The sequence below is a fragment of the Rattus norvegicus genome, chromosome 2 (assembly GCF_021556685.1).
Source record: "Rattus norvegicus strain SHRSP/BbbUtx chromosome 2, alternate assembly SHRSP_T2T, whole genome shotgun sequence".
NCBI lineage: Eukaryota > Metazoa > Chordata > Mammalia > Rodentia > Muridae > Rattus > Rattus norvegicus.
Window position 1 is genome coordinate 104,767,501 of NC_141535.1, and position 1,040,000 is coordinate 105,807,500.

Consider the following 1,040,000-nt stretch of genomic DNA (forward strand, 5'->3'; position numbering starts at 1 on the left):
GAACTCAGGTTCTTACACTTGCGACACAAGTAATTGACCCAAGTAGCCATCTTTCCAGCTATATTTTCATTCTCTGGCTATATATTAGTCACAATTTATCGAACACTTACAACCACTCAGCATTGTATAACTATACAGTGTTTCCATTTTGTTGGCTCTTATGACATTCACAGGTCATGAATATTATTTCCAATATTATCCATGGATAGAGTGGCCTGCTGGTGGTTTAAAAGCCTTGTTTCCCTAAAGAGATATTGTAAGTTGAAGCGCTGGACGCTGAGAGTAAATTCAAATTCAAACGTTGCATCTATAAACCCTATGACCAAAGCCATAACTTTCTTCCTTTCTGTCACAACTCTTCAGTAGCACGATCAGTGCAGTTCCCTGCATTTATACAAATAGACAGAAATGAAGCAAATAGGATAAAGTGATCGCACTCATGAAGGACAAATGGGTTGTTATGGAAACAGATAAAGAGGTCAGAATGTTAAAAGAAGTAATTTTTTCACTTTGTGAAAACATAGGTAGCATGCAGACTTCTTTATTTTTACAGTTATGGACGTATTGAATCAAGTATGATAAGTATGTTGGGAGTGTTTATATTCATAGTGGAAACAGTAGAGGATAGCAGTCAGAAAGATCTGGTTTTAAATACCAGATTGATTCTTTGAACAGCAAACATAGTTTCTGAGCCTGCTTGAACTCCAGCCTCCCAACCCACCAAGGAGGTGTTCTGGTTTGAACACAATCAAATTTTTTGTCCAGAAGTTAAGAGCATGGCCTTATGGAGAAGTGGGATCTTTGCACATGTAAGTGGGTGACTGTAAGCTTGTACTAGACTGAAACTTCCACTCAACTACTAAGGGTTGACTTTGTTTTGTTTTTGTCTTTGTTTTGTTTTGTTTGTAAGAAGAGAGAAATGTGGACATAGACACAAGGTAAAATGTAACATCATTACGGGCACAGAGATCACACTGGTCATCCACAAGCCAAGGTATACCAGGAATTAAAGAAGTGTTATTCTCTAATACTGTGGAAGGGACACTATCTGCACCTTGATTTTAGATGTTCAGCATCTAGAATTAGGAAAGAATGACTATCTGTGTTTCAAGATACTTGCTGCATCTCAGTATGCTACAGCAGCCTTAGAGATCCTATAGAAGACGTTAAGAGCAGTGCTATCTTCATGCTGCTCTGGATGTGGCCTGGGTCTTGGTGTACTGTTCTGGAAAGTCGCATTCAGGAGGTCCGTCTGAGGTATCATACATCACCTCTGTCTGCCTTGGTTACCAGTTGCTACTCTTACTTCCAATTTTCATCTACCAACTTTCAGTCACCACTGAGTTCAGTATCTCCTGACCCATAATTAACTTTTGGACTTAGTATTGAGGTTAGGGTTTTTTGTGCTGTGATAAAATATAATAATCAGAAATAACTCATAGGAAAAAGGGTTTATTTTGCTTACAGTTTCACATTACAGTTAATCATACAGAGCAGTGAGGGTTGCCTAGGTGTCATACCACTCACAATGGGCTGGTCTCTTCCTCATCAATTACTAAGAAAAGTTCCTACCAGATTCTCTACAGTCCAATCAATTTCTTCACTGAGACTCCCTGCTCTCAGAAAGCATTAGCTTCTGTCAAGTTTGCATCGAAGTAGCCAGAACATTTAGAAAAACCTAGCATAAAAAACATGACTCGTGTGTTAAGTGGTCCTGCAAGTTACTGCTTTCTTCTTACTGCTTTGTTCTAGTTTGGATGGATAGAGTGGAAGGATAATGAAACCAAAAGATGGAAACTCCTTGACTATTATAAACCTGTAACCCTGGTCAGCCATTTGGATAAAATTGTTGCTTATATACAAAACAGAAAATAAAAAGGCTATTGTTATCTTTATTTCACTTAGAATGCATCATGACAAATGTGATGGTTTTAAATCACAATCCCCAAATTTATTGACAATTCTGTTCTCCAGTCATGTTACTTATTGTTCACTTGTCCTTGTGGTTTTGGTTCGCCTTCTATTCTTAAATCTGGACTCCATTACCTCAGTATAATAATGTTGTGTAATAGTTTTCTGGGAAACAAAGCAGTGCTTTTATTAACACCAGAGAGTGAACTAATGTCAGATTCACAAGGTGATTGCTTTCAAGTTCACCTAGTGAAACAACAAGTTTTAGTAAGATTACTTTAGGATCATGGGTAACTTAAAAATTGCTATACTAGTGAAGAAAATGTCTTTTCTCCCCATCAACTGCTAATAGCTTAAATATCCTCGAGGTGGTGTGGAGGCCTCTGAGCCCCTTCATATAACAACTATTATCTATAAAGGACTGAAGAAAAGCAGAACATCTGAATTATGCCCTTTCCCCATCACAGTTGCTAAGAGTTCAAGAGGACAATGGCCACAATTTGTTCCACCACATTCAAGTTCTGTTTATACCACTTATTAGGGCAAGGCTACAGAAATTAGCAACTTTCACTTCTTTTCTCCTGGAAACCTGACTCTTGTTTTCCAGCTATTATCATCAAGAACACTGAACTGCACCATGGAAAGTCATATGTAGGTATTCAAGCCAGAGAGATTAAATAACAGATAGCACTACCATGTACTAGTGTTCCAGCTACATGACTCTATCACCTGCCATCACTTCACCTCCAATCACTGAGTCACCTTGGCAGTTAAGCTGTCCCCACCAATAACTGCACAAATGGGATAGTTGTGAAAAATCTCAGCAATGCTTGTTTCATACCACTAATTTTAGGGTACTCTGTTCCAGAACAACACGGAGTGACAGTTGTTTCTTTGGACTTCAGTTTCCTCCTCCTTAAAGTGAAAAGAGGAACCATGATCTCATGACGGCTTGAAAATGAAAATAGTCAAAGTACAGAAGACTTAGTATCTGTCAGACTGAGTTGCTATAAGCCACTGTTGTTATCACTGAATATTTTCATCATGTTTTACTAATACATTAGTCCCATCTCACTACAGTGAAATAATTAAACTCACAAATTCTAAGAGAAACAGGTTTGTATCTCACATTTTCAGAGATACAAAGGCACAGTGTCTGCATTTCCTCAGCTATGGTGACGCAATAGATGTTGGCACCAGGGCAAGAACATGAGTGATAGCAATCTTCTCACCTGGAACAGTGGAAAAAAGAATGTGTAGAGTTCCACTGTCTCTTTTGAGAGTACACCCTACCCAATGACATAGCAGCCTACTGCTTGACCTCATCTATAGTTAAGTCATTCATACCATCTCCTAGTACCTCCATCCTGGTGCCTAAACCTTTCTTTGCATATGGACCTTTCAGGGATCCTGTCCTTATCTAAACCAATGGCAGTTGATATGGTAAATTCCGAAAGCATTGTTATTGTTTGTGAGTGAGTAGTCCCAGCATATTGTGTGATGACAGCAAACAGAGGAAAACCAGTGGTATCTTAGACACTCATTCTATTTTTCACTCTATACTGTGTAATCCGAAAAGGCACCAAATCCTCCAGCACCCACAGACATGAATTTCCCTGATTATTTACTAGTCCCAATGGTATCCGAATGTGTATGAGCCTAGATAAAAGGGAACCAGGAGTGAGTCTGGGAGCTTATAGCGCTAGCTTATTGGCCTTTGTTATAGGGTCACATTTCCTAATATAGTAGCAGTTCCCAACCTGTGGGTACTTCTTGTTGGGTGGAATGACCCTTTCATATAGGTCACCTAATGCCATCAGAAAGCATAGATATTTATATTACAAATTATAACAGTAGTAACACTACAGTTATGAAGTAGCAAACAAAGTAGTTTTATGGTTGGGGTTCACCACAACATGAAGGGTGAAATTAAAGAGTTACAATGTTAGGAACATTGAGAACCATTGTGATATTGCGTTTTCTTAAAAATCTGACTTTGTTTCCTGAGACAAACAGCTCTGATATTGACATAAATATATGCACAATAAACTAGTGTGCTCAGTCTGGCTCCAAAAGAACGTGCTCAACCAGCAAATTAGAGGTGTGGCCTTCAATTTTATCTTAAGAATTGTTTCATTTCCTACATGTTTAAAGAAAACATTTTCCATTTTGGAAATACAATAGCAAACTGCAGAGGTGGTAATTTTAACATCTCAGGAATGGGGTTGGACAGCAAGCAGCACTGCCATGCAGTAGATAACTCATTATCTCTAGCCAAGGGAGTCCTGGACAGTTGTTTCTATAAGCCCCAGTCACAGGTGAGCCAAGGGAAACTCCATGTCAGAAAGGAATCCTTAGACCGTAGAGTAGGACCTATTAGTATGATGGTGGTAATCAATTTGAACTTGTCATTGCCTCCATTTTGAACTTCCTATTTTACCATAGGAAAACCCTTTACCAAAAGGCAGAGAGTGAGAAAGATACTCTGGAGGGTAAAATTGCCCTGGCCAGTTTCATATAATAACTGTAAAGAAATTGCCAAACTAGAGTATCACACTATTTTCTCCCACGAAATAGATCTGCCTCTAAAGCAGCACCTCTTTCCACATTTAAGGAGTGCCAGGATAGTTCACCATGCAATATTACTACTACATAGATGACAGCATTTGTTGGTGTCATAGAAATAAAGAAACTGAGTGTAAAAAAACTGACTGTTGCACGGAGAAGCTTCCTGTATTTGGGGTCATTAAATTAAATCCTATTCTGAATAATACATAAGAATGGCTTGTGATTTTCTTTTCCCTTTTGGGTGACTAATTTTGCTTGAACTCCAAAATAATTCCTCAGAAATGGAAAGAGGTGATTTAAAAGTGAGCTGTAGGTTTGTCATTTTCAAAACAACTTTTCAACCTAAGAAGGTCTTCGCCTTCTCTGCCTGCATAGAGTGACGAAGGTGAGAAAATCCTAAACTCAGTTTTCCAAGGGGTCACTCTCAACTAGGAGGATTATGGAGCATTAAATAGCCCTATACAAAGCAATTGGAAGGAAGTGGAGAAATGGAAATAAAATTTTAATTTGATCATGAAAAATTATATCATTTCTTACATTAAACAAAAATCTCAACAGTCCCTCTCTTTTACAGCCCACCTAAGAAATTCTGCAACAAAATGGATACTTTTACTAAAGAAGAACAATTCAGTGATGCTCTCCTCACTGTCTCATTTGTGGTGAGGATAATAATATTTTTATTAGATTTTAAGGTCTGTGAGATATTTTAAACAAGATTAGAATGCTAAGGATTAGAACTGAAATTATCCAGTGCATTTTCATTAAATCTATTTTTTCTTCCAAAATATTACTTCAAAATATAGGCCAAGCTGCACCTAGGACAACTGGGCAGGGCTTCAGCTTCTAGGTTTTACTGTGGGATTCCTATAGTAATCTTTTTCTTGCTACTGTCCATCTCCCTGCCAAACACCCTCACTGCAGTTTTTCACAGACTCTTGGAAGTATTTGCTTAGGAAATGATTCCATACAGCCTTTCTGCATTGTATCCGATCTATGTTGAAATAGAAATATCCATCCAGAGGAATGCAGAGGAAGGAGGGAAGTGTGTGGTCACTCGCCATCTTCTTTAAAGAACATCACTAAGATCATGGGAGAAGCTTGGTGGCACAAGCTAAATTCTAGAGATGTGGAGATGTGTGGACTGTCTACAGAAATCAAAGAAAAATTGACTCAAGCTCTTCTCCCCTAACATTGTGGAAAAATCACAGGATGAGGGCATTGATTGTTTTCTAGTTGCCTGCAACTTCAAGCGCCTCTGTTTTTCAAATCTGTCCTGTTCACGGTTTGCCTCATCCTCACTTAGGTGCTGTTCATAATCTGTGAAACTTGTGTGTGTCCCCTTTCCTTATTTTCCACATAAAAAATGACCTTGATTGCTGGTTTCATAACACAAGGATATGAGCAGCTTAAAAATATTAGGCAGTTCAGTTTGAACAATCTATCTGTTATTTGTACCAACTTGGAAGCTGGCTTTCCTTCAACCCCGTTTCTCACCTCCCCAAGGTCTCCTTTATTCCAGGACCTCATCAATTTGAAGGACAGTTTTACTGAGTCTGCTTCCTCCTGTTTCAGTTTTTTTTAATCCTGTTTTTGCTTTTCTTTTCCTCAAACAGAAAAACAAAATTATTCTTTTCTCAGAACCATGGTGCCAATTTTTAAAATGATATCTCTACTTAAAATTTCATTTCTGTGTCTGCATAAGTGAAATATGAGAGAACAGTTTTAAACTGAAGATAGGAAGGAGACAAAAGTTATTAGAACAGGTACACAGGAGGAACTCAAGATAGCATAGTGACTCTAGACCCTGGTATGCCACAAGGCAAAGCTCAGCTATGATTTGTCCCAGGAACATAGACCCTCTCTATTTTCTGTGTCCACTAACGTTGATTCTTGATATAAAGCCTTCTGGAAAACAGACAATAGTATCATTTCAGGTTTTATTTTGTGAGTGTCTCCTGATTTCCAAATGTCCCCTTTCAGAATAGCTTCGATCACCCCTTTCTACAAGTTAATAATATTTTCTTTGCACAGGCTCTTGCATGAATGACTTGGGATCATAAACTCGCCCTAATTATGTATTATTAAATCTCTTCTCTAGCAACTGGGATTAGAATAAGGAGAAGTTAATAAGCTTCAGAGAGACACAAAATGAGTCATTAAGATCGGGGACATATTTCAGGCACTGGACCCAAAAGTTCTGCTTCTTGATAGATCAACCTGTCTGCTGTGAATTAATTTAGCAGCCAGCAATAAAAAGCTGAATCATGCTTTGCTCTCTGTATTCTGCTCAGGCAGACTTGAGGCAATGCTTCTTTGTAGTGCTGTCTTCCTGTGGTTATATAATTACCTAAACCTATGAATTAAGGGAGCTTTATACACAATTCTAGAACCTTGTTTTTCACACGAAGATTGAATGTGAATCTTCTTGATGAGGGTTAATAGGTCCCCAATCCTAAAGAAGAGAGTAGTGCTGTACTCTGCCGGCTTCTCAATTTTTCCTTTAGTGTGAACTCACTGTGGGGTGCTTTTTATCTCGGATTCTTTGAGGTAAAGAGCCTTCTTTTATAAGAAAAATTAGAAAAAAATTCCCTTTGCAACCTCAATTAAATGATGGCTAGAAAAGAATTATAAACACTTTGGAGCACATAGTGGTGTTCCTCGAGAAAGTTAACTCTTACCTGTGTGGTGGTGAAGGGGTCTTGTAAGTTAGAGAAACATCTTACTTACTAGGTGAGATCACTAGACAAATTGAGCAATGTGTTTAGTATAACATGCTCTAAACTATTCATTCCTTACTTGAAATTGAAGTATAAACAGATAGTCTATATTTCATTTTCTAAGTCTGATTGCTTACCACTGAGGAAAATATATGTGGGTTGAGAGTTTACAGTCAACATTGACGATCAAAACACTTCATGTTAGCACAGATAGCTGCCCACATCTGTAGCACTTTGTCACCAATGGCAGGATGTCTGTACATTTCTGCCTGAAGGCACCTAAAGGTACCTCAGCACTGGTACCTCTTGACCAACATAGTCTTCTGTCCTATTTGCCTGCTAAGCCAAGGAAGTGTCAGCTTCATTGTCTGGGATAAGCATTGCCAATATTTATTTCTTTTCTTTTTTCTTTTTCTGTTTTTTATTTTTTCCAATATTTATTTATGTCCTCACTTTTTTTGTCAATGTTCGAGGATGACTGACTAATCCACTTATCCACTCTTTTTTTTTTTCTGATGTATTTGTTTTTTAATTGGATATTTTTTATTTGCATTTCAAATGTTATTCCCTTTCCAGGTTTCCCAGACATAAATTCCCTATCAAATACCCTCTCCAGTTTCTTCTATGAGGATTTTCCTCTTAACCAACCAGCCACCCTTTCCTGCTTCCCTGTCCTGACATTCCCCTACCCTAGGGGATTCAGTCTTGGCAGAACCAAGGGCTTCTCCTCCCATTGATGCCTAACAAGGCCATCCTCTGCTACATGTGCAGCTGGAGCCATGGGTCTGTCAATTTGTACTCTTTGGGTGATGGTTTAGTCCCTGGGATCTCTGGTTGGTTGGTATTATTGTTCTTATGGTATTGCAAGCCGCTTCATCTCCTTCAATCCTTTCTCTAACTCCTCCAATGTGGACCCCATTTCGGTTCAATGTTTTGCTGCTAGCATTTACCTCTATATTTGGCATGCTCTGGCAGACCTATTCTTGATTGATATAGTTTAGATTTAAAATTACCACTGAATTAAATACAACCCATTCTTGGTCAAATTACAACTTTGCTGTTACATGTGATTAATCCTAAACAGCTATCATAATGTTTCATCCTAGTCATAAGTTTAGTTTTTCACATGACTCTTACCTTGGTTTGTTTAACCTTCATGGCGTCAGTCTTCCCATGGTCTGTGTACTGGAAACTGATGACATTCATAAAAAGGTCTACTCAGACAGAAAGAAACCTTTATTCTGAAAGATCCAAAGAAAATATAACAAAAGATAAAATAGGATGTTTTGGAAAATATAAGATTTATTTTTTCTGGCTGGCTAACTTCAGGAAGCCTGGGAAGATAACCTTTAAACAGATTGACCGCTCCAGAAAAATAAGGGCCAAATTTCTACCACTTTAACAGACAATCAGCATTAGAGCCACTGTGACCCCAGTTTCAATCTAAGGAAACAAGTAAAGTCATGAATTCTTCAGAAGCTTTGCCAAGAGAAAATACTGCGGGCAAAGTGATATTAGTCGCAGCATCCTGAACCACAGTCTTCAAAGAGAGGAGGAACTGTGGCATTATTGGATGAGCCTCTGTGGGAGAGGTCTTTGTTTTCCTGTACACCTCTGAAATGCAATTGCACTTAATGGGCAGATTCAGACAACAGGCAAAAATCCCTCCTTTGACAACTCTGAGGGTGCCTCAGGTCTTCATTCAGCCTCTCACCCATCTCCCTCATGAGGATTAGACTTTCAAAATGGACGATTTTTAATCAAAGCAAGCTCTTTACTACTGGATGCCCTTGTATAATGATTTGGAATCCTTGCGAAAAGTATAATAGACAAAACAAGAATGTTCTGCTGTACTGATGGATGACTGGTTTGCTATTTTTCCTGTTTTTATGTAGTCTCTATTTATTATTTAGCATGAAATGTTTCTAAGTAATTATTTGGTGATAGTACAGATTCACAAAATATATCTGAAAAAATGAGAAATAAGAAATACTTAGAAAAGACTAATTCACAGGAAGTAATGGTTCTAAGAAAATTAACTTTAATTGCATATATTCTTAAGGTGACCTTAAGGTGACTGCTATATATAAGTCACAGTCACTCTTCAATGCATGCTGTTATATATAAGTCACAGGCACTCTTCAAGGCTGAGGCAGCCAGAGTTCTCATAAGAAACCTTTCTCAACATTGTTAATATATAATTTCCTAAAGCAAAAATCAGGCTATCCACTTTTTAAAGACTCTAAATTTTAAAGACACAATAGGAACTGTCCTTCCTTAAAAGTATAAATAGTACATCTATTGATTCTAATACTAAAGGCATGAAGGGATTCTTCATGTATTCTAAAACCCTTTATATTTTTATCTTGCAATGCAGTCGTCAGCTCAGTTGGTACTGACTCATGTGTTGTATGAATTAGACATTCACAGTGATTATTGAATATTCAATTTCCATTGTTTTATTTTTCAGGGTGGACGTAGACATGAGTCTGCAAGTACAAGGCTTCAATCCCCAGCACTAAAGAAAAAAAAGTCAAGTGAGTGTTTAATCATGGTTGCAGTGGACACACCCATAAAGTTATGTAGAATTTATGTACTTGTTCAAACCTTCCCATCCATGAAATGGGACACATTTCACTATTTTATCTGGATCTTAAATTATCTTAAAAAATGAGATTTATAGTTCTCTTTACACTGGCCTTGAGTTTCTTGGATTAAGTGTTTTTCAAATGCATGTCACTTAAGGAAGGTTATTCCATCAGAGACTTTTCTGTTTGAGTTCTCATTTTCTGAAATTTGTACTGTAGAAAGAACAATTTGTTTTTACATACCGTTCATAAATGCAGAAACTTTGTTTCTTTCTGATTCTATCTACCTACCCACTCACTTCTTCAACCTGTGTCTACAAATGGATATCTGGAAGCCAGTATACAGAAACCAGGATGAGAAGTTGTTTGCGTGTTCATGGCAGAATCAGTCTATGATGATTAGATAAATACAAATAATTTGGGTGCAGAAGCAGCAAGCAGAAGTTCTGGAAGTCTGAGTGACACTATCACGTAATACCTTGGTCAGGCTGAGTAGTACAGACTGCACTCACAATAGACAATCAAATAAAATTCTTCCCAGGAGACCTAGGAAACAGCTTGATACATGGACAAGAATTCCACAGTTCTGGGTCTGGGAATAGCCTGGGTTATTTTTTTTAAACAAATAAGAAGGTTTATTTGTTTATTTATTTTACAAGCCGTGGAGCCAGTTACTGATTACTAAGTCCCAAGTGGGCGTAGTGTGTTCGATGGGAGGCTGGGCTATGTGACATCCCAGGCTTTCCCCTTCATTCTGGCTCCAAGACTCCAGCCCAGCGATGTGTCCTGGCCTCTGGGGGACATGCTTCTGGTTGTGGGGATCACTTTTATGGCTCATGGGGACTACTGAAAACAGGGTGTGCTAATTTCCTAGCATTTCGGCTCTCACAAGTGCAGAAAAAGGCTCCTAAAAGAATCCCAAGCAGAAGTATTATCTTGGCCACAATGGGAGTGAATTCCTTACCTAGGGAGCATAAGAGTCCAGGAGAAACTGGCTGCTGAGGGCACGCTATTCTCTAAACCCCAGAAGACTTAACTCACAGTGATTAATTCCACAGTTTTGGCTAAAATTTCCAAAAACCTCACCAGGTCTAGAATTTCCTTTGTGAATTCTTTTGTGATTATAACATTGCATACGATTATTTTTCCCTTAAACTGTTTACTACATTATATTTTCCATTTTGTGTAAGTTTGGGGCATTGATTTACTATCAGTATGCTTTTATATTTAGCATGTATAAAAACAACAATATTGTTTATTTGCCTGATACTGATTACTTGAGGCTTACTTTTTTTGTGTTGAGCTGTTTTAGATTGTCTTATGATGCACAGTAAATAGCTGTTCTTCAAGGAGCTGGCATTTAGTCTTCTTGATTTTCTGGCGTATGCTCCTTTCCTGTCATTAATGCCCCTTTTATTATTCCTATCCTCTATCTTCTGCATTCATCTAAGCATTCTAGCCTTTATAGATATATGTTATCAACTTTAGCCTTTGTTCTTTTGTTCTTTGTTCATATATATATACATATATGTGTGTGTGTGTAAAATCACTAGTGCATATTTTCTATTAAATAATGTTTCTGTTTTGCAGTCCATATTTTGATGTATTTTTTGTCATTCAGTTTAAAATATAGTCTAATGTATATTTTATATTTCTCAAAAATCAAGTGTTAAATATGGATTTCTTGATTTCCAACAGTAGCAATTTTCTCAGAAGGCTTTCGATTACTGGATTAAGAGTTACTTGGATCACAGAGAAATTTATAGTTGCATATGATCTGTGTGCCAGTTAGAACTAGTTTTGCTTCCTTTTAAATGCCTCTTTGAGGCAGGGTCTCCTTATATCATACATGGAGCATCCGTGTCTGTGCTAAGTTTTGTGCTCCTGTTTACGGAAGTCAGAAGACAGCGTTTAGGAATCAGCTTTGTGCCTCCATCACGTGGGCCTAGACACTAAAGTTATGTCGTCAACAAGGGTCTTTACCAACGGGGTAACCTTATCACCTCCCTGCTTATGTACTGCTTGGAGCCTAGGTTGGCTTTGAGCTCAGGCACATCCAACTTATGACCACTGAGGGCTAAGACTCAGACTTGCCACCAACCAGGAATTGATTTTTTTTTTGCTTTTGTTGTTCATTGTGAAGTTCCACCAGCAGGGACTGTATAGACTATGGGGCAAAGGGTTCAGTTTCCAGAAGTGATGTCAGCAGTCTTACTCATACTCTACTTTCTATTCTTTTCATGTTCCCTCAGCTCCCACCACTCACTTGACCAGAAGTAAATAGTCCTGGTCCTGTGTGACTTTCTGACCGCCAGAATTGTGAAAACAAAACAGTAACAATGCACCTTGCAAATTAAGCTTTCTCTTTGCTGTTAAAACAGTTAAGAGTAAGTTTCTCTTTGTCCTGTGCAGGTCAAAGTTTGTGTTTGTTGTTAAAGAATAAGGTTCTGTTTGTTCTGTGCTGTCCTTATAAGGTTGTTTCTATTAGTAATGAAGAATAAGTTCTTGTTATCTGATGTAAACTGCAAAACACGTTTTTCAACCTACAATAAACTTGTGAGTCCCTTCACATGATGTGAGTCCTTACCTGTGTTCCTTCCCTTTCATTGTACTTTTTAAGACATAGAACAGCTAGCTCTCTCTCTCCCCTGTGAACAGTGTGTCTCCCTGGAAAAGAGACTTTAAGAGGCCAGTAGGGATTGACCTCTCAAATTCCAGTTTAGGATGAGACAGCCTGTTGGCCAGTCCCAAGTTCACGGTCAAATATATCTTGCTCTAACTGGACAATCATGGGCTTTGTCTCTTCTTGAAATTCTCAGGTTTAACGGGATCTGTCTGATCATTGTCTCACCAGTGAGGCAGCACTTACTGGTGTGGGATCTGAGTACGAACTCAAGTTTCCTGTTTTCCAGCCTTCAGTAGTAGCTGTTTCCTGCAGTTATCATTTGAAGATATTTCATCTTCTTCTTTCCTTCCTTCCTTCCTTCCTTCCCTTTCCTTTCCCTCCCTCCCTCCGTCCCTCGCTCCCTCCCTCCCTCCCTTCTTTCTTTCTTTCTTTCCTTCTTTTTCTTTTTTTTTTTTATTAACTTGAGTATTTCTTATATACATTTCGAGTGTTATTCCCTTTCCCGGTTTCCGGGCAAACATCCCCCTCCCCCCTCCCCTTCCTTATGGGTGTTCCCCTCCCAACCCTCCCCCCATTGCTGCCCTCCCCCCATAGACTAGTTCACTGTGGGTTCAGTCTTAGCAGGACCCAGGGCTTCCCCTTCCACTGGTGCTCTTACTAGGATATTCATTGCTACCTATGGGGTCAGAGTCCAGGGTCAGTCCATGTATAGTCTTTAGGTAGTGGCTTAGTCCCTGGAAGCTCTGGTTGCTTGGCATTGTTGTACTTTTGGGGTCTCGAGCCCCTTCAAGCTCTTCCAGTTCTTTCTCTGATTCCTTCAATAGGGGACCTATTCTCAGTTCAGTGGTTTGCTGCTGGCATTCGCCTCTATATTTGCTGTATTCTGGCTGTGTCTCTCAGGAGCGATCTACATCCGGCTCCTGTCGGTCTGCACTTCTTTGCTTCATCCATCTTGTCTAATTGGGTGGCTGTATATGTATGGGCCACATGTGGGGCAGGCTCTGAATGGGTGTTCGTTCAGTCTCTGTTTTAATCTTTGCCTCTCCCTTCCCTGCCAAGGGTATTCTTTTTCCTCATTTAAAGAAGGAGTGAAGCATTCACATTTTGATCATCCGTCTTGAGTTTCGTTTGTTCTAGGGATCTAGGGTAATTCAAGCATTTGGGCTAATAGCCACTTATCAATGAGTGCATACCATGTATGTCTTTCTGTGATTGGGTTAGCTCACTCAGGATGATATTTTCCAGTTCCAACCATTTGCCTACGAATTTCATAAACTCGTTGTTTTTGATAGCTGAGTAATATTCCATTGTGTAGATGTACCACATTTTCTGTATCCATTCCTCTGTTGAAGGGCATCTGGGTTCTTTCCAGCTTCTGGCTATTATAAATAAGGCTGCGATGAACATAGTGGAGCACGTGTCTCTTTTATATGTTGAGGCATCTTTTGGGTATATGCCCAAGAGAGGTATAGCTGGATCCTCAGGCAGTTCAATGTCCAATTTTCTGAGGAACCTCCAGACTGATTTCCAGAATGGTTTTACCAGTCTGCAATCCCACCAACAATGGAGGAGTGTTCCTCTTTCTCCACATCCTCGCCAGCATCTGCTGTCACCTGAGTTTTTGATCTTAGCCAATCGCACTGGTGTGAGGTGAAATCTCAGGGTTGTTTTGATTTGCATTTCCCTTATGACTAAAGATGTTGAACATTTCTTTAGGTGTTTCTCAGCCATTCGGCATTCCTCAGCTGTGAATTCTTTGTTTAGCTCTGAACCCCATTTTTTAATAGGGTTATTTGTTTCCCTGCGGTCTAACTTCTTGAGTTCTTTGTATATTTTGGAAATAAGGCCTCTATCTGTTGTAGGATTGGTAAAGATCTTTTCCCAATCTGTTGGTTGCCGTTTTGTCCTAACCACAGTGTCCTTTGCCTTACAGAAGCTTTGCAGTTTTATGAGATCCCATTTGTCGATTCTTGATCTTAGAGCATAAGCCATTGGTGTTTTGTCCAGGAAATTTTTTCCAGTGCCCATGTGTTCCAGATGCTTCCCTAGTTTTTCTTCTATTAGTTTGAGTGTGTCTGGTTTGATGTGGAGGTCCTTGATCCACTTGGACTTAAGCTTTGTACAGGGTGATAAGGATGGATCGATCTGCATTCTTCTACATGTTGCCCTCCAGTTGAACCAGCACCATTTGCTGAAAATACTATCTTTTTTCCATTGGATGGTTTTGGCTCCTTTGTCAAAAATCAAGTGACCATAGGTGTGTGGGTTCATTTCTGGGTCTTCAATTCTATTCCATTGGTCTATCTGTCTGTCTCTGTACCAATACCATGCAGTTTTTATCACTATTGCTCTGTAATACTGCTTGAGTTCAGGGATAGTGATTCCCCCTGAAGTCCTTTTATTGTTGAGGATAGCTTTAGCTATCCTGGGTTTTTTGTTATTCCAGATGAATTTGCAAATTGTTCTGTCTAACTCTTTGAAGAATTGGATTGGTATTTTGATGGGGAATGCATTGAATCTGTAGATTGCTTTTGGTAAAATGGCCATTTTTACCATATTAATCCTGCCAATCCATGAGCATGGGAGATCTTTCCATCTTCTGAGGTCTTCTTCAATTTCTTTCCTCAGTGTCTTGAAGTTCTTATTGTACAGATCTTTTACTTGCTTGGTTAAAGTCACACCGAGGTACTTTATATTATTTGGGTCTATTATGAAGGGTGTCGTTTCCCTAATTTCTTTCTCGGCTTGTTTCTCTTTTGTATAGAGGAAGGCAACTGATTTATTTGAGTTAATTTTATACCCAGCCACTTTGCTGAAGTTGTTTATCAGCTTTAGTAGTTCTCTGGTGGAACTTTTGGGATCACTTAAATATACTATCATGTCATCTGCAAATAGTGATATTTTGACCTCTTCTTTTCCGATCTGTATCCCTTTGATCTCCTTTTGTTGTCTGATTGCTCTGGCTAGAACTTCAAGAACTATATTGAATAAGTAGGGAGAGAGTGGGCAGCCTTGTCTAGTCCCTGATTTTAGTGGGATTGCTTCAAGTTTCTCTCCATTTAGTTTAATGTTAGCAACTGGTTTGCTGTATATGGCTTTTACTATGTTTAGGTATGGGCCTTGAATTCCTATTCTTTCCAGGACTTTTATCATGAAGGGGTGTTGAATTTTGTCAAATGCTTTCTCAGCATCTAATGAAATGATCATGTGGTTCTGTTCTTTCAGTTTGTTTATATAATGGATCACGTTGATGGTTTTCCGTATATTAAACCATCCCTGCATGCCTGGGATGAAGCCTACTTGATCATGGTGGATGATTGTTTTGATGTGCTCTTGAATTCGGTTTGCCAGAATTTTATTGAGTATTTTTGGGTCGATATTCATAAGGGAAATTGGTCTGAAGTTCTCTTTCTTTGTTGTGTCTTTGTGTGGTTTAGGTATAAGAGTAATTGTGGCTTCATAGAAGGAATTCGGTAGGGCTCCATCTGTTTCAATTTTGTGGAATAGTTTGGATAATATTGGTATGAGGTCTTCTATGAAGGTTTGATAGAATTCTGCACTAAACCCGTCTGGACCTGGGCTCTTTTTGGCTGGAAGACCTTTAATGACTGCTTCTATTTCCTTAGGAGTTATGGGCTTGTTTAACTGGTTTATCTGTTCCTGATTTAACTTCGATACCTGGTATCTGTCTAGGAAATTGTCCATTTCCTGAAGATTTTCAAATTTTGTTGAATATAGGTTTTTATAGTAAGATCTGATGATTTTTTGAATTTCCTCCGAATCTGTAGTTATGTCTCCCTTTTCATTTCTGATTTTGTTAATTTGGACACACTCTCTGTGTCCTCTCGTTAGTCTGGCTAAGGGTTTATCTATCTTGTTGATTTTCTCAAAGAACCAACTTTTGGTTCTGTTGATTCTTTCTATGGTCCTTTTTGTTTCTACTTGGTTGATTTCAGCTCTGAGTTTGATTATTTCCTGCCTTCTACTCCTCCTGGGTGTATTTGCTTCTTTTTGTTCTAGAGCTTTTAGGTGTGCTGTCAAGCTGCTGACATATGCTCTTTCCTGTTTCTTTCTGCAGGCACTCAACGCTATGAGTTTTCCTCTTAGCACAGCTTTCATTGTGTCCCATAAGTTTGAGTATGTTGTATCTTCATTTTCATTAAATTCTAAAAAGTTTTTAATTTCTTTCTTTATTTCTTCCTTGACCAGGTTATCATTGAGTAGAGCATTGTTCAATTTCCACGTATATGTGGGCATTCTTCCCTTATTGTTATTGAAGACCAGTTTTAGGCCGTGGTGGTCCGATAGCACGCATGGGATTATTTCTATCTTTCTGTACCTGTTGAGGCCCGTTTTTTGACCAATTATATGGTCAATTTTGGAGAAAGTACCATGAGGAGCTGAGAAGAAGGTATATCCTTTTGCTTTAGGATAGAATGTTCTATAAATATCCGTTAAGTCCATTTGGCTCATGACTTCTCTTAGTCTGTCTACATCACTGTTTAATTTCTGTTTCCATGATCTGTCCATTGATGAGAGTGGGGTGTTGAAATCTCCCACTATTATTGTGTGAGGTGCAATGTGTGTTTTGAGCTTTAGTAAGGTTTCTTTTACATATGTAGGTGCCCTTGTATTTGGGGCATAGATATTTAGGATTGAGAGTTCATCTTGGTTGATTTTTCCTTTGATGAATATGAAGTGTCCTTCCTTATCTTTTTTGATGACTTTTAGTTGGAAATTGATTTTATTTGATATTAGAATGGCTACTCCAGCTTGCTTCTTCTGACCATTTGCTTGGAAAGTTGTTTTCCAGCCTTTCACTCTGAGGTAGTGTCTGTCTTTGTCTCTGAGGTGTGTTTCCTGTAGGCAGCAGAATGCAGGGTCCTCGTTGCGTATCCAGTTTGTTAATCTATGTCTTTTTATTGGGGAGTTGAGGCCATTGATATTGAGAGATATTAAGGAATAGTGATTATTGCTTCCCGTTATATTCATATTTGATGTGAGGTTATGTTTGTGTGCTTTCATTCTTTTTGTTTTGTTGCCAAGACGATTAGTTTCTTGCTTCTTCTAGGGTATAGCTTGCCTCCTTATGTTGGGCTTTACCATTTATTATCCTTTGTAGTGCTGGATTTGTAGAAAGATATTGTGTAAATTTGGTTTTGTCATGGAATATCTTGGTTTCTCCATCAATGTTAATTGAGAGTTTTGCTGGATACAGTAATCTGGGCTGGCATTTGTGTTCTCTTAGGGTCTGTATAACATCAGTCCAGGATCTTCTGGCCTTCATAGTTTCTGGCGAGAAGTCTGGTGTGATTCTGATAGGTCTCCCTTTATATGTTACTTGACCTTTTTCCCTTACTGCTTTTAATATTCTTTCTTTATTTTGTGCGTTTGGTGTTTTGACAATTATGTGACGGGAGGTGTTTCTTTTCTGGTCCAATCTATTTGGAGTTCTGTAGGCTTCCTGTATGTCTATGGGTATCTCTTTTTTTAGGTTAGGGAAGTTTTCTTCTATGATTTTGTTGAAAATATTTACTGGTCCTTTGAGCTGGGAGTCTTCACTCTCTTCTATACCTATTATCCTTAGGTTTGATCTTCTCATTGAGTCCTGGATTTCCTGTATGTTTTGGACCAGTAGCTTTTTCCGCTTTACATTATCTTTGACAGTTGAGTCAATGATTTCTATGGAATCTTCTGCTCCTGAGATTCTCTCTTCCATCTCTTGTATTCTGTTGGTGAAGCTTGTATCTACAGCTCCTTGTCTCTTCTTTTGGTTTTTCTATATCCAGGGTTGTTTCCATGTGTTCTTTCTTGATTGCTTCTATTTCCATTTTTAATTCCTTCAACTGTTTGATTGTGTTTTCCTGGAATTCTTTCAGGGATTTTTGCGATTCCTCTCTGTAGGCTTTTACTTGTTTATTAATGTTTTCCTGTGCTTCCCTAAGTGTGTTCAGGTCTTTCCTGAAGTCCTCCAGCATCATGATCAAATATGATTTTGAAACTAGATCTTGCTTTTCTGGTGTGTTTGGATATTCCATGTTTGTTTTGGTGGGAGAATTGGGCTCCGATGATGGCATGTAGTCTTGGTTTCTGTTGCTTGGGTTCCTGCGCTTGCCTCTCGCCATCAGATTATCTCTAGTGTTACTTTGTTCTGCTATTTCTGACAGTGGCTAGACTGTCCTATAAGCCTGTGTGTCAGGAGTGCTGTAGACCTGTTTTCCTCTCTTTCAGTCAGTTATGGGGACAGAGTGTTCTGCTTTCGGGCGTGTAGTTTTTCCTCTCTACAGGTCTTCAGCTGTTCCTGTGGGCCTGTGTCTTGAGTTCACCAGGCAGCTTTCTTGCAGCAGAAAATTTGGTCTTACCTGTGGTCCCGAGGCTCAGGTTTGCTCGTGGGGTGCTGTCCAGGGGCTCTCTGCAGCGGCAGCAACCAGGAAGACCTGTGCCGCCCCTTCCGGGAGCTTCAGTGCACCAGGGTTCCAGATGGTCTTTGGCTTTTTCCTCTGGCGTCCGAGATGTGTGTGCAGGGAGCAGTCTCTTCTGGTTTCCCAGGCCTGTCTGCCTCTCTGAAGGTTTAGCTCTCCCTCCCACGGGATTTGGGTGCAGAGAACTGTTTATCCGGTCTGTTTCCTTCAGGTTCCGGCAGTGTCTCAGACAGGGGTCCTGCCGCTCCTGGGCCCTCCCCCACGGGAGCCCAGAGGCCTTATACAGTTGCCTCTTGGGCCAGGGATGTGGGCAGGGGTGAGCAGTGTTGGTGGTCTCTTCCGCTCTGCAGCCTCAGGAGTGCTCACCTGACCAGGCGGTTGGGTCTCTCTCTCACAGGGTCTGGGAGCAGAGAGCTGCTGCGGGCCGGGATCCGCGGGTGTGGGACTTCCGGTAAACACAGAACGTGCCCGGTTCTAGAGAAATTCTGCTTCCGTGTGTCCCAAGCTCACCAGGCAGCTTTCTTGCAGCAGAAAATTTGGTCTTACCTGTGGTCCCGAGGCTCAAGTTCGCTCGTGGGGTGCTGCCCAGGGGCTCTCTGCAGCGGCAGCAACCAGGAAGACTCCTTCTTTTTCCATACCTGACTCCTGCTCCCCCCCCCCCCCCCACACACACACTTAGTAATTCTTTTACCATTTTCTGTGATTTCCTTTTGGTGTTACCTCTTGATTGCCAGACTCTATGTTCTATAAGTTCTTTGAAATTCATCAAGAAAAGCTTTGTAGTCCATATGCAAGTTCATTTTTTTTATAAAATCATACTGGGTTCTTGAATTCTGTCTGATAAGCATTGTTACTCATATTGGTAATATTTTTCTGCCCTTACTAACATTTGGTTCTTGGTCCTACCAATTATAGAGAGCTTCTTGGTTATTTTGTCTGGGTTTATCTATGAGTTATTTAACCAAGGCCTTGTTATTAGGCATGATTTAGAGACATCCCCCAGTAAGCTGTGAGATCTAAAGCATTCCTTCCTAGATCTAACTGGTCTCAACCACTAGGGCAGATGCAGTGGCTCCATGGAGAAAGCAATAACAAATAACATGTTCTACTTTTTAGAGGTGAGGGCACCCTGCTTCTGGGAGGTTTGAAGAGTAAATATACCTTAGAACAGTAACTGTCAAATCTTTACACCATGCCTTTTAGGACCACAGGCATACTGTTCACCTTCATTTGACTTCAGTGAAGGTGTCTGCTCTCTAGCCCTGAGTTATCATGTGTCTTCCTTGTTTCTCCTAGCCAGACTACATGCCCTTGCTTCCCAGACCTCACAGAGCACCAGAGCTTTCAGTTCTTAATTTCCTTATTTATTTATTTATTTATTTATTTATTTATTTATTTATTTATTTTTGCTCCACCAAACCTTATCCCAGAGACACCCTCACCATTTTCTTTTTCTGTATTCACTCTTAGACTTTTAGAACTGTTATAAAATTTAAAATACACTCTCATGATTGTTAGCAAATATTTACATACTTCTCTGCAGCTCTAAAACTTTGTTCTGAAATTTTGATTTGGATCCTCCACCACTAACAAATGGGGGAGCATCTCTTTTGTTAATATCCATAGCACCATATGATCTCTCTGATTTTGCTATTTGGCCATGGGTTATTAGTGGCCTCACTATTTGACCAAATTATAAATCCCTGCATATCAATATCTCGTTTTGGTGTTCTATATTTCATATAATGGTATCTCCCCAAAATTTGAGTTTTGGTTTTGGCACAAAAGTTCAGCCCCTCAACTATAGGCAGTTTGTTGACTCCAGTAATGAGAACAACTGACAACAATTTAATGACACATTGGACTGACATGGAGCAAACTCTCACATAATAATTCAGCTTTGGTTTTCCATATTTTATAAGCCCTGTATACCCAAGTTAATAGAAATACATGTTACTTGGCACCACCCTCTTCCTTTTAGTTCTTACCCTAATCACATCCAGGGGTAAGAGTCTATACAATAAAATTGAACTTCGCTAAAATTCTACAGAAGCTCACAGATATATATACTTTTTTTTTTCGGAGCTGGGGACCGAACCCAGGGCCTTGCGCTTGCTAGGCAAGCGCTCTACCACTGAGCTAAATCCCCAACCCCACAGATATATATTCTTATAAAACACAAATTGCTAAATTTAATTTCCTTTGGTTTGTTAGGAAACCGCATTAAGGGATATATGAGATGATATATCACCTTCTACTAGGAAACTCTGATCGAGATGATTGAAATGTATACAGGAAAGGAGAGAAAAATCTACTAAGAAAACCTTCTATTTAAATGAAGAAATGAATGTAACTGAAACTAGAAAATAATTGTGAATCAAATAAGTGTGCACTACGAGTTATTTCTTATCCTTCACCATTTATAAACACGCAGTTCTATAATGAGCTTTCGAGTCATTTCCTCACAGATAGCTAGCATAGCATTTGACAGTGCCTGTGCTGCTTGCTCCTCCAGCATTCTTGCACCTGTAGCTTGGGGTAAAATGAATTCAGCAATTTCTGATTGCTAATTTTGCCTCAGCTCCTTGTTTTTTGTTTGTGGACTGTATTGTGCCTTTGTACAACTTGAAAAAGTCACAAAAGAAGGTAATTTCTAATTATTCTTCTCTCTATATATAAAAGTATTTTTCAAAAACATAGAACACTTCAAATTTTTCTTTTATTATGCAAATAACTACTTGTTTTAAATAGGGATCATATAGATGCAAGATTGTATACTTGTAAGAACATGTACTTCTGAGGCTTGGATGAGAGTGTCAAAGAAATTACAAACTGCCTCACACCCTTCCTAAAGATTTACTTCCTTCTCACTACAACCTTAGACAAATTGGAATCAACAAGATGACCTGTAGCTACTTTTCACTGAGCTACTTACTCTAGGTTGTTAAATTTGAATGATGGAGGCACTAAGGGGTTCATGTTGTCAAGGAAAATGATTACACTTCCAATGAAGGAGCTGCACTCAAGGCACATGAGCTTTGTTTCTAAGTTTATAAAGTACAATCCTAAGTGAGAGTCTACTTTTACTAGCATCTTATGGACAGTAGAAGAATTGTATGTTGTTCTTCTATTAAGAAACTTTGCTAAACATGGTACTTAACCAATTTGGTCTGAAAAAAAGAGGTTTATTATCAAATATGAAATTAAAATGAGATGCCATAAAATGTTTTCATGAGAAACTCATTAGCAATCTCATTTCAGTTGCAACATTTAATTTTCATACAAGACTGGACTTTGTATCTTCCAATTTCTGCTATCTTTATTTCTTATTCAAAATTAATTTAAAATTATCTGTTCTTATTGTACATTGAAGGATAAATCAAATTATTCCTGACCTATCTAAAATTTGACTATTCTATCAATCTCCGAGGAAGCAAACACAATATTTCCAGAGGATCAAGAGAAAACATGGAAACTATAAAACCATCGACGACCCATAGTCTTTGATTATGCTAAGCTAGACTTCCACCCAAGAGGAAAATTTAAGCAATTCTGGGAGAAATCAGAATGGATCCTCTTGGGAAGGGTCCAAGATATATACCCTTGCCTATGCCCCAGTGTTTCACAACAGCACAGAACTTGGGTCAGAGGAAAAAAAAATAAAGGGCAAACATGGGTCGTCGGGGAAACAAATAGGTGTCAGCATAGAGAGCTTATTTCAGATGTGACTTGGGAAGGAGATGGCAATATTGACTTTTAGTCTCATTGAACTCACAAAAATTTGTCATGTTAGCAGTGCCATAATTGATAGAATAGTAAATAAAAACACTGCATTTTCTAAGGTGGATACTGTAGTCAGTAAGGAAGTGTATGTGAAAGCACAGTTTTGAAGTGAGAGGACATAAGTTCAATTTACATAAGGAGCTTTGTGATGTTTGACTTGTTCTGGTTTTAGCTGCCAAACTCCTGCATGTTTTCCTTTGTGGGGAAGGAAATGACAATAACAGGAGCACAGTGTTGCTGCATATTATGGTGTATATTATGATGTGCTTCATATGTTTAATGTTTCATACGTATCACTAAGAATAAGTCTAAAAATTACAAAATTACACAATATCATAGTAAGACCGAGGAGACGGTAGTGGGAAGTCTCTAGCACATCAATTATGAAGGAGGATAGGTGTCTATCTCTACCTGGTTCACTGCATCTTCTCTGATTTCTTATCATGCGTTATTTAATGAAAATTGGTAAAGTATAAAATCTGTGGATACAAATTGAGATACATTTACTAATCACTAGCGACCAGTTGTCCTGTTCTAGGAACCAACATACCTCTGTTTAAATTTTTTCAGTCATGGTCAGCTGTGAAAGAGGGCATGGCAGAAAATGGAATCAAAAAGCATGTGAAAATCACTTGATGAGGGAGAGGGGGTCAGGGGGAAGGTGAACATATCAGCTGAATTTTAGGAAGCATGATGGAGTCCACCTCATGAAAGAGGGACCTCAGAGACAGCATCAAGGGGAAGATGAACACTTCAGCAGATTGTTACAAAGGAAAAAGGCTTTTACTCACCAGGAAGGCTGGGCAAGATGCTACAGATGGACTTGATCTATTCTCAGTGATTAGAGTAAGACTATGTCTGAGAGTGTAGGAGGCAGTAAGTCAAGGGAAAGGAACTAAGGTAGAACAGTAACAAGGAAGAATATGCTGCTGATACTGAACCAGCACTGTCACAAGTTGCACAAGAAACAGACAGTGCAATTGGTGTTCTTGCCATGTTCTTAACAGTTTTCCTGTTCCAATTAGCTCTGTAACACTAGGAAATGTTTAATCTCTGTAAACCTCTGCTTTTCTACATTATGAAATTGACCTAATATCCCTATCCCCACAGGGCGACTGTGACAATTAATTAGATACTATGTGTAAAGGACTTAGAAAAAATAAATGACTTCAGATACGGCACTGTAGGAGGAATAACAGCTTGTTACTCAAATGACTAGAGGCAAGAAGGCAGGAGAGATTCTGGAATGTCAGGAGCAGAAAAGATCTGAGGCTCAGAGAGAAGAGGCATGGAGAAGAGTGTACAGAACTAAGCCCTCCTTGTTAAAGGAGGTTGGCAGCTTCATTTGCAAGGTTCAGTGAAAAATGAAAATGTAAGTCCCTTTTCAAAATGCAGGGGGAAAATGCTCCTTAAAGATGCTGAAATAGAATGCTTTATTTTTAGAAGTGTTTTCTGCTTATGTAATAGAACAGCATGACAACACAATAAACAAATAATATTTTGGTTTCATAGTTGTATATAATGTTAATACTGAATTTTAAAATATAATATCTCCATCTATTATAAAATGTTCATCTTGCTTCCCTGCAAACGCTTTTGATATGGCAACAAATAATTACAAATGAAATATTTGTAATTTTATTTTTCAAATGATGTACTCACATAGTGTTTAGTACTGTAACTAAATGCAAGATTGTGAATAATTTTGGATAATTTTAAATTTCTAAAAATTCTGTTCTGTTGATACAACCACTGCTTAAGATCTGCTTAAAGTACTGTGTGGATTATAACTCTGGGATAGAAGCAGTCAAGTATTTTTTTTTCATCTTTATTAACTTGAGTGTTTCTTATTTACATTTCTATTGTTATTCCCCTTCCCAGTTTCCGGGCCAACATGCCCCTAACACCTCCCCCTCCCATTCTCTATAGGTGTTCCCCTCTCCACCCTCCCCCCATTACTGCCCTCAACAGTTCAACTGGGGGTTCAGTCCTGGCAGGACCAAGGGCTTCCCCTTCCACTGGTGCTCTTACTAGGCTATTCATTGCTACATATGAGGTTGGAGCCCAGGGTCAGTCCATGTATAGTGTTTGGTAGTGGCTTAGTCCCTGGAAGCTCTGGTTGGTTGGAATTGTTGTTCATATGGTATCTCAAGCCCCTTGAAGCTCTTTCAGTCTGTTATAAGATTCCTTCAAAGGGGATCCCGTTCTCAGTTCAGTGGTTTAATGATGGCATTTGCCTATGTATTTGCTGTATTCTGGCTGTGTCTCTCAGGAGAGATCTAAAACATTAATTCTAGTATGTATAGGTGTTCTGTTTTGAGAGGTTGGCTGATTTTTTTCAAATTAATGTGTACTAATTCATAAAAATCACTTTTGTGTAAATTGGAATTTTGTTTTCTAACACAATTTTTATTGATTCTTTGTAAATTTCACATCATACACCCCAATCTCATTCATTTTCCTGTCTTCCATACTGCCCTCAAGCCCTGTAAACCCCTAACAAGAGAAAATAAAAAATTAAAATTAAAAGTTAAAAAGAAGAAAATACATTGCCATGGAAGATGCAGTGTGTCACAATGTATCCTACAGTATACCCTTTTACTCAAACCGCTTTATTTGTAAATCTTCATTGCAAGGAGTCATTGATTTGTTTGGAGAACCCTGGCCTGCTGTTGCTCTAAGTCAAGGTAATCCTGAAGCATCGGTTCTGCAGTTCCTGACCCTTATACTCTAGCAGCTTATGAGGGGTAAAGGTTGGGGTGGATCAACTCAAAGCCTGGGATCTGGGTCTGGATGGTAGCTGACTTGGTCTGCTTGCCAGTTCTCCTGAATACATATGACCAGGGCCAACTCTCCTTCACCCATACCACCGGGGCCAGATCTCCAGTTCTTTTGAGTATGTGGCAGACAGAAGGGGTAGGGTCAGCTCACTCATGCCCATATCATCTCTCAAGACACTGAACAGTAGCAACTAAGAGCTGGGGGCCAGCTCAGCCCAGCCTAGGCTTCAGACATCAATATGTTTTCAGGTGAGAGACCAGATCACTGACCGAGGAAACCCCAGACTGATTTTCACAGTGGTTGTAACAGCTTGCAATCCACCTACAATGGAGAAGTGTTCCTCATTCTCCACATCCTCAGCAGAATCTGCTGTCACCTGAGCTTTTGATCTTAGCCATTCAGAGGTGGAATCTCAGTGTTGTTTTGATTTGCATTTCCCTGATGACTAAGGATGTTAAACGATACTTCCCAGACATTGGATATCCCGAAGTTGAGAATTCTTTGTTTTGTTTTGTAGGGTTATTTGGGTCTCTAGAGTCTAACTTCTTGAATTCTTTTTATATATTAGATATAAACCGTCTATCAGAATTAGGATTGGAAACGAGCTTTTGGTTGCTATTCTGTTGGTTGCCATTTTGTCCTATTGACAGTGTCCTTTGCTTTACAGAAGCTTTGCAACTTTATGAGGTCCCATTTGTCAATTCTTGATCTCAGAGGATAAGACATTGGTGTTCTCTTCAGGAAATTTTTCCCTGTCCATATGTGTTTGGGATTCTTCCCCACTTTCTCTTCTATTAGTTTCAGTGTATCTGGTTTTATGGAGAGGTCTTTGATCCACTTGAACTTGAGCTTTGTATAAGAAGATAATAATGGGTCAGTTTACATTCTTATACATGGTGACCTCCAGTTTAACCTGTACCATTTGTTGAACATGCTGTCATCTTTCCGTTGGATGATTTTAGCTCCTTTGTCAAAGATCAAGTGACCATAGGTGTGTGGTTTATTTCTGGATATTCAATTCTATTCCATTGATCTGCCTGCCTTTCTCTGTATCAATATCATAAAATATTTATCATATTGCTCTGTAATTTGCAGAGGTCAGGGATAGTGATTCCCACACAAGTTCTTTTATTGTTTAGATATGGGCCTTGAATTCCTAATCTTTCCAAGACTTTTAACATAAAGGGGTGTTGAATTTTGTCAAATGCTTTCTCAGCATCTAATGAGATGAACATGTTTTTTTTCTTTGAGTTTGTTTATATAGTGGATTACATTGATTGCTTTCCATATATTGAAGATCCCTGCATTCCTGGGTTGAAGCCTACTTGATCATGCTGAGTGATGTATTCTTAGATTAGGTTTGTGAGAGTTTTATTGAGTGTTTTCATGAGGAAAATTGGTCTGAAATTCTCTTTCTTTGTTGGGTCTTTGTGTGGTTTAGGTATAAGTGTAATTGTGGCTTCAAAGAACAAATTTGGTAGTGTTCCTTCTTTTTCTATTTTATGGTAAGTTTGAAGAGTATCAGGATTAGGTCTTCTTTGATAGAATTCTATCAGAATTCTGCACGAAACCCATCTGTTACTGGGCTGTATTTGGTTGGGAGACTTTTAATGACTGCTTCTATTTCTTTAGGGGTTCAGAGACTATTTAGGCCATTTATCTGATCCTGATTTTAAACTTCCATTTCCTCCAAATATTCCAGTTATTTTGAGTGTATGCTTTTATAGTAAAATCTGAATTATTTAAATTTCCTTTTTTGTTATGTCTCCCTCTTCATTTCTGATTTTGTTAATTTGGATATTCTCTCTGTGCCCTCTGATTAATTTGGCTAACAGTTTATCTATCTTGTTGATTTTCTCAATAAACTGGCTCTAGGTTTTGTTGATTCTTTGTATAATTCTATCTTTTTCTACTTGGTTGATTTCAGACCTGAGTTTGATTATTTCCTGCCATCTACTTCTCTTGGGTGTATTTGCTTCTTTTTGTTCTAGAGCTCTTAGATGTGCTGTAAACCTGCTAGCTTATCTTTTCTCCACTTTCTTATGGAGGTACTCAGAACTATGAGTTTGTCTTTTAGCACTGCTTTCATTGTGTTCCATAAGTTTGGATAAGTTGTGCCTTCGTTTTCATTAAATTCTAAAAAATTTCTTTAATTTCTTTATTTCTTTCTTGACCAAGTTATCATTGAGTAGAGCATTGTTCAGTTTCCATGTGGATGTGGACTTTCTGTTGTTTTTGTTGTCATTGAAAACCAGCCTTAGTCCGAGGTGATCAGATTGGAAGCATGGGATTATTTTAATCTTCTTGTATTTGTTGAGGCCTGTTTTGTGACTGATTATATGATCAGTTTTGGAGAAGATGTGATGAGGTTATTAGAAGAAGTTATATAATTTTGTTTTAGGATGAAATATTTTATAGATATCTGTTAAATACATTTGGTTCATAACTTCTGTTAGTTTCTCTGTGTCTCTGTTTAGTTTCTGTTTCTATGATCTGTCCATTGATGAGAGTGAGGTGTTAAAATCTCTTACTATTATTGTGTGAGGTTCAATGTTTGCTTTGTGCTCAGTAAGGTTTTTTTGTTTTATTTTGGTTTCTTTTGTTTTGTTTTTTGTTTTGTTTTGTTTTTTAATGAATGTCGGTGTCCTTGCATTTGGAGCATAGATATTCAGGATTGAGAGCTTATCTTGGTGGATTTTTTTCCTTTGGTGAATAAGATGTCCTTCTTTATCTTTTTTGGTATCTTTTGGTTGAAAGTCAATTTCATTCAATATTAGAATGGCTACACCAGCTTGTTTCTTGGGACCATTTGCTTGGAAATTTTTTCCAACCTTTTACTCTGAGGTAGTGTTTGTTACTGAGGTGCATTTCCTGTATGCAACAAAATGTTGGGTCCTCTTTATATATCAAGTCTGTGAGTCAATGTCTTTTTATTGGGAAATTTAGTCGATTGTTGTTAAGAGTGATTGTTGGTTCCAGTTATTTTCATTGTTAGAGGTGGAATTATGTTTGTGAGGCTAACTTCTTTTGGGTTTGTTGAAGGAAGATTAATTTCTTGCATTTTCTAGGGTTTAGTTTCCCTCCTTGTATTAGAGTTTTCCATCTATTATCCTTTGTCGGGCTGGATTTATGGAAAGATCTTGTGTAAATTTGGTTTTGTCATGGAATATCTTGGTTTCTCCATCTATGTTAATTAAGAATTTTGTTGGATATAGTAGCCTGGGCTGGCATTTGTGTTCTCTTAATGTCTGTATGACACCTGTCTGGGATCTTCTGGCTTTCATAGTCTCTGGTGAGAAGTCTGGTAAAATTCTGATAGGTCTACCTTCATATATTACTTGACCTAGTAGCCTGGGCTGGCATTTGTGTTCTCTTAGTGTCTGTATGACATCTGTCTAGGATCTTCTGGCTTTCATAGTCTCTGGTGAGAAGTCTGGTATAATTCTGATAGGTCTACCTTTATATATTACTTGACCTTTTTCCCTTACTGCTTTTAATATTTTTTCTTTGTTTTGTGCTTTTGGTGTTTTGACTATTCTGTTTTGGTAAGACTTTCTTTACTGGACTAATCTGTTTAGAGTTCTGTAGGCTTCATGTATGTTTATAGGAATCTCTTTATGTTAGAGACATTTTCTTGTATAATTTTGTTGAATGTATTTACTGGCCCTTTAAGTTGGAAATCTTCACTGTCTTCTATAACTATTATTAGGTGTGGTCTTCGCATTGTGTGATATATTTCCTGGATACTTTGAGTTGGGACCTTTTTGCGTTTTGCATTTTCTTTCACTACTATGTCAATGTTTTCTGTTGGTAATCTGCCCCTGAGATTCTTGAATCTCTTGTATTCTGTTGGTGATGCTTGCATCTATACCTCCTGATCTCTTTCCTAGGTTTTCTATCTTCAGTGTTGTCTATCTTTGTGATTTCTTTATTGTTTCTATTTTTATTTTTAGATCCTGGAAAGATTTGTTCAATTACTTTACCTGTTTATTTGTGTTTTCCTGTAACTCTTCAAGGGATTTTTGTGTTTCCTCTTTAAGGGCTTCTACTTGTTTGCCAGTTTTCTCATGTCTTTCTTTAAGGGAGTTATCTATCTTTGATCATGCACATGAGATATGATTTCAAATCTAAATCTTGCTTTTCTTGTGTGTTGAGGAATCCAGAACATGTTGTGGTAGGAGAACAGGATACTGATGATGCCAAGTGGTCTTGGTTGCTGTTGCTTACGTCCTTGCTCTTGCCTCTGGCCATCTGGTTATCTCTAATGTTAGTTGGTCTTGCTGTCTTTGACTGGAGCTTGTCCCTCCTGTGGGCCTGGGAACCTGTGATATTAGGTGAGTCAGTACTCCTTGGAGACCAGCTATCTCTTGGCAGGCTTTGGGTCTGCAGGACTGTGGGACAGTGTTAGCTCTGGGTGCAGATGGAGACTGGAAGGATCCTGTCCCAGACAGATGCTCCACAGTTTCTGTATGCTGTGTGCCTTTGGTTGATCCCTCTTTGGACTCTTGGTGGAGGCAAAGTGGAGTCTCACCTGTGAGCTTAGGAATAAGAGCACTCCTGGGAGACCAGATCTGAGTACAGAAGGACACTGGAAAGCCAGAATACTATTCTTAAGTTCCATTAATTTTTCTGTAAATTTTATGATGTATGTGTTTTAATAGCTGAATAGTATTCCACTGTATATATGAATTACATTTTCTTTATTCATTCTTCACTATCAGACATCTAGATTGTTTCCAGTCTCTGGTTATTATGATTAAAGCTGCTATAAACACAATTGAGCAAGTGTCCCTATGATATGGGGTGAGGGCATGTTGGGGTATATTCCCTGGAGTAGTATAACTGGCTTTTGAGGTAGAACTATTCCCTGTTTTTTGAGACACAGTGAAGGAGTGTTCTCCTTACTCCACATCCTCACCAGCTTTTGCTGTCAGTTCAGTTTTTGATCTTAGCCATTTTGACTCCTGTAAAATGGAACTGAGTCATTTTAATTTGTATTTCCCTGATGACGTTTAACGTTGAACATTCTTTAAATGCTTCTGGGCCATTTGAGATTCCTGTGCTAGAATTCTCTGTTTAGGTTTGTATCCCATTTTTCAATTGTGTTACTTGGTTTGTGGATGTCTAATTTCTTGAGTTCTTTACATATTTTGCATATTATTCCTCTGTTTGATGAAGGGTTATTGAAGATTTTTCACCATACTGTCCTATTGACAATTTCCTTAGCCTTGCAAAACCATTTTAGTTTTATAACATCCCATTTTTAATTGTAGATTTTAGTACCTGAATTTTTGATATTCTGTTCAAGAATTGGTCTCCTGTACCAATGTGGTCAAGGTAGTTCCCAACTTCCTTCTAGTAGAAGTCTATTATACTTAATATGTCGGGTTTTATGTTGAGGTCTTTGATGTGATTAGACTTGAGTTTAGTGTGGATGATAGGTATGAATCTATTTGCATTCTTCTATATGCAGACATACAATTAAACCAGCACCATTTGTTGAAAATAATTTCTTTTTAGACTAAACATTAAAAGAAATCAAGGTGTTTGAAGGAAGGTAAACATTCACAATGTAAGATTCTTAAGGAAGACGTAATCAAAGATTTTATAGTCCAAATTATATCTGTCTCTTACTTTGTATCAATAAAGGTTCTTCAAGGATCAAGATCACCATCTATCAGAATGATTTACTAGCAATTCAAAAATTACTGTGCCTACAACAAAAACAATTAATATTTTATTTCAAAAAATATTTGGAAAAATTGGGAAATAGACCTTTGCAGGACAGAAATATTTTCTTAGCATTGTACTGAGAGAATTATTTGGTTTCATGAATCTCCTTGGTTCCTTTCCCCCTTTACAGAACTCAAGATTTATTAATATTTATTCAATCATATTTAGAAATCTTTAAGATTTTAAATAGGGTCCCTAATGTATTACACATATGTAATTTTCATACAATGGTGATCCTAGCTTATTTCCCCAAAGCACACAAAACACAATTACTTTTCCTTAGGTTACTAAGTAAAACCATTTCACTGAAGTGGAAAAAATTTTAATATCCCCTTGAATTATTGACTGTTTTACGAAGTCGGCAAATTTTTATGAAAATATATAACTTCAAAAGCCCTTACATATATTGAACTCAAACTTTAACATTTAAGATTGCAATTTCTGATAGGTTGGGGAAAACATGGTTCAAAGGGAACTATGCAGTAATCTCACTACTATTTATGTAAATGATCCATGAGTGTTTACTCAGAAAAAAAATGTTCCCCTTGAAATGTCACAAGCAGAAGGAACCAGTGTAATGCTATCATTGGCATTTAAAATATGCCATTCTCCAAAATATCTCATCAGAAAAAAAGATCTGAGTCAGGTTTTCTGAGAACATTGACTCATATCACTCCATAAACAAACTTCTCTTTGAACCTAATAAAAAAGTCATTTGCACTCTGGTGTTAATTATTGAGGTGCTGTCAGCAATTTCTACTGGCTGGAAGATAGGAAGAGCATGAAAACAATGTGTAATTCGTACACATTCATTCACTTGTTCTTCCTCATCTAAGGAGCCTCAATGTCACTCTAATGCACCAGAACCAGCAAACATTTCCCACTGCACTCTAGATGGAAATGGCTATGAGACATTGATGAGGACAGAGATGGGGATTAGGTACTGATTGTGAAATTCTGGGAAAATATGAGCTCTTCTCTATAAATTGAAGTTCTCAGAAAAAGAGCCACATTTATGTTAAATATTCAAAAAGTCTGGATGGTCTGTTAAAATTCTATGATTGTGGAGAGCAGGGATGTTGCAACACAGAAACAAAGTTTCATAGCTGTCCTGAGCCCACTTAACAGCCATTCATTGTCTACTTCTGTTTTTGACTATAGAGAAGGTAAAGCTTTTTACAAGATATTAATTTAGCAGACTTCTAACTTCCATCAACTCAAGACATAATGATGTCATCACATACCTACAATCCACCTGTTTTCCTGGATTTGCCCTAACCAGTCTACCAGATGTTTCTACCAATGTATCTAGAAAATGCCTTCATTTTCTTCCTTTCCTCTGTTGTATAAGATGAATTTCAAGTAACCATTTTCACAATAAATCATGTCATTGAAGACAACCTGAAATTGCATTTTTGAACCATAGTCACTTAAAATTAGTTGATAAAGGTTTACTCTATAAAAAAACTACAAATATGTAGAAATACATTTTTTCAGTTCAATGATCTATCAAGGTGTATATTTTCACATTGGTAATAAATTTAAATCCAAAATTTTAAATGAACATGAGTAGTCTACCTACTATAATACACATGGAAGCATTAACCAAATAAGTACAAAGTTGGATTTTTATCCTTAAAACAACCTTGATTTTACAGAGGGTGTACTGATCCATTAAAAATGCTTCCATTGTAAATGGTCTCATGTTCCATATGTAAGTAAACAAAAATGCTTGAATCAGCATTAACGTGTTGGTTGGTGAAATGAAGATATTTACTAATGCATCTATTTAAAGAAATGTTTTCATTAAATGAGGTGTGGGCTTTCTGCTCTTCCTGTTGTTATTGAAGACCAGCCTTAGACTATGATGATCTGATAGAATACATGGGATTATTTCAATGTTCTTGCATCTCTGTTGAGGCCTGTTTTGTGTCTGATTATTTTGAAGAAGGTACCATGAGGTGCCGAGAAGAAGGTATATTCTATTGCTTTGGAATGAAATGTTCTATAAATATCTATTAAATCCATTGGTTTTATAATTTCTGTTAGTTTCTCTGTGTCTCTGTTTAGTTATTGTTTCCATGATCTGTCCATTGATGAGAGTGGTGTTGAAGTCTTCTGCTATTATAGTGTGAGGTTCAAAGTGTGCTTTGAGATTTTGAAAGGATTATTTTATAAATATTAGTTCCCTTGCATTTGGAGCATAGATTTTCAAAATTGAGAGTTCATCTTGGTGGATTTTTTTCTTTGATGAATATGAAGGGTCCGTCTGTATCTTTTTTGATAACTTTTGGTTCAATGTAGATTTTTGTGGTTCAATATAGATTTTTGTTCAACAAAATTGTTTTCCAGCCATTTACTCTGAGGTAGTGTCTGTTTTTGTCTCTGAGGTGTGTTTCCTGTATGCAGCAAAATTCTGGGTTCTTTACATACCCGGTCTGTTAAACGATGTCTTTTTATTGAGGAATTGAGTTCATTGATGTTAAGAAATATTAAGGAATAGGGATTGTTTGTCCATGCTATTTTTGTTGTTAGAGGTGTAATTATGTTTGTGGGGCTTTCTTCTTTTGGGTTTGCTGCAAGATTACTTTCTTGCTTTTTCTAGGGTGTAATTTCCCTCCTCGTGGTGGAATTTTTCATCTATTATCCTTTGCAGGTCTGGACTTGTGGAAAGATATTGTGTAAATTTGGTTTTGTCACAGAATATCTTGGTTTCTTCATCTATATTAATTGAGAGTTTGGCTGGATATAGTAGCCTGGGCTGGCATTTATGTTCTCTTAGTGTCTGTATGATATTTGCCCAAGATCTTCTGTCTTTCATAGTCTCTTTAAGAAGTCTGGTGCAATTCTGATAGGCCTGCCTTTATATATTTCTTAACATTTTCCCCCTTACTGATTTTAATATTCTTTCTTTGTTTTGCGCATTTTGTGTTTTGACTATTATGTGATGGGAGGAATTTCTTTTCTGGTCCAATCTATTTGGTGTTCTGTAAGCCTCTTGTAGGTTTATGGGCATCTCTTTCCTTAGGTTAGGAAAGTTTTCTTCTATAATTTTGTTGAAGATAGTTATTGTCCCTTTAAGTTGGGAATCTTCATTTTCCTCTATACCTATTATCCTTAGGTTTGACTTCTCATTGGGTTCTTGATTTCCTGGATGTTTTTGGCTAGCAGCTTTTTGCATTTTGCATTTTCTTTGACTATTGTGTCAATATTTTCTATGGTATCTTCTGCCCCTGATACTCTCTTTTTATCTCTTGTATTATGTTGGTAATGCTTCTATGTATGACTCCTGATTTCTTTCCTAAGTTTTCTGTCTCTAGGGTTGTCTCCCTTTGTGGTTTCTTTATTGTTTCTATTTTCATTTTTAGATCCTGGATGATTTTGTTCAATTTCTTCACCTGTTTGGTTGATTTTTGTGTTTCCTCTTTAAGGGATCCTACCTGTTTATCTATGTTGTCTTGTATTTCTTTAAGTGAACTACTTACATCATTCTTATAGTCCTCTAACGTCATCATGAGTTGTGATTTTAAATCAAAATCTTGCTTTACCGACGTGTTGGGTTTTCCAGGGCTTGCTGTGTTGGGGGAATTTTGTTCTCATGATGCCAAGTGGCTTTGTTTCTGTTGCTTAGGTTCTTTCCTTTGTCTCTCACCATCTGCTTATCTCTGGTGTTAGTTGGTCTTGCTATCTCTGACTGTGGTTTGACCCTCTTCTAAGCATGTAGTCAACTCTACTGAGAATCCAGCTCTTTCTCCTCAGGATCTGGGTACAGAGAGCTGTGGCACAGGGCCAGGTCAGGGCACAGACAGAAGCCAAGAGGATCCTATCCTGGATTGTTCTTAAATTCCTGTGTCCTGAGTACTATGGTCATGTCCCTCGCTATGATCATGTCCCTCAGAGCAGAAGTCTTACCTGTGCTCTCAGGTTTGTCATCACTCCTGGGAGGCCAGCTTTCTCCCGGCAGGATCTGGGTCCAGAGAGCTGTGCCACAGGGACAGCTCAGGGCACAGGCAGAAACAGGAAAGACCCTGTTCCAGACTGCTCTTTGGTTCCTTTGTCCAGAGGGTTTCATGAGGGTTCATTTTGGACCAGGAATGTGAGTAGATACGGTGGTCTCACCTATGCTCTTGGGTGTGTCAGTGCATCTGGGAGATCAGCTCTCTTCCTGTGGGATCTGGGTTTCTATCTCTTAATAACAATGTAACAATGTGGTTGATAAACACAAGTAATCTCACTTGTTTAGGGTGATGCTATACTGTTAATATAAAGTATAGTATGTACTATGACATGCAGTAGATAACACTTAGTAATGATAAGTGATTATCAATAGTTTATTTATCTATTCCACTTTTCTTTTTTTCTTTTATTGGATTATTTAAATTTACATTTCAAATGTTATTCCTTTTTCCAGACATGAGCCCCCATCCTATCCCCTTTCCCTTCTTCTCTAAGGGTGTTCCCCTCCCCATCCACCCTCTTCCCACCCCCTGACATTCCCCTACATTGGAGTTCCAACCTTGGCAGAATGAAGAGCTTCTCCTTCCATTGTTACCCAGCAAGGCCATCCTCTGCTACATATGCAGCTGGAGCCATGGATCAGTCCATGTATAAGTCTTTGGGTAGTGATTTAGTCCCTGGGAACTCTGGTTGGTTGGCATTGTTGCTCTTATATGATTGCAAGCCCCGTCAGCTCTTTCAATCCTTTCTCTAATTCCTCCAATAGGGGATCATCCTCTTTTCAGTTCAATGGTTTGCTGCTAGCCTTCGCCTCTGTACTCGAGATGCTCTGGCTGTGTCTCTCAGCAGACATCTATATCCAGTTCCTGTCAGCATGCACTTCTTAGCTTCATCAATCTTAGCTAGTTTTGGGGGGTATTACAGTTTTCTACTATTTTAGAGTATATCCTTTCATGATCATGAAAATATAACTTAATTGAAAAATTATGTTATATTGGCTGTATCTTCTTATATTTCTTTCCTGTTATTGTTCCACTGATTAGAGAAACCCCCTCAAGTGATTGTCACATACTATTTAAGTTGTGTAGCTACATCATTTGATGATTACACACTGATAAAATTCCTTGTATGACACATTTCTCAAAGAATAGTTGCTGCAGTAAGTAGAACATGACTCTATTATTTATTATATGTGAGTTGTACTGTGCGTCCACCATGTAAATTATCACTGAATGTGCTCAGTAAAAATGTAAACAACTTCATTGGTATTGTTGGCAGAGCTGTAAATTTTTTAAATTTTTAAATTATATTAGCAACTTATAATAACTTCTATTATTTCTATATCCTTGAGGTTTCTTGAGGGATAATTCTTTTCCATACCAGCATTTGTGCTCTGAAATGAGTGATTTTTCTTACTGTGTGGTTTTGAAGAAATATAATGTTTTAACAATCAGAGTGCTACATATGTTAGACACCATTTCTATTACTGGACTACCCTCCCAACTCCTGAAATTAATTTATTAACTTTCATTTTATTCTACAGTATGGATTTCTTTGTTTTAATTTTCATTTCAATTATTACATACTTATTTTGATACGTTATTAACTACACATAAATTATACATTTTGATTTCATACTCAAGGGCATTCTAAAGTTGTGTGTGTTCAACATCTCTAGAAATATCTTATTTAAGGGGTGCAATCTCTCTTTTGCTGAGTTCTGGCTAGTATTTTTCTTTACCATTAATTTCTAACTTTCTACATTCTTGTATTTATTTTCTTTAGGTAGAACTTAAGATTAGAGAAGTCTGTCTCACAACTGGTATAATTGAAATAATTAAATGATATTTAGGTATCCATAGTTGTGTATGTTATTCTTCTAATTACAAATAAATTTGGAGTTGACAGGGTAATAATTAGCTTCAAGTGGATATAGAAAACACTTCTCAGTGATGGAGACATAGTGGGATAACCTTAATGTTGAACAATCAAGAATTGCTTAGTACAGATGAATTGAGTCTGCCTGGCATTGTGAATAAAGCTTGCTCCTTAATTCAGACTTAGTTGAAAATTTGCCTCCGCTAATTCCTAGTCTTTTAACATTTGGAAGTTATACTACTTGTCTTTTTGTCTTCAACTTCCTCATCCATTAAATGGAGAAAATCAATACTAGCTAAGACACAAGAATGATGTGAGAATTAGGCATAGTTTATGGAAAGCAACAATCACAAGTTCTCCCAAACATCAGAGGTTAACAGCAACAGTGTTTAGAATTAAGGGTGAGCTATTTACATGGTCATCCTAACAGTTTGATGAACTTGACAAGGTAGAGTATTTCATTATTTTAGAGAAGAAATATTGGCCTAGAATCATTGTAGAATGAAGTTTAGCTCCTGCAATCATGATTATTATATAATGCTGTGAAATTGGTGTCCTTTGTAGAGATGGAGGCTGCGCAGGAGAAAAGACCCAGTGGTTACCCCCTGTCCTGCTCTTGCAGAGGAACTTACAAGTTCAGTTCCCAGCACGCACATTAAGTAACGCACAACTACCTGTAATTATAGTCCCAAGGAATCTGACACTGCTGGCCTCCCTGGGCACCTGTATTTTATTATGTATACTCTCACACAGTCATATTTCATGTGCACAATTATAAATTGAAGTAAATACATTTAAAAAAGAAGCTAATCAGATCACGTGGTCTCTTTGGCATTATAGCATTGCTGAGCAAGTTGCCTAACATAGAGTTTATTTTCCTTATGTCCCTTTCATAGATCCAGATACCTATGAATTTTTTCTCACTACTTACTATGATGTAAGAGATGAATAAATTAACCTGTCTCCAGTTTAAATTTAATTCTGTCATAAACCCTGAGCCAAAGTGATGACTCAACAGGTAAAACTGCTTGTTGCCAAGCCCCAGGACCAGAGTTCATCCTGCAGAAACCAGAGAGCAAAAAATGCCAACTTGCACGAGCTGTCCTTTGTCTCCCACACACATACTGTTTTAAGTGCACCTCACACAAATTAGGAAATACACATAATAAGAAAAATTAAAAGTCAATCACACTCAACTTCTTTGCATACAATTTTACACTCAGCCATGGAAAAAGAGAAAGAACTTAAATGTCTTATTGAAAATCTGTTTAGAATCAAAAACCCATGGTTATGTAGACACAAACCTCAAATGCTACCCATGGATTTACAGCTGGGGTCTGTCCTGAATTCCTTTTGGATGATTTTAGTTTTCTTGCAAGGTTATTCATATCCAGCATGATAAGGACAACCTACTTTGAGAACTTAGGAAATAATTCTTGGAATTACTGCAGAGTTTTTTTCTGCTTGACAGACTTTTTTTCAAGAATGTGCAATAAATATTGATATATCTTACAGTACACCAATGTTTTTGAAATCCTGATGCTAATTTCTATTTCAAAGTGGAAACAATAGGATGAACTCTTGGAATTTCTTCTAAAGTTTTATGGCTTGCTTAGAACTCTTCATTCCACTTTCAGAGAAAATTCAGAATATAAAAATTCACCTAAAGTGATCCCCTGTAAGGCTTTCCACTCAACTCAATGATGCTTAATAGTATCATGTATAAGGATAAACTTTGGCAAGATGTTTGTATTGCCCAACTTTGGAATATAAAATGTAGTAAAAGTAAGAGAATGAAGGAGAGGCAGACTGCCTGGTAATTCCACAGTATAGAGTACAAGGATGACAATGAAAAAAATCACTAGGTAGTAATAAGCATATGTGAAAACAGGATAGAAATAGTTATATATTTTTACTTGTTTCTATGGCAATCAGCAAAAACTGGTCTATGGTAAAGATGTTCTGAATATTGATGTATACCTGGTAGTTCTAGTTTAATTTTCTAAGTTTTGAGAATTTACACTTGGTAATATATTCACAATATTTTCAGACCTCTGTCTTTTCCCTCCCAGTTCTCCCATGTTCCCTCCCACTTATCTAATATATCTATACCTATCTAGACATAGATACAGACGTAGTCACAGAGAGATAGAGGTAGAAGTAGGTCGCTTCTTGGCCTTTTGGCTAAGATCAAGTGTAGAGGTAGAGTTAGAGATAGATATCTTGATTTTTCAAAAACCTACTTTAATAAGGGTTTTTTTTTAAATGTTTCAACATTCCTTCTAGCCCACCTACCAAAGTTAAAGGAAAAGAAAGGTTAATATGAAACAGGAATGTGTACTTGTTTAGGAGTTCTTTGGAGTGATTCCAATCTTCACCGTTAGAATATCAGCAGTCCAGTCCAAAACACCAAACACCAATAAGTAGCAGTGACTTGATCTAGAAGAAAGTGTTAGGCTCTGCTGAATAGGCATAAGTTTCTAGAAGCAGCAGCAGCACTCGGAATACCATGAGAAGGTCTCTGGAGTATTTCTTTCTACAAAGTCACCTCAAGCAAAGATCAGTGAAGTCCATCAAAGTATTGCACATTGTTCTGAGTGCACCAAGCATCATGAGTAAAAACCAGCAAAGCATGACAAGATAAACCAAGGCATGAGCATCCAATCAACATCTATCAGATTATATATTACTATAATAATATGTATTATATTCTTTCTATTTAAAAGTTGTCCTTTACATGCTCCACTATGTTCATCGCAGCCTTATTTATAATAGCCGGAAGCTGGAAAGAACCCAGATGCCCTTCAACAGAGGAATGGATACAGAAAATGTGATACATCTACACAATGGAATATTACTCAGCTATCAAAAACAACGAGTTTATGAAATTCGTAGGCAAATGGTTGGAACTGGAAAATATCATCCTGAGTGAGCTAACCCAATCACAGAAAGACATACATGGTATGCACTCATTGATAAGTGGCTATTAGCCCAAATGCTTGAATTACCCTAGATGCTTAGAACAAATGAAACTCAAGATGGATGATCAAAATGTGAATGTTTCACGCCTTCTTTAAAAGGGGAACAAGAATACCCTTGGCAGGGAATAGAGAGGCAAAGATTAAAACAGAGACTGAAGGAACACCCATTCAGAGCCTGCCCCACATGTGGCCCATACAAATACAGCCACCCAATTAGACAAGATTGATGAAGCAAAGAAGTGCAGACCGACAGGAGCCGGATGTAGATCGCTCCTGAGAGACACAGCCAGAATACAGCAAATACAGAGGCGAATGCCAGCAGCAAACCACTGAACTGAGAATAGGACCTCCGTTGAAGGAATCAGAGAAAGAACTGGAAGAGCTTGAAGGGGCTCGAGACCCCATATGTACAACAATGCCAAGCAACCAGAGCTTCCAGGGACTAAGCCACTACCTAAAGACTATACATGGACTGACCGTGGACTCTGACCTCATAGGTAGCAATGAATATCCTAGTAAGAGCACCAGTGGAAGGGGAAGCCCTGGGTCCTGCTAAGACTGAACCCCCAGTGAACTAGACTGTTGGGGGGAGGGCGGCAATGGGGGGAGGGTTGGGAGGGGAACACCCATAAGGAAGGGGAGGGGGGAGGGGGATGTTTGCTCGGAAACCGGGAAAGGGAATAACACTCGAAATGTATATAAGAAATACTCAAGTTAATAAAAAAAATAAATAAAAGTTGTCCTTTACTCTATCATTAAACATCTACACTAAATATACATAGTTATAAGAATCATAAAAATAAAACTTCACTTCACATTTTAAATAAATGGCTTATACTTTCAGTTTCCTCTGACTGCACCCTGAGCAGACCCAGTCCACTGTATGCTGATCCTATGGGGGAGAGAGCTGGACTCTCAGAAGTGCGGATAATCCTGAGAACTCAGAAAAGACCACCACTTCTGTTCACAATCCTGGCTCAAGAGGAACCTTCCTAGAGCCCATTGGACACAGGAAACTAGGAGTAGTCAAGGACAGGATCTTTCTGGTCTCTGCCTGTGCCCAGAGTTAAAAAACAATCTCAAGGAACTATGGCACGCCTGAGAGCAGAGGTCAGACCACCACTTCTGCTCTGAGGGACCCAATGGTTCCCTTAGAACACAAGAAACCAGGAGCAGTCTTAGACAGATTCCTTCCAGTCTCTGCCTTTGCCTAGAGGTGGCCTGGTCCACTTCTCTGTAACCATATCCTGTGGGTGAGAGATCTAGACACTCAGAAGTGCAGACAAACCTGAGAGCACATGGGAGACCACAACTTCTGGTCACATTCCTGGCCCAAGAGGAATCCCCCCTCCTGGAGCCCTCTGGACATAGGAACCAAGGATCAGTCTGGGACAAAATCCTTCCAGTTTCTGCCTGTGCTCAAAGCAGACCCTATGATACAGCTTTCTGTAACCAGATCCCATTGGGGAAAGTTGGTCTCCAGGAATGCTGACATACAGGATTATGGGAGGTCAAGTCAATGTCAGAGACAGCAAGACCAGCTAACACCAGAGATAACCTGATGGCAAGAGGAAAACACAGGAACCTAAGCAACAGAAACCAAGACTACTTGGCATCATCAGAGCCCAGTTCTCCCATCAAAGAAAATACTGGATATCACAACACACTGGAAAAGCAAAATTTAAGTTTGAAATCACATATCATGATGATGATAGAGGACTTTAAGAAGGACATAAATAAATCACTTAAAGAAGTGCAGGATGACACAGGTAAACAAGTAGAAGCCCTTAGAGGAAACACAAAAATCCCTTAAAGAGTTACAGGCCAACACAACTAAACAGGCAAAGGAATTGAACAAAACCATCCAGGATCTAAAAATGGAAATAGAAACAATAAAGCAATGACAAAGGGAGATAAACCTGGAGATAGGAAATCTAGGAAAGAGACCAGGAGTCATAGACACAAGCATCACCAATTAAAGAGATAAAAGAGAGAATATCAGGGGCAGAAGATACCATAAAAACATTGACACAAGCATCAAAGAAAATGTAAAACACAAAAAGCTTCTAACATTAAACATCCAGGAAATTCAGGACACAATGAGAAGATCAAACCTAACACTAATAGATGTAGAAGAAAGCTAAGATTCCCAACTTAAAGGGCCAGTAAATATCTTCAACAAAATTATAGGAGAAAACTTCTCTAACCGAAAGAAAGAAATGCCCATAAACAAGAATAAGAAGCCTACAGAATACCAAATAGATTGGACCAGAAAAGAAATTTCTCTCAGGTGTGTCAGTGCTCTTGGTGACTGGCTTTCAGCTCTGGGTGGAGGCAGAAATTGGAAGGGTCCTGTCCCTGACTGCTCCTAGGTTCCTGTATCCAGAGGGCACAGGGGTCACTAGTCTGATTCCTCTTGGGCCAGGAATGTGAGCAGAAGTAGTTGTCTCCCCTGAGCTCTCAGGTTTGTCTACACTTCTGAGAGTCCAGGTCTCAACCCCAAAGGATTTGGGTACAGAGAGTTGTGGGACCAGTTCAGTTCCCTAGAAGATACTTTTTAAATGTATAATTTTATTTTTTCAGGTTTACGTATTAACTGAAAAAATAATATAATACAATATATACTATTTCACCTCATCACCAGTGAAGATTCTAAAACAAATTTGTAATAAAAAGATTTTAAGAATTTGTGTCAAAACAGGAATTGATGGTAGGATATATTGACAACAAAGAGCTTATCAAATGTTTACTCTGAACACAATATATGTGTTACTTTAGACTAATAAAGAGATGACTCAGTCACTTAAAAGTGGATACTTGTTCTTGTAAAGTACATGAATTTGGTTCCTAGTGACTACTTTAGGGGAACTCACACCTATTTTCAGTTCTAGGGGAATCATTGTGCTCTTCTGACCACCAGAGGCACCTGTACGTACATGCCACACACACACACACACACACACACACACACACACACACACACACACACACACTAAAATAAATAATTAATAACTTTAAGGAAAAGCCAACTAAGTTCTTGCTGTTTTGGTTTGTAGTGTTAGAAAGCAGGAAACTGCCATTTTGTAGATAAATTTAATTTTTAAGAAAAGTAAAATACAAACAAAAAATACCCCACAACCTCTAAAGGTCTATTCTGAACCATTTATCATCTAAAATTATATTCAGGGATCATGTGATTTATTTCAAAGTAGTAAATAATTTTACATGGCAACTTAGTCTGCATGGGAAGAGTGGACCCTGTGTTTGTTTGGATCAGGTCCACTAAGAATATAGGACTAATGCATTCTTGGATGAATTTCAAACGGGATACTTAATTCTCTAGAGTTAGATTAGAAGAGATTTTCAAATTTTGTTTCATGGCTGATGAAGATATTCTAGGACCTTCCAAATTCTCAATTGTCTGTTTCAATTTCTTGGTTGTAATCTAAAAATGTATTTTTTTTTGTGATTTAAGTTATAATGTATAAGTTATAACATATTATAACTTATGCATATTAAGAACCACCTATTTTTGTTATTATCCATTGCCAATCCAATAACTGTTAACAACAAGTTAGATGTCCTTTAATTTAGTTGAAGCTAGATTGTGTACCACATCGAATTACTGAATATACCTAGAATAACTGTCCATAAGTGAATGTTTATGACAGGCTTATAACACTTTAACCATAAAAATTGAGACATAGATGGTTGAGAAAATTTACCCCACTTACTGTCAACATGTAATTGAACATGTAATTTGAGAGATTTGGTCATGATTTAAGATAATTTTTAAGACCATTTTTTGTTATTTACTTTAGTGACAAAGTTGAAACAAGTGTTTTCATATGCTTCTAAGATATTTGTCTATGAATTTATTTTAAAGCTATAAGAAATGTTTCAAATTAGCCTCTTTCATATATAATAAGTTATTCTCATTATATTTGTACTTTAGCTCAGTAGAAGAATGTGTTTATATTCCATAAACGTAGCATGTTTAATCAAAATTCTACTTATGTAACACTGTTTTAATAGTAAATATTATATGAGTCCATCCACAGTGAACATTATATTTCATTTTTCACCAGGCTAATTTTAAAATTTGTTTTGGGCCAAATTGAAACCTTAATTTACATGGGATTTCTGAAACAATTCTCTCCATTTCTAAAATGTCTCTATTCATTTTAATACACCATATCTATCAAAACATAAAAATATAGTAAAGAAAAGTTTTATGAATTGTCCCCATGATGAAGCAACACACCCTCATTTTTTCATATGGCCATCTTACCTTAGTTGTTATATGAGTTACAGTTGGTGAACCAACCTTGGCACATGATTGCAAATTAAATTCCTGTTTTATATTTAGAATCATGCTTTTTGATTTGAAGAATTTTGGATTTTGTTAATCTACAGTCTGTTTTACCTGTCACTTTCAGTGCTATCCAGATCAGTTTTATCAACCTCAAAAGTCACCTGTGCTTTCACCCTCATTTCTCCCTATTTCACACATCGCTCTCTGGACTCCTAGTCATCACTGATGTCTTTATTGTCTCTATAGTTTCTAACAGGCCATTGTGATTGTTAACCTTCCTGTCAACTAGATTGAGGTTAGTTTAGAATCATTCTAACTCTTAGTGTGTCCAAATAGATGTTTCTTACAAAGCATTAACTGAGGAGGAAACTTCTCTAATCATGGGAAGTACCATTCAGTGATCTGGAACCTACACTGATTAAGAAGGAGAAAATTAGCTGAGCACCAGCATTCACTTGTCTTTTTGTTTCTTGGGTTATTTTTGTTTGTTTGTATTTATTTTTCCTTTTATTGAAAATAGATATTTTTCTCACATGATATATAATGATTACTACTTCTCTTATGTCTTATGTCTGTTCCTCCCCACCTCCTCTTCCATCCAATCGACTCCTTTTCTCTCTCACATTAGAAAACAGACTTCTAAGGGATATTAATAAAACAAAGCAAAATAAAGCATAACAAGAATCACAAAACTATTTCATCAAAATTGGACAAAACAAACAAACAAAAACAAAATGAACAAACAGAAGAAGGAGAAGGAGAAGAAGGAGGAGGAGGAGGAGATCACCAAAGGAAGCACAAGAAACAAAGACCCAACTTGTTTGCACAGCCAAGAATCCAATAAAAACACTAACCTTAAGCCATAATATATATGCAAAGGACCTGGAGCAGACTTACAAAGGCTCTGGGCATGCTGCCTCAGCCTCTGTGAGTTCATATGTATATCCATAATGTTGATAGGGAGGACTTTGTTCTCTGGTGACTTCAGTATCTCTGTCTCTTACACTTTCTGCTTCTTCTTCCACAAGGTTCTGTAAGGGAAACATATTCTTTATGACTGAGTATTCCAAAATCTCTCACTCTCTGCCTAATGTCTGATTGGTGTCCCTTTTTTTGTTCCCATCTGCTGCAAAAGGAAGCTTTTCTGATGGTGGTTCAACAAGACACTGATTTATAAGTACAACAGAATGTCCTTGTGAGTCATTTTATTGCTGAAAAATTTACTTTTGACTGTAGATGCAATATGATGCATTGTCTCACATTCCTGCTCCCATGCATTCACCATGATAGTAGTTTCTAAAGTTATGTAGTTTGTGTCATAAAATAAGGTATTTTCATTGACTTCTTTCTGCTAGCAGTGTAATTCAAATGTGCAAGTCTTTTTGCAGCTTTATGGCTTATAATATTTATTGTCCATTGTAGGATGATGTCATTATGCAGGTGAAGGCAGGTAGAGGATAGAACAAGGCCTGTCATTGGACAAAAAGGAAGGATGGGAAGGAAAAATGTTTTACAGGGAGATGAGACTGGAGGAGAGGCAGCTGAAAGGCAACATGGCAGGGGATGTTAAGATTTCTCTCTGCATATCTACAGGTTTGTATGACTATTCTTAAGGGCTGGATGTGTACAGGGCTGGATGTGTGTTTTATATGTCTAGATAAGCAAACTATATCTTATTTAGCTGGGCAATTATATCTTATCAATTGGATCAGAGGTTATTGTGTTGTGTGTTCTTTCATGTGGCAATTCAATTGAGTCCAAGAGAGTGCGTGGTAGCAGGACACTAGGCCTGCCACAGACTTGGGATGTGTATGTCTGGCATGGAAACAACCTGCCTTGGGAATTAGACGGGTAGAGAGATTGTTGCTGCGCTCAGAGAATAGCCATTAGCGGTGTGATATGGGATGGACCCTAATGGGTGAGACGCTTTGTTGACTGAGATGAAAGTATCCCACAGATGCCATGTGGCCCTATGGTGCTGGCACTAGTGGGATAAAAGAAAGCTTTTTCAAATTTTATTACAACAGTCCATTATAAGATGTACCACACTTCCTGATGAAGTCATCCAACAATGGCTATCTTCACTGCTTCTAACTTTTGAAGTAATGGGTATTATACTATAAACATTAGTAGGGAAGTTAAGAGTTATTTACAGTTTGTCACCGTCCTTGAATAGCTACCAAGTACAATATTTCTATCATATCAAGTCTTTATTTTTTTCTGTAAAAACAATGAAATTGTCTTCCAAAGTAGTTGCACCATTTTGAATTCTTCAGAGCAATAAATGAAACTAGACAAGCCTGTACATGTTCATAATTTGGCATGGTCAATGATGGGGTCTTATCATTTTGGCATGTGGAAAGTGAACATTAACGTTTCACTCTTGCAACTTTTCATTTCCCCATGGCAATTTGAGGGGGAGGATCATTTTATGTACTGCCAGCTGCATATCATTTAGATGAGATGGTTATTCAGACACGAGGCTCCTTTTATCTCTTGTACATTTTCTTTCTGTTCAACTTCAAGAAATTTTTTCCCAGCTTCTAGATACAGCCCTTTATCAGACATAGTCTAAAAGCAATGTTCTCCATCTGCAGCTTATATTTTCACTGTCATAATAGTGTTGTTCAGAGAGATTTTGTTTTTAAGAAGTCCAGATTATTAAAAGTCCTCTCAAGTATCATATCTTTGTTTAATTATTTAACAACTCCTCGGTGAATTCTAGAACTTATAATTACTCTTCTGCTACTATTCAGAAGGCCTCAAGGTTTACACTTTACACTTTGTTTGAGATATCATTATTTTCTATGGTAAGTAGGATCTTTGAGGAGATTTTTTTTTCTAACACATAAATGTCCAGTTGATCTAGCACTTTTTAAAATTAAATTCAGCATTTCTTCACTAAGTTGTTTTATCTACCCAAGATCACCAACCTGTTTTATGACTGAGTTATGTATTCTGTTAAATTAATCTATTTGACTATTATTTTATTAGTATCATACCTGATGACTGTAACATGGCTGACAACGGTACTTCTAATTTGTTATTCATAGCATGTGGTAAATATCAGATATTTTTGTTATTTGTTTGCATAGTGTTTGAATAGTATTATCATGTCAGATTTTGACTGACATTTTATTTAGTCTATGGCTGAAGTTTGGAAAATTTGACATATTAAAAATATGCCAAGTGCACAAAGAAGAGGATTTATATTTAATCTGTCAACATACAATATAAAAACATACAGTTATATAGAATATGATCATTTATGTAGATATTTTATCTCTTTCATCAGGGTTTTAAATTTTCTCATTTCAATTTTATAATATATGTATATGTGTATATAATATATGTGATATATATGATATATATGGTGTATATGTATATGATGTATTGTACATGTACATGTATATGTATATTCTGTGGGATAGAAGGATAGCTATGTGATTAAAGCTCAGACTACTCTTGGAGAGTACCCAGGTTTAATTTTCAGCACCCATATCTGGAGGACCACAGCCATTCATAATATTATCTCTAGGGAACCAAGCAACATCTTCTGGCTTCTCAAGGTAACTATATTCATATATTGATACTTATTCACAAATAATATAGGCACTAAATAAAAATAAATTCAAATTTATACAAGTTTTATGAAAATTACATCCAGGTATAACAGTTTTGGCTAAGCATTGCAGTAGCATTGTTTTCAAGTTTTTAATTATTAGCTACTAATATCAAAATAATTGGCTTTTGAATATTACTGTTTTGCAAAAAATATTTTTGGGTCATTTGCTTGTAAGACATTTTATTGTAAGTTTTTTGTCAATTATACAGTTCTGATACCTGTACAGACAGTTCATACCTTCTTTCCCAAACTCTGAACTGTTTTATTTTCTTTTTTTTTTTTTTTTTTTATTTTCTTATCACAGCAACTGGGCCTATCATTACAGTGGTGGATACAATTAGTGAAAGAAAAAGAGTCCTCGTTTGGTTTTCAATCACGGGGAGGAAAACCTCAAGTTTTCTCATTAAAACTGTAACTGTATTATTTTTGTTTTCAAAGATGATGCACCTGTGGTACTTTTATTCAAAAAGAGGAAGTTCTCCTCTATTATTAGCTTGATAAGAAAATTTTAAAATCATTCATAGCTGTTTGTGCTTTCCAAAATGTTTCTGAATCCACTATTTTTTTTATCATACTGGTAAAACTTCAAAGGAAACTTACTTCTCCCCGGAGCCCTGGACAGGGAACAACATTGTTAGGGACTATGGAATATTGCTAAACACAATGATAGTAGGAAGAGTAGGCCTATTACAGAGATACCACTGAATATTTACCTTTCCTCTAAAAGAGGCAAAAAAGATATTAGGACCTGTGCTGCTCCTAGTTTAACAGAGTCACTGTGGTCTATGCTTCCTTGAGGAGAGACTGACTCCAGCAAGTGGCTGTACTCTGTTATTCCTACTCTGACTGTTCCAGAGATGCTCTAGAAATGACTATAAACACAGCAGGTGCTGCCTCTCTACCTCTACTTCAGCAGGAAAATCCTCCTTATGACTCTTTTATACAACTAATGTTGGATGTTCTTCTTCGAACCATGTGTCTGATTGAATGGTAGATAACCCTGTAACAAGAGGGCACCTCACCTGTCCACCCAAGTAAAGCACCTGTGATTGCTATAATAGAGTTTTTTGTTTCATTGGTTTTTTTTTACTACTGTTGTTTTTGTTTTTGTTTTGTTTTTGGCCTGAATGTATGCTATAAATAGGCACACACCTTTGCAGTACTCTACGTGAGCAGGTAGTTCAGCTTATTCTTCAAAACACCTTCTGGTTCTGTCCCATAGTGCTGTAATATTTACAAAAGAGAAGGTTTCTCTTGAGTGGTGTTTTCTTTTATTATCTTTAGCAATAATAAAGTGGGCAGTGATGGTTTCACAAAGAGAGGAAGGCAGTAGTGGCTCAGATTGGTGACAGTGGTGTCAGCCAAAATGACAGCAGATGTGATAGTCATTAGTCTGTGGCAGTGAACAATAACAGGGAAGCTTCAGGATTCCAGAAAGCAGAAAAAAGCAATAGGGAAATAAAAGGCAGAGGAAAGAAGAAGAAAGTAGAGACTTGAAACTGAAGAAAGAAAAAGTAAAATTTAATAAATAATCCATGAAAACTCAGAGACAAAATCCATGCCAAACTAAACCAAAGCAAAACAGAACAAACCAATCTGTCCAGCTTACTGCAAGAGTTCCAGGGTTTTGCCAAGCTTTAAGGTCCAACCAAAGGTGTCAGACACCTATCCAAGAACTGCAAGTATTAAAAAGTTATTGCAAAATATAACAAGGACTCGTGCTCCACTATGTTCACAGCACCCTTATTTATAATAGCCAGAAGCTGAGAAGAACCCACATGTACTTTGATGGAGAAATGGATACGAAAAATGTGGTACATCTACACAATGGAATATTACTCAGCTCTCGAAAACAATGACTTCATGAAATTCATAGGCAAACAGATGGAACTTGAAAATACCATCCTGTGTTAGATAGCCCAATCACAGAAAACCACACATGCTATGCACTCACTGATAACTGGATATTATCCCGAAAGCTCTACTTACCCAAGATACAATTCATGGACCACATGAAGGTCAAGAAGAAGGACCACCAAAGTGTGTTTGCTTTAGTCCTTCTTAGAAGTGGGGACAAAAATATTCATAGGAGGAAATATGGAGACAAATTTTGAAGCAGAGACTAAAGGAAAGGACATCCAGAGACTGCCCCATGTCTAGATCCAGACCATATACATACAGCCATGAAACCCAGACAATATTCCTGATGCTAAGAAGTACAAGCTAATAGGACCCTGATATAGCTGTCTCCTGAGAGGCTCAGCCAGGGCATCACAACTGAGAATGGGGTCCTCGTTGGAGGAGTTAGAGAAAGAATTGAAGGAGCTGAAGGGACTTGCAACCCCATAAGAACAACAACACCAACCAACCAGACCTCCCAGGGACTAAACCACCACCTAAAGACTATACATGGTCTGACCCATGTCTCCAGCTGCATATGTAGCAGAGGATGGCCTTGTTGGGCACCAATGAAAGGAGAAGCCCTTGTTCCTGCCAAGGTTCAATCCCCAGTGTAGGGGAATGTCAGGACAGGGAGATGGGAAGAATTGGGTGGTTGGGTGGGGGAAAGGTGATAACATTTGAAGTGTAAATTAAGATATATCTAATTAAAAAAAGAAAAAAAAGTTGTTTTAGGGTGGAAATTCCCAGTACATAAGGCCTATTCATGAACTGGAATATAAGCAGGGCTCCTTGCTACTTCCCTTCATTGTTGCTAAGAACTGAAAATTACGAAAGCTACCGTAGTTACTAAAAACCAGGTCTATCTCCACCAATGGACTATTAGAGCAATGAGCTCATTTCCTTTAAAACTGGAGCTGTAGGTCACTCAATGTGAGGTTGAAGTTGGAAACTTCTGGGTCATTCATTCAGATTTTGGGGTGTATGCATGGTAGAGAAAGGACTGCAAACACCACACACTCTTCTTACCTATTATAATTTTTACCAAGATAAAAAAGCTGACTGGTAGTGGTTTATTATTTTTACCTATGCCTCAGTGTAGGAATTTTGCTGTTGACTTTTATTGATGTTCGCTGAGCTTCTTTGATCTGCATATTGGGATCTGACATAAATTTTGGAAGATTTTGGATACTATATAATCAAATATTTTCCCTCTTCCTCTTCGCTTTTTATACCCACTGTTCCTGTTTTGCTTACCTCAAAGTTTTTATAATTGTCCACCAATCTCAGCTATTCTTATCTTTTCTCCACCATTTCTTTTCTTGAAGTTTCATTTAATATGTTGTGATGACTGACATACCTCCTAACTCTGCTTCCTCTCTTAGCTACATTTAGACAGCTGAGGAACACATTGTTTGATAGTCTTAATTTTATTTGTAGCATTCTCTTTAGATCTTAGACCTACCTATCACCACATGATATCTGATTTTATAGTAGGTTTTCTATTTTAGAAAAAAATTTAAGCCCTGCTTAATGCTGCCTTTGAGTGTTATTCTGTTATATTTTCTGCCACCCCAGACTATTTTATTTCTTCCTCTTTGTATTGAATTTCAATATACTGAAAAAGTGAACATGATCTATTTGGAGGAGGGATGAGGTGATTAAGGAAATTGTGTTGGATATGCTACTTTTGCTGTGTGTTTATAATACATTGTAGCTGTAGGCACTATACACTTAGTTCTTTTTTCCCCTTTTATATTTTGGTTCTCCTAAGACCTCCTCTTGAAGCTGTTTATGCTCGCAGTTATCTCCATTGTAACATGCTGCTATTACATCAATGTCCAATTAATGTATTATTTATTTTTGTTCAGTAAAGTATGTTTTTATTGGATATTTTTATTTACATTTCAAATTTTATCCCATTTTCCTGGTTTCCCATTTATAAACACCCTATCCCATCCCCCACCCCTTCTTCTATGAGGGTGTTCCCCCTCCCCAACCACCCACCCATTCCCACCTCCCTGCCCTAGCATTGCCGTACACTGGAGATCCAGCCTTGGCAGAACCAAAGGTTTCTCCTCCCATTGGTGCCCAACAAAGCCATCCTCTGCTTACATATGCTGCTGGAGCCATGGTCTGTCCATGTGTATTCTTTGGGTATTAGTTTAGTCCCCGGGAGCTCTGGTTGGTTAATATTGTTGTTCTTAGGGGGTTGCAAGCCCCTTCAGCTCCTTCAATCCTTTCTCTAACTCCTCCAATGGGGACCCCATTCTCAGTTCAATAGTTGGCTGCTAGCATTCACCTCTGTATTTGTTATGCTCTGGCAGAGCCTTTCAGGAGACAGTTATATCAGGCTCCTGTCAGCATGCACATGTATTCTTAAGATGTTATAAAAGAAAAGAATTAAAACTTATATAGTTAAATTTTCCAAAGTCATGAATCACTGAGCTTTGAAGAAATAATATTTTTCAGGTTTTACTCTTCTTTATGTGGGATAGGAAGTCTCTTAAAGGCAAGAGTTGACTAAATGCCCTTTCTCCAGGACAGATAAGGTTCTTAAAATATCCATTGCAGAGTTATTTTTGTTACAGAAGAACTCAAAAGTCATATTTCAAGTTGTTGTTTTTTTCCTTACCCTCCACCAAAGGAAAAAAATTCTAAGAGGTCATTTAAAAATTTTAAAATGGTTTATTTACGTGTATGTGTATATGTAGGTGGGTATGGGTATGTATATGTGAGTATGGGTATGCGCACTTTAGTGGAGTTGCTTCTGTCCTGAAGAAAGCATTGGATCCCTGAAGATGGTCTTATAGATGGTTATGAACAGCCCTACATAAGTGTTGGGAACTGAACCTGACTGAGTCCTCTGCAAGAATAGCAAACATTCTTAACTACTGAACCATTTCTCCACCCCTCAAAAGAGGACTTGAATTTCAATATTATGTTTTCCTGATCCGCTTAAAAAGAATCTAAATTTATTCTGATATGTCATCATCCTCATTGTGTTTGATTTTGATTAGAATATTTTCTAATCGGATATATATATATATATATATATATATATATATATATATATATATATATTAAAGATACATGGCTTAATATCCAAGTTTGCGGTTTTAACTGTTAATTCCATTCAGCTAAGGGTCAACAGATATCAGATATAAGTAGCTTTCTGGCTGAACAAGTTGAGTTTATTATTAACTGTGGGAAAGGGAGATGTCACCTACACAGGGACCACTAGGACATTGCCATAAGAAGGCATTAGAAAGGAGCAATTACACAATTTCATTTGGGTAAGTTTAGAAATGGGTAAAGAAAATAGGGTTTTATCCTAGCTGAGGTGTTATCACAAAGTATGGCAACTTTATAATTATTTAACTTACTTAATTTCATCTGTAGACAGGTCAAACAGGGAAATCTTCCAGCCTTAGCAGCCAGCAGCTAGCAGAGATATGTTTTGTTTTTTATTTTTCATTTATTCATTAATTTATTCACTTTACATCTCAATCACAGCCCACCTCCTCCCTCCCCCCACCTCACACAATCCATCGCTCCATCCCCTATCCTATTCTTCTCTGAGAAGGAGCATCTCCCTCTCCCTGCTTTCACCCTACCCTGGTACATAAAGTCCTGCAGGACTAGGTGTATCCTTTCCCACTGAGGCCTAACAAAGCAGCCCACTTAGGGGAATGGGATCCACAGGCAGGCAAGAGATTCAAGTACAGCCCATATTCACTCCATTTGTTTGGGGATCCACATGAAAACCAAGCTATATATCTACTACATGTGTGTAAATGGATTTAGGTCCAGCCCACTATGCTCTTTGGTTGGTGGTTCAGTCTCTGAGAGACCCCAAAGGTCCAGGTAATTGACTATGGTTGTCATCATGTGGAGTTCCTATCCACTCCAGATCCCTCAATCTTTCCCCCAACTCTTCCATAAGACTCCCTAAGCTCAAACCAATGGTTCATTGTTTGGCTCTGGGTTTCTACATCTGTTTCAGTCATTTGCACGGTAGAAACTTTCAGAGGACAGTTATGCTAGGCTCCTGTCTGCAAGCATAATATCATTAAAGTTCAGGGATTGATGCTTACCCATGGAATGGGTCTCTAGTTGTGTGATGTTGTTATTATTTGTGTTTAAACAAAATAATGATGTTAAAATAAGTAGGTTAGCTTTGACTGGTGGCCATGTTCTCAGAAAGATGTTTTCGAATTTTGTTCTATAAAATTGCTTATGCACAGCCAGAGTAATACTCTGCTGAAATACTTAGCTGAAAGGGTTAGGCCAGTTAACAGTGGCAAGGGCAGGGTGACTCTTTCCCTTTATTCATTGCTAATTTCCAATTTGGTTTTACTGAAGCTCAGTAACACACTTTGTGATCTCAGCATTTCCTAGTTGTAACCCTTACTTTATAGTATAGCATATGCTCTAATTTTGTTAAGACTTCATTTATGCCCGAATAGATTGTTATTGGATACTTGTTTATCTGCAGTCATCAGTATTTAAAGTGAGTCTGCTAATGCTCTGTTTATTCTGTATTTTTCTAATCAGGTTTATTTGTTTTTTCAGGTACTTACATAGTGAGTGAGCCACTACCCAAAGACTATACATGGACTGACCCTGAACTCCAACTGCATAGGTAGCAATGAATAGCCTAATAAGAGCACCAGTGGAAGGGGAAGCCCTGGGTCCTGCCAAGACTGAACCCCCCCAGTGAATGTGATTCTTGGCGAGAGGGCAGTAATAGGGGAGGATGGGGAGAGAAACACCCACATAGAAGGGGAGGGGAAGGGGTTAGGGGGATGTTGGCCAGGAAACCAGGAAGGGGAATAACAATCGAAATGTAAATAAGAAATACTCAAGTTAATAAAGATGAAAAAAAAAGAAGATAGTGAGTGAAAATTTCCCAATATGTGAAAATGTGTATCTCCCTTCTTGTACCATCCACTACCATAATATAATACAAAATATAATATAATAATATAATATAAAAAAGAATTTTGCCCAGTTATATTGGGCATCTATTATAGTTACTATGGCAGTATATTTTCACCTCTAATACCATTTCTCTTCCAAATGTCTGTGGCAGACATTAATATAGAAATATAATAAACTTTTTGGTTAGGTACTTGCAAAAATTATTTTCATCTAAATATATATTATTTGCCTTTTGTGTTTTGTTTGCTTGTTTAATGCTTTGCTGCTGTTGTTTTGTGTGTGTGTGTGTGTGTGTGTGTGTTGTATTTCAACATCTATGTCGTTATTTCAAATGTTTCATTATGAAAGCTCATATTTATACTTTATTTATTATTGACAGTATTTGTGCCTTAGTTCAAATTTTATTCCATCATCCTATTATTGACTATCACGCTCATCTTCAAGCATATTATACTCTGGGGTGTTTTTCTATTGTTTTCCATTTTTCTAGTGTCTTCTTTGCTTGGTTCTGTTTTGTCCAGGCACTGATTCATAAATAATACAAGAGCTTGGGAAAAATCAGCTATACACCTCACACCTTTCAAATTATTATTTTATCTAGTTTACATAGTTTTAAATCAATTGCATTTTCTAATTGTTTTCAAATATCTATGTCTTAGTTACTGTTCTTTTGCTATAAAATAAAAACATGATGACCACGCAACTTTAATAAATGAAAGCATTTAATGGAGCTTGCTTACAATTCAGAAAATTAGTTCATTATCAGTGTGGTGGGGAATGTGGTGGGAGCCAGGTTGGCATTGTCCAGGAGAAGTAGTTGAGAACTACATTCTACTCTGCAGGCAGCTAGAAAAAGAACACTGAGCCTGACATAGACTTTTGAAACCTAAAAGCCCACTCTTAGAAAACATACTTCTTCCAAAAAGGCCAGGTCTTTTCATACAGAAGACAATTCTTTTGAAATTCAGGATAATTGCCATTGCCTCATGTATGATAGGTGGATGATGTAGTACTAAGCTACAACCTTCCCCTTGAATTCATTTAGAAATATTTGTAGTTTTTAATACAGTCATTCTGTACATTTCCAAGCATCTATAGAGAAACTATCCCTCCACATCCTGACAATTGAATAAAAGTTAGAAATAAATTTAGATTATAAGGATGGTTGGAGTTTATTGAGCTGACCCCTCCAGGAGGGTTTTAGGGGGCCATGCTGACAAAGTCTTTGGAAAACTGAATTTTATAGCTTCACATAATAAATATTAACGGCGCCCCCCCCCCTCTCTCTCTCTGTGTGTGTGTGTGTGTGTGTGTGTGTGTGTAAAGGGAGCATGTGTAACACATTATATGTGAGGAGAACAGAGGACAACTTACAGAAGTCAGTTTTTTCATTCTATAATGCAGATAAACAGAACAGAACTTAGGTCATTGTGCTTGATGATACGATATTTCCTCTCTGAGCCATCTAAGTGGCCCCAAAACCTATCATTGTGTGAGATTTGGGTTCTAGACTATAGTCTTTAAGAAAAAGTAGTTTTAATTTTTCTATTCATATGTATCTATGTATGTATGTTAGTATACACCATGTGAGTAGAGTGTTTCTAAAGTTCAAAAGAAAGTGATGGACCCTCTGGAAGTCATCAATTCAACCCCAGTTGAGAGAAAAAATCTGGACAGTAAACTAGATAATATAAATTATGACCTGACATTCTCTCCTTGCCAGAGTACTATTCATAAACTAACAGAGAAAGAATTTTATGTGTTCTAGAAATGCTAAGAAAAATTACAGTTTGGGGAAGATATAGATTGCTTCCCAAAAGAGATCTTTGATGACGAAGCTATTTGGACATATATTGGTCACTATTACCATCTCTTGCAATAATCATATTTTATACATAATCATTGGTTTTGGAGTATGCATGTTATTACAATAAATGACATTGCATGTTTTCATGATTTTATAGTCACATATAATATTTAATGAGGCAGTTAATGAACATTGTTTATGAAAAATAGCATTTATTGAGTGCCTATATATTTGTAATGATATCACTCAATATGGCATCACTAGGCCAGGAATAATTAAGCTTATCCTCTTAGGACATGACTTGTTTTTCCTTTTTATCTAAAGAATCAATATTTCTTCTCTTTTAAAAGCCATATTTCTTCTTGCAAGTTTGTCAGTGATGAAGTGATTTCCAGTTTGAAAGAACACTAGAAAGAAAAAATATGTGCATGTATATATTAAGTCCTTATGTATCTTTGGTTATTTAATAGTTTTAGACAGAGGCTTATACTTAAGGTTTTTGTTATCCTTTTTAATTGTCAGAATATGAATGTGTTCCTTAACAACCTCTTGAGAGCCATATTGGTTGTTATTAAGGAGTATATAGGGGTTAGGAAGGTGACTCAGCAGGTTAAATGCTCACTGTGGAAGCTAGAAGACCTGAGGTCGATGCCAGATCTCATGCAAGGAAGATGGATGTGATGGTTAATGTTTATGATTGTTGCCATGAGAGGCAGAGACAGGCAGAATCCTAGGGCTCAGTAGCTGACCAACCTCACCTCTTTGTCAAGTTTCAGGCCAGTGAGAGCCTATCTCAAGAAATAAAAGTGGACCATGCTTGAGGCACAATAGCTGAACTTATTCTCTGATTCCTATACATGCATGCACCTACCATGTATAAACATGCATTTGTGTTCTCTCTCTCCCCTTGGTCCCCCCTCACACACACACACACACACACACACACACACACACACACACACATACACACACACACACACACACACACACAGAGAGAGAGAGAGAGAGAGAGAGAGAGAGAGAGAGAGAGAGGGAGAACACAGTAATTATGTATAACTGTTCAAACATAATCAGTTGAAGCAACCAGGAAAGGGATTTTTAAATTGTTTTACATCATTTGATTTAAAATTTTATATTATTTTAAAGTCAATCTTAAAAATGAAACTATTCCTTTACAGTTACATACCTACAAATCTCTGTAGGCTCCTGAACAGGATGTGGTCAGGGCAAAGCTATCCATTCTTCTTTCAATGTCCTCCAGGTTTCCTGATGGAAAAGAATTCGTACCTAATTTGTGGTATAATTAGCGTTTGACATACACCTGTGAATGTCTTCCTGTTGGACACAATTCTGATCATAAGCATGGTAGTGACTTAATATCACACCACATGTGAGAGCTTTGTTCCTGAATGGGGTATTAAACTCTCATCTCACTTGATGTTCACTTTAGAAGTGAAAAAAAAATGTTATCCAGTGAGGTTTCTAATTCATCCATGACTGGAGGGAGATAAAACCTTTCTGTGGTAGTTTGCATGCTGTTTTATATTTTTATTTTTCTGTTTAAAAACAAGAGTCATTGTTGTCCTTGTAAACATAACTGGAGGAGACCTGGGAAGTGACTATTTGTCAGACATGCCTGTCACTGCATCTCTAACTGCCACTGTCACTGCCACTGACAGCAGTCAGCTGTGTACATTCAGTGGAGAATCACTTCTGCAGACTTAAAAAAAAGAATTCTGTGGGAGTTTTGACTCTTAGACTATCTAACTTTTTCTCTCTTGTGGAAATGACTTCTGTTCGTTTCTGACATTTTAGTGATCAGAAGGCAGCTGGTCTCATCTAAAAACAACAATGAAATGCAAGTGACTGGAAGATGGGGAAATGCTAGGCTATGTTTGAGAGAGCTGTAAATTGCCATGATGTTTAAAAAGCTTGCAAAAGCTAAAATAATGTGTTTCAGTGATGGAGATGATGGGGTGGGGCAGGGTTTTCTATCAAAAGATGGTGCTGTGCGTGTTTTGATAGGACTACTACTGAACTCAAAGGGTTGCTTTGGAAGAAAAATGAAATTCTGACATTTTTAGATAAGCTGAAAATATTTCTCTAATCCTCTTCTTATAATAAAACCCACCAGTGTTGAAAAATAGAAATAATCAATGCACACATTCAAAATTTAGTCTCACACATTTAGGAAAGATTCTCCTGCATTTCTATGGCAACTGCCTGGCAGATTCTGAGAAATAAGTAGGGAGTAAGAAATATTACCTAGATTTAGTAAAGAGAATGTTTCAGCAAAAACAGCTTACCATGACAGGGGGGAGGAAACAGACTGAAGAAAAACATTTTGGGTAGTCAAAATATCTGAATGAATATCAGGTTCTTGTTACTTGTAAGACAGAACACTTTCATTTTTTTTCCTGCTTTGCCCTTTTGGTGTTTGACATTTCTCTGGTTCATTGAAGAACAACTAAAGTTGATCTATAAATTAAGAGCTATTCTTACAGACTGTTCTGCCATTGTTATTGTTCCCCTGCTGTTTTGCACTTCCCAGTTTTCTCATTTTCTATGCATCAGATCTAGACTTTTATAAACTCGGCAAAACACTCAAGTAGATCTGAGTTTCTTGCATTTGTAAGGAAATATTTCAGACACTAGAAATTGCCATGATTTAAGGCCTACAGATTCTTTTTGCTGTGGATTAAACAATACATTTTTTAAAAAAAAACATTCTTTATCAATAGTAGAATAATTTTCTATAGTAGCAAGGATTATATAAAACGAAGTTGGTTGGTCTGACACTAACAGGCAAGAGGAGGAACATTTTAGCATACATCTTTTTCTCTTTCTTTTTCTCTTTGTTCTTTACATTTTTACTAAGCATCTGATATTTCAACTTACACAAAAAGTTAGTCAGTGGAAGACCAAGAACTAATCCTTGGAGAAAGGAGTCCCTTCAAGGCTTCAAGGCAGGAGACAACATGACAAACCTGAGGCACCGAAAGAATGTGGAGGTCACATCAGGCACAAGTGTAGAGAGTAGATAAATAATAAGCTAGAAAAAGAAGCAGGAATTAAACCTTTCAGGTCTTCCTAGACTTTAGTGTAGGGGTTGCCTTTGTACTAAAACTGTTTAGAGACTTTAGACAGTAGCTACCACCCATACCAACCCTGAAATGAATTGGAAATGTGGTATTGGGACAACGGTGTATTCCTGATGCGTTTAGGATGCTGTCTTCCAGGCAATAGGTGTACAGCATGACCACAGAAATATTGTACTCTAGAGCACTGGAGAGACTTGTGTTATAGTTTTGAAATGTACCACAGGAATTGCTGGTAGATGAAATGGTGAAGCGTGCTGGAAAAGCCAATGCCTTGTTGAGGTAAAAACAGGGTGAAATAGGCTGGTTTAGAGTATCCTCATCTACATTAAAATCCATAACCAATGTTTTTTTGGTGGTTTGCCATCATGTTCACATATTGCTCTCTGAAATGTTTTCCCCATGAACCACCCAGTAGCACATCCTATACTGCCTACACAAATGTTTGCTTAGAAGGTCAATGAGACTTAATGAGCACCACACTGCTTTGATGCCAATTAAGATGCCATTGTGGTAACTTCCATGGAAATTTCCAGCTTAGGAAGAATGTCCAAAATATTATTCTCTGTACTATCCTGGAAGTGAAGAGTCAGTAAGCATCACAGCACTAAAGATGTACACTAATGTCAGGGACTGGTCAACAAAGTTGTGAAAGAAACCAGAAACAGGGACTAGGCGTGTAGACAGAGGTCCATTTGACTGTTGATGCTGTCAATACATTTCTGTCAGTTCCTAAATAAAATACAATTTTATCCAGCAGAAATATGTCTAACATTACAGCCTATCTTAGTTAATTTTCAGGTTGGTGTCATTAAGTACCCTGAACTCCCCCAAATAAACAAAACTAAGCAACAAAAATCTTGGGAGGAATGCTTTATTTGGCTTACAATTCCAGGTTATATTCCATTTCCTGGGAAAGCTAGGTGTCAGATACTGAAGCAGTGAACTACATTATGTCCACAGTCAAGAACATGCTTGATACTCAGATTCATCTCTACAATTGCACATTCCTGGAGCAGTGTAGGGAACACTGTTGTCCACAGTGGACTGACATCTCCATGTAAACTAATGTAGTCAGAAAAAAAAACCCTCATAGACATCTGCAGAAGTCTTTCTCCTAAGTGAGTCTTACAAAATTACAACTAACTGCTCCAAATCCCACACAGTTCTAAATGTCCTATATGTTTGCTTTTTTATTTCTGGACAGAAACAAAGTACAGGTTCTCTTTGTTTTTAAGGCCCAAGTCTTTGTATTCCACAGAGGATTTACCTGTGTGTGAAGCTAAGTGTTTTATGCACAGCAATTGTCCTCAGTAAAACTGGAATTTGATCAACAGTGTCAGAGAAATGGTTCAGTTCATTTTATATTTTCTCCATAAAAATTACAAGATTATTGTTCTATAAACATCCAATGGCAGATGCACATCCTGAAATGCAAAGGGCTGATAGAGGTACAGGGACATAAAAATACATTGTTGGGAATAAAGAGGTGTTTTTATCTTTTCAAAGTTTTAACTACTACAAATTATTTCAATCTCTAAACAGACATTTTGAATGTAATTTGATTTACAACTGAACAAAATGTTTTTTAAAAATAATCCCTCTCTTTCAAATTATTAATCTTTAAATTTTTTAACACCTGAATTCACTTGAGGGCAGAAAGTAGTGATTAAACCCGAGGTCATTATCTTTATGGAGAAGGCCAAGTAATTCCATATACGAAACACAGGTCATATGCTGTGCAAAGCCAATCATCAGCAGACAGAAAGACATTGTTCCTTTTTGTATCTTTTTTTCCTCATGGAATTATGTATACACTCTCTCGACAGCCTGATTCTTATGACTGACAGAATTCCCCCTTCCACAGCTCTTCATGATGCTTACCTGTGCATTTTCATCAACATGGCTGTGACTCAGAAATTACTTCAGGCATATTATAGTATCTCAATATTTTGTACAGCTTAGAGTAATATGTATTTAACATTTGAACATGGGTTTATTATATTTTTGGAAAGAATATTTAGTTGCAATCGTGATTTTCAGTCAAAGCTGACTTAAGTGAACAATCTTTAATTTCTTTTCTTAAAGATAAAAAAGTAAATGGTTGTAAGATAAAGCATTCTTCCTCTAATAAAATTTTAAAATATAAAATCCTTGCACCCATATCCCGTGGGGAAGAGAGCTGAACACCCAGAAGTGCAGACAATCTGAAACCGCAGGAGAGACTGCCACTTCTGCACACCTGTGCTCACATCCTCCATCCAAGGGGAAACTGCGGACTGCCTCTGGACACAAGAATATAGGAAAAGTCAGCCGCGGGAACCCATGGTTCTGGTCTATGGCCAGGACCGAATTGAACTGGCCAAACAGCTCCCTGCACCCAAATCCCATGGTGGGGAGAGCTGGACTCTCAGAAGTGTTAACACACCTAAGAAGTCAGAGAAAGCTACCCTCTGCCCACAATCCAGACCCAAGAGACAATAGCCTAGTGCTAACTGTGCCCCCTGGGTGCAAGGGCCTAGGAGCAATCAGGGGCAGGACACTTTGATTCCTGCCTGCTCCTAGAGCTGGAAGAGAGTCTCCAGGAGTGCCAACACACCTGAGAGCAGAGGTAAGACCCACTTTTCTGCTACCAAGTGACCTACCTTGTGGATTCAGGACACACAGAGGCAGAAGTCCTCTGGGTCAGGGCACTTCCTGTTTCTGGCTCTGCCTAGAAGTGAACTGATACCATCCCACAGTTCCCTGCACCCAAATCCCATGGGGAAGAGAGCTGAATACCCAGGAATGCAGGCATCCTGAGACTGCAGGACAAACTGCCGCTTCTGCATACCTCTGCCCACATCCCCCCAGTCCAAGGGGAAACTACACAGAGCCTCTTGACACAGGAATATAGGAAGAGATAGCCACCAGTACCTGCAGCTCTGGTTTGTGTCCAGGATGGAACTGAACCAGCCAAACAGTTCCCTGAACCCAAATCCCATGGGAGGAGAGAGCTGGACCCTCAGAAATGTGGACTCCCCTGAGAAGTCAGAGGAGGCTACCCTCTGCCCACAGTCCAGAACCAAGAATTGCCTGTTGCCAACTGTGCCCCCTGGGTATTAAGAACCTAGGAGCAATCAGGGGTGGGACCCTTTGATTCCTGCCCATGCCTAGAATTCAAAGACAGTCTCCAGGAGCACCAACACACCTGAAATCAAAGCACCTGTTCTCAGGAAAGGCTGAAAGAAAACAGGAAAAAGTTCTACAGGAGTGCTGACACAGAGGCTTGACACAGGGTCAAGTCACTCTCAGAAACAGCAAGATAAGCAAACACCAGAGACAACCCAATGGCTAGAGGCAAGCACAGGAAACTAATCAACAGAAACCAAGACTACTTGGCATCATCAGAGCCGAGATCTCCCACCAAATAAAATACTGGATCGCCAAACACACTGGAAAAGCAAGATTTAGATTTAAAAGCACATTTTTTAATAATGATGGATGACTTTAAAAAAGACATAAAGAATCTCCATTAAAGAAATGAAGGAAAACACAAGTAAACAAGTAGAAGCCCTCAGAGAGGAAACACAAAATTCCCTGGAAGAATTATAGGAAAACACAACCAAACAGGTGAAAAAATTGAAAATGGACATAAAAACAATAAAGAAAGCACAAAGGGAGACAACCCTGGATATAGAACAACTAAGGAAGAGAAAAGAAGCCATAGATAAAAGCATCACAAACAGAATACAAGAGATAGAAAAGAGAATCTCAGGGGCAGAAGATATCATAGAAAACATTGACACGACTATCAAACAAAATGGAAAAGTCAAAAAGCTCCTAGCCCAAAACATGCAGGAAATCCAGGACACAGGAAGAATACCTAAGAATAATAGGTATAAAAGAGAGTGAAGACTCCCAACTTAAAGGGTCAGTAAATATATTTTAAAAAAAAACCATAGAAGAAAACTTCCCTAAAGAAAGAGAAGCCCATAAACATACAAGAAGCCTACAGAACTCCAAATAGTTTGGATCAGAAAAGAAATTCTTCCCAGCACATAATAGTCCAAACACCAAATGCACAAAACAAAGAAAGAATGTTAAAAAGCCATAAGTGAAAATGGTCAAGTGACATATAAAGGGAGACCTATAAGAATTACACCAGACTTCTCACCAGAGACAATGAAAGCCAGACAGATGCCATACAGACCCTAAGAGAACACAAATGCCAGCCCAAGTTACTGTATTTAATAAAACTCTCAATTAACATAGATGGAGAAACCAAGATATTCCAGGACAAAACCAAATTTACACAATATCTTTCTACAAATCAAGTCCTACAAAGGATAATAGATGGAAAACTCCAACACAAGGAGAGAAACTGCACTGTTCAGAAAGCAAGAATATAATTTCCTTGCAATGGAATCAAAAGAGAGACACACAAACATAATTCCACCTGTAACAATGAAAATAACAGGAAATGATAATCACTATTCCTTAATATCTCTCAACATCAATGGACTCAATTCCCCAATAAAAAGACATAGACTAACAGACAGGATATGTAAAGAGGACCCAGCATTTTGATGCATGCAGGAAACATACCTCAGAGACAAGAACAGAAAGAACCTCAGTGTAAATGGCTGCAAAACAAATTTCCAAGCAAATGGCCTGAAGAAACAAGCTGGAGTTGCCATTCTAATACCAAATAAAATTGACTTTCAACCAAAAGTCATTAAAAAAGATAAGGAAGGACACTTCATATTCATCAAAGGAAAAATCCACCAAGATGAACCCTCAATGCTAAATATCTATGCTCCAAATGCAAGGGCACCTACACTCATAAAAGAAACCTTACTAAAGCTCAAGGCACACATTGAACCTCACAGGATAGCAGTAGGAGATCTCAAAACCCCACTCTCATCAATGGATAGATCATGGAAACAAAAATTTAACAGAGACATAGAGACACTAACAGATGTTATGAAACAATGGATTTAACAGATATTTATAGAATATCCATCCTAAAACAAAAGGGTATACCTTCTTCTCAGCACCTCATGGTACCTTTTCCAAAACTGACCATATAATTGGTCAGAAATCAGGTCTCAAGAAATACAGGAAGATAGAAATATTCCCATAAATCCCATCAGATCACCATGGACTAAGACTGGTCTTCAATAAGAGCAATAATAACAGAAAGCCCACATATACATGGAAGTAGAACAATGCTCTAGTCAATGAAACATGGTCAAAGAAGAAATAAAGAAATTAAAGACTTCTTAGAATTAAATGAAAATGAAGATACAACATTCCCAAACATAATGGACACAATGAAAGTTGTGCTAAGAGGTAAACTCATAGCTCTGAGTCCCTGCAAAAAGAAACAGGAGAGAGCATATATTATCAGCTTGACAGCACACCTAAAAGCTCTAGAACAAAAAGAAATGAAGAAATCCAAGAGGAGTAGAAGGCAGGAAATAATCAATCTCAGGGATGAGATCAACCAAGTAGAAATGCATAGGGGTATACAAAGAATCAACAAAACAAGGAGCTGGTTCTTTGAGAAAATCAACAAGATAGATAAACCCTTAGCCAGACTAAACAGAGGTCACAGACAGTGTATCCAATTAAGAAAATTGGAAATGAAAAGGGAGACATAACACCAGAATCTGAAGAAATTAAAAAATCATCAGAGCCTAATACAACAAAACTGGAAAATATGGCAGAAATGGACAATTTTCTAGACAGATACCAAAGTTAAACCAGGAACAAAAAAACCATCTAAACAACCCCATAACTCCTAAAGAAATAGAAGTAGGTGTTAAAAGTCTCCCAACCAAAAAGAGCCCAGGACCAGATGGGTTTAGTGCACAATTCTATCAGACCTTCATTGATGACCTTATACCAATACTGTCCAAACTATTCCACAAAATAGAAACAGACAGAGCACTACCAAATTCCTTGTATGAAGCCACAATTACTCTTATACCTAAACCACACAAAGACCCAACAAAGAAAGAGAAGTCCAGACCAATTTACCTTATGATTATTGACACAAAATTAGTCGATAAAATTTTGGCAATCCAAATCCAAGAACACATCGAAATGCCCATCCTTCACGATCAAGTAGGCTTCATCCCAGGGATGCAGGGATGGTTTAATATATGGAAATCCTTCAATGTAATCCACTATATAAACAAACTCAAAGATAAGGACCATGTGATTGTTTCATTAGGTCCTGAGAAAACATTTAACAAAATTCAACACCCTTCCATGATTAAAGTCCTGGAAAGATCAGGAATTCAAAGTCCATATCTAAACATAGTACAAGCAATATACAGCAAACCAGTAGCTAACATCAAATGAAATGGAGAGAAAATTGAAGCAATCTCACTGAAATCAGGGACTAGACAAGGCTGCCCACTCTCTTCCTACTTATTCAACATAGTACTTAAAGTCCTAGCCATAGCAATCAGAAAATAAGAGCAGGTCAAAGGGATATAAATTGGAAGGGAAGAAATCAAAATATCATTATTTGCAGATGATATGATAGTGTACTTACATGACCCCAAAACTTCTACTAGAGAACTACTTATCCTGATAAACAACTTCAGCAAAGTGTTGGGGTCTAAGATTAACTCAAACAAGTCAGCAGCCTTCCTCTACTGACAGGATAAAAAGACTGAGAAAGAAATTAGGGAAATGACACCCTTCACAATAGTCCCAAATAATATAAAATATTGCGGTTTGACTTTAACCAAGCAAGTGAAAGATCTGTATGACAAGAACTTAACATCTCTGAAGAAAGAAATTGAGAATGATCTCAGAAGATGGAAAGATCTCACATGCTCATGGCTTAGCAGCATTAATATAGGAAAGATGTGCATTTTTCCAAAAGCAATCTACAGATTGAATGCAAAATTCAAAAGTCCTACTCATTTCTTTATAGAGATAGAAAGAGCAATCTGCAAATTCATTTGGAATCACACACACACACACACACACACACACACAAACAGGATAGCAAAAACTATCCTCAACAATAAAAGAATTTCTGGGGGTATCACCATCTCTGACTTTAAGCAGTATTACAGACAAATAGTCATAAAAAACTGTATGGTATTGGTGCAGAGACAGGCAGATAGGTCAGTGAAACAGAATTGAAGACCCAGAAATGAACCCACATACCTATAATCACTTGATATTTGACAAGGGAGCTAAAACCATCCAATGGAAGAAAGATAGCATTTCCAACAAATGGTGCTGGTTCAACTGGAGGTCAGCATGTACAAGAATGCAAATTGATCCATTCTTATCACCCTGTACAAAGCTTAAGTTCAAGTGGATCAAGGACTTCCACATGAAAGCAGATACTCAAACTAATAGAAGAAAAAGTGGGGAATAGTCTTGAACACATTGGCACTGGGGGAAATTTCCTGAACAAAACACCAATAGCTTATGCTCTAAGATCAAGAATCGACAAATGGCACCTCATAAAACTGCAAAGCTTCTGTAAGGCAAAAGACACTGTCATTAGGATAAAACAGCAACCAACAGATTGGGAAAAGATCTTTACCAATCCTACATTGGATAGAGGGCTAATATCACAAAATATAGAATGAACTCAAGAAGTTATACTCCAGAGAGCCAAATAACCCTATTATAAAATGGCATACAGAGGTAAACAAAACATTCACAGCCTAGGATTATTGAATGGTAAAAAAGCACCTAAAGAAATGTTCAACATCCTTAGTCATCAGGGAAATGCAAATCAAAATGACTCTGAGCTTCCACCACACACCGGTCAGAATGGCTAAGATAAAAATCTCATGTGACAGCAGATGCTGGCAAGGATTTCAGGAAAGAGGAACACTCCTCCATTGTTGGTGTGATTGCAAACTGGTACAACCACTCTGGAAATCAGTCTGGAGGTTCTTCAGAAAATTGGACATTCTACCACCTGAGGACCCAGTTATACCTCTCTTGGGCATATACCCAAAAGATGCTCCAACATACAGCAAATGCACATGTTCCATTATGTTCATAGCAGTCTTATTTATAATAGCCAGAAGCTGGAAAGAACCCAAATGCCCTTCAGCAGATGAATGGACTCAAAAAAATGTGTTACATCTACACAATGGAGCAGTACTCAGCTATCAAAAACAATGACTTCATGATATTCATAGGCAAATGGAATGAACTAGAAAATATCATCTTGAGTAAGGTAACCCAATCATAGAAAAACTCACTTGGTATGCACTCATGCATTAGTGGATATTAGCCCAAAAGCTCGAATTACCCAAAATGCAATACACAGACCACAGGAAGTTCAAGAAGAATGATAACCAAAATGTGGATGCTCACATTCCCTCTTATAAGGGGGAACAAATATTCATTGGAGGGGATATGGAAGCAAAGTTTAGAGCAGCAACTGAAGGAATGGCCATTCAGAGCGTGCCCCACATGTGGTCCATATATATATATATATATATATATATATATATATATATATATATATATATATATATACATATCCACCAAAACTAGACAAGATTGATGAAGCTAAAAAAATGCATGCTGAAAGGGACTGGATATAGATCTCTCCTGAGAGACACATCCAGAGTATGTCCAATACAGAGGTCAAGGCTGGCAGCAAATCACTGAACTGAGAACAGGATCCCCTTGTGGGGAAATGGAGGAAGGATTGATAGAGTTGAAGGAGCTTGCAACCCCATAAGAACAACAATGCCAACCAACCAGAGCTTCCAGGGACTAAACCACTACCAAAAGACTATGCATGGACTGACCCTGGGCTCCTACTGCATAGGTAGCAGAGAATAGCCTTGTTGGCCACAAGTGGAAGGGGAAGCCCTGGGTCCTGCCATGATTGGACCTCCAGTGCAGGCGAAAATGGGGGGTCCGTATGGGAGATGGATGGTGGGAATACCTGTATGGCAATGGGGAGGGGATGTGAGCTTATGGACAGGAATCCAGGAAACAGAACAACATTTGTAATGTAAGTAAATTATTATATCTAATAAAAAATATAAACACATCATAAAAAGTTATTAAAGTCAATTTTGACGTGGAAAAAAGAAACTATATGTTTTTATACCTATTCCATCATGTAAATTGACAAAAATATTTCTCAAGTCCTTGTTATAGCAAGTGCTAAGAAAATAATTCAAATTTCATATCCATTGATACAGCTCATGAAATATCTTATAAATGTGAGTGAAGTCACACCCAGAGAGTATAATCACAAAATACCTGCAGAATAACTCCTTTGCTAAGTTCCACTAGGCATTTAATAATTTTTTTTCAAATTCTTTATCCTGGCATTACAATACTATAGTAGAGGAGGGAGACAGTGTGAGAGAGAGACAGAGAGGGAGAGAGAGAGTGGGAGAGAACCCAATAATAACTAATTATGAATTAATAACACTGAATATTTCAGTTGCGTACTGAATATTGAAGAAACGAAAGTGTCTTAAAAACATTTTTTGTTTTGTTTTGTTTTGTTTTGCTTGTTTAACACTTTATAATAAGGTATCGTCCACCTGGTCTGAACATTTACCTGCAGTCCAGGACCAGTGAACTGCTCACCCCACAATTCAGCCTGCCTCCCAGGAGGTCTGCTTTAACCTGAGGCACATAGGTGTGACATACTCTCTGCCCCAATCCCTCCTCCCACCTCACTCCACTTCTGGAACTTTAGCACACCCAGCAGTCATGGGTTTTGCCTTGCCCTGTTTGCTGTCCATCTTACATCTGGTCCATACCTACACCTGCTTTTGCAGATGGTACAGTGACTTCAGACAACAGCTGAGGACGAGACTGTCACCTTAAACCCCATCTCACGAAGATGATAGAGGCCTTTAAAGAAGATTAAAATAATCCCCTTAAGGAAATAAAGGAAACAGGATCAAACAGGTAGAAGTCCTTTAAAAAGGAAACAAATATATCCCTTAAAGAAATAGAGGTGAAGGAAGTGAATAAAATGGCCCAAGACCTAAAAATAGAAATAGATACAATAAGGCAATTACAAATGAAGAAATGAAGACATTCTTGGAGATGGAAAACCAAGGAAAGAGACAAGGAAATAAAGACACAAGCATCTCCAACAGAATACAAGGAATTCAAGAAAGAATCTCAGGCATAGAAGATACAATAGAAAAAAAGATACTTTGTTCAAAGGAAATGCCATATGTAAAAAGTTTCTAACTCAAAACACCCAGGAAATTTGGGACACTATGAAAAGACAAAACATAAGAATAATAAAAATAGAAGAGAGTGAAGATTCCCAGTTCAAAGGGCAAGGAAATATCTTCAACAAAATCATAAAATTAAGTTTTCCTAATCTAAAGAAAGAGATGGGTATAAATGTACAAGAAGTTTACAAAACACCAAATAGATTGGACTGGAAAAGAAGATCTTCTCATCACATGATAATCAAAACATTAAATTGACAGAGCAAAGAAAAAATATTAAACCGTGCAGGGGAAAAAGACCAAGTAACATAAAAAGGCAGACCTATCAGAATGGTCTACCATACCACAAGGACACAGGTTCTATGTTCACAGTAGCTTTATTTGTAATAACCAGAATCTGGAAACAACACAAGTGTCCCTCAACCAAAGAATGGATACAGAAATGTGGTTCATTTATACAATGGAATACTATTCAGCTATTAAAAGCAATGATACTATGAATTGTGTAGGCAAATGGGTGGACTAGAAAATATCGTCTGGAGTGAGGTAACCCAGACCCCAAAAACATACAGGGTATGTACTAACTAACTGATAAATAGATTTTAGCCATAAGGCATAGAATACCATGATACATCCCATAGACTCAGGACCAAGTGAGGATGCTTGTATCACACTTAGAAAGGGCAACAAAATAGCCATAGGAGGCAGAAGGATGGAAGGAAGTGTATGGGAGAGACCACGTGGGGAAGAATTGGGGGGGGGGCATGATCAGGTGGGAAGAGACTATTAAATAAAGACCCAGAGGGCCAGGATAATGAATCTGCAGCTGCCAGGGTGCGGGGTGAAGGGGTTGGGGGAATCATTAGGAAGTCCAAACGACATGAGAAGGACCTGCTCCAAGGAATCAATGTGGGAGACTTTAGCCAAAATGCCTAATAGTGGAAACACTGAATCTGAAGAGAACACCTCTTGTAGCCAGTGGAGAGATAAGGACAAAAACCCACCCACAACCCTTAGCCCAAAATTTGTCCTGTCTAAAAGAAATGAAGGGACAAAGATCGAGCAGAGATTGAAGGAATGGTCAACCAATAACTAATAACTGGCCCAACTTGAAACCCATCCATCCCATGGGCAAACGCCAGTCCCTGATAGTATTACTTATACTCTGTTATGCTTACAGACAGGAGCTTAGCACAACTGTCCTCTGAGAGGCTCTACCCATGTATATACCCAGAGCGAAACATTAGGCAGAAGTTGGGAACTTCAATGGAAGAGTTGAGGGAAGTATTGAAGGACCTGAAGGGGATAGGAACCGCACAGGAGAACCAACAGTCAACTAACCTAGACCTCAGGGAGCTCTCCGAGACTGAGCCACCAATTAAAGAATATACATGGCGTGGAACGAGGTTTCAGATACATAGGTATCAGAAGTGCAGCTCAGTCTGTATATGAGCCCCCTAAACAACAGGAGTGGATGCTCTCCCTAAAGCTATAGCCTGACTATGTTATCTTTTCCCCAACAGGGCTGCCTTGTATGGCCTCAGTGGGTGAGGATGATTGTACTCTGGCAGAGACTTGATTTGACAGGGTCGAGAGGGTGGGATACGGGGTTGGGGGGAGGGCACCGTCTCAGAGAAGAGGAGGGGATGGGGGAGAGTTTCTGAGAAGGAAGACCTGGAGGGGAGCAGCATTGGGGATGAAAATAAATAATTAAACATAATGAAAACATGATGCAAAAGTGTTTTTACATGAGTTATTACAACTTATAAAATATCATGATCTTTTCCATTTCTTTTTTTTTTTTTTTTGTCTTTTTGAGACATGGTTTATCTCTGTAGCCCTGTTTTTCCTGGAACTTGCTATATAAACCAGGCTAGTCTCAAATTCAGAGATTTACCTGTCTTTGCCTCCTGAGTGCTGGGATTAAAGTCAAGAGCTGGCAGTACCAGGCCTTTGTGATCTGAAAACTGTTGAATTTGCCACCTGGGACAAGAAGTATAAAATGGAACTGCTCATATCAATATGAGCTCACATGTCCTTCTCACAGTTTAATTCAAAATTTTATATATCTTTGAGGATGAACTGCTCAATCTTCTGCAATAATCATGCTGGAGAAGTGTCTTGTTTAGGGTTTCCATTGGTGTGAAGAGACACCATAACCTAAAATTCTTATAAATGACATTTAATTGAGGCTGGCTTACAGTTTCAGAGGTTCAGTCCATTATCACCAAGTTCATTATCACGACAGCATCCAGGCAGTCACGGTACTGAATAAGCTGAGAGTTCTACATCATCACTCAAAGGAATCTAGGAGCAGACTGTTTTTAGTTAGCTAAAAGGAGGGTCTCCAAGCCCACCCCAACAATGACACACATCTTCCCATAAGGCCTCACTTCATAACAATACCACTCCCTATGTGCCAAGTATATTCAAATCACCACAAGGACCAAGCTAGGATTTGAGTTGTGGATCAATTCCCTTGGCATGAATGCAACTGCCCAATGACCTTGGTGTTATCTATCAGTTGATGCAGCATGGAGAGAAATGCATAGCTACACCGTATTGGATAGATTTGCAACAAAGCAACAACATGGGAGGGACGTGTGCAGTTATATGTAATTGGACATAGAATCTACAATGTAACATGGCAGAAAAATATACAATTGCACAATTAATAAGAATTTCCACCACTTAAAAAGTACACATACATAACTTTAAGAGTGAGGTAAAACATTTCAAAATTAGGACATGGTGAGCATGATATTCTTTCTCCCATATGTTTTCATATTATAATATTGGCTATGTGATTTAATTGCAGTCATAACTGTCTTCAACAATCAGCTCACCCAACTTACCATTTGCCTTCTGTAGGCTGCTGAGAGCCAGTTCCCCACAACATTGCTACAGAAGACATAGCAGATCAAGCTTTTATCAAAAGGACTGGAATGCCATTGGGAAGCTTAAGGACAAGAGCAGCTGTGGCCTAGTTTCATTTTTCTTAAACTGACTAGTGTGTTCAATTGCATGGAGATTGGGTTGAACAGGGATGAGAAAAACATATGGACCATATTAGTTTACTGGGTCTGCTTTCTAAGGACACTCTGATTTCATGTAATAGGCCTCAAAGGACAGAAAAGCATTTGCCATTTACTTCAATGAAAGCACACAGGTATCAATAGAAAAACCTCAAGAAAAATACTAAACAGGGAAGGAATATGAAAAGGACACGGGAATTACTTGAGCCTCTAGAGCACACCTCTGCTTCCAATCTAAACAGCCATAGGCCAACTCTGTCAGATTCATATCCAAAAAAACACAGGCCTAATCCCCTTTAAATTTTTAAATTTTTCGTCATTTTGTTCACCTAGTGTGTGTATTTTTGCTTGGGGAAACATTCCCCTAAAGTAACATTTTTTCCATTGAACATGTGCAATACTACGTGGTCTCACACACAGACAAGCCATTTCTGTGGTTTTTCTTTGCTAAGACCCTGTCTTCCTTAACATGGCCTTTTGCCTTTGCGCATTTGTTTAAGATAAAGAAGTTAATGTTTTCATCCATGGGGTTGGATTTCTAATATTCATGGGAATTTCAAAGTTTAGAATCCCCTAAAGTATAGTATTTGAGCTAGAAAATTCCCAGTAATATTCTTTTCCCTGTAAAAGGAATCTTTAATAATAGATCTTACCATTAATATGTAACTTACACTGCAATCCTTCAGGCTGAAATTTATGAGAATTTCCGAAGAGAATACTTGCATAATAGTTTTTGAAAAAGTACCTAGACTCTAAACTTACACATAAAATGTGCCCTAAAGTTAATTTATCTGCAATTAATTTCCCAAACAGATCTTCCAACTTCTTTTCTCTTGATTATTGCTTTTCCATTGTATAAAAGAAATGCATGGCTTTCACTTACTGATAACATTATCAAAGCATGTAAACCTGGAGTTGAAATCTTTCTCAGTGTCTAAAAGTATGGCCTTTGGAAGAATGCCATGGGAATGTGTACCTGTGTTTGCAGTAGCAAGCACCTTTGTGTGCATGCAGAAACCAAAGAAAACAGTTGAATGGGGTTTCCCATCATTTTCGTCCATATTCCTTTAAGCCATGGTCACTCTCTGAACTCTGTAAAATATTTCATATTTTTGTTTGTCTGAATCAAAAGCACAGAAGACTAAATGATCCTTCTAACTCCTCTCATCCACATGTTGGTGTTATAAACACATACAAGACCATATCCAGATTGTTATATAGGTATTGGTAATTTAATTCTGATCCTTACAGTTGCACAGAAGATAAACTTAATTAATAAGCCAAGTCTCAATCTTACAAGTCCCTTATTTGAAGAGAGTTGAAGGACATTCTAATGAAGTTGTTGGTTCATATATCATTAAAATAAGTTTTATGTGATAAATAATTTCTGAACAGGGTGATATAAATATGAATCTATTTACATTCAACATGCAGACATTCAGTTAGACCAGCACCATTTGCTGAAGATGCTTTCTTTTCTTTCAATTTATTTCTTCATTTTTTAGTTTAGATTATTTGTTTGCTTTTATTAAAAATCGGGTGTCCATATGTGTTTGGATTTATATATGTATCTTTTAGTCATTTCTATTGACCAGTGTCTGTTTCTATGTCAATAACATGCAGTATTTATTTCCTATTATTTCATAATAGAGCTTGAAATCAAGGATGATGATATCTCTAGATCTTTTATTGTTCAGGATTGTTTTGGCTATCCTAGGTTATTTGGTTTTTTTTTTCCATATGAAGTTTAGCATTGTCCTTTAAAGGTCTATGAAGAATTGTGTTTGAATTTTGAGGGGAATCATGTTGAATCTCTAGATTGCTTTTTGTAAGATGGCCTTCTTTACTATGTAAATCATACTGATCGATGAGCATGGGAGATCTATAGACCTTCTAATATCTTTATTCCCTTTCTTTCTTCAAAGATGTGAAGTTTTTGTCATGCGAGCTATTCATTTGCTTGGTTAGTGGTACATCGACATATTTTATAGTAGTTGAGGTTATTGTGAACAGTGTTGTTTACTGATTTCTTTCTTAGCCCATTTATCATTTGTATATAGAGGGGCTACTGATTTTGTTGTTGTTGTTGTTGTTTTCGATAATTTTGTGTCAGGCCACTTTACTGAAAGTATTTTTTCAGCTGAAGAAGTTTCCTAGTAGAATCTTTACAGTCATTTATGTGTGCTATCATATAATCGATGAATAGCTATACTTTGACTTCTTTCTTTCCAATTTTTATCACCTTGATCTCTTTTTGTTCTCTTATTCATTTAACCAGAACTGCAATTACTATGTTGAATAGATACTGAGAGAGTGGACAGCCTTGTCTTGTTCCCTATTTTAGTGGTGGAATTACTTTGAGTTTCTCTATGTTTAATTATTTTTTTTATTAACTTGAGTATTTCTTATATACATTTCGAGTGTTATTCCCTTTCCCGGTTTCCGGGCAAACATCCCCCTCCCCCCTCCCCTTCCTTATGGGTGTTCCCCTCCCAACCCTCCCCCCATTGCCGCCCTCCCCCCATAGACTAGTTCACTGGGGGTTCAGTCTTAGCAGGACCCAGGGCTTCCCCTTCCACTGGTGCTCTTACTAGGATATTCATTGCTACCTATGGGGTCAGAGTCCAGGGTCAGTCCATGTATAGTCTTTAGGTAGTGGCTTAGTCCCTGGAAGCTCTGGTTGCTTGGCATTGTTGTACTTTTGGGGTCTCGAGTCCCTTCAAGCTCTTCCAGTTCTTTCTCTGATTCCTTCAATAGGGGACCTATTCTCAGTTCAGTGGTTTGCTGCTGGCATTCGCCTCTATATTTGCTGTATTCTGGCTGTGTCTCTCAGGAGCGATCTACATCCGGCTCCTGTCGGTCTGCACTTCTTTGCTTCATCCATCTTGTCTAATTGGGTGGCTGTATATGTATGGGCCACATGTGGGGCAGGCTCTGAATGGGTGTTCCTTCAGTCTCTGTTTTAATCTTTGCCTCTCCCTTCCCTGCCAAGGGTATTCTTTTTCCTCATTTAAAGAAGGAGTGAAGCATTCACATTTTGATCATCCGTCTTGAGTTTCGTTTGTTCTAGGGATCTAGGGTAATTCAAGCATTTGGGCTAATAGCCACTTATCAATGAGTGCATACCATGTATGTCTTTCTGTGATTGGGTTAGCTCACTCAGGATGATATTTTCCAGTTCCAACCATTTGCCTACAAATTTCATAAACTCGTTGTTTTTGATAGCTGAGTAATATTCCATTGTGTAGATGTACCACATTTTCTGTATCCATTCCTCTGTTGAAGGGCATCTGGGTTCTTTCCATTTTCTGGCTATTATAAATAAGGCTGCGATGAACATAGTGGAGCACGTGTCTCTTTTATATGTTGAGGCATCTTTTGGGTATATGCCCAAGAGAGGTATAGCTGGATCCTCAGGCAGTTCAATGTCCAATTTTCTGAGGAACCTCCAGACTGATTTCCAGAATGGTTTTACCAGTCTGCAATCCCACCAACAATGGAGGAGTGTTCCTCTTTCTCCACATATTCGCCAGCATCTGCTGTCACCTGAGTTTTTGATCTTAGCCAATCGCACTGGTGTGAGGTGAAATCTCAGGGTTGTTTTGATTTGCATTTCCCTTATGACTAAAGATGTTGAACATTTCTTTAGGTGTTTCTCAGCCATTCGGCATTCCTCAGCTGTGAATTCTTTGTTTAGCTCTGAACCCCATTTTTTAATAGGGTTATTTGTTTCCCTGCGGTCTAACTTCTTGAGTTCTTTGTATATTTTGGATATAAGGCCTCTATCTGTTGTAGGATTGGTAAAGATCTTTTCCCAATCTGTTGGTTGCCGTTTTGTCCTAACCACAGTGTCCTTTGCCTTACAGAAGCTTTGCAGTTTTATGAGATCCCATTTGTCGATTCTTGATCTTAGAGCATAAGCCATTGGTGTTTTGTTCAGGAAATTTTTTCCAGTGCCCATGTGTTCCAGATGCTTCCCTAGTTTTTCTTCTATTAGTTTGAGTGTGTCTGGTTTGATGTGGAGGTCCTTGATCCACTTGGACTTAAGCTTTGTACAGGGTGATAAGCATGGATCGATCTGCATTCTTCTACATGTTGCCCTCCAGTTGAACCAGCACCATTTGCTGAAAATGCTATCTTTTTTCCATTTGATGGTTTTGGCTCCTTTGTCAAAAATCAAGTGACCATAGGTGTGTGGGTTCATTTCTGGGTCTTCAATTCTATTCCATTGGTCTATCTGTCTGTCTCTGTACCAATACCATGCAGTTTTTATCACTATTGCTCTGTAATACTGCATGAGTTCAGGGATAGTGATTCCCCCTGAAGTCCTTTTATTGTTGAGGATAGCTTTAGCTATCCTGGGTTTTTTGTTATTCCAGATGAATTTGCAAATTGTTCTGTCTAACTCTTTGAAGAATTGGATTGGTATTTTGATGGGGATTGCATTGAATCTGTAGATTGCTTTTGGTAAAATGGCCATTTTTACTATATTAATCCTGCCAATCCATGAGCATGGGAGATCTTTCCATCTTCTGAGGTCTTCTTCAATTTCTTTCCTCAGTGTCTTGAAGTTCTTATTGTACAGATCTTTTACTTGCTTGGTTAAAGTCACACCGAGGTACTTTATATTATTTGGGTCTATTATGAAGGGTGTCGTTTCCCTAATTTCTTTCTCGGCTTGTTTCTCTTTTGTATAGAGGAAGGCAACTGATTTATTTGAGTTAATTTTATACCCAGCCACTTTGCTGAAGTTGTTTATCAGCTTTAGTAGTTCTCTGGTGGAACTTTTGGGATCACTTAAATATACTATCATGTCATCTGCAAATAGTGATATTTTGACCTCTTCTTTTCCGATCTGTATCCCTTTGATCTCCTTTTGTTGTCTGATTGCTCTGGCTAGAACTTCAAGAACTATATTGAATAAGTAGGGAGAGAGTGGGCAGCCTTGTCTAGTCCCTGATTTTAGTGGGATTGCTTCAAGTTTCTCTCCATTTAGTTTAATGTTAGCAACTGGTTTGCTGTATATGGCTTTTACTATGTTTAGGTATGGGCCTTGAATTCCTATTCTTTCCAGGACTTTTATCATGAAGGGGTGTTGAATTTTGTCAAATGCTTTCTCAGCATCTAATGAAGTGATCATGTGGTTCTGTTCTTTCAGTTTGTTTATATAATGGATCACGTTGATGGTTTTCCGTATATTAAACCATCCCTGCATGCCTGGGATGAAGCCTACTTGATCATGATGGATGATTGTTTTGATGTGCTCTTGAATTCGGTTTGCCAGAATTTTATTGAGTATTTTTGCGTCGATATTCATAAGGGAAATTGGTCTGAAGTTCTCTTTCTTTGTTGTGTCTTTGTGTGGTTTAGGTATAAGAGTAATTGTGGCTTCGTAGAAGGAATTCGGTAGGGCTCCATCTGTTTCAATTTTGTGGAATAGTTTGGATAATATTGGTATGAGGTCTTCTATGAAGGTTTGATAGAATTCTGCACTAAACCCGTCTGGACCTGGGCTCTTTTTGGTTGGGAGACCTTTAATGACTGCTTCTATTTCCTTAGGAGTTATGGGGTTGTTTAACTGGTTTATCTGTTCCTGATTTAACTTCGATACCTGGTATCTGTCTAGGAAATTGTCCATTTCCTGAAGATTTTCAAATTTTGTTGAATATAGGTTTTTATAGTAAGATCTGATGATTTTTTGAATTTCCTCTGAATCTGTAGTTATGTCTCCCTTTTCATTTCTGATTTTGTTAATTTGGACACACTCTCTGTGTCCTCTCGTTAGTCTGGCTAAGGGTTTATCTATCTTATTGATTTTCTCAAAGAACCAACTTTTGGTTCTGTTGATTCTTTCTATGGTCCTTTTTGTTTCTACTTGGTTGATTTCAGCTCTGAGTTTGATTATTTCCTGCCTTCTACTCCTCCTGGGTGTATTTGCTTCTTTTTGTTCTAGAGCTTTTAGGTGTGCTGTCAAGCTGCTGACATATGCTCTTTCCTGTTTCTTTCTGCAGGCACTCAGCGCTATGAGTTTTCCTCTTAGCACAGCTTTCATTGTGTCCCATAAGTTTGAGTATGTTGTATCTTCATTTTCATTAAATTCTAAAAAGTTTTTAATTTCTTTCTTTATTTCTTCCTTGACCAGGTTATCATTATGTAGAGCATTGTTCAATTTCCACGTATATGTGGGCATTCTTCCCTTATTGTTATTGAAGACCAGTTTTAGGCCGTGGTGGTCCGATAGCACGCATGGGATTATTTCTATCTTTCTGTACCTGTTGAGGCCCGTTTTTTGACCAATTATATGGTCAATTTTGGAGAAAGTACCATGAGGAGCTGAGAAGAAGGTATATCCTTTTGCTTTAGGATAGAATGTTCTATAAATATCCGTTAAGTCCATTTGGCTCATGACTTCTCTTAGTCTGTCTACATCACTGTTTAATTTCTGTTTCCATGATCTGTCCATTGATGAGAGTGGGGTGTTGAAATCTCCCACTATTATTGTGTGAGGTGCAATGTGTGTTTTGAGCTTTAGTAAGGTTTCTTTTACGTATGTAGGTGCCCTTGTATTTGGGGCATAGATATTTAGGATTGAGAGTTCATCTTGGTTGATTTTTCCTTTGATGAATATGAAGTGTCCTTCCTTATCTTTTTTGATGACTTTTAGTTGGAAATTGATTTTATTTGATATTAGAATGGCTACTCCAGCTTGCTTCTTCTGACCATTTGCTTGGAAAGTTGTTTTCCAGCCTTTCACTCTGAGGTAGTGTCTGTCTTTGTCTCTGAGGTGTGTTTCCTGTAGGCAGCAGAATGCAGGGTCCTCGTTGTGTATCCAGTTTGTTAATCTATGTCTTTTTATTGGGGAGTTGAGGCCATTGATATTGAGAGATATTAAGGAATAGTGATTATTGCTTCCCGTTATATTCATATTTGGATGTGAGGTTATGTTTTTGTGCTTTCATTCTCTTTGTTTTGTTGCCAAGACGATTAGTTTCTTGCTTCTTCTAGGGTATAGCTTGCCTCCTTATGTTGGGCTTTACCGTTTATTATCCTTTGTAGTGCTGGATTTGTAGAAAGATATTGTGTAAATTTGGTTTTGTCATGGAATATCTTGGTTTCTCCATCAATGTTAATTGAGAGTTTTGCTGGATACAGTAACCTGGGCTGGCATTTGTGTTCTCTTAGTGTCTGTATGACATCAGTCCAGGATCTTCTGGCCTTCATAGTTTCTGGCGAGAAGTCTGGTGTGATTCTGATAGGTCTCCCTTTATATGTTACTTGACCTTTTTCCCTTACTGCTTTTAATATTCTTTCTTTATTTTGTGCGTTTGGTGTTTTGACAATTATGTGACGGGAGGTGTTTCTTTTCTGGTCCAATCTATTTGGAGTTCTGTAGGCTTCTTGTATGTCTATGGGTATCTCTTTTTTTAGGTTAGGGAAGTTTTCTTCTATGATTTTGTTGAAGATATTTACTGGTCCTTTGAGCTGGGAGTCTTCACTCTCTTCTATACCTATTATCCTTAGGTTTGATCTTCTCATTGAGTCCTGGATTTCCTGTATGTTTTGGACCAGTAGCTTTTTCCGCTTTACATTATCTTTGACAGTTGAGTCAATGATTTCTATGGAATCTTCTGCTCCTGAGATTCTCTCTTCCATCTCTTGTATTCTGTTGGTGAAGCTTGTATCTACAGCTCCTTGTCTCTTCTTTTGGTTTTCTATATCCAGGGTTGTTTCCATGTGTTCTTTCTTGATTGCTTCTATTTCCATTTTTAATTCCTTCAACTGTTTGATTGTGTTTTCCTGGAATTCTTTCAGGGATTTTTGCGATTCCTCTCTGTAGGCTTTTACTTGTTTATTAATGTTTTCCTGTGCTTCCCTAAGTGTGCTCATGTCTTTCTTGAAGTCCTCCAGCATCATGATCAAATATGATTTTGAAACTAGATCTTGCTTTTCTGGTGTGTTTGGATATTCCATGTTTGTTTTGGTGGGAGAATTGGGCTCCGATGATGGCATGTAGTCTTGGTTTCTGTTGCTTGGGTTCCTGCGCTTGCCTCTCGCCATCAGATTATCTCTAGTGTTACTTTGTTCTGCTGTTTCTGACAGTGGCTAGACTGTCCTATAAGCCTGTGTGTCAGGAGTGCTGTAGACCTGTTTTCCTCTCTTTCAGTCAGTTATGGGGACAGAGTGTTCTGCTTTCGGGCGTGTGGTTTTTCCTTTGTACAGGTCTTCAGCTGTTCCTGTGGGCCTGTGTCTTGAGTTCACCAGGCAGCTTTCTTGCAGCAGAAAAGTTGGTCTTACCTGTGGTCCCGAGGCTCAAGTTCGCTCGTGGGGTGCTGCCCACGGGCTCTCTGCAGCGGCAGCAACCAGGAAGACCTGTGCCGCCCCTTCCGGGAGCTTCAGTGCACCAGGGTTCCAGATGGTCTTTGGCTTTTTCCTCTGGCGTCCGAGATGTGTGTGCAGGGAGCAGTCTCTTCTGGTTTCCCAGGCTTGTCCGCCTCTCTGAAGGTTTAGCTCTCCCTCCCACGGGATTTGGGTGCAGAGAACTGTTTATCCGGTCTGTTTCCTTCAGGGTCCGTTTCCTTCAGGGTCCGGTGGGGTCCTGCTGCTCCTGGGCCCTCCCCCACGGGAGCCCAGAGGCCTTATACAGTTTCCTCTTGGGCCAGGGATGTGGGCAGGGGTGAGCAGTGTTGGTGGTCTCTTCCGCTCTGCAGCCTCAGGAGTGCCCACCTGACCCCTGACCAGGCGGTTGGGTTTCTCTCTCACCGGGTCTGGGAGCAGAGAGCTGCTGCGGGCCGGGATCCGCGGGTGGGGGACTTCCCTGTGCAATATACTCTTAAGGAATCAGTCTATGTTTAATTTAATGTTGGTTAAAAGCTTGCTGTAAGTTGCCTTTATTATGTCCCTTGTAATCCTGATCTCTCCAGGATGTTTATCATAAAGGGGTACTGAACTTTGTCAAAGGCTTTTCTGCATCCAATGAGATCGATGATCTGTTATTTTTCTTTCAGTTTGTTTATTGTGTATTGTTGATTGTGTATTACATTGAAAGAGGTTTTTTTTTTTTTTTTGGTTCCTTTTTTTCGGAGCTGGGGACCGAACCCAGGGCCTTGCGCTTCCTAGGCAAGCGCTCCACCACTGAGCTAAATCCCCAACCCCACATTGAAAGAGTTTTAAATGTTGATCCATCTCTGCATCTCTAGGATGAAACCTACTTTATCATGGTGATCTTTTTGATGTGTTCTTTGGTTCAGTTTGGAAGTATTTTGCTTTTGTGTTCATTAGGGCAATCAGTCTGTAGTTGCATTTGGGAGATAGATGTTCAGAAATAAGATGTCCTCTTGGTGGATATTCATTTGATGAGAAAGATGTGTTCTTCCCTGAGTCTTTAATGTACTTTCAATTGGAAATTTATTTTATTAGATAATAGAATACTTCAGCTTGTTTCTTTGTCTATTTTCTTGGAAAACCTTTTTTTCAGCCATTTATATTGAGATAGTGACTTTCTTGGTTGCTGGAATGTGTTTCTTGTCTGCAGTGGAATGATGGATTCTGTTTATGCCCGTGTCTTTACTGAGGAATTGAGTCCATTGATGTTGATAGATATTAATAACCAATATTTGTTATCTCCTGTTATTTTCATGTTTGTGGTGGTTGACTGTGTGTGTTTCTCTTCTATTGGTTTTAATGCTGTGAAATTATTTATTTCTTGGGTTTTCTTGAGCATAGTTAGCCTCACTGGGTTGGCGTTTTCCTTATAGTATCCTCTGTAGGGCTGGGTTAGTGAAAATTGTTTGAATTTGATTTTGTCATGGAATATTTATGGTGATTGAACATTTTGCTGGGTGTAGTCTGGGCTGATATCTATGGTCTCTTAAGGTCTTCTAATTTTAAGAGTCTAAGGTAAGAAATTGGATATAAATATGATAGATCTGCCTTTATATATGAGTTGGTCCTTTCTTCTTGCTGCTTGTAAAATTCATTATTTCTTTCTTGTTTATATTTAGTGTTTTGACTCTTATGTGACTGGAAGATTTTCTTTTCTGGTCCAATCTGGTGTTCTGTAAGCTTCTGGTACCTTTGTAGTCACCTTTTTCTTTTGATTGAGGAAATTCTCTTCTATGATTTTGTTGAAGATGTTTTCTGGGCCTTTGAACTGGGAATCTTCCCCTTCTATTCCTATTATTTTTAGGTTTGGGCTTTTCATAGTGTCCCAAATTTCCTGGACGTTTTATATCATGAACATTTTAGATTTCACATTTTCCTTAACTAAGAAATTGATTTATTCTATCATATCTTCTACATCTGAGGTTCTCTTTTCAATCTCCTGTATTTTGTTGGGGATGCTTCTATAGCTCCTGTTCTCTTTCTTAGATTTTTTTCCATACCAGGATAGCCTCAGTTTGTGTTTTCTTTATTGAACTTATTTCCATTTCAGGTCTTGGGGAGTTTTATTCATGTCCTTTACCTGTTTGATTGTATTTTTCTGTATTACTTTACAGAAAAGAAATTTATTTGCTCCTCTTTTTAATGCCTCTGCCTGCTTCAATATATTTTCATGTATTTTCTTAAGGGATTTATTCATGTCCTCTATAAATGCTTCTATTATCTTTATAAGATTGGATTAAGACCCTCCTCTTGTGCTTCAGTTTCATTAAAATATCCAGGGTTTGTTGTAGCAGGATAGCTGGACTCTGGTGGTGCCGTATTACCCTAAATCATGTTGATTATGTTCTTATGCTGTCATTTAAGCATCTGTTTTTCACTGGTGTTGGCTTTATGATCGCGATGGCAGCAGTACTTCTGGGAAAAGTGGGGGAGTGGGGTGAGCTGTAGAGCTGACAGTGGAGGTCAGAGTACCAGACTCTGCTGGCTATGCCTCAGGCTCTGTAGAGGATGGACCCTATCTTTCAGGGTGTGTTCTTCAGTCAGACACAACTGGAATGGCAAGTAGAACCAATGGTTGGGCAAGGTTCTAAGCTGGTTAGTTTTGGGGCCCCCAAAGGTTTCCACGGGGAGGTAAGACACTCTTGGGGAGCCACACAATAGGGGTCAAGAGATGGTACCACTCACCTCTGCAGACTGTGTTAAGTGGACTCACTGAGGTGGTGGGCACATCTGACTAGGATAGACAATCAGTCATTGTTCAAAACTGGGCAGTTTTGGGGCCTAGAAGGTTTCCATGAAAAGGCAGGTTTCTTCCAGACCGAAGAGAAAGCCGAGACCCAGACAATGTATTTTGTTGTTTGTTTGTTTGAAGTAAGCATTTAGTACCATGAACTTGCTTCTTAGAACAGGCTCTGTTGTGTTCTACAAGTTTGGCTATGTGTGTATACATTTTCATTGTATTCTAGAAAGTCCTTACATTCTTTCTCTATGTCTATCTTGTCCCAGTTTTCATTCAGTACAGAACTGTTCTCATAAGTTTGTAGGCTTTCTGTTATTTCTGTTTTAAAATCCAGCTTTAAGCCATTGAGCTATGACAAGGTACAGGGGATTATTTCAGTGGGCAATGTTGGAAGAATTTTTGTAAAGTGTGTTTATTCTCTTGAATTTAGGTGAAATTCTCTGTTGATATCTGTTAGGTCCATTTGGTTTATATCATTTGTTAGCTCTAGTATGTCTGTTTAGGTTTTGTCAGAATATCCTGTATGTTTGTAAGAGTAAGGTACTGAAGTGTCCCACTATCAATGTGTGAGGGTTATTGTGTGGTTTAACCTTTAATAGTGATGATTGCTTGTTTGTCTGTCTGTTTGTTCTTTCACTTTTTTGTTTTTATTAATGTGGGTGCCCTTGGGTTTGAGGCATAGATGTTAAGAATTGAAAATTGTCTTCGTGTATCTTTCCTTTGATGAGTATAAAGTATCATTCCCTGTCTCTTTTGAAGACATTTAGTTTGAAGTCGATTTTGTTAGATATTAGAAAGGCTATACCAGATTATTTCTTAGATATACTTGCTTGGAAAATCTTTTTCCAACACTTGACACCAAGGTAATGCCTCTCTTTGATGTTGAGGTATGTTTCTTGAATATAGCTGAAGAACAGATCTTATTTTTACATCTATTCTATTAGTCTGTGTCTTTTCATTGGGAAACTGAGTCCATTAATACTGAGAGACATCAATGACCAATGATGCCAATTCTTGTTTTGTTGCCGTTGTTTTGGTTTGTTGCTTAGTTGTTTCTTTATTTGTTTTTTGGTGGTGGTGGTGGTGGTTCTCTTTCTCCCCCCATACCCCTCGTGTTGGTGGAGGTGTTTTGTGTGTGTGTGTGTGTGTGTGTGTGTGTGTGTGTGTGTTTTATTTTTTAGTTTTACTGGTGTAAAATTATTTATTTCCTATGTTTTCGTGGGAAAATTTAACCTCCTTAGCTTTCCTTCTAGCACCTTCAGTATGTCTGGATTTGTGGATAGATACTGGTTAAATTTGACATTTTAATGGGCTATTTTTCCACCTAAATTGATTGAAAAATATTTCTGAGCTCAGGTAATCTATGCTGGCATCTTTGGTCTTTTAGAGTTTGCAGCCTATCTATCCAGGCACTTTTAGAGTCCCCACTGAGAATTCAGGTATAATTCTTTTTTTTTCTTTTTTTTCTTTTTTCTTTTTTTTTGGAGCTGGGGACCAAACCCAGGGCCTTGCGCTTCCTAGGTAAGCGCTCTGCCACTGAGCTAAATCCCCAGCCCTGAGAATTCAGGTATAATTCTAGTAAGTCTGCCTTTATATGCACTTTTTTCCTTGAAGTTCTTATTATTGTTTTTTGTTCTGTATGTTTAGTGTTTTGATTACTAAGTGTCAAGTGGACTTCCTTTTCTGTTCCAATCCATTCGGTGTCACCTTTTGCTGACCTATCTAGCTCTATTTCTTCTCTGGACCTAAAGAAATGGGCAGACTGTAATCTAATACTGTGGACCACTTTGTTTCCCCTTCTGTGTACATTTACACACAAATGAAAAAGAAAGCAGTGATCCAAGGACACTTGCTTTAATTCATAAAATCATAATCAGAAATGCATGTAAATAAACGTAAGTAAGCACAAACTAAATGTTATTAACAGAGCAGTCTTTTTCTAGAACTTTCTCAAAACACAATTGCCTGAAACATACTATAAATTATATCTGCAAAAGCATGATAGCAAATTAGAAGGCAATATCCAGATTCAAGGTACACGCAGTATAGTATTTAACATACCTCTTTGCCAAATAGGGTTCTATAAACTATGTTCTAACACCCAACAAGAATAAACATATTTTATGAATTGAATGTTTGTCACAGGAGACATGAAATCATGTCTGAGAAACCATCCAAGGAATAATGTACACCTGAGATAAAATGCCTTTTTCCTTCGTATTTGAGCCTTTCTCACCACTGCCCAGGGCATTCACCATGCTTCATTCTTTTGACCACATTCCAACATTTTGTATGCATCTTATACCTTATCTCCTCCATTAGATAATGAAAAATTTCTTCTATGATTTTTTATTGAAAATATTTTTGGGTACTTTGGTCTGGGATTCTTCTCATTCCTCTATTCTTATTATTCTTAGGTTAAGTCTGTGCATAGTGTCCCATATTTCCTTGATCTTCTGTGATAGGAGTTTTATAGATTTAACATTTTCTTTGAGTGATGTATTAGACATATCTTCCGTGCCTCAGATTCTTTCTTCTATCTCTTGTATTCTGTTAATGAAACTTGACTCTATAGTTTCTGGAAATTTTTCTATTTCTTTTCACTCCCAAATTTCCCTCATTTTATGTTTTATTTATTTTATTTTTTATATCCATTTTCAAATCTTAAACAGTTTTACTCATTTTCTGAAACTCTGTCTCTGGGTTTTTTTTGGGGGGGGGGTTGTTTGCATGTTTGTTTGTTTGTTTTTCCTTAGCTCTATTGGGGGAATTTATTCATTTCTTTATATTGTTTGTGTTTCCCTGAATTTCTTTAATGGATTTATTTATTTCATTTTTAAGAACTTTTATCATTTTTATAAAGTTGATTTAAAGGCTTTTCTTTATTTTTTGTATTTTGCTGTTTTGGAATTTCAAGGACTGCTATCACAGTAGAGCTGGGCTCTGCTGGGGGCATATAGCTTTAGTTCTTATAGACTGTGTTCTTATGCTGGCATCTAGAATTCTGAGTTTTGGGTGATTATAGGTCTAGATGCCAATTTTTGAATTTTTCCCTGTTGGATTGGTACATTTTTCTTTGGTTTCTATTTTTTCTTTGGTCTTTGGGCCCTTATGGCCTGTGGCCAAGACTCTTAAGCAACTTTAGTTAGAATCAAGTGTTAATCTATCATTTCTACTTATAATGAGTTTGCTCTGGTCTCTTATTTTATCCCATTGCACTGGTTGTGAAATGTTATGTGAAAGGATCCCCCCTCATGGCATGGAAAGGGAATGTTTATGAAGTGATATTTATTGGTCAGTGAGATTTATTCATTGTGAGATTATTATTTACCGAAAAATCTTCTATTTAGAGCATTACTGTTCTAGCACTCTATATTAATCATTTTCTTAATTATACACATATTAATTAATTCCCCATTGATATTACAAAATACTTGGGGCTGAGAATTCTATGTAAATAGAACTTTCTTTAGCTTACATTTCAGGAGATTGATATATTTATAAGTTTATAAGTGCAGCTCTGTTCTGCATCCAGCAAAGGACTTCTTAGTAAATCATACCAGAAGGACTATGCACAAGGATGATGGACTTTTGTAGCAAAGCCAGTTCTGTCAGTTATCCATTCACCAGGACTTCTTTCAACATCTCCCTTCTCTAGTTAGTCTTGCTGCTTTTTCTCTAACACATGGGCTTCTTATAGGCATATTAATACAAGAATTATGTCAACGATTTTTCTTTCTGAATTCCTTTTATCAGAGTCTCTCTCTCTACCTGGATTTCTTCCACCATGTATTCAACCCTATGAAAATTCCAACAGACCTGAAAACAAATGAGTATTGAGTACAGTAGTGAATCTCTTATATCCATTCTAGATGTACTGAAGCTTGAAAGAGCTGTTTTTAGAATGCTGCTTAGTGACTCACAACATGATTCCTTAAGGCAGGAAACTCAGTATATCCCACCTTAAGATCAATGTTTTCTGAAGGATTAAAATGTTACAGTTTTATTTCATCAATGTTATTAAGTAAACATTTACAGAATATTGCTCTTTCTCTCTTCCCTCTGTTTTTAATTAGCCAATGGTTAGTAAAATTCTTAGCAAAGACATTTCTGTTTGGGTATTCAGATTAAATGTTTGGCGTACAGCACAGCTGTCTGTGGTCTCACTACATCACAACTCAGGTATCTGACTCAATGCATTTTTATAGAAGTCACGTTATATTAAAATGTTTTTCAGTGTAGAGTTTCTTCCTAAAAGGTCTTGAAATTTTGGCTTCTCTGTTTCTGGCAAGGTCTCTCTCCAACATGATTGACAATGGATTTGGCCTTAAAATCTCAGGTCTTGAACATAAATAACTTTAAGTCAACTGTGTCCAAATAATTTTGGTTCTAGTAAGACATGACCTATATGCTTTTTGTAAGAAGGCAGCATTTCTTCATAATATTACCCCTTGCATCAGGATTCATCTTTTCTAAGAATTTAATATTCAACAAAGCAGTATGTCATTTAGATTGAGTTTCTTTCCCCTTTTGGCTAAGACATATTAACAGGCAGCCTTTTCCTGGAGTGAGATGAAAAAAATTAGTATTCAGGAAAGACAATTACCCATGGTGCTCACTGTGTCACCAGAATCTGCCTCAGTAACTGACAGTTCCACCTGTGACCTTTTCAGAAACACCTATTCAAGATATTTACAGCTCAGATATGCAACTTGGTTCTGGCATTATATGCTCTCTATAGTCTTTCCAATCTTTTTTTGCTCCTGTGTGAAAGTGTAAAAATAGATTTTTATTGAGGTTTCAGGGAATCTTCGATGCCAGAAGAGCCTTTTATTTTTTAAAATAAAATTGTAAATGTCTTCAGATTGTCATGGCCAGGAGATTGAGCTTTTATGCTATTTAAAATTTTTATGTGATCATAAATCCATCTCATAGTGGCGTTATAGTTTTATAATACACTGTAACTTTTACCTTTCTTACTTCTTCTCTTCCTCCAAGGGGGTATATGCACATGGATAGCCTTCACTTTGCTTGGAAAAACTATTTTATTGTTAATTTTGTAAAACACTGATACTCTTTTCATTCACCAGTCACATGCATGTGAGTTTTTTTAAAAAATGGCAATTTCATTATAGTCAGAATTTAAACTAGAGTTCAAGATCCCAGTTAATGATTGCTTGTAACAATTAGGGCTAGTAGAGAGTTCCATCTGCTGAGGGACTACCACTCACAGATTATCTTCTCATGAATAGGTGAGGCTCATGGCAAATCTGTGCCCATTTCTCAAGGGTTAGCCTTAATGGACATTGACTGCCTTTCTGTTTACTTATTTATTGTGACTCTGTGTATATGTCAAATTTTCTATGTCTGTAGGTGCATATTTATGTATGGAAGCCAGGGGCCAAAATCAGGAGTCATCTACCTTGTATTTTTGGATAGGATCTCTCAGAGGCCTAGAAATCCCAAGGAAATTAGGCTGCTTTGACAGTGAGAACAGTGATAGGTGTGGCTCCGCCCTCCCAGAATGGGGTTTACAAATGGACACCACTACTGCCGACTTTCTTTTATGTGTGCTTGAAATCAATCTCTCATTCTCATGTTTGTGCTCTTTCCACAGCTCCTACCTTTAGCTCAGTATAAAGATTCTCATATGTTTTCAAGTATCTAAAGTTTGCCATGTCCTTTTTTACTCTACTTTTTAAATTTTTTGATAGAAACACATTTTACGTTGAGAACACTGAAGCAATTGTAAGATGGCATCTCTGTTTCTTTCCAATCTTTTTGCCTCATGTAAAAATCTAAAAATAGAGTTTTATTGAGGTTTCAGGGCCTCTTGGTGCCACAGTTGCTCAAAAGTGTCCTTTATTATGCCACGTTTGCCTAAGAATGGTTTTTTTTCCTCAGTATTTTTGGCTTCTTTAAGTCACTATTGCCATAGATTCATTAAGACTCTCTGGAAGACGTAACCATCCACAAAGTGCCTGCTTTCTAACAGAGAATGCACACATATAGAAGGGATCATTTTCTCAAAGCACCAATGATTTATCTTAAAAGCATATATACACAGATGAGTCTGTGCTGGGATGTGGGGCTTATTATGTCTCTCGAATGTGAAGTTCCAGTCTTTTACTACAAAGAAGGTTTAAGCCTGAATATAAATGTACTAATTGGTCCATTCCGTATATCTGTCTTCCAAAAGTAAATTGGATTCTAAAGATCAGTTTTATAATTCTAATTGTAACACCATTAGAGAAGAATTATGTCTTTGTTTGTTTGCTTCTATGGATTTGGATGCTAGACCATGAATGAAGGACAGTCACACCAAGAGATCCGGACAGCCGGTACCCTAACTTCAAGGAGTGTTCTATAGATTCACAGGAATCCAGAGATTGCCCTTAGTTATGGTAGAAGGTAAAGACCAGAAATTAATTCTATGATGATGGAGTCATGGTACATCTTAGCCAGCACCTGAGTTCAAGTAGTAGTTGGGTTCTAAATTCAGTTGCCTAGAATAGTTCTCAGTTAATCCCTGAGGCTAGTGGCTAGTTTTCATTTTTCCCAAATGTCTTTGTCATTTCAACTCATTTATGTGACAATTACATTAGCATTAGCTTCCATTACTTAAAATTCAGAATTTACTCTGGACCATGTAACAAAACAACAGGAACAACAGGCCTTAGACACATTTTGCTCTCTTTAGGAATTCACTGAAAGGGTTTTCAAAACTGTTTAAAGCATTCTAGAAGGGAAATGAATTGCAATTTAATTCTAAGTCAACATACATAACAGTGAGGATATTAAAAAGAAAAAGCTGAAGGCAAACCTAATTACAAAAGTCATATTTGAACAATGTGATAGGAAACCTTAGCTCAAAGCCAAGGAATCTTCCAATGACACTTACTTGGCTTGGTAACACTGAGGGAAGAATTTAATAATGGTATCTTTATCTTTATAAGGTTGACAACACCAGCTGTAAAGACAATTTCACATGGCTGTCAGAAGGGATAGAATCACACATAACACAAGCAAATGAAAGTATGATTAAAAGGGCCTTATTGTTGTTGATACATTTATATTGTATAAAAAGTAGTAGGAAGGTACTGATCTATTTCCAAATATATGATTTTGACAGTCAATCACAATAATCCTATTCTTTTAATATAGGTGTGGGCCTAGCATGGTGAGACAGGTCTGCCTTGCTTTCAGATGGCCCAGCATTTTAAGCTTGTTTGGTATAAGTAAATCAAGCATTCTGAACATAAACATTCCACAAAAATAGAGCAGTGTAAAATATAAATGGTACATTGATTTCAGTACAAAAGTAACAGTAGGTCATTTGCCTATGTATATTTAAATTACTATAAATCACTCAACATGTGTAGGCTTCATGCATAATTTGTTGGCTATGTCCCACAGGTAAGTTTATATACCTCTCTTAATTCAGTTTTCTCATATGTAAAATGGGATTCATATATGACACTATCTCCGTTCTTAAAGAATTAAGTGGCTAAACATAGGCTGCTGCCTGAACCTCAGAAAGTTATCAGTAACTATCATTTATAATATCTGTATTTGTATTAGACTGAGCTGAGTATTCATACTAAAGCTAAATTATGACAAGCTGATTATATGTACTTGGACTATATATATATATATATATATATATATATATATATATATATATATATATATACATGTGTGTGTGTGTGTGTGTGTGTGTGTGTGTGTAGGGTGCATGTATAATTAAATTATGCAGGCTTTCATTTATAAGAATCTGATACCTAAACTTAATTTAATGTAGGCAGAAAAATATAGCAGAAACAAAACAAACAGAAAGAAGTGAATAGTGAATTGCTTACTCATTATCCATGTCCACTTGAATGTGTTTAACCTTTTAATAATTAAGTATCTCTCCCAGTATTGTCTGTAGAACTGGCTTAATGACTATATATTCCTTATATATTCCTTTAAATATGTTTTTATTACAGAAAGTTTTTTCTACCTTCTTCAATTACAACATAGTTTTGCTAGGTATAGTAGTCCAGGTTTGTATCTGCAGTCTTTCATAACTTGTAGAACATTGGTACTAGGCCTTCTGACTTCCAAATTCTCCACTGAATAACCAAATGTCATGGGTTCTGCCTTTATAAGTGACTTGTCCTTTTTCTCTTGAAATTCTCAAATTCTTTTATTTGTACTGTATATTTAGAGCATTATGATTACATTGTGTGGGAAGTTTCTTTTCTGTCTCGTTGGTTCCCGGAATGTCTTTTGTACATTGACAAGCATCTATTTCCTTAGGTTATAACATTTTTCTTCAATGATTTTCTTGAAAATATTTTCTGTACCTTTAATATGTGTATCTTCTCCTTGTTCTACATCTATGGTTTGCATGTTTGGTTCCTGAGTTCCTGAATAAAACATTGTTTATCCTATTTTAATTTTTTCACATGTAACATTTTCTTTTACCCTAACCAACTTCTCTAACTTGTCCTCCAGTATGGATAGTTGATGATCTCTTTTGCATTTGATACTAACTATTGGTGATATAAAACTATTCTGAAGAAGACCTTTTGTTTGACTTACTGAATTTTTTCAGTTTGAGTTTTATTTTAGCTTGTTTTTCTTCAGAGATTTAAATATAAACAAATACAAATATGCATATTTGAGTTCAAATGCCCCAAGTATAAAGTTGGACACTACTATGTACTTCTGTAACTTCAACGAACACCCCCGTAGGGAGAGGGGAAATAATAGTATCTCTTGAAAGATCATGAGCCAGCTACTTTGGCTAATATGGCACTGAACCATATCTTGCATTAAATACGATGTCAAGTAGCCCTTAATCTCTGAAACAAGTCTGTCCTCTACTTCTATATGCATGAACTGGTGGTACACACATGAATACATATACTTACAAGGTTTAAAATGATGAGGAGGAATATGAGGAGGAGGAAGATAGTATTAATACTAAATATTATTTACAAATTTACCTGATTGATGTTTTGGTCATCCTGGATCTCTGCTGCTCAGGAATGCTGAAGTTGAGTGTGAGTGACAGGGAGGACAGAATACCCTGCTTTAGTGATGGAACTAAAGTGTATCCAGTTTCTGGACAGGGTTTCTCCTCAGAAATCAAAAATGAGAACTGGAGACTATAATAAAATTTGTTCATTGTAGATCTGAGGAACATTCTTACAGAGGAAAATGAATGTATTCTCCCATCATTGAAAACTTGGATGAAAGCACACTGTAAAGCAGCAAGAGAAACAGAGGCAAAATTCCACTAGGAGACAGAGAGACAAAATTCCTCTAGGACACAGAGGCAAAATTCCTCTAGGACTGGGCACTTCCGGTTTCTAGCAGGAGTCCCAAACCCGCGGATCCCTGCCCTCAGCAGCTCCCTGCTCCCAAATCCTGTGGGAGAGAGAGCTCACCTCCCAGACAGGTGGGAACTCCTGAGACTGCAGAGCAGAAGAGACCACCAACACTGCCCACACCTGCCCACATCCCTGGCCCAAGAGGAAACTGTATACGGCCTCTGGGTTCCCTTGGGTAAGGGCACAGGAGAAGGAAATCCGCTGCGTCCAAGACACCTCCAGAACCTGAACGGACCGACCTGATAAACAGATCTCTGCACCCAATTCCCGAGGGAGGGAGAGCTAAACCTCAGAGAGGCAGACACACCTGGGAAACCAGAAGAGTCTACACTCGGCCCACATCTCTGACTCCAGAGAAAAACACCAAACACCATCTGGAACCCTGGTGCATGGAAGCTCCTGGAAAGGATGGTGAAAATCTTCCTGGTTGCTGCCGCCACGGAAAGCTCATAAGCAACACCCCACGAACAATCTTGAGCCTCGGGACCACAGGTAAGACAAACATTCCAGCTCCAAGCGATCTGCCTGGTGAACTCAAGACACAGGCCCACAGGAACAGCTGAAGAACTGTAGATAGGAAAAACTACAGTCCCGAAAGCTGAACTCTCTGTCCCAATAACTGGCTGAAAGAACACAGGATAACAGGTCTACAGCACTCCTGACACACAGGCTTATAGGACAGTCTAGCCACTGTCAGAAATAGCAGAACAAAGTAACACTAGAGATAATCTGATGGCGAGAGGCAAGTGCAGGAACCCAAGCAAAATAAACCAAGACTACATGGCATCATCGGAGCCCAATTCTCCCACCAAAGCAAACACAGAATATCCAAACACACCAGAAAAGCAAGATCTAGTTTTAAAATCATATTTGATCATGATGCTGGAGGACGTCAAAAAAGACGTGAAGAACTCCCTTAGACAAACACAGGAAAACATTAATAAACAAGTAGAAGCCTACAGAGAGGAATCACAAAAATGCCTGAAAGAATTCCAGGAAAACATAAATAAACAAGTAGAAGCCCATAGAGAAGAGTCACAAAAATCCCTGAAAGAATTCCAGGAAAACACAATCAAACAGTGGAAGGAATTAAAAATGGAAATAGAAGCAATCAGGAAAGAACACATGGAAAAAATCCTGGATATAGAAAACCAAAAGAAGAGACAAGGAGGCATAGATATAAGCATCAACAACAGAATACAAGAGATAGAAGAGAGAATCTCAGGAGCAGAAGATTCCATAGAAATCATCGACTCAACATTCAAAGATAAGGTAAAGCAGAAAAAGCTACTGGTTCAAAACATACAGGAAATCCAGGACTCAATGAGAAGATCAAACCTAAGGATAATAGGTATAGAAGAGAGTGAAGACTCCCAGCTCACAGGACCAGTAAATATCTTCAACAAAATCATAGTAGAAAACTTCCCTAACCTAAAAAAAGAGATATCCATAGGCATACAAGAAGCCTACAGAACTCCAAATAGATTGGACCAGAAAAGAAACACCTCCCGACACATAATAGTCAAAACACCAAATGCACAAAATAAAGAAAAAATATTAAAAGCAGTAAGGGAAAAAGGTCAAGTAACATATAAAGGCAGACTTATCAGAATCACACCAGACTTTTCGCCAAAGACTATGAAAGACAGAAGATCCTGGACAGATGTCAAACAGACCCTAAGAGAACACAAATGCCAGCCCAGGTTACTGTATCCTGCAAAACTCTCAATTAACATAGATGGAGAAACAGAGATATTCCATGACAAAACCAAATTTACACAATATGTTTCTACACATCCAGCACTACAAAGGATAATAAATGGTAAAGCCCAACATAAGGAGGCAAGCTACAACCTAGAAAAAGCAAGAAACTAATCATCTTGGCAACAAAACAAAGAGAAGAAAAGCACACAAACATAACCTCATATCCAAATATGAATATAACAGGAAGCAATAATCACTACTCCTTAATATCTCTCAACATCAATGGCCTCAACTCCCCAATAAAAAGACATAGATTAACAAACTGGATACGAAATGAGGACCCTGCATTCTGCTGCCTACAGGAAACACACCTCAGAGACAAAGACAGACACTACCTCAGAGTGAAAGGCTGGAAAAAAACTTTCCAAGCAAATGGTCAGAAGAAGCAAGCTGGAGTAGACATTCTAATATCAAATAAAATAAATTTACAACTAAAAGTCATCAAAAAAGATAAGGAAGGACACTTCATATTCATCAAAGGAAAAATCCACCAAGATGAACTCTCAATCCTAAATATCTATGCCCCAAATACAAGCACATCTACATACGTAAAAGAAACCTTACTAAAGCTCAAAACACACATTGCACGTCACACAATAATAGTGGGAGATTTCAACACCCCACTCTCATCAATGGACAGATCATGGAAACAGAAATTAAACAGAGACGTAGACAAACTAAGAGAAGTCATGAGCCAAATGGACTTAACAGATATTTATAGAACATTCTATCCTAAAGCAAAAGGATATACCTTCTTCTCAGCTCCTCATGGTACTTTCTCCAAAATTGACCATATAATAGGTCAAAAAACAGGCCTCAACAGGTACAGAAAGATAGAAATAATCCCACATATGTCCTATCAGACCACCACGGCCTAAAACTGGTCTTCAATAACAATAAGGGAAGAATGCCCACATATACGTGGAAATTGAACAATGCTCTACATAATGATAACCTGGTCAAGGAAGAAATAAAGAAAGAAATTAAAAACTTTTTATAATTTAATGAAAATGAAGGTAAAACATACCCAAACTTATGGGACACAATGAAAGCTGTGCTAAGAGGAAAACTCATAGCGCTGAGTGCCTGCAGAAAGAAACAGGAAAGAGCATATGTCAGCAGCTTGACAGCACACCTAAAAGCTCTAGAAGAAAAAGAAGCAAATACACCCAGGAGGAGTAGAAGGCAGGAAATAATCAAACTCAGAGCTGAAATCAACCAAGTAGAAACAAAAAGGACCATAGAAAGAATCAACAGAACCAAAAGTTGGTTCTTTGAGAAAATCAACAAGACAGATAAACCCTTAGCCAGACTAAAGAGAGGACACAGAGAGTGTGTCCAAATTAACAAAATCAGAAATGAAAAGGGAGACATAACTACAGATTCAGAGGAAATTCAAAAAATCATCAGATCTTACTATAAAAACCTATATTCAACAAAACTTGAAAATCTTCAGGAAATGGACAATTTCCTAGACAGATACCAGGTATCGAAGTTAAATCAGGAACAGATAAACCAGTTAAACAACCCCATAACTCCTAAGGAAATAGAAGCAGTCATTAAAGGTCTCCCAACCTAAAGGGCCCAGGTCCAGACGGGTTTAGTGCAGAATTCTACCAAACCTTCATAGAAGACCTCATACCAATATTATCCAAACTATTCCACAAAATTGAAACAGATGGAGCCCTACCGAATTCCTTCTATGAAGCCACAATTACTCTTATACCTAAACCACACAAAGACCCAACAAAGAAAGAGAACTTCAGACCAATTTCCCTTATGATTATCGACGCAAAAATGCTCAATAAAATTCTAGCAAACCGAATCCAAGAGCACATCAAAACAATCATCCACCATGATCAAGTAGGCTTAATCCCAGGCATGCAGGGATGGTTTAAGATACGGAAAACCATCAACGTGATCCATTACATAAACAAACTGAGAGAACAAAAACACATGATCATTTCGTTAGATGCTGAGAAAGCATTTGATAAAATTCAACACCCCTTCATGATAAAAGTCCTGGAAAGAATAAGAATTCAAGGCCCATACCTAAACATAGTAAAAGCCATATACAGCAAACCAGTTGCTAACATTAAACTAAATGGAGAGAAACTTGAAGCAATCCCACTAAAATTAGGGACTAGACAAGGCTGCCCACTCTCTCCCTACGTATTCAATATAATTCTTGAAGTTCTAGCCAAAGCAATCAGACAACAAAAGGAGGTCAAGGGGATACAGATCGGAAAAGAAGTCAAAATATCACTATTTGCAAATGATATGGTAGTTTATTTAAGTGATCCCAAAAGTTCCACCAGAGAACTACTAAAGCTGATAAACAACTTCAGCAAAGTGGCTGGGTATAAAATTAATTCAAATAAATCAGTAGCCGTCCTCTACACAAAAGAGAAACAAGCCGAAAAAGAAATTAGGGAAACGACACCCTCCATAATAGACCCAAATAATATAAAGTACCTCGGTGTGACTTTAACCAAGCAAGTAAAAGATCTGTACAATAAGAACTTCAAGACTCTGAAGAAAGAAATTGAAGAAGACCTCAGAAGATGGAAAGACCTCCCATGCTCATGGATTGGCCGGATTAATATATAAAAATGGCCATTTTACCAAAAGCAATCTACAGATTCAATGCAATCCCCATCAAAGTACCAATCCAATCCTTCAAAGAGTTAGACAGAACAATTTGCAAATTCATCTGGAATAACAAAAAACCCAGGATACCTAAAACTATCCTCAACAATAAAAGGACTTCAGGGGGAATCACTATCCCTGAACTCAAGCAGTATTACAGAGCAATAGTGATAAAAACTGCATGGTATTGGTACAGAGGCAGACAGATAGACCAATGGAATAGAATTGAAGACCCAGAAATGAACCCACACACCTATGGTCACTTGATTTTTGACAAAGGAGCCAAAACCATCCAATGGAAAAAAGATAGCATTTTCAGCAAATGGTGCTGGTTCAACTGGAGGTCAACATGTAGAAGAATGCAGATCGATCCATGCTTATCACCCTGTACAAACCTTAAGTCCAAGTGGATCAAGGACCTCCACATCAAAGCAGACACACTCAAACTAATAGAAGAAAAACTAGGGAAGCATCTGGAACACATTGGCACTGGAAAAATTTTCCTGAACAAAACACCAATGGCTTATGCTCTAAGATCAAGAATCGACAAATGCGATCTCATAAAACTGCAAAGCTTTTGTAAGGCAAAGGACACTGTGGTTAGGACAAAACGGCAATGAACAGATTGGGAAAAGATCTTTACCAATCCTACAACAGATAGAGGCCTTATATCGAAAATATACAAAGAACTCATGAAGTTAGACCGCAGGGAGACAAATAACCCTATTAAAAATGGGGTTCAGAGCTAAACAAACAATTCACAGCTGAGGAATGCCGAATGGCTGAGAAACACCTAAAGAAATGTTCAACATCTTTAGTCATAAGGGAAATGCAAATCAAAACAACCCTGAGATTTCACCTCACACCAGTGAGAATGGCTAAGATCAAAAACTCAGGTGACAGCAGATGCTGGCGAGGATGCGGAGAAAGAGGAACACTCCTCCATTGTTGGTAGGATTGCAGACTGGTAAAACCATTCTGGAAATCAGTCTGGAGGTTCCTCAGAAAATTGGACATTGAAATGCCTGAGGATCCAGCTATACCTCTCTTGGGCATATACCCAAAATATGCCCCAACATATAAAAAAGACACGTGCTCCACTATGTTCATCGCAGCCTTATTTATAATAGCCAGAAGCTGGAAAGAACCCAAATGCCCTTCAACAGAGGAATGGATACAGAAAATATGGTACATCTACACAATGGAATATTACTCAGCTATCAAAAACCACGACTTTATGAAATTCGTAGGCAAATGGTTGGAACTGGAAAATATCATCCTGAGTGAGCTAACCCAATCACAGAAAGACATACATGGTATGCACTCATTGATAAGTGGCTATTAGCCCAAATGCTTGAATTACCCTAGATGCCTAGAACAAATGAAACTCAAGACGGATGATCAAAATGTGAATGCTTCACTCCTTCTTTAAAAGGGGAACAAGAATACCCTTGGCAGGGAAGAGAGAGGCGAAGATTAAAACAGAGACTGAAGGAACACCCATTCAGAGCCTGCCCCACATGTGGCCCATACATATACAGCCACCCAATTAGACAAGATGGATGAATCAAAGAAGTGCAGACCGACAGTAGTCGGATGTAGATCGCTCCTGAGAGACACCGCCAGAATACAGCAAATAGAGGGGCGAATGCCAGCAGCAAACCACTGAACTGAGAATAGGACCCCCACTGTAGGAATCAGAGAAAAACTGGAAGAGCTTGAAGAGGCTCAATACCCCATATGTACAACAATGCCAAGCAACCGGAGCTTCCAGGGACTAAGCCAATACCTAAAGACTATACATGGACTGACCCTGGACTCTGACCTTATAGATAGCAATTAATATCCTAGTAAGAGCACCAGTGAAAGGGGAAGCCCTGGGTCCTGCTAAGACTGAACCCCCAGTCAACTAGACTGTTGGGGGCAGGGCGGCAATGGGGGGAGGGTTGAGAGGGGAACACCCATAAGGAAGGGGAGGGTGGAGGGGAATTTTTGCCTGGAAACCGGGAAAGGGAATAACACTCGAAATGTATATAAGAAATACTCAAGTTAATAAAAAAAAAAGAAAACTAAAACTTAAAAAAAAAGATAAGGAAGGACACTTCATATCCATCAAAGGAAAATCCACCAAGATGAACTCTCAATCCTAAATATCTATGCCCCAAATACAAGGGCACCTGCATAAGTAAAAGAAACCTTACTAAAGCTCAAAGCACACATTGCACCTCACACAATAATAGTAGGAGATTTCAACACCCCACTCTTATCAATGGACAGATCATGGAAACAGAAATTAAACAGAGATGTAGACAGACTAAGAAGTCATGAACCAAATGGACTTAACAGATATTTATAGAGCATTCTATCCTAAAGCAAAAGGATATACCTTCTTCTCAGCTCCTCATGGTACTTTCTCCAAAATTCACCATTTAATTGGTCAAAAAATGGGCCTCAACAGGTACAGAAAGATAATCCCATGCGTGCTATCAGACCACCACGGCCTAAAGCTGGTCTTCAATAACAATAAGGGAAGAATGCCCACATATACGTGGAAATTGAACAATGCTCTACTCAATGATAACCTGGTCAAGGAAGAAATAAAGAAAGAAAATAAAGACTTCTTAGAATTTAATGACAATGAAGGTAAAACATACCCAAACTTATGGGACACAATGAAAGCTGTGCTAAGAGGAAAACTCATAGCTCTGAGTGCCTGCAGAAAGAAACAGGAGAGAGCATATGTCAGCAGCTTGACACCACACCTAAAAGCTCTAGAACAAAAAGAAGCAAATACACCCAGGAGGAGTAGAAGGCAGGAAATAATCAAACTCAGAGCAGAAATCAGCCAAGGAGAAACAAAAAGGACCATAGAAAGAATCAACAGAACCAAAAGTTGGTTCTTTGAAAAAATCAACAAGATAGATAAACCCTTAGCCAGACTAACGAGAGGACACAGAGAGTGTTTCCAAATTAACAAAATCAGAAATGAAAATGGAGACATAACTACAGATTCAGAGGAAATTCAAAAAATCATCAGATCTTACTATAAAAGCATATATTCAAAAAACGTGAAAATCTGCAGGAAATGGACAATTTCCTAGACAGATACCAGGTACCGAAGTTAAATCAGGAACAGATAAACCAGTTAAACAACCCCATAACTCCTAAGGAAATAGAAGCAGTCATTAAAGGTCTCCCAACCAAAAAGAGCCCAGGTTCAGACGGGTCTAGTGCAGAATTCTATCAGACCTTCATAGAAGACCTCATACCAATATTATCCAAACTATTCCACAAAATTGAAACAGATGGAGCCCTACCGAACCCCTTCTATGAAGCCACAATTACTCTTACACCTAAACCACACAAAGAACCAACAAAGAAAAAGAACTTCAGACCAATTTCCCTTGTATATATTGACGCAAAAATACTCAATAAAATTCTAGCAAACCCAACCAAGAGCACATCAAAACAATCATCCACCATGATCAAGTAGGCTTCATCCCAGGCATGCAGGGATGGTTTAATATACGGAAAACCATCAACGTGATCCATTATATAAACAAACTGAAAGAACAAAACCACATGATCATTTCATTAGATGCTGAGAAAGCATTTGACAAAATTCAACACCCCTACATGATAAAAATCCTGGAAAGAATAGGAATTCAATGCCCATACCTAAACATATGAAAAGCCATATACAGCAAACCAGTTGCTAACATTAAACTAAATGGAGAGAAACTTGAAGCAATCCCACTAAAATCAGGGACTAAACAAGGCTGCACACTCTCTCCCTACTTATTCAATATAGTTGTTGAAGTTCTAGCCAGAGCAATCAGACAACCAAATGAAATCAAGTGGATACAGATTGGTAAAGAAGAAGTCAAAATATCACTATTTGCAGATGATATGATAGTATATTCAAGTGATCCCAAAAGTTCCAAGAGAACTATTAAAGCTGATAAACAACTTCAGCAAAGTGGCTGGGTATAAAATTAACTCAAATAAATCAGTAGCCTTCCTCTACACAAAAGAGAAACAAGCGAAGAAAGAAATTATGGAAATGACACCCTTCATAATAGACCCAAGCAATATAAAGTACCTCGGTGTGACTTTAACCAAGCAAGTAAGAGATCTGTACAATAAGAACTTTAAGACTCTGAAGAAAGAAATTGTAGACGACCTCAGAAGATCTCCCATGCTTATGGATTGGCAGGATTAACATAGTAAAAATGGCCATTTTATCAAAAGCGATCTACAGATTCAGTGCAATCCCCATCAAAATACCAATCCATTTCTTCAAAGAGTTAGAGAGAACAATTTGCAAATTCATCTGGAATAACAAAAAACCGAGGATAGCTAAAGCTATCCTCAACAATAAAAGGACTTCAGAGGGAATCACTATCCCTGAACTCAAGCAATATTACAGAGCAATAGTGATAAAAACTGCATGGTATTGGTACAGAGACAGACAGATAGACCAATGGAACAGAATCAAAGACCCAGAAATTAACCCACACACCTGTGGGCACCTGATTTTTGACAAAGGAGCCAAAACCGTCCAATGGAAAAAAGATAGCATTTTCAGCAAATAGTGCTGGTTCAACTGGAGGTCAACATGTAGAAGAATGCAAATCGATCCATGCTTATCACCCTGTACAAAGCTTCAGTCCAAGTGGATCAAGGACCTCCACATCAAACCAGATACACTCAAACTAATAGAATAAATACTAAAGTAGCATCTCGAACACATAGGCACTGGAAAAAATTTCCTGAACAAAACACCAATGGCTTATGCTCTAAGATCAAGAATCGACAAATGGGATCTCATAAAACTACAAAGCTTCTGTAAGGCAAAGGACACTGTGGTTAGGACAAAACGGCAACCAACAGATTGGGAAAAGATCTTCACCCATCCTACAACAGATAGAAGCCTTATATCGAAAATATACAAAGAACTCAAGAAGTTAGACCGCAAGGAGACAAATAACCCTATTAAAAAATGGGGTTCAGAGCTAAACAAACAATTCACAGCTGAGGAATGCCAAATGGCTGAGAAAAACCTAAAGAAATGTTCAACATCTTTAGTCATAAGGGAAATGCAAATCAAACAACCCTGAGATTTCACCTCACACCAGTGAGAATGGCTAAGATCTAAAACTCAGGTGACAACAAATGCTGTCGAGGATGTGGAGAAAGAGGAACACTCCTCCATTGTTGGTGGGATTGCAGACTGGTAAAACCATTCTGGAAATCAGTCTGGAGGTTCCTCAGAAAATTGGGTATTAAACTGCCTGAGGATCCAGCTATACCTCTCTTGGGCATATACCCAAAAGATGCCCCAACACATAAAAAAGACACGTGCTCCACTATGTTCATAGCATCCTTATTTATAATAGCCAGAAGCTGGAAAGAACCCAGATGCCCTTCAACAGAGGAATGGGTACAGAAAATGTGGTACATCTACACAATGGAATATTACTCAGCTATTAAAAACAATGCCTTTATGAAATTCATTGGCAAATGGTTGGAACTGGAAAATATCATCCTGAGTGAGCTAACCCAATCACAGAAAAACACACATGGTATGCACTCACTGATAAGTGGCTATTAGCCCAAATGTTTGAATTACCCTAGATGCATAGAACACATGAAAATCAAAACGGATGATCAAAATGTGAATGCTTCACTCCTTCTTTAAAAGGGGAAACAAGAATTCCCTTGGCAGGGAATAGAGAAGCAAAGATTAAAACAGAGACAGAAGGAACACCCATTCATAGCCTGCCCCACATTTGGTCCATAAATATACAGCCACCCAATTAGACAAGATGGATGAAGCAAAGAAGTGCAGGCTGACAGGAGCCGGATGTAGATCTCTCCTGAGAGACACAGCCAGAATACAGCAAATAGAGAGGCGAATGCCAGCAGCAAACCACTGAACTGAGAATAGGAGCCCCGTTGAACGAATCAGAGAAAGAACTGGAAGAGCTTGAAGGGGCTCGAGACCCCTTATGAACAACAATGCCAAGCAACCAGAGCTTCCAGGGACTAAGCCACTACCTAAAGACTATACATGGACTGACCCTGGACTCTTACCTCATAGGTAGCAGTGAATATCCTAGTAAGATCACCAGTGTAAGTTAAAGCCCTTGGTCCTGCTAAGACTGAACCCCCAGTGAAAGTGATTGTTGGGGGGAGGGCAGAAATGGGGGGAGGGTGGGGAGGGGAACACCCATATAGAAGGGGAGGGGGAGGGATTAGGAGGATGTTTGCCTGGAAACCGAGAAAGGGAATAACATTTGAAATGTAAATAAGAAATACTCAAGTTAATAAAAAAAGAAAAAAAAGAAAGAAAAAAAAACAAGGTTTCTTCATGGAAGATATAGAAGCTGACGTAGAAATATACTTCATTATATTTTTCTTTTGTGTTCAATTTTCTATTCATTCATTCATTTGGTTTTTTTTTTCAAGACAGAGTTTGTCTTTGCAGTCTTGGTGTCTAAGTACTCACTCTGAAGACCAAGCTGGCCTCATAACTCAGAGGCAAAGATCAGAACTTAGAGATTTGACCTCCTCTGCTTCCTGATAACTGGGATTAAAGGCATGCAACACCACTGCCTAACTTGCAGTTTTTAAAAACACTCAATCACCGATATTTCTTGCCTTCATTTTATATTGCTTGTTTAGATATTAAGATTTTTCTCTCTATTTCTATACCGATTGTATTCCATTCTGTCCACTATTTTTCTTACCTACAAAATTGATTTCTACCTCACTTTGTCTGTCCCATGTCCATTCTTTCTTGTAGCTACTTCCTACCTATATTTCCTATGGCATAAATGATCAACTTCTCTTCAAAATTCATCTATCTTTACAGATCTATAGAAAAGAGATTCTATGCCTTAGATGTTCAGGCCTAAGATGTGACAAGAGGAAAAAGAGACTTAAGCTGGTTCTCACTGTTTATCTAAAAGCCTTGAGACCTCTTCACTGTTGGACTATTCAACCACATGGCGGCATAATGTCTTCCTTCTAGACTTTGACAGTATAAACAAAAATTCCCAGAAACAAAATGCACCTTAAATTAAACCTTCTTCATGATGATCAACTATTAGAAACTTAATAAATATGGAGTTTGAAATGTTATAGATCCAGTCTAATTACAATTTATCTTAGCTATTTTTAAAGCTCATAGTAGCCAGTCTTTGCCCAATTCTGTATCTGTGACTGTTAGGTGAACCTCTTTGAAATGTTCTAACTTCACAAATCACTAGTTTCCACCAAGAGTCTAAAAATATGTTCAAAATCTAAAAAATATGTTCAAAGGATCTTTACAGTCTATAACATATATTTCCTCATTTTACTGTAATCCAACTCCCTGGTGTTTCTGCCCATGAATTTAAAATGTGTCTTATTTTATATTTGTTGTAATTGTGTTAACAATAAATTCATAAAACTATTATTATATGGAATTTGAAGTAAATTGAATCTGGAAAAAAAAAGCAGCAAGAGCTAGGCTATAGCAGATCAGTGACTGGACACCATTTGTAAATCATAAAAAATGCCAGTCCTCTAACTATGTAACTAACTGCTACAGGCAAGTAGTGCCACAGGCACAATAGGGGGAAACAAAACCACGCAGGCATCAATACACAAAAGCCTTGGGCAGAAAAGACGAACTGTTGACTTAGATTTTTCAAAAACTTACTTTAATAAAGGTTTTTATACACTTTAGCCTCCCTTCTAACCCACCATCCACCAGACATAGTTGAAATGAAAGGTTATTGGGGAAAAGCATGAATTAGATCTGTTTAGAAATAGTTCTTTGGAGTGATTAGAAAGTTCAGTTTTAGGATAAGAGCATTTCCATTCATATGAATCAGCAGCAGTAGCTATCCATTTGCAAACACCATGAATTCATGAATCCATGAATGGCAGTTTGACCCAGAAGAACCCCTGAGACTCTGCCCATCAGTGTGAGTTCATGAAAGCATCAAGAATCTAACAGAAAAACATCAGAAGTTTTTTGGTGTGTTTCTCTCTACAAAGTCATGACAAACAATTATCGGTGAAGAAGGCAAAGCAAACCAATGCCACACAGCATCATCCAATGTCTGTTGGGTTATATTTATAAACTTTCCAAACATCAAGGGTTCTCATAAGTGTCTGCTCTTGCAAAATATCCAATGCTCTCTTTCCAGACAGCTTCCAGAGAAACATCATGTATCTGTTCTCGACAAAATATCTTCCAATGTTTCTGCTTCAGCAAAAACATCATTTCATAATACAGTTGCCAGCAAAACATCACATGACACATCTGAATCCCCAAAAAACCCAGAAATTTCCCCTTACAAGATTGCAAATACTTGCATAAAAGTTGATACAACAGTGACTCCTTAAAACAAACTTTAGGAGACCCGGTGAGAGAGAGACCCAACCGCCTGGTCAGGTGGGCACTCCTGAGGCTGCAGAGCGGAAGAGGCCACCAACACTGCTCACCCCTGCCCACATCCATGGCCCAAGAGGAAACTGTATAAGGCCTCTGGGCTCCCTTGGGGGAGGGCCCAGGAGCGGCAGGACCCCTGCCAGAGACACCGCCGGACCCTGAAGGAAACAGACCGGATAAACAGTTCTCTGCACCCAAATCCCGTGGGAGGGAGAGCTAAACCTTCAGAGAGGCAGACAAGCATGGGAAACCAGAAGAGACTGCTCCCTGCACACACATCTCGGACGCCAGAGGAAAAAGCCAAAGACCATCTGGAACCCTGGTGCACTGAAGCTCCCGGAAGGGGCGGCACCGGTCTTCCTGGTTGCTGCCGCTGCAGAGAGCCCCTGGGCAGCACCCCACGAGCGAACCTGAGCCTCGGGACCACAGGTAAGACCAAATTTTCTGCTGCAAGAAAGCTGCCTGGTGAGCTTGGGACACACGGAAGCAGAATTTCTCTAGGACCGGGCACGTTCTGTGTTTACCGGAAGTCCCACACCCGCGGATCCCGGCCCACAACAGCTCTCTGCTCCCAGACCCGGTGAGAGAGAGACCCAACCGCCTGGTCAGGTGGGCACTCCTGAGGCTGCAGAGCGGAAGAGACCACCAACACTGCTCACCCCTGCCCACATCCCTGGCCCAAGAGGAAACTGTATAAGGCCTCTGGGCTCCCGTGGGGGAGGGCCCAGGAGCGGCAGGACCCCTGCCAGAGACACCACCGGACCCTGAAGGAAACAGACCGGATAAACAGTTCTCTGCCCCCAAATCCCGTGGGGGGGAGAGCTAAACCCTCAGAGAGGCAGACACGCCTGGGAAACCAGAAGAGACTGCACTCTGCATACACATCTCGGACGCCAGAGGAAAACACCAAAGGCCATCTGGAACCCTGGTGCACTGAAGCTCCCGGAAGGGGCGGCACAGGTCTTCCTGGTTGCTGCCGCTGCAGAGAGCCCCTGGGCAGCACCCCACGAGCGAACCTGAGCCTCGGGACCACAGGTAAGACCAAATTTTCTGCTGCAAGAAAGCTGCCTGGTGAGCTTGGGACACATGGAAGCAGAATTTCTCTAGGACCGGGCACGTTCTGTGTTTACCGGAAGTCCCACACCCGCGGATCCCGGCCCGCAGCACCTCTCTGCTCCCAGACCCGGTGAGAGAGAGACCCAACCACCTGGTCAGGTGGGCACTCCTGAGGCTGCAGAGCAGAAGAGACCACCAACACTGCTCACCCCTGCCCACATCCCTGGCCCAAGAGGAAACTGTATAAGGCCTCTGGGCTCCCGTGGGGGAGGGCCCAGGAGCGGCAGGACCCCTGCCAGAGACACCGCCGGACCCTGAAGGAAACAGACCGGATAAACAGTTCTCTGCACCCAAATCCCGTGGGAGGGAGAGCTCAACCTTCAGAGAGGCAGACAAGCCTGGGAAACCAGAAGAGACTGCTCCCTGCACACACATCTCGGGCGCCAGAGGAAAAAGCCAAAGACCATCTGGAACCCTGGTGCACTGAAGCTCCCGGAAGGGGCGGCACAGGTCTTCCTGGTTGCTGCCGCTGCAGAGAGCCCCTGGGCAGCACCCCATGACCGAACCTGAGCCTCGGGACCACAGGTAAGACCAAATTTTCTGCTGCAAGAAAGCTGCCTGGTGAACTCAAGACACAGGCCTACAGGAACAGCTGAAGACCTGTAGAGAGGAAAAACTACACGCCCGAAAGCAGAACACTCTGTCCCCATAACTGACTGAAAGAGAGGAAAACAGGTCTACAGCACTCCTGACACACAGGCTTATAGGACAGTCTAGCCACTGTCAGAAATAGCAGAACAAAGTAAAACTAGAGATAATCTGATGGCGAGAGGCAAGCGCAGGAACTCAAACAAGAGAAACCAAGACTACATGCCATCATCGGAGCCCCATTCTCCCACCAAAAGAAACATGGAGTATCCAAACACACCAGAAAAGCAAGATCTAGTTTCAAAATCATATTTGATCATGATGCTGGAGGACTTCAAGAAAGACATGAACACACTTAGGGAAGCACAGGAAAACATTAATAAACAAGTAAAAGCCTACAGAGAGGAATCGCAAAAATCCCTGAAAGAATTCCAGGAAAACACAATCAAACAGTTGAAGGAATTAAAAATGGAAATAGAAGCAATCAAGAAAGAACACATGGAAACAACCCTGGATATAGAAAACCAAAAGAAGAGACAAGGAGCTGTAGATACAAACTTCACCAACAGAATACAAGAGATGGAAGAGAGAATCTCAGGAGCAGAAGATTCCATAGAAATCATTGACTCAACTGTCAAAGATAATGTAAAGCGGAAAAAGCTACTGGTCCAAAACATACAGGAAATCCAGGACTCAATGAGAAGATCAAACCTAAGGATAATAGGTATAGAAGAGAGTGAAGACTCCCAGCTCAAAGGACCAGTAAATATCTTCAACAAAATCATAGAAGAAAACTGCCCTAACCTAAAAAAAGAGATACCCATAGACATACAAGAAGCCTACAGAACTCCAAATAGATTGGACCAGAAAAGAAACACCTCCCGTCACATAATTGTCAAAACACCAAACGCACAAAATAAAGAAAAAATGTTAAAAGCAGTAAGGGAAAAAGGTCAAGTAACATATAAAGGGAGACCTATCAGAATCACACCAGACTTCTCGCCAGAAACTATGAAGGCCAGAAGATCCTGGACTGATGTTATACAGACCCTAAGAGAACACAAATGCCAGCCCAGGTTACTGTATCCAGCAAAACTCTCAATTAACATTGATGGAGAAACCAAGATATTCCATGACAAAACCAAATTTACACAATATCTTTCTACAAATCCAGCACTACAAAGGATAATAAATGGTAAAGCCCAACATAAGGAGGCAAGCTATACCCTAGAAGAAGCAAGAAACTAATCGTCTTGGCAACAAAACAAAGAGAATGAAAGCACACAAACATAACCTCACATCCAAATATGAATATAACAGGAAGCAATAATCACTATTCCTTAATATCTCTCAATATCAATGGCCTCAACTCCCCAATAAAAAGGCATAGATTAACAAACTGGATACACAACGAGGACCCTGCATTCTGCTGCCTACAGGAAACACACCTCAGAGACAAAGACAAACACTACCTCAGAGTGAAAGGCTGGAAAACAACTTTCCAAGCAAATGGTCAGAAGAAGCAAGCTGGAGTAGCCATTCTAATATCAAATAAAATCAATTTCCAACTAAAAGTCATCAAAAAAGATAAGGAAGGACACTTCATATTCATCAAAGGAAAAATCAACCAAGATGAACTCTCAATCCTAAATATCTATGCCCCAAATACAAGGGCACCTACATACGTAAAAGAAACCTTACTAAAGCTCAAAACACACATGGCACCTCACACAATAATAGTGGGAGATTTCAACACCCCACTCTCATCAATGGACAGATCATGGAAACAGAAATTAAAGAGTGATGTCGACAGACTAAGAGAAGTCATGAGCCAAATGGACTTAACAGATATTTATAGAACATTCTATCCTAAAGCAAAAGGATATACCTTCTTCTCAGCTCCTCATGGTACTTTCTCCAAAATTGACCATATAATTGGTCAAAAAACGGGCCTCAACAGGTACAGAAAGATAGCAATAATCCCATGCGTGCTATCGGACCACCACGGCCTAAAACTGGTCTTCAATAACAATAAGGGAAGAATGCCCACATATACGTGGAAATGGAACAATGCTCTACTCAATGATAACCTGGTCAAGGAAGAAATAAAGAAAGAAATTAAAAACTTTTTAGAATTTAATGAAAATGAAGATACAACATACTCAAACTTATGGGATACAATGAAAGCTGTGCTAAGAGGAAAACTCATAGCGCTGAGTGCCTGCAGAAAGAAAAAGGAATGAGTATATGTCAGCAGCTTGACAGCACACCTAAAAGCTCTAGAACAAAAAGAAGCAAATACACCCAGGAGGAGTAGAAGGCAGGAAATTATCAAACTCAGAGCTGAAATCAACCAGGTAGAAAGAAAAAGGACCATAGAAAGAATCAACAGAACCAAAAGTTGGTTCTTTGAGAAAATCAACAAGATAGATAAACCCTTAGCCAGACTAACGAGAGGACACAGAGAGTGTGTTCAAATTAACAAAATCAGAAATGAAAAGGGAGACATAACTACAGATTCGGAGGAAATTCAAAAAATCATCAGATCTTACTATAAAAACCTATATTCAACAAAATTTGAAAATCTTCAGGAAATGGACAATTTCCTAGACAGATACCAGGTATCGAAGTTAAATCAGGAACAGATAAACCAGTTAAACAACCCCATAACTCCTAAGGAAATAGAAGCAGTCATTAAAGGTCTCCCAACCAAAAAGAGCCCAGGTCCAGACGGGTTTAGTGCAGAATTCTATCAAACCTTCATAGAAGACCTCATACCAATATTATCCAAACTATTCCACAAAATTGAAACAGATGGAGCCCTACCGAATTCCTTCTACGAAGCCACAATTACTCTTATACCTAAACCACACAAAGACACAACAAAAAAAGAGAACTTCAGACCAATTTTCCTTATGAATATCGACGCAAAAATACTCAATAAAATTCTGGCAAACCGAATTCAAGAGCACATCAAAACAATCATCCACCATGATCAAGTAGGCTTCATCCCAGGCATGCAGGGATGGTTTAATATACGGAAAACCATCAACGTGATCCATTATATAAACAAACTGAAAGAACAGAACCACATGATCATTTCATTAGATGCTGAGAAAGCATTTGACAAAATTAAACACTCCTTCGTGATAAAAGTCCTGGAAAGAATAGGAATTCAAGGCCCATACCTAAACATAGTAAAAGCCATATACAGCAAACCAGTTGCTAACATTAAACTAAATGGAGAGAAACTTGAAGCAATCCCACTAAAATCAGGGACTAGACAAGGCTGCCCACTCTCTCCCTACTTATTCAATATAGTTCTTGAAGTTCTAGCCAGAGCAATCAGACAACAAAAAAAGATCAAAGGGATACAGATCGGAAAAGAAGAGGTCAAAATATCACTATTTGCAGATGACATGATAGTATACTTAAGTGATCCCAAAAGTTCCACCAGAGAACTACTAAAGCTGATAAACAACTTCAGCAAAGTGGCTGGGTATAAAATTAACTCAAATAAATCAGTTGCCTTCCTCTATACAAAAGAGAAACAAGCCGAGAAAGAAATTAGGGAAACGACACCCTTCATAATAGACCCAAATAATATAAAGTACCTCGGTGTGACTTTAACAAAGCAAGTAAAAGATCTGTACAATAAGAACTTCAAGACACTGAGGAAAGAAATTGAAGAAGACCTCAGAAGATGGAAAGATCTCCCATGCTCATGGATTGGCAGGATTAATATAGTAAAAATGGCCCTTTTACCAAAAGCAATCTACAGATTCAATGCAATCCCCATCAAAATACCAATCCAATTCTTCAAAGAGTTAGACAGAACAATTTGCAAATTCATCTGGAATAACAAAAAACCCAGGATAGCTAAAGCTATCCTCAACAACAAAAGGACTTCAGGGGGAATCACTATCCCTGAACTCAAGCATTATTACAGAGCAATAGTGATAAAAACTGCATGGTATTGGTACAGAGACAGACAGATAGACCAATGGAATAGAATTGAAGACCCAGAAATGAACCCACACACCTATGGTCACTTGATTTTTGACAAAGGAGCCAAAACCATCAAATGGAAAAAAGATAGCATTTTCAGCAAACGGTGCTGGTTCAACTGGAGGGCAACATGTAGAAGAATGCAGATCGATCCATGCTTATCACCCTGTACAAAGCTTAAGTCCAAGTGGATCAAGGACCTCCACATCAAACCAGACACACTCAAACTGATAGAAGAAAAACTAGGGAAGCATCTGGAACACATGGGCACTGGAAAAAATTTCCTGAACAAAACACCAATGGCTTATGCTCTAAGATCAAGAATCGACAAATGGGATCTCATAAAACTGCAAAGCTTCTGTAAGGCAAAGGACACTGTGGTTAGGACAAAATGGCAACTAACAGATTGGGAAAAGATCTTTACCAATCCTACAACAGATAGAGGCCTTATATCCAAAATATACAAAGAACTCAAGAAGTTAGACCGCAGGGAAACAAATAACCCTATTAAAAAATGGGGTTCAGAGCTAAACAAAGAATTCACAGCTGAGGAATGCCGAATGGCTGAGAAACACCTAAAGAAATGTTCAACATCTTTAGTCATAAGGGAAATGCATATCAAAACAACACTGAGATTTCACCTCACACCAGTGCGATTGGCTAAGATTAAAAACTCAGGTGACAGCAGATGCTGGCGAGGATGTGGAGAAAGAGGAACACTCCTCCATTGTTGGTGGGATTGCAGACTGGTAAAACCATTCTGGAAATCAGTCTGGAGGTTCCTCAGAAAATTGGACATTGAACTGCCTGAGGATCCAGCTATACCTCTCTTGGGCATATACCCAAAATATGCCTCAACATATAAAAGAGACACATGCTCCACTATGTTCATCGCAGCCTTATTTATAATAGCCAGAAAATGGAAAGAACCCAGATGCCCTTCAACAGAGGAATGGATACAGAAAATGTGGTACATCTACACAATGGAATATTACTCAGCTATCAAAAACAACGAGTTTATGAAATTCGTAGGCAAATGGTTGGAACTGGAAAATATCATCCTGAGTGAGCTAACCCAATCACAGAAAGACATACATGGTATGCACTCATTGATAAGTGGCTATTAGCCCAAATGCTTGAATTACCCTAGATCCCTAGAACAAAGGAAACTCAAGACGGATGATCAAAATGTGAATGCTTCACTCCTTCTTTAAATGAGGAAAAAGAATACCCTTGGCAGGGAAGGGTGAGGCAAAGATTAAAACAGAGACTGAAGGAACACCCATTCAGAGCCTGCCCCACATGTTGCCCATACATATACAGCCACCCAATTAGACAAGATGGATGAAGCAAAGAAGTACAGACCGACAGGAGCCGGATGTAGATCGCTCCTGAGAGACACAGCCAGAATACAGCAAATATAGAGGCGAATGCCAGCAGCAAACCACTGAACTGAGAATAGGTCCCCTATTGAAGGAATCAGAGAAAGAACTGGAAGAGCTTGAAGGGGCTCGAGACCCCAAAAGTACAACAATGCCAAGCAACCAGAGCTTCCAGGGACTAAGCCACTACCTAAAGACTATACATGGACTGACCCTGGACTCTGACCCCATAGGTAGCAATGAATATCCTAGTAAGAGCACCAGTGGAAGGGGAAGCCCTGGGTCCTGCTAAGACTGAACCCCCAGTGAACTAGTCTATGGGGGGAGGGCGGCAATTGGGGGAGGGTTGGGAGGGGAACACCCATAAGGAAGGGGAGGGGGGAGGGGGATGTTTGCCCGGAAACCGGGAAAGGGAATAACACTCGAAATGTATATAAGAAATACTCAAGTTAATAAAAAAAATTAACAAAAAAAAAAAGAAAAAAAAAAACAAACTTTAGGGATCTTTGGTGGAGTGACTGGAAGTCGAAGCTTAGAAAAGAAATCAATTTTCTAAATAAATCACATTACTAATGATTCCAGACTAGTTTGATGTTACTTTAAGACCATGCTTTTCAATCCTTATGGCCCATGACCGAAAACCAAGCTAGTAAAACACTGAGGTCCCTCTAATCATAGCACATAGGAGGCAGGGAAGTATCCTCAGGGAAAATACCCTCTTTACAGTGTTAACAGATCCACTGCAATTACATCATACTTCCAAATGAGCCCTATAAAAAGCATTCTGGCACCAGGTAACTCAGCTGAATATTTTGAATAATGATGATGATAATGGTGAACATTACAACTTAGGATACAATTAAACTCAATGCATCTTCTACTTAGTGTGTTTTATTCTTGGTAGGTTTCCTGGGAATATTTTCGAAGAGTAAAAAATTTCATTCAGCTTTTCTTATGTAGTATGATTGTGGACCCAACATCCATTCACACTATGCTGAGACTGCATTTGTGATGCGCGTGTGTGCGCGCGCACACACACACACACACACACACACACACACACACCAAAAATAAATAAATGTCCAGGCACTAGTCACACATGCCTTTAATCCCAGCATGTGAATGTAGAAGCAGTCAGATATCTCTGAATCCATGGCCAGCATGGTCTACAGAGTGAATTTTACTAAATTTCATTTAATTCTTTGTTTTTGCCTTAAACCTGTAGCCATTCATCAATGAGTTGTTCAGTTTCCAAGAGTTTATAAGCCTTCTGTAGATTTTGTTGTGTTGAAATCCAACCATTTATTTATTTACTTACTTATTTCTTTATTATTTTTACACTCCAGATTTTGTTCCCCTCCCGGTTCACCCCATGAGAGTTCCATATCCCATACTTCCAACACACGCCCCCCCTGCACTCCACCCGACAAGGATGTCCCCACCCCACCCACCCCACCAGACCTCTAAACTACTTGGGGCCTCCAGTCTCCTGATGGTTAGGTGCATCTTCTCTGACTGAACCCAGACCCGGAGTCCTCTGCCGTATATGTGTTGGAGGCCTCATCTCAGCTGGTGTATGCTGCCCGGTTGGTGATCCAGTGTCTAGTAGATCTCAGGGGTTCACTTTAATTGAGACTGCTGGCCCTCCTATAGGGTTACCCTCCTTCCTAGCTTCCTCCTGCATTTCCCTAATTCAACCAAAGGGGTCAGCAGCTTCTGCTCATTGGTTGGGTGCTCATATCTGTACCTGACTCTTTTAGTGGCTTGTTGGGTCTTTTGGAGAGCAGTCATGGTAGGTCCTTTTGTGAATGACCCATATCTTCAGTAATGGTGTCAGATCTTGGGGCCTCCTCTTGAGCTGGATTCCATTTTGGGCCTGTTGCTGTACCTTCTTTTCCTCAGGCTCTTCTCCATTTCCATCCCTGTATTTCTTTCAGACAGGAAGAATTACGGATCAGAGCTTTGGCTGTGGGATAGCAACCCCATCCCTTACTTGATGCCCTGTCTTTCTGCTGGAGGTGGATTCAATAAGTTTCCTTTCCCACTGTGGGGCCTTTCTTCAAGGTTCCCCCACTTTGAGTCCTGAGAGTCTCTTACTTCCCTTGTTGCTGATACATTCTAGAGGGTCTTCCCAACCTCCTTCCTACCAAAGTTGTCTGTTTCCATTCTATCTACTGGCCCTCAGTGTTTCAGTTCTTTCCCCCACCCAATACCATATCATATTCCCCTCTCCCCCAATCCTCATTACTTTTCCCTCCCCTGTCCCTCCCTCTCTCCCCCTTTGTGGTTGCTTTCTTCACCCTTCCTAGTGGAACTGAGCATCTTCACTTGAACAATGTAAATAGGGTTGTCTCTGAGTCTTTCACTTGGTTTTGGAACCCTTTTCCCTTGACTGGGTTTCCTTGTCCAGCCTTGATGTGAGAGTATGTGGCTGGTCTTATTGTAGCCTTTTATGTGGTATTTGGTTGATGTCTCTGAAAGACCTGCTCTTTTCTGAAGGGAGGTGATATGGGGGTAGGTATGGTGAAAGAGGAAGTGAGAACTGATTGTGGGAGAATGGAAACTAAAATCAAGATGTAATGAGTGAGAGAAAAATAAATATTTTTAAAACATGACACCAAACTCTGCAGAATGCAATCACATAAGAGAAAATGGTTTTGCTGCAACATCAGTTCTGTGAAGTAAGGAGAGTATAGTACCTGTACTGAAATAGGAAATGTGAATATTGTGTATGGAAAAAATATTTGCAAAAAGTTGAAAAATGTAAATACTGCAATCTTAAGATCTGAAAGAAGTTTGAATCTCACAAACTCCACTTGCTATGTACTGTTATTCAATCAGCAAATCTGTCTGAAAATTCAACTCCTTTTCAGATCAGCTGTGTTATATGTATAGTAAAGTATGAAATGAGTAAAACTGCCTTGATTTCATTTTTGTTCTTTTCAGACAGGATCTCATGAGGTCCACACTGGCCTCAATCTTCTTATATGAATCACCATCCTTCCAATTCCCTTCCTTCCAATTCCCTTCCTTCCTTCCTTCCTTCCTTCCTTCCTTCCTTCCTTCCTTCCTTCCTTCCTTCCTTTCTTCTTCCCTTCCTTCCTTCCTTCCTCCCTTCCTCTTTTAAAAAAGAATTGTGGACAAGTGTCACTATGTATCCCTGATTGGTCTACACTTTTTCATTGCTTCCTTGTTTCTGACTCTGGAACACACAAAATAATGAGTTTCAATACGAAATTTTCATGATGGTTTATTATGACTCAGCATTGTTAACTGATATGAATGACTATCAGGAGGTTAAAATAATACAATAATCATTCCAGATAAATTTATGGTATGTATTACTTGAGGCCTATCACAAAAAGACAGGACAAACAGGGGGCATTTATTACATTCATGCCCAAATTTCCCCTTTTCCTGTTTTGTTTTACCTTTAGATTATGCTATCTCCCAACCGTTCCCCACACCTCTTAGGCACCAGCAGGCCACACACAGAAACTTTTGTGCTGACTCTTGCAGAAGACATGGAAAAATCCTGACTGTATGAACTGAAGAAGTAGCCAATTACAGAATCGTGGTTGTGCTACAGACTACTGCTCACTTGGTTCTCAACTAATATGTTTGCTAATTTCTTCATTACCTTAACTCCCATGCTTCAAGATTACTCAATTTTCTACACTGTATCTCTGCTGTCCTAACTTGATAAAATACTACGCAACAGCAACTTGTAAATTGTGTGGCTTGTTTAGTCCATCACCAAGGGAAGATGGAGCATGAGCTCAAGTCAGGGACCTGGAGACTGGAACTGAAATAAGACCATAGAGAAGCAAGGTTACTCACTTGCTCCCTTTCTCCCACTTTACTTATTTTCCTGCATAGGCCAGGCCCTCCCATCTGTGAGTGGCTTTGGGATAAAATTTCTTAATCAATTAACAATCAAGAAAATGCTCCAGAAACATTCTTACCTGGTAATATAATGGAGGCAATTTCTCAGCTGAAGTTCCCTTTCCCTAGATGACTCTAGTTTCTGTCAAGTGGGCAATTGAAGCTAATAAGTATGACATCTACATAGGTTCCAGTCTTCACATTATTCTACTAAGACAAACCCTACTTCTGAGTTCCCTCTGAATGAACCACCAGTTCCTTATTACCTGCCATTTTCTCATCAGGTTAGAAGCACCTGCCCTCTTTAGACATGAAGATCCTCTGATTTCATCTCCTTTCTTGACCTTTTCACTAGAGAAGTATATTTGTTTAGATTTGAGAGTTTTCTTTGGGGTAGAGTGTAAAGGGCAGAGGATAGATACGAAGGGATTGGGAGATGAGTGGGATTGAGGTACATGATGCAGAACTTACAGACAATAATTAAAAAAGTGTTTAAAATGTACAGATCGACATTGCTGCCAACGCAGGTGATACTTATGGGTAAACCAATCTGCTTAGATCACATTGATTCATTTTCCTTTCCTCCATCCATGCAAACCTGTGTTGGTTCTCTTGGTCATGTGGAGCTAAGTAAGTGTTTCCTCATACTTCCTGAATGATTCTGCCTTCAGTTTTACAAAAAGAGCTATTTCAGAAGCTGATTCAAAGACAAAAATGATCTTTTGATGTCAACATGTAGCAGTTTATAGGAATCAGACTTATCATAGCTCATCAAAAGCTGTGAGTCTGGCTCAAACCCTTTCATATTCATAGCTCCAATGATTGCAGTATCTGGAGCAAAACTCAACCACAGATCCAACATCTGTGGAAACTCTAAGGATAGCAGCTTGTCAATTTTGTCACCTGCTCACTAATTCAACATCTAGCCACTGATAAGGGTACCTTCTGTGTGAGTGGACAGTCACCCATTTTCTGATGGTGCAACTGCTCAGCAGGAAGCCACAGTATATACTATGTGCCTGCAGGCTCTGCAGAAGATTAGTTTTAGCTAATTTGGCTTTAGCTTGCTAATATACTATAAACTTTCAATCAATGGTAACAAGGATAGTCAAGTCATCAAACTCAGCCACATTAGAAGCCCTTCCCTGAAAATTTGCATTATAAATTAAATTCTATTCACAAGCTAGATAGTCATTCTGAAAGTCTAAAATACCAAAGGAATTTTAGTTAACCTTAGGTGAGTAGCATGGTAATTGAGATAAGTGGGGGAAGAGAGGGAGAGAGGAGGAGGAGGAGGAAGAAGAGGAGGAGGAGGAGGGGGGAGAGAGAGAGAGAGAGAGAGAGAGAGAGAGAGAGAGAGAGAGAGAGAGAGAGAGGCACAGGAGATGACAGGGCGAGAAAAGAGAGAAGGAAGATGGTAGAAAAGGAAAAGAAGGAAGAAGACTTGGTGGTAGCGAGAAGGAAGAGAGGAAAGAAGAGGAGAGGAGAGAAGAGGAGAGGAGAGGAAGGGAGAGGAGAGGAGAGGAGAGGAGAGGAGAGGAGAGGAGAGGAGAGGAAGATATCAACAGGAGTATCAAACATAAATAGATGCACATAGAATTGAATCACCATGAATTGGAAAATTTTTTTTCAGTTTCCCAAAATGTAATGGACTATGGTCATACTAAGCCTTGCTAATAATTCACTTATTGTCTTGAATTCCCCTCATAGCTCCACAATACATTCACTTTTGTCAAATTTAGATCATTTGGGTTTCTTCTTTAAGAAAAGCAAAAGTTTGATTTCTGAAGCAAATAGTCTTTCAGGAAACTTCATGAAAATAACTTTTTTAAGATTACCAATTTATTATTATTATTATTATTAGTAGTAGTAGTAGTAGTAGTAGTAGTATATTCTCTTCATCATTATCATTATATAGTTGAAAATAGATCTTATCACTCAATATATTCTGATTACAGCTCCCCTCTCCATATTCCTCCCAGATCTTCCCCATTTACCCTTCCGTCTGGATCCATCCCCTTTCTGTCTCTCATTAGAATATAAAAAGCATTTACTGGATAATCAAAGAAAATAGAATGAATTGAAAAAATGGAATATGACAAAACCAAACAAGAAAAAGAAGCAAGGAAAAATCACAAGAAACACATATAGATGTAGATACATGCATATATGCACACTCAATATTCTCACAAAACCACAAAAACTAGAAACCATAGTATGTACACCATGGACCTATAAGGTAAAAACAAAACAAAAGCAATAATGAAAGTACTCTGACTTATCAGTGTGAGACAAAGAATCTCCAAAGATACCACTGGGTTTGTTTTCTGTTGCTCATCTACTGAGCATGGGATCTGAGGAATTTATTTCTTCAGTGAAGACTTTCTCAGATAAAATTAATTTGTCATTAGCAGTGGCTTTCAATTGCAGGTAGCTTTGTAGTTAGGGATAGTGGCATATATCCACTTCTCCTTTTAGGTCAAGAACCATGGGTTTTGTACCAGCATATCTTGCAGGCAGGTCAGTCTTGTAGATTGACGGTTTTGTGCCTGCATTGTGTTTACCTTTCTCTTTAGTAGCATGCAGAGCACCTTCCAATACCATGAATACTAGTCTATAAGGGTGTAAGCTCTAGGTACAGACCAGTTTGACTCCTCCATGTTCAATGAGTTCCTCTGTAACAATAGGGCCTTAGCTTCAATATGTGGAGAACCACTACTAGTGTCAGCAATAGCCTAGATTGTTTGGGCATTCTCCTGGAATCTCTGTGACCAACAACTCAATATGTAATTCATTTCTGGTAGTGGAATCTCATTTGAAGACAAGAGATGTCCAGTTGGGACTGGATCTCACCCTTTATTTGGGAATTTATATTGGTTTCATATATGTATATATTATAGAAAGCTACTACTGTATTAGGTTTGCTTTTGATCCCCCAAGTGACACTTAGTTTTAGTTGTCCCTCCTAGTATTCCCTCCATGTCCCTTCCTCTCTCCCTGCATATTTGATCCCTCCATTCCAGTCTCCCCATCTCAGACAGCCTTAACTATTATTTCATTTTCTGAAATTGGATAGTTTATGTATTTACATTTTAAATGTAATATCCTTTCCCAGTTTCCCCATCTCCCATTACCTCCCTCTCCTGCTTCTGTGAGGATGCTGATGCTGCCACCCACGTACTCTCACCTCAACATGCTGGAATTCCCCTACACTGGTGAAACAAGCCTTCAGGACAAAGAGCTTCTCTTCTTATTGATAGCAAGCAATGCCATCCTTTGATACATATGTGGCTGCAGCGATGAGTCCCCCAATGTGAACTCTTTGGTTGGTAGTTTAGTCCCTGGGAGCTCTGGGGGGTCTGGTTATTTGATGTTGCAGTTCTTCCTAGGGGGGCGCAAACCCATTTAGCTTCTTCAGTTCTTTCTTTCTCTATGTCCTCCATTGGGGTCACCATGCTCAGTCTGATGGTTAGCTGCAAGCGTCTTAATCTGTATCAGTAAGGCTCTGGAAGAGTCTCAGAGACATCCATATCAGGGTGCTGTCAGCAAGCACTTCTTGGCATCAGCAATAGTGAATGGGTTTAGTGGTTGCATATGGAATGGATCCCCAGGTGGGGCAGTCTCTGGATAGCCTTTCCTTCAGGCTCTGCTCCACTCATTGTCTCTGTATCCCACCCCATCCCCCAGGAATATTTTGTTCCCCTTTCTAAGAAGGACTGATGCGTCTACATTTTGGTCTTCTTTATTTTTGAGCTTCATATGTTCTATGAATGGTATCTTGGGCATCCCAAGCTTTGGGGCTAATATCCACTTATCCGTGAGTGCATACCATGTGTATTCGTTTGTGACTTGGTTACCTCACTCAGGATTATATTTTCTAGTTCCATCACTTTGCCTAAGAATTTCATGAAGTCATTGCTTTTTATACTTGTGTATGATTCCATTGTGTAAATGTATGACAATTACTGTATTCATTCTTCTGTTGAAGGATATCTGGATTCTTTCTAGCTTCTGGCTATTATAAACAAAGCTGCTAGGAATGTAGTGGAGCATGTGTACTTGTTATATGTTGGAGCAGCTTTTGGGTATAAACCCAGACGAGGTATTGCTGGGTCCTCAGGTAGCACTATGTCCAATTTTCTGAGTAACCGCCAGAATGATTTTCACAGTGGTTGTACCAGTTTGCAATCCTACCTACAATGGAGAAGTGTTTCTATTTCTCCACATCCTCACCAGCACTTACTGTCAGCTGAATTTTGATCTTAGCCATTTTGACTGATGTTAAGTGGAATCTCAGAGTTGTTTTGATGTGCATTTCCCTGATGAATAAGGATGATAGTTGGACATTATATTAGGTGCTTGTTGATCATTCAAAATTCTTCATTTGAGAATACTTTGTTTAGCTCTCTATCCTTTTTTCAATAGAACTATTTGGTTCTCTGGAGTCTTACTTCTTGAGTTCTATGTATATATTAGATATTAGCCCTCTATCAGATATAGGATTGGTAAAGATCTTTTCCCCATTGTATTGCTTGCTATTTTGTCTTACTGAGAGTGTCCTTTGTTTTACAGAAGCTTTATAATCTCATTAGGTCACAATTGTCGATTCTTGATCTTATAGCATAAGCCATGGTTGTCCTGTTCAGGAAATTTTCCCCTGTGACTACATGTCTGTGGCTCTTCCCCACTTTCTCTTCTATTACTTTCAGTGTATCTGGTTTTATGTGGAGGTCTTTGATCAACTTGGACTTGAGTTTTGTACAAGGAGATAATGATAAGTCAATTTGCAAGAAAAGTTATTAACCAAATGAATTTAACAGATATCTACTGAACATTTTATCCTAAAACCAAAGAATATACCTTTCTCTCAGCACCTCAATGTACCTTCTCCAAAATTGATCATAAAATCAGTCACAAAACAGGCATCAACAGGTACAAGAAGATTGAAATAATCCCTTGCATCCTATTAGATCACCATGGACTAAGATTGGTCTTCAATAACAGCAAAAAAAAAAAAACAAACAAACAAAAAAAAACAGAAAGTCCACATACACATGTAACCTGAACAACACTCAACTCAATGACAACTTGGTCAAAGAAGGAATAAAGAAAGAAATTAAAGACATTTTAGAATTTAATGAAAATGAAGGTACAACATACCCAAAATTATGGAACACAATGAAAGCAGTACTAAGAGGAAAACTCATAACTCTTGGTGCCTCCAAAAAGAAACTAGAGAGAACATATACTACTAGTTTGATAGCACACCCAAAAGTTCTAGAACAGAGTGAAGCAAATACAGCCAATAGGAGTAGGCAGCAGAAAAAAATCAAACTCACAGTTGAAATCAACCAATTAGAAACAAAGAGAGCTACACAAAGATCAACAAAACCAGGAGCTTGTTCTTTGAGAAAATCAACAAGATAGATAACTCCTTAGCCAGACTAACCAGAGGGCACAGATCAACAAGATAGATAACTCCTTAGCCAGACTAACCAGAGGGCACGGAGACAGTATCCAATTTAACAAAATCAAAAAATGAATAGGGAGTCCTGTAATGGACTCTACTCTACTCACATTCCCAGCAATCCAGTTAAGTCATGACTAAACAAACTGGAACCCAACAACCAGATTTCTATGTTAAATGCTCAAAGTATAGTACATCCACACAATTAACTTACAATGAATTGATAAGGTTATAAACCACTCACCTAGAGAAGATATATTTTCTTCATTAGACATACAAAGTCCTGTACACATCCATCCCTTAAGAATAGTCATAACAACCTGTAAATGTGCAGTGAGAAATCTTAACATCTGCTGCCATGTTTTCTCTGCTGCTCCCCTCCTATTGCTCTGGACTCCTCCTCTCTAAAATTATTCTCCCATCCTTCCTTTTTATTCAATGATAGGCCTCGTTCTATCCTATACTTTCCTTCACCTGCATAATGACATCAACCTACACTTCACCCGTCTGTCTATTTAAAAAAACTTTTCTCTCAATTATAAACTGAGCACAACTATTATCACTTTCTAATTTAAAAGCATACCTAACACCTAGTCCAACATTTTCTCAGTTAAACAGAACATTTGGCTATCCATTCCAGCTTAAGAAATGCTTAAAATCTTTTATATCCTGACTAGCTTTTATACTATCTAATAACTATCTAATTAAATATGTATTTTCAAAGTTAAACAGCCTGAGTAGTCTATGAGAGTATAAGTCTTCAGCCTCATCAGAAATCTGAGAATGACTAAATATCTATAAACATAGGAAGCCTAACATGTCTTCCAGAACTGAGGCATAGAGAAAAATCACCACTAGCACAATCCTCTGTTAGCAACATGTGAGCACAAGTCTTCAGCCATCTGTCCCAGGATAAAGTGACAGACCCTAGAAATAAAGAAATCTTGAAAGGCTGATAATTCTGGCTTGGCAAAGATTAGTCTATAGGTGAAACGGGCAGTTTCTGCCCAATGGCAGCCTAGCCAAAAGGTATTACCTCACCTGGAGGGAAAGATGCTCAATTTCTTCATTAAACCCACCAAAGGGGAACTTTTTAGAGCAGATTTGTCTCAACAAAAGATAAACAACTTTAAGAGTCATATTTTGTGCATTTCAAAGGTTTTTTGAAAAACATCTATCTATATAAGAAAATCTGGACTGTTGTCTGTTAACTATTCTCAGTTATTTCTGTTTTTTTTTTTTCAGAGCTGGGGACTGTACCCAGGGCCTTGCACTTGCTAGGCAAGTGCTCTACCACTGAGCCAAATCCCCAACCCCTCTCAGTTATTTCTGATGAGAATATTTTAAAAACACTCTAGTGGTGAATGAGAAGCCAAGAATTTGTTATTTGGCCACTAATTCCTATGTTTAACCAACTCAGAAGTTTGTAATGACAAAAATAGAAGAACTGGGTCCAAAACTTTTACTTTTAAAATTGTGTAACAAATAAGTTCTATACCAAAGTAAGGTATGATTTTAACTTAGTTACCAAATGAGATTATGGCTGTACAAATCAATCCAGCTAATTCCTCCCTGTTAAATTATAACCATTTCTAAATTCCTCATAAAAACAAGCTTAGAATAACCACCTTCAGCCCCCCCACACCCCAGAAAGTCCAGGGAATCAGGGCGATGTCTCTTCAATAACTTCTTCAAACTGTATGTGGGTATTGAGATATCCTTGGGAGGGGGAGCTGAATTTAGTTCTTCAGGTGGTCTCTCTTTATCAAATCTAATCAGTATAACTCTGGAAAGTGTCCAGAGCCTAATCACCCTTTTTAAAAACACAAAGACAAAACCTTTCTCCCAAAATACCATGTTTCTTAGTCTGTTACCTGAAAAGCTTATATATTGTACTCTCTCCCGGAGGAATAATATAACCATAAGACTCAAAGTATGTGGTACATCTACACAATGGAATATTACTCAGCTATCAAAAACAACGGCTTTATGAAATTCGTAGGCAAATGGTTGGAACTGGAAAACATCATCCTGAGTGAGCTAACCCAATCACAGAAAGACATACATGGTATGCACTCATTGATAAGTGGCTATTAGCCCAAATGCTTGAATTACCCTAGATCCCTAGAGCAAATGAAACTCAAGACGGATGATCAAAATGTGAATGCTTCACTCCTTCTTTAAAAGGGGAACAAGAATACCCTTGGCAGGGAAGAGAGAGGCAAAGATTAAAACAGAGACTGAAGGAACACCCATTCAGAGTCTGCCCCACATGTGGCCCATACATATATAGCCACCCAATTAGACAAGATGGATGAAGCAAAGAAGTGCAGACCGACAGGAGCCGGATGTAGATCGCTCCTAAGAGACACAGCCAGAATACAGCAAATACAGAGGCAAATGCCAGCAGCAAACCACTGAACTGAGAATAGGACCCCCGTTGAAGGAATCAGAGAAAGAACTGGAAGAGCTTGAAGGGGCTCGAGACTCCATATGTACAACAATGCCAAGCAACCAGAGCTTCCAGGGACTAAGCCCCTACCCAAAGACTACACATGGACTGACCCTGGACTCTGACCTCATAGGTAGCAATGCATATCCTAGTAAGAGCACCAGTGGAAGGGGAAGCCCTGGGTCCTGCTAAGACTGAACCCCCAGTGAACTAGACTGGTGGGGGAGGGCGGCAATGGGGGGAGGGTTGGGAGGGGAACACCCATAAGGAAGGGGAGGGGGGAGGGAGATGTTTGCCCGGATACCGGGAAAGGGAATAACACTTGAAATGTATATAAGAAATACTCAAGTTAATAAAAAAAATATAGAAATAAACAAACAAACAAAAAAAAGACTCAAAGTCACACCCATTATGAAAACTAAACCATTAAAAAGAAAAAAATAATTAAACTAAACAATAGTTTATGAGTCTGTTTAGGCTTTTGTACTCTGTCATAACAGGAAATTAACCCAAAATTCCCGTGGAGCCTACGTTAGAAAGAATATGAGTACTCTGTAAGACTTAGTAGAGAATTATATCTTTATATCATTTATCTGTTAAGCTCTCTACCTGGAGCATCAGACTTTTATTTATTAATGATTCCATACTATATCTCTGTATTCACTCTGCCTGGTGTACAGACTTCTATTTTTAATAACCTTAATAACTTGTAAATATCACAACTCTCTAACTGGGGTCAGTGATTAATTTTTTCTATCTAAGTTCCGGATCCTGGGTGAAGAATCCCAGTGTGATTCGGGTAAATTCTGTACTCTCTTCTCCTAAAAACAAACTTAATTACCTTCCAATAATACCTGTCATTAAGAAGTAGGTAGCTTGTCTAACTAGGATTTTAACTCAAAATTCCTGTGGAGCCAATGTCAGAAAGAATATGAAAACCCATAAAACTTAATAGAGCATTAATTTTTTCTACTATCTTTAAGTAATTAAAACAAACCTAAATTAAATTCTTTTTCAAACAACTTTTGTTAAATAAGCAAGCAGCTTCTAATCTCTCATTCTCTGAGCTGCCAGTCTTATCACAGCCGGGCACCTACAGCCTCTAAGCCTGCTTGTAAGGTTCCAGTGCTTACGATAATCATGTGACTAAATATGGTGCTGGCCCCCTCATACTTAGAAAATAAAACTTTCTCTCTAACTCTTAGGCTGATAATATTAATTTACTAGTGGCTTCTTGTCCAGCACAATTAACTTACAACCAATTGATAAGGATATAAACCACTCTCCTAGATAAGATATATTTTCTTCATCTAGACATACAAATTCCTGTATACATCCATCCCTTAAGGATAGTCATAACAACTTGTAAAAGTGCAGAGAGAAATCTTAACATCCGCTGCCATATTCTCTCTGCTGTTCCCTTTCCTCTTGCTCTGGTCTCCTCTCTCCAACTTTTCTCCTACCGCACATCCTTCCTTCTCACTCAATGACAGGCCTCGTTCTATCCTGTACCTGCCTTCACATGCATAATGATATTAACCTACAGTACCACATTTTCTTTATCAGTTTATTTATAGAGATATCTTGGTTGGTTTCATTTTCTGGCTATTATAAGTAGAACAACAATAAACATGGTTGAGAAAGCATCTCAGTAGTATTAGAATGAAGCATCTTTGGGGTATATGCCCAAGAATGGTATATCTGGATTTTAAGGCAGAATTCACATCTCTCTGCAAAACCATTACACTTATTTTCATCATGACTGTGCATGTTTGCACTCTTATAAGCAATGGAGGAGTGTTCAGTTCATTTAACTACACATCGTAATCAGGTTGTCTCTGATGTTAGCTTGTCTTGAAGTCTCTGACAGTGGCTTGACCCTCCTGTAAGACTGTGTGTCACTACTCCTGTAGACCTATTTTCTTTCAGCCTGATCTGGGAACAGAGAGCTGCTCCTGGGTTTGTGTGTCCTGAAGCTCCCAGGCAGGTTGTTTGGAGCAAAAGAGCTGGCAACTGGCTTTCAGCTCTGAACTCAGGCAGAAACTGGAAGGGTCCTTCCCCTAACTGCTCCTAAGTTCTTGTGCCCAGAAGGCACGGAGGGCACTAGGCAGGTTCCTCTGGGTTCAGGAATGTGGGCAGAAGTAGGTGTCTCTTCTGAACTCTCAAGATTGTCCACACTTCTGCAATACCAGCTCCCTCCCCCACAGGATTTGGGTACAGAGAGCTGTGGAACCAGTTTAGTTCTGGAAGCAGGCAAAAGCCAGAAGGTTCCCGCTGCTGACTACTCCTACCTTCCTGTATCCAGAGGGCACTATGGAGGTTCCTCTTGGGACAGGAATATCAGGAGAAGTGGTGGTATCCCCTGAGCTCTCAGGATTGTCCGCACTTCTGAGAGTCCAGCTCTCTCCCCACGGGAGTTGGGTACAGAATTCTGTGGAAGCGGTTCAGCTCCAGGCATGGCCCAGGTTAACACACTTTTAAGACCAGTCCAGATAGTGCAGACTTTATGCTGTTAGCCATAAGAAATAAGTAATGATCTTTTAGCCAGGGAGCACTTTATTAGGAGTGAATCAGCAGTACTGGAGTACAATGTTGGAGTGTATGAAATAAAGAAAACAGTCAGAAACTACTTCAGTGGCTCACTGATAGCAACAGAACTGCAAATAAGCAGGATTTGCCACAGAAACACTTTGATATTTTCAGTGTCATTAAGGAAGAGCCAAGTTTATTCAATGTGAAATAGCCAAGGTCTTTCAGACAAGGTTTAAGGAAGGCTGGATAGTTGTTCCTCAGAGATAGAACGCAGGAAACCCACTGCAGTGGAGCTGGGAGATGGTATCAAAGCAGAGCCAAAAGAGATTGGACAGAGTATTAATAACACTACAGGGGAGCATGGGAGAAAACAGATTTTTTTCCTCTTGTACATGAGATAGAAAGGTACATGAAAGAGTTCAGGAAACAGAGATTATTATTAGCCTAAAGTCACATGATAACCCCCCTGTTATTAACATTGCTGACCTACGGGGTTCCATGAATATTTGTACCTGAAATCATATTTGAACACTCACTCTACAGTTATATATCAATAGAAGTTGAAAACATTCTGAAGAGACCTGGTCGATCTTGTCTCCACTTTTCTGGTACTTCGATTATTTTTAAAAATTAGTTTCACCATTTTATTGCCTTTAATTCTATTTGCCAGAGATAAAGAAATCCAAACAGCATCAGAGTGTTTTAATAGGGAGTGGTGATTTCACTGAATACTATTCCCCCTTTTCAAGCACTAAGACAGATTAAAATCATTTCTAGTTGGACCAGTGACAGCTACTAAATAATTCATTCCACAAAATTACTAGACGCCAGAGATAAGAAATTATATATTTTGATATTGTAACAAAAATCAATAAAATGAAACTACTTGAATCCGGCCTCGGGTTCTATAGCTTTTTAATATATGATTATTTGTTTGTGCATCTATGTCTGGAGTGTAAGAGAAAAAAGCTAGTGACCATTTATTCATGTTGTATAATTTCCATATTCTAGAATTATATGACATCCACATAATTATGAAACAAATTTATTGAAACTCGTGTAATTAATTATTCTGAAAAAGAAATAAATTCACAACAGCCAATTTGTAAATAAAGCAAAACATGCATTTGTTTTCTCTTAGAATCAATCTCATACTCACTCTAATATAAGTTATGTTTCTGTTAATATGTACTATGCCTCAGAAATAAGGGTGGACATGAATCATTCTTTATGAGAACTATTGAACATTTAATATGCTAAGAGTATCACAAGTACCAATTAATATTTGTGTGTGAGGTATTTTTACTTGTGCTGGCATACACACATACATGTGTGTGCTCATCTCTTCGTGTGTATATCTGTGTATGCCTCTGTGTGTGTGTGTGTGTGTGTGTGTACATATATCCATGTACATATGTGCATGTGGAGGCTAGATTTGATTTCAAGTATTCCCTTTGAACAGTTATTATTTCTTCAGACATGCTGTTATAAAGAGTACTCATCTGGTCATTGAGTTCTAGAGATTTTCTTGTTGATAGGGTTATAGACAAACACTGTTATGCCTGGGGACCATGGAACCTGATCTTAGACCTCCATACTGATAGAGCAGGTACTTAATTGACTGCACCGTATCTCTAGCCCTAATTTTATTTTTGGTGTTGTTAAAATAACTCCATAAGTTTCAAGTCTGAAGAGTGCATTAAAGAAAAGAAACATACATGCCTTAATCTATTAAAATTAAAAAAGAGGGGACATATATGGGCAAAGACCAAAGGACAGATCACAGATTACAGAAAGCTGGATGCAGAGAAGTGCCAGGAAGCTTGGGTCAATCATTTCATTATGTCAGTGAAACAGGGAAAGTGTAGGGGTGCTAGAAAATCTGTGAAGACAGAGAATACCAGTGCCAAGGACATGCATAACTCCCGACTTTACCCCTTGTTACTTTTGTCCCATCTTACCTTCTGAAGGATCATTTTTCCATCATCTTAAATCGCTTGTTATTGCAATAGCCAGGGGAAAGATATTTTTTCCTGTCGTTTTTTAAATAGAAGAGAAGCAGTTCCATTAACTGGAACAAAATAATATTTACCAGAAACTTTCTGTTTCTCAACTATGCCATCACAAATCAGCATTCTCTATGAAAGCCTAGAGTCATATCAGTGATTTTAAAGTGACTTGAATTTATATTGAAATGAATTTTCCTAACCATTATTCATTTTTACAACATAAAAAGAAATAATTACAAATTTTTATTCCAAGTTTAGAAATTAAAACACTTATTTTTCTATTCAGATACATCTCATTCTAATGTTTAGGATTTAACAAGTTCAAAGAAGAGCACACCCAGGTGAAAAATAGAGTGTTCCGATGTGCCTCCAAATCTTGGCACTGACTTCTCTGAAAGGAGTCACAGAATTTTTGTCAGCATCTTGACATGCTTCTCAGTCTTTATAGCTGACTAATAGTAGCTTAGGTAGATTTGAAATTTGAGCCTCATTTTGATAGATTGCAAATATTTTCTGTCAGCTTGTACTTGTTTTCTAAGCTAACAAATTTTTGAATGATATTTAAATTTTTAGTTATTATTGTTTGTATGATAAGTAGGATAATTTTAACTGTCAGCTTAATACAACATGGAATCACAAGAGAAGAGAGTCTTAATGAGAAAGTATCTTCATTGGCCTCTTAGTTAGGGTTTTACAGTTGTGAACAGACACCATGACCAAGGCAAGTCTTATAAAAAAAAAAAAAAGTTTAATCGGTGCTGGTGTACAGGTTCAGAGGTTTAGTCCATTATCATCAAGACAGGAAATTGGCAACATCCAGGCAGAAAAATGTCAACACCAGGCAGGCATGGCACAGAAGAGCTCAGAGTTGTACAACTTCATCTGAAGGCTGCTAGCTAGCTTCGTCTGAAGGCTGCTCACAGGCAGCTAGGCTAAGGGTATTAAAGCTCACAGCCATGAGGTCACATCTACTCCAACAAGGCCATTACCTGCCAACAGTGCCACTCTCTGGGTCAAGCATATACAATCTATCACAATTGGGTTGGCCTGCGGATTTGTCGGTGTGGGTTGTCCTGATTGTTAATTGATATAGGAAGCCCGTGCTCATTGTTGTTAGCACTACACTCTACATAGAGTCTCTGAAAAGGCTAAAAGAAAAGAAAGCTAGGTGAGAGCAAATAAGCATGTGGGTTTTGCTTGTTTGTTTTGTTTTTCTATTTTTGCTCTTAACTGTGGAAATGATATGATTAAGTGTTTGATTTCCTGCCTGACATTTCCATGATGGACTGTAATTTAGAATTGAAATCCAAATTCTTTCTTCACCCAAGTTACTTTTAGTCGGGGAATTTACTCAGTAAAAGGAAAGGGCATGTCCTAAAAATATTTATGTATCTTGATGTTGGAGGTCATATATATTATTTTCTTTTGGAAGCATTGCACTTTTTGACCTTCTGGTTCTGAGATACATCTCAAGTTAAATTTATCTATTATGTAAGATGTGAGGTATGATTATTCTTTGCTATTACACTCTGGCCAGTCATCTCAGAATTGTTGATTGAAAATATTTTTCTTTTTCCAATTGGATGGACTTTTAGTCTTAATGAAAACTAGTTTTATGCTGAGGATGCAATTATATTTCTGCACTGTATTGTACTTGATTGTCCTCTTTGTCTAACTTTAGGACAAATTATGAATGTAGTAGATACTGGATATCATCCATTTCCTTTCTAGTTTAAACCCCATTAGATTTTTCTCTTTTGCCATGGATAAATGAAAAAATAGTGATAATGAAAATATACATCCCTAATGAAAATGCATGGCTTCAGAATGGCCACTCTAACCATGCAGAAGGTCACTGAGATATATAGATGTTGATACAGGCATGTATCTGAGTGACTTCCTGAAACAAATTATGTGATATTCTTATTTGTAAGTTAATTATATTGAAGTGACTGAATTAAAAGAAAATTTAAAAAAAAAGTAAAATAATGGTGTTGCCTCTGCTCTTGGTTGATTTTTTAAGAATGAAAAATGTAAGTCTTTGCACTCGCTGATAAATTAGAATAAACTTACTGATGTCCATGTTTATAAATAGGTAGGACTTGATTCGGATTACATCTAACCTGAGGTTCAATTTTGGGAGCATAAATTATTTTTGCAATTATGAACTTTCTAAACATATACTTTTTATATGTTCATGGTTTCTCTCAGCAACATTTTGTACATTCACCACAAACGTCATGCTTATTTTAATGTTAGATTTATCGATAAGTATTTCAAAATTGGAAGGTCAATAGTGTATATTACCAAATTTTTACTTCCAATATTTTCTATAATTTCTATTCTACAATTTGGTTAAATTTGATAATTAATTCCTGTAGCTTTTTCATAAGTCTTTAAAGATTCCCTCCATCTTTTGTCAAATTGTTTGCATATAAAGAACGTTACACCATTTTCCCCAATCTTTGAGGTTTTCATTTATTTTTCTTGTCTTTAAAAAACATTTTTTTTGCTTTTTTCAAGACAGGGTCTTACTATGTACCTGAGTCTCTCATAGAACACACAAAATAAATTAGGCTGACCTCAAATTCACAAAGATCTGATGGCTTCCACCTCCAGAGCACAGGGATTAAAACCATGCACCACAACAACTGGCTGTGATTTTTCTACTCTTATTTTTCTGACTTTAACTTAAAAGTACAGAGTAGAATAGAAATCATATTCAGACTAGTAAACTATGTCTCATTGAGAGAGAGAGAGAGAGAGAGAGAGAGAGAGAGAGAGAGAGAACCTCTGTCTGTGATTTGCCCCTATCAGATTGGCCTGTGGGAATGGCTTTGGGACTTTTTTTATTAATAATTATGTATCAGGATTCAACCCACTTTAGGCATTAACACCCCTAGGCAAGTTGTCCTTGGTTGTATAGAAAATGCAAGCTAAGGATCTGTGTGCTCTCCCTGACCAAAGCTCAATTATCTGGCCAACAGAATTTCCATTTTCACCAGGCCTTCTACAGCAGAAAAATCCAGGTTAGATCCTGCTACCTGTCCCAAATGCTATGCCTTCCAAGTCTACTGGGGCACACCCAGCTTCTCTGAGATTATACTTCCCTATAAGTTACATGTTCCAGCCCAAGGCTGCCCACCAAAGGCTTGCTGTACCAGGAACATCAAATTTAGACTCACTTCACCAACTCATGCTATATCAGGAAACACAGAGACAATCAGATGGCTACAGGCCAGCATAAGAACAGAAGCAACAAAATACATGGTATTATGGCACCTTCAGTGGACAGCTATCCTACTATAGCAAATCCTGGATATTATAACACAAAAAAAGCACAATAAAATAAATGACTTTACATCCAATCTTACAAATACAATAGAAGTCTTTAAAAAGGAAATGAATAAATCCATCAAAGAAATAGAGGGAAAAAACAATAAAACAAGGAAAGGTTTTTAAAGAGGAAATGATAAAAAGTAAAGAAATATAGAAAAATACAATCAAGCAATTTGGGCTGGTTTGAATATGTTTGGCCCAGGTGCTATTAGCAAGCATGACCTTGTAGAAAATATGTCGCTGTGAGGCTGTGCTTTAAGACCTTCCTACTAGTTGCCTGTAAGATAGGCATCTCCTCTTTGCCTTCAGAACTATCAGCTCCTTCTCTAGAACCATGTCTGCCTGGATGCTGTTATGCTTCTTGCCATCATGATTATGGACCAAACCTCTGAAATTTTAAGCCAGCCCCAATTAAATGTTGTCCTTCATAAGAGTTGCCTTGCTCATGTTATCTCTTTAAAACAATGGAAACCCTAACTAAGACACAGGTGAAGGAAGTGAATTAAGCTCTTCAAGACCTGAAAATAAAATATAATCAATAAAGAAAATACAAACTGGGGGAATCTGAGAGATGCATGTATCACAAACAGAATAAAAGAGAAAGAAGAAGACACAATCTCAGTAATAGAAGATTCAATATAAGAAATTGGTATATCACTCTAAAAATGTTAAATATAAAATGTTCTTGACACAAAACATCCATAAAATCTGGGATTCTATGAAAATACCTAACATGAGAAAAATAAGAATGGAAGGTGAAGAATTTCAGTTCCAAGGCCCAGAACATATTTTCAACAAAATCATAGAAGAAAATTTGACTTACCAAAAGAAAAGTTGCCTATAAACATACAAGAAGCTTATAGACTACCAACTAGATTGGATCAGGAAAAATACCCACCCATCACATAGTAATCAAAACATTAAATCTATAGAACAAAGAAAGAATATTAAAAATGAAAGAGAAAACTGGCTAAGTATCATACAGGGGCAGAGCTATCAGAATTACACCTGACTTCTCAACAGAGACTCTAAAAGCTAGAAGGGCCTACATAGATGTCTTGCAACCTTCGTGAAACCATAGATGCTAATCTAGACTATCCAGCAAAAGTCTCAAATCACAGTAAATGGAGAAGACAAGATATTCCAAGACAAAAACAAATTTAAACCATATCTATCCACAAATCTAGCTCTATATAAAATATCAGAAGTAAACCCAAGGACTTTAACTACATCAAAGAAAACACAGGAAATAGTTTCATACCAGCAAAAACAAAATAAGGAATGCGCGCAGACAGACAGACTGACAGATGGACAGATAGATGGACAGATGGATGGATGGGGACACAAACACACACACACACACACACACACACACTCATACACACACTCATACACACACGCACACACCATTAATATCAAATAACAGAAATTCATATCACTCATTAAATCTCTATACATCAGTACACTCAATTCATTCATAAAAAGACACAGGCTAGCAGAATGGATGTGAAGACAAAATTCATTATTCTGTTGCATATATGAAACACACTTCATCAACAATGATAGACATTACCTCAGAGTAAAAGGCTAGCAAAAAGTTTTCTGGGCAAGCAGAAGAAACAAGCAATCTGTAGTAGCCATTCTAAATATCTAATAAAATAGTCTTTCAAAAAAATTAATCAAAAGAGATGGGGAGGACACTTTATGGTCATCAAAGAAAAAACCCACCAAGATGAAATTTCAAGTCTGAACATCTATGTTCTAAATGCCAGGGCACCTATATTCATAAAAGAAACATTATTAATGATTAATTTGCACAAATTCATAGAGGGACACTTTAGCACCCTACTCTCAACAATGGACAGCTAATTGAGATAGACCTTAAACAAAGAAATAAAGAAAATAACTGAGGTTAATGGTGCAAAGGGGCCTAACACATAGCTACAGAACCTTTTATCCAAACACAAAAGAATATACCTTTTTCTCAGCATCTCACCGAACCTTCTCCAAAACTGACCATACAATTTAACAAAAGCAACCTCAACAGATACAAGAAAATTGAAATTAACCCGTGTAGTTTATCAGATCACTGTAGATTGAAACTTGACGTTAACAACAATAGAAAAGTTACATCTTCATGAAAACTGAACAGTTTTATACAGAATGAGGAATCAGGGAAGAAATAAAGAGAAAAATTAAAAATTTTCTAGAAGTAAATGAAAATGAATGCGTAACATACCCAAACTTATGGAATACAAAGCAAGCAATGGTAAGAGGAAAATTCATAGCACTAAATGCCTTCATAAAAAATGGACAGTTCTCATACTAGCAATTTAAAAGTATGACTGAGAGTTCTAGAAAAAGATAAAGAAGAGAAGGAGGAGGAGAAAGGAAGAAAAGAAAGAAGAGGGGAAGGAAAAGGAGAAGGAACAAGCAGAAGCAGAAGGAGAAGAAGAGAAGAAGAACAAGATGAAGAAGGAGGAGGAGGAAGAGGAAGAGGAAGCAACCACATCCAAGAGTAGATGGCAGGAAATAATTAAAGTCAGGAATAAAATAAATGAATTAGAAACAAGGAAAACAATACAAAGAATAAACAAAAACAAGAGCTATTTCTATGAGGAGAAAAAAGATAGACAAATTATTAGCCAAACTACCTAAAAGGCAGAGAGGTAATATCCAAATTAACACAATCAGAAATAAAAAGGGAGACATGAAAACAGACACTGAGCAAATTCAATAAATCATTAAGTCTTTTTTTAAAAGCCTGTATTTCACAAACTTGGATAATCTAAATGAAATGGGTGAATTTATAGATATATAGCACTTAGCAAAGTTAAATTAAAATAAACTATTTAAGTAGTCCTATAACACCCAAGAAAACAAAAGAAGTCACTAAAAGCCTCCCCCAGTCCCCAGAAATCCAAGAACACATGGTTTTATCACAGAATTCTATCAGACTTTCTAAAAAATAAAAGTTAATACCAAACCTCCTCGAATCTTCTACAAACTAGAAACAGAAGGAACATTGACAAACTCATTCTGTTTGGCCATAGTTATCTTGATATCTAAACCACACAATGACTGATCAAAGAAAAGTAATTTCAAATCAATTTCTTTTGTGAACATTTGCACAAAAAATACTCAACAAAATGCTTTTAAATGGAATCTAAGAATACATCAAAAACATTATCCACTTCCATCAAATGGGCTTCATCCCAGGGATGCAATGATGGTTTGATATATAAAAGTTCGTCAATGTAATCAACTAAATAATCAAACAGTAAACAAATATTATATAATCATCTAAATAGAAACTGAAAAGCCTTTGGCAAAATCCCAAAACCCACCATGTTAAAAGTTTTGAAGAGATCAGAAATACAAGGTACACAACTAAATACAGTAAAGGCAATATACAGCAAGCCAATAGCCAGCACCAAATGGAGTGAAACATCTAGTAATTCTACTAAAATCAGTGACAAAGTCAATGCTTTCCACTCTTTCCCTTTCTCTTCAATATAGTACTTGAAGTTCTAGCTAGAGCAATTAGACAACTAAAGGAGATCAAGGGGACACAATTTGGAAAGGAAGAAATTAGAGTATTGCTACTAACAGATAATATGGTAGTATGCATAAGTGACCCAAAAATTCTGCTAGAGAAATCCTACAGCTGATAAAAATACTGCAGCAAAGTGGCCGGATTCAAAATTAATGCAAAGAAATCAGTAGCCCTCCTTTATATATACAATAATGGGCAGATAAATAAATTTGAGAAATAATACCCTGGACAATAGCCAAAAATAATATAAACTATCTTGGTGCACCACTAACCAAGCAATTGAAAGATCTGAATGAGAAGAACTTCAAGTCAATAAAGGAAGAAACTAAGGAAAATATTAGGAGATGGAAGGGTCTCCCATATACATGGACTGGTAGGATTAACTTATTGAAAATGGTCATCTTACTAAAGGCAATCTACATATTCAATGCAAATCCCATCAAAATTCCTACACAATCCCTTATAGGTCTTAAAAGAGCAATTCTCAACTTCATATGGAAAAACCAAAAAAAAAAAAAATGCAGGATAGCTAAAACTATTCTGTACAATAAAAGACCTTCTGGAGGTATCACCCTCCCTGATTAGATGCTTCCCTACAGAGTAATAATGAAAAGAACTTCATGGCATTGGGATAAAATAAGATAGATTGAGCAGTGGGATAGAATCAAAGATCCGGGAATACACACACACACACACACACACACACACACACACACACACACACCTATGGATGCTTTCTATTTGATAAATAAGTCAAAGCCACACAACGGGAAAAGGAAAGCATTTTCAACAAATGATGTGGTTTGTTTGTCTGCATGTAGAAGAAAACAAAAAGACCCATATCTAATGCCCTGCACAAAACTCTATTCCAAGTGTATCAGCATCCTCAAGATAAAACCAGACACTAAATCAAACAGAAGAGAAAGTGGGGAAAGGCCTTGCACATATTAGCATAGAAGACAAATTGCTGGGTCCCATCAATAGAACAGAATGGCAGCCTACAGAATAGAACAATGTCTTCTCCCACCCTACATCCTACAAAAGACTAATATCCAAATATACAGAGAACTCAAGAAATTAGACAGCAACAAACCAAATAACATAATTAAAACATGGGGTACAAAACTGAACAGAAAATTTCAGCATAGGAACCTCAAATGGCTGAGCAGTACTTAAAGGAATGTTCAACAATCTTAATCAACAGGGAAATGCAAGTAAAACTACTCTGAGATTTCATCTTCTATCCGTCAGAATGGCTGAGATCAAAGAACGCATGTTATAGCACATGCTGGCAAGAATGGGGACAAGGAGAACACTCCTCCATGCTGATCAGAGTGAAAACTTGTTCAACTACTTTCTAAATCAATTTGGCAGTTTCTCAAAAAATTTCAGAATAGTTCTACCCAGGACCCAGCTCTACCACTCCCAGGCGTATCCCTAGGAAATATTCACTATACCACAGGGAATTTTGGTCAACTATGTTTATAGTAGCCTAGTTTGTAACAGTCAGAAACTGGAAACAACTTAGATTTCTCTTCACAGGTGAATGGATAAGGAAAATGTAATGCATCTTCACAATGAAATGCTATTCTTCTATTAAAAAAATGTACAGGCAAGTATATAGAACTAGAGAAGACTACCATCCTGAGTGATGTAACCCAGACCCAGAAAGACATGTAAAGACTTATAAGTGTATGCTAGCCATAAAGTGTGGGGTAACCATTCTAAAATCTGCAGATCCAAAGAAAGTGGGTAATAAAGAAGGTTCAAGTGAGGATGCATGAATATCACTCAAAAGGGAAACAAAATAGTTATTAGAAGTGGATGAGGAGAAGCATCTTGGTGATAAAGTGGGTGAGAAGGGGAACAGCGATGGAGATTAGATGTGTGCATTTCAGGAGATGGTTGGGAGTGAGAACAGAAATCAACTATGTGCATTTCAGACTATCTAGAGACCTGGGAAAAAGGAAGCTCCTGGAGTCTATGAGCAATAAACCTAGCTGAGATTTATATTAGAAGGGGATACAGAGACTGAAGTGGCCACCTCCCATAGTCATTGAGGACATGACTTCTAGTGGAGAGAGCATGACATCAACCCATCCACAAAACCTTCAACCCAAAATATATTTTGTCTACACAAAGTGAAGTGATAAGGATGAGCAGAGACTGAGAAAATGGACAATCATTGACTTTCCCAAATTGGGATCCGTCCCGTGTGAGAGAGACAACCCCATATACTATATGATTCATTGCTTTTCTTGCAGACAAGAACTTAGCATTCCTGTTTCTTAAGAAGCTTCATCCAGCAGTTGCTAGAAACAGAAGCAGAGATCCAAAGCCAAATTCAGGATGTCTTGTGGAAGAGTGAGAGTAGCAAGTGAGGGAGGTGTAGGGGTCAATGATACCACAAGACCTATAGAGTCAACTAAATGGGCCGATGGAGGCTCAAAGAGACTGAACCACCAACATAAAAACATGCAGGGACTAGACATAGACCACCTACACATTGGTAGCAGACATGCAACTTGGTCTTCGTGTGAGTCCCCTAAAAATTGAAGCAGGGCTGTCTCTGACTCTGCTGCCTGTGATTGGACCCCCTCCCCTAACTGGTCTGCCTGGTATAGTCTCAGTGGGAGGGAATGAGCTTAGTCCTGCTGGGACTAGATGTCCTAGAATGGCTTGATACCCAGTAAGGATCTTCCCTTTTCTGAGGATACAAAGAAAGGGTAATGGGGAAAGGGATTTGTAAGGGTGGGACTGTGAAGAGAGGAGAGAGGGGGTATATTGGGGATGGAAAGCACATTATTGAGAAAAAAACCAGCAAGTTAAACAAACTATGGTGAGAAAATCAGTGTGTTCTCCTATGATTTTTGTTTCAGATTTTGCCTCGAAATTCATGCCTGAGTTCCTTCCCTGAGTTCTTGCTTTGGATCCCCTCAGTGATTTAACTACAACAAGTAAGCAAAGTAAAATGTTGTCTCCCTCAAGCTAGTTTTTGTCTATGTTTTATTCCAGCAACAGAGAAGTTAACTAGAGCAGATAATGAAAATAGACGAACTGACATTCTTCTCTGGGTTGGAAGGTTAGTGTCAGTCATTCTCCATTAAGAGACCCTAGGTTCTCAGTGTTACCTTTTTCTCTCTTTTTGACAGGGTCTCTAATATGTTTTCTCTATGGAGCCAAAGCTGGCCTCCAACTCCAGATACCTCAACTTGCTGGTATAAGACCTGTCCCTTTTTCATTTTCCAGCTTTTGTAAAACTTTTAAATTGATATGATAAAGTATTCAGATATTTTTGACATTGTTGTGAATTAATTTTTAAGTTGTGAATTACATTAACCTTTGAATAATGAATCATATGAATAGTATAAACTCACTGGTGAGCCTGTATGTGTTGTGATTACTACTAATTTTTGCTTAGGAGAAAATTCAGTCTGTAGGTTTATTTTTTCTATAATGTCTTTATCTGTGTCAGATATCAGGGTTGTAATTTACAAAAATGAGTTAAGTTCTTAGTGTTCTTTCCTATTTTCTGAGAGAATTTATATAGGCTAATATATTTAGTTTCATGCTTTTCTATGAAAAAATCTAATATATGAGGAAACATTGATTTAATTAAATTCACTACATATTTTTCAGCTATGTTGAGTTTGGGAAATATAAAAACATCAAGGAACCCACATTTCTTAAGAATTTCACATTTGAGTGTAAAGGGGGGGGGAGCATGTGGTCAGAGTAAACAGCATACTTGAAATATTTTGTTGTACGTAACTCAACACTTTGTACAATGAACACTGATAAGAAGGAATTCTCCAGTGTAATGAAGAGGAGATACTGATAGATAGTATAATTATTGAGACAAACTAAGTACATGGCAATCAGTATGGAAACCGAGAGGATTATCTTAATACATGGAGATCTAATTTTCTCAGGAGAGGAAAATGAGCAGAGTTCACAGACCATCAATAAGGGTTCACCAGAACCAGCTACACATCCAGGATAAGAGTAAAGGCAAAGTGAGGTGATAACATGCACAAATGCATCAACAGTCTTTCATATTCATAGATCCTGGGTGCGCTTGAATGGTACGTGCCATTTGGCACAGACACTAGGCTTTCAGTACCTGTGCTGTGGCATACACTGCAGAGAATGAGAAATGAGACAGGTATTATATTGCAATCTTTTCACTAAAGGATGTATATGTCAGTAGTCTCTAAAGTAATAAGTAAAAGATGTGAGCATATGATTAAAAATTTTAAGAACTTTTAGCACAGTATGTATATTTTAGCAATCTGTAGACAGGCAAAATTTATAGAAAGAAAGAGAGTGAGAGAGAATTTTGTGGAAGTTTACAATGTTGTAGGATGGCCAAGCCTGAATATTTCAAGGCTAGAGATTCTGGACAAGTTGATATCATAGTTCATGTCCAAGGACAGTCTGCTAAAAAAAACAGACTATTTTTTGGTCTCCTGAAGTGTGTGTGTGGGGGAGGCATGGGGGGATAGGGAGATGACATTCTTCTTCAGGACTTCATCATGAAGCTTATCCATATTATTAATGACAATTAGGTTTATCACAATCTGATCTGAATATTGATTTCATCTAAGAAATAACTTCGTAGAATACTCAGATCAACAGTCCAAATAAGAGTACTATAGTCCAGTCAAACTAGTCTGTTTCATTGATCAGTACACATGCATATTATTTTATTTTGCTTTTTGCTTTCATGTGCATATATACACTCAACTGTATGTGCATGTGTGTGTTCATGTATATGGAGGTATTGACATTTTCCTTGATTGCTCTCCACTGTAGTTTTTGGTACAGAGTCTGTCAGTAAACTCACAGTCCATCAATTTGACTAGCTTGATGAGCAAACTCCAAGAATCCTACTGCCTCACTCTTCCTAGGGCTGGAATTAGAAATGAAACCATGCTTTGATTTAATTATGGGTCCTAGAGATAGAACTGAGGCTTTCATATTTGTTTACCAAGCACTTCACTGTTTGAGGTATCTTCTCAATCTCAATTTTATTTTATTCTGGTGTACAAGATGTATTATAATCATACAGAAGCAAAATCATACATAAAGCAAAAGGACATTTCAAGTATTTTCTTCTTGACTCCCAATAAACTTTGTGCATTCTATGAAATATATGTTTTAAGAAATGCTGCAAACTAAGATGGAGGGCCATTATAATAAATGGAAACAGAATGAATAAGTATAATTATTCTCTTTCAAGGCAAAGAAGGAAAAGGAGAGGAGTGACTGCAGCAGCAGTTATCAGAGAACTAGAAGTGTAGATCTGGAATCAGACCATGGTACTGGGGACAAGGGAGCACTAGGGAAGTGGATGAACAGTGTGACAGCTGTAGAGGATCTTAAAAATGACTGTCCAGACTTGGGATCTTGGACAGATCTAAGATGATTGTTCACTGTGCCCATTCTGGACATGGCAGATGTATATGCTTCTGTTAACCATGTGGTCATTATACTATTGGCCTCAAGAACTCACCTTGAAAACAGCTGTGAGCTACAAACTAAAGAAGGGGTTTGCAGTCAGCACTGTACTTTAAAAATAAAGAGTGCTACTGTAGTCAGAAGGCATATCTACATTAAAAATATCATATTAATGAAATTGGCTACCATGTAGCCAGGGCTTGTTTTATTGAAGGCATTCTGGTAAATGTTTTGCCTGCAATATCTACACCTGGCACTTAAACAGTCAATGAGATAAGAATTGACATTTCCATGTTTATAGATGAAGAAAGAGATGCTTAGAAAAGTGTAGGGAGCCATTCTGAGCTATAGAGTCAAAAAGGATGTGGGGAGCGGGTGTGGCAGCAGTCCCAAGATGGCGCCCGGGACTGCAGCTAAGTCTCATGACTAGCACCTGACTTCCTCACACAACTGAAACTAGCCACGTCCATTGTGAGAGCTGCGCAGGCGCACCATGACGCAAGATCAGGCCATGTGACGTGGACCTATGAACTGAGACTACGCAATCTGGACTGAGGAGGTGGAGTTGAGGGAGGATATAAGGAAGTGTGCTCAGGGGCTGCGGGGAGAGAGGGAAGAAAAGAGAGATTCCTGTTTGCATGTTGTAAGGTTCCTAAATTAACTGCTTTGAGAAGAACGTCGTGGAGTCACTCCTTTCCTGCTGGTCGGGGTTGGTCACGACAGAAAAGTTAAGTATCTTCTTGATCAGGACTAGAAAGAACTGAAATAGAAACAAAGTGTTAGCACAGCTCTAAGCATCGAGTGTGATTGTGCCACCTATTTAAGACGAGAACTAGCAAAGAAGGATGTTGTACTCGGGTGCAGAGAGAATGGATGATGTGGAAGAGTGGACTCAGTTTCATCATTTGCAAGCATAATTTTGTTACAAATCTCCATGGAGAGATTGTGCAAAACATCTGGCTTTACGGTCAGGCAGACTTCAAGAACCTTTCTTTCCAGTGCAACTCCTGACCTGTGAAACTGGGATTCGGGGCAACATCATTTCTTGTTATTAGAAGTAAGTGATTTATCGACAGTACAAGTCTTGTATTTTCCCATTGTGAATAAGAAAATCCTCCAACATATTGCAGAGCCTTATAAAAGGATGGAGATACTTCTCTCCCTCATGATAAAAAGGAGTCATAGTTACACACTAAAAAAAAAAAACAAGAAGTAAAAACAAAAACCATGTCTTCAGATAATACATGCATTGTCAGAAAATAGCTAAATAGTTTCTTTAAAGCTGCAAACTACATAAACCTGATATTTTTTTCACTTTCCAAAGTAATTGAAAACAAAACAAAACAAAACAAAACAAAAAAAACAGAAAACAGGCAAAACAAAAATGGAAAAGAAATTCTCAAATGCAAGGAAATGGAGCTGAAGGGTCTATAACTTTTTAAGTAAGCTCTCGAGACCTCTGAGCAATATTAAAACATGTTCTCTGAAGAAATAAGCCAAATATGATCACTTGAGATCAGTGAGCATGTAAATGTTGAATCCATTTCAAAGCACTGGAGAGAGGATACACTCTTTTGTAGCTAAGTCTGCTGCCCCTGTCCCTGGAATTGCCCGGCTGTAGGATGAATTTTCATGTTAAATGCCTAGATAGGGCAACTAGATAATGTGATTATGTCTGTGAATCAAAAAAAAAAAAGCCTCTCCAACTTGCTCTTACTTCATTGACTGTCTAACACAAAGGTCCAAGGGACCTCAAAGCCCAGTATACCTATGCAGAGGATTATTTGGTACAATGATAAATTATTTAACCAAGCTAAATAAAAAGATATTTAATGTATAAACAGATGAAAAACTGCATCCAAATAATGATAACTGTGATGAAATCTCACCCAGTGCAGTACAAGTTTACAGAATAAATTTCCTTTTAAGTTAATTAACTAAGTACACTTTTTAAAAATTTGATATTATTCCAGTGTAAAATTTTCCATTAAAACTAATTGTTTTTTCTTAATTACTATGAACTTAATGTCCTTTTGTTTGTTTTATTTTGTTTTATTTAAAGAAAATGAAACAGTGTAGACAGATACTACAAGGTTTCAATAATTGAATGCAAATAAAAAAGAAAGGCTCCCAAAAAATGTGACTTAAAATTCCTCAATGTTGTGTTTATAATCCTAACAAGTTCAGGCAAAGGAAGCTAATAAATGAAAAGGACCTTCAGAAGTTTTCATGGCGAACATTTGCAGATTTAGGGATATTCCATTCTTTGAATGTTTCCCTTTGCAATAATTAGTGGAAATAGAAAACAACCCCTTTTCAACAAAGTAGTGTCTAGGTGATGTTTTAGAAACAGCAATAATATGCAATATTAGAGGAAACAAATAAAGGAAAATACCACTAAAGTATTTTCTTCCTTACATTTAATTCCTAGTAGAACAACTGTTAAGTATAGGACATAGTGTATGTGAACTATTACCAGAGTATGTCACTATCCTCTGGGAAAATGCTTCCATGCAATTCATTACTCAGACAAATCTTCCTATGAAATTGAAGATATTCCCAAGCTAGTATTTCTCAGCAGCAATTATACCTACTTCCTACTCCCTATTCCCTGCTGCCTATCCCCTACTCTCTACACCCTACCCCTACCCTCAACCTCCTACCTCCTACCCCATACCCTTTACCCCCTACCCCCTACCCTCTAACCCCTTAGCCCCTACTCCCTACTCCCTACCCCCAGACAAACAAGCAACAACAAAACACCATTCTGCTGTTCTCCTTTGCAGTTTGGCTTTCCCCACTTCTTGTCATTATTTCTGAGATAAAGCTTTTAAGACAAAGCCTGCCTAGAATTTTGTATTGTTCTTTGCTAGGCTTCTTTATGGTCCTTGGAAATCACAACATAATCTTTTTATCATTTACTATTATTAATGTAATAATTTATGGTATTTTCTTCAGATTGTTTATTGATAGATTTCTCAAGCCTGAAAATATTTTCACTTTCTTCGCTTCCCTTGCTCTCAATATGTGTTTCTTTCCCTGAAGATTGGTACTCCATAGCAAGATTACTGACGTTAAATGATGTGTCAAGGATTGAGCTTTTGGAGAGAGTTTTATTCAAACCCAAAGTCAAAGCAGTCTTCAAATTAGACATGATTAATGTTCCCCCACTGCTCTAAAAATGGATTTGAAAATTTAGCACCATAATTATCCTTATTCACTTAACATATTTTCAAAAATCTAATGACCATTTAATAGTTCAAATATTTTTATTCTTAGGGTAAAAATCAAAGTAAGGAATAACCACAAAAACAAACAAACAAGCAAACAGCAATAACAAAACCAAAAAAAAAAATAAACAACAGCAACAACAACAAAAATCAGAAACGAAAAGAAATTTTTGGTCCACTGTGAAGTGAATTCACTTCAGTTAATTACTTCTATCATCTGAAAATATGACAGTCATTTTACCTCTTCAGAGCATCTAACTTGTGATCAAAGGCATGGGAATTTCCACTGTCTGGGTTTTGTTTAAGGATGTGCTGCCTAAAGAAGGAAAAGCCAATAAAACAACAAATAGGCCTTCTTGGTTTAAATTCCCCCACTGAGTAAATGCCACCACATGATCAGCTCTGAATAATTAACTTTCTTTTACTGTTCCAACAGTGTTCTGCATCTGAATTGCATCTTTTCAAAAAATACTCCTAGAGAAATTACCATGGACTCATGACAGATGTCATTCTTCTAAACTTTTACTTACTCAAATCATTTTCTGAAAGCTATCATTAGAATCGAATTAAAATAAAGCTGAGGTTTTATAAATAAAACTGTCAGAGAAGATAAAAGTTTTTACATTTGACAGTAAAGCAAATGATTTTTCTACTCTGTTGGGGTTGTGTAATAGGCGGTCTGTCTGAATGAGTTATGGTCCATTAATGACACATTAATAAGGGGGAGACAGGCTGGGGGAGAACATTCCAAGAGGAGTTTTCAAATGAATGATATCTTAGACCCAGAGGCACTGGGGGAAGCTGAGTATCCTAACTGAAGGAAGTGTAAGGGAGGAACATTTGTAAGATCAGATGCTCATAATTCTTTAAGATCAGAGAACATGGCAGAGAATCTGGACTGAATTTTCTGCATCTACAGGAGGTACCTGACTGTAGCAGGTTCTTCCCTAATGATTATCCAAAGAGTATGAACAAAAAATAAATATTAAAACAGCAAGAACAAAACAGCAGCAACAAAAACAATAACAACAACAACAAAACACCAGAAAGACTCACTACTAGAAGCAGTATTGGGGGAATTAGAGGAAGGATTGAAAGAGTTGAAGGAGGTTGTAACCCCATAAGAACTACAATGCCAACCAACCAGAGCTTCCAGGGACTAAACCACTACTGAAAGACTCTACATGGACTAACCCAGGGCTCCAACTACATATGTAGCAGAGAATAACCTTGTTGGGGCACCAGTGGAAGGGGAAGCCCTTGGTCCTGCCAAGGTTGGACCCCCAATGTAGGGGACTGTCGAGGAGGTAGAGGGGGGTGGAGGGGGGAACACCGTTATGGGGGAGAGGGACGGGATGGGGGCTTATTGACAGGAAACCGGGAAAGGGAATAACATTTGAAATGTTTCAAAACAGTTTCTTCTCTAACAAATCAATCAAATACAGTAAACTAGGGAAGCTGAATATGCTCATGGAGGACAGACAGTCACAAATCTATGGCTGCGCACATCTGACCATGCTCAGTTGAGGATCATTATACATCCAGAAAGAAGATGGTCGTAAATGCTTCAGGGCTTAAACTTTACTGTTATAAAATGCAGAGCTACTCTAGATCCCTTGAAAGAATGAGTCTGAGTGACTCTGTGATCCTGGCTGGTTCTTTTTTTTTTTTTATACTTTTTTTTTATTAACTTGAGTATTTCTTATATACATTTCGAGTGTTATTCCCTTTCCCGGTATCCCGGCAAACATCCCCCTCCCCCCTCCCCTTCCTTATGGGTGTTCCCCTCCCAACCCTCCCCCCATTGCCGCCCTCCCCCCACCAGTCTAGTTCACTGGGGGTTCAGTCTTAGCAGGACCCAGGGCTTCTCCTTCCACTGGTGCTCTTACTAGGATATTCATTGCTACCTATGAGGTCAGAGTCCAGGGTCAGTCCATGTATAGTCTTTAGGTAGTGGCTTAGTCCCTGGAAGCTCTGGTTGCTTAGCATTGTTGTACATATGGGGTCTCGAGCCCCTTCAATCTCTTCCAGTTCTTTCTCTGATTCCTTCAACGGGGGTCCTATTCTCAGTTCAGTGGTTTGCTGCTGGCATTCGCCTCTGTATTTGCTGTATTCTGGCTGTGTCTCTCAGGAGCGATCTACATCCGGCTCCTGTCGGTCTGCACTTCTTTGCTTCATCCATCTTGTCTAATTGGGTGGCTGTATATGTATGGGCCACATGTGGGGCAGGCTCTGAATGGGTGTTCCTTCATTCTCTGTTTTAATCTTTGCCTCTCTCTTCCCTGCCAAGGGTATTCTTGTTCCCCTTTTAAAGAAGGAGTGAAGCTGGCTGGTTCTTTTAAACAGTCTTAAGTAAAATAAATTCCTCAGCAGTTAAGGGCAACTGTTGCTCTAGCAGAACATCCGGGTTTGATTACCAGCATGCATAAGATGGGTAATTCCAGTTTCAGGGGATCAAATGCCAGAAGACACCCTTGGGCACCAGGCTTACTATAGAGTACATGTTTGCATGCAGCCAAAATACTTATATAAAATGAAACAAATGAACTTTTAAAGAAAAAGAAGCTCAATTAACCATTCTTGAAAGCAGAGGCTTTCCCACCCTAATTGTACTCTAAAGTGCCTGCCTACAAGTATCAATAGTAAATACTACATTCTTGAAGATACCCACAGGAGACAGAAAACCATTAAAGTATATATGTGTAGAATGCCTAAAAGAATCAGCCTTGTGTCCCAGAATTCAATGAAAGATTTCACATACATGACCTTGTTCACCAATATCCTTTTGATACAACTAACAAAATATTTTGTGTATAAAGTTGATTTGTCTAAAAAAAATACTATCCTGTATATCATGGTAATGGGTGATGGGGTGTGTGTGTGTGTGTGTGTGTGTGTGTGTGTGTGTGTGTGTGTGTAAGACTTACAAGCTTGAATCTTAAACTTAGTATGCTTGAGAATGTACACCTAAAGCTGAGTATTTTTCTGCTCTGTGTGCACTTTTCTGTATAAGAAGGTACAGCTGTGTAGGTTTTCAATAAATTTCCTTTCCTTGCTTATTTGAGAAGTCTAGTGCTTAAAAAATATAAGCAATGCTCGTCTTGCTCCTTTGAAGTAATATGTTCTCTCTCTCTCTCTCTCTCTCTCTCTGTCTCTCTCTCTCTCTCTTTCCCTCCCCCACTCAGTGTGTGTGTGTGTGTGTGTGTGTGTGTGTGTGTGTGTGTGTGTAGATATAGTTAGTTGGTAGTGTCCTTGGGCAATATACAGTGCCTAGATCTCATTCCCATAACATAAGCATGCACAATGATATGAAATACATTATTCTTTTTATTTTTTATTAAGGAAGCAGTTCGTGCTTTTCAAGGAAAATAAATTAAGAAGAATTTTTTTTTAAACTTCACATTTTTGTTTTGTTTTTGTAATCTAAAGACCATAAAATGTTTGCTTTCATCTGGCTTCTCATACCTTTGCAACCCCCAAGGCGTATCGACCTAAAAGTCTTTGGACACTGGTAAAACGTAGTCTCACTAACAAGTAAAAAATGAGGTCATCCTATAGTGAAAAGAGATCATAGATTGTACTAATTTTCATGATTTAACAGCAAAAGTATTGCAAAATGATTAAATTCTTCATATAAATTAGTTTTACCAGTGATTAATTCATAATAAAATCTAATAAATTCATTTTTGTCTGATTTGGAATGTATCATGATAGTGCTGGCAAACTAATGCTCCTGTAGAGAAGGATTGGGAATGATTTGTGTGAGTTCTGAGCTTCCTGCTGTAGATTAAGCATGAATCCTTAGGCAGCATAAAAGCTGTGTGAAATAAAAAAATAAAGTTTCTATAACATAATGATACCTATCTTATGAAAGTCCATTTTATATACCAACTTAAACTGTTATTATAGTTATTATTAACATATATTATGACCATAATCTGTAATTCTATAACCCTGACAAACAACCTGTTGTTTCAGGTGGTTTTGCTTTTTACTTTTTTGCCAACAAAGTCATATCTTGAAATGTGATATTAAATATTAAAATAGATTAAAACACAAATTTATGCATGTTGACTTTCAGTGGAAATAAATTTATAGATTGCAGCTTTTTTTACCTTTATATTCATATATAAATATATGTAAATATATACATATTTTGTCTAATTTATAAAATATGTGTAAATGTAAAATTATACACATTTTATCTCATTTTTACCTAATGTGTGAAATAATAATTTTATTGGCTGCATTATTCTATTAGTTTCCTTTCAGTTTCTGTAATAAAATCAGATGGCCAGGAGCAACTTCAGGAAGGAAGGGCTTATTTGACTTTCGTTTCCAGAGGAAGACTTCATATTGATAGAAAATCACAGGTGAATGGCAGGAGAAGGGAGAGGTAGGGGGTGTGGTGGGGGGGGAGAGAAATGAAAATGAAAGTGGAGTGAGGGTATAAACTTTCAAAACCCACCCTACTGATGCTATACTCGCTCTGGGAAGTTCTTAACCTCCTAAAAGTCCCATAACTTACCTAAACCCCTACTAACTGCAGACAAACTGTTGAAATGCATGAGACTATTGGGGACATTTTTCATTTAAACCACCACAATTCCCTTACCTGAAGCAGCATCATAATATATTTATTCTGTTTTTATCTCCTTAAGTTGCTGCCAATGTTGAGATTTATGTTTTCTCTGTGAACATTTACCCAGTATCAGCTTTATAACATTTTTTCATTGGATCATTAAGGCCTGACTGTAGCTAGCTATATCATTAGATTTTATGTTTAATCTTTTCCCTTTTTTAATGTGAATTTTTTCCACTTGAAATCTTGGGGTGTGCATGTATCTGAAAAGTATATGTTGATTATACTTTTGCAGTGGTTAAGTTTATGTGCCAACTTGACTGGGATGTGAGATGCAAAAGACCTAGATAGTAATTATTTCTGGATGCATCTGTGAGAGTGATTGCAGAAGTTGGTACTTGAATTCTTAAACTCCATAAAGAGATGGTCCTCCTCCATGTAGCTGAGTATTATCTCATCTACTGAGGTAGAAGGACAACCAAAAAGGTGAGGAAGGTTGAACTGTATCCTTGACTGACTGCTTGAACTGATGTATTGGTGCTGCTGCCGATGAGTCCAGGGCCTGGGGCATATTCCTTTAGCAACGAGCTCTACTAGGCTCCAGACTGTAATTTATATCGGCAACTTGCTTGGGTCTGCATAGTATAGAAAATTGAAATCATCAGCCCCTGTAATTATGTGAAACAATTACAATAAATTTATTCTAAATATAAAGAGATATACATTCAAAATATATGAAATATAATATATATATAAATACAATGCTACAGTTTTCTTAAAGAACCTCAACTAATAAAATCAGTTATTATTAGTAGTTTATATTTGTTTTTCTCATTATCAGCAACTATTATCTATTTATAAATCACACTTCCTTCTCCCATTTTCCAGATTGGTTCCCTGATATTGTACTTTAATATATTCTATTCTCTTTTCTGAGTTATTTTCTATCCTATTTCTAGTAATTGCTTGGATTTAGTGATAGTTCCAATTGTTCAGCTGCTAATTTTGCTATTGTTTGATATGGATGGATGATTATTAGTTAGAATAAATGAATCTTTCCACATAAAACAAACACTAAACTATTAGTTGCTTAAATCACAAGTTCGTGAGGACTCATGGCATATTTCAGTTAGTAGAATGCTTTGCCTAACACTAAATACGCTGGATTCTGTCCCCAGTGTCTACCCATTATTTATTTCTTCTTCACTTAAATGAACAAAGTTGGCTTGACAGTGGAGCCCTTGCATTGTTTCTATACACTTAAAAGGGTGCAAATGCTTGCTGAAAACATTGTCAGTCCTGTGATAAGATATAATGAGCCAACTAGTAAGATAGTTCAGAAGTTAAGAGCGCTTGTCACCAAGTATGATCATCTAACTGTATTCCATTGAAGCCACAGGATAAAATGGTAAAAATGGTCATCAACCAAAAGCAATCTAGAGAATCAAAATTCCAACACAACTCTTTACAAATCTTGACAATTCTCAACTTCTTATAGAAAAAAAAAGGGTAGGTAAAATAATTCTACACACACAAAAAACAAAACAAACAAACAAAAATGTTGGAGGTATCGACATCCCTGATTTTAAGATCTACTATTGAGCTATCCTAGGAAGAACTACATGGTGTTGACATAAAAATAAATACATTGATCAATGAGATTACATGAAACCAGATAAAGAATAGCTTTTAAGACAAAAAAAAAAAAAAAAAGACATTGGTATAAGAGACAACTTTCTGAACGGAACATTGATACCACAGTCACTAAGATAAAAAATGAATAAATGGGATCTCATGAAGCTGAAAATCTATTGGAAGGTGAAGGACACCATCAAAAGGACAAAACCCAACAGAATGGAAAATATTTCACCAATGCTACATCTGATATACGCCTAATATTCAAAGTATATAAAGAACTCAATAAACTAGATATCAAAAACAAATTATTATGCAGATTGAAACAGATAATTCTCAAAGAGGCTAGAAAACATTTAGCTGTCATGGAAATAAAAACGAGAACTATTCTGAGATTCCAAATTATAACCATCAGAATAGCAAAGTTCAAGAATACATGACAGCTCATGCTCACAAGGATGTGGAGAAAAGGTAACATTCCTCCATTGCTGGTGTGAATATAAACTTTTGTAGCCACTATGAATATCAACATGGTGGTTCCTCAGAAAATTAGGAATCCATCTACCTCAAGATTCAACCCAAGCAACCAGTCTTTGGGCTATACACAAAGAACACTCCATCTTATCATGGGGCACTTGCTCTACTTTAGTTGTTATGGATTTATTCCTGGTTTTTAATTTCCAGAAACTAGAAAAAACACCATAGATGTCCCTCAAAAGTAGAATGTACAAAAGAAAGTAGTATATTTCCACAATAGAGAATTACTCAGCTATTAAAAAATAACATTATGAAATTTGCAGGTGAGTGCATCAATCTAGAAAAAAACATCCTGAGTGAGGTAACAGAGATTCAGAAAGAATAATATGGTATGTTTTCACTTCTAAGCAATAATCTGCAGATTCACAGAAGTTAGATAAATAACAGAGCTCTAGAAGGGACACATGGATCTCCCTAGAATGGGGAAGTAGAATATATTTCTGGTCTGGGTAGGAACAGGAATGGGAGGGATCAGGCATATGAGAAGATAGGATAAAGGATAAAGGGAGAGATTTCCTGAAGAGATCAGGCTGAGCCTACTACAAAGACAGATTGTTGCTCTCTGCAAATGGACACCAGGGCCTCAGTGCTGAGGAAAGCATACACAATTCATTGAACATTGAGAGGATGAGCCTGTGCCTACATGGAGCCTTCCCCTCTACATTTTAGTATCTTTGATACAGGCAGTTACTCTGTGGGTTCCTGAAATAGAAACCTTGAAACATACACAATAACAAAACCTTTGACCTACAATTTATCTTGCCCACAAGGTGTGCTAGGGCAATGGTGAAACAGAACTTGTGTGGATGGACAACCAATATCGGATTTGACTAAAAGCCCACTTCTAGATGGGACATCCAAACCCCACATTGCTTAGATGGCCAGTAATGGGAAGCTGCATAGTCCAGAGTTCTAAGGTACAATCAAACATGACAGGTCTTTTAAAAAAGTCATCTATGAAATGATTCCTAATGATAGTCTGCTAGACTTTTAGATGTGTGCCTTTTCCAGTCATCATCAGGAGGCTGCCTTGGGCAGCAAATGGAAGTGGATGAAGAGACTCACAGCCAGACATGTATGCAAGCAAGAAGAGTCTACAGTGGAAGTCTCCATGGGGTCCTTCCCCTTGGAGCTCAGAGAATACTGAGAAAGATGGGGCTTAAACATTGTACAAGTCATCTTCCTGGTTGCTGCTGCCACGGAGAGCTCGTAGGCAGCACCCCACGAGCAAACTTGAGCCTCGGGACCACAGGTAAGATCAACTTTTCTGCTGCAAGCGACCTACCTGGTGAACTCAGGACAAACAGAGACAAAATTCTTCTAGGACTGGGCACTTCTGGTATTTAGCTGGGGGTGGGGGGTCCCAAACCGGCAGATCCCTGCCAGCAGCAGCTCTCTGCTCCCAAACCCCGTGGGAGAGAGACCTCACCAACTGGTCAGGTGGGCACTCCTGAGGCTGCAGAACGGAAGAGACCTACAACACTGCCCACCCATGCTCACATCCCTGGCCCAAGAGGAAACTGTATACGGCCTCCGGGTCCCTGTAGAGGAGGGCCCAGGAGCAGCAGATCCACTGCGTCTGAGACACCACCAGAACGTGAAGGGACCTACCAGATAAACAGTTCTCTGCACCCAAAACCCGTGGGAGGGAGAGCTAAACCTTCAGAGAGGCAGACACTCTTGGGAAACCAGAAGAGACTGCACTCTGCACACATCTCTGACTCCAGAGGAAAACACAAAGTGCCATCTGGAACCCTGGTGCATGGAAGCTCCCGGAAAGGGCAGCACAGATGTTCCTGGTTGCTGCTGCAATGGAGAGCTCATAAGCAACATCCCACGAGCAAACTTGAGCCTCGGGACCACAGGTAAGAACAACTTTTCTGCTGCAAGTGACCTGCCTGGTGAACTCAAGACACAGGGCCACAGGAAGAGCTGAAGACCTGTAGATAGGAAAAACTACACGCCCGAAAGCAGAACACTCTGTCCCCATAACTGGCTGAAAGAAAACAGGAAAACAGGACTACAGCACTCCTGACACAGGCTTATAGGTCAGTCTAGCCACTGTCAGAAATAGCAGAACAAAGTAACACTAGAGATAATCTGATGGCGAGAGGCAAGCACAGGAACCCAAGCAACAGAAACCAAGACTACATGGAATCATCGGAGCCCAATTCTCCCACCAAAGCAAACACGCAATGTCCAAACACACCAGAAAAGCAAGATCTAGTTTTAAAATCATATTTCATCATGATGCTGGAGGACTTCAAGAAAGACGTGAAGAACTCCCTTAGAGAACAAGTAGAAGCCTACAGAAAGGAATCGCAAAAATCCCTGAAAGAATTCCAGGAAAACATAAATAAACAAGTAGAAGCCCATAGAGAGGAGTCACAAAAATCCCTGAAAGAATTCCAGGAAAACACAATCAAACAGATGAAGGAATTAAAAATGGAAATAGAAGCAATCAAGAAAGAACACATGGAAACAACCCTGGATATAGAAAACGAAAAGAAGAGACAAGGAGCTGTAGATATGAGCTTCACCAACAGCATACAAGAGATGGAAGAGAGAATCTCAGGAGCAGAAGATTCCATAGAAATCATTGACTCAGCTGTCGAAGATAATGTAAAGCAGAAAAAGCTACTGGTCCAAAACATAAAGGAAATCTAGGATTCAGTGAGAAGATCAAACCTAAGGATAATAAGTATAGAAGATAGTGAAGACTCCCAGCTCAAAGGACCAGTAAATATCTTCAATAAAATCATAGAAGAAAACTTCTCTTACCTAAAAAAAGAGATAACCATAGGCATACAAGAAGCCTACAAGACTCCAAATAGATTGGACCAGAAAAGAAACACCTCCCGTCACATAATAGTCAAAACACCAAACGCACAAAATAAAGAAAGAATATTAAAAGCAGTAAGGGAAAAAGGTCAAGTAACATATAAAGGCAGACCTATGAGAATCACACCAGACTTTTCGCCAGAAACTATGAAAGCCAGAAGATACTGGACAGATGTCATACAGACCCTAAGAAAACAGAAATGCCAGCCCAGGTTACTGTATCCTGCAAAACTCTCAATTAACATAGATGGGGAAACCAAGATATTCCATGACAAAACCAAATTTACACAATATGTTTCTACAAATCCAGCACTACAAAGGATAATAAATGGTAAGGCCCATCAAAAGGAGGCAAGCTATACCCTAGAAGAAGCAAGAAACTAATCATCTTGGGAACAAAATAAAGAGAAGAAAAGCACACAAACATAACCTCATATCCAAATATGAATACAACAGGAAGCAATAATCACTATTCATTAATATCTCTCAACATCAATCCTCAAATCCCCAATAAAAAGACATAGATTAACAAACTGGATGCGCAACAAGGACCCTGCCTTCTGCGGCCTACAGGAAACACACCTCAGAGACAAAGACAGACACTACCTCAGAGTGAAAGACTGGAAAACAACTTTCCAAGGAAACGGTTGGAAGAAACAAGCTGGAGAAGCCATTCTAATATCAAATAAAATCAATTTTCAACTAAAAGTCATCAAAAAAGATAAGAAAGGACACTTCATATTCATCAAAAGAAAAATCCAACAAGATGAGCTCTCAATCCTAAATATCTATGCCCCAAATACAAGGGCACCTACATACGTAAAAGAAACCTTACTAAAGCTCAAAGCACACTTTGCACCTCACACAATAATAGTAGGAGATTTCAACACCCCACTCTCATCAATGGACACATCATGGAAACAGAAATTAAACAAAGACCTAGACAGACTAAGAGAAGTCATGAGCCAAATGGACTTAACAGATATTTATAGAACATTCTATCCTAAAGCAAAAGGATATACCTGCTTCTCAACTCCTAATGGTACTTTCTCCAAAACAGACCATATAATTGGTCAAAAAACGGGCCTCAACAGGTACAGAAAGATAGAAATAATCCCATGCCTGCTATCAGACCACCACGGCCTAAAACTGGTCTTCAATAATAGTAAGGGAAGAATGCCCACTAATACGTGGAAATTGAACAATGCTCTACTCAATGATAACCTGGTCAAGGAAGAAATAAAGAAAGAAATTAAAAACTTTTTAGAATTTAATTAAAATGAAGGTACAACATACCCAAACTTATGGGACACAATGAAAGCTGTGCTAAGAGGAAATCACATAGCGCTGAGTGCCTGCAGAAAGAAACAGGAAAGAGCATATATATCAGCAGCTTGACAGCACACCTAAAAACTCTAGAACAAAAAGAAGCAAGTACACCCAGGAGGAGTAGAAGGCAGGAAATAATCAAACTCAGAGCTGAAATCAACCAAGTAGAAACAAAAAGGACCATAGAAAGAATCAACAGAACCAAAAGTTGGTTCTTTGAGAAAATCAACAAGATAGATAAACCCTTAGCCAGACTAACGAGAGGACATAGAGAGTGTGTCCAAATTAATAAAATCAGAAATGAAAAGGGAGACATAACTACAGATTCAGAGGAAATTCAAAAAATCATCAGATCTTACTATAAAAGCCTATATTCAACAAAACTTGAAAATCTGCAGGGAATGGTCAATTTCCTAGACAGATACCAGGTATCGAAGTTAAATCAGGAACAGATAAACCAGTGAAACAACCCCATAACTCCTAAGGAAATAGAAGCAGTCATTAAAGGTCTCCCAACCAAAAGGAGCCCAGGTCCAGACGGGTTTAGTGCAGAATTCTATCAGACCTTCATAGAAGACCTCATATCAATATTATCCAAACTATTCCACAAAATTGAAACAGATGGATCACTACCGAATTCCTTCTATGAAGCCACAATTACTCTTATACCTAAACCATACAAAGACCCAACAAAGAAAGTGAACTTCAGACCAATTTCCCTTATGAATATCGACGGAAAAATACTCAATAAAATTCTGGCAAACCGAATCCAAGAGCACATCAAAACAATCATCCACCATGATCAAGTAGGCTTCATTCCAGGCGTACAGGGATGGTTTAATATACAGAAAACCATCAATGTGATCCATTATATAAACAAACTGAAAGAACAAAACCACATGATCATTTCATTAGATGCTGAGAAAGCATTTGACAAAATTCAACACCCCTTCATGATAAAAGTCCTGGAAAGAATAGGAATTCAAGGCCTATATCTAAACATAGTAAAAGCCATATACATCAAAACAGTTGGTTACATTAAACTAAATGGAGAGAACCTTGAAGCAATCCCACTAAAATCAGGGACTAGACAAGGCTGCCCACTCTCTCCCTACTTATTCAATATAGTTCTTGAACTTCTAGACAGAGCAATCAGACAACCAAATGAAATCAAGGGGATACAGATTGGTAATGAAGAAGTCAAAATATCACTATTTGCAGGTGATATGAAAGTATATTTAAGTGATCCCAAAAGTTCCACCAGAGCACTACTAAAGCTGATAAACAACTTCAGCAAAGTGGCTGGGTATAAAATTAACTCAAATAAATCAGTTGCCTTCCTCTACGCCAAAGAGAAACAAGCCGAGAAAGAAATTAGGGAAACGACATGCTTCATAATAGACCCAAATAATATAAAGTACCTCTGTGTGACTTTAACCAAGAAGTAAAAGATCTGTACAATAAGAACTTCAAGACTCTGAAGAAAGAAATTGAAGAAGACCTCAGAAGATGGAAAGATCTCCCATGCTCATGGATTGGCAGGATTAATATAGTAAAAATGGCCATTTTACTAAAAGCGATCTACAGATTCAATGCAATCCCCATCAAAGTACCAATCCAATTCTTCAAAGAGTTAGATAGAACAATTTGCAAATTCATCTGGAATAACAAAAAACCCAGGATAGCTAAAACTATCCTCAACAATAAAAGGACTTCAGGGGGAATACTATCCCTGAACTCAAGCAGTATTACAGAGCAATATTAATAAAAATTGCATGGTATTGGTACAGAGACAGACAGATAGACCAATGGAACAGAATTGAAGACCCAGAAATGAACCCACACACCTATGGGCACTTGATTTTTGACAAAGGAGCCAAAACCATCAAATGGAAAAAAGATAGCATTTTCAGCAAATGGTGCTGGTTCAACTGGAGGTCAACATGTAGAAGAATGCAGATCGATCCATGCTTATCACCCTGTACAAAGCTTAAGTCCAAGTGGATCAAGGACCTCCACATCAAACCAGATACACTCAAACTAATAGAAGAAAAACTAGGGAAGCATCTGGAACACATGGGCACTGGAAAAAATTTCCTGAACAAAACACCAATGGCTTATGCTCTAAGATCAAGAATCGACCAATGGGATCTCATAAAACTGCAAAGCTTCTGTAAGGCAAAGGACACTGTGGTTAGGATAAATCGGCAACCAACAGATTGGGAAAATATCTTTACCAATCCTACAGCTGATAGAGGCCTTATATCCAAAATATACAAAAAACTCAAGAAGTTAGACCGCAGGGAGACAAATAACCCTATTAAAAAATGGGGTTCAGAGCTAAGCAAAGAATTCACAGCTGAGGAATCCCGAATGGCTGAGGAACACCTAAAGAAATGTTCAACATCCTTAGTCATAAGGGAAATGCAAATCAAAACAACCCTGAGATTTCACCTCACACCAGTGAGAATGGCTAAGATCAAAAACTCAGGTGACAGCAAATGTTGGCGAGGATGCGGAGAAAGAGGAACACTCCTCCATTATTGGTGGGATTGCAGACTGGTACAACCATTCTGGAAATCAGTCTGGAGGTTCCTCAGAAAATTGGACATTGAACTGCCTGAGGATCCAGCTATACCTCTCTTGGGCATATACCCAAAAGATGCCCCAACATATAAAAAAGACACGCGCTCCGATATGTTCATCGCAGCCTTATTTATAATAGCCAGAATCTGGAAAGAACCCAGATGCCCTTCAACAGAGGAATGGATACAGAAAATGTGGTACATCTACACAATGGAATATTACTCAGCTATCAAAAACAATGGCTTTATGAAATTCGTAGGCAAATGGTTGGAACTGGAAAATATCATCCTGAGTGAGGTAACCCAAACACAGAAAAACACACATGGTATGATTCATTGATAAGTGGCTATTAGCCCAAATGCTTGAATTACCCTAGATGCCTAGAACAAATGAAACTCAAGACAGATGATCAAAATGTGAATACTTCACTCCTTCTTTAAAAGGGGAACAAGAATACCCTTGACAGGGAATAGAGAGGCAAAGATTAAAACAGACACAGAAGGAACACCCATTCAGAGCCTGCCCCACATGTGGCCCATACATATACAGCCACCCAATTAGACAAGATGGATGAAGCAAAGAAGTGCAGGCCGACAGGAGCCGGATGTAGATCGCTCCTGAGAGACACAGCCAGAATACAGCAAATACAGAGGCGAATGCCAGCAGCAAACCACTGAACTGAGAATAGGACCCCCGTTGAAGGAATCAGAGAAAGAACTGGAAGAGCTTGAAGGGGCTCGCGATCCCATATGTACAACAATGCCAAGGAACCAGTGCTTCCAGGGACTAAGCCACTACCTAAAGACTATACATGGACTGACCCTGGACTCTGACCTCATAGGTAGCAATGAATATCCCAGTAAGAGCACCAGTGGAAGGGGAAGCCCTTGGTCTTGCTAAGACTGAACCCCCAGTGAACTAGATTGTTGGGCGGAGGGTGGCAATGGGGGAGGATGGGGAGGGGAACACCCATAAAGAAGGGGAGGGGGAGGGATTAGGGTGATGTTTGCCTGGAAACTAGGAAAGGGAATAACACTCGAAATGTATATAAGAAATACTCAAGTTAATAAAAAAAATATTGTAGAAGTCATAGAGTATACCATGATCGCTTCTCGGCCTTTTGGCTAAGATCAAGTGTGGAGTATACCATGATAGTATGACCTACTGAATCAACTATAGAGAATCCTATGCTTGTCAATTCATTTTTGTGAAGGCAAGCATGGGGCATACATGGTCTACATACCCTCTTTTTTATGTTATGGGTATTAACTTGGTGTTTTTAGAAGTCCTAACTTAGGATATTATTTCTGTGATTTTTTGCCAACTCTTGGGACTCTTCTTTTCCTGTTAGATTGGTTGGTTTTTCTGTCATTCACATGAGGGCTTTGCCCTTGTGTTATTGTATTTTACCTTGTTGTGTTTGGTTATTGTTTCTTGCATGCATGATCTTTTCTGAAGGTAAATGAAGTGGGAGTGTATGTGGGAGAGGGGAATTGGTTGGGGGACCAAGGAGGAGTGGAGGGAGGGGATGCTGAAGTCAGGATGCATAGTTTGAGAGAAGAATATATTTTCAATTTAAAAATGAAGACACTCTTCCTGTTTCATGTTAAGTAAAACTTCGTCACAAGTGTGTCTTTGATTTTAAGGTTTTAGTTAATTCCAAATGTAGTCAAATAGACAATGGCCTACCACAATGTCCTAGCTCCCAGATAATGCCAGTGAGTCCTAAACAGAATGCATTGATCTACTCCAAATACATATTTACCCAACTGCACAAGGCTTGGACACAGTTCCTATAGTATGCACAGCATGGGACAACGGAAAGTATTCAGCCAGCAGCATCAGATCAGTCCATTTTTTAATTTTTCTATAACACAATCACACACACCATATACATACATATATATATATATATATGTATATATATATATATATATATATATATATATATATATGTAGAAACGTACCCAAAGCTCTATTTATTAGTCTTTGGCTTAGCGTACAAGGTGATACTCTTATGTACTCTTCTTTATAATCCTATCTATTCACACTTGCCTGTGATTAATTTGTGAATAATTTAAAAGTAGAGCAGATGGAAAGCTACATTAATCTAAAGCATTGTCCTAATGGGTAATTTTTTTACAATGTTTCTTTCCAAATTTTGAGGCAATTTTATTCTACAGCCTAATAATTTACTTAATAATTCAGTGTCAATGTTGGCTTAGAAAAAGAGTTCAGGTATAGATTTTCCATTTCTAACACCTCACTTCATATATAGTCTTATGTTCTTTTTTGTAGTATGGCTGAGAAACTAGCCAGAGAGAGCGCTTATTGCTCTCATAACGAAAGTGTGGGTCAAGGTATTGGAGAAATGCTCACTCGGGATAGATTTTTCTTAATTAAAAAATTATTTATTATTAATGTGGATGTTGGGGCTTATAGATATGTTACGTTCCACCAATGAAAGTCAGAGAACTCTTTATCGTTAGTTCTCCTTTTCTACCTTGTGGCTTCTGGAGATCACATATGATGAGGCTTAGCACATTTTCACTGCTAAGTCATCCTGCCAGTTCTATTTCAGTCAGAACCAAGTGAAGTCCATGATATTGCCACACAGAAGCCTCAGGAGTGCACAGCAAGCAGTTAACTGCTGAGCCATGTCCCCTGCTCCTCCATGGGATGTCTTGATACAAATTCTTTTAAATGAAATTTAGAAAGTACAAGAAGTTTCCTCTATTTCAAACATGTATTCTAAATTGTATCTCATTTTAAATGGCTTAATGTCAGCTACACTTCTGCATAAAAAAGGTGGTTCCCAAGCCTTCCCTCCTCTCCTATTTTTTGGACTGTAAGATATAGCTGATAATTAGGGCTAATTCAGAGAATTATCTGGATATTAAATTAAGACACCTTGGGAAATAGGCCAATTTTTAGCTCAGAAAAGGGAGACAGACATGAACAAACAAGAAAATGAAAAATCACAGCATGGAATTTATACTGATTGACACTTAAGACTATTAGAATAGAGTAACTTCAACAGTTGAACAACCTTGAACTACTACTCAAGGATGCCAAACCAAAATGACAAGGGAAGTCAAAAGCTAAGCCATGTCTACTTGTACATAATGGGTAGGTTATCTGTCTAGAGAAAACTGTGCATGGCTTCTTAATTCTACAATACAATGACCGTGAATAATATTCTATTTAGAAATCACAACAAACTTGGATATTCTGTTACATTAATCCAATAGTAAGAAGGATTCCAAGGAAGTTCAGCATTACAAATCCCCAGTTTGACCTCTTTCCTTGCAAACAGGGCATTTCCACCATCTGCTTCTGTTGATTTTAAAAACTTAAAGAGAATTCTCAAGAAGTTCAAGCATTTTTTTTCCTTGTATTACTTTCTTCTGAGCCACAGGGTAACTTTTTCAGGAGACTGGTCCCACCCACTCAATTGGTACACATAAAACTGCCTCTCAGTCAAAAGTTATTTTGCATGATCTTTCTCCCTTAATGCCAAGGTCATCTCCACAGGAGAATGAAGTGAGAGGCCAAAAGGAGGAAGAAGGATGGAAGTGCCCATGGAGATTTTGGAATCTGCCTCAGGAAAGCATCCTAGGCTATCAAATGTCTGTTTGACTTCTGTTATCACTTTTTCCATCTGCTGCCCTATTGCACTCCAGCCCTCTCAGGAGAAAATATCTTTTATGTTGTGCTTGTCCTGGGTGGTACCCAAGATATTCAGAGAGCCATGAAAAAAAGGCTTTGCAAATATTCCGTACGAACACACACACACACACACACACACACACACACACACACACACACACACACACACACACAGCAGTTAATTTTAAATGTCTTGGCTATCTCAAACCCTGGGCAGTTCTAGTCCTTCCTGCTGTTAGCAAACACTCCCCTCTGGTACTTCTAAGGTAACATCTTTTAAAATCTATATTTCTCCTCTGCTAACCCAAACACAATTGGGGAAGTGGCCTGTGTGGCCACTTTTTCCTCACAATTCAGTGGGCCTTTAGGTCTGGTCTTTCTTCTTCCCCGTCATGGTCATCTCTTTTCCCTCTCTTTCCTGGTACCTAGCACAAATCTCCAGGTCCTACATCAGTCTACCTGCCCAGCCATTGGCTGTATGGCAATTCTTTATTGCCAAACAAATCCAGCTGGGAGCAGAGACCCTCAGTGTCTGGGAACTAAATTTAGCCTTTGGGAGCTAAACTGAATTGAGACAGCATTAAAATCAATCTCTAACACAACTATATCTTCATGCCTTCCTTTAGTCTTCTTTCCTGTTCTCTCATTTCTGTTTTCTTATTTAAGTGGAGAGTTGCAAAGAAGGAGAGAAGCTTATGCCAGATAATCAAGGATTCCAATAAAAAGGAATTTCATTGATGCACAAAGTATAGCCTAGGTTAAATTATCTGTCCTCTTTCTGGAATGATGACAATTTATTACAGTTTGAAAATGTGCCAGGTACTTTGCATACATAATGTTTAATCCTTGTGAAAACATTGCAAGATACCTATTTTTATCTTTGTCCTTTAGCTGAGAAAGCATTGGTGAGGAAGTTAATTAACTTATTCAAAGATACAGAGCTGTTATTTGTAGGGTCAAGACAAATCCCAATGCTGTCTAACTCTGTACCTCATGTTCTTCACCTCGCCTTTATTTGTTCATTTCTTCTTCTTCAAAAGTTACTTTAAATGGCAAATTATATTGCTTGCACATACTTTTATTGCATTCTTTTATTGATATATATGGATGTATGCTCATGTGAGTACATGTGCACGCATGCAGATGTGTATCAAATGTACAAATCACTTATAAAAACTTCCAACAACCCAATATCTGATTCTAATACGTTCCATGGTAGTGGTAATTTTCTATAAAATTTTCAATGTCTTTTCAAATAAATATAAACTTGTATATTTTTAATCCACATCTGCCCATGCACTGTTCTGGAAGTTGTCGTTTTACTGTAGTAATATTTTTATACATGTTCATGTGTGTGTGTAGATATGTGCATGGCTGCACTTGTCCACCTATATGTGGAAGACGTTGGTTGTCAACATAGAATGTTCTGCACTCCAGCTTATATTTTGAGATAGGGTCTTTCATTGCTTTGATTAGATGCATTGGCCAGTGAGTCCCAGGGATCATCCTGTTTCTGGGCCCCCAGGGCTGAGACTAGAAATTCATGCTACCAGTTCTATTTACATGGTAGCAAGAGATTGAATTCTGGCCTTCCAGTCATACAGCAAGCATTTTAGTAGATGAGCCATCTCTCTAGTAACTGCTGTAATCATAAATTTTAGGAGCCGTCTTTCAACCTAAGTCAGATATACTCTTGTCATGAATTGTGTCATATTTAATTTTGTTAATTTACTACCATCTTGTTCTGTATTTTCCTTTTGTACACAGCTTCCTGCCATGTAGTTTTCTGAATCTATTACTAGTATAAGGAAACATAGGCAAAATAGAATATTTCTAGGATGACATTTCTCTGTGAGACACTCTTTCTTCACAGGTAATTCTTACCAAATAAGCAAATATCAGAATATGTCAACCCCTTCCCCATTTTTCTACTTACTTCAATTATTGGGTATCAACATCAATTTAATACTATAGTACTTTACTTTTCATGGAGTGGATTTTCCTCAAATTCCTGTCTTTCTTGGTTGACCCTAGTCAGAGAGAAAAATGACAGCCAAGGGCACTGAGCTTCTTAAGTGTTGAAACTAGTAATAGATCCTATCTGTCTTCTGACTCCTGATGAGGTGCTTCCTTTCCACCACAAGGTGTTATTAATGGGAAGTCTTTCGGCAAGGGGCAGGCTTATTGGTGAATCTATGTCATTTTCCGCTTCTACTTCATGTCCTATTTCTAGTCATACTTGTTTAACTAGGAGAGCTTGACAATCTCATGCATCCTTGGCATGAACAATACCACTCAGTCACTTGTGTTTTATTTCACATAGCTTCAGAGGAAATCTAGAACATGGCCATGCCCAACAAATAAAAAGTTCGAGCATTATTGATTAGTATAAAAATACAGAATCTAGCTTCCAAATTAACTTAACAATGAGAGGGTGGTTACTCAGCATTTACATCACTGAGTTTCCTCACTACTATGACAAATACCTGAGTGAAGCTGTGTAGGGAAGGAGGGGACTCATCTTGGTCATGGTTGATGGCACAGTTCATCATGTTGGCCCAATAACAGGAGTAGAAAAGCAGATTCCCCCAGTGCATAAATAGTTATGAAACAGAGAATAATACTAGTGTTCAGATTGCTTTCTGCTTTCATTTTAATACAGAATTCCAGTCCTATGGGTAGTATCGCTTCATTTAGGATAGGTCTTACCTCAATTGACATAATCTAGAAACTCCCTCAAAAAGATGCCCAATAGTTTTTCTCCTATGTGATTTTAGATCCTGCCAGATTGATAATATTCATCATCACAGCACTTATAAATAAATGGTCATAAATGCCAAAGTATTTTTTGTGTAGTACCTGGAGAAATAAAGCTAAGACACTCAGCTGAAAGATTTCCTGAACTTTCTTGAGAGCAAGGTCAGACTATATCTCCTCATTCCAAGTGTAGAGCTAAACATTTAACTGGATTTCTCAGGTGCTTGTTTATATACCTAATAAAAATGTAAGATGATCTACCCAACTTGTGCTAAACTGTATTCCTTCTCTTTCTGTATTATTTATATTTTTAAAAGCACACATGATTCTCATAAAATGTATAATGCATTAAACCTTTGAATCCTGGAGGCTTACTTAGTTTTTCTTTAATTTTGCATTTTAAATAACAGGTTTTGAGGCCCTAAACTCTCTCAGTAACTCTGATTAATTTCTTGTCAACAACAATAATGCTTCAGTTTATAGTATGTGTCCATGGCATTACCTGTTTTTCAGACCAGTAAATCACATTGTCAACACTGTGTGAGGATACCTATCACATCTTGCTAAATGCACTCTTTCTCCTCATAATCCTGTGTAGACAGATTATACATATGGATGATGCTGTTTGAGATGTTATTGCTTGGAGTTATATAGAGAGAACATGTTTAAGTTCATTATCAGACACCCTGATGGGACGACATAGTGTCGTTTGCTGTCATTCTTCTAGAAAGAATAGGTAAAGTGACCAAAAGAAAAAGGTACTAGATTTCTCCTGTACATGTTAGAGGTACACTAATATAGACCTCTTATGGGGTGTTTTAAAATGTAGCTAAAATTTATATTTACTATCTTAGCATCTGGAAAGAATTCAGTAAAGTTACTAACCAGTTCGCACATGATTACCTCTTTCTTGCCCTGCTTTGAAAATAATAACTGACTTAGACAGAAGAGCAGCAATGGATAGCTCCATGTCTTTTTTCTATCAGGTTTACAGTTTCTAGATCTGGCAGATCAGATTCCTCCCTAAATCTTTCTAAGTGACATTGAAACTGCTTTGTGAATTAATGTAGATTCTCTGAACGTGTCCTGCTTATATATTTTTGGAAACAGAAAACGAAGTATTTGAGAATAAAAGGCTGACAGGAAGCACTGCTTTTCCAGTATTGCAATGTGAATAATTTAAGGAGGCTTTTAAAAACATGCTTTACTTTAATTGGTTTTGATATCCATTCTTCTTCAGATGCTACATCTGTCTTCCTCACCTACCGCAGCTGTGTGTGGGTTTCATGGAGGATATCTGTTATTCTTAAGAAAGGGACAGGATGGGAATTAACTGGCTTCTGACCAGATCCATTTATCCACTTGGCGATCACCACTGCAAACTTTAACAAAAATGCACGAGTTTTGAAAAATGGCAATGCTCCCAGGATAGAAACGGAATGGATTCTAGCACAGGCATCTCTTTTATTTTATTTTGTTTTTTTCTGTCACTACACCTTCCTTGGCAGCTGGGACTGGATTTTATTTTATTTTTCCAACGGAAGATGCAGATTATATTTTTCTTTATCTGCCTTGAAAATTATGTTTGGCTTCTGTATGAGATAGGTTTGGATCAAAAGTATTTTCTTATTTGTACTGCAAATAAAAAACACAACCCCCATCATAAATTGCTTTAACACCTTTTCAACATCATGGCATTTTGAGGAAGGCTGTGCCAGGTTTTATTTGTATGGTAGAAGTGCTCCCCACAGGTGTGTTTGGAAGGAGGATATATCCTAGACGCTGCCATCAGTCTCAGGAAGATGAAACCTGCCAAGTCTGTTTCAACTGAATTAAGCAGACAAATATAAGTCAGCCTTAGTTTTCACTAGACTAGAATCTTTGTCTTAGTGATAGATGACTTTTGCTGTCCCCTTGTGCCACTTCCTTCATGGTCTTCCATAATGTTTTTTTCTCACTGTGTAGAAAAAATACACTAAATGAAGATATTTCTTGCACAAGTGGCTTGCCCAATCTCCACAGAGACAAGTCCCAATCCTGTGGTGACATACAATACTCAGAACCTTCATGGATGCTTCAAGATAGAGAAATGTGTAAATGTGATGTATTAACGTTTTACAGTCAGCACTATCATAAAATGTCCTCATACAATTGAGCATCCTCTCCTATACCAGCCAAAGGAGATTACAGTAAGAAGATCACATGTCAGTGGTTAGCGTAGAGATACTGGGGTCTCAATGAGACTTGGAATAAGCTACCATCATTGAATAACTCATTCATAACTTTGGTAAAATAAAAGTGAAATTCGAAAAGATAAATACACACAGTCCAAACACAGAATCCCTGCAGGCTTTGCTAAAAATTTCCATTGTGGCACAATAATGAAACACACTCGAGGGTATTTTTTGCCTTATTTTGTATTAAAAGCACACTTTTACATGAAAAGGGAATAGTGTGATATTTCCTCTCCATTTTCCAGGGAAGCACTGTGGAGACTGCAGTTAACTGGGGTGGTCAAGCAGACAGGGAGCCTCACTGATTAGTCCCCCCTGATGTGTGAGAGTGATAAAACCACAATGACAGTACAGTACATTGCAGGGAGCCTGAGTGTCCCAACTCCAACTGTGCCTCCTAGAGAGTTCAAGTGTCTGTAAATATTTTTGCAGATCCTTAGAGAAATGTGTTAGCCTCTGGAGAAACAAAAGAGAGAGACTGCCCTTGCCCTAGTTTCTGTGACCAAATGAGGCTTGTTTCTTACATCATTCAGGCACATGTATTTGATTAATCCCTGTCTGTACCCATTCTTCATGATGTTTGTACATGTGTGTGCGTGTGTGTGTATGTGTGTGTGTGTGTGTGTGTGTGTGTATGTATGTGTATTTGTCTTCATGAGTCTGTGCACTTGTGTGGAGGTAAGAGATCAACCTGAGATATGTGCCTGAGTTGTTAGTTCTCCACATTGTTCACATTGGATTTTTGAAGGAGGGTCTCTTGGGACTTCCCAATTCAACTAGGCACCTAACCAGTAAGCCTCAATAATCCACTTCTGTGTCTTTTATTAGTTTGAGGTTTATAAGCAGCAGCATCACACTCAGCTCTTTTTTAAGTGGGCCCTAGGAATTGAACTCAGGCCCTCATAATTTTGTGAACTTTATAGACTAATCCATATGTTAACACCAGGTTTCTTCTTATATTTTCTGTGGTTTGTACAAAAGAAAGCCATTCTTTGGATACTTATTCTTCCTCCCAGGATGTTCAAAAAAATCACAAATTGTCCTTGATTGGGTCCTCTATGAGCTCAGTTTGAATTTTGAATCCAGGCCACCATCCAGGAGAACCAACTCTGAAGGGGCTGAGGCAGCAGTGCCATCTGCAAGGCCTTACTGCTCCAGAACTGGCCCTCCAATTCTACCTTGACTCCCATTTCTACAATGAAATGGAAATATAGGAATTACTAAACAAAGTTGTTTTTTATGATCATCTTGCCACTTAGCAAGTTTTGCCCTATGTTTCTCATCCAGATAATGGGTTTGCAACTTTGGAGAAGAGTAACTAGAAACCTCAGAGCCTGAGAATACGCATCTATACACAAAGATCGCTGTAAATGCACTGTTTGTTTTTGTATAAGTCTTCTGTTCTTGTTTTATTTGATTAACAAGAATAATCATACATCTAAATAAAAATCATTGTATGTTACCACTGGATAGTGTCCAATTTAATCCTAGACAGCTTGGGAGGCTGGCAAAAGGCAAGATACACTGGTCTGGGGGCTATCCAGGCAGGCACAAAGGGACACGTGAGCCATCTATGCCAGTCCCTTCTGCTAGGATGCCAGTTCAACAATTTTAATGTCATTAGAGCAAGATTCTTTTCAGGCTGAGATGAGGTGTGGAAAAGATTTAACAGTGGCTCCTAATTTTGAATGCTAAAGAAAAATCTGAGTGAGAAGGCTGCCTTCTGGAATCACCTTGAATGACTTGCCCAAGGAGCCTCCTCCTGATTCTCTATATTACAAAAGGGCCATGTGGGTCTACTTCTCTGTGCTTTCCTCCTCCGTGCTTGACAGCTGGGAGGTGCAGAACCTTTTCAATTGCACCTTGGCTGTTTCCCAGGTCCAGTGCTGGAAGGTCTGGGAGTTTTATGTGCTAATCATTGCTGCTTTGGAGCAAAGCCAGCTCAGGGAAAATGTATGCTCTTTTAGAAGTATATAGCTACATTTACCAAAAACCAAAGTTTGAGAGAAGTAAAAGCTTTCTGCAACCTCCCCTTCACAAAATAAGAATCATCACTGACACCTCATCTAAGGATAACATCCCACTGTTTCTGCTCCATTTCTATTTCCTGGTGAAGCTTCAGTTTGTTGGCTTATTATGTGCTGGGAACATGAAAGCTGACAAGGAGATGGAATTCTAGATCAGCAGTTTCCTGAGCCCAGCCCCCAATACAGAAAGTCCTGAGCCCCTCCTCCTCCTGGCATCCCTCTTCTTTTCTTCTTCCAGCCCTCCCGCCTCCTGCTGCAGCTCTCTTTCTGCTGCCTGGCAACCGCACTACAGGGGATGTCACACAGGATTGCTTATTGCAGCTTCAGAGAAATAAACAGGAGGGGGAACATTCCGGGTGATACATTAGAACTGCTGTGTACAAGGGCACATAAGCCAGGTAATTCCAGGAGTGATACTTAAGTAGAATTTTACACCATAGTGCCTAAGTCCCTCCCATGGGCAGAAGAAAGTGGTAGCAGAAAAAAGATAAAGGGGCCATAGATAGCATATAATTGACCATGTATTAATTATAACCATTATGTTGGCTTAGACCTTAAGCATAATTATGTCTGAGCTTTAAGGACTTTAGTGAAAAATGTTACAGTCATCTTTTGAAAAAGACAATGAGCCTGTGCAAAACCTGGCTCTGCAGGGCCCATGCTAATCTCCACTCTTAGGACTGTTGTGTGCCTAGCTTTAGCAGGACCAAAGAGAGCCCCATCTAAAGTCTGGAAGGGGGCCAGGACACACAAATTCTACAGGACCACTCATCAGCAAATAACGAGGGTCTTTTGTTCATCAAACATTCACCAAGTTATATTCCTTATATCCTCGACACTGACTGAAAACGTTCTTTTTGTCACTTACTAGCTATAGCAACTATTTGACAATTAAATCACTAAAACTCCAGTAAAGAACACAGTAGTAAAGTTTGCATTCCACTCTGGGTTGCCTGCCTCTCTGCATCAGGAATGCTTTTTGTCAGTGTTCCTTTTGGGTCAGGTCACGTCTATTTAACTGAACAAGGGAAGGAAGGAAGCAGGCTTCCTCCTTGATCAGCTTCCTGCATTTTAAGCACAGGCAACACAAACATGGAAATGAAGTGTGAGTCTTCAAAACTGTGTTCTCACCTTTAATCCAATTGTAAAGTCCTTCCGTGTTCCAGGTCCCTATGCATTGTGTTTCGATAATTGCCAAGAGGAGAGTTTATTTACAAGGTTAAGTTGGCTGTAAATTTTAATGAAGACCCACTTTCTGATATACCCTTCCCCTCACATGCTCTTGAAGACATGTTGCCTCTGTGTGAATGGCAATATTTGAGAAACTGTGGCTAGGTATAATGAGATGACTTAATATTCTAATCTAGAGAGACAGAGTGCTAGTATGGCTTTGAAAAGGGGGCAGTTAGAAAATGGTGTCTGAGGTGAATTTGGTATGAGATTAGAATCAATGTCTCTCAACAAAGAAAATTAGTATTAAGCAGTAGAGACTAGTGTTTGAAAATGAACTTGAGGCCCTGTGCCTGGTGTTCTGAAATGTTTTATATGTTCAAACTGCAAATAGGAAAGAAATGTAAGAATCAACTGTCAAGGAAAACAGACTGGCCTAGAAGACATGGGCAACATGATAGGTCTCAGCCTTCTCTGTATGCTTCACCAAGCAAACTGGAAATTCACCTTCATTATGAACTAATGCATTTTATGAGTGTGTGGACCCTTCTCTGCCCTGTTTGACAGGTATGTGGTTACTGGATGGGGAGAACTTCTGAAGGGCAAGTTTTCCTACTTTCAGCTAAGGTAACAAATAAATAAGGCAAACGGTAGGAAAACTTCATTTCCATGTTTGTGTTGCCTGTGCTTCCAATGCAGGAAGCTGATCAAGGAGGAAGCCTGCTTCCTTCCTTCCCTTGTTCATGGCAGACACCTAGAGCTGATCAGTACCATTGTAGGAATGTTCTAGTGTCTAACTGGGAAAATCAAGTTTTTGGGACCTGCTTTCTTGCATTTATTAGTTCTCAACAAATGTCATGAATAACTTTTGTTTATACTGCAAAGGGATAAGGACAGACATCTTTTGCTATCATATGAAAACACAATATGAGGCAAGTAAGTGACTTCACCTGAATTTATAATTTTGAAAAATAAGTAACCTTAATAATGATATCATCTCATTTCCTCAGGAATTAGAACTATAAAGCATATAGCAAACTATCCCGTCTCTTTTGTCTCTTCTAGCGTCCCTTCAGCTCTCAGTTTCCTAACCTTTCTACAGAACCATCACCTAAAGCAGACATCTACCTTATGTTCAAACTAAAACTGTTGAAATCTCATCTTGAGTATCCTGGAGAGTGAATAGTTTAAATGCTGCTGACCTGAAGAGGTCTCTACACAACCTATGAGTAAGAACACAGCATAGGTAGTATGTGGGTAGAGGGAGCAGAGGTTGACATTGGGTTTTTGTGGGTCTTTTTTGTTTGATTGGTTGCTTTTGTTTGATTTGGTTTGGTTTGGTGTTTACCTCCTGAGACAGGATCTTTCCCTGAATTCATAGCTTGCATAGCAACTACTTTATCCATTGAGACACCTCTCAGCTCCCTACTGAAATGAGGCTGAACAAGATGGATTCTGAAGAATATTTTTTCTATTTGTAAATGACTCTGTCTCCCATCTTGAGCTTTTCTTTACCCCTCATATTCTTTGTGAGCTGCTAAACTATTTAGTCCTGTCTTTGCCTACTTTGTCTGTGTTTTCTATCTGGTCTTGCAGTGTTATAAAACAGGGTTTCGCTTCCAATTTAAATCAATCACCTGCCTTCTCTGTACCTGACAAGCATCTGTCTTAATGAGCTACATCTTTAGAACTCAGAATCAGGCACAAAATGACAGAATCTATTCTCTCTTCGAGAATCATACAAGAGTGTGCCTATTTTTCTCCAAGTTCTGAAAGGAATTTTGAAAATCTCAACCCAGTATATCTCAGGGTAGTTCAAGAAGGAGGTGGATAGAGAATGCCTGAGGGCTACTTAACAAAATAGACTTTAAAAGTAAACTCTCTACTCATCAGCAAGGCTCCCTACATAATTTTTACCAGCATTGAAGTTTGAGAATTGATGCCATGGGTTCACTTCACCCCTCCCCCACTCCACCCACAGGCAAGGAGAACTTGATCCCTGAGCAGTTCTGACATAGCCAGGCTCACAGATCAGGTTCTCCAGACCCCCTCCCATACCCATAGACAGCATGACACAGGAGGTCCTACTTAACCAGGCACAAGGAGGAACAGGCTCCAGTCACAGTCAGCAAGGTCAGTTAACAAAAGAAATAAACAGATGGTAAGAGGCAAGGGCAAGAATATAAGCAACTGAAGTCAATGTCACTTCATCACTCATAAAGATGATAGAGGACTTGAAGGGAGACATGAATAACTCCCTTAAAGAAATACAGGAGAACACAGGTAAATAGGAAGAAGGCCTTAAAGAGAAAATACATAAATCCCTTAAAGAAATACATGAAAACACAAACAGGTGAAGGAATGGAACAAAACCATCCAGGATCTAAAAATGAATATAGAATCAATGAAGAAATCATAAAGTGAGACAATCCTGGAAATGGAAAACCTAGAAAAGAGATGAGGAGAAATAGATGCAAGCATCACCAACAGAATATAAGAAATAGAAGAGAGAATCTTGGGGTAGAAGATACCATAGATAACATTAAAACTACAGTCAAAGAAAATGCAAAATGCACAAAGCTCCTAACCTAAAACATCCAGGAAATCTAGGGTATTTCCAAAAGACCAAACCTAAAAATTCTAGGTGTAGAAGACAGCAAAGATTCATGACTTAAAGGGCCAGTAACATCTTCAACAAAATTATAGAAGAAAACTTTCCTAACTATAACAAAGAGATGGCCATAAATGTACAAGAAACCCACAGCACTGAAAGGTAGAAATTTTAAGGTTGCCTCCCCCCTAGACAAAGTTTAGAGCAGAAGAAACAGGTTAGGCCCGAGAATTGTATGTTCCAGGAAGTCTCTCCTAGGGTGATATAATAGGTAATTACATCGGCCAGTTCAACAGCTTTCTCCCAGGAACTAGCTGACCATGAAGTTAGATTAGAATCTTAGAGAACAATCTTGAGAAGCAGGAAGCTTCTCCCAGGAACTAGCAGACCATAAAGTTAAACAATCTTGAGAAACAGGAAGCTCCTGTTGTGATTTTTCACTGGTATTCTCCACATTTTCCTCCCTACCCCCTTGTGTTGTGGTTTCTTCCTTTAAATTCCCCTTCTCTTAGCTACTGGAGGTAGAACCCTATTGCCCCTGTATGGGATATGAATCTTGACCCCAGTGCACTGGTTCCTATCAATAAACCTCTTGTAAATTACAGCAAGGATGGTCTTACATGAGTTCTTGGGGGGCCGTGTCATCCCGAGACTTGAGTGAGGGTCTCCCCGCTATGGGGGTCTTTCAGCACACCAAATAGATTAGACCACAAAAGAAATTCATCCCATCACATAATAATCAAAAGAACAAATGCATGAAACAAAAAAAGAATATTAAAAGCAGTAATTGGAAAAGGTCAAGTAGCATATTAATATAGACCTATCAGAATTACACCAGACTTCTCAGCAGAAACTCTAAAAGTCAAAAGATCTTGGGCAGATGTCATACAGACCCAAAGAGAACAAAACTGTCAGCACAGGCTACTGTACCTAGCAAAAACTCTCAATTGCCATAGATGGAGAAACCAAGATATTCCATAACAAAATCAAATTTAAACAATATCTTTCCATTAATATACCCCTATAAAGATAATAGAAGAAAAACTCCAATATAAGGTGGAAAAAGCAAGAAAAAACAAGAAATTAATGGTCTCAGGATAAACCCAAAGGAAGAGAACCACACAAACATAATTTCACCTCTAATAACAAAAGTAACAGGAAGCAACAATTATTGGTCCTTAATATCTCAGAAATTAATGGTGTAATTAATTCTCCAATAAAAAGGCATAGGCTAACAGACTAGATATGTGAACAGGACCCAGCATTTTGCTGCATACAAGAAACACAGCTCCATGACAAAGACAGATAATACCTGAGATGAAAAGGATGGAAAATAATTCCCAAGCAAGTGATCTCAAAAAACAAGCTGGAGTAGCTATTCTATTACCCAATAAAATAGATTTTCAACCAAAAGTTATAAAAAAAGATGGGGAAGGACACTTCTTATTCATCAAAGGAAAAATCAGTCAAAATGAACTTTCAATTCTGAACATCTATGCCTCATATGCAAGGGCATTCAGATTTATAAAAGAAATGTTATTAAACCTCAAAGCACACATTGATCTTCACATAATAATAGTGGGAGATTTCAACACCGGACTCTCACTAATGGACAGATTACAGAAACAGAAACTAAACAAAGACACAGTGAAACAAAGAGAAGTTATGAACCAAATGGATTTAATAGATATGTACAGAACATTTCACCCTGAAATGAAATAATATAACTTCTCACTACCTCCTAGTTCCTTCTCCAAAACTAGCCATATAATCAGAAACAAAACAGGCCTCAACAGATACAAGAAAATTCAATTAATTCCATGCATTCTATTAGTCCACCATAGACTAAAGCTGACATTCAATAACAACAAAAATAAAAGAAAGCCCACATACTCATGGAAGCTGAACAACTTTCTATTTAATGAAAACTTGGTCACAGAAGAAATAAAGTCAGAAATTAGAGTTTTAGGGATTTAACAAAAATGAAGGTACAGGGTACCAAAACTTAAGGGACACAAAGAAAACAGTGCTATGGTAGAAACTCAAAACTCTGAGTACCTTCATAAAAAAATTAGAGCCATCACACAGCTTAAAAAGACATCTGAAAGCACTGGAACAACCACAACAGAAAGCAAATACATCCGCAAGGAGTAGATGGCAGGAAATAATCAAGCTCAGGGCTGAAATCAACCAAGTAGAAACAAAGAGAACTATAAAAAGAATCAACAAAACCAGAAATGGTTTTTTAAGAAAGTCAATAAGATAGTTAAACCCTTAGTCAATCTAACTAGGGAGTAGAAAGACAGTATACAATTTAACAAAATTAAAGATGAAATGGGAGACATAACAACAGAATCTGGGGAAACTAAAAAAAATCATCAGGTCTTACTACAAAAGCCTAAAAAATCTGGAAAATCTAGATGAAATGGATGATTTTATAGACAGATACCAGTGAACAAAGTTAATTCGGATCAGACAAACAATCTAAACAGACCCATAACCCCTAGGTCCAGAGCCAGATGATTTTAGTAAAGAATTCTATCAGACTTTCAAAGAAGACCTAATACCAATTCTTCTCAATCTTTCCACCAAATTGAAACAGAAGGAACACTACCTAATTTGTTCTATCAAGCCACAGCTATGCTGATATCTAAACAGCAGAAAGACACAACAAAGAAAGCGAACTTTAGGTCAATTTCTCTTAAGAATATCGATGCAAAAATACTCAATAAAATTCTAGCAAACAGAGTCCAAATCAATCTTTCACTAGGACCAAGTAGAGTTCATTCCAGGGATACAGAAATGGTTCAATATATGGAAATCAATAAATATATTCCACCATATAAAATATAAACAAACTCTGAGAAAAAAGCCACATTATCATCTCATTAAATGATCAAAATGCTGTTGACAAAATATAACACTCCTTCATGTCAAATGTTTGGAGAGACCAGGAATTCAAGGCACATAACTAAACATAGTAAAAACAATATACAGCAAACCAGTAGCCAAGATAAAAATAAGTAGAGAGAAACTTGAAGAAATCCACTAAAATCAGGGACTAGACAAGGCTGCCCACTCTCTCCCTACTTAGTCAATATAGTAGATGGAGATCTAGCCACAGCGATTAGACAACAAAAGGAGATCAAAGTGATACACATTGGAAAGGAAGAAGTCAAAATATCACTATTTGCATATGATATGATAGTACATCTAAATGATCCCCAAAATTCCACCAGTGAGCTCCTACAACTGACAACTTCAGCAAAGTGGCTGGATATAAAATTAACTCAAATAAAGGATACATGGGTCGAGAAAGAAATTAGGGAAACAACACCTTTTAAAATAGTCACAAGTAATATAGAATATCATGGTACAACTCCCATTTGAAGCTTAACAAGACGGAAGACCAAAGTGGGAATGTTTCTATCCTATTTAGAAGGGGGAACCAAATACTCATGGGATGTTGAGTGAGGGACCTGGGAGGACATGAGAATGGGGAGAAGAAAAGCAGGGGTGGGCTGGATCAGGTATGGGAAGAAACAAGAGAGAAGTACAGAGGGTCAGGTGAATGAATATAAACAGGGAGAAGTGTGGAGGTGGGGAACTGAGGGCAGCTACTAGAAAGTCCCAGACACCAGTGAAGGTAGAGGTTCCCAAGACACAACTGGGATGATATTAGCCAAAATACCCAACAAATGGAAGATAGAACTGTAGAGACCACCTCCAGTAGATAATTACAGCCTCCAGTTGAGGGATGGGGCCACCCACCCATTCAAAATTTTCAACCCAGAGTTGTTTCTGCCTAAAGGAAAGGCAGGGAAAAAAAAAAGCAGAGAGTGAAGGAAAGGAAGGGCTATCCAGAGCCTGTTCTACATAGGGATCCATCCAATCTGCACAGAACAAAATCTGACACTAATACTGATGCCAAGAAGCACTTGCTGACAGGTTGACTAGTATAGCTGTCTTCTGACAAGCTCTGTCAGCACTTGACTAATACAAATGCAGATACTTACAGCCAACCATAGAACTGAGCCCAGGGAAACCAATGCAAGTGTTAGGTGAAGGAATGAAGGAGCTGAAGGATATAGCAACCCCATAAGAAGAACAACAATATCAACTAACTGGACTAACCAAAGCTCCCAGGGACTTAACGACGAATGAAAGAATACACATGGAGGGATCCATGTACCTACATACATATATAGCAAAGGATTGCCTTGTCTGGTATCAATGCCAGAAGAGGTCCTTTGTCCTGTGAAGACTTGATACGACAGTGTAGAGGGATGCTAGAACAGTGAGGAAGGAGTGGGTATGTGGGTGGGTAGAGGTGCACCCTCATAGAGGCAAAGGGGATGGGGCATGTGATATGGGGTTGTGGACAGGAGACTGGGATGGAGGAGAACATTAGAAATGTAAATAAATAAAATAACCAATTAAAAAAACCTACCATGACCTAGGCAATTTATAGAAAAAAAAACTTGTTGCATAATCTCTTTATTATTATTACTATTGTGGTGTGATGATGATTCTCTCCTTTATATATCCCAACTGCACTTCTTCTCCCTTGCCTGTCTCAAGTCTTTCTTCACCTACATCCCTTCTCCCCAAAGGCTTGCCTCCTTTATGTATCCCCTCAGAAAAGAATGGTTCTCCCTGGGACATCAACCAAACACTGCATAACAGGTTGCAAAGAGACAAGGCATTTACCATCAAATCAGTGTTGGACTAGGAAACCAAGTAAGAGGAAAATGATCGGTGGGTGGGGGGGAGTCCCAAACCGGTGCATCCCTGCCCTCAGCAGCTCTCTGCTCCCAAACCCTGTGGGAAAAAGACCTCACTGCCTGGTCAGGTGGGCACTCCTGAGGCTACAGAGCAGAAGAGAATACCAACACTGCCCACCCCTGCTCACATCCCTGGCCCAAGAGGAAACTGTATACGGCCTCTGGGTTCCCGTAGAGAAGGGCCCAGGAGCAGCAGGTCCACTGCATCTGAGACACCACCAAAACCTGAAGGGACCGACCGGATAAACAGTTCTCTGCACCCAAATCCTGTGGGAGGGTGAGCTAAACCTTCAGAGAGGCAGACACGCCTGGGAAACCAGAAGAGACTGCACTCTGCACACATCTCTGATGCCAGAGGAAACAACAAATGCCATCTGGAACCCTGGTGCACGGAAGCTTCCGGAAAGGGCTGCATAGATCTTCCTGGTTGCTGCCGCCGCGGAGAACTCATAAGCAACACCCCACGAGCAAACTTGAGCCTCGGTACCACAGGTAAGACCCACTTTTCTGCTGCAAGTGACCTGCCTGGTGAACTCAAGACACAGGGCCACAGGAACAGCTGAAGACCTGTAGATAGGAAAAACTACACGCCCGAAAGCAGAACACTCTGTCCCCATAACTGGATGAAAGAAAACAGGAAAACAGGTCTACAGCACTCCTGACACACAGGCTTATAGGACAGTCTAGCCACTGTCAGAAATAGCAAAACAAAGTAACACTAGAGATAATCTGATGGCGAGAGGCAAGCGCAGGAACCCAAGCAACAGAAACCAAGACTACATGGCATCATCGGAGCCCAATTTTCCCACGAAAGCAAACACGGAATATCCAAACACAGCAGAAAAGCAAGATCTAGTTTCAAAATCATATTTGATCATGATGCTGAAGGACTTCAAGAAAGACGTGAAGAACTCCCTTAGAGAAACACAGGAAAACATTAATAAACAAGTAGAAGCCTACAGAGAGGAATCGCAAAAATCCCTGAAGGAATTCCAGGAAAACATAAATAAAGAAGTAGAAGCCCATAGAGAGGAGTCACAAAAATCCCCAAAAGAATTCCAGGAAAACACAATCAAACAGATGAAGGAATTAAAAATGGAAATAGAAGCAATCAAGAAAGAACACATGGAAACAACCCTGGATATAGAAACCCAAAAGAAGAGACAAGGAGCTGTAGATATAAGCTTCAACAACAGAATACAAGAGATGGAAGAGAGAATCTCAGGAGCAGAAGATTCCATAGAAATCATTGACTCAACTGTCAAAGATAATGTAAAGCAGAAAAAGCTACTGGTCCAAAACATACAGGAAATCCAGGACTCAATGAGAAGATCAAACCTAAGGATAATACGTATAGAAGAGAGTGAAGACTCCCAGCTCAAAGGACCAGTAAATATCTTCAACAAAATCATAGTAGAAAACTTCCCTAACCTAAAAAAAGAGATACCAGTAGGCATACAAGAAGCCTACAGAACTCCAAATAGATTGGACCAGAAAAGAAACACCTCCTGTCACATAATATTCAAAACACCAAACGCACAAAATAAAGAAAGAATATTAAAAGCAGTAAGGGAAAAAGGTCAAGTAACATATAAAGGCAGACCTAACAGAATCACACCAGACTTTTCGCCAGAAACTGTGAAACCCAGAAGATCCTGGACAGATGTCATACAGACCCTAAGAGAACACAAATGCCAGCCCAGGTTACTGTATCCTGCAAAACTCTCAATTAACATAGATGGGGAAACCAAGATATTCCATGACAAAACCAAATTTACACAATATCTTTCTACAAATCCAGTACTACAAAGGATTATAAATGGTAAAGCCCAACATAAGAAGGCAAGCTATACCCTAGAAGAAGCAAGAAACTAATCGTCTTGGCAACAAAACAAAGAGAAGAAAAGCACACAAACATAACCTCACATCCAAATATGAATATAAGAGGAAGCAATAATCACTATTCCTTAATATCTCTGAACATCAATGGCCTTAACTCCCCAATAAAAAGACATAGATTAACAAACTGGATGCGCAACGAGAACCCTGCATTCTGCTGCCTACAGGAAACACACCTCAGAGAAAAAGACAGACACTACCTCAGAGTAAAAGGCTTGAAAACAATTTTCCATGCAAATGGTCAGAAGAAGCAAGCTAGAGTAGCCATTCTAATATCAAATAAAATCAATTTTCAACTAAAAGTCATCAAAAAAGATAAGGAAGAACACTTCATATTCATCAAAGGAAAAATGCACCAAGATGAACTCTCAATCCTAAATATCTATGCCCCAAATACAAGGGCACCTACATACGTAAAAGAAACCTTACTAAAGCTCAAAACACACATTGCACCTCACACAATAATAGTAGAAGATTTCAACACCCCACTCTCATCAATGAACAGATCATGGAAACAGAAATTAAACAGAGACGTAGACAGATTAAGAGAAGTCATGAGCCAAATGGACTTAACAGATATTTATAGAACATTATATCCTAAAGCAAAAGGATATACCTTCTTCTCAGCTCCTCATGGTACTTTCTCCGAAATTGACCATATAATTGGTCAAAAAATGGACCACAACAGGTACAGAAAGACAGAAATAATCCCATGCATGCTATCAGACCACCACGGCCTAAAACTGGTCTTCAATAACAATAAGGGAAGAATGCCCACATATACGTGGAAATTGAGCAATGCTCTACTCAATGATAACCTGGTCAAGGAAGAAATAAAGAAAGAAATTAAAGACTTTTTAGAATTTAATGAAAATGAAGGTACAACATACGCAAACTTAGGGGACACAATGGAAGCTTTGCTAAGAGGAAAACTCATAGCACTGACTGCCTGCAGAAAGAAACTGGAAAGAGCATATGTCAGCAGCTTGACAGCACACCTAAAAGCTCTAGAACAAAAAGAAGCAAGTACACCCAGGAGGAGTAGAAGGCAGGAAATAATCAAACTCAGAGCTGAAATCAACCAAGTAGAAACAAAAAGGACCATAGAAAGAATCAACAGAACCAAAAGTTGGTTCTTTGAGAAAATGAAGAAGATAGATAAACCCTTAGCCAGACTAATGAGAGGACACAGAGAGTGTGTCCAAATTAACAAAATCAGAAATGAAAAGGGAGACATAACTACAGATTCAGAGGAAATTCAAAAAATCATCAGATCTTACTATAAAAGCCTATATTCAACAAAACTTGAAAATCTTCAGGAAATGGACAATTTCCTAGACAGATACCAGGTACCGAAGTTAAATCAGGAACAGATAAACCAGTTAAACAAACCCACAACTCCTAAGGAAATAGAAGCAGTCATTAAAGATCTCCCAACCAAAAAGAGCCCAGGTCCAGACAGGTTTAGTGCAGAATTCTATCAGACCTTCATAGAAGACCACATACCAATACTATACAAAATATTCCACAAAATTGAAACAGATGGAGCCCTACCGAATTCCTTCTATGAAGCCACAATTACTCTTATACCTAAACCACACAAAGACCCAACAAAGAAAGAGAACTTCAGACCAATTTCCCTTATGAATATCGACGCACAAATACTCAATAAAATTCTGGCAAACCGAATCCAAGAGCACATCAAAACAATCATCCACCATGATCAAGTAGGCTTCATCCCAGGCATGCAGGGATGGTTTAATATACGGAAAACCATCAATGTGATCCATTATATAAACAAACTGAAAGAACAAAACCACATGATCATTTCATTAGATGCTGAGAAAGCATTTGACAAAATTCAACACCCCTTCATGATAAAAGTCCTGGAAAGAACAGGAATTCAAGGCCCATACCTAGACATAGTAAAAGCCATGTACAGCAAACCAGTTGCTAACATTAAACTAAATGGAGAGAAACTTGAAGCAATCCCACTAAAGTCAGGGATTAGACAAGGCTGCCCACTCTCTCCCTACTTATTCAATATAGTTCTTGAAGTTCTAGCCAGAGCAATCAGACAACAAAAGGAGGTCAATGGGATACAGATCGGAAAAGAAGAAGTCAAAATATCACTATTTGCAGTTGATATGATAGTATATTTAAGTGATCTCAAAAGTTCCACCAGAGAACTACTAAAGCTGATAAACAACTTCAGCAAAGTGGCTGGGTATAAAATTAACTCAAATGATCCATAGCCTTCCTCTACACAAAAGAGAAACAAGCCGAGAAAGAAATTAGGGAAACGACACCCTTCATAATAGACCCAAATAATATAAAGTACCTCGGTGTGACTTTAACCAAGCAAGTAAAAGATCTGTACAATAAGGACTTCAAGACTCTGAAGAAGGAAATTGAAGAAGACATCAGAAGATGGAAAGATCTCCCATGCTCATGGATTGGCAGGATTAATATAGTAAAAATGGCCATTTTACCAAAAGCGATCTACAGATTCAATGCAATCCCCATCAAAGTACCAATCCAATTCTTCAAAGAGTTAGACAGAACAATTTGCAAATTCATCTGGAAAAACAAAAAACCCAAGATAGCTAAAACTATCCTCAACATTTAAAGGACTTCAGGGGGAATCACTATTCCTGAACTCAAGCAGTATTACAGAGCAATAGTGATAAAAACTGCATGGTATTGGTACAGAGACAGACAGATAGACCAATGGAATAGAATTGAAGACCCAGAAATGAACCCACACATCTATGGGCACTTGATTTTTGACAAAGGAGCCAAAACCATCCAATGGAAAAAAGATAGCATTTTCAGCAAATGGTGCTGGTTCAACTGGAGGTCAACATGTAGAAGAATGCAGATCGATCCATGCTTATCACCCTGTACAAACCTTAAGTCCAAGTGGATCAAGGACTTCCACATCAAACCAGATGCACTCAAACTAATAGAAAAAAAAACTAGGGAAGCATCTGGAACACATGGGCACTGGAAAAAATTTCCTGAACAAAACACCAATGGCTTATGGTCTAAGATCAAGAATCAACAAATGGGATCTCAAAAAACTGCAATGCTTCTGTAAGGCAAAGGACTCTGTGGTTAGGACAAAACGGCAACCAAGAGATTGGGAAAAGATCTTTACCAATCCTACAACTGATAGAGGCCTTATATCCAAAATATACAAAGAACTCAAGAAGTTAGACCGCAGGGAGACAAATAACCCTATTAAAAATGGGGTTCAGAGCTAAACAAAGAATTCACAGCTGAGGATTGCCGAATGGCTGAGAAACACCTAAAGAAATGTTCAACATCTTTAGTCATAAGGGAAATGCAAATCAAAACAACCCTGAGATTTCACCTCACACCAGTGAGAATCGCTAAGCTCAAAAATTCAGGTGACAGCAGATGCTGGCGAGGATGTGGAGAAAGAGGAACCCTCTTCCATTGTTGGTGGGATTGCAGACTTGTACAACCATTCTGGAAATCAGTCTGGAGGTTCCTCAGAAAATTGGACATTGAACTGCCTGAGGATCCAGCTATACCTCTCTTGGGCATATACCCAAAAGATGCCTCAACATATAAAAGAGACACGTGCTCCACTATGTTCATCGCAGCCTTATTTATAATAGCCAGAAGCTGGAAAGAACCCAGATGCCCTTCAACAGAGCAATGGATACAGAAAATGTGGTACATCTACACAATGGAATATTACTCAGCTATCAAAAACAATGACTTTATAAAATTCGTAGTCAAATGGTTGGAACTGGAAAATATCATCCTGAGTGAGGTAACCCAATCACAGAAAAACACACATGGTATGCACTCATTGATAAGTGGCTATGAGCCCAAATGCTTGAATTACCCTAGATGCCTAGAACAAATGAAACTCAAGATGGATGATCAAAATGTGAATGCTTCAGTCCTTCTATAAAAGGGGAACAAGAATACCCTTGGCAGGGAATAGAGAGGCAAAGATTAAAACAGACACAGAAGGAACACCCATTCAGAGCCTGCCCCACATGTGGCCCATACATATACAGCCATCCAATTAGACAAGATGGATGAAGCAAAGAAGTGCAGGCCGACAGGAGCCGGATGTAGATCTCTCCTGAGAGACACAGCCAGAATACAGCCAATACAGAGGCGAATGTCAGCAGCAAACCACTGAGCTGAGAATAGGACCCTCATTGAAGGAATCAGAGAAAGAACTGGAAGAGCTTGAAGGGGCTGGAGACCCCATATGTACCACAATGCCAAGCAACCAGAGCTTCCAGGGACTAAGCCACTACCTAAAGACTATACATGGATTGACCCTGGACTCTGACCTCATAGGTAGCAATGAATATCCTAGTAAGAGCACCAGTGGAAGGGGAAGCCCTGCGTCCTGCTAAGACTGGACCCCCAGTGAACTAGATTGTTGGGGGGAGGGCGGCAATAGGGGGAGGATGGGGAGGGGAACACCCTTAAAGAAGGGGAGGTATTAGGGGGATATTTGCCCGGAAACTGGGAAAGGGAATAACACTCTTATATAAGAAATACTCAAGGTATAATAAAAAAATGAAAAAAAAAACTCAGTGAAGACACTCTCACTGTTAGAAAGACCACAAGAACACCAGGCTATTCATGCACAACATATATGCAAAGGACCTAATTCATACCAATGTAGGATCCATGATCAATTGACTCTGTGAGTCATGTTCTTGTAGTGTTCCTGGTTCCTCTTTCAATTCTTTCTCCTTACCTCCTCCTCAGTATTTTCCAAGCCCCACTTAATGTTTGTCTGTGGGACTCTGCACCTACTCCTATTAGTTTCTGGATGGAGTCTCTCTGATTACAATTGTGCTAGACTCCTGTCCCAGAACATAGCCAGGATAACCTGTGGCATGGCTGTGTTGGTGTCCCGATCTCCCCACTTTAGGACTTTCTGGTAACAGAAGATGGAAGGTTCAGGTTCTATGTCTCCTATTGCTAGGTATACTCTCATAAATTTTATGGCACTAGGTTTCTACCCTGCTCCAGAAATGTCCCCAATCCCAATAGTTCCTTTTAGTATTTTCTTTCTTCCTTCTCATCTCATCCTTCCTTTTCCAAACCTACCTGCCAATAGTCCACTTTTGGTATCTATTGTAACCCACCCCCCCAGTCACGGTTTGAATATGCTTGGCCCAGGGAGTGGCACTATGTGGATCTGTGGCCTTGTTGGAAGAGGTTTGTCACTTTGGGTATGGGTTTTAAGACTCTCACCGTAGATGCCCGGAAATCAGTCTTCCACTAGAAACCTTCAGATGAAGATACAGAACTCTCAGCTACTCCTGCACCTTCCTGGATACTGCTATGTTCCTGTCTTGATGATAATGGACTGAAACTTTGAATCTACAAGCCAGCCCCAATTAAATATTGTCTTTTATAAGACTTGCCTTGGTCATGGTGTCTGTTAACAGCAGTAAAACCCTAAATAAGATACCCACTGAGAGGGAGATCCTTTTATTCTCCCTTTAAGCCCTCCTTGTTACTTAGCCTCCCTGGATTTATGGATTGTAGCATGACTATCTTTTACTTCACAGCCTATATCCACTTATAAGTGAGTATGTACAATTTTTATATTTCTGGTTCTGGGTTACCTCATTCAGGATGATTTTCTTTTCTAGTTTTAGCCATCTGCCTTCAAATTTCATGATGTTATTGTTTTTAACAGTTGACCAATTTCTCTCATGAATATAGACATAAAATTACTGAACAAAGTACTTGCAAACCAAATCCAGAAACACATTAAAAAGATCATCCAGCATGATCAGGGAGGCTTCATTCAAGAGATGCAAGGATGGATCAATGTAGGAAAATCTAGCAATGCAATCCACCATATGAACAAAAAGAGAGGGAGAGATAACACCACACACACACACACACACACACACACACACACACACACACACACACAAACACACACAGATGTATGCATACTCACAATCATTTTCATTACATGCTGAAAAGCCCTTGACAAAATCCAACATGCCTTCAGAATAAAAGTCTTGAAGAGATCAGGATATAGGTGTATACCTTAACATAATAAAGGTAGTTTATAGCAAGCCTACAGTCAATATCAAATTCAGAGAAACTCAAAGAAATTCCACTAAAATCAGGGACAAGACAAGGCTGTTCACTCTTTCCCTATCTATTCAATATAGTACTTAAAGTTCTAACTAGAGCAATAAAAGAACTGAAGAAGACCAAGGGAATAAAAATGAGAAAGGACGAAGTCAAAGTAATACTATTTACAGACAGTATGATAGTCTAAATAAGTGACACCAAAGATTCTAGTAGGGAATTCCTACAGCTGGCAAACACCTTCAGGAAAGTATATAGATACAAGATTAAATGAAAAAAATAATCAGTATCACTCCTTTATACAAATAATAAACAGGCTGAGAAAGAAAACAGGAAAACAGCATCCTTAAAAATATCGCAAAACAATGTAAAAATATATTGAGGTAACTCTAAGCAAGCAAGTGAAATTTCTGTATCATAAAAACTTAAAGTCTTTTTATTCCATGTATGTGAGTACACCATCACTGTCTTTGGACAGACCAGAAAGAGGGCATCAGATCCCATTACAGATGGTTGTGGGCAACCATGTGGTTGCTGGGAATTGAACTCAGGTCCTTTGGAAGAGCAGTCAGTGCTCTTAAACACCGAGTCATCTCTCCAGCCCCCTTAAAGTCTTTTTAAAAGGAAATTAAAGGAGATATTAAAAATGGAAAGATCTCCCATGCTCATGGATCAATACTATTAACAGAGGAAAATGTCCATCATACAAGATTCAATGCAATCCCCATCAAAATCCCAAAACAATTCTTTACAGGACTTAAAAGAACATTAATCAACTTCATGTGGAAAAGCGAAAAATCATGATTACTAAAATAATACTGTACAATGAATGAACGTTTGAAGATATCACCATTCTTGATTTCAAGCTGAACTTTAGAGTTATGGTAATTAAACTTGCATGGTATTGGCATAAAAATGGGCATAAAAATTGATCAAGTAAATTGAGTTAAATACATAGGCATAAATCCACACATTTATAAATACCTGATTTTTTTAAAAAAGAGGCCAGAAATACATACTGAAAAAAAGGAAAGCATCTTCAAAAAATGGTGCTGGTCTCACTGGATGTTGGTTTGCAGAAGACTGTAATAGATCCATATCTATCAACCTGCAATGCACTCCTATCAAAGATACAGACTAAAATGAAAAAGAGATTCTTTTCCTATAAATAAGTGAGAGTACAAGCTCAAGTTTAAATGTTAAAAACAAATCAGTCTACTCAGACTTTTAGGAAGAGTTCCTTTTGAAGCAGCATAGATCTATCTGTTTATTTTTCTTTCATCAACTTTTTCATTTATATTTTAGATCTATATTTTTAAAGTTAGCTGAGCTAAGGGATAAAAATAAGTGATTGACAGACTAGTTTGCATGATGTAAATCATCATCTTTACCTGGAATTGCATAATTTAGACTATTTCCCCAGTGTAGAAGATCTGGACCTTCGTCCAGATAACACAAAGTTGTTTGTTTCAAATGAGTTTCCTTTCTCATCTAGGAGGTAGGCATGCAGAAGTATAATAATATATATTCCTGGGTAGTAACAAATGCCATGAAAAAAATCCTAGAGAGTTTGAGACCACCTGAGGAAGAGAGAAGAAGACTTTGTGAAAATAAGGGCAAAGGAAAAAAGGGAGAGATTACTGTATAGTAAAGGCTAGAAGGGTGTGAAGGATGTTGGACTATGTGGTTATAAGAGAACTCTGGGAGGAGAGGTAGTAAAGTAGTGATGGACATCAAATATCCAAATTTGTAGGTCAAGGTAAGTATAGCAGAGTAAGCAGTTGAACAAGCAGGGTCTTACTGGGGCATAATAAGGATTCTTGTTTTACATGACTTATAATGGAAGTAGTTCTAAGTTGTAAGAGCAATGCAGAATCAACTCATACAGTTTTTGTTGATTTAGTTATTCTGATTTTCAAAGACAAGACTGAAATAAAAACAACCTTAGACACTATTGCAGCATTTTATAAGCAGAGAGGATGTGACTTATAAGTCTTATCAAGAGTCTGGTGTCAGAACATATTTTAGGGAAAGCTGAAATTCATTATAATGTGCATGAGGAAAAGTGGAAGATATGGAAAAATCAAGGGTACTCAATGTGATCTTGGACTGACCAGGTGTCTGCACATTTTGCTGACATGTAAAATGCAGAGAAAATACTGAGTCTTCAAGTCATGAGATGTTTGTAAACTCTGTATATGAGTTGAGATTTCAGTGTTGAACTGGTATAAAAATCAAAGATGCCAACTGTATCTTGGAACTCATTGGAGTTTCAATATTAACTGCCACAGAAATGATATCAATTATTCAGACAGTAGGCATTTATAGAGGGAGAAAAGGGAGAAAAACAGGGTACAGAGATATGCTTAACCAAAAGTCAATGATGTGGACAGAAGAAGGTCAGTCCTTTCCAGAATCCAGGAAAGGTAAACAATGTTTAGGGCACAGTACTTATCATTCAGAGGGTGGTTCAGTAACACAGAGGAGTAGAAGTAGTAAGTATTTGGATGTTAATAGTTCCCATTTATTTTTGTGATTTTCTACATAAAAGACGTATGAATTTGTATAAGCGAACTCTTCCAAAGGACTTCTGAAAAGAGACCACAACTACAGAAACTAGATAAGCAGGGAAACAAAGTTTCATTTCTCCAAAGAGAAAAAGGAAAAAAGTATGTAGGATCTTTCTTAAACTACCTTTTGTATTAAATCAACAACATCCAACAGCTTAATGAAAAAAATAAAATATGGTGATCAGACTTGCTGCAACCCCATGGCATTTGAGAGAGGATAGGCCTGATTATAAGTGAGGAGTAAACAGTGACATGCTGTGGTCTCCAGTGGTTTATAAAACAGTTTGGGCACAGGAAAAGAGATGAAGTCACATTTTCACTCCTGGTTGGTTTTGAATATGCTCACTTGTCCAAAAAAATCTGCAGAAATAATGACTCTCTTAGTAGAGAGGAAATGGAACTGCTACTCTGTTCACGACTTTTTAAAATTTGTTTATTTTGTATGTATGGACATTTAACCTGCATACATGTCTATGAATCAATTGTGTGCTTGGTACCTGGAGTAGGAGGTAGAAGAAAGAAGAAAGCATTGCATTCCCAGAAACTGAGTTAGAGACAGTTTTAGTAGCTGTGTGGGTATTAGAAATAGGACTCAGATCCTTTGGAAGAACAACCAGTGGTTTTATCCACCAAACCATCACTCTGGCCCTCCAGTTTAGTACTCATAGAACTACTTGGGCCACTAGGTGGTGATTAATGAGTCAGGGAAATGACAAGTCCCATTACTGTGTGGTCAAACCTCTGGTTTCTTCTCCAGCATAGTCCTCACCAGGCATCTCAAGACCAGATGGTCCCTATATTATGAGATTTTTAAGGACAAATCTTTTTCACTTGGGCAGCAGTGATCTCATTTGACTTTGATTGAAATTCGATTTAGTTTAATCCTGGCAGGGAGAAAATGAACCTAGTTCATTCAAAGTTGAAAATGAACTCACACCTGAGGTTTTTTGTTTGTTTGTTTGTTTGTTTGTTTGTTTGTTTTTGTTTTCGGTTTTTGGTTTTTTGTTTGTTTGTTTGTTTGTTTGTTTTTGTTTTTTTGCCATTCTTACTGGTGTGAGCTGAAATCTCAGGGTTGTTTTGATTTGCATTTCCCTGATGACTAAGGATGTGGAATATTTCTTTTGTTGCTTCTCAGCCATTTGATATTCCTCATTTGAGAATTCTTTGTTTAGTTCTGTACCCCATTTTTAATAGGGTTATTTGGCTCTCTGGGGTTGCAGTTCTTTGTATATATTGGATATTAGCCCTCTATCAGATATAGGACTGGTAAAGATCTTTTCCCAATCTGTTGGTTGCTGTTTTGTCCTATGGCAGTAGATACTGGCAAGGATGTGGCAAAAGAGGAACACTCCTCCATTGTTGGTGTGATTGCAAGCTGGTACAACCATTCTGGAAATCAGTCTGGAGGTTCCTCAGAAAATACTACCTGAGAAGTATATAATACTACCTGGAATAATACTACCTGAGAAGCCAGTTATACCACTCCTGGGCATATACCCAAAATATGCTCCAACATGTAATAAGGGCACATACATGTTCCACTATGTTCATAGTAGCCATGTTTATAATAGCCAGAAGCTGGAAAGAACCCAGATGCCCTTCAACAGGGGAATGGATACAGAAAATGTGGTACATCTACACAATGTAGTACTACTCAACTATTAAAAAATGACTCCATGAAATTTGCAGACAGAGGGATGGATCTAAAAAATATCATACTGAGTGAAGTAACTCAGTCACAAAAGAACACATAAGAGGAAGGAAGACCAAAGGGTGGATGTTTCAGACCTTCTTAGAAGGAGGAACAAAATATTCACAGGAGGAAGTATGGAGACAAAGCATGGAACAGAGACTGAAGGAAAGGCCATGCAGAGGCTGCCCCATCTGGTGATCCATCTCATTTACAGTCACCAAATCTACACACTATTATGGATGCCAAAAGTGCATGGGGACAGGAGCCTGATATAGCTGTCTCCTGAGAGACTCTTCCAGAGCCTGACAAATACAGATGTGGATGCTCACACCCAACCATTGGACTGAGACTTGGTCCCCAATGGAGGAATTAGAGAAAGGAGTGAAGGAGTTGAAGGGTTTTGCAATCTCATATGTAGAACAGCAATATCAATCAACCAGACCACCCAGAGTGGTGAGGGACTAAATCACCAACAAAAGAGTACACTTGGAGCAACCATATGTAGCAGAGGATGCCCTTGAAGGGAATCAATGGTAGAAGAGGCTGTTGGTCCTATGAAAGCTTGATACCCCATTGTAGGGAAAATTATGTCAGGTCAGGGAGGTGGGAGGGATCTGGTGGGTAGGTGGGTGGTTGAGCACCCTCACAAAAGCAGGGGGAGGGGCAATGGTTACAGGGGATTTCTGAGGGGATAACATTTGAAATTCAAATAAAGAAAATACCCTATAAAAGAAAAGAAAAAAAAGACAAGAAAATGAACTCCCACACAAGATCAATTTTTGGACACATGTTATTTTGTTTTGTTTGGGAGAGGATTCTTTTAAAATAGATTTCTACAGATTTACAAGTATGCTGGTTGCTAAGAAATCACTGACTTGCAGAATTGGTGATAACACATAATCTTGATCAGAAATGAATGGTATCACAAAATAAAGAGAATCTATGAGATATTGAAAGAACAGACCCAACTAATCCCTCAGTTGTACTTGGATCAAATGTTCACTAAAGTAGATCCCTGTCTTTTCTTGACTTTCCCTTTGTATAATTTAAGATACATTATGCCCCTGGATTAATCTATATTCCACGAAGTTATATGAAATGTGTGATTCTCTTCTCTAACAGAAAGAGACAGAAGTATATGCTATCCAGCCTCCAATAGCGGGCACTCCCTGAAGCATTTCTGATTGACTTTGGAATGTGTTTTATACCTAAACTTATGATGGGTGTGCCTCATTTTCTGGGAAGTCACTTCAAAGAGAATAATTCAGCACACAGTGAAAATCTGGTTCCCTTTGAGCTGGGAAACACTCCAGCTTTTCTGTGCTCATCCTGTCTACTCAGGAAAGAGCCTGGACCTTGCCCAGCATGCTGGTAATGTTTGTTTAGATTTCAGAAAGCATTCTCATAGGGACTTCAGTTCCCTTAAACCAGGCTGAGTGTTAAAAAATGCTGCATCTGGGAAGACTAGAGGACAAATACGAGCATCACGACTAGGGGTGAGAAATGTCATTGAAATCTCCTGCATTCAGCACTGGCTTCTCAACCATTTGACTCTGTGGTCCTGGAGCTCAAGTATATCTGTGGATTTTTTTCTTAATAAGTCTGAAATCATTCACAAAATACTTATTTTTTCCAGTCTTGTAGTCTATAAAATTGTGCCCTGTGGGCTTGCAGTGAAGATTTAATATACGAATACTCAGTCCATAGATCCATACAAATTTCTCAATAAATGACCAAAAATCACACTAGCTATTATTGCTAAAACTAAAAACCACCTATATTGCAGTCTATAGTAGAAATTAAAAACAACCTCACATAGAAAGAAAGATTTTAAAAAAATCCAGTTATAACTTTGATTATAACTTCAAAACATCACTATGTTTATAAATTCAGCAATAAAAAATTAAACTTTTCATATTTTTGGTATTATTGGTCATGTATTCCTTCTTTGATTATCTCCTCAATCAGGTCATCCTAAATAAACACCTACCATAATAAGACAGCTTGTGTGTGATCAATAATAATACAGGTTACCTTGAAAAACAACTGCATTAGATAGAAAACTGTGATCAGGTCCTATGAGTGCATGAGGCAATAGGAAGCTATAAAAGTCATGCAGAAGACAAATGAGGGCATCCAAACACATGTGGACTAGATCAGAATGCCGTTCAATCATTTTCCTTATTTTTAAAAGTTGGAATGAGAGGATCATCCCTATGGCAGAATATCCTTGTCTTTCATACCATTCATGGTTAAATGTTTCCACAGGACTGTCAGGTTGTCTGCAAATTCCAAGTATTTCATGAAAACTCTTGTTTAGAAAAGGAAATTTCTGCAAGTTTTGAATGTAGCTGAGATATATGAAACTGGTCATTTTACTGTTTTTTTTTTAGACATTTAAAAATATATTTAATCTAAATGTGACAGTGCTTGCCTTTGTTCCAATACTTAGAAGGCTGAGCTAAGAGGATTCTGAATTCAAGATATATAGTATAGAAGCAAAGCCGCATTTCTCAAAAGCAAATATAATTAAAGTGAAATAAAGTTTGTCGGCTTGGTTTGGTTCGGTTTTTGGGGATAGGGTCTCAGATGGCCTAGGCTGTTCTCAAACTCCCTAAGTGGTTAAGAGTGACCTTGAAATACCTTGTGATCCTCTTGTTTTCATCTTTTGTTACAAAGTTATTTGTGTCACCACACCCATTCAGAAGAGAAGAGGGTAGGTTACATAAATACAAAGGACAATTTGTTCTAAATAACTTGCCTAAAAGGAGAAAATTGAGTTATGATAATTAGCTGTCTAAATAACCAAATTTCTAGATATCCCTGCAGCAAAGGATACTTTTCATCAAAGAACACTCAGTTTTCACCTATTTAAGCTGCTCCTTGATACTGACCAATAATTTCAAAATTGCCTCAAGGGAGGCAAAGGAGTCTGGGAGAAAATCAACATGAGTGCATCCACACAGGCAGAGGGAGAAGCTAGTATGGTTGTGATGAGAAGTCAATAGCATTTTCTTCTCCTGGGTCCTTCACCATGCACAGACTGAGTAAGAAAACAGAAGAAACTTCAGGGAGAGTACCTTTGAAATATGGTAACATTGTTAAATGACTGCAATAACGGAATGTATCAGTGCTCTGCTCAGGCAGGAAATATCTAAACTGAGTTATAAAAAGAAGCAAAGAAGTATTGTGCAGTTGAAGTCCAAATGGCTATTTTTGTTACAGTTGAGATTATTTTCCTACAATGTGTTCAAATTAGCTGTCTACAGTTCAGTGAGAAAGGACAGTTTACAACATTGGGATGTCTATTCTTTAGGATCAAATGCTGTGAAGATTCCATTTAACTAAAGACCTGGTATATACATTTTAAGACTAGGAATATTACATATAAATATACATACAGGTATATATTTATGTGCATGTGTTGAGACCAAATAGCTAACAAGAAACAATATAAGGAGAGAGATATTTATTTTGGTTTACAGTCAAACTGCATTGTTACATCATCAAGGCAAAGAAGACATGGTGATGGTAGGGTCATGTTCATGTCCTTTTAGGTTTGTTTGTTTTTTACTGAAAATTTTATGTATTTACATTTCAAATGTTCTCCAATTCCTCCTCTCCCTCCCCTTACTTCTATGAAGATGTCCCCACTCCCACCATAGTCCCACCCAACCACTCATATTTAAGTACCCTAGCATTTGCCTACAATAGGGAATTTAGCTTTAATGGGACCAAGGGCTTCTCCTCCTATTGATGCCAGACAATGCCATCTTCTGCTGTATATGCTGTTGGAGCCATGGGTCCCTCCATGTGTATATATTCTTTGGTTGGTGGTTTAGTCACTGGGAGCTCTGGGGAGTCTGGTTAGTTGGTATTGTTCTTCCTATGGGATTGCAAACACCTTCAGCTCATTCAGTTCTTTCTCTAACTTCTCCATTGGGTTCCCTGTGCTTTAACAAGTGTTGTTACAGTTTTTCTTTTTCTCTAGATCCCATAAAATCAAGACAGCACTATTATATTTCTTTATCAAGCTATAAGACACAACAACTGGGTAATATCACTCTATTTTAATACTCTACACTAATCTGACTATCTCCCAGCCAAAATCCCTGAGACACTTATGTTTTAATCCTGCTCTGGCACTCTCTGCTCCAGGTGTTTTCTCATCTTCTTCTACCCTTGGCTTATCTTCACTTCCTCTCCCGACTGCCCCTCCCCTCACTGGGAGGAAGTCCTGCCCTATTTTCTCCCCCACCCCTTCAATGACTGATCAGCTTTTACTGACAAATCAGTGAATACATGGAGAGTAAAGCTTGCACAATGTTGAAGTAGAAAATACTTAATAAAAATTGTAACCAGATATGGAGCCAGAAATTAGCATTTGAATTACCCAAGGCACAATAACATTATGCCTACAATGCCAGGATAAGGAAAAGCAGACAAGGAAAGAAATAACTTTAGACAGTGCAGGCTCTTTTTGCTATGTGGAGGAATCTGTAGAGACTGTCTTTTCAAGAATCAGAGCCCACCATCCACTTACCATCCAGGATAGGATAGAAGGATAAAGGGTTCATTTTTGTCAGAAGTTGGCCACTACTAGTGGTAATCAAGTGAAATGAGTTAATTTACTTCTAGAAACCAAATTTCTATAGTTACTATAATGGTCACATTTAAACCAAAGTGGAAGAGATGTTCAAAACTACAGGATCCTGGCTAGCAAGCAATAGGCAGGAAAAACATGGCAATCTGAGTAAAAATCAAGCTGGTCACACTGCATCTGCCCTCAGGAACCAGAGTGAACAGGAAGTGGGCTAGGCTAGAGATCCCACAGGCTTCACCCCTAGTGTTGACTCTCTTCCTCTAGCGAGGCAGCACCCTGAAGGTTTCACAACTTTCCCAAAACAGCATTACCAGTGGGGACCAAGTGCTCAAACACCTGAAACTGTTTTGGATAGTCACATTAAATGTATATATACATTCAGCTCTTTGAATTCACAATTGATTTGGAAATCACTTTCCCTCATGGTGCTGAGCATACACAATACAAAATAAATGTTCTTCAGGTCATTATCCCTACAGCATACAATATAACAGTATTTACACAGCATTTTCATTGCAATAGGTATCATATGCAATCTAGAAATGATTTAAAGCATGCAGAAGAATATGTATAGGTTGGAGATAAATAGCATCACATTCTATATAAAAGACTCTGACATCAGCAGATGTTGGTATTATCAGGGGGTCAGAGAATCAAGGCCCAACTGACAATGAAAAATAACTATAAACATATTTTTACATTTTCAGAATTTCAAATTGCACATACATTTGCCTCTGTATGGCAAGGAGAAATAAATGTCCTCCTTGTTTTCTGTAGGAAATGGTGTCTACCTAGGCTCTCTCACAGTACTCATGCAAATGACTCCAAGTAGTAAACCCCTCCCTGCTGTGCTGTGCTGTGTTGAATAGGAATGTGCTTTAAAGTAATCACAAATCCAGACTTGCTTATTTCATTAATCTTGCCTTACAGAAAAAATATAACATGCTTTTTTTGATCCATTCTTTCTTGATTAATCCATAGTATGTTTATGAGATAGATACCGCACACACATACCCACCCACCCTAGAGGATTTTAATTTCATCTGAAGCAAATTTACATCCCTGACCTTTGAGACAAATATGCGAGCACTTTCTCATTTTTGTGTCAGATTTTCTATTTTCTCTATATTTTTCACTAAAGAAATAATAAGCAGGCATTCAAACATGAGTCTTAAAACGTGTGCCTATAGAATGATATCATGAAAACTAGATCTACCATGGTCCATTTCCCTTCTTTTCTGAACAAAACAAGAAAGGCTTTCATTTTTATCACCCTCTATAGAATGTCTGTTAGACAAAAATGCAATGTGGGGGCAGTGTGTACCTCTCGCCATGAGCTCTGCACTGAACACAGGAATCTTGGCTAACAGTGCTAGGACACAGCATACAGCAATTCACCATGTGTCAGGAGTGCACAGCAGTACTTTTTTCTGCCGTGCCCTTACCCACTGTTACTTCGGACAATAAGAATTTGATACAAGCTAAAGTCAATGGATGCTAAGTGCACTAGTGAGTGTGTTCCAAGTAAGAAAAACCAGAACATCAACATAGTTCACGCCTGTTGAAATTATTTTAGGGTATTTAAATACATCTCCCATCATGTCATGCACGGGTTGCTGGATGGGAACTCTGGAAATCTGACCTAGGAAATGAAGTGTTTCTATTCTATAAAATATATTATTTATTCTCCTGAATTGCTGGAAAAATCTGTCTGGAACTACTTGATAAAGTCTTATACCCCTCCCCCACTTCAGACTCCTCCCTTAAAAATGGTAAGGGAATGGGAATACAGAGAACACGTGTAGGATTCCAAATTACTGTGTAAATGAGCATTTCTGTTTGCATTTGAAATTGTGAGTTTAGGATAGAAAAATGGCTCATCTTTTCCTGGAAAAACAGCTTTATTTTTATAGACCTCTGTTCTTTTTGGCACTTGGTTCCAAAGATACGATCTGTCTCTTGCAGTCACAGTCATGTAGTTGATGGACTTGGCACAGCACTCCTGTACATGATTCCATAATGTCAAATGTGTGACATTTCCTGTAATTGTCTCTCAAAAGCAAACTTCTCTACTCAGAATTCTCAGCACCTGTCTTTCACACAAACCCTCCCTATAGAATTTCTTTTGCAGCTTTTGGAGCTGTGGCCTATGTGAAAACTTGACTATGGAAAAAGTAGTTTGCATTTTAATCAACTTGATACAAAATTTGTTTGTGGTTATGATAATAAATCATAAGCTTACCATAAGCCAGAAAAGTACTGTATGTACTGAATCAGACTCCGACCTCTAATAGTTCTTATTAGTTTTAAATTTTATTCTTGGATTTTTTGCTGGCTTTAGATTTTTATGTATAGTGGAATTATGTCACTCTTTTTTCTCTCTATGCCCTTCTTTCAATGATCCCCACTGGCAAATGGGTAGGCTTATTTTTATTTCTTTGATTGTTGCTCTCTCTCTCTCTCTCTCTCTCTCGCTCTCGCTCTCGCTCTCGCTCTTCGCTCTCGCTCTCTCACTCTCCATGTGTGTGTGTGTGTGTGTGTGTGTATGTGTGTGTGTGTATGTGTGTGTACTTATACAAATACATAAAGACAACATACTAAGTTCATTTTTGTTATTTGCATGTATATGGTTTGAAGCTTGACAACATTTTTTGAAAAAACTCTAAGGAGGCTCATCTCCAGGAAAGGCTAATTCAACTTTTCCCAGAAGTCATTAGTTGTCTGTAGTTCTTGATTTATGAGTAAGGTCCCATGAAAGTTTTCCCTTTCATGTTAGCCTGTCTATTGATAATTGCCATTAATTCATTCTTGTTTATTCCATTCCTAGAAAGTCTGCTTGGCTGCACACATTCTGATATCCTGGATCTTACACCCTCACTCCTCTCCCTCCCTCCATATTTACATAGCCAGAGCCATAGAGGAACTGTGATGTGTGTGTGTGTGTATGTATGTATGTATGAATATACACATATATATGTATATTAATTAGGGGTGGACTACCCATTATCTGCGTATCTTTGAATTGTGTCTATGTGGTTTTCTGTGATGGTCTCCACGTGCTAGAAAGAGAAGCCTTTTTTGGTCAGGATGAGTTGGTAACTACACTTATCTGGGATTTAGAATAAAGATAAGAATTATGCTGGTCCACCAAAGTAGCACTTGTAGATTCTTTTCTAGGACCATGATATCACTAGCCCTAGGAAATTGGCTAAATTTCTAATGCCACACATGATTTCTCTCTTGTTAAGTAGGTCATAAATGTAACCATTGGTTATACCAAAATGTAAGGACTTTTTATTGCATTAGTATGCCTATCATTTTATGCTGGTTATTGTTGTGGTTCATACATATTACAGCTGGATAAGACTATCAATTTCTTTCCTCTATTGCTGCATGCATCATATTTTATCTAATCATGGAAGCTAGACCACAGGAGCCTACTGGCTTTCAGGTTAGACTTAGACTGTCTCATCATCTGAGAGTACTGTATCCTGAGCATGCAGAACTTTCACCAAAAAGCTAAACTACAATATCTGAGAGGCAAACACAGCTTCTGTACAGGTATGAAACAATAAGTCAAGTGAAAAAAGAAACTTCCAAAATGGCAAACAAAAAATTATTTGCCAACTATACATCTGGCAGAAGATTATTATCCAGAATATAAAACAAACTAATAAACAGAGTCAAGAAAACCCAATTTTAGAAATGGGCTAGAGACCTAAACAAAGTGTTTTCAACATAAAAACTGGAAAGAGCTAAGAAATACTTTTAAAAGGATTTTCTTTCATAACAATTAGGAAAATGTATATTAAGACAATTTTGAGATTTTATCTTACTCTAGTCAAAATGGCTAAGATCAACAAACAGCTGATAATAGGGGCTGGTGAGGTTGTAGAGTAAGAGGAACCCTTACTGACTGTTGGAAGGAATGTGGAAGTCAGTATAGAAAAGACTAAATGTCTTAGTTAGGGTTTCCACTGCTGAGGAGAGACAAGGTGGCCAAGGCAACTCTTAAAATTTAGTTGAGGCCGACTTACAGGTTCAGAGGTTCAGTCCATTATCATAATGGGCAGGAATCATGGCAATGTCCAGGGAGACATGGTGCTGGAAAAGGAGCTGAACTTCTACATCTTGTTCCAAAGGCAAACAGGAGAAGACTACCTTCTAGGTAGTTATGAGGAGGGTCTTAAAGCCCAGCCCCACATGACATATTTCCTACAATAAGGCCACACATATTCCAAAAAAGGACATACCTCTTAGTAGTGTCACTCCCTGGGTTAAGCATATTGAAAATATCATAGTAAACAAACAAAAAAGCAAACAAAACTAAAAATACAAGCAGAAGAAAGACTAAAAATAAATCTTTGATGTAACCAGGATGTACATCATACTCCCCAGATTCATGTTCCGCCATATCCATTGCCATGCTATTGGTGATACCAAGAAAATGGAAGCAATCTAAATGTCCGTAATCAGATGAATGATTAAAAAAATGTGGTCCATACACACAGTGAAAGAAAAAAAATGAAACTATGAAATTTATAAGCAGATAGACTTAGAAAAGTTTATATTGAATGAGGTGACCCAGACCTAGAAATATAAACACCATGTGTTTTCTTTCATCTGTGGTTCCTAGCTTCAAATATTCAGATGTGAGTATGTAACATGGAGTAACCACAGAAACCAGAAATATATAAAGGAACCCTAGAAGTGTGGGGACATGAGAGAAGAGCAGGATGTAGGTGATAGGAAGTGGGAAATGTAAAAGTGGGCAGAGCCTTTACCTGGGGAGGAAGGTCAAAACAGAAAGAGAAGGAGGAATGAGGTTGTTTGTTAAGTCTCAAAGAATCACATTATTTTTTATTTACCTATAATTTTATACATATATATGTATATATATACACACACATATATATGCATGTGTGTGTCTATACACATAAACAAGATATAACACATATACACATATTTATGTGCATACATATATACATACACATATAACCTATGACTAACTTTCATAAACACACACATATACACATATACACACATGTATATGAAAGCTAAGTCTTTGGGCTGACAATGAATCCCACAGGATCCATAGATGAACAAAATCCCCAGTAGCCCTATGAGAAACCTCCTTTCCTTTCCAATTACCTTCCAAAGTCAAGGTAATCCAAGTGATTCTCAAAACAATATAGACTACTGATGTAGAATTAGCTCTTAGTCCTTATTCTATAAATATTATGGATTAATCACAAACACTAAGGAACTAAAATTGTATGCAGTTTTTCTTAACCAAGACGCTGAAATATTGTATCTGTCAGTAATTTGCCCTTTCATATACTCTTGCAGAACCATGTTAGAGAGTACTATTCCCCTTAAAGATGTCCTGATCTATAAAAGGTGGAAGAGAATTCCTTTAAACTCTTCTCAGTTACAAGGGATAACCTTATAAGCATGTGAGTCACATTTGGAACTGACTCTCTGACAGGACACAGTCTGTAACCCAGACACAATACTGACTTTCGTCAGCTGTTGTATGTTGAATATCAGTTCCTAGACTCTAGAATATTTAAATAAAAAAGATCTTAAAGTTTCTTTTTCAATAATAAAAATACAATATAGTTTCCTTCATCAATTTATTAACTACCTAGGTAGGGAATAAAGCTATGAAGATTTTTAACAGAAGTATTAATAACAGTGATCATAATGACCTGCTTCAAGAATGACTAATTAGGACTCCAAGAGGTAACTTGAGTGTGGATATTAACCTGACAAACAGATCAATATGTGATGAATGTATTTTCATTTGCCAGTACAAAATAAATTTATGCAGATGATAATTCCCAAGTTTGTTGAATGCATTGATCTGAAGAGATAGATTATAATTAAATTACTACTGGATGTTCAATTTGTCAGTTTTGTGATTTATAAGAAAAAGTTTTGTTTCATACAAAGAAAGTTAGAAGTTCTACTAATTCTGTGCTTCAAGCTTTAAATATGTTGCAGTTTGAATTCCACAATAACTTGATTCCCAAAGGTTCACTCTTAGAAAATTTGTAAAAATACGAGTGCTGATTTCGCATCTTGAAGGATAAGAAAGAAGCTAAGGATTTGGGATTCTGTAAAAGAAGAAGAGAAGAAACCTGTCAGTGGAGACTTTCACAGGAAGAGTGTGAGAGGGAATGTTGCAGTTAAGTGGACAAGGGCAGAAATGGAATGAAGTTGAAACACCAGTAGAGGGGAATAGACACTCTTTGAAATAACTTACTTGCTCTATTAGTTGGCCAAAAGTTGTTCGGATTTGGATTTTGTGCTCATATCTATAGTTCCTTTCATCTATCCAAACTATATGGTTCATCAAATTTAGTGAACTAAATATAAGCAAGTGTCATTCTATGGCCATTTTTTGCTGGTTTTGTTGAAAGGGAGATTACAAGTAGCAGAAATGTTCTTATGTACCAAATTTAAATGGTATCGGGTAAAGTATTCATAGTATTCTTTCCCTGTTCAAATTCCTGCTGGCTTTGCCTAACACAAAGATCGTCCTTTTTTAACCACACAGAAGCCAAAGGGGAGGTAGGAGTGCAGACTGCACACTATCTGAACTGTTACTCCTGTTGGAAATTTGAGAGACATGGCATGACTCAAAAAATGTCTACCACAATACTGTTGGTTTTGCCTAGCTGCTATAAATGGGAATAGGGGCCCTTTTTTATTCTTATCTGAGCTCTCTTGCCAAGTGTTAGGTCTAACATCTGTATAAGATAACCTATAAATTATAATAGAATTCATTGGGGACTTAAGGGCCCAGAGATGAGGATAATTTTATAGACTCAGTTTCCCATCATACATGGGAAACTTATTCATCTGATATACTGATGAGATCAAATAAATATGAGTGAATACTTGCCAATTGCTGAAGCAATTTATCTCTCAAAATATATTCAAAATGTTAATTCTATCAGAGAGCAAGCTGCTAAAATGCAGAGAGTAGATCATTAAATTTCAATAGGGAATAGACTTCATATTTAACATAAACAGTCAAGTCATTTTGGCTGCCTGCATCCGGCACCACATTTAGAAAGCCTTCTGTGTAACCATGGGAACAGTTTTGCTTAAGTCCTGTTGCCTGTGTATATCCAATTCATTCTGAATTAGCAGAGAAGTGGGTGGGGAGGACTGTGTGATTTATCTCTGTCCATTGCTTTCCAAGTTGCTTCTTAAAAATGTGAAGAGAAGTTAAAAATGGTTCTCTGTCTTTTTTTTTCTATTCTTTTTTCCCCCGAAGCATGGATAAGATTAGGAAGCAGAATCCTCTTCTAATGGCAGCAGCACCATGGTGAATAAAAAAATAAAAAGGAACTGAAATTTTGTAGCTCAAAAATATCTCCTATGCTTGTCATTTTCTTTGCTTTCAGTAATAATAAGCTTACTTAGTAAGTGTGGTTGAAAAATATTCTCTGCCTGTATGTACTTTTACAGGACATAAAATTCCAATAACATTTACTCCTGTCATTATGCTCTCCTTTTTTGTATTGGGGCATTTTATGAGCTATGAGCTGGACATGTAACAAGAGTTAGGCTCACTTCCCCAAAGCAGCTAGTAGGTAGGCAACTGAGAAAACAAGGTAGTTTTCTCCATAGAGCGTTGAAGAAGAGGTGTAGGTTCAGGTACATGGACAGTGACCAGGGAAAGAGGAGGCGGGGAGAGAGAGAGAGAGAGAGAGAGAGAGAGAGAGAGAGAGAGAGAGAGAGAGAGAGAGAGACTGTTATGCTTGAGAATAGTGAGCTCCATTCTATGTGTCTCTTTTTGGAAACATCTTCCAGGTATTATTAACCCATTATTATTTTGCTCATCTTTAAGGATTAGGGAAGATTTCATTAGGTTCATAGTACATTTGCTAGTTTCTACCCACTCCAACAATAATTCTTAATTTTCATTTCTATAGGGTATTTGTAATGTAAGTACACATGTTCATACAACTGTTCTTGTGTGTGGGCATATGCATGAATTAAGAATTCAATCTTGGGTGTCCTTTAGGCACTGAGCAGGCTATTTTAACATCAACTTGACACAAGTTAGACTCATTTCGCAAACAAAAAACTCAACTGAGGAAAGGTTTCCTCCAGATTGGCTGGTAGAAAATCAGTTTTCTCGACTGATGATTGATGTCTGAGGGCCCATTCAGCAATGATCCTGGGTATGTTACAAGAAAACAAGTTGAGCAAGCGATGAGGAGCAAGCAGGAGATAACACCCTTTCACGGTATCAGTTTCTACCTCCAGTTTCCTATATTGAGTTCTTACTCTGACTTCTCTGCATGTTGGACTACAATCTGTAAGATAATATATATCCTATTGCCCTCAAGTTGATTTTTGATCACAGTGTTTTATCGCAGCAATAGAAAACTTTTATAAAACAGGCATATTTCATGGTGTTTGTTTGTTTGTTTGTTTGTTTGTTTTTGTGATCGGCCTAGAGTTTACCAAGTAGATCAATTTCTCCATTGGAATCCATCTATCTCTACACCCTCAGTGTTGGTATGACAAGCATTCGTGGCATATGACAAGCAAACACTGTGGTTCTTGTTTGTTTGTTTGTTTGTTTTCTCTTGTGTGGACTCTGTAATCACACATTGGTCTTCATGTTTACAAGACTAGCTTTCTGCCAACTGATTCATTTCTTCAGCACCAATAATTAATGATTTTTTTGTTAACTAACTACTCATTAACCATTTGTATATATATGCCAAACATTCTTCTTTGCAAATGATTGTTTAGTTGGCCATCTCTATCACAAGACAGAAAGATATAGGAACAGAATTTACTGTCCTTTCTTAGATTCCTAGAGTCTATGAGGCTGTTTCTCAGAAGACATAAATAGACATTTTGACCAGAAAATAGACATAGAAAGTGCAAAGGTAGCATATACATGCTGAGAGCAGGCATACTGTGCTGACAGCTACAAACTATATTAGGGGTAAAGGCCTTGCTAGGAGGTAGGCTATAGGTTTGAGAAAAGGAAGAAAAAAAGATAAAGAAAAAATAAAGCTATTAAGGTTTGAATCTTTAAAGGACATAGGCTGTAGACTGAAAAATGATCATCCAAACAAATATATACTCTAATTCCAGGAAACTATAAATGTTGTCTTATCTGAAAAGCCTTGTCTGTAAATTTGGCTAAGTTATGATTCTTGAAATAATGAAATAATTCTGGATTATCTGAATGCCATTCTGTTTTTCTTTTCATAAAAAGCGCTTAATTGTCCTTGTCAGAGTGAGTTTGCATACAAAAGTGAGAGGCAAAGTACAGAAGGATACAGACCTTAGTATGATGTGATCATAATTTCAGCAGTCACAGACTGGGAGATTTGAGAGATGTTTTTATACCACAGTCTCTGAGGGCATTTGGTCTTGCAGACAGCACTCAGGCTTTACTCAGAGTTGCTAATTAAAGATTTCTGGTCTCTGAGAATATATGAGATGAAATCTCTTCTATGAAAGGAAAAATGAGATATTCAGTGTTAGGTTTTAGAAAATACCAAAGAAAAAACTAAAGTGCATGGAAGTGCTTAGGTCGCAAGCACTATGGATCATGACTCAGGAATGCATATGTGTGAGTGAGAGATGAATGTACAGAGACAGGGGAGAACGAGCCATGTGTATATCTTGGGACTGAGAATAGTCCAAGTAGACAGGTCAGATAATATAAAAATGTTGAAAAGGGCAGGAGATGAGGCCAGAGGTAAAATTAGAGTACTAGGATGTAGAAGGTGTAGGAAGGCCAATGGCAGGACTTATTTTTCTGTAAGTGATGTGGAAAGCCTGAGGTAAGTACACATGAAATACTGTTTGCATTCCCAAGGATCATTCAAGGAATATTGCAAAGAACCATCTGAACCAACAGAAACATAACAGGCTAACTGCTATGTGCAGAAGGTCATGATTGCATGTGGCTTCAGTGGAGGGGAATCCACCTTACATTCTCTTTATTTAAGCAGTCGCATCACAGTCTGAGACACTTTATTCCATGAGCTATATTCTACTTTACTTTTGTCTGCTTTAATTTTGATAATGAATCTTCAAATGACCTACAATTAAATTTCTTGCTATAATTGTGCCTATTTCTATTTGAAAAGAACAAAACAGAAAACTTTTTTTGAAAGCTAGCTTCTTTTTTCATGTCCCTAAATTCACCTTAGCTAATCAAGAAGAAACTTTTGATTATGCTTCCTTCAGTATTCAAAGAGGCTTTAAAATGTTTATTAAATATAGTTTTTACTTCACCTTTGTGAGACAACCAAACTAGATTTACCAAATGACTTAGAATTTTCCATACATAAATACATAGATAAATCCATCTAACACAACATAAGTATTGTTGAAAGTCCCACATACAAAACTGTGTAGAGATGTTATTTAGCATACAAGCATGCCCTTATATATTTCAAATCATTTCTATATTATTTTTGAGATGGTTTGTTTTAATTGTCAACTTAAGATAGCCTAAATCATAAATAATCTTATTTAGGAACGATCTAAATCAGATAGGTTCTTCTAGGTGGATTGTCTTGGTTGCATTAATTGATGTGGGAAGACCCAAATCTTGTAGGTGGCACCATTCTCTAGGCTAGGGATCCTGGACTCCACTTTAGAGAAATGCTAAGCATCTAGCATGCATTTATTTTATCTCCGGCGACTATAGATGTGATATTGACTAGATGTTTGAAGGTTCCTGCCTTGACTTCCTTGAAAAGATGGAAGGAAACCTAAAATTATGAGCTGAAATAATTTTCTCCCATACACTGCTCTTTGTTAGTATATATTGTCACAGCAATAAGAAACTAAAATTGTTACAATACCCAATATTATTTGAATCTTACATTGATGCCATGTTGTATGACAAATGATTAGGATGAAATCTGAATTTATACAACACAAATGAATTAAAATATTTTCTGTTCATGGTTCATTGAATGTGCAGAGGATTGACAATCACTAAGATACCTATGTTCTGTCCTTGATATCATTTATCCATACTTTGGTGAAGCCTGACTGGGTGTTTAGTCTTCTACAATCTCCACCATCTGTGTTCATCACTGCTGCTCCAGTTATAGAGTCCTTTATTTCAGCAGTTTCTAGCCAACGCCTTGTATATACATTTATCCATCATATATAACAGATCTATCACAGAGCATGAAGACATAATTTAGAGGTATATTTGAAAACCAGAAAGACACTCTCAGAATACCTTGGGAGCTTTACGGCCAAGCCAACTAGTTTTCATGCTAGGACATTAAAACTTCTCAAGTAGATTTGATCCTAGACTCTTATTCTCAAAAGAGGCACAATGACCCAAGAATCACTCATAAGAATGGACCCGATGGGAGATTTCCCGGTGAGCAAAATAAGGAGAAAAATTTTCAACTCTGTTAAACAACTCTCCTCTAACTCAAGTCACTCCTAGCTCACTATTGAGACAGAACTTTTGCCTCTTTGGATCTCATCTGTATCATATTTAGTAACTTCAGAAATGCATTTGTAAATAATGATTCCAAAATATCCTTGCCAAAAAAAAAAAAAAAAAAACCCAAGTTGGTGCTTTTACTTCTTCTTTTTTTAACTGATTGTAGACCTTTTTGAAATTGATCACTGTTTACAAGATTGAATCTGTTTTCTTTCTCGCAAAGGAAACAAAATGTTTACTATCTGCACTGATTTTTTTTTCTGTGCCAGCATTGCTAGTACAGCATCTCTCCATATAGCCTTCATTTCCATAATTACGTACTGTACTGTGGTTTTTCTAGGGAGACAAGAATCCAATTTGGCAGGATAAATGTTTAAAAAGAAAAGGAGTTTATTTTGGAAAAGGGTCATAAGATCAGCCATCAGCACTGTGATTTCTAGGTGGGATTATGCAACTTTTCAGACTCTCAGAAAAGGAGCTGGTTTGTAATAATTGACACAGAGATAATTATAAATTTCTGTGCAAATCCGAACTTCAGCTTAAATCTTATATGAGAGGTAGATTATTAAGTTCAAAAGAGTTATAGACACAGAGATGTAATACTAAATTTTAAAAATTCTAGAAAAAAAAGAGAGAAAAATTTCAGACTTTTAAAAGACTAGATTAAGTGGTCACAGGCTTGAAATCCGAAGAACATTTTATAATTTAAATCTGAAGAAAATTTAAAATCTTTTAAACTATAAAGTCTCATGCTGCAAGGATTAAAGGCAGTACACAATGGTGTCCCAAACTATCTCCCACCTAAGTGTTGGGGCTAGTGCATGGGGTCACACCTAGGTCTTTAGGTGGGACCCAAGCTCTGATCCTCATGCTGGCATAGAATGGACTCTTACGCATCTTCTCACTAACTTGTACCACTTGCTTGAAAAAAGTTCAAGCATTCTCATTCTAGGGAAAGAAAAATACCACTGTGTGTTATTTCATACAGCTGCGTGTACTTTCTTTTATCTCATAACAAAAAAAATATATTTTTAAAGTTATAAGAATCAGAGAACTGGCCAAGGCTGACAAACCAAATTTGAGCCCTGTAATCGACAAGGTAGAAAGAGATATTTGAATCTTACAAGTTGTCCTCTGGCCTACACACATACATACATACACGCGCATGCGCATGCACATGCACACATACATGGGTGCGCGTGCACACACACACACACTGGATAAATGGATAAAAGAGTATAAGACAATTTTTGAAAGAGTTGTGGGTTAAATAATTCTGAGAAGCACGTTTTAACTCCACATGTTCAGAACCACAGCCACCGTGCCAGCAGAAAAATGTAACCAATTTGTTAAGCCCTAACAAGAATATTTTCCCAATCCTCAGGCATTTTCTTTAGAAAAGTCTTCCCAAAACTCATGTAGATTTCTGTGTTCTACTACTTCATCTGAATGTAATGGGAGAGAAAAAAATTCTATCTTCAAAAGATCATTCTTTATAAAGGAAATGGTGTTTGAAGATAGAAATCTTTGAATGTTAGTCTTAATGGACAATTCCTGGACTAACCATCTGCTTAACTAATGGCATTTCATTCCCTTGATTTCCTTGAAAAACAATCGAAAGCTGCTGTGCGTGTGTGCGTGCGTGTGGTGTGTGTGTGTGTGTGTGTGTGTGTGTGTGTGTGAGAGAGAGAGAGAGAGAGAGGGGGGGGGGTGGGGAGAGAGAGAGAGAGAGAGAGAGAGAGAGAGAGCGCAGAGATTTGCTGAGCCATTTCCATTATTTTCCACCTTATTCTTTGAGATACTGTACTGATGAGGCTAATGTGGCTAGTGAATTCTGTCTCTGTTTCATGGGTGCTAAATTTCAGGATGATACAGAAAGGCTGTCATAAACATTTGGCATTGAATGGGCATTCAATATGTGATTCAGAATCTCAGGCTTGCAAAACAAATGTGTTGAACACTTCTAGAGTTCTCTCTCCAACCTTCATTGTCAATATATCTACATTGTCTTTTTCTTGTGTGTGTATATGTATTATGTGCATTGTGCAAACAAGTATTTAAAAACATATTTTTATTGAAATAGAATTGCATCAGTTTCCTCTCTTCTTTACCACCATTATGCATTCCCCCCTCAAGTTGATAACCTTTTTTCTTTGATTAGTATTGCTTTACATACACACCCACTCACCCCCCCCAACACACAGAGGGAAGGTTGGAGGAGAGAGATGCATGCACACACACACACACACACACACACACACACACACACACCATGCATATTCCATTCTTGGTAATGTCTGTGTGTGGCTTCAAGACTGTATACTCTGCTACTCTACACTGGACAACCATTTAGTAGACCCATCCCAGGAAGAAATTAATTCCCCTCCAAGAAGCCATTAGTAATTGTAGTTCATTGTCTATGAGTGGAACCCCAGGAAATGTGGATAGTTAGGAAATTCTTCATGCTGGTTTTGGGGAAAACATCCATTATTCAGCCACTATCCCTTGATCATGAACTTTTCTTTCAAAATTCTCGAACCCACTTACCCCCTATACCCAAGTCTTGGTGAGTCACTTTTCATTTCAAAAGCAGAGTGACAGGATCTATAAATATGTGACTGCACTATTATGGTCTGGAATACAGTTAGAGTAGCAGTTGTTACTAGGGTACATGAAGCTCAAGTCATACTATATCAGCCTTTCTTATCAGAGTAGGTCTTCCATAATTATTTTCAAACAGCCAACATCCTTCTGACACCCATTCTTCACAGCCATCATGAAATTCATTTACCTGATGATTGAAGCCATGTCCACAGCATCAGGTACAATCACTACTGTACATCAGAGGAAAGCATATCTAGATGATCTCTGGTAGAAAACAATGTGTGCAGACATGCCATTCATTTATATGCAAAGGCTTTTTTCCTGCTTGTCAGTTATGTTCCTTCCATATTCTTAAACTAATAAATGCCATAAGAGTCCCCTGCCCTGTTTTCTTGACTTTTTTGATGACATAAGAGAACAAGGATGGCCTGAGGTGCAACATCCAAATAGGGAAACAGACTCACAGATACAAGCTATAATCTAGCATGAAGTAGTTGATGTGGCTTCAAGTTTAGGGGTATTGTGGGGGTTGGGGTGGGGGGTAGGAGATAGTTTATTTTTCCTCTCAGGCTAAGAGCTAAAACTGTAATGTGAGGACTGACTTTTATCAATATGGAATGTTTGCCTAAGAAATGTGTCTTCCAGTGTCTCTAGCTAGAAAAAAAAGAAGTGTTTTCTCTATAACATCAGCATGACCTGAATTAACATGACCTTCCATTGCTTGCCTCTCTAATTCTCAAAAGCAGATGCAGGAAATAACAAAGTCTGGCGTTCTCCATCAGTATGATGTTGGCTAGGGACCTATTGTGAAAGCAAAATGAAGCTTTGTATACTTTAATGTTCATTACATGAACATTGCTTTTGCGGTATGTCAAACTGAAATGCTAAATATGGGGTAGCAGTGAAGATCTGAATGTCTTCTGTACTAGGAAAAGAATCCTATGGAAACTAAGACTGTTCTGTTCCCCTTTGTAATTTCCCTCACCTGAAAACGGCCCAAATTTTTTAATCCCTACTGAACTTAGAAGTGTTCACTATACAATTGCAGCTCATTGGATAATTACATAATTCAATCTGGCCTATAAAAGGGGTGAAGAATTGAGTCACCTCTACTGCACCAGCACAATGAGTGCTGTGTATGTTGGTTTCATCCTTCTATGATAGATCTACCCAGAATACAGTAGTGATCTCACATGAAACATGCAACAAACTAACTCCCTTACACAGACCCTGCCTGGTACTCAAGCTCTGGTCCACTAATTGATCCTTAGACCTGGCCGCTGCTCTTCCCTCATCTTTCATAGGTACTTTAGCAAAGAAAACCACTTAAGCACATGCCACAGAAGCAGCCTGTTTTGGGTAAGATTAGCTTCAATTCCACCGTCTTCAGTCTGTCTCTGTGCTTTGATGATAAAGCTGCAAATAAGATGTGCACATGGTCCACTGAAAACTCTGCAGAGAATTGAAGAGGGAAGAAGGAAATAACAAATGTGGAGCATGGCAGTAACATCATGGGCAGAGTGCTTAAGTCTGACTCTGATGGGAGCTCAGGTCTGGAAAAGTTTATTTAGGACTGTAGCATTTGGCTTGCTCTGAGAAACTAGGTCAGATGGTAAGAGACAGAGGGGGTATTTACTTGTGAAGAATATTCATCCCTTTAATCTCTTCCCTCTCATGTGGGACCAGAAGGGATTTTACAGGATGAACGATAGCTTCCCTGCATTCTAAAGGAGGCTTATTATATTAGTGTGAGGCCTGGAGGAATTACCCACACTGACCCTATACATGAACTTGGACTCACTCTCACTCCCTTGCTTTTGGAAAGCAAGCAAGTAGACTTTGATCTAAAACACAAGATCTGAGTATTAGGCACAATCTGATTACAAGTCTCAGCTCTGCAAATTACTTAACCTTTATAAACCTAGTTTTCTTCTTGTCATGTGTGTGAATGGTATGTTTTAAGTCATTACGATTTTGTGAGGATATAATGCCAAAATGAGGGAAAGAGGCCGAACCTAACTTCTTGCTCTTAACTTTTCACTCTCAGGCAGCCCTAGACAACTATGAAAAATGTTCCTTTAGAGAACTTTACCTTGTATTGTTACACTTACCTCCCACTCATCATCTATATGGCAAAAAAATACAAGTATATACTCTAAAGTGAATACATAATTTAAAAACATGGATTTGGAAAAAGTTGGTGGGTTAAAAAAAAACAAGAAAACACAGATTTAGCTTTAACAATTTAATAGTAGCAAAAGTCACTGAAATATACAATACTCCTCTCCTAGGTACAGCTCTGGAAGATAAAGTGTATCTGCAGTGCTGTGCTCCCTTTCAGTCACTGTCACAGCAGAAACCAGTGTAGAATTTCTTTATTGCTCCATGGCAGCTCCTATGTAGCCAATGCTGCTTCAGGGGGCAGCTAAGCATGGCATTAGCCACCAGGGATTTTTAGATAAGGTATCATATTGAAGAGATCCACTGTTTTAACTTGAGTAATCTGTGTTATCTTGGATATCTTAGCCAGAGATATGGCTTATATGCTGATGAACTAGTCAGTATCAACTTTCATTTTAGAAGATAAAATGTCAGTTGCAATGACTCATTAGAGGATGATGTTTACTTCCCAGCCTGAGAACCTGAAATTGATCCCTGGGATCCACAGTGTAAAAAAGAATTGATATATAATAGCTGTCCTCTGACCTCCAAACGTACTGTAGAATATGCGTACTCTCCCTTACACACACACCCCCCCACACAAAATAAACATAGTTAAAAATGTAAACAAATTCTGCATTCCTGGTTGTTCCAATGATGTAGTTATAATGCACTACATATTGATATGGCCTACAAAACATACAAGAGGGGTGGATGGTCACTCTGACTTCTGCATACAAGGAATTCTTCCTGCCAAATTGTTTATCAAACTGTTTCCCATCCAGAAACGCAAGCTAAGCTTTCTCTGTTCTCCCTCCCGCTCCATCTACCCCTTCCCCTCCTCCTCCTTCCTCCTCCTCCTCCTCCTCTTCTTCTACTTTCCTTTCTGTGCATTTTTGTTCCCATTCTGGATATGCTTTGGAGTTATCAAAAAAAAGTATAGGGAGAAAAATACTCTTTGAAACAAGTTATGCTATGGTTCCAGTTTAGTGCCAATCTGAAATTATAATACTGATTTCACTTTAGGACACACATATGTTTAGCTCATGTTAACAAAGAAGAGACAAAAACAAGTCATGTGCTGCATATTGCCCTGAGTACCCAGGAATAATGTGTGATGTAAATGTGTGACAAGCTAGCTTCAGTTGTTCCCTGATGAAGCCCAGCTTCCTAACTTCACTGGGAACTTGTGTGTTTTGGGATTGGCTGAGTAAATGTCAAATTACACTATCACATTTCTAAAGTCAACCTATATAGGAGTTGGGGAATGGGGTGGGCAGGGGATGGTACTCTTAATGTCTCCAGTTGAAAGGAAGATGCTTTTCTCCATGGCCAGGGCTTGAGAAACAGCATGACTGTGAATAAATCCAACTCTTTACTTTCTATTTTACCCAAGACAATCAGCAATCAAATGGGATGAATCAGACCAGATTTGAATTAAGGTACTTGGGAGTTCCACATTGCTTTGAATTCTATGAATTTAGTAGCATTTCCATACTCTGAGGAGTCCTGCAGCACAACTTACACTGTCATAGTTCCTCCTTCCCTCCATCCTTCCCTCTGTCCCTTCCTTCCATTTTTCCTTCTTTCTTTTCTCTTGTTTCCTCTTCCCTCTTCCTTTACTTTTGTTTCGTTCCCAGTCTTGAGAACTGAAGCTGGGGCCCAATGCATGCGAGGGAAGCATTCTGACCAAAGTTTTTCTGCCTGCTTCAATTCCTGTAGCAGCCATTGGACTCTTCTCTTGTGTTTCATTATATACATTGCTTTTAAAAGAAATATATACATTGAAAATGTCGTACAATATAGTTTGGTCAAATGCTTTCCCTCTTCTACTTCTCTCAGGTTCACCACCCCATCATCTCCTTATCCACTCAACTTTATATTTTCTTTCTCATTAAAAAAAAACCAAAATAACATAAAACAGAAAGCAACAACCAAAAACACACACCAAATGCCACACCATCACACACACACACACACACACACACACACACACACACACACACACAGTGGCCTGGGCTCTTATTTATGTAGGCCAGGTTCTCTTGAACATGAAGCCTGCCCTGGACTATGGTTGACAGACCCAGTGACATTCCACTGGAGAAAATTGATTTTCCTTCTCACAGCAAATAGATTCTTGGCTAAGGGTGGGGCTTCGTGCCCACTGACCATTTTGTGTGCTGGGATTTGTATAGTTTGAATTTCTGCAGCTCTTGTACATGCTATCACACACTGTAAGTTTGTATGTATATCAGTCCTGTTGTATCTGGTGGGAAAAAGTGCTATTTCCTTGCTATCCACAACCTCCCATTTTGAATTCTCCATGTAACCTGGAGGTAGATGTACATTGAGGCTCTTTCTGAATTTTCTCTGATTTTCTCTGATATGTTCTTCTCTGGAAAACAGAAATGTGACTGGGGACTGGAGAGAGGTCTCAGCAGCTAAGAGTGCTGGCTGCTTTTCTTAAGGACCTAGATTCAATTCTCATCACCTACAGGGCAACACATAACTGTCTGTAATTCCTGTTCCAGGGGATCTGACACCCCCACACAGACGTACATGCAGGCAAAACACCAGTGGAGATTAAAATAAAAATATGTTAACTATTTTTAAAATGGGAGACTGTTTAATAGGGTGATATAGCACCATTTTCTATTAATTATGGGACATAAATAATCATATTTTAAAAATAAAAACAAAACCTAATAACCTTACATGATGATAAAAAAATTCAAATTCAATATCTGGTATCTCTGTGTGGTCTCCTAGTATCTGCATTATAGCAAGGAATAAATATAACAGAGTTTGCTATGCATCTGGTCAGTGTATTTGCTGAAGAAGGCTGGACTTAACATTTATTTGACAGTGTCAATACATACCATTAGGTAATGCCAACATTTTCAAGTAGTGCTAATCTAATTCTGGGTTATTGAAAGAAGACTGAATGCAATAAGAAGAAAAATCATTGTTCAAATCATTTTTACAATGCACAGATCAACAAAGGCTCTTGTTCAAATGAAGATCTCAATTTAGTAGTTCTTGAGTGTGACTTAAGAGTCTGTGCTTCTTTCTTTATCTTTCTCAAGTTTAGAAATTCTTTTGATTTACATAGAATACTTGTAATATGCATGAGGGTATGATATGTTAACATAATGTGCATTTAATTCATTTGTTAATGATCAACTCTAGATACTTTGCATATCCATCATTTTAAACATTTAACATTTCCTTAAGAGGAACAACATCCAAATTCTCTTCTAACTATCTTGAGATATATAATGTAATATTCCTAATTTTATCTACACTGAGCCTTGAAGTACCAGAACTTAATAGGCCTATCGTTCAACTACATGATATCTTTTACTTAATTTATCTTCCTTTCTTACGTTTCATTTACCTCAGTCTCTGGCAACAACATATTGATCTCAACTTCTGTGAACTCAACTTTCTAAGGCTTCATGTGGTCCTTATCCTTTGGAACAGGTTCCATCCGTGTTGACACAAATGACAATTATGCTTCTTATAGCTAAAGAGTAGTCCAAGGTGTAGATTAATCTTTTTATCTAGTACTAGTCTTTATCCACTTGTCTGTTGATGTGCACATGAGTGGATTCCACATTTCTTTATGAGTGCCACAATAAACATGTGAGTGCTGGTGTGTTTTCACTGTGTCAAGTTCATTTGTCTTGTACATATATACCTAGCAGATGAAATGCTCAATCATATAATAGTAGTGTTTTTAAGTTGCATTTTTTAAATAAGAAGGCTTTACTATTCTTCAATTATTGCTGTATTAATGATATTCTGTATTTGTAAAATGTTGCAACAGGACATTGGAGTCTGGCCTATAAATACATCTAAGTTTGAGTTGCAAGGTTTAAGAAGTTGGAACGCAATACTCCTAAGATGCTTTAGTAAAGATATACTTCAAACTAGTGTCTCCTATGAAAGGTGGCTAACCCTCAGTGAATGATCACTGTCACGTGTTTTCTTATCTAGGAAAAAAAATGGGCAGCAAATAGGCAAATGTCTGCGTGCTAAAGAGATGGCTCACCCTTTAAGGGCACTTACTGTTCTCATCAAGAATTAGATTCAGTTCCCAACATACAATGTAGCTTACAACCATTCATAATTCAAGATCCAGGGAATCTGATCCTCTCTTCTCAAACTATTGTCCCACACATGATACAGAGATATCCCAGCAGGCAAAACACTCATATACATCAAATAAATACTTCTTATAAATATCAGTATTGTCACAATTTGGGAATGAAAATTTGAGACAGTTCGTGAAATAATTCAAGATTAACACAATTTTAAGAAGACAAAGAGTCACTGACATCATGAGATTGATAATTGATAGAATGGCCTTTACCAAGAAAATAAGTAATACCAAACAGTGAAGCAAATGTGGAGAAAGTGAATATTGCTCTCTGCCAGAGGAATTATCTATTGTACAGCTTCTATAAAAAATCACTACAAGGTTTTTCAAAAGCCTAAAAATAAAAGTACCATATGACCCAGTTTTATGCTTCTGGGCATGTTAGCTAGGGACTCTAAGTTCACACAAAACGGAGACATATGCTCACCCATGTTTACTGCTGTACTATTCACAGTAGCTCAGAAATGGAGCCAGTTGGGAAATTTATCAATAGAGGAAAGGATAATGAAAACCTAGAAATATATTCAATGGAATTTTCTTCAACCCTGAAAAAATGACAAAATCATAACCTTAGCAGGAATGTAGATGGAACATTGTGCTGAACTTGTATGTGCATATACATAAATATGTGTATTTATCTATTTGTGTAATGAAACTAAAAAGGGAAACATGATCAAAACGGAAGAGAAATGTAGAATAAGGTAAAGAGGTAATAGAATGCATGTGCTGTGAGAATAGAGGTGGGGACTATCTGGCAGAAGAAAGAGCCTTAATCAAAAGATAGTTGATATAGAGGAGGGTGGAGATAGAAACGAATGAGGAAAAAAAACCATATATATATATATATGATTAATGAAACCCATCACTCTGTGTATTTACTTAAAATTTTAATGAGGAAATAAAATTCCTCAATAAAAGAAACTTGAGCCAAGGATTTTATATTTGGTACCTAATCCAGTAATGACTTCATGCCCTCTCTTTTATTTATTTAGGTATTCTGTGAAAATTTTCAAATATGCCAATGGCTTTTCTGTTTGTTTTAAAGAAAAAATATTCTAATAGAGTTTATACAAGCAAGCACATTTCTAGAAAAATAAAAATTCTTATGAGGGTCATGGTAGTACATGCCTTTAATCCTATTTCCTGGCAAGGGAAAGCAAGAAAATTTTGAGCTCTAAACCAGATATGACTGCATAGCGAATTCAATAACAAAATGTATATATCAAAACCTTGTCTAAGAAGTATACACAATAAATCAATATAAAAATAAATAATATACATGGGTGACTTAATGTAACCTAAGATAATTGGTGGGACTCAATTTACATGTAAGCCACTGTGTTAAGGGTTTTGCATGGCATTAATAGTTAAAATAGTTGAAATAGTCATCCCCAAACATCCTTCTGATGAACTTAAGCTTTCTTCCATTTCTCACTCATGAAGTCTCAGAAATGTCCCTCCAGAAGCACACCACAGGTCCTGGCAAACTAGGATTCAAATATATTTGACTCCTGTTTCTCTTATCTTTCCATGATTGCATCCTTTGAAAAAAGAGAAAGAAAATAGAACAAAGATTTATTTGTATTAGGCAAACACTCCCCATAGGTATGGGCAACTGCCTCCAAAGGTATAAATTAGCTTCCCAGAGGAGGAGGGCCATGAAACATTCTTACTGAATACAATATTCAATGGAGTATGGTGAAGAAATGAATCTGTGCTGGTATGTGTTATTAAAATTTCACAGAAAAAGAGGGAAATGATTAAAAGCAAATACTTAGTTCTCTGGAGGAACGATTAGACTGAAAGCAGAGCCAATAATGAAGATGAGACTGCATCTCAACAGAAATGCTGACAACTTTCAACATTCTTCAGATGATGGTGGTCTGCAGTCCTAGGATATGGGAATAACTCACCACCAATGGGGGATACTTGCTTGTGATAGACAGCTTCATATAAAGGCAACTCTGTTTACAATTCATACAGTGCAGAACGACCATGTGGGATTTTTGTCATCTCTGACAAACTACCTATTAAGAGAAGAAGAAAAAAAAAGACGCAAGGAAAAGAGGGAGAAAGGGAGCAGGGATGGGGAAAAGGCCAACAACATCAATGCGTTTAGATAATTTTCCCAATATAAACAGAATATTTCCTAAAATTCTCATGGTCCATCTGAACCAAGTATCTATTCAAAACAATGCCACAAATTTCCATTTGACTTGTCTGTACAAGAAAACAAGGGACCTGAACTAATTGGCAGCAAAGGATCCCACTTAACAGAATGAAAGTTCTGCTTAGCTTTGTATGGTTAGGAATCAAATGCAAATGGACCACTTTCAAGACCAAGTTCTTTTGTGTTATTTTTTTCTTCTTTTTTATTTGCAAATCAATTTTAGTTTAGTTCTTGTTTTTTTCATCTTTATTAAATTAGGTATTTCTTATTTACATTTCAAATGTTATTCCCTTTCCCGGTTTCCAGGAAAACATCCCCCTAACCCCTCCCCACTTCTATATTGGTATTCCCCTTCCCATCCTCCCCCATTATCCGCCTCCCCCAAAATATCCTGTTCACTGGGGGTTCAGTCTTGGCAGGACCAAGGGCTTCCCCTTCCACTGATGCCCTTACTAGTCTATTCATTCCTACCTATGAGGTTGGAGCCCAGGATCAGTCCATGTATAGTCTTTGGGTAGTGGCTTAGTCCCTGGAAGCTCTGGTTGGTTGGCATTGTTGTTCATATGGGGTCTCAACACCCTTCAAGCTCATTCAGTCCTTTCTCTGATTCCTTCAACGGGGGTCCCGTTCTCAGTTCAGTGGTTTGCTGCTGGAATTCGCCTATGTATTTGCTGTATTCTGGCTGTGTCTCTCAGGAGAGATCTACATCCAGTTCCTATCAGCTGCACTTCTTTGCTTCACCCATCTTATCTAGTTTGGTGGCTGTATATATATGGGCCACATGTGGGGCAGGCTCTGAATGGGCATTTCTTCAGTCTCTATTCTAAACATTGCCTCCTTATCCACTACAAAGAGTATTGTTGTTCCCCTTTTAAAGAAGGAGTGAAGCATCCACATTTTGGTCATCCTTCTTGAGTTTCATGTGTTGTGTGCATCTATGGTAATTCGAGCATTTGGGCTAATATCCAATTATCAATGAGTGCATACCATGTGTGTTTTTCTGTGATTGGGTAACCTCACTCAGGATGATATTTTCCAGTTCCACCCATTTGCCTATGAATTTCATAAAGTCATTGTTTTTGATAGCTGAGTAATATTCCATTGTGTAGATGTACCACATTTTCTGTATCCATTCCTCTGTTGAAGGGCATCTGGAACCTTTCCAGCTTCTAGCTATTATAAATAAGGCTTCTATTAAAAGAATGGACCATGTGTCTTTGTTGTATGTTGGAGTATCTTTTGGGTATATGCCCAAGAGAGGTATAGCTTGGTCCTCAGGTAGTGCAATATCCAATTTTCTGAGGAATCTCCAGACTGATTTCCAGAATGGTTGTACCAGTCTACAATACCAAAAATGGAGGAGTGTTCCTCTTTCTCCACATCCTGGCCAGCATCTGTTGTCACCTGAGTTTTTGATCTTAGCCATTCTGACTTGTGTGAGGTGGGATCTAAGGGTTGTTTTGATTTGCATTTCCCTTATGACTAAAGATGTTGAACATTTCTTTAGATGCTTCTCAGCCATTCGGCATTCCCCAACTGTGAATTCTTTGTCTAGATCTGAACCTCATTTTTTCAGACTTTTTTCTTCTTCTTTTTCTTTATTGACTTGAGTATTTCTTATTTACATTTCGATTGTTATTCCCTTTCCCAGTTTCCAGACCAACATCTCCCTAACTCCTCCCCCTCCCCTGCTATATGAGTGTTCCCCTCCCCATCCTCACCCCCTTACTGCCCTCCCCACAACAATCACGTTCACTGGGGGTTCAGTCTTAGCAGGACCAAAGGCTTCCCCTTCCACTGGTGCTCTTACTAGACTATTCATTGCTACCTATAAGGTTGGAGCCCAGGGTCAGTCCATGTATAGTCTTTGGGTAGTGGCTTAGTCCCTGGAAGCTCTGGTTGGTTGTCATTGATAGAACCCCATTTTTAATAAGGTTATTTGTCTCCCTGCAGTCTAACTTCTTGAGTTCTTTGTATATTTTGGATATAAGCCCTCTATCTGTTGTAGGATTGGTAAAGATCTTTTCCCAATCTGTTGTTTGCCGTTTTGGCCTAACAACAGTGTCCTTTGCCTTATAGAAGCTTGGCAGTTTTATGAGATTCCCATTTGTTGATTCTTGAACTGAGAGCATAAGCTATTGGTGTTTTGTTCAGGAAATTTTCTCCAGTGCACATGTGTTCGAGATCCTTCCCCACATTTTCTTCTATTAGTTTGAGTGTATCTGCTTTGATATGGAGGTCCTTGATCCACTTGGACTTATGCTTTGTAGAGAGTGATAAGCATAGATCGATCTGCATTCTTCTACATGCTGACCTTCAGTTGAATCAGCACCATTTGCTGAAAATGCTATCTTTCGTTCATTGGATGGTTTTGGCTCCTTTGTAAAAATCAAGTGACCATAGGTGTGTGAGTTCATTTCTAGGTCTCCAGTTCTATTCCACTGGTCTATCTACCTGTTTCTGTACCAACGCCATACGATTTTTATCACTATTGCTCTACAATACTGCTTGAGTTCAGGGATTTTGATTCATCTGGTAGTCCTTTTATTGTTGAGGATAATTTTAGCTATCCTGGGTTTTTTCTTATTCCAGATGAATTTGCAAATTGTTCTGTCTAACTCTCTGAAGAATTAGATTGGAATTTTGATGGCGATTGCATTAAATCTTTACATCGCTTTTAGTAAAATGACCATTTTTACTATATTAATCCTGCCAAACCATGAGCATGGGAGATCTCTCCATTTTCTTAGATCTTCTTCAATTTCTTTCTTCAGAGTCTTGAAGTTCTTATCATACAATTCTTTCACTTGCTTGGTTAAAGTAAGACCAAGATATTTTATATTATTTGGGACTATTATGAAGGGTGTCATTTCCCTAATTTCTTTCTCAGCCTGTTTCTCTTTTGTGTAGAGAAAGGCTACTGATTTCTTTGAGTTAATTTATACCCAGCCACTTTGCTGAAGGTGTTTATCAGATGTAGTAGTTCTCTGGTGGAACTTGGGATCACTTGAATATACTATCATATATCATCTACAAATAGTGATATTTTGACTTCTTCCTTTCCAATCTGTATCCCTTTGATTTCATTTCACTTTCTGATTGCTCTGGCTGGGCTTTGAGAACTATATTGAATAAGTAGGGAGACAGTGGGCAGCCTTGTCTAGTCCCTGATTTTAGTGGGATTGCTTCAAGTTTCTCTCCATTTAGTTTAATGTTAGCAACTGGTTTGCTGTATATGGCTTTTACTATGTTTAGGTATGGGCCTTGAATTCCTGTTCTTTCCAGGACTTTTATCATGAAGGGGTGTTGAATTTTGTCAAATGCTTTCTCAGCATCTAATAAAATGATCTTGTGGTTTTTATCTTTCAGTTTGTTTATATAGTGGATTATGTTGATGGTTTTCTGTATATTAAACCATCCATGCATCCCTGGAATGAAGCCTACTTGATCATGATGGATGATTGTTTTGATGTGTTCTTGGATTCGGTTTGCAAGAATTTTATTGACTCTCTTTGCATTGATATTTGTAAGGGAAATTGGTTTGAAGTTCTCGTTCTTTGTTGGGTCTTTGTGTGGTTTAGGCATAAGAGTAATTGTGGCTTCATGGAAAGTGTGGTAGCACTCCATCTGTTTCAGTTTTGTGGAATAATTTGAAAAGTATTGGTATGAGGTCTTCTAAGAAGGTCTGATAGAATTCTGCACTGAACCCATCTGGACCTGGGATCTTTTTGGTTGCAAGACTTCTAATGACTGCTACTATTTCTTTAGAAATTGTTTAAATGGTTTATCTGTCCTGATTTAACTTCAGTAACTGGTATCTCTCTAGGAAATTGTCCATTTCCTCCAGATTTTCAAGTTTTGTTGAATATAGTTTTTTGTAGTAGGATCTGATGATTTTTTGAATTATCTCTGTTTCTGTTGTTATGTCTCCCTTTTTATTCCTGAATTTGGTAATTTTGACACACTCTTTGTGACCTCTGGTTATTCTTGCTAAGAGTTTATCTATCTTCTTGATTTTCTCAAAGAACCAGCTTTTGGTTCTGTTAATTCTATGTATAGTCCGTTTTGTTTCTACTTTGTTGATTTCATCCATGAGTTTAATTATTTCCTGCCCTCTACTCCTATTGTGTGTGTTTGCTTCTTTTGTTCTAGAGCTTTTATGTTTGCTGTCAAGTGCTGATAGATGCTCTCTCCTGTTTTTTCTTTCTGCAGGCACTCAGAGCTATGAGGTTTCCTCTTATCACACCTTCATTGTGTCCCATAAGTTTGGGTATGTTGTGCCTTCATTTTCCTTAAATTCTAAGAAGTCTTTAATTTCTTTATTTATTTCTTCCTTGACCAGGTTATCATTGAGTAGAGTATTGTTCAACATCCATATATATGTGGGAATTCTTTCCTTATTGTTATTACTACCAGCTTTAGCCCGTGATGGTCTGATACGACACATGGGATTGTTTCTATCTTTCTGTATCTTTTGAGGCTTGTTTTATGACCAATCAAATTGTAAGTTTTGGAGAAAGTACCATGAGGTGGTGAGAAGAAGGTATATCCTTTTGTTTTTGGATAGAATGCTCTATAAACATCTGTTAAATCCATTTGGTTCATGATGTCTCTTAGTCTGTCTATGTCTCTGTTTAATTTCTGTTTCCATGACCTGTCCATTGATGAGAGTGCAGTGTTGAATCTCCTACTATTATTGTGTGAGGTGCAATGTGTGCTTTGAGCTTTAGTAAGGTTTCTTTTATGTATGTAGTTACCCTTGTATTTGGAGCATAGATATTTAGGATTGAGAGTTCATCTTGGTGGATTTTTCCTTTGATGAATACGAAGTGTCCTTCCTTATCTTTTTTGATGACTTTTGGTTGATAATCGCTTTTATTCGATATTTGAATGGCTACTCCATCTTGCTTTTTCAGACCATTTGCTTGGAAAGTTGTTTTCCAGCCTTTTACTCTGAGGTAGTGTCTGTCTTTTTCTCTGAGGTGTGTTTCCTGTAGGCAGCAAAATGTTGGGTCCTCATTGTGTATCCAGTTTGCTAATCTGTGTCTTTTTATTGGGGAATTGAATCCATTGATGTTGAGAGATATTAAGGAATAATGATTGTTGCTACCTGTTATCTTCACATTTGGAGGAGAGATTATGTTTGTGTGCTTTTCTTCTTTTTGTTTTGTTGCAAACGATTAGTTTCTTGCTTTTTCTAGTGTGTAGCTTGCCTCCTTGTGTTGGACTTTACCATGTATTTTGCTTTATTGGGCTGGATTTGTAGAAAGATATTGTGTAAATTTGGTTTTGTCATGGAATATCTTGGCTTCTCCATCTATGTTAATTGAGAGTTTTGCTGGGTACAATAACCTGGGCTGGCATTTGTGTTCTCTTAGAGTCTGTATAACATCTGTCCAGGTTCTTCTGGCTTTCATAGTCTCTGGTGAGAAGTCTGGTGTAATTCTGATAGGTCTGCCTTTACATGTTACTTGAACTTTTTCCCTTACTGCTTTTAATTTTCTTTCTTTGTTTTGTGCATTTGGTGTTTTGACTATTATGTGACGGGAGGAGTTTCTTTTCGGTTCTTCTTTTTTTTTTTTTTTTTTCGGAGCTGGGGACTGAACCCAGGGCCTTGCGCTTCCTAGGCAAGCGCTCTACCACTGAGCTAAATCCCCAACCCCGAGGAGTTTCTTTTCTGGTCCAATCTATTTGTAATTCTGTAGGCTTCTCGTATGTTTATTGGCATCTCCTTCTTTAGTTTAGGGAAGTTTTCTTCTATGATTTTGCTGAACATATTTACTGGTCCTTTGAGTTGGGAGTCTTCACTCTCTTCTATACCTATTATTGTCAGGTTTGATCTTCTCATTGTGTTCCGGATTTCATGTGTGTTTTCGGCTAGTAGCTTTTTCTGTTTTACATTAGCGTTGAGAGTTGTGTTGATGATTTCTATGGGATCTTCTGCTCCTGAAATTCTCTCTTCTCTTTTATCCTGTTGGTGATGCTTGTATCTATGGCTCTTTGTCTTTTCCTTTTGTTTTCTATAGCCAGGGTTGTCTCCCTTTGTGCTTTCTTTATTGTTTCTATTTCCCTTTTCACTTCGTTCATCTGTTTGATAGTGTTTTCGTGTAATTCTTTCAGGGACTTTTGTGTTTCCTCTCTAAGGGCTTCTACTTGTTTACTTTCTGCATTTCTCTAAAAGATTTCTTTATGTCTTTCTTAAAGTCCTCCATCATTATGATCAAATGTGAGTTTAAGTCTAGGTCTTGCATTTCTGGTGTGTTTGAATATCCAGAGTTTGCTTTGGTGGCGGAGTTGGGCTCTGATGATGCCATGTAATCTTGGTTTCTGTTGCTTGGGTTCCTGTGCTTACCTCTCACCATCAGGTTGTCTCTGGTGTTACCTTGTTTTGTTATTTCTCACAGTGGCTTGACTGTTCTATTGGCCTCTGTGTTAGGAGTACTGTAGACCTGTTTTCCTGTTTTCTTTCAGCCAGTAATGGGAACAGAGTGTTCTGCTTTCAGCATGTAGTCTTTCCTGTCTACTGGCTTTCAGCTGTACCTATGGGCAGCATCCAGAAGGGCCTGCCCCTACTTTTCCTGGGTCCATGTGTGCAGGTGGCCCAGACTCTTTTCCTGTAGAGTCAGAAATGTGGGCAGAGAGTAGTCTTCTCTGGTTTCCCAGGTCTGTCTGCCCCTCTGAAGGTCTAGCTCTCCCTCCCATAGGATTTGTGTGCAGGGAGCCATTTGACCGGGTCTCTTCAGATCTGGACACAGTCTGGACTGCAGGACTCCTGCTGCTTGACTGCCCCTATCTTCCTTTTCCCAGAGGCCCTATACAGTTTCCTCTTGGACCAGGGATGTGGGAAAGGGGCGGGGGGCAGAAGTTCCTGCCCTGTAGTCTCAGGATTGCCCATAGGTCTGGGCGATCAGCTCTCTCTCCCATGGGGTTTGGGAGCAGGGAGCTGTGGGCCAGGATCAGTGCAGTTTGGGCATCAGCCCTGAATGTGTCTATGGGAGGTATTTCCAGAAAGGATTAACTGAGGGGGATGACTCTTCCAATAGACCATACCTCCCAGTAGCAGACTGCTATAGCTTCTCTCCCTCTCTTTCCTCTCCTGTCTCTTCCTCCTAGGACCAAGTTCTTAAAGAGAAATACTAAAGATTGATGTTATTTGTCACTAATCTTGTTTACTTCATAAATGCCCTTTAAAAGTGGTAACAAACTACACATCTAAGTAAAAGTTTCTTAGCTATGTAGGAAGATTGATAAGTCACACTGAAAAGTTTTTTCTTTAAAACATGGAGAGCCAAGGTTGCTGAAACTAGCACTCAGTCTGAGACAGAGGGATTGTTGTGGTTTTGATATAGTTAGGCTTTTATAGCAAATTCTGTATCAAAACACAGACACACAGACACTGACACAGACACAGACACACACACACAGACACGCACACACAGAGAGAGAGAGAGAGAGAGAGAGAGAGAGAGAGAGAAATGGGTGAGATGAGAGAGAAGGAAGAGGGATAGAACGGGCTGGCATGGTACAGGGAAGCACCATTTTAAGACCTTCTAGTTTGAGTAGAGCAGTGCATCAGGAAATATGGGCCAGTTTCATCACTTAAGAAGAACTGACACAGGGCACACAGCAGTATATTTCTGGCATCCTCAAAGCTTCATAGTACTTGTCCAGTGTTCTTGGCAACTGCAGTAGAGAATGTTATGAGCCATGATGGCATGTAGCAGCCAGAAGCCTGTGGTTGGAATCAGAGTAACTGAAAAGCAGAACTATATGTTTAAAACTGGGACAACAGAAGAGAGGATTAAGTGATGCACTGAGCTGTGAATTTAAAAAAAAGAGACAATATTTGGGTTTTCTGCAAGTCAACAGGGGAGACTCAGGAGTACTTGGAGCTGCTATGTGTACTCCCTTTATTCCTACTCTGTCACTATAACAAGTACAGTTTTCATCACTAGGACCAATATGTGAGGGAAGTAACTTAGGGGGATAAGAGTTATTTGTACTCATTATTTGACAGGTTCTAGTTCTGTTGTAATGGCCCCAAACTCAAAAAATATAAAGTATTTTATTGTGCTGAAGTCTAGCTAGCATGTTGGGGTCTCCCATTACCAAAAAAGAAATACACCCAAGTGAGATTGAAGGCCTGATTTAAAGCACATTAGGGAATTCCAGAGTAGGTGACCTTTATGTCAATCTGTTGGATCCATCTTTACAGACATTCCATTACTGGCATGTGAGGACTGGAAATTTGCTGGGGAGGTCTAGGAACTGGTGCTGACCCATTGTGGCCAGGTAGTTGGGTAATTTCTGAGTCCTGGACTTGCCTGGAATTGCCCAGTTCTTGGAAACAGAGATTTAGAACTACTTTCCTGAACTGTCAATTTGAAGCCTGCTATGGAATCAGTCTAGCTTCTTCACACTCTGTGTTTCTCTGACCCTGTTAAGACTGGCGAGGGAGAGAAAAAGGGAAAAAGAGAAGGAGAGAGAACTTCCTGCCCTCCTTCATTTAACCAACATCTGGTACAGCAGCAGCAGCAGCAGCAGCAGCAGCAGCTGACAATATAAGCTTCTGCATCTTGATCCTGGCATGGTAGTTCATATTCAAACTACAACACTTGCTATTTTATTTGCTGCATAGGCTAGCTTTCTCTTGCCATTGAATTCACCAAGAAAACATGACAAATTCAGGTAGAATCAAAGGAAAATGTCCTATTCCTCTAGGAATTGAGGGTCAGGAGCTAGAGGAAGCATATCCTTTTTTCTCTATCATGGAGGTTTAGTTCCTCTTCTCTAGTAACAGTACTAGTTCTTAAAAGGACTTGTGATATCTCATAGATGAGAGATCAAAGAACTTACCAGAAAAGGCTCATGCTGTCCTGCCAAGCAAGACAGTTCTTCCACCATTGCAGAAGTAATGTATCTTATATCCCTTTCTGGTTTTGTCAGGGTTTAATTTTTCTCTACTTAGTGCAATCAGGGAACAGAAAAAAAGCAACCCAGGATGAACAAATCAATCCACTTTTTCTATGAACAGATTAGGGAGAATGAGGAAAGAAAGAGAGATTTCAAGACCAAGAAAGATAACCAGAAACAATCTGCTGTTAGGAGCTGATCTTTAGACACCAAGTTCTTGCAACAGAAACTGGAGGAGGTCTTCCAGTGTGGAATGAAATATTCTCTGTTCCTGTGTTTTCTGAAAGCTTACTTTGTTCCTCTGATACTTTGGGGGCGTATTTTGGTTTCCTTGGTATTCATCACTGTGCTCAGTTTATTTTCAAGGAATTTTTTTCCAATAATGGAGACAAAAATGATGAACAAAGCATTCGTGTCTCAGCTCTCCTGTAATTTGCATTTAAGATGAGAATGGTAGCACATAAGTAAAAATACATAAGCCAACAATAATATACAGCTCTGACATCAAAACAGACTTCAACATCACGAAACAGAACACAATGTCTGCAAATAGAGCTGGAGGCAGAGTAGGATGAAGTTTGCCAAAGGTGCCAATGAACTCAAGGTGAAAAAAAGAAAAGAAAAAAAAATTCTTTCAGAAATAATACCGTTGTGTGGACAGAACAGGGACTTTAGGAAGACTAGTGTGATGGAAATGTCCTACTTTTTAACTGAAAGGGTAACCATTAGAGTGCATGTATTTGTCCAATCTGGAGCCCCAATAGTCCTGTCTGTCTCACCAATGCAGGGATAAAGGCAGGTGTCACTGCGCTCTGCTTTTTACACAGATGTAAGGATCTGAACTTAAGCCATCCTAATTGAGTGGTAAGCATGTTATCTACTGAGCCATCTTCCCAAACCCATGTGAGAAAGTTTTTATAAAGCTACACAGATGTTAGGAACTGAACAGAGAAATAAATCACTAATATTATGGAGGGCATGGAGTAAGCACAATGTTTGTGGTGAGTTAAATGTGTGAGCTTATGTGCCAAAGGATATGATCGATAATCTTGGTTGTCAACTTGACACACTTGGGGAGAGAACTTCCTTTGCAGAGTTGTTTCCATCAGAGTGACCTATGGACATGCCTCTGTGGTTTGTTCTTGGTTGATAATGGATGGAGGAGAGGCCAGCCAACAGTGAACAGTACAACAAAAGGGCAGTGGACCACAGCTTTTAAAGAAATGTAGCTTAGCAAGCCAGTAATCAGTCTTCTTTCACGGTTACTGCCTCAAGCTCCAGCCTTGAGTACCTTTATTCACTTCCCTGGAGAAAAGACTATAATCTGTATGTGAAGTAAATTCTTCCTACCTCCAAATGCTGTTTTATCATATTAACAGAAAATGGAGTTGGGGGCTTCAACCATAGAATAACATAAAATAACAGAATCTGACATGATCATCTCACTGAACACTTATCAGCTGGGGGTGCAGTGTTAACAATTTTGAGTAATATTAGGGAAGGAAGTTTGAGGAGAAGGTGAAGGAAGAAGACATTTGACATATGAATTGATATCTCAAAGAAGACAGGGCTGTGTATGTGAAATGTGTCTGTCATAGTCACACAGATGGCATTTAAAATAAAGAGGATCAAGAAATCCCTTGAACACAAAGAAAAGAGTACTAATGTTGTTAGCAGGGTGATGGGTCCCTCAGATCTCCATGGCCAGATCCAAAGATTATAGGCTGTGAAGTTCTGATAGCACTGAGTATGAGGATAGAGTGTTTTTCTTAATTATCCAGGTGGGTCATTGTGGACACATCGCCGCTCATGTTGGAAAATCTTTCTGGACTTTTGTCTGCAGTGCATGACTGAGGCAAGAGCTGGAGAGTGCAACTGAACAAATTTGGTTCAGATGACCACGAGTGAGAAAATTGAGCCAAGGAGGGCAGATGCTCCAGCTACAGGAGAATTTAAGAGAAGCTTTCCCTCTAGCATTGTAGAAATGAGCCTGATCTCATGATACCTTATTTTCCAGGAAAATCAATTTTTCTGAACTTCTATAAAAGTGTGCCTTCTAACAAGGAGAGAATTCACAAAGGAACTTTTCTGGGTGATGCTACAGTATGACAGTAGCACCCCAGCCAATTCATTAAGTACCACCATCAGGACAGTGGTCAAGGAAAGTGAGCACCCAAGGTGGTCCTGTATTAGGAAGAAAACAAAAGCCTAATAAGGGAAATGTAATTCATCGTGGAGGATCACAGAAGAGGAATGAAAGTGAGCTAAGCAATAAAGACAGGATGTACATGGCAGTCAGAGAGATTTGTCGCTCTGATGGCTGACTTAAAGTCTGTGTTGACATGGTTGATTTATATCCATAGCAAATAGTGTGATTGATGAGCATGTGACATTTGATAATGATAAATCTAGTTTCCAATTATGTGATCCCAGAGAAAGAAGTAGAATGTTTACTACATGTATATGCACTATGCTGATTTTAAAAATCCCCACATGTCTCACCACAAAGAGGACAAAAGATCATTTATATTCTGGTGCTATCAGTGGCTATGTCCCAGGAACACATAGTTAGATTATTCAAATTCTGTGTCCCAATGAGGTATTTTGTGACGTTTCACATAGAAGTAAAACAAAGAAGGCCACAAATCAAGGCAGTTTTAAAATACATTGGTAGATTCATTAGGCGGGTAGATTATAATCAATTGGGGAAACCTCTGTTACGCTTCATGCTGTCTGGTGATGCTGTAAACTTCAGTGTGGTAGAAACCAGTGACCTGCTAAATTAGTACACATCAAACGGCTGTATTAGATCAGACTCCGATGAGGGTAAAGAATAGTCAACAAGGGGCTAAAGATAAACTAGGATACATTTTAATTAGACTCGATATAAAATATTCTTACCTGCTACAATATTTGCATTCTTTATTTGTAAATTATATCTGTATGGGTGTTTTCCATGCATGTATGATTATGCAGCTTGTGTGCTCAATAAGGCCAAAAGAAGGTGATGGATCTCCAGGCACTGGGTTTACATATGGTACTGAGATGCCACATCTGAGTTCAAACCTGAGATTTTTAGAAGTACATCTTAAATACTGTGCCATTTCTCTAGTTCCCTATGAAGGAATTTTTAATAGGTTAATCAGACAGTCTTGTAGAAGCTTTACTAGGAGGTGCAACTTCTTCCCAGGACCTTTCATTCATAGATGCACACACACACACACACACACACACACATATGTCCATTTTATATCCATAGTGTGTATATGTATGTATGTATGTATTGTGCATGTGTATGTTTGTTTGGCTTCACAAAGACACATAACCACAAAAATGCACAGTATATGAATGTTTCATATGGACTGAGGATAACAAGATCCTGGAGGACTTAGAAATATTGAAAGGGTGTGTGTGTGTGTGTGTGTGTGTGTGTGTGTGTGTGTGTGTGTGTGTATGTGTGTATTTGTGTGTGTGTATGTGTGTGTGTGTGTGTGTGTGTGCGTGAGTGTGTAGTTCAGAGGACAAACATGAGTATTTGTCTTTGTCTTCTACCTTATTTGATCCACGGTTGCCTTATTGTTCATAGCTGTATATACCAGGCTTGATGACCCACAAGCTTCCTATTTCTACCTTCCATATATGAGCTAGGATTTCCAAGGACTGTCACTGTGCCCAGCTTTGCCTGAATTCCTGGGATTTAGACTCATCACCTCATACTTGAATAGAAAGTGAGTTACACACTGAGCCTTATTTTAAGCCCTAGAAGGTGTTCTTTAAAGAGGTTGAAGTTTAAATTTCAATATTCAGAGAGAATAAATTGGGAAAAAACAATATCTTTGTACATGTGCATGTTTGTTTGGCTTCACAAAGACATGTAACCACAAAACAAAGGCATAAAACAAAGAGTAAAACATGGAGTTGTCAGACTTAATTCTACATGATAAAGTTCATTCTTTGTTACTTATACAGATAGTTGAACTAAATAAAAATTTAGTAGCTAGTTACATTAAAATTATGAGGTGGCCTTTCTCTTCCTCCTTTGATCCTCACTCTACCAGCCTCCCTCCTCTTCTCTCTACTTCTATTCCTTTCTTCCTTCCTCCACCAACTTTAACATACATGTGGTGGGGGGTGTGGGGTGATTGTGCACGTGTGTGTACTCTCTTGTGTTTTGGTACTTTCCTGTAAAATGGATAATTTCCTCACAATAGGTTGTCAGTCTTGTGATTCTTAACACTGGTCTGAGAACTCCAGCTGGTCACCTTTTTCAGGTTGTCCATAGAGGGTTTTAATACATTCAACCATGGCCAATCACCAGAGTTTAGAAAAGGAACAGAGTAAAAACAGTTGTCAAAAAAGGCAAAAAGAACACAGCACGTGGGAGCAATGCCCTGCATGCTTGTCTCAAAGGTTCAATGATGGTCCATGGACAGGTCTAGATAAAAGAGTCATGGATACAGAAACAAAACCCATGGGACTTGGATAGACTACATAAATGGACATTTAAGGGAAGAATAAAAAACAAAATTCTAACATTTAAATAAGAAGACCCATTTAGATGTTTCAAGAAAAGAGCAAAAATTTGTGAGGTGTTTTTTTATCTGGTCATAACATAATGCCATCTTAAATTTGGAGCAATGGTCATGGCAAGTAAAAAGAACAATGAGAGGCAGGCACATCTATGGCAATGATCATGCAGCTATTGGATCTTACTATGGAGGGCCACCCATCAATCTACCTCCCAGCTTCAAATGACCCTGAGAGGCTAAAACATTTAAGAAAGGAAAGGTGGGGAAAAGCAGACTCCATGCTGAGGCTTCCATTATGTCTCCATGCAAGATGGCATGGGACTTTGCTGAAGTGCCACTGTTTAAGCCTCACTTATAGCTCTGTAACCCCTCACATATGCTCTGTAACAAGCTCAGTGAAATCATTGGACTCAATAGTTTGGAGTTTGGTAAAATGGCACTTTGGTCTGTTCTGAGTTCCCATCTGGGATGATTATATATTCATTTGTGTCTGTATTAAGAAAGTTGGCCCACAAATATTAAGACCTGAGTTCTTTCTGAAGATAAAATGCTGGGATATTTGTTTATTTGATTGGTTGGTTAGATTGAAAGACAAGAGGTAAAGAAAGAATGTGGCTAGAAAAAGATAGACAAGCTAAGAGATGAAGAAAAATGAACAAGACCAATCAGCTGCCATTGAGTGCACCTGTCTTCCTCAAGTAAGACAATGATTTCCAAAGTGGCAGAAAGAGATCAACATAGTTACAAGAAAATTGAAAACCCAGACTAGTGAAGGGACAGTGGGAAAACATAAAGCCCTTCAAATCTAAACATTAGATTATAAAACCACCATAGTCTTTGGAGGTAAAGGGTACAAGAAATGTGATGCACAAGAATGGACTCTTTTCTAGGGGATGAAAATTATTTGAAAAATAGTTGCTCTCAACCATGTTAAGGGTTTAACATAAACAAACACTGAAATGAATTTTCACTTTGTTGAGACAATTTCTCAAGTACTCTAGATCTCAAACATAAAAATTAAGAAATATAAACATTTAATAAAATATAAAAGCTTGTCTTTTAAGTTTTTTTTCTCTTTATTAACTTGAGTATTTCTTATTTACATTTCAATTGTTATTCCCTTTCCGGGTTTCCAGGCCAACATCACCCTAACCCCTCCTCTCCTCTTCTATATGGGTGTTCCCTCCCCATCCTCCCCCCATTACTGCCCTCCCCCAACAATCACCTTCACTGGGGGTTCAGTCTTAGCAGGACCAAGGGCTTCCCCTTCCACTGGTGCTCTTACTAGGCTGTTTTGCTACCTATGAGGTTGGAGTCCATGTATAGTATTTGGGTAGTGGCTTAGTCCCTGGAAGCTCTGGTTGCTTGGTATTGTTGTACATATGGGGTCTCGAGCCCCTTCAAGCTCTTCCAGTCCTTTCTCTGATTCCTTCAATGGGGGTCCCGTTCTCAGTTCAGTGGTTTGCTGCTGGCATTCGCCTATGTATTTGCTGTATTCTGGCTGTGTCTCTCAGGAGAGATCTACATCCGGTTCCTATCAGCCTGCACTTCTTTGCTTTATCCATCTTGTCTAATTGGGTGGCTGTATATGTATGGGCCACATGTGGGGCAGGCTCTGAATGGGTGTTCCTTCTGTGTCTGTTTTAATCTTTGCCTCCCTATTCCCTGCCAAGAGTATTCTTGTTCCCCTTTTAAAGAAGGAGTGAAGCATTTGCATTTTGATCATCCGTCTTGAGTTTCATGTGTACTGTGCATCTAGGGTAATTCAAGCATTTGGGCTAATACCCACTTATCAATGAGTGCATACCATGTGTGATTTTCTGTGATTGGGTTACCTCACTCAGGTAGTTCAATGTCCAATTTTCTGAGGAACCTCCAGACTGATTTCCAGAATGGTTGTACCACTCTGCAATCCCACCAACAATGGAGGAGTGTTCCTCTTTCTCCACATCCTCGCCAGCATTTGCTGTCACCTGAGTTTTTGATCTTAGCCATTCTCACTGGTATGAGTTTTGAAGTACAGAAGATGGCACATTGCTCATTAGGGGTGTGTACTATTTTGTATTTTCTTCCCAGACTTCTGACAAGCAAGTGCTACATTCAAAGCACACAAATTATTTTTAAATATTAACATTTTAAAGCTGAGTAACTGAACAATCAACTTTCTTTACATCTTTGTGATTCTAAACCATTGATGACTAGGGGAAGAATTTAAGTGTATTTTAAGAATCCATTATTTACTTTTTGATTTATGAAAATCTGAATTAGATATAATCTTTAGTTCAGAATTATCCTTAAAAAAGTTATACAACTTAGAAATTTATAGAAGTCACATGTACTTAGAACCCTGAGAGTCAACAGTGATCATTTCTTTGGCATATATTTTCCAGAACTTACACATATTTTTTAGTATTGTAATATCTAGACTACCAAATTAACTACCAATTCCTACTGATTTATCTTAATCAGAATTTTTAGTGGAATGATGTGGTCTTAAAATGAACCTTAATGAATCTATGGCCTTGCATTCCATAATATGTAAATTTTCAACATTATTTTCTTTAGTAATACTTGTCCTTAGTTTACATTGTGACAAAAGTTGAAAAACATCATTGCAAATAAAACTGTGTTACATTATATAATTTGCTGTTGGCTTTTATTTCTCCAGAATAATTTGTGGGACAGTGGCTCTGCACATCTTATTTAATACTTCTTGAAGTATGTGAGATTTCTTCTGATAAAACCCTTAGATATTCAGACCTTATTCATCCTACAGCCAAATGTGTGGCCCTTTAATAAACAGGGCCCCTTCAATCCCAAAGCCCAGCAGCCGCCATGGTCCTCTCTGTTTCTATGACATTGGGAATTTTAGGCTCACATGTGAAATCATTCAGGGTTCGGTCCATGCTGACATATCTGGCTTAATGTAATGTTTCTGCATTCATCCATTCATCCATGTTGCTCTGCATGGCTAGAAAGATCTTCTTTTGGCTACATGATATTCCATCATATCTGTACATCAAGTGCTTTTGTCCATTTGAGAGGCATCTAATTTGTTTCCATATTTTAGGCTATTGGCTTGTTATGAAGCATAGAACTCAGTGGGATAGATATCTCCTTGCAATGCTGATGTACTTCTTAAGTGTGATACCAGATTTACACTGTGATTCTATATTTATTCCTTTTGGGCTTTTCTACAATTCTTCTCATAATCACTGTTTAAATTTGCATTCCTACCCATATCACATAAGAAATCTGCATTTTCCATATCCTCAATAATACTTATTTTCTCTTGACTTTTGATTGCAGTATCCAAGCATGTGTGAGGGAAAATGCTTTAGAATTTGATTGGTACTTTTCTGAGATTAGAGACTTCCTTTTGTATCCCTGCTGACCATATGCCTGTCTCTTTTAGGAGAATGTCAGCTCAGACCTCTGTGTAGTTGTTGTTGTTGTTGTTGTTGATGATGATGATGATGTTATTGTTGTTGATGATGATGATGTTGTTGTTATTGTAGTTATTGAATATTTTCTTTCATTTCATAGATTATTTGCCAATTCTGGTTGATTGCTTTTTCTATATGATGTTTTAGGGTTTATATAGTTTTATTGTTTAGATTTACTTTTGATGCCTGTGTATGTGTTGTCATATTGGAAAAACTGGAAAAGACCCACTGCCAAGAAAAAATTGAGGAAAAACTCTCACATATTTAGTCAAACTCACATCCAGTGTTTTTGCTTACTTTAGTCTTTGTTCTCCGTTTGTCTTTTTTTCTTACTCTTTTAAAAACACTATCTTATTTTTCTGTAAAATGCAAGAACTTAGGAGTTTTAATTTTTTTTCCTTATTCATTTTTCTTGTTTCAATATTTTGTCTGCATGTACATCTATTTGACATGTGTGTTTCTGTTCCCTGTGGAAGTCAGAAGACAGCATGAGATCCTCTGGAACAGGAATTACAGGTAGTTCTGAGCAATTGACTGGGTGCTAGAAACTGAGCTATGGCCCTCAAGCTTTGAGCAACCTCTCCAGCCCCACAGGAACTTTTTAAATTTAATGAAGTCAATTCAATGTTCTCAAATTTATTACTACTTTTAATTATTTTCATTGAAGATTCTTTTCCCTTTTAGTGTGTTCTCTTCTGTATTCTTGTCTAATCAATTTTCTCATTTTCTTATGGCCATGTAGTAGTTGCCATGATATTTACAAAAAATATGTCTATGTTGTTCATAGTTGTTTTATTTGCCATTTTAATAATTATATAGAGAAAATTCCAGTAATCAAATGAAAAAGGGGGTGCAATTGGGAAATTCTGCACAATGCATTACTCTCCAGGGGGGAAGCTCAGAAATCATCTCTTTTCAAAGTGTTTCCATTCATATGTAAGGGCACAGTGGATGCATCTTCTCCAGTATTCTTGAAATCATGAGGTAAGTCAGTCTAAAAACAAAGAAAAAACACACATAAACAATTTTAAATAACACAAGTATCACTGATGACAATTTGATCTTTATAGGGAGTCTGCACAAGAATCCCTTCTGCTTCTATCTTTCTGCTTATAACAAAAATGTAATTGTTTGAGCAAACACACATCAGAACTATTTCCTGCAACAAGACTTGGAAATCAAGATTGATCCCTGTTTCATTTTTCACACTGGGCATGTCATTACATATTTTTTTGAAAATCAAAGCACTTATTTTTCAATAATTTTAATATTTTTCCCATAAAAAGTTGTTTCATAAGGATTAGAAATCTAATTCTGGCCCCTTAATGTTGTTTTCTTCCTGTGTGTTGAGTGATTTTTCAACAGCCCTGTGTCAGGCTGCCAAGAAATACCTGCACTTCTCATGCCCTACACCAATGACCAATTTTACAAGATGCAGAATACTTGCTTGACATTCATCCAGGTATGGAGCCTTGTATGCACTGATGAATTATTGCTTTTTGTATGTAAACTAGCCTGAAGGAACAGACTCAGTATGTACTAAAGTATTCAGCCTACTACAGAGATAGACAGATAGGTATGAAAGATAGATGATAACTATATATGATATAGTATTTTAAGTCTATGGCATACATAGCAAATAGGTACAGGTGGTATGTGTGAGAGTGGTAGAGAAATTATCATCCAGCAACATGGCTGCTCTTGCAAGGGATCACAGCAACAGATATGACCCAATGAGAATATTACAGATAGACCTGCCATTAATTATAGTATGGTCTGGTTGGTATATACTTATGCCTTTACTACACATATTAATCCCTAATAATGAAGGTAATATTAGTTTGTAGAATGGAGTACCCATGTTTGAAAGTGAAATAAAATTTAGAGGCAGACAAAGTGATGAATCAGAGAAAGATTTGGCCAAATGGATAGGATATGCCCAACTCACATGAGAGCCGCACATGGAAAAAAGACTAATTAAGAGCAGCAATAAAAAGAAAAGATATGTGGTGTAGTGTATGATGGATGGCAGGTGTGTATAAAAGTTTTACAAGGACATTTTTCCAGAGACAGGTTACAAAGTTAGCAAGCCAGACATAGGTGAAGACAGAGCAAGCCAATGAATGAGAAGAAATCAGAAGATTACAACATATTGCCAAAGTTAATGTGCAGCCAGGCAGAGAAATTGAGTAAGCTGAGGGAAGGCAGATTGAGTCAGTCCACTTGGAACATTAGTTTATTCATAGTCTAGAAGCTTCCAGATCTCAGTCTAGGGATAGTTAGAACAGAGTAGGAAAAACTCTGGGATCCATCCAAGCTATATATTTGCACAGCTTGGGTGCTGCTGTTATGTGTTCACTTCATTTAAGAAAATAAAAGTGACATTTACATGTGTGTGTGTATGTGTGTGTGTGTTTCTGTGTATGTGTGTCTGTGTGTGTAAGAAAGATGATAGCTAACAGATACTTACGATATAGAAGATAGAAACATAGATAGATAGATAGATAGATAGATAGATAGATAGTTAGATAGATAGATAATCAGGTACTATTTTCAGCCCAAGCTACAGGTATCATCATGTGTGTGTGTGTGTGTGTGTGCATGTGTGTGTGTGTGCATGTGTGTGTGTGCATGCATGTGTGTGTGTGCATGTGTGTGTGTGCATGCATGTGTGTGTGTGTTTGTGTGTGAGAGAGAGAGAGAGAGAGAGATTGATTTACCTTTAGTAGTTATATTTTCTGTAATTAGATTATTTAACTATTATAAGGAACCAGTTAGACTGAACTATCATTCTTCCCATGCAAGGGAGATAACATAAAATACTATTTCTTTCAGTGTATACAGTTTCAGTGGGTCCACTTTCAACTTTTCTCAATCCAGCAGGTAAGATTTTTCTTGAGGAATACAGGGTGTGAAGAGAAGCATTATCTTTGTCTTTTATTTATTTATTTATTTTTTACAAATTTAGAGCTATAACTTTGAAAAAATTGCAAGAGAATTGCTAGGAATGTGGTGACAGGTACCTCTTATTCTCACAGCAATGGAAAGCTAGCTCTTGCTTTATTCAAACTTACCTTATTTTCAGTTTTAAGTTAAGACCAAAGGAATCAAGTAATGAAAAATAGTTTTAGTATATAAACATAGAAAGTAGGTCTAAAATTTGGTCAGGAATAGTTAAAATTTAAAGTAAAGCATTTATTAAAACTTGCTCAATAGGAAGCAAGCTTGTGTAGATTCTAATATCTAAGAAAATAGACTTCAAACAGAAAGTAATCAAAAGACACAGGGAAGGATACTTCATACTCATCAATCAAAAATTCACCAAGAAAAAATTTCAATTAATAATGTATATGATTAGAACATAATGTTATCCATATTTGTAAAAGAAACATTACTATAGTTTAAATTACACATTGACACACACATATTAGTAGGAGACTTTGATATGTATACTTTTAAAATATCATGCTTCTGCCTTCCTGGGATCTCTCCCTGTGCTCCCAGCTAGGCTCCAAGATCAGCTGCTGCAGGTCTCACTCTGCTCCACCAATGGCCAACTGCCACCTCCACCCCCAAACCCCCACCCCAACCACTGAGAGCTGAAATTTCTCTCCCAGGCCTCCCAGATAACCTCACCAAGCTGCCATTCACCTTGGCTGTCCTCTTTCTTCCCCTGCTCTTCTTAGCACTATGGATAGAAAACCTTAGACAGTTTTATTATTTTAAATTTAGCCAGATAGCTCTAAGGCTGGGCAAAGAATTTCTTGTACTGATCCTGTCATCCAACTCCCTCTAACCTCCTTGGACTCCTGCTCATGGTGGAGACTACAAAGTCTAGGTGCTCCAAGAACTACATGACTGTGCCTGGTCCAAATTCTCTTCTCTCCCTACAGCACTACATTTTCTCTTGGGACAAGGAAGTCGCACCTTCTTCCTTTTTCCTCCAGAAATTGACTTCCACCTTCTTTATTGACACAATCAAGAACCAATTAGGGAAGCAACACCTCTCTCTACATCTCACTGGTTCTGTCAGGGGCAGGAGGGTGGGGGGAACCTCTTGACTATATTTCTTTAAAACTGCCCCCTAGAGCTGACGCTGTGACACAGCTATCTGTGCCCCAATCCTGTTCAAAGAGAGCTTGTCTCCCATGAGTGCTGACACACCTAAGAGCACAGATGAGATGACCACTACTGCCCCAATACCTGGCCCAAGTGGGACCCTCTCGGAACCCACAGGAACCAAAAATTACAGAGAAGCCAGGGAAATGATCCTTCCTGTTTCCATCTGAGCTCCTGTTTTCATTTGCACTCTGGAGTCAACTCTGTGCAACAGCTGTACACACCCCAATAGCAGTGGCAGAGAGCTTCTCTCCAAGGAGTGCTTACACACCTAAGATCACAGGTGAGACCACCAGTATTGTCCCAATACCTGGCCCAAGAAGACCTGCCCAGAACCAATAGGAACCAGGAACCACAGAGCATCGTGGAACATGCAAACACGGCCATGATACTTCCAAATTCCATCTGCCCACCAGAGCTGACCCTTTGCCACAGATATCTATAACCCAATGTGTCCAGAGAGATTTTATCTCCCAGGAGTACTGATACACTAGCAGCTTAACATCACATCTGAAATCTCTAGAACAAAAAGAATCATATACATCCAAAAGGAGTAGATGGAAGGAAATAATCAAACTCAGAGCTGAAATCAACGAAGGAGAAACAAAAAGAACTATACAAAGAATCAACAAAACCAAGCTCCATGCTCCCACATCCCTTGGGAGAGAGAACAGAACACCCAGAAGTGCGGGCAATCCTGAGACTGTAGGGCAGGACTGACTGCCACTTCTGTCCACCTTTGACCACATCCCTGGCCCAAAAGGAAACTGCATAGTGCCTCTGGACACAGGAATATAGGAGCAGTCACCTGTGAGAGCTCCAAGGTCCAGATATGGTCCCAGATCAGAATTGAACCAGTCAAATAGCTCCCTGTACCCAAATCGTGTGAGAGGAGGAGGAAAGAGTGGTAGACTCTCAGAAGTGCAGACACTTCTGTGAAACAAGAGCAGACTACTCTTTGCCCACATTCTTGACTCAAGAGGAAAATACGTAGTTCCATCTGTGCCCCTGCACAGAGGGACCTAGGAGCAGTAGGAGCAGGAAAATTCTGGTTGCTGCTCCCACAGAAAGCTGAAAGCCAGCTGCCAGGAGCAACTACATGGCTGAGAACAGAACACTCTGTTCCCCTAACTGGCTGAAAGAAAACAGGAAAACAGGTCAACAGGAGTGCTGACAGACAGGCTCAGAGGAGGGTCAAGTCACCATCAGAAGGAGCAAGACAAGCTAACACCAGAGACACCCTGATGGCAAGAGGCAAGCACAGGAACCCAAGGTACAGAAACCGAGACTACTGAGCATCATCAGAGCCCAGTTGTCCCACCAAAGCAAACACTGGATAAGCAAACACATGAGAAAAGCAAGATTTAGATTAAAAATCACATCTTTTTCATGGTGATGGACTACTTTAAGAAGGTCATAAATAACTCCCTTAAGGAAATATAGGACAACACAAATAAACAAATAGAAGCCCTTAAAGAGGAAACCCAAAAATCCCTTAAAGAACGACAGGAAAACACAACCAACAGGAGAAGGAAATGAGCAAAGCCATCCAGGAGTTAAAAATGGAAATAGAAACAGTAAAGCACAAAGGGAGACAACCCTGGAGATAGAAAACCTAGGGAAGAGATCAGGAGTTATAGATGTGAGCATCACCAAGAGAATACAAGAGATAGAAGAGAGGATCTCAGGAGAATAAAATATCATAGAAAACATTGACACAATTGTCAAAGGTAATGGAAAATGGAAAAAACTCCTAGTCCAAAATATACAGGAAATTCAGGACACAATGAGAAGATCAAATCTAAGGATAATAGGTACTGAAGAGAATAAAGACTCCCAAATTAAAGGGCCAGTAAATATCTTCAACAAAATTATAGAAGAAAACTTCCCTAACCTAAAGAAAGAGATGCCAATAAACACACAAGAAGCCTACAGAAATCCAAATAGATTGGACCAGAAAAGAAATTCCTCCTGTCACATAATAGTCAAAACACCAAAACCATAAAACAAAGAAAGAATATTAAATGCAGTAAGGGAAAAACGTTAAGTATCATATAAAGGCAGACCTATCAGAATTATACCAGACCTCATCAGAGACTATGAAAGCCAGAAGATCCTGTACAGATGTCATACAGACCCCAAGAGAACACAAATGCCAGAGCAGGCTACTATATCCAGCAAAGCTATCAATTAACATTGAGGGAGAAACCAATATATTCCATGACAAAAACCAAATTTACACAATATCTTTCTACAGATCTAGCCATACATAGGATAATAAATGGAAAAGCCAAAAACAAAGAGGGAAACTACACCCTAGGAAAAGCAAGAAAGTAATCTCCTTGCAAAAGGAGAGAGAGAGAGAGAGAGAGAGAGAGAGAGAGAGAGAGAGAAACATAACTCCACCTCTAAATATGAAAACAGGAAACAACAATCACTATTCCTTAGTAACTCTCAACATCAATGGATTCAATCCCCCAATAAAAAGATACAGATTAACAGACTGGATACGTAAAAAGGACCCAGCATTTTGATGCCTACAAGAAACACACCTCAGAGACAAAGACAAACACTACCTCAGAGTAAAAGGCTGGAAAACAACTTTCCAAGCAAATGGTCTGAAGAAGCAAGCTGGAGTAGCCATTCTAATAACGAATAAAAGTGATTTTCAACCAAATATCATCAAAAAAGATAAGAAAGGACACTTCATATTCATCAAAGGAAAAATCCACCAAGATGAACTCTCAATGGTAAATATCTATGCTCCAAATACAAGGACACCTACATGTGTAAAAGAAACATTCTTAAAGGTCACAGCACATATTGCACATCACACAATAATAGTAGGAGATTTCAACACCCCACTCTCATTAATGGACAGATCATGGAAACATAAATTAAACAGAGACAAAGAGCGCCTAACAGAAGTTATGAACAAATGGACTTAATGGATATTTATAAAACATTCCATCCTAAAACGAAGGGGTATATCTTCTTCTCACAACCTCATGGTACCTTCTCGAAAATTGACCATATAATCGGTCACAAAACAGACCTCAACAGATAAAGAAAGGTAGAAATAATCCCATCCATCCTATAAGATCACCACAGAATAAGAGTGTTCTTGAATAACAAGAATAAGGAAAGAAAGCACACATATACATGGAAGTTGAACAATGCTCTACTCAGCAATAACTTTGTAAAGGAAGAAATGAAGAAAAAAATTAAAGACTTCTTAGAATTTAATGAAAATGAAAGTACAACATACCCAAGCTTATTCGACACAATGAAAGCTGTGCTTAGAGGAAAGCTCATAGTTCTGAGTGCCTGCAAAAAGAAACAGGAGAGAGCTGTGGGGAGCAAGATGACGCCCGGGACTGCAGCTGAGTCTCATGACTAGCACCTGACTTCCTCACACACCTGAAACTAGCCACATCCATTGTGAGAGCTGCGCAGGCACACCATGACACAAGTTCAGGCCATGTGACATGGACCTATGAACTGAGATTACACAGTCTGGACTGAGGAGGCGGAGTTGAGGGAGGATATAAGGGAGTGTGCTCGGCGGCTAGGGACAGAGAGAGAAAAAAGAAAAAGAAAGATTGCTGCTTGCATGCAGAAAGAAAGGTTCCTGAATAAACTGCTTTGAGAAGAACATTGTGGTGTCGCTCCTTTCTGTGGGACGGAAACAGAAGTAAAAGAGAGCATATGTGAGCAGCTTGATAAAACAACTAAAAGTTGTAGAACAAAAAGAAGCAAATACACCCAAGAGGAGTAGAAGGCAGGAAATAATCAAACTTGGGGCTGAACTCAACCAAGTAGAAACAAAAAGGACTATACAAAGAATCAACAGAATCAAAAGCTGGTTCTTTGAGAAAACCAACAAGATGGATAAACCCTTAGCCAGACTAATGAGAGGACACAGAGAGTGTGTCCAAATTAACAAAATCAGAAATGAAAAGGGAGACATAACAACAGATTCTGAGGAAATTAAAAAATCATCAGATCCTACTACACAAGCCTATATTCAACAAAATGAAAATCTGGAGGAAATGTAATATTTTCTAGACAAATACCAGGTACCAAAGTTAAATCAGGAAAAGATCAACCATCTAAAACAACCCCATAACTCCTAAAGAAATATAAGCAGATATTAAGTCTCCCAACCAAAAAGAGCCCTGGACCAGATTGGTTTAGTGCAGAATTCTATCAGAACTTCTTAGAAGACCTCATACCAATTTTGTCCAACTATTCCATAAAATAGAAACTGATGGAGCACTACCAAATTCCTTCTGTGAAGCCACAGTTACTCTCATACCTAAAACACTCAAAGACCCAACAAAGAAAGAGAATTTCAGACCAATTTCCCTTATATCAATGCAAAAATGCTTAATAAAATTCTTTCAAACTGAATCCAAGAATATATCAAAATGATCATCCATCATGATGAAGTAGGTTCATCCCAGGTATGCAGAGATAGTTCAATATACAGAATACCATCAATGTAATCCATTATATAAACAAACTCAAAGAGAAAAACCACATGAACATTTCCTTAGATGATGAGAAAGCCTTTGACAAAATTCAACACCCCTTCATGATAAAAGTCCTGGAAAGAACAGGAATTCAAGGCCCAGAACTAAACATAGTAAAAGCCATATATAGCAAACCAGTAGCTAACATTAACCTAAATGGAGAGAAACTTGAAGCAGTCCCACTAAAATCAGGGACTAGAAAAGCTTGTCCACTCTCTCCCTACTTATTCAATATAGTACTTAAAGTCCTAGCCAAAGCAGTCCCACAACAAAAGGAGGTCAAAGGGATACAAATTGGAAAGGATGAAGTCTAAATATCACTATTTGCAGATGATTTAATAGTATACTTCTTGACCCCAAAAGTTCTACCAGAGAACTACTAAGCCTGATTAAACAACTTCAGCAAAGTAGCTGGGTATAAAAGTAACTGAAACAAATTAGTAGCCTTCCTCTACACAAAAGTTAAACAAGCTAAGAAAGAAATTAAGGAAACAACACCCTTCATAGTAGTACCAAAAAATTATAAAATACATCGGTGTGACTTTAACCAAGCAAGTGAAATATCTTTATCATAAAAATGTCAAGTCTCTGAAGAAAGAAATAGAAGATCTCAGAAGATGGAAAGATCTCCCATGCTCATGGATTGGCAGGACTAATACAGTAAAAATACACATTTTACCAAAAGCTATCTACAGATTCAATGCAATCCCCATCAAAATTCCAATTCAATTCTACAGAGAGTTAGAAAGAACAATTTGAAAATCCATTTGGAATAACAAAAAAACCCAAGATAGCTAAAACTATTCTCAACAATAAAAAGGCTTCTGGGGGAATCATCACCTTCCCTGACCTCAAGCACTATTACAGAGCAATAGTGATAAAAACTTTATTGTATTGGTACAGAGACAGGCAGATATTCCAGTGGAATAGAATTGAAGATGCAGAAAAGAACCCACACACCTATGGACACTTGATTTTTGACAAAGGAGACAAACCTTTCAAAGGAAAAAAGATGGCATTTTCAACAAATGGTGCTGGTTCAACTGGAAGTCAGATGTAAAAGAATGCAAATCAATCCATTCTTATTGCTCTGTACAAAGCTTAAGTACAAGAGGATCAAGGACCTCCACATCAACCAGATACACTCAAACTAATAGAAGTAAAGTGGGGAAGAGTTTTGAGCTCATGGGCTCTGGGAAAAATTTCCTGAACAGAACACCAATGGCTTATGCTCTAAAATCAAGAATCAAATGGGACCTCATAAACCTCAAAGCTTCTATAAAGCAAAAGATACTATCATAAGGGCAAAATGGCAACCAACAGATTGGGAAAAGATTTTTACCTATCCTACATCTGATAGAGGGCTAATATCCAAAATATACAAAGAACATATGAAGTTAGACTCCAGAGAGCCAAATAACCCTTTTAAAATATGTGGTACAAAACTAAACAAAGAATTCACAGCTAAGGAATATTGAACGGCTGAGAAGCACCTAAAAAAATTGTTCAACATCCTTAGTCATCAGGGAAATGCAAATCAAAACAATCCTGAGATTCCACCTTATACCAGTCAGAATGGCTAAGATCAAAAACTCAGGTGACAGCAGATGCTGGCGAGAATGTGGAAAAAGGAAGAATCCTCCATTGTTGGTGGGGTTGCAAACTGGTACAACCTCTCTGGAAATGAGTCTGGAGGTTCCCCAGAAAATTCGATACTGTATTACCTGAGGACCTACTCATCCTGAGTGAGGTAACCCAATCACAGAAAAACACATATGGTATGCACTCATTGATATGTGGATAGTAGCCCAAATGCTCAAATTACCCAAGATGCACAGACCACATGAAACTCAAGAAGGATGACCAAAATGTGGATGCTTCACTCCTTCTTTAAAAGGGGAACAAAAATATCCATAAGAGGAGATAGGAGGCCAAGTTTAGGGCAGAGACTAAAGGGCCATTCAGACCCTGCCCCACATATGGCCCATATATATACACATGTTGTGGTTTGCCCCGGAGTTATCTGTATTTTGATGCTAATTCCACTGCCCAGAGGACAGCTGCCTACTCACATACTCAGTACTCAGGTGACTTCACCAGAACCTTCTCCCCATTTAAAATTTAAAATACAGCTGAGGGCAGGAACAGAATAGAAGGAGGCCTGTCATTGGATGAGAAGGAAGGATGGGCAGGAGAAGAGTTTGAAGGAAGGGGAGGAGACTGAAATGGAAAGAAGGAAGAGATAGGAGGAAGAGGGAGAGAAGCCGTGGGAGGAGAATATGGCGGGTGATGTTAAGATTCCAGGCTGTACCTTTACAGGTTGTTACAAATGTTTTTAAGGGATGCATTTGTATTGGGCTTTGTATGTTTTGGTGGGCAATTATATCTTATCAACTGAGTTATTGTGTTGTGTTCCTTCGTGTGTAGATTTAAGTGTAATGGAGTGTGGGGTGGCTGGTCTGGGCCACCATGGAGTTGGGATATGTGTTTCTGGCATGGACATCTGCCTTGGAAGCTAGATAGGTAGAGAGATTGCTGCCAGGCTCAGAGAGAGGCCTTCAGCAGTGGGATATGGGATGTAGCAAAGCTGGTGAGACACTTTGCTGACTGAGAATTAAGATATCCAGCAGATATCTTGGGGCACTGAGGTGCTGGACCTAGTGTGGATAAAAGACAAATCCTTTTTCTATTTTTTATATTTTTACAACATATACAGCCACCAAAACTACATAAGATGAATGGAGCAAAGAAGTGCATGCTGATAGGAACTGGATATAGATCTCTCCTAGAAAACACAGCCAGTACATGTCAAGTACGGAGACTAATGCCAGCAGCAAACCACTGAACTGAAAACAGGACCCCCGTTGGAGGAATTAGAGAAAGGACTGAAAGAGCTGAAGGTGCTTGCAACCCCATAAGAACAACAATGTCAACCAACCAGAGCTCCCAGGGACCAAACCTCTACACAAAGACTATACATGGACTGACCTTGGGCTCCAACTGCATAGGTTGTAGTGAATAGCCTTGTTGGGGCACCAGTGGAAGGGGAAGCCCTTGGTCCTACCAACGTGGGAGCCCCAGTGAAGGGGATTGTTGAGTGGGGAGGTAATGGGTAGTGGATGGGGAGGAGAACACCCATACAGAATGGGAGGGGAAGGGGTTAGGGGGCTGATGAACTGGAAACCAGGAAAGGGAATATGTTTGAAATGTAAATAAGAAATACCAAATTTAATTAAAATGGAAGAAAAAAACCTTAGCAATGAAACTGGAAATGAACTAAAATTTTGTGGAAAGGTTGGGAACATAATTTGGAACATAAGTCTGAGCCTCTCAGAAGAGGACTGCAGAAGAGGGGAAGAAGGAGATCTACTGACCATCCTTTGTGATAAGACAGGTCAAGGGTAACTAGGATCTAAAAGTCTAAATCCTGATGCAGAATCTTTGAAGCAGATGCCAAAAAGCAAAAGGCATCTACTCCAACCTCCAAGTGCCTTAAGGTTTAGAAACAGAGTTTAATGTAAGATAAAGTCTTGTAGGGTTGAACCAGAGAAGCTACCCTACCCTGCCTACTTAAGAAGGAAGCATGTAGGGGAGAGGAGAAGAAACTTATGGTACTAAGGATGTTATTCTGTGGGGGTTAACATAGCATGGGAGAGAGCCTGGTTGGGATCTTTGGTACTGCTAAATTCATCTGTTCGACCATCTGCCCATTTGTTTGTTCATCAATTCATGATTAGAAATACACCATTTCTTTGCTTCTATTTTTTTAAATTTGTGTGTGTGTGTGTGTGTGTGTGTGTGTGTGTGTGTGTGTGTGTGTGTGTGTGAGAGAGAGAGAGAGAGAGAGAGAGAGAGAGAGAGAGAGAGAGTTATATGGACATGTTCCAATGGTTGAGTGTGTACTGCACATGTATGCACATAACCATAGATGCCAGAAGTTGATGTCAAGTATGTTTCTCAATTACTCCTAAGTCCTTGAGGACAAAGAAAAAGGTCTCTTCACAAAACTCAGATCTCATTAATTAGGCAGGACTAACTGCCACCTGAAACTCACCTCTGTCCATGTGGTAGTTTAAATAAAAATAGCTCCATAGCCCCATAGGGAGTAGCACTATTAGAAGGTGTAGCTATTTTAGAGTAGGTGTGGCCTTGTTAGAAGAAGTATATCTCCTCTTACGCTGCCTGTGGATCAAGATGTAGAACTCTCAACTCCTTCTGTATCCCCATATCTACCTGAATGTCACTGTGTTTCCTGCCAAGATGATAATGAAATAAATTTCTGAAACTGTGAGCCATCCCCAATTAAATCTTTTTCTTTATAAGTGAAAAAAAAAGAAATGAGGGAAATGACACCCTTCTCAATAGTCACAAAGAACATAAAATACCTCAGTGTGTCTCTAACCAAGCAAGTGAAAGATCTGTATGACAAGATCTCAGAAGATGGAAAGATCTCCCACGCTCATGGATTGTGAGGATTATTATTATTTAAAAAATGGCCATATTGCTAAAAGCAATCTACAGATTCAATGCAATCACCCCATGAAAATTCCAACTTAATTCTTCATAGGGTTAGAAGGAGTGCTTTGCAAATTCACTGGGAATAACAAAAAACCCAGGATAGCAAAAACTGTTCTCAACAATAAAAAACTTCTAGGTGAAACACCATCCCTGACCTCAAGCAGTATTACAGAGTGATAAAAGCTATATGGTATTGGTACAGAGAAAGGCAGGTAGATCAATGGAATAGAATTGAAGACCCAGAAATGAACCCACACACCTATGGTCACTTGATCTTTGACAAAGGAGCTAAAATAATCCACAGGGGAAAAAGAAAACATTTTCAACAAATGGTGCTGGTTCAACAGGAGGTCAGGATGCAGAAAAATTCAAATCAATCCATTCTTATCACCCTGTACAAAGCTTAAGTCCAAGTGGATTAAGGACCTCCACAGAAAACCTACATATGTAGGCGAGAATGACCTTGTTGGGCGCCAATGCAAGGAGTAGCCCTTGGTCCTAACAAGGTTGGATCCTCAGTGTAGGGTAATGTTGGGTGGGGAGCAGTAAGGGGGTTGTTGGAAGGGGAGGCAAACACCCTTATAGAAGAAGGGGAGGGGAATGAGATAGGGGAGTTATGTTCAGGAAACCAGGAAAGGGAATAACATTTAAAATGTAAATGAAAAATATCCAATAAAAGGAAAAAATAAAAAGAAAAGAGAAAAGAGAAAAAAAAAGAAAAGAAATGTAAATAAATAAAATAACCATATAATTTTTTTCAAAAAAAAATAAAAAATAAAAGGTCAATTCATATGACCTTTAAACATTAAACAGAAAACAAAACAAGTCTTCTCTCATCTATAACTGGAACAAAACCATAACAATTAATTAAATCATACAGTATAAGGTATAAATGACATGTAGTCTTTCAATTTGTCAGTTACACAGAATACTCTACCATATCTCCTAATTGAAAGTATTATGAGTCTATCCCTGGATTATGTTTAGCATTTTAACCGGTAACATCATTTGAACACCTTGTCATCTACTCTACAAACTCTATTTTAATCAACTTTAGTTTGATTATGAGAGTAAAATTAGTCTTCAACCCCATCAGAAATCCAAGAATGACTGCATATTACCTGAAAATATAGGAAGCATTAACATAGCTTCCTAAACTTAACCAACTGTAGAGAAAACTGATTGCCAGAACAGTTTCTCATTCCTCGAATTGTTGGGGTATCAATTTTCAGTCTTCTGTCCCAGGATCCTCTATCTGACAGACTATAATGTAGAAATTTAAGGGCTGCTGACCCTGTCTCAACAAATCATTAATTGACTATTTTGTTAAAAAAAATAATGTCCTTCTCTGGACAGTATTGTCTGTAGATGACATGGGCAATTTTTCCCAGTGGCTGCCTTACCACAATAAGCAACCTTGCCTGGAGGTGAAGATGCTCAAATCTTTGAACCTAAAAGGGAGGGGTGTCAGAAGCAGACGTGTCTCTTGTCAAATGATTTTTAATAATGAAATGACCTTAAATGTCATATTCTGTGGACTTCTGATGCTTTTAAGACTATTTGTTTATGTAAGGTAATCTGAACTGTTAATTTTTTTTACTCTCAGATATTTCTAATTGAAATATGTTGAAAATATTCTTTTATAATTAACTCAGAACCATAAATTTGTTATCTGGCCCTTAACCTGTATTTCTCAGTCAACTAAAATCAATTTGTTTTAGCAGTTAGAATTGGGTCTAAGCTTTGTATTAGGTGATTTGTATAGGCATAATGCCTTTCAAAGATTAACAATATTAATTATAAGTCTTGTATCAAATGTGAAAAAGTAACACCATTAAAGACCTTAAATCTGTACCAATCTATAAACTACATACAAACGTAAAATTATAACTTTAATTTGTATTAATTATGAAAATTCTACCAATTTAAGCTATAGCTATGGTAATGTTTTGTAAATTTAATAACCTACTTCTGTTTATTCCTCTAATTCCTATGATATTATTATATCCTCCATTTTCTTTTCTACCCTTCTTTTCCTACCTAAGAAGGAAGGATAGAGAAGAGGAAAGGAAAGGTAGAAATCCCTGAATTTAAGCACTCTGGTTCCCTCCCAGTCTAAAGCTATAATCTTTGTAAATTATCCCTTAAAATGACTACATATAATTTATAAAATAACCAGAACCATCCATTCTAAACCCAGGGAAGTGGGCTGACAATTCTCCATAACTTCTGTTTGAACACGGTCAATGAAAATCTTTAAAGGTGAGGGGAAGTGTAGGAAAAGTAGGAGATTTGGTTAGGCCTTAAGAAAGCCAAGCCAGCCAGCAATTGTTACTTAGTCTCTGATGTCTAGAAGGCTCAGGACTTGACTAAAGTTTTGACTGGCTATGTCTGAAAGGTTGAATGAGACAAGGTAACCTGGAATCCATGACATAGGGAGTCCAAGCAGGTCAATTCAGCACATGTGATAATGAGTCTAGCCAAAGCTGTACATTATGCAGTATACAAATCTCAAAACAGAATTTAGGTACCATCAATACATCTCTATGGGTTGTTTTAGTCTGTGTAGGGTGCACAGACTAACTAAGGATGAAGTTTTGTTATTTGTTTGAGCATGTTAAAGACAGCTGCATTTTTATGAGCCAATTTTAATAATAACCAATGATAGGTCTTTATTTGCACCACGTAAAGGATGGCACAAAGAATTTCTGTCGGTTTGGTTTTCTTGAAAATTTCTAGTTCTTTGGGGAGGGGAGTGTTTCTCTCTCTCTCTCTCTCTCTCTCTCTCTCTCTCTCTCTCTCTCTCTCTCGTGTGTGTGTGTGTGTGTGTGTGTGTGTGTGTGTGTGTGTGTGTGTGTGTGTGTGTGTATAAAATTAGGTAAGAATCTACTAAAAAGTTAAGATTATCAGACTGAGAGTTAGAGTTTTATTTTTCTAAGTTCAAAAGGTGACGACACTGAGATGAGTCACAGGGCTCAAGTGTGGGAACCTTGAAACAAAGGAACAGAGGGGGAGTCTCTGCTCACAGACTCTAGGTCCCCTGCTGTGAAAAGAAACAGGCTGCTCTAAGTCAAAAAGCCCAGAGTGTGGCTTAATTCAAAGACTGGTTTATTTGTTTTAGAATAGATTTATATACAGAGTTTGTCTGAATCACATGGGGAATTTCGCCCAGAATTTGAAACTAAGGTAGAAAATAATAAAAGTCTGTAGCACCAGGCAGATTGCACAAGAGACCTGTATGATAAAAGTTGCTAGTGAGTGGAGGTCTGAAGCTTCAGGTAGAGAGCTTAACAGATAGATGATATAAAGATATAATGCACTAATAAATCTTAGGGATACTCATACTCTCTCTTACATGGGCTCACAAGGAATTTTGGGTTAAAATCCTGGTTTGACAAGCTACCTACCTCTTATTAACAACAGGTATTAATAACAGGGTGATTAAAAATTTGTTTTTATAGTTAGGAGAGAGTCCGGATTTTGCCCAAGTCATGTGGAAAATTCTGCCTATGATTCACTACTTGTACAGGGAAAAATAGAAGTCTGTAGCATCAGGCAAAGTACATAACAGACATATATTATAGAAGTTGTTAGTGAGTGAAAGTCTGATGCTCCAGGTAGAGAGCGTAACAGATAGATGTATATTTTGATCTGTAGGCTCATATTCTTTCTAATGTAGGCTCCATGGGAATTTTGGGTTGATTTTCCTGGCATGACAGATTAGAGAAGCCTAAAATAAGCTCATACAGTATTGTTTAGCTTCCTTCAATTATTTTTGAATTGTTTTAATTTTCAAAATGGGTGTGATTTTGATATTACTTCTCTGGAAGAGAATACAAGATGCAAGCTTTTCTGGTTGCCAATTAAAGGATATCCTGATTTGGGAAAAAGTTTTTCTCTTTGTGTTTTCAGAAAAGGTGATTAGGTTCTGGACATCTTCCAGAGCTATAAGGATCAGATTTGATAGAGGGATACCTCCTGAAGTACTAGATTCAAGAAAACAAAACAGAAAGAACAAAATTTCATCCTCACCAGTCTGAACACTCTACACAGACTGATACAAACCATAGAGATATCTTGATGATTCTAAAATTTTGTTTTGAGATTTATGTATTACAGAATGTATGGGTTCAGTGAGTCTCATCATCACACATGCTGAACTGACCTGCTTGAACTCCAGCTATCAGGGACTTTCAGCCAGATCTAGTCAGGACAGACATCAGAGACTACAACAATCATTGGGTGGCCTTCTTAAGGCCAAATGACGCTCCTATTTTCCCTACCCCCGCTCCAAGATATTTCAACACCCATATTCAGCCTGAACAAGTTATGAAGTGTCATCAATCCCATATTCTGGACTTGGGTGGCTGAGGGTGGTTGTTCTGAGGTTGTCTTTTTGGGGAATTTAGAAATGGTCATAATTTAATAGGAAGAAATTAGCTAGAATTGATCATGTAGCCATAATCTCATTTGATAGAAATTCTTATATTTGTCACTAACTTGAAGTTATAATCTCTTATATTGATATAGAAATTATTTGATACAAATTTAAGGCTTTCATTGGTGTAAATTCTTATTGATATAAAATTAAGATTAGTATTGTTACTCTCATATAGGCAGGGTGCCTATACAACACACTTAAAAATACAAAGCTTAGACTAAGTTCTATAACTGCTATTAGAAACTGATCTGAGATAATTAACCATATGAGTTAAGGGCCAGATAGCAAATTCATGGCTCTAAATTTACTTTTAGGGTGTTTTCAAGATAATTTACTAGAAATAACTAAGAATAGTTAATGGACAGCAGTTCAGATTATTTTACATAGATGATTTTCAAAAACATCAAAAATCCACAAGATGTGACATTTAATGTTATTTGTTCTTTTGTTGTTGAGATATATCTGTTCCTAGCAACTCCCCTTTTGTGGATTTAAAGAAGCAATTGAGCATCTCTACCTCCAGGTGAGGTAATACATTATAGCTATGTAGTTACTGGGCAGAAATAGTCTATTTCATGTACAGACAAAATACTGTCCAGAAAAGGACACATAGAATAGTCAACTGATAATCTCTGCCAAGTCAGAATAATCAGTCCTTCAAAATTCTGTGTTACAAAGGTCTGTCAGATGATACTTGGCCAGAAGGCTGATCACTGATGCTCTTACATATTGCTAACAGGGGACTCTATAGGTAGGCAGTTGTCGCTATGACTTGTCTCAGTTCTGGAAGCGATGTTAGGCTTCCTATATTTTCAAATAATATTGGTTTTTCTCAGATTTCTGGTGGGGTTGAAGACTAATCATAGTCTCATAGGCCACTCAGGCTATTTGTCATTTAGAATACATATTTAACTGGATAGTTTTCAGATAGTATACAAGCTAGCCAAGACATAACACATAGATTTTAAACCTTTCTTAAGCTAGGATAGATAACAGAATGTACTATTTAATTGACAAAAATGATGGGCTGGGTGTTAGGAGTATTTTATACTTTCTAAATTATAGAATGGTAATATCTGTGCTCAGCTTACACTTGAGAGAATACTTCCTTTTTTTAATTAGACAGAAAGGGTGAAGTGAGGATTGTTGTCTATATGCAGGTGAAGGCAGGCACAAGATAAGGCAAGGCCTATGATTGGGCAGTGAAAGAAAGGTGGGCAAGGAGTTTTGGTAGGAGGAGAGAGAGAAGAGAAAAAAGGGAGAAGAATCAAGATGGAGGCAGAGAAGGACGACTCAGATCTTAAACGTGGCCTTAAATGGCCACAGGTAGGTATGAAAATCCAGGACCATTTGTCTTATCTAGGTGGGCAGTTTATAACAAGTTTAATTAATTGACTCTGAGTTTATTGTGTGGATGTTTTGTGGAGTAAGAACTTAAGATAAAGAAATCTGATTGATAAATTATAAGTTTATTGAGTTTTGATTTTAACGGGTTACTGGGATTTATGACTATAACCATAGGGGGCAAATGCTGCAAATATGAGTGGAGTTTGCAGCAAGAGAGTCGCAGAGGCAGCTGCTGCTGGGCTCAGAGAGTAACTGGTGACAGCATAGAGACTGGGAACTTAGTGATTGAGATGCTTTGCTAATTAAGATGAAAATACCCTGCTGATGTCATGTGGTCCACCAGAGCCAACACTAGCATGGGTTGGTTTATTATTATTATTATTTTTATTTACTGCAACATGATCCATATAACCCTGGAAGGGGTTCGGAGACTTTTCTCCTTTTCTGTGAACACATAGGTAGAGACTTTCTCCCAAAGTAGCATGTCCTTGAGCCAGTAAGCAGAAAAAATTTTAACTTGGCTTCTCTCCCAGAGGAACAATAATATAAATCACAAAACTCAAAACCACACCCATATTGACAATTAAAACAATTAAAAACAAATGAAGTAAACTAAACAAATAGTGTATGAGCCTATTCATAGGCTTTTTCTAATCTATCAGGTCAGGAAATTGAACACAGAATTCCGTGGAGGCCACATTCAAAGAAATTGAGTTATCCTACAAGATTTCTCCAAAACTTCCCTAAAGCACTTTTTAAATACAATCTCCCTTGTATCCTTAAAAACCTTTTGTTTATTGTATAACCCTATTCTTAGGCCTTCTTCTAATCTGTCAAGCCAGGACATTTAACCGAGAACTCCTGTGGAAGCTATGTTCAAAGAAACTGAGTTATCTTGCAAGACTTCTTCAAAACTTCCCTAAATTAATTTTTTTCTTAAATCTCCCTTCTATCCTTTAAAACCATTTGCTTATGGTATAAACCTATTTCTCTGGCTTTTTTCTAATCTGTCATGTCAGGAAATATAACTCAAAATGCAGGGGGATCCCACTTTCGAAGAATATGAGTTATCCTGCAAGATTTCTTCAAAAATTTTCTAAAGCACCTTTTCTTCATTCAATCCCCCTGTACCTTCTGTTACAGGCAGCAGCCTTTCTTTTCTGCCTACCTCCAGGTCAGCCTGTCTCTGCACATCAAGGGATCCCAGCACCTCTGGGCTCTTCTATCCTGGGAAGAATTCCCCACTCCCAATGTGGCTTAGGCAAAAATCTGTATTTTCTTCTAACTTTAAAAATTAAACCAAACTTTAGAATTCTATCCTATGATTGCTTGCTTGTAGGAAGCAAGCAGTTTTCCTGTCTGGACTCTGCCTTGGAGCATCCATCTTATGTCTTTTCACAGTAGGGGATCTCAGAGCCTGTGAGCTGAGTCTACCCTTATGTTCTTTGTTAAAGGTTCTGAGCTTGAGCCACCACAAGACTCTTTCTCTTGCTGCGAAACCACCTTCCTTCTCCTTCCAAACCTATTTCACTGTGTGTTATCAATCTGAGAATTCCTAATATTGGATTCTCACCTACCACTTTGGATATCATCTGTATCGTGTAATTAAACAAAAAACAAAAAACAATCATGCTTCTGCCTTCTTTGGATCTCTGCCCTGACTCCCAGCTAAGATCCAAGATCACCCTCCACAATTTTTCTCTTCTCTGCCAATAGCCAACTGGCCATTTTTCCTGGGAGCTGTGATAGCTCTCGCAGCTCCTCCAGGCCAGCTTCTTCGCCAATCCGCCAACAACTGCCCCAGCTGCCCTCTTTCTCCTCCTGCCCACCTTAGCTGCATGGATAGAAAACCCTAGACAGTTTTATTATTTTAAAGTAGTCAGATAACTCAATGTCTGGGTGAAGAATTTCTTGTCCTAATTCTAATAGCCAGCTTCCTCCAACCTCCTAGCCACCCTGGCTTGCGGTGAAGGCTACCAACTCTAGGTGCCACAAGCCCTTATATGACTGTAGCTTCCTTCTCATCCCAAAGCCTGGTCCAAATTCGCTTCTCTCCGAGTCCCTTCTTTTTCTCTTGGACCCAGAAGTTCCACCTTTTACCCTTCTCCCAGTAATTGGCTTCCACCTTTTTTCTTGACACAATCAAGAACCAATTAGGGAAACAACACCTCCCTCTACACCCCACTTTCACCAATGGACAGGTCATCCAGACAAAACTAACACTAACAGATCTTATAAACCAAACAGTCCTAATATATTTAGAGAATTGTTTATAGAAACAAAAAAGAATACATCTGCTTCTTCAAACACCACAGAATTCTTTCTAAAAGTGATCACATACTTACTCACTAATAAAGTCTCAAAAGATAAAAGAAAATTGAAATAACTCACTGCATCCCATTACACCACCATGGATTTAAGCTACATTTCAAGAAAAATAGAAACAACATAAAGGTTATAAACCTATGGAAACTGAACAAAATCTCTACTGAATGAAAAATGGGTCAAGAAAGAAATAAAGGAGGAACTTGAAGATTTTTTTGTTTTTGTTTTTGTTTTTTTCATCTTTATTAACTTGGATATTTCTTATTTACATTTAGATTGTTATTCCCTTTCCTGATTTCCAGCCAACATCCTCCTAACTGCTCCCCCACCCTTTTCTATGGGTGTTGCCCTCCCGACCTTCCCCCAATTACCGCCCTCCCCGCAACAATCACGTTCACTGGGGTTTCAGTCTTGGCAGGACAAAGGGCTTCCCCTTCCACTGGTGCTCTTACTAGGCTATTCATTGCTACCTATGAGGTTGGAGCCCAGAGTAAGTCCATGTATAGTCTTTGGGTAGTGGCTTAGTCCCTGGAGGCTCTGGTTGGTAGGCCTTGTTGTTCATATGGGGTCTCAAGCCCCTTCAAGCTCTTTCAGTCCTTTCTCTGATTCCTTCAACTGGGGTCCTGTTCTCAGTTCAGTGGTTTAACGATGGCATTCACCTATATATTTGCTGTATTCTGGCTGTGTCTCTCAGGAGAGATCTACATCCGGCTCCTGTCGGCCTGCACTTCTTTGCTTCATCCATCTTATCTAGTTTGGTGGCTGTATATGTATGGGCCACATGTGGGGCAGGCTCTGTATGGGTGTTCCTTCTGCCTCTGTTCTAAACTTTGCCTCCGTATTCCCTCCCAAGGGTATTCTTGTTCCCCTTTTAAAGAAGGAGTGAAGCATTCACATTTTGGTCATCCTTCTTGAGTTTCATGTGTTCTGTGCATCAAGGGTAATTCGAGCAATTGGGCTAATATACACTTATCAATGAGTGCATACCATGTGTGTTTTTCTGTGATTGGGTTACCTCACTCAGGATGATATTTTCCAGTTCCCTCCATTTGCCTATAAAGTTCATAAAGTCATTGTTTTTGATAGCTGAGTAATACTCCATTGTGTAGATGTACCACATTCTCTGTATCCATTCCTCTGTTGAAGGGCATCTGGGTTCTTTCCAGCTTCTGGCTATTATAAATAAGGCTGCTATGAACATAGTGGAACTTGAAGATTTTTAAAAATTCAATAAAAATGATACACAGCATTCTCAAACTAATAGGAAACAATGAAAGCAACACTAAGGAGAAAGTTCATAGCACTAGGTGGCATATAAAGAAACTAGAGAGATTTCAAACAAGCAACTTAACAGCACACCTGAAAGTGCTAGAACAAAGCAAAGCAAACACACCCAAGAGAAGTAGATGGCAGGAAGTAATCAAACACAGGGATGAAGTTAATAAAATAGAAATAAAGAGAACAATATAAAGAATCGATGAAACTAAGAGTTTATTCTTCTAGAAAATCAAAAAGATAAGCAAACCCTTATCCATACTATCTAAAATAAGAAGAAAGACTATTCAATTAACAAAATTGAGGCACAGAAAGGGGGACATAACAACAGACACTGAGAAAATCCAAAGAATCATTAGATCATACTTTAAAAACTTGTGTTCCATCACATTATAAAATCTAAAAGAATAAAAAACAATAGGATAACTTTCTCTATGAAATCTACTCAGCATTAGATATTTAAATAAACCAAGGGAAATAGAAGCAGTCATTAAAAGTCTCCAAACACAGGACCAGATTATTTCATCCCAGAACTCTACCAGACTTTGAAAGAACTGTGTGTACCAATACTTCTCAAACTATTCCACAAAATAGAAACAGAAGGAACATTACTAAATTGACTCTATGGGGCCACAGTTGCCTGATAGCTAAACTACAAAAATACTCAACAACAAAAACAACAAATTCAGATCAATTTCTTTTATAAACTTTTGATGCACTCAATAAAATACTTGGAAACCAAATCTAAGACCACATCAAAAACATCATCCTCCATGATTAGGTAGCCTTCATTCCAGAGATGCAGGAATGGTTCAATACATGAAAATTCATCAATGTAATACACACATAAGCAAACTGAAAGAAAAAAATAAAGCAACCTCACCTGATCATCTCATTAGATGGTAAAATATCCCTTGACAGAAGCCAACATTCCTTCATGTTAAAAGTCATGGGGAAATTAATGATACAAAGAACATAACTCAACATAACAAAAGCAATTTAGAGTAAGATGATAGACAACATCAAATTAAAAGGAGAGAAACTCAAAACAATTCCACTAAAACCAGGAACTGGTTTTTCCTCAAGGCTGTCCATTCTCTCCATATATTCAGTATAGTATTTAAACTTTGAGGTTGAGAAGAAACACAACTAAAGGAGATGAAGTAGATAAAAATTGGAAAGGAAAAACTCAAAATATTGCTGTTCTCAGATGATATCATAGTACACATAAGCAAACCCCAAAATTCTACCACGTAATTTTTAAAGCTGATAAACATCTTTAATTAAGTGGCTGGATACAAGATTAACTCAAATCAAACAGTAGCCTTCCTACGTACAAATACCAAATGGGCTGAAAAAGAAATCAGGGAAACAACACCATTCAAGTAGCCCCAAATAATATGAAACATCCTGGGGAACTGTAGAATAAAGAAATTGAAAGGAAATATCAGAAGATGAAAATGTCTCCCAAGCTCATTAATCCATAGAATTAACACAGTAATCATGGCTATCTTACCAAAGCAATCTATAGATTCAGTGCAATTCCCTTCAAAGATTGAACACAATTCTTTACAGAACTTGAAAGAACTCAACTTCATATGGAAAAACAAACACCACAGGATATTTAATGTTCAGGACATTAAAACAATGCTAAACAATAAAAACTTTCAAAGGTATCACCATCGCTGAACTCAAGCTCCATTACAGAGCTACATTACAGAGCTACAGTAATGAAAACCACATAGTATTGGCAGAAACCAGACAATTCTGTTATTCAGTGGAGAATAACAATTCAATTTCTTTACTGAACAAAGATCAATCCACACACCTAGGGATAACTGGTTTTTAATAAAGAAATCAGAAATATACATTAGAAGAAAGGATCTTCAATAAATGGGGCTGGTTTAACTGGATGCCTGCATGTAGAAGAATGTACATAAGATTCATATTTATCAGTCTGCATAAAACTCAGTTCCAAGTGGATCAAAACCCTCAATATAAATCAGACACACTGAACCTGATAGAAGATAAAGTTAATGGTAACCCTTAAAGTCTCAGCATAGAAAACAACTTCCAGAACAGAACACCAGTAGCAGAGACAGTAAGATCTAAATCTCAAATAATCCAATTTAAAAGTTTGGATATAGGTATAAACAGAGAATTCTTAATAGAAAAAACTCAAGTGGCTCAGAAACACTTAAAGAAATATTAATATCCTTAGCCATTTGGGAAGTGCCAATCAAAACTTCTTTGAGACTCCATTTTTCTCTTTTCAGAATGCAAACTTCAATTATACACATGGCACCCTATGCTCACAATTATGTAGAGCAAGAGGACACTCCTCCATTGCTGACAGAGTACAAACTTTGACAGCCACTATCCCTATCAATGTGGCAGTTCCTTAGAAGTTGGGAATTGATCTCCTTTAAGACTCAACTAAACCACTCTCGGCATATACCCAAAAGTGTCCATCCAACTATAAGGACAATAGCTCAAGTATGTTCACAGCGTATTTATTCACAATAGGCAGAGACTGGAAGCAATTTAAGATATTTCTTAACTGAAGAATGGAAAAAGAAAATATGATACATTCACACAAGGAAGTACTATTTAGCAGTTTAAAAAAATGACATCCTGAAATGTGCAGGCAAATGAATGGAACTAGAAAAAAATAATCCTGTCAGGTAACCCAGATGCAGAAGGACAAATATGATATATACACATAAGTAAGTATATATTAGCTATTATGTAAATTATAATTCACAGACTTGGAATATTTAAGTAGGCTCTATAGGAGATACATATATCATCTTTGAAAGGGAAACAAAATAAAAGCTGAGGGTAGACTCTGGGTGGGTGAGCACAGGAACAGGTGAGAAAAGGCAGGGAAAGAAGGGACATAGGGAGAGAGTATAGGAAGAAATGAGTGGAACTAGAATTTATTTGGAGAAGGGCAATGTTAGACCCCAGTACAATGGAAACTTCCTGGAATCTATAAGGGTGACCCTGGCAACGACTCCTAGAAATGGAGAATACCTGCCATGAACTGACCATCATCTATAACCAAACAAGGCTTCTGGTGGTGGGACTGGGAACAACACAGCTACAAACCCTTCAACCTACAACCTGCCTTGCCTGTAAAATGTGCTGGGGCAATGGGGGTACAGAGCTGGTGGGAATTGACAACCAATGACTGGTCTAACTTGAAGGTCCTGCCTTGAGAGAGAGTTCATACCTGACACTGCCTTGACAGCCAGGAAGCAGAAACTGGATGGTTCAGTGACCTAGGGTAGAACCAAACACAACTGGCATTTTTAAAAAAGCATGAAAAGTCAATCAAATGATTACTAATTCTATTCTGCTACAGTCATATCAGTACTTAGGCCAATCATCATCAGAGGCTTCCTCTGGCATCTGCTGGAAGTTTATGCACAGCCAAACATTAAGCGAAGCTTAAGGATCCATGTGGAAGACAAGTATGAAGGACTGGAGGAGCCAGAGGCTTCAAGAGCAGCAGAATAATAAGTCTTTAGAATTAAAGAGAAAAGAGATGGTTTGTGGAACTCAGCAATTAAGGAAAGCAGCTGAAGACAGGTATATGTCAAGGGTGACCTTGCATGGAGGCCTAGAGAGGATATTGTGTAAACTTAAGAAGAGGACACTTGGATTGCCTTGGAGACCCCAAGATGTTAGAGATACCAGAGCCAGGGGATATTTGCCAAGGAAAGGTGCTAACAGTGTGTGGAAGCAATCTAAAAGAAAGAAGTGTGTTGCATCAACAAGGATGAAAGGAGTTGGAGCGCTATAGAGAGCTTTGACATCAGACACAGACATGTAGAACTTGGAGTTTTTCCGGGTGTTTTTGGCCTTGCTTTGGTCTAGTATTTCCTCACTCTGCTCCTTTTCATCTTAATAGGAATGGTAATCCTGTAAGATTGTATGTTGAAAGTATGCAATCTGGTTTTTTTTTATTTTGATTTGTCAATCTATCTTTCATCGTTTTGGTTTCTTTGAATGGTCAGTAATTGTCTTTCACTTTTATAGTATCTTAGAAATTTTTCTTAAATTTACAAAGATATATTAAGAACTTTCCTTGTAAAGGCAAAAGTAATAATTTAAGATAAGCATTTGCATAGTACTTTATACTATCCATCCCTCTATAGTGTTAAAATCTCCCTCCTCCCCTCCCTCTCTTGATATGAAGTTTCTCTGATTCCAGGCACTCCTTCCTAGCAGTTATTCCTTTTCAAACACTCAGGGTGTTGGTTTTGTCATTCTTCCTTTCATCCAACATCTTCAGAGGTTCATATTTTTCTTCTGCACTGTTTATTTTTCTTCCATTTAGTGTTCATGTAACAATTAGATTGTTTGGTCATGCTTTTCTGTAGAAGTCTAGGATCATTTTTTTTTTCATTAAAGTATAGCTATTTTGCCACAATCCTTTAATCTCCAGCTCAGCCACTAGGAACCCATTTAACTCCTCCTCTTTGCTCTCTATTTTTTTGGAAATTTGAATTCATCAATTTTTACTAAGATTTATCAAAACTCGTGTTCTTTGTATACCGTCTTGCAAAGTCTTAATCTCTTTGTGAAGATACTGTAGTTTTCTCCTGACTTGTTGTCTTCTAGAATTTCTGTTACTGGGCTGCTTGTTGTTCATGCTAAAGAATTTAGCATTTCTGCACATGAATTCAACATAGTAGCCTCTCTATTCACAAGTTAAATAAATGGCTTAATTATTAATTACAGGTTTTCTATTTTCAGCTATCTTCCTTTCTTGTTGAGACTTCAACTAATTTTAAAAAGAGTACTTTTCAATTTCTTCCATGTTTTCTACTCTATGATGGTTCCTGCTCCTTGTTCTTGTCATTGGCATAAAGTTTTCTTTTGCTTTGTGTGTTGTTTCTCCAGTAATGAATGAATTTATATGTTCATATCACCACCTCCTTATTATGTCTTTCTTTTACCTTAACTCCCAGACTTTAATCAGCATGATAGGCTCTATTTCCTTAGCGCCTGTGCAAACTTACTCTGCTGCCTATAAAAAGAATTCAAGCTTTCAGGAACTTACAGAAAAGTACAGGAATCCTACAGCCTGAAGAGTTTCTGCCCAGGCCCATGACTCTTCCTTGACCTGAGTTCTAAAAGGCAGAGGTTACTAATCATCCTCATTTCTCTAGACTTGATGTGTAAAGTGGGATCCTGTCCACCGTGACAAACTATTTCACTTAGAGATTATCATTTGTGCGCTATAATCTGAAAGTCCAAACCCCACTTTGACAGTGTGGAGAAGTAGACTAGAAACCTGTTGCTGACATGCTTGCCTTCATTCAGTGCCAACATTGGGCTCACCTCCCTTAGATCTTAAGATCTGGATGTGGCTTTAATAAAGCTACGCTCATAATCTCTACTGAACTTTTTTGTTCAAATAACATAATCTAGTTGAAAACATTGTTCCTAAGATTTTTTTCAGTTGCACCTACTGATGATATTCCTTCTGTCTTTCAGTATGGCTATAGATTGCTTACATACTCAATTATAGTTTGAAAACTTGGTAAAGAACTAACCAATAATTAGGTCCTCTCCTTGGACCTGACAGTTGCTAGACATTGTAGAGTGAGTCTAAAGACTAACAATGGTCCAGAAACACTTTCTATTTTCCTTAGACCCTCACTGCTTTTTTAATGTAGACAAGTGAGATCTCTAGTCTATCATTATGTGGTGATACAAATGTTTGTCTCTAAAATTGGCTACTAAAGGTCATGATAACCTACGTTTACGTGGAATGTTAGCATGACAAGCCAAAAATTTGGTTGGAAGCTTGAGGTTACATCAGAAATAAAAGTGTGATCATCATAAACCAATTTCATTCACATTTCATTATTTTATTCATAAATCACATCAATCTAGTTATGTTATCACAAGTCTGTCATTCCAGGACTTGGGAGGATGAACCAAGTAGATCTACATACAGTGTGAGACCAGTATCTATTAAAAACAAAATGCAACTAGCAACCAAACAAAATCTGAAAATATTTCTCATCAGCTGCAGTTATCCAGCCTTACTTGAAGGAACAATGACCTCAAACTCCATGTTGATGTTTTAAAAGACATTCACAGAAATTTTTAAAGAATATGATTGCAGTTTCTTATGGTCATCTCTAAGGACAGCTCTTGTTTCTCTACTCTTAATAAAAAAAAAGAAAAAAAGAAAATATATTTAATTTTGTTACTTGGAACTTTATTTTAACAATTGGAATGGCAGGAAATGAAGGGACTTTAATTATAGTCTATTCAATTATCTTCCAAAGAAATCAATTAAAAAAAAAGAAGAGTTCGATGTCTTTTGCACACATGACCTTTTCTTCAGTACAAACACCACACCAATCAGCCATTGCAATCACTAATGGAAACTCGCAAAGAGAAACTATTCCTACAAAGCTCTATGTTGACATTTATGATTATAAAAGGACATTATATATTGGGATATGTGAGTGGGACTTATACAGAATGAGCATGAACTAGAAAATGGGAGGCTGGATTTTGCTATTCCCTCTCAGCTGTAACTGGAAGGTAACAAGGAGCACATGTTCTCATGACCACATAGCCCGGTATGATTCTTTTGTCCTTGGTTCATTCCATCCTTCCAGAGTGTATCCTGATTCTATTTACTCTTCAGGGTGAAATTCAACTTTCCCCGACCTGTTTGAAACTCTGCTTCAGGAATGTCCATATAAAACCCCAAACAATCTGAGTGAATAAGTGTTCTGTGGCTTTGAGGATCGCCAAGGACTTTTGGATCTTATTTGAAGAATATATGTTCCTTATAGAGAAGGCAGTTGCAAATAAAGCTTTTGTATTTACATTAAATATAGAAGTGACTAGGCAGCAAATTAAGATTTATATTCAAAAATTAGAATATTTCCTTAGAACATAAAGGCTCTAAAAATTAATTATTCACAAACCAAAGATAATTGGCAGTAATTCATATCATAAAATACATGATATAAAAAAGACTAAGAAATACAAAAATCATACACATGAAAATAATATATTCATAAGATAAGTAGCTATTAGAATATTCATGTTTAATCTTTCCACAAGATAATTCATATGGAAATTTTATTCATTTAAATAGATATAGAAAAATTTTTGTATAATAGTTTCTGTGTGTGTGTGTGTGTGTGTGTGTGTGTGTGTGTGTGCGCGCGCGCGCGCGCGCGTGCAGGCACACGCACGTGCTCACACGTGAGGTCAGTGCCACACGGTTCAGGTGCGGAGGTCAGAGGACAAGTTGCAGTAGTCTGTTCTGCCTTTTACCATGTGAATTTCAGGGACTAAACTCAGCTCATCAAGTTTGGCAGCAAACACCTTTATCCACCGAGTCATCTTGCAGTACTTCCTCCAATACTATTTTTGAAAGGAAACATTGCTATTTCTTAGGTGACAGCCACAATAAGAATTCCAAAACAATAACTTGTAGAAGAGTCAGGAAGCCAATTTGTGTACTTAGAACATAGAATCATCAATAATATTTTTTTACCTAAAGTAATAAAATAGTATACCACTACTGGTTAATATTGATTGTTAGCTTGATGTGATTTACGGAAAACTGTGAGGGAGATTTAGATCAGTTTCAATAAGAAGAGAAAACCCACCTTAATTGTGGGTAGAATCATTTCATATCCTTGGTTTCTAGACAAGATCAAAAGGATAAACAGTACTGAGTACCAGCGTTTATATCTTCCTGACTGCAACTAAAATGTGAACAAGTGTCCTAGGCTCCTGCTTCCATAATTACCCCTTCCATGAATGACTGTTTGCTGAACTGTGAGCCAAGATAATCCCTTCTTTCTTTAAAGTTCCTTTGCCAGGTGTTTGTTACATAGTCATAAAAGTAGTTAATGCAAACAAAGGAACTTCATCAGCTATTTTGATTTGAATAATGAGGTAAGAAGTGAAACTTCTTGAAAATTGTTTTTCATTGTCAACTTCTTTATATTTTAATAAGGAAACTCATTGTGTGATCTGCAATAAATCAATCAAATATCTCAAAATCTCTTTCTAGTAAACCAGAGCATAAAATAAGCATTTGTCCCCCTGTCCATGGATTACTTACAGACTCTGGGAAAAATACCAAATGCTAAGTGATTTCATCAAAGCCTAAAATTTAACAAGTTTGCACTGGAAATTAGCTATCATTCTTAAGACTTTTAAACTTAGTAGTCCCTACTAGACTGTTCTATGACACCATGAAATTCTAATTATAATGGTGTCACCACTATTGTTCTTTTGTACTATCTTTGATCTGGGGTGTTTTCTTTGCATTTAACAAAACAGTTTCAACTGGGGTGTCTGAGAATTATGGATATACCTCTCATCCATAGTAATGAAGTATCCTAGTAATATTTGTCTTCTTACACATCATTGCCTTTGGATTTGAACAAACTGTTCCAATCATTTAATTTTAACTTATTATTCAATGAGATATTTCTTAATCAACTGATTTACATATAACTATTTGATATGTCATTTATTATTAAAAATATTTATAAATATGTGGCTATTTTACCTGATGAATTCTATAATTAGTTAGTCCATATATTTTTTACTTGATACTTTGTTCTTCATACTAATTCAATTATATAATGCAGGAAATAAAACAATAGGATTTCTACTTAGGTGTGCTTGTTTGAAATCTCTATCAAGTGAATAAGAAAATAATTGAATTTATGTTGATTTTTTACAGAAACACAAGTTTGTACATTTTTTTTCTACAGACAAAAGAGTGGATAATTAAAGAATATATGTGGAAAAGAAATGTACTTAGTCAATCAGATATTATGAACAAGCAATTAAAATCTAGGACTTTGCTCTGCAATATCTGTAAAATTTTGTATAAAACTGGAATACAATTTCTTTTATGAAGCAAACATAATTTTGTGTGACAAAGATGTCCTAAGTATAGTTAGAATTTCTAATATTAAATAGTCATAAGACTTCAGAGATCTGATAACATAATAATTTGGTCTAAATTATACTTTTTCTTTTAGTTTTGATCGTATAAAACGTTTACATAATTTCCCCCTTCCCTTTCCTCCTCCAGACCCTCCAATATATTCTTTCTCATTAATCATTGTTGCACAAATATAAGTATACACATATATAACCCATTGCTCCATTGTATTATGTTCCTTGTATATATGTTTCAGGGTTTACTTTAAAAACTCAATTATGTTATGTGAATATCCCAGGTATGGGATAGGGGCTGCTTCAGATTATCAGCTAACTACAATGTGTTTCATACTCTGGCAGGAGTGTGATTTGTGGCAGCCTCAAATAGTTTAATTCTGGGAACTCTCGAGAGGGTATAAATGGTGGAGCCCTGAGAGGTTCAGTGATACCTGCTGCTTTCCCCTGTTTGCTGCCCGCACTGCTGCTGATTCATCCTGCTGCTACTGGCTTGTCCTGCTGCTTCTTTTATTATTATTGGTTTGTTAGACTGCTGGATATCCTGACTACAATGATTGGACTTGGCCCAAGGAACTATGTCATTCATCAGGAAGTATCATATAGAAGTCTATGTCCCCTTTCCCTCCTAGCCTTCTTTTTCTTCTGCATGGAGTTGGGAAATTGGAAAGGACTGAGGTGGATAAAGGTTGGAAGGCAGGTAGAAGTAAAAGAACCTAAATAAAATCGACAAATATGCCTAAAATTGATCATCTTGTTTTGGATAAATAATTGATTTGCTTTCCCTGGGAAAAACTATTTCTCCAACTTTCAGCATTCTCAATTACTTGTAGTTCTTTTTATATGGTTGAGGCCTTATAATATTCCCCTGGTTCCGTTTGGCATGTTCACTGTCATCCTCAGTCATAAAGTCTCCTGGTGAGACTTTATGAATATATTATCTGAGATTACCAGGAAACAGCTGTAATCATCTAGCTCTTACAATTTTTCTGTCCTCTCTTCTGCAATGTTGCCTGAGCTTTAGATGTGGAAGTTATTTTGTAGACATATCCATTGGGACTCAAATAACAACTCTGCTTTTTCTTTGTTCTGGTATTTGTTTATTTGATTGATTTTTCCCTTTTTTATTGGATAATTTATTTATTTACATTTCAAATGATATCCCCTTTCCTGGTTTCCCTGCTGCAAACCCCCTATTGCATAGCCTCTCCCCCAGCTTCTATGAGAGTGCCCGCCCCTACCCATTCCTACAACACTGCCCTGGCATTCCCCTACACTGGGGCATTGAGCCTTCACAAGTACCTAGGGCTTCTCCTTCCATTGATGCCAAGATAAGCTACTACATATGCGGCTGGAGCCATGGATCCTTTCATGTGTACCCTTTGTTTGGTGGTTTAGTTCCTGGGAGTTCTGATTGGTTGATAATGTTTTTCTTTCTATGGGGTTGCAAACGCGTTCAGCTCCTTTAGTCCTTTCCCTTTAGAGGAGTGAGGAAAAGGACAACTTAGCATTTTGATTGGTTGCGTTTTTCTGTACTGGTTTCAGTCTGCTGCAAAAGAGAAGTTTCCTTGATGAAGGGTAAAAATTATGCGTACATACAGGTATAAGGATAAATATTTAAAATGTTGCTACAGATATTTTAGTAAAGTGGTAGTTGTAGTTTCTTCACTAGCTATAGGTTGTTTTCTTGGTTTCCAATCCAGACATGCTTTCCTTATTGGTGAATATGTCTAAAGTCCAATTAGAGAGCTGATAGTCACTGACAAGGTATGTGTGGCACTACCACACTATGGAATTATCATGATGCATGGTTGTTACTGTAGTTCATGAGTGTAATAGCTGAGTAGGGCTGACATGTGTTTCCTTCTTCTGGAGACCTGCATGGCTCTTTTTAGTATGCTGAAAACTTATTTTTGCAGAGAAGGCATTTAAGTCAGGCTATCTTCTTAACAAATCCATAAAAGTCTATCATATAGTATGTTACTTAGGTCCAGTGTTTTTGAGGCTGTTTTATTTAAATTAATTTGTTCATTTGTAAAACTGAGAAGTTTGAGTTTCTAGCTTTTATTGTATCTGTCTGTCTCTTGTTTCTGATATCATTTGATTTACATAGTTAAGTGCAGTGCTGTTTTCTGCATATGTTATGTTATGTTGTGGATGCAGTTCTTTTAGAATCATGCAATATCTTTTTTGTTTCCTCACACAATGAAAGTCTATTTTATCTCATATAGAATGAACGTAAGCATGGTTTCTTCTCTTTTCCATTTTTAATATTTCTATGGTAAAATAAAAGTTATTTAATATTGCTTGTTGTTGAAAATTCCATGTTCCCTTTATAAAAGTGGTATTTTGTTCAACTGACTTAGTGCACAAAATAGCATACTTCTTTTGAGGCCCCTATGCATATGCAATACAGTTGTATTATGTATGGAAGCCTTTTAAGCCTGGATTCCAGTTAGTTTAACTGTCAGCTTGACATAGTTTATAGTTATCTGAGAGGAGAAGCCACAATTGAGGGATTACATACATTAGATTTGTCTATGAAAATTCATTTCAGGGATTCTCTTGATTGTTAATTGATATGGGAAAGCCTAGCTCATTGTGGATGACCCAGTCCTTATGTATGTGGCCCTGGCTGTATAAGACGTCTGGTCAAGCATGTCCCTGCCTGTGAATAAATAAGCCAACAAGCATCTTCCATGGTTTCTCCTTCAAGTTCAGGCTTCAGTTGCTGCCCAGACTTCCTCTCACTCAGTGATGGACAGTGATGACCTGTAAGCATAAGCAAAATGAACCCTTCCTTCCCTCAGTAGCTCTTGCTTAAAGTGTTTTTCCACAGCAATGGAGATGAAGCTAGAGCAATCCGCATATGAAAAACAACGGTGATGCTAGTAAGTGGAGATTCTTTGATTGCAATAATAATAATCCCCTTTTTTCATGTTACTTTTTGTGTATCTGGGCAAATGCTTCAAACAAGACAATCTGTCCATCTTTAAATAGAAAAGTGAGCAACATATGACATTAAAGATTTCTGAATGTCTTTGTGATGGGGAAAACCAGTTGTAGCAGCAGAGTTCTGTTTCATTAAATTGAATGTGACCATGCTATAAACTGTCAGTGAAGCTTTCTATAGATATGCACCAATATTTGACTACACTCCTGTTAAATTAAGAGACAAAGGAGGGTTTGCCAAAGAGCATAAAGAATCCAATGGAGGAAATGTCTCTGACTTAAATAAGCAGCAGATGCTCTTTTGCCAAATTAGAAGTCAGTCATGTTTTAAACTTTGGAACAAGAACAGAGTTTGAGTGGATATATAACACTGCATATTAAGATGTCATTTCACCAGAGGATATAAGCTTCCTTTTGAAAAGCTTTCATTGACTCATACTTCAGTTCTAGGTCAGTAGAGAGTTGACAATACACTAAATACTCTCTTAAGTTTTGTTTATGGTAGGGGTAAGAACTAACATGTACAGTGAGGTGCGGGCATGGTGAAGGTGATGGGTCTGCTCCAACACTTTCTACCTTATCTTATTGAGACAGGGTTCTCACTGAATGGGGAGTGAGACTGTTGGCCAGCAAGCCCCAGCGATTTTCCTGTGTCTGTGTCCCTAGTTCAGAATTCGTTTGTCTCAAGTTCTCATGCTTGAACAGAAATTACTGCCCACTACCTAGACTCTTTTCTTTGAAAATTCCATGTCTTCTATTGATATGGCTAGCAGCCCTTTCCAAATTTCCATCTCTATCCATCCATACAGTTTGCTTTTAAGTGACAAGGTGGTCCTGTGACAGTTGTAGTCTGATTCACATAGATTTACTGGATGAAATTTAATCTTTATTTTCATTTATGAGGTTCTGACAGTATAAAACTCAACTCTAATTTAGAGGCTGAGATATGGTGAACATATGATGCAGTTCCTACAGTTGCCTGTGATGGTTTTGTAAAAATAGAGTGCAAAAGCCACATATATGCCTACGTCTGTCTACATCTATGTGAAGTCCTAGACTACCTTAGAATTCTTCCAGAAAAAAAAGTAATGATAAGACATAAGTCCTAGACCTTAATGCAGAAATGTGTGAAAATCAGCCTTTTTTTCTTTATCACTTACCCACAAAATCCATACTACGAGATTTGAGTTACCATCACCATCTCCATTTTCTAGACTCAAACAATGTCAAGACATCACTGTTCATCAGAAGCTGATTTATTACTAGAGTAAGGGAGAGGGTGGATATTTGTACCGTGAGTAAACAGTTAAATTAGTAGAAGATACTGGAAAGATAGGATAAAAAAATTATATCCCAGGATGTTGATATTCACATAGCAGGGGCATTAGATTCAGATTTGATACACCAAGACAGAAAGCTCAGCTCAGAATGGAATGCTCACATCACTAAAGTGTCAACAGGGATCTTTGTTTTTGGTAGTTACAGTATGTTTATGACACAATGATGAGAAAACTGTAGATATAGATAGTTGGAACAAGGAATTAGAGATGAAAAAACATTTGTAAATATGTAGTAAATGGCATAACCAGAATAGGAAACATTTTAAGAAGAATTTGTACTATGAGGCAAATAAAGTTTGTTGGATTTAGTATGTACATAAATGAACTCAGTTCTGGGTATCAATGCCTTCTTGTTGCATCCACTGACTATTGTCAAGAAAATAACAAAATTTGGGGGAAATTATACTAAACTAAAGTTTTCCTTGAGGCTTTCTTGTATTGAGAAGGATTGTACTTTCTTTACAAAACTTAGAACATGTTCAGTAAGGCCAATAATAACCTGGAGTCAGAGTCTTAAAGGAACATTTTTAGGTGGGACCAATTTATGAAGAAGGAACACAGTTTCCTGTCTTAAATGAAGATCATGATTAACAAGGCCAATAATGGTCTGGGAGCAGGACTTTAAGAGACCTGCAACTTCCTGAGAATTCAACTCTTTTTTACTTAAGAGGTTATAGTTATCTATCCCAAAGCCACTACATGCTCAGTCTGTGACCAACTTGAGATATTCCATACATGTAACATTGCTTGGGTAGCTTCCTACTGACTTTGTCCCATTGTAGGACAGTTTTTGCTGACTCTGTCACATTTTTCCTTTATAAACTGTATATAGGTTGCTGTATTTCCTAAGGCACTAGTTTTGTATGCTATCAGATTGTGTAAGATCTCTCGATTCCAAACGTTTCTATCTCATTTATCTTCTCATTTCCTGGATATTCCCCTAAGGACCCTTTCACTGAAGAATAATCTGATGGTCCAGGTCAAAAAATGAATTTTATACTTGTTTGTCTAGCATGCATAATCTATTTGATATGTTGCTGAGGATTCCCAACAAGTCTACTTTTGGGACGGACTCTTAACTATTGACAGGGCAGAGCCAGATATGATGAGTAGGCTGTCTAGCCCTTCAAAGAGTATTGCTTTTTACCCAGCACCACAAAGGATTCTCAGTACAAAGTATGTGCATAGGAAGAATATTCGGAATGATTGCCACATGGAAAAAATGCACAATGACAGAAAACAGGCTATAAAATTAAGAATGAGTAATATGAAAAAGCAAATTCTTAAATAAATGAGTTGCAACAAAGACATGAAACTTGGAATGGGTTTTATTAAAGACATGAGATCTGAGGATCTGAAAAACGACTGTGTGTAAAGCACTACGTGGTTGAAAAACTCTAGAAAGGCTTTTTCCATTCCAGAAAGCCTAAGCTTTAGTTTGATGGCACTGATGTGCTTTGTATTGGGGTGTATTGTGGAATGTTGTCTTTTATGCATGTCATGGCTTCTTCTTGAACTCTCAGGTCAAACCCACAGGAAACTTGTACAAGATGAGTCCATTAATGTTCAGTAATGGATGGGGAAAAACCAATAAGACTTCATGGCACATCAAGACAGACTTGGATGGAATTATTAGTATCTCTGTACAACCACCATCACCACCACTATCACCATCATCACTATTATTGTTGTTGTTATTGTTGATTGGGTGGGCTCTTTCCCTATCTGGGGTGAATTGGCTCATATCTCCAGGTATGCTACTCTTTGTTTCTTTGTAACAACTTAAAACAGACATATATATTATCTTTTGAATTTTTGAGGATCAACAATATGCATGTTTCATATCCTTTTTTTCTTCTTCACTGGTCTTACATGTTACAATTGGTAGTCATTTCAGGTAAGACCCACTCCATTTGCAAACTCAAGTGTTTTGACCAATTTTATTTTCCTACATACTAGGTAATCAGGGTATCTTAAAGGTTAGCATAGTGTGTGCTCTATGTTGATTTTAATTTCAATAGGTTTGAAAGGGGTCAATTTATTAGGCTGGACTCACCTAGCTTTAAAAACATAGCACCCATAATTTTATCAGACAAACTGTTTCACTTTCTCCATAAAATTTAACCCAATCATAGAATGGCACCTGTTAGACCTCATGGCTCCATCTGTACCCCAGGAAAAAATTATAAGGAGGCAGAGTCTCAAAGAACTAGGAATATTAGTGTACATGAAGAATTCTGCCTACTACACATAATGGAATTCCTTAAATTTCACAAATTTGGCAACTCTAATGCTACTAAACTTCAAACAAGCTACATACTTATTCTAATTCAAAAATGCTTACCTCAAGCTCCTTCTTTCTTGCAAACTTCATACACATGGGTATAACTTCTTCATTTAGACTTCCTTAGTACATGACCTGTCTTCCTAATGCATTGTTATCATTTTAATAGACAGACTTTCAATCACTTTGCAGGCATAAGTAATCTCCATATTTCATCTCATCTGTCTCTGCTTGTCCACAAGTGCAGAGTGCGTTGGGCTGTCACAGAGTGCAAGCAGTGCTTTGAATGAGTGACTGGATGAATAAAAGGCTGTTACTGTCTAAATGAGCAACTGCTATAGCTTGATGTCAGAACCTTTTTCTGCGTGTGCACAATGGTACTGATGAGTAGGCTGTGACTGCAGAGGCAACACTGCTAATGTCTTCTTCGCATTCTCTTAGCCACATCATTACAAATCCCAGTGTGAATTCCTCCATGCTTATGTGTTCGTAGGCAATTTGTATTTGCAATTAACATGAGCTGACCACAAACAACAAAGTACTCACTTGTGGTTTATTACTATAACGTGCCTTTTTGTTTCCATTTACTTTAAAGTATGAAAAATAAACATTGATCAGCCATATAAAAGAAAAAAACCCTACAGATGGCTAGTATTTCTGGTCTTCAGTATATAGCAAGTATCTTCGTAAAACATACGTTACTATAAAAAAATGTGTCTAAGGCTTTGAAACCTTTAGCCTCAAATCTGATGAGGAAAGCCAAATACTATGTGAGCAACAGTGAAGGTATTTGACCTTTAGTTGAAAACGTGCAGTAGATCAGAAACAAAACTATCATCTCTATCAATGACAGGCTATACCTTAATCATGGCCCTGCCAGTTTTCCACAGATATGACAAAGGTAACTGTGAAGAGATCAGTGGTAAAGAAAGAAAGCATTTATCCTTGGCTTTGAGCAATTAATATAACTTCCTTGTGGCTGTGACTCCTTGTTTAGGAAGTTCATACATACATACACTTTTTTTTATGCTCATAACACATAACAGCTTTATTTTTTTTATTAACTTGAGTATTTCTTATATACATTTCAAGTGTTATTCCCTTTCCCGGTTTCCGGGCAAACATCCCCCTCCCCCATCCCATTCCTTATGGGTGTTCCACTCCCAACCCTCCCCCCATTGCCGACCTCCCCCCATAGTCTAGTTCACTGGGGGTTCAGTCTTAGCAGGACCCAGGGCTTCCCCTTCCACTGGTGCTCTTACTAGGATATTCATTGCTACCTATGGGGTCAGAGTCCAGGGTCAGTCCATGTAGTCTTTAGGTAGTGGCTTAGTCCCTGGAAGCTCTGGTTGCTTGACATTGTTGTACTTTTGGGGTCTCGAGCCACTTCAAGCTCTTCCAGTTCTTTCTCTGATTCCTTCAACGGGGGAACTATTCTCAGTTCAGTGGTTTGCTGCTGGCATTCGCCTCTGTATTTGCTGTATTCTGGCTGTGTCTCTCAGGAGCGATCTACATCCGGCTCCTGTCGGTCTGCACTTCTTTGCTTCATCCATCTTGTCTAATTGGGTGGCTGTATATGTATGGGCCACACGTGGGGCAGGCTCTGAATAGGTGTTCCTTCAGTCTCTGTTTTAATCTTTGCCTCTCTCTTCCCTGCCAAGGGTATTCTTGTTCCTCATTTAAAGAAGGAGTGAAGCATTCACATTTTGATCATCCCTCTTGAGTTTCGTTTGTTCTAGGGATCTAGGGTAATTCAAGCATTTGGGCTAATAGCCACTTATCAATGAGTGCATACCATGTATGTCTTCCTGTGATTGGGTTAGCTCACTCAGGATGATATTTTCCAGTTCCAACCATTTGCCTACGAATTTCATAAACTCGTTGTTTTTGATAGCTGAGTAATATTCCATTGTGTAGATGTACCACATTTTCTGTATCCATTCCTCTGTTGAAGGGCATCTGGGTTCTTTCCAGTTTCTGGCTATTATAAATAAGGCTGCGATGAACATAGTGGAGCACGTGTCTCTTTTGTATGTTGAGGAATCTTTTGGGTATATGCCCAAGAGAGGTATAGCTGGATCCTCAGGCAGTTCAATGTCCAATTTTCTGAGGAACCTCCAGACTGATTTCCAGAATGAAATCCCACCAACAATGGAGGAGTGTTCCTCTTTCTCCACATCCTCGCCAGCATCTGCTGTCACCTGAGTTTTTGATCTTAGCCATTCTCACTGGTGTGAGGTGAAATCTCAGGGTTGTTTTGATTTGCATTTCCCTTATGACTAAAGATGTTGAACATTTCTTTAGGTGTTTCTCAGCCATTCGGAATTCCTCAGCTGTGAATTCTTTGTTTAGCTCTGAACCCCCTTTTTAATAGGGTTATTTGTTTCCCTGTGGTCTAACTTCTTGAGTTCTTTGTATATTTTGGATATAAGGCCTCTATCTGTTCTAGGATTGGTAAAGATCTTTTCCCAATCTGTTGGTTGCCGTTTTGTCCTAACCACAGTGTCCTTTGCCTTACAGAATCTTTGCAGTTTTATGAGATCCCATTTGTCGATTCTTGATCTTAGAGCATAAGCCATTGGTGTTTTGTTCAGGAAATTTTTTCCAGTGCCCATGTGTTCCAGATGCTTCCCTAGTTTTTCTTCTATTAGTTTGAGTGTGTCTGGTTTGATGTGGAGGTCCTTGATCCACTTGGACTTAAGCTTTGTACAGGGTGATAAGGATGGATCGATCTGCATTCTTCTACATGTTGACCTCCAGTTGAACCAGCACCATTTGCTGAAAATGCTATCTTTTTTCCATTGGATGGTTTTGGCTCCTTTGTCAAAAATCAAGTGACCATAGGTGTGTGGGTTCATTTCTGGGTCTTCAATTCTATTCCATTGGTCTATCTGTCTGTCTCTGTACCAATACCATGCAGTTTTTATCACTATTGCTCTGTAATACTGCTTGAGTTCAGGGATAGTGATTCCACCTGAAGTCCTTTTATTGTTGAAGATAGCTTTAGCTATCCTGGGTTTTTTGTTATTCCAGATGAATTTGCAAATTGTTCTGTCTAACTCTTTGAAGAATTGGATTGGTATTTTGTTGGGGATTGCATTGAATCTGTAGATTGCTTTTGGTAAAATGGCCATTTTTACTATATTAATCCTGCCAATCCATGAGCATGGGAGATCTTTCCATCTTCTGAGGTCTTCTTCAATTTCTTTCCTCAGTGTCTTGAAGTTCTTATTGTACAGATCTTTTACTTGCTTGGTTAAAGTCACACCGAGGTACTTTATATTATTTGGGTCTATTATGAAGGGTGTCGTTTCCCTAATTTCTTTCTCGGCTTGTTTCTCTTTTGTATAGAGGAAGGCAACTGATTTATTTGAGTTAATTTTATACCCAGCCACTTTGCTGAAGTTGTTTATCAGCTTTAGTAGTTCTCTGGTGAAACTTTTGGGATCACTTAAATATACTATTATATCATCTGCAAATAGTGATATTTTGACCTCTTCTTTTCTGATCTGTATCCCTTTGATCTCCTTTTGTTGTCTGATTGCTCTGGCTAGAACTTCAAGAACTATATTGAATAAGTAGGGAGAGAGTGGGCAGCCTTGTCTAGTCCCTGATTTTAGTGGGATTGCTTCAAGTTTCTCTCCATTTAGTTTAATGTTAGCAAGTGGTTTGCTGTATATGGCTTTTACTATGTTTAGGTATGGGCCTTAAATTCCTATTCTTTCCAGGACTTTTATCATGAAGGGGTGTTGAATTTTGTCAAATGCTTTCTCAGCATTTAATGAAATGATCATGTGGTTCTGTTCTTTCAGTTTGTTTATATAATGGATCACGTTGATGGTTTTCCGTATATTAAACCATCCCTGCATGCCTGGGATGAAGCCTACTTGATCATGGTGGATGATTGTTTTGATGTGCTCTTGAATTCGGTTTGCCAGAATTTTATTGAGTATTTTTGCGTCGATATTCATAAGGGAAATTGGTCTGAATTTCTCTTTCTTTGTTGTGTCTTTGTGTGGTTTAGGTATAAGAGTAATTGTGGCTTCCTAGAAGGAATTCGGTAGTACTCCATCTGTTTCAATTTTGTGGAATAGTTTGGATAATATTGGTATGAGGTCTTCTATGAAGGTTTGATAGAATTCTGCACTAAACCCATCTGGACCTGGGCTCTTTTTGGTTGGGAGACCTTTAATGACTGCTTCTATTTCCGAAGGAGTTATGGGGTTGTTTAACTTGTTTATCTGTTCCTGATTTAACTTCGATACCTGGTATCTGTCTAGGAAATTTTCAATTTCCTGAAGATTTTCAAGTTTTGTTGAATATAGGTTTTTGTAGTAAGATCTGATGATTTTTTTGAATTTCCTCTGAATCTGTAGTTATGTCTCCCTTTTCATTTCTGATTTTGTTAATTTGGACGCACTCTCTGTGTCCTCTCGTTAGTCTGGCTAAGGGTTTATCTATCTTGTTGATTTTCTCAAAGAACCAACTTTTGGTTCTGTTGATTCTTTCTATGGTCCTTTTTGTTTCTACTTGGTTGATTTCAGCTCTGAGTTTGATTATTTCCTGCCTTCTACTTCTCCTGGGTGTATTTGCTTCTTTCTGTTCTAGAGCTTTTAGGTGTGCTGTCCAGCTGCTGACATATGCTCTTTCCTGTTTCTTTCTGGAGGCACTCAGTGCTATGAGTTTTCCTCTTAGCACAGCTTTCATTGTGTCCCATAAGTTTGGGTATGTTGTACCTTCATTTTCATTAAATTCTAAAAAGTTTTTAATTTCTTTCTTTATTTCTTCCTTGACCAGGTTATCATTGAGTAGAGCATTGTTCAATTTCCACGTATATGTGGGCATTCTTCCCTTATTGTTATTAAAGACCAGTTTTAGGCCATGGTGGTCCGATAGCACGCATGGGATTATTTCTATCTTTCTGTACCTGTTGAGGCCCGTTTTTTGACCAATTATATGGTCAATTTTGGAGAAAGTACCATGAGGAGCTGAGAAGAAGGTATATCCTTTTGCTTTAGGATAGAATGTTCTATAAATATCCGTTAGGTCCATTTGGCTCATGACTTCTCTTAGTCTGTCTACATCTCTGTTTAATTTCTGTTTCCATGATCTGTCCATTGATGAGAGTGGGGTGTTGAAATCTCCCACTCTTATTGTGTAGGTCCAATGTGTGTTTTGAGCTTTAGTAAGGTTTCTTTTACATATGTAGGTGCCCTTGTATTTGGGGCATAGATATTTAGGATTGAGAGTTCATCTTGGTGGATTTTTCCTTTGATGAATATGTAGTGTCCTTCCTTATCTTTTTTGATGACTTTTAGTTGAAAATTGATTTTATTTGATATTAGAATGGCTACTCCAGCTTGCTTCTTCTGACCATTTGCTTGGAAAGTTGTTTTCCTGCCTTTCACTCTGAGGTAGTGTCTGTCTTTGTCTCTGAGGTGTGTTTCCTGTAGGCAGCAGAATGCAGGGTCCTCGTTGCGTATCCAGTTTGTTAATCTATGTCTTTTAATGGGGAGTTGAGGCCATTGATATTGAGAGATATTAAGGAATAGTGATTATTGCTTCCCGTTATATTCATATTTGGATGTGAGGTTATGTTTGTGTGCTTTCGTTCTCTTTGTTTTGTTGCCAAGACGATTAGTTTCTTGCTTCTTCTAGGGTATAGCTTGCCTCCTTATGTTGGGCTTTACCATTTATTATCCTTTGTAGTGCTGGATTTGTAGAAAGATATTGTGTAAATTTGGTTTTGTCATGGAATATCTTGGTTTCTCCATCAATGTTAATTGAGAGTTTTGCTGGATACAGTAACCTGGGCTGGCATTTGTTTCTCTTAGGGTCTGTATGACATCAGTCCAGGATCTTCTGGCCTTCATAGTTTCTGGTGAGAAGTCTGGTGTGATTCTGATAGGTCTGCCTTTATATGTTACTTCACCTTTTTCCCTTACTGCTTTTAATATTCTGTCTTTATTTTGTGCGTTTGGTGTTTTGACAATTATGTGACGGAAGATGTTTCTTTTCTGGTCCAATCTATTTGGAGTTCTGTAGGCTTCTTGTATGTCTATGGGTATCTCTTTTTTTAGGTTAGGGAAGTTTTCTTCTATGATTTTGTTGAAGATATTTACTGGTCCTTTGAGCTGGGAGTCTTCACTCTCTTCTATACCTATTATCCTTAGGTTTGATCTTCTCATTGAGTCCTGGATTTCCTGTATGTTTTGGACCAGTAGCTTTTTCTGCTTTACATTATCTTTGACAGTTGAGTCAATGATTTCTATGGAATCTTCTGCTCCTGAGATTCTCTCTTCCATCTCTTGTATTCTGTTGGTGAAGCTTGTATCTACAGTTCCTTGTCTCTTCTTTTGGTTTTCTATATCCAGGGTTGTTTCCATGTGTTCTTTCTTGATTGCTTCTATTTCCATTTTTAATTCCTTCAACTGTTTGATTGTGTTTTCCTGGAATTCTTTCAGGGATTTTTGTGTCTCCTCTCTATGGGCTTCTACTTGTTTATTTATGTTTTCCTGGAGTTCTTTCAGGCATTTTTGCGATTCCTCTCTGTAGGCTTCTACTTGTTCTCTAAGGGAGTTCTTCACATCTTTCTTGAAGTCCTCCAACATCATGATCAAAAATGATTTTGAAAGTAGATCTTGCTTTTCTGGTGTGTTTGGATATTCCATGTTTGTTTTGAATGGAGAATTGGGCTCCGATGGTGCCATGTAGTCTTGGTTTCTGTTGCTTGGGTTTCTGTGCTTGCCTCTCGCCATCAGATTATCTCTAGTGTTACTGTGTTCTGCTATTTCTGACAGTGGCTAGACTGTCCTATAAGCCTGTGTGTCAGGAGTGCTGTAGACCTGTTTTCCTCTCTTTCAGTCAGTTATGGGGACAGAGTGTTCTGCTTTCGGGCGTGTAGTTTTCCTCTCTACAGGTCTTCAGCTGTTCCTGTGGGCCTGTGTCTTGAGTTCACCAGGCAGCTTTCTTGCAGCAGAAAAGTTGGTCTTACCTGTGGTCCTGAGGCTCAAGTTCACTCGTGGGGTGCTGCCCACGGGCTCTCTGCAGCGGCAGCAACCAGGAAGACCTGTGCCGCCCCTTCCGGGAGCTTCAGTGCACCAGGGTTCCAGATGGTCTTTGGCTTTTTCTTCTGGCGTCCGAGATGTGTGTGCAGGGAGCAGTCTCTTCTGGTTTCCCAGGCTTGTCTGCCTCTCTGAAGGTTTAGCTCTCCCTCCTACGGGATTTGGGTGCAGAGAACTGTTTATCCGGTCTGTTTCCTTCAGGTTCAGGCGGTGTCTCAGGCAGGGGTCCTGCCCCTTCTGGGCCCTCCCCAACGGGAGCCCAGAGGCCTTATACAGTTTCCTCTTGGGCCAGGGATGTTGGCAGGGGTGAGCAGTGTTGGTGGTCTCTTCCGCTCTGCAGCCTCGGGAGTGCCCACCTGACCAGGCGGTTGGGTCTCTCTCTCACGGGGTCTGGGAGCAGAGAGCTGCTGTGGGCCAGGATCCGCGGATCACATACATACACTTTAACATGTAGGACCAGACATATAACTCATACTAGTGAAAACAACAATCAAATCTAGTAATTTCAAAAAGAATATTTAGCATTGAGAATATGGGCATAAATGTGCACAAGTGCACATGCACACACACACACACACATGCACACACACACACACACACACACACAAACGTTTTGAGATTTTGTAAAGGAAAAGGGATATGTATATGCCTTGAGCTGGTAGATTACTAGTGAACTTGAACTTGTTGTAGTAGTACTCAAACTTGCCATGTAAAGAGATGGATGAAAGGGTGAAAAGCATCATCCTCTTGCTACTCTCCTTAACAACTAAGAAGCTTTTCATCCTAACTGGTAAGTCATGAGAAATGATATACCTACTCCTAATGGATGGCTCCCTTCTTTTTTTTTTTTTTTGTTCTTTTTTTTTTTTTTCGGAGCTGGGGACCGAACCCAGGGCCTTGTGCTTCCTAGGCAAGCGCTCTAGCACTGAGCTAAATCCCCAACCCCAGCTCCCTTCTTTTTATTTGTTCCAAATCATCTGTCAGACAGACACAGAAAACTAAATAAATTTAACATTTAAGAGAATGCCAAATCAAAGTTCCTTAAGTTAAACAGGTCACACTCATATGAATAGAAGGAATTGCATGAGTAGTGAGTAAACCTGTTCAAATTTAAAAAAAAAATGCATGTAGGATTTAATTGCCAGAGTCTAATTAGTTTTAGATTAGTGATATAAAACTTAGGAGCAAAGATAAATATTTCAGTTAATTTCCCGATGTAGTATGAACAAAAGTGAAGAGAATTCTCAAATTGAATGATATGAAGCCATTTGCAAAGTACATTAAGTCAGTTCTTCTAAGAAATGAAGTATCCTTTACAGAGAAGTGATTTCCCAAGTGCTGACATTTCTCTCATCATAAATATGGCTCTTGGGGTTGGGGATTTAGCTCAGTGGTAGAGCGCTTGCCTAGCAAACACAAGGCCCTGGGTTCGGTCCTCAGCTCCAAAAAAAAAAAAAAAAAAAAAAAAAAAAAAAAAAAAAAGAATATGGCTCTTGTGGATTCATTAGCGCTTCTTGAAACAATATGAACTTTCAGTCAGCCAGTTAAGGACAGTGTCACAAAGTAACTGATGCCTAATAGCACCTTGGGGCACCAAAGCACAGAACCATTTCACCTGTCCCAACCTTATCTCTGGCCAGGCAACAGCATAAGGAAAAACCTGCTTAATACTACCCAATTTCTTCTCTTTCCCAAACCCACAAAGAGAACTGTGCTCTGCAATAAATTATTCTATAAATAAATAAATAAATAAATTTGTGAGAAAAAGATCATGGAGAAACATAAATGTGTTTTATGAGGTTCCTAAGTGTCTGAGCAAATGGGTCTCTAATTCTTATGCCTTCTTTTGAGTTCTTTTCCTTCTGTTGATTTGTCTTGTCTATCTTTGATGTGATAGTTTTATCTTACTATACTTTATTTTGTTTTATTTTGAGGAATGAATGAATGAATGACTTATTGAATGAATGAATGAATGAAAACCTAGCCACTAGCGTAAATGCTAATAACGGAACTGACATTTATAACTGTTGGAGGAGGGAAAATAAGTTTTCTCCAATTGAGTGGCACCAGATATGTCAACCACTATAAGACAGACTTTATGTTGAGAATAAGTTAACCAACACATAATGAACTCTACTTTGTGTGTGTGTGTGTGTGACTGTGTCTGTGTGTGTATGTGTGTGTGTGTGTGTGTGTGTTTATGCATGCCCATGTGAACTCACATGCTTTTATTTGACTATAGTTTGGTGAGGTTTCTTTTTTGTTGTTTGTATTTTTTCATTTGTTATCTTGGTTTTGGTGAGTTTTGTTGTTACATTGAGGTTTTGTTTGTATATTGAGTAAGAAAGAGCAGGGAGGTCTAGGATCTGAAAGGACTTGGGAAAGGGGAGGAATATGAGCAAAATATATATAAATTGAAAATTGCTTTAAATAATAAAAATAAATATAACTTGGAGAAATTGTGTGTTATTTTTCATGATTATTTTTAAGCCAACAGAGAAAAGGCTAAGAAAAAAAGTGACATTCTTCCAACAATTGAAATAAAATCCTGACATTTGCTTCCTAATATATTTATAATTTCATTTTTATAATTTAACATTTATGGGTTTTAAAGACGTGTAAAAGATACCATTGATACTAAGGTAATTTAATAAAAGATGGATGTTAACATCTCTTCCTGACATGTTGGTTGTTTAAATTGTATTAAAATGATTAAACTTATTGAAACAAATTATATTAAATTTTCTTTCTAGGATACGTATCTAGGAAGCCCCTTCTATCTAGATTTCTATGGAAGGAAGTGATAAAATGTGTATTAATTTCTAAGAATGAACAGAGGTCTGAGCCCTAATTGTAAGCTGGCCATTGGAGGACTGTTTCCAATTTGTAAGTAAAAAGTGACATACCATTATTCGTTAGGTTGCTCAGAGAGTGTGAGGATGGTGTCCACCTGTAGGATGATGTAATTAGGCAGGTGAAGGCAGATACAAGATAGAAAGAGGCCTTTCATTGGACAAAAAGGAAAGGTGGGCAGGAGAAAAATTTTAGAGAGGAGGAAGAGACAACAGAGATGGAGGTACCTGAGAGAATATGGAGGTAGATGTTAAGATTCCTCTCTGCACATTTACAAGTTGTTATGAATAATTTAAAATGATGGTTGTGTACAGGGCTTTGCATGTCTAGGTGGGCAATTATATCATATCAATTGGATCAAAGGTTATAGTGTTGTGTGGTCTTTCACGTGGTGATTTAATTCAAGTCAAGAGAGTGTGTGGTGGCTAGAGACACTGGGCTGCCACGGAATTGGAATGTGTATGTCTGGCATGGTGGCAACCCACCTCGGGAATGAGATGGGTAGAGAGATTGCTGCCAGACTCAGAGAGTAGCCATTGGCACTGTGATATGGGATGGAGCAAAGTGCTGACTGAGATAAAGAAAACAGATGTCTTGGGGCACTACGGTGCCAGATCTAGTGCGGGGTAAAAGAAGCATTTTATTTTAATTTTACCACAACACCCACGCATAGAAAGCCATGCTTGGCAGCATAGTTTGTTTATCAGCAGGAGAAATGTGTGTGCTGCTGGTAGTAGGGGTGGGAGAAGATTGTGTTTAGATGAGAGCCCAGAGAAACACAGCTTTTGACACAATCTATATCTGTTTTGCTTTCGACTAATCTTTAATTTATTTGAACCTCCATTTCTATGAATGAAGAATGACAGATTTAACAAGATTCCTGCCTGCTAATGCTTACAATTGAAGTAGACTGAACAAATAAAATCATTTTTGGAGATTGTCTATAAACTAAGTATGCAATGGCTGGTGATGTGAGTGAAAGTTGTAAACGCTTTGTTTTGGTCGTTGTTTTCATTTTTCTTTGTTTATTAATCATTCCATTTGTTTACATCTCAAATGATATCTCAGCCATCCCTCACAAATCCCCCATCCCACAACCACCCTCTCCTACCTCCCCTTTGCCTCTATGAGTGTGCTCCCCCACCCATTCACCCTTTCCCACCCCACCTCTCCAGCATCCCCCTATGCTGAGGTATCAAACCTTCCCAGGACCAAGGGCCTCCTTACCCATTGATGTCAGAAATGGCCATTCTCTACTATCTTTGTATCTGGATCCAAGGATCCTCTTTGTACACGATATAGCCTGTGTTTATTCTCCTTCTGGGAGATGAGTAACCCAAGGGAACCTTGGAGGAAACACTGAAATCCATCCAGGGTCTAAAAGCAAGAAAGAGAAATTGGTTTTAATGACAACATGAAACAAATCTTCATGAAACATCCAATAGCACAATATACATGAATGTATTTTACAGACAAATTTGCCCTCAAGACTAAAGTCCAAAAGCAAAGAGTGGGGAGTACAGTCATGTGGTATGAATGTGATATTGTAAAGAGACACTTATGCCCCTTCTTCTGGCTAACAGAAAATTGAAACAGTGGAGAGAGAAATTGGAACTTCTCAAAGACTCTCATAGGTTATAGAAAAGCTTAGGAATCTGATGTTATCCAAAGATAAACTTTCTGCAGGAAAGAGATTTCACAACTGCTCTGTCAACTCAACTTGTCAGACCACCTTGCAGGAGAAACTAGAGTAGATATAACCATGCTGAGTGGAACCATGTCTTGAGCAGGGCTCCTTGCTGCACAAATCTTGTGGCTCTATTTAAGCCAAACCTTACATCATTTGCTGACGATAGGCATATGGGATTAATAGACTTCCATATTCATCCTCTCATTATCATTAATCATTAATAAGTAGTTTCAATAGATATGCCAAAAGAAAATTCTGTAAACAGAGAATGCCACCACTTAAACATGGTTGGCAATGGAGACAAGGATGTAAATTCTTAGCAGTAGGAGTCCTTGGGTTTTCCCATATAGGATGTCCATATTCTTTGTGCTTCAAACAAAGAAATAAATAATGAAGATGAATGAAAATGTAGATTTATTAAAAGTGAGAGGAAAAATAAAACAAATTCCCCAGGATGGAAGTGGGCCTGGGCAAACAACACAGGTTCCGTTTGGGGATCCTACTTATAAATTTAGGCAAAGCAAGGGCCTACCTCCAGAGAAGGCAATGTAGTGGATTTGTCCTTTGATTGATATGTGGGCTGCTATTAAACTTCAGGCCATCTTCACAAGCATATGCTGTATGTCCTATAATTTAAGCATACATAAGCACCCACATCATACATACACATGAGATGGTAAATAGGTCAATCTCTTCAAAGAGAGAATCACTCTCACTCTTCTTAAGAGGACAGGATGAAACATTATCTCTCTTTTAACAGCAAGCTCCAGATCCCAAATTCTCCACCAGAAGAGGTTCTGTGTATTGCCCTACCAGAAGGGTTTTATTACTCTAACAGGAGTAGCCCCAGGTCACTGAGGATTTTTAAAACTAAAACTGCAGTTTCTTGTTGCATTGTTTCTAAAATTTGAAGAATTAGAAGGACTCACTCCTCACTCTGAATTATAAAATTCAACATGTGTGTAGCCCAGACTCATGCACTGGATTCAAATGATGAGCTTCTCTACATAGTGCACATAGAATTTACATATTCCTGTAATCCCGTGGTCCCTCACTCATTCTGCTTTACATAAATTTGTCTGGATCTTTCAAAAAGGCATATTTTCAATAACAATGTGTACTTTACTCCTTAAATTAAATATAATACAATAGTCTCAAAAGAAGTAAAAATAGTTTGTACAAAGTATGTTCCTTTCCCAAGAAGTTAAAATGCAAAAGTTTCATTTTTCTGAAATAAGCCATGTGACTTGTTTCATGATTGATATATTTACCTTTGCAATGTATAGCCAGATAAAAAATCAAATAAAAATAAGAAAATCTCTGTCTCACTAAAGAGTAGAGGTCTCTTTAATGAGAGAATATCCAGGAAACTCAATTAACACTGAAAGCCACTTGGCACAGTGGTTCAAATCATAATAAAAAATGAAATTCTGTGATGATACACAGAGGATGAGGTTTAGAGAGAATGTAGAGAATGTATTATCGTAGCTGGATGATTACACACACACACACACACACACACACAGAGAGAGAGAGAGAGAGAGAGAGAGAGAGAGAGAGAGAGAGAGAGAGAGAGAGGTTGTATAAATTAGAAATGGAAATCGGCCACATGACTTGACAAGTAGTGTGAAAGGGGGAATAAAAGAGAAAAGCAAAATTATTCAGTGTTGCACCTTCCTACTTAAGGTTGCAGTCTGCAGTGCTGGATAGTTTCTCTGAGCTCTTCCCAAAATGGTGGACTCTTTATTTCTCTTTTCTTTCTTTCATTCTTTGTTTTACCATACTTGGTGTTTTTACTGGATAAATTTTTATTTACATTTCAAATGTTAGCCCCTTTCCAGATTTCCCTGAAGAATTCCGCTATCCCATCTCCTCTCCCCCTGCTTCTATAAAGGTGCTCCACAGCCACCCACTCCCTCACACCTCTCCACTCTGATATTCCTCTACACTGGGGCATCTAACTTTGTCAGAACCAAGGGCCTCTCCTCCCATTCATGCCCAACAAGGCCATCCTCTGCTACATATGTGGCTGGATCTATAGATCCATCCCAGTGTACTCTTGGGGTGGTAGTTTAGTCCTTGGGATTCTGAGAGGGTTGGTTGATATTGTTTCTCTTATGGGGTTGAAAACCCCTTCAGCTATGTGATAGTATACTAAAATGACCATAAAAGTTCCACTAGAGAGCTACTAAGCCTGATAAACAACTTCAGCAAAGTGGGTGGAAATAAAATTGACTCAAACAAATCAGTAACCTTCATCTACTCAAAGAATAAATAGGTTGAGAAAGGAATGAGGGAAATGACATCCTTCACAATAGTCCCAAATAATACAAAATACCTCAGTGTGATTTTAACCAAGCAAGTGAAAGATCTGTATGACAAGAACTTCAAATCTCTGAAGAAAGAAATTGAAGATCTGAGACGATGGAAAGACCTTACTTGCTCATGGATTGGCAGGGTTAATATAGTAAAAATAGCCATTTGGCCAAAAGCAGTTTGCAGATGCAATGCAATCCCCATCAAAATTCCAACTTACTTTTTCATAGAATTTTGAAAATTCATTTGGAATAACAAAAAGCCCAGGACAGGGAAAACTATACTCAACAATAAAAGAACTTCTGGGGGAATCACCATCCCTGAACTTAAGCAGTAATACAGAGCAATAGTGATAAAAACTGTATGGTATTGGTATATAGACAGGCAGGTAGATCAGTAGAACAGAACTGAAGACCCAGAAATGAACCCACATACCTATGGTTAATTGATCTTTGACAAAGGAGCTAAAACCATTCAGTAGAAAAAAGACTACATTTTCAAAAAATGATTCTTGTTCAACTGCTGTTCAGGAAGTAAAGGTATGCAAATCAAGCCATTCTTATCTCCTTGTACAAAGCTCAAGTCCAAGTGGCTCAAGGATGCCCACATAAAACCAGATAGGATGAATCTAATAGAAGAGAAAGTGGAAAAGAACCTTAAACAAACTGGCACAGGGAAAGGTTTCCTGAACAGAACACCAATGGCTTATGCTCTAAGATCAAGAATCAACAAATGGGACCTAATAAAACTGAAAACTTCTGCAAGACAAAGGACACTGTCGATAAGACAAAATGGCAACCAACAGATTCAGAAAAGGGCTTTACCAATTCTACATCCAATAGAGAGCTAATATCTAATATATACAAAGAACAGAAGAAGTTAGACTCCAGAGAATCAAATAATCCTTTTAAAAATGGGGTACAGAGCTAAAAAATAATTCTCAAATGAGCAATACTGAATGGCTGAGAAGCACCTCAAGAAATATTCAACATCCTTAGTCATCAGGGAAATGCAAATCAAAACAACCCTGAGATTCCACCTCAAACCAGTCAGAATGGCTAAGATCAAAAACTCAGGTGACAGAAGATGCTGGCAAAAATGTGGAGAAATAGGAACACTCCTCCATTGTTGGTAGGATTGCAAACTGGTACAACCACTCTGGAAATCAGTCTGGCAGTTCCTCAGAAAATTGGACATAGTACTACCTGAGGACCCAGCTATACCACTCCTGGGCATATACCCAAAAGATGCTCCAACATATAACGAGGACACATGCTCCACTATGTTCATCACAGCCTTATTTATAAGAGTCAGAAGGTGGAAATTACCCAGATGTCCCTCAACAGAGGAATGGATACAGAGGAGGTGGTATATTTAAACAATGGAGTACAATTCAGCTATTAAAAAACGACTTCATGAGATTAGCAGGTAAATAGATGGGACATGAAAATATCCTGTGATAACCCAGTCACATAAAAACTGTATATACTCACTAATGCATGTACTCACTGATAAGTCAATATTAGCCATAAAGAATTTCAGAATACCCACAAGACAAACCATGTGAACCCCAAGAAGAAAAAAAAGACCAAACCAAAGTGTGGATGCTATACTCCTATTGAGTAGCAGGAAGAAAATAATCACAGGAAGTAGGAGAGAGGGACTAGGGAGGGAGAGAAGAAGAGGAGGGAAAAATGGGGGCCAGTGCAGATGATGGAGAAGATGGGGGAGAAGTACGAAAGGTCAGGAATTTGAAAGGAGATGTATGGCAGGGGGAAGGGGGAACCAGGGGTAGCCACTAAAATGTCTCAGATGCCAGGGACCCAAAAGGTGTCCAGGAACCAATAGAGAGGACATTAGCCAAAATACCCAACAAAGGGGATATAGAACATGCAGAGACCATATCTAGTGGATAGACACAGCCCCCGCTTGAGGGATAAGGCTACCCACCCACTTCAAAAATATTAACTCAGAACTCCTCCTGTCAAAAGGAAGTGCAGCAACCAAGAGTGGAACAGAAACTGAAGGAAAGGCTATCCAGAGACTGCCCCACCTAGGGATCCATTCTATCTGCAGACCCCAAACCCAGACAATATTGCTGAAACCAAGAAGCACTTGCTGACAGGAGCCTGGGATAGCTGTACTGTGAGAGACTCTGCCAGAGCCTGACCAACACAGACGTGGATGCATGTAGCCAAATATTGGACTGAGCATGGGGACCACAAATGGAGAAGTTGGAGAAAGTACTGAAGGAGCTGAAGGGGTTTGCAACCCCATAGGAAGAACAAAAATATATATCAACCAGATCCCCCAGAGCTCCCAGAGACAAAACCACTAACCAAAGCATACATATGGGGCAACCCATGACTCCAACTGGATAATAGCAGAGGATTGGCCTATCAGGCATCACTGGGAGAGGAGCCCCTTGGTCCTGTGGAGGCTCAAGGACCTTCACATAAAACCAATAGAAGAGAAAGTGGGAAAGAGCTTCGAACACATGGGCACAGGGGAAAATTTCCTGAACAGCACACCAATTCCTTATGCTCTAAGATCAAGAATCAATAAGTGGGACCTCATAAAACTGCAAAGTCTCTGTAAGGCAAAGGACAATGTACATTAGAACAAAACAGCAACCAACAGTTTGGGAAAAGATCTTTACCAATCCTACATTTAATAGAGGGATAATATATACAAAGAACTCAAGAAGTTAGACTCCAGAAAAACAAATAACCCTATTAAAATATAGGCCACAGAGCTAAACAAAGAAGTCTCAACTTTGGAATATTGAATGGCCAAGAAGCACCTAAGGAAATGTTCCACATCATTAGTTTTCAGGAAAATGCAAATCAAAACTACCCTGAGATTCCACCTCATACCAGTAAGACTGGCTAAGATCAAAAATTCAGGTGACAGCAGATGCTGGTGAGTATGTGGAGAAAGAGAAACACTCCTCCTCCATTGTTGGTGGGATTGAAAGTTGGTATAATCACTCTGGAAATCATATTGGCAGATTTTCAGAAAATTTGACATAGTACTACCTGAGGACCCAGCTATACTACTCCTGGGCATATACCCAGAAGATGTTCCAACATACACCAAGGACACATGCTCCACTATGTTCATAGCAGCTTTATTTACAATAGCCAGAAGCTGGAAAGAACTCAGATATCCTTCAACAAAGGAATGGATACAGAAAATGTGGTACATTTAAACAAAGGAGTACTACTCAGCTATTAAGAATGACGTCATGAAATTAGCAAGCAAATGTATCAAGCTAGAAATATCATCCTGAGTGAGATAACCCAGCCTGAAAAGAACACACATGATATGCATTCTCTGATAAGTAGATATTAGCCCAAACACTCGGAATAGCCACGATACAATTTACAGACCACATGAAGCTCAAGCAAAAGGAAAACCAAAGTGTGGATGTTTTAGACCTTCTTAGAAGAGGGGACTAAAATACTCAGAGGAGGAAATATGGAGACACAGCATGGAGTAGAGACTGAAGGAAAGGCCATTCAAAGACTGCCCCACCTGGTGATCTGTCCCATATACAGCCACCAACTCAGATAATATTGGGGATCCCACAAAGTTCCTGCTGACAGGATCCTCATATAGCTGTTTCCTGAGAGGCTTTGCCAGAACCTGACAAATACAGAGGTGAATTCTTGCAGCCAAGCATTGAGCAGAGAATTGGTCCCCAGTGGAGATGTTAGAAAGAGGACTGAAAGACTCTATTTTCTTGCAGGGCTTCCTCTTCTTTGATGTATTTGGGACCCAACCCAGTCTTCTACCAGAGGAATGTCACGTAGTCCTTGGCAAACTGACAAATTCAACTTCCTCTTTTTCCCAGCAAGTATCTGGGATTATTGCAATGAGTGATCATACAAACGAAGCACGCAGAGTCCTTTAAAGTGCAGCCAATGGTTTCATTCTTCCTCAAAATGTCTTCCCACTCTCTAACATTCATAGATATATAGCATTAGTAATCTTGAATAAAGTGTATGTGTATGCCCCTCCCCTGAATTTATTCCCAGCCTGACAAAGATCCTGCAGACCCCACCCATTCAGGACTTCTCTTTATCTTTCCAGCCTGGTGTGCAGAGGTATCTGGATACCATGAAGAAGAAAATGGAAGAGGCAGAATCACAGCTAAATCCCAACATATATACCACAGCTTAAAATGCCACAGAAATCATACTTTGGCTGTGGCTAGCATCTGAAAGAAAAAGGGGGGGGAGTTAAAATGCTGCATCTTTTTGTCAGGACTCCCAAAAGTGGAAAGACCCACCACAACCTCTTAGTAGCTTATAGAAGGCTGGAAATTTATGATGAAAAAGTATATTATGTTATTAAAGAAATAATCATCTTTCTCTTTATCATGGTTTAAGGTGAACCTGACTTTCTGTAGGGTGGTTCCTTGGCCAAGTATCTGACCTACCCAACTGAACTAACTCTAAGGGAAAATATGGTGTCATGTCTGCACATAGGGTTCAATGTCCTTCTTTTGGATAGGGAGCACAAATTTTCCCCACATAGACCTTCAGTGTTGTAATGTCTCAGCTTAGCTGGAAAAGCAGGAGAGCTAAGACGTGGCTTTGAACAGTCTGGAACAGTGTCCAAAGATAAATCTTTCATAGTTGTCAGAGATAAGAATAAGGAGCGAGAGACAGAGACACAGACAGAGACAGACACACCATACTTACACACAGAAAGAGGAGAGAGAGAGAGAGAGAGAGAGAGAGAGAGAGAGAGAGAGAGAGAGAGAGAGAGGCCAGAAGACTAACCTTAGACATTGTGTTTCAGGCGCCGTCCACCTGTCACATTGCACTCTTTCAAATCAGAGTGATACTCAAGTCTCTTTGGCAATAGTATCACAAGGACACTCCAACATATTCAGCTTTGCATAAGAGTTCCAGGAATCAAACGTAAGTTCTCACATTATTACTAACACAGGGGGCTAATTAAAAATGCACAGAATCCTACATCTAGAAGCAAAAGGATGCCATCATGAGAACATGTGCCTAGTGTACACAGAGTCCATTTGGAAGAACAGACACATACAAGAGAAAGAGAGGAATCCAACCCAGCAGTGCAAGAAAGTGCTAATCCACAAATAAAAGCAAGAAAGAGGAAGAAAGAAACACACATGACCTCTGGTTCAAACAACTCTATAGTAGAAACAACCAGAAGAAACTTTTGAATGGCATAGCCCTGTGGCTAAGAGCCTGAGGAACCTGCAGGGTCTCAAACTGTAAAAAGACAAGTCTCCCCAAGATCTGATTTCCGGGTTGGATCCATCAGTCCTCTGTGTAGTATGAAAGTTCTAAGAGGAAAAGAAAGGCTTGGAAAAGCAGGACCAGCCCTACATTTTAAAACCCATACCAATGGGCACAGCCCATAAAGCACTCAGCAGAATAATGAACTGTCTTCCATCTGTCCTTCCAGGCAGTTGACATGAATGTAGTGAAATTATTTCAATTTTTCTTATACTTTAAAAGAAAAACAGTTCAGTTTTTTATTTAGGGGAATGTGGAATCTTTTAAAAGAGAAAAATATCAATATGTTTCCATTTCTATTTCAAAGGAAAATAAATGGCCTAATTAATAAACACATTAACCAGAGACCTAGAAATAAATCAGATTGGTGAACAACTGTTTGTTCCCAAGTTGTTGTGTTAATTATCTGAAACGGTAAATATTGATTATTCAATAGGATTCCTCCTGAGTCTTTAAGGTAAATGTATATGTATTTGTTGTAGAAATATGGTCTAGAGGACAAAGCTAAGTATAGAAGTTAGCGCTGCTTCCTCCTCCCAGACCTATGCTCCCAGAAATAAGGCTCAGACTGAAAATATATTTATAACTACCTTGGCCTTATAGTTAGGCTCTTCTCTGACTAAATCCTAACTTATTATGTAACCCATTTACTTTAACCTACATTCTGCAATGAGGCTGGTTACCTGTGCTCAAGTACCACGTGTCTGTCTTACCACATCTTCTCACATTCTCTCCTGCTTGGCTCTATCCCAGAATTCTTTTTGCTTCCCAGGTGTCCCACCCTTTATTCTACCTTTTTCTATAGGTCATAGGGTTTTTCTTTTAATTGACATGTGATGCAACAATACAATGCATAAGCTATTCTCTCTAAAGCTGAGTGCCAGCTAAAGGCTACAAAAACATTGCACACAAAGACAATGTTAAGGAGACAAAGTCATTCCTTTATTCTCTAAGATTATGCATAGTTGAGGAGCACTACTCTGAGCTTGCTTGTCTTGAAATCCTGCAATATACAATAAGAAAGTCCCAAACTGCCCCAAGACAGCAAAGGGCCACTCTACAACCAACTCTACTCAGGCTCCTGGAGAAGGCTTCAGGCCTGTTCTGGAATGAAGGCAGAAAGTAACATTTCCCATGTTGTAAACAGGGACCATACTACTTTGGAGACAGGAAGGAACCAAGGGAAGCTGGACAAATTCTTCCTTGCCCTTGGTTCATGCTGATCACACAAACCTGCATAATGAACAAGTTCCACGTCCAGCCTCTTTCATTGTTCCAAATCATATTTCTGGAACTACAGACAGATAATTGCTCTAACTCATGCACACGGTGGTAGAAAAATGTCTTTTGATTTTATGTAATTTATTAGCCAAAGTGTATGCCTGCAGCCTATGTGAATCAGGATCCTGATTAGAAAATGGACTTGCAGATACTTTCAACTCTATAAAAATATTTTATAAAAATAAAATCTAGAATTTATTAAATTTTAAGGTTGAGTTGTAAAGCATTTTGATTTAAAATACTAATACATATTAATAACACATTTAGTTTTTTAGAAAAACTATTTTAAAAATATAAAATTATTTTAAAATTTCAGCATCTTGGTTTTTGGTTTAACATTTTAAAATCTGTATACTCACTTTGTGTAAATGACATTAAATTAGCACTTTTTATTTCTTGCATCATATAATCCCGACTGAAACAGAAAATATCTTATAGTGGAAAAAATGCATACAACCTGCAGAGAAAAGTGCTAAAACCCTAAAATAAATCTGGTGAACTTTTCTAAAACAAACACATAAAAATACAATTACAGATATATCTTTTGAATATAAATTATGTAACATCTTAAAGCACAATATTATAAAATATTTATTTTGAACTTTAAAATTATAAACACCCAAAATTTCATGATAGTTCTAGATCAGCAACAAGGACACGGTTTCATTGTGGTATTCTGATTTCTCATGTCATCCTCTTTTTTATCTGATTTGAATTTTTTTCCATTGCCTGAGCAATTAGAGATTTCTATTTGCATCCACAATTTTCCAAATAGTAGAAAACGATGAAACCTGCAATTGTATCCGAAGTAAAAAAAAATAAGATTGTTTTTCTTTTCTATGACATGTCTCATAACCTGTATGTCTTCTGGCCATTATAATATCAGTGACTAAAGATACTTCAGTCATACACACACCACCAAACACAAAACCATTTACACTCAACTGCAGGCACAATGGCTAGACAGGAAATAGTAAAAGAATATCCAAAGCTGTGGTTTAAAATAAATATAAATATCCACTGATGTAAAACTCTCAAGCAATGTTTGTGGAACAAATTTTTGAATCTACTATCTACAACATGTAACTACTATAACAATACATAATTTTATTACTATATAATTATTACTATAATGTTACATAAAATAGTGGAAAATTCTAGATTTTCTAGATTTTATGGTGTTAAACACATGAAATCATGCAAGAAATGTGGTGTTAATTTTGGGACTAGAAAGATGGCTCAGTGGTTAAGAGCATGTGATAGTTGGTTGCTGTTGTTGTTTGTTCGTCTTCAGATAACCTGTGTTCAGTTGCTAGGACACAAGACTTCAGGCTCCAGGGAACCCAGTGCCCTGTCCTGACTTCCACAGGCAGTTGCAGGCACGTGTATATACATACACATTGGCACCTACACTTATACACAAATGCATTCTAAAATATAGGGTAACAAACTGGTTACTACCTAGGATAAAGAAATAAAACAATTATTTATTAACTATTTCTACTACTTTTTATGGGTTCGGCTCAGTATTTTTTTTCCAGTTATAAGATTTAATTACAGAAATTAAAGCATGTGCCTTTTAAATGTGTCACCTGGAATGGAATGTCATTATTCATAGTTTGTTCATATAATTGCACCACTTACATTAATTATAAAAATACAGTTTGTATATAAAGAAACTGATATGGAGAAATTACAGTGTGTTTGTCACACCTGGCAAAAACTGGAATATTCCAGTTTTCTATTTCTAAAATTGTCAATTCACAAGAAAGATAAGAAATAAAACCTATAAACATAGACTTGGATGTTAAACCTTACTCAAAAATTCAAGAAATGAAACACGTAAGCCCCAGGGCGGATGAGGCGGCTCAGTCAGTTAAGGCGTTTGCTGCCAAGTTGGATGACCTGAGTTTGATTCCCAGACTTACATATTACAAGACAAGACCGATTCCCAAGTTGTCAATTCTGACCTCTGTTCCCCTCGCTAGTAAGGTTGTAGTCTAGCCTGTCCAGACAGCTTTCCTAAGCTCAGTGCAAAATAGAGAGCTCCCTTTTATTAGCAGAGTTTCTTCTGCTCTGCCTGATCTGAGGAGCCCAATATCATTTTCTTCCATTTTACCCCTTGGCTCAGGTATCTGCAGAGGAACTCAGGACCACTCAGTGGTGGCTCCAACCCAGTTAATGGCCTGCACTGTAGGAGCTGTTTAGCAGTCTCAGTGACTGGCTGTGTGCTCCAGTCTTCAGTAGGGAAATGTTGGATGGACACAGGATATGCTCACACCATCAGACCAGTCAGCCACCTTTGATTGAGCAGCACTGAACTCAAGAGCTAATGAAGTCCATTTGCTTTGAAATTTCTCCCTTCGTCAGAGTCTTGTTAGTAGCAGCCGGTTCCTCCTTCTCAAGCTCCTCTGGGTCTCTGTAGAAGTAAAGATGAGGCATAATTTATTGCGGGCGCTCACAGGAGATAGTACTACGCATGCGGAGTACTTCCCGGACCAGCATCCATCACATCAGACTCACTGAGTTAGCTCCCTTGTTGAATGGAATGGCGATGTCCACATAATACAGAGGAGAGTCTATGTTATGCAGAGCAATGGTGGGTCGGTTGACAAAAGAGGCTTCTGTGAGGAGCTGGTGGTCAGGCGTGCGATCATTCACCACTAGAAGCCGTGGCTCTCTGAAGACTGCTTAGATAGAGTTAGTGAAGGTCCCAGAGGTAAAGCAGCCAGCAATTGAAGTGGCAGCAACAAACTTTAGCACAGCTCACTGGCCAGTGTTCCCGGAGGAGACGACACAGACATAAGCAGGGTTTTTGGTGGCAGCAACAGCCTGAGCTACAAGCAACAGCGTCTCTCAGATCTTCTTCAGATTTATGATATAGATAGCAGTCACGTTGCCTCTTGTAGATATATTGCTTCACCTGGAAGACAAGGTTGATGCCACCTAAGGGGATTCCTGTGGAAGGAATTTGAGGACATCCTTCTCCTTCATCTGTAGGACATCACGGGATCCCGACATTGTGTAAAGCTCTTTATCAGTTACTAGGGGAATCAAGAACAACACTGTGTGGATCTCTCCCTGAGGGACAAGGTAAACTACAAACTTAGTAGCAAGGTGCAACAGACCTCCATATGTAGCATTTATACAATCACATATGTATGAGTAGCTGCATGTAAAAAAGGTAACAATAAATAAGTGTAAAATAGCGAAATACAAATCAAAACAATACCTAGAGCCTGTCTCTTACCCAGCAAATGTAAAAACTAAAGAAAAGAGCTGTGAGGACAAAGGTCAATCAGTGCTGGAAAGGAAATAATTCCAACCCTTGGAAGATGAGGTTTAGAGAGATCTGATACAACTAAATGTGTGTTTTCATCTTAAACTCTGTGATATAACTACTAAGCATCCTTTGAAGATAAATCTCCGAAAATATGACAATAGGAAGATCATGCACTCTCATTGAAAAATGCAAAAATTACAAGGCATGGTGGTACATTTCAGCACTTGGGAGTCAGATCCTTATGAGTTCTAGGCTGGTAAAACCCTGTCTCAAAATAAAATGAGCTATGCATTTACCTACAAGAGAGAGTTTGAAAGGATGATGGAGTGTCCACATGATAGAAATATCTTTATTTAAAAACTCAGGAGCTAGACTATTAGGAAATTGTTTAATACAGTGCTGCCTGGGAAAATTATGATGTTTGTAGAAGGCTTAAACATGCTGAAAATGTATAACTTGTGATTATTTTCTCATTCTCAGCAAATATTCTTTTAAAATTTCTTTATACTTGCATTTTTCATTTTATAAAAGTTTTCTTCATTCACATACATTTCTGGCTGTGTAAAATCTGCATTTTTTTTAGAACTTTGGATTTTGATGCACAAATAAAGAGCGGGCTGGTCTAAGGTTTGAGTGCTTTTTCAGCAAAATAATTGCCTTTCTGATAGAATCTCTCTGAGGTAACAGCTCCCTAATCCACCAAGTGGCAGAGTCAACAGTGGGCCTTTATTAAAGAAAGTTGCCAGTACAGTTCCAGATCCTGCATGGTGATGAGGAATCTGCATCTTCTGACAGCGCTGGGCTAATGCTGTTCCTCCTTGGCAATATCTGTCTACAGAGAAGGAGCAAAATGTTGGTGCCTTTTCTGTCTGACTTAGAGTTTTGTTGTTATTATTAGTAACTACTAGAGCTTGAATATTTGTTCTGAAGTTCCAAAACTTTTTGGGAGTGGCTTTGAGGAACTGTAAAGGCGTAGGAGGAGGAGCAGGAGAAGGATTGGGATTCTGTTTGTCTCACACAACAGTGCAGTGTGGTGGCACCTGGACTTAGATTCTCCCAAGTAATTGATTGCTAACTGCCATTACTCAAAGTCTGAGATCCACTGAGATTCTTAATTTCAACATCTGGTTTCCCTTCTAAGAGCTGTGCACAGCTTTCTTTTCACAATATTATGAAGAGACAAAATTTTGGATGTTCTTATAAACTTGCACTATGGTTCAGCATATGATAAATGTCCTTAATGTCTAATTTGCCTCCATGTTTTATAAACTAAGGTCTGACCTAATGCATCAGCAGCATTACTTTGGCTCATTGATATCTATCTCTTCATACATCCATCTATGCATTTATTTTTTATCCTGCCATACTCCCTGTCAGTTAAAACAATGTTTGAGTTCACTTACTTTGATGCCAAGGTCACTGTCAAGTAGCTAGCAGAAAGTGTAAACCAGAGTCACATGAAGACACTATGGCACTTTAAAATAACTTGGCTAAGACAGAAGAAAAGTTCTATATTCCCTCAAAAGACAGATGAATAATTTTATTCCATATGATCTGACGTAAACATTTACATCTGTTAAACATATATCTTTTAAGAAGTCTGGCAGAAGCAGATATGGCTCACAAATAATTTTATTATTATACATTTGCCTTATTTTTCTGGTACATATTGTATACTATTTTTCCAAAAACATACCAAGTAAAATCATATTTATCTTAGATAAATACATGCTGCATATTTTCAATAACATGGAAGAAGTTATCACAATAATTTAAAATCTACATATGGTTGGGGAAAAATGCCAAAGATGGGGAACAGCCTTAATATGGGTGGTATGTTTTCTGAGCTCCGACAGTATCCTGTATTACTGCAAATATTCATTCACATTTCTTTGTCAAAGCCTCAAGTCATTCTTTGTCTACCTCCATAGTCTATAAAAGAGGAATGTGCATGAATGATACTGAATTCACTTTTAACTCCTGACATACCATTATAAAAATAACTCAATTCTAAGCAATACTTAGATCTCCAGTGAAAAGTGAGGAGTCCATGTCAACTCATGGGAATCTTCTAGACTATTTTACATATTCCCAGTACAAAGTAACAAATACTGTATTTCCATCACACATCAAGCTTGTCTCACTATATTAGTTTATCTCTCATCTACTCCATGTTCTTTATATTCTTGACTTGAGGGTCAGGTGGCTTTCACGGGTGTTTGATAATTCTGAAGTATTAATTCAACATACACACAGAGAAGAAAGAAATGAAAACTAGATGGAGAGAGAATAGAGGAAGGGAGGGAAAGAAAAGAGAAAATTTGTTTAATTAGTTAAAGATTAAATTTTTTCCTATTTTCTCTTATTCTTTATATTTTGAACAACAACAACAAATCCACCAATAACCGGATTAAATGTATGTAATGGCCTTGCATTTGAAGCTGACTATTTTAACAACAATTTCAAAATTCAGTTGGGTACTCACCTCATTTTAACAGCATGTCTACTCAAATTGGAATGAGAGAGGGAAAGATTAGTGTGAAGTTTGCTCAAAGTCTATTCACAAATCCATTATGTTTCATATTGCTTTTGAAATCACCTTAGATATCACCCATCCTCAGAAATCTGGGTGAAAAAAATTGAGAGAATATTGTTTAGCCTTACGAAGGAAGGTTATTGAAATCCTTGCTACAATTTGAACCAACTTTGAAGACTGTTCCAAGTGACATAGGCCCATCATTAAAGGACAGAGGGTGTGTAATTCACTTACATTTAGATACCTACACTTGTCAGATTCAGTCAGAAAACAGAGTGATGAATGTCAGGAAGTGGGGTCTTTTTGTTTGATATGTATAAAATGTCAGTTCAAGATAAAGATTAGAGAAAGGGTTATTGCGGTCAATATCTGAATTTGCATAATATAGATAAGATGGTACATTTTACTGTGAATATTTTGCCACAACTGGAAAACAACTTTCCTTTTTTAAAACAAACAGCATGAATACAAATCCAACTGATAGACTTCCAATATGCTGCCTCGAGAAGTGGGGTTTTAAGTTCTTGTGCTAAACCTGTTGCATGGAGGCTTGAGAATGTCTATTTGATGCTGCAGTGGTGACTTTCTCTATGAACAATATTTTACCATTTCAGTGAGAGGAGCAAAAGAACTATGAAAGGGCCACAAAAGTGGCCCCTTTATTATCCTTTATCAATATTTTATAAAACAAACCTAGGAGGGAAAGCTGGGGGAATATCTTAGTTCACGTGTGTGCTTGTCGTGTGAGCATGTGCACCCAGATTCCTGGCACCATGGAAAAGGCTGGGCATAGTAGGCGCCAGTGATCCAGTGCTGTGGAGATGGTGGCAGATACAGGAGTCCCTCTGCTCAGACATTCTAGCTGAGTCAGCACATTTACATTCTCATTTTATTGAAAAGAAACTACCTAACCTGATATCCCATAGCGTGAACATGATGAAAAATACATTATGCTGCTGTCCAAGTTTCCAGTCTTTCCAACACCTTCCTCCTTCTACTCATGGGTTCATCCCATGCTTGCACAGCACAGTGAAACGGACCTCATTATTGACATTTTAAAAGTGAGAAAAGATCCTCAGAGAGATGACTTTATGAAGGTCACTCAGTCAGTGGCCCATGTCTAGATTCACTTTCCATCTGTAAAACAAAGCTATTTCACCTCTCAGAAATACATTGAAGAATCCAGACAAAATTGAATGTCATAAAAATACTGCAGGAAGAAGTCCAATCTTGATTAAGAGAAAGCTCTGGGCAGCTACAGCTAATTGAAGGTTAACTAGAGGCTTCTTTTTTGCCTTAACCATAAAGACTGAGACTTTTAAAATAGATTGAGACGCATGCTGGTTTATGTAAGTTTGATGTAATAGGCACAATTAAATCTTTGAGTGTTTTTTTCTTTAAACTTAAATCTTGTCTATCCCTGTCAGTGTAGATATACAGGAATTTAACTGGAATTTTTACATTGGCCAGGACAAAAACTTGAATGTTGCTGCTTTGACCAAGACCCTAAGAGAGGATTACATGCTTTTTTTTTCCATTAAAATAAACATCAATACACAGCATGTTTTCTTTTTCTTTTTTTAATGTTTATTAACTTGAGTATTTCTTATTTACATTGAGATTATTATTCCCCTTCCTGGTTTCTGGGCCAACATCCCCCTAACCCCTGCCCCTCCCCTCCTCTGGACATGTTCCCATCCCCATCCTCCCCCCATTACCGCCCTCCCCCCAACAATCACGTTCATGGGGGTTCAGTCTTGGCAGGACCAAGGGCTTCCCCTTCTACTGGTGTTCTTACTGGGCTATTCATTGCTACCTATGAGGTGGGAGCACAGGGTCAGTCCATGTATAGTTTTTGGGTAGTGGCTTAGTCCCTGGAAGCTCTGATTGCTTTGCATTGTTGTTCATATAGGGTCTAAAGCACCTTCAAGCTATTCCAGTCCTTTCTCTGATTCCTTCAACGGGGGTCCCGTTCTCAGTTCAGTGGTTTGTTGCTGGCATTCGCCAATGTGTTTGCTGTATTCTGGCTGTGTCTCTCAGGAGAGATCTACATCTGCTTCCTGTCAGCCTGCACTTCTTTGCTTCATCCATCTTATCTAGTTTGGTGGCTGTATATGTATGGGCCACATGTGGGGCAGGCTCTGAATGGGCATTCCTTCAGTTTCTTTTCTAAACTTTGCCTCCCTATTCCCTCCCAAGGGTATTCTTGTTCCCATTTTAAAGAAGGAGTGAAACATTCGCATTTTGGTCATCCGTCTTGAGTTTCATTTGTTCTAGGCATCTAGGGTAATTCAAGCATTTGGGCTAATAGCCACTTATCAATGAGTGCATACCATGTGTGTTTTTCTGTGATTGGGTTACCTCACTCAGGATGATATTTTCCAGTTCCATCCATTTGCCTACGAATTTCATAAAGTCATTGTTTTTGATAGCTGAGTAATATTCCATTGTGTAGATGTACCACATTTTATGTATCCATTCCTCTGTTGAAGGGCATCTGGGTTCTTTCCAGCTTCTGGCTATTATAAATAAGGCTGCTATGAACATACTGGAACACGTGTCTTTGTTATATGTTGAGGCATCTTTTGGGTATATGCCCAAGAGAGGTATGGCTGGGTCCTCAGGTAGTGCAATGTCCAATTTTCTGAGGAACCTCTAGACTGATTTCCAGAATAGTTTTACCAGTCTGCAGTCCCACCAACAATGGAGGAGTGTTCCTCTTTCTCCGCATCCTCGCCAACATTTGCTGTCACCTGAGTTTTTGATCTTAGCCATTCTCCCTGGTGTGAGGTGAAATTTCAGGGTTGTTTTGATTTGCACTTCCCTTATGACTAAAGATGTTGAACATTTCTTTAGGTGTTTCTCAGCTATTCGACATTCCTCAGCTGTGAATTCTTTCTTTAGTTCTGAACCCCATTTTTAATAGGGTTATTTGTTTCCCTGCGGTCTAACTTCTTGAGTTCTTTGTATATTTTGGATATAAGGCCTCTATCTGTTGTAGGATTGGTAAAGATCTTTTCCCAATCTGTTGGTTGCCGTTTTGTCCTAACCACAGTGTCCTTTGCCTTACAGAAGCTTTGCAGTTTTATGAGATCCCATTTGTTGAGTCTTGATCTTAGAGCATAACCCATTGGTGTTTTGTTCAGGAAATTTTCTCTAGTGCCCATGTGTTCAAGATGCTTCCCCACTTTTTCTTCTATTAGTTTGATTGTATCTGGTTTGATGTGGAGGTCTTTGATCCACTTGGACTTAAGGTTTGTACAGGGTGATAAACATGGATTGATCTGCATTCTTCTAAATGCTGACCTCCAGTTGAACCAGCACCATTTGCCGAAAATGCTGTCTTTTTTCCATTGGATGGTTTTGGCTCCTTTGTCAAAAATCAAGTGACCATAGGTGTGTGGGTTCATTTCTGGGTCTTCAATTCTATTCCACTGGTTTATCTATCTGTCTCTGTACCAATACCATGCAGTTTTTTATCATTATTTAGACTCAAACAAGTTGGTTTATAGAAGATTATTATACAGACAAGCAATGTTAACCTGGACCAGGTTCCTTTTTCTACTTTTATTGCATCTAACCCCTGTTCCACGTGCTGCATACTCCCCAACATGGCTATGAAAATAGCTAATTCAAAGTTGTAAACTTGCTTAAAACATTGTGAAATGCTTCTCTTTTGTGTATGTGACATGCTTCTGTAACTTGATTGCAATGTTCATATTCTTGTTTCTTAAATATGGCCTGTGTAGATGGCACTGCTGTATCTTAGGCTCTGAAATTTATAGATATCTTACAGTATGTCAAAGACAAGGTACATTCATTATTCATAGACTTTTCATAAGAAATTATGTCCCTATACTTCCTCCACTATCAGAGTGAGTATGAACGCACAGGGTTCTCAAGTATTAGAGTTTCTTGTGATTGTGGTGAAACTCTTCTCTGGCCAGTTCCCTGCTAGCTTTCTAGCCCAGACTTAAACCAATTTGCCTTTCCTTCACACTGGCTTTACTTTCACTGTTTTCCTTGTCAGAAACTTACTTAAACAAATAGTTGAATAGTAAAGAGTAGAAAAGAATTTAGAGAAGCTCAGAGAGACAAGTGCCAGAGTAATGTATAAATGTTTCAGATGTCTCATTTCCAATCACCACCAATGTTAGCAAACTAACAGCAGAAATAAAATCCTTTTGTCTGAAGTATGACTGGTAATTTTTTTTCAAATACAGGCTAGAATACTTGGAACACATTTACTCATTTGCCAGAGTATAGCTTACAAATCCAGTCTGCCTTTCACAGTTCAGGAAACAGAATGTCTCTCTAGATTTTATTCCTACAAAAGCCTCTGTCTAGACAGTTTACTGCGAGAGAGTTGATCACGCTAGGCTAACTATAAAGATGGCAATGTTTCATTGTAATGATATTGTATTTGTTGTATTTGTCTTGTAAATTTTCTATCCTAGATACAGTATTCTTTAACTTAAAATATTTAAAGCTGAGAATTAGCAGAATGTGTAAGACTTTTTTACAAAAGCTTTCTGGTAAGTTTTAAATTTGAAGGGGAATTTTATTTTAAAAATATTTAAAAACTTGCTTCTTCTACCGAGAGAGAAAGAATAAGTGAACCATGAAAGAATTGGCTTTTCATTGATTTTGTTTCCTTAATGTATATATAACCAGTGCAGAAAGGTCAACTTATGGTACTTGATAAAAAAGTATAATTTACATGTAGATTCCTAAAAATATTCATGCTTCACATAGTCTTGATTTTAAAGTCTCTTCTACATTGTTGACTCAGAATTTCTATGAGCTGTATTTGAATATTCATAAAATAGAAATCATTTATCTACAAGATATTAATGGGTATAATCTACATGTCAAGAAAACATGTGCTTGTCCCCTATCTTCCACTGATGAATCCTTTATAGACCCTGATATGTGATAATATAGTCAAGAATCAAGAGAAACTAGAAATCATGATAATAACTAAGGTTAAATATCCCCTATGGAATCAAGTCTATGCAGAGTTCACCTGACATGCAGTGATGCCCAAAGCACTTGGCTGCCCAATTTGAGTCAAGATATTGCCTCAGTCAGTGTGAAAACTTACCTTAAATTCTAACACAAATTTTTTTTAAAGCAAATATTTTAGGGACTTCTGTCTTCCTCTTTCACAGCACTCAGGCATCCTGCTGTTCTTTCTGTCAGGCTTAAACTTTATTTTTGTCTTTCATTATAAATTTAAAAAAAATATGAATGTCAAGGTGATCTACAGCCAGTCACTAAATTCTTGCAGCTGAAAGAGGCTTGTGGTCCTTTCTTTAAACATGTTCTTTCTGCTTCCTGGCCATCATTAAGTGAGGAGTTTTCTCCAACACATACTCATTTTATCATGACATTGTTACCATGATACTATTTCTTGTCTCAGGAACAAAAAAAAATGAAACTGGCAAATCATGAGATAAAAGGTTTGAAACAACTAGGCAAAATCAATGTTTCTCCCTTAAAGTTGTTTATCTTGGATATTTTATTATAGACAGGAAAAATTGAGGAACATTGTCTAGTTGCAAGAAGTTGACAAATGTATATCAAAGAGAAAATTTAAATTTTACAAGATGTTATGGTTCCATGCTTTCATGATTTACATCATTTGGAGACTGCAATGTCCCCTCTATTTATCATTACATCTATAAACTTGTATCAGGTATCTTGTGCTCCTAACTGTCCAATCCAACCAACCACTCAATCCTTTGAAACTTGAAAAATGATAACAAAGTTTCTTAGCATTTGTCACTGGACCAATCTGTTTCTGACCAGAATTTTGCAAAGGGACATTAAGCTTGACAAGTGTAGCTAGAACTAGAGAAACAGTGAAATCTTGGTGTCTGAAGTTTGATGTCCACCTCGCAGTAGACTGGCATTCACTTCAAGGTTGTTTTCCTAGTGATATTGAATGATACAAAATTTCCCTTTCCCTCAGCTTAGGAAATCTATGTAGTTTCCCAAATAATGAGTTCTGAGTCTACAGTTGTCTGTAGTGCTAATGCATCTTAATCCATTTAGCTACTATAACTGAATACTGGAGCCTAGGTGGCTTACATAACAAACAAGCATGTCTGACAGCCCTTGACCTTCTAGATTGAACAGAATAATGTATGGTGGGGTTGGACTATCCTCTTCCTGCTTGTTAGATGGGCTTCTTGTGACATCCTCACGTTGTAGAGATAAAGGAAGTAAGACCAAACCTATTGTGTCTCTTGTTTTAAAAACTACAATCCTGTCCTCACTCTACTGTAAATGCCCTAAAGGCTCTGCCTCCTAAAACCAACACATTCAGTTCAGCATATAAAATTTAGAGAGAAACAAGTACAGTACAACCCAATCTGGAAAGGTGCAATTCAAAGAACTGTCTTATCCAAAGGGAAAAAAATAGCCCTAGACTTCAATAACAAAATAAAACAACAGCAACAAACAAACAAACAAACAAACAAACAAACAAAAAGCGCAGAATCCTGGAAACAAAACAACCCGCTTGCTGCTCAGTGATAACTTGGCCAGGGAAGAAAGAATTGAAGAAATCAAAGGCTTTCTGGAGTTCAATGAAAATAAAGACATATCAGACTCAAACTTAGGGAATAAAATGAAAGTGGTGTAAAGAAGAGACTTCATAGCACTAGGTACTTTCATAAAGAAATTAGAGATATCCCATACAAGCAATTTAGTAAACCTGAAAGCTCTAAAACAAAAGAAGTAAATACACCTAAAATAAGTAGATGGCAGGAAATAATCAAACTGAGGGCTGAAATCAAGCAGTAAGAAACAAAGGGAATGATACAAAGAATCAACAAAACCAAGCACTGGTTCTTCCAGAAAATCAAAAAGCTGGAAAAAAAACTTTATTCCCAACTAATTAAAGAGCGCAGAGACACTATCCAAATTAGCAAAAGAAACAAAAGGAGAGACATAAGAATAGAAACTGAGGAAATTCAAATTATTATCAGAACCTACTACAAAAGCCTATACTCTATAATTCTGGATAACCTTGACGAAATGAATGATTTTCTAGACAGATACTGTGTGCCAAAGTCAAACCTGTAGAGAGCTGTGACGTGCCGTACCTCAGCGCTGGTTTCTGCCTTCCACCCTCCCAACGGTGAGCGCTCCTTGCAGTAAACAAGTCCTTATTTGGTTATGTCTGCCTGGCCTGCTAGCTTCCACATAGTGACAGCCTATCTAGATGACCCACGTGGCTTGCTAGGACTGGCCAGTGCTAGCTATTTAAGTGTGGTGCAGGGCGTTTCCCAGGGAGAGAGAGTCAGAAGAGAGAAAGAGAGAGAGAGAGTCAGAAGAGATAGAGGTCAGAAGATTGTATCAAGGTTCCTGAGTAAAACTGCTTGAAGAAGATCTCCTGTGGTCGGGTCTCCTTGCTGGTTGAGGTTGGGCGCGGCACAAACCAAGATCAGGTAAACTATGTGAGCAGTCATATGACCCCTAAGAAAATAGTAATAGCAATAATAATAAAAATATCTCTCAACCAAAGAAACCCCAGGGCCAGATGGTTTAAGTGAAGAGTTCTACCAGACTTTCAAAGAAGAGCTAATACCAAAACTCTCCAAACTATTCCAAAAAATAGGAGCAAAAGGAACATCACCTAATCCATTCTATGAATCCACAGTTACTCTGATAACTAAATCACACAGAGATCCAACAAAGGGAAATTGATACCAATCTCACTTATGAATTTCAATGCAAAACTACTCAATACAATTCTCACAAACACAATCCAAGAACACATCAAGACCATCATTCACCATGATCAAGTAGCCTTTATCTCAAAGCAACAGATCAATTTATGGAATAGAATCCAAGACCCAGAAACAAATCCACATACTTATGGATACATGATATTTACAAGGAAACCAAAAACATACAATGGAAAAAATAAAGCATCTTCTTTCTTGTAAATGGTTCTGGTCTAACTAACAATCTGTATGTAGAAAATAGAAGCATATCTATCACCTGGCACAAAGCTCAAGTGTAAGTGGATGACGGAATTCAACATAAAACCAGATATACTGAATTGAATAAAAGAGAAAGTGGGACAGAACCTTGAACTCGTTGGTACAAGGGGAAATTTTCTGAACAGAACTCCAATGGCTCAGGCTCTAAAATCAACAAGTGATAAAAAACTCATGAAACTGAAAAACTTCTGTAAGGCAAAGGATACTATCAATAGGGCAAACCAGTAATCTATAGATTGGGGAAAAAAATCTTCACTAAGCCCACATTCTACAGAGGACTAACAAAAATATAGAAAGAACTCTAGTAATTAACTTACAAAAGACAAAAATGACCCAATTAAAATGAGGTACAGAGCTGAATAGAGAATTCACAACAGAAGAATCTTGAATGGCTGAGAAGCACTTAAATAAATGTCAGGTACAACCACTCTGGAAATCAATCTGGAGGTTCCTCAGAAAATGGGAAATATTTCTCTCTGAAGAGGCAGCTATACCACTCTTGGGTATATACCCAAAAGGTGCCCTACCATACTACAAGGACACATGCTCCACCATGTTCAGGGCAGCCTTATTTGTAATAGCTAGCAGATGGAAACAACCCAGATGCCCTTCAACCAAAGAATGGATACAGAAAATGTGGCTCATTTACACAATGGAATTCCATTCACCTATTAAAAGCAAGGACATCATGAATTTTATAGGGAAATGGATGGAACTAGAAAATATCATCATGAGTGAGGTAACTCAGACCCAAAAGGACATGCATGGTACATATTCACTGATATGTGGGTATTAGCCAAAAAGTGAAGAATACTTACATACAGCCCATAGACCTTAAGAAGTATAACATGCAGAAAGCTCCAAGTTAGGATACTTCAATCCCACTTAGAAGGGGGAAAGAAATAATCACAGGCGGCAGAGAGATGAAGGGATCTGGGTAGGAGAGTGGAGATGGAACAGAAATGGGAACATGATCAGATATGGGGGAGATAGGAGTGAAGCCCATAGGGTCAAGAGAATGAATGAAAATAAGCAACCTCAGGAAGTGGGATGTAGAGGGACCTTCTAGAAAGTACCAGAGACCAGGGAAGTAAGAGTCTCTAAGGACTCAATGGGGGTGACCTTAGTCAAAATGTCCAGCATTGGGAAGAGGGATGTAGAAGAGTCCATTTCCAGTAGATAGACAGGGCCTCAATTGAAGGCCCATAGTCAAAATGTATTTGCCAGTATTGTTCATGTCTAACAGAACTGCAGGGACAAAAATGGAGAAGGGACTGAAGGAAAAACTGGCCCAACTTGGGATCTATCTCATGGGAAGTCACCAAGGCCTGACACTAACACTGATTCTATGGTGTATTTATAGGTCAGAATATGGCATGGCTATCCTCTGAGAGGCTCTACCAGCAGCTGACTGGGAAAAAACAGATATTTATGCCCAATCATTGAATGGAAATTGAGGATCCCTATGGTTGAATTAAGGGAAGGATTGAAGAAGCTGAAGGGGAGAGCGATACCATAGGAAGACCAACAGTCTTAACTAACCCAGACCCCAGGGAGTTCCAGGAGACTTGAGCCTCCAAGCAAGAGAATATAGAGGCTGGTCCAAGCTCCTTGGCATAATTATAGCAGAGGTCTGCCTGGTCAGGCCACAGTGGGAAAAGATGCACTTAATCCTTGAGATACCTGAGACTGTAGGGAAGGGGGAGGTCTTGTGGGGGGAACCCACTTTGAGGCAAGAGGGAGGAGGAATTGAATGAGGAACTGTGGGTTGAAGGACCATGGTGGGATCAACAACTGGAATGTAAATACATAAAATAATTTTATAAAATATCAAAATATACACATATTTTTACATTGGCATACTATGGTGCATATGAAATTGATATGATGCATATGAGTTACATTCAGAGCTGAGTGATGGCTTAGTGATGACGACAGGCTGTTCTTCTGGGTTCAGTTCCCAGTGTCCATATCATGGTATACAACTGCCTTTAGCTGCAGTTCCTGAGTCTCCAACCCTTTTTTCTCGTCTCTATGGAAAGCGCATGCAAGCAAAATACCCATGCACACGAAATTAAATCATAAATTCTAAAAAGAGACATTAACTAACATACAGTGGGTTCTAAAACTGGCCCAGCATGTCCACTAGGGTAGGCAGTGGAAGCAGACACAGGAGAAGTCACATAACTCTCATTTTCCATTGCACAGGTCTACAGAGAGTGCTGATCAGATTAGTCGTAGGTGAGAAGACAGAGCTCAGCACTGCCAGAAACGACCATCAAGAAGGATACTACCAGCCAAGCCAAAATTATGCTTACATTTCATGGTGTTTTTATCTACAAAACTAAGGCCATTATCTGTTGAGCTTTCATCTTTTAGTTATCAGTAAAGATGCCTTGCTTCAGGTACAGGAGTTCAGAAAAGCCTCTTTCCCAGAGTCAAGTACTCATTCTTAGTGAATTGGGAATAGAAATTTAGCAGCTCTTCTTTTGAGGCAAAATAGACTTAATGTTTTTGTTTCTCATCCCATGAAACTTACTCCCCAGCACAATGATATACAAAAAATTAGTTTGGGGGGTGGGATTGGATCATAAATGTCAAACCTTCATGAGGGGATTAGTGTCGTTATAAAAGAGAACCAAGAGAGGTCATGACTGGTGTTAGAGCACAAAACAAGCATAGCCTTATGAAGTTCAGGGGCAGGGCATCAGACACTGAGTCTAGAGCTTTGACTTTGGACTTCCTATACTGTAAGAAGTTCAATTCCGTGGTTTATGGACCATTTGATTGGTGGTGTTCTGTTTCATAAAATGAACTAAACTAATATCAAGAGAACACACAGCATTATGTTTGAGCTATCATCCTACACTCACAGAAAAAGGCATCTGCCATTCTTAGAGGGTAATTAAGAGGTCTAAGATCACCTAGAAAGACAGAGTGGTGCTCTTTTCAATGGGAAACGAGGAGGGATGTATAGAAAAATCCTAAACCACAGGCCCAGACACAGACCTGGATAAAGCTGATGAGAAAAAGAAATTAAGAAAGTTTCTTAAATATGGAGCATGAAGCCCAATGGTAGAACATTTGCCTAATATTTATGATGAGATATTGATCCTCACTACTGCAACAGAAACAGAAATTAGTTCTTAAGCCCCTTTGGATCTCTAAAAGTAAGCAACAAGCAATAACTGAACAATGTTCAGCACCCATCCTGACAACTGGTAGGAGGGGACTCCCCGCCACATAGTAAAACCAAGAATAGATGTGGGTGGTAAGCAAAGAGAGATCTCCTGTTTCCCAGGCAGCATAATGTGCTCCAGTTCATGGGTACTGACACAAAGGTGTTGAAATCTGTACCAAACTGAGAGCAACCCTTCAAAGCTAAGGCCAACTACTGATCTCAGTAAATATATTCTCCACATTAAGAACTTTACTATATAAGAGCAAAGTCCTTTCTGGAGTCAAGATGCTGTTTATCTCAAACTCTGAAGGTCTGTTCCACTCTGTTTTGGTCATCTAATCATACATGATAAAGACTCAAATGAAATGGAACAACACATTGAAAACAAATTGTTAATAGTCACTGGAACCAGATAGAAATGGACTGAATGTTGAAGAAATAAGATGAGACTTTAAAATAACTGTTGAAAACCGATTGGAAAGGCATGGTGAGGTATGCCTTTAATCTCAACACTTAGAGGGCAGAAGCAAGTACATTTCTGTGAGTTTGAGGTCAACTAGGATGACACAGGGCGATCCTGTATCAAAAAGAAGAAGGAAAGGTAGGGGAGAAAGAGACAAGAAGAGAATAGAAAAGAGGAGAGGAAAAGAGAGGAGAGGGGAGGGGAGGGGAGGGTCGGAGAAGGGAAGGGAAGGGAAGGGAAGGGAAGGGGAGGGGAGGGGAGGGGAGGGGAGGGAAGGGAAGGGAAGGGAAGGGAAGGGAAGGGAAGGGAAGGGAAGGGAAGAGCAGAGCAGAGCAGAGCAGAGCAGAGCAGAGAAGAGAAGAGAAGAGAAGAGAAGAGAAGAGAAGAGAAGAGAAGAGAAGAGAAAAATAAAATAAGAGGCAGGGTCAATGTAACACATTCAGAGTCTATGGGCATTATATGGGCAGAATGAAGCTGATTTTTTTATTGGAGATTTTATTTATTTACATTCCAAATATTGTCCCCTTCCCCCATTTTCCCTCCACCAACTCCTTATCCCACCACCCCTCCCCTGATTATATGAGGTTGCTCTACCACTACTCTCCAACCCCTACCCCACTGGCCTGGCATTACCCTACATTGGGACATTAAGCCTTCAAAGGACCAAGGACATCTCCTCCTATTGATATCCAATAAGGCCATTCTCTGCCTCATATTCAGCTGGAGCCATGGGTATACTCTTTAGATGGTGTTTTAGTCCCTGAGTGCCCTGTGGGGTTCTGGTTAGTCAATATTGTTGTTCTTCCTATGGGCTTAAAAACCCTTTCAGCTTCAGTCCTTTCTTTTTCTATAATTTTATTTTTCTTGGATTTTTTATGTACTTCCATTTCAAAAGTTATCCCCTTTCCTCTCTCTCCCATTTCCCCACCCCCTCCTTCTATGAGGATGTACCCACTCCCATCCACTCACTCCAACCGGCATTACCCTACATGTGGAAATGGGTCTTCACAGGGCCAAGGGCTTTTCCTCCTATTGATGCTAGACAATGCCATTCTCTGCTACATATGTGGCTGGAGCCATGGGTCCCTCTATGTGTGCTCATTAGTTGGTGGTTTATTCCCTGGAAGCTCTGGTGGTGTCTGGATTGGTGATATTATTGTTCTTCCTATGAGGTTGCAAACCACTTCATCTCCTTCAGTCCTTTCCTTAACAACTCCATTGGGTTCCCTGTGCTCAGTCCAATGGTTGGCTGTGAGCATCCGCATCTGTATTTGCCAGTCTGTAGCAGAGTCTATCAGGAGACAACTCTATTGGGCTCCTGCCAGCAAGCATCTCTTGGCATCAGCGATAGAATCTGAGTTTGGTGTCTGTATATGGAATGGATCCTGAAGTGGGGCAGTCTCTGGATAGCCTTTCCTTCAGTCTCTTCACCACACTTTCTCCCCATATTTCCTTTAGACAGGAGCAATTCTGGGTTAAAAATTTGGAGATAAGTGGGTTTCCCCATCCCTCAACTGGGGGCCTTGCCTAACCTCTAGATACTGTCTCTACAGGTTCTCCCTCCCCTTTGTTGGATTTTTCAGACAATGTCATTCCTATTGGGTCCTGGGAGCCACAATGACTTCATGAAATTTGCAGACAAATAAATGGAACTTGAAAATAACATCCTGAGTAAGGTAACCCAGTCACAAAAGAACACACATGTATGTACACTCATTGATAATCGGATATTAGACAAAAAGCTCTGTATCCCTATTATACAACTCACAGAACATTTGAAGCTCAAGAAGACCAAAGTGTGGATGCTTCAGTCCTTCTTTTTCTTTTGTTCGTGTGTGTGTGTGTGTGTGTGTATGTGTGTGTGTGTATGTTTGTGTGTGTATGTGTGTGTGTTAGATGCCTTTTTATTTTATTTATTTTTTCTTTTACTTTTTTATTTGATATTTTTATTTGTATTCCAAATGTTATTCCCTTTCCTGGTTTCCTAAGCCCCCTATCCCATTCCTCTCCCCTTCTTCTATAAGGGTGGTCCCCCTCTCTTACCACCCCTTCTTAGAAGGGGGAAGAAAATACTCACAGGAGATAGAGGGTAGGAGGGACTTGGGAAGAAGACAGGAGGGAGGGGAGGAAAAAAGGGGGATAGGATCAGGTATGGGAGGAGACATTGGGATGATATACGGAGGGTCAGGAAATTGAACAGGGGTGTGTAGCAATGGAGGATGGGGAATTGGGGTAGCCACCAGAAAAATCCCAGATGCCAGGAAAGGAAGAGCCTCCTATGATGCTGCTTTGAAAGACAGCTGCATATACCAATGAAAACAAGTAAACATGAGAAATGATTTAATCTCATGGGGCTTCTCAGAAGATGAAAAGTTACTGGCAAAATAGTTGGTTTATTATAAGTCAGATACATTAAAAAGAAGATGATAAGAAAACAGAGAGCAGGGTGGAGGAGAAAAGGCAAATGGTCAAAGGACATGTCTAAGGGAGTAATGATTATGGAGTTTTAGCAAAGAATTCACTGACAATATTCTAGAAGATGAGACATATTTGTCTGGTGATAAACCCAAAGGTGATTATGGAAACTCATAAAATAAAAGCAGTATAACTAAAAAGAGACATCTGTACATCTATTACTGTAGCCTGGTGACTTCATTTTTTTCTCAGAAATCAGAGATTAATAAAAAAAGGTATGGGGTTACTATACCCTGAATAGCATACTTAAACAATTCTCCCACTATCAAGAGTAGTTTTCATACCAAGAGAATCTAGCCTTCCAAAGTGCATGATAACATTAAGAAAGACAGCTCAAGTTCTGTCTTATAAAATTATTTTGAGGTAAAAATATTCAAAACACACATAGTTAATAATCTGATCACAACACTTCCACCCTATTTGTTAGTCGTGGGAAGATATTTAGAAAATATCCAGATGTTTGAGGAAGAAAACAATACCTAGTAGATCAGAGAGGAATTCCCAAAGAAAATTAGAAAATGTATCGACCTGAATAAAAAGTGAAAACTTCACTTACAAAATGTCTGAAATATACATTTAACAATGCTTATGTCTAACAACATTATATCAATAAGTACTTTAGTATACTTTTTTAGATTTTATTTAGTTTGTGTGTGGGGAACAGTGTATATACATGTCAAGGCATATATGTGGAAGTCAGAGGACAATACGCAGGAGTCCATTCTCTATTTCCATAATCTGGGTCCTGTGAAAGATTGAACACATCTCCTGTGGCAAGTACCCCCACTCATATTTCCACTGGGCCAGAAAAGTCTAGATATTTTACATAAATATCCAGAATGAAAAGAAGGGGAATACGCTAAATCTCGTAGGGACATAAGGAGGGACAAAAAAGGCAAGAGTAGAAATAAATGAACCTGAAAACACAAAGATAGCAGAAAGGACACTGTCTATAATTGCTACTGAAAGGTAAATTAAACTCTAAAATCTTTCATATTCACCTCAAATCATCAGCAGAAGGTAAAAAAAAGGAAATAAAGAAAAGCTCCATGTCATAAATGGAAAGGATAGCAATACATATTCCTCAAACAACATGCAAAGCACAGGAAGAGAATATGATAAATAACCTTAGGCCAGCAAATCTGAAAAAAGGTGAGCCATAAATTACTAAAACAAATTGATAAGCAGTAAAGTCTATATTTATGAATAAGCTAAGAGTTGAGATCATGCAAAAAGCTGCCAGATGCACTCACTAAGCATTAAAGAAAAGCAATAACCCAAAGGCGATCAATGTCTTTATAATATGGAAAGACAGGAAACATTTTCTCACCACTCTATGTGGCCAACATTAATGTGATATAAAATGTGATGATATTAAAGTCATGCTTTTTAAATATTTAAAATTACCAGATGCTTAAAAAATAAATATAACCAAAACCAAAACCCAATATAATTCACATCTCTAAAAGTCAAGCAAATTTAACAAGAAAGAAAATAACAACAACAGCAACAAAAACAACTAAACTTTGAAGTTGTGCTTGTCTTCATTGGTGTTGTATTTACTAAGGTACATGGAGCAAATGAAAACTTAGTGCTTAAAAGGTCATGCAATATGCTAGGAAAATAATTAATTAGATGTTGTTAGCAAGGAATGCTGAATGAGCAAGTGATATTTAGGATATTCAGGGATTATTTTAGGAACAACTTCCCTGAGAAAATTAATTTAAGCACAGATCTTTGAGAAAATGAGACTATTAGAATCTAAAGAAAAACTAAAAATATGAAACAGAATGGAGAAATAAAACACAAAAGATAAAATCCAAAGAATGAGGCAATGAGAAGTAGACCTTGACAGACAATATTACAGAATGAATAGAAGCAAACTATGTCCTCTATAACTCTAGTGTATATAGAATCAGCAGGCTACATTCAAACAAACAAAAAAACAAACATCTGGGTACATCTGTCAGACTCCATCTAGGAATGGCTGAGACATAAAAGTAAGTTTTCTGGAGATAGTCCGCCATTTTGCATGGCCTGCAATGGGTGAGCTATGAGATGCAGGGTCCTTAGAGACTTCATCCCAGGACTGTTTCTTGCTGCCTGTATGCCTTTTCTGTCACTATTACATAGCCTGGTGATCCCAGAGCAAGAGTCCACCATATTGGGCAGATTTCCTGCAGAAACAGCATGAAGATATACTCTCCCGTAGAAATACCATGTAGAAAAACTGATGATTTCAAACCTGATTGTGATTTTACAGACTTCTTAAATTCATACAAATTATTTCAAGTCCTCTATAGAATAAAAGCTGCCAATAGAGTTATGCAAATCTTCATGTATCACAAGCCAATTGCACTAGGAAAGGAAAGCAGGCTTGGAACAAATGTATGAAGAAAAATATTTTTTCTAAGTTAGATGTGAGAGATTTATCTGGTAACTAAACATTATAAACTGTGATTGGACAGTTTATTTATTGTAACTGCAATGACCAAAAATAAAATATTGACTAGACAAAACTTCCAAACTAGTAAGACACAATGTAGGTGATTTGTCTGTTGACAAAACTGTCCTAACTTGTGATGTAAACATTATTGCTTTAAACTTATAATGGACTTATGGAAGATAATGAATGTTTAGTCAGATAATATTCTTAATAGAAAGGCATGTAAACAATTTTGTTGTAATTCTGTAAGTCTTATAAATTTGTGATATGAATTATGGTCTTAAACTTATTATGCATGTATTAAAATGGAAAATTATTTAGAAAATTATGTAATCAATTATCCTGCTGTAATTACTCTACCTGATAGTTTTATGAGGTTTTTGTTTAGAAAAGTATAAAAACTGAGCACTGCAATAAAATGATGGTGCAGTATTTTTCAGCTTCAACCAGAGTATGTATTTTTATGCATGCATGACTTTCTTCTTTTTCATTTTTCTATGGCACACAAAGAGTTACTGAACTCTGAGCATCATGCCTGGTCAGTAGGGGTCTGCAAGTAATCAACTGCTTTTATCAAATCCCTGCTGCTACCAACAGGCTTTTGCTAAAAGCCACAAAAAAAAATAGAAAGGGAGAGAGTTAAATTTCCAGAAGCCATGAACTTCTGGCCCCCCGGAACAGCAAGAGGGAGTTATAAGATTAGAGTCCATCAGTCTTTGGCCTTCATCCAACACCGTGTCCCACCTTAGCAGTGCCTGTTAAGGCTAGAGCTGGTCCCTGGCACATATCTTCACACAGTTGTGGGATATGAACAATGATTTCACAACAGCACTAGAAGGAAGACACCTACACTTTCAGAAAGCTTGTCTTCAAACTGAAGGAGAAAGTGAGATGGACTAAGATTCAAAAATAATATCATTGCCTTCTTTTGTTTTGCTTGATGAGAAACATAAATATGTTGTATGCAGAGAAATGATCACAGATGTCAGAGGCAATGTGATCAGTTAAGTTTATGGAAAAAAGTGTAATGGTGTCCTGCAGTCGAGGGACCTTCTGACACTGGTGGACTGGTGTCTTTTGGCATCTTAAAGACAGATTAGTGTGGGCATATGCAGAGACTGGATGAGTAGGCTAGATTTTATTAAATACTAAGATAGGATCCACTGACCCTCAAAGCTTTGACCTGTGGAGGTTGTCTGGCTGGCTGGCTTAGCAATTAAAAGCACTTACTGCTCTTTCAGAGGCCAGTTCTCTTCCAGGGTTCAGTTCTCAACACCCATGGAGCAGCACAAAACTACTTGTAACCCCAGTTCCAAGGTATCTGATGTCATCTTCTGGTGTCTATACATACTGCATGAATATGGTGCCAATATACATTCAGACAAAAACAAACGTACACATAAAATAAATATTTAACACATATATGTGTGTCTGTGTATGTATACCACATGTGTGGGAATACCAACAGAGGTAAGATTACATTGTCAAATTCCCAGGATATGGACTTGCTGGCAGTTGTGAACTGCTCCGTGTGGATGCTGTGAATTCTTGTATTTTGAAAGAGGAGCAAGCACATTTAACTTCTGAGCCATCTCTCCAAGCTTTGATTTTTAAATGCCCTTGGAATTTTATAAGGCAAATTCTCAAGATTAGAAAACAATATGGCAAAGTTGATAATAAACACAAAGTTGCATAATAACACAATAACACAATAATAATGGGAAATTTGCTAAGTAACAATTATTTAATAATATAATTGTAAATATATTAATAATTACTCATTCTCAGAAGGCAATGGCAAAAGACAATGGTATAGCCTTCATCTAATCTGACATGCATGAGAGCTGGGAAAGTGTTTATTCTCTGTATTTGGAGAAAAAAGTCTTTATAAGTTAAAAATTATGGATTTCTGGGGTTGGGGATTTAGCTCAGTGGTAGAGCGCTTACCTAGGAAGCGCAAGGCCCTGGGTTCGGTCCCCAGCTCCGAAAAAAAAGAACAAAAAAAAAAAATTATGGATTTCTGAGAAAGAGCAAACACGTGTTTTTGGTAACCATAATAAAAAAAAAATCTGTTTTCATCCATAACTCTTAGAGTCAATCCATCTAAATATATGAGATGCTTAGGACTAAGATGAACTGATAAAAATTTCCAGGACATTTTATTTTTGTAACCTTTCTTCAGATAACCTAATTGCTTTCTCAGACTTTTTCAAATGGAAGATGACACAGTAAGACAAGACTTCAAATTATGAGGTGTTCGGCAAAAGAATTCTGCTATGCTAACAAAGAAAGTCCGTCAGAGCTTCATATACTACCTTTAAAAACAGTCATGTATGTTGCTCTCAATCACTTATTGCTAAAAATGAAGCATCTTGGGATTTGAAGTGTCAGGAAGGCAGTGAAGAGAATCCCTTCAGATTCTTCATTGTATAAAATTAATTGGTTCAGTTGAAGTTGCAGGATTGTCTAGGAACTTCTGATTAATGTTCTTTAAAAACTGTGGAGTGATAGGTTTTGAAGTAAGAGGAAGATATGTCTATTAGTACAAGATGTTTCATTGGAGGCATTTAAAATTTGGTCGAGCTCATTCCAGAAACAAATGTTCCCATCAGAAATTGCATACAATTTCTAAAGATGAATATCAAGGAGAACAAAAGTACAAAGAAGAATACTGTCTTTGGTAGAAATACAACTTGTGAGGTGAGAACATAAACTGTAGCAAATATACTTTTACTTACAAGGTATAGTTAAAAAAAAATCAATCTGTTCCTATAGTCTCAGATATACATGTAAGAAAAAAAAATCTGCTTAAGGTCCTATCACCTTGCCAGGAATGTTTGACAAAGCAACTCTTTTGTTTTCCACCCTAATGGCAATAAGATGCTGAAAATTCCACAAATCTGAGAGCAAGAAATATTTGGAAGTATTTTAACTCTGCCTTCTCACTAACAGTTTAGATACACGATGCCATGCATAGGAAATTTGAACAGCCCTTTAGAATTTAATGTTGCTACCTCTGCCTGGGTGCTTGATTTTATCTGAAAGTTCATATAGAGTTCCTTAGGTGCTCATCTTCTCTTAGCGCTAGAGATTTGAGCCAAGGTGGCAAGCTGCCTTAATAAACAGAATGACAAAATTTCTTCCATCCAAGAGCAACTGTGTGAACCTCTCCTGACTATGTTTAGCAAGTCAATCTATATAATAATTCACATTACTTTATCTGGGGCCAAGAGCAAGCAGAGGCCAAAACTGGTGAAGAGAAGTAATTCTAAACAATGTATAAAACAGTGACTTCTTGTTCCACTTGGAAAGAATTTCCATTAGTCAGGGAACTTTCAACATAATGACTGCCTCTTTAGAAATTTTGAGCAAATAATATGGACCTTTTTAAAGAATATATTTTCTGTTTTTATGATTTTTCTGGAAGTCAGTGAACTGCATTAATCAAATGTGATGTATGTTGGAGCTGAGTGTCTTCAAACAACTTATTCACTGAGGTAATGAGAACTGCTTAATCCGCTCATCAGAAGTTTCTACCTTGTGGCAGTAAAGTCAGTAAGATCAAGCAGACTTAGTAATTTACACAGCTAGTCAGGAGATAAAGCCTTGTTAGATTTTTTTCCTAGTAAAAATGAATTTATTTCTCTTGGGAATCTGTCATTAAATTTTGATGATGCCTAATACGTTTAATTTCCTCTCCAAAATACTTCCTTCTTTGACTCCTTTTCATGAATATCTGTTACTGAAAATGTTGGTCAATGGAGCTAAGGATTCCACAGAAAAATAGAGCCTTTCAGTTTGTCATTGTGTCCACATGAGGCATGTAGTTAAAAAACTTGTCTTGTTTTCTCTTTGTGGAGATGTAATATGGAGACACTCTAGCTGAGGGACATAAGAGTGTGGGCTTCAGTGTCCCATGGCAGGAAAATAGAATAGGGACATTAGATGAGCCTATGACTGAAGAGCATCAAGACCTGGCATCATGGAGCTTGAGTATGCCTAGCGTATTGATGAGAATTCAGGAAAAAAAGAAAATCAAAACAAAACATTGAACTCAATTCTTAGGATTACGTGTTAAATGATGTTTGATTTGATAAACTGCCATTGTGTAGCACCTATGTGTTTAGAGTATTCTACTCACTGAGATCTTTATGGTTTAAAGGATACATATTCTGTCCTTAAAGACCTGACATGTGAATGTTTGGGATAGGCTATGTTTTGAGTCGATGCCACAGAAAGACAAATGACAGAATTATCCTTGATCTGTGTAGCAATTTCACTGAAATTCTGTTGATGTGATCAAATGTCATGACCAGGTAACTTTTAGAAAGAAAAAAAGTAACTTGGGCTTATGGTTCCAGAGAGAAGAGTCCATAATGGTAGCATGCACATGACAGCTAGAGGAAAGAGTAGAAAGCGAAGAGATCACACTTTCAACTGCAAGCACAAAACAAAAAGAGAAAATGGGAGTAGAGCCAGGTTGTGGACACTCAAGATGGTATTCATCCTTCAGGAATCTGTGCCACATTCCCAAATATTGCCACCAACTGCAGACTGTATGTTCAAATACCTGAGCCTATTCCAACAACCATAATAACCATGCTAATTTTTTAAAAAAGTGTTTAGGTACAGTGTATAGTACAAAACATATCAACATGTAGCACTCTAAAACACAAGATGGATAGATAAAAGATGTAGCTGGAAAATAAAGCTGTTTAGGCAAAAGGATATACATTGTGAAACACTGCAACTTCCAATGCGAGTACATTGAATGAATGAATGAATGAATGAATGAATGAATGAATGAATGAATGAATGAGTGTTTGATAGGAAGGCAAGAAAAGATGGAGTAGTGAAGTGGTACATACAAGGCAAAACTGGAGATACAACAGCTATGACACTGTAAGAGAAGGTTGATGATAGAGGAGGAGGTCATTGCCCAGAGGGGTGGCCAAGAATTGAATTGGGGTAAGTGATGTGAAATTCACAGAGTAGATAAAAATATTATGCAGAAAAATAGTTGCAGCTTAGAAAAATAAAGTCTTCATGAAATAAATATTTTCTCTGTGAGAGTGAAAGCTTGGACTTTATGTGCTGTTTGCGTAACATGTTCACTTAGAGTGGATCTTTCTCTACTGCCATTTTTTCTCTACCCATCCCTCATACCTCAAGTGGTTAATTGAACATGTTCATTTTTCCCAGGGCTTCAAATCACCCATCTGAGCACAAGCATTATTTAATACCAGGATGCTTTCTTTTCTCTCTTAGTATCTCCTTTGCAGTTTTGAGTCTGCTTTACTGATGTGTACACTCAATTTTGTCAAAAATAGGTAATTTAAAAGTGAAATGTGCAAACATTTCTGTTTCGGTTTCATTTCCATTGATGTGATACATTGCCTGACAAAACATACTTTATAGGAGAAAGGGCTACATGAGTAAAGGTTCTAAACCTACAATTCTAAGTTATAATCCAATATTGCAGGGATGTCAGGGCAGGAACTTGAAGCATGAAGTCATAACACAAATATAGTTGTATGCAGATGAAAAGTAAATGAATGCAGGGTGGTGCCAAGCTTAATTTCTTTATTATTATACTATACAGAGCCTAAAACCAGGGATTGATGTTGCCTACTTTCAGGCTAGATCTTCCACATCAATTAAGACAATTTGGATGATTTCTTATAGACATGGCCACAAGTCAACCTGATCTAGACAATTTCTCACTGAAGTACTTTCCTCCAGATGATTCTAGGTGAGGTCAAGTTTACAATTAAAACTAACCATCACATTTTTTTTTCCTTTTTTTTTTACTGGATATTTTTAATTTACATTTCAAATGTTATTCCCTTCCAAAGCATTCCTATACATAAGCCCCCATTCTATCCACCTCCCCTTCTTCTATAAGGGTGCTACCCTCTCCATCCACCCCCCTTCCAACACATACCCGACTTTTCCCTACACTGGGGGGTCCAACCGTGGCAGGACCAAGGGCTTTTCCTTCCATTAGTGCCCAACAAGGCTGTCCTCTGCTATACATGCAGTTGGAGCCATGGGTCAGTCCATTTACAGTCTTTGGGTAGTGGTTTAGCTCCTGGGAGCTCTGGTTGGTAGGAATTGTTGTTCTTATGGGGTTGCAAGCACCTCCATATCTTTCCATCCTTTCTCTAATCCTCCAACGGGGATCCCTTTCTCAGTTCAGTAGTATGCTGCTAGCATTCGCCTCAGTATTTGACATGCTCTGGCTATGATGTCTCTCGGGAGACATCTACATCTGGTTCCTGTGAGCATACACTACTTAGCTTCACCAGTCTTATCTAGTTTGGTAGCTGTATATATAAGGGCCACATGTGGGACAGGCTCTGAATGGCCGTTCCTTCAGTCTCTGCTCCAAACTTTTTCTCCATATGCCCTTCTATGAATATTTTTGTTCCTCTTTTTAAGAAGGAGAGAAGCATCTGCATTTTGGTCATCCTTCTTGAACTTCATGAGGTCTGTGAATTGTATCTTAGGTAACTCGAGCTTTTGGGCTAATGTCCGCTTAACAGTAAGGGCATTCCCTGTGTGTTTTCTGTGATTGGGTTACTTCATTCCAGATGATAATTTCTAGTTCAATCCATTCGACAATGAATTTCATGAAGTCATTGTTTTTGATAGCTGAGGAGTACTCCGTTGTGTAGATGTACCACATTTTCTGTATCCATTCCTCTATTGAAGGGCATCTGGGTTCTTTCCTGGTTCTAGATTATAAAGAAGGCTGGTATGAACATAGCAGAGCCTGTGTCTTTGTTGTATGTTGGAGCATCATTTGGGTATATGCCCGGGAGAGGTATAGCAGGGCCTCAGGTAGTGCAATGTCTAATTTTCTGAGGAAACTCCAGACTGATTTCCAGAGGGGTTGTACAAGTATGCAATCTCATCAGAAATGGAGAAGTGTTGCTCTTTCTCCACATCCTCACCAGCACTGACTATCAGCTGAATTTTTTTATCTTAGCCATTTTGACTGATGTGAAGGGGAATCTCAGGGTTGTTTTGACAGGCATTTCCCTGATGATTAAGAATGTTGAACATTACATCTTTAGTCATGAGGGAAATGCAAATCAAAACAACCCTGAGATTTTACCTCACACCAGTGAGAATGGCTAAGATCAAAAACTCCGGTGGCAGCAAATGCTGGCCCTTCAACAGAGGAAAGGATACAGAAAATGTGGTACATCTACACAATGGAATATTACTCAGCTATCAAAAACAATGACTTTATGAAATTCACAGGCAAATGGAGGGAACTGGAAAATATCATCCTGTGTGAAGTAACCCAATCACAGAAAAACATACATGGTATGCACTCATTGATAAGTGGCTATTAGACCAAATGCTTGAATTACCCTAAATGCACAGAACACATGAAACTCAAGACAGATGATTGAAATGCGAATGCTTCACTCCTTCTTTAAAATGGGAACAAGAGTAGCCTAGGCAGGGAATAGGGAGGCAAAGATTAAAACAGACACAGAAGGAACACCCATTCAGAGCCTGCCTCACATGTGGCCCATACATATACAGCCACCCAATTAGACAAGATGGATGAAGCAAAGAAGTACAGGCCGACAGGAACCGGATGTAGATCTCTCCTGAGAGACATAGCCAGAATACAGCCAATACAGAGGTGAATGCCAGCAGCAAACCACTGAACTGAGAACAGGACCCCCGTTGAAGGAATCAGAGAAAGGACTGGAAAGGCTTGAAGGGGCTCAAGACCCCGTATGAACAACAATGCCAACTAACCAGAACTTCCAGGGACTAAACCACTACCCAAAGACTATACATGGATTGACCCTGGGCTCCAACCTCATAGATAGCAATGAATAACCTAGTAAGAGCACCAGTGGAAGGGGAAGCCCTTGGTCCTGCCAAGACTAAACTCCCAGTGAAGGTGATTGTTGGGGGGAGGGCAGTAATGGGGAGAGGATGGGGAAGGGAACACTCTTATACAAGGGGAGAGGGAGGGGATCGGGGGATGTTGGCCGGGAATAACAATCGATATGTAAATAAGAAATACTCAAGTTAATAAAGAAAAAAAGAAAAAAAAGAATGTTGAACATTTCTTTAGGTGCTTTTTGGCCATTCGATAATCCGCAGCTGAGAATATTTTGTTTAGCTCTGTACCCCCATATTGTCATAGAGCTAATAGTCTCTCTGTAGTCTAACTTCTTGAGTTCTTTGTATATTTTGGATATTAGCCCTCTATCAAATATAAAGATAAAAAGATCTTGTTAAAGATCTTTTATCAATCTGTTGGTTGCCATTTTGTCCTAACAACAGTGTCCTTTGCCTTACAGAAGCTTTGCAGTTTTATGAGGTCCCATTTGTCAATTCTTGATCTTAGAACATAAGCCATTGGTGGTTTGTTCTGGAAATTTTCCCCAGTGCCAATGTGATCAAGACTCTTCCCCACTTTTTCTTCTGTGTATCTGGTTTGATGTGGACGGCATTGATCCACTTGGACTTAAGTTTTGTACAGGGCAATAAGAATGAATCGTTTTGAATTCTTTTATATGCTGACCTCCAGTTGAACCAGCACTATTTGTTGAAAGTGCTATCAGTTTTTCCATTTGGGTGGTTTTAGCTCCATTGTCAAAGATCAAGTGACCATAGGTATGTGGGTTCATTTCTGTGTCTTTATTTCTATTTGACCGGTCTACCTGCCTGTCTCTGTGCCAATAACATACAGTTTTTATTACTATTGCTCTGTAATACTGCTGGAGGTCAGGGATGGTGATTCCCCTAGAAGTTCTTTTATTGTTGAGGATAGTTTTAACTATCCTGGCTTTTTTGTTATTCCAAAGAAATTTGCAAATTGTTCTTTCTACCTCTATAAAGAATTGTGTTGGAATTTTGAGGTGATTTCATTGAATCTGTAGATTGCTTTTGACAAAATGGCCATTTTTACTATATTCATCCTGCCAATCCATGATCATGGGAGGTCTTTCCATCTTCTGAAATCTTCTTCAATTTCTTTCTTCAGAGACTTGAAGTTCTTGTCATAGAGATCTTTCACTTGCTTGGTTAAAGTCACAACGAGTTATTTTATATTATTTGGGGCTACTGTGTAGGGTGTCATCTTACTAATTTCTTTCTCAGCCTGTTTATCCTTAGAGTAGAGGAAGGCTACTGATTTGTTTGAGTCAATTTTATACCCAGCCACTTTGCTGAAGTTGTTTATTAGGCTTAGTAGTTCTCTGGTAGAACTTTTGGGATCACTTATGTATGCTATCATATCATCTGCAAATAGTAATATTTTGAATTCTTCCTTTCCAATTTGTACCCATTTGACCTCCTATATTGTCTGATTGCTCTGGCTAGAAGTTTGAGTACTATATTTAATAAGTAGGGACAGACTGGCAGCCTTGTCTAGTCCCTGATTTTAGTGGGATTGCTTCAAGTTTCTCTCCATTTAGTTTAATGTTAGCTACTGGTTTGCTGTATATTACATTTATTATCTTTGGGTATGGGCCTTGAATTCCTGATCTTTCCAGAACTTTTATCATGAAGGGATGTTGAATTTTGTCAAATGCTTTCTCAGCATCTAATGAAATGATCATCTTTGTGTTTGTTTATATAGTGGATTACATTAATGGTTTTCCATATATTGAACCATCCCTGCATACCTGGGATGAAGCCTACTTGATCATGATGGATGATCACTTTGATGTGTTCTTAGATTCAGTTTGCAAGAATTTTATTGAGTATTTTTGCATCAATGTTAATAAGGGAAATGGGTCTGAAGTTCTCTTTCACTGTTGGGACTTTGTGTGGTTTGGGTATAAGCATAATTGTGGCTTCCTAGAAGGAATTTGGTAGTGGTTCTTCAATTTCTATTTTGTGGAATAGTTTGGACAGTATTGGTATAAAGTCTTCTATGAAGGTCTGATAGAATTTTGTTATTTTCTTTTTGGGAGACTTTCAATAACTGCTTCTATTTCTTTAGGAGTTATGGGGTTGTTTAAATGGTTTATCTGTTTCTGATTTAACCTTAGTACCTGGTATTTGTCTAGAGAATTGTCCATTTCTCCCAGATTTTCCAGTTTTGTGGAACATAGGCTTTTTTAAGAGGATCTGATGATTTTTTGAATTTCCTCAGATTCTCTTGTTATGTCTCCCTTTTAATTTCTGATTTTGTTAATTTGAATATACTCACTGTGCCCTTTGCTTAGTCTGGTTAATAGCTTATCTATCTTGTTGATTTTCTCAAAGAACCAGCTCCTGGTTTTGTTGACTCTTTGTATATAGTCCTTTTTGTTGCTATTTGGTTGGTTTCAGCCCTGAGTTTGATTATTTCCTGCCTTCTACTCTTGTGTGTATTTGCTTCCTTATGCTCTAGAGCTTCTAGGTGTGCTGTCAAGCTGCTGATGTATGCTCTCTCCTGTTTCTTTTTGCAGGCACTCAGAGCTGTGAGATTTCCTCTTAGCACTGTTTTCATTAGGTACCATATGTTTGGTAATGTTGCACCTCACTTTCTTTAAATATGAAAGGTCATTAATATCTTTATTTCTCCATTGACCAAGTTATCCTTGAGTAGAGCTTTGTTTAGCTTTCATGTATATGTCGGCTTTCTGTCATTTTTGTTGTTATTGAAAACCAGCCTTATAACCCACTCACAGAAAGACATACATGGTATGCACTCATTGATGAGTGGCTATTAGCCCAAATGCTTGAATTACCCTAGATCCCTAGAACAAAGGAAACTCAAGACGGATGATCAAAATGTGAATGCTTCACTCCTTCTTTAAATGAGGAAAAAGAATACCCTTGGCAGGGAAGGGAGAGGCAAAGATTAAAACAGAGACTGAAGGAACACCCATTCAGAGCCTGCCCCACAGGTGGCCCATACATATACAGCCACCCAATTAGACAAGATGGATGAAGCAAAGAAGTGCAGACCAACAGGAGCCGGATGTAGATCGCTCCTGAGAGACACAGCCAGAATACAGCAAATACAGAGGCGAATGCCAGCAGCAAACCACTGAACTGAGAATAGGTCCCCCGTTGAAGGAATCAGAGAAAGAACTGGAAGAGCTTGAAGGTGCTCGAGACCCCAAAAGTACAACAATGTCAAGCAACCAGAGCTTCCAGGGACTAAGCCACTACCTAAAGACTATACATGGACTGACCCTGGACTCTGTCCCCATAGGTAGCAATGAATATCCTAGTAAGAGCACCAGTGGAAGGGGAAGCCCTGGGTCCTGCTAAGACTGAACCCCCAGTGAACTAGACTATGCGGGGAGGGTGGCAATGGGGGGAGGTTTGGGAGGGGAACACCCACAAGGAAGGGGAGGGGGGAGGGTGATGTCTGTCCGGAAACCGGGAAAGGGAATAACACTTGAAATGTATATAAGAAATACTCAAGATAATAAAAAAAAAATAAAATAAAAAAAAAAAGAAAACCAGCCTTAGTCCATGGTGATCTGATAGGATGCATGGGATTATTTCTATCTTCCTATATCTGTTGAGGCCTGTATTGTGACCGGTTATATGGTCAATTTTGGAGAAGGTACCATGAAGTGCTGAGAAGAAGGTACATTTTGTTTTAGGATGAAATGTTATATAAAAATCTGTTAAGTCCATTTGGTTCATAACTTCTGTTAGTTTCTCTATGTCTGTGTTTCTTTTCTGTTTCCATTATCTATCCATTGATGAGAGTTAACCATCACAATTTTCAAGCATTCAAATGTCTTTTTGTTCTCATGTGAGGCCAATTTTTTCATTTAAGTCTCAGAAAAGCAGTTAAAAGAATGTTTTCCATGGGGTTTACATTTTGAAAATTATCAGATACCATGTTGTTTTGGTAAGGATATGTAAGAGCAGTTAGTTGTCTTGTTTATGAATGAATTCAGGTAGGTAGAAGGGCTGGGAGACACTTCAATCCATTGTTGAAAAGTTGATATTTATTTAGGTTTGGTCGTGATTTTTAATTTCTCTGACCTTTATCCTTTGTTCATTAGCTTCATGAATAGACTCTACCCTAACTGGACTTTCAACTACTTCGTTATCCTTCATGTCAACACCCTTCTCACTGCTTTCATCCTTCATACATAGGGTTCTTCCTTCTCTCACCACAATATTATCTCACAGCTTACTTACTTATGTAGTGTTGCCACTTAAAAAACCAACCTTTCTTTCTATCAATTACCAGGAGCAGCTTCTGCCATCATGATGAACTATCTGATTTTGATCCCTGAAATCCACACGATGGAATGAGAGAACCAACTCCTACAAGATTCCTTCTACATTAATGTTATAACACATGCAAACACATAAAGACACATGGACTTATAAATAAAATAATGAAAATTCAAAAACATCAATTGTCATGTTATCATGACATAAAAACATACATAAAATATTCATTAGATTCCTTGCCCTATTAATACATTTTATTAAGTCATTTTTGTTCTGGTCAATGTATAATGAATGTAGATTAAATAAAATGGGTTTTTCCTGATACTGTCTATGCCTTCTTTTTTCATCATCTAGACCAAGAGTTTTAATTTCTCAAAGAAACTCAGATAAAAGCTATTGACCAAAACCTCACTAGCATAATTCTAGTTTTTGAACCTCAATCAATTCTTCAATAGAGACGAATGCCTGATGTCTTTGATGATTGGCACCACAGAATTGAAAAGACTTCAAAAACCCACTGTCATCAATCATGCATGGCAGCTCCTCATGGAGGACATGCTGAAGAATTTAGCAGGTTCTTACAATGTATGCTCCTTGAAATTTTCAAGTGCTATTTAAAAGAGCTCACTGGGATGTGATTAACTGGGAGCTTAGAGCCTCGTGCATAATTTAGACCCAATTACAGTTCAAGTAAATAATGTGATAACTTTTGAAATTAAAAAAAATTCTGGAAAAACAATTAATCAATGGCAATTACTAAGCTAAAATACCTAACTTATTATTTCATGTATTCAATTCTAACTTAGCTCATAAAATGTAATCAAAATTAGGGATGTGCCAGCATTAAAAATTCAAAATATCATAAAACACATGAAGTTTTTGATGCTTTTTACTACATGAATGGTTCCTCTCCAGAGTTTATACAGCAGTATAATTTGGTCGTGCTATAATAATCTAAAATTTGTGACATTTAAAATTATTCTTCGACAAAATATAATTTTATACATTTTAAAATAATTTCAAAATATACTGCAGTAAGAATCCTCTTTATTCCATTAAGTGGTTATACATTTTTGAAATTATGTTTATTTTCTATTACATCTAAAAGTATACAATATGCTAGTTATAGATCCTTGCTATATCCCACTACTAAATTTTGGAGTTAGCCTGTTTTAATTACCATTAAATTTGAAAATTGTAAGAAATGTTAACAGGCTTCTGAATAAATTCAAACTAAAGCTTCCTCCCTGTTTATTTTAAATATGTAAAAATGCTGAAACACCTAACAGTTGTTTTGAAGTCATCTCTCAGACAAGACTCATTAAGTCTGTGAAATGACACTCACAATTCAGTTCCAAGGAAAGTTAAAAATATAAGTTAAAACTTTCAGAAAGTTTGAACTTCAAAGAGGTAGAATTTATTCCACTTTTAAATTTCTGTTGCAGGAGGGATAGAGAGTTGGTTTAATAGTTAATAGTAAACACTGCTTTTGCAAAAGACTGGAGATTGATGCCAGCACCCACATTGTCAAGGCTCACAACTGCCTGTAATTCTGTATCTTCTGATCTCACAATTATTCCGTATTCCATGGGTACCTACATTCACTAACATATAGTCATACACAGACACACAGATATATAATTAAATATAAAATGTTTCTATTTTCAAAAGGTCAGTTATATGGGCTAAGCAAAGTGCTTGGTAGGTGAAACTTTTTATGAAAGCATGAGAAACAAATTCAAATGTTCCCTATCCACTTAAAATCTAGGAATGACTATACTAAGGTGTCTGTAATTCCTGTCCTGTGGAATACAAGTGGCTGGGAAGAAACTCCAGCCCATGCCACCACATCGAACTCCTGCAAATATTGGATGGAATATTCTGCAAATGTTTGTATGGCCTGTTTGACCTGGAGTACAGTTGAAATCTGAGTCTTCTTTATAACCTTTATAATCTTCCCATTGGTGAAAGTCAAGTTAAAAGTTTCTATTATGATTTTGGAGTATCTCTAGCTCTTCATGTTTATTAGAAATCACATTATACACACACAGACACACACACACACACACACACACACACACACACACACTACACATAGAGGCAGTTGGCTCTAATTGCATGGATTTGCTTTCATTCTTTTTATTCTGTGCTATTGGACTTTGTGTTCTTTTTCCAGTACCATTCTGTTTTGGTTGACTCAGCTTTTTAGTATATCTCAAAGTTAGGGAGAATGATGCCTTGAGCTTTCTTCTTTCTATTCAAGATTGCTTTGAGCATGCATGCACATAAATATGCCTATGCTTTTGTGTATATGTAAATGTTCATGGAGGTCACAGGTCAACATAGGGGTCTTGCTTAGTTACCGTTCTCCTCATGCTTTGTGAGGATCTTTCACTGAATTGAGAAGTCACTGGCTAGGTTAGTTAGTCAGGAAATTACATAGATCTTTTTGCCTTTATTTTCCTAGTGCTATAACTATGGTGTTTCATCATTGCACATGGCTTTCACATTGGAGCTGGGGATTTGAACTCAAGCCCCTGTGCTTGCATGGCAAGCACTCACTGACTAAGCCATTTTCTCAGCTCAAGCCAACTAACTGTCTTTTTAACAAAGATGTAATGTATATTTAGCAAAGAAAAGAGAAACTGCATGTGGTACTAGGAAAACTAGATACTACTGGTGTAATAGTATGAATATGCTTGGCTCATGGAAAGTGGCACTATTAGGAAGTATGGCCTTATTGAAGGAGATGTAGCCTTGTTAGAGGAAGTATGCTGTTGTGGATATGGGGCTTTGATGTCTCATATATATGCTCAAGTCTGGCCATGTGATCAAGTGTCTTCTCCTGTTTGCCTTCAGAATGAGATGTAGAACTTTTAGATCCCCTAGGACCATGCCTGTCTTGACACTGCTATGCTTCCAGAATGATGATAAGGGACTGGACCTCAGAACCTATAATTCAGCCCCAATAAAATGTCCTTTATAGAGTTGCCTTGGTCATGGTATCTCTTCACAGCAATAGAAAACCTAACAAAGACAACTGTGGACAAGAGAAAAACTAGCACCATATCTTGCAATATACAAAAACCATCTCAAAGTAGATGAATATGGACCACCTGAAATTATAAAACCACGAGCCAAACACATTCAGGAAACACTGCATAATATCAGTCTGTGAAAGGATTTTTAAGACCTTAAAAGCATAGACAGCAGGAAAGAAATGAAGGCATTAAATCACAATTTAAAACTTCTGCCAGGCAAAAGAAACTCCAAGTGAAGAATACTTAAACATTATAGATCAACAAAGAGTTAATACCCTCAAGACTGTGATAATCACAAACAGCTCAATAACAACACAAATAAATAATCCAGCTTAAAATGAGCTAAAGGGTCTGGCAGGCATCTTTTTAAAGAAAGTGGGGAATGGATTGCTTGATCATAAAATGTATGAAATCCTGTTCCTTGTAAAACATAACTAAGTCTGAAGGATATACTATTAGATGAAACAAGGCAGGAGCAAAGGAACGCATGACAGGCCAATTCATTCCTAACTAGGGTCAATAGCAGTGGGATTCAAATGTGCCTGAGAATAGTTACTAGATAGTTACTGGAGAGAGACAAAAGGAAGAGCACTGGGGAGAGATCAGTCAGAGGATATGGTGTTAAAATTAACACAAGAAACATGTTTTCAAAGAGTTTATAACAGAGAAGAGTTTCATGACTGCATTGTACTTTGCAAATAAGAAAAACATACTGGACTAGGTAAAAATAGAAGGAGTCTTTAGAGAGTCCTAGGATATAGCCCTGGAATTTGTAGAGGACTCAAGGAAACAGATGTGTCAAAGGCAATATCTAGAAATCCTATTTGCTGCTGGAATTCACAGTAGTATCTCTTTCCCCAAACACAGATTAAGAGAAAATAATCTTATCATCTCAACTATGGTTAAAATCTTACCATCACATTTGTCCAATGTGTCAAATCAGAGCCAATTGCTTTTTCATTTCTGACACCAAAGTATATATTTTCAAGTTTCTTCCTTAAAGTATTACTGTATGGTGATTTTTTAAAAGAAGGATAAACTATGCAAAAAGCCAACTGTCAGGTAAAAACAAGGATCTTCTCCATTAGTTCTTGGGACCTGAATTCTTTCTTGCCGTTACTCTGGGCACAAATAATTCCATACATATAACATATATTTCTTGAAGACTTTATAATTTCCAAATGTTTGACACCTGAAATTAAAGTTAGTGTTTAAGATGTTAATTGTACTTCCTTCCGCAAATCCCAGGATTGCTTGTTTACTTCTTGTTTGTTTGTTTCCTTTGCGGTGCTACAGATATTTAATTCAGCCCATCCGATAAGAACAGCTGCCTGTGCTTTGAATTCCTACTCTTTGTTGGATTGTTTGTTCTCCCTCCTCAAAATAACATTAAGGACTCATGTCTGGTCTTCCTATGCTAAAGATAAGGCCATTTTTGCTGTAGATTTACATCGACTGGCTTCATAGACAACACTATAAAACCTGGTTAAATGTACAAACCTCAAAGAGAAAAATACAACAAAAACTGCCTCTGGACTTGAGTATACTAGAGATCACTATAGAAAATATAATTGTAAATATCGGAATTACAGAAAGTAAAGATTTTTGTTTTTATTTTCTAAGTGCTCATTCTCTCAGAATATGTTCATTTCAGTGTTTCAAATATTTGTACTCTGTTGGTTAAGCGGCTCTATTTCAAGTGGCTTAGGGAAGTGCTCAAGGGATGCAGAAAGCCATGCTTCATCTCCACTCTAGATCTAGAAAATGCACTGCATTTTCTAGCAGTGAAAATGGCAGCTATCCTCTATGGTTTTATAGTGGCTCTTGAGCAGAATCTCCCTGTTGAAATATAAAAAGTAAATGTATTTCCTGAAAACTATATAAATGGGAAGGGGGCACAAAATGCTAGTAGAACTGAAACACTCATCTCTAAGAGCTCCATCATCAGCCTGGCACTAGAATGACTGCTGATCTCTGAAATGAAGGATCTATTATGTTCACATTTTATCATTAGCCTTAAATCACCAGAGTTCTCATGGCTGATTGAAGTGGAGTGGAGGCAAAACAGAGAGACTGCTGTATGAAGGACACAGGTTTCTGAAATTCTCTGTGATATTTGATGACAGATGTATTAAGATTCCTTTGCAGCTAAAAATCTGGGTCTTAAAAATATCAGACATTTGAAAGCCTTCTCCTGAACCTGACTTCAGGGTCTGGGATGATACAGTGTACATTATAAATAAAAAGTTTAATGTCTATTAAAATATCTTTCAAGTTGGGTGGTCGTGATGCATAGATTTAATTCCAGTACTTGGGAGACAGAGACAGGTGGGTCTCTGAATTCTAGGCCACCCTGGTCTACAGAGATAGTTTCAGGAGAGCTAGGGCTACAAAGATAAATCCTGCCCCAAAACAATGACAATGACAAATAAAACAAAACATCAGCACAAACCCCAACAACAGCAAAATTTTCGAATTTAGTGACTTTGGGCAATTTTACTACTCACACTGTGCCTCCTTAACTCCCTTGTAACAGAAAAATAATAAATACTGGATTTGATGAGCTGGGGAGTTGGCTTAGTCAATAAGATCTCCAAGTAAATCTGAGTTTGAAGACCTAGAAAGGTATAGCATGACATATTAGTTCACATAGGAAACAGAGGCAGGTCTGTGAGTTCAAGGCCAACCTAGTCTACATAGGGAGTTTAAGGATAGTTAGGGCTACATAATAAGGCACTTCCTCAAAAGAAACAAAGGAGTATCAATACTCCTCAAGTTATTCTGTAAATAGAAAATTAAGGATCATTTTTTAAATTATTTTACAAAACTAGTATTATCCTGGTACCAAAACCAGACAAAGGCTCAACCACAACAAAAATATAGACATAAAAATCTCAATAAATCTCAAAAATTCAAAAATATATAAAATGATTATCCACTATTATCAAGTTAGAATTATTTCAGAGATACAGGGAAGGTTCAACATAAATAAATTAGCAAAGCTAATGCACTATATTGTCTCATTAGATGCAGAAAGTGAAGTTGGCAAAATCTAACATCCGATCATGAGAAATGTCTTGGAGACACGAGGTATCTTAGTTAGGATTACTATTGTTGTAATAAAACACCATGATTAAAAGTAACTTGGGGAGGAAATGATTTATTTCACCCATACTTATAGCACAGGTCACAGTTCATCATCAAAAGAGGGTAGGGTAGGAACTAAAGCAGAACAGGAACACAGAGGCAGGAGCTGATGCAAAGTCCATAGATGAGTGCTACTTACTGGCGTGCTTTCCATGCCTTGCTCAGCCAAGTTTGTTAGCTCACCAAGAACCACTACTTCAGGGTTGGCTTAACCGCACCCCCTGCCCCAAACACTAATTAAGAAAATGTCCACAGTCTTACCTACAGCCCAATCTTATGGAGACATTTTCTCAGTTGAGGTTCCATCCTTTCAAATGACTCTAGCTTATGTCAAGTTGACATAAAACTATCGAGCATACTAGGAGTATAGGAAACACCTCTCAATAAAATAAAAGGGATATTATTTAGCTGTTAAGAAAAATGAAATTTATAAAGAAATGGAGGAAGTAGAAAATAGTTATTTGCATGAGGTAACCTATACCCAGAAAGTGTTGCATGTTTTCTCTAACTTGTAAAAGCTAACCTTGAATCTTCAGATATGAGTTTCATTTCAAATGCTCATAGAAGTCAGAAAATTACTAAATGGTAATGTACAGGGGACTTTCAAAGAATTAAGATAAAATACCATGACAAAAATTATTAAGATGGAATCATGGAATAGGAAGAATTGAATTAGGATGGAGATGGGGGGATAGAGGAGAGAATAAGGAGCGAGGTAACTAAAAATAAAAACCTTTTGAAAATAGCCTTGTAGGGATTTGAATAGGCATGGCCCCCATAGATTCATGTGTTTAAGTGTTTGGCCATAAAGATTAGCACTACTAGGAGGTATGGCTTTATTGGTGGAGGTATAGCCTTGTTAGAGGAAGTATGCCATTGTGGAGGCAGGGCTTCGAGGTCTTAATCGCTCAAGCAACAATCAGTGTCACACACACACACACACACACACACACACACACACACACACACAAAACAGTCTCCTTCTGGGACATGCAGATCAAGATGTAGCATTCATGGGTCCTTCTCTATCACTATGTCTGCCTGAATGCTACCATGCTTCCTTCCATGATGACATGGACTAATCCTCTGAAACTGTAAGCTATCCCCAATTTAATGTTTTACTTTATAAGAGTTTTCTTGGTCTTGATGTCTCTTCACAGCATAAAATCTTAACTAAGACAGCCATCTTAAGAAACTTACTGCTGTAGAAGCTTCATAGAGTGGAGCGGGGAGAGTTTCAATGGAGTTACCCTACTAGACACCATAGGGTAATAAATAAAATAACCTAAGTATGAATCACTTCTTTTAGAGGTGTTGGCCAGTAATGTCTCTTAAGTCCCCCATACATTTCAGGCTATTGCCAATGCTTTCAGCTATACTCCAGAATTTGATATTGATGAAATTACTACATAATTGAGTAATGTTACACCAACGAATTAAACTGATATTAACTTAGAAACCTCACCCTTTCTGGATAGCTTTCTTAGTCCTGGAAGGTGCTGTTCAGAGGACAAAAACAGTCACTAGTCTTACTCTTCTGTAAACCATGGGAGCTACAGTAATGATTGGCTTGGCAAGACATGCCTACTGGTCTAAAAATGGCATGAAGAAAAAGGGAGTATTCAACTGCTTTCCAATTTAAGTCTCATTCCACAAGATGGAACCTAACACCATTATTTGTCAAATCAAATCTGGCTAGGCAGGTCATAGGCCATAGGGGAGAACCTATACTATTCTTCTGCTAAATAGACTTAGTATTAAACTGACTTCTAATGACTTATCATTATACACTAGCTATATCTATCATAGTCATCTCTCAAGCCTTATTTATTGATTAACCTAGAGACCCAAACCTATTACAGCACAGAGTGAGACACTGCTCAGCTCTAACTGGGACATCTATAGCATGCCAAATCTCAGAGGTTATTACACAATAGAGACAGAAATGGTGTACCTTTTTTGAGTCTTGCTTTTTTTGTCCAAGCTACAGGAGCAGCAAATGTAAGGAAATACCTCTTGTGGATAATTCTAATAGAGAAAGCCTTTGTTCTAGAGTATGCCAAATAGTTTTATATCAACTGTATGAACACAGGAGACAACCGGATGACATAAGGAGAGAGTTAACTAACACTAAAGACCTCATCTGAGAAGGAACCTCAACCACTAATATATCTCCGTAAGATAGGATTGTAGGCAAGCCATTAGACTATTTTTTTAATTAGTTATTGATGGCAGATGGCTGAGCCCATTGTAGATGGTGCCATTCCCAGACTGTTAGTTCTGGGTTCTATAAGAAAGTAGACTGAGCAAGCCATGATGAGCAAGCCAGTAAGCAACATTCTTCCATGACACCTGGAGGGAGGTTCTGCTCCTCCCTCCAGACCTCTACCCTCCTTGAGTTCCTGTCCTGACTTCCTGTGAGGATTAATTATTACATGGAAACATTAGCCAAATATACCCTTTCCTTGCCAACTTGTTTTTTTGTGAAGGTATTGTATTGCACCAATAGAAATCTTAACTAAGTCATGGGATGACGGACTCATATAACCTTCAAAACTTATGGTACCTGCAATTTAAAGCCTACCCATTGCTACTTGTGGTTTTCTAGATAAACTCCAAACAAACAGCACTTAGTGTTCCAGCCCCTACCCACTAATCTTGCCATGGGCCTGTGTACATCTCTTGTTTTTCTTTCTTCCTCAGGGTGCTGCTATCCTTCCCTCTGAAACTGAAAATATATTGTCTTTGCTTGAAACAATTTTATCTGGCCTCCATCAGATTCCAATGTAATTGTCACTTATGTTACAAGGATATTCCTCTCTTGAACTCTTCATCAAAAATTTTAATGCATTTTTCTAACACCTTTATTTCTATATTAGAGATCTGGTCATGACTTACAATGACATACTTTTGCATGTGCTATATCTGAATATCCATCATATCCACTAGGATTTTCATAAAGATACTGATGAATCTAACTTTTTCAGTACTCTATCCTCACAAACTCTAATGAGTTCCTGTGTTAAATATACATTATTCGCACATTTGCTGCAGTGGGAAATGCATCTAAGACTGTAATCTCAAGACTACACATGTGTACCCACATACATGCCAATATTCATAAACACATGCACATAACATACATGTACAAGCTGAAGGAGTGTATTTTATTTTATTAGCTCTTTGACATGATGCTTTTGCTTCCCTGAGCCTCAGTTTGTTTACTGTTAAAATGTGGTTATACTCTTCACCATTGTGATGGACTCTATGCAAAATCCACAGCAACAATGGCACGCATAGTTGTAAATGCTTGGTAACTCCATCTTTCCTTCTTACTGCCCCATTTTTACACAGCCCCAGTGTAGAATAGGGAAGTTATACCTCATCAACTTGAAAACCAGTTCCTTTTCGCTATGACTTTCATGAATAAACATAGCCATTGATCTTCCTTCTACCTACCTTTCCCTTTCCTCTTCCCTTTCCTACTGTCACCTCCTCCTCTTCCTTTTCTTCTTCCACTCTTCCTCCTTTATGTCTCCTTTATGCTACATTGTCCCTTTCAGGTACATCTGCCTAAAGTCCTTTCCTTGTAAAAAGGTTTTTTAATGTATTGAAATGACTGGCTTGGGCTGGGCTGCATTTCTTTGCTTACCAGGCATTTTGAAGGCCATGGGTTTCATCCCAGCACTACAAAAACCAGTTATAGTTGTGAACACCTGGAATTGTAGCACATAGGAAACAAGAGACAGGAGAATCAGAAGTTCATGGTCATCCTATCTTTGAACTCTATGAGACCCTACCTCAAAACACAAAACCAAATAAATGAAAATGTTTGTCTGTGTGATCCTTTCCAGAAACTGTTGTATTTAGCCATAGTCATTCCTGGCATTAATATTTCTCATCTCCTTACCTTGTTTTGCTTTTGGCTACCTTGCTACCCACCCTTGCTACTATCCAAATAGTTTATTAGGTTGGTCGTGTATCTACCCTACTACTGTTTAGACATGCTAAGAGCAGACATAAGCACATGTTATTTCCTCTGTCTGGACATCCAGCACAGAGCCTGGCCAAATACACACTCCCCAAGTACCTTTGTGTTAGTAAATACCACTATCATATCAACAGAATCGGTATGGTTATAAGGAAACCTCTGATTTCCTCAGGTTCCTCTGCTCTGCTCTTACTCTCTTCCTATAAATGAAACCTGACTATACAGTATCATAACACTTTCAAAATAATGTGTCCTTTCAGTAAATTGATCAAGGACAAACACCTTACCCAGCATTGACACTCCCAAGTTTTTGTCATCTGATAATGTTCATCTGGAATACTCAGTTTTACCAAACTATATTCAGTCTGTTTTGCTTTACTAATTTGGCTAGCCTATTCTTACCAACTTCTCTTTCACTATTTATTCATATAGAAATTAAATTTATTGTTAACTGATGCATAAAACATATTAATTACACAGATTTAAAAGAAGAACTGTACTATTTTGAGACACACACTGATTAGATCAGTTTAAATATATCCATCTCCTTAACCATGCAACATTTCCTAATAGTAAAATTTTTGATGTCTGTTCTCGTTTGAATAGAAATGGTATCCATATACTCCTGTGTTTGATTGATTGGCCCATAGAAAATATGTGGCCTTGTTGGAACAAGTGTGTCACTATGGAGGCAGGCTTTGAGATCTCATATTCCCAAGATACTCCCAGTATGGCACAGTCTTCTTTCACTGCCTGTAGAACTCTCAGCTTTTTCTCCAGGACCATGTCTGCCTGTATCCTGTGAATCTTTCCCCCTCCTCACCTGCATAGTGTAATCAGACATGGCTTTCATTGAAGTGTGTGAGATACAATTGGCCAAGGATTTAGGGGCTTGTGATTGGCTCAAACCTTGTAAGTAGGCTTATGCACTTGACAATAAATTCAGATCTGCACCCAGAGGCTAGTCTCCAGAGCCTGAATCTGAGGATTTATCATATGGCTCTGTTGCCTCTCACCCCCATCCTCAGTCCCATCCACACATCTGATTCCTGAACAGGGACCCCTGAACACCCTGCACTCTGAAGAGAGGGTGAGGACCCCTCAAAGCAAAATGAGAAATACTAGTTCTCAGAGAAAGCATAGTTAACGGAGGGTTTTGAAAGGGATATTGGAGAGGAGGGAGCTGACATGTTCTGAAAAAAAATCTCAATACCTTTAATGAGGAAATTCTGGACTTATGTCATGTTTGAGATGAGCATATCTGGAAACAGCTAGAGCTGCTGGCATGGAGGAAGGAAATGGGAGGAAGAGTTGCCTCATACTTCATCACAATATTCCACATCCATTTTGAGCTGCCTTCATGGTTCTGTGATGGATCAGAAGCCTCTGCCTGTTTTATTAGTGACTTCTGGAGGCAACTTGCCAACTAGAAAGCTCAAAGTGTTCAATCGTCTCCTTAGAGAAGGTGATAGGTAAGCCAAAAGATATTGCTGTTCCCATAGATAAAGGCGTAGCTCTGTTTTACCCTAATCTGATAGACCTTGAAAATGAAAATCAAGGAGAATCACTACTGCTGCAACTCCTCCCACCCCCATACAGCCAATAGGAGTACATCTTATACTAATATACATGAAACAACAGCATGGGGAGAGACAGAAAACAAATGAGCATTCAGAATCCCTCTTCAATGCTTCCTCTTAATAAGGCAAAGCTGAATTCCTCAACAACAGCACCTGAAGCAGTGTTTCATTCTCCTGTGGGAAATCATCCCCAAAAGAGAACCTCAGAACGTTACTCTTTGGAGGTGCTACAAAATATATGATGGTAGTTGCTGAAAATGGGCTACACGCTCCCTTTGTGGAGCAGAGGTTTGAATCCACAGTGACTACTCTAAGTACCCGACAGGATTGGGAAACTATTATGGGATCTATATTATGGGGATGGGTGTGTGTTCACTTTTTACAATAGAAGGTGGGGTTTTGCGATGATGCTGAGATTCTCAGACACGATAATTTAGTTAGACAAGTGACCATCTCACCTAACACTTTGCAGGATGAGGATAATAATAGCTTTAGCACTGTTCAAATGCAGGGACCATCAGATTACTTTGATCAGGTCAGGAAAGTGACTGAAGGAGTTAAGGTACAACTCAGCAGCTTGAAGAAAAGATCAATGAACATTTTGCAGATTTGCACATATGTTTGTTGCTTAAATCATCATGTGATTGTGGAAGCTTTAGCCAAGAAGTTTATTTGAAGGAGGGATACGACCTAGGCCCATAAAACTGTTCCCTATGTCCACAGTGGGGGAATAAAGGATTGCACCAACAGAACCCAAGGTACTAGTTATTGAAATGCACAAAGACTACCAGTCACCTTTGTCATATACCTGAAGGTAAAAGAGGAAGATTAAATAAAAAGAAAAGACGTTTGTTGAAACTGTAGATGTCAGGGACATTTTGCCAGGCAATGATCAAATAAAAGGAATAGAAAAAAAGAGAAAAGACCACCCCCCCTCTTTGGTTTGCTCTAAATGCAAAAAGGGTTTCCTTTGGGCCAAGGATTGCTGATCAAAAAACCACCAGGGATGGACCATGCTTAAAATTTCCAGCAAACACATCCCCACCAATAAAATTCCTACAATATTAAGGACCATTCTGTTGGGTCATAATCAAGTCAGATTGAGATTCAAGCTAGAGGATACCATATTTGGAGAAATAACTGACATGGGAGCACAGTGCCTTACATCTGAAAAGAAGACGTGCTGACATCCTAGAAACTTAGCCCTGAGTTTCAAGTTAAGGAATGGATTGGTTGTCCTGGGGCTCAAGTGGGACTAGGTGCCAGCTAAGCAGGACCACGCACATCTTGGGGAACCCTTCTTCATCCAGGCCTGCCCCCATCCTTTTTTCCCAGTGGGACCCTCTAGTCCCCACCCCTAACCAGGAGACCCACCTCACACAGGCCAAAGGCTGGAGTGAGCTAAGGAAGAATCAGTGAGACTTTGGGCCTGGAAAACCCGGGGGCAGAAGGGGCAGAAGGGCAGGAGTGGTGGCACCAGCACAGTCATGAAGCTGGTTCTTGCTTACTATCCAGTGTCGATTACAGAGATTCCTACTAGAGTAGGTGCACGATCAGTGATCATCCACCCTATGTTGTTAGTATGGGTAAAATGATCTGATTCTGAGTTGCCTTTTCACGGTTACATTTTACTCTTCGCATTCCCTGTTGTCTCTTGATGCTTCCTGCCTCACCTCTCTTACAACAGTCTTCTCTTTCTGAGAATGCTTTTCTGTCTGAGATTCCCAACTTCAACTGTTTTATTGACTCGACCTGATTTTCCTCCTCCTACATTCACGGCTTAGCAGTCTGAGTTCTCCAAAGGATAGGATTCAAAGGCCTGTGGTGTTTGTCTCAGTTCTACTTCCCACTATAAGTGGAAGAATAGACTGCTTACGTGGAAGAGCAGAGATGATCTATTTACTAAAAGATTAAAGTAACTTATGTGATACGAACAGTACCGCCAATGGCTGTGGCTGGAGCAGAGGCTCAGCAGGTAAAGTACTTGCCTCTAAGCATGAGCACTTGAGTTCAGATTCTGAGAACACATAAAGCCAAAGGCAACACATGTTGTTGTATGTTTCTTTTGACAGTATGTTTCTGGCAGGATGGGAAGAATGAAAGAAGAAACCTCAGCAAGCCTATTCACACAGAGATATGCACACACATTATGTATACATCATAAATATATGCAGAAGATAAACACTAACATCTGTGACAACAATCTGAACAACTATATGAATTTCTAATGCAGTTCAGGAGGATAGAGACACTGAAAAAATAATCAGATACGATACAATGCAATTGTTTTTACTAATACTTCAGAGAAAATCCTTCTACCTGGATGATCGTTTCATTGAGTAGTTGTATGGTGTCTTAGACTCTGACTCACTAACAGATAGCAATCTGAATACATTATGTGCCACATGCTCTTATAGACCCTACTCAGATCATTCAAAGTGATGCACATTTTCTCCTACATTCTGTCATGCCACTATGATAGGTAGTTCTCCATCAGATATGAGGTCATCGATAAGATCCTTCATAGACTTCATAGTAGCATGTCAGTCTAACCATTGATGACCCTTCTACTTTGATGGCATATTGTTATGACTTGGCATTTAGAACATATTTTACTGTTTTACCAAGTCCATGTTCACAGTAACTGATGATAATATGAAGAAAATATTTCATTTGTTGTTTGACATTTATTGCTGAAGACAGAACCAATTCAGTTCATGTACGTTATTTTTTCTCTGTAGTAGTGGACAGATAACTGTCTTCAGAAAACACCAGAGTGTGCACAAATATGATGGTTTCCTTGAGCCTGAAAAGATGGTCCCACCCACCCAGTATGGAGAGGAAAGCTTTAGACCAATTCTGCTGTGGTTATTTACTCCTCCAGCTACCATTCAAACAAAAGCCTTTCCTTCCCTCCACTTATTTTTCTTTCTTTAACCCCTCTCCCTCTCTTCTTGCCAGCTGATTTACCTTTCTATGTCTGTTCCTAAATAGAAATATATATGAATTCCACCAAAGAAATGTAAAATTATATTAAAGGTGTTTTAAAGTTGACTTTCTCACTTTCTGTCAATTTGATAGAAAAACAGGATTTTTGATTTTAATGACAGGGATTCAAAAACAATTTCAAATTTTTTAGAGCACCAACCATCTGATAATTGTAGCCTCAACTGCAAGCTTGGGTTTTCCAAATGTTCAGATTTACAGAGGCAGATAACATGACGTAGAGGTAGCTGTCGGCCCAGTGTGTACGCAGAGCGCAAAGGTATCAGGGTCATGAATGCCTACTGGATTTATTTATATTTATAACAAGGATTTTTAAAAATTAAATGTATATTTTGTACAAAACTACCCAATTGTTTGTCTAATGCTTATCCCTTTAAGCATTTTTATTACATATCTTTTATTTACATTTCAAATGTTATCCCCTTTCTCACATTCCCATTCAGAATCTCCGTTTCACCTTCCCCTCCACCATCTTGAATGAAAGTGTTGACTACCCAACCATCTACCTCTTCCTGCCTCCCCACCTTGACGTTCCCCTACACTGGGGGGGGGGGCAGGTCCAGCCTTGGCAAGACTATGGACTTCTCCTCCCATTAGTGCACAAAAAGGCCATCCTCTGCTAAATATGCTGTTGGAGCCATGGGTCTATTCATTTGTATTCTCTGGGTAGTGGTTTAGTCCCTGGGATCTCTGAATGGTTGGACTTGTTGTTTTTGTGGGGTTGTAAGCCTCTTCAGCTCTTTCTATCCTTTCTCTAATTCCTTCAATAAGCATCCCTTTCTCAGTTGAGTGGTTTGATGCTAGCATTCGCCTCTGTTTTTCACTTGCTCTGACAGACCCTCTCAGGAGACAGCTCCTATAAGCATACACTTCTTGGCATCAGCAATATTGTCTGGTTTGGTGGCTGTATGTATGGATCCCCAGGACTGGCAGGCTCTAAATGGCCATTCCTTCAGTCTCTGACAAACTTTGTCTCCATATCTCCTCCTATGAATATTTTTGTTCCCTCTTTTAAGGACTGAACCATCCCCACTCTGTTCATCCTTCTTCTTAACCTTCATGTGGTCTGTGGAATGTATCCACAGACTGTATCTTGGGTAATCCGAGCTTTTGTGCTAATATCCACTTATCAGTGAGTGCATACCACGTGTGTTTTTTTGTGATTGGGTTGCCTCACTCAGGATGATATTTTCTAGTTCCATCCATTTGCCTAGGTATTTCATGGAGTCATTATTTTTAATGACTGAGTACTCCATTCTGTAGATGAACCACATTTTTTTTATCCATACCTCTGTTGAGAACATCTGGGTCATTTCCAGCTTCTGACTATTGTAAATAAGACTGCTATGAACATAGTGGAGCATGTGTCCTTGTTATATGTTGGAGCAACTTCTGGGTATATGCCCAGGGGTAGTACAGCTGGGTCCTCAGGTACCAATTTTCAGAGAAATCTCTGGACTAATTTCCAGAGTGGTTGTACCAGCTTGCAATCCCACAAACAATGGAGGAATATTCCTCTTTCTCCATATCCTCACCAAAATCTGTTGTCACTTGAATTTTGACCTTAGCCATTCTGACTAGTGTGAGGTGTAATATCAGAGTTGTTCTGATTTGCATATCCCTGACGACTAAGAATGTTGAACATTCCTTTAGGTATTTCTCTGCCATTCAATATTCCTAAGTTGAGAATTCTTGGTTTAGTTCTGTACCCCATTTTTAATACGGTTATATGATTGTCTGGAGAATAACTTCTTGACTTCTTTGAATATATTGAATATTAACCCTCTATCAGATATAGAATTGGTAAAGATCTTTTTCCAATCTGTGGGTTGCCATTTTGTCCTAATGATAGTATCCTTTGCCTTACAGAAGTTTAGTAGTTTTATGAGGTCCCATTTGTTGATTCTTGATCTTAGAGCATAAGCCATTGGTGTTTTTTTTTCATTATTATCTTTAATCTTTCTTTTTAACAGTCCAGTCATTATCCCTCTCCCAGTCCACCTTCTGACAGTTCCTCATCCCATTCCTCCTCCCCCATCTCCTCCCCATACCTCCACAGACCCCCTCACCCCACCAGGCCTCTGTATTCCCAGGAGCTTCAAGTCTCTCAAGGGTTAGGTGCATCTTCCCTCATTGAGGCCAGACCAGGCAGTCCTCTGCTGTATATGTATTGGTGGCCTTGGACTAGCAGCTAATATATGTTGCCTTGTTGGTGGCTCAGTGTCTGAGAGATCTCAGAGGTCCAGGTTAGTTGAGACTGCTGGTCTTCCAATGGGGCCGCACTCCTCCTCAACTTCTTCCAACCTTTACCTAATTCAACCACAGGCGTCCTCAACTTAAGGCCATTGGTTGTATGTAAGAACGTGCTCCTTTCTCAGCTGCTTTTTGGGCCTCTCAGAGGGCAGCCATGCTAGGCTGCTGTCTGTACATAAATCATAGCATTAGTAATAATGTCAAGCCTTGGAGCCTCCCCTTGAACTGGATCCCAATTTGGGCCAGTCACTGGACCTCCTTTCCCTCAGTCTCTTCTCCATTATCATCCATGCAGTTATTTAAGACAGGAACAATTCTGGGTCAGAGTTTTTGACTCTGGCTTGGCAACCTCATCCCTTCACTTGATGCCCTGCCTTTCTGCTGGAGGTGAACTCTACAAGCTCCTTCTCCCCACTGTTGGGCATTTCATCTAAGGTTCCTCCCTTTGAGTTTTGAGATTCTCTCACCTCCCAGGCCATTGGTGTTTTATTCAGGAAATTTTTCCCAGTGCCCATGTGGTCAAGGTTCTTCCCCACTCTTTCTTCTATTAGTTTGAGTGTATCTGGTCTTATGTAGAGGTCCTTGATCTACTTGGACTTGAGCTTTGTACAGGGTGATAAGAATGGAACGATTTGCATTCTTCTACATGTTGACCTCCAGGTGAACCAGCACCATTTATTGAAAATGCTGTCTTTTTTCCAGTTGATGGTTTTAGCTCCTTTGTCAAAGATCAAGTGACCATAGGTATATGGATTCATTTCTGCGTCTTCACTTCTATTCCATAGATCTACCTTCCTGTCTCTGTACTAATACCATACAGTTTTTATCACTATTGCTCTGAAATATAGCTTAGGTCAGGGCTGGTGATTCCCCCAGAAGTTCTTTTATTTTTGAGGATAGTTTTAGCTATCCTGGGTTTTTTTGTTATTCCAAATGAATTTGCGAATTGTTCTTTCTAACTCTATGAAGAATTGAGTTGGAATTTTAATGGGGATTGCATTGAGTTGCAGATTGCTTTGGGTAAGATGGTCATTTTATAATATTAATCCTTGCCAATTCATTAGCATAGGACATTTTTCCATCTTTTGAGATCCTCTTCAATTTCACTTTTCAGAGTCTTGATGTTCTTGTCATATGGATCCTTAACTTGCTTCTTTAGACTCACATCAAGGTATTTTATGTCATTTGTGACTATTGTGAAGGATGTCCTTTGCCCAATTCTTTCTCAGCCTGTTTATCCTTTGAGTTGAAGAAGACTACAGATTTGTTTGAGTTAATTTTATATCAGACACTTTGTTGAAGATTTTTTTATCAGGCTTAATAGTTTTCTAGTAGAACTTTTGGGGTCACTTAAGTATACTATTATATCATTTGCAAATTTTGATATTTTGACTTCTTTCTTTCCAATTTTTATCCCTTTTACCTCCTTTTGTTGTCTGATTGCTCTGGTTAGAACTTTGAGTACCATACTGAATAAGTAGGAAGAAAGTGATCAGCCTTGTCAAGTCCCTTATTTTAGTGGGACTGCTTCAAGTTTCTCTCCATTTAGTTTGATGTTGGCTACTGGTTTGCTGTATGTGGCTTTTACTATGTTTAGGTATGGGCCTTGAATCCCTGATCTTTCCAAGACTTTTAACCTGAAGGGGTATTGAATTTTATCAAATGCTTTCTCAGCATCTAATCAGTTTATCATGTGGTATTTTGATTTCAGTTTGTTTATATAGAGGATTGTGTTGATGGATTTGCCTATATAGAACCATCCCTGCATCCCTGGCATGAGGCCTACTTGATCATGGTGTATGATCGTTTTGATGTGTTCTTGGATTTAGTTTATGAGAATTTATTGAGTACTTTTGCATCAAAACTCATAAGGGAAATTGGTCTGAAGTGCTCTTTCTTTGTTGGGTCTTTTTGTGATTTAGGTATAAGTGGAATTGTGGCTTCATAGAAGGAATTGAGTAGTGTTCCTTCTGTTTCTATTTTTTAAAATAGTTTGGACAGTGTTGATATATTGATATTTGGTCTTCTATGAAGGTCTGATAGAATTCTGCACTAAACTCATCTGCTCCTGCATGTGTTTTTTTTCTTCTTTTTTTTTTCTTTTTTTTTTTTTTTTTTGGTTACGAGACTTTTAATAACTGCTTCTATTTCTTTAGGAGTTATGGGACAGTGGAGATGGTTTCTCTGATTCTGAAGAATGTATGCAGTATCTGTCAAGAAAATTGTCTGTTTCATCCAGATTTTCCAGTTTTGTGGAATAAAGGATTTTATAGTAGAATCTGATGTTTTTTTTTTTTTAATTTCCTCAGGTTCTATTTCTACGTCTCCCTTTTTGTTTCTGATTTCATTAATTTGGATACTCTTTCTGTGCCCTCTGGTTAGTCTGGCTAAAGATTTATCTATCTTGTTGATTTTCCCAAAGAAACAATTCCTGGTTTTGTTGCTTCTTTGTAAAGATCATTTTGTTTCTACTTGGTTGATTTCAGCCCTGAGTTTGATTATTTCCTGCCTATTACTCCTCTTGGGTGTATTTGCTTCTTTTTTGTTCTAGAGCTTTTAGGTTTGATATCTAGCTGCTAATGTATGCTCTCCCCAATTTCTTTTTGGAGGCACACAGAGCTGTGCGTTTTCAACTTAGCACTGCTTTCTTTGTGTCCCAGAGGTTTGGTTATGCTGTGCCTTCATTATCATTAAATTCTAAAATGTCTTTAATACCTTTTTTCTTCCTTTGACCAAGTTATCATTTAGTAGAATGTTGTTCAACTTCTATGTGTATGGGAGCTTTCTGTTATTCTTATTTTTATTAAAGATGAGCCTTAGTCCATGATGATCTGCTAGGATGCAAGGGATTATTTCAATCTTCAAACATCTGTTGAGGTCTGTTTTGTAACCAATTATATGATCAATTTTGGAGAAGGTACCATGAGGTGCTGAGAAGTTATATTCTTTTTGTTTAGGATGAAACATTCTATAGATATCTGTTAAATGCATTTTATATATAACTTCTTTTAGTTTCTCTGTGTCTCTGTTTAGATTCTGTTTCCATGACCTGACCATTGATGAGAATGGGGTGTGGAAATCTCCCACTTGTATGAAATACACTGTGTGTTTGAGCTTTAGTAAGATTACATTTATGAATGTAGATGCCTTTGCATTTGGAGCATAGATATTCAGGATTTGGAGTGCATCTTGGTGGATTTTTCCTTTGATGAATATTAAGTGTCCTTCCTTATCTTTTTTGATAACTTTTGGTTGAAAGTCAATTTTATTCGATATTAGAATGGCTACTCAAGCTTTTTACTTTGCACCATTTGCTTGGAAAATTGTTTCCCAGCCTTTTACTCTGATGGAGTGTCTGTCTTTGTCACTGAGGTATATTTCCTATAAGCAGCAAATTGCCATATCCTCTTTCCATATCCAGTTATGTTGGTCTATGTCTTTTTATTGGGGGAATTGAGTCATTGATGTTAAGAGAAATTACAGAATAGTGATTGTTGTTTCCTGTTATTTTGGTTGTTAAAGGAGGAATTATTTTGGGGTGGCTCTCTTCTTTTGGGTTTCTTGCAAAAAGATTACTTTCTTGCTCTTTTTAGGGTGTAGTTTCCCTCCTTGTGTTTGTTTTTTTTCTATCTATTATCCTTTGTAAGGAGGAATTTGTGGTAAGATATTGTGGTAATTTGGGTTTGTTTTAGAATAGCATGGTTTCTCCATCTATGGCAATTGAGAGTTTTGCTGGATATAGTAGTCTGGTCTGATATTTGTGTTCTCTTAGGGTCTGTATGACATCTGATGGGGATCTTCTGGCTTTCAGAGTCTCTAGTGAGAAGTCTATTTTAATTCTGATAGGACTGTTTTTTTATGTTACTTGAACTTTTTCCCTTACTGCTTTTAATAGTCCTTGTTTTATGCATATGATGTTTTGACTTTTATGTGATGGGGGTATTTCTTTTCTGGTCCAATCTATTTGGAGTTCTGTAGGCTTCTTGTATGTTCATGAGCATCTCTTTAGGTAAGGGGAATTTTATTCTATAATTTTGTTGAAGGTATTTACTGGTCCTTTAGATTGGGAGTCTTCATTCTCTTCTATATCTTTTATTCTTAGGTTTGATCTTCTTATTTTGTCCTGGATTTCCTGGATATTTTGTGCTAAGAACATTTTGTGTTTTACATTTTCTTTGACAGTTGTGTCAAGGTTTTCTATGGTATCTTCTACTCCTGAGATTCTCTCTTCTGTCTCTTGTATTCTGTTGGTGATGCTTACATCTATGACTCCTAATCCCTTTCCTAGGTTTTTTATCTCCAGGGTTGTTTCCCTTTGTGCTTTCTTTTTTGTTTCTATTTCTATTTTTAAATCCTAGATGGTTTTATTCAATTCCTTCACCTCTTTGATTGTGTTTTCCTGTAATTCTTTAAGGAATTCTTGTGTTTCCTCTTTAAGGGCTTCTTCTTGTTTATCTGTGTTGTCCTGTATTTCCTTATGGGAGTTATTTATATCCTTCTTAAACTCCTCCATCATCATCATCATCATCATCATAAAATGTGACTTTAAATTCAAATCTTGCTTTTCTGGTGTGTTTGGAATTCCTGTATTTACCTATGTGGGAGAACTGGGCTCTGATGATGCCAAGTAGTCTTGGTTTCTGTTGCTTAGGTTTCTGTACTTGCCTCTCACCATCAGGTTCTCTCTGGAGTTAGATGGTCTTGCTGTCCTTGACAGTGGCTTGACTTACTGTAAGCCTCTGTGTCAGCACTCCCGGAGACCAGCTTTCTTCCAGCAGGATCTGGGTACAAAGAGCTGTCTCACAAGGTCAAATTCTGGTGCAGGCAGAAATTAGAAGAGTCCTGTCCCAGACTGCTTCTAAGTTTGTGTGTCCTGAGGGCTCCAGGTGAATCCCTTGGGGCAGAAGTGGTGGTATTACATCTGCTCTCAAGTGTCCCAGCTCTCTTTTGACTGGCTTTCAGCTCTGGGTGAAGGTAGAAACAAGAGCTTCCTGCCCCTGACTGCTCTTAGGTTCCCATATCCAGAGGGCTCTAGGCAGGTTCCTTTTGGGCTAGGAATGTGAGCAGAAGTAGTGGACTCCCTGAGCTCTCAGGATTGTCTGCATGTCTGAGAGTCCATCTTTCTCCCCCATGGAATTTGCATGCAGAGACTTGGAACCTGGTCAGCACCGGGTGCAGGCAGTGATCAGAAGGGTCCTATCCAGACTACTCCTAAATTTGTGTCCAGGTGGGTTCCTCGAAGCAGAAGTGGTGGTCTTACCTCAGCTCTCAGGATTTTTATGGCTCTTGGCAACTGCCTTTCAGCTCTTGGCACAAGCAAAAACCAGAAAGATCCTCTCCCTGACTGTTCCTAGGTTCCTATGTCCAGGGTTCTCTAGGCGTGTTCCTCTTGGACCAGGAATGTGAACAGAAGTGGTGGTCTCCACTGAGCTCTCAGGATTGTTTGCACTTCTGAGCATCCAGCTCTCTCCCCCATGGGATTTGGGCACAGAGAGCTGTAGTACCTGGTCAGCTGACCTTTAAACATTTAATATGGCTCCAATAAATAGAAGCCTAACATCTGGCTGATAGCTAGAGAATGACAAAACTTCAGAACTTTGGTATAATTTGGAACCCAAATCCCCTTCTTTTTATCTCTGACTCTGTTTTTTTGTTTGTTTGTTTGTTTGTTTTTTGTTTTGCAGATCCCATGCATTATGCCACCCACAAATTACGTCTTTACTTCTTTCCAGTTACTCCTTTCCTCTTCCTAAAGTGAAAACAGTTTTGCCTCCTTAAAAGGAATTGCCACCCAATGGAAGGAGAAGCCCTTGGTCATGCCAAGGTTGGACCCCCAGTGTAGGGGAATGTCGGGGGGAGCAGAAAGGGGATTGGATACAGAGGGGAACACCCTTATAGAAGAAAGGGAGGGGGATGGGATAGGGAGCTTATGTCTGGGAAACTGGAAAAGGGAATAACATTTGAAATGTAAATTTTAAAAAATCCAATAAAAAAAAAGGAATTGCCACAGGTATGGTGGATGTATGTACAATTCCAGCATTCAGGAAAGTTAAGACTGGGGAATTTCAAGTCTTAGAACATCATAGTCTATACAGCATGGTTTTGTCCCTAGAGAAAAAATATTTCATTTCAAAGCAGTTAGATTATTTAGTGTTTTATACTATATATGTGTGTGTATTTATATGTATATATAATATGCCCCATGTCAAAAATCAAGAAAATGGAGTTTAATAACAGAACAATATCAATTGTTTTATTTCAGTTGGAAGACTTATATTTTAATCAATACATTCTTTAATATTGTTCTTATTTACATGAAAAAAGCCCATTAATTTGTAGTTTAGCCTTCTGTGTTTCATATTATATAATGATGTAGCATTCCTAAAACATTCAAATCGAGAGCCTTATCTAGTACAGAGTTAAAAAACACTCTTCAATTTTGTTAAAATGGTGTCTTGCTGGATGATATGGCAAAGGATATAATAGAAAATGTTCTTTTCAAATGTTTTTTTCTTTAGCATACCTTTTAATATTGTAATAATTTCACATAGTAGGTACTAACTCAAAATAGTATAAACAGCTTATCTAAGATTGCATTGCTAAGGAGAAGCAGAACTAGGATGTATTCAGGAAAAGCCTGATTCTCAGGGTCAACCTCTGCATTATTAGGCATCCCAGCCAAAAACAAGGGAGCAGTTACTCAGTTAGCAGTGCCTTTGTCTAAAGGCAATGAAACTTATAGTGACTCTGCATGTTACTTCTATATGGTAAATCCATAGCTGACCACCCATTGCTTAATCGGTGGAAGGTGGCCATTACAGAATAAGGAAGTCTAAAACTTCTGATTCACTTTCCTTAGGTTGAGCCCTTGGTCCTTTGATTGCAAGATGCAATTCTCTTCAGTGGTTATCAAGATATCACACTAACAAGAAGTGATGAAGGATAAAGGACAAAGGTCACATAATAGTGGGCTATGGCAGAAAATTATGTTCAGTGTTTTATGCTTCAGTGAATGGCTGAACATACATAGATACTTAAGACCCTGAATTCTAGCCTTAACTATGCACAAACAGAGCATGGTAGCAGTGTATCCCTGTACTGCCAGCACAGAGGAAGTAAAGGCAGGATGAGTAAGGATGGGGACTTTAAAGATTTCTGTTACTAGATGGTAAGTCTGAAGCCAGCTTGAGCTATTAGAGACCCAATCTTAAAATTAGTCACATAAAAGTTTATCTGGCTTGCTTTAGCAAGAACATAACAGCTGCCCTAGTATTGTCACTCAATAAATTCCATTTACTCATTAGGACAAGGTGACACTAGCCTCCTACAAGGGATGCCTGAAGGATTAATGTGGACATTATGCTTTGACACATCAGACAAAAGTTGGGTTCTCTTTAAGGAGGAAGAATAGATTTGGAGTTGGTAGACAGCAGATACTACATGGAGTAAAAGACTGCAATGTGAGAACAGAAGTCATTTAAATCAAGAGATACTTATGAAGGCTAAAAATAAATGATTTCTTATTTCCAATAGAAAATAAATGTATTGGAAAACGAAATAAAAGGGTCATGAGGGAAATGATCACTCAACAACTAAGAAACACTTTATATTAAGCATCCTATTAGTCTAAAATTTTGGACAAAGAACATCATCTTCCTGACAGCTATTCTAACCTGTACTCTGGGAGAACACTTTAAGATGCTGCATTGAAGCATGGAGATGCACTTGGACCTGAAGAACCTTAGCCTTCAGGTGTGACAGGTATTTTTCAGCACAGTCAGTTACAGGCCTAGCTCAAAAGTAGTTACACTCTGCTTAGACAATGCAGAGTAAAGCTCATTCAGACAAGTTTTATAGCAATTGTTGTCACAGTCACTTAGTGACCATTCATTTGTCACTTGAAGTTATGTGGGGAAAAAAAAGGAAAACTTCAATAGGTTGCATATAGAACTTTTACAGGAGTGGTTTTTGCCTCTCTTCTTCATGGTCTTTATTACTTTCTCAAAGAGACCTGCCCTGTAGAAGTGAAATTCAAACCCTCTAATTCTCCCCCATATAGCTTTAATCATTTCCTTTAGAATACGATCCACATTTTATTATCAGTACACGATGTTGAGAACATTTTCTGGTTCATGTTAGGCACAATAAATCATTGCTGAATGAATTAATGCAAGATAAGAACATATTGTTTTAGTTTCCTTTTCATTGCTGTGATAAAACATCATGATCAAAAGCAATTTAGTGAATGAAAAGATTTATTTGGTTTACACTTCCAGGTCATAATTCATAGTTGAGAAAGGTCACAGCAGAAACTTATCCAGGAACTTGAAGCAGAAACTGAAGAAACTCTATGTGCCAGCTTGCTCGTTCAGGCTTATTGTTAGCTAGCTTTCTTACACAACCCAAGACCACCTGCCTAGGGGTGAAAGCAATCATGGTACTACGTCATCTAACAATGTAGACAATATGCCATGGTCGTGCCCATAGGACTATCTGGCTTCAGCAATTTAATCATCAAATATTTCCTCTCAGGTGACCCTAGATTGTATAAAGTTGATAATCAAAGCTGGTCAGCACATATGCATTGTATTATTAAATTTAGATATTAATCAAATTACTAAAAATGGTGAATCCTGAATAATAATTATCCTTAAACAAACAATAAATGATGATCGCATTGCCTATGTGAGACATTAGGGAAAGGAGATATTTTAAACTATCTGAAGTAGACTCATAACTTATAAGCAGAGCAAAAAAAGAGCTGATCCCATACTTGACAGACTTGGAGTCTACAAAACAACTCTGATGTAGATAGGAAAATCATGCTTAGAACTTCTGACTTTTAAGATTTAGAGAAATTAATTCTAAGCAAATGTTTGTCTGTGCACAGCCAAGGCCAAGAAGTACAAGCTTCCACTCATTGTATGATCAATAAGTGGTCTGTCTATGGTCAGGAGTTCTGAGTTTGTAGACCTTACTTTGCAATGAAATGTGCTTTACATGAAAGGATTTGTGACTGTTTCTTGAACTGAATGGTAAAGAAAAGAGAAGATTGCCATTGGAACTTTGGCATTAGAAGTTACTCCAAATTCCCCATTCTCATGGACGTATATCTTCCAGTATGTCCCACTTCTGTGTTCTCGCCCACCTAAACGGAAGCAAAGGATTCATTACCCAAGTGAACAGAGAGTATTACAAATTGCTTTTCTGAAATCAGATGCTGGGTGCCTACTCAAGATTGATAATACTAAGATTATATTTACAAACTATGATATAATATATAAATATCACAGTGGCATTGCTAAGTAGACTTTCATCTTAAGTAAATAAAGCTCATTTGAGACTAACGTTTCATCCTACAGAGCACTTTCAGTTCAATCGTATTGTTAGGAAACGGTTCACAGAAATGAAAACGATCATTTTAGAAGAAAGACAACAAAATACAACTATCATTACTCTATTCATAAGAAGAGAAGCTAACTCATACAGATTTCTCAATGTATACAGAAATAAAACAGCAATTGAATTTGGCTGTTCCTCTGTAAAGAAATCAGAAAATAAGACAAAATTTAACCAAACCAACAGTTTACAAAAACCCACAGGCTATCAAGAAAACTTAACCTGAAAACATTAATACAAAGAATTCTCATTTTGACAGCCTTCAAGAACAATCTTATCACAAAAGGATGCTTAAAGCAAGAAACTGAATAGATGAGCCTGTTAGAGACGCCTCTGGATTTTAAAGTTTTATTTTGAGAAAAAAAATATTTTTCTCTCTTTTTCTGTTGACGCTGGAAATTGAATTTAGGACCTCACATATTAGAGGCTAGCACTGAACCAATAAACTATTTCCTAGCCCTAAGAAGAATTCCTTTGAAAGGAAAATTAGAAAACGTCCTTTCAGTTATCTCAAATAATGACAACACAATAACTTCATTTCCTTATTTAATTGGCTATTTTTCATAAAGCATATTTAAGTTCAAGCCTCAGTAAAGTGACAGTAGTCATCATAAAAGACTCAAGTCTATTCATTGCTCACTTCATTACTATTAAACTGCTACCTCAGCCTCACCTGGCTCTGCTGGCTAAACCTAGCCATGGCGGGAGACTTAGCTGGTGAGAATAATCACTGATAGCTCTTAACAAGATTAAGAGGTTTGAGGCATCATTGTCATGAAACTAGATATTCTGAGCAATCATAGGGGGTCAAGGGAGCCTGTATTTCAGATGCCTTTTCTTTGAGCAATTATTCCCAAAGCCTGTTCTTACAATGGATTAGAAAAAGAGTTAAAACTTGTGAGAATTTTGAGTGCAGGAGGCTATAAAAAATGATGTCCCCTAAGAACATGAGGGTATAAGCCTTGTTCTGAGAGTTATAGTAGGAGATCAAAGAACAGACAAGCAAAAATTATTCCAGTGTTGCCGCCAAGGGACATAATGACCCCCCAGGCCCGCAGCTTTTGACCACAGCTAGATTAAATATAAGAACATTGCTACATATGAGATATCTCACTGAGGGTGTTAGACAATTGTAGAAGGACAGAAAAAAGTTTTCCTAGGCAACTCAGCACAGCTGGATTATCTTAAACTCCCTCTGCATGGTTAGGAAAGGAAAAAAAGATGCTACCATTTATCTCATGGGTATTAGACTCTAAATTATTTCTCTGAAGTCTGTTTCACACTTGTCTTAAGTTGAAGCATGATTGTTTGTCCCAATACTACCTTGATTATCTATGATGTTTCTATTGCCCAACCCATCAAAGCACTTAAACAGGGAGTTCCCAAGATGTTTTGAGCTGAATAATATCCCTGAGTTCTGACAAAACAGAAAGAATAAGCTTTTGAATATAGAATTGTAGAATGTGGGCCAGAAACAAGTCAGTGGATGAATGAGAGACTCATTTGAATGGGACATGCTATAACTTGTTTTATTAATTAGACTTCTAGCTCAAGAGAATGATTTAACTAAAAGAGGCATTTCATAAAGGAAAAGATGGGGCACTTTACAAATGGAATTATTTATTTAAGTGGCAAAGGGTGATTGTAATAATGAGATGTAAGAAGTCTGTGTTGAGTTGTTCTCAATAATTAGCTCTACAGCCTGGACTCCCCTTTAAGCATTTTAAACAGTTCATTCGTAATAACATTGGGAAAGAAAATTGCCTATCTCTTATATCTATTTTAGGATGAGACATAATCAACATTATTATTTAAAAACTGACAAATGAGGCTGAGAAGATTGCTAAATCAGTAAAGTACTTACCATGCAACCTGAGTTTCATTATCAAGCACGTACCCATGTAAAAAGTCCCGTGTCATGTCATATGTTTGTAATACTGGGAAGGTGAAGATAAAACTATATTTGGATTTAAGGACTTACTTATTTTCTGTATACTTATTTATGAGCATACTTAATAAATATATAAAGTAGAGACACTATACATGTACAGAGAGAATATTAGGCTGGATCTGCTGTGGCTCACTGCTCAGCCAGAGAGCCTAATTGAAAGAACCCCAGCAAAATGTATGATGCTTGAGAAATCATATCAGATTGACCTCTGGTTCTACACACACATGCACATGTACCCGTCACACATATATCCCCCCCATACACATCCATGTATGCTTTTTAATATTTACTTCCTATGTAGCAGGAACAAACGTCTGCTTATCCCAGATAGGACACTTATCAGAGATAGAAGAAATTAATCCACCGAAGCCCAACTTGGTGAATGTCTCAACAATGGCTTGCTGCTCCTCCAGCCCTGGAGAGGGACCGTGTGAATCTTTTCAGTTTTCCAGGATGTGAGGTTTGTTCACTTCCTGTATCCCAGGAGCCTCTCTTCTGGAGAGAATATTTCAACCTGGAAGAAATTGCTACAGAACTATACACATATAAGAGAGGGTGTAATTTTAAAAAATAAAGCTAACAAAGCATAAACTAAGGAGGTCAAAATCTAGGTCTCTGGCAAAAACCTGCACAAATTGTCACCAAGATTTCTGATAGTGTTATACTAGTGAAAAGCCAGGTGTACAGCAGAAGCAGAGTGGTTCTGTCAATCATGGTGCATATAATCAGCAAGTTTTTCAATAAGCATACTTTTTTGTTTGTTTGTTTTTTGGGGGTTTTCAAATATTATATTCTTTTTTTTATTAACTTGAGTATTTCTTATATACATTTCGAGTGTTATTCCCTTTCCTGGTTTCCGGGCAAACATCCCCCTCCCCCCCTCCCCTTCCTTATGAGTGTTCCCCTCCCAACCCTCCCCCCATTGCCGCCCTCCCCCCAACAGTCTAGTTCACTGGGGGTTCAGTCTTAGCAGGACCCAGGGCTTCCCCTTCCACTGGTGCTCTTACTAGGATATTCATTGCTACCTATGAGGTCAGAGTCCAGGGTCAGTCCATGTATAGTCTTTAGGTAGTGGCTTAGTCCCTGGAAGCTCTGGTTGCTTGGCATTGTTGTACATATGGGGTCTCGAGCCCCTTCAAGCTCTTCCAGTTCTTTCTCTGATTCCTTCAACGGGGGTCCTATTCTCAGTTCAGTGGTTTGCTGCTGGCATTCGCCTCTGTATTTGCTGTATTCTGGCTGTGTCTCTCAGGAGCGATCTACATCCGGCTCCTGACGGTCTGCACTTCTTTGCTTCATCCATCTTGTCTAATTGGGTGGCTGTATATGTATGGGCCACATGTGGGGCAGGCTCTGAATGGGTGTTCCTTCAGTCTCTGTTTTAATCTTTGCCTCTCTATTCCCTGCCATGGGTATTCTTGTTCCCCTTTTAAAGAAGGCATGAAGCATTCACATTTTGATCATCCCTCTTGAGTTTCATTTGTTCTAGGCATCTAGGGTAATTCAAGCATTTTGGCTAATAGCCACTTATCAATGAGTGCATACCATGTATGTCTTTCTGTGATTGTATTAGCTCACTCAGGATGATATTTTCCAGTTCCAACCATTTGCCTACGAATTTCATAAAGTCATTGTTTTTGATAGCTGAGTAATATTCCATTGTGTAGATGTACCACATTTTCTGTATCCATTCCTCTGTTGAAGGGCATCTGGGTTCTTTCCAGCTTCTGGCTATTATAAATAAGGCTGTGATGAACATAGTGGAGCACGTGTCTTTTTTATATCTTGGGGCATCTTTTGGGTATATGCCCAAGAGAGGTATAGCTGGATCCTCAGGCAGTGCAATGTCCAATTTTCTGAGGAACCTCCAGACTGATTTCCAGAATGGTTGTACCAGTCTGCAACCCCACCAACAATGGAGAAGTGTTCCTCTTTCTCCGCATCCTTGCCAGCATTTGCTGTCACCTGAGTTTTTGATCTTAGCCATTCTCACTGGTGTGAGGTGAAATCTCAGGGTTGTTTTGATTTGCATTTCCCTTATGACTAAAGATGTTGAACATTTCTTTAGGTGTTTCTCAGCCATTCGGCATTCCTCAGCTGTGAATTCTTTGTTTAGCTCTGAACCCCATTTTTAAATAGGGTTATTTGTCTCCCTGAGGTCTAACTTCTTGAGTTCTTTGTATATTTTGGATATAAGCCCTCTATCTGTTGTAGGATTGGTAAAGTTCTTTTCCCAATCTGTTGGTTGCCGTTTTGTCCTAACCACAGTGTCCTTTGCCTTACAGAAGCTTTGCAGTTTTATGAGATCCCATTTGTCGATTCTTGATCTTAGAGCATAAGCCATTGGTGTTTTGTTCAGGAAATTTTTTCCCGTGCCCATGTGTTGCAGACCTCCATATCAAAGGGAATATGTTTGTATACAAAGGGAATAACACTCGAAATGTATATAAGAAATACTCAAGTTAATAAAAAAAACTAGTTTTTCTTCTAGTTTGAGTGTATCTGGTTTGATATGGAGGTCCTTGATCCACTTGGACTTAAGCTTTGTACAGGGTGATAAGCATGGATCGATCTGCATTCTTCTACATGTTGACCTCCAGTTGGACCAGCACCATTTCCTGAATATACTTATGTATACATATATTTATTTAGGTGGAAAATATAGATAGTATGCATGTGTGGATTACACACTGGCCTAGATTCTGCAAAGGTGGCTATATTAATGCCATTAACCTTATCTATGGGTAATAAAAGATGGATCTTTGTAATTATTTTGATTTTATACATTGTTACTAAAGACAAGACAAATGTTCCAAAATTCGTGGAAATGATGAAGTCACAGTGCACAAAATTTGAACCTACAACCCCAATATGAGGATGAAGAAACACTACTTTGTTTGCAGGCCTCAGAGATTCTCACATATCTGAGCATCCAGGTATCAGGTTGTAATCATTTCATACATTACCTGCATTTGTTTCAAGCTTAATACAGTACTCTTTAGTGCTTGTCTGGGGTTTCTGTATCAGCAAACATGTGAGCTGCAAATAAGATGTGTTCCTTAATTTCCAACTTGAACTTTGTTTCCCACACTGTGTGGATGCCAAGTTATCTTATTCTTATTCTTATGATCTTACTTCTCCAACTGTTGGGGTATGGCAACATACCCTTCTTTTTCTAGTTTGCTGAGAATGTCTATGGGCAAAGAGATGAAATCTGTCAAAAGATTTTTCTGTCAGTAATTATATTTTTCATCTTTTATAGTCTGTTAATATTGTGAAATACATTGATCAATTTTAAATGTTAAACCAATTTCACCTTCCTGAGATTATACACTGATCATGATGTATTATTTTTGCTAAATATAAATTGATTTTATTTGTTAAAACTTTGCTAAAATTGTTTTGAGTGTCAACTTTGCTATGGGACTTTTCAAAGTTTTGTTTCTTGTTCTGTAATTTGTCAGTTTTTGATATGGCAACCTGGTACAGTGAGCTAGGAAATAGTCTTCATTTAATGGGAAAATTTCTATAAATGTTATTGTTTCTTTTTAAAGTATTTGGTAAACTTCCTCAACAAAGCCACTTAAAGTGGAATTTTTCTCATAGGATAATTTTCAATCATATATATATGTATATATATAAAATATTTGAAAATGTATGTGTATTTGCGTTTGGCTTTTTACATGTGAGTTCAGTGCTGGAAGAAGCCAGAGAGAAAACAGGTCCCCTATAAGTTACAGGTGGTTGTGAATGGCCTACATGAGTGCTGGTTACCAACCTCTCATCCTCTCTAAGACCAGTACCTTCTCTTAACAGCTGAGCCATCTGTCTGCCTCAGAAATATATTTATTTAGTAGACATTCTCGCTCAACTGATCTGTTTCAATGGAAAGCTAGTTAATTCCACGTTAGGACTCTCTGAACTATTTCATGTGTTTCATCTGTCTTATCAAACACATTTTTCTAAAAACTATAACCCCTATTTTTTATTTGTATAATTATTTTAATATCACTCATCTCAGTTATAACACAATTATCTTTTTTGCCAATGTCATTTTTTCCTTCTCATCAATGTGACTAGTGGTGTATTAACTCCAGTATGAAATCATGGGCTCATTGATTTTGCTCTATTATTTTGTTTTCCAGTTCATTGACCTGTAACCTGCTCTTCACGTTTATTTCTTCTGCTTATTTTGGGTTTGCTCCACTCTTCTGGGTTCTTAACATAGAAGCTAAGAGCATATGTTAGGGAATATTTTTCCTTTTCTAATATGGATATCTAATATTGAACATTTTATATTTAAATGTTATTTATGTCATACCCTGCAGACACTGATATTCTCTCTTGTTGTTATTTGTGCTTTGTCTCTTAGACCAAGGACATAGACATGTTTATTGAAATGTCAAGCTACCATTATGGATTATTTTTGTGCACTTCTTCTGATCAATTCATGTCTTTCTCATTAGGAAATAATTTATTTGACCCTGGTTAATTATCGTATTAGTTCTGTGTTATAGCAATAAAAGCACTCATATTTTCTTCAGAGTAGTGGTATATTTCAGCCTATTTCTGCATCATTCTTTTTTGTCTTTAAAGTATTTATAGGTATTATATAGTTGAATCATATTTTTGTAAGCCTTGATGTCAATTTTGTCTGATAGTTGATTATTTAGCCCATTTATATGTAATAGAACATATAGTAGAGGAAGTTATTTTACTGTCCTTTCTGTCCTCGCTCCATTTTCTTCATTGTTCATATTTCTATTTGGTATTAAATATTTTTGAAATGCTATTTTATTCTTTTGCTTGTTTGTTCTGGTATTTGTTGCTCTTGTTCATCATATTGAAATATATTCACCTGTTATTTACCACCTCAATCCTCAAGAGATATTATGCTGCTGCACACACACTATAATTTTCCATGATTTCTCTTCTTTTAACAGTCACACCATCATATGCTGTATTACTTCTATATATGCTACAAACTCCACAGTATATTGTTATTATTTTTATGGAAAATAAATTTTGTTTTACACTTTTTGATGTTATTTATTCATGTACATCTTATATAATTTTATGTGATCTTTCTTCTGCTTAGTACAATTTCTTTAACAGCTCTTATTGTATGAATTAACTGTTATGAATTATTTTAGTTTTGTGCCTACAAAAGTATAGGCTATTTATTTTGTGATGAGATTTTTGCCTATTAAAAGTTCTGGGTTGTCAGAATTTTTACCCTTCAAACACTAAAGCTACTGTTCAACAGTATCTTAACTTGCAGCACTGTCCTTTCTGTCTCCCTAACCCTTTAACTTTTTTTTATTTTATGGATTTCTACCATTTTTAGCCCCTTCTCTTAATAATTTGATTATAAAAGCTTTTAGTGCAATTTTCTTCAGCTTTCCTATTCTTGGGATTACGTGGGATGCTTGATTCTATATTACTTTACCAATTTTAAAAGTATATATATCATACTCGTCTCTTCAGTGTTTTCTGATTTTTTTTCTTCCAGAGAACAGGTCCGCCCACTTCAGGCTTTTTGAATTTGGATGATTCCCTACTGATTTCTAGGGTACTTTGCTAAGTTTTCTATTTATCATCCTTGTGTCTATTGCTATGGCAACAGATTCCTAATAATTAATTACTGTTTCTTTCAGAATGATCAGCCACTATGCCACTCAGAGTATTTAACACTGAAATGAAATAGCAGATGGGGGCAATCAGAGCTGGCTGTTGTGTTTCTCACCCCTAATGATCAATACACTTCATGGTTCATTCTCAACATCCTGAGAACCACTGTTTTAAACCTTATGTTGTCTATGTGCTCTGTTTCATTTTTGTTTTAGCAAATATATATATAATTGTAAACATTTTCCCTGTTGCTGTCTTTTGGCAGAATGTAGCAATATGACATTTTATTGCTTTTTAACCACATTTCAACGTTCGAATATGTTTTTAAAAATCATCTCTATTGCCAAGAATATTAGAAACAAAATGTTGAGGACAACAACCTAACACTCCTGCTTTAGGGAAGCAAGAAATGACTCCTAGTTTAAAAGTACATGATGCCTGAAACATCATATTGGGAAAGAAAACAAGAAGCCCACTACTGTCATGCAAAAAATATTTAATAGTCTTCTTTAAAAGTAAGGGTTGAAAGATACTTAGTGGTTAAGAGCACGTACTGTTTTTCAAATGACCTAATTTAGGTTCCAAAGACACATTCTATGTAGCTCACAAAAGCCTGTAACTCCAGATCCAGAGGAAGTGATGTGCCCTCTGTCCTCCACAGACACGTAAACGGATGAGTACATACTTCCATACATAGACATGCAAACATGTTTGAAAATAAAATAAACATGTGAAAGGGAGGAGATTAACTGCAGATACTTATACTTACAAAGATGAGGCATGTAAACAGTTATAAAATAATGGCCAATGATGCTATGGTGCACGTCTACTATATCTCTCAGGCTGCTCCCTCCCATGGACCAATAATATCTGCCATTACTGGTAATTAAAGTCGTCTACAGGAGTCGAGGAAAAGCACTTTGAACTAGCTTAGGAGTGGGTTAAAGGATGATGGGGAAATCACTTAGAAAGAACTAAAAAGAAAAAATCAGAATACCTGGGCATAGATAATTCTATATTATCCAGGATCCATTGAACCAGGAGGTCAGAAGGATCAGAGGCTGAAGAAGGCATCAGGGAGAAAGCTTAGGCTCCAAACCTCACCCTGTATGAGCACAGTGCTCCATTGTAATTACATTCTCCATTCCTTCTTGTCCTCCCTCCTGACTGCCTTCTTCTAATAAGGGAAATGCAAAATGTTCTCTGGTCCCTTGCTGTAGTTTCATACACAGACATCATACTATAAAAACACAGAATGAAAGAGAAATTTTATGCATGTGGATCCTTAAAAAAAACTAAAAATACACGCACTATGCATTGATTGGAAATTTGAGACACAATAGAACTTATTTTTAATGTTTTAGGTATTCAAATGATATGTTTACATTATAAAATAATACAATGGCAGTCTGAGCGTGGCAACTATTCCTGTTATCAGAGCACTAGAGAGGCAGGAGGATCTATGTTAGCTCATTGCTAAACTGTTCTACATAGTGAGTTCTAGGCAAGCTATGGTTATATCATGAGGTCCTGTAAATAATAATAATTAATAATAATAATTATTATTATTATTATTATTATTATTATTATTATTATTGTTCTCATAATGACTACAGACTTTGTCATTTCTTAGATCTCTTTACTGTCCCATGGGAGTGAGTACACTAAGCACTAAAAGCATTCTGTGACCATCATCACTTAGCTTTCTAGAGAACATTAGAATCCCTTGGCTAGCATAAGACCCTTTGTTGATAGCCATGTAATTATAATGTAATTCAACCCTAACTTTCAAGGATCTCCAGCTACAAGTAATTATTTCATACAGGAAAAATCAGGTACTCTCTGTCCTAACAGATATCTTTAGGTGATGAAGAATGTGATCTTAGTGTAATGATGTTTGAGAAGAAATCAATAAAAATAATATTTAAAAGCAAAGGTAGAGTAGTGGAGAGAGAAGCTAATCCAAAGGCCAAAGCTGGAAAGGCACCAATTTAGGACAAGTAAAGTTTTCATCTTCACTCTTTCTGACCTTGGGCAATAAGGAGTGTGGCCCCCCGTGTTGGAAGTTTTCCACAGAAATCTCTCGTCCGGCTAGGTTCGGGCGTCCAGGAGAAAGAAAGCGAACTTGGGCAAGTGTTGTTCTTCCTCCATTTCAGGCAGGGCTTAGCCAGCAGGAGATAGACTAGCTGGCGAGGAGTGCAAGAGGACTCCTGGTGGTTATTTTCCGAGAGCAGATCTCTTCCCCTAGTGGCAGTGCTACAGTTCATATGACAAAAACTCTCAGATGACGGAATGAATCTTACACACCTTTAATCCTGAACACGACCCTTAAATACAGTTTTTTTGGGGGGGAGGGGGGTAACTCACCTCATCTACATATTCCGGGTCATGGTCCTGTCTCTACAACTGATCTGGCTTGAGCCTACTTAGCCTGTCGTTATGTCCTCACCTGTGGAGGTGGAGCTTGAGGCATTGATCTTGGTGACTTGGTCTGTCTCAAACCACTTTACAGGGGTTTGGGAGGGGCTGCAGCTAGTGAGACCCTGATCTGGGAGACAGGGAATGCGCCTGCCTTCTATTAGGGTTTCTGGGGATTCGACCTGTCTCAACCAGGAATCGGGGTACCTTTCACAACTCACTGCCCCACAAAGGAGTACCTCGTTCCTCAGCAAAACCTTGTCTCCTAGGACAGTTACAATGTTACAGAGGAATGGTTCCATTTCTCCTGTACTCAGCAGAAAACTTACTTTCTTATATCAACTTTTTCAAATAAAGAAAAATAAGGGTAATTTGTTCCTTATCATAATAACTCACCACAGTAATGACTATATTTCATTGTAATACAGTAATATTTTTAGCTGGATGGCAGTCTCCATATTTTCTTTGTTTGTAAATATCACAATTCTGAAATTGAGGGTGACATTTGGTCTTTGACATTTTACATTCAGACACCCAGAAAAAGACATTTGCAGCATTAAGCACTGCCTTTTGAAGCTCTCAGTAGGAAGTGTGAGAAGAAATATTGTATTAATGTGAAAAATTAGTCATCAGGTATATCTTAAATATAATCTTTGAAATAACATATTTTATATAATTTAAATATATATTGCATTTTGTTTTTACTTCTCTGTGGTATTTCATATCTTTCAATTGCTGGTATATTCTAAGTGACCTGGAAATTTTTAACAGAAACAGCAGGAAGTAAGTGATACGAGCATTGCTGCATCCTCCATAATTTATACTATAGGTGTAAATCCTTTCTCTAGGAAGAACACACAATTCCCATTTAGTTCACTTTGGAAACATTTAAATTAGAAACACTTATGTCTGAAAATATCAGTATCCTCCTTCAGTTAGAGTACCCAAAGTATTGCCTATGTATAGAGTGTCAATACTGTAATTAGTCACTGTACTCTGTTGCTGTGATAAAACACCATGTCCAAAGCAGCATATAAAGGTGATAATTTGTATTTATAGTTCTAGAAGGTTACAGTCCTTGATGGTGGAGAGGAGGCAGCAGGCAACAGACAAGGTGATTGGAGCAGAAGCTGAGGACTCACATTTTGAGTCACAAGTATATAGCAGATAGAGGAACACTTAAATGGCACTTGTCTTTAAACTCAAATCTCACCTCTAGTGACAAATTCCTTGAAAAAGAGCACACTTCCTATGTCTTCCCAGCCAGTACGATAAACTGAGGATCAAATATTTAAATGCCTTAGACAACAGGAAATATATCATTCAAATCAGCAAGTCATGTGATGGTTCTTGGTTGACAGTAACAAAATGCAGTTTGCTAGGCTGTTGAGATGGACCCATTGCTCAAGTGCTTGTCATGCAAGTAGAGGGCCTTATTTCACATCTCTACACCACACATAAATCCATGGGAACACAAGTGCAAACCTGCAATCTCTGCCCTGGAGAGGAGACATGAAGATCCGTGGACCTTGTTGTTCAGCCAGACCAGCTGAATTGGTGAGTTTTAGATTCAGTGAGAGATTGTGTGCCCCAGAAAATGTGGATATTTGCCCTCAAATACTGGCCTTTATTTGCACATGAATGTTCATATACATATGCACACAGGTGTGCATATACACTAGACAGTTCCCTAATACCTCCGTTGATACCAGAAGTTTATCCAGTAAACTTACTCATAATGGTATCTCCAGGACACCTACTCATTCTTTCCACATGGGATTAAACGAATCAGATATCTAGCAGCATGTTCTATATCCTGACTGTAACAAGTCTAAAAGAATGAAGGTTAAGTAGAGCACTCATGACTCCCGAAGGCTGATGAAAAGAAAAGCAAGCATTAGGGAAGGTGGGATAGTGAGCTGGCAAGAGTGAGAGTGACAGACAAGAAAGACCACTGCACACTGGGGATAGCTAGGGAAGGTTCTTTGGAAGAAACCAGAAGCAGAATAGTGTATAACCAGGAGTACTGAGAACTGAAGACTGTGACCTCAGAGATGGGAGAAATGGCTTCGGAAACATATCCTCAGTTATGGTTTACCGTAAAGTAGCAGCATTATAGCAAATTGAATGTTTAATATTCAGGAAATGAGCTGTGACACTAGCATTTTATGAAATGATCATGAAAGTTTACAAATAAAATAAAACGGAAAGAGAAAATCCAATATAAAAATAAAACATGGATTCTCAAATAGCACATTAGGAAACAGGAAGTTCGGTTTGATTTAGTGTACACAATCCATTCAAAAGATTTATCATAGCCCTAATGATTGTCAGATATGCTATAAATATTAAGGATACAATGCAACTTAGCACCACAGAACCCAGATCTACTACAGCAAGCTCTGGATGCTCTACCACACCTGAAGAGCAAGATCCTGACATTAAATCCCACCTCATTAAGATGATAGAGGTTTTTAAAAAGGATATAAATAACTCCTTAAAGAAATACGGGAAAACACTGGCAAACAAGTAGAAGCTCTTAAATAAAAAAGAAATAAATCCCTTAAAGAAAAACAGAAAAATATTGTGGCATGTTGTTTTTACTACCCCACTTTAAGCTTCTGATAGACCAGTCTACCAGCCACTGCCCTGGTTCCCTTGGATCTGCGAATGAAACATACATGCACACACAAACACACACACACACACACACACACACACACACACAGAGAGAGAGAGAGAGAGAGAGAGAGAGAGAGAGAGAGAGAGAGAGAGCTCATTTTTCCCCTGTCTTATGGCTCAGCGGCTGTGCTCTTCTAAGCCTTTTGCATCTAGCATGCCCTTCCTTCTGTAACTCCTGGCTAAATTCCTCTAAATCTGCCCTCAAATTAGTTGCCCGATTACCTTCTCTTTGCTCAACACCTTACATCTGGCCTCAACTTAGTTGCATTTCTAATCTATTGCCTGGAAAAGCAGTCAATGGCTACTCCATCCAAGATCTCACATGGCTGATGACGTTCTCTGCCATCCCTGCATTCACTAATTTCGCTTATGAACAACAATGCAAAATACTAAATAAAATCCTTGCAAATGGAATACAAGAACACATCAAAAACATCATTCACCATGATCAAGTTGGCTTCATCCTAGGGATGCAGGGATGGTTCAATATATTAAAATCCATTAACATAATCCACTATATAAACAAATGCAATTAAATGAATTGCATGATCATTTCAGTAGATGCTTCAAAAGCCTTTGACAAAATCTAACGCCTTTTCATGTTAAGTCTCGAAAAGATCAGGAATTCAAGGCTCATACAGAAGTCTAATAAAAGGCATACATATACAGCAAACCAATAGTCAATATCAAATTATATATAGAAAAACTGGAAGCAATCCCACTAAAATCAGGGACAAGACATGTCTCCCTACTCTCTCCCTATCTATTCAATATAGGGGAGTTCAAGCTAGAGAAATAAGACAACAAAAGAAGATGAAGGGAATACAGAATGGAAAGGAAGACCTCAAGGTATCACTAATGTACATAAGTGATGCCTCAAAATTCAATGAGATAAAACCTTCAGCTGATAAATAACCAGTAAAGTGGCTGGATACAGAGTTAACTCAAAGAAGTCAGTAGCCTTCCATTGTGGATAGCCCTGGAGCTGTTTGTATTTTGATGCTAATTCTGCTTTTCCCAAGAGGCTAGTTCCTGGGAAGAAGAATAAATCATACTCAAGTGACTTCCCATGAACCTTCCCCTAATGTCTAAAGATTTCTACATTGGCAAGGGGTAGGTGGGACTTTGGAGTTGGAGAGGAGGGGAGGAAAGAGAAGGGATTTTACTTTGGGAAAGGGACAGCTAAAAGACAAGATCTAACAAAAAAGTGGTCTTCGGTTTAGATGACAAACCTTCCAGAATTTGCCACCAGATGATTTGTATTATTATACATGACTTAAAAAATTAAGATGTTAGCTGTTGCTCCGAGTGATTGTGTTACCTGTTGAGTCTACACTAAAATTCTGTGATGTTTTCCTTCACACAGTGACTCAACTGAGTTCCAGAGAAAGGTACAGTTGCACTGGGGCATGCCAGTCAGCCACAGAATTTAAATGTATGGGGCTGGCATTGCAGTGTCTACCATGGGAACTTTGTGAGTTGGGTGGAGAGATTTCAGAGCAACAGTCAGAGATTCTGCTGAGATGAGAACAGGGCAGGCCCCTCCGGTGCCCTAAGGTAGTAGCATGGGTGCATGGAGACCATAGAGGAAGCAAGATGGCTGCGGCCAGAGAGTAGCCAGAGTGATCATGGGATGTTACATTATTTAATATTTAATGCTACAACACTTCTTTGTGTAATTGATGCATGGGCTGAGAAAGAAATTAGGAAAACAACATCCTTCACAATTTTCACAAATAATATAAAATATCTTGATGTAACTATAAACAAGTAAGTGAAAAATTTATGTGCCAAAAAAAGACCCTCAGGAGATAAAAAGATCTCCCATGCTCAGGGATCTGTAGCATTAACATAGTGGAAATTGCCACCATATTCAATGCTGTGGCATTCAAAACTCCAGCACATTTTTTACAGACATTGAAAGAGCAATTCTCAACTTCATGTGGAAAAGAAAAACCTTAAGAAAACTAAAACAACTCTGAACAATAAAAGAACTGCTGGGGGAATCACCATCCCTAACCTTAGCTGTATTGCAAAGCAATAGTGATAAAAATCACAACGCATTGCTATAGAGATAGACAGGTCTATCAATGGTACAGATTTCAAGTCCCAGAAATAAAACCACATGGAGCCAAAACCATAGAGTGTGGGGAAAAAGCATCCTCAACAATTGGTGCTGATCTAATGCATATAGAAGAATGCAAATTGATCCATATTTATCACACTGCACAAAGCTCAAGTTCAAGTGGATCAAGGACCTCAACATAAAGCCAGATAAACTGAATTAATAGAATAGAAAGTAGAAAATAGCCTTGAACTCATTGGCACAAGAGGAATGGTCCTGAACAGAACACCAATGGCTCAGACTATAAAATCAACAATTGAAAACTGGGACTTTCTGAAACTTAAAAGCTTCTTTAATGAAAAGGATATTGCCAATAGGACAAAATAGCAGCCTACAGATTGGAACAAAAATTCACTAACCCTACAATCAATAGAGGGCTAATATCCAAAGTATATAAAGACTACAGAAAGTTAAACTCCAAAAACAAACAAACAAACAAACAAATAACCCAACTAAAAAAATTGAATACAGAGCTAAATAAAAAATTTTCCCCAGAGGAATCTTGAATGACTGATGAGCACTTAAACAAATGTTCAATCTCCTTAGTCATGAGGAAAATCCAAATCAAAACGACCCGGAAAGTCCATCTTATACCAATCAGAATGGCTAAGATCAAAAACTCAGACGACAGCATATGCTGGTGAGGATGTGGAGAAAAAAAGGAACACTTCTCCATTGCTGGTGGGATTGCAAACTGGTACAACCACTGTAGAAAATAATTTGGTGATTCCTCAGAAAATTGGAAATAATTCTACTTGAAGAACCAGCTTTATATAATACTCCTGGGCATATACCCAAAATATGCTCCACCATACCACAAGGACATGTCCTCCACTATGTTCACGGCAGCCTTACGTGTAATAGCCAGAAACCAGAATCAACCCTGATGTTCCTCAACTGAAGAATGAATAAAGACAATGTGGTATGTCTATACAATAGAATACTATTCAGCTATTAAAAAACAAGGATATCAAGAATTTTGCAGTAAATGGATGGAACTAGAAAATACCATCCAAAGTCAGGTAACCTAGACCCAAATGGACATGAATGGTATGTAGTCACTTATAAGTGGATATTAGACAAAAACTACAAAATACTCATGATATACCTGATAGACTTTATGAAGTTAAAGAAGGAAGGCCCAAGTGAATAGGCTTCAATCCCACTTAGAAATGGGAACAAAATAGTCATGGGAGGCAAAGGGAGAGACCTCAATGGAATAGGGGATAGAGAGGAGCAAAGGGACAGGATCAGGTATGGGTGGAGACCAGAGTGAGGCCCAGAGGACTAGAAGAATGAATAGAAATGTCCAGCTGCCAGGGGTGGGGGATGTGAGGGAAACATCAAGAATGTCTCAGAGACCTGGGATGGGGATACTCCCATGATTCAATGTGGCTGAGCTTAGCTAAAATGCCCAATAGAGCAGATATGGAACCTGAAGAGACCACCTCCAATAGTCAGACAAGAACCCCAGAGGAGGGATAGGGACACCAACCCACATATAAAACTTTTGATCAGAAATTGCTCCTGTATAAAAGAAATGCAAGGATAAAAAATGGAGTAGAGACTGAAGAAAAGGCTGTCAAGTGACTGGCCCAACTGGGGATTAATCCCATGGGCAGGCGCCAATCTCTCACATTATTACTGATTCTCTGTTGTGCTTGCAAATAGAAGCCTGGCATGTCTGTCTTCTCAGTAGCTCTTCCAGTAGCTGACTGAGACAATGGAGATACGCCAAGCATTGGAAGGAAGTCTGGGAGTCCTATGGAAAAGTTGAGGGAAGGAACTGAAGGGAATAGAAACCCCATAGGAAAACCATCAGTTTCTTCTATACCCATAGGAGTTCCCAGAGACTAAGTCCCACACACAGGCTGATCTGAGGCCCCCCAGCATATATGTAACATAGGGCTGCCTCAGTGGGAGAAGAGGTGCCGCATCCTATAGAGAATTGATACTCTAGGGTGAGAGGATAGCTAGGGGAAGAGTGCCACCTTCTCAGAGGTGAAAGGGATGGGGGTAGAGGAAAGAACTCTGTGAGGAAGGACTGTAAAGTTGGCAATAATTTGGATTTAAGTAAATAAAATAATAATGAAAGTTAAAAAAATCTTGAGGAATGAAGAGAAAGGAAGTAAAACAAAGAAAACAACAACAAAACAGGAGCTGCTGACTTAATTCCAATGAACTAACACAGTGCTATCAGGAGAAAGAGTACAGGCAATGCATTGTACAATATGAAGGTTAATTGAACATCTATGCGTAAGTTGAGTGCAGCTGGTATATGTCTCAAGAAACTGAGTAAATGATAGGAATTGGTTAGAATAAAATACTAGATGAGAATAGCCACATATACCTATAAACCTAGAATTTTAAAGGCTCAGATAGGAGGGTCCAAACTTTAAGGTATGTCTGAGCTTCAATACTGAGAAAGAAATACAGAAATACAAGAAGTAAGAAAGTATTAAATACTAGACTGTGCTTATGGTTGGTAATTTAAGACCAAATTGAGGAGAGACATCAGAGCTGAAGATAAACAGTGTGCAGTGGAAAGGTACAAAAGATTCCTCTCATCTCAAAAAAGAATGCAATCTCCCTAATTGAGGATCAAGAACGGAGTTACATCCATAGTTTGAAGTCAAGGGAAGCTGAACTCACCATAGGGATCCATAAACTAGTATAAAATAAAAAATACTAGAGTCTGTTAGCAACCTTCTAAGTTGAAAAGTTGAACATGAAGAAGGTAAACAACAGACCACAGAATCCCACAAAAGATCATTACAGCTCGTCTTAAAGGTGATTGGGACTGTGCTGTGGATAAAAGCCTGGATGCATTGAGAGAACAAGGAAATAAGGAAGATGAGAGATGGGCAATCATTTCCAGGACAATGTTTTTATGAGCAAAGAAAAATAGGTTAATAGATAGAAATGGAAGTCACCATATCCAGTGACTGTCTTTTACGCTCTCATTTTATTGTTTCCTTAAAGCTTTCCAATATTAAGGCACATGGTATGCCAAAAATAACAACCCTGGGGTGGAGTAAAAATTAATGCTGAGGAGAGGGAGGAAATAATTGCAGAAGAAGAGACCTTGTGGTATTGAAAACGGTTGATCCCAATTTCCTCAATGAAGCCTTAAGTGTCTGTTTACTGTAAGCCTTAGCTAAGCCACTGAGTAAAGTGATTCTAATTTAATTGTTCTGGGCTGAGCCTTTCACATCAATATATTTTTAAAAGCTCCCCAGTTCCTTCTAATGTGTAGTGAGGTTTGAGAAGTAATCTCAACAACACTGTAACAATATAAACTCTGTGTATGTCTATCCTCAGCTTTCTTTGTAGCTTTATTAAATGTATATATGTCTTTAGCACATTACTGGTCCATATATGTGAACTTTATACAAATGTAATCATACTGAATAGACACTTTTGATTGTTAAACTTGGAAATTGCAAGGCTAAAGACCAAATTCACAATTGTCCAATTACAGCAACCTTTAATACCAGACAATAAAATGGACAGTGGTCAAGTTCATACACTGAATTCCCAGAGAAATGGCACTGAATTGTGTCAGTCAAGTGCTGATGAAGGCCATACCTATAAGGCTTTTGGCCTTTTTCCAATTGGATACAAGCATACATCCTAATGTATGTCTTGTTTATATATCTCCCACTTAAGTATGATCAAGCACATCCTGTTGGGTGTAACCAACCATATATATATTGACATGAAAATACATAATTTACATGAACAACAGCCCCCTAAATTCCAGGAAGTTATCTATCCTTACACATGTGGGGCTCACAGGTTAACTTTAGCCCTTACAGTATCTCATCTGTTTTGATAATGTATCATGGCTATAAGACTCGCACATGACCATGGATAATATGTCTTATTCGTTTTTACTTTAAAATGTCCCAGCATGGGGCTGGAGAGATCACTCAGTTGGGAAAGTACAAACAAATAAAAGGACCTGAATTCTGATCTGCAGCACCCGTATAAAAATAGAAATGTGTGTGGTAGTAGTGTATGAAAACAGAGCAGGGAAAGAGACACAGGAGATGAGCTGCCAGTTAGTGTAGCTTACCTGAAAAGATCCACGTTCTGCGATGAATGAGACGAGCCCTTCCCCAAGGCTAAGGATCGTCTTGGAAGAGAGGGTGAAAAGATTATAAGGGATGGAAGGAGTGAATGGCTACAGCAAAACAGTGTCCTCAGAACTTAATGGGGCCGGTGCCCACTTGAATGTACAGAGGTTGCGACTGTGAAAGATCAGCTCACACAAAATTCCAACAGGCTTTGGGGAAGGGCTCATGAATTTTACCTCTAGCTGAGACACTGGCAGTTGATGTTTACTTGGGAAAGGGTAGTCACTTTCTTCAGGATGTTACCCCTTGTTAGGCTACACATACTCCATTAGATAACCCTACATCCATGAGTATTACAGCAGTGAGGATTCAGTGGATTTTGAACCAAAAATCGAGGCTGTAAAGAAAAGTGTACAGAGGGACAGGAGAAGAGGTGAAAGGGAGGGAATAGCATTGTATTCAATAAAAACACATGTTATAAATGTATGTGTATGAAATTCTCAAAAATAAAAAATAAGGTGGTCACCCATTAAAAGAGTCACCTGACATTGATCTCTAAAATCCGTATAACACATACATACATACATACATACATACATACATACATACATACATACATATGCATACATATACAAAGAGAGCATATACAACTCAGACCTTCATACACAAAATTTAAGAGAAAATAGTAAAGTGTTCCAGCCTTTGGTAAGGCACAAATAATCCACTCCCTGATTAAATGGATATTTGAACGTTTTGTATATATTTGTTGATTTTAACATTTCTACATCCTGCTTCTAGGAAGGCTCTGGCATGTGCTGTTGATTCACTCTGACAATTATTTCCTAGAAAGTAGAAATATAAAATAGCAGAACTAATTTGGGGGAAAATGACATTATGGATTTGTTTCTCAGACTGGTAATTACTTTATATTCTGCTCTATAATTGCCGCTTATGCTTATCAGACTACATGCGGAAATGTTTTGAAAAAACAAATGGCTCAAATGAGGCTCAGTCTGGGCTTCTTCTTCTCTGTTTCCTTTGTTGATTTACTATTACAAAATTCTCTCACAACCAATGCCAGTTCACAGTGAGTTTACATTCAGATAACTATATTAGATCTGTTTTACATTTAGATACTTAGTATGTCTGAACTTTTAAAATCAAATCAAAAGTTAAATTATTAATTCTCCAAAAAAAAAGGTATACATTAAAAGTTGATTTTTTTTTTCAATGAGAAAAAAAATTCCATCATTTTTCACCTTGGTCAGAGAATCCTATTTGCGGAGTGAATAGTGATTAACATAGGTTCATGGCTGGTTGTGCTGAGAACAAGTGACTGATGAGTGTTGATCCTCCAACAGGATATTCATTACCACTTCCTTCAATGCTCTGGGAATGTGGAAGAGGAAGTAGAAAGCATGCATAAGTCAAGGGTAGGGGAAGAAAAGGGAAGTGCTGTGCTATGGGCATGGCATGGCAACTGCAGCTCTGGTGACTTACCTAAGACTTGCAAAAGACCGCATTCATCAACATTCAGTCATAGATAGAGAAGGGATGGTTTAGGATCTGCTCCTTCCAGGAGAGCTGCTGGAAATGGAGGGTTGCTGAGGAGGAGGGAGCTATTGTCTTCAGTGATGTAGGAGAGTTACTCATGCTCCCATGGGTAGTTCCACACCAATGCCCACTCCGTTGGCCCTTATTAGACTCAGTGGTTCACAAAACAAAAAGTAAAACAGAACAAAAGCAAATGGAAGTGAGAAGAGTGTTTGTTGAGATTCCGTGGCATGCTGGGAAAATCCACAAGCATCATAGAAACAGATAAGATTGATTTGAATCAAACACCTATGCAGGGATAGTAATGAATATATGTAGTTCTCCTTGCTTCAATTCTAATCCTCAAGTAGAGAACTTAATGTTTATGTGTTGTTTGTGACAACTTAGCTAATACATCGTGATTGGTGAGGAAGACTCGTTGTTTAGCAGGACATATTGATTTGCTTCTGCTAATGTCCTCTTTTTTTTTTTTATTAACTTGAGTATTTCTTATATATATTTCAAGTGTTATTCCCTTTCCCGGTTTCCGGGCAAACATCCCCCTCCCCCCTCCCCTTCCTTATGGGTGTTCCCCTCCCAACCCTCCCCCCATTGCCGCCCTCCCCCCATAGTCTAGGTCACTGGGGGTTCAGTCTTAGCAGGACCCAGAGCTTCCCCTTCCACTGGTGCTCTTACTAGGATATTCATTGCTACCTATGGGGTCAGAGTCTAGGGTCAGTACATGTATAGTCTTTAGGTAGTGGCTTAGTCCCTGCAAGCTCTGGTTGCTTGACATTGTTGTACTTTTGGGGTCTCGAGCCCCTTCAAGCTCTTCCAGTTCTTTCTCTGATTCCTTCAACGGGGGACCTACTCTCAGTTCAGTGGTTTGCTGCTGGCATTCGCCTCTGTATTTGCTGTATTCTGGCTGTGTCTCTCAGGAGCGATCTACATCCGGCTCCTGTCAGTCTGCACTTCTTTGCTTCATCCATCTTGTCTAATTGGGTGGCTATATATGTATGGGCCACATGTGGGGCAGGCTCTGAATGGGTGTTCCTTCAGTCTCTGATTCAATCTTTGCCTCTCCCTTCCCTGCCAAGGGTATTCTTTTTCCTCATTTAAAGAAGGAGTGAAGCATTCACATTTTGATCATCCGTCTTGAGTTTCGTTTGTTCTAGGGATCTAGGGTAATTCAAGCATTTGGGCTAATACCACTTATCAATGAGTGCATACCATGTATGTCTTTCTGTGATTGGGTTAGCTCACTCAGGATGATATTTTCCAGTTCCAACCATTTGCCTATGAATTTCACAAAGCCGTTGTTTTTGATAGCTGAGTAATATTCCATTGTGTAGATGTACCAATTTTCTGTATTCATTCCTCTGTTGAAGGGCATCTGGGTTCTTTCCATTTTCTGGCTATTATAAATAAGGCTGCGATGAACATAGTGGAGAACGTGTCTCTTTTATATGTTGAGGCATCTTTTGGGTATATGCCCAAGAGAGGTATAGCTGGATCCTCAGGCAGTTCAATATCCAATTTTCTGAGGAACCTCCAGACTGATTTCCAGAATGGTTTTACCAGTCTGCAATCCCACCAACAATGAAGGAGTGTTCCTCTTTCTCCACATCCTCGCCAGCATCTGCTGTCACCTGAGTTTTTGATCTTAGCCATTCTCACTGGTGTGAGGTGAAATCTCAGGGTTGTTTTGATTTGCATTTCCCTTATGACTAAAGATGTTGAACATTTCTTTAGGTGTTTCTCAGCCATTCGGCATTCCTCAGCTGTGAATTTTTGTTTAGCTCTGAACCCCATTTTTTAATAGTGTTATTTGTCTCCCTGCGGTCTAACTTCTTGAGTTCTTTGTATATTTTGGATATAAGCCCTCTATCTGTTGTAGGATTGATAAAATTTTTTCCCAATCTGTTGGTTGCCGTTTTGTCCTAGCCACAGTGTCCTTTGCCTTACAGAAGCTTTGCAGTTTTATGAGATCCCATTTGTCGATTCTTGATCTTAGAGCATAACCCATTGGTGTTTTGTTCAGGAAATTTTTTCCAGTGCCCATTTGTTACAGATGCTTCCCTAGGTTTTCTTCTATTAGTTTGAGTGTGTCTGGTTTGATGTGGAGGTCCTTGATCCACTTGGACTTAAGCTTTGTACAGGGTGATAAGCATGGATCGATCTGCATTCTTCTACATGTTGCCCTCCAGTTGAACCAGCACCATTTGCTGAAAATGCTATCTTTTTCCATTGGATGGTTTTGGCTCCTTTGTCAAAAATCAAGTGACCATAGGTGTGTGGGTTCATTTCTGGGTCTTCAATTCTATTCCATTGGTCTATCTGTCTGTCTCTGTACCAATACCATGCAGTTTTTATCACTATTGCTCTCTAATACTGCTTGAGTTCAGGGATAGTGATTCCCCCTGAAGTCCTTTTATTGTTGAGGATAGCTTTAGCTATCCTGGGTTTTTTGTTATTCCAGATGAATTTGCAAATTGTTCTGTCTAACTCTTTGAAGAAATGGATTGGTATTTTGATGGGGATTGCATTGAATCTGTAGATTGCTTTTGGTAAAATGGCCATTTTTACTATATTAATCATGCCAATCCATGAGCATGGGATATCTTTCCATCTTCTGAGGTCTTCTTCAATTTCCTTCTTCAGTGTCTTGAAGTTCTTATTGTACAGATCTTTTACTTGCTTGGTTAAAGTCACACCGAGGTACTTTTTATTATTTGGGTCTATTATGAAGGCTGTCGTTTCCCTAATTTCTCTCTCAGCTTGTTTCTCTTTTGTATGGAGGAAGGCAACTGATTTATTTGAGTTAATTTTATACCCAGCCACTTTGCTGAAGTTGTTTATCAGCTTTAGTAGTTCACTGGTGGAACTTTTGGCATCACTTAAACATACTATCATGTCATCTGCAAATAGTGATATTTTGACCTCTTCTTTTCCGATCTGTATCCCCTTGATCTCCTTTTGTTGTCTGATTGCTCTGGCTAGAACTTCAAGAACTATATTGAATAAGTAGGGAGAGAGTGGGCAGCCTTGTCTAGTCCCTGATTTTAGTGGGATTGCTTCAAGTTTCTCTCCATTTAGTTTAATGTTAGCAACTGGTTTGCTGTATATGGCTTTTACTAGGTTTAGGTATGGGCCTTGAATTCCTATTCTTTCCAGGACTTTTATCATGAAGGGGTGTTGAATTTTGTCAAATGCTTTCTCAGCATCTAATGAAATAATCATGTGGTTCTGTTCTTTCAGTTTGTTTATATGATGGATCACGTTGATGGTTTTCCTTATATTAAACCATCCCTGCATGCCTGGGACGAAGCCTACTTGATCATGGTGGATGATTGTTTTGATGTGCTCTTGAATTCGGTTTGCCAGAATTTTATTGAGTATTTTTGCGTCGATATTCATAAGGGAAATTGATCTGAAGTTCTCTTTCTTTGTTGTGTCTTTGTGTGGTTTAGGTATAAGAGTAATTGTGGCTTCGTAGAAGGAATTCGGTAGTGCTCCATCTGTTTCAATTTTGTGGAATAGTTTGGATAATATTGGTATGAGGTCTTCTATGAAGGTTTGATAGAATTCTGCACTAAACCAGTCTGGACCTGGGCTCTTTTTGGTTGGGAGACCTTTAATGACTGCTTCTATTTCCTTAGGAGTTATGGGGTTGTTTAACTGGTTTATCTGTTCCTGATTTAACTTCGATACCTGGTATCTGTCTAGGAAATTGTCCATTTACTGAAGATTTTCAAGTTTTGTTGAATATAGGTTTTTATAGTAAGATCTGATGATTTTTTGAATTTCCTCTGAATCTGTAGTTATGTCTCCCTTTTCATTTCTGATTTTGTTAATTTGGACGCACTCTCTGTGTCCTCTCGTTAGTCTGGCTAAGGGTTTATCTATCTTCTTGATTTTCTCAAAGAACCAACTTTTGGTTCTGTTGATTCTTTCTATGGTCCTTTTTGTTTCTACTTGGTTGATTTCAGCTCTGAGTTTGATTATTTCCTGCCTTCTACTCCTCCTGGGTGTATTTACTTCTTTTTGTTCTAGAGCTTTTAGGTGTGCTGTCAAGCTGCTGACATATGCTCTTTCCTGTTTCTTTCTGCAGGCACTCAGCGCTATGAGTTTTCCTCTTAGCACAGCTTTCATTGTGTCCCATAAGTTTGGGTATGTTGTATCTTCATTTTCATTAAATTCTAAAAAGTTTTTAATTTCTTTCTTTATTTCTTCCTTGACCAGGTTATCATTGAGTAGAGCATTGTTCAATTTCCACGTATATGTGGGCATTCTTCCCTTATTGTTATTGAAGACCAGTTTTAGGCCGTGTTGGTCCGATAGCAAGCATGGGATTATTTCTATCTTTCTGTACCTGTTGAGGCTCGTTTTTTGACCAATTATATGGTCAATTTTGGAGAAAGTACCATGAGGAGCTGAGAAGAAGGTGTATCCTTTTGCTTTAGGATAGAATGTTCTATAAATATCCGTTAAGTCCATTTGGCTCATGACTTCTCTTAGTCTCTCGACATCACTGTTTAATTTCTGTTTCCATGATCTGTCCATTGATGAGAGTGGGGTGTTGAAATCTCCCACTATTATTGTGTGAGGTGCAATGTGTGTTTTGAGCTTTAGTAAGGTTTCTTTTACGTATGTAGGTGCCCTTGTATTTGGGGCATAGATATTTAGGATTGAGAGTTCATCTTGGTGGATTTTTCCTTTGATGAATATGAAGTGTCCTTCCTTATCTTTTTTGATGACTTTTAGTTGAAAATTGATTTTATTTGATATTAGAATGGCTACTCCAGCTTGCTTCTTCTGACCATTTGCTTGGAAAGTTGTTTTCCAGCCTTTCACTCTGAGGTAGTGTCTGTCTGTCTTTGTCTCTGAGGTGTGTTTCCTGTAGGCAGCAGAATGCAGGGTCTTCGTTGCGTATCCAGTTTGTTAATCTATGTCTTTTTATTGGGGAGTTGAGGCCATTGATAATGAGAGATATTAAGGAATAGTGATTATTGCTTCCCGTTATATTCATATTTGGATGTGAGTTTATGTTTGTGTGCTTTCATTCTCTTTGTTTTGTTGCCAAGACGATTAGTTTCTTGCTTCTTCTAGGGTATAGCTTGCCTCCTTATGTTGGGCTTTACCATTTATTATCCTTTGTAGTGCTGGATTTGTAGAAAGATATTGTGTAAATTTGGTTTTGTCATGGAATATCTTGGTTTCTCCATCAATGTTAATTGAGAGTTTTGCTGGATACAGTAACCTGGGCTGGCATTTGTGTTCTCTTAGGGTCTGTATGACATCAGTCCAGGATCTTCTGGCCTTCATAGTTTCTGGCGAGAAGTCTGGTGTGATTCTGATAGGTCTCCCTTTATATGTTACTTGACCTTTTTCCCTTACTGCTTTTAATATTCTTTCTTTATTTTGTGCGTTTGGTGTTTTGACAATTATGTGACGGGAGGTGTTTCTTTTCTGGTCCAATCTATTTGGAGTTCTGTAGGCTTCTTGTATGTCTATGGGTATCTCTTTTTTTAGGTTAGGGTAGTTTTCTTCTATGATTTTGTTGAAGATATTTACTGGTCCTTTGAGCTGGGAGTCTTCACTCTCTTCTATACCTATTATCCTTAGGTTTGATCTTCTCATTGAGTCCTGGATTTCCTGTATGTTTTGGACCAGTAGCTTTTTCTGCTTTACATTATCTTTGACAGTTGAGTCAATGACTTCTATGGAATCTTCTGCTCCTGAGATTCTCTCTTCCATCTCTTGTATTCTGTTGGTGAAGCTTGTATCTACAGCTCCTTGTCTCTTCTTTTGGTTTTCTATATCCAGGGTTGTTTCCATGTGTTCTTTCTTGATTGCTTCTATTTCCATTTTTAATTCCTTCAACTGTTTGATTGTGTTTTCCTGGAATTCTTTCAGGGATTTTTGTGTCTCCTCTCTATGGGCTTCTACTTGTTTATTTATGTTTTCCTGGAATTCTTTCAGGGATTTTTGTGTCTCCTCTCTATGGGCTTCTATTTGTTTATTTATGTTTTCCTGGAATTCTTTCAGGGATTTTTGTGATTCTTTCAGGCATTTTTGCGATTCCTCTCTGTAGGCTTCTACTTGTTCTCTAAGGGAGTTCTTCACGTCTTTCTTGAAGTCCTCCAGCATCATGATCAAATATGATTTTGAAACTAGATCTTGCTTTTCTGGTGTGTTTGGATATTCCATGTTTGTTTTGATGGGAGAATTGGGCTCTGATGGTGCCATGTAGTCTTGGTTTCTGTTGCTAGGGTTCCTGCGCTTGCCTCTCGCCATCAGATTATCTCTAGTGTTACTTTGTTCTGCTATTTCTGACAGTGGCTAGACTGTCCTATAAGCCCGTGTGTCAGGAGTGCTGTAGACCTGTTTTCCTCTCTTTTAGTCAGTTATGGGGACAGAGTGTTCTGCTTTCGTGCGTGTAGTTTTTCCTCTCTACAGGTCTTCAGCTGTTCCTGTGGGCCTGTGTCTTGAGTTCACCAGGCAGCTTTCTTGCAGCAGAAAAGTTTGTCTTACCTGTGGTCCCGAGGCTCAAGTTCGCTCGTGGTGTGCTGCCCACGGGCTCTCTGCAGCGGCAGCAACCAGGAAGACCTGTGCCGCCGTTTCCGGGAGCTTCAGTGCACCAGGGTTGCAGATGGTCTTTGGCTTTTTCCTCTGGCGTCTGAGATGTGTGTGCAGAGAGCAGTCTCTTCTGGTTTCCCAGGCTTGTCTGCCTCTCTGAAGGTTTAGCTCTCCCTCCCATGGGATTTGGGTGCAGAGAACTGTTTATCCGGTCTGTTTCCCTCAGGTTCCGAAGGTGTCTCAGGCAGGGGTCCTGCCGCTCCTGGGCCCTCCCCCACGGGAGCCCAGAGGCCTTATACAGTTTCCTCTTGGGCCAGGGATGTGGGCAGGGGTGAGCAGTGTTGGTGGTCTCTTCCGCTCTGCAGCCTCAGGAGTGCCCACCTGACCAGGCGGTTGGGTCTCTCTCTCACAGGGTCTGGGGGCAGAGAGCTGCTGCGTGCCGGGATCTGCCGGTGTGGGACTTGTGGTAAACACAGAACGTGCCCGGTCCTAGAGAAATTCTGCTTCCGTGTGTCCCAAGCTCACCAGGCAGCTTTCTTGCAGCAGAAAAGTTGGTCTTACCTGTGGTCCCGGGGCTCAAGTTCGCTCGTGGGGTGCTGCCCCCAGGCTCTCTGCAGGGGCAGCAACCAGGAAGACCTGTGCTACCGTTTCCACGTCCTCTTTTTTTTCCAATAACAGTCAGATTGTATCACTAGTCTTGTTTATCACTATTTAAAATCTAAGTAACCATTTAAAAAATATGTGTGATATCAAGGTGTCATTAATAGCTGTTAAGATGGTAGTTTTTTTTTTCTATGCAGATTGGAAAAATCAATCTGTGCCAAGCTACTTGCTTAAAGTTGATTGAGAAGGGCATGGCTAATGCTCTAAGATCTGTTCTCTTTGAACAGAGGAGAGAACCCTTCAGATCTTGTGACAGAGTTGGTAAAAGAATTGCATGTTTAGGGGTTGGGGATTTAGCTCAGTGGTAGAGTGCTCCGAAAAAAAAAAAGAATTGCATGTTTATTTTCCTTAGTAAACTTTTCTTAGACAAATCAAGCTCATAAAGACCAGACAATGGAAGTTTCTCATAGAACCATAGGCAAGAACTGGAGATATAGGACAAAGCAAGGTTGCAGTAGATCCAGAATAGTTACAGATGTCTATAGGCATCTGCTCGTCAATACAAGGAACATAAATGATACAATAAACCCAGACAACTACCCATTATTTGTCAAGTCATAGAACCTACTACTTCTGTTTTCTTAAACCAATGGTATTTGTAATTACATTCTAAATATGTACTCTCAATCCAGAATAAGTGTAGTTATTTTCCCCACCTCAAATAAGCTTATTTTTACAGTAAAAATAGATCATTGCAGCAAGCTAAAACTGGACAAACTATAGAGAACAACAGGTTAGGCTCATACATATACTCACAACAGATGACATAATAGGCTGCAGATACATTAGGAGGTGAACATTACAGCTTTATACAACACTAATAGCATTTGCTAAAATTATACACATATGCACACAAGTATACAGCTTCAAAGACTGGCCATGATATTTATAACAAACATTTTACAAATAGTGTTTGTAGTTATTTTTGAGACTAAACACTAGTTTTGTTTCTCATCTTCTTACTTACAAGAAGGTTACATGATTTGTTAGCTCAGGAAAAGGAAAGCCAAGACACTTTAAAGCCTCTTCAGTGAGCCCTGCTCTCAGCATCCCCACCTTCGCAGTAAGCTCTGCTCTCATATGTCCTGCTTCTTTTCTTCCAGTTGCTTTCCCACAAGCCTCTTCACTTTCCATCACTTGAGCTTTTGTTACACTTTTGTCAGTGGCTTAAAACATAAGCCAAGTGTTACATATACTCTCCAACTTTAGTGATGCTATCAACACAACAAAGCCTCACTCCTTCCTAGAACTTTTCAATGGCTCATAATCTGTCTTCAACTCGGTCTCTTCTCTAACCCCTCTAGTCAATCCTTCACTCCTCCTGGTCTTAAACGTCATCAGCATATTCTTGGTGGTTGCTCTTAATAGACATATTTTCTCTTTTCTTTCTTCTTTTTCTTGGTTCGATTTGGTTTTTGCTGTTGCTGTTTTTGTGTTGTTGCCCAGGCTGGCCTGGCATGTGCTAAGTCTGGTTTGATTTGCAGATCCTCTTGTCTTCACTTCCTACTTGATGAGTTGCAGCTACATGCTACCATGAAAGACCCACACACAAAACCTTTTTAATGCCAGATATCTCTAACATTTTAAACTATTGTTTAATTTTTTAATTATTCTCGTTCTTTAAAAAAACAACTGTTCACAAAATTACTTTCAACACTTGGACTTAATTTATTTTTAAATTTAAATTTGTTTTGGCTTTTGATAAATTACAGTTGTATGTTTACATGGGACCAGGTGATGCTATGACCTAGGTATACCATGTGGAAATACTGAATCATGGTGACACACATATCCCTCATCTCCTGCCACGCCTACACTACTCACTGCCAGAATGAGTATAGACTGCCCGCTTTTATTTTTTCATATTATTCTTTACAAGTCTACTTCCATTGGGGAAACTGAGGGTCCTGGAGCAAAATTATCTTCCTGTTCCCTTTTCTATCTCCCATACTCCCATTTCAATGAACTGAAGGCTATACTAGAGAAAATGGTCATAATGTGTTTTTTGCTATTTCTAAAAGCTTACAGTGAATGTATTGTATTTACAAAATAAACTCACCTACAACTAGTCTCACATTCTACTCACTCCCTTTGAGATTTATAGCCTCTTTTCCAAAACACTGTATTGAATATTTGAGGTTTACACCATGCATCCCAGTCTTGCTAATCTCCCCAATCCCTCATATCTGCCCTTCACAACTGCAACTTACCCCTACCCCCCCCCAAAAAAAACTGGCACAAATAAACAAAACTCAAAGCATAGAAAAACATCTCACTAGGGAAGTTATAGTGTGTCCCAGTGTATCCCACAGAATGTTCCTCTGTCCACAGATCTTCACCTGCAAATGTTCATTGTAAGAAGTCATTGGTCTGGTTCCAGGTGTCTGCCTTTTGTAACAACATCAATATTGGATCCTCACTGGGACTCCTCCCTGTTATCCTGTTGTTGCCCTGTGTCCTAGAGATCCTATAGCTTTGGATTAGCATGATGAATCCTTTCACAAGTCCCAACCATCTGAGGATGATATAGATTTTGGTATAGGCCCACTCAAAGCCCTGGATCTGTGCCTGGAAGGTAGCTGAGCTGGTCAATTCAGGGATTCTCCCTTTTATCCTCACTACTATGCTGAGCTCTTCAGCAATGTTCTGGCTGCCACCAGCAGCAGGAAACAAGATCAGCTCTTCTGCTTTTATTCCCTCTGGGCTGACTTACCTGTACCCACACCTCCTGAACCAGCTCCACTGTGCTGCCCAGTCAATATATAAACCCGCTCTCTCAAGGCTGCAGCCTGAAAGGGGATGGCACAGCTCTCTAGCCTCTCATATCATTGGATCTGGCTCACCCATGCCTACATCATGCTCCATTGTGTTGCCCAGGAAATGTACAGGACTTGATCTGTGCCAGTTCCCAGTCATGTCCAGGGTACCTCACAATAGAGAAATGTCAGGTCTAGCAAATGTCAGGTCTAGCTCTCCTTCACTCTGTCCTCAGGAGTGGCTCAGCCAATCCCCAGTCCCTACACATCCTCTGATTCTCTCCACCTGTCACTAGAACCAGCTCTACTGTGCTGTCCAGGCTTGGTGCAGGGCCCACTCTCCCAAGCGCTAGTGCTACAGTGAGCAAGGGGCAAGGATAACTCTTCTGTATGCATGGTCCTGTGAGCAGCTTTCTACTGCCCCTGTGCCACCCCTCAGCAAATGAATGGCTGATGTCAGCTCTCTCACATTCACACACTTGGGGCAGGTTACCCCTTCCACCAGTACCAAGGTCAGCTCGACTGTGTTGCCTGAGACAGGCATAGAGTCTTCTTGCTCTCCTGAGTGCTACAGCAGGTGAGAAATGGGGTTTTCCAGAGCCCTACAGCCAGTGAGGAGTGGGACCAATTTTGCACAACCTCTGGCAGCAAGGTTATTCCCAGCAGCTTCCAGGACCAGGAATTCCCTATTTTCTGTAGTGGTAGTATGCTGTGGTGAATCCATGGATTGAGACCTGGCCCTCGGTAGCAGCTTTAGCTGGGGCCTTTTGTGTGATGCAGGCAGGGCTCTGTGTGTCTATAACCAACCTGTCCTATGGGGTGGGGGACAGATCTGTGGGCATTTTCCCCACCCATACCTCGGGATGTAGTAGAACGAAGGTGTCAGTCTTCTTCCTCCCTCACTTCTCTGCCTGGATTTAATTTGAATTTTATGTGTTCTAGGCATAAAACAGCTTCGACCACCAAGTCAGGCATCAAGCTACAATGACAAGGGATGGCCATCTGCTCTGCCCTGACCACCAAAAAGATGTGCCTTTGCCCATTCCTATCAGGTAACATTTTTTCCCTAAAACGAAAATAGCCTAGTGAACACTTCCCCCTTGATATACACCATTTGAAATCCATAGGACTAAGCAAAGTGAATCACCCATGCATGGCTGGAATTAGCAAAGTGTTCCAGCACTCTGGAAATAGTTTGACAACATAATTCAAAACTGAACATTCTACTGACATACACATACACTCTGATAATAAAACTCACACAAGTATACACAAACATTTTGTCACTGATCATTTTTCCTGGTTTCTCTGTCTGACGTTCTGACATCTGGATGTGGCTGACTAGCCAGAAACTCCTTTTATTCAAGGAGTAGTTTCCAGAGTTGTCAAAGGATGTAGGTCTGTGTTTCATATGCAAATTAAACCCTAAAAATCAGACTCCTGCCTAGCTTCCTTGAGGTTGAGGTGGGATTTACAACAGTAAGATATGATTCCCTGGTTCCTAATCACACCAGGATTAAAGCCAAACATCGATGAAACTACTCAGATCATTGGATTATGAGTTCCCTGGGGCCATTTTCCTTACCTTGACCCATATCTTCTTAAGATAACTGCAAGCAAGGATCATGGGTGAGGGCTAGTGGAGGGGTGTCTCCATCATCAAAAGAGAAACTGAGCACATTACTGTAACTTACCAGGATTTGAAGTCCAGCACATGCCTTACCTCGTTATTTTGCTTGGCCTTTTGCATGAGTTAATCAGAATGGAAAAGGATTAGTGGAAAGAAGCCATCACAAGCTTTCCACTTTAAAAACCTAATTGCCCAAGCGACTCACTTAAGAAATCAATCTCTGCAAGAAAGATGTATCTTCAACTAATGCTCACACAACAGAAGTCTTCTCATGGAGATTTCTCTTGGAGCTGACATGGCCACCAGTTCCTGCTTTTGAAAAGCAGCTATTTGCTTTTGAGTTGTCCTGGACACTAGGCCATCTAATTGATGAAGAATTTTGGAATGCAACCTGTTATTTATCTTTAGTATGGTTGAACTCAGACATGACAAAGAAGAAAAGGGCTCAACATACTTTTTGTCCAATGGAAAAAGTACCAGTGACATCCTGGTTTCACAAGGCAGCCATCTCTTTGGAGGAAGAAATTTCTCTGAAAACTAAGACTAGCTACATGATTGGCAAAGGTACAGTGTGACAGTGTCTAACCATCTACTCTTACCATTTAACCTCCACACCAACCATGAAGATGTGAAAATGAACATAGTCCTTAAAGTCAGTGGGTAAAAGGAAAAGAACTCTGAACTGTCCATTCTTAATGATCCATGTTACATTTTTCCTGACTGGTTTAGTTGTCACTTGTCTGGGCATTTCACCTGCCACTTGGAAAGCTGAGACTGACAGGTGAAGGACACTTCTATTTGAGGTTGAGAACTCTGGACATGAATCAGGATTGCTGATCGACTTTCTATGTCATTCATATTGGTCCCCATAATAAAGACTTGTCTGGAATTAATCTGTTGATTAATCTAGTATTATCCCACTGATAGACCTGCCACTTGAGCTTCATCATACTAGGTACAGAAATATATCCATCATCTCCTGGGAGCTCAAAGAAGTTGGTGGTTCTGAAAGAGAGGTGACCCCTGCATGTATGAACTCCTTAAAGTTTGTCACCTTTTTTTTTTGGATAAGAGACAATGTTGCATGGATTATCATTGTGCCTGTCGATACCTTGTAGACATGGGAAGTTCAATTCCCTTCCAGTGTTACAATTGGAGCCTTGTTCCTATTGACCTTTTTATGTGTGATTTATCTTTGACAATCTTAATGGCTTTTTTGTTTGTTTGTTTGCTTGCTTGCTTGTTTGTTTGTTTGTTTTTAGCAAAAGTGTTTAACCATGATGAATTTCCAACTTGATGAGTGAATTTTGAACATCATTTGTTCAACCAACAACCATAAAATTTAAAATATTTCATTGTTCAACTTAAAACATAGATTAGGTTTCTTAATTGAGTCATAGGATTAATATCCTTATTTTACATTTATTTAAGACAGGAAAAGGAAGATAAATTACCATAGGTCACATTATTAATAAACCGTACACTAGGGTCCCAATACAAGTATATGACTCAGAAGTTTATGCTCAGTCACAATATGATACTGCACTTAGAGTAGATGCTAAGGGGTTAGCTGTTTTGCACCCCCTTGGTTATGATGCACAATATTTTACATAATCAGAAGCTGATATATTACAGATAGCACTTGGTATTGAATACATCTCTCTTGCATCTATGTGCTTCTTGAGGACTTTTTCTGTCTATAACCCATGTACCTTTCACATGGTAGCTGTCAATTAACACTGAGGAATGAGCAGGTCAGTTTATGACCAAGTCTCTAGCCCAGAAATTCCACTTTGACTTTGAAGGGCCACAGTCATGCTTTTTATGCTTTTACAGCCCTGACATATTTGCTGACTTCAGAACATGTACCAGGTTTTCTGGAAATATTTTCTCTCACCATCAGACCATTAACTATTGTAACATCAATTTCATAAGTACATGATCATTCCAAGCAGGGATCCCAGATCTGTATTCCTGGAGGAAATAATATTGCTTAAGACACACTTAAAGTACACTTCAATGGTAGAAAAATAGTGCATATAAAAGACTTTAAATTAAATACTATTCTCATAATAAAATAATTATTTTAACCTTGATTTTATTTTTATTTTATGAGTATGCATGTTATTAACATGTGGATACCCACAGAAGACAGAAGATGGGTTCAAAATTAATGTGTTCTAGGAATAAAACTCAGGGCTTCTTTGACAGCAGCAAGTACTCTTAAACAGTGAGCCATTTCTCAACTTCTAAAATTGTCTACTATTATCCTCAGCCACTGATATTGTATCTAGAGAATTTCAGTGTGTTCACAACCAAGATATAATCTATCTACAAAAAAAAATAAGTACGGAGGTATATGAAATATTCTGAAAGTAAAATCACCAATGGATTAGCTAACTCTAGTTCAGATTACCCCAGAAGTAGAGTTAATTCATTTGTCAAGTCTCACTTTCTTTATTTTGTATTTTCTTTATTTAAACATTCTAGTTACCTTTCTCTCTCATTGATGATACTTGTAGTTTTCCATGTGGGAAGTACATCTTAATAAGGACTCTTAATACTAATGAATTTCTAAACTATTGTATTTATTTGGATCAGAAAACTCCATACATTTCTCTAGGCAGTTCAGTAACAATATCTGTGAGTTATTTCTTCTTTGCAGTTATAAGTTACAAATATAGAAATGGCCTTTACATATAGTAAAGGTATAAAATTCCTTCTTGTTTCCTCAAGCAGCAGATGGAAACTAATACAGAAACCGATATTACATAAAATATGAGAGAACTTGAAACACTCAGCCTTCAGTGGGATGTCTCCATCAAATTCTTCCATGCAGATTTCAGGGAACCCAAAAGAAGAAGAGACATAAAGAATGTAAGAGCTAGAAGAGATAGTGGAAATCAAGAAAATAAGTCCTTCTAACTCAACATGAGCAAAGCTCATATGAACTCACAGAAATTGAAGCAGCAAGCACAGCGTCTATACAGTTCTGCTGCAAGTTCTCTGTGTATGTATGTATTAGAGCTTCCAGTTTAGTGTATTTCTGGGATTCCAAAGTATGTGAACAAAGAGGTCTCTGATTCTTGTGTCTTCTCTTGGCCTTTCCTTCTGTTGGCTTTTCCTGTCCAATTTTTATATGATAGTTTTCTGTTTTATCATATTATATGTTATTTTGTTATATTTTAATTCTATCTTTTAGAAAGCTATTATTTTCTAACAAGAGAGAGAAAGTGAGTGGATCTGCATGGAAAGGAGGTTGGGAAGAAAATGGGAAAGAAAACCATAGCCAGGATATATGTGTGCCGCGCCCAACCTCGACCAGCAAGGAAGACACGACCACAGGAAATCTTCTTCAAGCAGTTTTATTCAGGAACCTTGATTCAATCTTCTGACCTCTCTCTCTTCTGGCTCTCTCTCCCCAGGGAACGCCCTGTACCACACTTAAATAGCTAGCACTGGCCAGTCCTAGCAAGCCACGTGGGTCATGTTGATAGGCTGTCACTATGCGGAAGCTAGCGGGCCAGGCAGACATAGCCAAATAAGGACTTGTTTACTGTAAGGAGCGCTCACCATTGGGAGGGTGGAAGGCGGAAACCAGCGCCATCTTTGAGGCGCGGCACGTCGCAGCTCTCTACATATGTGAAAAAGGAATCTATTTTCAATAACAGGAAAAATAAATATGATAAAAATAAAATTCCCTCTCAGATTTAGAATCACTAAATAAATCATTTTTAATCTTTTTATTGAATGTGTACTATGATTCCCCAATTTAAATTTATGTCAGTTTTGGTACAAGAACATTTTGCAGAAATTTTAGTTGTTCAACCTAACCTCCATAGTATTTCAAATGTATTTGCTAAAATCTTCTCTGACTGTAGTGCAATAAACATAATTTCATTTTCTCTTACTTCTGCTTATCAAAATATCACTATTTAATTTGATATAAAGTAAGGCCTCATGATAATTTTCTAATTTCCATTCATCTCAGAAAACGGTTTTTATATCACAGAGGTGTCAAATACATATTTCTTGTAAGAATGGTTGTCAATTACTAGAAAGCACTTAGTAAATGTTTTCATCATATTTCAGCTGTTTAGAGAAAAGTACCTTGAAAATTTCAGAAGTTACAATCACCGTTATTATTGCTGTCATTTAAGTTGCTATTCATGATAGATCATATTAATTACTCATAATGAGAAATATAATTATTATTATGATGGTGGAAATTAATTGCCCATCAGTAGAGTTACATTTTGTAATGTTTATGTATGGGTATGATCAGTAACATGATTAAATTTTGTCAACATGCAATACAAAATATATTCCCAGTTAGAATATTAAATCATTTTGTAAAACTATCTCCTACAGACAGCTCTTCTAATTTCCTCTTTATATGCCTTGACCAAAAGAAACTTGGGTAGGAAAGTTTCACTTTCACCTTACAGATCACAGTCCATCATCAAAGGAAGACAAGGTACAATCTTGAATGAGAAACTATTTTTATTGGCTTCACCCAGTTAACATTCAGCACCTTGCTTACACAGCTAGCTTAGGCACAGTTGTCCAGAGGTAGCATCATTTTACAAAGTATTGGGTTCTCCTACATCACCTATCAATCAATAAATATAACCACAAAGGTGTGCTATGATATCCACACTTCCCAGCATTTCCAGCAGCTGCTGAGGATGCCTGGAGTAGATGAGTCATGGATAGGCTGAGGTTTATGGATAGTATGGGAAATTCACATTTTTCAGTGGCTTTGTAAAAAGCTTTGGACTCAGTGTGGGGCCCAGATCTGATTCTGTGTAAGTCCCATAGGCATATGGAGAATTCACAACTCACTGAGAAAACTATAAATTCAAGAAGGAAGTCATAGCTGACATAAGATAATATATGATCCTCAAAGGAAGACTGCAGATAGAAACCCACACCTAAATAGCAGTCCCATAGACAAAAAGGACAGATCAACCATAATCGGACTTACTGCAAGTATCATCACTGAAAGGAAAACAAGTTCATTACAATTTTTAAGTGAAACAGACTAAGGAGAGGAAATCTCAGTCAATAAACTAACTCCACATGTGCAAATAATAGAACAAGAACAGGAACAACATACAAAACCAAGATAGCATGTCTCTTCCTCAAGTCACTAAGCTCCCTCAATAACTGTACCTAATGAAAATGAATTGGAGGATCTACTAGACAGAGATTCAAAGAAATAATTACAAATTTGTTCAAATAATCAAAAGAAGACATATTAAGGGAAGTAAAATCCAATAAAAATGATATGAGGACATAGATTCAAGATATAAAATAGAGAGAACTGCAAATGATATCTCCCAAACTGAATGCTGTTGGAAACAAAAAATACAAGAAACCAAGTGAAAAACCTCAGAGGAAACCCTTACCAACAGAATGGATCATATGCAAAACAGAGCCCAGGGAGGGAAGAAAAGGCTGAGGAACTGGATCATTAAGTAAATGACAATAATAAATTTAACAATAAAATATGAACAGAAAACAGATCCAGAAGTATCAGTACAATACAAACTAGAGTCAAGAAGTTATAATACTTTTAAGGAGGAGAGGAAGGAGTACAGATATTAGGGGGGGGGGCAAATGCGGATCTGAGAGGAGTGAGGGGGAAATTAGAAATGTGTATGATCCAAATATGTGGTCTGAAATTCTCAAAGAATTAAAATATTTTTAAAAATAAAAATAAAATAAAATGCCCCACTCGCATGCCCACAGAGCAATGCCATAGAGGCAATGCTTAAACTGAGGTTCCCTCTTACTAGACATGTCAAGTTGACAACAAAACTAATGAGGGCACCAATGTACCTGGAGCCAAGTTTATGGGTAATATCTGGTTAAGTAGAAAGTTACAAATTCCGTGTGGTTCTGTGTTTCTCTCTCAAAGTAAGGTAAAATAACAAAAGGACAAGTGTGTGGCAATTTTCCTTCAGAAGAATTTTCATGGTCATGGTGTCTCTTTACAGCAATAGAAATCTTAACTAAGATTTCTATGAACTAAGGCAGTGTGTATGTATAAAATTTTAAGAGAAATAATGAAACATTTTACATGTTAAAAGATCAAAAATAATTATCAATTCCCAAAACTTGATTGCCACATACTTTTCAATATATTTTTTTGATAATAACCTAAACATTCTGTTGCAATAGTCCTACATGACATTCAGTATGTACGGTTTCTAAAAATACTTAAAGGCAAGTCAGGTGAAGGAGGTCCCACACTACAATGATCATGAATGGCTAATGTATCAAACAATTACCACAAGAAAGACTCTAATATTTACATCTGTTATCAGAGCCAGGCAATGTTACGAGTAGCCTGGAACTCATACTATATAGCCTTCCATATCCTGGTTCCCATCCAAGGTCATATTGGACTTAAATACATCAGTGGGCCTGCGGTCATAGCTAGAAGTAAAAACAGTACTGGATGAGGGCAGGAAAAACCTGAGGAGCTTGGTAAACTCCTGTCCCTCACTGCTTCTCCGTCTTCTACCTCTGAGATAGACTTAAGGTTTGTGGAGAAAGACTCTCTCCTCTAAGTCAGCACAGATTCAAATATAGAGCTGTTCTCCTACTTAAACTGGCTCAGGTGGCCTCCCTCTAAGACATTCAGAAAAGATGCCAAGTAGAACCAAAGAAGAACTGGATATGTGTAACTGTGGGGCTGTAATTATGGAGAAACAAACAGGTTGTTCTTATCAGTGATATTATAGTGACTTCGGCTTTGAAAATGCTGATGTGATATCTGTGAGTAGAAGGACTTCCTGGTGTTCACTTAAAGAAAGAACAAAGTAGCAGAGAAATTGGCAAATTCTAGTTTAGCCTCTAACTGGTAAGCCCCTTGTACAAGGACAGATTCTTGCTAAAACGCTAGAGGCTACTGTTTATGAGATATAAAAAGCTATGCTTTCTCTCCCCTAAACAAGTTTGTTTGCTCCAACCAAAGGCAATGCCCTTGGTCACATGTATGTGGGAGATTTGTAGGCAGGACATAGATCAGAATGCTTGACTTTTCCTGATTGGATCTGGTGGGAAATATGTAACCTTACAAGGTTTGCCTTTGTAAGCTGCTTCAAAATGTGATTTGACATCGTTTTCTGGAAAACCAGGAATGGACCTGGCCAGAGTCCATCACCCTGTGCAGTAGCTAATTAAAGCTTGATTCAACTAGGGCTCAAAATTGTGGTAGTGGTTTTATTCCTGACGAGTGGGATTAAAAAAGGGAACAACTTTCCGTGCCTACCTCAGATGTTTCTTGATGCTTTTATGTACTTACCATGATGGTAGTTGAAATTTTTTTAATTGGAGCTTATCAACAATCCTTATAGTGGTATTTTGTGGGGCTGCAGAGATGAATCAGTGTGAATGAACATTTCTTGTACCAGCCTGAGGACTCAGGTGTATACTAGCACCATGTCAAATGGTGACTGTGGCTGTTTTGTGCCAGTTACCCCAGTGATGCTACTATGCAATCTAGCAAAAATGTTTGGTCTGCTTGTGAGAGATCCTATCTATTTATCTATCTTTCTAGCTAGCTAGCTAGATAGCTAGAGCTATCAATCTATCTATCACCTACTTATCTATATTCCTATATCTATATGTCTGATCTCTCTCCATACTCCATGCATACATATTGTATATGACATATATAATATATACTATATTTTATGTGTTATATATGTAGTCATGGACTATGTATATATTTCATGAAAATAATATATATAATTGAAGAAAGACAAAGGTACCCCATGTCATACTTGGAACTTATAGCCACACACATGTGCACAAATGCCCAAAAATGTGCATGCATACCTAACACAAATATATAAACACACATCCACACAAAAGAGAAGAAAAAATCAAGGAAAACTGATAGGAGAGACAGTCATGAACTAGAGTTTTCTTTTCCTCTATATAAAAAGGAAGAAAAGATATCTGAGGAAATTCTATTTTTCAAATAATTACAAGCACTGATCATTACATTTTTTCCACATGAAAATGCTGAGATTAGTGTTAAAAGGTTCCATTAACAAAATTTTGGGGCAAAAAAAATGCATGGAACCATTTAATTTGGGACCAGTATTAGAAGGACCACAAAGGTGTGTCTTTCTTTCTTTTAAGAAAATCAAAAGCACCTAAGACGGAGTTCAGTATACTCTCCTCCAACATGCCAAATCTACATGGTTAGCATGGGACTTTTCTCACACTATAATCTGACCCTACCTCATAATTATGTTTGATTTTTCCTGCCATAGACATTTGAACTAGACTGAGAAAATTAGCCTTCTCTGAGACTTCGGAATGGATGTGACATTCCTGTTTGTGTAGGCTAGACTTCTGAAAAATGATAAATGTATTGGAAATGAAATAGAAGCAATTTTCTGTCAAAACAGCAATAAACTAATACTAACAAAAATATCATGCTTCAATATGAGAGAAGGAAGAAGAAAGTAGATTTGAATAGGGACACACATATACCAAGGATAAATGTCAGTGTGATTGACATTCCTGCATCCGTCTTTCCCTACAGCCTGGAGGCAGTCCCTTCTACTCCATTCGGCTCTAAAATGGTGTTCTTTATTACAAGCAAAAGGTTGCCAATGAATGCAGAGGGATGACTTCTTAGACCTTGTGGACAAAAGACAAATACCCTGGAAAGGAAGGGGAATTGGAAAGAACCAAGGAGTTAGTGCTGAGCTACCTTGTGGCCCTGAATTTTTCTTTTTGAGTCTGTGAATTCAAGCAGCAGTCTCTGAATCTCAGTCTTTAGAATCAGCACAACTTTGCCTCCATTTCGTTCTTACAGGATAGAGTGGAGGAGCTGAATAGCACTAAGAAAAGCTGCTTTTAAATAAACAAAATAAGTAAAACACAAGTAAAAGAAATAGAGAATCCCCCTACACATTCACACATATATTTCCACCTTCTGCAACGCCTGGAGTGTCCTAAATTTATAGGTAAGAAGCAAGAATGAAGTTGTTGGGACATTATAATCAGAAAGACACTGGCCTATGTGCAGGAGACAGAGGGGAAAATATATTTTACTGACATTACTTTAGTCACTGAATAGCTTCTGTAATTAATAATTGTATATTACCATACTTACCAGCTCTAAAGATTATAACATGTAATCTGTAGTCTTGCAGTATATATATATATATATATATATATATATATATATATATATATATATATATTTAATCTTGGAAATCTATTCTTGTTAAAAATCAAATTAATTTTCAGTGTATTCATTCTGCTTTAGTTTTAATTAAATTACTGTGCTGATGACATACTGTATGTTTGAAACATTATTAGTCAGAAACAATAATAAAATCTAACTCTAACTTTTAAAGAGTTTGCTTGTTAATAACAGAGTTAAATTTGAACACGCAAAGTTTCAATGGGTAATGTGGAAGAGCCCATTACAGATGTGTACACCCAAAAGAGAATTAATGGAAACCAAGTGGACTGGGGCAAGATCTTCCCAAAACAGTCTTATAAGCCAAAAGTACCAAGAACTATTCAACACCAGAAAAACTGGTTCATAAAATGCAAGATAGTCAAGAGAAAAACAGTGAAGACCTGAGGGACTGGAATTGTAAGAGTAGAGTTAGCACAAAAAAGACACAACAGACATCCAAGAAGAATTGAACTCCTTAGTACTGTGGTAGGAAGGAGAGAACAATGTCATCCTCATGACAGTAACAAGAAGACCCAGACTTACTTCTGATCAAATTTCCCTGAGTCAGAGAATATATACTGTCAGAGGATAAGAACTATGCTCATGAGTTTGAGACTAATATGCTGACACATTTGAGTTATCTTTCTTGATTAATAGCTCCTGGCATCATCTTTATCAGTCTGCCAAATGTAATTCTTTCTTGAACTAGCACTGAGAACTCAGGAAAATTTTCCATGGTACTTCAAATATAAGTGTCTGGTACCTTGTCTGAGTGTGAGTGTGTGAGTGTGTGTGTGTGTCCTGTATGCACATTATTGTTCCAATGAACACATTTAGATGCCAAAGAAGTCACAGAGTATCCTGCTCTATACTGTAATTCCTTGAAGCAGACTCCCTTGGTAAAGCTGTACATCCTCTCCAAGGTTCAAGGATAAAACATCTTCCACATAATAAAGTGTTTTCAGGATCTCTAGAAACTTACTACACAGTATATTTCCATATTTTAAAGAATTGTAAATGAAAAGAGAGGATGATATTAGATTAAGAGACTTTATCATTTGGTGTCAGAGAAGAAATGGCCAACAAGCCTTTGCAATCTTCCTGTCACTGTCTCTCATAGTATTGGGGTTACAAAAGTGCACAGACATGCCTTCATTTTTGTAGCTTCAAAAACAAAAACAAAAACTATGGAACTTTAGAAATTAGAGCTCTAACTAGGTCCTCACACTTGCATAGCCAGTGCCCTTATTGACTCCATGGAGACTTCTGGTGTGTTAGAAGCATGAATTTGCTAATTCGTCAGATTTTGTTAGCACACTACTTCTCAACTTCATGTTTTGTTTGTTTTTTGTTTTCCGCCCTGATAAAAGAGGGAAGCCCTAGAAATATTTTCTGTTTCTTCAAGAATACCTATAGTTTGTCAATGGGATAAAAGACATGAGATGGGCAACCTCAGCTCTTCTAACTGTTTTTAAAATACTTTTGTTATAGGCATTCATGTCTTTTTTGTTTGTTATAAATAGCATATACAAAAAAGAAAGTAGATCCATCAATTTGAGTGCAAAATTTATGAAGTCATTGCTTTTAATAGCTGAGTAATTCTCCATTTTGTAAACCTACCACATTTTCTGTATCCATTCCTCCTGTTGAAGGGAATGTGGGTTGTTTCCAGCTTCTGGCTACTATAGTAAAGGCTGCTATGAACAGAGTAGAGCATGGGTTCTTGTTTTATGTTGGAAAACCGTTTGCATATATGCCCAGGAGTGGTATAGCTGGGTACTAAGGTAGTACTATGTCCAATTTGCCAGACTGATTTTCAGGGTGGTTTTACCAGCTTTCAATCCCACCAACAATGGAGGAGTGTTCCTCTTTCTCCTCATCTTAGCCAGGATCTGCTGTCATCTGAGTTTTTTTATCTTAGCCATTCTGACTGCTGTGAGGTGGAATCTTTGGGTTATTTTGCTTTGCATTTCTCTGATGACTAAGGGTGTTGAATATTTCTTCTGGTGCTTTTTGGCCATTCGATATTCCTCAGTTAAGAATTCTTTGTTTATCCAATGGCTTATGCTCTAAGATCAAGAATCGACAAATAGGATCTCATAAAACTGCAAAGCTTCTGTAAGGCAAAGGACACTGTGGTTAGGACAAAACGGCAACCAACAGATTGGGAAAAGATCTTTACCAATCCTACAACAGATAGAGGCCTTATATCCAAAATATACAAAGAACTCAAGAAGTTAGACCGCAGGGAAACAAATAACCCTATTAAAAAATGGGGTACAGAGCTAAACAAAGAATTCACAGCTGAGGAATGCCGAATGGCTGAGAAACACCTAAAGAAATGTTCAACATCTTTAGTCATAAGGGAAATGCAAATCAAAACAACCCTGAGATTTCACCTCACACCAGTGCGATTGGCTAAGATCAAAAACTCAGGTGACAGCAGATGCTGGCGAGGATGTGGAGAAAGAGGAACACTCCTCCATTGTTGGTGGGATTGCAGACTGGTAAAACCATTCTGGAAATCAGTCTGGAGGTTCCTCAGAAAATTGGACATTGAACTGCCTGAGGATCCAGCTATACCTCTCTTGGGCATATACCCAAAAGATGCCTCAACATATAAAAGAGACACGTGCTCCACTATGTTCATTGCAGCCTTATTTATAATAGCCAGAAAATGGAAAGAACCCAGATGCCCTTCAACAGAGGAATGGATACAGAAAATGTGGTACATCTACACAATGGAATATTACTCAGCTATCAAAAACAACGAGTTTATGAAATTCGTAGGCAAATGGTTGGAACTGGAAAATATCATCCTGAGTGAGCTAACCCAATCACAGAAAGACATACACGGTATGCACTCATTGATAAGTGGCTATTAGCCCAAATGCTTGAATTACCCTAGATGCCTAGAACAAATGAAACTCAAGACGGATGATCAAAATGTGAATGCTTCACTCCTTCTTTAAATGAGGAAAAAGAATACCCTTGGCAGGGAAGGGAGAGGCAAAGATTAAAACAGAGACTGAAGGAACACCCATTCAGAGCCTGCCCCACATGTGGCCCATACATATACAGCCACCCAATTAGACAAGATGGATGAAGCAAAGAAGTGCAGACTGACAGGAGCCGGATGTAGACCGCTCCTGAGAGACACAGCCAGAATACAGCAAATACAGAGGCGAATGCCAGCAGCAAACCACTGAACTGAGAATAGGTCCCCTATTGAAGGAATCAGAGAAAGAACTGGAAGAGCTTGAAGGGGCTTGAGACCCCAAAAGTACAACAATGCCAAGCAACCAGAGCTTCCAGGGACTAAGCCACTACCTAAAGACTATACATGGACTGACCCTGGACTCTGACACCATAGGTAGCAATGAATATCCTAGTAAGAGCACCAGTGGAAGGGGAAGCCCTGGGTCCTGCTAAGACTGAACCCCCAGTGAACTAGTCTATGGGGGGAGGGCGGCAATGGGGGGAGGGTTGGGAGGGGAACACCCATAAGGAAGGGGTGGGGGAGGGGGATGTTTGCCCGGAAACCGGGAAAGGGAATAACACTCGAAATGTATATAAGAAATACTCAAGTTAATAATAAAAAAAAAAAAAGAAAAAAAAAGAATTCTTTGTTTATGTCTTTACCCCATTTTTAAATAGGGTTCTTTGGTTCTCTGGAGTATAACTTCTTGACTTCTTTGAATGTATTGGATATTAGCTTTCTATCTGATGTAGGATTATTAAAGATCTTTTCCCAATCTGTAGGTTGCCCTTTTCGTCCCAATGACAGTGTCCTTTGCCTTATAGAAGTTTTTCAATTTTATGAGATCCCTCTTATCTGTAGTTGATCTTGGAACCTGGGCCATTGGTGTTCTGTCCAGGAAAATTTCCTCTGTGCTGATATTTTTGAGGCTCTTTCTCACTTTCTAGTCTATTGGATTCAGGGTATCTAGTTTTATGTGGAGGCTCTTGATCCATGTGGACTTGAGCTTTGCACAAGGAGATAAGAATGGGTCAATTTGCATTCTTCTCCATACCAACTGCCACTTAAGCCAGCATCATTTGTGGAATATGGTGTCTTTTTTTAGCTGGATGATTTTGTCTTCTTTGTCAAAGATTAGATGACCATAGGTGTGTGGCTTTAATTCAGGGACTTCAATTCTACTCCATTGCTCTACTTTCCTGTCTTTGTGCCAATACCACTTTTTATCACTATTGCTCTGTAGTACAGCTTGAGGACAGGGATGGTGATTCTCCCAGAAGTTCTCCTATTGTTGAGGATAGTTTTCATTATCCTGGGTATTTCTTTTACAAGCAAATGTACAGAACTAGAAAATATCATCCTGAGTAAGGTAACCCAGTCACAGAATAACACACATGGTATTTATTCACTGGTAAATAGATATTAGACAAAGAAAAAGTTCAGAATACTCACCCATGATACAACTCACAGAGCATATGAAGCTCAAGAAGGAAGGTCAAAAGTGGATGCTTCAGTCCTACTAAGAATCAGGGACAAAATTATCATGGGAGGTAGAAGGAGAGAGGGCCTTGGAAGGGGAAAAAGGAAGGGGGAAAACCAGGCAGAAGGAGATGTAGGAGGAGAAGCAGGTGTAGGAGGAGATGATGAAGATGTACAGAGGGTCAGGTAACTGAGCAGAGATGTAGAGGAGAGGAGAATGGGGAACTGGGGTTAGCCACCTGAAAGCCCCAGATGCCAGGAAAGCAAGACGCTCCCAATACCCAAAGGGTACTAGCTGAAATACCTAACAAAGGGAAGCAAGAGCCTATAGAGATCATATCTAGAGGTTAGGCACATCCTTGTTTGAGAGATAGGGACACCCATCCACCTCAAAAATATTAACCTAGAATTGCTTCTGTCTAAAGGAAATACAGGGACAGAAAGTGGAGCAAAAACTGAAGGAAAGGCTATCTAGAAACTACCCTACCTAGGTATCTATCCTATCTGCAGACATGAAATCCAGACTCTATTGCTAAAGCCAAGAAACTCTTGCTTACAGGGCCCTGGTATAGGTATCCCCTGAGAGGCTCTGCCAGAGCTTGATTAATTCAGATGTGGATTACATGTACCCAAACGTTGCACTGAGCATGGGGACCCCAATGGAGAAGATAGAACAAGTACTGAAGGAGCTGAAGGGGTTTGCCATGCCATAGGAAGAACAACAATATCAACCAACCAAACACCAGAGAGCTCCCAATGACTAAACCTCCAACCAAAGAATACATATGGAGGAACCCATGGCTATAATTGCATATGTAGTAGAGAATGGCCTGATCTGGCATCAGTGGGAGGGGATGGCCTTGGTCCAATAATGGCTAGATGTTCCTGTGTAGGGGTAATACTAGGAGTGTGGTAAGGCAGGAGTGGGTGGGGAGCAGCCTCATAGAAGCAGAGGGGAGGTGCATAAGATGGGGGATTGCAGAGGAGAAACTGGGAAGGGGGATTACATTTGAAATGTAAATAAATAAAATAACCAGTAAAAAATGAAAAAAAAAATTTTGAAAAAAGTAGAACTGTCTGAGATAGAAAACACCTCAATAGATTTTTTCTCCCAAATCAATTACAAAACCAACCTGTGAGTTAAAATGTTTTCTCCACTGTTTTCAAGAAACCAATTTAAATTATATGAATTAAGACAAATTGTCAACAATAATTCAAGCAGCCATTGATTTCAACACTAAGCCAATTAAAATAAACCATTAATTCATGCAGAAATATAGAGGAACAAGTTACTAATTTCTTTCTGTAATTCAAGACATATCCTTACAGAATAAAGAATTTTAATTTCACTTGATCTTTTCAAGTTTCCTTTGGTCTCTACCACTAAGTTGCAAGGTTCTATTTTCTAATATCACCCTTTTATTTTCCCTTAATGTATACTTGTTGTACAAACTCATGTGCTCCATGTAGTGTTTCACTGTATCTTGAAATTGCTGTGTATATGGCAGATATGCCATCTCCCTCCAATCTTGGGAGAAACATCCAGCCTTAGCTAGTGTTGCTGGATTTAAAGAGTGCAAAGTGAACTGTGTCTTTGTTATGATCAGCTGACCCACCATTCGAAGTCTTCTGGTTTCTAATTTAAATAGAGACTGACCTTATGATCAGACTGAGATAGTTCATACCATTCTAAAAGTCCATGCAGAGATAATGACTATGGTCCAATTAAAGGAGATTTATAATATTAATCATTCATTTCTTGTCATCTGATAGAGATCCAAGGATATGTATTCAAGAAATAAAGATGTTGAAATTGCCGTTAAAATTTTCTAAAATTGAGGGAAATTTTTCAAGCCTAGAAACTCCCAGGTTTTTTTTTAAGGAAATAGATTAATAGTGAGTACTGGATTCTAAGCAATTTTACTTAGGCTAAAGACACAGTTTTGTAGAAAACTTGCTTAGCATAAATAAAGCCCTCAATTTGATCTCTAGCACCATCCAACCAGACCTAGTAATCCACAAGAGTAATCCAGGCACCAAGGACATAGAAATAGGTATATCAAAGTTCCAGTTAATCCTTGATAATTTAAGGAATTTGAGGCCAAGCTGAGCCACATGAGAATGCATCTAAAAACAAACAAACAAACAAAAAACAAAAGAAAGCAAAATCAAAGAAAGCAATAAACAAACTGTGTTATGTACTTTGTCTCTCCCTGTATACACAACAGTTGACCAGAAATGAAATTGAATACTCAGACAGCTAGTGGTAATAATGAGATTCATACCCACTTCTAATCTCAAGTCTTTACACATACCAACCTTTTAGAAATGAAGTAACAGCACAATATTTCTTCTATATACAAGTGCACATGTTGCCCACTTCAACACAGGTATTGCACTCTTCTTTTCTAATCAGCCTAATGTTATGGTAAAACCATTTTCTATGTATGGGTATGTAGTCTATAGTGTAATGTCACATTTTCATTGGTTCCTTGCTGTTAGAATTTTTAAAGCATCTCTCTGATATTGGGCATGTAAATTCTTTCTAGTTCTTTTTATTCTAGGCAATGTATACACAAAGACAATCATTTCTTCTTTTTCTCTTTTTCTCTTCCATTACTCTGCTCTTCTCTCCACCTTTAGCTGTTCTCTATCTCTATCTTGTGGTAGGGCCTCTATCACCAGAGTAGCCTAGAACTCAGAGAACTTAACATGTAAATGAGAATGGTCTCGAATCTCTAATCTTCCTGCCTGAACCTCCCAAGTGCTGTATTGTAAGTGAGCACTACCATACCTCACTTATTTAGTACTCAGGATCAAACCCAGAGCACCCTGAGTACTAAGCAAACACTATTCCAATAGAAATACGTACATCTCTATCTCAAGACAGAGGTTTGCTTCTTAACCTATGTTTCAACTGTGGACTTATTAGAGAATGGGGCTTGAACATTTGTCTCATTCTTTTTGCACAATACTTCCACAAAACAGATGTACTAATTTAAAATAGAACATTGCTGGTTTTCACAGGAATATTACCATCACTCACATTCTAAAACAGGGGAAGAACACAAGGGTTGAGGGATTTCTAATTGGTCACATGGTCATGAATTGTTCTCAAAAAGGATAATGTTAGACCTCCTTCCTCCCTCGAATTACACAGGAACCCAGAAAATTGAAATGTTAATTGTTAATATTACCTAGTCTGAAGGACAAACATAATGAATTTCTCTTCTTGTTATATTAAAACTCTAACAGTGGTCAGAATATTTCAGATCAACTTAAGTGAGTTCATAAAGTCTAGCTTCTGGTTTACTGGAGAACTTCTATGCATCATAAATAAAAATGATTAGTAAGTTATCATTACTATGGTTTTTAATTATGATAGTAAGTGCTGATATTTTCACAATGCTATTTTTTTCAGTATTTTCCATATGTTTGTAACGAAGGAAAAGATATTACACTGTCAGTAAGATACAGAGAACAATGTGCTAGCAATAAAGGGAGTTTCTCAGTGGCTGGTTGAATGAGAATGTTTCCAGTACGCTCAAATATATGAATATTTGTATCTCAGTTAGTGGCACTGTATGGGGATGAACAGAAGGTGTGGCCTTGTTAGAGAAGGTGTATCACTGGGATAGACTTTGAGGTTTCAAAGCCCCATTCCCAGGCTCTCACCTAGAGCTTATGCTTCAAGATGTGAATTCTCAGCAACCATGCCTCTGTTCTGCAATCATGGACTATTATCCTTTTGATACCATAATTACAAATAAATTCTTTCTTTTATAAATTGTCTTGGTCATGATGTTTTATTTCAGTAATAGAAATGCCACCATTACAATCTCAGTCATTGCTGAACTGAATAGTTTTGTTGAGTTAAAAAAACAACATATAAAAAATTAACTCAATTCTGAAAAGAGTAATATTAAGTACTCTTAAATAAATATCTATTTCAGAATGCAAGAAATCAGAAATTTATTAACTGAGCTGGAGTCATCAAAGCTCAAATACTGCTGAGATGTAGAAAGCACTACTTAGACGTGGTATATTTGATGAGCAGTCCAGGAGATTAAGCTTCTGGTACACTTGTTCTCTAACTTTCTCATTGTCTTCAGGTCTTTGAGATCATTCTAGGTGCTTTTGTTTAATGAGGTCAGCCAAGGATTGGAATCCCATGTTTCTCTAGCCATCTCTGGAAGTAGACCTGCCTAGCATCTCAAAGCAGAAATTTATGCCCATCAATATCTTACTCAAAAGCAAAACATTCTCCTGCATCAAAAATTACCCATGTTTAAAACCATGGTTTAAGTTTAGGTATAAAGAACATTATCATTAAGATAAGAGAAATACGTGAATAAGACTCCATTTGTATAAACTTTTAGAAAGTAACTAAAGTAAGAAACAGACATAGTCATTATTGGCAGTACACCAAGTAGGGTTGGGATAAAAAAAATGATTAAAAAGAAAGATATAGGAAAAAGTTTAAGGTGACAGCAATATTTATTTTCTTAATATGGGAGGAGTTTCACAATGTGTACTTATGTCAATACTTACACAATTACATACTTTAAATATGTAAATAAAGGTAAATATAAAAAGATTAGACAGTTAAGCCTAAAGCAGCTCCTCTTGCGGAGACCTGAGTTTGGTTCCCAATACCCTTGTTAAGTAGCTTACAAGTGACTGCACTTCCTGTTCCAAGGGATCCAACAGTTCTTTCTTGCCTCTGTGGCTATATATATGTAAATACATATGGTATGATGTCACTCAAAGATAAAAATAAAAATAACTTTGAAAAAAGGACTAGAGGCCTCATAAAGTTGTACATCCAAGTAGACACTAAATGCATCCACTCACTTAACAAATATAAAGCACATAAGATATACCCAACAGTGGGTGTCTGTACACATCACTAAAGCAAGAAAGGAGAGTGACATTGGATTACAATCATTACATATCCTATTACATATGGAATAAAGCCTGCAATAAGACAGAATTCCTCTTTTCCAAACTCTTCAGTGGTGTGAATATGAAGTAGCTGTGAAATGAAGAATAGTGTACATTAGTTGGTGGTCATCTGCATCAAAAGGAGATTGTAGAGTCAAACAGTCCTGTCATCCTTGGAGAAGATTGTCCACAAAGACCACTGTTGCCTTTTAAGTCATCTTCTCTGAAAGAAATTAAAACATCTAAGTCAACACAAGCCATTTATTAGTGACTTTTCTTGTATTATATCTTAAGACCATAAGTTCTTTACTGTCTAATGTTTACTCTTCAGTGAAATAAACTTGAACCAAAGGTTCAGAAAGCCACTCTGCTTTCTGAAATGCTACAATGGTTCTAATAGTGATAGAAATTGGGAGTGATGATGGCTGGTTTTGTGTGTCAAGCTGGGATTATCACAGAGAAATGAGCTTACGTTGAGGAATTATCTTCATGAGATCCAGCTGTAAGGAATATTCTCAACTAGTAATCAAGAAGGAAGGGCCCAACCCATTGTGGGTGGTTTCATCCCTGGGTTGGTGGTCCTGGGTTCTATAAGAAAGCAAGCTGAGCAAAGCAGGGGAAGCAAGTCAGTAGGTAACATCCTTCCATGACCTCTGCATCAGCCCCTGCTTCCTGAACTCTTTGAGTTCCAGTCCTGACTTTCTTTGGTTATGAGCAGCAATGTGGAAAATGTAAGCTGAACAAACTCTTTCCTCCCTAATTTGTTTCTTGGTCATGATGCTTTGTGCAGGAATAGAAACCCTGACTAAGACATGAAGCTGTGCTATATAATAAGACAGACACCACCTGTGAGTGACTAATGAATTATATTTTGAATTACATAAAGTTAGCGATCAGTTGCTGAATTTAAGGAGCCACATTTTATGAGTTCAATTAATATAAGGAGCCACTGGCCATCATTGTGAATTACAGGTTAGTATACCTGTTCAGGTGGGAAACCAGAGGCTGAAATTTGAGTGTCTTTCTCATTCACTTATGCACCTCATTCCTTGAAACAGGGTGTCTCACTAACCTTCAACATTTTGAGCTGTCTGGCCAGTGAGCTCCCACTATCTTATGCTTCTAGCAGTAAGATGATCATTTGCACCTTTTACATGGATGGACACACCCAGTTTCTCATGCTTGAGCAACAACCCTATCCACTGAACCATTCTCTCAGTCCCTGAAAATATCCATTTCCAAGTGTGGCATTAAAGCTATAAGCCTACTTCCTACTCATTATGGTCGTGAGTGAATCAAAACACAAAATTCAGTTTTTCAGAATATCCAGCTGGAAAATAACATATTTATTTGTGGGTATGTGGAGAGGTTTAACTGGAAATAGAAACAGGGAGAAAACATCTTCTGTTCTTCCCTACTTAGAAAATGTAATGCTCAAGTAGTATTCTGGGAAAGCTTCTGATTCTCAGATATTTCTCTCCATATGGACATAGAGGTAAATCTTTTCCCTGAGTTCAAAATAAATAGTGTAATCACAAAATAATATCCATTATGGCCCTCACGTTATTGTACGAGTTACATATATATTACGGGAAAAGAAAATGGTAACTTAAAATTACTTTTTAAGTGAGTATTCCAAGTATGGAAGAAACCATGCAAACTTTGACTACATGTAAAAAATGAGCATATCTTATTTTCTTCAAAATTAATGAATTTGAAGTAAATAATAGAAGCCTAAAATACTTTGCATAATAGCATCCGTAATTGTTTTAAAATGTAATGTAAGACCCCACCCTAAACCCACCAACTTCCATTAAAGCACACCGAATAGCATTAAATTACATTCTACCTTTTGGGCTCCATATTCCAGCCCACATAGTTGTCTTCTTTCCCAGAGGCAATGCCTGCATTAGTAACACCTGCATACACAACAGCTTTAAGCTACACCCATCCCCTGGACTCCATACTTTGGTTCATGACTCTGGCTGCTTTCACAGAGGCCATGACTGTAACACGGACGCCAGGTAAGACCCTACCTCTTGCTTTCAAACTCTCCTTAAAGCAAACCCAACAACAGTAAACTTTACCATATCCCCTGAGCTCCATATTCCAGCCCAAGACCTTTTCAGAAAATCTCTGCTTTCCAGGATCCATGCTGGTTCTAGGGAACTCATAGGCAATATTAGCACCCAAATCCCAGAGGTGAGGTAGGCCACATAAACCTGGTGGTGGGGGAGACAATACTGGATTTAAGGCTCAATGGTCATCAAAACCACAGGGTACTCTGACCAGAACAGAGAAGAAACAGAAACCAATTGGAAAACCATCCAAAAATCACTCCTCTAAATATCAACACAAAAACCAGAACAGAAACCCATAATAACCCTGAACCCAGAAGACTAGAGACTATCATAAGAACATAGTCAACACTAGCCAGAGCAACATTTCACCAGAGCCCAAATTTTCTATTACAGCAAACCCTGGATATCCTAACTGCTGAAGCACAGAGATTGTCCTTAAATCCAATTTTATGAAGATGATAAAAACATTTAAAGAGGAAATGAATAAATTCCTTTTAAAAACACAGAAAAGAATAATAAAACAGAGAAAGGAAATGCATAAAACAGTTCAAGACCTGAAAAGGGAAATAGAAGCAATAAAGAAAATAAAAAATGGCTGAATCGTGAAGGTGGAAAATCTAAGTAGGGAATCATGAACTACACATGCATGCATCACCAACAGAATACAAAAAAAAAAAAACTGAAGAAACAATCTTGGTATTGACGTTTGATATAAGAAATTAATACATCAGACAAGGGAAATGATAAATCTAAAAGGTTTCTGACTCAAAACACTCAGGGAACCTGCGACATTATGAAAAGACTAAAGAAAAATAGAAATAGAAAAAGGGGAAGATTCCCAGCTCAAAAGCCCAGAAAATATTTTCAACAAAATAATAATAAAAATTTTCCTAATCTAAAGAAAAAGATGACTGTATACATAAAAGAAGCTTACAGACTACCAAGTAGATTGGACCTAAAAAGAAAATCTCCTACCACATAATAATCCAAAATACTAAGAGTACAGACAAAAGAATATTAAAAGCATGAAAGAGAAAAGTCCAAATAACCTATTATAACTATACTCTACTTATCATACTCTAAATGCTAGAAGGGCCTAGGCAGACTGTAAGCATCCAAAAATGACAACCCAGACTACTGTGCCCAACAAAATTTTCAATTGACATAGATAGAAAAAACAAGACATTGTATGGCAAAACCATCTTTAAAAGCAACAACTGTCCACCAATCTACCCTACAGAAAATACTAGAAAGAAAATTCCTACAAAAAAACAGAGGAAACAAATAATTCCACACCAGCAAAACTAAAGAAGGAAAAGACACACACACACACACACACACACACACACACACACACACACACACACACACACACTCAACACCAACAACATAACAACAGGAATTAACAATCATTGGTCAATAATATCTCCCAAAACCAATGGATTCAAATTTCCAATAATAAAGATACAGGCCAAACAACTGGTGTGAAAACAGTATCCATCACTATACTGCATACAAGAAACAGACATCAAGATCAAAGGTGGACATTATCTCAGAGTAAAGGGCTAGAAAAAGGCTCTCAACGTAAATCAACCCAGGAAGAAAGCTGGTGCGGCCATTCTAATATCTAACAAAAATAGACTTTCAACCAAATAAATCAAAACAGAGGACACTTCGTACTTATCAAAAAGCCATCAAAACCACATCTAAATTCTGAATTGCCCCAAATGCAAGAGCATCCACTTTCTTAAAAAAAAAAAAAAAAGCAATCCTGAAGGAGGTAACCCAAAAAGACATTCATGGTATGCATTCTCTTGCAAGTGAATATTAACCAAAAATACAGGTACCATCCTATATCCCACAGACCCAAAGAAACTAAACAAGACAGAAGGCCCAAGTGAGGAAGCTTGAATCTCACTTAGAATGGAGATTCTAAGAACAGATAGAGGGAGGGAACTAGGTGTGTGGAGTGAGGAGGGGATTAGGGGGTTCAGGATCAGGTATGGAGGAGAGGGAAATGGCTAGATGGCCATGGAAAATGAATGGAAATCTGCATCTGACAAGGGAACGAAGGTATGGAGTGCCTCCAGGATGAGACAGAGACCTGGAATAAGGGAGACACCCAAGAATCAATGGAAATGTCTTTAGCTATGACTCATTACATTGAGGATATGGAGCATGAAGATGTCATCTCCTGTAGGGAACCCCAGTGGAGCAATAGAGACATCAGCCCACCCACAAATCTTTCAACCCCAAATCATGCTGTCTATAAGAAATGTAGGCATAGGAGATATAGCAAAGACTGAGGGAATCAACAACCAATAACGACCCAACCTGAGACCCATTTCATGGGCAAGTACCAAATCCCAAACACTATTAATGATATTCTATTATGTTTGTAAGCAGGAGTGTGCTGTCCTTGGAGAGGTTCCACCCAACATCTAACTCAGACAGATAGAGGCCCACAGTCAAACAGTGGATAGAGTTTGTGGACACTTATGGAAGAGGATGAAGGATTGCAGGCCTTGAAGGTGATAGGAATTCTACAAGAAGACCAAAAGCAGTCAACTAACCTGGACGTTGGGGCTTTTAGTGTCTGAACCACCATCCAAAGAACATATACTGGCTGTACCGAGGCCTCCACCCACATGGAGCAGATGTGGGGTAGGGGCTATCACAAAAGCTGTTGCCTGTAACTCGGATGTGTTCCTTTAGCTGGACAGACTTGTCTGACCTCAGAACCTTGAAGTGCCAGGGTGGGGGATACTGGGGGTTCTATACAGTCAAAGGAGAAGTTGGAAGGGGACACGCTGTAGGAGGGGGCAGTGATCAGGATGTAAAGTGAGTAGGTAAAAAATAAAAAAATATTATTTAAAACTACAACATGACTAAAGCTTAAATCACACATGAAACTCACACACATTAATAGTGGGAAGCTTTGATAGCTTACTCTCACCAATGAATAGGTCATCCAGGTATAAGCTAAACTGAGAAATAAAGAACCTAACAGATAACTATAGAATGTTTCACCTGAACACATTCTTCTCAGCATCTCAAAAATGGGATCACATGTTTAGTTACAAAGTAAGTCTCAACAGGTATAAGAAAATTAAATAATCACCTGTATCTTATGAGATCAGCATGGATTGAATCTAGACTTCAACAACAGAAAAAACAAGAAGTCTACAAATCATAAAAATTAAAAAACCCTCTACTCATGAGCACTTAGTCAAAGAAGAAATAGAGACAGAAATTAATTCAGTGAAAATAAATGCATAACACACCCAAACAAAACAAAAGCATCGCTAAGGGGAAAGTTCACAGGACTAAGTACCCTTATAAAGAAATTACTGAGATCTTATACTACTGACTTAAGACGATAGCTGAAAGCTCTAGAACAAAAAGAAGCAACCACACCCAAGAGGAGTAGACAGCAGGAAACAATCAAACTTAATGCTAAAAGCAGAGAACAATATAATGAAACATAGAGTGAATTCTTTGAGAAAAACAACAAGATAGACAAACCATTAGCCAAAGTAACTAAAAGACAGAGACAGGGTATCCAAATAAACAAAAAGAAATGAAAAGGGCATCATAACAACAGACACTGAGGAAATCCAAAGAATCATTAGCTCTTACTTCAAAAATATGTTCTCCATCAATTTGAATAATCTAAAATAAATGGGCACTTTTCTGGACACATGCCACATACCAAAGTTAAATTAAGATTAAATAAACAATCTAAATATACCTATAATCCCTACAGAAATCAGATCGTTCATTAAAAGTTTCCTCCATTCCCCCAAAAAGAACCTAAGGCCAGATTGGTTTTAACTCAGAAGAGGTCATTTTTTCAATAAAGAGATAATACCAACATTCCTCAAGTTATTCCACAAAATAAGGACAGCAGGAACATTGCCAAATTCACTGTACAAGGGCCAAAGCACCCTAATAACTAAATGACACTGATTCAATAAATAAAGAGGACTTCAGAGTAATTTCCCTTATGAACAAATACTCAGTAAAATACTTCCAAACTGCATCCAAGAACACATCAAAATCATCATCCACCATGACGAAGTAGGTTTCACCACAAAAAAGCAGGGATGGATCAACAGCTCAAAATCTGTCAACGTAATCTACCATATAAACAAACTGAAAAGAAAATAAAAACAACATAATAATCTCTTAGACTAAAAAAAATCCTTTTAACAAAATCCAGCACTACTACATGATAAAAATGTTGGAGAGATCAGGGAGACAAGGCACATATCTAAACATAATAAAGGCAATGTCCAGCAAGATGATAGAAAACATCAAATTATATGGAGAGAAACTTAACCAATTCCACTAAAATTAGGAAGAAGACCTGCATATCTACTCTCTACATGAATTTAATAAAGTACTTGAAATCTTGGTGCCTTAATCAGGGTTTGTATCCTGTGCAAAACATCATGACCAAGAAGCAAGTTGGAGAGGAAGGTGTTTATTAAGCTTACACTTCCATATTTCTGTTAATCACCAAAGGAAGTCAGGACAGGAACTTGGAGATAGTAGCTCCAGAGGCCATGGAGGGTTGCTGCTTACTGGCTTGCTCAGCTGATTGGTTTCTTATAGAACCCAGGACTACTAGCCCATGGATGGCACCACCCACAATGGGCCCTCTCACCATTGATCACTAATTGAGAAAATGCCTTACAGCTAGATCTTACAGAAACATTTCCTCAGGGGAAGCTCCTTTCTCTGTGATGACTCCAGTGTGTGTCAAGTTGACGCACAAAACCAGTCAGTACACTTGGCTAGAGTAATAAGGTAACTGAAGGAGATCAGGTGGATAAAATTTAAAAAGAAGTCAAAGTATCATTTCCTGCAGATGATATGGTATGATAATAAATGACACACAACAGACACAAAAATCTACCAAAATAATACTATAGCTGATAAACCCATCCTGCAAATTAGCTCAATATAAAATTAACTCAAAAAATCAGTAGACCTCTTCTATGCAAAAGATAAATGGGTTGAGAAAGAAAATAGGATTCAACACCCTTCTCAATAATGACAAATAATATGAAATATCTTGGTGCAACTCTAACTAAGCAAATAAAAACCCTGTATGAGAAGTACTTCAAGTCTCTGAAGAAAGAAATTGAAAAAAATATCAGAAGATGGAACATTCTCCCATGCACATGGAACAGTAGGATCAAGAGGAAAAATGACCATTTTACCAAAATCTGCCCTAAGATTCAATGTAATTCCCATCAAAATTCCAGTGCAATTCCTTACATCTTGAAAGGGTAATTCTCAACTTCATATGGAGAAACAAAACACCCAGGATAAATAAAACAATCCTGAATAATAAAAGAACTTCTGGAAGAATCAACAATCCCTTATTTCATGCTGTACTACAGAGTAATAGTAATAAAAACTACACAATATTGTCATAGAAGCAGACAGGTTGATCACTGGAATAGAACTGAAGACACAAACATAAATCCACATGTTTATGGACACTTCGTTTTTTTAAAAAAAAAAAGCTAAAATTATACCATGGAAAGAATAAAGCATCTTCAACAAATCGTATTGGTCTAAATGGATGGATGCATGCAAAAGCATGCAAATAGATCCATATCTAACTCCTGGCACAAAACAAGTCAATGTAGATAAAAGACCACAATATAAAACCAGATACATTAAACCTAATAGATTAGAAAGTGTGGAATAGCCTCCAGGAAATTGGCACAGGAAACAACACCAATAGAGCAAATACTAAAACCAACAACTAATAAATAATGGGACCTCATGAAACAAAAAAGGCTCTGTAAGACAAAGGACCCCATCAAAAGAACAAAATGGCAGCCTAAAGAATGGGAAAAGATCTTCATTAACACAATATTCAACAGAGGGCTGATATCCAAAATATATAAAGCACTCTAGATTGGAGGAAACCAAATAACTCAATTTTTAAAATGGGGTACAAATCTGTTTTAGTTTGGGTTTCCATTGCTGGGAAGAGACACCATGATGAAGTAAATTGTTTTTAGAGACATTTACTTTGGACTGGCTTACAGTTTCAGAGGTTTAGTCCATAACCACATCCAGGCAGACATGGTTTTGAGAGTTCTACATCTTGATCCAATTCTATTCCAACTCCTGACTGACTTCAGGAGAGTCTCTGCAATCAGGAGAGACTTTCTCCTGAAGACAGGCAGGAGAAAGTTCTCTTAAAGCCCACTCCCACAGTGATACACTTTCTACAAGGCCATACCAATACCAACAAGGCACATCTCCTAATAATGCCACTTCCCAGGGTCCAAGCATATTTAAACCATCACATTCCACTCCCGGCTTCACAGTGCCAGATTTCAGCTGTTCTCAGTGACCCCTTCATGCCTTCAAGACCAGTACTACTTGGGTGACTCGTACACTCTCTGGAACACTGGCTCCTTGTGCTGTCAGAAAATACTTCCCAGAAGTTTTCATTGCAGTGATGCTAGACTCTTCTTAATCACAGCTAATTTCTTTTTAAAAATTTGTTTCTTTTACTAACCATTTTATTCATTTAAATTTAAAATGATATCCCTCTTCCCAGTACTCCACAAACCCCCTATTCTATCCCCCTCCCCTTTTTCTCTCTGAGGACGCTCCTCTACCCACTCAGCCACCCCCACCTCACTGCTCCAGCATCCCCCTATGATGGGGCATCAAGCTTCCACAGGACCAAGGGTCTCCCCACCCATTGATACCTTCCTCTATTCAAAGGATAAACAGGCTGAGAAAGAAATTAGGGAAATGACACCCTTCACAATAGTCCCAAATAATATAAAATACCTGGGTGTGACTTTAACCAAGCAAGTGAAAGACCTGTATGACAAGAACTTCAATTCTCCGAAGAAAGAAATTGAGGAAGATCTCAGAAGATGGAAAGATCTTCCCTGCTCATGGATTGACAGGATTAATATAGTAAAGATGGCCATTATGCCAAAAGCAATCTACAGATTCAATGCAATCCCCATCAAAATTCCTACTCAAATATTTATAGATATAGAAAGAGCAATTTGCAAATTCATTTGGAATAACAAAAAACCCAGGATATTGAAAACTATCCTCAACAATAAAAGAACTTCTGAGGGGGAATCACTATCCCTGACTTCAAGCAGTATTACAGAGCAATAGTCATAAAAACTGTATTTAATTGGCACAGAGACAGACAGATAGATCAGTGGAACAGAATTGAAGACCCAGAAATGAACCCACACACCTATGGTCACTTGATCTTTGGCAAAGGAGCTAAAATCATCCAATTTAAGAAAGATAACATTTTCAACAAATGGTGATGGTTCAACCAGATGTCAGTATGTAGAAGAATGCAGATCGACCCATTCTTATCACCCTGTTACAAAGCATAAGTCCAAGTGGATCAAGGACCTCCACATCAAACCAAATACACTCAAACTAATAGAAGAAAAAGTGGGGAAGAGTCTTGAATGCATGGGCACTGGGGAAAATTTCCTGAACAAAACACCAATGGCTTATGCTCTAAGATCAATAATCAACAAATGGGACCTCATAAAACTGCAAAGTTTCTGAAAGGTAAAAGACACTGTCATTAGGACAAAATGGCAACCAACAGATTGGGAAAAGATCTTTACCAACCCTACATCTGATAGAGGGGTAATATCCAACATATAGAAAGAACTTAAGAAGGTAGACTCCAGAGAGCCAAATAACCCTATTAAAAAATGGGGTAAAGAGCTAAACAAAGAATTCTCAGCTGAGGCATATCAAATGGCTGAGAAGAACATAAATAAATACTTAACATCCTTATTCATCAGGAAAATGCAAATAAAAACAACCCAGAGAGTAAATAAAAACAACCCTGAGATTCCACCTCATACCAGTCAAAATGGTTAAGATCAAAATCTCAGAAGACAACAGATGCTGGTGTGGAAGTGGAGAAAGAGGAACACTCCTCCATTGTTGGTGGGATTGCAACTGGTACAACCACTCTGGAAATTAGTCTGGAGGTTCCTCAGAAAATTGGACATTCCGCGACCTGAGGACCTAGCTACACCTCTCCTGGGCATATACCCAAAAGATGCTCCAACATAGAACAAAGACACATGCTCCACTATGTTCATAGCAGTCTTATTTATAGTAGACAGAAACTAGAAAGAACCCAGATGCCTTTCAGCAGAGGAATGGATTCAGAAAATGTGGTACCTCTACACAATGGGGTACTACTCAGCTATCAAAAACAATGACTTCATGAAATTCATAGGCAAATGGATGGAACTAGAAAATATCCTGAGTGAGGTAACTCAATCATAGAAAAAAACACATGGTATGCACTCACTGAGAAGTAGAAATTAGCTCCAAAAGTCAAACTACCCAAGATACAATCCACAAACCACAAGAAGCTCAGGAAGAAGGATGACCAAAGTGTGGATGCTTCACCCCTTCTTAAAAAGGGGAACAAAAATATCCATAGGAGCAGATATGGAGACAAAGTTTGGAGCAGAGACTGAAGCAATAGCCATTCAGAGCCTTCCCCACATGGGTATACAGCCAATAAATATATCCACCAACACTAGATAATATTGATGAAGCTGTCTCATGAAAGGCAGAGCCAGAGTCTGTCAAATACAGAGGCAAATGCTAGGAGCAAACCATTGAACTGAGAATGGGGTCCCCACTGGAGGAATTAGAGAAAGTATTGAAGGAGCTCAAGAGGCTTGCAACCCCATAAGAAAAACAATACCAACCAACCAGAGCACCCAGGGACTAAACCACTACCGAAAGACTATGCATGGACAGACCCATAGCTCCAGCTGCATATGTAGCAGAGGATGGCCTTGTTGGGAACCAATGAGAGGAGAAGCCTTTGGTCCTGACAATGCTGGAACCCCCAGTATAGGGGAATGTCTGGGGAACCAGAAAGGGGAGGTGGTTTGGGAGGGGAAAACTCCTATAGGGAAAGAAGAGGTGGATGGGATAGGGGGCTTATGTCTGAGAAATCAGGAAAGGCAATAACATTTGAAATGTAAATATAAAATATCCAATAAAAACAAACATTTAAAAAAACAAAAGCAGAGTATAAATACAATACAGAATAGACAGACTACTAAGGGATTCAGAATGGCTACTGCTAGTCATTCAATTTGAAGTATGTTATTCTCCCTCTTCCCACACCCTTTTTCTCTCTCTTCCCTTTAACTCCTTCCTTTCTCCTTGTCTGTGCTGGCTATTTTGTTCAATGATGAATATGTACTACTATCATAATGAAGAAAAGCTTTTCTACCAGATGACCGTCAACATGCATACATGTAAGATTACAAGCACATGGCTGAAGAAGTGAAGGGCAACACATGGAGAGGTACAAGTGACTGCTTGGCACACCTTAAGTCTCATTATATCAATCCTATGTTTGATGTTTTATAAAAAGCAAGTACATGTTTTATAGAGTGCAGTATGATGAAGTGAGAGCAGTGCTGAGGCATTCCTTCCCCCTGAGGAACCAACCATAAGACAAGTATAGAATAGATTAGGGTTTATTTGGGGCACAGGAAGAAGAATTGAGAAGGGCATAGGGAGAGAGAGACAGAGAGAGAGAGAGAGAGAGAGAGAGAGAGACAGAGACAGAGACAGAGACAGAGACAGAGAGACAGAGACAGAGAGAGAGAGACAGAGAGTCAGTGAGAGAGAGAGTGAGACAGAGACAGAGACACAGAGACAGAGGAAGAAAGAGAGAAGAGAGAGGGGAAATGAAAGAGGAGAGGACAGGCCAGCCAGGAACACGTGGAGAGAGTTGGGGGAGGGAGAGGGGGAATGGGAGAGAGGGAGAAAGGGGTTATAGAGAGAAAAGTGTCAGAGGGAGAGAAGGGCAAAAGAGCAGTGAGGAGACAAACCGCTCCTTTTATAGCAATCATGGCCTACCTGGCTGTTCCCAGGTAACTAACTTTAAGATTGAGCCTAGAAGGAATTCCAACATTCCTCTGAGGTAACCCAATCACAGAAAAACACACATGGTATGCATAATTGATAAGTGGATATTAGCCCAAATGCTCTAATTACCCTAGATGCACAGAACACATGAAACTCAAGAATGATGACCAAAATGCGAATGCTTCACTCCTACTTTAAAAGGGGAACAAGAATACCCTTGGCAGGGAATAGGGAGGCAACGTTTAGAACAGAGGCAGAAGGAACGCCCGTTCAGAGCCTGCCCCACATGTGGCCCATATATATATACAGCCGCCAAACTAGATAAGATGGATGAAGCATAGAAATGCAGGCTGACAGGAACTGGATGTAGATCTCTCTGAGAGACACAGCCATAATATGGCAAATACATAGGCGAATGCCAGCAGCAAACCACTGAACTGAGAATAGGACCCCCGTTGAAGGAATCAGAGAAAGAACTGGAAGAGCTTGAAGGGACTTGAGACCCCATATGAACAATAATGCCAAGCAACCAGAGCTTCCAGGGACTAAGCCACTACCTAAAGACTATACATGGACTGACCCTGGACTCTGACCCCATAGGTAGCAATGAATATTCTAGTAAGAGCAGCAGTGGAAGGGGAAGCCCTGGGTCCTGCTAAGACTGAACCCCCAGTGAACTAGACTGGTGGGGGGAGGTTGGCAATGGGGGGGGATAGGTCAGCCAGAAACACAGAAACATGAGGAGAGAGGTTGGAGGGGGCAGGGTAGAGAGGGAGAAGGAGGTCAGGGAGGAAAGAGAGACTGAGAAAAGGAACCATACAGCTGCTTCTTATAGCAAGCTAGGCCTGCCTGGCTATGGCCAGGTAACTGGTGGGTGGCTTCGGGACACCTTTAGAAAATAAGTTTTCTGAATTTATTTTATAACAAATATCTAAGGAATCAATTTTTTGCTTAGTTGCCAATATGGTTACTTATATTAAAGGCCAATAGAAATATTCAGAGCATTTAGAAAACATGTTTAAAACAGATCATAAAACTGGAAGTTTAGTTTGAAGGTAGAAAATGTGCCTAGCACATGTGAAGCTCAATGTTCAATGTTCTACATAGAAAAGTGGAAAGAATTCCAACATGTACACATTAATACATCAATGTGTCCTGATTGGTATAAGACTTTCCCCCAAATTTGAGTTTTGATGATTTTTCTCTAATTTTTGAAAGATGTTTTTCAATTGATCCAATTGTGATAAGTAAGCAAAGAGCTCCACTTTTCTAGCAGCACATTTCTCTACTCAGTGTCTTCCACTACTAATTACTATGCAGATTATAAAGATTTGTGGATATTCTAAAACACAACATTTCTAAAAATAATTGAAATTTTACAAAACGTTCTCCTCTTTGAACCTTGATGAAATCAGCTACGAGAGATTGATAGAAATGGAGGCAGGAAGAAAGAAGCAAGGACTGGGGGACAGTGGAGGGAGGCATTTCCAAGCTTTACCAGTGGAGTCAAGGTCAATTACATTTTCATATCATTTTTATTGGTTGCTCAAGCTCCTCAAATGCACCCACACACAAGGCATCAGCTAATGTGAATGTATTTTGAACACTTTCCTCTTTCAAACCTCTAGTTTAATTTCCTTCCTTCAGAGAAGATGAATGGAGCATGACTCAGGTCATAGCTCAATGCTGATGCGTGGCTTGCAGATAGAACTCCCAGCCAGGAGAAGCTGCTAATGTAGAGATTAAATCAGGCAGTTCTGGGTACATGCAAGGTCAGCTAGGGCCAGCTTCGACATCTGATAGAATCTTGTGATCAATCAGGCCTTTCTTCACTTTTCCAGGCTTTCTGCTTGGCAGTGGCCCTAACAAACAGGTGGGATACATTATGAGGGAAGGAGGAATTAGACTATGAAAGAAGAATGATGTGAATATTACCAAAGAATTAACAAAGCAGAAGCCCCTAATTTTCTAACCTTGCTCTGTTTAAGTGGTCTTTCATGGTGGGAAATCTAAACCTCAGGCCTGCCTACTTCTTAACATTTTGTACATCCGAACTTTAAACTATAAATTTAGAATACTCTCAATGTCACAAGGTTAAATTTTAGCCTTCACTCTGTTTACTTCTTTTTAGAAGAACAGTGTGCACTTTCTTTGAGTCTTTGCTTGCCATCTGAGGGACACACATACACACTATGGAATCCTGGAAGTAAAGAATCAGGGCTGTTAATGCAAGCACTTACTGACCACAGACAAGTGCAGAGCTCCAGCAATTCCAAGTCCCATCACCAAGTAGGTCATGAAAACCAAATTGTCCTTAAAATCTGTGTCAGACTCCATCAGTGAGTGGTACTGAGCCATGCTGAGTATGAAAGGTAGAATGCCAAGTACAGTATCATGTATGCCTTTTATGTAGATGACATAGCACTCACCTCCAATGATTTCTAGGGATACCACAGCTCTATTCAACCCTCCACTAAGCTCTCTCTGTCTTGCCTATTTCCCCTCCCAACCTTATTTACAGTTCTCATGGTCCCAATAAATACATTCTCTAAGATTTTCCTGATGCAGGTTAAACAGTTGGAACTGAGCTACTCCTGCCTCACCCTGATTTATATAGAGAGCCATTGGAAGGGGTGCTGTAGTGCCTCTACCACAGTCTCCCTTGTCGCCTCAGACTATGAGAACTTTAACTATTGCCTAGTGACCTAGATAGTGAGGAGACTTCTGAAGTGAGATTGTTGGCATGGGTTTGATCATCACAGGGAGGTGAAGTTTTAATCACACTTCGCCTTTTGTTTGTCACAGTCAATCAGAGTCAACCATGTATAGATTTTGTTGTTAATGGTTGAGGGGTTTTTGTTTGTTTTTTGTCTTTTTTTGTTTTGTTTTTGTTTTTTGTTTTGTTTTGTTTTGTTCTCAGACAGAGTCTTGCTGTGTATCTCTGGTGGGCAGGTATTCATAGCAATTCTCCAGTCTCAGGCTACCATGTTTTGTGACTGCACAACCTCAACAATATTACTTTTTTATTAAGTAGCATCCAATTTTCTTTGAATTGGTGTTCCAACAGTATGCTTGAACTTCGAAGAAAATAGACACATAAAACAACCAAACTTCCAACCCATGATTCAGATTAATTATTAAGATAATCTCAAGAAATTTGTGGATTAAGTCATCTCACTGAGTAGGAAATGTGCAAAATTTCACTTTGAAAAAAATGGAACATTTAAATTATTCATATGTGCTATCACAAGTTGTTGGTGTGCCCATACATGTGCATGTTCCTGTGGTTTTTAAGGATGCACATGTGTACATATGTATGCGTATAGATATGAGAGATTGACTCCCAGTGTCTTCCTCAGTCTCTCTCTAATATCTTGATTTTTAAAGTAGGTTCTCTCACTGAAAGTAGCTCACTAACTTGGCTAAATGGCTCCTGTCTCAGCCTCTCCAGTGGTAGGATTACAGGTGTTCAGCTCTGTTCTCTGCTCTTAATATGACTAGTTTGGATTGAACTCAGGTCCTCATGCCTGTCCTGAAACTATTCTACTTACTTTATAGTGCATGATGTGGGTCACTTATAGTGTTACATTCACAAATAAAATGAGGCTTGAAAGACATATAGCCTACCTGAAGGCCAACTAAGTTAACTCAGTGCCGTTCTATCATAGCAACAGAATGCCATAGCTAATGTGGGTTTTCCATGCACTGTTTTCATGCTCTGTATAAGAGGAATTGAGAGGAAATGGTAGGTGTACTCTAAAAAACTTTCCAGAGAGGATCAGAATAGAGAGGCCTGTGTATGAGCAAAAGCATTTGTCATGTGTGTTGGTATTGACACAACTTCTGCCCTGATTTTTGACCTCAATGTCTCAGAAGTTTGTGAGACTAAAGAGAATATTTTCAGAGAGCACTTTTTCCAGAATAATTTTATTATTAAAATGTTGCACAAGTCTTTTGAAACAGTAATTCTCTCTAGAAAGCTTCAAGAGGTTTATGCTTGCATGTGCAAAGTTTCTGTTTGTGCAGGTGCTCAGACATTTTTGTGAATCTGTTTGTGGAAACCAGATAAAACCTTCAGGTATCATTTCTGAGGATCTGTTCTCTTTCTGTCTCTGTCTCTGTCTCTGTCTATGTCTCAGTCTCTCTTTGTCTCTCTGTCTCTGTGTGTCTCCGTCTCTCTGTCTCTGACTCTGTCTATGTCTCTCTGTCTCTCTGTCTCTCTGTCTCTCTCTCTCTCTCTCTCTCTCTCTCTCTCTCTCTTTCAATGATCTCTCAGTATCCTGTAGCTTATCAACGACCAGGAAATCCGAATTTTTTTGTTTGCCTCTATATTGCAAGTGCTGAGATTTATAAACATATACAATTCTGCTAAAGATGAAATCCATTCTTACATGGGATATCTTCTGAGCTAGCTTATCAGTAATAATGGTCTTTTCAGATGGAAAACTGAAAAATAAGAGGAAGAAAAAATATCTAGAAATAACATAAAAACCCCTCAGATGCCAGTGTGATAAGATATACTTTCCCAACACAGATTTACTGAATGTATAGCCTAGGTATGAGAAAAATGATGTAAAAATTATGTATTGTGTTCCCCAAAGTTATGTTTGAAGACTATGCAGACTTTTAAAGAAAGAAATAGAAGGACTTAATTTTGAAGAAATTAATTATAAAATTAAGAAAATGATGAAAAATCAGTATCGTTAAAACGTTAAATTGAAATTGTACTTCAAAATCATGTTAGTGCCAATTAGCTTTTAAAAAGATGTTATTGCCAGGCCTGGTGGCACATCTGTAAACCTAGCACACAGGAGTCTGGGCCAGGAGAATTGCCACTAGTTCAGGGCAAGCCTAAGCTACATAGTGAGTTCTAGTCTCCTTGGGCTTTAGAATAAAAACACTCTACCCCATGCCCATCCCCCCAAAAAAAAAGAAATGGAAGTTAAATGCAGTGGTGTTAGAGGGGACCAGAGATCAGTCTGGTGGAACTGAGCCAAGTTCACCTCTAATTTCAGCAATCAGCAATTAGGATACTGAATTCTGAGGCCTGTGAGTTTCAGAAAAGACTGTCTCAAAGCAATAACAAAAACAAAAGACTACCTTATTGTTAAAATAAAACCAAAAACCCTTATTAAAATCTGAGGTTTTGTTGCATTTTAAACTCTTAAGGCTTCCTAAAAATAGCTGAGTCAATGACAGGTGTCAGGATGACCCAGGATCTGCGAGGCATTCGCTAAGTGCTCCAACACATGACAGTTTCTCACATGGCCAGCCTCTGTCTCTTGACATGGTTGTCTTGGATACAGGCACCACCGAGGAGTTTCCATTCCATTCAGCCAAATGTCTCAATCAATCTTCTGATTTTTCCCTTGTGACGGTCAGATGCTCCTGATCTTGACAATCAAAGCAAACAGCTAGTTCAAGCGTCGCCCACATTTGGAACAACATTTAAGGTCAGTTCCAGTTGCCACTTTTCAAGGGCACAGACAGCAACCCACTCCATTCTCCTCCCCATTCCTGCAGAGCAGAGTAGCAGGTCTTTGACTAGAGGAGAGAAGGCTCCAGCCTTCACTGTCAGGACTGTGCTCACATTTCAGACCCACAGTAATGGAGGTTAGTGTACTCAGCACTTGCCCAGAGGCACTAGGTTAGATTTTCACCACCACAATAATCAAATATTCCAGCCCACCACTTACCAAGTGCAACACTGAGAAAGCCTCTTTAAACTTGATATTACAGTAGCCTAAGGTGATCACACACAACAATGCTCATTCTTACACAGGATAAAGTAGGATAGAAAACTACATATGAACCCAGCCTATCTGGCATGGGCCAATTCTGACCTCTTACTAACAGTGCTTTTAATCATTCTAAGGACACTCAAGGACACAACCACATGCCTTTTAGCTAGTCTTCCTTCCATGCTCTTCTCTTTTTCCTTTTTGTCTCTCTCTCTCTCTTTCTTTCTTTCTTTCTTTCTTTCTTTCATCATTCTGAAACAGGGTCACATGTGTCTCAGGTCAACCTCAAACTCACTATATCCAAGAATGACCTTGAACTCCTGATCTTATCTTCTCCTTCCCCAGGTAGAAAGACAAATGGATACCACTGCATCTGGTTTGTGCAGTTATGACCATCAAACATACCACTAGGCAATCACTCTACTGACTGAGCAGTAGCTTCAGTCTTCTATCATCACTTAGCAACTGAAAGAACAGAAAGGCAAAAGCTTCAGGAAGCCAGTGGAGATGTAAGGGAACAAACTCGAAGGTAATGCTCTTTGGAGGATGATGAACTCATTGAAAATGTCATTTTACTGAGCAGATGGACTTATCTCCTCACAGAACATTGCATAACAGCAGTTTGGAATATTATAGTATAGTCTGTCCTCTAAGGCACTAACGTATTTTTTATACATTTCTGCATGGATTATTGTCTCATCCTTTAAAGGCTGAAAACAGCAAATATTAATCTTCCAAGAGACACTGTGCAGCGGAAGTTGGCTATTGGCTTAGCTTAGTAGTTTGAGATCCTGTTCCCTCATGAGCTATAATCAAGCTTTGGCTGGGCTGCAGTTATTTTAAGGATTGGCTTGGGGAGGATTCGCTCTCTTGCTTATTTGCAAAGCTTTTATCAGGCTTCTGAAAACCAGATTTCAAGCTCTCTCCCATGGGCCTGACATTGCCTTATGGTATGACAGATGACTTCCCACAGGGTACGTCATTCAAGAGGTACTGAGAAAGAACTTCCCTCACAGACAGAAACCCCAGCTAATCAGGCAACAAAATTAACATCTGTTACTGGTTAGATATCGAAAGTCCCCCATAGACTACCATACTGGAACACTTAGTCCTCAGATAATGGTGCTGATTGGAGGAGCTTTGAAACCTGTGGAGAGTGGGGATTATCTGGAATAAGTAGAACAATAGAAGGTAGACCTTGATGTTCATAGTTTGGTCCCACTTTCTATTGTCCCCTACTTCTTGATATATACAGATATGAAAGGCATCTATAGCTCTTCTGTAGTTTTTAATTTTTCCAAATTCTCTGTCCTTCTACCATGATGAACTATAACCTCAAACCAAGAGCCAGAATAAAATTTACTTACCTTTACTTTCTTGTTGTCAGTTGTTTAGTCATAGTGATGAGAAATGTAATAGAACATTCTGTCATCTGCCGCATTCTATCTGTTAGATATAAGTCAATAGGCTCGGCTCACAGAAAAGAAAGAAATCTGGAAAGGATATGAATTTGAGGAAGAGAGGATCTCTGGGATCCATAGTAGAGACTGCCCATCATACCTTCTGGCCCCAATAATTTAAATTAAATTAAAATCTAAAATCTACTAACTGTTCTCAGGACTGCTAAACTCTCCCCCATAACAGTATCAACCCACAATCCAAAAATCTCTTCACCTGAGATGGATCAAGTGTGGATTGTATGCTTTTCTATGGGAATGTTGGGACATGCCTATAATCCTAGCATTTACAAAGTAGAGGCAGAAATATCAGGAGTTCAAGGCCAGCATTAGCTACACAGGAAATTCAAGCTGAGCTTGTGCTAACTAACATCACTCCATCCCAGATATAGGACAGATTATAGTAAAAAAAAAAAAGCAAAAAAACAAAACAAGTAAAACTCGATCACACTGAAGTCTAACTGAGTGAATAAGTAAGTTTGCTGGTGTTACTCACTGGATTATAGGTGATTGGTCACTTAAAGAAACATGGATGACAAAAGACATCACAAAAAGCTCACAACATGCCACTCCAGGATTGATCACATCTCAGAAAAACTGAATCCATAAAGCTGTCTGCACAACTCTGTAGGCACTGAGGAAACTCTTTTCTCTATAGCAACTGTTACTGTTCATATAACCCTGTGGAACAGGTTTGTGAATCTCCTAAGTCTGCCGACTTAATGAAATTTACATGTTCTGCCTATTTTCTATAACTTCTAGGTGTCATTTGCTACTGCATTTCATTTTTCTTTTGTTGTTTCTGTTTGTTCAAATAGGGTTTCTCTGTGTAGCCCTGGCTGTCCTAGAGCTCTGCTATAGATCAGGCTAGGTGGCCTCAAACTCAGACCTGACTCTGCTTCCTGAGTGCTAAGGATAAAGACATGTACCACCACTGCCCATATCTGAGCTTCAGTTTTTACTTAAAATGTGACTACACAATTTCTTCCCTTCTCTTTATACTCTCTATTTCCTCTGAGGACTCCCTTCAGTCCCTCTCAGATTCATGGATATATATATATATATATATATATATATATATATATATATATATATATATATATCAGCTAACTACTTGGTATTGGACAACTGTCTTAGAGTTATTATTCCATTGACAAAACACCATTACCAAAGAAACTTATAATAGAAAGCATTTACTGGAGGCTTGCTTACAGTTTCAGAGGGTTAGTCCATGATTATTGTGGTGGAAGCATGATAGCAGGCAGGAAGTCATGGCCATGAAGCAGTAGCCAAGAGCTTATATTTGACTGGAAATTTAAAGATAAGAAAGAACGATACTGGGCCTGATGTGTGCATTTGAAACCTCAAATCCTACCCCCAGAGATATACCTTCTACAGCACGCTCTTATCTCCTGATCCTTCACAAACAGTTCCACTAACTGGGGACCAAGCATTCAAACGTAAGAGCTTATGGGGGGAGGGGGAATCTCATTCAAACTACCATAATAACAAATTAGGCAGTTCATCCTTGGGAAAGACTAACTCTTCCTCTTTCTTCAGTCTTTAGTACCTGTCTGGAGGTAGGGTATTATGAGGTTTTTCTCCTTCCATCAACATATCTACTGATGCTGTTTTTGTTCAGAGTTTATTTAAGTAGCCATATTGTCTTGGGAGATGTTTTCTGCCAGTTTTTCAAGACAAAAAAAAAAACCTCATAGCCAACTTCCTAGTCCTCTTGTTCTAATAATATTTCCAGCCCCTCTATGGCAATGTTCTACAAGCTTCTTTCCAAGAGGGGATGTTTCAATTTGCAGAAAATCAATATTCAATAGCTAAAGGAGAGTCTGCTCATTAACAATAAAATATTACTTAAGTACTATCTATTGTCATTTGCAAGGACTATGAAACAAAGAAATGGAAAATTATGCATTTGCCTGCCAACATAAAATTATGAGACGAGTATAGTCACTGTGTAAAGTCTGATTTTGTAAGATGCGAGTGAATGTACCAGGGTGATCATTAGCAATTCTATAATCTAGCCTTGCAAAAGCTGAAGGGTCATAGTTAAATCTAATGGTGGCCACTGGACTATTGATTTCATTCTCTTGATATTCTTTTCATTCTTTCCGTCCGTCCTTCCTGCCTTTCTTCCTTCCTTCCTTCCTTCCTTCCTTCCTTCCTTCCTTCCTTCCTTCCTTCCTTCCTTCCTTTCTGTTCTAAATGCAAATATTTGAATTCCTAGAAGCAGAAGCTTTAGCCTCATTCTAAACCTCTACCTAAGTGGTTAAATCACTGTTGAATGGCTTTCACTGGAAAATTTTTAGCTACATCCTCAAGTTCATTAGGCACAGTGTTTGTTTTTGTTTTGTTTTGTGCTACCACAGACAAAAATGTTGCTAAATTTCTATTGTGACCTTATGTTTCCTATAAGATTTCTCTCCTGCTGTCTGCAGTGCCAACTTCCTCATAGTTCAGAATTCCATGAAAAATGGGTTGAAAGAACTTTAATCATCTACCAGAATATTTCTCATTCTCTTATTTCCATCTTCTATGTACTGTCTAGTTCCAAAGAAGCAGGTGTAAGAGCTCAGAGACAAGCTGGCCTTCACTATCATGACTAGACCCATAATAATAACAATAAAAAATGTATGCTTTTAATGCTTCTTACCTGGTAGGAGAGAAACAACAGGACGTGTAGATAGGTCTAGGATGGACCTTGAAGTTTTATATAGACTATCTATAATTACTGTTAGCCCTTTCTTACCTGCCTGAAGATACAATGTGACCAGCTGCATTCATAGCTCATCCACCATGATGGGCTGTATTCTTTCAAACATTTTGACAAAAGTATCAAGTTGATGATTTCGTCAGTTGCAAGTAATGTGACAAATATACATGTAGGTTTATCAGCATCCTTTACAAATTTCTTCTCTCTAACCACAAACCAACAGGAGATATAAGGCATTATCATGAATGTTAGGCATGTTATGAAATGAACAGGACTGATGAGATAGCTCAGTAGGTAAGGATGAACGAAGGTGCATCCCTGACACACATGTTAGAAGGAAAGAAGGAATTCCTGAAATAAAATTGTCTTAACTCTACAGTATGAAACACACACACACACACACACACACACACACACACAAAGAGAGAGAGAAAGAGTTGGAAGGGAGAGGGGGAGAAGGAAAAATGTAAAATAACATTTTTAAGATGAAAATAATCAGATATTTCTTAACTTCTTGAATTTGACACCTTATTTTGAGAAGATGGACAATATGCATATTATATAAAAAGTTAAATAAACAAATTGGTACCAAGCAAATAAAAAGTACCATGAAAAAAGTACTAGAAAGTAGATTTGGTGCTTTTGGGACACCTTCTTTGAGAAAATGAAATTTATACAGAGATGTAATGCTTTGAAATATTAACAGTGAACAAAGAGATGGACAAATGATATGTCATTGAATTAATAAATAAATAAAACCAAGACAAGTGAAATGGGAAGGAATACACCATAAAGAAACTTCTGGAAGTAAGCACATTCTGATTCTGTACTGTTTGGATGCTTACTTTCTCACAGATGAGTCATATCTAGGACATATTTTTGTTTGTCACACTTAGGACATTTTAGCTGCAAACAGTAACTAACTTAGAAATCAAAATTGTCGCCATACTGTGAGCTTGGGACAAAGGAAAGAAAGCAAATACATGAGCTCCAGGTTACTTGCACAGGTCATGAGGACTCTGTCAAAAAACATGTGATGTTCTTAGTCTTTGTATTCCTCACACTGCAAATCCACAAGATAATGTCTCATTTTTCAGGTTTCCCTGAGTGTGACAAGAGTGCTCAGTTTTTTTAAAGCAAAAGTATGTGTTATTAAGACAGGAAATATAAAGTGATTGATGTAGACTACGCATGGTGGCAGACCTGTAATCCATCACTCAGGAGACTTCATGACAGGAAGTCTGAGCTAAGTAGCAAACCCTTTTCTGTGTACACCAAAAGATCAGTCAATGGTGACCATTTCTTTTCAAATACTCTGTACTGGTTGATAATCATCTACATGTAAATGATGGATAAGAAAATCTCCTTGGAGTATATAGATGCCAAGGGTAGTGCTATGCTTTAAAAGTTTAAAGACAAAGAAAAGTGTGAGATTTTGGTTCTGTCCCAAAGGTAAGAGCCATCTTCTATACCTACTTAATTTATGCTTTATCTAGTGATGAACATGACATTGGAAACTTTGAAGTGAAAGGCAGAAAAGCTAAACAAGATGCTTAGAAATTGCTGCCTTTTGTAGACATGGACTCAGGCCATCAATAGTCAGACTCAAATCCTACCAGAAACCCGCAGCCTCATAAATAGGAAAAATATCCAGGCTTTGGAACAGGATGACTGCACATTTGGTTTTGTATTTTCAGTTTATCCATACCAATCTCTTTCTGTTCTGTCTCTAACATTTATTTTTCTATATATTTAAAAATATTAATTCACAGAATGAGTCTTTTCTATCTTACATAAAACATTTTTGAGTATATGATATTTTCACACAAGGAAGCTATTTTAGGCATTTAAAATTGCTTTTCTTTTCCACTAGAAAAAAATGAATCTACTCATTACCTAGTACTCACTTTGATTTAAAAGAAAATCTCTTCCCAGTAGTGTAGAGAAAATGATAAGACACTAAATTTCAAAGAGATAAATTTCTTCCTCTACTTTTAATGTTTTACAAACAGCACAGGGCTTCCCATCTATTGATGAAAAGGTTTTAGGGTCCTCTACTCATGCAACCTCTTCCTTGCCATTCAAAGCCAGCAGAATAACGGCTCACTTTGGAACCATGTCTCATGTGCATCAGAGCTCAAAGGACGAGAAAGATTAACTTTCACAACTGGATTTTTATTGTTGGTGGTGGTGGTTGTGGTTAGGTGGTATGTTGGTTTGGGGCATTTTTTGGCTGTTGTTTTGGTTTTTGGAGCTTTTTTGTTTCTGTCTTTGTTTTATATCTGTCTGTCTGTCTTTCCTTCCTTTTTGGGAAATCTTCACATAGATCTATTTATCACTGTGAACACACCTTAACGTCCATATTTGAATTGCAGAGGAAATTTTCAAGGAAATAATCAACAGATTAGAATTTCCTTTTATCAAATAACTTACTGAATACTCTGGAAGCAATATTTTCTGCACCAAAGAAGAAAAGTAGACATTTAGTAAATGAGATGTATCTGCTTTGATATTCAAATGGATACTATAAATGAAGACCATACAATGTACATGGATATAAAAAGACTACAAAGGCACCCTGTTTAATCTCTTTCTTTAGAAATCTACATTGCATATGAATATTTTAGTAAATGTTCTAAAATATTTAGCACAAAAACAGACCTTACTATACTAAATGTTTCTTATTGAATTTAGTCATAAAATGATGTCTCATTTTGTCAGGATTTTTGCTGGGTTTTCATAGGAATCAAATTAGAAAATTCCCCAAGTCATTTTAGCTTTAAAAAATAATAAGAATACGATTTAGATCACATATACTCTTGGGTTACTAATTAGTGAGCAATTGGTCTAGAAAATTAAAATATCTTCCAAAATGTGCAATCAGAATACAGTTGTTCTTTTTTTAGTCTTCATATTCGAAATAACTATATTTAACTAATGAGTTGAAAGAATAGATCATTATTCTATGAGATTGCCATCTATAGTAGACAATAAAAAATAGGTAACTAGAGGTGGGGTCATAATACAACCACACAAAATACAACAAATTTCTACAAAGCAATGAAACCTACTAACTAGATAAGGTTAGCCTGGTACTACATTAAAGTGCTAGAAATGCTGCAGGGACAGTCTTGAAGAAGCCAAACCTTACTCTTTATCTATCTAGGGTCTCAGTTTTTTTATTCATATGGATACAGAATGTAGAGTACTGTGGAAATCAGTAGGGAGGTTCCTCAAACAAATTAAAAATACAACCAGTTACTCCACCCCTTGGCATTTACCTGAAGAATTCTCTTTTAGTTTTATTTCTGTTGCTATGATAAAAATAATCTGACAGAAAGCAATTTAGAAAGGAAAGGGTTTATTTTAGATCACATAAGATCATATTCAATCATTGTAGGGAAGTAAGAGTGGTAAAAACTTAAAGTAGCTAGTCACATTACATGCACACTCAAGAGCAGAGAGGTGAATGTATATATGCCAACTTGCTTATTTGAGTATGCTCATTTCCATTTTTCCAATCTTACACAGTTCAAGATGCCTAGCTTAAGAAATGGTGCCATTCACAATTGGCTGGCTTTAATTAACTTAATTAACACAATCCCATGTACATGGCCACAGGTCAACCCAGTGTAGTCAATCCCTCACTAAGACTCTTCCCCAGTGATTATAGGTTGTGTCAAGTTGATAATTAAAACTAGCCATCATAGACTCTAAGTCAACATGCCACAGAAATATTCGCACTCCTCTTAGTAGCTGAAAAATGACATCAACAGATAAATGAATAAAGAAAATTCAGCATATACAAACTATAAAACCATGAAAGAACACAAAAAAGAATCTAATGTAGAAAAAAATTGATACAGCTCAAGATGATTATATTATGTGAACTACAATTCAGAAAGACAAATGTCATGTTTGCTCTTGTTCGTGAATTCTAGATATTACATAGATACAAAAATTATAGGCATACACACACACAGAGAGAGAGACAGAGAGAGAGAGAGAGAGAGAGAGAGAGAGAGAGAGAGAGAGAGAGAGAGAGACTTTGAAAATACAACTGAGACCCAAGGACTAAATGGGACTGACAAGAAGGGGAGAATAGACAGAGATTATGATCAAAGTATGTGATGCACTTGTATAAAATACCTTTGTGAAAATCATAACCATATCAAATGCATGCCAAAAAATTATAGTACTTGATTCTTCCCATATAATGGGTTTCTAACTTATGTTTATTGCTCCTCTTTTTGACCACATCACATCATATGTAACCTTTCTTTCTTTTACTCACTGAATATGCGTTGTTGTTTTTCTCATCTTTATTGATAACAGCTTGTAGTTGTTTGGGTGAAAATGCCCTCCATAGACTCATAGGGCGTGGAATTATCAGAAGTATAGCATTGTTGGAGTAGGTGTGGCCTTGTGGGAGAGACTGTCACAGGAGTGGGCATTGAGGTTTCAGAGGCTCAAGCCAGGACCAGTGTCACTTCTTTCTTCTGCTTGCATATCTGGATATAGAACTCTCAGCTCCTTGTATAGCACCATGTCTCTTTGAATGATGCCATGCTTCCCATCATGATGATAATGGACTAAATCTCTGAAACTATAAGTTGGCACCAAATAAATGTTTCCTTTATAAGAGTTGCCTTGGTCATGGTCTCTTATCACAGCAATGGAAACTCTAAAGAAGACATACCTTCTTTAACCTCCTCATTTAAGAAACCAATGGCCAGATTCTTTCAGACCAGGTGCTAGGTCCCTTTCTACCAAGTATTTTCTAAGCTTATATCTAATCTAGTACAGAATAAGAATGTTTGTAGTGCATAATTGGGTTTGATTATGATATACATAGAAAGAAGTAGATGAATGGTAAAAAGCATCACAAAAAACTGGTTCTTGTGGATGTGTTTGCTACTCAAGTGAGACTTTAGAGCCCTATAAAGCTAGACTGCATTCTTGTCACCAAAAACTAAAGAACTAGTCTTAGAAATCTACTTTTCATATTTAAAATTTGTAGTGTCTCCAAAGATAAAATGGAAATTAACTTTTATTATTGCAAGTTAAATATGAGTTATAATGTTTCTGGTCATTTTTCATACTAGCAACCACAGTCTGAAAGACAGCACAGACTTCCATTTGTCTAAGAATCTCGTATGCTCACTGGAAAACATTTTCATGAATCAAAGAGAGGAAATACTTTCTGTTCTGTTTCTCAAGGAAAGAGTCATGGGGACTAAGATTCCTGTTCTACTTCATGAAAGCAGAACCTTTCGGCAAAAGAATACAATTCAGCTAGCTTATCTATCATTAACAATATACAAGAAACAGCTTGGAGTTTATATATAAGTTTAAGGACTCAATGGGTAAATTGTTTTCTATATAGGTATGAGAACGTGTGCTTTTTCCCCTAGAACTCACACAAAAAGCTGGGTGTGGTGGTAAATGTTTGTAATCCCAGAGTAGATGAAGTGGAAATAAGAAGATCCTCAGGGCTAGTTGGCAAGCCAGTCTACCCTACATGTTGAGTTCCAGGCCAGTGAGAAACACTATCTCAGAAAAGCAAAATGCAAGGTGCCTAAGTAACAACTCCTGAGGTTAACATCTGGTTTCCACATGTGCTTATACATGCATATATATTCACACACACACAAAGTTAAAAAGAGACAAAAAGCATAAAAGTTAAACCTAAAGAATTCTGAGCCGCTTTTGGGCCATCATCCCAAAGAAACGTGTCTGGTGGTTTACTTTGGAGGCAAATGCAGAAACTTAACTATTGTACCCATGATTCCATCCACCCACACTGTATCCATTCTCCTTTATCCTTATAAGAAATTCTCCTTGAGCCTCTTCCCTGGTACCACCTTGCTCACAGTCCCATGACATTCTTCCCCCAACTTATTCTTCCTTGTATTCTTTAATTACCTCACCTTCTACCCCTCACCTATCTCACTCAAGACCCCAAAGACCCTATACGATGCTTATGTTTTAAACTCCAACCATCTGCACTCCTGTCATTCTCTGTAAGACAAATTCTCAGAGCTACATGAGGCAGTGATCTTTTTGTTTCTGGTATTAACTTTTGTAACACCTTATGAAGAAGTTATCAATGATATCAGGATTCCCACTTTACAAAAGCAAGTTTCTAAAGAAATTTACCCACTGACCCAAGTTTATACAAGACTGTCACATGACTATGAACCCTCTGGCTCAAGTTTGATGCTCTTCTCAGAACAAATAGGGCTATATGGTAGTGAGGTTTTACATGGTAGAGCCTGGTTTTTTGGTGCTAGACGTCTCTTTTTCTTTTACGTATATATGAAAATTTTTAAATGTTCTTTATCTATCACAAAAGCTTATGAGGAGCTCTTTAAATGTTTCTAACACCAATCCCTTTTTATGGAGTAGTTTTGGCAGTCATAAACTTGGGATACTATTATTTAAGTTAGTTAAGATACTTTAAGATTACACAAAGAAGCCAATTTTATCACACTATTATCACTATTGTGTCATTTTATCTCAGACAGGTTAATTTAAGAAACGAAAGTAATTTCAAAGGCAGTAAGGTATAATCATATAGAAAAGCCTCTGCCAGCTGACCATAATGCTCTGAAAATTAATGAAATCATCACCCCTTAAAATTTTCTTTATATTTTAGAGATAGGAATGGCTTCTTCTTAAATTTGGCTCCTGGCAAAAAGTCACTTTTAAAACTAATAAAACTTAGCAAGACTTTTCATACACCTGAAAGTATATCCTTTTTATTCAATAAAATTGTAATCTGAGCCACTTTTATTGTGTGGCAAAAGAATGAATCAATTGGAGCTGTATCTCAGAACTTAAGAAGAAACTTCAAAGAATGATCCCAAGATATTTGCTGAGAATAATTCATCCAAGAGAAGAGGAAAGTCAGGGTCTTACTTCAGCCCAGTAGTCACATATTGCAAGTCAGGTATGTAAGTAAGATGGTAATAAATGCCACAATAGTCTAGGAGGCTATATAGATCATCAACTGTAGGCCAACATTTAGAGAATAAAATTGTTATGATGACCATAAGTTTTGGAACATAAAATCTGCTAAATTTGCATAAAATGTACATAAACCTACATAAATGATAACAGCCATCAGAAGTGGATATGAGTATCCTCTTCTGTTATCTAAAACTCCATATACCTCAAAAACTAGAAATGTGCTTAGGAGACTTTATTTACAGAGGTCTTTGGAGAATATTACCTTTTAATTCATATTAATAGCTTTATTAAGTAGAATCAATGCAGAATGATGATCTGTTTGACTAATTTGAGTTCAAATAAATGGTTAATCTTTACTTTAGCATGAATGAATTTTTAATCACCTGGGAGACATACATTTGATTTGTGAAAGATTAGGCATTCTAGACCAGTTTTACTGAACCACCATGAATGTGATTGTCACCATCCCATGGGTAAGGGTCAGTTCTCTACGAATCAAACTGAGAATATCAGCCTAGCATGAACAGCCATTTTTCTTTCTCTCTTGACTACAGACCAGCTGCATCAACTTCCTGTCACCATGCCTTTCCTACCATAATGAACTCTAGCCTCACAATGTGCCTTGATGTGCCTTTGCTACTCAAATTGCTTTGTTTAGTATGCCTATGCCAAATGCCATACCCAATAAAAAAAAGTTACAGAACCATTCCATAAAATCCGGAGTGTTGAATCTGGGCATGTAGCTCACTCACTCATGGAGTATTTGTTTAGTATATACATGGTCACAAACTTCATCCTCAGCAAACATAAACTAAACAAACAAAAGTTTCAGAATAAAAAGTTTGTCTAAAATTTCCCCTCCTTTTATTAGTTATGTAGAGTATAATCAAAGCAATTATGTTTATACAAGTAAACTCTAAAATCTCATGTAAACTCTGATCCTAGGTTTGAGATCCATTGGTTTAAATGTATGTGTTTAAATTTTTTAATGTATTTTCTCAATGATAGGGCAAACTGTGGGAGAGTCCCTAGTTTGATTTTGTGAAAAAGCATCTGAGAATTATGATAAAATTAAAATCCTAAGATCTACTCTGGAAGACCCAATTTTGATGAGAAGCATACTACCACTATCCAAGGTTGTAGAAAGAAGATTCCACTACAGTTGTTCAAGGTGTCAGATTTAAAAGTTGTCAACCTGGAAGACAATGAAACATCCCTGAGGACACTACAACAGATTAGATCCACATAACATCTCTTTTCTGTTGAGAATCTTAAAATCCCTAACTTCAGAGGCTGAGTTTATGGCCAACTTAGTAGGTTATTTGTCTAGAATCCAAAAAGCCCTTGGTTCTCTCTTTAGCACAGCAGAAAACAGGCATAGTGGCACATGCCTGTACCTCCAGCTCTAGGGAAATGGACGCAGGAAAACCAGAAATTCAATGTCATCCTCAGACTCATATTGATTTAGAGGCTGGCCTATGGAGGCCTTAACTTCAGAGCCAACAACTACTTAAAGAAGTTGTGAAAACCACCCATATATCAAAAGTCAGAAACCTGACTTTAGATTTATTGTCTTGAATAAGGGAACTTCTCAATATGAAACACGTGCCTAGTGTACACAAGGAACTTTGAGCTCAGACACACCCTAATGTTTTCTACCAACTCAATATAAATTTAACACCTTTAAGCTTTAACACTTTAAGCTCTTCATGTATCCATTGAGACATACATTTAAACTTACAAGTAACAAATGAATTTGATAATAATCTGAGTTATGGGAGTTAGAAATAATTTGAATTAACTTGTCATAAAAAGTATTACAGAAAAATCGATGTTCACAAACATGGACTTAATTGGGTGAAGACACATGTATAATCTGGCTTAAACTGAATTCTAGCCATGGCCTGAATGAGAGTTTTACAAAACTGTCTCATATTTCCATTTCTTGGCATAAGTATAGAACCAAAAGAAAAAGAGATAAATTCAGCTGTGGAGAGGACTCAGCAGGTAAAATGCTTGCTGTATATCTCCATTTCCTTTCCTGTTGCTGTTATAAAAATACCCTGACAAAAGCAACTTAAGGCAAGATGGGTTTATTTTACTCACAGTTCAAGGGTACACCCCTTGTACAGTTCATCATAGTGGGGAGCTCTAGGCAGCTGGAGGCCGAAGCAATTGGTCAAATTACACTCACAGTCAAGAGGCAAAGAGAAATGAATACAAGGGAGGGCTCAATTTCTCTAGTTCATTCATTCTAGGATCTTTCAATTAGAAAATAACACCGCCCCAGTAGATTACCACATCAATGGACACAATCAAGACTATCTTACCCAGGCACATGTCTTACCCTGTCCACATGTCTACCTGTGATTCTAGATGCTGCCAATTGGACAATTAATACTTCTATCACACTTTGGAAGTGTGAGGACCTGAGTCCAGATTCCCAGAACCCATGTAAAGCCTGACATGGTAGCATGAATTTATAGTCCCTATGCTTCTATGGCAAGATGGGAGGTAGAGAAAACTCCTGGGCCAGCTAACATGACCTACGCAGCAATAAGCAGGAATCCTGTCTCAAGCAAAATGGATGATGAAAACCAAACGTTGAGGTCATTCTCTGCTCTTAACTCATGTGTATCTGCATTCACACCCACCCACCCCCACATACACAAACACACAAATTGAAACAAAAATGTTCCCTTTACTGGGGGATGGGGAGGGAACATGACTCAGTGGATAAAAGTACTTGTCACCAAGCCTTATGACCAGAATTTCATCTGTGGACACACATGATAGAAGGAGAGAACAGAACTGACTCCTACAAGTTGTCCTCTGACATCCACACACAGGCTGTGGCGTGTGAGTACTCACTTACCATCTACCCCAACATACTCACACACAAATAAACTAGTGTAATGAAAAATATGAATAAATATATTTAAAATGAGAAGAGGGAAAGTAAGTTTCTAGTTTCACTTTTTAAAGTTAATTAAATCTTAATTTCCTTAAATATTTTATCTCACTGAACTAATTATTACAGACGCTGTCTAAAACATGGTGCAGCCTGAATGAGCTCTCTCTGCTTAGGGCTTGAGTGAAAGGTTGTCTGTGTGCAGCAGACACAATGCTTTCATAAACCTGTGGCATTGGTCAGTCTTCTAGAAGCAGTGGAAAAATAGGTTTTCTGATATGGCATTAGTTTGGGTATGAACACAATGATCTATGTCACTTTCAAGTTGAGTCCAGTATTGAAACCCCAGGCAAAGCCATCACCCTGCTGTCATGGGCACTAGATAATTGGGATTCACTGCACACCTACATTCTCCAAAAGATGATTGACAATCCTTGCAATGTATGCTGGATGTGAGTGGCTGCATTGTCAAAACCTAGCACACAGCATCTCAAAGATTAATTGAAATTCAGTTGAATCCAAACGTATGAAAGCAATTTTCACATATTTTAATAAGTAGTTTTAAAGGCTGTGATTGAAGCATTTTTTTCTTGACTTACATTATTTGCTACTGTAGCCATAGCAATGTGTGGCTACAGAGCACTTAAAATGCATTTGATCTGAAATAAGCTTTGTTGTAATTTTAAAATAGGCATCAGATGTTGAAGGTTTAGATATTTTTAATGAAATGTATGCAATCTTTTTAGAGTTTCTTAATTGATCACATTTTCAGTGCTAACTAAATGTAACAGTGAAATTCCTTTTATTTTTAAAAGTTTCTAATTTGACCATTAAAAAAGGAAAATGATGCATACAGTGCACATCATATTTACATTGAACAGCTTTGCTGGTAATGAGGATCAGATGCTGGCACCTTCACAGTTTAACTGGTGTTGTTTAAACCCAATTACATAATCTTAGCACTCAGGAAGCTATGGCAGGAGAACAGCTACAGCATGGTCTGCGTTCTGAATGTAATATAACCCCCACAAGCTCATGCTTTTGAGCAATTGGTCCCTGGATAGTGGTGTATTTGGGAGATGGGGCCTAGCAGAAGGAAGGGATTGTACTGGAGAAGGGATCTTGGAGATCAGCTCAGCCCTACTTCCCACCCTATATCTACTTTCTGATCTGTAAAAATATGAGCAATTAACCTCTCACACTTGCCAAAGTGTCAGCCTTTCTGGGCATTATGCCTTTCCAACTAGGAGGGAGTGTCCGCTCAAACTTGAGGCAAAATAAGTCTCTTTCCTCTAGGTGCATTTTGTCACAAAAGAATAGTAGCCAAGAGCACAGGAGAGCAGGACAGGAGTGTCACTCCTACCAGGTTCTACCACATTAGATCCTTCCTGATGCCTACAAGCTGTAGAATTGAAATTCCCAAACCATTTTGATTTGTTTCTCAAAAGATCCTTTAATAACACACGTCCTTGCAGAGTCTAAGAACTTACAAATATGCTTAAAAAAATAATTTCATTCAACCCCAGCATCGTAGAGAAGGAAAATTAAGAGCCAGACATCAACTGACTCAGTATTCTTAAGAAAAAGGTCAAAATTAGATTGCAAGTCTCCAAATCTCAAGCCCAAATATTTCAGTCACACCTTCAGAATTTAAATCTAACAGAATTACCAAATTGAAGTTAAAAATCACTTCTGTTTTTTTCCCCCACAATGAATCACCTTATTTATGCAAAAAGTACTTCATTCTAAAGCTATGTTACTTTTTTAAAATGCTAGAATGTAGGTCAATTTACTTAAACACATATATGTGGTTGAAGTAATTAAATAATATATATCTCATTGGTCTCTTTATTCTGTATGGTTTGATCTAAAGGATTTTGTTACACAACAATCAAAACAGAAAACTCACACAATTAAGGAGCAAGAGAGTTTTAAATGGAAGTAGGAATGAGGAGGAGAAATCAACCTTATTAACAAGGAAAGCTCTGTACAAAGTAGATAGCAGGCAGACTTTCTGCCCTACAGAAACCACATGAAATAAAACACAGTTCCCCCAATAAGATGAATCCACATAAACCAAGAAAAGCAAGGGGTGACCAACTTGAAAGAGACATTTTTATCCATTTATTAATATTTAGAGATTTATTTTATTATTATTTATGTATTTGTGTGTGTGTGTGTGTGTGTGTGTGTGTCTATGTATGTGCACATTCATGCAGGTACGTGTGAAGGTTGGAAAAGTCTTCTGGACTCCGGAAGCTGAAGACTTAGGAGGATTTATGCAGCTTAATGAAGGTGCTGAGAACCGAACTCAGGCCTCTGCAAGAACAGCTGCTTGGCTCGAGCCTTTTGAAAGAGGAAAACTCAACTGATAAAATATTCCAATAGACCAGCCTGTGGGACATTTTCTTTATTGATGATTGATGTGGGAGGGCCCAACTTCTGGTAGGCATTGCTATCCCTGGGCTGATGGTCCTCGGTGCCATAAGAAAACAGAGTGAGCAACCCATGGTGAACAAGCCAGTAAGCAAGGCTCCCCAACATTTCTTTGTCAGTTTCTGTCTCCCGGTTCCTGCTCTGAATTTCCTGGATATTTGACTAAGATATGGAAATGTAAGCAAAATAAGCCAAGTTGTTTCAGTCTCAATGTTTATCACAGCAAAAGAAACCTAAAATGATTAACCAATAATCTTAACCACTTAGTCATCTCTCCAAACCCCCAAAGAGATATTTTATTGAAATACATTAATTTCATATATTTGTCACAGAGGAAGAACACAATCAGTTTTCACTTGATAAGGACAGGATGATGTTAACTTAAACTTTGGGGGTCCAGAAGCACCTAACCTCTCCAAGGTCCCAGCATGCCTTAATTCCTCTGAAAAGCAAAGACCTGGGCAAGACATGCTGTCCATAATGAGAAAATAATAATGCTAGTGATTATTTTCAGAGATCTCATCTTATGGAAGTCTCAAGATTAAACAAAAGCACTCATCCTTCAAAATAATCATTTGACTGAATTGCTCAAACTTACTGCATCAAGCAAATTCAGTAAGATACATAATATAAAACTCCCTACTGCAATGGCTGGTCAGCTTGATGCTTGGTGGATGCTAATTATATCTTTATCACTCTGAGATGCCAGCATCAATATGCTAGTTATGGTAAATGGTTGGGGAGAATCAAGCACAAAATTCTATTTTGATACACTCTGATTCTATTTTGGTTTAATATGTCGGTTGCAATGTACTTTGCTTGCGTGGGACTGGTGGTCTCATTGATGGACCTTTGACAGTGCTGTAGAGCTTCACTGCTTTACTGACAAACCCCGGGGGCTGCTAGAAAAGCTTTTCCTTCCACGTAGCAGCGGAGGTGTTCTGACGAATGCTTATTCTTGACACTTCATTTTAATTATTCTGGGATAACCATCTCTTTTCATTTAATATTGCCTTTCTGGAACTGGGTAACATAAAATTGATTAGCTTACTATATTATAATTTTATTCCCACTCTGATTTTTTTCTAAGAAACACCTGTGGTTAGAATTTGATGACTTATCACAACTGGTCTTTCATTTTTGCAGGTGGTCCTTGGCTTACTTGAGAATGCTGGATCCTGTCTGTTATATGCAGATTTCACCAGGTGAACTCATTAACAATGAATTCAGTTCAGGTTTGGTAATTATCTTTCTGTTGTATTTGTTCATTGCTTGTTTTGTGGTGCTGCATTCTAAGAGCTGCATCGCCTGCCCTCTTTTTAGTTTTTATTTGGAGACAGAATCAAACTATGTGACCTGAATTGACCTTGAGTTTATAATCTTCAATTCAGCCTCCTAACTAGCTGGGATTATAGGCCTGTGCCTCCAGGCCTGACTCCAAGTTTTGGATTTGTCTCTGTTCTTGTGCCCTGTAGTGAGTGCATATGGCTCATTGTCTGTGCCCTTGGGACTAGAAGTATGAAGCCACTTCTAAGGAACTACTAAGTCTTTTTTAAATAATTTAAGGGAAACCTAAGCATATTTTTCTGCAATAACTGTAGTCCAAGATCAGCTACTTCATGGCAGGCTCAATTAGCATTTAAAAATTCCACATCTAGACAACTGGATCACTTCCTTTTGAAGGGCAGTTTTTGATCGCTTCCCAGCCTTCTAAGGCAAACAGATTTCTAGCCCATTTTATCCTAAGCCAAGAAAACATCGTTAAATCAGTCCCTGGTAAAGCTTGGCTTCATTAAGTAATGTTTCCACTTGCAATTACAAACATAAAAACAATGGTCCTGTTCCATCTGCCTCCAGCTAAAGATGATGTCCATGTTGATTTATTTCCTTGCCAGATGCCAGGGGAGGGGTACTCTGCCTCACCAGAAGAGGGCCTGGAATTGCATAACTACAAGGACAACTTGTGTGACTTCTAAAACAGGGCCCTACATGGTATCTTAAAATATTTTATTCTTACATTAGCTGCAGCTTCTAGAAAGTGTCTAGACAATGCACTGCATAAATATATGCTTGTCAGAGTCACTTTAGATTATGCTTGAGATCATTATGGCACCAACCATTTTCTATCTTTCTGCCTCCACAGTCCATACTTTTCAAACACCCAATACAACTGACTGCATTGCAATTTTAATAAAGAAAAAATAGAAACAGATATAAGCAAAGACAAATTAATATAAAACTATCCCATCCTCACACTACCAAAAAAAAGTAAAACCCAACAACAACAACAAAACCAATTTTAGAGTATCATTTCATTTTGTTCAGTAAGGTCAGATCATTTAAGAACCTTCTGGAACACTAAATGGTAATTCAGCTTTCACTAAATCAATCACCATAAATATAGTATCATACAACAGGCTGACAAAGGCAGGACTGTGAGAACCAGGACAAGGCCAGAAGATTATCTTCCCTTTATAAGCACACTGTAGCTATCTTCAGACATACTGAAAGAGGGCATCAGATTTAATTTAGATGGTTGTGAGTCACCACGTGGTTGCTGGGATTTGAACTCACAACCTCTGGAAGAGCAGTCAGTGCTCTTAACCACTGAGCCATCTCTCTAGCCCCTGATAATCTTCCCTTTAAAACTTCTTGTGGTTTGAAGTAGTTATAGTTACTGAAAATATGAGGTTAAAAAAAACATAATTTTCATGCAGTCAGTTCAGTAAGTGGAAGACATGGTACTACTATTAATCTCAAGAAATCATTTAAATATGAAGAAGTTTTATTAATGTAAAAAGAAAAGAGACCAGCTAGAACAATAGGAACACACCCTTTTGGGGCATCTGGCAATGAGGCAGTTGTCTTGTCTTTTGTCACCACTGCAGGTGTCTGTGTTCATCTTCATGATTGTCTCTTATTCTAACAGTTGGAAAACAGGTGTTATGATTTTATCATCCTGTTGAATAATTGATAGTTAAGATTGCTTCCTGCTTGATTCTTTAAAATGACATATAATCAGTTAAATATTATCTTCTTATTCCAACTGTCACAAGTTGTTCTCTCTCTCTGTCTCTCTCTGTCTCTCTGTCTCTGTCTCTCTGTCTCTCTGTCTCTCTGTCTCTCTCTGCCTCTCTCTGTCTCTCTCTGCCTCTCTCTCTCTCTCTCTCTCTCTCTCTCTCCTCTCTTCTCTCTATGGGCTCAAGTTCTGGAGTTTGGACAGAGGATAACAGATATTATGAAGAGTATGAAGATTTACCCCTGCTTCAGGGAAGGACAGACTTAAGCTGCTGTGAGGCACAAACCTGTAGCTGCATTACCACAATTTAAGGGCCTGTCCTCAGAGCACTGCTTCTCCAGGTAGAACCTAGTATATGTAGCGTGAAATACACTTCTCTTGTGTTCTGATCTTCATAGCAGAGACTCTGTTGTGCCAAACTTGGCAGTGAATCCTATTGTACCTAGTGGAACCTACTTCTTTACAGCGTGTAACTTGAGGTATGGCTGGTATGCTTGGTTCTCATGAGTTTAAAAGGCCTACAGACACCCTGGAACCTAGAAGGTAAAATTTGAAGACAATATAGAATTTGGAACATAGCAAAGAAAAGCAATGATGCCAGCCTACAACAGCAGTTAAAAGGGGCCCTGCATCCTGTATCTCTAACAAACATAACACATTAAGAAGTGCCATTTCAATTACACAGTGCAGCCTGAAGCTGTGGCTCTGATTTCTCTTAGCACCACCACCAGCTAAAGAATGCTGTGTTGACAGTTTTAGTCTCATAAATTTCCTTCTGTGATCCAATTTTTCATTATTAGAAAAAATATAGATAGACAAACAAATAGATAGAACAAATAAATAACAAAAGCTACCCTCGCTCAAAAAAAGACCCTTGTGTCCTCCAGGTTTCCATTAGCCTGTAATTGCACCAATTGTTCACGATTCTACTAAAGAACACTGCATACCGGTGCTTGATCAGAGGCTTTTGTCTGCAGTTGACAGAACACTCCCTAAATCTTACACCACAGACTGAATGTGTTATTCAGAAAAGTCCAACAGATGTTTGGCTCCTAGGAAGGGACAGACAAACATGACAAGAGCCTCTGGCATTCACTGGGAGGACGGGTTGATGAAGGTTGAATGAAGCAAGGACCCAAGCTACAGTAACACTGTTTGGTTGTCTTCACATTCTCTGTGTGTGTGTCTTTGTCTTTGTACCTGTCTATCTGTCTTTCAGTCTGTAGCTCTCTCTCTCTCTCTCTCTCTCTCTCTCTCTCTCTCTCTCTCTCTCTCTCTCTGTGTGTGTGTGTGTGTGTGTGTGTGTGTGTGTTTTGTCTACATGGATGTTTAACAGAACATCCATCTTATCCTGTGGAGTGACAGGTATGAGTTACCATAGGAATGCTAGTATTTGAACCCAGGTCCTTGGGAAGTGCAGTCAGTGTTCTTAACTCCTGAGATACCTCTTCAGCCCTAAATAAGAAATCCTTGGCCTCTGGGCTTCACATTGCTTTGTGATGGTAAATAGTATTCATTTTTTTCACATTGAATTGGGGAGTGGGTATTATGGAACAACAGCTATTGTTTTCAGGTCTGTTCTGTTCCCTCTCTGTTCTTGGCAATGGGTGATTCCACCAGTTTGTCTTTTTCCTCATTTCTGTCTGGAAATCAGATGATCTTCTCAAAAGTCAATGGAAGGGGCCATGCTGCTCTAGCAGCTCAACTAATCTGCTAGAACCTTCTGAGGAGGAATATAAAAGCAAGGAACTCTATTCCTCTTACAGCATCAGAGAGAGAGCTGGTTAGAGCACTCTAGCATCAGGCTCCAAATGTCACCTGTGGTCGTAGTAAATGCATTCTTTTTGTGCCACTATGTGAAGCCATGGCTTGGTCCCAGGGTGAATGATGGCTTTCTTCCTGCTCATATTCCAAACCAAAGCCAGTGAGAGACACCATGCAGGTAGCTGCAGTAGGGACTGAAGTAAGTGTCTAATAAATTTCTATGCCCCAAACAAGTGAAGACCCAAAGTCTTAAAAGGTGTTAGGTGATCCAAGTTTCCAAGAAGTCAACTTCACTATCAAGATAGAACAGTCTCCAGGGAAAAGCAGCCAAAGTTAAAATAAAGTTAACCAAGCAGAAAGTTATAAATAACATTATTTTAACAAGAATTTGAGGTGCAGCCAAATGTTTTGGAATGTTCTCAGTCCAAACAAAACCAGCATAGTTCTCATTTTTTCAAACCTTGTGATTGAAACAAGAGATAAATAGAAAGAGGGAGAAATGCAGTTCACAGTTTTAAAATGTAAACTTAAAACAAAAATCAGTCCAGGCAATCATAAAAATGTGGAGACAGGAAAAAAATGGAGCTTGCTTTTAGGAAGAAATGCCCAATGTCCAGGCAATAATTAGGATGGAGTAAAAAGAGAAAGAAATTCAGATGCTATGTCCATCACTTTGCAGAGTGTGTCAGGCCTGGAAAGATGGCTCAGTGGTTAGGAGCAGCTCACAAGCACTTAGCTCTCCAACTCAGTGAATCAGACACTCTCTTCTGGCCTTGGAGGGTACCAACCCAAGTGGACTATATAATCAAATCACACACACACACACACACACACACACACACACACACACACACACACACAAAATTTTGGGTAATATGTCTATGCCAAGCTTCATGGTTCTGAGTGTCCCTAGTATAGCACTGACTGATCTCCCAAAAGCTAAAAAATATTTTTTTAGTGGTGAAGTACCTAGCACTCATAAATATAGGGATAGCCCATCCCCCACTGCCTTTAAACAACCCCACCCTACCCCTACACACACACACACACACGCACACACACGCACACACACGCACACACACACGCACACACATGCACACACACGCACACACACACGCACACACATTAGAAGCACTGTAACATCTCCCTGTGTTACAATGTTTTCCAGGCTAAAGAGGTGTGGTCAGTAAAGGGCTTTTCAGAAAAGCACCAAGACCTGAGTTCTCTTGCCAGAACTAACACAAAAAAGACAGGCTTTGTGGTTCTTGCCTGCCATCCAAGGGCTAATGAGGCAAAGAAGTAGATGCATCACTGAGACTTGCTGGCTAGGGAGCCTAGATTATTGGCAATCCTCAGATCCCAGTGAGGTCAAAAATCAAGGGAATCCAAAGAGTAGCCAAGGCATTCTTGTATACTTATACATACCTTTACATACACACACAAACACACACACACACACACACACACACACACACAGAGAGAGAGAGAGAGAGAAAGAGAGAGTTACATACACATATGTACACACAAGCAAATATGCATATACTCTTGAATATGTACACAAACACACACACACACACACATACACACACACACACAGGTTACACAAGTTGTTACCATTACCACAAGTAATTGAATGAATTCTTAAGGTTTTCATTACTGGTTGATACTTGTGTGTTCATTGGAGGTGAGTCTGCTCCAATTTTTCACATTACCTCATAATTACTATTTTCATGCCTCTATTTTAAATTTCCACGGTAGTCACTTTTTTCTTGTTGAGTGACTACAATAAGTAGAAGAAGTGACTTTTGCAAATTTACAAATTTTATTCAAAAATTCTACATGTTTTAGCAATGGAATTCCCTTTTCTCAGCTTTGATATTTATACAAATGCATATTAGAGGTCTATGCTACAGCTTTTGGGTTGTGTGTCTTAAATGAATTCTCTACCTCATAAATATGTTTATTAGAGATCCTTACATTTACTCATCTTTATTCTTTGTTGACAGAAACTTTATAAATTTTGTGATTGTGCATATCCTGGGTTAGTATTTCTAAAACAATGGCATCCCCTCCACACTCAGCCGTATGACAATAGCATGAGGTTATGAATTTAGAAAGAATCTAAAAACTCGTGTTTTCTTTAATGTCTACAAGACTACTTGTTGGGAATAATAAAAGAATTGTCTGAATAATGTGTTCTTAATCTTCTAGGTCGTTGATAAGATGAAACAATAATGAGCTTTGATTATACTAGTCAAATTTCAATGTCAGGGAGCTTGAACTGTACTAGGGGCTTTCTATTGGGGAATATGTACCATATTAGTCAGGATAAACTCCAAGTGTACTGCACAGACATGACTTGGTTCTCATTCCTCCCTTCCACACCACCTCATTCTCTGTGTAATAATTTTATACATGCACATAACATGTTATATTTATATCTATCCTTCATTCCTCCCCTCATGCCTACTTAGACACTTCTGCTCTCATAATAACCTCATTCCAATATACCATTGATTTTTTTTTGAAAATTTCATTATACTGTGGCTTGTGGAGTCCTTTAGGGGTTAGAGTTAAAGCATTTTTAAAACTAAAAATACTCAGTTTAATCTCCTCTTGCTCTGACAAAATACCTTGAAAAAAGCACCTTAAAGGGGAAAGGATTTATTTGGTTCAGAGTTTCAGTAATAGTTTATCATTGTGGAAGTCAAGGCAGTGGGAACCTGAAGCTCTATTGATAACACACAGACAGTTAAGAGCAGAAAGCAATGGTTGAATGTTTGCAATACTGTATGTACTCAGGTCACTTTCTCCACTGTTGTATAATCCAGAATCCTAAGCCTAGGGAATGGGGTCACCCACATTGGGTAGATCTTTCCACTTTACTTTTCATAAGCAAGATATGTCCAGAGTTATATCATAGAAGTGTCAATAGGAAAACCTGTTCTAGACAATCCCTTATTAAGACTCCCTTCCAAAGTGATTGTAGATGTGACAAACTGGCAAAAACAAAAACCGCAGGTACTCACATGATATGCAGCTCCTTTAGAGGTATGCTCATCATAGGTGGCTGGACAAATTAGTATGTACTCCAGAAGTGGTGGTAGGAAGCCTCTGTTCCACCACCATGCTGATGTCATTCATGTGCATGGAGTTTTATAATTCATGTAGAGTTGCTCAAACAGGTATGAATTATTGTCAATGACTATAACTTTATATTGAGGTAGTGTAAATATCTTCATGAAAACTTGTATTTAAAGACTTTGATATCCTATGTGCTGTCATTTCTCATGTGTATTCTTTGGATAACTAGTTCTCTAGACTATCTATCCATGTAACGAGATAAACTTAATCTTACAATCAAATATTTGGGTAAAATCTATTAAACAATTAAATGAATTTGTTTCAAGAATGAAAGATACAAATGATTAATTGAACTTTTCTATAATAAGATAATATATAATCTTTTTCAATTTACAGTATATGATATGGTACCCTGACTACTGTTTTTGTGGGTGTTTGTTAATTTTAATTTTATGTTTTTGATGATGCATCTTAAGACATTAAAAATCATTAGAAACCCCTTTAAAGAAAAATGTTTTGCATAACTCCCAACGATGTAGAAATTCATTTTATAATAGCAGAGAAAGAACAATAGTTGACTTTTTTTTTTTATGAACTTCACTTAAAGAAATAAAGAATTTTTTTTTTTATTAACTTGAGTATTTCTTATATACATTTCGAGTGTTATTCCCTTTCCCGGTTTCCGGGCAAACATCCCCCTCCCCCCTCCCCTTCCTTATGGGTGTTCCCCTCCCAACCCTCCCCCCATTGCCGCCCTCCCCCCATAGACTAGTTCACTGTGGGTTCAGTCTTAGCAGGACCCAGGGCTTCCCCTTCCACTGGTGCTCTTACTAGGATATTCATTGCTACCTATGGGGTCAGAGTCCAGGGTCAGTCCATGTATAGTCTTTAGGTAGTGGCTTAGTCCCTGGAAGCTCTGGTTGCTTGGCATTGTTGTACTTTTGGGGTCTCGAGCCCCTTCAAGCTCTTCCAGTTCTTTCTCTGATTCCTTCAATAGGGGACCTATTCTCAGTTCAGTGGTTTGCTGCTGGCATTCGCCTCTATATTTGCTGTATTCTGGCTGTGTCTCTCAGGAGCGATCTACATCCGGCTCCTGTCGGTCTGCACTTCTTTGCTTCATCCATCTTGTCTAATTGGGTGGCTGTATATGTATGGGCCACATGTGGGGCAGGCTCTGAATGGGTGTTCCTTCAGTCTCTGTTTTAATCTTTGCCTCTCCCTTCCCTGCCAAGGGTATTCTTTTTCCTCATTTAAAGAAGGAGTGAAGCATTCACATTTTGATCATCCGTCTTGAGTTTCGTTTGTTCTAGGGATCTAGGGTAATTCAAGCATTTGGGCTAATAGCCACTTATCAATGAGTGCATACCATGTATGTCTTTCTGTGATTGGGTTAGCTCACTCAGGATGATATTTTCCAGTTCCAACCATTTGCCTACGAATTTCATAAACTCGTTGTTTTTGATAGCTGAGTAATATTCCATTGTGTAGATGTACCACATTTTCTGTATCCATTCCTCTGTTGAAGGGCATCTGGGTTCTTTCCAGCTTCTGGCTATTATAAATAAGGCTGCGATGAACATAGTGGAGCACGTGTCTCTTTTATATGTTGAGGCATCTTTTGGGTATATGCCCAAGAGAGGTATAGCTGGATCATCAGGCAGTTCAATGTCCAATTTTCTGAGGAACCTCCAGACTGATTTCCAGAATGGTTTTACCAGTCTGCAATCCCACCAACAATGGAGGAGTGTTCCTCTTTCTCCACATCCTCGCCAGCATCTGCTGTCACCTGAGTTTTTGATCTTAGCCAATCGCACTGGTGTGAGGTGAAATCTCAGGGTTGTTTTGATTTGCATTTCCCTTATGACTAAAGATGTTGAACATTTCTTTAGGTGTTTCTCAGCCATTCGGCATTCCTCAGCTGTGAATTCTTTGTTTAGCTCTGAACTCCATTTTTTAATAGGGTTATTTGTTTCCCTGCGGTCTAACTTCTTGAGTTCTTTGTATATTTTGGAAATAAGGCCTCTATCTGTTGTAGGATTGGTAAAGATCTTTTCCCAATCTGTTGGTTGCCGTTTTGTCCTAACCACAGTGTCCTTTGCCTTACAGAAGCTTTGCAGTTTTATGAGATCCCATTTGTCGATTCTTGATCTTAGAGCATAAGCCATTGGTGTTTTGTTCAGGAAATTTTTTCCAGTGCCCATGTGTTCCAGATGCTTCCCTAGTTTTTCTTCTATTAGTTTGAGTGTGTCTGGTTTGATGTGGAGGTCCTTGATCCACTTGGACTTAAGCTTTGTACAGGGTGATAAGGATGGATCGATCTGCATTCTTCTACATGTTGCCCTCCAGTTGAACCAGCACCATTTGCTGAAAATGCTATCTTTTTTCCATTGGATGGTTTTGGCTCCTTTGTCAAAAATCAAGTGACCATAGGTGTGTGGGTTCATTTCTGGGTCTTCAATTCTATTCCATTGGTCTATCTGTCTGTCTCTGTACCAATACCATGCAGTTTTTATCACTATTGCTCTGTAATACTGCTTGAGTTCAGGGATAGGGATTCCCCCTGAAGTCCTTTTATTGTTGAGGATAGCTTTAGCTATCCTGGGTTTTTTGTTATTCCAGATGAATTTGCAAATTGTTCTGTCTAACTCTTTGAAGAATTGGATTGGTATTTTGATGGGGATTGCATTGAATCTGTAGATTGCTTTTGGTAAGATGGCCATTTTTACCATATTAATCCTGCCAATCCATGAGCATGGGAGATCTTTCCATCTTCTGAGGTCTTCTTCAATTTCTTTCCTCAGTGTCTTGAAGTTCTTATTGTACAGATCTTTTACTTGCTTGGTTAAAGTCACACCGAGGTACTTTATATTATTTGGGTCTATTATGAAGGGTGTCGTTTCCCTAATTTCTTTCTCGGCTTGTTTCTCTTTTGTATAGAGGAAGGCAACTGATTTATTTGAGTTAATTTTATACCCAGCCACTTTGCTGAAGTTGTTTATCAGCTTTAGTAGTTCTCTGGTGGAACTTTTGGGATCACTTAAATATACTATCATGTCATCTGCAAATAGTGATATTTTGACCTCTTCTTTTCCGATCTGTATCCCTTTGATCTCCTTTTGTTGTCTGATTGCTCTGGCTAGAACTTCAAGAACTATATTGAATAAGTAGGGAGAGAGTGGGCAGCCTTGTCTAGTCCCTGATTTTAGTGGGATTGCTTCAAGTTTCTCTCCATTTAGTTTAATGTTAGCAACTGGTTTGCTGTATATGGCTTTTACTATGTTGAGGTATGGGCCTTGAATTCCTATTCTTTCCAGGACTTTTATCATGAAGGAGTGTTTAATTTTGTCAAATGCTTTCTCAGCATCTAATGAAATGATCATGTGGTTCTGTTCTTTCAGTTTGTTTATATAATGGATCACGTTGATGGTTTTCCGTATATTAAACCATCCCTGCATGCCTGGGATGAAGCCTACTTGATCATGGTGGATGATTGTTTTGATGTGCTCTTGAATTCGGTTTGCCAGAATTTTATTGAGTATTTTTGCGTCGATATTCATAAGGGAAATTGGTCTGAAGTTCTCTTTCTTTGTTGTGTCTTTGTGTGGTTTAGGTATAAGAGTAATTGTGGCTTCATAGAAGGAATTCGGTAGGGCTCCATCTGTTTCAATTTTGTGGAATAGTTTGGATAATATTGGTATGAGGTCTTCTATGAAGGTTTGATAGAATTCTGCACTAAACCCGTCTGGACCTGGGCTCTTTTTGGTTGGGAGACCTTTAATGACTGCTTCTATTTCCTTAGGAGTTATGGGGTTGTTTAACTGGTTTATCTGTTCCTGATTTAACTTCGGTACCTGGTATCTGTCTAGGAAATTGTCCATTTCCTGAAGATTTTCCAATTTTGTTGAATATAGGTTTTTATAGTAAGATCTGATGATTTTTTGAATTTCCTCCGAATCTGTAGTTATGTCTCCCTTTTCATTTCTGATTTTGTTAATTTGGACACACTCTCTGTGTCCTCTCGTTAGTCTGGCTAAGGGTTTATCTATCTTGTTGATTTTCTCAAAGAACCAACTTTTGGTTCTGTTGATTCTTTCTATGGTCCTTTTTGTTTCTACTTGGTTGATTTCAGCTCTGAGTTTGATTATTTCCTGCCTTCTACTCCTCCTGGGTGTATTTGCTTCTTTTTGTTCTAGAGCTTTTAGGTGTGCTGTCAAGCTGCTGACATATGCTCTTTCCTGTTTCTTTCTGCAGGCACTCAGCGCTATGAGTTTTCCTCTTAGCACAGCTTTCATTGTGTCCCATAAGTTTGAGTATGTTGTATCTTCATTTTCATTAAATTCTAAAAAGTTTTTAATTTCTTTCTTTATTTCTTCCTTGACCAGGTTATCATTGAGTAGAGCATTGTTCAATTTCCACGTATATGTGGGCATTCTTCCCTTATTGTTATTGAAGACCAGTTTTAGGCCGTGGTGGTCCGATAGCACGCATGGGATTATTTCTATCTTTCTGTACCTGTTGAGGCCCGTTTTTTGACCAATTATATGGTCAATTTTGGAGAAAGTACCATGAGGAGCTGAGAAGAAGGTATATCCTTTTGCTTTAGGATAGAATGTTCTATAAATATCCGTTAAGTCCAATTGGCTCATGACTTCTCTTAGTCTGTCTACATCACTGTTTAATTTCTGTTTCCATGATCTGTCCATTGATGAGAGTGGGGTGTTGAAATCTCCCACTATTATTGTGTGAGGTGCAATGTGTGTTTTGAGCTTTAGTAAGGTTTCTTTTACATATGTAGGTGCCCTTGTATTTGGGGCATAGATATTTAGGATTGAGAGTTCATCTTGGTTGATTTTTTCTTTGATTAATATGAAGTGTCCTTCCTTATCTTTTTTGATGACTTTTAGTTGGAAATTGATTTTATTTGATATTAGAATGGCTACTCCAGCTTGCTTCTTCTGACCATTTGCTTGGAAAGTTGTTTTCCAGCCTTTCACTCTGAGGTAGTGTCTGTCTTTGTCTCTGAGGTGTGTTTCCTGTAGGCAGCAGAATGCAGGGTCCTCGTTGCGTATCCAGTTTGTTAATCTATGTCTTTTGATTGGGGAGTTGAGGCCATTGATATTGAGAGATATTAAGGAATAGTGATTATTGCTTCCCGTTATATTCATATTTGATGTGAGGTTATGTTTGTGTGCTTTCATTCTCTTTGTTTTGTTGCCAAGACGATTAGTTTCTTGCTTCTTCTAGGGTATAGCTTGCCTCCTTATGTTGGGCTTTACCATTTATTATCCTTTGTAGTGCTGGATTTGTAGAAAGATATTGTGTAAATTTGGTTTTGTCATGGAATATCTTGGTTTCTCCATCAATGTTAATTGAGAGTTTTGCTGGATACAGTAATCTGGGCTGGCATTTGTGTTCTCTTAGGGTCTGTATAACATCAGTCCAGGATCTTCTGGCCTTCATAGTTTCTGGCGAGAAGTCTGGTGTGATTCTGATAGGTCTCCCTTTATATGTTACTTGACCTTTTTCCCTTACTGCTTTTAATATTCTTTCTTTATTTTGTGCGTTTGGTGTTTTGACAATTATGTGACGGGAGGTGTTTCTTTTCTGGTCCAATCTATTTGGAGTTCTGTAGGCTTCCTGTATATCTATGGGTATCTCTTTTTTTAGGTTAGGGAAGTTTTCTTCTATGATTTTGTTGAAGATATTTACTGGTCCTTTGAGCTGGGAGTCTTCACTCTCTTCTATACCTATTATCCTTAGGTTTGATCTTCTCATTGAGTCCTGGATTTCCTGTATGTTTTGGACCAGTAGCTTTTTCCGCTTTACATTATCTTTGACAGTTGAGTCAATGATTTCTATGGAATCTTCTGCTCCTGAGATTCTCTCTTCCATCTCTTGTATTCTGTTGGTGAAGCTTGTATCTACAGCTCCTTGTCTCTTCTTTTGGTTTTCTATATCCAGGGTTGTTTCCATGTGTTCTTTCTTGATTGCTTCTATTTCCATTTTTAATTCCTTCAACTGTTTGATTGTGTTTTCCTGGAATTCTTTCAGGGATTTTTGCGATTCCTCTCTGTAGGCTTTTACTTGTTTATTAATGTTTTCCTGTGCTTCCCTAAGTGTGTTCAGGTCTTTCCTGAAGTCCTCCAGCATCATGATCAAATATGATTTTGAAACTAGATCTTGCTTTTCTGGTGTGTTTGGATATTCCATGTTTGTTTTGGTGGGAGAATTGGGCTCCGATGATGGCATGTAGTCTTGGTTTCTGTTGCTTGGGTTCCTGCGCTTGCCTCTCGCCATCAGATTATCTCTAGTGTTACTTTGTTCTGCTATTTCTGACAGTGGCTAGACTGTCCTATAAGCCTGTGTGTCAGGAGTGCTGTAGACCTGTTTTCCTCTCTTTCAGTCAGTTATGGGGACAGAGTGTTCTGCTTTCGGGCGTGTAGTTTTTCCTCTCTACAGGTCTTCAGCTGTTCCTGTGGGCCTGTGTCTTGAGTTCACCAGGCAGCTTTCTTGCAGCAGAAAATTTGGTCTTACCTGTGGTCCCGAGGCTCAGGTTTGCTCGTGGGGTGCTGTCCAGGGGCTCTCTGCAGCGGCAGCAACCAGGAAGACCTGTGCCGCCCCTTCCGGGAGCTTCAGTGCACCAGGGTTCCAGATGGTCTTTGGCTTTTTCCTCTGGCGTCCGAGATGTGTGTGCAGGGAGCAGTCTCTTCTGGTTTCCCAGGCCTGTCTGCCTCTCTGAAGGTTTAGCTCTCCCTCCCACGGGATTTGGGTGCAGAGAACTGTTTATCCGGTCTGTTTCCTTCAGGGTCCGGCGGTGTCTTCGGAAGGGGTCCTGCCGCTCCTGGGCCCTCCCCCACGGGAGCCCAGAGGCCTTATACAGTTTCCTCTTGGGCCAGGGATGTGGGAAGGGGTGAGCAGTGTTGGTGGTCTCTTCCGCTCTGCAGCCTCAGGAGTGCCCACCTGACCAGGCGGTTGGGTCTCTCTCTCACCAGGTCTGGAATAGTTGACTGTTTTAAAGTTTGTGTGTTTGTAGTTTTAAAGATGTCTAGATTTTATAGGCACATATTTGGGGAAACATTAAGAACACTACCAGCTCTACAGTTTACTGATTCATTGTTATTTTATGGTAACTTAATTTTGTTACATAATGTAATAAACTATTTCTTAAGTATTTGAAATTATTTTCATTTGTTTAGGATCGCAGAGGTTCTATTTAAATATGATTGATCCCATAGGTAAGAAAATAAAACCTGATACCCTGACACAGTGATATTTACTCCACACTTATATTTTTAATGCTCTATATCCCTTACTAATTGATTTATTTGTTGTTTTTAAAGATAATTTATTTTATTTTATTAAGAGTAACATAATATTTCATTATCTCTTTTTTAGAAACACAGGAAAGTTAAGTAAAGTTTCCAAAACAGCCAACCTAAGAAATAAGTACGGCAGAAGTGGAGCTTGCAGGGAATGTTCGCATTGGTCAGATTAAACAGGGTTACAATCTCGACGTATGGATATTTACCTTTTCTGTAATTTTTATTCTTGTACTAAAAAAACAATGAATTGAAATATGCAAATTTCCTTTATAACTGAAGTTTGGGTAGAAAAGGTATTTGTTCTCACCTTGCTAATCCTTAAAAGCTCAAATAATTTTTTTCTTTATATTAAAATCAACTCCAATATTTAGCCCAGCTTGAACTGACTTTGAAACAATGAAAACTTTTCTTGAAGCAGGAGGCCTTGGCTCAAGTGTATGAGGCAGTTAGTAGAAAGAAAAACATTATTTTGGGAACAGGTATAGATTTATTTTTCTCCCTGTGTTCCAGATAAGTGGCATTTCCTAAAGGGATGTTTTCACTAAAAGCATAGGCATACATGTAGCTGAAGAATCATGGACCTAAAATAAAATGGGGATGTAGATAAAATGTTTCAGTTCTCCTGACAAATACTGGTCTCAAATATATAATATTAAACCTAGCTAAGAAAAATAATTTAAAAAGAGTAGCATTTTTTTTGAGTTTTTCTTCTTTGCTTTGAAGTGAACCCTAAATGGTTTCCAGGAAACTCTTTTGTTGACCTTGGAATGTATTTTTATTACTATATATGTAGAAAGAGAGCTCTTTCCCAAAGCAGAATGAGCTTACAATTTTCAGTAGATGTTCTACTTAATTAGATTGATGCCTATATATGGCTAAATTCAAAGGGCGTGCGGTTTTAGCAGTAAGAACAATACTGAGAATCTTTGGTCCATGTCTTATGCCAACAAGTTCTTTGTCAAGTATATGCAAGGACACTGGCTTATATACTCCGTTTTACAATACCCTTGAGATTCAGTGATTGACAGGTTCTATTCTCTGTATTGTAAAGAAAGATCTAAGCCAAAGCAAATTGAAATGGCTTTACTTTTAATGTCAGGCAGATTGTTCCTGTTGACATGCTATAAAAATACTTTTTCTTTAAACTATTTCTTCAAATGACAAGTGGTGAGGTAAATAGCAAGTATTATGTATGTTTCTTTTTCCATAATTTAGCAATGATTTATTTATATGTGTACTCACTTATTCACTTATAGTCTTCTGTTTTGGATAGAATAAATTACAGTTGCTATTAAAAGTATAATGTTCCTTCTCTAGTTATGAAATAATATTATGGAAATAACAAAGTAAAGGATTTTTTGAAGGAAATCATTTTCATTCCATTATTTCCTTTAACCTCATGACAACCCCTGACGCTTTCATACAGGTCTAAGTAAAGGAAGGGAAAGAAAGTAGACACGTTCAAAAGCAAATAGCTAAAGGGGCTCATAGTTTGTTTTTTTAATTTGTTTTATTTAAGATATGTATGATTGCTGCTACTGTCAGGTGTCCCAAACCTGTCCTGGTGCTTTCATCAGGAAGCACTGCTAAATAGAGAATTCAATGTTTGCATTATTTCTAAAAAGACTAAAAGAGTATATTCTAGGACAGGCCTCTAAAAATTGTTCAAGCCTCATCACTAGAATGAGCTACCTTCTCTGAGCACCTCTAAAACTATCAATGAAATAGATTATCCCAGGCAAGTGAGGGGGCTGCTAGCGGAATGGATCCAGGAACTTGCTGAGGTTGCTTGTCAAACTTCATCTGGGAACCAGGATGCTAGCAAAATGCTGCTAGAATGCTCTACTACAGAATCACCTCATCTTCTAAACCCTTAGCCACCCCAACGGTGGATAAAAGTGCATCTCACATCTCTTTTCTACCTTGCACGTTGTTTGTGTTCATCTATTTGGAAAATGGCTAATTATGAACTAGAACTCCAAGATCAACTGGAATTCCCAGAAAGAAAGTTCCACTCCTATTCCTAAACACCCTGCAAAGCTGATTGGCTAATTGACTACCATGAGATATGAAGAGAAACTAGATTAGCCATTTTAGCTATCTAAACAGAAATTTGTTGGCAACCTCTTGGTGTATCCTAGCATCCTTGTGACTGTTAGTTAAGGTTCTTTTGGAATGTACAGACTATTAATGTCTGCCAATCTAAAGCAAAAAGAAAGAAAGAAAGAAAGAAAGAAAGAAGGTAAGAAAGAGAAAAGAAAAGAAAAAAGAAAAGGAAAGAAAAGAAAGGAAAAAAGATCTGAGGCCCAAAGCAGAATTTTTACCGATTTGCTCTACCCTGCCTGTTTGATGTTCCTATCAATGTATTTTAAATATGTCTTGATTTGTATTTTTCACTTCCTATAAAGGCTTTGTGAAACTGCCAATATATTGGAATACAGTATTTCCCGAATTTCCATTCCTAGAATATGTAAAGAGAAAACCTGAATCCGTGTTCACAGGCCACAGCCACTTGTATTTGACTCCATAATTAACCCTCTCCCTTTGAGGTCAGGGCTCTTCTTTTTGTCACCATTAAAAACATTGAGAATCAGGCAAAAATTTAAGCACCACAGCTTTTTACAGTCCAGAGAAGCAGAGCAAAGTGGAAAGAAGTTTCTAGAAATGCTGCATAACACCAAATGTGAATTAAAATTTTTATGATTAGCTTTAAATAACTTTGTATCTAAGAAGGGAAATAAGTTCTCCAAAATATAAGATGGCTTTAGTGACACAGCTCATCCAATTTTGGCAATATCAACATGTAAAAACATGCCCATGGGAATCAAGGCAATGAAATGCCCCTTTGTCATAGATTGCAATGCCATGGCCTTGTTTGGATGGCCTACATGGGTACTCATGGCAAATTCTTATTTTAGAGAAAAAAATCAAAAAGTTCAAATAAATTAAAATTCCTTTTTAATTGACATGGTAATGGCTAACAAGGCAGAGTAATGGTAAAATTATCAATGTCTAGAAAAGATAATTTAAATTTCTCTATATAGAGATCATTTACCAACATCAATAAAGTACTTATACCTTTAGAGGTAAAAAATTAATTGTTCTCTATTGCAACATTCTGTTTTTGTTGAGAAATAGAAAAAGATATTTTGTAGGTAAGAATAAAATATATCAAATAACACTACCCAAAATGTCTATATTCTGCCAACTTTACCCATCTATTATTGCTGCACGGAGGGTCTGGGTTTACTAGTGCTTTGGTGCAGAGAACAAAGGAAGGCCACTTGAAAATCTAGGAGCTGACAGGAAGTCAGTGAGTCAATGGCAGCCTTAAGTTAAGACTCAATCAAGATGGCTATAACAGGTCCTGCCCTCGAGATGAGACCCCAAAGAATTAGGGAGCACTGTTTATGACTGGAGCATCACTCCTGACTGGAGCACCTTGTTTGAGCTACTGGGAAAGAACAATGCATTTGAGATTGCAAACTGGTACTCAGGAAATCATTCCTGAGGGTTTTCAGAAAACTGGAAAGAGATCTACCTGAAGATCCAGCTATACCAAAGTGGTAACTTTGGGCATATACCCAAAAGATGCTGCACCGTGCCACAGGGGTATGTGTTCCACTATGTTCATAGCAGCCTTATTTGTGATAGCCAGAAGATAGAAACAACACAGATGTCCCACAACAGTAAAATGGATACAGAAAATGTGGTCCGTTTACATAAAAGGATACAATTCCACTATTAAGGAGGACATCATGAGTTTTACAAACAAATGGATGGAACTAGAAAATATCATCCTGAGTGAGGTAACTCAGACACCAAAGGACATGCCTGGTGTGTACTCAGTAATAAATGGATATTAGCCAAAAAGAAAAAAAGTGCAGAATACCCAGTTAAGAAGGTTAAGTCAAGGGGCTGGGGATTTAGCTCAGTGGTAGAGCGCTTACCTAGGAAGCGCAAGGCCCTGGGTTCAGTCCCCAGCTCGGGGGAAAAAAAGAACCAAAAAAAAAAAAAAAAAAAAAAGAAGGTTAAGTCAAAGAGCCCAAGTGAGGATTCCTCCACCCCCCTTGGGAGGGAGAAGAAAGCAATCACAGGGGACAGGTGAGGGAAGGAGGGACCTGGGTGGAGAGAGGAGAGGAAGGCGAAAGGGGAAACATAATCAGGTATTGGGAGGTGGGACAGGACTGAAACCCTGAGGACCAGTGGAAAGAATGAAAACAGGGAACCTCCAGAGGTAGGATGTGGGGTATCCTCTAGAATGTACCAGAGATGAGACTCTCAGGATGCAAAGGGAGGGACATGAAATGAAATGCCCTACAGTGGAGAGAGGAAACTTGTAGAGTCCACTTCCAGCAGAAAGACAGGGCATCAAGTGGAGGTTGCCATCCCACAGTCAAAAGCTCTGACCCAGAATTGTTCCTGTCTAAAAAACCTGCAGGAACAAAAGTGGAAAAGAGCCTAAGAGAAATGAAGTACATAACCGGCCCAAACTGGGATCCAGCTCCAGAGAAGGCTCCAAGGCCTGACAATATTACTGATGCTGTACTTAGAGACAGGAACCTAGCATGGCTACCCTCTGAGAGACCCAACAAGCAGCTGAAAGAGTCAGATGCAGAAACTAACACCCAACTAATGGACAGAAGCCAGGGACTCCTGTGGTTGAATTAGGGAAAGGCTGGAAGAAGCTGAGGAGGAGGGCGATCCCATAGGAGGTTCAGCAGTCTCAACTAACCTGGAGCCCTGGAATCTCCCAGACACTAAGCCACCAACCAGGGAGCATACACCGGCTGAAAGAGGCCTCTAACACATATAAAGCAGAGCTCTGTCTGGTCTGGCCTCAGTAAGAGAAGATGCACCTAACCCTTGAGAGACGTGAGGCCACAGGGAATGGAGAGGTCTGGCGAGGTAAGGGTGAGGGGGTAGGATATCCTCTTTGGAGAGGGGAGTAAGTATGAGATGAGGAACAGTCAGAGAGCAGACCAGAAGGGGAATAACAACTGGACTGTAAAAATAAAAGATGAAAGAAACAAAAGAGAAAAAAAGAATTACAGAAAAAAGGAGAGCTGGAAATCATCCAAGAGCTACATTTGAGATGCCTCTTATGTACATACTCCTTCTATGTTCCGGAATCCAAATCACTTGGGTTTCTTCATGTTCTCTTCCATGTAAGCTTCACAGAGCATGTATAATGGAAATCACTTCATTATCTTTCTATGAGAAGAAACAGAAGCTTCTGGAAAGCTAGAGATGTGTCTCTGTATGCCCTGCATGGAAGAGGGTGGGTGTTTATCCAATGGGATTAATAAAATATTCTTCCTAAGGTATTTGGTGTTTGCCACAGCCTAAACATCAGTTGCTTGATGTCATTCAGTCTGAAGCTCAGAGGCCTTGGACAAAACGTAGCACCTCTCAATGTTTGTATCTTTGCACCTTCATTCAATTGACTATGCTGTTTCAGTTTTGTGAAGAGATATAGCCACAACCCTACCCGGCAACATATGTCAGAAAGTACTTTTCAAATTACAAAGGTACCAAATGGCTCCTGGTTGCTGCCCCCGTGGAGAGCTCATAAGCGACACCCCACGAGCAAACTTGAGCCTCGGGACCACATGTAAGACCAACCTTCCTGCTCCAAGCGACCTGCCTAGTAAACTCAGGACACAGGCCCACAGGAAGAGCTGAAGACCTGTAGAGAGGAAAAACTACACGCGGGAAGCAGAACACTCTGTCCCCATAACTGGCTGAAAGAAAACAGGAAAACAGGTCTATCTACAGCACTCCTGACACACAGGCTTATAGGACAATCTAGCCACTGTCAGAAATAGTGGAACAAAGTAACACTAGAGATAATCTGATGGCAAGAGGCAAGCACAGGAACCCAAGCAACAGAAACCAAGACTACATGGCATCATCAGAGCCCAATTCTCCCACCAAAGCAAACACGGAATATCCAATCATATTTGATTATGATGCTGGAGGACTTCAAGAAAGACATGAAGAACTCCCTTAGTGAAATGCAGGAAAACATAAATAAACAAGTAGAAACCTACAGAGAGGAATCACAAAAATCCCTGAGAGAATTCCAGGAAAACACAATCAAACAGTTAAATCATGAACAGATAAACCAGTTAAACAACCCCATAACTCCTAAGGAAATAGAAGCAGTCATTAAAGGTCTGGCAACCAAAAAGAGCCCAGGTCGAGAAGGGTTTAGTGCAGAATTCTATCAGACCTTCATAGAAGACCTCATACCAATACTATTCAAACTACTCCACAAAATTGAGACAGATGGAGCACTACTGAATTCCTTCTACGAAGCCACAATTACTCTTATACCTAAACCACACAAAGACCCAACAAAGAAAGAGAACTTCAGACCAATTTCCCTTATGAATATCAACGCAAAAATACTCAATAAAATTCTGGCAAACCGAATACAAGAGCACATCAAAACAATCATCCACCATGATCAAGTAGGCTTCATCCCAGGCATGCAGGGATGATTTAATATACAGAAAACCATCAACGTGATTCATTATATAAACAAACTGAAAGAACAAAACCACATGATCATTTCATTAGATGCTGAGAAAGCATTTGACAAACTTCAACACCCCTTCATGATAAAAAGTCCTGGAAAGAATAGGAATTCAAGGCCCATACCTAAACATAGTAAAAGCCATATACAGCAAACCAGTTGCTAACATTAAACTAAATGGAGAGAAACTTGAAGCAATCCCACTAAAATCAGGGACTAGACAAGGCTGCCCACTCTCTCCCTACTTATTCAATATAGTTCTTGAAGTTCTAGCAATCAGACAATAAAAGGAGATCAAGGGGATACAGATTGGAAAAGAAGAAGTCAAATATCACTATTTGCAGATGATATGATAGTATATTTAAGTGATCCCAAAAGTTCCACCAGAGAACTACTAAAGCTGATAAACAACTTCAGCAATGTGGCAGGGTATAAAATTAACTCAAATAAATCAGTAGTCTTCCTCTACACAAAAGAGAAACAAGCCGAGAAAGAAATTAGGGAAACAACACCCTTCATAATAGACCGAAATAATATAAAGTACCTCGGTGTGACTTTAACCAAGCAAGTAAAAGATCTGTACAATAAGAACTTCAAGACTCTGAAGAAAGAAATTGAAGAAGACCTCAGAAGATGGAAAGATCTCCCATGCTCATGGATTGGCAGGATTAATATAGTAAAAATGGCCATTTTACCAAAAGCAATCTACAGATTCAATGCAATCCCCATCAAAATGCCAATCCAATTCTTCAAAGAGTTAGACAGAACAATTTGCAAATTCATCTGAAATAACAAAAAACCCAAGATAGCTAAAACTATCCTCAACAATAAAAGGACTTCAGGGGGAATCACTATCCCTGAACTCAAGCAGTATTACAGAGCAATAGTGATAAAAACTGCATGGTATTGGTACAGAGACAGACAGATAGACCAATGGAATAGAATTGAAGACCCAGAAATGAACCCACACACCTATGGGTACTTGACTTTTGACAAAGGAGCCAAAACCATCCAATGGAAAAAAGATAGCATTCTCAGCAAATGGTGCTGGTTCAGCTGGAGGTCAACATGTAGACGAATGCAGATCGATCCATGCTTATCACCCTGTAAAAACTTAAGTCCAAGTGGATCAAGGACCTCCACATCAAACCAGATACACTCAAACTAATAGAAGAAAAACTAGGGCAGCATCTCGAACACATGGGCACTGGAAAAAATTTCCTGAACAAAACACCAATGGCTTATGCTCTAAGATCAAGAATCGACAAATGGGATCTCATAAAACTGTAAAGCTTCTGTAAGGCAAAGGACACTGTGGCTAGGACAAAACGGCAACCAACAGATTGGGAAAAGATCTTTACCAATCCTACAACAGATAGAGGGCTTATATTCAAAATATACAAAGAACTCAAGAAGTTAGACCGCAGGGAGACAAATAACCCTATTAAAAAAATGGGGTTCAGAGCTAAACAAAGATTTCACAGCTGAGGAATGCCGAATGGCTGAGAAACACCTAAAGAAATGTTCAACATCTTTAGTCATAAGGGAAATGCAAATCAAAACAACCCTGAGATTTCACCTCACATCAGTGAGATTGGCTAAGATCAAAAACTCAGGTGACAGCAAATGCTGCCGAGGATGTGGAGAAAGAGGAACACTCCTCCATTGTTGGTCGGATTGCAGACTGGTACAACCATTCTGGAAATCAGTCTGGGGGTTCCTCAGAAAATTGGACATTGAATTGCCTGAGGATCCAGCTATACCTCTCTTGGGCATATACCCAAAAGATGCCACAACATATAAAAAAGACACGTGCTCTACTATGTTCATAGCAGCCTTATTTATAATAGCCAGAAGCTAGAAAGAACCCAGATGCCCTTCAACAGAGGAATGGATACAGAAAATGTGGCACATCTACACAATGGAATATTACTCAGCTATCAAAAACAATTACTTTATGAAATTCATAGGCAAATGGTTGGAACTAGAAAATATCATCCTGAGTGATGTATCCCAATCCCAGAAAAACACACATGGTATGCACTCATTGATAAGTGGTTATTAGCCCAAATGCTTGAATTACCCTAGATGCATAGAACACATGAAACCCAAGATGGATGATCAAAATGTGAATGCTTCACTCCTTCTTTAAAAGGGGAACAAGAAAACCCTTGGCAGGGAATAGAGAGGCAAAGATTAAAACAGAGACAGAAGGAACACCCATTCAGAGCCTGTCCCACATGTGGCCTATACATATACAGCCATCCAATTAGACAAGATGGATGAAGCAAAGAAGTGCAGGCAGACAGGAGCCAGATGTACATCTCTCCTTAGAGACACAGCCAGAATACAGCAAATACATAGGCAAATGCCAGCAGCAAACCACTGAACTGAGAATAGGAACCCCGTTGAAGGAATCAGAGAAAGAACTGGAAGAGCTTGAAGGGGCTCGAGACCCCATATGAACAACAATGCCAAGCAACCAGAGCTTCCAGGGACTAAGCCACTACCTAAAGACTATACATGAACTGACCCTGGACTCTGACCTCATAGGTAGCAATGAATATCCTAGTAAGATCACCAGTGGAAGGGGAAGACTTGGTCCTGCTAAGACTGAACCCCCAGTGAACTAGATTGTTGGGGGGAGGGTGGCAATGGGGGGCAGGTGGGGAGGGGAACACCCATAAAGAAGGGGAGGGGGAGGGGTTATGGGGAGGTTGGCCCGGAAACCGGGAAAGGGAATAACACTCGAAATGTAAATAAGAAATACTCAAGTTAATAAAAAAAATTTTAAAAAAAGAAAGAAAAAAAAAAAAACAAATGTACCAAATGACTTTTGAATTTTGTCCTGAATCTAAGAATGGAAATAAAGCAATGTGAGAGTCATTGGATGTAGGGACTGTGAATCTGCATTGTAATTTTACATATATCTCTCTGCTGCAGAGATCTATTATTTATAGTTGCCAAACTGCAGCATACTCTTTATCTTATATATAAGTAATTATTCTGTTAATCAAACAAGTAAGTTGGTGGTAATCTTTCAGCTGGCAGCAAAATATGAGCCATATTTATATTTATATTTATATTTATATTTACATTTATATTTATATATTTATATCAGAGGTCAATTTTTTTCTAGACATTTTGAGGCTGGTACCTAAGAACAGATAGCTACTATGAGAAAAAATACTTATGCTTGCAGTTAATAATAGGATAATCCAGAGTCCTTAGAAACTCAGGTTGGTGAGAATTGGGGGTAACTCTTTACACTCTGATTTCAAGTCAGCAGACTCTTTGGATACCTTGAAATAAAAGTGGTTTTATGGAGGTGTTATGGCAATAACTGTGACATCATCTGCTTTGTTTCTGAGAAGCTAGTTCCTAAAGACTAGTTTTGTACTTTATAAAATTCCAATTCCTACCTCTACTAAAAGCATTAGAAAGAGAGGAATAGTGAAAAGAATGCAACTTAATCACTTTGAACAAGTACAGGATACACACACACACACACACACACACACACACACACACACACACCACCACCACCACCACCACCAACACCAACAACAACAACAGCAACAGCAACAACAACATTACCACCACCACCACCACCACCCTAAGCCCAGAGCTATGACCACAAGAACCCATCAATAGTTCACAGAAGCAGGTGAAGAACTAGAAGTAAAGGGACCAGGAACAGCACAGTCAGATTCAACTCATAGGAAGGAAGTCTGCTACATAGCCAAGACAGTTGAGACAGTTTTTTGGTGATTTTGAAAAGTATGTTTTAAGACAAGATTCTCATGAAGTACATGGTTTTGAGCTGTAAGACAAATTAAAGGAGTCACTCTTGGGGCAAACCTGTAAGGGTTTGTATGATGAGGAAGCAGGAGACATTGGAAAAACCTACATTTGATACAGATACAGAAATTCTTTTGTATATACAGGATGGTAAATTTAAAAGCTACACTCAGCCTGCAAGATGCAATGTGATCATATGTAACTAAAAAAAGCTATAAATGTGGTACAAAATAAAACTCATAAGCTTACTTAAAACATAATATTTCCCTTGAGACTTTTATGTTTTACTAATTCAGTTGTGTGATTGAACAATATTATAGAATTTGATAGCCCTTTATGGAACAAACAAAATTAATGGGAGAAATGAAGAATTGGAAAGGAGCTGTCACTGGGTAGGAACAAAAGGCTATGCTCAACATGCATTGAATACTTACATGAAAATGGCCTCATAGAACGTAGTATAATCAAATATTACAATTCAAAAAAGTAGCCAAAGTTTTATCCTGGAACACTCATTCCAGGTAAAAAAGAATATCTTATGGCTGTATCCTTCAGCCTGTCCATTTGACAAAGACCATGCCAATTCCTGTTCCTGTTCCTGTTCCTGTGCTACATCTCTTGAACTCCTTTGGCTGCTGCTGAGCCAACCAAAGGAAGTGGTTTTAAGTGAGGTTTCCATAAGCTCAGAATTCAACCAACCAAGACTTTCTTCATTATTAGTCACCAGGCTTCCTGTCCTCTAGCTCACATTAGCTCCAAACCATGACCCTCCTTAGCCTGACCTCTTGACATCACCTCTGTCTCTCTTTGACTGTTTCAGTTTTTCATTGCTGAATATAAATCTGAATCTGCATCGTTCACTTTTTCAATGTAGTCTTAATAGGTACATTTCTTTAAAGTTTCTGAATTTTTCTAAAAGAACTTCAGCAGAAAAGTATTTTATTGATCCAGGCTTCTCTAATCTTCAGCTCATGGACCACGAGCTTCTGAGGAGCAATACAGTGTGACCCAATACATTAGTAACTGACAATGTCATTTGCCAATGTTGAAAGGTAGAGCACACCTGTACACACGTCCAAGGCAAGTGGTCTATCTTCCTTCACTTCTGCCTTGTCTGTTCTGCCATCAAGTTGACAACACTGCTCGGCCACAGAAGTTCTCAGCCATAGCCACACATTGGAATAATGTGGGACTTTTTCAAACATGCTGACAGACACCAAAGGACAATTAAATCTGGAACTGTAAAGTACCAGTATGTTTATGGTTCTCCAACTATTCTATCCTGCTGTAGGGCTGAGTGGCACTGGTCACCAGCCAACCTCATCACCTCCCAACTCTGCAGCTGGGAACGACTTTCATGACTCTGACCATTTTTTTTCTTGCCACAAAAAGCCTTTCTCCTTTTCACCAACTATAACCAAACCAACCCCAAGCAACACCAAGGGCTCGCAAATCAGATATTCCTGTCTCTGTAAAGTCTTCTTCTCTTGCCTATCAGCCTGGAATTACTGTCCACCCCAATCATTTCCCTTCTGAGTGACATGTCTATGTACTTAACACAAGAGATACTGTGTTTGTAGTCTAGAATGTGACACATGTCCCAAATAATTTCTTTTAAGCTTCTTAAAAGTAAAGAAATTAGCTGTATTCATCTAGACAAAGTGAGCATCTAATTAAATATTTTGAAACCAAATTAAAACTTTCAAAAAATGATATAAGTAAGTCTATGTCCTTCCTATACATACTGTGATAACTTCGGCCTTCTGTTTAAAATAAAGTCTTCACAAAAGCCATAATACCATTTCTTATTTTTTAAAAAGTTGTGGGATATGATTTACTACTCTTGGCAGCAGCTGTTCATTGGTGACAGTCCAACATCAGTGATAACATCATTCTGCAACCTTGAGAGCCACCATAGAGGTTATAGACTCAGGATAATATTACTTCTATTAACAGAAAGACTCTCTTCCTTTAGCAAAACTAGACTTGTGTTCCTTAGCAATGGTCAAATGTCTAAACTCTCCTACAGTGTCTACAGGATTAATGTTAATGTGTGCGTGTGTGTGTGTGTGTGTGTGTGTGTGTGTGTGTGTGTGTGTGTAACTCACACATAAAACCAAGTCTTCTAGAAAAGACAACATGAGCGTAGATGACACATCCCTCTGTTTTTGGATGTCCTTTTTTTTTTTTGCTCCTGTTTATACTGTATTAAATTCTATTCTAATATGATTGGCTCCCTACACTAGCACATGTGGAGTAGCTAGAAGGAAATCATGTCTTGTCCCTTTTCACAGTTCCTACCATTCAAGAGTGAGAAAGTGCTCTTTGTATTAGTAAATAAACAGCAGCACTCTGATGGCGAAACCCAGAGTCAGAAAGAGTCAGAGAAGGCTGGGCTCTCTCGCTGCACGCCCACCACCTTTCTGGTACCTGGAGAAAGTAAATATATTTTATGACAGGGTTGCAGATACAGTGTCTAAACATATTCTTTAAAAGACATGAACACCTTCAACTAAAATTACTAGTACACAAGTGAAAGCATGTGTTACATAATTAAAGTATACACATTTTGAATATAAATTTCATTCAACTGCTTAAAATCTTATAAAATTCTACATTGACCTCCGTAGTCAGAAGCCAGGTGCTTATCTTGGATGCTGACATACTCAATGACCAAGAAAACATTTTAATCATATTTAAAGTTAAAATTAATGAAAAGACTATAATGAAAAACATCATTATATGTTTATAATTACAAACATGAAATTCACATAAAGTATATCATAAAATATTATATGAGCTTTATATTATAAACAGCATTACATATCAAACACAAGGAAGATCATGATTATGTTATTTTAAAAGCCCCGAACCCAATAATAACAACTCATAGGGGTTGGTGCACACAGAATTTAAACGGTAACCAACTATGCAGACTTGAGGTAACTTACAAAGGGAAGTAAGTAAGCTGTAAGTAAGTTCAACGTCAGCTATAGCTTATTTCCTGTAAAGAAGAACAAATAATTGTTCATGCTTAGGTTTTAATTAGTGGTCAAAGTATCTGATGTGCTAGATACAATGTTCTTATCCTTTTAAAAAAGATGTTTTCATGGAAATATCTTTTATTTTACCCTTTCTCGAGCATTTGGCACTGTGTTGAGCACTGAAGCTAATATTGTAGTCAGCCTAAAGCACTGTCCTGTGAGAAAACACTTCCACAGTATACTGAGAAAGATACCAGAGATTGAGCTGGGATTGCCATCGAGATGAGATGACTTCTAAGGAAAGGATGATAGGACAAAAAGAAAAGAGGGAAATTCCAGAGAGAACAATGATTTGAGTGATTAGCGGGCATTATCCTTTCGATGCCTCAGCCCCCTGTCTTCCTTATGACCTCTGTATGTCTGCTATGCCAGCTCTTTTCTTATCACCCAAGCAATCTTAGGAAGATAAGGTAGAATTGACTTTAATTCATGATCAGCCTGGTCTACACAGTGAGGTGTGGTGTGTTCCAAATGAGCACCCACATTGGGTGGCTCACAGTCATTTAATGTGCCCTTCTGGCCTCCATTGGCACTACACATACATAGAACACACATACACATACACTGATTTGGAAGTATACTTGTTTCATTCTCTTCCTGGGTCCTATTTTGCCTATGTGCATAAGGACTGGAGAGATAGCTCAGCAGTTAAGAGCACCAACTGCTTTTCCAGAGTTCCTGGGTGCTTGTCCTAGAACTCAAATAGTACCTCATACCGCCTGTAACTCCTGTTCCTGGAGTATCTGGTACCATCTTCTGGACTTCTTAGGTACCAGGCATACACATGGATTACTGGCCTATATGCAAGAGAAACTCTCAAATACATGCAAATAAAATTATATATATTAAAGAAGGAAAGATCAGTGTATGTGTTTATAAAAATGAAAAAGATGTCCACAGAGTAAACATCAGTCAGCATTGACTGGGCACCGACCTCCTCATATAGCTGTCAGTTTCTTTGAAAATTTACCCTGTTCCCTTTCTTCCTTGAGAGGCTGAGATGCCCAGTGCCTCTTAATTTTCTTTTTCCGCTGTTTTGACTTTGAAAAGCCTCCTTTGTAAAGACAGGTTTAATTAGCACACCAGCTGGGATCCGCATGAAAGCTGTGTTGGGGCTGTACCCATCCCCTTCAGGTGGGGACTATGAGATTCAGGGAATATTAGGTCTGTAGCTGAGTCAAGATGACGATAAAGAGGCTTCTGTTCCGTGCAGCCAGGGTAGCCACTAGAGTCATTGAAGTGGACCCCACACAGGAGGGCCCACCTCCAAAGCTTGCTGATAGCAGCTTTCTCACATTTCAGGCATTTAACGAGCATTAGTAAAAATCCCACTGCAGTGTGAGCCATTTTCATGTAATATTTTATTAATGAATCAGCAAACATGTCCTTGGAGAAGGCCGGAATGCTTGTATTCTCCTCTCAATTCATTTAATTTACAGAACAAGCAGAGAAACAAAGCTGGTCTATGAAGCAGCCTGGTGAGAGCAAACCTCACCCTGGTTGGCACCTATGAGCCTCAGCGGCAGAGACTTCACAGACACACACGCACACGCACACACGCACGCACGCACACACACAGGCACACACACACAGGCACACACACTCAGGCAGGCACGTGCGCTCTCACAAGCAAAAAATCTCATGATGTTTTAAGTAAGGCAGCATCTACAACTATTCTCTTTAACGAAAGGACATGTGAAATCTGCCTTTAAATTCCCCGCTCCTGTGTCTGTGACTCCTTCCGACTTTTGTTCACTTAGAATATTTTCAAAGCCACCGCTCTCTCTCCGCTCTCCTTTATCTCTCTGGGCTGTTGCTCAGTGTCTGTGGTAGATTATGCTCATCACCTAAGGAAAAGTAACCGTTTCCTTTCTACTTTAATTTCTCTAAATGTATTAACTGGTTGGAAACCACTGCCTCACCCTCTCCAGTACCATTACTTCACTGTTACAAAATTTTACATGGTACAAAATACATTTATAATAGCGTTTAAATTTTACTTGTATGTTTACCTACTCTTCTTATCAATATGTGTGTGGGTTTGTTTTTCTTTTTGTTTTGTTCTGCCTGAATGTATGTCTGAACACCATTTGTCCACATGGCATCCTTTGGAGGTCAGAAGAGGGCATCAGGTCCCCTGGGCTGGGGTTATAGTGGGTTTTCAGCCTCCACGTCGGTGCTGGACACTGAGCCTGGGTCCTCTGGAAAAGCAGTCAGTATTCTTAAGTACTGACACAAGTCTCCCATGCCCACATTAACATTTTTTAGTTCCTTGTCCATCAGCAAACCTTTATTGTTTAGCTATGTGCTCTGAGGGCAGATTCGTTAAGACAGGCTTATGGTGCTACATGGCCTTGAATACCACTAAGTACTAACGGATCTATTTTTAAAATGCACGTCCTTAAGCAGAAAATGATGACTTATTTTAAAAACATACCAAAGTACATTGTGGTGGGCATTTATTCAAATTCAAGATGAACTTTTTGCTTGGCTGTATTTACACAAATGCACAATTCTGTAAGGTCCTCAGAATTGAATGTATGCAGCATTCCCAACGAAATTTGAATAAAGCTTCAACTGGCACTACAGCTCATCAGCCAATCCCTGCCCTCACTCACACCAAAGGCAACCCCATTCTGACCTTAGCATTCTGTTTCCCTTACTTGTTCTAGAATAATGGACAAATAGAATCATTTTATGTTGCTGTCAGCTGCTGCTCTCAGTGCTGTCTTTGACATCACTTCAGGACTTTGCTCACAGCAGTAGTTCTTTTAATGACTAATTTTCTATTGTGTGACTTATTTCTAATTATGAGCCTTTAGGAAAGCAATGTTAGAATTTACTTTTTGGTTTCCTTTACAGCTAGCTTTAGGATGAAATTGGAAAAAAAAACTCAACGTGATTCTTTATAGATATTTCCATGCTCAACTTCAATATAGATTTTTACACTAGATTAACAGTTTCCCCTTACAGAGAGTAGAGGGAAGCTGGACATTTTGTATCAATTATATGAAGTTGTAGAACAATTTGACAATTTACATATGAACTATTCAGAGTATTCTAATTAAGGCGTATTTATGTCTCACTAGTTGGCTTTATATGAAATTCATTTTCTTCAGTAACATCTTGTCATTTTCAGTATGGAACTTTTGTCTGATATTTTAAATTTTACTTTTTTTTAGTTATATGTATGCGTGTCTCTGTGTGTGAAGGGGTACAAGGGATTCATGTTTGTACAGGTGACTCTGGAGACCAGAAGAGAGGTCACCTGGAGCTGGAATTACAGACAGTTGTGAGTTGTAGAACAGTACCTTCTGTTAACCAGTGAGGCATGTCATTTCTTAAGCAGGTTGTGGTGCTGATAGAAGTGTAAATGGCATTGCTAAAATTAATATTCCAAATGTTTGTGGATGAAGTGTATACATACAGCCAGCATTTATGTATTAATTTGGTTTATTAACATTTGGTAGAATTCACAACTGAAGCTGTCTGGGAAGGCATGATGGGAATGAATTTTTTTTTTAAAGATTCATTCATTTATTATATTTAAGTACACTGTCGCTGTCTTCAGACGCACCAGAAGAGGGCATCAGATCTCTTTACAGATGGTTGTGAGCCGCCATGTGGTTGCTGAGAATTGAACTCAGGACCTCTGGAACAGCAGTCGGGTGCTCTTAACCGCTGAGCCATCTCTCCAGCCCCGATGGGAATGATTTTAAGCATGACTATTATTTCCTCTGTGTCTGCAGATTTAGTAGGTTTTCTACTTTTGCTATTCCATATTAGCAACTTACACTCTCTAAGGCTCTTTCAAATGTAGCTAAACTGTCATAACATTCTGGCTTTACTCTTCAGTAGGGCGTGTACTTTTTTATATGTTGTCAATTTGTCTTCTGTCCTCATGTCTCTGCAGTGGTCCAGCCTGCTTCTGAGTCTTTTTAAGAAACAATTATTCCTTCTCTATATTTTCCTCTATTAGTTGTCTGTTTACAACTTTCTTGATTTTTTTGTATTATCATTACTGTTTTCTTTATTTATTTCTTTAATTCTCTCACTTAATTTTTAGCTTCTTAAAGAAAAATGTTAGAGCATTAATTATATGGTATTGCCATTTCTAATCACAACTTTTATTCTTTGTGAATCGATTATAATTTAATTTATTCCTATTCATTTTGACTTTGATAAGTAGGTTGATTATCTGATGTTTTCTTTAGCTTAGAAATGTCTAGAAATTTTTAAAGCTGTTGATTTATTATTGAATTCTAAATGTATTCCACTGTGGCAAAGAATGTTTGAACTTACCCTTCACTCCTCAACCCATTGGCTTTATCTTTTCAATATATTGTTTGTTTAAGACTATGTGAATTGGAAAGGAATTTTAATTAACATACTTGTAATCTTTAAGTCATCTAATTAATTATCCTGTATCTTCTCTGATAATTTTAATACCTTCAGCAATTACTTACATGGGATGAATAAAATATTCAAATCTAACTGTGTGTTTCTTTTTTTTTAATTCTACTTATTTCTAAATCATGTATCTAGAAGGTCTGTTATTAGTCTTTTTAAATGACCCAGGTTATTTCTTGCCAGATTCTCTGTTCTGAAATCTGCTTTGCCATATGTCAACATAGTCACTCTTGCTTCTCTCAATTATACTTTCTGTGTTGTGCCATGTTATGCTGCCTTTGACCTATTTAACTCTTCATAGTACATACAGTTGAGTTGTGCTTTTATAGTGAGTCTAGCAAACTTTCCCTCTAATTCATTTTCATCATTAATTTTCATCAAATTTAGTATAAATTACTGGTCTTGAGACTTTCATGGCTATTCATTTCCTGCATATGCCATTTTCATTTTTACTTTATTTCATCACTGCCTTCTCTTGGATTTATGGGATATTTTGTAGGTCCATTTATTTCTTGTAATTTATTTATGATTCCAACACTTCCTGTATGGATTCTCGCATGCATAGTTGACTTCTGCATTGTTATAACAATTCTTCACAAGCATTGTCAGAAGCAAGATGGCTTCTGTTGACAAGTCACATTTTACAGATGTGTTGCTATGTGCTTATCGCTCCCTATGTTATACCCACTGCATCAGATTTGGTCTGCTTATTTGCTTTAAATAGTAGTTGCCATTTAAAGCAGTTTAAAATGAAGAATAATGTGCTTATTTTCTAGATATTTTAGTCTTCATTCCTTTGTGGAATCAGAATTTCTCTTGTTCTTGCCCCAAAATATAAAAATAGTTTCTATAATTTTTGTAATTAACCTTTTATGACAAATAGTTTCAGCACTTATTTACTAATAATATTAATACAACTATTTTTAAGGAACATATTATTTCACATAAATTCTAAGTTGATGTAACTCCTTGGAGACTTTGATTTACTGTCTCTAGTATAGTTTATTTTTCATAAAAATTCCATGTTTTTTTCTCTTTGATTCTCAGAAACCAATCTATTTTCTATATTGGGTCTTGAGATTTTTCTCTTTGTATTAGATTTTCCTCAAAGTCACTATGAACTTGGAAGGTGTAATCTTCATCAAGGTGACTGAACTGTTCAGGTGTAAATATAACCAATGTGATTGTAAATTGTCAATGTGTGGTCTTTATCAATGTAGCTTTGAACTGTTAAGATATATTCGTTAGCAATATGATTGTGAGTTGTCAAGTAGTGATCTCATTAATATGACTATGAGCTATCAGGGTATCATCATTGTATGACTGTGACTTGTCAAACTGTGGTCATCTGTGAGTTTTCAAGAGGTGGGCATAGTTGATGTGACTATGAACTGTCAAGGTGTAGGTATAATCAATGTGACTGTAATTGCTGATGGATGGTCTTCATCAATATGACTATAAACTGTTAAGGTATAATTGTCAACAACATTACAGTAAATTTTCAAAGTGTGGTCATTATCAGTAAAAGTGTGAGTTGTCATGGTTTGGTCTGTCAGTATGACTGTGTGTGACCTGTCAAGTTAGGATCTTCACAGTAAAATGTCAGGATGATCTCATGGATGTGAATATGCACTATAAGGTGTGGTCTTCATCAATGTGAATGTGAGTTGTTGGGATATTGTCTTATCAGTGTGAGTATAAACTTCCAAGGTGTTGACTTTACTGATGTGATTGTGAACCATCAAGATGTAATTATCATAAGTGAAATTGATATTTCTCAAAGTGCAGTCCTTTTAAATGTTACTGTGAACAGAAAAAAGTTCCATTGGTTTCATTATTTGGCTATGAACTGTCAAGGTGTGGTCTTCATCAGTAAAATTGTGAGTTGTCATGGTCTGAACATTTTGTTTGTTTTAGTGTCTCTACCATTTGTTGAACAACTTAGATTTTTAAAATTTTTTACATATGATTTAATTGAGTTTTGCTATTATTTATCCTATATTTTTCTGCTCTAATTTTTGTTCCTTCTGTTTGTATAACTTAAACATGTCTGGCAAAACACTTCTTACTGTCTCACAAACTACTTGGTATATATTTCCTTATTTCTCTCATTTCTGTGCTACAACTTAAAAATAGTTTTCATTTTCAATTTCTAAGATAAATGCAGAGTCATTTTTACTATTTGTAAAGTGTAGCATTCTTGAAGTCTTGGGTGAACACCCAGACTTCCAACTAATTAGACTTGAAGTTTTTCAAGCTTAGGGAAATCCCCAAAATCTCTGAGGGTCAAACATCTCAGAAGCTATTCTCTGCCCTACTCTACTTCAATGAATTTTTCCTTATTTATATACTTCTTGGTAACCAAACAAAACCTAAGGCAGCCTCATGACCAATTTCTGGAGTTCTTTCTCTAGAACTCTGAATTCCAATATAGGCTGTCTATTTTCTATACCCACTAGAGAATTACTTTCCCTTTATCCTGCAATGAAGACTTTACTTGTAACCCATGGGAAAGCCTGAGTGAATGGAGTACACCCCTCTGTTCTACCTTTTAGGGATACTATTCTGTGACACATATTTTTAAAAAACTAAAAATATATTCATATGGTTTAACTCATTGTATAATACTAGGATACTAATCCTGAAATTTTCCTCATCTTGGCCAGAAATGGAAGTCTAATTCTTCATATATCCATGATGAAATAATATCTTAAAACAATAGGAAACCTATAATAAAATAGTTGGTGTCATCTTTTTAATAATGGCAGAATACTATAAATCAACATCATTCTCAAGATGAGAAAATAGACTAAGAGATCAAGTAAGGTCATTTATAAATGATAAAACCAACATTTGAGCCACATCTTCCTCCATAATGTACAGGGACTAGAGTCATCAGAGAACTGAGCCTTGAAAGATAAATGGGCTTGGGTTGCCAATCATAAGCACACAATCTTGGTAAAGGAAAAAAATTGTAGTGGGAAGCAGATGAAAGCCAAGCCAAAGTCAAGTGTCTGAGTGGCAGGAACTCAAAACAATTCAAATGAGGTCCAATAAGGCTTTCAGTTACAATGGTATCATAATTTTAGCTACAGATTTAATCTTCTAATTTAATAATCGATAGATAGTACTGTGTACTCTTATAGGATCTTCACTTTGGTTGTTTATGGTTTCAAGGATACAGAGGTTTCTGCCAACATTATTTATACAGATAAATGAAGAACATGGAAGAAGAAAAAGAAAAAAAAAAGAAGAGGAAAATTCCCGTGTCTTTTTCCATTCATGTCTCTACTTGGTTTTCATGGTAGTTAGTATAAGGAATTTCTTCAAGCCGACTCAAATATCAGAAAGGCTTGAGTTGCTAAAATTTTCCTTCTAAGATCAAATCTCATCTACAAAGTCTTCCTTTCAGCTCCTGTCCTCCTCATTTACAGGGGTGACAGGGGTAGGGGGTGGTGGGGTGATGCTTATAATCTGTTTAAATGGCTTGTTTTGTTGTTGGAGACTAAGTTACAGACCTGCTGTTCCTGCCCTAACTTTAGAGAGAAGCTCAACATTCTTTCTCATTTCTGGTTTTATTTTATTTTTGCTTGTTTTGTTTGTTTGTTTTTTAACAGAAACTGCCTTTACAAGAAAGCTATTTGTTTATCTTTAAATTTTTGAGATTTCACCAAACTAAATACATTTTTGGAGGTTATTGGGAGCTGTGTTACATTTACATTGCATGGATAAGATCTAATTTTACCAACAGTAGCAGCAGCTAACTCAACCTCTACAGAAGGTGTATTGGGAACTATGCCCCTCTGTCTTCTTTAAGAATGAGATTACTTGATCCTCACAAGTCACCTATAAGATAGAGTCTATTAGTATTTCCCTCACCTCACAGACTCAGAAATTAATGTTTCAATGGAGGTGTAGCTCAGTGATAGAATGCTTACCTGGTGTTCAAGAGACCCTTAGTTCAATTCCTGGTACAAAAAAAGAAGACAGGTGAAAGGAAGGAAAGAAACAGAAAGAAGGAAAGAAGGGAGGAGGAAGAAAGGAAAGAAGGAAGGAAGGAGGAAGGAAGGAAAGAAGGGAGGGAGGGAGGGAGGAAGGAAGGAAGGAAGGAAGGAAGGAAGGAAGGAAGGAAGGAAGGAAGGGAGAGAGAGAGGATAGGAAGGAGGAGAGTACAGGAAGAAAAGAGAGAGAAGACAGGAAGGAAAAGAATGAAGAAAATAACCAACAACAACAACAACAAAAACCCTGAAGCTTCAAATTTGAATAATTCATCCAAGAAAAACCAATAGTAGCTTACTTTAAAAAATTGAAATTAGGTGTGTGTAGGGGGTCCTGATGCAGAGTTTGGAGAAATGGTTCAGCTGAGAGGATGAGAGGATGTTTCAAACATGAGGACTTGATTACACTCCCCAGGATCCATCTGAAAACCAATGTGTCTTTAATCCTAGCACAGATGGGAGGCTCCCTGGAGTTCACTGACATGGTGACCAAGCTGAAGAGTGAGCCCCAGATATAGTGAGAGACACTGTCTTCAAAAAAAATAATAATAATAATAGTAAACAAATGCGGCTGTGATGGTATTCACCTTTAATCGAGCATTTGGGAGGTAGAGACAATCACATCTCTCTGAGTTCAAGACCAACCTGGTCTATACAGTGAGTTCCAGGATTGCCAGGACTACACAGAGAAGCTCTGTCTTGAAAAAATACATACATACAAACATACATACATACATACATACATACATACATACATACATACAGTGGAAAAGGATTGAGAAAGTCACCTAAGTTTCATCTTCGACCTCCACACACACTTATGAACACACACACACACACACACACACACACACACATACACACGCATGCAAATTGAAGTCAGAAATTTAGACACTTAAAGATAAAGTCCCATCCTAAGAACACACAAAAGTGCAAAACAAACTGTGGGGATTTCCCCTCTAACAACCAGCTTCTGAATCAGATAAACCCAAGGTATGTGTTTCATTTTTCTGCCTAAAAGACTTTTGAGAAAGTTGCCATATCCACATCCAGTGAACATATTATGATTTAAAAAATAGTAGGTCTGAAGGAATGTGTCTTCATTTCTTTTCTAGTTGCTGAAGGATCCCATACCTATAACGATACTATAAATACATCAGAGAGGGTCGTATGAACTTTGTCTTCTGTGTTAGTGTTTTATTTTGCTGAGCATTACTTTCTAATCTTTAGAAATGCTTCTCATATGTATACTAACAATAAATACAAACAAAATCTTTGGTAAAAAGCCTCTTCATGAACTTAGTTCTGCAGAGGTACGATGACTTTTGTTCTACTTAATCTCTCTATAAAATGAGTTCACCAGTTAAGAGCACTGACTGCTCTTCCAGAGGTCCTGAGTTCAATTCCCAGCAACCCTGTGGTGGCTCACAACCATCTGTAATGGAATTGATGCCCTTTTCTGGTGTATCTGAAGACAGCTACAATGTATTCATATTCAAAAAGTAAATAAATAAATCTTAAAAAATCTCTTTCATAACAAAAATTTTAAAAAAGTATAAATAATCTGTGAATTGTTTATGAGGTTGTTGAAGAAGAAGTGTCTGTTTTCAGGAAGAAATGACAGCACGTGAGTTAGAATATGACCTTGTCAGGTAATGCTGTCTGCTAAACTGTCTGGAGGAACTGCTGCATAGAAACAAAATGGCTATGTTAGTTGTATTTTCCATTGACATGATAAATATTTTACAGGGAGCAGCTTAAGGAGAAAGACCTTATTCGGCACGCAGTCCTCCAAAGCTGGAAGTCCTGTAGAAAAAAAAAAATCTTGAGGCAAATTGACACACTCCATCCATAGTAAGGAAGAAGAGTTCAATAAATGTTAACCTTTATCTACCTTTCTCTTTCTCATTCAATCTGTTAGTCCAGCCGATATAATGGTGCCTCTCAAATGTAAAGTAACTTTCTCCTTCTTGATTAACCCAATCAAGAAACTCTCCCAATGTCAGCAAAGCTTGTCCCTAAGTGATTCTTAGTCCTTATCAACTTGATAATTGCAACCATCACACAAGTATAAAACTGACTATGACACTGGGTGTTATCTTAGACCATATTGCGGATATCTATGGACAATCAGTGACTTGCTTTAACAATCTCAGCATCAAACCGAGACTCAGTAATCTACCCAGGGACAAGACAACCATGTGGACTTCACCTCCTCAGGCTAGTTCTTGCACACCATGTTGTTTGAAAAACATTGTGACAGCAGGCAAATTGGAGAAGAGAAAGTTTCAAGTTGGGATCCCAACCTTACCTCATACTCACCAGGAAACAATACTATCTGGACCGTGTCATCCAGACCAGCTGCACAGAGCCAGAACTTTACATATTCCAAGGCCAGGTGTTCCTCTGGCATTGGAAAGAGAGAAGCATGGAGGCATTTCAATGTCTGGCTCTCAAAACAAGTCAAGTTGACAAGATACACTTGTGTGAGAATGTCGTCCTGATTTAGCGTAGCTGGGAACTTTACCTACACTAAATCCCAAGGTTCAGAAAACAACTGGAGTTTTAGAGGGAAAAAGTCAAAATACCTGTTATAGGACAGGTCAGTTGTCATCCTGAAATTAGCTCACCATGGGGAAAACAGAGTCTACTTTAAGAATCAAAATTCCTGTCTCTGGTAGCTACTTTTCTTGGCTAGAGGAAAGGTAGCAAACAGAATGTCTATCCTTCCTTTAACAATAGAGAGAGTTGCTTTGACAGATCACTTTTTACAAAGCAGAAAATTAACTGTCCCAAAGATCTTCCTTATTGGTATGCTCTCTTTTCAATGTAAGTAAAAGATTAATAGTCTAGCTTCTGAGGAAGATTTTTCTAGTGTATTTTGATTATCTTATGTAAAAGTGACCTAAATTAAAATTACCCAGTCCATTACTGATTTTTCCCTCTAAAATTACAGTTGTGTTATAATGTGAAAATTTTCATTGCTCTTCAACATGAAATTAAAATTACATAGTTATTAAAAAAGGACCTCAATTTATAATTTTTGAAAAGAAGTCTTGGGTTTCAAAGCATAATTACCTAGAGCTCATTAAAATGCAGGATTATTAACCCAAGAGCTGAAGTTTCTTGTAATAGTGGATCTTTTATAAGAGTAATTATGAGAGTCATAAATATTAAGTATTAAAGTAACACTCCATATTTAAAGGGAAAGTGTTCAGCCTCATTTTGCAAACAATATAAAAAAGATGTTGTAGGCATGACCAGAATGTTAAAAAGCTCCACATATTTGGCTTCCTTGTTCAAATAAGACATAACATTCCTACAAGCTTTGTGATGACAACCTCAGAGGATGAAATATATTAATTAAAAGAATGTGTAATCATGTCTTAACTGCTATTTTCCTACACTATCCTGGGGAACAAAAAAGGAATATTTAGAATGATAATAGTTACATAAGAAAAATGAGGAAATGTCTACAAAGATACATAAACTTATGTCGTGGCAGCTATAATCTCTGATTGATAGATTTAAGGATGCTAGACCCACCTCTTTGGTAATTTTCAGTAATTTGCCATCTTATTCTAATAATGACATTTATTTAATAATAAATCCTTTGGGGGGAGGGATGGGGGTTTGTGCAGGGGAAACTGGGAAGGGGTTAACATTTGAAATGTAATAAATAAAATAATCAATAAAAAATAAATAATTTAAAAGTAATACTTTGAGAATTTCATACAATGTATTTTGATCATATTTACCTCTACATCATCCCCTTAACTCCTTCTAGATCTACCTTTCTAACTATCCCCACAAACTCCTCTTTGGTTCTTTTTTAATTCAACAAGCCATTGACTCTGGTTTTTACTAACTGTATAGAATCATGGATGTGAAGACACTGAAGTGACACTAATCTACCAGGGGTAACACCGTTAAAGAAAACTGACTCTCCCTGTCCCAGAAGTTATCACCTCCTTTATAGGTGGGGACTCAAGAGCTAGAATGTTTACTGGCTTAATCTTGTTCAGGCAACCACAGCCACTGTGAATTCATAAGTGTAGTGCTCTCATCATATATAGAAGATATGTTCATTCCAGTCTGCCCCCAATTTTGGGATCTTTCACTCTTTTCATTGCTCTTCTGTGGTGCACCCTGAGCCTTGGGGAGCTGGCAGAATGTAGGTCCTGTTTGTAGCTAAGATTACACTGTCATTTGCTCTCTTCATTTTAACCACTTGTGAGTTTCTGCATTAATCACCATCCACTGCACTAAGAAATTTCTCTGTTGAGGACAGAAAGCTACACTAATCTACGGGTATAGAGATGTGACTCTAGAGTGTATTTAGCAGAGTGATAGCATCAAGTGTACCCCCTATGCTAGTTGGCTCCCCAACTATGGTTTCTTTGCCAGATTTTTGGTTCCAGGCATGGGTTTTCTTCTGTAGAATGGACATTAAATCCAATCAGAAGGGAGTTGGCTTCCTACATATCATTCCTTCTCCTATTGCCCTATTGACATATTTTTCCACATCACTCATTACTAAATTTTACAAAGTTTGCAACTCTGGCTTTTTTCCTTTACAGCCTCTCTGGCATTTCTCAGGACTGTAAAATCTAGACAACAGGAAGATATTTCCTTGTCAGAACCAACTTGATTTCTCCATGTCTTAAGAGCAATATGTGGAATCTTTGGCAATAGTGGCTTACTATCAAATTCAGGTGAGCAACCAAGATCGACAACAATTGCCTGTATTGTTTGCTGGGTCTTCAGTACATTCCTCATTGAAACTCAAGGTGATGTGTCCCACACCTGGCTCTGGGCTTCTTACTTGGTAACCTAAGACTTCTATAATGAACACAAATATATATATATATATATATATATATATATATATATATATATATATATATCTCAGTATTAGTTATCACTCCACAAATCTCCTCTGTGTCCTACCCTCCCAACCTTCTTTAAACTCTCTCCCTCATTACTGGCTTTGCCCCCCTTCATATCACCTGTGTTCTACTAAGTATACTTTTTATGAGAGATTTCTCCACCAATCCAACATCCTACGATGACTTGCTAGTTTTCTGAATTCTCCAGGTTGAACCCAAAAATCTAAAGACTCAACACTGGATCCACACGTGTAAGAACATAAAATGTTTCTCTTTCTGGATCTTTAGTCATCAAGTTTCATTATACCCACAAAAAAGTAACCAGTACAATAGGTCTTCTTTTCCAGGAATGAAGCTTCTCTTCCTTTCTGGTTTATTACCAGTGAATAAGACCATGGTCTTGCCTTTGTTGCCAGAGTCCTTCACTCGATCATCCATCTGGAGGTAACCAATCTTACTGATGCCTTTGCTGTCCCTTCTTGCTTTCTTCTTGTACATGCTCAAGACGAGATTTCTGTTCTCTTTTAGCTTTGATCAGCATGCCATCTATCCCTGTGTTATGATACATACCATCTCCTGGGAATTTTACTATTCTGTTATGTGAAAATTGGTATTTTCAGTATAAACTACATATTAAATCATTCAATAAGAAAATGAACAGTTAAAAATCTTTCCTCTTATTCCTAGTTATTTGCCTGAAAGATAATAGAACATAAATTTGTTTGATGTGATGTCTTAAAACTGAAATCTTAAGGAGAAAAAAAAAACAATTTTAAAAACTTATTTAAGGTTGGGGATTTAGTTCACTGGTAGAATGTTTGGCTAGCAAGCACAAGGCCCTGGGTTTGGTCCCCAGCTACAAAAAAAAAAAAAAAAAAAAAAAAAAAAAAAAAAAAAAAAAAAAAAACAAACTTACTTGAAAAATCATAATGTAGGGCTGGATAGAAGGCTCAACAGGTGAGAGTGCTCTTTAAGAGTTTGGTGTCAATCTGACAACAAAAGGAAATCAAGGGTATATAGATTGGAAAAGAAAAAGTCAAAATATCGCTATTTGCAGATGATATGATAGTATATTTAAGTGATCCCAAAAGTTCCACCAGAGAACAACTAAAGCTGATAAACAACTTCAGCAAAGTGGCTGGGTATAAAATTAACTCAAATAAATCAGTAGCCTTCCTCTACACAAAAGAGAAACAAGCTGAGAAAGAAATTAGGGAAACAACACCTTCATAATAGACCCAAACAATATAGAGTACCTCGGCGTGACTTTAGCCAAGGAATCAAAAGATCTGTACAATAAGAACTTTAAGACTCTGAAGAAAGAAATTGAAGAAGACCTCAGAAGATGGAAAGATCTCCCATGCTCATGGATTGGCAGGATTAACATAGTAAAAATGGCCAATTTACCAAAAGCAATCTACAGATTCAATGCAATCCCCATCAAATACCAATCCAATTCTTCAAAGGGTTAGACAGAACAATTTGCAAATTCATCTGGAATAACAAAAACCCAGGATAGCTAAAACTATTTTCAACAATAAAAGGACTTCAGGGGGAATCACTATCCCTGAACTCAAGCAGTATTACAGAGCAATAGTGATAAAATCTGGATGGTATTGTTACAGAGACAGACAGATAGACCAATGGAACAGAATCAAGGCCACAGAAATGAACCCACACACCTATGGGCACTTGATTTTTGACAAAGGAGGCAAAACCATCCAATGGAAAAAAGATAGCATTTTCAGCAAATGGTGCTGGTTCAACTGGAGGTCAACATGTAGAAGAATGCAGATCGATCCATGCTTATCACCCTGTACAAAGCTTGAGTCCAGGTGGATCAAGGACCTCCACATCAAACCAGATACACTCAAACTAATAGAAGAAAACCTAGGGCAGCATCTCGAACACATAGGCACTGGAAAGTTTCCTGAACAAAACACCAATGGCTTATGCTCTAAGGTCAAGAATTCACAAATGGGATCTCATAAAACTGCAAAGCTTCTGTAAGGCAAAGGACACTGTGGCTAGGACAAAACGGCAACTAACAGATTGGGAAAAGAACTTTACCAATCCTACAACAGATAGAGGGCTTATATCTAAAATATACAAAGAACTCAAGAGTTAGACCGCAGGGAGGCAAATAAGCTATTAAAAAATGGGGTTCAGAGCTAAACAAAGAATTCACAGCTGAGGAATGCCGAATGGCTGAGAAACACCTAAAGAAATGTTCAACATCTTTAGTCAAAGGGAAATGCAAATCAAAACAACCCTGAGATTTCACCTCACACAAGTGAGAATAGCTAAGATCAAAAACTCAGGTGACAACAAATGCTGGCGAGGATGCGGAGAAAGAGGAACACTCCTCCATTGTTGGTGGGATTGCAGACTGGTACAACCATTCTGGAAATCAGTCTGGAGGTTCCTCAGAAAATTGGACATTGAACTGCCTGAGGATCCAGCTATACCTCTCTTGGGCATATACCCAAAAGATGCCACAACGTATAAAAAAGACACGTGCTCCACTATGTTCATAGCAGTCTTATTTATAATAGCCAGAAGCTGGAAAGAACCCAGATGCCCTTCAACAGAGGAATGGATACAGAAAATGTGGTACATCTACACAATGGAATATTACTCACCTATCACAAACAATGCCTTTATGAAATTTGTAGGCAAATGGTTGGAACTGGAAAATATCATCGTGAGTGAGGTAACCCAATCACAGAAAAACACACATGGCATGCACTCATGGATAAGTGGCTATTAGCCCAAATGCTTGAATTACCCTAGATGCATAGAACACATGAAACTCAAGACAGATGATCAAAATGTGAATGCTTCACTCCTTCATTAAAAGGGGGAACAAGAATACCCTTGGCAGGGAATAGAGAGGCAAAGATTAAAACAGAGACAGAAGGAACACCCATTCAGAGCCTGCCCCACATGTGGCCCTTACATATACAGCCACCCAATTAGACAAGATGGATGAAGCAAAGAAGTGCAGGCCGACAGGAGTCAGATGTAGATCTCTCCTGAGAGACACAGCCAGAATACAGCCAATACAGAGGTGAATGCCAGCAGCAAACCACTGAACTGAGAATAGGAACCCCGTTGAAGGAATCAGAGAAAGAACTGGAAGAGTTTGAAGGGGCTCAAGACCCCTTATGAACAACAATGCCAAGCAACTAGAGCTTCCAGGGACTAAGCCACTACGTAAAGACTATACATGGACTGACCCTGGACTCTGACCTCATAGGTAGCAATGAATATCCTAGTAAGATCACCAGTGGAAGGGGAAGTCCTTAGTCCTGCTAAGACTGAACCCACAGTGAACGTGATTTTTGGGCGGAGGGCATGGCAATGGGGGGAGGGTAGGGAGGGGAACACCCATAAAGAAGTGGAGGGGGAGGGATTAGGGTGATGTTTGCTGGGAAACCAGGAAAGGGAATAACATTCGAAATGTAAATAAGAAATACTCAAGTTGGCTGCCGCTGCAAAGAGCCCCTGGGCAGCACCCCACGAGCGAACCTGAGCCTCAGGACCACAGGTAAGACCAAATTTTCTGCTGCAAGAAAGATGCCTGGTGAGCTTGGGACACACGGAAGCAGAATTTCTCTAGGACCGGGCACGTTCTGTGTTTACCGGAAGTCCCACACCCGCGGATCCCGGCCCTCAGCAGCTCTCTGCTCCCAGACCTGGTGAGAGAGAGACCCAACCGCCTGAGCAGGTGGGCACTCCTGAGGCTGCAGAGCGGAAGAGACCACCAACACTGCTCACCCCTGCCCACATCCCTGGCCCAAGAGGAAACTGTATAAGGCCTCTGGGCTCCCGTGGGGGAGGGCCCAGGAGCGGCAGGACCCCTGCCTGAGACACCACCGGAACCTGATAGAAACAGACCGGATAAACAGTTCTCTGCACCCAAATCCCGTGGGAGGGAGAGCTAAACCTTCAGAGAGGCAGACAAGCCTGGGAAACCAGAAGAGACTGCTCCCTGCACACACATCTCGGACGCCAGAGGAAAAAGCCAAAGACCATCTGGAACCCTGGTGCACTGAAGCTCCCGGAAGGGGCGGCACAGGTCTTCCTGGTTGCTGCCGCTTCAGAGAGCCCCTGGGCAGCACCCCACGAGCGAACTTGAGCTTCGGGACCAGAGGTAAGACCAAATTTTCTGCTGCAAGAAAGCTGCCTGGTGAACTCAAGACACAGGCCCACAGGAACAGCTGAAGACCTGTAGATAGAAAAAACTACACGCCGGAAAGCAGAACACTCTGTCCCCATAACTGAATGAAAGAGAGGAAAACAGGTCTACAGCACTCCTGACACACAGGCTTATAGGACAGTCTAGCCACTGTCAGAAATAGCAGAACAAAGTAACACTAGAGATAATCTGATGGCGAGAGGCAAGCGCAGGAACCCAAGCAACAGAAACCAAGACTACATGGCACCATCGGAGCCCAATTCTCCCATCAAAACAAACATGGAATATCCAAACACACCAGAAAAGCAAGATCTAGTTCCAAAATCATTTTTGATCATGATGCTGGAGGACTTCAAGAAAGACATGAAGAACTCCCTTAGAGAACAAGTAGAAGCCTACAGAGATGAATCGCAAAAATGCCTGAAAGAATCGCAAAAATCCCTGAAAGAATTCCAGGAAAACATAAATAAACAAGTAGAGGCCCATAGAGAGGAGACACAAAAATCCCTGAAAGAATTCCAGAAAAACACAATCAAACAGTTGAAGGAATTAAAAATGGAAATAGAAGCAATCAAGAAAGAACACATGGAAACAACCCTGGATATAGAAAACCAAAAGAAGAGACAAGGAGCTGTAGATACAAGCTTCACCAACAGAATACAAGAGATGGAAGAGAGAATATCAGGAGCAGAAGATTCCATAGAAATCATTGACTCAACTGTCAAAGATAATGTAAAGTGGAAAAAGCTACTGGTCCAAAACATACAGGAAATCCAGGACTCAATGAGAAGATCAAACCTAAGGATAATAGGCATAGAAGAGAGTGAAGACTCCCAGCTCAAAGGACCAGTAAATATCTTCAACAAAATCATAGAAGAAAACTTCCCTAACCGAAAAAAAGAGATACCCATAGACATACAAGAAGCCTACAGAACTCCAAATAGATTGGACCAGAAAAGAAACACCTCCCGTCACATAATAGTCAAAACACCAAACGCACAAAATAAAGAAAGAATATTAAAAGCAGTAAGGGAAAAAGGTCAAGTAACATATAAAGGGAGACCTATCAGAATCACACCAGACTTCTCGCCAGAAACTATGAAGGCCAGAAGATCCTGGACTGATGTCATACAGACCCTAAGAGAACACAAATGCCAGCCCAGGTTACTGTATCCAGCAAAACTCTCAATTAACATTGATGGAGAAACCAAGATATTCCATGACAAAACCAAATTTACACAATATCTTTCTACAAATCCAGCACTACAAAGGAAAATAAATGGTAAAGCCCAACATAAGGAGGCAAGCTATACCCTAGAAGAAGCAAGAAACTAATCGTCTTGGCAACAAAACAAAGAGAATGAAAGCACACAAACATAATCTCACATCCAAATATGAATATAAAGGGAAACAATAATCACTATTCCTTAATATCTCTCAACATCAATGGCCTCAACTCCCCAATAAAAAGACATAGATTAACAAACTGGATACGCAACGAGGACCCTGCATTCTGCTGCCTACAGGAAACACACCTCAGAGACAAAGACAGACACTACCTCAGAGTGAAAGGCTGGAAAACAACTTTCCAAGCAAATGGTCAGAAGAAGCAAGCTGGAGTAGCCATTCTAATATCAAATAAAATCAATTTTCAACTAAAAGTCATCAAAAAAGATAAGGAAGGACACTTCATATTCATCAAAGGAAAAATCCACCAAGATGAACTCTCAATCCTAAATATCTATGCCCCAAATACAAGGGCACCTACATACATAAAAGAAACCTTACTAAAGCTCAAAACACACATTGCACCTCACACAATAATAGTGGGAGATTTCAACACCCCACTCTCATCAATGGACAGATCATGGAAACAGAAATTAAACAGTGATGTCGACAGACTAAGAGAAGTCATAAGCCAAATGGACGTAACGGATATTTATAGAACATTCTATCCTAAAGCAAAAGGATATACCTTCTTCTCAGCTCCTCATGGTACTTTCTCCAAAATTGACCATATAATTGGTCAAAAAACGGGCCTCAACAGGTACAGAAAGATAGAAATAATCCCATGCGTGCTATCGGACCACCACGGCCTAAAACTGGTCTTCAATAACAGTAAGGGAAGATTGCCCACATATACGTGGAAATTGAACAATGCTCTACTCAATGATAACCTGGTCAAGGAAGAAATAAAGAAAGAAATTAAAGACTTTTTAGAATTTAATGAAAATGAAGATACAACATACCCAAACTTATGGGACACAATGAAAGCTGTGCTAAGAGGAAAACTCATAGCGCTGAGTGCCTGCAGAAAGAAACAGGAAAGAGCATATGGCACCAGCTTGACAGCACACCTAAAAGCTCTAGAACAAAAAGAAGCAAATACACCCAGGAGGAGTAGAAGGCAGGAAATAATCAAACTCAGGGCTGAAATCAACCAAGTAGAAACAAAAAGGACCATAGAAAGAATCAACAGAACCAAAAGTTGGTTCTTTGAGAAAATCAACAAGATAGATAAATCCTTAGCCAGACTAACGAGAGGACACAGAGAGTGTGTCCAAATTAACAAAATCAGAAATGGAAAGGGAGACATAACTACAGATTCAGAGGAAATTCAAAAAATCATCAGATCTTACTATAAAAACCTATATTCAACAAAATTTGAAAATCTTCAGGAAATGGACAATTTCCTAGACCGATACCAGGTATCGAAGTTAAATCAGGAACAGATAAACCAGTTAAACAACCCCATAACTCCTAAGGAAATAGAAGCAGTCATTAAAGGTCTCCCAACCAAACAGAGCCCAGGTCCAGACGGGTTTAGTGCAGAATTCTATCAAACTTTCATAGAAGACCTCATACCAATATTATCCAAACTATTCCACAAAATTGAAACAGATGGAGCCCTACCGAATTCCTTCTACGAAGCCACAATTACTCCTATACCTAAACCACACAAAGACACAACAAAGAAAGAGAACTTCAGACCAATTTCCCTTATGAATATCGACGCAAAAATACTCAATAAAATTCTGGCAAACCGAATCCAAGAACACATCAAAACAATCATCCACCATGATCAAGTAGGCTTCATCCCAGGCATGCAGGGATTGTTTAATATACGGAAAACCATCAACGTGATCCAATATATAAACAAACTGAAAGAACAGAACCACATGATCATTTCATTAGATGCTGAGAAAGCATTTGACAAAATTCAACACCCCTTCATGATAAAAGTCCTGGAAAGAATAGGAATTCAAGGCCCATACCTAAACATAGTAAAAGCCATATACAGCAAACCAGTTTCTAACATTAAACTAAATGGAGAGAAACTTGAAGCAATCCCACTAAAATCAGGGACTAGACAAGGCTGCCCACTCTCTCCCTACTTATTCAATATAGTTCTTGAAGTTCTAGCCAGAGCAATCAGACAACAAAAGGCGATCAAGGGGATACAGATCGGAAAAGAAGAGGTCAAAATATCACTATTTGCAGATGACATGATAGTATATTTAAGTGATCCCAAAAGTTCCACCAGAGAACTACTAAAGCTGATAAACAACTTCAGCAAAGTGGCTGGGTATAAAATTAACTCAAATAAATCAGTTGCCTTCCTCTATACAAAAGAGAAACAAGCTCGGAAAGAAATTAAGGAAACGACACCCTTCATAATAGACCCAAATAATATAAAGTACCTCGGTGTGACTTTAACCAAGCAAGTAAAAGATCTGTACAATAAGAACTTCAAGACACTGAGGAAAGAAATTGAAGAAGACCTCAGAAGATGGAAAGATCTCCCATGCTCATGGATTGGCAAGATTAATATAGTAAAAATGGCCATTTTACCAAAAGCAATCTACAGATTCAATGCAATCCCCATCAAAATGCCAATCCAATTCTTCAAAGAGTTAGACAGAACAATTTGCAAATTCATCTGGAATAATAAAAAACCCAGGATAGCTAAAGCTATCCTCAACAATAAAAGGACTTCAGAGGGAATCACTATCCCTGAACTCAAGCAGTATTACAGAGCAATAGTGATAAAAACTGCATGGTATTGGTACAGAGACAGACAGATAGACCAATGGAATAGAATTGAAGACCCAGAAATGAACCCACACACCTATGGTCACTTGATTTTTGACCTAGGAGCCAAAACCATCCAATGGAAAAAAGATAGCATTTTCAGCAAATGGTGCTGGTTCAACTGGAGGGCAACATGTAGAAGAATGCAGATCGATCCATGCTTATCACCCTGTACAAAGCTCAAGTCCAAGTGGATCAAGGACCTCCACATCAAACCAGACACACTCAAACTAATAGAGGAAAAACTAGGGAAGCATCTGGAACACATAGGCACTGGAAAAAATTTCCTGAACAAAACACCAATGGCTTATGCTCTAAGATCAAGAATCGACAAATGGGATCTCATAAAACTGCAAAGCTTCTGTAAGGCAAAGGACACTGTGGTTAGGACAAAACGGCAACCAACAGATTGGGAAAAGATCTTTACCAATCCTACAACAGATAGAGGCCTTATATCCAAAATATACAAAGAACTCAAGAAGTTAGACCGCAGGGAAACAAATAACCCTATTAAAAAATGGGGTTCAGAGCTAAACAAAGAATTCACAGCTGAGGAATGCCGAATGGCTGAGAAACACCTAAAGAAATGTTCAACATCTTTAGTCATAAGGGAAATGCAAATCAAAACAACCCTGAGATTTCACCTCACACCAGTGAGAATGGCTAAGATCAAAAACTCAGGTGACAGCAGATGCTGGCGAGGATGTGAAGAAAGAGGAACACTCCTCCATTGTTGGTGGGATTGCAGACTGGTAAAACCATTCTGGAAATCAGTCTGGAGGTTCCTCAGAAAATTGGACATTGAACTGCCTGAGGATCCAGCTATACCTCTCTTGGGCATATACCCAAAAGATGCCTCAACATATAAAAGAGACATGTGCTCCACTATGTTCATCGCAGCCTTATTTATAATAGCCAGAAAATGGAAAGAACCCAGATGCCCTTCAACAGAGGAATGGATACAGAAAATGTGGTACATCTACACAATGGAATATTACTCAGCTATCAAAAACAATGAGTTTATGAAATTCGTAGGCAAATGGTTGGAACTGGAAAATATCATCCTGAGTGAGCTAACCCAATCACAGAAAGACATACATGGTATGCACTCATTGATAAGTGGCTATTAGCCCAAATGCGTGAATTACCCTAGATCCCTAGAACAAACGAAACTCAAGACGGATGATCAAAATGTGAATGCTTCACTCCTTCTTTAAATGAGGAAAAAGAATACCCTTGGCAGGGAAGGGAGAGGCAAAGATTAAAACAGAGACTGAAGGAACACCCATTCAGAGCCTGCCCCACATGTGGCCCATACGTATACAGCCACCCAATTAGACAAGATGGATGAAGCAAAGAAGTGTAGACCGACAGGAGCCGGATGTAGATCGCTCCTGAGAGACACAGCCAGAATACAGCAAATACAGAGGCGAATGCCAGCAGCAAACCACTGAACTGAGAATAGGTCCCCTGTTGAAGGAATCAGAGAAAGAACTGGAAGAGCTTGAAGGGGCTCGAGACCCCAAAAGTACAACAATGCCAAGCAACCAGAGCTTCCAGGGACTAAGCCACTACGTAAAGACTATACATGGACTGACCCTGGACTCTGACCCCATATGTAGCAATGAATATCCTAGTAAGAGCACCAGTGGAAGGGGAAGCCCTGGGTCCTGCTAAGACTGAACCCCCAGTGAACTAGTCTATGGGGGGAGGGCGGCAATGGGGGGAGGGTTGGGAGGGGAACACCCATAAGGAAGGGGAGGGGGGAGGGGGATGTTTGCCCGGAAACCGGGAAATGGAATAACATTCGAAATGTATATAAGAAATACTCAAGTTAATAAAAAAAAAAATGCAATCCTACCACGTTCTGGAAGGCCTGGGCCATTCTTCTTTGGACATTTGCTCTCTTCAGTTGCAACATAATCAGAAACGCCAATAGCACGGTGATGCAAGTCATTCCAGCCGACCCAAGAATGGCTATAAGTAGCATCTTTCCCCCTCCAAGGTCTTTAGGGGCTGTGCAGGGAAAGAGAGGTGAAGTCACTAAGTTAGTTTAGGTGGATGATGGACCAAGACCGTCTGTTGGGAAAGAATGTAACAAGAATATAACAGCCCAGCTTACTATGACTGTGGACTACTCAGTAATTTCTAAACTCAGCAGAAATGAGTCTAACTCACAGGGTTGTTATGAGATCTCTAGGATTTACAACTGTGCCTTCAAAGTGGCTGTGAGTTGATGTCATTTGTTCAACTTTGCTTCCAAGTAGGGGTCCACACACATGAACATTATTTAGTAATAAAATAACTAGCTATTTAACATTTAGTGATTTATAGATCAGTTTCTCTAGAAATGGTTTGATGTTCTAGTGTCAATAGCATAGAGCCAATAAAGATATATTGCCTTGTTCTACAAAAAAAAAAAAGAAAAGAAAAGAAATACTCAAGTTAATTTAAAAAAAAAGAGAGAGAGAGAGTTTGGTGTCTTTATAGAAGAAGGGGAGGGGGATGGGAGAGGGGACTTATGTCCAGGAAACTGGAACAGGAAATGACATTTGAAATGTAAATAAAAAATGTCCAATGAAATGTGAATAAAAAATATCCAAGAAAAAAAAAGAGTTGGATGTTACCCAAGTCCCGTGGAGAAGAGTTCTGACCACCCAGGAATTCAGTCACCCTGAGACCACAGGACAGACTGCCACCTCTGCACACCTCTGTCCACATCCCTGATTCGAGGGGAACCTTCACAGTGCCTGTGGATACGGGGTATAGCAACAGACAGACGCCAGTACCTGAGGTTCTGATCTGCACCCAGGACTGAACGGAACCGGCCAAACAACCTTCTGCACCCAAATCCCATGGGGGAGAGAGCTGGACCCTCAGAAGTGTGGATACCCCTGAGAAGTCAGAGGATAATACCCTCTGCCCACAGTCCAGACACAAGAGGGAATTGCAGACTGCCAACTGTGCCCACTGGGTGCAAGGACCTACAAGCAATCAGGGACAGGACACTTTGATTCCTGCCCATGCCTAGAATTGGAAGATAGTTTCCAGAAGCACAGCCACACCTGAGAGCAGAGGTAAGACCCACTTTTCTGCTACCAAGTGACCTGTCTGGTGGATTCAGGATACAAAGAGACAGAGTCCTTTGGGTCAGGGCACTTCCTGTATCTGGCTCTGCCAAGAAGTGAACTGATACCATCTCACAGTTCCCTGCACCCAAATCCCATGGGGAAGAGAGCTGACCAACCAAAATTCAGATATCCTAAGACCACAAGACAGACTGCAACCTCTGCATGCCTCTGCTCACATTCCTGGTCCAAGGGGAAACTGCAAAGTTTCTTTGGACACAGGGATATAGAAACAGACAGCAGCCAGTACCGGCAGTTCTGGTCTGTGCACAGGACCGAACTGAACTGTCCAAACAGCTCCCTACACCCAAATCCTGTGGGGAAGAGAGCTGGACTCTCAGAAGTGTGGATACTCCTGATAAGTCAGAGGAGACTAACCTCTACTCACAGTCCAGACCCAAGAGGGAATTGCATAGTGCCACCTGTGCCTATGACCAAGGACCTATGAGCAATCATGGATAGGGCCCTTTGATTCCTGCCCATGCCTAGAGCAAGAAGACAGTCTCCAGAAGTGCCAACACACCTGAAACCAGAGCACCTATTCTCAGGAAAGGATGAAAGAAAACAGGAAAACAGTTTTATAGGAGTACTGACACAGAGGCCTACAGCAGGCTCAAGTTACTCTCAGAAACAGCAAGACAAGCACACCAGAGACAACCCAATAGCTAAAGGCAAGCACAGGAAACTATGCAACAGAAAACAAGACTACTTGGCAACATCAGAGCCCAGTTCTCCCACCAAAGAAAGTACTGGCGATCCAAACATACCAAAAAAGCAAGATTTGGACTTAAAATCACATTTTTTTGATAACGATGGAGGACTTTTAAAAAAAGACATAAAGAACTCCCTTTAAGAAATGTGGGAAAATGGGAGTCCCAAACCCACGGATCCCGGCCCGGAGCAGCTCTCTGCTCCCAAATTCCGTGAGAGAGACCTCACCGCCTGGTCAGGTGGGCACTCCTGAGGCTGCAGAGCAGAAGAGACCACCAACACAGCCCACCCCTGCCCATATCTCTGGCCCAAGAGGAAACTGTATACGGCTTCTGGGTTCCCGTAGAGGAGGGCACAGGAGCAGCAGGACCGCTGCGTCTGAGATACCACCAGAACCTGAAGGGACCTACCAGGTAAACAGTTCTCTGCACCCAAATCCCATGGGAGGGAGAGCTAAACCTTCAGAGAGGCAGACACGCCTGGGAAACCAGAAGAGGCTGCACTCTGCACACATCTCAGACGCCAGAGGAAAACATCAAACGACATCTGGAACCCTGGTGCACGGAAGATCCCGGAAAGGGTGGCGCAGATCTTCCTGGTTGCTGCCGCCAGGGAGAGCTCATAAGCAACACCACACAAGCAAACTTGAGCCTCGGAACCACAGGTAAGAACAACTTTTCTGCTGCAAGTGACCTGCCTGGTGAACTCCAGACACAGGCCCACAGGAATAGCTAAAGACGTGTAGATAGGAAAAACTACACACCCAAAAGCAGAACACCCTATCCCCATAACTGGTTGAAAGAAAACAGGAAAACAGGTCTACAGCAGTCCTGACACACAGGCTTATAGGACAGTCTAGCCACTGTCAGAAATAGCAGAACAAAGTAACACTAGAGATAATCTGAGGGCAAGAGGCAAGCACAGGAACCCAAGCAACAGAAACCAAGAATACATGGCATCATTGGAGCCCAATTTTCCCACAAAAACAAACACAGAATATCCAAACACACCAGAAAAGCAAGGTCTAGTTTCAAAATCATATTTGATCATAATGCTGGAGAACTTCAAGAAAGACGTGAAGAACTCCCTTAGAGAAACACAGGAAAACATTAATAAGCAAGTAGAAGCCTACAGAGAGGAATCGCAAAAAATAATGAAAGAATTCCAGGAAAACAAAAATAGACAAGTAGAAGCCCATAGAGAGAGACACAAAAATCCCTGAAAGAATTCCAGGAAAACACAATCAAACAGTTGAAGGAATTAAAAATGGAAATAGAAGCAATCAGGAAAGAACACATGGAAACAACCCTGGATATAGAAAACCAAAAGAAGAGACAAGGAGCTGTAGATACGAGATTCACCAACAGAATACAAGAGATGGAAGAGAGAATCTCAGAAGCAGAAGATTCCATAGAAATCATTGACTCAACTGTCAAAGATAATATAAAGCAGAAAAAGCTACTGGTCCAAAACATACAGGAAGTCCAGGACTCAATGAGAAGATCAAACCTAAAGATAATAGGTATAGAAGAGAGTGAAGACTCCCAGCTCAAAGGACCAGTAAATATCTTCAACAAAATCATAGAAGAAAACTTCCCTAACCTAAAAAAAGAGATACCCATGGGCAAACAAGAAGTCTACAGAACTCCAAATAGATTGGACCAGAAAAGAAACACCTCCCGTCACATAATAGTCAAAACACCAAACGCACAAAATAAAGAAAGAATATTAAAAGCAGTAAGGGGAAAGGGTCAGGTAACATATAAAGGAAGACCTATCAGAATCACACCAGACTTTTCGCCAGAAACTATGAAAGCCATAAGATCCTGGAGAGATGTCATACAGAACCTAAGAGAACACAAAGGCCAGCCCAGGTTACTGTATCCTGTAAAACTCTCAATTAACATAGATGGAGAAACCAAGATATTCCATGACAAAACCAAATTTACACAATATCTTTCTACACATACAGCACTACAAAGGATAATAAATGGTAAAACCCAACATAAGGAGGCAAGCTATACCCTAGAAGAAGCAAGAAACTAATCGTCTTGGCAACAAAACAAAGAGAAGAAAAGCACACAAACATAATCTCACATCCAAATATGAATATAACAGGAAGCAATAATCACTATTCCTTAATATCTCTCAACATCAATGGCCTCAACTCCCCAATAAAAAGAAATAGATTAACAAACTGGATACACAACGAGGACCCTGCATTCTGCTGCCTTCAGGAAACACACCTCAGAGACAAAGACAGACACTACCTCAGAGTGAAAGGCTGGAAAACAACTTTCCAAGCAAATGGTCAGAAGAAGCAAGCTGGAGTAGCCATTCTAATATCAAATAAAATCAATTTTCAACTAAAAGTCATCAAAAAAGATAAGGAAGGACACTACATATTCATCAAAGGAAAAATCCACCAAGATGAACTCTCAATCCTAAATATCTATGCCCCAATTACAAGGGCACCTACATACATAAAAGAAACCTTACTAAAGCTCAAAACACACATTGCACCTCACACAATAATCGTAGGAGATTTCAACACCCCACTCTCATCAATGGACAGATCATGGAAACAGAAATTAAACAGAGACGTAGACAGACTAAGAGAAGTCATGAGCCAAATGGACTTAACAAATATTTATAGAACATTCTATCCTAAAGCAAAAGGATATGCCTTCTTCTCAGCTCCTCGTGGTACTTTCTCCAAAATTGACCATATAATTGGTCAAAAAATGGGCCTCAACAGGTACAGAAAGATAGAAATAATCCCATGCGTGCTATCAGACCACCATGACCTAAAACTTGTCTTCAATAAAAATAAGGGAAGAATGCCCACATATATGTGGAAATTGAACAATGCTCTACTCAATGATAACCTGGTCAAGGAAGAAATAAAGAAAGAAATTAAAGACTTTTTAGAATTTAATGAAAATGAAGATACAACATACCCAAACTTATGGGACACAATGAAAGCTGTGCTAAGAGGAAAACTCATAGCGCTGAGTGCCTGCAGAAAGAAACAGGAAAGAGCATATGGCACCAGCTTGACAGCACACCTAAAAGCTCTAGAACAAAAAGAAGCAAATACACCCAGGAGGAGTAGAAGGCAGGAAATAATCAAACTCAGAGCTGAAATCAACCAAGTAGAAACAAAAAGGACCATAGAAAGAATCAACAGAACCAAAAGTTGGTTCTTTGAGAAAATCAACAAGATAGATAAACCCTTAGCCAGACTAACGAGAGGACACAGAGAGTGCGTCCAAATTAACAAAATCAGAAATGAAAAGGGAGACATAACAACAGATTCAGAGGAAATTCAAAAAATCATCAGATCTTACTACAAAAACCTATATTCAACAAAACTTGAAAATCTTCAGGAAATGGACAATTTCCTAGACAGATACCAGGTACCGAAGTTAAATCAGGAACAGATAAACCAGTTAAACAACCCCATAACTCCTAAGGAAATAGAAGCAGTCATTAAAGGTCTCCCAACCAAAAAGAGCTCAGGTTCAGACAGGCTTAGTGCAGAATTCTATCAGACCTTCATAGAAGACCTCATACCAGTTTTATCCAAATTATTCCACAAAATTGAAACAGATGGAGCACTACCGAATTCCTTCTATGAAACCACAATTACTCTTATACCTAAACCATACAAAGACCCAACAAAGAAAGAGAACTTCAGACCAATTTCCCTTATGAATATCGACGCAAAAATACTCAATAAAATTCTGGCAAACCGAATCCAAGAACACATCCACCATGATCAAGTAGGCTTCATCCCAGGCAGGCAGGGATGGTTTAATATACGGAAAACCATCAACGTGATCCATTATATAAACAAACTGAAAGAACAGAACCACATGATCATTTCATTAGATGCTGAGAAAGCATTTGACAAAATTCAACACCCCTTCATGATAAAAGTCCTGGAAAGAATAGGAATTCAAGGCCCATACCTAAACATAGTAAAAGCCATATACAGCAAACCAGTTGCTAACATTAAACTAAATGGAGAGAAACTTGAAACAATCCCACTAAAATCAGGGACTAGACAAGGCTGCCCACTCTCTCCCTACTTATTCAATATAGTTCCTGAAATTCTAGACAGAGCAATCAGACAACAAAAGGAGGTCAAGGGGATACAGATCGGAAAAGAAGAAGTCAAAATATCATTATTTGCAGATGATATGATAGTATAGTTAAGTGATCACAAAAGTTCCACCAGAGAACTACTAAAGCTGATAAACAACTTCAGCAAAGTGGCTGGGTATAAAATTAACTCAAATAAATCAGTAGCCTTCCTCTACACAAAAGAGAAACAAGCCGAGAAAGAAATTAGGGAATCGACACCCTTCATAATAGACCCAAATAATTAAAGTACCTCGGTGTGACTTTAACCAAGCAAGTAAAAGATTTGTACAATAAGAACTTCAAGACTCTGAAGAAAGACATTGAAGAAGACCTCAGAAGATGGAAAGATCTCCCATGCTCATGGATTGGCAGGATTAACATAGTAAAAATGGCCAATTTACCAAAAGCAATCTACAGATTCAATGCAATCCCCATCAAAATACCAATCCAATTCTTCAAAGAGTTAGACAGAACAATTTGCAAATTCATCTGGAATAACAAAAACCCAGGATAGCTAAAACTATTCTCAACAATAAAAGGACTTCAGGGGGAATCACTATCCCTGAACTCAAGCAGTATTACAGAGCAATAGTGATAAAAACTGCATGGTATTGGTACAGAGACAGACAGATAGACCAATGGAACAGAATCAAGGCCCCAGAAATGAACCCACACACCTATGGGCACTTGATTTTTGACAAAGGAGGCAAAACCATTCAATGGAAAAAAGATAGCATTTTCAGCAAATGGTGCTGGTTCAACTGGAGGTCAACAGGTAGAAGAATGCAGATCGATCCATGCTTATCACCCTGTGCAAAGCTTAAGTCCAACTGGAACAAGGACCTCCACATCAAACGAGATACACTCAAACTAATAGAAGAAAAAGTGGGGAAGCATCTCGAACACATGTGCACTGGGGAAAATTTCCTGAACAAAACACCAATGGCTTATGCTCTAAGATCAAGAATCGACAAATGGGATCTCATAAAACTGCAAAGCTTCTATAAGGCAAAAGACACTGTCATTAGGACAAAATGGCAACCAACAGATTGGGAAAAGATCTTTACCAATCCTATATCTGATAAAGGACTATTATCCCAAATATACAAAGAACACACGAAGTTAGACTCCAGAGAGCCAAATAACCCTATTAAAAATGGGGTACAGAGCTATAAAAAACATTCTCAGCTAAGGATTATGGAATGGCCAAAAACCACCTAAAGAAATGTTCAACATCTTTAGTCATCAGAGAAATGCAAATAAAAACAACCCTGAGATTACACCACATACCAGTCAGAATGGCTAAGATCAAAAACTCAGGGGACAGCAGATGCTGGTGAGGATGTGGAGAAAGAGGAACACTCCTCCATTGTTGGTGGGATTGCAAACTGGTACAACCACTCTGGAAATCAGTTTGGAGGTTTCTCAGAAGAGTGGACATTCCACCACCTGAGGACTCAGCTATACCTCTCCTGGGTATATAACCAAAAGATGCTCCAACATACAACAAAGACACATGCTCTACTATGTTCATAGCAGCCTCATTTATAATAACCAGAAGCTGGAAAAAAGCCAGATACCCTTCAACAGAAGAATGGATTCAAAAAATGTGGTATATCTACACAATGGAGTACTACTCAGCTATCAAAAACAATGACCTCATGAAATTCATAGACAATTGGAATGAACTAGAAAATATCATCCTGAGTAAGGTAACTCAATCACAGAAATACACACTTTGTATTCACTCATTGATAAGTGGACATTAGCCAAAAAGCTCAAATTACCCAAGATGCAATCCACAGACCACAGGAAGCTTAAGAAGAAGGATGACCAAAATGCAGATGCTCTCACTCCTTCTTAAAAGGGGGTGAAAAGTATCCATAGGAGGGGATATGGAAGCAAAGCTTAGAGCAGCAACTCAAGGAATGGCCATTCAGAGCCTGCCCCACATGTGGCCCATATATATATATATATACAGCCACCAAAACGAGATAAGATTGATGAAGCTAGAAAATGCATTCTTAAAGGGACTGGATATAGATCTCTCCTGAGAGACACATCCAGAGCATGTCCAATACAGAGGTCAATGCTGGCAGAATACCACCGAACTGAGAATAGGACCCCCTTGTGTGGAGTTAGAGGTAGTATTGAAAGAGTTGATGGACCTTGCAACCCCATAAGAACAACAATGCCAACCAACTATAGCTTCCAGGGACTAAACCACTATCAAAAGATAATACATGGACTGACTCAGGACTCCAACTGCACATGTAGCCGAGAATAGCCTTGTTGGGGCACCAGTGGGAGGGGAAGCCCTTGATTCTGCCAAGGTGGCGCCCAGTGCAGGGGAATACAGGAGGGGAGGCAGTAAGGGGGATGTAAGGGAGGAATACTGGCATGGGGGAGGAGGAGGGGAGGGGATTTTGGACAGGAAACTGGGAAGGGAAATAAGATTTGAAATGTATGTAAAGAAATATATCTAATAAAAATTGTAAAAAAAGAAAGAATTGGGTATAATGATACACTTCTTTAATCCCAGAACTGGTGAGGTAGGACTATGAATTTGAGTCCACCCTGGTCTAAATAATGAGGTACAGGACAGACAAAGCAACATAGTGACACCCTGTCTTAAAAAAACAAAATAACCAAAAAAGCAAACAGCAACAAATCAAAAACCAGTGGACTCCGGTGCAGATTAGCACACTCATACCACATAGAGACTGACTCTTAAACATAAAGGTATCACTGCTCCCAAACCCCATGGGAGAGAGAGCTCACCGATGAGACAGGTGGGCACTCCTGAGACTGCAGAGGGGAAGAGACCACCAACGCTGCCCACCCCTGCCCACATCCCTGGCTCAAGAGGAAACTGTATACGGCTTCTGGGTTCCCTTGGATAAGGGCACAAGAGCAGGAAATCCGCTGCATCTGAGACACCAACGGAACCTGAAGGGACTAACCAGATAAACAGTTCTCTGCACCCAAATCCCATGGGAGGGAGAGCTAAACCTTCAGAGAGGCAGACACGCCTGGGAAACCTGAAGAGTCTACACTCGGCCCACATCTCTAACTCCAGAGGAAAACACCAAACGCCATCTGGATCCCTGGTGCACGGAAGCATCTGGAAAGAGCAGCGCAGATCTTCCTGGTTGCTGCTGCCCTGGAGAACTCATAAGCAACACCCGAGGAGCAAACTTGAGCCTCGGGACCACAGGTAAGAACAACTTTTCTGCTACAAACAACCTGCCTGGTGAACTCCAGACACAGGCCCACAGGAACAGCTGAAGACCTGTAGATAGAAAAACTACACGCCCAAAAGCAGAACACTCCGTCCCCATAACTGGCTGAAAGAAAACAGGAAAACAGGTCTACAGCACGCCTGACACACAGGCTTATAGGACAGTCTAGCCACTGTCAGAAATAGCAGAAAAAAGTAACACTAGAGATAATCTGAGGGCGAGAGGCAAGCACAGGAACCCAAGCAACAGAAACCAAGAATACATGGCATCATCGGAGCCCAATTCTCCCACCAAAGCAAACACAGAATATCCAAACACAACAGAAAAGCAAGGTCTAGTTTCAAAATCATATTTGATCATAATGCTGGAGGACTTCAAGAAAGACGTGAAGAACTCCCTTAGAGAAACACAGGAAAACATACATAAACAAGTAGAAGCCTACAGAAAGGAATGACAAAAATCCCTGAAAGAATTCCAGGAAAACAAAAATAAACAAGTAGATGCCTATAGAGAGGAATCACAAAAATCCTTGAAAGAATTCCAGGAAAACACAATCAAACAATTGAAGGAATTAAAAATGGAAATAGAAGCAATCAAGAAAGAACACATGGAAACAACCCTGGATATAGAAAACCAAAGGAAGAGACAAGGAGCTGTAGATATGAGCATCACCAACAGAATACAAGAGATAGAAGAGAGAATCTCAGGAGCAGAAGATTCCATAGAAATCATCGAATTAACAGTCAAAGATAATGTAAAGCAGAAAAGGTACTGGTCCAAAACATACAGGAAATCCAGGACTCAATGAGAAGATCAAACCTAAGGATAATAGGTATAGAAGAGAGTGAAGACTCCCAGCTCAAAGGACCAGTAAATATCTTCAACAAAATCATAGAAGAAAACTTCCCTAACATAAAAAAAGAGATACCCATAGCCATACAAATAGCCTATGGAACTACTAATAGATTGGACCAGAAAAGAAACACTTCCCGACACATAATAGTCACAACATCAAACGCACAAAATAAAGAAAGAATATTAAAAGCAGTAAGGGACAAAGGTCAAGTAACATATAAAGGCAGACCTATCAGAATCACACCAGACTTTTCGCCAGAAACTATGAAGGCCAGAAGATCCTGGACAGATGTCATACAGACCCTAAGAGAACACAAATGCCAGCTCAGGTTTCTGTACCCTGCAAAACTCTCAATTAACATAGATGGAGAAACCAAGATATTCCATGACAAAACCAAATTTACACAATATCTTTCTACACATACAGCACTACAAAGGATAATAAATGGTAAAACCCAACATAAAGAGGCAAGCTACAACCTAGAAAAAGCAAGAAACTAATCGTCTTGGCAACAAAACAAAGCACACAAACATAACCTCATATCCAAATATGAATATAACAGGAAGCAATAATCACTATTGCTTAATATCTCTCAACATCAATGGCCTCAACTCCCCAATAAAAAGACATAGATTAACGAACTGGATACACAACGAGGACCCTGCATTCTGCTGCCTTCAGGAAGCACACCTCAGAGACAAAGACAGACACTACCTCAGAGTGAAAGGCTGGAAAACAACTTTCCAAGCAAATGGTGAGAAGAAGCAAGCTGGAGTAGCCATTCTAATATCAAATAAAATCAATTTTCAACTAAAAGTCATCAAAAAAGATAAGGAAGGACACTTCATATTCATCAAAGGAAAAGTCCCCCAAGATGAACTCTCAATCCTAAATATCTATGCCCCAAATACAAGGGCACCTACATATGTAAAAGAAACCATACTAAAGCTCAAAACACACATTGCACCTCACACAATAATCGTAGGAGATTTCAACACCCCACTCTCATCAATGGACAGATCATGGAAACAGAAATTAAACAGAGACGTAGACAGACTAAGAGAAGTCATGAACCAAATGGACTTAACAGATATTTATAGAACATTCTATCTTAAAGCAAAAGGATATACCTTCTTCTCAGCTCCTCATGGTACTTTCTCCAAAATTGACCATATAATTGGTCAAAAAACGGACCTCAACAGGTACAGAAAGATAGAAATAATCCCATGCATGCTATCAGACCACCATGGCCTAAAGCTTGTCTTCAATAACAATAAGGGAAAAACGCCCACATATACATAGAAGTTGAACAATGCTCTACTCAACGACAACCTGGTCAAGGAAGAAATAAAGAAAGAAATTAAAGACTTCTTAGAATTTAATGAAAATGAAGGTACAACATACCCAAACTTATGGGACACAATGAAAGCTGTGCAAAGAAGAAAACTCATAGCTCTGAGTGCCTGCAGAAAGAAACAGGAGAGAGCATATGTCAGCGGCTTGACAGCACACCTAAAAGTTCTAGAACAAAAAGAATCAAATACACCCAGGAGGAGTAGAAGGCAAGAAATAATCAAACTCAGAGCTGAAATCAGCCAAGTAGAAACAAAAAGGACGACAGAAAGAATCAACAGAACCAAAAGTTGGTTCTTTGAGAAAATCATCAAGATAGATAAACCCTTAGCCAAACTAAGGTTAGGACACAGAGAGTGTTTACAAATTAACAAAATCAGAAATGAAAAGGGAGGCATAACTACAGATTCAGAGGAAATTCAAAAAAATCATCAGATCTTACTATAAAAGCCTATATTCAAGAAAACTTGAAAATCTGCAGGAAATGGACAATTTCCTAGACAGATACATGGTACCGAAGTTAAATCAGGAACAGATAAACCAGTTAAACAACCCCATAACTCCTAAGGAAATAGAAGCAGTCATTAAAGGTCTCCCAACCAAAAAGAGCCCAGGTTCAGACAGGCTTAGTGCAGAATTCTATCAGACCTTCATAGAAGACCTCATACCAGTTTTATCCAAATTATTCCACAAAATTGAAACAGATGGAGCACTACCGAATTCCTTCTATGAAACCACAATTACTCTTATACCTAAACCATACAAAGACCCAACAAAGAAAGAGAACTTCAGACCAATTTCCCTTATGAATATCGACGCAAAAATACTCAATAAAATTCTGGCAAACCGAATCCAAGAACACATCCACCACGATCAAGTAGGCTTCATCCCAGGCAGGCAGGGATGGTTTAATATTCAGAAAACCATCAACGTGATCTATTATATAAACAAATTGAAAGAACAAAACCACCTGATTATTTCACTAGACGCTGAGAAAGCATTTGACAAAATTCAACACCCCTTCATGATAAAAGTCCTGGAAAGAATAGGAATTCAAGGCCCATACCTAAACACAGTAGAAGCCATATACAGCAAACAAGTTGCTAACATTAAACTAAATGGAGAGAAACTTAAAGCAATCCCACTAAAATCAGGGACTAGACAAGGCTCCCCACTCTATCCCTACTTATTCAATATAGTTCTTGAAGTTCTAGCCAGAGCAATCAGACAACAAAAGGGAATCAAGGAGATTCAGATTGGTAAAGAAGAAGTCAAAATATCACTATTTGCAGATGACATGATAGTATATTTAAGTGATCCCAAAAGTTCCACCAGAGAACTATTAAAGCTGATAAACAACTTCAGCAAAGTGGCTGGGTATAAAATTAACTCAAATAAATCAGTAGCCTTCCTCTACACAAAAGAGAAACGAGCCGAGAAAGAAATTAGGGAAACAACACCCTTCATAATAGTCCCAAATAATATAAAATACCTTGGTGTGACTTTAACCAAGCAAGTGAAAGATCTGTGTGATAAGAACTTCAAGCCTCTGAAGAAAGAAATTGAAGAAGATCTTAGAAGATGGAAAGACCTCCCATGCTCATGGATTGGCAGGATTAATATAGTAAAAATGGCCATTTTACCAAAAGCAATCTACAGATTCAATGCAATCCCCATCAAAATACCAATCCAATTCTTCAAAGAGTTAGACAGAACAATTTGCAAATTCATCTGGAATAACAAAAAACCCAGGATAGCTAAAACTATCCTCAGCAATAAAAGGACTTCAGGGGGAATCACTATCCCTGAACTCAAGCAGTATTACAGAGCAATAGTGATAAAAACTGCATGGTATTGGTACAGAGACAGACAGATAGACCAATGGAACAGAATTGAAGACCCAGAAATGAACCCACACACCTATGGGCACTTTATTTTTGACAAAGGAGCCAAAACCATTCAATGGAAAAAGGATAGCATTTTCAGCAAATGGTGCGGGTTCAACTGGAGGTCAGCATGTAGAAGAATGCAGATCAATCTATACTTTTCACCCTGTACAAATCTTAAGTCCAAGTGGATCAAGGACCTCCACATCAAACCAGATACACTCAAAGTAACAGAAGAAAAACTAGGGCAGCATCTCGAACACATGGGCACTGGAAAAAATTTCCTGAACAAAACACCAATGGCTTATGCTCTAAGATCAAAAATCGACAAATGGGATCTCATAAAACTGTAAAGCTTCTGTAAGGCAAAGGACACTGTGGTTAGGACAAAACAGCAACCAACAGATTGGGAAAAGATCTTTACCAATCCTACATCAGATAGAGGCCTTATATCCAAAATATACAAAGAATGCAAGAAGTTAGACTGCAGGGAGTCAAATAACCCTATTAAAAAATGGGGTTCAGAGCTAAACAAAGAATTCACAGCTGAGGAATGCCGAATGCTGAGAAACACCTAAAGAAATGTTCAACATCTTTAGTCATAAGGGAAATGCAAATCAAAACAACCCTGAGATTTCACCTCACACCAGTGAGAATGGCTAAGATCAAAAAGGTGAGAGCAAATGCTGGCGAGGATGCAGAGAAAGAGGAACACTCCTCCATTGTTGGTGGGATTGCAGACTGGTACAACCATTCTGGAAATCAGTCTGGAGGTTCCTCAGAAAATTGGACATTGAACTGCCTGAGGATCCAGCTATACCTCTCTTGGGCATATACCCAAAAGATGCCACAACGTATAAAAAAGACACGTGCTCCACTATGTTCATAGCAGTCTTATTTATAATAGCCAGAAGCTGGAAAGAACCCAGATGCCCTTCAACAGAGGAATGGATACAGAAAATGTGGTACATCTACACAATGGAATATTACTCAGCTATCAAAAACAATGCCTTTATGAAATTCATAGGCAAATGGTTGGAACTGGAAAATATCATCCTGAGTGAGGTAACCCAATCACAGAAAAACACATATGGCATGCACTCCTTGATAAGTGGCTATTAGCCCAAATGCTTGAATTACCCTAGATGCATAGAACACATGAAACTCAAGACAGATGATCAAAATGTGAATGCTTCACTCCTTCTTTAAAAGGGGGAACAAGAATACCCTTGGCAGGGAATAGAGAGGCAAAGATTAAAACAGAGACAGAAGGTACACCCATTCAGAGCCTGCCCCACATGTGGCCCTTACATATACAGCCACCCAATTAGACAAGATGGATGAAGCAAAGAAGTGCAGGCCGACAGGAGTCGGATGTAGATCTCTCCTGAGAGACACAGCCAGAATACAGCCAATAAAGAGGCGAATGCCAGCAGCAAACCACTGAACTGAGAATAGGAACCCCGTTGAATGAATCAGAGAAAGAACTGGAAGAGTTTGAAGGGGCTCAATACCCCTTATGAACAACAATGCCAAGCAACTAGAGCTTTCAGGGACTAAGCCACTACCTAAAGACTATACATGGACTGACCCTGGACTCTGACCTCATAGGTAGCAATGAATATCCTAGTAAGATCACCAGTGGAAGGGGAAGCCCTTGGTCCTGCTATGACTGAACCCCCAGAGAACGTGATTGTTGGGGGGAGGGTGGCAATGGGGGGAAGGTGGGGAGGGGAACACCCATAAAGAAGGGGAGGGGGAGGGATTAGGGTGATGTTTGCCGGGAAACCGGGAAAGGGAATAACTTTCGAAATGTAAATAAGAAATACTCAAGTTAATAAAAAAAAAAAAAACATAAAGGTATAAGAGACACCCAGGGTTAAAGCTAAATAATTAAATGATTAAATTAATTTTGAAGGAAACCATATGGTTCTAAGTGCAGTAACACAGGGATATTTGCTGACTCACTGAATCAATCTGCAGACCTGTGATGAAGACTAACTGGATCATTAGAACAGGTCTGTGCTCCTGAAGGGTAAAAGTACTAGAAGATATTTTCAAACAGACCCTTAAGATGTTATTTAACTTTGGTTTGATCAGAAATTTCTGGAAAATTCAGAAGGTTCATTGCTTTAATTCTAACACAGTCTTTATATCTTTGAATATAGCTAATCAATATGTTTCTATAAGTTTTGAATTCTTTCATAATAAAGATTAAAGAATAAAATAAAAAATAACCAGAGAAAAGAAAAAGCCAAAGTAGCTATCCTCTTCACTTATGATTTTGAAATTTCTAGATTAAATTTTATACCCTTGAGGTCCAAGTTCAATTCATAGTCAACAAAATGAGATTTCCTGCTTCAATCAAAATGGGAAAGTCCCAGATTCCTATGAGCCTTAATCATGTCTCAGTAAACTGCTTTTGACAACTTAAAAGTAAAGAAAGCAGAGCCAGGTGTATTGAATTTCCTTTCTAAAGCATATGGGTTAGAAAATGAAGGTGGGAAGGCTTGGCATAACAATCTCTGGTTTTGCCAAAGCCTAAAATATTTAGGACAAATAATACTGAAATAAAAATAGTTTAAATTATTTTCTAAGCTCCCAATATGGTGAGAAAACTACTGGTATTAACTTTTTTGGAAGGACCGTTTGCTAACTACGAATCAGAAGAGAATTTTAAAGGAGCACATAAAGAATAAGGCATTGAGATGCGCAGGGCGTTTCTGCTGACTAATCTCTGTCTGGCTCTAACACAAAGAACATCAAGCTCATAAACACAAATTTGGGCAGGACAACAGTGGCACGTTATGCTTTTATACATTATTTGTAGACTGCAGTGTTGGAAACCAGTAATATCTTAGGGAGGCATCTCTCAAGAAGGCCAAGTTCAGTCATAGTCACTGGAGAACCAAAGGCAGAAAAATCCTAGTACTTACAGAGTTGGGACCCACACCACGTGGGCTGAACTGTTGCAGAGACAGAACTTGGTCCATGGCTATCACAACCTTCAATGGGGCTGTAGCTGAGGAGCGTGGTCCCCGAGTGGCTGACAAACCAGAAAATAACCTCAGTTTGTCATAACAGATAGTAAGACAAGGTGACGTTTTATATTTGTTCATTTTTAATGTCAGACTGTTAAATAATCCAGACACTGAAGGAATTCTGTTTGCGGAGGATACAGAGAAAGATTGTTTCCTTTTATAACTTTCTTACTGTAACTTCAAGAAAAAAAAATTTTTTTTAAATGCAATAAATGGTTTCATTTTTGTGAAAATTTGTTAAAATATTCATACATATGAATATTTACTGAAAATTAGAGTATGAGAAAACTAGAAAACTAATAATAAAGAATTGGATGCCTATGCTGTGAAGCATTCATGTAAAAGCTGTTAAAATCTGTGTTGTAAAATAGGTGATAAAAAAAAGAAACCTAACTGCTGTGTGAATGAGAGCAAGCTCAAACACTACGTTAAGTGAGAATCATATCAAAATGTGTGTAGGCAAGAGAACCTTTTCATGCCACTGTTCCCATCCTTCTGTAACGCTGTAGAGCTAAGCCCTGTATCATCTCTCCTAATCAGTGTTTGTCTGCTTTCAGCCAGCCTCGTAGCTTTCAACAGAGAGACAAAATCTTTTGGGTTCAGACTCCATTTTAGAGAACCTGACTTAACGTCACACTTAAACTAACAGGCCAATACCTAACACCAGTTTCCCGACTACTGCCAAGAACTGGGTCTAATACCAGTTTCCAGGTTACTAACCAACAAAATCTGTACCTAGCACCAATTCCCAAGTTTTTCCCCAAAATCCTTACCCTGAAATTACAAGCCTACCCCCAACATTTCACTTCCTAACAGCCACCAATCAGGAGGAAACTTAAGTTCACTGTTTGGCTCTGAACACCAGTCAATTATGTTAAAGGCTACAGTAGCCCCACCCCCCTTTTAGATGGTTTCCGGAGTAGAAACACTCACCCCTCCCTTGTCATTTCCATAAAACCTGTCCAGATGAGTATCGGGACTTTTCTCCACTAAAACCCTCCTGTGAGTTGGCAGTTGTGCTTGTGAATAAAAACCTTTGTGTAATAGCATCAGATCGACTCTTGATTGGTCTTTTGGGGTTCACGAACATTTCATGACCCAACACAACACAACATTTAAGAAAAAGATTGCTAAATAACTATTTCCACCCACTATGGATATTTCTGTGCATCTATCTACCCAAATTTTGGATTGGATAGAAAGGGAAAGCATCTCAAACTTCACAAATCCAAAACAAGTTCCTGAGGTACTGATGCTAAAAATGACATTTCTTCAAAATTCTGAGTCCGTTTAATCCATGGCAACTCTCTACTTACAGACATTCAGGATGTGGAGCCATCTCTGACTCCAGCATAAGTTTTATATCCCAAATCCTGCTCATGATCAACTTTCACAGACCATATAGTTATCCTTCCCCCAGGGATACTACTCTGGAATTAGCATTGCTCCTCTGACTTATGGCCTAGGTCCCCTGCGTTGAATATCTCCTACACTGTCTATTTTCAAAATGGCAAACAGAATAACCACCTTAAAAAGACAAGGACCATATTGCAGACTGGTGCCACCATTCTCGAAATCAGTCTGGAGGTTCCTCAGAAAATTGGACATTGGGGCTGGGGATTTAGCTCAGTGGTAGAGCACTTACCTAGGAAGCGCAAGGCCCTGGGTTCGGTCCCCAGCTCCGAAAAAAAGAACCAAAAAAAAAAAAAGAAAAAAAAAAAGAAAATTGGACATTGAATTACCTGGGGACCCAGCCATACCTCTCTTGGGCATATACCCAAAAGATGCCACAACATATAAGAAAGACACATGCTCCACTCTGTTCATCGCAGCCTTATTTATAATAGTCAGAAGCTGGAAAAAAATCAGATGCCCTTCAACAGAGGAATGGATACAGAAAATGTGGTACATCTACACAATGGAATACTACTCAGCTATCAAAAACAATGACTTTATGAAATTTAGGCAAATGGATGGAACTGGAAAACATCATCCTGAGTGAGGTTAACCCAATCATAGAAAAACACACATGGTATACAGTCATTGACAAGTGGCTATTAGCCCAAATGCTTGAATTACCCTAGATGCCTAGAACAAATGAAACTCAAGAGGGATGATCAAAATGTGAATGCTTCATGCCTTCTTTAAAAGGGGAACAAGAATACCCTTGGGAGGGAATAGGGAGGCAAAGTTTAGAACAGAGGCAGAAGGAACACCCATTCAGAACCTGCCACACATGTGACCCATCCACCAAACTAGATGGATGAAGCAAAGAAGTGCAGGCCGACAGGAACTGGATGTAGATATCTCCTGAGAGACACAGCCAGAATACAGCAAGTACATAGGCGAATGCCAGCAGCAAATCACTGAATTGAGAACGGGACCCCTGTTGAAGGAATCAGAGAAAGGACTGGAAGAGCTTGAAGGGGCTCCAGACCCCATATGAACAACAATGCCAAGCAACCAGAGCTTCCAGGGACTAAGCCACTACCCAAAGACTATACATGGACTGACCCTGGGCTCCAACCTCATAGGTAGCAATGAAATAGCCTAGTAAGAGCACCAGTGGAAGGGGAAGCCCTTGGTCCTGCCAAGGCTGCACCCCCAGTGAACGTGATTGTTGGGGGGAGGGTGGTAATGGGGGGAGGATGGGGAGGGGAACACCCATATTGGAAGGGAGGGGGAGGAGCTAGGGGGAAACCGGGAAAGGGAAATGTAAATAAGAAATACCCAAGTTAATAAAGATGGAGAAAAAAAAAAGAAAAAAAGAAAAAAAAAGGTCAGGACCCAGTACTCTTCAGTTTACAACCATCTAATGAGTTCCCATCTCCCTGTAATTGAAAGCCAAGCCATGCTAGAAAACATCACCTGAGCTCACTGTTTAAGATGCAATCACCTTTCCTCTGTCTTCTTTGTTGTGCTTTCTTACATTCATAGCACTTATTACACTCAAAATAGTATATGATGTATCAGTTTATTGACTGATCTCTGCTCTCACCCCAAGTAGAGCATAAGCCCCATAAAACAAGGATTTTTCTTCCTGTTTGCGTAACTGTTGCATTGTTAGTGCCTAAGATACCACCTGGTATACAGGACTCAGAGTCCCTGAATGAAAGATGAAGACCCGTAGGCAATCATCTTCATTGTCCCTGCATTATGGGAGTTGAGATCATTTTTGTTTCCTGAAAATACTTTACAAAAATACTTTACTTACAAAAATTTTAGGTTCACAGAAGAATTTAGTGCAGAAACATAGGAAGCCTTTCTAAGCCCTCTATTCCTACAAATTCACAAGCTTGTCCATTGTCAACATTTGTGGCATCAGAAGAGATATTAATCTCAGTGGATGCAAACAAGGATGACAGACTGCCTGGAGGCTAACGTTTGACACTAATACTCCTTCCTGATGCCTGGCCTATGTTTCCATGACGTAAAATGACATGAATTGTCTCATTTGGGTTGGTTTTACCACCTTGGCACTTTCCTCCATTCACCTTACCTTGCTTCCCTTCAACTTCTGGCAATCAAGATGCTTTAACTTTTCTCAAAGTTTTGATTTCTTTGAAGTGTCTTCTACTTCCCTAAGTGACACGTGAGAACTCACAACACACTCCTTTCTGATTGGCTCTTTTTACTTGTTCTTTGTATTTCAGACTCCTCTGTAGGTTTCTGTAGATTTGTGATACCTTTCTTTTATCTCTGAATAATATTATATTCTCCGAAAAAAATGTTTCTAATTAATTTTTTAAAGCAGGGAGGGAGAGTTTGTGGAAGAGATGCCTCAGTAGATCCGAACTGTGTGGGTTTTGAAAAGGACCTCATTTCAGTGCCCAAGTTGGGTCGTTCACAATGATCAGATGCTGCAGTCACAGAGCACTGAAGTCTACAGGCACCTGTGCTAACACAAGGATATTCCACTTTACATACATATACATGCAGTGAAATAAAATGATAAATGACTCTATCCTCCCTGATACTCCACAACTTACTCAGAGAATCACATTTTTATTGACTTCCTGTCTGGGTGGTTATAAGTGAACACTGATGTTAATACTGCAAGGACTCATCTTGTCAATTTACTGATGAGCATCAATAATTCAGTTTCTGAGTTAGATGGCATTCTGTTTAGTTTCATATGAAGCAAGAATGAAGTTTTATTTGTTCCATGTTGTTCCCAGTGCTATGGATTTTGGATATATCTGTGTGTGTGTGTGTGTGTGTGTGTGTGTGTGTGTGTGTGTGTGTGTGTGTGTGTGATAGAGGGAAAATGCTCTATGTCTAGACAGAGCAACTGACCTGTCTGGGATTTGTTACTTGGTGAACAGCTTAGTTCTCGCCCTATGCAGAGTCAGCTTGAAATATATCATAAAATATATAGTATATATATATGTATATATATAAAATCATAAAATAGGTGTATTATAGTGTTATGTCAGTTTTTTCATCTGAACTTTCCTAACAACTTTTTATATGCTTATTTGCTTCCTATTCATTTCCTCCTTTTAAAAAATTAATACATATGTGTTTATGTGTGTGGCCCTACCCATACATGCATGCGGTGCTGCAGAAGCCAAATGAGGGAACCAAATTCCGCAGAACTGGAGTTAGAGGCAGTTATGAGTTTCTGTTATGAGTGCTGGGAACCTAGCCAGGGTCACAGCAATAATGGCAAGTTCTTTAAAACTCTGAGCTTGATCTCTAGCCCCTGTTCATTTTCTTTGGTGAAGTATCTACTCAAGTCTTAGGCCATTTCTTAATAAGGGCATTCAGTTTTTTTCCATTATTGAATGTAAGAATTCTTCATGTATTTTGAAAAGCATTCCTTTATCAGATGTCTGTTACAAATGTTTCCAGTCAGTCTCTAGGCTTTCTTTTTTATCTCATCAGATTGCTTTTATGACTGGGTAAATATTTCATATTTTGAAATAAAATGTTCAAGATCACCAGCCAAATGCATATTAAATCATTTCAACACATGCGTGGATATCTTTCAGCTATTCCTTATTAGTTATACCACATAATGTGTTCGTGACTACAAGTGGTTTCACTCTCTACATCTGGTAAGATACTTTCAAGGTTAGAAAATTGAGTTTGATGCCCAAGAAACCACATTGAAAGGATAGGTTTGATGTTTGAGCTTGTACTCTCAGCACCAGGGAGATGGAGATAGACAGATCCTCCAGTTCTGTGTCCTGCTAACCTTGGTGAGATCGAAGCCAAGCCCCATCATGATAAGCAAGGTGGGGAGCACATGGCACATGATAGCATATGCATATACTAGTATTTGAATAGATAGATAGATAGATAGGTAGGTAGATAGATAGATAGATAGATAGATAGATAGATAGATAGATAGATATTGATTGATCGAGGTAGATAGATGATGGATGGATAGATGGGCAGATTTGTCTATTGTGGAGGTTTCTCTCTGCAGGCAGCCCTGCCCATGCCCATTTGTACAAGCCCAAAACAAAGACAAGGTCATAGAGAGAAAATGCTCTATTCCTAGACAGAGCATCTGACCTGAGTCTGAGATTTGTTATTTGGTGAACAGCCTAGTTCTCTCAGAAATCAGCTGTGCAGAATCAGCTTGAAATGATTTCAATAGTCTTGAGTGGTAAATGCCACAATTGCCCCTGAGTAACCCCTGTTGGTTTTTCCCTCATAGTTTCCCAGCAATCTATAAATAGACGAAACCATTAGAGTTCACTCTGATGAATGTGCTAGCCAAAAATTGCCAGATACATTTCAGCTTTTTGAGATTAGCTTACGAAATGTAAAGTATATTCCAGCTTGGTCAAAGTCATTTGTTCTGACCATATTATAGTCTTCCGTCCTTCTTTCTCAAATGGCACAGATTCCCTTGGCCTGTGTACCATCCCAGATCATGCTTCTGTCTATAAACCTCTATGAAAATGATACTCCGTGAAATCTCAGTCTGTCTACATTTTCACTCTCACTACTCCTTTGAGCTAGGGCTCATGAAGCAGAAGCACCTTATCCTAGAACACACTTTGTCTTAAACAGAATGTACCCCCAGCAAATGCTCCAGCATGGCTTGCTTTGAAACCAGTTTACCCTCAGAGCCAGGTATGACTGCCTGGCTGAAAATCTCCAACTCAAAGAGACAAGCTCCAGAGTCATCTCAGACCAGAGATGCTTGAGAAGCTTGTACCTATATATAACCCAACCTTTCAAGCCTTCTTAACATTTGGTCTGAAGTCAAATGTTAAGAAGCCAAGAATTCCATAGCCATAAGCTTGTTCTTCCTCACCCTAGTTTCCAAGCCTTTGAATTTTTAAGCTGCATGATTTTTTCCTTGCTTCTATCTACCAGAAGACATAGCAGGAATGACTGTTTTGTTCATACTCTGACAAGAAGGTTTATTAATCCTACTCTTATTCTATGAAGAAAGAGTTCTTTGGTGACTACAAAGGACTCATAGGCATGTTTCTTCTCCTAAGTGAACTGTATTTTCTATATATGTAAAATGTAGAACACTTGTCCTTCAGGGCCAATGTGAAAACAGGAAAAGCTATGTGAAAAACATCAAGCATTTTACCACTCACCAATGTTCCAGTGGTTGCCCTCTCCCACCCCACCCCCCTGCAATTCTTATTCTGTTTAGGTTTTTCACCAGTACCCTCCTTTTGCTCATACTTCCTGGGAATCTTAGGTCTATATCTCCTTCTAAAATTCTTCCTTTGAAGGAACATGTGATATGGAAGGTTATTGAATCTGTGTGTCTGGCGTATGCAAATAACACTTCACGAAATATTGTCATGTTGCTCGAGCTTCCTTTCTATTATTGCCATTAAGACACCATGACAAAAGTGATTTAAAAAAGAAAGAGGTTTATTTCAGCTCACAGTTCCAGTCAATCATTGTAAGGAAGTTACAGCCTCAGCAATTTGAAGCAGCTAGTCACATCTACAGTCAAATGCAGAGTGAAATGAACGTGCATGTGTTCATCTGCTTGTTTGCACAAGACAGAGGTATCCATCCTTATACAGGTGGCTAGGTGCAGCCTGCATTGGACTGCATCTTCCTCATCAATTAACTTAATTAAAACAAGCTCTAACAGGCATGCCCCTGGACCCACCCCATATAAATAACCTGTCATTGAGATGCTCTCCAAGTGGTTTAAGGTTACATAAAATTGACAGTCAAGCTAATCAACATGTCTAATTCCTGATTCAATGAAGGGAGAAAACAATGTCCAGTTTTGCAGTTGCACATTGAGTGATATATTGAAATGGCTGGACAAAGATTAGTTAAAGGCCTGACTTGGCAGTCACTAAGGAAATATCTTCTTGTTTTCATCATGAAAAGTATGAGGTGACAAGAGCTCAGGTTGAGAGAGGATTTCTCCCTGTGCTCCACAACGACACCTCCGTATACTCTTTTTTCCAACTCCTTTTCCTGGTTCTCCAAGTATTAATCTATAGGTCTAGCAAGGCTGCAATATTCTAGAGAATTCTAAGACCGACTGCATGAAAAATGAGCCAAAAGACAGAAGGCTCTGTCACTTCCTCACTTCCATTGTGACCCCTGGTCTTGACACTTCTGAGAAGCACCGAGATCATCTAGTCAACATTTGAGAACTGTGACATCAATTGTCTTCCACTTGTAAAACTATGCATTTTACAAACTGCTAGGGTCCTTGATCACCTTCTACAAACCTCTCTGGCATGTCTGTTTATTTGTTTATTTGTTTGTTAGTATTTTAATTTAGTATCAAAAGTAAGATGTAGAAACAGTTTTTTTTTCCTCTACACATTCAGTATGAATGACAGCAGCCTCTCTCTCCCAGAGACACGTTGTGCGGTATAATGACAGTCTCTACAATGAACACAGGTATAGATCTTATTTCTGTGTGTATTGAGAAGACAAGCTATAAACTGAAGCTTAGTTGCCATTTGTGCATAGGGATGCTAACATCAGATTAATGGAACTATCAGTCTTTCAGTTCTTTGCAAATGATAGCTTCCATAAGTCATCACTTCCACCTGTGGTTTTGTTTCTTTATTAAATTAGCTAAATAATTTAAGGTAATAAGTACATTAAAGCTGGGCATGAGCATAACCCAGGAGGATTCTCTTGTCCTCTCCAGTGCACTGTCCAATTGGCTGGAAGGACTGTGGATCCTCTTAGCAAACACATCACAATCATAAAATACTGGGACTATCGCTAATGAACAACTGCAGAGAGTAAATATTTCCAAACTGTCAGCAAATCAAATATCAGAATGGCAGGAGGTGACTGGTGTTTAAAAGACAAACTATGATGAATCAGTCGTAATTAGAGTGAGAGCAATTTGAAATTAAACCTCAAGTGGTTTAATGACATGGAAGTTACTGTTTAAAAGTCAGAATTACAAATTCAGAAGCTAAGCATCTTAGGAATCCCATACCTAGATCCTCCTCACAGCTCAAAGCACTGATGTGATTTGTCCAAAATCACACTTTCAACACTAAACAAAAGATATAAAACATGTTTTTCTGTAGTATATAATGATCTATCCATTCTTCAGAACTTATTCATTTAAGACTTTATTTTTAATTATGTCTACATAGCTGTCTAAGTGTAGGTTTATGAATGTGAGCAAAGTGCCAGAGGAGGCCAGAAGAAGACACTGGATCCCCTGGAGTTATATAGGTAGTTGTGAGCCACCCTAGTTTGGGGCCAGTAACCAAAATGCCATCAGATACAAGAACAGAAAGTGATCTTAATCACTAAGCCATCTGTCCAGCCCGAGCTCACCCATTTAGGAAATGAACAAACAAGAGGGCATACTCTAGTTGACACAGTGCCCAGCCAGTTATTGCAGATATGGATACTAAGATAATATTCTGAGTTACTTTTCTGTTGTCCTATCGAAAGCAATTAGAAAGAAAGTATGTATTTGGCTCACAGTTTGAAATTTGAGACCATTATTGTGGGGAAATCATAGTATCAGGATCTTGGGGCATCCTCACATTGTACCTGCAATCAGAAATCAAATGTTAATCAATACTTGATTTTAGCTAGCTCCCTTCCATTCCCTATGTTCTAGCTTCCCAGCTAAGAAGATAAACCCACATATATGAGAAGTATCTTTCTACTTCAACTAACCTAATCAAGATAAAACTCTGAAGGTACATCTTAGCTCTATATCCTAGATGATTGTAGATCTCATCAAGTTGACAATTGAGAATAACTATCATAAAAACTGAACTTACCTTAGGGATACTTTGTGCTTCCTCTGGGTCACCATAATATCTAAAAAGAGGTTCAGGTTGGCCTTTGGATCTAGAATACTACAAAATATATCAGATGTTTTTCCATGTGTCCCCATTATAGCATACAATATGTATATCTTGGATGAAAAAATATTCTCTTGGGGGAGGGTGCTGCTTTTAATTGTGGGCATGACTTGGATCAAGAACTAAAATATGGGCTGGGTATAGTGACTCATCCTTTTAATTCCAGCACTGAAAGGCAGATGGAGGAAGATCTCTGTGAGTTCAAGGGCAGCCAGGTCTGTATAGTGAGTTCCAAGACAGCTTGGGCTATATAGAGAGACTCACATCTCAAAAAACAAAACAGCAAATAAAAATCCAAAATGGATCCTCTACTAACGAAGGGCAGCTAAAAGCAAGATTTAACAATAGATATCATTTATAATTAGCCTTAAATAAGGCAATATAATACTGGAGTGTTCATTGATTCCTAGTTTAGTGGTGCCAATGAGTGACAGACAGAAAATGCCCACTGCTTCTTGAAGTTACAAGGGCATGCTCCATTCACACCATTAATGATGCTCCTGGATCCAAAAACTGACCTAGCTTTCTGGATACTCCAGGATGGTTCACTTGTAAGAGGGTTTTAAGACTCCCTGATAGAAAAGACAAACATTGCACTGTGTTTTGTCAAACACACACACACACACACACACACACACACACACACACACAGAGAGAGAGAGAGAGAGAGAGAGGGAGGTGGGAGGGAGGGAGAGATCATCATGGATCCTGCTAATCTGTCAAGCTTTAGAAAACAGGTTTCATATGGCTTTAAATTCAGGTTCATTTCATGACCCATCTGGCTCACCATTCACAGGGCCCCTCCTTTTAGAAGCTCAGAATTTTTGCTCTCCTGGACATCATGACATTTTCATTTCTTAGTACTCCAGGAAACATAAAACCCACAGGCTGGATCTCTCATCACTCCCCTATGCCACCCTGGCACAGCACTCAACAGCATCTACCTTGCTGCCCTCCTTTAATCACAGAATGACAGTATTTCAACATAACAGAAGGGCTATATATATGTTTTTACTGCATTTTTATAGGTAGCCATATATTTTCCTCCTTTCCTCCCCTGATACTGTAACAATCTTTCCTAAATTAAATATATAACAAATTGCTCACCAGACTTTATTTCCAGTCTCTTTTAAGCCATCATTAAATAACTTCATGCTGCCTGACAGTTATTTCTCCTCAGTGTGTTACCTTAGAGACTAGTACAAACAAAGATTTGCAGTGGAAAGAGAAGAGTAGAGTGGAGGTCACACTGGGCCAGGCAGAATCTGCCTCACAGAAAGGGACAGCCATACACAAACATTCACATAAGAGCAAGCCTGTTCACCCACAGACTTGTCCCCACTCCAGCTCCAGCTCCAGGTACAGTAATGTTCGATGATGATGTACGATAGACTGGAAAAGAAAATTGGGGGAGAAAAGGAGATGGGAGAAAGGCTAGATGAGAAAAATGAAAGATGCTGGAGTTTGGTGTGATGCTTAATGGAAAGAGAAAGCTAAAGCTACACCAGAAAGATAGATAGAGGGAAATAGGGGGAGAGAGAGAGGGAGAGGAAGAAGGAGGGAGAGGGGAGGGAGAGGGAGAGAGAGAGAGCTGGGTAAGCATGAATTCACTTTGATTTATTCATTTATTCATCTATTCATTTATTGATCCAAGGCAAGGTCTGCATAACAATGCTGAGGAGGACAATTTTCAGGGCCCTGAGACCTGAAGCCGTTCTATTCCTTATATAACTAAGGATGAAACAAATGCAAAGAACATCATATAAAGCGGGAAATGGGTTTTAGGTGTGAGCAATTTAGGTCTAAGTCACAGGGCAAAGAGTGCCAGTCACTGGAGTTCCTGAAATACATTCAATAAAGAGAATGAACAAACCACAGTCAGAATATCCTGGATGAAATATGGGCCAAGGAAGAAATATTTTTAGTCTTTCCAATAGCTCTAACTATCTTAATGTATTGATCTGTGCATTTTTCTAAAAGATAGTAGCATCGAAAAGATGCTAGCTACAGTTATACCTCTTGTGTGTCAGCTCTAACATGCAGCTGTTTGCTTTCATACAGTCTTTGCAATGTTGAGCATGAAATCCTGAGACTTCTAAATGGTACATGCTTGTGACCCCAGCAGATAAGTAGACCTCACCTAATGTACCATTTTAAAAATATAATCTGCATGGGTCTGAGAAGATTGCTCACCTACTAAAGTATGAGAACCTGGAATCAGATTCACAGAAGTCATGTGAAAAGTTCGTCACAGTGGAGCATATTTGTAATCCAAGTAAAAACAAGATGGGGACAGAAACAGACAGACCTCTGGAAGATTACTGGGTCCATAGTTTAAGCTATGTGAGAAGCTCTGTCTCAAACAAAGGTAGAAGCTACCTGAGGAATGACACACAAAATTGTTTTCTGACTTCTAACACACACACACACACACACACACACACACACACACACGAACACACAAACTACCTAGACTCTTGAGCTATACTTAACTCCATGAGAAATGGAGTGCTATTTTGGCACTTTCCATTTTCTGGTATCAATCCAGACATGTAGATGCTAATAAAATTAATTATAGAAGAGAGGAATATTTTGATCAATCTTTAGTGAATAACTTAGTCCAATATTTCTTGGCAATCATGCATAGCACTGCCCACAGGGTTATTTCCTGTATGAGACTTCCCAGCAGGGTCTATATTGAGTGTTTCAAGTGACTTGGGTCTATTCTTAATGGAATGGGTGAATTACTTGTAGGATTTTGACACCACAATCATTCATTCAAATCCAAAATATTTGAAGTATTTACAAAGCATATTGAGCGAGAGCATACCAGATTACATGGGCCAGCTAGAGCACCCAACCTACATTTTTACAGAAAACAACACAATCAGTCATAGGTGGATTCTTCTAAATGTTCACTTCATCTTTCTTCCTCTTGGAACTTTAATATCACATATTAGACAAAATTAGACTTTATCTATTATGAATATTGGAGACAAAGATTCTAGTCCCACTATCTGTTGCCATAGTTCTCAAGGTTAAGGCTCCCTCTGTGTTCACCTAAATTGTACGTCATTAGCATGCTTACCATGAATACCATCATTAACGCTGCACCTAAAATGAACTTCTGATTCATAATTTTTCAATCTGATTACATGAAATTCTTTGTAGCATTCAACAAATAAATGAGTGGTAACTTTTCAGTGTTCAATATTACCTGCACACTAACATTGAAATACAACACTTTTTACATTAGGCTGATTGACTATAATAATTTTTAATATTATTAAAAATTAGACAAATAACATTTTCTTTGAGAAAGCCGAATTCGAGGCAAAATTTCTCTGGTTAACTTTTAAAACTGCTCCATTCCCTCAGTCTCAGTGACTGGTCCAACTTGGGATCCATCTCAAGGGTAGACTCCAAGGCCTGACACTATTACTGATGCTATGGTGTGCTTACAGACAGAAGCCTAGCATGGCTGTCCTTCAAGAGGCCCAACTAGCAGCTGACTGACACACATTCAAACACTTACACAAAACTAATGGACTGAAGTTTCAGACACCTGTAGTTGAATTAAGAAAAGACTGGAAGAAGCTGAGGAGGAGGGAAACCCCATAGGAAGACCTGAAGTCTCAACTAACCTGGACCCATGAGATCTCTCAGACATTGAACCACCAACCAGGTAGCATAGACTAGCCGGTATGAAGCCCCCCAACACATATACATCACAGGACTGCCTGGTCTGGTCTCAATGAGAGAAGAGGCACCTAACCCTGAAGAGACTTGAGGCCCCAAGGAGTGGGGATCTAATAGTGGGATGGGAGTGCAGGGTGAGGGGCTGAGGGAGTCTGGTAGTGTGGGGGAGCAGGGACATCCTCTTGGAGAGAGGGAAGAGGAAAAATGGGATGTGGAACTGTGGAAGGGCAGACTGGGAATGGGTAAGGACTGGACTGTAAAATAGATAGATAGATAGATAGATAGATAGATAGATAGATAGATAGATAGATAGATGATTGATAGATAGATAGATAGATGATAGATAGATAGATAGATGATAGATGATAGATAGATGATAGATAGATGATAGATAGATAGATAGATAGATAGATGATAGATAGATAGATGATAGATGATAGATAGATAGATAGATAGATAGATGATAGATAGATAGATAGATAGATAGATAGATAGATGACAGATAGATGATAGATGATAGATAGATAGATAGATAGATAGATAGATAGATAGATGATAGATAGATAGATAGATAGATGATAGATGATAGATAGATAGATAGATGATGATGATAGATAGATAGATAGATAGATAGATGATAGATGATAGATAGATAGATAGATAGATAGATGATGATAGATAGATAGATAGATAGATAGATAGATAGATGATAGATAGATAGATAGATAGATGATGATAGATAGATAGATAGATAGATAGATAGATAGATAGATAGATAGATAGATGATAGATAGATAGATAGATGATGATAGATAGATAGATAGATAGATAGATAGATAGATGATAGATAGATAGATAGATAGATAGATAGATAGATGATAGATAGATAGATAGATAGATAGATAGATAGATAGATGATAGATAGATAGATGATAGATGATAGATAGATGATAGATAGATAGATGATAGATAGATAGATAATTTTTAAAAGACTGTTCCATCATCTACTAACAGATTACTGATCTTTCTGTATTTGTCTTTCCAAAACAGTTTTGAGAGTGCTTATGTGAGAGGGTGTGAATGCACATGTATATATACATGTGCATGTGTGTGCGTGTGAAGGTCAAGAACAGCCTCAGATGTCATTCTGCCAATCCACATACAACTCTGGAACAGACACCTGGCATACCTGTCTTAATGCCCCTGGGAAGCAATGTTTCCCAGTGTTAACAAGGTGAAATCAATAGTTTTAGGTCAACACCTGACGCGCACGCTAGAGCTCTGCAATCAAAGGCAGTTTGCTCCTAGGCACACATGTTCACACTATAAGATCATCTGTAAACAAACTAGCCTGGTAAATATCTTGTCATGGAGGAATATAGTAAAAGAAACCAGACAATCGAAAGTTCAGGTTTCTAAAAGAGGGAGCGACTCACCTAAGACCAAAGGATGAAAGTCCCTGTAGGCAGCCATGGTATTTCACAATGAAAACATCCTTCTATAAAATTAACTGCATCAAAACTAGAATGAAAAGGTGACAGCAGGTTACCTGCAACAATAATCGAGGCAACACTGGCTGCCCCCATGCTTGAAGCCTTCTAATGGTGTGCTCAAGTGTGCTCAGGGAACAAGCATGTCAGCATGATTTACCAGCTTTGTGCCACTGTAATCCCCGACTGTGCTTTAGCCTCATCCCTCATCATACCCTCGTGCCAAGAGAGCTCCCATCCTGTCTAGTTCATCTGTGATGCCTGGTCCATGTTCCATGCTATTCCCTCTGCTAGAATGAATGTCATTCGCCAGCCTCCCTCTCTCTTGCTGCCATTCAGACTTGCATATCCAGGGCTTAGCCTGGAAGTGAAACTGGCCTGTTCTCAGGTTTTGTTTTGTTTTATTTGTTGTTATTTTCTCCATTCAATGATAAGGATATGGAGGCTAGCACTTATATCTCACTGATTCATCACTTCATTCACAGACCCACGTGCAGCACCTGCTGCATAAAGAGGAGTAAATAAGTAGAATGCCATTTTTTACCTGAGGAAAACATTGCTGTATAAGTCTAAATCCCAAGCCTTATGGTATTTAATAAGGGTTGGCTTTGCATAAATAGAAGACCGGTTATCATTATAATCATTTTCAAGCACCGTGCCCTTTAATCAATTAGGTTGCCAAACAATTACACCACCTACTTTATTACCTACAAAAATGATAATCAGGAGGGAGCTCCAGCATTCTGAATACTTCCTGGAGTGTTCTGCCTTTGTGTTTGAAGTAATCTCCATAGGTCTTAAAGGACAGAGTATTTGATTGTCAGTGTTAGGGTTACGAGCATCTAGACAATGGATCTTGTGGTCTTTGGACCCCATACATCTTGCTAGCCCTGGATGGGTCTACACAGCCTCTGGCGTAAGGACTTTCTGTAAAGTTCCCTTACAGTAAGCTGGAATATCACACATGCATAAGAGCTGAACTTCTGCCTGTCTTCTGTCTCCTGATGTTTTTTAAAGGGACCAGGTGACATAGTGTCTCCTCAGCAACTTTTCCATCTCCTGTTTCCTTTGTACACAGAAAGGTCTATATTTTGATCTATCCCAAAATAAGTCTTAATTGATTTTTTTAGGGTGTTCCCAACTGCCATGGCAACCATAAGCAAATATATCTTCATGAATAGCCTTAATATGGGCTTCAGTACTCTTTCTGCAGTGCTTCTGCTTCTGAAGTGCTCTCTCTCTCTCTCTCTCTGCAAAGCATTTCCTTTTGTCTGTTAAACATATAATTAATATAAATTTAAGTATAAATATACTCCAAAAGTGCAATTTCTTCAAAATAAAAACCTCCTATGATTTTCATCATTAACAACAGTACACACAGAGAGACACATACACACACACACACACACACACACACACACACACACACACACACACACACATATGGGTACTAAAAATAGACTGTGTTCTCCAGGGTAATAGCTGTCTTATTATTGGCAGGATCTGTAACACGTCTGTAACCTCTTTTGAAGTCACCTTTAACAGTGTGTTTCATTAGAAAAATTATTTTTCTCTCTCAGGAAAAATTATTATTCATCTTTGGAGAGAACATCTTGTCAAGTGGAGCTGTTCAACAAAACAAGGAAAACATCTCTGCCAAAGCACAGCAAATGTGATTACCAAGCCAAGGAGAAGCCCATAATTAGATCATTTCCATGGAAACAACCTAATTACATGTGTAAAGCAGTGAGAGCTGAGCTGTGCATTGAATATGCTAATACCATTGTCTATGTTGTAATGTTTCTGCTACTTAGCTTCCCTCAAATATAAAATATAAACCGTGTAGATAAACCCCAACTTCTTTTCTTTTTTTTCACTTAGCAAAGGGAATAAAGACCCACTGTGCATTGCAAATGAATGTAATCCTGGGATATTTAACTGTTTATCATCAACACACACCTATACCCTTATATGCTAAAGAATGCCTTAAATGATAATGTCATGTATATTAATAATAAGTGTACAGTATTATGTAAGTAGCCAAATGGCCATAAGTGAGCATTCTGTAATTTCACATAATGTGTTATTTATAAAAACAACCAATAAAACAAACAAATATATTTTATAAGCCATGCATTCTTTACTTATCCTAGGGAATCATTTTGTGTGAGCAAGTATTAATTATTTAGGGCCCTGTTGCAAAAATATTTTAATGTTTCATGTGATCTGTACCTAGGTACCCAGTCAGAGGGGCAGTGGAAAAGTTATATCAAAATGTTTTCATTAATAGAAGAATGGATTTGCTTTTTAAAATCATGAAACCTACACTCTTGCTTCTAACTACCTCTTAATACCATTCCCAAGAGTGGCATCTTAAACACAGTCTTGAAACTCCAGCCTTGCTATCCTCATCTGAGCAATTTGACAGCATCTCTAACAGTCTCAGGCATCCACCTATCTTCAGCTTTCCCAAATGTAAGAGTTAACTTATCTCATTGCTATAACCAAGCATCTGAAAGAAACAAGGAAGAAAGGGGTTTATTTTGACTTACAGCACATGACAGCAGAATGCTTCTTTAATCTAGCAACAGAGAGGGGACAGGAAATGGGCTAGGCATTCCTCAGGACTTGGGAGAGCAGGAACTGGACCTCATCTGAACAGTACAGTAGAGCTGGCCCTGGTGGAGAGGGACAGGTGAGCTGGCCCAAGCAGACCCTGCCACTTGCCTAACATGAGCTGGTGTGGGCACTGCCTCCTACTAATACCACCTGAGACAGTCGTTGAAGCTCTGGGAGAGCTGGCCCCCCAGTTATGAGATTGGGTAAGCTGGCCCCGCTCCTCACTGGCTGTAGTACTTAGAGTAGTCTCTATACTACAACTGGAGAGCACAGTAGAGCTGACTCTGGGGGCATCGGGGCACGTGAGATAGCCCCAAGGTATGAGAGCAGGAGAACTGACTCTGTCTTCTAATGGTGGTGGCACTGAATGAGCAAACCAAGGCAGTGCTACAGAGCTCATCCTGGTGGTGCGGTGCAGAGGAGCTGGTGGGCTGACCAATTCAGCTACCTCCCAGGCCCATATCCATGGCTTTCACTTGTCCCACTCCAACATCTACCTTATATGAACTACTGGAGCAAGTGAAATGACTGGTCCTACAGATCCAAAGCTGCAGGGTCTCTGTGACATAGGGTAACATCAAGATAAACAAGATCGGAGGATAGATATGAAGAGACTGGGAGATGAGTGTGATTTAGATGCATTGATGTGAAACTCACAAAGAATCAATGAAAGGTTTAAAAAAAGAAAATCATCTCAGGCCATCAAGGAATGATGATGTTATGGTAAGACTCCTTTTCCTAAAGGTATTGCAATCTTCCAAAAGCCAAAACCATCAGTTGGGGCTAAGTTCTCAAACACAAAAACTTCTGGGGTCCATTCCACATTCAGATCTCCCTGGTTTTCAGAGCTAAGAATGGCCAGAGTCAGAAGTTTGTCAAGGCTTACCTGCCTACCACTCATCCCCAGACATGCATGATCCACCTTCCAACTAGTCGGTTTTTGGACCATCAGTGACTCTAGTAATGCCCTTTACTATTCTCATCCCTACGTATTCCTTCCCACCACCACCTGGAGCTAAGGCATTGTTCTTCTGCTAAGCAAGATAGAGGGAAAAAGTGATGGGAAGGTGTAACATTTTCTCTGACTTTGTCCTCCTATGTGATTTCCTGAGCTTCTCTGCCTAGGGATACATATATGCACATAGAACCTGACAATTAAACAGAAAAATGATGCATGGTATGTGTAGCATGAGCAAGAAACTAGCTGGAAATAGACAACCTCATCAAGAAAAATAGCATATGGACAAGAAACAGAGCTTGATGTAAAGAAACATTCCAATTCTATGGCTGTCACATGGGAAGTGCGAAGCTGCATACCATCTCTTTTGCATCCCCCTAAAAGGCCGTAGGCCAGGATGCTAAGCTGAGACACTTGCACACACTGTTAGAACTTTAGAAAGGAGATTGATCAGGAGACAAGGTCCCTCCATTTATTCTTAACCAAATCCCATGACCCCTCATGACCCCTCAACCTCATTTCTCTCTCTCTCTCTCTCTCTCTCTCTCTCTCTCTCTCTCTCTCTCTCTCTCTCTTTCTCTCTCTCTCTCTTTCTTTCTCTCTCTCTTGCCATTTTAATGAATATTTTATGTATTTACATTTTAGATATTATCCCCATTCTCCCTTCTCCCATATTCCCTCCCCCTCCCCTTACTTCTGTGAAGATGTTCCCACTCATACCCATCCACTCCTACCTCAACACCCTGGCATTCTCCTACACTCGGGAAATGAGCCTTCACAGGACTAAGGGCTTCTCCTGCTATTGATGCCAGACAATGCCATCCTCTGCTACATACGTGCCTGGAGTCATGGGTCCCTCCATGTATTGGTTGGTGGTTTAGTCCCTGGGAGGTCTGGTAGGGTCTGGTTGGTTGATATTGTTGTTCTTCCCATGGGGTTGCAAACCCCTTCAGCTCCTTCAGTCCTTTCCCTAACTCCTCCATTCGGGTCCCCAAGCTCAGTCCAATGGTTAGCTGCAAGGATCCTCATCTGTATTGATTGATAGCTATGGGAAGACTATCTAGAGAAGATAACAATGAAGGAACTCTACATTGCCAGCTATGTCTTCTTCTTTAAAAATCCCTAAGAAACACTGTGTCTTTGAACTTTCCTCTGCAATTATGCTTCACACTCAGAAGCCTTAAATAACTCTTGGAGTTTTTTTGTTTGTTTGTTTGCTTGCTTGCTTTTAATTCTATATATAAAAGCCCACCTACCTTTCTAAACACCTTTAATCCAGCTGTAATTTTTTTCTTACTCCCATATCCCTTATTTCTAGATACACCAGCTCAGGTTAATCCATAGATTCACAAAGCTGCTTTCTCCCTACTTTGGTGCTATCCCATTGTTCATGAACCTGATTCATGGTAGTCACCCTGCAAGAATTTGTAGCTGGACTGTCAAGCCATTCCCTCTCCCACCAGTCTCCTCTCAGCCTACTTCTCAGGTTTAGCCTGACCTTTTCTATGGGGATGGGGGTTCCACCCTTATGGTGAATTACAGGATTGTATTATCTTCTTATGTACATTTGCGTCATAGAATACAGTCCTGATCACATAATCATTATGAAGATTGTGTGAAAAGTTACTGCCAATTGTAAAGCATTTTGAAGAGGAACTTTTCTAATGACTGCTTTACCTAGCCCACTCAGATTTTGCCTTGTGTGGTAGGTTGATAGACTGGGTAACATCCTTAGAATATTTCCTCTGCCTGGGATGAATGTCATCCTATAGCACCATCTTCACCTAGCAAAATTGGAATCGTAAGAGGAAATTTCAGGAAGGCGTGGCCTCTTCTCGACACTGCTGTGAAGTGATGGTCTTTTCTTATACATATTTATTTTCACTGGCAATATTACTGTAATTAGTTTTTTATAAATGTTCCCCCCACTTAAACTGTGAATTCTTGTCCACTAAAAAAATCAAATTTCTCCTTTGTAAGAAACCTATACTTACTAAAATTGCCATTAATGTTCAATGACTATATAATGCATACCCTTTGGGGGAAAGGTTAATCTAGGTGTATGTATCTCATTCTCAAATATAAAACAATTTTTGGACAACTTGAGGTGTGAACTAACATGAGATAACACTGGGCTACTTTTTAAGTCCATCATCTAAGTCATCCTCAGGGCAAGAGGATAGAATTATCTATAGGTTTGTGTTATTTGTGCCAAGTTTCTCCTATTACCATAAAAGTCCTGAGTCGGCTATGAATTGATACTGCAGTCTGTGGCTTCTGAAATCCACACTAGAGAATCATTAAGTATTTAAAAACCACCATTAAGAAATTAAGGAAGTTGATACATTCCAAAATATAAAGAGCTTAACTTATTTCAGCACCCATTCCGGGGTGGCCCAGAGTTTGGTGTACCAATCCAGATTGGTATACCATACAGATAGCAGTCTGCGTGCTGCTCTTATCACAGATGAGGACTTTGAACTTGGTTCATTATTGGATTACTTACCACCATTCTTAACTGCATCTTCTTGGAATCTTCTTAGGAAAGTATCTGTTCTCTGTAGCATCTAACTTGGTCATTTCTTTGGGTCAAGGGCTTGATATACAGCTACCAAGTGAATCCATTGAGTTAACAGACTACAAGTGTCTGGTGAATACAGAAAGCAAGTGATGTGAGAGGAATCCTGTTTCTGGGGAGTCAGAACTGTTGAGCAGTTGCTGGCTATTATGTAGTGACCCAGATGCTTTATAGCACCTCTGTTACTGTAATCTTAATGTCCTCCAGACATCGGGTGATGGACAGGCCCTTTGGAATAAGCCCCTACAGTTTGGTTTATGATTTCACACCAAATATATTTCTTTTCAAGTATCTGAATTTTTCTCTTCACCTATTTTTCTACTAATTTTAATTGAATTACAAAAATCAATGCTTTTATTACTTAAATTATCCCCATGTCAAACCTGTTTGTCAATACAGATAGACGATATAATCCAAATAGCAAATAAGTCAATATTCTTGATTGAAATTTATATTTGATTAAGTATTTTCATATTTCATATAAAATTTTTTCTTTGCTTTATTATTACTAAGTCACAATTTTAATGACTATTATTTTTTCATGCCTTTATAAAAGCTTATGCTTTTCTCTTCTCACCAGCTATATTCCTACTTACCTAGTTTTTTTTGTTGTTGTTGTTGTTTTTCTTTTTTTGGAGAAAAAAAAGACAGTGAGATATTGAGAAGATAAATAATTTTCATCAAGATTATGATTACACAAATGGCCATTTTACCAAAAGTGATCTATAGACTCAATGCAATCCCCATCAAAATAGCAATCCAATTCTTCAGAGAGTTAGACAGAACAATGTGCAAATTCATCTGGAAAAACAAAAAAACCCAGGATAGCTGAAACTATCCTCAACAATAAAAGGACTTCAGGGGGAATGACTTATCCCTGAACTCAAGCATCATTACAGAGCAATAGTGATACAAACTGCATGGTATTGGTACAGAGACAGACAGATAGACAAGTGGAATAGAATTGAAGACCCAGAAATGATCCCACACACATTTGGTCACTTGATTTTTGACAAAGGAGCCAAAACCATCCAATGGAAAAAAGATAGCATTTTCAGCAAATGGTGATGGTTCAACTGGAGGGCAGCATGTAGAAGAATACAGATCGATCCATGCTTATCACCCTGTGCAAAACTTAAGTCCAAGTGGAATGAGGACCTCCACATCAAACCAGATACACTCAAACTAATACAAGAAAAAGTGGGGAAGCATCTCGAACACATGGGCACTGGAGAAAATTTCCTGAACAAAACACCAATGGCTTATGCTCTAAGATCAAGAATCGACAAATGGGATCTCATAAAACTGCAAAGCTTCTGTAAGGCAAAGGACACTGTTGTTAGGACAAAATGGCAACCAACAGATTGGGAAAGATGTTTACCAATCCTACAACTGATAGAGGGCTTATATCCAAAGTATACAAAGAACTCAAGAAGTTAGACTGCAGGGAGACAAATAACCCTATTAAAGTGGGGTTCAAAAAAAACAAAAAAATGGGGTTCAGAGCTAAACAAAGAATTCACAGCTGAGGAATGCCGACTGGCTGGGAAACACCTAAAGAAATGTTCAACATCTTTAGTCATAAGGGAAAAGCAAATCAAAACAACCCTGAGATTTCACCTCACACCAGTGAGAATGGCTAAGATCAAAAACTCAGGTGACAGCAAATGCTGCCGAGGATGTGGAGAAAGAGGAACACTCCTCCATTGTTGGTGGGATTGCAGACTGGTAAAATCATTCTGGAAATCAGTCTGGAGGTTCCTCAGAAAATTGGACATTGAACTGCCTGAGGATCCAGCTATCCCTCTCTTGGGCATATACCCAAAAGATGCCTCAACATATAAAAGAGACACTGCTCCACTATGTTCATCGCAGCCTTATTTATAATAGCCAGAAACTGGAAAGAACCCAGATGCCAGGAATGGACACCGAAAATGTGGTACATCTACACAATGGAATATTACTCAGCTATCAAAAACAATGACTTTATGAAATTCATAGACAATGGTTGGAACTGGAAAATATCATCCTGAGTGAGGTAACCCAATCACAGAAAAACACACATGGTATGCACTCATTGATAAGTGGATATTATCTCAAATGTTCAAATTACCCTAGATGCACAGAACACATGAAACTCAAGAAGGATGACGAAAATGCGAATGCTTCACTCCTTCTTTAAAAGGGGAGCAAGAATACCCTTGGCAGGGAATAGGGAGGCAAAGTTTAGAACAGAGGCAGAAAGAACTCCCATTCGGAGCCTGCCCCACATGTGGCCCATACATATACAGCCACTCAATTAGACAAGATGGATGAAGCAAAGAAGTGCAGGCCGACAGGAACCGGATGTAGATCTCTCCTGAGAGACACAGTCAGAATACAGCAAATACATAGGCGAATGCCATCATTAAACCACTGAACTGAGAATGGGAACCCCGTTGAAGGAATCAGAGAAAGGACTGAAGGAGCTTGAAGGGGCTTGAGACCCCATATGAACAACAATGCCAACCAACCAAAGCTTCCACGGACTAAGCCACTACCCAAAGACTATACATGGACTGACCCTGGGCTCCAACCTCATAGGTAGCAATTAATATCCTAGTAAGAGCAGCAGTGGAAGGGGAAGCCCTTGGTCCTGCCAAGACTGAACCCCCAGTGAACGTGATTGTTGGGCGAGGGTGGTAATGGGGGGAGGATGGGGAAGGGGAGGGGTTGGGGGATGTTGGCCCGGAAACAGAGAAGGGGATTTACAATCGAAATGTAAATAAGAAATACTCAAGTTAGATTATGATTACTCTTTTTTTGGGGGGGGGTTCTTTTTTTCGGAGCTGGGGACCGATAGATTATGATTACTCTTTAAGACTGGTCATCCAAGACTGGAGATGTAATAGCTTGGTTGGTATACTGCTTGCCCTGATACTTTCCCTGGTAGAAAATCCTGGGTTCTATCCCAAACACAACATAAACCAAAAGGGATGGTTCATACCTACAACCTCAGCTGCCTGATATGGAGTTCATCACTGACTAAGTAGGAGTTTGAAGCCAGCTTGTTCAACATAATATGCTTTAAAGGCCAAGAAGAACTGGGATACAATGATGCAAATCTATATAGTATTCTGCATGGACCACATGAAGAACTTATCATGAGTTAACCCTAAGAGAGTGCTGTTGTTACTCTGCTCTATGACAGATAAGAAAACAAAGGCACAGAGCTACAAATTGCCCAATATGGTAGCATGACTGTCTGACAAAGCAAGGTAGAACTCCAGGGTCAATGGCTCCTGACGTCTGCTCTTAACCACTTTACTACCCAGACTCACCTGGCTTGCATCTTCTAAGTCCTTAGAGAGTCTGTAAGGTAGTGCTAAAATACTAGCCTTTAATTCTATCTAAAAGCTTCTGCAAACTGTGGAGAAATGGCAAATGAACAATTCAGTTATGTAGATAAGGTACATATGAGGGCCAGTGAGTTAGATCAGCTAATAGAAATCTGAGGGACAGTGAGAAGGCTCAATAGCTCATAGTACTTGTTGTATAAGACTGGCATCCTAAGTTCAACCATCAAAACTCATACAAAGGTATAAAGAGAGAAATGTGACACAAAGTTGTCCTTAGACCTCTGCATATGTTACAATGGTTTGATTGCACATACCAACATTGTGTGAACGCACATACAGCTACACACCTCTCTCTCTCTCTCTCTCTCTCTCCCTCTCTCTCTCTCTGTCTCTCTCTCTCTCTCTCTCACACACACACACACACACACACACACACACACACACACATACACACACATTACACATATACGTACACATTCTACCACCACCAAAAATAAAGCCGAATAACTCCTTAAAGCCCACTTCTTTTTCCCAGACTGGTATCTCTCAGCTCTTTCCCCTTCTGACCAAAGCATCAATGGATGGTACTTTAAAATAGTGTATCTGTGGGTTTTTTTTAAAATCTAAATGCTGCTGAAATGAGAGGCTGAGAAAATGGAGAATGTTCTTTTGCTCTCAGTAGCAGAATTACTCTTGCAGCCTGCTATTATAACTCCTCCGTAGCTTCTGTCAATGCTGCCCAGGGCCATGCTAAGCTTTATTCACCAATTCTGTGTTTGAGTCCTGAAATGAGGCTATCGATTTATGATCAGTGTAACTCCTGCCTGACTTCTGGGTGTGACTGTTCACTAATATAGGGTCTTCAGGAAAGTTACCCACTACTCTTCAGCAAAATCTACATCTTAATCCTATGTCACTCCAACGTCTATCCTATAATAAAAAATAAACACATGCTGGATGTTTGACTGGAATTGCATGTGGTACCTAATGGTTTGCGGGGGAAGAACACAAAGATTTCAAGGATTTGTGTGTTACAAGCCATATGCCAGGAGACAGAAAAATAAAAGGTCTTCCAGTTATAATATAATATAAAATAAAACAGTGTTTTATTTTAAATCCTAGCAATCCTCTTTCACGAGAAACCAACATTATACCTCGTTATCTCTTTGCTCTTTTATTTCCTCAGTGACATAAAAGGGTATGAAGCTGACCCATACTCTTTGCTTTGGACTTTCATCTCCCTAAATATAAACTGACTCTCATGTATAATAGGCCTTAGCAATGTCACAGATCCTTTGTGTTGCTCCAGTACTTTGGTTAAAGTACTTCTGTTCTTTTGCCTATTCATAAAGTATCCCTTAGGATGGAATTCACAGGAAATTTGACAATAGCTAAGTCTGGGTGAGAGGAGGGGAGAAAATCTCTGTTAACCTGGGAAGAATTTCCATATATTCTGAGCACTTGCTTCAGAAGAACTAGTCTGTAAAGTTGTGTGAATTCATCTAGTGATTTGAAGGGATGGATGTTCCAGGCTTCTTTCCTAGTGGAGAAAACATCTATTTAGTAGTACAGAGATGACTGAGGAAAGTGAGAAAGTAGACAGTAAAGTGCCCACGGGAGTTGCAAGGTTCCTGAAAGAGAGTGCTACTGGGAGGTAAAAGATGGATTTGCCAGTTCCCATGCCTGAAAATGCGAAGAAGAGCCTTGAGTGTGGGTCCTTTTGCTGTGACCAACTCCCAATCTCATTAATATCATACTACAAAAACCATGCTCTCTATATTCACCTCAGAGAGATTCATGGCTAATACAAGAGCAAAGTAGTTGTCATTTCCCACAGCGCTTCCAATCTTGGGGGCCATTAGCAAGCAGGCTCGACCAGGTTCTGGGGCATAGAGACTCTTTAGATGATGAACAATGGCAGACAGCAGCAGAAATTCTGGGGTAAAGAGTGTGTCTGCTGGGTCTATGAAGTAGAAAGTTACCAAATAGGGCTCTCTGAAAAGAAATGCTGGGATAAGGCTTACCCAGACGAACATACCTGTGTAGCTAACTAAGCATAGCTTATAACTAGCAGTGAACCTTCATCTACTACAAAATCCAGCTCTAATAACAAATGCTTGCCTATGCCTGCATCCCAAAGTAACTTGAAAATTTTCAACATACAAATTGTTTCACCAAACAAAATTACTAATTACCACATGTCCTCTCCTGACTGACATCAGGCTTCATGGTGAGAAGCCCCTCATTTCATTCTCAGAACAACTCTAAAAACTAAGGTAGGCAGGCATGGTCACTAATGAGTGAGAGAACTGTCCTAGAGAGGTGGCGACTTGATTATAGCACTCATGTGGTCACTGGATAGTATAAAGCCAGATTGCCATTCCAATAGAGCTAGGGCAGAAGAAGCACTCCTCCAGCATCAGTGACTGCAAATTCTCACTGTCTTGCCTTTCTCTTTTCTCCCATTCTGTCCCTGTACCTCCTCTTTTCAGACAAGACAGGGATTCCTGTAGTGTTTGGCAGAGCAGCCCTGATGTATTTCCTGAGAGGACAGGAAGTAAGTAGGATAGGATAGCAACACCTTACCCCACTTCCTACTCTATTTTTAAAAGTATTCCCAAAGGCATTCTCCATTAAAGGCCTCATGAAACAAAAAATTTAAACACAAAAAATGCAGTAAGCAGATGCACTATTGAGTAATAAAACCTATAGCAAGTTTATCTTCTCTTCATATATACAAGATCCATCAGCACTCATGAAGATGGGGCATTGTAAGACCCCAGTTTTTGAGTAGATAGCAAGTCTGAGAAGAGTCAAGTGTCCAGGGCCCTTCTTGCCTGCATCACCTTCTCCTGAGATGGTAGACATTGGAAGTGTCTTCTAGTTGATGTTTTCTCAAAGAAAAATAGGAAGTGACAGCCACCGAGGCCTTTGCGTTGCTACAGAGAACATAGCTTCCAACTATAGGAGTGAACGTTTCATATTGGAGTTAGCAGTTTATTAGTTTGTAGAAAAAAGAGAAAACTGTCCCCTTTCAACACTTCATGATCACGGTCACTCTCCACCCCCCTCTGTCTCTCAGGGTGATTTCAATAAATGTCAAAGGTAATGCTGGCACAAGCCGGAAGCCTGATGAGAGTGTGAGCTGACACCATGAGCTTGGAAGAGTGACTCATGTACAACCTTCACTATAGTATCCAATGCATAGTATCCCTCGGAGCTCAGGCACGGGCTTGATAGCTGATAGGTGCGACACTGTCAATTAAAATGCTCTACTCATTCTCACCACTCCTAAGACCTGTGACAAAGAGCCTCTAAGGAACTGAAGTCCCTTTTGGTACTTGACAGTGAGCTGATGCCTAAAGTTCTGTGACAGTGGTAAAATGGGACTGTGGCCCTGGGACAAGAGTCAGCCCTGGCTGTCAGTGGCCAATCTATAATCTTTAAATTTTTCAACCACTCATGCCTAAGTTCTTGAGGTCTGAAGAACAAGAGTGTCATAAAGATAATATGTTCCAAGATACCAGGAGTTGCTGAAAATGCAGCTATCACAAAGCTTTATGTATTCTCTGTGTTTACCAAGGGCCCAACACATACTGTGCCCATAACCCTAAATTTCGAAATTTCACTTTTCTTCTTTACAGTTTATTGTCAGAAGATTTATTCTGACTATTGATCTAGCTAGCTGCAGCTGCAGCTCACAATTCCTGATACTCAAATGGCTGAGTGAACAATCACTTAAGCCTAAGAGTTCTTCTCTACCCTATGCAATATAATGAAACATCATTGCTTAAGCAAACAAGCAAGTAAACAGAAAACGAATCCAATCAACCATACTTCCAAATGCTTCATTTCTTACTTAGTGAACTTTTTGCTTAAACAAGCATCTTATAGCTCCTCTAGCAGATGTAAGTTTCTGACATCAGTACTCTTTTGCTTTGGGGTCATAGTTGAGTAAAATGAAGGTGAATAAAAGACTTCAGTTAGCAACCTAATAGTAGAGACAGCCACCAGGTGAATATTATATACAATGTGGATCCATGGAACAAACATAGCACTCACATCTCAGTATGGAGCAGAATGCTATAAGATGCCATCAACAATGGCAGCATGGTATGACTTAAATAGAAAAAATATTTACTTATGGATATCTCTCTCCTCACAGTTTACTGAGGGTTTCTGAAATGGTGGCAAGCAGAAACAACAACCTAAGGGCCATTGAGGTCTGTTTCTGTGCTTTATAGATTTATGGAATATCTATTATGTAAATGAATAGCTATTTACACTTACAGATTTCTTTAAAAATCTGTGATGCACAGAGATGCAAGGATCTATGATGCTCTTAAAGTAATATCACATACATTTTATAAGATTTACTGATGTTGAAGGGAAAAGTGTGGAAGAAATAAGGGAAACCTTATTTCTAGGAGGTTCTCCTGAAAGGCAGAACTGTACCTTGCCTTTAACTTCTAGTTTCCCAGAGATCAAGTAGTCTACACAACACCATTAAGATTTGAACATCGTTCCTACGGTTAACTGGGATTTTCATGTAAAATACAATCAAAAGAGAAGACAATCTCTCTGTCTACCTAGGAGTGGCCCAAATGCAATCCCTAACTTCACCCTTGAGAACATCCAGATGTCTTCACTGTATGTACAGTTCTGAGCGATTCCTGTGCCTGTGTGTTACTGTTTGTGTTCATAAATTATTTCATAATTGTTTAGCTGACTCTCCTGATAACCTTTTAAATTAAAACTCAGCCTCAGTAATGGATGTTTTGACCCCACTTGCCAAGGTCAGGGGCAGAAATGAGTGAAGACCTCTGGTTAGAAAAACCCTTCTAAGCTTTTCTGGCAAGTCCACTGTCATCACAGTTAATTGAGATTTGAGAAATGGGTAACAAAACAGCAGTGAGTGACGGTGTTTGCAAATTAGTTGAAGCCAAGTGAGTTTTTGCCTGGAGTGTTCAGACTGAAAAAAAAAATAAATATAAGGAAAATCAATGTTAGCCTGGAGAATCTTTCTTGTTTTTCCGCTGATTTTTCATGAACTAAAAGCATATAGATTAGACTCAGCTGCGAAATGTCTTTTCGGTTTTCATTTTTCTTCTGTGACCTTTAATGTATACCTGTCAGGTTCCAGATGAGATGTAGTAGAAACAACCTGAACAGTAGTAGGGACAATAGCAGCAGCTCAACCTGTGTCCCCTCAATTCATCCCCTGGTACAGATCTTTTCCGAAGCATTATGTAATGTGTTTCCTGGAAGGAGTGACATCACATTTGCTCATCTTCAATCTAATTGGGCAAAACTACTTCCAATGACCATCTCCACTCACATTCTGTGCTCTAGGCTCTGCTCTCAGCTCCTTTCTGCTGCCCGTCCAATATCAAATGCCTGAAGTCAGTGTAAAACTAACGGGCTGGGCAGAAACACTGAATCATCAATCTCTACTTCTCTGCAAAATCACGGCTCAAAGATCTAAATGCAGTTGTCCGTATGCTATAGCCAGTCCACTGCTCTCTCTCCCCAGTACCGCATGTTCCATTTAGATATTAGGGAAGACACCATATGGTTAATGGCCATTGCTTTTCTGGCAAAAGACTTCATGTTTTTCAGCTAGCACTACGTAATTTGACTCAAAATCTACTGAAACTCAGGCAAACTGCTTCTCCATGACAACAGGATGGAATCCTTATTGATCTTTATTACATTTACACTGTGGAGAAACAGAGAACACATAAACATATACATGGTTAATTCTTTTCTCTGAGCCGTCTACAGCTCAATAAACGTTGGTAAAAGATTGAGCTTCAATAACGAGTGCTCTTTGTGCCTGGTTTGTTATTAGTTATCAGTGGTGACAGGAGGGAAAAAAGATATCCTTTGCCCTAAATGGGGACCAACATCTTACTGTTTTGTGTTGATATTTTCTTAATGTCTTTACTTCTTCCACATTGCTTTTGAGGTTCTTTTCTGTCTGGTCTCTATCTAGATTCTGATATCGCTTCTCTTTGGTTGGTTGCTTGCCTACTTGCCTGCTTGCTTGTTCGCTTACTTTGTGTGTGTGTGTGTGTGTGTGTGAGTGTGTGTGTGTGTGTGTGTGTGTGTGTGTGTGTGTGTGTGTGTGTGTTGAGGCACTTACACATTTCAGGCTTGAGTCACCATCACAATGGAGCTGAGGATGACTTTGAACTCATCTCCCTGCCCTTCTCTTCCAAGCATTGGCACTGCATGCCACCATTCCCAACTATAGAATTCCAGAATCAACATTTCCACTGTTTTTTTTTATACATACGCCGTTTGCTACCAGGATTATTTCTAATACTGCCCTTAAAAGTCACATAAATGTCAGTTTAACTTTCAACATGAAGCCTGAAGAGTATACGACCCATACTATGGATATAGAAGAATCATTCCCAATGCTTCAAGAGATAATGGGGTTTGGGAGTAAAGGAGACAGAAATGTTGAAAGCAGCAGTTATCTTCTGAAAATGCACAAATAGCCAGCTAGTCTTTAAACCACTGTAGTCCTTAGCCTCGTAGAAGAACAGGGGGAGAAAGAAGAAGGAAATCACACCCTGTCACATTAAATACTCCCACACTTGGTTCCAATTTCTGTCAGGCTTCTCAGAGCTTCTGTATCCCTCGTTCCCTTTCTTCTCTAATATGCTTTGTATTGATTTTTTTCTCCTGGTTTCTGCTGACTACACAGTCTGAATAGGCTTTGACCTTAAAGCCGAGGTCAAGTTTGTATTCCTGGTAAGGAAAAAAATGAATTTTAAAAAAAAATTATCTGATCAAAAAGAACAATGGAGCAAGATACATCTCCTAAAATAGTAGAAAATGGTGTCTCCTCCTCAGATTTATTTCCATTTTAACTTTGATGTTCAAAGTGACAGATTAATAAAAGCTGCCAGTGAGAAGAGTACAATTCTTCCTCAGGTATTGTTGTTATGGGAGCCTGTCTGACTTTGTATTATTATTACTAATTTAAATATTTATATTTAAATATACTTTACATCCAGATCATTGCCTCCTTCTCCCAACCTTCTTACACACAGTCCTTTCTCCAATACCCACTCCTCTTCTCGTCAAACGGGATGGAAACCCCCTGGGGTATCCTCCCATTCTGTCACATCAAGTCTCTACAGGGATAGCAGTATCCTCTTTCCCACTGAGGCCAGAGAAGACAGGAAAGTTAGGGGAATGGGATCCACAAACATGGAACAGCTTTAGCGACAGCTCCTGCTCCAGTTTTTGGCCCTCATAAAGACCAAGCTACACATATGCATCAGAGTGTCTAGGTCCAGCCTATGTATGCTCTTTGATTTGTAGTTTAGTCTCTGAGAGAGTCTGCTGGTCTTCCTGTAGATTTCCTATCATTTATGTGGCCTTCAATTCTTCACCCCAACTCTTCACTAAGACTCCCCAAGCTCCATCCAATGTTTGGCTGTGGTCTCTACATCTGTTTCAGACAACTGCTGCATGGAGCCTGAAGGTCAGTTATGCTAGGCTTCCATCTACAAGCATAACAGAGTATCATTAATAGTGTCAAAGATTGACACTCGCCCATGGGATGGGTCTGAAGTTGGGCCAGTTATTGGTTAGCGATTCTGTCAGTCTCTACTCCATCTTTGTCCCTGCTTTTCTTGTAGACAGGACCAATTTTGGGTCAAAAGATCTAGGGATGTGTTGGTGTCCTTATCCCTCCACTGGCAGTCCTGCCGGTCTAGAGGAGGTGGCCACTTCAGGTTTCATATCCCCACTTCATGAGCCTCAGCTAAAGTGACTTTATTAACTCCTGGGAACCTCACCCATTTGATGACCCTCAACCACCCAACCCTACCAGCTAGCAATTTCCATTCATTCTCCTGGCCTATTTGTTCATCCCTCCTGCCCCTCCTCATACCTGATCCTAACTCCCCCCACCCCGATTCCCTTCCCTATCTCCCCACACATCCAATTCTTTCTATCTGTCCCCTATGATTGTATTTCCCTTTCTAAGTGAGATTGAAGCACCTTCCCTTGGCCCTTCCTCCTTGTTTAGCTTCTTTGGGTCTATGAAGTGTAGCATTGGTATCCTGTATTTTTTGGCTAAGATTCACTTATAAGTGAGTACATGCCACTCATGTCCTTTTGGATCTGTATTTCCTCACTCAGGATATTTTCTAATTCCATCCAGTTGCCTGCAAAACCCATGATGTTCTTGTTTTTAATAGCTGAGTAGTATTCCATTGTGTAAATGAACCACATTTTCTGAGTCTATTCTTCAGTCTAGGGACATCTGGGCTGTTTCCAGTTTCTGGCTACTACAAACAAAGCTGCTCTGAACATAGAGCATGTATCCTTGCAGTATGGTGGAGAAGATTTTAGGTATACGCCCAGGAGCAGTATAAGTTGGTCATCAGGTAAGACAATGTCCAATTTTCATTGAAACTGTCAAACTGGGTAAAATACAGACATGGCAGCATGGGATTCCTAACAGTAGGTTATACATAAGTGCTGAGCTGGAAATACAGGGTTCATATCATGTGGCCCCAAAGAATGTCTCATCAGCTAGTGCTGAAAATTTAGGCTAAAATCTGTAAGTTTGGTTAAACTTCCAGAAGTGTTTTGCAGAGAAAGCTCTTTACTGAGTGAGTTGTTTTCACCACCCACCATGTCTCTTTTAAACAGAAGCTAATACCATCCATTTACCTAGCTGTGGTTTTTGTGGGCATGGACCCCAGTTCCAGAGACAGCCTCTTCAGAGTGTATTCTGCTTTCCTCAACAGTATATGGAAAAATGAGATGTGGGGAGATTGTAGAAAGATTGTAGAAAAAGAGAAGACTTAGCAGAGATCTGTCTTGTTCTCCTTGGTATAATTGTTCTGTTTTATATAACTGTTCTGTTTTACTGTCAACCTAAAGAAGCCAATCCAAATGAAAACAGAGGAAAAAAACTAATAAAAACAAAACTGTGTCTTTGAGGCACTGCATCAGAGTTCTATTAGCTAGGACTTACCTGTGCTGTGCACGGCTATTATTATTGTTGTTGCTGCTGCTGCTGCTGCTGTTGTCATTGTCGTCGTTTTCTAAGGGCTTTGCAGTCTTTGTTTCCTTTATTTGCAGCCAGAATGGGACTAAAATTTTTCTCCAGGCTTAAGCTTTTGACAAGTCTCTAATGTGTACATATGCTTGAGTTTTTAACTGTGGTTTCAATCACAAACATAAAATATTAATCACACAGCAAGAACATGATGGTGATTTCTCAGTAGGAGGACACTCGTTAATTGCTTCTGGGAGGAGTTTCTTTCTAAGATGTTTGCAGCATCAAATGAGTGAGTAAATGGAGACCAGTTCAAGCATCTACAGTCCACCTTACACCTGCTTTCTATCAGGCAGCAGACTCTTAAGCTATGTGACAAGTTCTAAAAGCAGACACCATGGATGGCTGTTGAAATGTGGCTTATCCAGATTAGCGTTTGCTCTTTCCAGGGTGAATTGAATCATTTTTCTTTACTGTATGATAGTGTTGGTGCTGTTTAATAAAATGTGATCTGAAAGTCTCCAGGACTTGCTCTCAGTGGATTCTCTGTGAACATTCCCAGAGAATGTGAATCTGCAATTATCCACTCTGGTGTTTATAATTGTGTTTAGTGTATGGTGCCTGATGATGTGCCTTGGGTTGGTGTTTGTGTGATCACTGTATTTTTCCTTTGTCTGCTTCTCTGACCTTTACAGACAGAGAGAGAATTTTACAACATTAACTGAATTCAGAGATTTCTCTCCTGCACTTCTATGAGATTTTTATTTAATGTATCACATACCTTTCTCCTGAGCATGTATATGTTTAGAATTGCTATGCCTTTCTCCTTACACCTTTGATCATTGCACATGTTTATTTGACTTCTGGTAATGATCCTGGTCTGAAGAACACTATGCAATAAAGGCATATCAGCTTTCTCATGCTTATATATGGATTGCATCTGGTCATGCTTTAATTTTCCAATTATTGCATTGCATCTAAAGGACAGTGATTATCAAGAATATGGAGAAATGGAAAATTTGTTGTTCCGCCTTACTGTAGTGAACACAGCAGCAACCAGGATCGTGTATCCTGCACCTTTCTCCTTCTGCTCTTTCGTGCTTCTATGGGAGTTGAACCCAAGGTCCCACGTTGCTTGCCAAGTACTCTACCCATATCCCCAGACCACTCTTCAATCCATCCCCTAAGTCTAATTTCATTTCCCTTCAGTCCAAAGCAATTCCCTTAGCACTTTCAAGTTTTAATTCTGTTCAAGAAAAATTTGCATACATTTTGCTTTGGGGAAATGCCTTATACTAAGGATCTGTTAAACATGAATTCTGACTTTCTAATTCTATGTCTATGCAACGATGTCTGATTTCACCCTCATTTTGTAAGGTATCATACATATTTCTTCTTTCTGCCACACCAAATTGGCACATATTTTCTGGCTTGTAACATGAAAAAATATTATTCTTACAGTTCTAAAGCCTACCACGGGTCTCACTGGACTGATGTCAGTGTCTAAAGACCTAGCTATGTTCTCTCTGGAATTCCTAGCAAAGAATTTATATCTTTGGCTTTTCAAGCCTCTAAAAGCTACCTGCATGCCCTGGCTCTTGGGCATCTTCAGGCCCTGAAACACTGTATCTCTCTGACTTTTCTTCTATTTCCTTTCTTCTATTGCTACTTTGTGACCACAATTTTTCCACAGGAGAAATTTTCTGGATTTAAAGATCAGTGTGATTTTATTTTTTTCTACCTACATAATTCATTATAATTTCCCACATCTCAAAGTCTGTAACCTTAATTACATCTGCAAAACCCCTTTTGCTGTATGTAGTTCTGGAATGAAGGTATAGCAATTTGGTAGTTGTAGCTGCTGTTATCCATTGCATTTAATTTTACCTTTAAGATCTCAATCATAGATTTTCCTCCCTCTATTTCAGACTTTTAAAAATTGTCTTCTAAGTGCAATCAGATCCCCTCTGTCTGGTCAGAAAGCCATTATTCCAGCCTTGTTATCATTCCCTCATAGTAACATGATGCTCTTCCCCTGGCTGACTTATAGAAGTCCTACAATCCAGAAGTCTGGAGTACAGATGCATTATTTGTATTGATCCCATAAGGATTTGTTCACTTTCTTGGATTTTAGGTTGATATATCCCTTGACATTTAGGTAACTTTAGGCTATTTCTTACCCTGATTTCCACCCAAATTTCATTTCCTGGGTTCTACCTCTGTATATGTTACACCAACCAATATTGAGACCAGTCACTGAGCCCATAATATTTCTGGGCTTTATCATCCTGCACAGTGGCATGAACGTTTACTCAGAGAGAAAGAGCTGAACCTCCTGGGGATTTAAGCTCTCAGGCACGCAGTCCTACACAAACTTTTTTTCATTTCCTGGAAAAAGTCACTTCATGCATTTTGCTCAGTTTTATGGGTCTTTTTGGCAAGAAGTCTGGCTTGGCTCGGGTTGCATTATCGTAGATGAGAACAGAAGTAGCCAAAAGTACTGTGAGAGAGCAGTTTGCATGTTGGCTGTGAGGGTCAGAACAGGAAATCGACTTTTCCCTTATGCTGAGATATCGAATTTAGTTCATTACATCTATCTTTTCCTTTTGTAATTCTGACAGAGAATGGCATACATAAGTGTAGACAGAGTGTTGGCCCAAATATAGTCATTTCATGGCAGGAACAGATGAAAATTTCACATAGGTCTTATCTTAATTCACCATCAAAATCTTTGCTTTTTATTTTATTTTATTTCCAAGACAAAAGATATTTTTATAAAAATCTCTTACAACAGAGAGACAGCTGAGTTCTCGATTCATCTCATCATTAATTTGTATTCCACACTGCTAATGTTAAAAAGTGTCTTTAATTTCTTTAATGTCTTTAAACAAAAAGACAAGTAAAGGAAATGCATTACCTAGTTTTCAGAAAAGTGTGGATAACATTAAAAAACAAAACGTAGTAACAAACTAAGTATATGAAGTGAAATCGTGCAATTTACCAAATACTTTTTTTTTGCAGGCTACAAAATGAAATTTACTATAATTTTGTAGAGAAAAATCTCTGTTCCAAGGTCAGGTACCTGGACTTCTGGAAGTCAGTCTGGCCTCTTGTAGAGCAGGACTACCAGACACTCCTACACTGCCCAGACAAACAGTGTGGTCTTGAAATCAGCATACAATGTGATGTGCCTATTATTCTCAAAGCACAGTGCAAGGGGCTGTGTTGCATGCAGATGGACCAGATTTTGTCTTAGACTAAGAATAATCTCTAGCATTCCAAATTAGTGTGAATACTCTTCCTATGAACCTGTGACCTAGGAATGTGAGCACCTCACATTTCCATTTGCTGTAATGCATTATGCTGAACATGACCAACCTGTATGGCTAATGCAAAGTACAACGACTTCTGATACATGTCTAGCATACCAGAGAGGCTCCTTCAGTGTGAGGCTATCCTCTTTCCTTTGCCCTGCCTTCTTCACTCATCCACTAAAAGAATTCCAACACCATTGGTGGTAAAGGAAGCAAGAAAATACACATGTTATTTAAACCTTCATTTTATGTACATGTTGGGTTTGGTATAAATTTTCTTTTGAAATTTGATTTTAGTTCTCCATTTTTTAAAGACTTTATGTGTGTGTGTGTGTGTGTGTGTGTGTGTACACTATGTAGACAGGTACACAACATGCTTCAAGTATTAGATTAGATCTCCTGGATCTCGAGTTACTAGCAGTTGTGATCTACCCAAAGAGGGTTCTGGGAACCAAATTCATGAGCTCTGGAAAAGCAGCAAGCATTCTTAACTGCTGAATCATTTTTTTTCTGCCCCCAATTCTCCATTTTTTTAAATCCTACTGTCCTGCACTGTTTTCCACTTCTTTCTAGAAGGAACACTAATAGAAAATTTGGAGATGAGAGAAAAACAACCCCTCCTCGTCTTTGATACCTCCACTCAAATCCTTTAACTTCTGTTCTCATAGATAAATGGACTCAAAAATCCTTCTGCCAATGTAAGTAACTTTTGGTAGCTCCATGTGGGTTCATTGGAAGTAAATGAGAAAGGACAAATAATTTCAAGAAGAAAATGAGCTAGGAATGTAGCTCAGTTGATAGGGACTTGCCTAGTGTTTGAAAAGCCCTGCATTACATTGTCAGCATCGCATGTACCAGGTGTGGTAGAACACGCACATAATCACAGCATTTCGGGATATAAACCTGGAGAGTCATAAGTTCAAGGTCGTCTTTGACTACAAAGTGAGTCTGAGGTCCTCCTGGGCTTTCTGAAACTGAGTCAAGAAAAAAAGTAAGAGGTCAAGTCATAATTACCATGCTAATAAACCTAACAACAAAATCCAATATGGTTCTGTGACATATCATGGTTTTAAAGATGTCCATAGACATGACTTCAGATGAACAATGAAGCAATATGACTATAAAAATTTAAGAGCTATCTCCATGAACAATAAGGAAGTGGGCTCAGTGGTACCAAGCACATCATCAGAAAGATAAAACAGAAAGAGAAGACTTGCTCTTACACAATGGTCTCAAGCAAGAGAGGTCAACCAATGCATCATCGGCAAGCAAAGTGTTATCAGCTCCTAACATCACCCAGACAATATATGAAGTTAATCTATGTGATCATCAACTCATTTCAAATTTTCAGTACTTTAGATCTCTGTCAATATAGAATTTCCCCTATTTCTTCCAGAAAGAGGAATTTGCACAACAAACCTTAAATTTAATAATTATTTGAAACAACAGAGTAGTACCCACAGTGCTGATCCTTTTCTTATGTTATTTACCTCTTACTGCTTCATGTAACTCACGGTCTATTAAGAGAAAAGAGTTCCATTCAAAACTTCTAATCTACCAAAGCAGATAAGGAGTAAAATTGTTCTGTTCTAAACAAAACCAACCACAAATCCCCACCCACTTGGAGGATGTTTGTGGACGAAAGGAAATGTTGTGCCTGATGCGGAAGAAGATGAAAAAATAAACCACTTTCACCACACCCTGGGGGGATGGGAGCATCACTGAAATTCTGGTCCTAGGTTATTGTAATCTGCTATCTCTTCAGTTAGACAACTTTAAGTTGATAGTTTTGAATCATCCCGAGGGAAATACAGCATCATCTGTTTAAAACCAAAGCCTGCTGCTGATATATTCCAAAGCCCTAAGCTTTTATAAATAAATGCTGTCAATGTTTCTTTCAAAATATCTGAGAACAAGGGAGATCCGGTGACTCTAGAAGTGTTTTCATTTGGAACCATGGATGCTGGCTCATCATTATCTAACAGTGCTGAGCCCCAGTGGACTATGCAGTACCTGCCAAATGTACAGACAGGCTGACTGTGGAAGGAGAACCACATTGCAAAACATTTTCCCCTCTACTAAACCACTGCCAAAAAATCTGGAAAAATAATTTTCTCAATGCCAGGCTAAAAGAGCTTTTACTTTTAGAACTCATGCAAACAACTTTCCAAAAAGGAAACTTGTTTTAAACGAAACCTGAAATTTTCTCTGTGTTTGGAGAGGACTTTTGAAAGACTATAACTTTGCAAGCTGAGTTTATAATGCTGATGTCTGCACTAATACCTGCCCCTTCACAGCAACAGATGGAGTGCATTTCACCAAGTAAATGGTTGGAATGATCTTGGTTTTTAAGCAAAATAAATCTTTCTCTCTCTGTCTCCCTATCTCTGTTTTTATCCAGCCTCTCTCTGTCTCTGTCTCCCCCTCCCATCTCTCTCTGCATGTCTGTCTGTCTGTCTGACTATCACATATGTGCCTGTGGAGACCCAAGGACAGTCTTAGGTCTTGTTTCTCAGGAGTTATCCACCTCGGTTTTTGAGACATGGTCTCACACTGGGACATGGGGCTCACCAATTTTTCTGGCAAGCTAGCACTTGGGGGGAGGAGCTGCTTTTCTCTGCCTTCCAAGAAGTGGGATTACAAGCTGGGGTCATCACATCGTGAATTTGTATGTAGATGCTTGAAATCAAACTCAGGTTCTTATACCTTCCCAGTTATGACGTTATCATCGGAGTTATCTTCCCAGAAGCTCAAAAATTGCTTTTTAAAATAAAATCTGAGAGGGCTGGAGAGATGATTCAGTGGTCAAGAGTGATGACTGCTCTTCCAGAGGTCCTGAGTTCAAATCGTAGCAACCATATCGTGGTTCACAACTATCTGTAATGGGACAGCTGCAGGGTTCTTATATATAGTAAAGTAAAATCTGTCTGTCTGTTATTAGTAACTTGAGTACATATTTTGATATATGAGTTTTTGCATATAATTTCACAGTTGATGTTATCTTTATGAATTTAATTAAACATGATTCCATGTCCAGGATGGACAATCCTCTATACAATATGAATTTCATTTTGACTAGTTCTTTGGGACATATGTGCCATTGTTGAGGCTTAAGAAAATACCAAGTTGTGCCGCCGCAGAGAGCCCTTGGGCAGCAACCCGCGAGCAAACTTGAGACTTGGGACCACAGGTTAAGACCAACTTGTCTGCCGCAAGAGAGCTGCCTGGTGAGATCCGGACACACAGAGGCAGAGTTCATCTAGGATCAGGCACATCCTGTGTTTGCCGGAGGTCACACACCCGCGGATCCCGGCCCGCAGCAGCTCTCTGCTCCCAGACACTGTGGGAAAGAGACCTCACCGCCTGGTCAGGTGGGCACTCCTGAGGCTGCAGAGCGGAAGAGACCACCAACACTGCCCACCCCTGCCCACATCCCTGGCCCAAGAGGAAACTGTACAAGGCCTCTGGGCTCCCGTGGGGGAGGGCCCAGGAGTGGCAGGACCCCTGCCTGAGACACCGCCGGAACCTGAGGGAAACAGACCGGATAAACAATGCTCTGCACCCAAATCCCATGGGAGGGAGAGCTGAACCTTCAGAGAGGCAGACAAGCCTGGGAAACCAGAAGAGACTGCTCTCTGTACATACATCTCGGACGCCAGAGGAAAACACCAAAGGCCATCTGGAACCCTGGTGCACTGAAGCTCCCGGAAGGGGCGGCACAGGTCTTCCTGGTTGCTGCCCCCGCAGAGAGCCCTTGGGCAGCACCCCGCCTGGTGAACTCAAGACACAGGCCCACAGGAACAGCTGAAGACCCATAGAGAGGAAAAACTACACACCCGAAAGCAGAACACTCTGTCCCCATAACTGACTGAAAGAGAGGAAAACAGGTCTACAGCACTCCTGACACACAGGCTTATAGGACAGTCTAGCCACTGTCAGAAATAGCAGAACAAAGTAACACTAGAGATAATCTGATGGCGAGAGGCAAGCGCAGGAACCCAAGCAACAGAAACCAAGACTACATGGCATCATCGGAGCCCAATTCTCCCACCAAAACAAACATGGAATGTCCAAACACACCAAAAAAGCAAGAACTAGTTTCAAAATCCTATTTGATCATGATGCTGGAGGACTTCAAGAAAGACATAAAGAACTCCCTTAGAGAACAAGTAGAAGCCTACAGAGAGGAATCGCAAAAATCCCTGAAAGAATTCCAGGAAAACACAAGCAAACAGTTGAAGGAATTAAAAATGGAAATAGAAGCAATCAAGAAAGAACACATGGAAACAACCCTGGATATAGAAAACCAAAGGAAGAGACAAGGAGCCGTAGATACAAGCATCACCAACAGAATACAAGAGATGGAAGAGAGAATCTCAGGAGCAGAAGATTCCATAGAAATCATTGACTCAACTGTCAAAGATAATGTAAAGCGGAAAAAGCTACTGGTCCAAAACATACAGGAAATCCAGGACTCAATGAGAAGATCAAACCTAAGGATAATAGGTATAGAAGAGAGTGAAGACTCCCAGCTCAAAGGAAAAGTAAATATCTTCAACAAAATCATAGAAGAAAACTTCCCTAACCTAAAAAAAGAGATACCCATAGGCATACAAGAAGCCTACAGAACTCCAAATAGATTGGACCAGAAAAGAAACACCTCCTGTCACATAATAGTCAAAACACCAAACGCACAAAATAAAGAAAGAATATTAAAAGCAGTAAGAGAAAAAGGTCAAGTAACATATAAAGGCAGACCTATCAGAATCACACCAGACTTCTCACCAGAAACTATGAAGGCCAGAAGATCCTGGACTGATGTCATACAGACCCTAAGAAAACACAAATGCCAGCCCAGGTTACTGTATCCTGCAAAACTCTCAATTAACATAGATGGAGAAACCAAGATATTCCATGACAAAAACAAATTTACACAATATCTTTCTACAAATCCAGCACTACAAAGGATAATAAATGGTAAAGCCCAACATAAGGAGGCAAGCTATACCCTAGAAGAAGCAAGAAACTAATCATCTTGGCAACAAAACAAAGAGAATGAAAGCACACAAACATAACCTCACATCCAAATATGAATATAACAGGAAGCAATAATCACTATTCCTTAATATCTCTCAACATCAATGGCCTCAACTCCCCAATAAAAAGACATAGATTAACAAACTGGATACGCAACGAGGACCCTGCATTCTGCTGCCTACAGGAAACACACCTCAGAGACAAAGACAGACATTACCTCAGAGTGAAAGGCTGGAAAACAATTTTCCAAGCAAATGGTCAGAAGAAGCAAGCTGGAGTAGCCATTCTAATATCAAATAAAATCAATTTTCAACTAAAAGTCATCAAAAAAGATAAGGAAGGACACTTCATATTCATCAAAGGAAAAATCCACCAAGATGAACTCTCAATCCTAAATATCTATGCCCCAAATACAAGGGCACCTACATATGTAAAAGAAACCTTACTGAAGCTCAAAACACACATTGCACCTCACATAATAATAGTGGGAGATTTCAACACCCCACTCTCATCAATGGACAGATCATGGAAACAGAAATTAAACAGAGATGTAGACAGAGTAAGAGAAGTCATGAGCCAAATGGACTTAACGGATATTTATAGAACATTCTATCCTAAAGCAAAAGGATATACCTTCTTCTCAGCTCCTCATGGTACTTTCTCCAAAATTGACCATATAATTGGTCAAAAAACGGGCCTCAACAGGTACAGAAAGATAGAAATAATCCCATGCGTGCTATCGGACCACCACGGCCTAAAACTGGTCTTCAATAACAATAAGGGAAGAATGCCCACATATACGTGGAAATTGAACAATGCTCTACTCAATGATAACCTGGTCAAGGAAGAAATAAAGAAAGAAATTAAAAACTTTTTAGAATTTAATGAAAATGAAGATACAACATACTCAAACTTATGGGACACAATGAAAGCTGTGCTAAGAGGAAAACTCATAGCGCTGAGTGCCTGCAGAAAGAAACAGGAAAGAGCATATGTCAGCAGCTTGACAGCACACCTAAAAGCTCTAGAACAAAAAGAAGCAAATACACCCAGGAGGAGTAGAAGGCAGGAAATAATCAAACTCAGAGCTGAAATCAACCAAGTAGAAACAAAAAGGAGCATAGAAAGAATCAACAGAACCAAAAGCTGGTTCTTTAAGAAAATCAACAAGATAGATAAACCCTTAGCCAGACTAACGAGAGGACACAGAGAGTGTGTTCAAATTAACAAAATCAGAAATGAAAAAGGAGACATAACAACAGATTCAGAGGAAATTCAAAAAATCATCAGATCTTACTATAAAAACCTATATTCAACAAAACTTGAAAATCTTCAGGAAATGGAAAATTTCCTAGACAGATACCAGGTACCGAAGTTAAATCAGGAACAGATAAACCAGTTAAACAACCCCATAACTCCTAAGGAAATAGAAGCAGTCATTAAAGGTCTCCCAACCAAAAAGAGCCCAGGTCCAGACGGGTTTAGTGCAGAATTCTATCAAACCTTCATACAAGACCTAATACCAATATTATCCAAACTATTCCACAAAATTGAAACAGATGGATCACTACCGAATACCTTCTACGAAGCCACAATTACTCTTATACCTAAACCGCACAAAGACACAACAAAGAAAGAGAACTTCAGACCAATTTCCCTTATGAATATCGACGCAAAAATACTCAACAAAATTCTGGCAAACCGAATCCAAGAGCACATCAAAACAATCATCCACCATGACCAAGTAGGCTTCATCCCAGGCATGCAGGGATGGTTTAATATACGGAAAAGCATCAACGTGATCCATTATATAAACAAACTGAAAGAACAAAACCACATGATCATTTCATTAGACGCTGCGAAAGCATTTGACAAAATTCAACACCCCTTCATGATAAAAGTCCTGGAAAGAATAGGAATTCAAGGCCCATACCTGAACATAGTAAAAGCCATGTACAGCAAACCAGTTGCTAACATTAAACTAAATGGAGAGAAACTTGAAGCAATCCCACTAAAATCAGGGACTAGACAAGGCTGCCCATTCTCTCCCTACTTATTCAATATAGTTCTTGAAGTTCTAGCCAGAGCAATCAGACAACAAAAGGAGGTCAAGGGGATACAGATCGGACAAGAAGAAGTCAAAATATCACTATTTGCAGATGATATGATAGTATATTTAAGTGATCCCAAACGTTCTACCAGAGAACTACTAAAGCTGATAGACAACTTCAGCAAAGTGGCTGGGTATAAAATTAACTCAAATAAATCAGTTGCCTTCCTCTATACAAAAGAAAAACAAGCCGAGAAAGAAATTAGGGAAAACGACACCCTTCATAATAGACCCAAATAATATAAAGTACCTCGGTGTGACTTTAACCAAGCAAGTAAAAGATATGTACAATAAGAACTTCAAGACACTGAAGAAGGAAATTGAAGAAGACCTCAGAAGATGGAAAGATCTCCCATGCTCATGGATTGGCAGGATTAATATAGTAAAAATGGCCATTTTACCAAAAGCAATCTACAGATTCAGTGCAATCCCCATCAAAATACCAATCCAATTCTTCAAAGAGTTAGACAGAACAATTTGAAAATTCATCTGGAATAACAAAAAACCAGGATAGCTAAAGCTATCCTCAACAATAAAAGGACTTCAGGGGGAATCACTATCCCTGAACTCAAGCAGTATTACAGAGCAATAGTGATAAAAACTGCATGGTATTGGTACAGAGACAGACAGATAGACCAATGGAATAGAATTGAAGACCCAGAAATGAACCCACACACCTATGGTCACTTGATTTTTGACAAAGGAGCCAAAACCATCAAATGGAAAAAAGATAGCCTTTTCAGCAAATGGTGCTGGTTCAACTGGAGGTCAACATGCAGAAGAATGCAGATGGATCCATGCTTATCACCCTGTACGAAGCTTAAGTCGAAGTGGATCAAGGACCTCCACATCAAACCAGACACACTCAAACTAATAGAAGAAAAACTAGGGAAGCATCTGGAACACATGGGCACTGGAAAAAATTGCCTAAACAAAACACCAATGGCTTATGCTCTAAGATCAAGAATCGACAAATGGGATCTCATAAAACTGCAAAGCTTCTGTAAGGCTAAGGACACTGTGGTTAGGACAAAACCGCAACCAACAGATTGGGATAAGATCTTTACCAATCCTACAACAGATAGAGGCCTTATATCCAAAATATACAAAGAACTCAAGAAGTTAGACCGCAGGGAAACAAATAACCCTATTAAAAAATGGGGTTCAGAGCTAAACAAAGAATTCACAGCTGAGGAATGCCGAATGGCTGAGAAACACCTAAAGAAATGTCATCATCTTTAGTCATAAGGGAAATGCAAATCGAAACAACCCTGAGATTTCACCTCACACCAGTGAGAATGGCTAAGATCAAAAACTCAGGTGACAGCAGATGCTGGCGAGGATGTGGAGAAAGAGGAACACTCCTCCATTGTTGGTGGGATTGCAGACTGGTAAAACCATTCTGGAAATCAGTCTGGAGGTTCCTCAGAAAATTGGACATTGAACTGCCTAAGGATCCAGCTATACCTCTCTTGGGCATATACCCAAAAGATGCCCCAACATATAAAAAAGACACGTGCTCCACTATGTTCATCACAGCCTTATTTATAATAGCCAGAAGCTGGAAAGAACCCAGATGCCCTTCAACAGAGGAATGGATACAGAAAATGTGGTACATCTACACAATGGAATATTACTCAGCTATCAAAAACAACGAGTTTATGAAATTCGTAGGCAAATGGTTGGAACTGGAAAATATCATCCTGAGTGAGCTAACCCAATCACAGAAAGTCATACATGGTATGCACTCATTGATAAGTGGCTATTAGCCCAAATGCTTGAATTACCCTAGATGCCTAGAACAAATGAAACTCAAGACGGATGATCAAAATGTGAATGCTTCACTCCTTCTTTAAAAGGGGAACAAGAATACCCTTGGCAGGGAAGAGAGAGGCAAAGATTAAAACAGAGACTGAAGGAACACCCATTCAGAGCCTGCCCCACATGTGGCCCATACATATACAGCCACCCAATTAGACAAGATGGATGAAGCAAAGAAGTGCAGACCGACAGGAGCCGGATGTAGATCGCTCCTGAGAGACACAGCCAGAATACAGCAAATACAGAGGCGAATGCCAGCAGCAAACCACTGAACTGAGAATAGGACCCCCGTTGAAGGAATCAGAGAAAGAACTGGAAGATCTTGAAGGGGCTCGAGACCCCAAAAGTACAACAATGCTAAGCAACCAGAGCTTCCAGGGACTAAGCCACTACCTAAAGACTATACATGGACTGACCCTGGACTCTGACCTCATAGGTAGCAATGAATATCCTAGTAAGAGCACCAGTGGAAGGAGAAGCCCTGGGTCCTGCTAAGACTGAACCCCCAGTGAACTAGACTATGGGGGGAGGGCGGCAATGGGGGGAGGGTTGGGAGGGGAACACCCATATAGAAGGGGAGCGGGGAGGGGGATGTTTGCCCAGATACCGGGAAAGGGAATAACACTCGAAATGTATATAAGAAATACTCAAGTTAATAAAAAAAAAAAAAAAGAAGCTCATAAAAAAAAAAGAAATAAATTCCCTACTATAGGCTTAGAGAATCATTCTAGCTACTCAAAAATTACAGATGAAAAACATACTGTTATATGAATCATGAATGAATCTTTGCTATTGACTGTAATGATTATAATTTGCCAATAAATTCTTTGTATTTTATTCTTTAGTGTATAAAAAAAAGAAAATACCAAGTTATGTGACTCTGTCTCTGTCTCTGTCTCTGTCTGTCTGTCTGTCTGTCTGTCTCTCTCTCTCTCTCTCTCTCTCTCTCTCTCTCTTGTTCTTCTGGAAATATAGCGTTTCACAAGCATTTGTTCTCAGCTAATGTATGATACATCAGGGAAGAGACAGTATGATGCCATCACTATAGTCATGATTGTTTCTATTATAATACAGACATAAACTGACTTCCATATCTGTGATATGCATCTCATAATTCATCAGACAAGATGGAGATCTATGGGTTTGCTTTGTTTTATCTTTTGCTGTGTACAGTCGCAGACTCTGAAACAATAGGCTCAGATTTCTTTTGTTACTCAAAGAAAACCTTCCTTCTAGAAATCTTCAAACAGATGATATAAGTTGGAAATAATTTCACAATATGATGAACTCATAAACATTAAAATGCCAGAGAGCTCTCATAACCTAAAATTAAGTTGTATCCTATCTCTCCTTTGCACAAAAATAGAAAACCTCTTGGAAAATGTATTTATATAGCAGATTTCCGTTGACACAGCTCAGAATACCTCATATAGGGCCAACCTCCCAATTCAGTTGAGAAATTATCCAACAAGAAATGAAATATGAGGGACTCCCAGGAGTTTGTAAAGAGTTTTCATCACATTCCAGCATGTGAAAACAGAGAGATCAAAATCAGACAGAAAAATTTAGTAACTACAAACTTATTTGCTGTTTTGTCCTTAAGGATTCTTCACACTTGATTTGTGTATGTGTGTATGTACATGTGTGCACGTTTGTGTATGTGCATGTGAGGGTGCATATCTATATCCCCAAGTGTGTGAGGATATTTATATGTGTTTACATATGTGTTTGAGTGTGCATATATGTGTGTGCACATGTGTATGTACATGTGTGTTAAGGTGACATGTACACTATATCACATGCTTTTCATAAGGTATCCAACTTGTCTTTGCCTCACATGGTTATCATTTCATGGCTACAGCATAAAAAATGAAATGAAATTATGCATCAAAGCACAACTCTTCAGACACAAATTTTAAAATCAATGGATTTAATTTATTCTACTTAATTAGACTGTTTTGCCTTCCTCCTCCTCCTCCTCCTCCTCCCCCTTCTACTACTACTACTCCCTTCTCCTTTTCCTTTGATTAATTTTTTTGTGTGTAGGCACCTTTATGTGTCTTTCTTAAGGTTCTCTCCAACTTGGAAATACTTCTTTGCCTTGAAACAGGGTTTTTCATTTGTCAGGAACTCACCAATTACCCTAGGTAAATTATTTATGAAGCCATGGGTTTTCTTGTCACCACTTTTCTAGTGGTGACCTTATATGTTTGTTCCTCCGTAAATGGTGTTTGTAGCTAAGTAGTGGGGTCTGAACTTGGATGCTCATACTTGCACAGCAAGCACTTCACTGCAGAGCCATTTTCTCAGCCCCTGAGTCCTTTCTTTGAGCTTACTCCAGAATACTTACATACCCCCAGGGCTAACACACATACCCATAATTAAAAATAAAGTTAAAAAAGATAAGAAACTGTGGTTTTATATCTGATGCCATTTTACTGAGGTGGGTAGAAGATCTGATGGTTTTAGGTGTGGGCACTCATCCTGGATGTGAGAGAAAGAAAGCAGCAGCTATTTAAGAGTCCCAGAGACCCCACCCAAGAGCATCCTGACCTAGAACACAGAAGGACGGGCTGTCATTTTTCTGGGCCTGGAGTATCAATTGAAGTGGGAAGGAAAGACATGACTCAAAAGCTGATTCTGCTTTTATGCTGTGCTGAATGGGCCTGCTGCACATCCTGCCAATGACTCCATCATATTCCATGATCTCCTCATACCCAATCCACCAGCCTGGGATGCTGGCTTCACAGTGTACTGTTCTTCCTCCTCTCCTCCTTATCTCTATCTATATTTTCTATCTTTTTCAAATACTCTTCCACAAAATACATAGCTTAGTCTTCTTTCCTTTAAATCTGTGTTCAAATGTCACATCTACTAGAATTTTTTCCCTGACAAACCTACTTATAAATCCTTTGGGTCCAACAAAGCATTCACTAAGCACCACCCTTGTTCCTGTTCCTCTACTTGACTCAGTTTCTCTACCCCATATCCATTCTAAAATAATACAGTTAGCTATTATTTACTTCATTCATTCTCCATTTTCTGTCCTCTAGAATGGAATTCTCTGTTCTTTTTAAACTCTGGTGCAGATACATTACTTATTCCTCTAACAGATATGACACTCACTGAATAGTTGGTGACCTATTTGCTGAAGAGATGAGCCAGGCTGCTGAAGGCACAGGGCTGCTGTGACTTCATGTTTGTGCTGATGTGATCAGCATTCTTTCTGGTGTGTTCTGAATTCTTACTGAATGCTTACTGATGGAACAAACATGTGGAACATTTAATCCCAGCCAGAAACCACTGAATTTGTGCTCTAGATTGGAGTAAAGATTATTGTATGTAATGAATGGAAAATCAGAAGAAAGAGGATTATGTTATAATGATTAGTAATAATGGTAAAATGGTAGTTATGCTTGTTACATGTAATATCTAGTCCTCTAGTGAGGACCTCGCAAGGATGTTGTATTATCTTCCTTTGCAGGTAAAAGTATCAGAGACCATAATGTTTTAATACACACATGGAAAAGCCAGTTGAGATTCAGAGTCATAGCAATATTCTGAATAATGCACATTTTACTCCTTAAATCTAGAAATAAAACAATGTTTTCTTCCTGTCACAGCTGTGTAGATGCAGGAAGAATAACAATGCAGGTGGAGGCACCACACAGATCTTCTGTGGCTTTGAAATCTTGAGTTATTCTCTTACAAAACAGCTGCTATTCCCAAACACTAAACCTCATAAACATAAAATTGAAAAATGGTGTTAGCCTCTGTGTGGCAATGTTTTTTAAGCTATTTCTACAAAATACCGAAAACTGAAACAGATGCAGTATATCTGAAAGAAGTGAACATGATACAAGAAACAAAGCCAGTGTATACATCAATGAAGAACAAGAATATTTAATAAGCAGACAGCAAATATGATGCAATAGAGCAACTCATACACTCACTAACATCTAGTGTACAATTCCATGCCAAGGACACATTCTCAGGGCACTGAACATATGGAAAAACACTCATGAAGGAAATCTGTCCTTCTCAGAAGTTCATCCAAGTCAGGGGATGAAATGCATGGCACAGTTGACCACCCCATTATCTGTGGATGCTTTAATGTTTGGACCAACAAGCTAGGAAATATTCAAAGAAAAATTGCAGCTACACTAAATATCCACTAACATTTTGCCTTGGTATTTTGCCATTTTTACTAACAAGCACAATATGAAAATATTTATGCTGTATTTATCATGTTAGGCATTAGAAAAAAACTAGAGATGATTCGAGGCATAAATGAGGATTGTTCATATTACATGCAGAGATCAAGCTACTTTATGCCATCCTCTTCAACAGTGTCAAGTTTTGGCATCCATCGAAGGTTCTCAAAGAGATCACTGATGGGTTCCTAGGAACTACTGCATATATTACATGCTGCTAATGACAAACAGAATAAGAAATCAAAGAGAGGAAACTAGGAGTTGTACTCACTAGTGTTGTCAACCTGAGACAATCTAGAATCACTTGGAAAGTGAATCTTGGATTAGGTTAGTCTAGATTATGTGGGCACGACTGAGAGGGAGTATCTCAATCAAGTTAATTGAAGGGGGGATGTCTATCCACTGTGAGTAGAGCCATCCCTTAGGAAAGGGAATCTAAATGTGAAGAGTGTGAACTAAGAAGTAGTATGTATGCATTAATTCATGAGACTCTCTTCTTGACTGTGGATGACATGTGACCAATTCATGCTGCCTGACTTCCTCTCAGTAATGGAAAATAAACTGGAATTGTGAGTCAAATAAGTCCTTCCTCTCTTAAGTTGCCTTTGTCAGTTATCACAGCAAGAGGCAGTGAAACTGAGACTGGCATAGTCCCTCTACTATGGGTATAATTTAAGCACTATGCCATGCTCATGTCAAAGAAAGTGGTACAATAAGGAAAAATTGCCAAATCTTTGCAAAACAATTTAACCTTGATCTTCACTTGGCAGCACAAGACTTTCTCTTCCTCAAAGCTGGCATTGTAAGGCTGGGATGTTTCACATTTGAGCTTGAGTTCGCTCTACTGTTTGCCTTGAGTTGAGAATAATGTCACAAAACTAGCCAAGTTTGAGATGGGGGAGAAGTTTTAGACAAGAAATTTTTTAAAACGGTATACCCCACAGAGTCACACCCCTCCTTAAACCAGACAAAATTCTAATCTAATCTTTCAGTGTCATTGTGATCTCAGATGAAAAGACTCATGTCAAGAAAAGGAGAAGCAAGGTAAACTGCAGATCACAAACAAAGAATGACATTCTGGTTGATAGTCCATTTTGAGAGAGGTATACATACCATTGAGGAGTGTGGGCAAGCAGAGTCTTGAATGTGCAGAGATGTTAGGAAAACATCTCGGGGAGGGCTCTAAAATTAGTTAGATGACAACTGAAAACTATCATCTATAATCACACCATCTCATGGATGAAAAGTCAGGTGAGAATCTGAAAAGTCAATAAACAAATGAAAATAAATGGACAGCAACTCCTAGTGGGAGGAGTTATCCAAGTTGGCAATATCGATCTCTTATGAAATGTGAAAAGCCAATGATGAAGCTATTGCACTGGGACAAATAGTTTGCATTTGAAGTATACAAATGAGCTCAACTGGCAGAAACATTCCAGAAGATAGGAGCTGGGTACCAGAGAGGTGTCTATATTCAGATTGGGAAGACTGCTTCTTGGCTTTCATTTTCAGAATCTAAGTGACCCCCTGTTATCTGAAAAGCTGGAGGAGGCTCCAGTCACCAACAGAAGAGGAAAGATAGGTCCCAGAAAGGAGTTTAAAGGCACTTAGATATGTGGACCTGGTGACTTGATTAGGTTACAAACACTTAAAGACTGTAAACACCATGCAGAGTCTAAAATTACTACCCTGATACCCTTAGGCAGAGAAATAACAGGACACTGGAGAAAGATCTCAGCCCACAACTCTTTCAACAATTGTGGGTTCTATCTTTCATTTCTACTAAAACATGACTGGAATATATTACTGTTGTGACTTCTAGGTCCTGTTCACTTGTGACCATGTTTCTGACGTCTTTGTTTCCTTGTCTCCCATGCCACAGAAGGCAGAATTCATCACTCCCTGAATCCTCTTTCCAGAGCATTTAAGAAGGGCAGGGGAAAATGGGGAGGAGGGTATGAGAGTGGGCCTGGGAAAAGAGGAGCAAGAAGCTACGAGCAAAATATAAAGTGAATAAACAAATAAACTAATGGGGAGGGCGGGGTCATTATGTTCACACTGTAATAAGTCGGCAAAGATGAGTTTTTTAAAAGTCTGGGTTTATAACATGCAATTTTGTGGTTGCACTTAGAGAGCTTGACTGGCAAGTGTTACACACACACACACACACACACACAGAGAGAGAGAGAGAGAGCATTTCTATCTACCAATATGGAAAGAGTGGCAGTACATCTATTTTAAGTAAATGGCAACCAGGTAAGCAATGCCTGCACTTTGGTATTTTATGTGTGGTCATGAGAGAACAATTAAGTAGTATTTGCTGTTGCTGTGGTTTTCATAAATACTCTGGAAGAACATTTTAATGGCCTGAAAGGGCAGGACAGGGACAGAGGTAAAGGTGGCATGTCTTACTAAGCATAGTTTATGTTGTTTTCACCTTTCACACATGCATTCATTGTCCATCATCTCTTCCAAACATGTGAAAAGCACTGCTTTGAAGCAGAATTAGTGTTCACTAAGCACGTTTCCAAACAGGTCTCCACCACGGAGGTTAAGGAGAAAGATGCCAGAAAAAGAGAATAAGACATGATAATTTGTAGTGTGAGCTTCTGAAGGGGGTGGGGTCGCTTAAAAATGTATTTTTACAACATACATCCTTGAGGGTAAAAACAACAGCAACCAAAATGATATAAAGGCTGTATGTGCTGGACTTAGTGGTTAATTATGTGAAAAATATTGCTATTCACTTGTTTTTTAAAAATGAATTAACTCTAGTTATAGAGCGAGTTGTAGAGGAAACTAAATAGCATGGCATTTTCTTGCTCCAATCCTGGTAATCAAAATCCTGTTCAGTGTCTCCTTGTGTAAAGGTGGCTGCTTGGCTAGTTCTCTTAATTGCACTTCCAAGCGTGGCCTGCCTTGAGGAGCCTCCATCTTTTGCATTGAACCCAAGGCAATTTCTCAATATACTGTTAGAAAAGTCAATATTTTAAATGAGACTTGCTGTGCCCCTGAAATAGTGCTGATACTGAAATAGATTTATATGAAATTTTTGTTTCTCTGAATGAATTACTGATTGTTTCCCTGACTGATTACATGTGTGTGTGTGAGAGAGAGAGAGAGAGAGAGAGAGAGAGAGAGACAGAGAGAGAGAGAGAAAGAAAGAGAGAGAAACAGACAGACAGACACACAGAGTGAGACAGACAGACACAGAGAGAGAGAAGTGGCACAAAGTCTAGTTCTCAAGGAGTCATAAAACATACCATATATACATACACATATGTATGTATATGTGTGTGTGTATGGTGTGTGTATGTGTGTGTGTATGGTGTGTGTGTATGGTGTGTGTGTGTATGGTGTGTGTGTGTATGGTGTGTGTGTGTGTGAACTAACATAAAGAAAAGGCAATGCTCACTTAAAAGAGAACTAAAGAAGAGGATATAAACATATGGAAGGTGACTTTGTATCTAAAATGAAACCTTATTAATACAGCACATCATAATCTTTGGGGTTATTTCCAAACTGGATAGAGGCCATTTACATTTCCATAATAAAAATTATCAAACAAACTTTTCACCAGTCTAGTGATATCACACTCTTTGGGATAAGTATAAAGGAAATCGTCATGATTCCTGACTTTGGGAACCAGCTATAGAGACTTTTGCCTCATTCGATATCCACGCAATCTTAAAGATCTAATCCATATCTAAGGTGACAACCAAATGATTTCACCCAAAGACTATTCTAATTCTTAAAAGTGTCACCTAACCATCCCCAGAATGGTCCTCCCTCAGAGTCCCTGACACTGTCTTCCTGACTAAAGATTTTGACTGTTTTCTTCTTTTTTTCAATATATAAGTCTTTTATTGTCACCATAGAGGTCAAATTGTACTTGTGATCAGGATCTTGTTTCTGGAGCTAGGAAAGTGAGGTCTCATTTGTCAGGCTGCTGCACGGTTCCCTTCTCAGAAACATAGATGCCATCCAAAGACTTCCGGATACCCTTGTTCTTAACCGTTGTGGCTTGTTGAATCAGAGCAGCTGAATTTGAAATAAGTTCAATATCATTTCCTTCAAGGATTAACTCATTCTTCTGGGCTTGAGAAACAGAACAAGCAACACCTGTCCTCATCCGAACCCTCCGGATGTATTTTTCACCCAAGAAATTTCGGATTTCAACCAAAGATCCATTCTCCTGAATAATGACGTTGACAGGGACATGAGCATGCACAGACCTCTTCTTGTAACGGAAGCCCAGTGTCACACCCTTGATCAGGTTCTGAAGATGACTGCAGATGGTTCTGAGGGTGGCCAGTTCCTTCCTGTTACCCCACCACTTGTCAACACGGAGCCTTTTCTTTTTCTTTCCAAGAAGACTCAGCTCTACATTGATGTGATTGAAGTCCCTCCTCAGAGTTCCCCTGGGGCCCTTCAGAATGATTGTGCGCCCCTTCAGAGTGATGTCCACATTTTCTGGAATGTCGCCAGTCTGATGGCTGAGAATGGTTTCCATTCTCACAGTAGATGGGGCAAAGAGAGCGACTGTTTTCTTTTATGTAAAATTTTAGTTGCTGACCTGCTTCCTCTTTCTATTTATGCTTTTCATGATCATACCAAGATCCTGGACAGAAAGGAATTTGACCTTTCTGGTACAGCATACATAGCTCATAAGACAAAAGGATACATTTCTAAAGAATAATTCCATTCTATACAACCTCCAAGGTCACAGAGCAAAACCACATGGCTATGTTTTGTCACTATAAATTACTCTGAGAAAATTCTTACAAATACATTAAACAGGAAACTCAAACACAATCATATTGCCCTTGGAATCAGTTAGCTAACCACAGCATAAGAAAAATGCTATTAATCTCTACTTTTGACACTGCTAATTTTTCTGCTTCCTTTTCTTTGTTTTGTTTAATACATTGAGCAATTTTAAGTTGCAAAGCACACATGAGCTAATGATTATTCTTTATACTGCCCAATTGGAGTATGAGTTGCACACTTCCTGCATAGAAACTCTGCCTTATAAGACATAAGAGGAGAGGAAAGAAGAGCAGATGGTTACCCAAGTATTTCTGGTATAATAGTCAGATGACTTGGAAAGGGAAAATACTATGAGAACTATGGAAGAGCCCTACAGCTACTCTGTGGAAGGGAGCCAGTCCAAATGTAAGCGCCTCCTATACCACTCCTTGTTTTCTTACTAATCTACTAAAAACTGATGTTCTGTTTAGAAAAATTAGGCACTAGGAAAAAGATCACATAACATCTTCAAGGGATCCTTTGTATCTCGGAGCCTCTAGCAGACTTTTCTTTGTTCTTTTCTCAATTTGCCTCATGAAAGTCTGAAAAGAGAAAACTTTACTTTTCTTTCAAGATAAGGAAAGCTATTAATTAAATATATTCCATTATTTTCTTTCAAAAAGACTGAGATATATTAAGCAGGGGTCAAATTCAAATGGTGCAAAGTCATTGAGAACTTGCAGTGGTGGACCTTTTATTAGCTCTTTGCTTAATATGTGAGTAAAGCTCCAAGATTATTTTCAGATCTTAGTGCTGGCAGTCACAACCCAGGCTATTGGATCTTATTATTTTTAGTGGTAAAATGTCTGTTATTTTTAAAATTCTTGAAAAGTTCTCAACGTGATTTTGACTTAAAAGCAAAAAGCTGAAAAATAAGCAAATCAGAATAAAATTTGTCTGGAGAGATATTGCAAAGGCCCTTGGGATTCTTTCTAATTCCAAAGCAAAGAACTTTCCCTTTTCCAACCAAAGAAAGAAGGGTTGGTGGAATTAAATGCAGATTTAGAATAAATCTAGAATTTGGAATAAAGCACAAAAAGCAGAGGAAGAGGCCTCCCCTTCACAAAAAAAATGGTATAAAGACCTCCCCTTCAGCTCTCCCTTTTCATCTGGGAGCATAAGATCTGTGAACGCTCATGGACAGAGAAAGGAAGACAAGTTTTAGCTGAAACTTTGGGGAAACAACTTGAGAAAGCTATCCAAAAATAAACACATAAAAATTGCATTTGGACCTATAGTTAGAGAATCTCGCCAACGGAGTTGAGTCAAACCAAGAGGTGTTACTTGAAAACCAAGACCATGTCACTCAAGTATTCAGATTTCAATGAAGATGGGAAAATAGTTTGGATCATGCACGGCATACATGGTAAAATTAAGTGGAAGTTTCTCAGAAATGTTAGAGAGTAGATGGGCTCTTTGAACTTTCAAGTACTAATTTTATTATTATTATTTTTGCCTATGAAGTCCCATTCCTTTGCCCTGTTCAATAGGCCAAGACATTAGTGTGTTCAATGAGAGACGCTGTGTATTGATATTAGACCCTTTTACAGATTTTATAGTTTTCTTCCTTCATTGTTCCTTCCTTTTCTCCTCAATTTGTGTGTGTGTGTGTGTGTGTGTGTGTGTGTGTGTGTGTGTGTGTGTGTGTGTGTGTGTGTGTGTATGCAATAGTTCATCCTCTCCTACCATGTGGATGTTTAGGGAAGAAAACACAGATTGTGAGGTTTGGCCCCAAAAATCTTTACCTGCTGAACCACTTCAACAGTTGTTCTATTTCTCAAGGTGATATAATTGTCTTAAGAAATTAGTTTTATTTATTATTTATTTAAAAATTATGCTGTTACATAGTTATATATTTATTATATTTACCAGTAGTTTTATATTTATTATATTTACCATATGTATATGGTATATATACATATGTATGTTATTGAATATTAATATATTTACATTTCAAATGTTATCCCCTTTCCCAGTTTTCCCTGCAAAACCTCCTATCCCATTCCCTCTCCCCCTTCTTCCAAGAGGATGCTCCCTGACCCACTCACCCACTCCCACTTACCTGCCCTGGCATTCCCCTACACTGGGGAATCAAACCTCCATAGTACCAAGTGCCTCTCCTCCCACTGATGCTCGACAAGGCCATCCTCTGCTAAGCCATGAGCGGCTCTATGTGTACTCTTTGGGTGGTGGTTATTCCCCGGGAGCTCTTGGTGGGTATGGTTGGTTGATATTGTTTTTCTTCCTAAGAGGTTGAAACCCCCTCAGCTCCTTCAGTCTTTACCCTAACTCCTCTATTAGGGTCCCTGTGCTCAGTTCCTTGGTTGGCTGTAAGCATCCGCATCTGTATTGGTCAGGCTCTGCTAGAGCCTCTCAGGAGACAGCTATATCAGGCTCCTGTCAGCAAGCACTTCTTGGCACTATTGTCTGGGTTTGGTGTCTGCATATGGGCTGGATTCCCAGGTGGGGCAGTCTTTGGGCAGCCTTTCCTTCAGTCTCTGCTCCACTCTTTGTCCCTGTATTTCATTTGGGTAGGAGCAGTTCTGGATTAAAATTTTGGAGATTTGTGGTTGGCCCCTTCCCTCAACCAGGGGCTATGACTAACCTCTGCAGGTTCTCCCTCCCTTTTTCAGGTATTTCAGCTATTGTCATCTCCGTTGGATCCTGGAAGCCTCTTGCTTTTCTGGCATCTGTGTCTAGCTGGTGGCTATCACCAGTTCCCCAACTCTCATTGCTGCACACCTCCGTTCAAATTCCTGACCCTCTGTATATCATCTCTGTCTCCTTGGATACCTGATCCGGTCCCCCTCCTTTCTTCCTCCCAAGTCCATCCCACCAAAGAGTATTTTGTTCCACCTTCTAAGAAGGACTGAAGCATCCACACTTTGGTCTTCCTTCTCGAATTTATATAGATTTTAGTTTATTATAGGCATCATGGGTATTCCAAGCTTTTGGGTTTATATCCACTTATCAATGAGTGCACACCATGTGACTGGGCTACCTCACTCAGAATGATATTTTCTAATTCTGAACATTTGTCTAAGAATTTCATGAAGTCATTGTTTTTGATAGCTGAGTAGTACTCCATTGCGTAGATGTACCACATTTCTGTATCCATTCCTCTGTTGAAGGATATCTGTGTTCTTTCTGGCCTCTGGCTATTATAAATAAGGCTGATATGAACATAGTGGAACATATGTCCTTGTTATATGTTGGACCATCTTTTGAGTATATGCCCAAGAGTGTTATAGCTGGACCCTTAGGTAGTACTATGTCCAATTTGCTGAGGAAATGCCAGACTGCTTCCCAGAGTGGCTGTACCAGGTTACAACCCCACCAACAAGGGAGGGCTGTTCCTCTTTATCCTCATCCTAGCCAGAATCTGCTGTCACCTGAGTTTTTGATTTTAGCCATTTTGACTGGTTGAAGTGGAGTGAAGTGCTCGCTTTGAGTTGTGTTTCCCTCATGAATAAGGATGTTGAACATTTCTTTAGGTGCCTTTTGGCCATTGAAGATTCCTCACTTGTGAATTCTTTGTTTAGCTCTGTACCCCATTTTTAATAGGGTTATTTGGTTCTCCAGAGCCTAACTCCTTGAAATCTTTGTACATATTTGACATTAGCCTTCTAGTAGATGTAGGATTGGTAAAGATCTTTTCCCAATCTGTTGGTTGCCATTTTGTCCTATTGATGTATCCTTTGCCTTATAGAACCTTTGTAATTTTTCGAGACCCCATTTGTCTATTGTTGATCTAAGAGCATAAGCATTTGGTGTTCTGTATAGGAAATTGTCCCTGTGCCCATGTGTTTGAGGCTCTTCTCGACTTTTTCTTCTATTAGTTTCGGTGTATCTGGTTTTACATGGGTGTTCTTGATCCACTTGGACTTGAGTTATGTACAAGGCAATAAGAATGGATCGATTTCAATTCTTCTACATGCTGACTGCCAGTTAAACCAGTAATATTTGTTGAAAATGCTTTTTCCTTTGATAGTTTTACCTTCTTTGTCAAAGATCAAGTGACCATAGGTGTGTGGGTTCATTTCTGGGTCTTCAATTCTATTCTGTTGATCTACTTCACTGTCTCTGTACCAATAACATGCAGTTTTTATCACTATTGCTCTGTAGCACTGCTTGAGGTCAGGGATCGCGATTCCCCCCAGAAGTTATTTTATTGATGACAATAGTTTTCTCTTCTGCTATCTTGTGTTTTTATTATTCCAAATGAATTTGCAAATTGTTCTTTCTAACTCTATGAAGAATAGAGTTGGAATTTTGATAGGAATTGCACTGAATCTATAGATTGCTTTTGGCTAGATGGCCATTTTTACTCTATTAATCCTGCCAATCCATGAGCATGGGAGATCTTTACATCTTCTGAGACCTTCAATTTCTCTTGCAGAGGTTTGAAGTTTTTGTCATGCAGAACTTGCTTTTGTCATCTTTAACTTGGTTGGTTAGAGTCCCACCAAGGTATTTTATATTATTTGTGACTACAGTGAAGGTTGTCAACTCCCTAATTTCTTTCTCAGCCTGTTTATCCTTTGAGTAGAGGAACACTACAGATTTGTTTGAGTTAATTTTATACCCAGCCACTTTGCTGAAGTTGTTTATCAGGCTTAGTACTTCTCTGGTAGAATTTTTGGGGTTACTAAATTATACTATCATATCATCTGCAAATAGTGATATTTTGACTTCTTCCTTTCCAATTTGTATCCCCTTGACCTCCTTTTGTTGTCTAATTGTTCTGGCTAGGACTTTGAGTACTATATTAAATAGGTATAGAGAGAGTGGGCAGCCTAGTCTAGTCCCTGATTTTAGTGGGATTTCTTCAAGTTTCTCTAGTTTGACGTTATCTACTGGTTTGCTGTATATTGTTTTTACTATATTTGGATATGGGACTTGAATTCCTGATCTTTCCAAGGCTTTTGCCATGAAGAGGTGTTGAATTTTGTCAAATGCTTTATCAGCATCTAACACGAAGGTCATATGTTTTTTTTCTCTGAGTTAAAGAAACGAAATTTTAAATAGAATGGTCATACATAGGTTGTCCTCTTCTGTTTCTGCATAGTCCAGATTGTGAGCCAGTATCTGATTCAGCAGGTTAAAAATAATAATAATAACAATAACAACAACAACAGTAGTAGTAGTAGGAGGAGGAGTAGTAGGAGTAGTAGTAGTAGTAGTAGTAGGAGTAGTAGTAGTAGTAGTAGTAGTAGTAGTAGTAGTAGTAGTAGTACTTCGTAGGCAAATGGTTGGAACTGGAAAATATCATCCTGAGTGAGGTAACTCAATCACAGAAAAACACACATGGTATGCACTCATTGATAAGTGACTATTAGCCCAAATGCTTGAATTACCCTAGATGCCTAGAACAAATGAAACTCAAGAGGGATGATCAAAATGTGAATGCTTCACTCCTTCTCTAAAAGGGGAACAAGAATACCCTTGGCAGGGAATAGAGAGGCAAAGATTAAAACAGACACAGAAGGAACACCCATTCAGAGCCTGCCCCACATGTGGCCCATACATATACAGCCACCCAATTAGACAAGATGGATGAAGCAAAGAAGTGCAGGCAGACAGGAGCCGGATGTAGATCTCTCCTGAGAGACACAGCCGGAGTACAGCCAATACAGAGGCGAATGCCAGCAGCAAACCACTGAACTGAGAATAGGACCCCCGTTGAAGGAATCAGAAAAAGAACTGGAAAGCTTGAAGGGGCTCGAGATCCCATATGAACAACAATGCCAAGCAACCAGAGCTTCCAGGGACTAAGCCACTACCTAAAGACTATGCATGGACTGATCCTGGACTCTGACCTCATAGGTAGCATTGAATATCCTAGTAAGATCACCAGTGTAAGGGGAAGCCCTGGGTCCTGCTAAGAGTGAACCCCCAGTGAACGTGATTGTTGGGGGGAGGGCAGCAATGGGGGAGGATGGGGAGGGGAACACCCATAAAGAAGGGGAGGGGGAGGGGCTAGGGGGATGTTGGCCCGTAAACCGGGAAAGGGAATAACACTCGAAATGTAAATAAGAAATACTCAAGTTAATTAAAAAAAAAAAAAAAAAAAGAACAATGCCCCTTTGCACCAAGAAGCTGGGATGGTCTGTGCATAGTTTGTGAGTGAAGAGAGCATATCTACATACTAACATTTAAGTAGCAAGCTAAGCTTCAGGAGTCAACAATATTCAGATGGAAAAAATTTAAATTATTGTCTTCTAAATCGCAATTGCAAATTAAATAATTTGAGTATAATTTAATCTGATTATAAAACTGATCTAAAGACAGAACAGAAGCTGGGTAGAGAACAAGAAGAAAGGGTAAGAGGTAGCAGAGAAGAGACAAAGGGGTCCAGTTTATTTTATCATTATCATCATCATCATCATCATCATTTAATTTTTTACATCCATTATTCTCCTCCCCACTCTCCCTTCAACAGTTCCTCATTTCATTCCTCCTAACCTGCCCCGGTCTCCAAGAGGATGTCCTTATCCTTTCCTCCACTGCGCCAGAGCTCCCCAGTCTCTGGAGGGTTAGGTACATCTTCTCTTACTGACATCAGACCAGGCAGTCTTTGCTGTATGTGTTGGGGGCATCAGATCGTGCTCCCTGGTTGGTGGCTCAGTTTCCTAGAGATCTTGGGGGTCCAGGTTAGTTGAGACTGCTGGTCTTCCTATGGGATTGCCCTCCTCCTCAGCTTCTTTCAGCTCTTCCCAAATTCAACCACAGGGTCCCCAGCTTCTGTCCACTGGTTGGGTGTTTCTATACCAGTTTATTTTCAAAAGGAAATAATTCTGGCTTCCATTTCTTAAGCTCCTAATAGGTTTTGCTTATTTGTCTGCATTATGCTGTTATTGATGCTAAGGAAAGATGAGAGAAAATCCAAGTAGATGTGACCTTTGAACATTGCATCGTCAACAAAGTTGATGCTAGAGAACCATGTGTTTGAGGGATTTATTTTTCTGGAGCCACACTCATAAGCAGTATCTGTCAACAGGTTAGATATCTAAAGACAGAATGTGTCTGTACATACTTCTGCTGAGTCAATCATGGTTGACAAGGAAAAGCCCAGCTTCCAGTGATACCTGAAAGGTCTACATACCAAGTACATTTAAAGTTAGGAGAGATAGGGATCAATAGATCACTTACTTGGACCCCAGACCTTCATTCTTTTTTTTTTTTATTTTTTTTTATTAACTTGAGTATTTCTTATATACATTTCAAGTGTTATTCCCTTTCCCGGTTTCCGGGCAAACATCCCCCTCCCCCCTCCCATTCCTTATGGGTGTCCCCCTCCCAACCCTCCCCCCATTGCCGCCCTCCCCCCATAGTCTAGTTCACTGGGGGTTCAGTCTTAGCAGGACCCAGGGCTTCCCCTTCCACTGGTGCTCTTACTAGGATATTCATTGCTACCTATGGGGTCAGAGTCCAGGGTCAGTCCATGTATAGTATTTAGGTAGTGGCTTAGTCCCTGGAAGCTCTGGTTGCTTGACATTGTTGTACTTTTGGGGTCTCGAGCCCCTTCAAGCTCTTCCAGTTCTTTCTCTGATTCCTTCAACAGGGGACCTATTCTCAGTTCAGTGGTTTGCTGCTGGCATTCGCCTCTGTATTTGCTGTATTCTGGCTGTGTCTCTCAGGAGCGATCTACATCCGGCTCCTGTCGGTCTGCACTTCTTTGCTTCATCCATCTTGTCCAATTGGGTGGCTGTATATGTATGGGCCACATGTGGGGCAGGCTCTGAATGGGTGTTCCTTCAGTCTCTGTTTTAATCTTTGCCTCTCCCTTCCCAGCCAAGGGTATTCTTTTTCCTCATTTAAAGAAGGAGTGAAGCATTCACATTTTGATCATCCGTCTTGAGTTTCGTTTGTTCTAGGGATCTAGGGTAATTCAAGCATTTGGGCTAATAGCCACTTATCAATGAGTGCATACCATGTATGTCTTTCTGTGATTGGGTTAGCTCACTCAGGATGATATTTTCCAGTTCCAACCATTTGCCTACGAATTTCATAAACTCGTTGTTTTTGATAGCTGAGTAATATTCCATTGTGTAGATGTACCACATTTTCTGTATCCATTCCTCTGTTGAAGGGCATCTGGGTTCTTTCCATTTTCTGGCTATTATAAATAAGGCTGCGATGAACATAGTGGAGCACGTGTCTCTTTTATATGTTGAGGCATCTTTTGGGTATATGCCCAAGAGAGGTATAGCTGGATCCTCAGGCAGTTCAATGTCCAATTTTGTGAGGAACCTCCAGACTGATTTCCAGAATGGTTTTACCAGTCTGCAATCCCACCAACAATGGAGGAGTGTTCCTCTTTCTTCACATCCTCGCCAGCATCTGCTGTCACCTGAGTTTTTGATCTTAGCCATTCTCACTGGTGTGAGGTGAAATCTCAGGGTTGTTTTGATTTGCATTTCCCTTATGACTAAAGATGTTGAATATTTCTTTAGGTGTTTCTCAGCCATTCGGCATTCCTCAGCTGTGAAATCTTTGTTTAGCTCTGAACCCCATTTTTAATAGGGTTATTTGTTTCCCTGCGGTCTAACTTCTTGAGTTCTTTGTATATTTTGGATATAAGGCCTCTATCTGTTGTAGGATTGGTAAAGATCTTTTCCCAATCTGTTGGTTGCCGTTTTGTCCTAACCACAGTGTCCTTTGCCTTACAGAAGCTTTGCAGTTTTATGAGATCCCATTTGTCGATTCTTGATCTTAGAGCATAAGCCATTGGTGTTTTGTTCAGGAAATTTTTTCCAGTGCCCATGTGTTCCAGATGCTTCCCTAGTTTTTCTTCTTAGTTTGAGTGTGTCTGGTTTGATGTGGAGGTCGTTGATCCACTTCGACTTAAGCTTTGTACAGGGTGATAAGCATGGATCGATCTGCATTCTTCTACATGTAGCCCTCCAGTTGAACCAGCACCATTTGCTGAAAATGCTATCTTTTTTCCATTGGATGGTTTTGGCTCCTTTGTCAAAAATCAAGTGACCATAGGTGTGTGGGTTCATTTCTGGGTCTTCAATTCTATTCCATTGCAGACCTTCATTCTTGCAATTGTACTTGCCCCTGAACTGACCTTAGGAGACAATTACTGCTGTCACTGTCTATAAGATCCTTTGGTCAAATAGGAACAGAGGCACAATTTGAACTCAGAACTGCTGTTTGCTTTCTCTTATATTTGTGTGAGGGTGTGTGTGGGTTTGTGTGAGTGTTTGTGATGTGGGCGTACAGGATACATGTTTGGAGAAATGTGGGAGGGGTACATGTAGGTATACATACATGTTAAGGACAGGTTTCACCCTCAAAAGTTATTCCTTGTGAGCTGTTCATCTTATTTGGACAGAAATTCTCAATGCAACCTGGGCCTTACCAAATTGGCTGGGATGGCTTGTCAACAAGAGCCAAAGATTCTCTTATTTCTGCTACTCAGAACTGAGATTGTATGCACACATCACTGTGCTGGTTTTGTTATGTGGAAACTGACTGTTTACATGAAAATTGACATGCTTTCCAGACAGTCTTTACTTAATCAACTGTCCCTTCAGATGTGTAAACTACTTCTTTCTTGTAGCCACTTGTTGCCACCTTAGACCTGGGGGATTGCCAGTAAGCTATGGCTTCTGAGGCCAGTGAATCTTAGCCCTGCTCCACTAACAGCACATGCAAAGTAATCTTATAAAATACTAAGACAAGATTTTCCTTTACAAGATACACATAGAACTAGATTGCAGCATTCCATAAAGTTAAGCAAGGAGCCTTAGATATATAATAGGAAAGAAAAGGCCTTCACAAAGCTTCCCTTTCATTTAGTCAGGTAGATCTATATTCTCCCCTTAACTAGACTTTAACATTAGCTTATGAAACGGCAGATTATGACGACCAGTGATTTATTTATACCACCCACCTATTTATTAAAGGCTTAAACTCTAGAATGGCTTCTGTGAGTTCAGGGCTGTGTCCTCAGGATGGTGCAGTTCCTATGTAATGCTTACTGCCATCTGTGACTGCCTGGGGTCACTTCTGCTATTCCTTACTTGAATCAGTTACTTTAGAACACTTGCTATTTATAAGTCTTTCTGTGTTGCCTTTTCCATAAAATACCAGTGTTTGTCTTTCTGGAGAATGCCTTCTTTCTGGAGGATGTGCTCTTTCTGGTAGATGCACCTCTTAAGATATAGTTTTCATGGGCAACAGTAGCTCTGTTGACTACCCTCACTGAAAGAAGGGGCTTGACTTGTATAAGAGCATGTTGCCAAACACAGAGGCTTCAGTTACAGACACCACCATGGGGCCCGTCAAAGTATTTTCCTTTTAATATCAGTCTATAGATAGTCTACTACCTTCAAATAGGAGTCTGTGCTGCTCCTTGAACAAATGATAATTCTCTCCTGCTTGCCTTCCTGAAAGCAGGCTGTCTTAGAGCTGGCTCACCTACATAATTTTCCAAAAATCCCTTAGTTGTACTGGGCACTTGTGGTGGCCTCTAGCCCCTCAAAATCCACATCCATTTACCTCATAGCCTTGTAAGCTATGCTCCTACCACAGCTACCTGATGAGTGTCGGTGAGCTTGTTTCATTCATCTTCAGTCACTCAAGTCTGTCAAAGCCTGAGGTCTTCTCTATATTTGTACCTTTGATTCAAACCAAATATGGTGTTCTGTTTCCCCATCACTAAGCCAAACATGACCCTCTGCCAAAGCTCTAGGTATCAACGTAGATAGAACTCAGCTCAGGACTCTAGTACTTGAAATAATCCAGACCCCTCTGCTCCCTTGCATTTGCTGTGGTTACAGCGCTGGTGATATTATGGAAACTATTAAAAATCCTTCTGTGTCTTTCCTGCTTTGATGACATAGTATCTGTGTCATGCTGGTACTGAGCAGAGTATATACCCAGCCTCACCCTCACACAGTCCCTAAAGTGTACCTGTTGAAAAGTAGAGACAAGTATGAGAGGGTCAGCTAGAAATCCTTGTCGTAATAGGGACATATGTTTGGCTTAGAAGGAAAGAGAACTCACTGTGTTGACAGACAAATCTGTGTTAATTTGTAGCAAGAGAAAATTGAGGCATTTAAATAATTGATTCAACATATATTTACTAAATTTCTTTGTGATGGTTTACCTTCATTGTTAGGGAGATGTCACCTCAGAATCACACAGGAGAAACTTCTCTGGGTGTGTCTGTGACATTATTTCCAGAGTTTAAGTAAGGTGAAAACACCTACCCTGAATGTGAATGGTACAATCCCATGGGCAGGCTGAAGGATAGAAGGAAGCTAGGTGGTGCACCAGCAGTCGTCTTTGCCTGCTTTCTGACTGTAGATGCAATGAGACCACCCCTTCCCCCTCCTGAAAGCACACCCTTGCAACCCCACCGTAGACTGAATCAAAATAAATGTGAACTGTAAACCAACATAAATGCTCGCTTTCTTAAATTGCTGTTGTTAGGCATTTTGTTCCAGCCACAAAGGAAGTCATTAACACATCCTTCTATCACAATCCACTGTAGCATGACTACAAAGGCTGAAATGTCCAGTGTGGGAATTCAGAAAATTATATAAAGACCATTGACAGGAATAAGCTCATCCCTTTAAAGAAGTGCTATGTATTGAGCATGCATTGTCAAAACAGAATTGGCTGTTGAAACCAAAGTTCTAAAAAAAAAAAAAAACAACCAAAAACTTCATGATGAAGACATCTGCATTTTTTTTTGATCAATTTGCTTTTTCATTTCTTTTCCTCTTCTCCAAAGAGAAGACATGTCTTTGTCAATCAGAGAAGGCTCGTTTCATCAGGATGTTCCTAGAGGTAGGTTGTAATGCAGAAGGGAGGTTCTGAATGAGCTTTCCTTGGCAGCTGGGTAATCAAGATTGCCTTGTTAATACTCCGGAGTTCTCTGCACAGACCTGAATTGTTTGCTATTTTGCATATATTTACATGCCAAATTAAGGAAGTTTTAACCCCTGTGTGTGGGAGAAGGAAAAAGTAATTAATACACTCTGTATAATTATATTCCAGCTAAAATTAAGAGGCTTTTATGAATATCATGTGCAGAGTGGTTTAGTAACTCCTTTAACTTAATCAAGTCCCAGGTGAAAGAAGGCAGCTACAGTGATAACATGCTGGTAAACACTGGGCAAGCCACTTTCTGGGCGGAGAAAAGCTCTGATCCACAAGCTTTGCCAAATCCCTAAGGGAAAATTCTCCCGCTAATTGATAGGGCCAAGCTGGAAAGAGGTGAGCACATCACACTCTCAGGGGCCAGTATGTACCAATTCCAGTATCACTGATTTGCTTCAAAGATTAAAATTTACCATACCTTATGGCCTTGTATACTTAAGAGCTTGTACTAAGAGAAGAACCTGATTACAGGCAAAGCCACTATTAACACCTATAAAAAATAATGTCAAGGTCTCTTGTCTTTGCAGCTAGTGACTCCCTTAGTGTTCTCCCTCAAGGCAATGGCTATGACTGCCACAGCATTTGTTGATGTCCAAAGTACTAAATGACTTCACTCCTCCAGCAGTTTAATGAGCCGGATTAGGGATAGAAACAGACATCATATGGGTACTGTAATTCTCTAAAGTGTATTGGCCTAACCTTGACTTAAAGCCCCAACAGTAGCAATCATTTCTACTCATCACTTCATTTCCATTGGACCCCCACTCACAGTACAGACTGATTAATGTGTCTATTGAATGAGAAAACAAGTAAACTTGCAGGGGAACATTGCTTTTAGGACATGTGAACCACTTAATAAAAATACAATGTAAAGCTAATAAAATGGCAAAAAGAATTTTGAGAAATGAAGAAATTCGTCAAATGCTGGGTGGTATTATTATTGGTCACATTATTACTCTATGTCAGGGACTCTATAAAGTATCAAGAACAATGCAAGTGTTCTCTACTTGAGAAGAGAGAGAGTTAGATATAGAAGGTCCTGATAATGCAATACATACCTTGAAGTACTACCTTGTCAATTATTGCGAAAACAGGATAGAATATCGGTTTTACAAATGCTTGTGTATAATGGGTCCCTGCCACTCTGAGAGAAAAGAAACTTTGTGAAGGCATTCCTAAGATCCAGGTTCTGTCAGCAATACTATGCATGCAGTGGCTTTCTTCTGAATTCATTTCTTGGTGTCTATTTTTTTAATTATTACATTATTTAATTACAGAGACATACAACTGGAAAAGACACAGAGTGTAAGAAAACTTCAAGCATTCAGTCCTAAATGGGATGTCTTCTTCAAAGTGCTCCCCTCAGGGCTCAGGATGCTATGTGGAAGAGGAGACAGGAAGAGTGCAAGAACCAGAGGGAACAGACTTTACCAAGGAAATAGTGTCTTCCAGATACAACATGACTGATGCACATAAGAGCTCACAGAGACTGCAGAAGCATGCTCAAGACAAGCACAAGTCCAAACCTGACAGAATTCCAAATCTGTGATCCAGGGCTGTGTCCTCAGCATGGTGCAGCTCCTATGCAATGCTTACTGCCAAAAGCTTGCACCATCTGTGACAGCCTGGGGTCAATTCTGCTATTCCTCTCTTGAATCAGTTACTTTAGAACACTGAGAAGGGGAAGTAGACATATCTACCACGCCCTAGCTGAGAAGCTATCTCTATTTGAAAACTGCTTGCAAAGGAAAAATTAGTTTTCTTCAATGGAGTCTCACTGGATATATAAAAAACTAGACGAGGGCAAGCTCTATGCCTAGCAGTAAATGTCCAACTCAAAATGAACTCAGTGATATTCTTGGAGATATTTTTGTCTCATATTTCTTTGGGCATTTTTTTTAATTTAATGCTCTTTTGCTTATGTATAACAGTTTCCAACTTTGTGGTGTGTGTGTGTGTGTGTGTGTGTGTGTGTGTGTCTTTGCTTTTTCTTTTCCTTCTTTTTAAAATTTTGTTTGTTTGATTTATTTGTTTTCTACAAAAAAAGATAGAGAAGAAGGCATGGAGTTAGATCAATGAGGAGCAGGGAGGATCTGAGACAAGAGAGGAAGAAATCATGGTCAAAATATATAAAAAACCTTCATTTTTCACTTAAAAAAACAAATTTATTACATAATTTACTGCATCAGAGTGTGAGTGAGGTGAGGGGTGTGTCTGTGGAGGTGAGAGCAACCTGTGGGAGTCAGCCGTGTCCTCCCTCATGTAAGATCTAGTAAGTAAATTCAAGCTGTCAGGTGAGTACTTTTACCCATTGAGCCATCTATCTAAACAGAGGGCCACAGGGGCACAGTTATGTTTAGAGAACATAGTGCTGATGAGAATGTTGGGCATGAGCCAAGACAGCTAACACTGGTCAGCCATTAGCTATGAGTCAGCACAAAATAATGGCTGACATTACATATCAGGGAAACCCCAAAGTAAACAGTGATGTAATCCATCCCTGGCTTTTGTGTCTATCTATAGTCTTGGGTGTCAACGATAGTGCTGAGGGTACCTGGAAGAGAATGGGGGACAAGAGACACGAAGGAGGATGCCAAGACAAGAGTCTGATCAAGGTGACAATTTTATTTTTCCCCAAGGCTGAATTTATACCATAACATGGGTAACAGAGGGAGGGGGGAAGTAAGAAACATTTATGCAGGCCAAGGACACAATATCCGTGTGGTCAGGGAATCGGCTGATGTTGACAGGATGTCAGAAAGTTCACAGGTTTGTCATATCTATTAGTCAGCAGGATGTTGGTTTTTCAGAAAGGTTACAGGTCATCACATTGGGCGTCTTGATGTCAGATGTATTTCTCAGCAAAAGAACTTTATCATATTATTATTCATCTTGACCACCAGATTTGTATTAGTCTTCTGCAGCTGGCTGGGGATTTTCCATGAACCCAGTCATACTTAATTCTAACCATAATAATAGAATCAACAAAGGAGGGCTTCAAGGGCATCACTCCCAACACTTGGGGGCAGAGGTAATAGTCTGAACCTTTGCCTTCATATGCCTGCCTACATGTGTTTGAGTGTAGACCTCCGTACCTACTTCCACAGAGCCTGAACACTAATCTGAGTGTGTGTCCATGCCTCTTTGTATGACTCATATCTTTCAAACAAATCCTGAGTGATTATTGGCATTTGTCTGCCCAATAATGTGTGTGTGAGTTAATAAAGTATATCTACTCTGTCCTCAGATTGTGGCCATCTCTTCAACCCCTCAGATTCCTATGATTCTCCTCCTTTGTTGACATCCAAGCGCAGACCCCATATCATCTCACCAGCAAACCCCTCTGTTCATGATTACTTTATAAGCTCCTATTGAAGTTGCAGTTAAGTTCTGCTGTACTCTATCAAACTGCAGAATGTCTGGGCTGCTGAACATTATTTACTGGTCTGTCATTTAGTCTCATGTCAGAATGTTTTGAGTTGTGCAAAGCAATATATTGCATATCAGAGGCACCCAGGACATCTTTGCACAGTTTCTATGTTATTCAGAAGTCTCTACAAGCCTACTGAATCTTCTCCCTGTACGCTGTTGCACAGGAACAAATGTCCCCTCAAAGAAGGTGATGGTTTCTTACTTTCTTTTCCCATTACTGTGATGAAATACTCTGACAGAAACATCTTAAGAAAACAAACAGTTAATTCTAGGTATCCATACCAGGTATCATCCATCATTGTGAGGAAGTCATGGAGTTAGAAACTCCCAACAGCTGGCCATCCTGCATCTATAAAAAGCAGAGAACACTGAAAGTGTGTCTGCTATTTTATACTCGGCACACATCTCCACTCTCGATATACTTCAAGACTACCCTGCCTCAAGAACAGTACCTTCCGATTTCAATTAATGTAATCCATCACTGATGTGGCTAGGTCTCGATGTAGATGACTTCTCATTGAGAGTCTCTTCCCAGGTGATGCAATCTCTAGATTGCATCAAGGTGACAATTAAAACTAACCATCACAGTTATTCTGTCAATTCTCTATCTATTCTCAATTCTGTTTCTCAAGAGACAACTGACAAATACAAATCAAATGGAAAACCTCCTTTCAGAAATAATCTCAACTGAGACATGATAGAGCATATACCTGCAAAGAGATTAGATCAGAAAAAACTTTTTAAAGATGTAGTACCTCCTTCCGCTTTATCACTGAGAAACAGAATGCCCATAAAGGAAGCAATCCTCCAGGTCAAGGGCTACAAGGACCAAGCTGAATGATTCTCTGCCACCCTGGCCAGCCTTCCCTACAGCACGCTGTGTGAATTCCCTCTCTCCTCATTAATGATGTCACTTCCACCTCAGTGCAATTTTCCAGAGTATGACATTCAAACTATTTTGTCTATTAATACCAATCTTTTCAATTAGTTAGACTGATAAGCACTTATAACTTGACATTAAATTAATTTTATTCCACTATGAGTCTTACCTCCTTTGGCCAACTTCCTCTTTATATAACACTATTTGTACTACATACTGAAGAGTTCCAAGTGTTCATCCTTATTTAGTGAGAGTTGCGTATTTTTATGTATAATAATATGATGATGTGCTGAAGCTATGGTAGTACACAAGATAAGCAATGCCTTGTGTGCACAGCACTTATAATCTAGTAAGGAAGGCAAGCAAATTTCTAACTAATTATAAAATAGAGTGAGGGTGCTGTCTTGGGGAAACTAGACATTTCTGTGGGAATTGAATTTTTTGCTATGCTGTGTAACAGACTACTCCCAAAACTTAGAGGACCAAAATACAAAGCACTACTTCTCTCAGTATCTTTGAGTCAAAAACTCAGTTGTGACTTAGCCTTTGGTATCTATCTGAAGACCTCAGGAGGTTGCAACCATGGCTTTCCCCCAAGGACTCAGTTGGTCATAAGTCATCTTGGTTTCCCTGCTCAGGTAAGGAACTTTTTGAAGAACTGGAAAATATTTGCTTCCAAGTCCACTGATGTTTTGTTGCCAGCTTTAGCGCCTCATGATTATCTCTCTATATAGTTGACAGTGCTCTAGCTGTTGGTGATCTGCGAGACATAAAGAGTGAGAGATAATACTGGGGACCTGAGCCATAGTATCATAAGTAGGCATGCACATAATTTTCATTGTGGTCAGTCCATGTGAATCTGGGTCTTGTTGACACCAAAGAGGGAAGGTAGCACAACAAAGTCATACTGAGATGTGACGATCACTGAGATCCACACACAAAGGTCTACCATAGCATTACTAAGTAGAAAGAGCTTCAGAAGCCTGACAAGGGAACTACTCTACCTCCACCTCAGAGGAGGAAGTATATACACAAAATAGAGTGAAGCAGAAATTGCCATGTGATCAACGTGTGCATATGGATGTGTGTGTGTGTGTGTGTGTGTGTGTGTGTGTGTGTGTGTGTGTGTGTAGAGACGACTTCTTTCACAGGACTTAAGGACTTAAGGACCCTTTCTGGGAAAAGTACAGTCTATCCAAAAGGGCAACACAAAGAGAAAGCGAACTTTACCAAGCTTTCCTGGAGCACAAAAAGAATAGGAGTTAAAAGACAGATGGGGGAGATTGGCAAGGTAAGCCTGGGGACCACGCCCCAACCCACTCTCTTGTCGCTGTTCCCTATAATGACTTCTATTGTTTTAGCATTTAGATAAAAATAGACTATTATGAGATACATCACTCAAGATCCTTTTGTCTGCAGGTAACACAATTCCCTTGTCACACTGCCTTAAATGACTAGAAAATACTTTGGCTGGCATAGGAGAAGAATGCCTCTGAGAGTGAATGAGTCAGGAGCCCAAGAAGAGGATTTTCCTGCCCACTCTCTCTGTTCCTCCAGTGTTAGTTTCATACCTGTGTGTGATATACAATGACAGCAAAGGCCCATGGCAGGAAAAGATGCTTCCTTATTTCATTTCTTACTTAAAATGAAGTCAAGTTTCAAAGAGCAAGATGATCATTCCTACATGACTTGAGCACAAACAATGGACCTACCTGTCATGGTCTCAAGTGATCCGTTGGACTACATGCTGCCAACATATCAACCAGCAGCATGCTCTGCACACTGTGTCATCCATAGACCACATTTCTTCACCACATATGAAGAAGTGTTTTCCCTTGTCTGTGCTCTAGTGTCCAGGGCTACAAGGATCAAGCTGGATGATTCTTCAATAAAAGGAAGTTCAAAGTCCACACACACACACACACACACACACATGCACACAAGTATACACGCAAACACACACACAGACACAGACACACACACACACACACACACACACACACACACACACACCATAAACAATATCTGCCTCTTGGATATTACTCATTCTCCCTTCCCATCTGAGGAAAACAGCAATGGACTGATGCTACTGCTTTCTCTGGCTGAATTCCAAGGCAGAATGTACAGTCTGCTACTTTCAGCAACAACAATGGAAGGTGTAACTTCTACCTGGTTTATTCAGCATCATTTCCATTTCGCCATCTCTATAACCAGACATCAAGTAAAAGGTCTCAAACTTCTCTGCCTATTTTCTTCACCATTCATCTCCCAGTTTCGTTTTTTACCCCTGGTCACGACCCAAAGCACACACACAAGAGTAAATTGTGGAAGTCCACAATGCTGGAGATGGCTGCAGGATAATAGTCAGGTAAAGCCAAGCCTGGTACCCAAATCATCCAGGGCTCTAATTCTCCTACCTCGGTACCTTTGTATCCTCTCTTCTCAGTCTGTGCCTGACAATGGAAGGATCCCCTTTGTTTATTTAAGCATATGTTCGGAGCTCTCATATCATACCAGGAAGGCTGTCAAGACAGTTGCTAATAAAGGGGAAGATTGGGAAGCCCCACTCCTGTCTTCTTGCATACACACATGTTATTAACCTGCTGTGAGTATCTTTTATGAGCCATCCTTCTGAATGTTTTAAAGCAAGTCCTGAATAAGTTTAGTAAGGCTTCCTAAGCAATGCTATAAAGGCTACAGAATTAAAATGCTTGCCCCTCAAAATGTGTACCTCACTCAAGTAAAGGCAGGATTATCAAGTAAGTAGCTGAATCCCAAACAATTCCCATTTTTCCAACTTTATCCTAATATTAACAAACAAGATTCGAAATCATTTGTATAAAACACTGTATGTGCTGCAACTCAAACATGCCTCTCAAATATTTAGTTATTAAAATGGCAATAAACATTTTGATCTAATGAGAATATCATAATCCACATAAAATACATGCTTCACCATATTACTAGCTAGAATCAAGTCAAATATACAGGCAAGACAGAAACTTTGATGTACTACTGAATAGCTATGCTATCTTACCATGATAGAGAAGGGCTTTTTTTTAAGATGCTGAAAAGGATACCCAAAACAATGTTATTAAATTATTCATTTGACCACAATATGTCTGGAAGCTGATCCCCACAGGTCTCCTTTCTCCCTAGGTTCCAGTCACCTTTCTCTGTCCCTTTAGAGTTTGATTTGTGTCCTTACTATTCACAAACCTTTCCTGGAATCCAGCAAGCATATGCGAAGTCATCAATAATTCAACTTGTTTCCACTTTGGATGATGCTGATGTCACTGAATCAGCACAAAACTGACCCCGGTAGATAACAGGAACTCTGAGAGTTCTGCCTTAAAGGTTCCTGCTGCAATTCCTCACTGAGCACAAAATGTTGGCTTAGTCATTGGCTCAGATGTCCTTTCAAGTAGTCAGACACTGCCACATTTTTTGAGTTAGCAGAGAGGCATTAAAGTTTCATCAATATAAGATAGGTCCATTTTTTTTAATGCCTAGTACCTAACTTGCAAACTGCCATCTACAGAACACAGAAATCATCTCCTGTCCAATTTTTGAAGTCCTCAACTGCACCATGGAAAATCAGTAAATACAAAAATTAAATTAATGTTGGCATGCCGCATGGACTGACCACAACTCCCTCTAAACTACTATTCCTAACCCTCTGTGTCATTTTGAGCAAGAATATTGTTATCTTTGTTTTCTATGTGAACTTGAAACTAGAGAGGTTGATTAACAACATTGAATTTGTAATTCTATGAAATGGTGAAGAAGAGGTTCAGATCAAGCCCTTCTGATTCTAACGCTGTTGCTGATAAACTTCTTTCCAGAAGTTGCTAAGAATGCATTTTATTCACACATGCCTTCTGTTATATAGTACAAGATGGAAAAGAATCCATTCAAACCATTAAGACTTAATGCTCATCTGGAAAATATGACAGCTACCCCAAAAAGATGTGGTTTTATCTGAAAATAAATATGTACCTATATAACATCATCAGAGTTAACATATCTTGAAATGTTGTTTCGTTTGATTTGGTTTGGTTTGTTTGTTTTTCTTGTGAAACAGTGTTGCATGCAATCCAGGCTGGCCTAGAACTTGCCATATAGACAAAAATTACCGTAAACTTTTAACCTTCCTCCTATAACATCTTAGTGTTAGAATTGCAAGTGTAACATCACAGTCCATGTATGTCATTGATGGGGATCAAACTCATGGCTTTGTACATGCTAGATGATCATTCTATCAGTGAAGCCAAGCTGTTCCATCTCTGAACTTTATCAGTATAGAAGTAATCAACTTGACTCTACGAAAAAGAAGTAAGACTCTTTCTAAGGCTAGACATACAAGTCAGGTGTGAATATGACTTAGCTGGAACACAGAAGAACCAGAGATTTAGCATCCAAATATTAAACAGTACTTGCACTAGGAATAAGCAGGTTTAACTTACACTGCTACTCCAAGGAGTTAAAGGAACTGGCAGGTTTACATGCATAGTTCTGATATAATTTTCTCATCAGGACTGACAGTGCTCCCTCTAAGAGCCAAAGACCACCTAACAAAAGTCCCAGTATCAGACACAAGACACACTGTTTTGAATCGTTGCTTAGTGCTCTCTAAGAGACTCCCAATACACAGCCTATTGCTAATGCCCTTGATTACCCCACCCAAGAAATAGAAGGTTAGCCCCTATACTGAAGATATTTCAGAAACATGGTCCAGAGACCCCTGAAATGAAAATGTCCTGAATGCACCCTCACTAAGGACTAGCTTTCATGGTACTAGAAATTAACATTAATGCTTCCAAAGAAGGCAGAGAAGCAACAGTCCCACCTAGTTATGATGACTGTGAACTATACCAACAACTACCACGTCACAATAACAACCCTGTAGGTGTAGTTGTGGCATGCAAACCTTGGCAATAACTATCAAGTCTTTAATTCCACTTAATACCTCCTCAACAAGATGGAAACCATGCCAGGTACTAAAACTTATTCAGTGAATCAGTACTAGTGAAAGTGTGGTGATTGAATTTAAAACAACTAATTTACTAAGCCAAAATAAACCCTAACAACAATCTATAAACATTTGTTCTTATACCTACAGATAAAAATAGTCTTTACCCCTTATCAAGGAAACTTTCTTTGCAAAAGACAGAGATTACTAGAGAAAACTACAATCAACAAAAATGGAGAGTTGTAGAGCCTAGGACAAATAGATACATCCACACTTAAGATTCAGAGAATATTTCAGAACTAGGGGCAGAAAGATTGTAAGAGTCAGAGGATCATGGAATTTGCTGTGAGATATTTGTCTCCTAGTAATATCATAAGCTGCACACATAAAGTCCCACCAATGTTATTGCCCAAATGTGAGCTGACCAAGGATGCTATAAATGAATGGCAAACTGGATAGTGAAAAGTCCATGAGGCCTCAGTCTGACACAAAAAGTTGTAGGCAACTGAGAAAAGCTGCGAGTGAGAGAGATGGCCTTCCCCAGGGAAGAAGAGCATCCCAGTTAGTAGTCCAGTGCCAAATGTACTCTGTAAACATATGTAAAAATGAAATTATAAAGAATGAGTGGGTTATATCTAAAAATATATAGAAACATTCCTACACATACATGCATGCAATGATAATTAGCAGAAAATGAGGCCATAAATTCAAGGAGAGTGAGAAATGGGATATGGGAGGATGTGGAGAGAAGAAACAGAGAATGAGAGAAGTTATAATTAAATTGTAATCTCAATTTTTTGAGAAAAAATATAAAAGGTAGGGCATATCTCTCTTGAAAGCACTAAGAATAATGATACTGAAGTCTATACACTAAACTATATGTAGATGACTATACTTCTGAGCTCAGATATCTGATGCACATTACCTCAATCATTCTCACAACAGCCTTGACAGAAATTGTGACATTTTCTTTGACTGCGAAAATTGAAGTTCAAAGGTAAAACTTCCCCACAATGTCTCAAGCTGACAAGTAGCCAGATTAAGGCTAGGATTCTGACCCCAAATGAAGTATGTTTCTGCTGTGAAGTAGAACACGTGGACTGAAAAGCCATTGGTACAAGAGACAGGACATAAATCATACCCTGATTTCCCGTTCTGACAACCACATGGCAAATCTTCTGTCTCTCATGGTCTCAAGGAAGGCAAGAGCAGAGAGGGAGACTGAGTCTGGTAAGAACTTTTCTGACCACCCACTACAATTACTATTCAAGACTATCAAGGGAAATATGATTGACTACGGTCACAGGAAAGAGGCTTTCCAGGGACAACCTTGGCAGTCATCCCTAAAATCCTTATGATTTTGGTTGCTCGGACTTCTAGGCACATGCACATTAGATTGTGCTTCTAATAATAACACTGTCAAGAAGTATTCAAATAAGGAACTTGCTGGAGAAAACAGCCATATTAGAAAAGTGACAAAAGTACCACAGAAATGGCCTTCAGACTCTCCCACACTCTGTCGACTTTCTTCAACTCTCACCTGACACTGTCTTGATCAGTGTCCCATTATCTGGTGGATTTTTCACAAGGCAACATCAGCTTTTGAAGGATTTATTCCAAGTTTATTATAAATGTATTATTTCTAAGCATCAAATTTGGCATTTTGCACTACGGTTTTTGTTGTCGGGGGACACTTGTATCTTTTAACCACTTTCTATAAAGAGCTAGAAGCGCTTGAATGTGCTTGATGATGGTCTGGGCACCTGAAGTTCGGCTACTTTCAAAGTGTTTATGTAGGCATGTTTCCTTGACTGCCATTTCTGCTGTCATTCACATCTTTGATTTGGACACGGGTATGAAAGATCATGATGAACGACTGTCCAGGGATATCCTGAAGATTTTCTGCAAGGGAGCTATTGGCTCAGATCAGCATATATCTCTCCTAATTTACTTGCCAAAATCAAAGTGTCTCCTTAATGAAAAATGTTGAAAATAATACAAATACTTTTCTATCCTTTCTCACAAAACCCCTGGGCATCAGGTAATAATATCTTAATTTTCCAGTGAAGGAAATTGAAACACATTAGCAAGCACATGTTCTGTAGAAGATCACACAGCAGGTAGATCACACATATAATTACCAACACTCTCTGCTTGACAGTCTTACCCTTTCAGTTTTCAATTTGAAAATAATTTCAATTTCACCAAGAATTAGTAATAATAGAATAAATACAAAGATGACTGGCATTTTCTGGATTATGATCTAAGTGTTGCTAAACCTATCTTATTTGCCTTATCATTTGTACATACTCTGAACTCTAGTTATACATACATGTTTTATACATTATACACATGTGTATATGAGTTTCTCCTGAACTGTATATGTGTTCAATACATGCCCCTCCTTTTCCTCTAAATAATTCAATGTGCATTATTTAAGAAAGAATACTCTCTTACATAAACACAATACAGTTACTTAGTTCACTAGATGACTAGTATCATTAACATCATATAACATCATAATTTCATAATAACATAACATTCTATAAAATCTTAATTATGCCCATAATTCTTTTTTTCAATTGCCCCAAAAATAATTTTATGACTTTTTTTTCAATATGGGACTAAGGTTAATTCAAGTGTTGGCTTTGTCAAGTTCTGTTTATTTTCTTTGAGCCATGCCCATTGTTTTTCTTTTATGGCATTGACATTGTATAATACAGATTTTTCTAATAGGAAATTCCTAATCTAAAGGTAGTCTCCATCTCTTTATGAGTATATGTAAACTGAGAACAATGAATCAGAATACACCATAAGTGATAGTTTTCCCCAGTATCCTCCTTTGAAGGTTAGCAATATATTTGGTTTTCTCTGGTACTTTTTTCTTATTTACCTAACCAAGATGATTAATGTTTATGTTATGTATACAGTTCCATTCCTTGGCAGTAAAGAGTATAACAGTTACTTTTGTTGCTGTGATAAAATACTCTGACTGAAAGGATCCTGGGGAGAAAGAGCTTCATTTGGCTCATATCTTTAACTCATAGTCCATCATTAAGGGAAGCCATAGCAAGAACTTAGGATAAGAACCTAGAGGAAAGAACCATGAAACTCCTTGCTGGTTTTCTCACTGGCTTGCCCCTAGCTTTCTTACTTAGCCCAGGACCATCTACCTAGTAATGATACTTCCTATAGTGAATGGTCCATTTTATATAAATTAGCAATCAAGACAGTGTACCCACAGATCTACTCACAGAAAAATTTGGTCTAACTAGTTCCTTGGTTGAGGTTCCTTCTTACAGGGTAACTCTACGTTACACAGAGTAACTCTAAGTTATGTGGCGTGGAATTTACAAACTAGCCAGGACAATAAATAATGTGTGATCCTTATACGAAGAGCATCATGATTTTTGATGGCTAGGTTATGGCCAACTTAATGCAACCTAGGATCATCAGAAGAAAGAGTCTCAATGGAGGTGGGGGTTGGTCTCCATTGGGTTGGACTATGGGCATGTCTATGGAAAATTGTCTAATTAACTTTATTGGTTGATGTGGAAAGACCTATCCCATTATGGAGATAGATCCTGAACTATGTAAGAGAGGAGAAGGTTAGCAGAGCACTAGCAAGCAAACAAACAGGTAAGCATTCATTTATTTCAAGGCTTTTGTCTATGTATATGCTGTGATTAGTTGTGTCTGGACGATAACCTGGAAATATAACTTCAATAAGCCCTTCTCCTCTTGGTGTTTTTTGTTTGTTTGTTTTAATTTCAGGATATTTTACCATTATAACAGGAAATTAAACTAGAATATTATCATCATAAAAATGTCCCACTGTCCAACATACATTGGTGCTTTGCCTTGAACCTGTTTTGACTGTGGATTGGAGTTAAAGTGACTTAGAAAAGATTACACACATACACATATTTACATGAACATACCTATATACATATACATATAAGTAATTTCAAATAATTAGTTCACAGGAATATCTCCCACTTAGAACACTCTCTCATAACCAATGACCAGTTTTTCCTGCATTTCCACAATGGCTGAAATCAGAGCAAAATAGAATCCTGAGTGACCTAGAGAGTATTACCGCATCATTGTCTCTGATTATGACCTATTCACAGTTTCTACTTAAGATTTTTCTTGAGAAGATGATATATGCCTTTAAAGATTTGATTTTGTCTAGGTTTATATCTGAAATCATTTTTGGAAGATGATAGAGGTGGGCTTAAGAAAATGGAGTCTTGACTTTCTCCTAGCATGTAGAGATTGTGATTCAGAACTGTTCATAATATTTTAGAGGAATTCATGTACAATATCTCAGATCTCAAGTTATCAGTCACCCTGTCTGTTTTAGGCAGACGACTGTTCTGGGAAGTTTATGAGATTCAGGCAATGCTTTTTCAGAAAAAAATGATGAAATATTCCAATTTCTATATGCTAGAGGGTGGGAAAGATAGCCCTTGGTGCTGCAGACCTCCCTGGCAAGAAGAACAATCTCTGGTTGAGATCAAGTGGACATTGTCTTCATGGCAGTCAGTCCACACAATACCAGCACAGGAATCATGTAGGCTGTGCCATAGACCAGTCTTTAGGGTGAAGTCTCAGTTCCATGACTACACCTGAGATTACCCAGAGCTTTCAGGGAACAAGACAAGAACAATGACAGATCATATCCAGTCAATCAATGTGCCAATGAAAGAAACAGAAAGTTCTCAAAAGCCAGAAATAAAAATGGCCAATAAGCATTGGGGAAAAGGTTCAGCCTTATTACCCTTCAGAAAAATGTACAGCAAAACTATTTTGAAATTCTCTTGCACTTCAAAAAGAATGGTAGTCACAAGAAAAAGCAAAAACAAAAAAACTGGCACATGGTTTAGAGTATCAACTATTCCAGCCACTATAGAAGTTTATATAGAGGCTTCTCAAAAGGACTAACAACAGAGCTTCCCATGGCCTTGCTACCATCTGACTGGGTATTTACCCAAAGATCTCCAAGTCAATACATCTCAGAGAAACAATAATTTCTATGGCAGCACTACTCACAACAGGTAAGTTATTCAAAGATCAGCAATCAATGATAGGGCAAGGGCAATGAAAGTATATTATATTCTACATAATAGAATATTTTCAGCCATTAAGAGGAACAAAATCATCTCTTGCAAAAACATACAAATTCTGGAGATAATTATATTAAGCAAATTAAACCAATCTCAGCAAAAGAAATACCACGTGCTTTCTCTTATATCTCAACGCTAGGTTTTATATAGGTTCATAAAATCTTGTTTGTGTATATGCCACGAAAGCAGAAGAGGAATTGTCTAGGGGAATATATGGAATGTGAGGGAATGTGTCTAATATATAATATGGGTATTAATTTAAAAATAATAACTTCAAATGGTACCTAATAAAAGGAGTCCTGAAAATAGCACTGCCCTTGAGAACAGGTGGCCTTAGCTGTACCTTTTGATACTTTTGTGAAGGTGTCAACCTGTGATGACTTTAGAACTAACAATCTTGTCACAGCTCAGTTAAGTGTGCAGTCTCAACCACAACATTAGTGAACCGGAAACTCTTCAATCATAATAGGAAAAGAGTACAAGGTTGCTGTGAATGTTGTATAATAAATATAAAGCCTGCAGTATCCAGTGGTGTCTTAAATAAGTGTAGACTTTACTATGAACACTAAGAGGTCCTAATCCTTGATTATGTTAAGCATTTATGAATGTCCTTGAGCAAAATGGTATGAGGTGCCTTATGGAAGGGCTTGCAGTCTGGTGTCAAGAGAAAACAAGGCCCTGCCAAATATACAACCTTTATTTGTAGCTCCTCTCCATGTTCACTGCCTAGCAGCTACAACGCCTGCTCCCTGTGTATCTTAGCCAAGTTTTACAGTAATATTATGATTTTGATTCTTGTCCTTTGTTATTGAATTTTTAGCTGCCTTCCTTTTGAAAACATGGTCTGTTGTTATCCTGAGAACATCTGCGACATTGTGTTTTCCTTAGAACTTGAATTCTCAGTTAGGGTGCAGCCAGAGGCTGAAACTAAACACAAACAGCTTCTAACAGAGGTGTTCTCTGAGCAGTCTGCTGTCATCCCACTCAGGGTGTCTCTCTCAGAGACTGTATTCTTCTAGACTTCTGTGCCCAGCATGGCCAGCTCCCCAACTAAGGGTGACTGACAGGTGAAATACGACTTTGTTCTTGTTCTAGCTGGGCTTGCTGCACCAGAGCTACTGATAAATGGTGTTATGGCAGATTAACATCAAAGCACAAGTTCCCCCTGCAATGCAGCCCAGGAAGTGGGTATGAATGGAATGCGCTTCAGCCTGCAAATCTCTCTGTTCTGCAAGCATGACTGCCCCCATCTCGAAGCTTTCCTGAGTACACAGGGCAAGGACATCTGTCACCCAAGAATAATGGGATGGGAATGGAAGGGAATATGTGAGCAGTGGTAAGCAAATCTCACCTAAAGATATTAATATTAGATTATTTTTTTCAACTTTGTACTAGTCAAAGCACATAATCAATGGTTACCCTTTGCTGACCTTAGCACATAAGGAAGACAGAAGGTAATCCAGAAACCGGGTGCCAATTTTGGGTTAAAGACCTCTGTGAATGGGTGACTTCTCTGGGCCCAATTTCCTCCAGCAGGATGAAGACATACCAACTCCAATCGACATGCAGGTTCCCTAACATTCCTTGTATCTTAGACTCTAGGCTAACCTAACTGTGTGCCTGAAGGCCTTGCTTCTAATTTGCTGACCTAAATTTGGGGCCACAAAAATTTCATGAAAATTATGTAAGCCAATAGTAAAATGAAAAAACAATTAACAAAATACCAACTTTTATAGTAAGCAATTACTGGAAATATCACAAAATATGATTATATTGATATGTACACTAATTATCTGACAAGCCTCTCTGTGTTTATATTCTATGTTGTGGGCTCCATACTTCATAACTGTGTCTTCATATGCCAAAATTCTCCAATACCCTCTTTAATAGACAGGCTAAAAAGATAATTCAGATTTTACAGGCACATGATTAATCAAAATTTATTATTAATGATGATTAATCAAGCTTTAATGCCATTCCTCACTTTTAGTAGCATCCTGTGCATTCTTTGTGGTGGTATAAAATTTGATGATATCTCTTGTGTCTTTGTGTGTGAACTATGAAGTTTCCTGTATTTACATTCCCTTAGGCAAAGCATGTGGCCAGTTTACCTGTGGCTCTAATCTAATTCAGTATTCCTTCTTTGCTCACCTTAAAGATACAACCGGGAATTTAAAAGCAGAGCCCTATTCTTGACTCTATAACCTCTATGTACTACCCAACCAATCATAAATGGCCTTTAAAGTGGATGGTTCCTATGAGCCAGGGCCATGGCAGGGTGCCTACCCTATGACTCTCTGTGGAACCTGAAGCTATCTATACCTTTATTTACCCAACCAACTCTTATTTCCTCACTATGAAATGTCCTTTCCTCCATAGATAGATAGATAGATAGATAGATAGATAGATAGATAGATAGATAGATAGATAGATATCTTTGGAATTATCATTTTCTGCCTCCTCAACTGGTCTCAGATGCCCTCAAGGAAAGACAAAGACCTTTCCATCTACATAAGGCTTTGCTAAAACAGACAAAATTCAGTGGCACAAGCAAAAGATACCAGCAGCAACAGGATTCTTCAGACTTTAACTCTTCTTTGATTTCTTAACTGCCTGTGGCAATCAGAGGAGCTGCACGCCTCTCCAGACTCCTTTGGCTGACCCCAGTTATCTCTTCTCTGGCTTTCAAGATGGCAGCTCAAGGGTGAGGACATTGAGCAATGGTGGACTATTTAGGGGTCTGAACATTATCATCACCTTTAGGAAATATGAGAGTCGAAACAGGTCTGTGTTAATGTGTAATTTTGGTTAATTTCCTTCAGTGGACCAGACATTTCCTCAATGTCATTAAACTCATTAAAATGAGTCTCAAAAGAGAAAAAAACATGAAAGGAGGAGAGAGAAAAATTTTGTTTTTAAGGAAGAAAGGAAGTGTCAGGGAAGATTCGAAATGCCTTTCCTGGTAGTCACTGTCTTTCTTTCTCTTCTAGAATTGGGCAACATTTCATCTTTTGGAGTAGGATAAATGTTTTCACAAGCCTGACCCAGGAGGGTGGATTATATACCAGAAAGGACTGAAGAAAGCAGAACCAGAAAGTAAAAATAGGCTGGTCATTTCAAAGTTACTTTCCCTGTACAGACAGGACAAGGAGTCAGGACATAAAAGGTTAACACCATGGTACCTTGGGCTCCTTTTTCTTGTGTGAGGACAAAAGCATTATCCCTCCAGTTAAAAACTGGCCTATCTTAGAGAGCTGGCTCTTTTCACTACAATTCTGTTTCCTCAGAAGGCCAGACAGGTGGCTCAGCTTGAGCTCAGTGGTATGTACACTCAGTGTGAGCGAGCATTCTGATTTTATACCCTACATTTTTAGGGTGTGAAGATGGAGCTCAGTCCTAAACAATGATCTTTTATAGTTTTTATTCAGGGATCAAGAGGAAATACAGGAGAAGGGAAGGAAAGAGAAGGAACAGAAAGGCCATCTTATGAAGAAAAAGAAAACTCAGAAGCAAAAGGCCACTAAAGTCTGGTTTTCCTTGTCTGCATAAAACTTTGAGGCTTTCCACTACCTAAAGACTATACATGGACTGACCCTGGACTCTGACCCCATAGGTAGCAATGAATATCCTAGTGGGAGCACCAGTGGAGGGGGAAGCCCTGGGTCCTGCTAAGACTGAACCCCCAGTGAACTAGACTATGGGGGTAGGGCGGCAATGGGGGGAGGGTTGGGAGGGGAACACCCATAAGGAAGGGGAGGGGGGAGGGGGATGTTTGCCCGGAAACCGGGAAAGGTAATAACACTTGAAATGTATATAAGAAATACTCAAGTTAATTAAAAAAAAAAACAAAAAACAAAAACTTTGAGGCTTTCAAATAAAGTTGCTCAGCAAGAAAATAATAATAATAAATAAGAGAGTCGATTACTGATAACCTGCCATACATATTTACTGACTGAATCAATCAATAAATGAGTTCTTGTTGTGGTTAGTTCATTATGATAAATCTACTTAGTCAAAACTATGCTCATTTGATCCAGGGTAAAGGTGTTCTCCGAATGACTACATAGCCATGCAGCTGAGAGCAGTGCTTAGAGACAGCTATTATTGAACAGAAAACATAACAAACTTGCTCCTTCTTCTATAGTGGTAGAATATCCTGCTCTGCTCCCTTCCCTGGACTATTCTGCATCCTCCAACAGTGTGTGAAGGCTGAGATCTTGGATTCAGTAGCAACTGGTTAACTAGAAATTGCAATACATAAATCAAGGGAAGGATAATAAAATAAAGTCAACAAAAACAATGAGCAAAACCATTTTTTCTTAGTCAAAACATGTCTTCAGGTCAGTGACCCAAAGATGTCGTTAAGCTCCAGAGCAAAGGACCCCCTCTCACTGCCAGGTGATCTGCAGATGATGCAGAAGATTCCAGTTGTCTCACATACCTCTTCCCTAGTTAGCAGAACTTATTTAAATTCCTTCCTCTCCCCTGTCCTCATTTTTATAACCCACCCACAGCAAATTACCAGTATTGATAAACCATTAGAAAATAAAATAAGCAACAATTTTATTGACAGCCAAATGAAATAATGCCCCAGTTGTGTGGGTTTTCAGCCATTGAGTCTTTTGCATTCATTAAAACTCTGCAAGCAGCGTGTGTTAAATTTTTGATATATGCAGTACTCACTGAAATCTTTATCTACATTAGCTGAGACACCAATTTGCACATGCTGCTGAATCCTAATGGGCTGATTTATTGTGGTTTTCTGAGGTTTACTAATGAAAGAGCTTGGAGGTTTGTTTTTTTTTTTCCAGTGGCCTGAGTCAATTTCATTTTTGGACTCAGCAGAATATGTCAGAGTCTGAGCCATTCAGTTTCTCCATATCAATTCGAATAGATCCTTCAAGCTGCCATAGCATTCAGAGTAGCTGGCAGTGTGACAGATTGGAATGCAGGATGGGACCTTCCTGCACACCTGCACAAATTCGGGGACTAGTTTAAGGAAGAAAAGCCATAGTATCCCCAAATATCCCAAGGGAAGAAGTACCTACAAAATAAGAGGAGGGGATTTTTATACAAATATATAAATACAAACTCAGAATCGCAATAACTACTCCCATTATTGTCAATTTATTGCCCTGCCCCCAGTATTGCTATGTCAGGCTTAGAGGGAGGCATTCCCAGGTGATGGTTGACATATTGTGAACATCCAGAGGACAGTCTGAGTTCAGTATACTATTGAAGATAGAATGCCATTTAACTTTCAGGCAGAACTGAAAATATTTTTAAGACATACTTCTTCTATTCCCCAGGACATTGAAATTTCCTCAAGAATCTCCTAGTGAAGTGGGAGAGACTGGAGCTCTCAGGGCCACCAGTGGAGGAACTTGTTTCTTCAAAAAACATTCCAAATTGTGATACCTGGTGAAGTCCAGACAATGGTGAGTCAATGATAAGGGAACCACACTTTGACATGACCTGAAGAATTATGCATACTTCTTCCCATCCACTTAATGTTGTGTTAGGGTTCTAATAGCTCAGTTTCTTTTTCTGTCTTCCCAGTGTATTACATTGAATAAGTAAATCCCTGCCTTGCACTGGAAGTTAGTTCTCTCAGTTTCCTTCCTAGGGACAGGGGCTGAGGACAGTTAGTTGCATTGCTTGAAACCAGACTCTGACCCTAATTCTGACAACTATACAAATGAGAAGTAGCCAATGTCTTAAAAGCCGGGTTTAGGGTGCTCTTAGATCTGCACAGGGCCAAAATTCTAGTTTGTCTAATTCTAGAGGAGGGTACAGAAGAGCAGGAATTGGTGTGGCTGTGAAACCCCTGCTCCCAATAAATAGTGTGAGCCTTGGGTTAATCTTCATTGATATTTTCTTTTTTTTTTTTTTTTTTTTTTTGGTTCTTTTTTTCGGAGCTGGGGACCGAGCCCAGGGCCTTGCGCTTCCTAGGTAAGCGCTCTACCACTGAGCTAAATCCCCAGCCCGACATTTTCTAACTCAGTCAAGCAACACATCTAAGAACTAATCTGGTATACTAATCCCTGTTCACAGTCTAGAAAACGTTAAAGCAATAATGAACAAATTTGCCGAATAGTCACATAAAATCTTCCTTCTTCCTCTTCCAAATGTTTTAGTCAGTATTTTTCCCCGGAGTTCTGGAGTTTCCAGCCTACCTCTATCATGGGTTTGAAAGTCATCTTATGATCAAGACAAGGTTCATTCCTGTTTATGATTAATCTTTGTGTCTCAAATACAGGGCTATGCCTCAACTGTGATTTTTACTATAAATGGTTCTGTACTGCCGCTTCTCGGAAACGCATCCCTATCTTTGTTTCAAAAAGTTGTTCTAACCACGTAGGTACCATGCCTTTGTTTCAGAACCATTTTAAAAACCTACCTTTGTTTCAAAGGGTTACTAAGACTACATTGTTATAACTACTGTGTTATGTCTGTTTCTATAACCCCACTTATTTGCCTGCCAAATTCATCATTTGGAAATCTCCTACCTCTGAGCTATAAAAGCCTATGGTTCCCAATGTCCAAGTCTGACTTCTTGAACCTTGACTTAGGGAAGGATAGCTCATGTACATGAACAAAAAAGTTTGCTATAATTAATTTGGCCAGGATGACTTGTGTCTGTGTCCTTTTTCCTCAAATCTTTGGGATTAGAACTTGGTCTATTGTACCAGGAAGTGTTCAGTGTTAGTGAATTTCAAAAGATCACCAAGAAGCCGACTCTGATCTAATCACATTAGAGTCACAAGCTCAAACTTGGGCTCTTCATCAATAATGACACAGCCCCAAACTCACTGGGACAAGGTTTATAGGAAATGAGAGCAAGTGAGGGGGAGTCCATCTTGATAAGCATCTAACTGAATGAGTATCATAAGCTGACAGGTGGGTGCTCTGAAGTAAGACTATGAACAATACCAAATGGTCTGAAAGTACATCTGAGATAATCAGACTAATCTTTGATTAACTGATGCTAGCAAGTAGCTAGGGTATAACTCTGGGGTATGAGACAAGGACAAGCCATGAAGTCTTTCCCCAGTACTTGGGTGCAGCTAAGGTTCAGCTACAGGTCAAATTCCCAAGATCTTTTTCTTTTAAGATGAAGGCTGTTCCCAAGATGGAGTAGGTTTGGCCTCTCAGGTCTTGCTTCCTTCATGAAAAGAGTTCAAAATATTCAGGAGTTAATCTTACACTGTAGTAGATTGTTCCAAGAATAAGTTGGCTTCTCAATTTTTCTATCTTGGAGCAAAAATTTATCATCTAAATCCCAGACACCCAGAAGAAGTCTGAATGTGAGGAGTCCCAGGAGGAATCCACAGCAGCTCTTCCTGTGTGGTGCAGTGATAGTTCAGGTTTAATGCATCCTGGTTTAATGTGCCTTGCTTTTGCTATTTTCAAAGATTTATGAGAAAGCTCATGAAATCAAGGCAAGTGAATGTGGATCTAGGTTAACATCTTGTGACTCTGCTTGACTTGAGTTATGCACACACATGCCCTTCCTAACAATGCATCTAACAGAGATCTCCACTTGTATCAAATTGTGTATACATTCTGCCCCAAGCAACATAATAGGTGGCCACCCTTCCTTTAGTCAGTCTCCTCTGCTTCATGGTCAAATATATGCTAAAATATGTTGCAGGCAATGTATGAATCCAATCTGGACTGGTTTTGTATATATGGACAGTAAGGCAAACAGTCATCTGAGTGGATGTTAGGGAAAATCCACTATTTACCACTTCATGGCTGTGCATAATTAGGAACACTTATAAGTTAAATCAAATGCAACTTGGAGAGGACAAGTGTGGCAAAGAAAGGCTTGTATAACTCAAACCTGCCAATCAAAACAAAGAACCATCCATACCATACCCCTTTAAAAACACACATTTTCTCCTACAGGGCCCCATAAAAGGAAACCCTGAACAATAACAAAGGCTCTTGGGCACTCTAGATCAATAGCCTGCTATTTATTCCCTTGCAATTTATCCTATCCTATATCATTAATTCAAACTTCATGGTACATTGCTGTCTGAAAACTTTGAGCAAGAAGCTGGAACTATTCCACCTCCACCATAACACACACACACACACACACACACACACACACACACCCCACAAACACCACACACACACAAACACACACACACACACCACACACAACACACACACACCACACCACACACACACACACACACACACACCACACACACCCCACAAACACCACACACACACAAACACACACACACACACCACACACAACACACACACACCACACACCACACACACACACACACACACACACACACACACCACACAACACACACACACACATATACACACACCTGGAACAAACCAATCAGATCGACCTGTGCTAGCAGTTCTATATGAGATCATTGTGCCCTGTATAAAATGGTGTTTGATGTGGGTCTGCAGCCTGAAGTCCGAACAACTGCATATTGCCCCACACTCCAGTCTAGGATGCTCGTTATCCTGTTTATCTCGTCCTAGGAAAACCTGACCTTCAGACTAATCATTCAGTCGGTTTGGGAAACAGCCTGCCATGAGATCCCAGCACTCCGGTACAATTCTAAACAAGAAATACCATGGTGCAGCATGGAGGACATTTTTTAATTGAGAAACAGAACACATTCTGTCTAAGGCTGTGAAGTTGACTTTCATAACAGGAGGGAGTTGTTCAGATTCTGGCAAAGGCAGTTGTGAATTTTTACTTCATCGCTAATTGTCTTGATAACCCCAGGCTATATACATAATTACTTTTTGTCTTTGATTTGCTCATGTTGAAAACAAGGATAATAATAGTTATCTTTAAGGTAGTTGGAAGGATTAAGCAGGCTTATGTCTATAAAACACTTAAAGCAGGACTGAGAAACATAAAACGTACATTCAATCGATACAAGTTTCTTTCTCAAAACTTCCAAGGGAGAACGGAACATATATAGAGTGAAACCTTTGGCTGGCCCAGGAGTACCAAGACATGAGTGAACTGTCCAGTCTTCAAACGTCTACGAATAATTAGGAAAAGAGGAGGTTTGAATTTCAAAACTATCTCTTTTAGGTATGCTAGGAGGAGGAACAAACAACTCCTACTAAGAGATGACCATAGACACAGGAAAAATGGTATACACATTTATGGCAGAAGAGGTTGAAAAAAGCAGAAGTAAACTTAAAGGTTAAACATCAAGGTAAGGCTCTTCTTCTTTGACAATAAAACAATCCAAATATGTGGTTTCAGTGACAGACTTGGGACCCTCAAAGCTGTCAACTCCAGGCTTGCAGACGGATAAGCACATCGGCAAACAGTGAATGAAAACACATGCAGCACACACAGCAAGGCAGACTGTGGGCCCAGAGCCAGAAACTATTTTTGGGTTGTTTTTCCTTTTAAAATAAGCTCTCCCCCCCCCCCCGATACTAAATTTAACCAGCTGAATTTCTCTTTGTGAAAACACTATTCAATCTTTTCAAAAGAATTTCCATTTAATAAGAAGTGGGCATTTTCTCATAGGAAGGAAACCCCCCATGCTACAGCTCTTCCTGGAAGAGGCCTGGCATACTGTGAATGCTCGTCACCCCTATCTGGATGGCTGGAGCCTCCACCACTTAGAGCTGAAATTACGGCTCCCAACAAGAATGAATACAGGGAATGTTCCCTGAATAGAAGTCACACATCATGCGTATGAAGAAGAGCTGAAGTATCATCCATAGCCTTAGTTGTCACCATACCTGGGAAGAGGGCACATCAAGTTAGAAACTGTCTCCATCAGACTGGCCTTTGGGGATGTCTGTCTGAAAGGCATTTTCTTGATTGCTAATTGATATGGGAGGACTCAGCCACTTTAGGCAGTTTATCCTTCCACAGGTAAGATTGGCTAAATAAAAAAAAGGAGCTGAGCAAGCCAGGGAACCAAGCCAGTAAGCTGTGGTTTCTTGTTCAAGCTACTACCATGATTTCCTGCCTTGGCTTTTCTGGTTGGTGAACTATGACCCAGAAATAATCCCTTTCTGTCCTGACTTGCTTTTAGTCATGGTGTTTAATCACAAGAAGAAGAAAAAAACAAGAGGCACAACAAGAGAAGAGCTAGATCTGTTGAATAAATGACTGGGGTAATTAAGGCTATTGTTTAGAAGGAACTTAGTTGCTAAAGGATGAAAGAAAGAATCAGCAGCCAAGTTAAAGCAATGAAACCATGTGCTGTAGGCAGTTTCTCAGATTCCTGCTTATGTGAAAAAACTACCACAGTCTCATCAAAGGGTATCCTGAACCCGCAATAATCAGAGCGAGTTAAGAGATGCACACAGAACTAAAGTGTCTGGATAAGGCACCACTGAAAGATAACAACAGTAGTCAGTTAAGCTGGTGTGTTAGCAACAGATAGGCACATTTTCACTGTGGGAGATAACTGTTCTTTACTGTATTAACATAACTAGACATGCCTTCGAGAAGGGAGGATAGACTCACATATTCTCAGATCTAACATAGGCAAGTGGACTCTTGTTCCATTCACCTACCACACCGCAAACTAATAAAAACTGTGTCTCTGAGCCCCTTGTATCCAAACTATTCCTATGCAGTCAGCAGATGGATTTGCCTATTTCATCTGATTTACCTGCTCTACTTGATAGACGATGCCCTGTCCTATCAAGATTGCAGTCAGTTAAGAAGCCAGATCCACAGTCAGAAGAAATCAGGCCACGCCCCAGAATCTCTCCCCTGGGACCCAGTTGAGAAGCTGTTCTGTGCTGTGGTTTTACAGCTCCTGACTTCTGGTCCTAACAAAGACTTGGCTTTTCCAAGCTTTGTCTCATCTGCCATGCTGAACTAAATCTTGTGACGTGAGGCATCCCTCCAGGGTCTGTAGAAATGGCTCAATAGTTGAGAGCATGTTTCTCCTCCAGTTGATCCAAGTTGTTTTCCCTGCAGTCATATGGGTGTCTTACAATGATCTGGAATTCAGTTTAGGGGGCATCTGACACCCTGTTCAAGCCTCCATGGACACCAGCATGGTGGCATATGTTCACACATACATATACTCATAAATAATTTTTTAAAAAACACTTAATTAACCTTATTCCTGGCCCTCAAACACTTATAAAAGCTTGATGCTTTCTTTGTTGAAGGAACTTCTCTGAACATTCTCTTCTGCCTGTCATCCTGTGATGGCTCCCTTTCTTACTCTTATTTCAAGTGTTATGAGGTTCTTCTCCCTGTTTTAAAGGGAGGCCCTCCTTCTTTCTTAGCCACTGATACCCTGTTTTTCATATATTCTTATTCTTTTCTAGACCTTTCCCAACCTCAAGGTCCAGACCTTTCTTCTAATGACGCTGCCATCATGCCTTCTAACACCACCCTTTTCCCTTTATAGATCTAAAGCCACAAGGAAAGAAAAACATGAGGACTATAAAACATTCACAAAGTCTGTCAGAGCATTGCTTGTGCCTTGATGGCCAAAAACTGAGTCTGAACTTGCACAATGAGGAATTCAGGCCTGGTTTCATCAAATGTGAAACACAGCCCATTATTTTTATCAATCCCATAGGAAAAAAGAACATTGCCAATTAAACTGACACAATGCTCTCTGATGAGAAGAAACTTTGTATCTGTTGGAGGAAAGCTGTGAAACATGTGTTTATAGTGTAAGTATTATATATAATTAATTTCTATCTAACACTGTCGTTAGACAGATTGCTTACCTATTGCCAAAATGTGTTCACAACCAAATCTTAATTTTAAATCCAGAACTAGTCAATTTTAAATCCAGAACTATAATAATCATATTTCTCACTATACAATTGCTCTGTAGTCTCAACTCCTGGGTACATTTCCTTTTATTTGTTTTTTGAGGCAGAGTCACATATAACCAGCGATGGTCTCAAAGTCAGTATGTAGTTAGGGATGGCCTTGAACTCCTGATTTACTTTTGTCTATCTTCCAATTGTTGAACATTGCAGTGTGTGCTGCCATGTCCAGGTTTTAGAAATCATTTCAAGGATTGACACTTATGCAAAATTTGATGTTGGCACTTTCAGATTATTCAAGATGATGTCACTAGGAGATCCTCAGATGGAAAGCAGAATCCCTCCTCTCAGGTCCTTGTATGGTTTGTTGACTGAAATCCAAAGGGACTTCACTCATCACTCACATCACAGAGGTAACAATCACACTGACACATGCACAGGCAAAGACAGCTAGGTCAGGACCACCCTTGGCCAACATTGATTGTAAGACATAGTCACCATAGAAGATCTGCTGAGAAATATTGAACTGAGAAAGCAAAGTGCAACTTAGAATTTGCAAATACACTGCTGTGCTGTACAAGATGCATGAAGATACAATAGCTGTGACTCCGTGTCCCAGGAACTGGTTCTTTGACTTTCTCAACCTGGTATCCTATGCTTAGCTCACTGTTTTCTTGACTCAATATAGGTACACAAACAAGCTATATGCAACAAGAAGAAAAACTCTTTTCTCAAGTGTACTTTCCCTGCCAGTCACCATGACAACCCCTCTGCCAATTCAAGTCACACAAAAGGAACAAAACTCATGAACAATGTCATTCATCTCTGTTCCGTTGTCACTTTGCAAGGAAATTAAAACTGTTTTTCTGTGAACTATGCTGATTTTCATACACTGTATTGCATGGGACACCTACTGAATGGAAACTGACATAGCTCCTGTACTGGTAAGGGTTCTCTACAGAACAGAACAGATAGAATATACATCACAAAGGGGATTTATCTGAGTTACATTCACAATATAATTCAGGCCGTCCCACAGTAGCCTGCACATGAGAAAGAGGCTGAGAACCTGGGAGCTGCTCAGCCCACAATGCTGGAAGCCTCACCAACCCCAACAGAGAACTGAAAGTCTAGAAGATATCTGAAGATCCCTAAGAAACTGAATTGTGACGTCACTGGAGGCAGGCTCCAGCAGAACAAACACAGTAACCATCCAGGAGCAGAGGCTGGCAGAAAAATGCAGCATCTTTTTCTTTGGACCTTATCTCTGGGCCACTGATAGAGAGTGGCATCTGTTATGGGAGACAGCCTCCCCCTGTTAGTTTATAATTCCAGATCTACCCAAAATCATGTCTCTTAGTTGATTCCAGATCCAATTAAATTGACAATATTAACAACCACAGTTTTCACCCCGACCTATCTTACTGCCTCTTAGCCCAAAGGAAATGTGAGGGCAGATATGAGAAGCAGCACCTACAGTGGTCATAGGTATAGGACTATTACCTAGACCTAGGAATATGAAGGACCAGTGCTTTTGGCAGAAGCAGAATCCAGACTGGCAAACTTGAGACTCCACCAAAGCACACTCTGCTTAGAGATGAAGACCCTAGTCAATGCCCCTTGAGACTGCATTTAAAAAATTCTTTGACAAGAAGTCATCAGTTACATCCCAAGAACACTGAAGTCCTTCTAGAAGATCACATGCAAACACACACACACACACACGCGCGCATACAAAACACAACACACACACCTTCTGCCCTATTTCTGCCTCCTACCCATCTCCTGCATAGCACCTTCTCTTCCACAATGCATCTGCCAGCCTCTCTCCATGACTCTCTTTCTCTGTCCTTGCTATTCTTCCCTTTCTGGCTCTGACCTCCCTCTTTCTTGGACTCTAACTTATTTCTAATTTATTCCTTGAAACCACCGTGAACTTCGATGCTCGTTTTCCTGGAGTGCCTTATGCTAGGCATCATCTGTACATTCTCTCAGCACAGAAATCTGGCTGTGTAGATTCAAACCAAGCTGCAGGAGGTCTCATTCTCAACTCGCACAGTTCGCATATGCCAATAGACAAGAGAGGTGTGTGGTTTCCACCTCCATTGACTCCCCTTCTCCCATTTCTCTCTTCCTTGCTTTCTTCTCTTCTCTTCATTCTTCCTTTTTTCTTCATTTTCTTGTCTGAATAAATATTAAAGATACATGTCTAAAAAGTATTTAAAGAATGAAAATACCAAACCATTCAAGCATCTATCTCCACAAAATAAACAGCATCAAAGAGAAAAAAAATAAGATATTTGGATTTATTCTTCTCCAGTAGCTGTCTTCTTATTTGGGTTTTTGGGGTTTTGTTGTTGTTGCTGCTGTCGTATTTTGTTTTATTTTTCTAGCTTGACGTTTTATTAAGTAGCTAATTTTTAAGTTCTAGTGTTTCTATTTATTTTTGTATGAATGGTTTCTTAACATAAAATTAAGAAGTTTTCTCCAGAAAATTCAGTTGCAAAAATTATATAATTAAGATTTATTCAGTTAAGACAAGATGACCTCCTCTCTTTTTCTGGGCTGCAATGAAAGGCAGAGACATTTCACCAACTTTATGCCCTCAACATTCCTTCCTATTTGTGTGTGAATATTAATATCATACAGTGCTGCATATCATAAGCAATTTCTTTTAAGAATATTATGTGCTTCAACAATATTCGTTCCCCCATGCCTTCTTTTTCTCTCAAATCTTCTTTCCCATTCCTGAGTTCTCTTTAGTCCCTCTTCTGCCTATATAGCAATCTAGAATTCACAAATGGAAGAAAAAAACAATACTTATCTTTCTAAGTGTGGCTTCTTTCACTTAATATGATGATCAATCTCCAATTGCTTGCATTTTCAAGCAAATGACATAATTTTGAATACTTTAGTGTAAGTGTACCTCTATCTATCTATCTATCTATCTATCTATCTATCTATCTATCTATCTATTCATCTATCTCTATCTGTGTGTGTGTGTGTGTGTGTGTGTGTGTGTGTGTGTGTCTGTATCCACTCATCAACTGATGGACACCTAAACTGACTGACACCATACATTGCCTATTATGAACAGTGCTACAATAATTATGAAAAACAAGCAAGCCCATCAACAACTGAGTTACTAAAATGAAAAATGAACTGACAACACTAGAGAAGGAGGTAGAAGGATCAGGAGTATTCAGCCAGCCTCAGAGCAAATGTGAAGCTATCTTGGGCTACTTGAAATCTTTTTTTTATTATTATTAACTTGAGTATTTCTTATATACATTTCGAGTGTTATTCCCTTTCCCGGTTTCCGGGCAAACATCCCCCTAATCTCTCCCACTCCCCTTCTTTAGGGGTGTTCCCCTCTCCATCCTCCCCCATTGCCGCCCTCCCCCCAACAATCTAGTTCACTGGGGGTTCAGTCTTAGCAGGACCCAGGGCTTCCCCTTCCACTGGTGATCTTACTAGAATATTCATTGCTACCTATGAGGTCAGAGTCCAGGGTCAGTCCATGTATAGTCCTTAGGTGCTACTTGAAATCTTAACTCAAAAGCAAACAGAAATACCAGCAACAACCCCAAAGAACTGGACAGACCATTCTCAAAAAAGTAAAATACAAACAAACGGCCAATAACTTTTAGCTATCAGGAAGATGCAAATTATAACTACATTTAGATTTCACCCCCATCCTATTCACAATAGTTGTTATCAAGAAAACAAAAAATGCTGGTAAGAAGGTAAGGAGAAAAGTTTCACACAGTGCTGACAGGAATGTAAACTGATCCAGCTACTATGGGAAACCCCACTATTCTTTTAACTCAGTTGCTGCTCAAAAGCTTACTGAATACATGTTGAATATTCTGAAAGCCTTCCTGCCTAACTTAGATTACTATTGCTATTAGCTGGATATAGACCTAACTTTCAGAATTAAAATAAGATATTCCCTTTATCTTGAATTGGGTATTGTGTTTTTCTTTAAACTATACTATCAGCTGAAAAGATGCCCACAGCTCAAGAGCCAAGTTTCATAAGTATCAAGCCAGAAAGAAGCTGGCACTCAACTGGTACCTGAAGGACACATTCCTGTGCAGCCATCAGTATGACTGTTACCTACACAAGAATATCGGGATGTTTAAATTTCTTTAAACATCTATGTTTAGTTATTTAATTATGAAGCTTCCATTGATCTGAGTGTAAAAATGAAAATATTATTGAATCTGTATTTTTACCAAATAAAAGAATATTTAAAACTTGTAGTTATTTTTTTGCTCTTTGTGGAGTTGGGGATGGTGGGGGTTGTCATAGTGCATGTGTCAAGGTCAGAGGACAAGTTGTGGGAGCTGGTTCTCTCTCTTCCCATTTCATGGATCCCAGGACTCAAACTCAAGTCTTTAAGGTTAGCAAGCCCCTTACTTACTAAGCCATTTCACACTCACATACACACTCTCTCTCACACAAATGCCCCTTACAGTGTTTACATTTCATTACTATGCTAATGAAAAATAAGTTCTTTCAAAAAATACCTACCCCCTCCAAATTATCTGTAATTCAATTTTTAAAATTTTACCTAAGTGGCAGTTAAGATGATTTTAGAAGAAAACTAAAAAAATATTTCCCAGTATCTATCTGTATTTGAATTTCTCTTGAGTGATTGCTTTCAGGATTTTTCCGTAGAGCTTTCTAAGGTTTTTGCTGAGACATCTAAATTTGAATACAGCCAAATTCCCTCAGCCAACGGTGATGAGAGAGGGCCGGGAAGGCTTCTGTATCCCTTATTATCTCCATACCTTTGGTTCTTGGTTGGCCACTGCATTTATATGCTAAGGAGTCTCTCCACTAAAACACACTAGCAGACTGGAATGACTTCTACTTTGTAACAATGTAACAATGCAGAACCATGCATCTATTTGCTCTGCTAATCCCCAAGCTAACATTTGAGTGCTCTGAGTTTTTAATCAAATTCTCAATGTGCTGAGCAACCAAGGCTGTGTGTTCTTTTCTGAGTTATGAAGGCTGCCTTGCGTGGCCACTACCACCTCAATTTCAAGGAACCATAGAATTTTAGAGCAGGAAAGGACTGTAGATTATTTTTTACTTGACCTCCTAGCCACAAGAAAGCCATTGCTTGAAAACATGCCACGTTGTAATTTTTCTCTTGTGGAATCCCTGTGCTCTTTAAAAGAAACAAAACCCACTCTAGAAGCTTTTATGGGGCAGCTTGTTAAAGGTTCATTCGGTGAGGTCCTTCTTTTATTATCACAAACTTTGAGGGAACTGTTGAGAGTATTGAAGAACACAGGCCACTCCGGTTGGATCATAAATGTCCCCCATTGGCAAGGTGTTAAATGCTCGATCTCCAGAGTGTGGTATCTTTGAGAAGTGGTAGAGACTCTAGGAGATAGGGCCTTCCATAAGGAAGTTCACGGAGGCATTCCATGGAAGGGGATGCTATGATCCCAGTCCCTTTTCCTCTTCACTTCTCAGGCTGTATGAGGTAAACAAGCCTCCTTGTTCATGCCCTTCTACCATGAACCACTATGTAGCCACAGGCTCAAAGCAGCACCAAGGCCTCAATAAATCTTTCATCCTTGATTCTCTTAGATGTTTTGTCAGTGACAGAAGGCTGACCAACACACTAGCCAAAAAATATTTCTTGCATTTGGGGAAACATGGAGTAAGAAATTAGGAAAGACATCCACCCTTTGCAGAGGTACGGGTGCCTTATAATATCTCCTTTGATACTAGTGTTCCAAGAGAGCTAATGCCCAGTTTTCAGATTAACCAGCTGAGTCTCTAATAGCTTCAAAGAGATAAGCCCAATGAACCAAAGTTACCGAGCATTCTAGCTTCATTTGAATGTTCTAGTTTCATTGAATTGTTGGGATAAAACACACTGACCAAAAAGCTACTCAGAGAGGAAAGAGTTCATTTAACTTATTGTTGCAGGCCACAGTCTATCATGAAGGGAAATCAGACTAGGAACTGAAGTAGGGACAGTGAAGCAAAGTTTCCTGTTGCTCCTTCTCTCATGCTCATCTACCTTTTGTATGCCACCCACCAGGCTAGGTAGAGTGTTGCCTCCAGATCAATTATCAGTTAAGACAATTTCTTTTTTTTTTTTCAAGTTTTTGAAGGACAACATTTAATTGTGGCGGGCTTCAGATACAGACTTTTTTTTTTTATTAACTTGAGTATTTCTTATATACATTTCGAGTGTTATTCCCTTTCCCGGTTTCCGGGCAAACATCCCCCTAACCCCTCCCCCTCCCCTTCTTTATGGGTGTTCCCCTCCCCATCCTCCCCCCATTGCCGCCCTCCCCCCAACAGTCTAGTTCACTGGGGGTTCAGTCTTAGCAGGACCCAGGGCTTCCCCTTCCACTGGTGCTCTTACTAGGATATTCATTGCTACCTACGAGGTCAGAGTTCACGGTCAGTCCATGTATGGTCTTTAGGTAGTGGCTTAGTCCCTGGAAGCTCTGGTTGCTTGGCATTGTTGTACATATGGGGTCTCGAGCCCCTTCAAGCTCTTCCAGTTCTTTCTCTGATTCCTTCAACGGGGGTCCTATTCTCAGTTCAGTGGTTTGCTGCTGGCATTCACCTCTGTATTTGCTGTATTCTGGCTGTGTCTCTCAGGAGCGATCTACATCGGACTCCTGTCGGCCTGCACTTCTTTGCTTCATCCATCTTGTCTAATTGGATGGCTGTATATGGGTGGGCCACATGTGGGGCAGGCTCTGAATGGGTGTTCCTTCTGTGTCTGTTTTAATCTTTGCCTCTCTAATCCCTGCCAAGGGTATTCTTGTTCCCCTTTTAAAGAAGGAGTGAAGCATTCATAATTTGATCATCCGTCTTGAGTTTCATTTGTTCTAAGCATCTAGGGCAATTCAAGCATTTAGGCTAATAGCCACTTATCAATGAGTGCATACCCTGTGTGTTTTTCTGTGATTGGGTTACCTCACTTAGGATGATATTTTCCAGTTCCAACCATTTGCCTATGAATTTCATAAAGTCATTGTTTTTGATAGCTGAGTAATATTCCATTGTATAGATGTACCACATTTTCTGTATCCATTCCTCTGTTGAAGGGCATCTGGGTTCTTTCCATTTTCTGGCTATTATAAATAAGGCTGAGATGAACATATTGGAGCACGTGTCTTTTTTATATGTTGGGGCATCTTTTGGGTATATGCCCAAGAGAGGTATAGCTGGATCCTCAGGCAGTTCAATGTCCAATTTTCTGAGGAACCTCCAGACTGATTTCCAGAATGGTTTTACCAGTCTGCAATCCCACCAACAATGGAGGAGTGTTCCTCTTTCTCCACATCCTCGCCAGCATCTGCTGTCACCTGAGTTTTTGATCTTAGCCATTCTCACTGGTGTGAGGTGAAATCTCAGGGTTGTTTTGATTTGCATTTCCCTTATGACTAAAGATGTTGAACATTTCTTTAGGTGTTTCTCAGCCATTCGGCATTCCTCAGCTGTGAATTCTTTGTTTAGCTCTGAATCCCATTTTTTAATAGGGTTATTTGTCTCCCTTCGGTCTAACTTCTTGAGTTCTTTGTATATTTTGGATATAAGGCCTCTATCTGTTGTAGGATTGGTAAAGATCTTTTCCCAATCTGTTGGTTGCCGTTTTGTCCTAACCACAGTGTCCTTTGCCTTACAGAAGCTTTGCAGTATTATGAGATCCCATTTGTCGATTCTTGATAGTTAAGACAATTTCTAACAGACTTGATACAGGACAACCTGATCTGGGCAGTTTGTTCATTAAGCTTCTTTCTTCTCAGATGACTCTAGATTTTATCAAGTTGACAATAAAAATTAACCAGCAGAGTGAGTAACAAAATAAGATTTAAACCCAGGTCCATCTGTCCCCATACATGGTTAATGTTTTATTTATACTAAATTCTTTCTTTCTAGTTATATTTAAAAGTCTAAATAGAAAAGCATTTCTTGAGGTATGTGGTCAGGACAGACATTTTTTAAGGGGAATTTTCAACACAGTCTGTTCAGAAATTTAAAGAACATGGGGTTGTATTTTTATGCTGTTTGACTGGTTACTGACTGTAAGGAGTTATAGTGTGCAGTGCTATGTTTCTTTCCTATAACAGAACAGTGCTTTTTTTCTGTGAAAGCTATCTAATAATGATGTCTGGATTCTTTCTGAAACTTCTGAGCTACAACAAAGAAACCACCAAGGATAGGTGCTTAGTCTACCTTATATTTCTGATCAGGAGGACTTCACATCAGATGTACAAGTCAAAGCCAAAAGTACTTTCAAGCAATCCAAAAGAGAAAGATGGCTCCTGATGTTTAGAAGACACAGTTCAATGTTATCAATATAGACTCGACACCCCTCAGCTCTTTGTTCTAAGGACAGACAAGCAGAAAGAAAACATCTGCTACGATGACAAGATTCAGTGTCCACCATTGCTAAAGCAGAGCCAGTCCAATATTTTTTTTGGAAAGACCCAGGAAGTCTCCTGACACCAAACTATAGTTCAAAGTCACTCAACATGAACATGTGCTGTTACTGTTGTCAAACAGGTATCTGCTCTCAACATTTCTTTCAGCTTTCTGCTGGATTGGAATGAAGGCAGACCTTAGAGTTCACAACAGAAATGAAACGTTTGCCATATCCAGACAGATTATGCTCTACCACTGACCGGCAAAGAGGACCTATAAGAGATTGGCTTTTCATGTGATTCTGTGCTGATGGGTCTGTTCACTAAGCATCTCCATTCTCTGTCCATCCAATTCCCTGGCTCTCACTAGGCTTATGCCCAAACTTTGGGATCCCTGTGAACACTCATCTTTACTCAGGCCAAATTTACTTAGTTCATCGTCTAGAAACATGTTGTCTTCTCTTTCCTCTTGTGAGGAGAGACATAAAGGCAGCAGTTTCCATATCTGGAATCAGGACTTCATATCTGAACAGCTGCTCTTTTGTTTGGGTGAATACCTGACGTAATTACATTTGAATTACTTTACTTTTATATAAAATCTTAACTGCCATCTCAATGTATCCTGGTGAAGGCAAACCAAGTCTCTACAGCATCAAAGATGAAACTCTAATTTATTTTTCCTGTAATTTAAAAGCATTCTTCCTTACGGTTTTTCTTCAGAACCCTGGACACAAGTATCTCTGTTGTATAATAGACTTGACAAACCGAGAAGCCTGTGTTCACATGAGAAAGCAAAGTCTTTATCACACAGTCAGTGAATGTTTGCATTTAACTACAAAACATGAAGCAAAGAAATTGAACGAATATGCTAAGAGATGCCTGAAAAGAAAAACCAAACCATCAATTTAGGGAAGAGAGAAAATTTCTTTTCAAACATTCTTGGTAAACCATTTTGACTCTGAGATAGAAGCAGAACACCAGAGAATGGAAAGAGACACATTTTTGGTTTTATTTGGGGTCTGTTTAAATTGTGGACACCGGTTTCAAAAGTTCATCACTCAGCAAAAGAGATGAATTTGGTCAACCACGTTTTATTCCTGTAACTGAAGCCCATCTGTATTCCAAGGGAAATTTAATTTGTGCATTTATGATTCATTTGTGCCTTAGTTATCAAAATGTTAAGAGCTGTTTGAAATGAAAGAAGTCATTGAATCCTAGTGCTTATATGATTTTTGTGTGCTTAGACTGAAAAAGTAGACTTTTAGTTAATCTATGATTAAATCCCCAATAGACAATAACATTACATGTGAGAAAGCTTGGAGCCCAAGTAGACCATGGGACTGTCAGTGTGACTGTGAGCTTATTTTTTCAGGAAAATACTATCACTAAAGAGTAATTTATCTCTTTTTTTCTTTCTATTTTCATGTGTGCATGTTGTACCTGTGTCTATGTTTTTGTATGTGTGGGCTCCTATGTGGGGTGGAAGGCACACATTTGTGTGTATGAATTTGGAGTCGTAATGATCCTTGATAACACTCCCACCTTATTCATTGAGGCAAGTCTCTCAGGAAAACCCTTATCTCTCCTACAAAACTGGTCTTGCTAGCCAGCTCCATCTATCTACATCTTCCAAGCCTAGAATAATAGGCAGGTTCCCATACCCACCCATGATTTATATGTGTTCTCGAGATCCAAACTCCAATCTTCATACTTCAGGGCAAGTACTTTAACCCCTTTGCAGTCACCCCAGCACTTACTATCTTAAGAGAAGTTTTAAAGTCTGGGTATTCACATTCTGGAAGATGACAGTCTCAAAATCTCTATAATTATTTATAGTCAGTCTGTTTTCTGGTCTTTGTAAATATTATTTTCTTTTTCTTTTCTTTTTTTTTAATTTACACACATAAGTATCATGTAGAAATGAATATCACCAAGTTTCACATGCCTACTGGTGAGATCAGAAATTCCATCTTGACTGTCTAAGTTCCACCCCCACAGTTACCTCCCAACAGCCAGCTGTGTATGACTATAAAGGGGGTTGCTTGCCCCCTCCTCTTCCTCTTACCCTTCTCTTGCTCTCTTGTCTTTGCTCTTCTCTCTGTTCTCAAACCCTCTTCTCCTTTGTCCCTTCTCTCCCCATTCCCCTCCCCACCCTTCCCTCCACGGGCCAACTGAGGACTAGTATTCAAGATTTATAACGGCCATTTTTTTCAAACTGCCTTACTGACTTACCATTTTTGCAAGAAATTACATGCATACTACTTTAAGAGATAAATTTGAAGCAAGGCTGCAGATGAACTCTACATTCTATTCATTGCTAATGTATATCTTTGGAGAAGTCCCTGAAGTAACATTTGTTTCGTCAGATGTGATGGGAGATAACTGCCCCAGTTCTGTGCAGCTGTCCAGTATTCTGAGGTGAGGGCCGTGACTGTGAATGGTCTGCAGCACAAGGCAGGAGCTAGGATGAGAAGGGGAAAGTCAGCAATGGCACCAACTCCCAGAAGACCTTCTAATCAATGGCACAGCTCCTGCCTTCAGTACCAGCCCCACCTCCATCTGATGACCAGCTTTTCTGATGGCCACCAACTCTCAACAATACACTCACATTGTCTTGGAATGTCCTTGAGTCCTCATCATGTCACTTCTTCCATATCACAGTAGAATTTAATGTAAACTAATTTTTCTACTTTAAATGAGATATTTCTGGGCACATATTACTGGCTTATATTTTTTTAGATGTACCCTGAGAACACAGTAAGTATCACCACCATACTAATCCTTCTGTTGTTATAGACAGGAAACAGAATTTGTAGATTAGTTAATAATTCTCCCAGATAGCAGGCTAGTCTTAGGTACTAAATAAAGAAATAGATAACCAAGACTCCATCTTGCTGCATGACTTGGAGTCAGCAAGCAAAAGTAAAGGGCTATATTTGTTTACTTTTCTCACTGTTGTAATGAAATTCCTTGACACAGGCAACTTAAGGAAGAAAGAGTGTGCTTCGGGTCCCAGTTTGAACCTATATGTGCATCATAGTGGGAACAGCATGGAAACAAGCATAAGGCAGCTGTTCACAGTCTATCTACAACCAGGAAGCACAAAGATAAATGTTGATGCTCACATTTCCTTTTTATTCAGTCCAGTACCACACTCCATGGGATAATGCTCAGCATTTAGAGGAGATCTTCCCACTGAGCCCTAACCCATAGGTTGATACTAAATCTTTTTTACTTGAAATAGGGACCAACCATCACAGGTTCCAAATGATTTGACTTAACAAAACTAGGCTGAATCCTATATCTATGATCCTGAATATGCACCAGAGTGTTGTAAAATAGAAAACTCAGGGTCGGTAGTTACTGGTAGGTCTGCAAAAAAAGAGGGGCTTCTGAGACAATGTCTTTTCACTGTTGGATGTTTGTTCTCACATCACAGTGTGAACTGAGGGTGACAGATAGAACTAAAAGTGAGTCTATGGGTATGTGAGTCTTTGTATGTGGATGCACTAACCTACGAAGGAATACTTCCTGTGTATGCTAGCCTATGGGCATTACTTCCTGTATGAGGTCACTAAACTCCAGGGTTGTTCTAGTTTGCTTTCAATTGCTGTGACAAACACCATGTTCAAGAACAATGTGTAAGAAAGAATGATTTGCTTAACTTATAGGTTATAGCCCATTATTGAGGGAAGCCAGAACAGAAAATCAAGGCATAGAATTGGAGTCAGGGGTACAGAGAAAGGATGCTTACTGTTTTTTTTTTTTCTGCTGCTAGGTCAATCTGCCTAAAGATGGCACCAACCTGCAATGGAATTGTCTCTTTTGCATCAACTAGAAATGAAGAAAGTGCTCTAAGGTGTGCCCAGTCTGATCTGGACAGTTCTTCAGTTGAGGTACCCTTTTCCCATGCAACTCTAGATTTTTGTCAAGGTGATAGTTGAAGTTATAACAAAACTCTACTTCCTATATAATGTCTAGAAGTTCATTCTTTGTGTGTGTGCACTGGCCTACAGGGGTTTCCTCTCTGTAGGGATTCACTAGCCTACAGTGTTTTACTCAGTGGGTTCACTAGCCTATAGGAGTCTATTCTTTGTGGGGGTTCAGTAACCAAAGGATCCATTCTCTATAAAGGTTCAGTAGTCTAGAAGGGTCTATTCTCTATGTGGATTCACTAACCTACAGGAAATTAACCTCTGTGTGGGAGCTTACTAGTTATAACTACAGTGCAATCATATGAATGAGGCAGATAGTTGCACAGAATAAGCACTCATTGATTTAGGAATTTTCTGAGCACACTGCTCTGTATCCTGACAAATTCTAGATTAAGATCCCACAGGCAGATAGTGGGGCCAGGAGGCTGGATACCAAGAAAAATATATGATATCTGCTGTCCAAGAACCTCAACCTCAGTCTAATAGAGGCTCCACAAATAAATGCTCACATACCGAGAGAGAGAGAGAGAGAGAGAGAGAGAGAGAGAGGAAGAAGCAGAAGAAGAAGAAGAAGCAGAAGCAGAAGTAGAGGAAGAAGAGGAGGGGAGGGAAGGGGAGGGGAGGGGAGGGGAGGGGAGGGGAGGGGAGGGGAGGGGAGGGGGAGAGAGAGAATACACTATGGACTGCACTGCAAAGGTTGTTGCAGACCCTGGGAAACAAGTTACATGAGTTGAAAAGTAGACTGAAGTCAGTGGCTAGTTTGTTCGTGGCTCTGGGAAAGTGCACAGCTTCTCTGAATCACATTTTCCTTCTTTGCAAATGGAAAATGCTCTTACACACACCTAGGGCAGGGGTCAGAAAACTACTGACATGTGGCCCTGGATAATTCTAGAAGAGGGGATGGCCCCTCTAAGGTACCCCATTCTCACAAGCAAAAGAAAGAAAGCAGTGGGGTCTCTGGAAGAGCCTGGCAGTCTTTGTAGGCCCCAATAGTTTCATAATGGTGTCAAAGCCCATTAGCTCTGGAGGAGCAAAATGGCCAAGAGTAGTAAGAAGATCAAACATGTGGGTATAAGGAACCAACTAGCATTTAATGAAGTGGAAATTGTCAGTCTGTCCCACTTCACTGTCAGCTAGGACTCCTGTTGTTGTGAGGATCAAGGCCACACCCCCACACCCCATACCTCTATCCTCCAATGCTTGGTGCTCAGCTGTGAATGTTTACTCTCATCCAAGAGCATAGATGTCACTGCAGAGAAAGGGAGGGCCCCCAGAATCAGTTAAGAGTAAGTTCCAGTACCAAACAGAGGCCACAAACAGAAAACAAGTTCAGCAGGATGACTCAGGGAGTAAAGCAGTAGCCTCCAAGTTTATGATCTGAATTCAAACCCTAAAACCCACAAAATGGTGGTAGGAGAGAAATGACTCCACAAAGTTTACTCTGCCCTCGACATATAGACCTGCATTTACACAATACTGATAAAGCAAATGCATCTGCCTTCTTCTCCCTCCCCAGTATTCCCAGGAGTTGCGGAGTCTCAACGAATCTGAAAAAACTATCCTGTTGCAGTGTTTTACATATCTGTCATCATAGCTTTAAAGAGTGCATGGTTCTCCTGATGTCAGGAAAGGCATTTCACTGCCACACAGAGACCAACATATTAAACGAAACGAAACAAAACAAAACAAAACAAAACCTTATCTCTGATCCCATCTCCCATTTATGGAAACTGAAAATAAAACTGAGCATCCACTTATCCTCAGGTGAAGCAGGTATACTCTGGGAAAGTGCAACTGTCTCTCTTGCTGGTGACATTTGTGAAAGTGGCAAGGACAGCTATCACTCCCTTCCTGAGGCTTGGGTAGAGATCTCCCTAAAGGTAGTGTCATGGTTTCCTAGAGCTGGGGCTTGCAGAACTAGGTCACAGGCTCCAGCTCCAGCTGCTTACCCAAATTGCCCCACCCCCAACCGCCCCATACCTTCCTCCTGTTTACCACGTTCTTCCTTTGACTTTCCCACCCCACCTTCTTCTTGACAGGAATACAAAGCAAAATGCTTTCCCAACTGAGATAGCTCCCAAGGTGAAGAGTCAGTGAGTTGTTAAAAGCCTTACTACGGATTTACCCAGAATTTAATTCCCTTGACATTAGTTCCTGAGATTCTGGGATGTCTCCGGTGGTGTGGGTGGTGTGAGTCTCGTAGTTCTTTGAGCCTGATTTCATGCAGCAGGCAGCTGTTCTTTCTTGTGTGTATTCTCCTTAGGGGGTAGGGATATTGTAATCCTAAAAATTTCAGCACTTTATTTTTCTACCACCATCAAACCCAAATATTATAAATTAGTTATTTTTACAGATTTTCTTTACAGGTGCCACCAAGTCAAACCAATATCTGGGTTTCAGATGTACAAAACATCTGAACCATATCAGTGGGAAAAGCCAGAGTCAATGAGGGCAATCGGTCTAGGAAGCGGCCTTGAGAGGGCAGATGAAGGCCACAGTCTGCAGATGACTCTGAAGAAGATGAGGAATAGAATTATCTAGTGACTGGGTTACTTTTCTCATTTCTGGGACAAAATAGCTCTAGTATTAGTTAGGGTTTCTGTTGCTCTGGTAAAACACTGTGACCAAAAGCAGCCTGTGGAGGAAAAGGTTTATTTTGTCTTATACTTCCACATCACATTCCTCAGCAAAGGAAGTCCGAGCAGGAACCTCTGACAGGATCTAAAGTGGTTCTCCTCATGGCTTGCTCATACTGCTTTTTTACACAACTCAGGGGTCTCACCACCCACAATGGACTGGTCCTCTCACCTCAATGATCAATTAAGAAAATGACTATCCATAGGTCAACATGGTGGGGTCATTCTGTCAATTAAGTTCCTTTCTTCTCAGGACAGTCTAGTTTGTTGAAAGTAAAAACAAACAAACAAACAAACAGAAGCAACCAGGATATCTAATAAAAGCATCTCCAAGAAGAATGGTTTATTTCACTTCTGCTTAGAGTTCCAAGGGATACAGTACATCATGTCACATCAGGAAAGACAAGGCAGCCAGTCATATTGGATCTACAGTCCAGAAGCAGAGTAATGAATGCTAGCACTCAGTTTGCTTTCTTCTTCTTTTCTGTCCAAAATCCAGCCTATAGGATGGTGCTACGCACATTATAAAGCCAATTTACCCCATTTTTGAAGAAACTCCATTTTGTGTGAAACCAGGGGCTAAACTCCAATCACAACAAGAAAACCACAAAGTCCACCTGAACAAACATTCCATGACAATCCTACCACAACTACCTAGCAATAGACAGGTTACAATAGCAGGGTCACGGGTAGACATCTAGATAAGTGAAGACATCCTGCAGAGAATAGCTAACATAGGCATCCTGTTTGTCAGGTGGTTTCGCCCCTGTGTTCAGTTCCTGCAGATTATGCCAGAAATGCAGTTTTTAAATATTAACTTGCTGATCCATATAGATATCCCCCAAGCTTGCTGTAACTACAATAAATGCATACACCCCCAGACTCGGAGCTCTCACTCTGACCTGCTGCAATGGGGATGGTGAGAGACCTTACTCTAAAGATCCTTATGTGTTTGCATCTGAATTGGCTCCTTGGTGGTCTGTGGGGTGTCCCTGTGACTTGGGCATAAGAACATTAGGGTGTTTCTTTCCTCCTTACCACAGATATACCCATAGGACTGTGCCAATGGTAACTGTGAGTGACGTCAAGTTAACAATCACAATCAACCTTCACAGGGAAGGGAACAGTAGTTCGGAGAGCTTAATGGGCACACAGGACTTTGTCCTGGCACTGATCTTGCCCTTGTCCTCTTCCTCAGCACAGAATCTTGATGCTCAGAATCGTTTACAGTTTCCTTCCCTCATTAGTGCTTCCAATCTCATGTCTGCTGGGATAGAAAGAGGACGCCAGATGCCACGAAATCATGCTCTCCTGTTCATGCTTACCTAGCCATCCAGGCCTCTCCTGCTTAAGTCATAGGTGTGATGTCACCTGCACTTATGACAGCAGTCGGGCTATACATGCTATCCTTTACAGATTCCTGTGCAGGATATTGAATGATCTCCCTTCCCTGTACCAAACAACATTACCCTTGTTTACCCAGCTGAAGCTGTACTCCAGCGGGTGATGCTAGAGGGAAAAAAATGCAAAGCAAAACGACATCCATTGTCCACACCTAGAGCCAGAGTGTGGCAAGAAAACACAATGTGAACCTGCTTGTGAACCATGCTTCAGCAACAAAACCCTGCCCTTGGAATAAAGTTCAAAATGAGGTGGGGGTTGGGGAGTGACTTAATTAGCAAAATATTTCCCATCCAAGTTCAAGGACCTAATTCCATCTCCAAAGAAACAAAAAAGTCAAATACTGTGGGGATTGCTAGTAACCCCAGCATTAGAAAAATAACAGATAGGCTAGCCAGGTCAGTGAGAGACCCTGTTTCAAAAGAGAAAGGCAGACAGTGCTTGAGGGACATGCTCAAAGTCATTCTCTGAACTCCCCATGCATGCACATACGTGCACCCACACACATGAACACAGACACATGTGTGTTGCTTATGAATTCTCTAATCACTGACTAGGGCAGGTAGGAGCTATACATTTCAACTAGTAGACCAGTATGCATTTACATGTAGCATAATGTGACCTTGCCATGAATGGAAGGGGCATGCTGGTTGTCTATTCTCACTGTGTCCCCTCTCTAGGCACATAAGCCTGTCTGCTTCAAGCCCAAGCCAGAGCCTAGACATATAGTTTGCACTGCTATGAAGGAAGGTTGCTCCCTCCTTGCCAAAAGCTAAATGTCAATACCCACAGCCTACTCACCCCCGCACCTCCCCACCATGTACCAGAAGGGGCTGCTATACTCTTCTGAAAGCCCTAGGACTACTGTTACAAAAGCACATATAAATCTGGGTACCTGCTGCTTCAAAGTGGGTCGGGGAGTTTTTTAAGAAAATTAATGTAAAATATCTGACTTTGTATAGTTTAACAAAGAACATAGGATGCGTTCTTCATTTATTTTCTTTCTTTTGGGGCCTTATGTAGCTCAGAGTAGCCTAGAATTCACTGTGTAGATAAAAATGAACTTGGATTTCTGACTATTATGCCTCTGGCTCCTGAGTACTGTTTGTGTAGGTGTATGCCAGCATGCCCCATTTATGTAACGGCAAAGATCAAAGCTTTGTGCTTTCTAAACAAGCCCTCAACCAACTGAACCACATCCAAGCTGGAAAGGATCACATTCTTAAAGGCCTCTCCCAGTACCAGGCCTGAAGCTCAGTTTCATGGAGAATCTTCTTAAACATAGTTTACTGTTTCAATACTCTGACCCTTAACATTCAATATTATTAGGTGTTTGTTGCTTATAAATTCTCTAATCACTGACTAGGGCAAGGTAGAAGTTATAAGACCTATACATTGCAACTATTAGACCAGTATGCATCTACATGTAGCATGATGTGACCTCGCCGTGAATGGAAGGAGCATGGTGCTGTCTAAGGGCCTGGAAGATTTAGTCGTCGTGAGAGATGATTCCTGCAAGGGTCAGTCCTGTAGAGTCCTGAGGCTGCTATGCATTCAGAATGGCCAAATCAGAAGAAATCCATAAAAGAGTACTGCATACTCATCCAGGGACCACTGCACGCCCATCCAGGGAGAGCTCACAGCAGCCCAGATAGATCTAGCTCATGTCCCAACCTGGCTTCATAGCACATGAGTTTTCTCTTATTTAAATAATCAGATTGCAAACAAGCACTTGCTCACAAAGTCACAATAATGATACATATGTGTATATGCACATGAGTGCAGCATAATGCTTATATTGTACTGTTCAATTCCTGAATGTTCATGTGAACTTTTAAGTGCTGATACAGGCATATTTGTTATATATGTCATATGTGTAGTCATATACATATAGATGGAGGTGCCATATATAACTAACAGTTCACACTGAATATTGATCAGCATATTATCTACACTGAAGATTCAATTATTTAAGAAAAATGTATACGAATTATTAGGCATAGTGGTATGTATTACTGAGAAATAATTCACTTATCCATCCACTCATTTAAAGATCTTATTCTGCTTCTACAGTATCTTAGGCTCTGTGCAAGACATTGGGCAAAGGCTAGAGTGATGATCGTAGACCACTAAGGTGATAAGGAGAACTGAATATCTATTAAAGAGACAGAAAAGAAATATGTATAACCCTCCCCCACCCGCAGATGGTGATTCATTCTTCCAAGCATGAACGTTGTTGTCTCCCCTATCCCAAGAATCTGAATGACAGTGGAAAGTGATATCAGTCATGTGGGTTTTTATGAAAAGGAGATAGCAATCATCTAAATGCTCCCAACATACTCAGGGGGGAGGAGGGTCAGAACCATCCAGACAGCCATTTTAGAGAGTCAAATATTCCTTGAGATTAGGATAACATCTCTCAGGCACATTCACTTTTAATAGTTTGCATGACATAGCAACAGATAATCTGTCTCTGATGTAGGGCAGCTGTAATATCTTCTTGAAAATCAAAATAGCAAAGCCCTTTCCCAGGAGCAAAGTAATGAACGATTATGAGAATAAGTAAGCAACACTTAAACTCTCTTTCTTTCCTCCCTCTCCCCTCTAAAACACACACACACACACACACACACACACACACACACACACACACACACACACATATACACACACACCAGTAACTGCCTACTGTATGTGTCTGCCTCTCCAGAGCAGATCCTCCGTCAGTTTCGTTGTCATATAGCAGTTTCCTTTCATGGACAGATTAACCAGTGTCTTCCTACAACATCGAGAGTTTCAAAATAGAATACAGGTTTCCAAGTTAAATGGAAAATTCATATTAATTAGTTAATTGAAGCAGGAACTGAAGCTTAGGGCGGGGTAGTACTGGGAAGTGCCCAAGGACATAAGGTAAATCATTAAACTGCAAGATATTCTCCTTAGACACTGAGTCAACAGTCTTCCGGGGACAAGTTCTGCTCAGGGCAGGGCTTTAGCTTTGCTTAGTTTGGATGTCCGGTCCCCGACATTGAATCAGTCATTTCAGACTCAGTAAAAGACACCATCTCAAAAAAAAAAAGTTAAAAAACAAGGTTAAAAAATAATAAAGAAGAAGGCAGCTGACTTCAACATCTGGACTCCACACATATACACAACTACATATGTGATTGCAGGAACATGTACATGGACAACACACACACTCACACACACACATACAGAGTAGGGCTTAGCAATAGTTAAGCACGTGCACTGACTTATCTTACAGAAGATCTTAATTCATTCATAGCACAGGTCAGATGGCTCGCCTGTGCCCAAAACTCTAGCTTCAGGGCAACAACACACTCTCTTCTCACTTCTGTAGGAAACTGCACTCATGTACAAATACCTACACACACACACACACACACACACACACACACACAAAGTAAAAATAAATATTTTTAAAATAAAAAATGAAGCATCAGGACAAACAACCTCACATTAGCTAAGATAACAATTAGTTTCGTTCCAAAGCTAAAATGAACAGCAGAAAGCCCACCAAAGAAACAAAGAGGAGGCCACTTATTGCTGAAGAAGAACTATAATCAAATGGGGAAATGTGTAATGTGATAAACCAATCAACAAATTAAGTTACATAAAACATAATTTATCTCAGAATCTGCCATCACAACCGCACAAGCACTTATAGTATTTAAGCCTTTTCCATTTCCTCTAAATTTATCAAGGTCTTATTTAATTGCCATAAATACCTAAAGATATGAACAAATTAACACATAAAATTGCAGGATTTTAGCTGATGCATATTCATGAACTCATGCTGTTGTGATCAGACAAATAATGACCCAAGACATTGATAAATTCTGTAGAAGCGAAAGAAAAACAACAGTAATGTGTGAGAATTCTCTGCAGATCTCAGAGTGAAATCTTTGATAAGCCCAGCTCTGAGAGACCATTCATAACAACTCATATTTCTGTACTCCTGCCAGGAGAGAGATCAACAAATGTTTTATCAGTTAGCTTCATGAAAATATTGTCCACAGTTGAAAGCCAGAACAGTGCTAAAGACTACTGGCTTCTTGGAAGTCTGACCCAGCCTGTTTCTCAGAGCGTGTCTCATTCTTACTGGAATTCCTACTTGAAAAATGTGTTGCCACTCAGGTATGACTGACAGCTTTTCAGCATTTGTGAGAATAGCAGGTTACGGGTTTCCAGGGTCTTTGAAGTGAATGTTGTTTATTATGTTGGAAATACACAAGATGTGGTGCATCAAGGGTTGCTAGACTTAAAGTTTTTTCTACCTCTCACCTGCTAACCACTCTGGTTTGAACCCTTTCTCACATTGGTCCATTCATTCCACTTATTGTTGTCATCCAAGCAAGCAGTGCTTCTGTATGTTGAGAAGTGCATTTACAAAAAAATCTGACCTGATGTCCAAAGTGGACTGTGAAGTAGAAATGGAGGAGCATGAATTGTCTGTCTCAAGCCCTTCAAGGAACTCTCTAGAAAAGGGTTCATTATGGAGAATGGATACAGAATGCAAATTAATTTCCCATGAACCCATAATAAGTTTCATAATCTTTTTCAATACAATAGTCCAGGCAGCCATCTCCAGAGAATGCAGCAGGAAGCACATTACAGTGTCTGCTTACCCCTCTTTCTGACTTCAGCAACATTAGTGCTGGGAAGGGAACCCAGGGACCTGTGCAATGCTAGGCAGGCCCTCTATTAACTGAGCTACAATCTGAGCTCCAAACTGGCATTTAAAAAAAAGAACAATTTTTTTCAGAAACTATATCTTCTACATAGTGCCACTTTATAGCTGACCTCTTCTTCAAACTCACATGCAACAACCATGAGAGTCGTTTATTCAGATCTTATTCCTGTCACCTCCTCTGCTCCTCTGCTCCAGTTTCTAGGCTGATACCTGGACACACAGTAAGTGGTGAGAAACTGCCAGCAGCTTCTGTTTTAAGACCAAGAAATACAAGGGAAACCTGCCTTCTGCCTTCCACTCTCCTTCTGACTGAATCTGCAATTTAACTCTAAGAGAACAGTGGGAATGGAGAAAGCTATTCTCAGCGTTTGTGAGGATAGCAAGTTAAGATGTTCCAGGGTCTTTGAAGTGAATCTCTTTTATTATGTTGGAAATAGCCCCACCAGCACCCCTGCTTAGCCCCCATGCCAAGCTCTTAGGCAGGAAGCTCAAGTCCAGAACTAAGCATGTTAATGCCCTGCAAGTGTTAAGTGAGAGACAAAATTTGGCAGTGGAATGATGTGTGTCAGGGTGAAATAGTATTATGAAAGCCCAGAATTAGGTAAAGCACACGCTTTCCCTCACAGGTTTTGTATCTAGACAGTGACAGTTGCATGGAAATGCTGAGTGTGTGTGAGAGAGTGGTGGTTGATGTAGTCAGGGAAATGAGTTATGTGGGGGCCACTGGGAAGAGTCAGGAGACATGTCATTACTAGAGATGGAGAGATGAGTGTGTGACTAGATCCATTATCCCCAGATACCCAGGCTATGGGCTCTGTGCTACTTTTGACAGGAAATTCCCAAGCCATCAAAATCTTTCTAATTAGCTCTTCTCAAATGCAGATGTGATAATTAGAGAGTCAATTATTATCTGTAGAGATGAAGACATCAACACAAGATCTTATAGGCGGTGCCCAGGAATCTGAGAGGAAGCCAGGGAAACAAACAAATTTATACACTCGTGCCCAGAATGTGGTATTCATAGACCTGAGCAAGAATGTCATGAGGCCACCCCATATTTGCAGCACAAGCTTCCCATTAACCTCAAGATCACCCTAGAGATTCTTCCGTCAATTGTAAAGGAAAGGGAGTCCAATTCTTTACCAGGCAGTCTAGTCCAGGTCTTGAGGAGAATCGCCTCTCTAGTCAGGGATGTTTCATCTTTCCCTGTAGCCCCTTCTCATATTCACTGAGAGCTTTAGTTATCTGAACACTAATCTAGTATAAAAGACGACTGACTGTGTAGCTCCCTGGAGACCTTTAATATGTGTCTAGATGGCACCCAGCACTTTACTGCTCATGAGACACACTTAGCTGTTCAGGAGAACATTGAGTTCAAGTCCATTCAGCTGAATTTGAATCCATTAAATGGTCATCTTCTCTAACCCAGACAGACAAGGCAAGAAGATGTCCATATTTCCCCCACTGCATTGTCTCAAATTAGCCCCATCTTATGCTCAGACCTCCATGAATGGAGTAGGAATCAACTGCTTCGATACTGGATGGCATCCTTGATATCACGATTAGCATTCCTTCCAGACTCCACCCAACAGTTACCTGGCAACAGCCAGGTAGGCCTGGCTTGCTATAAAAGGGACTGTTTGGCCCCTCCTTGCTTTCTCTGCCCCTTTTCTCTCTATGACTCTCTGACCCCTGACCCCTTCTTTCCCTTTCCCCTTCTCTTCTCTTCCCCGTCCCCCCTCTCCATGTGTGTTCCTCGACTCTTCTCTCCTCTCTCTCTCTCTCTCCTCTTTTCTCCTCTCCTATCCTCTTCTCTCCTCTCCCCTTCCCTCTCTGTCCTTCTCTGCCCCCTCTCTTTGCCTCTACTCCCTTTTCAACTCCCTTTCCCATGTCCCAAAATAAACTCTTCTATACCAAACCCCTTGTATGGTGAGTACCGCAGGAAAAGGGATGCCTCAGCATGGGCCCCCTCAGGGACCCCTCCCACCTCACCATACCACACTCTATAAAACACAAACTTGGCTTTTTTAAGAAACACAATGTTTGGTGCCAAGGCTTGCATTTAGAAACTCACAGGTTCATATTTACCACCACCACATGGACTTTCCAGCCACTGGGTTGACAGAACTCTCCATCCAAACACCAGCGAACTGGTAAGCTTCCTATATCCACAGTTTTATTTTAGGACCTCAACTCTTGAATGAGCTCTCTCAAACCTCAAAACAGTTTTGGAGGTTTTGCTCTCGTACTGCTGGTAAATCCTAGGCTAGGGTAAACGGTTCTCCCTCAGGCTCTGGCCTCACAGTTCAGTTCGTACTGGTCCCACAGCTCATCCTCTAGATTACCACATGATGACCTGGTAAATCTATCCTCATTGCTTATTATTAGCTATTAATTTATCCTTGGGACTCTGAAAGTGATAATATTAATAGCCTCTACTCTCACCTAATGGGTGTCTCGCCTTCCTCTGTACCTCAGGCTCCCCACTGGGATGCTTCTATCCTCACTCAAAGGGAATGTCCACACCACTACTTATCTACTGGGATGCCTCCTGGTCTCAAAAGTTTACAAATGTACAGGCTAAATTTGGCCCCAATACCCTCTAGATAATAACTCAAAATGGCCGCTTAGCAAAGCTTCAAAAACAAAACAAAACAAACAAACAAACAAAAAAGCAACAACAACAAAAACTTTTAAAACTCTCCCCAGCAATCTGAGAAATGGAAAGATTTCTTTGTAAGCTTTTCCCTGCCTTCACTCCCAGCTGCTTTATTTCTTTGTTCTCAGCTCCTGGCTCTCCACCGCTTTGACGTCTAACAGCCCTCTCTAGACCTTGTTTCAGACCTAACCCTCTCTGTCTCCATACCCCTGTGCTTCCATGCACTGTGACTCCCACCCGCTTCTGCAGCTGCCAGCTATTTCCTCCAGCAGGCACTCTTACATTTTTACTTCCTGGGAAATGTTTATCTCTAATCTTTGATTTCCTTCAATTCTGATCCACACCAGCTCTTAGCCAGGTGTGGCAGGGAAGGGATTCCTAAGCACAGCATGGGACAGCTAAGCTGCCCTGTACACAGCTCGGACCCCACTGCTCCGTACACAGTGACAAAGGCTGCTTGCCGTGATAGGAAGAAACCGGTCTCCCAGAAAAAAATGTGTCTGTTTATCTCTGCTGATACAAAACAATGCTTCAGCACCATCTTAGGTAAGGATAGTTACATGGCTGGCTGTAGCTTCAGGGTCATCTTGGTTAAAGGCTGTCTTGTGACTCCACCTTCTTTATTTTGGGCAGTTCCCATTTCACTGCCATGTTACTTTATAGAACAGCCTGAGTTAAGGTCTCCAAAGACAACTCCCAATTAAGACAAAGTTTTCATGTGATTTCTATCCTGCCATGTTCATAATTTTAATATCAATTTAAAGATTTACAAGAGTAAAAACATTCAAGTTCACTGCCTTAAAGATATGTACAGCTTTGTTTTGTTACTATTATTAAGTTATAACTTCTTTATTAGCTAGATATATTCCAGAACAAATAAGCAAACACAGATTGTCTAACACAGATCTGCTAATAGATACTAGCTCTTAATCTTGTCAGAAATTTGCTAAGTATAAAGTTAAATGTTTAAGCTTATTATGACAGAGACTCCCAAATCCTAACAGTGACTCTCCAAGGTCTTCAAGAAGATATAAGCACAATGAAAAGAGACTACCTCAATTAAGGTATGATAACCACGGTAAAGACCATTCTACTGCTTTGCACCCTGTCAGGGCTTAAACTAAACTGTGGAAAAACAGATGGCACCCAGGGAATTAAATGGCTCATATTGTCTAAGACAAGGTAAGTTATTTTTCCCAAGTTCCTCCTGTACAAGAAAAAGTCTCTCATCTTCTGAGCCCGATGGCCAGACTGTCTCTGCCTGGACTGTGATTGAGACCAAAGGATATGGAAAAATGGTTTAGATAGTGAACTATAAACAACTTCTGTCATTTTAATTAATATCACAACTAGATTATAATTTATTCTTCTAAGATTTCTGATTATATTGATGTCTAAGGAAAACGACCACTAGAAAACAGATATTTAGCTCCATACCCCAGGTACTCTACCATGTATTAGTTCATTAGTCAATTGGTTAATGAGTCAAGAGTGTCAGATCTCTTATTAGACAGGGTTGTCTTTTCATAGGCTTTACCATAGATGATACAGAATTTCAGATATAGCCTCTCACATATGTAACATTCTGCCATTTCCTTATCTACACTAAGTTTCCAGTGAGTAAATACTTCATATCCCCTCCCCTCATTATGTCACCACCCTAACATTAATCAATAGAGTTCTTATAAGTTAGCCTAACTCTAATAAAGCATTCCACTATATGATCCAACTTTTATAATCACAAATTCAAATTTGAAGTGTCCTTTGGTTATCTTCTAACTATAGACTTAAAGTGTTTTTTCACACTGAACTATATATCAGCTATCATAGTTACCAATAGGAGTTCCCTTTGGTTGTCTTTTAACTATAGACTTAAGGTGTTTCTCATGCTAAACTATATAATCAACTATCATATTCCCAAGCTCATCAAATTTTGAAGTTTCCTTTAATTGTCTTTTAAATATTAACTTAATATGTTTCCCATTATGCTAAAATTTATATATATTCAGTTTCCTAGATAAAAGAAAAAACAGAAAAAGTCCTTCTTGCTCTTTCTGCTCCACAAAAAAGTATCTTCCCTAAGCTCACCTTAAAGACTGTTCAGCTGTTAATAACCTTATCTCTTTTATAAACTCATAAGCTCTAGAAAACCCACTCAGACATACATGAACCAGACAGACTCCATCTAGATAAATACATGTGCCAATCAATAGTCTAAGCTCCTTCCCTCTTGCTACCTCTTCCAGAGGATAGGACTCCTCTCCTACTCCCTGGGTTTAGAAGCCCTCACTCCAACCACCAAGACTTAAGGGTTTCAAATGTACATGTAAGAAAAAAGAAATTTCCCAAACTTACTTACTTTATGCCTCTAATAGATATGACTGTGTTTCAGTGTCTTGCCAAGTTTAGACATTTACTCAAAATCTACATCCAAGACAACTTCAGAGAAGCAATTCATTGATGTTCCAATCTCTTCTCACACACACTTCTGGACCTGCCCTTTCCTATCAAAAGATGGTTCCACTGAACCTGGACAACAAGAAAACAGCCAACTCTCCTAAGATTGAACCAACATCCCCATCCCCCAATTTTTTAGGTTTCCCAGAGACACATCGCCCCAAAATCAGCAGAAAGAAGATAAAGATCACAACAACCCTATTCCTGCTTCACCACCACCACCACCTCTTACTAGTTTCTCTATTTTTAATTAATCCAAAATGGAGGATGTTGGCGTCCAACCAAGAGCCAGGAAGGCATGGCTTGCTACAAAAGGTCCTGTTTGGTCCCCTGCTCGCTGTATCTGTCCCTTTTTTTTCTCTGACTTTCTGACCCCTTTCTCTCCCCCACCATGAGTTCCTGGCCAGCCTATGTATATGTGTGTGTGTGTGTGTGTGTGTGTGTGTGTGTGTGTGTGTGTATATATATATATATATATATATATATATATATATATAGAGAGAGAGAGAGAGAGAGAGAGAGAGATAGGGATAGAGATAGATAAATAGATAGATAGATAGATAGATAGATATGATATGATATAGATATAGATATATAGATATATACTTCTTTCCTCTGTCCCTTTTCTTTTCTCTGCATCTACTCCCTTCTCAACTCCCCTTCCCATGTCCCCAAATAAACTCTATTCTATATGAGACCTGTCATATGGCAGGTACATTGGGAGAAGGGATTCCTCAGCATGGCACCCCTCCTACCTCACCATACTGCACTCTATAGAACAAACTTGGCTTTTTGAAAAACATAACAATCATACCATTCATCAGCCTCACTTTTGGTTCAGTTGCATTCCCCAGCCTCACTTTCTGTCCAGGTAGCTCATCACCAAAGACAATCACATACTCATACTGAGAACCATTCCTTCTCTCCATAATGGTCACTACAGTTTCTTGAGTTCCACCATCTGGTAAAATAGCAGTTTGAATAAGGAATGTCTGCTATAGACTTGCACATTTAAATACCTAGTCATCAGTTGGTGAAGCTGATTGGGATGTGATACAACATTCAGTAGGTAGAACCTTTCAGAAGGAAGAACATCACTGGTGACAGGCTTTGAGTGTTCTCAGCCTTTCCCCACTTCCAGTTTACTTTTCATGCTTTCTGCAGTGTGGTTCAAGATGTAATCCCTTAGCTTTCTGTTCTAGTCAGCTGGTGCCACCGCTTCCCTTAACTTTATGCCTGATATGCTCCAAGACTGTAAGGCAAGATAAATTCTTCCACAAGTTGCTTTTGATAATGGTGTTTTATCACATCAAGAAAAAAGAAACCAATACCTTGATCATTACCATGGAATATTAAACAACTCCAAAATTTATTCTTATTCCTCCCCTCAATGCAATGTCTAATATAGAGCTGAAGTTACTTTACTTTCTTTAAAAATTTCTAAACAGCGAAATACCAATAAGATCACCAATAAGATGGGGAAAAGCTCTTTTTCTGTTTCTCTCTCTCTCTCTCTCTCTCTCTCTCTCTCTCTCTCTCTCTCTCTCACAGACACACACACACACACACACACACACACACACACACACATTTACACAATATAAAAACTGTTCATTGCCATCACAGTAAGTTTCAAATCTGCCTCAGTTAAGGTTTTATTGCTCTGAAGAGATACCATGACCAAGGCAACTCTTATAAAGACAAACATTTAATGGGGGCTGGCTTACAGTTTCAAAGGTTCAGTCCATTATCATGGTGGGAAGCATGGCATTGGGCAGACAGAATTGGTACTGGAGGAGCCAAGAGTTCTATAATTTTGATCCAAAAGTAGCCAGGAGAAGAAAGAGACTGTCTTCTGCAGGCAGGCAGGAGGAAGGTCTCTTCCCTACTGGGCAGAGCATGAGAACTAGAAGACCTTAAAGCCCTACGTACATGATGACACACTTCCTCCAACAAGGCCACACCTCCTGGTAGCATATTCAAACCCCTGTCAAGTCCTTGGTGGTATTTGTGATCTGTCTTCTGAGGTTCCCTGGCTGCTTCAGATACCAGGGCATAGGCTTTCAGCATCCATGCTAATCCGTCCTCAAATATTCCCAAGTCTCCTTACACAGCATACACTGTCCCTCAGCCAGAAATACTCTTCACCTGAATGACAGACTGACAAGATTTTCCTCTGTGACACTAATACGACTATGTTCTTTGTCCATGTTCAACTGGGTCTACAGCTATACCTTCTTCTCTCATTTCAGAATACCATATAAGAAACTATATTTATGGACACCCGCCGATCCCGGCCCGCAGCAGCTCTCTGCTCCCAGACCCGGTGAGAGAGAGACCCAACCGCCTGGTCAGGTGGGCACTCCTGAGGCTGCAGAGCAGAAGAGACCACCAACACTGCTCACCCCTGCCCACATCCCTGGCCCAAGAGGAAACTGTATAAGGCCTCTGGGCTCCCGTGGGGGAGGGCCCAGGAGCGGCAGGACCCCTGCCAGAGACACCGCCGGACCCTGAAGGAAACAGACCGGATAAACAGTTCTCTGCACCCAAATCCCGTGGGAGGGAGAGCTAAACCTTCAGAGAGGCAGACAGGCCTGGGAAACCAGAAGAGACTGCTCCCTGCACACACATCTCGGACGCCAGAGGAAAAAGCCAAAGACCATCTGGAACCCTGGTGCACTGAAGCTCCCGGAAGGGGCGGCACAGGTCTTCCTGGTTGCTGCCGCTGCAGAGAGCCCCTGGACAGCACCCCACGAGCAAACCTGAGCCTCGGGACCACAGGTAAGACCAAATTTTCTGCTGCAAGAAAGCTGCCTGGTGAACTCAAGACACAGGCCCACAGGAACAGCTGAAGACCTGTAGAGAGGAAAAACTACACGCCCGAAAGCAGAACACTCTGTCCCCATAACTGACTGAAAGAGAGGAAAACAGGTCTACAGCACTCCTGACACACAGGCTTATAGGACAGTCTAGCCACTGTCAGAAATAGCAAAACAAAGTAACACTAGAGATAATCTGATGGCGAGAGGCAAGCGCAGGAACCCAAGCAACAGAAACCAAGACTACATGCCATCATTGGAGCCCAATTCTCCCACCAAAACAAACATGGAATATCCAAACACACCAGAAAAGCAAGATCTAGTTTCAAAATCATATTTGATCATGATGCTGGAGGACTTCAAGAAAGACTTGAACACACTTAGGGAAGCACAGGAAAACATTAATAAACAAGTAAAAGCCTACAGAGAGGAATCGCAAAAATCCCTGAAAGAATTCCAGGAAAACACAATCAAACAGTTGAAGGAATTAAAAATGGAAATAGAAGCAATCAAGAAAGAACACATGGAAACAACCCTGGATATAGAAAACCAAAAGAAGAGACAAGGAGCTGTAGATACAAGCTTCACCAACAGAATACAAGAGATGGAAGAGAGAATCTCAGGAGCAGAAGATTCCATAGAAATCATTGACTCAACTGTCAAAGATAATGTAAAGCGGAAAAAGCTACTGGTCCAAAACATACAGGAAATCCAGGACTCAATGAGAAGATCAAACCTAAGGATAATAGGTATAGAAGAGAGTGAAGACTCCCAGCTCAAAGGACCAGTAAATATCTTCAACAAAATCATAGAAGAAAACTTCCCTAACCTAAAAAAAGAGATACCAATAGACATACAAGAAGCCTACAGAACTCCAAATAGATTGGACCAGAAAAGAAACACCTCCCGTCACATAATTGTCAAAACACCAAACGCACAAAATAAAGAAAGAATATTAAAAGCAGTAAGGGAAAAAGGTCAAGTAACATATAAAGGGAGACCTATCAGAATCACACCAGACTTCTCGCCAGAAACTATGAAGGCCAGAAGATCCTGGACTGATGTTATACAGACCCTAAGAGAACACAAATGCCAGCCCAGATTACTGTATCCAGCAAAACTCTCAATTAACATTGATGGAGAAACCAAGATATTCCATGACAAAACCAAATTTACACAATATCTTTCTACAAATCCAGCACTACAAAGGATAATAAATGGTAAAGCCCAACATAAGGAGGCAAGCTATACCCTAGAAGAAGCAAGAAACTAATCGTCTTGGCAACAAAACAAAGAGAATGAAAGCACACAAACATAACCTCACATCCAAATATGAATATAACGGGAAGCAATAATCACTATTCCTTAATATCTCTCAATATCAATGGCCTCAACTCCCCAATAAAAAGACATAGATTAACAAACTGGATACGCAACGAGGACCCTGCATTCTGCTGCCTACAGGAAACACACCTCAGAGACAAAGACAGACACTACCTCAGAGTGAAAGGCTGGAAAACAACTTTCCAAGCAAATGGTCAGAAGAAGCAAGCTGGAGTAGCCATTCTAATATCAAATAAAATCAATTTCCAACTAAAAGTCATCAAAAAAGATAAGGAAGGACACTTCATATTCATCAAAGGAAAAATCAACCAAGATGAACTCTCAATCCTAAATATCTATGCCCCAAATAAAAGGGCACCTACATACGTAAAAGAAACCTTACTAAAGCTCAAAACACACATTGCACCTCACACAATAATAGTGGGAGATTTCAACACCCCACTCTCATCAATGGACAGATCATGGAAACAGAAATTAAACAGTGATGTAGACAGACTAAGAGAAGTCATGAGCCAAATGGACTTAACGGATATTTATAGAACATTCTATCCTAAAGCAAAAGGATATACCTTCTTCTCAGCTCCTCATGGTACTTTCTCCAAAATTGACCATATAATTGGTCAAAAAACGGGCCTCAACAGGTACAGAAAGATAGAAATAATCCCATGCGTGCTATCGGACCACCACGGCCTAAAACTGGTCTTCAATAACAATAAGGGAAGAATGCCCACATATACGTGGAAATTGAACAATGCTCTACTCAATGATAACCTGGTCAAGGAAGAAATAAAGAAAGAAATTAAAAACTTTTTAGAATTTAATGAAAATGAAGATACAACATACTCAAACTTATGGGACACAATGAAAGCTGTGCTAAGAGGAAAACTCATAGCGCTGAGTGCCTGCAGAAAGAAACAGGAAAGAGCATATGTCAGCAGCTTGACAGCACACCTAAAAGCTCTAGAACAAAAAGAAGCAAATACACCCAGGAGGAGTAGAAGGCAGGAAATAATCAAACTCAGAGCTGAAATCAACCAAGTAGAAACAAAAAGGACCATAGAAAGAATCAACAGAACCAAAAGTTGGTTCTTTGAGAAAATCAACAAGATAGATAAACCCTTAGCCAGACTAACGAGAGGACACAGAGAGTGTGTCCAAATTAACAAAATCAGAAATGAAAAGGGAGACATAACTACAGATTCGGAGGAAATTCAAAAAATCATCAGATCTTACTATAAAAACCTATATTCAACAAAATTTGAAAATCTTCAGGAAATGGACAATTTCCTAGACAGATACCAGGTATCGAAGTTAAATCAGGAACAGATAAACCAGTTAAACAACCCCATAACTCCTAAGGAAATAGAAGCAGTCATTAAAGGTCTCCCAACCAAAAAGAGCCCAGGTCCAGACGGGTTTAGTGCAGAATTCTATCAAACCTTCATAGAAGACCTCATACCAATATTATCCAAACTATTCCACAAAATTGAAACAGATGGAGCCCTACCGAATTCCTTCTACGAAGCCACAATTACTCTTATACCTAAACCACACAAAGACACAACAAAGAAAGAGAACTTCAGACCAATTTCCCTTATGAATATCGACGCAAAAATACTCAATAAAATTCTGGCAAACCGAATTCAAGAGCACATCAAAACAATCATCCACCATGATCAAGTAGGCTTCATCCCAGGCATGCAGGGATGGTTTAATATACGGAAAACCATCAACGTGATCCATTATATAAACAAACTGAAAGAACAGAACCACATGATCATTTCATTAGATGCTGAGAAAGCATTTGACAAAATTCAACACCCCTTCATGATAAAAGTCCTGGAAAGAATAGGAATTCAAGGCCCATACCTAAACATAGTAAAAGCCATATACAGCAAACCAGTTGCTAACATTAAACTAAATGGAGAGAAACTTGAAGCAATCCCACTAAAATCAGGGACTAGACAAGGCTGCCCACTCTCTCCCTACTTATTCAATATAGTTCTTGAAGTTCTAGCCAGAGCAATCAGACAACAAAAGGAGATCAAAGGGATACAGATCGGAAAAGAAGAGGTCAAAATATCACTATTTGCAGATGACATGATAGTATATTTAAGTGATCCCAAAAGTTCCACCAGAGAACTACTAAAGCTGATAAACAACTTCAGCAAAGTGGCTGGGTATAAAATTAACTCAAATAAATCAGTTGCCTTCCTCTATACAAAAGAGAAACAAGCCGAGAAAGAAATTAGGGAAACGACACCCTTCATAATAGACCCAAATAATATAAAGTACCTCGGTGTGACTTTAACCAAGCAAGTAAAAGATCTGTACAATAAGAACTTCAAGACACTGAGGAAAGAAATTGAAGAAGACCTCAGAAGATGGAAAGATCTCCCATGCTCATGGATTGGCAGGATTAATATGGTAAAAATGGCCATTTTACCAAAAGCAATCTACAGATTCAATGGAATCCCCATCAAAATACCAATCCAATTCTTCAAAGAGTTAGACAGAACAATTTGCAAATTCATCTGGAATAACAAAAAACCCAGGATAGCTAAAGCTATCCTCAACAATAAAAGGACTTCAGGGGGAATCACTATCCCTGAACTCAAGCAGTATTACAGAGCAATAGTGATAAAAACTGCATGGTATTGGTACAGAGACAGACAGATAGACCAATGGAATAGAATTGAAGACCCAGAAATGAACCCACACACCTATGGTCACTTGATTTTTGACAAAGGAGCCAACACCATCCAATGGAAAAAAGATAGCATTTTCAGCAAATGGTGCTGGTTCAACTGGAGGGCAACATGTAGAAGAATGCATATCGATCCATCCTTATCACCCTGTACAAAGCTTAAGTCCAAGTGGATCAAGGACCTCCACATCAAACCAGACACACTCAAACTAATAGAAGAAAAACTAGGGAAGCATCTGGAACACATGGGCACTGGAAAAAATTTCCTGAACAAAACACCAATGGCTTATGCTCTAAGATCAAGAATCGACAAATGGGATCTCATAAAACTGCAAAGCTTCTGTAAGGCAAAGGACACTGTGGTTAGGACAAAACGGCAACCAACAGATTGGGAAAAGATCTTTACCAATCCTACAACAGATAGAGGCCTTATTTCCAAAATATACAAAGAACTCAAGAAGTTAGACCGCAGGGAAACAAATAACCCTATTAAAAAATGGGGTTCAGAGCTAAACAAAGAATTCACAGCTGAGGAATGCCGAATGGCGGAGAAACACCTAAAGAAATGTTCAACATCTTTAGTCATAAGGGAAATGCAAATCAAAACAACCCTGAGATTTCACCTCACACCAGTGCGATTGGCTAAGATCAAAAACTCAGGTGACAGCAGATGCTGGCGAGGATGTGGAGAAAGAGGAACACTCCTCCATTGTTGGTGGGATTGCAGACTGGTAAAACCATTCTGGAAATCAGTCTGGAGGTTCCTCAGAAAATTGGACATTGAACTGCCTGAGGATCCAGCTATACCTCTCTTGGGCATATACCCAAAAGATGCCTCAACATATAAAAGAGACACGTGCTCCACTATGTTCATCGCAGCCTTATTTATAATAGCCAGAAAATGGAAAGAACCCAGATGCCCTTCAACAGAGGAATGGATACAGAAAATGTGGTACATCTACACAATGGAATATTACTCAGCTATCAAAAACAACGAGTTTATGAAATTCGTAGGCAAATGGTTGGAACTGGAAAATATCATCCTGAGTGAGCTAACCCAATCACAGAAAGACATACATGGTATGCACTCTTTGATAAGTGGCTATTAGCCCAAATGCTTGAATTACCCTAGATCCCTAGAACAAACGAAACTCAAGACGGATGATCAAAATGTGAATGCTTCACTCCTTCTTTAAATGAGGAAAAAGAATACTCTTGGCAGGGAAGGGAGAGGCAAAGATTAAAACAGAGACTGAAGGAACACCCATTCGGAGCCTGCCCCACATGTGGCCCATACATATACAGCCACCCAATTACACAAGATGGATGAAGCAAAGAAGTGCAGACCGACAGGAGCCGGATGTAGATCGCTCCTGAGAGACACAGCCAGAATACAGCAAATATAGAGGCGAATGCCAGCAGCAAACCACTGAACTGAGAATAGGTCCCCTATTGAAGGAATCAGAGAAAGAACTGGAAGAGCTTGAAGGGGCTCGAGACCCCAAAAGTACAACAATGCCAAGCAACCAGAGCTTCCAGGGACTAAGCCACTACCTAAAGACTATACATGGACTGACCCTGGACTCTGACCCCATAGGTAGCAATGAATATCCTAGTAAGAGCACCAGTGGAAGGGGAAGCCCTGGGTCCTGCTAAGACTGAACCCCCAGTGAACTAGTCTATGGGGGGAGGGCGGCAATGGGGGGAGGGTTGGGAGGGGAACACCCATAAGGAAGGGGAGGGGGGAGGGGGATGTTTGCCCGGAAACCGGGAAAGGGAATAACACTCGAAATGTATATAAGAAATACTCAAGTTAATAAAAAAAAAAAAATCAAAAAAAAAAAAAAAAGAAACTATATTTATGCAAACTTGTGATTATTTTTATTGATGTCATTTTCACTCTAAGTCACAAGTATTTTGAAAGCAGACTATCTCTGATTTCTCAGTATTGTCTCTGCTAGAAGTTACATTGGTTATAGGGAATAATATAACTTCACTATTAGAGGGCCTGCACCTCCTCAAACTGTAGGACAATGACCCAGAATGCAGGATCATACTGGACCAACACTCCTACCCCTCCACTGCCACTTCTCCCTCCATTTGCAGATGATCCATTTCTGCCTCAGAAATTTGGAGTTTCTGATTTGCAATAGCACTTCAAAGGTGGTAACACCACCACAGAGAAAGAGAGAACAACTTTTGACAAGCTTTTATTATTGTGTGCGATGTTTGGAACATTTCATGATTTAAACAACAAAGTTTAGAAAAGATATCCTTGTGCAAACATTGGAGTGATGTCCCTCTGGGCACAGCAGAGGCCAGTCCAAATCCATCTCATCAGCTCAAGGAGGCTCCCTGGCCGGGTCTAAGTGTCAACTCTGAAAAGGAATGCGTAGCAATCATCTTGTGAAGAGGCTTGATACTTTAAGAAGCTTTGCTGTGGGCTAGAGAGATGACTCCGTGTACTGTAAAGTGCTCTCTGTGTGTCCCAAACTGTTTCTCTGCTGTTCCGTTCTGTTTTTCTGATCAAAAATCAACTTAGGGAAGGAAAGGGTTTATTTCATCTGTTCAGGTCATGATCCACCGTGGAGAGAGGTCAGGGAAGTAACCAGGAAGTAGGAACTGAAGCAGAGGCCATGGGGAGACCTCTGCTTACTGGCATGCTTTTTATGATTTGCTCAGTTTGTTTTCTTGTATAACCCAAGCCCATCTGCCCAAAGATGACTCTGTCTACCGTTAGCTAGGCTCTTATCCACCAATCATTAATCAAGAAAATGCTACACAAAAATGAAGAAAAGCCAATCTGACAATTCTTCAATTGAGAATCACTTCCCGGGTGATCCAAGTTTATATTAACTTGACAAAAATTAACAAGCACACTACACAAATACATGAGGACCTGAGTTTGATCCCCAGAACCCAATGTAAAAAGTCCAGAATGAAGGCAAGAAAAGATTGCTCAGTGGTCAAGAGTGTTCAATCCTTTTGTGAAGCACAATGGTTCCATTCACTGAAGCTCACACTTAACCTGTAGCTTCAATTCCAGGTGATCCAATGCCCCTTTTTGTCCCCACCACCACCACCCAAGTGCACCCTTAGGCACACACATACACATCAAATAAAATAAATCAAGTCTAAAATCTCAGAAAGGTTGAACACTTATAATCTCAGCATTGGGAAGGCAGAGACAAGAGAAGGTACCTGGAACTCATTAGCCAGCCATCCTAGCCCACTTCGCAAACCCCCTCTCAGGCAGTGAGAGACCCTGTCTCCAAAAAACAAGGTGATGACTCCTAAGAAACTATACGTGGGGTTGGCTTCTGGCCTATACACATGCAAACAAACACATACATGTATACACACAAATATCCACACAGAGTTTTGCTTTAGGTTTTAAATTTTAAAATCCTATCCCTGAAAATGATAGTTTTAGAAAGTTGAACTTTTTTGCAATGTTTGGATCAAAAGTGAAAGTCTGTCCAGAGTAGAATTGTGGCCTTTGAAGCGACCTCAGAAAACCACCTTTTCTTTCCTGTCATATGAGATCCCAGTCAGGAGATCCCTCTGAAGCAGGCGTCCCTGAACTTGAATCTTCCAAGGCCTTGAGCCTAGTCTTTTCCACCACTAGCATGTGAGAGAAACCGATTGTCCTACAGTTTATGTGGGTGTGTAGCTATTGTTATTGTTGTTATAGCATCCCAAACACATCGGCAGCCCCCATGTTCTTGGAACCACATACCAAATAACACCAGATGTTTTCACATAATAACCCTTCATTTACTCACATTTACTCTAACATTTCACACCTGAAATTCTTCTCTTCTGCATTTGATGCTATTTATAGTGTTGGTGTTTTTATTTATGTGCTACATCTCACTTTATTATTGCATGTCTTCTTGTTTGCTACCTTCCCTTCTGGGGAGAATAATTCTATAAAAACTGAATCTTAGTTTCTTTTCTTCAACAACAGCTCAAGTTCCCCATTCAGTGATCTCCTCACTAACATACATTATTATTCTTGTGGCTTTCTTTAACTATTCAGACAGTGTTGTGGGTTGGTTCTAAAGTTATTTGTGTTAATTTGACTACAAAAATCACACGGGAATCTTCACATCTGCCTGTAAGACACTGAGGGTCCCTGCTCCCAGTTGGCTCTAATTGACAAATAAAGTTGCTGGCTGCCAACTGCTAAGCAGGGAAACAACAGAGGCAGGATTTTAGATTTCCTGGGAAGAGACCACAAGGAGCTTTTAGAATCACCAAGCCACAGAAGCAGAAACATCAAACCTGAGAGCTATAGGAGAGAAAACAGACAAAAATGTAAGAATTGGGGAAGAATAATCCCAGAGGCCATTCCGCCGACTGGGTCTGGGGTAGCAGAAATGAAATATAGATTTTAATAAGTAATAATTCAGGAATATCAGAGGGGAAGTGTTAGCAACACAGAGATTTGAAAGTACCCAGCCATTGCTTTGTTTTAGGCATGTTAAAATAGAAGACTGTGTGTGTGTGTGTGTGTGTGTGTGTGTGTGTGTGTGTGTGTGTGTTGTCTTTCTGAAATCCAGAGCATTTTGGCGGGTGGCAAGAAGCATGTGCACATCCATCAAAAGAGTGTAGAGAGGATTAACTGACTACCACGTCAAGACACTACAGTAAGAGTCTATCATTTTCTAGCCAAATCCCATCAGACTTACAGACAAATTTGCAACAGAGCTTCTGCATACAGAGACTAAGGGCAATAGGAAGTCTTGATTCTAATTGAAGCAGATACATTACTGTCTCAACAGTTACACCTAGGAAAGGAGTTATTAGTGACCAGTTATTGAAACCTCCAACTTTGAGGTTACACTTTGGCCTTTAATGTAAACAAGATCAAGGTCACAGAAGGGGTTGGGGATTTAGCTCAGTGGTAGAGCACTTGCCTAGCGAGCACAAGGCCCTGGGTTCGGTCCCCAGCTCCGGAAAAAAAAAAAAAAAGGTCACAGAAATAACTCCCTACACACACACACACACACACACACACACACACACGCTCAAGACCCACTCTTAATGCCTCCCTCTCCCACTGCTTTCTCTGGAAGGCCCAGTCTTTTCTTCATTCTACCCTTATCTCAAGCACAGTATCTCTCTCCCTGTTACAACCAATATTTTCTTTAGCATATAATATCCCCAGATTACCTCTATCCTAAAAGTCATTGATCATGGACTATTCCATATGTTTCCTTTCACAAACCTGGGATTTTACCTGTTTGTGTTCAATCCCAAGTCAACTATCGGCAAGAGGTACTAAGACTTTAGCAACACCAGAGTAGGTCTGAATTTTGTGGGCCTGAGGCTGATTTTTGTTGTTGTTCTCTTTGGGCAGTCTTTAAAATAAAGAGTTCAACTAATAAATGAGTTGTACTTGACTAGGTTTGGGATCACCTAGGAGACACACTTCTGGGAATGTCTGTGAGGGAGTTTTGAAAAAAGTTTGAACTAAGGAAGAAGTACACACCTTTGGGTAGCACCATCCTTTAGGCTGGGATCCCTCTACATTTAAAACAAAAAGGAAGAAAAAGGTCACTTGAAATCCAGCATTCAACATTCTCCCAACTTTCTACCTGGAGATGTAGTGGGGCCAGCCTACCACCTATGATCTTGTCATATACCATTGGATTATACCCTTAAGCCATATTGCAAAAGAGATCCTTATTTGTTAATTTGTTTCTTGTTCTATATTTGGTTAAAACAAGGAAGAAGGTAATTAAATACAAGATGTGAAAGTAAATATTTACATATAGGAAAATTACAATGAATTATCTACTTCTCAGAAATAAATTATCTATAAATATCAGAAAACATACAAGAATGTTTTATTTGCCAACCTCAGGATCTTGCACAATTTCGTCTACATTTATCTAGCTGTTTTTAGTTTACTTCTTTATTTATTCAGTTTCTTTTTCAATTCTGCATATTTCTAGCCTATTACAGACTTCATGATTGAAAGTATTTTGGTAGGATTTATTTTGTCACTATTGGAAACCACTAAACCAGTTTCTTTCCTATACAGGTTAAAAGAATTCAGAACCTTTCAAGTTAACTAATCTTAGATCATGTTTGTACTGGCACAACCCATTGACTAGCTAGTCACTGATTGACTTCCCACGGAGGTACCTTGATAGGTTTATGTTCTTATCTATGGAGAGAATTTGCAAGCTAACTACACAGACTGACTCAAAGCAGATTAGCTACTTATAGTTTTGCATTTCTCTTGATCGAAGAATTTTCCCCATACTGAACCCTGATTGTATTTCAAACATTTTCTATTTTAATATCCAGAATATTTCAAATGCTGGGTATGTTAATTATCAAACTTGACAAAAATCTATTATTACCTAATATGGAAGTCTCATGCCTGTGAAGTTTATCTTGACCCATCTTCATTATGCCATTCCCTGGGGTCATTCTGGGCTGTCAAAAGAGGTGTCAGCAGCAACATGTATTGATTCTTCTCAGACTCTGGGTTTCAAAACACCAATGGACATTTGATGTCGTTGCTGGATAAGTTGGCCAGTGGGTAGTGAGAGTAACTCAGCTATTCGTTAACCAGATGCAAATAATATTTTCTTAAATCTCTAACTCTAGGCTGGAGTTTGAAAGCCAAGCAAGAATTTGACTTTCTACATAGGTGAGCCTGAGTAAGAAAAACTGTTTTTGCCTGCCAATCAAATACCATATACACAGAAGTTTTAAATTTGGTGTAAATATATGAAGGCTTTACAGAGTATGCCCTAGGGCCTCAGAATGGTCTAAATGCATCAGGGAGTCAGGAACAAGAGTGAAGCCTGCTGCTCTGTGATAAATCTGCCTCCCAGTCCTTATGTGAGAGTAATAACCATTCAAGAAAATTGTTCAACCTGGTGTGTACCCTCCACTTCCATTTGAGTTTTTTCTTTTCCTTTCCTCAGAGTTACCCTATGCTTTTAATTTTCTCTGGGGCATTTACTATGTTTTGACTTGTATATTTGTAGTAGTAATTAACATTTTTTACATAATGACTTTAACCAATGGCTTCACATGTGAGGTAAGTACTCTGCCATTGAGTCCTATCTCAACCATCTTTTTTTTTTTTAAGATTTATTTATTTATTATATATAAGTACACTGTAGCTGTCTTCAGATACACCAGAAGAGGGCATTGGAACTCTTTACAGATGGTTGTGAGCCACCATGTGGTTGCTGGGAATTGAACTCATAACCTCTGGAAGAGCAGTCGGGTGCTCTTAACCGCTGAGCCATCTCTCCAGCCCCCTCAACCATCTTTTAAACTTTTGTTTTGAGGTAGAGTCTCACTAGATTGACTAGACTCTATCTACATGTGTGCTGCACAGCCCAGGCTGGCCTTCAGCATTAGTCATTCTGCCTCAGCCTTGTGAGTAGATGGCGTTATGACCCCAGCTGAGAAGCCCCACCATTGAAGCATACACACCCACTGCCAAGCATTTCCATCACCTCAGTTAATTCTCACAACCGTCACATTAGTTGTGCCTACTAAGTCAGTTTGTTTGTTTGTTTGTTTGTTTATGGTTTAAATGGAAAACCAGGGTCTCAGGAAAACAAATAAAATTTTTCTCAAGGTCAAATAACTATCAAAGCCACAATTTAGATGTAGCTGTTTCACTAAAATTACCAATAGTTAATAATAGTAACTAACTAACAACTATAGTCACCTGGCCATTTGCTCTGCATAGCTTAGAGTTCACCCTGTTACTATATTTCCTTGCAAGAAGGAGGGGGACTACAGTATGTAAGATGCTCACTACCACTCTGAAACCTCTTTGCTCACAGAGGAACCAACATGATACATAGACATTTCATTCCAGAACCACCCATGTATGTATGTTTTTTTTTTTTCCGGAGCTGGGGACCGAACCCAGGGCCTTGCGCTTCCTAGGCAAGCGCTCTACCACTGAGCTAAATCCCCAACCCTGCCATGTATGTATGTATGTATGTATGTATGTATGTATGTATGTATGTATGTATGTATGTGACATAAGCCACCTCTCTCTCTCTCTCTCTCTCTCTCTCTCTCTCTCTCCCCCATCCATATGTGTGTGTGTGTGTGTGTGTGTGTGTGTGTGTGTGTGTGTGTGTGTGTGTGTTCTTCTGGCTACTTCATCTTCAATGTCTTTTCCTTTCTACTCTACAGTAGCCTTTAAAAATATTTTTATTTATTTTAAGAGTATTTTGCTTATGTGTCTGTAAGTATACAGCCCATAGAGATCAGAATAGAGCATCAAGGACCCTTCTGGAACTGGACTTATAGACAGTGGTAAGCCATCATGTGGGCTTTGGAATGCCAACCCAGCTACTTTGCAATACCAATGTGTGTGCTCTTAACTAGAAAGCCTTCAGTCTAGCTTCTAACCGTTTGAAAGCATGAACCAGTTCTTTTTGCTTTTAATCTCTATTCTGTCACAATGTCACATACATATTCTTCCCCCTCCCTTTCAACCCTATTTATTCTAACAAACCTCCCTTCCTATATCCATGTCTTTCGATGGCATAAGCATATAATGACATAGCACACAGTGGATACACTACTGAGGAACATGCCTTTCCTCTCTCAGCATCCATTACTTGTTGAGAGCTGCTGGGAGTAGGGGAGATTTGTCCCCCATGTATGATAAAACTTTGGTGGGCAGGTTAATTCTTATCTATTTTTTCCACAATAAATCTTCCCAATGAAAATGAAGGGAGGTTCCTAGTCTTATTGCAATTTGATATGCCAGGTTTTGTTGATATCCCAAGGAAGACTGCTATTTTCTGTAGAAAAAATGGATGCTGAGGGATGAACTGGGGAGTGGGAATTGGGGGAGGAGAGAAGGGAAACTGCAGTCAGGAAGGAATATATGAGAGGATAAAAAAATACATAGATCATTTTAAAGATTTAGTGCGTGTGTGTGTGTGTGTGTAAGTATATGATTTTATATATATATATATATATATATATATATATATATATATATATATATATATATATATATATGCAGGTACCCATGGGCATTAGATCTCCTGAAACTAAAGTTATGAATGGCTATGAGGCATCTAACATAGATCTAATATCGAGTCCTCTGAAGTAACCACTTAACTATGCCACCAGTACTTAAATAATTGTCAGTTAGAAAATTCAAACTTAGAGAAAAATTGCAAGTGTGATATAGATTCCTAACAATCTCCGAGTAATTTATATATGTGCTGTCTTAACAGCTCTTCTGACAGTTTAGTGTGAATTTCCTTCAAACAGGAATGTCATTTAGCACAGCCATAATAAACCTATCAAAACCAGAAAATTAACATTGACACATCATCATCCCTTACCCTCAGCCTCCATCCAGGCTGCAGCAACCACTTCACAGAAGATGCAAGGTTGGCCAACAATGTCATAGTATCCTGAAATGCTTTCTCTGGTCGTTTTCAACCATCTTGACCTTGATATTTTGAAAACATAGGGCCAGTTATCTGCACTCTGTCCCCAAATTGAGCCTACTTGGTTTTACATTGCTATGGGATTGAACGCCCACCTTTTCTAGGAGGTTTTGTGCATCTTCCCAGCCCTGGCAGCTGCTTTTTGTTGTGTTTCCTTGGAGTTAAGTCTGTAATTGGGCTAAGATACTGCCTGCCAGACCTTTCCAAATGCTAAGCTTGTTTTCTTCTTAACACACAAATATGTTATGAGAACTACTTCTCTCACATTATGTAAATATCATTTCAGATCTTCACCCACTTAATTTTCATCCATAGATATTTCTCAGTTTAATTATTACCACCATTGCTGCCGATGACTGATTTATCTAATGAATTATTCCTTCCATCTTTATGAACTAGCATCTAATTCCCACATCTGACATAGTCGTGTGTTTGTAGTATTTATTCAATGATTTATCATTCTGTAGTAATTATTATTGTGAAGATCAAGGTCTTCATACTTCTCTGGGTCCACTCTTTGTCTTCGGAGTTCCTTTATTCTTTGACTTCTTCCTTCTACTTTGAGATAGTAAGTTCTTTTGGCTATCCTGTACTTTCCTTGTTCCAGCTCCTCTGAAACTCATGGCAATATCATAACTATGGAGCCCTGTTTTAGAAAAAAAAATCAAGTTATCTGCTTCCAATATATATCAACACAGAATAAACATTCCTATTCTACAATCGAGGAGCAGGAAGATAAAAGGAGATCAGACCACAACTCAGGAGGGCAAACAGCAAACCCCACAATTCTGACTGGCTTCTGCACTGTTCTTTCCCTCCGGCCTGCAGCACACATCCTTCTCTTAGCGGGCTCCACTCTGCACCTGCCACTAAAGACAGAGTTAAAATGTCAACTCACACATGAGGCTGACTGTTCAATCTAGATTATTTTGTAATAGACCTATAAGGTCTCAACCACACCTTATGTAGTCCACCTTCTTCCACCCAAGGAGGCAGGTAAGTTAAGACAATCAACTCTAACCTCACAGGGTCGATGCTTTTTTGAAAGGCTGTTTTGTTGAAGATAACTGACTGCTCAAAAAAAATCATTTTAACTTCCAACTGAGGACCAAAGTACCAAAACAAGTTCCTAACCAGATTACATTTGGCCACCAGAAAAGTTTTCTGATGTTACTTATGAGCATTTCTAAATTTATAAAACAGAGTGAGTAACTTTATGTATGTGTTAGCACTTTCATGCTCATTAAGATGGTAAATTCTATTCTCAAAGATGGCTGTATTATATATGCCAGAAAGTTTAGTTACTTATGGACTACAATGGCCCTAGTTCTCTTTGTATGGACTGTATTAGTTCTGCCTAGTCCATATTCAAAGATTTCTATTACTATACAAAATATTATTTTATGATTATAATAATCCATATATAATATTTTAAATAAAGAAACCTATAAAGAAAAAAATCAAAATTCCATATATGTTTGTCAGAAAACAATAACAACTTATTTCTCTTAATTTTTCTCTTCGTGCATTTTCATGTTGTGTATTGTTCTTAAAACTTTACAGGGGCTGCAGAGATGGCTCAGCAGTTAAGAACACAGACTGTTCTTCCAGAGGTTCTAAGTTCAATTCCCAGTTACCACATGGAGGCTCACAACCATCTGTAATGGGTTCTGATGCCCTCTACTGGTGTGTCAGAAGACAGTGACAGTGTACTCATATACATCAAAATAAATAAGTGAATAAATAAATAAATGCTTTTTTAAAAACTTGTAATCATAATATAATCTTTGTTTTTTTTCCTTTTTTTCTCATTATATCAGTATCACTTCCTATGACATCAAACTTGGTAAATAATGTTACTAGACAATATTCCATGAATTATACCCTAATTTGCTTTTATATTCACTGTTTAAAAGAATAACATAATAAATACCTTTGCACAGAAAGCTCTCTCCACAACTTTGGATGCATTCCTAGAAGGGAAATTATTATGTTAAAAGGTATAGGCCTTTTTGCATAACGTTGACTAGCATTATTAATTGCATTTAAATTGTTCCAGTTTATACATTACCTAAGAGGTTATACAAATCTCCTTGCTATAATTTCTTATACTTTTTTTTCTAAGCTGCTTACCTAAAAATTATATTTCATTTTACATTTGACTGTTCTCAAGGCTTGATGTTTTACATATTTAATTTCCCATACTTGTATATAACTGTATGCTTCATGTTTCCTCATGTTTCTTGCATTTCTTTGACTGATAGAATATTTAAATTATTTCAAATATATTTCATATGTCAATAGCATTTCACACATTTACATACATATAGTCCTTGACATGTTTTCAATACTATCAATTTTTCTTTTGCTATTAATTTTTCTGTAGTCAACTCTGGAGAGTTTTGTCATGTTTTAGAGCTCACCGAGGGCTTCTTGTTTTTTCATATCACCATAGATTTTGTTGAACAGAATTGTCTACCAAGAAGCTCAGTATAGCCGTGTAGCAGACATTAAAGCCTGCTGTTCTGGGAGCTGAGCAGCCTCTCTCCACCAATCTCTTTCTGGAACTTCTGTCAAGCAGTGACTTATAAAGAAGTATTCTTCTGAACTTAGCCACTTGTAACCACAATAAGTGGAGCTCTGAACTGACCTGAAGCTTTTTGAGAGCTATGTCTATGTCAAAACATAACCTTACCTCCCAGATATAGAACTAAAGTGTATCAAGAGCACCTCAATGGTCTAACAGTCTTCTGGGGTACAAGTTCATGCTGCCAAGCAGTGTTTGGTTGAGTTAAGTATAAATAAAGGGGAACATATGTGTCACATTTCTTCAAAATAAGCAAAAATATTAAATGAAAAAGTGCTTAGCCAAATAGACATAGGAGCAATAGGAAGGGAAAATAAGTTTAGTTCAAGCCTAAAACCTAACTCATTGATCAGCTATATATCTGATCCCCAAATAAGTTGAGTTGTGCTAGCCCCAGTATGAATCCTGGGAGTAGTTAGGGATTCAAAGCACCTTTCTCTTCAACCTACATTCCAGCCCCTCTGTGGAAATACTTTTTAGAGAAAAGATTAAGACACATACTTTATATTTTATTTTAGTAAATTACTACAAAATATTAAGAATTGGGGCTAAAGAGATAGATCAGCAATTAAGATCATGCCTTGGTCTTCTAGAGGACACAAGTAGAGTTCCGAGCACCTATGTCAGGCAGCTCACAATTGCTTCCATCCAGCTCCAGAGGATCTGATGCCCTCTTTGGGCCTCTATAGACTTTTACATTCAAGTTCCCATACACACACTTACACACAAATAAAAATAAATACTTTTTTAAGTGGGGCAAAAGAATAATTAAAATTCACATCCCGCCAATTGAGTTCTACACTCCCACCCCCATGCTAGGCCTTCCCAAATATGGACAAGAAAGACACTAGAAACACAGAATTACCTTCAAGGCAATGGAGCTCACCCTAGCCCAAATTGCCATCTATCCACAGTGAAATCTGTCAGTTGTAGCTGTTTATGAATCTATTTGACCCTATAAGCATGACTGCATTTCTTATGATCACTTTGGCAAAAGAGACAAATAGTCCCTAAAGGTAATTAAGAAACATGGTATGGTATAATATGAACAAAAAAGGGACTTTAGAGCCCAGTAATGGTAAATCAAACCCTGCTAATGTTGCTGTATGACTTGAATATGTCATAATATCTTTTTGCTTATATCTATATCTTGATAGACAGACAGATGATAGGTAGGAAAATAGATAGATGGATGGATAGATCACTAATATATCTCGATAACTGTAAGGTGGTGGAGGGTCATCTGTGGTATTAAATGTGTTGGTGTTAAGGACAGAGTAACTGAAGAAATAAACGTAAAAATATATGTTATCTAGAACTGTACTTAGCATATGGTTGCTCATGAGGCTTCCTCATGATTTTTTAAGTTAGATACAAAAGGGCTATAAATAGAAGTGGTAAAGGGAAGGGGAACTATGTTTTTGGTAGATGAGTGATGCTGTGGGCTGTTTAGCCTTCATTTTATTTTTCACTTTATTAACCTACATTCTTCACTGTGATATCAACCATAGTTTCAAGAAACAAAAATTCTCAAAAGTAAAGTTGTCTAAATCTTTAAATTTACAATTGTTACCTGAAATTACTTAATTCAACTAAAATCTCTTGTTAAGCTACAACTAAGGAGTAAACAGAAAACTGATGAATATTATCTAGAAGTACGTGTGTGTGTGTGTGTGTGTGTGTGTGTGTGTGTGTGTGTGTGAACCTGCTTTCAGAATGGAACACACATAAGAGTGAGAGTCATAGATGGAGAGAATTCCAATTTAACAAAAGGATTTTTTGCCAGTTTTAAAGATATTCGCAAATATTTCCTACACAAGATTAGTCTCAGATTTGCTTTCATCAGAAAGAGCCATCAACTCAGTGTCCCTAAGGGGATCTCGTTTTGATATTGGCTTAGGAAACACCATACTTTCCCCAAACTCTTGGCTCCATCCACACAAGCAATGACAAAAGTCCACAGTGCAGAGTGATCACACAGAGGTATGTTCTTCCCCTGGGAATTTTACATTTTAAACAGTGTTTCATGGATAACCTCCATGGTTGGTCACCCTTCCCTTTCGTCATTCTGTCTTTTCCATTTAAACCATCTCACTGACCTTTAGACCTCGGACAGAAGATGTGTCCTGGAGAAGAGTTCCCTATACAACACACGGATCCTTTGAGAACCAGACATTTTCTATATCTCCATTTCCCCTTGATGGGTGTAGTTGAATAAAGGCTGCTGTCTTCTTTAGGTTTGGCTTTAAGGACTTATTTTCAAACCTGTATCATCAAATAATAAATGCTTTAAGCTGAAGTGAATGCCTAAAATGAAAACAGGGACACCTTAAGACTCTCTTTATAATCTAACCATTCCCTGGTAGACAGTATCCAGGGACTCTTGTCTGTACACAGTCGGCCTCCTAAAATAAAGAGGGATAAGGAACACGGGCTTCACTTCGTGTATGAGCTCCATCTCAGCTGATGCCTCTTCGGAAATGATTCAACACCACAGATGGACTCCACATGTGAATAGCCATGTGATGACTGACTAGCAAGATTTCAATGAAACCAGCAAACGTTTTGTTTTAGCTTAAGGATATTGGCCAGTGTAGGTTGGGGGAAAGTCTGTAGTCACAGTGAATAACTGAGATACTGAGGGGAAAGAGAAAAAAAAAATCCAGTTAAAGACCTAAACAATGAGGGTAGATTTTTAGGAACCATTAGGTCTGCATGTTTCCTGCTTCTGCTTTTGTTTGTTCTTTTTTAAAGCAAAGGAGCTTCCTGTATTTCATTAGGGGCATTCTGTCTCAGAAAGAAACCTCAGTAGAAACCACCCTGAGAGAAAGAGCTATATAGCAGCAGGATTCTAGAGGTCCATGAAATACAAAATAAAACCAAAAGAACAGAGGTGAAACTGCTGCTAAAACAGATGGCTTTACATTTTAGACTGGAGGCAAATCAGCCTAGAAACAGGGAAGTGCTACTCCGTGCTCTGAACTTTGTGCCTAGGATGGAGTTTTCAAAACAAACCAAGAGCTCCAAGACATCCAAGGCCATCACAGAAACCTCGCATTGTGATATGAAAGAAAACAGCCAGCTCAGCAGTCATCATAGTGTCCTTTAGAGAAGCCAAGAGGTGTCTGGGACACATAGAGACCTAGTGGAGAGATAACTTTGATCCCAGGCTCTTGGAGTCACAGTATACATGTAGCTGTGTTCAGGCTAAACTCTGAAATCCCAGCCTCAATTGGCAAAGCACATAGATTTCCCAGAACCCATCATAAGAAAATCATATAAAAAGGGTGCAGAATACATCCACGGAAGGTGGATACCCAACTCACTTAACTAGTCTGGCCTCCTTGGGAAAGTACTAGACAAATGAGAGCTCCTATCTCAAGCAAAACGTGGAAGGTACCCGAGGAAGGACATCCAAGTTTGTCCTTTCACCCTGCAATCACACTCACACAAGGCCATGGTGGGGGAGAGGGGGGTTAGGAAGTGGGGGATGGGGGAGACGAAGCAGGGTGGGAGGAGAAAATAGCGCCAGTGCACCAGCCCTGTGCAAAGCTGTTTCCTTATCCATCCAGAGAGAATCCTAGCCCTTCAGTCTGTCACAGAGAGCAGATGCCTCAGCATCCTCAATCATTTCTCTAGCAAGGCAAAACCTCTCGAGCTAGTGTTCTATAAGCACGGCAGACAGCTTCCATTCTGTTCCTTATCAAAACACTGCCATTCCTTTGATAACAGTTATTAAATCATCTCTCGGAACTTGGGCATCTTTAGAGAGTTGTTTGGAAGGATTTTTACAAAATGCAAGCCGCCCTGTTCTCCCTCGCCCTGTTCTCCCTCCCCCGATTCACCAAGTTCAATTAACGAGAGGAGGTATGCGGTGGGTTTTTAACAAGTTCTTCATGCCAAACTGCTTAGAGATGTACATTAGGCGACATTTTAGTAATGGGGAAAAATTATCTCACCATGACTGGACTCTCTTTCTCATCTCCAACAGAGGATTCCTATCTGTCACCCGGACAGCCAAGATTGATTTTCTAATTAAGCAGGCATTTGTACTGGCTCAGGGATCCACACAAGTCTTCTCTACTGTATCTTCCCAACATATTCCGGTTTGTATTCATTTTCCGTTCTGCTTAAAGCTCCCTAGTGTTGAGCCAGGAGGGGTCAGGAACTCTCTCTATGAAAACACCCATTAAAACCTCTGGCTGCTTTCAGAAAGAAATTTATCAGCACAGGCGAAGGAAAGAAAACATGTGATGGGAATTTCTTTGGACCGGGTTTGGCTCCCACGTGGACAGAATTTGCCTACACCAGTCCCCACACGGCCCCACCCCCACCACCCCTCCCCTCTCCCCCACCCCCCTCACCCTTACCCCGCCCCCCATCCCTCACTATCCACCCCCCACGTTCTCCACCCTCCCACACCCCCACCACCATCACTCTCCCATCCCCCACCCCACCCCACCCCTGTCTGCCCTGCTCCAGCTAGGTCTGCCCTGCTAGGAGCCTGCCAACACAGATGGCTGTAGGAAGCAGGCTGTTAGCACTTTGAAAGGCTATGTGGCACCTCAGGCGTTTTAAAAAGGTACACGAAACTTTTGTGCAGCTTTCAGTGATGAGACCAGATCGGCTTGCAGTGTGATTCAGTTTACTTAGGGGAATGATCTGGATCCATGAACAGCACAGCCCAATTCTAGCCCCAGAGTGCTGGATCATGTGGCCTCATGACCTTCTTTCCCTGGGAGACACTAGGGGATAAAACTGAAATCAGTAAGAAAAGCTTGCATCTTTTTTAGTTTGTTCTTGGTACATCCATTACCTAATTTTTTATTTAAAAGCTCAGACTCTGCACTAATTGAACAGGCCAATCTCAATTTAAGAGTTGACCTACACCCACATGATGACAATTAACTGTTAACTCTCTTTAAAAAAAAAAAGAAAGAAAGAAAAAATTAAAAAGAAACAGGAAAGAAAAGAAGTGTAAGGAATGGCCAAGGGCAGTTTAAGGGTTGTGTAAGCTTATTAAAGGAAGAATTGTTTTAAAGATAGAGGATAGTCTTAAGGGCTGGGGGTGAGGGTTAGTTGGTACACTACTTGATTAGCATGCACAAATCCCTAGATCCCATCCTCAGCACACAGTGTGGTGGCCAAAGTCAGTAACTCAGAACTCAGGAGATAAAGGCAGGAAGATCAGAAGTTCAAGGTGACATAGGAAGTTTGAGGCCAGCAGATATACTTCAGACCCTAACCAATTAAAGGAATCAAATAAATAAAATATTCTTTCAGACGGTGTCCCTTACACTCATTGGCAGCTGCAGCTCTTCCTAGGTACTAGAAGCCAAAGTTGTCCCCATAGGCTACACAGCCCCAACATTCAGACTCAAGATTGAACTCTAAGCCCTTCCCTGAAGCCTACCCCCTTCCTGATTCTTTCTCTCCCTGGACATCTGTATCCAATTGCTAACCTTGTTCCATAAGGTACATCTCTGGTTAAGTCAGAATAATTTATTGTTTCTCACTTTGGAGGATCATCGAAATGCCTTCTTCTCTGTACATCAACCTGTCCACACTTTCACAGCCAGAGACACAGCCTTTGTATTACCTTAGGCAATCTTATTTAAATTCTATCATCTCACACTCTGAGACTCCAGTGGTTTCCAGTGACTACTACCAAGACACCAATATCCCAGGTCAACCAGCCTTTCTACACTGTTTCACACTGGAAGGCTGGTACCTTCCACAAAGATGACAAAGAGATTCTTCTCTTAAATACTTCAGCTAGGGGTTGCACTGTTTGGTTTATTGTTTTGAGGCAGGGTCTCATGTACCCTAGACTAGCTTCAAACACATTACTATGTAGTCCAGAGTGACATTGAATTTCTAATCCTTCTGCCTCCATATCTCAGGTCTGGGGCCACAGATATGCATCTATATGACTAGTTTATGAAGTGTTAGATCCCCAGGGCTTTTTGCATGCTAGTCCACTATTCTAGCAACTGAGCTCCAACCCTCATTGTGTTTTTAAATTGTCCTCTATACTTGTTTGTAGTATGTCCTCATGAAATTCAGTTTTAGCAAAAGTGCTTTTAAAATAGGTTAACAAGGACATATCAAACCCACCTTTTATATCAGATCAAATACCAGATTATTATCTGAGTATCCTTGATATCTGATCAGATTGATGCCTGAAATAGCATCTGATTGCTGGGACTGCCTTCACCAAGATTGCTTTTAAGTAGGTTCAGCCCCAGTTTTCCTCCCCTTGGTGCTGTTTTTTTTTTTTTTAGTAATCTTCTATTCTCTGATCCTCACCCTATTTCTTACCTATAAATTTCTAGTTGGGCCCATGGTTCTAGAAGTTGAGCCCTATGTATTTTTATGTTCCTGCAAAACAGATATTGCAATGGTTCATGCAGCTATGGTAATGACACCGAATGAATTTCTTCTTATCCTGTTTTACCAAGTCTCACAACATAGGCCTGTCCTTTACCTAGTCCTATAGAAATGGTGTCAGACTTGTGTCCATATACCCTGATGACTACATATCACAACTACCATTTTCTGGGTGGAACATTTAGTATCTTGGGACACAGCTCTAAAGCACAGTTCCTATCTTAGTTACTATTATGTTCCTGTAATAAAAGCAAGGTTTTGTTTGCTTGTTTGTTTGTTTCATAGTTCTAAAGGGATATATGCCACCATGGCAGAGAACAGGGCATCAGATAGGAAAGGCATGGTGGCAAGAGCAGGAGGTGAGTTTGTCACATTACATTCATAGTCAAGAACAGAGAGTAAATGGAAGGAGCCCAACTATAATGCTTCAAGAATCCCACCCAGTGACCCTCTTCTTACAGCAAGACTATGTCCTAATGATTTCACCACCTTCCCAAATAGCACAACTGTCAAGAGGTCAAGACTTCAAAGATATGAGACTGATGGAGAGATTTTACACACAAACCATAACACCCTGTATTAAAAACATTCACTCAGGTCTGACCATACTGAACTTCACTCTTCCTTCAAATGTCTACCATCCTTGTAATGTCTCTGTATACTTGTGACTCATCACCTATACCTCAGGCAGGCATCCTGGTTTTCACCATTTTGCACCAAACATACACACAGAGGCAAATATAAATACACCTATATGCAAATATATACACATATAACAAACACAGAGCTATACAAAAATGTATATACACAGACATATATACATACAAACATTCATATGATTATGCACAATATATAAACACATGTATGCAAATACATATGCACATACATATAAACAGACATAAACACGGATACATAAATACATACATATTAATGTATTTACACTATGGTCAGTTGAAGAAGAAATGTCTTCCAGAAGCTCCAGTATTCAAACACTTGTTCCCCATTTGTGGCACAGTTTTGGGAGGTTTCAGAGGTATCTTATTTCAAGAAGATGTCAACAGGAACAAGCTTTGAGAATACAAGCCTCACGCTACTTCCGGTTTGCCCGCTGCTTTGTATTTGCAATAGAGAAGGCAGGATCTCAGCTTCCTGCTCTTATCACCATGCCTGCCATGTGCTCCTATGCCTCTCCAGAGGCATAGTCCTTGATGGACTTTTATCTTTTTGGAACCAGAAATCAAAACATACTCTTTCTTTCATAGTTTCTCTGGGCAATGGTATTTTGTGGGATGTAAAACCATGACAGGAAAAGGAATGGGAGGAGACATGGGTGGAATAATGAAGTATAGACTAAACCAGCTCTGTGTCCTAGAATTTAAAACATGGGGTGTCAGTTAAGAGGAGAGTAAAGAAACACACCAGAGAACATGAGAACTTCAAGGGTAGGGCTTCGCCATCTCAAAATGTAGACTCTCTGGAACAGAGTTTTACTATTGTGGAGGAAAATAGTGAAAGACTAAAAATATCATCATTGTCAGCATGTAGAAGAATGCAAATAGATCTGTTCTTATGCCCTTGTACAAAGCTCAAATCCTAGCAGATCAAGAACCTCCACATAAAACCAGATACATGAAAACTAAGAGAAGAGAAAGTGGGGAAGAACCTTGAACACATGGGCACTGGGGAAAATTTCTGAGACGAGCACCAACAACGTATGATCTAAGATCTATAATTGACAAATGGGACCTCATAAAATTGAAAAGCTTCTGTAAGGCAAAGGACATTGGCAATAGGACAAAATGGCAATCCAGGGATTGGAAAAGGATCTTTACCAACCCTACATCCTATACAGAGCTAATATCCAAAATATACAAATAACACAAAAGCTTAGACTCCAGAGAGCCAAATAACCCTATTAAAATGGGGTACAGATATAAGCAGAGAAGTCTCAACTGAGGAATATCAAAAGGCAGAGAAGCACTTAAAGAAGTGTTCAACATCCTTACTCATCAAAGAAATGCAAATCAAAACAGACCTGAAATTCCACCTCACACCAGTCAGAATGGTTAAAATCAAAAACTCAGATGACAGCAGATGCTAGCAACGATGTGAAGAAAGAGGAACACTCCTCCTTTGCTGGTGGGATTGCAAGCTGGTACAACCGTCTGGAAATCAGTCTGACAGTTCTTCAGAAAATTGGACATAACACTACCTGAGGACCCAGCCATACTACTCTTAAGCATATACCCAAAAGATGCTCTAATATATAACAAGGACCCATGCTTCACTATGTTCATAGCAGCATTATTTATAATATCCAGAAGCTGGAAACTACCCAGATGTCTCTCAACAGAGGAATTGATAAAGAAAATGTGGTATATTTATACAATGGAGTACTATTGAGCCATTAAAAACAATGACTTTATGAAATTTGCAGGCAAATGGATGGAACTAGAAAATATCATCCTGAGTGAGGGGATGCAGTCACAAAAGAACACAAATGATATGTACGAACTGATGAGATGTTAGGCAAAAAGCTTGAAATACCCATGATTCAATTCACAGACCATATGAAGCTTAAAAAGAAAGAAGACCAAAATGTGAATGCTCCAGTTCTACTTAGAAGAGGGAACAAAATAATCATGGGAGGTGGAAGGTAGAGGATGAGAAGGACTTGGGAGGAAGAGAGAAGGGGCAGGAGAAAGGGGGCAGGATCAGGTATCAAATGAGATGGCAGAGAAGTATAGAGGGTCAGGAAATTGAATAGAGGTATGTGGCAATGGGGGATGGGGAACTGGGGATAGCCACCAGAAGGTCCCAGAAGCCAGGAAAGCAAGAGGCTCCCCGGAACTAACAGGATTGACATTAGCTGAAATACCCAACAAAGGAGGGAAGGGAAAACCTGTAGAGACCATATCCAGAGATTAGGCATGGTCCCGCTTGAAGAATGGGGTCACTCACCCATCTCCAAAATTTTAACTCAGAATTTTTCCTGTCTAAAGAAAATACAGGGACAAAGAATGGAGCAGTGACTGAAGGAAAGGCCATCCAGAGACTGCCCCACCTGCAGATCCGTTCCATATGCAGACACCAAACCTAGACACTATTGCTGATGCCAAGAAGTGCTTGCTGACAGGAGCCTGATATGGATGTCTTCTGAGAGGCTCTGTCAGACCCTGACCAATACAGATGTGTATGCTTGCTGTCAACAAATGAACTGAGCACAGGGACCCCAATGGAGGAGTTAGGGGAAGGACTGAAGGAGTTGAAGATGTTTGCAACCCCATCGAAAGAAAAACAATATCAACGACCAGACCTTCCAGAGCTCCCAGGGGCTACACCACCAACCAGAATTATACCCATGGCTCCAGATGCACATGTAACATAGAATGGCCTTTTCTATCATCGACCGGAATGGAGTCCCTTGGTCCTGTGAAGGCTCAATGCTTTACTCTTGAGGGATGCTAGGGCTGCGGGGCAGAAGTGCATGGGTGTGTGGGGGAGCACCCTCATAGAAGGAGAGGGAGGGGGATTGGTTACAGGGCCTGTGAAGGGGAAACCAGGAGAGGGAATAACATTTGAAATGTAAATAAATAAAATATCCAATAATAAAAGTACATTAAAAATATGCTACTTTTGGTTGATTAAAAAAATGATGTGCAGAATCCATAAGGAAGACCAGGAAGAAACTAGAGTTAGACTGAAGCTCTGTTTTGGGAAAGGGACAGCTACTAGTGATAATTGAAAACAACCAAGAAAACCATTCACAGTACTGATGGGGTCCTTTTCACACACCCAGTGGTAAACCATAACAACGCCATAGAAAAGGGTCCTGCAGATAATGAGAAATGTTGGACTGGTCTTTCAAAACACTATTTGTTGTTGTGGAGAGCAAAAACACCCAACTGACATGTACAAAAGCCAGAATGTCCTTTCCCAAATGCCAAGTCATATTCCTGTGATAACTTTATTTTTCTTTAAAATATCTCAGGTATGAGGATGATCCTAGGAGCTTGCTGGACCTGGATCGCTGACATCCTCAGCACGGTCGTTTGATTTCTGAGTCTCCATCGCATCTACAGAGGAATGTTGGCACAGTTAATTAGACAGGAAGTTAATTAGAATCTAGGTCTTCCACTATTTCTCCTTTCCTTCAGCAGTTCCTTGGGTTCCTGAAAGTTCTGCTTAAAGGAAAGCTTTGCATTCAGAGTTTATGTCATGTGACTCATTGGGACAGGACCACATGGCTTTCATCTACCAGAGTTTGTAGATTGGAAATTACTGGGGCTTAATGACAGGTATTACTTGTGTCTTGTCCACTCGTTTCTCAGTGTTACATTCTGTCACTTCAGGTAAAATGGAAAAGAAAAAAAAAAGGGTGAGATAAGCAATGAGTGCTGAACAGAGCCCTTCGGAGAAGAGTCTGGAGACTAGAGTCATGCCAGGGTAAATGGATGGGAGGAAGAATCGCTATCTTGTATACTCATTGTAACGTTTCCAGTAGGGCTCTGATTATGTATGTCTCATACAATGCAATGAAATAAAGACAGTTTCTGGAATCTTCCTTTTTCTAGTTGGAGTTCTTGGAATTGCAGATTCCTCATCTGTAAAAGGAAACTAACACACCTCTCTTCTGGTAGTTGTAGGATAGAAAAGACCAGTATTAAAAACCACTCTCATGGTCCATGTCTATAGCTTTTATGAGGACAAATAAAATGGACATGCCCAAGATTGAAGGGGTATTCTCAGTACTCAAGTTTTCCAGCCAGGATATAAAAGAGAGAAGGACAGAAGTTGCCACCAAACTCAGCTGCCAGATAGCCAGATTCATTTGCTGACTCTTCTGGAAGTGAAACTTCAGTCTGGCACCTGACAAAATGAGTCAGTTTGCATGAAGAGAAGAATCTATTATTGGTATCTTCAACACCATTAAAAGAGTAGGCCATGCAGCCAACTGGAGACCATTCAGAACTAACTGAATTCTTGGAGCAAGGACATGGCTTTTGCAAGATTTCAACCTGTTTAAAATAGATGGCTTTAGAGGTCAGCTTAAAATACGCCCCAAGTCTGTGTCTGTTTCTGTCCAAAGGCAACTTAGGGACAAGTGTCCCAAACCATTTTTAGAGACAGATAGCGCTAGGTGCAGGCACTGTTTCCCTGTGGACAAGGCATCCTTTGCTAGTATTTCTATTTTCACCAGGCTTCCCAGTTTGTAGCAAGAGAAGGCTGGAACCATGGAACAATCAGCAGGATTTATCTAGGGTAATGAGCTGAGCAGGTGGCTCATATGTGTAATGCCAGCATTTGAGGGGCTGAAGAAGTTAAAATCACAATGAAGTTAAGGGAAGCTTCTTAGGGAGTTCAAGGTCAACCTGGGCTATATAGTGACTTTCAGGCCAGGCTGAGCTATAGTGTCAAAACCAAACCAAAGAACCGTCAGTGAAAGAAGCAAAAATTGGAGAGTAAGGATGCCTTAGCCCACATTTCTGATATGGATTCTAATTTTGTCTGAAATTCCTCTACTCCAAGCCTGTCAGTTTTCAAAGAAAATAATAAATGGTGAAATAAATACATAGCCCTTAAAGCCACTGAAATTTATAAGGGTCCCCAAAATGACATTTTTAATGGAGCTTGCTAGGACCTGTCATCTCTGTCTCCCAGGAGGTCCTACCACCTGCTGCCTCTACTGAAACAAGCTAGCAGATAGCCCATTTCATAAAGCAGGGCTGGAAAGATGAAGTGGAGGCTGCAAGCACCAGAGGCACTGAGGCTTCCTGAGGTCCAAGATTCTCCAGGATCTCTTTGTCTTCCACAGCTCTCAGAAGGATTTGTAGGGCAGATTTTCCCCTGCTTCACCCACTAGTTTTGCAAGTTGGAACTTGAGGGATGAAGAGGTGGGAAGGGAGAAGGCCCTGGATGCCATTCCCAGAAACTAAGCAAAAGGAAGGGAGATGGGCTTTGCAAGGCTTGGCTTATACTATGTTACTACGTGCCGAAGTCCAGGTAAGAAAGGGCGCTTACTCTTCTGTGATAAGACATGATTTTCTGTATAACTTTATTTTTAAACACTTGGGTTTTTAACCTGTTCTGCCACAGGCCTAGTTTCTTTTTTCATTATATATATTTGAGACAGGGTCTCACTCTGTAGCTCTAGTTGTCCTGGAACTCACTGTAGATGAGGCTGTCTTCAAACCCGAAGAGACTTGCCTACCTCTGCCACCCAAGTGCTGGGATTAAAGATGTCTATCACCAAGCCCAGCTAGACCTAGTTTCTTCAACTGTGAGTCACAACCCCATAGAGAGTCACATAATTCAATGAAGAGTGATCTCAAAGAATTTGAGACATGTGAACGGTCTGTAACTACACTACCGCCAAAAATTAGTTCAAAAGCAACTGTTTTCTAACTTCCAGGTGTTTCTGGCAATGTCTCCCAGGCAGTGTCCAGTGCCTTCACTGCGGCCTTGGTTCTGGACACACAAGGCACTCACTTCACAGGATGCATGCCAATACAGCATACAACAGTGAATGTTGCCCTAATCCCCTGCCCCAGATTAGTGGCTGTTGTATACTATTTATTTGAAACCAATTGTATCTGCAATCACAGAAAACAAGACCATTAATATTTTCTCACTGTTGGCCTCACATAATCATATTGCTATATTTAATTGTATTAGATTTTTTGGCTTTAAAAACTGCTGTTTGAGTTTCTGACTAGCGATTCACAAAAGGAAAAACAAACAAACAAACAAGAGAAAGGTCTTTCTGTGAATTTTGGCTTGATTCTAAACAATGCTTAAAATGCTCCTAAAACATGCAACATTTTGACTATAAAATCCAAAGGTACATCAACTCTGAAAAACATTGAAGATGTTCTTGTCCTGCAGTATCAGAAATTCAATCAACATCTCATTCTTTACATAAAAGTAAACACATGTCTCCCCTGATATGCAAATTTACTTCATTCTCTTAAAAGTGGAAAAATTATAGGCTTAGAAAAAATTGTTTTAAAATAAACCTATCATAATTTATTACTAATAAATGTTTAATCCATACCAATTCTATCTGTATATAGGCACAGATTTGAGAAAAAAAATGAGGTTTTGTAAGTCATTTCAAGTGGGGAAGATTTCAGAAGGCCTTCTCTAGTGTAAAATGTTCAGGAGCACACAGCTAAGTATTTCTCCTTAATGAACACCCATGTTGAAAACATAAAGATTTGTTCATGGCAATCTCTCTTTAGCTTCAAAAAACCTAAGCACTCAAAAAATTAGTTTACACGAAACCCTCCTGCTTCTCTTGCTCTAGTAAAATACAATGATGTTAGTAATAATGGTTTCAGATGCTGTCTTTGGGACAAAGAAACACTCTGGATAGGAGAATTTTCAAGCATTGAAAAGACAGGAAAATATGTCTGGAGGTCAGCTCCTAGCACTTCTCTTTGGAAGTACACAACCATACAGGTCAATCAGCTCCAGGGAATCAGATGAGGGCTTCTAGCTTCTACCCACCCCTGTACTCATATGCCTTTATTCACATAGAGACATGCTCATATATATAAGTGAAAACATGAAAGGAATCTTGAACAATTGTTCTGTAAAAACTAGGTGCTCATGTTTGCCCATAATTCATTTTAAAATAATGCTTGGGAGGGGACCTGAACCAAGCTAACAAGACTTTTCTTATATTTGAAATATTTTATTTGACCAAAATAAATAGTAGTTCTTCAGAGAAAACTTACCTTAATGACTCAAGCCTAAACTAATTTTTTGCTTACAGTTTTTAATCTCACATTTAATTAGTATGGTGTTAATTACATATAACATAAGTTTTTTCTTGTTTTTTATATGAGTTTGTTTTCAAAACTAGAGAGTAAGCTTTTTGACTCTTGATATATATATATTTTTTTCTGTATACTTATAGAACCCTTTTTGTGTTGAAAGCCATCTGTAAATAATTTCTGAGTGAAGAGTTCTGAACTGGGGTGTCTCTGGTATAAGATGTTACCCCAATTATTAAAGTCAGTATATGAATATAGAATCACCTGGACATGTATTAAATTAACTTTGGGGATCTTTCAAACTAGCTCCATTCTTTGTGTTAGATGTCTACATTGAAAAAAGGAGGAAGGGGAGGGCAATACTTTTGTACTCAAGAGCTCAGAATTCTAGGCCTAAAGACAGAGGATACAAATTATAGTGAAAAACTGAGCTTTTAAATAGTTTCAGCCAGACCTGTTATATCGTTGGTGGCTACATTTAGCTTATAATGTTACCACTACTTTCTGAGACTGCACCATGCTAACCTTGATCAGACCCAGTATTTCCCAAATTTTTTCCAATAGGCTTTATTTACCCAGAACCTTCTAACACAGGTTGTTTTGCAGGCATTTAAATTCACCTGCTGTGTACCAATACAAATTAATTCTGCATATGGAGAAAGTTTTTTTAAGAGAACATATGTGAAAAGTACTGTCAACTGTAATGGTATTAGTTGGCAACTTGACACAATTTAATGTCACCTTGGAAACGGACCTCTGAGTGTACCTGTTAGGGATTGTCTTGATACTTTATACTTCTGGAGATGTGGGAAAACCCATCTTAATTGTTGCCAAAAACAATTGCTTGCACAAAGAATCCTGGAGTATAAAATAAGGAAAGAAAGCTGAGCACCAGCATACATTCATCCCTCGCCACTTTCTAATTGTGCAGGTAGCGAGACAGTGGCTATAATGCCCTACCTCATTATATGTCATAGCATCGTGAACTGTGACCCAGGAAAAACTCTTCTCCTTTAAGTTATTTTCTTGGGGCACTTTATCAGAGCAAAAAGAGAAGAAATCAAGATAATATCTTTGTACGGATCCAATCTATTACATTAATAATATGTATTCCAGTGATAATAAGACCTGGATTCCTATTTTTGCCTAAAATAATGACGAAACTGAGCAAGAAGCTCTCAGAAAAAGATGCTGACTCCTGAGACATGGGGATGGAAGAGTTGAGGCCTGGAGTGCCCAATTAATTTCCTGGAGAATATTCTAGACTGCGGTACAGAGAAAGGGACTCAGCATTCCAGTCAGACATCTAAGCACAGAAAGTGGAGGTTTGCGATGATTAATCTTCATCATTAACTTGGAAGAATTTGGAATCATCTAAGAGACACACCTTTAGGCCTGCTATTGAGGGAACCAACGTCATTCCCTTGGCTGGGTGCCGGACTGAAAAGCAGACAAAACAAGATGCAGACCAGCACCCATTTCTTTCTGCTTTCTGGTTGTGGATAGAGTGAGAATAGCCCCCTCAAACTTCTGGCGTGATAGCTGGATTTCTTCAAACTGTGAGCCAAATAAACCTTTCCCTCATTAGGTTGCTGTTCTCAAGCATTTTGTCACAGTAACAAAAAAGTAACCCATTCAAGGTAGGAGTGCAGAAAGGCTAATATTTCTCCTGTTCAAAGAATAGAGAGACATTGGCAGAGACAGACAGAGACAGAGACAAAGACAGAGACAGACAGAGAGTAGAGGTAGAGACAGAGAAACAAAGAGATAGAAAGACGGGTGGCATAGAGACAAAGACAGGGACAGACACACAGATCTTCAGGATTTGCGAGGATCCTCCCTAACTATTCAGTTAGGTACTAGTGAGTGTATAAATGAAAAAGTAAACGAGAGAATTTGAAGGAACAGAGCTCAGGACTCACCCAGAACCAGTGATAGTGACTATTCTCCACAGCCAGGGAAAAACCTCTCCAAGCTCACAGTTTCTACCTTAGAGCATGGGCACACATACCATGGCTACTAGCCAGACTGAGCCTGCCAACAACTTTTACAAAGTTGGATGGAATACAGCTGCACCCATTTATTTTTATGTGACTACTTTTGTGTCCCAGCGATAGAACTGAGTCTTAAGGCTGAGATCACATGATCCACTGTGCTAAAAATGCTTGCAGTTTGGCTCTGCTGAGAATTAAAAAAAAAAAAATTGCTTACTCATCCCTAGTTTAAAGTACTAAGAAGTGTCTCTCCTCAGTTAACTTAACTCTAGATTAAATGTTTCCTTTGCCCCCTCAAATAAAGCATGGTTTTAAACCAAATCCAAGATGACCAAATTATTTTCAAGTATCATCATTATGATTTGAAGTAAATCATAAGAATGTCTATTATAAAAATACCAATGTATACACGTTGAATTAAAAAAAATAAATCTTAAAGCAATCGTTTTACCATTTAGTTCCAGACAACATAAACACCACAATATATGGTGCTGAATCAAAAGTTATCCTGGGTTCTGGGAAATTGGCTCAGGGGTAAAATACTTTCCATATAAACCTAAGGACCTGAGTTTGAATATCCAGAACTGAGAAAGTCCAGATACTATGGTAGCACACATATGTGTTCTCAGCACTGCTATCGGAGGATGGGAGATGGAGTCAATTGAATTCCATGAAGTTGGAAGACCAGCTACCCTGGTAAACACCAAAGCAATCATCAGAGGCCCTCATCTCAAAGGTGTGGACCTACATGCAAGGTTATCCTTCACCCTCCATAAACATGCTACTGCACATCCAGGGCTCCATTCCTAATTATAAGCATAAGCAGACAATACCATAAATGTACCAAATTTTTAAATATTATTCTGGACATAAAGAAGAGGAATACAGTCTGTTAAGTTGAGGAAGGAGTCCACAATCAAACTTGACTCCAAAATTATGTGATAAAACTACCGGACAAGGACTTTAAAAACGTTTTTTAAGATGTTTCTCTCTCTCTCTCTCTCTCTCTCTCTCTCTCTCTCTCTCTCTCTCTCTCTCTCTCTCTCTCTGTGTGTGTGTGTGTGTGTGTGTGTGTGTGTGTGTGCTGGTACTTGCGGAAGCCTGAAGAGAGTATTCAATCTACTAGAGTTGAGCTGGAGTTACAGGCAGTTGTGAGCTATCTGATACGGGTGCTGGGACCCAAACATCCCTCCCTCTGAAGAGCCCCAAATGCTCTTAACTGCTGAGCCATCTCTCCAGCTCAATTTGTTTGCTTTTTTGTTTTATGATTTTATTTCTCTGCTAGCTCACTCCTTTGATTCATGCTTCTTGTACATGTTTGCCATTGATAGATGGGTATGGTTCCACCATGGTGTTGTTTTAATGTCCTTCATTGTGTCCATTTGCTTAGAGAATTATACCATTCAAGCTGTGGGCTGATCTGTATCTGTTCCTCTTTCTCCTGGTCAATTTTTATGTTTCCTCATTTTCCACACAACCTAGAAGTATTCCTGCACTTAGTTAATGTCAAGTAAGACTATATTATTTCTTTATAGTTCTTATTTTTATTATGTAATTATTACTTCTTTGATATGTAAGACATAATAGAAGGCTAAAAGTCCTATATCCACCATGGCCACCAGAACAGACTTCAGTCTTCCTCACCATTTCTGGCATTGGTTCACAGTAAACTCAGTTGAGTCTCTCCCTAACTGTGTAGCAGGTAGGATCATCTAATCAGGCTAGAGTTGGAGACACTCCCTCAGTCCAGTCTTGAGCTGTGAGAACATGGGAGGCCCTGATCTTCCATGTTCCCTGGTCCAGCATCTGACCGTGTGCTGCTTAGAACTCTTTCTGCTCCCAGCCCATGCTCAGCAATAGAACTTTTGTCTGGCTTGTCTCAATCAGTGTCAGATTTACTCCTCCTCTGGGAAGGAAGGAGCATGTGGGGCATTCCCCACTCTGTCTTTCTTGGATTTTGACTCATCTAGGTTTCTTTGAATCCCTTAGACCCTTGGTGGATTAAAAAAATGTTTTTGTAGATATGCTATTTATTTTTGCTGTTAGGATGACAGCCTCAGTCTCAAGGGAACATTCTCCATCTTAATGGGAAGCAGATGTTCCAAGGAACTTGTGTCCTCAAATGAGCCTCACAGCATGTCCATTTGTTATAATGGCAATGAAGGCAGTAGGCAAAACATAGGAGGAACTGTGTTCAGATTTCATATTTGTTTTTCAAAAACGTTAGTTCAGGATGAAGAGGTAGTTCGTCGGTACCATGTGTGCCTGACATGTATGGGGCACTCCAGCACTGCCAAAAATAGTTTAAAAAATATAATATGTATATGATAGTTTATGATATACAAGTATATTAAAAAATTGTTGCCGAATGCTTTTTGATGCATGAGCATATGTCTATTCCTCCTAGATAGGGAATGGATAACAAAACAAAGAAGCAAGTCTTCTGAAGTTTACCTTAGTGAGTCAGTGATTTTTACAGGGCTCGTTACAGGACCATGGGGTGATTCTCTGGCAACCATATCACAAAAGAACCCACATCAGCTATGGAGATGACTCACAGAAGCTGTGGTCTCATGTTCCTTCTTTGCCCAACGTGCAAGTACTCCAGCAGATGAGTCCTCTTCTCCAGCAGATGTCTCCTGTTGCCTTTGCATCCCTGGGGAGGCTCTCTGCTCTGTCAATCTTGAAACTTGCTGAGCTTCCTCAGCCTAGTGAATTCTACCAGTTTACTTCTCCTTCCCTACAGAATAGAGTGTTTCAGTTCAGAAAAATTAGATACATCATATATGTCTGTAATGAACACATCACAGTATGTCTTGTCATATATCAACTTAACATCGTAAGTAAATAATATAAAATAACTAATAGTATAACCAATGCACTGCATGAAGATAATCAGGAACACAAATTCATGAAACCTGACACCAAGCTTCTGTAATTAGCTGTTGCATAAATTATTTGCATAACAATTTTTATATTGTTGCAGAAATTTAACATTTTGGCATAAGGAGAATTTCCCAACACCCAAATATAATTAGAGTTGATTTACCAAAAGTCCCTACACAAAGTCCCAAGAACTCAACATATCTCTAAATCTATTGAGAGCTTGCACAGAATATGAGTAAAAGTCTAGTCTACTCTGGGCTGCCTTCCCCAAACATCAATCTACTTTATAAGGACATTTTAAACAGGTGTCCTTGTAACTGTGTGTGGGTGTAAGTGAGAGGGTGTTGTAGAGATGGATTACCAGTTAAGAGCACATGCTGCTCATCCAGAAGACTTGGCTTTCCTATTATCTATGTGAAGTAGCATCAGGGGGTGTGACACCTTCTTCTGGACTCCAGGCAGCTGCACAGACCTGCTCTCTCACTCTTCTCTCTCTCTCTCTCTCTCTCTCTCTCTCTCTCTCTCTCTCTCTCTCTCTCTCTGTGTGTGTGTGTGTGTGTGTGTGTGTGTGAGTGTGAGAGAGAGAGAGAGAGAGAGAGAGAGAGATTTTTTTCTATTAAGGAACTAAGACAGCTATAGATGTAATTTCCCAGAGCTCCTTCAATTAATTCAGAGCAGAAATGGTCCCAGAATCTTGTCCCATATCACTTCTAGTCTCCAGCTCAGTAGTGGCTTTCACTGTGGAGCTGTGAGGGCTTGGGCATGGGGTTGATGAATGGCTCCTCGAGCTTCACAGGCTCTTGTGTGGCATCCAAGGGACCCAGGTGAGACGGTAATCACCAGTGTATAAATGATTTGGACACTGTAATTTCCCCTTGTGATTCGGCGTGCTTTCTCTCTCTGATTTATTTAGAATGTGCTCCACTACATCTTCTAACCTTGCTTCTCTTTGAGTACCAATAAATGTCAGGCAGATTAGACAGGACCATTACTCAATGGGCACATTTCTAAAATCTGCACAAAGGTGAAAGCCTGGCACTTTGAGATGATTGGAGTATTTACGGGATGTTAAGAAAACATCTGCTTCAAAATTCAGAGGTTCCAAAGCCGATGTGATGTTTTATTAGGGCCGCTACCACCACTCCTTACTACAGAAAATATTAAGCCATTATAGCGTGAATGAGTTTTGAGTACCTATTACATGGAATGGGTTCTACAGAGACTGGCTCTCTAATAGCCACTTACAGTGAACGCGCTTTGCTTTTATCAAAAGAGAAGAGAATAGAGTGCTCCTTTACAGTTTTGCTCAAAGACAAGCGTGGCTAGAGAGAGGTTTGTTTGCTAGTGAGTCTTTCTCCCTTTGGTACTGACCATGAGGATTAACATCTAACACTTGCATGAAATAGTAGACAAAAAGTGGTTAGCGTTCACTGAAACATGTCTAGAATTTTAGTTTAACTGTTACCAGAGTGATTCTTAAGCATGGACTACCTCATCTAGTTTTTATAAGAACCTCATGAATCTGAGCATGGTGGTATAGATTTGTAATCCCACTGTATGGGAGATTGAGGCTAACCTGGGGTACATAGAAAGACCCTATTTCCAGATAAACAAATGAATAAATTGATCAACAATAACATAGAAGAATACTTTGATAAAGGTAAAACTGTTCCATGTTAGATAAGCTGAAACAGAGACCTGAAAGGGTCAAGTAATTTGCTTCTGGTCAAATGTCTAGTAAATGGCAGAATTCGGATACCAGTCCAGTAGTTTAAATGCTACCACCCCGTTGTAACTGTTATGTAGAGAATAGTCCAGGTTGAAATTACAGCAACCAGAACAGGCTCCTTACAAGTTCCTGAGGTGGAGACACACTGGATTCATTCTACACTCACACTGTGCACTTTTCTATTTTCTGAGATTTATTCACATCTGCAGGATGGCTTTCAGAATTATTTGCAGATGAGGCAGCTATGATGCTAAAAAGGAGAACATAAGAGAGCTGGGTGTGAGGCAGTCCTTATTTTGAGTCTGTGATGCAAATCCTCCATGTAGTGCAATGCACTCCACGAGTGCATGTGTGGGCATGCCAGGGCAAGCCACATAAGAAAAATGAGAGAGGAGGAGATGACACCTTTTTTGCTTTCTTTTTGTGCTTTCCATTTCTGAGGAATCAGCCACTGGATTAATTATTTATTAATCATCAATTTGGGTGCTGCGTCTGTGAAATAGAAAAGTCTGGATTGATCTTCAATGCACATTCTGGTAATTAGTAGCTTTTGCCTCCTAACTAAACTGTGAAGTGGGGGGAGGGCACAAACTAAACCGATTGCCCTACTTAGGCAGCTGCTGGTAGGAAGGCTGAAATGGATTAACATGCATATCAGAAGACTTATGTGACCCTGGGAGACACAGGAAACTGAAATAACCTTAATGCCCTGATGTTTCATTATCAGCCCCACTGAGCAAAAGGGGCCTATTTAACAATCTGTCTGGGAAAGAAAAATCCACACCTTTTAAAAAAAAATCAAGGTATTTTATCCTGTTCTCTCTTATCCTGGAGATATTTTCTTCTACCTCGCTTCTTAGAGCAACATTACGGCACTAGACTAAGTTACATGGTCCTGATTCCGTCATATTTCACAATAGAGCTGTCTCTCCACAGCCCTGGCAGAACCATCCTTACTTCTACAAACATTTGCAAACAGGAACCCAGTTCACTGTTGAAGCTCTAGTAGTCTGGAGCCCAGGAGTGAGATACTGTAACACAACAAGTGACTGTGTCGATGGCTGTCCAGGGTCAGCACTGGGAAGATGTTCAGCCTCAGGGGAGAGGGATGGAGTAAGAAACTGTCCCACTAAAGACTCAAAATACATGAATATCTTGCCTCAGCACCTGGGCTCTTTCTGACATCTACAAGCCCAGACATCTCGTCAAGTTGTCATTGCCTTTGCTGTGAACAGGCTGATGTACCCTGGCACGCCACGTGCAGTGCACTCCTCCAGGGAGGTGTTTATAGGAAGATCTAAAAATACCAGAGCACAAAAACAATCCAAAATAATTGCATTTCTGTCTCTTTATAATGGCACTCTCGGGAAACACACAGTTCCTTCAGTAGCAGAAAAATTATCCCCCATATTTCCAAATTAGATGTCATACCTTAAGGTACCAAATTCCTTCAATCCACAAGCCACAGCTTAGCTATAGATTTAACTCCAATTCTCTTTCCTGTTTGTGTTTATCTGTGTACCTATCCATGCATGCATCTCTCCTTCTCTCTGCCTCCCATTACCCGTGTGTGTGAGTGTGTTTGTGTGTGTGTGTTTGTGTGTGTGTGTGTGTGTGTGTGTGTGTGTGTGTGTGTGTGTGTATTGGTGCATAAATCCTGTTCTCTCTTATCCTGGACATATTTTCTTCCACCTCACTTCTTAGAGCAATATCGCTGCACTAGACTACATTACACGGTGTCCTAATTTCATCATATTTCACAATAGAGCTGTCTCTCCACAGCCCTGGCAGAACCCTCCTTACTTCTACAAACATACTCATAAACATGAACCCTGTTCACTGTTGAACCTCTAGCAGCCTGGAGCCCAGCAGTGAGTTGGGACAGGTAACTGAGGATTGTCCCGGGTCAGCACTGGAAAGATGTTCAGCCTTGTGTTCACATGCAGGTAGCAACTAGAGGTTGGTGTCAAAAATATTCTTGTATAATTCTCCACCTTATTTTTTGAGTCTCTCACTCTACCTGGGGCTAAGCAACTCCTCTAGACTAGGTGGCTAGCAAGATCCAAGGAGGTGCCCACCTCTGCCCCCCCCCCCTAAAAAGAACTATTATGCCTCAATTTTTCACTTGGATACTGCAAATTGAAATCAAGTCCTACCAAAACAAGCACTTTACATACTGAGCCATCCCCACAGTCCCATAGATTTCATTTATTTTAAGCAGAGGAATAAAAATAGTGTTTAAAAAACAAGGGTCACTGCATTGCAGAAGGTTCTTGGCTCTGCAAGATCAGGAGCTGTGGGAGGCATGGAGAGTTGCTGCTCTCTTCTGGGAAAGTAAGGGGAAAGAGAAAGAAAAGTGAGCAAGTATTATACCAGAATTACCTCACTAAATTCTCTCCAATATCCTCACCAGTCTTAATCTGTGTCTTCTATTTATTGAATGCTTATATTGATTTGGCAAGTTTTTTTTTTCTTTTTATTCTGTGTGCTGTGCCCTGCAAGAGTCAGACACCAGTAGGAGGTTGAAACAGTAAAAGATTTTTGTGAGAACTTTCAACAGCAAGCCAAAAGTTTGGTTTTCCATTTGCAGAAGATTCAGAAGGCATGATTTTACTAGGTCAGTGAGATTACACTGCAGAACAGTCTCATCAGGCATTTCACTCTTGGAGCAATCTCTCTTCCTCCCAGTGTGTCCTGTGACATCACATGTTTGAACTCTGGTGTCCTCTCTAGAGAACAGTGATGAGAGTGGGATGACCAAGTGAGAGCAAAGACTGAAGATACACAGTGCATGTTGGACAGTCTACCTTGGCTCTCTGGATCCTTTTTCCTGATCAGAAAACTTGGAGGAAGTGAGCGGGAAAAGAAGAGAAAGGCACTTTAGAAATACTGAATTAAATACCTTATTAAAATTAAGTTCACTATCCCCTTTACTTTCACAAGGCCACTAGAAAGTCTTTAATTATACTTGCATACAAATTAAAACGTCTAGGTTATACATGAATTCAACTTGGTGACTCACATTACATTTCTCCCAGACAGCCTTGCTGTACCCTGTCAGCTACTAACCTAGAAAACCTGCTGAGCTTGGGGAGAAAGCTTGGTCAAGGCACCACATGAGGACCTGAATTCAATCCCTGAGTACTGGAGAGGTGAAGACAGGCAGGTCCTGGGACTCAGTGACCAAAGAGCCTGGCAGCCTGGTGTGGCCAACGACAGACCAGTGAATGGCCCTGTCTGAAAATAAAATCAAGTAGATGGATGGCAACACTCTCCTCTGGTCTCTGTATACAGAGCACACATGTGCATAGTCATGTACCTGAACACACATAAATATGTACAAACGAACAAACACACACACACACACACACACACACACACACACACACACCAGCACTACCACCACCACCACCACCACCACCTCTCACCATGGGTGCTGGTAAGTTGGCCCTAAGGGCATGAGAGCAAGGGAGTTGATGACCCTGCCTCCTTCTGAGAGCACCATATGTGTCCTAGCAAAAGCCATGCTGGAGAATTCTCCTTGCTGATGCAGATAAGGGAGAGCTGATAATCAGCCACCACCTAAGCCCAGATCCGGGACTCTGAATTTTCCCACCCCCAAATCTCTATCATTTGTGAACATTTGAGATTCCTGTAAGGGCCAGCCTTGCTGTTTCAAAGCTACAGGATCTCCATGACACAGGGCAATAACAATCCTGGAGGAGTCCCCATGAGGATCCAATATTAATGGTGTCACAGAAGCCAGAGACCTCTAACCAGACCAATGATTCATTGCAATGAATATTTGCTAGTCAAGATGTGTGGACAAAGGGAAACACTGTGAGACATGCTGTGATAAACTACAGCTTCCATGAGATGTGTTCTATGTTTTCATTGCTGTGGTGGTGGTGATAGTGGTGGTTTGTGTGTGTGTTTTATTTGGGGAGGTTGCAAGGGTGAAGGAAAAATATGAAGGGATGGGGAGAGGAGCGGGATTGGAGTGCATGGTATGAAACTCACAAAAAAATCAATTAAATGTTTAAAGAACATATCTTTAAAAATTAAAAAAGTAAATTGAAAAATTTTTCACCCATGTTCTCTATTAACTGTAAAGTACCTATGAGGTCTCTGGAATTATCTTCAATTTACAATAAAGCAAACTAGAACTCAGAAAACTTTCATTACTTCAAGTTTCAGCAGCTCATAATTACCATGGAGCCAGGCTAACAATTCAAGGCTGCGGATTTCCACGGTTATATTTTTTTCCGTGAGAACACATCAGGGGCATGTGCTTCCGTGGTTCTTCCTTAATTGACTTTGACATAGTCTAAATTCAGCTATTTCTCCAGTTGCTCTGTAAAGCTCCGTTGCCTATCCTACTTCATATTTTAAAAATACTTCCTAAAATACACCAGAGCCAGTTTTGCAAATGTTCTTTGTTCTTGCTAACTCAACATCACCCCAACAGAACTTGGCTTTAAATACTTAAGCTCATTAGCTGGCCTTCATTTTCACTTAAATAGTTCAAGAAAACCTGTGAAGAAGTAAAGTAAATTGATATCCTTACTATCTGCCCTGTCAGTAATATATTTGGGCAAAAGACACATCCAAATGTCTTAGTCCACTGAACTAAAACAACCTTATTTGCTTATGAGAAATCTATTAGTGATTGCTCACTCTAACCCTTCAAAATCATGATCACATCATTTATGTAATTCAGGTTCAAGAGAGGCAGTGAGTTCTACTTTATTTTTGCTACCATGGGCCACAGAAACAGAAAACAACTAAAATATATTTACTTCTTTAAAATACAATCCCTTCACGATCCTTCCATAATCCCCCAGATGCCATTATTAATCTGTCTCTAAATCCAAAAGGCTTCCTATTCAGACCCTAAGCTGAATACACACAGAGAAACTGTTCCCATTCAAAACCACAAGAGAACCAAAGCATGTTGCAGTAAATATTAAAAATACCCACAAACCCTCGCTAGCAGACATCGTCGAGCCATATGGCATTAGCGGGGTATATTCATCTCTTTGGTGGCTGGTTCTCGGGCACCTCACCACATTACCCCCAGCTATTCTATGTCCCCAGGGGTCTCTCCACCCCTATTGCTAGCCTCAGGCCAGGCTGCCCTCTTTCCCTGCTGAATCTTTGCCTCGAACTCTGCTCACAGTCCCTGCAAAGGACCCCTGTGTTATAGTATCAACTCCCATCAAGTTGTCAAAATCAAGACTCAACTGCTGCCCCCTGCCACTCTGCCTCTCACAAAATCCCTCCCCCACTTCTCCCTCCCATTGTTCTCTGAGAGGATGGGTAGCTTCTGGGTACCCCTGCTACCCTGGCCCACTAAGTCTCTGCAGGGAGAGGCACATTCTCTCTCAATGAGGCTAGATAAGGTAGGCCTGTTGGGAAATGGATTTCAGAGACAGGCAGCAGCTTTAGGGCTAGCCCGCACTGCAGTTGTTGGGGGGACACACATGGAGACTGAACTACACATCTGCTACATATGTGCCCTGGGCCTTAGTCCAACTTATGCATGTATGCTCTTTGGTAGGTCACTCAGTCTCTGAGAGTCTGTAAGGGTCCGTATTAGTTGACTCTCTTTGTTATCCTATGCAGTTCCTTTCCCTTCAGGCTCTTCAATCCTTCTCCCAACTCTTCCATTAAAAAATCCCAAACTCTGTCCAGTGTTTGGCTGTGGCAATCTGCATGTACTTCAGTCAGCTGCTTGATGGAGGCTGTCAGAGGACATTTATGCAGACTCCTGTCTGCAAGCATAACATAGTATCATTGTGTCAGGGATTGGTACTTTCTGATGGGATGTGTCTCAAGTTGGAGCAGTTACTGCTTGGCCATTTCCTCAGTCTCTGTTCCACCACTGTCCCTATCTTTCTTTTAGATAGGACAAATTTCAGTACAAATATTTTGTGGGTGGTTTGGTGTCTTATCCCTTCACTGGGGGTCCTAAGTGCCTGCAGGAGGTGGTCTCTTCAGGTTCCATATTCCCACTGCTATGCATCTCAGCTGAAGTCACTTGCATTGACTCCTGGAAGCCTTCCCCATCCCAGCTTTTTGGTACTTCCCAGAGATTCCCCCAACCTCCACACCCAGCAGCAGTGTATTTCCTTTAATTTTCCTGGCCCTCTCTCTTGTCTCTCCCTACACCCAATCTTGACAACACCCCCATTCCTATCCCCTTCCCATCTCCCACACAGTTCCATTCCTCCTTCTGCTTCCTCTGACTATTTTACTTCCCCTTCCAAGTAAGATTCAAGCATCCGCCCTTGGGTCTTCCTTCTTATTTAGCTTCTTTGGGTCTATGGAGTGTAATGAGGGTATTCTGTTCTATATGGATAATATCTACTTATAAGTGTGTACATACCATATGCTTTGGGGTCTGGGTTATGTCTCTTGGGACGATATTCTCAAGTTCCATTCATTTGACTGCAAAGTTCGTGGTGTCTATTTTTAATAGCTGAATAGTATTCCATTGTGTAAATGAACCACATTTTCTGGATCTGTTCTTAGTTTGACAGACATACATGTTGTTTCCAGTTTCTTGCTATTGGGAATAAAGCTGCTATGCTTATAGTGAAGCATGTGTCCTTGTGTTATGGTAGAGCATCTTTCAAGTATATGCCCAGAAATGGTATAGCTAGATCTTCAATTATTTCCAACTTTCTGAGAAACTACAAGATTGATTTCCAGAGTGATTTTACTAGTTCGCACTCCCATGAGCAATGGAGGATTGTTCCTCTATCTCCATATCCTTGACAGCATATGCTGTCACTGAGTTTTTGATCTGAGCCATTCTGATTGGTGTAAGTTGTTTTGATTTGCACTTCCCTGGTGGCTAAGGACTTGGTAAATTTCTTTAAGTGCTTCTCATCCATTTGAGATTCCTCTGTTAAGAATTCTCTGTTTAGCTTCATTTTTTGGTTACGTTATTTGGGCCATTGGAGGCTAAGTTCCTGAGTTCTTCATAAATTTTGTACATTTTTTCAGTGTGGGAATAGCCCTCTGTCGGATATAGGGTTGGTGAAGTTCCTTTCCCAATAAGGAGGATGCTGTGTTGTCCTATTAACAGTGTCCTTGGCCTTACGGAAGCTTTTCAGTTTCAGGAGGTCGCCTTTATCAATTGTTGGTGTTAGAGACTGAGCCATGGGTGTTCTGTTCAGAAAAAAAAAAATGTCTCTCATACCAGTGCATTCAAGTCTATTTCTCACTTTCTCTTCCACTAGATTTTGTGTATCCAATTTTATGTTGAGGTCTTTGCTCCACTTGGACTTCAGTTTTGTACAGAGTGATGATTTTGGATCCATTTGCATTCTACATGAAGACATACAGTTAGACCAATTGTAGAAGATAAGTTCTTTTTTCCATTATATAGTTTTGCTTTCTTTGTGAAAAAATCAAGTGTCCACAGGTGTGTAGGTTTATTTCTGGGTCTTTAATTTGATTCTCTTGATTAAACTGTTTGTTTCTATACCAATCCCATGCAGATTTTATCACTTCTGCTTTTCAGTACAGCTTGAGACCAGGGTCATAATTCCTCCAGCAGTTCTTTTACTGTTCAGGATTGCTTTAGCTATCCTGGGTTTTTTATTTTTCCATATGAAGTCAAGAACTGCTTTTTCAAGGTCTATAAAAATTGTGTTCAAATTTTGATGGGAATTGCATTGAATCTGTAGATTGATTTTAGTAAGATGGCCATTTTCACTATGTTAATCCTAGGAATCCATGAGCATGGAAATCTTTCCATCTATTGGTATCTTCTTCAATTTCACTGCTTCTCAGCCTTTTGACTAAGATCAAGTGTAGTATCTTCCTCAACTTCTTTCTTCAGGGACTTGAAATTCTTGTCATACTGAACTTTCACTTGATTGGTTAGAGTTAAATCAAGATATTTTATATTACTTGTGGCTATTGTGAAGGGTACTTTTCTCTAATTTTTTCTCAACCCGATTATCATTTGTATAAAGGAGGGCTACTGTGTGCTTTGAGTTAATTTTGTATCCAGATACTTTGCTGCAGTTGTTTATCAGCTGTAGGAGTTCTCTGGTCAACTTAGGGGTGGGGGGAGTTGTATATTATCACATCTTCTTGTGATAACTTGACTTGTTCCTTTCCCTATGTTTGTATTCCCATGATTTCCTTTTGGTATCTTATTTCCCTAGCTAGTACTTCAAGTACTGTATTGAAAAAGTTTGGAGAGAATGAGCAGGCTCTTCTTATCCCTGAATTTGCTGAGTAAGCCTCTCTCCATTTAAGTTGTTGTTGGTTGGAAATTGGCTTGTTGTATATTGCTTTTATTATGTTTAGGTACATGCCTTGTATTTCTAATCTCTCCAAGAGACTTTTAACATAAGAGGGTATTAGATTATGTCAAAGGCTTTTTAAGCATCTATTGAGATTATCATTGTTGGTTTTTGTATCAAAACACAGCCAGCTGGCCATTCAGGGAAGGCAGAGAGCAATCCGAGGAGGACCCCTGCCCAGCTAGGAAGAAAGGTCCCTTCAGGCTCTAGCCTGACTAGAAAAGCCAAAATGTTACAGCTCTCCAGTGGGGAAGCTAGAGCAGGACACGCTGCTGCACCTCTTCTGCTGTCATCACAACCTTGGTGACTAGACATAAGTTGTGGTGGGCAGCTAGAAGTCTAAGCAGGAACCACTAACCGAGTGGAAGCATGTGGCTTCAATTAATCAATAAACAGAGAATGGCTTCTGATAGCTGTAGTGGCAAGCCTAGTGGCTGTATTGATGAAAACAAACCCAGCCTGCTGGGTGGGGCCAAAGTCCAGCAATGAAAGCCTGAGGAAGGAAAACTTGTCCCTGGAGCATTACAGCTCATTCTCTTGGATGATTCTTGGTAAAATATTGTGTGCACTTTATTCCTTGTGGACACAGACGTTATACATATTTTTTATTTGGGTGAGATCTAGGGGTAGACTCTTCCCATTGGCTCAGTCTGATATATTAGGGATGCTTTATTTGCATGGGGAAGAACCTTATGCATTATCCCTATGTGATTGCCATAGTCCTCCTAGTGGTGTGTGGTGTGGTGTCCCATGTTCCAAAACAGGTAGACCCCGGATGAGAGTTGGTTGTAACAACTGCCTTTCTACATTATGAAACTTCCCAGGGTCAAGGTTTCTGAACCTACTTAAACCTTGCCCCATCTTCTATCTGGTAGCACTGCCCCACAGATCATGTCATTTTTTTCTTGTAGTTTGCTTATATGCAGAATTACATTAATGAATTTTCATATATTGGATCATCCCTGCATCAGTATGCTGAAGTCTACTTGATCATGGTAAATGATGTGTTCTTGGATATGTGTTGCAAGAACTTTATTGAGTATTTTTGCATTGGTAAGAAATTTTCTTTGCTGAGTCTTTGTATAGTTTAGGTATCAGGGTGACTGTGGCCTTATAGAATGAATTTGGTAGTGTTCCCTATGTTTGTGTTTTGTAGAATAATTTAAGGATCACTAATATTAGCTCTTCTTTGAAAGACTGGTAAATTCTGCACTAAAACCATCTGGCCCTGGAGAAGTGGACATTTCTGATTTCTTTAGAGACTCAGTTAGGCCATAATGATGTTTTGCTATGGCAAATAAGTGAAAGGATATTTTGCTAAAGCAGACATATGAAAGAATGCTTTGCTTAAGCAGGCACAGATAAGAGGATGTTTCACTGAGCCAAACACATGAAAGGATGCGTAATGTTTAGAAAGAATACAAATATGACCACAGACAGGTAGACAAAGTTCATATTTGGTTTGCCTTACACTAACTTGCTAGTCTACACTGACAATATTCTGGCACTGCTTGGCCCTGGACCATATTGCTGAACATTGCTTGTCATGACTTTGTAGAGAATAACTCACTAAAGAAATTCCTATGATATTCTGGCAGCTTCTTGCCCCTTCCATGGGCTTGTGTCAAGATCTGGTGAGGCTTCAAGGATTATTATGGACCGAGGTGCTGCTGCTGATTTGTGTGTAGTGTCAGCTGGGAGAACTAGACTGAAGGTATGATTTGTGTGTGGTATCTGCCTAGTAGCCTGGACTACAGATGCTGATTCATGTACGTTGCCTGCTGAATGGACTGGACTGAGGTTGATGATTCCTGTTAGGTAGGTGGTTTGCTGGTAGACTAAACTGCTGATATCCTGACAATAAAGATTGGAACTATTTCTAAACAGGTCTATTTCCCGGGTGTACTAATAACTTTTCTTCTCCTCTAGTGGGTGGTGGGCTAGAAGAGAGGTTGAAGTGTTTAAGAACCCTTAACCCCCAGTGAACTAGATTGTTGGGGGGAGGGAGGCAATGGGGGGAGGATGGGGAGGGGAACACCCATAACGAAGGGGAGGGGGGAGGGGGATGTTTGCCCGGAAACCGGGAAAGGGAATAAAACTCGAAATGTATATAAGAAATACTCAAGTTAATAAAAAAAAAAAAAAAGAACCCTTAGTAAAGTAGATTTTGAAGAATCTAAGCCTACACCCTGGACTCCCCACCCCCAAACCCTGGCCTTTGTAGACTCTAAGGATTATAGCACTGTTTATATCTTGACTTAACTTCAGTAAGTGGTGTGTGCCTGGAAAATCATCCATTTCATTCAGATTTTCCAATTTTGTTAAGTACAGGCTGTTGAAGTAAGACCTAAGGGTTTTCTAAATTTCCTCCTTTTCTGTTACCATGTCTTCATTTTCATTTCTTATTTTGTTAATATGGATACTGTCCCTGTGCATTTTAGTTAGTTTGACTAAGGGTTTGTCTATCTTGTTGATTTTCTCAAAGAACTATCTCTTGCTGTTGTTGATTCTTTGTAGTGTTTCTAATTAACTGATTTCAGCCCTAAGTTTAACTCTTTCCTGCCATCTACTCCTCTTGTATGTGTTTCATGCTCTTTTGTTCTAGAGCTTTTGGTGTGCTGCTAACTGGCTTGTATGATATCTTTCCAGTTTCTTTTTTTTTAATTTATTTAATACTTAATAATAATTCTTTGGTTTCTGGGCAAACATCCCCCTCCCCCCTCCCCTTCCTTATGGGTGTTCCCCTCCCAACCCTCCCCCCATTGCCACCCTCCCCCCAACAGTCTAGTTCACTGGGGGTTCAGTCTTAGCAGGACCCAGGGCTTCCCCTTCCACTGGTGCTCTTACTAGGATATTCATTGCTACCTATGAGGTCAGAGTCCAGGGTCAGTCCATGTATAGTCTTTAGGTACTGGCTTAGTCCCTGGAAGCTCTGGTTGCTTGGCATTGTTGTACATATGGGGTCTCGAGCCCCTTCAAGCTCTTCCAGTTCTTTCTCTGATTCCTTCAACGGGGGTCCTATTCTCAGTTCAGTGGTTTGCTGCTGGCATTCGCCTCTGTATTTGCTGTATTCTGGCTGTGTCTCTCAGGAGCGATCTACATCCGGCTCCTGTCGGTCTGCACTTCTTTGCTTCATCCATCTTGTTTAATTGGGTGGCTGTATATGTATGGGCCACATGTGGGGCAGGCTCTGAATGGGTGTTCCTTCAGTCTCTGTTTTAATCTTTGCCTCTCTCTTCCCTGCCAAGGGTATTCTTGTTCCCCTTTTAGAGAAGGAGTGAAGCATTCACATTTTGATCATCCCTCTTGAGTTTCATTTGTTCTAGGCATCTAGGGTAATTCAAGCATTTGGGCTAATAGCCACTTATCAGTGAGTGCATACCATGTATGTCTTTCTGTGATTGGGTTATCTCACTCAGGATGATATTTTCCAGTTCCAACCATTTGCCTACGAATTTCATAAAGCCGTTGTTTTTGATAGCTGAGTAACTTTCCAGTTTCTTTATGAGGACACTTAACGTAGTGAAGTTTCCTCTTAGCACTGCTTTCATTGAGTCCCATAAGTTTGGGTATGTTGTGCCTTCCTTTTCATTGAATTCTAGAAAGTTTTTAATTTCTTTCTTTCTTCCCTGACCAAGTGATCATTGAGTAGAGAGTTGTTAAGTTTCCATGAATATTGGGGCTTTCTGTTGTTTCTTTTGTTGTTTAAGTCCAGCCTTAATCGAGGGTGATCTGAAAAGATGCATGGGATGATTTCAATCTTGTATCTGTTGATCCTTGACTTGTACCTAATTAGATGGTCAATTTTGGAGAAGGATCTGTGAGATGTTGAAGGTATAGATTTTTGTTTGGGATGAAAGTTTCTATAGATGTCTGTTAGATTCATTTGGTTCATAGTATCTGTCAGCATTGTTAATCTGTTTAGTTACTGTTTCAATGGCCTGCCCATTGGTAACAATGGGGTTTTGAAGTTCCCCAATGCTATTGGATGGGATTTGATGTGTGACTTGAGCTTCAGTAATATTTCTTTTACAAATGTGGTTGTCCTTGCATTTGGGGCATGATGTTCCGAATTGACATGCTCTCTTGGTGGATTTTTTTTTTATTAGTATGAAGTGTCCTTCCCCATCTCTTTTGATTACTTTTGGTTGAAAGTCTATTTTATTATGCATTAGAACAGCTACCTTCACTTGTCTTTTGGTCTGTTTGTTTAAAAACCCCTTTTGAACCCTTTAACACTGAGGGAATATCTATCTCTGTGGCTGAGTTGTGTTTCTTGAATGCAGCAGAATGATAGCTCCTGTTCATGTGTTCAGTCTGTTTAACCTGTGTCTTTTTATTTGTTAACTGAGTCCTTCAATACTGAGAGATATTAATGACTAATGCTTGCTAGTTCCTGTTATTTTGATGTTGGTGGTAGTACTGTATGTAGGTGATTATCTTCCTTTGGTTTTACTGTGAAATGATTAATTTCTTGTATTTTCTCAGGTGTAGTTCCTTCCTAGTGTTGGAAGGTTCTGTCTTCTATCCTCTCTAGGGCTAGATTAGAGTAAATATATTGTTTAAATTTGGTTTTGTCATGGAATATTTTGTGTTTTCTATGTGGTGATTAAAAGGTTTGCTAGGTATAGTAATCTGGGCTGACATGTGTGGTCTCTTAGGGTCTGGAAGACATCTGTCTGGGACCTTTTGGATTTTAGAGTTTCTGTTGAGAAGTCAGGCATACTTCTGATAGGTCTGCCTTTGTATGTTACTTGATCATTTCCCCTTTCAGTTTTTAAGATTCTCTTTTTGTTCTGTACATCTAGTGTTTTGAATATTATGTGTCAGGAGGATTTTCTTTTCTGGTCCAATCTATTTGGTGTTCTGTAAGCTTCTCGTACTTTTATAGCCATCTCTTTCTTTAGGGTAGGGTAGTTTTATTAAGTGGTGTACCTTTCCTCTCTTACTACCTCTTTCCTCTCTCTTATTTTCTCTTATTCTCATTCATGGTGAAGTTTCTTTCCAGGTTTTAAAAGTGGCTGCTCCTTCCCATTATGTTTATCCTCCATATATGGTACTGCTTTTATATAATACTCTATTCCCATCATAAACCCGTAAGAACATTCTGTTCTTTTTACTCTAATAAATCTCATAAAAAACAAGTCTTATTAGCTTCCTTTCTAATCAAACACTGCTGCTAATGCCTTTAAATTTAACCCTTTCTTTCATGGCAGACTTAGAATGACTTTTGTTTCTTTATTTCTCTTCATAATCTTTTGTAGCTTTCTTCATTCTGTTTTATAAAATTGACTTGAATAATCATGAAATGGGGTCTGCGAAGCTAGGTCAATGTATAGCCTGAGGCACTTAAGCATTGTTCCCAAGTCCAAACTATGACGTCAATAAACTCAAAAGCAGTTGGGTAGTAAGAATCTAGAAGAATTATTTCCGAAAGGCAGCAAATAGCAATGAGAATAGAATACATGGACTGATCACTATACTGCTGATCTAACTAAAATATGCAGAGTGAGAAAAGAATACCTGAAGAAAATCAGAAACTTTGAGTTGTTGACTTATTTTGCATCTTGTTTTGAGATATTGTAAGTTCATGGAGTTGCCAGTCCCCATTGAACAATGCTTGAAATTTTGGGTGTCCAAAAAATACAGTCCACAAAGGCTCTTATAAGCCTATGAATTTCTTCTGATCATTTGGCTCAAACTTTCTCCTCTGCTGCAGTTTTGTAGGTTGATATCAATTGTCTAGATAACCCCACCTCCACCAGTAGAAGCATACAGAACAGCCACAGGAGGCAAAAATGTTCCGATAGCCATAGACAATAACCCAACTTCAGGAAAAAATGCTTGAAAAGAACTTTCCATGCCGAGGAGATGGCAAAAAGTGCTTGCTGATCTTTTTTCTAGAAGACTGGAGTTTTTTTTTCTATCCCTCATGCCAGGCAGCACAGAAATGCCTGTAACTTTAGATCTGAGGCATGAGATACTCTCTTCTAGCCCACACAGGCACCTATACATACAACCAATGTATATATTTTAAAATCTAAAAGGAAAAAAGTAAAATTCCTTCCATTCTCAACCAGTCCTGGTTTTTATTTAGTACTGTGTCAAATTTTATGTGAAATAAGTGGTTTTATTAAAGCTATTTCAAGTAGACATTGTATTCATATTTGGCTCTCATCTCTTGAATTTTACTAGATTTTTATATGACCCCACCCTAGCAAGATCTTGGACTTCATTGATCATTGTGGACTTTATCTGTATAAATTTAAGTCAGCCCCAGGAAATTCTATATATCCCATCTTGTCAAAAAATATACACCCAAGGGCAAAACATAAAGTTAGTTCCCATGTGAATTATCTCTGCTCATTTCTATTAGTGTATAACTCTCTAAATTTTTAAATTTTGTATATGTACTGAGATATGTGCACAAGTGCCCACAGAAGACAAAAGAGGTTTCAGATCCCATGAAATGATTTGCAGGTCATTGTGAGCTTTTTAATGTGTGTAATGGGAACTGAGCTTGGTTTCTCTGATCCCTAAATTTGTAGTTCTAAGCAATGTGCCAAGAGTGGTTTGTTACTAAGACCAAAAGGTAGAAAGGTTTCTTGAGAGTCAGCCTCAACAAGCTATACTCTCCTTTCTCTCATTCCTTACCACTCATGATTCTTTCAAGCACAAAATACTGCAACAGAAGGAAACAGATCTTGATTTTTCAGAGACTATTAAACTGCATCAGGAACCCCGTATAGTCACAGTAATGTCAGAACCAACATTGTGGCTATCTGGACTGGGTTCCTTCAAGCTCAACTATGCCTCAAGAATTGAAGCAAATATGTTTGTGTTTATGCCTGTGAGTTTAACAGGTATGTTCATGTTTATGTGAAAATGAGTGACTACATGTGCACATTTGTGAGATATCAGAAGTTACCATGTGATGTCTTTCTACAAGAACAGTCCCCTTTGTTTTGTAGACACAGTCCTATTACCGGCCCACAGCTATCCAACTTGGCTAGGCTGGCTGGTCAATGAATCAAGTATGTACCAATCTCTGCTTCGTCAACATTAGGATTATAAGTATGCATCACCATACCTAGCTTTTTATATGGGTTTTGGGGGTGAAATTCAGAACCCTGTGCTCAAGAGCCAAGCACTTTATCAGCTAAGATGTCTTCCCAGACTTTAATCAACGTTTAATTTCTCAGAATCCCAGTTCAATTCTTGGTCTAGTAGAGGCAGCAGGTACTCTCTTGTTGCTTTATTTTGAGGAATCTACTAAGCAAAGCCCTGAAAGATCCTGACACATGGTAGGCTGCAATGACTCCTGTTCTAGCAAGAATCCAGCTGTATTGCTTGCTACTGGTATTCAGATGTATCTGGCTGCCTGGGATGGTGGGACTGCCAGAAGACTGCTTCAGGAACTGAGGAGCCTCCTGGGAAAGAAATCAGAATGAGACTGTAAGAAAAGCTTGGCCCAGGAAGAAAAGGACCACATTATCTGTGGGGAAGGCTGGCTTTGATTCTGTGGGGCTCTCCCCGCATCCTGCCTCATTCAGATATTATCATATCAGAGGCCCTGGGAGAAAGGAGACTCTGAATACAAAGAGAGCTGTTTTCTCCAAGAAAAAAAAATGTGACTGGCTGGCTTGTATTTCTTCCACTGCCTTTTGCATACACCATCACTGTGAGAATCTTGGCCGATCCCTGCTGCTGTGGGATTCTTTATTCCCCTCAGTTGGGGGGTTTGGCTCACTCAGCCAGACTCCGAGCATCAGCAGTTGGCTTCTGTGTTCAGATTCTTTGAATGAAATAAGCACCTGGCTCTCTCTGTCTTGTTTGGACGCAGTCACATTCCGTGGACTTCTAGAGGGATTTAACATTTCTAACACAAATATGAAAACCCAACTCCTCACTAGATCAACCTTATGGAGCAAGTCCCCCCTGCATTAATGAGGACATACCCTGGTTGGCCCAAAGGTCAACCCTAGCCACTTCTGACTAAGGAGACAGATTCTCAGAGAGATTTAGCAGAGTGTGGAGTTGATTTGGACTGCTAATCTCAACAACTGAAAGGAAAGCCTTACATCTTACAGACTCAACCATTCAAACTCGTAATCCTCAGTAGATTTTTATTTTTCTCATACCCAAGATCCCTTGTGAGACTACATTTCATTCCACCCTCGTTCCAGATCTTATGTTTAAGAGTATCTTTCAGGATGTGAAATTTGTATTTGATCTTGAACCCAGTGACAGCCATCTCCTCTCCACGGTGCTTTGCAGTAGAGTTTTTCACTCATCTGCACTGCTCAACATGGCCTCTATGAGCACCTGAAGGGTTTCTGCCAGGCATTTGACAAGAAGTTTGTATTGCTAACAAATTTAATTTTAATATATTGTTTAATTTTAATGAATATAAACCGTTACTAGTTGCTAAAAACCTGGCATATTAGATGACCAGTTCTCAGCACAGGAGGCTTTGGTTCTTTCAGACCCGGATACATCCACAGTCTAGGCAGGGCCCAGGATAACAGCTCCATAGCTCTATCGTCTTCCCACTGGATGAATATGAGTTTGAGGAAGTTTACACACAAAAAGTTCAGGTACAAGCAGTTCTGTGCTATGTTCAAATAATCCTGTGAGCAAGGTGCTTTGAGAATTATCTATTATAACACTAAGCAACAGGCTGCCAAAATGTAAGTACCTTTTATTTTCTGCGTCATCTGAAGGCTTTCTTAGTTTCCTTGGCAACACAGGGTGCTGGAGTGTGCCTTCTACCATCTGCCCACCCCCTCCACCTTTCTATGCCCTCCTATCAGAAGAATTTAGGGGTTGACTTTCTTCTAATTCCTGAAGACAAAGAGTTAATTCAAGTTGATTTATTTTGTCACACCTAAACACATTGTCACTGGCTTCTCATTCTAAGGAGAATAGCTGAACCAGGAGATGTTGACTGGACTGAGTATCCTATTCCATTAGTCAAGATTCAGAAAGAAGTTGATGATGATGTTCAGAGCAAAGCAAGAAATGAAACCACTAGAGACAGGGCACTATTGTATACTGGGCTCCTCTACCTTTGGATGCTTTGTCTCCCCAGAAATTCCCAGTTCTATGGGTACAGGATCAAAAATGGGAATAAAAGACAATGGAGTCACATGATGAATTCCAGGAAATTAGACTCAGAAGACTAACATCGGTGCAGATTTGAGTTTCTTGCCCAGTGCTTAAGCTGTTCGCCCAATGAAATCCCTGCCAGATGAGGTAATTCAGAACATGAGGTTGGAACTCAGTAAAGTGCTTGCCATGTCAGCCTAAGGATCAGAGTTCAACCTTAGTGTGGTAGCCAATTCCACTGCGTGGGAAGTAAAGGAAAGAGGATCCTGGGGCTGGCTTAACAGTCAGTTCAGCATCGTCTAGCATAGTCCTCACCTGTTAGGACATTCGTGAAGGTGGGGAAGCAACCTGTAGGTTGATTTCTATATGCAGGTGAGGGCTGGCAGAAGTTAGGTCAGGGCCCTGATTGGACAGTAAAAAAACAGGGTGGGGACAAAGTTTTTGTAAGGCAGAAGAGAAGGGGAAGGAGGAGGAGATTCAAGGTAAAGAAGGATGACTCAGATCCAGGTGGTCTCGAATTACCAAGGTAGTTATGGATATTTCTTAATGGGTGGATTTCTGTAGGCAAATTTACCTTATCTAGATGGTTTATTTATATCCTTATCAATTGGTTGTGAGTTTATTGTGTAGATGTATTGCGGATTGAAAACTTAACATATAAATCTGATTGTTGGGTTACAGTTTGTTGAGTCTTGATTTTATTGAGTAGCCGGAGCCAGAGTTCAAGGCTCGTAGAGAGCTGCCTGGAGAGATACTAATCAGAGATAAATTATGACTAGTTCAATTTAGCCCCACAGGTGCCAGAACTAAAACTAGAAACCAGCGAGGCAAGGTGCCACACTGGAACAGCCTGCAGACCACCTGAGTCAGAGAGTACTTGGGGGAAGCGTGGAGCCGCTGAGATAAGGATAGCCCTCACTGCTATGCAGCCCTACAGATGCTGGCACTAGAGTTAAAAGGGAACCAAGTGCCATGCAGTCCCACAGATAGTGTGGGATAAAAGGTTTCAGGGTGTTGTTGTTGTTGTTGCTGCTGCTGTTGTTTTAATATTTACCAAAACAGCAACCACCTCCATGACCTTAGTTAGTTCCTTTTTGCTGTCTCACCAGTGTTCCAGGAGCCATCTTCGATCTAATACTGTGCACAATAGATAACAACTTTCTGAGGAGTCTCAGGAACCTATAGCACCTTGATCTCCACCCAACTTTTTTCTTCACACGGTTGATTCCACATCCCCCTCACAGAGCTACAGTGGGGTCAATCTCTCTAGTCCCTGCTATTCTCTGGTTTCTCTTTCACCAAATTTATGGAAATGCTCATTTGTCTAAACTCCAAATATCTTGAAATTTTGTTACTATGTTTTATTTTTGTGCTGGATAGGGGTTTGGTCAACTTGACACAATCTGGGACATCTGGAAAGAGAGGATCTCAATTGAGAAAATGCCCTTATCAGATTATCAAGACTATCGGGCATTTCCTTGGTTACCAATTGATGTGGACATGTAGCTCATATAGCCACTGAGCCCATTACAAGTGGGAGCAGATAATAGGTTGCACGGCAGGTAGAAGAATGCTGAGTGTTATAGCTAAGCCTATAAACATACAATATGAGCTGAGGCAGTGGCAGAGAGGCTAATGCTAGTGAAACACCACTTTGCTCTCAAGAGAGTTAGATTATGACCTGATAACACAAGATGAGAAATAGGCATAGCTCAGGGCAGCTACTAATCCACAACCAAATCACACTGCATATTCCAATGATATTGGCATCATCATAAAACACTCTGTCTACATCAGTTGTGAGTTCCAGGCATGTTTCCAGATTCACTGAATCTCTGGTGCTGTGTAGGGGTGGAGGGACAGAAATATCTCTGAGACTTACTCTTTACCAGCCTAGCTCCTGGTACAGTGAAAGACTTTCTCAAGAGAATGTCTGAAGAGAATACCTGGTCTTTCTCTGATCTTTAATGTTCAGTTTTTGATATCTGTATTTTCTCAAGAGAATGTCTGAAGAGAATACCTGGTCTTTCTCTGATCTTTAATGTACAGTTTTTGATATCTGTATTTTCTGTAATTGTCCTAACTGACAACAGTGTCACTAAGAAATTGAGAGAGCCCAGGCTGATGTTCAGGTGTAACAGTGTGCCCATTAAACTCATGTGGTCAGTCCTGAACAATAACTCATCCTTAAAGGGTTCCAGTCTGACAGCAGTATCAAAAGATAGCCATTCAACACTAACATAGCTGCCCAAAACTTTGGAGATGAAAATTAAAGATTTTCTGATAGAATAAAATAAAAACCAAATGATTGAAAAAGTAAAATCAGAGCTATTAGCTCAAGGCTGGAGAGGTAATTAAATGATTAATAGCATGTACTTTGCTTCCATTAAATCCAAACTCAGTTTTCAGCACTCTTATCTGGTGGCTCACAACTACCTGTAACGTTCCAGAAGATCTAACACTACAGGTAGCCACATCCCTGCTTGCATACACAAGCATACAACATAATTGAAAGGAAAATCTATAAGCTCACTGTAATGACTTTTCCTGGTTGATTATATCTAGAATGAACTACAACCCTGAATTGGAGAGCTCACCTGTTATCCAGAACTTGAGTCTGGAAGACACAAGTTTTTAACCTGGATCTTGGCATGGAGATCTTGAGGCATAGTGGCCATGAAAAGCTTACACACAGGCAAAGTAGTACATGTCTTTAATCCCAGGAGACTGAGGCAAGATGATCTTTGAGTTCAAGGTCAGCCTGGGACAAAGCAAGTCCTAGATGCAGGTGTGGTAGTTCATACCTTTAATGTGGGCCACACTTTCTGCTGGATGCCCATCTAAGGACATTGGAAGAAGGAAGATTCACTCTTTTGCTTGCACTTACTTGCCAGCACATCTGTAGAAACCTACTTATACAGAAGCCCAGCTGAAACAACCAGCCTCATGGGACTGAGCAACTACTAGATCCTTGGACTTCCCATTCACAGCTGCCCATTGTTGGGTTAGTTGGACTATAGACTGTAAATCATCACAATAAATTCTCTGAATATAGAGAGACATTCCATAAGTTCTGTGACTCCCGAGAACCCTGACTAATGCATTCAGCAAGACAAAATTACTTCTTAGTGGGGATTTGAAGATAATGTTTTTACCTATGGCCAAAATAACAAGATTCAATGCAAAAAATAGTAGTAATAAAAGCAAGATAGAACAAAATAAATTGCCAAAGTTTAAGCCAATTTTTTTCCTGAACAATGGAACTTCTGTTTGTTATAAAAGACATTAATTTGCATGTGTTTATTACTCATCATTTTGGAGCATATTGTAAGTCAATTAAGAAATTGATAAAATTCTCTCCTGAAAAGATTAAAGGAGAATTGTATTCGCACACCATTAATATACCCAGCAGAAACTAGACCTGGGTAAGCACTGCTCAAAGGCAGCATCCATGTTAATATTGACAGATGGTGGAAGCTAACAAAAAATAAAAAATTGTCCTTTTTTTCACACCTCAAATAATGAATAGAATGAAATCTTCACATGTATACAACAGTCTCTGATTAAAAATTGTGCTTCCATAGAGCAGGAAAAGTTGTTTTCCACTGTTTATTCAGGTATGCTTCGCAACTTAAAATGTAATAAATAAGGCTTGTGTTTATGTCTTGCATATATAATATATGTATTCAATGTATACAAACATGAATTGTAAGTGTTTATCTACACACATACACAGACTAGAAATGAACATCAGTGTCCTGCTATATCAATTTCTCCCTTATTCCTCTGACACAGTGTCTCTCACTGAACCTTGAACAAGGCTGGTGGGCAGTAGCATTTTACATAGGTGTCCATCTCCAGATCTAAATTAATAGTTGCTTCATTATAGTCCAAGAAGTCAAGTCACACACTGAGTGCACGCGGCATCTCTGCAGTGCCTCATTTTCATGTCAGCGTGAACTGCAAAATAGTAGGGCTGCTCTTAACTGAATTGGGCAGCCCTCAGGGCTACCTACATTCTCTTGACCCTTAACGTACGGAAGCTCTCCTTTCTCCTCTCCTCACATTCTACTTCTTCCTCTTCTTCTCTGACCCCAAGCCCAAGCCTGGGAAGCCTACGTACCTATGTACCTTCTACCCAGCTATTAGGTTTTAGCATCTTTACCAAACACAATTAACTGGGGGGCAGGATCATTTAGCTAGTGTCTACATGTGAACTTTCTCTTCTCTGGGGCAAACAGTTTGGGGAGCACAAATTACCATTAGGACACAGGCAGCATCAGGCCAACCCACTGCATGCTAATGTAAGCACAAGCAGGCCATGGCAGGTTTCAACTTCTGATGTCAGTTCTCACCTTCTACCTTCCTTGACATAGGATCTCCTTAGTGTTCCTTTACATAGGCCAGACTAGCTTGCCCTTTACCTTCCTGGAATTTTTTTGTCTCCACTTCCCAAGTCCTAATGGGAATTATGGGGTTATCAGTACTTGAGTGACATTTGACTTTTATATGGTTCTGGGGATTCAAGCACAGATTCTACTTGCTCAGAAACTGCTTTTTCCCCACAGAATTATTTCTCCAATTCTGAAAGAATTCTTTATATATCTCCTTTTGGTCTATGAAAGTGTACGTGTTCTTTCTAGTTCTGATGTTCTCTGACTATGCCATGTGTCTTTGACAAATTAAAATATTTCATGTAAGTCCTTCAAATGTCTAGAAAAATAACCCAGAAACTAGCCACTACTATTTTAAAACTCAGCCATTCATTCTGCCCTGTGCCCTCAAATATGACAGGTAGTGTGACAAGCTTTTTAAAAACAATGGTGACTTATCTTTCTGTCTACAAATGATTGGACACTGATTCCTAAGATTAATTGTGTACTATCTAAGACACTCTAGAATTCCTGAGTTAAAACAATGCATTGATCATCTTAGGTAAACTTTCCTCTTCTGCAAATTACAAGCCAGTTAACAACATTTCCACACTTTCAGATGAATGCTATACGACTTTCCAGGTCTGCCCTCTTACTGAACCTATTGACATTTACCTTAACAATTGATGGTGATACTGAGATGTTTTCCTAAATTAATAAATCAATTTAAAAATACTTTAGAAACTAAACTCATTGATTGTCTGTTCAAGTCACCATGCCACTGTAGCTGTGTTTCTTGTTTGACCAGTTCATCAATCCCTCATTGATCAATCTAGAATGAGTAACCAGAAGAAACAAGCTTGCCTTAGTTATTGGACTTTGTGGTGTCCACAGGGAAGTCAGTAAAGGGACTAGGAATTAGACAGACTCCCTGGTAGGGAAAAAATGAGACTGTTCTCGGCTAGGGAATAAAGGCGGTGAATTTCCAGGATAGTCAGCTTCACCCTTATCCTCCTAACTTGAGACAAAAGTTGGCATCTTAAATCAAGGGTTTTACAGACTTTGCTTTTGTCTTCCAACAGCAGGTCCCATTGATGGAGTGACTCAGCAAGTTCAAGGCCTGTTCAGAACATGCCACTTGGCAGTTGTGGGCCAATTAACCATCCTTGATACCTGAAAACTCACCAACCCTAAGTTAGGGAGGAAAACACTTCAGAGGGTTTAATCCCCTTTTAGCTCTTGAGAAAAAAAACTAGTGTTTCCGGCTTTCCATGTCACACACCAACTCATCTACTTTGCAGAAGGTCTTTTTTTCTGTGTGTCTCCTGTGTGTGAGTTCTTCACCTCCAAATAAACAGAAATGTCTTTCTTCAACTGCAGATTCTGTCTGCTGCACTTGAGATTTCTCTCCTGCTAACTAAAAAGTCATGGAAGATGTTTATCTTAAGCATGAACCCTTGCTACCATGGACATACATTCTTCTTAACTTTCAAGAAAATTATATGCATAAAGTAAGACATCTGTTTAATATTTTTCCATAGGTCCAAGAGCTCAGGGTCACTGTATTCAGAACAACACAAGACTCTGGACATAGTTTCTCTGGCTGAAAATATAATTACAATCATTCAGGTCACTGTTCAAAACACTTATTTCCTAATTTGATTTCAGAAGGAAAAAACAAACAGAAAGCATTTTTGTCCTTTTTAAAATGATTATTTTTAAATTAGTAGTCACATGAAAATATTACAACTTAATAGAACGATTAAGAAAAACCTTGGAAAAATATGAGCACAGGTCTTAAAGAAAAAGCAATTGATTGGTAATCTGGCCAATAGGTTTATGCAGAGTTGAATATTTGAAGGCTTAAGTCACAGAATCGAGGGAAATGACTAGGCTAATCTCAGCACCCTCCTCCCCCAACCATATACCATCCATTTCAATTCTTTTTGGCAAAGTTTATATTGTCCCTAGCCTATTAGCATGCCTCTGTCTCTCTTAGAACCACCCGTCCTCACCATAACTGTGCTTATTAGAGGCATAAGCAAAATCTTGGCATTTTCAGGGGGAGATCCCATGGGACCTTCAGAAAGTTTATATTTCCTTGGAAATTCTGAAGGTCTTTAGCACTTCAGGGACTTTACATGTTCTTTGATCCTCACCCACCCAGCCCAGAAAACTGTGAAAGCAAAGAGACATTTCATTTAGGAAGCAAGGTGCCACTTTCTAAGAGGTGTGTAACTTAAGTTTCAGCTTGGGACTCAGTGCAACATCAGTGTGGCTGTCTCCTGGTTCTTCTCCTCTTGCAGAAACAGCATTTATTCAGCAAGTTTTCAAACATTCACAAATTATTCCTCTCCCAACCCTTTGTTCTGGAGCCAATTAAGTATAATTTGTAGACAGAAAAACCAAAAAATGTGCAGGCTCTATTTGAATTCAGAGTGCAGTCCCATGTTTCCATTATCCATTTACTCAGACCACCAAGAATTTCCACTATCCTGTTCCCCTAGCTGGGCCTCTTCATCTGGCCTCAGTAGAAGATGCACTTTGTCCAGCAGTAACTTGATTTGGGGGGTTGCGAGCTTGAAGACCCAGGTTAGTAGGCTCCCACTTCTCAAAGGATAAGGGGAAGAAGAAATGAGGAGAGGATCTGTGTGAATGTGTGAGTGAGTAGTAGGAGGATAGGCGGAACTAATATTGGGACAAAAAGTGAGTTAATTAATTAATTAATTTTAGAAAATAATTTAAAAAGAATTTCCACCTGTCCATGTGACTTTATTCAAGAGCCTCCTGTAATACCATACAGTGTGACCTTCTCTTTTAAAGCGTGATGCAACAAGAACACTTTAGTGGGTTCTTTTATTGAGTAGTTTATTTCACAAGCACACACCAAGTACAGGGTAAACTTTTGGACACTGTTCACTTTTCCCAAGCTAAATAATTACCTGCCTTATAGGTCAGTGAACTATGGCCACCATCATCCATTATGAGTAAAGCTTTATTGGACACAGCCACACTCATTTGCATACATGTGTATATATTTTGTCCATGATCTATTGGGTGCTTTTGAAGTTAATAGCAAAGCTGAAGTGGAAACTGCAGGGTAGTTGTGAACAAGAACATTCAGCCTGAAATATTTACTTGGTGTGTTTTTGTGAAATGAGTTGGTCAATCTTTGCTCTGGCTCGGGGTTAGCACACTTTATCTGGTAGCCTGGGAGTTCCCCACAAACTTGGGGGAAGGCATAGCCTTGCTCCTGAAAACTCTGTTTCAGTTATGAGTTGGAAGAGACAATGAGAACATGGAGTTTGAAAAGCCTTTTCCAAGTAAGCAAGTTGTATAAGTGCAGTGGGCAAAGGCTGGTGCAGTCCTGAGTGTGAAGAGCATTCCGGGGGCCATGCCCTTGGGGGGATGTTAGGGAAAACGTTTGGAGTTGGTAACTATCACTAAGGCTCAGAACGTTTGGCCTGAGTGACACCTATAGGCTTCATTCCAGGTAATAGAAAAAATGAGGTGGGGAGTGATAAGTTATTACTGTACCACCACTGAATGAGTCAATTTAAACCCGATGAGATTAGATTAAAGGCAGGTTTATTGAGAAGCTGCTCTTGGGTGAACCAGTTCACTGGCCCCAAGGGCCAAGGCCAGGGAAGTCACCATGCAGAAAGGAAGGATAAGGAGGGAAAGAGAAAGGAGTGTGCATGCAGAAAGAGAAGAGGAGAAGGAAGAGGGAGAAGGGGAAGGGAAGGGGGAGGAGGAGGAGAAGAGACAGCAAAATGTCTGGATTCTATAGGGAAGAGCCTCTGGAGGAAAGGCAGCTCAGTCCCTGGGCTGGAAAGTTCAGGGTTCAGGGCAGAGTATGTCAGGTAGGAACTGAGAGATGCTGGAAGAACCTGGAGGCCAGGTCTGCTTTGATATGGAAAATATGCACCTCAGTCCCCTTTATTCCGGAGTCAGAAATCAGCCTGTTGTTCAATATAAATGAATGAGGGTAGTGACTCATTCATTGACTACTTCCTGCTGACATTGAGGTGCAGTTTTGAAATGTGAGCAAAAAAGCAGGAATGTCCTAAGTCTGGGAAGAGCTGGTTGTTTCACTGCTGTCCAGGTTGGGAACCATCTTGGGGTAGGAATGTGTAGCCGTTGAACTGGTATATGAGACTGGGCCTGTGAGTAACTCTTTTGGAGTTTTCTTAGATTCAGATTCTGAGAGAACCCCTTGGATGTTTGGGGATAGAAGATAGAGTGTAGGGAGAAAAATATTTTTGTGGGAAACTCTTGGGCCCATGGTCTTGGTAGTTGGAGAAGGAGTTGGGGGTCCCAGGACCAAAGAAAGGAAAATAGATCCCACCCTCAAGAATGGGCAGGTGTGTTTGGGGAAACAAACGATTAATCAACAATATTTATCTTGAGTCCATTTGACTGTGGGAAGCAGATCTGACTGGATTCTCTGAAGTGTACAATCTTTTTAGGTTTACAAAAAAAGACAGATGCACCATAATTTCATGTACACATCTCAAAACACCTTCCTAGGCCTTCAAACTGTATCTTAGAAGCTTTTGTATTCTCAGACCTGACATAAACTTTCCCTATTTCACTATTTACCACGAGACAGAGATGGTTGATCACTGAATTGAAACCCCAGAGACCTGAGAAGGATGTATCTAAATGCCCTATGTGTCAATTAAAATGATAGACTCACCCATTACCACCCAGTCACTCCACTAGGTTCCTGTTATGTCGCAGGCTTTGTTAGGGACACAGGTCCTACAGCAGGATCAATTTTGGACTGCCAGGCCGGGAAAATTGGAGAGGCCTTCCTGTGGAGGAGGAACATGGGAGAGTGACATTGCTTTGACTTAAGCAACATGAGGCATGTCTGATGTCCCTATTAGTCCACAGTTAGGCAAGGCAATGGCTGTCTTTCTCATTGGCTACCATACCACAATCCAGGTTGAGTCCTTTCTTGTCATGTCTGTATCTTCTTGGAGACCTTGGGGTTGTCACTTCTGGGATTTGGGAATCTCTGTCATTTTAAGCATCTTAAGTTTACGATTTTAAGTGTCATATTCAGTCAGGTTTGAGGCCAGTACCTACTAAGCATATCTGGGTTAGACAATCTGCCTGTTTCTAGTTATATGTTCTAAACTGTACATCTAGCAAAAAATAGAACAGGAGGCTGAATAAAGTGTAAATAAGTAAGTGCTTCAGTTCTCAACACGACTTTAGTGTTGCAGTCAATGCTGCAACTGGTCCTGATTTTGCTGATGCTGAGACCACACAGGAAAGGAATGGGGTGTGAGGTGGAGAGGGTGGGGCTAAGTGGTACCTGAAGCCTTATGCTCAGTGCAGTGAAGGATGAGCAAGAGAGCACAGCTTCCACAAGACGGGACACAGGGAATTCAGACCAATTTGAATAAGTTTTTGTCTTAGGTCCTGTGGCACCCATCTTCCCAGCATTCTCCAGAGATCTCAACACTACTGAATTGGCATCCTAGTTCATAGTATGAGATGGAATAGTTTATGTGGGGTGATAACCTCAGATAAGATGTCTCTGTATCAGAGTTTCCCCTAAGACAAAGACCTTGTCTTTGTTCAGAAAGGGCTAATTGCCTAGGCAGAGAGAGAGCTGGAAGGGTCCTGGGCCCTCAATAGTAAGTAGCTGGGGATGGGCATTCACGGAGTCTGAAGAAATGATGTATCCTTTGGAGAGGGATAGAGTGACGAAAATGGTCCCCATGTGGCCAGAAAAGATGGGGCCATCAACTGCTCCTGGATTTGGTACCATCTGATAGGTTATTTCTCTGCCACCAATAAATGAGTCAATTTAAACCAGATTAGACTATATTAAACGCAAATTTATTGGGAAGCTGCTCTTGAATGAGCAGCCCCAATTGGCCCCAGGGAAGTCACCATGAGGAAAGCATGAGGGACAGTGGGGGGCGGGGGGAGCGAGGTTGGAGGCAGAGAAAGAGAAAAAGGGGTGTGCACGTTCAGAGAAAAGAGAAGAAGAAGACAGACCAAAGTGTCTAAATTATAGAGGGAGGCACCTCTGGGGGAAGGGCAGCCCAGCCTGTGGACTGGAAAGTCCAGGGTTCAGGAAAGAGTATGCAGGCCAGGTCTGCTTTAGTGTGTAAAATATGCACCCCAGTCCCTTGTCCTGGGGTCTAAAACCAAACAGGGAGATGAGAGAAACAAGAACAGAGAGTATGGGGAAAACAGCTAACGAAAGGCTGGATGAGGGAAAAGGTTTCATTTACGTGGGATAAAATGGAGAGGTACTCTGAAGACTTCCTGAAAGCTTTTAACTCCAAGTGAATAGCTGAGAAATTGCAAGTTTCTTTTTTTTTTTTTTTCTTAGAAGCTCTGGTTGGTTGGCATTGTTGTTCTTTTTTTTTTTTTATTATTATTAACTTGAGTATTTCTTATATACATTTCGAGTGTTATTCCCTTTCCCAGTTTCCGGGCAAACATCCCCCTCCCCCCTCCCCTTTCTTATCGGTGTTCCCCTCCCCACCCTCCCCCCATTGTCCCCCTCCCCCCAACAGTCTAGTTCACTGGGGGTTCAGTCTTAGCAGGACCCAGGGCTTCCCCTTCCACTGGTGCTCTTACTAGGATATTCATTGCTACCTATGAGGTCACTGTGGTTAGGACAAAACGGCAACCAACAGATTGGGAAAAGATCTTTACCAATCCTACAACAGATAGAGGCCTTATATCCGAAATATACAAAGAACTCAAGAAGTTAGACCACAGGGAAACAAATAACCCTATTAAAAAATGGGGCTCAGAGCTAAACAAAGAATTCACAGCTGAGGAATGCCGAATGGCTGAGAAACACCTAAAGAAATGTTCAACATCTTTAGTCATAAGGGAAATGCAAATCAAAACAACCCTGAGATTTCACCTCACACCAGTGAGAATGGCTAAGATCAAAAACTCAGGGGACAACAGATGCTGGCGAGGATGTGGAGAAAGAGGGACACTCCTCCATTGTTGGTGGGATTGCAAACTGGTACAACCATTCTGGAAATCAGTCTGGAGGATCCTCAGAAAATTGGACATTGAACTGCCTGAGGATCCAGCTTTACCTCTCTTGGGCATATACCCAAAAGATGCCCCAACATATAAAAAAGACACGTGCTCCACTATGTTCATTGCAGCCTTATTTATAATAGCCAGAAGCTGGAAAGAACCCAGATGCCCTTCAACAGAGGAATGGATACAGAAAATGTGGTACATCTACACAATGGAATATTACTCAGCTATCAAAAACAACGACTTTATGTTTCAATAGAGCTAATCTGTCCTCATGGTATCTCCCAACCTCCTTGATAAACTGTGCATCGTGTATGTAATAATACATCCTGCTAAGGTCAGGGCACACAACTGAATCTGTATCGACTTCAGGAGTTAAATTTGTCACTTTCACCTCTTGGGCATTCCGTTTTCTGTTTAGTTTTTGGGTTTTTGTTTTGTTTTGTTTTGTTTTGTTTTGTTTTGTTTTGTTTTTATTTTTGGTTTTAGGCAAGGTCTCAATACATTAGCATGTCTACCTTGTAATTACCATCCTCCTGCCTCAAGCTTCCAGGTGCTGGAATTATGAGTGAGTGAGCACACTACTACATAAACCATGAGGGTTTGTTATAACTCAGAACCAGGTCTTACTCCCACCGATAGTTTCTGTCTTCCTGATTCTGGGACTAATCCTGGTATCAGCACGCCCAACAAGTCCCCAAGAAATACATAGTGTTACACTCAGGACTTACAATTGGAACCAAGGAAGACAAACGGTTGTGGAAGAGAAGTCACTGGGTGTAACTGCATATAGGCCCTTTTGTGTTAAAGCATGCACACCTCAGTGGATTTGAACCATAGCAAGCACATCACCATCTTTCAAGTTTGGATACATAGGGCTCACTGACAGATGGGTTCCTAAATACTATTAAGCTAAGCCTTAAAGATTGTTCCGTTTAACCTATTTTATAGTTTAGACTGGGAGACTGACAGTATAGTTATATGGCTTACCCTCATCCAATAACTTGTAACCACAATAGTACTACTTTTGGAAGGAGCTCTCATAGTAAAAATGGGTAATGGTTAATATTGAAAGATACTTATGCATTTACTTACAAATGCAATATACAAAGTAGCATCTTAGCAACAGTGACAAGAATAAAAGTTTTGTCAAAGGAATACTCAAATTTACCCAATGAGCCAAAAGGAAAGTTAATTTTGACTCTTGAATCATCAGTCCATAATTCATTATTACCGTATTGCCTTGTGACATGAAAAGGCAAACCATCGTGGAGCCAATCCTGACTGTTTTCTTTAGTCTCTCGTTCTACTGCTGAAGTTTCGAGACGTTTGATACAAATTCCAGACCTTTTTGGCATTAGGGGTAAATGACAACTCAATCAACAGCTACTGTTGATTGAAAATGACACCTAAACAGACATGCTTTTAGCTATTTAGTGACTCAGAATACTTAGAGATAATTCAAGGATGGCTTCTTATCAGTTAGATATTTGCAGTCTGTAAATTTCTATGTCCTTTCAAAATAATAGGTTCCAACAGAGTAAAAACCACCTGGAAAACATTTGAGTGTCCTTAGGAGGTTGTTTATCTACTCCCACCCACAAAGGACAGACAATCAATAGTACATTATTTTTGCTTTTTATCATGTAGAGGGTGGCAGGATTCTGGTTTTCTTCTTTTTCCTTCTTTTCTTTTTCTTTCTGTCTGTTCTCTATGATCTTCATTTGTCTTTCAAATGTAGAGTAAAAGGGTAGATAAAAATGTGTTAATCTTTAATGAAGCAGAAAGTGATTTATATCCAGTCAGTTTCCTTCTAGCCTTTACCTGAGGGCCCTCACTCAGTTTATTGGGTTCATCAACCAAATGGTTATTTATTCATATTTCTATCTGGATTAGAATATCTCAAACACCATTATATGGAATACATGCTGACTGATGAAAATTTTCTTTTTCTTTGTCTAATTATAGGAAAGAGAATGGTGAAAGTTCATGCCGTTCCAACCTCAAAGCTTCTTGAGTCCTGTTTGCCCTTTATTTGGCCCTAGTGTAATCCCTGTGCCTTGGTTAATCATTTTACCAAATCAGATTACTCTTCTCACATTTCAGAGTGATAAAATAAATGCCTCAGTGATTTTTGGTTTTGAAAACTCTGGATATTATAAAGTACTCTATTTCCTTATAAATTAAACACAGTATTTCCTGGTATTTGAGATGTTCTTTCCAGGTTTACAGTTTCTCTCATAGGCATTAGCGTGCACGCCAGGCCTGCGTAGTTGGTGCTAACTGAAGAGTGTGGCAAACAAACCCACTTCTATTTGGGGCTGCCTTCCTTCAGTCCAGGATGGGCTCTACAAATCCTGTAATCTGCTTGAAAATCACCTTAAAGTTGAACCCTTTTAATGGGATTTATGGCCTTTGGGAACCCATATTGATACCTTTCTCATTGCATCCTAGACATGGTAACTGCTGAAACACTTATTTGGCACATCAGCACCTCTTTCTGGCATTGTGAATCACAAATTTGTGTCCATGGTAAAGTCTTTGAGGATAAATTACAGGGCATAAGTACAGGATATAAAACAGGGACATGCTTTCCTGTGTCTATCATGCAGCTTAAACATTATGAAGCTTCCGTATAGCAAAGTTGAGCTGAATGGAATGAGAGCAATCACAGGGATGTTGATTGTAATGGTCCTTACTAGAAAACGTTTATTGGAAATTATCTCCATGGGAAAAATTGTTCAACTAAAGTCAACTAAAAATTCAAGGAGTAAAAACCTTAAGATGACTATGATAGGAGAAATTCAGAGGATCTTGACTTCAAGACTAATTAGAGATAAACAGTGAATCACAGGCCATCCAAGGCTTTCCAGTGTCACCCAGTCTCAAAAACTAAAACAAAATAGAAATTCATGCTACTAAGGTCAGAAGGTCAGTGGCTAAAATAGTTAACACCGTGTCACTGCACTGAATTGGAAGCGCTCGGTGTTTTGTTTTGCTTCTTACAAGAGCGTTCAAGAGTTGAATATAGCCTTGCAGTAAATAGTATGCATATTGTTCAGGCTCTAAAAATCCTTGCTAATTAATTAACTCATTAATCACTAGCTAAACTGGCAAGCTGAAATAGAAGCTTACAAAACAGGAAATCAAATGACTGTGGTGGGAGCAATGTGAAGGCAACATGCACATCTGTGCTGTAGACAGGTGAGAGGAATATGCCCACGTAGTTACACACTGGGACTGGATTTTCATTGTTTGTTTGTTGTCTGGCTTCTGGTGCAGTGTCTACACAACTATGATATTATCATGTCTTTAATTTCACCTCCTTTGCCAGCCAGCTTACCACACTAGCTTTCTCCACATTAGATTCTGAGGTTTCTTAAAGTCTAATATAGTGCCCTTTGTCCTGAAGAAATGTGTAGGAGATAGATGGGATGACAGAGGGACAGAAGGGGTGATACAAAACAGCTATTCTCCTTTTTAATCAAATGAAGCAAAACCTAAAATTAGAAAGAAAATGCTAGATTTGAACACTAAGTAGCTATTATCATTTAAACTCTAGGGTTATTCTATCTACTTTTAAGTTAAACCTTAAAAAACATCAATGCCCCTTGCCCTCTTGACTTTTATTTTGAAGGGCAACTGTATTCTAGGATTCTCTTCAGATCTCTGTCTCCCCTGGCATGGGAACCCACAGAGAGATGCTGTGCATACAGAGAAAGACTGTGGGCAGCCTCATGCTAACCCACACCAGCAAGCTACTCCCCCTCAGAGCAATCTTAAAATCAATCCAGTGTTTCCTGGACAGGCTGACGTCACCCTCTCCTGCCAGAGAAAAGGACCAAGACATTCACTTTGTGCTCATTAAAATTCTGTGTGCTACACTATGCAGGAGCTGGTGCCTATTTTCAGGGCAGCCATAAAACAAAGCAATAAGTGTCCTTGTCTCTGGGGCCAAAGTAGGGAGAAAGAGGAGTCCTGAGGGAGGAGGGCCATGGAGGGAAAGCATTCATTGGATCATGCTTACCAAATTCAAGAAATAAAATGAGTGTCAGTCATATAACACGGTAAAATGTCTGAGACAGAAAGAAATTGTAAAGTATTCCAAGAATTTTAAGCTGAGATAGGCCAGGCAGAAAGATACTAACAGACAATTTAATCTGAGATCTGGGAAAATGACTTTTCTACCTAGGAAATTGAAAACATTATTCCTGGCTCTTTCATTATTTTCATTAAGTCGTGTTTCTTCTCACGACCCATTTAAAAGAGAAAATATCTGCCACCCATCTTGTTACTCTTTGCATAAACATGGGAACTAGTTCCTCCAGATCTCTGTTCTCTGTGTCTGTGTACAGAGCAGTGCAAGCACACACTTTACAAATAGGCAGAAATGACTGAAACCCAGGTAGGTGCGTGCCCTATTGAATTCTGGTAATTGCCCACTGAAGTAGAGACTGTGACAATCCTAATTGGGGACAAGGAAACTTGCTCTATGGCACAGAGCTGAGATCTGGCAGGACCCAGATTTTGAACTCTATTTGCCTCTATGCAAATCATGATGTGCTTATACATTGGTTATCAGGACCTCCGAGCTCCAGTTGCCATGATAGCAGGATACTGAGAATTAGCTTCAACTCATTCTGTCTCTGGTTCTGATGGTGAGAGGCAAGGTAGCTCTACAACACGTTAGTTTGCTGCTTCTTTCCCTCCACTTCAGCATCTTTTTACAATTATATCATTCACCCAGGCGTACAGAGACCGTGGGGTTCATCCTGAGACAGAGGAGCTTTGCGATGGGAAGTTTCACCTAGGGATGAGGCAAGATCTCCTAAGTCTTCAAGACACACATGCTGAGCTTTCTACTAAAGACAACTGACAAAGAATTCTGAAGAAAACAACCACTCTGGTTTGGAACATTCTTCTGGGATTTTGCTTTTCATTTACTTATTTTTATGTTGGAAGAGTATTCATGCCATACTTCATAAGTCAAAGGACACCTTGCCATAGCCTCTTACTTCATGGGGTTGAGAAACATGTACAACTTCACACACTGAGCTGTATCATTAACCCTGTTTTTTTCTTCTAGAGACAGGCATGTACAATCAAGGCTGATCTAGAACTTGCTGTGTTGTTGGAAATGATCCTCAACTTCTGATCCTACCTCCAAAAGGCAAGAATTACAGGTAAGTGTCACTGTGCCTGGTTTATTTCATGCAAAGCAGGGGATCAAATCCTTGCTAGGCAAGCACTTTATCAACTTGGCTTCACTCCCAGCTCTTCCTAGCTTTGAATGTGGTATATCAAAGAGGGTTTTGTTGTTGCTGTTGTTGTTGTTGCTGCTGCTGTTGTTGTTGTTATTGTTCTTCTTCTCCTCCTCCTCCTCCTTCTCCCTCTTCTTCTTCTTCTTCTTCTTCTTCTTCTTCTTCTTCTTCTTCTTCTTCTTCTTCTTCTTCTTCTTCTTCTTCTTCTTCTTCTTCTTCTTCTCCTTCTCCTTCTCCTTCTCCTTCTCCTCCTCCTCCTCCTCCTCCTCCTTCTCCTCCTCCTCCTCCTTCTTCTTCCTCTCCCTGGACTATAAACAGACCTAAATTCAAATTCTCTTATAATATTCTGGTGGCAGACCAGTGCTTTGTATTCTGCACACACAAGAACACACACACATGCGCACACATGAGGGGAAAGCACCAGTGTGTATAAAGTAAATGCAAGGCTCACATTCTAAGCTTTCTTAGGACAAACTGCCCATTGCAAGGCCCACTTGTCTGTCAGGATAAACCCAAGGGTCTCTTCACCCCTGGGAGAATGACAAAGATAAAAAGGTGTTGGCAGGAATGTTTTAGAAGCAGACTCCGGAATGATGCTCAGACAAAAACCTCTTTAGGATAGGAACCCATGTTCACAGGTAAGAAATTGCCTATAAACAGTTATCCTCCCTTATGGGCACAGGAGAAAGGAAAGCAGGCAGAGTTCTTCCAGGAAGGGCTGGTGCTGTGCTGTATCTGCTTAATGGAGAAAGAAGGCAGCTTCCTCTATGCCTATACCCTCTCTTTCAGAAACAGTCAATTTCCGATTTGAACTAGGGCCTGGCCAGAGAAGCCAGGAAGATTGGATGCCTTCACTGTATTTGTGTGTAGAAGTGAGGCACATTAGATGGGAAGAGGACACCCCACGTCCTTTATTCCCTGTACCCTGACCCATGAAATGACATAAGTGTGGAGAAGAGACAAGGAGTAGTCTCTGAGAACATATGGAACACAGGGGTCTCTAAACCACCAATCTCTTAGCCAGCTGAGATCAAATCTGGGTTCTGCCACTCATTTGTCTACAATTAGGATTGTAACAGTCTCTACTTCAGTGGACAATTAGCAGAATAAAACAGGGCACCCGCCCTCCAGGGTTTCAGCAATTTCTGCCTGAACTGGACTTTGAAGAAAATGAGAGGGGTATTTGCTCTGGCTACTGCTCGCACCCCTTGGCCCAGACTGACATTAACCCAGTAGCAGCAATGCTTCCTTCACACCTGAGTTCTCTGGGCCCAGCAACAGAATTGTCTGGCCAGGCTGAAATACACAGGAGTCTTAATTACCCAAACACAACCTAACTAAGATAATGTATAGAAGACATCGGCTCTGGGGACACACACAGATGCTAGGATCTGGTAGATTACGTTCTCTGAAGGAGACACCATAGCACCATGAAGCTCAGTGTATTTATTACAAACAGTTGAACAGAAAGCCTGAGTTATTGTATGTAGCTGAACAAGGAGGGGCTTATTACATACAGACAAACAGTGGTATACAGCTGCATCAAGAGAACAAATTTCTCTGATATCCAGGACATCAATCTCTGTAGGGATGTAATCTTCAGCCTATAAATATCCAGTGGTGAAAGCTGTGGACATTTTTTGCACAAAATCTCAGCATCTTCACACAAATTAGAGATAGGCTCTGCCATCCCTCTGAGCCTTACCTTTTGGGTTTCCATTTCCCACAGGTCTGAGGCTTTGGGGTCCTTTACATGGTTGAACCCATGTCAATATTACATTCCTCTGTTCCCCAAACTTTGTTCTTGTTTGGGGGTGGTTGTTGCTGTTTTTAATATATTCTGTTTTGCTTTATTAAGACAGGTTCTTGTATAGCCCAGGGTAGCCTCAAATGCCCTAAATATTTGAAAGTATTTTTGAACTGATGACTGTTCTGCCTCAGTCTCCCAAGTGCTGAGGTTACAAGTGTGCACACTCCGATTATCTCATTCTGTGGGTAGAGCCAGGGCTTTGTGCATTATCCGTGAGCACTCTACCAACTGAGCTACGGCAATAGCCCTTATTTTGCTTTCTTCATGCTTGTACATAATATGTCCAATCCATTCACTTGGGGTCATGCCATATATGGGACCTGATGGCCAGACACCACTTTTGCAGCAGAGGACAGAATGTCCAGACTTGTCTAGATGTGCAATCAAGATAACATACAAAATGCATTCATACTAACTGAAAGATTCGACTGGGACACACAGTTTTTGCATACAGAGATAATATCTTCATGAGTGTGCATGTCTAAATTTGGGGTGCCTGTTTATGCACTTGTAATTTAAAGAGTCCTGGATTCTATGTACTGAGTGCTTTTCCCTGACTACCCTAAGAATCCAAACCATTTGAGTCAAAATCTAAAAAGAAAAAAATTTAAAAAAAAGGATTTCACAGGCCTCTGAGGCATAGTGCGTACCTTGAGGAAACAACTTCAAAGTGGACTGACTAGCCTTAGGGATCATGAGGGGCCATAACATGACATATTTATCTAGTCTGAAGATTCAGTTTTTCCCTGGTTCAGCCATTTGCTGGAGAGATACAAGAAGAATAGGAGCTTACTTTAAATGGGCAGTCAGCATTAGCATTCACGAGAGCTGCCTTCTTGTCCTTACCTTGATCTGAATAGCCAAGTAAAACTTACACTGGCCTTTTGGTTTCCATGGCAACTACCATAGCATCCTCAAACATAGGTAGAATTGCCAGGCAAAGTCATCATTTTATCTCCATTCATTCTCTAGAAAAAGACAACTGTCTGCGTACCTAAATGCCTTGGGCACTCTTCATATGTGTAGTCTTCAGTATGAAATCAGAGCTGAAATTCATGATCCCTGAGTACCCCCCAGAACTCGACTTTAGAGCCCTGAATGAACTCTACAGCAAACCCAACCACTTCTAGACCCTCAGTTTCAACATCAGCAAAATGTAAATGCTGACTACCACTTACTGACAGAATTAGCAGTGGCATGTGAACAATGAATAAGGATCAAAGCCCTGGAAAGGAAATGGTTCAGCACCCCACATTCCCACCCAATCCCTGTCCCGTGATCTGCTCACACCTCATCACCATCCCCCCCCCCCAGTCTCTAACTGCTCATCCTAGTGACAATCCTAGGTGATCCCACATTCTGTTAATTGAAAACCAACTATAATTTTTTGTATAGTCTGTATTTTAATCTTTCCTAAATTACACACACACACACACACACACACACACACACACACACACAAAACATATGACTTGAAGCAGACATGGCCTGGAGCCATTTCTTCCCCAACATTTGAATTATCCTGTAAATTTTTCAAAACTCAAATTCTTCATTTTATTTTTAATAATCAATATAAGTTTTTATAAAGATTGAAGAAACTATATTATAAATATACCTTTTAGCTTATTAATACAAAATGAAGCTTATCTTGACTAAGAGGCTTTTTACAACCTTCTGAGCCATAGAATATGCACTCTCAACTAGCTATGTCATTTACAAATTGGAGAAAATGTGCAATTTAAATCTAGCCAATGAGGGCAGCAGGAAAAAATCCCAGAAAAAATGAGGTACAGAGCAGGATCTCAGAAGCACGTGTGTGTGATACAGAGCAGGATATGAAAAGAGGTGAATTTGTTTTCAAACCTTTCACATCTCAGTTCTGAGGTTGGTCCAGGCTTCACATGCTGTGACTCATCAGAGACTGCCTTGAGCAGCTCCATCCCCCAGGTTCAGCTTTTCTCACCTCCTCTTAGACATCCATTCTTTGCTTTGCGAAATGCTGTGTTCAGATTATAGGTGTACCAGCCAGCTCTGCAGGGAGGTGTAGAAAAACCTGCTAATGATGACTTCTATTTGCAGTTGGAAGGTAACTGCTTCTCTGACACTCAGTGAGAAACCAGATACTATATCAGCTTCATTATCTCCAATTCTGTATCCTTTGAAAACAGCACCGACACGGACACAGAAACAGACACAGACACAGACACAGACACAGACACAGACACAGACACAGACACAGACAGACAGACAGACAGACAGACAGACACACACACACACACACACACACACACACACACATCTGGTCCATTCCATTTTTCCATTTATCAGATCACTTTAACTTAGAAATAAAAGTCAAGCTGAAGTGGAGGCTTACACATGTAATTCAAACACTTGGGAGACTGAGCCCAAGGGATTGCCACAAGTTTAATGCCAGCCTGGGGCACTTAGTGAGTTCCAGGATTATAGTGAGATCCTATCTCAGGAAAACCAAATGAATGAGAGGAAAGCAGCACTGCACTAAAGTGTTGAGGGTGGGGTATTGATAAGTAATGATCTAATACTTAGAGTAACTGCCTTTGAAATGAAGACAAAAATGAGTTCTATCTCTGAGTAAAAACTTAATCTACCTTTGAGCTGCTTCTTTAGACCTTGAAAGGACCACAAGTTCAAGCCCTTGGCACAGAAGAGATTTATTTGTCCCAGAGGAACAAAGGGCAAGGAATACGATTCAAAGACAGGAGCTAGGGAGTGAGGAAGAAGGGGAAGGGAACAGGGAGAGAGAAAAGGGTATTTGTCCTAGAGGGGGAGGGAGCAACAAAAGTCTGCCTCAAGATAGAGAGGAGATAGACATGGAATATAGTAAAATGGCAGTTTATAAAGGCGTGGGGGAAGCTCTGTGTTAGGATAAAGTATTTTGATTGGACAGATTAATTACATAGGCATTAGGGGGGCTTTTGATTGTTGTACACCAATACTTTGATAGCTGGAACTTGATAGGCATAAGAGGAGGAAGTGGCCAAACAAGGGACTAATGCTTGGTGACTAGCTATAGGAATGTGATTTAATGGTTTTAAGCAAGAAAGACAGAATGGGGGAAGGGTAAGGTCTGCCAGAGCATGTTAACCATGCCCTGCCTGCTAGAGCCCATTAGACGGAGAGTATGATACATGGCTCCTGTTCTCCAAAGAGTTCACAATCAAATTGGGAAGGAAAATTAGATTAGAATGTTTTTTAGTTACTAATGGAACAAAGTGAGACCATACAATGACAAATTATAAAAACATACTTAGATAGACATTGGCTGATGGCAGAACAAGCCAGTGTGACACATGACGACAGGAGAAGGCTTTGCAGCACACTGGGCCCACTGTGGCTCTGACTAGGCAGGAATAGTAGATAGATATCAGACTGCTCAGTAGGGAGAAACTAGGGTTCCCAGAGAGGCCATCAGAGAGAGTACTAGGGAGTTACCAGCCACAGATGCTCACAAAGGCTTTTTGAAAGACTTGTTCAGAGTCATGGTGGCTGGAACTGAAACCTCATGCAGATAAACAGAAGATGGGCCTAAGAAGAAAGTCGTTCTGAGACAGTCATAGGAGCCTGGTCACCTGGCCACTCACATTGCCTTCTCCTAGCCACTAAATAGCATTTGCTAAGCCCAAGTGCAAGGCACTGCTGAGGGTTAGGAAAAGTTGGGAGCACGAGAAACACATTTTTCTTCAGGATCTAGAGAGGAAAACAGGCAAGTGTAACAATGCAGATACACTAAACACACCAAGGAGAGAGGGAAGGTAAACTGACAGAGTACCTACTCTGTCCGGGGAGGAAGCCTACCATTTTGCCTACTCAGCAGGCTTTCCTTTGTCATATAAGTATAAAGGAGCCTTCCTTTTATTTCCTGGTCTTTCTGGTCTCACACACTTTAGTTCAAGAGAAACAGCAGTGAATGACTTTCCTGGGATCCTGGGGCCTTTCTTCTCTAGTTTGCTCTCCTGGCTATGAGAGGAATAGTAAGGACAAATCCTAGCATCTCAGAAATTCTGTAGTCTCAGTTTCTTTCTGAAATCTGTGACAGCCCTGCATAACTCGTTACTTTGGTTTAATATCTAGATAGCAATATTAGAAGTACCTGGCTAAAGACCACACCTTTCCTAAAACTTCAAATTGGACACCTGTCACTTAAGACTTGGTCTTTTTGCTTTGTGTTACCACTGACATCTTAAATTGTCCCACAAAGCAATGGCTTTATCACGGCATCCTCACACATGTGTGCACATTTTGCCCACAGTTATTTCTCTCCCCACACTGCACACTGAGATGGCAACTCCCCATTACCTCCCTCCAGCTGCTTCAAGTTCTCCTTCCAGTTAGTCTCCCTTGCTGATTTCCTACTACAAATATTCCATTACTCTCTGTTTCCCCACATCCCCTAAGGTCTCCTCCTCTCTGAAATTACCTTTTCTAGTTTTATGACCTTTAATCACTCATACATGAATACCCACACACAAACGCACATGTATAATTTTTAATATAGGTTTGTGTATGACAGAAAATATGTATCTATCTATCTTTCTGAGACTGGTTTATTTTATAATGATATTTTATCCATTTTCCTCTAGATGTCGTGGCATAAGGCTGAATAAAATTCCATTATATCCATGTATCATACTTTCTTTCTCCGTCCATCGGTTGATAGACATGTGGGTTAGTTTCATATCTTGCTATTATGAAGATATCAGCAATAAACACATATTAACAGGCAAGTATCTCCTTGCTATGTTAACTTAAACCCCTCCAGCATGCATACACATGTTCATGTGGTTGGGAATGCTTCCATGATTGTGCATGTCCTTGTGTCCAGAGGTCAATGTTCAGTGTCTTCCTCAATTCACCTTATTACTTGATAAAAAGTTTGTTGTGGAACCTGGTTTCCATGCCCCAGAGATCTTTCTGTCTATGCCTCCCCTGCTCTAGACTACAGGTGTGGACTTCTATACCCAGCTTTTTACGCAGTTTTGTGGGCTTCAAACTCAGTATATGCTTGTGTGGTGTTATTGGCCGAGCCACCTCTGCAGCCCTTCAGTTTTGTGCACCCTCCATACTGATTTTCATGGAGGCTGCTCAGGTTCCTATTAGCAGCGAGTAAGGGTTCCTCTTCCACTACGTACTCACCAATGTGGGCTGTCCTTTGTTTACCTTATGGTCGCAATTCAGTCTTATTTGTCCTCTATGTGATTAAATCTGCCTTCCGTCATAATTGTCTGTCTTCCTTCCCTCATACTTCCAACATATAGAGCAAAATTAGTGTTTGGTTCAGCATTGTGTTGCTCACAGAGGCTAGGACTATAATGTGCAATAGGCAAAAGAACAGGTGAGTGACACTAACTAGAGTAACAAGTAGTTGCCCATATGATTGATCTTAAGTGGTAAGGTGCATTATCTAGACTGTATCTAAGAGCCCAACTTCTTCTTATCCTTAATCTTTATATTGGTTCATAATTTCAAGGTACAATCTATCAGTGTGGGCAGGAATGTGAGTCAAGTGATCACATTGTCTCTGTAGTCAAGAAGCAGAGAAGAAAGTATTCAACTTCCATTCTCCATTTTCTTCATCCCAAGATCCCAGTGTGGAGAATAGTACCACCCCCACACAGGGTGAGTCTTTTCTCCTCATTCAAACCTTTCTGTCACTCTGAAACATCTTCCATACTTATTCTAGACCCAGTCAAGTTGATTTTCACCTCATAACATTCAACATTCATCAGAAAAGAAAAAAAATCACTTCTTGACCTTTTGACCTAAATCAAGTGTAGCAATAGGAGTGCAACCCAACCTTAAAGTTCACATGGAAAGACCAAACAGTCCTGAACAAAAGAATCAATACTGTAGGCATCACAACATTTGACTTCAAAGTATGTTATCAAGCCATAGTGAAAAAACTGAGCATAGGACTGCCATAAAAAAGACACATGGAGCAGTGGAACAAAGTAGGAGGCCTAGAAATAAGCTCATGTAGCTAAAGTGATCTGATTCTCAAGAAAAGGAGGCAATCTCTTTAAGAAGTGTTGCTGTGAAACTGAATATCCTCATATAGAAGAGTCAAGCACATTTGACCTAGCTCAATCCCTAGAAATCATACATAGAAAGAGCTGACTCCACAAAATGGTCCTCTGACTCCATACACACACTCACTCTTACAATGCACACACAAACACACACACACACACACACACACACACACACGTAATAAAAATAGAACAACTTTATGATTCACCTTATTACTCCTGGATATTTACCCAAAAGCATCCAAGATACATAAACACTGCATTTATTGCAGGATTATTTACAATAGCCAAATTATGGAATTAGTCTAGAGTCTATCAACAGATGAATAAATGAAGAAATTATGCATATACATACAGTGGAGTATTAGCCAATTATAAAGGAGAATAGTTATGCCATTTGTGTCAGAATGGATGGATCATTATTTTAAACAAAATCCATCAGATTCAGGAAGACAGATGCCATAAATTTTCTCTAATATTTGAAATGTGGGGTTAAAATGAGAAATTTTTAAATAAGCATGAAAGTAAAAAGGTAATAGGGAAAAATAGGTAAAATGTAGAAGAGGAAGCAGGACAGAAGGGATAAAAGAGGATTATTGGGTTGAATAAAATCAAAGCATTTGATATAGTCATGTGTGAAAGTTTCACAAAAGAAGCCACGAAATTGTACAGCTAATATAATATTCCAGGGGAGATATACTGTACATCCAGATGTGGAGAAAATTCACTGTGAATTAGTAGTTGCTCTAAATAGCATTTTCCTTTTCTCTCTTCCTTATTCTTTTGCTTTCTTTATTGTTTTTGAGACAGAGTCTCATGTATCCCAAGCTAGCTTCGAATCATTATCTAGCTGAGGATGACTTTAAGTTCCTGACCTTCCATGCTTCTCTCTTCTGAGTACTGGGATCATGGGTGGACGCTAGTATTCATGTTCTTAGTCACATAAGAGTGACCAGGTTGTAAATACAAAGTTCCCAGGAACTCATTCAGCTGACTGCTACAGTGAAATGCAGAGATTTTTCAAATATGTGTGTGTGTGTGTGTGTGTATTTTTTTCTTACAAATTACTAAGCTTTAGACCTAAACAGCATAAACCAAAGCTCATGCGGCCAGTGGCATTCCTCATTCAATTTCTCTCTGTGGAATGTAGCCTGGAAGCTATTGGAAGTAGTCTGTGGAAGGATCTCCTTCAACGGCCAGTTGCAAGACACACAAAATGGATGTCTCTTGTACTACTATCCCTTCTTGACAGCAATGAAGAAAAATGTATTACTCCTGGCCAGAAAAAAAAGCAAACTATCAGTGTCCCTCTGAGATGTTACCAATATTTTTAAATTAATTTCTATTGCTCCTAAAAATCCACTAAGCCCAAGTCTTGTAGCATAAATGTTGAGCTCTTGGTCTATTATGATGCGAACAGTCTGTGCCTCTTAGAGTCACCATGCCTTTCTCCTGTGAAGGACTGCAATGATCTGAAATCATTAGCCCAAAGGAATCTTCCCACCATTAGGGTGGATGTCAGGTAAGCTGGCCACAGAAATGTGTAAATAAATAATACCAGCCTCTACTGCTCAGTCTTTCCCAGAAGGACTCCTGCCTGGGATTTCCTTCTGCAACTCAGGTAAGAGGTTGACCAGAGCTGCCGGACTCATTCTGCTTGAACTCACAGAGAGGATTAGTAATAGGTTCAGGTGAGGTGTAGGCTTGTTTACTGAGACCTCCTCAAGACAGGCCCCTTGCTCAGCACCTCTAATGAAGGCTATTTGCAGGGTAGTCAGGTGGTTTGGAGGGAGATCAGAGTAGCCTTTAGCCTGAACTTCTGCTGCCCTTTAGGTCACCCAGGGGAGACAGCTTCTCCTTCTGTGGGATCAGAAACAGCAGCTCTCAAACCCCTTTGTAGCCACTCTGCTCCTTAAATTAACTTGAAAAGCCTTTCCTGGTCAAACCTCAGTGCAGGGCCAGGCAACAGAATAAGACTTTTTTTTTAATTGAGATCTTTGCTGAAGGATGCTTGTGCCTTTTCCCCCTAGACCAAGCTGAGAATTTTCTTTCCAGTTATCTCTAAGGTTCTTATGAATGCATGGTTGAAAGCACATAACTGATTTCCAGTGTCCTTCACATGCTCCTTCAAAAACTACTCACTGTCACAGGTGAAAGAGAAAGGCTAAATCTCTCAAGACTGCAACTGCAAGAAGAGTGGCAGAGCAACCTTGGCAGTCACTCAACACAGAGAGCAAGTCACCCAGCCACCATGGCCATCAGAGGGACTGTCTCAAGGTATTTCCCAAAACCACTACAAAATTCCCGATTTGCTAAGTAGTACCATGTACAAAGTAAGATCTGTTGGATGTGGATGTCACGTATTTCCCTCTGTTACTGTCACTACTGCTGCCTTTCTCCCACTACAGAAATAATATAGAATGTAAGTGAATTCATAGTTATGCATGTATATGTAAATATATATATATGCATATACATATATTCATACATATGTAAAGTCACTATTCCTAGAACTATTCCCAAAGAAAACTACTCTTAAAATGGTATTTCCTCAAAAAAATAAAATAAATAAAAAAGACTGGGTTACGATCTTCATAGCAAATTATAGTATTCAAAATATTCAGAAAGTAGTGCTCTTAGAATCTTTCTCTCTCTTGAATGGAACAGCAACAATGGAAAGCAAACAGAAAATGGTTAGCACTGCATGCAGGCCTGATGGCACAGACTTAAGAGGAAGAGGCAGGAAGGTCAGGAGTTCAAGACCAGTCTCAGCTACATGAAGCTAATGTGGGCTCCAAGAGGCCCTGTTTTACAGACAATAACAATAGCACGAAGACTTTGACATCAGTGGAGAAATGTTTAAACTAAGTTGATATGCTTTATAGAGGAAGAAAAAAAGTTACCATGAAGCCTTCCACTCAAAACCAAAACAAAACAAAAGCCTTGAGGAAGCTAATTTATTCTGCTTACTTATAACCCACAACACCAATAAAATAGTATTAGCCAAAAAGAACATGCAATTAGACATCATACAATGCCCTATCTGCACGAAACTGACTTGGGGAAACCAGGCCAGAGGTGAGCAATGTCAGAGGGAACATTCTACAAGAAACTCAGCAGGTAGGCAAAGTCTTTCTAAGCTCAGATGTATAGGCATCTCTTTCTGTGACTTGTATTTTACAGATAACACAGTCAAAAAATGATGTTGAGCATGAAAAGAGTGTTGGATCATGCAATGGTTGTCAAGGTGACTATACTTGGAATGAACTACTATCCAGAATGGGAAGGCTCACCTGTGATCCAGATCTTGAGGCTAGGAGATACAAGTTTCTGACCTATATCTTGGCATAGAGATCTTGAGGCATAGTGGCTATGAATCCCACAGACTAAGGCAAGGAGATCTCTGAGTTCAAGGTCATCTGGGACAAAGCAAGTCCTAGATCCAGGCGTGGTAGTACACAGCTCCAATCTGGGCCACACCTTCTACTGGAGACCTACATAAGAACATTGGAAGAAGGAAGATTCACTCTTCTTTGACTGTTTGCCTTGTGGGACTGAGCAACTACTAGATCCTTGGACTTTTATTCACAGATGACCATTGTTGGTGAGTTGAACTACAGACTGAAAATAATGTAACAAATCCCCTTACTATATAGAGACTACCTATAAGTTCTGTGACTCTCGAGAATCCTAATACAGGTCATGTCTGATAGAGTGCTTATGACAATGGAGGGAGAACAATGCTTGCTGTGGATCTCCCTTTTACAGTGGTCTTAGAAAGTTTGATGCAGAGAATATACCTGAAAGTCTAAACACTGAGTACTGAAAAGATGCAGTACTTATGCAATCATAAGAACCTACAGTCGAACTCCAGTACCCATGTAAAAAGACAGGTGCAGTTGCATGTATCTGTCTTCTCACATACAGGAAGCAGAGACAGGTAGATGCCTGTCACTGACCAGCCCATCTCACTTTAATCTGCAAACTCCAGGCCAGTGTCTCACAATACAGGATGGATAGTTTCTGAGAAATAATACTGAAGATTGACTTCATACACAAACACACACACACACACACACAGAGGGATGGGGAGAGAGAAAGAGAGAGAGAGAGAGACTGACAGAGCTACTCTCTGCCTTTCTTAACTCCTTAACCATAGATATACAAGTCTCCTTAAGTGTAGAGGACATTTTAACGTAAACAATAATTGGGTGAGCATGTTATCAAATTCACTAATTAAGGGTGGAAAGTAGAATTTCTGAAAAGCGAGTGAATAGCTGAGTCATTTAGACATTAGGCAAAACCTCTCTCTCAGTAAGATAGTGGCAAGACATTATCTATCCAAATAGCATCCTTCAGCCACCACACAAATTCGCTTTTGCTGAGGGTCTCTCTCAATACTTTTTTTGTTCATTCACCAAATTCTTATAGGTGCTATATCAACTGCATTTGGTACATATAAATATATGCAATAGCATGCCTGTTAAACATTAGTTTTCTCTTTCAAACATGTAGATTTAGGAATTGAGATTAGATCATCAAGCTTGGTGATGAGTGTCCTTACCATTTCAGCAATTTTGACAATCAAAAAACAAAAACAAGAAATAAAAGAAACAAAAAAACCCAACTAATTTTTTTTTGTTTGATTGGTTTGTTGGATGGTTGAAATTTATAGAAAATTCATTCCAGCGTCCAGATTAGCCTGAAACCTACAGTATAGCACAGGCTAGCTTTAACCTCTGAAATACTGGAATTATAGGCGTATTCCAAAGCCCCTGACTATTGATAAACTCTATTTATTATAAAGCAATAATTGTGCCTTACCATTCCAGCCTCAGAAAATCTCCACATTGACTGGAATCCATCATGACCACCTGAACTGTGAAGAAATTATCCACGAGCAGTGACTACAATGGTTTGTGTGTGTGTATGTGTGTATGTGTATGTGTGTGTGTGTGTGTGTGTGTGTGTACACGCATGTGCATGTGTGTACAAGTATGGGTGAATGTACACAGTAGATAGCTGGGTTCACAGATAGATCCAGAGACGTGTGACTCCATTGAAAATAACATTGATACTCTCCATAATGAAATTAAATATGAGGTTTGGAGAGACAGGTTAGTAGGTAAGAATACTTGTTACATGAGGGGCTACGTTTGGGTCCTTAGCACTCATATAACAAGCTGAGCTTACCCAGACCTGCCCACATTCCCAATACTGTGGAGAGCAGACACAAGAATTTCCTCAGCGACTGCTATTTGGGCAAGGATCAGTTGGTGGACCTACCTCAAAAGCATATGGGAGAGACTGATGGAGCAGGCCACTGGACATTTTCTTCTGGCCTCCGTATATATGTGTATAGTCATGTATACCTTCATACACATGTACACCCAATCACACATACATACTAAAGGGAGGAAGGAAAGGAGGGCGGCACGGAGGCTGAGAGGGAGAAATGCAATAATTTGGAGTTCTAGTGTCTACCTTAGGTAAATCCAGCCTGCTTCTTATTGGCTGTGCAGTTTTGAAGGGGTTTGAGGTTCACCTGTAAAATACAGGGAACAGCAGTTACCTGTCTAGGGAATGATCAATCCTTTCAGGGAGAGAGATCAGAAATATTACTCACATTTATTTTGATTATTGGTTTATTAACGTCAAGATATTCTGGGTTCAACCTAAAAGAAGCACTAAGATGTGCTGAAGAAGTAAACAAGGCAGGGGTTCAACACTTAAAACACACAGAGATGCATTCGAACACCTACCACCAGGGTGAGGCAGGGGAGAAATCTCCAGCTCTGTTGAAACCTCTTCTGAATGCCCAGATATTTTTAGATAATTTTCAGAATGCAAAGCTGACACATGCCAAGAGGCATAGAACAAACACCCAGGAATATTTTGCTTTGATTTTATACGGTTTATTTTTAAAGACTTATCTTGCTGTGTGGATTTCATTGTGAATGAAAGGAATCTGCTATCTTGCTTCCATGGAAACCAGTTTCTTTGTGATTGGTTAAGCCTTATCCAGGCACTTCAATTGCTCAAAAAGGACAAGGGCTGTTAATATTTAACAGATGCAGTAAAACCCACCAACGCTGTGGCATTTGTTATGCAACTCACATTAACAGAGTGAAAGGGATTCAGATCAGCTTAACATCTTCTCACCCCTGAAGTACTCTCTGGATTTTTTTTTTCCTTGTTAGAACCCTACATAAAGGAAAACAGATGTGGGAGTGGAGGAGGGGAGGCTCAACCAGGAGGAAGGAGAAACCCTGAAGGCTCAGTGTGCTAAATAAAGCCTTATCTTACTTGAAATGGACATGACACCCACTCCACTTGTTTATAAGACAGAACGGCTTTGAAAAGAGAAAGATTCATCCAAAAGAAATGTTTCTACCATTCAACATTTAGAAGAGATTAAGAAACTATCTTTCATCTCCCAGACAAATTTATGCAATCATGAGCACTCAGGGTGATTAACCAGGCTAGATGAAGCAAACACAAGAATTAAATGACAAAAGGAGACAAAGTGTTCCCAGGGTCAGTGGAATATCAGAGAGAGTTTTGTTGTTTTGGTTTGGGGCGTTTTGTTTGGTATATATTTATATTTGAAACTCCCATGGTGCCCTGAATTAGGAAAAGTGTACTTGGGAATGGAAAGATGACTCAGTGGTTAAGAATACTGACTGTTCAAGTCCTAGCACTTATGCGGCCAGCTCATAATCACCTATAATTCCAGTTCTAAGAGATTCAATGCTCTTTTCGGACCTCTGTGAGCATATAGGTGGTAAACATACATACATACAGGTAAAACACGTATCCATAAAATTAAACAAATAAGTGTTTAAAAAAATGATAAAAAGAAAAGTGTCCTTGTAAAAACAGGGAGGAGCTGACGGTGTGTGGATTGTTGTCTATATGCAGGTGAGGACAGCACAAGATAAGGTAAGGCCTGTGATTAGGCAGTGAAAAAGAAAGGCAGGCTGAGAATTTTAGAGCTGGGACAGAGAGTACAGAGGAAGAGATGAAGAAAGATAGAGGAAGAGAAGGATGACCCTGTTGCAGTAAAATATGCACGATTCCCAAGCGTATTGGGCAGTCCCTCTCTCGCTCACCACCAGCTCCGGTGGGCCATAGGAATTAGTGTTAATTTATCTCAGCGGCTCCATGCTGGTCTCCATGGTACTTTCTAACCCAGTCAGGCCATGAGCCATTCCAGCAGGGCACCTTGCCACGCTGCTTGGCTTTCACTCACAGTTCCCTTGGCGGATTGTTACCACACCAAACAGGCATTCCAGTTCCGTGGGGGGCTTGATACGTCCCAACACTACGCCTTCTCTTGAACTCAATTAAGTCACCACAAGAACGAACACACCACACAATAACCTCTGATCCAATTGATAAGATATAATTTGCCTATCTAGACAGCACAAAATCCTGTACACACCCATCTCTTAAAAATATTCATTACAACCTGTATCTACGTGCAGAGAAGAATCTTAACATCTGCCGCCATGTCCTACCCTCTCCTTTTTTTCTGCTTCCCCTCCTCAAACTTCTATTCCTTCTCTTCCAATGACAGGCCTCGTTTTATCTCATCTGCCTTTACCTGCATAATGATGTCAACCTACACAACCCAGATCCATACAGCTTTAAATAGTCACAGGTAACTATAAATATCTGAAAAGGGATGGATAATTACAGGACAATTTGTCTTATCTAGCTGGGCAGTTTATATCAATATCAATTGGCTCTGAGTTTATTGTGTGGATGTTTTGTGGCATGAGAATTTACTGCTATATTTCTGACTGATAAATTGCAAGCCTCTAGAGTTTTGATTTTACTAGGGGTTTGTGACAGTTAACTGCAAGATGCACTGTTGTTTCATGGTGCTGGAGCTTAGCAAGTCAGGTGGAGACATTTTGGGCCAGAGTCTGGCTGGAAATGTAAGCAGAGTCTGCAACAGGAGAGGGGTAAAATTGGTGCTCTCTACATGGGGCTAGCCATGGAGGCAGTGAGACTGGTGGGGCCAGAGAATAGCCAGCAGTAGCGTGGAATGGAAAATCTTTTTTATTATTATTATTATTTCCCTGCTACAAGGGTATGCCTCATTCAGTAGAGTGCCTACAAGCACAAATCCCTGGTCTCAATACACAGCGCCACATAAAAGGAGGCATGATGGCACACACCTGTAATCTCCACTTACGGATAAACACAGGGAAGCAGGACGTTCAAAATCATCCTCAGCTACATAGTAAGCTCTAGATCAGCCTGGAATACATGAGCCCTTTAAAACGGAAGTTACCACATCAGAGCGAGTCTTGGTTTCCAAATGGCAATTTCCAGCTTGTCATCCCCTGCTAAAAGCAGCAATTTACCAGGTAATAGGGCAACAGCTCTGAAAATCAGCCTTCGGGTTAGCAGTCTTGAAAGCTAATATTGACATCCTCTATTTTGTTTTCATATCTCATTTGAGATTATTTTAATTTCTCAACTCCTGATAGGAATTACAATTTGAAAGTGTAAATACTTCTATACAGGTAAAACCTTTTTAAAACTTAAGGGAAAAAATTATTACACTTTGACCTCACATATAAATCACTCTCCAGAGTATACAATGAAAAGTGTAGTACAAAGTGCTACATGCAAATGTCCCAACTCTGGAGTGATCTGAAGTAAGAGTCCATGTGCACTGCTAATGACTTATCTAGTAAAATACTGTATATGAAATAAAATCTCAGACATAATCAATTGATGTTGATGTATAACATACTGCCAGAATATACATTAAAATATTAATCATGATATTATGATATTTCTCTGCATTTATACATACAGTTTTGTGTGTTTTTTCATTTAACATACATATTATTATCTTCAAGTTTTTGCACAAGAGACATACTAGTTTAAAAATAAAAATTATGTATTTCAGAGAAAGCAGCACCATTTTCTAGAGGCTTCTATCTAATTGTAGTCTTTTGATATATAACAATCTTATCCAATGAAAATAGCATGTCTGTGATTCTTTCCAAGTACACTGCGGCCTAGGGGAAGGTATTGCAAACAGTCAAATCTCACAGATAGAAAAATAAAAGCTAGGGATCAGCCAGCTTAGCAAGATGGCAGAGGATGAGAGTAAGAGCTGGAAGGTATCTACAGACCTGAGGTACCCAACATTTAGGTTATATACCATATATATACATTGGTAATTTTCATATCATTTAAAGCCAAGTCAGAAATCCATTATTGTGCCTTAATTCTTCTGTTCTGTTCTGCATGTGACACATTAGTGATGTATGTTGTCTTAGTTAGGCCTATTACTATTGTTATAATAAAACTTAATGGCCAAAAGCAAGTTGGGAGGAAAGGGTTTAGTTGGCTCCCACATTGTAGTTTATTATTGAAGGAAGTTAGGACAGAAACTAGGGCCGAGCAGGAGCCTGTAGGCAGGAGCAGAAGTCATGGAAGGATAATCCTTACTGGTTCATTTCTCATGACTTGCTCAGCCTTCTCTCTGATAGAATCCAGACATGGGGTGACCCTACCAACAATGGCCTGGGCCTCTCCCACTGATGACTAATTGAGAAAATACCTTACAGTAGTATATATATATATGTATGTATGTATGTATGAATGAACATTGTCATAATATATCTAATATACCTCTGCATTGTGGTGCACACCTATAGACCTAGCACTCAGGAATTGGAGGCAGGAGGAATCAGGAGTTCAAGATCATCCTTCACTATGTAGAGAAAGTCAAGGCCAGCCTCAGAGACTTTGTTTCAGAAGACTAAAAGAAAAAGGCAAAAGGAAACATTTTTTTGTATTGCTTACCCCATCCCCCAAAATTAAAGGCAGTTAATAGTGGCCAGTGCCTGGACAGCACTCAGGGGACTTTATGCATCTCCAGGCCCAGTGAACAGTGGCAGGAAAGAGGTAGTTTCCTCCATTTCCGCCACATCTCCAGTCTTATTCTGGTCTATTATCAACAGTAAGGGAAAATGAAGCTGCCATGGAAAGTACTAATATACGTGCTTGAGAAAATGAAGAAAGGAACACCAAGCTGCCAGATGGAAGGGCAGTACTTCCCACTTTCTGGGGCCACCTATTTGTTGTAAGAAATCAGAGTCCATACTAATATACAATGGAAGATGGCCTTTTCTCCTGGAAAACACAGCCAGGAGAATCCAATGTTTCAGCTTCATAAATGAAGTGGGTTTGATAACATTTCTCCCTTGTCCCTAGCGTATTCCGCTCATGAAACCAGCATGCACACTGTCTGCCTCACTCCCATTCATGAACTGGAGATATAATAAAGTTGGGTCTCTCTAACCGGAGTGTGGTTTGTGTGTATCTGTGTCTGTGGGTGTTGGTATTCAGATGTGCATACTTGCATTTGGAGGCCAAAGGACAGCATAGGGGATTATTCTTCAAGCATCAGGGATGTTTCCTTTGACAGGGTCTCTCACAGACTACAGCTTGCCTGGCTGACCAATGAGACACTGTGGATTCACTTGCCTCAGCCTCTGCATGTGCATTTTATATCATGAGTCCTGGGGTTCCAATTGACTGCCATAATGCCCAGCAAAAATTTGTTTTTCTGTAGGTTCTGGGTATCAAACTCAGAGTTTGGGGTTTTGTTGTTGTTGTCGTTATTGTTGTTGTTGTTGTTGTTGTTGTTTGCTTGTTTGTTTGTTTGGTTGGTTGGTTTGACTTTGTTTGGTTTGATTTGGTTGGTTTTCTGGTTATAATGTAAGTACTTGACCAGTTGAGCCATCTCCCCAGGCCCTGGAAGGTAAGTTTGAGTCTTTGCCAATGAAGAAGCATTTAGTTAATGAACTCATAGAGACACACACACACACACACACACAGACACACACACACACAGAGACACACACATACACACACACATACACACAGAGACACACACATACACACACACATACACACAGAGACACACACATACACACACATACACACACACACACACACACACACACACACACACACACACCTGATTTATAACAAAGATGTGATTTCCAGAACCTAGGGGTATATGAATAATTATCCTAATAAAAAGAATAAAATAATTCCTACCCCTTACATCATGGGAACGACTGAACAACAGAATATACATCATGCTCACCGAGTGGTACTGATCAGTCAACAAGAAGCTGGGTCTCCGCCATTTTGCCTTAGTCATACTGAAGCTGTTTCTGGTGTCATTTTTAAAAAATCTGACTCTTTCTTTGCCTAGATCCTAAAACCTCCACATTTTCCCACACAGGGTACAAACTCTATTTCCTCTCTCATCCCCGTGCTCTCCGCCTCATGAATTTTAGAGTAGCAGGCGGCGTGCCATCGACTCTGAACCCATCTGGAAGCACTGCAAATTAGTTTTGTGTGAAATGTGAGTGCAGAACTGAAAGCCAACTCTGACTTTATATTTTATAATGAGACTGAAATTTGGCTCGCATTTGCTAAAAGCCATGCCAGCATTTGCTATGGGCCTGTGAGCAAAAGATTCCAGATTTGTTGAGAGCAAGGAAGAAGTCAGGCCTGTCTCCCAAATGTCACTTTGAACATTGACCCTGGAAAAAAAATGAGCAGAAGGTGATACACACGATTACAGTGGAAGCGTACAGAATCCATGTCTTTCCATGAAGTTGGGTCTCAGCCCATCCTGTGGTTTTTCTCTCTCCTCCAAATGAACTGTAGAGACAAATGAGCAGCTTCTTTGTAGTCATTGTGACTCCAGAGAACAGTAGTTCATCTGCTCTCCTGAGAATTCACCTGCCATATTTTGACCAAATTATATTGCAGTGGAAGGCACTCACCCTTTCCAAGTTATGACACTGACCACTATGGAAGAGAAGAGCAGATTCCAAAATGTCTTTCTTCTGTCTCTAAGACACATATGACTCTCCCACTGTGTCTGACCCTGATGTTCTCATTGAGAATGACCCCTGTCGTATATAGTTGTAATAAAGTGTATTGTAGCCATATTTCTCTGATCTGGTGTAAAGTGAGAAACTGCAAGCAATAAACTGGTTTGTGATATGTATGGAAATTGGGGGTGGGCAACCTGACAGCCTGAGTTTGTTCCCTGAAACCCACATGTATAAACAGAGAACTGAATTCCAAAACACACACACACATACACACACACACAAAATAAATAAATAAATAAATAAATAAATAAATAAATAAATAAATAAATAGAAGGGATTTATATAAACCAGAGAAGGCATATCATCTATGCAAGTTTGAAATGGATGGGCATTATGCAAAGAAGAGGTCAGAGTTAAACAACTGGAATCAAAATGAAAATACACAAAGAGACAACACAAAGTACATATTTCTCAATGATGGAATGAAATAAACTCTTTTAAGGTTACAAAGAAGATGGAGAAAGAAGGACATAACATAATGCAGGGCACAAGCTTTTGTTCTCTCTGGGCTCTTCATTTAAGATGTCATCCAGGCACGTGAAAGAGTACTGGCCCCAGGAACAGATGACAGAAAGGAAGAGTGCTGGCTTGGCATCTCTACCCTGGTCCTCTGGATTGTCTCCTGGCAGACAGCTCAGTGGTGTTCAAGCCTAGAACACAGGTGCCTCTACCAAACACCCTACATCCTGGAACTTCACCTAAACCCATTCCCATAAGTAAAGTAGTGTTCACTCAAAAACAAGCCAGCACAAAGGCTCAGAAGAAAAGGGTACAACCGGCATGACATGAGTTCAATCCCTGGAAGCCATAACATGAGAGAAAGCGTGACCAGCTCTACCAAGTTTTCCTTTGACCTCCACATGCATTCTGTCACATAAGCAGTCTCCCCACCCCATTTTACATACATACATCATGTACTCATACAACAACAACAATAATATTTTAAAGTATTTTCATCCTCAAGGTATATGTGTGTACAATTAATCAAACTTCCCTCCTTAGGACCTTGAAACACTTTCTATTCCTATATTATATTTTTATCCATAACTTTCTGGCTATGCTTATATATGTATATTCTTATATGCATAGTTGTTTATTCATATGTGTGTACAGGCATGTGGAACACACAGAACAACCTCAGGTATCATTCTTGAGAAGTCATCATCCCCACTTTTAAGTTAGGATCTTTCATTGAACCTGGAGGTCGCCAAAAACCTAGTCCAGTTGTCCAACAGGCCCCAGCAATGTGTCTCTTCCTCCCCAGCAATGGAATTACAAGTTTGCATTACCACATCTGCTCTTTTAAAAATGTGGGTTCTAGGGATTAAGCTTAGGCACTCACAATTGCTAGGCAAACATTTTACAAAAAGAGTGATCTTCCCATCCTTGTTCATGTCTTAGCTTGTCAGACACAGTTGAAGAGCATCAAGTAGTACTTAGCTCACTGCTTTGTGATTCACAGAGCCTAACACAGAATCTGAGTTGGAGGGAGTATTTCCCTTGTTACTCATCCATCTTTGCTATATCTGTGTATCTTCCAAGGCCCAAGTTTATTTACGGCTGAGAACAGAAGGACAGAGTTAAAAAATGAAGAGGATTCATTTCAGCATCATTCTGCCCCTTTTCTCAGACCTCTATATTTATTAATTTATTCCACAAAGGAACGCAAAAGGTACTTTGCTAGTGTTAGAACTCAGAGTACAGACAATATGAACTCTGTCCATTGGCTAAAATCATTGCAATAATGCAAAGGGATATTTTGCCTTGAGAACAACTTAGAAGCTCAGGGTGGAGCAGGAACAGGTAGGATCGGATTAAGTGCTAAGTCTTCTGTAGACCCCAGTGCCCTTGGCGTCGTAGGCAATGTAGAAGCTTGTAGATAAAGTCTAATAAGCATACAATCTTCCTGACTCGGTGATACTAACAAGTTTTCCTGCACACAGGAGATACTCTATATGTGAGACACCTTTTAGCTGCATAGGCTAAGGTGGAACTATGGGTAAACATGGATGATATCTATTTTTCTTAAAGTTGCATCCTGCTCCCCAGATGGACTTCTTAGTGCAAGGGAACCTCCCAAGAGGGAGGCTCATCTGAGAGTCTCTCCTTGTATCATCTGAGTCCTTAGAAAAGCAGTCTGCTGAAACAAAAGTTAGGTGGACACAGTCCTATCTGAGCTATCTCTGTATTGTTCTAAATGTCTTGACCATGCCATCATTGTGATTGTTCAAGAAGAATCTAAATTACTAAGTGCATAAATAAAATCACATGACATGATAAGGCTAGATTAGAGGCACTCACACGTAGACCACACTCAATGGAGAGTAAAGAGCCTCCTACCATTTCTTACAATGTTGAAATTTTCACCACTGAAAAGGACTTTGTTCTAATACTTCCTTGCCTTTGACTCCATGTACAGTGGGATGTGGGAGTACTACAACACTTGTGTTTTAAATATATGCTGAAAGTATGCTGGGTGTACACAATAGGCTAGAAGAAAACAATTATTTCGGCCAGCCCTAAAGTGAAATAAGGCTTTCTGGAAGTAGGCCAACTGAGGTACTTACATTCCATATGAACCACAGAGCCTACTGAAAGTTAGTCTTCATTTTCACCTTGACTGGACTTAGGGTCATATGGATGGCACTCTGGTAAGCACAGCTGCGAGGGCATTTCCAGAGATAATTAACTGAAGAGGGGATCCCATACTGAATGTTGGTGATGTCATTCCATGGGATTGAATTGTGGAATGAATACAAAGAGAAAAAGGAGTAAGCCAGCTGGGCATGGGCATCAAGACCTCATCCTGCTTGCTGACTTGCCCCATGAACTAAGTCACTTCCCCATCAATGCTTTCCCCTCCAAGATGGACTGCTCCTCTGTAATGGTCAGCCACAACTAATCCTCCCTGCTTTGAGTATTTTATATAGAGGACAGCTGCCCTTTAGAGGAACTTTGAACCTGTACACAAATAAGAAGATGTGGAAAAGACTGCTTAGTGCTTTTAGGAATAAAAGGAAGAGTTTTTAAAAAAATGGAAAGAGGGAATTGAGAGAGGGAGGAAAGAATACAATTATAGATGTCAAAGTTTATTCCCGCTTCTCTGACCCTAAACCTATTTTAAAAGTTCATAAAGCTGAACACGGTTGTACCCATGCGATCCCAGCATTTGAGAGGTACAGAAATTCAAAGCCACCATGGGCTGAGCAGAAAACTTGAGGCCAATTTGAACTACAAAATGCCATCTCAAGAAATTAAAAATAAAAGTCTCGTAACTTACTCAATAGTTGAAGAGAACGTGAAGAGAGTGAAAAGGAGGAGGAGAATAAGAAGAAATAATAGAATCAATTGAGATGGTTCAATGAAGAGTCCTTGAAGCCAAACCTGATGACCTAATTCAATTCCAGGCACTCACACGGTAGAAGAGAACCAACTTCCATATGCTGTTCTCTGACCTTACATGTGCACCATGGCATGTTCACACACACACACACACACACACACACACACACACACACACACACACACACACAATTAAATGTAAAAGTTTAAAAAACAAAAGTGATGCCAACATAATAGTGATAGGACATAATAGGAAACAGAAAAATGAATCTAGCATGTTCAGAGCTTTACTGAGGAGGAATGGGAGACACTTTCTCCAGCTGTATGCCACAGGAAAAGCAAGGATTTGTAAATCAGATGTCTAGGGTTTGACTCAGTCTAAAGAAGATGGACAGTTTGCATAAGAAAAACCTTGAAGTTTCTCAGAAGTCATCATTACCGGACTTCAAGATCACAGTCTCCAAGAAATCCAGTTCAACTGTCCATCTTCAATAAGCAATTAAAAGAGACAAAAAATTAATAACAATAACATTGATAATGTTAAAGCAAACAGGTTTATCTGACCTGGCCCATTGGGAAAGAAGGACAAAGAAATCCAGTGACACTCCCTCTCATCACCCTGAAGTGAGACTAACATTGAGACAAAGGGCTATAGATAGGCAGTCTTCTGTCCTGTCAAGGTGTGGTCTCAGCCTGGTTGTGAGGGTCTCATCCTTTCGGGGAGCTAAGTTCCCACTCTGGCTGGCACGTTTCCTTCTCCGACCGTGGGAAATTTCAGTTTCTTAGGGTACCTGTTCCAGCAGTCTGATAGTCATCGAGAGACATGCGTATCTCTTTAGGACATCAACAGCTCTGCCAGACACATTGCATCATGACTTATGCAGTGGTCTTAGGTTACCATCTCATTCATGAAAACCTGCAAATGAGGGGGTGGAGCTTAGATCTAAAACATATGCTCTTTGACAGCAGAGTGATTAAGAACTTCTCTGAGCCAAGATGTACATAAACAGTGTAGTGTAGCATATGAAAGTGTCCTTTCAGCAGTGGAGCGCCTTTTTGCTCAGAATATTCTAGAAACTTAAGATTCTCTATTTCCAGTAATGTCAAAAGAAAGTTCCAGGGCAAGAACTAAAATAAAATAAAACCTCTTACCCACCTTACAAAGGAAAGGAAGGAACAAACTTTATGTATTTAAACAGTAAGAAGGTAGCCAGTTCCCAAAGTTGAGGAGTAAATTTGTATCAACCTTACAAGTTTGAACAAAGATCAATTAAATTACAAGTAAAAAAAGTCACCGTAGGGATTTTAAGAGATGACCAGCAGAATGTCATATGTTACTGGTATCCGTCTTTACCTGAACCCTAGCAAGTCAAGCAGAAAACCAACCATGCTTGCTAAGTTCCCTTAGTCTCCCAGAGTGGAATAATCTCTGCTCAAGGAGTCTCTGTTGGTGTCCTGGAATGACTCAAGGCCTTCCTCCCTTGAGCAGCCACAGAAAAGCATGGGGGAGGGGAGCCATATTCCAGAATCTTGCTAGCCCATCACGGGCCTCATTACAAAAACAGTAATGAAATAGCTAGGGTTGATAAGTAATTAAACTTGCAGTAAGTGTCCAAACTCACACTTTTATGTATGTATACATATATCCAAAATACATTTAACTCCTTTCCCCAGTCTATTACAAGGAAAACAAGATTCTAACAAGGGCATTTTATTGTTCTAGACAGCAAACCTTCATTGTTTTAGGTGTTGTGGTGGTGGTTGTTTTGTTTTGTTGTTTTTTAGTGTCACACAAGGCACACAAACCTATTATGTTTGGGGAAAAAAGCATTTTTAGATCAAAACAGAGCAGGGACTTGTAAGATGAATAATGAATACAAGTAAGGCACCCACCTCTGTTTTGTTGTGATTTATCAGCATGCAAGGGATAGGACAAAAATAAAGGAAAAACTATTCAATTGTTAAATCAAGCCTTCTCAGCCTCCTGGCTGTAGTCAATTTGCCAAAAGCCTTTTCTCTGCTGTAATCCCATTTTTCAACATCTCATAACTCGAACCTGATTGATCATGTGGTCACATCCAGCCCAGACTCATTAGGCCAATTAAATCAAAGCATGTGTGCTGGAGATGCCAGCTCAGGAGCGGCTGCAGTGCTAGCAACAACTTGGCTTTCCCACATTCCACAGGGTCTTATTTCAAGTGGTGTGATCCCCGCCTGGATGGTTTGATTTATTAAAGGGGACATTTTGTCACTCAGAAGGACTTCTCAGGACACTGGGTGGTGGGAGAGCAGTAAAACCAGGGCAGTGTGACAAAAATAGGAGTCCTTGTCACCCAAACCCCGAGGCAGCTCACACACACAGTGATGTATTTTAAGCATGAAGAAAATAGACTCTGTGTTAACAGCCTGGTTCTGTCAGAAGAGCATCTCCCAGAGAGCCCTTCTTGGCTGTGGACTGTTCTGAGAACCTCTTTCCTATTTGTTGCCAAGGCAGCTGGGGGTAGCAGTGCCGAGTTTCTGAAGGATTGAGCAGCCAACACTATGAGCTTCCAGCACAGTGGGGCAGTGGCAGCCTCATCCTTATAGAAAGGTACACAGGGTCATTTCCCTAAGAGGTACAAGGAAAACTCATGTGTGTGCAGTTTTTTAGAACTCTGCTTTTTTGTCTGAAGAAAGCACCTTCTGAGTTTCAGGTCCAATGGGTTAGGTACTAATTAATTGTCCAAAGATCTGACAAGATTGAGGGTGGAAGGGCTCTTAGTTTAGGGAGTACTGGGTGTAGGAAGCAGCCTTTGAGGGTGTGGTCCCAGTCTAACTTTCATATCCTGACAAGGAACAGTGGGGATGGAGGGAGGGAGCAGGGGAAGGTTGTCTGTCCAAAGTCCTTGCGTGCTCCAGGGAAATGCCTGTCCAATTTACATCTATCTGTGTGCCCAGTGCTAGAGCCTCAACACACCTGAGTGGGAAGGATGTGTCTAAATCCATGCTGTGCTGTCAGTTTGTTTTTATCTTTGGTTTAAAAAAAGAGAGAGAGAGAGAGAGTTTGAAATTTATTTTTGCCCAGGCATGAGTGATCATGCCTGCTAATCCCAGAGCGTGGGAGGCAGAAGGAAGGAAAGTTGCAGTTCACTTGAGATCTATATAGTGAGTTCCAGCTAGGGGTTCATAATGGAAGCTGTCTCAGAAACACAAACAAAAGGATTCTCTTTGTGGTCACATAATTCAGTTCTATATTAGCTAATGAGTCACTTTTGTGGATTTTTCCAAAAACTTACCTATCACGGAACTTTACAATTAAGAGCGTTTTGGTCCAATATTTGGTTACAAATGTGAGGGCAGAGGTCTGGAGAATTTATCTCTAGAAAGAGGTAAGGAAAGCCAAGAACAGAGCTAAAGATTTTCTGACCCAAATTTAAAGCCTTCTGTGATGCAGAGCTCAAGGATGGAGCTCTATTACAGGCATGTCCTCCGGAGCACGGACAGCTCTCCTCATCCCAATTCCCACTGGTCCTTTCCTTCTGTGGCCTTCTATATCCTCATCTTCTTGAGTAGTGTGATGCTTCCCACTAACACTGGACTTCAGTGGGCAGATGACACTCCATATCTACACAGCACAATGAAATTCCATCCAGACCTTGTTAGTCTAATCTTTTAGAAAATAAGCCATGAATTCAAAAATAGTCAGCAACCTGTCAGCTCACCTTGTTCTAAGCCAGAGCCTCATTCTTCCAGGATACCCTGGAGTGTTCAAGGACAGTGATCTGCAAGCAGTAGGTCAGTAGGTCACACACCAGCAAGGAAACTCACCAGAGGACAGACAGGAGGACACAGAAAAGTGATTCACAAAGAACCACCTCCTAGCTTCACTCTGTAAGGGTGCAGACAAGACACAAGACAGCAGGGGATGGGTTGGGGATGATGAGGACCTAGAAAGGGTCCTAGCATCAGTTCATCAACAAAGCAGGCACTGGTGAGAAAGAGCACTGGATTCAGGTTAGCCCGGTGAACGACATTGATTTTCTTTGATGATTTCCTGATGCATATAGTATATTTTGATCAGATTCACTCCAGTTAACATCCTTTTTGTGTGTGACCCACTGAGTTTAATCAGGATTTTTTTGCAAGTGTATGGATGGGAAGTTATTTACTGGAGCATAGGCATCTAACCCGTGGCTGCAGCACTGGAGAAAATGGCCTCTCTCCCCTCAGAGTCCTTAACTGCCAACAGCTCCTCAGGGAGAGAAGGGTTAGGAACAGCTCTTTAAAAGATATCTGTCTAGGGAGTAACTGCTGATTTTCTAAACTTCTTTTCTAATAACTGGAATGGTGTGTGTGGCAGGTGAGTTGACAGAGACTAGACTGTGAAGGCCACTGTAACAGATGGAGCATTTTAGTCAGAGTACAACCAATCTCTTCTCCCTCTGGCACAACAAGACAACTGATTAGATGTGGTATGGCCTTCAATCTCTGGGGTCACATGTACAGTAACAGTTCTGGAGGAACTTAGAAAAATATAAAGAAACATTCACAATAAGTGCCCGATTCACAGTCTTGAGACATTGTTTGACTCTTTAAAAAAACCTTCTGGAAATACATTTTTGTTGTATTTTGAAAAATATAATATCATATCTTTTTCGTCTTGGAAGTTCAAATTGGGAAGGGTGCGGATATAGCTCAGCTGATAGAGTACCTAGCATGTACCAGGCCCTGGATTCAATTCCAAGAGAGGAAAAAAAAAAATAGGCACTGTGGTACATACCTATAATCCCAGCATTTGGGAAGGTAAGGATAAAAGTAAGCAAGTTCAAATTAGAATAAACCATTGTAAAGGAAAAGACGAATTCACTGTTGATTTTTACAATGCCTTTTGTTTCTATTCATTATTTTCTTGATTGAGAATAGCTGGTATCTTGAGTTGACCGTGTGTGTGTGTGTGTGTGTGAATATCCAGACAGTACATCAGTCTACAGTCATCAAGAATGTAGGGAAGAGTTCATCAGAGCTAAAGAAATGGTTCAGTGGTTAACATAACTTGCTACCATTGCAGAGAAACCAGGTTCAGTTCCCAGGACACAGAGGGAAGGCTCACAACCATCTGTAACTTCAGCTTCAAGGAATCTGATGGTCCCTTCTGGCCTCCATAGGCACAAGTCACATAAGTTGTACATAGACATACATACAGACAAAACACTCTTGAGTATAATCTTTTTGAAAAGGGAATTTAAAGGAGAAAAATTGTATGTTAAAGACAGCGGCTTTTTAAAATAAACTGTCCTCCCATTGAATAACAAAATAAATATTAGATTATTTTATCTAAATTATAAAATTAATAATCATGCATACACACTGATATTTTTTACATTTTTTGAGAGAGGAAATTTCAAACTCTTTGCATAGCTGAGGGTGGCCCTAAATTACTGATCTGTCTGTCCCTATCTCCTGAGTGCTAGGATGTCTGATGTGTGTGTCATGACACACAGTTGTGTAATGCTGGGGATCAAACCCTGGGCCTCAACCGTGACAGGCAAACCCTCTACCAACTGGAGATATATCATCTGCCCCCAAACTGATACCTTTATATGATTACATTGGGTAAAGAAATAGAAAATAGATAAATGTGCTGTGCAGAAAAATTCCAAATTATTTATGTTGGCCTGTCACCTTCTAGGAGGCAGGGTTTAATTATCTATTCTTTAAGTCTGCTGTGCATAGTAATGTATTTCCAGAGGGTACTGTGCACTCAGGAGGGAAGGGCAACCCTCCCATTAGGCTATGAAGAAAAACAACAGTGAGAAACATCTCCAATATAATGCTCTAGACAGAGCACTTCATAGTCTTTCAAAGTCCATTGCTGGAGCACAGTCATAAGAAACACCAGATATTTAACAGTTGAAGAACAATCTCAAAGCACCAGTCAGTACTCACTCGGGTTGTCAATATAGTTTTAAAATACTGGGGGCTGGGGATTTAGCTCAGTGGTAGAGCGCTTACCTAGGAAGCACAAGGCCCTGGGTTCGGTCCCCAGCTCCAAAAAAAAGAACCAAAAAAAAAAAAAAATGTAAAATACTGACGTCTGGGAAACTCTCAGGCAAGAAAAGTCTCTACATGGGGTCATCTGTCCCTTTGACATTGAACATGACACTGTAATTTTCAAATTTATTAGGTCCAACTTAGTTATTATAAAGCACATGTGGTCTGCCAGTTGGTTAAAGGTTAGACCTTTCTGGCATTCCACAGAAACATAGATACCAAATATAATATGGAACCATAACTGGGATTTTGAAAGAGAAAATAAATACTGGTCTACCAAGGCAATTAAGATGAATTTCAGACAGTGAATAAAAATGATGCCTTGTGGGGGTATGGTGGCTAGTTTTATGTCAACCTGATATAGGGTATAGTCACCCAAGAGGGGGAGAAATGAAAATATTTAGGAGATTGGCCTGTAGGCAACCCTGTAGGGCACTTTCTTATTTAGTGACTGATGTGGGAGAACCCCTTTTATTGAAAGTGGAGCCCTGGATTCTATATGAAAGCCAGCTAAGCAAGCCAAGAGGAGCAAGGCAGTAAACAGCATACTTCCATGGCATTTATATCAGCTCCTGCCTCCAAGTTCCTGTTGGAGTTCCTGTTCTGATTTTCTTCAATGATGAACAGTGATGTGAAAACATGAGCCATATAAACTCTTTCCTCCGCAAGTGGCTTTGGCCATGTTGTTTCATCACAGCAATAGGGACCCTAAGTTACTAAGACATGGTGGGAATGTTGGCATGACAGAAGCTAAGAAGTATGCTACTGAGGGCTTCTTCTATTGCTACAGCAGGAAGATTTTACTCTGAAGGACAAAGTCTTTATAGTGGCAAGAAGCACTCAAGCACCATGTCACAGAGCAGTCACAATAATCTGGAAAGGCTACACCCCATGTCAGGAAACTGTTGAAGTATAACACAGGCTGCCTGCAGAAACCAGAGTTTAACACAAAGCCACGGAACATTTCTTATGATCAACTAATTCCATGCTATCTTACTTTACTTAAAACTTAATATTGTTCACATATTGCAACAAATGACTTACTAATGTGTGATCCTTACTAATGCATGATACCATTGACGAGGAAAAGTGACTGAAGAGCACATGGGAGCTGCCCAAACTATCTTCCCTTTTTTCAGTATTTTCTAAAACTATAAATTTAAAGTTTTTTAAAAAAAATTTCTTAACAACCTGCTGTTGGGAAAAAGAAAGATAGAAAGAAGAATGAGAGGGATGAAAAAAGGAAGAGAAATAGAAGAAGAGGGGGAGGGAGAGAGGAGGGAAGAGAGGAAGAAAGAAAATGAGAGAATAGGCAAGGGAGAAAGGGAAAGAAAGGAAGATGGACTAGTAGAAATGAGCATTAAAACGAGTTAGAAGTTAAATGACAAAGCTACCATTCAGCACAGTTAGGGAAGTCCACATTCTTGTCTAACAGCCAAGAACGATGCATAAGATGCATAAGGATTGTTGAAAGGGAGTCAAAAGCCCAATTAGCATCCTGATAGACTGATAGCCCGAACCAGAGCAGGGTGCTCAGCATGTGGCCTGCAGAAGAACACAAGTCCCAAGCTCAAAAGAGTCGGGCTCCTACCAAGAACTCACAAGGGGCTACAGGTTCTCTCTGCTGTTTTTAATGAGGAGTAAGAGTTGAATTTTGTTTCTTTAATTGTCACCCTGACATTTTTGTCACCTTCCTAAATCTTTTTCTATCTAGTCACAGGCAGGCCAGCTTCTCACATCTTGAATGTATCCTAGCAGGACATGGTGTCTGGTGCTGCTGGGCCTGACCAGCCTTGGCAGAGTCTTTTTGTGGAGGGACTGAGTCATCTCATTTCTCACTTTTCCTACCATCCAAGTATTTTTAACCTACTGTCAGCCATGTGGGGAACACAGTTTGGAAGAAAGAAGAAAGCTTGTTTTTCATGTTTTTGCTTTCAGTTGCTAAGTCCAGGAATGCATCACAAGGAGAAAAAAAAAGATGGAGGGTCTTCTATCCAAAAATAATACTGGTTTGATTAATATTTACTTCATTTTTTCTATGCACCCAAAGTGAGTCTCTGCAACCCTCAGCAAGGGTCATCTCTTTTCTAAGCACATAACTGTAGTATCCCATGCTCCCAACTACAGGGTCGTAGAGATGGCTGTGCCAGCCTTCTGAACCAGGAAAGCCTTTACTAAAAATTAAGCCCTCGTTGACCTGTTCCGCTAGAGATCAAAAGCCTGGAACATAAACACCAAGTTCTAATGCACATTCAAAAGCCACTGAACACAGAAATACTAAGCATCGTTTAAAAAATTAGTTCTAATATATAAATGAAATTACAAGAGTTCCATTTTCCATTTAGTTCTATAGAAAACAAAGCAAAAAAAAATTAGGAGGCCAGAGCCATAGATAAAGGAGGAGGAGGAAGGGAGGGAACAGGTATGTTTATGTACAGAATATCAATTAAAATCATTTAAAAAAATTTACCCCCCTTTCAATTATTGCATCATACATTAAAAACTGCATTTCATGTCTGGGGCAGAAGAGACTACAGTAGGGACTAGCTATTGCAGAACAGTGAAACTCAGATGATACAATTCCATGTGGTACACTGAAAAACAGAATATGCTTTGTCTTTGAGGTGGGAATGCTAGGCTTCCTGTAGCAAAGTGACTAAGGACAAACTCTTTTCCCAGAACGGTGAACATAAAGCATAGACCAAGGAAGACAAAATTTAAGAAGTCCACCTGTAAATGTTGACCAGATGACTGGGGGTGGGGTTCTAGAGTGTTTGCCTAGTATGCAGGACGCCTTGGGTTGCATAACCAGTACCATATATACTGGGTTCTGTGGTGCATGGCTCCATCCTTATTTCTTGGAAGATGAATCAGAAGTTCAGGGTTGGAGAATGATGATATGTCAGGTCTATAACATACTTACTTCACAAGCATGAGGAGCTGAATTCAATCCCCAGTATCTATGCAAAAATCCACATTTGTTAGGTGTAAGTAAAATCCCACCACTACTGAGGAAGAGACAGGACCACCCCAGGAGCTTGCTGTCAGCCTCCTTCCTATTCTTTGAGCCCCAGGTTCTACTAAGACACCCCATCTTAAAAACAGGGGTAGAACACCTAAGAAACAATACACAGAACTATCCACTGGTCTACACATGTACACATGCACACATGCATACATGCAGACACACACACACAAACTAACACACATGTGTGTGGATGCACACAAACACACACACACATACACACACACACACACACACACACACACACACACACACACACACAATTAAGGAGCTCAAGATCATCTTTGGCTACATAGTGAGTGAGATCAGCCTGGGCTACATGAGATCTTCTCTCAAGACAACAGAAACTATGAGTGATTGGAGGATGCCAAAATGTCTGGGAATTCTAGACAAGCCTTAAAGGGAAGAAACTGACAAAACTGTCATAGTACCACCCAACCTGGAAGAAGACTTTTTGAATCTAAGAAATACATGCCTAATGTCTGCCAATAGATGTTTTAGGGGAGGCAAAACCAAACTCATGCTATAAAAGGAAGCCAGATGAGCACATACTCAAATAAAAATTACCATATGCCACAGAACATAAACAGAAGTCAGTGTTTTTATTAATCTATGTACTGTAGACTTTCCCTATTTCACAGATAAGGAAACAGGTACAAAGAGATCCAGCACTCAAGCTTGCATAGCTGCCCGTGTGCTCTTGAGCATTGATCATGTTATATCTAGGGAACCCGTTGGCAGGAAAGATCCTGCACAGTCAGCATATGCCGGAGATATATTGAACTCACATAGTGAACTATGTGCTACCATGCAATTTGGAGATAAAAACAAAACATAACAAAGAAAATTTTCATTTCATGTTTTTCTGAGGTGTGCATTGCCAGATGACAGAAAATAAAATAAGAACTGAAGATCATAGCTTTGTTGGCAATAAATATGGTAGACTCACAAGGTGGAAGAGAGATAAGTGAAATTGAAAGCAGTGGAGTCACAGGTGTCACTGAGAACTAAGGAAGGGAGGGGACAAGCTACGGAGATAAGTTACATCTGAGTGAAAACATTCCAAGCATACACAGCCCAGCCCCTGAATGAAGTAATAGCCAAAGGGGATTTGGTGACTAGAATGTATTTATCCTTGACCGTCTTTGGCAATGCTTCAAAATATTTCTAACCCTTCGCATAATAAGTACAATCAGGTGTAAAACCATACATACATCACACAGAGAGATACTAAAAGTATCTGTGAGTCCAAGATCCTTCCAGAAGCAGTGCACAGATCTCCAGCTACTCCACAATCCTACCTTGTCTCACACTGCAAGCACCTCGTACCTCTCCCCAGTTTTTTGGGGGTGTGTTCCATCTTAAACGTCACTTTTGATTGGTTTCTTAAAAACTTACTTCTCATCCTATACATTCTCATGGAAGTCAGGCAACTGGCATCCCTCCTTTCACTCTTCAGAACACATCTGTTGAAAAAGATTCCATGGTTGCTTTTCTCCAAGTGAAGCTGTGCATTACAATAGCATGTAACTTTATGTCTTAGATGGGGCTACTATTGCTGTAATAAGACAGCAGAGGTCTTGAGCGGGTGCAGAGCCGCACATACACACCCACTGGAAGCATAGAGTGGACCTTCAACAATTTACCTCTACAGTCCACCTCCATTGAGACAAAGTCTTTCATTGGCCTTGAGGTTACCAGTTAACTAGACTGGCTGGGCAGTAAATCCCAGGACACTTCCACTTATCTCCATAATTAGACTGGGATCAAAAGGATACGTTACTATGCCCAGCATTTTTACAGGGGTAATAAGGATCAAAGTTGGGTCTTCATTCTTGTAAGTCATGTACTTTACAACCACCACCACCACTCCACCCCACCCCCAGAGTTAATAAAGTTTTTGATGAGCTCAAGTAGTAAAACATTTCTCTACATAATCATAAAGAAAAAGAAAATAATTAGTCTATGCAATTTTGCTATCAAGAAGTAAAAGCTTTATTTTATGATATATTCAAAATATTCAAAAAAGAACATATTTAAATATCTCAAATAGAGCATTAAAAATAAGGCCATTTTTTCATTTTTAGTGCAATCTGACTTGGACCAGTAGTTTATGCCTTATATTATTTCTAACTGACAATTTCATGGCATACACATTTTATTTCTATGAAGGTCACTGTAAAAATCTAATGTGGGATTGGAAAGGTATGCTTCAGTTCTGCCCTGGTTTAATAAATGAAGAGGAAAAGCTAAGTTATGGCCAAGCACTGGCCTAGCAGTTACCCTGGTTTCAGTCTTCAACATAACTTTTTTTTAATAAAAAAAAGTATAGTACAGAGTGGTATAGAATTTAGAATAACTTGCTTTGAATCGTTCCTTATTACTATATTGTAGAAAATGTTCTTTAGTGACACAGAATTGATATGAAATTGGCCAGGCAGGAATTCCCACTCCATAATTATTACTGTGTTTCAAAGAGTAGAAGATAAATCTTGCAGAAGCAAACTTATTTAGAGTTATTTCCTCTGTCTGAGCCTCCCTGGAAGGAGGATGATTAGATATAGCCTCTTGTCACACTGGACAATAGATTACCATTGCACATGCCTGAATTCGTCTGTTCAGTGGCCCGTAGAGGCACCAGGGCTTAGTGACTCACTGCAGAAGAGCTCTGTGGTAAAGCAGGTGCAAAGTTGTGACCACCACACTCTAAAAACCACACACTCCTAAGTCTATACACTGTACTAGGCTCCAAGTCACCCATCTTTCCTATCCCAGTATCAAACTTCTTCACAAGTCACATTGCTCCCTCAGTGTTCCTGACATAAGTGTTTTCCTCAGAGCCAACAGTGGCTTGTATTTCACTATCCTCAGTCATTCCTGCAATGTTTCCAAGGTACTTCACAAAGCACCAGGTGATAGGCAAGATATCAATCCTATGTATTAATTAAGGACCAAAGGCATGAATGAGCACCATGATATATATGAGTATGGCTCCTCTATCAGCTTCCTGAGATCAGATAGTGTATTTAAAAGCACATTACACAGGGGAAACATTGGTAAGAGCTGATATACAAGGAAGATCTGGAGGAAGGCAAAATTCATGATAGAATCATAGAATGAGACTTTCCAAACTCTACCAGCCCAATAATAGCACCCTCTCTACACCGAGCCACCTCCTTTTTCTTCCAACTTCCCTGTTTACCTTAGCATTGCCTCGACCCAGACAACAGTAACACTTGTGTTCTTCCTCAGCAATCTCTATCTCTGACTGCAGAATACAGTGGGTTATTTGTTTCTTTTCTTGTTTCTGTGACCAAATACTTGACAAGAAATGACTTGCAGGAGGAAGGGTCAATTGGCAAACGCACTAGTGCAACAGAAAGAAGATGGTTTACCATGAGAGGGGAGTTATGATGGCAGACACTTGAGATAGCTTGTCCTTTGCTGCTAACATCCCTGTGATGGTTTGAATTAGAATGGCTCCCACAGGCTTGAATATTTGAATACTTTGTCCACAACTAGTGAAACTGCTTGGGAAGGATTAGGGGGTGAGGCCTTATTGAAAGATATTATGTCACTGGAGTGGGCTTTGAAATTTTAAAAGTCTGTAGAATACCCAATTAGCCTTGTGCTTGTGGACCAACCTCTCTTACTTAATGGTCCAGTACCTTGCCTGCCAACCTACTATAATGCTCCACTCCATAATGGTAATGAACTCACCCTCAAAAACGATCAGCCCCAAGTTAAATGCTTTCCTCTAAAAATAACCTTTGTTATAATGTCTTATAACAGCAGTAAAAGTAAACCAAGTTCAGTTCTCAGTACCTATTCTGGGGAGCATAAAACCACCTGTAACATATGTTCCAGGGAAGCTGATGTATATCTAATCTAAAAATATACCTATAGATACATACTTATAATTAAAATAATATGAATCTTAAAAAGAAAAAGAAGACAAATTAGGAGAAATGAGGAGGTGGTTCAGTCAGCAAATTTCTTTCCACAAAGCACACGAACCACAGTTACACTCCCCAGAGCCCCCTAAAAGTTCTGATGTGGTGGCAATGTTTGCAATTCCTCCACTTGGAAGGCGGAGACAGGAAGTTGCTTGGTGCTTATTTGTCATACAGTTTTAACTTGTGCTAATAGGTCAGTGGACAACCAAGAGAGAGAGACAGAGACAGACAGAGAGCAATAGAGATTGAGATCAAGAAGAAGTGAAGGAAGGAGAGGGAGGGGAGGGGAGGAGAGAAGAAGGGACATGAGAGGAGAGTTAGGAGAGAGGAGATGAGGGGAATTAAGTTTAGAGGGAGTTTGCACATCCAAAATATGGTACTAGCATTACTTATGAAACTCTACTCCCTCTCTGGCTTTTTTTCTTTTATTGGAAACAGATTATTTTCTCACACAATCTATCTTAACTTTTATATAGAGGGAGTTTCTTCTCCCTCTACTCCTCCTAGTTCCTGCCCCATTTTGTCTCCCCTCTAATTGACTCCTTCTTGCCTCTTATTAGGAACAATAGGCTTCTTTTGTCTTTTTAACTTTTTATTTATTCTTTGTGAGTTTTACATCATGCACCTCAGTTCTGCTTATCTCTTGACCCCTCATATCCATATTCACCCTCATAGCCTCCCCACTGAAATAAAACACAAATATAAACAATAACAGCAAAGCATAGAAGATACCTCATCTTGAAATCTGTAGTGTGTCACAGTGTGTACCACAGGATATCTCTCAGTCCATACAGCTTCACTTGTAAATGTTCACTGCAATGAGCCATTGGTCTGACTCAAGATCTCTGGCTTCTGTGACAGCATCAATATTGACTATTCATTCGGACTCCTCCTGGTTATCTTGTTATTGCTCTGTGTCATGGAGATCCTGCAGCTTTGGATCAACAGGACTGGCCTTTTTCTCTATCCCAACCATTTGCAGGTGACAGATTTTGGGGTGGACCAACTCAGAGCCCTGGATCTGGGACTGGTGGTAGCTGACCCAACTGGTGGTTGGTCAGCCCATGGGCTCTCCCTTATCCACAACCTCAAAGGTGTACTCTAGCACTGCTTCTGCTAGGCCACTCAATATTACCATCAGCAGGAAGCTGGGTCGTCTCTCCTGCTCTAATGCCTGCTGTCGGAAGTGGGAATGGGAGTATGCTCAACCTCACCCATGCCTCCAGAGCCAGCTCCACTGTGCTGCCCAGTCAAGGTACAAGGCCCACTCTTCTGAGTGCTATAACCAGTGAAAGGGAAGGGCTTGGTCTCCTGCTCTCATGACATCTCCCAGCTAGTGCAGGGGACAAGGGCAAGGGAAAAGCATCACCCCTGCAAGCATGCCATTTTGATGCTCTTGGCCTTGGGGCTGGCTCACCTGTGCCTCCTCATCAAAACCCTTCTGCCCATGCTAGGTATGGAGCCTGCTCTCCCCAGTGCTGCAGCCAGTGAGGGACAGGGTCAGCTCATCTTCTCTCATGACTCCAGGGTCAGCTATCCAAGCTGTCTCAGGTGGTGAGGGGGTGAGGGGATGGAGTGCACCTCCCCCTATCCAGGCCACCTCAACAGAGGAGTGTCAGGGCTAGCTCTCCTGCCCTCTTACCCTCAGGGCTGGCTCACCTGGTACCCCACCAAAGGGTCAGCTCTACTGTCCTATTCAGGTGAGGTGAGGGGCCCAGTTTCACTAGTGTTGCTTCTGTTAAGGAGCAGGGATGGCTCTCATGAACTCATGACCCCCTGGGAAGCTTTCCTGACTGTCAGAAGTGGCAAGGGGCTGGAGGGAGGGCATCACTTCTCTGCCTGTGCCACCCCACAGCAGATGAGTGACAAAGTCAGCTCTCCCACACTCATACCCTCAGGACTCACTTAGTGACACCTTCCCCCACCCCAACATGGCTAGCTCAATTGTGCTCCCTGGGGAAAGTGTAAGGCTCACTCTCCTAAGTGCTGTCTCTGGTGAGAGATGGGGCCAGCTCTCCAGAGTGCTGTATCCAGTAAGAGACAGAGCCAGTTACGCATAGCCCCTGGACATCCCCATGGTCCCCAGCAACTGACTACCCTAACCAGGGCACCCCCATGTTCTCTAGTAGTAATATGAGTCACAGACACTGACACCAACCCCTGCTGCCATATAGCCAATGGACTCAGATATGACCTCAATGGCAGCAAGCAGATGCCTATGGCCTGCTTGTTCAGTGCACTGGAATGAAGGTCTGTGGGTGGAATGGCAGTCTACAGGTCTCTGTCTCTCTTCCTGCTCCCACACTGTGCTCCTGAACTTGATTTGTTTTGGTTGGATTTTTAGGAGTCCTAGGCATAAGACAAGCTTTGGCCACCAAACCAGGCATCAAATTAGAATGAACAATGGACTGCCATCCGTTTTGCCCCTGACTGATATAAAAACAACATGAACAAGGCGACTTTTTGCCCATTGCCAGAGGAACATGCTTCTAAGAAATAACAACCAAACATGCAAACTAAAATATAATACGATGAAAAATGTGTCACATCGAAGATGGACACAGCAATCCAATAGGTGAAAAAAGAGAACCAAGAAAAGGCACAAGACCCAAAGACCTACTCATTGTTACAGTCAGGAGTCCCATAAAAAATAATAAGCTAATAGCTATACTATTTAAACAGAGAACCTGGTGCAGACCTGTGTAGGTCCTGTGCTTGACGCTTCGGTGTCTTTGGAGGAGAAGGTCTTCATGCTCCATTGAGCTGGGATCAAAGAGGAGTGGGGGATGATTGTGGATTTCAAGCTACAGAGAAGCATGAGACAGGAACAGGAATTGGATTTCAGGAGCAGTAGGAGAGGTGTGGGTCTTGTTTCAGCCTACTTGTTGCCCTGGGAAGAGCTGCCCTTGGGTTAGCAGGACATGTCTGCTGCAGTTGGGGGCTGAGATATTGGAATGAGTGAGGGAAGGGAGATGACGAGGAGTTGTTCTGTGGGATTCACAGGAGATATGGGAAGAAGTGAGGGCAGACTGCAGCTGGTGTTTTGCTGCAGTGTTAGGAATGAGGATAGGAAACTGGGTCTCAGAACAGTAAGAGAAGAGAGGTCTATGAGTAGATTTCCTGGTTTTCTGGCAAGAAACTTACCCTATTTTTTATTAGCAGGAGACAGATCACATGCCAAGAGACATACCATAAATCCAAATTATCTTCTCTCTCAACCCCTTGAGAAAATTCATAGTAACCATCCATACACAGGCAGTAATGAATCCCCTGCTCAAAGTGTCCTAATGAAACACCATACTGATTGATGAATTCAGTCAAAGTCGATAGTATGGTTTTTATGACTATAAATTTTTGTCAAAAATTAATAACTCTCAGCTGTCTTAATTATGGTTTTGTTGTTCTGAAGAGACACCATGACCATGGCAACTCTTATAAAGGGACACATGTAATTGGGTCTGGCTTACAGTTCAGAGGTTTGGTCCATTGTAATCATGACAGGAAGCATGGTGACATGCAGGCAGACATAGTTCTGGAGAGGTATCTGAAAGTTTTTAATTTGAATCCACAGGCAGCAGGAAGAGACAATGAACATCTGAGACCTCCAAGCCCATCCCCAGAGATATACTTCCTCCAAATAGTGCCTCTCCTCTATGGGCCTATGAGAGCCATGTTCTTTCAAACCGCCATACCAGCCTTTCTAACAGAGTTGCTAATGGGAATGTTTGAATTAAATGAGTGCTGTATTTACTCAGAAGATGTACTACATCTGACATTACGTGGTTATATGAAGTTTTCTCAAAAAGCTTTGTAGATCCAAGTGGTCAGGAAGTGGCTCTGGAGCCAGAAATCCTAACACTAATTCTAGTATTGTACTGACAGCCTTGAGCTTCAATAGTGCACATGAATCTCAGGTGCTCAATGCACGGTAAGTTAAAGGAACTAAAACCAGAAGTCTGCACACAGCATCATCCCATTTATGTGACATTCTGGGAAAAGTGAAATTATAGAACAAGAATGGATTGGTGTTTGCTGCACCTGGAAGCCAAGGCTGGGAGCTGATTCGAAATAGGGGAGTGATCAGAGCTGAATTGACACTGTCTTCTGTCTTGCCATGTCTTATTCCTCAAAACTCACAAAAAATACAACAAAAGAGCAAGTGCTGTGGGGCTGGGAGATAATTTAGTTTGTAAACTGCTTGGCTCTGCAAGCACAAACACCTGAATTTGATTCCAGGAACCCATGTTAACAAGCCAGATAGAGAGGCTGGAGAGATGCTCAGCTTTTTAGAGCACCAGCTGCTCTTGTAATGGTTTGATTCCTAGCACCCACACAGTGCCTCACAACCATCTGTAATTGCAGTGTGAGCACCAGGTACACAGGTAAGGAATGAACATACATGAGAACAAGACACCTATGCATATTTTAATGTCAGATATGGTGAGTCGTGCTTGTTATCCCAATGTTAAGGTGAGAGGGACTATACAGGCAGATCCCTGTGGTCCAGCCAGACTAACCTAATCTGGGACATAAATACAAACGAAGCCTACAGAGAAACCTTTTCTACAAAAACAAGAAAGAATGACACTCAGGTTTTTCTCTGGCCTTTACATACATACACAGTGTAATTTTAATTAGATGCAGAATTAAAAAGAAAAAGTCGAGGCTTTTAAAATTCCCATTTTGCCATTTAATTACCAAATGACCTAGCTGTGGTTGCTACATCTCGGTGAGCTTCACTTTGTTAATGTCAAATAACAAATAATGTAAATAAAAGCAGCCTCATCTAAGAACCCATACAAGAGCTCTTTGAGTTAATATGGAAAGGCATTTATAGTCTGATAACATGGGAGATCTGTACAATGTATCATTGTTAGCATCATGATCCTCACCACCCTAGTGTCCATTCACCTGCCTGGTCTATAGCTAGCCTAATGGCTTCTGATGACTCTGACTTGAACCACTCATTGCTCTGTTCCTACTGCAAACCCAGCTGCTTCCTTCTCGAGGAGCTTGTCTCCAATCCAACCTACCAGCCAATCATGGCTTGTTCATCATGAGATGTGCAAATACAAATTCCCAGTCTCCTTGCTAAGAGCTGAAAGGCCTTCCTAGTCCCAGAATGCCCTGCCCTGTGAGCTAGGTTTAATCCTTAACTAACATTGCACTTCAGGCAAACATCTTTCTCACTATGTCTTTGTGGGAAGTAAAGTGAGAGATGTTTGGATTCTGGAACCAGGAAGCCTAAGCTCATTTCCTGGACTTTAGGGATCTCCACATTACTAACCTTACTCTGTGACTGTTTCTTACAAGATTTAACATGGCTCAACTGCTTGAAGGGGAAATCCTACTGAACAGTTTATCCATGTATACAGCACTGTGAACTAATACGCAGATAACAGAGATTCAGAACAAATCTGTGCTTTCATAAACAGTATACTTGTATTAGTACCCCAGAACTTAGTAGTCCTAGAGACCTTAGCATAACTGACTCCATGATAGGATTATTAGTCAAGCCATATCTCAACATATAGGTGGTACCGCCTGACAAAATGAAAACAAAGAATTAGTCCATCAAAGTCCACAGTTCTGGAAACATCTCTAATATACAAACCTTGTTCTTTAGTTTCTGTAGTTCCTCTTCTGGCTAACTGTTCTTGCTAACTGAAGTATCTCAACCCAGAATGTGGATTTTGTACTTAAGATCTCATCCTGAGAAAGGATCAGGGATACACTGGGAACCTGAACATCCAGTGCAGTCAGCAGCCTGCTCATGAGGACTTTCTATTGGCTTAAACTCGTATGTGAGCCATGCTCTCTAGCGAATACGCCACATATCTGGAAGCCACAGCAATATGCACAGTGACCAAACCTTGAGACATCAGGGGTTTCAGAACCTCATGGAATGAGGATGAGTGTGGTAGTCAGAGGACTCCTAGAGGGTGCACAAATGGAGATCTTCTACTTCGCCAGGGCTCCCTTTGATCAGTCAATGCCTAGAACTTCAGAGAGGTCTGGCAACTCTACCCCAAAAGGAAACCAAGTTAGAAAATCTGTCACTATCAGAGGTAAGTCTGATTAAGACACTATGTTTGAACACATAGGAGAGTTTGGCTATATCTTTGTCTGTTTAAGTGTATGAATGTGTCATAACCACCTCTGTTGTCGTGTGTGTGTGTGTGTGTGTGTGTGTGTGTGTGTGTGTGTGTGTATGTGTGTGTGTGTGTGTGTGTGGTGTGGTGTATGTGTCAGTGTCTTTCTATGTGTCTCTGTCAGTTCTCTTTCCCAGTACTGACAGGCTTTCTCTCATTTGAGAATATTAAGACCTATGCCCTCTCCTTTCAGAGAGCTGAATCTTTTTGGTTTTCCCAGGTGTCCTGGGGAGAGGAGGAAGCTCAAGAACTAGAGTGTTAGCTTGTTTCTTAGCCTGGCTGCTCCTCATGGTCAGGGATGGTATCTGTGTGGGTTGAGAGGGGCAGGGCTTCTCATCCAGAGCCCCCCTGCCGTCTATGTTGAATGCACATACAGCGAGAGAAAAATAATTCCACCAGGCGAGCATTCCCTCTGCTCGCTGCTTGCACTAAGCAGCCCCCAAAAGGAAAAGAGAAAGTTTCACTCCTTTCTCTTCATAATTTATGTCTTCTTCTCAATCAATGATCCTTAAAACTCACCATTCTCTGGCAAAAAGTAGAAAAAAAAAAAAAACACCCCTGGGTCAGGCACAGAATTTGCTTCCAAACTGCACAGCCAGGGCAGAACAGCCTTTTCCCTTCTGTTCAACACTAACCAAGAACACTTTAAACAAATTTCACTAGGTCCTTTTTTAATAAATTAAAGACAATCACTAAAAAGATTTCCTCTGTCAACCAGTTGGGTCCAGATATTAGAAAATGAGTTATAAAAGTTAGAAAAGTTTGGAGGTATGAATAGGTCCCCATTGCTGGAGGTAGCGGTGAATCTGTTTATCAACAGAGGACTGAATGGTACAAGACTATTTCATAAACTGAGCTGTATCACCTTCTCTGATGACAAGACACAGACTTGGAAATACACAGGAAATTTCTGATGTCTTACCATCTGTCAGAAGAATACCTCCTAGCTGAAAGTTCTGCCTTCAATCAAAAGATACAGTTGATTATCTCTTGGATTGACAACAAAGATTCCCAGTAATATGGGCAGAAACCAATATCCCAGGACTGGCTCAACACCAAATTCCTATAATCACTCAACTGACCAGTTAAGCCACAGCTATCCAGATTAAACACTACCCATTGACTGCATACAGTTTCCCAACCCAGGTGAGGGACATAGAGTACTGCCACACCACAGACAGCACTCAGAGAGCATGGCAGGAGAGGAGTCACTCCCAACCAAAACAAGGCATGGGCCTACTCAACTCCATAGAGGCAAAGGCCACATCATGATAAAGCCAGTTAAACTTCTGTTTCGCCACCAGAGAACTGGCTTCTCAGAAATCATGTGACCCTAACCTAGTCTGCTAACCTAGATGATATGCTTGGAAGGTCCCTGCCCCCACTGTATACTTCCTCTCTTGTCCTCTTCTACCCCCCACTCAATTTCAATAAACAAGTTGTCCCCTGACACAGTCTCGTGGGTCTTCTATACCCATTATATGCTCTACAGCTTGAGACTTTGAGATCCTGAGACCTCTACATCCCGAGATGTGCGGGTGTGCAATAGTTGATTGGGGACAAAGGTACCACAACTCTGGAAGCAAAATCGGAAATTTCAGTCCATAATGCCAGCTTGAAGAGACAAACATTCTGGTATCCTGCCAGTCATCCTGGAATATGCCTCTTCTGCTTATAAAGAAACCTGAGACCTCTGATTCTCATGAGTCTGATTCTTCCAGAGAAACAGGGTTCATGGTTTTGTACCTCAAAGGCATTCTACAGCCTCCCATTGACAAAGGTAAGTCCATCTATCTTTGCATTTACTACTGGGCATGTTCAGAATGTGATCTATATAGGGGGCTTCTTATCCCCTACAAAATGCTGTCCTCTATTACCAGGCTGCTAAACTGGCAGCCCAACAAACAAGCCTAAGACCATTAGGATCTATTGATTTTGATAACATCCCATGACCCAGTGCTGCCTGTGACTGCACTGGTATGAAACAACTGCTATGACTCCAGTAACTAACCTTCACCAGCCTTTGAGTTGCTCAAACCAAGATATGTTATACCTAGACTGGGTGACTAGCATGGGATGTCTCAGCCAGATGCCAGATGTTTGTGCTCAACTACATCCAAAAAAGAAAAAGCTCTTAACCATGAAGGGCTTCAAATGAGAGAACAACACAGTGGAGGACTCTGGGAAAACTGGCTAAAAACAAGATTTGGCTAGTTGGAGGGGGATAAAAGTACTTGGTTGTTTTTATAGATACATTTCTGACTGGTTAAAAGCATTCCTCAGGAATTGTTCCCCTGTGCCCATGTGTTTGAGACTCTCGCCAGCTTTCTCTTCTATTAGTGTCAATGTATCTGGTTTTACATGGAGATCCAAGAGAGTATCAAAGGCTTATGGTCTAAGATCAAGAATCAACAAATAGGACCTCATAAAATTGTAAAGCTTCTGTAAGGGAGAGGACATTCTTAATAGGACAAAATGGCAACCAACAGATTGGGGAAAGATCTTTACCAATCCTACATCCGATAGAGGACTAATATCCAATATATACAAAGAACTCAAGAAGTTAGACTCCAAAGAATCAAATAGTCCTATTAAAAATTGGGCTACAGAGCTAAACAAAATAATTCTCAACTGAGAAATATCGAATGGTCAAGAAGCACCTAAAGAAATATTCAACATCCTTAGTTATCAAGGAAATGCAAATCAAACCAACTCTGAGATTCCACCTCATACCAGTCAGAATGGCTAAAATCAAAAACTCAGGTGACAACAGATGCTGGTGAGGATACGGAGAAAGAGAAACACTCCTCCATTGTTGGTGGGATTGCAGACTGGTACAACCACTCTGGAAATCAGTTTGGAAGTTCCTCAGAAAATTGGACATAGTACTACCTGAGGACGCAGCTATACCACTCCTGGGCATATAGCCAAAAGATGGTCCAACATATAACAAGAACACATGCTCCTCTATGTTCACAGAAGCCTTATTTATAATAGCCAGAAGCGGAAAAGAACCCAGATGTCCCTCAACAGAGGAATGGATACAGAAAATGTGGTACATTTACACAATGGAGTACAACTCAGCTATTAAAAACAATGACTTAATGAAATTCTTAGGCAAATGGATGGAATTAGGAAATCTTATCCTGAGTGAGGTAACCCAATCACAAAAGAACACACATAGTATGCACTCACTGATAAGTGGATATTAATCCAAAAGCTTGGATTATGCAAGATGCAATTCATAAACCACATAAAGTTCAAGAAGAAGGAAGACTAATGTGTAGATGCTTCAGTCCTACTTAGAAGGGGAAATAAAATACTCATGGGAGGAAATACAGGGACAATGAGTGGAACAGAGACTGAAGGAAATGCCATCAAGAGATTGCCGTACCTGGGGCTTGATCCCATCTGCAGCCACAAAACTCAGTCACTATTGCTGAGGCCAAGAAGTGCTTGCTGACATGAGCCTGTTACGGATGTCTCCTGAGAGGCTCTGCCAGAGATTTCCTGATACAGATTAAGATGCTTGCAGCTAACCATCATACTCAGCATGGGGACCCCAATGGAGGAGTTAGAGAAAGGCCCGAAGGAGCTGAAGGGGTTTGCAACCCCATAGGAAGAACAATATGAACCAACCAAACACCTCAGAGCTCCAAGTGACTAAACCACCATTCAAAGAGTAAACATGGGGAGAACTCATGGGTCTAGTTGCCTTTGTAGCATTGCCTGGCATCAATAGGAGGAGAAGCCCTTTGTCCGGTGTGGGCTCTTTTCCCTAATGTAGGGGAATGCCAGGGTGTTGAGGTGGGAGTGGGTTGGTGGGAAAGGGAGCATCCTCATAGAAGCAGGGGAGGGGCAATGGGAGAGGGGGGAACTGGGTAAATACATAAACTATCCAATAAAAAAGGAGCTGTCTCACCAAGAGCCAATATTCCATAAACCTTCCACACCCTGCAAAATTTTTATTCAATTTTTTTCTCCATTAATTTATTTATTTATTCATTTTACATCCCAATCACAGAACCTCCCATTTTTCCTGAGACCCCTCCTCTCATGGCCCCTTTCCCATCCCTCCTCTCCTTCACCTCTTAAAAGAAGGAGGTCTCCTGGGTACCAACCCACCCTGGCACCTCAAGTCACTGCAGGACTAGGCACATCCTTTTCCACCAAGGCCAAACAAGGAAGCCCAATTAGGGGAATGGGATTCACAGGCAGGCAGCAGAGTTAGGATTAGCCCCCACCCCAGTTGTTGGGGAATTACATGAAAACCAATCAGCACATCTGCTACATATATGAAGAGGCCCACTTCCAGCCCTTGTATACTGTTTGGTTGGTGGTTCAGTCTCTGGGAGTCCCAAGTTACTTGACTCTGTTGGTCTTCTTGTGCAGTTTCTATCCACTCCTGGTTCCTTAATCTTCCCTCAACTCTTCTACAAGACTTTACAAGCTTGTCTAATGTTTGGCGTTGGGCCTCTACGTGTTTTGTTCAGCTGCTGAGTATAGACTCTTAGAGGGCAATTATGCTAAGATTTTGTCTGGAAGCATATTTGAATATCATTAATAGTGTCATGAACTGGTTCTCTGGTGAATCTTTGTCCCTGCACTTTTTGTAAGCAGGACAAATTTTGAGTCAAAGGTTTTGTAGGTGAGTTACTGCCCTTATCCTTTCATGGGGAGTGGCTATAGGAAGTGACCACTTCAGACTTCATATCTTGCACTGTTTGAAATCTCAGCTAGAGTCACACTCATAGACTCCCTGGAGCCTCCCTCATCCCAGGTCTCTGGCCTTACCACCCCCTGACCCCCTGCCAATTTCCTTTCATTCTCCCACACTTTCTCTCCAGCTCTACCTACACCTGACCCCACCCCCTTGTCATTCCCTTCCCCATTCCCTTTTCCACCCAGTTCTCTCCCTCTATTTACCTCTGAAGACAACCTTATTTCCCCTCTGAGTGAGACGCAAGCATTCTCCCTTGGGCTGTCCTTGTTATTTAGCTTCTTAGAGTCTGTGGATTGTAGCATGAGTATACCGTACTTTATGGCTAATATCTGCTTATAAGTGAGTAATACCATTCATGTCCTTTTGGGTCTGGGTTATCCTATTACAGATGATTGTGAGCCACCATGTGGTTGCTGGGAACTGAACTCAGGACCTCTGGAAGAGAAGACAGTGCTCTTAACCTCTGAGCCATCTCTCCAGCCCCTGGAATGACATTTTCTAATTCCATTCATTTGGCTGCAAATTTCATGATGTCCTCGTAATGCCCTGAATAATATTCCATATGTAAAGAACTCAAGAATTTAGACAACAAAACCCAAATAACCCATTTAAAAATGGGATACAGAGCTAAACAGAGGATTCTCGACAGAGGAACCTGTAATAGCCAAGAAGCAGCTAAAGCAATGTTCAACCTCATAAGGGAACAATCATAAGGGAAATGCAAATCAAAATGAGTCTGAGACTCCACCTTACAACTATCAGAGTGGCTAAGATCAAAAACTCAAGCAACGTTACATGTTGGTGAGGATCTGAAGCACAGGGAACACTCTTCCACTGCTGGTGGGAGTGCAAACTTGTACAACAACACTGGAGATCAATTTGGCAGTTTCTCAGAAAATTGGGAAAAGTTCTCCTTCAAGACCCAGCTAGCTATACCACTTCTAGGCATACAGCCAAAAAAATGCTCTACCATAACACAAGGACGCATGCTCCACTATGTTCATAGTAGCCTTAATCATAATAGTCACAATCTGGAAACAACCCAAGTGTCTCTCAACTGAAGAATAAAGGAAATGTGGTTCATTCACACAATGACTACTCTTCAGCTGTTATCCAAATCTTTTAATCTTCTCTACTTAGTCAAATGTTTGCTACACAAAGGCCCTAAGTTCATTCCTGATCTTGCCAGCCAGGAGCAACCTGTTTCTTTCCCCTTTTCTGTATTTCCTTTGAACATATTCTTTTAAAACTGGCCAATCACAAAAGACTGTGGGGTTGGAAGTAACCAGTGGGGAAAGGACACATCACCTGTATTAAAATAAAAACCAAGTATACTTCCTGGTGTTCTTGCTAGTCGGGTTTGGATTCTGGTCCATCCTTTCTATATGAGGAAGTTGCCTAGCCAAGCTACTTTTGCTTTGCTCCTATGTTCCTATGTGAGACATTATGATTATTCTGTTTGTTTCTAACATACTGGCCCTTGGAGCCACTCTAAATTATATAAAGCCTTCATCTATGTACCTGCCTTCTAAATATTTCAAACACTAAGCTCTTATTTCTAAATTAGAAAATGTATGCTCGGGCTGGAGAGATGGCTCAGAGGTTAAGAGCACCGACTGTTCTTCCCGAGGTCCTGAGTTCAAATCCCAGCAACCACATGGTGGCTCACAACCATCTGTAATGAAATCTGATGCCCTCTTCTCGTGTGTCTGAAGACAGCTACAATGTACTCATATATAATAAATAAATAAAATATTAAAAAAAAGAAAATGTATGCTTTCAGTCTCTCCATACTAAAGCTTATGGTACCACTAGTTTGTATTTGTATACTCATATGCACATCCACACATGTATGGGTTTGCACATGCCAACACACACACAAACACATACACACACAAATATGTAAAATGTAATGATTTTTTTAAAAACCTAAAAGAAATCCACACACAAAGAAAAGTGCAAGGGGTTAAATTAAGGTTAGAGCTAAAGTTAGGGTTAAGAGCAAGGGGCCTTAAGTCTAGAGAGGGAATGGATCCAGATCTTTCAACTCCAGTAGAGAATGTAGACACTATCCTAATGATGGAAGGGAACCAAGGACCAATGTTAAACATGATAACGGCGTGCTTAGATTCACATTTTACAACAGTTCTACAAACTTGTCTGTAGACACCTGGTTAGGCAGGAAGGTAGGAGTAGTTGATCTCAAAAGTCTCACCTATTTTAGTCTTTGGTTCTATGGCTGAGAAGGCCATGAAACACCGAGTTACATTTTCATTTTCCAGGTGGAGTTACACTTTTCTTTTTCCTCATACAACTCCCTAGGTGTGTGCTGGTACATGTGTGTATAGCTGTGTGCACACACTAGCCCACAGCATTTGTATAGCTCCATATCTGTGTTGTAACACATTTGCATACCATGGCAAATCAGCTTTTCTGGGGAAGAAAGGAGCTGCCTTCTTCCAACAGAGCAAGCTAGGTTGCTGGGAACATAAACAGTCAATGGTCAAGAAAATCCCTGCTGCAAAGCCCACACATGCGTCCTACCAGTGTGAAAGGATCAAGAAAAGGACAAATGTTTAATAAAGGCTTAGTCTAAGATTATTGTCACAGGAGACAATTACTGGAGGCTTGTACCAAGCTCAGGAACAGCTTTGGTTACCTTGACTTTTAGACTAGTCCTAGTTACACAACAAAATGTTTCCTCACCAAAAAAAAAAAAAAATAACAAAAAACAAAAAAAAAAACACTAAATTATTTTAAAAGAGTTGCATTTTCATGGAATATTACATTGTTAGAGAAAAATGCAAGAGCAAATAAACAGGATTTAGCAGATGATTATATGATGAATTTGGGGTTTCTCTAGATTCTGGTTATAAAAAGTTATCTAATCATATAAATTAAGAGAACAAAGAATTACCTAACTTTTTAAATTATCTTGACTTTGCTACAAACTTAGGACTTTAAGTTTTATGAAGTCAGGTTTCTTTGTTTTCAAAGAGAAAAAGAAGAAAATGTCTTCACCTCTGATTGAATGTACTTTCAGAGATGAACTAGTAATCTGGCCATAAAATGAGCATTCTTTCATTTAATTGTCTGTAAATACTCAACTTCACAAATGTCCTTTGAAAAACATTTAGGATTTTACTATTTTTCTTATCAATTGAGGAGCCGAATATTTATAATTTATTTATTCATATATTCCCAGGATTGGAGATTGAACACAGGGTCTCATGCATGCTAGGCAAGTACTCTACCATAAAATTATAATGACAGTCATACACCAATTATACTTACAGAGATAGAAGGGATAAAACATAGAGGTAGTATAGATATATATACATATATATAGATACATGATATAGATATAGATATTATACCATTGAGCCATACCCGCAGCCATATGTACATATATTACATATACATATATCATATACATGCACATGCATTCTTCATAAAAAAGTGAGTGGATGTGGACTCATTTCCTGAAGTGGTTGTAGGGCTGTGTGTGTGTGTGTGTGTGTGTGTGTGTGTGTATGTGTGTGTATCTGATCAGTGTGAGTACATAAAAAATATATATAGTATATGTAACATAAATTAATGTATAAAATGGATAGTTAACTAAATATATATGATATAACATCTATTTTTACATGGTTTCATTAGGTTGCCCAAGTGGCAATAGACAAATAACTAGGACCCCTAGTAAAAACCTACCTGCTAAGTAACAGATGCATAGTTCTATGGAACATGGATTTGATCATTTGTGTGATAAGAAAAGACACCTTTAGGTGAGTGAACACAATAGGTCACACTGAGGGGAAGGCTCCAGAACCCAGCACACTGACAATTCACCAAGGTGCAGTGGTTTGGTTTTAAATGGCCAATAATCCCCCACTACTTGGAAGATATTTCTATGAAATGTATGCATATTTGAAGACATGTATATATACTACCTAGGGAGAATTTCTAGAAATAAAAATGCATAAATCTATATATGTGGCTAAGGGCAAAAGGGTTTATTTGGCTTATAATTCCTAGCTACAGTTCATCACTGTAGGGTAGTTTCAGAAGCAGGAGCTTAAGACAACAGGTTATGTTGTCATGAATGTCCCCATGCTGCCTGCTAATTTATGTAAGCTGTACAAGCTTTGTTCACTCTTACACAGTTCAGTGACCACTACCTGTGGAATGGTGCTGCCCACAATGGACTAGGTCTTCCTAGGTCAATTAAAAATCAAGACAATCCCTCCACAGGCCAACCTTATCTGGATAGTTCTTCATTAAGACACTCTTCCTGGGGGACTGGAGAGATGTCTCAGCAGTTTAAGAGCATTTGCTGCTCTTGCAAGGACCCACATCCAGATTAAAGGATAACAGTTCTGTTCTCAGAACCCAAGTCTGGTGGCTTACATTCACCTCAAAACTCCAGCTTAAAGAGGATCTGGTCTTTATGGATATTGTACTCACATCCTCAATACTCACACTGAAACACACACATACATACACGTAAAAAAATAAAAATAAATCATTAAAAATGTTAAGACTCTCTTCTCAGATGTTCCAGGTTGTGACAAGTTGGCATTAGAAACTAACCACACATGGAAATCAGTAAGAAAAGGAAATGACATCATTGTGGCGAACATTCTCAAGGCTTTGGTATTCTGTGGAGAGACATTATATAGTATTACACATAGAACCTATCACCTAGAAAGTTAATTTGTCACACTTCTCAGACTGTTGAATTTTCCGCCCATATACACAAAAGTTTTTATCCCTTAACCACCACACAAAAGGTACAGACAGGAAATGAGCAAGTCTAGTTCATAACCATCAGGCCAATTCACAGTTTAACTGCTCATTTCATCTACTACCATTCAGAATCATTTGGTTTTCTTGCAGTGTCTGCTGGCTTTGTGAAGCGTCTTAAAGAAGAGAATTTTGGTTCTAATATACACACTGGAGATATCTGGGTTCCTCACAGATGTTTCATCTCTTTATGCTTGAAATACTTCCTGTTTGAAAACCAGCCATCCAGTAAGTACCGTGCTGTTCTTTCTCTGGCCCTTGAAAGATCTGACAAGCCCAAGAGCTGCCATCAAGTTCAGTACAACACAAAGTGTGGTCCTTGAGCACAGAGTATTCCGATACTACCATTAATACTGCTGTGTGCAAGTTTTGTATTACATGTGTTTCTGAAGAGGAAACAGCTTCTAATGGAAGCTGCCAGATGAGAGAATACCCCGCACCTGCAGTCAAAGCCCTGGCAGCTGCACGTTTTCCTCTGGCCATTGATAGAGTTTCTGAGACAGCTCCCATTGTCTGTGATCAAGCTTGGAGGTGCTCTTGGTGCTTGTGCTCATGTACATGAGAAGTAAGGGAGGAAACTGAGCTATGCACATTTTGAGCCAGAACCACTGTAACCATCCTGGCAGGAATGAATTAAGAGAGTCTAAAGGGACACCCACGCCCCTCGATGAATTGATGGTACCCAAGGGTTTAGAATTGCCTAGGAGTCTCTTGCTAGGATTGGGTAATAGCTGAAGCCTGGTGCCAGCCAGAGGAGTAGCATGTCTCCCAAAAGGAGATTTCACACAATTCTGACAATTTGCCAGAATACCTTGCAAAGAGACACTGGTGCTGAGGCAATGATGATGGCTAGGACCATGTCTTGATCAGGACTGCTTAGCTATGTACATCTCTGACCTTGTACTTAAAGCTAAACCTCATATCAGAACTGAGAAGATGAACTCAGGGGAGGGAGTTAATGTTGTACCTCTGTTCCTCTTCCTAATGTGATGATGTAAGCAAAATCACTGTTCTTTATTATTACTTGTTGGTTTTATTCTAGTGAGGATAAGGGACCAAACCTGGGTTATTAGGGAAGCTAGAGCCGATGCTGTGACCCTGCACAAATCCACTAAGACCCATAGGACAATGCCTGGGTGTGGGGAGAAGCCTTGAGAGAATCTTTATTGTTGACAAGGGTATAGCCTTGTCAAAGACCTATACATCAGACTCCTGTAAATTTGACAAAGCCTTCCCTAGTGTTTACATTCCCAGGGATGGCAAAGCTTGGTTGTGGTCTGAGTGTGAATGCTGTTGTTGTGTGTGAGTACCAGTGTTTAGAAATGGCTGGCCAGTATGTACAAAACCTGGTAACTGCAGTTTCCTCCTCCAGGGTGTCTATACCCTGAGCCTGCTCACCAACAGAGATTTACTACAGGACTAGCTAACTCCTCCTGCTGTGATAAACATAATAACAAATAATAAACAGAATGAAGATTTAGGCTGGCTGTGTAGCTAGTACTACTTCATCAGAATGCTCACAACCTACCTGACCCCAGCCTTTCTGCACATATGTCCATAAGTCTCTTCTTTCTTCATTCTCTCACCACCTCAGTCAGGTCAAGTCCAAACACATGCAGGTCAAGGTACCTAGGGTGGAATCTGAAACCATCCTATACTGGTATTCAGTAACTAAGAGGTTTGGTGATCTATAGAGGACATGAGCTCACACATAAGCACTTGAAAAACTAGAATTTTTAAGTATGCAGGCATTTTTCTTCAATGAAAAGTGAAAATTGACAGCCATTTTCCCTCCAGAAGGCTGTCAATGGATGTGTTGATATCCAGTATTCTTTGCTATTCTGTTCAGATAGCCTTCATTGAAGACCCCAGAATCCTGAGTATTCTCAGTCAATAGAACCCATCATCTTTACTCTAATTACAAATACTTCCTCCCTAGACCCTTAACCTGAGCAGCTTCTCAGTTAATAGAACCCATAATGGAAGCTGCAGGGCTTTTCTTTTTAGAGCAATCTCAGTTATCAAACAAGAGGGGGGAGGTCAGGAACATACACAGCACATGCATTCAGAAGACACTGACTGAAGAGATTAGCAAATATTCAGAGAAAAGAAGTACAAGGCACAGTTGGGAGGTAATTGAATCAGTATATAGCATGTCTAAGAGAGCAGTATGGAAGGGCTGTAAGGAAATCAGAGAGAAAGGGGCCAATTGTTTCTAAACATTTATGTGTGCTAGCAACTCAGAATATGTACAAACAGGTAAACGCAGGCCTGGTTAATGTATTTAAGGGACTCCCTATGTAGTGGAAATGCTTTTAACTTGGAGGGTCATTATAGAGTCAGCATTGTGATAAAAATCACAACAAATTTCATTTGAAAATAGTTAAGTGACCGCCCCTGAGAAAACATGAACTAATGCCCATCAGCTGCATAAAGGATAACTGGAACAGACTAGACAAAACTATGCTACTCTGGTCTAATTTAGCAAATCAGTGAATTATTCTCAGGTATCACTTACAGGAACATGGGTGAGTCAGAGTCAGTATAGAGGATGAATCATGATAGCTGTATCCCTTAAGTTCCCTACTCAACCTGTAGGCAGTTCCACAAGAGCTTTGTCTTGCCCAGCAAGGCTTTATTGCCTTGGTAAGTGTCTGGTACAGCCTTGTGGATCTTGTAACTCTTTGAACTTCTAGTCAATTTCAGTAGCTTTTTTAGTCTTATGACTCCCTCTCTTTGAGGAGAAGACAGATTTTACTCATAAGCTAAAAGTATTCATTGTTTGAAACAGTTTGATATACACCCATTTATGTTATATGAATGTTAAGAATTTACAAATTTCAGATCTTCTTAGGAAGGAAAAAAGCCCAAGGACTAGATCAGCTACATAAACATAGTAGGTCTTCAAAGTTCGCTCATTCTTTTTTTTTTTTTTTTCAGACATGTGTTATTGGTGGTGTTGTTCTGGTTCTTGTTGTTCTTGTTTGGTTGGTTTTAGTAGGGTGGAGAGGTGGTTGGTTTTGTTGCTTTTGTGTGAGTTTCACATTGTTAAGATATGTGGTCTGAGCAATCTGCCAAAGATAAACAACCGTATGAGCAGAAAGCAGCTAAACTAAAGGAGAAGTATGAAAATGATGTTGCTGCGTACCATGCCAAGGGCAAAAGTGAAGTAGGAAAGAAGGGTCCTGGTAGGCCAACAGGCTCAAAGAAGAAGAATGAACCAGAAGATGAGGAAGAGGAGGAGGAGGAGGAAGATGATGAAGATGAAGAGGAGGAAGATGAGGATGAAGAATAAGTATCTGTCCTAAAGTGTGGAGTATATGTGCTCAGGCAATTATTTTGCTAAGAATGTGAAATTCAAGTGCAGCTCAACATTAGCTTCAGTATAAAAACTGTACAGATTTTTGTATAGCTGATGAGATTCTTTGTAGAGAAAATACTTTTTCAAAAGAGTTTGTAGCTTTTTCAGGGGCTACAACGTACAGTTAGATTTAAAGCTTTTGATGTTGAATGTTTCTAAATATTTAATGGTTTCTTTAATTTCTTATGATAGCAAAAAAAAAAAACTTCATAGGAATTTGTATTACCAGTAAAAGAATTTTTTTTAGGATGTTGCATTTTTGTTTTTTTTTAATTTGTAATAAAAATAATGTATATTACTTGCAAAAAAAAAGATAGGATCTTACACAGGGCTAAGTAGTCATGAATTTATTCCCCAGATAGCCAAGGACGATCTGGCATGTCTGACCTGCTTACCTCTCCCAAGTGCTAGGATTACAGGCAATAATCACCATACCCAGCTTATGCTGTGTAAGAGATTTGGCCCAGGACATCATCATGATAGGAGTCATGCATATAATCAACTGAGCTATGTCTTCAGCTCTTACATTTTGCCATAGATTCATTAGCTTTCTTTGGAGGGGGGGTTGATCTAACCCTCTATTCCTCCCCTCTTTCCAGTCTCTACTCCTTTTTTGTAGGTCACACTGCATGAGTTAGATACTTGAAGGCAAAACATAGCCAGTGTTTTACCAGAGAAGTCAAACCCCAATATTGTAGAAGATTATTTCAATAGGTTAAGGAGTAAACCTGGTACGGATTGAGGGTTTAGATAGCTGTATTAGTCATTTTTCTGTTGCTTTGATAAAACACTAACCAAAGCAACTTATAGAAGGAACGTTTTATTTGGGTTTATGATTTCTGAGTTTTAAGCGTCCATAATGGCAGACTGAAGCAGTCTGGGCAGCAAGTAGCAGACCTGGCAGCAGGAAAAGGAAAGTACAAGGTCACATCTGGAAGCACAAACTGGGAGCAGGGTGGGTAAATTAGAATTGGCAGGAGTCTCTAAATTCTCAAAGCCTACCTCCAGTGTCGTACCTCCTCCTACAAGGCCACACCTAAATCTCCCTAATCAGCACCACAAACTAGAGAACAAGTACTCCACTGCATAAGCCCATCAGAGACAGCCTAATTCAAACCACCCAATATCCTAATTCTAAAGAAACTCTATCATTTGGAACACTCAAACATGTCCTTAACTCACTCATGCCTCACCAGACAGACTGCATCACTTTGCTGAGAGTTCCAATATATCCTGTCCATATAGTGGACTTGGATTCCAACACCAACGGACTGTGGCAGCCCACAGGGTCACCATATTATGGACTAAAATTCTAATTCAATGAGTCTTAGGTCACTCTGGTAGGATGCTTGAAGAACTATTTTTTATTACAAAATATCTCATAGAGGTTTCAATGTCTAAATGTTTTCAGTTTCCTGATATTACCCAATCCCAGAAGAGAATGGAGAGTCTCCTATCGTGCCAGGAAAGATGTTGCAGAACTTGGTCTTCAAGGAATGGTTTGGAGAGGGTACAGAAGACTATGGATAAAAGATGACTAGGAATGGAAGCTTAGAGATAATCCTTTTCAGAGAAATAACATCCCATGTAAACCTCCCCGCTTTGACCATTTCCTTACCTCTTTCTGTCCCTCACTCTTTTGCTTCTAGTTGACCATCCTTCACCACTGGAAGCACATGTTCTCTCTGTGATTACTACAGGTAGGAAAACTGAAAGTCATCTGTTCTTTCCCACTGTTCCCTCCCAGTCCACCCAAGTAAATCAATGGCATCTTCACCAGGACAGTTTACTTATTTCATTATTTTCTCTAGATATTCAGAACCATTTGGTCTTAATGCCTCATATTTTCCACCAAGAACTCCCTAATCTATTCTCCACAGAAATGGATGTTTTTCTATGTATCTCAGACTGTCCTTACACACAATGGGCTTGTGTTTGTCTCCCCTACATGCTAAAAGTTTCTTTGGCAGCAGGAACAGGTTCCTGCTTATTTTCAAGTAAATTGAATTGGCCCTTTCAAGTAAAATTCTTTTATGACAAAGTGTAGAAGTGAGCATGAACGTATTTGCAGTCATTAATAAGCGATGGCATGGAGGGAAAAATGTTTGGAAAAATAATTGTTAGGGTTGGAGAGATGGCTCAGAGGTTAAAAACACAGACTGCTCTTGAAGAAGACCTGAATCTATATTCCAGCACCCACATAAGATTACTCACAATTGACTATAACTTCAGTTTCAAGGCATCTAATATCTGCTTCTAACCTCTGAGGGTACCTGTACTCCAGCACACATGCGTGAATTCACACACACATACACACACATACACACACACACACACACACACACACACACACACACACACAATTAAAAATAAAATATTTAAGGGCCTAGTGGGGATGGTGACATAAGTTTCACATAAACAAGATTCAGATTCACGCCTTGCCAACAAATTGGGGGTTAGCACCCTACTCCCCAATCTCACAAGCTTATTTCTTGTTTGCTCATTACACATATTCTCACCCACATCTCAAGGGCAGGAGTTTTGCATTAAGCATAATCATGAAGACAAGAATATACCCCTTATTCTATATATGAACAATAGGCAAAGATGCCCCAGTACTGCTCCAAAACCAGAGAAGAATTCAAGGAATTCTTTTGTACTAAGCATGACTTCGCTCTTTATGCTAAAATGAAGAACAGTTCAGGGCTTGTGGATGAAACACTTCTGGACTGGTTGAATAGAAATGTTAAGACATAGATGGTTTCCCAAACTTCAGAAAGTAATCACGGTGAAGTAGCCAAATTCTAGGTGAAGAAAGCTACAGTTATGAGGAGCAGGAATTTATTACTCTGGTTTGGACATAGAGAATTGACTTTGACAGCAAATCTCAGAGCATATGCAATGATCAGCATGATCCCTTAAGATATGCTGGTGTCTACATAGTTTAAGAAGTGGCTCTTGTTATGGCAAGAAGCTATGCCATTTGCAGTCTCTGTACATGGAACATGGGAAGCTTTATTCATTCTATAATCAAAAAGTGGGCCAATATCTTAGTTACTGTTCTATTGCTGTGAAGAGACACCATGGCCAAGGCAGTTCTTACAAAAGATATAAATGGGCACTTGCTTACAGTCTTAGAGGACTAATCCACTATTATCATGGCAGAAAGCACGGTGGCAGGCAGGCAGGCAGTAGCTGAGCACTTACATCCTGATACATAAGCAATAGGGGTGGGGAGCTGGGCCTGGTATAGGCCCTTGCAATCTCAAAACCCACCCCCAGCAACACTTTCTTCAACAAGGCAACATTCCTAATCATTCTAATCCTCTCAAACAGTTCTATTCCATGGAGACTAAGAATTCAAATATATGAGCCTATGGGAACAGGTCTTGAATTATTCAAACCACAGGCAAAAAGCCTCTAGGAAACATTCTTATGGGTGGGCTAGAAGAATGTCAAGCAATTTTTAGTGCCTTTGATGATATAGAATAGATTCCTTACTACACAGCAGGTGAGGGAAAGTAGATGCATACCACTCATTCCAGCCAAAGGTGCTGAGCCTTTGTGGATGATGTTGGTTGCTCTAGCCCACCTCTTCCAGTGGCCAAACACTACATTACCCACATTTGTCAGTATATAATTCAGGTTCTCTTCAAAGGCTTACAAGGGTCTGAAACAGTACCCTAGAACAAACTAGTTCCTATGAGCATCCTTAAGACTCCCTCTGACCATTGTATTTCAGAGTCTGAAATTTGCCCCTGTAGATCTGCATTTGAATGTTGCCAACCTAAACCCTCTGAGGGATTATCACTGCAGTGCATAGATTTCTTGGATGGTGTGGAGGATGGTATGCTGACCCCTCCACTTGCCTTTTTCTTTTTCTTCCTTCACTAAACCTTGAACGTCCTGGGGTCAAAGAAATTGAGGAGGGCCCAGGCCAGATGCAAATGGCTAGAGAGGAGTGCAGATCTCAGGGACCTCAAAATTTGGAGAAAACGTGTTCACCAGTCCCTCAAAATGGATTGGTTACTACAAGTTGTAAAACAGAATGCACTTCTATCCACTAGAAATTTATTCTGGGAATTAAACAATTTCACAAATAACTGATCATAAAGTCAAATTACTTTTGTGGATTTGAACTCCATATTCTTCTGACACAAATACGTCTGATAACTTTTCTCTCTCTGAACAGAGACAACCAGATTACATTGATTTTCTTCAGGTCTACAGGGTGGTAGAGATAAATATTAAGTCAAGTTTGCATGAAATGGACCATTAGTCTCCAAAACTTATGGACTTTTTTTACAAGTAAAAGAGAGTAGTGTAATCCTGACTTTGGGACCGACCGAATGGAAATTTGAGACTCTGCTAGGTAAAAAGGCATTTTTGTAATGGGATTACCTACGTTACGGACTGAAATCCACAATGGTGATTGGCTTGGGCCATGTTTAAGAACAGTGCTCTTGAGGTAGTGTTTGCCCCAACATCTAGTTATCTGCATCTTCAGGCCTATATCTTAGCCTTTCCTCAGCTTTATATAACTGAGCAATGTAAACTATGCTCCTAGTGAACTATAATTGGGATAAAAGTAACTCACAGGTCTGGGCTGTCCTTAAACATCCTTCTTCAATTATGTAAAATTTTCTGGTGACTCTTACGTAAAATTATTGTATATAGTTTCTGTCAAATGTTATGAAAACAGTAAAAACATAGACAAGACATTTTTTAACTTTGTATCGGTCGTGTTTTTAAGAATCTTCATTTTTATTTTCAAAGACATATCTTACTCAAATGGGTTTCTATAGTATGTTAGATTCAGAGCCAATTTAAAGGGTACAGCTCCACTTATATCTCCTAGATTTCTAAGTTATTTTATTATTGGGAAAAACTGACAGGATTATTGTTGAAAAAATCTAACCACTCCCATAGACATTAAACGTCATTACTTTGCAGCATGGCAATTGTTTATACATAAGCCAATTTAGACTGTGTGAATTAGTTTTCCTTTAAAGTGAGTAAGGGTCTGAACAGAAGGCTCAGCAGGCAAAGGAACTGGCTGCCATGCCTGACCTCAGAGATCCACATGGTGGAAACAACAATGAAATTCCTACAAGTTGTCGTTGGACCTTTACAGGTACATTCTGACGTGCATATGGACACACATATACACACAACCACAAAATACATAAGTGTGAATAAGAGGAGACAAGTATATAAGTTTTGAAGTATTAGGACCTATATCATTATATTATGATTTCCTACTGAAAACAAGGTAGCCAGGCTGAAAGAGGTTAACATGTCCTATGAAAAATCAGATTCACCAAGTCATACAACATTTACCTAATTTTTTCCTTTATTTATTTTGGTGTGTGTGTGTGTGTATGTGTGTGTGTGTGTGTGTGTGTGTGTGTGTGTGTGCAATATGCACACATGACTTGATTGTACTTCTCTATCATCCTTCAGTCTATTTCCTTGAGACAGGTTCACACACTGCACACAAGTATCACTGTTTTGGCTAGTCTGACTACCAGCATCTGCCTGCCCTTGCCTCCCAACACTGGAGTTATAGACATACACAGCAATACCTTGAGAAAAACAATTGAGAAATTCAAACTCAGGTCCTTAAGCCATGTTCCCATTCTTTAAAAATCAGTTTTCTATCTTTGGTTGCAAAACTAGTTGATTAGTAACTCCATTACATCAGCCAACAAACCAGTAGTGAGTGCTTTAGTTATGGCCGTATCGGTCATTACACCTTAGCCTTTGTGTCTTCTCCCTAAGAAGGGTAAATCAGCCTCTCTTGCTTGCATCCACTTTTTCAAATCCTTAAACATTCTTCAGTCAGTCACATCTCCATATTTAAATGCTGCATGACGTACAGTTCGAATATAGCATTGCTAAAGAGTGATTCCAGAAAAGTGTCATGATTCTTCTTCTTTTCCAGCAAAGTCAGTTTGTGAAACTAGGAACTCCCTCAGAATCTTTGTCTCCCAAAAATTCATGGTGTTTCCTCCAAGAAAACTGTGTAGCTGTAGTTGATTATTCCACTTTAACCTCCCTGGTGGTGGCAGCAGCAGTGTAAGTTCCTTCCTACCCACCCCAATTCCCTTGATTCTCAAATACAAAACATCTACGTGGCCTTATATTTAATATCGCTTAATGAGCTCAATGGCTGGGCCATTCCCAAACTTCCACGGTGCTAACACCCACCCCATACTCCTGTACTTACTGAAATCTATGCTCCATCTTTCCTACCCTAGACCCAGTTGCAGGGTCGGGGCTGGGTGCTGAGGCCACTCTTACATGACTGTATGCTTCTTCTTTTGCAGCCTCTAGCCTGGATCTTATTCCTTTTCTGGCATGACGAGTCTGCTTTTTCCCCTTCCTGTGTTTTTTGCCGAGGAATCCTAAGAGTCCTGCCTCTGTCTTCCTGACCAGCCATTGGCCGGTGGCAACATTATTTATCAAAGTCAACTGGGGGCAGGGACTCTCAGCGTCTCACGTGCAGTCATGTGAATCCCCGTGAAATTGGGAACCCAATTACCATAATACAATCAATAAACCAAATCCACAACAGAAAACAACTTTATAAATAACTAACTCTTATTCATCTAGACCAAAGTAGCACAATAAATTCTGGTTCTGGCAAAGTTGGGGCAGGGGGGTGGGGGGGACGGATTCTGGTGATCTCATTCAGTTCACAGTTGGTGGTAACAGTAATTGATAAAGAGAATGGATATTTAGAACCAAAAAATGTATAGTTGTCTCATATGCGAAATTAACCTGAATGTTTTTATTACAAGTCTCCATCAGATTTTACCATGGTGGGTACCCACCAGCTACAGAAGCTCTAATGGAACTATTCTAATGTAATTATTTAGGAAGATAGATTGCTTCATTTAGGGACTAAGGACAAAGCCATTCAAATATTATTTCATACATTATTTATTCATATGATTACACACAACAAACCTCCTTCTCAGAAGGACTCTAGTCAGCTCTCTGAGATATATAAACGTTAAAAGCATTTTTAAGTGGTAAATCAGTATTATTAAAAAATGAGGATGGTAAAAGAAGACGAAGTCAGAAGCAAGCTGTACTTGGAATTTAACTTCTCAGCAACAGTGAGTGTGCACAGGGAGAAATCACCCAGTGTGAATGAGAAAACCATCTACGTATTGGGAAAAAACATGGCCTTGCTGGATACTAAGGCCTGAATGAAATTCATCTGTGATTGGACTAGGATCAAAGAGACCCTACCAGAGAATGTGGGTGCTGCCTCTAAGAACATGTCCACCTCCCTTAAACCACACCAAAGCTGAAACAGTGACTGAGGTTCAAACTTTGAGTTCATTGGGGAGTTAAGTATGTTCTCTTCCCCCTGCCTCTCTAGTATCCTGAACTTCTCATTTTAGTGGGAGGGACAGAGAACTTGCATCTTTAGTCCAGAGAACCCAGGGAGCAACAGCTGATCTTGCCACATAGTAAAACTGATAATTGATGATAGACTTATTTATCTTGATAAACCTGTCTATCTGTGATAGACCTGTTTATCTTCTGACTTTAAGTGGAATCAGAACCAAAAGCCTGACTTGGGAAAAAATTATCAAGGAGGGATGACCATTTTAAGATACACAGATGCTTCAAGCCCTCCTCTGCCGGAAGTTGTCTTTCAAGCTTTTCACAGGCACACTAAGAAGGCTCCTGGCCTCTCCTTTATCTTTGAATTCTGGAGGCTGTTCTGTCAAACTTGAAACCAGTTGTAGGCACCATGGAGCACTGTGGTTGCTACATGGCCAAAAATGTGTCCCGAAAAATACTCTTTTATTTTTTAATAAAACAATATAATATTTAATGTACATAATGCCATTAAGATGTTATTTTATATTAAATTATTTTATTTACATTCTAAAAGTTGTTCCCCTTTCTGGTCTCCCTCCTCCAAATTCTTTTTTGTTTGTTTGTTTGTTTGTTTGTTTGTTTGTTTGCCTGTTTATATGGGTTTCTCTTTTCCTTCTTTCCTTCTTCCTTTTTAAACTCCAGATTTTATTCCCCTCCCAGTCCACCCTCTGATTGTTCCACATCCCATCCCCCCAACCCCCATCTCCACCCACCCCACCCACCCCACCAGACATCTAAACTTCCTGGGACCTCCAGTCTCTTGAGGGTTAGGTGCATCTTCTCTGACTGAACCCAGACCCAGGAGTCCTCTTCTGTATATGTGTTGGGGGCCTCATCTCAGCTGGTGTCTGCTGCCTGATCCAGTGTCTGAGAGATCTCGGGCGTCCAGATTAATTGAGACTGCTGATACTCCTAAAGGGTTGCCCTCCTCCTCAGCTTCCTCCAGCTTTTCCTTAATTCAACAGAGGAGTCAGCAGCTTCTGTTCATTGGTTTGATGCACATACCAGCAACTGACTCTTTCAGCTGCTTGTTGGGTCTTTTGGAAGGCAGTCATGATAGGTCCTGTTTTATGAGCATCCCATAGCCTCGGTAATGGTGTCAGTAATGGGCTCCCCTTGAGCTGGATCCAGCTTTGAGCCTGTTGCTGGACCTTCTTTTCTTGAGGCTCTACTCCATTTCCATCCCCTAAATTCTTTTAGAGAGGAAGAATTATGGGTCAGAGTTTTGACTGTAGGATAGCAACCCCATCCCTCACTTGATGCCTTATACTCTTAGAGCTTCTTGACAGAGTGTCCAAGAGAAACTCAGATACATGAAACACACTTCCTTGGGAGGAATCTTTTGTGCTTCTCTTAAAAGAAAATCCTGAGAAAAACTGTTTTCTTTCACATATTTTTTCTTCTTTATACAAAAAGGTCTGCTGTGGAATTTGACAATCTCTAACACTCTGTAAGAACACATTTTACATATATTTACATAGCTGTTGCCTAATTAAATAAAGTTTGACAATTTACTCAGAGCAAAGAGATTGAGCCTAAAACACCCACTGAATATTTATAGAGTACTAAGGTTGCTATATGAAAATGCACCACTTATGTCCACTTATGATAGACACATGCATAAAATAGTATTCTGGTCAATGTTTTAAAATTTATCATTGGTAAAATATGTTCACATTATAATTTTTATATCCCCCTACTAATTTGAAAGAAAAATGTACACATAAAAAATGATTATCCACTGACAGTCTGTAAGCACCACATTTCAGTCAGAGCAGCCTCATGGTCATGAGAGATAATCCTTAAATAACATCTCAGCTCCACTCATTTTAATGGATACCTTACAATCATACCACTATGATACACACACACACACACACACACACACACACACACACACACTCTCACAGGAGTGTTGCTACCAAGCTCAACTAAAAATTGTTTAGCCTTACCATGGTATAAAAATGACGCACTTTCAGGAACCAGTATACTTTCTGATCTTGAGCTTGGATCTTTTCAGGACTATCACTATGTAGTAGTCTACTCTCTTGTGGTGCATCAGAGTGAACAGCTGAAACTCACAACGTTCATGTGACTAAGTCATGATGCTGCGTAAGCTTAGAGCATGACCTACATTTTAAATCTGTGATATTCTCAACCTAGGATAGTTAAAGGAGTTGAAAATATCTGTCTCATTTTGAGTTAAGAATCCTCTGTCTGTAGTTCTCTGTCACCAAGCAACAATGTAAACAGTAATGTTATCAGACCATGATCTAGCCTAGACTTGTACAGACAATACCATGTGGGTCTGTGTAAAGTGTTCTCCGTAATGCTCTGACAATGATGGGATCACTAAATAGCAAATTTCTCAGAGGTAGCCCCACCTTTAAGCAACCTTCAGCTGTAGGTACAAGTGCATACACACACATACACACACACGCCAGTTCCCTCTTGGTTTTATTCTTCTTGAAATCTCTAAATATTACACATACCTTTCAGGTTTAGATCAAGAATGTGAAATACAAGGAAATTTGAAAACCAGAGAGAAGGCTCACAGGTCAAAGTGCCAGCCACACTAACCTGGCAACATGCATCTGAGACCACATAAAGGTATAAGGAGAAAATTGACTCCCCGGAGAAATACCTTAACCTCCCAGCACACAGGCATTCCTCTAGAACACACACATTTTCATACATACACAACAAAAACAAAATACATTTAAATTTTTAAAATAAATTTGAGCATGATTAACCTAAGAGAGTGAGAAAATAACTGTGTTCAATAACTTAAAATTATACCTAAATAATATGAACATCACCCAAAACTTCTGAGCTCATCTGTGAAGGGGAGAGTGCAGGGACATGAAGTCAGATTCAGAATCATCATTTTGGTTGGTTTGTTTCTGATTTTGTTTGGTTTTGATTTTTGGCTTTGTTCTAGCAACTCACTGAGTTCATGAACTACAGTACACTACTAGCTATCACATGTATCAAACCTTGTTCCCTAGCCAGGAAATCCTTATATACACTTTCAGAATTTATCCCCTTTCCTCAAAAAGAAAGGACAGGACAAAGAAGCTTGAAAAAGAATGAAGGACTTTGAAGTAAATAAGATGTAGTTTAAAGTTGAGGCTGAAGTGAACACGAGCTGTGTGACCTTCTCAAGTTACTTAATCTCTCTGATGTCCATTTCCTAATCTCTCAAGATCTTCAAAGAGAGAGCATACAAGAAAAATGGGGTCAGGAAGTCTTGACCAAACTGTTCATAAAGGACAGATTGGCTTACATGAGAAGGATCAACCACCAGTAAACAAGAAAATGTGCATCTTTGTGTAGTTTCCTGGGCTCCTCCTTTCAAGTTTTGACAATAAAACATAAAGAAATGTGTAGTTTAGGAACTAATACTTCTCCCAACCTAAGTGCCAGGAAATTGGGTCAAAGGACAACATTCTTCAAAACAATATCACATGTTTAACAAATAATCTACAAACTGCAGGTTACCACAGGAATTTCCATTTCCTGTTCATCTTACAGTCCAGTGGAGGATGGGACTATTCTGCTCTGCTGAGTCATACACAGTCCCAGACATCTTCTGCTCTTGTCTTGGTCTGAGAGTTCCAAAACAGAACTCAGATTTCTTATATATGAATAAATGTGTAGGCCAATAGCTTTGGCTCATTCCCACTAGCTCATAAGCCAATTATGCTATATAAACTAATTTAAGTCTTGCCATCTGGTTAATTACCTTTCCTCAGGTTCAAGCATTTGTCTTTGTCAGTGTTTGGGGAGAATCCACTGTACCTGAGTATTACTCAGGGTCCTGTCTCTCTTCGCCAGAGATCCCACCATCTAATCCTCCCTTGGCTCATTGGCTATAGGCATTTTATTGACATGTGAATACTTTTACACAGTCCATAAGAAGAGTCCCTACAGCCATCTTCTGCATTGACATTACCTCATAAGCCCTTCAATGCCCCATTCTCTGAGCTTTATTTTCTTGTAAGCAGATGAGTCTTTTGCTTACATGTCTTTCCATGCATCATGTGTGCAGAGATCAGAAAATGTGTCAGATTCCCTGGAACTGGTGTTACAGACAGTCGTGAGCTAACCATGTGGGTGTTGGGAACCAAGCACAGGTCCTCAGGAAGAGCTTTGTGTCTCCTAACTAGTGAGTCATCTCCTTCACCCCATTCTTAAGCCTTTTAACTCCTATGCTAAGAAACACTAGTACCAGACAGAGCCAATGGAACACCGAGGAAAAAAATGGCTGCAAACAGCCACAGCAGATGATGTGGTGAGAGGAGAAGGAGCCATGGGTGACTGGGTCAAATCTCACACAGACAAAAAGTCAAAATAAATATAAGGCAGAGTCACACATGATAACTTGGGCCTTTCATCCCAGTTCCTCTAAAGCCTGAGACAGGAGGATGACTTAGGCTAGGAGTATAAGAGAAGCCTAGTCAATAGAGTGAGACTGTCTCAGAAGCAAAATAAACACAATAAAAAGAAAGTTATAAATAGCCTCTCTTGAAGACCATTTCTCCTGTCATTTCTTCAAGGCCTTCCTCATGCTATATGGTCTTCTCCTGGATCTTCCTGTGTCTGCAGTCTACCACCATGTACTCAACAAATGCAACCACCTACAGGTATGATATCTCCAGGGGAGTGAGGTCTATGATGCTTTCCTCATCAGAGCCTAGCAGCATTCTCAACAATCCACTGCATAGTTATGAAAATGGGAAGTGCGCATTAACCAGTCACCAAGTGAGATAGGTCAACCATCAGGCTTAGTGAACATTATGATACATAAGAAGAATGTGGTCACTGTTTACAACTGTTTGCATGTCAATAATGTGAATCATAATGCCAAGTCAGCATCAGGGAAGGAAGAGGTAGAAGGTGAAGAGAAACAGAAAGGGAAGAAGAGAAGAGGAGAGGAGAGGAGAGGAGAGGAGAGGAGAGGAGAGGAGAGAAGAGAAGAGAAGAGAAGAGAAGAGAAGAGAAGAGAAGAGAAGAGAAGAGAAGAGAAGAGAAGAGAAGAGAAGAGAGAAGAGAAGGAATAACAGATATTACAGAAAGTTTCTTCCCCATTATACTGGAGTGCTAGGCACTCAGCTGAGTTCAAGAAGGAAGGTGGGAGAATGACAGTCCCTTGGAGAACATAACAAACAAAACTATTTTTGGCTTGCCTTGCAAATTTTCCAAGGCCTACTATGTTCTAAGATGTTCAGGAGAAATGAAACATAATGAGGGACTGGATCTGTCAGTGTGGTCTGGCTAGGGACATTTCTAGGCATCAGGTGGCTTGTCTACCTGTCCAACTAGCCCATAGTCAAGTCTGGTCCATGGTTCTTCTATTCACATGAGCCTGTAAGAGGGCTTATGTGCAGTGAGACAAGCTCAATGACACTGCAAAAGGACGAACACTAAAAATGTTCATTTCCCTGCTAAAACATCTAATACAGAAATGATTTGTGTGTATGTACACTTGCAAGTTTATGTTTGTATGCATACATATGTGGTTGTGGGTTTCAGTATGTGTTCAAATGTGTTTGTGTGTATTTATTTGTCAGTCTTACACCTGAGGTATTGCTCCTTGGAGATAGTCCACCTTGTTTTTGAAACAAAATCTCTCACTTTCCTGAAACTCACCAAGTAGGCTAGGTTGGCTGGCCACTGGACCTTAGAGATACGACTTCCTGGAGTTTTGATTTCCCTTGCCACAGAATTACAAGTTTGCACCACTACATCCCATGTCCTAGTTTCATTTCAGTTGCTGTGATTAAATTTTCTGACAACAAGCAACTTATGGGAGAAAGGGTTTATTTTAGTGCACAATTCCAGATTACACTTCTGGAAGTCACAGAGCTAGGAGCTTATTGGACACATCACATACACAGTCAAGAGCATAAAGAAGAGAATTGCACATGTGCTCACTTGCATGCTGTGTTCTACTTGATTTTTTTTTAAAAAAAATCTTATTCAGTTCAGAACTTTCTTTCTAGAAAATGGTACCATCCACACCAATTAACTCTGTTAAGACCAGTTCCCATAGTAATAACCACAGAACCATCCAATGTAGACAAGCCCTTATTTAAATTCTCTTCCCAGATGAGTCTCTGTTATGTCAAGTGGACATTTAAAGCTAATTATTTTAGTTGAATTTTAGGGACAGAACTCAGATCATCATGTTTGTATGGTAAACCCTTTATTTATAAGCTATTTTCCAAGCCATGAAGTGAAAATCTAAAGTAAAAAATAAGATTCAAGATTTCTGGGATGAGGAAAATTATTTAAATCTTACTATATTGCATTATACCCTGGAAACCATTGGGATCCTTTCTTCAAACTGACACTAAAGGTAAATAATACTTCACTGTACCTGAAACATTGAAAAAAACCTCGAAGTTGGCATAGTCTTACTGAAGGGCACAATTTATACAGGGCTATATTCATATTGTAAGTTTGGAGTAATCATCAAAGAACAAAGTTAGTAGTGGTGCCTTCCTATCTGTACTCTTTGGAATACATTAGAGTTTACCCCAGCTTCCAATGATATGAGCAATACAGCTCTATATACAAAAGCATTCTATAGTCACTTGCTTTACTGAGCATTTATGCAAGTATAGATGCCTATGATATATGGCACTTTGCTCTGTGCTAACTTTAAAAGACAGCTAGAGAAAACACGGGTTTACTTTGGCTTAGACTCTGAGGCTACAGGCCACCATGGTGTTAGCAACCATGTCATCAGGAGTGAGAGGCAACTGCTCACATTGCTTCTGCAATTAGGAAACCAAGGTAAAAGTTGGTGCTCAACTCAAATTCTCCTTTATACTCATTCTGAAATTCTAGCCTACGAAGTAGGAGTGCCATATTTCGGGAGCATAGTCCGACTTCAAGTAACACAATCTAGAAACTCTCTGTGGATAGATTCAAAGATGTACCTGTTAGGGGATAATAATCCTTTTAATCAATATTAGTCATTACATATGTCTTGTATGCATGAACTTGTGTAGATGTGTGTGTGTGTGTATGTGTGTGTTCATGAAATGCTTGTAGGAGGTTTTTTATCTTTATCTTCTCTATAATTAAAATAAAACTATGTTCCCTCAGAACTCTCCAGGTACCAGCTGAAATGTTTAGAGGTGACAGAAGATCAATGAAGGGAGTACACATCCTCTGAGGTGAGGTGCTTACAAAGTCGCCTTCCTCGTGAATGTTTGATTTTGCCTTTAATCATTCTTTGGACAAGCACACCTTGGTAGGATGCTGAAGGACATAAAAAAATACATGGGCTACCAGACAAGAAAGTAAAACGAAACTGAGAATGCTGTGTATAATAAAGGACCCTTGAGAATCTTTCTTCTACCAGGATCAAAGCAGCAAGGGACACTTTCCTCCTCCTCTCCTAAATCAAATTCAGGAAAACCACTCTGGAAACTTCGTGCACAGGTCAGTCACTATGAAGACACATGAAGTATTAAAACAGTCACTCTCATTTTGTTCTTCAAAGGCATGGCCATTAATAACTTCTGAAAACATCCATTAATTTTCTTCTTTCTGCTTCAGTGGTATTTCTGTACCAAAATACTCGGAAAGCAAGGAAGGAGGGAAATGAAAGCCCGAGAGTTCAAAATTCAAAAAGTTTGTACTGGAACTCATTTATTTATATCTCAGAATTCCAAAGCAGATTAGTTGGAAGGTATCCAAACCTCAGAAGCCAAACACACTGCCAAACATTTTTTCAGGCTTGGCAATCAGCAGTAGAATATGGCCAGATCATTAAAGAAATCCTGTTCTGTATTCCCTTGAAGTTCCTAAGGCAGAGTTTAAACAAAAATTATTTCCTTCAGAGACTCATCTGCATGATAAGTTTCCATCTGTGCATTGGAAAACAGCACAATGGATTAGCCACCTCACTTGGGAAAAATAAAAATAAAATAAACCTACATTTTATTTCTCTCTAGACGTCCATGACAGTGTGTCCTCAAATGGAGACTCTGCCTGTTGCCAATCTCTTAGAGTTGTTTGTGACCTTTCTGCCTTGTCTTTCATTTTGCAACAGTCATGGAATGAGAGTTCACTGGGAAGATGAATGTAGGCTGCGCCAAAGACCACTGGAAGAAATAAAAGGCCCTGTGTTCATGGGCAGGGAGAAGACACCAAAATGAGATAGTTCATTTAAATTGTCACCATGACAGAATCTGGAACCAGCTTGGAAAGGAGTCAGTGGAAGGTCGTCTAAGGTGGACTGGCCTGGGAGTAGCATGGAGGAATTATCTTGACCACAATGACTGATGGGGGAAGACCTGTCTTAATGATGGGATGTATATATAAGTGGAAAAGGCAGGCTGAGCAATAGCATGAATGCAGAAACTAGCGTGGACTTAAGGGATCCAGCTGCTTCAAGCGACCATGAAGTCCTTGCCAAAAATGGACCATAACCCGGAAGTTTGAACTCAAACACTTTGCTCTTAAGTTGGCTTTCGTCAGGGTATTACAGCAACAAGAAAGACACTAAGTAAGACAGGCAATGCTATATCTGAGGAAAAGGAAAAGGAGAAAATGTATTCTAGGCATCTGGAGATGTACAGGTACTTAAAGGTACATGGCACCAATGTAATCAACATAGCCTTTATGAAATGCATTACGGAGAGTATTCTGGGAAAGCTGTGGGATAGGGTGAATGGTGAAGGCCATGGCATATCAGGCATTTCATGTATTGTAACTCTCTCTCTCTCTCTCTCTCCTTCTCTCCTTCTCTCCCTCCCTCTCTCTCTCTCTGTTTCTGACTATCTATGTCTAACTCTCATCTGATCTGTCTCTCTCTGTCTCTGTCTTTCTCTCCCTCTCCTCATTCCAACCCATGTCCAACCCTGTTTATTTCCTGAAACTACAATTGATTGCATGGAAGCATGTATTTCTTACCCACAAATTAAAAATACTTGGATATGAGTTCTGCGCTCTGTATAATCAGTTTGTCTTATCAGATTAAATTGTTTCATTCCATCTGAATTATTTCAAGTGCCTTTTCCCTTAAATCATCTCTTCCAGGAACCTAGTAGGGTAGCAGATCACACAGGAACAAGACTGTATGAAAGACAATAAAACAAGTGCTTTCCCATTGTCCTGGTAAGCTTTCATATCACCTTGACACAACCTGGAGTACTCTGAGAAGAGCAGTTCAACTGAGGAATTGTCTAGAACAGATTGGCCTGTGGATAGGTCTATAGGGATTGTTTTAAATACTAATTGATAAAGAAGGACCCAGGCCACTGTGGACAATACCACCCCTAGAAAGCTCACAGTCACAGAGGGTTGTTAGTCCATGATCATCAATGTGAGAAGCAGACAGGCATGGCACTGAGCAATAGCTCAGTGTGTGAAAACATGCTCCAAAAAAATGAAGTCATGTGAGAATTCTGAGTAATTATGAGAAAACTCTCAAAAAAACAAGACAAAATTCTTGTGGCATCAGTTTCTTCAAAACATGAAATTGCTCTTGGGATGCTTTGTTGTATTCTTCCCAGGTGTAACAGATAGGAGTAAATTTACTTCAGATTATTCGTTATAATTGGAAATTGTTATTTGTTTATATGCCTTGATGGAAACCCATGTTTTGCTACCTGTGACTTGTCTGCTTTACTCAGATAACTCCTCTTAACCCTCAGAGTGTAAACTGTCTGATGCTCTGAATAAAGTTGATAATTGTGTGAGATGTTAATTCACCTCATTCATTGGCTCCATTCTCCCAGGTCCTACAACCTCATGACTGGTAAACAGCTGAGAATGTTAGTTCCTGATCTTCAGGCAGCAGGCAGAGAGAGAGAGAGAGAGAGACAGAGACAGAGACAGAGACAGAGACAGAGACGGAGACAGACAGACAGACAGACAGACAGAGAGACAGAGAGACAGAGAGACAGACAGAGACAGAGACAGAGACATTTGGCTGGAAATAGGCTTTTGAAACCTCAGTACTCATCTTCAGTGAAACACCTTTTCCAACAGGCCATACCTTATAGTCCTTCCCAAATAGTTCCACTAAATGGGGACCAGGTGTTCAAACATCAGAGTCTATAAGGACCATTCTCATCCAAAGCACCACACAAAGCAAGCAACTTACAGAAATCTATCTCTGAAGCCCTGTGAAGAGTGCTCTTTAATGTGACATTATTCATTTACATCAAATATGGAAATAGAAAAAATTAGTTATTTAAATAAGCATGTATTTGGAAGTTGCTACTAAAAGGCATTGCTTCACTTCCTAAGAACCAGGATAGAAGTCTGTAGGAATCTTGTAGCCCAGAGAGGAGCCCACGGACGCCCCTATGCACACTGAGGAAATAGAGCTTTGTTCCCAGCCTCTTGGGATTACAAGAGACTCATACGCCTGATACTCATGTCCTTCCTTTTATGATGAAGCTCATTTCCCACTCATGTGTATGTGGCACAGTATATTCCAGTTATTTAGGCTTCTGTTTGTAAAATAGGGTCAAATGTTTTTAAGCTTTTTTTTAAAAGCTGACGTTAGAGCTTATTTATACTTATATTTACATCACATTTATACACACACACACACACACACACACACACACACATGTATAACACACACAATAGTATTTTTAAGACCTGTGCTAATACTGACAAAATTACTGGTTTTGTTTGCCAAATTTGAGTCTGACAGATAATTCAGATTTTCAACCTTCAGACATGCTTTCAAATCTGAATGTTTGCCACACTTGGAGATATCGCTGTCAGTGTGCCATATTATTTTGGAAGTAATGTTGACTGTATTCAGTAGAGAGAAATTCAAATATGGTTTAACTGACAGCAACATGTTAGCTTTCTAGAGAGGAATTAGGAGTCTTTCCCTGAGTAGAGAGCCATCCTTCATGATGTTTTGGACCTCACATCCTATTTTCTTGGTAATGCTAGAAAGGGAAATAGTATAACTACCCTCTTTTAGTTCTAGTCAAAAGAATGGAGCACTTCTAGCACCATTGGGAAACGTAGCATTCTGATATGTTCCCAAGATTAGAGTACAACATACTATGGTCTCCTCCATTAAGAGTAAATCCAAGGACTAGAGAGATGGTTCAGTGCTTAAGAGTGCCAGCTGCTCTTGCAAAAGATTCAGATTTGGTTCCTATTACCCAGTAAATTGTAGCTTACAACCATTTATAACAACAATTACAGAGGCCTTCTGATCTCCACAGAGGCCAGGCATAGATGTATTATACATACATACATGCAGGAAAAACATTCATACGTACACAATCATTAAATCTACAAAAACAAAAACAAAAAAAGACCTTTTATGTTCATTCCCCTGGGCCTGTCAATCATTTTACCAGGATATAACTTCACAAGAAGACTGACTCACCTGAAAACACACTCAAGAGATAGGAGGAATAATTATCGCCTCTATGAAATAATGGACTTGTCCTCCCAGAAGCCATCCCTCAATGCAGCCACTGACACACTTTCCTCCTGGCAGTGCTGTAACATCAACACTATGAGTTATAGTTCAGAAAACTATAACATCTGCTTTTTCTTCTTTTTCTTTTTCTTTCATGTACCTTCCAAAGCATCCATCTTGTGACCCTCTGGCCTATCTCAGGATTTAAGGGCCCTTTCTCTTCTGCTATGCAACTGTTTGCTGACCTCCACTGCTGAACATACCTGCTTTCTTATACCTTTTCTGACTCCAAAGAACATGGCTTTCTCCTTTCTTTTTCTCTATCTCCTTCCTCCAGCAGCCTCCAAGTTTGACTCACCTGTGATTTTCTCTTAAACGCTAATAAAATTGTCCTTGATCTTTTCAACTGTTTTTAAACTCTTTTATTAGTAAAAGTAAGACCTTAAAAAGAGAAACCCAGTTAACTTATAGCAATGTCATGCACAACCTTCACACAGTGCTTTCCACTCTCTTCCCTGTCCACACTGTCGGACGACGTCTCTTCTGTGAAGAACTGGACTTCACTCTATGCTCCTATTCTATTGATGCTTAGATTATTATAGTCAGATCTAGGATACCTCTATAATGTGCATTGGTTGCCTAGCTTGGAGGGGATAACAGCAGGCAGTATTTAAAAAGGTTAAATAAGTGAAAATCATATCCAAACAGTTCATGGACTGTGACTAGGATCATACTCTGGCCCCCTCAGCAACTCCACACTGGGTGAATTCAAATGAGTCCCACACAGCTTAGTGTAGGAGACACATAGCACCAGAAACAAAGTAGTGTACCCCAAGGGGTGAAAGGGGTTTATGGCAAAAATAACCATAGTGCCAACTGCGTGTTGGAGGAGATGGTATATTATTTCTTAAACTTCTAAAATAGACAGGTTTCCTTAGGGATGATTTTCTGTCCAGGTGTCTGACAAGACAGTTTGGAACAACACTTATGAAAGAAAACATTAGTCTTTCTTGTTCTTTATCAAAAAATCATTTACCACCCCCTGTCTAGAAATAAAACTCAGATACCATTTTCAGATTTAAAAGAATTAAAGATAAAATAAATCTATAAAAATTACCATATTTTACCAGCAGGAAACAGCCTCCCCTCAGCAGGGGTCAGCAATATCTTTGCCCCCTTGAACTTCCTCTAGATCTCTCCCACACATCTCCCTTACAACTTTATGTTCTTTTTCTGTTTCCATCAATAACCCACTGAGTCCACGGGGTGCTACCCATGTGTGAATAAGTTGAGGGTCATCTAATGGAGCATAAGCAACATACTAGTAGCCACGCGTGAAAGAAAAATGACTCTCCCTACCCCAGCAACCAGCAACCATCAACTTTAAATACCTCCTCAGTTAGAGATTAATTCTCTTGGTCCCCTCCCCCACCCCTGTTAGAGAGTCAGCCAATTTGATCTGGTGATCTGGTGTCATTGTTAAGGTAACCACAACTGCTGTGCATCTGTGTGTGCACCAGCCATCTCGCAACTAAAAGACAAACTTTCATAGCTTCATCCCCAACAACCCTACAGCTCTCTCATATTTTCTGCCCACTCTCCTGTTAGGTCTCCTGAGACTTGGGTGAAGGAAGATGATACAGATACCTCATCTGTGGCTAAATGCTCACAGTAACTTATTCCCAGTACTTTGTGATAAGTTAGTTTCTGCTGATGAAATGAGCCAATTCAAGCCTAATTAAAGTATATAAAGGAAGGTTTATTTGAAAGCTGCTCTCAGATGAGTTCATTGGTCCCAAGAAGGAGGCCAGAGAAGTTGCCATGGGGAGAGATGTAAAGGGGAGGGGGAAGAAAAAGAGAGAAAGAGCATGTTCATGCAGGGAGAGAGAAAATGCAGGGAAAGGGAGAGAGAGAGAGAGAAAGAGAGAGGGAGAGAGAGAGAGAGAGAGAGGGAGAGAGAGAGAGAGAGAGAGAGAGAGAGATCAAAATGTATGGATTATAAAGATTAAAAACTCCTAGGTGATGGGAAGGCCAGCCCCCGGGCTAAAAAGTTCAGGGCAGAGAGCAAGGAATGCCAACCATGCCAGTTAGGGAATGAGGGATACTGAGAGAACCTGGAGGCCAGGTCCATTTTGGTATGTTAAACATGCATTTCAGCCCCTTGCCCAGAGTCAGAATCCTAAAACTTACCAATTATGAATCTGCTTCCATCAACCACTACTTGTTGTAAGAAAAGAAAGAAAAAATAATCTCTAATGAAAGCTAAGAACAACAACACAAATTTATAGATATATATGACTATTTATTTTGTCATATATATATGACAAAAACATTAATAATGAATTCCTCTCCCTGAAATAGCCTATTACTTTCCCAGCTCTGTGATTCTAACCAGATTTACTGTTAAAAATATGAAATCCCTCCTTAAGAACAGTTATCAAATCCAATCAGAAAGTAGTTGGTTGTACCTATAACAACAATGACACTATTATACCATTGGGCCCATCTTGCCTAGCAGGTTGCTATTGTAGATGCAGTGTCTAGGGCTCGGCAAGACAACTGATAGTTTTGTTCCCCTTTGCAGCCTACATAGCACCTTCTGATATTATGAAAGCTAACCAGCAAAATTAAGAATTTCCAAGTCATTTAGAGGTTGGTTCATCAAAGTATGTGACATCTTCAGCTATAAGATCTTACCATCTAATTATGATGGGCGAGCTAGAGAAATAGCAATAGTCTGTATTGTTTTGCATATCACTGAGGTCTCCTTGACCACAGGAAGTTATCATATACCTGGAACTAAGATTTTCAACTGCTAACCCATAATTTCTGGGAGCAGCATTGTACACCTATACAGGGTTTTGTTTAAGCTCCTTTTCATGTTTCAATTTTTTTTAATTAGCTTAAAAACAAGTGGGTTTACATAAATCTTAGTTACATCCTTGGTTTTGGTTAACCTACTCCCATCCTGTCTTATCTATTCTACGCCTGTTCAAGCCTTTAAACTCCTCTCTACAGTTTTCTATCTTATATGTATTCACTATCATGCTCATATTAGTATTTTAAGTCATAAGGAGAGCAATGTAATATTTTCTTCTCCCTTAAAATCAATGTACCAGGAGGAACAAAAGAAGAAGGGGTGGAAGGCTGATTGTGAGGAGGCATCTACCCTTAATGATTTTCAAGCTAATTTCAACCTACCAACCCAACAAACCATGGAATTATGAATATCACTAACATAAAATTATTTTATAAAACATATGTGTGGTTTAACACATAAGCTAGAATTGATACACCCCCAGAGTATGTCAACTTCATAACATTTATTACAATTGTACTTTATGAGTTAATAATAAATATTCATCAAATCTAAGACATAGATCTGAGCATTAGAAATAACACCAATTTATTTACATAGCGCTTTATAATTTCACAAAGCACATTTAGAGAGAATTAATTTGATTTCCTTTCACACTATAGAAGTAAGTTGCAGTGCCAGTCACAAGCAGTTCTTAATGTATTGCCACACACACACACACACACACACACACATGCACGCAAACACACACACAAACATCTAAGCGTCTGAACTATAATTGAAATCTACAGTGACCAATTAATCAATCAGCTCCTAATAGCCTTTTTATTATGATTAACAAATGAAAACACTGCTTAGTTTTACCTTTCTCCCCACCTCCAAGACTGCCACTCTCAGAAAAAAGGCAGTTGTGTCTTAGAATTCACTATCCACATCAGGTCCAAAAACTCCATGAGGAGGGCACAGAAAATAAACACGCATATTACTGCCTTTCCTGCCTACCAACTGACTTCTTTTCCCTGGCCAACATCCTCAAAATTATGATAATGAAGTGGTTTGTGAGACTATGAAAGAGAAGTTGCTAGGCTTAAGCCACAGTGGAGGAGAGGTTAGTTCCCTATACAGCTGCAGGGCCTCTCTTGGCCAGGGAAGGGAGTTGTATCTACAAGAAGTCAAAGAAAATACAGAGAAAAGACTTGATGACTGATTGGGTCTGCACCCATCCTAAGAGTGGGCTTGAGGCCCACTGTACTATAAGCCCTCTCTCTTTGGCAACAAACATAAAAGAAATATCACAGAGAAGCACAAAGAGCCAGTCAAAGACCAGTATCACAGACTCCCAGGCATTTGTTTAATCCCTTAGCACTTTTAATATAGTTAAGCAGAGTTGACTTAGCTAACAAGGAAGGGTGAGAAATCAAATCAGGATTGTTATCTGTGTTAAACTAAGGAGGTAGGCAAGATGGGGAGAGACAAAAACAAAAAAACAAAAAACTATGCAACTCTCAACTAATTCTACAAACTACATATAAAGTAACTTGTTCCAATGTTGACATTTCTGCTCTAAAATTATAGAACCATAGAAATTAGAAGTTTTTTTTAAAGAAGAAACTAAAGGAGGTTCCCTAATTGAACCCATTAACTGAAGCAGAGACTAATTTTGTGGCGCACACTTATAACCACATCAGTCAGGAGACAAAGATAGGAGAATCTGGAGTTTTGAGTCAACATGGGCTACAGGACAAGACCCTATATGCCCCACTCCAAATGCAGGGATGGAGAAATGAGGAAAGAGGGAGCAAAAGGGAGAGAGGAAGAAAAGATGGAAGGAAGCAGAGGGCAAACTGACTTGGAATACTTTCTCCAGCTTAAGGGGGACCCATTTTAGGATGTGATCTTCAATAGATTGTCCTAGTGTTCTTTATGTGATCAAAACCTTGCATGTTTACTGAGTAAGTTTACTTATGTCCATTTCTTTTAACTGATTCCTTTAAAAATAAAGGAAATGAGGCAGTCAATCATAGACAGGCAACTAGTCATTGTTTGTATAGTCTGGAACTTTCTAAAAGAATGATCCAAATGAGAAAGTTGCTCATATTTCCACCAATCAGTTCATGTCTATCCTGCTCAGTAACATCCTAAGGTCTTTCCTTTCAACACTCAGAGCCTTGAATCCCTTACAACTTGGAGCTGCCTTATAAAGGCAGGGCTATGTATTCAAATAAATGCTCAATTTTAATGTACCAAGCTTATCTCTTAAATTGCCCTTTTTCAATACAACTACAAACTCCTTGAAGTCTGAAACCGTGATAAAACAATTATGAAGCCTTCTACTAATATTCCTGACAATCAATATATTAAGACTTAGTCTTTAGTGAGTTCTTCTCATTTGCAAATAGGAATGCAGGGGACAAGGGAGAAACTAATCAAAGCTCTTAAGCTAGAGACTTCCTTGAAGCAGGCAAATTGGTTAAAACACACAGCCCTAAATGGGATTTCTCCATCGACATCCTCCCATCAGCCATCAGGGAACCCTGGAGAAAAGGAGGTAGAAAAAGTGTTAAGAGCCAAAGGGCAAACAAGGCCCTCTAAACCATGTGCAGTGACACACACATATTAACTCACAAAGCCTGAGACAGCATGCACAGAGCCTATACAGGTCTGCATCAGATTGGGTTCTTAGAACTGAAAGGAGTGGACACATGTCCCCATCCCCAAACCAGAAGCAATCTCCAATTGATAACCACTTGCAAATGAAAACTTACTTTCTTCACTGGGGAAACAAACTTCTCTTAAGAATAAGCTGCACGCCCAGTTGTAGATGGCCAAGAGAAAATGAACTCTGTTGCAACTTAGTAGTTTCTTTATCTCACATGTTATAAGCAAGGTTTTCTTTCCTTCCTTCCTTCCTCCCTCCCTCCCTCCCTTCCTTCCTTCCTCCCTCCCTCCCTCCCTTCCTTCCTTCCTCCTTCCCTCCCCCTCCCTCCCTCCCTTCCTTCCTTCCTTCCTTCCTCCTTCCCTCCCCCTCCCTCCCTCCCTTCCTTCCTTCCTTCTTTCCTTCCTCCCTTCCTTCCTTCCTTCCTTCCTTCCTTCCTTCCTTCCTTTCTCCTTCCCTCCTCCTCCCTCCCTTCTTTCTTTCTTTCTTTCTTTCTTTCTTTCTTTCTTACTTTCTTTCTTCTCCTCCTTCTTCCTCTTTCTCCCCTTCCTCCTCGTCTTCTCTCCACATATTCTAATTTTAAATTTACTTACATTTTTTTTCTTTTCTCTTTTTGCCCTACAGGTCCTTTGGGTATAGCCTGTGACTTCCTAAGTGTGTAAAAGAATAATTTCAGGTTTTTTTCTGTTTGTTGGTTTTTGAGGGAGGTGTGTGTGTGTGTGTGTGTGTGTGTGTGTGTGTGTGTGTGTGTGTGTGTTGGGCGTGGAACAGTTAAAAGTCTCCAAGATCCAGAAAATCTGGGAATTTGTTTTGAGATTGTATCTTCTAGGAATGTCAAAAGCTATACCCAAAATAATGTCTCCTCAACAGGACCACCTAAACAGGAGCTGAGCAAGCATAACAATGGCCATGCTAATGTAGATGGAGGAAAGACCAGGAAGTCTCAAGGATACATACAACTAAGGACCACTGAGAGCATAGGAAATGGTCTTCCCCACGGAAAAGCACACAGTCTTTTTTTCTTGTCTAGTTGGGGTTTTCATCGTTGTGAAGAGGCACTATGACCAACACAACTCTTATAGGAAACCATTTAACTGGGTCTGGCTTACGGTTTCAGAGGTTCAGTCCATTATCATCATGGTGGGAAACATGACAGTGTCTAGGCAGACATGGTACTGGAAGAATACAGAGTTCTACATCTCAATCTGAAGGCAGACATGAAGAGGCTGTCTTCCACAGACAACCAGGAGGAGTGTCTGGATCACACTGGCCAGACTTGGAGATATATATATGATGTCTCAGAGCCCTGCCCCCCACAGTGACATACTTCCTCTAATAACCCACACATCCTCCAATAAGTACAACTCCTAAGTGCCCATGAGCCAAGCATATTCAAACTCCAGTTATCCAATACCAAATTATCAGTTCTACAAACGATATACAATAACATAATATAGACTAAGCGGGTTGCATTTGTGTACTTAGGATTATATGTAACAATAGTCAAAAAAGAAGCCACAAATTTGAAAGAAATCAAGAAGGGTGATATTGGAAGATTTGAAGGGAGGAAGAGGAAAAGGGAAATGGTGCAGTTCTATTATATAAAAGGAATAATTTCACAAAGACAAAACTTATCTGGAAAGTTATTTTAAATAATATATATTTTTGTTAATTCTTTGATATTTTCATACAATATATCTTGACCATATTCATCAACAACTTCTTCAAGACCCATCCCTTCCTTCAATCTCCCTCCCTAATTTTTGTACTCTCTCTCTCCCTCCTTCCATCTATCCTTCCATCCCCTTCTTCATTCCTCTTCAGGAAAGATTATCTTTCAGTAGGTTTCCTGGCCTTCTACAATCATTCCTATCCCTCTTCCATCCTGGGTCTTGTGTAAAGATTATGGAAAATAGTTATTGCTGATTGGTTTTGGATTGTGGGACGATACATATGTCCTTCCTGCTTTGTAAAATATTTAGTATAATGGGTAAGTGTACCTCATAGTTGAAAAACAAAACAAAAGTAACACACACATGCACACAAGAAAGGGCTCTGGGAGTGTGAAAAGCATGATTATATGTACAAGTCACACTGTGTGCATGAATTAAAATATCAGAACAAATAACATTAATATGTACAAGGAATATATGCTAGAATAATTTTAATTAGAAAAAATTATTGAGAACAATAAATTTAAGGAATCAGGCAGAGACCAAAGCAGCTGCTGTACAGTGTGTTGTGATGGGGACATCAGCTCAGTTTTGTTGGCTGAAAGACACTTTTACCTATGATAGCCTGTGAATAATTTTAAGGTTAAGTGTGGCCCAAGGATACACACTCAGAATTCCAGTGAGCAAACAAAAATTGACAGAATAAATAGCATGCCCACTTAGACTCATAATAAAAATTATAGTTTCTGTTTTCTTTGTTTTCAAATAGATAGGAAATTTGAAAAAGAAGAGAAGAGAGAAGGAAGGAAGTTGCCCTTTAACAAAGACATTGCCTCAAATTCCTTCAGGCAGATAGGCCTGCAGGGACTAGTATATGAAAGGAGGGTGGGATGTTGGGTGCGGGAAGCATTGGTGTAGAAACAGTTCCAGGAACAGAAGGAATAAAAAGGCACTGAAGATGAGGAAAGGGTGTGTAGTCATTCTGAAAGACATAGGAAGAAAAGCCAGCCTTACCAAAGGAAAGGGAAGCTAGAAATTTAATTCCATACTGAAGCTTTAACCGATTGTTCTAACAAAAGAACCATGCTGTATAACCAAGGGTTAGCCTCAACTTCAAGGGTCATTCCATATGTGGCATTTGTCATGTGTCTTGAAACAGGGTCTCTCACTTGGTCTGGGACTCAATCAATTCAGGCAGCAAGCCAGAGAGACATGTCAGCCTCTGACTCCTAGGTGCTGAGGTGACAAGCGTACCACTGTACAGGACTTTGTCAGATGGATTCTGAGGAACAAGCTTAAGTCATCATGATTAAAGCCAAGCTCTTTATCCCTACAGTCATCTCCCTCACTCAAAAGTTTTGATTGTAAAATAATACAATATAACAGAGGGGAAGGATGCACAGAAGCTACTTGCTACCAGAGTGCAAACTCAAACACACTAGGTCAGGCAAGCTAGAGTTCAGGAAAGAAATGCTAACTAGTTCAACTAGTTAGCTCTGCCCTCATCCAGGTGGGACTTATTTCCCAGGTCTAGCCAATCATTTTCACTGGAAGATATACACCTTCAGTCTTTCAACAGGGGTTGAAAAGCTGGATTTAGAGAAGTCTCCCAAATTTGAAATATAACTGAGGGCAAAAACACTCTTTAAGGACACTGTAGAACAGTCACATGAAGCAGGAAATGTTAGAGCTGTCACCACATCCCCTTTAATTTATACTCCTTTAACACATAAAAGAAAAAACCTGTTTAGCCCATCAATGAGAGACCAATCTTGCTGTACAACAGTCAACAATGCATCATGTATATTATATTCATATATAATACCTACATATGCATACATGTGTATGTGTGGTATAATTATATTTCATAAAACTATATCATATACACATGTATCAGTCTGTTCATGTGTGTGTTTGTGAGTTCAGTGGAGAGTCTGTCCCAGTGTATACATCACAGTGCATGTGGCAGAAGACAATGTTGGTGTCAGCGTTCATCTGCCACCTGGTTTGAGACAAGGGTGAATGTCAGGCAAGCTGCCAGCTGTCTACACCTTGCGCTTGCCCACAGGAGCTTGTAGTACTGTGTTTGGATTTTTGCATTAGTTCCAGGAAACCTTATTCAAGTTATCAAGCTTTACCCACTGAGGATTTCCCCAGCCTACAAGATATATTTTTAATGCTCCTGCTGTGACAAGCAATCATGGAGCCATCTTCTGTTTGTCAAGCATGACTGCTGACTTTGCCAGCTATTGGTAACATGCCCAAGCACGCTGCGTAAGATTCTTTCTGACTTTAGTTCAGAGGTAAAGATTATGTGTAATGATGCCACCTGTCCAGTTCCTGTCATTGCGGTCACCATGCAGGGGAAGGCTTTATGGGAGTCTCAGAGTCTTCATGACACTAAAGCCTTTTATAATCCCTGGGCTGAACCTGGGCAGCTGCATCCACTTTCAAACAGCCACTTACTCTGCCTTTTCTCTAAAGTTTTTGCAATGAATGTTGCCTGGGCTTGATTTCAATTGTGGACAAAGAAGGATCAGGATACTCTGGCAGGCTCATCAGGGTGCATCCAAATTATAGAAAATTCCTATGGAAAGGGAAAAGCTGTTCCAACAGGTTTCCAAAACTGGGGGGAGGGGGGCAGAAAAGTCTGGAGGAGGAGGAAGAGACAGAAATAAAAAGTATCAATGAAACTCCCCAGCTGCTTTTCCTACAGCCTGCATGAAGGCTCTTCATCTTTTTGATCAAAGTACAGCATGTGTGCCCTTTCTGTCTATGTACAGATCGGCTTAAAGTGAGCTCTGCTATTTTAAGGTGGGATTGTTTGAATTTGACTTTAAAAGATTAAACATTTCACAGTTTCCTTCTGCACTGTGCCCCAGAAGGGAAGTAGCAACTTAAATCTGAAGAAACAATATTCAGGAAGTGGGCCCTCATGCTCGGAAAGGTTTTCTAAAGGGAAGAGGTGTGCAGCCCACAGCACAGCTCTCTTCACCAGGGAGAGAAAAGCAGGGGTTCTGACCCTCAAAGAACAAAAGAACAAAGTCTCAGGAAAGTCAGATCATAAATGCCACAATAAAATTATCTTGAAGTCCCCCAAAGCTCTGATTTACTTAGCTTAGGTAAATAATGTTTCTAGCCATTCAATATTCTAAATGTATCCACTCAGAAATTCATTTAACTTCTCAGATTTAGAATAGTTTCCAAAGAGAAAAAGACCATTTCAGATCACTGGCTAAAGCTGTTATGTTTTGTTCTGAAATAGGTCATTTTAATATGTTTCCAGGTTTTCCGGTAAAATATCTTGGTCTTTTTACCTTACAACCTTTTAGTCACAATTCACTGTATGTGTGGGGATGACTTTGACTCCTTTTCCATTCTAGAATATTCCATTCTCTACTCATGTGGTAAGCTAAACATATCTCCACTCTGCCAAGAAGTGTGTACTCATGTCACTAGAATTGTACCATTGCCTCTTAAACAACCCGTTTGACCATTTTTGTGTGTCAGCATTAAATTCACAAAAGAAAACCTCTGATTAATTCCTGTTAACTAATCAGAATTTGTGGGGCCAGAATTTGAGAAGAATTTCATATGATTTTTTGATCACCTATTCAAGAAGACTGCTTCTCCTAAATATAAAACAAGAATTTTCTGTTTCTGTATGTTCTTTTATGTTCTTGTCTAACTATTCTCTTGATAACTAGTAGAAGCTTATATTTAGGGCCAGAAAAGTGATCAACAATTAAGAGCACATACTGTCCCAGTCGTAGACACAAGTTCAGTCCTCAGCACCAGCTTTCAACTGCAGCTCCAAAAGACTCCACTGCCCTCTTCTGCTCTCTAAATACACTCGCCTGTGTGTTTATTCATGTCAAACACATACAAATTATTAAGATAATTGAATTTATAGAACTAAATAATGTAAAATGTATATTTGAAGGTTTCACATTATGCTATGTGATAATGTGTGTCTCTGGTGCAATATGATGATTTTTTTCCCTGTGTATCTCTGGTGGAGGGTGATGATTTTTTTCCAGTCTATCACTGTTGTAGGATGACGAGGTAATCAGTGTATCTCTGGTACAGAATGATGATTCTTTTACTGGAGCAGAATGATTTACTTGTCATGCAGTGTAAAAAGTATAACATCACACTTGGAATCAATGCAATCCAGAGCAGCTATGACAGGAAATAGAGGGCTCTTCCTTGCTCTGATTTGATGCTTTTCCTATTTCCAGTCATTTTTTAACTTGTTCTCTTAGCTTCTCGAAAATTGTGTGCAAATGTATAGAGTCTGGCGTGGCCATCTTTTGTAGCCAAACAAGATTTCCAGTAGTAGGCCTAGGTTGCATTTGGTTAAGTGGTTGGCCAAAGGGATCCTTTGAAGATCTCTAACAACCTAGACTGATGCTCAGACAAAGAAACGCTCTCTGAAAACTGACAGTTGGGCCGCACTGCTGAGGACAACATCTACACAGCTCATTGAACATAGAGAGGTTGAGCTGGTGCCTGAATTGAACCTTTATTACTACATTCTGGTGACATTGGTATGTAAAGGCACTCTTCACACTAGGGAAAGAGAAACCTGGATACCAACCCAGTTAGAAAACCCTCATTCAACAATTTGTCCTGCCAGGAAGATATGCTGGGACAATGGTGATACAGAACTTATTACAGTGGTCAAGCAATGTCTGATTTAACTTGAAGCCTATACCTAGAGAGGGAGTCCATGACTTACACTGCCTGGATGGGTCAGAAGCTGGATGTCCAAGAGAACTAACACAACTGGTTAATAACCAAACAAACAAGTGCAATGTAATGATTTCTAATGATGTTCTGCTATATTCAAAGGTCAGTGTCTTGTCCACTCATCATCAGAGAGGCATCTTGTGGCAGGAGATAGAAACAAGTGAAGAGATCCACAGCTGGAAATTATGCAGAGTCTGAATTGGAGATCTCCATTTCATGCCTCCCTGTGGAGCTTGGGGAACACCTTCAAAGAAGGGCAGGGGCAGGAGATTGTAGGAGTCAGAAGGGATGGAGGACATTAGGAAAACATGACCCACTGAATCAACTAAGCAGGGCTTATACAAGCTCACAGAGACTGAAACAGCAAGCACAGTGCTCACATGGGTCTGTACCAGGTCCATTGTGTATATGTTATGGTTGTTAGCTTTTTTTTTTTAGTATTTTTGTGGGACTTCTAACAATAGGAGCATGGGTGTCTCCTCACTCTACTGCCTGCTCTTGGGACTCTTTTCTTCCTATTGGGATCTTGTCCAGCCTCAATATAAGGACTTTTGCCTTGTCTTAATGTATTTGTTTTGTCGTATTTGGTTGTTGTTATTGTTTTGAGGTTTCTTTGTTGTTGCTGTTTTATTGTTTTGGGGTTGTTTTGTTTTGTTTTGTTTGTTTTTGTCTATTGTTTGTTTATTTGTTTTTATTTTTGTTTTGTTTTGTTTTTGTGGAGGCCACTCTTTTCTGAAAGGAAATAGAAGGGGAATGGATATAAGGGAGAAAGTAAGTTGGGGGAAGCTGGGAGGGTAACTGTGATTGAGATGTAATGTATGAGAGAAGGATCTGTTTTCAATAAATAAAGGAGTGAAGGAAGGAGAGAGACAGAGAAAGAGAGACTAGCTCCTTTAATATATGATGTTGGAAGAACTGGTTATCCACATGCAAAAGAATACAGATAAGGTACTATGTATGAAAATCAACTCAAAATGAACTAAAGACTAAAATGTAAGCCCTAATATCATGATGCTACTAGAAAATCAACAATAGATGAGTGCATTATAATTTTAGTCTGGGTGAGGACTTTTTTTTTCTTTTTTTTTTTAGGTAAAAATCTCAGGAGCATCCACAACAAAACCAAATCTGGACAAATGAGAGTATATCAAACTAAAGAATTTTATGAAACAAAGGAAACAATCACCCAAGTGTGCAGACCAGCCAGCCTGCTGAATAGAAGAAAATATGTGTAGCTATATGCTGTAAAGCTTTACATGACTGGGTCAGAGACACAGACATATGCATGGAAAAGCTGGGATTTAGGAGGTTGTGCTTGTTCCAGTGCACCAATTGTAAGAGCAACCTGAAAATGTAACACATTTATTTTACACATCTGTATCAAAAAATAAAATTTACAGACTATAAATCTAAAAGGGGATAATTAATATTCAGAAGGTATAAATATATCGAAAAGCTATACTAACAAATAAGTGAAAATGAACAGAAATTGCATTGTGACCACACTCACCACACTCTCCTAATTCTTTCCATATCCACCCCATTCTCACCTATGTGCCTTTTTTCCCCTAAACCCATCAAATCCAATTTGTACTCCTCACACACTCTTAGTGTGTCACCATCCACTGAAGCATAATCTACCTACCAAAGTCTAAGTCTTCAAATAAATCTGATTCTCCCTCTCCCAAGATGCTATAACTTGCTAATGTCTCCTCATTAGGGGTAGGACTTCATGCTTCCTTCCCCTCTCCATGGTAAGATATTGTCTGAGTTGGCCTTTTGCAGGTTATGAGGAAGCTGGCATAACCAGTGTGAGTTCATACTGTCCTGTCATATCCATAAAAACCCATTTTGTTTTAATCTGCACCACCTCTGCCTCCTATAATCTTTCTACTACCATCCTTTCCACAATAATTTTTGAGAGGAAGAAGTGTAATATAGACGCTCCTTTTAGTGGGGTTGAGCATTCCACAGTCTCTCATTCTCTGCATTGTGACCTTTTGTGTATTTCTGCATTAATTTTTCACCTAATGCAAAATTAAGCTTCTCTGGTGAGCACCCACTATATTTCTTCATGTTCTATGATTCAAATATGTATAGTCTTCAGCAATGGGTCCTTATTGTCAAGGTAAGTCTGAAGAATAACCAAGAATATTAACAACAACTTATGAAATCGGGGGACCTATGGGACCATATTAGCCAACAAATCCAAAAGTAGTAAGCCATTTCTGGTACTGGGATTTTTATTTGTTAATCGGTACTGTTGAGAAAGGGCATTGTTGCCCTTCTCTAGGGTACCCACAGCTTAATTATTTTTCCAATGTCTTTCTGTTTCTTTTTTTTCACATCTTAACCTTCCTTTAGAAAAAAATTACTTGTTTTGTTAATACACAGAAGTCTGCATGGAGATACCCAGTGGAAACTGGGGTATAACTGTTCAGAATCTCACAAAATAATATGGTTTATCTCAGTGCAAACATCAAGAGTCACTGATGGCTTAAATAGACATTCCTGTGTGGGAAAGGATCACCCCAATGCTCAAAAATGGTCTCAGCTTTGGAACGTGCATGATGCCAGTAAATCTTAAAGTTCTATGTGAACTTAACTTTATGAAAAATAATTAACTACCTGAAAAAAATAAATAAAAACACAAAGGGTTTACTTCTATACAGCTACTCAAATGCCCACATCTTATTTCCAATGCCCTTTCCTGGACTCACAGTTTTTAGGCTCATGCAATTTTAGAGCTAGATTCATGCAAAGCAACCTTATACTCTGATTCACTCTGTCAAAAAGCCAATTTATTCATGTAAAACTGGAGGCATGCTTGGTCCAGGAGCTAGGCCAACTGTCTGCACATCCCTTCTGGTAGGTAGAACTATACAGGAAATCAAATTCCGGATCAGAAGGCTTCCTGAGGATTTTAGAAATAGAACAAAGGGGGAGATGTTATCAGGTTTTAGCAACCTGATCGACTTCCCTTCTCCAGTCTACCTCCCCACTTTTAGGCACACCCTTTTGTTTAGTATGTCACAGCATGCAAAAGGAAGTAGGTTCAAAGAAAATAGGAATCTGTCACCCATATAATTTCACTTAATCTGAAACAATTAAGTGCAACAGAAAACACTACAGGTCTCTCTCATTTCCAACATGCATTCCTGATAGAATCCTCATACTTTTTGAAGATTAGAGAACAGCTTTTCTTTTAGCAATGATTATGCAAATTTGCTTCTGAAGTTGACTATGACTATGATGTAATTTGAATGCTTCTGGCTTAATTTCAAAGACAGAGGTATTCTGTGTCTCCAAGCTCCATGAACTCATTCTGCTTGGGAATTCCCAGAAATCTCACATCAGTCATGACATTCTCTCTAGGTAGGGGCTCATTTATATTTGACAGGCTATACTAAATACATGGTGTATGAAGCAACTGAATAAAATAAATATATGTATGATAACATCAACAAAATTCCTTTGCTTGGGATCTTCTTAGATTATTTCCTTGTGTTTGCCTCCTTAGAATAAGACATCAAAGCACAGAAACACCTTCAGCTAGCAAGGTCTATTTGGTGATTCACATGAAATGTCCCCCCATAACCTCGCATGTTTGGACAGTGGGTCTCCAGCTAGTGGTGCTGTTTGGGAAAAACACAACTTTTAGGAGGAGAAGCCTTGTTGGTTTAAGTGACCCTTGAGGTTTTCTGTCTTAGCTTTACTTTCTGTTCACTGTCAGCTCCTGTAAATTCAATGTAACCAGCCACCTTCTGGTTGGCCTATCACTTGGGTAGACTGTTTGCCTTCAAGCTATATGCCAAAATATACAAATAAACCCTTTCTTCTCTAAGTTTCTGGTTGTCAAATGTTTGATCACAGAGTGGAGATAAAAAATCTCTCCCTTTCTCTCTCACTGATTTCCATTCTCACTTAGAATCCTATTCAAAGCTAAGAGCCATGAATTCCTTATAGTATGCAGTTGGCACATGACCACAGCAGAAATCTCATCCTCTGTTGGCAAGTTTTCTACCACTGAAGCTATTTTCACAGTGATGTTAAGGGTAAAGGAAATGGGAAAAAAGAAAGGATATGGGAGTAAGAGAGTAGACAGAAGGAGTGAACTTTGGCCTGTGTTTTTGTTTTGAAGGATCATGTGAGATACAGAGTTTTTCTAAGTGTTGAATACAAGATGTCAAATTTAAGGACCAGGTCTGAGGCACTGGTTAGCACAGATCAAATAAGGCAGTCCCCAAGCAGGCTGTCAGTGTTCCACAGCTAAGCAACAGAGATGCAGGGAACCAAAATGAGTCTAAAGTCAGGATAGGCAAAGAGATGACAGAAAAAGTATACTGTCCCACCAGAAGTTGGGGACAGGGCAGTCAGTAAGTACAGTTAATGAGTCTTGGCTTCCTTTTTAAGAACTGAAATGTGAAAAAAGTTAAGCTAGTATTTGGGATACCAGTGTAAAGCAATGTGAGGGCTAATCATACCAGAAAGTCCAGTGAGCAGAAACTGATGCTTCCTGACTAAGCACACAAAGTCTGGCTCTCTTTTCATCCACTTGCCTCAGTAGAGACTTCTCAAAAGTTAGCAGGAAGGACTGTGGGTGACTCGTTATCCTCACAGCTCTTGAACAATTATATCTCCCTGCAAGTGGTGAACAGGAAATAGGATGTATAAGAGTCTAGGATTTGGAAAAACTTCACCTAGGCTTGGCAGGACTCCTGAGTGGTAGAATCTCCCAGGATTCTGTTCTGCATTACTTTAACATTAAATGGAAGCCTCCAACAGACTATGTTCTGTGTTTTTAAAACATGCTGGAGTTTGCCAAGTGTTTAATTTATATTTTGGACAAAATGGTAGCATCAAAATTGATGGTTTTTTTTTTTTTAGTAAATACTAATTAAAGATGTGCAGGAGAGAAGATTTGCATTTATATGATACCAAAAGAAATTACCTTCTAAGGACAAACACAAATGTTATAAAGGATCTTTTCCATTACATTGTTAGGATCCTTATGCTGTGGCTGTTCACCATAGCTCAGTGCTTCTGTATTAGGACCCCGCAGTGGATGGAGGCAGTATTTATTAGCAACATGAGTTGCTACCAGCTAAACAACACTGGGATCAAATATGACTCAAGCGATTTTTAACACTGGTTAATGTAAAGCCCAACCATCTCTGTTTTTGAAGAAACTCCTTTTGTTTGTTTGTTTTTTGTTTGTTTGTTTGTTTTTCAAGACCAGGGGCTAAATTCCAACTCCAGAAAGAAAACTACAAAGTCCACTTGTGTAAACTTCTACAAAACTGGATCAGCATTTCAGCTCTGGAAAAAAGTCATCCTTTTGTCTGTTTTCTTATGCAAAGCCAGTGACTCCAAACAAAACTCTGAATTGTTAACAGTTCCTATTCCGTTAAGGCCTCAGATAGTTATCATTGATGTTAGTGCACTCAGGCTGCTATTACAAAATATCCTCCAATATACCCTTTATAAACAACACATATTCTTTTCTCATAGTGCTAGAGTCTGGCAAGTTTAAGTTTAAAGTGACTACAGATTCGGTGTCTATTGACAGCCTGTTCATCACTGATGACAACCACTATCCTGACTTAGTAGACACTGTGAACAAACTCCCTCAGACCTCTTCCAAGGGCTGAAGTTCAAGCATAATTGTGACCTTATTAAACTTTTAAAGGCCCCATTTCCCAACACTACTGTATGGGAAATGAAGTCTCAATGTATATCAGAAATTGAGGGCATAAAGATTCAGTCCATACCCAGTATTGCTGATTCACACTTTTATTTTTTTTTATTAACTTGAGTATTTCTTACATACATTTCGAGTGTTATTCCCTTTCCCGGTTTCCGGGCAAACATCCCCCTCCCCCCTCCCCTTCCTTATGGGTGTTCCCCTCCCAACCCTCCCCCCATTGCCGCCCTCCCCCCACCAGTCTAGTTCACTGGGGGTTCAGTCTTAGCAGGACCCAGGGCTTCCCCTTCCACTGGTGTTCTTACTAGGATATTCATTGCTACCTATGAGGTCAGAGTCCAGGGTCAGTCCATGTATAGTCTTTAGGTAGTGGCTTAGTCCCTGGAAGCTCTGGTTGCTTGGCATTGTTGTACATATGGGGTCTCGAGCCCCTTCAAGCTCTTCCAGTTCTTTCTCTGATTCCTTCAACGGGGGTCCTATTCTCAGTTCAGTGGTTTGCTGCTGGCATTCGCCTCTGTATTTGCTGTATTCTGGCTGTGTCTCTCAGGAGCGATCTACATCCAGCTCCTGTCAATCTGCACTTCTTTGCTTCATCCATCTTGTCTAATTGGGTGGCTGTATATGTATGGGCCACATGTGGGGCAGGCTCTGAATGGGTGTTCCTTCAGTCTCTGTTTTAATCTTTGCCTCTCTCTTCCCTGCCAAGGGTATTCTTGTTCCCTTTTAAAGAAGGAGTGAAGCATTCACATTTTGATCATCCGTCTTGAGTTTCATTTGTTCTAGGCATCTAGGGTAATTCAAGCATTTGGGCTAATAGCCACTTATCAATGAGTGCATACCATGTGTGTCTTTCTGTGATTGGGTTAGCTCACTCAGGATGATATTTTCCAGGTCCAACCATTTGCCTACGAATTTCATAAAGTCATTGTTTTTGATAGCTGAGTAATATTCCATTGTGTAGATGTACCACATTTTCTGTATCCATTCCTCTGTTGAAGGGCATCTGGGTTCTTTCCAGTTTCTGGCTATTATAAATAAGGCTGCTGATTCACACTTTTAAATCAAAACCTCTAAAGTAACCCTGATCTTGAAACCAATGAATAGCCCAAGTAATAAACAACCAATCCACATATCCCTTGTATAAAACAGAGCATCAAGTTGTAGGGGGTGGTTCTGATGCTCTGATTAGGAATGAGTACTGAAGGTCCTGTTCTCCAGTTGGTTATGATTCACTAATTAAGACGTTATCTGGTAATGAACGGGCAGAAGAGGTGGACCCAGTTTCCTCGAAAGCATGCAAGCAGACTCAGGGGTAAGAAAAAGAGCTGCCATACTTTGGAGAGTCACCAACCATGTGAGATCTCGTGTGGAGTGGCCATTGGGTGCTTCTCTGACTGGACCGGTGATAGCAGGTAGGAGATTAGAAAAGCAAATAAGCTGGGGGAAGATTTAGGGTATGAAGCCAGGAATAAAGGTAAATGAGTAACTAAACTGAGGGCAGAATTAGAGGTATTGGGCTGGGAGTTAAGATAATGGCACATTAGCTGCAGGAGGCTTTGAGCTAAAAAGCATTTAAAAATAAGTGTGTGTGTGTGTGTGTGTGTGTGTGTGTGTGTGTGTGTGTGTGTGTGTGTGTCTGTGTGTGTTTCATCCAAAGACCCAAGGGAACATAGACGGGTCAGGTATCATGAAGTCAACCCAGAACTTAAAGCAGGGTAGTAGAAACTACATACTATATCAAGTATTTGGGGAGTCCAGCAGCATAAGGTGCTCTTTTCTAGTTATTGTTTGTCCTTTTTGTCCCCACCTCTATTCTTCATTTATTCCAACTCAATTTATTCCAACTCAATTTATTCCTGTAAGGGAAAACATAAACATAACATAAACAGTATGTCTGGAATGCCCACTAGTTTAATGATGGGTCTGGCTAGTGAAAGGTACCAGTAAGAGGTGGAATATTTAATGAGCAAAAGTGTGAGTTCCTATTTCTGAGTCCCTCCCTGTCTAGCCTCACTTTCTGTCATGAACTTATTTCTGTTCTGCAACTTGCCTTAACACTATGATTCTCCTTTGGATCTATGTATAGTAGTAGGTTCCAGCAATTGCTAATCTTTGGATCCTTTGTCTGTTCCATTGATCCAACCTAAGTAGTGATGATAGGTCTCTCTGTTAAGTCTAATACTTTTGAATATTGCACATGCTTTCCCTATTGCTTTCTGCCATATAGCTTGCAAATTCATATTATTGCACAAAACATGTGCAAAGGAGGCAGATCCAAACAGAGATAATAATGTTCACATTACCAAAACTCTTAAAAGTTGTACACACTACTATACAAATAGTTCATAAGATAAATAACAGAACTCCATACAAAGTAAGTGCTCGCTGGATTCTAGGAACACTATGTTTAAAGGATGAAGATAGTCATATGTGGGAACAAGGCAGGAAAGCTTTCAGAGAAAGTAAGCTTTGAATTGGCCTTAAAGGGTGAGCTAGAGATGTAGCTCAGTTGGTAAAGTGCTTGCCTAACATGCCCTGGTTCCATCCTCAGTGAGCATAAATCTAGCATGGTGGCACACACATGTAGTCCTAGCACTTGGCAGGTAGAAACTAGAGATTCAGAAGTTGAAGTTCAAAATGAACTCACTTTTTTCCAAAACAAGAAGGAGGAGGAGGAGGAGGAGGAGGAGGAGGAGGAGGAGGAGGAGGAGGAGGAGAAGAAGAAGAAGAAGAAGAAGAAGAAGAAGAAGAAGAAGAAGAAGAAGAAGAAGAAGAAGAAGAAGAAGAAGAAGAAGAAGAAGAAGAAGAAGTTGAATTTCATTCTTGCCAACACAGATAGTTCTTGGTCAGCCTGAGATAGACAAAACATGAGAGAGAGAGAGAGAGAGAGAGAGAGAGAGAGAGAGAGAGAGAGAGACAGAGACAGAGACAGAGACAGAGACAGAGACAGAGACACAGAGAGGGACACAGAGAGAGACACAGAGAGAGAGACACAGAGAGAGACAGAGAGACAGAGACAGACACGGAGATAGACACAGAGATAGACACAGAGACACAGAGACAGAGACAAAAGTGAGTTACACTTGGGTCAAAGAAAAAAGAAAGAAAGCAAAAAGGACACCATTGTTGTGAAAAAATCACAACAATGGAAGGAAAGGACATAGGGAGTAAACATATTGACTAAACACTGGTAAATACCTCATTGACTTTTGCCAAAGTATCCTGGTTTTTTGTTTGTTTGGTTGGTTTGGTTTCACTTTTTTTAATCAGATAAGTTGGTTGAGGTTGGGGTATAAATGTAAAATGTCCTCCACATCTCATGTGTTCCTAGCTGGTGGCATCATTGGTGGTTATAGAACTTTTAGTAAGTGGAGTCTTACTGGAAGAAGTTGGTCACTGGGGATTAAAGTTTATGGCCAGCCCTACATTCTATCTGCTTGCTGTTCCTGACTTGGAACGTAATAAGACCAGACTGCTTCTGCCCCTGCCATGACTGTATCCCCTTGAAGGGAAAGCCAAAACAAACCCTTCTTCGCTTAAGCTGCAGTAGAAAAGGAACTAATTCAGTTGGTAATGAACATTTCAAGTCAATTATCTTAGAGAAAAAAATCTCTTCTTCCATATGACTTAGCCTTTTCTTTGAATTTTTCAAAACAAGCCAACCAAACTTTTCAGATAATATCTGATATGATCCAAAATTAACATGTTGCCACACACCTGCAACAAAGAGCTTTAGACAACTGTCTAACTCCCTCACAATCAGTTTAGTCCTGAGCCTGTGCTTCACTGGGAAACCTTTTGGAGGGAGGAGATGTAGTCATTCAGATGCTCTTGTTTCATTAAGCCTACTAAAAATTTTTTTAAAAGATGGATTGTCAAGAAAGTGGGCCGCACTCCACAGTATCCCTCAGATTCCAGAGGACTGGAGTCCAACCAAACTTCAGATGGAGCATCATCTTCTTCTGCATCCCTCAGCTGCGTTCCAGCTTCTCATGCACCTTGTAGAGGAGTGAGCTTGTGCATCTCCAGGCTAGGGGCAGAAGCTAACTGACTACCTCGCCATACCCATCACCCCCACACCCCTAGTCCAAGCACAGCCCTTTCCAGTAATCAGAACCATCGTAACAATGCTTCAACAAGGGCACTTCCTACTGCCTCTCTGCTGAGGTCAAGAACAAGATTACATAACAAGTATGCTGAGGGGAGGGGGGACGACAGGGGGCATCTGCTCAACTTCATAGAAGAGGTGACAAGCAAGAACATTTGCACCAGCTTCCAGGTGGGTCTGAAAGAAGACATCATCCACAGCAAACTCATTTGAAAAAAGCGCCGGGCTCTGTCAACCAATCCTTACCAAATGAGCCTCAGTTGCCGAGTATCTGCAACTTTATTAAAGCTACACAGGCCTATGATATGAAGTCCCATAACATATTTGAAGCAAATGACACTATTGAGAATGGCAATATGACCCAGGGTCAGACTATACTAGTGATTCTAGCAGGCCTGGTGTAAACAAAAGCATTCCATACAACCATTGAGATTGGCATTATGTATGTAGACAAACAAAGCAAGACATATTTGATGAAGGCAAATTAAACTGTAATTGGTTTACAGACGGGAACAAACAAGTGTACCAGCAAGGGTGGGATGTTAGTGCTGGGTACTGAAGAGACATCTACAACCAAAAGCTAAAATTACAGCCAGTGGATAACTCAACCATTTTCTACAAACAGATACCAACTAGGTTGTTTCCCAAAAAAGGAATGAGCATGTAAGGGCATGGGTGTCAAATGTATGACCCCAACTTCTGTGCCTTTCCCACAAACCTGTCATTCACAACAAAAGCCAGGGTACAGAAAAAATGGTTTGGAGAAAAGTGGAGGTGATTATCAGGCAAAATACCTCTGTGGATATCATGGTGAGTACTTGGATGACTATCCTCAAGAATACAGATATAGTGATGACCAGGGCATTGGATATTAGAATCACACACAGAAGAGCAGTATTTAAGTCCATTGTTTTTATCTAGTGAGATCCAACCTAGCCTTGAGAAATTCTTTTCTTGTCTACCTAAAACAATATTATACTTATTGTACCTTTAAAAAACTGCCTTACATACATTCCTTATTCCTTTTTCTGCCTTCTCCCCATATAGTTGCATTTAGTGCTGGAACAATTAAATCCCATAGGATAACCAATACCTTGTGTATGAAGTCAAGGGAACGCTATGAAAGGACAGACAGTTCTTTGATTGAAGATCTATGCATTGTTTTACAATCTTATACTTAAACTGATATTTTCAAACAATAGGAAAGTATTTCTTTTTTATAGTTTAGTGTACATCTGGCATGACACAGAAGACTAAAATGTTAGTGTGCTAAATGTGGTCTTTGCCAACCAAATCTAAGATGCAGAGTTCAGAACTTGACACTGATCTTTCTCTACAGTACTGTCTGCTACGTTTTTAAGAAAGTCACAATCAGTATGTGTCTGTGACTATGTTCTGTACTCATTCTCTTCCTTAAGCTGACGAGGTACTTTCCAAGTGGTGCTTTTAAGGTGTATATACAAAAATGTCCACAGACATGTATGTTAGGGTGCTATGCCTGCAGACTTAGTTTGTACTAATGCATCACTGTAGAGTTGCTCTGGTTCCTTCAAGTATATTTATTGCTACATTTCTCACCATAAACTTATCTCATTGTATTTTTATAAATAAATATTTTTTGAAAAAATTTAGAAAAGATAGGCTTCTGCTTGTGTAGTCCAATGTTTCTTTTAGTTGAGTCTCCTTTATACAGGGTCCTTGGCAAAGATGTCTGATAGTCTTGTCTCTATCTATTTCAAACACTTTAAATGGCATGTGCAGATTAAAATAACCTTATCCTGCTGTGCACACAGGGTCCAAGACTGTTTATCAGACCCGTATGGAAACAGGGAAATGATAAAGACAGCAGAGAGAAGAACGAATACAGGAAATGCAACGAACCCTGTGAAGGTTCAGGTAAATCGAGATGAATACAAATTATAGAAAATTGCTGACTACCAAGGAAACAGCTACTTAAATTCAGTCACTTCCTGGCTTCCATTGAGAAATCTGAGTACATTTAACACTGGAAGGAGTGTGTGGGGATTCAGCTATTTAGGGCTATTCTGAGCAAGAGCAGCTGTGCTCTGTGTTCTGAAACACATGGCTCAACAGTTATAAAGGACAGGATCAGGAAAACATGCAAGGTATATTTGAGTTGGCAATTTTGAGATTCCTTAAAAGTTCTGTCATGCAAAAATAATTGCTGATAACAAACATGACAAATATTTGTCATTGAGGAAAAGATTTTCAACTAGCACGTGAACTGGAATAGAAGTGGGTGTGGAATTTCCTCAGAATAGCCTGGTTCAGTTCACTCTCCTCAGCAGAGCCACTCCTTGGAACAATAGTTCCAAGGTAGTTATCCTGGTAGTTATGTTTGGAAGAAAAAATCAGGGTGGGGGTAAATCACAATCCATGTACAACATGGGTCCTTTCTTAGGGCATGAATGAGATTCCTGGAGAAATTCACATTTCTTTGGAGTTCATTGTTCAACAGTCTGATATTCAGATTTAAAGACAGTGTCTCTTTTTAGACGATCTTTATTTCTGCCAGTGGTTATACGAGGAGCTTGGAAGTAGACAAACCTGCCCTTTGGCCTCATGGAGGTTGCAGAATTGTATACTGAAAATAAGCAAGGCACATGAAATAATTTTAACACTGACACTAAAATCTGTAAAAACATGTCAAGAAAATTCTCTCAATGGGAACAGTTCTGACCATCTAACCCCAAGCCTCTTTGAAGAATTCCTCTGTGTCTTCAGAAGTGGTTCCATTTGTTGCTTTCAGAAAGTGTGTGACCTTTCATTCCTAAGATCCTGGTTTTCAAGGATTTGACACAGTTTGTTTCTTGTCCTCCTTTATCCTCATTTCTCCCTGATACAACATTTGCCCTCCCTGGAGCTCCCATCATCTGGACCTGACCCTCTGCCTTCCTGGCCCTAATTATTTCCCTTTTCTCTAGGGTTCTATATTAGTCAAGGTTCTCTAGGAGAACAGAACTTTCTCTGTTTATCACTAAATACCCATACATCATATACATATACAAGAAAAATACACACACATATGTGTGTGTGTATGATATATGGGATTTCAGATATACTAATATATTATATTATATATTTAATAATAGAGGTATTGACTGTGCCCCGGACAGCTCTCTGCCCAACCCTCTCTGCCATTAGAGGTTGGTGGCAAGTTGTCAGAGTCAATAACACAGACTCCAGGAGCAGGAGAGAAATGCCACAGCAAGCTCATCTGAACACTGCTGCAAGCTCCCTTAATACCTTCCACCCATGCTCCCATTGGTCCCAAGAAAGCATCTCTTCTAAATAGCAGTTCATGATTGGCTGGCATTGTTTGCACCAGTAATCCTTGGTCTCTCAGGCAGCCCTCAATTAGGTCCTCCTGAAGTAGATCCTTTTGAAGCTACACAGCCCCCAGCATTTACAGAGAGACTGTCCCATCATTCCTGCTACATAGAAGAATATATTATATGAGGATAAAATACATATATGAGGATTTATTACAATGGCTAACATGTTACAGTTCAGCTAGTCCAACAATATGTGGATAAGACTGATGCAATCAATGGAACACTCAAGAATCGCATAGATGTTCATTCAGTCCACAAGGCTGGATGTTTTAGCTGATCTTCAGTTGTTGCATATAATTTTATAAAATCATGCTTGCTCCTTGGCCAATGCAATGGCTGGTGCTATGCTCAGAGATCAGCCTCCTCACTCAGCCTCCATGGCTAGCTTCACCAAGACACCCCAGGTCTCACTCAGCTCCAACAAGCCACCATCTTGTGTTTCTCCCAAGAATGCTTCCTATTCCTCTGTACCCATTCCTCTGGCTGCCCACTTTCTCCTCCTGCTCACCTTACCTGTGAATGGAAAACAAACAGCCTTACTATTTTAAAACTAGCCAGATAAATCAATGGCTGAGCTAAGAATATATTACTCTAAACTCATCAGCTTTCTTATTTCAGAATTCCATTGGTGGCAGAGGTCCCTACTGCTTCTAATTACCCCCAGGCCTTAAAGGGTTCATGCTCCTCTCTCCAAGCCTGGTTGAAAAGCCCCCTCTGTCTCTCTTGTCCCTTACCTCTTCCTCCTCATACCCAGATATCCCACCCTTTTCCCTTCTCCCAACGATTAGCTGCCACTGTCTTTAATAATACAATCAAGAACCACTTAGGGAAATGATCCCTTCACCTACATTCAATATATGCCATAGTCCCAAAGAAGTAGACTCTAATGCTTGTGAAGTGATGGACTTCACAGTGACAGCAAGAACAAACAAAGAGAGCTAGCAGAAAGTGAAGCCCAAATTAAAGGATGGATCTTTCCACCTCAAAAGATCTCAGTTAAAGATGTAACTTTCTACCTGAAGAGATTCAGATTCAAATTGGTCTTCTCCATCAAATATTTCAATTTAGCAAAAATATTTCTCACCAGTGTATCCAGGTACTTAGGTATTAGTTAGTTTCAGATGTAGAAAAGCTAACTAATAAGAAGAGCCATCATAAATCACCTTGTCAACTTGATACCTAATCATATCTCCTTAAGTCATGCCTAATTTCCAAATGAAAATAATAAGCAGGTCATAATAATGCCCACAAATATAACCTCTATATGAACATAACATAACTATCCCTCATACAAATACAAACACATTATAAATTTAGAATAGGTGGCAATATCGCTTGAGGGACATTGTTTTACTATCTCAAACTTAAATATGATAAACACTAATATTCTCTTAATTGATGTTACCTTAAATGATAAAGAAACCAAAAATTGAAAGCACAGATATCTGTGTAAGCATTCTTAACAAAATACAATAGAAACAATCACATTGATCATAATACTTTCTTCTGCAACTGGTCAAGTGTCCTTAGCCAGTATTTAGAACTACCTTCCTCTGTATTTCTACAGAAATATACATTCTGCATTTCCTTCCCTCTTAGCAAGCAACTTAGTAGGTTCTCTTTTCCTGGACTCTGAAAGTTCATTCTTGATGGGTCTGTGCCCTTCGCCCTTTGTTATCCTACCTGGATAGTTATAGTTTCCCATTGACTTTAATCGCAAGACATGGTAGCACCAAGAGGTACCCCAAATGAGCTCCTGTTCTTCAGATACAATATTTTTTGTCTCCATTGTAACATAATCTTTCTTAGCTCTAATATAGAGAAGCAGGCTAATTTCTGCTTGGTAATCTACATCCATCACCCTTCTAATGCTGCTATTCCTTTTTTTCAGCCTGTTGACTTAAGGTCATCAAAGCACAAAGCGACCATGGGTAAGTCTGAGCGTCCAGGTTAGTGGATGTTTGTTGCATCCCTAACAAGAGTTTTTCTACCTCTAAAACCAAAATTTCTAGACTACTAAAAATTAAGACAGTGTAAATAGGAAGGAAAATTTTTTAGTGGTTTGCTAGGGCTGATAATGAGTAGAACTATTCTTTCCTTCACATTTCTGGACCTATGGATCCTGGCTATAGGAGAACCATACCATCTATTAGCTGTTGATTCAAAGCATATACTGCCTTCCAGACAACCCTGCTCTAGTCCTGAAGGCTGTTGTTGCCTATTTGGCTCTGTAACTGTGACTTCAAAAGGCTACTACATTTTTAATCAAGCCAGATGCTTCAGAATGGTGGGGAAAATGGAAAACCAGTGGACTCCATGATCGTGTCCCCACTGATATATTTCTCTGACTGTGAAGTGTGTTCTTTGGTCAGAAGCAATACTATGCAGAATACCATATTGGTGAATAAGGCTTTTTGTACGTCTATGGTTAACAGTTTTGGCAGAAGCATTACCTGCAAGAAAGGCAAATCCACAGCCAGAATAATAATCTACTCTAATAAGAATTGTCTTTTCTGTGAAGGAAATGGTTTACTACAGTCAATCTGTCATTAGTTCGCTGCCTGGTCATCATGGGGAATGGGGCCATATCTGGGATTCAGTCGTCGTCTCTGATGTTAGCAAATCTGGCACACAGCAGCAGTTGAACAACACTAAACTCCTCAGAACTTCACTGAAGTACAAGACTCTTGAATTAAAAAATAAAGGAAATTTATTTTCCATCTCTTATGCACATATGCATTACCAAAAAGTCCAAAGTAGTTGCTACCTCCTACTCCAATCAGCATACTGCCACCAATACAGTAGACAGAAGCAATATTTTGTAGAGCAGACAGATGATCAAGATTCTATCAAACTATGTTATGACACAGAGATGGAGATTTAGTTTATTCCTGAGGTAAAACTGTAAAGATATATTGCTGGTCCTGCCAAGTGAAAACAAGTTTGATTTGCCTATGACATAACTTTTTATTAATGAATAATTTATTCTTTGCTTTTCCAATGTTCCCTGATCTATGTTTTTATTCTACTAAGTATACAGTGACAGGTGATAGGGCCACGTGCCAATAACACACACAGGCACACAGATACACAGATACAAACACACGGAGACACAGAGACAGACAGACATGGACAGGCCTGTGTGTATTTTTCAACCCCTCCTTTTTCCATAATTAGGGATTAAACCCAAGGTTATACACATTCTTGGCCAATGCTCTATATTTCCTCACCCCCTTTCTCTTCTAGAAGAGTTCTCTTTCTGTAACACAAACTGACCCAGAACTCTATGTTACCCAGTCTGGCCTCAAACTTGCAGTGATATTCTTGCCTCTACTTCCCAGGTCCTGGGATTATAGGAATGAGTCATCTTTTTTTATTTTATTTTTATTAAAATCTGTTTTGAAACACAGCCTTGCTAAGTTGTTCAGGCTGGCCTCAAGCCTGTGATCCTCTGCATCAATCTTCCAAACAATGGGAATTTGTCATACTCCACCAAACCCAGTTATACACAATCTCTATACCAGCATTAACTACAGCACCAGAAAAATGAAGGCTGGAATATCCTCCTTGAAAGATATTTAAATTTCAAAATTCAAGTAAAGGAGATGCATAAATGAAAAACAAAACAATGTAACAATGAAGAAAATTAAAACAGAAGAGAGATTGAAATGAAAGAAAGGGAGAAAAAGTGAATGATGTAACAATGAGATGAAGAGAGTCTTAAAAGAAGCTCACTGAGTATCCATTTCTAGATCCAGCTCATGATTCTACACAAGTTCTTCAATGACTAGAATGTAAAATGTCCCCACATGCTCATCTGACTGAACAGTTGGTTCCTGATAGCCATGTGGTTTCAGGAAGCCACAGAAAGTTTGAAACTAGTGCCTAACTGGTAAACAAAGGCCCATGAGGCAGGGTTTATGAGTTTTCATCCACTCCCAGTCCTGGCTTGAGGCTGCTTATGATCTGGCTGTGAGGAAAGTTCCTACCACCAACAACAGAGCTATAGCCACCCTGCTTTCCCTTCTATGAACTAAGAGGGAAAGAAACCCTTACTTCTTCCAGAGGCTTCTATTCCCATATTTGGTCTTGTGATGAGAAGAGTAACTAATTCCATAAACACAGGATGCTTAAAACCAGGAGTGTCTCTCTTTTTTTAAAAAGCCCTGTATCCTCTATTGGTGCCATAAGTTAACTAAGCGGGGCTTAAGGCCTGGCATCTCTGCCTTTATTTGTGTGCTTCCTTTACTTAGGGTTTGACTCCTACAGGACTTTGCAGAGGCATGTTAATCTCCAGGGAGTGTCTGTCTACCTAACTATGCTCAGTACCTTTCAAAAGCAAAGGCACAAAGATAAGTCATTGTGCAAAAGAGATAATCAGTTTCCTTAGATTCCAGGAACAAGTTCTTCTGTATAGATACTTTCCAGATGAAAACAATTATCTATGCCTGCACCCGAACAGATCCACCCATAGGAACCAGACTGAACCCCTCAGGGATAGCAGAGATTAGCAACTTAATAGGAGGACATTTCAGGGCTGGAGTTAAGACAATAATTGGCTGGATGGCGTTTATACCAACACTGTTTAATTGGGCAATACCTCATTCTCCACACGAATTCTTCCTCTGTTTAAGCCTAAAGTTCTTTATGACTGGATCCCTTGACACCTCTCTTACTTATTCACAACACAGTGACCCAATCTCTTTCTCTGTCTTTCTCTGTTGTAGAATAACTGCCTGCATTGCCAACAAGGACTTCTACTTTTTAGCTGAGTTCTTTCTGAGTTGGCTCTCCATCAGCTGGTAAAACCTACAGTCAAGTCACTATATCTCTTATTGCCTTAGTTACTCTTTTATTGCTGTAAAGAGATACCATGACCACAGCAACTCTTACAAGGAAAACATTTAATTGGGAGTTTGCTTATAGTTTCAGAGCTTTATTCCATTTTCATGGTGGGGAGCAAGGTGACATGCAGGCAGTTATGTATGAAAGTTCAACGTCCGGACCACATGAAAAAAGAAGAGAAAACTTCTGGGCACAGCTTGGGGGTTTGAAACCCTAAAGCCCACCCACAGTGACATATTTCCTCTGACTAGGTCACACCTCCTAGTCTTTTCAAACAGTGCCATTCTCTGGGGAATCAAATATTCAAATCCTTGAGCCTATGATGGCCATTATTGTTCAAACCACTGCATTCATTCAATCTCACTTTCAATATCAATAAAATTATGTTGAAAAATTAAACTATGGCCCACGTATAATCCAAGGAGTATCTAATTTTAAACTAACCATATACATACTACTATTTTAAGCTTTATCTGGTGTAGTTGGTATTGTCAGGAAAAAAATTGTTGAGAAGTTTTTGGTTCCTATGAAAAGGAAGAAGCGGGAAGACTAGTTGGAATCAACAAAAGTTGTTGCTTCCTCAGCAGCTTCTAAGGAAATACTCCGTAAAGATATTAAGGTGGGTATTGGATATTAGGTCACAGGGTGCATGCCCTAGGCTACTGATAAAGGATTCCGTCTGACTTGGAAGCTGTGTAGTTGAATTGTCCTGAGCTTCCTGTCTCCTGAACAAAGTCACTCTGAAAGGTAGCATGATGGCAGCAGGTATATGCTGGCTGCTAATTACCTACAGGATCCAACATAAGAAACAATGTATCTTTGGGATCCAAACCTTGCCTGACTGCTTAGATGGACAAGGCTCTTTCTCTTCTTTTTTTGACCAACTTGAAAATGCTTTAATTGACACCGAAGGGTTTCAGACACTCTCCATAATGAGGTGGTTAACATTTCCTAAAGAAAAGTGAAACTTGGGGAATTTTCTTTCAAACTTCACCAATACAGTTTTTTTTTTAATTTCTGTACATAAAATACTTCCCCCTATAATATATTCCGATCATAGTTCTTTCCATTCCCACAACTCCTCTCAAATCCTCCACCCTTCCCACCTCCCCACTTCCCAACATCATGTTTTTTTCCTCCCCTCTCCCAAAAGAGGAAAAAACAAAAAAGTGGATAGTCAAAACAACAAAAGAAGAAAATCAGTAAGACAATACTCCTGGATATGGAGCCTACCCTGGAGTATGGTTGATATACCCAGTGAAATTCCACTGGGAAAAACTACGTTTCCCTTTCCCAGCAGGTATCAATTGTAAGGAGCTTCTTGGTTAGGGGTTGGGCTTTGTGTCTATTTTTCTTTCTCTGTGTTCTGATTGTATATGGTTTCAACCTACATGGATCATGTGACTGCTGTCATTGTCTTTGTGAAGTCGTATGTATATCAATCCTGTTGTGTCTGAAAGACACTGTTTCCTTAGAACTGTTCATTACCTATTACTCTAACAATCTTTCTGCCTCTTCTACATAGATGCCTGTCAAAGAGCAAAGGGGTTTTATTAACAATGTCCAGTTTAGGGCTGAGTACTCCAATGTCACTCACTCTCTGTACATATTCCAGTTGTGGGTCTCTGTGTTTCTCTGATTAGGGTTCAGTGATGCTGCGAGCTACGGGTATATCAATATGTTCCTTTAGCAGAAAAATAGTACTGGGTTTCCTCTTAGTCCTATGACCTGTCTCGTCTCAGATTCTTGGCTACTCCAGCAGTGGCATAAATAGCTTCCCTCTCATGGAGTGGGTGTTAAATTCAATCCAAATATGATTGGTTTTCCCCATAGTATCTGTGACACTGCTACACCAGTATATCTCACAGGTAGGTCTCCATAATAAGTTTCAGGGTTTATACCTGTCTGATATTGATTATTTCTTTTCTCCTCCAGTGCCAGGCAAAGTACTTTCCAGCACCATGAATGTTATTTATAAAAGTGAAGGTTCTAGATGGGTACTAGCTTGATTTTTTTCTAGGTTCACTGACAAAAGAAAGTTGTGTCTTCAGCAAACGGGCTTTGCCCTCAGGTTAGAAGATCAATCAATAGCCTTGACAACGCCTGTGCTACTTGGGGAAGGATAGCCCCTTTCACCAATAAATCAGCAATGTATAGCCTGTTCTTTGAATTGGAGGTTTCCTCTGGAGGCAAAAGATGTCTAGTTAGTCCATTATATCTCCATTATATATTAACTGTGTTTAATCTCTTTATATATGTATATATTTTACGAGGCCTCTACAGTAGAAATTTTCTCTATGGCTTTTCAAAAGGTCTTTAATATTAATGGTCCCACCCCATTTCTTTTTCTTTACCTTCACTGATTTAACCAAACTATGCTTACACTAAAGGAGCATATAAAAATGTTTTCATAACTAACTGAGTGGGAGAAAGAAAACATGACATCAGATTGGCGAGGTAAATACCCCTGGTATTAATGGTTATCTCTGGAAGATGGAATGAATAATCTTGCTTTTGGTTAGATTTGGTTGAATCTGGCTAGATTGTGTGTGTGTGTGTGTGTGTGTGTGTGTGTGTGTGTTAGGAAATTGCGACTCAGAGGGGAAAATTATCATATAAGCCAGTGAAAGAAGAAATTACCCTGAAATACTCCTCCTAAGGCCTTGTGAAAACTTTCAAGGAATCCCCCCTTCCAGATCACTTTAAAATGAGAGAACTGTGAGGATAGGATAGTCTAAACCTGATTTATTCCCAACCCAGGGTAAATGACACTCAAACCTTAAGAGATTTTTAAATTTTTTTCTTCTATTGAGTTGTTCATTTAAACTTAGTATTTTTAAAAGTTACTTGATTAGGAAATAAATCTAAATAGTCTGATGTCAGACCTTTTGTGATAGGTGTGTTATATGGGAACCTTGAAGGGACACAAGTAGCCATATTCCATCCTACCATAGTTAAGTAAATACTGATTATATGTGCTGTAACACAAGCCCAGCATTTTCAGAGCCTTCTTAAGTTCTAAGCTCAAGGCAGACCAAACTCAGCTTTGTCCTGCCTTCTGTCTACTAACCCAGCCTGTTCCTCCACCCTCTCTGTTTCTTCCGCTTATCTGGATCCTCACTTCATTTGTCAAGTAAGCATCATAAATGAGGGTGTATCCTGTTATGCTAAAGACTTTTAAGCTCCTATAGTGATAAACCAAATATTGACTTGTAGGTGTAAAATATGTCACTTTTCTGGAAAAAGGAGGAGGAGGAGGAAAAGAAGGAGGAAGAAGAAGAGGAGGAGGAGGAGGAGAAGAAGAAGTGATTTAAAGAAAAAAATTAACTAAGCAGAATAAATTCCAGCATCACTCCATTCCAGAAGCAAGGCTCAGAGCAGGCAGAATGCTGGCCTACATTCTAGATGTAAGGCTTGGGGCAGGTAGGTTGCTAGTCTAACAGCCCTGATTACAACAGTTCTGAGACAAAAAAAGTAAGAGAAAGTTTTATTTCTGGTTCCTAGTGATTGTGTAGTAAGTACATAATGTAGGGTTTTTGGTGTCCTCTGTGTCTTTGCTTTCTGTGCTCTCATTCCCCCATCTTTGGTGCTCCCCATTTCAAAGACATGCTCAAAAACAGACTCTTCCCTTGTGAGTCTGAGTTCTGCCCCACTGCTGGGGTGAGGAAGCACCTGGGGGGGGGGGCAGGATAAGGAAAGTGTGCTTGACTCTGTTGACCCTGCACTGAACCCCCACCAGTCCTAGGCTGCTGGACTTTAGGAAAGTGCTCAGGGGGTGGGAAAATGCAGCCTAGGATGTGAGAAGTAAAGCTGTTGTTCCCAAGCTTCTGAGCATCCAGTCTGCTGGAAAACCACACAGGAGTCAGAACAAATGGTTGGGGGTCCGTGGGCCAGCGATGATGAGTCGAGGACCAGGGGCTCCCAAACTCCTGGACATCTATGCTCCACTGAGTCTCAAAGAACTGTGGAAGGGAGGAATGGGCTATGAATGATGAAGAGCCAGGGGCTTGGGAAAATGGGACTCTGTCTTAGCTCACTGAAGATTGTCCTTAGCTTGGTAGCGATTGTCTCAGAGTACAAACAGGCCTTCTGTGTTAGACTTAGGCTCCCTTGGTAGTTGAAGGCTTTCTCTATGCTCCTCATGGGAGTTCTAGATGAAGTGCTTGAGAGTACATCATGGTGTGTTTTTATAGTCCTAGAAAAAAACAAGAGTATTTGAGGAATTTAGTCCTGGAAAGCATCCGTTAAATCTGGAGTTACCTGTGTTGTATTGAGAAAAGTAGAGGAAAGAGTTGAGGATTTATCTGTTTGGATGGCTAAGGAAGAAAATACCATGTTAATTACATATCTGGGATAGGCAGTAACAGCTTGTCTGTAAAAGGAAACTGGTTGTTAATTAAGGATTAAATAATGGTTATCAGAATAGTTGGTTTGACCTGTGGGAGAGGATTAAATATGATTTTTGAATCTTAGGACAATTTTAGGTTAGAAGGCCTGAATGCTAGGGATAAAAAAAAAATCTTTTAAATAAAGAAACATAAAATTTTGAGGGTTAAGGGTTTCAGGTGTGTTGTTTTTCAAATTCTCAGCAGCAAGATCTTATCTAAATCTCATCCTTTTTTGGTTGGCTCTTTTCACCTAGGTGAATGGGGGGAGAGGCCTACTCTGTCATGCCATGGTAGGATGCTCTAGCAGGCATGTATGCCTCCTATCCCCCAATCCCCACCACACATATATTTTTTTTCTTGGTTGGTATTGCTAGAAGGCAGTGGGAGAGAGGGAGCATGCTCCTGTGGCAGGGCTGCAGGGTTGGGTGAGGGGCAGAAAGCAAAGACGGAGTTGAGTCTGAAATAAGATCTGGAGAGTGTTGTTAAAAGTCAAAGTGGTGGGGACCCAGGAGCAGAGAGCAAAGGAATAAAGCAGAGAGAGGGGGTGGGCAGTGAGGATTTGGAGAGAGAGAAAAGGATCAGGGAGAAAAGAGCGAGAGCGAGAGCGAGAGCGAGAGCGAGAGGGAGAGCAGGGAGTTGGGGGGGAGTAGGGGCCCTGCTGCTGCTACTGTGCGGTGCTGGGGTTCAGATAAGCACCAAGAGATATCGCTCTTGGGATGGGAAAACACACCCTAGAATGTGGCAGGCCAAAGCTGGGGTTCCCTTACTTCAGGTCATCCAGTCACCACTGGGGTGCTTCATTGAGGAAGTTAGAACGAAGGAGCTGACAGGCCCACGAGGAGACCAGGAACAAGGAAATGGGGAACTCCCGACTTTGCTCGTTAGCGATTGTCCTTAGCTGATTGATGATTATGTGGGAGCACAGAGAGGTCTTCTGCAGAAGACTTAAGCTGTGGCTCTGTAGGTGAAGGCATATTCCTGCTCCCCATGACAGTTCTTGATGAAATGAACAGTACATGTGTATCCATATTGTTTATTGGCTGTTCATCATGGAAAATTGATGCATATCAACTCCTCAGGGTGGAACAGAAATTAAATATGTTTTTTAGGGAGGAATGTCCAGGAAGGGAACCTTATTGACTAAACCCTCAAGGCCTCTAAATACCTCATAAGCATGGAGAACTCTGTTTTGGGCTACGTGGCCACAGGTCATGTGGCACATGTGGCACATGTGGCACATGTTCCAGACCAGGAATCTGGTAAGGAACAGGGAGTCACTTACGATCTCTGGTAGGTACTTGAGTGTCAGGGACTTTGAACCCACTCAATCTGCCAGTTCTCCTGGCATGGGTCACTGTCCAACATCCCCCTAGTGTCTCTAGTTTATTTGTTGAATCCTAGTTCCCTCAATTTCATAGGATGGATTATTTTACATCTTTGATTATAGAATAGATAAGCTCGATGTTATTTGATATTTTTATTTGTACATTTACATGGGAATATTTCTTTATGCATGTGTCCATGTTTGTGTGTGTACATGTTTTTCTGTGTGCATGTACATGCATGTTGAGACCAGAGGTCAATTTTAGATGTATTCCCTTGGAAGTCATCCATCTTGTTTTGCTGAGACAGCCTCTCACCATCCAGGACCTTCAGGTGACAAATTTCTTAGGCTGACTGATCAGCAATCTTTAGGAATCCACTTGTGTTCTCCTCCCTTGGGATGGAGCTATAAACATTTATTACTATACCCAAGGTTTTATGTAGACACTGGGGATTGAACTTGGGTCCTCAATCTTATGTGGCAAGTGCTTTACTTACAGAGCTATGTACCCTTAAAGATTTGTTGTATGGTATGAATGTTATACAATGTTTTAAGTTTATACAGTTCTGAATGGACTATGTATTCTTCAGCATGATCTGAAGTATCCATGTAGTCAAAATCAAAGTCATGAATATGAGAAAATTGATCTATGTTCTAAGTCATAAGGTAAGAATTATTTCACTATATTAACCCCGGGGCCTACTAAACACAGGCCTGACACATTTGGACTACAATGTGATTGAATTAGAATAGAAATACAATGATATCAAGCAGCTTAATAAGTTGGCTGGCTGCTGTTGGCATACGGGAGGTGACCAGAGTATAAATAGGGGGGAAAAAGGTTGCCCATGCAAAGCAATGATGCCTGGCACTGTCACAATAGGGTGTGAAACCTGGTATGACTTGGCACTCATCCCAGCCCACAAAAAAAAATCTACTCTGTTTTCCAAGCTTTTCTGTAGGGACATGCTCTCAAGTATTTCAAAGCCGTAACAAGTCACCACAAATCTGTCCTTCACAAATCCAACTCCAACATGAAACAAGTCGTAAAATGCAAAACAGCCTAATTCAGGCATGGAAATATGGCCATGGAACAATATTTTTAAAAACTGGGATATCTATCTTCTTCCTAAAGGCCAGACTCATTCTAGGTTCATAATTTGCTTCAAGGCAGAGTAAAGTTGGAATTTTGAGCAGGCTAGTAAGGTAGGAGTTGGGAGTGGGAGTTATTGTGGCCAGAGCTGGGATCTCAGCACCCAGGTAAAGCAGGGCTTAGCAGTACACAACTCAAATCCCAGCACTGAGAGGCAGAGACTGGCACTTGCACACAGCCCAGGGTAGGTAAAATTAGGAGTCACGTGATCAAAGAGACAGTGTCAAAAAAGCAAATAACAAAGCAAGACCCCCCCAAATCAACCTCTTCCATATGTGAATACAAACATATAAAAACAGAATTAAGTCTTCTCTGTTCCCCTAGACAAAATCTCTCAGCCTTATCCTCAGCTCTGCAATAGAACACCTGTGACAATCTTCCCTGCTACTTTGTTCCCAACTTCTGTGGATCCTATAGCTCTTCTCTTTCTAGCTTCCTTCCCAATACTCATTGCTTTGTCCCAGCACCCAGCCACAGAAGTTACCTACTTTCCTGTCAGGGTAAAAAGTAGGCAGCAGACACACACCTTTTCCTTGTTCTCCTCCAGGTCCAATCCTCTAATTCTCATCTTAGCTTTGTGGCAGAAAACCTTGTGTGACCTCCCTTTCTTCTCTGACCTCACAGTCAACAAATCACAAAGATCTTCCCCTCCAACATTCCTTCCTTTGACTCATCCTAGGCTCCGATACCAGCAGACATAGCCTGGGAACACACCAATTGAGCATTCCAGGAAAACAACAAGGCCACACAAAATATCCTACCAGGTAGTACACAACCACCATACTCTCCCTAAAGTGCAGGGAGGAAGCATAAACAAAGGAACAAAGCACTTATCCAACAGAGACAAAAGCAGATACTATCACCCAATCCCAAATGCCAAGACATTAGTGTATTGCCACAATCAATAAAACCCAGCACAATATTTCTCCACTGGAACCCAGTAACCCTTCCACAGTGGACATTGAATATTCCAACATAGCTGAAGCATAAGGAAAAGACCAAAAAACAGGCTTATGAAAATAATAAAAGCCCTTAAAGAGGAAATGAATAAATCCTTAAAGGAAGTCCAGAAAACATAAACAACCACTGCAAATGATATAAATCAAGCTGATCAAAATATAAAGACAGAAGTAGAACAAATGAAGAAAACCTACACTGACAGAATCTGGCAATGGAAGATGTGGGAATTCAAGTAGGAACTACAGAGGCAAGCTTCACTCAACAGAATATGCAAGATAGAAGAAAGAATGTCAAGTATTAAAGTTATGACAGAAAAAAATAGAGCCATAAGTCAAAAAAATGGTAAATCTAAAAAACTCATAACACACCAAACATTCAGGAAATTTGGGACACTATGCAAAACCAAATCTAGAAGAAATAGATGAAGGAGAAAAATCCCAGATCACAGACTCTGAAAATATTTTCAACAAAATGATAGAAGAAAAATTTCCTAACCTAAGGAAGAAATGTCTATAAAGATAAATGAATTATACAGAACACCAAATAGGTTGGACAAGTAAGGAAAGTTCTCTTGTCACATAATATTCTAGACACTAAACAACAGAATCAGGAGTGAATATTACAAGCTATAAGCAACATATTAAGGCAGACCTATTAGGATTATATCATACTTCTCAATGGAGACTCTAAAAGCCAGAAGGAGTTGGAAAGATGTGCAGCAGACTCTAAGAAACCAAATAGGCCAGCCCAAATTAGTATACCCAGCAAAAAGATTCAATCACCAAAGAAGATATTCCATAAAAAAGCCAAATTTAAACAATCTCTATCTATAAATCTAGTCCCACAAAAGGTGCAAGAATAAAAACTTCAACCTAAGGAGGTCAACTACATCCATGAAAACAAAGGGAATAAATAATCTGAGACAAGCAAAATCAAAAGAGAAACACACACACACACACACACACACACACACACACACACACACACAGAACCACTACCCACAACAACAACAATTACTACAAAGTTACAGAAATCAACATTGATCTTGTCATTGATATCTCTCAATATTTGTGGTCTCAATTCCCCCAATAAAGAAAAAAAAAACTAGAATGGATGTATACAAAAGATCTATCATTTTGTTACATCCAAGAAACACTTCAATATCAAAGATCAACCTTGCCTCCAGGTAAAGGACGATGAAAATTCTGGAAAGGTTAGGACTACAAGAGACATACCTAAACACAATAAAGGCAGTTGTAGCAAGCCTGTAGCCAATATCATTATTAAATGAGGGTGAGAATAGAAGAAATTGCACTAAAATCAGGAATAAGATAAGTTTATTTACTCTTTTCATATCTATCCAATATAGTACTTGAGTCTCAGCTATAATAATAAAGCAACTGAAGAAGACCATGAGGTTACAAATTAGAAAAGAAGAAAATCCAAGTTCCTTTATTTGCAGATATGACAGTATAAATAAATGGCCCTAGATAGTCCGCTGTAGGGAAATTCCTACAGCTTTTAAACTTTCATCAAAGCAGCTGGATACAAAATTAACTCACAAAAACCAGTAGCCCTCTTATATCCAAAGGACAAACAGACTGAGGACGAAATCAGGGAAACAAAACCTTTCATAATAACCTCGGTCATATAAAATATCTTGGGGTTATGTCAACCAAGCAAGTAAATGATTTATATAATCAAAATGTTATGTTTGGAAAAAATTGAAGAAGACAGCCAAAGATGTACAGATTTCCCATGCTCATGCATCTATACAATTAAGATAGTAAAAATGCCTACCCTAACAAAAGCAATTTATAGATTCAATGCAATCCCCATTAATATTCATTCAGAGTTCTTCAGAGTGAAAGGACATTCTCAACTTCATATGGAAAAGCAAAAACCTGATAAAATATTCTTGAACAATAAAAGAACTGCTGATTATACTAGGATTCTTGATTTCAAGTTATACTACAGAATTATAGAATAACAAACAAACAAAATACATGGTGTGGCACAAAAACAATCATGCTGATCAATGGAATCCAATGGAAGACAGTCATAAACCCACACACCTATGAACACATAGTTTTTTGACAAAGAAGCCAGAAAGACACACTAGAAAAAAGGCAGTCTGCAACAAATGGTGTGGGTAAAACTGAATGATTGTATGTACAACAAATAATACAAATATATTCATACTTATCACTCTGCACAAAACTCTACTCCAAATCGATTAAAGACTTCAACATAAATCCAGGTATACTGAACCTGATAGAAGAGAAAGTAGGGAATAGCCTTAAATGTATTGGCTTAGGAGAAGACTTTCTGAATAGAACACTGATAGCACAGGTGGCTAAGATCAACAATTAATAAAGGAGACCTCATAAAACTGAAAGACTCTGCATTGCAAAGGACTCTGCCTTTTAAAAAAGCAACAGCCTACAAAATAGCAAAAGATTTTTACCAATTTCACAGCCAGTAGAGGGTTAATATACAAAATATATAAAGAACTGAAGAAATTTGTTATAAAAGACAGATAACCCAATTAAAAATGGGGTACAGATGTAAACAGAGAATGCTTAACACAGGAATCTCAAGTGGCTGAGGAAAAAGTTAAAGAAATGTTCAACATCCTTAAGCATCAGAGAAATGCAAATCAAAGTGACTCTGAGATTCCATCCTATACCTATCAGAATGGCTAAGATCAAAAATCTGACAGTGCATGATGGTAAGGATGTGGAACAAGGGGAACATTCCTCCATTGTTGGAAGAAACACAAACTTGCACAGTCATTATGGCAATCAGTGTGGGTAGTCCTCACAAAGATGCAAATTGATCTACTTCAAGAATCAGATATTCCACTCCTGAGCATATACCCAAAGGATACTTCATCCTACCATGAGGACACTTGCTCAGTCATGTTTATTGCTTCTCTATTCATAATAGCCAAAAATTGCAAACAACTTAAAGGTCCCTCAACAGAAGAATAAATTAACATAATGTGGTAGATTTACACAATAGAATATTAATGTTTTTTAAATGCATCATGAAATTTGCAGGCATTACCTTTAATGTTTGGCTATGGGTCTCTGCATCTGTTTCAGTCAGCCGCTGGATGGTGCCTCTCAGAGGACAGTTATACTAGGCTCCTAATTGCAAGCATAAGAATATCATTAATAGTATCAGGGATTGGTTCTTGACAATGGGATGGGTCCCCAGTTGGGCCATTAATTGGTTGCCCATTCCCTTAGTGTCTGCTTCATCTTTGTCCCTGCATTTCTTGGAGGCAAGACAAATTTGGGGTTAAAGTTTTCATGGGTGGGTTGATGTCCTTATCTCTCCACTGGGAGTCTTGCCTGGCTACAGGAGGTGACCACTTCAGACTCCCCTGCTAGGAGTCTCAGTTAGTGTCATTCCCATAGACACCCTGAAGCCTCTCCTATCCCAGATCTCTAGCATGTCTTAGAGATCTCCTCACGTACAGCATGATTGCTTTTCACTCTCCCAGACTTTTCACTCAATCTCTCTCTATACCTGGTCTCCTACCTCCAGCCCCATCTTGGGAAAGAGTTCCAGGAAGGATTGAGGAACCCAAAGGGGATAAGGACTCCATGAGAAGACCATCAGAGATAACTAGTCTGGACTGAATCACCAACCACACAGCATACAAAGGCTGGATCTAGGTCCTACATACATAAGTAACAGATGTCCAACTTGGTCTTCATTCAGGTCCCCCCAAAATGGAGCAAGGGATATTCCTGACTCTGTTTCCTATCCCCCTAATTGGGCTGTTTAGTCTGGCCTCAGCGAGAGAGGATGTGCACAGTCCTACAGTGAATTGAGGTACCAAGGTAGTGTGATAACCACGGAGGAATTCCCTCTTCTTTAAGGTGAAGGGGAGTGGAATAAGGAGAGCAGTCATGTGAGAGGAGGACTGGGAGGTGGGACTGATGGGATGTAAAGTGAATAAATAAATTAATTGAAGAAAAAGAGAAATTTGAAGGCATTTGAATGGAGCTAGACAAAAAAAATAATAATAATCTCAAGTAAGGTAACCCAGACCCAGTAAGATAAATATGATGCATTCAATTATATCAGGATATTAGCCATTTAAAAAATGATAACCAAGCTATAATTCATAGACCCAGTAAGATTAGGTATAGAGAAAGGGTTTAAGGGATCTCCCTAGGGGAAGGTAAAGAATAGATGTTAATGATTGTTTAGATCATGGTTTGGGAGGAAAAAAGAACGTGATGATCAGGTGGAAAAGGGGGGATAGAGATGGAATCTAAGGAGGGAATGAGCAGGGAGATAGCAAAATTTGAAGGGGATTGGAGGGGTGATATGGAAACCTAATGAAGGGGATATAATATATGAAGGTGATCCTAATGAAATCCCCAAATAATAAGGGATGCCGAACTTTTACTGACCATCACTTGTCACCAAACTAAGCTTCCTATGCTTGGACTGGGTTTTATACAATTGAGTTCTTAGCCAAAAGTTTCTCATGAAAGTCCTCAAATAACTCTGGCTGATGCAAAGACAAAAAATAGATCTCTAAAACCTGACAACAAGACCCCATTGCTACAGATAATATCCATAAAACTCCTTGAACCTGGAGAGGTTGAGCTGGTTCCTACAATGAAACTTCACCCCCATTTTCTAATATCTGTGACATGGAAACTTACTCTGAAGGCTACCAAAAGAGAAAAGGAAACATTGACTTAAACACAAAACTGTTGATCTATAATCTGTGCTGCGTGTAGAGCATGATCTGGCAATGGTGACACAAACCTTGTGGGGATAATCAGCTGATGTCTGATTTGACTTAAAGCCTGCTCCACGAGATGGAATTCATATCTAACACTGCTCGGCTGACTAAGAGTCAGATTCTAGATACTCCAAAGACCGAGGGCAAAACCAAATACTAAGAACCTTTAAAAAAATTAACAATAGCTTCCTGGTTGCTGCCGGCGCAGAGAGCTCTTGGGCAGTACCCCGCGAGCAAACTTGAGCCTCGGGACCACAGGTAGGACCAACCTTTCTGCTGCAAGAGACCTGCCTGATGAACTCGGGACACACAGAGGCAGAATTCCTCTGCGACCGGGCACGTCCTGTGTTTAAACGGAGTCCCACACCCGCGGATCCCGGCCCGCAGCAGCTCTCTGTTCCAGGACCCCGAAGGAGAGAGACCCGACCACCTGGTCAGGTGCGCACTCCTGAGGCTGCAGATCGGAAGAGACTACCAACATGGCCAAACCCTGCCCACATCCCTGGCCCAAGAGGAAACTGTATAAGGCCTCTGGGTTCCCGTGGGGGAGGGCCCAGTAGCGGGAGGACCCCTGTGCCTGAGACACCACCGGAACCTGAAGGAATAGACCGGATAAACAGTTCTCTGCACCCAAATCCCATGGGAGGGAGAGCTAAACCTTCAGAGAGGCAGACACTCCTGGGAAACCAGAAGAGACTGCACTCTGCACACATCTCTGACGCCAGAGGAAAACACCAAACGCCATCTGGAACCATGGTGCAAAAGAGCTCCCGGAAAGGGCGGCTCAGATCTTCCTGGTTTCTGCCGCCACAGAGAGCTCGTGGGCAGCACCCCGCGAGCGAACTTGAGCCTCGGGACCACAGGTAAGACCAACTTTTCTGCTGCAAGAGACCTGCCAGGTGAACTCAAGACACAGGCCCACAGGAACAGCTGAAGACCTGTAGATAGGAAAAACTACACGCCCGAAAGCAGAACACTCTGTCCCCATAACTGGCTGAAAGAAAACAGGAAAACAGGTCTACAGCACTCCTGACACACAGGTTTATAGTATACTCTAGCCACTGTCAGAAATAGCAGAACAAAGTAACACTAGAGATAATCTAATGGCGAGAGGCAAGCGCAGGAACCCAAGCAACAGAAACCAAGACTACATGGCACCATCAGAGCCCAATTCTCCCACCAAAACAAACATGGAATATTCAAGCACACCAGAAAAGCAAGATCTAGTTTCAAAATCATATTTGATCATGATGCTGGAGGACTTCAAGAAAGACGTGCAGAACTCCCTTAGAGAAACAGAGGAAAACATAAATAAACAAGTAGAAGCCTACAGAGAGGAATCACAAAAATCCCTGAAAGAATTCCAGGAAAACACAATCAAACAGTTGAAGGAATTAAAAATGGAAATACAAGCAATCAAGAAAGAACACATGGAAACAACCCTGGATATAGAAAAGAAAAGAAGAGACAAGGAGCTGTAGAAACAAATTTCACCAACAGAATACAAGAGATGGAAGAGAGAATCTCAGGAGCAGAAGATTCCATAGAAATCATCGACTCAACAGTCAAAGATAATGTAAAGCAGAAAAAGCTACTGTTCCAAAACATACAGTAAATCCAGGACTCAATGAGGAGATCAAACCTAAGGATAATAGGTATAGAAGAGAGTGAAGACTCCCAGCTCAAAGGACCAGTAAATATCTTCAACAAAATCATAGAAGAAAACTTCCCTAACCTAAAAAAAGAGATACCCATAGGCATACAAGAAGCCTACAAAACTCCAAATAGATTGGACCAGAAAAGAAACACCTCCCGTCACATAATAGTCAAAACACCAAACGCACAAAATAAAGAAGAATATTAAAAGCAGTAAGGGAAAAAGGTCAAGTAACATATAAAGGCAGACCTATCAGAATCACACCAGACTTTTCGGCAGAAACTATGAAGGCCAGAAGATCCTGGACAGATGTCATACAGACCCTAAGAGAACACAAATACCAGCCCAGGTTACTGTATCCTGCAAAACTCTCAATTAACATAGATGGAGAAACCAAGATATTCCATGACAAAACCAAATTTACACAATATCTTTCTACAAACCTAGCACTACAAAGGAAAATAAATGGTAAAGGCCAACATAAGGAGGCAAGCTATGCCCTAGAAGAAGCAAGAAACTAATCATCTTGGCAACAAAACAAAGAAAAGAAAAGCACACAAACATAACCTCACATCCAAATATGAATATAACAGGAAGCAATAATCACTATTCCTTAATATCTCTCAACATCAATGGCCTCATCTCCCCAATAAAAAGACATAGATTAACAAACTGGATACGCAACGAGGACCCTGCATTCTGCTGCCTACAGGAAACACACCTCAGAGACAAAGACAGACACTACCTCAGAGTGAAAGGCTGGAAAACAACTTTCCAAGAAAATGGTCAGAAGAAGCAAGTTGGAGTAGACATTCTAATATCAAATAAAATCAATTTTCAACTAAAAGTCATCAAAAAAGATAAGGAAGAACACTTCATATTCATCAAAGGAAAAATCCACCAAGATGAACTCTCAATCCTAAATATCTAAGCCCCAAATACAAGGGCACCTACATACGTAAAAGAAACCTTACTAAAGCTCAAAACACACATTGCACCTCACACAATAATAGTAGGAGATTTCAACACCCCACTCTCATCAATGGACAGATCATGGAAACAGAAATTAAACAGAGACGTAGAAAGACTAAGAGAAGTCATGAGACAAATGGACTTAACGGATATTTATAGAACATTCTATCCTAAAGCAAAAGGATATACCTTCTTCTCAATTCCTCATGGTACTTTTTCCAAAATTGACCATATAATTGGTCAAAAAACGGGCCTCAACAGGTACAGAAAGATAGAAATAATCCCATGCGTACTATCAGACCACCACGGCCTAAAACTGGTCTTCAATAACAATAAGGGAAGAATGCCCACATATACGTGGAAATTGAATAATGCTCTACTCAATGATAACCTGGTCAAGGAAGAAATAAAGAAAGAAATTAAAAACTTTTTAGAATTTAATGAAAATGAAGGTACAACATACCCAAACTTATGGGACACAATGAAAACTGTGCTAAGAGGAAAACTCATAGCGCTGAGTGCCTGCAGAAAGAAACAGGAAAGAGCATATGTCAGCAGCTGGACAGCACACCTAAAAGCTCTAGAACAAAAAGAAGCAAATATACCCAGGAGAAGGAGAAGGCAGGAAATAATCAAACTCACAGATGAAATCAATCAAGTAGAAACAAAACGGACCATAGAAAGAATCAAAAGAACCAAAAGTTGGTTCTTTGAGAAAATCAACAAGATAGATAAACCCTTAGCCAGACTAACGAGAGGACACAGAAAGTGTGTCCAAATTAACAAAATGAGAAATGAAAAGGGAGACATAACTACAGATTCAGAGGAAATTCAAAAAATCATCAGATCTTACTATGAAAGCCTATATTCAACAAAACTTGAAAATCAGCAGGAAATGGACAATTTCCTAGACAGATACCAGGTACCGAAGTTAAATCAGGAACAGATACACCAGTTAAACAACCCCATAACTCCTAAGGAAATAGAAGCAGTCATTAAAGGTCTCCCAACCAAAATGAGCCCAGGTCCAGACAGGTTTAGTGCAGAATTCTATCAAACCTTCATAGAAGACCTCATACCAATATTATCCAAACTATTCCACAAAATTGAAACAGATGGATCACTCCCGAATTCCTTCTATGAAGCCACAATTACTCTTATACCTAAACCACACAAAGACCCAACAAAGAAAGAGAACCTCAGACCAATTTCCCTTATGAATATCGACGCAAAAATACTCAATAAAATTCTGGCAAACCGACTCCAAGAGCACATCAAAACAATCATCCACCATGATCAAGTAGGCTTCATCCCAGGCATGCAGGGATGGTTTAATATACAGAAAACCATCAACGTGATCCATTATATAAACAAACTGAAAGAACAAAATGACATGATCATTTCATTAGATGCAGAGAAAGCATTTGACAAAATTCAACACCCCTTCATGATAAAAGTCCTGGAAAGAATAGGAATTCAAGGCCCATACCTGAACATAGTAAAAGCCATATACAGCAAACCAGTTGCTAACATTAAACTAAATGGAGAGAAACTTGAAGCAATCCCACTAAAATCAGGGACTAAACAAGGCTGCCCACTCTCTCCCTACTTATTCAATATAGTTCTTGAAGTTCTAGCCAGAGCAATCAGACAACAAAAGGAGGTCAAGGGGATACAGATCGGAAAAGAAGAAGTCAAAATATCACTATTTGCAGATGATATGATAGTTTATTTAAGTGATCCCAAAAGTTCCACCAGAGAACTCCTAAAGCTGATAAACAACTTCAGCAAAGTGGCTGGGTACAAAATTAACTCAAATAAATCAGTAGCCTTCCTCTACACAAAAGAGAAACAAGCCGAGAAAGAAATTAGGGAAACGACACCCTTCATAATAGACCCAAATAATATAAAGTACCTCAGTGTGACTTTAACCAAGCAAGTAAAAGATTTGTACAATAAGAACTTCAAGACACTAAAGAAAGAAATTGAAGAAGACCTCAGAAGATGGAAAAATCTCCCATGCTCATGGATTGGCAGGATTAATATAGTAAAAATGGCCATTTTACCAAAAGCAATCTACAGATTCAATGCAATCCCCATCAAAATACCAATCCAATTCTTCAAAGAGTTAGACAGAACAATTTGCAAACTCATCTGGAATAACAAAAAACCCAGGATAGCTAAAACTATCCTCAACAATAAAAGGACTTCAGGGGGAATCACTATCCCTGAACTCAAGCAGTATTACAGAGCAATAGTGATAAAAACTGCATGGTATTGGTACAGAGACAGACAGATAGACCAATGGAATAGAATTGAAGACCCAGAAATGAACCCACACACCTATGGGCACTTGATTTTTGACAAAGGAGCCAAAACCATCCAATGGAAAAAAGATAGCATTTTCAGCAAATGGTGCTGGTTCAACTGGAGGTCAACATGTAGAAGAATGCAGATCGATCCATGCTTATAACCCTGTACAAAGCTTAGGTCCAAGTGGATCAAGGACCTCCACATCAAACCAGATAGACTCAAACTAATAGAAGAAAAACTAGGGAAGCATCTGGAACACATGGGCACTGGAAAAAATTTCCTGAACAAAACACCAATGGCTTATGCTCTAAGATCAAGAATCGACAAATGGGATCTCATAAAACTGCAAAGCTTCTGTAAGGCAAAGGACACTGTGGTTAGGACAAAAAGACAACCAACAGATTGGGAAAACATCTTTACCAATCCTACCACAGATAGAGGCCTTATATCCAAAATATACAAAGAACTCAAGAAGTTAGACCGCAGGGAGACAAATAACACTATTAAAAAATGGGGTTCAGAGCTGAACAAACAATTCACAGCTGAGGAATGCCAAATGGCTGAGAAACATCTAAAGAAATGTTCAACATGTTTAGTCATAAGGGAAATACAAAACAAAACAACCCTGAGATTTCACCTCACACCAGTGAGAATGGCGAAGATCAAAAACTCAGGTGACAGCAGATGCTGGCGACGATGTGGAGAAAGAGGAACACTCCTCCATTGTTGGTGGGATTGCAGACTGGTACAACCATTCTGGAAATCAGTCTGGAAGTTCCTCAGAAAATTGGACATTGAACTGCCTGAGGATCCAGCTATACCTCTCTTGGGCATATACCCAAAAGATGCCCCAACATATAAAAAAGACACGTGCTCCACTATGTTCATCGCAGCCTTATTTGTAATAGCCAGAAGCTGGAAAGAACCCAGATGCCCTTCAACAGAGGAATGGATACAGAAAATGTGGTACATCTACACAATGGAATATTACTCAACTATCAAAAACAATGACTTTATGAAATTTGTAAGCAAATGGTTGGAACTGGAAAATATCATCCTGAGTGAGCTAACCCAATCACAGAAAGACATACATGGTATGCACTCATTGATAAGTGGCTATTAGCCCAAATGCTTGAATTACCCTAGATGCCTAGAACAAATGAAACTCAAGATGGATGATCAAAACGTGAATGCTTCACTCCTTCTTTAAAAGGGGAACAAGAATACCCTTTGCAGGGAAGAGAGAGGCAAAGATTAAAACAGAGACTGAAGGACCACCCATTCAGAGCCTGCCCCACATGTGACCCATACATATACAGCCACCCAATTAGACAAGATGGATGAAGCAAAGAAGTGCAGACCGACAGGAGCCGGATGTTGATCGCTCCTGAGAGACACAGCCAGAATACAGCAAATACAGAGGCGAATGCCAGCAGCAAACCACTGAACTGAGAATAGGACCCCCGTTGAAGGAATCAGAGAAAGAACTGGAAGAGCTTGAAGGGGCTCGAGCCCTCATATGTACAACAATGCCAAGCAACCAGAGCTTCCAGGGACTAAGCCAATACCTAAAGACTATACATGGACTGACCCTGGACTCTGACCTCATAGATAGCAATTAATATCCTAGTAAGAGCACCAGTGTAAGGGGAAGCCCTGGGTCCTCTAAGACTGAACCCCCAGTGAACTAGATTGTTGGGGGGAGGGCGGCAATGGGGGAAGGTTGGGAGGGGAACACCCATAAGGAAGGGGAGGGGGGAGGGGGATGTTTGCCCGGAAACCGGGAAAGGAAATAACACTCGAAATGTATATAAGAAATACTCAAGTTAATAAAAAAAAAATTAACAATAAAATGACTCCTAGTGATATTCTGCTATGTTCAGAGATACTCATATATCAGGGCGTTCTTCAGGCATCATCAGAGAAGCTTCCTCCGGCAGCACTTGGGATCAAATAAACAGACCCATAGCCAGATATTATGCAGAGAGACCTTGGAGCACACAGCTCTAACCAAATATCTCTATCAAATTCCTTCCCTTACAGCTTGGGGGATGCCAAAGAAAAGAAGGCAGAAGGAACGAGGAGACAGAGGGGATGAAGAAAAGCAAGGCCCTCTGAAACAACTGAGCAAAGATCACGTGACCTAACAAAAACTGGAGCAACAGTCACAAGGTATACACAGGTCTGAACCTGGTCCTCTGAATATACACTATAGATGCCAGTTACCACTTTTATGGAACTCCTGAATGTGTAAATTAGTGAGTCTCTGATTCTTATGCTTTCTCTTGGGGCTCTTTTATTTTTCTATTTGTCTGTCTTGTCTTAATATGATGGCTTTTGTTTTATCTCATATCTTATTTTGTTATATGTTGTTCTTATCTCTCAAAAAATCTATTCTTTTCTAATGAGAGATAGAAAAAGAATGCATACTGATGAGAGATGATATGGAGAGAAACTGGGACAAGTAGAGGGAGAGGAAACTGTATTTAGATTATATTGTTTGAGGAAAAAAATCTATGGTTAATAAGGATCAGGGGGAGAAAAAGGTTAGAAACTGATATTAAGATAGGTGTCATTTAAACAATTAATAATTTATAATAAAATATTTAAATATATCTGATTGAAGATGACTCAGTTACCTGGATTTGTCTGGGAGCATTTAATCCCCAACCTTGATCAATGGAGAGGAGCTCCAGTGGTGCTTGGGGTCAATCAATCCTGGAAAGATTTACTCCTTTATGAGGAGACAAAAGAGCTGAAAACAGAGGCTTCCCAGGAGCCAGATTACCTTGGATGAAGAGACTCTTAATCTTTTGTGACTCTGTTTTCAAAACTTTTACATACTGTAGAGCATTTGTTCTAGTCTCGCTCTGCAAAGATTTTGTTTGATTTCTTCCCCCTCCCCTTCCCTTTCTTCTTCATTTATAAACAATCTTTTGTTTCCCCCAGAAAATAAAGTCATGAGGTAAAGGCTAAAATTATGTCTTAAGTTTTAATAATTGTGTTTAAGCCAATCTCGAAAACAAAAATGCCTTTAACCTGTAAACCTTACCTACTAAAGGACAGCTAACTTCCTAGAATGTTGGGGGCCACTGATGTAAAATAACAAGCCATACGTTTTTATTTCTGTAATAAAGTGTTTTTATTCCTGTGAGGTTCTCCCAACATCACAGGACGTGCTTGTTTGTCAGGATATATACTTGCCTCTGGTTGAAAGAAGGCAGGCAGGACGTATTAGCCTTTTGGGGTTTACAGATTGCAGTGCCAAAAAGTTGAATACCCCTGTAATCTGCTTATGGACTTGTCCTTCCCTACCCCTGCCTTCCCTTGTTTTGAACAGGCTAGATATGAACCTCACTCCCAACATTTCAGCTCTGAGGCATGGGGCTGGAGAAGAACTCTTATTTTCAGCTAACTGATATCCATTTCCTACGAAGCAAGAGAGACAATTAAGCACAAAACAAAAGCTTATTTCAGGATTGTCAATCTAGCCAGGCAGGTTCTATACAGGAATCACTATTGCAAGAAAAAGAAGAAGGAAAAGGAGGAGGAGGAGGAGGAGGAGGAGGAGGAGGAGGAGGAGGAGGAGGAGGAGGAGGAGGAGGAGGAGGAGGAGGAGGAGGGGAGGAGGGAGAGAAGGAGGGGGAGAATGAGGAAGAGGAGGAGGAGCAGCAGAGCCTATCTGGACACGTGTCAATCTGAGCAGTTTTGGGCCAGTCTGGGCCACTCATTGTTTAGGATACATTCTGAAGTCATTCACATGCAAGGCAAAGGAAGACAAGGTGTGGATCTTCACAAGGGTTCATTCTTCTCAGGCTGCAGGGCTGAAAAGCTGCTGGGTGAGCCTGAGTAAGACTTGAAAATTTGCCTAGGCGACACCAAAGCCTCCTAGATTGTAAATCTTTGTTGACAAACCCCTGAAGAACAACATAAATCCTGGTCTTTATGTCTCTAGTCAGAACAGAGATGGATAAAGTTGTTTCCACTCTTTGGGAAGAACCTAGTGAGCCCAGAAAGCAGGAAGCACACTCTGAAATACTGAGAACCACAAAAGCCTAATTTACCCACTGGATGAGTCTATCCGGTTCCCATCTGAACAGTGCCTTGAGGCAATGCCAGCATGCCAAGCAATCATGCTGGCATAGTTAGTGTGGGGAGTGGATGTGATTAAGCCTAATGATGGTACAGAGGAGGGATGCCTGTGTGGGTGGAGGAGGTGTGGCTTTGGATATGGAATACTTATACCTTTCCTTACTTGCGAAAGAAAAAAAAATCTAAAGAATAAACTACAGAAAATATAATTTTGGGTGTTACTGCAAAGGTCTTAGGAAAACTGGAAGGAGATTCTACACAACAGAGCTTAGCAGTGAGCTTCAGAAGTTGGAAGAAAACATTATGCTCACGACTACATAGGGAACTTTTGGCAAAGCTCACTCCATTGCAGGAAGGTCTTTTTGGTGCTCTTGCTGTGGAAACTCGGAGCTCTTTCATAGCACTGGGGCTTGGCACCTTCTCCTGGCATGGTACCTTGCTCTCTGTGTTGTGTGTCTATCCATGCATCAGTGCCTAATAAGTACTTTAATTCTATCTGAGTCTCCTATCAATAAGGTTAGGGCAGTCAGTGCCATGGTTTTAAGACAAAGGAGAATGTTCTATCCCTGGAAAGCTTTAGGCCATTCACACTCCAGAGCATCAGTGAGTAGACCAAGCTCTAAATCAGAGCCTGTGCTCTGTATAGATGACCAGACCCCTAGAGCATCTGAATGCTTTTTCTGCACTTTCCTTTGGCTATGGAACGGCTCTCATCTGAAGAAAGTTATTGGCCCAAGAGAGCAAGTCTGACCTGTGGGCTCCCAAATGCGGATATTGGTGTGAAAGCCTAAACAAGGTAAAGTAGGGAATAAACTCCTAGGAGGCAGTCAGAGCAGGGCTTACATAAAGACCAAGGTGAGAACATTAAACCCACACTGGGAGTGAGTGAGCATGATCATAACTAGTCTTCATAGCTAAAGAGAAAAATACGGTGGTAGAGGGGTAGCTCACATAGGTGTTGAAAGGTTACGAACAAAACAACAGAAAAGGATATGAAGCTGGGGAGGGGGGAGGAAGGCATGAATCTGGGAGGATCTAGGAGGAGGAGTTGGAATTGAATATGATAAAAATATACTGTATGAAGGTCTCACATAATTAATAAAAGCAATTAAAAAACAAATGCAGGAGGGAGACCCTCTGCTTCGAGGCAATAACGGAAAGCAATACTGGATGACACCTGACCTCCGGCTCTGTCTCCTTGTTCACTCAGAAACTTTCAGACACAGGACCATATGTGCCGATGGCATACTCAGATGCCTGTGCACACACAAACACATGAACACACACATCATATCACATGTACACACTTGCATATCACATGAACAGGAAAGAAAGGGCATTTTTTTTAAAAAAGAGCAAAATAATATCCTGTTTCTCGTGTCCAAATAAAACATATCCAGCAAATTAATCCATGTAAAGCACAGTTAACGCAATATTGTATAACAATAACACCCCACTGCCAATATCCAGTCACCTTCAATATCTGACTAGATTCCTCACTCATTATGTGTCATTTGATATCTCCCTGGCTTGTGTCCAGCATGAAATTGAGGAACAAGGGGAAAAATCAAAGACAACCCTGCATTTTAAGTAAGTTTATAATTTTGTGCTGACCTACATTCATAGCTGTCTGGGGCTTCCTGGGGCCCATGGACCATGAATTAGACATATTCTGCACAGAAACTCATCTTTAACCCTGATTTTATCTCTCAGTAATTTTCCATGTATCTCCCTCTACCCTGGCTGTTCCTTAATTATAAATATTCTCTTCAAAATAAAATCTAGTCTTTCCCACCTCACTGAAAACATACCACTATTGTGGTCCTTGGACCTTTCTCAATTGTCCTGAACCACAATTCCCACATCATTCATCAACAAGTGTCCTTGAACAATGTTTTTAAGCAGATGGACACATTTTCTGTTCATTCTGTTCCACTCAGTATCACACACTTGAGCAATGGTTTGTCAGTGAACTCTAATATTATCTTATTATTTAATTTGGTTTGAAAGGCCAAATGAGGTTGGTGACTATACCAGACATCTTGTGAGTAAAAATGGTGAGTTTCTTTATGCAAACTCTCCTTTGTTGGGGACCATGCAGGACCCTGAGATGCCCTCAGACTATGGCATGAACAAAGAGCAAATATTGCTCTGAAACCTAAGAGTAAGTAGTTTATTGCTGTGAATCGTACCAACAGATCATTTGTAGGTGAGAAAACTGGGGCACAGATGTAAGTTGTAAAGTTAAAAATGCTCTTTTTCCAATACCATAGGGGTTTTGATAGATTTAGGTTTATCGGATCACAAATAAGAAGGGACAGAGCCCCTGCCCTGGCATTTGGAAACTGCTTACCTAAGTGCCTTTAGTTTATCTTAGGGTAGAAAAACTACAGACAGTCTGCTATGTGGCAAAGCCAATGAACAGGGAATTAGGAAGGAACCTTGACCCATTTGCATCCTGGAAATGTAAAACCAAGACTAAGGCAATGAGAGATAGGGGATAGAATTTTGCAACTATAAAAACATTTTATGACTATTGGACATGTCAGACATTTTTCCTTTTTTTTTTTTTTTTTTGGAGGGGGATGGGCTGGCACCTGATTTTTCAGAAAGGAAAATAAACTTCCACACTTTTGTGACATAACAGGGCAGTGCAGAGGCCCTTCAATCTTATGTTCTTACTCAGATCAGTTTTAGATTTAACCTTGATAATTAATTTAACCTGGGGAAAATTACCCAAGTCTATTCTGGAAACCTGAGGTCAAGATGCCCCAGATCTTAGCTTTATTAAACTATTTACTCGCACAAAACCTCCCCCTGTAGCCAAGCAAGATAACAGGATATGGTTACTGTTGTTATTGTTGTTGTTGTTGCAAGTTGTTTCTTTTATTTCCCTTCCCTTCAAAAGCCCTTGCTCTAACTGTTTAGGGCTACGCTTGAATCCCAAATACCAGAGTGTTGTCCTGGCTGTCTGGACTTAAAGACTTTCAGTGGCTGTACACTGTATCTACGTGATCATACCTGGTGGGCTTCCCATAACACTTTTAGTATTTGGTGTCCCTTGAATTCGTTATTAAGGAATAAGGGTTTTGTGTCTCATACAGAAAGAATAATTAACTTGCCCAAGGCTACACAGCTACTAAGCAATAACACAAGCGTACATCCAGCCAGGCAAATTTGAGAGCTCACCCAGACTCATAAAACCTTCATTAGACTGCACAGGCACCGTAAAATAGTTTTAGCAGAAGAAATGGGAGAGTTGAAAGACCAAATAACATTGTTTTACATTTTGAAAAAAGATCCATTTGCAAATTTACTAAATTACATAAATATGAGTCACAAGTAACCAACCAGTCGTCAGACAGACTTTCCAAGTCTAAAGGCAGTATGTACACTTGGCATGCACACTTCTGCTGTCTGGTTTCTTTGCAGGTGATGAGACCCTCTGCTACAGTCAGTTGTGCCTGGACCAAAGGAAGATGGAGTTCAAAAAAACATAAAACATAAAACAGATGACATTTCTGAAACTATTTGTCTGCACTTGAGCAGTTTTTTAAGTGAATTAGGTTTCGAGTTGATTAGAACTGATGAGATTAATTCAAACTGTGAGTCTCAAGTGGCTCTTAGCGTTCCTGACCCATCCCTCACTCCATAGGTCCCAGCAGGTGCCTGACTTATACACTGGCCTTTCACAATTCTGATATCTGTGTTTTTTCTTTCCCCAGGTCTTTTCCTACTCCTGTGTACAGTTTCTCTATGGTAATGCACACCAGTTTCAGTAAAGCCTGCAAGCACACTTTCCTACTTTCAGCACACAAAGGAGATAAAGCAGGCATTGTTTATTGAGCATCCAGTTTGTTCCAGGTAATAGCTCTGTATCATCTCAGGGAAATCTTGGCAAAAGACTAATATCAGCAGGGAAGCACACAGCAGAGCCAAGACTTCAAAGCCTCGGGTGTTCTGGCTCCAGAGTGTACAGCCTTCACTAACCACCAGCTCATAGCTGGAAAACACTTGGTCAGAACAACAAAGCTAAGTCAGGACACAGCTTGTTTCAGAATCTGGGTTCCCATGACTCCAGCTTCTTTTTCTCCATAGAGTCACCTGAGATTCTTGTCCCAAGAATCCCTTGACCCCGTGCTACAGGAAAGTCTAACACAGGTCAGGTTCTCTGCCTAAGAACTGCATGGCTGGTAAGAGACATGTCTATGGTTAGACAACCCTAATGATCCCCACCCCACCCCCTTTCCCTTAGACTACAGGGTCTTCTTCGAGATGCTGGACCTCTGATTGTTCAGTGGCTGCATTGCAAAGCTTACTAACTTCAAGTCCTGGGTATAGCCCCATTTTGAGAATTCTCACCCCTCCCAGTGTATATGAATGTGAATGTGTCTGGACAAGCCTCCCGGAGTAAAATCTCTCCATTTCCTGCCCAGCCACTCCTGTCCTGCTGAGGCAGGAGAATAGGGTGGAGAGTGAGGTCGGACAGGCCTTATGCAAGGGCTGTAAATTAGCATATGAAAGAAACCAGTTGGCAGAGAGGGAGACCGGAACCACCAAGCAAGCCAAGACTAGTGTGTAACAGAGCATGCCCAAATTCTTTTTTTTTTTTTTTTTTTTTTTTTTTTTTATTAACTTGAGTATTTCTTATATACATTTCGAGTGTTATTCCCTTTCCCGGTTTCCGGGCAAACATCCCCCTCCCCCCTCCCCTTCCTTATGGGTGTTCCCCTCCCAACCCTCCCCCCATTGCCGCCCTCCCCCCATAGACTAGTTCACTGTGGGTTCAGTCTTAGCAGGACCCAGGGCTTCCCCTTCCACTGGTGCTCTTACTAGGATATTCATTGCTACCTATGGGGTCAGAGTCCAGGGTCAGTCCATGTATAGTCTTTAGGTAGTGGCTTAGTCCCTGGAGGCTCTGGTTGCTTGGCATTGTTGTACTTTTGGGGTCTCGAGCCCCTTCAAGCTCTTCCAGTTCTTTCTCTGATTCCTTCAATAGGGGACCTATTCTCAGTTCAGTGGTTTGCTGCTGGCATTCGCCTCTATATTTGCTGTATTCTGGCTGTGTCTCTCAGGAGCGATCTACATCCGGCTCCTGTCGGTCTGCACTTCTTTGCTTCATCCATCTTGTCTAATTGGGTGGCTGTATATGTATGGGCCACATGTGGGGCAGGCTCTGAATGGGTGTTCCTTCAGTCTCTGTTTTAATCTTTGCCTCTCCCTTCCCTGCCAAGGGTATTCTTTTTCCTCATTTAAAGAAGGAGTGAAGCATTCACATTTTGATCATCCGTCTTGAGTTTCGTTTGTTCTAGGGATCTAGGGTAATTCAAGCATTTGGGCTAATAGCCACTTATCAATGAGTGCATACCATGTATGTCTTTCTGTGATTGGGTTAGCTCACTCAGGATGATATTTTCCAGTTCCAACCATTTGCCTACGAATTTCATAAACTCGTTGTTTTTGATAGCTGAGTAATATTCCATTGTGTAGATGTACCACATTTTCTGTATCCATTCCTCTGTTGAAGGGCATCTGGGTTCTTTCCAGCTTCTGGCTATTATAAATAAGGCTGCGATGAACATAGTGGAGCACGTGTCTCTTTTATATGTTGAGGCATCTTTTGGGTATATGCCCAAGAGAGGTATAGCTGGATCATCAGGCAGTTCAATGTCCAATTTTCTGAGGAACCTCCAGACTGATTTCCAGAATGGTTTTACCAGTCTGCAATCCCACCAACAATGGAGGAGTGTTCCTCTTTCTCCACATCCTCGCCAGCATCTGCTGTCACCTGAGTTTTTGATCTTAGCCAATCGCACTGGTGTGAGGTGAAATCTCAGGGTTGTTTTGATTTGCATTTCCCTTATGACTAAAGATGTTGAACATTTCTTTAGGTGTTTCTCAGCCATTCGCATGCCCAAATTCTTACCAAATCCCTCTTTATGCAAATGTATGAGAAAGTCTGTGCTATGCAAATGGACTATAAAAGTTTCAATCATTTGTGTAGAGGGTCTTTGAGCTGCTAATCACACTCCCCCCCCCCACCATGGCCTGCTGCCTTCCTTGAAAGCATATTTTTTTCTTAATAAACTCTTCAGCTACTATTCACATGTATCTGCCAAATTTCTTGATCTGAGACCAGAAAACTGTTGTAGAAGCCTATCAAATCCTAATATTCCATATTCATGCTATACTTTCCTGCTAGGTGACTGATCTGTTCCCCAGTTGACCTCCTATTTTTTCATTTCCCTTGCTTGATGTTAGGTACTTATAACAAACCAAACAGCTCCAAAAGTTTCGAGTCAGTTCCTGCTAGACTCCGAGTGACCAAAAGAGAAATTCAGGCAGAGTCTTCAAAATGACAAGCCTTCTGTCTCCATGTGACTACATGATTGGAGCAAAGAGTCAGTTGGCCCCAACCCTGAACCATTCCAAAGTAGACTTCAAATGTCAAAATCTGTTACTATTTCAACTAGAGAATAACAGTATGGTTGTATTGGTGTATTAAATCATATCAGTTCCAGAACTTCTCTCCAATTTCTCTACCTGCACCTTTCCTTCTTCCCAATGTTTTCAGTTGAGCACCTTGGGTTCATTTTATGTGACTCATGTTCCATATGTGTATGTTAGGAATAACGTCACTTTTTTGTAACTGTCAGATGGGAGATTCCGAAAAAGGACATCAGAAGAGTCAAAGGTGACTATATCCGCAGGAATCAGCATGCAGACTGATTGTGGGAAAACAGTTACCCAGCAGCAATGTTAGGTTTCAAATGCAGTTCAAATGGCTAACTGAGGTGCCTGTTTAAAATATTGAAGAGGACATGTTTTTCAGGATCTCCCAGCAGCCCTCAATTCCTACCTGTTTAGAATATGGCTAACAGACTATACTGCCTACCCTAGGCTATTTGTTCCCCCAGTTGACCTTCCCTATATAACCCATTTACTTAGGCTCCTGGCCCTTCCAACCCTTTACTCTCCTGGATTTTCATGTCTTCCCTCTCCCCTCTCCTCTCTCCTTTCCCCTCCTTACATGCTCCTGCTCAGGAACAGGTTCATTCTGGACTCTCCAGGTGTTCCTGCCTCTGGCTATGCTCTCCCTTTTATCTACAATAAACCTTCTCCACCATGCCCTGGAGCAGTCATGTTCCTTCTTTTTTATTTGTTTTTTTATTTTCACTTAAGCAGAAAATGGGGATTTAACATTGATGTGCAATGTATGTATATTTTACAGATGTGGAAGTACCTGGAACCCCCAGAAATTAACACCGTATGCCATCTCACTAAGCCCTAAAAATATGAGCTACTATCACATACTAACTCTGGAACCTTCTCCAATCTGTATCCTTGATGCATCCTTAGTATTTTCCTAACAAAATGTAGAAAACTTAGAATTTCTGAATCACAACAACTAATACTTCTACCATATTATTTTCATCATTAAATGTTTCCTTTGTAAAAATCTCTTGAGTCTGACACAAAACTCACCAACCCGTCCAAATGAAGTAGCTATTTTAATTCTCTATAGGAGACAAGGAGACAGAGGCAAAGATCAACAGCTAGGAAATTGCAGAGCCATAACTTGAATAGAAGTTCAAATCCCTGATTCTTTTTCTTATCCCATGGCTCCCAGCGCAAAACTGAATTGCCTAATACACAAAGGGTATATAGTATCTGCCAAATCGGGTGTTTTCTGTCATAGTTCACCCCACAGGGAAAAAACAGTTTCTGAATATTCTGAGCATCAACACTGTTATTATCAGGCCTCACAGTATGTGGGTAGGTAAATAAGTACTGACCCACTGGACTTCATATCACCCCACTGAGCTTCAGACAGCTAAAGTCCCAGACATCTAGAAGTCTAGTGCCTATTAGTATGTTCCGTATTGTATTTTGAAGCTGAAGTGTTTGGTAGTGTCAGATCCAAAGGAAATTCCACTTACAAAGATTCCAAAGGCAGTATAAATATCTAGAAATGGGCTTAACCTGCACTATAGAAGAATTTTTGGCAGGTAGATAAAAGGCAACATTCTCCAGGGACTTATGAAGAAGTTCCTCTATCCTCCCCACTACCAGGAGGAGTTATTTTCTTTATCCCAGGCAGGAAGGACAAACAATACCTGTGGTGCTTGTTAGCATAGATGCATTTCAGAGAATTTACTGTTAAAAAGAACTATTCAACTTTCTATGTGGCAGAGGAGGGGAATTGACTCTGATCTCTCTTATCTCTCTTCTCATTTTGATTAGTTCTTTGGAAATTTTGTAGTTTGATCATGTTTACCTTCTCACCTTCTTCTATATCTAGATCCATCCTTCAAACCCCATCCAACGTATAAGATTCTCTTTAAAAAAAAAAAACATAAAATTCAATTTGTGTTGCCGTATATGTTGGAAGTGGCCTTCACTAGAGGATGGTCAGCCCTCTTAAAGAAAACTGATTCTTTTTTGCCCAGCAGCTTTCAATTGCCAATAGCTCCTTAGCTAGGGGTAAAACTGAATGCCTATTTTCGCTCTCTATGATGAAATTTTCTGCCTTGAGTTTATGCAGATTCTGCAAACAACTATTTCAACTGCTATAGTCTACTTTTACAAATTGTACTTGCCATTGTTGTTTTTTGAGGCCAAGAAATGTGACTAGCAGTTTATATGCCATAAGAAAAACTTACATTCTTTCTCTGCTAAATGGACATGGTATTAAATCAACTTCTTGTAGCTTGCTTTCAGAGCCATAGATTAACACATCTGTTAACCTTCATCAGAGAAGCTTCCTTTTTCAACTACATAAAGGCTCACAATTGGTCAAGGTATAGAGAATAAGAGAGTTTGGGTACTCAATACAACAGAAACATCAATATTAAACTTCCACTTCCCACAACTCAGGGATAATTGTGTAACAGGGGCAGAAAGTTCTTTTTATCCAGGACCAGTGAACAAGAAAACAGTGTTATCTAGACACAGCAGGGCACATGAATTCCTCTCAGCTATCTTATGAAACACCACTACTATATATAGAGATCTCTCTAGTGACAAGCGAGACATTTCTGACTCTAAAGCTACTACAAAAATAATTGATGGACTAAAACAAAAAAGGTAAAAACAAGGATGAATTGATGAAACAAAACAAGACAAAAATGGTGACAGAGAACCACCTTGCTGAATATCTGTACCTCCCTCACATGGTTTCAGATTATTTCACTAAATTAAGATCCATTAGGACACAAAGTTTCCCTTGATTACCAATTCACTATGAAAGATAAGATGGGAAAGTCAGTTCCTATTTCACAGATGACTATAAAAAAAGAAAAGATCACAGAAGGTTTCTTGCTTCCCTGTGGTCATATTTTCCTAAGACACCATCTATTTTTTTTTCCCTCAGTAAAGCACACATGGAAATTCATCACAATATTATTTACCGTTGCATGTCTACAATCCACATAGTTGAGTAATATGTGAGAAGCTGATAAACATGTTCCTCAGCACATAATTAAATACTATGGGCTTAGGAAAGGTTTGGAAAGCATACATTGAATTAAGTAGAATTATTGATATGGTCAGGCTAACATCCAATTATTTACTCAGAGCAATGTCAGGATCTCTGTCACTGAAAAGAGAAATAGAACTAGATTTTTTACATAAATCATACACTTCAGGTGATGTCTGTCAAGGTGGCACCTTATTTATAAGTTAGATTGATAAATTAAGAAATGATTAGCACAAAAAAACATAAGGAACTTTGGGGAGATAAAACTTGGTAAGCTCAGAGAGAGACGGTACAAGTTAATGGGAATAATAGGCCAGAACCAGTACATAAAACAATGCCAGCTCTCTCTTTCTCTTCCTCTTATTCTACTGTCATCTTCTACCTCTCTCTGCCTTGGGTTTATTCTGTCTCACCTTCCTCTAGAGCAAGATTCACCATGTTAATTAGATATAAAATGTTTCATATCATAGTTTTATTCTCAACATAGGTTAACATGTACCTGTCTTAAGAAGAAAACCCCCAGACCTCCGGACCCTGAAGGAAACAGACCGGATAAACAGTTCTCTGCACCCAAATCCCGTGGGAGGGAGAGCTAAACCTTCAGAGAGGCAGACAAGCCTGGGAAACCAGAAGAGACTGCTCCCTGCACACACATCTCGGACGCCAGAGGAAAAAGCCAAAGACCATCTGGAACCCTGGTGCACTGAAGCTCCCGGAAGGGGCGGCACAGGTCTTCCTGGTTGCTGCCGCTGCAGAGAGCCCCTGGGCAGCACCCCACGAGCGAACCTGAGCCTCGGGACCACAGGTAAGCCCAAATTTTCTGCTGCAAGAAAGCTGCCTGGTGAACTCAAGACACAGGCCCACAGGAACAGCTGAAGACCTGTAGAGAGGAAAAACTACACGCCCGAAAGCAGAACACTCTGTCCCCATAACTGACTGAAAGAGAGGAAAACAGGTCTACAGCACTCCTGACACACAGGCTTATAGGACAGTCTAGCCACTGTCAGAAATAGCAGAACAAAGTAACACTAGAGATAATCTGATGGCGAGAGGCAAGCGCAGGAACCCAAGCAACAGAAACCAAGACTACATGCCATCATCGGAGCCCAATTCTCCCACCAAAACAAACATGGAATATCCAAACACACCAGAAAAGCAAGATCTAGTTTCAAAATCATATTTGATCATGATGCTGGAGGACTTCAAGAAAGACATGAACACACTTAGGGAAACACAGGAAAACATTAATAAACAAGTAGAAGCCTACAGAGAGGAATCGCAAAAATCCCTGAAAGAATTCCAGGAAAACACAATCAAACAGTTGAAGGAATTAAAAATGGAAATACAAGCAATCAAGAAAGAACACATGGAAACAACCCTGGATATAGAAAACCAAAAGAAGAGACAAGGAGCTGTAGATACAAGCTTCACCAACAGAATACAAGAGATGGAAGAGAGAATCTCAGGAGCAGAAGATTCCATAGAAATCATTGATTCAACTGTCAAAGATAATGTAAAGCGGAAAAAGCTACTGGTCCAAAACATACAGGAAATCCAGGACTCAATGAGAAGATCAAACCTAAGGATAATAGGTATAGAAGAGAGTGAAGACTCCCAGCTCAAAGGACCAGTAAATATCTTCAACAAAATCATAGAAGAAAACTTCCCTTACCTAAAAAAAGAGATACCCATAGACATACAAGAAGCCTACAGAACTCTAAATAGATTGGACCAGAAAAGAAACACCTCCCGTCACATAATTGTCAAAACACCAAACGTACAAAATAAAGAAAGAATATTAAAAGCAGTAAGGGGAAAAGGTCAAGTAACATATAAAGGGAGACCTATCAGAATCACACCAGACTTCTCGCCAGAAACTATGAAGGCCAGAAGATCCTGGACTGATGTTATACAGACCCTAAGAGAACACAAATGCCAGCCCAGGTTACTGTATCCAGCAAAACTCTCAATTAACATTGATGGAGAAACCAAGATATTCCATGACAAAACCAAATTTACACAATATCTTTCTACAAATCCAGCACTACAAAGGATAATAAATGGTAAAGGCCAACATAAGGAGGCAAGCTATACCCTAGAAGAAGCAAGAAACTAATCGTCTTGGCAACAAAACAAAGAGAATGAAAGCACACAAACATAACCTCACTGCCAAATATGAATATAACGGGAAGCAATAATCACTATTCCTTAATATCTCTCAATATTAATGGCCTCAACTCCCCAATAAAAAGCCATAGATTAACAAACTGGATACGCAACGAGGACCCTGCATTCTGCTGCCTACAGGAAACACACCTCAGAGACAAAGACAGACACTACCTCAGGGTGAAAGACTGGAAAACAACTTTCCAAGAAAATGGTCAGAAGAAGTAAGCTGGAGTAGCCATTCTAATATCAAATAAAATCAATTTTCAACTAAAAGTCATCAAAAAAGATAAGGAAGGACACTTCATATTCATCAAAGGAAAAATCAACCAAGATGAACTCTCAATCCTAAATATCTATGCCCCAAATACAAGGGCACCTACATACGTAAAAGAAACCTTACTAAAGCTCAAAACACACATTGCACCTCACACAATAATAGTGGGAGATTTCAACACCCCACTCTCATCAATGGACAGATCATGGAAACAGAAATTAAACAGTAATGTCGACAGACTAAGAGAAGTCATGAGCCAAATGGACTTAACGGATATTTATAGAACATTCTATCCTAAAGCAAAAGGATATACCTTCTTCTCAGCTCCTCATGGTACTTTCTCCAAAATTGACCATATAATTGGTCAAAAAACGGGCCTCAACAGGTACAGAAAGATAGAAATAATCCCATGCGTGCTATCGGACCACCACAGCCTAAAGCTGGTCTTCAATAACAGTAAGGGAAGAATGCCCACATATACGTGGAAATTGAACAATGCTCTACTCAATGATAACCTGGTCAAGGAAGAAATAAAGAAAGAAATTAAAAACTTTTTAGAATTTAATGAAAATGAAGATACAACATACTCAAACTTATGGGACACAATGAAAGCTGTGCTAAGAGGAAAACTCATAGCGCTGAGTGCCTGCAGAAAGAAACAGGAAAGAGCATATGTCAGCAGCTTGACAGCACACCTAAAAGCTCTAGAACAAAAAGAAGCAAATATACCCAGGAGGAGTAGAAGGCAGGAAATAATCAAACTCAGAGCTGAAATCAACCAAGTAGAAACAAAAAGGACCATAGAAAGAATCAACAGAACCAAAAGTTGGTTCTTTGAGAAAATCAACAAGATAGATAAACCCTTAGCCAGACTAACGAGAGGACACAGAGAGTGTGTCCAAATTAACAAAATCAGAAATGAAAAGGGAGACATAACTACAGATTCAGAGGAAATTCAAAAAATCATCAGATCTTACTATAAAAACCTATATTCAACAAAATTTGAAAAACTTCAGGAAATGGACAATTTCCTAGACAGATACCAGGTATCGAAGTTAAATCAGGAACAGATAAACCAGTTAAACGACCCCATAACTCCTAAGGAAATAGAAGCAGTCATTAAAGGTCTCCCAACCAAAAAGAGCCCAGGTCCAGACGGGTTTAGTGCAGAATTCTATCAAACCTTCATAGAAGACCTCATACCAATATTATCCAAACTATTCCACAAAATTGAAACAGATGGAGCCCTACCGAATTCCTTCTATGAAGCCACAATTACTCTTATACCTAAACCACACAAAGACACAACAAAGAAAGAGAACTTCAGACCAATTTCCCTTATGAATATCGACGCAAAAATACTCAATAAAATTCTGGCAAACTGAATTCAAGAGCACATCAAAACAATCATCCACCATAATCAAGTAGGCTTCATCCCAGGCATGCAGGGATGGTTTAATACACGGAAAACCATCAACGTGATCCATTATATAAACAAACTGAAAGAACAGAACCACATGATCATTTCATTAGATGCTGAGAAAGCATTTGACAAAATTCAACACCCCTTCATGATAAAAGTCCTGGAAAGAATAGGAATTCAAGGCCCATACCTAAACATAGTAAAAGCCATATACAGCAAACCAGTTGCTAACCTTAAACTAAATGGAGAGAAACTTGAAGCAATCCTACTAAAATCAGGGACTAGACAAGGCTGCCCATGCTCTCCCTACTTATTCAATATAGTTCTTGAAGTTCTAGCCAGAGCAATCAGACAACAAAAGGAGATCAAAGGGATACAGATCGGAAAAGAAGAGGTCAAAATATCACTATTTGCAGATGACATGATACTATATTTAAGTGATCCCAAAATTTCCACCAGAGAACTACTAAAGCTGATAAACAACTTCAGCAAAGTGGCTGGGTATAAAATTAACTCAAATAAATCAGTTGCCTTCCTCTATACAAAAGAGAAACAAGCCGAGAAAGAAATTAGGGAAACGACACCCTTCATAATAGACCCAAATAATATAAAGTACCTCGGTGTGACTTTAACCAAGCAAGTAAAAGATCTGTACAATGAGAACTTCAAGACACTGAGGAAAGAAATAGAAGAAGACCTCAGAAGATGGAAAGATCTCCCAGGCTCATGGATTGGCAGGATTAATATAGTAAAAATGGCCATTTTACCAAAAGCGATCTACAGATTCAATGCAATCCCCATCAAAATACCAATCCAATTCTTCAAAGAGTTAGACAGAACAATTTGCAAACTCATCTGGAATAACAAAAAACCCAGGATAGCTAAAGCTATCCTCAACAATAAAAGGACTTCAGGGGGAATTACTATCCCTGAACTCAAGCAGTATTACAGAGCAATAGTGATAAAAACTGCATGGTATTGGTACAGAGACAGACAGATAGACCAATGGAATAGAATTGAAGACCCAGAAATCAACCCACACATCTATGGTCACTTGATTTTTGACAAAGGAGCCAAAACCATCCAATGGAAAAAAGATAGCATTTTCAGCAAATGGTGCTGGTTCAACTGGAGGGCAACATGTAGAAGAATGCAGATCGATCCATGCTTATCACCCTGTACAAAGCTTAAGTCCAAGTAGATCAAGGACCTCCACATCAAACCAGACACACTCAAACTAATAGAAGAAAAACTAGGGAAGCATCTGGAACACATGGGCACTGGAAAAAATTTCCTGAACAAAACACCAATGGCTTATGCTCTAAGATCAAGAATCGACAAATGGGATCTCATAAAACTGCAAAGCTTCTGTAAGGCAAAGGACACTGTGGTTAGACAAAACGGCAACCAACAGATTGGGAAAAGATCTTTACCAATCCTACAACAGATAGAGGCCTTATATCCAAAATATACAAAGAACTCAAGAAGTTAGACCGCAGGGAAACAAATAACCCTATTAAAAATGGGGTTCAGAGCTAAACAAAGAATTCACAGCTGAGGAATGCCGAATGGCTGAGAAACACCTAAAGAAATGTTCAACATCTTTAGTCATAAGGGAAATGCAAAACAAAACAACCCTGAGATTTCACCTCACACCAGTGCGATTGGCTAAGATCAAAAACTCAGGTGACAGCAGATGCTGGCGAGGATGTGGAGAAAGAGGAACACTCCTCCATTGTTGGTGGGATTGCAGACTGGTAAAACCATTCTGGAAATCAGTCTGGAGGTTCCTCAGAAAATTGGACATTGAACTGCCTGATGATCCAGCTATACCTCTCTTGGGCATATACCCAAAAGATGCCTCAACATATAAAAGAGACACGTGCTCCACTATGTTCATCGCAGCCTTATTTATAATAGCCAGAAGCTGGAAAGAACCCAGATGCCCTTCAACAGAGGAATGGATACAGAAAATGTGGTACATCTACACAATGGAATATTACACAGCTATCAAAAACAACGAGTTTATGAAATTCGTAGGCAAATGGTTGGAACTGGAAAATATCATCCTGAGTGAGCTAACCCAATCACAGAAAGACATACATGGTATGCACTCATTGATAAGTGGCTATTAGCCCAAATGCTTGAATTACCCTAGATCCCTAGAACAAACGAAACTCAAGACAGATGATCAAAATGTGAATGCTTCACTCCTTCTTTAAATGAGGAAAAAGAATACCCTTGGCAGGGAAGAGAGAGGCAAAGATTAAAACAGAGACTGAAGGAACACCCATTCAGAGCCTGCCCCACATGTGGCCCATACATATACAGCCACCCAATTAGACAAGATGGATGAAGCAAAGAAGTGCAGACCGACAGGAGCCGGATGTAGATCGCTCCTGAGAGACACAGCCAGAATACAGCCAATACAGAGGCGAATGCCAGCAGCAAACCACTGAACTGAGTATAGGTCCCCCGTTGAAGGAATCAGAGAAAGAACTGGAAGAGGTTGAAGGGGCTCGAGACCCCAAAAGTACAACAATGTCAAGCAACCAGAGCTTCCAGGGACTAAGCCACCACCTAAAGACTATACATGGACTGACCCTGGACTCTGACCCCATAGGTAGCAATGAATATCCTAGTAAGAGCACCAGTGGAAGGGGAAGCCCTGGGTCCTGCTAAGACTGAACCCCCAGTGAACTAGTCTATGGGGGGAGGGGTGCAATGGGGGGAGGGTTGGGAGGGGAACACCCATAAGGAAGGGGAGGGGGAGGGGGATGTTTGCCCGGAAACCGGGAAAGGGAATAACACTCGAAATGTATATAAGAAATACTCAAGTTAATAAAAATAAAAAATAAAAAAAAAAATAAAAAAAAAACAAAAAAAAAAAAAGAAGAAGAAGAAAACCCCCGGACACCGCCAGAACTGGAAGGGACCTACCGGATAAACAGTTCTCTGCACCCAAATACTGTGGGAGGGAGAGCTAAACCTTCAGAGAGGCAGACATGCCTGGGAAACCAGAAGAGACTGCACTCTGCACACATCTCTGACGCCAGAGGAAAACACCAAATGCCATCTGGAACCCTGGTGCACGGAAGCTCCCGGAGAGGGCGGCGCAGATCTTACTGGTTGCTGCCCCCATAGAGAGATTGTAGGCAGCACCCCACCAGCAAACTTGAGCCTCGGAACCACAGGTAAGAACAACTTTTCTGCTGCAAGCGACCTGCCTGGTGAACTCAAGACACACAGAGGCAAAATACCTCTAGGACCGGGCACTTCCGGTATTTAGTGGGGGTTTGGGGGGGAGGAGTGCCAAACCGGCAGATCCTTGCCCGCAGCAGCTCTCTGCTCCCAAACCCCTTGGGAGAGAGACCTCACAACTTGGTCAGGTGGGCACTCCTGAGGCTGCAGAGCAGAAACCACCAACACTACGCACCCCTGCTCATATCCCTGGCCCAAGAGGAAACTGTATAAGGCCTCTGGGTCCCTGTAGAGGAGGGCCCAGGAGCAGCAGACCCACTGCGTCTAAGTCACCACCAGAACTTGAAGGGACCGACCGGATAAACAGTTCTCTGCACCCAAATCCCGTGGGAGGGAGAGCTAAACCTTCAGAGAGGCAGACATGCCTGGCAAACCAGAAGAGACTGCACTCTGCACACATCTCTGACGCCAGAGGAAAACACCAAATGCGATCTGGAACCCTGGTGCACGGAAGCTCCCGGAGAGGGTGGCGCATATCTTCCTGGCTGCTGCCTCCGCGGAGAGCTCATAAGCAACACCCCACGAGCAAACTTGAGCCTCAGAACCACAGGTAATATCAACTTTTCTGCTGCAAGTGACCTGCCTGGTGAACTCCAGACACAGGCCCACAGGAACAGCTGAAGACCTGTAGATAGGAAAAACTACACACCCGAAAGCAGAACACTCTGTCCCCATAACTGGCTGAAAGAAAACAGGAAAACAGGTCTACAGCACTTCTGACACACAGGCATATAGGACACTCTAGCCACTGTCAGAAATAGTAGAACAAAGTAACACTAGAGATAATATGATGGCGAGAGGCAAGCGAAGGAACCCAAGCAACAGAAACCAAGACTACATGGCATCATCGGAGCCCAATTCTCCCACCAAAGCAAACACGGAATATCCAAAAACACCAAAAAAGCAAGATCTAGTTTCAAAATCATATTTGATCATGATACTGGAGGACTTCAAGAAAGACGTGAAGAACTCCCTTAGAGAACAAGTAGAAGCCTAAAGAGAGGAATCGCAAAAATACCTGAAAGAATTCCAGGAAAACATAAATAAACAAGTAGAAGCCCATAGAGAGGAGTCACAAAAATCCCTGAATGAATTCCAGGAAAAAATAAATAAACAAGTAGAAGCCCATAGAGAGGAGTCACAAAAATCCCTGAAAGAATTCCAGGAAAACACAAGCAAACAGTTGAAGGAATTAAAAATGGAAATAGAAGCAATCAAGAAAGAACACATGGATATAGAAAACCAAAGAAGAGACCAGGAGCTATATATATGAGCTTCACCAACAGAATACAAGAGATGTAAGAGAGAATCTCAGGAGCAGAAGATTCCATAAATCATTGACTCAACTGTCAAAGATAATGTAAAGCAGAAAAAGCTACTGGTCCAAAACATACAGGAAATCCAGGACTCAATGAGATCAAACATAAGGATAATAGGTATAGAAGAGAGTGAAGACTCCCAGCTCAAAGGACCAGTAAATATCTTCAACAAAATCATAGAAGAAAACTTCCCTTACCTAAAAAAAGAGATACCCATAGGCATACAAGAAGCCTACAAAAATCCAAATAGATTGGACCAGAAGAGAAACACCTCCTGCCACATAATAGTCAAAACACCAAATGCACAAAATAAAGAAAGAATATTAAAAGCAGTAAGGGAAAAAGGGCAAGTAACATATAAAGGCAGACCTATCAGAATCACACCAGACTTTTCGGCAGAAATTATGAAGGCCAGAAGATCCTGGAGAGATGTCATACAGACCCTAAGAGAACACAAATGCCAGCCCAGGTTACTGTATCCTGCAAAACTCTCAATTAACATAGATGGAGAAACCAAGATATTCCATGACAAAACCAAATTTACACAATATCTTTCTACAAATCCAGCACTACAAAGGATAATAAAGGGTAAAGCCCAACAGAAGGAGGCAAGCTATACCCTAGAAGAAGCAAGAAACTAATCGTCTTGGGAACAAAACAAAGAGAAGAAAAGCACACAAACATAACCTCATATCCAAATATAAATATAACAGGAAGCAATAATCACTATTCCTTAATATCTCTCAACATCAATAGACTCAACTCCCCAATAAAAAGACATAGATTAACAAACTGGATACGCAATGAGGACCCTGCATTCTGCTGCCTACAGGAAACACACCTCAGGGACAAAGACAGACACTACCTCAGAGTGAAAGGCTAGAAAACAACTTTCCAAGCAAATGGTCAGAAGAAGTAAGCTGGAGTAGCCATTCTAATATCAAATAAAATCAATTTTCAACTAAAAGTCATCAAAAAAGATAAGGAAGGACACTTCATATTCATCAAAGGAAAAATCCACCAAGATGAACTCTCAATCCTAAATATCTATGCCCCAAATACAAGGGCACCTACATATGTAAAAGAAACCTTACTAAAGCTCAAAACACAAATTGCACCTCACACAATAATAGTGGGAGATTTCAACACCCCACTCTCATCAATGGACAGATCATGGAAACAGAAATTAAACAGAGACGTAGACAGACTAAGAGAAGTCATGAGACAAATGGACTTAACGGATATTTATAGAACATTCTATCCTAAAGCAAAAGGATATAACTTCTTCTCAGCTCCTCATGGTACTTTCTCCAAAATTGACCATATAATTGGTCAAAAAACGGGCTTCAACAGGTACAGAAAGATAGAAATAATCCCATGCATGCTATCAGACCACCACAGCCTAAAGCTGGTCTTCAATAACAATAAGGGAAGAATGCCCACATATACGTGGAAATTGAACAATGCTCTACTCAAGGATAACCTGGTCAAGGAAGAAATAAAGAAAGAAATTAAAAACTTTTTAGAATTTAATGAAAATGAAGGTACAACATGCCCAAACTTATGGGACACAATGAAAACTGTGCTAAGAGGAAAACTCATAGCGCTGAGTGCCTGCAGAAAGAAACAGGAAAGAGCATATGTCAGCAGCTTGAAAGCACACCTAAAAGCTCTAGAACAAAAAGAAGCAAATACACCCAGGAGGAGTAGAAGGCAGGAAATAATCAAACTCAGAGCTGAAATCAACCAAGTAGAAACAAAAAGGACCATAGAAAGAATCAACAGAACCAAAACTTGGTTCTTTGAGAAAATCAACAAGATAGATAAACCCTTAGCCAGACTAACGAGAGGACACAGAGAGTGTGTCCAACTTAACAAAATCAGAAATGAAAAGGGAGACATAACTACAGATTCAGAGGAAATTCAAAAAATCATCAGATCTTACTATAAAAGCCTATATTCAACAAAGCGTGAAGATCTGCAGGAAATGGACAATTTCCTAGACGGATACCAGGTACCGAAGTTAAATCAGGAACAGATAAACCAGTTAAACAACCCCATAACTCCTAAGGAAATAGAAGCAGTCATTAAAGGTCTCCCAACCAAAAAGAGCCCAGGTTCAGACGGGTTTAGTGCAGAATTCTATCAGACCCCCATAGAAGACCTCATACCAATATTATCCAAACTATTCCACAAAATTGAAACAGATAGAGCACTACCGAATTCCTTCTATGAAGCCACAATTACTCTTATACCTAAGCCACACAAAGACCCAACAAAGAAAGAGAACCTCAGACCAATTTCCCTTATGAATATTGACGCAAAAATACTCAATAAAATTCTGGCAAACCGAATCCAAGAGCACATCAAAACAAACATCCACCATGATCAAGTAGGCTTCATCCCAGGCATGCAGGGATGGTTTAATATACAGAAAACCATCAACATGATGCATTATATAAGAAAACTGAAAGAACAAAACCACATGATCATTTCATTAGATGCTGAGAAAGCATTTGACAAAATTCAACACCCCTTCATGATAAAAGTCCTGGAAAGAATAGGAATTCAAGGCCCATACCTAAACATAGTAAAAGCCATATACAGCAAACCAGTTGCTAACCTTAAACTAAATGGAGAGAAACTTGAAGCAATCCTACTAAAATCAGGGACTAGACAAGGCTGCCCATGCTCTCCCTACTTATTCAATATAGTTCTTGAAGTTCTAGCCAGAGCAATCAGACAACAAAAGGAGGTCAAGGGGATACAGATGGGAAAAGAAGAAGTCAAAATATCACTATTTGCAGATGATATGATAGTACATTTAAGTGATCCTAAAAGTTCCACCAGAGAACTACTAAAGCTGATAAACAACTTCAGCAAAGTGGCTGGGTATAAAATTAACTCAAATGAATCAGTAGCCTTCCTCTACACAAAAGAGAAACAAGCCGAGAAAGAAATTAGGGAAACGACACCCTTCATAATAGACCCAAATAATATAAAGTACCTCACTGTGACTTTAATCAAGCAAGTAAAAGATTTGTAGAATAAGAACTTCAAGATTCTGAAGAAAGAAATTGAACAAGACCTCAGAAGATGGAAAGATCTCCCATGCTCATGGATTTACAGGATTAATATAGTAAAAATGGCCATTTTACCAAAAGCAATCTACAGATTCAGTGCAATCCCCATCAAAATACCAATCCAATTCTTCAAGGAGGTAGACCGAACAATTTGCTAATTCATCTGGAATAAAAAAAAAAACCAGGATAGCTAAAACTATCCTCAACAATAAAAGGACTTCAGGGGGAATCACTATCCCTGAACTCAAGCAGTTTTACAGAGCAATAGTGATAAAAACTGCGTGGTATTGGTACAGAGACAGACAGATAGACCAATGGAGCAGAATTGAAGACCCAGAAATGAACCCACACACCTATGGGCACTTGATTTTTGACAAAGGAGCCAAAACCATCAAATGGAAAAAAGACAGCATTTTCAGCAAATGGTGCTGGTTCAACTGGAGGTCAACATGTAGAAGAGTGCAGATCGATCCATGCTTATCACCCTGTACAAAGCTTAGGTCCAAGTGGATCAAGGACCTCCACATCAAACCAGATAGACTCAAACTAATAGAAGAAAAACTAGGGAAGCATCTGGAACACATGGGCACTGGAAAAAATTTCCTGAACAAAATACCAATGGCTTATGCTCTAAGATCAAGAATCGACAAATGGGATCTCATAAAACTGCAAAGCTTCTGTAAGGCAAAGGACACTGTGGTTAGGACAAAACGGCAACCAACAGATTGGGAAAAGATCTTTACCAATCCTACAACAGATAGAGGCCTTATATCCAAAATATACAAAGAACTCAAGAAGTTAGACCGCAGGGAGACAAATAACCCTATTAAAAAATGGGGTTCACGGCAACCAACAGATTGGGAAAAGATCTTTACCAATCCTACAACAAATAGAGGCCTTATATCCAAAATATACAAAGAACTCAAGAAGTTTGACCGCAGGGAAACAAATAACCCTATTAAAAAATGGGGTTCAGAGCTAAACAAAGAATTCACAGCTGAGGAATGCCGAATGGCTGAGAAACACCTAAAGAAATGTTCAACATCTTTAGTCATAAGGGAAATGCAAATCAAAACAACCCTGAGATTTCACCTCACACCAGTGAGAATGGCTAAGATCAAAAACTCAGGTGACTCTCTGTACCACTAATCTGCTAGCCTTGAGTCGGGTGGTGGGTTCATAGTGGAGAACTTCTTGGCATGACAGATGTCCTGGAATATGGAGTGACTAGTGAAGCAGTACTTAATAAAAATAAATCAATAAACATGAAAAATGAATAAGAACACAGTTTGGATGCAACCTAAGTAACAATTTTTTTCAAAGAGAATCCAGCTATGCTGTACAGAGGCTTGTGGGAGGAGCTGCCCGTACCTGTCCTGTCCTCTGCTGTGCTTGGGCTCTTAATGAACAGAGAGTGAATGATAGACTCTGCTGTGCTAAAATACACCAAGAACTCTGATCCCATGCACTAGCAGGTCATGAAGTGGTTTGCTCAGCCCTGTACTGATCTAAGACTCTCTGTCAAGTATGTTTCAGCCGTGTTGGAGCTGCATTCTCTCTACCATGAGTTTACTGCTCTGTTTCTGGGACTGTGGTCCCAGGTGACTTGCTGCTCAAGGAGCTAGAAGGCAACACTTGGTGGCCCTGTGCAGCCTACGGGTTGAAGTCATTCTTCACCCAAGAAAATTTCATACTATAACAAGTTTCAAAGATCCCCCCAAATCTTTTAAAATCCCAATGCTATAGAAACCTCAAATCTCTAAACATTAATCTCCAATGGACAGCAAGATCATGTAACATACTTTGCTTCAAAAAGGCAGAGCCAGGTGTAATGGCTATTCTTGGTTGTCACCCTAACTCTATCTGGAAGGAAAACCCAATAATGGCAGGCACACCTGGGAGGGATTTTGTTGTTGTTGCTTAATGTAAAGTAAGAAGACCCAATCTGAACCTTTGAGTTAGGAAGAAACGTCTTTGGTACAGAGGTGGGGTGACTACCCACTCTTTTAATCTGGGCCACACCCTCTGCTGGAAGCTTATGTAAGGACAGGGGAGAAGGAAGCTTTTGCTCTTTGCCTGCTTGCCTTTGCCTTGCTGGCACAGGATAGGTTATGGTTTTTAAGACTTTTTTAAAGATGCGTTCACTTACATACAAATATGTATGTCTGCACATTTTAGTTTTGAAAATAAAATGCTTGTGTGTCAAGTAAAAAAAAAAACTCAGGTGACAGCAAATGCTGGCGAGGATGTGGAGAAAGAGGAACACTCCTCCATTGTTGGTGGGGTTGCAGACTGGTAAAACCATTCTGGAAATCAGTCTGGAGGTTCCTCAGAAAATTGGATATTGAACTGCCTGAGGATCCAGCTATACCTCTCTTGGGCATATACCCAAAAGATGCCTCAACATATAAAAGAGACACATGCTCCACTATGTTCATCGCAGCCTTATTTATAATAGCCAGAAACTGGAAAGAACCCAGATGCCCTTCAACAGAGGAATGTTTACAGAAAATGTGGTACATCTACACAATGGAATATTACTCAGCTATCAAAAACGAATTTATGAAATTCGTAGGCAAATGGTTGGAACTGGAAAATATCATCCTGAGTGAGCTAACCCAATCACAGAAAGACATACATGGTATGCACTCATTGATATGTGGCTATTAGCCCAAATGCTTGAATTACCCTAGATGCCTAGAACAAACGAAACTCAAGACAGATGATCAAAATGTGAATGCTTCACTCCTTCTTTAAATGAGGAAAAAGAATACCCTTGGCAGGGAAGAGAGAGGCAAAGGTTAAAACAGAGACTGAAGGAACACCCATTCAGAGCCTGCCCCACATGTGGCCCATACATATACAGCCACCCAATTAGACAAGATGGATGAAGCAAAGAAGTGCAGACCGACAGGAGCCGGATGTAGATCTCTCCTGAGAGACACAGCCAGAATACAGCCAATACAGAGGCGAATGCCAGCAGCAAACCACTGAACTGAGTATAGGTCCCCCGTTGAAGGAATCAGAGAAAGAACTGGAAGAGGTTGAAGGGGCTCGAGACCCCAAAAGTACAACAATGTCAAGCAACCAGAGCTTCCAGGGACTAAGCCACCACCTAAAGACTATACATGGACTGACCCTGGACTCTGACCCCATAGGTAGCAATGAATATCCTAGTAAGAGCACCAGTGGAAGGGGAAGCCCTGGGTCCTGCTAAGACTGAACCCCCAGTGAACTAGCCTATGGGGGGAGGGCGGCAATGGGGGAGGGTTGGGAGGGGAACACCCATAAGGAAGGGGAGGGGGGAGGGGGATGTTTGCCCGGAAACCGGGAAAGGGAATAACACTTGAAATGTATATAAGAAATAATCAAGTTAATAAAAAAAAATGGGGTTCAGAACTAAACAAAGAATTCACAGCTAAGGAATGCCGAATGGCTGAGAAACACCTAAAGAAATTTTCAACACCTTTAGTCATAAGGGAAATGCAAATCAAAACAACCCTTATATTTCACCTCACACCAGTGAGAATGGCTAAGATCAAAAACTCAGGTGACAGCAGATGCTGGCAAGGATGCGGAGAAAGAGGAACACTCCTCCATTGTTGGTGGGGTTGCAGACTGGTACAACCATTCTGGAAATCAGTCTGGAGGTTCCTCAGAAAATTGGACATTGAACTGCCTGAGGATCCAGCTATACCTCTCTTGGGCATATACCCACAAGATGCCCCAACATATAAAAAAGACACGTGCTCCACTATGTTCATCGCAGCCTTATTTATAATAGCCAGAAACTGGAAAGAACCCAGATGCCCTTCAACAGAGGAATGGATACAGAAAATGTGGTACATCTACACAATGGAATATTACTCAGCTATCAAAAACAATGACTTTATGAAATTCGAGGGCAAATGTTCGGAACTGGAAAATATCATCCTGAGTGAGGTAACCCAATCACAGGAAAACACACATGATATGCACTCATTGATAAGTGGCTATTAGCCCAAATGCTTGAATTACCCTAGATGCCTAGAACACATGAAACTAAAGACAGATGATCAAAATGTGAATGTTTCACTCCTTCTTTAAAAGGGGAATAAGAATACCCGTGGCAGGGAATAGAGAGGCAAAGATTAAAACAGACACAGAAGGAACACCCATTCAGAGCCTGCCCCACATGTGGCCCACACATATACAGCCATCCAATTAGACCAGATAGATGAAGCAAAGAAGTGCAGACCGACAGGAGCCGGATGCAGATCGCTCCTGAGAGACACAGCCAGAATACAGCAAATACAGAGGCGAATGCCAGCAGCAAACCACTGAACTGAGAATAGGACCCCTATTGAAGAATTCAGAGAAAGAACTGGAAGAGCTTGAAGGGGCTCAAGCCCCCTTATGTACAACAATGGCAAGCAACCAGAGCTTCCAGGGACTAAGCCACTACCTAAAGACTATACATGGACTGACCATGGACTCTGACCTCATAGGTAGCAATGAATATCCTATTAAGAGCACCAGTGGAAGGGGAAGCCCTGGGTCCTGTTAAGACTGAACCCCCAGTGAACTAGATTGTTGGGGGGAGGGCGGCAATGGGGGGAGGATGGGGAGGGGAACACCCATAAAGAAGGGGAAGGTGAGGGATTAGGGGGATGTTTGCCTGGAAACCGGGAAAGGGAATAATACTCGAAACGTATATAAGAAATACTCAAGTTAATAAAAAAAAAAAAAAAAGGAAGAAAACCCCCAAGGCCCAATGAGGCTTAAATGCTCTCCCTTCCTGTCAGCCAATGAACCGTGACCACTGGAGCAGACTTCCTCCATCATCTGCATTATTACAACACAAAGAGACCATATACTAAAGACTGTACATTCTTCTTCCAATAGAAGAAGATTTGTGAGCATGGGCAAAACAGGAGATGCAAAACAGACCAAAAAATAAAATAGGTAATTCATTCAAACCAGAAGCTTCTTTTGGTAGCTATTTTTTATTATTAGTGTTATTATAACAAAGTAGCAGTAAGAAATAAGGTGAAATGATGTTTATAACAATGGTAACATGCTTATAATTTTCCAACTTTTAAAAAATGTTTTAAGTAAAATTTAATAACCCATACATGTTTCAAATGCATTACCTGAAGTATTTTGTCAATAATATTCTCAAAACAACTATAATCTTGAAAATTGTCTATTACCTTCAAGTTTCCTCCTAAATCTCTGTCCTACATGTCTTTACCCCATCTCCCTTTAGACTTCACACAACCCATGACTGAATGATTATTTTCTGATCGTATTAGTTCCTAGTATCTATAATATTGTGCAAATGGAAGTATACATACTATATAACTTTTCTTGTCCTATTTATTCAGACTATTTATTTTGAGGTCCATCTACCCTGTAGTAGTTCGTTCTTTGTTACTGATGAGTAGAACTCAATTACGCACTGAGTTGTCATTCTTAGAAATCAAGGGGCTACGATGGATCCCTTGAATCTAGTGCATAAGCCTGTGACTACATTTGCAGATATTGCCTTCAGTGATACAGTTATGATAGCATAGGGCCATTAGGACAGAATTCTAATCTAATATGATTAGTGACCTCATAAAATGAACATTAAGAATATAGGCACATGAAAAAGCCATGGGAGGACACAGACATCAGCAAGCCAAGAAGAGCAGCTAGAAAACAAATAAAAAAAAATTAATAGCTTGATTTCAAACTTCTAGCCTCCAATGTGGTTACCCATGGATAGTATTTTGTTATGGTAGTTCTAGAAAACTGTTGCATATAGATTCATCATAAAAATCATTCATGGTCCTATTGGTAGGCAGTTGATTGCTTTCAGTTTGGCACTATTACAGAAGAAGCTGCTACAATAAACCATGACTGAATTTGGTGTGTGTATAAAAGCTATCTTTCTATTTATATAAACATTTAAAATCAATGGATGGATCATACAGTAAATTTTCTATCCTTGGCTCTGGATATGAACCCACATAGCCCACACCCCCCAGTAGCAGCTCTCCTCCCCAGGTATTCTGACACATCCAGGATCACAGGATTACAGGTTCACAGGAAGGCCAGGCTCCAGTCAGAGACAGAGAAGCCAGGTAACACCAGATAACCAAATGGTGAGAGGCAAGCATAAAAACATAAGGAACAGAAATCAATTTGACTTGGCAACATCACAACTCAGTTCTAGCAAGTTCTGGATAACCTAATACACCTATAAAGAAAGATTCAAATCTAATTCTCATTTCATGAAGATGATAGAAAACTTTAAGAAAGACATTTTTAAAACTCCGTTAAAGACATACAAGAGAACAGAAGTAAACAAGTAGAATCCAAGGGGAAACACATAAATCCCTTTAAAAAATTAAATAGGTGAAGGAATTGATCAAAACCACCCAGTAACTAGAAATGCAAAGAGAAATACTTAAAAAAAACACACACACACAAAGGGAGACAAACTTTGTGGAAAACCTAGGAAAGAGAAAAGGAGTCACAGATGCAAGCATCACCAACAGAATACAAGAGATAGAGGAGAGAATCTCAGCAGTAGAGCATACCATAGAAGACAATGATACAATAGTCAAGGAAAATACAAAAAAAAAAAAAAAGAAAGAAAGAAAAGCTTCTATCTCAAACATTCAAGAAATCCATGATACAATAAAAACACAGAACCTGAGAATCACAGGTACAGAAGAGAGTGAAGATTCCCAACTCAAAGGGCCAGTAAACATCTTCAACAAAACTATAGAAGAAAATTTCCCTAAAGGAATAAATGCCCATAAATATAGAAGAAGCCTACAGAACACCAAACAGATGGAACCAAAAAAAGAAATTCTTGTCATCGCATAATTTTTAAAACACCAAATGCACAGAACAGAGAAAGAATATTGAAAGCAATAAGGTAAAATCATCAAGTTACATAAAGGCAATCCTATCAGAATTATACCAGACTCCTCAACAGAGACTCTGAAAGTCAGAAGATTCTGGGCAGATGTCATACAGACCATAACAGAACAAAAATGCCAGCCCAGGCTACTATACCCAGCAAAACTCACGATTAACATAGATCAAAAAACTCAGGTATTGTAAGACAAAACCAAATTTAACAATATCTTTCCATTAATCCAGCCCTACGGAGGATAATGGAAGGAAAAGTCCAATACACAGAATGAAAAAGCAAGAAATTAATCTTTTCACAACAAACTCAAAAGAAGAGAAGCACACAAAGATAATCCACTTCTAACAACAAAATAACAGGAACCAACAATCATTGGTCTCTAATATCTTTCATAATCACTGGACTCAATTCCCCAATAAAAAGACATAGGCAAACAGACTGGATATGAAAACAGGATCCAGCATTTTGCTGCATACAGGAAACACATCTCAGAGACAAAGACAGACATTACCTCAAAATAAAAGGCTGGGGAAAAAATTTCCAAGCAAATGGTCCCAAGAAACAAGCTGAAGTAGCCATTCTAATATCCAACAACATAAACTTTCAACCAAAAGTTATTAAAAAAGATGGGGAATGACAATACATACTCATCAAAAGAAAAATCAACCAAGATGAACATCTATATTTTGAACATACATTGAAACTCATACAATAGTAGTAGGAGATTTCAACACCCCATTCTCACCAAAGGACAGATCATGGAAACAGAAACTAAACAGAGACACACTAAAACTAAATGAAGTTATGAACCAAATGGATTTAACAGATATCTATAGAATATTTCACCCTAAAACAAAGGCATATAATTTCTCAGCACCTCATGTTATCTTCTCAAAAATCAATCATACACCGTCATTAAGACAAAATTTTAACCCACAGATGGGGAAAAGATCTTCACTAACACTGCATCAGATAGAGAGATAACATCTAAAATACACAAAGAACTCAAGATGTTAAACTCCAGAGAAACAAATAATTCTATTAAACATTGGGTACAGAACTAAACAGAGAATTATCAAGTGAGGAATCTAGTATGACTGAGAAGCACTTAAGGAAATGTTCAACATCCTTAGTCATCATGGAAATGTAAATCAAAACAACCCTGAGATTCCACTTCACACCAGTCAGAACAGTCAGCTAAGATTAAAAACTCAGGTGACAGCACCTCCTGACAAAGATGTAGAGAAAGAGGAACACTCTTCCACTGCTGGTGGGATTGCAAGCTGATACAACCACTCCGGAAATCAGTCTGGAGGATTCTTAGAAAATTAGGAATAGTACTACTTGAGGACCCAGATTTACCATTCCTGGGCATACACCTAAAAGATGCTCCAACATATAACAAGGACAAATGTTCCACTATGTTCATAGTAGCCTTATGTATAAGAGCCAGAAGCTGGAAACAACCCAGTTGTCACTCAATGGAGGAATGGATACAGACAATGTGGTACATTTATACAATGGAGTACTACTCAGCCATTAAAAACAATGACCTTATGAAAGTCTTAGGCAAATGGATGGAACTAGAAATTATTATCCTAAGTGAGGTAACTCAGTCACAAAAGAACACACATGGTATGCATTCACTGATAAATGGATATTAGCCCAAAACCTGGGAATAATCAAGATACAATTCACAGATCATAGGAAACTAAAGAAGAAGGAAGATCAATGTGTGGATGCTTCAGTCTTTTCCAGAAGGGGAAACAAAATACTCAAGAGAGGAAATATGGAAACAAAATGTGGAGCAGAGACTGAAGGAAAGACTATCCAAAGATTGCCTCATCAGGGGATTCATCCCCTATACAGACACCAAACCCAAACACTATTATGGATGCCAAAAAGTACTTACTGTCGGGAGTCTAATATAGCTGTCTCCTGAGAGGCTCTGTAAGAGTCTGACAAATACAGAGGCAGATGTTCACAGTCAGCCATTGGACTGAGCACATGGACCGCTATGGAGGAGTTAGAAAAAGGACTGAATGTGCTGAAGGGATTTGCACCCCATAGGAAGAACAAAAATACAAACCAACCAGAACCCCCCCCAGAGCTCCCAAGGACTAAACCACCAACCAAAGAGTACACATGGAGGGACCCATGGCTCCATTCGCATATATAGCAGGGAATGACCTTGTCAGACATCAGTGGGAGGAGAGGCCCTTGGTCTCAGGAAGGCTCGATGCCCCAGTGTAGTGCAATCTCAGTGCAGAGAGGTAGGAGTGTTTAGTTGGGTGGGGGAGCACCCTCATAGAAGCAAGGGGAGGGAGAATGGGATAGGAGTGTCCAGAGGGGAAACTGGGACAGGAGATAACATTTGTAATGTAAGTAAATAAAATATCCAATAAAAAATAATATGATTTTCTTTTCTGACACACCGGAACAGAGCATCAAATCCCATTAAGTGGTGGTGTCCACCATGTGGTTACTGGGAATTGAACTCAGGACCTCGGAAAGAACAGTCAATGCTCTTAACCACCAAGCCATTTCTCCAGCCCCTGATGGTTGATCTTCATTTTCAGTCTTTTCCTTATGTGTAGAGTTCAGTTACAGTGTGAGAAGCATGTTTCAGTAGCACATTTTTATTATTCTCTTCTTCTGACCAGAGCAGTAATGTGACCATGTGCTTTTAGCTCATGGTGACTTATCTTCCAAGCAATATGGACTATATCTTGGAATTCCAAGTAAAAACATTTTTTCTCCCTTAAGTTGCTTTTGTTAAAATATTTACCACAGAAACAGGAAGGTAAACCAAAACCAAAAGGAAAGGTTTAATTTGGCTCACAGTTTGAGAGGAAATCCATCAGTGTGAAGAAGACATGGGGATATGAACCCTATATTCCACTAACACACATTAAATCTCACCCACAATTGAGGTTTGTCTTTCCATGTCAGTTAACATAATCAAGACAATATCCCCAAGGCAAGCCCAGAGGCTCATCTCCTACAAAATTCTAGATTTTTGTCAAGTTGACAATTAGTCACTTTTATGAGTATCAGGAAAAGAAACTAATATAGAAATTTGGCATTAAGAGTGGGGTTATTTTTGACATGTCATTCATCATTCAAAGATATTCAGAAATGGTTTGGAATGTTTGGATTTGCAGTGTAGAGAAGTCCTAAATGCTATAATTAGAAGTTCATGAGACAGTTTGTTGGGTGACTAGATGACCAAAATGCTAAGTAAAGCAAACAACAAAGTCTGGGATCATGACATTAATAGGAGAACACAGACTCTCAGAAATTCGGCTAGAAGCCATTCATACTACATTGTGGCAAAGAAACTGGCTGCATTCTGCTCGTGTTCTGAGAATTTAAGTGAGGCTAAACTCAAAAGTGATAGGCTAATTCATTTGCTGGAGGAAATTTCAAGACAATATAGCCTTGGGCTGTGGCATAGCTAAATCTGCTATTTTATCAGATGGATACTGATAGCGAGCAGAAATAAAAAAAATAAGCTTTTTGATAAGAAAAGAAACATGAGAGACAATAAATTTGCAAAGCAAATGTTGAGAAAGCAAGTCTGATTCTTTAAGATAGCAGCACCATTAAAATGAAACATCACGTTCTGCACTCATGTCTGAGTACGGAGGAACCTAAGAACAAGGCCCAATTTGTGAAAACACAAATTCATTTTATAGAGGAGGGAGTCTGAGGTGGGAACATTGCTAAAAGCCACCTAAGGAAATGTTTTCCCATGCTTAGTCACCAGGGCACATAGTACCTGTGCCAGAAAGAGACAAACTATATCTTAGGTTGGTACATGTTTGGGGGAATTTAAATTGCAAGAGTTACAGGATCATGGAGGTTCCTACTAAGGTTCCAGAAAGCTACTGAAATTAGGTAAGGGCAGGGTCAGATTCCCTATGTGGAAGCCCTGAGAAATTACTGCTAGCAAGGTGAGGCCTGAGTTGAAATGGAGAATTCAGGATGTTGGAAATACTGGAAAAGATATACTAACAAAAGATAAAGACACAGTAGAGTTGATCCAACAGAATAAGGCAGCAGGTACAGAAACACAGGGCTTTTCAAGGCCATTATAGACCAGATGATTATTTTATAAGCACCAAATGCCAAAATTTTACATGTAGAATTTTCCCTGTTAAATTTTGGTCTCATTTTGTCAAGTTTTTCCTTGCTGGTCCAAAAGATATCTCCCTTTTGGAATGGTAAATACACTGGAAATTCATAACTTTGGTTGGCTGGTTGCTTGGTTGGTTGCTTGGTTGGTTGGTTTTGTTTTTTGTTTGTTTTGTTGTATAATCTCATATTTGAGAAATAAGTTTAAGTCTTAGGAAAGACTTGGACCTTTTGGGTTTTGAACACTAGAGCTTTGAAGATTTTGGGTACTCTTTTTTTTTTTTTTTTTTGGTTCTTTTTTTCGGAGCTGGGGACCGAACCCAGGGCCTTGCGCTTCCTAGGTAAGCGCTCTACCACTGAGCTAAATCCCCAGCCCCGATTTTGGGTACTCTTAAAGGTTAACTAAGTACATTCTCATTATGAGATGGCAGTGAGCCTTTAAAGATAATGAGTAGAATGTTGGGGCTTGCGGGTGATATATTCAGGTGTCGGGTTGACCAGAGTAGACTTATTATGGATACTTGTCATTATCAACTTGACTAGATTTGGAATCAATAAGGAAATATACCTTTTGCATGTATCTGAAAGTGTTACCCAAGAGGTTGATCTGAATGGGAAAGACCTACCTTGAATGGGTCTCAGGCTGAATAAAAGAAGAAAAATATATAGCAATGTTCATCCCTCTTTGCCCTGCAGGTATAATGGGAATAACCCTTCATGTTCCTAACATCAGCCATCCCCTCTATGATGAAATGTATGAGCCAAAATAAATATTTCTTAGGTTGATTTGTTAGGTATTTTGTTAAAGCAATAAGAAAACTAATTGCCCTCTGCCCTGTACATCTGTTTATTTTACTGATGTGATTGTGAGCCAAATGTTTCACAAGATACTACCATGTCTCTGCTTCAAAATAACCATGATGGCAACTTTAAAGTTGGAGAAAAAAATGGTACATATCATAACATATATACACAATGACTTTCACATGTTCACCCATTCTACCCATGTCTTTCATTTGCATGATACATGTTTAATTTAATGGCTGACATTATATTTTCTGGTGGTGATGGTTTGGTTTGGTTTGAGTCATTTCTTTTATTGTTGATGATGATGTTGTTGTTGTTCCTACACCTCCTTGTCCTCTTCACCATTTTCATCATCTCCTCTTCCTCCCTCTCCTGCTCTTCCTCTTCCTCCTCCTCCTTCTGTTCATATTGTTTATTTGTGGGTTTTGGTGTTGGTGTCTGAGGAGATCTTTGTTGTGGGTGCCTAAGGGGAATTAGGGTAGGCCTTGAACTAATTATCTAGTTCATGTTGGCACTGAAGTCATTTCCTGAATACTCTACTTATAGGTACATGCTTCTGTTTCATTTTATTTCTTGTACTTTATTTGAATTTTGGTCTGAAAATCAGGCCATTATAAAGAAAGTATCAAACCCTTTTGAACCTTGCTTTTAAATGTTTTCCTGGTGCATCTTGAGCAGCATTCATTCAGTCTAGAGCCATTGTATGTATGGTTAAGTCAAATCTTGTCATGTATTTCATATATGACATATATGGTTATAGCAAATCCTTTCATATATTCCATCAGATGATTGTATCCTCTAATTCTCCTAAATGTTTCTTTCTTCAGATTATTTTCTAAGAAAGCCATTGTTTAACATTGGTAAGTGAGATATCCATATCCTTCCCAAATTCTGTGACATTTTTGTGACATTCTTTCCTCATTGGCTACCTAATGCATATCTCTGGTTCCTTAATTTAAGATGGCTGCAAGGAAAGAGCTCAGTCATTGGATCCCACCCATGAGTGCACACATGCAGATGCACACACACACACACACACACACACACACACACACACACAAAATCACATATACACACATCCTCTGTGCAAAGAGCTAGAACTTATTATCATACAGCTTACCCCATTTATTTCCCATCTCCCAGGGACCACTGTTCTTCACTAAATGACACTGAGTGTTTGGTAACCACATATTTGGTAGAAGGATTTTTTTTAATTATGTCAGATCAGGAGACAAAGTTGGTCTTTATTATTTTATTACTATTTTTTTAAAATTCTAAGTCTGAAACGTGGTAAGGAAGATTTCCTAATCAACGAAGTATAATCTTTTGATTAAACATGCCCTTGACACTGTTGCCCCACCCTAAACTTAGTAAGTTATTTCTTCCAAGCAAACTCAGGAACAATTCCCAGAACTGCATAAGCTGGACAACTTAAACTTACATTGTAAAGAAGAATATGAACCTGGAGTCAGGTGAGTTTCAGGCTTGCATACGGCCTGATTAGCTAGTGAACTATAAACAGTGTCTCAGTTAGGGTTTTACTGCTGTGAACAGACACCATGATCAAAGCAACTCTTTTTTTTTTAATTTATTTAATACTTAATAATAATTCTTTGGTTTCCGGGCAAACATCCCCCTCCCCCCTCCCCTTCCTTATGGGTGTTCCCCTCCCAACCATCCCCCCATTGCCGCCCTCCCCCAAACAGTCTAGTTCACTGGGGGTTCAGTCTTAGCAGGACCCAGGGCTTCCCCTTCCACTGGTGCTCTTACTAGGATATTCATTGCTACCTATGAGGTCAGAGTCCAAGGTTAGTCCATGTTTAGTCTTTAGGTAGTGGCTTAGTCCCTGGAAGCTCTGGTTGCTTGGCATTGTTGTACATATGGGGTCTTGAGCCCCTTCAACCTCTTCCAGTTCTTTCTCTGATTCCTTCAATGGGGGTCCTATTCTCAGTTCAGTGGTTTGCTGCTGGCATTCGCCTCTGTATTTGCTGTATTCTGGCTGTGTCTCTCAGGAGCGATCTGCATCCGGCTCCTGTCGGCCTGCACTTCTTTGCTTCATCCATCTTGTCTAATTGGGTGGCTGTATATGTATGGGCCACATGTGGGGCAGGCTCTGAATGGGTGTTCCTTCAGTCTCTGTTTTAATCTTTGCCTCTCTCTTCCCTGCCAAGGGTATTCTTGTTCCCCTTTTAGAGAAGGAGTGAAGCATTCACATTGATCAAAATAACTCTTATAAAGATAAAATTTAATTGGAGTTGGCTTACAGGTTCACAGTTTCAGTCTATTACCATCATGGCCACATCCAGACAAGCATGGTGCATGCTAAGCTGAGAGTTCTACATCTTCATCTGAAAGCTGCCAATGGAATACTGACTTCTAAGTAGGTAAAATGAGGGAGGGTCTTAAGTCCACACCCACAGTGACACACCTACTCCAACAAGGCCATACCTCCTAAATGCTACTCGCTGGGCCAAGCATATGCAACCCATCACAAAGAGTAAACTCTAGAAGCCTCAGAGTCTTCAGCTATAAGTGAGGAGATAGTCTCATTTCTACCAATTCAATGTTCTATTGAGTGTAATCTGCCTAAGGATAGGACTCAATTGTCTTTAATTTCGAGTATCTAGCTGATATTCAAGTAATATCTATAGACCGACTGACTTTGAAATAAAGATAATACAAACATCACAGAGATATATTTAATAAATGACTGAGACACATACACAAAGAATTCAACTAATGAACCTAACTTACAGCCTCAAATCGTCCATACTCTAGCTGTAGAGCAACTACACAAAGTAATTGAAGCTCTAGAAAAGGTATAAAACAATAAAGACAGAAGATGAAATTTGCTTCTCCCCCATCTCTCTACAGACATGTGCACATATACACATGGCATGCATGCAGAGGTTAAGGAGTTTCCAGTGTGTTTGAGACACAGCTTCTCCTTGACCTAGAACTTTGCCAAATAGCCTAGCCTAGCCTCCCCAAAGCTTCCAGAGTCTCATCTGTTTCTTCCATGCATCTTACCATTACTTAAATCAAAAGCACATACCAGTGCGTCCAACTGTTTAGGTTGGATTCTAGAAATCTAAACTTTATTTGACTAAGCTACCTTTCCAGACCAGTCAATTTTTATAACAAAAGTAATGTCATCTACTTCAGAAACTGTGAGGTAACTTGGTGTCTTAAAGCATCAGTTAGAAGGTCTACACAAGTCTGAAACTGGATAACACAATAGTGAGAATAAGGTTAAGACTTTGAAATAGTCTTTCCTATGAACCTTGGCATTCGAATAATAGTACTGATTCTTAAACTTATGAAAAAGTACATACTTTCTTGCAATTTAAGGTTCAGTGAGACTGTATACATAAGTATATATTGATTTTCTATTATGTATATACAGTATCAATATACATGTATAACACAGGATTAATATAAACTCACTTAAAATCTTCTTGGGGTTATCCCCATTGCTAGACGTGATGTATGATTTATTCCTAAGGGAACTCTGCTATTTTGCTCAGGAAAGTCCTTTAAAGAAAGTTTTACCAATGTTTCTGCAAAGGTGTAGAAAGATCTAAATTGAGTGGTAATGCCAGCAGACAATGATTCCCAGTGGAGTGGTTTGTATTTTCTTGCAGGGGTAAATGCAGACTGTACTATAGTCAGGGATTCAGAGCCCTGAGGACTTAAGAGGAAGTGTTTACCAAAGCAGCATGCACTCGAAGAATGAGTCGGTTCCAACAGCATAGCTTTAGCTAAGTATGGAGGAGAAGAGAATTACAAAGACCCATAAATATCATTATAGACCTGTGGAACAGTCACATCCAGTTCCCGTGATATATGACCTACAACAGTGCAAGGGTATTTTTTGTGTCCATGATTAGCATAAACCAGGACAGACAAAAAAAAAAAAAAAGAAACTATTTTTAATGAGGTGCCAAGAGGTAACCAAAATCAGAAGTTTTCCGGGGACAAATATAGATTGGAATCTGTGTGAGGCTGGAATGTAGGTTCTCCTTGACAAAGATGTCTCCTATACCAGAGTGTGAGCAATAAGAACATACAGAACTAAAGACTGGGGATGTAGATCAATCTGTAGGGTGCATTCCTAACATGCACATATACCCAATCCCTAGTGCTTTATAAACCAGCCATTGTGACACACACTGGAATCCCAGCACTGCAGGTAGGAAAAGGAGAAAATTAACAATTTCTTCTCTCAGAGCTAGGGCAGCATACGTAGATGCACTTAATATTTATTTGTTCAGCTTAAGTAAGGGCCAAATAAAACTAAATAAATTTCTATTGCAGCAGTTTTTAACTTTAATATGCTAACCTGTCTTGTGAAATGCTAAGGGAAAGAAATGTTTCCTAAGCATTCAATTACATAATTTATCAAAACACTAATTCTTCCCCCTTTTGTGTGTGTGCATGTGTGTGTGTGTGTGTGTGTGTGTGTGTGTGTGTGTGTGTGTGTTCCAATAAAATTTTATTGACAAAGCATACAGCTGGCAACATTTGGTATGTGGGCTATAGCTCACTGAACCCCAGTGGTTTTATAAATTCAAGTAAACACTAATGCTTAAGAAGACCATTGACTTCTAAATTGGACTACCCCAAGTCCCATATTTATTTGTTCACTTTCTGCATGGCATTGGGGGATATTCCTTAATTTCCTGGGGAACCAAGGTTCTTCTCCCCCCTTTTTTATTTGATATTTTCTTTATTTACATTTCAAATGTTATCCCCTTTTCTGATTTCCCCCCTGGAATTCCCTATATCTTCCCCCTCCCCTGCCTCTATGAGAGGATAAACACACCTACCCACTCCCTCCCATCTCCCCACCCAGGCATTCCCCTACACTGGGGCATTGAAGGACCACTCCTCTCAATGATGAATGATAAGACCATCCGCTGTTACATATGTAGCTAGAGTCATGGGTCCTTCCATGTGTACTCTTTGGTTGGTGGTTTAGTCTCTGGGAGCCTTGGGTGACTGGTTAGTTGATAATGATGTTCTTCCTATGGGTTTGCAAACCTGCTCAGCCACCTCAGTCCTTTCTCTACCTCCTACACTGGGGACCCCATTCACAGTCCAATGGTTGGCTTCAAGCATTCACTTATGTATTTGTCAGGCTCTGGCAGAGCCTATCAAGAGAAAGCTATAACAGGCTCCAGTCAGCATGCACTTCTTGGCATCCACAATATTGTCTAGGTTTGGTGACAGTCTATGGGATGGATCCCCAGGTGGAGCCATCTGATGACCTTTCCCTCAGTATGTGCTCCATACTTTGTCTCTGTATTTCCTCCTGTGGGTATTTTGTTCCCTCTTCTAAGAACAACTAAAGCATCCACTCTTTGATCTTCCAAATTCTTGAGCTTCTTGTGGTCTGTAGATTGTATCTTGGGTATTGTGAACTTTTGGGTTAATAACCACTTATCAGTGAGTACATACCATGTGGATTCTTTTGTGATTGAATTACCTCACTCAGAATGATATTTTTTAGTTCCACTCATTTGCCTAAGAATTTCATGAAGTCAATGTTTTTAATATAAGAATAGTATACCATTATGTAAATATACCACATTTTCTGTATCCATTCCTCTGTTGAAGGACATCTGGGTTCTTTCCAGCTTCTGGCTATTATAAATAAGGCTGCTGTGAACATAGTAGAGCATGTGTCCTTGTTAAATTTTGGAGCATTATTTGTGTATATACACAGGTATATACACAATATATATACATATGTATATGCATAGGTATATACATAGTCCTCAGGTAGTACAATGTTCAACGTTCTGAGAAACCTTGACACTGATTTTCAGAGTGGTTGTACAAGCTTACAATTCCACCAACAATGGAAGAGTGTTCCTCTTTCTCCACATCCTCTTCAGCATCTGTTGTCACCTGAGTTTTTAATCTTAGCCATTCTGACAGGTGTGAGGTGGAATCTCAGGGTTGTTTTGATTTGCATTTCCTTGATGACTAAGGATGTTGGACACTTCTGTAGGCACTTCTCAGCCATTTGATATTCTTCAGTTGAGAATTCTTTGTTTAACTCTGTACCCCATTTTTAAAATAAGGTTATTTGATTCTCTAGAGTTTAACTTCTTGACTTCTTTGTATATTATAGATATTAGTCCTCTATCAGATATAGGATTGGAAAAGATCTTTTCCCAATCAGTTGGTTGATGTTTTGACCTACTAAAAATGTTCTTTGGCTTATAGAAGCTTGGCAATTTTATGAGGCTCCATTTGTCAATAGTTGATCTTAGAGCATAAGCCATTGGTATTCTGTTCAGGAAATCTTCTCCTATGCCTATATGTTCAAGACTCTTTCCTACTTTCTCTTCTATTAGTTTCAGTGTATCTGGTTTTATGTGGAGGTCCCTAATCCACTTGGACTTGAATTTTGTACAAGGTGATAAGAATGGATTGCTGTGCATTCTTCTACAGGCTGACCACCAGTGCAACTAGAACCATTTGTTGAAAAAGCTGTCTTTTTTCCACTGGATGGTTTAAGCTCCTTTGTCAAAGATCTAGTGACCATATGTGTGTGGGTTCATTTCTGGGTCTTCAATTCTATTCCTCCAATCTACCTGCCTGTCTCTGTACAAATACCAAACAGTTTTTATCACGATTGCTCTGTAATAGAGCTTCAGTTTGAGAATCATGATTGCCCCTGCAGTTCATTTATTGTTGAGAATAAGTTTTGCTATTCTGTGTTTTTTTGTTATTCCAAATGAAATTGCAAATTGCTCTTTTCAACGCTATGAAGAATTGAGTTGGAATTTTGATGGGGATTGCATTAAATATGTAGATTGCTTTTGGCAAAATGTCCATTTTTACCAAAATAATTTTGCCAATCCATGAGCTTGGGAGATCTTTCCATCTTCTGAGATCTTCTTCAATTTCTTTCTTCAGAGACTTGAAGTTCTTGTCATACAAGTTTCCACTTGCTTCGGTAGAGTCACACCATGGTATATTACATTGTTTGTGACTATTGTGAAGGCTGTCATTTCCCTAATTTCCTTTCATACTGTTTTTTCTTTGAGTAGAACAAGGCTACTGATAAATTTGAGCTAATTTTCTATCCAGCCACTTTGCTGAACTTGTTTATCAAGTTTAGGAGTTCTCTCGTGGAATTTTTGAAGTCGCTTAAGTATATTATCATATCATCTGCAAACAGTGATATTTTGACTTCTTCCTTTCCGATTTGTATCCCTTTGACCTCTTTTTGTTGTCTAATTATTATGGCTAGGACTTCAAGTATTATATTGAGTAGGTAGGGAGAGAGCAGGCAGTCTTGTCTAGTTCCTGATTTTAGTGGGATTGCTTCAAGTTTCTCTCCATTTCGTTTGAAGTTAACTACTGGTTTGTAGTATATTGCTTTTACTATGTTTAGGTATGGGCCTTGAATTCCTAATCTTCCTAAGACTTTACATGAAGGGATATTGAATTTTGTCAAGTGCTTTCTCAGTATCTAAAAAGATATGGTTTTTTCATTGAGTTTGTTTATACAGTGGATTACGTTGGTGGATTTCTGTATATTGAACCATTCTTGCATCCTTGGGATGAAGCCTACTTAATCATGATGGATGATCCTTTTGATGTGTTCTTGGATTTGGTTTGCAACAATTTTATTGAGTATTTTTGCATTGATATTCATAAGGGAAATTGGTCTGAAGTTCTCTTTCTTTGTTGGGTCTTTGTGTGGTTTAGCTATAAATGTTAATTGTGGCTTCATAGATGAAATTGGTAGTGCTGGGTCTGTTTCTATTTTGTAGAATAGTTTGTACAGTATTGGTATGAGATCTTCTATGAAGGTCTGATAGAATTCTGCACTAAACCCATCTGATCCTGGGTTCTTTTTGGTTGGGAGACTTTTAATAACTGGTTCTATTTCTTTAGGAGTTATGCGGTTGTTTAGATGTTTTGTCTGTTCCTGATATAACTTTGGTGCCTGGTATTTGTCTAGAAAATTGTCCATTTCCTCCAGATTTTCCAGTTTTGTTGAATACAGGTTTTTGTATTAGGATCTGATGATTTTTTGAATTTCCTCAGATTCTTCTGTTATGTCTCCCTTTTCATTTCTGATTTTGTTAATTTGGATGCACTCTCTGTGCTCATTGTTTAGTCTGGTTAAGGGTTTATTTATCTTGTTGATTTTCTCAAAGAACCAGCTCCTAGTTTTGTTGATTCTTTGTATAGTCCTTTTCATTTCTACTTGGTTGATTTCAGCCCTGAGTTTGATTATTTCCTGCCTTCTACTCCTCTTGGGTGTATTTGCTTCTCTTTGTTATAGAACTTTCAAGTTTGCTGTCAAGCTGCTGATGAATGCTCTCTCTAGGTTCTTTCTGCAGGCACTTAGAGCTATGAGTTTTCTCTTAGGACTGCTTTTATTGTATCTGGTAAGTTTGGGTATGTCATGCCTTGATTTTTATTAAATTCTAAAAAGTCTTTAATTTCTTTCTTTATTTCTTCCTTGACCATGTTATCATTGAGTAGAGCATTGTCAGATTCCATGTGTATATGGCGTTTCTGTTGTTTTTGTAGTTATTGAAGACCAGCCTTAGTCCATGGTGATCTGATAGAATGCACAGGATTATTTCAATCATCTTGTATCTGTTTACACTTGTTTTGTGACTGATTATATGGTCAATTTTGAAGAAGGTACCATGAGGTGCTAAGAAGAAGGTATATTCTTTTCTTTTAGGATGAAATGTCCTATAGATACCTGTCAAATCCATTTGGTTCATAACTTCTTTAGTTTCACTGTGTCTCTGCTCAGTTTCTGTTTCTATGATCTGTCCATTCATGAGAGTTGGGTGTTGAAGTCTCGTACTATTATTGTGTGTGGTGCATTATATGCTTTGAGCTTTAGTAAGGTTTCTTTTATGAATGTAGGTACCCTTGCACTTGGAATATAGGTATTCAGAATTGAGAGTTCATCTTGGAGATTTTTTTCCTTTGATGAGTATGAAGTGCTTTTTCTTATCATTTTTTATAACTTTTCATTAAAAGTCAATTTTATTCAATATTAGAATGGCTACTCCAACTTGTTTCTTGGGACCATTTGATTGGAAAATTTTTTTAAGCCTTTTACTCTGAGGTAGTATCTGTCTTTGTCACTGAGGTGCTTTTCCTGTAATCAGCAATATACTAGGTTCTGGTTACATATCCAGTGTGTTAAACTATGTCTTTTTAATGAGGAATTGAGTCCTTTGATGTTAAGAGATACTAATGTGTAGTGATTGTTATTGCCTATTATTTTTGTTGTTAGATGTAGTATTACGTTTCTATGGCTAACTTCTTTTGGCTCGGTTGCAAGAAGATTACTTTCTTGCTCTTCTTAGGATGTAGTTTGCCTCCTGTGTTGAAGACTTCTATCTATTATCCTTTGTAGATCTGGAAAGATATTGTGTAAATTCGTTTTTGTAATGGAATATTTTGATTTCTCCATGTATGGTAACTGAGAATTTTGCTGAGTATTGTAGGATGGTGTAATTATGCAGGTGAAGGCTGGTACATGATAGAATGAGGCCTGTTATTGGATGAGAAGGAAGGATGGGTGGGAGAAAAGTTTGAGGAGGAGGAGACTGGAAGAGAGAAGAGCAGCTGAGAGAACATGGAGGCAGATATTAAGATTTCTCTGTGCACATTTACAGGTTGTTATGAATATTCTTAAGGAATGAATGTGTATAGGATTTTGGGTGTCTAGATGATCCAACTGTATCTTATCTAGGTGCTCAATTATATCTTATCACTTGGATCAGAGGTTATTGTGTTGTGTGCTATTTCATGAGGCAATTTAATTGAGTTCAGAAGAATGTGTGGTGACTGGACACACTGGGCTGCTACCAAATTCTGATGTGGATGTCTGGCATGGTGGCAACCTGCCTTGGGAACTAGATGGGTCAAGACATTATAGCTGGGCTCAGAGAGTAGCCATCGGCAATGTGGTATGGGATAGAACTTAGTGGGTGAGATGCTTTGTTCCTGAGAAAAAAATATCCCACAGATGCCATGTGGCCACATGGTTCTGGCACTAATTCTGGGTAAAAGAAACCTCATTTTTAATTTTACTGCAACAGGGTATAGTAGCCTGGGCTAGCATTTATGTTCTCTTGGGGTCTGAATGACATCTATAAAGGATCTTCTATCTTTCATGGTCTATGTTGAAAATCTGCTGTAATTCTTATAGGTCTGCCTTTATATCTCACTTGACCTTTTTCCCTTACTGCTCTTAATATTCTTTGTTTCATGCATTTTGTGTTTTGCCTATTATGTGATGGGAGGAATTTCTTTTCTGATCTAATCTATTTGGAGAAGTAGGCTATTTTTATGTTTACGGGCATCTCTTTCTTTAGGTTAGAGAAGTTTTCTTCTATAATTTTACTGAAGACGTTTATTGGCCCTTTAAGTTGGGAATCTTTGTTCTCTTCTATACCTATTATTCTTAGGTTTGATCTTCTCATTGTGTCCTGGATTTCCTAGATGTTTTGGGTTAGGAGCTTTTGAGTTTTATATTATCTTTGATGGTTGTGCCAATGTTTGCTATAGTATCTTCTGCCCATGAGATTCTCTCGTCTATCTCTTGTTTTTTGTTGGTGATGCTTGCATCTATGATTCCTGATCTCTTTCCTAGATATTCTCTTTCCAGAGTTGTCTCCTTTTTTGTTTTCTTTATTGTTTTTATTCCCATTTTTAGATTCTGGATGGTTTTGCTCAATTCCTTTACCTGTTTGGTTGTGTTCTATATTTCTCTAAGGAAGTTATTCATGTCCTTCTTCAAGTTCTCTATCATCATCATAACATATGATTTTTGACTCCAAATCTTGCTTTTCGGGTGTGATGGAGTATCGAGGACTTGCTGTAGTGGGAGAACTGGGTTCTGATGATGCCAAGTATCTTTGGTTTCTGTTTCTTATGTCTTTGTGCTTGCCTCTTGCCATCTGGTTATCTCTAGTGCTTGTCCTAGCTGTCTCTGACTGGAGCCTGTTCTTGTGATCCTGATTCTATTAAAACTCATCAGAGACCAGGTGTCTTTGTTATCCTGTGATTATGGAAATCTGATTCTATGTCAGAGCTCCTGGGTGTCAAGCTGCCTCTGTGACACTGAAGTCCTGGTGTGACCAAGTCCTGATATCCTGTGTTATATCAGAGCTCCTGGGAGTCAAACTTTCTCTGAGTGGTGCAGGAGTGGGGGGGGGGGCAGAACCCTGAGTTTGTTCCAAGCACAGATATAAGCTGGAAGGAACCCATGCTTCTGGGTGAGCGGGGGTGGGGGGTGTTGTATTTCCCTGGTTTCTATGTTTGTCCCAGTTATGCTGGATGTTGGGGAAGATGTTGTGGCTGTGACCTTTAGTATGTCATAGCTCCAGTTCTCCTGGGTGTGTCCGATCTCCTAGTAGTTGAGCTTCCTCTGTGCTCCTGTGTTCCTGTGATCCTGGCCATGTTAGAGAATCTGGTTGCTAGGCTTCCTCTAGGTGTTGTGGGAATGGGTGCAGAACCAGCGCCCAAAGTCTGCTTAAGGCACAAGTTCAGATGGGAAGGGAGGTTTTTCTTTCAAAATGGTAGTAGTGCTTGTCTGCCTCATGTTGTCGTTGGAAAAAAAAAGGGAGATAAGAGACATGTCTGACTTGATACAGAGCTCAGAGTTAGCAGCAACTGTTACACTTTTATGTGCTCAAACAAATACAACTTCCCAATTTTCATATCAGATGGAACAACTGGCTAAAGATATAGCTCAATTGGTAGAGTGCTTACCTAACATACATGAAGTCCTGGGTTCAGTCTCCAGCACTGCACAGTTCAGACACAGTGGCACACACCTGTAACCTCAGCATTCTGGAAGTCAAAGCACAAAGAAGAGGAGTTCAATGTCATCCTTAGCTACAAATTGAGTTAAAGGTCAACTTGTCTCAAGGAAAAAAAAATCAATCTGGCATGTTTATATTACATCCTTGCTTCTTCCTCCATTCAAGGAAACATTCAAAAGGCAATAAATAAAGGTCTGTTTCAAAGCATCAGCAATAGAAAAGGGAAATGCAGAGGCTCTTGGATGACTATGTATCAGATCAGGTAGAAGCTTCCTTGACTTTTGAATCTACTTGATAGAAGGAAAGAGCAAAAAGAGAAAACAATCAAATTTTATAAGAATGCATATGAAACTTCTAATGTACCTTTGCAAATTACTGTAACATTTTAAAGTAGATCTGGGGCTGTAGAGATGGCTCAGCCGTTAAAGGCTAGGCTCACAACCAAAAATATAAAGTAGATCTGATTGTTTTTGAGGAATCTGGGGAAAGAGGAAAATCAGAACTAGTAGCGTGTAAAGCTCCTGGATCAACTTTGGTAATGATGAAATTACTATAATAGCTACTGTAATTATTAAAAGAATCAATATTTAGCTTATATAAAATAGGGAACCCAGTCTTGTGACCATAATCACCATCACTGTCAGAGTAGAGGAGAAGGATCCCACAAGGCATGGAAAGATAGAGCTCTGAGCCTGCACTGTGGTTAGAAGAATAAACCCTGGCTAAGTGCGAGCTCCTACCCAACCCCCATACCACAACACCCTGCCACTACCCAGCTGGGTAATTCTAACAGAGCTGAGTCTACAAGGTCCTGAACTTTCTCCAGTGAAAAGTCTCCACTATGCTTCCGAACAGGTTCTTTACGACCTTAAAATCATCTATAACCAGGTGCTTAGTGTGAAAGGCAATGCCTGTTGTGCTTGGTGTGGGAGGGAAAGGCTGATGGCAAAGAGCCTAGACTGAGGGGAGGTGGATCTTTGGGGAAAGCCAGCCAGAGGCAAAATACCCACATGACTGTCTTCCAGGGCACTGCAAGATCACATGCTGTCTCCAGCTGTGGGTGGATTTTGGTCTTGGTAAAATGAGCCATGGCATCAGACAAAGTATCAAAGACAAGCACACACATAACTTTGAGGAACATAGTCCTAACAGTCAGCCAGAAGAACGTCCAGGCATACTCTGACATCTGAATTTCAAATAACTTAGAACCCTTTTTAACAATATATTTAACCAAATAGTTCATAGGACATACTTGCATTAAAAATTATTCATTTTTAATTTGAAATGTAAGTCTAACTTCAAACTTCATACCTTGATAGATCTAGTAGCCCTACTGCAAAGCTAATGCTCACAAACACAACAGATACAGCTATCTTTTGCATCAGGTAGGAGATGGCCCACATTGTTCCATGTATGTACATTTGATTCACACTTCTCAGAGTGTGAATTTGATAACTTATTAAGGTCAGAGTATTTCTGGATAGTCAGCTGAAAAAGATATGGATGAAAATTTTTTACCTTTACTGCTTATGCAGGCAGAATACTAATTGATTAAATGTCGTTGGCACTAACCCGACTAAATCCAAATCTCAGATCTTTGGTAACTCAATGTATGTCTTAGCCAAAATACATTTACTTCATAAGCTTCCAATGCTTTGTAAAATGAGGACAGTATGCTCTACCTCACAGAGCAATCCTATGGAGATAAACCAAATTCTGAATTTGAGAAAAGGAAAACTGCAAATCAAGGATCATGAGGATTTTTTGGTGGGTTTGTGAATTAATGCAGTCATTTTAGGTAAGTGATTGATGTGGGAGAATAGGATGAATGCATTTGTTGTTTTTTTTTTTAAAGTACAAAAAAATTTTATTTCACTGATATAAAATATCTAAGTACTAATTTTACCATTATTATTTTTATTAACTTGAGTATTTCTTATTTACATTTCGAGTGTTATTCCCTTTCCCAGTTTCCAGGCAAACATTCCCCTAACCCCTCCCCCTCCCCTTCTTTATGGGTGTTCCCCTCCATCCTCCCCCCATTGCCGCCCTCACCCCAACAATCTAGTTCACTGGGGGTTCAGTCTTAGCAGGACCCAGGGCTTCCCCTTCCACTGGTGCTCTTACTAGGATATTCATTGCTACCTATGAGGTCAGAGTCCAGGGTCAGTCCATGTATAGTCTTTAGGTAGTGGCTTAGTCCCTGGAAGCTCTGGTTGCTTGGCATTGTTGTACATATGGGGTCTCGAGCCCCTTCAAGCTTTCCAGTTCTTTCTCTGATTCCTTCAACGGGGGTCCTATTCTCAGTTCAGTGGTTTGCTGCTGGCATTCGCCTCTATATTTGCTGTATTCTGGCTGTGTCTCTCAGGAGAGATCTACATCCGGCTCCTATCGGCCTGCACTTCTTTGCTTCATCCATCTTGTCTAATTGGGTGGCTGTATATGTATGGGCCACATGTGGGGCAGGCTCTGAATGGGTGTTCCTTCAGTCTCTGTTTTAATCTTTGCCTCTCCCTTCCCTGCCAAGGGTATTCTTTTTCCTCATTTAAAGAAGGAGTGAAGCATTCACATTTTGATCATCCCTCTTGAGTTTCATGTGTTCTAGGCATCTAGGGTAATTCAAGCATTTGGGCTAATAGCCACTTATCAATGAGTGCATACCATGTGTGTTTCACTGTGATTGGGTTACCTCACTCAGGATGATATTATCCAGTTCCAACCATTTGCCTACAAATTTCATAAAGTCATTGTTTTTGATAGCTGAGTAATATTCCATTGTGTAGATGTACCACATTTTCTGTATCCATTCCTCTGTTGAAGGGCATCTGGGTTCTTTCCAGCTTCTGGCTATTATAAATAAGGCTGCGATGAACATAGTGGAGCATGTGTCTCTTTTATATGTTGAGGCATCTTTTGGGTATATGCCCAAGAGAGGTATAGCTGGATCCTCAGGCAGTTCAATGTCCAATTTTCTGAGGAACCTCCAGACTGTATTTCCCGAATGGTTTTACCAGTCTGCGATCCCACCAACACTGGAAGAGTGTTCCTCTTTCTCCACATCCTCGCCAGCATTTGCTGTCACCTGAGTTTTGATCTTAGCCATTCTCACTGGTGTGAGGTGAAATCTCAGGGTTGTATGACTAAAGATGTTGAACAATTCTTTAGGTGTTTCTCAGGCATTCAGCATTCCTCAGCTGTGAATTCTTTGTTTAGCTCTGAACCCCATTTTTAATAGGGTTATTTGACTCCCTGCGGTCTAACTTCTTGAGTTCTTTGTATATTTTGGATATAAGGCCTCTATCTGTTGTAGGATTGGTAAAGATCTTTTCCCAATCTATTGGTTGCTGTTTTGTCCTAACCACAGTGGCCTTTGCATTACACAATCTTTGCAGTTTTATGAGATCCCATTTGTCGATTCTTGATCTTAGAGCATAAGCCATTGGTGTTTTGTAAAGGAAATTTTTTCCAGTGCCCATGTGTTCCAGATGCTTCCCTAGTTTTTCTTCTATTAGTTTGAGTGTATCTGGTTTGATGTGGAGGTCCTTGATCCACTTGGACTTAAGCTTTGTACAGGGTGATAAGGATGGATCAATCTGCATTCTTCTACATGCTGACCTCCAGTTGAACCAGCACCATTTGCTGAAAATTCTATCTTTTTTCTATTGGATGGTTTTGGCTCCCTTGTCAAAAATCAAGTGACCATAGGTGTGTGGGTTCATTTCTGGGTCTTCAATTCTGTTCCATTGGTCTATCTGTCTGTCTCTGTATCAATACCATGCAGTTTTTATCACTATTGCTCTGTAATACTGCTTGAGTTCAAGGATAGTGATTACCCCTGAAGTCCTTTTATTGTTGAGGATAATTTTAGCTATCCTGGGTTTTTTGTTATTCCAGATGAATTTGCAAATTGTTCTGTCTAACTCTTTGAAGAATTGGATTGGTATTTTGATGGTGATTGCATTGAATCTGTAGATCGCTTTTGGTAAAATGGCCATTTTTACTATATTAGTCCTGCCAATCCATGAGCATGGGAGATCTTTCCATCTTCTGAGGACTTCTTCAATTTCTTTCTTCAGAGTCTTGACGTTCTTATTGTACAAATCTTTTACTTGCTTGGTTAAAGTCACACCGAGGTACTTTATATTATTTGGGTCTATTATGAAGAGTGTCGTTTCCCTAATTTCTTTCTCGGCTTGTTTCTCTTTTGTGTAGAGGAAGGCTACAGATTTATTTGAGTTAATTTTATACCCAGCCACTTTGCTGAAGTTGTTTATCAGCTTTAGTAGTTCTCTGGTGGAACTTTTGGGATCACTTAAATATACTATCATATCATCCGCAAATAGTGATAATTTGAATTCTTCTTTTCCGATCTGTACCCTGTTGACCTACTTTTGTTATCTGATTGCTCTGGCTAGAACTTCAAGAACTATATTGAATAAGTAGGGAGAGAGTGGGCAGCCTTGTCTAGTCCCTGATTTTAGTGGGATTGATTCAAGTTTCTCTCCATTTAGTTTAATGTTAGCAACTAGTTTGCTGTATATGGCTTTTACTATGTTTAGGTATGTGCCTTGAATTCCTATTCTTTCCAGGACTTTTATCATGAAGGGGTGTTGAATTTTGTCAAATCCTTTCTCAGCATCTAATGAAATGATTATGTGGTTTTGTTCTTTCAGTTTGTTTATATAATGGATCCCGTTGATGGTTTTCCATGTATTAAACCATCCCTGCATGCCTGGGATGAAGCCTACTTCATCGTGGTGGATGACTGTTATGATGTGCTCTTGGATTCGGTTTGCCAGAATTATATTATTTTTGCGTCGATATTCATAAGGGAAATTGGTCTGAAGTTCTCTTTCTTTGTTGGGTCTTTGTGTGGTTTAGGTATAAGAGTAATTGTGGCTTCATAGAAGGAATTCAGTAGTGCTCCATCTGTTTCAATTTTGTGGAATAGTTTGGATAATATTGGTACGAGGTCTTCTATGAAAGTCTGATAGAATTCTGCACTAAACCCGTCTGGACCTGGGCTCTTTTTGGTTGGGAGACCTTTAATGACTGCTTCTATTTCCTTAGGAGTTATGGGGTTGTTTAACTGGTTTATCTGTTCCTGATTTAACTTCAGTACCTGGTATCTGTCTAGGAAATTGTCCATTTCCTGCAGATTTTCAAGTTTTGTTGAATATAGGCTTTTATAGTAAGATCTGATGATTTTTGAATTTCCTCTGAATCTGTAGTTATGTCTCCCTTTTCATTTCTGATTTTGTTAATTTGGACACACTCTCTGTGTTCTCTCGTTAGTCTGGCTAAGGGTTTATCTATCTTGTTGATTTTCTCAAAGAACCAACTTTTGGTTCTGTTGATTCTTTCTATGGTCCTTTTTGTTTCTACTTGGTTGATTTCAGCTCTGAGTTTGATTATTTCCTACCTTCTACTCCTCCTGGGTGTATTTGCTTCTTTTTGTTCTAGAGCTTTTAGGTGTGCTGTCAAGCTGCTGACATATTCTCTTTCCTGTTTCTTTCTGCAGGCACTCAGAGCTATGAGTTTTCCTCTTAGCACAGCTTTCATTGTGTCCCATAAGTTTGGGTATGTTGTACCTTCATTTTCATTAAATTCTAAAAAGTCTTTAATTTCTTTCTTTATTTCTTCCTTGACCTGGTTATCGTTGAGTAGAGCATTGTTCAACTTCCACATATATGTGGGCTTTTTCCTTTATTGTTATTGAAGACCAGCTTTAAGCCGTGGTGGTCTGATAGCACGCATGGGATTATTTCTATCTTTCTGTACCTGTTGAGGCCCGTTTTTTGACCAATTATATGGTCAGTTTTGGAGAAAGTACCATGAGGAGCTGAGAAGAAGGTATATCCTTTTGCTTTAGGATAGAATGTTCTATAAATATCTGTTAAGTCCATTAGTTTCATGACTTCTCTTAGTCTATCTACATCTCTGTTTAATTTCTGTTTCCATGATCTGTCCATTGATGAGAGTGGGGTGTTGAAATCTCCTACTATTATTGTGTGAGGTGCAATGTGTGTTTTGAGCTTTAGTAAGGTTTCTTTTACATATGTAGGTGCCCTTGCATTTGGGGCATAGATATTTAGGATTGAGAGTTCATCTTGGTGGATTTTTCCTTTGATGAATATGAAGTGTCCTTCCTTATCTTTTTTGATGACTTTTAGTTGAAAATTGATTTTATTTGATATTAGAATGGCTACTCCAGCTTGCTTCTTCCAACCATTTGCTTGGAAAGTTGTTTTCCAGCCTTTCACTCTGAGGTAGTGTCTGTCTTTGTCTCTGAGGTGTGTTTCCTGTAGGCAGCAGAATGCAGGGTCCTCGTTGCATATCCAGTTTGTTAATCTATGTCTTTTTATTAGGGAGTTGAGTCCATTGATGTTGAGAGATATTAAGGAATAGGGATTATTGCTTCCTGTTATATTCATATTTGGATGTGAGGTTATGTTTGTGTGCTTTTCTTCTCTTTGTTTTGTTGCCAAGACGATTAGTTTCTTGCTTCTTCTAGGGTATAGCTTGCCTCCTCATGTTGGGCTTTACCATTTATTGTCCTTTGTAGTGCTGGATTTGTAGAAAGATATTGTGTAAATTTGGTTTTGTCATGGAATATCTTGGTTTCTCCATCTATGCTAATTGAGAGTTTTGCAGGATACAGTAACCTGGGCTGGCATTTGTGTTCTCTTAGGGTCTGTATTACATCTGTCCAGGATCTTCTGGCTTTCATAATCTCTGCCGAAAAGTCTGGTGTGATTCTGATAGGTCTGCCTTTAGATGTTACTTGACCTTTTTCCCTTACTGCTTTTAATATTCTTTCTTTATTTTGTGCGTTTGGTGTTTTGACTATTATGTGATGGGAGGAGTTTCTTTTCTGGTCCAATCTATTTGGAGTTCTGTAGGCTTCTTGTATGCTTATGGGTATCTCTTTCTTTAAGTTAGGGAAGTTTTCTTCTATGATTTTGTTGAAGATATTTACTGGTCCTTTGAGCTGGGAGTCTTCACTCTCTTCTATACCTATTATCCTTAGGTTTGATCTTCTCTTTGAGTCCTGGATTTCCTGTATTTTTTGGACCAGTAGCTTTTTCCACTTTACATTATCTTCGACAGTTGAGTCAATGATTTCTATGGAATCTTCTGCTCCTGAGATTCTCTCTTCTGTCTCTTGTATTCTGTTGGTGAAGCTTGTATCTACGGCTCCTTGTCTCTTCTTTTGGTTTTCTATATCCATGGTTGTTTCCATGTGTTCTTTCTTGATTGCTTCTATTTCCATTTTTAATTCCTTCAACTGTTTGATTGTGTTTTCCTGGAATTCTTTCAGGGATTTTTGTGATTCCTCTCACCAGGCTTCTACTTGTTTATTTATGTTTTCCTGTGTTTCTCTAAGGGAGTTCTTCACGTCTTTCTTGAAGTCCTCCAGCATCATGATCAAATATGATTTTGAAACTAGGTCTTGCTTTTCTGGTGTGTTTGGATATTCCGTGTTTGCTTTGGTGGGAGAATTGGGCTCCGATGATGCCATGTAGTCTTGGTTTCTGTTGCTTGGATTCCTGCGTTTGCCTCTTGCCATCAGATTATCTCTAGTGTTACTTTGTTCTTCTATTTCTGACAGTGGCTTGACTGTCCTATAAGCCTGTGTGTCAGGGGTGCTGTAGACCTGTTTTCCTGTTTTCTTTCAGCCAGTTATGGGGACAGAGTGTTCTGCTTTCGGGCGTGTAGTTTTTCCTATCTACAGGTCTTCAGCTGTTCCTGTGGGCCTGTGTCTGGAGTTCACCAGGCAGGTCACTTGCAGCAGAAAAGTTGGTCTTACCTGTGGTCCCGAGTCTCAAGTTTGCTCGTGGGGTGTTGCTTATGAGCTCTCCATTGGGGCAGCAACCAGGAAGATCTATGCCGCCCTTTCCGGGAGCTTCCGTGCACTAGGGTTCCAGATAGCATTTGGTGTTTTCCTCTGGAATCAGTAATGTGGGCAGATTGTAGTCTCTTCTGGTTTCCCAGGTGTGTCTGCCTCTCTGAAGGTTTAGCTCTCCCTCCCACGGGATTTGGGTGCAAAGAACTGTTTATCTCTTCGGTCTCTTCAGGTTGGGGGTGTCTCAGAGGCAGGGGACCTTCTGCTGCTGCTGTGCCCTTATCCAAGGGAACCCAGAGGCCGTATACAGTTTCCTCTTGGGCCAGGGATGTGGGCAGGGGTGGGCAGTGTTGGTGGTCTCTTCCGCTCTGCAGTCTCAGGAGTGCCCACCTGTCCAGGCGGTGAGGTCTCTCTCCCGTGGGGTTTGGGAGCAGCGAGCTGCTGCAGGCAGGGATCCGCGGGCAATGCATTTGTTCTTATCTCCTTGCTTGTCCACAGAAGCTGATATAAATAAGGGCAAAGCCAGGCATGAGGTGGAGAGAACATCCCAGGCAGGTGGTAATGAGGCCAAAGAGAAATTGTTGGGAACATTGAGACATTCCCCCTGAGAAACCTACTTCTGCATTTGGAGAAGAATGAGAAAAATAACTAGGCTTCTAAATGAGTATGAGGATTCAAAAACTACTCATCTTTGGGAAGAGAAAGGAGGAGATTGTCCACTTAACTTCTTCATTCTCTCACAGGAAGATTATCTCTGTTCCTGAACTTTACCATAAAAACTGTTTCTGAACTGAGTCATTGAGGCTTTGCTGCCTTGCGCTACTTTGGCAACTGCGATGTACAGGCACCATGACTAAGGCAACTCTTATAAGGACAGCATTTAATTGGGGCTAGCTTACAGGTTCAGAGGTTCAGTCTATTATGCTCGAGACAGGAATCTGGCAACATCCAGGCACGCATGGTGCAGGAGAAGCTGAGAGTTCTACAGCTTAATCCGAAGACTGCTAAGAGAATATGGACTTCCAGGCAGCTAGGGTGAGGGTCTTATGTCCATGCCCACAGTGACACACCTCTTCCAACAAGGCCAAACCTCCTTTAAAAAAATTATTGGTTATCTTGTTTATTTATATTTCAGATGTCATTCCCTCTTCCTGGTTTCCCCTCCGAAAACCCTCTATACCATCCCCTTCCCCTACTTCTATGAGGGACTCCCCCACTCCCACCTCACCGTCCTAGCATTCCCCTATGCTCGGGCATCAAGCCTTCACAGGACCTAGGACCTCCCCTCCCACTGAAGCCAGATAATACAATCTTCTGCTCCATATGCAGTTGGATTCATGGGTTCCACCATGTGTACTCTTTGGTTGCTGGTTTAGTCCCTGGGACCTCTGGGGGGAGGGGGTCTGGTTATTATTCTTCCTATAGGGTTGCAAACCCCTTCACCTCTTTCAGTACTTTCCCTAACTCCTCCATTGGGGTCCCCATTCCCCATTCTCAGTCTGATGGTTGGCTGCAAGCATCCACATCTGTATAGGGAAAGCTCTGACAGAGCCTGTCAGGTGACATCCATATCAGGCTCCTGTGAGCAAGTACTTCTTGGCATCAGCAAGTGTTGGGGTTTGGTGGCTGTATATGAGATGGATAATCAGGTAGGGAAGTCTCTCGATGGCCTTTCCTTCAGTCTCTGCTCCACTCTATGTCCCTGTATTTCTTTTAGACAGAAGTAGTTCTGAGTTAAAATTTTTGGAAAGAATGAATGACCCCATTTCTCTGCTGCGTGCGGGCTGTGCTTAACCTCTATAGGTTCTCTCTGCCCTTCGTTGGGTATTTCACTTAATGTCATTCCCACTGGGACCTGTGAGCCTCTTGCTTTTCTGGCATCTGGGACTTTCTGGTGGTTATAGCAGTTCCTCATCCCCCATTGTTATATACCTCTGTTCAATTTCCTGGCCTTCTGTACATCCTGCCTGTCTCCTCCCACACCTAATCCTGCCCTGGCTCGTTCTCTCTTTCCCTCTCCTCTCTTTCTTCCAAGTCCCTCCCACCATCAACCTCCCATGATTATTTTGTTTCCCCTTCTAAGTAGGACTGAGGCATACACACTTTGCTTTCCCTTTTTCTTGATCATTTTTATGCTCTGTAAATAATGTCATGGGTATTCTGAGTTTTTTCCTAATAGCCTTTTATCAGTGAGTACATATCATGTGTATTCTTTTGTGACTGGGTTATCTCATTCAAGATTATATTTTCTAACACCTAAAGAAATGTTCAACATCTTTAGTCATAAGGGAAATGCAAATCAAAACAACCCTGAGATTTCACCTCACACCAATGAGAATGGCAAAGATCAAAAACTCAGGTGACAGTAAATGCTGGCGAGGATGTGGAAAAAGAGGAACACTCCTCCATTGTTGGTGGGATTGCAGACTGGTACAACCATTCGGGAAATCAGTCTGGAGGTTCCTCAGAAAATTGGACATTGAACTGCCTGAGGACCCAGCTATACCTCTCTTGGGCATATACCCAAAAGATGCCCTAACATATAAAAAAGACACGTGCTCCACTATGTTCATCGCAGCCTTATTTATAATAGCCAGAAGCTGGAAAGAACCCAGATGCCCTTCAACAGAGGAATGGATACAGAAAATGTGGTACATCTACACAATGGAATATTACTCAGCTATCAAAAACAATGACTTTATGAAATTTGTAGGCAAATGGTTGGAACTGGATAATATCATCCTGAGTGAGGTAACCCAATCACAGAAAAACACACATGGTATGCACTCATTGATAAGTGGCTATTAGCCCAAATGCTTGAATTACCCTAGATGCCTAGAACACATGAAACTCAAGAGGGATGATCAAAATGTGAATGCTTCACTCCTTCTTTAAAAGGGGAACATGAATACCCTTGGCAGGGAATAGAGAGGCAAAGATTAAAACAGACACAGAAGGAACACCCATTCAGAGCCTGCCCCACATGTGGCCCATACATATACAGCCACCCAATTAGACAAGATGGATGAAGCAAAGAAGTGCAGGCTGACAGGAACCGGATGTAGATCTCTCCTGAGAGACACAGCCAGAATACAGCAAATACAGAGGCGAATGCCAGCAGCAAACCACTGAACTGAGAATAGGACCCCTGTTGAAGGAATCAGAGAAAGAACTGGAAGAACTTGAAGGGGCTCGAGACCCCATATGAACAACAATGCCAAGCAACTAGAGCTTCCAGGGACTAAGCCACTACCTAAAGACTATACATGGACTGACCCTGGACTCTGACCTCATAGGAAGCAATGAATATCCTAGTAAGATCACCAGTGGAAGGGGAAGACCTGGGTCCTGCTAAGACTGAACCCCCAGTGAACTAGATTTTTGGGGGAGGGCGGCAATGGGGGAAGGATGAGGAGGGGAACACCCATAAAGAAGGGGAGGGGGAGGGATTAGGGGTATGTTGGCCTGGAAACCGGGAAAGGGAATAACACTCGAAATGTAAATAAGAAATACTCAAGTTAATAAAAAAAATAAATAAAAAATAAAAAAGAAATACCCAAGTTAATAAAGATGAAAATAAATAAATAAATAAATAAATAAATAAAAGAAATATATTGTTCAAAAAAATTATATTTTCTAGTTTCATCCATTTGCCTAAGAATTTCATGAAGTCACTGTTTTTAATGGCTGAGTAGTACTGCATTATGTAAATGTACCATATTTTTGGACCCATTCCTCCATTGAAGGACATCTGGGTTCTTTCCAGCTTCTGGCTATTATAAATAAGGCTGCTATGAACATAGTAGAGCAGGTGTCTTTGTTTTATGTTGGAGCATATTTTGGGTACGTGCCCAGGAGTAGTAAAACTGGGTCCTCAGGTCCAATTTTCTGAGGAACCACCAGACTGATTTCCACAGTAGTTGTACCAACTTGCAATCCCACCAGCAATGGAGGAATGTTCCTCTTCCTCCACAGCCTTGCCAGCATCTTCTGTCACCTGAGTTTTTGACCTTAGCCATTCTAACTGGTGTGAGGGGGAATCTCAGGGTTGGTTTGATTTGCATTTCCCTGATGACAAAGGATGTTTAACATTTCCTTAAGTGCTTCTCAGCCATGCTAGATTAGTCAGTTGAGAATTGTGTTTACCTTTTTACCCCATTTTTAATATGGTTATTTGGTTTTCTGGAGGCTAACTTGAGTTCTTTGTATATTTTGGATATTAGCCCTTTATCTGATGTAGGGTAAAGATCTTTTCCTAATCTCTTGGTTGTTGTTTTGTCCTAACAAGGTGTCCTTTGCCTTCAGAAACTTTTCAATTTTATGAGGTCCCATTTGTGGATTGTTGATGTTAAATCATAAGCCATTGGTGTTCTATTCAGGAAGTTTTTCCTTGTGCCCAAGTAGTTGTGCCCTCTTTCTCTTCTATTAGATTCTGTGTATCTGGTTTCTGTGTATTGATCCTGATTTAATCCTTAGAATCCATGTAAATAAAAAACAGATCTGGTGGCCTGCTTTTTTGATCCAAGGACTAGGGAGGAGATAAATAGCTTGGGATTTGTCGGAAAGCCAACCTAGCCTGTTTGACATACCTCAAAGACAAAGACCTTATCTAAAAAAAAAAAAAGTAGATGATACCTGAGGAACAACTTCCAATGTTTATCTTCTGATCCTCTGGCAGAAGAAAGGAAGTTTCATGGGTTGAGAAGATGCTTTCAAGGTTAAAGAATGTGGTACTTTTCTAGCTTTAAACATCTTTATGCACACCTTGCTCTATGGACTGGAAGAATGCAGCTCATAGAAATCATGAAGTAGGCTACCATTTCAGTGAAGCACTGTATGAAGAAATTAAAACTTGCTGAATCAGAGAACATTTCTGTCTTTCCGTTAACTTTGTCATCCCCAACACAACAAAAATAAAAGAAATAAAACAAAAAGAACAACAACCACAATAATAATAAAGGCCTGAAGGTGTAGCTTGCCTAGCAAGAGTAGGGTCTTGGGACTAATCCTGTAAATGGTAATCCTGTAAAACAAAACAGGGCTGAGGAACTGGCTTAGCGAGTCAAGTGCTGCCACACAAGCACTTCGGATACCCAAAACTAATGTAAACTAAACTTAGTAGTGAGTATGTATCTATAGTTTCCGTATTTCTTCAGTGAGATATGAGACAAACATAGGAGAGTCCTTGAAATTTCCCTGACCAACAGCCTGGCATACGGTGTAGAAAACAAAGTCTAGAACTTGATCTCCATATACACATTGTGATACCCAGGCACCCCTCCATCTCCTCCTCCATAAAACATATACACATATCATATATATACATAGGAGTAAAAAAATATGTAAACCCTTTCCTAGGCCTGTATACTAATGGTTATTGATCCATGATATCTATAAAACCTCTAGTTAATGTGGCTAGTAGGGACAACTTATAAAATCCCCAAGGGCCAGGACCTTTCCCCAGGCAAGAAGAGGGGAGGCAGCCTCCTTCTCAAATGTTAGATCAGCATTAAATTTCAGTTACTCAATGAAGTGCTAGCTGAGTCCAGCAAGGTCCTTATATCATGAAAATTGAACTGCTCATGGTCTTCCCTCCCTAAACCCAGAGGTATTGGCCTTTTGGGGAAGGGGAGTTACTTGCTCTCAACAGCAGAGAGCTTGTTCCCAGGTCCAGAGTCCCATATCCTTGTCCTATTTTATCACCTGCCCCCATTTTTATTTATCTTTGTCCTATAAATACATACATGTTTCATTTGCCTTCTTTCATGAATCTATGTCTGACTTAATATCACCAGATGATACTGCACCATTCTGAGCCTGCCAAAGTAGGTCTTGGGTGAGGCCTTAAAATCTTGACTGCCCTCCTCACCTGCCTCACCACCTGAACTTCACTCATTCAGTCTTCATTGTCCCACATGGCTACTGGGATATATATGGCTTCAAATGAGCAGTCTTCTGCACACATATTCAGAGCTCCCTTGTTTCTCTTGGAAGAAAGACATGTTGCCCAGTGTGGCTTAACACGTCCTGCATAGTGAGAGGATGACAAACCTATAAAATGGTCCTATATTCTGAAGCCAGGATTCTTCTGGTTCATACAATACAATGTGTAATGTTCTATTCAATTTCATGATATAAAGTTTCATGATACAGTGTTTCAAGGAGTTTTCTCCATATGTACTACATTTGATTCTTTGAGTGGATAACTGAGTCAAGGGTCCCACTGCTTGTCTGCTCTAACCAAACATATTTACAGAAATGTCTGTACTTAGCATGGCCTTCAAAGCTAAAAGCACTGAGCTCCTTCATTCTGAGAAAATCACACCATATCATCGAATTCCATTCTCAGGAACTCATGACTTTTTTATTCTAATCTGTCTTTGAGTTGTCTAGGAAACATTAAAATTTAGACTCTGTTGGAGATGTTCTGGGATGGAACTTGGGGAAAAAAATAAATCAGCCTTCAAGGACAGTGTGACACTCTCCATGTACACTGATTTCAAACTCTTGCCCTTCAGAAGGCTGAGAAGATATGTGGTTACTATATTGGGTCACATAGCTCATTGGAATTTTGTTAGAGCAGAAAAAATAATGCAAACAGTCAGAAAGGGAGGGCAGGGCAACCTTAATAGTAATCCTCAGCTAGGGAAGGCCACTGCACAGTATCTGAAAAATATTCTTGTCTAGCTGGAAAGTCTACTCACCACCCAGAGCATCTAGCCCCAAGTCCTCTAAACATTTTAATAAAAGAAAGAAATGCTTCCTCCTCTATGTGCTTTCTCAGGATATCTCCTGAGTCATCTGGGAAACTCCTTTCCACAAGTTATCTGGGGAGTTGCACAATTGTCTGCTTCACTTCAGCTGCCCAAATATCTGGCTCTGTATGAGGTGTGGTAATGGGGCAACTTCCAAGCAAAACACAAAGCATGAGCTCAAGCCTATGAAAGGGATCACATTTAAACTGACCCTCAGTCATTTTACATTGAGTGCTCTAGGGACAGTTAGCAAGGGCTTCGGATGGACTAGAGGTGATCAAAAGTTCAAGGTCACTCTTGGCTGCACATCAAATTTGAAGATAAACCTGGGCTATATAACACTAATATATAATATATATGTGGTGTGTGTGTTTGTGTGTGTCTGTGTGTGTGTGTTTGTGTGTGCGTGAGCATGAGCATGCACATGTGTGTGTGGAGAGAGAGAGAAGTAAACATGCTTTATACATACACACACACACACACACATATATATACATATATATATATATGAATCAAAAAACACAGGGTATCTGGGGAGAAAACTCAAGAAGGCTTTCCTGCATGACATATATATAGCATACATCTATAGATAGATATAAAGATATAGCCTGAATTGTTATTTCTACTGAATTACTATTGTTATTGAAATTGTAAAACCATAGCCAACAAAAATGTAAAATAAAGTATTTATCCTAATGTTTCATTTCTCCAAATAAGATAAGACTAAGGGTTCTGTGAACCTTTCCCCTGTGTGTCACAGGCAAAACTAAGCCCAGGAACAGAGCCTAGAAACATAGAAAACCCCTGACGAGTTCCCCTGCAAGCAGTGTGCCTCTCTGCAAGGAAATGGGTGTCACCATGGGCTGTGCCGTTTGAGTTCCACTCCCACCAGCTCAATAAATGAACACATAGATAACATATTTGGCATCCAAATGAAATTGTATCACCCCACTTGAGGAACTTACATTTGGCAGGAGCTGCTGCAGTGCATGGTGTTGAGGCGGATGGTGAGAATCTTAAGGCACCTGGTATCTCCAACTGTGAGGAATTAGTCAGAGCCTGGCTCGCAGGTGGTTGTATTTTAATGATTTATTGAATCTCCCTTGAGGTCAGCAGTTTATGATTTCCATTTTTAAAATGCGCTGTAACAAATGGATGCACATTTACTTCACAGGAACTGAGTAGTGTTCCAAATGCATTTTTAAGAGGGAAAATCAACACAAAAGCCTGGGTCTGTAAAGCCCTCATGTCACGTGATGTCACTAGCTCTAGTGTAGATAAGCAGCTTCCAGAACAACTGGGGGAATAGTTTTCAGAGGGGTAGGGACTGTTCTGTCAGACAGTCGGTGTTATCAGCTTGCAACATTATTCTAGTTGTATAAGTTTACCTCTGGGACCATTATTTATTTTAAGAGGACTAGAAACTCAGTTAGCCTTCTCAGTCACCTCACCCAGGAGACTGCAAATGCATTTTTCTCCTATGTGAAAATATCTATCCTGCATTTACACCTTTTCTGCGGTAGTTAGAATCACAGGTAGAAAATATGGGAGTTAACAGAGCTGAGAACTGGCTCCAGAAGACAAGCTGTCTGCCCCAATCCCTACCTCAGAACCATATTCTCTCAGACTGGGGGTCTACTAGGTACTTTTCCCACTTGAGAGAAGTATGGCCACTCATTTCATGCAGAAGAGTAATGTACAACCTTATACACACACACACACACACACACACACACACATATATATATATATATATATATATATATATATATATATATATATATATATATATATATATATATAAAATACTAGCAGATGGAGAGATGGTCCACTGGCTAAGAGCATTTATTGCTCTTGCAAAAGACCCAGGTTTAGCTCCCAGAACCCATATGTCAGTTCACAATTGTATATTACTCCAGTTTTAGGAAACCCAGCAGCCTCTGCTGACCCCTAACCACAGCAGGCATGCATATTATATGGTACACTGACATACACATAAACAAAACACCCATATATGTATAATTTAAAAACAAAAAATACAAACAAACAAACAAATAAATAAATAATGGTAGGTTGGGCTGAGGATAAACATTAGTAAAGGTATCTGCCTACTATAAAAGAAGCCCTGGGTTCCCTCTAACGTATCGCATAAGGTGACTGAAATGACACAAACCTATAATCCCAGCACTCAAAAGGCAGAAACAGGGATTTGAAGTTCCAGGTTATCCTCAACTACACAGTAAGTTTGAAGCCAGCCTGGGATCCTGTCTCAAAACAAATAAATAAATTGCAAAGATTAAACCAACAACAACAACCCACATCTTTGAATGCTGTCTCTTCCTGCTGCCTTCTAAGATAAATTCATGTATTTTATATTTAAATCAATATGAATCTGGTGTAGTAGGTGTTGTTCTGCTCTGGAACACGAAAATGGATACCAGACACAGATGGTTGCTGTGAATGTCTCACAGGAAGACAGTTTGAGGAGCAGTTGCGTTCAGTGTGATACAACCAGACTGTCAGAGCTTCAGTTGTTAACTTGACACAAACCTAGAATCACCCGGAAAAAAAAAACAAACAATCAAACAAAAAAAAACAGGATTTTGAAGAATTTCTCCCATCAGATTATCCTGTGGACATTTCTATAGGGCTTCTTGTTCCTAATTGTGGCTGTAGGGCCCCATCCATGGTACCATCCCTGAGCAGGTGGGCAAGCTGAACAAGACAGAACCAGTAAGTAGAAGTCTTCCATGGTTTCTGCTGTAGTTTCTGCTTTCAGGTTCTTGCCTTGAGTTCCTTTCCTGACTTCTCTCAATGACAGATTGTGACCTGGGAGTTATAAGATGAATTAAACTCTTTCCTTCTCTAACTTTCTTTTGGTCAGAATGTATTAGCACAGCAAGAGAAAATCAGAGGACAGAGATATTCAGAGGGGCCACTGAAGCCTGCCTGGGTAATGCCAACAATGTGATATTCAATCAGAATACATGGAATAGTGTGTGTTTGGTAGAGATCAGTGTGAGATCAGGTCCAGAACACAAAGGTGTAACTGGGGAGTAATAGGGTCAGAGGTTAGAATGAACCTAAGAGCAAGATAGTGAGTGTGGATGAAACAAACAATAGGAAAATAAAAACGAGAAATGAGGCCAGAGAGGGAGGAAAGATGCTGGGAAGTTTCTGGAATTGTGTTCAAAAAAGAGAAGTCACTAATAGGTTGTGTCAACATTACATGATCCTACATGCATCATCAAGAGGCAAGACTGGGCAGGAGATTAGAACGGTTCAGGAGAAATTCAGAGTCATCCTTAAGGAATTAATGGGGTGGGAATGTGTCTTGCTTACTTTTCCTGTTGATGTGATGAAAAACAGCCAACAAAAGCAACTTCCAGAAGAAAGATTTGATTTGGGCTCACAGTTTCCGGGCACAGGCTATAGTGGTAGGGAAGAAAGGGTGGCAGGAACTTGAAGTAATTGGTCAAGTGGCACATGCAGTCAGGAAGCAAAGAACAATGGATATCAGTTCTCTGCTTGTTTTCTCATTTTTTATGCTTCAAGGGCCTTAGCTGAGGAAATGGTACCACCCATATTGATGGGGAAATCTTTCTATCTCAGTGAACCTTAATAATCCCTCATGAGCATGCTCAGAGTCTAACTTAATCCTGAAATGCCCTCACAGATGTGGCCAGAAGCTTGTCTTCTAGTTGATTCTAGATCCTGTCAACTTGACAAATAATACAGACCGTCACAGAATAGAAGAAGCTAATCAAAATTAACTGGTTTCTATAAGATGTTCAAGACTTGCATCAATGGAATGTAGAAATAAAAAGAAAAATATGAACCTCACTCCCAGATATCAACCTTAGTCATCCTGACTAAAATGTCATCCTTCAACACAGAGGACACACTGAGAGGAGCAACTGAGAGACAGAACTTGAAGTTTACATTTGCATTAACATAATACCCAAGCAGAAGGGATTCTAGATCAATTATGCCAACCTTTTACCCTCTGGAAGCACAAAGCCTCCTTGGGAAAGAGCCCAAAGAGAAACTTGGCTATTCTGTAAAAATCAAGTGTAAAAGACACCTTTTGTCCCGCCGGAAAGGAGTCATGGAGAAGCAGTTCTTTACTTCAGCATGTGAGAAGAGAAACAAACTTGCTTGTTAAATCCAGGAACCCAGGGGCCTCCTCAGAGAAGATTATCCAGCTGCTAAGGTAGATTCAGTGTCACAGGAAACCCTGAGCACTGGATGCTGTGACCAAGGGATGACTCCAAGGATCCCGGAGGGAAGCTCTCCAGGTGCAGGGCGCTATGGCACAGCAATTGATTAGACTGGTGCAGTAATCCCCACAAATAGCCATCCTCACCATAATTACTTTGAAAAGTACTCCCTCCCAGCTGATGTATGGGTGAGTGGTATTCGTGTGAAAGATGTAGTCTTGGAGACCAAGATGAGGGAATTTAAGGGTCAAAAGCAGCAGGTTTAACTTTGAGATAGGACAGGACCTGCTTTATGACACCACATAGTAATGAAAGACAGAAAGAAAGAAATTCTATGGGACTGCAGAGTTAGGTCACATTTTAAAATGCTTCCTCTGCAATCATGGAGACCTGAGTTTAATTCTCCAGAGCTATGTAAAAAAAATCCAGGGATAATGTTGTGCATTTGTAATTCTAGCCCTTGGGAGGAGGAGATGGGTCAGTCCCTAGGGCTCCCTGGTCAGCTAACCCAGCCACTTAGTGAGCTCCAAGCCAAAGAGAATCTGTTTCAGAAAGTAGGTAAAGTTCTGTTCATTAGAACATTAAAACCCATGGAAAGGTAGACACAGTTGCATGTAGCTGTAATCCCAGCACTCCTATGGTGAGGAGGGCTGTGGAAACAAGAAAATCCCTGGAAAATTTAAGGCCGTCTCCTCTGGTGCATACAGCATTGAACAAGGAATCCCGTCTCAAAGAAGGTGGACAGGAAGGACTAGTACCCAGTTTCATTCTCAGACTCTACAAGAGTATTGAGGCAAAAGTGCTCCCTTAAACACATTCATAGGTATGCACACATACACACACACACACACACACACACACACACACACACACACACACACACTGAAAATTAAAATTAAAACTAATTAATTATAAGGTGGCTCCTGGGGAACAAATACCCAAGATTGACTTCCAGATTCCATATATGTAAAGCACACAATGAACTGCCCTCCTACTCACACTTACACATACATATACACACATACATGCATGCTTTTGATTTTTCAAATTTTTATTTATTTTTATCTTTTTCTTTAAAAAGAACTGTAGATATCAGGGGTTAACTCTTTTTGGATAGGGTCAATTTTGGAACATTTGGGCAAATATGAATTAGCAGGAAGTCTAAAAGAGATATAGTATGATTTTTATCAAGCCAGCAAGGGGATGTTTGAGTTGTTAAAGAACATAGGAGGTTTGACTCCACATATTAAAAGGGGCCCACTGCCAGCTGGTGTTAACACAATGGATCTACTATTATCAATAGTTAAAGGCTCCTGCATCAGAAAAAGACAGCAATACTATAATTCATATATTGTTACATGTTTGTTTGTTTGCCACAGTGATATTTTGAGAAATATTTATTCTTTCTGCCAGCTATTATATCATCTCTTTTACTCTGACTGCAGAATTTCTCATTTCATACCCTACATAGGGATACCTATGTAGAAGAATGGAACCCATGCTTATTTGGGGAGAGGATGGGTATGTGGTCCAAGCCATCAGGATGCTTTCTTGTGATTTTCTGAATGTGAGTGTTTGGTGGGGCATGCGACTTTCTCTAGAATCTGATCCTCAAAGGACAATGAAAACCAAGAACCAGCTGCCACAGAGGATGCATGAATAACTGAAGGTTGAAAATATGCTATCATTCCTATCTCAAAGTATTGGAAACTTCTAGATCATGTGCTTGCCCATGATCTATGCTACAATCTGAAGCCATGTTGATGTCTTTGGTCTATGCTGCTGCTGGAGGCTATGATGGTGTCTGTGGTATGTGCTGTGGCATGGGACCATGTTGATATCTGTGTCCCATTTTGCCACCAGAGACCATGCTGAGATCTGTGGCATCTGTTGGAATAGGAGACCATGTAGATGTTTGTGATCCATGCTGTCTCCAAAAACTATATTGAAGTTCATGGTCTATGTTCCTGTTGACTGTAAAGGGCAAGGAAGCTACTTTTGCCATGATATTGATGACTGCAGACTCACAGTTGAGAAAGAGGGACACAGAAGGCTTCTGTGCAACTCCTACCCCTCATTCAACTTCACCCCCTAAAAAAGTAATGGCTTAGACAGAAAGTCATCAAAAAACAATTCAAATTTTTGATAAAGATGCTGACATGTAGCTCTTTACAAGTGAAAGCTTCTGGTAGGGGTGTGGGAAGGGAAGGATTCGTTTTCCTTTAAGGAGCTGGCCCCTGGGAGTTTGAACATATTCCAATGAATATATGGGGAACCCAAATTTGACTTGGGGGTTTTTCTTCTTTGTCTCGAGGTTAGGGTCTTTAGGGTGGGTAGCAGACCTTGGAGAACTGGGATGCAAATGTGATCAGGGTTCACGATGTGAAATTCCTAAACAATCAATAAAAATATTATGTGAGAAAGAACAGAAGGAAAAAAGCTATCATTCCTATCTCAAAGGACTGGAAACATCTAGATAAGTGATCTCAAGTTATGGTTCACAACCCCCACAGGGGTTATATATCAGATATCTACATCACTGTTTATAACAGTAACAAAATTACACTTATGATGTAGCAACAAGGTAATTCAATGGATGGAGGTCACTAGAACATGAGGAACTGCATTAAGGGCCACAGCATTAAGAAGTTTGAGAACCACTGTTCCAGATTAAGAATAAGATATAGATGTTTAAAGGGAAGGACAATGAAACCTCTAATAGATATAGACAACTTCATTTTACTCAAAAGTGTCCAAGTGGGAGATAAACAGAAGACTGGAAAGGGGACAGCATTCAGAGCCCCACACTGAAGTAGAGTGTCTCTTCTCAAGTTCAAAGGTCAAAGAGAACACAAAGAAACTTCTCAACAGTAATTCATGGCAGATAAAGTCAAAACAGCAAATGAGTGGATCTGGCTTCTGATTTTGTCACATGCTGAAGATTTCTTTTTATTATTTTTGAATATTAATGATTAAAGCTCATTAAATACATAAAAATCTGTCATTGATAAATATTTCTTATTGTGCCAGTCGCCACATGCTTTATAAGACTGTAGTGTTGACCTCCGTGTCTACATGTACTCAGACATATAAGAACGTTTTGCTCTGGAAGGACGGACTCGAACCTGGTGACAGGATTTGCGTTTTCTCTTGCTTTAGTTGTGTCCTGTCAGCTTTCTATCACTGTGACACATCACTTAAAAGATAGGCTCATTTTAGGTCTGTATCAGAAGTGTCAGTCCTGGTCTATGGGAAAGGCATGACAAAGCAAAGAGAGGGAAAGCGGGTATGTCTGTGTCTCCTTTGAATTTTTCCCCTTGTTCTAATTTCCCACACCAAGTCCCACACCATGTAAGTTCCACCTCCTCCCAAGGACATGGAAAACTATCAAAAGAGACATTAAAACATGGCTTTTGGGGGAGTATTTGAAATCCAACCCATAGAAAGCTATGACAAACATGACTTACATATGCACATACACTCCTCAATACTACAGACACATATTCATGGTATCTATGTATTCGTATACGTGCGTGTTTTGTACCTATGTGAATAATGACTGCATACAGGCCAGTCATCCAGTTCATGAGTCCTCTCACATTCCTTTCTTTCACGGTACACCTTTTCTTTCAGCCTTGCAAACAAACATCAAAATAGCTTCTGTGTTTTGTCCCCATTAGTATTTTTTGATCTTTTTCCTCCAAGGGAATAAATATGAACTGGAAGAGCTCAGAGAAAAAGGAGCAATAAAGTGTCTGGCTTTATCCTTTCCTTCAAAATTAATTCCAAATAGTCACATAGCAATTGATCAACAGATAGCATGATTATAGATTAGCTTTATAGTGAAAGCAGTTCCCACTCATGCATCTTTGAGAGGTTTGCAGTTATTACATACTGCCACAACACAGGAGAACTTTACCTTTGGTATTTAATTAATTACATAGGTGAGATAAGAAATCTCACTACTTCATCAGGAACCTGAGTGTCTCAGGCTAACTAGGTCTTCCTACCAATCTGCCTCCTCCAACTGCCAACCACAAATATTAGCAAGAATTACATCTGAGATGGCCCACCCTCCACCCCCACCCCCCACCCCCATCACCCCCTGCACCCCCCCATCACCCAGAGGCCTGGTGCCTCAAAAGCTCTTAAGACAGCATGCATAATGAAGTAATTATACCTGCGATCGGTTGTTGGCAGAGACATCTTTTGGATGCCCAGGAAAGCAGCAACTAAGCCCAAACTCCTGACATCCCCATTCATTTTTATAGCAGCTCAATTTTATTAACGTCTAGAAAAATTGGAGTTAATTTTATTTACCACAAATAAGCTTTAAAACAGCCTTCCCAGTTTGCATAGTTCAGCAATTTTATGATCCCATTGTGATCATGAAAAATTACTGTTGGTGACTTTTCCTCTTTTCTTCATTCAAACCTGTCTTGCATGTAAAATCAGACTCCGCTAAGAATAGTATCATTGGTGTAGAACAGAGTTTGCTCATCTACTCCGCACAGCCAGATTTGCTTTCCTACTGTTTTAATATGTTGGCCAGCAGCTTGAGATTCGGTCTGCCAGAAAGGAGTCTGGAGCCCCACACAAGCTCCAGCTCAGTTCAATGAATTTGCACCAACCTTAAGTGTAGACATCACTTTTTGTTTTTCTGTTCGAAGTCATGTGTTCAGTTAAAGAGGAAACAGTCTGAAAAAAACACCAAAAGCTTTCCAAGGCTGGCCTTGAACAAGTCTCATAGCTTTGTGTGAACTGGGAGAGTCTTAGTCACTTTTGTGGCTCTGAAGCTCTGTTATGGAAAAGCCAGGTGCACCCCATGTTACATGTATTTCAAGCTAAATTTGGTTTCTCTGTTTCTCGGTTAAATGTCACTCTTTGGCACTGATGGCTGCACATTGCATGCCGTACACTAAAAGCCCTTACTCATGCAGTGGGAAGAGATTAACTGCAGTAAGAGACAGAAACCCCTATTTACATAATTGTCATTTTCCTCTTGCCATAGTAGAGGTCTTTTGACCACTGAAGTGTCCCCAGCTATCACAGTTAGCATGGTACTCTATGTCTACTTCATTCACTGATTTCTCTGCAATATCCAGGAATCTGGCTCCATAAAGCAGCCTGTCTCCCTCATGTTTTTCAGATGACATCATAAAAAAGAGCTCAATTCCACCCCCTACCTCTGCCCACCCCACATCCTCATTCCAAATTACACAGACTTCTAAAATTCAGGTCACAGAATCAGTTAATGAACTACAATTTGACACATGGAGTAGAGGACATAAGGAGCTCTTTTCTCCTTGCTCTAAAATAAGCCACTTAAGGGAGTAAGAGTTGATTTTAGCTCAGCATCTAGAGTGTACAATCCATTCTGGTATGAGGAGGTATAGAATCCCTGAAGCAATGAGGCCTGTGCAGATCTCTATAGCTCTCCAGGAAACAAAGGTGGGGCAAGAGGTGGGACCAAGCTACTATCCTCATGGCCAGTCACCAGTTACAAACTTCCTCCAGCTAAGCTTAGCTTCTTAAAGTTTCAGCCTTCCAAATGAATGAGACGAAATGAGCAAGTGCTCAAACTTATGACCCTTGGAGCACAATGCCACTTAAATACATTTTTCTCTGTTGCAACATCTTCTATTATTTAGTGCTTGTTGGTTTGACCCACAGAGCTACTGCTACAATGCTATAGAATTTTCCCAAAAGGGGACATTCTGAAGTACATCGATGACTGCTACTTTTAAAAATCCTTTCTGAGCTAGAAGCTGAGGAACTCATTCAAGTACATAAAGAGGTACAAAACACATACTTGAAATCCTAGTTTTGGAGAATGAGAGATAGGCAATCTAGACAAAGTGGTGAACTCTGGGTTCAGTGGGAGGCCCCGTCTCAAAACATAGGGTGTAAGGTGACTAAGAAAGATAGCTAACATAGACCTCCACAAATATATACACACATGCAAACACGTGTAGATATGAATGCATGCACAAATATGAATATATGTATATACCATACATATGCACAAAAATACATATTTTATGAACTAAAGTCAAAGGGCACTAAACTGAAAAAATGGAGTTTATTTATTTTTATTTATTATTATTTATTCTTTGAGAACTTTTATGTCAACAATAAGGAAATTTCATGGAACTATGGAACCTAGTGTTGGATGTTTGTACTGACTTGAAATGACAAGCATCATATTGAATAATTTTAAAAGTTCTCTCTATTTGCGGAACATAATTGCAATGTTTTCTTTCCCTATTTCTCTTAAAACAAATAGAAGACATTTATTGCCTATTCATGCTTAAATTCATTTAAATTCACTCATTTAAATTTATTTAAGCATGAATAAAAAATCCTCAGTAATTCTCATCAGATAGCCCCAATATACACACCCTTCCCTAGCTGGACTATGCAACTGGTTTTGATCAATCGGCTGTGCCACTGGTTTGCCGCACTGAGAAGCCATGCTATAGTTTTGTACTATTTCTCTTCCCATGACAATAAAAAGGCCATATGTTCCAGACCTAAGCTGGCGTCATCATACAGGTCTTGCTGAACTGGTTTCCCCATCCACTATTTTTGTGTATTTTGTGCTGTTGTTGTACTGCACCTGGCACTACATGATTTATATGAACAGAAATTCAGGTCTCACAGTTCAGGAGGCTGGAAAGTCAGTATGAGAATGCCAGCATCGATGATGACTTTCCTCTGTGGCCTGTGTTGTCCCAAGCCAGAGGAAGGAGAACAAAGGAGAGAGAGCCAGCAAAAAGACCAATCAGTATACTAGTCTGTTCATGAAGGTAGACACTGTTTTTATTTGGTACGTTGATTTACTTATTTGGTTCTTTGTTTGTTTGGTCGTCGTCTTCTTCTTCTTCTTCTTCTTCTTCTTCTTCTTCTTCTTCTTCTTCTTCTTCTTCTTCTTCTTCTTCTTCTTCTTCTCCTCCTCCTTCTCCTTCTCCTCCTCCTCCTCCTCCTCCTCCTCCTCCTCCTTCTTCTTCTTCTTGTGGAAAGTTGCATTAAGTTAGCCTGGCCTAATCCAACTAAAGCAAAATCCAAACATCTTTCAATGAAGTCTCCTTGTCTATAGTTTGGTGGCTATGGACTAGGTCTGCATCTCCCTTCAGCAAGACTTCTGCTTATTCAATCAGTTCCTTTCCTGCTACCTTGGCCTCCCTTAAACAAGGAATCCTCATGGATTTTTGCACCAGCAATTCCTCCTTACTCCTCTGCTCACTCTCAATGTTTGGGACAATGAGTTCTCACCCACTAATTCCATTCTGACCCCTGTTAAAGTATTTGCTGAATCACACTTTTTTTGACACTCTACAGTCAAGCTGAGTACCCCACTTCAAAGCATTCATCCTTCATCCTCTTTATCATTCTATACAGTCACCCCACCCTGTCATACTTATAGCTTCTAAGCTAGAGTAATACATAACTGCAATTACCCCATCGATTCCATAAAAGTCATTTTTCTTAACTATCTCCTGGTGAGTCCTTCCCCGCCCTCCAGCATAGCTGTAGCCATTTTGTTTCATTGCTGCTGTAATATGCCTGCCAGTCAATAACTTGACTCAGAGCAAGGTCATATTGAGAACATATCCTGTTATGTTCTGGAAGGAAGATTGTTCATCTTAAGAAATTCCAGGCTCTTGCTCCTTCTTTGCTTTTACTCTTGCCTTCCTGTTCCCACTCTCTCCCCATTCCTCCCCCCAACCTCCCTCCACGTGCTCATGGCTGACCTCTACTTCTCTATTCTCTCTCTTTCTCTCTTTCTTTATCTCTCTCTGACTTTCTCTGCCTCTACTATCCTCTAGACTCCACTCCCCATGCCCTGAATAAACGGTTCTATACTAAGAAAAAAAAGAAGAAGAAGAAATCCCATGATGATTTATGTAGGAACCATCAAATTAAATGTCAGCATGAACTGTTATGTCTAAAATGGCTTGACTCAGAACCAACCACCAGGCAGCACTTCCTGAACCCCTGCATAAACTCACTATGGTTTTACAGTTTTAGTCTTTATAAGCTGACAGAGGAAAATATTTGAAGCCATGGCCTCAGCCCCAAATTCTGACCTATGGTCCTGATGGATCAGTTTCACTGTGTGCATTCAATGAACTATCCTTGTTTAACACTGGTCTTCATGTGGTTTGTAGGGGCAACTCTTTTCTTCCATGTTTTTGATGTCCATGAAATCAAATGTGAATCTCCTAAAAGAACCTGCAGAAGATGTTGCTTGATGTTGACTTATGGAAAGAGGAAAGGAAGGGTACCAGCTCTCCTCATCTCTCTACTTATTGTTTTGACCTGCCCATCTTCACCTACAACACAGTACCTCACCAGAATGATGAACTCTTACTTTATTAGGAGCATATATACATGTGCAGGTTTGATGAACTAAAGAAACTAAGTGATAGCTTTGTTTTCAAAATGCAGTCCTTTGTGGAGGTGGAATATGTGCTGAGGATGCCAGATGCTCTGGCCTTCAATGTATGAGCAATAGCTACCTATTTGTTCTATAGAGCTATTAAGGCAGACAGGCCTATGCTAAAAGAACCAGAGAACCATCAGGGGAGAGGGAGTAGAAGGACTGTGAGAGCAAGAACAGAAAGAATGCTGTGAAATACTGTTATGGTCACAGTGGATGCATGAAGCTTCCCCTAGACTGGGCCCATTAACTTTCCATCATGGATTGGGAAGGGGCTTCTCAGGCCCCAAGTTTCTCTGGGGAACTATAGGCAATAATGGTTGTTGAGGAAGGGGGAGTCATATTTTTCAGTGGTACAGCTATTAGTACGTTTGCCTCACCCAAGTGAATAAGCCTCAACCCATTCTCTTGCAAGAAGCCCCAATTAGTTGCAATGAACCACAGGTATAAACACACACATGAAAATGGGGAGGGATTTACTGGGAAAAATTAGGTGGGTGGAAGAAGAGCAGAGAGAATGATATGATCAAAGTTCTGTGTAAACATTAAATAAATTATGAAAGAATAAAAATTTAAAATTGAAACAAATTCCAGAATAATATAAAATAGTAACAGTGTTGCATTTGGGCTGAAAATAAAGCAAATAACTACAATAAATTTTAAGGGTAGTTACTTTCTAATTTTATTCTATTTTTTGTTTGTTTGTTTTTGACCAAATAGTATGATTAAATGTAGACTTTGTTTCCAATCAGGCACCCTCTATGGACAGCCCTGCCTGGAGTTGATGGGGCCATCAGACATTCCAGCAACAACCAGACATATCACGATTAGTTGTCCAGCAGTGACACATTTCCATTGTTGCCTCTGTCAAATGTCCCCCTGCACATGTGCCATGGTCCCTATAAAGAGCCATGTTTTCCTCCCTGTACCCTTGTATTTTCTTTTCTCCTTCCAGAGGCAGCCTCTACATCCCTGTCACTCTCCCTTTTAAGAAGCCTCCCGTGTGAGACCTGTGTCATGGTATAATTTTGTCAGAACCCACCACCTAGATCTATCACTGGTGCAATGACACAGATTCGCAGGCTCTCAGCAGTGCCTCATGCACCCAGCTGCATGAGGTAAGCCCACAGGCTTGGACCACATCCTGACAAGTCGACCTACTTCATAGGTTCACTTTCTGGCCATTGGATCACTACATCTCTCTGTTCAGACACCAGGAAATTGATGAGTGCCCCCTTCAGGTCAGTATAAATCCCCCAGGACCAGAGTTGAACTCCAGTGAGCCCCTGATATCCTTGAGGATTGAGGAATCTCCAGGTACGGTCTTCATGGCTACAACTGGCCCTTCTCGCTGACCCTCCACTGTGGGACCTGTTCCTTTAGGTGAAATTTCTCTCTTTCCAAGGCACAGCCCCTTTTTTTTTCTTCTGAAAATCCTAGTACTGGGCACCCTGTGTCTTCCAGGCATCTGCCCTGGTCTCTGGTTGTCACATGATGACCTGTTCAATCAGTTTGTATCACCATTCTGTTATTATTTTCCATATCCTTAGGGCATGCAAATGGTAAAAATAATATCCTTTTTTTCCACCCACGGACATTTCATCTTCATCCATGCTCTGGGCTCTCCACTGGGATGCCTCCTGGAAAACCTAAAACCTCTAAAATTTGCACCTGATTTAAGACTTCTCCAGACTCGTACACCTTAGCAATCACACATGGCCCAAATACCCACTAGATAACAACTCTAAATGGCTGTAATGGCTGCATTTTGACCCTATTACTATAAGGGATCTCTACAACTATTGGTAGTGATCCAGAAAGTGGAAGGAGGTTTCCTACACACAGACATTTTCATGGCTTTGCTTCAAACCTTCTCATTGTTCTTCCTGTTCCCTAACTCAGTTTCTCCTAGCAAGGAAACTTCCAGTCAACCATACAAAACTTGTACTATCCTTGATCCAGCTAACCAATCTCTTCCTTAGCATCACCTAGTACATACTTCAGCTTCCTCTGCCTCCTGACTTCTTCAATTTCCCCTACTCCTCCAGCCTCCTCAGCTTCCTCTCTTCACCTGACTTCTCCAGACTCCTCCCCTCCCTTGCCAGCTACAAGGCTCTCTAATCATCCCATGCTAGTACCTACTTTCACCCACCCACAACTTGTAGTCCTCCAAGTATCTGCTCTAGCTCTGCAGCCAGATCCCATCCTTCTAACCCCTCCCAGCCTAACTCAGTTTTGGTTCTTTCCTTGTAGGAAGTCACTAAGGTGATGGACTAGTTATGATACATATCCCCTTTTCATTAAATGAACTATCTTCTCTACCTCTAACTTCTCTACCCTTATTAAAGAATTTCAGTATATCACACAATCTTGTAGTCAGGCATTCCATAATATATACATGATTCTCAGTAACAATTTCCTTCCCAAGGAGTACAGGAGAGTTTGGGAGCAGGCTAGAGTATATACAAATGAGATACACCAAACCAACACACCATACCTGATCTGAGGCAGTGCCCAACCAGGATCCCCAGTGAAATTATAATACCCCAGATTGTATTTTAGCTAGAAACCTACTTGCCTCCTGATTGGTCTTCATAAGGCTGCCCTTAAACGAGTTAATTATGAAAACTCCAAGAGGTCATCCAGGAGAAACACGAAAACCCATCTCAATTTTTACAGTGCTTTACAACAGCCCTTTTAAAATATACTAATATAGACTCTGAAAACCCACAAGGTAGACAGCGTCTGATGATCTATTTATTTTTTCAATGCTGCCTCGAAACTAGGGCCAAGCTTAAACACTTGGACAGAGGACCCCTAACTCCCCAGGCAGAAGTCTTAGTGGTTGTCTTTAAGGTATCTCATGGGAAAGATGAAAAGGCCAGCAAACAAAAATACCATATCATGGCCAATACTGTTCAACCATCTTCAGCACTGCCCAGGCTCCCTGGTTTCCTAAAACATAGGAACTACCAGGTCCCTGCTACAGATGTGGTCAGGAAGGTCACTGGGCCTGAGATTGTCCTAATCCCCACAACTCATGGGTATTATGTCCAACTGTCATCAAGGGAGATACTGGGCGGTTAATGACCCTCATGTAATTCGTGGCACAGATAAATCAGTCTCAGACTGCCCCTAGCCATCCCCCAGACTTGGTCATGGACAATTGAAGGAGCCTGGGCTCCCTTGACCTGACCAATACCAGTTTTAATAGGGAATCCTAAGTGATTATCGTGGTACCAGTGTGGCCTATCTCCCTTCTTTTGGATACCTAGGCCACTTACTCAGTCCTGACAGAGTTTTGGGGACTCACCTCTCCTTGTTTTCCCTATTGTCAGAGTAGAAGGATAGCCTTATCAACCTCACCAGACCTCAATGCTTAGTTTTATTTTTAGGGGTGTTCCTTTCACCCAGTCTTTCTAGTGGTACCAATGGGTTCTGCACCATTATTGGGAATGAATCTTCTAGCCAAAGTGGGAAGTTGAATTTCTTTTGCTTCCCCTATTTGCATGAACTTAAACTTGACAGCCACCCCTCCCCTCCTTCTCCTAACTACCCAATCTACTGGCTCTAATATGTCATTTCCTTTGCCAGCCTCCCAGGTGACCCACAGAGTCTAGGACATCCAGAATCCGTCTGTTGCTAAACACCATTCTTTGACATAGGCATCCAATTATAGGACCCTATCCAGTACATTATCCCATCAGTACCCTATCTCTCTCCAGAGCCTCAGAGGACTGAAGCTTGTCACCTCTGACCTCCTAACTCAGTGTCTAACAGTTTCCTCTACTAAAGAGGAGATTCTATCACATTTTTTTTCTGTTTCTGGGTTCATTCTTTTCTCTCCTTAAATAAGCATCCTTGGGCCCCATCTAGGAATCTCTTCTCAAACCTTTCAAAGGCTCCAACAGCCTCTCCTTAAGATGCTGGCCTCATATCTCCCAGACCTAACCTGTCTTTCCTTCCCTATGTAACTGAAAAAGAGGGAATATGCCCTTGGAGTCTTAAATCACCAACTAGGAAGATCCTTTGCATCCATAGCATACTAGACAAAAAATTAGACCTGATCATCCAGGGATGGGCACCCTGCATGTGTCCTTTAGCAGCTTCAGAGATCCTTGTTCAAGAATCCAAAATACTAACCTTTGGCTAACCTATCACTATCTTCTCCCCCCATCAGCTATCCCAGCTCTTATACAATGGCCTAAAAACTCCAGCTCCCCTCACCCCTGAAGGAAAGGTTCTTTCCCTCCAGGTAGCACTAATAGAATACTCCATACTTACTTTCCAATCATGCCCATCTCTTGATATTTCAAATCTTCTTCCTTGATCAAATGCTGACTATTCCCTATCTCATTCCTATACTGAACCTTAGAGGGGTTGTTGCCCCATCGCTCACACATATAGGAGGGCACGTTGCCTGGGGCCATCTATATCTGGTACACAGGCAGCTCCTTTATACATAACAGATTCTGAAGAGCGAACTATGCTATAGTGTCAGATACAGAGGTGCTTAAGGCATGGAACCTCCCTGCCCACAACACTAATCAAACAGGCTGAAGTAATAACTCTTACCTATGCCTTTAAATTTGCACAGGGACAATCCCTAAACATCTATACAGACTCTAAATATCCTGTCCCACATTGCTATCTGGAAAGAGCATGAGCTACTTACAACAAAAGGAGGATCAATAACCAATGCAGTTGAAATTTTGGTCATGCTAAAAGCCTCCCATCTCCCTATAACTATTGGAATTGTCCACTGCTGGTCCAACCAGATAGACAACTCTATCATCTCTAAGAGATCAACTCGGTTGATGAGTCAGGTGAGCTGCAGCCCTTGAAAGCCTAGATTCATTCCGTCTACCACAGGACATACTCACACTACAACTCACTTCCCCCCATCACTCTGATACTTCTCAGACTCTGTCCTGTCTAAACCAGCTATTTCACCCTATGAGTCAAGCCTTATCTTTTTTTGTCATTGTTAAAACCCACTGATAGCCTACTCCTGAAGACTTGCATTTCTTAAAATCTATTACTGCCTCTTGCAAAATATGTTTGATGTCGGACTCCAAATCCAGGTATCATAGTCCCCCTTTTCCTACCCACCAGCCTAGGGGTTCCCTCTCTGGGACCAACTGCCAACTTGATTTTACCCATATGTCCATCATCAAACAGGCCAAGTATCTTGGTCTTGGAGGACTCCCTCTCAAGGCGGGTGGAGGCATTTCCCACCACCAACCAAAAGGATCAGACAGTCTCTGAACTCCTTCTCCAAGAAATCATCCCTCAATTTGGTATCCTAGCCTCCATCCAGTCAGACAATGATCCTGAATTCACTTTTCAAGTTTCTCAACCCTATCTAAGGCCCTTAACATCTCTTTTCATATTCTATATCATCCCCAATATTCAAGAAAGGTAGAATGGACTAACTATTCCTTAAAAACTATCCTTGTCAAACTGTCATTGGAACTTCACCTTGATTGTGTAAAATTTCTACCACTGACTCTTTTCTGGCTACAGGCTCTTCCCAAGCAAGCTCATGTATGGACAACTGGTTTTGACTCCTGGCCTTTCACCTATACCCTCTCCACTCCCTGACCATCTATTCACCCCCTTACTCTGTCATCTCTGCTCCCTCCTATGGAACATTACTGACCACCGTCTGCCACGGCCACACACTAACTCCTGTCTACTCCCCATCAACATTGGAGATCAGGTCTTTCTCTCCCCTCCAGACCATCATTCCAAGCCCCTTCCCCCTAAATAGCAGGGCTCTTTCTCCTGACTCCCACAGCTGCTAAGCTTAGGGACTTTGCTCATTATCTTCAACCTGTCTCACTTAGGACCTTTACCCCTCTTCCTCAAAATAACTCTTCTTACACATAAACCCCAACAGGACCCCACTCTCTTATGCTTCAGAAGATGTCGGAAACATCCACCTTTTCCCCAGTTCCAGAAGAATAAGGCACCAGTCTGGCAGCTATACTTGACTCACTGGATTGAACATGAGATTCACATCCTCCCCACCATGTTCATTTCTATCCAGAGTAACCCTTACATATGGAGATTAAAAGTTTGAAAAACTCTTGCTTATGACAAACAGTCTCTCCAAATAGTACCAGAGAATTGTTCTACAGCTGGATGCTAGGATCTCATCAGAATTACCATCACCTGTATGTCTCCCATTCCTTCTATATATTATGACCTCTTTGTTTGCTTCCTTATTGACCAGAGAAATGATTATTGTAAGGAGGGCCAGACAGATATGGGGGCTGCCCATATTGGTCTTGCCAATTGCATATCCAGGATTGATGGAATCCCAGGTGGGAAACAGGTGTTGCTGATAAACTCTACCAGGCCAACAAACCTGGGCTCCTTCTAAGCACAATTCATATCCAGAGAAATTATGTCCCAATTATTCAACCCCTGGAGATAGGAGAAATAGGAGAAGTAATTAAATACTCCTCCAAGGTCCTTACTTCTTTGATATCCCCTCTCCTCAGTAGTACTAACTTGTCATTTTGCCTTCTGCTCCAGACTCTGACCTCAGCCTATAAGTTCCTTGTCACACAGCCTGGACACTTTGTAGATTGCGGGCCATGTGTGCCCCCTGAAACCGGTTCACAATTGCCCAGCTTCTCCAGTGACTCTTTCCAGTGACTTTTTTTGCCCTTCACCAACTGCCTTGGCCTTGATACTGCCACAACTCCCTACCTCTTCTCTATCACCCCTTTGACATGGCATATTGCTTTAAGGCATCTGGCACATGTTCAGTAGGAACAATAAGTTCCCTAGAATGTAACAAAACCGTAATTCTCAATACCTCATCTCTCCCACAGTGTTCATGGTCCAGATCATGTCAATTTTGTGATACTCAGTTGTATCATCATCTATCTGCCAGTTGGTCAAGAGTTTGTACATCAGTGTTTCTTTTCTCTAAATAAGGGGTGATCCACAGAGAGAAGCCCTTACCAGTCCCAGTTGTAGACTCAATAGCCGCCTACTATAACAAAAGGGCAATCCAGTTCCTGTCTCTCTTGGCTCTTTCAGGAACAACCATGGGTATTGCCACAAGAACAGCAGGGCTGGCCACCTCCCTAACCTTGTACTATCCCTTTTCTTCTAAGTTTATCCAAGATCTTCCACAGGTGGCCCAGACCATATTCACTCTCCAAGGACAGATCGATTTCCTGGCAGCAGTGGTACTTCAAAACCCAAGGGGAATAGATCTTACAGCCAAAGAGGGTGGCTGTTGTCCTTTTCTCTAAGAACACTGCTTCTATATTGACAAGTTCCCATATAGTAAAGAACAAAATCCAACAACTACAACAGACCTCTAAAGACGTTTAGAAAACAACTCAATGCCTCAGATGCCTGGGCCTTTGAAAACCCCATATGGAAATGATACTGCCTCTCCTGGCTCCTATTATTTTTCTGCTTTTATTATTTGCATCTTGTTTCACCAACCTCTTCTCCACATACCCACAATGACAAATCCAAACAATTTCCAACAAAATAATTAATCAGTTCCTCTTACAGAATTACCAACCACTGGCCAACTAATATTAGATGTGTCCTAATGCTGAGAAACAACTTCACCCCAAAATTGATGATGCCCCTGAACTGCAGGATGCAGTTTAAGAGATCCAACATCCTATTTCTGCCTCACTATTGCCCCCTACAACTTTGATCTCCTATTGTCATCATTAGCAGCCCAGTGGTCACACATTACCGTTGTCACCTCTATTGCATGACCCCTGTACATGTGCCATAGTCCGTGTTAGCATTCTGTCTAAACTCTATCTCCACAGCTACCTGGCAACAGCCAGGTATGCCTGACACTCTAAAGGGGGCAGCTTGCCACATCCTCACTGTCTTGCTCTTTCTTGCTCCTCTCTTGTTCTCTTGCTCTTACCCTCTTCCCCTTTAGTCCCTCTCTCCCCATTCCCTTCCCCTCTTCTCTACATATTCTATTCTATTTCTCTGCTCTGCTCTTCTCTCCTCTTCCCCCTCCTCTTCCTCCTCCTCTTTCTCTCCCTCTCTCTCTCTCTCTCTCTGCCTTTCTCTGCATCTACTACCCTCTGAACTCCCCTCCCCATGCCCTGAATAAACTCTATTCTATACTGTACTGTCCAATCTGTCATGTGGCTGGTCCCTGGGGTGGGGGGGAAGGGATGCCTCAGCATGGGCCCACTGAGGCACCCCCTTTCCTCATACCTCACTACACCTCCATAGAACATGATCCCCCCTCCCTTTATCCTTTTATAAACACAACAGTCCCTATAAAGAGCCACATTTTTCTTCCCAACTTCTTTTTTCCTTTCTCCCTGAAGAGGCAGCCTCTGGGTTTCCCCCTCCCCTCTCTTTTAATAAACCTCCCATATGAGGCCTGTCTCACGGTATGATTTTGTTGGAACTGATGTAAAATTCAGGTACAAGTATACATGTGAAGACATAAAAATGGAAGGGTGGCCTCACGGGGAACAAAAGGTTAAGTGAGAGAGTGAAAAAGAGAGGATGAGATGATCAAAGAATTGTGTATATGTTTTAAATAAATTACAAAAGAATAAAAATATTTAAAAAGTGAAACGAATTCCAGAAAAATATAAAATAGTAACTGTGGTTCATTTGGGCTAAAAATAAAGCAGGGAAACGTAATAAATTTTAAGTGAGGTTTTGTTTTATTTTATTCTATCTGTTGTTGTTTGTTTGTTTTTGACCGTGTAGTACATTTAAACAAAAATTCAGCCAGCTAGATTGCTGGTTGTCTGTCAGCAAAGAGCTAAGGAGGGGCTGGGTGGTTTTCTGGGTGGACACAAACTGTACTCACACCCAAAGCCACCCCAAGTTTGAACCAAAAGCCAATTTAGATCAAACTGATCTGATGGATTTACTGGCCTATTCAAATTCAAATCCAATAATAAAAGAGAGAGAAGAGAAAGAGAAAGAAAAAGAGAAAGAGAAAAAGGAGAAGGAGAGATAGAGGGAGGGAGAGAGAGAGAGAGAGAGAGAGAGAGAGAGAGAGAGAGAGAGAGAGAAACTTTGTAAGTCCGCTAGAAGACCCAGAAAGCAATGTTGAAGACTAGAGACTACTTGTCATTTGCAGCCAGATCCTGGTTGTGCAGCCTAGGGACTGTCCTACTGTGTTTCCCTGACCCTATCTTTGCTCTTTGGTAGTAAATGCAGAATAAGATCAAAGTCCAGAATGAAGCTGAGGACTCTGTGGGTGGGGAGGGGATGCCCCTCCTAGGTTAAAATGGAATCTGTTACTTGCTGAGATCTGATTAGCACATTTTTTCTCAACCACCAGCTGAGCCTTTCTCCATTCCTTCCACACTGAAGTCACTAGTAACTACAGGGTGTGAATGGGGTTCTGGCAGCAATAACATATGACTCCCCTCCACCTCCCACCTCACCGCACAAGCTCCTTTTCTCTCCAAAGGCTCTCTTTCGTAATGGAGAGTGAGAAAAAAAAAAGCCTTTGCAATCCATTTAGCAGTTCTAAACATTGCTTCCAAAGGGTTATTTCTGAAAGTACAGGGAGTGTTTGCAAAAGACAGTCAATTCCTTGGCTCAAAAGGTTATTAAATGTATCTATCTGCAGCTGTACAAGATGACTTTATGAGACCAGTAACAGTAGAATGTTAGTATGTCATGTATAGTTTTACCTAATGTCCATTGATAATTACTGCACGCCTGAACATAATAGTGATTTTTTAAAATATATTTTTATCAGGAGACAGGGGAGAATGGTTCAAGGGGTAAAAGTACTGGTTATGTAAACATTAGAACCTGAGTTCAGATCCCCAACGCACATGTAAAAATCACTTGTAACCCCCAGTCCTGGTGGGAAGTTAGTGTTAGGGAGACAGAAGGATCCTTAGGGCTTGCTGGCAACCAACCTAGCTGAAAAACAGTAAACTTAGAGAGAGATTTCATCTTGGGAGAATATGGAAATAGAGGAGCACTTTGGACTCTTGCAAATGGGCATGGTTATCTACATACACACACAGACAAACACACTCACACACACACACACATACACAAACATACACACACAAACACACACACATACAGAGCAAACATCAAAATGGATTATTTCAATTATTATAACCTCTGGCGTTCTACAGAAAATGCATTACCATCTATTAATACAGACAAAATAATATAATTTTTCCTTTTGAAGACACAAGTGCTCTGAGGAAGTCTCCTACTTTACAGCTTTCTTCTTCAGTTTTCTGACTTGTGAGACATAGGTGACCTGGGGCAACACTTGGCAGAGGTTAAATCTGACTGGCTGTCAGATACAATGAGTGATGTCTCTAGATGAGAAGCCCTTATTTGTAAAAAGGAAGAGGACTGAACTCAGGTATCCAGCTCTGAACATCTACAGGTGACAAAAGCTGGGACCAAAAGGCCAAACCGGAGCATTCCACAAGGTGAAAAAACAGTAAACAGAAAAGAAAGGAGAGCCTCACTGAATTCAGATCAATCTTAGACCACAAAAGAGCCATGCTGCAAACATTAATTTCTTATGCAACTAATGAATAATTGTGTGCGTATGCCTTTTCTTGCTGAGTTAGACTAAGTCCCTTGATACTAGGACCAATGTTCTTAATTAACAATGACATTTTCCAAAAGAAAAGCAGAAGACCAGAGAAATGCTTCTTAAAATGGTTCTTGATGCTCAAACATGAAGACCTGAGTTCAAATCTTCAGAACCTATATAAACATGGGGCATTCTCTGTTATCTCAGCAGTGACAGGGTACAGACACAAGAGGATCATTGGAGCTGGCAACCCTAACTGCAGTCTAACTCCAGGTTCAGTGAGAGAATGCACCTCAAGACACGATAGCAGGAGGTAATAAAGCAGGCAGGCCACTGGACATCCTCCTCTGGCCTCCATGTGCTCATAGGCACACACATGGGCATATACAACATAAAATTTTAAAAAGAAAGTAAAGAAAACCAGAGCATGACTGTCAGCCTGCTGGATGAATGGCTTGACAACAGCATAAATATGAGACACATCAAAAGGAGCCAGGTCTCATAGCCCCTGCCCTGAGTGTGCTTCTGACTATTATAATTCTTTGCCATGGAGGTTCCATCTGAGAGGTTTCTGGCCAGAGGCAATAACATTTGGGAAGAAGAAGCCTACAAACACCTAAGAACATGTAATAGATACGTGACATGGAGATGCTGAAAGCTTCGCACAGTCCTCTTTACTTCATAGCTGCAGTTCTGAAAGAAAATCCTGCCTCCATACCCCAGGAGTCTCTATAGAATGTGTAAGCTGCTGTGTGGTTAGTGACAGAACCTGAAGTGATGGCCAAGTTCCCTGATGTTCCTGTTGGAACTCCCCCTCCCCAGCCCTGTGCTGTCAAGTTGCCCTGCTGAGTACCAGTCTGGAGCGTCTGGCTGTTAGCCAGAAGGCAGCTATAGGGATGGCCTGAAGCCTTGCCAGGATGTTGAAGTCACAATCCCAGTTTGCCATTCTATTTTGTTGCGACCAAAGGGAAACAGTGGGTCCTGGCTTGGCCACGTGGGTACTTTTCCAGATGAGCTTAACCCAAACACAACAGGTTTAAAATAAAATCAGGTTTGACAAATACTATGGAAACAGATAACTTTTATATTTTCCTGGGATGTGGTCTACCAATTATAGAAACTATTACTACCATGGCTTTTTCTCCAGTCACAGCCTGAGAAGGAGAAACCTTGGACTGTCATGCTTAGCCACTGGCAGGGCACTGGATTCCCTACTGATCTCTGTCTGTAAATAAAGCCACTTTTAATTCCTGTTCTCCCCTACCTAAAGCAGATGCTGTGAGGACAAATGAGAAGAGTTAGTGCTATCTTCTTCCCTGTCCATCTGGCTCGCTCATTTGTAAGGACCACAATCGGTTCTGGGCCAGAACTGAAAAAAGGACAGACTGGAGCCAGGCTGAGGCCCTGTGGGACAGAGAGGCAGAGATCCAAACTTGGATTTGAGGGAAGCAGAATTTCACATAAGATCAAATCAATCCTATGAACTTGTGGTTCTATAACATCTTTAGGCAATGATTAATTATAATTTAATCATAAAAAGTACAATACAAAAAAGAAACCATATTTCAATTTAGCCCTAACTTGTGTGGGCCAAGCTTCTTGTCCCTCCTTGGGTATTTAAAATACCAAAGGGGAATTAACTACTGACTGTTTCATTTGGGTCCACTGGAGACATTATTTGCAATGCCCTCTGGCTGTGAACATCCAACAGGATGCTAAAGTAGTGTACCAGTCTGAGCACTACAGATAATCTAGTTATTAAACTTTCAATAATCCAATACTGCAACAGTACCGCATGCTTAATATTAAAGTTGATTTTTCCATAGAGCTACTCTTTTATATAGAGAGAGAAATACTCAGAACATTAGCACTTGTCTTGTTCCACCCTTCATTCCAACTCCTTCTCAAACACACTTTCAGTCCAGCTGATCCAGTAATAGTCTCCACAGAGACTTCCCAACCAGGGACACCCACAGAGAAACAAATAGAAGCAGGAAGGACCTGGAAAAACTCTACTCTTTGTCAGTGGTAATTGTGCCTTGCTCTTTCTGGAAAAGTTTGCATAATTCGCCACTAGAATCCCAAGATTCTCACTTATTGTTTCTGTGGTGACTCCCCTTTTGCCACTGACTCTGCTCTGCCTCATTTTGAAAATGAACTAAGCAAATTAAAAAGCTGCAGCTTCTACTCGCTGGACTGAAACCGGCAAGTGCAGACCCAGGCCATCAATGTATAGAACTTCATGAAAAACAATTGCTGCAGGCGAGAGACTCCTGCCTCTCTGGAGAGACTCTAATCAAGCCTCAACTGTCATCTACAGAGATGTTCTATTTGCTGACAGTCTCGGCGATAATCCAATGATTAGGTTTTCAATAAACCAACACCATAACAGAATCACACTCTTAAAATTCAAGATGCTCTCTCTATAATTGAAGATGATCTTTGCCTTTAAGAGAAAGAAATGTGACATTTGTCTTAGGGATACCACCCAGTTCACAAAAGTGCAGAGCAAAATGTTCAAGAAAACTCATGTAGACTGTGTTTACCAGAGCTGCGTGATGGGGTGGGCACGCAGGGCCCTTTAAGCTTAAGAAGAATGACACAAGCAGCTACCATGTCGACAATGCACTACCGCACTGAAAGCAATGCAGGGAAGCTTACGTGTTCTAGACCTCAGGACTAGGAAGTGTACTGTATGGGAAAATGAAAGCAGGGCCCTAACACATTTACTTGGGATGGTAAACACTAGTTTTCCTGTTTTGGCAATTAGTGTTGATTATGTTGATTACGGGAAAGGCAGGGGAGCCAAGAGAAGACAGCAAGCACTCTCTGAACCCATGTGGGATGTTGCCCTCACACCACTTGGCTGCTCGAGATCTTGACTCAGAATGAAGACAGCAAGGTTCCATGACCAAAAGATTCCTCGTGTGTGTCAGGCAGGATAGCCCACAGTTCCCAGGCTTGTCATAAATAAATGGATGATGAAGCAAAAATTTGTCTGCCTAGAGATTTGAGAGTGCACATTGCAGAACAGTGGTGAGCATGGCAGCAGCTGAAATTGTTTTCACATGAGGGCTCAGCTAAATAGAATATAAATCCACTTGTCTCACAAGATCAAGAGTGAATTTTATTTTTGGAGTTGGGGGTACTATCTTGGTTTGAAGAATTTGCCTAACATGTGTGAGGCCTCAGTTCTATTGTTTTCATTGCATATATGTGACCACACACAAACACACAAACATACGCAGAGGGGGGGAGGGAGAGAAAGGGGGGAAAAAGCAGGGACAAAGAGAGGCGAGGGGGGGGAATTCTTCTTGCAAATGATCAGGAGAGCCAAAGCAGTACATATAGCAAGAAAACAGCTCTTCCATAAAGGAGAATAGGACGTATAGTATCACAAAAAGTTGGCACACATTGGCCATGTTAGACTTTCTCAGGAATGCCCCAGCTATTTCAACATTCCTCTCTTTGGGTGAGACAAGCTAATACATTGTCCTATGCTGTGGAGTAGCATATTTAGCCTCCCTGGCCATGCCTACTTAGTGGATACCCTAAAATTTAGTCACTAAAATAAACAAGTAGTACCCACACATTGTGCCACAGATTTTTAGGTAAATAATAATAATGTAAAAAACATAATTATGTCTCCTTCATATTGAAGAAACTGAGGCATAGAGTTACTGGGCAGGGATAGTTAACCAAGAAATATGGGAAATAAAAGCAAATAGCAAATTATTATAGAGTCTCAAATTATCATTATTAGGAGAAGGGAAGATACTCAGAAAGCTTTTCCAGCTATGCAAGACACCCCACAGTTATCCCAGTGAAAAATCTCAGATACAGCAAGTCGCTGATAATGGACAGGCCTGTGCTATATTTTTCACAGCTAAAAGAGTGGAAATAAAAGGTTGAATAGAATTTTCTTTCTGTGCACCATTGCCAAGATTTTAAAAAGGGAGGCGTGGTAGGGGAGGGGTGAAGAGGCAGAGTCACAGCCTAAAACACCAGCATGAATGAAAAGATGGTCCCACACTCACCCCTACAGTGCCATTCTAAGTATCTGCATATGGTGTCCATTTCTATGCTTATAACAAGTCACATCATGATTCGGGTTTAGCATGTAATTATAATATACTGGGTTTGTGTGTCAACTTGACACAAGCTAGAGTCATCAGAGAGGAAATGCCTCCATGATGTAAGGCATTTTCTCAATTAGTGATGAATAGGGAAGGGCGAAGTCCATTGTGGGTGGTGTCATCCCTGGACAGGTAATCCTGGGTTTCATAAGAAAGCAGGCTGAGGAAGCCTTGTGAAGCAAACCAGTTAGCGGCACTCCTCCATGGACTCTGCATCAGTTCCTGCTTCCAGGTTCCTAGCCTGCTTGAGTTCTTGTCCTGACTTCCTTTTGTGATGAACAGAAATGTGGAAGTATAAGCTAAATAAACCCTTTCCTCCCCAACTTGCTTTTTGGTCATGGTATTTCACTATAGAAGTAGAAATACTAGCTAGGACATATAGTATCCATGACATAATTTTCTTTAAGTGATATCAACATCCAACTTCACTTCTGTCATGTGTGTTACATCATTTAGAATATATGCTGCTTTCAATAAGAATGGCCCCAATAGGCTCATATTCGATTGCTCTGTCCCTAGTTATTGGAACCATTTTAGGAAAAGTAGTAGGTGTGGCCATGTTGGACGAGGTGTGCCACTGGGTGTGAGCATTGAAGATTCAAAAACCAAAACCAGGCTCAGGCTCCTTTCTCTGTCTTCTGCTTGTAGATAAGATGAAGCTCTCAGTCACTACTCCAGTGCCATGCCTGCCTTCCTGCTGCCATACTTCCCACCATGATGGTCAAGAACCCACCCACCAAAATTGTATGAAATCTCTCAACTACCTGCTTTCTTTTTAAGTTGCCTTGCTCATGGTGTCTTTTCAGCAATAGAAATATAATTAAGACAGAGATCACTGAACACCAGTGCTCAGCTGTGTACCTTTAACTTGATGTGAAGGGAAGTGCCCAGTGGAACATGATGTCAGTAGGAAGGGGACAGTGCTTGTGGAACATGTTGATATAACAGGGACAGTAAGTTTGGGCCAGAGCTTTACCGTTTAGCCTTTGAATACATTTTTATTTCTAGCTTGAGAGGTAATTGTGACTTCTGCTGTGTTGCAGGCTCAGACTTTCTTTTGTTGAAGTCTTCAGAGCCAAAAGCCAAGTTTGACCTGATGAGCTCTGAAACTTGACTCTTTGCTGTGTCCTTCAGACCCAGTATAAAAGATCAGGATAAAAGAGAGGCTTCTAGATTCCTCTCTGTGCCAGAGGAGGCTTAACTTCTATGTGAGCACTTCTAAACTTAGGATTTTATTTGCTTGTCCTTTTCATAGCTTAGGGAAAAATACTTCCAAAGTCTCCAAGATTGGACATGTAATTTTTAATCATAGAAAACACAAGGATTATTTTGACAATCCCATTGTATGTGTAACACACACACACACACACACACACACACACACACACACACACACACTGACCATGGTGGCAGGAAGAAAGGGGAAGGACAGATATACTTATGTCTGCATTTAATTATGAAATGAGTGTTTTAGAATCATATACTGATTTTATAACATCGGAGACCATGAACCAGATTCTAGAGAGGTCCAAATAAAGCGGAGTGGAGCAAGAAAGGTAGCGTAGGGAGTATGCCAGGCGAAGTGCCACACTGCCGTGTGTAGAGCCAAGGACATAAGATTTCCAGGAACATGTAGAATAGTTGAAGGATAAGAAGGACAAGAGCAGAAGAGACATTGAAAATAAACATGCTTCCTTCCTACAGAACAGTATAGATCATTGAAATGAAAGGCTTCCTTACACCCTGCTAGGATACATGACCTTGAGCAGCCCTTCAGGGACTATTCATGTGTATAAACAGAGCAAATAACATCTCTTATAAAATGAGAACATGCAGTCTTGGGAGATGGTTTACAGTGTATAATGCATTTGCCACACAAAAGAGGAAATCCAAAATTGAATCTACATAACCCCGACAAAAGTAGAAACCATAGCTGACTATTTGTAATCCCAGCACCCCTACAGAGAGATGAGAGGCAGAGATAAGGAAATTTCCCTAAAATTCTATGCAATAAAATGATGAAGAAACCCTGACTCAAACAAGGTAGAGGATTTCCCAAGTGCCGATTTTTCCTCTGACTTCTGCATACATGCTGTGACACATGTGCACACATTTCACACGTGCACATAAACACATAAAATATCAACATAAAAAGCACTCTATTATAGAAAGTCCTATTTCTACCAACAAATTTATAAAACAGTTTGGACGAACGCGCAGGTGTGGTTGGGTCCTTGTGCACACTGCTGACTAATTGTGTAGATGGGTAGGCCTCTTACCCTCCACTCCTTGTGAGAGGGAGAGACATCCCCACACTTTACTATGTGACCTCAAAATACTAAGTTGCTAAGTCAGTAGAATGTCAGTGGTGTTAAGTTTAACTTTATCCTGGATTCAGGCAAAGGGGGCGGGCAAGGGAGTGTCTAGAAAAGAGATGTGTACTTAATTCTCAAGCTAGAGTTCAGCTGAGCCCAGCTTTGACAGGTCAAACCCACAATAGACCTACAGAGAAAAAAAAAAAAAGAGCAATATCTGGTTGTAAGCCACTCAGATTCTGGGCCAGGCTTTTGTATGTTTATTATAATCTTACTAGTGTACTGATTGATAGCATGACTCTGAACTAATAATGATGCTTGCAAAATTTACACTGGAGCCTTCTGGCATGACAGCACTTCCAGCTCAACTAGCCCAGGAGTGTATTTCAAAGCAGATCAGACATGTTCACCATTCCTGAGCCTTCCTTCCTTCAAGAGTGTAATTCCTCGTTCATACTGGTGCTGGCCATGGCTATTCTCTAGTATACAAGATTCTCGAGATGCCTCTGGTTGTTCCTGGTGGACCAGACCCTACTGAGCATCTTTGAAACTCCTGATTACATCAACCCTCTATGAATATCTTGCCTATCTCAGTTTTTACTAATTGTTGATAAGATTTATTACCATAACTTGATAACAACAATAGAGTCTTTCAAACGATGTTTCTAAAAACATTTTTTAATTTAAAAATATTTCCTCCATTGCAGTGTGCTGTATAAAATGGAAGGGAGATACTTTTATGCCTCTCACTCATCATTGTCATCTTTTCTGTGTCCTCTTCCTTGTCGTTTGCTCTTTAGAGTAAGACTGGAAAAGCTTATGGGATGGATGGCCATATGACTGTGCTTTCAGTTTCACAAAAGTAAGTTTACAAAGCATAGAGCAATCAAAAGTTAAAAGACAAAACAAAATAACCAAATGGCAAGCATGGCAGAAAAAAGCCACAGCTATATGGAAAAATATCACCCAATCAGGTGCTTGCAACACCAAGCAGAAACTGACTGGAGAAGCCATTTCTTCAGTTAGGTAAAGTTCCAGACTCTGAAACCCAAGCAGAATAGAACTTTCCTTGATGAATGAACATTCAGTGTCTTGTTTCCACTACAGGCATTTTTGGCTGGAGAGATGGCTCAGGGGTTAAGAGCACCGGCTGGTCTTCCAGAGGTCCTGAGTTCAATTCCCAGCAACCACATGGTGGCTCACTACAGGCATTTTTTATTCCATGAGATAAACAATGATAACCCCTACTCAGAATGGTTTCCCTTCTAATTGTCTAAAGAATGCCATCTTTTAAAGTATCTTTATCTGTTTGTTCTCCTCTCCCTGACACAGAGGCAGGGCCAGCCTGTCTCAGGTCTTTTCTCAAAACCTTTAAGAGAAACATGCTTGAACATTACTGAACTAAGGAGACCCATCTCACTCTTAAAGACAGCTCTCAACAAGTGCAAATGTCACATGGCAATTGACCAATATTATTTATGTTACACCAATCCCCATACCAGAATATGGCTAGAGAATGTTTACAAAAGGGACATGGGTATTTGGTAAATATCTTAACCATATTTAACCCTCATCTCTAAATCCCACAAACTTCAAAGAAACACCTCTCTTTTTTTTTTTCTTTTTTTTCGGAGCTGGGGACCGAACCCAGGGCCTTGTGCTTGCTAGGCAAGCGCTCTACCGCTGAGCTAAATCCCCAACCCCACACCTCTCTTTTGTACGTGTGTGTGTGAGTGTGTGTGTGTGTGTGTGTATGTGTGTGTGTGTGTACACTTGCTTGTATGCATGTGTACAGATGTGTGTACATTAATGTGGAATCCAGAGGTTGATGGCGAGTATCTTCCTCTTATTGCTATCTACCTTATTTTCAGAGACAGGATCTTTCAGTGACACTGGAGCTTACCAGTTCAATTCTACGTCTGGCTAGTAAACCTGAGGGATACTCCAGTCTCTGCCTATCCAGCACTGGAATTACAAGCATTTACTACCACACACAACTTTTTGCATAAATTCTGGGAATCCCAACTTAGGTCCCCAGGCTCCTACAATGGGTGTTTTTCAAACAAGCCATTTCCTGACCCGCATTAACACTATTATCTTATAAAATGCCTTGTAAAGTATATGAAGAAAAACTTTACATAGGGAAAATGATGCCTGACACATCCAAAGAGCTTTATTCACCCACCCCTCTGACAGTAGAGTTGGGGGCCTCTGGATGATGGGTGGGACACTAATTTTTCCTGCCTGTGCCATTACCAGCTAAACCACTTGAGCTAGCCTCTTGATTGTTGCTCTCCTTTTCTACACTGAGAGAGGCCCAACAAAAAGCAAAGTGTGACTTGTAGCTGATGAGACCTCTACTTTGAGAATGTACATGCATCCAGACTCATAACCAAACCAGCTCTATGAATACAGGCAGTCCTGGAGTTTAGATGTGCCCCTTCTGTGTGTGGACCTGCACACAAATCAATATACCACCTTCAGATGCAGAAGGCATCCTTCAGGCCAGATTTATAACATTTCATTTTCATGGGCCTGAAAAGGCAAAACTGTCAGGATAAGGAAAATACAAATACTTCCAGAGACACAGGTCATGGAAGAGGACTGACTCTGCAGGTATACTGGGGAAGAAGAGGTTTGATTTTTCAAGGGTCAGGTTGTGTGTACCCTTCCATCAAAGTCATATTTTGAACTCCCAACTTCCAGACCTCAGGATATGACTGTATTTGGAAACAGAGTCTTTAAAGAAGTAATTAAGTTAAAGTTATTGAGTTAAATATATTATCCTCAGGTGACCCTAATGCAACACAGCTGGTATCCCTTTGACAAGAGCCTGGACCTGCAGAGGGACACCAGAGCATGTACTTGCATAGAAGGGAAACCAAAACCATACCTTACAACACCTTGACCAAGGCCTCTCAATCTCCAGCATTGGGGGAAAATGAACTTCGGCTCTATGCGCTACACAGTCTGTCCTGGTTTTGTTAGGCAGCCTTACAAACTAAGACAGGAAACATCTGTTTTATTAGTGATGGTAGCTAGAGGTATTCGAATTTTTCAAAATTTACAGACTTTCACAGCTCTAAACAGGTGACCTTTCTCCTTTTGTCTTTTAGTTTTTGAAATAGGGTTTCATATGGTCCCGATGGGCTCCAAACTTGCCTGGTAGCCAAGGATGGTCTTGAATTCCAAGTACTCCTTTCTCTACAACCCACATGCTAGGATTAGAAGCATATGCTACTACCTCCAAATCATGTAGTGCTGGGGATTGAACCACGGGTTCACGCATAGCAAGAAGGCATTCTACCAACTGAGCTACATCCTCAGCAGGTGACGTTTATCATACATAAACCATCTGTTTCTCATCAGTTTTTTGAACTTTTGCATGATAGTCAGTAATACTGATAGAATTTTAAAGCAGGACTTTAAAAAATTCCAGGCTTTGATGATATTAAGTAACTAAGAACATAAGCTTAAAGTTTGCATCTCTGCTTTTAACATACAGGTGACTAGCTCTACAAGTGTAACCCTGATGACATCATGCATTCTTTGCTGATAGAGAGTTGTTCTATATAATTTATTTGTTTTTACACATGTGCTGACTCACAGAAGACATCAATCTAAAAGCTTTGCAGCTGGTGTGTTATCTATGAACTGTCCATTCCAAGCCTTGTATATTTGAAGTTACTACATTGTTCATAAATTCATAACACTTATAATTATCAATAAGTCCAGTATTTTACTCTTGAAATAAAAAAAATACACTTCGAAGTGGGCAGATAACTTCTTTTAAAATTACCTTTCTTGTTTAATTTAATTTTTGAGACTGAGTCTCCTTATAAGTCACCTCAAATTCACCACATGATGGAAAATAATATCAAATTCTGTTTTTCCTCAACCTCCTACATGCTGGGATGGGCACTCTCACAGTTTTTTCAAAGGGTGTGTCCTCTTCCTCCTAGTGCTTGTATTTTATATTATTGATACATGATGCTATTGGATGTAACCACTCAGACACTGACCCTCTCACCTTCAATAACTTGATATGGGACAAGTGTTTACCTGATACTTTGGCCATGGCCAAAACCAACAACAAACACACAATGTGCCTGATATTCGTACTGGTACTAAAGCAATAATTTATTATGTTTCTCTATGAAACAAATTGAAATCATCAGAATTGAATCACAGGTGGAAAAACACATTCTACTGTTGTGGCAGTGAGGACAATCTTGAACATCTGTGTGCTTTGTGCTTATGAGATGAAGAAGGGAAAAAAACGTATGAAGAGTCTGGCCAGGAACTGCCCCTGCCACCATGCTAAGAGCCTGCCTGGTCTTCCAATTCCCAAGTTCAGCCCCCTCCCGGCCCTGGCTCTTTCCTCCATAGATGTTTGACCCTATACATCAGACCTGGCTGCATGCAAATGTGCCTTTACTTTCTGCCAAAAGATCATTTCTTCAGGGAATCCTTGCGAATCTGCTGGCACTTTTCGGGGCCCCTTGGAACTTCTTAACAACTGCTTTAAAAACCTACCCACTTGCTACCTAGTACCCTCTCAGGTCCTGCTTTGAAGATATTGTCCCCCACAACCCCCATTAAACCCTGATGAAGAAAAAGATCCTAAGCAATGCTACTTTCTTCATGGTTCTGTCCACAGCTTGCTAAAAGGTCAGCTGCGTGGTACCAATGTCTCCAGCTATAATTACTGGGTGAGGTATTTTCTCCTGAGGTAAGACAACCATTTCTGTCTTTCAGGAGGTAAAATGAGAGTGTTAATCCATAATTATACAAGGAGGGAAAATGGCTACTTAGCATATGCACAGCTCAGAACAAAAATCCTAGCACCAATTAGTAATGATATGAATTTGAGTCTAAATAGCCAATTTACCAGCATGAAAATCCCCATCAGGAAAGTATTCCTTCTTTCTTACTATAATAACCCTTCATGCTCAAATAATAGAGCACCTGAGAGGTAGGGCCTTTCCATTAATGTTTATAACTGTGGCCATGTAGAGCTCTCACCTGATTAAGGGGATGCAGAATTATCCCACCAGCGGCCTGATACAACCATCACATAACACCAGCTGGAATAGCCATACAGTGAAGCCAGCTCTCAGGAGAAAGGTTGACAAGCTCCTATAAGGCTTCTGAGACCTCTGAGTTTCATGTCCTCATTGTCAAATGGAAATGGCTCCCAGATAAAGTAGGTCAATGTGAACAGGGTGCTGGTGTCCTCCTTAAAGCCTGACAATATGAGTAGAGTCTTGTGTTAAATGAATTTTCTAGAAAAAAGGAAAACAAAATAAAACAAACAACCCTCCCCCAAAAAATTAAAACCAGCCTGCCATACATACATTTAACATCGCCCAAGGTTGACTGACTATCCAAACTTACATGATTGTGAAGATCTGAGATGTTGTAATGCCTAATTAATCCTGGGCTATATTACTGCCTAAAAGCCATTTACTACCAAGCATGTGACCAAGAATCTTCATGACTCTCTAGAAATTGACAGATAAGATCCCCATCTTCCACCAACCCAAAAGTTAAAGCTGTCATAGCTAGAATCCAGGACCTGTAGCCCTCACTTTACTGTAACACACCTACCTGCTATTTCCCCTAATGCATCTGAAAATTATTTATTATTTCCTTTGTTCTGGGACTATAAATGTTTTATGAAACTTTTACCATGTTGGAATGTAGTATTTAGGGAGAACCTCAATCTGTGTCCCCAGATCATGCTCACTCGTATTTATCTCCACTATAAACTTTCTCTGGCATTCTCTTTGAAGAAAGAGCTATGTTTCTAGTGGTGACGCCTGTCTGCTGTCAAGGTGTATGAGGTGGGAGTCGGGGTGTGTAAGCAGACCTTGTATCATGCATGTCTTACTCTGTGTTTCAAAGAATTCTTCCTTCTCTGCCCTTTGGCATTGGAAAGTAAGTTTCTTAAGGAACAGCGGTAACTGCAGAAAGGTTTGAGAGGAAGAACATAAATCTTGCTTCTTAGATTAAGGCTACCTTATAAATACTGACCTCAAGACTCAGGGTTTAAAGACAAGTGGCCCTTAGTCTTGTGTTTGGAGTTAATAAAGTGATGGCGTTCTGCATAGCAAAGAGGCTTCCCTTTTTTGTTCCTGTGAATATAGAATTCATATTTACATTTAGTATTTTACTCATTTTAATGAAAGCATAGCAATATATAGTAGAGATATAGCCAATCAAAGATGATTTCAGACAATTGCCAGAATTTAAAGAATGAATGTGAAATATTGACACAAGAAAGATGACATACATAGAGATAGTTGGAACACTGAGCAACAAAAAGAGAGGAAAAACTAAATCTACGTGTGAAAAAATAAGCTAAATGTAAAAGATCAACGAAAAACATCTCTGAAATAGAGATGCCAAGGATAAATGTTTGTGAGGTAAGTAACTGTAGAAAAATCAAGAAAGTGCTGAGTTTACCATTCTTTTTAATAATGCACACAAGTGCCCTAGCAGGGCATTTGGAAATTTTAGGGTTTGGATTTTGTTTTGTTGCTTGCCTGGTTGGTTTTTTGGGGTTTGGTGGCTTTGGTTTAATTTTTATTTTTGCGGTGCTAGGAATTGAACCTAAGATCTTGTCTATACCAGCCAAATGCTTTACAGCTGAGTCGTCTCCACAGTGGCATGTTAGCACTTAATAGGTGCAGAATACTACATTATAAGCAGAAGGAGCAAACCAGAGAAGGGGCAGAGAATCCACATCTGAGTCCCAGAAACATCATTTCATTTCTGCAGTTTCCCCAGAGCCCCCAGCTTCTCCAGTCCTGGGTTTCTAATCCAAGGTGCATGCTACAAGATTAAAAATAGCAAATGAGATCATTTATCCCACTGGTGAAGATGAGCTGACTTAAAAGTTGTAAGGAAATGTGAGAACAGAGACTCAAGGTTATGGTTAAAGCACTGTACCAGCCTGAAAGGTTAGGTCCTTAGTTCTGAATGGCAACAATAGAGGTGAGCTGGGGAACTGTGCCTGGGGAGAGGCCTTCTCCCTAGTGGTATTGAGGTCTCCAGATGTATGTGATATACCTGCTTCAGCTTGACATGTAGACCAAAACTAAGACATCTGTGGCCCTGGAGAAAGGTTCTCTCTGCCCCACTCAGTTGACCAACTCCGTCATCCAGCAATGCTTCCACCTACAAAGGAAAAGCCAGCAGAGTAAGTTGTCATCTTCTTCTGTGACCTAGTCACAGTGGGGGAAAGCACATAATTGTCTGGATTTAAAACTGATTTCAGGTGGTCTGGACACAAAAGAAAGTTTAAAAATTACCCCCATTTCCCACATATAGGCACCATCGTGCACAGGCAGCCTTCTGCACATTTGCTTCATGTCTTGATTAATTTGATTTCTATTTTATAACTAAATCATTAGACTTCCACAATCACTAATTATTCTGTCTTATATATTTAACTCTAAAATATCTACTTAGTTGTTATCTTTACTATTGATGTCACTTAGTCACTGTTCTATTGCTATGAACAGTGTGACACTGTAACAAGGCAACTCTTATAAAAGAACATATTTAACTTAGAACTTGCTTATTGTTTCAGAGATTTAGGCCATGACCACATTCTGAGGCACACAGTGGCAGATAGGCATGTGCTGGAGTAGTACCTGAGACCTTCTCATCCTGATCTACAGGCAGAAAGTGAACCAGAGAACCTGGAGCCTGGCCTGGATATCTGAGACCTCTAAGCCCTCCCCTGGTGTCATACTTCTTTCAACAATGCCAAAACTCCTAATCCCCCTACTTCTTACAAACAGTTCTGCTCCCTGGTGACTAAGCATTCAAATATACGAGCCTATGGGGGCCACCACCATAATTGGATTAGCGTACGAAATATTAGGTCTCATCATGATGTCTCCATACATGATGCTATTATGCTTTGTTCTCATTCATCCCCCTCCTCCATCACTACTGACTACAGGTTCCGTCCCTTCTTCCAGTTAGTCCCTTCTATCTATCTACCCATCTATCTACCATATCATATATAATCCATTACATCCCTATTTCCCACCTCTCTTAAGAGCTCATTCTCCACTTTCATGATCTTTTCTTGTTTCAATACCTACAAACATACATATCTATACACACACCATATATACAGACATATTTTAAGTCTTAGTTCTGTGTATGAGAGAAAGCATGCAGTATTTGTCATTCTGGGTCTGGCTCATTTTGTTTAGCAGAATGGTTTCTAGTTGCATCCTCTTTCCTACAGATGTCATGATATCACTTTTCTTTATGACTGCTTAAAATTCCATTGCATATATGTACCACATTTCCTTTATCTAGGCCGGTCCCATTTCCTGGCTACTGTGAATTGTGCAGCAATAAACATGGTTGTGCATACATCTCTGTGATGTGGTGACTTGGAGTTCCTCAGTGTGCTATATGTGGGTCATGAAGTAACTCTATTTTGAGATTTATTTTTTTCATTTCCACAGGGGTTGCCTAGTTGGCACTCCTAGCAGCAGTGAATAAGGGTTCCTTTCCCCCATATACTCACCAGTGATTGTTGTTTGCTTTCCAAATGATAGCCAATCTCCCTGGGTAAGACAGAATCTCAAAGCACTTTTAATTTGCATTTCCTTGATAGCAAACTATGTTGAACATTTGTTGTTCTAATATTTACTGGCTGTTCAAACTTTCTTTGAGGACTGACGATTCAGCTCCTTTTATTGATTGAATGATTTGACGGTGTTGAATTTTTATAGTACTTTATATGCCTTGGATATTAATCCTTTTGTAGTTGGCATAGATTGTTCTCTGTCCTGTGGGCTGTCCCTCTGCTCTGCACAGCTATTAATTTCAAAGTACAGAATTACAATATTTTCCTTTCAACTGAACATGAGAAAAAAATGCTCACTTGATGAGAATAATCACTGGATGCCAAAGATAGAATTCCTGAAGCTTTTAAAATGGAACTGAAGGCTTCCTTCAAATGTTAAATCTTTGCCTTTTATCTCCTTTCAAGTTATTTCCATGAAACAAAATCTATCCTTCCTAGACCAGGCTGTACACGAGATGAGGTTACTACTGGTATTTGTCTTGTATTCTCAGTTCTTCTACTTCAAGTGCAGTTTGTTTTCCTGTCACATTTCTTTCAAATGATACACTTCACAAGAATTTTAGATTCCTCAAAATACCTGGAAGCATTTTTTCATAGAAAGTGTTAGCTGTCTGCTTGTATACCATTGAATTTAAAAGGCTGTACCACATGCCATCATATCGTTCAGATTGTGTCTAAGGGATGCTGAAAGTCTGATGGGAAGACAGGGAGAGTCTGTCATCTCCACATTTTATTTGCAAGTCACGCAACAGTTTTCTGATTCAGATGCCCCAGCTGTGGAACACCATTTAGATAAACATCTGGATGGTAAGCTGAGCAAATGACTCCCACCAAGACATTTTATTTTGTCACCATATAAATAATATATGATGTGCATGTTATACAGATATGTTTACATATAGACATGGGTCCCTGAAACAACAACCTTGAACAATTGTTTCAGATAGGAGATGCAGCATTAGCTTTTTCCTTCATCTCCAGCTAGACGTTTCTAACAATGAGTAATGTAATTCTTTTTGATCTCTTCCAAAAATCTTTAGTGTCAGGCCAGAGAAACCTGGAGGAAGAGGGGCCATGCTTGATTATCCCATGCAATCTAGGTCCAAGAATGCTGCCCATGATGATATACACAACTGCTGATACATGAGACACAGGAATGAACGGACCTGAGACTGGAAGAACGACCCTGCCATTCCCTGAGTCACCTCCTAGGGAATATGTACGATTCATCGTGCTGTGGGTTAAATGTCTTTGCATGGTCTCCTTGGAATCATACAATTTTATGAGACTAAATCTTTCATAGCCACCTATTTTACTTAAGCATGTAAAATCCTTAAGAAAATAAAGCAACAGGGGTTGATGCTTATCTGAAAACAGGAGTTGAAAGCGTACATCTTAATAATAAGTCTATACCAGATTATTTGGGTGACCTCTACAGTCGCCTCACAGCAACTCTGAACACTTGAAATTCAAGTCATTCCAGACTGGAGAGATGGTACTACTGACACAACCTCCTGGCAAGCTCACACAAGACAATAACAGTGGTAGTCATCCCTCTCTTGATCCAAAACTTCAATACCAAATTCTCCATCAAAGCCTTATGGTCTTTGGGTGAAGTTGGGGAATAAGGAATAACCAGTTATTAGTCTTTAAAACCAAAATGTAGGCCAATTGAACTACTCACATGTATGAGGTACAATGTCTAACACTGCAGGTCATGATGCCATAGTTCCTTAAATTTCTAGCAAACCCAGTCTTGAACATAATTTTTTTTTAATGTGGGATTATAAAATTAGTCTCTGGAGCACCAAGGTTGACTGGTGTTACCTGCCATCTTGATCTGTTTAAGCTACTAAATTCTGGATGGCTATAACTATCCTAAATGCTCACTGTAGTGCTGTGAACATTTCTATTAAATTTCATTTAAGGGGACATTTCTCCCAGAGGAAGAAAACTGATCCACTCTTTTTTTTCTTTTGACTCTCCCCCCTCCCTTGGAATGTGCTTGGTCATGACATATCACACAATGGTACCAGGAGGCAGACAAATGAAGAAATTGAACACAGAAACTTTTGAATCCAAACAAGCAAACAATTGTCATTGCAATTATTTCATTATGGCTGACAAAAGAAAGACAAAGCAGACTGAAAGTCTCCCATAATGACAGGCCGGTCACAAAAGACTCATGAATACAGAGAGTATTTCTAAGAGACAGAGGCATTCTCACAGTACACAATATACAGTAAATCCTCATTATTCTGATCACAGAGCTTCTTTTCCCCAAATACTATGTAATTCAAAAACAATTCCCATTCCTTGACTGCCTAGATCATCTTATTGTTATTTTATTAAAATACAAGCTCATTTTAACCTAGCTAATTCAAAGTCAAATTTTACCAGCCTCTTACACAGTGACTAATGAGGTTTTACTTCAACTCTGCTTTGTCTCCTGGGCTCCAGCAACTCCCAAATTGCCCATACAAAAGCGACTGTGCAATGTAAAAGGAAATCACCACACTGAATGGTAATAACATATGTGGGAAAATACATGTTGAATATCTTTGTAACATTTGGAATTTTCTCTTGGCTTTTAAAATCTCCCTTTATGTTTAGATATTAAACTATAATTGGAACACTGTCAAAGTATATGGATTCATAGTATGGAGGGAGATGGACAGGGGGATAATGTTCAGTTTTTCATGGCTAACAAAACCGATTAGCACCTAATGGCACAATGCTATCTCAATCCTCCTACCTTGAGTCCTGGAACACTGATTTTGGGCAGGGGCATGGTACAGTGGGGAAGGGACATGAGGCAATAAAGAAAGGACAGACACATATACAGAAAAGTAATGGACAGGTGTGTGGGTGAGGGATGGGGGGATGGAAAGTTGTGCTTGGAGTTGCACTACTATTACCAGCAACCTGGAACCTCTGCATGTTTACTAGGTAAAGCTCACCAGGAGGGGTAGTGTTCATAGGAAGTCCCTATAGGTAAATAGTCTAAGACTGTAAACATCAGGAGGAGGAAGCTGAAGATGCTAGTTTTTGTACATACTTGTCATTCCCTCTTACTTGGACACTCCCTGAACTATCACCACCACCACAACCACCACCACCACATCACCACCTCTCAGCAGTTTCCTCTGAGATTGAAACATTCCATCCTACCAGGATAGGCATCAAGACAGGAAGGAAACAATTTAAAAGCATTCAGGAAGGCCCTGAATCTGATCAGATTAACTAGGTTCCTCCCTTCCCCAAGAGTAAACAGTAAAGATTGCTATGAGTCACTCCCAGATGAAGTTTGGAGTGCAAGCTATGAAGAAGATTCAGATAAGGCCACCTGCAAAGAAGACTCTGAGACCAGCCAAGCAGTCCCAAAGAGGCAGAGAACACCCTAACTACCTAGAAGAAATAAAGACCCAGCCGAGATTCCTAGAAAAGGTTCAGACCAACTGTGCCAATAGAAAAAGTCACTCTCAACCTGTTGAGCTGCTTGCATGCTGTGCAGTGTACTCCAGGTTCCTAGCTTATGTGAGCTGTCACTCATGCTCAGGTGGACTTTGGTGATCCAACACTTTTGCAGTCATTTAGGCTCCTGTAAACAACCCTTCACCCATACTTCTGTAAGTCACTCCTCGGTTCACCAAGTCGGACGTTAGTGGTTTTCATATTTTGGTGGGTTATGGGATTCATGTGCTGTAGCTCCCCAGAAAAAGTCTGCCATAATATGTACTCAGGAAAGATTGGCTACCCTTCTGACACTGGCCAATAAGAATAATGCCTTTGCCAATTTCCAGTGCCTCTGCTACAGCTTAGTATCCTTCATATAACTGGGCTGTGCCACAATATACATTCCTTCTGGACTTCACTCAGGGCTTTTTCAGCCTACAGCATTCCATATAACAGTATGGGAACTTACTACACTCCAAAACTACCACGGAATCCTCAACATAACTATAAATTAACTATAACCATTCTCTTCTTGTTTTACTGACATAGTAAGGCATAGAAAGGTCATCTACCTCTATTCAATCCCCCATGAGCCCAATCTATGGAAAACCTAATCTCTAGTCAGCCCCTCTAACTTTGGATTCCCCTCCCTTCAATAACGGTGAATACCCAAATCCCCCCCCCCCAAAAAACCCTGACCCAGTTAGCAGATCAGCATACCACAAAAGGGTTTTGAGGCTATTAGAGAAAGTGACAAATCTCATTGAGTCCTATAAGTATGTCAGGTCCTTCACAGCCTATATGCAGCCAGAGCCTGGTTAATGACAGCTGCTGTTTTGACTGTTTTGAAGAGTATCTGTTTAGCATCCTTACTGCCTTCCTCCCCCAACATTTATCCACATCACATGGGTTTGGGCACATGTGTTTGCATGTGCCTGTTTATATATGCATGTGAGTACATGTGTGTGTATATACATTTGGGGATCAAAGAACAATGTCAGCTTCCATTTCTCAAGTAAAAATGAGACAAGGTTTGTTTTTGAGTCAAGGTTTCTCATTGGCCTAGAGCTCACCACTCTGGGCTAGCTAGCCTGTACACTATACTGGCTACCCAGAAACCCCAGAAGCCCTCTTGCCTCTGCTATTCCAGCACTGAGATATCTAGCACAAGCTACAATGCTCAGCTTTGTTTATATGAGTTCTAGGGATTCAACACAGGTCTCCATGCCTGTAAGACAAGAATTTTATTTTACTGCATGAGCTGTCCCCCTATCTACAGTATAGTTTTGAAGAGATACACTCAGTACCATACCACCTGGATTCTTCTGTTAGTCTTATAGATACTCTGGGGTGGGTATATATATATATATATATATATATATATATATATATATATATATATGTTTTTTTCCAGGGTGATATACACCTTCCCCAGATCCTGTGGCTTTTGATTGCAAAAGGCACATAGCAGCACACATAAGCAGGGAATTAATCTTCTGCCATGTTGGAAGTGAGGCCAGTAGATGGTCAGTAATGGCACAGAAGTTAGCCTACTGGCAGATGGGTGGCTGTGGCAATTGTCTGGTGGGTACCCAGAGCCCCTGGGAAGTCCACACTGCAGTTCTGTTTTAGACAGAATTTGACTAGGTCTCCTGCCTTCCTTGCTTTCTTCTAGAGATATCACATCCTCAGACTGTAGTTTCCAAAACCCCTGCCTTAGTCTGTGCTCTATAAAAATGGCAATGACTAATTTCTCCTTCCTTGGCCTTTCCTTCTACCATCAGAATATCCTTCCTCACATAATTCTCAGCACACTCAGGATCCTCTAGTGACTTCCTCCTGGATAGAAAGTCCTCCTGACTCTGCAAACTTTTATACAGGTGCCGTGGAGTATTTTCAATTTCTGCATGGTTTTCCTACTTTCAGAAAGAGAAAAACATCCGTAACAAAAAGTAACTTTCCTGAACTAAGTATACCAAAAATTTATGAGATTTTGTTTCACAGATGTAGCTGCAGGGCATACACTAGGAAGGATGAATCTATATTGGTTTGGAAACGTCTTGGAGCACATTACCCCCACTGAATAAATACAAGAACAGACAATCCCTCAGTTTAAGACTGGGCCAAGAAAATCTAGCCCTGGTGAGGATTTATTATAGTTACTTGTCTTGTTGGTTTTGACAAACTGCCTAGCAAAAGTGGTTTTGGAGATAGAGGTTTTCTTTCGACTCATAGTTTGAGTGAGTACAGTCCATCCTGACAGGGTGGCGTGAAGGCATGGTGGCAGGAATTTGGCAGCAAGTGATCCAATTGTGTTTATAGTCGGCAAACAATGGGAATGGACACTGGTCCTCGGCTAATTTTCTTGCTCTTTTTCCAGTCTAAGAACAGCCTATCTGAAATGTCCTCACAGCTAGGCCCAGAGGTATGTTTCCTCATTGATGCCGAAGTCAAGCAGACAGTGAGAAATAACAATCACAGGATCAATGAGTAAAGTTCTCTCATCAAGTCACAGGCTCTGTGTTCTTACCTCTGAGACTAGGGAAGGTTCCAGTTGTGGAAAGACAAATATGTGATAATATATCAAAGGTCAGCTGAAGATATACACACGTACACACACACACACACACACACACACACACACCTACATACATACACCTACATCTGGCATATAATGTAAAATAGCTCTAGCTTGGGAAAGAATAAACTCTGGGCAAATTCAGGAGAGTAGAACATTTTGGAGCTTTGCTATGTGTGTGCAGAAGAGTTAACATCTCCGTCTCCTATTTCAGAAAAGCTTGAGTATCACACTAGTGTGGAGACTGAGAGTTCATGTGAAGTCCAATGATAAGCTACTGACTCTTGCAGAATGGGAAAGTGATGGTTTGAATATGCTTGGTCCAGAGAGTAGCACTAAATGGAGATGGGGACTTTTGGAGTAGGTGTGTCACTGTGGGTGTGAGTTTTAATACCCTCCTCCTAGCTGCCTAGGAGCCATTCTTCTCTCAGAGGCCTTCAGATGAAGAGGTAGACCTCTCAGATACTCCTATACCATGCCTGGACACTGCTGTGCTCTAGGCTTGATGATAATGGACTGAACCTTTCAGCCTATAAGCCAGCTCCAATTAAATGTTAGCCTTATAAGAGTTTCCTTGATCATGGTGTCTCTTCACAGCAGTAACATCCTAACTATGACAGGAAACTCCTGTTACCACTTAAAGACTCGTGGTCTAGCCAGGACAAATAGTCACCTCTCATAGACAGAAACCCTTAAATGCCAGAGTTATTGCTTTCCTTCCTGGTATTGTTTATTCCTTCCAATGAGTGCATGTTTCGCACTCATCTGTAAGACGAGGTGGTGATTTGATATCTCCTTGTTACACCTGAGAAAAGTATAATCAGTACATAAAATCCTGCATGATGTTTTGGCAAGCATCCCTCATACCTATCCTCTCCTGTGAAAACAAGACATGGAACTAAGTTGGTCTATGGTCCCATCTTTCCTGACATCCTTTTGAAGCTTCTCTGGAGCCAGAAGGCATATATAACACTAGTGGAGGTGTGTGCATGTGTGTATGTGCATGTGTGTGTATCTCTCGCTCTCTCTCTCTCTCTCTCTCTCTCTCTCTCTCTCTCTCTCCCTCCCCCCTCTGTATGTGTGTACAGTTGCATGTGCATGTGTGTATATGTGTGGGGGGGTATGGATTGATGAAGGCACAGATGTACAACTTGTCATTTATGTTTTTAAATAAACACCTTCCTAAGCCTTGGCTTCCTTACAAATTATTAACTGCCTTATTTGATTTGGGTATAAACCTAAGTACATGATGATTACATGTGTGCTGAAATGTGGCTACATCAAAAGAAGTAATCAATACATGTTAGCCATTGCCATTCGTCATCGATAATATGCCTCTAAAGGACTTAACAAACTGCTTTCTCAACAAGAACACAGAGAACAGTGAAGGTCCATGGGTTGTTAAGAAATGAAACTAAATATTTCCTTTAAATTTCATCAAAACCATAGGGAGATGGAATATTATCCCTTATTCCATGTTAAGGACAAGGAAACTGATGAAATTGAGAACAAATACTTAATGGCCATCTCTCAGAAGGAAGAGGGGAGGAATTGTTGCACTGTGCTATTTTCTGTGGGAGATATATATCTCCACAGTAGTTTAGCACAAGCTACTGATATGATGTCCCTGGATAGCATGTTGAGATGAATTGGGCTCAATGGACTCCTCAGACTCTTGCAGTCCTAAACAGAGAGGGGAGGTGGGAAATGAATCGCCAATTCCAGAGCAAGTCCCTGCACTTCTCCACAGTTGCCCCCTGCCTCCCCTAATTCTCAGTTCTACTCCACAATACAAAGTAAATAATACATGTTTTACCCCAAAAAACACTTACCAAAACCTCAAAACTCCAAATGCTGGGAAGATGGCTCAGCAGTGAAAAGTACATACAACTGTTCTTGCAAAAGATGAGCGTTCAGACATGAAACTCAAGAGGGATGACCAAAGTGTGAATGTTTCACTCCTTCTTTAAAAGGGGAACAAGAAAACTCTTGGCAGGGAATAGGGAGGCAAAGTTTAGTACAGAGGCAGAAGGAACACCCATTCAAAGCCTGCCCCACATGTGGCCCATACATATACAGCCACCAAACTACATAAGATGGATGAAGCAAAGAAGTGCAGGCTGACAGGAATCGGATGTAGATCTCTCCTGAGAGACACAGCCAGAATACAGAGGCAAATGCCAGCAGCAAACTACTGAACTGGGAATAGGACCCCCGTTGAAGGAATCAGAGAAAGAACTGGAAGAGCTTGAAGGGGCTCAAGACCCCATATGTACAACAATGCCAAGCAACCAGAGCTTCCAGGGACTAAGCCACTACCTAAAGACTATACATGGACTGACCCTGGGCTCCAACCTCATAGGTAGCAATGAATAGCCTAGTAAGATCACCAGTGGAAGGGGAAGCCCTTGGTCCTGCCAAGACAGAACCCCCAGTGAACGTGATTGTTGGGAGGAGGGTGGTAATGGGGGGAGGATGGGGAGGGAAAGTCCATATAGAAGGGGACGGGAGGGGTTGGGGGATGTTGGCCCAGAAACCGGGAAGGAGACTGATAATCGAAATGTAAATAAGAAATACTCAAGTTAATAAAGATTAAAAAAAAATGAGCGTTCGGTTCTAAGCACCCATTGCAAGCAGCACATAACCACCTCTAACTCCAGCTCCAGCGGAACCAGTACACTTTTCATACTTCCTCAGGGCCTGGACTCACATGTGTGAACCTACATACAGACATACCAAAATATTTGTATGTCTAAAATCTAAAATAAGAAAACAAATCCCCAAACTCAGCAGCTGTATTTCAGGGTGCAAGCATGAATAGAAATCTGAGAGCCTGTTTAACTCTGTATCTCCTCTGAATTTTTGAGGAAGAAAATAATCTCTGGAATTTGTGTACTGCAGTCTGTTCTGTGTGCTACAGTTAAAAGATTAGTTCATTTGTAAACTATAATAATCACACTGTTAAAAATCATCCTTGGGTGGCGCAGATCTTCCTGGTTGCTGCCGCCTCGGAGAGCTCGTAGGCACCACCCCACGATCAAACTTGAGCCTCGGGACCACAGGTAAGACCAACTTTTCTGCTGCAAGAGACCTGCCTGGTGAACTCAGGACACACAGAGGCAAAATTCCTCTAGGACCGGGCACTTCCTGTGTTTACCAGGAGTCCCAAACCCTCGGATCCCGGCCCGCAGCTGCTCTCTGCTACCAAACCACGTGGGAGAGAGACCTCACCAGCTGGTCAGGTGGGCACTATTGAGGCTGCAGAGCGGAAGAGACCACCAACACTGCCCACCCCTGCCCACATCCCTGGCCCAAGAGGACACTGTATAAGGCCTCTGGGTTCCCATGGGGGAGGGCCCAGGAGCGGCAGGACCCCTGCACCTAAGACACCGTTGGAACCTGAGGGGACAGACCGGATAAACAGTTCTCTCCAACCAAATCCCATAGGAGGGAGAGCTAAACCTACAGAGAGGCAGACACGCCTCGGACACCAGAAGAGACTGCACTCTGGACACATCTCTGACGCCAGAGGAAAACACCAAACGCCATCTGGAACCCTGGTGCACTAAGGCTCCCGGAAACGGCGGCGCAGATCTTCCCGGTTGCTGCCGCCACAGAGAGCTCATAGGCAGCACCCCACGAGCAAACTTGAGCCACGGGACCACAAGTAAGACCAACATTTCTGCTGCAAGTGACCTGCCTGGTGAACACCAGACACAGGCCCACAGGAACAGATGAAGACCTGTAGAGAGGAAAAACTACACGCCCGAAAGCAGAACACTCTGTCCCCATAACTGGCTGAAAGAAAACAGGAAAACAGGTCTACAGCACCCCTGACACACAGGCTTATAAGACAGTATAGCCACTGTCAGAAATAGCAGAACAAAGTAACACTAGAGATAATCTGATAGCGAGAGGCAAGCGCAGGAACCCAACCAACAGAAACCAAGACTACATGGCATGATCGGAGCCCAATTCTCCCACCAAAGCAAACACGGAATATCCAAACACACCAGAAAAGCAAGATCTAGTTTCAAAATCATATTTGATCATGATGCTGGAGGACTTCAAGAAAGACGGGAAGAACTCCCTTAGAGAACAAGTAGAAGCCTACAGAGAGGAATCGCAAAAATCCCTGAAAGAATTCAAGGAAATCATAAATAAATGAGTAGAAGCTCATAGAGAGGAGTCACAAAAATCCCTGAAAGAATTCCAGGAAATCATAAATAAATGAGTACAAGCTCATAGAGAGGAGTCCCAAAAATCCCTGAAAGAATTCCAGGAAAACACAATCAAACAGTTGAAGGAATTAAAAATGGAAATAGAAGCAATCAAGAAAGAACACCTGGAAACAACCCTGGATATAGAAAACCAAAAGAAGAGACAAGGAGCTGTAGATACGAGCTTCACCAACAGAATACAAGAGATGGAAGAGAGAATCTCAGGAGCAGAAGATTCCCTAGAAATCATTGATTCAACTGTCAAAGATAATGTAAAGCGGAAAAAGCTACTGGTCCAAAACATACAGGAAATCCAGGACTCAATGAGAAGATCAAACCTAAGAATAATAGGTATAGAAGAGAGTGAAGACTCCCAGCTCAAAGGACCAGTAAATATCTTCAACAAAATCATAGAAGAAAACGTCCCTTACCTAAAAAAAGAGATACCCATAGGCATACAAGAAGCCTACAGAACTCCAAATAGATTGGACCAGAAAAGAAACACCTCCCGTCACATTATAGTCAAAACACCAAACGCACAAAATAAAGAAAGAATATTAAAAGCAGTAAGGGAAAAAGGTCAAGTAACATATAAAGGCAGACCTATCAGAATTATACCAGACTTTTTGCCAGAAACTATGAAAGCCAGAAGATCCTGGACAGATGTCACACAGACCCTAAGAGAACACAAATGCCAGCCCAGGTTACTGTATCCTGCAAAACTCTCAATTAACATAGATGGAGAAACCAAGATATTCCATGACAAAACCAAATTTACACAATATCTTTCTACAAATCCAGTACTACAAAGGATAATAAATGGTAAAGCCCAACATAAGGAGGCAAGCTATACCCTAGAAGAAACAAGAAACTAATCGTCTTGGCAACAAAACAAAGAGAAGAAAAGCACTCAAACATAACCTCACATCCAAATATGAATAGAACGGGAAGCAATAATCACTATTCCTTAATATCTCTCAACATCAATGGCCTCAACTCCCCAATAAAAAGACATAGATTAACAAACTGGATACGCAACGAGGACCCTGCATTCTGCTGCCTACAGGAAACACACCTCAGAGACAAAGACAGACACTACCTCAGAGTGAAAGGCTGGAAAACAACTTTCCAAGCAAATGGTCAGAAGAAGCAAGGTGGAGTAGCCATTCTAATATCAAATAAAATCAATTTTCAACTAAAAGTCATCAAAACAGATAAGGAAGGACACTTCATATTCATCAAAGGAAAAATCCACCAAGATGAACTCTCAATCCTAAATATCTATGCCCCAAATACAAGGGCACCGACATACGTAAAAGAAACCTTACTAAAGCTCAAAACACACATTGCACCTCACACAATAATAGTAGGAGACTTCAACACCCCACTCTCATCAATGGACAGATCATGGAAACAGAAATTAAACAGAGACGTAGACAGACTAAGAGAAGTCATGAGCCAAATGGTCTTAACAGATATTTATAGAACATTCTACCCTAGAGCAAGAGGATATACCTTCTTCTCAGCTCCTCATGGTACTTTCTCCAAAATTGACCATATACTTGGTCAAAAAATGGGCCTCAACAGGTACAGAAAGATAGAAATAATCCCATGCGTGCTATCAGACCACCACGGCCTAAAACTGGTCTTCAATAACAATAAGGGAAGAATGCCCACATATACGTGGAAATTGAACAATGCTCTACTCAATGATAACCTGGTCAAGGAAGAAATAAAGAAAGAAATTAAAGACTTTTTAGAATTTAATGAAAATGAAGGTACACATACCCAAACTTATGGGACACAATGAAAGCTGTGCTAAGAGGAAAACTCATAGCGCTGAGTGCCTGCAGAAAGAAACAGGAAAGAGCATATGTCAGCAGCTTGACAGCACACCTAAAAGCTCTAGAACAAAAAGAAGCAAATACACCCAGGAGGAGTAGAAGGCAGGAAATAATCAAACTCAGAGCTGAAATCAACCAAGTAAAAAAAAAAGGACCATAGAAAGAATCAACAGAACCAAAAGTTGGTTCTCTGAGAAAATCAACATGATATATAAACCCTTAGCCAGACTAATGAGAGGACACAGAGAGTGTATCCAAATTAACAAAATCAGAAATGAATAGGGAGACATAACTACAGATTCGGAGGAAATTCAAAAAATCATCAGATCTTACTATAAAAGCCTATATTCAACAAAACTTGAAAATATGCCGTAAATGAACAATTTCCTAGACATATACCAGGTACCGAAGTTAAATCAGGAACAGATAATCCAGTTAAACAACCCCATAACTCCTAAGGAAATAGAAGCAGTCATTAAAGGTCTCCCAACCAAAAGAGCCCAGGTCCAGACGGGTTTAGTGCAGAATTCTATCAGACCTTCATAGAAGACCTCGTACCAATATTATCCAAACTATTCCACAAAATTGGAACAGATGGATCACTCCCGAATTCTTTCTATGAAGCCACAATTACTCTTATACCTAAACCACACAAAGACCCAACAAAGAAAGAGAACTTCAGACCAATTTCCCTTATGAATATCGACGCAAAAATACTCAATAAAATTCTGGCAAACCGAATCCAAGAGCACATCAAAACAATCATCCACCATGATCAAGTAGGCTTCATCCCAGGCATGCAGGGATGGTTTAATATACGGAAAAGCATCAACGTGATCCATTATATAAACAAACTGAAAGAACAGAACCACATGATCATTTCATTAGATGCTGAGAAAGCATTTGACAAAATTCAACACCCCTTCATGATAAAAGTCCTGGAAAGAATAGGAATTCAAGGCCCATACCTAAACATAGTAAAAGCCATATACAACAAACCAGTTGCTAACATTAAACTAAATGGAGAGAAACTTGAAGCAATCCCACTAAAATCAGGGACTAGACAATGGTGCCCACTCTCTTCCTACTTATTCAATATAGTTCTTGAAGTTCTAGCCAGAGCAATCAGACAACAAAAGGAGATCAAGGCGATACAGATCAGAAAAGAAGAAGTCAAAACATCACTATTTGCAGATGATATGATAGTATATTTAAGTGATCCCAAAAATTCCACCAGAGAACTACTAAAGCTGATAAACAACTTCAGCAAAGTGGATGGGTATAAAATTAACTCAAATAAATCAGTAGCCTTCCTCTACACAAAAGAAAAACAAGCCGAGAAAGAAATTAGGGAAACGACACCCTTCATAATAGACCCAAATAATATAAAGTACCTCGGTGTGACTTTAACCAAGCAAGTAAAAGATTTGTACAATAAGAACGTCAAGACTCTGAAGAAAGAAATTGAAGAAGTCCTCAGAAGATGGAAAGATCTCCCATGCTCATGGATTGGCAGGACTAATATAGTAAAAATGGCCATTTTACCAAAAGCGATCTACAGATTCAATGCAATCCCCATCAAAATACCAATCCAATTCTTCAGAGAGTTAGACAGAACAATTTTCAAATTCATCTGGAATAACAAAAAACCCAGGATAGCTAAAATTATCTTCAACAATAAAAGGACTTCAGGGGGAATCACTATCCCTGAACTCAAGCAGTATTACAGAGCAATAGTGATAAAAACTGCATGGTATTGATACAGAGACAGACAGATAGACCAATGGAACAGAATTAAAGACCCAGAAATGAACCCACACACCTATGGTCACTTGATTTTTGACAAAGGAGCCAAAACCATCCAATAGAAAAAAGATAGAATTTTCAGCAAATGGTGCTGGTTCAACTATAGGTCAACATGTAGAAGAATGCAGATCGATCCATGCTTATCACCCTGTACAAAGCTTAAGTCCAAGTGGATCAAGGACCTCCACATCAAACCAGATACACTCAAACTAATAGAAGAAAAACTTGGGAAGCATCTGGAACACATGGGCACTGGAAAAAATTTCCTGAACAAAACACCAATGGCTTATGCTCTAAGATCAAGAATCGACAAATGGTATCTCATAAAACTGCAAAGCTTCTGTAAGGCAAAGGACACTGTTGTTAGGACAAAATGGCAACCAACACATTGGGAAAAGATCTTTACCAATCCTACAACAGATAGAGGCCTTATATCCAAAATATACAAAGAACTCAAGAAGTTAGACCGCAGGGAAACAAATAACCCTATTAAAAAATGGGGCTCAGAGCTAAACAAAGAATTCACAGGTGAGGAATGCCGAATGTCTGAGAAACACCTAAAGAAATGTTCAACATCTTTAGTCATAAGGGAAATGCAAATCAAAACAACTCTGAGATTTTACCTCATACCAGTGAGAATGGCTAAGATCAAAAACTCAGGTGATAGCAAATGCTGGTGAGGATGTGGAGAAAGAGGAACACTCCTCCATTGTTGGTGGGATTGCAGACAGGTACAACCATTCTGGAAATCAGTCTGGAGGTTCCTCAGAAAATTGGACATTGAACTGCCTGAGGATCCAGCTATACCTCTCTTGGGCATATACCCAGAAGATGCCCCAACATATAAAAAAGACACGTGCTCCACTATGTTCATAGCAGCCTTATTTATAATAGCCAGAAGCTGGAAAGAACCCAGATGCCCTTCAACAGAGGAATGGATACAGAAAATGTGGTACATCTACACAATGGAATATTACTCAGCCATCAAAAACAATGACTTTATGAAATTCGTAGGCAAATATTCGGAACTGGAAAATATCACCCTGAGTGAGGTAACCCAATCACAGAAAAACACACATGGTATGCACTCATTGATAAGTGGCTATTAGCCCAAATGCTTGCATTACCCGAGATGCCTAGAACAAATGAAACTCAAGACGGATGATCAAAATGTGAATGCTTCACTCCTTCTTTAAAAGGGGAACAAGAATACCCTTGGCAGGGAAGGGAGAGGCAAAGATTAAAACAGAGACTGAAGGAACACCCATTCAGAGCCTGCCCCACATGTGGCCCATACATATACAGCCACCCAATTAGACAAGATGGATGAAGCAAAGAAGTGCAGACCGACAGGAGCCAGATGTAGATCGCTCCTGAGAGACACAGCCAGAATACAGCAAATACAGAGGCGAATGCCAGCAGCAAACCACTGAACTGAGAATAGGACCCCCGTTGAAGGAATCAGAGAAAGAACTGGAAGAGCTTGAAGGGGCTCGAGACCCCATATGTACAACAATGCCAAGCAACCAGAGCTTCCAGGGACTAAGCCACTACCTAAAGACTAAACATGGACTGACCCTGGACTCTGACCTCATAGGTAGCAATGAATATCCTAGTAAGAGCACCAGTGGAAGGGGGAGCCCTGGGTCCTGCTAAGACTGAACCCCCAGTGAACTAGACTGTGGGGGGGAGGGCGGCAATGGGGGAGGGTTGGGAAGGGAACACCCATAAGGAAGGGGAGGGGGGAGGGGGATGTTTGTCCGGATACCGGGAAAGGGAATAACACTCGAAATGTATATAAAAAATACTCAAGTTAATAAAAAAAAAGAAAAACGTTAAAAACAAATAAACATTCAATTCCAAAAAAAAAGAAATACTCAAGTTAATAAAAAAAAATCATCCTTTCTTCTTCGTAAATTTAATCAGGTCTTCAGGAATGTGTGGATTTCCTGATTAGTTGGGCAGCTTTCAAATGTTCAGGATGCACACATCTACTTGCTGAAAATATATACCCTACACTCTCTTTTATTGAGTGTTTTATGCAAATCAGGCTTTTCGCTTGACACAGTTGATTCACTACTGGGAGCTTATTAATAGCATACACCCAGATATGTCTAAATCTCACTGGGCAATTCCAACACGTGGTAAAGCCAGTTACACAGTACTTCACCCTAAGAGACCTTTCTTCCTGTTCTTAATTTAGACTATGCTTTGACTTAGCATTTTAAAATGTACTGGAGGATAGATAAATAAATAAAAAGATGCTCAATTTCTACTTCTCTGTGGTGACTAAAATATCATTTTGTGCATCATAAAGCAGCTATTAGACTTTCTTCACAGACAACACAAGTGTACCAAGCAAACAGTAAAACAGAAGCAGGCATTCCCCCAACTGAAGGTTATTCTGCCTCTAAGAAGCTGCCTAGTCCTCAGGGCCTAGTAGCATCCTAGGCTCCCCACTGTACAATGTTGGCTGGAGGCTCATGGTACTCTCTAAGCAACTTGTCATCAAGAAGGCAAGGTACAGGGAGCCTGTGGTGCCCTAGCTGTCCTGCCTCAGCCCTGCAAGTATAGCTTAAACAAAAGGCAAAACTGAGATAGAAGTACAGAAGTAAAAAGGGACTTGGTCCTTTTCTGTGTTGCTTTAACTCCCAATGGTTGCCTCTGCAAATCCCGTCTTCCAGGCATAAACTGGATAAACTAAAAACCAACACTAATGAGATAGCAAGGCACCTTTAGTCCCAAGATTAAATACCTCTAGTTAAGTGAGAAGCTTCCCATAGAGGGCCGTAGTTGAACTAAAGAATTTACCCAAACATGGTTTTGCAAGGACTATCCCAGCAGACAGTTTTGAATGGAAGGATGTCTATGCCATCATTGGAAAAACAGCATATATACAATCAAGGAAAGCATCACTTTCACTCATTCCCCACTAGCTTGGCCCTCATTCCATGTAACACTCAGACAGCAATTCTCCACAGTAGTGTTGTCTACTCCTCACCCATCTTCATTTTTAAAATAATGGACTAGATTATCTCTGCCCGGATCACTGATTTATCTTCCTTCTGTCTCTGCCTTTTAGAGGCAGAAACTGCATCATCAAGGAGCTTGTCTTGTGTGTTCAAAACCAACAAGATACATTTGTGTCAGTCACTGACTATTTGTCAGAGTCCATCTTTTAGAAGTCAAAGGGGTATACGGAAAACCATCAATGAAATCCATTATATAAACAAACTGAAAGAACAAAACCATGATCATTTCATTAGATGCTGAGAAGGCATTTGAGAAAATTCAACACCCCTTCATGATAAAAGTCCTGGAAAGAATAGGAATTCAAGGCCCATACCTAAACATAGTAAAAGCCATATACAGCAAACCAGTAGCAAAGATTAAACTAAATGGAGAGAAAATTGAAGCAATCCCACTAAAATCAGGGACTAGACAATGGTGCCCACTCTCTCCCTATTTATTCAATATAGTTCTTGAAGTTCTAGCCAGAGCAATCAGACAACAAAAGGAGATCAAGGGGATACAGATTGGAAAAGAAGAAGTCAAAATATTACTATTTTCAGGTGATATGATAGTATATTTAAGCGATCCCAAAAGTTCCACCAGAGAACTACTAAACCTGATAAACACGTTCAGCAAAGTGGCTGGGTATAAAATTAACTCAAATAAATCAGTAGCCTTCCTCTACATAAAAGAGAAACAAGCCGAGAAAGAAATTAAGGAAACGACACCCTTCATAATAGTCCCAAATAATATAAAATACCTCGGTGTGACATTAACCAAGCAAGTAAAAGACCTGTACAATAAGAATTTCAAGACTCTGAAGAAAGAAATTGAAGAAGTCCTCAGAAGATGGAAAGACCTCCCATGCTCATGGATTGGCAGGATTAATATAGTAAAAATGGCCATTTTACCAAAAGCAATCTACAGATTCAATGCAATCCCCATCAAAATACCAATCCAATTCTTCAGAGAGTTAGACAGAACAATTTTCAAATTCATCTGGAATAACAAAAAATCCAGGATAGATAAAACTATCCTCAACAATAAAAGGACTTCAGGGGGAATCACTATCCCTGAACTCAAGCAGTATTACAGAGCAATAGTGATAAAAACTGCATGGTATTGGTACAGAGACAGACAGATAGACCAGTGGAATAGAATTGAAGACCCAGAAATGAACCCACACACCTATGGTCACTTGATTTTCACAAAGGAGCCAAAACCATCCAATGGAAAAAAGATAGCATTTTCAGCAAATGGTGCTGGTTCAACTGGAGGTCAGCATGTAGAAGAATGCAGATCGATCCATCCTTATCATCCTGTACAAAGCTTAAGTCCAAGTGGATCAAGGACCTCCACATCAAACCAGACACACTCAAACTAATAGAAAAAAAAGGTGGGGAAGCATCTTAAACACATGGGCACTGGAGAAAATTTCCTGAACAAAACACCAATGGCTTATGCTCGAAGATCAAGAATCGACAAATGAGATCTCAAAAAACTGCAAAGCTTCTGTAAGGCAAAGGACACTGTTGTTAGGACAAAATGGCAACCAACACATTGGGAAAAGATCTTTACCAATCCTACAACTGATAGAGGGCTTATATCCAAAATATACAAAGAACTTAACAAGTTAGACCATAGGGAGACAAATAACCATATTAGAAAATGGGATTCAGAGCTAGACAAAGAATTCACAGCTGAGGAATGCTATATGGCTGAGAAACACCTAAAGAAATGTTCAACATCTTTAGTCATAAGGGAAATGCAAATCAAAATAACCCTGAGATTTCACCTCTCACCAGTGAGAATGGCTAAGATCAAAAACTCAGGTGACAGCAAATGCTGGCGAGGATGTGGAGAAAGAGGAACACTCCTCCATTGCTGGTGGGACTGCAAACTGGTACAACCATTCGGGAAATCAGTTTGGAGGTTCCTCAGAAAACTGGACATTGAACTACCTGAGGACCCAGCTATACCTCTCTTGGGCATATATCCAAAAGATTCCCCAACATATAACAAAGACTATGTTCATAGCAGCCTTATTTATAATAGCCAGAAAATGGAAAGAACCCAGATGCCCTTCAACAGAGGAATGGATACAGAAAATGTGGTACATCTACACAATGGAATATTACTCAGCTATCAAAAACAATGGCTTTATGAAATTCATACACAAATGGATAGAACTGGAAAATATCATCCTGAGTGAGGTAACCCAATCACAGAAAAACACACATGGTATGCACTCATTGATAAGTGGCTATTAGCCCAAATGCTTGAATTACCCTAGATGCACAGAACACATGAAACTCAAGAAGGATGACCAAAATGCGAATGCTTCACTCCTTTAAAAGGGGAACATGAATACCCTTGGCAGGGAATAGGGAGGCAAAGTTTAGTACTGAGGCAGAAGGAACACCCATTCAAAGCCTGCCCCACATGTGGCCCATACATATACAGCCACCAAACTACATAACATGGATGAAGCAAAGAAGTACAGGCTGACAGGAACCAGATGTAGATCGCTCCTGAGAGACACAGCCAGAATACAGCAAATACAGGGGCGAATGCCAGCAGCAATCCACTGAACTGAGATTGGGACCCCCATTGAAGGAATCAGAGAAATGTCTGGAAGAGCTTGAAGGGGCTCGAGGCCCCATATGAACAACAATGCCAAGCAACCAGAGCTTCCAGGGACTAAGCCACTACCCAAAGACTATACATGGACTGACCCTGGACTCTGACCTCATAGGTAGCAATGAATAGCCTAGTAAGAGCCACAGTGGAAGGGGAAGCCCTTGGTCCTGCCAAGACTGAACCCCCAGTGAACGTGATTGTTGGCGGGAGGGCGGTAATGGGGGGAGGATGGGGAGGTGAAGCCCATATAGAAGGGGTGGAGGAGGGGTTAGGGGGATGTTGGCCCAGAAACCGGGAAGGGGGATAATAATCGAAATGTAAATAAGAAGTACTGAAGTTAATAAAGATAAAAGAAGGAGGAGGAGGAGGAGGAGGAGGAGGAGGAGGAGGAGGAGGAGGAGGAGGAGGAGGAGGAGAAGGAGAAGGAGAAGGAGAAAGAAGAAGAAGAAGAAGAAGAAGAAGAAGAGGAGGAGGAGGAGGAGGAGGAGGAGGAGGAGGAGGAGGAGGAGGAGGAGGAGGAGGAGGAGGAGGAGGAGGAGGAGGAGGAGGAGGAGGAGGTCGTCAAAAGGGGATGCTTCAGGGCTCAGAGTAATTCCAAAGCTTAGCTGTATGGAGAGACCTCTGTATCTCTGCACCGTTGGTTGTTTCTCTCAGACTGGAGATGAGTGCTTGTCTTCCTGAGGCTGAGCTCTCTGGTAGACAGAGCAAGCTTCTGGGTGTCTTTTGGAACATATGTGGAGATGTTGGCAAGTTAAGTTCACTTCCTACTCACTCTTTTGCACTTGATTTACTGTTAATAACTCAACACAAGAAGAACATGTGAGAAAAACACCATTGGAAGCCTTATCTTAGAATAGCAGAAAGGAAGAATAGAGTGCTTTTACAGATGATGGAACTTTTCAGTTTATAAACAGAGATGAGCACAGAAATACTCATTTTAGACTCAACAACAGGCACTTCAAAATGACTTCTGAATGATTTGAGAGACCAATTCATAATCCCATTATTCACCAAATATATATGTATGTATGTGTTTGTCTATACATATGTATGCATATAGAGGGGACAGTCAGTGGTATAGAAAGCTAGGTTGTACCCTTGATACCATGCTTACTGAGCACTTGACATTCATACTAGTCACAGTGGTAACTACTTTTAATAGGGTATTAACTTTTACAGTTAAACTTCTGAGATGAGCCCACTTTTACACCTGTTTAACAGATATGGAATTGAAGCATGCTACTAACTAGCCACAGGTCCTGCAGCTTATACATTAGCAACGCCAAGACTCAGGTACAGATTTGTGTGCCCACAGAGCCCTGCAATAGTTAGCTATAGCCTGTATATATTACACTTTCCTATAATATCCTGCAATGTGAACTCTGTTCCCATAGAACTTTGATTATTTCCACTGAGGAATGTCTCTGCATGCATAATAGATGCCATGGGCAAAATGCTTCCTACCCCCCTCCTTAGAAACAAAGCTAAGCACACTTTTTCTGTCCCCATTTGGCCATGAGCCCTTCTATATCGCAAGCACATCTGGTGATAGTCACGATGAGAAACAGTTCCATCATTGTTCTCCATTGTTTCTCTGTCCCTACTTTGAATTCTGAACTGTCTAGATAAAATCTTTGTAGAATTCCAGTAAAGATATTTTTAAGCCTCCAGTCTCCTAAATTTACTGAATCTTGGATTCAACTTCAATACGTTACTAATGGTCATGGTAGGTTGTGATAATTTTCTTTCATCATCAACATGACACAATCTAGCATCATGTGGGAAGAATCTCAGTGATCAACTTTTTTTTTAAACTGAGTTGACTTGTGAAAGTGTCTGTGGGAGATAATCTTCTTTTTAATATTTATTTTAAATTATATATATATACATATATATGTATATATGAATATGTCTGTGTGGGTGTATACTTGAGTGCAAGTGCCTATGGAGGCCAGGGGTACTAGATATCCTGGGGCTGGGGTTAAAAGAGATTATGAGTTTCCCAAGATGGATGCTGAGAACCTAATTCATATCTTCTAGAACAGTATATGTTCTTAACTTCTAAGTCACCTCTCCAGTTCCTGTCTTAAGTTAATTGATATGAGAAGACTTTGCCCATTTTAGGTGGCACCATTCTAGGCTGAGAATTCTAGACTGCATAAGGAAGTAGAAATCAAGGTGAGCATAAACAAGTAAGCAGATTAACATGAGTGCATTCATTTCTTTTCACTCTTGACTATAGATGTGTTGTGACTCACTGTTTGAAGCTCCTGTCTTGACTTTCCTACAATGATAGGCAGTAACCTGAAATTGCAAGCTGAAATTAATCATTTTATTTATCACAGCAACAGAAATGAAAGTAGATCAAGCTTTTTAAGCTCAAGCTTTAAGCTCGTTGTGCATTGCTATTCCCCAAGAATAAGGAAAAGAAGTAGACTCTGTATTTAGAAGTGACTACCATGAGGGATAGAGAACAATCTGTCAACCAAAACTAATTTCATGGCATCAATAGGAGCACAGAAGATGGACCACAAACAGCTTCATGGAAAGTGAGTGCTTAAACTAAGCCCTAAAGTATGTTAAACCAGAGGCTGGGGAAAAAAAACTCCCACCCAAATAGAATGGTGAGAGCTGAAGCCCAGAGGGAATGCTTGGAAGTTTGATCTCACAGACCTGACAGAAGAACCAGGACTCTGTTTTTTCTCTTCACTGTTTCTAGTATTTGCAACAGGTCTCAAAAATATGGGAAAAAAATAAAAAAGATTTCACTTGGAAAACGCAAGTAGAAACCAAGCTTTTGATGTCCTCAAGGGTCTGTGGTTAGTCTTCTGTTTGCAGTATAAGATTACAAAATATCAAGTGATTGAGAAAGGGACATGGTCTGAGGTTTACTTTAAGTAGGAAATTATTCGAAAGACAAGATAGCTCATGGAAAGATGAAGACACAGGCCAGATGAGGACAGTGGTCAGTGAAGGAAAGATGAAGTCAGAGGATCACCCAGTAAGAAGTCATGAAGGTTTAGTCATTGAAAGGAGGTAAGAACATAAATTGCCAACTGTTATGACCAGAGAAGTTTTACCATCTCTTTTTACCCAACCTTTCCTACTTCAGCTGCAGACAACAGAAAGTCCTTAAAGGGACTCAGATCCCCCTGGATGTAAATTACACCTTGACAGAAGAAGACACAGTTACTCAATCACACTAAAACTTCATGTATATGACTAAGCAGTAGGTAATCCCAGACAGCTGCCTAGAAGTTCCCAAACATGCATTTGTTTGTCAAGAAACACCAAACATTCTGAATTTGGATTGAGCTTTTTTTGTTCTTGGCTAAAGGCATTGTGGTCTGACATACACAGCCAAGATCTCCATCTTCAAATTATCACCCAAGTTACTTTTTACAAGCCAATAGAGCCTGTTTCAACTTTCAGCCTTAGACAGAACTCCACTCACATAGAGTCCAAGTCTGGGTATTGTTAATACTCCTTGCATTATAACCTGTGGGGCTAGTACTGTACCCCCATGTTTCAATGGTTAGGAAGGCCTTCACCGTATTTGGCTTAAAGGAAAGAATCTCAACAAAATAGTGCATACCAATTGTGTCAGTGGGAATAGGACTATGACTGAGACCTGAGGCTAAAAGGAGTCAAAGCACTTAAGAACATTCCTTCTGTCCGATTTTAGCCAGAGTAAGGAGCCTGTAAGAATTTGGTCATCCTATACTTACGTCTCTTCTCTATGAGCTCAGCATTAGTAATTATCCCTGCAGCAGGCAGGAACAAGGAGAGAGCATAAGTTCTCCAAAGTTTCCTGCTCCGAAAAGCAAAAGCTATTTGTCTGCAGTCCTAGGAGATGTGAATTTCTGGGGAGGAGTAATGCCCATGCTGCTTTAATTATGATGAAAAATATATTGGCATTGGCACTTCTGAGTATGTCCCTGGCTTTAAACACAGTGGTTTTTAAGCTGGTGCCACATTTGCCCAAAAGGTGATGTTACATTGAATCCTAGGCAGACTGGCAACCTTGCACTCACCCAAGATTCTCCCCTCTCCATGCCACGATGCTTCATTCCCCCCACCTCCAGCCCACAAATATGATACAGAGGATCTTCCACAAGCATACCATTTTTCCCTTCAGGAAATAGTGCGGCTCTTCCTCATCTCTCTTGGGACTTGTGTTCTATTTTGCCAAGATTCTCTGAAAAGTAGACAAGTCTTACATCTAGCCCAGCAGAACTGTGCCCGGACTTGCTGACCACAGATGCCACTTCCACAGCACAGATACCTGTAGTCCAGCCATCTTTGCCTTAACTGAGTTACAGAATTCTTTAGAAGCTAAAAGCATAACTAAAAATCTGGCTTCTCAAGATTGCTTGAAATGTCTTCCTTTCTCAGTGGCTGCTAGGTGCCTTATGAGACTTGGGTGAGTAAATGGCCATGACCTCTCTATATCTAGGCTGCCTTTCTCCTTCCTGGGAATCACTTTGTCAGGGATCCTCAGAGTAAACTAAGTTACTGTGAATCTCTTGTCAAGACTGTGGTGTCCTCTGAAATAAATCAGTCACAAATGGTATGTACCTCAAATTTAATTGACTAGTAACCCATGTTAGAATGAGGCCAGAAAGGGATTTAAAAAAGTAAAAACATTAGGTTACTTCAATCATTTTCATTGTCTTTCTTTTAACCCATATGTCTACTTAAAAAATGTTTTCTTCAATTATTCTTGTTAAATACCAGGAAAAATAAGTTAAATAAAAATAAGACTATTGACCTGTGAGAGTTTTTCATAGGAGACCACTGCTAAAAGATATCAGAGTGATGTATATATCAAAAAGAAAGAAAGTATACCACTTATTATTGAAATAGTGCTTTAACAATAAAAGGGATTGGAGAGATGGCTCAACAATTACAAGTGTATTCTGCTCTAGCAGAGGACCTGAATTCAGTTTCTCGTGCCAATGCCAGGCAGCTCACAACCTCCTCTAACTCTAGCTGCAGAGAATCTGACACTTCTGGATTTTATAAGTGCCTATGTTTACATGCACATATATCCTTTAAACTACATACAAACACACAAATACATTATGAAACAGATAAATGCATAAACTAAAGAAACCACTATATGTATGTCGAATAATACTCCCTTGTGTTTTCCCTCTTTTGGGAAGAATAAAATAAGAGATCCCTTTACTTCAGAGACAAGACTACACACACACACACACACACACACACACAGAGAGAGAGAGAGAGAGAGAGAGAGAGAGAGAGAGAGAGAGCGCAAGCTCTCTCACCTAGTAGGATATAAAAGATTATCATGGAGCTAGATATTAATGACTATTGTCTGGTAATATGGATTCCATTTGCCCTGAAAAGGCTTGTTCCACTATGACAGTGGTGTGTGAAATTTTTTTAGTTACAGAACAAAAAGTCATATGTGAAAGCATTTACTGAAGGCATTGGTAGGGACAGGTAGGCAGGTTATAAAAAGGCAGAGAAGACCCGCGGATCCCGGCCCGCAGCAGCTCTCTGCTCCCAGACCCGGTGAGAGAGAGGCCCAACTGCCTGGTCAGGTGGGCACTCCTGAGGCTGCAGAGCAGAAGAGACCAACAACACTGCTCACCCCTGCCCACATCCCTGGCCCAAGAGGAAACTGTATAAGGCCTCTGGGCTCCCGTGGGGGAGGGCCCAGGAGCAGCAGGACACCTGCCTGAGACACCACCAGAACCTGAAAGAAACAGACCGGATAAACAGTTCTCTGCACCCAAATCCCGTGGGAGGGAGAGCTAAACCTTCAGAGAGGCAGACAAGCCTGGGAAACCAGAAGTGACTGCTCCCTGCACACACATCTCGGACGCCAGAGGAAAAAGCCAAAGACCATCTGGAACCCTGGTGCACTGAAGCTCCTGGAAGGGGCGGCACAGGTATTCCTGGTTGCTGCCACTGCAGAGAGCCCCTGGGCAGCACCCCACGAGCGAACCTGAGCCTCGGGACCACAGGTAAGACCAAATTTTCTGCTGCAAGAAAGCTGCCTGGTGAACTCAAGACACAGGCCCACAGGAACAGCTGAAGACCTGTAGAGAGGAAAAACTACACGCCCGAAAGCAGAACACTCTGTCCCCATAACTGACTGAAAGAGAGGAAAACAGATCTACAGCACTCCTGACACACAGGCTTATAGGACAGTCTAGCCACGGTCAGAAATAGCAGAACAAAGTAACACTAGAGATAATCTGATGGCGAGAGGCAAGCGCAGGAACCCAAGCAACAGAAACCAAGACTACATGCCATCATCAGAGCCCAATTCTCCCACCAAAACAAACATGGAATATCCAAACACACCAGAAAAGCAAGATCTACTTTCAAAATCATATTTGATCATGATGCTGGAGGACTTCAAGAAAGACATGAACACACTTAGGGAAACACAGGAAAACATTAATAAACAAGTAGAAGCCTACAGAGAGGAATCGCAAAAATCCCTGAAAGAATTCCAGGAAAACACAATCAAACAGTTGAAGGAATTAAAAATGGAAATAGAAGCAATCAAGAAAGAACACATGGAAACAACCCTGGATATAGAAAACCAAAAGAAGAGACAAGGAGCTGTAGAAACAAGCTTTACCAACAGAATACAAGAGATGGAAGAGAGAATCTCAGGAGCAGAAGATTCCATAGAAATCATTGACTCAACTGTCAAAGATAATGTAAAGCGGAAAAAGCTACTGGTCCAAAACATACAGGAAATCCAGGACTCAATGAGAAGATCAAACCTAAGGATAATAGGTATAGAAGAGAGTGAAGACTCCCAGCTCAAAGGACCAGTAAATATCTTCAACAAAATCATAGAAGAAAACTTCCCTAACCTAAAAAAAGAGATACCCATGGACATACAAGAAGCCTACAGAACTCCAAATAGATTGGACCAGAAAAGAAACACCTCCCGTCACATAATTGTCAAAACACCAAACGCAAAAAATAAAGAAAGAATATTAAAAGCAGTAAGGGAAAAAGGTCAAGTAACATATAAAGGGAGACCTATCAGAATCACACCAGACTTCTCGCCAGAAACTATGAAGGCCAGAAGATCCTGGACTGATGTCATACAGACCCTAAGAGAACACGAATGCCAGCCCAGGTTACTGTATCCAGCAAAACTCTCAATTAACATTGATGGAGAAACCAAGATATTCCATGACAAAACCAAATTTACACAATATCTTTCTACAAATCCAGCACTACAAAGGATAATAAAGGGTAAAGCCCAACATAAGGAGGCAAGCTATACCCTAGAAGAAGCAAGAAACTAATCGTCTTGGCAACAAAACAAAGAGAATGAAAGCACACAAACATAACCTCACATCCAAATATGAATATAAAGGGAAACAATAATCACTATTCCTTAATATCTCTCAATATCAATGGCCTCAACTCCCCAATAAAAAGACATAGATTAACAAACTGGATACGCAACGAGGACCCTGCATTCTGCTGCCTACAGGAAACACACCTCAGAGACAAAGACAGACACTACCTCAGAGTGAAAGGCTGGAAAACAACTTTCCAAGCAAATGGTCAGAAGAAGCAAGCTGGAGTAGCCATTCTAATATCAAATAAAATCAATTTCCAACTAAAAGTCATCAAAAAAGATAAGGAAGGACACTTCATATTCATCAAAGGAAAAATCAACCAAGATGAACTCTCAATCCTAAATATATATGCCCCAAATACAAGGGCACCTACATACGTAAAAGAAACCTTACTAAAGCTCAAAACACACATTGCACCTCAAACAATAATAGTGGGAGATTTCAACACCCCACTCTCATCAATGGACAGATCATGGAAACAGAAATTAAACAGTGATGTCGACAAACTAAGAGAAGTCATGAGCCAAATGGACTTAACAGATATTTATAGAACATTCTATCCTAAAGCAAAAGGATATACCTTCTTCTCAGCTCCTCATGGCACTTTCTCCAAAATTGACCATATAACTGGTCAAAAAACGGGCCTCAACAGGTACAGAAAGATAGAAATAATCCCATGCGTGCTATCGGACCACCACGGCCTAAAACTGGTCTTCAATAACAATAAGGGAAGAATGCCCACATATACGTGGAAATTGAACAATGCTCTACTCAATGATAACCTGGTCAAGGAAGAAATAAAGAAAGAAATTAAAAACTTTTTAGAATTTAATGAAAATGAAGATACAACATACCGAAACTTATGGGACACAATGAAAGCTGTGCTAAGAGGAAAACTCATAGCGCTGAGTGCCTGCAGAAAGAAACAGGAAAGAGCATATGTCAGCAGCTTGACAGCACACCTAAAAGCTCTAGAACAAAAAGAAGCAAATATACCCAGGAGGAGTAGAAGGCAGGAAATAATCAAACTCAGAGCTGAAATCAACCAAGTAGGAACAAAAAGGACCATAGAAAGAATCAACAGAACCAAAAGTTGGTTCTTTGAGAAAATCAACAAGATAGATAAACCCTTAGCCAGACTAACGAGAGGACACAGAGAGTGCGTCCAAATTAACAAAATCAGAAATGAAAAGGGAGACATAACTACAGATTCGGAGGAAATTCAAAAAATCATCAGATCTTACTATAAAAACCTATATTCAACAAAATTTGAAAATCTTCAGGAAATGGACAATTTCCTAGACATATACCAGGTATCGAAGTTAAATCAGGAACAGATAAACCAGTTAAACAACCCCATAACTCCTAAGGAAATAGAAGCAGTCATTAAAGGTCTCCCAACCAAAAAGAGCCCAGGTCCAGACGGGTTTAGTGCAGAATTCTATCAAACCTTCATAGAAGACCTCATACCAATATTATCCAAACTATTCCACAAAATTGAAACAGATGGAGCACTACCGAATTCCTTCTACGAAGCCACAGTTACTCTTATACCTAAACCACACAAAGACACAACAAAGAAAGAGAACTTCAGACCAATTTCCCTTATGAATATCGACGCAAAAATACTCAATAAAATTCTGGCAAACCGAATTCAAGAGCACATCAAAACAATCATCCACCATGATCAAGTAGGCTTCATCCCAGGCATGCAGGGATGGTTTAATATACGGAAAACCATCAACGTGATCCATTATATAAACAAACTGAAAGAACAGAACCACATGATCATTTCATTAGATGCTGAGAAAGCATTTGACAAAATTCAACACCCCTTCATGATAAAAGTCCTGGAAAGAATAGGAATTCAAGGCCCATACCTAAACATAGTAAAAGCCATATACAGCAAACCAGTTGCTAACATTAAACTAAATGGAGAGAAACTTGAAGCAATCCCACTAAAATCAGGGACTAGACAAGGCTGCCCACTCTCTCCCTACTTATTCAATATAGTTCTTGAAGTTCTAGCCAGAGCAATCAGACAACAAAAGGAGATCAAAGGGATACAGATCGGAAAAGAAGAGGTCAAAATATCACTATTTGCCGATGACATGATAGTATATTTAAGTGATCCCAAAAGTTCCACCAGAGAACTACTAAAGCTGATAAACAACTTCAGCAAAGTGGCTGGGTATAAAATTAACTCAAATAAATCAGTTGCCTTCCTCTATACAAAAGAGAAACAAGCCGAGAAAGAAATTAGGGAAACGACACCCTTCATAATAGACCCAAATAATATAAAGTACCTCGGTGTGACTTTAACCAAGCAAGTAAAAGATCTGTACAATAAGAACTTCAAGACACTGAGGAAAGAAATTGAAGAAGACCTCAGAAGATGGAAAGATCTCCCATGCTCATGGATTGGCAGGATTAATATAGTAAAAATGGCCATTTTACCAAAAGCAATCTACAGATTCAATGCAATCCCCATCAAAATACCAATCCAATTCTTCAAAGAGTTAGACAGAACAATTTGCAAATTCATCTGGAATAACAAAAAACCCAGGATAGCTAAAGCTATCCTCAACAATAAAAGGACTTCAGGGGGAATCACTATCCCTGAACTCAAGCAGTATTACAGAGCAATAGTGATAAAAACTGCATGGTATTGGTACAGAGACAGACAGATAGACCAATGGAATAGAATTAAAGACCCAGAAATGAACCCACACACCTATGGTCACTTGATTTTTGACAAAGGAGCCAAAACCATCCAATGGAAAAAAGATAGCATTTTCAGCAAATGGTGCTGGTTCAACTGGAGGGCAACATGTAGAAGAATGCAGATCGATCCATGCTTATCACCCTGTACAAAGCTTAAGTCCAAGTGGATCAAGGACCTCCACATCAAACCAGACACACTCAAACTAATAGAAGAAAAACTAGGGAAGCATCTGGAACACATGGGCACTGGAAAAAATTTCCTGAACAAAACACCAATGGCTTATGCTCTAAGATCAAGAATCGACAAATGGGATCTCATAAAACTGCAAAGCTTCTGTAAGGCAAAGGACACTGTGGTTAGGACAAAACGGCAACCAACAGATTGGGAAAAGATCTTTACCAATCCTACAACAGATAGAGGCCTTATATCCAAAATATACAAAGAACTCAAGAAGTTAGACCGCAGGGAAACAAATAACCCTATTAAAAAATGGGGTTCAGAGCTAAACAAAGAATTCACAGCTGAGGAATGCCGAATGGCTGAGAAACACCTAAAGAAATGTTCAACATCTTTAGTCATAAGGGAAATGCAAATCAAAACAACCCTGAGATTTCACCTCACACCAGTGTGATTGGCTAAGATCAAAAACTCAGGTGACAGCAGATGCTGGCGAGGATGTGGAGAAAGAGGAACACTCCTCCATTGTTGGTGGGATTGCAGACTGGTAAAACCATTCTGGAAATCAGTCTGGAGGTTCCTCAGAAAATTGGACATTGAACTGCCTGAGGATCCAGCTATACCTCTCTTGGGCATATACCCAAAAGATGCCTCAACATATAAAAGAGACACGTGCTCCACTATGTTCATTGCAGCCTTATTTATAATAGCCAGAAAATGGAAACAACCCAGATGCCCTTCAACAGAGGAATGGATACAGAAAATGTGGTACATCTACACAATGGAATATTACTCAGCTATCAAAAACAACGAGCTTATGAAATTCGTAGGCAAATGGTTGGAACTGGAAAATATCATCCTGAGTGAGCTAACCCAATCACAGAAAGACATACATGGTATGCACTCATTGATAAGTGGCTATTAGCCCAAATGCTTGAATTACCCTAGATCCCTAGAACAAACGAAACTCAAGACGGATGATCAAAATGTGAATGCTTCACTCCTTCTTTAAATGAGGAAAAAGAATACCCTTGGCAGGGAAGGGAGAGGCAAAGATTAAAACAGAGACTTAAGGAACACCCATTCAGAGCCTGCCCCACATGTGGCCCATACATATACAGCCACCCAATTAGACAAGATGGATGAAGCAAAGAAGTGCAGACTGACAGGAGCCGGATGTAGATCGCTCCTGAGAGACACAGCCAGAATACAGCAAATACAGAGGCGAATGCCAGCAGCAAACCACTGAACTGAGAATAGGTCCCCTATAGAAGGAATCAGAGAAAGAACTGGAAGAGCTTGAAGGGGCTCGAGACCCCAAAAGTACAACAATGCCAAGCCACCAGAGCTTCCAGGGACTAAGCCACTACCTAAAGACTATACATGGACTGACCCTGGACTCTGACCCCATAGGTAGCAATGAATATCCTAGTAAGAGCACCAGTGGAAGGGGAAGCCCTGGGTCCTGCTAAGACTGAACCCCCAGTGAACTAGTCTATGGGGGGAGGGCGGCAATGGGGGGAGGGTTGGGAGGGGAACACCCATAAGGAAGGGGAGGGGGGAGGGGGGTGTTTGCCCGGAAACCGGGAAAGGGAATAACACTCGAAATGTATATAAGAAATACTCAAGTTAATAAAAAAAAAAGGCAGAGAAAACTTCTATATATTTCAAAATTATCTGATGATATTCTTAGCTTCAGGGTTTATGGAAGCTAGTTGTCTGTTAAAAATATATTTTCAAGATTGTGATAGAGAGAGGGCACTAGATCAGCTCAGGAGTGAGTAAGGAATGGTTTTCAAAAGGACCTAAAATAGAACAAGATAATTTGACCCTTACATTTTAACACTCCATAACCCAAAAGTTGGTCATTTGGCCAAGAATCATTAGTACAGGTAGACTCTTCCTGTCTTTCTTTCTTTCTTTCTTTCTTTCTTTCTTTCTTTCCTTTTTTTTCTTTTCTGAGACCATCAATTTGTACCTTGACACAACATTCCTAGAGCACTGAGCCAAATTCTATCTGATCACAGCCTACTTTCTGTAGTGCATGGATTTGATTTCAACAATGATGAGAAAATTCATCCTCCTCTCACACAACACTGTCAACTACAGGCTCATCTTAATTTTACCACTCCATAAATGGAAGAAAAACAATCTCAAAATATGTGCTTCCTGCCATGCTTGTTGGGAAGCACAATGGTCAATCATCAATCATACTTTCAATATGCACACATGGGCATGAGGATTATTTTATGAATGGGAGAGCCTGATGTCTCTAAGGGCAAATTTGTAGGCAAAAATTGAATGTGTGAAGTGCTACCCCCTCTGTCTATAGCTGTCCAACAAGCAAATCAAAGACCATTTGATTGCAGGAGGGTTGAGAGAGGGAGAAACAGCCTCATCAAGATTGTAGGTAACAGAGGCTATGTGTGGACAACCCTGTGGTGTCCCAAATTTGAATTTTTTCCCTCAATTCACAAAATTGTCATCTTTCAAACTCAGTTCAGGGTGCGCACTGAAATAGTGGACGATTTTAGAACAAAGAAGGCTATATGCCGAAAGCAGAGCTGCGTGCCTTACAAGTGTCGTAAGAACCAAAGACCAGGATGCTGTCCCCAAACTTCCCATGTCTCCTCTGACAGAGTATGTTATTGTGGGAAAGTTTCCTGAAATATCTCAGGGCATATTTGGCTATTTGCAGATTGGACCCACAATGGTGAACTATGAACCTGCAGCCCTAATATGTTCACTCTGCCACTCTTACAGAGGGTACTGCTACAACTGTTCCAAAATGGGTACATGTAAAACAGTTGGAAAGCAAGGATTTCTTCACTACAGAAATGATAGATTGCATGTCCCGTTGATTCTGGAAAGGCTCTGACCTCAGATAGCTATACTTCCTTGGTTTGTATTGATGATAATGCAGTAATCAATGAAAACCCTCCACTTGTTTTCCACTGTCTACTGGATGAAGCCATTCTGCTGTTGAGCTATTCAGACCATTATTAAAGAGAACATACCATTTCCTTCTTATATAATTCTTAATACTCTAAGCCCTGAACTTATTTGAACCTCTCCAGTGTTGACTGAGCTAACTGGACGTTGGAAAAATAAGTCCTTGTTCTCTGTGAATTCCAGACAGAGTATGTATCAACCAAATAAATTCTACATTTAACTAGGTGAAAGCAAGTATGTGTTAAAAAAAAACACAAACAAACAAAAAACAAAACAAAACAGATAATTCGATAATTCTAGTGTAGGTGTGTAGTCTGTCTTTGGCTACTTTATGGGTTCTTCTTTCTTCTACCCTTCTCCATCCTTTTTCCACCCTTCCAACCCCCTAAAATTAGATAGGAAAGAAAATGGATAGAAAGGAAAGGCAGCAACATTATTGTTGTACTGCTACCTGCTGTTTCGAGGCCTCAGGCAAGTTTGATCTTCACTGTCAGAATACTCAGTTTCTTCCTTACTCATGCCTGTCTAGCAAACAGCAGCCAACAGGAGCCAACTAACAATCAACAATCTTCTATGCCTTTCTAGACCCTAGCATTTATATGCCCTCTGAAAAGTCCCCAGAATTCCAAAGGACACATAATCACAGAAACTACGTTGAGCTGGTGAAATCATTCCCCTGCTAGAGCATGGGGCAAACTACCATCAGTTGCTGTGGACAATCTGAAGCAGGCCCATATTCCACACCTGGGATTAAAATGAAAATATATTCTGTTGGGGTTTAAATCTCAGACTGTGGGTTGGGGATTTAGCTCAGTGGTAGAGCGCTTGCCTAGCAAGCACATGGCCCTCGGTTCAGTCCCCAGCTCAAAAAAAAAAAAAAAAAATCTCAGACTGTGCCCAAAACACAAAAAAACCAACATGGTTCCATGTGGAGAGGTTGAATGACAGAAGAAGAGTACAAGAGGAGAGGAGTAAAGGCCAGCCACGAGCACATGGAGGGAAGGGGGAAGATGGAGAGAGAAGGGACAGGGACAAAAGAGGGCATGAGAGCAGAAAAGAGAAGAGCAAAGAGAAAGCAAGAGGAAGAAGAGAGGACAAGCATCCCCTTATACAGTCAGGCACAGCTGGCTATTGCCAGGTAGCTATGGAGGTGGAGCCTAGACAGAATACCAACATATTCCAAAATATTTCTCTGTTTTGTTTTGTTTTTGTTTTTTAAGAAACCAGAAACTCCAGAACTGTCACTACATGGGTGTCTCTTGTTACACCTGAAAGACAAAAAACAGACATTTGAATGAGACTTTGTGAAAGTGGAAGATAGGAATGTGGTGACCTCTCGAGAATCCTCCACATATGGAACCCAGTGTCTGGTTACTAAAAGTAACCATTTACATTTCTGTTGTTCCTGTTTAGTCTTCTTCTTAGCTTTCCTTTTCATTTGTTTGTTTTGACTTCATTTTTTTTCTGAGCAACATTTGAGAAAATTGTAAACTATTTCTCTATAAAACATTGCCCTCAAGTTTAGTTGAGGTCAAATTAAAAACATTTCTCATCTCTTTCCCCAGCTACTAAAGTTTTTAAAAATGAAATCTCATAAATTGGCAGATTCATATTTAATAATAAGGATAATGCATAAAACTGCTGAAGTGTTAGAAAAAGAGAAAAGGTTTACGGTAATATGTATCAAGTCACAACAAGAATGAAAGACTTGAGTTCCCTGCACCCAAATACCCTGGAAAAGAGAGCTGACCACCCAGGAATTTAGACATCCTGAGACCGCAGGACAGACTGCCACCTCTGCACACCTCAGCCCACATCCCTGGTCCAAGGGGAAATTGCACAGTGCCTCTGGAAACAGGGATATAGGAACAGACAGCTGCCAATACACAACTTTCTGGTCTATGACCAGGACCGAACGGTACAGGTCAAACAGCTCCCTGCACCCAAATTCCGTGGGGGAGAGAGCTGGACCCTCAGACGTGTGGATACTCCTGAGAAGTCAGAGGAGACTACCCTCTGCCCACAGTCCAGACCCAAGAGGGAATCGCATAGTGCCTGCTGGGTGCAAGAACCTACAAGATACCAGGGGCAGGACCCTTTGATTCCTGCCTGTGCCCAGAGTTGGAAGAGAGTCTCCAGGAGTGCTGACAACCTGAAATCAGAGCACCTGTTCTCAGGAAAGGATGAAAGAAAACAGGAAAACAGTTCTACAGGAGTGCTGACACAGAGGCCTACAGCAGGGTCAAGTCACCCTCAGAAACAGCAAGACAAGCAAACACCAGAGACAACCCAATGGCTAGAGGCAAGTACAGGAAACTAAACAACAGAAACTAAGACTACTTGACATCATCAGAGCCCAATTCTCCCACCAAAGAAAACACTGGATATCCAAACACACCAGAAAAGCAAGATTTAGATTTAAAATCACATTTTTTGATAATGATGGAGGACTTTAAGAAAGACATAAAGAACTCCCTTAAAGAAATGTAGGAAAGCACAAGTAAACAAGTAGAAGCCCTTAGAGAGGAAACAAAAAAAATCCCTGGGAATTATAGGAAAACACAACCAAAAAAGTGAACGGATTGGGGGTTGGGGATTTAGCTCAGCGGTAGAGCACTTGCCTAGCAAGCGCAAGGCCCTGGGTTCGGTCCCCAGCTCCAAAAAAAAAAAAAAAAAAAAAAAAAAAACTTTAAAAGTGAACAGATTGAAAACAAAAATAGAAACAACAAAGAAAGCACGAAGGGAGACAACACTGGATATAGAAAACCTAAGAAAGAGACAAGGAGCCATAAATACAAGCATCACCAACAGAATACAAGCGATGGAAGAGACAATCTCAGGGGCAGAAGATACCATAGAAAACATCAACACAACTGTCAGAGATAATGTAAAACACAAAAAGCTCCTAGCCCAACAGAAAATTCAGGACACAATGAGAAGATCAAACCTAAGGATAATAGGTAAAGAAGAAAGTAAAGACTCCCAACTTAAAGGGCCAGTAAATATCTTCAACAAAATTATAGAAGAAAACTTCCCTAACCTAAAGAATGAGATGCCCATAAACATACAAGAAGCCTACGGAACTCCAAATAGATTGGACCAGAAGAGAAGTTCCTCCCATCGCATAATAGTTAAAACACCAAATGCACAAAACAAAGAAAGAATATTAAAAGCAGTAAGGGAAAAACGTCAAATAACATATAAAGGCATACCTATAAGAACTACACCAGGACACCCGCGGATCCCGGCCCGCAGCAGCTCTCTGCTCCCAGACCCGGTGAGAGAGAGACCCAACCGCCTGGTCAGGTGGGCACTCCTGAGGCTGCAGAGCAGAAGAGACCACCAACTCTGCTCACCCCTGCCCACATCCCTGGCCCAAGAGGAAACTGTATAAGGCCTCTGGGCTCCCGTGGGGAAGGGCCCAGGAGCGGCAGGACCCCTGTGCCTGAGACACCACCAGAACCTGAAAGAAACAGACCGGATAAACAGTTCTCTGCACCCAAATCCCGTGGGAGGGAGAGCTAAACCTTCAGAGAGGCAGACAAGCCTGGGAAACCAGAAGTGACTGCTCCCTGCACACACATCTCGGACGCCAGAGGAAAAAGCCAAAGACCATCTGGAACCCTGGTGCACTGAAGTTCCCGGAAGGGGCGGCACAGGTCTTCCTGGTTGCTGCCGCAGCAGAGAGCCCGTGGGAAGCACCCCACGAGCGAACCTGAGCCTCGGGACCACAGGTAAGACCAAATTTTCTGCTGCAAGAAAGCTGCCTGGTGAACTCAAGACACAGGCCCACAGGAACAGCTGAAGACCTGTAGAGAGGAAAAACTACACGCCAGAAAGCAGAACACTCTGTCCCCATAACTGACTGAAAGAGAGGAAAACAGGTCTACAGCACTCCTGTCACACAGGCTTATAGGACAGTCTAGCCACTGTCAGAAATAGCAGAACAAAGTAACACTAGAGATAATCTGATGGCGAGAGGCAAGCGCAGGAACCCAAGCAACAGAAACCAAGACTACATGCCATCATCGGAGCCCAATTCTCCCACCAAAACAAACATGGAATATCCAAACACACCAGAAAAGCAAGATCTAGTTACAAAATCATATTTGATCATGATGCTGGAGGACTTCAAGAAAGACATGAACACACTTAGGGAAACACAGGAAAACATTAATAAACAAGTAAAAGCCTACAGAGAGGAATCGCAAAAATCCCTGAAAGAATTCCAGGAAAACACAATCAAACAGTTGAAGGAATTAAAAATGGAAATAGAAGCAATCAAGAAAGAACACATGGAAACAACCCTGGATATAGAAAACCAAAAGAAGAGACAAGGAGCTGTAGATACAAGCCTCACCAACAGAATTCAAGAGATGGAAGAGAGAATCTCAGGAGCAGAAGATTCCATAGAAATCATTGACTCAACTGTCAAAGATAATGTAAAGCGGAAAAAGCTACTGGTCCAAAACATACAGGAAATCCAGGACTCAATGAGAAGATCAAACCTAAGGATAATAGGTATAGAAGAGAGTGAAGACTCCCAGCTCAAAGGACCAGTAAATATCTTCAACAAAATCATAGAAGAAAACTTCCCTAACCTAAAAAAAGAGATACCCATAGACATACAAGAAGCCTACAGAACTCCAAATAGATTGGACCAGAAAAGAAACACCTCCCGTCACATAATTGTCAAAACACCAAACGCACAAAATAAAGAAAGAATATTAAAAGCAGTAAGGGAAAAAGGTCAAGTAACATATAAAGGGAGACCTATCAGAATCACACCAGACTTCTCGCCAGAAACTATGAAGGCCAGAAGATCCTGGACTGATGTCATACAGACCCTAAGAGAACACGAATGCCAGCCCACGTTACTGTATCCAGCAAAACTCTCAATTAACATTGATGGAGAAACCAAGATATTCCATGACAAAACCAAATTTACACAATATCTTTCTACAAATCCAGCACTACAAAGGATAATAAATGGTAAAGCCCAACATAAGGAGGCAAGCTATACCCTAGAAGAAGCAAGAAACTAATCGTCTTGGCAACAAAACAAAGAGAATGAAAGCACACAAACATAACCTCACATCCAAATATGAATATAAAGGGAAGCAATAATCACTATTCCTTAATATCTCTCAATATCAATGGCCTCAACTCCCCAATAAAAAGACATAGATTAACAAACTGGATACGCAATGAGGACCCTGCATTCTGCTGCCTACAGGAAACACACCTCAGAGACAAAGACAGACACTACCTCAGAGTGAAAGGCTGGAAAACAACTTTCCAAGCAAATGGTCAGAAGAAGCAAGCTGGAGTAGCCATTCTAATATCAAATAAAATCAATTTTCAACTAAAAGTCATCAAAAAAGATGAGGAAGGACACTTCATATTCATCAAAGGAAAAATACACCAATATGAACTGTCAATCCTAAATATCTATGCCCCAAATACAAGGGCACCTACATTCATAAAAGAAACCTTACTAAAGCTCAAAACACACATTGCACCTCACACAATAATAGTGGGAGACTTCAACACCCCACTCTCATCAATGGACAGATCATGGAAACAGAAATTAAACAGGGATGTCGACAGACTAAGAGAAGTCATGAGCCAAATGGACTTAACGGATATTTATAGAACATTCTATCCTAAAGCAAAAGGATATACCTTCTTCTCAGCTCCTCATGGTACTTTCTCCAAAATTGACCATATAATTGGTCAAAAAACGGGCCTGAACAGGTACAGAAAGATAGAGATAATCCCATGCATGCTATCGGACCACCACGGCCTAAAACTGGTCTTCAATAACAATAAGGGAAGAATGCCCACATATACGTGGAAATTGAACAATGCTCTACTCAATGATAACCTGGTCAAGGAAGAAATAAAGAAAGAAATTAAAAACTTTTTAGAATTTAATGAAAATGAAGATACAACATACCCAAACTTATGGGACACAATGAAAGCTGTGCTAAGAGGAAAACTCATAGCGCTGAGTGCCTGCAGAAAGAAACAGGAAAGAGCATATGTCAGCAGCTTGACAGCACACCTAAAAGCTCTAGAACAAAAAGAAGCAAATACACCCAGGAGGAGTAGAAGGCAGGAAATAATCAAACTCAGAGCTGAAATCAACCAAGTAGAAACAAAAAGGACCATAGAAAGAATCAACAGAACCAAAAGTTGGTTCTTTGAGAAAATCAACAAGATAGATAAACCCTTAGCCAGACTAACGAGAGGACACAGAGAGTGCGTCCAAATTAACAAAATTAGAAATGAAAAGGGAGACATAACTACAGATTCAGAGGAAATTCAAAAAATCATCAGATCTTACTATAAAAACCTATATTCAACAAAATTTGAAAATCTTCAGGAAATGGACAATTTCCTAGACAGATACCAGGTATCGAAGTTAAATCAGGAAGAGATAAACCAGTTAAACAACCCCATAACTCCTAAGGAAATAGAAGCAGTCATTAAAGGTCTCCCAACCAAAAAGAGCCCAGGTCCAGACGGGTTTAGTGCAGAATTCTATCAAACCTTCATAGAAGACCTCATACCAATATTATCCAAACTATTCCACAAAATTGAAACAGATGGAGCACTACCGAATTCCTTCTACGAAGCCACAATTACTCTTATACCTAAACCACACAAAGACACAACAAAGAAAGAGAACTTCAGACCAATTTCCCTTATGAATATCGACGCAAAAATACTCAATAAAATTCTGGCAAACCGAATTCAAGAGCACATCAAAACAATCATCCACCATGATCAAGTAGGCTTCATCCCAGGCATGCAGGGATGGTTTAATATACGGAAAACCATCAACGTGATCCATCATATAAACAAACTGAAAGAACAGAACCACATGATCATTTCATTAGATGCTGAGAAAGCATTTGACAAAATTCAACACCCCTTCATGATAAAAGTCCTGGAAAGAATAGGAATTCAAGGCCCATACCTAAACATAGTAAAAGCCATATACAGCAAACCAGTTGCTAACATTAAACTAAATGGAGAGAAACTCGAAGCAATCCCACTAAAATCAGGGACTAGACAAGGCTGCCCACTCTCTCCCTACCTATTCAATATAGTTCTTGAAGTTCTAGCCAGAGCAATCAGACAACAAAAGGAGATCAAAGGGATACAGATCGGAAAAGAAGAAGTCAAAATATCACTATTTGCAGATGACATGATAGTATATTTAAGTGATCCCAAAAGTTCCACCAGAGAACTACTAAAGCTGATAAACAACTTCAGCAAAGTGGCTGGGTATAAAATTAACTCAAATAAATCAGTTGCCTTCCTCTATACAAAAGAGAAACAAGCCGAGAAAGAAATTAGAGAAACGACACCCTTCATAATAGACCCAAATAATATAAAGTACCTCGGTGTGACTTTAACCAAGCAAGTAAAAGATCTGTACAATAAGAACTTCAAGACACTGAGGAAAGAAATTGAAGAAGACCTCAGAAGATGGAAAGATCTCCCATGCTCATGGATTGGCAGGATTAATATAGTAAAAATGGCCATTTTACCAAAAGCAATCTACAGATTCAATGCAATCCCCATCAAAATACCAATCCAATTCTTCAAAGAGTTAGACAGAACAATTTGCAAATTCATCTGGAATAACAAAAAACCCAGGATAGCTAAAGCTATCCTCAACAATAAAAGGACTTCAGGGGGAATCACTATCCCTGAACTCAAGCAGTATTACAGAGCAATAGTGATAAAAACTGCATGGTATTGGTACAGAGACAGACAGATAGACCAATGGAATAGAATTGAAGACCCAGAAATGAACCCACACACCTATGGTCACTTGATTTTTGACAAAGGAGCCAAAACCATCCAATGGAAAAAAGATAGCATTTTCAGCAAATGGTGCTGGTTCAACTGGAGGGCAACATGTAGAAGAATGCAGATCGATCCATGCTTATCACCCTGTACAAAGCTTAAGTCCAAGTGGATCAAGGACCTCCACATCAAACCAGACACACTCAAACTAATAGAAGAAAAACTAGGGAAGCATCTGGAACACATGGGCACTGGAAAAAATTTCCTGAACAAAACACCAATGGCTTATGCTCTAAGATCAAGAATCGACAAATGGGATCTCATAAAACTGCAAAGCTTCTGTAAGGCAAAGGACACGGTGGTTAGGACAAAACGGCAACCAACAGATTGGGAAAAGATCTTTACCAATCCTACAACAGATAGAGGCCTTATATCCAAAATATACAAAGAACTCAAGAAGTTAGACCGCAGGGAAACAAATAACCCTATTAAAAAATGGGGTTCAGAGCTAAACAAAGAATTCACAGCTGAGGAATGCCGAATGGCTGAGAAACACCTAAAGAAATGTTCAACATCTTTAGTCATAAGGGAAATGCAAATCAAAACAACCCTGAGATTTCACCTCACACCAGTGAGAATGGCTAAGATCAAAAACTCAGGGGACAGCAGATGCTGGCGAGGATGTGGAGAAAGAGGAACACTCCTCCATTGTTGGTGGGATTGCAGACTGGTAAAACCATTCTGGAAATCAGTCTGGAGGTTCCTCAGAAAATTGGACATTGAACTGCCTGAGGATCCAGCTATACCTCTCTTGGGCATATACCCAAAAGATGCCTCAACATATAAAAGAGACACGTGCTCCACTATGTTCATCGCAGCCTTATTTATAATAGCCAGAAAATGGAAAAAACCGAGATGCCCTTCAACAGAGGAATGGATACAGAAAATGTGGTACATCTACACAATGGAATATTACTCAGCTATCAAAAACAACGAGTCTATGAAATTCGTAGGCAAATGGTTGGAACTGGAAAATATCATCCTGAGTGAGCTAACCCAATCACAGAAAGACATACATGGTATGCACTCATTGATAAGTGGCTATTAGCCCAAATGCTTGAATTACCCTAGATCCCTAGAACAAACGAAACTCAAGACGGATGATCAAAATGTGAATGCTTCACTCCTTCTTTAAATGAGGAAAAAGAATACCCTTGGCTGGGAAGGGAGAGGCAAAGATTAAAACAGAGACTGAAAGAACACCCATTCAGAGCCTGCCCCACAATTGGCCCATACATATACAGCCACCCAATTGGACAAGATGGATGAAGCAAAGAAGTGCAGACCGACAGGAGCCGGATGTAGATCGCTCCTGAGAGACACAGCCAGAATACAGCAAATACAGAGGCGAATGCCAGCAGCAAACCACTGAGCTGAGAATAGGTCCCCCGTTGAAGGAATCAGAGAAAGAACTGGAAGAGTTTGAAGGGGCTCGAGACCCCAAAAGTACAACAATGTCAAGCAACCAGAGCTTCCAGGGACTAAGCCACTACCTAAAGACTATATATGGACTGACCCTGGACCCTGACCCCATAGGTAGCAATGAATATCCTAGTAAGAGCACCAGTGGAAGGGGAAGCCCTGGGTCCTGCTAAGACTGAACCCCCAGTGAACTAGACTATGGGGGGAGGGCGGCAATGGGGGGAGGGTTGGGAGGGGAACACCCATAAGGAAGGGGAGGGGGGAGGGGGATTTTGCCCGGAAACCGGGAAAGGGAATAACACTTGAAATGTATATAAGAAATACTCAAGTTAATAAAAAAAAAAAAAAAAAAAAGAACTACACCAGACTTCTCACCAGAGACTATGAAAGACAGAAGATCCTGGACAGATGTCATACACATCTTAAGAGAACACAAATGCCATCCCAAGTTACAGTATCCAGTAAAATTCTCAATTAACATAAATGGAGAAACTAAGATATTCCATGACAAAACCAAAATAACACAATATCTTTCTACACATCCAGCACTACAAAGGATAATAGATGGAAAACTCCAACCAAAGGAGAGAAACCTCACCATACAGGAAGCAAGAATAGAATTTCCTTGGAATGAAACCAAAAGTGAGACAAACAAATATAATTCCAACTCTAACAACGAAAATAACAGGAAGTGACAATCACTATGCCTTAATATCTCTCAACATGAACGGACTCAATTCCCCAATAAAAAGACATAGACTAACAGACTGGATAAGTAAAAAGGACCCAGCATTTTGGGGCATACAGGAAACATACCTCACAGACAAAGAAAGACACTACCTCAAAGGATGGCTAGAAAACAACTTTCCAACAAATGGCCTGAAGAAACAAGCTGGATTTGCCATTCTAATATCAAATAAAATTGACTTTCAACCAAAAGTCATTAAAAAATGTAAGGAAGGATATTTCATATTCATCAAAGGAAAAAATCCACCAAGATGAACTCTCAATCCTAAATATCTATACTCTAAAGGTAAGGACACCTACATTCATAAAGAAACCTTACTAAAGCTCAAAGCACACACTGCACCTCACACAACAATAGTACGAGATTTCAACACCCCACTCTTTTCAATGGACAGATCATGGAAACAGAAATTAAGCAGAGACATAGAGAAACAGAAGTTATGAACCAAATGGATTTAAAAGATCTTTATAGAACATTCCATCCTAAAACAAAAGGTTATACCTTCTTCTCAGCACCTCATGGAATCTTATCCAAAATTGATAACATAATCGATCACAAAACAGGCCTCAACAGATACAGGAAGATAAAAACAATCCCATGCATCCTATCATATCAACACGCACTATGACTGGTCTTCAATAACAACAATAATGACAGAAAGCCCACATATACATGGAAGTCGAACAATGCTCTACTCAATGACAACTTGGCCAAGGAAGAAATAAAGAAAGAAATTAAAGTCTTCTTAGAATTTAATGAAAGTGAAGATACAACATTCCCAAACTTATGGGACACAATGAAAGTAGTACTAAAAGGAAAACTCATAGCTCTGAGTGCCTGCAAAAAGAAACAGGAGAAATCATATTTCAGAAGCTTGACAACACACCTAAAATCTCTAGAACAAAAAGAAATAAATAAACCCAAGAGGAATAGAAGGCAGGAAATAATCAAACTCAGGACTGAAATCAACCAAGTAGAAACAAAAAGGACTATACAAAGGATCAACAAAACTAGGAGGTGGTTCTTCGAGAAAACCAACGAGATAGATAGATCCTTATCCAGACTAACCAGAGGTCACAGAGAGTGTATCCAAATTAACAAAATCAGAAATGAAAAGGGAGACATAACAACAGAATTTGAAGAAATTTAAAAAATCATCAGATCCTACTACAAAAGCCTATATTAAACAAAACTGGAAAATATGGAGGAAATGAACTATTTTCTAGACATATACTAGCTATCAAAGTTAAATCAAGAACAAATAAATCATATAAGCAACCCCATAACTCCTAAAGAAATAGAATCAGTCATTAAAAGTCTCAGAACCAAAAGGAGCCCAGGTCCAGATGGGTTCAGTGCAGAATTCTATCATAGAAAACCTCATACCAATATTGTCCAAACTATTCCACAGAATTAAAACAACAGAGCACTACCAAATTCCTTCTATGAAGCCACAATTATTCTTATACCTAAATCACACAAAGACCCAACAAAAAAAGAGAACTACAGAACAATTTCCCTTATGGATATTGATGCAAAAATACTCAATAAAATTCTTATAAACCGAATCTAAGAACACATCAAAATGATTATTCATCATGATCAAGTAAGCTTCATCCCAGGGATGCTTTAATATATGAAAATACATCAATGCAATCCACTATAAACAAACTCAAAAAAAAAAAAAGAACTACATGATCATTTCATTAGATGATGAGAAAGCATTTGACAAAATTCAATACCCCTTCATGATAAAAGTCCTGGAAAGATTAGGAATTCAAGGCCCATATCTAAACATTGTAAAAGCAATATACAGCGGTAGCTTATATCAAACTAAATGGAGAGAAACTTGAAGGAATCCCACTGTAATCAGGGACTAGACAAGGTTGCCCACTCTCTTCCTGCTTATTCAATAAAGTACTCGAAATTCTAGCCAGAGCAATCAGAAAGCAAAAAGAGGTCAAAGGGATACAAATTGGAAGGGAAGAAATAAAGAAATCACTATTTGCAGATGATAAGATAGTATATTTAAGCGACCCCAAAAGTTCCACCAGAGAACTACTATCCTGATAAACAACTTCAGCAAAGTGTGGGGTATAAAATTAACTCAAACAAATCAGTAGCCTTCCTCTACTCAAAGGAAAAACAGGCTGAGAAAGAAATTAAGGAAATGATACCCTTCACAAAAGTCCCACATAATAAAAAATATCTTGGTGTGACTTTAACCAAGCAAGTGAAAGATCTGTATGACAAGAACTTCAAGTCTCTGAAGAAAGAAATTGAGGAAGATCTCAGAAGATGGTAAGATCTCCCATGCTAATGGATTGACAGGATTAATATAGTAAAGATGGTCATTTTGCCAAGAGTAATCTACAGATCCAATGCAATCCCCATCAAAATTCCTACTCAAGTCTTTATAGAGATAGAAAGAGCAATTTGCTAATTCATTTGGAATAACAAAAAACCCAGAACAGCGAAAACTATGCTCAACAATAAAAGAATTTCTGGGAGAATAACCATCCCTGACTTCAAGCAGTGTTACAGAGCAATAGTCATAGAAACTGTATGGTATTGGTACAGAGACAGGCAGATAGTCCAGTGGAACAGAACTGAAGACCCAGAAATGAAACCACACACCTATGGTCACTTGATCTTTGACAAAGGAGCTAAAATCATCCAATGGAAGAAAGATGGCATTTTCAACAAGTGGTGCTGGTTCAACTGGAGGTCAGCATGTAGAAGAATGCAAATTGACACATTCTTATCACCCTGTACAAAGCTTAAGTCTATGTGGATCAAACCAGATACACTCAAACTAATAGAAGAAAAAGTGTGGAAGAGTCTCGAATACATGGGCAGTTGGGAAAATTTCCTGAACAAAAGACCAATGGCTTATGCTCTAAGATCAAGAATCAACAAATGGGACCTCATAAAACTGCAAAGCTTCCGTAAGGCAAAAGACACTGTCATTAGGACAAAACAGCAACAACATATTGGGAAAAGATCTTTACCAATCCTATATCTGAGAGAGGGCTAATATTCAAAATATACAAAGAACTCGAGAAGTTAGACTCCAGAGAGCCAAATAACCCTATTAAAAAATGGGGTACAGAGCTAAACAAAACATTCTCAGCTGAGGATTATCAAATGGCCAAAAAGCACCTAAAGAAATGTTCAACATCCTTAGTCATCAGAGAAATGCAAATCAAAACAACCCTGAGATTCCATCTCACACCTGAGTCTGAATGGCTAAGATCATAAACTCAGGTGACATCAGATGCTGTCAAGGATGTGGAGAAAGATGAACACTCCTCCATTGTTGGTGGGATTGCAAAGTGGTACAACCTCTCTGAAAATCAGTCTGGAGGTTCCTCAGAAAATTAGACATTCCACTACCTGAGGAACCAGCTATACCTCTCCTGGGCATATACCCAAAAGATGCTCCAACATACAACAAAGACACATGTTCCACTATGTTCATAGCAGCCTTATTTATAATAGCCAGAAGCTGGAAAGAACCCAGATGCCCTTCAACAGAGGAATGGATTAAAAAATGTGTTACATCTACACAATGGAATACTACTCAACTATCAAAAACAATGACATCATGAAATTCATAGGCAAATGGATGGAAGTGGAAAATATCATCCGGAGTGAGGTAACCCAATCACAGAAAAACACACATGGTATGCACTCATTGATAAGTGGCTATTAGCCCAAATGCTTGAATTACCCTAGATGCAAAGAACACGTGAAACTCAAGAAGGATGACCAAAATGTGAATGCTTCACTCCTTCTTTAAAAGGGAAACATGAATACCCTTGGCAGGGAATAGGGAGACAAAGTTTAGAACAGAGGCAGAAGGAACACTCATTCAGAGCCTGCCCCACATGTGGCCCATACATATACAGCCACCAAACTACATAAGATGGATGAAGCAAAGAAGTGCAGGCTGGCAGGAACCAGATGTAGATCTCTCCTGAGAGACACAGCTAGAATATGGCAAATACAGAGGCGAATGCCAGCAGCAAACCACTGAACTAAGAACAGGACGCGCGTTGAAGGAATCAGAGAAAGGACTGAAAGAGCTTGGAGGGGCTTGAGACCCCATATGCACAACAATGCCAACCAACGAGAGCTTCCAGGGACTAAGCCACTACTCAAAGACTGTACATGGACTGACCCTGGGCTCCAACCTCATAGGTACCAATGAATAGCCTAGTAAGAGCACCAGTGGAAGGGGAAGCCCTTGGTCCTGCCAAGACTGAATCCCCAGTCAACGTGATTGTTGGGGGGAGGGTGATAATGGGAGGGATGATGGGGAGGGGAAGTCCATATAGAAGGGGAGGGGGAGGAGCTAGGGGGATGTTGGCCCGGAAATCAGGAAGGGCAATAACAATTGAAATGTAAATAAGAAATACTCGTTAATAAAGATTAAAAAAAGAAGAAGAAAATATCATCCTTAGTGAGGTAACTCAATCACAGAAAAACACACTTGGTATGTACCCTTTGATAAGTGGATATTAGTCAAAAAACTCGAATTACCCACAATGCAATCCACAGACCACAGGAAGCTCAAGAAGAAGAATGACCAAAATGCGGATGCTTCCACTTCTTCTTAAAAGGAGAAAAAAACCCATAGGAGGTCTTATGGAAGCATAGTTCAGAGCAGCAACTCATGTAATGGCCATTCAGAGCCTGCCCCACATGTGGCCCATATATATACAGCCACCAAAACTAGATAAGATTGATGAAGCTAAATAATGCATGCTGAAAGGGACCAGATATAGATCTCTCCTGAGAGTCACATCCAGAGCATGTCCAAGCAGAGCATGTCAATGCTAGCAGCAAACCACTGAACTGAGAACAGGACCCCCTTGGGGGAATTAGAGGAAGTATTGAAAGAGTTGATGGAGCTCTCAACCCCATAAAAACAACATTGCCAACCAACCAGAGCTTCCAGGGACTAACCCACTACTGAAAGACTATACATGGACTGACCCAGGGCTCCAATTGCATATGTAGCATAGAATAGCTTTGTTGGGGTAGCAGTGGAAGGGGAAGCCCTTGGTCCTGCCGAGGTTGGACCCCCAGTGCAGGGGAATATGGAGGGGGGCAGTAGGTGGGATATATGGGGGGAATGTCCATATGAGGAAGAGGAAGGGAGGTGATGGGGGCTTATGGACAGGAAACCGAGAAGGGGAATAACATTTGAAATGTAAGTAAAGAAATATATCTAATAAAAAATTAAAAATAAAAAAAAGAATGAAAGACTAACAGCATAAATGGGATTAACTAGAAACCCACCAGAAATTAACCTGAAGTTGATAGACATGGAAATGACAATCAGGTAGAATCATCAAATGTTTATCTATTTGAGACAGGATCTCACTCTGCAGATTGTACTGGCCTGGAACTCACTTCTGTAGACCAGAGTGGCTTCAAACTAAGAGAGCTCCACCTGCTTCTGTCAGCCAAATGCTGAGATTAAATGAGTATGCAACATGCCCCACTTGAATCAGGAGATTTTTCAAACCAATACATTTCATGTTTTGGACTGACTACAGACACTGTGGGTCAACCATGGTCAGTTGATGACTATGTCAGAGGGCCTGATTAAGTTTTGAGATACTTTCTAGAGGATGAGGTGTTTTGTAACATAACAAACAATCTTCAGCTGTACCTGAAATTGCAAAACCATGACAAAACTCTCATGCCATGGATTATCATGCCACATGCCATAGAAATAGTTATCTTTGCTCATTTAGGTTTAAACTTGGAAAAAATTAAAAAACTAAACCAAATCAAATGCTTTTAGAAGGAACTATATTTTGTCAGTGACATTTCCATTGTAAGCCTGTGTATTGTAGATCACCCCAAAAAGTTCTGTTCTAAAATGTTCGCTAAATTGAATTATGAATCAGCTAATTATAGGAAAGTGTTTTCCAGAAGCAAAACCAGAATCACATGAGCTTCAGGACTATTATTGATAAACCTCATGTCAAACTACATCTGTCTCAAAAGTCAGAAGAATAAAAAGGATACTTGATCAACAAGCCTCATATAGCTAAAGCTGGTTGATGGGTTGTTGTGTTCGATGATGACTTAATGAAAGCTGCATATCAGGAGGTTTATATATTCATAAATATCCATGTGTTCACACATAATTATCATTCCTAATAATGGTACAACTTAACCTAGGCTTATCACCATCACCTAGGGATTGTTTATGACACAAAACTAATCTCGAATGGGTTACCATATATTCTTAGCAAAAGGAAAGTCATATTTGTTGGAATAAATTAACCCTGCTCAGAGTTTGATGCTATGTAAGTGGGTTCAGAAACTTCTTGTCTCTTTGGTTGCTTCTAGAAGTGAAAGGTCTAGTGAAAGGTTCATTCTGCCCTTGTTCATTCTGTTATTATTGATTAAAAAGTGTTGGCTAGGTGGCTGGAGAAACAGCTTAGTGAGCAAATCCATCACAAGCCTGAGGGTCTGCAATCAGTACTTCGATATTCCAGAGTCCATAAAAACAAATAAGCAAAACAAAACAGGCACAGTGATATGCAGCTATAATCTTGAAATTGGGGACATGGAAAGAAAGCAATTCCCAAGGCTTACTAGACGGTCAGCCTAGCCCAATAAGTGAGTTCTAGGTTCAGGTAGTAACCCTGTTTCAGAACAAAAATAGAGGACAACTGTGGTGATCTGAATAGAAATGGGCCCCATAGTCTCATATATTCAATTGCTTGGTCATTAGGAAGTGATGCTAATTACAGCTATTAGAAATTTGGCCTTGTTGAAGTAGGTGTGCCCTTGTTAACAGAATTGAGTCACTGGGGGGTGTGGTAGGTTTTGAGTTTTCAAATCCTCAGACCTGGGCCAAGTATCTCTCTCTCTCTCTCTCTCTCTCTCTCTCTCTCTCTCTCTCTCTCTCTCTCTCTCTCCCTCCCTCCCTCCCTCCCTCCCTCCCCCTCCCTCCCTCCCTCCCTCCCTCCCTCCCTCTCTCTCTCTCTTTCTCTCTCCCTCTCCTCCCTCCCTCCCTCTCTCTCTCTCTCTCTCTCTCTCTCTCTCTCTCCTTGACACCTGTGGATTTGAATGTAGAACTCTCAGTTCCTTCTCTGGTACCCTGTTTCCCTGTATACCGCCATACTCGCCACCATGAGGATAATGAACTTTACCTCTAAACCTGTAATCCAGCCCAAATTATATGTTTTCTTTTATAAGAGTTGCCATGATCATGGTATTTCTTCACAGCAATGGAATACCAATTCCTGAAACAACAATCCAGGAAAATATATGATTTTGAGTTCTGGCCTCCATATATGAGTGTGAACACACACACACACACACACACACACACACACACACACACACACACACACACACACACCATTAGAGGAGAAAATAAGCCAATGCATATTCCTTTCTTTTTCCAGATGCTCAACCTCCTTCTCTATCATGATTCCCAGAACATTAGCGAACAAGCTAGTTGATGTGAAAGGGACAAGGTGGAGATGTAAAAGGGATGAGGCAAGAAGCCCCTTTAGTCCTGTTATTATCCTGTTAGCTGGTAAGGTGAGGGTACACGTCATGCTTTTGGCAGGCAGGCCCTATTCACATATGTTATACGGCGACTGCTCCCATCAGATGAGCTAGTATTGATAGAAATTTGTTAGGGTTCATTAGTCAATGTGATTTGGAAAGAAGGGTGCAGGGACATTTCCAGTAAGCTCCATGACAAAAAAGATTGTATGTGGTCTTCCTGGGTCATTGAGTCTTTTTTTTTTTTCAAACTGTTTTCTTTATTTTTTTTCTCCATCTTTATTAAAGTGGGTATTTCTTATGTACATTTCAATTGTTATTACCTTTCCTAGTTTCCAGGCCAACATCCCCCAAACCCCTCCCCCTCCCTTTTTTTTTAATTTATTTAATACGTAATAATAATTCTTTGGTTTCCGGGCAAACATCCCCCTCCCCCCTCCCCTTCCTTATGGGTGTTCCCCTCCCAACCCTCCCCCCATTGCCACCCTCCCCCCAAAAGTCTAGTTCACTGGGGGTTCAGTCTTAGCAGGACCCAGGGCTTCCCCTTCCACTGGTGCTCTTACTAGGATATTCATTGCTACCTATGAGGTCAGAGTCCAGGGTCAGTCCATGTATAGTCTTTAGGTAGTGGCTTAGTCCCTGGAAGCTCTGGTTGCTTGGCATTGTTGTACATATGGGGTCTCGAGCCCCTTCAAGCTCTTCCAGTTCTTTCTCTGATTCCTTCAACGGGGGTCCTATTCTCAGTTTAGTGGTTTGCTGCTGGCATTCGCCTCTGTATTTGCTGTATTCTGGCTGTGTCTCTCAGGAGAGATCTACATCCGGCTCCTGTCAGTCTGCACTTCTTTGCTTCATCAATCTTGTCTAATTGGGTGGCTGTATATGTATGGGCCACATGTGGGGCAGGCTCTGAATGGGTGTTCCTTCAGTCTCCGTTTTAATCTTTGCCTCTCTCTTCCCTGCCAAGGGTATTCTTGTTCCCCTTTTAGAGAAGGAGTGAAACATTCACATTTTCATCATCCGTCTTGAGTTTCATTTGTTCTAGGCATCTAGGGTAATTCAAGCATTTGGGCTAATAGCCACTTATCAGTGAGTGCATACCATGTATGTCTTTCTGTGTTTGGGTTAGCTCACTCAGGATGATATTTTCCAGTTCCAACCATTTGCCTAAGAATTTCTTTTTTTGTTGTTGTTTTATTTATTTATTTATTTATTTATTTATTTATTTATTATATTTTTCCATCTTTATTAAATTGGGTGTTTCTTATTTACATTTCAAATGTTATTCCCTTACCTGGTTTCCAGGCCAACATCCCCCTAACTCCTCTTCCTCCCCTTCTGTATGGGTGTTCCCCTCCCCATCCTCTCCCCAATACCTGCCTTCCCCCAAGAATCCCATTCACTGGGGGTCCAGCCTTGGCAGGACCAAGGGCTTCCCCTTCCACTGGTGCCCTTACTAGGCTATTCATTGTTGCCTATGCAGTTGGAGCCCAGGGTCAGTCCATGTATGGTCTTTGGGTAGTGGCTTAGTCCCTGGAAGCTCTGGTTGGTTGGCATTGTTGTACATATGGGGTCTCAAGCCCCTTCAGCTCTTTCAATCCTTTCTCTGATTCCTTCAACGGGAGTCCCCTTTCTCAGTTCAGTGGTTTGCTGCTGGCATTCGCCTATGTATTTGCTGTATTCTGGCTGTGTCTCTCAGGAGAGATCTACATCGGTTCCTGTCAGCATGCACTTCTTTGCTTCATCCATCTTATCTAGTTTGGTGGCTGTATATGGATGGGCCACATGTGGGGCAGGCTCTGAATGGGCGTTCCTTCAGCCTCTGTTCTAAACTTTGCCTCCCTATCCCGGTTCTCAACCTTCTTTTTTTTATTTATTTATTTTTTTATTAACTTGAGTATTTCTTATATACATTTCGAGTGTTATTCCCTTTCCCGGTATCCGGGCAAACATCCCCCTCCCCCCTCCCCTTCCTTATGGGTGTTCCCCTCCCAACCCTCCCCCAAACAGTCTAGTTCACTGGGGGTTCAGTCTTAGCAGGACCCAGGGCTTCCCCTTCCACTGGTGCTCTTACTAGGATATTCATTGCTACCTATGAGGTCAGAGTCCAGGGTCAGTCCATGTATAGTCTTTAGGTAGTGGCTTAGTCCCTGGAAGCTCTGGTTGCTTGGCATTGTTGTACATATGGGGTCTCGAGCCCCTTCAAGCTCTTCCAGTTCTTTCTCTGATTCCTTCAACGGGGGTCCTATTCTCAGTTCAGTGGTTTGCTGCTGGCATTCGCCTCTGTATTTGCTGTATTCTGGCTGTGTCTGTCAGGAGAGATCTACATCCGGCTCCTGTTGGTCTGCACTTCTTTGCTTCATCCATCTTGTCTAATTGGGTGGCTGTATATGTATGGGCCACATGTGGGGCAGGCTCTGAATGGGTGTTCCTTCAGTCTCTGTTTTAATCTTTGCCTCTCTCTTCCCTGCCAAGGGTATTCTTGTTCCCCTTTTAAAGAAGGAGTGAAGCATTCACATTTTGATCATCCATCTTGAGTTTCATTTGTTCTAGGCATCTAGGGTAATTCAAGCATTTGGGCTAATAGCCACTTATCAATGAGTGCATACCATGTATGTCTTTCTGTGATTGGGTTAGCTCACTCAGGATGATATTTTCCAGTTCCAACCATTTGCCTACGAATTTCATAAAGTCGTCGTTTTTGATAGCTGAGTAATATTCCATTGTGTAGATGTACCACATTTTTTTTCTTTTCTTTTTTTTTTATTAACTTGAGTGTTTCTTATTTACATTTCGAGTGTTATTCCCTTTCCCGGTTTCCAGGCAAACATCCCCCTAATCCCTCCCCCTCCCCTTCTTTATGGGTGTTCCCCTCCCCATCCTCCCCCCATTACTGCCCTCCCCCCAACAATCACGTTCACTGGGGGTTCAGTCTTAGCAGGACCCAGGGCTTCCCCTTCCACTGGTGATCTTACTAGAATATTCATTGCTACCTATGAGGTCAGAGTCCAGGGTCAGTCCATGTATAGTCTTTAGGTAGCGGCTTAGTCCCTGGAAGCTCTGGTTGATTGGCATTGTTGCTCATAAGGGGTATCGAGCTCCTTCAAGCTCTTCGAGTTCTTTCTCTGATTCCTTCAACAGGGGTCCCGTTCTAGGTTCAGTGGTTTGCTGCTGGCATTCGCCCCTGTATTTGCTGTATTCTGGCTGTGTCTCTCAGGAGCGATATACATCCGGCTCCTGTCGGCCTGCACTTCTTTGCTGCATTCATCTTGTCTAATTGGATGGCTGTATATGTATGGGCCACATGTGGGGCAGGCTCTGAAGGGTGTTCCTTCTTATGTGACGGGAGGTGTTTCTTTTCTGGTCCAATCTATTTGGAGTTCTGTAGGCTTCTTGTATGCCTATGGGTATCTCTTTTTTTAGGTTAGGGAAGTTTTCTTCTATGATTTTGTTGAAGATATTTACTGGTCCTTTGAGCTGGGAGTCTTCACTCTCTTCTATACCTATTATCCTTAGGTTTGATCTTCTCATTGAGTCCTGGATTTCCTGTATGTTTTGGACCAGTAGCTTTTTCCGCTTTACATTATCTTTGACAGTTGAGTCAATGATTTCTAGGGAATCTTCTGCTCCTGAGATTCTCTCTTCCATCTCTTGTATTCTGTTGGTGAGGCTTCTATCTACAGCTCCTTGTCTCTTCTTTTGATTTTCTATATCCAGGGTTGTTTCCATGTGTTCTTTCTTGATTGCTTCTATTTCCATTTTTAATTCCTTCAACTGTTTGATTGTGTTTTCCTGGAATTCTTTTAGGCATTTTTGAGATTCTTCTCTGTAGGCTTCTACTTGTTCTCTAAGGGAGTTCTTCACGTCTTTCTTGAAGTCCTCCAGCATCATGATCAAATATGATTTTGAAACTAGATCTTGCTTTTCTGGTGTGTTTGGATATTCCATGTTTATTTTGCTGGGAGAGTTGGGCTCCGATGATGCCATGTAGTCTTGGTTTCTGTTGCTTGGTTTCCTGCACTTGCCTCCTGCCATCAGATTATCCCTAGTGTTACTTTGTTCTGCTATTTCTGACAGTAGCTAGACTGTCCTATAAGCCTGTGTGTCAGTAGTGCTGTAGACCTGTTTTCCTGTTTTCTTTCAGCCAGTTATGGGGACAGAGTGTTCTGCTTTCGGGTTTGTAGTTTTTCCTCTCTACAGGTCTTTAGGTGTTCCTGTGGGCCTGTGTCTTGAGTTCACCAGGCAGGTCACTTGCAGGGGAAAAGTTGGTCCTACCTGAGGTTCCGAGGCTCAAGTGTGCTCGTGGGGTACTGCCTAAGTCCTCTCCGCGGCGGCAGCAACCGAGGGGATCTGCGCCGCTCTTTCCGGGAGCCTCCATGCACCAGGGTTCTAGATGGCGTTTGGTGTTTTCCTCTGGCATCTGGATGTGCGCAGAGTGCAGTCTCTTCTGGTTTCCCAGGCGTGTCTGCCTCTCTGTAGGTTTAGCTCTCCCTCCCACGGGATTTGGGTGCAGAGAACTGTTTATCCGGTCTGTTTCCTTCAGGTTCCGGCGGTGTCTCAGGCGCAGGGGTCCTGCCGCTCCTGGGCCCTCCCCTATGGGAACCCAGAGGCCTTATACAGTTTCCTCTTGGGCCAGGGATGTGGGCAGGGGTGGGCAGTGTTGGTGGTCTCCTCCACTCTGCAGCCTCTGGAGTGCCTACCTGACCAGGCGGTGAGGTCTCTCTCCCACGGGGTTTGGGAGCAGAGAGCTGCTGCACTCATTGAGTCTTTCTACAACCCAATATGCTGACACCTGAGAAGAGGCTGTGGCCTGGAAGGGATATGAAGCGACATGTTGATTGTGACATTATCCATGTGATATCTTGCCTTTCTTCACTTCATCCATCAGCAAATAGATAGGAGTACCAACAAACTACTCACACACATCACAAACTCCAGTTAAAGAAGGAGAGATCCTTTTTATATAAGAGCCAGGGGAGCAGGGCGTCTGCTGTGAGATCATACATTCTATGTAAGACAGGGAAACTGCACCTATGAAATCTCAACAATGTGGTTGTCTGATAAAGGCCTGAACAATACCAATTGACATACCAATATGATTGAGATCAAAGAGGGGTGGCAACCAATATATAGTATACTGATGTTTTGAACTACCATAGGAAATTCTATTCTTTTCTATAATTATTAAAATAATTATGTTAATTAAAATAATAGAAAAAATGAATGTTTTACATTTTAAGGCAAGATCTTGCTATGCAGCCTAAAGTGGCCTCAAAGTTGTGATCTTCCTACTTCTACCCCCCAAAGGCTGGGATTATAGGTAGGAGCTGCCAATCTGGCCCAGATTCTTATTTTAATGATTATATGCTATTAACAAAGCAAATCAAGATAAATCTATACATCAGAAAATTAATTTATTAACCCTGAAACTGCTTTTTGCAAAGAGTATGCATACTAATGAGTTCCACCTATGTAATTCATATTTCACTAAGGAAACTACCTGGGATCAGGAAACCAAAGGCAAAAGGAGGAAGATCTGCAATTCAAATACTTCAGATTCATATTAAATCTGCTACTGTCTTCACCAGAGTCTTAGCCCCCTATAGCCTATGCACCCCAAACAGTGCTTCTCTTACTCAGTACTTCTCTGAACAAGTATCACTGACACGTGCCTCTAGAGTCTGACTCTTTGCTGCAGCTTACCACCAGTCCTTGTCACTAGTACATTGTCTTCAGAAAAACATGTAGCTTCTCACCAAGGTAACATTAAATTCATTCTCTTTGTACACTGAGGATCCACTCGAGGCTGAATAGTCAGGATGCTCTCAACTCCCACTTTTCTAAATTGTAGGCATTGTTTCCAATTAATGCAGCAACAAGCCATCCAGAACCCTGACGTCCGTGCTGCCTTTAGCCTCTTCCCAGACTAGTATCAGAGGAACTTAGAGAAATCTGGCTTGACAGATTCTAAACTCAACATCAGTCAGCTTTGCTGTTGATGCCGGTAGGACCCAAGGTCCAAGTTGCAAAGGATGACCCTTGCCTTTCTCATAGTTCTGCCCAGGGCAGCCTACCTCAGATCTATGAAATTGCTTCCATACTCTGCTGTGAGGGCCCTGCCTTCATTAGTTGCTTCTTGGCTCAAGTCCTGCCATCTGCCTTCCAGGCAGACCACTGTTGACCTCTTAGTTCCTGTCTGAGCAGTTCCTGCTGTCTCCCACCACCTGCCTGTCAGATGCTTCTCTCTTACCTATAAGCCCATTTTGGATCTGCTGGATCTTCTAATTCCCACCCTCAGAAACAGAGGGTCAGATCCCCTCAGTTTAAAAGAAAAAAAATGGCAGCAATAAAAGTTTTCCGAATGTTCAATGACCAAAACTTAACTCAAACTCAAATGCATAATGAATCAAGTGTTCCTGGCAGCACACATCTGGGCTTTAGGACAAGACCTCACTTTAGCCTCATTTTTGAACATGCCTGTGCTCATTGAACTGCACATGCTGTCACGCTACTCAGTCCCAGCAAAAACTGCTTGAAACACCCTGGCTCAGATTCAAGAACTATTGTGTCTTTTGAATTTTAGTGTTTTTACTGTACATACCAAACTTTCTGCTCTTACAGAAATATGTTTTATTACACAGAGAAAAGACTTTAACATTTTCCTGAATCTGTCCTCAATATGTAAGTATATAGTTGGTATAATTTTGAGTTGTATTAATTAGTCTTACACATCGATATCTGAGCTGGTGACTTGACTTTCAGTGTGAAAATTGTTAAATTAATTTTGTCTTGAGTAAGAAAAGAACTTCTAAAGTGGCCATAAGCACACTTTGGCCATTTTGAATACTGTGTATTTATATGAAGTGATGCTTTCAACATCATATGACAATTATATGATCAAACTATTGACCAACTCCAAAAAAGGCTGAAGATGCTTTGTCCTACAATGTCTAATTTTCCGCTAAGATTTAGTTCTTTCTGCCCATGTTTTCCAAGTTTCTACAGCTAATAAAGTTACAAAAGTTACAATTTCTATTTTTCCAACTGTTAGTGACACTAGTCACTTGATAAATAAGTTAATAATTAAGATACTACTTAGGTATTAATCTCTTCTTGGACATGCACCAAAATGCCAAAAAAAAAAAAATCAGCCTACAGAACTGGACTCTGTTAGGTTGGAAGATGGGAAAGATCAATGGAAGGAATCAGCAAATTCAGCCAACTGCATGAATCAATGGCAGCCATCAGTAGGTGGGACACTCGCTTCCTCCAGATCCCTAAATCACAGTGATGGAGTCTTAGGCTGGAAGTGTAACTGTGTGGTCCAGGGTTTCCGAGGTTTGCTCAATATCACAATGAGAAAAGGCAAAGGGAAGGAAGGGAAGAGGAAAGAATGGAAAGAGTGGGAAAGGGAAGGAGAAAGGGACTTTACTCACTCTCACTGATGTTTACTCTTCTACAAGTTTAAAATTGTGTGGTTACAAAAGACATGGGTTCCAGAGGCACTAGGAGTGTTTATTTGTGTGCTTGTAACTGTATTTTCCCTGGCAAGAGAAAGGGCGGTTTCCAATATGCCTAGTGATTAATGATGTGGCTCTGTAATTTGAATCAGGAACAGCTCTCCAGCGCCTTTCTGCTTGAGACATTCCTCCGAAAGGGCCAGAGCCACTGAAAGGAAGGAAATGAGATGGGTCTCCCTGAACACCTGCCCCAGGCTGACATCAGGGCTGGCAGCAGTGCTGGCAGCAGTACAGGGACCAGCTGGGCCTTCTGAAATGGTTCTTGGGGCATCACCCCAGCTCTGCTGCAGCTAGTCCAAAGCTGCTGACAGCAGTTTGCTTCCCTCCTTCTTCCCATTTGCATCCCCATAATCAATTCTTCAAGGGCAGGGAACACTTCCTTTATGCTTTTTCCTGTGTCCATATAGTGCAGTGGGGTTAGGGATTTTGGGCTGCCAGTCCAACCAGAAGCTGAAGAATTTTCTCCCCCACTCCCTACTTCCCATACACACACAACCTCTTGCAGAATCACAAAAGGAAGTCATTCAGGAACATCTTTTGGAAAGATTTCAGTTTCCCACTAGAGTTTCCATTCTCCAGGCTTCATAGGGACTCTCATGAAAATACTGGGACACTGAAACACAGGGACGCTCTGGATGAAACATCCTACAAGTAGAGGACATGGAATGGCCAAAACATTGACTGTTGTTCCACTGGGCTGCATCCTCCTAGGAAAGGCCTAGCCATACAGAGGATCTATCCTAGTAAGGCAGTGTGTGGACATCTAAGGAGTCACAGTGGTTAGGGGTTACTGGTTGCCTATTCCACCACAGGTTACTCCACTGATGCTTTGTCAGTACACCTGTAGGTGTGGCTCTAACCCTACCATGCAGGGCTACTACACAAGTAGTAGTGTCTGAAGTTGAATTTTTTTGTTTCTGACAGAAAATCCAAAGCCACTTGGATATATAGGAAGTTTAAGACCAGCCTGGGCTATAAGAGACCCCGTGACCTCTCCACAAAGATTCATGTCTTTTGTCTTGTGTGACAAGTACTTTTCCTAGCTGAGCTATCTCCCTCCTCCACAAAAAGTCTTGATATCTAATTTATTTCTTCCCCAACAGTGAGTAATAACCAACTCCCAAGAATAGTTTACAGTAGACAGTTGTTGGGTTTCTCTCTCTTGCTCTGTTGACTACAAAGGAAATTTCTAGTATCTCTTCTAGATGCTTCAGGATTTATCCTCACCACTCTCTGGTTGTAAGTGAAGCAGCAACTGCTCACCATAGTGCAAGTGCAAGCACCATCCAAGCAATTAGACCAAGCCCTTCTGTCTGGCCTTCTGCTGTCCTATCCCCAGCCTCAACCTGACTCCTACTTCTGACCTGGAAATCTGTAAAGACTGAATACTTCTATCTACATAGAAAATACATGATGGCCATTGTACAGTTAAGTATACACACAATCTCACATGCATGGCCTTTTCTACAAGCTAACCACACCTCACTCATTCTTTAGGACCGTGCTCACCGTGGAAGAGAGTTTTATGAAATAACATCTTTCTTTAAAGATTAAAAACCCCTTTGTCTCATGTAACCCATTGGTAGAAAGTTTGCACAACCACATCCCTGGATTTCCTTCTGAATTCCCTTAAGCTCAGTTTCCCCTATGGCAGGTGACGTTTCCCCTCGTTCCTACTTGTGTTATTGTTAGCTCCCTTTCCAAACTTCTTCCTGGTGGAGATGCTCGCTCCCTGCTGACCTGGCAGGCTGACTCCCACCTTCCCTAACTGTCTCTCTGCTGGTCCTGTTCCACGTTCACCAGGGTGGGTGCTTTTCAGAGAAGGGCACTGTCCACTCTCCACTGAAGGCACTCGGGCTTGACTTTACAAGCTACATTCCATCTATGACCATGTGTCCCTCAAGGATGGCTTTAGTCTTCCAAGAGAGAACTGTGATCTTGCTAGACACAGTTCTATGATGTCAGTGACCTCTTAAGCTACAGACTTCCATCTCTATGCATCCACCTGCTTCCGTCAGCCTAGCCCAGATATCTGTCAATATCTCTACTTGCCAGGAATCACCATGTTCTGGGTAAGAGTAATTTGCATTGTCAGGTGTTTTGAAGTATGAAGGAAGAATTTCTAGATGAAAGTCACTAAAAAGATTCTCACAATGTATTGTTATTTGCACAGAAATACAGATCTCATATAATTTGAGCATTCTTCTCTATACTATAGGGGCAACGGACAGAATTAATTACACTAATAAAACAGGTGTAGCTCCTCTTCAGGTGGCTGCTGTCCAGGTGGCAAAGTTCCCTTGGAATCTGGACTTTTTTAAACAAGTTCTGACTACATCACTGTGAACACATGATCCTCTTGCCTCATGTTTCCAGATGCTGCTATTGCGGGTATGCCCCACAACCACTAGTTTAGGAATATTTTCTTCTAAGATTTTTTTTAAACTATGCATATGGATGTGTGGAGGCATGTACATGTAAAAGCAGGTGCCTGCTGAGACCAGTGGTGTCACATAGCCCTAGAGGTGGTATTATAAGTGGTTGTGAGGGGTTGGGGATTTAGCTCAGTGGTTAGAGCGCTGGCCTAGGAAGCGCAAGGCCCTGGGTTCGCTCCCCAACTCCGAAAAAAAAGAACCAAAAAAAAAAAAAAAAAAACAGTGGTTGTGAAAAACTGAATTTCAGTTCTCTGCAAAGCACCTAAGTCTGGCTTAGGATTTTGACATTTGCCAGGACCTCTCTCCCACATGGCATTTAGAAACACATCAGGCCCAAACACACGAACATCTTTCAATGCAGAGAGCAACATGCATAGATATATCATTTCAGTGGACAATGGTTGAATTGAATACAAAGTGAGAATTGGGCACCTCTGTTACTGCTGCACAGCAAGTCGGGTCTTCACCAAAAAGCATAACCCTCCAAGAACTAGATGTCAATTGAGATGTCATTTGTGAGCTCCTGATTCAAAAAGAAATCCCTCCCCACCTTCTTAAAGGTCCAACAGATCTTTTTCTCCAGAGTGGGGCACCTTTGTTCAGGAACAGCCTGAAGGCTGCAAGTATGCAGCTGTTTAAAGGAAGCTAGCCAATATCTGTCAAGAGACTACCACAGAGCTTGCTTTTTCCTTGAACTCAATTGAAAGTTTATCTTCTTCACATGTGCAGTTTAGCTTAATCGATAAAACATTGCACTATGCCACGTTTTGTATTAAAAATAATTGATGCACACCAAATATTTGAGAACTCGACACTTCCTTTTTGCAGGCATTTTGACTTTCCAGTGCTAAGTTTCCAGACTTGCAGTGTTCGATAGGCAAACCAGGAAAGTCCCAACCAATCCCGATTAAGCAATTGTGGCTTTGCATTTGTTGGGATTTCTTAATCTGACTTTCTGTAGACTCCCAGTCTCTTCCTACACTCCAGTTCAGCCAAAGTTCTCATTAGTGACAAGCCCTGTAGAGAAATAAGAATGCTTGTGGAAGCACTCTTCACATTCATGGAGTTGACATTAGAAGCCAGACTTGACAAACATCTGGGGTATAAAGAGATATTTGCTGCTGATTGTGTAGCCAATGTTCATTTAAGCATGTAAGAGCCGTTCACTGCTCAGCATTTCAAAGCACAGGCACTAGCACCACATACTAGTGGACTTCAGAGCAATGACTTGGTGTCAGGAGTAGCACTCCCAGGACATAAGTCTAACCTATGGCATTGTGATGGACAGCTGTATCTACTCTCACCTCTCTAAGACTCCTACGCTCCTGAGCTAGAACTGACTTAAATATCCCCTAGCTATCATGGTACTATAACATATCACATAAGCTCCAAAAGAAGGAGATAACCAATAGCTATGATGTCTAGGAAGCATCAATGACCAGCATAACATTACAATCTAACAATGTAGTAACTGCACAAATACCTTGACGGTAACAACAACTCTCTACTTGGATTTAAGACCTGCTCAACAAGCGGGAAACTATCTGATGCTGGAAAACTAAATAACTAATCAGTGCTAGTGAAGTTGTGATTCTTGAAAGAGAATTTAAAACCACTAGTTTACTAGCCCAGAATAATCCCTAATAATAATCTACAAACATGTGTCCTTATACTCACAGATAAATGTAGTCCTTATTTATCTTCTCATTGCAACAGATAAAGACCACTCTAGAAAACCACAACCAATCAAAACACAGAGTTTTGGAACCCAGTCCCAATGAATACATCTGCAAAACTCTACTACTCTTAAGGCTCAGAGAATTCCCTGTGGAATTCCCATTGTGGAAGAAGCAATGGAAAGATTGTAAGACAGAGCTTCAGAGATTTTGATGTGAGAGTGTGTCTTCTAGTAGTGTCAGAAGCTATGCATATGAAGTCTCACCAACATCACTGCTCAATTGTGAGCTGAACAAGACAACACCAATGGACATGCCACAATGGATAGAAAACAAACAAAAAAAAAAAACCAAAGCAAACAAATCCACAAATCCATGTACAAAGGACTCTAGGCAACTAAAGAAAGATGAGAGTAGGAGAGAAGGTCTTCCCCCTGGAAGAGCACATCAATTCATTGTCCAATGCCAAATGGCAGTCCTGAGAAAATATATACAAGTACCATTATACAGATTGTTCAGGCTACATTAAAAAATATATTTTTGTATACACACACACACACACACACACACACACACACACACACACACGCATGAAATTAAAATAAATGAGAAAAAGACCATGACAGAGAATAGGGAAGGATATAGGAGAGGGTTTGGATAGGGAAAAGGGGTGGGAGAAATGTAATTATATTACCATCTCAAAATAAATAAAGTAAAATTACAGAGTTTATGGCTAGAAAGTTAGAGTCTATTTTTAAAAAGTGTTAGGTCAATGCTTCCCCATCCTACCCCATCCCTGCTTTTAAGTTAAGTGGAACCTGGACTACCCAAGGTTACATGGTATGAAACTAAGCCAAATACTAAGCCCCCTTAGACTGGGCCTGATGTCCCTTCTCTTATATTGTTGCCTAATTCTTTAAGAGGGGGCCAGGGTGTCATGTAGCCCAGGCTGGACTCAAAGCGCTATATCTGAGAAAGACCACATACTTATCATCTTCCTGCTTCCACCTCCTGAGTAATGAGATTGCAAATGAAGGCCACCCTTCATTTGTGGTGTTAGGGACTGAACCCAGCCCTCCCTCTCTTGTCTAAAACCTCAACATTCTACCTGCTCATGAATTTGACCCACCTGTTATTCTCAGCTCGTTTGGATTTCTAAACCTCTTCTCTTAGACCACCATACTCTGTAATCTGTGCTTGGCCCTGCTCTTGACCTCAGGCAGCAGGCATGTAGTACCTCAGTATTACCTCACTGTACTCCCTGCACTGATTCATTTCTACCCCACACCCCATGCCACAAAGTCACTCATGGTCTCCAATTCCTAGGATAGTCTCTCACCTTCCCCTAAATCTCCCTAAACTTTTAAACTTTAATACATTTTCTAAGCTAGGAAATCTTTCTTCAAAATTAATATATACAGTTTCAGCCTTCAAGTGTAACTTTGATGACAAAACATTTTATTTTGATTTTATGTGGCTTTTTAAGACTTATACATTGATAAATTGGGGCAGTATTTAATATCTATTCATTCAGAGAAATGGGAATTGTCATGTGCTCTGATGAGAATATAAATTATTACAACTCTGTAATGCTGTTCAAAGACCCAAAAGGCATAAAGCCTTTTGCCTGCAATTGTACAACAGGAATCTATTTCAAGGACATCATCTGGGATGCATGTTGGATGTGTTCTGTGGCAGTTTCTGTACATGCAAAATATTAGAAACCATATAAATGCCTGGAAATAAACAAGCAGTCTCATAAATCATGGCATAGTCCATTATAATGAAAAGCACTATTGTGGAGAATATGTGTGACATGGAAAATCTTCAGAACGTAATGACATTTTAAAAACAGCATATAAGACAGCATGTGTCATCTCTCATCCTTTTTAAATCTAGTAACCTTCCTGGGGAAGGTTGGGTAGAACATGTATCACCTTGTTTTCTGGACTCACTCCAGCAATGACATAATAAGAGATTTTATTCCCTTCTTTTAAAAAAATGTGTTTATCAAATTAATGTATTCACTTCTCAACCCAATGTCAGCTCTTCCTCTCTTCCCAGTACCTCACACAAATCCTCCTCCCATTCCACTTTCCCCTTCTCTTTTGTGAAGGACAACCCCTATTCTGGGTGTCAACCCCACTCCCCCCGCCAATCAAGTCCCAAGGGGACTAGGCACATCCTCTCCCAAGGAAGCAAGACAAGATACTTAGAGGCATGTGAAACAGAGGAAGGCAAGAAACAGGTTCAGACAGAACCCATGTTCCAGTTGTTGGGGGACCCATATGAAGACCAAACTGCTTATCTGTTACATATGTGCAAGAGGCCTAGGTCCAGGCCATGCTTGCTCTTAAATTGGAGATTTGGTTTCTGGGAGCACCCAAGGGCCCACACGAGTTGACTCTGATGGTATTCCTGTGGAGTCCCTGTCCTTTGCAGGTCTTCTGACCTTTCTCCCAACATGTTCCTGTCTGCAAGCATAACAGAGTATCAGTAATAGTGTCATGGATTGGTGCTTGCCTATGGAATGGGTTTCAATTTAAGACAGACATTGGTTGGCCATTCCCTCAGCCTCTACTCTTTGTCCCTGCACATCCTGTTGGCAGGACACATTTGTGGTCAAAGGCTTTGTGAGTGGTTTGCTGTCCTTATCTTTCCACTGGGAGTCCTGCCTGGCTACATGAAGTGGCCATTTCAGGATCCATATCTCCCACTGCTAAGAATCTCAGCTATAGTAGCACCCATAGATGATCTGGGACCTGTCCCCATTCCATGTCTCTAGCAAATCCTAGAGATTGTCCACCCTGCCGCTCACAATCTCCCTTCTTTCTCTCCTGCTCTCCCTACATAGAACCTCCAGCCCTACACCAGCCCTGCTCCCCTCCACATCTCTTCTTCTACCCAGTTCGCTCCTTCCATCAACCTCTAATAGCAACTTTGTTTCCCCTTCTGAGAAATATTCAACCATCCTACCTTAAGCACTCCTTGCAATTTGACTTCTTTGCATCAGCTGATGACAGTAGGGTTATTCTGTACTTTAAGCCTAATATCCATTTATAAATGAGTACATACCATGCATGTCCTTTTAAGACTGGCTTACCCCACTCAGGATGATATTCACAAGTTCTATCCATTTGCTGGCAAAATTCATGATGTCACTGTTTTTAATGGTTGAAGATTCCATTGTGAAGATATATCACTTTTTCAGTATCTATTCTTCAGTTGAAAGACATCCAGGTTGCTTCCAGTTTCTGGTTATTACAAATGAAGTGCCTGTGCCTGGAACTGAACCGAACTAGTCACACAGCTCCCTGAACCCAAATCCGGTGGGGCAGAGAGCTGGACCCACAGAAGTGCAGACACTCCTGAGAACTCAGAGGATACAAAGTCTTTCTGCCCACATTCCTGACCCAAGAGAAAATCACCTAGTGCCATCTGTGTACCATTGGCACAGGGATCTAGGAGCAGTCAGGGGCAGGACCATTCAAGTTTCTGCCTGTGCCTAGAACTGAAAGCCAGTCGCCAGGAGCACCTACACACCAGAGAGCAGAGCTCTCTGATCCCAGATCCAGCTGAAAGAAAACAGGTCTATAGGAGTGCTGACACATAAGCTTATAGGAGAGTCAAGCCAGTGTCAGAGACAAAAAAGACAAGCTGATGGCAAGAGGCAAGCACAGGAACCTAAGCAACAGAAACTAAGACTACTTGGCATCATCAGAGCACAGTTCTCTAACCAAAGCAAATACTGGATATCCAAGCACACTGAAAAATCAAGACTTAGATTTAAAATCACATTTTATGATGATGGAGGACTGTAAGAAGAATATAAGTAACTCCCATAAAGAAATACAGGAAAACACAAGGAAATAAGTAGAAGCCACAAAAATCTCTTACAGAATTACAGGAAAACACAACCAAATAGGTGAAGGAATTGAACAAAACCATCCAGGATTCAAAAATTGAAATATAAAAAAGGTATATGAAAAAAGAGAACACAAAAAGAAACAACCCTGGAGATAAAAAACTAGGGAAGAGATCAGGAGTCATAAATGCAAGCATCACCACCAGAATACAAGAGATAGAAGAAAGAATCTCAGAGGCAGAAGATGCCAGAGAAAACATTGGCACAACTGTCAAAGATAATGTAAAAGACAGAAACTCCTAGCCAAAAACATCCAAGAAATGCTGGACAAAATGAGAAGATCAAAGCTAAGGATAATACATATAGAAGAGAGCAAAGACTCCCAAATTAAAGGGCCAGTAAATATCTTCAACAAAATTATAGAAGAAAATTTCCCTAACCTAAAGAAAGAGATGCCCATAAACGTACAAGAAGCATAAGAATTCCAAATATATTGGACCAGAAAAAAATTCCTCTCCTCACATAATATTCAAAACACCAAATACACAAAACAAAGAAAGAATATTAAAACAGTAAGGGAAAAAGGTCAAGTAATAAATAAAGGCAGACATATAAGAATTGTACCAGACTTCTGACCAAAAGAGAAGCCAGAAGATCCTAGGTAGATGACAAGCAGACCCTAGGAGAACACAAATGACACCCATGCTACTATATTCGATAAAACTCTCAATTAACATAGATGGAGAAACCAAGATATTTCATGACAAAACCAAATTTACACAAGGTCTTTCTACGAATCCAGGTCTACAAAGGATAATAGATAGAAAATTCCAACATAAGGAAGTAAACTACACTCTGGAAAAAGCAGGAAAGTAATCTTTCTGTAACAAAACCAAAAGAAGAAAGACACACAAACATAATTCTACATCTAACAACAAAAATAACAGGAATGAAAAGCACTATTTCTTTTTTTTTCTTTTTTTTTTATTAACTTGAGTATTTCTTATATACATTTTGAGTGTTATTCCCTTTCCCAGTTTCCGGGCAAACATCCCCCTGCCCCCTCCCCTTCCTTATGGGTGTTCCTCTCCCAACCCTCCCCCCATTGCCGCCCTCCCCCCAACAGTCTAGTTCACTGGGAGTTCAGTCTTAGCAGGACCCAGGGCTTCCCCTTCCACTGGTGCTCTTACTAGGATATTCATTACTACCTATGAGGTCAGAGGCCAGGGTCAGTCCATGTATAGTCTTTAGGTAGTGGCTTAGTCCCTGGAAGCTCTGGTTGCTTGGCATTGTTGTACATATGGGGTCTCGAGCCCCTTCAAGCTCTTCCAGTTCTTTCTCTGATTCCTTCAACGGGGGTCCTATTCTCAGTTCAGTGGTTTGCTGCTGGCATTCGCCTCTGTATTTGCTGTATTCTGGCTGTGTCTCTCAGGAGCGATCTACATCCGGCTCCTGTCAGTCTGCACTTCTTTGCTTCATCCATCTTGTCTAATTGGGTGGCTGTATATGTATGGGCCACATGTGGGGCAGGCTCTGAATGGGTGTTCCTTCAGTCTCTGTTTTAATCTTTGCCTCTCCCTTCCCTGCCAAGGGTATTCTAGTTCCCGTTTTAAAGAAGGAGTGAAGCATTCACATTTTGATCATCTGTCTTGAGTTTCATTTGTTCTAGGCATCTAGGGTAATTCAAGCATTTGGGCTAATAGCCACTTATCAATGAGTGCATACCATGTATGTCTTTCTGTGATTGGGTTAGCTCACTCACAATGATATTTTCCAGTTCCAACCATTTGCCTACGAATTTCATAAAGTCATTGTTTTTGATAGCTGAGTAATATTCCATTGTGTAGATGTACCACAATTTCTGTATCCATTCCTCTGTTGAAGGGCATCTGGGTTCTTTCCAGCTTCTGGCTATTATAAATAAGGCTGCGATGAACATAGTGGAGCACGTGTCTTTTTCATATGTTGGGGCATCTTTTGGGTATATGCCCAAGAGAGGTATAGCTGGATCCTCAGGCAGTTTAATGTCCAATTTTCTGAGGATTCTCCAGACTGATTTCCAGAATGGTTGTACCAGTCTGCAATCCCACCAACAGTGAAGGAGTGTTCCTCTTTCTCCACATCCTCGCAGGCATCTGCTGTCACCTGAGTTTTTGATCTTAGCCATTCTCACTGGTGTGAGGTGAAATCTCAGGGTTGTTTTGATTTGCATTTCCCTTATGACTAAAGATGTTGAACATTTCTTTAGGTGTTTCTCAGCCCTTCGGCATTCCTCAGCTGTGAATTGTTTCTTTAGCTCTGAACCCCATTTTTAATAGGGTTATTTGTCTCCCTGCGGTCTAACTTCTTGAGTTCTTTGTATATTTTGGATATAAGGCCTCTATCTGTTGTAAGATTAGTAAATATCTTTTCCCAATCTGTTGGTTGCCGTTTTGTCCTAACCACCGTGTCCTTTGCCTTACATAAGCTTTGCAGTTTTATGAGATCCCATTTGTTGATTCTTGATCTTAGAGCATAAGCCATTGGTGTTTTGTTCAGGAAATTTTTTCCAGTGCCCATGTGTTCCAGATGCTTCCCTAGTTTTTCTTCTATTAGTTTGAGTGTATCTGGTTTGATGTGGAGGTCATTGATCCACTTGGACTTAAGCTTTGTACAGGGTGATAAGCATGGATCGATCTGCATTCTTCTACATGTTGCCCTCCAGTTGAACCAGCACCATTTGCTGAAAATGCTATCTTTTTTCCATTGGATGGTTTTGCCTCCTTTGTCGAAAATCAAGTGACTATAGGTCTGTGGGTTCATTTCTGGGTCTTCAATTCTATTCCATTGGTCTATCTGTCTGTCTCTGTACCAATACCATGCAGTTTTTATCATTATTGCTCTGTAATACTGCTTGAGTTCAGGGATAGTGATTCCCCCTGAAGTCCTTTTATTGCTGAGGATAGTTTTAGCTATCCTGGGTTTTTTGTTATTCCAGATGAATTTGCAAATTGTTCTGTCTAACTCTTTGAAGAATTGGATTGGTATTTTGATGGGGATTGCATTGAATCTATAGATTGCTTTTGGTAAAATGGCCATTTTTACTATATTAATCCTGCCAATCCATGAGCATGGGAGATCTTTCCATCTTCTGAGGTCTTCTTCAGTTTCTTTCTTCAGTGTCTTGAAGTTCTTATTGTACAGATCTTTTACTTGCTTGGATAAAGTCACACCGAGGTTCTTTATATTATTTGGGTCTATTACGAAGGGTGTCGTTTCCCTAATTTCTTTCTTGGCTTGTTTCTCTTTTATGTAGAGGAAGGCTACTGATTTATTTGAGTTAATTTTATACCCAGCAACTTTGCTGAAGTTGTTTATCAGCTTTAGTAGTTCTCTGGTGGAACTTGTGGGATCACTTAAATATACTATCATATCATCTGCAAAAAGTGATATTTTGACTTCTTCTTTTCCGATCTGTATCCCCTTGACCTCCTTTTGTTGCCTGATTGCTCTGGCTAGAACTTCAAGAACTATATTGAATAAGTAGGGAGAGAGTGGGCAGCCTTGTCTAGTCCCTGATTTTAGTGGGATTGCTTCAAGTTTCTCTCCATTTAGTTTAATGTTAGCAACTGGTTTGCTGTATATGGCTTTTACTATGTTTAGGTATGGGCCTTGAATTCCTATTCTTTCCAGGACTTTTATCATGAAGGGGTGTTGAATTTTGTCAAATGCTTTCTCAGTATCTAATGAAATGATCATGTGGTTTGTTCTTTCAGTTTGTTTATATAATGGATCACGTTGATGGTTTTCCATATATTAAACCATCCCTGCATGCCTAGGATGAAGCCTACTTGATCATGGTGGATGATTGTTTTGATGTGCTCTTGGATTCGGTTTGCCAGAATTTTATTGAGTATTTTTGCATCGATATTCATAAGGGAAATTGGTCTGAAGTTCTCTTTCTTTGTTGGGTCTTTGTGTGGTTTAGGTATAAGAGTAATTGTGGCTTCATACAAGGAATTCGGTAGTGGTCCATCTGTTTCAATTTTGTGGAATAGTTTGGATAATATTGGTATGAGGTCTTCTATGAAGGTCTGGTAGAATTCTGGACTAAACCCGTCTGGACCTGGGCTCTTTTTGGTTGGGAGACCTTTAATGACTGCTTCTATTTCCTTAGGAGTTATGGGGTTGTTTAACTGGTTTATCTGTTCCTGATTTAACTTCGGTACCTGGTATCTGTCTAGGAAATTGGCCATTTCCTGCAGATTTTCAAGTTTTGTTGAATATAGGCTTTTATAGTAAGATCTGATGATTTTTTGAATTTCCTCTGAATCTGTAGTTATGGCTCCCTTTTCATTTCTGATTTTGTTAATTTGGACACACTCTCTGTGTCCTCTCGTTAGTCTGGCTAAGGGTTTATCTATCTTGTTGATTTTCTCAAAGAACCAACTTTTGGTTCTGTTGATTCTTTCTATGGTCCTTTTTTTTCTACTTGGTTGATTTCAGCTCTGAGTTTGATTATTTCCTGCCTTCTACTCCTCCTGGGTGTATTTGCTTCTTTTTGTTCTAGAGCTTTTAGGTGTGCTGTCAAGCTGCTGACATATGCTCTTTCCTGTTTCTTTCTGCAGGCACTCAGCGCTATGAGTTTTCCTCTTAGCACAGCTTTCAATGTGTCCCATAAGTTTGGGTATGTTGTACCTTCATTTTCATTAAATTCTAAAAAGTCTTTAATTTCTTTCTTTATTTCTTCCTTGACCAGGTTATCATTGAGTAGATATTGTTCAATTTCCACGTATATGTGGGCATTCTTCCCTTATTGTTATTGAAGACCAGTTTTAGGCCGTGGTGGTCTGATAGCACGCATGGGATTATTTCTATCTTTCTGTACCTGTTGAGGCCTGTTTTTTGACAAGATATATGGTCAATTTTGGAGAAAGTACCATGAGGAGCTGAGAAGAAGGTATATCCTTTTGCTTTAGGGTAGAATGTTCTATAAATATCTGTTAAGTCCATTTGGCTCATGACTTCTCTTAGTCTGTCTATGTCTCTGTTTAATTTCTGTTTCCATGATCTGTCCATTGATGAGAGTGGGGTGTTGAAGTCTCCTACTATTTTTGTGTGAGGTGCAATGTGTGTTTTGAGCTTTAGTAAGGTTTCTTTTACGTATGTAGGTGCCCTTGTATTTGGGGCATAGATATTTAGGATTGAGAGTTCATCTTGGTTGATTTTTCCTTTGATGAATATGAAGTGTCCTTCCTTATCTTTTTTGATGACTTTTACTTGGAAATTGATTTTATTTGATATTAGAATGGCTACTCCAGCTTGCTTCTTCTGACCATTTGCTTGGAAAGTTGTTTTCCAGCCTTTCACTTTGAGGTAGTGTCTGTCTTTGTCTCTGAGGTGTGTTTCCTGTAGGCAGCACAATGCAGGGTCCTCGTTGTGTATCCAGTTTGTTAATCTATGTCTTTTTATTGGGGAGTTGAGGCCATTGATGTTGAGAGATATTAAGGAATAGTGATTATTGCTTCCCGTTATATTCATATTTGGATGTGAGGTTATGTTTGTGTGCTTTTCTTCTCTTTATTTTGTTGCCAAGACAATTAGTTTCTTGTTTCTTCTAGGTTATAGCTTGCCTCCTTATGTTGGGCTTTACCATTTATTATCCTTTGTAGTGCTGGATTTGTAGAAAGATATTGTGTATATTTGGTTTTGTCATGGAATATCTTGGTTTCTCCATCTATGTTAATTGAGAGTTTTGCAGGATACAGTAACCTGGGCTGGCATTTGTGTTCTCTTAGGGTCTGTGTGACATCAGTCCAGGATCTTCTGGCTTTCATAGTTTCTGGCAAAAAGTCTGGTCTAATTCTGATAGGTCTGCCTTTATATGTTACTTGACCTTTTTCCCTTACTCTTTTAATATTCTTTCTTTATTTTGTGCGTTTGGTGTTTTGACAATTATGTGACGGGAGGTGTTTCTTTTCTCGTCCAATCTATTTGGAGTTCTGTAGGCTTCTTGTATGCCTATGGGTATCTCTTTCTTTAGGTTAGGGAAGTTTTCTTCTATGATTTTGTTGAAGATATTTACTGGTCCTTTGAGCTGGGAGTCTTCACTCTCTTCTATACCTATTATTCTTAGGTTTGATCTTCTCATTGAGTCCTGGATTTCCTGTATGTTTTGGACCAGTAGCTTTTTCTGCTTTACATTATCTTTGACAGTTGAGTCAATGATTTCTATGGAATCTTCTGCTCCTGAGATTCTCTCTTCCATCTCTTGTATTCTGTTGGTGAAGCTCCTATCTACAGCTCCTTGTCTCTTCTTTTGCTTTTCTATATCTAGGGTTGTTTCCATGTGTTCTTTCTTGATTGCTTCTATTTCCATTTTTAATTCCTTCAACTGTTTGATTGTCTTTTCCTGGAATTCTTTCAGGGATTTTTGTGACTCCTCTCTATGGGCTTCTATTTGTTTATTTATGATTTCCTGGAATTCTTTCAGGAATTTTTGCGACTCCTCTCTATGGGCTTCTACTTGTTCTCTAAGGGAGTTCTTCACATCTTTCTTGAAGTGCTCCAGCATCATGATCAAATATGATTTTGAAACTAGATCTTGCTTTTCTGGTGTGTTTGGGTATTCTGTGTTTGGTTTGGTGGGAGAATTGCGCTCCGATGTTGCCATGTAGTCTTGGTTTCTGTTGCTTGGGTTCCTGTGCTTGCCTCTCGCCATCAGATTATCTCTAGTGTTACTTTGTTCTGCTATTTCTGACAGTGGCTAGACTGTCCTATAAGCCTGTGTGTCAGGAGTGCTGTAGACCTGTTTTCCTGTTTTCTTTCAGCCAGTTATGGGGACAGAGTGTTCTGCTTTCGGGTGTGTATTTTTTCCTATCTACAGGCCTTCAGCTGTTCCTGTGGGCCTGTGTCTGGTGTTCACCAGGCAGGTCACTTGCAGCAGAAAAGTTGGTCTTACCTGTGGTCCCGAGGCTCAAGTTTGCTCGTGGGGTGCTGCCTTCAAGCTCTCCGTGGCGGCAGCAACCAGGAAGATCTGCGCTGCCGTTTCCAGGAGCCTCCATGCACCAGGGTTCCAGATGGCGTTTGGTATTTTCCTCTGGCGTCAGAAATGTGTGCAGAGTGCAGTCTCTTCTGGTTTCCCAGGCATGTCTGCCTCTCTGAAGGTTTAGCTCTCCCTCCCACGGGATTTGGGTGGAGAACTGTATATCCGGTCTGTCCTTTCAGGTTCCGGAGGTGTCTCAGGTGCAGGGGTCCTACCGCTCCTGGGTCCTCCCCCACGGGAACCCAGAGGCCATATACATTTTCCTCTTGTGCCAGGGATGTGGGCAGGGGTGGGCAGTGTTGGTGGTCTCTTCTGCTCTGCAGCCTCTGGAGTGCCCACCTGACCAGGCGGTGAGGTCTCTCTCCCACAGGGTTTGGGAGCAGAGACTCAGGTTTTGTCTTTTCTTTGACTGACATAGTGATTTCTTTTATTTTATCTTCTACACCTGAGATTCTCTTTTTTATTTCCTAAATTGTGTTGGAGATAGAGGAGCAAGGTCAGAGCTCGACAATCTATCCTCTTCTCTTTAATTAACGTCCTCTAACAGTTCAAACCTGTTACATTGCAAATAAAATTAAAACTATTTTAATGGGTATATTGGTCGTGTTTCTCCTACTGTCATAAAACACCATGATCAAAATCAACTTCTGGAAGAAAGAAGCTTTCCTTTTTATTTTGGCTGACAGCTCCAGGAGGAAAAGATCCGATCATGGCAGGGAGACCAGGACACTGGTGTCAGACAAGGCAGCAGCAACAGCAGCAGCAGCAGGAAGCTATCAACTCACAATTTGAAGTGTAGGCATGAAGCAGGAAGAGCCAAATTGAAGCAGGATGAAGCTCTCTAATCTCAAAGCCCATTCCCAGTGACATACTTTTTTTCAGTCAGCCATACCTCCACTAATCTCAGACTCGGCCCCTCCCATCTCTGCTTTAGCACCCAGAATTAAATGGAGATGTTATTTAGGCCTGCCAAGAGAACCTGTCCAGTCTCTGAGAACCTCATAACAGCTCAGGTCACCCCTAATTCTCAGTCCCTTCCAGCTCTGCCTCAGTGAAAACTCAACACTCTGATAACCACCATGCATTTTCAACAGCCGCAGTTATCCATGTGTTCCCTTTATTTGGGAAGGAATTGGAGTACCTGAAGTGTAACTGTGGATTTAAACAAGGATCTATTTATCTTGTCACTTAGTGGGAAATCAAAAAGCTGAATAGATTGCTTTGCAGAAACTGCAAACTCTGGCCTTCTTTACTAGCCAACACTCCTCAGAGGTGCCACCCTTCCTCCAGAGAGTCCCAGAGGCCAGCCTGTGATTGTTAAAGTGGGTTCTGAGGATAATTCTTGAAATGGTAGTATTTTGATCCACTCTATGGTTCCTGGCAGGTGTGTGAGTGCTTCTTGCTCTTGCCCCAATGTTCTGGGTTGTCGGGAGTAGAGATGGGGGGTGGGAACACACACATAAAGCTCTATATATTAAATACCTTAAACAGTCCAATGACTGGGCCACAACCTAAAACTATGTTGCTAACACACTCTCCTCTAATATTCCTGAGTTAATACTTACTAAATCTATAGTTTACCTTTGCTGCACTTGACCCTCCTGTGCAGCCCTCCTGAAGCTGCTTTTGCATGTACATGTTGGCCATCTAACCCTCCTACACCGTTCCTGAGTAGTCTGTCTCCTATGCCCTCATCATGGCAAAATCTCCTCTTCTACCTTCCCTAGTCCCGTCCTGTCTCTCTGCCCAGCCATTGGCCTCTGGTAACTTTATTGACCAGTCAAAAACCAACTAGAAACCGGCTTTCCTTAGTCCTACATGCAGGACACTACAAACTGGTTTTTGAGTAACATAATTAGCACAAGAATGTAAGCAGCTACGATTTCAACCTGGACACTTGAGTTATTCTAAATGGTCATGCTGCCACACCTGACCCTAGCAGGCCCTTGCTAAGCATGGGCAAGATCATGGCTACAGTGCCTAAGCACATGCTCAACTATTACCAGAGGGCAAATGAGCTTCTCTAGAATGCTTATGACATTTCCATAAAGTTAATGACTAGGGTCTGTAAACAAAGTGATCAGTCTGGGCCAACAAGACAGCTCAGCATGTAAAGGTGCTTGTCTCTAAGCCTTATGGCTGAGTTCAATCCCTGAAACTCACATAGTGAAGAAGAGAACTGACTCTGGTTAAGTGTCCTCTGACCTTCATACTCACACCCATGCCACATGCAGAATAACTTAATTAACATGTTTTTTAAAAAAATCTTGCTTAAAAAGTAACCAGCCTTCAACATTGTAATAAGCTCAGAGTACATATTTGCTGAAATTTGATTTCCTCATTTTATGTAAACATTCTCAGCTCTTGGGACCATTTAAGCTTTTCCTCTAAACTTTAAAAACAACCTACTTCCAACCATTGTCATGCATTACCATTAATTTGGTGTGCTGAAAAAGAGCTGGTTTAGGGACCTTGGCTCCGGATAACAGTGTTTTCAGAGCCCTTTGAAACAGAAGGGAACCAAGAGTGACATCACCACGCTAGTGAGTCTATACTCTCCTGCATTGCACAGAGGAGCAGACATTGAGGTGCATAGCACATTAAAAGTGAAATGCATGATGAGATTGGAAGTCCCAGCACTGCACCATTCGTGGACACCAGCAGCATTCACCAGCAGCTGCTTTATGCCTTTTGATCACAGAAAAATACATGAGGACTGGCTTTGCTTTATCTGTTAGAAGCCATCTGGTAAAAGGAGAGCTTGCTAATAATTAACTAGAAACTGCTCTGAAGAAGATTTTAACACTCCCAAAACGACTGATCAAAGTTCAGATAGGAAAGTGCTTGCCTGGGAACTATAAGGACTCAAGTTTGATCCCTCAGAACTCACCTAAAATCAGCTAGGTGTGGTATTGAGGTAAAGTATTGAGTTCTCTCTCTCTCTCTCTCTCTCTCTCTCTCTCTCTCTCTCTCTGTGTGTGTGTGTGTGTGTGTGTGTGTGTGTGTGTGCACGCGCCCGCGTGTGTGTGTGTGCTGAGGCACTGGAATCCTTGACATGACCATGTCAAGTCAACAATGTACTCTCACTCAAGACTTTCTCCCTAGAAAGGTCAATCTGGGAAGGGGGGATGTGGGTGAATATAATCAAAGTATGTCCAGTACATCTATGGAATTGTAAAAACATAATAACATTTTAAGATTGCAATAAGTCGCTGAGACACCACCAGAACCTGAAGGAAACAGACCGGATAAACAGTTCTCTGCACCCAAATCCCGTGGGAGGGAGAGCTGAACCTTCAGAGAGGCAGACAAGCCTGGGAAACCAGAAGAGACTGCTCTCTGCACACACATCTCGGACTCCAGAGGAAAAAGCCAAAGACCATCTGGAACCCTGGTGCACTGAAGCTCCCGGAAGGGGTGGCACAGGTCTTCCTGGTTGCTGCCGCTGCAGAGAGCCCGTGGGCAGCACCCCACGAGCGAACTTGAGCCCCGGGACCACAGGTAAGACCAACTTTTGTGCTGCAAGAAAGCTGCCTGGTGAGCTTGGGACACAGGGAAGCAGAATTCCTCTAGGACCTGGCACGTTCTGTGTTTACCGGAAGTCCCACACCCATGGATCCCGGCCCGCAGCAGCTCTCTGCCCCCAGACCCTGTGAGAGAGAGACCCAACCGCCTGGTCAGGTGGGCACTCCTGAGGCTGCAGAGCAGAAGAGACCACCAACACTGCTCACCCCTGCCCACATCCCTGGCCCAAGAGGAAACTGTATAAGGCCTCTGGGCTCCCGTGGGGGAGGGCCCAGGAGCGGCAGGACCCCTGCCTGAGACACCACCAGAACCTGAAGGAAACAGACCGGATAAACAGTTCTCTGCACCCAAATCCCGTGGGAGGGAGAGCTGAACCTTCAGAGAGGCAGACAAGCCTGGGAAACCAGAAGAGACTGCTCTCTGCACACACATCTCGGACGCCAGAGGAAAAAGCCAAAGACCATCTGGAACCCTGGTGCACTAAGGCTCCCGGAAATGGCAGCACAAGTCTTCCTGGTTGCTGCCGCTGCAGAGAGCCCGTGAGCAACACCCCATGAGCGAACTTGAGCCTCAGGACCACAGGTAAGACCAACTTTTCTGCTGCAAGAAAGCTGCCTGGTGAACTCAAGACACAGGCCCACAGGAACAGCTGAAGACCTGTAGAGAGGAAAAACTACACGCCGAAAGCAGAACACTCTGTCCCCATAACTGACTGAAAGAGAGGAAAACAGGTCTACAGCACTCCTGACACACAGGCTTATAGGACAGTCTAGCCACTGTCAGAAATAGCAGAACAAAGTAACACTAGAGATAATCTGATGGCGAGAGGCAAGCGCAGGAACCCAAGCAACAGAAACCAAGACTACATGGCACCATCGGAGCCCAATTCTCCCATCAAAACAAACATGGAATATCCAAACACACCAGAAAAGCAAGATCTAGTTTCAAAATCATTTTTGATCATGATGCTGGAGGACTTCAAGAAAGACATGAAGAACTCCCTTAGAGAACAAGTAGAAGCCTACAGAGAGGAATCACAAAAGTGCCTGAAAGAATCGCAAAAATCCCTGAAAGAATTCCAGGAAAACATAAATAAACAAGTAGAAGCCCATAGAGAGGAGACACAAAAATCCCTGAAAGAATTCCAGGAAAACATAAATAAACAAGTAGAAGCCCATAGAGAGGAGACACAAAAATCCCTGAAAGAATTCCAGGAAAACACAATCAAACAGTTGAAGGAATTAAAAATGTAAATAGAAGCAATCAAGAAAGAACACATGGAAACAACCCAGGATATAGAAAACCAAAAGAAGAGACAAGGAGCTGTAGATACAAGCTTCACCAACAGAATACAAGAGATGGATTGAAGAGAGAATCTCAGGAGCAGAAGATTCCATAGAAATCATTGACTCAACTGTCAAAGATAATGTAAAGCAGAAAAAGATACTGGTCCAAAACATACAGGAAATCCAGGACTCAAAGAGAAGATCAAACCTAAGGATAATAGGTATAGAAGAGAGTGAAGACTCCCAGCTCAAAGGACCAGTAAATATCTTCAACAAAATCATAGAAGAAAACTTCCCTAACCTAAAAAAAGAGATACCCATAGACATACAAGAAGCCTACAGAACTCCAAATAGATTGGACCAGAAAAGAAACACCTCCCGTCACATAATTGTCAAAACACCAAACGCACAAAATAAAGAAAGAATATTAAAAGCAGTAAGAGAAAAAGGTCAAGTAACATATAAAGGAAGACCTATCAGAATCACACCAGACTTCTCGCCAGAAACTATGAAGGCCAGAAGATCCTGGACTGATGTCATACAGACCCTAAGAGAACACAAATGCCAGCCCACGTTACTGTATCCAGCAAAACTCTCAATTAACATTGATGGAGAAACCAAGATATTCCATGACAAAACCAAATTTACACAATATCTTTCTACAAATCCAGCACTACAAAGGATAATAAAGGGTAAAGCCCAACATAAGGAGGCAAGCTATACCCTAGAAGAAGCAAGAAACTAATCGTCTTGGCAACAAAACAAAGAGAATGAAAGCACACAAACATAACCTCACATCCAAATATGAATATAACGGGAAGCAATAATCACTATTCCTTAATATCTCTCAATATCAATGGCCTAAACTCCCCAATAAAAAGAAATAGATTAACAAACTGGATACGCAACGAGGACCCTGCATTCTGCTGCCTAAAGGAAACACACCTCAGAGACAAAGACAGACACTACCTCAGAGTGAAAGGCTGGAAAACAACTTTCCAAGCAAATGGTCAGAAGAAGCAAGCTGGAGTAGCCATTCTAATATCAAATAAAATCAATTTAAAACTAAAAGTCATCAAAAAAGATAAGGAAGGACACTTCATATTCATCAAAGGAAAAATCAACCAAGATGAACTCTCAATCCTAAATATCTATGCCCCAAATACAAGGGCACCTACATACGTAAAAGAAACCTTACTAAAGCTCAAAACACACACTGCACCTCACACAATAATAGTGGGAGATTTCAACACCCCACTCTCATCAATGGACAGATCATGGAAACAGAAATTAAACAGTGATGTGGACAGACTAAGAGAAGTCATGAGCCAAATGGACTTAACGGATATTTATAGAACATTCTATCCAGAAGCAAAAGGATATACCTTCTTCTCAGCTCCTCATGGTACTTTCTCCAAAATTGACCATATAATTGGTCAAAAAACGGGCCTCAACAGGTACAGAAAGATAGAAATAATCCCATGCGTGCTATCAGACCACCACGGCCTAAAACTGGTCTTCAATAACAATAAGGGAAGAATGCCCACATATACGTGGAAATTGAACAATGCTCTACTCAATGATAACCTGGTCAAGGAAGAAATAAAGAAAGAAATTAAAAACTTTTTAGAATTTAATGAAAATGCAGATACAACATACCCAAACTTATGGGACACAATGAAAGCTGTGCTAAGAGGAAAACTCATAGCACTGAGTGCCTGCAGAAAAAAACAGGAAAGAGCATATGTCAGCAGCTTGACAGCACACCTAAAAGCTCTAGAACAAAAAGAAGCAAATACACCCAGGAGGAGTAGAAGGCAGGAAATAATCAAACTCAGAGCTGAAATCAACCAAGTAGAAACAAAAAGGACCATAGAAAGAATCAACAGAACCAAAAGTTGGTTCTTTGAGAAAATCAACAAGATAGATAAACCCTTAGCCAGACTAACGAGAGGACACAGAGAGTGCGTCTAAATTAACAAAATCAGAAATGAAAAGGGAGACATAACAACAGATTCAGAGGAAATTCAAAAAATCATCAGATCTTACTATAAAAACCTATATTCAACAAAACTTGAAAATCTTCAGGAAATGGACAATTTCCTAGACAGATACCAGGTACCGAAGTTAAATCAGGAACAGATAAACCAGTTCAACAACCCCATAACTCCTAAGGAAATAGGAGCAGTCATTAAAGGTCTCCCAACCAAAAAGAGCCCAGGTCCAGACGGGTTTAGTGCAGAATTCTATCAAACCTTCATAGAAGACCTCATACCAATATTATCCAAACTATTCCACAAAATTGAAACAGATGGACCACTACCGAATTCCTTCTACGAAGCCACAATTACTCTTATACCTAAACCACACAAAGACACAACAAAGAAAGAGAACTTCAGACCAATTTCCCTTATGAATATCGACGCAAAAATACTCAATAAAATTCTGGCAAACCGAATCCAAGAGCACATCAAAACAATCATCCACCATGATCAAGTAGGCTTCATCCCAGGCATGCAGGGATGGTTTAATATAAGGAAAACCATCAACGTGATCCATTATATAAACAAACTGAAAGAACAGAACCACATGATCATTTCATTAGATGCTGAGAAAGCATTTGACAAAATTCAACACCCCTTCATGATAAAAGTCCTGGAAAGAATAGGAATTCAAGGCCCATACCTAAACATAGTAAAAGCCATATACAGCAAACCAGTTGCTAACATTAAACTAAATGGAGAGAAACTTGAAGCAATCCCACTAAAATCAGGGACTAGACAAGGCTGCCCACTCTCTCCCTACTTATTCAATATAGTTCTTGAAGTTCTAGCCAGAGCAATCAGACAACAAAAGGAGATCAAGGGGATATAGATCGGAAAAGAAGAAGTCAAAATATCACTATTTGCAGATGACATGATAGTATATTTAAGTGATCCCAAAAGTTCCACCAGAGAACTACTAAAGCTGATAAACAACTTCAGCAAAGTGGCTGGGTATAAAATTAACTCAAATAAATCAGTTGCCTTCCTCTATACAAAAGAGAAACAAGCCGAGAAAGAAATTAGAGAAACGACACCCTTCATAATAGACCCAAATAATATAAAGTACCTCGGTGTGACTTTAACCAAGCAAGTAAAAGATCTGTACAATAAGAACTTCAAGACACTGAGGAAAGAAATTGAAGAAGACCTCAGAAGATGGAAAGATCTCCCATGCTCATAGATTGGCAGGATTAATATAGTAAAAATGGCCATTTTACCAAAAGCAATCTATAGATTCAATGCAATCCCCATCAAAATACCAATCCAATTCTTCAAAGAGTTAGACAGAACAATTTGCAAATTCATCTGGAATAACAAAAAACCCAGGATAGCTAAAGCTATCCTCAACAATAAAAGGACTTCAGGGGGAATCACTATCCCTGAACTCAAGCAGTATTACAGAGCAATAGTGATAAAAACTGCATGGTATTGGTACAGAGACAGACAGATAGACCAATGGAATAGAATGGAAGACCCAGAAATGAACCCACACACCGATGGTCACTTGATTTTTGACAAAGGAGCCAAAACCATCCAATGGAAAAAAGATAGCATTTTCAGCAAATGGTGCTGGTTCAACTGGAGGGCAACATGTAGAAGAATGCAGATCGATCCATCCTTATCACCCTGTACAAAGCTTAAGTCCACGTGGATCAAGGACCTCCACATCAAACCAGATACACTCAAACTAACAGAAGAAAAACTAGGGAAGCATCTGGAACACATGGGCACTGGAAAAAATTTCCTGAACAAAACACCAATGGCTTATGCTCTAAGATCAAGAATCGACAAATGGGATCTCATAAAACTGCAAAGCTTCTGTAAGGCAAAGGACACGGTGGTTAGGACAAAACGGCAACCAACAGATTGGGAAAAGATCTTTACCAATCCTACAACAGATAGAGGCCTTATATCCAAAATATACAAAGAACTCAAGAAGTTAGACCGCAGGGAAACAAATAACCCTATTAAAAAATGGGGTTCAGGGCTAAACAAAGAATTCACAGCTGAGGAATGCCGAAGGGCTGAGAATCACCTAAAGAAATGTTCAACATCTTTAGTCATAAGGGAAATGCAAATCAAAACAACCCTGAGATTTCACCTCACACCAGTGAGAATGGCTAAGATCAAAAACTCAGGTGACAGCAGATGCTGGCGAGGATGTGGAGAAAGAGGAACACTCCTCCATTGTTGGTGGGATTGCAGACTGGTAAAACCATTCTGGAAATCAGTCTGGAGGTTCCTCAGAAAATTGGACATTGAACTGCCTGAGGATCCAGCTATACCTCTCTTGGGCATATACCCAAAAGATGCCTCAACATATACTAGAGACACGTGCTCCACTATGTTCATCGCAGCCTTATTTATAATAGCCAGAAAATGGAAAGAACCCAGATGTCCTTCAACAGAGGAATGGATACAGAAAATGTGGTACATCTACACAATGGAATATTACTCAGCTATCAAAAACAACGAGTTTATGAAATTCGTAGGCAAATGGTTGGAACTGGAAAATATCATCCTGAGTGAGCTAACCCAATCACAGAAAGACATACATGGTATGCACTCATTGATAAGTGGCTTTTAGCCCAAATGCTTGAATTACCCTAGATCCCTAGAACAAAGGAAACTCAAGACAGATGATCAAAATGTGAATGCTTCACTCCTTCTTTAAATGAGGAAAAAGAATACCCTTGGCAGGGAAGGGAGAGGCAAAGATTAAAACAGAGACTGAAGGAACACCCATCCGGAGCCTGCCCCACATGTGGCTCATACATATACAGCCACCCAATTAGACAAGATGGATGAAGCAAAGAAGTGCAGACCGACAGGAGCCGGATGTAGATCGCTCCTGAGAGACACAGCCAGAATACAGCAAATACAGAGGCGAATGCCAGCAGCAAACCACTGAACTGAGAATAGGTCCCCAGTTGAAGGAATCAGAGAAATAACTAGAAGAGCTTGAAGGGGCTCGAGACCCCAAAAGTACAACAATGTCAAGCAACCAGAGCTTCCAGGGACTAAGCCACTACCTAAAGACTATACATGGACTGACCCTGGACTCTGACCCCATAGGTAGCAATGAATATCCTAGTAAGAGCACCAGTGGAAGGGGAAGCCCTGGGTCCTGCTAAGACTGAACCCCCAGTGAACTAGACTATGGGGGGAGGGCGGCAATGGGGGGAGGGTTGGGAGGGGAACACCCATAAGGAAGGGGAGGGGGGAGGGCGATGTTTGTACGGAAACCGGGAAAGGGAATAACACTTGAAATGTATATAAGAAATACTCAAGTTAATAAAAAAAAAAAAAAGATTGCAATAAGTCATACAAGATTAGGATTTATTTCATTTACCTTTACTTCTCCTTTTCTTTGCACAATCTGTTTGGATGATCAGGCATTGACAGAATCCTAACAACTCAACTTACAAGCTGGTGTGTGGAAAGTCAGTAAAAAAATGAGTGTTTTCTGTGCCCCTGAATACAGAATACACAGTTGCCTGTTTGGAAAATGCATATTGAGACCCTGAAGACACCCTGAAATAGTTCATGAAACACTGAGGCCATTTATATTGTATGTCTTCTTGTTCCTTCCCAGCCTTTGGCTTCCAGAATGTTAAAAACATGTAATTATCTTTGAGTTTGCAAATCTCTGCCTTCAGACAAGCCCTTCAGTTTGAACTTGCAAATTTCTCAAAATAAAACTTCCTGCTGATGAAAATAAATGCCTTGTATGCAATTATTGTCAGAAACAATTAACTCCATAACTCAATCAAATTGTGATTTTATTACTGATCAACAAACATACACCAGAATATATTTTCAGGTTACTGTGGCCTACATAATAAGTGGCTAAAAACTCCTTCAAAAAATACATCCTCCAGCCCACTACCAGATCACTGAGATTGGATGCCAGTACAAACAATGGTTGAACCTTTTAAAAAACACATCCTATGAGCTAAGCTTTCTGAACAATGAAGCTCCCTGTAGTAGTGTCCATCTTCTTACATAGATGCTGGGAGTCAGACTTCTGGTCCTCATCCTCACACTTAAGCACTGAGCCATCTCTCCTGTTTGTGCAATTGGTTCTTATCTCTTCACCTACTCTTAATCTCAGGTAAAAACTTAATTTGACTCTTATTTTTAAATATTTATATATATATATATGTATGTATGCATATATGTATGCATGTATGAATGCATGTATGTACTGTGTATGTGTATACAAGAGTGTGTGTAAGAGTCAGAGACAGAGCTAGAGACAGAGGTGATTGATATAGCATGTCTGTAGAGGTTGGAAGAGAACATGCTAGAGTTGGTTCTTTCCTTCTATCATGTGGTTTCGGGGAATCAAATTCAGGTTACCAGTTGTCCCAGAATACACCTTTACTAGCTAAGCCACCTTGCCAACCCCACTTTTTCCCTTTTAACGTTTATTTATTTTATGTATAGGAAGTTACCTTACAATAAAAATTTTCATGATACTCAAAGATTATTATTTTTAAGTACTGTAAGAGCTACTCTTGTGTACATACTTGCAAGGATGATGATGTGTTTGCAAGTGCAGGCTATTACCTGTCATGCATGTGTCAAGTAATTCATGTGGCACATTATGTCAAAATATGCCTGATAAGATTAGGTGCTTAGAGCACTGAAATAAGCCATGATCATACCAACAAAGCATTTGTATTTGGAGGTTATATTGAGCGGAGTAGAGAATAAGCCACATCTCTTGAACTTTCAGTTTCAGTTGTCTGATCGGCTACCTTTCCTGTGTGCCAATCATTAGTACAACTATTTGTTATACCTTTCTTTACCTAGAATACTCACTTTCTCACATGCTAGCACTGTACATGTAAACTCCACATTTACCAAGGCTACTGAATCTGGAGCAAAGACCTCCAAAAACCCAAAGGCCACAGGCTTATGTAATCTTAAGCAAATTAACTATCACTTGTGACCTCGATATTTTCGCATGCCCTATGTGCCTAGTTTCTAGGAATTGTGTCATAGACCTTTGGCTAATTGTATCAGAGGTCAGTGTTTTAATACTATATAAGACTGTTCAGATAATGACTAGCTGTATAAAAGACAACCCCCAGCAATAGTACCTTAAGCTGGAGGAGACTTCCAGGATATAACTTGCCAAACATGCCCACAAGTGTTGGGTTTCATTCCCAGAACCACATCAACCTGGCATGGTGGCGCACTTCTTCATTTCTAGTACTTAGGAGGCAGAATGAAAGGATAAGGAGTTCAAGGGAAGCCTGGGATACATAGAAAAAAAAATCTATCTCAGAAAGCAGACAAATAATGACAACAGTAAAAACAAATGAACAACAATGAAACTCAAGCTAGAATATTCCACTGTGAAATGCTGTGGTTTTCCAGTTTGACATATACATGTATAATGATCCATAAAGTGATTTAACTATATAAAATCTGTGTTGATCTGCATGTAAACAAGAAATTATTCAGCACAAATAACACATCCATTTTCTTCACTTTGCTGCTTATAGTCAGTTAAAAGAAATGTTAGAGCTTTTCAAAAATTTTTCTAGTATAACCTTACCATGAGGTCATGTTTTTTAAGAGTTTTGGATGAATTTGTTCAAAATTAGTTAGAAATATTTAATCAAAAATATATGAAGGAATTGTTAAAAAATGTATAACTTTGTTTACTAACATAAAGATAGGAAAGAGAAACAGGAAGTGTGGGGAGGCATAGGGTCGAGGGCAACACTGGAAGGAAATAGATGAGAATAAAAGGTTGTAGCACACATGTGTGAAGATGCTATCGTGAAATGCGGTGCTTCGTGTGACAACCTGAAAAGAACAGCAAGTGTAAATAAACACAGTTTTAAAAAAAAAATAATAAAAACACTTGACCAAAAAAAAAAAAAATGCTGCTTACTAAAAGCAAAGTTCACAACAAAAAAGACATTGAAATTTACCCTTCCATAAGCTGAAGAACTAAATATATTACACTAAACGACAGGACATTAACAAAACACAGGTTTCTATCCTATGATTCTGTAAGTGTCCTGTAGAATGGACCACTAATTCAGAGAATCATTGGATAGTTACTGTTCTTCACTGTGCATTTGGTTTATTGTTTATATTATGTTAATTGGGTTCCCAAGTTACACAGGAACTCACATGTCTACATTCAAGATGCTGTGGGTCCCTGTGCCCAGTTGACTCTGATTGGTAAATAAAAGTTGACAGTGGCTAATGGCTGGGCAGGTTGACAGAGACAGAAATTTAGATTTCTAGAACAATGAAACCCAGGGAAGAAGGATTTAGAAAAGCCATGCTGTGGAAACAGAAAATCAGGCCTGAGATGTGCAGGACAGAGAGGCAGCCCCCAACTAAGAATAGGGGATTGTGACCCAGGAAGGCTGCAGGCCATAGTGACCAGATGGCATATAAGTTTTAGTAAGAAATAATTCAAAAATATTGAGGGGAGAGTCTGCTAGCCTCATGGAAGTTTAAGAGTGGCCCCACTATTGAGCATCTTAGGGCATATTAAAACAGAAGACTCTGTGTGTGTGTGTGTGTGTGTGTGTGTGTGTGTGTCTTTCTTTTGAGAATCTGAAATCCACGACACTTTGACAGGTGGCAAGTAACATGCCCCACTGCTGGTGGGCAATTTGAGTCAAATTATTAATTAATATATCAGCTCTTAATTGTTAATTAATATAACAGCTCTTAATTGTTCTTATTGTTGAGTGGAGTAAAGAAAGCCTATGACAGCTATGTTCTTCATGCATTCACAATCATCGAAAGTAAATGCCTTATTTGATAAGTCTTGTCTTGTAAAAATATTTATTGAAGCAAAGCAAACAGAATAAAAAGGGGGATAACCTGGGGCGTTTACACATACCCATGTGAAAATGCTGCACAAAAAGATCCTGCAGTTAGCAGAGTCTATTCTGAATGTATCCTCAGCCTGTGAGGACTGTATTCTCTCAATTAAGAAAAGAAGTCATCAGCATTATTAGATAGTCTTCCCTATTGTTAGGGTAGAAATCTCGGCTCAGGTCTGGACAAATTAGACCAGGCTAACACAGTTTCACATGGAGAGGTTTAATGAAAGGATGAGACAAGGGAGAAGAACGAAAGAGAAGAAAAAAGATAGAGGAGGAGGAGAGGAGTAGAGTAGAGGCTAGCCATGAGCACGTGGAGAGAAGGGGGAGGGGAATGGGAAGAGAAGGGACAAAGGGGGAATAGGGTAAGAGCAAGAGAACAAGAAAAAGAGAGAACAAGAGAGTGAGGAGGGGGCAAGCAGCCCCTTTTGTAGTGTCAGGCATGGACAGGGGTGGAGCTTAGACAGAATGCTAACACCTATGTTCTGTAAAAATCATTTTTGAGTTTTAATAAATAGAAATCAAGACAAGGTTGGTGAACACATATTTGTTTCTCAGGAAGACACTAGTGGCATAGAATTAGAGGTAGGTACAAGCACAGAGGAAAATGTGACTATGTATCAAGAACATTTTTTCCATCTTAGTCATATTGTTTACATAATAAAGAAGTTTTCTTGCTTCCATTTACAAGGTTTGTGTCCATATACTTGTTTTTTTTTAAAAGAGTGTATTTTAAGAAAACATATTTTCAAAAATTTAAAAGAATTGATGGGATGGCTACTAAGCATTTGAAAAAATAAATGTCAATTATTTCTAGACCTTCCTTTCACTCTCAAAAGTATTCCAGTTAGTAATGGCTTATAATTATGTATTTATTAATATATATGGGAATATATATTCCTAAACACATTAATACATATCCAAACACATACACATATATAGCAACAATTAAGGAAAAAAGAGGTCATGAATTTGAAAGAGAACAAAGAACCGTGCATGGAGAGTTTGAAGGGAGTGGAAATAATAATATCTAAACAAAATATTTTTAATGCATTCCAGATAGGACAGAAATTTGTGGTCAACTTAACTATTACAGATAGTCACTTTCCAAGGGTGCCTTTCCAGCCTCCCCTTCTGTATCTTCTCCTCAGCCCTTCCTAAGATGTTTTAAAATAGCATCCTTTCTACTTCCACAGGAAACTTCCTTGCCAAGTTTGAGCCACCTGGGATGTCTCCCCAGCCGGAGTCAAGTTGCCATGCCCAGCCTGCACTTCGCCCTAGCTGCTGTGCTCTGTACTCTTATAAACCCTGGTGACTTTGGGGTGTGGAGTGTGTGTGCATGGGCACTTGTGTGCACATGAGGATTTTTTTCCTCAGTTGTTCTTCTCATTTTATTCTGAAAAAGGAACTCACTGGTTCTGCTAGTGTGGCCAGTGTGAAGCCCCAAGGAGCCTCTCATCCCCACTGTCACAGTGCTTGAATTACAGGCACATGATAGCATTTTACAGGTGCTTGGCAAACACTTCATCATCTGAGCCATCACCCCAGCTCTATATTGTATTTGTTTCAAGTCCATGAGCATTAGATTATCACATAGTCTGCGACTGTAGCATCTCCATCCCTCTTTAAAGAGCCAGCAGCCATCAAGGCCCAGTGCTGCCAGATTCTATTTTCAGTGGCATTCTGAGAGCAGCTGTCCTCCCCAAATCCACAGGAAACTGTCATGCCAGAGTCTCTTGTGCTGTCTCTCAGTAGGTCACTGTCTTAAGAAGGAGACAACCAGAAGGTTCACTGCCCTCCCCTTCCCACCCCAGGATTTAGCTGGGCTTTATTTCAGCCTGGTGACTCCAGTCCTTTCAGTTGCTGAAGAATGCAAAGTGTGGCCAAGGAATTTTGTAGTCCTCAGCAGGTGGCTGCATAAATTACAGAACTGCATTCTGGAAACTGAGGACAATGGGTGTTTGTGTCCACATGAATGAGGGCACTTTGGAAGAGCATTCAGACCAAATGCTCTTCATATTTCTCAACAGATTCTAAAATACCACTGTCATTTATCATTTTCCTTTATTTTTTTAATGAAGTGAAGTTGGGTATGTATTTCAGAATAGATTAAAAGTGGAGGAAGATGCCTGCAAATTCCAAATGTTTATGGATACACAAAACCGCCCTACTTCCATTTCTGTTGATATTATAAAATGCCCCAACAAAAAACAATTTCTCAGGTAAAGGGGCCTTATTCAGCTTAAAAGTTCAGGTTTCAGTCCATGAGAATGTCAGAGTCCAGGGAGGAACTTGAAGCAGTTAGTCACATCCACAATTAAGAGCAGAGAGAAATGCACACATGTGTGCTTCGTGTTCAGCTCACTCTCTACTTTTTTGTCTCCAGGATCCTCAGCCGAAGGAATGGTGCCACCCACAGTAGGCTGACTCTACCCACATCAATTAAAGTAATCAAAAGAATCTTCCAAATATTCTCACAAGCCAAACCAGATCCAGGCACTTAATTCTTCATGTGATTCTCTTCCCAGGTGATTCTAGGTTCTGTCCAGTTAAAAATTAAACCTAACCATCATACCAATGAAGAAAATAACAACCACCATCTATCCCTTAAATAGAGTTTAACATTATAGACATTGTGTGTATGAACACACAATGCTATGCTTTGCCTGCATGTATATCTATGCACATATATGTTTGATGCATGCAAGTGATGAGTTTCCATGTGGATGCTGGGAATTGAACTAGGAACCTTTGCAAGAAGAGCAAGTTCTCTTAACCTCTGAGCTAAATCTCTACCCCCCAAACCAACAAATATTTCACAACTTTTTAAAAGTGTAAATAGTGAATTAATCTATATGAAAAGAATGGAACTGATGGATGATATACTTCAGATAAAACTGAAGTAATTTAAAAAGACATTTTGATTCTTTATCAACACAGCTGATTACTTAATCTCTGTGCTTGATTTTGGATACTTGTATAGTTTTCAGTTTATTTTTCTTTAGCCGCTGAAACTTATCCCCCAGCTTTCATCTCAATAGTTGTATTTTGCAATACTATAGTAGTTTGTTGTTTTAAATGATTTTGAAATATTCTATTTAAGTTTATGTGGCAGTGTTTCCCTTACACTTAATATGCATTTTTTCATGGTTTCTCTGGGAGCAATAAGAGCTTCTCTTTTTATGATCTATAAAAAAAAAACAATATTTTACCAGTACAAGGAAAATAGAGAGCTCTTTTAACTACGCATACTCCTTTTCCTCTAAGCTACACCAACCATGCTTTACTTCTATATACACTGCAATTTTATCAAAATTCTTGTTTTTAGTCTACTATACCATATATTTTAAAGACATAAGGAAGAAGCTTTTTATACTTACCCAAATGTTTACCATTTTTGTTCTTCCTTTACTTATGGAGAGCTGGTTTTGTTGTAGTGTATGCACCAAAGAAGACTGTTCAAACATGTGTTTAAGCCAATAGAAGGCCTTTATTAGCTAGTCAGCAACTACACCAGGTATGGGATCCCACTGTAGCGCTGAGCCTTTCTCAGGGTGAGCTTTAAAGCACAAAAACTATGTTCTGGGTTGACATACCTCAGTTAACAAGAACAGTTAGTCAAAAGCAGGACTAGAGAAGCTCAAAAGCAAAGTTAGTGTATTTTGAGACCTTCTGAGAATTATATGGACTTTGAAGGATTAGGACTTTGTTTTAGTTTTGTTTCTGTTTTGTTTGCATGTAGTGCTGTCTACCTGATGAGTTTTTACACCCTGAATGGCACTTTATCATGGAGTTAGTTGTGCTAATGTTTGGGAACCTACTAAGTTCTGGTGCTCTATTACAGTTTTCCCAATAAGATCTTTTCCTTTTAACACAAATACCTTCTTTGAGCAGGTATTCTATGATTAATTCTTATTATTTTACCCTCCTTCCTAAATATTGACATATTTTTCATGATTGTACTTTAAACATATATTTCTCCCATCTGACTTTAATAGTCTCAGCAGAGAAATCTTATTTAGATTTTATTTTCCTTACCACTGTTAAGTACTCTCTTCTTTACTCTTGCTGTCCCAGTCTGACTATGGCATGTTCCAGCTCTATTTTTACATCATTATTGTATTTTAATGAACTTATTTTGAGACAGTAAGATTTGTTTCTTTACTATATTTGTGTGTATATGTGTCTCTATGAGTTTATGTGAACCACATGCAGATCGTGTCTCAAGAAGGTATTGGATCCCCTAGAAATATAGTTACAGATGGCTGTGAGACACCTTGTGGGTCCTAGAAAACCAACTTGGGTCTTCTGGGAAAGCATCTAGAGGCTCTCTATTAACCAATGAACCATCTCTCCAAATCCTATTGAGCTTCTTGAAATGGCATAGTTTTCTTTTTTACTAAGTTTAGGGAATTCTATTATTAATGTCACAAAGACATTTTCTTTCATCTCCTTCTAGACATCAAACAGCAAACATGCTATACTCCTCACAATTGTTCCTAGCACTCAGAGGCTTAGTTTACTTATCTTTTTTTAGATTGTATAATTATTATTGATCTATTGTAGAGTAATTTCTTTTTAAAAAATAGGCATTCTACTACTGAACCCTTTTAGGGAAATTTTCTGTTACTAGTAATTGGATTTTTCCTTTCTTAAATTTCTACTAGTTCTTTTTTTTAAATTTCCTCCTTTTCTACATAGAATTCCTATTCATGCATTCTTTTCAAACGTTTTATCTTTGTATGGAACACAATGGAAATGCTCAATTGACATTCTTTGAAACTCCCAAATTCTGGATCACCTTGGAGTGGTCAGGAGTATTTCTCAAGTAAAAAGTGTTCACCCCTAACCAGTGGCTTATGCTCTGCTGTTGAACTATATCTTGTACCTCTTTTCTGAGGAACTCTCATGGGCAGTGATGCCAAAATTTATTAGCAAGTTTTACCTCTCCTGGACAAGGGCTCTAATGTCATCAACTTTGTTTTCAGTACTTTGGTGCATAGCTTCAGATCTTACCTATGTTGACATATAACAGAGGAGTGATGTGAAACTTTCTGGTATTGTTGAAGACCCAGGTGTGTCACGTGATGTTTTCCTGGAAACTGTCTTATGAGAGGATCTTTTGCTGAAGCAGACATGTGAGAGGATGTTTTGCTGAGAACAGACACGTGGTGTTTATCAGGAAGCTGCCTGGTGAAAGGGCATGTGATGCTTTGTAGGAAAAGAAGCTTGAAAGGATACGTGATATTTGGAAAGAGTATACTTATAACCCAACAGACAATGGACAACATTCTGGCATTGGTCCTCCAGGCTGCTTTTTGTTGAGCTGTACTGACACTGGTCTTTGTGGACGATACTGTAGCATTGGTTCACCTTGCTTTCTTCTCTGATCTTCGCTTGTCACATATTTGTAGAGATTAATACAACAAAGAACTTCTGGTGACATTCTGGCTACTTCTTGCCACCTTGGTAGGCTCATGCTGATTGACAAAGCCTCACAGGGTCTTCTGGATCTAGCTGTGGCTGGTGTTTCATGTCTGGTGTTTTGCTAGTGGACTAGACCACAGATAAGGAAAATTGGAATCACCCCCAAGAAACTACTTCTAAATAAGAAACCTGACTTATGATGTGCTTTCCAGACTTGAATTTGCTTCTCCAGAGGTCCCTGGGAACTTACTAGCCAGAGGTCAATTTACATGCAAATGTCTAAGTTGTATATAAAATTCCTGAACCACACAGGTGCTATAATTGGAGCTCAGCACCATACATGCTACTTAGGTACAAACTTATCACAATGACAGTTGGGGTTTGTTTCTGAGCAAGAGCTTATGAAAACAAGCTATCTTCCATCTTCCTAGGCCAGGAACCATTTCATCTATTTTCTCTTTTACAGCCAAGTGCTAGTTAGTGAAATAGAAGAGTGGAAGTATAGAGAAATGTTAGAGATGAGATCAGGCAGACAGCCATTGCCTTTTCTAATTCACGCTACAAAACGGATCTCCCTTTTCTTTCTAAATTGGTCTCAGAAAATTATATTTTCCTATTGTTCTCTGAATTTGCCACTACCAATCTACCTATGTCATGCATAAAATTTCTTGTTTACCAACTATAATGAAGAAATACTAACCCTACCTCAGGGTGATTTTGAATGATACTAACCAGAATGATCTCAACAGTAGCTACCAGTTTCCCAACCAAGTGATGGGTAAAGGCAGATCAATTTGAGCTGAAGGGATATTGAATTTTTTAGAGCTGTTTTTCTATGTTGGGGATGTGGGTTACTCTGAAACAGTTATGAGGAAATATGTCAGTCTATGCTATGGTACACATTCATTGCTCTCCTGATAGGTACCAATGTCACAGACTCATGATCACTGCCCAAACTATAATCATTGTTTTGCTATTTCTTTGAATCCTGTGATACTGGCCTTATTGTTAGGAGACAATTTTCCATTCACTTCTCAATAGTTCTGCACATTGTTTAAGCATAGAAACTGCCAGCCTTCTGCTCTAAACTATCTTTGCGAGGATATTTATATGGCAAACAGTCTTGAAGCATAGATATTGTGTCTCTTTCTAACCAAAGGGCAGGCAAGCTCCTGATCTAGCATAATAAAAAAGAAAGAAAAGAAATACCTCTCTTTCTCTCTATTTGTGTCTGAAGCCAAGGTCAAGAATGCTTATTGGATAGTCTACATGACTCAGGTTCCCTCAGTTCAGGGTTCTCTGAAAGCAAATTTATTTTGATGAGTAGGTAGCATCGCATTCCTTTTCTTCACATCAGGTAGGAACTGGGTCTTAGGAAATGATATACAAATGCCAGTTTTCTAGGAACTGCTGTTGCTGGGAAGGAATGCTACAGTTCATATCTGTAGTTAGGAGTCTCCAGTCTCGCACCCCTGACACTGTTCCATTGCATGACTGCCCAACCCTCCCATGGTGCTCACTTCTTGAAGAATGGGGTCAGTTGCCAGGTCTTCATGCAGTATCTGGCCATGTACCTATCTATCAAATCCTCCTAAGATTCTATGCTAGAATTTTGTTTCTTAACATATTCACCCAGGTGCCAAACAGTGTCAGCAGTTTCTTTGTGCCCACCTCTTCCTCCTTGTGCACTTTCTCTTTGGGATGTGATATCATATATTTCAACAGATGGAAGTGAAAGAAAGAACACATCTGATGATGATATTTATGGCTGAAATAAGTCTGTGTCAAGCCCATTCAAATACTTTAGAAAACTCTACTTGATAGTAAGAATATGGAAAATCCATGGTTTTATTGTCATGGTCACCTGTGACAGAGGAATTAATATTGACCACCTCTGGGCTACCTGTTAAAGTTTCCTCATTCCTAAGCAGGAGAAAGTTAGTCAAGATGTGTGGGTAAGCACTTAAGTAAAGTCTGTTAGTAAAACAAATATTTCCATTGTCAGAAGCTGAAAGGAACCAGGGCTTGTGTTTGGTCTGTCAGCATAAGCACTATTGTCCTTCTGAAGTTTGTTTGTATGTTCCTGACAATTCAGTACTAAGTTTATAAATGTGGCATTGACTCTTGATTGAGGACTTGCCTAGAGTTGCACATTAAATTAATGAACCAAAAATGAATTGCAAATTCCCTTTGCCAACTTTCTCTCTCAATCTCTCTCTCTCTCTCTCTCTCTCTCTCTCTCTCTCTCTCTCTCTCACACACACACACACACACACACACACACACACACACACACACACACCTGAAGTCTATTCCATTTACAATGTACAAAAACCAAAACTACAACCAGGTTCTGGAATGTGAGATGGTATGGGCCACTCATTCTATAGAGTTGTTTGGACTGGACATCAGGACATAGCTCGTCTCTGGAGCTTCACATAGAAGACTTAAAAGCTGAGGCATGTCTCATCAGCAGTCTTATAGCCATCAGGTAGTAGTTCTGAAGTACACTCCATATTGGCCTCTCCATGGTCGCTAGCTTGATTTTCCACAGGATGGTAGCTGATCAAGGGAAGAGCCAAACAAGGAAGATGGAAGTCTATCTGTCTGTATATATACCTGGGACAGGCTGTCGCTATATAGGAACTATGTGGAGACTAAGCAGACTGGAACTTCCGAAGAGCCTCCTGAGTGCTGGGATTACAAGCCTGAGCCATTATTCCTGACCTAGTCTTAGAAGTCAGAAATAACAGCACTTATACTTTATCTATTGATCAGAGAAGTCACAAACCTCTGCCCAGAGTTAAGCTGAAGACATGCAGACTTCATATTACCAGTAAAGCAAGGAGAGGCACATCACTCGTGTGTTTACTCATGACTACATGAGGGGTTAGGCATGGCGATGTGTGCCTGAAATCACAGCACTTGGGAAGTAGAGACAGAAAGATCTCTGTGCATCCCTGTTCTACCTATGTAGTAGGTTCTAGGTTAGCCAACATTATAAGAGGAGGAGAAAGAAGAAAAATGGAAAGGGAAAAGGGAAGGAGTGAATAAAAGGAATAGAAAAAAGATAAATGAAAGTGTGTGGCATTGAGACCAGTTTTTGGTATATTAGCCATCTTTGGGAAGCATACCCAGAGAGTATTTGCATTGAATTCTCACACAAACATCAATGCTTATACATTTTTCTTCTCATACAGTAGTTCTGAACGTGTGAGTCACAGCTCCCTTTGATATTGAATGACCCTTTCACAGGGGTCACATATCAGATGTCTTCCATAGCAGATATTTATAGTACAATTCATTATAGTAGGAAAATTACAGTTACAAAATAGCAAAAAAAAATAATAATTTTAGGGTTGGGGTCACCACAGTATGACAAACTGTATTAAAGAGGTGTGGCATTTCCTATTACCATATCTACTTCTAGGGTTGGTCTGGAAATAAGAGCACAAGGGAGCTCTAACAGAATTGTGGGAAAGTGAGAACCTGTCCCCAACACCTCTTGTTTTGTTGTAGGAACATTTTGCTAAGCCTCCTTTTCTTACTAATTTGAAATGGGGGCAATGGCATGCTTCTAGAACTGGTACAAACAGAGCATGTTATTACAAATAAGAGAAGTATCACCAACTTGTCCCCATGTACTTGGGCAGCCCTCTCTCCTGAAATGTCATTCATGAGTCTACAAAGTAGCTAGCAGCTCACGAGCTCTTAGAGCGAATCACAAGGCCGTTCCCGGGTGGTTTTCTCTTCCAATCCAGACTGCTCTACAGTGGATGCTCTCAGGAAAGCACCTTATCCTTACTCTGATCAGGAGGCCTTGAGAAAGTTTCTCTCCTAATGAAACTACATTCACATTCACCCTCAGGACATCAGAGAAACGCAATGTTCAGCTTAGCATAGAAAGAATCCTGCCCTTCTGCCCAAGTTACACAGAGGTTTGTTCTGCTTTCATTGTCAATTGACTTGTATCTTGGTCGTTGAAGCTAGGTGCTAACAGGCACTCTGGCTCTTAAGTTTGCCTCAGTCTCCCTGTCTCTTCACTCAAATTTACTTTCTTCACCCTGGAGTCCTCTCTTCTTACATCTATCTATTGCATTGTATATTCACTCAAACCTATTGAGTCCTTTTGCCTTTCCCAAACTTATTAGCCTGCATTTCCCTAATCACCTACATCATGATGATGGTTATCATCATTATGTATTTGATATGTGTGTGACTGTGAGCATGTGCATACATATGCCCCAGTGCATGTCAGAGGATGAATTTTCCAAGTCAGGTTTTGCATACTGCCTTATTGAGGTCTCTCCTGCCGAGCTGCATGCTCTAAGCAGTCTGGCCTGGTAGATTCCAGGCTATCTCCCACCCACTGTCTCCCTTCTCACTGTAACAGTGTTGGGATTACAGATGTATCTCACTGTGTCTAGCTTTTTACACAGGCTCTGAGAATTGAACAAAAAAAGTCCAGTTACCTGTTAAGTCATATCTCCCCAGCCTCATCCTTTTCGGGCTATTAGGTCCGCTTCCCTTTCCCGCTAACATTTGTAAATAACCATTCAGGCAAGAGGTCATCTACTTCACTTGGTGCTTTCTGTCAGATCTCTCTTGCTGCCCTGCTTCTCTAACTCTTGGCATCTGACCTATTTGCATCCTTCCTACAAAAATGAATATTATTAAAGTATCAGAAGTCTTTCACAGCACACTTCATAAGAAAAAATATATATACTCTGCAAATGAGTCAAGCCTCAGGTATAAAAACTGCCTGAGCAGTTTGCATGTCAATAATGGAAGTTCAGCAAGCTGCTAAGAGCCTTTAATGTGGAGTTCCTTCCTCAAAGACCTGGATCTGCCTTCACGCTCTCCCCAGTCCTGACTGAAGGAGCCACTCTCCTGTGTCTAGTCCAACTATTTGATATTGTCTTTCCCTCTGGAATTACCAAATTCACTTTTAATTCCAATTATCCACCAGTTCCATTTATTAGGAGACTTCTTCCTTCAAATAAGCTCTGGAAGCTGTTGCCTCTGCCAGCTTGCTGCCATAAATAAACCTTAGTCTCTATATCCTGTGCCATGGCAAAGAGAAGTGTTGTACAGCCCCAGGCTTTTTTTTTTTTAATGGGAAGACAGTTACTTCCACTGTGGCTCTGTAAGAAAAGCTTCCTTGTTGCCTTAACCATATGCTTCCTGTGTTGCCATAACAACCCTACCCTCCACCTCAGTGCAGCTGCTAAAAGGGGCCTAGAAAGTTAGTTAACCCCTTGGTTCCTACTTGACACTTTCTCTCCTCATTTCCCTGCATTCCTTGACTAGCTGACTGTGGTCCCTATTAAGCATAATTTTCCTGACTCACAAAATACAGATAATTTCTCACCTTCTTTAGCATGTAGGATAACCTACTTAAGTCCTGAATGTTGTCCATTTAGCAAGAAAATAATAGATTCTTATAGGTAAACCAGAAAACAGTTTTAAAGGTTCCTCCTGTTCCAAAGGGCTCCAGGATAAAGTTTCCACGACCATCAACCATCATAGCAGATTTGGCAAGAATGTAACTGCTTGTGGGTCACCCACATTTCTGTAAGTAATCCCTTTTCAATATTCTATAAACCCAATAAACTAAATTCTTTACCAAATATAAAGCAAAACAAATTCATTTTTTCTATTTGTACCCCACCTTCAAACCAAAAGAATTATTTCTGTAAACAAAGGCATAGAATTATTACTATAAAAACCAAGATTAATAAGGATGCCATTGCTGGCACTTTGAATAAATATCTTTTCACTTTTACCCTAAATCGTACTTCTACCCTAAGTTGTTTATTCATAACCTCAACAACCCCAGCTTGCCCAAAAGGCTTATTGCTACAAGGAATAAAGGCCACTGATCAACTTTGAGTCATAAATCTGATTTTTACAAATCCACATTAAAAAAAAAAAGTTCATAGAATGAAGCCTTGATAGAAAGCAAAGAATACTCCAGATTTGTTTATCTCCAAATAATACCCTAAGAAAAGAACTAAAGACCAAAGGTATTCCAACCATATATCTTGGGCAAGGAGAAATGAAGAGAGAAGTTAAAATAAACAGAACAGGAAACCAAATATCATGGCTTCCTTCCTATCCTCCTCCAAAGAGGCCCATGATTATAGCAGAGAGAGTATGTGTGTGTTAAAGAAAAGCAAGCACAAAGAAGCATTTTCATCATTTCCAAAGACTCAAACTGCCATAGACACTGAATCTGAAGTCACCACACATCCATGGAGAGAGAACATCCAAATTCAGTGCTCCAAGTGGCTCTGACCCTCAAGGACGAGAAACATCTGGAGTTTCACACATGCTATGAGGAGACAGCTGTATCTGATAATCCAGTTGAAGAGCGTACCAGTGCTTCTTCACAAAACTTGCTAGAATAAAAAAATGGTATGTAAGAAATTGTCTTTCCCCTTCCCCAATAACAGAGGTGATGGTCACTGTGTAGCTATTTCAGGTAAATCACAAGATTCTTGGATAGAGGAGAGAGACTCCTAAGACTAAGGAAGCTTATAAACCTTGCAAGCCTCTGGCAATTCAGAACCTTAGAAGAGTCCCAAGGTCCCTTCCCAGGGTTATTTAAATGTAAACAACTGGAGAAGAGAAGAGACCATCCCCGGAAGCTGCCTGAAGAAAGGGCAAGGAGTTCAAGGGATAAAGCTTTTTTTGAGTGGCATCACCCATGCCAAGGAGGGTTTTGAAATGATACAGCTATCTTTGAGTCACCCAGGCTGCTCTAAGTAACCCCAGATAAACTCATGGGTTCACAGAAACCAGCCTTGGGTAGAATGGTTTCTTTACTCTGTCATCAGTATCCTATCTGGAGTATTGATATTTGTTTACACCTCTCTGGAAAAGTCCCATAGCATGTCCATTCAGTGAAGAGTACAAAGGAAATATACACTCATGAAGTCATCATTCCCCTCAAGGCCATAAACATATCTGTTGTCATCCAGTGTTTCCTCCCACTTCCTTTGCTCGCTCACTCTCTCTCTCTCTCTCTCTCTCTCTCTCTCTCTCTCTCTCTCTCTCTGTGTGTGTGTGTGTGTGTGTGTGTGTGTGTAGTAAGAAGCTTCGCCTTCTTCACAAGGTTATGCAGCACCATTGCTGGGGATTGGTCTGGTACTGCTGTGTATTCAAATGCTAATTACTGGGCCCCAAGATCTGATTACCCTCAACAAGCAGATCCTCATGCACACCAACTTATGCTATATAAACTTTGCTGCCCAATTTGAAACTATTGATTAAAAGTGGCTACAGCCAATTGCTGGGGAGAATAGAAGAGGTGGAATTTCAGTTTCCATATTAGGAGTCACAAGTGGGGTCATGAGGAACGAGGAGAAGAAGAGAAGGGAAAAGGAGTGTGAAGAAGAAGGAAGACAGAACAGGAGGTCTCCATTAGCCATGGTGGACCAGGAGCACATGCCCATGTGAAACCCCCCCCCAATTCCCCAGAACAGACTAGTGGAACAAAAGTACCTGGGTGAGATTCAGACAGCAGGTATTTGGGGAATGCAGCTGGGAATTTACAGTCTAGCGAATAGAATTGTAGATTAGGGACAATCCCCCTAGTAATTGTGCAAGAGATGATTAGATAATCCATAGGACTCTGCCTTTATTATTGGAGGACTGGCTAGGTCATGCTAATAATTAATATAGATTATAAAAATCCATTTACACACCATTGTCAACTACAGGCATGATGCTGCCTTCTAATAGATCCCCAGGACTGAATGCATCACAGAACCAGAATACTGTCCCCTTTATCTATCACCACCCCTCTCCCATCCTGCCCATCCTCTGTCTGAGCAGCATCACTTTTATCTTTGCTTCTGTGAGTTCAATTGTTTTACATCACATGTACAAGTGAAGTTATGAGGATTTCCAGATTCGGAAGTCCACATTTGCCAAACTGGGATACATTTTGTTCTATTTCTCAGTGACCAGCAACTCCAAAGATGGCTCTCAGTGGTCGTCTACTCTGAGGTTCTTGTCACTTCCACTCTATTCTACTTGAGTGCAAGCTGGACCTTCTGACTGGAATACAGAAAACATTTTGAGATGGCCAGAGAACAGATGACACCTACAGTCCAACAATTCAAGAATAACCGAATCCTACATCATGATACATGAGTGACCTTCAGGGAAGGCCGTACCTCTCTAGGGTTTCTAGGGCCCAGGGGAGACAACTAACCCCCTCCAGCACTCTCATCACTTGTTTTTTAAGCATCAGGAGCTCCATATTTCAGGAAATGTCTCCAAGTTGAGCAATCTTTGATCACGACATGTCCAACCCAACCATGTGCTAAATGTAGCCTGGTAAGAATACCAAGCAAGCCAAAGAACCCAAGGAAGCCAGATTTCTGACCTACAAAAACAATGAGATGATAAATATTTCAGGCTGTTAAATATAGAAATTTATTAACACCAATTGCTGCCTAATGTATTTCTCCTTCCCAGCAGAGCAAAGACCAGGAAAGCATAGATCAGCCACAGAACAGTAGATATGCTGTATTTCTCTGGCCATCTGGATGTAGTGTGAATGAAATTAGTAGTCTGTGTGTGTGTGTGTGTGTGCTACACTTCCATATGGTTGGACTTAGGAAACATGGATATCAGAGAAAATGAAAACATTAACATACACCTCTTATCTGCAAAGCACTCATGTGAAAAATCCCCAAGAAATCACCTGATAAATCAAGGAACTCTCACCAGTGCTCTAAAGTTGCGTCATCCCTCTCTGAGAGTCACTACATAGATTAGATGTATTTTTCATACCACACAGTGAGTCCTGAAGAGAGGACCAGAGCTCAAATATCCTAGGAAGTAAATATATTATTAAGCCACTGTCATTATAGAAAATTCTTCAAATGTTCTCCTGCTTTAAGGCATTTGGTTCCAGTTTTCCACACTGCTCCATAATGTAAATATCACTCTTATGAATATATTTTTCTTGTATGGGTTTATATAAGGCCATTTCATGCAATTTTATGATGTACTAGAAGCATATTCATCCTCATTTTTCACTATCCTCCCTTTGCCTCTCCCCCTCCTCATGACTCAACACTTACGCTTGACCTTTCCAGTCCCATTAGTCCTCTTTGTTCTACATGGGCTTGCTTCTACATTCAGATCATAGGTAGAGACATGATTTTTAAGTATCGATAATGTACAGGACAGACAACATGAGAAAAACATAAGTATTTGTTTTTCTGATGAAATGGGCCCTTAATGAATTCTTTTTCATGACTATTAGGCCTGCAATAGTCCCGATGTAGACTAAGGTGAGATGTCTCAGTAGGTAAAGGATTTGCAGGCCAAGCCTGACAGCCTAAGTTTGAAATTAGAACCCATATATAGGTGGAAGAAAAGAACTGACTCCACCAAGTTGTCTACTGACTTCCATACATTTACCGAGACATGCACAGTTTCAACTCACATCATGGACACACAATAAATTTTTAAAAGAAAAATTTAAATCCTCAATATATTTAGCAAATTTATAGCTACTCTAAGTAGTATCTAATTGCATGGTTAGTGAAGGCATAAAAATATATATATTCCATAAATTAAAAATGAATGTTTTACTCTGAATAACCATAGTCAAGGGTAATTGCACAGAGGTTAACAGATGGGAAAAACTTACAAATACTTCATATTAAATACCATTAGCTTACATCTGAAAGACATTTAAGATTAAGCAAATTTTAATTTTAATGAGAAAAAAATTTAAAGAATTATTACATTCTTAAATTATTTTTCCAAGGTATTAGAACAGTTCTACCACTGATTCCCAATGCAGAGAGCTACGTGCTTCCTGCCTGTTGGCATGGAGAAAGTGCAAACGTTCACAAATTAACCAGTCCCTTATGGTCACGAGAAAGGTAAGTAGGAAGTGGAAAGCAGAGATCAATGGTATATGTTTCTAGAAATAGTAAAAACATCCTGTTTTATTGACTTTTTTGCCCCAGTCTTAGAATCCTTAAAACACTGAAATTACTATTTATACTTAGAATTTGAACTTTTTAGTTGTACTACTGTATGCATTGAAAATTTGGAATGTTATTAAAAACAAATCATTTTTAACATTTGAAAATGTATAGTAAAACTAGAACTTTGGGGAAGTATGTTTAAAAATGGTTATGTTCAAGTTCAACTCAAGAGACAATGATTGGTCTCAGTGCTAGACAAGCCATATAGTAGCATTCTAACACTGTGTAGGCCTTTTTGGCACTCAGTAGCCATGTGTGGAAATGTAAATGAATTAAAATTAAATACATCAAAATATACTTCTAATTGCATACTTTAAGTTATGCCATAGCCACAGAAGGAATGGGTAGCTATATTACATATTTATATGTTAATATATATTATACATGTATGTATATATGTCTACACACACACACACACACACACACATATATATATATATGATGAAGTGTCTTCTTCATCTCCTTAGTGTGCTATGACATATTAAATGCCGTGCCTTCTGAGTTCCTTGTCTTTCCGCTATTCCCCAGGGAATGACCACACCAGTTTACACCAAAGGCTACAGTGTGCATGCCATGCAGGTGTATCTTTTTTGTTTTTCCATCTTAGAGCATGTTTCAGTCATCACAAATGACAAAGAATACATTTCTGTGATTCCATAAAGAGGTCTACCAGATATACAGAGCTCTGCTCTTTGCCCAGTCATGAATATAAAGAAGATACAGGAGTGGTGGTAACAAGACTTAAGAATGAGGGATCTGCCTAAAGCTAGTTTCATGTCACAGCAGAGCTCTCAGACCATCGTTCCTACCTCTGGGGCCTAGCTGAGATTGGGCTCCTTGGCCTCGGACAGATATTGGCATGGCAACCTGTAGTATGGCTCAAACACTGTAGGCTTTCTCTGTGTTCTTCAGAGTCCCATTTGGAGTATCACTATCCCTATGTTCAGTAAAACTCACAGAAGAAGAGGAAAGTAACCACAAACTTTTCTGTTTTCTTAAGTTCTGTACCACAAACCTTACAGCTAAGCAAAATTGAGGCACAGTAAACGAAGCCTGATGTCATTTCACAAGGCTAAGAAATAGAGATGATTCTGCACAGAGATGTCTGGCCCACCCTGACACTCAGCAGCCTTATGTTACTGGGGCTCTTGGGTCCCCACACTACCCGTTAGTGACCCTGAGAGTGGGCACAGCACCAAACATTATACCATTCAGGCTTATCTCTCTGGTACTTTCCTGTCTTAGCTTGCAGTTCTGAGCACTGATTCTGAGGTGTTCTTCAGAAGAATCATATCACCAGAAGCATATACTGCCTCTAAATTCCCATGAAACAATGTATACTATGGTGGTTTGCATATGCTTGGCCCAAGGATTGGCACTATTTTGAAGTGTGGCACTGTTAGAGTAGGCTTGGCCCTGTTGAAGGACTCTCAGCTCCTGCTGTACCATGCCTATCTGGGTGCTGAGGTGCTCTGCCTTGATGATAATGGGCTCAGCCTCTGAACCTTTGAACATGGTATACTTTGGACTTTTAATCTGGAATGAACTACAATCCAGAAATGGAGTACACACTTGTGATGGAAGTGGCTGGAAGATGCGACCTTTTGATCTGGATCTTGAGGAATAGTGGTCATGATAATCTTAGGCCCAGGCATGGTAGTATAAACTTCTAATCCCAGGATAAAAGCCAAGCGGATATCTGAGTTCAAAGTCAGCCTGGGACAGAGCAAATTCTAGATAGAAAAATTAGTTAAGTCTAGGTAGGGGGTACATGCTTTTAATCCAAGCATTCTGGAGACAGAACCATACAGATCTCTAGTTTAAGGTCAATCTACAGAGCAAGTTCCAGAACAGCCAAGCTTTGGCAGTGAGAGAGTTGGAAAACAGAAAGCTGGTAATAGAATAAAGGGGCAGACCAGGTTACTGTATCCTGCAAAACTCTCAATTAACATAGATGGAGAAACCAAGATATTCCATGACAAAGCCAAATTTACACAATATCTTTCTACAAATCCAGCACTACAAAGGATAATAAAGGGTAAAGCCCAACATAAGGAGGCAAGCTATACCCTAGAAGAAGCAAGAAACTAATCGTCTTGGCAACAAAACAAAGAGAAGAAAAGCACACAAACATAACCTCATATCCAAATATGAATATAACAGGAAGCAATAATCACTATTCCTTATTATCTCTCAACATCAATGGCCTCAACTCCCCAATAAAAAGACATAGATTAACAAACTGGATACACAATGAGGACCCTGCATTCTGCTGCCTACAGGAAACACACCTCAGAGACAAAGACAGACACTACCTCAGAGTGAAAGGCTGGAAAACAACTTTCCAAGCAAATGGTCAGAAGAAGCAAGCTGGAGTAGCCATTCTAATATCAAATAAAATCAATTTTCAATTAAAAGTCATCAAAAAAGATAAGGAAGGACACTCCATATTCATCAAAGGAAAAATCCACCAAGATGAACTCTCAATCCTCATCTTCGGTTGGTTTATATACAAGTGTGCAATTTCTAGGCTTGAAAGTAAAATGATGCTATCTGGTGCTGGATAGAGGAGCCTTATTATTTATTATGGCAGCTTGCTATTTTTGTAACATGGTGATTTGGTTGAACACAATAAAGTACAGTAGTAACTGAAAAAAAAAAAAAGAACATCCTATTTCAGAGATGGAGTCTAGAGAGGTAGCACCTAGGTTTAGGGGACTGGCTGCTCTTCCGATTCCCAGCACCCACAAGGCCGCTCGTGCCATCTGTAACTCCATTTCTAGGTGATGCAACAGATGATGCAGTTCAAGAAAAAAATGCATGTAAAATCTGAAAAAGAAATCATTTTTATAAAGGTCATATCGATTATTTTGTGATAAACATAAAAAAACATTTTTTAAAAATGAAACAAAAAAATAAATAAATTGTCATTGCAGTGGAAAAAAAAAAAGAGAGAGACAAACGCCCTCCATAGAAACAGAAGAAGTAAACCTGCATGGAGCAGCCTTGCTTAAGGACAACTGGAGAACCTGACAGCAGGGAGCCGCGGAGGGAGAGGCAGACACTTTCATCTAGGAAAGTCAGTCCAGAAGTGGATGAGGGCCAACGCCTGGTACCCAGCCTCTTAGGAGAAACCTGGAGATGTTCCAACTGAAAGATCTACTTCCGAAAAGAGAGCATGTTTGTTAGGAGCAAAAGGCATTGCTGACAAAGATAAAACTCTCCACAAACCTTTACGTTTCGGTGTTCAACCTCTGTGAAACTTTAGAACTTAATAAGCTTTCAGGACGTGGCCAGTGTGGGAGTCAGAACCAGAAAATACATTTCACGTTGGAATTTCTCAATGGGCCTTTAAGGTTAGCAATAGTGTAAATGCAGTTCCACATTTTTTTTTTGGTCACAAATATAATAATATCATTTGTCATTGCAAAAAGAATATAAATATAATACAAAAATATACATTACATTTTACTATGTGTCAGACACTACACTAAATATGTGTACATTCATGCTTCAAGCAGTTGCCAAAGGATTGATCTTGTTAGCTCTGTTTCACAAGTGAAAAAACTAAGCGGGAGGAGTTGCCCAAATTACCAAGAGAAGGCAGTATTTGGATCTTGGCTGTATAACCTTTAATGTGTTCAACTTCACTAAGAGTGAACACAGAGCGCGTTCACCAGAGGACCCTGTTGATCCCCCCACACCCATGATGTCCTTAATTCCAGTTCCAGGGGATCCATCACCTCTTTTGGACTCTTCAGACACCAGGCAGGATCCTTTGGTTAGATTAACCAAAAGACCCGTGTTGGAAAAGTTGTAGACAAAACACTGAACATTGTTGGTCAAAGATCACATGAAGGAGTCTTGGAGAACACTGTTAACTCTGAGAAATCAGAGCATCAGGAGGTGGGTCTCACAAACGATGCTGCTCTGACGTGCCAGGGGAAATAAACGCAGGCACATTTGAGTGCTTGGGTCCTTTCCCCCAGCCAGAGACTCATTGCAATGGAAAGAGTCAGGTCCAGTCAAGATTTATTACCACTCAGCCATTTGCCTGATTTTTGCAAAAGAAAAACTTGGGGTGTTTTAAAGAAACCCAGAAGGAATTTATGATGTGCTACCCAGAGAAGGTTCTCGACTTTTGCTTGCCTCTCTTGTTGGTTGGACAGCTGCATGCTGAAGTAGGACGATGGATAACATTGGAACCTCGTCCTCATTGTGAAATGAGATCTTCATGGATCTGCCAACCTCATCCCGATGCTTGACCTTCCTTGACTCATTTAGTATGTATGTTTCACTGGGGAGCTTTGTACAAAGAGAGGTAATTGTGCCTTGCTTTGTGTGAGTAGGGACAACCACGCTGGCTACTTACCATCTGAAGGCTCACTTTGGGCAATTCATTTTTTTTTTCAAAAAAGGGCTTGGAATTTGTATTTTATGTATTCTACATTTATTCAAATGTGAAGATGAGCAATATATTTAATTATAATGTACATGTGGCAAAAACCAAAAAAAAAAAAAAAAAAAAAGAATAAAGGGGCAGAATGTTCCTGCCCCAGCAAGCAGCAGAACTCAGAAGCTTCGGCCATGTGGCTCTGGCTTTAGAGTGAAGAATAGAAGTCACTACTGGGACAATTGATGCTGGCGAGCTGGAGCTAATTAGTGATGATGTTAAGAAGAGGTGAAATCTGGGAAGTATTTCCTGAGATCACACAGAAGCTGTGTTGCCAGAGATAGCCAAAGCTCTACTTCAGGCTGCAGCTAGAAGTACTGTACTTCATGCTGTCACCCAGGTGGTACTGGTTTTGAAGATATGAAGAGGTCAAGGAGAACAGCTGAAACTTGACACTGTGAGAGCCCAGGGAAGACCACTCATAAAGGTACAGCCTCGATTTCAATTGATAGCTCAGGATTGAAGGGGTCATCCAAAGAAGTTGAGTTGTGGCAACATGATGAGAGCCTATGAGAGGCTATTGGTGAAGCCTAGTTGCAATGAAAGACTCCAGTGTATTGGAGATGCCAGTACCAAAGGATGATCACCAAGAACAGCAGATGCAGGGAAGTAGAGTCAACCAGAGCCTAGAGTGCTACAGAGGGCAGAGCTGGAGAAGTGATGTCAGTCCTTTGGAGGAGCCCAGAAGATCATGTGTTGATCCCAGACATTGGAACAAGAAGCTATGAAGTTGAAGTTGCCTTGGAGACCCCAAGATTTTAAACATGCCAGAGCCATGGGATATCCGCAGAGGAAAGCTGCTAACAGGGAGTAGAAGCAGCCCAGGAGAAAGAAGTTTATTGAAGTAAACAAACATGGAAAAGGAGTTGCACATCTGAACACCACTTTGACATCAGACATGGAGATGCAGAATATGGAGTTTGCCCAGCTTGTTTCCTGTCTTGTGTTGAAGATTACAGTTAAGTGATTGGATTAATCTCAGAAGAATCTTTGAACTTTGGACTTTTAACATTTTTGAGACTGTGATAGACTATGAGGACTTATGAAATTGGATACAATGTATTTTGCTGTCAATAGGTGTGGCCCCCATATATTTGAACAAGTCTATCGGATCCAGAGAGTGGAATGTGGTTTGAATATGCTTGGCCAAGGGATTGGCACTATTTGGAGGCATAGCCTTGTTGGGTTAGGCGTGGCCTTGTTGAAAGAGTTGTCACTGTGAGTGTCGGCTTTAAGACCTTTGCCTTGCTGCCTGGAAGCCAGTCTTCTCCTATGGCCTTCAGATGAAGATGTAGAACTCTCAGCTCCTCCTGCACCATGCCTACCTGGGTGCTGCTGTGCTCTGCCTTGATGATATTTGACTGAACCTCTGAACTTCTAAACCAGCCCCAATTAAATGTTGTCCTTATGAGAGTTGCCTTGGTCATGGTGTCTGTTCACAGCAGGAAAAGCCTAAGACATACATTAAGGAATTAAGCAAGGTTCATCTCTCCATTTTTTAAAAATTATTATTAAAATCAATAAAAATTGCTGCAACAGTAGTTCTAGATCCACCCAAGTCATCCTGTATTAGCATTTCATTCCTTAGGGTCTCAACCATTTCCAAATTTTGGCCATATTAATTTCAGATATAAATAATTCTGTGAGCTGTCAGTACCTTAATAAGGATTAGGGTCTAGCTATCTAAGTTTAGAAAAGGCACCAGAGGAATTTGGCAGAGATTTAGCTGGGGAAGCCTCTCTAAGGTGGAAAGAAACTGAAAGGGGCCAATTTTAGAACCAAGGACAAAACTGAAACTGCACTGAAATTTTATGTAGGGCAGACCTAGATCCAGAGTGAAAAGACACAACTGTTTTTAATAGTAACTGTCTCTTTAAATCTCAGCCTTGGCAACTCAGCCACTGAAATAGGTTATGGATCTGTGGGTACAGCACAGTGGAACATTTAATCAGAAAACAAAGAACTTTCTGGAACAAAGAAGACAAATAAAAGCCTAGACATGAAAACGTTAACTGGCAACGTAAGTTCAGGGGACAGCTGTGTCCAAATTCACTGGGCTGCTGGCCCAAAAAGCAAAATCTGTGGAAGACTGAGAAGAATTACATTGTTTCTGAACTCACACAGTGGCGGATTGCCATGGGAGCTTGGATGTTCTGCAATGAGATAGGAGAGTTTAACAGCAAACTGCAATGGTTAGAAACAAGTATTTCCTAGTTCCTACCTTGAGATGTGTCTCTTTATTTTCTGGAAAAGAAATAAGTATCCTTTAACATCTCCATGGGAAACACTTGGGTTTATTTCAATGATCTTCATGTCTGGGTATGATGGTACTGGAACATACTGAATTTATTAGTTAATGGCTAGTGCTAATGAATCACATTTTATTTGCATGTTTTAAGATAGTTTCTAAGTTCTCGTGGTTAATTCAAGCGATAAAACATTTCTGAGAGACGCATGGTTGCTTGCCTTGGCTTTGCCTCCCTTATTCAGTGGAAAAGAATGCTTCCAGAAGGCAAGCTAGCCATGATTGTGTGCAAACTGATCACTGCAATTACCCTTTGCTATGACAAAGACCTCAGAGCATCAGGCATTGCTCACATTTGTTCCCCAGCTGTGACTTCAACATGACATGCTGAGACTTACATTCATCAGGCACCTTAAGATTCCGGAGTATTTTTCTCTTGTGTAAAATAGGCATTATTTTCCAAGCTTTAAGTTTAGGTTTAGGTAATTTTCTTAGATACATAGGAATGACAGAGCCAGGCTTAACAGGTGACTTGAGTGCCTTTATGGAACGCAATAACCCCGACTCAATCCTTCTCAGTTGACTTGAGTGGGAAGAATTTGCTAAATAAAACATTTAATAAGCAGGCCAGAACTATGCTAACAAAATTCTATATAATGAGAAAAAAGATTCTTGGGTGTCGAGGTATGATGAGGTCTGCTCTGAAGAGATGGAGACAGTCTCAGAGATAGAGAGCAGGTGAGAGAGATTGAAAGAATGGAGTCAGCGAGGAGCCCAACCTGTACAGATATTTCAAAAGGAGGATAACTACCCACGTTTAGATTTATTCCCTCAGTTGTTTGTTTACAAGGAATTCCAGCACATAGATCAACCAACCCCTATTCTGCAGGGATTGCTCAGGTCTGGTACTGAGCTGAAAACTCCCCAGGATCTACAGTAAACATCCATTATTCCCAAATCTTAGAACCTTCATAGCATATTTTGAGCACCTACCATTAGATACAGCTTGAAATACTCACAATAGAAGAATGAAGAAGATGCAGTGCTGATATCCAGGAAAGTGAGAGGAAACCAAATAAGTACACGTCACTTGTGGAACGAGTGGGTCCATGAATAAATACAAGAAAGACTTAAGTGTTGAAGGGTAAAAACGAGGGGTGTTCCATCTCTCTTGAGTCAGAGAAGGCCTTTCAACAATGGTCTGTGATATGAAGCTTGCTAGAAAAACAAATGGTGGTGACGGGGAAAGGAAGGATGCAATTGCAGGCAGAAATATCAGGAACACCCACAAAAGCTTCCTAAAAACGATTCCACAATGCTGTGGTAGAGAAAATGCTTGAGGTATTTTGGTGAGCTGAGGGACAGATCCTGCCAGAGTTTTATTAGGAAACTCTGAGGTAAGTAAGGAACAGCATAATGGGGCATTGGAGTACAGAAGGAGGAGTCACAGAATAACTTGGCTCTAGAAAAGAGAATATATGAATGGTGCTCCAGTGGCACCTCAGCTACCTCAAGATGATACTGGTGAGGTCATAGAAGCCTGTATTAAAGTAGTGGCATTAGATGAGAGGAAAATAAGGGGCTAGAACAGAGAGGGATTGGCCAGGCTTCGTAAATAAAAGACCAAGACAACCTCTGATTTGAGATTTGGATAATGGCATTACTAAATAGGACAGGGACAGACCAAAAGTAATCAGGAATAAGTGCTACTTAAGCTGAAAGAAACATTAGTAATGCCGAACACATGCTGGTCTATTCTCAAACAACAGGGCAACACTCTTTCTCTTAATGACTGTGTTGTCTGCCGTGACAGGTGGCCCAAAGAATGGTTGATAGGGCCAGAGGACCTCCAGGTCGCCTGCTCAATGTCATGGTTCTCAAATGTCTAAACTTGTTGCCATATCTTATCTAACAGCTGTTCCCTGACTTATGTGAGAAGAACTTGAAGTCTTCAGTTAAGTTCTGGCAAAACAGGTGTTCCTCTTTAAACCTGATACCCTCGTTGGTATAGCAGAGACTTTTGAGAAAAACTAAACCAGCTCTAGTCCTTGGGCTGTCTGCTGAAATATTTTTTCACTAATCAGAACCATTCAACCATGGGCGAGCATATCTCTTTGCATTAATTAAAAGTTTTAGGAGTTCAGTTCTTGCCTAGCATCCCCAAAGCCCTGGGTTCAATCCCTAGTACAACATAAATGGAGCATAGTGATATAGATTTGTAATCCCAGCACTTAGGAGGTAGAGACAGGAGGGTCATCCTTGACTACACACCAACTTTGAGGATAATCCGGGATACATGAGACACACCCCCACCCCCTGTTATGCCACCCTCCGCAGAAGTAGTTTTAAAAGTCCAGGATATGTGCTGACAGATCATGCTAAATTTGTCATTCAACAGCTTCCCTGCTTTTATCTTCCCTTTATTCTTTAAACGTCATTTCCAAGGTGACCTGCCAGGTTTCAGTATATCTTGCTTTCTGTCAGGTCTTTAACAGCATCTGGTCCTGGAGAGGGACATTCACAATGAAAGAATGGGTTTCTCTCAGTTTGGAAATACTGAAGATATTCCAGGATGAGGACCAACCACATCTAGCTAGTGGCTCTGTAGGTTTTGAAGTATATATAGTATACCTATGTATTTATGTGTATGTATGACATAGTTCTTCCTTCCAAACTCAAAGTTACAAGATAAACATCTTAAGCATGAGGGGGCGCACACAGATTGTTCCCCAAAACCTCCATAGCAGTAGACTGTTCCATCTACTGAAAAGCTAGATGTGGACTGCTCCTGTGGCAAACTACAAGAATTGAAGACTCTCCTAAGAATTGTGCCTGAATCTGCGCATTCCTCAGTGTCAGCTGAGGCCACAGGGATTCTGGCAGGATTTTAAAGGTAGACCCATCCCTGTTGCTATTTGCAGCTCTGCCAGAACCCAAGAACCCAGGATTATTATCAACAATGTAAGCAAGGGATCCAGCCAAAGCATTTTCCACATCCCGCTCACCAGGCTGCCCGAAATGCAGAAAGTAGCCACAAAACTTGATTGCAACTTGCAAAGCCCATCTCATAACTGTTCTGCAACTGCGATGCAGAAAGCATGTCTAGCATCTTTACCAGAAGCATTTTAGGTTTAATTTTGAAATTTCTGAGTTATTAAAATTTTGTTTCTTTGTGGGTAGCTTGCTTGCTTGCTTGCTTTCTTTCTTTCTTTCTTTCTTTCTTTCTTTCTTTCTTTCTTTCCCTCTTCTTTTCCCCATGGTGAAGGAGGCAGCTCTGTGAACTCGGCAGGGTTGATGTCCAAAAAAGGAAAGAGCAGGCGCATTACCCACATGAACAGCAGAAACATGACCGCTGGCCAAAGTCCAACGAAGAAATTCAAAATAGAGCTAGCTACTTACAGTTAAATAATTGACGAAAGCAGCACTACCATCTATTATGAAGCATCAGGACTGTTTTCCATGTCCTCATGTCCTGCTATAATATCATACAGTCTTTGATTTGTTACCTACTTATTTGAGTATTTGTATTCATGTGGGGGTACGGATTTGCCAGTGCATATGGAGGCCAGAGAACAACATCAGACACCATTCCTCAGGTGCTGCTGTCTAGTATTTCTTATTTTATTCATTTACTCTACTTTTATTTATTTATATTGGGAAAAGGGCTCTCACTGGCCTGAAATTTGCCACGGAAGCTAAACTGGCTGGCAATGAACACCAAGAGCCATCTGTCCTCACCTCTGAGAGATCAAAAGCATGCTTTTTGTATTGTTTTCTAATTTTTATTTTTTTATCTGAGTTCTGGGAATCAAACAGGTCCACAGGATTCTAAGACAAGCATTTTGTGGATAGGGCTATCTCCCCAGCCCTATTGTTTTTTAAACCCCTTTATTTCTATGAGGGAAGTGGGACTTCAAATGCTAGGAAACTAAGCCCAATCAATCAACTAAACTAGTCCTCTCCAGCCCTCACAGAACTGTTGTGTTGCTCTGTCAATAACTAATAGTGTCAGTATTCAATAACTCAGCCTGGTGAGATGTTTTCAGGAAGTGTCTCCAATTACATGCTACCAGAAAATCTTATCTAAACCGAACTTTTCATTACTTGATTCTTAATTTCATAGCTAAGAAGTTTAGTGAAAAAAAGTATCCCTCTCTCACAGAGACTGAGGTAGGTGGGCGATAAATGATCTGGATGCACCTCCCCCAGCCCACAGGGCAAATCAGTCTTTCAAAGCCTGGCTGTGTGTTACAGTGAGCTAGAAGCTTTTAAAGAATACTTCACAGCTTCAATCCAGGGACTGCTTAATAAAAACCTGGAGTGATTGAGATTGAATCTCAGTGTTAAAACTCTCATCCCTGCAACATGAATCTAATGAATTTTCCCCCCTTTTTTTCAGAATCACTCACATTTTGGTGTGCCTACTGTGAGAAAGAATTCTGGGCGCTATTGTACTTGTTTATGCTAAGCTTCAGAGATATATAGCCTTGACTGTCCACTGAAGATACCTGAGGAACAGGAATCCCGCAGCTACCTGATTTCTTCTGTGTGGACATCTACTCTCAGGTGGTTTCAAATGTCAAGCAGTTTAGAGTCACTGCCCTGTGGCTACTACACTGACACTCAATCCCTGAGGAAATTCACCATGAATACAAATTGCTCTCCATATCCATGAGTTCTGTGGCCTCAGTCAACCCTGACTACAAATACACACACACACATGCACACACATGCACATACACACACACACGCAAATGTGTGTTAATATATATTTACATATTATATAAATATTTATTAATAAATATCATATTAAGACACAATAAATAAAACAAATCTTTGTAGCACACTGGAGGATTTGGTGGCTGTAAGCAAACATTCACATTTTATAAGAACTTGAGCCTCCACAGATTTTGGATGTTCCACAGATGACAGGAATTCCTGGACCAATTCCTCAAGGAACTGTTGTATTTATAACTCTGGATTGGGTGTTACCAATAAATGGCCTACTAAAGGAACAGGAACTCCAGCCCCTGTCAGAACAATCTGATGTCTAAGATTGCACAAATAACCACATAAATGAATGTCTATTTTGAAGAATAAGATGCAGTTGTATCCATAGAAACAACTGAATAATAATCATAATGGTTAATTAGGTAAGTGATTTCCAAAACCAATTCCAATGATGACTAATATAATAAACTTCAGACTTCTAACTCAGTGACATATTTTTTCATGCTTCTCTTAATAGTCCATTAAGATTTGGCAATTAAGTCAATAAAATCAACTTTTTTTAAACCTCAACAACATTGATTTACCCCCTTAAAAAGAATTACTTAGTCACAATTAAAATTGCTCTCTAAAAATAGCTAAGCTCTTAGACTCAGACCAGAGCCTACCCTCTTTCCTTCCATTCACTGCACAACCAGCCTGCTCTTGTTTTCTTATAGGGCAGTGGAGGTGGTAAGGCTGGGTAGACAACTCACTGACAGAACGCTTAAGTAACATGAACTAAACAAGACCTTGGCTAGGATCTCTGGACTCCAGAAAAAAAATGGAAAGGATACCATTCACCCCACAGCATAGGGATGAGGATTTGACATAAATAACTTCCATATTAAAATGCTTTCCACATTTTTACTACTAGCTAATACATAGTAGATATTATTAAAAATCCTTGCCTAAAAGTGGGAGCTGATCAGGATTAACATAATATGAGCATCTAGCACTTGGTAAAGAGTGTTGACTACGATCAATCATTGTTATCTCTTCAGAAAATCGCAGCTGGGAGTGACTCGCCCTAACTGCCCTATTTTCAAACTCATTTTGGGTTTTTTGGGGGGAAGGATAATGAGCCAAATGTTTAGTGGTTACCTCTGGTGTATCGCTTGTCTGTGACACAGTGATTTCTCTCAATTGCGCTAGACATTATTTTTCCTTCCTATCTTTCTCATTTCTGCTTTAGTCTATGTACCAAATCCAAAGCTTGCCAAGTTTCTGTGGCTTAATAAAAACAGAGAGCTTCTATGTCAATGTAATTGGCTCAGCCAAGCAAGCTAACGCACATGCTTGTTCGGAATCCTTTGTCCTTCTTATTCCTGCCAGACTCATGTTGTTCTGGAGGTAAGGAGAGCCCCCGCATTCATGCCAACATGATGGCTTAGCTGTGTGGATGGCATTAAGCCTGAGGGGCCTGAGTTTGATCCCTGAGACCGACACAGTAGAAGGAGAGAATGGGATTGCACAAATTGTACCTGAGACAAGCCCCACCGTGACTGCCACACGCACACATGAGCACAGACAGAATATGAAAAACACCAATGTGATAACTGTTTTAAAGACCCAATACATTCCTCGGATATGCTTATCTTACAAACAAAGGCATAATAGCAGCTACCTTAGCAAAATGAGTTTATGTGCACATGTGTGCACATGTGTGTACACGAATGTGCACACATACATGCACACACATGAGTGCAAGGGCATATGTTCTTGTGCAGACAGGAGATCAAGCATCTTCCTCTATTGCTCACCATCTAATTCTTTTGAGACTGGGTTTCACACTGAACATAGAATTCATGGAATAGGTTTTGCCAGCTGCTCAGCAAATCCCAGAGAAGACCCTCTCTGTCTTCCTAAGTGCAAATATCACAGATATTTGCTGTTACTAGCCTTGACTTTACATGGTCCTGTGGATCTGAATTCAGATCCTCATGTTAGCATGAGGTTGGTCAAGCACTTGACCAACAGCAATCTCCTATGTCCTTTTCCACACTGGAAGTATAGAGTGACAGTCCTCTAAGGAGGCCTTGTCATAGACTGTACACAGAGGCTCAGAAAGCACAGAACTTCCCTGCAGTCACACAGCCACCAGGAAAGTAAAGGCCTCCTCATTCCTAGCTAAATGTTTATTCATGAGATGAGTCTGCTGCTTTCCAGAGTTCTCTGCAGCACATCATCATTTCCAGCTCAGCAGAAAGCGATAGCAACTTCCCCTGAGAGACTCTGTACTGGAAAGTGTTTCAGGAACAATTGCATGACTGACAACATTTGGTAAGCCGGCCAATTCTCACACTGGAAAAGCAAAATGAGGAGGGCCTAAAAGCTTCCTGGGCATCCTTTAGAGCGCTAACCATGCAAATCACATCATAGAAATTCTGAGCACTGCTTGTGAAGAGCCAGCCCTACCACCATTGTCACACAACCATGATGGACTTGATCAACAAGCGGGGAGTCCATACAGGCCTCCTATACCAGGATAACAGCCTAGTTTAGGAGAAGCTGGTGCTGCTGCCAGAGGCCATTGCCTAGGGAAAGATGTGTCAGCAAGTAAGAAAGGTCAGTCAGCGCCGAGCAGAGGTGGGAGAACAAGACTGTGTGTGAACAGCAGTGGGAGGTTGCCTGTTCTCAGCACAAAGGAGATACTACAGAAAAATGAAATTACGTGAAGTTTTTTGGAAGTCATTACACACAAACAAAAAGAATCTTTGGTCATTATAAGACCCCCCTGATTTCTGTTTTCTGTAGAGGCCATATAATCAGAAGGAGCCTGGCCAGTGGGAAGGATACAGAAGTAGTTCATAATTGATGCTTTTATCTTTAAATGTTATGTGGAAATTTCCATCAGTAGACAGCAGGGTCAGAAACTCCATTTGGTCCAATCTGAAAGCAGAAGCAATCACGCACTTTCCCAAACAGTATGGCAATATTTTAGATGGTGTAGAGACCCAAATCACTTCTTTTTTTAATGTGTAGATGTTTTAAATGTACACATTAATGGCTCGACCCCCCAGTGTAGGGGAATGTCAGGGCAGGGAGGTGGGAAGGGGTGGGTGGATGGGTGGGGAAATACCCTCATAGAAGAAAGGGGGGGTAGGTAGCGGGATTTACGGACAGGAAACCAGAAAAGGGGATAACATTTGAAATGTAAATAAAAAATAATCAATAAAAAAATTGGTTTCCTGTCCATTGTTGACTGGGAAGCAGGCCTATTTATTTAAATAGAAAAGAAAAGCAATTGACTTACAGAAAAATATTGACCAGATGGAGTACAGGTGGTGTGTGATTTTAGAAAAATACAAAGTTGATTCTAAATCAACTGAATTTGGAGAAACTTTGGCAGACTGGTTTCAGGCATAAGAGCTTCAGTTTGGATCCTGGACCTATCTGCTGTAAGGAGATAAAATTTAACTCCGATCTGTTATCTATGAATGAGGATAGTGCCTTCAAAAACCATGACAGAGTTTAC

The 1,040,000-nt window shown here is 39.5% G+C and overlaps 1 protein-coding gene and 4 pseudogenes across 10 annotated transcripts; 2 read left to right on the forward strand and 3 right to left on the reverse strand.

Moving 5' to 3' along the window:
- The first annotated feature begins 159,863 nt into the window (after nt 1-159,863).
- On the forward strand, nt 159,864-160,024 carry LOC120101114 (U2 spliceosomal RNA; annotated as a pseudogene).
- A 135,065-nt stretch (nt 160,025-295,089) lies between these two features.
- On the reverse strand, nt 295,090-295,963 carry LOC147996191 (small ribosomal subunit protein uS2 pseudogene; annotated as a pseudogene).
- Nucleotides 295,964-404,441: 108,478 nt separating this feature from the next.
- On the reverse strand, nt 404,442-921,558 carry LOC120100783 (uncharacterized). Of its 9 annotated transcripts, XM_087636786.1 has the most exons (13): nt 921,451-921,558; nt 920,413-920,513; nt 919,402-919,623; nt 870,054-870,134; nt 692,235-692,352; nt 663,674-663,855; nt 644,300-644,339; nt 643,119-643,235; nt 642,867-643,012; nt 642,259-642,368; nt 639,274-639,349; nt 638,394-638,428; nt 635,091-635,274 (listed from the first exon to the last, which is right to left on the reverse strand). In XM_087636786.1, exons 6-10 carry the CDS (start codon nt 663,767-663,769, stop codon nt 642,321-642,323), a joined length of 447 nt encoding a protein of 148 aa, XP_087492912.1. In that variant the 5' UTR covers nt 663,770-663,855; nt 692,235-692,352; nt 870,054-870,134; nt 919,402-919,623; nt 920,413-920,513; nt 921,451-921,558; the 3' UTR covers nt 635,091-635,274; nt 638,394-638,428; nt 639,274-639,349; nt 642,259-642,320. The 9 variants fall into 9 exon arrangements, 1 of the variants encoding a protein (XP_087492912.1); XR_015671429.1 differs by lacking the exons at nt 663,674-663,855; nt 692,235-692,352; nt 870,054-870,134; ... (1 more) ...; nt 920,413-920,513; nt 921,451-921,558 and adding an exon at nt 648,913-649,187; XR_015671426.1 differs by lacking the exons at nt 639,274-639,349; nt 663,674-663,855; nt 692,235-692,352; ... (2 more) ...; nt 920,413-920,513; nt 921,451-921,558 and adding an exon at nt 661,044-661,093 and having other exon boundaries at nt 642,462-643,012.
- Nucleotides 560,853-561,431, reverse strand: LOC103691519 (60S ribosomal protein L9 pseudogene; annotated as a pseudogene). The gene has a single exon (XR_015677969.1). The product of XR_015677969.1 is annotated as a 60S ribosomal protein L9 pseudogene (transcript).
- Cnn3-ps1 (calponin 3, pseudogene 1) lies at nt 795,610-796,461 on the forward strand (annotated as a pseudogene).
- Nucleotides 921,559-1,040,000: the final 118,442 nt, after the last annotated feature.

Bases quoted from the DNA above. Each gene is read 5' to 3' on its own strand.
- LOC120100783 (XM_087636786.1), bottom strand. From the start codon at position 663,769: ATGCAAAGGCAACAGGAGACATCTGCTGGAGAAGAGGACTCATCTGCT. The intron at 643,236-644,299 runs GTATTTATTATG...CTCTGTCTTTAG, and splicing joins AGAGAGCTTTCTGTGCAAAG to TGGCAGGTGCAGAGTGGAGC. The intron at 642,369-642,866 runs GTATGAAGACCT...CAAAATATCAAG, and splicing joins CAAAGAGTGGACCCAGAGAA to GTCAAGATGGTTGAAAACGA.